Raw genomic sequence first — 1,153,433 nt, forward strand, 5'->3', positions numbered from 1 at the left:
TCCATTCTATTGGTTGGTCAAGTAGACAATGCCGTTCCATCCCCTCTGAGACATGGAGGCTGCAGAGACCCGTTCCCTGGAGGATGGCCAGGCCCACAAGCCCTGAAGCTAGAGGTGTACTTTCCTGTTCTATTGACCATGCAATGGACTCAAGGTCTTTCTGGTCTTCTTGAATTAGAATGAGACACACATCTTATTCTACTAAATCTTCTGACGAAAGAGGAATGTTCTTATGGTTACTAGGCCACCCCTGGCCAGGCTTTAAGTCACTTGGAAACACAAGTAATGCCCTCCATGAAGTACAGAGTAAATCAGAATCTTCCTTTATAAGATCTTACAGGTCTTTAAAAACCTCACAGTGAACATGTATATTACAGGGTAACACAGTAGCTTGGGATAACATTTTCCTGACACTGATATAATTTAGCCTTTTTACACTGAATTACCTTTTTCAGCAAATAGTGCTAGAGTACCTGGATATCCATTGGCAAAAACAAATCTTAAAGATCAATTTTAACCTAAATCTTATATAAAAACTAACTCAAAACAGACCATAGATTTAGCAAGTCAATATAAAACTATGAAACAAACCAGAAAACAAAAGAGTAAATCAGAGGAAATCTTTGAGAAATAGGGCTATGCAGACTTGACATTAAGATTATGATCTATAAAAGGACAAATTGATCAACTGAGCCTCATCAAAATGAAACAATGTTTTTATTCTGTAGAAGCCCATACATTGAACATGAAGTGACAAGCTATAGAAAGAAAATATTTGCAGACGACATATGTGACAAAAGTATCCAAAATAAAGACTTCTCAAAAGTCAACAGAAAACAATACAATTAGACAATGTGCAGGAGACAAAGAAAATGAAGTGACATTTCGGTGGAAAAGATATGCAGATGGCAGATAAGCACATGAGAAGTTGTTCAACATTATCAACTGTTACAAACACAAACTGAAACCCCAATGACGTCACATCACACATCTGTCAGAATGGCTACAATTAAAAAAAAAAAAAAAAGTAACAACACCCAAATGCCAGCAGTGAAGCAGCAGGAATGGAAAATGATAAAACATTCGGGGCAGGGGGCAAGAAGTGTGACAGTGTCTCAAAAACTAAATATTCAACTACCTTATGACCCAGGAAAATCACCCCTGAGCATTTGTCCTAGGGAAATGAAAAGTTAAATCCATACAAGAAGCCTGCTACATGAATGTTTCTAGCAGCCTCATTTGTAATATCCCCAAACAGGAGTCAGCTCAAATGTCCTTTCAGAGAATGAAAGTTCAAATAAGCTATAGCATATATATATACTATGGAATATTAGTTAGCAATAAAAAGCAATGGACTACTGATACACACAGAAACTTGGATGAATCTCCAGAGAATTAGCAAAAAAAACGGCCAATTTTGAAAGGTTACACAATGAATGATTCCATTTGTATGAGAGCTTTGAACTGACGAAATTTTAGAAATGAAAGATCGTGTGCATGCTGAGTCACTTCAGTCATGTCCAACTCTGGGTGACCCTTTGGGCTGTAGCCCACCAGGCTCCTCTGTCCACAGGATTCTCCAGGCAAGAATACTGGAGTGGGTTTCAATGCCCTCCTCCAGGGGATGTTCCCAATCTAGGGATCGAACCCAAGTCTTCCACACCTCCTACATTGCAAGTGGATTCTTTACCCACTGAGCCGTCTGGGAAACCTTGAAAGACAGATTAGTAGCTGCCAAAGGTTCGAGACTAGAGGAGGTAGAGAATGGGAACAGGAGACAGTGTGGCCATAAAAGAGCAAGGGGAAGTAATTGCAGTTGATCAATATCTTGACTGTGGTGGTGGAGACACAAGTTTATACAGGTGACAAAATCGCATAGAATTTAATACCCAGAGACAAAGAGAACAGAACACATACAAATAACAAGTGCAACTGGGGAAATCTGCAGATCAGTGGCTTAAACAAATTTGACTACCTTGGCTGTGATTTTATACTATAATTTTTCAAAATGTTATCACTGAGGAATAAAAGAAAAGTATACAAGGGATCACTATTTCCTATAATGGCATGTAAATCTGCAATTATTTCGATAAACAGAAACTTCAACTAAAAAAAATGTCTTTTGCAACCCACTCCCAATTTAGCTTCTTCTCACTTCTCCCATTACCCTGTAATTTAAAGAACCTCGCAAAGAAGTCAGAGGAGGAATATCCGATGTTTCTAAATGAGGGTCTGCTCATATTTGCAACTTCTTCTGGGTTCTTTATCATGTGATGCACAGCCTCTGCCAATTAGCAATTTAAATGCTTGCAGATGGACCCAAGGGCTTGCTATCTCAGCGCCGCTGGTATCACTTAAAGTCAAATGTGTCCTCCCTGGTACCTGGCACCCATAAGTCAAAGATGAGCTACAGACATCCCCATATGGCAAACGGGTGATTGTTTATAACCCAGTCACAAAGGGGCCTGTAAAAATCCTTCAAGCCAAAAAGAATACAGGATGACAGCAGATGGCCCTATCCTAAAATGAAGAATTAAAGATGTTAAGCAGAGCAATCAAACAAAAGAACATAAGTGATCACAAAAGGGAAGCCAGCCTTTTACCTCTTCAGCTAGATAAGGGCATCGCTCACTTCAATTCCATTTGAGCCCAGCAACCACGTCAATCATAAGACAGGTTAGAGCTTCATACAACACCTTAAAGAGATACTCCCAGGCTACTGGAGGGGAATCATGTATTTTGCTCAGTTCTCCATCCCCAACAAACAGAGGGATCACTATTTCCTACAGTAGCATGTAAATCTGCAATTATTTTGATAAACAGAAACTTCAATTGAAAAAAAATGTCTTTTGCAACCCGGAAAACAATGGAGTGTTCACAGGACCCAAAACCCTGAATTTACACGTGAAAATGAACTTGTAGATAGATGCCTGGTAGTTTGTTAGAGTTCCACTTGGACTTCTTTAGCAGCAAGATCAATAGCATTATGAGGGTGAGGAAGGTGGAGGTTTCATCCCAGTGTGTGGGCAAATGACGCCTCAGTGGCTCCGACCTCGTCTCCACCATAAGCACCACCAGATAGAACATGACCTCCATTACCACAGTATCTTGGTGGCCTCATCCACTGTCCCTGGGCTGCAACAGGTGAAGGACTAAGGACTTCAGATGCTAAATAAAATTTTGAAACTCTCTCCTCCCTAGGTTAAGGAGCCCAGCCCAGCTAGGAGGCTTTCACAGAGGTATGGGATAGTCTGAGCATCATTCAACCAGAATTTGGAGGACTGCATAAAACAGAGAGTATGCTTGGCAAAGAGCTTAAGACAGGAAATTGTTCATAAGCAAGAGTCCAAAAGGTCAAAAAACACACAGCCCAAAAGAAATGGCGAGCACCACATAACAACGTCAGAAATCACAGTATCAGAGAGATGAACAGGAAGCAGTAGGCACGGTATAAATGACAGAGGGCCATGAGCTCTTACTGGGAACTGACCTTCTAGACGGAGCCATCTTGGTGCCTGCAAATACACTGTGGGCGGAAAGACCAGCTGTAATACAGGACCAAGGATAAGAAGGCAGGGGAAACATGGGAATAATTAAAACTAGGCAAAACACCTGTATGCAAAACACCAGTTCCCTGTTCACTGAATTGCGTACACCTGTGTGTTCAGTTCAACTAGTCATTGGGAAGTACCAGACTCAACAGTTTTAATCACTTAGGAACTCCAGCCATGGTCTCCTCCTAAGTTCCACTGTGAGTTCCTAGACACAGCTAAGTCACAAGGGAACAAAAAGATTAAGACGGTTTCAACACATCCTCTCCAAATTAAGTGGCTTCTTGTAAAGAATCAGTTTTCAAATCTGCTATCAGGTTTGAGTGGGAGAGTAAATTCCCAGAAAATCATGTAAGTGGATGAGTATATGGTGACCCTGTGTGTGTGCTCATTCAATTGTACCTGACTCTTTGCGACCTCATGGACTGTAGCCCACCAGACTCCTCTGTCCATGGGATTTTCCATGCAAGAGTACTAAAGCTGGTTGCCATTTCCTACTCCAGGGGACCTTCCCGACCCAGGGGTTGAATCCGCATCTCCTGCATCTCCTCCACTGGCAGGTGGATTCTTTACCATGGAGCCACCTGGGAATCCCAACCATGACCCTACTAGATTGCAAAAACAGGTACACACAGAAAGTAATAATATTTGACCGGATAAGATCTGAATGTTAGAATGATATGGCTAGCAGTGAGTGGGCAGTAGGTGAAATGTTTGGCAGTCTGCACATGGCCAGGCTGGCAGAGGAGGCAGGCTCTAGGATGTTCTTGTCAGGACACAGTTCTTCAAGGCAGATACTGGTGACTGAGGCAGTGGAAGAAGGCAGCATTAAAAGATTCCTACGTTTCTCTCACTGGCTCTTGGGACAGGCAAATATCTTCAAAACAATCATGGGTGACAAAATATTTCTATTCCCTGCAGATAGAGATTTAACCAATTCCAGAACAGATATTCCCCAAAGACAAGAAGTCTTAGCAGAGAGAAATTCAAAGCGAGGATATAATCCCATTGAGCACTCGTGAAAAAAATACTAGTCACCTTATTGTTCCTTCTGGGTAGGTTTGATTCTCCAAGGATATCACCCTGTGCAATGAGGAAATTCATGTCTATTGTCATGGGACCTGAGGCTGAGTAATAAATGGCACAGTTACAATGAATCAAGCAAATGGGCACCACTTTAGAAAGAGATAAAGAAGTCAAGGATTACCAAAGAGTGTAAAAAGAGGTTTATCATTATCGTAGACTCTTAATTTTTATCAGCTCTCCTAATTCAGTGCTTTCTAAATCATTTTTAAAGAAACAGTAGTCTCTTCTGGGTCACATGAGGTGTTGATGCCCAAATTTAAAGCCATACTCTTTATCTAAGGAAAAGAAATAAATATAGGGTTGACCAAAAGGTCCGTTGGTGTTTTTCCATACAATGCAACAGAAAAATTCAAGCAAACCACTTGGCCAACTCAATACATTATAAATGAGCTGATTCAATCAAGGCATTACTACTCTCCCTTGAAGGAGCTGCTTAAACAGAAGAAGGTAACTGTTCCATTTCCTGTTTCACATTTAAATTGCTCTGCCTGACTGTCAAGGTCCCTTATTATCCTACTTCTTTCTAACTCTATTTCCTTATCCTCACTCATAGCTACCCATTCTGTGCTACCTGTTTTAGTCAAGTATGTGTGAGTAAAGAAAAACAGAAATATTGTCTGCTAGTTCTTCCAAATGAAAAAGGTTCTGTATACGGAAGACCATTTTCTTACGCAGAGTAAGACATCCAACAGTAGAGTAGAAGGGACTCTGGAAGACAGGGCTGGCCACCGAAATCTGAAGAGCTGGGCCAATCACTGATCTCAGAATACATCACTCTTTTCCCATCAGCAAATCAATTGGTGCCAGGTGGCCATCATTCAGACATGGTGGACTAAGAAGTAATCCAACATGGAATATGGATTTTGAAATGTCGTAAGATATATACTACTATGAACTATTACATCATTTTTTCACTAAGCATATTCCATGGGATTTAAATCAGGATCAGTGAGGAAGAAGTACATGCTTGAATAAATTTTGGAAAAGCTAAATCAGACCATGCTGCAGCCAATGGGGTCGCAAAGATTCAGACGTGACTTAGTGACTGAACAACAGCAACAAAAATCAGACCAAAGTAAGTAAATTTCTCTCTTCAAGACTGCTCAGAGTTATTACTTTGTGAAAACAGACTGTGATTCTCCAGCATGGGAGGACAGGGGAATAGCCATAAGAAGCAGTATGCTACATTTCCCACTCATGTCCAACTATGAAACCTTTGATATCCAAACATATCAACTATGAAACACTTTTGCTCTCTGAACATCAACAAGGACTACTGTTTCTTTAAAAATGATTTTGAACGCACTGAATTAAGGAGAGCTGATAAAAATTAAGAGTCTATGATAATGATGCTTGTCTCATGACCCTTGAGAAACCAGATCTGATAGAACCTGAAAGTCATACTTAAGCAAGCTGACCCTCACCAAAGTGGAATCCTACTGAGGGGCTACCCTGAAGATATATTAGATTGTCAAAAAAGAACTAGGCTAAGGAAGAAGGCAAAGCCCGTGGAAACTTTCTGGAGAGCCAAAATTGGCAACTGTAAGGTCAGAACAAGGTGTAATAGAGGCAGTAGGAAAACCCACAGGAATTCAGATATGGGTGATTTTCCACTGATGTGGCTCTGGAAATCAAATGCAAAATGATAGCCCCTGATTCCATATATAATATGCTACCAGGGCTTCTTAACATGCCAGGTTTATCTGTAGAGTAATAAGGAGACCACTAAGCTAGCTATGAGAACTAGATTTTCAGCTGACCCAGAGGTCTGCTGGAGCCAGCTTGCACTAGCTCAACAAGAGCCAATCATGTGCCTCTTTTCTCAATTCCACATTGAGTAAAGTCAGGTTGGTAGCCATAATGAAAACACTTACACTACAGAAATCGTTACACTTTACAAATCAGGGCTTTCTTTACTCCCTCCCGCCACCCTCCACTTCTCTCTCCAATCCTCCACAGACAGCTGTTGATTAGACACCTACCAGGACACCACTGGCCATGACCTAGGTTTGTGAGATTGGATTTATCTGTCTTTAACTGTAAAGTCAAATGAATTCATTTTTCATCTTTTAGACTATAAGAACCCAATTAATTATGAACTAAAGTGAGGTATCAGACATATACATGATGAAGTTTGTATTCTCAGTACAAACTTTAAACATAAAAACAAATAGCTTTATAAATTAGATAATTCTTAAACACGTATTTTATCCATTGCAATAGCACCTGCAGGTTTAACAACTACTAAATGAGGAAAAATGATATTTGATAAGAAAAAAAGGCAGCATTTAGAATAACTAAAACAATGACATATCTTTTGCACCCTTGGGAGTCATGGCCCACAACTGGGGAACCAGTGGGACCCCTGAGGATTCTCCAAAATGGCCAAGAGACAGAACACCAGAGATATTGTTTAAATTCAGCTTCCCAGGTATCATCCCAGAAACACCTAATAAGAATCTCCTAATTTGGCCCACCCTTTCCTTCCTTAATAAACATAACCTACTAAATTTAAATATGGAAAAGAACCTCTAAGGACAGGCTTAGAAATATGTATGCACAGCAAATTCTCTAGTGATTCTTATGTAAACATGCAACATAAGAGTTCACCATATTGCTATACCTACTGGAATGAGCTTGATGGTATTGTATTTCATTCTATTACAAACATTCTATAATTCTGAAAGCCTCTTCAATCCACTCTGAGTAGACCCCAACTGAATTATCATTTTTGTTTCCAGAGACTTGGGGGGTGGGGAGTTGGGGAATGGAAACATAGCAAGAGCAGAGAAACCAAGAGGTGAGAAATCTGCCAACTATGCCTCAGGAGAAATGATTAAAGAACTAGAAAAAAAATTATGCTTAAAGGAAAAAAAGTTTGAAACAATAGATCAACAATGCTCCCTAATTGGTCCTCATTATTTATTTCACTTTCTGTTTCCACTTAGGGAACTAGTCCTCTGTAATCTTAGATATAACTGTCAAAGTATTCCTTATAACTAGACTGACCTTACAACTTGTCATTCAAACTGGTATACTTAGAGAAAGAAGGTGCTCTTTGTAACTATCTTGGGCAGCAGGCATAAAGCCATGAACTTGGGTTGCCTCAAGTAAACAGAGATGTAGCAATTCAATCTTACCTCTCAAGAATTTTTGCCCATTCACCCTACTTCTCCCTTTGAAGCCATAAACATCAGCCTAATTTCATTAGACACCCTTTGAAAAGAAACCATTATGACCTCCCTCCTGGCTCTTTAGCCATTTCTAACCTGGAATCTTAATATGTGAAAAAGAAATCAAATGTGGTTGAAAGGGGTGATGATTCCAGACTCCACCTGACTACCTGCTGACCTCCCTTTGCCCCTTGGGATAGTGCACGAGCCACCTGCAACAGAACCCTAGGACTTAGTCATGCAAACTAAGCCAACCAGGTGGGCATCACCAGATGACCTTTCCATATTAAGTTTTGGAATCCTTGGATGACTCTGCATTTTGAATTCAGGAGTAGGATGCCAAGGGAGTAAATAATGCTCAGCAGGTTCATCGTTGTTGTTCAGTCTCTCAGTCGTGTCCAACACCACTTGGCATCCCCATGGACTGCAGCATGCCAGGCCTCCCTTTCCTTCACCATTTCCTGGAGTTTGCTCAAACTCATGTCCATTGAGTCGATGATGCCATCCAACCATCTCATCCTCTGTCACCCCCTTCTCCTTTGGCCCTCAATCTTTCCCAGCTATCACGGTCTTTTCCAGGATCACAGTTCTTACTTTTTCCATGTTAAAAAATTATATATTGAGTATATGTAAAATTGTTATATTGTAGAGTATAAAAAAATAACAATACAACTGACATCCAAGTAACCACTAACAAGTTAAAGAGAGAGAGTGTTAGCATAGTTTTGGAAAGTTCCTTTGGTTCTTCCCCTTCCCATGTCCCTTCTCTCACACAACCCCTCATCCCAAAATGTAACTACCACCTGGAATTTGTATAATTCCTTTCCCAGTTTGCTGGAGTGTCTTGAGCTGAGGGCCAGGAATCTCTGGGTTAAGCAGGCAATGAGACTCCCACCAACACAGCGCAAGCAGCTCTCTGAACTGCAGAGCCTACCGTTGGCTGACAAGTCTTTGAGGCAATTTTCCTAGAACTGTCTGAATGGATGAATAAAGACCCTGGACTTGGCTATCTCCCAAGCTGATTTGATGTGGCTAATATAGAAATGCCAATTCCATACAGCTGTACAGAACGCTGAGCATTTTGACTAACAAACACGGGTGAATCTGGCACAGAAAACCTTCACAAACCAGCGATTGTCACACTGTTGTATGCTCATAAAACACATGTATACCTGTGGCGGATTCATTTCGATATTTGGCAAAACCAATACAATACTGTAAAGTTTAAAAATAAAATAAAATTTTAAAAAAAACTGACTGTGATAGCCTTTTTAAAGAAAAACTGGGCTCGTTTAAATCAGGAAGCTAACTGGAAGCAGGAATTAACAAGAGAAGAAAATTGGAGAGAGAGAGAGAGAATTAAGGTATGGCCCTACCCCTTCAGTTGTGTTTTTTAAACATCCTGTTTTGTCTTAGCGTCTTTGCACACATGTTGCTTAGATGTTGTCTGAATAGAAGACAAATGCAGGGAATAAGCAAATTATGAACAAGGCAAGATGCTACTGAATTTCTTTATACCCAAGTGCTAACCTGTGTACCACAGGCCATTGGAGAATAGCATAGTGCCATGTAATGAGGGAGTAACTATAAGGCTAAGTGAGTTAATACAAAAGACACTTGGAAAGGGAAAGATCACTTTGGCTGGCATCAGAGAAATCTTTGCAGAGGCAGCAACCTTGGAGCCAGGCCTTAAAGGCGGGGTAAGGTATGAGAAGATGGAGCGTGAAAGTGTGTCCACACTAATAATGAAAACAACTGGCATTCACTGAGCACCAGGTGCTCTGGTTAGCACTTTATGTGTGTTATCTCTTTTCCTCTCCTAACCACCCTCTGAGGGAATAATTATGCCCATTTGACAGACAGGGAAACTGAGAGTCAGAGCTAAAGTAACTTGTCCAAGGTCACAAAACTAGATGGTAGAATTCAAAGCCAGGATATATGACTGAATAGCCAACAGGATGCTTCACTGCCTAGGTAGAGGAACAGCAGAAGCGGAAGCCAAGACATCAAAGGAAACAGGCTAATTGTCAAGGAGTCAGCATGGATTGGTCATATTGAAGAGGTGACCAAGTGTGGGTGTTTGGTCAAGTCATTCCTCCCCTGATAAATCTTTAAATAGCTGCCCTATCCCTGGTGCCATGCACACAGAGATGCTCAAGACTGCTTGTTAAATTTAATTGGCAATGTAAACAAAGGACCCAGCATGAGAAGCCATGACATAATTGGGATTCTTTGCCTATTATATCTCCTACATGACTAATATTTTGAAATTTAACAGGGCATGAACAGGTTTATATGGGGTAAATGTCTTACATTTATCAATACAAGTTGGGAAAAGATAGGCTAACACAAGAATGAAGGTGTGCATAGACTCTTAAGAAAGTGTGAAGTCATCTTTTATTCATCTACTCATTCCATGCACATTTCCTGATGGGTCACTTTGTACGAGTCCCTGTGCTGGGGCTGTGGGCCCATCTGAAGGGGCAAAACAAAAGGATGCAGGCTTCCACTATGCTGTATAACCGACAAATGCTGTATAACAAATCAGAATTCAAGTCACCTCCTGTAGCATGTATGAAACAATGGGCATTTATCAAACCCCGATGATGTACTGGGTGCTCTAAGAGATGATAAATATGTGAATATAAATATATGTCCTCAAGTGTTTCCAAGGGACGATAAACAGAAGAACAAAAAATTGCAGCCCAATGCAATGAGCGCCACTTAAAGGGGGTTTATATGCTAAAACAAAGATCTGTACCAAAGAAAGATATAAATTTCTGATCTGCATTTATTGAGTTCACTCAGAATAAGTTTAGAAGTTTCCTGTTGTTTTACTATGTTCACCTTGCTGGACTCCAAGGACCAGTCAGGTGACTTCACAGAAAACCTTACGGCTCTAGGATTCTGAGGCGGTACTCCCCCAGCTGTTGAGAAATCACGGCACACAGGCCAGAACAGGAAAGTAATACAAGAGTAACAGAACACAGCGGCAGCACTCAGACTTCCTAAGCAGACCAGGTAACGCTCACTAAGGGTTATCTTTTTTTTTTTTTTGGACAAGCCACCAAAATACAAAACATTCATTTATGCATAAGCAGGTTAAAATGCCAATTTCACAATACTAAGGTAATTGCTTTCACCTAATTGCTAACTTCCAGTATTGCCAGCAGTGGTCCACTGAAGGTCAGATTACATCTAGAAAATGTAAGCTCAAGTAGTTACGTCCCATTAGTTTGTTACAAAACATAAAATAAAAAAAAAAAAAAAAAACCCAGAAATTCCAATTGCAAGTATTTAGAAAAACAAACCAAAGCTCAGTGATCACATTCAGGGAGGACTATAACAGCAAAGATAATTGTTTCATTAAAATTGCCAAAAGAAGACTCTGGTCTTGGGCTGTAGCATACTTGGCCATGTGATGTTATGCCAAATCACTCTTCCTGGGCCTCGGTTTTGTCATACGTAAAAGAAGAAGACTGGACAAAAATTTTCATCTTCACACTGGGATATAAAAGCCTAACAATTTACAATCACAGTCAAGGGACGGCAAATATTTTGGCCTTGAATGACACCTTCAGTGGATGTTATGAGCTGCCTGTGAATGGAGAAAGATTCTGAGGTTCAGGCCAACCTCAGAGGGAAGGATCCAAGGGCTTTAATACAGTCTGCATGGGACAAGTGGGATGAGGGTCACACAAGAGCCTTTTCTTTTCTAATTGAATCCTCACTTTTTTTTCAAATGATTTCCCAAACTCATGTTATTGAGTAATTTTGCTCTGACAAAACTTTAGGGAAGTGTTATTACTAATTTAACCTCATAAGTTTATTTGCTTAAATCAAACATTTTCTACATAGCAGATCTGGAATTCAAATCCAGAGCAGTTGGATGCTTTGAAATGCCACAAGAAACAGTGAAAAAAAAAATTCCTAAAATTCAAAGAAAAAGAGAGAGAGCACATCACATTCACAAAGTCAGCAACATTGTGCCTTTCTTCAAGGAAGATAATTCTATCACTCAGAATTTCTGGTTGTAGAGAAATCTGCTTTAAGTAGTACAATTATTCTTACTGAAGAGAAGAGAAGCCCATATTTTCTCACACCTTTTTTTACAGTAGAAAACTTGGACCTTTAGTGGTCTGGGGATATGCGATGGTTACAGAACAAATTAATAGATAACACAAATTTTAAGTCAAATTTTTATTACCTACATTGGTACTCATTTTTAATATTTATAATCATTGCATCATCATTCATCTTGTATCCAAAAGAAATTAAGGTGTCTCACAGAAGTGCATATAATGCAGTGAGATCAATGAATACAAAAATAAGACAAAAAGAAATCTATAATTTTATCATACTCAGTGTTATCAAATTGATTGCCTAGAGTATAATTTATTTCACATCACTATGCTTCTCAGTGATGCCCCAAAGTTATTATCCTTCCCTAACTGCCCTTCTAAATCTGTATTCCAACTGCACTGTTTTACAATTCCCCATACACAGTACAGCACCTACCCATTTGGGAATGTCTGATCATCATGCAAGTCATCCCCTCTTATCCAGGAACTTCTAAATCTTCCCCAGGACACTGTTTATGTGTGACTTCACTCTCCTAGCAGTAGTTCATGAAATTGACATGATGTAGGGCATGAAGATTCTCTTCAGTCAAAAAGTTGGGGTACCCATAGTCCACTCTGTGAATGAAGAAGCAAAGGAAGCAAGTTTGTTCAGAGACATGAACAAAGCAGTAGATAAAGAATTCTCTCTGTTCCTGAATTGTTTCCCAACTCTAGTTCCAATTCCTTCCTAAGACCTGGATGCATGTCTGCCTTTGAGTTCCCCACAAACACCCTTGAATCCTTAATTTCTGCCATTTCTTAAGCTTGCTCTAGATAACTACTCAGCATCTCTTCCTGTGGTTTATGCCTTAATCCACATCTTGCCTCAGGTCCCTGGTCAAGACCACTTCCTTCAGAAAGCTTCTTCAGATTCCCCCCAGACAGGAGCGATATCTTCATCCTACAATTCCCAGTGTACTGACTCTATATATTTCTTATGACATATCTGCCTTAGAACACACTTTCATGATTATACATCCTGTTTTTATCATAATTTCTAAGTCTCTTATTGAGAAAGATCCATGCCTTATTCATTATGGTAATTCCCATACACTGAGAAGAACAGAAGTGAGTGACTATCAACCTTTCTTTAAAAAAAAAAAAAAATTGGATGAACGAATGAACACTTTTTATTCATTCTCTACTGTTGAGCAAATCCCTAAACCTCTCTTTTTAAGGCTGATATTATAGAAGCAGAGATTTAACCAGCCAATTTACCCAGCTAATATGAGGATTGTAGACAGACAAACAGAATCCTCGTGAGCCAGGAATCCACTCTGGAGGCAGAACAATGCTGTCTGGTTGTCAATATTGATCACGATTAATTAGAAAATTTACAGATCTCTGCTGTTCTTAGTGCTGTGTGGGCATCACCTGAAAGCAAAGGGATGACAAGGCATTCCGAGCATCTGCAGCCTTGATGTAATAAACGTCTTCATTTGCAAAAAACGTGTGCCTATTTCTCAGCAGGATTAGTGTCTTTTAGAATTTTGTCTTTTTCCCATACCAACTTTCTTCAGTGGTTAGGATCAAAGAACTATTAGTGTATAATTCCTAGATATATTAAAATCATGTTAATTTATTTTAATTCACACCCTACAAATGAGCATTCAGAGTACGGTTGAAAACCAAGATGAGAGTTTAAGAAATAATCATTCTAGGAACAGAATGCAGTCAATTTAAGATACATTGTGACTCTGTGAAGTGGGTTATTAACCTGTCAAGGACCTAGGTCTGTTCCAAACACCTCTCTGGTCTTTCATGACCCTGTCAGAGCCCTTTCCAGATGGAAGCATAGCTGTAATCACTGGGCTTTATGCCCTACTTTCAGTTTCTCAAATGGCAGGTTACTCTCATGGTGTGACTTGCCATTTGATCTGTCTTGTATCTATGTTGATGCCCTATCAGAACTGGAAGAAGCTTGTCAGTAATCACTAAGATGGGTTACAGCAACAAACATGCAAATGTCCATTTTGCCAGTCTCTGTAATTTGAAATAGTCGTTCAGCGATAACCAATTTGCTCATCTCAGTGTGCAGGCTTAAGCATGTGGCACTTGCATGGGGTTGCTGGTAAATAAACCTCAAGGGTGGATCACTCCTTTATTATTATCAAGAATAAATACCAAGGATTAATATTCAAATATCTATGGCATTCTCTTATCTGTGCTTATCAACCAAGGGTATGCTTAAGTTATGAACCTATGAGAATTCATCTGTGTTTTGAAAAGGCATATTGTTAAAGCATCATTCAGTATCCCTAACACAAACAATTGATTGTCATATCTGTTGTAATCTGAAAGTCTCTTTTTACCTGGAAGGAAAAGAGTCTTGTAAAACTGGTAAAAGAGAGATTGGAAAGCAAAATCCTTCCTTAACCTGATACATTATTTTTCACTAGCTAGAATAGAAAGTGGAAGGTGCAAAAAAAAAAATCACACACAACAAAAAACTGTTAAATCCCCATGATACTACTGTCCTAAAAGAACCAAGGTTAAAATTTTTGTTTCACAGTCTTTCAGTCATTTTAATATGCATAGGTAGACATATGAGTGTGATTAACATATTTAAAGTTAAAATGTTATGATACCATTTATACTATTTTATACTTTTTTCACCAATATAGCATAAACATTGATTGGATCCAAAGGTTGAAAAGTCTCTCTGTAAAGACTCAGAGAGTAAATATTTTAAGTTTTCTGGGCCACACAGTGTTTGGCACTGTTCAGTTCTACTTTTATAGCAAGAAAGCAACCTTTGACAATATATAAATGAATGGTCATGATTGTGCTCCAATAAAACTTCATTTACAAAAACAGGTAGCACACATATTGTGTTCATGGAATGAAAGACTCAACACAGCAAAGATCTCAATTCTCCCTAAACTGATACACATTTAACCTAACTCCTGTCATATTCTCAGCAGTTTTTTGTAAATATGACAAGATCATTCCAAAATATATATGAAAAGGCAAGGGATCTAGAAGAGCTAAAACAATTTTCAGAGATAACTACAGTGGGAGGAATCCCTCTGTTGAATTTTAAGATGTACTTTATAGCTACAGAAATCAAGCCTGTGTGGTAGTACCAACCATATACTAACAAAGAACTTGCTGAACTAGATATTACTACAGACCCATTTGAACAGCTAAAACAAAAAATAATCACAGTACCCAATGCTGGCAAGGATGCAGGGCAACTACATCCCTTATGCATTGTTTAAGGGATTGTAAAACGATATAGCCACTCGGCAGATAAATAGAAAGCTAAACATACACTTACCATCCAACTCAGCAATCACATTTCTATTTATCCCATAGAAATGAGAACCTGTGTCCACATCAAACACTATTCACAAAAGGTTACAGCAATTTTATATATAACAGCCAAAAAAAAGGAAACCATAACACCCCCTTCAATAGGTAGACAGTTAAATAAGATCTGATGGATCCTTACCATGGAAGATCACTCAGCACTGAAAAGAACTAAACTATCGATATATTTCTAATGTAGATACATATCAAGGACATGACACAGAATGAGAAAAAAGAGCTAGTTTCAAAAGGTAATATATGATTCTATTTACATAATATTCCCAAAATAACAAAGCTACAGAAATGGAAAACATATTAATAACTGCCAAGGTCTAGACATGGCAAGGGAGAAGAAGTAGGTACAACGATCAAAGGATAACACAGAGAAATCTTTGTGATGATGGAATAACCTGGACTGTGGCTGTAATTACAGAAATTCACACACACATTTTACTGATGTCAGCTTCCTGGTTTGATACTGTACTACAGCTATGTAAGATGTAACCATGGAATGACAGGAATGATACACAGGATGTTTCTATTCTATGTTTGCAACTTCCTGTGAATTCACAGTTATTTCGAAATAAAAAGTTTCTTAAAAAAGTAGTACTGTGTCATGCTGTGGTCATAGTTTGACTATAGTTTGCCAACCCCTGGTCTAGAAAATTAGATGTTTTGACAATATTTTCATTAGCTGTGTAGGATATCTTTCAGTATATATAGATTATTTAACCATTTATCTGTTGTTTCCAATTTTTCTCTTTATAAAACCAAAACCTAGGATATTTTATCTTTTTATACATCTATAATTATATCCATAGAATAAGTATCTAAAATTACAGTATCAAAAAAATACAGTATGAAATGTACACATACCTTTAAACTTTGGCATAATATTGCCAAATTACCTTCTAAAAAACACATCAATTTATACTCCTATGAGCCCTGTATGGCTTCCCAGGAGGATGGCTTCCCAGCATCCCAGGAGGCTCAGTGGTAAAGAACCAGCCAGCCAATGCAGGAGACAGGGGTTGCGGGTTTAATCCCTATGTTGAGAAGATCTCCTGAAGAAGAGAATGGCAACCCACTCCAGTGTTCTTGCCTGGAAAAACCCATGGATGGAGGAGCCTGGTAGGCTATAGTCCATGGGACTGCAAAGAGTTGGACACGACTGAGCGCATATGCACACAGAGCCCTGGATGAGAGTATGTGCCCTTACACTCACCAACAATGTACATTATCTTCAAAAGGAAAAAAAAACTTTCCACACTTGTGAACAAAGAATATCTCACTCTGTTTTTTCTTTAAGTGTATCTTGTCTTTTACTTTTAGATCTTTACTCACACCAGCCCCTCCCTGGGACATGTTCTGCCCCTTAGCTAGCTAAGGAATTCAACCAAGTCACAAGTAAAATACGACTTCCTACAGGAAGACTTCCCCAATCTCAGGTATGGATTACATGCCCCTCTTACTCACCTCCACAGCACCTTGTACCTCCTTTACCATATTGCTTACCCTCTGTGGTCATAGCTTATTTAATTTTGTATCTTCAATCTTCAGACCTTAATTTCTGTAGGGCTGCTACCTGTTTTGTTCCTCAAATCATACGTGTTCATTAAATACTGAACCAATGGATGAAAAAAGAATATGTCAATCATAAAGGAGATGTTCTGCCTTTTGAGCATTCACAATAAGATTCATATTTTTATTATGTTTAGGTATATAGATACAAATTTATAATACTGTTTCCATAACCACTCAGGAAAAAGGATCTCTTGCCTATGAAACTAGGTCATGATGGAGCCTACTCCTATAGGAGGGAGACAGATTCATCAGATAATCACAGCTTGATGACACTGACTATAAAAATTATGCAAATAGCTTTCACTGTATACTCTATAAGCCACTTTTTAGTAATTTTGTGGTTTTTAGACATAGTTCATATACTAACCCACACTGAGAACATGTATGTACCATGCAAGCTTAAACTTCCTTGGGACAGAAGGCAGTCCTATGATGGCGGATGAATATGACAGGGAGACCACTTTCTCCCCTACAAATTCATCAAAAGATCATTTGAATGCTGAGCAACTTCCACAGAACAACTTCTGAACACTGGCGGAGGATACCAGGCACCCAGAAAGGCAGCCCATTCTCTTCAAAAGGAGGTAGGAAAAAATATAAGACAAAAACAGAGACAAAAGATTTAGGGACGGAGACCCATCCTTGGGAGGGAGTCGTGAAGGAGGAGAAGCCTCCACACAGTAGGAAACCCTCTCACAGGTGGGTCTGTGGGGAGCTTTGGAACCTCAGAGGGCAATATAACAGGGAGGGGAAAAAAAACCCCACAGAATACACGCCTAACCATAACTGTCAGCAGTGAAATAGCCCAGAAGCTCATGTCCACCACCAGCAAGTGGGGGCTGGGCAAGGAGGTGCAGACTGCATCATTGGTCCTTAGGCTAAGGACTGGGCCTGAATGCCCTGAGGACAATCAGGGAGCTCTGATGCTGGGAGGGATTGGGGGCAGGAGGAGAAGGGGATGACAGAGGATGAGATGGCTGGATGGCATCACCAACTCGATGGACATGAGTTTGGGTGAACTCCAGGAGTTGGTGATGGACAGGGAGGCCTGGTGTGTTGCGATTCATGGAGTCACAAAGAGTCAGACACAACTGAGCGACTGAACTGAACTGAACTGAAGGAGCTAACATGAGATAGCAACTCAAACTGTGGGATAGCCAGAGAGAGAAAAAAAAGAGGGAGAAAGAGAGAACTTTCTCATGAAAAGCTCTAACCTAAGGCACAGCATGGCCTGCTCACAGAACAAAGGACTGAGCAAACACCAAAGGAGAGCTAGCCAGCTGCAGACCAACCCCTCCCCACCGCCAGAGGTAGAGAGGCAGGCGGGTGACAGCCAGAGCCAGAAGGCAAAGGGCAATCTCAGCCCCAGAGATGGCATCCTCCATCAAACTGTGTGCAGGCTCCCAGTTGCTAACCAAGTCTTTCTGGGATCCTGGATGGTTGACATCTGCTAGGAGGGTAGCAGCCAGAGATCAGCTCCCCAGAGGAGACACACAGCACAGCTGAGACGGTGCTCTTGCAGCACACCCGGGGAAACCAAGCAGCCGACCGGGGAGGTGAGTAAGACACGTGGCCCAGCTGGGACAGTGCACTCGCCAAGCACCTGGTCACCTGAGCTGCTCCGACCTGGGAAGGGCACAAAACACACACCCAACCAACCCTGTGCCCTTGCGGAGTACCAGAGAACCTGAACCTGAGCAGCTTAGACCTAGGAAGGGCACGAAACACAGGGCCCACTTTAGACAGCACCCCTGCAGAGCAACCTGGAGCCTGAGCAGTGTAGACCGGGAAAGCACATGCTGCCATGAGCTGGGGCAAACCCAATATGTTCCATTCACTGTAAGCATGTCCCACACACGCCAGTGATATTTGTTTGCAGTGTTCCTCCCTCCCCACAACACAACTGAACAAGTGAGCCTAAATAAGTGACCACTTTCGCCCCCTTGTGTCAGAAATTAGACAATGAAGAGACTTGCAAACAGAGGAAGCCAAAATAAACAAAGAGGAAACTGCTCTGGAAATGACAGGTGCAACAGATTAAAATCCTGTACTTAACACTGACTAAGGATTGGAAGGGGCCTACAGACCTTGAGAAGCAGTATAAGCTGCAACAAGGAACTATCTGAAGCTGAACTGACCCCACACTGCCCTAAACAGCTCCAGAGAAATTCCTAGATATATTTTTACTATTATCATTTTTTTATTTTAATTTTTTTAATTTTTAAGTTATTTTTACTCTTTTAATTTTCATTTTTATAACCTACTGCTGCTGCTGCTGCTAAGTCGCTTCAGTCGTATCCGACTCTGTGCGACCCCATAGACGGCAGCCCACCAGGCTCCCCCGTCCCTGGGATTCTCCAGGCAAGAACACTGGAGTGGGTTGCCATTTCCTTCTCCAATGTATGAAAGTGAAAAGTGAAAGTGAAATCACTCAGTCGTGTCTGACTCCTAGCGACCGCATGGACTGCAGCCTACCAGGCTCCTCTGCCCATGGGAATCTCCAGGCAAGAGTACTGGTGTAGGTTGCCATTGCCTTCTCCAATAACCTACTATTATCTTGCAAAAAAAAAAAAGAGACCTTATTTTTAAAGCAAATTTCATATATATATTTTTTATAATTTTCATGATTGATTTTGTATTGTACTTTTGAGAGTCTAACCTCTACTCTAGATTTTTAATCTTTGCTTTTTGGTATTTGTCTTCAATTTTGTACTTTAAGAATCTAATCTTCAGTACCCATTTTTACTTAGGGGTGTGATTACTGGCTTGATTGCTCTCTCCCCTTTTGACCCTCCCTTTTCTCCACTAGGTCACCTCTATCTCCTCCCTCCCCCTTCTCTTCCCTATTTAACTCTGTGAATCTCTCTGGGTGTTTCGGGTTGTGGAGAACACTTAGGGAACTGATTACTGGCTATATTGGCCTCTCCCCTGTTGACACCCCCTCTTCTCCTCCTGGTCACCTCTATCTCCCTCATCCCGCTTCTCTTCTCTGTGTAACTCCGTGAACTTCTCTGGGTGTTCCAGGCTGTGGCGAGCACATAAGGAATTGATTACTGGCTAGACTGCTCTCTCCCCTTTTGATTCCCCCTCTTCTCCTGGTCACCTCTGTCTCCCTCCTCCCTCTTCTCTTCTCCATGTAGCTTTGTGAACCTCTCTGGGTGTCCCTCACTGTGGAGAATCTTTTCACCATTAAACTATATGTTTTGTCATCTGTGGTGGAGAAGTCTTGAAGCTACTATAAGAATAAGACTGAAAGACAGAGGCAGGAAGCTTAAATCCAAAACTTGAGAACAGCAGAAAACTCCTCACTCCAGGGAATATTAATTGACAGGAGCTCATCCAAGAGCCTCCATACCTACACTGAAACCAAGCTCCACCCAAGAGTGAACAAGTTCCAGAGCAAGACATAGCATGCTAATTCTCCAGCCACGCAGGAACACATCCCTGAGCATTAAAATACAGGCTGCCCAGAGTCACACCAAAACCATAGACACCCCAAAACTCAAACTAGGCACTTCATTGCACTCCAGAGAGAAGAGATCCAGCACCACCCATCAAAACACAGACACAAGCTTCCCTAACCAGGAAACCTTGACAAGCCACTAGTCCAACCCCACCCATAAGGAGCAATCTCCACAATAAAGAGGAACCACAAACTTCCAGCCGACAAAAAGGTCACCCCAAACACAGCAATCTAAACAAAATGATAAGGCAGAGAAATATTCAGCAGGTAAAGGAGCATGATAAATGCCCACATACCCAAACAAAAGAGGAGGATCTAGGGAGTTTACCTGAAAAAAATTCAAAATAGTGAAAGTAAAGATGATCCAATATCATGAAAACAAAATGGAGTTACAGATAAATAGACTAGAGACAAGGATTGAGAAGATGCAAGAAATGTTTAACAAGGACCTAGAAGAAAAAAGAGAGTCAATCAATAATGAATAATACAATAACTGAGATCAAAAGCACTCTAGAGGGAACCAACAGTGGAATAACTAAGGCAGAAGACAGGATAAGTGAGGTGAAAGATAGAATGGTGGAAACAAATGAAGCAGAGAGGAAAAAAGAAAAAAGCATTAAAAGAAATGAGGACAACCTCAGAGACCTCTGGGACAATGTTAAACACCCCACCATTCGAATCATAGGAGTCCCAGAAGAAGAAGACAAAAAGAAAGGGCATGAGAAAATACTTGAGGAGATAATAGTTGAAAGCTTCCCTAAAATGGGGAAGGAAATAGCCACCCAAGTCTAAGAAACCCAGAGTCCCAAACAGGATAAACCTAAGGCAAAACACCCCAAGACACATATTAATCAAATTAACAAAGATCAAACACAAAAAGCCAAAATTAAAAGGAGCAAGGGAAAAGCAACAAATAACACACAAGGAAATTCCCATAAGGATAACAGCAGATCTTTCAATAGAAACTCTTCAAGCCAGAAGGGAATGGCAGGACATACTGAAAGTGATGAAAGAGAAAAACCTACAACCCAGATTACTATACCCAGCAAGGATCTCATTCAAATATGAAGGAGAAATCAAAAGCTTTACAGACAAGCAAAAGCTGAGAGAATTCAGCACCACCAAACCAGCTCTTCTACAAATGCTAAAGGATCTTCTCTAGACAGGAAACACAGAAAAGGTTTATAAACTAGAACCCAAAACAACAAAGTAAATGGCAACAGAATCATACTTATCAATAATTACCTTAAATGTAAATGCACTGAATGCCCCAACCAAAAAACAAAGGCTGGCTGAATGGATACAAAAACAAGATCCCTATAAATGCTGTCTACAAGATTCCCACCTTAAAACAAGGGACACATACAGACTGAAAGTGAAGGGCTGGAAAACGATATTTCATGCAAATGGAGACCAAAAAAAACAGGAGTAGCAATACTTATATCAGATAAAATAGACTTTGAAATAAAGGCCATGAAAAGAGACAAAGAAGGACACTACATAATAATCAAAGGATCAATCCAAAAAGAAGATATAACAATCATATATGCACCCAACATAGGAGCACCTCAATATGTAAGGCAAATGCTAAGAAGTATGAAAGGGGAAATTAACAGCAACACAATAATAGTGGGACTTTTATACCCCACTCACAGCTATGAATAGATCAACCAAACAGAAAATTAGCAAGGAAACACAAACTTTAAATGATACAATGGACCAGTTAGACCTAATTGATATCTATAGGAAATCTCACCCCAAAACAATGAATTTCACCTTTTTCTCAAGTTCACACAGAACATTCTCCAGGATAGATCACATCCTGGGCCACAGATCTAGCCTTAGTAAATTTTAAAAAAATTTTAAATCATTTCAAGCATCTTTTCTGATCACAATGTGGTAAGATTAGATGTCAACTACAGGGGAAAAACCTATTAAAAATACAAACATATGGAAGCTAAACAACATGCTTCTGAATAACCAACAAATCACAGAAGAAATCAAAAAAGAAATCAAAATATTCATAGAAATGAATTAAAATGAAAACACAACAACCCAAAACCTATGGGATTCAATAAAAGCAGTGCTAAGGGGAAGGTTCATAGCAATACAAGCTTACCTCAAGAAACGAGAAAAATAAAATAAATAACCTAACTTTACACCTAAAGCAACTAGGAAAAGAAGAAATGAAGAACCCCAAGGTTAGTAGAAGGAAAGAAATAAAAAATTAGGGCAGAAATAAATGAAAGAAAAACAAAGGAGACTATAGCAAAAATCAACAAAACTAAAAGCTGGTTCTTTGAGAAGATAAATAAAATAGACAAACCATTAGCCAGACTCATCAAGAAAAAAAGGAAAAGGGAGAAGAATCAAACCAACAAAATTGGAAATGAAAATGGAAACATCACAACAGACAGCACAGAAATACAAAGGATCATAAGAGACTATCAGCAACTATATGACAATAAAATTGACAATTTGGAAAAAACAGATGAATTCTTAGAAAAGTATAACCTTCCAAAACTGAACCAGGAATAAATAGAAAATCTTAACAGACCCACCACAAGCACAGAAATCAAAACTGTAATCAGAAATCAATACAGTATACTAACACATATATATGGAATTTAGAAAGATGGTAACAATAACCCTGTGTACGAGACAGCAAAAGAGACACTGATGTATAGATCAGTCTTATGGACTCTGTGGGAGAGGGAGAGGGTGGGAAGATTTGGGAGAATGGCATTGAAACATGTATAATATCATATATGAAATGAGTCTCCAGTCCTGGTTTGATGCACGATACTGGATGCTTTGGGCTGGTGCACTGGGACGACCCAGAGGGAGGGTATGGGGAGGGAGGAGGGTTCAGGATGGGGAGCACGGGTATACCTGTGGTGGATTCATTTCGATGTTTGGCAAAACTAATACAATATTGTAAAGTTTAAAAATAAAATAAAATAAAAAAAGAAAAGAAAATGTTGCTAATAAAAAAAAAAAGAAATCTTCCAGCAAACAAAAGCCCAAGACCAGATGACCTCACAGGTGAATTCTACCAAAAATTTAGACAAGAGCTAACACCTATCCTACTCAAACTCTTCCAGAAAATCGCAGAGGAAGGTAAACTGCCAAACTCATTCTAAGAGGGCACTATCACCCTAATATGAAAACCAAAGATGCTATAAAAAAAAAAAAGAAAACTAGAGGTTAATATCACCAATGAACATAGATGCAAAAATCCTCAACAAAATTCTAGCAAACAGAATCCAACACTATATTAAAAAGATCATAGATCATGACCAAGTGGGCTTTATCCCAGGGATGCAAAGATTCTTCAATATTCACAAATCAATCAATGTGATACCCCACATGAACAAATTGAAAGATAAAACCATATGATTATCTCAATAGATGCAGAGAAAGCCTTTGACAAAATCCAACATCCATTTATGATAAAAACCCTCCAGAAAGCAGGAATAGAAGGAACATACCTCAACATAATAAAAGCCATATATGATAAACCGACATCAAACATTATCCTCAATGATGAAAAATTGAAAGCATTTCCCATGAAGTCAGAAACAAGACAAGGGTGCCCACTCTCACCACTACTATTCAACATCGTTTTGGAAGTTTTAGCCACAGCAATCAGAGAAGAAAAAGAAATAAAAGGAATCCAGATTGGAAAAGAAGTAAAACTCTCACTGTTGCACATGACATGATCCTCTACATAGAAAACCCTAAAGACACCACCAGAAAATTACTAGAGCTAATCAATGAATATAGTAAAGTTGCAGGATATAAAATTAACACACAGAAATCCCTTGCATTCCTACACACTAATAATGAGAAATTAAGGAAACAATTCCATTCACCATTGCAACGAAAAGAACAAAATACTTAGGAATAAATCTACCTGAAGAAACAAAAGACCTATATATAGAAAACTATAAAACACTGATGAAAGAAATCAAAGATGATACAAATAAATGGAGAAATATACCAAGGTCATGGATTGGAAGAATCAATATAGTGAAAATGATTATACTACCCAAAGCAAACTATAGACTCAATGCAATCCCTATCAAGCTACCAATGGTATTTTTCAAAGAACTAGAACAAATAACTTCACAATTTGGATGGAAATACAAAAAACCTCGAATAGCCAAAGCAATCTTGAGAAAGAAGAATGGGAATGGAGGAATCAACCTACCTGACTTCAGACTCTACTACAAAGCTACAGTCATCAAGACAGTAAGGCACTGGCACAAAGACAGAAATATAGATCAATGGAACAAAATAGAAAGCCCAGAGATAAATCCATGCACCTATGGACACCTTATCTTTGACAAAGGAGGCAAGAATATACAATGGAAAAAAGACAATCTCTTTAACAAGTGGTCCCGGGAAAACTGGTCAACCACTTGTAAAAGAATGAAACTAGAACACTTTCTAACACCATACACAAAAATAAACTCAAAATGGATTAAAGATCTAAAAGTAAGACCAGAAACTATAAAACTCCTAGAGGAGAACACAGGCAAAACACTCTCCGACATACATCACAGCAGGATCCTCTATGACCCACCTCCCAGAATACTGGAAATAAAAGCAAAAATAAACAAATGGGACCTAATTAAAATTAAAAGCTTCTGCACAACAAAGGAAACTATAAGCAAGGTGAAAAGACAGCCTTCAGAATGGGAGAAAATAATAGCAAACAAAGCCACTAACAAAGAATTAATCCCAAAAATATACAAGCAGCTCATGCAGCTCAATACCAGAAAAATAAATGACCCAATCAAAAAATGGGCCAAAGAACTAAACAGACGCTTCTCTGAGGAAGACATACAGAGGGCTAACAAACACATGAAAAGATGCTCAACATCACTCATTATCAGAGAAATGCAAATCAAAACCATAATAACATACCATCTAGTGCTGGGCAGAATGGCTGCTATCATAAAGTCTACAAACAATAAATACTGAAGAAGGTGCAGAGAAAAGGGAACCCTCTTACACTGGTGGTGAGAATGCACAATAGTACAGCCACTATGGAGAACAGTGTGGAGATTCCTTAAAAAACTGGAAATAGAACTCCCAAACGACCCAGCAATCCCACTGCTCAGTATACACACTGAGGAAACCACAATTGAAAGAGATACATGTACCCCAATGTTCATCGCAGCACTGTTTATAATAGCCAGGACATGGAAGCAACCTAGATGTCCATCAGCAGATGAATGGATAAGAAAGCTGTGGTACATATACACAATGGAATATTACTCAGCCATTAAAAAGAATACATTTGAATCAGTTCTAATGAGGTGGATGAAAATAGAGCCTATTATACAGAGTGAAGTAAGCCAGAAAGAAAAACACCAATACAGTTTACTAACACATATATATAGAATTTAGAAAGATGGTAATGATAACCCTGTATGTGAGACAGCAAAAGAGACACAGATGTGTAGAACAGTCTTTAGGACTCTGTGGGAGTGGGCGAGAGTGGGATGATTTGGGAGGATGGCATTGAAACATGTATATTATCATATGTGAAATGGATCACCAGTCCATGTTCGATGCATGAGACAGGGTGCTCAGGGCTGGAGCAATGGGATGACCCAAAGGGATGGGATGGGGAGGGAGGTGGGAGTAGGGTTTAGGATGGGGAACACATGTACACCCGTGGTGGATTCATGTCAATGTATGGCAAAACCACTACAATATTGTAAAGTAATTAGCCTCCAATTAAAATAAATAAATTTATATTAAAAAAAAGAAAAAAGAAAGAGACACGTGTACCCCAATGTTTATCGCAGCACTGTTTACAATAGCTAGGACATGGAAGCAACCTAAATGTCCATCAGCAGATGAATGGATAAGAAAGCTATGGTATATATACACAATGAAATATTACTCAGCTATTAAAAAGAATGCATTTGAATCAGTTCTGATGATATGGATGAAACTGGAGCCTATTATACAGAATGAAGTAAGTCAGAAAGAAAACACCAATACAGTATATTAATGCATATATATGGAATTTAGAAAGATGGCAATGATGACCCTATATGTGAGACAGCAAAAGAGACACAGATGAAAAGAACAGTCTTTTGGACTCTGTGGGAGAAGGCGAGGGTGGAATGATTTGAAAGAACAGCATGGAAACATGTATATTACCATATGTGAAATAGATCACCAGTCCAGGTTCGATGCATGAGACAGGGCCCTCAAGGCCAGTGCACTGGGATGACCCTGAGGGATGGGATGGGGAGGGCAGTGGGAGGCGGTTCAGGATGAGGGACACATGTACACCCATGGCTGATTTGTGTCAATGTATGGCAAAAGCCACTACAATATTGTAATCAGCCTCCAATTAAATACATTAATTTTTTTAAAGATGGTAAACAAAAAATTTTTAATAAATAAAACATGAAAGTGAAAAAAAAACTTCCTTGGGACAATTACATTTTTTCACTAAAAATTAATAAAGTGACATCTAATCTGTGCGTTAGTTGCTTGTGGATTTTATTACTGCGAGTACATTCCCTGGGGTTCTGTAATCTCCCCTAGAAGGCAGCGATCATATCAGTATGCCCATTGACCTCCAGCCCCTCCAGGGACTGCCCTCCCGTTTGCTTTCTCAAACTATAACAGGCAGGACTTTTAAATCTCTGTGGATTTTATACGAAAGTATTTTTATTTCCTTTGCTGCTGCTGCTAAGTCACATCAGTCGTGTCCGACTCTGTGCGACCCCATAGACAGCAGCCCACAAGGCTCCTCCGTTCCTGGGATTCTCCAGGCAAGAACACTGGAGTGGGTTGCCATTTCCTTCTCCAATGCATGAAAGTGAAAAGTGAAAGTGAAGTCGCTCAGTCGTGTCTGACCCTCAGCGACCCCATGGACTGCAGCCTTCCAGGCTCCTCCGCCCATGGGATTTTCCAGGCAAGAGTACTGGAGTGGGGTGCCATTGCCTTCTCCGTTATTTCCTTTGACTTTGCTACAATTTCAAATTATCTTCTAAAACTCTTCATGAAGGCATTAATCAGCCTGTGTGCTTTTTCTGCACTAGCCAGAATACATTTTGTGATGGTAACTGGATTAGATCTAGATCTGGAAAAGTATCTTAATGTTCCTGCTCCTAATCAGATGATTATGGTTCCTGTTTGGCAAGGGGTTTGAAATCAGATTTTCCTCTTTGTCAAAACTCCTTCTTTTTATCTATATGAATTTATTCCTCATGTATAAGGGGTTACTGCATTTAACACACCACTAATTTATCTAAGGCTGTCAGGTTTATTGCCGGTAGAGTGACCTTTAGAAAAGATCAAAAAGTATGTTTAGTGGCTGAGATTTAAATACATGTAAAACATAATTTCTCATTTGAGAATTATATTCTGGATCACGAGCATTGTAACCGGTTGCTAAGGGAGACTATAGAATCGTGTGCAGCCTGACCTGGAAATAAAAGGAAAGTCTATAGGAGTAGGCAATGTATTACAGAGGAAATACACCAGAACTGTAATCCTGTTACTAACTTGCTGCAGGATTCTGGGTTAGCTACTTAAACTTTCTAAGCCTCATTTCCTCATCCATAAACCAAGGGAAGTGGACCGAAAAGAAGGATAAATCCCCTTCCAGCTCAGTTCAAGTTCTGAGATTCTGTGAAACAACTGGTCTAGCCCCTCAACATATAATCCCAATTAGTGAAATTTATTGGGGAAATCTATAATTTACAATCTAATCAGCATCCCCTGCCTTGTACATCAATCTATAATGTTCCCTTTTTAGCCCAGACACTTTCCACTGTCCTCTATACCTCACAGGTGCTTTCCAGGTGGTGCTAGTGGTAAAGAACCCGCCTGCCAATGCAGGAAACACAGGAGACACCGGTTTGGTACACGGGCCAGGAAGCTCCTCTGGAGAAGGTCACTCCAGTATTCTTGCCTGGAGAATCCCATGTACAGAGGAGCCTAGTGGGCTGTAGTCCATGGAGTCGCAAAGAGTCAGACACAACTGCAGCAACTTAGCATGCACACTATACCTCACAAGGACACCCACACCAGACTTCACTTCCACTGCTCCCCATGACTCCCTCTCCCTGATGACAAGCTTTCTCTTCCCATCCCTCACCTAATCAGCTCTCATTCTTACCTTCTCTAGGCTGGCTCTCTAATCCTATCTAAAGCAAACTTCAGACATGGAAGAAGCCCTAAGGCAACAGTCAAAATCTAACTCTCAAATATCATCCTGTGTGTATTAACACGAGCTTTTTCTTCTTGTTGTAACTTGAAGGAGGGACCTTAACTGAAGCTAAGTGAAAGAAAACTAACGTCCATTAAATACCAGTTGTGAGTCACACCTCTACATATCACCTTTACTCTTTACAGTTCAGTGCAGTCGCTCAGTCGTGTCCGACTCTTTGAGACCCCATGAACCACAGCACACCAGGCCTCCCTGTCCATCACCAACTCCAAGAGTTCACTCAAACTCACGTCCATCAAGTCGGTGATGCCATCCAGCCATCTCATCCTCTGTCATCCCCTCCTCCTGCCCCCAATCCCTCCCAGCATCAGGGTCTTTTCCAATGAGTCATCTATTGGCATGAGGTGGCCAAAGTACTGGAGTTTTGGCTTCAGCATCAGTCCTTCCCAGGACTGATGGGAGACCCAGGACAGATCTCCTTTAGGATGGACTGGTTGGATCTCCTTGCAGTCCAAGGGACTCTCAGGAGTCTTCTCCAACACCACAGTTCAAAAGCATCAATTCTTCAGTGCTCAGCTTTCTTCACAGTCCAACTCTCACATCCATACATGACTACAGGAAAAACATAGCCTTGACTAGACGGACCTTTGTTGGCAGTGTAATATCTCTGCTTTTCAATATACTATCTAGGTTGGTCATAACTTTCCTTCCAAGGAGTATCTTTTAATTCCATGGCTGCAATCACCATCTGCAGTGATTTTGGAGCCCAAAACAATAAAGTCAGACACTGTTTCCACTGTTTCCCCATCTATTTTCCATGAAGTGATGGAACCAGATGCCATGATCTTCGTTTTCTGAATGTTAAGCTTTAAGCCAACTTTTTCACTCTCCTCTTTCACTTTCATCGAGAGGCTTTTGAGTTCCTCTTCACTTTCTGCCATAAGGGTGGTGTCATCTGCATATCTGAGGTTATTGATATTTCTCCTGGCAATCTTGATTCCAGCTTGTGCTTCTTCCAGCCCAGCATTTCTCATGATGTACTCTGCATAGAAGTTAAATAAGCAGGATGACAATATACAGCCTTGACATACTACTTTTCCTATCTGGAACTAGTCTGTTGTTCCATGTCCACTTCTAACTGTTGCTTCCTGACCTACATATAGGCTTCTCAAGAGGCAGGTCAGGTGATCTGGGATTCCCATCTCTTTCAGAATTTTCCACAGTTTCTTGTGATCCACACAGTCAAAGGCTTTGGTATAGTCAATAAAGCAGAAATAGATGTTTTTCTGGAACTCTCTTGCTTTTTTGATGATCCAGAGGATGTTGGCAATTTGGTCTCTGGTTCCTCTGCCTTTTCTAAAACCAGCTTGAACACCAGGAAATTCACAGTTCACGTACTGCTGAAGCCTGGCTTGGAGAATTTTGAGCATTACTTTACTAGTGTGTGAGATGGGTGCAATTGTGAGGTAGTTTGAGCATTCTTTGGCATTACCTTTCTTTGGGATTGGAATGAAAACGGACCTTTTCTAGTCCTGTGGCCACTGCTGAGTTTTCCAAATTTACTGGCATATTGAGTGCAGCACTTTCACAGCATCATCTTTCAGGATTTGGAACAGCTCAACTGGAATTCCATCACCTCCACTAGCTTTGTTCATAGTGATGCTTTCTAAGGCCCACTTGACTTCACATTCCAGGATGTCTGGCTCTAGGTGAGTAATCACACCATCCTGATTATCTGGGTGGCAAAGATCTTTTTTGTACAATTCTTCTGTGTATTCTTGCCACCTCTTCTTAATATCTTCTGCTTCTGTTAGGTCCATACCATTTCTGTCCTTTATCGAACCCATCTTTGCATGAAATGTTCCCTTGGTATCTCTAATTTTCTTGAAGAGATCTCTAGTCTTTCCCATTCTGTTGTTTTCCTCTATTTCTTTGCACTGATCGCTGAGGAAGGCTTTATTATCTCTCCTTGCTATTCTTTGGAACTCTGCATTCAAATGGGTATATCCTTCCTTTTCTCCTTTGCTTTTCACTTCTCTTCTTTTCACAGCTATTTGTAAGGCCTCCTCAGATAGCCATTTTGCTTCTTTGCATTTCTTTTCCATGGGGATGGTCTTGATCCCTGTCTCCTGTACAATGTCACGAACCTCCGTCCATAGTTCATCAGGCGCTTATCAGATCTAGGCCCTTAAATCTATTTCTCACTTCCACTGTATAATCATAAGGGATTTGATTAAGGTCATACCTGAATGGTCTACTGGTTTTCCCCACTTTCTTCGATTTAAATCTGAATTTGGCTATAAGGAGTTCATGATCTGACCACGGTCAGCTCCCGGTCTTGTTTTTGCTTACTGTATAGAGCTTCTCAATCTTTGGCTGCAAAGAATATAATCAATCTGATATCAGTGTTGACCATCTGGTGATGTCCATGCATAGTCTTCTCTTGTGTTGTTGGAAGAGAGTGTTTGTTATGACCAGTGTGTTCTCTTGGCAAAACTCTATTAGCCTTTGCCCTGCTTCATTCCGTACTCCATGGCCAAATTTGCCTGTTACTCCAGGTGTTACTCCTTACAACTAGCTCTTAAAATAAATACTGTTTGCCTTTTTTTTTTCTTTTTTTGAAGTTGAGAATATAAATGCCCAGGGAAATTAAATAAATTACAGAGATCAAGAGGCAGCATCAGCAGAACTGGGACTCAAACTCCCAGTCCGTCTGACTTGAGAATTGCTCTCTCTCCACCAAATCATACAGTCCCAGTCTGGCCCACAAAGTCCCAGGGTTCTGGGGTACGATCTCAGGGCCCTCCAAGAAGAGAGGACACATATTAGACTCCATCCTTTTTTACTCTGAGGATATCCAGAATGTGCCCAAAGGTGTTTGTTTTGTAATGATTCCTATTTGATCTGAGGGAAAATAAAATATCCCACTGATTTAGAAATGTTTGTACAGCACTTGTTAAGAAAACAAACAAAGAGCTGATCCCCCCTAGGGTATCACCTTTTTCTACTCATAAACACTCATTTTCATAGACAATTCAGGTGACGGGCTTAGATTGAATAACCACTCTCACCAATTACCCATTCTCAGGGACAGTCTGAGAAATAAGGGAGCCATGTTAGAGGCTCAACAATTGTTATTCTGTGCCACTCCTCCTCTGGCTGAATCTAACCTCAGCTACATCAAAGATGACTGCAGGGTAGTATACTAGAATCTCACAACACTCATCGTTTGTAAAAATTCCACAGATTCCATACACCTACAATTTTAATTTCATGGTTAACATGTTCAGAGTCACATCAAATCACACAACCATGTTTTTCTTTTTTTTTTTTTTTAATTCTCCTGCACCTGCATCAACCCTCTTCTTTTCTCTGAGCCAGTGGATTACAATGTGTGAAAACAGAAGTCTACATTGAGAGAGAGTGGATGGACTACAGGATGTACTGCCTGTGTGAGCAAATAGTAGATAACCACACATACTCCTGGCCAATGTTTTTTGAAGTAGAACGTTTGGCAACACTGCAGGCAGAGGAGGGATAATAACATCTGAAGTTAGCTACAGGGCTTAGAAGTGTCTGGCATCCGAAAGGTCAATGTGTGATCAACAGGTAAGGCAGGAGCCAAAAGAAAACAGCAGCAGGAGAAAGAGATAAGGAGCAAAAAGCATCAAATAAACAGCCTCAGACTTGAGAAACGGCCTCTGGGTGTTTACTGGGCTGGGAATCTGTGACACTGAGTTGGGGTGTTTCCGACCCTTTTATAATTGTGTCGTTCGTCAAAGAAGCCACACTGGAAATGGAGAGCTAGACTTGGTGATTTTCCTGCAGACTGCAAGCTACTTATAATTTGTCTGAGAAAGGTGGAGAGACAGAGATAAAGGCCTCCCAGTTCCTACATGGGACTGCTTTACACAGGTGGAAATGATCAACAGGCACCATTTCAATCCATGCAACCTCTGAAGTGGCAGTGGGCTAATGAAGAGACATCCCCAGACACTTAACTGAGGCTTCTGTCACCCAAGGCTAGTTCCCCTACAAGGACATGACATGGTATCGCAGGTATGGAACTACATCAAGTAAGATCACGTATGTAGGTAGCCTTCATATTGCAAGTGATGCATAATAGGTATTCTCTAAAGCAGCAGTCCCCAAGCTCTTTGGTACCAAGGACTGGTTTCATGGAAGACAATTTTTCCATGGACCAGGGTGGGGGCTGGTGGGGTGGGTGGTTTGGGGCTGATTCAAACACATTACATATACTGTGCACTTTATTTCTATTGTTATTACACTGTGATATTTAATGAAATAATTATACAGCTCACGATAATGCAGAATCCCAGAAGTGGGAGCCCTGAGCTTGTTTTTCTGAGCTTAGGTGGTAATGCGAGTGATGGGGATCAGCTGTAAATATAGATGAAGCTTTGCTAACTTGCCTACCACTCATCTCCTGCTGTGAGGCCAGATTCCTAACAGGCCACAGAGTGTCCATGGCCCAGAGGCTGAGGAGCCCTGCTCTAAAAGTTAACATCTCCTCTGAATTAAATTCATTTTGCATACAGTAAATTTGAGATGCCTAGGGACTGTTATCAGAGAAGGCAATGGCACCCCACTCCAGTACTCTTGCCTGGAAAATCCCATGGAGAAAGGAGCCTGGTGGGCTGCAATCCATGGGGTCACTAAGAGTCGGACAGGACTGAGCGACTTCACTTTCACTTTTCACTTTCCTGCATTGGAGAAGGAAATGGCAACCCACTCCAGTGTTCTTGCCTGGAGAATCCCAGGGATGGGGGAGCCTGGTGGGCTGCCGTCTATGGGGTTGCACAGAGTCGGACACGACTGAAGCGACTTAGCAGCAGCAGCAGAGACTGTTACATGGAGATATTCGTATTCACTGGGACACTGTGAAGGTATGGTTCAAGTTTAAAACGGGCAGGTTTGTGAAAGTGAGAAGGGATAGAAAGGAAAATGGGTCACTGGTAACTGCGCATCAGGGACAAGCATATCCTTTTCTGAGAAGCGAGCATCACCATGCATGTCTTCACCTTGTCACGTATACTGTGATCACTGGTTGGTCAATGACCCAACTTATACACTATGCTTATTCCATGCATCTCATGAGAAAACAAGTAGCTAAAAACTTTAAACACTGGGTGCAGTGTTAGAACAAGGAAATTTCTTGAATGACTTCCCCAGTCAGTGCCTGTGTGCCTTCCCATACATCCCAGACCTGAAATCTGAGCTCTGATAATTGCCTCATCAACCATTCTCCACAAGCCAAAGTGCTACTGGTTCAGGTCACGGCCTCTTTTCTTCTCTTTTTCTTGCAAAGAAGAGAAAAGCCACACAAATTTAAGATTTCAATTATGAGCTCTCCTACTTGACCCTGCTGGCTTTGAAACCATAAAACGATCCCTCTCTCTGCATTTCATATTTCTCCTTTTAGAAAGAGCAAGTGAGATTCAATTGGTAGGAACATGTGATGAAAAAAAAATGGAGTGAAAACTCAAACTGCCTTAAACACCAGATGCCAAAAGAACAAACCTGGTTAATGATCTAACTTTTAAATATATTGTATGCAAAGAAAATAGCAGCAGGAAAACAGGAAACACAAAATGTGTCATAATGTCCACCCACTGAAAAACACTGCATTCTAATGGCGTAAGGGTGGGAGGAATGAGAGAAAGAGAAATGAAAGTAATAACTTTTAAATTCCTACTATGTGCTGGGTACCTTGACATATAGTTTAAACATTATTTTTCTCTAACCTCCTCAGGACAATATTTGCAGTCTGAATGGAATTTAAATCTGTTCCAGTTTGAGCACTGGGACTTTTTAGTAGCCCACATTGAAAGACATTTTATCATTTTCTAAAAATCAAAAACAGAAATTCTGTTAAAGATGGTCTGTCAGTAGTCCCCAGAACTACCTCCTGTTCACAGATTCACTAGGATACATGGAACTCATATACAGTTGTACTCATGTCTAAGATTTATTGTGTGAAAGTAGGAAGAATAAACAGCTGGATCATAGGTGGAAACAGGCAGGCAGAGTCTGCAGGAATCCACACACAGGCTTTCTTGGGCTCTCTCCCTCCCATGAGGGACCAAACAAAGCATGTTATTCCCACAGGAACAAAAACACATTATATGTTGGCATTTTTCTGCCCAAGGAAGTCCCTAAGAGCCTCTGTGCATGCTCAGTCGTTCAGCTGTATCCAACTCTCTGCAATCACATGAATTTCAGCCCACCAGGCTCCTCTGTCCATGCGATTCTCCAGGCAAAAATACTGGAGTGGATTGCCATTTTTTCCCTCCAGGGGATCTTCCCCACCCAAGGATCAAACCCATGACTCCTGCATCTCCTGCACTGGCAGGCAGATTCTTTACCACTGAGCCACCTGGGAAGCCCAAGAGCCTCTGTGCCCAAGGTTTATATTGATGGCTAATCACATAGGCACTCTCTGCCTTGTACATACCAATATTCCAGACTCCAAGAAGGAATACACATATTTAGCATAAATCACATTTGCATAATCTAAGCACACAAATCAACCTTATCAGTTAAGTGTTGACTATCAGGAATGCTCTAACAGCCCAGTTCCCAGCTGCCTGCCAAAGGCCACTCCACAGGAAGGCCTTTCTAAAGAAAACAGTCTTAGAGCGATGGTAGCTCTCTTCTGTACAAATGGTGGAGTCAGGGAATGCTTTCACGCAAGTCTGTACCTACTACTTCCATGCCCTGCCAAACACAGGGCAATGACAGCAAAATATGAACAGTATGAAAGAAAGAGCCGGGCTTGAAAAATAACCTTAGTTATAAAAAGAACCATGAAGTAGAGCTTTCAGTTTTTTGGGGGGAGCAGTGGGGGGTAAAGTTGCTTTACAATGTTGCATTAGTTTCTGCTATACAACAAAGTGAATCAGCTAGAGCGATACATGTATCCCCTACATCTTAAGTTTCCCTCCCACCCACCCCCCATCCCAGCCTGTAGGTCATCACAGAGCCCTGAGCTGAGCTTCCTGCGCTGTATAGCGGGTTCCCACCAGCTGCTTTACGCATGGCAGTGCACGTATGTCAACCCCAACCTCCCAATTCATCCCGCTTCCCCTTCTTCCAGTGTCTCCATGTCCATTCTCTACACCAGAGTCTCTATTCCTGTCCTGCAGATAGGTTCATCTGTACCATTTTTCTAGATTCCACACACATGTGTTAATTTATGACATTTGCTTTTTTTTTTTTCTAACTTACTTCACTCTGTGTGACAGACTCTTGCCCATCCAGTACATAACTAGAATAAACCCTGAAGAATGCAACAGTATTGACTAGCTGCTGCTGCTGCTGCTAAGTCGCTTCAGTCGTGTCCGACTCTGTGCGACCCCAGAGACGGCAGCCCACCAGGCTTCCCGTCCCTAGGATTCTCCAGGCAAGAACACTGGAGTGGGTTGCCATTTCCTTCCCCAATGCATGAAAGTGAAAAATGAAAGTGAAGTCGCTCAGTCATGTCTGACTCTTAGCGACCCCATGGACTGCAGCCCACCAGGCTCCTCCATCCATGGGATTTTCCAGGCAAGACTACTGGAGTGGGGTGCCATTGCCTTCTCCAGTATTGACTAGACTAGAGCATAAAAGTTGGAAACTTATTTCTGGAATATTAGATCTACACTGGAAATCTGTCAGTTTTGGAAAATGGAAAAACGGGTACAATTCCAGCTGGAAATACTGGTTAGAAGGGTTCACATTCATGAGGGCTATTTGCTCAGATTGAACCTAAGCAGAATTAAAGTAAAACTTTTAAACTCAACCAAGGCAACCAGATATACTTAATTTCAGAATCATTTACATTTAGTTCTCAAATGGTGGCAAGTGTCAGACAAGTAGCTCTGAATGCAGCCCTGGCCAGCAGAACTCTCTGTGATAACAGAAACGTTCTTGCTGCCCATTCCAGTAGCTACCAGCCCCATGTGGCTCTAGAGTACTTGACATGTGGACAGTACAACTGAGCAACTGGATTTTAACTTTATTTCAGCTGAATTAAATTTAAATGGTTTATATATGGCTAGTGATTTCTCTGCTCAAAAGCAGTTTCTAATGGCTTAGAGACATTACTTGGTCAACAAAGGTCTGTCTAGTCAAGGCTATGTTTTCTCCAGTGGTCATGTATGGATGTGAGAGTTGGACTGTGAAGAAAGCTGAGCGCCGAAGAATTGATGCTTTTGAACTGCGGTGTTGGAGAAGACTCTTGAGAGTCCCTTGGACTGCAAGGAGATCCAACCAGTCCATCCTAAAGGAGATAAGTCCTGGATGTTCATTGGAAGGACTGATGTTGAAGCTGAAACTCCAAACCTTTGGCCACCTGATGCAAAGAGCTGACTCATTGGAAAAGACCCTGATGCTGGGCACAATTGGGGGCAGGAGGAGAGGGGGACAACAGAGGATGAGATGGTTGGATGGCATCACCGCCTCGATAGACATGGGTTTGGGTGAAATCTGGGAGTTGGTGATGGACAGGGAAGCCTGGTGTGCTGCGATTCATGGGGTCGCAAAGAGTCGGACACGACAGAGCGACTGCACTGAACTGAATGGGTTCACTGTCTTGTTTTTACTCTTACTACAGGTGCTTTCTTCAAAATGCATTGACAGAGCAGTGGATTTTGAGAGGGTGTGTGTGTGTGTGTGTGTGTGTGTGCACAGTTGATTTTGAGAGGGTGTGTGTGTGTGTTTATGTCTTTGGCCAGTGTCAGCAACACCCTTTATAAATACATATTCTTAATTATCAGAAAGAGAAATTCCAGGCCTGCTTTAGATCATCCAAGCTTAGTTCATCTCTAACCTCTTCACATTTATAACTTGACTCTGTGGAAATCTGTAATAAAACCTCATGCATTTAAGTGGACAGGCCAGGTAAATCTCCTTGAATATCGAACTTCTCAAAAATCTCACTAAAGACATTAGTTTTTCTTTAAAAAAAGGAAAAACAGGATAGAGGCAGAGGAGGTAGTTGTGGTGTCTAGTAATATCCAACAGAATCTGTATTATATACAAATAATGGGTTGTTATAGTTTTACTTATTGGGTTTGCATTTAAAAAAAAATATTTAAGTAGGGAAAGCATGATTTCCACTTTTCTGTAAGAATTTATAGTGTTGTGAAACTAAAGATTCACCAGGACACCATGTGAATTATGAAAATAAAGTGGTGCTGCCATGCTGACAAATTAGGCTTGGTTAGGATGAGTAAGCATCAGCCAGTGACACTCATCTGTTCATCAGTTGTATAATGTGGTCTGCATGTCTCTGGTGTACAAGGCACTGTACTAAGTACAATGGATTGAATAAAAATAAGTCCCAACCTCCAAGGGCTTCCCAGGTGGCACAGTGATAAAGAATCTGCCTGCCAATGCAGGAGACACAAGAGACGCAGGTTCGAGCCCCGGGTCAGGAAGCTGCCCTGGAGTAGGAAATGGCAACTCATTCCAGTATTCTTGCCTGGAAAACTCCATGGACAGAGGAGCCTGGTGGGCTACAGTCCACAGGATCACAATCAATCAGACACCACTGACCACACATGCACGCAACCACCTCCAGTCATTCTGATCAAGACCTGGCACCTGGACCGGATAAGTCTTTAAAGAGAAATGTCAATGCTGCACATTCTCTGACTGAATTTTACAACTGGTTTGCTTTAGCATACAATTTTGCTTATGACTATAGCCAGAGGATGATGGTCAGAAAATTATCAGTAACAGAAAGTCACAATATTCACCCTTCCATCTAAACAAGGGATACAAATGAAATGAAATATGGTGTCCTAAAATAGAAACAAGACCTAGTGCAGGGGTCTCCAGCCTCTGGGATCTAAGGCCTGATGATCTTAGGTGGAGCTGATATGATAATAATAGAAATACAGTGCACAATTAATTTAATGTGCTTGAATCATCCTGAAAAAATACCCCTGCCCTAGTCTGTGGAAAAACTGTCTTCTGTGAAACCAAGCCCTAATGCCAGAAAGGTGGGGGACCGCAGTGAAAAACTGCCAACATCTGAATAAATCTGAAGTTCTGTAAATAGTGACTAACTTCTTAGTTTTGATCCGTATATTATAGCAACGTTACAATTAGGGAAAACTGAGTGAAGAATGTGCAGAAATTCTTTGCACCGCTGTCTTAGTCTGTTCAGGCTGCTATAACAAAAAATACCATAGTCTGAATAACAGAACTCTATTTTTCACAGTTCTGGAGGCTGAGAAGTCTAAGATCAAGGTACTAAGAGACTCGTCGTCTAGTGAGGGCCTGCTTCCTGAGTCATAGGTGGGTCCTCTCTTCACTGAATCTTCACTTGGTGGAAGATGAGAGGGAGCTATTTTACAAGGGCAGGAATCCCATTCACCTCGTGTGTGCGTGCAGGCGTGCCTGCTAAGTCACTTTAGTCGTGTCTCTTTGTGATCCCGTGAACTGTAGCCCTCCAGGCTCCTCTCTCCCCGGGAGTCTCCAGGCAGAATACTGGGGTGGGTTGCCATGCCCTCTTCCAGGGGATCTTCCTGACCCAGGGTTCAGACCCATTCCCTCTTCCATCTCCTGCACTGGTAGGTAGTTTCTTCACCTCTAGTGTCACCCGGGAAGCGACCCCCGACCCCGTTCACCTCACCCCCTCCCAAAGGCTCTGCCTCCAAACACCATCACGTTGGGGATTAGGTTTTAACATATAAATGTTGAGTTGTCACAAACATTCAGTCTAAAGCAGCTATCTTTGAAACTTTTCTATAAATGTAAAATTATCCAAAATTTGAAAGTATATTAAAAATATATGTGGAAGGACACACAGGAATGTCTAAGGCCCCCTTAGAGCTCTCTCCGAGCTGCCTGAGAGTCAGCTAGCTGGGCCTAGGTCCTGCCTTTCTTGTAGAAGGAGAGGCTAGACATGACTTCACCTTCCCCCAAGGTCTCCAATAAATCCTATGAACAACCAGCTCTAAAGCCCAGACTATTTGGCAGTGTATCTCGATCTCTGTCTCCAGCGGCAAGCTAGCCATCACACTTGCTCTGTAAAAATGTACACCAAGGGGGGAAGGGTCCCTCCTAGATTCTATTCTCAGAACATGGCCAGCTATGCCCAGACATGCCATTTTGAGAGAACAGCAGACCCACCTACTTTCTAATTCTTCTTTCTGTGGAGTCCAGTATGTACCATATTTGCACAAGCCCATTTCATGACTCAGTTCAGTTCAGTTGCTCAGTCATGTCCAACTCTTTGTGACCCCATGGACTGCAGCACGCCAGGCCTCCCTGTCCATCACCAACTCCCAGAGTTTACTCAAACTCATGGCCATTGAGTCAGTGATGCCATCCAACCATCTCATCCTCTGTTGTCCCCTTCTCCTCCCACCTTCAATCTTACCCAGCAACAAGGTCTTTTCAAATGAGTCATCTCTTCGCATGAGGTGGCCAGAGTATTGGAGTTTCAGCTTCAACATCAGTCCTTTCAATGAATCAGTCCTTCCATTTCATGAATAATGCTATGGAAATGCCATCATACTTTATTTTTGAGTTTTCCTTATTGAATATTTCAATGTATTTCACCACCAACAACAACAACAAAAAAAGGTTTGAATAGCCTACCTTCTAAAAAAAAAACTTTTTACTGAATAGACTACTGTTTGAAAGTTAAGAATCAAAGGAAGTTGGGGGATGAGGAAGAAATAAAATATAAACTCAAACATAGTAAAGCTAAATCTGAAAGTATAGATCAGTTAGTGTTTCATCCCCAAACCAGCCTGTAAACTGTCATCCTAAGTTTGATCTATGCAGGATATGTACAAAGCAATGTTTCGAGTGTAACTATTTTTGTTGTTGTTCAGTTGCTGAGTCCTGTCTGACTCTTTGTGACCCATGGACTGTATTCCACCAGGCTCCTCTGTTCATGGGATTTCCCAGGCAAGAAGGCTAGAGTGGGTTATCATTTCATTCTTCAGGGAATATTCCCAACCCAGGGATTGAATCCATATCTCCTTCACTGGCAGGCAGATTCTTTACCACTGAGCCACCTTATTCAAAAAGCACTAACTTATATAAATAAAAAATTCCCACTAGCTTCCTACCTAATTTTAAATGTCTAGGAGGATTTTTTTTTTTTGTAAACAATTATTATAATTACGGGTAGAAGGTTAGGGTGATGTCACTTTAAATACAGAAAACTTCAGATTTTGGAGGATTTCTGTAGAAAGTGTTCACTTTCCTCAGACATTAATCTGTTCACTTAATGAGGAACAGAACTTGTCCTCACAATTTCAGAGGCAGCTGGAGGTTTTTACACGTTGGTGCAGACAAGCCTATGCAAGACCTTCTCACATTGTGAAGAGGTTTTTAAATAATGTGTGAAAATTCTGTGGTGGTAATATACTTAGTACTTTCACATGACAAAATAAGAGAAGAAAAATCAATTCCCACCCTAAGAATGAAAGAGTGGTCTAAGAGTGGTCTTGCAGGAGCAATAAAGCAATTGAATGAACAATTTCAAATTTGGACAACAGACTTCTGGGAAGAATAGATTTATATCCTCTGTGAACATATGGGCTCAGTTTCTTTCAGTAGTTTTACAGGCAAAAGTCAGTAAATTTCTTTGGACCAAGGGGAGGAAAAGAAGGAAAAGCAGCTACAGGCAAAGCTCTGCCTGAATCTTTTATATTCCCTTGTCCCTACGGCTTTCCACAGCCCATGTGACTATAATTTCTCTGGGTCCTCCCCCAGTCAGGAAGACTTCACCATCCTTAATGGTCCCATAACAATAAAGCATTCAGCCTGCCCCAGATGCTTTTCAAAAGACAGCAGAAATTCTCTTCCAACGTTGTAGGGAAAACTCCACTACAGCTTATATTACCTCTCATTGTAAGTAAAACTACTTAATAAAATACAGAAAACAACTACCTGAGGACCCTGAAAAGGAAATAAAATACAGTGGATTGTGGAGGGAAGTCAGAACTTAGGGAAGGAATCCACACAGAGGTTGAGCAGTAATTCAGGTAGCCAAAACGTCCATGTAAACATCCTATTTCTGGCCAGAGGAATGTGGTAAAGGGCCTAGTAGGTTGAGAAGGTGGGGGAAATCTGACAGGCGAGGTATGGGATGACTCTTACTCTAAAGATAAGTGTCAGCCTCACCCCCAAGACAGAACATGACAGACACAAGCATGAGAGTTGAGGCTTCAAGAACTGACCTAAGGACTTCCTGGTGGTGCAGTGGTTAAGAGTCCACCTCCCATTGCAGGGGACATATGTTCGATCCCTGGTCCAGGAAGAGTCCACATGCCACGGGGCAACCAAGCCTGTGAGCTGCAACTACTGAAGCCTGAGTACCCAGAGCCCATGCTCTGCAACAAGAGCAGCCACAGCCATGAGAAGAACCTGAGCACCGCACCGAGAGAGTAGCCCCCGATGGCCACAGCTAGAGAAGCCCACACACAGCAACAGAGACCCAAAGCAGCAAGAAAGAAGGGAAGAAGCGAAAGAAAAGACCTAAGGTTCCAACCACAAGTCAGATCACAGAACATCTGAGAGGCACACATGCAGGACAGGATAGAACAGGACAAGCAGCACAGCAACAAAATGCGATTGGGAACACTGCCCGCAGAAGGTGAACGGAAACCTGTGATCTGAAAATGAACAGATTGATAACCTCCTAGAAACAGCAACAATCACAATCAATGTTCCCTGGAACAAGAAACATTACTGGGGATAAAAAGACACATCACATAATATAAAAAAAAATCAATTCTCCGAGAAAACATAACTAAACTTCTCTGTGCCTATCAGTAGAGCTTCAAAATACATGGAGCAAAAACTGACGGAAGAGAAAACGAAAATGCCACATATCTGATTAGAGACGTCAGCGCTCCTTTCCAAGCAATCAATGGAACAAGCTGACAGAAAATCAGTAAGGATACAGAAGACCTGAACAAAATTATCAACTATTTTGACTGACATTTATAGAACACTAGCAACAATGGCAGAATATACATTATTTTCAAGTTTACCTGAAACTTTCACCAACTGAAAGCCTTAGAGAAATGAAATCTTACAAATAGGGTCTTTGACTATAATGGAATTAAACTAGGAACCAATAACAGAAAGCTATCTGGAAAATCTTCAAATATTTGAAAACTAAACAACCCACTTCTAACAAAAATACATTACAAGGGAAATTAGAGAATATTTTTAATTGAATGAAAGGTAAAATGGAACATAAAAATTTGTGAGATGCAGTTAAAACAGTGCTTCTAGTAAAATTTATATTAAATACTTCCATTAGTAAAGAAGATCTCAAACCACTTATTTAAGATTTCCCCTTAAGAAACTAGAAAATAGCAAAAAATTAAGCCCAGAATAAGTACATAAAAGTAAGTAATAGTGTAGAAATTAATGCATTGAAAAGGGAAAACTATAGTAATCAATAAAACCAAAAGCTAGATTTTGGGAAAAAAATTACTAAAATTGATAGACTTCAAGCCAGAAATAAAGACAGATTACTGATATTAGAAATAAAAGAGGAAACAAAGACCCCCTACAGATGTTTAAAGGATAAGAAAATACTACAAATAACTTAATATGCATAAAGTTAACAATTTAAATGAAATGGGTAAATTCCTTTAAAGACATAAACTACTAATGCTCACTGAAGAAAAAACAAGATAATCTGAATAGCTTATATGTATTAAAGAAATTGAATTCATACTTAAAAACTACAACACAAAAAACTCCAAGTCAAATGGCTTCACTAATAAAGTCTGTCAAACATTTAAAGAAGAAACAATATGCCAGGAGGAGGAGGGAGACTTTATAGGGAGTTGCGGTGTCTTTCGAGCTTAGGCTTGCTGAGAAAAGTTGAATTATGAAATTTCTGAGGTCTTGTAGGACAAGCTGTCAACACCCCTCCCCTAGGCACCCTGGTTTCATTTCTTTATCACTTCATTTCAGTACCCCACCACCACCACCGCTGAGGGAGCCAGGTGTATAGATTTGCTGGAAGTACAAGGCAAAAACAGCTACCCTGGAGGAGAAGAGGAAGGAGAAGGCCGAGATCCATTATAGGAAGAAAAAACAGCTCACGAGGCCAAGGAAACAGGCCAAAAAGAACATGGAGAAAAAACTGACAAATATACAGGGACCCTCAAGACCCAGGGACTCCCGGTCTGAGCCTGATAAAATTGAGTGTTGATTTCTCAAGAAAAAAAGTAAGAAGAGATAATATCAATTCCATATAAACTCCTTCAGGGAGAAAAAAGGAGGAGCAAACCTCCCAGTTAGTTTATGAGCTAGTATTACACTGAAAGCATACTTAGGAGGAAACCATAGACCAATATTCCTCATAAATGAAAAATAATTCAGTAAAACATTAACAAAACAGATCTAGTGTTACATCAAAAAAGACAATAAATTATGACCAAGAGGGATTTGTCCCAGGAATGCAAGTTTGATTTATCATTTGAAAATCAATCAATATAATTCACTATACCAATAAACTAAAGGAAAAAAACAAACAAATATAACCAAGCTAGTTAGCTATTAAAAACATAGAAGCAACAACAATGAAGACCCAGCACTAACTTACTATAGACTTCTCTACTATCTAATTTATAGGAAGTACCAAACACACTGTCAACACACGCTGAACTCTTTATTTAAAGTCTCACTAACTTCAGGGGATCAATAAATGATCAAAGAATGCATCTGACAGGTCTCGTACACAAATTCTCTTGTTACCTAGCAGAATTATCTTATTTTTGATGTCACTTTCTACCCATAGCTCCCTCATGCATTTGTTGCCGTAAAATAAAAAAATACAAAGTAATGGAGCAATTACATTACTGTGATCACTTTCTGAATTGAATCATTCAAGACTTACAGGAGTACAGGCGGCTGCGACCTGCGCGCTAAGTGCGGCCGAAAGGAGCTACCCCACGTCTGAGGTCAGGGGCAGAAGCTGAGAGGACCCGATGCCAGAGAGGCCGCGGCCAAGAGGCGTTACCCCACGTCGGAGGTCAGGGGCAGCAGCCGAGAGCCCCAGGCTGCGACGGCGCAGGAACGGCCAAGAGGAGCTACCCCGCGTCCAACGTTAGGGACGGCAGCCGAGAGGAGTTACCACACGCCCGAGGCCAGGCGCGGTGACCAGGAGGAGCAAACCCACCTCCAAAGGAGCAGCGGCTGCGCAGGCGCAGGAGGGCCTAGAGGAGCTACTCCACATTCAAGGTCAGAAGGGGCAGCGGTGAGGAGATACCCCTCCTCCAAGGTAAGGAGCAGCGGCTGCGCTTTGCTGAAACAGCCGTGAAGAGATACCCCACGTCCAAGGTAAGACAAACCCAAGTAAGATGGTAGGTGTTGCAAGAGGGCATCAGAGAGCAGACACACTGAAACCATACTCACAGAAAACTAGTCAATCTAATCACACTAGGACCACAGCCTTGTCTAACTCAATGAAACTAAGCCATGCCCGTGGGGCTACCCAAGATGGCGGGTCATGGTGGAGAGGGTTGACAGAATATGGTCCACTGGAGAAGGGAATGGCAAACCACTTCAGTATTCTTGCCTTGAGAACCCCATGAACAGTATGAAAAGACAAAATGATAGGATACTGAAAGAGGAACTCCCCAGGTCAGTAGGTGCCCAATATGCTACTGGAGATCAGTGGAGAAATAACTCCAGAAAGAATGAAGGGATGGAGCCAAAGCAAAAACAATACCCAGTTGTGGATGTGAGTGGTGATAGAAGCAAGGTCCGATACTATAAAGAGAAATATTTCATAGGAACCTGGAATGTCAGGTCCATGAATCAAGGCAAATTGGAAGTGGTCAAACAAGAGATGGCAAGAGTGAACGTCGACATGCTAGGAATCAGCGAACTAAAATGGACTGGAATGGGTGAATTTAACTCAGATGACCATTATATCTGCTACTGTGGGCAGGAATCCCTCAGAAGAAATGGAGTAGCCATCATGGTCAACAAAAGAGTTCAAAATGCAGTACTTGGATGCAATCTCAAAAATGACAGAATGATCTCTGTTCGTTTCCAAGGCAAACCATTCAATATCACAGTAATCCAAGTCTATGGCCCAACCAGTAACGCTGAAGAAGCAGAAGCTGAATGGTTCTATGAAGACCTACAAGACCTTTTAGAACTAACACCGAAAAAAGATGTCCTTTTCATTATAGGGGACTGGAATGCAAAAGTAGGAAGTCAAGAAACACCTGGAGTAACAGGCAAATTTGGCGTTGGAATACAGAATGAAGCAGGGCAAAGACTAATAGTGTTTTGCCAAGAGAAGTCACTGGTCATAGCAAACACCCTCTTTCAACAACACAAGAGAAGATTCTACACATGGACATCACCAGATGGTCAACACCAAAATCAGATTGATTATATTCTTTGCAGCCAAAGATGGAGAAGCTCTATACAGTCAACAAAAAGAAGACCAGGAGCTGACTGTGGCTCAGACCATGAACTCCTTATTGCCAAATTCAGACTTAAATTGAAGAAAGTAGGGAAAAGCACTAGACCATTCAGGTATGACCTAAATCAAATCCCTTATGATGATACAGTGGAAGTGAGAAATAGATTTAAGGGCCTAGATCTGATAGATAGAGTGCCTGATGAACTATGGACGGAGGTTCATGACATTGTACAGGAGACAGGGATCAAGACCATCCCCATGGAAAAGAAATGCAAAAAAGCAAAATGGCTGTCTTGGGGAGGCCTTACAAATAGCTGTGAAAAGAAGAGAAGCGAAAAGCAAAGGCGAGAAGGAAAGATATAAGCATCTGAATGCAGACTTCCGAAGAATAGCAAGAAGAGATAAGAAAGCCTTCCTCAGTGATCAATACAAAGAAATAGAGGAAAATGACAGAATGGGAAAGACTAGAGATCTCCTCAAGAAAATTAGAGATACCAAGGGAACATTTCATGCAAAGATGGGCTCGATAAAGGACAGAAATGATATGGACCTAACAGAAGCAGAAGATATTAAGAAGAGGTGGCAAGAATACACAGAAGAACTGTACAAAAAAGATCTTCATGACCCATATAATCACGATGGTGTGATCACTCACCTAGAGCCAGACATCCTGGAATGTGAAGTCAGGTGGGCCTTAGAAAGCATCACTACAAACAAAGCTAGTGGAGGTGATGGAATTCCAGTTGAGCTATTTCAAATCCTGAAAGATGATGCTGTGAAAGTGCTGCACTCAATATGCCAGCAAATTTGGGAAATTCAGCAGTGGCCACAGGACTGGAAAAGGTCAGTTTTCATTCCAATCCCAAAGAAAGGTAATGCCAAAGAATGCTCAAACTACCTCACAATTGCACTCATCTCACACACTAGTAAAGTAATGCTCAAAATTCTCCAAGCCAGGCTTCAGCAATACGTGAACCGTGAACTTCCAGATGTTCAAGCTGGTTTTAGAAAAGGCAGAGGAACCAGAGACCAAATTGCCAACATCCTCTGGATCATTGAAAAAGCAAGAAAAGTTCCAGAAAAACATCTATTTCCACTTTATTGACTATACCAAAGCCTTTGACTGTATGGATCACAATAAACTGTGGAAATTCTGAAAGAGATGGGAATACCAGACCACCTGACCTGCCTCTTGAGAAATCTGTATGCAGGTCAGGAAGCAACAGTTAGAACTGGACATGGAACAACATACTGGTTCCAAATCGGGAAAGGAGTACATCAAGGCTGTATATTGTCACCCTGCTTATTTAACTTCTAGGCAGAGTACATCATGAGAAACGCTGGGCTGGAAGAAGCACAAGCTGGAATCAAGATTGCTGGGAGAAATATCAAAAACCTCAGATGTGCAGATGATACCACCCTTATAGCAGAAAGTGAAGAGGAACTAAAAAGCCTCTTGATGAAGGTGAAAGAGGAGAGTGAAAAAGTTGGCTTAAAACTCAACATTCAGAAAATGAAGATCATGGCATCTGGTCCCATCACTTCATGGGAAATAGATGGGGAAACAGTGGAAACAGTGTCAGACTTTATTTTTCTGGGCTCCAAAATCACTGCAGATGGTGACTGCAGCCATGAAATTAAAAGACACTTACTCCTTGGAAGGAAAGTTATGACCAACCTAGATAGCATATTGAAAAGCAGAGACATTACTTTGCCAACAAAGGTTCGTCTAGTCAAGGCTATGGTTTTTCCTGTGGTCATGTATGGATGTGAGAGTTGGACTGTGAAGAAAGCTGAGTGCTGAAGAACTGATGTTTTTGAACTGTGGTGTTGGAGAAGACTCTTGAGAGTCCCTTGGACTGCAAGGAGATCCAACCAGTCCATTCTGAAGGAGATCAGCCCTGGGATTTCTTTGGAAGGAATGATGCTAAAGCTGAAACTCCAGTACTTTGGCCACCTCATGCGAAGAGTTGACTCATTGGAAAAGACTCTGATGCTGGGAGGGATTGGGGGCAGGAGGAGAAGGGGATGACAGAGGATGAGATGGCTGGATGGCATCACTGACTCGATGGACGTGATTCTGAGTGAGCTCTGGGAGTTGGTGATGAACAGGGAGGCCTGGCGTGCTGCGATTCATGGGGTCGCAAAGAGTCGGACGTGACTGAGTGACTGAACTGAACTGATGCTTGTTTGACCTTCTGGTTAACCATACTAGTATCCCTCCAACCTCTAAGTGAAGCCACTGCAGATACAAGATTTTCATTATTCAAATTGCCCCTCTGGAGAACAAACAAGAAAACACTTGAGATTGTTCAGTTATGTGAATTGCGTCATCATGCCATTAACCTCGGTCTCAGTCTGGTGGCTTCTGGCTGCTTTGAGCTCTACTGTAGCTCTGCTCCAGCTCTCAGGGAGCTGCCCCAGTGTGGCTTCAGTGATGCTGCCCTCACAGTGTGCAGCCCAGAGGCAGGTGCACGACCCTCCAAACTGTGCCCAAGAATATGGGATACGGAGAACAACCCTGGATTCATAAACATTTCTCATTTTCATTTTCCTCATAGACTACGGTATTTTGCATGTTTAAATAAGGGAATAGGGACTTCCCTGGTGGCGCAGTGAATAAGGAATCTGCCTGCCAATGCCGGGAACACAAGTTCGATCCTTCATCAGCGAAGATCCCACATACCTCAGAGAAACAAAGCCCGTGCTCCGCAACGAGAAGCCACCGCCTTGAGAAGCCCATGTACCACAACAAACAGTAGCCCGCACGCTGCAACAGGAGTCCAGTCTAGTCTACTCTCTTACTGCAACTAGAGAAAGCTGCGCACATCAATGAAGACCCAGCACAGCCAAAAATAAAGAAAATTTTAAAAATAAATAAAGGAAGGGGCTATTTGAAAACTTTATTTTCACAAATTGTCTTAGACTTTAAAGTAAATTTTTGCCTTAGGACATCATGTTCTTGTGACTTTTGATCAATGAGTGTTCCAAAATTCTCTGGAAAAAAAAATGAATACATTTATCTAAATGAAACTTATATCCATATTACATATAAACCATTCACCAGGTTCTGTAGTCAATAAGCTTTCTATGCAACAAAACAGACATACATTGGCACTATAAATTTCTAGAATAATTGTTCCTTTTGAAAGTTTACTGTATGAGGCTTTGAGGTTATGGAAAATAGCCTTTGTTGAACCTGATGATCTTTCCTCATGTACACAGACCTCTCCCCTGTCCCTGTTCACTTGGAAACTTACTCATACTCTGAGTCTTCTTTAGGGAACACCTTCCTGACATCACTCCCTCCTTCTGCTAGACCTTGCTGTACATCACTGGAGCATGTCCAGCATATACGCTCCTGCTAAATTCCCTGAAGGCAGCAAATATGTCTGTGCAGTTTACTCTTACTTTCACTGTCTAGCACGGTCCCCGGTATATAGAAGGAAACCATAAATATACTTGAATGGAGGAAAACCTAAGTGTGCTATTGCCACCAAGGGAAAACTACCCCCAAATCGCGTTTATGAGGAAGCAAAAAGAACCAGTGAGATGATAGTGGGCTTCCCTGGTGGCCAGCAGTAAAGAATCCATCGCAACGCAGGCCACCTGCAATGCAGGAGATGCAGGTTTGATCCCTGGGTCAGGAACATCCCCTAGAGAAGGAAACGGCTACCCACTCCAGTATTCTTGTCTGAGAAATCCCATGGACAGAGGAGCCTGGCGGGCTACAGTCCATGGGGTCACAAAGAGTTGGACTCGACTTAGCAACTAAACCAACACCACTAAGATGGAAATATTGATCACCTCCCTTGAAGAAACAGCCTTTTGTTCATAAGAAGAAATATTTCTTGAAAAATATTTTCAACCCAAATTGTTAAAATGTAAGTTATGGAATATTAAGCATCCATTACTAAATCTGAAATAGTTATATAACTAGACATCCACGATATATGTTTAACTCAAAATACTATGTGTAATTTGATTATATTCTTACTGGGAAAATATAAATGCATACAGACACATATAATGGGATCTTACAGTTTTTCATTTTCTGCCATATATTTTATATTGAAAACTTTTAAACAATTTTGAAGTCAGAAAATAAAAACTAAAAACATTTGCCATTCTGTTCTAGCTCTTCTGCTAAGTGCCAATATGGCAAGAGTTTCAGTATCATATTAATAGTATATACATCATAAAATACCAAATTTTGCTGTAATAAGTATTTGTCCTTTTAAATTTTAAGGGAAACTTGAATACAGAAAATACAAATTGTAACTCTTCAGCTTATATTTCTGAGAGAAACTGAACTGTAATGTTCCTTCAAACATTCTCCTGCCCCATTATTTCCACCTTCTCCTTCTAGGATTTCTATTTCACGTACATAAATTTTTTTCACTAGAACAACATGTCTCATGCTTTTCCCCCCTGTATTTCCTGCCTTTTTTCTTTCTAAGCTTCAGTTTGTTTTCTTTCATTCTACTTTGACTATTCTGACCTTCTCTTGTGTGCACTGTTTTGTTTAAAATACCTCTCACTGACTTTTTAAGTTATTGTATTTTTCAATTCTAAAATTTCTACTTTATTCTTTTGTATATTCTAGCACTCTGGTGAAACCTTCCATGTTCTTATGTATTTCATTTATATTTCCCTCTATTTTGGTGGGGTATTACTTAAACAGTTATTTTAAAGCTATTATGCTAGTTCCAATAACTAAATCACCTGTTAAACTCTTTTTTTAAAAATCTTACATTTTAAGTTATAGCCTTGTATCTTGACATGCCTAGAAACATTTTATTGAACGTCAGGTATTCCCTGTAAAATATATATAGTCTCGATATATTATTTCCTTCAGAAAACGTTCACCCTTTCCTCTGAGGCTGAACTGAATCAGAACTGGGCAACACCCTGGTAAGTTTCCCTTTACCTCCAGTTCACCTCAGTTCCTGGGTGTAAGCCTCCAGGGTTTCATACTTGAGACTGGTGCACCTGGTGGGTCCTGAATCTATCCACATCAGTATCTTGAGGCTGATGAAATACCTGCCTGGTTTTTCACAGACCTTCTGCTTGGTTTTGTGGCCTGTTCAGAATTCAACCAGTATCTTGAAAAGGAAATCAGTTTGTGTTCTCTATACCACCCTTTTCACTGGATCTTGACCCCCAAAGTCTCCAATTATGTCTCTCCATTGGAGAAGGAAATGGCAACCCGCTCCAGTGTTCTTGCCTGGAGAATCCCAGGGACGGGGGAGCCTGGTGGGCTGCTGTCTATGGGGTCACACAGAGTCGGACACAACTGAAGTGACTTAGCAGCAGCAGCAGTCCCATAAGATCCCAAACCTCTGTTGGTTACTTTGTCCTGCAACACAGCCCCTTTGCCTGGGAAACCCATGGATTCTTACAGCCTCTTGCCTTGTACTCACAATCAGCAAGTGCCTCCCCAATTAATGACACTGAAGAAGTTCAGCTCACCTCTCTGCAGTTACCCTTTTCCCACAATCTTGGCCCCTGTCGACCTGCTTACTCTAACAGATCTCTCATGTCTTTAAATAGTTTTTTTTTTTAATTCAGCATTTTCATTGTCTTCAGTGATAGCAATGATCTCCAATGAGCTACTCCACCATAACTAGAAACAAATCTCTTGTGGAATTTTTTCACTATATCTTTAACTTGTTATAAAAACAAAAATATATAACTTTAAAAAAAACGGCCCAGGGGGATGGTGCGGGGAGGGAGGAGGGTTCAGGATGGGGAACACATGTATACCTGTGGTGGATTCATTTTGATATTTGGCAAAACTAATACAATTATGTAAAGTTTAAAAATAAAATAAAATTAGAAAAAAAAAACAAAACAATAAGTGATGTGTAATCCAATGAAAGATAAAACAAGAGATATCTATCAATAAATTTCCTGTTGTTCATACGTATCTTTGATTACTAAAATTTCGTTGTGTTCAGTATATTTATTGAAGCTATCTGCAATGTAACAAACTGCCTGCAATGTGTTATTCAGAACCACAGGACCTCATACAGTTCTTTTCTTCCTATTGCATTCATAAATGTGGATTTTCTTAATTTTCTACCTTTTGGATGAATTCCAGGAGAGTCTTTTATATTTGCTTTTTCTTGGCTCCCTCAGCTCTAATTTTATGATACTTTATTCATTGATTTCATTATATCAATAATTCAGTGAGAATTTTGAACAGTCTCCACTGAAATTGCATCAGTGGCCCTTTTCTCCATTTTAAGAATAAAAGAATAATTGATTACTTAAGCAATAAAATAATGAAATATCACATGTACCATTGCAAGTTCATAAAAAATAATTAGGTATTTCTTCAGGTACTTATTACATTAGTAGGTACTTACTTTGAAGCACATGTTATTATTCTGTTTACATGCTTTATGCTGGGCAATAAACACAAATGCAGTCGATTTAAATTCTTCAGTGGCAATTTAACATAGAAATTGAGCTTAAATAGAACTTTATAAATAATAATGTTACTTCCTCTTTAGCACTGCCTTTCAGAGGAAACATTTTTTTTTTGCTTATAATTATTTGTAAACTAATAATAGTTTAAACATTAAGCATTGACCTACACTGCTGGTTAATAATTAACCCCAGACTCCTGTGAAATTCTCCAAAACATAATTAGATTGATATGCTGAAAAGACTGAGTTCTCTATTCACATAGAAGCTAATTATTTTTTTTTATTGCCCATGTAATATGCATGAGCTAAAAAAAAGACATATCTGGAAAACTCTTTCATCAAGGAAATAAAACAGCTCTTAGCCTCATATGACTACACATTCATAGAACCAGAAAGACTAACATAAACTAATTTTTACCACTTTCTCTCTTAAAAATCTAAGGGGGCACTCTTAAAGAACCCCTAAGACCATCACCAACCCTCACTCCCACTCACAAACAAAATTTCTGTAGCAGTAGGAACTAAAACTTTACGTGGAGCTGGTTAAAGCAAGACACTCAAAAGTGTTTTCTTAAAGTACTGGAAGAAACCAGGGAAATTAATGCCTTTTCCAAGTAATATTTCTCCCTAGCTTTGCATTTACCTGAGTCTTTGTGAAGATAGAACAAATTTTTTCCAGAAAGGCTATGGGAAGACTTACAGCCTTAAACCATCAGGTGCTTTTATTCAAGTGGAGTCTTAGTGGGGGATCACATTGTTCTTCTTTTATTCAATCAAAGAATTCTAGTGTTAGAAGGAACCTTGCTAGTCGTCCACTTCAAACATCCATCTGGGGCTGAAATGCTCTCCTCAGCTTGCTCAACACATTTTTTCCACTGTTATTACATTCTTCCAGTGAACAGAAACTGATGTATCCCACACCCATCATTTAAAAGTGGATATTCAATTTCCAAATACATGGAATTTTTAAAGTATCTTTGATATTAATTTCTCATTTTGATACTAATTTCTTATTTAAATGCTTTCTTCTCTGCAGTCACCCTCTGTGTGTTTTGTCTTCTAACTTCATTGAGACTTTCAATGGCTAAATCAAAGATCCCATGGACTATAGTGCTAAGTCACTTCAGTCGTGTCTGACTCTGTGCGACCCCATAGACAGCAGCCTACCAGGCTCCCCCATCCCTGGGATTCTCCAGGCAAGAACAGTGGAATGGGTTGCCATTTCCTTCTCCAATGCATGAAAGTGAAAAGTGAGAGTGAAGTCGCTCAGTTGTCTGACTCTTCGAGACCCCATGGACTGCAGCCTACCAGGCTCCTCCATCCATGGGATTCTCCAGGCAAGAGTACTGGAGTGGGGTGCCATTGCCTTCTCCAATGGACTATACAGTCCATGGAATTCTTCAGGCCATTGCCTTCTTCAGGGGATCTTCCCAACCCAGGGATTGAACCCAGGTCTCCTGCATGACAGGCAGATTCTTTACCAGCTGAGCCACCAGGGAAGCCCCAAGTCAAAGATGTTTCTTGGTAAATGTCACATTGCACTTGAAAATACGTGGGTTATTTTCCAATATCTTTTGATATTGATTTTTAACATAATTTTAAGTGGTAAGAGGACAGACTGCAGGATTTCATACTTTTAGATCATGAAATTTTTGCACTTTGTTTTATGGCCCTGGATATGTTCCAGTGCCTCATGGCTTACAGTCTATAGGAACCTGAATAAAATCTATATCCTACTATTGTGTGAAAATTGTATAAATATTAATTATGTTGAGTTGGTTCTTGGTGATTTTCAGGTCTACTATATCCTCCTACTTTTCTGTATATTTATTCTATTAATTTTTGAGAGTTTGATATTGACACTCCAACTAAAAATCTCAATTTATCTACTTTAAAAAAATAATTTTAATATATAGTGGGACTATATGTAACTTTGTTCTGTATTTTCCAAGTCTCCTGTAAATGTGTTATCATACTTTCATATTTTAAAAAATAAAAAAGAAAGAGAAAAAAATAGAAATTGGTATATCCCAGAGCAGTTCCGGACCTTCTTAGATCATAAACTAAAATCCTCCTGGAGCTTCTCATTCATTGTGCAACCAAGCAGGACTCTATGGGGCCTTCCCCTAACAGACCTCCTACCCTATGTGTTCCACCTGCCTCTTGCCTGTAGAAAAAGCTTAGCCTTCTAGGGCCTTCTTTGATTTACAAAGAGTAAATTTAATCAGAGATGTGAGGAAATTCAGAAAAGGAAAGAGTCAAGCAAGACACAATAATAATAATGTATCCATTAAACAAAGTCAAGAACCTTTAGTTCCTCCTCAAGGGATATAGGAGAAGGCAATGGCACACCACTCCAGTACTCTTGCCTGGAAAATCCCCATGGACAGAGGAGCCTGGTGGGCTACAGTCCATGGGGTCGCTAAGAGTCTGACATGACTGAGCGACTTCACTTTCACTTTTCACTTTCATGCATTGGAGAAGGAAATGGCATCCCACTCCAGTACTCTTGCCTGGAGAATCCCAGGGATGGGGAGCCCGGTGGGCTGCCGTCTATGGGGTCACACAGAGTCAGACATGACTGAAGCAACTTAGCAGCAAGGGATATAGATAATATTCTGAACCATGTCTTTTGAGCTGTTTTGCAGATACTGAAAGACCCACCACATGGAAGAAGTCAACTATATGCTCCCCACAAGCACACAGATCCCAGACTGGTTGAAACCAGAAGGTTGATTATGTTAACTCCCGATTACCCTACTACTAACCAATCAGAAGAATATCCATGAGCTGATCACATACCCCACAACCCCCTTCTCTAACCCTGTCTTTAAAAACTTTTCCCTGGAAACCTTCAGGAGTTCAGGCCTTTGAGGCAATAGTTGCTCTGGGCTCCTTGCTTGGCCCCTGCAATAATTGCTATGCTTTCCTTCACCACAACCCTGGTGTCAGTAGATTGGCTTTACTTCCACAGGCAAATGGACCCAAGCTTGGTTCAGTAATGAAACTAAACAAATAAATAAAGCAATATCCCCTGGGGGTGGAACAACATTAGTCACCTTTTTCATTAGCATACTTATAATTCCAAACACTTATATTCTGCTTTAAATAGCACACTCAATTTAAATTGTCTCACTTGATTGTCACAAAAGCCCTGTCGGGTATGCATAATAACTTTAAAAGGAACAAAGTAAAACTCAGAGTAAGATTCAGGCTTTTTAAACACTAGCTACCCGGATTCCTTGTTTGGCTCTTGCAATAAATGCTGCCCTTTCCTTCAACACAGCAGGCTGGCTTTACTGCACATGGGCAAGTGGATGCAAGTTTGGTTTAGTAACAGCTGGTCCTCATTAAAGCATGTTCAACAATATAAAGTCTAATCTTTCTCCCAAATGCAATGGGAGACCTAAATATTTGAAGACCTCCTAGCTGTTGAACCTAAGCTTTCTCCTCTCTAAATATTCCCATCTCTTATAGTTTTGAGTTTTTCTCCCAAGTATTTATTTAGTGTCACTGAAGTAGAAAGTACTATGCTAGGAGCAGAGACATAGTAAAATAATTTTCTCATGTATTCTCCTTCTAAAGGAGGTTTAGGAAGCTTTTTCAGAGGAAAGGAAGTCCAGGTAAAAGTCCTAGTTGCTCAGTCGTGTCCGATTCTTTGTGACTCCACAGACAACAGCATGCTGGGCTCCTCCGTCCATGGAATTCTTCAGGCAAGAATACTGGAGTGGGCAGCCATTCCCGATCTTTCCAACCCATGAATCGAAGATGAGTCTCCTGCATTGCAAGCAGATTCTTTACCCTCTCTGCCACCATGAAAGCCCAAGTCTTAATGAGTGACTAGTAACTGTTCATTCATTCATACATTCAACAATGCAGGAGAGCACCTATTACATGCAAAACTCTGTGCAAGGTATTGGGAATCCAGAAATAAGATTTTTAAAAATCATTTATTGGATAAATAAACGAATGAATCAATGTATGGGTGAGATAAAGCACAATCCCTCAGAAACTGACAGTCTAGTGAATGTCAATTCAATCTATTTCTGAATACTTTGTACACTTAAAATATTGTAAAACATTCATCACACAATGGTCTATAAGATTTTACATTTAATTCATTAGGTACATGTATGCTGTATTAGTTGCGAACTGAGGAAAATTCTCAGATTAATTTAACCTTCTGGTAATCAGTTTACTGTGCTGTATACACCATTCATATATCTTCAAAAAAGACTAAAATGCTACTTATCACACCATATTTGAAATACAGTACTCAACATCTCTCAGAAGCTCCACATGCCTCCTATGAACAGTACCTGTGTATTTGCATGGGGGTTATACGTGTGTCTACAAATACTCCAAGTCATAACATAAATATGCTGAGTTTTTTTTTTTAAAGAAAAAAATCAGTGATGAAAACAAAACCTAACATTCTTGAGGCTTCATCCATCATTCAACTCATCAAGTCCAGCATTCTCTTTTCTTCTAGTATCCTAGGAAGACTTGAAATTAGTATGGATTGTTGTGTATTTGGGGAAAATGTGCAAGTAGTTGGTACTTTATCTTCAGGTTATTTGAAGTTTTGAAAGTGAAATTTTGTCAACTATCGTGTTGGGCTAAATAACTCATTGAGAAGCAGTGTGCCAAGCAGTTAATATAAAGAATTTAATTTGTTTGCTTCTTCTGAGTTCTGCCATTGAGCTTTCGGTGGGAAAGCTTTCCCTAAAAACACACTTTATTGGCTCTAATTAAGAATGCATCCAGTAGTGTTCTCTCAGGCTTTGGATGCCTGCTGGCTTAATTTTTAAGCTTCTCCATTCTCAATAAAAGTGCTGAATTGAATTTAAAAGTCTATTCCTACAGAATTACCCCTTAGTGTGCACAGCACTCACACTTATGCAGAAAAGATTAAAATACTATTTACTACACAGAGCAGACATTGTTTTTTTGAAAATGAATGGAAAATGAGTCTATAGTTCAGCAATAATTTTGAAATGAAAGGTTGTTTCAAACATACAGTTTTTGCTTTTTGGTTTACTTTTACCCCAAACCAAGACAGAAGTTATTCATGGAGCCGCAGAATATAATAAAGTATCTGTTTAAAGTCAGCAAACAGATTCATATCCTTCATTTTCAAAGGCTGGAAAAGTTCTAGTTATTTCTTTATAACCAAGGTATACATGACTAACTTTAGGATTTTCTCATAAGGAAAACCCAGTTACATTCTCTTTGATTAGACATCATGGGTATGTTTTCCTTTCATTAATGAAGAGACAACAATCTTTGGTACTCTGAGTAACTTGTCCTAAATGGACTGTTTTTCTTCTTCTTTTTAGGAAAAGATTCAACATCATACTGACTGATCATATTCTCCCTACAACACAAGCATAAATTTGTACACCACATTGCTTAATTACTCTTCACACACATACTGTATCCTACTATGATTTTGTGCCACACCATGTATTTTTTTTTAATTTTATTTTATTTTTAAACTTTACATAATTGTATTAGTTTTGCTAAATATCAAAATGAATCCACCACAGGCATACATGTGTTCCCCATCCTGAACCCTCCTCCCTCCTCCCTCCCCACACCATCCCTCTGGGTCGTCCCAGTGCACCAGCCCCAAGCATCCAGTATCGCGCATCGAACCTGGACTGGCAACTCGTTTCTTACATGATATTCTACATGTTTCAATGTCACCCTCCCAAATCTCCCCACCCTCTCCCTCTCCCACAGAGTCCATAAGACTGTTCTATACATCAATGTCTCTTTTGCTGTCTCGTACACCAGGTTATTGTTACCATCTTTCTAAATTCCATATATATGCGTTAGTATACTGTATTTATGTTTTTCCTTCTGGCTTACTTCACTCTGTATAATAGGCTCGTTTCATCCATCTCATTAGAACTGATTCAAATGTATTCTTTTTAATGGCTGAGTAATATTCCATTGTGTATATGTACCACTGCTTTCTTTATCCATTCATCTGCTGATGGACATCTAGGTTGCTTCCATGTCCTGGCTATTATAAACAGTGCTGCGATGAACTTTGGGGTACATGTGTCTCTTTCCCTTCTGGTTTCCTCGGTGTGTATGCCCAGCAGTGGGATTGCTGGATCATAAGGCAGTTCTATTTCCAGTTTTTTAAGGAATCTCCACACTGTTCTCCATAGTGGCTGTACTAGTTTGCATTCCCACCAACAGTGTAAGAGGGTTCCCTTTTCTCCACACCCTCTCCAGCATTTATTATTTGTAGACTTTTGGATCGCAGCCATTCTGACTGGTGTGAAATGGTACCTCATAGTGGTTTTGATTTGCATTTCTCTGATAATGAGTGATGTTGAGCATCTTTTCATGTGTTTGTTAGCCATCTGTATGTCTTCTTTGGAGAAATGTCTATTTAGATCTTTGGCCCATTTTTTGATTGGGTCATTTATTTTTCTGGAGTTGAGCTGGAGGAGTTGCTTGTATATTTTTGAGATTAGTTGTTTGTCAGTTGCTTCATTTGCTATTATTTTCTCCCATTCTGAAGGCTGTCTTTTCACCTTGCTAATAGTTTCCTTTGATGTGCAGAAGCTTTTAAGGTTAATTAGGTCCCATTTGTTTATTTTTGCTTTTGTTTCCAATATTCTGGGAGGTGGGTCATAGAGGATCCTGCTGTGATGTATGTCAGAGAGTGTTTTGCCTATGTTCTCCTCTAGGAGTTTTATAGTTTCTGGTCTTACGTTTAGATCTTTAATCCATTTTGAATTTATTTTTGTGTATGGTGTTAGAAATTGGTCTAGTTTCATTCTTTTACAAGTGGTTGACCAGATTTCCCAGCACCACTTGTTAAAGAGATTGTCTTTAATCCATTGTATATTCTTGCCTCCTTTGTCAAAGATAAGGTGTCCATATGTGGGTGGATTTATCTCTGGGCTTTCTGTTTTGTTCCATTGATCTATATTTCTGTCTTTGTGCCAGTACCATACTGTCTTGATAACTGTGGCTTTGTAGTACAGCCTGAAGTCAGGTAGGTTGATTCCTCCAGTTCCATTCTTCTTTCTCAAGATCGCTTTGGCTATTCGAGGTTTTTTGTATTTCCATACAAATTGTGAAATTATTTGTTCTAGCTCTGTGAAGAATACTGTTGGTAGCTTGATAGGGATTGCGTTGAATCTATAAATTGCTTTGGGTAGTATACTCATTTTCACTACATTGATTCTTCCAATCCATGAACATGGTATATTTCTCCATCTATTAGTGTCCTCTTTGATTTCTTTCACCAGTGTTTTATAGTTTTCTATATATAGGTCTTTAGTTTCTTTAGGTAGATATATTCCTAAGTATTTTATTCTTTCCGTTGCAATGGTGAATGGAATTGTTTCCTTAATTTCTCTCTCTGTTTTCTCATTATTAGTGTATAGGAACGCAAGGGATTTCTGTGTGTTGATTTTATATCCTGCAACTTTACTATAGTCATTGATTATTTCTAGTAATTTTCTGGTGGAATCTTTAGGGTTTTCTATGTAGAGGATCATGTCATCTGCAAATACTGAGAGTTTTACTTCTTCTTTTCCAATTTGGATTCCTTTTATTTCTTTTTCTGCTCTGATTGCTGTGGCCAAAACTTCCAAAACTATGTTGAATAGTAATGGTGAAAGTGGGCACCCTTGTCTTGTTCCTGACTTTAGAGGAAATGCTTTCAATTTTTCACCATTGAGGATAATATTTGCTGTGGGTTTGTCATATATAGCTTTTATTATGTTGAGGTATGTTCCTTCTATTCCTGCTTTCTGGAGAGTTTTTATCATAAACGGATGTTGAATTTTGTCAAAGGCTTTCTCTGCATCTATTGAGATAATCATATGGTTTTTATTTTTCAATTTGTTAATGTGGTGTATTACATTGATTGATTTGCGGATATTGAAGAATCCTTACATCCCTGGGATAAAGCCCACTTGATCATGGTGTATGATCTTTTTAATGTGTTGTTGGATTCTGATTGCTAGAATTTTGTTAAGGATTTTTGCATCTATGTTCATCAGTGATATTGGCCAGTAGTTTTCTTTTTTTGTGGCATCTTTGTCAGGTTTTGGTATTAGGGTGATGGTGGCCTCATAGAATGAGTTTGGAAGTTTACCTTCCTCTGCAATTTTCTGGAAGAGTTTGAGCAGGATAGGTGTTAGCTCTTCTCTAAATTTTTGGTAGAATTCAGCTGTGAAGCCGTCTGGACCGGGGCTTTTGTTTGCTGGAAGATTTTTGATTACAGTTTCAATTTCCATGCTTGTGATGGGTCTGTTAAGATTTTCTATTTCTTCCTGGTCGAGTTTTGGAAAGTTGTACTTTTCTAAGAATTTGTCCATTTCTTCCACATTGTCCATTTTATTGGCATATAATTGTTGATAGTAGTCTCTTATGATCCTTTGTATTTCTGTGTTGTCTGTTGTGATCTCTCCATTTTCGTTTCTAATTTTGTTGATTTGATTTTTCTCCCTTTGTTTCTTGATGAGTCTGGCTAATGGTTTGTCAATTTTATTTATCCTTTCCAAGAACCAGCTTTTGGTTTTGTTGATTTTTGCTATGGTCTCTTTTGTTTCTTTTGCATTTATTTCTGCTCTAATTTTTAAGATTTCTTTCCTTCTACTAACCCTGGGGTTCTTCATTTCTTCCTTTTCTAGTTGCTTTAGGTGTAGAGTTAGGTTATTTATTTGACTTTTTTCTTGTTTCTTGAGGTGTGCCTGTATTGCTATGAACTTTCCCCTTAGGACTGCTTTTACCGTGTCCCACAGGTTTTGGGTTGTTGTGTTTTCATTTTCATTCGTTTCTATGCAAATTTTGATTTCTTTTTTGATTTCTTCTGTGATTTGTTGGTTATTCAGCAGCGTGTTGTTCAGCCTCCATATGTTGGAATTTTTAATAGTTTTTCTCCTGTAATTGAGATCTAATCTTACTGCATTGTGGTCAGAAAAAAATGCTTGGGATGATTTCTATTTTTTTGAATTTACCAAGGCTAGCTTTATGGCCCAGGATGTGATCTATCCTGGAGAAGGTTCCATGTGCGCTTGAGAAAAACGTGAAATTCATTGTTTTGGGATGAAATGTCCTATAGATATCAATTAGGTCTAACTGGTCTATTGTATCGTTTAAAGTTTGTGTTTCCTTGTTAATTTTCTGTTTAGTTGATCTATCCATAGGTGTAAGGGGGGTATTAAAGTCTCCCACTATTATTGTGTTATTGTTAATTTCTCCTTTCATACTTGTTAGCATTTGTCTTACGTACTGTGGTGCTCCCGTGTTGGGTGCATATATATTTATAATTGTTATATCTTCTTCTTTTTTTTTTTTTAATTTTATTTTATTTTTAAACTTTACATAATTGTATTAGTTTTGCCAAACATCAAAATGAATCCACCACAGGTATACATGTGTTCCCCATCCTGAACCCTCCTCCCTCCTCCCTCCCCATACCATCCCTCTGGGTCGTCCCAGTGCACTCTTGGATTGATCCTTTGATCATTATGTAGTGACCTTCTTTGTCTCTTTTCACAGCCTTTGTTTTAAAGTCTATTTTATCTGATATGAGTATTGCTACTCCTGCTTTCTTTTGGTCCCTATTTGCATGGAAAATCTTTTTCCAGCCCTTCACTTTCAGTCTGTATGTGTCCCCTGTTTTGAGGTGGGTCTCTTGTAGACAACATATGTAGGGGTCTTGTTTTTGTATCCATTCAGCCAGTCTTTGTCTTTTGGTTGGGGCATTCAACCCATTTACGTTTAAGGTAATTACTGATAAGTATGATCCCGTTGCCATTTACTTTATTGTTTGGGGTTCGAGTTTATACACTGTTTTTGTGTTTCCTGTCTAGAGAATATCCTTTAGTATTTGTTGGAGAGCTGGTTTGGTGGTGCAGAATTCTCTCAGCTTTTGCTTGTCTGAAAAGCTTTTGATTTCTCCTTCATACTTGAATGACATCCTTGCTGGGTACAATAATCTGGGCTGTAGGTTATTTTCTTTCATCATTTTAAGTATGTCTTGCCATTCCCTCCTGGCTTGAAGAGTTTCTATTGAAAGATCAGCTGTTATCCTTATGGGAATTCCCTTGTGTGTTATTTGTTGTTTTTCCCTTGCTGCTTTTAATATTTGTTCTTTGTGTTTGATCTTTGTTAATTTGATTAATATGTGTCTTGGGGTGTTTCTCCTTGGATTTCTCCTGTTTGGGAGTCTCTGGGTTTCTTGGACTTGGGTGTATATTTCCTTCCCCATTTTAGGGAAGTTTTCCACTATTATCTCCTCAAGTATTTTCTCATGGTCTTTCTTTTTGTCTTCTTCTTCTGGAACCCCTATGATTCGAATGTTGTAGCGTTTAATATTGTCCTGGAGGTCTCTGAGATTGTCCTCATTTCTTTTAATTAGTTTTTCTTTTATCCTCTCTGATTCATTTATTTCTACCATTCTATCTTCTAATTCACTAATCCTATCTTCTGCCTCTGTTATTCTACTATTTGTTGCCTCCAGAGTGTTTTTAATTTCATTTATTGCATTATTCATTATATATTGACTCTTTTTCATTTCTTCTAGGTCCTTGTTAAACCTTTCTTGCATCTTCTCAGTCCTTGTCTCCAGGCTATTTATCTGTGATTCCGTTTTAGTTTCAAGATTTTGGATCAATTTCACTATCATTATTCGGAATTCTTTATCAGGTAGATTCCCTATCTCTTCCTCTTTTGTTTGGTTTGGTGGGCATTTATCCTGTTCCTTTATCTGCTGAGTATTCCTCTGTCTCTTCATCTTGTTTAAATTGCTGAGTTTGGGGTGTCCTTTATGTATTCTGGCAGTTTGTGGAGTTGTCTTTATTGTGGCGTTTCCTCACTGTGTGTGGGTTTGTACAGGTGGCTTGTCAAGGTTTCCTGGTTAGGGAAGCTTGTGTCGGTGTTCTGGTGGGTGGAGCTGTATTTCTTCTGCCTCCTTTCGAAGAGTTGGGTTGCTTTTCTGGGTGCCTGATGTCCTCTGCTGGCATTCAGAAGTTGTTTTGTGGAATTTACTCAACGTTTAAATGCTCTTTTGATGAATTTGTGGGGGAGAAAGTGTTCTCCCCGTCCTACTCCTCCGCCATCTTGGCACCTCCCCCCTGTGCCACACCATGTTAAGTTCAGTTCAGTCGCTCAGTCGTGTCCGACTCTTTGTGACCCCATGAATCGCAGCACGCCAGGTCTCCCTGTCCATCACCAACTCCCAGAGTTCACCCAAACTCATGTCCATCGAGTCAGTGATGCCATCCAGCCATCTCATCCTCTGTCGTCCCCTTCTCCTCCTGCCCCCAATCCCTCCCAGCATCAGAGTCTTTTCCAATGATTCAACTCTTCGCATGAGGTGGCCAAAGTACTGGGGATATAAGGAGCCAACAGCCCAATGGAAGTTAAATGATAGATAAAATGTGTTGACAAAAGAATGAGGCAAATCCCATGAAGAGGTGAAAATCATGTATAGTGAGACACAAATGATCCAACAACCAACTCTGCCTGAGAGAATCATATTAGACGTGGAGGAGTTATTTCTTGCCAGAGGTCTGCAAGGCGAACTGAAGGCTGAGCGGTATAGTGGTGGGAAGATCTGTCAGGCTTTAGAGACTGTATGTAGATAGAGGTGCAGACATATGAAAAGGAAGAAACAATGGAAAGTTCAATGCAAGTTTTTATTAAATGTAATACTCTTCTCTATCAATTAAACTGAAATATCCAGAGTGATTATGGCCATCCCCAAAGGCATACGATGTGATCTTATTTCCATAAAATCTGTCTATGATGTTGAGAATGAGCAGCAGTGAGGAAAAATTAGAAAGGAAAAACCACTGAGGAAATCATTGCAATCATAGGAGAGAAGTGATGGTGAGCATTAACAGGATGCTATTAGTGGTGATGGCTAAAAGATATCATATTCAGGATATGATCTGGAGCTAGAGCTAATGGGATTTATTGACAAAGCAAAGGGATATAGTTTGTGAAGGAGAGAGAGGAATTAAACATGCCCCATGGCTGCTGGTCTTAGCAACTGGGGGAGTATGTGCCATACCTGAAATGAAGAAAGAATGCAGGAGTGTATATATGCATGTACATATGCACATGCTAAGATAAAAGAAAACCAATGGTGCTATTTGGCTGTGGTTAGTTTCATATGCACTTGGTGAACTGTCATTAAGCAGCTGTATGTAGGAATGTAGTGATCAGTGAAGAATCTACATGAAATCAGCTAAGGGGTTGGTGTAAATAGAGAAATACGAGGGCCTGAACCCCAAGGCATGCTAACATTCAAAGTTCAAAAAATGAAGGAGGATTTATAGTCATTCCTTCAGTATTTGTTGGGAACTGGTTTCAGGATTTCCATAGATTCACTGGAAAAGGCCCTGATGCTGGGAAAGATTGAAGGCGGGAGGCGTAAGGGACGACAGAGGATGAGATGGTTGGATGGCATCACTGACTTGACGGACATGAGTTTGAGCAAGCTCCGGGAGCTGGTGACGGACAGGGAAGCCCGGTGTGCTGCAGTCCATAGGGTGACAGAGTCGGACATGACTGAGCAACTGAACTGAACTGAACTGATAGATACCAAAATCTGAGAATGCTCAAGTCCCTTATATAAAATGGCATAGTATTTGCAAATAACCTGTACACATCCTCACGTATATTTTAAAACAGTGGTCCCCAACCAGGGACCAATTTCATGGAAGACAATTTTCCCACAGACCTGGGGAGGGGGATGGTTTCAGGATGCCTATGTATTTTATGTATTATGTATTTTTATGTATTATGTATTTTATTTCTAATTTAAAGCCATCACCGATCTGAGGGCAGGTACTAGTCTGCGGCCTGGAGGCTGGGGACCCCTGCTTTAAAGCATCTCTAGATTACTTATCATATAAATGCTCTGTAAAAACACAAATACAGTGTTAATGCTATGCAAATAGTTTGCTGGAAAATTCAAGTTTTCCATTCTGGAACTTTCTGGAATTAAAAATATATATATTTAGATCTGTGATTGGTTGAATATTTGAATGTGGAGGCCAGTGACACAGAGGGCCAACTATGTACACAGTGGAATACTATTCAGCTATAAACAAGGAGAAAATCCTGCCATTTGCAAAAACATGGATGAATCTTGAGGGCATTATGCTACATGAAATAAGTCAGACAAAGGAAGGCAAACACTGCATGATCTCACTTATACGTGGAATGTAAAAAAGTCAAATTCAAAGAAATAGATTGGCAATTGCCAGGAGCTCCAGGGTGGAAGAAATTGGGAGAACTTGGTCAGGAAATACAAACTTTCATTTATAAGATGAATAAATTCTGGGAATCTAATACCCAGCACCATGAATGTAGTCAACAATACTGTATCATACACTTCCCCTTTGCTAAGACAGCAGATCTAAAATATACTCACACACACCAAAAAAACGGTAACTGCATAAAGTGATGAATGTGTTCATTAACCTTACTGTGGTAATCATTTTGCAATATACATGTACATCACATCATCATGTTGTACACCTTAAACTTAAGATGAATATTATTTTTCTCAATGTTATTTTTCAATTATATCTCAGTAAAGCCAGGGAGAGGAAATGGAGGAGAAGCCACCAAAAGTGAAGGAGCGGGGGCAGCAGTGAGTATGGTGATTCTGAACCTAAGTGAAGGAAATGGTGAAAAGATAAGGGCATAGAAAACTATGTGAAACGTTCAGAGACGTGAGGACATCAAGGTATAAATGAGGCATTTTGCTTTAAAGGAGAGGATTAGATGGGGTGACAACTAGGGCAAATGTTAAGTCAAGACAGGGGCTTTATTTTAGAATGAAAAATAATTATTTATTATTATTTATTATGTAATTAAAATAAGAAATTTACCAGCTGATAAGAATAATCCAGTGGTAAGTGGGCACAGTTTGAATGCAGAAGAGATAATTTTAAGAGTCATGTCCCTGAGTAGACAGGGGAAGGATCCAGTGCCAAGTAGAGAGGTTGACCCTAGCTCGAACCAGGAATAATTCATCCACCTGATCAGCCAGAAAACTGGATAGATCAGCCAGTTTAAAAAAAAAAAAAAAGGTAAAAACAGAGGTAGTGGTAAAAAGGAAGACAGCACTAAATCTTCTATGAATGAGGAGAGTGACCTTGGATTGAGACATGATAGTAACAAGGAAGTGAGTATGGAGTATCATTTGACGGTGTCTTTAAAGGAGGAGTACCCAACCTCCTGAGCCATGAATCACTACTGGCCCATGACCTGTTAGGAACCAGGCTGCACAACAGGAGGTGAGCAGTGGGTAACTAAGCGAAGCTTCATCTGTATTTAGAGCCGCTCCCCATGGGGAGCCGGGAAAAGCTGTCTCCCATGAAACCAGTCCATGGTGCTAAAAAGGTTGGGAACCACTGCTTTAAAGGAGATACTACACTGAGAAAGGAAGGAGGGAGAATGTATTTTAGAGAGAAATAATAAGTAAGCAGTTAGTCCACTCCACTCTCCTCCATAACCAGGATATATTCTTATGAGACAAAAAATAATCACCACTTGAGAAGGAAGCACTGTCTTTGGGGTAAGTCAGGTTCCGTGAGAATAAGGGGAAGACAACATTCTTCAAAGAGTTGAGGATATGGGCAGTTTTGCTCATGACACTGAGAGGTCAAGAGAGCAGGTGGAAAGGTTTGGGTGGACAGGGAGTGGTGTCAGAATCTCATTAAGATATTTAGAATGCCATACAAGGGAACCTCCCAGGTGGCCCAGTGGTTAAAAATTCACCTTGCAATGCAGGAGACGCAGATTCGACCCCTGGTCAGAAAACTAAGATCCCATATGTGGTAGGGCAGCTAAGCCCACACGCCACAACTACTGAGCCCACACGCCACAAGTAGAAAAGCCCACATGCCACAACAAGAGATCCCGGGGGCTGCAACTAAGACCCAACACAGTCAGATGTATAACACTGCATGACACTCCTTATATGTGGAATCCAAACAGAAATGATACAGATGAACTTACTTACAAAACAGAAAGAGATTCAGGGAACAGCAGTGTCAGAGGGGAAAGGATAGTTAGGGATTTTGAGATGAATATGTACACACTGCTCTATTTAAAATAGATAACCAACAAAGACCTACTGTATAGCACAGGGAACTCTGCTCAATGTTATGTGGCAGCCTGGATGCCAGAGGAGTTTGAGGGAAAATGGATACATGAATATGTATGGCTGAGTTCCTTCTCTGTTAACCTCAAACTGTTACAATACTGTTAATTGACTATACCCCAAGACAAAATGTAAAGTTTAAAAATAATAATAAATAAGTAAAAAAGAATGCCATATGGGTGTTACATGTGGACAACAGAGGATGTGATATATACACATGCATGCTTACACACACAATGGAGCATTACTCAGCTATAAGAAAGAATGAAATTTTTGCCATTTGTTACAACATGGATGAACTTGGAAGGTATCATGCTTAGGGAAATAAGACAGAGAAGACAAATACTGTACGATATCATGCACACATATAATCTAAAAAAATAAAACAAACTATAGAGAATATAACAGAAAAAAAAAAACAGACTCACAGATATAGAGAGCAAACTAGTGGTTACCTATGGAAAGACGGAAGAGGGGAGGGTTAATATAGGGGCACAGCATTAAGAGTTACAAACTACTATGTAAAAAATAAACAAGCTACAAGGATATATTGTACAATGCAGGAAGTACAGCCAATATTTTATAATAACTGTAAATGGAATGTAACTTTTAAAAACTGTGAATCACTATATTATGTACCTGAAACTCACATAACATTAAACATCTGTTGTACTATACCTCAAAGAAAAAACAATAGGTTTCCTGAAGCCTAGGCTTTTGACTGTGTATGAGGCAAACAGGACTATAAAGCATAATATGATCAGGTCTGATAGAATGTGGATTCTAATGAGAGGGTTCTTTTCAGAATCCATCTCACAGTTGGTAAAGGAGTGGATGGTGTCATGGATGGCAGCATGGGGTGCCAGCTGCTCTGATCCCCCTGCTCAAGGGAACCTTATTTTAACTCACAACCACCAGCTGCCCCGTCTTAGTGACCCACCGCAGTGTTCACCCCAAGACCACACTTTTGCTGGGTTCCTCCCAGCCAGACCAAGCAAGGGGGAAGTGCTAGAGAAAAGACCATTCCTGTCAACTGCAGGACTTCTCTTTGTCTAAGTCCCCACACTGCCCTTGTCAAGACCATCTCAGGGCCACCCTACAGTCTGAGGCTCTCCCTACCAATCTCCTTCCATCCCCCTCCTTTTCCTACAGATATCAAAACTGTTTCTAGGTCTGAGGTTTTCCTTGCCTGTGTCTGCCTATTCTCCCATCATCTCCCGTGGACATCTTCCACAATAAATCTCTCACACTTGCAACTCTGCCCTGGAGTCTGCTTCCAGGAGGACATGAGCTGACACACTTCAGGAGAGGTGAGGAGGCTACGGAGCTGAGGCAAAGCGTGCTGGATTTTACTAGGAAGTCACAGAGCTCTGAAGGCCTCCTGAATGTTATTGACATCTGATGATCAGGGATGAAGTGGTTCACTGGAAATAATGGAACCCCATGAATTTTCCTTACATCCTGCTATAAGTGGCACTAGCAGTCAGGATAATGGAAAAGCTTTTCTATCAATATGTACTTTATTGGCCTCCTTAGGTGGTAAAGAATCCAACTGCCAATACAGGAGATGCAAAAGATGTGGGTTTGATCCCTGGGTCGGGAAGACCCCCTGGAGTAGGAAATGGCAAACCACTCCAGTATTCTTGCCTGGGAAATCCCATGGACAGAGGAGCCTGGCGGGCTACAAGTCCATGGGGTCACAAAGAGTCAAACACAAGTGAGCACAGCACATGTACTTTATTATCCTCCTTGTATGCCAAGTTGGGAATGCTACAAAATAGCGAGCAAGACCGTCAAAGAACTGTATTGAGGGCTTGCTCTGTAGCAAGCTCTGGACTAGAGCCCCCATTCATTCAGAGCGTTTACTGAATACCCAGGTTCACAGGGCACCACCTCAAGTCAAAACATGGGTTAACACTTGTTTTTTTAAAAATCATTTACATCCTGCCTTGCTTAGGCAGCACTGTGTCTGTCCTAAAGCAAACGCATCCACAGGCTGCCATGTAATATAAATTCTCCTTGCTATCTTGCTGACTGGATGCTTCCTGCTTCTCCCAGCTGCATCTCAATTTTCCTCCTTAAATAGAGCAAACAAAGGCTCTCTTTCTTGCCGTTGCATGTTGTGAACGCTTCAGAAATGACAACATACCTCCAGGAGATTGGAACACTTGAAAATCAGTGCCTTCATAAAAGGAGCTTCTTGTGTTGTCCACTTCAGGGGTTCCTGCCTGACAGGTATTAGTGCTGCTTTCCCAGTAGACAGCCCAGCCTGAGTGAAGGCAAAACAATGTTAGCCCCCAGCTCAAGAGGAAACAGAGCTGTGGGCTTTGGGTTCCTTTGGACTCCTGGGTTACTTATTTGTCTGGTTTCTGTGCTTTTCTGGGATGGCGACTATTTAAAACCTCAAACCTCTATACTTTTTTATTCCTCCCCTGAGTGAAAGGCTTACAAAATATATCTTTGCATCATAAACACATTTTAGAAGTTAACCCAGAGTTCCCTGGGCCCAGCTAAATGCTAACTAAATGTGTTAAAATCAACAGTTTGATGTTGCCCAAAGAGACAGCTGGGGAGTGGCGGGGGCGGGAGACGTAAGGGAGTGACTTACAGGTGGAGAAGCCAGCAGAAAATGATACTACCTGAGACCAAGCAAACAACAGGGGCTTCCCTGGTGGCTCAGAGGTAAAGAATCTGCCTGCAGTATAGGAGACCCAGGTTTGATCCCTGGGTCAGGAAGATCCCCTGGAGAAGGGAAAGGCTACCCACTCCAGTATTCTGGCCTGGAGAATTCCATGGACAGAGGAGCCTGGCAGGCTACAGTGCATGGGGTGGTAAAGAGTAGGACGTGACCAAGAGACTAACACTTCATGGGAAACCAGCCCAACCAGGTCACGGAACTGGTGTGGTGATACAGCTCTCAGTTCAGTTCAGTCGCTCAGTCGTGTCCGACTCTTTGTGACCCCATGAATCGCAGCACACCAGGCCTCCCTGTCCATGACCAACTCCCGAAGTTTATCCAAACTCATGTTCATTGAGTCAGTGATGCCATCCAAACATCTCAACCTCGGTCATCCCCCTTCTCCTCCTGCCCCTAATCCCTCCCAGCATCTGGGTCTTTTCCAATGAGGACACAGCTCTAGGTAGCTAAAATTAAAAATGATTACCCAGAATTGTTTAATTAGACCATTTCATTTCCTGAAATTAAATATAAAATCCACTAAGTGCTTACTATTCTAGCTCCTGTACATGTACATGTAGTGTTATTCAAAAGTTTAATAAACTCCCTCCTAAGCACTTAGCAGTCATCTACTCCATGCTTTAGCCATCATGTGGCAAGAGCTGGGGAGTCCTTAATGCCCTTTAACCTAGATGTGCCATTCCTGGGAAGAGAGCACAAGAAAAGAGCATATGAATGAGGCACGTATTCACATTGCAATAACTCTAATAACAAAAGACTTTCAGACAATGGAAATTGTTTTAGAAATTAATCAATACAAACAAAAGAAAATATTATAAAGAATATTTGCATTGAGAAACTAAATCAGTCTTTTCCTGTTGTCTATTGCAATTCAATAGACTGTAAGTTAACACGAAGAAAAAATGCTAATTTCACACACTATATAAAATAGATAACTAATAAAAACCTACTGTATAGCACAGGGAACTCTATTCAATAGTCTGTAATAACCTATATGGGGCTAGAATCTAAAAAAAGAGTGGATATATGTATATTAATAACCAACTCACTTTGCTGTACAGCAGAAATATAACATTGTAAATCAACTACATTCCAATAAAAATTAATTTAAAAAATCACTTTGGCAGTGGTATGCTGAAGCCAGCTCACAAGCTCATAAGAGCCAACTGTTAACATTTCAGGAATTTTATGAGCTGATAATTATATATAACCACCTCTGAAATTTAAATTATATAAGCTTGTAACAAAATAAACTATATAATAAAGATTCATGCCTCATCACTTCCTTAAAAAAAGAATGTTAGTTTTATCATAATAAAAATAATAGAACTGCCCCCAGTGATTATTAATCCCAACACCTACCTAATTGTCTCAATAAGGGAAAACAAGAAATTCCAAGAGGCAATAGGAGAGAATTTGTAGGAGATTTTCCTGAGGTGAAAGTGCAATGGATTGTTTGCCCCTCCTCTATTTGGAGAGGATAGAGAATGCCTCCCTCCTCAGAAATTAAAAAAGAAAGGTCTAAAAAAGTGTCCAAAGAGTGACAGCCTTGTGTGAAAGGAGGCTGGCCTTACTCAGGTCATCTAGATGTTTGCTGAGCTGCAGACACTTGGAGAACTAAACCAGTGCAGCCACCTGAATGAAGGGGGATAAAGAAGTTTTCATGAGACTTTGATATGTGTCCACTGAAATTTCACATCCACAGTAGATCTGCCTGTCATCTGGAGAATTCTGAAGGTAGGAGTCAGGCTGGAGAAGCCTTGATGGCATAGCAAAGACAGATTGCCCAGTAAGGCTGCATCAATTTCTTGAGAACGAAGTGGATGCCTTGGAAGATAAATGGGCCACCTTTTAAGTACTCTGGCCAGCAGTCCAAGATTTGGGTCGACCACCAGCAGTAGTAGAAGCCATAGGAAATCAGTTAGAAAGTGCACTGCCCTTACTGGGTGCACACAGTGGGTGGTCCAGTCAGCCTGCAGAATATCCATCAATGCCCAAGACAAAAAGAGCCAGCATTTAGACACCCATTGTGGAAAGCATAAATTACAATAAGCCATATGCAAGTAGCAATAAGACAAAGCAAAAGACTTTTGCCTTTTTTTTTCCTCCAGTCTTCTTTCTCCTTACTCCAAATCTATGAGACTTAGGATACACAAGAGAAATAATCGAACAGGAGATAGCAAAGAAGAACAATCACACCACATGTCCCATTAGAGGTCCCCTAGCCACACTCCAGCCTGCTGGAGAGAAGGGAGAAGGCTGAACTGGATGTGAGATTGAACCTGTGGTTTACATTACCCTAAATCAGATAAAAAATACATATATCAGTTCAGTTCAGTTGCTCAGTCGTGTCCGACTCTTTGCGACCCCATGAATCGCAGCACGCCAGGCTTCCCTGTCCATCAACAACTCCTGGAGTTCACTCAGACTCGCGTCCATCTAGTCAGTGATGCCATCCAGTCATCTCATCCTCTGTCGTCCCCTTCTCCTCCTGCCCCCAATCCCTCCCAGCATCAGAGTCTTTTCCAATGAGTCAACACTTCGCATGGGGTGGCCAAAGTATTGGAGTTTCAGCTTTAGCATCATTCCTTCCAAAGAAATCCCAGGGCTGATCTCCTTCAGAATGGACTGGTTGGATCTCCTTGCAGTCCAAGGGACTCTCAAGAGTCTTCTCCAACACCACCGTTCAAAAGCATCAATTCTTCGGTGCTCAGCTTTCCTCACAGTCCAACTCTCATATCCATACATGAGTCTTAATTACCCTAAATGACACTACAATAATCTCTCCTTCTCCACAGGGGATACTCTCCAAGATCCTCAATGGATGCTTGCATCTGCAAATAGCACTGAACCCTATATCTACTATTGTTTCGCTATACATACATGCCAGTGGTAAGGTTTCGTTTATAGGCACAGTAAGAGAACATCTCATGCCAGCACCACTACTCTTGGCACTCTGGGGCTAAGTCACTTCAGTCGTGTCCAGCTCTTTGTGACCCTATGGACTGTAGCTCACCAGGCTCCTCTGTCCATGGAATCTTCCCGGCAAGAATACTGGAGTGGGTTGTCATGCCCTCCCCAGGGGATCTTCCCAAGGCAAGGATCAAACCCGTGTGCTTTGGGGCCATTATTAAATAAAATGAGTTACCTGAACACAAGCACTATGGTACCACGACAGTCAATCTGATAACTGAGATGGCTACTAAGTGAATAATGAGCAGGATGCTCTGGACAGAAAGATCATTCATGTCCTGGGCAGGACTGACCAGGACTGAGGGACAGTTCATCACGCTGCTCAGGATGTCATGCAATTTAAAACCTATGACTTGTTTATTTCTGGAATTTTCCATTTAATAACTTTAGAAGGCAGTTGGCCACAGGTAACTAAAACCACAGAGAGCCAAACTGTGGGTACAGGGAAACTATGGTACTTTCTAACTCAAAGTGCCTGGAAAGTTGTGTCTACACAAGACACAGTGAGAGGTAAGCGAGTCAGTGCTGCTCTTGCCTTTTTAAAGTCATCATTAAGGAAGTAAAATCTTTTCCACAGGTGTATCCTCATTAAGTTCATCTCATTTATTACATCAGTAACACAAAGCATTGTGTTCTTTAATACTTTTCAAGAAGGAATCCTACCTAGGCTATGCTTTTTGTGTTTTTGTAAATTCATGTTCTTTCGAGCCATCAGAAGGCCCACTGTTAGATTAAAAAGCAAGAAAATTTTGGTTTTAAAATATCAAAAATATAGAATTTCAAGGAGTATTTAGAATACAAGTAAAATATCCTATAACAGTGCTTCCCAAAATGTGTTGCACCAAAAACTGTAAGATCCTCTGCTATAAAAAGGAGGGATATGCAATAAATTTGAGAAACTTGAATTTGTCATCTTTCTTCTTAAAAATTCACAATTCATATTACCATGTTCAAAAGTCTGAGAAATGCTCTAATTTTTTAAAATTACTAATGTTTAACCCAGCACACGTGATGTTCACCACCACCAGGTACTCAATTCCATGACAATATCCAACAATCGATCGTCTGTGGAGTAAATCTTTGTGGGAAGTGCCTTTGCCTACAAGTTCCCTCTGGACCAGAAGGCAGTAGGAAACACACTTCTCTGCCTCTTCCTCCTCTGGATGGTAAATGAAGTTCATACGAGAGTGAGAAGGAAAGAACGAGACTAATGCAGAGGACAGAACAGAAACTGTAAAGGATACACAATGGCGAGATATTGCAAGAAAGGTAGAAGGTACCTGACGCTGTTTCCTGAAGCAGCACCTCAAAAGGTCAACAGGCAAGTGAAACTATGGCTTCAAAGGAGACTTTTGGCCCAGTTCAACCACTCACAAGGCCTCATTCCCCAAAAAAGATTTTTTCCCTTCTTTTTTAAACTTTTTCTTTTATATTGGAGTAAAGCCAATTAGCAACACTATGATAGTTTTGGGGGGACAGCAAAGGAATTCAGCCATGTGTGTGCTCAGTCACTTCAATCGTGCCTGACTCTACGACCCCATGGATTGCAGCCCGCCAGGCTCCTCTGTCCATGGGATTCTCCAAGCAAGAATACTGGAGTGTGTTGCCATGCCCTCCTCCAGGGATTTTTCCCAACTTGGGGATCGAACCTGCATCTCCTGTGGCTCCTGCATCGCAGGTGGATTCTTTACTGTTGAGCCACTGGGAAAGCTCAGACTCAGCCATCCATATACATGTATCCATTCTAAACCAAAAAGATTTTGGCTAAAGAGATACCTGACCCAATGGTTGCAGTATGAAAGGTAAGCAGAAGGAAAAGCTATAAATATCTTTCAGGTAAATGGGGACATTACATATGTCTGGTTATGAAGAGGAAGGGAGAAGGATCTTAAAACTTTGCAGAAGAAAAATATTCTTAGTTTTCTCTCTGAGGAAGATAATTTCTGGCCTCAGTTGCAGGTAGTATGTAAAGTAGGAGTCTAAAATAGAACCAAGGAAAGAAACAGAAAATGCTCTAGGGTGGGTTGAAAAACGGCCACGCCAAGCTCCACAGTGCATCGGTATATCACGTGAGCGTTCAGGTACGAGTCTGTCAATTGCACTCCCTTCAGGAGGAATGGGTTCTTAAAAATACATCTGTGCCATATTTAAACAAGGGAAACCTATCAGCCTCTCTTCAGAATTCACAGATGGAAAGCAGCAGAGGGTTTTCTTAGTGAAGATGATGAACAGCAGGGTTGGTCATGTGAGATAAGCCATTACCTAAATCTGACTGAAAGGAGAGTGACTTGCTACAATTAATTGACTCCACTTAAAGTCTGCTCCTATTTCCCCCAAACCACAAGAACCTCTCGCCTGCAATACTGCATATGGATTGCAGACCAAGAGGACAGAGGAGGGCTTCCTTTAGGTCTCCAGAGTGGCTGTGTTCCTCTCTCCTCTCGCCTCACAGTGAGCTGGGACAGAGCTTGTCTCTGACAAATGGAGATAGGGTTCATCTGCTCATAGGGACAAGGATTTTAACAACAACACAGATGGTCCCATCAAGCACTTAAATGTGCCAAAGACTGTCCTTAAGACCTAGCACCGTTACAGCATTTGATCCTCAAAATAACCATATGTGAAGGTGGGCACTTTAATTATCCCTAACTTACAGAAGGATAAACAAGAACACAAAAGTAGAACTAAGAAAGGGAAACCAGAGAAACACACAAGGAACCATAGACAGTTGATTCTGGAAAGTACCATGGAAATTATTGAGGCCAGTGGTTCTCAGCCAGGGGCAGTTTCACACCACCCACCAACTCGCCCTGGCTGGGACATTCAGCAAAGACTGGAGACATTTTTCTTTATCACAACTGGGCGAGGGAGGCAGGGGAGTTGTTGGCATCTGGTGGGTACAAGCCAAAAATATGCTAAATGTCTAACAATATACAAGATAAATGCCATAACAAAGAATTACCTGGCCAAAATATCAATAGTGCTATGACTGAGAAACCTCAGGATAACTGAATGATGTTGCGTGGGAAAACACTAAGACCCAAAGAGGCTAACGTCTCATCACCAGGTGGTTTAGAGCTTGGGCTCTGTCTTAGGCTGACGGGGTTGATACAACAAAATGCCACAAAATGGGTAGCTTCTAAGCAACAGAGAGTTATTTCTCACAGTTCTGGAGGCTGGGGAGTCCAAGATCAAGATGTCTGAACACTCGGGGTCCAGCAAGAGCCTACTTCCTGATTCACATGTGGCCATCTTTTTTGCCAAGTCCTCACACGACTAAAGGGTCACGAGCACGTTCTCGGGTTTCTTTTATACAGGCACTAATTCCATTCACGAGGGCGCTACTGTCAGGATCTAATCACCTCCCAAGGGCCCCACCTTCAAATACCCTCACACCAGGGATGAGGTTTCAACATAAGAACTTTGTAGGAGACACAAACGTTCATTTTGATGACAGACTTCAGAATCTGACTTTCTAGAGTCAAATCTGTATGACCTTGGCAATCCCTCCGCTTCTTCAGGCTTCCTTTTTCCTAACTGTAAAGTGGACATAATAACGGCAAGCACTTCATTGGGCTGCTAGGTTAATCAAAATGCCATATGTAGACAGGTAATTCCAAGGCTGTCATCAGCAGTGTCAAACGTCTGTCAGTGGGTGACTTACCCACTAGTGAGTCCTAACTTCCAGCCCAGATCCAACACATAGGACTTGGAGGGCGCCAAGCACAGAAGCTACGCTGAGATGCCCGCACCTTCTTTCTGTGTGTGTGTGTGTGTGTGTGTGTGCGCGCGTGCGCGCGCTTAGCGGTGTCCGACTCTTTGCAACCCCATGGACTGTAGCCCACCAGACCCTAGCCATGGAACTTTCCAGGCAAGAATACTGGGAAGGTTTGCCATTTCCTGCTCCAGGAGATCTTCCCAACCCAGGGATCAAACCCTATATCTCTGTGTATACTGCATTGGCAGGCAGATTCTTTACATCTAGCACCCCCTGGGAAGCCCATTCTTTTGCTTTAGTCTTATTTTCCTCCATCAAGAAACAGAACAAAATAATACCTAGCCTGCTGAGCTGAATGACACTCAAGCAAAATCTGATATGCAAGCTAGACCAGTAGAGATCAAGAGAAATGGTGAGAGAGGAAAGGGTACAAAAGATGACCGAAAGGAAAGTGAAGAGGGAGGCAACATCCCAGAGGAATTAGAATCAGCGATAGAAAAAACCAGCAGCTGAATCAGGTTAAGGCTCAGTTCAAGGCAGGGGGTGTCAGCACAAACCACCAGGTGCCACCCCTGCTCGTTGTGGGCTTAGTGGAGCCCTTAATAGAATGGAAGGAGGCTCTGTGGATTTAGAAAGACAAAGCTGGAGACATCATGCAAATAGACACTCACCATTGGATCAAAGTTCTATTTACCATCCTTCCTGGAGAGAGAAAAAAAATTCACTGAGGCCCCCTGGTGGGTGTGCTAAAGCAAATATCTGAGCAACTAACCACTCAGAAGAACACATTTGCTTTGATCACAGGATTGAGGCTGGAAGCTGCATTTTTCTGGTTACACTGAATCTTATCCACTCCCTTGTTGATGCCAAACCACATTTCTTCTCTATTAGAATAGAGCCTGTTTTTTATTATTCTAGGCAGCTTTTCTAAAACTCGATTTTTTCTTTTTCCTAACTAATGCTAATAATTTCTGATGGAAAGCCTGAAAGTTCTGTCAGGCTCTGCAGCTGGTAATCCTATGCTTCCCCGCCCACCCACTCCACCCCACCCAGGCCCCAAAGCAGTGCTGAGCACAGTAATTTGAGCCAATAAAAAACTCCTTCCCAACAGTGCTAAGGATCTGATAAGTTATTTAGGGGAGTCTATCCAGAAAATAAGAATGTGTGTGTTTGTTGCTCAGTTGTATCTGACTCTGCAGTGCCATGGACTGTAGTCCACCAGGCTCCACTGTCCATGGAATCAGGAATACTGGAGTGAGTTGACATTCCCTTCTCCAGAGGATCTTCCAGACCCAAGGATCGAACCTGGGTCTCCTACATTTTAGGCAGATTCTTTACCATCTGAGCCACCAAAAGAACAAAAATCTCTAAACCAAACCTAGGCAGATATTTAATTTGGCCCTTCTGGTGAAGTTTATTTTCAAAAGGTAATTATGCTTCTGAACTATCAACCGTTGTTTAGAATGCCATTTTCTGTGAAAGAGGGGGTAGGCGCTGCAGTGGAAAAGCGATAGCCGAACCTTTGCAGTAAAATCGATTTTTCAGAAGAAAGCTAAGCTATAAGGCAAGAGAACAGCACACACAACCACTAGTTGAAATGTCTGTCCCTACATGAATAAGAGATGAAAGATCAGAAAGTAACTCTATCAAGATGTCATGCCAGAAGCATGCCAATGCTGGTACCTTCAGGATTTCGGATTCCCAGGTAGAGATGTGAATAAAAAGAAACAAGCAAGTAGCTCTGACTTTAAGTATTTACAAGGAGCACCAGCCAACACTCGTACCGCATCAGCAATGAGCTGGACACCATCCACACTGAGCACTTTACATATACGTCACCCTTAATTCTCACAAGAGCTAAGTACTACTATTACCCGCATCTTAAATAAAAGGAAATAGGCACAAAAATTTTAAACAACGTGCCTCAAGTTTTACTGCTAGCAAGAAATTACAGAAGATCTGCTGCTGCTGCTGCTGCTAAATCGCTTCAGTTGTGTCTGACCGTGTACCCCATAGACGGCAGCCCACCAGGCTCCTCCACCCATGGGATTTTCCAGGCAAGAGTACTGGAGTGGGGTGCCACTGCCTTCTCCGGCAGAAGACCTGAGCTGTTTGCAAATACCTCTGATCTACTCAGAGCAGTGACAGAATTTAATGTGGCTTAAAACTCTATGGGGGCTTCCCAGGTGGCCCTACCAGTAAAGAACCGCCAATGGAGGAGAGGTAAGAGAGACAGGTTTGATCCCTGGGCTGGCAAGATCCCCTGGAGGAGGGCATGGCAACCCACTCCAATATTCTTGCCCAGGAAATCCCATGGACAGAGGAGCCTGGCAGGCTACATCCATAGGATCTCAGAGAGTCAGACACAACTGAAGCAACTTAGCACACACACGCTCACAGAACCTCTGTGAGCCAGGGTGTGATCTGCCAGGTTATCTGTGCCCTGGCTCGGTGATCACTGAGGAGGTACTGGGATGGAGCCTCCACTGGTCCACGTTTCTAAGTGACTATGATGCTTACAGGCCTCCTGCCAACCTCAGTGGGCCACTTACCATGAGCAAAAAACACACCTTTGCTGGGTGTATCAAGCCTCCACACAGTCTAGGGTTGTCTGTTAATGACGCACACTCCAGCCTACCCTGCCTGATACAGCGGAAATGATGGTATCTGAACCCAGGCAGTCTACCTTCAGGGTCCGTGCTCTAAACCAGTATGCTACACTGCCTTCCAAGTATGAGGTATCACCTCTGCCTTTAAAGAACTTAAGTCTGTGGGGAAATGGGCATACACTGCAGAAGCAGCCACACGAGAGGACTAAGGAGTCCCTGATGGATTTAGACAATGAACAGCACAGACTAAGTGAATGGGAAGTTCAGAGAATGGCAAGATCAGTGTAGCCAGATGTTCTGGTCCAAGCCCACTGGGTCAGAAGGATGAGAAGCCCACTGTAATTTTAACTAGAGTCAGATCAGATCAGATCAGATCAGTCGCTCAGTCGTGTCCGACTCTTTGCGACTCCATGAATCACAGCATGCCAGGCCTCCCTGTCCATCACCAACTCCCAGAGTTCACTGAGACTCACGTCCATCGAGTCAGTGATGCCATCCAGCCATCTCATCCTCTGTCGTCCCCTTCTCCTCTTGCCCCCAATCCCTCCCAGCATCAGAGTCTTTTCCAATGAGTCAACACTTCGCATGAGGTGGCCACAGTACTGGAGTTTCAGCTTTAGCATCATTCCTTCCAAAGAAATCCCAGGGCTGATCTCCTTCAGAATGGACTGGTTGGATCTCCTTACAGTCCAAGGGACTCTCAAGAGTCTTCTCCAACACCACCGTTCAAAAGCATCAATTCTTCAGCACTCAGCCTTCTTCACAGTCCAACTCTCACATCCATACATGACCACAGGAAAAACCATAGCCTTGACTAGACGAACCTTTGTTGGCAAAGTAATGTCTCTGCTTTTGAATATGCTATCTGGTTGGTCATAACTTTCCTTCCAAGGAGTAAGCGTCTTTTAATTTCATGGCTGCAGTCACCATCTGCAGTGATCTTGGAGCCCAGAAAAATAAAGTCTGACACTGTTTCCACTGTTTCCCCATCCATTTCCCATGAAGTGATGAGACCAGATGCCATGATCTTCGTTTTCTGAATGTTGAGCTTTAAGCCAACTTTTTCCCTCTCCACTTTTACTTTCATCAACAGGCTCTTTAGGTCTTCACTTTCTGCCATAAGGGTGGTGTTATCTGCATATCTGAGGTTATTGATATTTCTCCCGGCAATCTTGATTCCAGCTTGTGTTTCTTCCAGTCCAGCATTTCTCATGTTGTACTCTGCATATAAGTTAAATAAACAGGGTGACAATATACAGCCTTGACATACTCCTTTTCCTATTTGGAACCAGTCTGTTGTTCCATGTCCAGTTCTAACTGTTGCTTCCCGACCTGCATACAAATTTCTCAAGAGGCAGATCAGGTGGTCTGGTATTCCCATCTCTTTCAGAATTTTCCACACTAGAGTCAGAAAAAGAACTTAAATGACAAAATCTCTTGGAATCTCAACCAGGAAAATAAGAACTGAGCCTCCTATGAGCTGAAAAGATCTGAAAATTCAGTAATATTAAGTGCTCAGAGTTAATAAAAATAGAGATTTTCAATCCATGATCTGAACTCCAAGCTCTACCTGAACTTAGACAAGTTACTTTACTTCCTGGAGTAAAAAACTAGATATACTAATACTTACATCATACATTTGGTGTAAAGGTTATGTGAACAAACGCTTGTAAAAGCTCTTAGTCCAATAGCATATTGTAGGTGTTAAGGATATTAGGTCTCTTCTTGGTCTCCTCTCTCCCTTGACGAGGATTCCCTTCAAGTGATGTCACGTACCTGTGTGCCATACTACACTCTGGACAGATGGAGCAGCTGCAATATACACTGCTAAACAGAACCTCCAGGGCTAAACTGCACGCCACTCAGGCCTCAGTGGCCTCCGATCTCTCCAGAGATCCCATCTCACTGGTCAGCGACTGTGCTTCCTTGTTGCTCTGGAATAACACAAGGTCAGGGCAGGGCCCCCACACAATCGCATGTGACAGACTCTCCTCCGCACTGCAATTTGGCTCATTCCCTGTTGTGACAATGATGGTAACAAGAACTGAAAATAGCACAATACAAATCCATTCTTGAGATCAAAAATGGTAATAAAAATGGGAAGTTTTACAGGAGCTGTTATCTCCAGAACAAGCTTCTCATTATAACTGTGTGGATATTTATTTTTCTTTATTTCTTGTTTCTTGCGCTCGGATTTGGTATTGGCAGTTAGAGAAGAGTGTCTGGGCGATCAGGACAACAATAATGTTCATCTAGTAACAAGGCTGCAAAAACTTGAAGGCAACCTGCTAAAGGTAATAAATGCTAAAGATAGTTTCCTTTGCAGAATTAACCCTCCTAAATTACACCTTTGACATAATAAGGAATAAAAACATTCAAACCAAGATCCCAGTAAATAAAATTTGCATCTCTTGAGACAGACATTCTGTTAAAGTAGTAATTTTTAAATGGGAACAAACACATACCCTATTCTCAAGGGGCATTTGGCAATATCTGCAGATACTTGTCATTGTCACAGATGGGATGGGGGTGCCAATGGCATCTAGTGGGCAGAGACCAGGCATGCTGATAAACCTCCTATAGTATGCAGGCGAGGCTCCCACAGCAAAGGATTATCCCACCCAGAAATGTCAATAGTGATGAGATAGAGAAACTTACATTAAAAGAACTGAAACCTCTTGCTCTGCTTTAATCCATACCTTAACATTTAATTATTAACTGTTTTTGCATCTCATTTCCTTGAAACTTACTAGACAAAAAAATTTTAAAAAGAAAACAGATAAAATGAAAACTTATAAAATAGAAACTAAAAAATAAATCTCAAAATTTTTAGAAGCCTATATGAGCCAATGTAAGTAAACATTATAACCTATAATAAACTATAAGGGAAAAGAATTTTAAAAACAATATACACATGTATATACATAAATATATGTGCAAGTGAATCACTTTGCTATACAGCTTAAACTAATACAACATTATAAATCAACTACTGTTGTCATTGTTTAGTCACTGAGTCGTGTCCAACTCTGCACCCCGTGGACTGTAGCCCACCAGGTTCCTCTGTCCATGGGATTTCCCAGAGAAGAATACTGGAGTGGGGTGCCATTCCCTTCTCCAGGGGATCTTCCCGACTCAGAGATCAAACCTGGGTCTCCTGCATCAGCAGGTGGATTCTTTACCACTGAGCCGCCAGGGAAGCCTAAATCAACTGTATACAATTAAAAAATAAAAGTGTAACCAAGCAAGGCCCTGTGGGACCTTCCCAGAACAGGACTACCCTCATGTCCTATCCTTGTCTTTTGTCTGTAGGAAAACTTTGGCCAAAGAATAAGTTGAATCAGAGAAGTGAGGAAGTGCAGTTTGATAGGAAAACAGTCAAGCAAGACAAAATAACCATAGTTTAGCCATTATACACAGTCAGAGACTTTCAGTTCCTCCTCAAGGGCTACAGACAATATTCTGAACCATGTTCTTTGAGCTTTTTCACAGATACTGAAACCTACCCCCCACCCCCAGATGGAGGAAGTTAACTGTATGCTCCCCACAAGCACATAGACCCCAGACAGAGAGTTGATGATTTTGACCCCCGATTACCTCACCAACAACCAATCAGAAGAATGTCCACAAGCTGATCACCCATTCCACAACCCCATTCCCTCACCCTATCTTTATAAAACGTTTCCCTGAAAGCCTTCAGGGAGTTCAGTCTCTTAACCACTAGATGCCCTGGACTCCCTCCTTGCTAGAGAAGGCAATGGCAACCCACTCCAGTACTCTTGCCTGGAGAATCCCATGGATGGAGGAGCCTGGTAGGCTGCAGTCCATGGGGTGGCAAAGAGTCAGATACAACCCAGCGACTTCACTTTCACTTTACACTTTCATGCATTGGAGAAGGAAATGGCAACCCACTCCAGTGTTCTTGCCTGGAGAATCCCAGGGACGGGGGAGCCTGGCGGGCTGCCGTCTATGGGGTCGCACAGAGTCGGACACGACTGACGCGACTTAGCAGCAGCAGCAGCAGCCCTCCTTGCTTGGCGCCCTGCAATAAATGATGCACTTTCCTTCACCACCATCTGGTGTCAGCAGACCACCAAGTGGACCCAAGTTTGGTTCAGTAATAAAATTAAATAAAATCAAGAGAGCAAGCAAGTAAGCAATACCCCTGGCAGGGAAGAAAAACCAACAACATTAGTCACCTTTTTCATTAGCATGCTCATAATTCCTAACACTTATATTCCACTTTAAGTAGCACACTCAATTTAAACTGTCTCATCTGACTGTCACAAAAGCCCTGTGGGGTATGTGCGATTATCTTCATCTTAAACAGAGTAAGACTCAGAGGGGTTACGTACTTGTTCAAGGAAACATGGATAACGAGAACAGCCTGGGACAATGGGAATGACAAATGTGTAGGATCAGAATTCTGATTTTCCTAAAGCCTATCTTTAGGCAGTTATGTTACTGCTCACCCTGAGTATTCCCAGCCATATAATGGGAGAGATGATTGCTAGCTCAGGGGGTCACCATAAGGACTGAATGAGGCCGTGGAGAGGAAATAAACACAGTAAGTGAAACAGACACAAAGGTGACAGGACAGCAGAGCCTGAGCCAGATATCATGACTCCAAATCCACCGTGACCTCTTCCGTCCCTCGAGGGCCCACCCAGGGTTTTTATCAGGCTGGACAAAAAGTTTTCTCTGTTTTTCTATAACCTGGGAATACCTAGACGAATTTTTTGGCCAGCCCAGTAACTCCACAGGCATTTGAGGTCACTGATTTCAGTAGCAAACGTGTATGCTAAGTCGCTTCAATCGTGTCCAACTCTGTGTGACCCCATAGACGGCAGCCCACCAAGCTCTGCCGTCCCTGGGATTCTCCAGGCAAGAACACTGGAGTGGGTTGCCATTTCCTTCTCCAATGCATGAAAGTGAAAAGTGAAAGTGAAGTCGCTCAGTCGTGTCCAACTCTTAGCGACCCCACGGACTGCAGCCTACCAGGCTCCTCCATCCATGGGATTTTCCAGGCAAGAGTACTGGAGTGGGGTGCCATTGCCTTCGCCGGCAAATGTGTACAGCATGCCCAAAGAGAAGAAAAAAAGAATCACCTTAAAATCACTTAGAACTCCTGTACTTTCAACTATAGTGTTCAAAACAGCCAGATTTCTTTCTTGGCCAAAACAAGATCAGCAGAAACTTCCCATTTTCTATGATGGAATCATGTGCGTTTTGGGGAGTGTTGGGGGGTAGGGGCCAGGGAGAATGAAAGCATCTCAAAACAATCCAAAGCAAAAGGGGATGTAATCATTGTTGCTGAAATGAAGAGAACATGTTTTAATAGATCCCCAAACAATCTCAGACCAAGAAAGCATATCTTTCTCAAGCATCCAGCAAATCTTTGGGGGTCTGAGTCAAGAAGAGAATGTTAAAAAGAAGCATTGACCTAGTAATTCCAATTCCACTTCTGGGAATTAATTTGAAGGAAAAAAAATACATATATACATATATATAAATGTACATCTAATATACAAATTGTAGTATCAACTATACAGTTCTAAAGTTACAGAACCTTTTGTAAATATTGAAACCAAACAAAATATCCAACAAAAGGAGAATGGTCACGCAGTCACTAAAAATTTTGGGTGTAAAGGACAGTTATAACAATACGATTAATGTCTGCTATAATAGTAGTCAGGAAAAAAGCAGAAACAAAATTACAGATATAAAATAAACTTAATTTTTGAAATTCAAATAAACTAGTAGAGAACAGTCCAAAATGTTATAATGGTAGGATTATGAGTAATTTTTCATCTTTCTCATTTTTTATTTTACCAACTTTAAAAGTGAGCATATATCAATGTTATAATAAAACAAAAATAAATATAACGATGAAATTAAGAGCACTTAAAAAAAAGGAATTATGTTGGAAGTGAACATAGAATTTTAGGTGGAGAATTTGCTGCTGCAAATAAGAGAGTTCAGTAAGGCAGGGGAAAGAATAACTTGATTGTTATACTATTGCAAAGCCCTTAAGACCAAATTCCTCTCAGCCCATCAATTTCACATTGATTTCATCTTGACATGTAACATGCCCCTCGGTTCTACAGTAAAAGAAACCACACAATATCAATGGTGACTTCTAGAGGACACATATACACATGTTGATTGAAGATTAATTTCTCAGCAGGGTTGCTCATCATCGATAGCCTGCCTTTAGTGTGACATAGGTCAGATGACCTTAATGATTATTAAAGAAAACTACTGTGAGCTGGCTCTGGGTTTCCAGAAAATATGAGTTACTCCAAAATAAAAGCAAACAGGATGCTCTGGTTTGATAATATATTTTACTATGGAGCATCACAACTCAAGTAAGAGACTATCTGATGGTTTGACAAGCTATTGAAGGGTACCATTTGTATGAAGTTTGGTGATATCTGACTCTAAATAAAGGGGAATCTGTCTTCTGGCAGCATACTACCTGTTGGCTTGACCTGTGTCCCATGAAATACTGACTTTGCCCCTTTTATCTCTTCCTTTGCACACAATGGCCCAGCAAAACCTTCAATAGCATGTGACCTTTGGGGGGGAACAGATTGAAGAAATTATTTAATTAGATGATTCTCAGGGCTCCATCTAGAGTTCAGCATGTAAACAGCTCTGAGCTGAAAGCTCAATTTCAAAAGAATATAGATTCGTAGCAACAGAAGCACGAAGACCACCATGACAAGAACTGACTTAAAAGCCACTTTTTAATCAATATAATGAAAACGTTTAGTTGGTTCAAAATACCTAACCTTTGTCATGAATGTGTGAAAGACTGCTTTGGGAAGTCACAACTCACTCTCTGACAGCTAGTTTGCCACCCAGAAAAGTCACTTCTATAATACGTAAGCTTTTAATGTTGTATTGCCACCCAACCATCTCATCCTCTGTTGGCAGGAAAAAAGGATGACAGAGGATGAGATGATGGGATGGCATCACCAATTCGATGGACATGAGTTTGAGCAAGATCTGGGAGCTGGTGATGGGCAGGGAAGCCTGGCGTGCTGCAGTCCATGGGGTTGCAAAGAGTCAGATATGACTGAGTTTCTGAACTGAACTGGCAATATGGAAGCTTACCTACTCACTTTCTCCACCCAGTTGTGCCCAGTTTTTTCAACCAAAGGTGAGCATCTGACCAAAGTTAAGTCAATCAGATATTCTTATCCCATGAATTTGGAATTGAGATTGCAAGCCTATCAGTCAGTTTTTGCAAGTGGCTTTGGAACTGAAGAATGTGAAACCATTCATCTCCCATGTTCATGAAAAAATCAGAAAAAGCTTAACTGAAGTAAATGAAAGAAGAGAGATGCAATGGAGTTGGAAAAGGCCCAATACAAAGATCCGTCTTCCCTGCCTGAGTTCTGAATCAAGGAGAAGACACGGGATATAGACTGAAATCAAAACGCCCCTTTATCTGTGATGCAGTTTAGCGACCGCAGCTTTAGGTATATGACCAAGTTGGCTTCCCAGTTCACAACTTCAGGTTGGGCAGAACCACCCTTCCAGTCACAGACAGTGCTGGACACCACAGCACTTCCCTAAAGCACCTTCCAGGCATCTTAAAACACACAGGATGAAGAAGCAGAGCAGAGTGTATGTTCTCAGCAAGCAGTAGATCCCCAAAAGAGGGTAAGCCAAATATGCCCAATGTATTCTTCCATATTCTCCAGTTAAATAAGTCACCCTTCCCCAAGGAGGAGTAAGTGAAGGGGTGGGAAGTAGCCAAGAGTCCAATATTAACAGAGGTCTTCCCACATGTGAGTATGCTAATTGGGGGAAAAAGTGGTTCTACCTAACATGATAATTGGTATAACAGCAGATGGGACTCCAACTGGGTTGCCCTTGGATTTCATGAGATACACAAGTATCCTTCTCATAAATTTCCCTTTTGCTTAGATTAACTTGAGTTGATTTCTATTACTTAACATCAGAATCACCCAAAGACAACTGTTGTGCTCAGCACTCCACACTGGACTGCAGAAGACAGCTGATGCCCAGCTACATGGTTGTTCTCTATTCACTCCACCTTTTCTTTTCATTTTAAAGGTTAGAAGATTAAGACCTGAAGAGATAACACACATATGGCTCCAAAATCACTTGCTTTAGGCTTTAATTAGTGCCATCATTTGAAAGATGGAAACAATGTTGAATCTCTGAAAAACGCTCTCATTTATGGCCCATCAGTTGTGTTTCACTGGATAAGAACAGCCCCAGAAAGGAGTTGATGGGCCAGAAGCCCCGAGCAAAGATATCCAGTTATCAGCAGACTACAATGTGAGAGAGCATCAAAGCTCCAACGGGGCCACGTAGGGGACACTGCTGAGACACCCCATTGCTCCTTCGGGACCGAGACACTTATTCCTCAGCTGCTAGCAGTGTTGGCATCTGACAGCTCACAGCTGAGTCCCTTCCCTGGGATGCCCCCTTACAAGAAGTAATCTGTTTCCCCAAGGACATGCCCCTTCCTCAGGAGGAGAGTGGGTCAGCCAGTATCCAATGACTGTGGGAGAAGGGGAACAGAGGTTTGGCATGGTTGCCTCAATTTCAGGTATTTCCGAAGAGCCATCCCAGGTTCAGAGCTCTCCCTGAGATACACTGAGGCCCCCTCTGTGGCTGCTTCACAGTTTAGCCTCTCCCTTTGCTTAATCTTACTTCCCTCACTCCCAGATTGGTTCCCAAGACCACTCCTCAGTCAATTTCCTGAATGTAAATCTCCACCACCACGTCCGTTTCCTGGGGGATTCAGTCTGTGACAGTCCAGATGTCAGAGATAAGAGTATCCAGGGCTTCACAGAACTACAGAACTTTCTGCAGTAACGCAATATGTCATAGCTAGCTGTCCAACGTGTAACTGTATGTGTCCACTGAGCACTTGAAGTGTGCCTACTGCTTAACTCTTAATTTAATTAATTCAAATTTTAACCATCTACATCTGGTTAGTGGCTACCATCCTGGACAGTACAGACCCAGAATGTCAGGATGAAAACTAGAAACTCATGGCATACCACAGTCATACCAAAAGTCTGTGAGAAATCAAACACGGTGGGAAAGGATAACGAGGTGCTGGACACAAAGGAGGCGAAGATGTAGGTTTTGAGGACAGATAATAATAAGCATAATAATAACTACTAAGCAACTTATGCTGGGCGTCCCGGGTGGCACTAGTGGTAAAGATTACGCCTGCCAATGAAGGAGACATAAGAGACACAGGTTCGATCCCTGAATTGGGAAGATCTCCTGGAGGAGGGCATGGCCACCCACTCCAGTATTCTTGCCTGGAGAATTCCATGGACAGAGCAGCCTGGAGGGCTACAGTCCATAGGGTCACAAGAGGTGACACCACTGAAGTGACTTAGCATGCAAGCATCTATGCTAGGTAACATTATCCCCATTTTTCAGATGAGGAAAATGTGGCTCAGAACTTGTGCAAGACCATACGAGTAATAAAGCCAGAATCTGATTCTAAAGTTTATGTTCTTTTTAAAATGTTCAAAATGGGATTTGTTGTTCAGTCACTAAGTCGTGTCTGACTCTTTGTGACCCCGTGAACTGCAGCACACCCAGTTACCCTGTCCTTCACCATCTCCCTGAGTTTACTCAAACGTATGTCTTTTGAGTCAGTGATGCCATCCAACCATCTCTTCCTCTGTTGCCCCCTTCTCCTCTTGCCTTCAGTCTTTCTCAGCATCAGGGTCTTTCCCAGTGAGTTGGCTCTTCGCATCAGGTGGCCAAAGTGTTGGAGCTTCAGCTTCAATATCAGTCCTTCCAACCCTTCCAGGGTCGATTTCCTTTACAATTGACTGGCTTGATCTTGCTGTCCAAGGGTATCTGTAAGAGTCTTCTCCAGCTCCAGTTTGAAAGCAACAGTTTTTTTGCACTCAGCCTCCTTTTTATGGTCCAATTCTCACATCCATACATGACTACTGAAAAAACCACAGCTTTGACTGTATGGACCTTTGTCAAGGAAATGGAATATGTGAGAGCAAAAGCAGAAAACCCAGTCCATCAGTGGGCATGAAATGTCTGAATGTATCCTTAAGTTTTCTTAGCTTACTGATGATTCTTACTGTGTGTAACTGTGTAAGAGGAATTATGAAGGATGAGCTGTGGTCATCCAGTGAGTCCTTCCCCATCACGTGTTGAAGAGCTACCATGGGCTGGCTGCCTAAGGCTGATAACCAGATAAATAAGATATCAAGACAATGACTCTAAGTGATGGTAAAGTATGCCTAGATTTGTGTTCTTCCTGTTGTCTATCCCCACTGCAAAGCCCTGAGGCATAGTCACCCATCCAATACACTGCAGGTTACTGCCAACACTGCTAAGGCTATGGTTCTAAATCCCCATCCTCTCTCTAATCTTGGAGAACTGGCAGCCCCTTTGCACAGGAGTGACCACTGGTGGGGGAAGGCAAGTGTTCACAGAAGCAGCTCCAGGCACACCATTCACATTATATTCCACGTGACTGGTACCCCTGCCACTGCGATGAGCGGCCCTGCATGAGCCTCTCTTCCTGTCTGATTTTCCCAGGAACCCCGGAGGCTAATTACTTTACAATATTGTGGTGGTTTTTGCCATATGTTGACATGAATCAGCCATGGGTGTGTACATGTTTCCCCCATCCCGAACCACCCCCCCCCACCTCCCTCCCCATCCCATCCCTCTGGGTTGTACCAGTGTACCGGCTTTGAGTGCCCTGCTTCATGCATCGAACTTGGACTGGTCATCTATTTCACATATGGTAATATACGTGTTTCAATGTTATTCTCTCAAATCATAACACCCTCGCCTTCTCCCACAGAATCCAAAAGTCTGTTCTTCATATCTGTGTCTCTTTTGCTGTCTCGTGTATAGGGTCGTCATTACCATCTTTCTAAATTCCCTATATACGCATTAATATACAGTATTGGTGTTTTTTTCTGACTTACTTTACTCTGTATAATAGGCTCCAGTTTCATCCACCTCGTTAGAACTGAGTCAAATGCGTTCTTTTTAATAGCTGAGTAATACTCCATTGTGTATATGTACCACAATTTTCTTATCCATTCATCTGCCAGTGGACGTCTAGGTTGCTTCCACGTCCTAGCTATTGTAAACAGGGCTGCGATGAACATTGGGGTACACATGTCTCAATTCTGGAAGCCAGAGGTTTTAACTGCCTTGCTTCTGCCAGGGAATGCTTCCCTCCTTAGCATCATGGCTCTGAGCTTCCCCTTCAGGTGATTCTGGGTCAATGACACATACAACAGTCTGGATCTTCAAGGAGCTCATAGCCAAGTGAAGAAGACACAGCAGTAAATGATCACTCTGCAACGACAAGGTCTATGGAAAAGAGATGTACAGATGCTAAGAGGGAGCGTGAGGAGGGACCACTCAGAACTTCCCAGGTGCCGTCTGTTACAGCCTCATTTTCACTAAGGTGACAGAGTTAGATCTGAGAGCTATTGAACAACATCTTAGACTGTAGGCATGACCCATGGTGTGTTTGTAAGATGATCCCAGCCATCAACCCCAAAGAGGGGAATTAGCATTTCTCTAAGAGAGACCAGCCTGATCAATGAGTGCTTTGCTCTGAGTCAACATCTATTGATCAAGAGAAGGGAAAATTAGGTGTTGGTTTCAGGTTTCCATGCCATATCCAGGTGGACGTTGGAGGCCCATCTCTCCATTCTCTCAGCAGGTTAAGAATATGTGCAGAAGAAAAGATGGCCCAAAATGTACCACAAACCTCCTTCAAGCCATTAATCACAAACTCGGGCAATTCAGTGTTACACTGTCCAGATCATTTTCTACATTCATTATTCACAAGGAAAGACTTGAATATGGATTCCTGAGGGCAAAGAGGCCTCTATTCCTCACTGTATTATCAGTGCCTAGCATGCCCAGTAGGTGCTCACCATATATTAACCCTTCTCCACTCAGTAGTTCAGTAATTTCAACAAACACAGAGGGCCTCTGTGTGCAGCTTCCTTCCAAGGACTGGGTAAAGAAGATAAATAAGACATGCTGGCCCTTTGCTCTCCATTGGCTTACAAACAGACTGAACTGCTGACTAAGTGGTTCAAGGGGATCAGGCTCAGAACCACAAATAAACTCTGAACAGAAGCCTCCAATCAACTGAACTCAAAACTGATTTGAGATATAACCAAAGGATATTGACCAGGCATATGGCTTGGATTTCTTAAGCACACTATGTGCACTGTCTCAGTGCCTATGATCACTGATTCCTTCATATACCCGCCCCTGCCCCGGCTCCTTTCCGACCAATAATGTTCAGGATGAAGCCGCTGTCTCTGGCCACAGGACCTATGGAAACATACAGGTCTAGTAGGGCTTGAACAGACATCCTTCCTTAGAATTATGCTCTTACCTGCCCACTGCAGATGTGCCAAAATGGATTTGCTATCATACCGACACAGCTTCATAGTAAGTTCTTCAATATAACAGAATTGTCCTTCCAACTTGAAGACAAATAACATTGAATGGACAACCTACCTTCTGCATTTCCTGATTTTGTGACTGCATGTATCCCTAAATGAACACTACAGAGGTTACAGAGCTTCCCCCCACCCCACTGGGCACTCTGGTCTATAAATCATGCTATTTATACTTGTTTCCCCCTAATTGTACAAAAGAAACTGTCCTTGTCGCTGGAAAATAAGGATGAGTAGTCCTACGATGGCAGAACACAGGCAATGCCAAAGAGTCAGGGAAATAAAAACTAGCAACAAGATGGATGGACTGGAAGCAAGCGTTAACAAGAGAGGAGGCAGTGAGCATGGGCCATGCTTGCATCAGCCATGCAGCCAATGCCCCTCTGCGTGAATGCTCAGCGGGTTTCAGAGGGAATGCTGGAAACAGGTTCATACCTGAGGCAGAAGAGACTGTCAGTCAGCTAGAGGCCAGGACGAGAACAGGTGAGAGGGGCTGGAAGTGACTGGCGGAGATGCCAGGACAAGAACAGGTGAGAGGGGCTGGAAGTGATTGGTGGGGGCCTTGGCATTTGCTGCCCAGTCTCCTCAAGGACACAGGCCTCTGGACCACCAGCCAGAGTAGAAGGACCTTACGGCTTGCCTGTCCCCTGTGCCTCCCACGTGCTGTGTGCTGTCACCGCAGTCGTGTCCAGCTCTTTGCAACCCCATTGACTGTAGCCTGCCAGGTTCCTCTCTGTCCATAGGATTCTCCAGACAAGAATACTGGAGTGGGTTGCCATGCCCTTCTCCAGGGTATCTTGTAGACCCAGGGATCAAACCCACATCTCTTGTGACTCCCACATTGGCAGGAGGGTTCTTTACCACTAGCGTTTCCTATGTCCTAGACTAAATGCAGAGACAGCATATGAAATAGATGAGCTAAAACTCAGGGCTCAGGGATACACATGACACACAATGGTAGGGGTTCCTGTGTTCCTGTCATTAGTTCCCTATACTGCCCCCCAAACTGCAGCTGCCAAAATTTAACTTGTTTTGAAGCTGGAGCAACTTTGATGTTTTCTTAGCACAGGCGGGCACTTCATTAAAGTGCTGTGGAGGATACCAGCTATGTTTCCCCTGGGGTGGGCTGGATGAGATCCAAGCCAGGATACCAGACACACACAGGCAAAATTATACAGGCAGGGAAGCAAACCTCATTATCTTCCCAAGACACAATTTTACCTGCTTTAGTTAATTGTTGTGTTTGTGCAGGGAGGGGAGCAGCTTCATCAAAGATGTTTTCAGGAGACGTGTGTTGATCCAGAGTCTGTGAGCTACTGAGCACATCAGAGGCTCGTGGTCTAACTGGAGGCCCAAGGGCAACATCCTGTGGGAAACTGCACTTCCTCCCACACAGGCAAAGGTTAGGGAGCAAATTCTGGGTTGGTGAAGGGAAAATCCGTGCTCCCAACAAACAGATCATGCAAAACTGATTCCTTTGAGAACTATAATTTGTCCTATTGGAATTAGAATTGTTTGACCTTAAGCTTGTTGGTGGTGAGAATAGAGGTGGAGGAGGAGAAAAATGCTTAGAAGTTATTGACAGGCTCCCAGGACTTTAAGCTGTTTCATATTTATATGAAGAGCTGAGTCTCTTCAAAAATGTTATGATTCCATACAACAATCCCCAGTTCGTTTGTTCACTCATTCATTCATTAATTCTTTCAAAAAGTACTTATTTCATATGTGCTAATCATTGTGCTAGGCTCTAGAGATATGGTAATAAACAAGACAAGTATGGTTCTCCTCCTTTTATAGCCTAACCTGTTGAACACATAATAAAGCATGATTTTTTTTTTAATGAAGGAGTGTGTGCAGGGAGCAATCATGCATGCAGATGAGAGACCTAACCTATTTAGTGGAATTTGGTGGCCTTCCCAAAAAAATGTGCCACAAAGCACCCTGGGTTCTGCTGTGGTAATTAACAACCCAAAGTCTCAGAGAATTAAAACAACAAAAGTTTATTCCTTGCTAACCCTAGCTGTCCACTGCAGTTTACCAACGGCCTCTGCTAATCATGGTAACACAGGGACCCAGGTGATAAGACAGTCATCACCTCCAATGGCATCAAATGTTAAAAGCACGGGAACAAGGAGAACACCGAGAGCCTAACAGCGGCATCCAGTCCGCCTGTGTATCACCTGTCACTCTGCCTACTTCTCCTGAGCCAAGACAGATCATGTGACTGCACCCAACTAGGAAGTGCAGCCCTCCCAGGGGCTTAGTAATGGCTTGCAGAGCAAGTAACAACTTGACGCAACCATGAAATCAGGGTCCTAGTTAGTCCCATGAAGTGGAAGAGGAGGTCAGGGGCAAAGAATTCTAGACATATTTCAAGACAGTAACATGTGTGAAGGCCACCTAATTTTTTTCTGGACTGGACTTCTGTGCATGCATGCAGGCATGCTCAGCCATATCCAACTCTTTCCAACCCCATGGACTGTAACCCACTGGGCTGCTCTGTGGATTCCTCATGGGATTTCTCAGGCAAGAATACTGGAGTGGGTTGCCATTTCCTCCTTCAGGGAAGCTTCCAAACCCAGGGATCAAACCTGTGTCTCCTGAATTGCAGGCAGATTCTTTACCGCTGAGCCCCCAGGGAATTAATTGTATGTCTGCCGCCAGACTAGACTGTAAGTTCCCAAATCCACACTTCCTAGCACGGTGCCTGGCATGGAACCCAGTACTGATTTGGAAATAAGGAAAACAAGATTTCCTTCTAGACTGGATGCAATAGATTAGCTCAGGAATATGCAAAGTTCCCTGCAGAGCCATAACCATCTCTAGGACTACAGAGACCTGCTTGAGGAAGCTCCTGCTCTGCCTCCATCCTATTCCCTCTCAGAGGGGACCTGCTCCCTTCTCCCTTCTTTCCCAACTATACACCGTACAAGTAAGTTCACAGGATCCATCCATGACACCCTTTTCCTGCCTGTGTTTGTCTCTCATCCTACCAGATATTGAGGGCACTGCCCATCTTATTCATCTGTGTCCCAGTGTCTGACATGTGGCAGGGTTCTATAAGTATCTATTGGGTAACTGAATGGATCTGAATTAAAAGGTGTCAACAGAAGGGTGTTGGCTAGCAATGGGAGAGTAGGAGAATGAGGGAAGTTAGATGCTGTCTGAGGGAGGTCGACAGACTGAAACAAATGCCCTAGCTCAGTTACAGGTATGTCTTCCCAGGAGAGGTGGGTGCTGCAAGTTATTGCGGCCGGTTTTGAAATGGATTTAAACCACCCTGGTAGCTTCCTCCACTCCAATGCTTGCACATGACATTCAAGACAGAACCTGCTGTCAGCTTACGTGTACATGCTGGTCTCTTCACCACACTTTTTTCTCCTCTCCTTGTCTGCCCAGACCCTTCTATTTTTCCAGGAGCAAATCCAGTGTTCACCAGAAGTGCATTCTTCTTGCCTTTGTGTTTAACACTTGAATTTCATAAAATGATTTCACGTTTCTCAGCCCACCATCCAGAAAGGTAACTTCTGTGGCATCCACCCATAAATAATGGTGTGTTGTCATTATCAATCAGAGGAACGGAAAAATAGAGTGTGCTCTTTCAGGTTTGATCTTTCAGAGTAGCTGAGATGTTGTTCTGGCTCCTCTCTCTCCCAGATCTATTGGCCTCGGTAACTGCCTGAAACAGCAGGGCTCCAAGTAAATATTCAGGCTGATGACCACAGCAATCTGAACAGAATGCTAATTTCCGTGCATTCGAGGTGAAGCAGGCTCCTCCGGTTCTCAGTTGTATACTCTGCCAGGAGACCTGCCCCCATGGCAGCAGAAGCAGCTGTTTGTCACTGCAGTTGCTCAAGGAAGGGCTTGTGAGTTGCAATTTTTCACACCATTAATGCACTGTTTACACCAAGAAGCACAGCTGGCAATCCTGGGTTTGCATTAGAGGCTTTGGTGAGAAGCCTGAACACCTCTTATCAAGGAGAAAGTGAAAGGTGACCTCGGGGACTCTACTGCTAACTCTGCGGGGAACCACCACTAATTTATGTGTTTACCAGAGCCACGCTTCTGACTGTAGTAGGGCCCCTGACAAACGGAGGGATTTTTGCATTGCTCCACTTCAGTAGAACTAATAGGATGTCAGAGCTGCTTTCAATGTCTTTCCTGATGACCCATGCATGATAGCCTCCTGTGCATATCCAGAACTCACTTTGCAACTGATACTTCCAAGTTTCTGAAAATGCTAGTCACTGGAAAACCCCATACACCCTAAATTTCTACCATGAACCCAACAGTATTATTAGTGGTTAAGAGGCTTTCCATTTCTGTTACACTGGATTCAAATCTTAGCTCCTCCACTTTCTAATTGTAACTTCAGACAAGTTACCCTCTCAAAGCCTCCGATTCCTTTGCTTTAAAATAAGGATCATAATAGTAACTACTTATGGTGATGATTAAATGAGAAAATGAATGTACAGTGGCAGGCACCATAAATTATTAAAAACAATTTTTTTTACTTGGCATTTTTGTCTAGGACCCATGCTAGGGTATCTCAAGACAGTAAAAAGATTAAGAGGTAGACATTACAGATTTCAGTAAGGTCCGTTACCAGGTGTCAGGTACTGCCCTGGAAGAAAAGGCATGCTTTCAACAAACACACATCAAGGACTTGATATATAAGAGCTACCAGACCCCAGGTAGATAAGTTGTCTGTCACTGTGTGTATTAAGTGTGTGATGGCAGGAGCCAGCAGAGGGCATCTTCCACCCCAGAAAAGCAAATGCAGCAAGTGGGCTAGTCCAGGGGAGAGAGAGTGTTAATCAGGTTTCTGGGCTGAATAATCAACTTGCACCCACTTGAATCGATGCAAAATTGCGTGTGGGCCCCTTCATTCCAATTGGTGTCTATATTAATAAAGAAAGATAAAAGAGAAAGGGGTGGAGAGAACAGCAGGAAAATTACATAACTGCCTATTCCAAATTGCTTGAAAGTCTTACCTGAAGACACATACATCATAATTAAGGCCTTCGGGCTCCATTTAAGAAAATGCTGGAACAGCTCAATTGCTTTGCTCACTGGTACTCTTTAGGGTTTTTTCTTGCTGTTACCATTATTATGTGACTGAGAAGTGTTCATCATGAGTGTTGGCTCTTTAGCACCACAACATGAAGGGAAACCACCTCAGCTCCTGGAGCTTCCTTTTCCATTTACATGGACTCTTGAAAGGAGAGGCGGGCACAGAAGGGGGGGTGGGGGGCAGGGGCGCAGAGGCACTGGGTAATCTACAAATCACACCTCCAAATCACAGTGAGCCACGCTGCAAGCGAACGAAACCCCCTTTCCATCTGATGAGTTCCCAACGCCCCCCCTTGAAGATATAGAGAAGCTGGGGAATGAGCAGTTGCTAGGCTGAGGAGGTGGTGAGGCAAGCTGACAGCCGAAGCAGAGCAGGCAGTTAGTGGGTGAGAACGTACCAGGGGAAGAAAACTGGCAAAGGAAGGAGAGACTGGAAAAGGCCCGCGAGTTGCATTCTGAGAAGGCAGCCCACCCCAGTAGGCACGCTACAATATGCTCCCAGATGTCTCCTTTGTGCTACTCATCTACAGTTCTCAAACTCGCGCATGCCTGGGTATCACCTGGAACTCTTGCTAAAATGCAGATCCAGGGACTCCCCTGGCGGTCCAGTGGTTAGAAGTCCGCCTGCCAATGCAGGGAACATCAGTTCGATCCCTGGTCTGGGAAGATTTCACATTCCGCGGAGCAACTAAGCCCTGTGCTGCAATTGCTGAAGCCCGTGTGCAGCTGGAGCCTGTGCTCCACAACAAGCGAAGTCACCACAGTGAGCAGCCCGCACCCCGCGACTAGAGAGCAGCCACACTCGCACAGCCAGAGAAAGGCCGCAGGTAGCCAAAAACAAATACATAACATCCCCAGGACACCCTCCACATTCTCTTCCTTGTTCTCTGGAGAGTCACCAACACTCAGAGATCCCAGAACATTCATCAAAACACATTCGGGGAAGTAAGTGAGAAATCAGCTTCTATCTTTAAAAAGAAAAATTCCAATCCAGACAGTAGGTCTCGGTGGAGTCTAAGATTCTGCCTCTCTACTAAGCTCCCACCCAAGTGATGCTGACACTCGGTCTACAGAGCACACTTTAAGTAGCCACGTACTGAATTGGGCTTAGGAAGCTACTGCCTGATGGCTAAGTCTGGCCAGTTGCCTACTTTTGTAAGTAAAGTGTGATTGAAATACAGCCACGCCCAACAGTTTACACAGTCTAGAGTTAGCTTTGCACTACAGCGCCAGAGTGGAATAGTTGTGACTGAGAACTTAGGGCCCATAAAGCCTAAAAAATATTTACTATCTGGCCCTTTACAGGAAAATGCTCTGATCCTTGTCCAAGAAGACACTAGTTTTGAAACTAAGAAAAAAAGATGAAATGGTGTTGTACTGGGTTGAAGGAATCTGCATTATGAATTTCAACAAATAAAGATTCTCACTTTGATGACAACAAAAAAGATCCTTTTTACAAATACTTAGAGGAGATCTGTATTCTGTCAGTAAAGAAATTGCACAGAGATTCCAGAATTAAACAGTTCTAGAGGAAATACTCTAGTCCTTTAGAAATATTCTGTAGTCTTTTGGACTCTGTGGGAGAGGGAGAGGGTGGGATGATTGGGAGAATGCCATTTAAACATATATAATATCATATATGAAATGAATCACCAGTCCAGGTTCAATGCATGATACTGGATGCTTGAGGCTGGTGCACTGGGATGACCCAAAAGGATGGTACGGGGAGGGTGGAGGGAGAGGGGTTCAGGATGGGGAGCACGTGTACACCCGTGGCAGATTCATGATGATGTATGGCAAAACCAATACAATATTGTAAAGTAATTAGCCTCCAATTAAAATAAATAAATTTATATTTAAAAAAAGAAATAATCTGTAGGATGGAAAGGAAGAAGTAGTAAAATTATGGGTGATTTACAAAGTCAGTCATCAGTAAGGTTCAGAAACACGAAAGTTTATGAAACCATCTTAGATCAGCTGAAAATAACATGCTTCTACTCTTCACTATGTCATCATGGTTTTTTTTTTTCTTTTTCTTTTTTACTGAAGCATAGTTGACACTGAATATTATGTTAACTCTAGGTGTAAAATACAGTACATCATGGTATTTCTAGATGCTAAGAGAGTGCTTTTTCTTTAACAGGGAACCAATAGCAACAATTCAGCCTCAATTTCACCTGACACAGCATCTGTTCAAAATTATTTTCACTTGCAATAGAACATGTGATCTTCACATTAATCCTCCTTATAGGTAAACGAGGGCTTCCCAGGGATGGCACTAGTGGTAAAGAACCCGCCTGCCAGTGCAGGAGACACAAGAGATGTGGGTTCGATCCCTAGGTCAGGAAGATCCCCCGGAGGAGGGCACAGCAACCCACTCCAGTATTCTTGTCTGGAGAATCCCATGCACAGAGGAGCCTGGCGGGCTATGGCCATTGCAAAGAGTCGGACGCAGATGAAGCAACAGCACAGCATGGCACATATAGGTAAACCAATTCAGTTTGATGAAAAGAAGCAGTGATGTAAGTCTTCTCTCAGTGAGCTCATAGACAGTGGTGGAAGCAGACATCAACATGGTATAATAGGTCCTCGCAGAAGGGGCGGAGAAGGCTATGGCACCCCACTCCAGTACTCTCGCCTGGAGAATCCCATGGACGCAGGAGCCTGGTGGGCTGCAGTCCATGGGGTCGCTAAGAGTCGGGCACGACTGCGCGTCTTCACTTTCACTTTTCTCTTTCATGCATTGGAGAAGGAAATGGCAACCCATTCCAGTACTCTTGCCTGGAGAATCCCAGGGACAGAGGAGCCTAGTGGGCTGCCGTCTATGGGGTCGCACAGAGTCGGACACGACTGAAGTGACTTAGCAGCAGCAGCAGCAGAAGGGGAGAAGAGACAGAAAGAAGGGCACGGGCTACCGTGGGTCTGCCATTTCAGAACACATCTCATGGGTCTTGAAACTGAAGGAGAGAGGGACTTATAAGGAATGAGACGATTGTCATCACAAAAATAGAACAAAACAAAATCTGAAAAAATATAAAAAGTCAATCATAGCATTATACAGATAATATCTTATGAGCTAGAAATTCTCCTCGTGGTAGATATAAGAAAATTGAGTCTCATAAATAATAGATTAATCAATTCTAATGAATAATTAGAAGGTAGAATTTATACTTCTACCTTCTAATCATTTCATTAGAAGGTAGAATTCATGCTGAAGTCTTCTAACTCCAAACATTGGTTCCTTCTACCGCTATATTAGCTTTTCAAAGAGTTTTTTCCCCCCAAAAGGTGGTGATGTAACATGGGATTATTAATAATAGTCACCATGATTATGACTAACATTTGCATGTGTTTTCTATGTGCCAAACCCCACCTTTCAAAGAACTAGCATCAAGAGATGGATGTTACATATGAACAGATTTTAGCTCAATGTAAATAAAATCTGTTAAATCTTTGGAGCTGCCCAGCAAAAGAAAAGGTTATATCATAAATAATGATCTGGCTCTTTCTTTAAAGAAGGGAAAGTGCCTGCAAGGAAAGGAAGCTGAATCTACAAGAGGCTCTGCCAGCAAAGATTCCTTTGTGTTGGCTAAAAAGTTTAGAATCCCCTCCAAATCTCTATCTCCTACCAAAAGGCAAAGGAATTTCCAAAGGCCGCATAGTTATTCAATGGCTAAGCCTAAAAGCTAGAGCCTATACATCCCAATTCTCCTTCCTCTACCTCCCTTGGGACTATTTTTAAAATTTTATTTTTCATTGGAGGATAATTGCTTTACAATATTGTACTGGATTCTGCCATACATCAACATGAATTAGCCAAAGGCATACACATGTCCCCTCCCTCCTACCTCCCTCCCCATCCCACCCGTCTAGGCTGTCTCAGAGCATAGGTTTGGGGTTCCCTGAAGCATACAACAAATTGCCACCAGCTATCCACTTTACATGGGCTTCCCTGGTGGCTCAGCAGTAAAGAATCTGTCTGCATTGCAGGAGACCTGGGTTTGATCCCTGGGTCAGAAGATCCCCTGGAGGAGGGCATGGAAACTCACTCCAGTACTCTTGCCTGGAGAATCCCATGCACAGAGGAGCCTGATGGGGCTGCGGTCCATAGGGTTGCACAGAGTCGGACACTACTAAGCAAGTAAGCAGCAGCAGCAGCAGCCACTTTACATGTTGGTGATGTATATGTTTCAATACTACTTTCTCAAGTCATCCCATCCTCTCCCTCCCTCACCGTGACCCAGTCTGTTCTTACGTCTGTGTCTCCTTTGCTGCCCTGCAAATAGGATCATGGACACCATCTTTCTAGATTTCATATATATGTGTTAATATACAATATTTGTCTTTCTCTTTCTGATTTACTTCACTCTGTATTATAGGCTCTAGGTTCATCCACCTCATTAGAACTGACTCAAATGCATTCCTCTTTATGGCTGGGTAATATTTTCAATAGGACTATTAATGAGAGATGTAAGTGATGAGTTGACTAATGAAGAATCCAGCATTGTATTTCCAGAAGCAAAATGGAGGTCAGTACAGATGGCTCAGCGGTAAAGAATTTGCCTGCCAATGCAGGAGACACAGGAGACATGGGTTCCATCCCTGGGTCAGGAAGATCCCCTGGAACAGAAAATGGCAACCCACCCCAGGATTTTTGCCTGGGAAATTCCATGGACAGATGAGCCTGGTGGGCTACAGTCCATGGGATCACAAAGAGTTGGACACAACTGAGCATGCATGCATAGCCAATAATATATAAATAGTTGTAATTATCAGTGGAACCCTAATGATGGGTCTTATTGAGCCTCTGAGCAACTAGGAGATTTCCTAATTCTCTCAGTCATTAAGATAACAGTCTCCACTTACTTTTATGTTCCACTAAGAATTGTTCTTGAGTCTTCAGGCACCATTCGTACATTATGATACATCATACATACCACTCACACGTAATGCTGAGAACATATTTGTTTGCTACTTTTTCCTAATTCAGATCCCATTACACATAGTTTCCTGTATCACAGCAATTTAGAGCTGGAATATGCATGAGGGAGCTGAGTGAATACAAAATACCGTACAGTGAAACCCCAGGGAATGATGTGGTCTTTTACTTTACAGCATATTATAATATTTTACAATAACCATGGATTCAGTCACATGTTTTCTTTATGGAATGACTTACAAACCCAAGCCACTATCCAATGTAATTCCAAAAGCACTAACTGCACAGCCCAGCTCTGACCCTAGTTCCTCACTAGGCAGGTGCATAAAAGGGAAGTATTCTATAATGAGCTTGGTACTATAATCTCAGTGGGGTTTACGCTCATGGAGGTTTATTTGCAAGCACGCAACCCAGTACTACAGAAAAATGTACAACAGCATCTTCTAAAATAGAGGGTCAAAAGATAGATAGGAAAATAAGTACCCCCGAAGGGGATATATGATTCAAAGGGAATTTTAATAACATTAATTTTCATGTTTCAGCTACCTTATGGATTGACTAGACTACCCCTGATAACCAATTGATTTCTTCTCTGTTGAGAGCCACATGTGGGTCCACCGTCAGCCCACATGATCAGACGACAAGAACCGTGTCCCACTGAAAGAGATTAGCTGATCGGCAGTGGCTACATTATGAATTCAGTCCCCGCTCCCTATAATGCTTCTGTAATGCAAAACCTAATGATTTTTATTTTCTTTAACCTGTGTAGTCTCTGGAGGTGGTACATCTGATTCAGCCTCTCAAGTAAGGTAAACAGCGTGGTTTGGAGGTCAGCACAGCAGGTCAGAAAGCAACAGAAGCGGTGATACAGCCGAACAAAGTGCTTAAGATTCTTTTGAAACTGACTTGAGTTTTTAGTGCCCGGAAAAAAAACGAAATCAAAGGTACCGGTAGTCCTCACCCACCTGCTAAATATAGATTTTCCTAAGTTAGTCAAACATGGCTCTGAGAGCTGGTTTTATCTTGAGGTTACTCTCCGATGAGAAACTGATGTTTAATTAATTTTAGTCAAGAGGTGGCAGATACGCTTCTTTTTGTTTAATTAAAATCAAATCACAGAGAGGTCATTCATTCACTCTTTCAGTCACTTAGTAAATATTTGTTTAACCATCTGAAGACTTAAAAAAAAAAAAAACTAAAGCAAAATTCACTAGCAAATTCCATGCTGCATTAATTTTCTTCATTTTAAATATTTGCCTAATTCCACAGTGATATCACCCTTGCCTTGAGTATCAGAGGAAATTTACATCAAAAATATTTGCCCCCTGTAACCACTTTCTATTTAGAAACAATGCCAAAATCAGTGCCTCTGGAATTCTAAATGACTCTGACATAATGAAGCAGAATTATAGATTACTTTAATCTTTAGACTAGAAAACTTTCACCAACAAATGGGCTTTGTCCTTCAATTGGTAATTTAATCCTCATTACCGTCTTTTTTTTTTTTTTTTGGTTACTCAAGATCACTGACTCTCAGCCTTGCCTGTACTATGAAATCACTTGAAGAAATTTAAACTTTAAATTTACTGATACCTCTTATACCCCAGACTCCTAGAGAGACTGATTTAATTGGTCTGGGGTCAGCCCAGATTTTAAGTACCATACATGTTTCAACTGAAAACCACCACTCTAAATTATGATCCAGGGACTTCCCTGATATAAAGTCCAGAGATTAAGACCGCCTTCCAATGCAGGGGTGCACGTCGGTTTCCCGGTTGGGTAACTAAGATCCCACACACTTTACAGCCAAGAAATCAAAATATTAAAAACCAAAAAAAGAAGCAGCAGCAATATTGTAACCAATTTAATACAGGCATTAAAAAATGGTCCACATAAAAAAATCTTTAAAAAATTTAAAATTTATTTTTAAAAAATTATGATTCAACAACCTTCATGGCTACTGAGTCAAGTTTAGAATCTCAAACGTGGTCATCTGTGGTTGCTCCCAGACACCCGGCCTCCATGTCTATCTCAGCCTCTTCTCCCAGCCCCTCAGCAGTGTGCTTCCCAAGTGGTAGGTCTTGTAACTGCCATTCAGTTCTTACACTGGTCTAGGACAAGCGTCAAGTTCCTTTGCTGGGACAGGCATCCCCTGCCTGTTCGTCTGGCCACTTTCTATTGGTTTTTAGTTTGGGTTGAAGTGTCACTTCCTTGTAAACACATTTACCCCACGCCATGCATTTCATCCTAAAACAGGTTTCCCTGCCAAGCCTAACACCTGACTTGTTCATCATGGAAACTGTAGGGGCACTGAGGGCAGGAACCCTGTCAACATAGAGTCTGGTACATAACAGGAGCTCAGTAACTGTGTTACAGAATCAGTCAAGGTCCAGTCAGGAACAAGACATCACATCAGGAATTTGAACAGGAAAAAAATAATTTATACCAAAAAATTCTTAAATTCAAGGGGTGCGGTGGGCCAGAGCTGAGCTGCTGGAGTCATGTGGTGGGGTGTTGGTGAGGTTCAACTGAGGTGCCAAGGGGTGCAGCTGGTCCACTGGAAGGTACCCAAGGGAGTGCCGATAGATTGTAACTGGTCTGCACGAAGATTTCTACCAAGTGCTGGAGAATCTAACTGGAAATGAAAAGCCACTGGGCCACCCACTCACCACAAGCAAATGGTCAGCTGAAGGAAGAAGAGAAAAGTGCAGAGGAAAAGCTTTGTTCTTTGCTCTGCCGCAGTGTCTCTCTAGCCCCTTCTATTGACAAAACCTGACAGTAAAGCAACATTGGAAAATGAAGATCGTGGCATCTGGTCCCATTACTTCATGGCAAATAGAAAGGCAAAAAGTGGGAGCCATGACAGATTGTCTTTTCTTGGGCTCCAAAATCACTGCAGACTGTGACTGCAGCCATGAAATTAAAAGACACTTGGCTCCTTGGAAGGAAAGGTATGGCAAATCTAGACAGCATAAAAAGCAGACACATCACTTTGCCGACAAAAGTCCATATAGACAAAGCTGTGGTTTTTATAGTAGTCACACAAAGATGTGAGAGTTAGACCATAAAGAAGGCTGAACACTGAAAAAGTGATGCTTTCAAACTGTGGTGCTGGAGAAAATTCTTGAGAGTCCCTTGGACAGCAAGGAGATCAAACCAGTCAATCCTAAAGGAATCAAAGCGGAATATTCATTGGAAGAATTGATGCTGAAGCTGAAGCTCCAATACTTTGACCACTTGATGCAAAGAGCCAACTCACTGGAAAAGACCCTGATGCTGGGAGAGATTGAGGGTGAAAGGAGAAGAGGGTGGCAGAGGAGAGGATGGTTAGATACTATCACCAACTCAGTAAACATGAATTTGAGCAAATTCCTGGAGATGGTGGAGGACAGAGGAGCCTGGCACGCTGCAGTCCATGGAGTCACAAAGAGTTGGATATGACTTAGCGACTGAAAAATATTGAACGTGCTCTCAAAGGTCAAGTGTCTGCAGTGTTCACCCCAAATCACAACTCACAAACAGCAGCAGACTTGGAGCAGAGAGGCAATCATTTGATACCTAGCACTGCTATTTATAAATGGATAGATAGATAGATAGGCATACCCACATACATAGAAATATAAAGATAAAAATAAGTATCTCCAGTGAAAACAAAGTAAATATAAATCCCTTCACAAATGTAAGAGCCGACAGTATGCTCAAAAAGAAAGATAAGAGCTTCATATTCACTTTCTCTTATTACATTTCTTATTATTCCTTTTTCTCCTATTCACAATTCAAAGCCCATACCATATTGATGGTTGCCATTTCTTCTACCCTGATTAGAGTTGTACCTCTCTCTCCATAACGCTGAAAAGCCTTGTTACTTGGACGAAGGCAAACCTTAGATTAGAAATTTGGCGGTTTTGTTTATCTGCAAGATGATCATTAAATCCCTTCAATTTCACTTTTCAGGAGATTCTGGTAGCTATTTGAAAGCAGTGAGAACGTGTAGACCAGAGAAAATAAATTAATCAGGATACTGCTTGCCATACTTTCATATCATTAAGGATGTTTGAATGCCAAATGAAGGCTTTGATGCAAAAATTAGAGCACAGAACTGCAAGATTCTTTTGATCCTTCATCAGTGCTTGTAACTGATGGAACATCAACTGTGGCAAAGAATCATTAGTCTTCTGCTATATTTAAACTTCTGCTTTATTTAATAAGCAAATAGTGAAAATAAAACGCACATAGCAGGAAGATGCTCTGTAGTTGGTGTCAGGGACTGAATAAACAGCCATCAGTCCTGGCCTGTCCTTTCTTACAGCCAAGTACTTGACTCAGAATCAAGTGAATTTCTGAAAGCAATTAAAATTTCCTTTAAAATACTCATGCATTTCTAGGGGTACAATTAATGGCACATGCCTTTTGGAAAGCTTTCCAAAGAACAATTAAATGATATGCATAAATAAGGAAAGAACCTGATACATAGGAAAAGCTTTATTCTAAAGATATCTGTCGCAGAGTATTTATAAGTTACTCCCATCCCAGCAAAGAAACCAAATGGCTAACAAGAGGAGAACTGTGGTACCATCTCATGATAAACAGTCATGTAGGCATTAAGAATGGTATGTAAAAGACTCTGAAACAACACAAAGACATTATTGTTTCATAATAATCTTGTGTCAAATGACAAAATGTGGATACAAAACCACGTCCCATCACCACTAAAAACTACACAGGAGAAAGCATGGAAGGCCAGGATAATTTTCTTAAAATAGACGTATCAGAAAAAAAACTGAAATAAGTTAAAAATTGGGGGAACTTCCCTGGTGATCCAGGGATAAAGACTAAGCCTGACAATGCAGGGGCCACAGGTTCGATCCCTGGTCTGAGATGATTCCACATGCCACAAGGAAAAACTAAGCCCGTGTGCCACAACTATAGAGCCTGTGCTCCAGAGCCCAGGAGCCCCAACTGCTGAAGCCCGAGCACTCCACAGCCCATGCTCTGCAACAGGAGAAGCCACCACAATGAGAAGGCCGTGTACTGCAAGGAAGGGCAGCCCGCTCACAGCAACTAGAGAAAGCCAACACACGACAAAGACCCAGAGCAGCCAAAGACAAATGTCAAAACATCTGGTAGGTTGCCAGACTCTCCTCCAAAAAGACATGCACAACATTTACTTTTCCACTAACACTGCATTTTCCATATTTTCTACATGTTCAGTGGTAGGCATAAATAACATTTATACCAGGGAAAATCACTTCTGGATTTTGCTTTAACACTTTCTAAATCCAGTCTTAGAGATAGCACCAGTACTTAAATAAGGACAGAATAATTGTCTATTTTGTATATAGCTCCCATATTTCCTGAGAGTAAAAAAGCATGTTCAGGATGTCAAGCTGTATTTAATTCATCCAATCACCATATTTAGTTGAGCAAATGTATGTAGAAATTGCTAAATGAGACGCTGTGAGGGGCATAAAAATATATCAGAACTGAATTCTACCCTTAAACAACTTAACCGTCTCATACACATTAATAACTATGAAAGCAGATAGGTAAGTGTCACCGAGGAGGTGAGGAGCCTACAGGTGTTTATTATGATTTGGGAAGTGTCTCCATAAGCAGCGGCTGTAGCCATGGCAAGGCGATCCTGGAAAATCTCTTGCTAGAAATGCAAAGGAAATCATGGAGTATAGTCGTTTTACAGTGTTGTATTAGTCTCTACTGTACCACAGAATGAATCAGCTATAGGCATACATACAGCCTCTCTATTTTGGATTTCCCTCCCATTCAGGTTGCCACAGTGCATTAAGTAGAGTTCCCTACACAGTAGGTTCTCATTACTTACCTATTTTAGACATAGTATCAATAGTATATATGTCAATCCCAATCTCCCAATTCATCCCACCCCCACCTCCCGCCTTGGGGTCCATATGTTTGATCTCTAATCTGTGACTCTGTTTCTGCTTTGCAAAGAAGTTCATTGAGAGCTACCATATGATGCCCTTTGTTTTTTAAAATGATAATCCTCCCCAGCCACACTCAAATTCTGGAATATTATTCATTGCCCACCTTTCAATCAGGACAACATAGGCTTCACAGGATTACATTTAATGAGTAACTACCAGACTCCAGGCAGGATACTTGATTCTAGGAATACACACATTAAATAAAAAGACAAAATAAGATTAAAAAAAAAAGTTCCCAATCTTAAAAAGTGTTTACACTTATGTTCTAGTGAAAGAAAAAGTCAAATAATTAGAAATCAAAATTCAGTCTGAGTACATATGAGTAGCAGAGCTGAATTATATGGTAGATGTGGGTGTAACTTTTTAAGAAACATACAAATGGTTTTCTAATCACTGTGCAGTGATATCTCACTTTGATTTAAACTTCCTCTAATGACCAATGATGCTAAGCATCTTCTCACATGCTTTTTAATGGACTTATTTATCATTTTCATATCTTATTATGTTCAAATACTTTTCTCATTTCTTTATTGGTTTATTTTCCTACTACTGAGTTTTAAAGGGGTCTTTACATAGTCTGGATAAAAGTCCTCTCTCAGATACATGCATTGCAACTGTCTTCTCCTCATCTATGGATTGCCTTACCATTCTTCTAATTTGTACATGAATGTTCACAGCAGCTTTACTTAGAATATAAATACTACAAGTGGTCATTAACAGGCGAATGGATAAACAAATTGTGACATATTCATACAATGGAATACTCAGCAATAAAAAGTAATAAAACATTAATACACACGACATTGATGAACCTCAAACTAATTATGTTGAGCAGAAGTCTTATACTCCACTGGGAGACCCGAGACACATAAGAAGGGACTAGAACAACTCTGGGACAGAATCAGAGAAGTTAAGCTCCCAGGCAGCACACCCTGGCCTGCCACATGATCCTTGCTGGCAATCTTATCTGGACAAACTGACTTCAAAATGGGAAATACAGGTTTCAAACTAAAAGAAAAAGCCAAATTATTATAAACAACAGTAACCCATAGCAAATGATTTTATTTATATAAAACTCTCAAAAAATCCATCTGGTCTTCAGTGACAGAAAGCAGATCAGTGTTTGCTTGGGGAGGGCGGGAGTAGGAGAGGGGTGGGGAGGAACTGCCAGGAGGGATCGCCAAGAGTGTAAGGACATTTAAGGAAGGAGTGAGTATATTGTCACACTTGATCTTAGCCGAAAGGCTGCAGAGTGATTAGGATATATTGCTAAACATAATGGTGGAGATGGTTTTACAGGTTATTCATCTGTTGAAACTTATCAGGTTGCACAAATTAAATATGGAGATCTATTGCTTCTCAATAACTATTAAAAAGCAATTTGGGAAATGTGGCGATATAGTCATCACAATTTGCTGAAGAAGCTCAGAGAAAGGCTCATAGGTCCTGGGAGGCCTTCTAGAAGGACACCCAGGCTGAGCCCTGAAGAAAAGAGTGGGATAGGAATGGTGCAAGCCACCCCCTCCAACATCCTGACCTCCAACAGACCTTATCTTCTTTCACGTGTAGCATGAGGCTGCCACTACTGCTAAGTCGCTTCAGTCATGTCCAACTCTTAGCAACCCCATAGACAGCAGCTGACCAGGCTCCTCCCTCCATGGGATTTTCCAGGCAAGAACACTGGAGTGGGGTGCCAGTGCCTTCTCCAGTAGCATGAGGAGGGCTTATGAATTGGCTGAGAAAAGAAGAGAAGCTAAAGGCAAAAGAGAAAAGAAAAGATATACCCATTTGAATGCAGAGTTCCAAAGAATAGCAAGGAGAGATAACAAAGCCTTCTTCAGATCAACCCAAACAAATAGAGGAAAACAATAGAATGGGAAAGAGTAGAGATCGCTTCAAGAAAATTAGAGATACCAGGGGAATATTTCATGCAAAGATGGGCACAATAAATGACAGAAATGGTGTGGACCTAACAGAAGCAGAAGATATTAACAAGAGGTGTCAAGAACACACAGAAGAACTATACAAAAAAAATCTTCAGATAATCACGATGGTGTGATCACTCACCTAGAGCCACATATCCCAGAATGCAAAGTCAAGTGGGCCTTCGGAAGCACCACTATGAACAAAGCTAGTGGAGGTGATGGAATTCCAGTGGAGCTATTTCAAATCCTAAAAGATGATGCTGTGAAAGTGCTACACTCAAGATGCCAGCAAATTTGGAAAACTCAGCAGTGGCCACAGGACTGGAAAAGGTCAGTTTTCATTCCGATCCCAAAGAAAGGCAATGCCAAAGAATGCTCAAACTACCGCACAATTGCACTCATCTCACATGCTAGTAAAGTAATGCTCAAAATTCTCCAAGCCAGGCTTCAACAGAACGTGAACTGTGAACTTCCAGATGTTCAAGCTGGTTTTAGAAAAGGCAGAGGAACCAGAGATCAAATTGCCAACATCCGCTGGATCATCAAAAAAGCAAGAGAGTTCCAGAAAAACATCTATTTCTGCTTTATTGACTTTGCCAAGGCCTTTGATTGTATGGATCACAACAAACTATGGAAAATTCTCAAAGAGATGGGAATATCAGACCACCTGACCTGCCTTTTGAGAAATCTGTATGCAGGAAGCAACAGTTAGAACTAGACATGGAACAACAGACTGGTTCCAAATCGGGAAAGGAGTATGTCAAGGCTGTATATTGTCACCCTGCTTATTTAACTTACATTCAGAGTACATGATGCGAAATGCCAGGCTGGATGAAGCACAAGCTGGAATCAAGATTGCTGGGAGAAATATCAATAACCTCAGACATGCAGATGACACCACCCTTATGGCAGAAAGTGAAGAACTAAGGAGACTCAATGAAACTGAAAGGAGAGTGAAAAAGTTGGCTTAAAGCTCAACATTCAGAAAACGAAGATCATGGCATCTGGTCCCATCACTTCATGGCAAAAATGGGGAAACAATGGAAATAGTGAGAGACTTTATTTTGGGGGGCTCCAAAATCACTGCAGATGGTAACCACAGCCGTGAAATTAAAAGACGCTTGCTCTTTGGAAGAAAAGCTATGACCAACCTAGACAGCGCATTAAAAAGCAGAGACATTACTTTGCCTACAAAGGTCTGTCTAGTCAAAGCTATGGTTTTTCCAGTAGTCATGTATGGATGTGAGAGTTGGACTACAAAGAAAGCTGAGTGTTGAAGAATTGATGCTTTTGAACTGTGGTATTTTAGAAGACTCTTTAGAGTCCCTGGGACTGAAAGAAGATCAAACAAGTCCATCCTAATGGAAATCAGTCCTGAATATTCATTGGAAGGACTCATGCTGAAGCTGAAACTCCAATACTTTGGCCACCTGACACGAAGGACTGACTCACTGCAAAAGACCCTGACGCTGGGAAAGATTTAAGGCAGGAGCAGAAGGGGATGACAGAGGATGAGATGGTTGGATGGCATCAGCGACTCAATGGACATGAGTTTGAGCAAGCTCCGGGAGTTGGTGACGGACAGGGAAACCTGGTATGCTGTAGTCCATAGGGTCTCAAAGAATCAGGCATGACTGAGCAACTGAACTGACTGACTCTGTCCCCTTGAGCCTCCCTGTCAAATCTCCAATAAAGTACCCTAAGTAGGGAACATCCATCTAACAGTATTGGGATGAGGGGCAAAATGCATTTGCCATCCCTGGAAGAGGAATTATTCTTGTAAAGAAGGAATTCAAGAATCTTAAAGTATTGTTTCAGTTCAGGCTCTCACTTTTCCCATCACAAAACTTCACCTGGTCAATCACAGGTTCACCATCACTCCTAGGGCAACTCTCCACAGATAGCACCTCATCAGGTTGGATTTCCTGAAGAAGCCTACAGCAGGAATTCTCAGGAGAGTGCCCTCAAAAGATGGCAAGGGCAGGACAGCAGCTGAAGCTTGGCGGGAGCTTCATATTAGCCTCACCCCACAGGGAACTGTGGACAAACACCGCTCAGCCAAGGCCCTGTTATCTCTGAATCCTGGGTTAACCAGTCATTGGCTGAGGGCTGAGGGGGATGTGTGTGTTGGGAGGTAACTTAGTCTGGAAGGGCAGTAACTTTCCCAACAAGGTGGTAGAAGTGAGAACGTGGAGTCTGTGAGCTGTTAGCAGCCAACATTCAGGGAAGCTGGAGATCTGGGCTGGAAATCAAGTTTTTCCCATAGAAATTCATTCTTTTCAACCTTTCTTCTCATATTCTCATCACTACATTTTAGAACAGGGAACCTAAGTTTAAATGCCTACAGGAAGAAGCATGGAAATGAAGGAGAAAGCCATAGGTACAGAGAAATATTTCTCTACTGTAAGAAAAAAAAAATACATTGCTGTCAGAAATGACTCCCGTGACCTTGGCATCAGGGAGAGAGCAGGGAGAGATAGAGATGGGCAAGCTGGAGGGCAAACTCAGCTGGCTTGTGTTTTCATGTGGGAATATGAACCTAGCATTGGTAGGTCCCTCAAATGTACGAAAAGCCAACAACCTTAATTTTAATGGATTGTTGCTATTCCAAGCAAGAATACTGGAGTGGGTTGCCGTGCCCACCTCCAGGGGATCTTCCCAGCACACGAAACGAACCCAGATCTTCCATATTGCAGGTGGATGTTTTACTGACTGAGCCACCAGGGGAAGCCCAGTTTTAATGGAAAAGGTTCTCAATTTTTGACGATTGGCCCCCATTAAGAAAAATTATAATCATCCTTAAAACATTGTTTGCAGGTCACAGTTGACCCATGGGTAACCAGTATACAACCTCAACTTTAGGAAAATGATAAAAAGATAAGTTACTCTCCACAAAAACTTTCCCACATTTTTGGAGTCCAAAATTAATAAGTTGGCAGCAACAAACAAGCATACTTATTACACTGCATTAGAGAAATCTAAACATCGAATATAATACAGAATATAAAATGGAGAGAAATAGTAGGAAGAAAGGACCCAAAACCCAAAAGACCCTATCTGTTCCCTCAAGGGAAAATCACAGAGCCATGCAAGATAACTTTCTGGGTGGTCATGAGACCTCTCCGAGAATCTGATTAAAGCCACAGACACTCCTTTCAGAAACATGTGAACATGCACAAATACAAATGTGCCTGTAATTCCTGAGGGTCTGTGAAGCCCATGGGCGGAGCCCAACTTCAGAACTCCTGGTGTGAGGCAGGAAGGAATAGACAGAACAGACAGATCAAGATGAGTCACCAAGGAAAGAACTGCAGTTTCTTCTACTTCTCTCCACAAAGAAAAGCAGAAACAGCTGGTTTCTAAAAGCCTCCTGGAACGTAAGCCCCCTATGAGGACGCGTCGCAACTGGAGAAGATGCTGAGGAACGCAGACATTAAAGAACTGAGGCTGACGCACTCAGAAGGGGCCAGGGAGGATGATCCTAAGAGCCCCCGACTTCCAACCTCACCGGTGAAGGAAGGACATTCCCCGATGGCATTTTAGCAGCATGGTTCCACTTCCTTATCAAGTTGCTGACCTGATGCTTGCTTTATTTTCAAAAGTTAAATAAGTCAACTCAAATAACTGAGTTGTCATAGATATATTGCTATGAGCAAGGAGAGAGGAGTCTAGGAGAGTTCCAGGCATGTCTGTGATGTGACACCCGATGCTATACTCAGAGGCCAGGCTGGCCACCCTGCAAGAGCCACCAGTCAATACAGAACAGAGGATGCCACCAAGCCTGATTCCACAACCAAGAGCCTGCGTGCACCTTCCCTGGAGACAGAGGAGCAAAGCACATCTGATGCAAACTCTGCCACTCACTGGCCACGATTCTGGATTTTTCCGTGCCTCAACTTTCTACTCCGTAAAATGCAGCTTCAGGGAGTACAAGATAACAAGTGTTTATTCAATGCAAGGCACAGGACTCTGGAGGAAAGAAAGAGTGCTTTCCTTCTATGCCAAGGAATGTGCCAAGGCTTGATTGAATCCCCTGGGAAGGCGGTGCTGTGACCTGGCTCCTCCATAAACAGACTGCTGCCAGGGATGCTGGCTGGGGCATCGCATGGGTCAGGTTATCTCGCATCACCCCCTTCCCTTTAAATGTAGGAAGTAAAGCCCCGCTGCTTTTATTTTTAGAGAAACAAGAATCTTCCTTACTATTTGGTGTGTCCTCATGCAGACACAAACATATAGATTTCCTTGGGCTCTTTAATTGCGGAAGCAATTCTAAACTCTGTCAACAGTGGCCTTATTAACCCAGATGGTGTTAATTTGCACAGTCCTCTACTTAGCTTTGGTGTTTCCTTTGCATTAAGCAGGAGTTGATTCTTTATTCCAAGTCTCACCACAGTCCGTTCCGAAGACACACTTTGTACCAGCGACGACCTGCATGGTATGCAGATGAGCTCGTGGAGCCGAATTGAAATTCCCTCAGGAGGTGGAATAATGTAGTTGAAAGAAGCCTATATTCCACACATCTGCCTGCATTTAGAGGGCCAGAGCCATTAAGGAACACGCAACTCACACTGTGTTTCAATATTGCTGTGCTCCTAGACTGCTTCCCAATAAATACGACTCCTGGATGACAGTCACCTGTAATTGATTACCCTGCCTTGCCCAGCGGCTTCTGTTGTTTTTCTATATAATGAAACCGAGGACTCGATTCTCAGCAATCTCCCAGGTCTCTTAGAGCCTATTTCATAAAATTAAAGTTTTCTCCTACAAAAATCTTTTTCCCCCAAAGTGCGAAGGTTTGAATCAAGCCCAGCTTGGCAACTGACTGAGAGACACCGGGTTGCCTGCGTTCTGACTGCTTAATGAAGGAGTGAAGATAAAGCAACATTTCTTGAGCACTTACTATGGACAAGACCATGACCTTGGGGATATATACATGTGTATGAATGACCTTGTCCATTTTTATTCTCATAGCCAATCTCAGAAAAAGGTGCTGCCACCAACATCTCACAGCACAGTGAAAACAATTACCTGTCATTAAGCTAGTTAGAATGTGCCCACCAGTGCAGGAGATATAAGAGTTCAACGGTTCGATGGTTCGTGGGTTCAATCCCTGGGTCGGGAAGATCCTCTGGAGAAGGAAATGGCAACTCAATTCCAGTATTTTTGCCTGGGAAATTCCATGGACAGAGGAGCCTGGTGGGCTACAGTCCATGGATTGCAAAGCGTTGGACACGACTGAGTAACTGACCATACAAGTAGTTGGGAAGAGCAGAAGTGCAAGTGCAGGCTTATACCTTTGCTCTGCCTCTTACTCTGCATGTGACCTATTGCTGAGTCGGTTTCCTCACATTTAATAAGGGGAAATGGAGGATGCACTGCAGTAGGAATCGTTTCACTTATGAAGGCAGCAGCACATGGTCAGGCACATAGAGTTCCTTTGTGAGCGATCTCCCTTTCTAGAACGCAGGGGCTGGGTACGTGTGCACGCAGCACACGTGAGTCTGAGACTGCTGTGCAGAAAATTCTCACCCAAGACCGGCCAAAAATCTGAGACCCGCGCAGCTTCTTCTTTGGGTCGCCTTTCACTCTCTGTGACCACTTTGGAGCACACGTTTCTCTCTTGGCTCTCCTTCTGTAGTCTTACCCTTTCTTGCCCTGCCCTTTTCTCTCTCCTTGTATCTATCTTCTGCTTTCCTCCTTTCCCCACCGAATGCTTCCTCCTTCTGGATAAAGAGGCTTTGTGGACAAAGAACTCCCCCAAACTGGAGACTTTCCCCAAAGTATCTCAGGGACCTCCACAGTCCAGAGCCTGAAGGACCTCCTGCCATCATGACACCCATGAGAGGCTGGTGGACTTTGTGTAAGGCTGAACCACCTCTACATATGTAGACTTCCTGTCAAAGTGTCTGGCAGCATTTCTGTTCCTTGAAACCACTTCATCACACGTGCATAATAGTCCACTGAAGAATAGACCCTCCTGATTTGAGATGAAGATGTCATATCTACATGATCCCTCCTGGTCCATTCAGAGACTGTGAACACCAGTGCAGTCCTGTTCCCCTGAGGACAGCCAGTAATCACACATGTGACTTCATCTGGTTCCACTCAATTACTGCCAGTACCTTGTTGCTCTGAGTATTGACGTGCAATTTTCCATGCCTCTTTCCCTTTCTTGGTCTATGTCTACTTATTGGCTGGAAAATCGATGCATGCACTCTATTCTTGCACCTCATGAATCTGAGAAAATTGAGGGAACTAACACTTCGGTGGCACAATTCCCTGAAAAGCTGAAAGGCCTAGCTGCAATCAAAGCACACGGTTCATCACGGCCTCGTCTCCATTTCTCTCAAATGCATGTGTGGAGTGGTTTCTGCATGTCAGGGACTGGGCTAAGTCGTGTTCACAACTACCCTGAGAAGCTGAAAACATTACCCTTATTCTGTAGATGAGGAAACTGACACTAAGCCACTGAATCAAATCTCTTCTAAGGAGCAGATACATAAGGTATTACTGTGGAAAGAAGATGGGCCTCAGACCAGAAGAACCCGAGTTTAAATGTCAAGTACCCACCAACTGAATATTCAAGGAAGGTTGCTTCACCTGAAACTTAAGCCTCAGTTTTCTTATCTCTAAAATGGGAACAATAAATCCAATTACACAGGGATAGCTGCAGGAGTCACTGTGAGAATAAGTAAACTAATACATGGAACAGAGTCTGGACCATAATAAAACCTCTGCAAGTATGTATTACCTCCCTTCTCTCATGACGGCCATGAGCACACAGAGTGTGAGAGGCTGTATATGCATGACAAGTCGCTTTAGTTGTGTCCAATTATTTGTGACCCCGTGGACCGTAGCCCGCCAGGCTCCTCTGTCCATGGGATTCTCCAGGCAAAAATACTGAAGTGGGTTGCCATGCCCTTCTCCAGGGGATCTTCCTGACCCAGGAATCAAACCCATACCTCTTAAGTCTCCATGAGACATATATATATACACATATATATACATATACATTTTGGCTTTGTTGTCACATAATCCAGCCAGCTGGCCTTCCAGACTAATGCTCATAGCCGTGTGCGACCCAATTTTTAAAATGTGTATTTATTACCCAGACACCCTCTAGGGCCATTACAGTCTCCTGGAAATCTATCTCAGTTTACAGACCACTGGCCCAAATAATCATTAAAAGCTAGGAAGTGTGTTTTGTCAGTTCCGTTGTCATGCACGAGTACTACATCTTTGCACGACAAAATCTTTCTGCAACATTTTTTTTCCTAACTCGTTACATATTTCCGCAGTGGATTTTTAACGTACTTCTGTGGTGGTTTTTTAAGAGGGAGAGTGAGTCAACACAAGTAGCCCGTCTGCCCAGAGCTTCTGCCTGTCCGCCTGAGCCTATCCACTGCCCCACGTGTCCTGCTCTGTGGCGTCCCAGGGCTGAATCTGCAGGTCTCCGCACACTCACACCCTGGAAAATAAGGGCTTAAAACAGGAATGCTGACACCACCCTCACTCCAATAGCGCAAATGCAGGGCAGTAATTTTCTGTGCCACCTAATCTCCGGATACAACAACCTCTGTGGCTCAAGGGAATTCCTCATCCAGTCTGGGGGCGGGGTGGGAGGTGGGTAGAATACTCAAGGATGTAATAAGTTAACCAACCAAATTAGCATGTAGTCGGGCTTTGTGGCTCTTACCAACCACATTTACCCCAAGGCGAATATCTTTAGTTGTGCTGTTTTTTGCTTGCTGTCTCCAGACCACTAACCTTATTTCTCTATGGGGGAATGGAAAGCTATGTTCTTTGCAAATCTCCCTCTGATTTCTGTTCTTTTTGGTGGAGCTAAGCCTTTGGTTTCCAAGGTCAAATGAGCTAAGCCCCTTCCAGGGGAGCTTACTTCTGACTGACACAATAAGGGGCTACTCTTCTTAGCTTGCGCGGGCTTGCGCGGGCATCATTAAAACGCTTCTCCATCATTTGAAATGCAACTTTCTTCCCTGAGCCATCTTGTGGGCCTCAAAAGAGACACACATGGAGCAGCAGCGCCACCTGCTGGTCATCTCTGCATCACTGTTACAGCAACGTTTGGGGTCTCCGCTTCTGCCTTAGAGAATGAGGTCTGCTCACTCTGGGACTCTGTCACCTACAAGAGGGTCAAAAGCGGGAATACCTTTAACAACTTTTTTTAGTCCCTATCTTTAGGGACTAAATTTTGAGATGGAAGGGGAGATGGGAAAGCCAAAATTGGAAATATACAGAATGCCTCTTGTTGATTCCTGATGGTACCTTCTCCAAGCCCCTGCGGGTGTCCTGTTCAACCTGATGTGTGTCATGCTGGCTAAGCAGGGGCCTATTTGCATAGTTGACACTGTGGCATATGGGAAGCCTTTGTCTCTGTGTGAGAGTGGGAAGACAATGGTCCAATAAATGATTTTTACCTGATGCAGGTAAATATGATATAAATATATCAAGACAAAAAATGCCTCCAAGTAAGAAATGCACATGACACATTGGATGGCTTAGTGATCAACTGGACCAGTTAGCTGGGCCAAAGTCACAAATTTAACCCCAAGGGCACAGGTAGAAAATCTCTGCTTCATTCTTTAAAGTTCTTCGAGAGAAAGAACTGACATTTATAGATGAAAATACCTTTGTGGACATATGCTGCCCCATTTAATTCCAGCAACTAATCAATGTAGTAGGCATCACTACCTCCATATATAGACGAGAAAACTGAGATTTCAGAGGTTGAACCCTTGCCCAAGGTAGCAAGCCAGCAAGAGCTGATCTTGGAATGTAATTCCCTGTCTGTCTAGATTCAAACCTTGTGTTCTCAAGAGCACAAATATGCCCTTGTCCTGGTTGGCTGTCTTGAAAATGGGTCCTCTAGTCACAAGAGGAGTCACATGAGGAGGGGTGACGCCGGTTTCAAAAGCCTTGTCTGGTTTTGCAAGAAAAAACCCATGGACTTAACTTGATCCCCAGTGATAAACAGCATCACCTTCGTCAATAACAGAAAGTATTAAATGTCAGCTACAGCATAGGAAGTTATACTGTGCCTTTTCCAGAGGAGAAATTACAATGAACCCCAAGATTCACAATGAGGCCATTTTGCCCTACCCACTCTTATTCAGGGGACCACACTATATGATTTTCATGTCCAGAAAGATAAAGAAAAAGATGTTCTACTACTAAGTCTTTGAAGGGGCTTATTGCTCTACAAGTCAATTATTTCTTGCAGACTATATATAAACTCAGGGCTTCCCAGGTGGCTCAATGGTAAAGAATCCACCTGCCAATGTAGGAGACGCGGGTTTCCTGCGTCAGGAAGATCCCCTGGAAGAGGAAATGCCAACCCATTCCAGTATTCTTGCTGGGAAAATCCCATGGTCAGAGGAGCCTGGCAGGCTACAGTCAATGCGGTGGCAAAGAGTCGGACATGACTGAGTGAGTGAGCGACAATATACAAACCCACTTGCTAATCAGAATTGTCCCCACCCCTGCACTCAAACAACCATTTCAAAATCAACAAGGACCACCACCTGTCAGATATAAGGGTCAGGTCTCTGTCCCCAGTAGCTCAGAGTGGAGAAGTGATCCCCGAGTCACAAAGGGCAAAGCCAGAACCAGGCCTCCCCTCCCCTGGCTTCTGTGACAGCATGCCAGCTTTTTGCACTCTCCCTATTATCTTTCAGATATATTTTCTGGCTTTCTACATTACAAAGTAATACACATATAAACGTTAAAATTGCATGCAGTAAAGGAGAAGGACAAACATAAGACCATCGATAATCCCACCACTCAGAGCTGACCACTCAGAGCATTTTGGTGTATCTCCTTAGTGTGTCTGTGGAGGGTACTGGTGAGAGAATATTTTCTATTTGTGATTTTACTCAAATTTTCAGGGGCTTCCCTGATGGTTCAGATGGTAAAGAATCTGCCTGCAATGAAGGAGACCTGAATTTGACCCCTGGGTCAGGAAGATCCCCCAGAGTAGGGATTCTTGCCTGGATAACCCCATGGACAGTTCATGGGGTTGCAGAATTGGATACAACTGAGTGAAGGCTGTATATTGTCACCCTGCTTATTTAACTACTATGCAGAGGACATCATGAGAAACGCTGGGCTGGAAGAAACACAAGCTGGAATCAAGATTTCCGGGAGAAATATTAATAACCTCAGATATGCAGATGACACCACCCTTACGGCAGAAAGTGAAGAGGAACTTTTTAAAAGCCTCTTGATGAAACTGAAAGAGGAGAGTGAAAAAGTTGGCTTAAAGCTCAACATTCAGAAAACGAAGATCATGGCATCTGGTCCCATCACTTCATGGGAAATAGATGGGAAAATAGTGGAAAACAGTGTCAGACTTTATTTTGGGGGGCTCCAAAATCAGTGCAGATGGTGACTGCAGCCATGAAATTAAAAGACGCTTACTCCTTGGAAGAAAGTTATGACCAACCTAGATAGCATATTGAAAAGCAGAGACATTACTTTGCCAACAAAGGTCCGTCTAGTCAAGGCTATGGTTTTTCCTGTGGTCATGTATGGATGTGAGAGTTGGACTGTGAAGAAAGCTGAACACCGAAGAATCGATGCTTTTGAACTGTGGTGTTGGAGAAGACTCTTGAGAGTCCCTTGGACTGCAAGGAGATCCAATCAGTCCATTCTAAAGGAGATCAGCCCTGGGTGTTCTTTGGAAGGATTGATGCTAAAGCTGAAACTCCAGTACTTTGGCCACCTCATGAGAAGAGTTGACTCATTGGAAAAGACTCTGATGCTGGGAGGGATTGAGGGGAGGAGGAAAAGGGGACGACAGAGGATGAGATGGCTGGATGGCATCACCGACTCGATGGACGTGAGTCTGGGTGAACTCCGGGAGTTGGTGATGGACAGGGAGGCCTGGCATGCTGTGATTCATGGGGTCGCAAAGAGTCGGACACGACTGAGCGACTGAACTGAACTGAGTGACCAACACTTCCACTCCAACTTTCACTTTCAAATGTTCAGAACACATATATATATTCATATGATATCTATCATTATATTACATACCAACACGGAGACTGTTTTCATCTTAACAGCTAACAGGACAATATATGTCAAGGAAAGAAGAGACTTGGAAAAAACAAAACTCTGCTAAGTCCTCGGGAAGGAAGTCAGCTCCCACTCCCCCTACCCCAATTTGAACTAAGAACTAAGGGTTAGCTGACACCAATGCTCAGAGCGGGAAGGAAAATTGTAAAATAGAAGGCAGAACTTGAAGCTTCTGAAGGCAACTCAGCAGGGAGGCGATGGCAGGAAAAGATGGACCAGGAGAAGATAGGGACTCAATTTAAGGACAGAAAGCTGAAACATCCACCAAGATGAAGCAAAACTTTCTCCCAGAGTCTAGTAGACTCACTGGCAATTGCATGAGTTTGGGGATGAAAACGCAGAAGGGGATGACAAGACACACTTAATGAGTAGCAGAAATTCCAAGGGGGTTTAGGGACTTCCACTGTCTATGGCATGGGAGATGCAAGGCGAGTTAATTCAGATCACAAGAGTTACAGGAACTCCAACTAACATCTGAGTTACACAGGGCTGAGTGTATACAGTTTTCTTCAGGTTTTATGTGCTTTTATTTTCCAGTGTGCAGTGGTTGAATGCTATTTTTGCAAGGCCTGCCTTCACAAGCCTTCCAAGAGATTCTAAAGATTCTCCTACCTTGCTCCAGTTTCCTGAACAGAGGTCTGACAACTCTGGTCTAGGAGAGGGACCACTGGGGGTTGGCAGAGACCATGGGTGGGCTTGCATGAAGTGGTCATGTGCGGAACAGGGAGACTTGCACACTACCGTCCTCTGGCAGCTAAACTAACTGCAGCCGAGGGAAAGCTTTCCAAAATGTGGATACTTACTGTGTTAGATACAGTAAATTGGTGAGCCCAAGGTGTAGAAACTGCAAACCCAGAATTAAATCTATCAAAATCTCAGGAGAGATTCTTTTCCCATTCATCCTATGTGGGTTTGGGCAGCTGTGTGTCAGACAAGTCATTAACAAGTAGAAATTGATGTTAAGGGTCTAAGGGCCTCCTGCAATATTTCAAATGTGAGATATGAAGAGTTTGAGTTAGAATGTGCAATAGGGAAAAAAAAGGTGTATATCAAAGAGGTTATAAAGGAAACAGAACTGTGTGAGTGACCATCTGTAGAATTATGGAAGAATGAGAAGTGAAATATGACTTCATATTTCTTACCTGGGAGCTTAGACTGAATAACAGAAGTAGGGAAGGAAGGGTGACTGGTTTGCACAGAGGGAGATAATAAGGGTGTTTTTATTATTGTTGAGGTTCCCAGCTAAGACATGTGGGGCCAGCAATCAGATATAAGGGTAGGGTTGAAGTTGAGAAGGAAAGTCAGGGCCACAGCTAGGGGTTCGGGAAACTCCCATGTGGGTCAACTGAAGTCAATCAGGTGGGTAAGCCCTCCAGGGGAGGGAGGGGAAGTCAATACCTCGGTAACACAGTTAGCCTCCCTGAAGAATTAATTCCTTTTCTCCTTTTCAAAGATGGTTGTCAGAAAATGCCATGGAGGGGCTTAGGAGATTTTCATTTCACTTCACATGAAAATGTCATGGATTTCTAGAGTGCATGTTGAGGGAACATAGATGATCTGACGAGAACTGCAGAAGGACAAAGGAAGGAATCTTTAAATTCAGAACCCTGGGCAAGCTTTCGATCTTTCACCCAAAAAAAAGTGCCCTTTAGCAGAAGCTACAAATGTCACTTGTTACCCTTGTTTTGCCCTAACCTAAAGCAAGTCAAGTATTTAGAATGCTGGAAGGAAGGAAGGAAGTTCCTTTCCAGAACCCCAGAGTCCGCTCTCTTTGACCTACAAAAAAGGAGGATAAGTGAAAAGCACAGCAGAGATGGAAATGAAGAAGGCCGAGCATTACTGAAGCAAAGCTTTAGAGCTCATTGAGTATTAGGAAGACTCCTGAGAATATAAATTCAGAGCGCTTGCTTTGGACTTATGGGGGGCGGGGAACATAAATCTAAAAACAACAGCACACGCAACAGAGATTTCACCATTGATTTTCACAATGAACCTAAGGCTTATTTATTTTTCTATTTATAAATACCCTTCCTGAACTTTTCTTTCTTTCCTTAAAAACTGGCTCTGCTCCCCTAAATTATGTTCCAGTCACATTTCTCTCAATATAGATCCCCTGCATCAGAACCTTTGGGATGCTTATTAAAGATATGGATTCTTGTGGACTAGAGGGATCTATTCATTCTATTTTCAACAAACAATTCACAGGATCACATTTTACACATTCAAGTTCCAGGTACATTATATGAAAAAACTCTGGCCTTCCAGAAATTCTGACCCCCATATATATGAAGGGAAATCCACTTTTCCCCACCATTTAAATCAAGCTGGAATAAATAGCAGCTACTCCCCACCCCAGCATCCTTGCCAGGAGAATCCCATGGACAGAGGAGCCTGGCAAGCTACAGTTCACAGGATTGCAAAGAGTTGAACATGACCCGGTCTGAGCACACAAACAATGCATCTCAATAGGCTATGTTTCTTAGACTGGGTAGATATAATTTTAGGTCTAGAAAAATTTTATAATCCTTTAGTTTGTCGGAGTGAGCCCTATTATGGGATGGGTCCTGCCAACAAAATTCTAGAAATAACTGATACTCTGTCCGTTAAATATATATACAGGTGCACACATATACACACAGAGAACAAAAACACATTCGGGAAGTTTCCTAAATGATGCGCTGCTGGGGGTGAGGGGACTGGGTCCATATGTGGTTTTGTTGCTAGTTTTAATAACATACAAGATACAACTTTACTTTTATACAAGTTTTTTTTACTGGAAAATTTCAAAAAGAGAAAATTTTGAGTAGGGGACACAGAAAAAAAATGGACAATGGATAAAGTTAAACTAAATATCCATCAGAATTAGATATTTTCAAACTTACATAGAAAAAAAAAAAACAGTACAATGCAACCCTCTCATCCTGGCCATTTACATACCCTAGGTAGGTTTGCTAAGGAATATCTGTTTCTATTTATTTCTATACTTACAAAGCTCACAGCCCTTTTTTTATGTTATTTAAACTGAGGCTTTTTCCAAATAAGGCAGCTTTTCACAAACCTGTTTCCCCTCCTACATCTATGTTCCCAGTGTCAGCAAGCCATAGAGGCTGCTATTTTCTAGAACTGGCATTGTATTCTATGACAAAGCACCCTTCCCTTTAGCTGAGCTGAACACTAGAAATGCTTTCAAACTAAAGTTTTCAAAGACTCCAGGCATTTTCTTACCTTTAGCTGTGGGGTCTGACAAGCAATTTTCCTTCTTCCTCTTGATTGAAGCTCATTTTAAGCTTAAAGAATATTAACTGTAATCCCAGTTCTCCTTCAAAGGTCCTGCAAATGATTTTTTTTTAAAAAAAAGCATCACTTGGTCCTTGGGGTAATAATCCATATATATGTCTCAGGACATCAGTGGATACAGAGGCATCTGAGAGTCAAGAAAATCCAGTGACCATGAAATAAACAGTCGACTGATCAGCAGTAGAAACCTTAGGGTCTTCCACCAAAGGGATGCAGGAAACATTTTAACCAGGCTGCTTTATAAAGCAATACTATGGGCAACAGTTATCAGTTCTGGAAATCTGAGTCTCTTGACCCATGAACAATAGTGTGGTCCAAATTGCCTTAGAGGCTTTATAATCTCTTTCTTGCTTTCTCCTGAACCTGACCCCATGGTAGTTTCTAGAACTCAAACTTCTTTATCAAATCTCTACGAGTTGCTCATGCTGGTCTTTTTGTATGTATATTTAATTCTACAACAGAAACTTAGTACCTAATGATGTACCAGGCACTGGGCTAAGCATTAGGGACTGAAAGAAGGAGGAATAATGTGTCCTCAATAACTTGCAAGTTAGTGGGAAAACTAGAAACCTCTGTGTTATCCTCCAGCACTCAGCTCAGGCCTCACCCCTCAACAGTGTGGACCAAATTGCCATAGAGGCTTTATCTCTTTGATCTATACCCCTGTGGTCAGCCGAATTCTAAGACAGCCTTCAAGATCGCCAGTGTACACACCTTATATAAGCCATTTTCCTTGAGAATGGGCAGGACACACTCATGGATCATGAATGTAATGGAATCTCTCTCCTGTGATTAGGTTATACTATTTGGCAAGGTTGAAGGGATACTGCAGATGTAATCAAGGTCGCAAAGCAGTTGACCATGAATTAATCAAAAGGAAGGTTATCTTGGATGGGCCTGACTCAATCAGATCCACACCCTTAGAAAAGAGGGACTGTGCTTTCTGAATCTTCTTCTGATCTTGCAGAAGTAAGCTACTGTGTTATGAGAGGGTCAGACAGCAAGGGAGTAGCCTCTAGTTGCAGACAACCACAAGGAAACAGAACTTAATCCTTCAACCACAAGAAAGTAAGCTATGGACAGGCGTGTAAACGGAACAGGATCCTGAGCTCCAGAAAGGAGCATAGCCCATCCTAAATCTTGATTACAGCCTTGGGAGACTCTGAGCAGAGGATCTAACCAAACCGTACTGAGACTGCTGGCCTCCAGAAACCATGAGACAACAACTGTGCATCACTCTAAGCCCTGAGTTTGCAGTAACCTGTCACCCAGAAATAGAAAACTAGTACAAAGTTCAAAACCAGTCAAAAAGTGTGCTATGAACAAGAATCAAAATGAAGAAGGTTAAGGCCATGGTGCGTGCAAGCTAAGTCGCTTCAATTGTATCTGACTCTTTGCGAGCCTATGGACTGTCGCCTGCCAGGCTTCTCTGTCCATGGGATTTTCCAGGCAAGAACACTGGAGTGGGTTGCCATGCCCTCCTCCAGAGGATCTGAATGCATCTCCTGCATTGGCAGGCATCTTCTTTACCACTAGTTCCACCTGGGAAGTCCTAATGAAAATAAAGAAAGATATGGTCATGGTGCAAGAGGAAGAAATACATATGGTGGAGAACATATTCACCAGCTATTAAGAGACCTCAGTTCTGGTCCCAGCTCTCCACTAACTCAGTGTATGACACTGGACAAATCACTTTATCTCTCTGGGTCCCATCCAGTTAACTTAAGTATAAAATAGAGGGTTGAACTAGATAAACTCTGTGTGTGCGCTCCATTGCTCCAGTCATGTCTGACTCTTTGTGACCCCATGGACTGTAGCTCACCAGGCTCCTCTGTCCATGGGATTTTCCAGGCAAGACACTGGAGTGGGTTGCCATGCCCTCCTCCAGGGGATCTTCCTAACCCAGGGATTGAACCCATGACTCTTGTGTCTCCTGCATTGCAGGTGGGTTCTTTACCACTAAGCCACTGAGGAAGCCTCTCCAGTCTCCAAGGTTCTTCAAGTTTATACAACTATGTCCCCTGCAGCATGGACTGCTAGCCTTCCATCCATACCACACCAAATGATAGCTGCCATGAGCCCCCAAGAAACAGGAACTTATGAAGGACATGCTTTGGAAGAGGAGAGGGAACCCTGCTGTCTTTCCTCTTCTTCTAAATCTCTTCACAGTGACATGAAGAGCAATACAGAGATACCTCCAAACCTATACAACCTAGAAGGACTCATATCATAAAACTACACTCAACATCAAGACTTCAAAAAGGTCCCTGATCTCATAGCCCTCATTAAATATCTGCGTATCTCTTTCAGAATGAGGAGCATCTGATCACAAGCATCTTGAAACATCACTTTTAAGTATCAAATCGTACAACAGCTACCATGTATTGAACACCTGATACTAGAGCCCAATCTCAGATCTTTCTGTACACCTTGTGGCACTGAAGGTTACACAGTCACTATGCAGGGGTGAGAATTCTAACCCAGGACTATCTCAGGCTAGAGCTTATGCTTCTTCCTTGTATGATACTTGCACTGGGGTCATGTTTTTATTCACATGCCCTCACCACTCACATGATGACCACTCATTTATACATCACACCAGAGAGTGACCAATCATCCTAGTTTGCCCAGGGCTGAGAGGTTTCCCAGGATGCCAGACTTTCAGGGCTAAAACTGGGTATATATTCCAGGCAAACTAGGATGAATCAGCCTCTCTAGCACCTGTGCCCAGGGCTGGGGATGCACAACTGGAGCCCAAAGGACACGTGCAGATACCAAGCACAAAACCTTCTCTGAGAGTTAAGACACGTTTCACTTTTTAGACACAATCCCACGGGAGGGACCCAAGTAGAGTCTGTCCATGTCGTCATTCAGTCACTAAGTCGTGTCCGCCTCTTTGTGACCCTATGGACTGCAGCACACCAGGCTTCCCTGTCCTTCACTATCTCCCAGAGTTTGTTCAAATTCATGTCCATTGAGTTGGTGATGCTACCCAACCGTCTCATCCTCTGCTACCTGCTTCTCCTTTTGCCTTCAATCTTTCCCAGTATAAGTCTTTTCCAATGAGTCAGCTGTTTGTATCAGGTGGCCAAAGTATTGGAGCTTCAGCTTTAGCATGAACCCTTCCAATAAATATTCACGACTGATTTCGTTTAGAAATGACTGGTTTGATCTCTTTGCAGTCCAAGGGACTCTCAAGAGTCTTCTCCAGCACCACAATTTGAAAGCAACAATTCTTCGGCACTCAGTCTTCTTTATGGTCCAACTCACATCCATACATGACTACTGGAAAAGCCATAGCTTTGACTAGATGGACTTCTGTCATATAAGCAGACACTACATACAGAGTCTGTCCTTGAAATCTCTTGAAAGAAACATGCTCATGATTCTAAGTTACAGGCCCATCTGTCTACTGAGAAGTCTTCCTACACTTGCATACCAGGGTTTCTCAGTCATCTGCCAACCCACGGTCATTCAAACTAGTACACCGCCTACAATACCAGAGTGTATGAAGCTTACTCCTGGCGAACTCCAGGAGGTGGTAAAGGACAGGGAGGCCTGGCATGTGGTCCATGGGGCTGCAAAGAGTCAGACACAACTTGGCGACTGAACAACCACAGCATGAAGCTTAACCATTCTCCCTGCAGCCAACACTGCTCTTCGATCTGTCTGATACCCAAATCCTCCAGGTGCAACTTAAACCTTTCCACAGGGCTGCTGTTGCTCTGTTAGTGATTCCAATCTCAAACCCATTAAATCTCTTATAGATCTAATGACAAAACCTGAACTCACATACAGGGTTCTTGGACATCTCTTGGAACTTCCTAATTCTGTACACTGGAGACAAGGAAAACAGGCAGTGAAGTCTGTAGCTGGGGCCATATTTACTCTAAAAGCTATATCCATAGTCAAGTAAAACCTAAATCTGATCACTCTGTTTCTAACTTGGAACTGAACATAGGGGTCCAGGGTTGAGATGGACTGGACTTTGGGTCTTCAGCTCTGGTAGACTACAAAGCCAGCATCTCCCACTGACCTGGGCTCATTTCCGGTTCCAGTAGCTGAACCTCTTGATCACTTTTTAACAGAAGGAAGAGCTGAGTGTTCACAGTGCCAAAACCAAAATGCCTCTTTTGACCTGGATATTTAAGCATTCAAACAAGTTATACCAAGAGTTCCTATTACCAGATGACCCAAGCTGGGAGCTGAGGGTTCATACTGGAGGAGTCTCAGCCTGAGATTCAGCCTGTTCAAAACACAGTGAGATCTGGCAGCCACAGGGCAGCTGCCATGGACTCTGGGTGATGGGTGCCTCGTGCCTCAACTCACCTAGGCCAAAGCCATTACTACTTAGTTTTAGGATCTGAAATAATACCGGGCTTCCAGGTGATACAGTAGTAAAGAATCTGCCTGCCAATGCAGGAGACACAAGAGATGTGGGTTTAATCCCTGGGTCAGGAAAATCCCCTGGAGAAGGAAATGGCAACCCACTCCAGTATTCTTGTCTGGGGAACCCCATGAACAGAGGAGCCTGCTGGACTACAGTCCATAGGGTTGCAAAGATTCAGACACGCCGGAGCATGCAGCTTCAATAAATAATATTACAGTTTTCCCTCATTTGAACATTAAATAATTTGAAAAATGAAACTGGCAGATTGAGGTTCAAAATATCACTTTCATTACTGATAAAGGTCACACTGAAAGATGTGGCTTAGTGAGAAAGCCAATAGGCTGGGAAGTGAAACACAGAATTAGGCCAATTTGCACACACTTCTCAGTAGAAGTGGAGAAGACTTGCTCCTGGAAGAACAGTGGAGAAAACTATTCTCTGCAGTGAAGCATCCCAAGGCAGAGAGGAGGGTTTTGGGGGTAGGGAGAGTGAGGCTACTTGCACCTGATTTATTCTTTCTAAACTCACCAATCAGGTAAATCACTCCCTTCCCACATCTGTATGAATAAAGGGGCTGAAGGGTGGGTAGGAGTAATTGATCTTCCTCACCTTGAAGAAAATGACATGTCTGTACTAAGTTCAGAGCTCTGGGTTAGAAATGCCCTTGAGCCACTGAGACAAGAACGCTGATTAGGATTTTCAGAAAGGAAAAAAAAAAAAAGTCAGGCTGAACTGGGTGGTAAAAACTGTTAAGTGCTCTAGGATGAAAAAGGGGGGAAGGGATGGTACTCAGGGCAGGCTTCTCCAGGTGGGGAGACCTTGGGTAGAATGAGAGAGGGAAAAATAATTTAAATAGCAAAAAGAGGAAGAGATGATATTCTTAACAAAGAAAAAGCCAACAAGAACAGAGAAGTGCAGTTTGAAGGACAGGGGGGAGTTAAAAGAGAAAGGAGATGGAAAGCTTCCACCAATCTGAGCAGCTAAGGGGTTAACGCTGGACACAACCGGAAGCTAGAGGGGTTCCTTAGCTGGAAGTAACAGGCATACACTGGAGTGAACGCATTTGGGAGCCAAAATTCCAGCTCCCTAAAATGCCTGTTTAAATACATAAAATGAAAGTGAAAGTGTTAGAATGTTAGTGTGTTAATGTTAGAATGAGTCACAAGTGTCTGACTCATTGCAACCCTACGGGCTGTTGCCTACCAGGCTTCTCTGTCCATGGAATTCTCCAGGCAAGAATACTGGAGTGGGTTGCCATTCACTTCTCCAGGGCGTCTTCCTGACCCAGGAATCGAACCCAGGTCTCCTGCACTGTAGGCAGATTCCTTACTGTCTGAGATATCAGCTCCCTTAAATACACAATCATGCTTTATCACATGTAGAGTTCATACCTATACAAATCAAAATTATGACTCTACTATGTGTAAAAAATAAAACTATAATTGTTAGAGGGAAAAAACCCCATTTATACCAGACATTCTTATTTTCCAAGGAAACGAACATTTTTGACAGGGCCAAGCTTTTACACTGGCTTTGGTGTGCAGTACAAGGTCATCGTGGGTGCTCAGCAGGTGTGCCTTGAGGAAAGTCCCTCTGGCAGAAGTTCAGAGTGGCTCCAATGAGAAGCAAAGCAGGCAAAGAGCCATCTGCAAAGATACCTGAAGGTGCTCTCTGGGCCCAAGGTCCTTGAGAATCCCTTGGGAGATGCTTGAGGGTTGGCCAAAATCTCCCAGGCACAGTTTACAGGGCCAGGATTTCAGAGATAATCCCGAGGTGTGAAGTATTTTATAAATTCTACCTTCTTTAGTCAAACTTCTGGGAACTTTTTCAAGTTGGAGTGTTGCTACCTTCTCCCTCTAGCTGAGGCAATAGTGAGAGAAAAATAAGTCCTCAGAAGTCTCAATTGAGGACTTCCCTGATGGCGCAGTGGATAAGAATTCTCCTGCCAGTGCCAGGCACATGGGTTGGACTCCTGATCCAGGAGGATCCCGCATGCTGCAGAGCAACTAAGCCCGTGTGCTACAACCAGTGAGGCTGCTCTTGAAGCCTGGGAGCCACAGCTACAGAGCCCACATGCCGCAACTTCTGAAACCCACCTGCCCTAGAGCCCAGGCTCCAAAACAAGAGAAGCCAGGGCAACGTGAAGCCTGAGAACTGCAAGGAAGAGCAGACTCCACTTCCGCAATGAAAGAAAAGCCTCAGCTCAGCAAGGAAGACCCAGAGCAGCCAAAAACAAATTGAAAATTCCCGTGGTGGATTCATGTTGATGTATGGCAAAACCAATACAATATTGTAAGGTAATTAGCCTCTAATTAAAATAAATAAATTTAAATTTAAAATTTTTTTAATTAATTTTTTAAAAAGTAAAAATTTTTAAAAAGAAGTCTTGATTGCTGCTGTCATCCCGCAGTCTAGTCCCTCCCCCACAGCTCCTCTTTTCAGGGTGGAGAATCATCCCCCCTTTTCCCCATCTCTCCCCTTCATAACCTACTTTCAGCCCCTGGGAGTCTGGGGAGAGGAAGATTTCCGTAAAGAGCTTCCCAGAATCTCAGATGTCACCCCAGGATAATAATGTCCTGACCCCACGTTCGGCCTCCATTACTTTCCAGCACGCACAGGGCTTTGCATGCACCTGCTCCTTCCTGACCTTTCTGGCCATGCCACCAGAGGCTGTGTTTCTCTTCTCTGCCCCAGGGCAGGAACCTGCATCCCAGCAGGGCTGCAAGACGCTCCAGGGCCCTTCTGCTTTGATCTGCGGCTCACAGTCTGCATGAGTGCCCAAGGATACTTCTGGCCTACAGGGCTGCACTGGCAAGAGTCTCAGCCTTGACTGCTAGGAGCAAGATCACAGAGGGTGGGGAGCGAAGCGGGTGAACGCACTCTCCACACGCACTCCAGGTGACTGCAGAGCCCCTGGGGACAGCTGCACCCTGGCACTCCAGCAACAAATCTAGCAAAGCGCCCAGTGAGATGGGCCATAAGACAGATCCTCCTTCAATTCCTTTGGACTATAGAATTGGAATAATAGGAGGGGCCTTGGAGGCCATCTGCCCAAATTCTTATCTATAATGGCGAACATCTTCCGATTCACATGACGGCCACTGGAATAGAACAGCCCATCTTTTCTAAGGAAAACTCCAGCTCTTCAACTGGTTCCTACAGTGAACACAAACTCTAGACAGCAAACCTGAGACAAACTTCTATTCTCCTCGGAAAGTCCTTCCCCGGTCTGCACGATTCCTTCCTGACTGTTCCCACAAGCAGCATCAGCAGCTGCTGGTTGACTCACTCGCTCCTAACTAAGAAGGATTTCTTGGCTTTTTCTCCTCCCAGTTGCAAAGCTGGGGACACATTCTGGTGTCTCAGGGGCCCCTTAAAAGTGCAGTGATCATGTCCAGGGCACAGAGGGGCTCCTACTGTCCCTGAGCCACTGCTGTGCATCTCTCCTTGTGGCCAAGACAGGCAGGGACACCAACGGCTGAGAGACTCACGGCCGTGCACTGGGGCAGAGAACAAGGACTCTGGGTCAGACTGACCAGGTTCCAATACCAACTTTGTCAATTATTACCTGTGTGACCTTGAACAACTTACAGGACATTTCTAGTCCTGATTCATCCTGTGTGAAACTGGGATAATAATGCCCTCCTTATCAAGCTACTGTGAAATTAGGTGAGATGCTATATGTAAAAAGCACTGCACAGATTAAGAGAACAATTACTGGTTGCTATTACTGTTGTTAAGACTACACAGCGTCCATGGGTCAGATTGGACTAGGGGAAAACAAGGTCTGTATTGCTCTTTATGTTCTGCTATTGGTCTCTTCTTTCCAGCAGAGTCCTAGCCATCTGGACTGAAAGCTGTTCTCCCCATTTCCCCACTGGTGGGAAGGGAAAATAAACATCATTCCCCTGGTGCATTAGAATTATATCCTTGGAGAGCTTGGCTCCTGCCAGGAATGGGTCTGCTGCTCTGCAAGTTAGAGAGAACTTCTTGGTCGATGCCAGGACGCCAGTTGCATTCACAAGGGGGAGTGGGGTTCAGACACAACACAGAGGGTAGTGGGACCAACCCTCAATGTTTCACTTCTGCTCTTCCGTATCCTCATAGATGGGGTCATCTCACAGCCTATCCCGTTGGTACCAGTGGAATTCCCACTCCTCATCTTTAGCCCCTCATGCCTAGTCTACAAGCCTCTGCTAATCGGTAGAAAGTGATGCTAGAAATCGTTTCCTGAAATCGATGGATGTCACTGAGATGCTGGGGATGGATGCAGTTAGCGGTCCTCTGTTCCACGTGCTTTCTCAGGAACACAGGGCCCTTTGTGCAAAGCTCCAGAAGGAGCTGTTGCTTCCTGAATGCACACTGCTTTCCTCCTGCTGCTGCTGTTGAAACTGGCTGCCCAAAGGCTGCCACTCTACTATGCTGACAACCAAGTCCTGCCCTAAATGAAAAAGCACAGGCTTCAGGGGCTCTCACCAAGTCTGCAACTCACTTTTCTATGATGGGATTCAGTGGCCTAACTCAGGATATGGAGACTCAGCCACATGTGGCCTGTTTCCTGCCCCCCCCATTTCCCACAGAAGGTCCACTCCCCTCCCCTGCATCTACTCTGGCCTCCCACCTACAGTTGACCTTGGTCCCATCTGTGATTGTCTCCATCAGAAGAACAAATTGTCTCCATCAGAAGAACAAATGGGTGCTAAGGATTTGCACAGGAGGGAAGAAGGGACTACCCCAGTGGTGGAGTAGCTAAGACTCCATGCTGCCGATGTAGGGGGCCCAGGTCTGATCCCTGGTTGGGGAACTAGATCCCACCTAAGAGTTCAGATGCCACAACTAAAGATCCCCCATGCCACAACAAAGACCTGAAGCAGCCAAATAAAGAAATAATTATTTTTCTTAAAAAAAAAAAAAAAAGATATAAGAAGAAAGAAGAAAAAATAAGAAAACAAGTGTTTTCTTTTAAAGAGACAAAGGAGATCAGAGCCTATTTCTGAAGTGTTTCCTACTTTGGAGACCAGTATACATCACCTAGACCCTGCCTGCCAATGCAGAAGACATAAGAGATGCAGGTTTGATCCCTGAGTCAGGAAGATCCACGGCAACCCACTCTAGTATTTTTGCCTGGAGAACCCCATGGACAGAGGAGCCTGGCAGGCTGCACTCCATGGGGTCGCAAAGAGTCAGACACAACTGAAGCAACTTAGCACGCACGCATGTACATCAGCTAGAGCCCCAGCAGAACCCTAGACCCTAGGAGCTCTGGTGAAGAGATTTTTCAGGATTATAAACCACATGGCCTGGACCACAATCTTGCTGCACCATGAGACAGGGATGCTTGCTTTTTATGACTATTTCCATTTTCCCTGAACCTGAGCAATCAGGATTTCAGTGTTTTATGCTCCCGTGGGTGCCCGAATTTCACACACCCTCAGCCCCACTCACCAGGCCCTCAATTCCTCCCACCCCTTCTCTCCAGATCACTCCGCTGGCTCTCATATCTCCATTGTGCTTTATCCTGGGGTGTTAGAGACCTTCACAACCTCACCCAAAACCCGAGTCAAACTGCTTCCCAGTACGCCAGACCTCTGCCAGTCTTCCCTAAGCCATGCTTTTAATCAGAAAACACAACTAGAGGTGCCAGGCGCTGCTGGAGGCTGTCAGGCTGGCAGCAGAGCCTGGCAGAGTCAAGCAGCCACTGGGCAAGGAATTGGGGACTGACTTGCCCCAGACCAAAGACAGGAAGAGGAAGGACTTGTATGTTTTCTCCTACAAAATTTCGGTTTCTTTTGAGAAGTGAAGATATTGAACTAAATGATCTCTAATTACTCCTCCTCCGTGTTCCCCTAGTAGGCACACACACTGAAACACAGAAAGAGGAAGGGATCCATTTAAATGGACGTGTACTTACATGCGTACAACTGTGTACAGGGGATGCAGGGACCCTGCGGGGACAGATTACAGATACAAGGCCCCGAGAGCCTACTTTGAGTCCTCAGAAAATATAATAGCTACAACGGTCCCCGCCACCATGCCCACCTGCCACGCTTCCCTTTTTCCCACACTGAGTGGCCTGGGTTCACACCAGAATCTTCCTGAACAGGGGTCAGCTCACTCCACCCCACTCACACCTGTTTAAGGTGACCAGTGCTGACCTCCAGGCCAGCTTCCCTCACCTCCTCTGCTTCCAGTTGCTTCTGCTTCTGACACCACTTCCTGGCTGGACTGGGCACCAGCCTTTCTTAGGCTTCTTAAGGCCGAGCCTTGCCCTTGAGCTGCTGTATTCTTTTAGCTCAGAGATATATTTGACCATGACCCCCCATAACCGGGATAACCAGAATTTGCAAAATCTCTCCAAGAATCTAAATTTTCATCAAGCCACAGCTAGCCTCCAATCTCGGTGCATTCTCAAGGATATTCAAGGTCAAACTCTAACCTCATCCACGATACTGTCCCCAGAGAAAGCTGACATCCAGCAGACCTGATATTTTCATCAGCATCTGCAAGAACAATCTTCACTTTTTCCACTGGAAAATTGCTCCTTGACCCACATTCAGTGTCTTTCTGCTGCAACTGCATTTCAACAAAAATATTATCTTGACTTTTCAAGAGATTTTTGTTTTTAACTCTCTGGAATTACCCTCAGTAACCCAGCCTCTTGCAAAACAAAAGAACAAGGAACTACTAAACAGAGTTAACAAAATCTCAATTAGGTCGGGTTTAACAGGAAGGAAGAATCACTAAAAGCCTTTATTCTTGTATCCAACCTCCACTTCCTCCTTAGCATGTCAAAAAAAAAAAAAAAAAAAATTCTAGAGTTGCACAGACATTGCAACTGTAGTAAAGAACATTGAAAAGATAAAAAACAAAATCACCTACATTCCCATCGCCCTCACAAAGTTTCTATTTTCATTCTTCTAATCTCTGCCTAACCATGAAAATAAATGCTACTCAGTTGGATATAGCTCTGACACGATATTTGTAGGTTTACTTTCATTTTAGGTTATAAACAATTTTTTCCACTATTGCTGCAAACTCTTCAATTATAACTCTTAATGGTTACAGAACAGTCCATTGATTTGATGAGCTTAACTTATTTCATGCTTTTCTAATATTGGACTTCTGGGCAATTTTCAGATTTTCTCTAAGACAGTGCTGCAACAAATATCATGGTGCATAAAGCTTTACCCCTTTATCAGATTATTTCTTTAAGAGCAATTTCTAGGAGAGAAATCTCTGTATCAAAGCATAAACCTTTCATGGCTCTGAAAATATTTTGTCCTATCCCATTCCAATCAGGTAATATTCTTGTTCTCCACCATTGGAATTTATAAGCACAGAGGAGGGGAATGTCTGGGCATGAATTTTTAAAACATGAAAAAACTATTTCAAAAAGTAACCAAACCTTCATACCCAAGCCCCATATGAAGAGGAAAATTCCAATCAATTTCCTCAGACTCCTTCCTGTCTTTACTGAGGCCAGATCATGACCTTCCCACATTACACTTCATGGGTCATTCCTATTCTTTCCCTCCAGGATCCAACAGCAAGAAGATAACACCCCCTCCCTCCGGCCACAGGCTGGACAACTCTGCCCAGCACTGAGGACAGATTTTTTTCTATGTCTGGGTCTTTTTCTCCTGACTTTTCATGCTACTACTGTTTACTTTCTGCTAGCATCAGTAGCGGAGGAGGCAATGGCACCCCACTCCAGTACTCTTGCCTGGAAAATCCCATGGACGGGGGAGCCTGGTGGGCTGCAGTCTATGGGGTCGCACAGAGTCAGACACGACTGGAGCGACTTAGCAGCAGCAGCAGCAGCAGCATCAGTAGATTCCTCTCCCTCCTTGTCCAAACCCAGCCTGTCCTTCCAGTTGCCCTGACAACTCCATCATTCCACTGAGCCCCTGATGTCCTAAACATGAAACCACTCTCTTTCTAGTTCCTTTAGTTTATTCAAGTCTCAATGTCTCTATCACTGTTATGTCATAGTTCTAACACTTGGTGGGGCATGGGGAGGGTGGACAATGACCTTTTCCAAAGGAAACAGAGGAGGAGACTATTATTCAAACTCTCAATAAAAGCATTAAGCATGAAAGGGCTGAGAGGAACAATAATAAAATGGATACCCTCCCAAGCCACCAGCCAGAAAAAAGAAATAAGATGCCTTTCTTCAACAAAATTATTAAGTTTGAAGATTTCTGTTTAGTAAATGCAAGTTTATGCAGCTGAAGCAACTCCAAGCTAGTGATGCTTGCCAGATCCCAGAAGTCCCAGAAACTGGGCAGCCTGAGAGAACTAGGCCGAACAGCAAGGCCACCTGAATTGAAATTCTCCACAAATATCTACCTTCATATCCCAGTTGAAGGACACTCACAAAATCAATAACTTGCTGGTGTCAGAGAAGACATTTGGCACAAGCCAGTGCTTGGCAGTACTCAGGTTGAGGTAAAAATCAAAGTAGACTTCCAGACGATTCCATATCCCTGACAACACAGTGCCTAAGCTTCAGATCTCTAGACTGCGCCTACTCAGGCTTATAAAAAAAAAAAAAAAAAAAAACAACAATGGCTATCTATTTTTTCTTTTTAGTTCGTCCATATTAAACATAATGTCATCTTTGGTAGGATTTGGTAAGAATGTGGATAAAACACACAGAAATTCATGTTCTAGGACTTGGAAGCAGAATAAGAAGATGTAGACAAATCTACAAAAGAAGGCAATCCCCAGTTAAGCATTACCACTCCCATCTGGCCCTGGCTCAATGGTATAGATTCTGCCTGAAATGCAGAAGACCGAGGTTTGATCCCTGGGTCAGAAAGATCCCCTGGAAAAGGGAATGGCAACCCAATCCAGTATTCTTGCCTGGAGAATTCCATGGACAGAGGAGCCTGGCGGGCTAGTCCATGGGGTTACATGGAGTCAGGCATGACTGAGCAACTAACACTTTCTAGCACTTTATGGACTCTGTGGGAGAGGGAGAGGGTGGGGAGATTTGGGAGAATGGCATTGAAAAATGTATAATATCATGTATGAAACAAGTCGCCAGTCCAGGTTCGATGCACGATACTGGATGCTTGGGGCTGGTGCACTGGGACGACCCAGAGGGAGGGTATGGGGAGGGAGGAGGGAAGAGGGTTCAGGATGGGGAACACAGGTATACCTGTGGCGGATTCATTTCGATATTTGGCAAAACTAATACAGTATTGTAAAGTTTAAAAATAAAATAAAATTAAAAAAAATAATAATAATAAAAAATAAAAATCTCAACTCACTGAACAAAGATACAAGATCAAGGTCAAATCTCTACCCTCTCAGAGCACAAAGTTCAGTTTACCTGATGTTTTAGAGAAACACTAATATCTTTAATTGAAGACTAAATAATTTCTGCTGGATCATTGAAAAAGCAAGAGAGTTCCAGAAAAACATCTATTTCTGCTTTATTGACTGTGCCAAAGCCTTTGACTGTGTGGATCACAATAAACTGTGGAAAATTCTGAAATAGATGGGAATACCAGACCACCTGACCTGCCTCTTGAGAAATCTGTATGCAGGTCAGGAAGCAATAGTTAGAACTGGATACAGAACAACAGACTGGTTCCAAATCTGGAAAGGAGTACGTCAAGGCTGTATATTGTCACCATGCTAGTTTAACTTATACGCAGAGAACATCATGAGAAATGCTTGGCTGGATGAAGCACAAGCTGGAATCAAGATTGCCGAGAGAAATATCAATAACCTGAGATATGTAGATGACACCACCCTTATGGCAGAAAGTGAAGATGAACTAAAGAGCCCCTTGATGAAAGTGAAAGAGGAGAGTGAAAAAGTTGGCTTAAAGCTCAACATTCAGAAAACTAAGATCATAGCATCTGGTCCCATCACTTCATAGCAAATAGATGGAGAAACAGTGGAAACAGTGGCAGACTTTATTTTGGGTCTTTTAATTTCATGGCTGCAGTCACCATCTGCACTGATTTTGGAGCCCCCCAAAATAAAGTCTGCCACTGTTTCTGGGACGACCCAGAGGGATGGTATGGGAGGGAGGAGGGAGGAGGGTTCAGGATGGGGAACACATGTATACCTGTGGCGGATTCATTTTGATATTTGGCAAAACTAATACAATTTTGTAAAGTTTAAAAATAAAATAAAATTTAAAAAAAAAAAGACACTTACTCTTTGAAAGGAAAGTTATGACCAACCTAGACAGCATATTAAAAAGCAGAGACATTACTTTGCCAACAAAGGTCCGTCTAGTGAAGGCTATGGTTTTTTCAGTGGTCATGTATGCATATGAGAATTGGACTATAAAGAAAGCTGAGCACCAAAAAATTGATGCTTTTGAACTGTGGTGTTGGAGAAGACTCTTGAGAGTCTCTTGGACTACAAGGAGATCCAACCAGTCCATCCTAAAGGAAATCAGTCCTGAATGTCCATTGGAAGGACTGATGTTGACGCTGAAACTCCAATACTTTGGCCACCTCATGCAAAGAGCTGACTCATTGGAAAAGACCCTGATGCTGGGAAACATTGAAGGCAGGAAGAGAAGGGGACAAGAGAGGATGAGATGGTTGGATGGCATCACCGACTCAATGGACATGAGTTTGAGTAAACTCCAGGAGTTGGTGATGGACAGGGAGGCCTGGCATGCTGCGATTCATGGGGTCGCAAAGAGTCGGACACGACTGAGTGACTCAACTGAACTGAAAGAATTTCCACAGTCTAGAAGCCTGCAGCTCTATTTGAGGAAAATTTCAGCAAGTTAGAAGTCAGTTTGGTAGAGAAGGGCTTCCCAGTTGTGGCACTAGTGGTAAAGAACCCAATGAAAGAGACGTAAGACATGGGAGTTCAAACCCTGAGTCAGAAAGATCCCCTGGAGAAGAGAATGGATACCCACTCCAGTATTCTTGCCTGGAGAATTCCATGGACAGAGGAGCCTGGTGGGCTACAGTCCATGGGGTTGCAAAGAGTCGGACACGACTGAGTGCCCAATGCTTTGGTAGGGAACGGTGAGGAAGTAAAGAAAAAGGAATGGGGGTGGAGGCAGCAGCATGATTCCCTACCATGGGTCAAGCATTTCACCTTTATCAGTTCACTACAAGGAAGCTGTTATTTTCGCCACTAGCAAATAAGGAAGCAAAACAGAAAGGATAAGTAAGTTGTTAAAACCAAGCAAAAATACGTGGCAGAACCACATCTGAACTCGGACCTGGTGCTTCCTCCTCCTTCCAGATCCCCACATAGCTGGATTCACACACCAGAAGTCCACTAAAGTCAACACCTGCGGGAACTGCAGAAATTCTAGAACATAAGCTCCACAGAAGCAGATAAGCCTCAGAAGAGAAAGGGCCACACACATGCTCAATAAATGTTAGCTGTCATTGTTAGCTCCATATGCTCACTCAGTAAGTAAATTTGGATCCCCAATTAGTTTCGCTCTGCTGTAATAATAGCTACTATTCATTTTGTGTTTACTCTCCATCGGGCACCATGGTAAGTGCTTGAAATGATTTATTTCATTTCCACAAGATTTCTCCGAAGTAAAATTTATTATTCCCATTTTACAAATGAGGAAATGGAGGCTCAGAAAGGAAAAACTCGTCTAACATTAGAAAACCAACATATGACAGAATTAGGTGTCAAACAGACCTGGGCCCCCATGGCCTGGTCTCTTCATCATTCCATTGTCCTGCCTTTCACCACTCCCCTCACCCCCAACCGCTAATGAAACTCAGTAGCTTTACAGACCATAAATCAGAACAGGTGATGTAGATAAAGGGGGGGGGAGGGGAATGGGATGAACTTCTTCATATAAAGTGTATCTCACAAAGCAGGGGCTTAGCAGAAGTTCTCAGAGATGAAAAGAGAATGAAATAAGCGTTCAAGGCAGGCAGACCAGCTATCACAGCCTGCGATGTGGCATGGCATTACTGTCCACAGGCAGACCAGCTATCACAGCCTGGCATGTGGTATGGCATTACTGTCCACAGCGCAAACCCGAACTGCTCTGGCATCCTCTGGTGCACTTCAAAGGCCACGTAAGCTCAGAAAGTGTGCAGTCCATGTTGTCAGAGAGGAACGGGAATTTGTCAAATCTGAAGGCAGAAAGCAGGATCATTTGAAAAACATAATGTTCTTATAGAAGTTTTCAGATCCAGGTAGAAAGTGACTACTTAGTCTCAAAGAAATGAAGTCTTGAGTCCTGATGACAAATTGAAATTAAAATGGAGTGACCACAGTTCAGGCATACATGACTGCAGTCAGGCAGTAATCAAAGATCTGGTCTCTGACACATCCCTGTACCACTGAGAACTTGAACTTCTTTGAGCGGTACCTGACCCAAGGACATCACCAGCTGTATTTAGAACAACATCCTGTCTCCCCTTGTAACTATAGGGTCTCCCTTTGTAACTATGCAACCATTTCAGACCCCAACTAATCCTTACTTAACAAGCATCCTTACTTCTTCCCAGCTCCAATTATAATTCTTGATTTGAAAAGAAAATTTCATGTAACTAACTGTAACCTTGCAGTCTTTTGCCTTTGTGAGCCTCCTCCATTTTGCAGTGCTGCTGCTGCTAAGTCGCTTCAGTCGTGTCCGATTCTGTGCGACCCCAGAGACGGCAGCCCACCAGGCTCCCCCGTCCCTAGGATTCTCCAGGCAAGAACACTGGAGTGGGTTGCCATTTCCTTCTCCAATGCGTGAAAGTGAAAAGTGAAAGTGAAGTCGTGTCCGATTCCTAGCGACCCCATGGACTGCAGCCTACCAGGCTCCTCCATCCATGGGATTCTCCAGGCAAGAGTGCTGGAGTGGGGTGCCACTGCACCTGAGCCAGTAGAAGAGAAATTTCTCAAGCCACAAGGCATAGAGTAAATATGTAATGCTACAGGACACCACGGAGGAGTTTGCTAGAATCACTGCAAGCAGCACACACAGCCAGCCCAGCCACAGCAGAGCCATGACCATCTGGTGAGAATGAGAAGCTGGAAGAACGGATGAGCGGAGGACAGAGCAATGTCACAGACGTGCCTCTGACAGGCGGTGTCCTGGGGGAAGCCGGAGACCAAAGGAGAACACGTCATGGCTTCATGCCATGCACCCTCCAGCCCCAAGGTCCCATCATCACACCAAAGGATGGTATAAACACATGAAGCTCAGGACAGGTGTTCTTCTCCTTCAAAAGCGAGCTGAGGCATTTGACTGAGATATATAGAGATATATGCTAAAAAAAAAAAAAAAAGTAGCGTGCCATGACATTTAAATTTATTAGCTGACAAACACGGTGTTATACCATCTGCTGTTCTGTGCTAAACTTCCTGTAACTAAAGATGCACAAACCCTAGAGAATAAGCATTAGGTAAAATAGATTCATTTCATATAATTGAACATAATTGTGCATGTAATGTTTTAACGTAATATTACTCAACAGCTGTGCAAATAATAGAAGGGTTATTCCCCATAGACCATATGCTGGCGATGAGATAAAGGCAGCACTCTAACCGACCGGTGAACCCACAGCCTCGCTGGGATGACATGATGGCTTGCTTTAGAAAAAAGAGGCGGGGGAGGGGGGGAGGGGGCAAGTTAAAAGCAGAAATGGAAGCAGAGCACCAGAGAATTCAAAAGCCAAGGGGTGACATTATCCTCTGATGCCCAGTGCAGAGAAGGGACAGTGGCCTTGCATTTTGTCACCCTTAGCCCGTGTCACCCTCTGTTCTTCCCAAGGTTAACTTTGCGTGGCCTCTCTTCCTTCTCCATAATTTTTATGATGCTTTCAATATTCTCCTTTGATAACCACACGCTGACTAACCACAAGGAGACACATCTCTGCTTTTACATTCTGTTTTACAATAATATGACAAGTGAGCTCTGGAGCCAGAATCTCTGAATCCTTAAATGACTCTAGTTTTTGCCTTCTCAATAAACTTTTTCAGGGATCTTCATGTAAATCATAAACTTTCTCCATTCTATGGGTAGAATTCTTTATACCCATTTTAGAGATGAGAAAACTGAGGTTTAGTGTTTCAGTCAATCAACAAGTGTTTCCTTAGTACCTAGTATGGGCCAAATTTGTATAAGTCCTTTGCCTACAGTAGGACAAGCACAGAATGGCAAATCCAAGAATTAAGACGTAATGCTTTGTTCTTTACATTAGCTCTTTTAGTGCTTCACTGCTAAATGACTTTGGACAAGCTGCTTAATATGCCTAAGACTCATATTCAACGTTTATGAAAGAAGAAGAAAAAAATCAATTAATTGAAATGTGTCTACATGTACCCCTTTGATCAGATATAAAAAGCTTTAACTGAGTAAGCTCCAGGAGTTGGTGATGGACAGGGAAGCCTGGTGTGCGGCAGTCCATGGGGTCGCAAAGAGCTGGACACAACTGAGTGACTGATCTGAACTGAACTGAACATCTGACCAAAATCAGTCCATAAGCATCAAGTCAATGTAGTCTACCTCAGCCCCTGATTATTCTATTCATTCTATTCCACCCTTTCCTATAAAGCTTGTTACCATTTCTTTTCAAACCTGCTTGGCTATAGCGGCCATTTCAAGTCTGTGGAGTAAGATGAGATATATATTTTTTCTGATATCTTATGCTAAGAAGTGTCTTACCTGCAGGCTAACTATTGTAAATTGCCTCGATGTTCACTATATTATACATGTCACATTGTTCTGCCTATAATATTAAAACTTGGTCTCTTGGAAAATATTATAAAGGAATTTATACATAAATATTAATAGGTGCAATAAAATAAGAACAGCATAACAGTATTTCAGTACTAGAAGTTAAATGTGTTAGAGCCTAAGGAGAGTCTTTTACCCTTTTCCCTTTTGTTAAATGACTTTAAATTCACTTAAGACGATGAAATTATAAAAATGAAGATAAAATACAAAAATATATTTATTACAATATATTAAGGGGAAGAGTTAGTGGCTTAGAAAGCCCCAAAATGACAAAAGTACAATATTCTAGAATTGAAACAAGTCATCACAGTTACTCAAATACTGTTCTCCACCACAGAGTCATGACTTTGTTACTAACACTCAGATAAATATAATAATCTCAAACTATTTAAAGGTTGGGTGAAGGTTATGAGGAAAGAGTTACTGAAGCCAATAAATATCAGACTTGGAGCTGACATTTGGTCTCAAATTCCCAGTGTCTGCAAAAATTCCAGCACAGGTGTACCATCAGAGTATGTTCAAAATACAGACATCTGCAGACTCAGAACCAAGAGACTGTCAACTTAAATGTATGTTCTTCTGGGAGGGAGGGTAGTTATTCTCAAGTATAGTGAGAATTATTCAGCTTAAGCCTAATTCATTTGAAAAACTAAAGATGAACCCAATCTGTCAAATGGGAGTTCTAGTCATTGAGTTTCTTTTCTAAGCACATTCCAAAAGGATCTATGCAATTTGGATAAAGGGTTATGGTTAAAATATAATTAAATTTAAAAGATTTTGTAATCTCTGTTCTTCTGTTTTCATGAATTCAAGAAGTGGAGATGGGGTTATATCTCTACAGTGATTCTACAATTATCTGAAAACCATGAAAATCCAGACAGAATGTAATCCTTCCAAGGTCGTCTTCATTTTTATATCCACTTGGAAACAAATTTTGTGTTGTTGTTTGATCTCTAAGTCGTGTCTGACTCTTTGTGACCCCATGGATTGTAGCCGGCCAGCCTCCTCTGTCCATGGGACTTTCCAGACAAGAACACTGGAGTGAGCTGTCATTTCCATCTCCAGGGGATCTTCCCAATCCAGGAATCAAACACGTGTCTCCTGCATTGGTAGGCGGATTCTTTATTGCTGAGCCACCAGGGAAGCCCTGGAAACAAATACGTTGACTTAAAAAGTAAACTCTCAGAACTATCAAGCAATGAAAAGACATGGAGAAATCCTAAATCCATATTACTAAGTAAAAGAAGCCAATCTGAAAAGACTTCACACTGTCTGATTCCAAATATATTACTTTCTAGAAAGGTAAAAACTATAGAAACAGTTAAAAGATCAGTATTCGCCAAGAAGGAAAGACGAATAGGCAGAGCACAGAGGATTTTTAGGGCAGTGAAATTATTATGTTTAATGCTACAGTGGTGGATACATGTCAAAAAACGTGTCAAACATGTACAAACATGTACACTAAGAGTGAATCCTAACATAGCTATGAACTGGGTCAAAAAAACATCATTGGTAACAAATGTACCACCATATACAGCATGTTCACAGTGAGGGAGGCTGTACACGTGTGGGAGCAAGGAATACATGAAAATGCTATACTCTGCTCAATTTTGCTTTGAAAATTAAAACTTCTCTAAAAAAATAAAATTTATTTTAAAAAGACAAAAAAAAGTAAGATTTCAACTCCAGTGTCTGATCAGTTTCAGGGGACTCTGTCTCAGAAACAATTAGCAAAGCCTGTCGACTTTCAGAAATGTCCAAAGTCTGACCACATCTATCCACCTCCAGCACTATTACACTGGCCCAAATGACAGAAATGAGTAGATGTAAGAGGGTCTTCATGGCTCTCCCATTTCCATCACCACTTCCTGCAGTTCACTCTTCATAGAGCTCTAGAACCATCACAGTTACATCATACTTTTGGAGGAAGCTGCCCACCCATGACCCTCCGTGTCTTCACTCTACTCCTTCCTGGTTGATTGGACCCTTGATCCAGGTAAGGTCACTGAGATTCTGCATCCTGGAATCTCTATGAGGATTCACAGCACCAAGTCATTCTGTTGACCACTTTGCAAAGAGAAGATGCAGTAAATCTCTGAGAGAAATGGAGACAAAAGTCTGTGCCAAGAGAGAGAAGAAGAGATAGGAACAGACTGACAAGAGAATTAATTAGCACCTCGGATCCTGATGCCTTGCCAGTTGCTAAGTGCAGGCACTTATTGGGGCCCATAGTTCCATTTAAAAAAACAAACAAACAAACAAACAAACACAAAAAACCTCTGTATCCTTACAACAAATTCTCAAGATTTAGCAACAGTGACTTCAAACCTACCACTGGAGATGCAGGGCCAAGGGCCTTCCTTAGACTTCACCAGCTCCCATAATTGAGACAGATTGAGTCCCTTTAGTGACTGATGTATTCCATGTCACTTACAGCTACTCTGCTTCCCTGATAAGACACTAACTGATACATAAAAAGCCTGCAATTAAACTATGTTTCCTGCGATGACTAGCTGAGTGACCTCAAGAAAGTCACTTTTCTAAGCTTCAGTTCAGTCATCTGTAAAATGGGGATAATTCCCTCCTTACGGGCCTCTTCAGAGTATTGAAGGAGTCTGCTCTGCTTAGTCACTCAGTAGTGTCCAACCGTGACCCCATGGACCGTAGCCCACCAGGCTCCTCTGTCCATGGGGATTCTCCAGGCAAGAATACTGGAGTGGGTTGCCATGCCCTCCTCCAGGGGATCTTCCCAGCCCAGAGATCAAAAACAGGTCTCCTGCACTGCAGGCAGATTCTTTACCATCTGAGCCACCTGAGAAGTCCATTTGTTTCTGACGTAATATCAAATAGAGGCAACAGATTATTGAAGGAGTAGTTATGTGCAAAATGTTTAGCTTATAACCTTGTAAATAACTTTATCCTCATCATCACTATTATTATTCAAACAAGCCTATATGATAGGCTTCCCTCAGTAGAAGCCTGCAGTAAAGACAGTAAAGAATCTGCCTGCAATGCAGGAGAACCAGGTTTGATCTCCAGGTCGGGAAGATCCCCTGGAGGAGGGCATGGCAACCCACTCCAGTATTGTTGCCTAGAGAATCCCACGGACAGGTAAGCCTAGCGAACTACAGTCCATGGGGCCGCAAAGAATCAGACACAACTGAGCAACTAACACTTTTTCACTTTCACTATGTATTACAAGCTGAACTTATTAACTGCTGGTATGTTTTTCCGGTGGACATATTAGAGAACAGAATTTAAGAGCTATTGTTTTTGCTCTATCCTAATTCAGAGTCAGCTCGAGAAGTGATACAACCTTCTAACACAGCACCTTTTTTTTACCTAATAGTGATTATGCTATACATAATTATCTCCAGCCTGCTTTTTTAATTTATTTTTGCTTATTCTTCTTATTTTTCTCTTTCTGGCATAGCACTGTGGCATCTGAACCAAAGGAGGCCATTACAATAAAAACAAAAAGTGGTGATAAGACACTCTTGGGTCTAAAGCAACAGCAGCTTTAGACTGTGTTTAGAGGGTTCAGCCAAAGGGCAATGCTCAGCCCAGGAAACGTGCTAATGGGTGGTCAAGACTCCGCTGTCAGTGCCAGATGGCCCAGGGGTTCTTAGACTCGACCTCTAAGGGAGTCAACAACACGTCCCAGGCTGCTCCTGCCAGCTCGGCCATGTTTGTGTATTCCCTTCTGGAGGAAAGTGTAACTCTGGCACGACTGCAACTCCACTGAGGATGTCCTCTATTTTCAAACTGATAAATTTCACTTTCCCAACCTGACACAAGGTTCTGTGTCGGATGACACATGGATGCAGGCTGATTCCACAGGAACCTTCAGAGAGACGAGTCTGTCTGCTCTTATTAGAGTTGATGGCTAGGCAAGACATATGCTGCTGATCTATAAAAGCTGTGAGGACAAGAAAGTTTTAAATTGGGTTAAGGTGACTGAAGGCAGAATTTGAGATGCCAGTTGCTTCAGAAATGAAATTGGGCTGACATTTCCTCCAAAGTCCCCTCCAGGGACAGCAGGGTAGTGGTTACTTGAACCACAGAGACACACTAGAGTGTCGTATCTGAAGACCATGCAGCAAAAAGAATCCAATGTAAAGAGAAGGGTCGGGAACATAGAGTGAGAAGGATGAGCAAAAACTGAAGGCCGATTCCCCTAAGAGAAAGGGAGCCTAAAGGGGACATGACACTCACCCCTGCCTTGGTCAAGCCCCCAAGCCACTTGAGACACAACTTGATGCAGGAGCATAACTCACGGATGCTACGAAGACAGGCAGAAAGAAAACAGCTTATTTACGCCATGTAACAAACACATACAGAAATCGTAGTACAAGTCAGCCTCGTTGGGACCAACAAGATTAATGCTTCCTTAAATAACTGTGTCTCAGAGGGATCAAAATTAAGATCAAAGATCTGTTCAAGGAGAGAATTCTGAATCTTCTGGCAAGAAAGAAGTTGAGATTCTAAAATTTTATGCCATGTAACATAAAAGGGATAATTTAGATCTGAAATCACAAAGGGAAAGTTTAATAAATATACCATTTCTCTAAGAACTTAGTCCGGCCCTCATCATCATTACTATACAAATAGTTTATATTGTAAATCTACTGTGCATTGTAAGTTGAAGCTATTCATGAGAAGTTTTAGCTGTTGGTATCAGGTGGCACTAGTGGTCAAGAACCCGCCTGCCAATGGAAGAGAAAAAGGAGACACAGGTTCAATCCCTGGGTCAGGAAGACCCCTGGAGAAGGAAATGGCAATCCACTCCAGTATTCTTGCCTAGAAATTCCCATGGACAGAGGAGCCTGGCAGGCTAATTGCATGGGGTCATAAAGAGTCGGACATGACTGAAGAGACTTAGCACATGCACGCATGCTCTTCTAGAAAAAGTACTTGAAAAAAAAGAATTTAGGTGCTATTGTTTTATCCTAACACAGAGTCAGCCATATCCTTTGAAAGAGGTGAGACAAGATTCCAACAAGTGTTACTGATTGACTTAAGAGAGACTCCAACTCTGAGGATTTCTAATGCTAGTAAATACTTTAGTAGAAGTTTGTTCCTAGCGACCTTTTCTGCTAGTTGACATCAGCCATCACAGTGTTGACTGAGCTTTCTCTGAACCTCAATAATGGGGTGTGTCCAAGAGCAGTCAGCTCTGTGTGGTCTCCTTAACCTGCCTCCAAGGAGCCATGTATGCCAGGATGAACTGTGTGACCTTGAACCCACTAAGACTAGCATGGTTTCAGAACGCTTTCAGAAAATAATACTTCTGTATTATGCTGCTGCTGCTGCTAAGTCGCTTCAGTCGTGTCCGACTCTGTGCGACCCCATAGACAGCAGCCCACCAGGCTCCCCCATGCCTGGGATTCTCCAGGCAAGAACACTGGAGTGGGTTGCCATTTCCTTCTCCAATGCATGAAAGTGAAAAGTGAAAGTGAAGTTGCTCAGTCATGTCCAACTCTAGCACTCCATGGACTGCAGCCTACCAGGCTCCTCCATCCGTGGGATTTTCCAGGCAAGAGTACTGAAGTGGGGTGCCATTGTCGGTATTATGAGCACATATCAAATAGCACTGCAGCAAGATAAAGAGCTAAAGCATTTCTCCATCCTTCACGACAAAATGTCTAAAGCTAAGTGAAGAGATCTTCTCCCCCCTCCTTGGTATGATCTTAAAGGGGATTCATTTTCCTGCAAGGTTTTTCTCCTAAACGTCAAGTCTCTCTTTAAAAAGTAAAGTTTTAAAGCTATTACTCCAATAAAAATTAATTTAAAAAAATTAAGTTTCTGTTTTCACAGTTAAAATATGATCATTGTTGGAATTTTTAAAAAATGGTTTCTCCATCCTAAAGCAATTGTTATAATGCATTTCTGTATTTCTCAGGAGTCTGTTACCACATACTCTGTTGTATGTATTTACCAAAGTTATTGCTTCTCGTGTGTATTTTTAGATCTGTTTTTATTTCACTTAAGATTGGATCAGAAGTAATTGACTCTGTCTACTTAACCTTCATTTGGATATTTTTTCAAGTCCTACATAATGTTCTATTGCTGCTGTCTATTTAGAGAACTCCTAAAAAGTCACTACAAAGAGATTTTTCTCTCCCTCTCCTTCACTTTCCTCTCTCTTAACAACTCAGGTTATTCTGTAGAGAAAGCAACCACTGTTGTGAGCATCTGGGACAGACTCACTGAAGCTCGGGCTCAAGACTAATGAGCTCTGTGATTTAAAAACACCAAATCTTTCCAACCTTTCATGATGTTGAAGAAATAACATGGATAAAGTGAAGTTGCTCAGTCATATCCAACTCTTCGTGACCCCGCGGACTGTAGCCCACCAGGCTTCTCTGTCCATGGGATTTTCCAGGCAAGAATACTGGAGTGGGTTGCCATTTCCTTCTCCAGAAACATGGATAACTCCAACATTAAATGTTTCCTTTAGCCCAAGTGGCACACTGAGGTGACAGATATCATTTACACTCTAAAGTTGGTGACATACCTTGTTGGGGCACAGAGAGAATTTCCTTTATGAAGTTTACCATTATTACCTTAAGACCAAGCAATTTTTCCTTCCTTAATGTTTTAACTGTACTTTTATTTTTAGCCATCAAACATTCATCTTATTCCACTTACTTCTATTATTTATATAGATGCTTCTTCATAATAACGACCTTCAGTAGAGTCATTCATCCATAGAAGTATGGGGATGTATTATACTGACTTTATGCATAAGACAAGGTGTCTGGTCAGAGTAAATGACCAATAAATTTTTAAATAAATTGTCAATAAACAAATGCTCATTGACTGTTCACTCGGTGTCTATCATATACCAGGTACTAGGAGAGGTACTAGAATTGTATCACATTTTATTCTTTCTCAAGGAAAATAATAGACTTAGTTCTTGCCAAATGCAAGATAACAAATGTGAGCTTAAAAATCCAGCAGATCTTCTTAGTGGGAAAAAAAAAAAAAACCCACTTACTTCAAAGCCTTCTCTAACTTGGTATCCATATCTAATAGAGCCAATAAATTAAGCCCTGTTGGTAAAATATCTTGAGCAAAATTCAGACTGGGGAGGTACTATTAAACAGAGAGCCATAAAATAAGTGTAAACCTGTTTATGAACTACCTGGGAAGTAATTTCAGGATAGGAGAGAAGGAACTGATTACCAGGAACAATAGCTGCCAAGATCTTTTACTCTGGTTCCTTATAAATGGGAGTCACCTTAGCAATCTTCAGCAGCCTCCCACTTAGAAGAAAAGTAACTTGTATTTAAAGTTTCATAATATCTACTTAAAGGTGACCTGACATGGAATTTGCTTTTTTTTTTTTTAACATCTAACTTCTCAACTGTGACACAGGGAATTCAACCAGCTAAGCTTAAACTGCCTTACAGACTGTACCAATAAATGGTCTTTCAGGTCTCAAGGCCAGTTCCAGTTAAAATCCCACTGCCTCTGTCCTTGACTATCAAGAAGGTTTCAGTTCAGTTCAGTTCAGTCGCTCAGTCGTGTCTGACTCTTTGCGACCCCATGAACCGCGGCATGCCAAGCCTCCCTGTCCATCACCAACTCCTGGAGTTCACCCAAACCCAAGAAGGTTTAGAGAGTATCTAAGACACACCCCAAGCCCTATGGATTTAGTTATCCATTTCAGAGTTAAGATGAAGATCTCAGTCACATATAAGCCAATGCAGTGGGTCTGATGGCTAATAAATAGTTGTGAAGTTCCTCACAATGGCAACAGGATAGTGGCCCTCTTCTATGGAGAGGACTTCTCCATGGGGGGAGCTTCTGGCCAAAGTGAGTATCAGCAGCCCCTTCTCAATTTCTTCAACTATAAAAGGGAGGAGGACACAGTTTTCTGGTGTTATCCATAGCCAACCTTTCCAAGGTCTCTCCAGGTGGAAAAATATTCTCCAACATTCAGATGGTTTACAGCCAACAGCTAATTATTCTGTTTCCTCCAGATTCAACAAGATATACTATTCAATTAGACACCTTATTGATTGAGTTTTCTTCTTGTTTGTAATTATGGAAGAAAAATCGAAATACCTGTATGGGAAATTACATAAGATAAATACACTGTGATCGTGCCATGATACAGAGCAAAACACTGGGACTCCATTACCTAGTCAAACTTCTGTGTTAAAGCACACACAGGGCCATTTTCTGGGGAAGATTCTAGTCCTGATCATAGATGCTCTGAGGCCAGCTTTTAAACCTATGGGATGTGAGCACCCATTCAAGTGCACATCTTAGATTCCTGTTTTAGAGGGGAGGAGTTCTTATTTTCCACAGGATTTTTATTCTGTCTGCTGCACCACTCACTGTCCAAGCGTGGGAATCCGTCCTCCATAGCAGTCACCATAACCCAGGGGCTAGTAGCACTGATGACCCTGAACTGTGCTCTTCCGTTCATCCCCAAATCTCAGCTACCCAAATTCATGTTTGTAAAGATGCTAAAATGTATTCATGTATCCATTGCTCCAAATATTCCAAAATTGGTCCAAAAGTCAATAGTTCTTTCTCTCATTAAAATGCAATTCAGAGTTGTTCCCTAATAAATAAAAGATGGGAAAGGAAGATTGAATGGAACCTGTCACTACTAATTATGCACATCCGGTGACTTTAACCTTCAGGGATCACTCCAGGCTACTCTGGCATTACAAAAAGCCCTATTAACAGGAACGGCCTAGTGGGTAAGCAGTAAAAATGGAAACGTGCACTTCAGAATGTTCTCTCACACCACGGTTAGATTTTATGGCAGCATAATTTCCTGTTTATGTGACTTCTCTGAGTCTCACATTCTCCATCTGTAAAAGGAATATAATAAAACTTCCTCCTTGATTTCTGATGAGAATTAGAACACTGAGCCACAAGTATAGCAGTTCTTACCTTTGTACTATATCTGGTGGTTTAGTTGCTAAGTCAGGTCCAACTCTTGCGACCCCATGGACGATAGCCTACCAGGCTCCTCTGTCCATGGAATTTCCCAGCAAGAATACTGGAGTGTGTTGCCATTTCCTTCTCCAAGGGATCTTCCCAACCCAGGGATCAAACCTGGGTGTCCTGCACTGCAGGCAGATTCTTTACTGACTGTACTATATCTAAGCCTGTTCTAATCACTAATCTCTAGATTATCTGTAATCAAAACACACTAATTTACTTATCAAATTTTTCAATTATACATTAATTTGTTTGTATACTTCTTTATTACCTACTGTCAAATTAGATTTTAAGCTCTGGGAGGGCATACACCATATCCATTTCATTAACCACTACATACCTAGTGGAGGAGGAGGAGAAAGGGGTGTCAGAGGATGAGATGGTTATATGGTATCATCAACTCAATGGATATGAGTTTGAGCAAACTGGGAGACAGTGAAAACCATGGAAGCCTGGTGTGCTGCAGTCCATGGGATGGCAAAGAATCAGACATGACTGAGTGACTAAATAACAATAGACCTAGTGGCTATAATGTCCTCAATGATATTTAAATGACTGAACAACTGAATAAAAGAATAAATAAACAAGTGAATGAGTTAGGGTCTTAGCATTTAACAGAAGCATTAAATAATTATAACTGCTTTAATTATTTTAGCCTTACAAAATTATGACATTTTGAATACTGTGAAAATTCTAGTGGTTTTGTTACTTGCTAAAATATCAAGCAGATCATTTGGAACATCATAATCAAATTCACCCATGTAATTGTTATGCATTTCAGAATTCTTCAGACTATCTTAGACTATTCAAATCTTTTGCATTAATACCACTTATATTATAAAAAAAAACATGTTTACAAGACTTAGTGAAGTGATAAAATCAAATAAAATACCATATAAAATAACTCACTGGTTTTATATAAATATCTGATGCTGGGAGGGATTGGGGGCAGAAGGAGAAGGGGACAACAGAGGATGAGATGGCTGGATGGCATGACCGACTCGATGGACATGAGTCTGAGTGAACTACGGGAGTTGGTGATGGACAGGGAGGCCTGGCGTGCTGCGATTCATGGGGTTACAAAGAGTCGGACACGACTGAACTGACTGATACATGTTTATGGTGGCTCAGATGGTAAAGGATCTGACTGCAATGTGGGAGACCCAGGTTCGATCCCTGGGTGGGGAAGAACCCCTGGAGAAAGAACTGGCAACTCACTACAGTCTTCTTGCCTGGAGAATCCCATGGACAGAGGAACCTGGAGGGTTATGGTCCATGGGGTCACAAAGAGTCGGACACAACTTAGCAACTAACACACACATATACTGTACAGATATTCTAGTTATTCAAAACATCACATGCCTACAATAAAATATCTACAGGGCTTATCTCCATCTCATCTTTGAGGCTTTTTCCTATTTTATTTATCTTCACTGACTTTTCTCCTATAACTACCAAGGACTACTTATATATTTAAATTTCAAAAATCCTAAATAAAAGGCATATATTAATTTAATTTTAAAATACTTCAAATGAACACATTTTAGCATGCATTGTTTTATATTTTTATTTTTTATCAGGGTATAGTTGCTCTCCTGGTGTATGTGCATGCATGCTCAGTTGCTAACTCATGTCCAACTCTTGTGACCCCAGGGACTGTAGCCCGCTAGGTTCCTCTGTCCATGGGATTTCCCAGGCAAAAATACAGGAGCAGGCTGCCATTCCTTCTCCAGGGGATCTTCCCACATTGGTGGGTGGATATGGCACAGGGCTAAACAATCCACCTGCTAATGCAGGAGATGTGGGTTCGATCCCTTGGTCATGAACATCCCCTGGAGGAGGGCATGGTAACCCACTTCAGTATTCTTGCCTGTGAAATCCCATGGACAGCAGCCTGGTGGGCTACAGTTCATGGGATTGCAAAAGAATAGGACACAACTTAGCGACTAAGCAATAACACGGTTGTTTTACAATGTTGTGTTAGTTTCTGCTGTACAGTGAAGTGAGTCAGCCGTATACACATACATCCCCTCCTTCTTGGACCTCCCTCCCACTCTCCACCCCACCCCTCTAGGTCATCACAGAGCACCAAGCTGAGCTCCCTGTGCTTTATAGCAGGTTCCCACTAGCTATCTATTTTACACTATAACTGGGAGATGCTGCTGCTGCTGCTGCTAAGTCACGTCAGTCGCGTCCGACTCTGTGTGACCCCATAGATGGCAGCCCACCAGGCTCCCCGTCCCTGGGATCCTCCAGGCAAGAACACTGGAGTGGGCAATTGGGAGATGAGCTTGCATTTAAAATTAATAAAATATTTCTTTGTAAGTGCATCTGTCTTTCTCTTAATTTATTTGGAAAATAAGGTTAAAACAACCAAAACAGTACCTCATTTAGTCTGTTTCCTCCACCCTGTGCACAATATACTTCTTAGAAAGCAAAAACCACTTCAAAACATTACATTTTTGTAAAGATGCTGGATATATGTGAAAAGAGTCTATCCACTCAGAGCTCAAGAGTATAAGACATTCTGTGCAACTTTGTTTTATGCAGCCCCTCAAGTCACTGGTAGTCAGCTGGGCCAGGGAAGACCACAGGCACTTTGTCTGAATCACCTGGGGCAAGCTTCACACCACACTTGTGTCTGAAGTCCTGTTCCTACCTATTATTCTTCTCAAAGGTACTGGTATTTGAATATAAAAGTCTTCCTAGAAACGTGCTTCGGAGAAGGCAATGGCACCCCACTCCAGTACTCTTGCCTGGAGAACCCCAGGGACGGAGGAGCCTGGTGGGCTTCAGTCTATGGGGTCGCACAGAGTTGGACACGACTGAAGTGACTTAGCAGTAGCAGCAGAAACATGTTTAGCACAGCGACTAGGGAGATCATATAGTAGCAGGAGGAATATTGACAGGTAACCTTTTATTGAGTATTTACCATGTGCCACAGAAAATGGATTAACTCATTTAATCTTCAAAAAACAACAACAACAACAAAAACCCTGTTTGGCAGATACAATTGTTATCTCCATTCACAGACAAGGGAAACTGAGGCCCAGAAGACATGACCTTGCCCGAGGTTACACAGTTAGTAAGTGGTGGAGCCAGGACTGGGCTTCCCAGGTGGTGCTGGTGGTACAGAACCTTCCTGCCAACTCAGGAGATGTAAGCAATGCTGGTTCGATCCCTGGGTGGGGCAGATCTCCTGAAGGAGGGCATGGCAACCCACTCCAGTACTCTTGCCTAGAAAATCCCATGGACAGAGGAGCCTGGTAGGCTACAGTCCATGAGGTTGGAAAGGGTTGGACATGACTGAAGCGACTTAGCATGCATACACAGAGTCAGGATTAGAATGCGGGGGGTTCAGTCCATAACACACACCCTTTACTAACACTCTCTGCTGCTTTCCAACTTTACTGAAACCAACTTCACTGAAAATGCAAAGTACCTATGAAATATTTCCAAAGTTTCTGTATACCACTGAAGATTTCTCTTTTGCTTGGAAATGAGTACATTATATACACTCAGTATAGTTATTTCAACTGGATAACACCATGAAATCTTAACACATGACTGTTTCCCCCAGATTTTTCCCTTTCTCTTTCATATTGGTGACAATTCTACTTCCTCACTTCAGGAAGATAAAGGGTGTGAGTTTCTCAAAGATTCCCAAACAACCCTTCGAAGAGTTGCAGGAAAAAACACCAGTAATCTGTTATATTTAAATTCATATAAATGACAAATCATTTTTTACTATAAGTACATCCCATGCAAAATCTTAATCATATTTATATTTTAAATTATTCATAGTTTATCTGAAGTTCAAATTTAACTGGGTATCCTTTTAATTGCTAAACCTGTCAACCCTCTCCTTGGGAAAACTCAGATAGTTTAAGGAGGATGTAAAAGGTAAGAAAATTCACACAACAGGCAGAGTATCTTAGAAAAAGCAGGAGGGAGAGGGTCTAGGCAGATGAAACTTTTGTCAGTGAATTTGAGGTTCTTCACAAAAGAATTTGGAGATGAAATGATCAGTAAGTGGATTTCTTAGAGAGAAACACATTCAGACAGAATGTGGACCATCTCAGAAGGTGAAAGAGAGAGCCTCATAATATGGCATGGTAAGTGTATAGGCTAATTTCTTTGACTAATGAGTGGGAGGATCATTTCTATTATTGAGGGAAGGGGCAAAGATTTTCAGGAATTGGGCTACTGCCCACATTTTGGTCTTAGACAGCCGGCCTTGGAACCAACAAGACACAGTGGTTGTATCACTTAGCATGCTAGTGTATCACAAGCAGTGTATGATGAGGCTCAGGGTCTGCTGCAAGTCAACTCTTCCACCATCTTGGACCTAGCTGGTTCTAACCAGTTTGTCATGTCCTATGGCCATGTCAGTCTTTTACAGGTTGTGCCCTGTCCCCTTCCCTCCTGTTTACAAAGCATATGCAGTCCAGCAAAAGACTCCAGGGGCCAAGTGTAGCTAGGAAAGAGCAGGGGCTGCCATTCCAAAGAGCAACGAGGACAGATGACCCTTGACCAGCTGCTTCCTACTCTCCCGTTGATGTCAGAGCTATGTTACAACTCCAAGTTATAAAACTAAGATACAACCTAAAAGCCCAATGCAGAAGGTTGGGCCAAAATGAAGGCACTGTGGATAAAGAGGAAAGCTATTAAACTGGGAAAATATGGATACCCACTGGCTTTTACTGAAGAAAATTAAAACTAATCTATTACAAGGAATAAGACAGCTTAATAGACTCTCTTCAGGCTTGACCATCCCAGAACCTGAAGCAGAATTACATCTGCAGCTTTTATCAGATCAGATTCTGAACAATGAATCTGAAATGCTCAGGGTCGTGTGCCCTGCTGTACTACAAACCAGAGACACTGAGATGAGAAACATATAACGCTCGCTTTTTAGGTAATAACCATCTGACATGTGAAATCAACAGGTAAAAAGCAATCTCAACTCTAGAGTCTTCCATACACAATGAAAGTCATTAGAAGAGGGTAGGATTGACTCTCTAGAAAGTGACAGGGAACACTTGACAAAGGAAACTGCTCCAGAGAAAGAGGACAGGATTGAGAAGGATGGTCCCTGTGAGGTATGTTTGGTATTTCTGGAATACACAATGGCTAGAAGGAGAAAGAGAGTAAAGTAGGCTGAAGACAGATTTTAACAGCCCTCTGACACACAAGTGCTTCCCAAACTGTATTACATGCACCAATTATCTAGGGGTCTTGTTAAAATGCAGTTCTGGTTGACGTGGTACGAAGTAGAGCCTTGGGGATTCTGCATTTCTAACTTAGCTGCCAAATGAGGCAAACGTGGCTAGTTAAGGCGTGAATAATTAAGGCTGTGTGCCACACTTTGGGCTTCCCTGGTGGCTCAGTGATAAAGAATTCACCTGCAATGCAGGGGACTTAGGACACAACTAAGTTCACACGGGTTCAATCCCTGGACAGGGAAGACTCCCTGGAGGAGGGCATGGCAACCCACTCCAGTATTCTTGCCTGGAGAATCCCATGGACATAGGAGCCTGGTGGGGTACAGTCCATGGTGTTGTATGCACACCACACTTTAGGTGTTAAACCTTTTCCTGCAGGTGGTTTCTCTAGCCTGAGAGCGACTAGAATTCAAAAAAGCTACAAGCAGGTATGACTCTCCCTATGGTCCAGGTAAGAAATACCCAAACTGAAGACACTAAAGATAAAGAGAAGATGAATTGAGTCATTTACAAAGGTAAATAACCAATCTTTTATAATAACCTTAAATGGAGTATAAGCTATTGATATAAAAATATCAAATCATTATGCTGTACACCTGAAACTAATAAAACATTTAACTCATCTTGACTTCAAAATTTTTTAAAAGGTAAAACTGACAAGCTGGTATTCAACAGAAGCACGGATAAGGGAAACAGGTGATGTTATTTAATTTTTTTCACAATATGATATGATTTGAGATGTGTAATCTCATTTAACATTTAGGATGTCCTGTGCATGCATGCATGCTAAATCACTTCAGTTGTGTCCAACTCTTTGGGACCCTATAGACTGTAAACTGCCAGGCTCCTCTGTCCATGGGATGCTCCAGGCAAGAATACTGAAGTAGGTTGCCATTCCCTTTTCCAGGGGATCTTCCTGACTCAGGGACGGAACCCACATCTCTTAGGTCTCCTGCACTGGCAGGCAGGTTCTTTATCACTAGCATCACCTGAGAAGTCCTTAGGATATCTTACTATAATTAAATATAACACCTTTTTAAGCATAAGATATGACTTTAAATGAGGAGTTGGGTTTTAAATGCAGTATTTGGAGGATTCCGTCCCCTAACTTTAAGGTCACTCATAATACATATCCAGTCTTTCTAGATAGACTGTAAAAGTCCTCTCTGGCAGGGATGGGCTTCGGTGTGTCCCCAGCCCTGAGCATGTGCCTGGTACACAAGGCTTCCTCTTTGATCATGGTTCTATGAATATGTAGACACGCCATTCCTGATCAGACACTGCTTCACAAACTTGAAAGCTTGAGAAGATTCCAAAGCATCAGTCCCCAGTGAGTTTCCTAATTTATTTTCCCCCTTCTCACTTTCAAAAATCTGAACTTGGTATGACATTTCAATGCCAATCCTGAAACTGAGAGCTCATGCATTTCTCAAGTTCCGGAATAACATACTGAGGTACCAATCCCAGCAGTCCTTCCTAAAGACTGATTAGAGTTCTTTTCTTTACCTCCTACAGCTGATTACTTGTTGTGATACCACAGATTGCTTAGCGGCTTGACTTAGCACCTGCGCAAATTGCTTTATCCTGTTAGAATCTGATTTTCAGTGTGTTGAAATGTTAACTTAAGCCAGTGGTTCTTAGGCCTGACTACATGTGAGAATCACCAAAGATCCTTTTTAAATGCTCAGGCTCCATCCCCAGGGATTGCAATTTAACTGGACTGAAGTGGGTCCCAGGTATCAGAAAGGTTTAAAAAACCTTCCCAGGCGAATCTAATGCACAGCCAAGACAAAGAAACACTGACGTGGCAAACTTATGTGGGGATTTTGTGTATGCAGCATCTGAGGCTGCCTCCCCATACCACAGTCCATCCAAGAAAAAACACCAATAAATGAAAACTCTGATAGTGTTCGTCCGAGTCTGTCTAAAGCAGTCTCACCTATCAAGACTCTTGAGAGTCCCTTGGACTGCAAAGAGATCAAACCAGTCAATCCTAAAGGAAATCAACTCTGAATACTCCTTGGAAGGACTGATGCTGAAGCTCCAATACTTTGGCCACCTGAAGTGAAGAGTCGACTCATTGGAAAAGACCCTGATGCTGGGAAAGACTGAAGGTGGGAGGAGAAGGGGCCAACAAAGGTCAGATGTTGGATGCCATCACCAACTCAATGGACATGAGTTTGAGCAAACCCCAGGAGATACTGAAAGACAGAGAAGCCTGGCGTGCTGCAGTCCATGGGGTCGCAAAGAGTCAGACACGACTGAGCGACTGAACACCACCACCCCCATCAGGAATACCAACAGCATAAGGACAGTCTCCAAACCACCAAACCAGATAACCAGATGCTATGAAATCCATTCAGAAAGGACCTAAATTAGAAGGAGCTGAGACCTGATGGTTAGAAACAAAACAAAAAACAGGTCTCCTACTTTACTGGTTACATGACTTAAGTTATTTTCTGCATCTAGTTTTCTCATCCACCCACACAAATTGTCCCCATGAAGTGTTACGTAGATTTAATATAATAATATGGTAATGAAACAATTTATTCTCATGTTTCAACTTCTTTTGAGATTTTTTCACTCCAGGCATGCTATTTTTCTTCTTTGCCACATTCTTGGCATTTGAAAGATTATTTTAACCTGTTAAGCTAAAACTATTTGCAACTTAATTTTATTTTTCTGAATATTTATCAAATGGGTAACATAATAAAAATTATGGCATTGTTCTATACCTTTGTATCTTAATCTCAGGTATAGATTTTTTTTAATGCTTTTTGCAAGGCCTCTACACCAACCAGGAAGTGTTAACCAACAAAACAACCTGATATATCCAACATTGGAGCCCAAATGCTATGGGCCACTGAACACCAAGAGGCAGCGGGCTGGCTGATCATTTGGCAAAGCGGCCTGATCTCATGGTTTTACCCCTAAGGAAGCCAGCATGTGGCTACTGACCCACCCACCACAGGAATCCAGGGGCTAAATGCCTAAGCCACGGAAGCTGACCACACAGGACAGCTAGGTAGGTATAGCCCAATGTCCAACGGCCCAGGTTCTCAAGAGGCCAGGCAGGGTGAGGGACCACAATAATTCCTCAGCAGCAACCACTACCATGTTGTAAAATAACATGGCTTTGTGTTCCCCTATAAAACCATGAAATCCCATTCTTTGAAAGTTTTGTTTAGTTCAGTCCTTTTATAAAATTTGAGGCACGCCTGATTTTCATACCCACGAGCTCAGATCTGCAAATATTAGAGATTTTTTTAATGTCATTTATTCGTACCATGAAATATTTTTTCACAATTTCTTTCTTTTTTTTTTTTCCCCCCTTTAGTCATAGTTGCAGCTCATGGACGCTCGAGCGTGGGCTCAGTAGCTGAGGTGCCTGGGCTTTGCGGCATGTGGAATCTTAGTTCGCAGGCCAGGGTTGAACCCAGATCCCCTGCACTGGTAGGTGGATTTGCAACCCCTGGACCACCAGGGAAGTCCTGAGATTTTTCTTTACAACTGAAATAATTTCTATCACAAGCTCTGCATGTTTCCTGATAGAAAATTGAATCTGGGCACTTCTAAGTAAGCTCAACCATGTCAGTAATTTCTTAGTTGTATCTGTTTTATATTCAATCACATTAGGGACTGCCTCCTTTTGTCTTCTCCCTGGGCCTGCCTGTAACCCCACTGTTTACACAGTAATGTGATATCTACGAGAGAGTGTCTCTGTGCTTACGCAGTGACATTCATTGATGTACATATAATCCTGTCTGGTTCTTTGTGTTGTCAACCTCCATACAGGCTTCCACCCACTTGGTCCCACACTGCATGGCCCCTGCCGCCACTGACAGCTGCATCCCCTTGTCATGACCTTGAGACCCCTCTGGATACCTGGATTTCTCTCTCCACTAAAATAGACATTTTATTCCAGAACTGAGCAAGGTTCACTTGTTACCCCACACCTCCCCAGGGCAATGGGATACTTAGGATCTGTTCTCAAGCCCTCTCTACCTCTCACACCCATGCTGAATGACACAAGAATCTTTGTGAATTCAATCATCCAGATGGGAAACACAACACTCACTCTACTCAAGGTAGGGCAGGTTATGCTGTAGTAAAAATGCCCAAAAGATCAACAAAATGTCATTCCTCACTCAAAATCCATTGTGAGTTCAGAATACTCTCGCTGACAGCTGTCTTTGGCACATTGGCTCAGCCTTCCAGATTACAAAGAGAAGAAGCAAGCTGGAAAGTCTAGCACCAATAATTGGATGCTTCAACACAGAAGTGACCCATATCATTTCCAGGAACAATGTATCGGCCAAAGCAACTCACAAGGTCACATCCAGCTCCGAGGCAGAGGGGAAATTTTTGTCCTTTAGTTGCTAAGTCATGTCCAACTCTTTTGCAACCCCATGGACTGTAGCCCACCAAGGCTCCTCTCTCCATGGGATTTCCCAGGCAAGAATACTGGAAAGGGTTGCCATTTCCTTCTCCAGGGTTTCCTCCCAACCCAGGGATCAAGCCTGTGTCTCTTGCAATTCCTGCATTGGCAGGCAGAATCTTTGCTCTGAGCCATCTAGGCACGTGCCTAGAAGCACAGCGGGCCCAAACCTCAGCGCAGTGTAGCAGTGTTCTCTGCAGTCCTGGCTCCCTCTGCCCTTACACTTGCTTGGTGTTTTATAGTCTCTTTGCCCACTATTTGGCTCATGAATTGGGACTTGGCTCAAACAGGGGGTTCAGCCCTAAAATTAATGTCTATCTCTCTTTATGAGCTTCCCACCTTCTTCCTTCAGTTGGCAGCACCTTTATCCAGTGAAGGAGTGGGGACAGGAAGGAGAGATTAAGGGAAAATATAGAAAGATGATTTGAGACTTGTAACTTTAACAGTCAGAAATTTGACATTTGAAAAGAGGGAAAATAGGAGTAAAAATGCATTCATTTCAGACTAAGAAGCTCCATAGAAAACTTTTAAAAGTGGCACATTCTGAACAGCCTAATGTATATGAGGCTCTGCTTCAGCAAATTGCAATGCCAAAGTCATTTCTCCTTAACTAATGAAGGTGGTTCAAGAGATGGGTTACCCGCCCCCCTGGAGAAGGCTCTTGAGGCTGAAGAACCTGTGCATTTAAAACTATATTTAATAGTATTTTAGTCACGCCTTCCCTAGACCTCTATTATTTATGAAACTTCAGTTTTGCCTCATGTGTGCTAAGTCGCTTCAGTTGTATCTGACTCTCTCTGACCCCATAAACCATAGCTCACCAGGCTGCTCTGTCCATGGGATTCTCCAGGCAAGAATACTAGAGTGGGTTGCAAGCTCTCCTCAACCCAGGGATCAAACCCACGTCTCTTTCAGTCTATGCACATTGGCAGGTGGGTTCTGTGCCACTAGTGCTACCTGTGAAGCCCTAAGTTTTGCCTATAATGATACATTTCAGGATCACAAGCTCTGAGAGTAGGCAGGGTTTAAAGTCAGGTGGTTATGACAACTACTATACCCATGTTCTACTGCTATAATTAAAATGTGCAGCAGCCTCAAAACTTCAGGGCCACAAAACAATAAATGTTTTGTTCACATTCTTGAGGGCCAGCTGGGCATCACTCTAGTGATCTGGCAGAGAGAATTTACATATCTGGGGTCAGCTGGTTATTGTCTGATACGGGTTGGCCTCAACCGGGGTGACTGGAACATTCCACTCTAGCCCACATGTCACCCTCCCCTCCCTCCTCCTAGGATCTGCAGGCTAACCTGGGCACGTTCACACGGCATTAGCAGCACAGTCACCAACACAGTTTTCAAGGCTCTGCTTCCATCACATCTGCTCATATTCTATGGGCCAAAGCAAGTCACAAGACTACACCTGGAGTCAGGGCAAAGGATGGCTGTAAAGAACATGAAAAATCAAAGTCAAGGCATGCTGTTGACCACATCTAGGATTCTGTCTATCAAGGATGCCCGGGCAGGGCTCAGTAGCAAAATGATGAATGAACTTAAAATGGGGACCGGGTCAGAGAGAGAAAAACAAATATCATATATCAATGCCTATACGTAGAATCCAGAAAAAACTGGTATAGATGATTTTATCTACAAAGCAGAAACAGAGACACAGACCTAAGAACAAACATATGGATACCAAGGGGGGAAAGGGGAGATGAACTGGGAGAATGGGATGGACATATATACACTATTGACACTATGTATAAAATAGATAAGTAACGAGAACCTGCTGTGCAGCACAGGGCACTCTACTCAGTGCTCTGCGGTAACCTAAATAGGAAAGAGATTCAAAGAGGGGGTATATGTGTGGAGGTATAGCTAATTCACTTTGCTGTACGGTAGAAACTAACACGCGGAGAAGGCGACGGCACCCCACTCCAGTGCTCTTGCCTGGAGAATCCCATGGACGGAGGAGCCTGGTAGGCTGCAGTCCAGGGGTCGCTGAGGGTCAGACAGGACTGAGCGACTTCACTTTCACTTTCCACTTTCATGCATTGGAGAAGGAAATGGCAACCCACTCCAGTGTTCTTGCCTGGAGAATCCCAGGGACTGGGGAGCCTGGTGGGCTGCCGTCTATGGGGTCACAGAGAGTCGGACACGACTGAAGTGACTTAGCAGCAGCAGCAGCAGAAACTAACACAACACTGTAAAGCAGTAATACTCCAGTAAGATTTTTTTCTTTTTAAATAAAAATAAAGATGAGGTAACTGAGAAAAAAAAGTCAGGACCAGGTCCTGAGTCTTCAACAAGAAGGAATGATAAGCAGAAATGGCACAGAGACGTATGAGGAGAAACAGGAATTCAAAATCCTATAATCATATTTAGAAATTACAAGACATATTAAGCACGATTGAGAATGACCAGAGTATGCCACAGTAATTCCTAGCATTATTTTGCCTGCAAAGACAGTACCTGCTATGTTACAGAAAGTGAAAGTGAAAGTCACTCAGTGGTGTCCGACTCTTTGTGACCCCATAGACTATACAGTCCATGGAATTCTTCAGGCCAGAATACTGGAGTGGGTAGCCTTTCCCTTCTCCATGGGATCTTCCCAGACCAGGAATTGAACTGGGATCTCCTGCATTGCAGGTGGATTCCTCACCAGCTGAGCTACAAGGGAAGCCCCAGTGTTACAGAGGGCTGTGTAATTAACAGTGTTTCACATCGTTCATCTCAACTGATGCTATCAATAGTCCCTGGGCAGTGCCCGGCGGGCATTGCTACTCCGTTTAAATGCAGGGCCATCCTGCAGGACTGAAGAAGAAAAGTGAGGTGCCCAGTGGAACAAGGCTAGTGAGTGATCCAGTTGAGACTCAAACCCAAGTCTAGTTTCTTTTTCCCAGTATATAATGAAAACTTTTGAAAAGTAAGCCTTGAAACAATAACATCGAAAACGTCTTCCCCATAAGAGTCTAGAATAAAGGCCAAAGAGTCCAGTGTCTCCCAGTTTAGAAAAGGATAAGCAAAGTGTTGATTGCTATGGAAGCACTTACGTACTTACTTGCTTGTGAAGGTGGGGGTGATGCTGAAAGTTGTTAAAAGTTAAAGGCAATCATGAGCCAACACTTACATGTTTTCTGAGTAGTGACAAAAACAACACAATTCACATCAAAGTGAGGGGAATAAATAGTTCCAAATGCTATTAGAAAAGGCAGAGGAGAGGAAATGCAATGGGAGAATCAGACTCAATTAGCCTTTTGATGGGAAAAGATCACTTTGAAAAATGAGATAAAATAAAACCTAAAAATCATGAATATAATACTTGTTAATAAGGAGGAAAATCAGAGATGACAAAACATAGGTACAAGAACTACAAGATTAAAAATAATGCAAAGGTGTAGATTATTACCAATCACAAAGAAGGTTTTAAAAAATGCAGTATAGCAACTGAAGAAAAAGCAAAGGCCATTGGTCATTTTTCTTCCAGAAATGAAAATACGTACACTTGAAGGATATTCTGCTGTCTTCAGATGCAGGCAGTACTGCAAATTTGCTGGAAGATAAACAGGAAGACTTGAGTCTGTTCCAAACTTAATAACAGAGTTCTGTAGGGTTTTTTTTTTTTTCTTAATAACTTGAAAACTTGAAGGGAAAAATTGGGGCTGATCTCATTTCTGTGACCTGATACTGCACAGAAGTCTGGTTTCTGAGAAATGGCTGGGGGATTCATGGGAGATGGGATATACTTCCAAAGAGTTACAAGAAGACACCGCTGAAGCTATGCATAAACAGATGAGCAATGAGACCCTGCTCTATGGAACAGGGAACGCGGCTTAGTGCACTGTGCTGAATGGGAACGGGAGTCCAAAAGGGAGGGGGGTTATGTATATGTATGACTGATTCATTTTTCTGGACAGTAGGAAAAAAACAACATTGTAAAGCAGCTATACTCCAATAAAAATTAATTTTTTAAAAAAGTTACAAGAAGAAAACGACTCTCGGTTAATCATCAGGCCTTTGATGGAAGGGCCTGTGGAACACACCACACTGAGACAGAGCCTCGTGTACAAAGCATGGTGAGTGTACTCTCGGAAATCTAGAATTAGAGACACAGCAAGGCTACCACTTGTTGAGAACAACAGATTATCTAGACTAACTCTTGAACTCCCAGGGAGCAATCTGAGGAGAAAAATAAATGCAAAAGATTTTCATAGCCATTAACCCTCCCCTGGGTCAGCCCTCATTTCAGCAATGATTTCAATAAAGATAAAGAGACAGTGCTCAATAGATCATTCTTTTTAAATATCGAATATGTTAACAGGGGTGCGCTAGTGAAAAGAAATGGCCCTGTGATAGACGGAACTGCTAAGAGGAAATTCAGCAGACATAAGCAAATAATGCTAAAGGTAAACCTAGGAAACTGGTTATACAAGTTAAGGAAAGAAAACTAAGAATGCTATGTGCTGAGTCGCTCAGTCGTGCCTGACTGTGCAACCCCATGAACTGCCAGACTCCTCTGTCCATGGGGATTCTCCAGGCAAGAGTACTGGAGTGGGTAGCCTTTCCCTCCTCCAGGGGATCTTCCCAACCCAGGGATCGAACTGGGGTCTCCTGCATTGCAGGTGGATTCTTTACCAGCTGAGCTACCAAGCAAGCCCCTTAAGAGTGGTAGACAGCCTAGGAAAATGAACTTGGTGTTTGAATTGGCTACAAGCTCCATGTCAGTCTACCTTTATTTACCACAATGGTTCATAACTTCTTTGGAGTCAAGGATTCCTTTGAGGGCATGATAAACATTAAGTACCTCAGCTTGGAAACAAGTACACTTTGCACTGAGTCGAGAAGCTCACAGAGAGCCCACAGGGCATCAGTGCTTTAGAACATGGGACTTGCTCTATATGAGTCCATAGTCAGTCCAGGACTCAAGTCTTTCAAAAAGTAACACTACCGTCTCTTCACTCCGAGTTTCCTCACCTGTCAAGGGGTGATAACAACACCAGTACTTACCCCCACTCCAGGGTTACTGTAAGTAACCAGGAGTATTTTTGTTACATTTTTATTACTCTGGAAATATGGTAATACATGTTGCTACATGTATGTTTTATTATATGTATTGCATTGGCAAAGTCAGTTGCTACTTTGTGCAATTTCTCAGTAACTTTTAAGTTTAGGGTCCAAGGCAGAAGAGGGGATTGCTCCTCTGGGGTCGGTTGCCACTTGGAATAATTCCTGGAATCTTCAGTTCTGATTTGGGCCTCTCATGTTAAGAGAAAGGCCAGGTAGGGTGGTAAGGAAATGTGAAAACTGGCACAGGAAGACATATGAAAGAACTAATCATATTCAGCTCAGGAGGAAGAACTAAGGATATTTAGCCTAAAGAACAGATGGTTTAGTCAAATTCAAATACTGAAAAGATTGTATTGTTGTGGAAGAAAAGGAATTATTCTGAATAATTCCAGGGGTCAAATTTAGGCCAAGAGACAAAGAACTTTCAGGTGGTTAAAAAGAAGAATGTCTTAGCAATTAAAAGCTGCTATTTCCTTATCAGTGAAAGGTCAATCTATTCCTTTATTCAGCAAACATTTATTGAGCATGTACTGTGCACCAGAGACCATGCAAGGTACTGGGAATACAAATGATGAAGACACAGAGCTTGTTATTTGGAGGGAGAAACCAAGAAAACATGTAGTTGCAAGATAAACAGAGGCAGTAGTATTGCCTGGAGAACAAGGCAGGTCCACTCCTCAGCCTGAAAGAAGGGGCCTGATGGAGGTGGCACTAGAGCTGAGACATCTCGGATGAAGAGGAACAAGCCAGGTGGCCAGGCACGCTGGGCAGATGGCACAGACACAAGTGAGGAAGAGCACAGCGTGTCCACGGAGTGCTGGCTGCGAGGGACAAGGCAAAGCAGAGAGGGAGAAAAGAACTGCGATGTGACCCTTTGGACAAAGCCATTCAAGGATAGGAAGCACATACGTGACCTGGTCAGATCTGGGCTTTAGATGAAGACATGGTCATTACTAAAATGTTTGAGATGAGAGCTGGCGGTCCTATATTCCATACTTGTGATAGTTCCATATCTCCTCCAAGTAAGTGAAGAGCTTCATGATAGCTCAACATTTTTTAATGGGTTATTTAGTCTTCTATAATACAAGAATGTCTCAAACAAGATACTTGTTGGGAGTGTGGAAGCAAGACTGGAAATCTAAAGAAAACCAAGAGACTGGGGTAAGAATCCAAGCAATGTGAGGGCCTGCGTTGGGTATGGGAGATGGAACTGGGGCACTCAAGGGCTTTTCAAAGTTCAGACTCTATGCAGTTTGGCCTTGAAACCATCACAGAATTCTACGATTGTAAAGGACATAGAGACCATCTCATGCAGCTCTTCCATTGTAGAAAGTAAACCCCAGGAAGAGACAGTAGTTTTATGACCTCCCCAAATAACTAGCTGATGAAAGAGTTAAGGATAGGATACAGAAACCTGAAAAACACCACATTTCAACCTTGACCCAGCTGGTGACCTTTGGTTTCACTGTACCGCTCAAATTTTATTAAACCATTTTTTGCAGCAAATACACTTTTTTACTGAAATACGGTTCCAAGACATAAGCTATTTATCAAAAGGAAATGAGCATAGAATTTATATATTGCCATGGATCATAGAAACCTTATGGAACAAAACGGATCTCCTATTCAAACCTTCCAAGGTGGAAGGAAGAGGACAGGCTGACCCAAAGCCAAGTTCCACACTTGCCAACAGAGTGATACTGAGGAAATTGCTTATCATCTGCAGTCTGGTTTCCTCATCTTAAAGCAAAGAAATAATACTTATCTTAAGGAGTTTTAGGTATACAAAGTGCCTTCATGATACTGGGAGTTCAACACATGTTGAGAGTGAAAGTGAAAGTCACTCCGTAGTGTCAGACTCTTTGTGACCCCATGGACTATACAGTCCAGACTATTCTCCAGGCCAGAATACTGGAGTGGGTAGCCTTTCTCTACCCACTGCCTAAGATTCTCCAGGAGATCTTCCCAACCCAGGGATCAAACCCAGGTCTCCCATATTGCAGGCAGATTCTTTACCAGCTGAGCCACAAGGGAAGCCCAAGAATACTGGAGTGGGTAGCCTATCCCTCCTCCAGCGGATCTTCCCGACCCAGGAATCGAACTGGGGTCTCCTGCATTGCAGGCAGATTCTTTACCAACTGAGCCTGGTATCAGGGAAGCCACATGTTAGGCAAGTCCTTTCTCTCTCTGTTCACTTTCCTGTCCCCTCCCCATTAAAACCCACAAGGAGAAGTTACCCTCCATCTTCTCCAGCCTACCAGAGACAGTAAGAGGTTAGAATTTGTTCACCAGTGTCAGGCCAACTAACTGATAATGCTTGGCCTTGTGTCAACTTGTACACATTTTTTAATCTCTCTGAGACCATTTATAAAACTATAATAATCCGAAGAAAACTATTCCTACCCTGTGGAGTTGTGAGGATTAAAAGAAGTGAAAGTGTCAGTGGCTCAGTCATATCCAACTCTTTGCGACCCCAGGGAGTGTAGTTCCCCAGGCTCCCCTGTCCAAGGCATATCCCAGGCAAGATACTGGAGTGGGCTGCCATTTCCATAAGCAAAATACATGAAAGGTATTTAGAGCTGTGCCTGACATATAGTAAACACTCAAGCAACTGCTGTGATTATGTTGATTTTACATGCAGAGAACCAGATTACATTGATTGCAATTTCCTTTGTTTCCTTAACCTCCTTGTTAATGATCTCCTCATTCGTGCACAACTTCATCTTTTCAAGAAAATAGCTGCATGCATTTCTCTTCAGACATGGAAGAAACTGAAACATTCTCTCCCAAAAGCCATGAAGCTAAACATGATCAGTGGATCCAAATGACCATCAGAAATGGAATAGTGGAAACTTAGTATCATCAATTCAAGCTACTGGACACCCATCCATTGATTTGTTCCCTGTCTTTAATTACAATTCAATATCTCCCCATCCCTCATTCTGCAGGCCAGAGGGACTTCGAAGCACTTCCTATGGATTATGTGGTATGATATGCTCCTAGGAAGATAGCCATGTGAGGGTTAGAATTGGCCTTTGAATCATCCTTAATGCCACAATATAGTTCCTCAAAACATCCACTGACAAACCAATCATTCAGGCTCCCTTCGTTAAGTGCTGGGTCCTACAGGATTCATGCTAGGGACCACCTCACATTGCATTTGAGAGCACAAGACTGAAGGAGGTGGCAGATGCATTGAGTAAGAGATTGGGCTCCAGAGTGAGAATATTTGAATCCTGGAGCCACCATCTTTGTAGTTTTAGGCATGTCACTTAACCTCACTACATCTCAGTTTCTTCCCCTGTAAAATGGGGAACATAATAGATGAACCTAACTAGTAGGGTTCTCATGAGATAAACTGAGATAATGCTTAAAAACAATTTAGCACAAGCAAGTGTTCAATAAATGAGGTGATGATTACTATTTCAATTTAAAATATGACTAAGTGCTATTCAATGTTATACTGTTTATAATGCACAAATAAAAATTCATAAAAGGAGAGAGCCATGTGACACTAAATAGCGTATTCATCATCACTAAAGAAGATATGTCTTGGTTCTGAGCCTAACCTTAGAGAAAGAATTGCTTTAGATCTGCAAAGGGCATTTCCTACGGGAAAACAGCCAGAAGGCTATGGATCCCTGAATTCATAGAAGACACAGGAATAAATTAACTGCCTGAATTTTGAGCCACTGCCTAAGGAGGTAGAAAAGGGAACATTTCTATGGCCAGTCTGGAAGTGGCAGGTGATTTCAGAAAAGACGAGCTACCTGATCAAAAACCATGGTGTGGGAGGTGAATGTAGATTTTAGTGGCAGAAAGACCTAGGTGAGAATCCTTAGACAAATAACCGAACATTTTTAAGCCTCACTAGTCTTCTCTTTGCAAAGCTAAGAAAGTCTTATCTTTCACCTTCCTTGCAGAATTAGGAGAAGAATCAAATGAGTTATTAAAGTTAAAACAGCCATCTCAGCATCTGACTCTTAGCTAGTATGATTATCTGGTGATATTTCAAGAAAAACAAACACTAACAGAAGTGATATAAATTTCCCTGGACAAACACCTAACTTCAGGTGAATGAGGAAGAGCTTGCTTTCCTTTAGTGTCCTACATCTCATTTTTCTGTTGGAAATTTAATACCTACAATAAATGCCAGATATTATCATTATCATGGTACAACAGATACAGAGCTATCATGATCTCATTTAATGCTCATACAACTCTGGGACAAGGATCATTTTATTTGTCCATTTTACAAAACACTTTTTAAAAAGAGGTTTAGACATTCAACCATGTGAAAACATACATTCTATACTCCCAATTTTCCCTACCTTTTCTGTGATCCATGTGCTTCCAAGTCTTATAACTAATGATTATATAAGTAAAGTCTTGTAATTTAAAAATTCAAATAAAAACAGGTTTAGAGAGATTAGTCACTTGTCCAAGCTCACCTACAGGAAGTGATGGAACCTAGATTTGAACGAGGGCAGTCTGGTTCCAAAGGCAGTGTGCTCTGTACACCTCTAGGGAATGCTAGCAGACCTCCCTGAGACCTGAAGACTTGTTCCCCCTGACCCAGACCTGCCAAGTCAGCATGGGCCTGCCACCTGCATTCAAGAAAGAAAAACAGCCCTACAGGGAAAAGTGGATATGATTAAGTACAGAGCTGGATCAAGTAGGCTCATGCAATTTTCATTTATTTCACTCTTTCTCTGTAATTTAATTCTCATTTTAATTCATAGCAAACAACCCCTTAGACTGAAGTATGCTGCAGACCTGGCCTTGCTGTCAGAAGTGCTTGTTGGCACTTCTGTCCTAAAACTGCAGAAACACAGAACACCTTCAAGAAACAGCATCCTCCTGAGACAGGTCTGGTCGTGCCAGGCAACATTAACTGCACACCCAGACAAGCTCTATCAATGGCCATCTTGTGTGCAAAAAGAGCTTGCTCCCACAGGTCGTACTTAGAAATAATTTGCTTCTTCTCTAGGCCAAAATAATTGAAAATCAAAGTCGAGAATGTTACAGAAAATCTGAAGAGGATTCAGTGTAAGAGTGAGAAGACGGTTAAAATATTAAACTATTGGTTCTCAATTTTGTTTTTCTTCTCAAGTATCTCCACTCATTCTCCCCAGGTCTCCTATCATAACCGATCTAACCTTCTGGTCCCTAATTTCCCAAAGGGAGGACAGGAAGAGAGAGGGAGTGAGAAGGAGGTAAAAGGGTAAGAGCAGGATCAGCAGGAAGGTGCAGAGGAAGAACGGGAAGGAGGATCAGGGAGTAGGGGTCTGCAGACTGGAGGTCTTCGTGAGGTCAAAGGAGAGCTGCAGCTGGGATAACCAAGGGAACACAGAATAAAGAAAGGCCTCAGGATTTTATCAGAGGAACATCCGTGTATACCGACAAGGCCTGAGAGAGTGAGTAGGTTTCAAGTGGGTTCAAGGGGAATTAGAAACAAAGAAGTGAAGAAATGTGGAGAGGAAATCACCCACTCTGTTAGTAACTAAGCATTTCCCAAGAAATCCCGTCCAATCCCAGCAGGCACGGAGGACATCCTGTGCTCCAGGCTCTTGAGCTGTTTGCAGCGGTGTCATGTAAGGGGAAGGCAGATCCGCACAGTCCTGACCGCAGTGAAGTGGGTGTTTGCTTAGATGCTGGACTGAATGCCTTTGGAGCAGACACTATCTTCTATTCAGGTTGCATGTAGCTGGTACCTGGGCTTCCCCGGTGGATCTGCAGTAAAGAAGCCGCCTGCAATGCAAGAGATGCAGGTTCGATCCCTGGGTCAGGGAGATCCCCTGGGGGAGGGCATGACAAGCCACTCCAGTATTCTTGCCTGGAGGATCCCATGGACAAAGGAGCCTGGCGGGCTACAGTCCACAGGGTCACAAAGAGCCAGACACGGCTAAAGCAACTGAGCACGCGTAGCTGGTGTCTAATAAATGTTTGCTGGAAAGGAGGGAAGAAAACTAGGGGGAAGGGAGGGGAAAGAAGGAAGAAAGACAAGCAGACAGACATGCAGGAGGCAAGTCCTCTTCACCTTAATCAGATGGCGTCAGATGGTAGTTCTGGTCTCAAACCAGTCATTTCATCCTTTCACATGTAGCACAGACTTGCCCTGACAATTTGGAAGAAAGACAAAAGCCAGAGGGATTCACATTGCACATCTTCACTAGAAAGTTTAAAAAATGCCAGAAGCCAAAACTGTGAATAACTAAAACTCAACGGTGAATATTAGGAACTTAATAAACCATAATCTCTAAAATAATTGTTCTGAATGAGCTTTTAAGAATGGTTTAATGCCTTTTACACCCCCATACGGCCCATACTAAAGTACCCTCAACTCTTACATTGTGCCACTGAAAGATTAAAATATTCAGATCAATTACTAAAAAACAGAAAATGCAGTAGTAAGAAACACCTTATATTTTAGCCAGGTTCTTGCTCTTTCAAACTACTTATCTTTGGTCTCCTTTGATCATGACAGTATGATTCTGAGGTTGGTAGGAAAAGTATTCATGGTATCATCCCAGTCCATAAATGTGAAAACTGAGGAAAGGATCAGCATACAGGAGGTTCACGTCTGATCAAAACTGAAAGCCTAGGACTCTCGAGTCCATGTTTAGCTCTCTCCCTACAGCAATACTTAGACTTAGGCCAGTGCAGACTGTTCTCTGGGCGTGTCTTTTGAAGGAGAGAAACAAGTAAAAGACTTCTCAGTTTTTTTACATATCAAACATATTCTTACATGCACTATCTTTATTTTATAAAGTTTATTTTTACTTTTCTCATGCAGCTGTGGCCTTTAAACTTCTTTCAGCAGAAGTTTTTTTTACCAAAAATGTTGATAAGTGTCATGCCAAAGCTCTCTATACCAAACAAATAAAAGTCTGAGGGGATGTGGAGAAAAGGGAACCCTCCTACACTGCTGGTGGGAGTGTAAATTGGTGCCGCCACTGTGGAGAACAGTCTGCAGTTTTCTTAAAAAACAAAACCAGAGCCACCATACGATCCAGCAATCCCACTCCGGGGCATGTATCCGGACAAAACTAATTTGAAAACATACACATATGCCTATATGTTCATAGCAGCACTACTCACAACAGCGAAGACACGGAAATAACTTAAACATCTACTTACAGAGGAATGGATAAAGAAGAAATGGGACATATAGAAAATGGAATATCACTCAGCTGTAAAAAGAACGAAATAATGTCATTTGCAGCCACGTGGATGGACTGCAGGATTATTATACTAAGCGAAGTCAGGGAAAGACAAATATGATATCGCTTTTATGTGGTTAAAAAAACTGATACAGATGAACTTATTTACAGAACAGAGATAGACTCACAGACATGCAAAACAAACTTACAGTGACCAAAGGCGAAAGGCAGAGTGCAGGGTAAATTAGGAATTTGGGTTTCACAGATACACGCTACTATTACATAAACTTATATAACCAACAAGGACCTACTGTATAGCATAGGGAACTATACTTAACATCTTATGTACTAAGGCCAGTGTGAATCCAGCCCCAGGAGCTTGTAATCTGCATCTACTTCAGTTGTGCCCTGCTCTTTTGCAACCCCATGGACTGTAGCCCACCAGGGCTCCTCTGTCTGTGGGATTCTCCAGGCAAGAATACTGGAGTGAGTTGCCATGCCCTCCTCCAGGGGATCTTCCCAACCCAGGGATTGAACCCATGTCTCTTATGCCTCTTGCATTGGCAGGTGGGTTAACATTTTATAGTAACCTGTAATAGAATTTGAAAGAAAAAAAATTTTATATATATATATATATACACATACACGAATCACTTTTCAGTAAACCTGAAAGAGTGTAATCAACTATACTCAATTAAAAACTAATAAAATAAAATAGATCAAAGCAGAGCTGCACTGGTTGAAGCAGAGCTGAGAGAGCTATTAGGTTTGGGGACAGGGGCCACTGGCCTTACTCTCAAAGCCAAACGTGAAAAGTACCAGGATGCCACTGACTGAAGACCCTATCGCAGATTACGTCTGACTTAGTGTGGAGTAAGAAGGGCAAGCACTTCACAGTCCAACCGATTCTAATTTCAAGTCTATCAGTTGCTGGCCGCGTGCACTGGGGATATTATCCACATTTCTGAGCCTCGGTTGCTTGACCTGTGCAACGGTGATGGAACATCTGCCAGGGGAGTCAGGCACAATCAGGGAATCTTAGGACACCGTGCTCAGCACCCAGTAGGTACTCAAGCAGTTTCCTTCCGAAGGCCCTTACCAGACCTGCATGCTTTTCTGATCAGAGATGTGTTCTTTTCTGCAAGGGTACAAATTCCATTTGTTTCCTGAAGTCCAGCTCATGCCTTTAGCACTGCTCGAGCTGCTCCCTCAAACATTTAGCATTTTCTATTCGGTTAGCGCAGCACTGAGACTTTAAAAGCAGCTTGAAAATAAACTTGATTCCAAATATGATTTATAACATCCCAAGCAACAGCTCACTTACCCAAGAAAGCTCCATCAACTATTGACAGATATACCCTCAGAGGAGAAGTAGCATGAGGATTAGAAATGGAGGGAAAAGTATGTTCCAAGCCCTTAAGCCAATTATCCAAGGTGATTTTGAGCATTTAGTCTTTAGATATGCTTAATTTACTGTCCTTGCCTGCAAGCACAGGAAAGAGTTTAAAGAGCAGAAAAAAGTGCTAAGCAATTTAGGACTGCTTTTAAAAACAAAGAGAAAGAATAAGCATAGATGGGAAAAATACATAGGAGGCGGCATGTGGGTGTTGGACACGTGTGGGCTTTATCGACTGAGCATCCCCAGCCCTCACCCACTTTGCCCTCTCATGGGAAAGCCAGCCACATCCCCACCTGTCTTTGTTCAGTACAGAAATAATTGCGCTTAACTGCCTCTGACCTAATAATTATAGCAGTGCCTGATTTTATTCTCAGCATGTTCATTGTGGTTGAATTTCTACGGTTTTCAGTGCAAAGGCCTTACTAAGGATGCTAGCGTTATTTGCTTGAACATCAAGCCAGTGACAAGGCTATGTAAGGTTTTGTAAAAAAGCCAAGAGGCCAGTGTGAATCCAGCCCCTGGGGGCTTGTAATCTGCATCTGACATGCAGATAGTAGAAAACCTTGGCAAGATTAGGAGGCTTACAGGCGAGGGAAGAAAGAGAATGCATGAGGCCAGTAAATATGAAGATGTTAATTCATTTCTCTTTAGTTTTCTCAGAAGGAGAAAAATAGAAGAGAGAGGGTTTTTTTAAAAATCCAAATCATAAGGTAAATGGTGACCAATCATACCTGCTTGCCTTTAGTCTAGGGCTTCCTTGGTGAAGAATCCTCCTGCAATGCAGGAGAGCGGAGTTTGATCCCTGGGTCGGGAAAATCCCCTGGAGAAGGAAAAGGCAACTCACTCCAGTATTCTTGCCTGGAGAATTCCATGGACAGAGAAGCCTGGTGGGCTACAGTCCATGGGGTTGCAAAGAGTCAGACATAACTGAGCAACCAACACTTTAGGTTTAGTTTGCAGGTATTCTGAGTGTGTGTGTGTGTGTGTGTGTGTGTGTGTGTACCCACATGCTTGCACATGTGTATAAACAAGCATGCACAAGTGCACTGCATGTATGCTATGGATGAACATGGGGAGATGGAAGCAAGGAATACTGGGGGCATGGAAAAGAGGTCTAACATACACACAAATTTTTGCATGATGAATTAAACATTTCTATATTGAAAAAATTAACCCTACCATAGGAGACCTGAAAAATTACTCCTCTGACTTAACGCAATCTAGGGTTTAAAGTACAATTATATAATATTCTAAAATTACTTCCTTATACCTCATAACCTGGCAGAGTAATTATAGGCTAGATTCATTCATCTTTTTACATTTTTTACATTAAGATCTCTTAGAGATCCACTGTATTGCATTATTAAAAGCCTGACCTGTTATAGCATATTTTTATCCCATTATGAAATTGTGTATATAAAATAGAGTAAGTTTTGACTTTTATAGCTTTTACTTTTAAATTTCAGATTTGTAAATCAACATCTGAGGACCAACTGGGTACCAAATAATGCACACGTGCTTTGAAAGGCACCCCTCGTTAGATCAACAACCAGTTTCCTAACCAGGTCTTCTGATTCTGACCTAGTATGCATCCCATGGATCACAGCCTTGTCATCAAGTCTCTGCGGATCAGATGGAAACATTGATCTGGCTCATTGGTGATGCACAGTGGCCTGGCACTGGCTTGCTGTTAGAGGCATGTGGTGTTCTTTTGGGGCATCCCATTTCTCTAAATGTGAAACTGAACAAAAACAGAGGATCTCCAATCAACTCACAAAAATGTGCACACTGCATCCTTTTGAAAAACAAAACCATCAGTGAATGTGTATCAAGGAGAAAGGGTGAGCTTTTAATGACTAGTGATTTTAACAAAGCTGCAACTGCTTCAAATCTTATGTTCGGGGAGAGGGGCAGTCTGGGGCCAGGGGAGTCCTCTTTGGGATTATCATCATTCTTAACATCCCTGAAGATTTATTTTGTCAGGGGTGGAAATTTTGTATCTTTAAAAGGATACTTGAAATAACCAAAACTAATTCAGAGCCAAGGATGATAAGTAAAGCAAAGGGTCAAACTGGATAATGCCATTTACTATCAACATATAAGATATCACTATGAAGTAGCTTATTACCTTGAGTAACCTGTAAGCTGTTTATGAACACAATGGCAAAGGAGAATTCCAAAATATTTCAGGTAACTGTACACACACATTTAAAGGTTCCTCAGAATGTGTAGATGTTCAAAACACAGAACAAATTTTAAAAACAAATTTCTCCCATTAAAGAGATGGAGAAACTGATTTGCAAAATAAGCCTCTGGCCTGGACTACACGTGTGGCCACATGTCTGTAAGTGCACACGTGTGTGCCTGCACATAGGAACATTTGAGTGGATACATACGCTGCCACCCACAAGAGAAACTGCCTTCATTCTGTTAGAGCTGCGAGTTACCCAGTCTGTTCATCTGGGCCCCTGAATCTTGGGTACAGTTGTCATGCTTCCCTAGCGCAAGTTTACAGCTTCACATACTGGGAAGGATGCTATTCCTGACTAAGAAAAAAAAACCACCACCAACAACAAATATACCTAAAGGAATTAAGTGACAACCTCAACTTTTTAATTAGGACTAACATAAACTTTCTAAAACAGTAAAGTATGAACATACATAAAAAACTATTTAAACTATTTATTAAATACAATCTTTCCAAACTTCATTTCCAAACAAACTTACTGGATAAAAAGAGTATTTTTGAAGTTTTGAGGAAATGTAATAAACAAGGTGAAGCACCCTCTAGTTTGTGTGGGAATACTTTTTGCAAGTTTTCCTCCCTTGGAAAAAAAATAAAAGCTAAAATATAATAGCAGTGATCACAATTCAGATACTGATATAACACAAAATGTATTATGGGTTTTTCAAATTGTGAACTAATACTGTACTCTAGTCAGCAAATTTGTTTCCCAGAGATATGAGCTATCAATTCTGAAACTACTTTATCTTCTAGTAGAGTTGAACAAAATAAGTGACTACATCGTAAATAATAAGGACCAAGTTTCTCATGTTCAGAAAAGAAGCTACAAATAAGGAGAAAAGGAAGCAAATGATACCCTGGTAGCAATGAGCACACTCATTACTCACAGTTTAGTTTCTAAAGGCCATTCGCTAATGAAAGAAACCAGAGTGTTTCTTTGAAGAAGTGGCGGATTCCAAAGCTGAGGCAGGAAAAATACTGAATGAGTCTGGAGCATCTCTTAATTCATAAAGGTAAACAAGTGCTCAGGAAGGATGGGCAGGGGGATGTGGAAAGGACACAGGAGCCGACCGGAAAGAGCTCACAATGGCCAAAAAATGAAACAATTTGAGCAAGAAAATAACGATAGCATTGTATTATGACCCACAGAATAAAGTAATTTGATATACATGGATCTGTACTGATATAAATACCTGCTTGAATAAACAAGCAAATGGAAGAGAAAAAATAACTCTTTTTTTTTCAGATGAATTCCAATTCATAAATGGGGGCGGGGAGTGGAATGAGGAAATAAAAAGTCACTCAAATTGCTGTAGGTAAGATCTACAGATGAATGCTAATACTAGCAGATGAAAGTGTGAGGGCTATCCACCCCAGCAGGGTGGACAGGACAGAGAAAAGAATTTACAAGGGTTTGGTGGAAACATACCCTACAGGAAGAGAGGTGAGGACATTATTAATTGCCCGGAAAGAAAGGGTGGAAAGGATGGTGCATTACTGAATACCAGCTTCCTCTGCTTCACAGAGAACCATGGAAGCTGAGACTGAATCGAGAATGGAAAGATTTTGATGTAGCTGTCATCGCCGCCTGTGTCACAGAGATCTCACCAAGGATACTAACGTGAAGAATAATCATGACACAGAGTCAGTTTAGCCATAATCCTTATTCTTGTACTTCTTGTACTACTCTTTCTTGCTAGTAATTTTTGCATGCTTATACAGCAGCTTGGGAAAGCTACCCTACGCTAGGACAGACTGTATTCTAAAATTTTGATAACCTGTAAGTTCTAAGATGTCTTTTCTACCTCAATACAGGTAACTCATTAAGAATATATGTAGTTTGGATTTGAATGACTTGAATATACTTTAGTTCCACTTTTTGATTCGACCAAAAGAAGCCCAACAGGTTTCAAGGACGGCCTGTTTTAGAAGCTTGAAGCTGAAACTCAATATCAAGAATTTGAAGCTAATCAACTTGTGTAGAAGGAATGAAAAGAAAACAATGGGTAGCTTGACCAGAGCATAATTAGAATAGCACATATGAACCACATTCTCTGGTTTTCAAAAATCTGAACTGTAATAAAATTTTTGATGTGCTATTTCAATTTTCAGTTGGGCTTCCCTCATAGCTCAGTCAGTAAAAAATCTGCCTGCAACGCAGGAAACCTGGGTTTGATTCCTGGGTCGGAAAGATCCCCTGGAGAAGGAAATGGCAACCCACTCCAGTATTCTTGCCTGGAGAATCCTATGGACAGAGAAGCCTGGCAGGCTACAGTCCACAGGGTCGCAAGAGTCAGATACAACTTAGTGGCTAAACCACGACCATATTTCAATTTTCAGTAGCAAAGAAATTTGTGTATAGAGAATCTAAAGTTTAAGACATATCTAAGTGTCTTTTAAAAAGAAAGAAAAAATACTTGCATGCCCTCTTTATCACCCATATTCTAGTCAACTTATGGAAGAAAATATGTTAAGAAAAAAATATCTGCCCTTGGCCTGGAGGAACCCTCTCTTGCTGGACTAATCCACACTTGGAAAATGAGTAATCACTGGTCGTCAAGCTGCATGTTCATTTCCCGGGGGAATGAAAGGTATGTTCCCAGGTTCCTCTATGTCTGTTCCAGTTGTGATAACAACCATGCTTCACATTTGTATAGAGCTTCTGCTTTATAAACTTGACTCACATACTGTACCAATCTTCGAAAATCACCCTTGGAGATTGGTTCATATATCAGTACTTATGAGGAACCTGCTCTGTGTCAGGCCCTCAGAAAGAAATAGCAAACAGGACAAATGATCTTTGCCTCCCACCCCAAGTTGAAATTACAGTGGGAAGGAAATACAACCAAAAAAAAAAAAAACAGAGTGAACAAAGACCTTATGGTAAGTACAGAGGACCATATAAAGAGGAAAAAAACAAGAATACTATCAGTTCAGTTCAGTTCAGTTCAGTTGCTCAGTCATGTCTGACTCTTTGCGACCCCATGAATTGCAGCACACCAGGCCTCCCTGTCCATCACCAACTCCCGGAGTTCACCCAAACTCATGTCCATCGAGTCGGTAAGAATACTATAAAGCAAAGCAAATAAGCAGACATACACAGGGAGCCCTACTCTAGAGAGGGGATGAGTCAAGGCCCCTCTGAGGAGGTGCTGTTTGATGAGAAACAGACAACCCAGCAGAGGCTGGAGTAGCACCTCCCATTCAGAGAAATCAGCAAGAGTAAAGGTGGTGTGTGCAAGGGGGCTGTGCGGGGTGGACAAACAGCTTGGCATACTCTGGAAACTTTCAGAAGGTAAATTCCTCTGAAAAAACTGGGAAGGAAGCAGATAGAGGTCTGAAATGAGGTCACAGAGGAAAGCAGGGGGCAGATGGTGTTTAAAGCTGGGACTAACAGGCAATGTATGAAGGGTTTTAAGTTCAATGAAAGGGGTGACAACATTACTGTCACTTTACAGGTGAGTAAAACTAAGCTCAGAGACATTACATGCCTTCTCAGATTTCTTGTAGCTGGCAAGCATACAGTTCCATCCAGATCTTTCCATTCCTTCCTCCTTTCCACAAATGTAATAAGTGCATGCTAGATGCCAAGCACATTACTCCTTGCCAGATAAGATGCAGTTTTAATCTCAATTAGATTAAGCCCAGAACTGGGAAGTGGTCACTTGAAACAAATGTAAAAACATATGGTGGGCACTGTGTCCAGAGGTCTCTACAGAATATAGAGGGGACTTGAAGTAGGGGGAGTCAGGTCTCTGTGGGCGGGGCAGGGAGAGTCAGAGCTCAGTTAGTACTGAGCTCAGTCTAGAGGATGCAGGTTTATAAGGAACATCGGGGTATGGGGGGTTAATCAAAATAGATAGAGCCAAGATACAGAGAAAGAAACAGTCAGACAGATGCTGGAAATAGCAAGTTGGAGTGGGGTGCAGGGCTTGAGGATGGGGTCAAAAAAAGAGAAATGGCCAAAGGCCAGACCATGAGCTCCTGACACAGCAAAGCAATAAGATTGGTCTTCATTCTCTAAGCAATTGAAATTGGTCAGTAGTCAAGTAGGCGAGCAACCTGATCTGATTCGTTTCAGATAGATCACATTAACAGAACTACGGAGGTGAACTGCGGTGGTGGCAGGAGGGGCAGCGGTAATACTGAAAACAGGGAAACCAGTTAGAAGACCTGCAAAGTCTAGGCAGGAGGAAATGGAGGAAGTGGAGTTGCAGAGATGAGAAAGACTAAACAGATAGGAAGAAGACGTAGAACTTAACGATCCTGAGTGTGTGGGGTGAGCGAGATAGGGGACTGAGGGTGAATTCTGGGTTTTTAAGGCTCCCTGGTGGCTCAGACAGTAAAGAGTCTGCCTGCAATGCAGGAGACCTGGGTTCTGTCCATGGGTTGGGAAGATCCCCTGAATGAGGGCATGGCAAACCACTCCAGGATCCTTGCCTGGAGAATCTCCATGGACAGAGGAACCTAGCAGGCTACAGTCCATGGGATCGCAAAGACTCGGACACAACTGAATGATTTCACTCTGGGTTTTTACGACTTTTGACTCTAGAGTCAGTACTTCTGACATGGAAAGGCTTTCCACCTCATATTAAAGAATGTCTTTTATTTATTGCAAACAGTTTAACATATCCTCTCTGCCAGCAAAGAAAAACTCACCTGAGATTCATATTTTAAGTTATTTTTAAAGAGAAAAATATTTTTTTCTGAAAAACTATTGTTTAAAAGACAGTGTTTTTGTTTTCTTCTTTACCCAAAATGATCAGCATAACATCCTCCACTAAGATAAAGAACAAATTCCCACATAGCTGCTGGCATGATGGATATCTAAGCAGAGAAGAATTTTTTTACAATGTAACTTTCTATCATGGGAAAAAGATTAGCACTCTATTTAAGAAGACAGTTCTCTGAGATTCTCAGAAAAGGTGAAACAATCATTTCTTTTATGTTCAGACCTGTCTTGACATGCCCTGCTACCACCATAAACACAGCACATTAGAAGTTCAATTTCTATTCTCAGATGCACAAGAAGTAACTTCAGATTCAAGACTGACATTTGACTTGAAAGATATGATGTTAACATGTCATAGACAGTGCCTGGAAAAAAAAGATTTTAAAAATATATTTAAAGACTTTTCAAAATAATTTGGCTCTAGGGGACAAACGACAGTGATATTTAAATGTCAGTGATATTTAAACATCAGTGATTTAAGTTCCGAGAGCTTATACAGGATAGCTTCCATGTATAACCTGTCCTTGTCATGCGCCTTTCCTCTGTACATCCCTTCTCTCTTGTCTGTTTTATTTTGTCATCCTTTTTCTTTTGGGGAGGTATATAAAACTTTTAACTATGCTTAGGGGGAGAAATGAGCTGAGATTTCTATCTGCTTAAAATTTTACATAGAACGTGCTGTGTGCAGAGAACTAGAAAAGAACTTTGAATTGTCTTGATTGAAAGCACCACTACTGAGGGTCATTTGGGAGAACTGTGCTACGTACTTTAAAGATTCAAGGTATGTGACATTATCTCCACAGCAAAGATAAGAAAACTGAAGATCAGAGAAGCTAAGTAAGTCACTCAACCTCACAAAGTCAGTAAATGATGGAACTGGGATTCAAGCCCAGCTCTGTGACTTCAAAGCTAAGGAAATGAGTGTGTGTGGCCGGGTGTGTGTGTGTTAGTTGCTCAGTCGTGTCCGACTCTGTGACCCCACGGACTGTAGCCCACCAGGCTCCTTTGTCCATGGGATTCTCCAGGCAAGAATACTGGAGTGGGAAATGAGGAGCCAGTCTTAATCTAGTGAACCTCCCAACCCTACCCATTTTGTGGGAAATTTTACAAATGCCCTCCACATCATTTTTCTCCCCACAAGCACAAATGTTGAAGAAAAATTTGATTCATATGCATGTATCCTTAATTGGCTGTCCTGCTTATTTATTTCAGAATGCAAAGGCACATTTCACTTATTAAACCTCTGGGTGTTTTCAAAAATTGGCAAAGGAAATGAAGTAATGGCTATAACACGCTTCCTGCAAGAGCCAGCAATTAATGGAAAGGGCTCTCATAGCTGTAGTTAACTCAGCTGTAAACTCATATTCTTCCCATCTAACTCCAGAAGCAAATTTCTGAGAAAACAAATGAGTTAATTTGCTCTCTGAGCTAGAGTGGACCAAGGAGAGGCAATTCTCTGTCGAGTAAGTAATGTTTGAGTTTGTTAATGACAACCTTGAAGTAGCCTAACATTATGGTCTCATATGACAAATTTCAGTTTTCTAAATCTAAATTGCATACCACTAAAAATCAATTGCTCAGGGGGAGGGAGGCTGTCAGCAGAAAGTATGAAGGTAGGAAAGAGATACTTAGCATGTTTTAAAAATAGATTTTGATGTAACTTCATCATTTTCTAGAGATACAGGTTACTTGGATTAGATAAGTGGTTTCCCCAACTACACTTTCTACCTGTGTAGACTCATTTTGTGTGAATCAAAGAAGTTATAGGTTATCACAGGTGTTACAAGAATCTTGTATGTATCCTAGAAGTTACAGGATACTAACGGTTGTTATACCAAATCACAGGGTGGACCAGGAGTTACAAGAATTGAATTTAAATGGCAAGGAACACATCACCAGGGAAGTATTAATAGATGAAATCTGACCAGTGGAAATGTTACCAAGTCCAAGCTTGCTCTGCTTGCCTCACTACAGGCCAATAAATCTGAGAGATGAGGTGCTGCAGAAAGGAATACAACTTGAAGAACCCAGTTAACAGACAAGATGGCAGACTAATGTCTCAAAATAACCAACTTATCAAGGTCTAGGTGCCAGGTTCTTTTATAGAACACAGATGGAGGGGGAGAAGAAACAAAGTATTATAAAAAGGCCATTAATCTTGCAAATATCTCCTAGAACCACAGGCTAGAACCATGGGCAGGGGATGTGTTAAGTTCTTCCTTCCTGCCCTCCACAGGTAGACAGGGTCCTAAACAAAGGCAATTACTTTAACAGTCAGGCAGAGGGGCAGGATTCTCTGAAGCAGACCATTATGTATGACAATAATAACAAAAGTAACAGAAAGCAAGTCAAAGAAACAGTTTCAACATGGAGTCAGAATTGGCTTTTCCCTGCAACAGAAATACTAGACCTGTATCTGGGGATCTCTCAGTGATGGACATTGTTTTAGTCTCCCATTGAGGCAATCACAATTTATCACAGACTTAATGACCTAAAGCAATGGAAATATATTCTTTTACAGCTTCTAAAGGTCAAAGGTCTAGGTGGACTGGGCTGGATCCTCTCCTGAGGGGCTCACAGTACCAAAATCAATGTGTTGGTAGGGTTGCTCCTTAGTCAAGGTGCTGGGGAAGAATCTGCTCCCAAGCACATTCACATTGTTGGCCAAATTCAGTTTCTTGCAGTTGCAGGACTGAGGTTCCCATTTCTTTTGTAATCCTGGGGACACAAGGAAGGGGGATAGCTTCTGCCCCTAACAGCTGCCCATTTCCTTTCTCTAGCTCTCCATGTGGTCTCCTCCAGCAACAGCAGTAGTCCTCCTGATGCTTTAAATGGGTCAGATTTCTTCTTATGCCATCTCTCTCTCTGACTCCAGCAAGTTTTCCAGAAAGTTTTCTACTTTCAAAGCCTTGTTCAATTACACTGAACCTGCCTGAACAATTGAGGATAACCTTCCTATCTTAAGATCTTAACTTGAACTACATCAGCAAAGCCCCTTTTGCCATTTAATGTAGCATAACCCAGAGCAGGCCATCAGAGGGTAGGGTTCACAGGAGGACAGGGGCAAATTTCTGCCTTCCATCAGCATTACTGTTTCCTGGGGCACCCGGGCTCACAAAGGTTCTTGAAAGAATGTGGCTTCCAAAACCAGCAGGCTATCTTCCAAACTATGAGCACAAAACAAAACAAACAAACAAAAAAAATCCCTATGCAGCAATGCCTCTTTCCTCAAAAGGTAACCAAATCAATTTGGTTTACACCCAACTGTTTTGAACTGTTAAAGACAGAGAACTTCCTAGTGCACAAGTCAACAGAAAACACATCCTATTTTTAAGGCAAAGTCATCAAAAAACATTGACAATAGGTTCAGTAATAATAATAGCTACTGTGTTGTGCCCAGCAGTTAACAATTTTGGGCAGTGGTAAACATCCCCTTTCTCAGTCCTTTGATGGAATGGGATACAATTGCTCCTTCTAGACAATGGATAAAAACATTTCAGTGCCAACAGGACTGTAATGAAATATGCAGAGCCAACACATTAATCCTCGTTAATATTTCCTGTGTTCATGAAAGCTCTCCATATATGACTACGTAAACTAAACTTACATGTGCAAAACGTGGAATGAGATTGCATGGTTCACTGCTGCCACAGAATGGAGAGCAGTGCAATCCCCAACTGTTGTCACAAATCTCAAATCTGCTTTGACATCACAGTCTGCAAATTATAGTCCATCAGAGGACACAGCTCACTGGTCTCTGCACATTCATTTTCTTATGCAATAAAATCATTTCCCAGCAAGAATACAATTTCATGAGAGTGGCTTCACAGTGAGAATCATCCAGCATGGTAGTTAAATGCCAGGGGGTTATAAAAATACAAATAAAGTAAGAATGTTTAAAATCCTTTGAGTTGATATTATAAGAACAAGGGTGTTTAACATCTCTGGACAATCAAAATAGTAACTTGATAGGTACAGGAGTTCTTTAATCCTAAGGGCATTTAATACTGATCTTAATGACAATGATTTTAGACCTAAATCAATCCTGACAACAATAATTCCAATCATTCAGTTCAGTTCAGTCATTCAGTCATGTCTGACTCTTTGCAACCCCACGGACTGCAGCATGCCAGGCCTCCCTGTCCCTCACCAACTCCTGGAGTTCACTCAAACTCATGTCCATTGAGTTGGTGATGCCATCCAACCATCTCATCCTCTGTTGTCCCCTTCTCCTCCTGCCCTCAATCCCTCCCAGCATCAGGGTCTTTTCCAATTAGTCAGCTCTTCACATCAGGTGGCCAAAGGATTGGAGTTTCAGCTTCAACATTAATCCTACCAATGAACACTCAGGACAGATCTCCTCTAGGATATACTGGTTGGATCTCCTTGCAGTCAAAGGGACTCTCAAGTGTCTTCTCCAACAACACAATTTAAAAGCATCAATTCTTCAGCACTCAGCTTTCTTTATAGTTCAACTCTCACATCCATACATGACTACTGGAAAAACCATAGCCTTCACTAGATGGACCTTTGTAGGCAAAGTAATGCTTCTGCTTTTTAATATGCTGTCTAGGTTGGTCATAACTTTTCTTCCAAGGAGTAATCATCTTTTAATTTCATGGCTGCAGTCACCATCTGCAGTGATTTTGGAGCCCAGAAAAATAAAGTCAGCCACTGTTGCCACTGTTTCCCCATCTGTTTGCCATGAAGTGATGGGACCGGATGCCACAATCTTAGTTTTCTGAATGTTGAGCTTTAAGCCAACTTTTTCACTCTCTTCTTTCACTTTCATCAACAGGCTCTTTAGGTCTTCACTTTCTGCCATAAGGGTGGTGTCATCTGCATATCTGAGGTTATTGATATTTCTCCCGGCAATCTTGATTCCAGCTTGTGCTTCTTCCAGCCCAGCATTTCTCATGATGTACTCTGCATAGAAGTTAAATAAGCAGGGTGACAATATGCAGCCTTGACGTACTCTTTTTCCTATTTGGAACCAGTCTGTTGTTCCATGTCCAGTTCTAACTGTTGCTTCCTGACCTGCATACAGATTTCTCAAGAGGCAGGTCAGGTGGTCTGGATTCCCATCTCTTTCAGAATTTTCCACAGTTTATTGTGATCCACACAGTCAAAGGCTTTGGCATAGTCAATAAAGCAGAAATAGATGTTTTTCTGGAACTCTCTTGCTTTTTCAATGATCCAGCAGATGTTGGCAATTTGGTCTCTGGTTCCTCTACCTTTTCTAAAACCAGCTTGAACATCTGAAGTTCACGGTTCACATATTGCTGAAGCCTGGCTTGGAGAATTTTGAGCATTACTTTACTAGCGTGTGAAATGAGTGCAATTGTGTGGTAGTTTGAGCATTCTTTGGCATTGCCTTTCTTTGGGATTGGAATGAAAACTGATCTTTTCCAGTCCTGTGGCCACTGCTGAGTTTTCCAAATTTGCTGGCATCTTGAGTGTAGCACTTTCACAGCATCATCTTTTAGGATTTGAAATAGCTCAACTGGAGTTCCATCACCTCCACTAGCTTTGTTCATAGTGATGCTTCCTAAGGCCCACTTGACTTCACATTCCAGGATGTCTGGCTCTATGTGAGTGATCACACCATCGTGATTGTCTGGGTCATGAAGATCGTTTTTGTACAGTTCTTCTGTGTATTCTTGCCACCTCTTCTGAATATCTTCTGCTTCTCTTAGGTCCATACCATTTCTGTCTTTTATTGAGTCCATCTTTGCATGAAATGTTCCCTTGGTATCTCTCATTTTCCCGAAGAGATCTCTAGTCTTTCCTATTCTATTGTTTTCCTCTATTTCTTTGCAATGATCACCGAGGAAGGCTTTCTGATCTTTCCTTGCTATTTTTTGGATCTCTGCATTCAGGTGGGTATATCTTTCCTTTTCTCCTTTGCTTTTCGCTTCTCTTCTTTTCACAGCTATTTGTAGGGCCTCCTCAGACAATCATTTTGCTTTTTTGCATTTCTTTTTCTTGGGGATGGTCTTGATCCCTGTCTCCTCTACAATGTCACAAACTTCCATCCATAGTTCACCAGGCACTCTATCAGATCTAGTCCCTTGAATCTATTTCTCACTTCCACTGTATAATCATAAAGGATTTGATTTAGGTCATACCTGAATGGTCTAGTTATTAATAAATGTATTTATCCCCCTTTGGAAATGAATTCAGACCATACTGAATTAAAACCAGCTGCAACTAAAAAAGCTCAAGTTATGTGGTCTGAAGTTACTAGTTAACTTTGGTATAGACACTGCCTCTGACAATATTCCACCTTCCATTTAACTAAATTGTTAGAGAAGGGAAAACAGTAGTTATAATAAGCCATTCTGTACTTTTCATGCTTTCTATTGTGTTCCTTGTACTTTTTGGAGACTGATACTCATTGAACTTTAAATGAATTTTGAACATCTGTAAGTTTTATTACCAGTGGCTCAGAGGTAAAGGATCTGCCTGCAGTGCAGGAGACCTGGGTTTAATCCCTGGGTCAGGAAGACCCCCTGTAGAAGGAAATGGCAACCCATTCCAGTATTCTTGCCTAGGAAATCCCATGGAGAGAGGAGCCTGGTGGGCCATGGTCCAGGGGGTCACAAAGACACGACTTAATGACTAAATAACAACTTTCACTAACGTCCTTCAGAACATTTCCCTGTGCTACTGCTGCTGCTGCTGCTAAGTCGCTTCAGTCGTGTCCGACTCTGCGACCCCATAGATGGCAGCCCACCAGGCTCCCCTGTTCCTGGGATTCTCCAGGCAAGAACACTGGAGTGGGTTGCCATTTCTTTTTCCAATCCATAAAAGTGAAAAGTGAAAGTGAAGACGCTCAGTCGTGTCCAACTCTCAGCGACCCCATGGACTGCAGCCTACCAGGCTCCTCTGTCCATGGGATTGTCCAGACAAGAGTACTGGAGTGGGTTGCCACTGCCTTTTCCTGCTACACTGTTCCTTAAAAAAGAAATAATTGATTAGAAGATTTAGGAGATCAAATACTAATGCAGCTTTCACACTGGTCAAAATTAAGAAAAAAATAAAGATTTCATGATTTTTTCATCTGCCTACAGAGAGAAATACAAGACAAGCTTATTGACTAACAAACTTAGCTTTAAATAATAGATAAAGCATGTCATTTTCATATCAAAAAACCACTTTTTTAAGGCACTTTACTATTTAAGTAAAAAATGAATTCAGTAAAATACAATCAAATTTTATATAAAATCTGCCAAATGGAAGCTCTTTACTGTATGACCTTTAGCATCATTTGACAACCTCCAATAAAATCTTATTTTCACCTTCTGTTCTAGACATTACTTCATGCATTATCGGCCCCAGAAAGTTTTCAGTGACAATAATTTCATTGAAAGTGTCTTAATATAACCTATATTCAAATTCACTGAATGCCATGTATCATTTGTACAGCCTATTTCTTGACATTATTTTCAAAATATTGCTTGCATCCAATTCTTTTTGTCTGCAAATATTCAAATTCATACTACGGCTGTTATAGAAACAGCTAATTTACATATAGATTAAAAATTACCTTGAAGCCCATTTACACCCTGATGAGTTAAAGACAAAGTAACCCAAAGCTGATAGCTGGCTTCCATTAAATCCAAGTATTATGACACATTAGACTAGTCAAAATACAGGCTCCAGGTTCATGGCTTGGATCCTAAAATGCTGGATGGGATGATGGCAATGTAGCAGACATGGCCAAAATTGAAGATATTTTCTTCAATACTATGCAGATTCTGAGACACTGTTCCTTAAATTGACTCACCTCTGTGCTTACTCTTCATGCTTTATCCAATATGCATTATTGGTAGCTGTTTTAAGTCAAATCAGTTAGGAGGCCATTGGCAATCTAGCCAATTTTAATTAGACTTGAGGAAAGAATGTTCTTTCAAAATAACCACAAAGTTTACAGTATGACTAAGTGCATAGTTTGATGCTGCTGGTCTACTGGCCTGCCTGCTTTTCTTTCTACTGGAAGCATTAGATGACTGCTGCCTACTATGACAGGTTTTCTACCACTTTCAGTAAGTAGATGCTTATTCATACTGGACATATCATTCTGTTGTGCCAGCCATGCCCAAGTTTTCTTTAAGTTCCCCCACTCCTGGTCCTTATTTAAAGGGGAAGGGCTAAGTGACCAGCTTAGAACTCTATGAGCTATCATAGCCATAGTACTGGACAAAAGATGGAGAGCTTTCTCTATGCCTGTTAACCTATTGGCCTCTCTGTTACCAATGGGATTCTCTCTCTTTATCTCTTGAGAATTTAAACTCTTAGACACATAGATTATTGTCAGGACAAGCTGAAAGACTATGTAGAGTTGAAATCAGAATTGGTATCAAAGAAAGCCTCATTAAAAAGGAGTAGAGGGAGTTTACTGGTGGTCCAGTGGCTAAAATGTTGCCTTCCAGTCCAGGGGGTGTAGGTTCGACCCCTGGCCAGGGAGTTAAGATTCCACATGCCTCACCACCAAAAAACCAGAACAGAACAATATTGTAATAAGTTCAATAAAGCCTTTAAAAATGGTCCACATCAAAAAATATTTTTTTAAAAAAAGGAGTTGAGGCTATGGATCAGAAGTTCAAACCATCCAATAGAGGAGAGAATGAAGAAGACTTGCAGAGAATGAGAGCTGAAAGAACGTACTGCACTATAATAGAGACACAGTGAAGGAGACAGACACAGAGTAAGATTCAGAGAATGGCAGCGTCAGAGACAGAACTCCTGAGTTCCCACTGGCTTTCCACCCCCTGGCCCAGTGCCCATGAAAATTGGCCATACTTCCTACCCTTAGTTTAGTGATACAGCCTTATATTTTTTTCATGTACATTTTTGCTTGAACTGATATGAGTAACTGTGAGTTTTAGGCATACAAATGCTGATTACAAAACCATGTTAAAAGATGATTTCAAGCAGTAGATGGAACTACCTTATATCTGGATTTAAGAGAAGGAAAGAAAAAAATCTGTTTTGTAGAAAAAAGAACAATCCTTCTGATGTGGCAGGATTCTCTAACATCCAACATAATGTGCTTTTAAGAAACAAATGTACTGGGACTTCCCTGGCAGCCCAGTGGTAAACAATCTGCCTCCCAGTTGTAGGGGACATGGGTTCAGTCCCTGGTCTGGGACGATCCCATACACCCTGGAGCAACCAAGCCTGTGCACCACAACTACTGAAGCCCAGGCTCTAGAACCCATGCTCTGCATCCAGAGAGGACAGCGCAGTGAGAAGCCTGCGCACCACAGGGAGAGAGCAACCCCCGATTGCTGCATCTAGAGAAAGCCTGCACAAAGCAGTGAAGACCCAGCACAGCCATAAAGAAAGAAAGAAAACCCTACGTCTGCTTTCTTTTCATGAGAAAGTACTATTTCCTAAAAGTTATCATCTCGGAGAATTTCTAAAGAACCCAGGGTAAAGTGACACGTTGGTATTTTGTCACTTTCCATATTTGAAAGATGGAAAGGTCTTGCATATACATGACTATGAAGTCTGTTCTGTTCAGCATTTACCCTTTGGTATTTATTCAAGAGACTTAAGTCTCCTGCCTCTGTGCTCTTCTTAATCCTTTTGCCGACCAAGTCTTTCCACCCAACTCATTTGCTGATGATTCTGACACTCAACTGTCCCTCTGTCTCCAGTTCTTGTCTTTCTAAATTTTACCACAGAGAGTATTTCTTCTTTTCCCCTTATAAACTAAGACATGCTTTCAGTTTCCTGAAATAGAGGCAACACTACAAAAGAAATTGCAGTGGATCTGGACTACTTCCAGAGCCCAGCAAGTTAAACATCAACTAAAAAGAAAATTAGACAATGGATCTTTTCTATCAGAATAACTTTGATCAAATAATTGTATTACAAATACGTAGGTATTTATTGGAGGCTAAAATAGACCAAGTCACAAAAGATGCAAGCAAAATAAATAAAGAAATTTTAAACAGAAATGTTTAGCCAGCAATTCCACTCCATATATTTATAAAAACACATGTCCATACAATGTCTCACAGAAATGGTCATGAAAGCTTTATCCATGATAGCCAAAAGCTGGAAACAACCCAGAATTCCATCCATAACATAATATAGAAACAAACTATGGCATACCCACACAACAGATAATACTCAAGCAGTGAAAAGGAATGAAGTTCTGATCCAAGTAACAACAAATGAACATCAATATTATTATGCTGAAGAAAGAAGCCAGACACAAAAGAGAGTGTAAGATTCAGCCTGGATGAAATTCTAGAAAAGCAAAACTAATCTACAGTAACAGAAAGCAGACCAGTAGTTGACTGAGGGTACAGACAGGGGTAGTAGAGAGAACTGACTACACAGAGGCATGAGGCAGCTTCTTGGAATAATGAGAAGGTCTTTATTGAGATGGCAGACACGCAGCTGTGTACATTTGCAAAAGGTCACTGAACTGAACACTTTTAAAACTGGTACATTTTATTGCATATTAATTATACTGCAATAATGTCAGTTTTAAAACAATAAGATTATCATAAAGCTGGGCCCCTCCTAATCTTTATCATTACAGAGACATCATTGGCATTCAGTGAAATCACTATTTACCTAAATGTTCAAATTATTTTTTATTTTATTTATTTATTTTATTTATTTTTTACTTATATTTAGCTGCATGAAAAAAACATAGATTTTTCATGCAGCTACCTGAATTTACTTAGTCATCATTTAATAAATTCCAGTAATTTATTATACCCATATATCATAGTTAGTTGTATTAGGAAAACATTTCCCAATCTAAGATTGATCACTTTTACAGTTCTCAAGCAAGAAGGATAAAAGTTTGAGAGATCCTCAAGAGAGGGGGGGGAAAGGCATAACTCGCTTGTTATTTTTCTTCTGTAATTTAAACTATTAAGCACTTCATAGGTGTACACACACTTTAGATATATTTTATTATTTACAACTTTTTGGGTGCTTAGTTATCTCTACTTGAAAGCCAATGACTCATTTTCAACAAGTAAAAGAATGCCCTTGAGGCCCCATCAACTCATTCTCTCTACCAGCTAAAAATCACTGATGTGCATAATAGTGGAAGCAATCCCACATTCCATGACAAGAATCCCTTCCTGGCCTCCAGGAAACCTCCAAGAAACCATGATGACTCAATGATTCATCTATGGATGCCCAACACCACCATCCACACCACCTAATAAATGAATGAATCCACCTGGACAAAATGGTGGCTCTCGTGAAAGAAGCTCTTATTTGTGTCAAAGAGCTGCCTTCTCCCAAAGTCAAAAGCTTTGGGTCCTTTCTACTCTGATGCAAACTTTCTGTCCTTCTCATGATCTCTCTTACAGCACAAGGATTTTTCTTTATATTTTATAAGTATGTTATTTGTCATCACCCCCAGGTAATTGTTTCAACTGATGTTAATAATTACTTTGCCAACAAAGGTCTGTCTAGTCAAAGCTATGGTTTCTCCAGTAGTCACGTATGGATGTGAGAGTTGGAAAGAAAGTTGGATGTGAGAGTTGGAAAGAAAGCTGAGTGCCGAAAAACTGATACTTTTGAACTGTGGTGTTGGAAAAGATTCTTGAGAGTCCTTTGGACTGCAAGGAGACCCAACCAGTCAATCCTAAAGGAGATCAGTCCTGAGTATTCATTGGAAGGACTGATGCTAAAGCTGAAACTCCAATACTTTGGCCACCTGACGTGAAGAACTGACTCATTGGAAAAGACCCTGATGCTGGGCAAGACTGAAGGCAGGAGGAGAAGGGGACAACAGAGGATGAGATGGTTGGATGGCATCACTGACTCAATGGACATGAGTTTGAGTGAACTCCAGGAGTTGGTGATGGACAGGGAAGCCTGGCGTGCTGCAGTCCATGGGGTCACAGAGTTGGACACAACTGAGTGATTGAACTGAACTGAACTGAAGTTAATAAAATACTTCAGGAACACAGTATAATTATTGAATTTTTCCAGCTGGAATAAAGAATTCCTGCAGACTACCCACAGCCAGAACACTGCTGGCTTCTGAATGGCTGAATTCACCAATGGGCCAGGGACTGCAGTATCAGTCACTCACACACCTCCTCAAGAGTTCAGGTATGAAAAAGGCTCCTGCAGTGAAATAACACTGCTCTGTTTTATATAGTACCCAGCAGTTTTTGACTGTCCTGAGTGAACATCCAACAACATCCATCTAACAACATCAATGAGTGATGCTCCTTCAGTACAATGACTTCCCCTAAGATAGATTTTTTTAAAATGCATACCAGGGTTCATAAAATTCAAGGCCCAAGTATCTTCTGCCTTAAATAGACCTAGCTAAAATAATATGAAGAACTTAGCCTGGCCCTCAAGCTGTCCCATTATTATTTCTGAGATATAGAAGAAGTCCTTCAAATGTATTCCAAGTTAGGATAGTCCCCACTCAGAGCCCAGACTCTCCTTTTCCAGTCCACTCCCCATCACCCACATCACGTTTCCAGAGTCAGCCAGAAAAACCTGACCACTCGCCTTAGCCATCCTGAGAACAGCACTGTCCACACAAATGATCATGTCTCTGGATATTCCCAGAGATTCCTATGAAAGAAGGCCAGAGTGCAGAAGAGACCGCTGTCTTCCTCACTGGTGATGCACGTGGTCGCTGAATTTTGAGGGCTCATTGTGCTCAGAATCTCATGGAGCGAGCTCCTGACATTACTACCTTCATTCAGGGTGTTTCAAAACCAGTTCAAGAAGCCTGATCCTGGAAAAGTGCCATCTGTTCACAAGATTCTCCTAACCCTTCCACCCACCACCACCCAGGGTGATGTCTGAATGGTGGCAGGAATGAGGGTTTCTGCATTTAGCAACAAATCCTCTTACACCAATGTGAATGTTAATAGGCACAGAATCAAGGGAGACCCCCGGACTGTTCTTCTCAGTGTCTGGCTCCTGAAGACCTGCAAATGATGTAGGAGCTCCAGGTTAGACATTTACAACTGGCTGCCTGTTTGCATTTCATGGGACACGAAGAAGTGGGCTTCAGGCTAGATACTTCAAACTGTTAGCATTTCCTGAGACAAAAGATAGATGGGCTCAAGTTAAGGCATTTACAATCAGCCTCCCGTTTGCCCTCTGAAATGGAACTAACAGCAGAAACAGGGTAATAGCCAGTGTTTGTCTCTTGTAAACACCTTAAGGTAATAATCATGGCAATAGTCAAGGCAATAGTCATGGCTAGGACAAAGACAGGCAAAAGTCTGATTGAGTAAAGAATTAAAGCATCTCTGCTCTCAGTTTTTTTGGGACAAGGGAGATACTACACACGCATAGAAAGGCTCTTTGTGGGTCAAAAGGGATAACACGAGGCCATAATGAGTCCTGCTTCTCCCAGAAGCCTTCACTTTGAGATCCATCTTGGGTGAGGGGTATGTGAGCACCCAGAGGGTTCAAAGGTAGGTCAGGTGTGGAAAAAGAAGCCACATAATTGGCCTGAAGGAAGACAAAGACCCGGAAGAACTGCCCTGTATAAATGACTTAACCACCTCTTTACTGTGCTCCTCCTCGCCAGACGGAGAAGGCAATGGCACCCAACTCCAGTACTTTTGCCTAGAAAATTTCATGGATGGAGGAGCCTGGTAGGCTGCAGTCCATGGGGTCGCTAGAGTCGGACACGACTGATTGACTTCACTTTCACTTTTCACTTTCATGCATTGGAGAAGGACATGGCAACCCACTCCAGTGTTCTTGCCTGGAGAATCCCAGGGACGGGAAGCCTGGTGGGCTGCCGTCTATGGGGTCGCACAGAGTCGGACACGACTGAAGTGACTTAGCAGCCGAAGCACACCCCTTTCTTTCCGGGTTGCATCTCTGCCTTGCTTCTGTCTTAACTAAACAAACCATTCCTCCGTATGCTCTCCCACTTGCTGTTGTGCTACGTCTCTAATAATAAACGTCGTACCTGCATTCACAGTTTCTGCCTCCGTGTTAAACACATTTTTCACTGGGGGCAAATTTCCAGGGAAAATAGCTTCTAGCCTCTAGCCCTTGCTGGTCTGGTGACGAGGATTTCTGGGTCTCATCCAAGCTACCCAGGTCCAATTCCTGGGCAGGGAATGAAGATCTTGCTTCACATCACTGCTCACTGCTACCTCACCGAGATCACAAAGCACACCTTCATGCTTATCGATGATCTATATTCTTCCTCTAGATTTCAGTCCCCAAACGCTAAATCAAAAATCTGAAGGGATGAACAGATTCTGAATTTTTAAACAAGAGCATGAGATGATTTTGCATAGGTCTAGTACTGAGAACCATGGCTAGGTAGGCTAAGGTAAACACTAGCACAATTTAGATTTGTTGATATGCAAAATGTGGGTATTCTCATATATCCTGCTGGTCTTCCCTTAGAATAGATATGTGCCATAGCAGCAGTACTGACATTTATCTGAAATGTGGGTTGTGAAAGGCTGCAGGGCCTACAATAATGGAGACCATGAGGACACTGTCTAGATATCCAGTTTTCATGTGGATACTTGCACACATGTGAAAATGAAAGTGCTAAAAATTTCTGAAAGGATAATAAGGACAACAGGTATTTAAGTTTTGCTTTTAAGGGGAAAATATAGGAATTTCAGAAAAAAATGAGATGTATGTTTAATCCTAATTTTAAAAGTATTCTATTGATGTAAAGACATCAGTTTGTTCAGGAAGATAAAGAATATGTTATGTTTAATTTGCTTTGCTTAGCTCTTAGAATTGCCATATTTGAAACACTGAATTGAAGAGTACAATTTATATAAAGAATAATTATCCATTTACTCACTGAAATTACCATTAGATCATTTAGAAGTACCAGTATCTTATCTCCATCTCTTTTGGTTAATGAATAGCAGGCCAATATCTGAGAGACAAGAAGAACTAGTATTTACTGTCATTACCACCCACCAGTTCCTGTATTAAGCAGCATACAGGCCACGTATGAGAAAAGGGTGTGAAAAGTATTTGTTTAAACACAAAAGAAAAAGTTATGTTTTCAAAACTTGGTAGCCTCCATGGTGTTAAGTGGGCTTCCTTGGTGGCTCAGACAGTAAAGAACCTGCCTGCAGTGCAGGAGACCCAGGTTCCTTCCCTGGGTCAGGAAGATCCCCTGGGGAAGGGAATGGCAACCCACTCCAGTACTCTTGCCTGGAGAATTCCATGGACAGAGGAGAGTGGTGGGCTATACAGTTCACAGTGTTGCAGAGTCAGACACACCTGAGTGATTAACACTTTCACTACTTTTCACGGTGTTAAGAGTTACAGAAACCATTCATATTCTGAAAAGAAAATGTGGAGAGGTGGAGACAATCTACTGAATTCAACATTTGTCAACTGTAGCTTAATCTAACACAGTGGTTTAAAAACCAGATATGACTTCTGGCCCCCCTCCCTGGAGTTCCTGATTTTGAAGGTCTGAGGTGAGGCTAGAGTACTTTCATTTCTTAATTTCCAGGTGATACTGACGCACGATTAGAGAACAGCTGGTCTAAACAGTTTCGTTTTCCAGCTGTGGCTGCTCCTGTACCCTGTCCCAGTGTTGCGGGAGGTATGTAATGGGCACACCACCAGATGCATCCTGGACCTAAGCCCAAATGTCTTTCTGTTTCTGGAACTGTTTTTATCCAGTTTTGACAAGAAAGGGAAAGGATTTCTGATTTCAAAAGTATATTTGTGTGTGTTAGAAATATTGGAGGAAAACGAAAAGAAAATGATCTTGTAAAAACTGGAAGTACCTTTCCAAAACCGTCTTTAATGTGCGCTGGAATCCACTCAAATGGCTTTGGGCTTTGAATCCAATCAAATGCGGAGCCTGCTTTGCTCCTATTTGTGCTGTTGAAACTTGCCTACAAAGATTAGCAGAATCATAAAAATGGCTGACAATTAAATTTGCCTTGTTTCTTCATTTTGTTTTGTACTTTTCAATGAAAGATGCACCCTGAATCTCAAATATATCTTCCCCCTGGGCTACTTGGTTAAAAAAAAAAAAATTATCTTAGTCAGCTGCGGTATATCTTGAAGAAATTGGCATCACAACCCACAATGAGTTCAGGATTCATCACCCTCAAGTATCAGCCCTTACACTTCTGGAGACTTAAACATTCCCAATTATTAACGCTCTTAAAAAGTTTCACGGTTTTCTAGTAAAAAGGCTATTACCAATTCACAAACAAAGAATTTCAATCCAAACTTTACATCAGTGTATTGTTTCTTGTATCCTTTCTTTCCGGAAGGCAGCTGCTCTAAGAAAAAGATTCTTTGTCTTTCCTAAATTCTGCTCTCATCTCTAGATATTTTTAAGAGGGATTAGTACCATGACATCAGGGAGCAAAAGTGAGCCTTGGAATGCACAACTCTTTAGAGTCATAAAATAGGTGTCTGTCATGACTTCTCTTGTTGCATACATTTTATTTACACAATTAATCAACAAATAAACATAGCTGACCCTTAATATTCAAGGGATGTTACAATAATATTGGTGGCTGCTTTCATAAAGAAAAAAGCTGTCACTTTGTGTTAGAGAATTGTAACAATTAATAGAAAAAAAACTTCCCTCCACCTCCAGGCAGTGTCCTTTTCTCATTTTCTTTTCCCTTTTTATTGGAGTATAGCTGATTCACAAAGTTGTGTGAGTTGCAGGTGTACAGCAAAGTGATTCAGTTACACATATACATATATCCCCTTTTTTTACAAGAGTATTTCCCATATAGGCCATTAGAGTATTGAGTAGCACTCCCTGTGCTATACAGCACGTTCCTATTAGTTATCTATTTAATATATAGCAGAGTATATATGTCAATCCCAATCTCCCAATTTATCCCTACTCTTTCCTCATCCCCTGGTAACCATAAACTTGTTTTCCACATCTGTGACTCTACTTCTGTTCCGTAAATAAGTTCATTTGTATCCTTTTTCTTAGATTCCACAGATAAGCGATGTCATAAACTTGTCTTTCTGCGTCTGACTTACTCCACTCAGTATGACATTCTCTAGGTCCATCCGTGTCGCTGCAAATGGCATTACTTTCCTTTTTACGGCTGAGTAATATTCCATTGTATGTGCACACCACATCTTCCTTATCCATTCCTCTGCTGATGGACATTTAGGTTGCTTTTATATCCTGGCTATTGTAAACAGTGGTGCAATGAAAATTGGGGTGCATGTGTCTCTTTTAATTATGGTTTTCTCCAGGTATATGCCCAGGAATGGGATTACTGAATCATATGGTAGTCCTATTTTTAGATTTTTAAGGAACCTCCATATTGTTCTCCATAATGGCTATACCAATTTACCTTCCCATCAACATTTTCTCCACACCCTCTCCAACATTTATTGTTTGTAGATTTTTTATGATGTCCTCTGCAAACAGTGACAATTTCACTTCTTAACCAACTCGTATTCCTTTTATTTTTTTTTTTCTTTGCCAACTGCCATGGCTAGGATTTCCAAAACTGTCAAATAACAGTGGTGAGAGTGGACATCTCATCTTATTCCTTATCTTAGAGGAAATGCTTACCATTTTTGACCATTAAGAATGATGTTTACTGTGGGTTTATCATATATGGTCTTTATTATGCTGAGGTAAGTTCCCTCTCTGCCCACTTTCTGGGGAGTTTTTATCATAAATGGGTGTTGAATTTTGTCAAAAGCTTTTTCTGCATCTATTGAGATTATATAGTTTTCATTCTTCAATTGGGCTTCCCTGATAGCTCAGTTGGTAAAGAATCCTCCTGCAGGAGATCACGGGTTCAATTCCTGGGTCAGGAAGATCCCCTGGAGAAGGGATAGGCTACCCACTCCAGTATTCTTAGGCTTCCCTGTAGCTCAGCTGGTAAAGAATCCACCTGTTGTGTTGTTTTTTTTTAATTCTACAGTTTGTTGATGTGGTGTATCACACTGATTGATTTTCAGATACTGAAAAATCCTTGTACCCCTGGGATAAATTCCACTAGATCATGGTTTATGATCCTTTTAATGTATTGTTAGATTCGGTTTGCTAGTATTTTGTTGAGGATTTTTGTGTTCATCTTTATCAGTGATACTGGCCTGTAATTTTTTGTTGTTGCTGTGATAAACTGGTCTGGTTTTGGTATCAGGATGGTGGCCTCATAGAATGAGTTTGACAGTGTTTCTTCCTCCACAGATTTTTGAAAGAGTTTCCAAAGGATAGCTGCTAACTCTTCTCTAAGTGTTTGATAGAATTCACCTGTGAAGCCATCTGGTCCTGGACTTTTGTTTGCTGGAGGATTTTTAATCACAGTTTCAGTTTCATTACTTGTGTTTGGTCTGTTCATATTTTCTGTTTCTTCCTGGCTCAGTCTTGGAAGACTGTATCTTTATAAGAATTTGTCCATTTCTTGCAGGCTATCCATTTTATTGGCATATAGTTGCTTGTAGTAGTCTCTTATGATCCTTGGAACAAAAGCTTGATTAAAACACTTAATTTGAGGTGTCAGAGCCCAAGCAGAGTGAGGACAATCAGGTGTGACTCAGGCTGGATTGCTGAAGCATGCGGAAGTTGATGGGGGCGCCCACAGTTTGGGAGGGGGGGTGTTGAGGTGGATAACAGCAGCCCAGCTAGGGATGTCAAAGCCTGTGTTGGGTAAGATGGGTATCTTCCTGCGGCAGTGTAGCAACAATGTGAGATTGGTCACATATAGTATAACTGATCAGACAATACAGAAGGCTAATGGGAGCCAAGTTTCTCACTGTTGAAGGAAGGAGTTACAAATATGTAATGGGAAACAAAAAAAACTAGAATATGCTTTGTGGTAGTGGATTGAAATTGTAGGTATAGGTGAAAAGTCATGACTTCAATACAGATTTGGAAATGCGGATATACATATGAGGACAGATAGCTAGAAAGGTAAATATTCCCTAACTCTGACCACTCAGAGGGCCTCAGAACAACGCTTCACCATCAATGAGAACAACTAGGTTGCAGAATTCAGCTGTTTTATATCTTTCTCTGTTAGTCCAGGGTTCCTTGGAGTAATAGGTGATTTCAAGCATTGGGGCAATAAAAGTACATGAGTCACAGAAACTCACTGTTCCCAAAAGTAAGGAAGCACTCAAAGAATGACAGAGATATGAGAAGACAAAAGCCATTCTGAAGGGATTTTCAATGACTAAATATGGGGAAATTTCAGCATCAAAATAAATAATTATAGTAGTAGATTATAACTCATTGAATTTAATCAAAACCTCTAAGTCCATACTAAATAAGTTGATTGATTGATTTTAAGTGAGAAGAGAAATGGGAGAGTTAAATAGTTTTAAAGTCACTCTCCACAAAACACTTATTAATTTCAAAAGGGAAAAGAGTAACTTTATAGTGGAGAAGCTCTAGGACACATTTAAGCCAAAAAAAAAAAAGTCACCCAGTTGTGTCCAACTCTTTGCAACTCCATGGACTATACAGTCCATGGAATTCTCCAGGCTAGAATACTGGAGTGTATAGCCTTTCCCTTCTCCAGGGGATCTTCCCAACCCAGGGATGGAACCCAGGTCTCCTGCATTACAGGCGGGTTCTTTACCAGCTGAGCCACAAAGTAAACATAAATAAAGAGGCAAACTGAAATCACGAGCCACCAGACACAATGAGAACAATTCAAAATCGTATCTGTAATATTCTGGAAAAAGATCAACTGGATTATAAACATGATGGAATATCAAACAAACCCAAATTGAGGAGTAGTCTATGAAGTAATCCTTCAAAACATCAAGGTCATTGTACCAGATAGACCCTAAAATGAATACCAATAATCTCGGCTTCTTGGTGTTAATGCCTTTGTGCAATCCTATCTCTTGAGTTTGGGCAGAACCAAGAGGATACAGCAAAGCTTGATGGGATGTCCGTATCATGATTACATTACAGTATGTATAAGGCTCCATCACACCAACAGAGTCTCAGCTTCTGTCCTTGAAGGAGGATTCTCCCATGAAGTGGTCATGTTGGAAAAAACCCACATGGTAAGAAACTGCAGGAGCTAATGTAGTCTTTGGCAACAACCTTCCAGCAATCTGAAGGAGTTATGAAGCAGACCTTTCCGCATTCAAGCCTCTGATGAGACCACAGGTAAACTGCAGCCTGCTGAAACCTGAAGCTAAGTCCTGTCTGGACTCCTGACTTCCAGAAACTGAGATAATAAATATGCACTGTTTAAAGCTGCTAAATTTATGTTAATTTTTTATGCAGCACAGAAAACAGGGACAGTCATTAAAGTCAATAAAAGACTGAGAAACTCTTACAGACTAAAGGAGACAAAAGAAATATAAGAACCAAATGTAATGCAAGATTCTGAACTGGATCCTTCTGGGCATTACTGAGACAACTGTAAAGACTTGAAGGTGGTTTGAGAATCAGAGGGTAGAAGTATATCAATGTTATTTTCCTAATTTTGATGAGGGTTTTACAGTTATTTAGGAGACCATCCTTGTTAGTAGAAATACTAATAATAAACAAACACATGAAGTATAAATATTTAAATACTTTGATTACTAAATACTCTGGACACTAAAGTATACAAAATATTTAAAGGTGATGATGGGGCATTAAGTTGGCAACTTAGAAATAGTTCAGGGGGATAAGTTACTTATGTTCACAACCATTTTGTAAACTGAAGACTGTTAAAGTATTTCAAAAACAAACCAAAAAACCTGTTCCAAACCTACTCTTTTCCATCTCAACAAATACCATTTCTATTTTCCCAGTTGCTTGAGTCAGGAACATCTATTGCCTGTTCTGTTTCAATAGACTCCTAACTGTTCTCCCCCTTGCTCTATAACACCCTCCCAACCCCCACCGCCACGTCAATTCTCTACACAGTAGCCAGAGTGATGTTTTAAAATTTAACTCAGATCCTGTCAAGCCCCTGCTCAAAATATCCAATGGCTGCCCTCAGCATTCCTTTACACGAACTATACCTCCTCGTGAGTTGGCCCCTGCTCACCTCTCTGGCTCACCTCTAACCATTCTCCTTCATCATTCCACTTCAGTCCTTAACACCCTTCTTGCTGCTTCTGGAGTTTCTGCCCTTCCTATTCTCTCTGTTTAGGTTCCCCCAGGCAGCAACATGGCTTACTTCTTTCCATCAATATGGCTTCCATCACATGCCACATCCTTGGAGAACTCTTCTTTGAGCATTATATTAAAACTGTGTCCTCTTTCCCTTTTTTTTTTTTTTTTGGCTTGGAAAGATTGAGTGCAGGATGAGCAGAGGGAGATAGAGGATGGGTTGGATGGCATCATAGACTTAATGGACATGAGTTTCAGCAAACTCTGGGAGATAGTGAAGGACAGGGAAGCCTGGCATGCTGCAGTCCATGGGGTCACAAAGAATCAGACACGACTTAGCAACTGAAAAACAACAACTTTCCCACCATAATGTACAATTATCCCTCACCCCACAGAGTCAGACACGACTGAAGTGATGCAGCAGCAGCAGCAGCCACTTTATTTTTCTTAATGGTACTTATTACAGCATGCATGCTAAGTCGCTTCAGTCGTGTCTGACTCTGTGAGACTGTATGGACCGTAGCCCACCAGGCTCCTCTGTCCATGGGATTCTCCAGGCAAGATACTAGAGTGGATTGCCGTGCACTCCTCCAGGGGATCTCCCTGACCCAGGGACTGAACCCGTGACTCTCACATGCCCTGCACTGGCAGGCAGGTTCTTAACCACCAGCGCCACCTGGGAAGCCCATTTCTTTATTTACTTGTTTATTATCTGTCTCTTCTGTGAGGGCAAGTTCTCTTAATCTCCAAATCTCCAAGACTAGTCTGCTGCCTGATGAATGAATTAACACAGCCATATCAATATTTAGATGCTGAGGCATCAGCTAGGTTTATTCACTAGCTGCATGCTTTCACCCACAAGCCTTGCCGTAATTATGGCTCAAGTTCCTGTCTCAGAAAAATAAAATACTTCATGGGCAGAAACTCTAGGATCACACAAAATAGGCAGAACCATAACCCTTAAATTACAAGAGTCCTTTCAACTTCACCTGTCTCTATCCTAGAGAAAGCCGCTCACCTAACACAGATGTATTTTGACTCAGGTCTATCTCCCCTGTTTTATGAAATAGATCAGAGTTTCTAAACCTTGGCATTTTTGACATTTTGGGCCAGATCATAGATGTGGAGGGCTGTCCTATGCATTGTGACTCACGCGCTCAGCTGTGTCAAACTCTTTGCCACCCCATGGACAGTACTCTGCCAGGCTCCTCTATCCATGGAATTTTCCAGGCAAGAACACGGGGGTGGTTTGCCATTTCCTCCTCCAGGGGATCTTCCCAATCTGGGAATTGTACCCTTGTCTCTTGTGTCTCCTGCACTGGAGGCAGATTCTTTACCGCTGAGCCACCTGGGAAGTCCTGTGCACTACAAAATACTTAGCAGCAGTCCTGACTTCTACTTACTAGATGCCAGTAGCACCCTCCCAAGTTGTGATAACCAAAAATGTCTCCAGACATTGCCAAATGTCCCCAGGAGGGCAAAAGTCGCCCTTAATTGAGAGCCACTGAGGGAACCCAAAATCACTGCGGATGGTGACTGCAGCCATGAAATTAAAAGTCGCTTACTCCTTGCAAGAAAAGTTATGACCATTCGGGGGTTTTTTGTATTTCCATACAAACTGTGAAATTATTTGTTCTAGTTCTCTGAAAAATACCACTGGTAGCTTGACCCTGGGGGATGGGATGGGGAGGGAGGTGGGAGGGGGGTCCTGGATGGGGAACACATGTGCACCTGTGGCTGAGTCATGTCAATGTTTGGCAAAAACCACTACAATATTGTAAAGTAATTAGCCTCCAATTAAAATAAATAAATTGATTTTTTAAAAAGGAAAAATTATGACCAACCTAGACAGCATATTAAAAAGCAGAGGTATTACTTTGCCAAAAAAGGCCCGCCTAGTCAAGGCTATGGTTTTTCCAGTAGTCATGTATGGATGTGAGAGGTGGACTATAAAGAAAGCTGAGCACCAAAGAATTGATGCTTTTGAACTGTGGTGTTGGAGAAGACTCTTGAGAGTCCCTTGGACTGCAAGGAGATCCAACCAATCCATTCTAAAGGAGATCAGTCCTGGGTGTTCATTGGAAGGGCTGATGGTGAAGCTGAAACTCCAATACTTTGGCCACCTGATGAGAAGAGCTGACTCATTTGAAAAGACCCTGATGCTAGGAAAGATTGAGGGCAGAAGGATAAGGGGATGACAGAGGATGAGATGGTTGGATGGCATCACCGACTCAATGGATGTGAGTTTGGGTAAACTCTGGGAGTTGGTGATGGACAGGGAGGCCTGGCGTGCTGCAGTCCATGGGGTCGCAAAGAGTCAGACACAACTGAGTGACTGAACCGAACTGAACTGATAGAACCCTGGATGGAACTCAGGAACAGAACCTGAGTCTTTTATTTATTTGTTTGACTGCATTGGGTCTTAGTTGCAGGGCACAGGCTCAGCAGTGAGATTAGCTGCTCTGTGTCATGTCAGATCTTGGCTCCCTAAGGGATAGAACCCACTTCCCCTGCATTGCAAAGCAGATTTTCAACCACTGGACCACTAGAGGTCCCTGTGCGTGCTCAGTTGCTCAGTGGTCCTGACTCTGTGACTCCATGGACTGGAGCCTGCCAGATTCCTCTGTCCATGGGATTCCCAAGCACGAATACTAGAGGTTATTGCCATTTCCTTCTCCAGGGGACCTTCCTGACCCAGGAGTTGAACCCTGGTTTCCTGCGTCTCATACACTGGCAGGAGGATTCTTTACCACTGTAGCACCTGGGAAGTCTGGAGTTAGGCACTAGTATTTTATGAAGGCTTTTTACCTGTTTTTCATAAGCAACTAAGGCTGAGAACCACTGAGCCAGACTTTTCTTGCAGGGGAACGAATACCATATTTAAAAGGATCACTGTTAAAACCTGGGCAGGGCTCAGGGCTCAGTCTACAGAGGTGGATGAAATATCTTCAACTGTTGAAAAGCCTAGTGACTAGGCTTGGTAGATCTTATTCACTCTCTCCAGTTTAATGTGTTTAACTGCAGTTTTTAGCAGTCTTAGGATTTTATGCTATGATTATATTAATAAGTTTGCAAGACAAGAAAAGGAACAGAAAAAAAGAATTGACAAATTGCAGAACTCCTGTTTGTTTGTTTTTTTAACTTTTCTTTCATTAACAAAAAAAAAAAGAAGAAGTTTTCATTTGCTGGTTCCTTTTTCACTCTTTAAAAGCCTTATATTAATATTATGCTATCTTTTGAGATTGCCAGTTATCGCTTGGGAACATTAGCAGTTAGAGGGAGGACCTTTGTGGAGGTCCTTCAAATACCTGAAAACAGTACCATGCTTGCCTTTCCTAAATCCTATACAGAGTGGGCAGTGAAGAGTTACAGGTCAGCCTGCTGCCCTGCTCTGGAGTTCCCAGGCAGGCAAGCCTCTGCTTCTGCAAGCTCTTCTGAGAGAACCTAGAAGTATTCTAGAGCAGGTATCTGCAACCTTCGAGACCTAATGCCTGATGATACAAGGTGGAGCTGATATAATAATAATAGACATAGAGTACACAATAAATGTAATGCACTTGAATCATCCCGAAACCATCGCCTCAACCCCAGTCTGTGGAAAAATTGTCCCTCCACAAAACCAGACCCTGGTGCCCAAAAGGTCGGGTACCACTGGGCTAGAGAAAGGCTTTTCTTGGCTTACTGGGCCTGATCTTCCCAAAAGGTTCTACAAGCATAAAACATCCCTCTGACTGTGCAAAGGGTATTTATGCTCAGAGTATTCAGAGTGCACACACAGATGGTACCAAGAGGGCCTTTAGCATTAGTGATGCTTACTAATGGCTGAGCTGCAGCCATGTTGATATCTGTCCTACAATATCTGAACAATCCTCATTTTTGTTATAATGTCACTACTTCCTGTTGAAATAAATGTTAGATAATGGAGTATGACTTCATAATGAGTGATGCTGTTGCTGCTAAGTCATTTCAGTTGTGTCCGACTCTGTGCGACCCCATGGACTGCAGCCTACCAGGCTTCTCCGTCCATGGGATTCTCCAGGCAAGAACACTGCAGTGGGTTGCCATTTCCTTCTCCAATGCATGAAAGTGGAAAGTGAAAGTGAAGTCGCTCAGTCATGTCCGACTCTTAGCGACCCCATGGACTGCAGCCTCCCAGGCTCCTCCACCCATAGGATTTTCCAGGCAAGAGTACTGGAGTGGGGTGCCATTGCCTTCTCTGTAATGAGTGATAGGCACTCATTATTAGGCCCACTGGTGTTCAAACTGGTCATCAGCCCTGCTGGACTGCTTACACTAGAGCTCTCAGGTGGACACTTGCATATGGACAATACCTCCCTTTCTCTTCTGCTCTCAAAACCTACAACATCCACCTTCATTCCACCACTGCAAAGAATTCTCAGACGAACACTTAGATTGCCAGGATCTTCTTGGGACTCCCTTGCTTTTCAATGAAATAAAAACAAGTGCAACAGAATAAGGAAGTGAATGCAGTGAGGTGAGAGCTGGCTGGCACGGAATGAGGGCAGCCCAGGGCACAGGAAGATGTCCTGAGGAAAGTCAGGACAGCAGAGATGCCAAGGCCCACTGCAAATGCCTGGTGTGCAGTCACACGAGAGTGTGGCAGGGGAGAGAAACTATGGAGAACAAAGAATGAGTGTATTATAAAAGTCAGGGAACAAATTCAATCATAAGGATTTGGAGTCAATGGGGCAAAGCCCAAGTAATAAAATACTGGAGATAAGCAGTAAGTGAGTCATATTCACTAGTACGAGGAAATGGGTTTCCTTAAATGCCTCCTCTCACTCTTTCTGGAACCCAGCACCTCTGTTACTAAGAGAATTAAGTGGGGACCATTTGTAATATAACTCAACCCTGAAGAAAACACTCCGTTAGCACAATGAGCTGGAGATTGCTCTTCATGGTCTAGAGAACTGGTGGTGTGTTAGATATTTCAATATTGCCCTGAAGCCCACAAGAGGTGTCACTCTGGTGGGCTCTGTGCTTTACACAGCCTGGCATATAGCAGATGAACAAATCAACTTATCAGGAGCATGCATGTGCCTCTGTCACTTGGGACCCAATGCTCAGCACCAGCACAGCATGACCAACAACCACAAAATCTGTTTACACAACTCACACCCTTCAAGCCCCAGGGAAATGATTCTCCATGTATCTGGCCCTCTGACTTCAAAACCAAAGGCAAATACAAGTGAATTCTGTGAATTTTGTGGGTGGAAATCAGATACAAACACCAATTTAGATGAGGGAATGTTTGAATGGCAGAAGCACTTAGGTAAGAGAAAAGGCAAATTAATTATCTTGTCAACTCCTTCCTCTCAGATAAAGTGAATGCAACAGATTCCTGCATAATGAAATATAGCTCCCCAACTGTCATGCATCTATCTTTTTTGCTTCTGTTCATGTTTCAATTCATAGTTCCAGAGGTACTTATGAGCTAGATTAGTTTTTGAAAATTAAACATGGTTGCTTAAGAACATTTTGCAATATTGAATATTTTATAGCAGCCTTAAATTTGTGTAAACATAGGCTTAGATGTAATGAGTTTTAAGTATTAGCAATTAGGTGGAAACTGAACATGAGAAGTGCAAAAACTTTTATGATTATGAAAATACTCAAGATTTGGTCAAATTTATAAAAATTAAACTAAAATAATTCAAAACTTTAAATAATTTTATTTAAAATTTTTATATTACAGTTTGTTTTCTTTTAATTATATTGTAAAATTTTGATAGTATTATCAAATACTTAATAAATATTACTAGAAAGGTTTTTAAAAGTAAAATTTTCAAAATTTTCCGTTTATTTTAACTTAAATTTTAGATGAAAATGTTTCTAAATTTCGTACACTGCAAATGAAGTTAACTGCGTTTGAGTGTTTGATCCTTTGCTCCTATAACAAATTACCACAGTTCAGTAATTTAAAACAATACAGATTTATTATAGGCCAGAAATTCAACAATGGTGGTTTGATCCCTGATCTGGGAAGGTCCCACATGCCACAGAAGAACTAAGTCCATGTGCCACGACCACCGAGTCCACGTGCTCTGGAGTCCATGCGCCACTAGAGAAGCCACCACAAGAAGAAGCCTGTGCACCGCAGATACGGAGCACTCCCTACTCACCGCAACTGGAGAAAAGCCCACGCAGCAACAAAGACCCAGTACCGCCCAAACAAAATGCAGATTGATTCCTCACAGCACAGCTTTCCGCCATGAAAAAGGGTCCAAGGTTTAGACACGGAGGTCTTAACGGGATAAGTATTCTGCCTACCACAGTCACTGCAAAGGAGTACAAGACTAGAATAGCAACAGAATATATGATCATGAAAGTCAAGAAGAAAACAGGCGAAGAGAAAGCTGGAACTCTTGAAAGAGACACCCGCTTATACTTACAAAAACTGAAAACAACGGGAGTGAACAAACATCTGTTGAGCATGACGCACTTAACAGCTGTGAAACTACAAATTTTGTTTATAATGGAGAGTTACTTATGATCAAAACATTCCAAATAAGCAATGAATTACTCACATTAAATTCATACCATGAAAAGGTCAGACAAAATTCCAACAACTTCATCAGATCAGATCAGTTGCTCAGTCATGTCCAACTCTTTGCAACCCCATGAATCGCAGCATGCCAGGCCCCCCTGTCCATCACCAACTCCTGGAGTTCACTCAGACTCACGTCCATCGAGTCAGTGATACCATCCAGCCATCTCATCCTCTGTCGTCCCCTTCTCCTCCTGCCCCCAATCCCTCCCAGCATCAGAGTTTTTTCCAATGAGTCAACTCTTCGCAGGAGGTGGCCAAAGTACTGGAGTTTCAGCTTTAGCATCATTCCTTCCAAAGAAATCCCAGGGCTGATCTCCTTTAGAATGGACTGGTTGGATCTCCTTGCAGTCCAAGGGACTCTCAAGAGTCTTCTCCAACAACACAATTCAAAAGTATCAATTCTTCGGCACTCAGCCTTCTTCACATCCAACTCTCACATCCATACATGACCACAGGAAAAACCATTCTTAACTAAATGAAGACTAATTATCAATCCAAACAATGAGACTATAGGGGAGTCCCCATTTGCACTTTTGCCTGGAACCTAAAAATATCAGGGATAGGCTGGCTTCACCTTGAGGCCAGACCACAGAGTCAGCCCCATACCTCTCCTCTCCTTCACCCATAGGTCTGGGGCCTCATCAGAACTGGATTTGAGGAACACAAAACCTAGAGGAGGGAGCAAACAGTTGGAAAAGGAGCTGATAGGGAGAGAAAAATAGAGAGGATGCAAGAAAGAGGGTATTGAGGATAATTCTGCTCTTAATACCAGAGGCTGTGTGGTCCCTGAGATTCAGGAATAAGCTGAAGAGACCAGAGAATCCACACCCAAATCGAAGCTACTCTGGATTCTGGGTTGGTTAAGAAATCTCACCCACTCAAAGTCCTCTAGAATATTCTCTCTGATTCAACATAGGTGCCTAACCAATGAATGGCAAAGCCACTTTGTTTTAGACTGTATGACCTCCTGCTCCAAAACAAAGGGAGAAATGATGAGTTTATACTATGAATTTCCTACTTCATTAAACATGGGGAAGAGGAAATCTAAGTAAAGAGCTGAGATGATGACCTAATCATCCTTGTCCACAGAATGGTGACCAATTCCTTGTCAAAGGATGAATGGTAAAGTTAGCTCACACTTCGTATAGGATGGGTCTACTCAGTTACACTTTTAAACACAGTGTTTATTAATTCTGATAATTATATACTTGTAGTGAAAAATGAGCCATTCTCAGGCAAATCACTTACTAAAAATTTTAAATAAGAATCATAAAAGGACAGTATAGCAAAAGTAGCTACATCGGCACTGGAATTCTAATCACCAGCTACTGACTAATCAATGCCCGGAAAAGGACAGTTCATCTTTTATTTTCATCAACATTAAAAGAAGCAGATGAAGTGCCTATTCAAAGCTTTAGATCATTTTCTCTTCAGTTGTGTTCTTTTTGTTGAGTTGTGAAAATTCTTTATATAATCTGAATGCAAGGCCTTCCCAGGTGGTATTAGAGGTAAAGAACCTGCCTGCCAATTCAGGAGATGTAGGAGACCTAGGTTCTATCCCTGGACTGGGAAGATATCCTGGAGTAGGAAATAGCAATCCACTCCAGTATTCTTACCTGGAGAATCCCATGGACAGAGGAGCCTGGCAGGCCACGGTCAGTGGGGTCCCAGAGTCAGACACAATCAAAGTGATTTAGCAACATGCATTCTGAATACAAAGCCTTATCAGATAAGCATTTTTGCAAGTATTTTTCTCTAAGTCTATAACTTATCTTTTTGTTTTCTTGATGCTCTATTTCAGAGCAAGTCTGTAATTCTTATGAAGTCCAATCTAACAACTTTTTCTTACATGGCTTTGTAGGGGTTTTTTATCCCAAGAAATCTTTACTTAGCTTTGCATATTAGCTCAGCTCAAAGCTAAGCAAACAGATCAAAAAGATTCTTATATTTACTTCTAGCAATTTTATACTTTTAGGCTTTGATTTTAGGTCTCTGATTCATTTCAGATGACAAATTAGCACATAAAAATATGTGTTCATCATCATCAGGCAATTAGGAAAATGCTTATCAAAACTGCAAGGAAATACCACTATATACTAAAATTAAGAAACAAAACAAAAAAGAATCCTGACCATACCAAATGCCGAAAAAGGAAGGGCTACTGAAATTCCCATACAGTGATGGTGAAAATGCAAAATGACATTACCACATTGGAAAACATTTTGAAAGCAGCTATACTGACATGGTTTCCCTTAGAAATGAACAGAGATCATTCTGTCATTTTTGAATTGGATCCAAGTACTGCATTTCCGACTCTTTTGTTGGCCATGATGGCTACTCCATTTCTTCTAAGGGATTCCTGACCATAGTAGTAGATATAATGGTCATCTGAGTGAAATTTACTCATTCCAGTCCATTTTAGTTCGCTGATTCCTAGAATGTCGATGTTGACTCTTGCCATCTCTTGTTTGACCACTTCCAATTTGCCTTGATTCATGGACCTGACATTCCAGGTTCCTATGCAATATGCTCTTTACAGCATTGGACCTTGCTTCTATCACCAGTCACATCCACAACTGGGTATTGTTTTTGCTTTGGCTCCATCCCTTCATTCTTTCTGGAGTTATTTCTCCACTGATCTCCTGTAGCATATTGGGCACCTACAGACCTGGGGAGTTCCTCTTTCAGTATCCTATCATTTTGCCTTTACATACTGTTCATTGAAAAAGCAAGAGAGTTCCAGAAAAACATCTATTTCTGCTTTATTGACTATGCCAAAGCCTTTGACTGTGTGGATCACAACAAACTGTGGAAAATTCTGAAAGGGATGGGAATACCAGACCACCTGACCTGCCTCTTGGGAAAATTATATGTAAGTCAGGAAGCAACAGTTAGAACTGGATATGGAACAACAGACTGGTTCCAAATAGGAAAAGGAGTACGTCAAGGCTGTATATTGTTGCCCTGCTTATTTAACTTATATGCAGAGTACATCATGAGGAATGCTGGGCTGGAAGAAGCACAAGCTGGAATAAAGATTGCTGGGAGAAATATCAATAATCTCAGCTATGCAGATGACACCACCCTTATGGCAGAAGTGAAGAGGAACTAAAAAGCCTCTTGATGAAAGTGAAAGAGGAGAGTGAAAAAGTTGGCTTAAAGCTCAACATTCAGAAAACGAAGATCATGGCATCTGGTCCCATCACTTCATGGGAAATAGATGGGGAAACAGTGGAAACAGTGTCAGACTTTATTTTTGGGGGCTCCAAAATCACTGGAGATGGTGATTGCAGCCATGAAATTAAAAGACGCTTACTCCTTGGGAGGAAAGTTATGACCAACCTAGACAGCATATTAAGAAGCAGAGACATTACTTTGTCAACAAAGGTTTGTCTAGTCAAGGCTATGGTTTTTCCAGTGGTCATGTATGGATGTGAGAATTGGACTATAAGGAAAGCTGAGCGCTTTTGAACTGTGGTGTTGGAGAAGACCCTTGCGAGTCCCTTGTACTGCAAGGATATACAACCAGTCCATCGTAAAGGAGACTAGTCCTGGGTGTTCACTGAAAGGACTGATGCTGAGGCTGAAACTCCAATACATTGGCCATCTCATGCGAAGAGCTGACTCATTTGAAAAGACCCTGATGCTGGGACAGATTGGGGGCAGGAGGAGAAGGGGACGACAGAAGATGAGATGGCTGGATGGCATCACCAACTCAATGCACATGAGTTTGGGTGAACTCCGGGAGTTGGTGATGGACAGGGAGGCCTGGCGTGCTGCGATTCATGGGGTCGCAAAGAGTTGGACACGACTGAGAGACTGAACTGAACTGAACTGATACTGACATGGAATTTTCAGTTGGAAAAATCTTAGGAAAAAATGTATTTTATCCCCTCACCATCTCTCCACCCTGAGGAACTTTGAGATGAGGAAAATTTGGCTCAAGGAGGAACTTGTCTGTTTCCTCTTGGAACTTTCCCATGACAATTACCTTGGTATCATAACCATGACCCTAATTATCATCGGTCTGGTATGGGCAATTTTCTCCCTTTATTGCTTTCTATAGGTGTCTCAAATGGTAAAGATTCTGCCTGCAATGCAGGAGACCTGGGTTCAATTCCTGGGTCAGGAAGATACACTAGAGAAGGGAATGGCAACCCACTCCACTATTTTTGCCAGGAAAATTCCATGGAGAGAGGAGTCTGGTGGGCTACAGTCCATAGGGTCACAAGAGTCGAACATGACTGAGAAACTAATATACATTATAAAATTATACATACATATATATATATTCAGTTCAGTTCAGTCGCTCAGTCATGTCCGACACTTTGCGACCCCATGAACCGCAGTATGCCAGGCCTCCTTGTCTATCACCAACTCCCGGAGTCCACCCAAACCCATGTCCATTGAGTCGGTGATGCCACCCAGCCATCTCATCCTCTGCAATCTCCTTCTCCTCCAGCCCTCAGTCTTTCCCAGCATCAGGGTCTTTTCAAATGAGTCAGCTCTTCTCATCATGTTGCCAAAGGACTGGAGTTTCAGCTTCAACATCAGGCCTTCCAATGAACACCCAGGACTGACTTCCTTTAGGATAGACTGGTTTGATCTCCTTGCAGTCCAAGGAGACTCACAAGAGTCTTCTCCAACACCACAGTTCAAAAGCATCAATTCTTCGGTGCTCAGCTTTCTTTATAGTCCAACTCTCACATCCATACACGACCACTGGAAAAACCATAGTCTTGACTAGACGAACCTTTGTTGACAAAGTAATGTCTCTGCTTCTTAATATGCTGCCTAGGTTGGTTATAACTTTCCTTCCAAGGAGTAAGCATCTTTTAATTTCATGGCTGCAATCACCATCTCCAGTGATTTTGGAGCCCCCCAAAATAAAGTCAGCCACTGTTTCCACTGTTTCCCCATCTATTTGCCATGAACTGATGTGACCGGATGTCATGATCTTAGTTTTCTGAATGTTGAGCTTTAAGCCAACTTTTCCACTATCTTCTTTCACTTTCATCACGAGGCTCCTTAGTTCTTCTTCACTTTCTGCCATAAGGGTGGTGTCATCTGCAAATCTGCAGCTATTCATATTTCTCCCGGCAATCTTGATTCTAGCTTGTGTTTCACCCAGCCCAGCCTTTCTCATGATGTACTCTGCATAGAAGTCAAATAAGCAGGGTGACAATCTACAGCCTTGACATATCTTTTCCTATTTGACCAGTCTGTTGTTCCATATCCAGTTCTAAATGTTGCTTCCTGACCTGCATACAGGTTTCTCAAGAGGCAGGTCAGGTGGTCTGGAATCCCCATCTCTTTCAGAATTTTCCACAGTTTGTTGTGATCCACACAGTCAAAGACTTTTGCATAGTCAATAAAGCAGAAATAGATGTTTTTCTGGAACTCTCTTGCTTTTTCGATGATCCAGCGGAGTTGGCAATGTGATCTCGGGTTCCTCTGCCTTTTCTAAAATCAGCTTGAGCATCTGGAAGGTCACAGTTCATGTATTCCTGAAACCCGGTTTGGATAATTTTGAGCATTACTTTACTAGTGTGTGAGACGAAGGCAATTGTGCGGTAGTTTGAGCATTCTTTGGCATTGCCTTTCTTTGAGATTGGAATGAAAACTGACCTTTTCCAGTCCTGTGGCCACTCCTGTGTTTTCCAAAGTTGCTGGCATATTGACTGCAGCACTTTCACAGCATCATCTTTGAGGATTTGAAATAGCTCAGTGGGAATTCCATCACCTCCACTAGCTTTGTTCATAGTGATGCTTCCTAAGGCCCACTTGACTTCACATTCCAGATTGTCTGGCTCTAGGTGAGTGATCACACCATTGTGATTATTGGGTTATGAAGATCTTTTTTGTACAGTTCTTCTGTATATTCTTGCCACCTCTTCTTAATATCTTCTGCTTCTCTTAGGTCCATACTATTTCTTTCTTTTATTGAGCCCATTTTGCATGAAATATTCCCTTGGTATCTTTCATTTTCTTGAAGAGATCTCTTGTATTTCCCATTCTATTGTTTTCCTCTCTTTCTTTGCAGTGATTACTGAAGAAGGCTTTCTTATCTCTCCTTGCTATTCTTTGGAACTCTCCATTCAGATGAGTATATCTTTCCTTTTCTCCTTTGCTTTTCACTTCTCTTCTTTTCACAGCCATTTGTAAGGCCTCCTCAGACAGCCATTTTGCTTTTTTGCATTTCTTTTTCTTGGAGATGGTCTTGATCCCTGTCTCCTGTACAATGTCACGAACCTCCATCCATAGTTCATCAGGCACTCTATCTATCAGATCTAGGCCCTTAAATCTATTTCTCACTTCCACTGTATAATCATAAGGAATTTGATTTAGGTCATACCTGAATGGTCTAGTAGTTTTCCCTACTTTCTTCAATTTAAATATGAATTTGTCACTAAAGAGTTCATGATCTGAGGCACAGAAAGCTCCCGGTCTTATTTTTGTTGACTGTATGCAGCTTCTCCATCTTTGGCTGCAAAGAATATAATCAATCCGATTTCGGTGTTAACCATCTGGTGATGTCCATGTGTAGAGTCTTCTCTTGTGTTGTTGGAAGAGGGTGTTTGCTATGACCAGTGTGTTCTCTTGGCAGAATTCTATTAGCCTTTGCCCTGCTTCATTCTGTACTCCAAGGCCAAATTTGCCTGTTATTCCAGGTGTTTCTTGACTTCCTACTTTTGCATTCCAGGCCCCTATAATGAAAAAGACATCTTTTTTGGGTGTTAGTTCTAAATGATCTTGTAGGTCTTCATAGAACCATTCAACTTCAGCTTCTTCAGCGTTACTGGTCAGGCATAGACTTGGATTACCGTGCTATTGAATGGTTTGCCTTGGAAATGAACAAAGATCATTTTGTGGTTTCTGAGATTGCATCCAAGTACTGCATTTCAGACTCGTTTGTTGACTATGATGGCTACTCCATTTCTTCTAAGGGATTCCTGTCCATAGTAGTAGATATAATGGTCATCTGAGTGAAATTCATTTATTCCAGTCCATTTTAGTTCTCTGATTCCTAGAATGTCGGCGTTGACTCTTGCCATCTCCTGTTTGACCACTTCGAATTTGTCTTGATTCATGGACCTAACATTCCAGGTTCCTATGCAATATTGCTCTTTACAGCATCAGACCTTGCTTCTATCACCAGTCACATTCACAACTGGGTGTTGTTTTGGTTTGGCTCCATCCCTTCGTTCTTTCTGGAGTTATTTCTCCACTGATCTCCAGTAGCATATTGGGCACTCACTGACCTGAGGAGTTCATTCTTCAGTGTCCTTTCTTTTTGCCTATCTTTTTGTCAGTTTTCATTCCAAGCCCTAAGAAAGGCAGTACCAAAGATTGCTGCAACTACTGCACAATTGCACTCATCTCACACGCTAGTAAAGTAATGCTCAACATTCTCCAAGCCAGGCTTCAACAATACATGAACCGTGAACTGCCAGATGTTCAGGCTGGTTTTAGAAAAGGCAGCAGAACCAGAGACCACATTGCCAACATCTGCTGAATCATTGAAAAAGCAAGAGAGTTCCAAAAAAACATCTATTTCTGCTTTATTGACTATGCCAAAGTCTTTGACTGTGTGGATCACAACAAACTGTGGAAAATTCTGAAAGAGATGGGAATCCCAGAGCACCTGACCTGCCTCTTGAGAAACCTGTATGCAGGTCAGGAAGCAACATTTAGAACTGGATATGGAACAACAGACTGGTTCCAAATAGGAAAAGGAGTACATCAAGGCTATATATTGTCACCCTGCTTATTTAACTTATACACAGAGTACATCATGAGAAACACTGAGCTGGAGGAAGCACAAGCTAGAATCAAGATTGCCGGGAGAAATACCAATAACCACAGATGTGCAGATGACACCACCCTTATGTCAGAAAGTGAAGAAGAACTAAAGAGCCCCTTGATTAAAGTGAAAGAGGAGAGTGAAAAAGTTGGCTTAACGCTAAACATTCAGAAAACTAAAATCATGGCATCCAGTCACATCACTTCATGGCAAACAGATGGGGAAACAGTGGAAACAGCAGCTGACTTTACTTTGGGGGCCTCCAAAAATCACTGGAGATGGTGATTGCAGCCATGAAATTAAAAGATGCTTACTCCTTGGAAGGAAAGTTATGACCAACCTAGATAGCATATTCAAAAGCAGAGACATTACTTTGTCAACAAAGGTTCGTCTAGTCAAGGCTAAGGTTTTTCCAGTAGTCATGTATGTGAGAGTTGGACTATAAAGAAAGCTGAGCACCAAAGAATTGATGCTTTTGAACTGTGGTGTTGGAGAAGACTCTTGAGAGTTTTGGACTGCAAGGAGATCCAACCAGTCCATCGTAAAGGAGATCAGTCCTGGGTGTTCACTGGAAGGGCTGATGTTGGAGCTGAAACTCCAGTCCTTTGGCCACCTGATGAGAAGAGCTGACTCATTTGAAAAGACCCTGATGCTGGGAAAGATTGAGGGCAGGAGGAGAAGGGGACGAGAGAGGATGAGATGGTTCGATGGCATCACTGAGTCAATGGCCATGAGTTTGAAAAAACTCCGGGAGTTAGTGATGGACAGGGAGGCCCGGCATGCTGTAATCCATGGGGTCGCAAGGAGTTGGACACGACCGAGAGACTGAACTGAACTTAAATGAACTGAATTTCACTATAAATATTATTCTATGACTTGTTTTTTCAATCAAATTACATGTCTTAGAGAAAAAAATGTATATATACATGAGTATATAAAATGATGCCTAAGGAGGAACATGTCTATAATCTCTAGTACATCTTCCTCTCTCTATATATATATATAAATTCATTCTTTATAAAAGTTGCAGAGTAATTGAAAACATCAATGGGCCATAACTTATTTAGTTATTCCCCTATTCACATGCATTTAGGCTTATTCTAACTTTTCATAATTAAAAAGTATACTTCAACTAACATATATACATCTTTGTCCATCTTTGCACAATATATATGATATTTTTTTAGTATGGGTTCCAAGAAGTTCTACTGCAAAGAGGTCAAATGATTTTAATATTTTTATGTTTATATGTACAGTTTTCATTTAATAACTTACACAAAGGCTGTAACAGTTTACATTCACATCAACAGTGTAACAACCTATTTTACTGCTTCTTTGTTCTTGCTGGTTATGAGCAATAGTTTTTTAATTGAAGTAAAAATGATTTATAATATATTAATTTCACATGTGAAATTAATTAAACAGTGATTTAATATTTTTCTAGATTGTACTACATTTAAACTTATAAAATATTGACTGTATTTCCTGTGCTGTATAACATGTACTTGTAGCTTATTTATGTGGTATACAGTACTTTGTACCTCTTAACCACCTACCTGTATGTTGTCTCACCCTTCCCTCTATACCTGGGAATCTGTTTCTGTTTTGTTATATTCGTAAATTTGTTGTGTTATTTTCGATTTCATATATAAGTGATATCATAAAATATTTATCTTTTTCTGTCTGACTTATTTCACCATGCATAATATCCTCCAAGTCAATCCATGTGGTTGCAAATAGCAAAATTTTCATTCTTTTTTATGGCTGAGTAATATTCCACTGCATGTGTAACAATCACTTCTTTAATCATTACTCTGCTGCTGGACACAAGTTTCTTCTGTATCTCGGCTAAGGAGAATAACGCTGCTGTAAACACTGACATGCATGTATCTTTTTGAATTAGTGCTTTTGTTTTCTTCAGACATATACCCAGGAGAGGAATTGCTGGAACATGTCAGAGTTCTATTTTTAGTTTTCTGAGGCACCTCCATACTGTCTTCCACAGTGGCTGTGGAATTTTATCTTGTAAATTATTTTTCCACAGTGGCTGCTACCAAAGTGTATAAAATTTCCTTTTCTCCACATCCTTGCCAACATTTTTTATTTATAGTCTTTGGGATGATACCATTCTGATAGGTGTTAGGTGATATCTCATTGTTGTTTTGATTTGTATTTCTCTGATGATTCACAATGTTGAGATTCTTTTCATGTGCCTAATGGCCATCTGTCTTTCTTTGGAGAAATGTCTATTCAGATCTTCTGCCCATTTTTTGATTAGTTTCTTTGTTTGAGGGTTTTTTCAGTATTGAATTATATCGACTGTTTATGTATTTTGGACATTAGCCCCTATTGGTCAGATCATTTGAAAATATTTCCTTCCATTCAGTAGGTTGTCTTTTCATTTTTTCAATGATTTCCTTTGCTGCGCAAAAGCTTTTAAGTATAATTATGTCCCATTTGTTTATTTTTGCTTATATTTCTTTTGCCTAAGGCGATAGATCCAAAAAATGTTGCTACAATTTATGTCAGAATGTTCTGCCAATGTTCTCTTCTAGGAAACTTTTAATCGCAAATTCATGATGATCTGTTTGTTACAAAACAGATTATTTCTTATTCAGTCTTGGCAGGCTGTATGTTTCTAGAAACTTGTCCAATTCTTCTAGATTGTTCAATTTGTTGGCATGTAACTGTTCATAGCATTCTCTTTTTTGTAACTCTGTAGTATTGCTTGTTATTTCTCCTCTTTCATTTATTTTATTTGAGTCCTCTCTCTTCTCTTCTTGGTGATCCTGGCTAAAGGTTTATCAATTTTTTTCTAATCTTTTAAAAAAACAGCTCTTGGTTCCATTGATCTTTTCCATTGTTTTTTATATCTTCTTATTTCCTCTCTTCTGCTGACTTTGGGCATCATTTATTCTTTTGTTTCTAATTTTTTATGTGATGGGTCAGGCTGTTTATTTAAGATTTTTCTTGAAGGGCTATATTGCTATAAACTTCCCTCTTAGACTGCTTTTGCCACAGCCCACAGATTTTGGAATGCCGTGTTTCCATTTTTCACATGTCTTAAGGTATATTATGATTTCCTCTTTAATTCCTTCATTGATCCATTGGTTTTTCAGTAGCATGTAATTTATTCTCCACGTTTCTTCTTTTCCCATTTTTCTTTCCGTAACTGATTTCTAGTTTTATACCACTAGTTTCTAGTGGTCAGAAAAAATACTTGACGTAATTTCTATCATCTTAAATATGTTGAAAGGCCCACCACATGATCTCTCATGGAAAACATTCTATATCCACTTGAAAAGGATGAATATTCTGCTGTTTTGGGATGGAATGCCCTGTAGATATCTATTAAGGCCCATTGATCTATTTTGCCTTTTAAAAGCGCTGCTGCCTTTCTTATTTTCTGTCTAGATGATGTATCCATCGATGTAAATGGGGTGTCAAAGCCCCTAGTATTAGTGTATTATTGTCAATTTCTCCTTTTACGTCTGTTACTATTTGCTTTATATATTTAGGTGCTCCTATGGTGGGTGCATATATGCTAACAGGTACAATATCCTCTTTTGCATCGATCCCTTCATTGTATAATGTCTCTGTCTTTGGTTTAAAGTCTTTTATGTCTGATGTGAGTGTTGCTGTCCCCATTTTCTTGTTGTTTCTGTTTTCATTAATATCTTTTTCCATCCCCTCACTCTCAGTCTTTGTGTGGGCTCACAGTCTTAGCTCTGAAGTGAGTCTCTTTTAGACAGTATATAGGACTCTGTTTAATCCTTTTTAGGTGATACTTAATCACTGGAGAATCTCAAAAAAAATCATTTTTAGGGAATTCCCTGGTGGTCCAGTGGTTAGAAGTCTGTGCTTTTAAGTTCCGAGGATCCATGTTCGATCCTGGTTGGGAAACTAAGATCATGCAAGTTGTGTGGCGAAGCCAGAAAAAGAATCACTTTTAAAAGAATTCTTCAGGTTAATATCTAGTTTAAAGATGTTTCCTGGGTAGGAGAATGAGGTGGTTAACATTATTCAGGAACAGTGGACTGGGTGGACAGGCACTGGGTGAATGCAGAGCTCCACATACTGGGAGAGATTCCAGTTGGATATATTAGTAGTATGACTTTCCTGAAAGTCATCAAAGCAGACAACTGAAGACAAACTAGGGGAAACACCATCTGAGACAAGGCGGCAAAATACCGAAAGAGCTGAGCCCAATATGGTGATGGCCAATCTGTGAGTAAGTAGCCCCAAGAACAAGCAGGCGGTGCACTGGCAGCCACCATGAGGCGGGTGTGTACCCGGGGGGGTTAAGGCTACAGGCAGCCACTAGGATGGAAAGAAAGGGAATGCATTTGCACAAGTGCTTCTCTACCATTCATGTATACAGGAGTCACCTGGAAATCTTGCCAAAATGCAGGTTTTGATTCAGTGAGTCTAAGGGGGGTACTTTAAGATTTTACATTTCCCAACAAAATCCCAGCTGATGCTGACATGACTGGTCCCGGAACCGCTCTAAGTGTTAGTTGCTCAGTCCTGTCCAACTCTTGCGACTCCATGGGCTGTAGTCCAGGCTCCTCTGTCTCTGGGATTCTCTAGGCAAGAGTACTGAAGTGAGTTGCTATTTCCTCCACCAGGGTATCTTCCAGACCCAAGGAAAGAACCCGTGTCTCTTGCATTACAGGTGGATTCCTTAGCATTTGAACCACCAAGGAAGCCCTGAACCGTTCTAGAAGGCTCATATCACTACGCACAGAAAAGCTCCACTTTTCCGATGAGTGACAAAACGGGTTAAGAATTTGAAGAGTAAAGTAATGCAGATGTCAGAGTATGTGGCAGCCACTTAGGTCCCTCCTGGCTATATTCAAGATGGCTTTCTAAGATGAGGGGGGAGCTGATCCTGCCTCTGGGAGTCAGGAGGCTTAGGTTATGCAAAGGGTAGGATTAGTGAGGCTGGGACATGGCCAGGAACTGGGCAGTGACTTCCTGCTGATTTTGAATTTGCACAAAACAAAGCAATAAACTGCTACACAGTTGTATTCTCAGCATCTAAAAGCTCTTTCACGTATCACTACTTCCATTAATAGGGCCCTTCACTATTTCTACTTTTCCCTCCAGCTATCCACATTTTGGTTTTTCATACCTCCATCAGAAGGTGGCCACAGAGGAAATAAAATGTACTGGAATGAAAACATGATCATTTGTCTACTTGTATAGACAAGTATTAGCTGCCAAAAGTAGACAGGAAAGAAATTGAATGTATTTTTACGGGGAAGATTTTCAAACATTTTTTCAAACATTTTCCCAGCTCATTTGGGTAAACTAAGAGACCTAAGACCCACCTACAATTTGGGCTTCTACTTGTCAACAGGAAAAGAACTCAGCTTTTGTTTTGGGGTTTTTTTTATAATTTAATTTAAAAACAAAAAAGGCAAAAACAATCAAGAGGGTACACAGTACCAAATTTTTGTATCCTATAATAACTGGGATAGATCATGATTAAGCTTTTAGCCACATACCGGTGGCACTAGTGGTAAAGAATCCACCTGTCAATTCGGGAGATGCAGATTTGATCCCTGGGTCAGGAAGATCCCCTGAACTAGGAAATGACAACCCACTCCAGTATTCTCGCCTGAGAAATCCCATGGACAGAGGAGCCTGGCAGGCTACAGTCCATGGGGTCGCAAAGAGTCGGACATGACTGAACACACACACACAGCATCATACAGGGAAGAAGAAAATCTACAGAAACGTGGATCATGTGCTTATGAAAATGATCACTTCAGGGCCCACCAGGAGGAAGCCTATGGCCCACGGGAGCCTATGGATCACACACTTTGAGGACCCCTGGTCTGTGGTGGAGACTTCAGAACTCTGAGAAGACTTGAGGCTCCTTGGAGGTTCCCTGCAGCCTAGAGAAGTAGGTGTATCCAGCTTCCAACCTCATTTTAAAGCAAAGCATCTCCCCTTTCATCAGGCTAATGCACAACATGGTGCTTCAGAACGGTTCCCAGGACTGGTGCAGTTTGACAATCACTGATTCAGAGTTACATTTGTGTATTTTCTCTGGGTTTGACTTATTCATGATATCCCATCACTCATAAATACAGAAATCCAGAGTTAACTATTTAAGTTTACATTGGGGATAGTCTCAAATTCCTTGATGAGATAAACTTCTGCAGCAAATTACTTGGATCAAAAACTAATACATTATCGCTGTGAGCTGTGTAATTGGGAATAAATACCCACTAATGAAGCATCTTGAAAGGGAAGAGCCTCAGGTATTCTGAGAAGTGAGGCACTGAAGTGTATCGCTCCTGGCTTTGATCATTATTTTTAAATACAGTTTCTTTGCTGTGCATCCATAAATCAGCATCCAGGAACCTGAAGTGGTGCTATAATAAGAAGGAGATGCTACAGATAATGGGATTAAATGGGACACTATAGATAATGGCATAGACGTTCACATATTATCATTCACGGGGAGAGACCAATAACACACTGTATAATATACTAGAGAAATGAGAATTATGGAATGTTTTCCAGACTTATATAATCAACCACAATGTCAAACAAAGGACAGGTTCAGATGATAAAATGATCAAAGTACAGTAATAACAAAGGTGAACCTTGAAGGGCCTTTTCTCCCCTTTTCTCTGCAGTAGAACCGCCTGAATAGTCACTTTTGGCAGAAAGCTAGTGCTTAGGAGGCTCTCTTAAGGAGAAGGCAATGGCACCCCACTCCAGTACTTTTGCCTAGAAAATCCCATGGACGGAGGAGCCTGGTGGGCTGCAGTCCACAGGGTCGCTAGAGTCGGACACGACTGAGCGACTGCACTTTCACTTTTCACTTCCATGCATTGGAGAAGGAAATGGCAACCCACTCCAGTGTTCTTGCCTGGAGAATCCCAGGGACGGTAAGCCTGGTGGGCAGCCGCCTATGGGTCACACAGAGTCGGACACGACTGAAGCGACTTAGCAGCAGCAGCAGCAGGAGGCTCTCTTAAAGTATCATTTTCCAACTAAAATTTATCTCACAAAAGCCCTACCTCCCCACCAGCCTACAGGGAGAACAGCTGATGCAGTCTCTGCTCCACTGGCAACAAGAAGTGGGTTCTCACTCTCAGAATCAGCCGAGCACTGCTGAGATAACTTTTGGGGGGCTTTACTTGCTGATCATTTGTTTCAGGCCTAGCTCCTCTTCACACTGTGAGTGTGAAGAGTAATGGACCAAATCAGTCTTCACCATTAAACACTCATTACCAACACAGGGCCTGGCACATGTCATTGAATCAGTATTAATATTTGTTGAGAGAATGAATGTCCTTACCAGGAGAACATTTGACATATAAGGCCAAGCTCAAGATCCCTAATAACTCCACCTGCTTCTCCTCGAAGTCCTCTATCATACACTTCTTTGGTTCGTGTTATCTGTGTTTCCTCTCCAACCTCAAGTTTGTTTGAGGGAAGGACCCCTTTTTTGTGGTACATAAGGTTTAAAGTACCTAAGATGGTACTTTGTATATTAATAGCATGATATGCATATGATACTTGGTAGGTTTTTTTTAATATATACATAATTGCTTTACAATGTTGTGTTAGTTTCTGCAGTACAATGAAGTGAATCAGCTCATGTATACATATATCCCCTCCTTCTTGGACCTCTCTCCCACCCCCCGCCACATCCCATCCCTCTAGGTCATCACAGAGCCCTGGGATAGGCTCCCTGTGCTATCCAGCAGCTTCCTGCTAGCTATCTTCAATAAATATTTATTAAATAAGCAAATGAGATTACTAGGTTTTCTAGGCTGTTCTGAAGATGTTTAACACATTATTTGATGATAAAACTACACTTAATTATGGAGTCCTGTGCAGAAACAGTTGTAGCTTTATTTTTATTAAGATAATAAGCATCTGTGTGTATTATCAGACTGCTCAATTTATGGTATGAGGCTGTTTTGCTTCCCTGAACATAGACCACAGAGATCCTGAAAAATTAACTGCCACCCCAGAGCCAGTGCCTAACACAGGCATTTTTAATCCTTGAGGCTTTTGCAATAACTGAGCAACACTTTTTCAAATGTAGTAACACCAATATGCAGACATATTTATTGTCCATTCACAAAGCCATCCCTCAATATGATTACAATATGCCTCCCTGGATGTCATTAAAAACCAGGGTCTTATTTTTCTAGGATGAGTTAGCTGAGGTTCTGTATGAAAGAAGGTAATGGGAAATATGATTTATTGAGTGCCCTTCGGCCTTTTGCTTCTGTGCTACAACCTTGCGGTCCACCTCCAAAGTCGGGGTGTGCTTCTTGCAAAACTACATCTTTGGAGTAACTTGTTTTGTTCTTAATACATGCTCCCAGGAGCTTAATAAATATTATTTCTGCAACTTGCTTAGTGGCAAAATAATGAGTCCTTGGGGTACGCTTAGCCTCAGCTTTGCTACTAGAGTAGACAGATTCAGACTATTTTAACCGAAACTCAATTCAAGGGCAGAAATTAGTTCTAAGAACTATTAAAATTCAAATATTTGGTAACTGTTGTGCAGCATGTGTGTTCTAGAAAATGCTATCATTTTTAAAAGATAAGTTTTACCTTGTTGAGAAATTTCAAATATCAACTGAATATATTAATAACTGAAATGCTCCCAAGTAAACAAAGAGTTCTCAAAGAAATTGTGACCTTGTATAGACAAGTATCCATGGAGGAACAATTTTAAAACCATCTCTCTATTTCCTCATGGTATCTACAACAATGTGAATGCATTGAAGTTGATGAATGGATAACACTGCAACCTTTCCAGCCTCTCTTGCCTTTCATTTGTCCATATTTCAAGCTTCACAGATATAGGGGATTTTAAATGGCAACCCACTCCAGTATTCTTGCCTGGAAAATCCCATGGACGGAGGAGCCTGGTTGGCTACTGTCCATGGGGTCGCAAAGAGTCAGACACGACTGAGCGACTTCACTTAAGGGACTCACTTAAGTTTTACCTCATCATTGTCTGACTGCTTCCCATGGGCCCTCCCTCTCCTAGGAAATTTTGGTTTACTAGGTGGGAAAACCCACATCTTTGTATCCTGATATTTTAATCTCACATCATGTTACAGACTTTATTTCAAGTTGCTATAAAGTCATCAATTATCTTTTCAACAATTATATTATAATCGATCATTTGAGTGCATCATCAATTATTTAACCATTCATCTCTTTGGACACTGTTGCCATTTTGAATAATGGCTCAATGAACAATGCTGTAAGTGTAACTTTTTTTCTGTCAAATTATATTTCCTAAGGATACATCCCAGGAGTGTAATTACTTCAAAAGGTAATTACTCAGAAGGGTAATTATTACTCATCCACAATCCTAATAAGTGAAAACAATTTTAAGTAGCCAATTTTCTTAACCCAATAAGATGTTTACATGTGGACTTAGAGATAACCTGGTGGTTCTAACTGCACCTAACTTTTTAACTAGCTAAGTGACTGCTTCAATCACCTAATTTCATGGAGCTTTACGCTCCTTTGTACTGGACAAGACTGGGTTGTGTGTGCCAGCTCTTCAGACTCAGATACCAATCAACACACTGCTGCTGCTGCTGCTGCTGCTGCTAAGTCGCTTCAGTCATGTCCGACTCTGTGCGACCCCATAGACAGCAGCCCACCAGGCTCCCCCATCCCTGGGATTCTCCAGGCAAGAACACTGGAGTGGGTTGCCATTTCCTTCTCCAATGCATGAAAGTGAAAAGTGAAAGTGAAGTCGCTCAGTCGTGTCCGACTCTAGCGACCCCGTGGACTGCAGCCCACCAAGCTCCTCCATCCATGCGATTTTCCAGGCAAGAGTACTGGAGTGGGGTGCCATTGCCTTCTCCGAATCAACACACTAGAAAAGTGAATTCACAAGTGTCCTCATGTATGCAGTGACCAGAGACCAACCTTGATGAACTCATGGAAGAAGTACAATGTATGTACAACATATGTTGGAAGAGCCATTGAAAGACCAGGGTCATCTGGCACTAAACAAGAGGACTAACGGGGAAAAAAGTTTACTGAAAGAACATATTTCAACACCCAAACACCTGGTGTCTGCTCAAATAAAGAGTCAGTTAACAGTCAATATTTGTAAAGGAGACGACAGCCCTGGTAGGGGCTAACCTTCTAGACTTTTCAATGGCTGGAAGCAAATGGACTCAAGAAAGACCCCTTCAGTAAGATGCAGCTAGGATTCAGGTTTTTGGCCCCGAAGTAAATAACAACTCAAGAATAATTAGGAAAAAATGAGAAAGCACTGGTAAGAACTTACATTTCACAAGTCTGAAGAAAACGAATATTAGAGAAGCCTTACAGAAAACCAATATTTATATCAACTCAAGGGCATTGTACTGTGAGGCAAGGCACTCTGGTCCTGGCCACTTCACCTGTTTTGGTGCTAGGTCCACGAGATTCCATGTTAATCTTAAAATAAGAAGTGAGACTTCCCTGGCAGTCCAGTGATTTAGAGTCTGCCTGCCAATGCCAGGGACACGGGTTCAATCCCTGGTCCAGGAAGACTACATGTGCCATGGGCCGACTAAGCCCAAGTGCCACAACTGTGGGAGCCCACGCTCTAGAGCCTCTGTTCCACAAGAGGAGCCAGCACAGACACGAAGCCAGTGCGCTGCAACTGGAGAGCAGCCCCCACTCGAAGCAGAGAAAGCCCACACACAGCAACAAGGCCCAGCACAGCCAAAAAATAAGCAAATAAATAATAAATTAACTAAAACTTTCTAAAATATGGGGTACCTGGAAAACAACAATAATTGAAGTTGGTGGTTTAGTCACTAAGTCGTGTCCTACTCTTTGTAACCCCATGGACTGTTGCCCACCTCTGGGCTCCTCTGTCCCTGGAATTTCTCAGGCAAGAATGGTGGAGTGGATTGCCATTTCCTGGTCCAGGGGATCTTCCAAACCCAGGGATCAAATCTGTGTCTCCTGTTTGGCAGGCAGATTCTTTTATAACTGAACCACCTGGGAAGCCCCATAATTGAAGATATTCAAATCCAAATGAATATACTGGCAGTACAGTTCATTATGGAACATAACATAAAAATAAACATTCCTACCCTCCCCCAGCCAAACTTTCCTGAGGCCCTTACTATAGGAGACGGAATGTTACGGCAGTGAGAAACGATAGACCTTGAGGAGACGGGAAGATAACGTGTGAGATCACCTGGAAAGTGAGACTTAAGATCTAGCTTGTTCCTGTACTGTCACCAGCCATCATAAAGTCAGTAAAATCTTCCAAGACCATTCAAGCCTGACTGACCTCTGTCTTCTCTATGCTATCCTCGGAGTGTAAGCTCTTCCATCTTTCATACTAGTATTTATCATCTACAATATGATATACTTATTATTTCAAGTATGATGACTCATCTCCCAAAGATACTGCAAATTCATGAGCTCAAGTTTGCGTATTTTATTCTTATCTGACTTAATCAGATTTTACAGAGTTAGACTCCCTGATTTCTCTAACAGTACTGCTTATCTTTGTGTATATCAAGAAATCTTTTTTCTATCAAAGACAGTATGAGGTAAATCAAACGAGAACCTGACTTCAAAATATCTAGAATGTAGAATGGCAACATCAGCGTTGGAAAACCCCACAGGAGGTGGCCAATACACACCTATTATTACAGGTACTGATGCTATAATTTACAATACAAAAACAAATGCCTCGGGACTTCGCTGGCGGTCCGCTGGTTAAGAATCCACATGCCAATGCAGGGGACATGGATTCGATCCCTACACAGGGAACTAAGATCCCCCACGCCAAGGGGCAGCAAAGCCTGTGGGCCACAGCTACTGAGCACACGCACTGGAGCCCATGAGCCACAATTACTGAGCCACATGCTTCAACTACTGAAACCCACACACCCTGGAGCCTGTGCTCCGCAACAAGAGAAGCCTTCATAATGAGAAGCCTACATATAGCAACAAAGACTCAGCAAGGCCAAAAATAAAGTTAAAAAAAAAAAATCAAATAAATGCCTCTATTTGGAAAGTTGAATTAAGAGCAGAACACTCTTTGTAGGTCTCTTCATAGAAACTACTAAATTTGTATTTGTTTAAACCAGATCTCTTCAGTGGTCTTATTTCCTACTATCTTGGAGGAAAAAAAATTGCTTAAAATATTCACAAAGACTACACTTCATACTTGTGTGGTACAGACAATACTTACATATTCACCAAAACGTCTTCTATGCTGCCTGGATACTTACGGAGATCTAATTTCCCTGCTCCCCTTCATTTAATGGAGCTGTTATGACAACATCTAGACAGGCAATGTGAGCAGAAGGAATCCATGCCACTTGCAGGCCTGGCTTAAAACAAAAAAAAAAAAACACTCCCTCAGGCATGATTCTCCTCTTTTTCCCCTTCATGAGCAAGCTAGCGGCTATGTGGTAAGGATGGCTGGGTACCAAGTTTAAAAAGCATGCACTTCTGATTCACCATTTTAAGAAGTACTGACCAGGAGAACAGCCTGACCAGGAACGTCCGCACAGGATGCTATAAGAGCAAAAAATAAAGTTCTATTATACTGAGCCATTGAGATGTGTGTGTTCTGGTTATAGAAATTAGCATTAATTTTCCCGGTTAGTACAACTTCTTTGTATCCACCAGGTGAGAGAATAAAATACTGAATAAATGTGTTTTGAGTTTGTTACATTTTTCATATTCCAGTAGTTGCTAATTCCACTTGACCTCATTTCAATGGATGACCAAGGGCTAAAGCTACCCACCCAAGCCAAGCACCAAAATCACCTTTTGAAAATATAGCTTCAGAGATGTCACCCAACTGAGATGTAGACTCAGTGGGTTTTCAGATGGAGCCCTGGGACTTAACATTTTTTATAAAGCTTCCCATGTGATTCTGATGTATAGCCACCAAGTTTGCAAGAACCACTGACCTGGAGCTTTAGCAAGAGGAAAAGGCACCACCAAGGACAATGCCTTCAATATAGAAAACATTACACATTCAATAAGAGCTTGTAGAATGGTAGATCTACTAATAGATTCAGGAGCAAGCCTCAGGCAAAATAATGAGGGTGCCATTTTCTCACTGAAACAATATCCTATCTCCTTTATTCCTTCTGGTCTCCGGGGCTCTGTGGTTCCTTTTTCCTGCCCATATCAAAATCTACTCTCAGGGCCAAAAAAAAAACCTCATGCCACCTCTATATGCTAATGAATAAAACTGCTGCTGCTGCTGCTAAGTCGCTTCAGTCATGTCCGACTCTGTGTGACCCCATAGACAGCAGCCCACCGGGGTCCCTTGTCCCTGGGATTCTCCAGGCAAAAACACTGGAGTGGGTTGCCATTTCCTTCTCCAGTGCATGAAAGTGAAAAGTGAAAGTGAAGTCGGTCAGTAGTGTCCGACTCCTAGCGACCCCATGGACTGCAGCCTTCCAGGCTCCTCCATCCATGGGATTTTCCAGGCAAGAGTACTGGAGTGGGGTGCCATTGCCTTCTCCAATGAATAAAACTAGTGTTTCTCAAATATCTATGACAAAGGACCCACTGAAGACCAGTACTTTCGTAAAACGCAATAAAAACAAATTACTAGAAAATGAAATTTAACAATCAAAGACATACAAAATACAAATCCTATTTTTTTTTTATTATTCGCTTTAAGAAACTTAAAATTACATTTCAAGTAATCGAATCAAGGCATACATAATGCAGGAAAAGATAATCATCACAAGGCTCATCTGCACACTATGCTTCACCACACACTAGCATAAAGAAGCAAGATCTTTCACCTGTGGGCATGTCCACTGCCATCGACAAAGACATGAATGAAAGGAGGGCTGCCCTTGACTCAGAGTGCCAGGCATCAGGTGGCCAGTATGTGTGCTTTGAAACTGGGGTGTTTTCCAGGCCCCTCAGAGTCAGCATGCACACGTCCAGGCCTGTGCTCTGGATCAGAGAGTGGGCCAGGCCATGGACAGCATGCACTGTCCTGAGAGAAAAAAGTCAGCAGCAGAAGCTTGACAGAATTTTCACACTTCGGTCACAGCAAGCTCCCAAGCCCTTCATCTGAAGCCATGTGCGTCCTGACTTGTACCTTTGCTTCCATGGAATTAGTGTGATACTAAGACCTTGGGGCTTACTTGTAGCCACTTGGGGCTTCCCTAGTAGTTCAGCTGGTAAAGAATCTGCCTGCAATGCAGGAGACCCTGGTTCAATTCCTGGGTTGGGAAGATCCACTGAAAAAGGGATAGGCTACCCACTCCAGTCCTCTTGGGCTTCCCTGATGGCTCAGCTGGTAAAGAATCTACCTGCAATGCAGGAGACCTGGGTTATATCCCTGGGTTGGGAAGATCCCCTGGAGAAGAGAACGGCTACCCACTCCAGTAGTCTGGCCTGGAGAATTCCATGGACTACACAGTCCATGGGTCACAAAGAGTCGGACACGGCTGAGTGACTTTCACTTCACTAAGACCTTATTGTCAAAATTCTATTCACCTGTGAAGGTACCGAGGGTTTGGAATGTGAACATTTTTTAAAATGCAAACTTAAGCCCAGCTAAGCAATTCTGCTCAGTAGCAGATATATTTGCTATCATGTGGGGAGAAAAAGTAAACAGGGAACTAAGATTGATCTTACCAATAAGAAACAGAAACAAGACTTTAGAGTTAAATAAGTGGGTCATTTAGGAGCCCACTGACAGATTCTTAATAAAGATTGTAAGATGTGCTCACCATTAGGCTGTATGGAGATAACATTTGTAACTTTAATACGACAATTTTATGTGATGAGAAAAATCATGGACTTTGACTTACTGCTTATTAGCACAGTTCTAGAGTTATAACTCCAGCATTCTGTCTTTGAGACCTTTGCCTTCAATTAAATTGATGAGAGGGCTACAAATAACACACAACTGTACATTGTTCATGAGACTGTGGAACAGAAAAGGGGTGTCATCTCCTCCCGCTTCCCCCCATCCGAGCACCCCTGTCAGAGTCTGGAAGCATCCTCTACTTCAGGACCCCATCTGCTCCCTGGTCCTCTCTAGGGCTTCCTTCCCTTCCCCACAACCTTCCCTCCTTGCAGTTTTACAAGCTATTTCCATGCCAGTGATTTGGTTTCAGCTTGTAAAACTGTATCCTTGCCGTTATGGAACCAAACGGGAGAGCCTCTGAGTCACGGCTGGGTCCTGTGACCCGGAGACTCTTGTGAGTCTTTGGCCAGTCTCTGCCAGGAAAGTGAAAAAACAATGGGGACAACTATTCCACTGACTTCAGCTATAAATCCTGTTTTGCCTGAGTTGTTGGAGTGATGAGTATTCTGTGAAAATGCTGCTCTCTAGTGCAATGCAACTGCAAATAAAGCATATCTATTTCTTATAATCCCATTCGACACAGACGCCCTAAGTTTCAACTGTAACAAAACAGAGGTGATACGGTAATTGAATCATACTAGATGTACAGGAAAGAGGAGGGAAATTTTAAGCATGAGGACACTATAGTGGAAGTAAGTTTTACTTAAATGGGGGTCACAGATAAGAATGATATTCAGTTCAGTTCAGTTCAGTTGCTCAGTCATGTCCGACTCTTTGCAACCCCATGAATCACAGCACGCCAGGCCTCCCTGTCCATCACCAACTCCCGGAGTTCACTCAGGCTCACGTCCATAGAGTCAGTGATGCCATCCAGCCATCTCATCCTCTGTTGTCCCCTTCTCCTCCTGCCCCCAAATCCCTCCCAGCATCAGAGTCTTTTCCAATGAGTCAACTCTTTGCATCAGGTGGCCAAAGTACTGGAGTTTCAGCTTTAGCATCATTCCTTCCAAAGAAATCCCAGGGCTGATCTCCTTCAGAATGGACTGGTTGGATCTCCTTGCAGTCCAAGGGACTCTCAAGAGTCTTCTCCAACACCACAGTTCAAAAGCATCAATTCTTCGGCACTCAGCTTTCTTCACAGTCCAACTTTCACATCCATACATGACCACTGGAAAAACCATAGCCTTGACTAGACGGACCTTTGTTGGCAAAAATAACGTCTCTGCTTTTGAATATGCTATCTAGGTTAGTCATAACTTTCCTTGCAATGATATTACCAATCCATCAATAGGCAATTATTAACAGCTTACAGTCCACTCAAGAATGAAATATGAAGACAGAAGAAGTATAAAATATAGCCTCCAATTCTAAGGACTGGTTTGCAGTTTGGTTCAAGTGAAAAGATATGAAATAAGAAAGAGCATGTTTGAGAGCTGGAGAATGTGGTGCGTGAGTGCTAAGTCATTTTAGTCATATCCGACTCTTTGCAACTCCTCTGTCCATGGGATTCTTCAGACAAGAACACTGGAGTGGGCTGCCATTCCCTCCTCCAGGAGATCTTCCTAACCCAGGGATCGAACTCACACCTCTTATGACTCCTGCATAGGCACATGGGTTCTTTACCACTAGTGCCACCTCTCGGAGCAGGGAATGGCACCCCACTCCAGTGTTCTTGCCTGAAGAATCCCAGGGACGGGGGAGCCTGGTGGGCTGCCATCTATGGGGTCACACAGAGTCGGACACGACTGAAGCGACTTAGCAGCAGCAGCAGCAGTACCACCTGTAGAATCTAGTACCAACTCTTAACCTGCCTGGTTCAATACAGCAGTCACTCACCACACTGAGCACCTGAAATGTAGTAGTCCAAACTGAGATGTGTTATAAGAATAAAATATAAATCAGATTTGTAAGGCTTAGGAAAAAATAAAGCTATCTCATTAATAATCTTAATTACAGACAGAAATGAAAATATTTTGGAAATATTACATTAAATAAGATATATTATTGAAATTCATTTTAGTTATTTCCAGAAAGTATAAAATTACATATAGGGTCTGTGTTTCATTTCTAGTCAATAGCACGGCTTTAAAAACTACTTCGGAGGAATGAGAACTTACAGAGAATGGAATAATCTGACACCCTTGGCAGAACTGGACCTGAATGAGGCTTGCTGAATTTGGAGAGGCAGAGAGAGTAAAAGAAAAGTCAGGTCTGGGAAATGGATTTATGGAGTGAAAGTTTAGAGAGAAGGAAGAAAAGAAACAGGACGAGGAGAAGATGCAGTCTGGGAGAGATGACATAGAAAGCCTGATGAGGATGGAGGGGGAGGAAGACAGAGGGGATACAAAGACATTCAGTCTTTAAATCCAGGCAGAGGTTTTGTGTTCCTCAGAAATAAGGCAGCCCCCTTGGAAGAGTTAGAGTCAAGAAGACTGTGGATGAAAACTGAAATTAAGGAAGAAAATTCCAACAGCGAGTTACTCAAACCTCTCATCTTATTAGAAAATTTTCACATAATCATCAAATTCAGATTCCCAAAGAATGCCACAAAACTATAAAAGCTCAGCCACAAAATTCAATTAAAAAAAAATAGCACATTTTCACACACCAACTTAACCTTGGCTTTTGTGCAGTGCTTAGTCACTCAGTCATGTCCGACTCTTTGTGACCCCATCAACAGTAGCCCACCAGGCTCCTCTGTCCATGGGATTCTCCAGGCAAGAATACTGGAGTAGATTGCCATTTCCTTCTCCAAACCTTGGCCTTTAGTCAAAGCTTCTTTGGTCATTTTCAAATCCAATCACACAGAGGTGCTGTGATTTCTAACAAGAAGCAGAAAAAGAAAATGGAAAGTGAAGTAAGCAGGAGGCGTGGAGAGCTTTCGGGTGATGCCATCTGAACTAACAGTCCCTTTTCATTGTCTGTAAAAGCAGCCTTCTCTTAAAGCCCTCTGAAATGATGAAGTGCTCGTCGATAAACATCGATTCCTTCTAAATCATAAAGTTTGCCAGTTTGTCTTCCTCTATCTCACCCTTTACATTTCCCCCAGAAAGTGACTGTCACAAATATCTGGGTGAACAAGATCGTGAAATGTAGTCATAAAACAAGCTATTATTTCTAAACTCATCTTTGTCACATTGTAACACTCCACAAAACACCTTCCCTCAGGCTATGACTCACATTAATTGATCCCATCAGCACCATAGCTGTATCCTGAGTGACTTCACAACACCCTCTATTTCAGGAAAAGCCAATCAGGTTATGGGTTTGCTAGTAATAAAAATTACCAGGGAGCAGTTTGTGGATGTAAGAGCAATGAAAATTCTAAAGAGAAGTAATCAGCAAAATAACGAGCATCTTTTCACTTCTTGGAAGTGAACAGTCCAAGCTCCCAGAAGCAACACTTAACCTATCGTATTAAATAGTAATGGACAAGTATTAGAAATGTCTATGTCAGCTCTGAGAATCTGTCAGCATCCAAACGTCATTTGAAAGTTCAGTTCTTCTAAGTATTCTTCGTCAAGCTTCTTTCTCCAGTGCTCTTTTCCTACTAGGACAAACCCTTCAATCCCAGAAGAATAATTCTGCTCTTGTTTTCATGATTTGTTTACTGGTTCATTTCAGAGGGCGAGCTAGCAGAAGCGGAAGTGTCCTAAGGAGTCTTTTTTGTCTCATGATTTTCTACTGTGTCACTCCTGATAGTGCTGCCCTCTGCCAAAAACTATTTGAGGAGCCCACTGGGCAAGCTGCTGAGGAGACCCCAGCACTAACTGGGGCACAGGCTGCACACACGTCCCCTTTACCCCAGCAAGGAGCCCCTGCAAGTACTTGCTAAATCTTTACTGTACATCACAGAGTGAGGAAAGTGAAAGAACAATCACAGTTACACCAGCAGCTCTTCTCTCTCTCAACAAGAAGAATCAGCTGGCCTGGAGGGTGAGTTCTTTTGGGAAAGAGGTGACAGAATCTGAAGAATGCAAGAGGGCTTTGCTCTAGCAGACCTCCTCAGGAGGGAAGGGCTTCCCTGGTGGCTCAGACAGTAAAGAATCTGCCTGCAATGCAGGAGACCCAGGTTCAATCCCTGGGTCGGGAAGATCCCATAGAGAAGGGCATGGCAACACACTCCAGTATTCTTGCCTGGAGAATCCCATGACGGAGGAGCCTGGTGGCCTAGAATCCATGGAATTGCAAAGAGTAAGACACAACTGAGCAACTAACACTTTCACTTTTAGGACGGGAAATAGACTTAATGAGTGTGATTTATTTGAAGGGACCTTGGGGCCTCTTTTAAGAAAGCAGTTATGGCTGAAATAGAGGTATCCTGCAAGATGCAGATTCTGGCAAGCTGTGAGGGATTGGTGTGGAGGAGGCAGGAGTTAAGGGCTGTCAAATAGGCAGTATCAGCCTCTCGCGTCCCACACTTGGAGCAGACAGCCAGCCTTACTCAATCACAGCCCGTGATCACAACCCTTTTCCAAAAAGTGATCCAGGCACCACTGCCTATGAAAAGGCATTTGCACAGGAGAAGAATTGAATCTGCCATACTCGCTTGAATTTAGGCTTAAAAATAAGTCACCTGTTTTCCTCTGTAGCTTGATTTAGCCAATGTTGCTTAGAGAAAGAAAGAAGGCAAAGTTTCAGAAGAAAGCCAGGAAGAACATGTTCATAGACTAATACTAAGGACATAATTATAAAACTAGTGGTCAACTTCTGGGTCCCTACACTTAAAATGTGCCAGTTATTATGTGTCATTTCTAATCCTCATAACTCTTGCAGTGGGCATTAGTATCATTTCCCCTGCTTTTTTTTTTTTTTCCTTTTGAGGAGACTGCTACTCAAAGAAGTTAAGTGATTTTTCCTAAACCAAAGAACTTGTAAGTAACCAAGCCAAGGTCCTTTGATTCACAAATCCCAAATTCACTCTTCTAAGCCATTTCCCAAAGTGGGAGATGGTTTTAAAGAAATGCCTTTATTTTTATATGTGACTTTCATTTATGAGAGGTGTCATGTTTTTGTATTTATAGAAGTGAAATAAAATCTTCCTTGAAAACAAGTTATATCTCAAAAACTAACACTGATTTAAAGAAAAACATTAAGAGAGTAATAGTCCGGATATTTATGAGAGTACAGCAAATGACAACTATTAAGAGAGTCAAAGTGAAACAGCTTGAAATAAGTGATTTCTACTGACTTCTCCTCAAAGCTCAGGAAAAAGAGGTAGTACTCAAACTTAGAAGCAGGGAAACAACGAACCGGGCCTGTGGCTTCCTCTTCTGTGTTCTTCAAAACTCCCTCTACGTTAATCGAGCACGCACAGGCCTTGGGGGGAGTTTTCTGTTCTCAGAAAACTGAGACTGCAGCCAGGAAATTAAGAGATGTCTATGCTGCACTTCATTCCCTTCAAGGTCAGGATCTGTGCTATCAATAGTGACAGTTAGCTAACACATAAAATTATGTTGTGCCAATGAACTAAGAGAAAGCTATGGGAGAAACCCAGGAGCCCATTTCCCTTCCCAGACATCTTACATAAACTTACTCAAGACAGACTCAAAACAAGGGTGGTTCTTAAGCTGGCAGCAAGGCAGGGGAGACAAGACAAATGTCTGAGGGCAAGTGGTGTTTGTATGGGGCTTTCCAGGTGGCGCTAGTGGTAAAGAATCCACCTGCCAATGAAGGAGCCACAAGAGGTGCATGTACTATCCCTGGGTCAGGAAGATCCCCTGGAGGAGGAAACAGCAACCCACTCCAGTATTCTTGCCTGGAGAATCCTGTGGACAGAGGAACCTGGTGGGCTACAGCCCATGGGGTCACAAAGAATCAGACATGACTTAGCAACTGAGCATGCACGCTGAGTGTTTCTACAGAAATCCTGGAATGGCACTTTATACAAATGTCCCCATTACATCTAAATGGTGACTCATCTCTACCCTCAGTGGCAGCTGATGGACAGCAATATAAATTTCTAGAGTGACCTCGACTTTTTTTTCCCACTGTTTTGATTTTAAGAGAAAACCCTACCAATGTCAAACCACCTCTAGCCAGTATCATCTGCTGACAGCATCAGCAGACAGCACTACTATAATTCCTGAATTCCAAGATGCACTTTCCCACCAACACACACACGCCTCAGCACTGCTGACACTGAATGATACCTTCTACCCGACTGGTACATTCCATGTGGCCACTCTTTTTCCTTCTTCATTGCACCTCACACCTGAATTTCCCTTGCAATTGAGTAAACAGAATGTTCACATGGGTTCCCAGGAATTAGGGTCAGTCTTCATTTCAGAAGTATGTCACCAAATAGACACCTCTCTACATATTAGAGTTTTTAATATGGGTTTTTAAAAAATATTTATTTATTTGGCTGTGCCAAGTCGTAGTTGCAGCTCTTGAGATCTTCAATCTTCATTGCAGTATTTGCGATCTTTCAGTTGCAGTATGTGAACTCTTAGTTGTGACATGTGGGATCTAGTTCCCCAACCAGGGATTGAACCCAGGCCCCATGCAATGACACTGTGGAGTCTTAGCCACTGGACCACCACGAGAGCCCCGTATTATTGGTTTTGAAGTCATTTCTCTTTTAAACTATTAAATATTAAGACATTTTGTTATGGAAAATTCATTTGAACAAAGTTGGTGGAAAGAAAAAACATGTAAATGATCAAAAGGATGCTACTATGTCCCTAAAGTTAGAGTCACCTTACTATCAAGAAAGTATAGAGCAAGGAGAACCAGCTAATTCACAAATAGAAAATTTTGGTGTTCATTCATCTTTGTTTTTAATAATTCCATTTGTGTTCACATGTTAGATCACAAGGTTGTGATGTTATTCTTCATGCTGATTTCTCATGTAAATTACAAATACATCTTTCTGATGATGATTTATGGAGTTAGCTATTCATCTTCCCAACGGAGGTACCTACAAAGAAACAATTATTCTACCTCTGAGATGGCATATCATAGAAGGAACGGTACATTTCCAGATGCTTTGATTTAAAAAGGCTTCAAGAATATATGCAACATAAAATTCCAAAGCAGGCAAAACTAATCCTCCTGTTAGCAGTCAATGCAGAAGGTGGAGAGAGGGGGTTAGTGACCGAGAACAAGCTCACAAGTCCCTCCTGGGGTAGTGGAGGCTGGTAATATTCTTTTCCTTGACCCGGGTGGTGACTACACAGGTGTGTTTACTTTGTGATAATTCACTGAGCTGTGCACCTATGAACTATGCATATTTCTGAATATATGTTACATTCTTCCTTTTAAAAAGAAATGCACAAAATAAACTCAAAAGACACAGGATTTCCTATATTATTTGTTAACAACAACAAAATGGAGGGAGGGGGGCAGGAATTGATTCTCCCTTCATGTAAGCTGTACTAGTGGCTTTAACATTACATTGACTAGAGAGGGGTAAATATTGACCCTAGAGCCATGAATCTTGATGTTCTTCCAAGTCATTCTCTGTTCTCTAGCATTATCTAAACAGAACACAGCTGTATATAAATGACAATTTCTGGTCATTCTCAAAGAATATCACTAAGCCTGAAAATCAGAAATACTGATCTTGTACAATGATATTTCTATTCGTGTGCAACAGTTTCTGTAAAATCGTAGACGTGCTGTCCTAACACACATAACTGGCCCTGGCAGGACTTAGAAGACAGCCACAACTGGGAATGACTTTCCTCAGTAATCAGGTTCCAACAGGACAGAGCAGGGGCATGGACGCTGGAGTCCTCTGTCTCAGCTTACCCTGGTTATTGAGGACCAGGAAAGGCTCAACCAGCGTGACACTCTTCTTGACGGCGAATGGGTGGGGCTTTGGGCACAGGTGATGAGAAAGGGATGGGGAGCAAAAGGACGCACGTCCCTGGGAACCAGGCAGCATGGGAGCACCGACGACATCTGTGTGAAATTCTAGCACCCATCAGCATGTGTGTGGGACACTGAACTGACTCAGGTGTTAAATTTGCTTGTACCACCACTGACTTTAGGTGATGTCTGTTAAAGACCCAAACAAAGGCACACGGACCCCTCTAGCTCTCCCCACTGCCAGAGCAAGTACATTTCCGTCAGTGGGAAAGGGCTATTATTCCCCCAAAAGGCTCTGTACTCCCGTCTGTACCCTGCATCTGCTGGGGACATGGAACAGTTCAGCCTTTCTCTCTCCCCTCTCCCTGCCCAACGGGGCCCTTGTCTCTTCCACCCCTTCTTCAGCACCGGCTGAGACCCACGCATCTCCCTTACCCTAGATCACAACATAGAGTGTTTTGAAATAAGATAGGTGATCATCAGGAAAATACCAAAAACACAGTGAGACATCACCTCACGCCCATTAGGATGGCTACTATTCAAACAACACAAAGCAAAACAGAAAAGAAGACATGCTGGTGAAGATGTGGAGAAACTGAAAGCGTTGTGCTCTATATGTGGGAATACAAAATGATGCAGCCACTGTGGGAAACAGTATGGCATTCCCTCACAAAGACTGAAAACAGAATTACGATACGATCCAGCAACTACACTTTTTGGTATTAAAAGCAAGGCCTCAAAGAGACATTTAGTACACCTCTTCTCCTAAGAGCATTTTTGTAATAGCCGAAATGTTAAAGCAACCCAAGTGTCTGTCAATGGATGGGTGGATAAACAAAATGTGATTTATACATCCAACGGAATATTACTCAGCCTTGAAAAGAAAGGCAACTCTGACACATGCAACAACACGCATGAACCTTGCACCCATTATGCTAAGTGAAACAAGTCGGTTATAAAAAGACAAGTACTGTATGACTCTCCATTTATATGAGCTATATAGAGCAAACAGATTGGTAGGAACAATTCACACTTATATGTGCAATTAGTCTACAACATGGCAGGCAAGAATATACAATGAGAAGGTATCTTCAATAAATGATGTTGGAAAACTGGATAACTACATGCAGATGAATGAGTATGGACCACTTTCTCATACCATGCACAAAAATAAATTCAAACTGGATTAAAGATTTAAATGTAAGACCCGAAACCATGAAACTTCTAGAGGAAAACACAGGCAGTACTCTCTTTGACATCTAAGATGTCAAGTAATCTTGTTTGGAAATGTCTCCTCAAGCAAGAGAAACAAAAGCAAAATTTGGAAATATGTCCTCAGGCAAGGGAAACAAGAGCAAAAATAAACAAATGGGACAACATCAAATTAAAAAGCTTTTGCACAGCAAAGGAAACTATTAGCAAAATGAAAAGGCCATTTAATGAATGGAGAAGATAGTAACATCTGCAAACAATATTTCTGATAAAGGGTCAATATCCCAGATATACAAGGAAATCATACAATGCAACATCAAAAACAGAGAGAACCTGATTTTAAAATGGGCAGAGAATCTGAACAGACATTTTTCCAAAGATTAAAAAATAGTCAACAGGTACATGAAAAGATACTCACCATCACTAATCACTAAGGAAATGCAAATCAAAACCTCAGTGAGATACCATCTCACTCCTGACAGAATGGCTATTATGAAAAAGACAAAAAATAACAAATGTTGGAGAAAAGGGAATCGTCCTGCACTATTAGTGAGAATATAAACTGGCGCAGACACTATGGAAAATGTATGGCGATTCCTCAAAAAATTAAAACTACCATATGATCCAGAAATTCTAGTCTTGGATATTTATCTAAAGAAAACAAAAACACTAATTAGAAAAGATAATATGCACCCCAATGTTCATTGCATCATTATTTGCAATAGCCAAAATATGGAAGCAACCTATGTGCCTATCAACAGATGAATGGATAAGGAAGATATACTACACATATACAATGGAATACTACTTAGCCATAAAAAAGAATGACATCTTGCTGTTTGCAACAACATGGATGGACCTAGAGGGTATTATGAGATAAGTCAGATAAGATAAGTGAGATAAGTCAGACAGGAAAAGATAAATGCTGCATGATTTCAATTGTATGTGGAATCTAAAAAATAAATGAACAAACACAACAAAACAGAAACAAAGCTAGAGATACAGAGAACAAACAGGTGGTTACCAGAAGGAAATAGGTGAGGATGATTAAGAGGTACAAACCTCCAGCTGCAAAATAAATGAGTCATGAGTATAAAATAAACCAAGTGTGGGGAATCACGTCAATAAATAATACCTTTGTGATATAGCATAACTAAACATTGAAGTTATCATTTTGAAATGTCTGGGAAAAAATCACTATGCTGTATAACAGTAATGAACATACTGTTGTAAGTCAAACACACTTCAAAAACAAACAGGGACTTCCCTGGTGGTCCATTCGTAAGACTCTGAGCTTTCACTGCAGGCGGCATGGGTTTGATCCCTGGTCAGGGAACTAAGATCCTGCATGCCTCATGCCACAGTGAAATTTTTTTTTTTTAATTAAAAAAAAAAAACCTACAAACAAAGAAAAAGAGATCAGATTTGTAGTTACAGAGGTAGGGGAGTGGGAGGAAGGGGAATTGGATGAAGGCAGTCAAAAGATACAAACTACCAGCTATAAGATAAATAAGTACTAGGGATATAATGTACAACATGATAAATTAACACTGCTATATGGACAGAGGAGCCTGACAGGGGATCGCAAAGAGTCAGACATGACTTAAGTGACTTAGCAGTTACATATAAAAATTAAGAAAGTAAATCCTAAGAGTTCTTACCACAAAGAAAATTTGTTTCTCCTTTTCCATTTCTTTAATTTTATATCTAAATGAGATGATGGATGCTCACTAAACATACTGTGATAATCGCTTCATGATGTATGTAAATCACATCATTGCACTGTACACGTTAAGCCTATACAGTGCTGTATATTAATAATGCCTCAATAAAACTGGAAGAAAAAAATTAATAGAAACAGACAGCAGAATGGTGGTTGCCAGGAGCCTGGGAAGGGAATGGAAACTTGTGGGTTAATGGGTACACAGTTTCAGTTTTGCAAGATGAAAAAGTTCTGGAGATGGGCTGCACAACGGCGTGGACACACTTAATACCAAACTGTATACTTCATGGTTACGATGGTAAATTTTATATTATGTGCATCTTACCAAAGATATAAAATATACAGGAAAGTGCAGAGACTAAAACAACCACTTACCCAGACTGAAAGCTCCTCTCCCACCCTCCGCCTTCCTTTCCCCTCCATCTCCCACAGCAGGTATGTTTTATTCTCCTGCTTTTATTTTCCTTCTCTCCATCCCCAAACAATACGTATTATCCTGACATATCGCAAAAATATATCTTGAGAGGGGAAAAAAGCAAATTGCAAAAAAAAAAAAAATGCTACTAATTATAATTTCCATTTTAAAGGCATACAATCCCACAGCAGCTTCAAGCAGAAGTGAGAGTGTCCACATTTATAAGCTAGACTCTGCTAAAGCATGCTGGTCTCAGATTCAACTTGCTAAAACACTGGAAATAATCTGCCTGCTGTTTTGGTGAGCAGTGTCCTATACTTCAAAGTCCTATTTTTGTTTTCACTGGATGCCCCTCTCATTCAGCCTGGCTAAGACCTTAGTCCTCCTCCCAGTTCGGGCATCACCTCCTGGCCTGACCAACATGGTCACAGTAGACACCTTATCACAGATACAGCAGCCAGCCCCACGATGCTCCTGCCTGTGTGTTCACTGCCACAGATGCCCCCATTCCTGGCCCACTGCAGCCTAACAGGTGTGCCCCAGAGACTTAGGGGATTAACAGATAGTTGTGAAAATATACAGTTTTATTTTTAGGCTTATGGTAAAACATAACCTTCTGCATCATGGAAATACATCAACAATTCAACTTTCAAAGAAAGAATCAAATAAAACACTGAAACTGAGACACAAAGCTGAGAATTTGAGTCTTTCTCATGTTAAGAAACTCCACAACAAAATTCCAATAAATGCCATTCTTTGAACTTAAATGTCTGAAAGTTATATTATATATAATGAGAGTTTTACATATAATTTCTTTCATACATCTTTGCACTTAAAGCATAACATAAGTTATCTGGTCAGTATTAACATTATTTTACTTTTTATGTTCACCCTCAAGTCAGTGTCACTTGGGTCACCCACTCCTAATAGAAAATTTATTTCATTTCTGCATAGGTTAGATCTTCAGTTTTAATAGAGGCAATCATAATCAAGTAATCTGACCTAAAAGCAGAGTGGAAAGCCCAAAAGATGTGACAAGGTTAAATGGCTTTCTCTTTACTTTTCTGCATAAATGAAGTTAATTTTTCTTCACTTCTCTGAGGCTCAGTTTCTCATGGGCATGATGAGGATAATAAAAAGCACCTGACATGAAACTGGACAGATCAGAGGTAAACAAGTCAGAGGTGACTCGTGTGGTGCCTAGTACCGTGTCCGGCACCTCACTGTTAGGAACTAGGTTTAACAGAACTCTTTTTAAACCGTTTCATGAAGACCAAATGCAGGTTAAGGGGAAACACAAAGAAATCTGTTGATTTGGTTTTTGTTGGTTATATGTTTGTTCCTTGGCTTGCTTCTGGCTTTGCTAATCTGATCAGTTGTTTCTCTGAATTAAACAAATCAATATACTGGTTTAAGTATAAATAGGTCACAGCTGTTTATAATCAATCTATATTTCTGGATTACTACTGGGTGATTTTCTGGGAAGGAAAGATGAAGCTACATCCCCACGTCACACTATACATGTGGATAAACTGCAAATGAATCAACGACTATACATGAAACATAAAGAACTACAAGAAATGGAAAAACTTTATGATCTTGGAAAAAGGAAGGCAATTCCAACTATGACTCATAATTCAGATGTCATAAAACAAAAAAAAAGATCAGCTGATTCATTACATAAAAATACCAAAAAAAAAATTCTGTGACAAACTCAAAAGACAATAAAATACTAGAAATTTGATTTCAACACATGCTACAAAGGGCTTATCTCTATAATATATAGTAAATTGCTGGAAATAAAAAACACAGACCAACAATCCAATAGAAAAAATTGCCACGTATGAATGATCTTTAAATATATGAAAAGATTTCAACTGCAGTCACAGTAAAAGCGGTGCAAAAAGAAAATACTACACCAAGTTGCAATTTCCCACCTGTCAAATTTGCAAACATCCAAAAGTTTGATTAAACATTTGGTTGGCAAAGTTGTGAAGAAATATGGACTCTTCATGCACTATTGAAGGCAGTGAAAATCATTTAACACCAATGAAAGTAAATTCAGTAACAACAGTAATTATAAGTGCATTTATACTAGCAAGTCTATTTCTGGGGGGTTGCCTTAAAGGTATACCTACACACTTAGAAAATAACATATATTTATCACTGGTTATCCATCACAGAATTCTTTGTAATAGCAATAACCTGGAAGCAACTCACATATCCATCTAAAGGGAAGGAGTTCTCTAACTATGATTCAGCCACAAAATGGAATATTCTGTAGCCCAGAAAAAGAATGAGGGAGCCTTCTGTGTGTGTGTGTGTTTGTGTGTGTGTGTCGGTATTAGTCACTCAGTCGTGTCTGACTCTCTGCGACCTCATGGACTGTAGCCCACCAGGCTCCTCTGTCCATGGAATTCTCCAGACAAGAATACTGGAGTGGGTTGCCATTCCCTTCTCCAGGGGATCTTCCTGACCTAGGGATCGAAGCCAGGTCTCCCACATTGTGGGCAGATTCTTTACCGTCTGAGTCACCAGGGAAGCCCAAGGAAGCCCTCTACACACTTACAAAGGACGGCAGATGGACGAATGAAAAAAGTATAAAACTGGCCACAGAGTCGGAGACGTTTTAATCAAAGAAAGGAAGGTAAAATGAACAGATATTTATATTTGCTTGCATTTACATAAAGAGGTGCTAGACACAAAACTGGAATAGAATAAAGTGGTTTCCTACCAAGGTAGGAAGAATAGAGTGAATGAGGATGAAGGTGGGAACTAGATTTCCTAGTATATTCGTTTTAAGATCATTTTGATTTTTTAACAGGTGACTGTGTTATCTATTCATAAAATTATACTTGATGTAATTACTGTTTACCTGCTAGGTAGAAAGCCCTGTGTTCAGCACTATAGTAACACTTTTAAACCAGCTACAATAATTAATTATGAGCATCTGTGTGCCTGACACAGTGTCTGAGTTGGTTGATGGGGGTTGAGGGAGGAAGGGAACTCATGGTGTATAAGTCATATTGGAGTAAAATCTCCATCTTTGACTTGTACTTCCCTGCCTCAGGGCCGAGCATGAATACAATCTTAGAGGAGACAAGACACACCTGGATAAAAAGATACCTATCAATGGTGTACAATAGAGCTAAATCAATACTGAAGGAAATATACTTCTAGATCAGGAGAGAAAAGCCCTACTGCTGAACTCATCCAGAAAGGCTTCAGAGAAGGTAAAACTGGAGCTCGGTCTTGCTGCTGTTGCTGCTGCTGCTAAGTCGCTTCAGTCGTGTCCGACTCTGTGCGACCCCAGAGACGGCAGTCCACCAGGCTCTGCCGTCCCTGGGATTCTCCAGGCAAGAACACTGAAGTGGGTTGCCATTTCCTTCTCCAGTGCATGAAAGTGAAAAGTGAAAGTGAAGTCGCTCAGTCGTGTCCAACTCTTAGCGACCCCATGGACTGCAGCCTACCAGGCTCCTCCGTCCATGGGATTTTCCAGGCAAGAGTACTGGAGTGGGTTGCCATTGCCTTCTTCTTCTGCTCGGTCTTGGGTATCATACAAATTAAACCTTTTTCACAAAAAGTTCTTCCACTGAAAAAAAGTGAACTTTTTCTGTACAAATGGTTTTTTTTTTTTTCCAGAACCGCCTTGATTATGCTGATTTTTCTGAATGGGGGTTGAGGGTAAAGGAATGTAATGGGAAGGCAGGAAGGAGATGCTCCATCCTTTCTACTCAATTATCAAAAAGTGAATAATGTCACAAAATTAGGCTTTCCTGGTCATCTCAGTCCTTCCTTAAAATAAAAATAGTACACAGAAATCAGAGTCTGGACTGAAACAATTCACAAAGTTATACCACTGTATTTTATTGCTTTCTCACTTACAATTTCACATCACCTCGGGAAGTTTTTCTCTTTGTCAGCTTTCATAGACAGTTCCTCTGCATGGGTTGGCCAGAATCAGGAGAGGAACAGCAAGTTTCTGTTCCTGTCCTACACTTACAAAGAGATTTTGCTTTGTAAGTGCTTATGCCGATGCAGGAGACGCAAGAGACACGGGTTTGATCTCTGGGTCAGGAAGATACTCTGGAGAAGGAAATGTCTACCCACTCTAGTATTCTTGCCTGGGAAACTCCATGGACAGGGGAGCAAAGAGTTGGGCAGGACTGAGGAGCAACTAAACACACACAATAGGGCTATAGCGATGGGAAGAGGGAACGCACCTGGGAGGGGTCATTGCCCTGATGCTCAGGATTGGAAATGCCCACCTGAATGGCCTCCTTGGCACAGGGAGCCCACCTTTGAACACTTCCTGTGATGGGAACTCACTACCACCGTCATCTGGATGCAAGCTTTTATGTTGAGATGGAAACTCTCTTATCTTCAAGCCCCTGGTTCTGAGGCTAGCCACAAATTTGCAGACAAGGCAAATTCATCTCACATGAGTTAAACTCGGCACACTAGAAGAACTGCTCTATGGCTTTTGTCAGGATGCAGGAATGGGAAGGGGAAAGAGAATGAATGTTTTTGCTGTTTTTGGATTCTTTTTTTAAAACATTTATTTACTTGACAGTGCTGGGTCTTCGTTGTGGCATGCAGGATCCTTCCTTGTAGGATGCACACTCTTAGTTGCTGACCACGGGTGGAACCCAGGCCCCCTGCTTTGGAAGCCTGGAGTCTTAGCCACTGGACCACCAGGGAAGTCCCTGTGGTTGGGTTCTAAACAAACACTGGTCACTTTTGCATTGAAAATAATTAGGTAACAGTGTTTAGATTAATTGCAAAATAGAAGCATACTATATTCAATGTACCATTTATCCTCTAATGGACCAAATTCACCTGAAAAGTAACATTTTTCGGGAGTGCATCTTAAGCATGTAAAATGACAAGTAGAATGCTGACCGTCTTCTAAGCATCACTCTGAAGCGTCCGAGGAGCCCCTACCACTCTAGGACCCAGGTGCTCAAAGCAACAAAATTCAGTAGTGACAAACAGGAGACAAGCCTACTTAGCCTCCACCAGGGTTATGGCCACCTAGAAATAAGGCGTTTGGAAAGCTTTTCCTGGAGAATAAGACTTATTTTGAATAAAGTGCTGTCACCTAAGTCAGTAATATCCCCAAGCAAGTTTTATGACCCTGTAAGGAAAGAATTAGCCTACTCATTTGGGAATTTAGTGGTGTTTGGAATGCAGAAAAGTGACAATGAGGTTGGAAATGGATTGGCTTTCGGGCTTGTTCTGCTTTATAAATAATAATGAAGCTTTTCTAATAAGAACTAACGTGAAATGAGAAAAAAAAAAAAAAAAGAAAGAAAATCTGTCCCTAGAGTATAAAATTACCTCATCACCCAATTTGCATTTCTCCACTCCAAGCACATTTTCTGTGAGTTCCACTTAGAGCGAGGAAGCTGCTGTATGATAATTAATTTTAACAAGCACTTGGCAGCCTGAGCTGGCCTGTAGACAAGCTGCCCTAGACCAACTATGAATTTGAAGTGCACTTTTTATGGTGTTTTTTCCACAATGACATTATTTAGGCATTTAAAAATCATCTGGACTGCAACTTTACTTTGTTCTTTTTTTCTTCTTCACTGGGATTTTTTTCATGTACTTGAATACACAAGCAGTTTGTAAAAACCGTTAGGAAATGTGGAGATAATTGGATCTTGCTGTAGCAAAACTAGAAGGGGATTAGGTATTTGCGATTCATCAAAAGGGCCACTTGTTTTTCTTTTCTTTTTCCCCTGTGTTCAGAAAAGAAATATGCACGTCGCCTGACTTATATATAGTTCATTAGAGGAAAAAGTGCTTTAGAATTAGATCCTTTCGCGATTTCCCATGCAGCGTTTGCCTTCTTTTTTTTAGCACTACTGTAAAAGCAGGTGATAGTCCTGAGATGTGATGAGCAATGTCTGAGCACTATTTCTCTTTTATGTCGCTGCACATGGAGTATGGGCAAGCAAATAATGAGTCTTTCTGAGCAGGAAAATAAATCTAGAGAGAACTAATACTTGATTTCATAGTCATAACTTACCTCTCATCTATCGAGTTTATTGTTCTATATTAAATGATTTGCGCATGTCTGTATGTTTATAATGTACATGAAAAGTTGCAAAATCTTAATTACGGCAAAAAAAAAGACATTCCGTAATTTCCCAGGCAAGCTACTTAAAAGATGAGTATCTCTCTACATTTTTTAAGATGAAAAACAATGACATGATAACTTTTTATGTTTTTAAAAACAGACTTACTGCCTGTGACTCAGTTACTTGCTCTCACAAAGAGTCCAAATTAACCTTCGTGATAACAACTTGTCAAATTCCATTACTTTCATAAAGGCAATTCTTTCTTATCTTTCATAACAAACGTTTAAACTGATGATTAACACCATGGGTACAATTGCCAGTTAAAAATAACATGCGGGAATTTCTCATCCTTTTCACTTAGTCGTGTGTGAAATGTTTATCTAGAAATCTTGATGCAAGTGGCCTGTGTCACCTAACCATGCAATAACATTTCAAGTTAAGCTTTTCTTTATTAAGATCATCTGTACTATATTCGGAGCTAAGCAAAATTCTCCAAAGTCAAATCTATGCACTGATTGGAGAAATTTTCTTTATTTATCCTCATTCCTGGTGGGAATTCTCTTAGGTTAAACTGCATTCACCATTTACTGAGACTCTAACCTGGGCAAGGCACTGAGCTTAGAGGCAAAGGGGCAGACAAAGGTGAATCAGAGAAGCCCCCTGTTCTCAGAAAGCTTAGTCTAGTGAGGAGATAAAACTTACGTTCACCTGAAGCTGATAATGCGGAAAGAGCTCACACCTTGTTAGCACACAAAGGTGCAGAATGTTCTGTATATATTTGTTCTAACATGTCATTTAAGGCTAATGTTTCCTTATTGATTTTCTGTGCAATGATGTATCTCTTGACGTAAATGGGGTGTGATCAGATCAGATTGGTCGCTCAGTCGTGTCCGACTCTTTGCGACCCCATGAATCGCAGCACGCCAGGCCTCCCTGTCCATCACCAACTCCCGGAGTTCACTCAGACTCACGTCCATCGAGTCGGTGATGCCATCCAGCCATCTCATCCTCTGTCGTCCCCTTCTCTTCCTGCCCCCAATCCCTCCCAGCATCAGAGTCTTTTCCAATGAGTCAGCTCTTCGCATGAGGTGGCCAAAGTACTGGAGTTTCAGCTTTAGCATCATTCCTTCCAAAGAAATCCCAGGGCTGATCTCCTTCAGAATGGACATCCGCTGCTATTATTGTGTTGCTAGCCATTTCTCCCTTTTAGTCTGTTAACATCTGCTTTAAATATTTAGGTGCTCCCATGTTCAGTGTATAAAACTTGTAAAATATTACATCCTCTTCTTGGATTGAGCCCTTTATCATCATGTAATGTCAGCTTTGTCTCTTATTAGTATTTATTATAACTAATAAATTCAGTAAAGCTGCAGGATACTAAATCAATACACAAAATCTGCTGCATTTCTATACACCAATAACTATCATAAAGAGAATAAAGAAAACAATCCCATTTATAATTGCATTACAAAGAATAAAATATCTAGTAATAAATTTAACCAAAAAAGTGAAAAAACTATACACTGAAAACTACAAGATATTAATGAAGGAAATTCAAGACATAAATAGATAGATATTCTGTGCTCATTACTCAGAATAATCAATATTGTTCAATGTCCACACTACCAAAGCAAGTTACAGATTCAATGTAATCCCTATCAAAATTCTGATGGCATTTTTCAAAGAAACAGAACAAATAATCTTAAAATGTGTGTGGAGTCACAAAAAAAGCCTGAATAGCCAAAGTAATTTGGATAAAGAAGAACAAACCTGGAGGTATCATGCTCTTTGATTTCAAAGTATTACAAAACTTTAGTAATTAAAATAGTAGGATATTGACCTAAAAACAGACACACAGAGCAACTGAACAGAACAGAGAGCTCAGAACTAAACCCACACATGTATGGTCATTTAATTTACAACAAAGGAGCCAAGAAAACACAATGGGTGAAGAACAGTCTCTAATAAATGGTGTTGGGAAAACTGAAAAGGAATGAAACTTGACCACTATCCTATACCATACACAAACATTAACTCAAAATGCATTAAAGATTTGATCACAGGAGCTGAAACCATAAAACTCCTACAAGGAAACACAAGTGGTAAGCTCCTTGACACAAGTCTTGGTGATGATTTTTTTTGAATCAGACACCAAAAAAGCAAAAGCAACAAAAGCAAAAATAAGTATGTGGAACCACATTATATTAAAAAGCCTCTGCATAGCAAAGGAAATCATGAACAGAAAAGGCAATCCAGTGAATGGAAGAAAATATTTGTAAATCATACATCTTAAAAGGGGCTAAAACATTCAAAATATATAAAGAACTCATGTAACTCAACAGCAAAAAAAAAATCTGATTTAAAAAAATGTGCAGAAGATCTGAATAAACATTTTTTCAAATAATACAAACAGATGGCCAACAGGTAGATGAAAAGATGCTCAGAGTAATTAATCATCAGGAAATGCAAATCAAAACCACAGTAGGATACCACCTCACAACTGTTTTGAATGGCTGTTATCAAAAAGGACATGAAATAAATGTTGGTGAGGATATGGAGAAAATGTACCCTTCTATGCTGTTGGTGGGAATGTTGACTGATGCAGCCACTATGGAAAACAGTATGGAGGTTCCTCAAAAAAAAACAAAATAGAATCATCACATGATCCAATTAATTCCACTTTTAGGTATTCATCCCAAGAAAATGAAAATACTAAAGGACATCTGTACTCCCATGTTCATTGCAGTATTGTTTACAATAGCCAAAATATGGAAATAACCTGTGTCCATCAGTGGATGAATGGGCAAAGAAATTGTGGCTCTACACAATGAAATAATTTAACTATAAAAAAGAGGAAATCTTGCCATCTGCAACAACATGGATGGACTTTGGGGCTTCCCTAGCAGTTCATCAGTAAAGAATCCCCCTGCAATGCAGGAGCCACGGGAGATGCAGGTTCAATCTCTGGGTCAAGAAGATCCCCTGGAGGAGGGCCTAGCAACCCACTCCAGTATTCTTGCCTGGAGAATCCCACGGACAGAGGGGCCTAGCGGGCTACAGCCCATAGGGTCGCAAAGAGTTGGACACGACTGAAGCAACTTAGCACGCACGCACACAGATGGTCTTTGAGCGAATTACACTAAATGAAATGAGACAGAGCCGATTCATTGGAAAGACCCCAATGCTGGGAAAGATTGAAGGCAGGAGGAGAAGCAGACGACAGAGGATGAGACGGTTGGATGGCATCACCAACTCAATGGACGTGGGTTTGGGTGGACTCCGGGAGTTGGTGATGGACAGGGAGGCCTGGAGTGCTGCGATTCATGGGGTCGCAAAGAGTCAGACACGACTGAGTGACTGAACAATAAGACAGAGACAAATACTATATGATTTCTCTTACATGTGAAATATGGGAAAAAACAAACAAGTTCATGTAGATGTGAAGAACAGATATGTGGTTGCCAGAGGTAGTGAGTGAGGGAAGGTGGGAGAAATGGATGAAGTGGATCAAAGGTTAAAAATAATTTAAATACAGTGCATTACTAACAAACATCAGAAAACAGTGTACTATTACCTAGTAATCTGTTACCATCTCCTACAACAAATAAACAAGAAAACAATCTGTGTGTGTGTTGCTATATATACAGTATACTAACGCGTATATATGGAATTTAGAAAGACGATAATGATAACCCTGTATGCAAGAGAACAATTGAGACACAGATGTATACAACAGTCTTTTGGACTCTGTGGGAGAGGGAGAGGGCGGGATGATTTGGGAGAATGGCATTGAAACATGTATAATATCATATAAGAAACGAATCACCAGTCCAGGTTCGATGCAGGATACAGGATGCTGGGGCTGGTGCACTGGGATGACCCAGAGGGATGGTATGGGGAGGGAGGAGGGAGGGGCGTTCAGGATGGGGAACACGTGTACACCCATGGTGGATTCATTGATGTATGGCAAAACCAACACAATATTGTAAAGTAATTAGCTTCCAATTAAAATAAATAAATTTAAATTAAAAAAACTGGAGAGGTCTGTAAAAAGGACAATGTCATCATCCTTGCTCTAGTGTCAGGTTCCACTTTTACAACCCAAGCAACCTACTCTTCTCCATACACACAAAAAATTACCATCACTTAAAATTTTGTTGTCGTTGTTCAGTGGCTAAGTCCTGTCCGACTCTTAGCAACCCCATGGCCTGCAGCATGCCACGAGAGAGTTGGCTCATCTCCCAGAGTTTGCTGAAATTCATGTCCATTGAGTCAGTGATGCTAACCATCTCATCACTTAAAATAGGTATACTTTAACAATGAAAATGCATCTTTGTCAAACTAAATATTACGTTGAAATATTTCACACATTTCCACAGAAGGGAGGGGAAGAATGACACTGAATTTACTTGCTTCTCTGTGGTATAGTCAGTGCATACATTAAGATTGGATGGTAGGACTTCCCTGGTGGTCCAGTGGTTAAGAATTCACCTTCCAATGCAGGGGACTCAGGAACTTGGGTTCGATCCCTGGTCAGGGAACTAAGATCCCACATGTTACAGGGCAATTAAGAGATATGGCTTTGTCAACAGGTACAGGTTTTTCCAACAATATTTTTGCAAAAATCCTATACCTGCTGACAAAGCCATAATATGCCATGGGGTAATTAAACCCATGCACCACACTAGAGAATCTGATTGCCTCAACAACAGAAAGCCCACATGCCACAACAAAGACCCAGAACAGCCAGAATTTTAAAAATTTAAAACAAAAAGCTATAAAAATTTTTTTATATACACACTGAGGAAACCAGAAGGGAAAGAGACACGTGTACCCCAATGTTCATCGCAGCACTGTTTATAATAGCCAAGACGTGGAAGCAACCTAGATGTCCATCAGCAGATGAATGGATAAGAAAGCTGTGGTACATATACACAATGGAGTATTACTCAGCCATTAAAAAGAATACATTTGAATCAGTTCTAATGAGGTGGATGAAACTGGAGCCTATTATACAGAGTGAAGTAAGCCAGAAGGAAAAACATAAATACAGTATACTAACGCATATATATGGAATTTAGAAAGATGGTAACAATAACCCGGTGTACGAGACAGCAAAAGAGACACTGATGTATAGAACAGTCTTATGGACTCTGTGGGAGAGGGAGAGGGTGGGAAGATGTGGGAGAATGGCAATGAAACATGTAAAATATCATGTAGGAAACGAGTTGCCAGTCCAGGTTCGATGCATGATGCTGGATGCTTGGGGCTGGTGCACTGGGACGGCCCAGAGGGATGGTATGGGGAGGGAGGAGGGAGGAGGGTTCGGGATGGGGAACACATGTATACCTGTGGCGGATTCATTTTGATATTTGGCAAAACTAATACAATTATGTAAAGTTTAAAAATAAAATAAAATTGGAAGAATAAAAAATTAAAAAATTAAAAAAAAAAAAAAAATTTTTTTTAAAAAGATTGGATGGCATATCATTGCTTTAGGAGATAGACTGAAAAAGAAATTGTAATTTTTTTTGAAACATTATTGGAAAAACCTATACCTGTTGACAAAACCATAATATTTTATTTAGTAACTTACTTAATAAGATCTAATACATATAATGGAAAATTTACTTAAGTCTTTCTGGATCTCAAGAATTCTAATCATTTTAATGGTCCTTCGTTTCGGTTTGCTGATATTTACCAACATTCTGATGTATATTTATTTGTTGTTGTTCAGTTGCTCAGTCATGTCCAACTCTTTATGACCCCATGGCCTGCAGCACGCTGGGCTTCCCTATCCTTCACCATCTCCTGGAGCTTGCTCAAACTCATGTCCATTGAGTAGGGGATGCTATCCAACTCATTATCTCAAAATGTCCCATTTTCTCAAAAATAATTCTCTTTCCATCTCATTCTTTCTCCAAATCTCCCTCTCTCTCTCTCTCCTCTTTGTCACAAACAGACACACAGCCCTATACTTAGAAACAGTCTATTTTGTGGGAACATAACTGAATTTCTGTCTCTCTCACGCTACCTCAAAGTGGTAACGCAGTTATGAGTTGATCAAGATGGGAAGATGGCCTTCACGTTCACCTCAGCTTGTCTAAACTTCAGACTGGCTTCTCTCTGACTCTAGTCCCTATCACTCCTGCTTTAGAGTTTTTACCTTAGAAAACTTGTCAAGGTAAATTCCTTATCTTCCCTACAGAGATGTTAAATTTTTTAAAGTCTCTTGCAAGTTTTACAACCCAGGGATGTCTTTCTTGAGGACCTGGAATCACACCTTTGAAATATATGCATCAAGGAAGAGAGCAACCCCTCTCCCAATCTCCATGAGAGAGAAGGAGCCTACCTTCAGCATGCAGGCAGTCTTGCTCCAGGTTATAAAGCTATCTCCTGTTGTGAAGATAAGGAAAAGACTGCTTATCCTTTTCAGTTGAGTTCAGTTCAGTCATTCAGTCATGTCCAATTCTTTGCGATCCCATGGACTGCAGAACACCAGGCCTCCCTGTCTACCACCAACTCCTGGAGTCCACCCAAACTCATGTCCATTGAGTCAGTGCTGTCATCCAACCATCTCAATCCTCGGTAGTCCCCTTCTCCTCCTGCCCTCTATCTTTCCCAGCATCAGGGTCTTTCCCAATGAGTCAGCTCTTCACATCAGGTGGCCAAAGTACTGGAGTTTCAGCTTCAACATCAGTCCTTCCAATGAACATTCAGGACTGATTTCCTTTAGGATGGACTGGTTGGATCTTCTTGTAGTCTAAGGGACTCTCAAGAGTCTTCTCCAACACCACAGTTCAAAAGCATCAATTCTTCAATGCTCAGCTTTCTTTATAGTCCAACTCTCACATCCATACATGAGTACTGGAAAAACCATAGCCTTGCCTAGATGAATCTTTGTTGACAAAGTAATGTCTCTGCTTTTTAATATGCTATCTAGGTTGGTCATAACTTTCCTTCCAAGGAGTAAGCATCTTTTAATTTCATGGCTGAAATCACCATCTCCAGTGATTTTGGAGCCCAAAAAAATAAAGTCTGACACTGTTGCCATTGTTTCCCCATCTATTTCCCATGAAGTGGTGGGACCGGATGCCATGATCTTCGTTTTCTGAATGTTGAGCTTTAAGCTAACTTTTTCACTCTCCTCTTTCACTTTCATCAAGAGGCTCTTTAGTTCTTCTTCACCTTCTGTCATAAGGGTGGTGTCATCTGCGTATCTGAGGTTAGTGATATTTCTCCCACCAATCTTGACTCCAGCTTGTGCTTTATCCAGCCTAGCGTTTCTCATGATGTTCTCTGCATATAAGTTAAATAAGCAGGGTGACAATATATAGCCTTGATGTACTCCTTTTCCTATTTGGAACCAGTCTGTTGTTCCATATCCAGTTCTAACTGTTGCTTCCTGACCTGCATACAGGTTTCTCAAGAGGCAGGTCAGGTGGTCTGGTATTCCCATCTCTTTCAGAATTTTCTACAGTTTGTTGTGATCCACACAGTCAAAGACTTTGGCATAGTCAATAAAGCAGAAATAGATGTTTTTTGGAACTCTCTTGCTTTTTCAATGATTTAGCAGATATTGGCAATGTGGTCTCTGGTTCCGCTGCCTTTTCTAAAACCAGCTTGAACATCTGGAAGTTCACAGTTCACATATTACTGAAGCCTGGCTTGGAGAATTTTGAGCTTATTCTTTTGGCAATTAATAAATATAGATAACCTAAGATTCCCCCTTAGGGCTTAAAGATCTTAGCTCTTAAAAACTTTTCCAACTATTATTTCAATGGAGTTTTCTGTCTCTCTTCCCTGTCACAGTAGCTGTAGAAAGTCCTGCTTGCCTGTTTAACTTTGGCCAGTTTGCTGTTTCCTGGGACAGGGCCAAATTTATGATGTCAGGAAAAAATGCTTTTTTTGTGATGTGGAATGATAAGGCAATTTCTTTTTCCTATTCTTAGTCTGTAAGCTCCTTATGAAACCCTTTATCGAAAAACAAAAGCAAAAAAAAAAAGATGTTACATAACTTACCCAAGGTTACAAAGTGGTTGGGCCGGGATTCAAGCCTCAGTTAATTCAAGTCTAAAAGCCGATACCTTTAAACCCTACATAGTGTTCCTGCAACCATTTCCAAAGGCTTCATAGGTGGCTCAGTGGTAAAGAATACGCCTGCTAATGCGGGAGACTCAAGAAACATGGGTTCGATCCCTGGGTCACAAGATCCCCTGGAAGAGGAAGTGACAACCCACTGCAGTATTCTTGCCTGGAGAATCCCATGGACAGAGGAGCCTGGCAGGTCCACGGGGTCACAAAGAGTCAGACACAACTGGGCGACTGAGCACACACACAACCCTCTCCAAAAGATTCTAACCTCAATATTATTAAATAAGACCATTATTTGCCCTAAAAGTGAAAAGTATAAATGACAGAGAGTTTGGCTTTTATATTAACAGTGGAGATTAACGGTGCACAAGACACATTAATTCCGTCCTGCAGATGACACCACGTGGCTGCAGTTAACAAGATTTCTTTACACACAACCAGAAGGTAAGGGCATTCCAGGCTGAGATAACCCAATGGTTACAGAGCAGTGAACGCTGGTGGGTCAGAAAGCAACAGGGGAAAAGGCAAGAGGAATGAAGTCTTGCAAAGTCGACTGGAAGCAGACTGGGGAGAGCCTTGAGAGCCATTCTAAGGACCCTGGACACTATAAAGAACATAAGCAGCTGCTGAAAGTTAAGGGACATGAAAGTAAAATGATTAGTACCTTCTTGTCTGGGGCTTATTTCTTTGTTTTGTTGCTTTTAATTATTTATGTCAAAAAAGAAGATGAACATACAAAACGAGTATAACTGAATACTGCTGCTGCTACTGCTAAGTCGCTTCAGTTGTGTCTGACTCGGTGCGACCCCATAGACAGCAGCCCATCAGGCTCCCCCGTTCCTGGGATTCTCCAGGAAAGAACACTGGAGTGGGTTGCCATTTCCTTCTCCAATGCATGAAAGTGAAAAGTGAAAGTGAAGTCGCTCAGTCATGTCCGACTCTTCTCGACCCCATGGACTGCAGCCCACCAGGCTCCTCCGTCCATGGGATTTTCCAGGCAAGAGTACTGGAGTGGGGTGCCATTCCCTTCTCCGTAACTGAATACTAGCAACAAATAATTTAAAATGTCATTTTTAGAAGAAATAATTTCAATGGCAACCTAATTAAAACATAACTCGGGAAAAACTCCCAGAAGATGCAAAGTGTCTTTTCTGAGAAAACTATAAAATCTAATTCATGAGTACAAGAGAAGTTGTTAAGTAGAGAAACAGACCATGCTCATAAATGGAAAGACAAGAAGCTGATCTATAAATTCAACACAAAACCAATAAAAATCTAAAAGGGTTATTTATGGAAGTTCACAGGCCAGTTGGTCCTCATGTTCACAGAAGAAAAAGGGCCAAGTTGGTCAAGATGATTTTGAAGGAGGAGATATCAAAACTCCCCAGGTGTTAAAACATTTTAAAACTAAGTGACCTGACAGGCAGATACAGAGAACAAACTAGTGGTTACCAGGAGGGGAGAGTGAAGAGGGGAGGGGCAAGATAGGCGTAGAGGATTATGAGGTATAAACCATGATGTATAAAATAAGCCACAAGGATATATTGTACAACATGGGGAATGCAGCTAATATTTTATAATAACTATGATGATGTGATGTGCATGCTCAGTCATGTCTGACTCTTTGCAACCCCATGTACTGTAGCTCACCAGGCTCCTCTGTCCATGGAATTTTCCAGGCAAGAACACTGGAGCAGGTTGCCATTTCCTCCTCCAAGGGATCTATCAGGCCTAGGGAGTGTCTTGCACCTACTGCATTGGCAGGCAGATTCCTTACCACTGTGCCACCTGGGAAGCCCCTATAATAACTACAAATGAATTATAAGCTTTAAAAACTGTGAATCACTATATTGTATACCTGGGAACTAAAAAGCCTCTTCATGAAAGTGAAAGTGGAGAGTGAAAAAGTTGGCTTAAAGCTCAACATTCAGAAAACGAAGATCATAGCATCTGGTCCGATCACTTCATGGGAAATAGATGGGGAAACAGTGGAAACAGTGTCAGACTTTATTTTTGGGGGCTCCAAAATCACTGCAGATGGTGACTGCAGCCATGAAATTAAAAGATGCTTACTCCTTGGAAGGAAAGTTATGACCAACCTAGATAGCATATTCAAAAGCAGAGACATTACTTTGCCAACAAAGGTCCGTCTAGTCAAGGCTATGGTTTTTCCTGTGGTCATATATGGATGTGAGAGTTGGACTGTGAAGAAGGCTGAGCGCCAGAGAATTAATGCTTTTGAACTATGGTGTTGGAGAAGACTCTTGAGAGTCCCTTGGACTTCAAGGAGATCCAACCAGTCCATTCTAAAGGAGATCAGCCCTGGGATTTCTTTGGAAGGAATGATGCTAAAGCTGAAACTCCAGTACTTTGGCCACCTCATGCAAAGAGTTGACTCATTGGAAAAGACTGATGCTGGGAGGGATTGGGGGCAGGAGGAGAAGGGGACGACAGAGGATGAGATGGCTGGATGGCATCACTGACTCAATAGACGTGAGTCTCAGTGAACTCCGGGAGTTGGTGATGGACAGGGAGGCCTGGCGTGCTGCAATTCATGGGGTCTCAAAGAGTCTGACACAACTGAGCGACTGAACTGAACTGTAATTTATTTTATTTTAAGAAGGATACTATTCTTTTAAAAAAATTCTTTTAAGTGACCCAAGATTGGTCCAGAGTCATTAATTGGGCTTTTATATTTTTTTGCTTGGTTAAAGAAACTGTGAAGAAGGGAGATAGAAAAGATGGCATGGATGACAAAAAGGGATGGTCTCCTTCACAGCTCCTCATCCACTTTAAATGAGAGGGACCCTGATACTCACACAGAGCAACCCTGACTCTTAAATAAAGACAAAAACTATTTTCAAAAGAAGCACGTACACCACAGGTGTCTGGTCTAAGGATAATGATAGTTGGAGTGAAATAGTTCAATCATCCATCTGGCATTTGCCAATCCAAAGAAAGGAGTCAGAAGACGAAACTGTAAGTACTCTGCCCTGGGTCTCAAATAGCCTGGGATAAAGTTAAGAGGCAGAAGACACACAGGAAATGAAGAACCTACTTACAAAGCAACATTCTATTAAGTACAATAAAGTACAAGTATAAACACAAAAGTGCTGAGAGTTGCGAGCAGAGAGGTAACCGTGGGCAGATGTGCTCAGGGAGGCGGGTCTGGAAAGCACAGGGTCAGTAAGGGAGTCACTGCCATTGAGCTTGCTGCCTTCCACCTGTTTCTGGTCCACTGCGACTCAGACATCAAGTAGGGCAGCACCAGACCCACCACTGTGCACTGTTGATTCCACCTAAATTCCATCAAAGTAGGATAAACTTTTCAAGCTAAAACTTCATATGAAGTTAATTAATGATCTTGTCTAAGAATTTAGAAAATGGGGGGCTTCCCTGGTGGTCCAGTGGTTAAGACTCCACACTCCAAATGCAGGGGGCATGGGTTCAATCCCTGGTCAGGGAACTAGGATCTGACATGCCGCACAGCATGCCAAGAACAGAAAAGGGTATGCCTGTCGTCCTGCTTCTTTCTGCCCTTCTTGTTGAGGGTTACATGAGACTGTAGTGAACTGAGAGTTTTCCCTCGGAGACTCTCATCTGGAGCCTTAGATCATTCACAACTTGTTTTCAGATCACCAATATGGACGGAACGGAGGTTAATATCTGGCCAATGGTGTGATTCCTCCCACTAGAGGCTTAGTGACTTGCCTACAGAATGATAAGTCCCACGGAGGACCCAGAAAGAAACATATATTGGATCCTAATGATGTTCTCCTGCAGGGTCACTGCCTACATTGAGCATCATTAGAACTAGAGACTGTGAGCTCCAAACATGGACCCACTAGAGCTTTCTCAACCGTGTATATCCACACTAACTCACAGGACTAACTTGATATATCCAGGAATCAAGATTCCAACCACAAGTACCTCATTTGGGGGCTGGCTCGCTCCTATTCCCACCAAACAGTAACCTAAACTACATATTGTTAAGTCTGCAATGGTTAAGGCAACCACATAAAATCTTTTTACTTGAAAGAAATGAAACTCACTGTGGTTTATTCAGCAATATTTCTCATCCATGTCCAACAGTGGAGTGCCCGCATCAGTCACAGCTGAATCTAATTTGCTGTGATCTTGGTAAATGGGAGGTAGTCAACAAGTCCCTAGCTCCAGCCCAGAAGCAGCACATAACACGTTTCTGAAATAAAGTAATAAACAGAAGATGGGAGAAAGGTTCCCTGACCATAACTGACATTTGTGATGTAGCAGGAAGGTCCCCTGGGTTCTGATTGCCTATTTATTGGAATTATAAATATGTACATTGTTGAAGAGATTGATGAGTCATTTGTTATTGCTTCTGTTACTGAGATTAGAGTCCCTATCTCTTGAGTACGCTAAATTCTTAGCTTGCTTGATCCTGGGCAAGCCTCACAGAACCCTTTGAGAACTTACTCTGCTTGCTATTTTGCAGCTGAGGAAACTGAGGCAAGAAAGTGAAGTACTGTTGAAAATCTAATAATTAGCCAAAGGCAGAGACAATACACCAGCTCTGATGCCAGAGCCCAAACTCTTAGCCAGGTGCTTCATGGCTCCCTTGGTTGCTAGGCCTTTGTGTATAATTGCTCATTAGTTATATGTGGACTGGTGGTGAGCTCATGCATTTCTAAATAAGATTTTAGGGCTATCATGCTGGTTGGAAATGAGGAACTAGGGCTCTTGCTTGAAGATGTGTTTCAATAACAAAACCTACTTGCCCTTAAACAGTGTAGTTATTAATATTTAAGGTGGTTTATTTGGGTTAACAGAACTTGGAGGAATTAAGGGTTAAAGTCCTCCCAAGTCATCCTTTCCAGCTGCTAATACAAATCACATTACTGGAGAAGGGCATGGTAACCCACTGCAGTATTCTTGCCTGGAGAATACCATGGACAGAGGAGCCTGGCAGGCTATAGTCCATGGGGTCACAAAGAGTTGGACCCAACCTATCAACTAACACTTTCACTACATACTTAACTCCATTTTCTCTTTGGTTTGCTGAAGAATCAATGTGTGTGAGGATACCTGTCTTCCTACTTTACACCTTGGAGCATGCAAATACCATGAACCACAATACTGTCATAACTGTTTTGTCCCTGCAACTGGATTTTTTTTTTTTTGTTCTGATTCACTGAAAGACATATAAGCTACTGCTGCACAATACCTACAGAAATTGTTCAATTAGATGTGAGGGGGAAAACTCACATTTACTAACTATAAAGCATCCTGCATACAGAGCCACTTTCATTATGTATCTTATTTCTCATGGCCATGCAGAATTTAGGCCTTGGTGTTTGATTATATCTCTCACAGGAAGCATAGTTGTTCTAGGGTTGATGTTGCATAAAGCCAGAAACAATTTCCATAGTCTCCAAGAGGAATTGGAGACAAGGGAAGTTATCTTGTCCTGAGGCAGAATGTTGAAGTAGGAAAAACTGCTCTTGGCACTGTATTCCTCTCTCAAGCACTTACTCTGAGTCCCAATCTTACTCTAAACTGCAAGTGTTGGTATTATCCCCCCTAGGTATTATCTGAGAAAGACTGTCATCAACTCAGTATCAGCCTGGTATCCTCAGAACTCAGTGGGCGCTTAGAATTGCATAGAACTGGCCTGAATCCATTGGCCGGCTGGTTTTGGGTAATCTGTCTGAACCTTAGTCAAATCCTCTGTAAAACAAGGATGACGATATCTATATCCTAAACATGTTAGGAGGATTGGGCGTAATTCTTTATGTAGGCTGAGAAGCACACCACCAAAGACACAGTAGGAACTAGACAAATGATAGCTTTTCTGGTGTTTGATATAAGCATAAAACACAAAGGGGTCTATTTCCGCAAAGAGTATAGGTATGAGAGAATCATTTTGTGTATTTCTTCCTCTGAATGATGAAGATAAGCTATTCGATATTTATAAAGATTTAAAACGTTAAGTGCTACTCATCTGCAGCAAATAACCTGAGTATACACATGTGCAGACCAAAAGGCTGATTTATCTCGAGGTTAAAAAAAAACAAATCTTACAACACATCAGAAAATAATATATTTTGAAAGGTTAGTGACACCCCCACTCATTCACATTGTGCAACTGGCTAATAGGATCTTTAAAGATGTGAAAATCATGGCTGAGAAAATGCTTATATGTAAAGAAGACAAAACTGCGGTCACTATATATTGTGGGAAAGGAAATTGCCTAAGGACACTTGGGGTGAAGTTACAGTACACTGAATTGTGTCATAAATAAAAGAAATCCACTCATTCATCAAGTATTTGTTGAACGCCCGCTACCTGCCAAACACAAACAAAACAATTCACAGCCATCAATTCGACTTTACTTTCTGGGGGCCCGGCAGCCCACTGGGTAAACTATAAAATCTTCGCTGCTAACTCCTTACACTAACTTTACAGAGCCCGTTTTTGAGCAAAGGGGATAAAGCAAGAAGGCTCCGCCCCTCCTCTCGCCGGCCTCCTGCGTTTACGTAATCGTATTTCGAAAACGCCAAGACGTACCTACGGCGTCCCACGAGGAAATGCTACTGCTGCAACTTGTTCCGCCCGCGTGGAAGATGGCGCTTAATGCGTCAACCATCCCTGCTGCCCGGTTCCTTCCTTACGGGGGCGGGGCCCAGAGAGGACGGGTGTTTAGGAAGTGTGTGGTTTAGTTTTCCCCGCCCTTTCTCTCCTCCCTTTGCTCTCACTATATTCGCGGAGGGTGAACGAGCAAAGATCGGAAAAAATTTAAACAGAAGAAGAGTACAAGGCGAGAAACGACCGTGGCGTGAAGCCAGTTCGGGAACGCGACGCTCACGGGGGCGGGGCAGGGGCGGGGCCAGAGCTACGGGGGCGGGGCTGCGGTTGCGGTCCATTTGCCCGCGGCGGCGGCGACGGCGAAGCAGCAGGCGGTGGCTAGTGGGTGAGTGAGAAGCCGGCGTGTAGGTGGCCGTTTGGGCTTCGGTTGCGGGGATCGGGCAAGGGCGGCGGCGGAGGCTCTCCCCAGGGCTCGGCTCCGCGGGTCTTCTTTTTACCCCTTTCTCCCCTGACCGAAAGCGGGCATCGGGTTTTCCAGCCCGGCGACTAGTGGAGTTGCCTGCATCCGGGCCCCGGACTTTCCGGCAGCCGGGGCGCAGAGATAGGGGCATAGGGTTCCGTCTCCTTTTCTGCTTTCCCGCCCGCAGTCCCCGAGCTGGCTCATTCCCGAGGTCCTGGCGTGAGATCCGAAGAGATCGATCCGTCGGATCCCTGTGCCGCGGGCTCCAGGGGAAGGAGCCTCGGGCACCAAGAGGCCTGGCCCGGGGAAGGCCAGAGAGCTGGCGGCGCGCGGCTGCTCCGGACCGAGTCGGGGTCCGAGAGAGGAAGAAGCGGGATGGGGTGGGCTGGGATCAAACTACTGGCTTACAGAATTGTCTCGGTTTCGAGGTTGCTAAGGATTGCTGATGCCCTGGAATTTGATGCAGCAGTTCTAGACTGGGTTTTGCTCCCGTTCTGTGGTTCATGACCTGTTTACTTCTCTTCTCCGAGATTGCACAGACTTAAAGGAAGTGACCATTATGATTTGGGCATCACTTGACTCATGGCATCAGTTTCAGAAAGAAGTGCCGTGATTAACGCGTCTGCTTTGACCACACAGTGTCTGACTGGCCCTGGTGATCTCCACCAGGCTTCTGTATTCAGAAGACTGGGAGGTCATGCACTTGCCCCAGAGAGGTGGCCCTTTCCGAAACAATGGAGATTGTTAGGCTTTAGTGAAAACAGTCTGACTGTGGCCAATGGATAAATTCCGATTCAGACTATTCTCATCTTGTGATCCAAAGCAAAGGGGGTCAATCCATCTGTTATTTTAATTGGTACAAAGAGCTTGGAAAATACTGTTATATCTTACTGATGATCTTAGACGTTGGAAAACTTTTAACACGATTCGAACGTCACAGAAGCAGGAATGTAATGTATGGGAAATTAATAGCCTGGAGTCAGAATACTTGAAATACAATGGTGTTATGTGACACAGATAGTATTGCTGGCACCTTGTCAGTCTAGGAAAGCCCTGAATCGGTTGGAAATTAACATCATGATGAATGTACTCTATGAAACAAAAACAAGAGAAGTAGGTGATGGATTGTGCACTAGGCCAGCAGGGGACAATTACATAGGAGCTAAAGGGTTTTTTCCCCCCACCTGATAAAGTTAATAAAATAGTGTCATTTTTTTGTTTTTTGTTTTGTTTTGTTTTGTTTTTTCTGGCTCTGTTAGCAATCCAAATTAATTTTCAGAGAAAGAAAAAACCAAAGACTCCTATTTTTCAAGACTGCCCTTGGGCTCTGTTTTAATTAAGTAATTCTAGGGAGTAGTGGGTTAGCCTGCCTATTTGAGAAACTGGAGCTGTGAGAGATGGTCAGATAGGGCTATGGTGAACTACACCTCTGAGTCTTGGAAAGTGTTGCAAAGTCTTTTTTATCTGGCATTACAGGGAGTTTAGTGTCAATAAAATCTGTCCGGGCAGGTCCTATTTTGGAAGTAGGGCTATTTTATTAGGATCCTGCTTCTCTTAGGGCTGTGTGTGTGTGTGTGTGTGTGTGCGTGCGTGCGCGCGCGTTCCGTCACTCAGTTGTGTCTGACACTGTGACCCATGGACTATATAGCCCGCCAGGCTCCTCTCTCCATGGAATTTACCAGACTAGAATACTGGAGTGGGTTGCCATTTCTCCCTGCAGGGAGTCTTTCCAACCCAGGGATTGAACCCAAGTCTCTTGAGTCTCCTGCATTGCCAGACAGATTGTTTAGCACCTCACCATCTGGGAAGCCCTCTCTTAGGATTGTGAAGTCACTCAGTCATGTCCGACTCTTTGTGACCCCGTGGACTGTAGACTACTAGGCTCTTCCATCCATGGTATTTTCCTGGCAAGGGTATTGGAGTGGGTTGCCATTTCCTTCTCCAGGGCATCTTCCCGCCCCAGGGATTGAACCCAGGTCTCCCGCATTGCAGGCAGATGCTTTACAGTCTGAATGACCAAGGAAGCCCCCTCTTTTAGGATTGGGAGGTAATAAACAGAAAGCATGGTTATGAGAAATGTGGGTCTAATGATGGTTGAGTTCTTATTTACAACAGCTGCTGCTCCTGCTGCTAAGTCGCTTCAGTCGTGTCCAACTCTGTGCGACCCCATAGACGGCAGCCCACCAGGCTCCTCTGTCCCTGGGATTCTCCAGGCAAGAACACTGGAGTGGGTTGCCATTTCCTTCTCCAATGCATGAAATTGAAAAGTAAAAGTGAAGTCGCTCAGTCGTGTCTGACTCTTCGCAACCCCATAGACTGCAGCCTACCAGGCTCCTCTGCCCATGGGATTTTCCAGGCAAGAGTACTGGAGTGGGGTGCCGAAGGGCCAACCAACTTTCTAAATATCAATCAGAGAAGAGATGACTGATTTTTAGCAGAGGTTTAAAAAAAGCAAAACTTTAAAACTTCCCCTGTGCTAACAGTTGTAACGTGTGGTAATTAATCTTTATGTCTGCATGTGTTGGGTTATTTTCAGCAAGTATATTGGGTACACCCTCATGAACCCTGTTCTTTGTTTACAGGAGTGTGGCAAGCCACTGTGTCACCCAATTTGGATCCTGGCTTACCTCAAAACTCTTGTTTCATAACTGTCTGGTGTAGCCAGCACTACATGTAAAAAGATATATTGATGAAAGACTCTTGATTTCGAGCCATTTCTGTATATATGGATTTTCTTTGCCAAAGATGATGACTTTAACTGTTAGTACATTCATTTTACGGCTCTCTTAACTATACTTCTCTGTGACTTTAATTTCTGAAGTTATTTCTTCTAGTAGGATTTAAAGTTAAACAATTCAACATAATCTTCATCCTTTATTTTCTTTCTGATGATACTAGCAGTAAAATTGAACATAGTTGCTGCTGCTGCTGCTGCTGCCAAGTCGCGTCAGTCTGACTCTGTGCGACCCCATAGACGGCAGCCCACCAGGCTCCCCCATCCCTGGGATTCTCCAGGCAAGAACACTGGAGTGGGTTGCCGTTTCCTTCTCCAATGCATGAAAGTGAAAAGTGAAAGGGAAGTCGCTCAATCGTGTCCGACTCTTAGCGACCCCATGGACTGTAGCCCACCAGGCTCCTCCGTCCATGGGATTTTCCAGGCAAGAGTACTGGAGTAGGTTGCCGTTGCCTTCTCCGTTGAACATAGTTAGTAGCCTATAATAGAACAGTTTTCACAATTAGGTAAAAGGTTGTGCTATAATCTAACCAGATTTTGTTCCAGGGCTCAATTCCACTTAAGAAGTGTCTTTTATTTTCAATACAATGCTGAAATGTTTGAGTGGCAATATTACCTTTATGATTATTCACCTTTTTTATCCAAAAAGAAAGAACAAAAGAATATGTTACAGTATACTGATATGGGTATGTGTTTACTTAATGCATCTCCTTGGCCTCTAAAGTTTGCTGTTATTAATTATCTTAGCATCATTACATTTTCTATTCATATTATATTCCTGTATTCTGTCATTGTAAAGTATTTAACTTGTATCTGTAACAATGGATTTTTTTTTTTTTCCAACTGAGTCATGTGGGCTGCAGGATCTTAGTTCGCTGACCAGGGATTGAACCCACACTCCCTGCATTGGGAGCGTGGTATCCTAACCCCTGAACCACCAGGGAAGTCCCAACAGTGGATATTTTAAGCAAGCTATACAACTTATACTTAGTGTAGTCTCTAAAGTCTATTAAATTGAGACAGCACATTTAAAACTGTGAATATTTCCTAAATGAATTTCTAAAATAAAAAATACACAAGAACCGTCTTTGTGTTAAACCATTTCTGCACATACTTACAGTAAGGCATTTTGCCAAACGCTGTATATCCATTCTTGACATCATGATAAAAGTGCTCATACAACACTCTAAAATTAGAGTATTTTATTTTTTGCTTTTCCTTAGTCTCTGAGCTCTCCTGACAAGGTGTAGATAAAGTTCTTTATTTTAAGTAAAATGGTTTACTTTGACATGAATTTAGTTATAGATCAAATGTTATTTCTAAAGCAATCATACAGGCAAAGATAGATGTATCATAGCTCACCTATTAACTACTATCCTTTACCATTATAATGAATAGATTCCACAATTTTAGACTTGCCTAAATGAAATTGTCACTGAATACGCATAGGTATTCAATTTTAGTATTAGGCAGGAATGATTCATTTTGCATTCATACCTCATTGAATGTGGTATGAGTGGATTCATTGGTAGATTCATGTGGTAGAGTGATTCATTGGAATGGGTTTAGATGTAAAAATGGCACCCCACTCCAGTACTCTTGCCAGGAGAACCCCATGGACGGAGGAGCCTGGTAGGCTACAGTCCATGGGGTCACAAGGAGTTGGACAAGACTGAGCAACATCACTTTCACTTTTCACTTTTCACTTTCATGCATTGGAGAAGGCAATGGCACCCCACTCCAGTACTCTTGCCTGGAAAATCCCATGGACGGAGGAGCCTGGTGGGCTGCAGTCCCTGGGGTCGCAAAGAGTGGGACACGACTGAGCGACTTCACTTTCACTTTTCACTTTCATGCATTGGAGAAGGCAATGGCACCCCACTCCAATGTTCTTGCCTGGAAAATCCCAGGGACAGGGGAGCCTGGTGGGCTGCCGTCTGTGGAGTTGCACAGAGTCAGACATGACTGAAGTGACTTGGCGGCAGCAGCAAGATGTCAAAGAGACCTGGATTCTAGTTCGGCTCAGTGACCTTGGGCAGTTCACTCTTCTCTGTTTCCCAGTAGATTGAAAGGGCCTATCCAACCATTTAGTCCTCTACATGTTTTAAATAATTAAAGCTTTTTTATTTCAGCCATTTAGTATAGAAGCTTCTTTGTAATGATAAAATGCCATACTGCTTTCTTGAACAGCATATTAAATATATTTCCTATTTCTTAAATAGCATATTAAATATACTTAACCTCATTTTAAACACCTGTATTTGGCTTTAATACCCTTGATGCCCAAAGAATATGTTGAGAATAATCGTGTGCATCATGTTGCCTCATTTTCTCATATGGTTCCAGATTGTTGTGGTCTTATAATCTTTTGTCTTTCTTTTCTCTCCCCCCTCCCACCCCCCACTTCTTAGCAGCTTTTAAGGCTTTCTACTGCCAGGTATGGACTGCCGTAACAAAGTACCACAAACTGGGTGATGTAAAAATGTATCCTGTCTCAATTCTGAAAGCTAGAAGCCCAAAATAAGTGGTTGGCAGAGGCATGCTCCTCTAAATACTCCAGGAAAGACTCTCTCTTTGCCTCTGTTTAGCTTCTGGTAGTTACCAGCACACATACCTTGGCTTGGAGCCACATCACTCCAGTTTATCTTCATCTTCTCATGGCCCTGTTTCTGTCTGCTTGTCTCCAAAGCTTTCTCTCCTTGTCAGGACATCAGCCATTGTATTAGAACCATCCTGATCCAATATCACCTCATCCTAACTTGATTATACTTATTTCTAAATAAGATCACAGGGGGTTAGGACTTGAACATCTATTTGGGGTGGGGAAGGACACAGTTCAGCCCATAGCAGGGGCCATGGTCTCTAGGTGAGCCCTCCCTTTCCCAATTGGCTTCTCTTTAATTCCTATGGTTCAGGAACCAAATAGCCAATCATATTAGAATTGCAAATAGTCTGGCTATTTAGAAACAGTGAGGTTTAGTATATAATAGTTATAGTATTTATATAATATTTATATAAATACTATAATATTTATTAAAAAATAGGCATGCTTTCACATCTTTTTGACTGGAGAGGAGAAAACCACATATGTCTAAATCATTTAAGAATTTTTTATTTTTACACCTTAGAGTGCACATTTTTGTTTGTTTGTTTTTAATTTTTATTGAAGTATAGTTGATTTACAGTGTTGTGTTTCTGTTGTACAGCACATGCATATATCCACTCTTCACGTTATTTTCCCAGATAGGTCATTGCAGAGTATTGAGAAGAGTTTCCCGTGTTATACAGCAGGTCCTTATTAGTTATCCATTTTAAACAGAGTAGTGTATATATATCAGTGGGCTTCCCAGGTGGCTCAATGTTAAAGAATCTGCCTACCAACGCAGGAGATGTGAGTTTGATCCCTGGGTTGGGAAGATCCCCTGGAGGAGGAAATGGCAACCCGCTCCAGTATTCTTCCCTGGAGAATCCCATGGACAGAGGAGCCTGGTGGGCTGCAGTCCATGGGATCACAAAGAGACGGACATGACTGAGTATGTGCACGCATGTAGATATCAATACCAACAATTGCGTTTTTGATGGATGACTTAAAAATCACTGAACTTGATCACTGGTTTTGTATGTCATTGTCCAGATATCCCTGGAGCTTTCAGATAATGTGACAGTTGGGATGCAGTGATGTCGACCCTCTGTCCACCACCATCTCCAGCTGTTGCCAAGACAGAGATTGCTTTAAGTGGTGAATCCCCTTTATTAGCAGCGACCTTCGCTTACTGGGACAATATTCTTGGTCCCAGAGTAAGGCACATCTGGGCTCCAAAGACAGAACAGTTACTTCTCAGCGACGGAGAAATAACTTTTCTTGCCAACCATACCCTCAACGGAGAAATCCTTCGAAATGCAGAGAGTGGGGCAATAGACGTGAAGTTCTTTGTCTTATCTGAGAAAGGAGTAATTATTGTTTCATTAATCTTCGACGGAAACTGGAATGGGGATAGAAGCACCTATGGACTATCGATTATACTTCCCCAGACAGAGCTGAGCTTCTACCTCCCACTTCACAGAGTGTGTGTGGATAGATTAACTCACATTATCCGGAAAGGGAGGATATGGATGCATAAGGTGAGTGGGTTTGGAACTTATTAAGCATGCTAACCTAGCCACTGACAGTTTACCTTCCACTACATTTATATCTGGCTTCCCAGGTGGCTCAGTGGTAAGAATCCGCCTGCCAATGCAAGAGACTGGATTCAATCCTGGTTGGGGAGGATCTCCTGGAGAAGGAAATGGCAACCCACTCCAGTATTCCTGGCAGATTCCATGTTCAGAGGAGCCTCTCAGGCTACAGTCCATGAGGTCACAAAGAATCAGACACAGCTGAGTGGGCACGCACACACACTTATATCTAATTTTTAGAAATTATGTACAGTTAACTTCAAACAGGAGCTATTATCTGCTTCTACCATATTAGGTACAAATCAATCTAGGCTGGTATTTGTGGTCTTTTAACCCTGGAAGGTAGGAGATGATAGCTCCACATTGTAAACAGAAAACCAAAGCTTAGAGAAATTAAGAAACATAAGCTTCAGAGTCTGGATTTGTCTTGGAAGTATTTGACTCTGAAAGCTTATTTTTGCATTGCATGACCCTGTCTTTCACTTACTGTGTATAGTATAAGCAGCTTAGGACAATGTTTCATAAGCCTTTGCCCGTATAACCTTTGGCCCCTTTAAGTTTTTTGCCAAGTTCGCAAATTTTTAAAATGAAGAAGTTGGACCAAATGGTATTCAGAAAATATTCCTTTCGATTTTGTAACTTGAGCTAGAGGAAATTATTGTTATCACCTAAATCCTATAGTTTAATAAATAGTGATATTTATATTTCCATATACTGTAATTCTGGCACATGAGAAGAACAGATTTCATTCTTTCTGCTTAGTTTCATAGTAACATGGAAATCCACTAAAGCATTACTGATTTTTGTAAGGCTTTTGCCAGATAGTAGGGGAAAGTAGTATCTTTTAAAAGAGTTTTTTTTTTAAAGTATGTTTGCAGGCGTACCTCCTTAATGCTCACGTTTATAAAAATCATTTAAAATCTAGCTCGGTATTTCCTAGATTCATCTTGATCTTATCCAGTTTGAAAAGTACAAATCATTAGTTTCTTTTGTGAAACTTTGCAGGTGTTAGTTACACTGACTGTTTTTCTGTCAAATTATATTTTTAACTGCCAACAAAAAGGGTGTTATTTTATTTCATATTGTCTATGAGAGCATGGATTTGTTGGGTGCTTCCCACCCACCCCTCTTTTTTGGACCCTAAAGTGGAAAGTATTTTCCCATAAACTAAATTACCCAGGAAGATGTCTGCCGTTTAACTGTATTGTGGAAAATAAACAAGTATCTAAAGGTTGTGGTTTATTAATTTTAATGAATTTTCTCTTGCTCAGGAGAGGCAAGAAAATGTCCAGAAAATCGTCTTGGAAGGCACAGAGAGAATGGAAGATCAGGTAAGGCGCAGATTTCTCATCCCCGGACACGGCCAGACCCACCACTAAGGGCTGCGTAAAGCTAAGGGGCGCTTCTGTTAAACTGCCCTGCTGGCTCAGATGGCAAAGAGTCTGCCTGCAATGCAGGAGACCCAGGTTCAATCCCTGGGTTGAGAGGATTCCCTGCAGACATTATTAGTTTGACAGAGCGAGCCTGAACGCAAACAGAACCTTCATGGAGATAAATGGAATAAACTGGATGAAAACTTCCATATCTTAGACCTGAAGAGTTAAATGAACGATAATAAGAACTGAATCTACAAATTAATATTTTGCTACCTTTTTTCCATTTGCATAGGATAAGTTTTAGACAAGTTGCACATAGTAAAAATTTTAAGTGCTGTATATTATTTTTTTTAAGGTATTGCTTCTTAAGCATTTCTACAGAAGTAGTTGTAGCAGGAGAGTGAGTACCCCTAACATATCTGGGAGTACACACACAGATCTAGACATGATATTTCTTTGAAGTCTCATTTGTAGCTTTAAAACTCTCGCAATTTTTTTTTATTGGAGGATAATTGATTTACAGTCTTGTAGCAGTCTCTGCCGAACAACAACATGAATCAGGCAAAAGTTTATATATATGTATGTATATATATCCTATCCCCACCCCAATGCACCCTTCTAGGTCGTCACAGAGCACCAGGGTAGGCTCCCCGTGTTACGCAGCAGCTTCCCACTACTTACCTATTTTACACACGATAGTGTATGTCTATGTCAATGCTCCTTTCTCAATTTAAACCTCATGCCGTTTACATTTTATTCCGTGATATATCTATTTGTTTTAATATTACAGTTTGCCACTAGTATTCCTTACCTTCTTACCATCCTGGCTTCTCGTGGTATCAAGTCTCCAAGAAAACATGCCATGTTTATCCCATGGCTTTGAACATCCTTAGGGAGCAGGCACCAGGGTTTGAGAAGCATGATTGCAAGGGTATGGCTTCCCTCATGGAAACTCATTACAAAGCCTTTTTTACAACCCAGGGCAGAGATGTTCTGAAGGGAGATCCCCCCACAGAGAAACCGTTCTCTGCTTTTACTCTCATCGCCTCTGGGCCTCTGGCCACCCTCATTGCTCCTCTGGAAACTCCAGTGTAAACAAGCCTTCTCTCTGGTTCTCTTTGGGATGCCTGAGACAAACAGTATTTTAAACAATCGCTTTTTCTAGAAATTTGTCAGGATATAGGAACATAAGGCAAATACAAAATGCTATAAAATGATCTTTACAAAATTTATATGTTTGTACTTTTGTAAATAATATTTACAAAAGTCAGAAGGAAGCATATACGGAGAAAGGTCTAAGACTTAACAAGAAAATATTTCCCTTTACTCACAGAAGCCCGGCTTTCCTTGCTAGGCAGTAAGAAGTGTGCCCAGGACTTTCACCAACCTCTAGATGTACCTTCTAGTTATGGAGGAACTAGTAGAGTTATGTCAACATAATGAAATTTAGAACCCAGTAAAATTCTACGTTTTCTGGGGGTTTTTCAAACCAGAAGTCTGTGCTTATAAAGTTAACAGCTATTAACGTTACAGTTTATTTCTCTTTTAAGCTCTCTTCTTAAAAATGTTATCCTCCCCTTTCTGTGTCAGGAGGAAATTATACTTGGGCTTCCCTGGTGGCTCAGACAGTAAAGAATCCACCTGCAGTGTGGGAAAACTGAGTTCGATCCCTGGGTTGGGAAGATCCCCTGGAGGAGGGCATGACAACCCACTCCAGTATTCTTGCCTAAAGAATCCCCATGGACAGAGGAGCCTGGCAGGCTACAGTCCATGGGGTCACAAAGAGTGGGACACGACTGAGTGACTAAGCACACACATACTTGAATAAACAGGAGGTTTTTAAAGGGGAACCGCTTTCCTGCTGAGAAATTCAAGACATTTTAGAGCCTCTTCTGTGGTCAGCCATCTAGTATTTGTTGTTGTTAAGCTTCAGTGAGGATCTCCATTTGCTTATGATGATAAATGTCTGAGATGCTGTGTATAAATAGTATATATGCCTACACCATGGGGTCGAAAACAGTCGGACACGACTGAGCGACTGGACTGAACTGAAAGGGAAGGTGTGTGTTTAGTTGCTCAGTCATGTCCCACTCTTTGTGACCCCATGGACTGTAGCCTGCCAGGCTCCTCTGTCCATGGGGATTCTCCAGGCACGAGAGTGGGTTGCCTTGCCCTCCTGCAGGAGATCTTCCCAACCCAGGGATCAAACCCAGGTCTCCCGCATTGCAGGCGAGTTTTTTACCGTCTGAGCCACAAGGGAAGCCCAAGAAGACTCGAGTGGGTAGCCTGTCCCTTCTCCAGGGCATAATCCCAACCCAGGAATTGAACCGGGGTCTCCTGCATTGCAGGTGGATTCTCTACCAGCTCAACTACCAAGGGAGCCCCAAAGGGACGGTATTCTCCCGTAATTATCCTTTCTGAAAAGGAGTTGCCTGATAATTGAGTTCTTGCAAATCCCACATCATGTGGTTGCAGTGACTTTATTTTGAGCAATAAGTACTGTTTGACGATGATATATAGTCTAAAACAAGTTGAATCATGCTAGTTTTAGTTGCTTGTAGCTGTCATATGGTAAAATTGTTTTACAAGGAAGCAAATTTAACACAACTTCAATCATTAGTCTTTGAATTCCATGTATTGATAGTTGTAATTATAAACTGACATTTAAAAAATTAAAAAGCAAAAACAGTGAAGGTTTTGTATTCATAGGTTACTACAGGATCAAATTTTTTTTTAATAATAAAACATCCTGAGAGATACAAGGGGGCCTATGCCTTAGGATACCATTTCCAGAGGCAGCATCACATTTAAATTCTAAAGCAACTTAACATGATATGGGGCTCTGAAAACTAAGTTAAGTCACTGAAGAAAAGGACTGGTCCTAGGAATGCAGAGTTTCTACTTCAAATATGCATGTAAGGAGTTTGAGTTCAGTTCAGTTGCTCAGTCATGTCTGACTCTTTGCGACCCCACGGACTGCAGCATGCCATCCAGCACTAACTCCCAGAGCTTGCTCAAACTCATGTCCATCGAGTCGGTGATGCCATCCAACCATCTCATCCTCTGTCGTCCCCTTTTCCTCCTGCCTTCAATCTTTCCCAGCATGAGGATCTTTTCCAGTGAGTCATCTCTTCATATCAGTTGGCCAAAGTATTGGAGTTTCAGCTTCAACATCAGTCCTTCCAATGAATATTCAGGACTGATTTCCTTTAGGATGGGCTGGTTGGATCTCCTTGCAGTCCAAGGAGCTCTCAAGAGTCTTCTCCAACACCACAGGTCAAAAGCATCAGTTCTTTGACACTCAGCTTTCTTTATAGTCTAACTCTCACCTCCGTACATGACTACTGGAAAAACCATAGCTTTGACTAGACCAACCTTTGTGTGCAAAGTGATGTCTCTGCTTTTTAATATGTTGTTAGGTTGGTCATAACTTTTCTTCCAAGGAGCAAGCATCTTTTAATTTCATGGCTGCAGTCACCATCTGCAGTGATTTGGAAGCCCAAGAAAATAAAGTCTGTCACTATTTCCATTGTTTCCCCATCTGTTTACCATGAAGTGATGGGACCGGATGCCATGATCTTAGTTTTCTGAATGTTGAGTTTTAAGCCAACTTTTTCACTCTCTTTCACTTTCATCAAGAGGTTCTTTAGTTCTTCTTCGCTTTCTGCCATAAGGATGGTGTTATTTCTGTATCTGAAGTTATTGATATTTCTCCCGGCAGTCTTGATTCAAGCTTGTGCTTCATCCAGCCCGTCATTTTGCATGATGTACTCTGCATATAAGTTAAATAAGCAGGGTGACAATATACAGTCTTGATGTACTCCTTTCCTGAGTTGGAACCAGTCTGCTGTTCCATGTACAGTTCTAACTGTTGCTTCTTGACCCACATACAAATTTCTCAGGAGGCAGGTCAGGTGGTCTGATATTCCTGTCTCTTTGAGACTTACCACAGTTTGTTGTGATCCACACAGTCAGAGGCTTTGGCATGGTCAGTGAAGCAGAAGTAGATATTTTTCTGGAACTCTCTTGCTTTTTCTATGATCCAGTGGATGGTGGCCATTTGATCTCTGGTTCCTCTGCCTTTTCTAAATCCAGCTTGAACATCTGGCAGTTCACGGTTCATGTACTGTTGAAGCCTGGCTTGGAGAATGTTGTGAGCATTGCTTTGCTAGCATGTGAGATGCGTAATTGTGCAATAGTTTGAACATTGTTTGGCATTGCATTTCTTTGGGATTGGAATGAAAACTGACCTTTTCTAGTCCTGTGGCCACTGCTGAGTTTTCCAAAGTTGCTCGCATATCGAGTGCAGCACTCACAGCATCATCTTTTAGGAGTTGAAATAGCTCAACTGGAACTCCATCACCATGGGAAAGACTAGATACCTCTTCAAGAAAATTAGAGATACCAAGGGAATATTTCATGCAAAGATGGCCACAATAAACAGAACAGTATGGCAAGAATACACAGAAGAACTAAAAAGATCTTCAACATGAAGATCTTTTTTGTACAGTTTGCCTCTTCTTAATATCTTCTGCTTCTATTAGGTCCATACTGTTCTGTTTATTGTGGCCATCTTTGCATGAAATGTTCCCTTGGTATCTCTAATTTTCTTGAAGAGGTATCTAGTCTTTCCCATTCTCTTGTTGTCCTCTATTTCTTTGCATTGATCACTTAGGAAAGTCTTCTTATCTCTCCTTGCTATTCCTTGGAATGCTGCATTCAAATGGGTATATCTTTCCTTTTCTCCGTTGCCTTTTGCTTCTCTTCTTATCTCAGCTATTTGTAAGGCCTCGTCAGACAACCATTTTGCCTTTTTGCATTTCTTTTTCTTGAGGATGGTCTTGATCACTGCCTCCCTGTACAGTGTCACGAACCTCCATCCATAGTTCTTCAGACACTCTGTCTATCAGATCTAATCTCTTGAATCTATTTGTTATTTCCACTGTATAATCGTAAGGGATTTGATTTAGGTCATATCTGAATAGTCTAGTGGTTTTCCCTACTTTCTTCAATTTAATGTAAGGAGTTTAAATATTGGAGAAGGCAATGGCACCCCACTCCAGTACTCTTGCCTGGAAAATCCCATGGATGGAGGAGCTGGCGGGCTGCAGTCCATGAGGTCACTAAGAATCGGACACGACTGAGCGACTTCACTTTGACTTTTCACTTTCATGCATTGGAGAAGGAAATGGTAACCCACTCCAGTATTCTTGCCTGGAGAATCCCAGGGATGGCGGAGCCTGGTGGGCTGCCTTCTATGGGGTCGCACAGAGTCGGACACGACTGAAACGACTTAGCAGCAGTAGCAGCAGCAGTTTAAATATAATCATTTCCTGAAATGTGAATGAGGGGATAAGTTTTGTTCTTAGATTGATCTTAATACGTGATTTTAAAAACATATTTAGCTAAAAATTGATAGACATATGACAGTTTCATCTGCCTCTTTAAAAGTCTGTGATTTCAGCATGGGCCACACATGTTGGGGAGTCACAGTGGCCATGAATGCATGCAGGAGCCACCCATACTTGAGGCGCTTCACACATGCGGTGTTCTCTATTGAGTTTTCAACTTCCTTCTATAAACTGCAGATTTTAAAACTACATTTTTGAAATGTAAGCAGTCGTAGTATTACCTTGAAAGAACACTAAAGGAAACTTGTCGTCTTTGTTGATTCTTAAAAATACATGCTACGACTTTGATTTGGGTAGATTATACCTTATTATGAATATAGAGATTGAGTATTGACTCAAGCTTTACTACTGAGTTTTCTACTGAGAATTTTAAAGCCTTTTTACGCTTGTCTTTCCCCATTTTTAATATAAAATGCATCGATGACCTTTGATTATTTCTCACAATAAAATTGCAGAGGAGATTCTTTCTAAATTTGGTGTGGTGATTTAATTATTGTGTGTAAATGATAAACCAATGATTCCATTCTGACTAAAGAAAATCATTCCTGGCCCACGTTGCAGGCAGATGTTTTACCATCTGAGCCACCAAGGAAGCCCAATAATGTAATAGTTATATCTTAATAACCCTTATTTAAGGAAGTTGTGTTTTAAATCTCTAATTACATGCTACAGTATGAATCAGTGCCCTTCAAATTTACCAGCCATCTAGAAATCATGTTAAAACGCAGATTCTGATTCAATAGATCTGAGGTGAGACCTGAGATATGATATTTCTTTTTTTCTTTAATTTTTTCAGCTTTATTGAGACGTAATTCATGTATAACATTGTATAAAAGTTTAAGGCATATAATGTGCTGATCTGACATACCTGTTTATTGTGAAATGATTACTATGATTCAATTAGTTCATACCTTCATAAAAAAAAAAAAAGAATGAAAAGGAGTTTTAAATAGCATATAAATCTTATAGAAATAGAAAGGTTTCGGAGTAGACACTGTTTGAGGCTGTGTTTGAATGTGTGCGCTCAGTTGCTCAGTTGTATCCGACTCTTTGCGACCCCATGGACTGTAGCCCACCAGGCTCCTCTGTCCATGGAGTTTTCCAGGCAGGAATACTGGAAGGGGTTGTTATTTCCTCCTCCAGTGTTTGAATAAATTATCAAGTATTTATGTGTTAAAGGGTGTTATTCTTTGCTTTCAGTTTTTGATTTGTTATCGCCAACTTCATCCTATAGTTTGTGATTTTCTTCACCTCATTTTACTTTTTTATGCAGGGTCAGAGTATTATTCCAATGCTTACTGGAGAAGTCATTCCTGTAATGGAACTGCTTTCATCTATGAAATCGCACAGTGTTCCAGAAGAAATAGATGTAAGTTCTCAGTTGTCATCTTAAATCGGAGCAATGGTACCGTTTATTAATTCCCCTAAGTTATATTACTACTACATATATTAGTAATGTTCTAATTTTAGTAGTACAAATTTTTATCATACATATCATTCATATGAATTATGAGCCACTTTAACAAACACATTTAAAATTCTGAATTTAATGACCAAGCAGAGACCTTTTGGTTAGTAATAGCAGTTATGATAAATTTAGTTAAATTCTCCACTCGTGTATTTCCTAGAAGTATAATTTAAGACCTTAGAGAGTCAATCAGTGTTCAGTGCAGTACTTCTTGTAACAAAGCAGTGTACAGATCACTAGCTCTAGTGGACGTTCCCCTATCTTCACTAGTGTGATTTCCTTAATCACCCATTTGTTGAGGACATTAGGAATTGCACACTATAGATGTGAAGAGAAATCTTCAGGTAACTAATTTAGCAGCTTCCTGACTTTGTAATTAAGATTTGTTTCCTGATTGTGACAGCTCAGAAAAGGAAGTAGCTCTTGTAAAAATGGTTACTTAACCTGTCTCCCCAGCTTTCACATCACTTGTTCTGCAAGTTTATATTGGTGACACAGATTGTTTTATGGGGATTTGTGATGCTCAGAAATGAGGGCATTGTGTCTCATTGAACCTAGACTTCAGAAAACTTATGTATTAAAATTGTTATTTCAGCGTTTTCTTAACAGCCAGAATATTCTTTTTTTCCTTTTGGTGCATTTTAGATAGCTGACACAGTTCTCAATGATGATGATATTGGTGACAGTTGCCATGAAGGCTTTCTTCTCAAGTAAGAATTTTGTTTCTTTTCATAAAAGCTGGATGAAGCAGATGCAGATTTTATGCTCACCTGTGACAAGATTGGGAAGGAAGAAAATAATAAGAGAATGCCTAACTAGATTATTCTAGGGTCAGCAATGCATGATTGAATTATTGCTTAGCTTTGTGTTGCTTCTTTACTTGTTATTTACCTATGATACATTTGATGTGACTCTTCTTAATATTTAAAGAAGCTGAGTTTCCCATAGTGTTTAGATAAGAATTCTTAGAGCCTTGTCTGGTTCTGGTTTCTTGTTTTTCTTCTCATGAAAGCTGAAACAAAGAACCCTTTCTAATTAAGTTGTGTTATAGATGGACGCATTTAGGCCTAGGAAAGACAATTTTCGTATTTGTACTGATGCTTTCCTTGTTACAGTAGATTTTAGAACGTGGGCTCTAAAATCAGGCTTCTTGGCTCACTGCTGTGTGACCCTGAGCAAGCTGCAGGAGCTCTCCATGCCTGCATTTCCTCATCTGTAAGATGGGATAATATTACCTACTTCATAGGAGTGTTGTAAGATTCAGTGAGATGAATCGTATTAGGCATTTAAAACAGTGCATGGCACATATGGGCACATAATAATAGCAAATAGCTAACATTGTCTGTTTATTTATTCTAAGAAAAATGATAATAACAATGGCCAGTGTTTATTGAGTGCCTGCATATTAGTCCCCTAAGAGCTCTGCCTGCATTTATAAGCTCATCTTCTACTTGAGTGTTTCTTTACAATTATAGATTATCATGAAATTTTGTTTTAAAAAATGAGGAATGAAAGGATAAAGTACTTGCTTTTATGTCTACAAGTCTTCTCCTTTAGGTTCCTGATGGGGTCTTAAAGATATGTGTTTAACCTCAAAGCCTTACATGGCTTGAATCAGAAGCTCTTTAGTCCGGATTCTGCTCAGTGTCAACCATTCATGAGGTTATTTTTAGCCCCATTTGACTTTAAACAAACCACTTTAACCTCTTTGTACCTCAATTTCTTCCACTGTAAAACTGTGATATTTTACTAACTGCATTGTTTTAAGGTTCAGATAGAATCTGTGAAAGTCAAGTGGTGGAAAATGCAGAGTACTATAGAAATAAAAGATGGCATTATGATCAGAACTTTGATGTTCATCATTTAAAGCTATTCAGAGTTTTTTGAAGTTCACTTGCCTTTTTTTTTTAGTTTGTGAAATTATTTTACAGTCAACATTTTTTTAATCTTTCTTTTTCAATTCGCAGCGCTATCAGCTCACACCTGCAAACTTGTGGCTGCTCTGTTGTAGTAGGTAGCAGTGCAGAGAAAGTAAATAAGGTAATTTATTTTGTAATCCAGCAAATCTGATTTTTTAATGCTGCTAACATATGTGGATTGTAATTTAAAGGTTAGGTTGCAGTCAAGATGATCTTATAATTTTAGGAGGCAGTGTAATCTGACCAAATTACTGGGACACCCTATGGCAAAAATAAGTTTAAACTATCTGAAATGGAAGTTATTTATCAATTTCATCATGATAATTTATAAATACTAGTCTCAGTATTGTATAAATGGTTTTGAGAATATTTTAAAATCAGATGTTTTTAAAAATACTTGTCTTCTATTTCCTGATGTTATCGTTAATGTATATGAAGATGGCCATGTTCTTTTGGAAATGGAATCTCATCATTCATCGTGATTTCATTACCTTGCTTTTCCCTCTAAATCTTTTCCTTTTAGGAACCTATTGCTACCAAGTGGTCATTGGAGGTTGTATGGCAACATTTGTGACCACCTCCTTTAGTGCTGTATGAGTTAAAAAAGAATTCATGAACCTTTCCAAGCATTAGGTAGTAAACTAAGGGATTTTGTACTTTTCTTCACTGATCACTAATTAGAAAGAGATAAGTATATGTATCTTATCAATTTAAGCAAACCTAATTTTTCAGGTTTTACACAAGAAGTATGTTAGGAATGATTATTTGCTTGACAAATAATTTCATTATTTTTTTTCTGTGATAAGCTTCCCTGTAGACTTACCCAACCCTTGATTTACCAAGATTATATTTCTGGTATAACCATTTATGACAGATTAACTTACCTGTTATTATATCTAGTGGCTTATTATTATTTCTGCTGCCCCAAAAGGTAGCTTTCAGTTCATGCCCTGCAGAGCTTTCAGATTCCTTAGGACCTTCCCAGTTGCTTCTTGGGGAGAAAAAGCCTCAATGGTTGGGATTCTGTATTTTGCAAACATTTTTCTTATCTACCATCCTCTTTTAGCTTAATAGCTTCTCTTTTATCTTTTTAATTTGAGGAAAAAAAGGTTGCCACCATTAATTTAAAAACCACTATTTTAATATAAAAATTCTGAATATAACCTGAATTCTGAGATAGTTACATGGCTTTTTATTTTTTCCTAATAGATCTATCACCAAATCTTGTCAGAATGATAGGTTTCTAAACTCTAACTTTTAAATAGAAGATATAATTCTGCCTAATTTAACTGCATTTAGTTTTATCATCCAAATTATTGCTGGGTGGATATATAATCAGTAATTATATTAGGTCATTATTTCCTCATATAAGATTAGGAATAAGGTTTCCATGGTAAAATAAGTTTGAGAAAGTCTGCTTATTGTATCAGTCACCTAGAGAGTCATAGTGTGTATTCAAATGGTAATGGTTTTGTGATACCATACAGTTAACTTTACTAACATTTTCCAAGCTTATTTGGCCACAGAATACTTAGGTTAAGCAACAGCTGTTATATCCCACAGACTATTCCAGGTTACTGAGAAATACTTATTTTTCAGAATAGGTTTTATTGAAAGTAACACCTGAAATTTCTATTCAGGTCTCTTTCCTAAGCAAACTGGCCTTTTTATCCATATTTTAATGCTAAAATATTTTCATTTTACAGATAGTAAGAACATTATGCCTTTTTCTGACTCCAGCAGAGAGAAAATGCTCCAGATTGTGTGAAGCAGAATCATCATTTAAATATGAGTCAGGGCTCTTTGTACAAGGCCTACTAAAGGTACAGTTTCCATTTATCACAAGTGACACAAACTTTTTTAAAATCATCTTTGAGATTCTTTATAAATATATGTTGAACATTAGCATTTAACGTGTCTCGTGTTTGTATGGTAAGGAGCTTGACTTCCTTTTCACAGGTCTGAGGATGGAGTGAATATCTTATAAATTTATAGTTTGTATCAGGAAAACATCACAGAATAGCTTTCTTGGTGTTTCTGTTTGGTTTCCCACACCTATCTGGTCTCAGGATTTTTTTTTTTTTTTTTGATATGTGCTTGAATCAGTGTACACAACTAAAATGGGACTATTTCTTATTTACTGAACAGATTTGAATTCTTGTTACCATTTTATGTTTTATGTACCACATTCATTTACTGAAAAGGAAATGTTAAGCTGCTTCCTATCTTGAAAAATTGTATAGGATTTGACCAGCTTCTATTTATCAGTGTGTATGTATATATAAGAAAAAATTTATTTTATACTTTTTCTTTATTTACTTGAGTCTGCTTTTCAAGGAGCAAAACAGATAAATATAAATTAACAATTATTTTCATTAATTATGGGGAATCCTTATTCACTTTATTGAATTTATTATTGATGTTTTGATTATCATCAGAGATATGAAGAAGTAGATTTCCTAATGATTGTCTGAGTCTCTCAGAGTGATTGCTTTCTTGAGGATGTAGGCATAGTAAAATGAAAGAAAAAAATACTAAAAATTGTTGCAAGTAAAAATTATATTCAGCTTTTACATTTTCAATAATATGCTTGCTCTGAGCTCAGAATAATATTGTTTAAATACAGAAACTACTTGAGAAACTCATTTTTTATTTGATATGTACAGATCTGAAAATTAGAACTTCTCCTATCAAAGGCATAATGAGGTACTTAGTACTTTCATTTCCTCAGCATCATCTCACTTAATGTATAATTTTATCCCTTAAAGGAACCTATACCAAATGCATAGCAGAGAATTTGAAACTATAATTTAATGAAAACATGTTTCTTAAGAATTTTCCATGCAAGTTTAAATTGTATAGCCTTTTAGCGCATACTTTGATATTATAACAGTAGGTACTTGTTATATGGCAACTGACTTCCCAACTGACTGTACCTGGAAAGAAGTATACTTACTATAAAAATGCATATTCAACTGATACTTAACAGAACATGTGAATAACCAAGAATATAAAAACTCACTTGTAATCTCATAATCCATTGACTAGCCCCTATTAATATTTGGCATATATCTTTCTGGTCTTTTTCTTCCTCTGTAATTTTTTCATATCTTTCCCTTCCCCCAGCCCAGAAAATTAGATTATACTCTTCATGTTTTAAGCTCCTTTTTTCATAATATATTATGAACATCTTTCAGTATCAACACATAAACATTGGCAACTTAATTTTTAGCAGCTAAACAATAAATGACTTTCATTTCTTTAAATGAATAAATATGTATTTCTCTTTTTGGACGCTCAGAGTGTTTCTGGTGTTTTACTGTTTAATCCAGTGCTGTAGCACACACGCCACTCAAACGTGACACACAACCATGATTCATTTTCTGGGATAAATTTCTAGAGCTGAGTTTGCTAAGTTAAAGCCAATTTTTTAAATTAAAAGATAATCTTCATATCTTTCAGTGTAAAAGACGGTTTTCTTTTCATTCTGACAGGATTCAACTGGAAGCTTTGTGCTTCCCTTCCGGCAAGTCATGTACGCGCCCTACCCCACCACACACATAGATGTGGACGTCAATACCGTCAAGCAGATGCCACCCTGTCACGAACACATTTATAATCAGCGTAGATACATGCGATCAGAGCTGGCAGCGTTCTGGCGAGCCACTTCAGAAGAAGACGTAGCTCAGGATACCTTCATCTACACAGATGAAAGCTTTACCCCGGACTTGTACGTCGTGCCCTGCTTTCTGATGTTGTCATTAAGCAGCATTAGAAAACTGTCTTTTATGAGTAGAAACAAACAATTCAGTGTTTAAAAGGGAAGACATATTAATTATGCTAGAAGAAATCTGTGGTGAATCAAGCATTGTTTTTCTTAAATGTCTATTTTTTTTAGTATGATTGTGTTTGCCATAAGATTAGTCCTTAAAAATAAGTACTTAAGTACTTAATTAACAGATATACATTGAGCCCCTAGTTACAAGGTGCTAAGGTTTGTTGTTGTTCAGTGGCCAAGTCGTGTCCGACTCTTTGCCACCCCATGGACTGCAGCACGCCAGGCCTCCCCTGTCCTTCACCATCTCCTGGAGTTCACCCAAGTTCATGTCCATTGAATCAGTGATGTTAAGGTTAATAGTGGCCAACCAGACAGCCCCAGACCCAGGTCCTTCCATTGCTTATAGACTAGTGTGTAAAGGTCATTAAGAAGCTTATTTATTAACTAAACCAAAGAGGGAATGGTATCTTTTTTTTTCCCTTGACATATAAATATAAAATACAGCAAAACTGTGAAAGTACAGTAATAGAGCATCCTTTTATATTCTCTTGTGTTGTGTTCATTTCTTACCATAAGGTATGATCGGTAAATTAACAGAAAAAGTAATGATAATAAAATGTTGAATGTGGACCCAATTAAGAAAAAAAAAGAAATCTGAACTGTAAAACACTTAGTGTTCTGAAATCAGGAAAATAAATTGTCATATACTCTCATGGTTCTCTGTACCCGGCATATAGAATGTGCTCAGTAAATGTTGACTAGTAAATAATCCAGGTTTTAGTGGATAAGGCAGCAGTAAAATTGGAGCAAGCAACCCTATCCTGTGTCTTACAGAAAAATTTTGAGCTGAGGCAACAGACTTGTGAAGCGCCACTAGTCAGACAGCAGGTGTTGCCCACAAGCATAGCAAAGGAACACCATGTCCCAGGAATCCCCAGTCTCATGTGTCTCTAGGTACGGAAAGATGGCTTCATTAAGAACCAGCTTTTCCTGGCTGTCCATTGTTTCTGGTTTTTTGGTAGGTTGCTGGAGAGCTCTTTGAGGGGAATTTAGTGAACTTTATCTAAAGTTCTGGAATTTTTTTTTAGAGGAGATACATGTATGGTTTTAATATGTCTTACTCATTTTTAGCCAGTTATGTTGGCTTCGCTGATTTGACAAACTGTGATGAGCCACCTATTCTTGTTTTCCTGATCATAACAAATAATGTCATGAACTTTTAAAATTTGTTTTCAGCTGTTAAGTAAATTTCCTAAACATAACATTATCCAAAGATAATATTTTCAGACTCTAGATTGACGTATTATTAACTTTTATGTTTTATGGACATATTTTACTTTTTAGTTTAAGCAATATTACTTATTTTTAAGATATTTTTAATTTTAACTCTTAAAAATAATTCCACTCACTACCTAAACATGAAAAATCAGTCACTGAAAATACTGTTTTTATGACACTTTGCTTCATCTAATTCCCTTTTGACCAAGACAATCAAATTATAAAGCAGACATGTTCAGAACACTAGACTTAAATAGCTAACTTCTCTCTCCAAAGCCAGAAAGTGGGTGCTGGCAGTTCCCACTGGCCACCAGTTGAACAGCCAGTAATTGTGAAATGCTGATTTTTTTTTCCCGTTTTCTGAGTTTCCTTCTTCTGTAGTTGGGAACACCCATTCCCTAAAACTAGGAAGTTTTAGGTACTTTGCTATTTACATCTGCACACACATCTCTTTCCTTGGTACTTCGATCAGGTATATGATGATCCCGACTATTTTCTTTCTTTTTAGTTAAAAATTGTTTACCTTAGTAAATGTTATGTTACCCCCTGACTTGAGTATAGCCTAGTATCCCAGTAAATTCCTTAGGGAAGTAGAAGGCAAGGAGAGGGAAGGAAGAAGAGAAAGACCAAAAGGGGTTGAGACCTGGAAAATAGACAGTCTTTTTAAAGTGCCTATAATATCTTACGGAGAAGGCAATGGCACCCCACTCCAGTACTCTTGCCTGGAAAATCCCATGGACGGAGGAGCCTGGTAGGCTACAGTCCATGGGGTCTCGAAGAGTTGGACACGACTGAGCGACTTCACTTTCACTTTTCACTTTCATGCATTGGAGAAGGAAATGGCAACCCACTCGTGTTCTTGCCTGGAGAATCCCAGGGACAGGGGAGCCTGGTGGGCTGCCGTCTCTGGGGTCACACAGAGTCGGACACAACTGAAGCGACTTAGCAGCATAATATCTTAAGTTGTATGGTAGATGAACATTATCTCAAGTGTGAATTAGAACTTAATTTTGACTCTGCTCATTGCCGATGTAGCTAACGTTTTCTTAGGTAGCTGATTCATGTTACTCACCAGAGGATGGACTTGTGGATGCAAACCCAGTGGGCAAGACATTGGAGATAATCATCTGTGTGTGTTCCTTATTCCCACTTGAATGTTTCCTAACATTCATCCTCTTACTTTTTTTTTCTTCCAAAACTGCTTATTAGGAGTTATTAGTACATGAAGTTAACCTTTTATTTTGTTTGGGTTTTTGATAGTAGTGGCGTATATTTATGTTTGTTGCTGTTTTATGTTTTTGCGATGACAGGAATTGGTAGTTGCATTTACCAACTGCCTAAGGCTCTCAATATTCTTTATAAGGTGAAGTATTAAAATACATTGATAGATACGTACATACCTTTCCTGGGACTGCTTATACTATTAAAAAGAAAATAATCACATTGTGGCCTGACAGACTCCAGTAATAGATAAATGTATACTTGAGTTAAAATGAGTGTATTAATCTATTTTATTGTATTTCCAAATCTATTTATTGTATTTTATTGTATTTATTTATGTAATTCTTATAAATATGTTTATAATCCCATTTCGAATAATTTAGTTTGGCTGGCATGAGAGGTTGTGGAAAACAGCTTTGTATAAGCCATGTCAACATTTGGTCTGTTTTCTTCGTAGGAATATTTTTCAAGATGTCTTACATAGAGACACTCTTGTGAAAGCCTTCCTGGATCAGGTAAGTATTAAACCTGAGATTGTCAGAGTGAATGATATGACATGTGTTCTGTTCCAGTATATCCCACAATGCCTGTAGAATTAGCTCCTTTTGTAGTTTTATCTCTGGTTTTTCTAAAGTGTCAAAATTATTTTTCTGCTGAATTATTTGTGGAAAGTAGTTTGTATGTTAACAATTGAAGATGCAGCATCCCCCAGTTCAAATAATAACTTCTAAGCACTAATTTATAACCCAAGGATGTTTTCTTTTAGTGAAGGGAAGTTTTGTACAAATGTTGTATATTTGCCTTAATTAAGCAAAAAATGTCTTTAAGACTTACTTAGATGATAGCATCCTTACTGTCTCATATCTTTGTAAAAGATCAGATTTTAAAGAAAATTTTAGATTATATGGGTCTTATTTCTTAAAATAGAGGGACTTTGTTATGATATCACTCTAGGGATCAGGCCAGGAAACAGTTGTCATAGATGTAGCTTTGAAATAATATAATCCTGAGGTTAACTAGAAATTTTGGATCCAGGTCTGTGTGATCTGTGACATGTTGCAAAGTTCAGGGATAATTCAAAGTCATGTAATTCCATGCTTCCCAAGCAGAAATAAAATTGTTCTACCACTACCCATGCACCCCCCACCCCTCAAAATAGAAAAATATGAATATCTCAAAACCATAGTGAAAGCACAGTTCAACCTCTAAGAGCTCCAGTTTTATTTGAAGATGTGGGCAGAGCTAAGTAACACAACCAGAAGTAACCTATATCATGATTTTTAATAACAAAATAAATATGACTGTAGTCTAAGGTAGAAGGACAATTTTGAGTCCATTCTTAAAAGAGGAAGCAGAACTGTCAGGCCATTCCAGTATGTCCATCCCCTCCTGTCCACCAGGATGTATCCATCTATGGAGACCATTAGGGAGAGCTGCTCAAACGTGGGTTACCTGCCAGGCACTGTCAGCAGAAACATGCTGTGGATAAGCAGAACGGGAGCAAATTATTTATGAGCATGCTTCATTTTCCTGCAGGTCTTTCATTTGAAACCCGGTCTGTCTCTCAGGAGTACTTTCCTTGCGCAGTTTCTGCTCGTCCTTCACAGAAAAGCCTTGACGCTAATAAAATATATAGAAGATGATACGTAAGTCAGACTCCTCCATGGAAGAAAAACCTTCATTAATTGCTTTCATTTTGAACCCTTTGGACCTCTTCTATCTTATAATTTCTCTTGTATCATTATTTGTAGGCAGAAGGGGAAAAAGCCCTTTAAATCGCTTCGGAACCTGAAGATAGACCTTGATTTAACAGCAGAGGGCGATCTTAACATAATAATGGCTCTGGCTGAGAAAATTAAGCCAGGCCTCCACTCCTTTATCTTTGGAAGACCTTTCTATACCAGTGTCCAAGAACGAGATGTTCTAATGACGTTTTAAATGTGTAACCTGTTAAGAATGTTTCGTCACAATCATAATTGCTGCTAACGTAGGTTGGTGATGTTGGGAAAGGAGACTCCCTCCAGTCATGCTCTAGAGCCCTACTTAGCAACGGCAGTTAGTTAGTTACACTACAGTTGTCACAAAAAGTTTGTAAGGGGATGTCACGTGCAGGGTTACAATAAATGCACCTTTTACTGGATGTGCTGTCTTCGGAGACAGACTTATTATGTTTACAATTATAATAAATAGTATTGCTGTCTTTTAAAGATGTAGGATATAAACTTGACCACAACTGCTGTTTTTTGAAACTTACATGGTTTACAAGTATCAAAGTGATATCTGAGTTAGCTTTCACAGGCATAAGACTAGTTGACTTTCCATCTCTTGATGTTCCTTGGTATGTGGGGTTACTGAACTACTTTTACAATCAGCTACAAACCAGAGCATTTAGATTCTTTCAGCTCCACAGAAGGAAGGTAGCTTGAACATAGATTGAGTTTTAGAAAGAAAATATTGATCAAGCATACGTGTTGTTGAAATCAGTTATAAGATCCTACTTTGCAGACATACTCCTCAGGATTCAGTCTGGGTAGAAACGTCAGGCACTGTGTATAGTCCTGATGATGGTGAATCACAGTCAGGGTGTTTTTTTTCTGTTTGTTTGTTGAGCTCTGTCACAGAAAATACAGAGAATTGGATTTTAATGTTTCCATAGTTATTGCCAACTTTTCCAGTTACTTTTCATTATTTTTGAGCCAAACTGAAATGTGTACCTCCTGTGCCTTTTTTTTTCCCCTTGGAAAATGTAATCACTTGGAAGAAGTTCAGATTTCCCTAGTCACTCATTTTTATCTTGTTTTCCTCCTGTATAGTCTTGCTCTGATTTAGTAATCATTATAACTCAGATTATTAAATGGAATAGAAAAATACTCACTAGTAAGATTTCTTTTCAAGAACGAGAATAATATCGTCTTCCTTACATTTCTGCCCGTGTTCTTGGAGTTGTTGCCATGTCTCTTTGCCTTCATCATACAAGGACTAGCAGGAGAAACTTTACTGACCTGCTGTTTTACTAGGTGCTACTTTGGCAGAACTAAGTGGTCAATTTCTTTTGTTTCCTTCCTGTGTTTGGACCATTGTGCTAGCTACAATATACCCAATTAACCTAATTCTGTGCTAAAACAGCATTGACAAGACAATATACACAATCATAAAATACATTTTTATTTAAACTGTGAAAGTAACATAAAAGGGAAAGATATGTATAAGAAAGGGAGAAAAGTGGTAGAGCCCCTCCACCCTTGCCCACCGAATTTAACCAGAACCAACATAGGTCCTACCAGCCTTTCACATCACTAATAGGAAAAGTGCAGACATCTTGATTTTTAGACACACACTCAACCAGATGAGGGATGCTATGGCTCAGTCATGAAACAGTGTACAGATACCACCTTATTGAACCCCGTATTCAGTGCTATTTACTTGCTAGATTATTTAAGTGCTAATTATTTTCTTTTGCTCATTTATTGTACTATTGTTTGGGATGCAAGTTGTACAGTGAAATAAGTTATTAAAGCATGTGTGCACATTGTTATATGTCTTTGCTCCTAGATGGAGAATTTTGAATAAAATGTGGGAAATTTTGTCTCTTTCAGTTATTTGCTCAGAAAAGCAGTGCTATATGGAATGACTGATTGGCTTCCTTCTTAGCTGACAATCATCATGTATCTAAACAACTTTTATTTTACTGATACTCTCTTTTGAAAGAAAATATATTTAAAGGTTCTATATGATGCTGGAATCATATGTGGTCGTTTTTTTTGTTCATTTGTTCGGTTGGTTTTGTCTATTAACTCCCAAGATCGCATTCTGATTTTTTAACTTATATACTAAAATAGCAGATATAAGATAATGATTGGGCAAATTCTTTTTTCTTAGTTACTATTATAATAATACAACCTAAGCTGAAGTTATTCCTTCCAGGTTGCCAGTATAGGTATACAATGTGAAAGTGTAAGAAATCTAAACCCTTCAATCTAGAAAACAAATGACATTTTTACTCCGAGGAAAAAAATTCATTCATAAATATAACAGTTGAGTTGAAAGGTTTCTCTAGAAGAAGACTGATCATTACATTGCTAAATTCTCAAAGAGGAAACCTGAACTTCATTTAATGCTGAAAATTAGAAATGAGACAGTTACCACTATGATCTGTTTCTGTAATGTTGCAAGTCAAAGAGGAAGATAGTGAACATCACATTTCTCTAACACTGTTTTGGTATTGACATGGAATTGTACAAATTGATATTTCTTGTGTGATCTTCAGGGTACAGCTGAAAGTAACAACAACAGTTACCCACCCCCATTTAACATACACGACCCACTGGACTTTCTGAATCTATCATCACAACAACACTGAGGCAGGCATTAGTTCCATTTTACAGACGAGGAAGCTAGAGAGTAAGTAAGTGGATGTAATACACAGACCATGGTCACTCAGATGGTTAAACTGGACTCCATCTCAAGCAGTTACAGAAGTTGTCATGTGGCACAGCTCCATGAAACAGGTACTCAGTGCTGCTGAAATGGAGGGAAGGGAATGAAGCAAGGATTATATGCTCATTAGCACTCTGAAGTGCCCTGCTGTGCTACTTGGAGAAGTTACTTAACCTCTCTGAGGCTCATTTTTTAAATATCTGAAATGAAGACATGATGATAACATCATGCTTATTAAAGAGGATTTCATGGGACTGTGTAAGCTACTTAGCTCAGTACCTGATGAGTGGTTTTATACCTGCTTTTACACAATCTGAAAATCATTACCTTTTAATCAGGGTGTTTGGAGCTTTTGCATTTAATGTGATTGTTGATATGTTTATGTTAAATATATCATCTTGCTGTTTCCATTTTTTCTTTGTTCTCTTTTTCTTCCTTTTCTGCTTTCTTTTGGATTGAGTATTTTTTATGATTGCATTTAATCTCTTTTGTTGGTTTATTACTTACAACTCTTTGATTTCAATGATTACTTTAGGGTTATAGTATGTACATCTTTAACATACCTACATTCAAGTGATCTCTTGACATATAGTTTAAGAAGCTTATAATGAAAAACTCATTTATCTCTTCTTGCCTTTGTGCTATTGTGGCCTCATGTTTTACTTCTGCATATAGTATAAGCTCCACACTTTGTTATTATTTTTGCTTAAACAGTCAATTATCTTTTGAAAAGAGTTAAATATAAATATTCTAAATACCCCAATTAAAAGGCAGAGATTGTCTAGATTGGATGAAAAAACAAGATCCAACTATATGCTACCAACAAAAAGCATATATTGAAAATAAAGGGCAAACAGATTAAAAAGGTAGAAAAAGATACACCATACTAACACTAATCAAAAGAAAGCAGGAGTGGCTATATTAATATCAGACCAAGTAGGTTTCCCAGCAAAGAATATTACCAAAGATAAAGAATATTTCATAATGCCAAATAAAGGGTCAATTCATCAAGAAGACACAAAAATCCTAAATACTTATTTACATAACAGCTTCAAAATTCTTGAAGTAAAAGCTGATAAAACTATAAGGAGAAATTAACAAATCTGCAATCATAATTGGAGATTTGAAAACTTCTTTCAATGTTAGAACAAGAAGACAAATTCTAGAGCTAGATTATGCATAGGCTCAATTTTAATGAACGACTTAACAGAAAAAAAAAATCTAAACAGTAAGTATATAGAAGACTTGAGCAAAAACTATCAATTTGATGCACGTGACATAGAATGCAGCAATACCCAACAATGGTAGAATACACATTCTTTCCAAGAGCACATAGAACATGTACTACGATGATCATATTCTGGGCCATAAAGCAAGTCTCCATAACAATAAAAGGATTCAAGTCATACAAAGTAAATGGAAATAAAAGTCAGTAACAGATACCTGGGAAAACCTAAATACTTGGAAAGTAAATAGCATTTTAAAGATTATAAATCTTATGTCTTGGGGACAAGAGGAAGTGAATTAGAGAACAGCCAGGGAGGTAGCAGAATGCTTTGGAATGATTTTTATGAAGATTGGAGCTGATCCTGCCTTTGATCTCCCCAACTGCAACCCAGTCTTCACACTGACAACAGCATGATCCTTATAAAATCAAATCTGATCATCACTTCTGTTTAATGGCTCCACATCACTCCCAAATTTAAGGCCAAAATCTTGAGACACAGTTTTTGTTCCTCCCTCTATCCTCACTTCTCACTGTCTCACTTCTAATTTCCTGGTATTTTCTTTTGCTTTGTCTGTTACACCATTTCTTTGCTTCTCTTTATCCACTGCTAAAGTCTGGAGAAGGAAATGGCAGCCCACTCCAGTATTCTTGCCTGGAGAATCCCAGGGATGGAGGAGCCTGGTGGGCTGCCGTCTATGGGGTCGCATGGAGTCGGACATGACTTAGCAGCAGCGAAGTCTGGACAAGATAGATGCCTTTTTCATTTTTGTATCTGTGTCTAGCATGGTGTCAGGTCAAAGGGCATGCTTCCAAAAAAGTTAGTTCAGTGAATACGAGTTTACTAAACATTATTTTCTTTGTCCTCTCCAAAAAAAATTAGTTCCTGCAAAAGAAATTACTTTCTTTATGTAATTGGAAGCATTCTCCCCCCACCAAGAAAGTCCATTAAACTGAGCCTATGCACAGCCTAGCTCTAAAATTTCAAAGATCTCAATGCAGTGATTTTCAGTCCCTTTAAAGTAGTAAGACCCTGTCATTTTCTGTTTCTGCATTTGTGTCTCACTACATCATCTCTTGCTGAAATGTCCTTTTTACATTAGTACCGTGATAAGTTGCTAAGCAGTTTTCATCAGACTCATTAGAACATTAGTAAGCATCCGTTTGTGGAGCATGGACATTGAAGAAATCTGATCTAGTATTGAGAAAATCATTCCTGAGCTCAGAATTGGCTCAAACTGGCACTTTCTGGCATTTGCTTGTGGGTGGGGAATGTGGAATGCTTTGAAAGCTGAATAGATTTGTCAAGTTTAAAAACTCCCTTATGGCTAAAGGAAAACAGCATTCATTGTTCGAAAACACCATTGTTTGTTTTTTCTGCTTTTCTGTTTTTTGGAAACTGAATCTGCCAAAACATTCACACCCAGCATTTTGCTTCGTGTACCTCACTTATTTGGAGGAGGAACTGGCACCCCTCTCCAGTATTCCTGCCTGGAGAATCCCATGGACAGAATAGCCCGGTGGGCTACAGTCCACGGGGTCGCAATGAGTCAGATGCAACTTAACACCTCACTTACTACGTTTCTGGAGGATGTGAGTGGCATGGAAACGTTTTTATTGTGGCTACAACGTTCAGAACAAATTGAAAATCCCCACTTTAGTGCTCGTACTGAATTTTACAGGAAAAAACACTATATCTGTCATTGTAGGAAAAGAGTAGTTTTGATAGGAGTGTGAGTCCTGGAACGAGACTTCAAATCTGTTTTTCTACTTCTTGGCTGTGTGAGCTTGGACAAGGTATTGAACTTCTCTGTGCTATCTCAATATCCTCATCTATTCCACAGATATAATGGAACTTACATCATAAAGTCATTTTTAAAAAAAAAAGTAGGTTGATATACGCAGAACACGTGAAAGGGTAACGGGCGCAGAGTAAGTGAACAATAAGATTCAGTTACCACTGTTGTCAGTGGTATCAGTGTCATTATCAGCATCATTAAGCAACTGAATGTAGAGTTTCCCCATCTGATTATTAAGCCGCAGCAATTCTGCAGCCATGATTCTGAAGGATACCACCTCAGTAGCAAGGTGGTTTTATTAGTGTGAATCCGTCGCAGCCTGAGAGGTACAATCCAGAGGCTTCACCCTGTTTTTCAAATCTCTCTGCTCCAGCTTCATTGTCACTGCTAGGACTTCATCATCGCTCACCCACACTAACTCAACAGGTCCCCTCTCTGGTCTCTTCACCTACTAGGCACCACGCCCCTCCACCACCCCAATCCATTTTTCCACAGAAAGCAGAGCAATCTCTCTAATATCATCTCCTCTTTAACTTTACTCACTTACTTTAGAAAAAAAAACCCTCAGTGACAACCTTTGACACAGTATAAAACCCACCATCCTTGGGCGAAGCACAGGGACCTGTGGGATCCGACCCAGCAAACTTCTCCACTCTGCTCTCACCACTCATCCCCAGGTAGAGATGGACTGTGTGTGCTTCCCCACCCACCTTGCTCTCATCACTGCTCTCACTGCCTGGGATACTCACCCCCTTCACCTCGATGGACTTACTTCTCCATCAGGGTTTACTTGTGGCTGGTATCCTGCTCTTCCAGTCCCCTCCCTCAACTTTGGATTTAGAGCATCCAAACTTTAAGCTCCTTGAGGCAAGGACAATGTGCACTCAGTTCAGTTCAGTTCAGTTCAGTCACTCAGTCGTGTCCGACTCTTTGCAACTCCATGAATCGCAGCACGCCAGGCCTCGCTGTCCATCACCAACTCCCGGAGTTCACCCAAACTCATGTCCATCGAGTTGGTGATGCCATTCAGCCATCTCATCCTCTGTTGTCCCCTTCTCCTCCTGCCCCCAATCCCTCCCAGAATCAGGGTGTTTTCTAGAGAGTCAGCTCTTCACATGAGGTGGCCAAAGTATTGGAGTTTCAGCTTTAGCATCAGTCCTTCCAAAGAACACCCAGGACTGATCTCCTTTAGGATAGACTGGTTGGATCTCCTTGCAGTCCAAGGGACTCTCAAGAGTCTTCTCCAATACCACAGTTCAAAATCATCAATTCTTCGGCGCTCAGCTTTCTTCACAGTCCAACTCTCACATCCATACATGACCACTGGAAAAACCATAGCCTTGACTAGACGGACCTTTGTTGGCAAAGTAATGTCTCTGCTTTTGAATATGCTATCTAGGTTGGTCATAACTTTCCTTCCAAGGAGTAAGCATCTTTTAATTTCATGGCTGAAATCACCATCTCCAGTGATTTTGGAGCCCCCAAAAATATTCTGACACTGTTCCCACTGTTTCCCCATCTATTTGCCATGAAGTGATGGGACCAGATGCCATGATCTTCGTTTTCTCAATGTTGAGCTTTAAGCCAACTTTTTCACTCTCCACTTTCACCCTCTTCAAGAGGCTTTTTAGATCCTCTTCACTTTCTGCCATAAGGGTGGTGTCATCTGCATACCTGAGGTTATTGATATTTCTCCCAGCAATCTTGATTCCAGCTTGTGCTCCTTCCAGCCCAGCGTTTCTCATGATGTACTCTGCATATAAGTTAAATAAGCAGGGTGACAATATACAGCCTTGACGAACTCCTTTTCCTATTTGGAACCAGTCTGTTGTTCCACGTGCACTAGCTTACACCTAATTGTCTAGCACATAATATGTTTATCAAATACGTGTTGAATTAACTACCCTTCATTCAGAGTTCTTAGAGGTTTCCATACTTACAGGCCCAGCATAACACTTAACTCATTATAATCACAATTATTCTAGGTTTGTCTCCATTAAATTGCAGCCTTCACACACAAGGCTGGATCCTTGTCTTATGCACCACTGTGTCCCCATCTTCCAGTGTAGTTCCTGGAACTCAACAAGTTCCAAAAGAATGAATAGTATCCACATACCATTAATCTCAGTTTTGAAGCTTCCCCAAATTCTGAATCAATGGGATTTATGCCCCCATTCCCACCTTGGGAGTTCTTGGATATTATCCCAGTGATACCACTGACAAATGTTTGTATGTACATATACTTTTCTGAGTGGTGGAGCCATAGCTTTCATCAGATTCTCAGAGGGGTTTCTGATTTCCCCCAAAAGTAAGAATCTAGGTCCTAAAGAGTTATGTTTAAAAACCAGTTGTGAAATAAAATGTTTGCAAGGAATCAAAACCCCTGGGTATGTACTACCTCTCACCAGTTAGAATCGCCATCTTTAAAAAGTCTACAGATAACAAATGATGGAGAGAGTGTGGTGAGAAGGGAACTCTTCAGCACTCGGTGGGAATGTGAACTGGTGCAGCCACAATGCAGAACAGTGTGCAGGTTCCTTAAAAATCTAAAAATAGAGTTGACATATGATGCTCCAATCCCGCTACTGGCCATGTATCTGACAAAACTATAAAAAGTTATATGCAGCCCTATGTAAACAGCAGTACTGTTCACAATAGCCAAGACATGCAAGCAACCTAAATGTCCACCAACAGATGCCTGAATAAAGATGTGCTGCTCATATTCAATGGAATACTACTCATCCATTAAAAAGAAAATGACATAATGCCATTTGCAGCAACATGAATGGACCTAGAGATTATCATACTAATTGAAAGAAGTCAGAGAAAGACAAGCACCTTACAATGTCACTTATATGTGGGATCTAAAAATGCCACAAACAACTACAAAAGAGAAATAGACACAGACACAGGTCAGACTTGAGGGTGCCCAGGGGGAGGGATGGACCAAGAGTTTGGGATTAGCAGATGCAAATGATTATATATAGGATGGATAAACAGGGTCCTACTGTATAGCACAGGGAAATATATTCAATACCCTGTGATAAACCATGATGGAAAAGAACATGAAAAAGAATATATGGATCACTTTGCTGTACAGCAGAAATTAATGCAACACTAAATCAATTATTTTTCAATAAAACATTTTTTTTTAAAAAAAGGAAATAAAAGCACACTCATACACACAAAAAAATTGTTTGCAAGGTAGTCTGGTGAATCAGCCCATTTGGCCCAGACGAGGTCGTGGGTGTGTGTGGCCCTACAGCCTCCAGTGGTCTCCCTACTGGACTGTGGAGGAGCCAACTGACAACAGAAGGTATTTTTTTCCCAGTGACTATCCTGAAAGCCTCCTCCAGCATACCTGCAGGAGCAGTCTGAGACTCATTTGCAGGGCCTTCTTGGTTCTGGAAGCATCAAGGATTTCAGCCCTGGGACTAGCACCACTCAGTGTTAAGTCAGCATCCAGGGAGGAGAGAATTTTCTGTTCAAAACTGAGAACCTCCTTTGATCCACATTGGCTAGACATTTTTCCTGGCTTCGATCAATAGACCGCGTTTTTTTGTTTTGCTTTGTTTTTTTTCTGGCCTAGACCCACACAAACAAGAGACTAGAGCGTCTCTAAAAAGCTAAGAAAAAGTACATTTTAAAAATAACTTGAGCAAATGAATTCATTCTGGCAAAAGCAGTCCAAGTACGTAAAATAAACTAGGGTTTCGCAATAGCAAGTCCTAAAAAACGTAAACAACCCCAGGGTCCACGTGAGCCAAGCCATTTGCTGAACAGAAAGTCCCTGGCCTAAATTCTGCCAGAATAAAGAACACCTTATAAAACTAGGAGTTGATTGCCATCATGTGAAAAGATGATGGGGAGGGGGGAGGAGGGGTGGGATCAACCCAAGGAAAATGAGAAAGTCTCCTGACTAGATACTCAAAGTGCTAGCTTTCCGAGCCAAAAGCTAGGCTGATGAGGGCCTAGGAGGCAGCTGTGGGTACAAGCTATGCCTCAGGCCCTTGCTCAGACCCCACCAGGCTTCTGCCTTCCCTAGGGAAAGTCAGCATCCACTCTCTCTCATGAAGTCCCAGGGAGCCCCTGCAGGTTTTACCATGTGTTTTCTTGACAGGATAATGGTTCCACTGAAATTATAATAACACACTTGGCCAAAGAAGCCCACACTGTTCTAGTAACTTCATAGCCAGCCTGAGTTTTCTGAGCATCATAGTAATACATTCTTTCTAATGAGACCCATACTGTTCTGATGAACTTCTGCACTGTTTCATCTCTATACCAGAACAATACTTGCTATAAATACTAAATATCATGATCATCATTTTATATTCGAATAGTTCCCCTTCCAAAAAAAAAAATATAGAGTACTCTCTCATCTCTTAGTAGTAGGGAGGGCCTTTCTAGACTGAGAACACTGTGCTAGAATCCACATCTCAGAACAGACAAAACTTGGAGAAATTCAGAGAAAGCACACAGGAATCATTTTTAAAGACTAGATAGTGCAATTTATAGAAAAAGGTTGAAGAGCTTGCTATTGTTTATAGTAAGCCTTTATACTATATTTCACCCACTCGTGTTTTTGCCTGGAGAATCCCAGGGACGGGGCAGCCTGGTGGGCTGCCATCTATGGGGTCGCACAGAGTCGGACACGACTGAAGTGACTTATCAGTATACTATATTTCAGGCATACAAATAAGCCACATTTATGGAATAATGGCTATGTGCCATTTCTCATTTAACCCTCACAACAACCTCAGAAATTGAATACCCCCAGGGTACACAGTACTCTTGCCTGGAAAATCCCATGGACAGAGGAGCCTGGTGGGCTGCAGTCCATGGGGTCATGAAGAGTCAGACACAACTGAGCACCTTCACTTTCACTTTTCACTTTCATGCACTGGAGAAGGAAACGGCAACCCACTCCAGTGTTCTTGCCTGGAGAATCCCAGGGACGGCGGAGCCTGGTGGGCTGCCATCTATGAGGTCACACAGAATCGGACACCACTGAAGCGACTTAGCAGCAGCAGCATGGTACACCACAAAGACACTGAAACTCAGGTGGAAAGACTATCCAAACAGACGTTTTTTGCAGGTGTTTTGCTTTTCGACCTCTCTTTTCTCTTACCTAAAAGTTGGATAGTACTTTGCGTTCACCTTGAGCAAGAGACATGGGTCGCTTTCAGATAGAATGAACAAAATCAGTGTGAGCTCTGCCTCTTTTGCACTCTGTCACAGCGACCATCAGCATTCTGGAAAGTGGCTGCTCCACAGCCTCAGTTTTGCTGTGGGAGCCTCGGAAGCACAACCTCCCCGACCCCCATCCACCAAATCCAAGCACGTCACGTGAGCAAGACATTAGCCTTAGGGGTTTCGGCCGCTGAATCTGGGAGATCGTTTCTGCAGCAAAACCAGTGAGACTTAGTCACCCAGCTGACTAGAACCTGACCTGCCTCTATGGCCCACAACTTACTTCAGCTAACACTCTGTGCTGCCTTCCAGGTAGAGAAGGATGGCTGTGTCTTGTTCCTTGCGTGAACAGCAGGGGGAAAATTCCCCAGGATGCAGTTAAGACTGATGGACAGGGTTTCTTCCTTGGTGGCTCAGTGGTAAAAACTCTGCTTACCAATGCAGGAGACACGAGTTTGATCCTCTGGTAGGAGGATCCCGCAGGCAGTGGAACAACTAAGCGCATGCGCCACAGCTATCGCGCCTGTGCACTAGAGCCCAGGAGCGGCAGCTCTCGAGTCCACCGTGCCGCAAGTACCGAAGCCCACTGAGCGACTGATCTGATCTGATCTGCAGTACCGTAGAGCCTGTGCTCCACAGCGAGAGAAGCCACCACAACGAGAAGCCCCTGCTTGCCACAACTAGAGAAAAAAAACCTGAGAGCAGTAATGTGCTGAAGACCCAGCACAGCCCAAGAAATAAGTTTTAAAAATAGACTGACAGATAAGTGAGGATGACCAGGCGACTTCTATTGAAGATTTATTCAGAAGAGAAGAACAGTGACTGGATGTATTGTCTGCCACGCATGTGGCAGTGAGTGAACATTTTGCATGTATTTTCTCAAAGAAAATTCTACTTAAGGGAAATTTTCTTAATAGAGTTCCTGGCTTGGAATTGTTTCCTCTGCTTCAGGGTTTCTCTCTGGGTTAGTCTATTTTCTTGCAGAACTCAGGACAATAACCTTCTCCCTTACTAATCTGCATGCAAGACGGTTTTCATTTCCAGTCCAGCAGGAACCCAAGGATTTCGGTTTGGATTCCCCTCAAATCAGAGCCTAAAACAAAGACTCCAGGACAATGAGTTTATTTGGGAGGTGATTATAAGAAGCTGGAGTTAGAGAGCAGGCTGACTAAAAGAAAAAAGAGGAAAAGCCACTATGAGGATGAAGCATACCTACCATCCAAGGTCATCGTGAGGATAAGAGGCGCTAATAGAAGTGAAAATGCCCAACACAGCCCCTAGCACATACCAGGCACTCAATAAATATGAATCCCCTGCCCTCCATCGCCTGGAAAATTCTGGAGCTGTACTAGACGCTGAAGCAAATCAACTCTAATGTCCTTCCAGCTCTTCACTTGTGCTTTCTTTTGGGTTTCTGGTGAAGACTCTGCCCCAACTTGAGTAGCAATGAGAAACCACTTCAAGTGAAAACCTGATTTAGCATCTGCTGAGACAAACAAAAAAGAACCCAGGGAAGCGAAAAGCCATGGAAAGGGAATGGAAGTGTAATTCTATTTTTATAAAAAAGGAGATTTCTTCTTCTGGAATACTGGGTGGAAATCTTGATGAGGGACCTAGCTGTCATAAATCCTCTCTGAAACAAAGTAACAAAGGAAGGAAGGGAGAGAAAGAAAGGAGGAAGGGAAGACAGAGGGCTAATGGGAGGGAGGAGGAGAGAATAAATGAAAGAAGGAAGGAAGGAAATAATCCAATGGGGACTCTGCTGAGCAGACCGTAAGACCCAGGGACAGTTTAAAATGAAACTTCCCTGAAAACCTTTCAGAGAGCTGTACTTCTTCAGAAAAGCATCATCACAGCTGTTCAATGCCCAGGGCAAAGTCTTTTTCATATTATTGGACATGAAACAATATCACATTTGAGGTTGGCTGGAGGCCATTCAGAAATTCAATAATTATTCAACCCAAGGGGCTTTCCAAATGGTGATGTAGCTTCTTAGGAGGAAATTAATATTGAGCAGTATATCAAATCTAATTGGAATCTTGAGGAAAGAAGGTCCCGAGTAGGTGAAACAGCTGGGGACTAATGTAGAACAGGGTGAGTAATGGCCTCGCTTTTGTGTCTTGCCTTAATTATGATAGGAAAAGGAAAATCTTGTTTATTTTTTATGCTGGGAAGGCAGGGGTTGCTTGAGAGAAGTTCTTCCACGGCACCTTGAGTCTGACAGTAGTTTCTTTTGTTTCTTTGCACAGATATTCAAGGAGAACTGTATCTGCACAACTTCTTGGTTGGCCCTCCAAGGTAGGCAGGGGCTCATGACTGACTTATTGGCCACCCAGTGGGTAGGCACTGATCACAAAGGTATGGCAGTGTTTTCACCTCTTGAAGAGAAGGTCTATTTGATACCCATGTTATGTTCCTATTTGGAAGAAGGAAAGGGATGTAAGCAAGTTCGAAGCATCCATGACACACCAGCCTCTTCTCTATCTTCCTATGCCCTTCTGTATGAACTACTCTGAGAGCATGACTTCCCAAATCCATGAGCATACAATGGTCTGATTTTCCCACTTAAGAGAGGTGTTCAAGACTCACTCTTAAATTGATTTGGGGGAACTAGACTACCGGGTCTTTAAAGAAGACTACATTAGTTGTTGGTTCTCCTGGCAACCATCCCTCCTTGGATCATATCTAAGTTGATCTGTTTAATGGTGAGACGATTTTCTCTCCGTTGTTCAAGTGCTGAGGCCAACCACAAGTGTGCCACACTCAGCTTGTGTCAGGCCCGAGCAAAAACAGGCTTATCTTCTGATGAGAAGAGTCGCCCGTTAAAGATTCAAATTATGTTAGAAACCCTAAATCCAGCCTAGTAGGGAAGAACTGGAATAACATTGGGTCTCTATGAAAAGTGCAAACAGATCTTAAAAACAGAAAGAAGGCTCACAGTCTCCTTTCAATAAACGACTTAGGAAAGAATATTCATTCTATGCCTATAGAATTGAAGGCAGGTAATTATCCACTGTGATTCTAAATTGCACTTTTTTTTTTTTTTTTAGCTGCTGCTAGAACTTTGAACAGTACCATAGAGTATCATTTCAGTGGAAATGACTATGGACATCCAGTGTCACTTTAAAAACAACATGGATATATGGAGTTTTGTCCTGGTTTGAAATTGCTTGATACACACACACACACACACACACACACACATATACACTTTTCTTTGAATTGCCATTATGTCAGTGCTTAGGGGGAAATATGTACATTTATTTCCAGAACCCAGAATTCACTAACATAAATGCTTGTATCACAGATCCCATAAAGCACTGAGACAATCCCTCCAAACTTGTGACTAGTCAGGATTTTGTAAACAAAATCAAAGTGGGTAAGCCCTTACTTTTGATTTGTTATGTAGACACTTAGCCTTGCAAATCATCATTGCTTGGGATCAAAGGAGACACTCTGAGAACATCTACTGTTTGTTAGCAAGCCACCTGTAGTAATCAGTTTAGCGCACAATAACTCGGCCAAAATGAACAGAATTTTCACCAAATCTCACCTCTCACCAAACCGAACTGGAGTAGCCCTTGAACTCTGAGCACTGCTCTCCAGGGCAACGTAACTGTGAGCCTATGTTCATCAATGACAAGGCATACACGCTCTCTCCACTTTTACTCTGTTGCAGTCTGATTGTTATGATGTTGCTATGGTGATACCCTTCTGACATTCCTTTGCTCTTTTGGTGCCCTCTCAGAGGAATCTGTAATGAAGTGGTCTGGCCACAGAATCTTTCTGGGACTTTTCCCATATACCACTGAAGACCAGCATGACTTTCCTCTTCCAGGAAATGTATGTATAAAGCATGAACTGAAAATGATGAAAAACAATCTGCACTGACTTGACAAGAAATATGAACGTTATTCATTCTGTATCGACCTCACCAGAAACCTTCTCTTTTTGTTCCCAATCCCAGGAGACGTCACCCCAAGGGACAGTGGGTCTTCTGGATTCAGTGTGGAGTGTAACACGCACTGAGAGCTGGGACAGCTTACTCTCCCAGGGGAGGGGCTGTGTGAGGGTGGCTGAGAATGACTGGAAGGAGGAGGACACAGGTTTTTGAGCACTTACCTGATAGCACTTAAAATGACAGGTACTCTGCTAAGCACGTTACATGAAGCCCTCCATTGAGTCCGTACAATTACGTGTGTCATTTACCTCATTTTATGAAACGAAGTAAGCTGACTCAGAGAGACTAGACACAGCTAACGTCAGTCTTTCAGACTTCGAAGCCCATTCTCTTGATTACTATGAACCTTGTCTCTCTGTACTTCATCTTTCAGATAATTCTGGCTTCTCTCTGCTGCCTAGAAGAGCTTGGAAGTGAGATTCATGAGTAGCCACACCCAAATTCCTCAGATTTACCCCATAGGAACCTGGGATGTGAAAGAGCCTAAAAGCTGACAGCCTCCTCCTCTGGGACTAATACACCCTGTGGCCTTTTCCACTTATGTATCAGGACACACAGAACACTGATGGTCATGAGATCCAGATTCAGTGTCTCAATTTTAGTGGTTGTGTCCTCTGGGATGAATCACTTACTCCTTCCAGCCTTAGTTCGTTTATCTGTGAAGTGGAAGTGGTGAGACCATACTTGTGCAAAGGTTGGGAGGGGCCAGTCGTTCTCACTGTCCATATTTGCCCGCTTTTAGAAGCTTTGGAGCCTCCTATATTTGAGGCTGTGCCCTGAACTCGGATTTGTAGGTCCAGGATTGCCCTGCAAACAGTTAGCAGCTTCTGAACACAATTTATTCAACAAGATGTTCATTTTTCTCTACTGCTTGTTGCCTTTTGAGTTACAGCTTCAGACATTACTTTGGAAGCTCCTTGAGGTCATTTTTCTCCATTAAGAACTGTTAACAAAATCATTAAATCCCCCTGATCTCTAGCCTAGTTTTTGGGATCCCAGCCCTCATCCTCTAACTGCATGCATAGTCCCCATACCAACAAGATGAATCTGGGTTTCTGGAACACATTAGCATTTTTCTCCTTTCGGGTATCCTTACTCCTGTGGCTCCTTCTGCCTGAAACAGCCTTTCCATCCAACTCCACCAATGTCCACCATCTTAAGTGCAGCCCAAATGCCACATCCTCCCTAAAGTTGCCTATAATCAGCTCCAACCAGAATTAATCTATCCCATCACTATGCTCCACAAAAACATGCTGGCCTCTCCTGCACTACACTCCATAGTCTTTGTGAGTGTGTGTTATTGCTTGTGTTTCTCTTATCATTTTTACTAGATTGGAAGAATCTTGAGGGCAAGATTCAGGTTTGCCCATTGCCATGCGATAGGGGCAGTGGAGTGTGAGGGTTAAGGCCATGGGCTTAAGTCATACTGTCCAGTCTAAAACCCACCTACATGATGTTCTAGCTGCATGACCCTAGGCAAGTTAATTTAACTTCCTAGTCTATAGTGTCTTCACCTGTACCTACCACATAGGGATCTTCTGAAAATTAAATGGGATACTTCATGTAAAGTACTTAGCAAGTGTGTGTGTGTGTGTTAGTCGCTCAGTCATGTCCAACTCTTTGCAACCCCATGGACTGCAGTCCACCAGGCTCCTCTGCCCATGGAATTCTCCAGGCAAGAATACTGGAGGGGTTGCCATGCCCTCCTCCAGGAGATCCTCCTGACCAGTGATCGAACCCTCATCTCCTTCATTTCCTGCATTGGCTGGTGGTTTCTTTACCCACTGAGCCACCTGGGAAGCACCGCCCCCTACCCCAACCATGCCCGTTCAGCTTATCTAACACTAATTACCTCCCAAAGGCCATATCTTCAAATACTGTCACATTGGGGATTAGGGTTTCAATATGTGAATTGCAGCAGGGGAGGGGGCATGGAGTAGGGAACAAAAATTCAGTCCATAGCAAGTATCTACACATTTCCTATACTTTTATTGAGCTAGTCTAGAGACAGAGCAATAAACTGAATAGATAAAATCCTTGTCTCATGGAGTTATACCCTAGTGGGAAGAGTAACTAGGCAGCCTGTAGATGAAATAACTGCTTCTCTAGGCATCCACATCCTTATCTCCCTAACCTGTGAATATATTGCACTACAAAGGGGATTAGGTTGCAGATGGAATTAGCATTGCTAATCATCTGACTTTAACATAAGGAGATAATCCTGGATTTTCTGGTTGGCTTCAATGTCAATTTCCCATAAATAGAAGAGGGAAGCAGAAAAGGCCAGAGTGATGCAATATGAGAAAGATTTGACCTACCCTTGCTGATTTTGAAAATGGAGAAGGGGGGCTATGAGCCAAGGAATGTGGGTGGCCTCCAGAAGCTAGTAAAAACACGGAAACTGATTTTCCCCTATTGATTTAAAACAGGAATGCAGCCCTGCTGACATCTTGATTTTAGCCCAGTGAAACTTGTGTAGGACATCTAAGCTCCAGAACCATAAGATAATAATTTTGTATTACTTTAAGCCATTCAGTTTTGGGTAATTTATTATAGCATCCATAGAGAATGAATACAGGCATTGCTGCTGCTGCTAAGTTGCTTCAGTCGTGTCCGACTCTGTGCGACCCCATAGATGGCAGCCCACCAGGCTCCCTCGTCCCTGGCATTCTCCAGGCAAGAACCCTGGAGTGGGTTGCCATTTCCTTCTCCAATGCATGAAAGTGAAAAGTGAAAGTGAAGTCGCTCATACAGGCATTAGACATGTGCTATTTTGTGCTAAGTTGCTTCAGTCATGTCCAACTCTTTGCAACCCCATGGACTGTAGCCTGCCAGGCTCCACTTTCCATGAAATTCTCCGGGCAAGAATACTGGAGTGGGTTGCCATTCCCTTCTCATGGGATCTTTCTGGCCCATGGATCAAACCCAGGTCTCCTGCACTGTAGGCAAATTCTTTACTGTCTGAGCCACTGGGGAAGTTTTACAGGCCGTATATATAATGTGGTGACCCAAGGACAAAAGAGCAGAAAAAGCCAAGGAGGGACTTGGAATGCAGGAATGGAAAAACCATACCCTTATCATCCTTACTCCCCCATGTTGTAACTATTAACAGATTTCAGGTCCTCCTGAGCAGTATAACCTGTCTCCCCTCCTACCCCATAGAGAGAAGATATTTACCTTACTCCCCCTGCCCCACCCAGTATATGTGCCTCATCCAAGCAGCAAATGAACTGCAAAACCTCTATCCCACTTCTTGTACCCTGGGTATACAAGTGGACTAAGGACCCCTGTTCAACACCAGTTCTCCCTTGAGCTGGCCCACTGTTCTAACAGTGTCTCCCACTCTAATAAACTTTATTTCCCTCTCATTCTGTCTCACGTCTGGAAATTCTTTTCCAACCTGCACCCGGACCACGACATTTCTGGTGGCCCATATGGGGAACTTGGGGTCTCTTTCCCCACCTCCTCGCTTCTCCTTTCTCACAGGGACCCTGTGCGAACAGGTAAGTGCTATAGAAGCCACTGAGGAACTCTGGCCAGGGTTACCCTCTGGTGTGTTCCAAAGGCTGCACTGCTCACTGAGCCCCAGTAATTGCTGCCCGAAAGGGTGAGGGTCTCTCCTTTTTCTTCTCTCCTGAGGACTAGGCCAACCAATATTGTGTGGGCACAGGTCAAGCACTTAAAAATCATTAGGACGCCTGCCACATGAAGACACCTGTGTGAGGATAAGGCAGACACAGAACAGATCAGGCCACAAGGGCATCTGCCCCCAGCAAGACAACATCTGTGCACCGAGTCAGGCGCATAGTGGTTGAAGCAAAACAGAGGTCATTGTCCCCTGGCCACCGCCTCCCCAGTAGGATTGTAAGGCGGATTCCTCAGCCTTCTTCCCTGTCACTTTCACTTCTTTCCCTTTTGGTCCAGATTGATTTCCAGGAGCCTAGGTGTTGCCTCTGAGCCATCCCGGAGAAGGCGATGGCACCCCACTCCAGTACTATTGCCTGGAGAATCCCATGGACGGAGGAGCCTAGTAGGCTGCAGTCCATGGGGTCGCTGAGGGTCGGACACGACTGAGTGATTTCACTTTCACTTTTCACTTCCATGCATTGGAGAAGGAAATGGCAACGCACTCCAGGGTTCTTGCCTGGAGAATCCCAGGGACGGGGGAGCCTGGTGGGCTGCCGTCTATGGGGTCGCACAGAGTCGGACACGAGTGAAGTGACTTAGCAGCAGCAGCAGGTGTTGCCTCTGAGCCATCCCAAAGGCGCCTTTTGCATTTCAGGGGATTGCCAAATGGTGACTCACCCGGTTGCTCCGGGTGAGAAATCTCTTTCTCTGCCTGGGGCACATGGTGCCTTAGCTCTGTCTTTCTTTACCCAGGTCACATGGTGCCTTAGCCGCTCGGTACTCAGAGATCACCTCTCACTGTCAGACGTGGCTTTTGGGAATGTTGGCCATTTTTGTGCCATTAGTTGCACGGAGACATCGCTGAGACAAAAAGGGACACCTTTTTGCCAGCCGGTGACTCTCAGTACCCCCCAGTTCCTTGGCATATAGGCTAAGGATGGGTTCTGATATGTCACAGGAGCCTCTCTCAGACTCACCTCTTGGCTACCTTCTCAGAAACTGGACAATTTTGACCCTGCAAAAGGCCTGGTCCCAATACAAACTGGGGGACCCAAAAAATGACTAAATGGCACACTAGCTTTTGCCAAAAGCAGGGAAAGGACTCAGAATTTCCTTACGTCAGTCCTTCATGGCCCTCAGTCAGAATCCGGGTTTGAGGGACTCATGCCGCATGTGTCTTTCTGTTGCCCACCCCCCCCCATCTCCTGTCCCCCTCTGTCTCTCTCATCAGACTTCCTAGACGACCCTTACTTGACGTTTCATATCCACATGAGCTCTAGGAAAGAATTCTGAGGTTCCTTTGGTTCAGGTCTTTCTCCTATTTTCAAAAGCCTGAGGGATCAAAAACTCTCTTAACATTCTAAAGAATTCCCTTCTAACTACTCCTGTTTCTCAGGGTGGAGAAAGACCAAGCTTTCCCCACTCCTGCAAATTCCCTTAACCCTTCAGATTTTTCTGATGGGACAAAGACCTCACTTCCCACCAGAGGGACAATCCAAGATTTTTATCAGCTGATCTGCCCCTGATATCAGAGTCAATTTGAGCACTATTTGCTCTGTATTTTAGCTATAAAACTATGACCAGAAAGGAAAGATTACTTTTTGACACAGGATGGCCGTGATATTCTTTAGACTCCGGAGAAAACTGGTTAAAATGAATTTTTTTTTTTTTCTTGGAAACTGCAAAACCGGTTTCTTTTGCATATGCAATTACAAACAACTAGCTCTTTAAAAGGCCTGCCTAGGGAAAAGCTTGAAGTTAACCCTTTCCATGTCCTTGAAATATACGGCCCACTTTGCCTGAGACCTCAGCCTTGGGCAAATTAGAACTTCAAGCACAATAAAAAGAAAAAAGGGATGTGTCAAAAAGACATTTTAAATCTCAAGCAGAAAACTATGAGATCTCTTTCTGTCTCTCTGGATTTATGTATGTCTCAGTGTGTGTCTTTTTTTATTTTTTAATAATATTACTGAAGTTGTAAATGAGTTCTAATTTAATTGGCCTAAAGAAAAGTAAGCACTTACAAATCAAGCAATTCTAAATACAAGAGAAATTAACCTAAATAAATTTCAGATTCACGTGAACTGGGAAATTTTCAATATTATGTATCTAGTGTTAATGTTTGCTAATATAATATAGACATGTCTGTGCCGGCACCCCACTCCAGTACCCCTGCCTGGAAAATCCCATGGATGGAGGAGCCTGGTGGGCTGCAGTCCATGGGATCGCGAAGAGTCGGACACGACTGAGCGACTTCACTTTCACTTTTCACTTTCATGCATTGGAGAAGGAAATGGCAACCCACTCCAGTGTTCTTGCCTGGAGAATCCCAGGGACGGGGCAGCCTGGTGGGCTGCCGTCTATGGGGTCGCACAGAGTCGGACACGACTAAAGCTACTTAGCAGCAGCAGCAGCAAGCTTCATGAACATTAAGCATAATATTTTCATTGTGCCTAGGTTTCAGTTCAGTTCATTTGCTCAGTTGTGTCTGACTCTTTGCGAACCCATGAACCACAGCATGCCAGGCTGCCCTGTCCATCACTAAGTCCCAGAGTCCACCCAAACCCATGTCCATCGAGTCAGTGATGCCATCCAACCATCTCATACTCTGTCATCCCTGCCTCCTCCTGCCCTCAATCTTTCCAGCATCAAGGTCTTTTCCAGTGAGTCAGCTCTTTGCATCAGGTGGCCAAGGGATTGGAGTTTCAGCTTCAACATCAGCCCTTCCAATGAATATCCAGGACTGATCTCCTTTAGGATGGACTGGTTGGATCTCCTTGCAGTCCAAGGGACTCTCAAGAGTCTTCTCCAATACCACAGTTCAAAAGCATCAATTCTTCCGCACTCAGCTTTCTTTATAGTCCAACTCTCACATCCATACATGACCACTGGAAAAACCATAGCCTTGACTAGACAGACCTTTGTTGACAAAGTAATGTCTCTGCTTTTGAATATGCTGTCTAGGTTGGTCATAACTTTCCTTCCAAGGAGTAAGTGTATTTTAATTTCATGGCTGCAGTCACCATCTACAGTGATTTTGGAGCCCAGAAAAATAAAATCAGCCACTGTTCCCACTGTTTCCCCATCTATTTGCCATGAAGTGATGGGACCAGATGCCATGATCTTCGTTTTCTGAATGTTGAGCTTTAAGCCAACTTTTTCAGTGTCCTCTTTCATGTCCAAGGTAAGGAGCAGCGGCTGCGCTTTGCTGGAACAGCCGTGAAGAGATATCCCACGTCCAAGGTAAGAGAAAACCAAGTAAGATAGTAGGCACTGAGAGAGGGCATCAGAGGGCAGACAGACTGAAACCACAATCACAGTCAACAGGCCAATCTGATCACACTGACCACAGCCTTGTCTGACTCAATGAAACTAAGCCATGTCATGTGGGGCCACCCAAGACGGACAGGTCATGGTGGAGAGGGCTGACAGAATGTGGTCCACTGGAGAAGGGAATGGCGAACCACTTCAGTATTCTTGCCTTGAGAACCCCATGAACAGTATGAAAAGGCCTAGGTTAAGTATAAGTTAAGTATTGTTATATTGTTATATACAAGTTTGTCAGCAAGGAAAGTACCTCAAATGAAGAAACTTCAAAAAAAAATGTAAATGAGATATAAGCTTTTAGATAAACTCTATTAAGAATAATTATAATTTAGAAATGTCTGTCTAAAACAGTCTCTCCAGATTTTGGTAACCTGAGTTTCTAGGGTTGCGCTAAACTAAGTGACAGAAGTTTATTGAATAGCTAGGTAATTTCCAAATAAAATAAGATTCTGAAACTTCTATTACTGAACACTAATTTCCTCTTATAGAGAAACTAGAGATTTTGGACTATTAATGAATAATGTTTGATGCCATCCTGAGATGTTCTCTAGAATTTTTTTTAAAGAAGTTATCACTGGTATTTATGTTCATCAATCTATAGAATGTTAATATAAAAGTCATTTCTTGGTTGCTTAAGGAAAGTATGATGTGTGTTTTCAGTAAAGCAGGTATGAGGAATGAAATTATATTTTACGAAGGAAAAAGGAAGTAGGTCTGACTTACAGGGGGCTGTTTCAGGATGGGAGAACAAAGTAATGGGTACAGAAAGTGATAAGAAGGTTTTATGGAAAGTGGACCCCAAGGGAAGAGTTTTGTGCATAAATACAAGTTTTCTTGTGATGTTGAACTGCCTTTGATAATGGATTTTAAGTTTCTTTACCTCTGAAGTGATCTGTTCTATGTTTACCTTTGAAATCTTTTGTTAACTTTGGCTAAGTGAATAACTATTGTTTCACAGTGACTTATATGATCCTATCTGACTGAGTGTTATAAACCCTTTTGGTATTTATTGAAAACACTTCCTAAATCATTTGACTTCTAGCTAACTTTGAGATGCTCCAGAGGGCTCCTGAAATATCCCAAAGAGAGATGTTAAACTATCTGAGTTCATTTGACATGTTACATTACATGGGAAGTGTTATTGGAGGAGTGATGAATCTTCTCAGGTTGTATGGTTGATGTCACTTATACAGATATCCTAGAAATTACAAAAAAAAAAAATCCCTCATGGTTAGACTTTTGCTATCCTGATGTCCTTACAAACATGGCAACAGTCTACTCCTAAATTGGGGAATTAAAAATGGGTGAACAATAGCTGTAAATCAAAGAGCAAGGGCTAGGAGAAATCCAAGATGGCCACTTGGCTTTTCCCGGCTCCCTGACAAACCTCGTTTTTATTTGATGGGCTAAAGCCTTCCCTGGCTACAGGGTTAATGCCTTCATAATGAAAAAAATCATGTTTCACTGAGTATTAAGTTTTGTTAATTGTTAAACTGAGTTTCTAGTTTCATTAATTAAGGTCTAGTGTTTACTAAGACTCACTTCTGAGATAGTTCCTTGTTCTTATGTTATATCACTAAAATATTTAATTAAGTTATTAAAAAGGACACTCTAAGTTTGTTTCTAAAGCTTATCTCAGTAACCAATCTTCAGATAAAGATTAGATGCCCTGTGATGTACAATCAGGAGATTAACATGAGGCTATATGGTGGCACCCCACTCCAGTACTCTTGCCTGGAAAATCCCACGGACGGAGGAGCCTGGTGGGCTGCAGTCCATGGGGTCTCTGAGTCGGACACAACTGAGCGACTTCACTTTCACTTTTCATTTTCATGCACTGGAGAAGGCAATGGCAACCCACTCCAGTGCTCTTGCCTGGAGAATCCCAGGGACGGGGGAGCCTGGTGGGCTGCCATCTATGGGGTCACACAGAGTCGGACACGACTGAATCGACTTAGCAGCAGCAGCAGCAGAGTCATTTAACAAATAAAGTCAGATGACCTGGGTTATACTGGGCTCTACCTAATGAAAGTTCTTGACTTATAATTCTTACTTAAGATCTTACTAATAACTGCTAGCTATAACTATATTATTTTCTATGTCACTTGTTTCAGAAGATTATTTCTTTCGTTACCAAGTGTGTGACTGAGCCTGTGATAAAATGCTGATATGCAGTTCCATATGAGATCAATGATTGTAATAATGTAACTCTAGATACGGGAAGAAGCAACAAGAGGGAATATTTTCATGGACCAAGAGGCTAGTAAAACAGGTATGGTCCAGAGATTTTTGCTACTGGCAAGGCCTGGTCCCATAACAGCACACTGAGTGGCCTGTCAATGGAATCTTCCCTAGATTTGGGAAGGACTCTTCCCAGCACCGCAGGACACAGTGGCCATGAAATGCCCCAAAAGCATGGTCAAATATGTGGCTATGAAGGGACCCTGCTGACTGGAAGTTGGCACTTGCCAGCTGCCTCTACAAAGATTACATTATAACCACTGCAAGCTGCTGACCTTCAACACCGCCTGAAAGGAGTTCACGATGCAGATCAGAAATAAGCATCCTGTGCTCTGGGAAAAACCCAGAAGAACCAGCCTTCAGATAGATGTTTTCAGGTAAAGATTTTATGAGCCCAAATTCTTGCATCTTCTCATACCTAGAGAAACACTAATGACATGAACCAATGTCTGATCCTGGTTCTCCTGGCTAGGTCCTCAGAAGCTTTTCCACTTCTGTTCATCTCTGGGCCACGTACTTTTAACTTTCTTGTTAAGTTTGTTTCTTCTAGAATACAACAAATCTCTAAGTGATAGTATGATAAGAATATTCCCTGGCCAACACCCAGACAATGCTGAAACAAGTCGCCTTATCATTCCATGAATTCCCATCTCCCTCTGTAAATCGTAAACGCACCCTGGCAGAGAGCAGGCAAAGGGAACCCAGAGCCTCACGATGCCCCTGTACAGCCTGAAGAAGCCTGAGTGGTCATCACCCCTTTTCCTTTGAGACTGGGTTCCCAAATGTCTGAGAAGGGAAATAGGTAGATAGTTAGACACGAGCAGGGTATCCAAAGGGGCCAAAGAACTGGCCGTAAAAATAAAGAGAGGGAAGAATGTGGTGACCCAAGGGCGAAAGAGCAGGTAAAACCAAGGAGCATCTTGGAATGCAGGAACAGAAAAACCATACCCTTATCGTCCTTCCTTCCCCCATGTTGTAACTATTAACAGATTTCAGGTCCTCCTGAGCAGTATAACCTGTCTCCCCTCCTACCCCATAGAGAGAAGATATTTACCTTACTTCCCTCTCCCCCACCCAGTATATGTGCCTCATCCAAGCAGCAAATGAACTGCAAGACCCCTATCCCACTCCTTGTACCTAGGTATACAAGTGGACTAAGGACCCCTATTCAACACCAGTTCTCCCTTGAGCTGGCTCGCTGTTCTAACAGTGTCTCCCACTCTAATAAACTTTATTTCCCTCTCATTCTGCCTCATGTCTGGAAATTCTTTTCCAACCCGCGCCCGGACCACTACATATAATGTATATCACATGGCAACAAATCCAATGGAGGAAACTGGAGAGGCGAATGGGAGTTGATTGTAATTTTAAACAGACTTGAAAGAGGAGGCTCCAGTGACTTTTGAGTAAGTGCTGAAGGAAATGAGGTAGTTAGCCACTAAGTATCTGCTTGAAGAGTGTTCCTGGCAGAGGGCGCAGCAAGTGTTGAGGTAGAAGTTTACTTGGTATTTGGGGGAATCAAAGAGGGCAGTGCGGATGGAGCGGAATTTGTGATGGGGAAAGTAAGAGGAGACAAAGTCAGAGATGAAGGAATGCTGATTTGTGTTGGGTTTACTCTGAGTAAGACAGGAAGGCCCGGGAGGATTTTTGAGTAGCAGAGTGACAAAATGCAACACACATTTTAAAGGAATGACACCGGTGACATATGGGCAGGAAAGCAGATACAGGGTGGGCAGTAAGCAGAGGAACCAGTTCGCACGCTATTGCAGTATTCCAGGCTGCCTGTATCTGTGGCTGGACCATGCTGGCAACTGTGGGGGTGGTGGGCTGAGATCTGCTTCTGGATATCTCTTGAAGATAAAAATCAGTGAGATTTTCAGATAGTGTAGAGGTGGAATAGAAAAGGAGAAAAGTCAAAGATGATTCCACGGGGCCCTTACGCAACTGACAGGTTGGAGCAGCCCTTCCCAGAGATGGGGAAGACAGCAGTGTGAGCGAGTCTGATGGGGAGGATCCAATGAGTGTGGGTGAACTTTGGGTATCTGAATCCTTCCCACTCCCCCATTCTTTGCATTTAGCTTACTTTTCCAAACAACCTAAGACACATATGCATAAGAAATAATAAATAGTCAGTGGGAAACAATAGCTACTTCAATTCATGATGGGATTGGTTTTCTGTACAAAAAGGGTTCTGATAAAACCTGGATTGGAGAAGAGATGTAGCCCAAGATGCTCTACAGTGAATGCTTGTGTCGCCTCCAAACAAAATTCATACGTTTGAATGACAGCCCACAAAGTGATGGTGTTGAGAGGTGGGGCCTTTAGGAGGTGATTAGGTCACAAGGTTCTCAAGGCAAGAATACTGAAGTGGTTTGCCATTTCCTTCTCCAGTGGACCACATTCTGTCAGACGTCTCCACCATGATCCGCATGTCTTGGGTGACCCCACACGGCTGGCTTAATGTCATGAGTTAGACAAGGCTGTGGTCCGTGTGATTAGATTGACTAGTTTTCTGTGATTATGGTTTCAGTGTGTCTGCCCTCTGATGCCCTCTCACAACACCTACCGTCTTACTTGGGTTTCTCTTACCTTGGACGAGGGGTATCTCCTCACCGCTGTCCCTCCTGACCTTGAATGTAGAGTAGCTCCTCTCAGCCCTCCTGCACCAGCACAGCCACTGCTCCTTGGACCGCCCCATGAACAGTATGAAAAGCTAAAATGATAGGATACTGAAAGAGGAACTCCCCAGGTTGGTAGGTACCTAATATGCTACTGGAGATCAGTGGAGATAACTCCAGAAAGAATAAAAGGATGGAGCCAAAGCAAAAACAATACCCAGTTGTGTATGTGACTGGTGATAGAAGCAAGGTCCGATGCTGTAAAGAGCAATATTGCATAGGAACCTGGAATGTTAGGTCCATGAATCAAGGCAAATTGGAAGTGGTCAAACAAGAGATGGCAAGAGTGAACGTCAACATTCTAATAATCGGCAAACTAAAATGGACTGGAATGGGTGAATTTAACTCAGATGACCATTATATCTACTACTGTGGACAGGAATCCCTCAGAAGAAATGGAGTAGCCGTCATGGTCAACAAAAGAGTCTAAAATGCAGTACTTGGATGCAATCTCAAAAACGACAGAATGATCTCAGTTTGTTTCCAAAGCAAACCATTCAATATCACAGTAATCCAAGTCTATGCCCCAACCAGTAACACTGAAGAAGCTGAACGGTTCTATGAAGACCTACAAGACCTTTTAGAACTAACACCCCAAAAAGATGTCCTTTTCATTATAGGAGACTGGAATGCAAAAGCAGGAAGTCAAGAAACATCTGGAGTAACAGGCAAATTTGGCCTTGGAGTACAGAATGAAGCAGGGCAAAGGCTAATAGAATTTTGCCAAGAGAAGTCACTGGTCATAGCAAACACCCTCTTCCAACAACACAAGAGAAGACTCTACACATGGACATCACCAGATGGTCAACACTGAAATCAGATTGATTATATTCTTTACAGCCAAAGACAGAGAAGCTCTATACAGTCAGCTAAAACAAGACCAGAAGCTGACTGTGGCTCAGATCATGAGCTCTTTATTGCCAAATTCAGACTTAAATAGAAGAAAGTAGGTGAAACCACTAGACCATTCAGGTATGACCTAAATCAAATACCTTATGATTATACAGTGGAAGTGAGAAATAGATTTAAGGGCCTAGATCTGATAGATAGAGTGCTTGATGAACTATGGACGGAGGTTCGTGACATTGTACAGGAGACAGGGATCAAGACCATCCCCAAGAAAAAGAAATGCAGAAAAGCAAAATGGCTGTCTGAGGAGGCCTTACAAATAGCTGTGAAAAGAAGAGAAGTGAAAAGCAAAGGAGAAAAGGAAAGATATAAGCATCTGAATGCAGAGTTCCAAAGAATAGCAAGAAGAGATAAGAAAGCCTTCCTCAGAGATCAATGCAAAGAAATAGAGGAAAACAACAGAATGGGAAAGACTAGAGATCTCTTCAAGAAAATTAGAGATACCAAGGGAACATTTCATGCAAAGATGGGCTTGATAAAGGACAGAAATGGTATGGACCTACAGAAGCAGAAGATATTCAGAAGAGGTGGCAAGAATATACAGAAGAACTGTACAAAAAAGATCTTCATGACCCAGATAATCTCGATGGTGTGATCACTCACCTAGAGCCAGACATCCTGGAATGTGAAGTCAAGTGGGCCTTAGGAAGCATCACTATGAACAAAGCTAGTGGAGGTGATGGAATTCCAGTTGAGCTATTTCAAATCCTGGAAGATGATGCTGTGAAAGTGCTGCACTCAATATACCAGCAAATTTGGAAAACTCAGCAGTGGCCACAGGACCGGAAAAGGTCAGTTTTCATTCCAATCCCAAAGAAAGGCAATGCCAAAGAATGCTCAAACTACCACACAATTGCACTCATCTCACACGTTGGTAAAATAATGCTCAAAATTCTCCAAGCCAGTCTTCAGCAATACGTGAACCGTGAACTTCCAGATGTTCAAGCTGGTTTTAGAAAAGGCAGAGGAACCAGAGATCAAATTGCCAACTTCTGCTGGATCATCGAAAAGGTAAGAGAGTTCCAGAAAAACATCTATTTCTGCTTTCTTGACTATGCCAAAGCCTTTTACTGTGTGGTTCACAATAAACTGTGGAAAATTCTGAAAGAGATGAGAATACCAGACCACCTGATCTGCCTCTTGAGAAATCTGTATGCAGGTCAGGAAGCAACAGTTAGAACTAGACATGGAACAACAGACTGGTTCCAAATAGGAAAAGGAGTACGTCAGGGCTGTATATTGTCACCCTGCTTATTTAACTTCTATGCAGAGTATATCATGAGAAACGCTGGGCTGGAAGAAGCACAAGCTGGAATCAAGATTGCCGGGAGAAATATCAATAACCTCAGATATGCAGATGATACCACCTTTATGGCCAAAAGTGAAGAGGAACTCAAAAGCCTGTTGATGAAAGTGAAAGAGGAGAGTGAAAAATTTGGCTTAAAGCTCGACATTCAGAAAACGAAGATCATGGCATCCGGTCCCATCACTTCATGGCAAATAGATGGGGAAACACTGGAAACAGTGTCAGACTTTATTTTGGGGGGCTCCAAAATCACTGCAGATGGTGACTGCATCCATGAAATTAAAAGACGCTTACTCCTTGGAAGGAAAGTTATGACCAACCTAGAGAGCATATTCAAAAGCAGAGACATTACTTTGCCAACAAAGGTCCGTCTAGTCAAGGCTATGGTTTTTCCAGTGGTCATGTATGGATGTGAGAGTTGGACTGTGAAGAAAGCTGAGAGCTGAAGAATTGATGCTTTTGAACTGTGGTATTGGAGAAGACTCTTGAGAGTCCATTGGACTGTAAGGAGGTCCAACCAGTCCATTCTAAAGGAGATCAGTTCTGGGTGTTCTTTGGAAGGAATGATGCTAAAGCTGAAACTCCAGTACTTTGGCCACCTCATGCGAAGAGTTGACTCATTGGAAGAGACTCTGATGCTGGGAGGGATTGGGGGCAGGAGGAGAAGGGGACTACAGAGGATGAGATGGCTGGATGGCATCACTGACTCGATGGACGTGAGTCTGGGTGAACTCTGGGAGTTGGTGATGGACAGGGAGGCCTGGCATGCTGCGATTCATGGGGTCGCAAAGAGTCAGACACAACTGAGCGACTGAACTGAACTAGATCACAAGTCAGGGGCCCTTGTGAATAGAATTACTGCCCTTATCAAAGAGGCCTGAGAGGACTTGCATGGTGGTTCAGTGGATAAGAATCTGCCTGCCAGTGTAGGAGACATAGGTTCTATTCCTGTTCCAGGAAGATTCCACATGCCTCATAGCATGTACCACAACTACTGAACCTGTGCTCTAGAGCCTGGGAGTTGCAACTGCTGAGCCCATATGCCATAACTCCTGAAGTCTGGAGCCTTAGGCCTGCATTCTGCAACAAGAGACACAACCAAATAAGAAGTTTGTGCACGATAACGAAAAGTAGCCCCCCACTTGCCACAACTAGAGAAAGCCTGTGTGCAGCAAAAATTAAATTATTAAAAACAACAATAACAAAAAACAACAAAGAGGCCTGAGAAAGCTTCCTTGCCCCCTTCTGCCATGTGAGAACACAGAGAAAAGATGTCAGTGAGGAAATGGGCCATCGTCAAACACCAAATCTGCCAGGGCACTCCTCTTGGACATCCCAGCCTCTAGAACTGTGAGAAGTCATTTCTGTTTATCAGCCGCCCAGTCTACAGTATTTGCTTTCACTAGCTTGAATAGACTAAGAAACTGGACCAAGGAGGGCTTGGATTGAAAATGCTGGCCTTTCAGGGCAGATTCTGAAGGTTGAGCCATCCTCTTCCAGTCACCAGCTCACAGGCAGGGAAGCTGGATCAGGAAGATGGGACGTGATTCATCATACTGACCCCACTCACCGGTGAAAGTTAGCCCAGGAAATAATGAAGTCTCCCCCCAAACCCACCAGCTTCACTGTTGCTTCCCATTGAAGGGGCCACTAAGGGAAGCAAGTGGGATGAGGCAAGGCTGAAACCCAAGCAGAGAGGCAGAGACAGTTCCATGAATGCTTATTGATTAGAATCCAGTGTTTTCTTTGCCCTAAGCGTACTCTGCCTGTCTGTGCCCTGGAGCTTGAGCCTTTTCTTCAAGGGCAGAAGTTGGCTCTTGATGTTCTTCTCTAGTTTCTGAGACAGAAAAACTTATTTTTCCTCTCTTCTTGACAGGACAGAAAAACTCTGTAATGAGAATTCTAGGGCAGGCAGCAGGCTCCTCCCGATTTGGGAAAAGGAGTGAAACAGAAGGACTACTGAAGGTAAACTAGAGTAATTAAGAGACACTTTGACCCTAATTGCTCTGGATGAGGAAGAAGAGTTGATTGCCATGAGGCCAAAGGACAAAAGGAGCTTTAAAGAAGTGAATGAGGTTTGAGACAGCTTAGAAATGAGATTGCATGAGTCAACAGTGACTCGAAACATTTCTTAGTTGGATGGGTTTTAGTACCTGACCATTTTTTCTTCTTGAGTTTGAGTTTTATATTCACAGTCTTCAATATCTTTGCATTGCCAAATGACACAAAATTCAGTGGAATCCTTTAATTCAGGGTTGATATCATTAGACCATGACTATTAAATATTTCTTATAATATCAGACTTGATATTGTAAAGGTTGAGTGTGGGTTTAGAGGTTCTCACTTGGTAGTTGTGGAAACTGCTTTTGGGGGAGAGATGTTTCTCTGTGTAGTCTAGTTTCTACTTAATATGTTTCTAAACTTCTTTAAAGTGTGTACTGAGAATCAGAAAATGTAATACCTAGTCATTTGGTATACTTCGCAGTCGATGTGGACGAAGATGTTATTATACGAGGAATAAAAAAATATGGAAGACATTATTTTTTTCTGCCTCAGGAGGCTTATATATCATGACTCCTACTATGAACAAAGAATACTCTCTATGTTTAGTTTATCCTTTAGTACCACCCTTGCAGGTAGACACTGCTCTTCCCAATTTACAGAGAATACTGAGGTTTAGAGGTGATAGACCAATATCACACAAAGAGAAAGGGGCAGGCTGTGGGTTGGGATTCAAGGTCCATGCTCATTTCATTACCCTCAGCTTATTCTAGTGAATTTGCTAGAATCTTGAAGTATTTTCCAATGATGACTGCTATTCTCTGTCCGGCAGTCCATAGCATTTTTCAAGTCAAAAAATCTTGGAGAAGGTAAGCAATTTCCCCCTCTCTAGGTGCCTTGGATGTGACCATGGTGGATCCAGAACTCATTCTTTCTGATCTGATAGCTTTCTCCCCGCCCTGGCCAGAGGGTCAATGTTTTTTCCACAAGGCTGGGAGCCCCGCTCAGACGGTCCATTCCCCACCTCTTTCCGGAGGGACGATGACCCTAAGGCGACCTGACGTCTTTTCCCAAGGGAGCTGCCATTCCGAAGGCGGCCGCCAGGGGGTCCCCGCTCCGCTCGCGCCCTGGCAAAAGAGAGCCGTTCTGCGGGTGCCGGTGGGGGCTGCTCTGGAGCGGCGGCGGCGGCAGCTGGAGCCCGGTGCTCGCTCGCCCGCGCGCTTGCTGAGACCGCGCGCGCTGGCCCGGGAGCCCCTCACTGGATCCGCGAGCGTCGCCCCTCCTGCCCCGAGCTCACCCTCTTCCTCTCGCGCCGCCTGCAGCTGCCCCGGCGCGGCGAGCCGACAGGGCCCCGGGGCTGAAGGTAAAACCCCACGGTGAGTGAGAACTCGCTTCGAGCGAGGGGAGGTGGCGCAGCTCGCAGCCGCTCGCCCCGGGTCGCGCCCGGGCGGTTTAGAGGTGCGGGGCACACCTGGGGCGAGTGCAACAGGAGGGCGGGAGGCGGCGGACCCTGTTTCCCCGCCCGCCCTCCGCCTGCTTCCGGGGCTGGAATCCGCCTCAGACCCCTGCCCGCGTCTTGGCTTCTGGCAGCCTCCTCCCGCTCCCTTCCCGGGTTGGAACGAGAGTCCTCTCCGGGCTCCGGGGCCTTGATTTTTAAAGATCTATCAATGAACTCGTTCTTGTCTTGGGGAGGAGGGGGCGGGTACGACTCTGTCCCCGAATCCATCCCGGATCGCAGATGATTGCAGAGTGCATGCTGGACTGTGGGTGGCGGGAAGACAAACTTTTACCAAAGTGCGCCCGGGCAGGGGGACCACGTTTAGGGCGTCTTGGTATTGAAGGCGGAGGCTCGGCTCGGGACTCAGAAGGGGAAACTCCGCTGCGTCGGCCGGGTCGCCCCGGGGACTGCTGATGCTTCGCGAAGGGAGAGGGTGTGTAAAGGGCGTACAAATCCTTCGTAACCCCTGGGCCAACAACTGTCAAACATCTGGAATCCAGCCCCTCCCTTTCCCTGCACTCAGGAAGAAGGTGAAAACCCTTCAACTTTCCTCTGATTGCTCCTCCCTGCCTTTGGACCCCTCTGGAAGGGTACAGGGCCGACCCCCGGCGCCTGGCAAGTAAGTACCAGACCGACACCCCAGACTTCTCAAGATCCCCCCTCACCCACCTCCCTGACCCCTCCCAGACGTCCGTCCCGCAGGGACCACGCGACAGAGCCGATGGAGATCGAGGCGAATGGCCTTTTGTTTCTCGGCGTTTCCCCTATTGTTCGCCTTTCTAACATCTGGCGGGGCTCGGGAGACAAGGAAGCCCCTCTCGTCCTCCTCCCCCGCCCCCCTACGCCAGCCTCCCGGCCAGATTGCGCCTGGGAGCCTGCCTGGGGAAGGCGAGGAGCCCGACCCCTGCGGGGCCGCCCCTCCCGGGCCTTGCGGTGAGAGGGCGGAGGGAAAGTTGTTCCTTCCCCGCCTCCTCCGCTGCCTGTGGCCCCGGGCGCATTTCTCAGATCTTATCCCTAGCGCGCCGCGGAGCGCAGATCCAGAAGGTGCCGCTCGCGGGAGAGAGTGGAAGCGAGGTGCTGCCCCAATCCCGGGTGCCCTTTTCCTGTGAGTTCCGGTGGATTCCAATCTCCGCCTAAAGGCGTGTGGTTGGCCCGTTGAAAGGCGGTGGGACGGGATCAGGGCAGATCTGATAGGCAAATAGCTAAATCTAAGGCTCTGAGACTAAGGCTCTGAGTTTCCAAGGGCCGAAGGGCAGGCGAGTCGCCCTCCTTAAGGAGAGCGTGTGTACTGTGCTGTGCTCAGTCGTGTCCGACCCTTTTGCGACCCGGTGGACTGTAGTCCATGGAATTTCCCAGGCAAGAACACTGGAATGGGTTGTCATTTCCTTCTTCAGAGGATCTTCCCGACCCATGTCGGGAAGGGTCCCCTTCTGTAACTCGGGTCTCCTGAGTCTGCTGCATTGCAGGCGGATTCTATACCGCCGAGCCACTAATGGAGATATAGAAATAACCTAGGAAGCCTCGAGACTTTGCTTAGAAATAGGAGTGAAGTGGCTCCCTCCAGAATGAACCTGGGGTCCTGACTTCGCACAGAGCTCCAGTTTAAAGCCCGGGTACCCCCTCAACATTTGGTAAGAGCAGACCTGGAGGACTCAGCACTGACTGTGTAGACGTTTCTCAGTCCCTGCGAATCTGTAGCTGGGGACCGAATTCCCCTGTGAGTGCGCCGGTGAGGTTATAAGCTAAAGCTAAGCTAAGTTGCTTCAGTCGTGTCCGACTCTGTGCGACCCCAGAGACGGCAGCCCACCAGGCTCCCCCATCTCTGGGATTCTCCAGGCAAGAACACTGGAGTGGGTTGCCATTTCCTTCTCCAATGCATGAAAGTGAAAAGAGAAAGAAAGTGAAGTCTCTCAGTCATGTCTGACTCTTAGCGACTCAAGGGATTGCAGGCTCCTCCGTCCATGGAATTTTCCAGGCAAGAGTACTGGAGTGGGGTGCCATTGCCTTCTCCGGTGAGGTTATAGGGACCCTGTTATAACTCTGCCTTTCCGATCAAGTTGTGTGCTTAAACACGGTGCTTATTCTTAGTGACCGAGGATTATTAAAGACCTAGGACTTACACCTGAAACTAATATAATATTGTAAATCAACTATGCCTCGGAGGTGGGGGGAATAGAATTTGGGCAAAAACGTAGTAGCCACTCTCAGAGGGCAGGGTCCCCAGATGGTGCTCCCAGAGTTGCTTAGCTGGTGAGGGGAGACTGTGTCTGTACACCTGTTGAAATGTATACCTGCACATAGCCTTACATATACTATTGTTAGCTTTTTCTGTCTGACATACAGTCAGTGCCTCTCCCAGGAAGGCTCAGGGAGGCTCTTATTTTTTTTTTTTTATCCTTCACTTTTTGATCTGTGCCCCAAGCCAGGGGAGGGAGGAAGCTTCTGTATGAACACCTGTGACCTTGTACCCACTGGAAGGTTTTAAGTAGACACTGTGGCTCTGCACAGCTACAGGAGTTTGCCCTACCAGAGTGGGAACTTTTGAGCTTCCATTTAATAAAGAGGAACAAAGGAGACGAAGTCGGCAGAGAGGACACACACAACACATTCTCCAGTAATTTCTGGATGTTACCAGTGGGACCCACAGAAGACAGAAAGCAAAATCTTAGAAGCACCAGAAGGCACTTTACAAATACTGCATTATGAAAATGATCCCCACGGAAGGATTCCTTTGAAATTTAGCAGCAGCAGCACTAGAAAAGCAGGAAGTGCCTGGGTTGCTCAAGAAGTGTCTAAAAGCATCCTTAACAAAGTGAAAGGGCAATGTCTGTCCCAGTCTACTCCAGTAAGGAAAATAGGGTAATTACAGGGAAAGATAAGCTTGTACGACTTCTTTAATTTTAGGATTAGAAGACCCTCCCCAGCATTGAAGAAAAAATTAAAAATACAGAGGTGAAAATTAAAACAGAAGGAGGAGGGATATTATAAATAAGGCTACATTGAACAATTTTATCCAATTGCTTACATGGAATAAATTTCTGGAGATAGGATAACTAGGTCTAAGGTAGCTATATTGTCCTGTAGGAAACTCTCTTTTTTTTTTTTTTAAGAGGGGAGTATCTTATTACCTTCTTTTACATTTCTCTAATCACAAATGAGAATAAACATTTTTCATATTGTCTGTTAGTATTTCTTGTGATGTTACCAGTTTGTGTCCTTACCTATTTTTCAGTGAGAATATTCTCCTTTTTCTGACTAGTGGTGCTCTGAATAAAAGCATCCCGTTGTGACTTCCGCCCCTGCTGGTACAGTCAGACAAGCTCTATTGACTAGAAGTGCTGATTTTCTTTCCTTCTGCATTATTGCAAACATTTGGCAAGACTGCAACCATCAATTGCTAAAGTAACTGACATGGTCCCAGGAGAATCATTAAGGTGATCATGCAAAGGCATTATTAGAGAAATTCATGGAAAATATCAAATGTATACTTTCTGCCTTGTAGCTTGCATGTCCCAATTCCTTTATAGCTTGTAATGCTTTTTAAAAATTTACAACACTTACTGATGAGTTACTGTTACTAAATGGATGATATGAACTTGTTTTATTGTCTGATCCTTCTACTGGTAACCAGTACACTGTGATCCACAACTAGTTCTTGTTCTTTTAAACATTTCTTCTAACTTTTGAACTGAGTTTTATTTTAATACTTTCTCAGTACAACTATGTTGGAGTTTAACTATCCAACTATTTAACTATGGATGAATCTTGAGTCTAAACCTTTTAGCAGCATGCTTTGAAAACAAATAGCAAGTAAAGGCCTTCCAGGAGTTGAACTGGATACTCTCTGTGATGCATTTGGGTAGCCACAATCTCTCTGTTAATTCTTGCCTGAAGGTAGATGATTCTGAAATGGGGTAGAAGGGAGAGAGAAAGGTAGAGAAAATTCAACTAGAAGGTGAATTAATACAAATGAAGGACCACACAAGAAAATTTAAGTAAATAATCTGGGTAATCTAGGTACAAAATAACTTTGAAAAAGATAAAGTATATTAAAGTGTCGTGTATTAGTAAGAAGATTAGTTTATTTAACAAGCAGAAAGTGGCCTTCTAGTTGGGAAGACTCCAGTGTGAAATTCTTCCGTAGTCTAAGCATAGGTATTTCATTTCAGCTACAAAACAAACAAAAAAAAGACAGATATTAAACTTCTCTATAGCATTTTTCATGCTTTTAAGTGTCAAAATCGCATGATATGTATTGGGAATGACCAATGCTGTTTGTATTAGAATCATAAGCTCTTAAAAGTTGAATGAGACTTTAATGGTCATCTCATTCAACCATCTAATATCATTACAGATCTTCACTGTCTTGCAGTAATAAAATACCAACCCGCAAAGTTTCTATCATTTTAACCAAACCAGGCTGAGAAGCAAATGGGTCCAAAATTTCTATTTTTTTTTTTAGAGTAGGGAGACAGGAAAGGTTTTAATTCTATGGGGTCTTGTACAGGCTCTTGTAATGTGCTGAACTTTCCTAGAATAAACAATCTTGGCAGCAAGAGAGTTAAGCCATTGAGGTGTTAGATTTTGCAGTATTCTCTGAGCCGTGTCCTCTGGCCATTGGTTTGAGGGAGTTCAAAAGCAACAAAGCAAGTACAAAAGAGCAAAAGGAAAGAGGAACAGAGAATAGAGGATGGGAGGGCAAGTCTTCCTCTAAAACTGTCTTCAGGATTTCCTAACAAGACTCTTGATCACCCAGGGGGTGGTAGGCATCGCCTTGTTTAGAGAGGTGAATGTGGCCGATGCTGCAAGGCATCAGAAAAAAATGACCGTTACCCAAACCACCAATAATCCGGTCGAGGGGAGCCATGGCACGGCACAAGCCTTAAAAAGAAGATGAAGGAGGATGAGAAGGAAAACAAGATTTTGGGAGAAACAGAATTTTAATTCTTAGAATACATTAATACCTTATCTCCTCCTGAGCAATGCTGTGAGTTTCTGAAAGAAGTAGAAGCATCTTCTGATTTCCACTCGGACAATCTCCCAGGCGCAGTGACTATGTTTCTTATCTTTGAGGAAACTGTCTATCCTGTTGAAATATCTCCTCAGATCTAGATTGCCCAGCTGGAGGACCGGAGCTCCTGAGGGTTTCCTGAGGGTCTCCTCTCCGGCTGAGAGAAGCTCTTCCCTCTCTCTTGTGTCTTCATTTTCCTCCTCCTCTTCTTCCAAGCATTGCTCCAGGTACTGCAGCTGGTGATCAAGTCCAATCTGGACTTGTCTCAGGTGTTTCTCTTCCCAAGTGGATTGGAAGGTGTCTTGAGTGAAGATGTGGAAGGCCTGTTTGGACATTTCATAGAAGGCCTCCTTGATGTTCTTCTGCAGAGGCTGGGTGTATGAGAGGATCTCTTGGGGCAACTCGAAAGCTTTTCTTTCTTGTAGACACTCTATAGGAAATGAATTGCTCATTGTGCTCAGAAGTTGCAGATTCTGCCAGGTGACTCTCCTCAGGCGAACATTCAGCGAGTTACAGTCCAGAGAGAGGATGCCAGTGATGAACAGACCCATGAGGCACGCCAGCCACACATACTTTCGAATCCCATCAGGCTTGGTGATCATTTTTTTCCCCTCGCCCATGGAGGTGAAAAATCCACAAGATTCAGAGGTTGACAATGAGGTTTTAGGTCTGAAGTATTCCTTTGTGTGCCTTTTATACACCTGGGTATCTTTGGTGGGGAGGAGTTTTTGCATTAATCATTTTATGATACTCAGCATTTCAGCTTCTTTGCCTCTGAGGCTTTTTAGATTTGGGGTGACTACGCTGACTTTGGAAGTGCTGTCTTTTTTTTTTTTTTTTGAGAAAAGTGAGCAGAGCATTATGATTGTGTTATCATCGATGGCTGGATGATCCATCCCAGTCCGATATAATCGCCAGCACAGGACAGATGCAGACTGTTTCGGAAAGCCCTGAAAGCTATGATTCTATACACTTGCTTACCCAACACTGTTACATAAGAGAGAATGATCCTCCAAGAAAATATTTTTTTGTACCTGGCCCTATAACCAAACCTCTTCTCTCACGGAGTTAATCGTAGACGTTGACCAAATGACTATGATTATTTGATTGCAAGGCCACTAGAACATAACATGGTTGAGGTTTTTTTCCAGTCTTGTTAAACTTCTATATTTGGATATTTTCTCTTTTATTTGAGTTTTTTGTGTCTCAAGAAAGATGAAAAACAGAGTGGATCATTGAGCATGGCACTTATCGCATAGAAGACTAGACCAACTTAGTTTTGTATTGCCACTAGAAAATGTTGGAACTCTCCAACTGTCCTTTCCTGTAGTGAAACCTGAACCAGCACTTACCATCCCCACCTAGCATTTTGTATGCCTCTGATCTCTTTCTTAGAAATCCTCCAGGGGCTTGTATACTGGGGAATATTTTTCTGCCTCATTAACTTCTCTCTTATAGTATCTAAACTTTTAGATGTGGTTTAGTAGTATTTTAAAACTTTAGTTTAATTTTCTTGCTTGCTGAGAAGCTCTGTGTGCTGTAAAGATTTTTTGTTCTTATTTGTTTTTGAGGAGGTATGTGAGTAGGTGATCACCCACTTTAGCCAAACTAATTCACACCTGGACCAATATTCCTGGGGTGATGATGGCTGTCCACCATTTATGATTTTCACTTTCTTTGACCAGAAGGAAAGTTATGACAACCTAGATAGCATATTCAAAAGCAGAGACATTACTTTGCCAACAAAGGTCCATCTAGTCAAGGCTATGGTTTCTCCTGTGGTCATGTATGGATGTGAGAGTTGGACTGTGAAGAAGGCTGAGAGCCGAAGAATTGATGCTTTTGAACTGTGGTGTTGGAGAAGACTCTTGCGAGTCCCTTGGACTGCAAGGAGATCCAACCAGTCCATTCTGAAGGAGATCAGCCCTGGGATTTCTTTGGAAAGAATGATGCTAAAGCTGAAGCTCCAGTACTTTGGCCACCTCATGCGAAGAGTTGACTCATTGGAAAAGACTCTGATGCTGGGAGGGATTGGGGGCAGGAGGAGAAGGGGACTACAGAGGATGAGATGGCTGGATGGCATCACTGACTTGATGGACGTGAGTCTGGGTGAACTCCGGGAGTTGGTGATGGACAGGGAGGCCTGGCGTGCTGCGATTCATGGGGTTGCAGGGAGTCGGACACGACTGAGCGACTGAACTGAACTGAACTGAGGCTTCTTCTGGTATGCCCAAAAAAAGTGGATTTTTTTTCTCCAGGAACCTGAAATGGGATGCCATTAAAGGAGGGGAGTTTTAATTACCACCTTAAAAAAAAAGAAATGCATTAATTTTTAATAAAGTCATTTTAGAATGGTGAGCAACCACCGTTCCTCAAGCATGGCAGACTTTGACTGGAAATTTAGCTTAAAATGTTCATGTCTAAATTAATTGGCTGCACCAAGGACTAATTGTAGACAAGTGAGATTTCTTAAAATCCTGGCTTTTTGGACTGATTTATTTTGAGAAGAAAACCTACTACATATGTTACTTTATATGTTCTCTCTGTATAAACTCTGATTTTGCAGAGATATTTTGTGCGATGACTAACTTAGAAAAATAATCGGGAAAATGAGACCTTTTATACAGGATTATAAACTGACACAGACTTCTTTGAGAGCAAAATGGTGATATATATCAAAAGCCTTAAAAATGTACATGATCTTTGACTCAGAATTCTCCCTCTGGAAATTTATCTCTAAGAAATAATGATGAATGTCTCTAAGGACTTACCTGTCAGGAAGTTCATCACAGGAAAAACTGAAAACAATTAAAATGTTCAGCAGTAGGTACTTGGTTAAGTAAATCATCAGTAGAAAATGTCTGTGCAAGCATTCAAAATTATGCTGTGGGATTATACTTGGTTATTTAGATGGGCAAGCTTTACAGCTTAAAAGCAAGTTTACATGGTAGTATATAGAGTCTGTAAAATATAAACACATGCATACATATACAGAAAAAAAATCTAGACGTATGTATGCTACAAACATTAAGAAAAATAATTAAGAAGTATGAACTATGCATTTATAAACTCTGTGTGTATGTATGCATAACAATAAATATATGTTTATAAAATGCCAATGTCTTCTGAAGGCCAGACCTCCTTCCATACCTCATACTACTTCTTATTCCTAAAGCTTCTTGAATTGTCTCAGTCAGAACTGCTTGTTCCTCTTTGGGGCTTTTACAGTGCTTTGTCCTCCTTAATTCTGGCTTTTTAAAGTAAATAATTGTATAAGTGCTGAACTCCCAATTTTGTGTCCCCTCCACCTGTACCCACTCAGGGACTTTAGCATAGTTCCTGCTGCTTTGAGACAGTTTCGTTGTACTAACCAAGCTAAGAGTTTGTTCAGTTGAACTTCTATACTAATAGGTTCTGCCAGTGGATGATGGAGGTGGCTGGAAATTTGGCTATCGTCCACCACCTTGAAGGTCCCTGTATTTTCCGTCAGGGACAGTTTTGTCATCTTATCCCCCTTACCTCAAATTTCTTCCCTTTATTGTCATTCCACATTTTATCCTCATTTATTCAAAACCGTATTTTTAGCATCTACTACATGCCAGTCACTGGACTAGCTCTTGAAGAAGGATGGGTAAGATAAGTCCATGATCTCAAGGAGTCCGTGGTTGAAGAAGCAAGCATGTTCTGAGTGTTTTGGGTACAGGAGAAATTCCTAGGTCTTTGGTATAGCATGCACCTCATTCCTCATGTGCTGATGATGTTGACAATATTCATGACAAGAAAGGAAAGATGATTGACAGGCATGTTGTCTACCTCTTCCACCATTAGAATTGCCTGATTTAACAAATAAAAGTACAGAAGACCCATGCAATATTTGGGATGTACCTGTACTAAAAATCCTTCATTATTTATCTAAAATTTAAGTTTAACTGGGTGTCCTATATTTTATCTGGCAAGCCTACATACCATGCCAGCCCCACTGACCTCTTAGAGCAGAAGTGAAGTGAAGTGGCTCAGTCGTGTCCGACTCTGCAACCCCATGGACTGTAGCCTGCCAGGCTCCTCTGTCCATAGGATTTTCCAGGCAAGAATACTGGAGTGGGTTGCCATTTCCTTCTTTAGGGAATCTTCCTGACCCAGGGATCGAACCAGGGTCTCCCGTGTTGCAGGCAATGTCTTTACCATCTGAGCCTCCAGAGAAGCCCAACTCAGTCGTGAAGGCCTCTGCAGGAAACTTTTCCTCTGCTAGCTGTCCACCTCATGCGCAGGGGCATTCGATTGTGTTTCTCTGCGCTGGTTTTACTTGTGCACCCTTCCCTGACACCTGTGCACACTCTGAAGAGGGCACCTGCCATACGAAGACAAAATAGTACACACACATAGTCACACATAACTGTCATGATCAGAAGCATTATTGGATGATCGGTGTTGGTCATGCCTCTCTTCTGTAAAAGCCATGCCATCTGACTCCATCTCAAAATATGAGAAAGTATAAAAGAATGACAGTGTAAGGAAATGTTTTTATTCCAGAATTTGTGTGTCACAACTGCTCAGTCTGTCACCGTGGGCTATGTGTTCGCACGCTAACATTGTTCCATAGGGCTTCCTAGTTTGGAGCTAGTGGTAAAGAACCCATCTGCCAATGCAGAAGACATAAGAAATGAATGTTTGATTCCTGGGTGGGGAAGATCCCCTGGAGGAGGGCATGGCAACCCACTCCAGTATTCTTGTTTGGAGAATCTCATGGACAGAGGAGCCTGGCGGACTGCAGTCCATGGGGTCTCAAAGAGTTGGACAGATCTGAAGTGACTTAGCATGCATCGTTCCATGATATCTGCTCTCATTTCTCTAGATCGGGGGAAAGGTGATTATCAGGGATGTCCTGTTTTCAGTGGAACTGTGTGAATTTTACATGGGGATGACATGGTTATTGGTAATGGATGAGACACAATTTGACAAAGTGAAGATGAGACATCTCGGTCTAGACGAGATACCCATGACTCACTCGTGGGCATTTGGCATCGTACGGTGAGATTGATAGCGCTCCAGGAAAAGGCAAGTTTTGAACCAGAGTGAGCCTAACATGTTGATCCTACACACGTTACGTTACTCAGTGCGTGTAAGTTAGTCATTGCGTTTGTGGGGTCACTAGGTGATTGAGCCCAGTAGGGAGCTCGAAGATGGGAAGCCTGTTGTATCCATGCCCAGCACTGCTTTCCACGTGGCGTGCAGACCATGGCCACCACAAAGTCGTGTGGAACTGTTTTAGCCCAGACCAACCCTGACGCTGCGACAACTTGGTGTTTCACCCATTTCCACTGCCTCCCACGCTGGGGTCCACCCCTCCCCTGGTCCTTTCTTGGTTGTTCTTCTCTTGATGATGTACCTGATATAGAAACTTACAGTGACTCCACAGGAAATAGGTGGATGTGTTCGTATTGTAAACATTTAAACACTTCAGATAAAGTGAAAGCTGGCTTGCCAGCTCCGCTCCCCATCATGTCTCTCTCCCCTGCAGTAACCACAGCTATCAGTGTGGTAGGTCCTTGCTTGATATCTGTCTCCCCATCAAACACTAAGTTCTGTGAGCACACGTCCAACAGCTGGCTTGTCCGCTGCTCATTCTTGAATGCCTGCAGGGCCCACAGACATGCAGAGACACCTGGACCACTTCCTTGCAGATCTATAGCATGGGAGTAGGGAGACTTGCACGTATGTTTTGAAAATTACCATAACAGGATTATAAAGATTGTGATATGCCTTGAAATTTAAGCCTGGAACTTGTATCTCTGTGACTGTATATTTGATATCATTTGGATATGCTATGATTTTTTAAATCTGTGTTATTATAAATCCTTAGTGAATATGAAGCCCAGGGTAAAATGGCTCACCAGACCTGGATCAGACAGGTCCAGGGCCTTTCACAGCGTCCTGCGCGTACTAAGTACTCAGTAATTATTTGTTGGATGACTGAGGGAAGATAATGAAGCTGTGTCTCTCAGTGACAGGGAAGTTATTTGGTAGTTTTAGTTCTGGTGTAGAGACACAGGGCGGGCAAAGTCAGGTGCTGGGGAGATTTGAGAAGTTCACAGAATGGTAGATGGCAGTCGAAGCATTCATTCAGCATCCCCTCCTCCTTCCATTGCTTTGTCTTTGGGATTCCCCGGGGCTGGTTAGGTCATGAACACCAACATACCTCCATGCAGGTAGTATCTCATAGTTCTGTGTTATTTGGTTGACTCATACATTTTTGCCTCCAGGCAAGACATATCTCTTACTCAGTTTTGTATGCATGGTACTTCTTCAATAAAGACATCGATATTTGTTGAATAGAAGCCTGCCAGGTGACGTTTTTATGCTTCTTAAGTTTGGGTGTTAACTTGTGCTGAAGAAACTGCTGAGTGGTTCCAAAATCAGGACTCCCCCCTCCCCCGAATGTGGTCACTTCTCCTATCATGTGCTTCCGGTGATCACCTTTGGGATTCCCCAGGGCTCCCTTAGGGAGGCTGAGTGGACAGACTTCCCGCTGTCTCTCTTTCACAGCCCAGCTTCAAATGATGCATACAGTAACTTCCTCCACAGGGCGACTTGGAGCTTTTAGAAAAGGATCCCTGATGAAAAGACACTTCACCTGGTGAAATAAGTATGTACGTAAATTAACATGCACCATCGGTAAAACCTACCCTCAGTTTGGGGTTCACCAGAACAGCTTCCATCCGAATCCTTGTTCCACTCGGTTCATTTTAACACTACTGGGGCTTTCACTTTTGAGGTGGTGGTAAGCATTTCAGATGAGAAGAGGTCACCTTCCAGAATAGCCCTCTCTTTTACTCACTGAATAGATGTGGATTTCTCCCCAGACCGTATCCAAATATGCCTGTGGTTTGGAAAATCAACGAGAATGGACTGAGAGATAGACAGAGATGTCCTTTTGTCTTGGATAAAAATTTTAAAAGGAATTGCCATGGCAGAAACAAGGGTAGTGTCTTTTTAAAATTCCTGTCAGTTTGCATGTGGTCATAAGATTTCCTAACATTTATAAAGAACAAAGAAAGGCATTATTATGGAAAAATTTAAGTGGACTTTTCTTTGACAGAAAATTCACATGCTCCAAATTTTAGGCTTTTTTTTTCTTTTAGTGTCTGAGCAATGCCTGGTTTTGAGGATGGTGTCTAGAATAATCTAGTAGAGCCATGGGGTGCCATGCCGAGGGGGCTTTTTTCTTCCTGACAACTCTCCTCCCTCTAGCTAACCTGTGAAGTACAGACTCTAAATCCTAGAATTTAGGGTTGGAAGGGCACTGAGAGACAGACTTGGGGTTCGAGGGATAAAGTGACTTGCCCAAGGTCACAGTGGTACTTGGGGGTAAAGTCAGAGAGGGCAATTAATTCCTTTAAGCCTAAAATCAAAGCCTCTCCCTCGTCTTTTCCCTCGTTTGTGATCTTCCAGCATATGCCCCTCATGAAACATGCCAGATATGTATCCGTGAGTTCTTGGCAGATGTCAATGGGACTGAAAGTTGGCTTGGTTATTTCACTTCTGCCAGTTGGGGCTACAAGTGTTGGAGAATGTAGTATTGATAGTTTCCCAGGACTGCTGTAGTAAATTTCCACGAACAATGTGGCTTACAACAATAGAAGTTTATTCCCTGATAGTTCTGGAGTCTAGAAGTCCAAAATTAAAGTGTCATTAGGGCCGTGGTCCCACCAAACCTTCAAGGGAAGACTCTTGCCTCTTGTAGCTTCTGGTTAGTGCTGGAAATCCTCAGTGTTCCTTGCCTTGTAGACATATCGCTCGTCTCTGCTTCCATAGTCAGATGAAGTTGTCCGTGTTTTCGTGTGTCCCCATGTCTTCCAGACATTGCCTTTGGTATTCTTTGGTAACAGTCTGCATAGTTACTAATTACAGTAGAGATACTGTTTATGTAGTAGGTACTAAGTACCAACTCTTTAAGTAAATTATCTTTAAGTCTCATAGCCACTATACAATATATTAATAGATGTTATTCAGTTCAGTTCAGTTGCTCAGTTGTGTCTGACTCTTTGCGACCCCATGGACATGTGCATCAAGTCAGTGATGCCGTCCAACCATCTCATTCTCTGTTGTCCCCTTCTCTTCCTGCCTTCAATCTTTCCCAGCATTACGGTCTTTTGCAATGAATCAGTTCTTCATATCAGGTGGCCAAAGAATTGGAGTTTCAGCTTCAGCATCAGTCTTTCCAATGAATATTCAGGACTGATTTCCTTTAGGATTGACTGATTGGATCTCCTTGCAGTCCAAGGGACTCTTAAGAGTCTTCTCCAACCCCACAGCTCAAAAGCATCAATTCTTTGGTTCTTGGCTTGCTTTATGGTTCAACTCTCACATCCATACATGACTACTGGAAAAACCATAGCTTTGACTATATGGACCTTTGTCGGCAAAGTAATGTCTCTGCTTTCTAATATGCTGTCTAGGTTGGTCATTGGAGAAGGCAATGGCACCCCAGTCCAGTACTCTTGCCTGGAAAATCCCATGGACAGAGGAGCCTAGTAGGCTGCAGTCCATGGAGTTGCAAAGAGTTGGACATGACTGAGTGACTTCACTTTCACTTTTCACTTTCATGCATTGGAGAAGGAAATGGCAACCCACTCCAGTGTTCTTGCCTGGAGAATCCCAGGGACTGGGGAGCCTGGTGGGCTGCCGTCTATGGGGTCGCACAGAGTCGGAGAGGACTGAAGCGACTTAGCAGCAGTAGCAGCAGCAGATTGGTCATAGTTAATAGATGTTATTACCCTCAGTTTAAAGAGAAGGAAATGGAAACTTGGAAGTATTAGGTGACTTGCCTGATATCACGTATCTGGAAATCCACAGGATTAGATTTCAAACCCAGGTCTGTCTGAGCCCAAATTGTATATTTGCAAGATGTAGGGGTTCTAAAGGTTTGGTATAAAATCCACTGTGTGTGTATTTCATTCCCAAAAGGATTTGAAGAAGCTTATAAATATATATATGGGTTTCTCAGGTAGCTCAGTGGTAAAGAATCTGCCTGCCAATGCAGGAGATGTGTATTCCATCCTTGGGTTGGGAAGATCCTCTGGAGGAGGAAATGGCAACCTGCTCCAGTATTCTTGCTCGGGAAATCCCATGGACACAGGAGCCTGGCATGCTACGGTCTGTGGGGTTACAAGAGTCAGATGCAACTGAGCCACTGAGCATACACACATAAATATATATATAACACAGGAGAATAAAAACAGTTAAAGAAATTAGAGTTGAGAGAAAACAAGAGCAAGAAAACAAGATGAAGTCAGGTGCAGTCTGAACATAAGTGTGCTTGTCATAATGTCTAGTGTAGTTATGGAAGAGAGATTGCAAATCTGTCTCTAGGCTTTCTAGAAGCAAGGCGGAACCCTGCCCTGCTTCCCTAGTATCTTAGATGGTAAAGCATCTGCCTGCAATGCAGGAGACCCGAGTTCAAACCCTGGGTCAGGAAGATTCCCTGGAGAAGGAAATGACAACCCATTCCAGTATTCTTGCCTGAAGAATTTCTCGGACAGAGGAGTCTGGCAGGCTACAGTCAGTGGGGTTGCAAAGAGTTGGACACGACTCAGTGACTAACACACACGCAAAGTAACCACAGTATCCAAGAGATAAAACAAACTAGCAGCAAAGCTAAATCCTCAGTAGAGGCAAAGCTCTTCTTTTTTTCTTTTTTGTGTATGTGGCCATATCACATGGCATGTGGGATCTTAGTTCTCCAACTAGGGATCAAACCCCGATTCCCTGCATTAGGAGCTCATAATCTTAACTGCTAGACTACCACGGAAGTCCCAAAGCAAAGCTCTTCTTGGTGCTGAGTCCTGGGGGTAGTTTTTCCTGCAGTCTTTCTGAAAGAGAGTGCAGTAGGATTTTCTGGACAAAGACCCCAGCAACTTCCTTACAGGAGTAACTGTCACCACCATCACCACCATGTATTACAAGGCTGAATTTTTTTTTTCAAAAATTAATAATTAATTAACTTTGGCTGTGCTGGGTCTTCGTTGCTGTGCATGGGCTTTCTTTAGTTGCAGCGAGCCAGGGCTAGTCTGTAGTTGCGGTACTCGGGTTTCTCCTTGCCATGGCTTCTCTTGAACTGGAGCACAGACTCAGTAGTTATGATGCACAGGCTTAGTTGCCCCATGGCATGTAGAATCTTCCTGGACCAGGGATCTAACCCATGTCCCCTGCATTGTCAGGCGGATTCTTAACCACTGGACCACCAGGGAAGTCCCAAGGCTGAATCTTGTAACCTCCCTCGGTGCAGGTGGATGTTACCTGGCCAGTGCAAAGTTTCTGGTAGGCTTTCTGCAGCAGCTTGTTGAGTTTTCTCCTGTTGAGCTGTGGAACGGAGTTCATGAATTCTGGATTGGGATAGCCTTTCTTCATCAGGGCTCCAAGTGTGGAAAAGTGTAGTCACATATGTTGGCATTTCCAGGACACTCAGTGTGGAGAAACTGCCCTGGCATTTCCAGAGTCCCTGCCCAGATCCATTTCTGTGTTTCCTATTATACATACAGAGGAACTTCGGGGGAAATTGTTTGTAGGCATGACTCTCTTCTATTTAGCCAGAACTGGGAATACAGACTATTTTGTCATATTGACCCAGTGCCATCAGCAGAAGTGAAGTGTGTCTTGGACTTCCATGAAGTTGTGGGCTTGCTTTGCCACACTCCTCTAAGGGCGATAGTTCTGGATGTGGGAACTCAAGCAGGCAGCCTGTGGTTTGACTCTGCATCGAGGGGACTTTTGTCTCTTCTGAGAAAGATTTTTTGTAAGTTGGAGAGCTTAAAATTCAAAGGGAAGATAGCCTTGTGCCCCAAATATTGTAGATAATTAAATGTTAAGACATCCTCTTGAAACTATTAATTTTGTAAACTCAAACATTTTTTATATTAGAATAGAACCCATACATGGATGGCCTCAATGCTATTCTGGAAATACTTTGTATTTCCAGAAATACTGCACTTAAGGGAGACGAAATTGGCATTACCCTATAACCATCCCCACTGGTAGACGGCAGTAATACTCACTGCTAAATGTGATAAGACTGTTTCTTATGGAAGATCCATGGGACAATGAGTGCTAAAATGATCTGTTCCCTATAATTTTATCCATCCATCCATTCATTCTTCTTTGACGATATGATGCCTGAAACAAGATAGTGTAAAAGATAAAGAGGTGAAGAAGTTGGTGTCTTCATAGAGTGTCCAGATTTTCAGACAGTAAAGAATACAATTTCAGTAAATCTTTCATCCAATTGTTTGTTGATGGGCGGGGCTGTGTTTCCTCCTTGTTGTTTGCCCTGAGGCCAAACTGTGGTGGAGGTAATGAAGATAATGGTGACCTCCTTCAAAAGGTCCCCTGCACACACCCTGCACTCAGTGCCCCTGCCTCTGCCAGAGACTCTTGGATTAAAGATTTACTGAGCATGGCCCTGCCCATCAGAACAAGACCCAGTTTCCCCTTCAGTCAGTCTCTCCCATCAGGAAGCTGCCATAACCATCAGAGGGCAGAGAGAATGAAAACCATAATCACAGAAAACTAACCAACTGACCTAGAGCCAGACATCCTGGAATGTGAAGTCAAGTGGGCCTTAGGAAGCATCACAACGAACAAAGCTAGTGGAGGTGATGGAATTCCAGTTCAGCTATTTCAAATCCTAAAAGATGATGCTGTGAAAGTGATGCACTCAATATGCCAGCAAATTTGGAAAACTCAGCAGGGGCCACAGGACTGGAAAAGTTTTCTTTCCAATCCCAAAGAAAAGGCAATGCCAAAGAATGCTCAAACTACTGCACAATTGCACTCATCTCACACGCTAGCAAAGTAATGCTCAAATTCTCCAAGCCAGACTTCAACAGTATGTGAACTGTGAACTTTCAGATGTTCAAGCTGCATTTAGAAAAGGCAGAAGAACCAGAAATCAAATTGCCAACATCCACTGGATCATCGAAAAAGCAAGAGCATTCCAGAAAAACATCAACTTTTGCTTTATTGACTATGCCAAAGCTTTTGACTGTGTGGACCACAACAAACTGTGAAAATTCTGAAAGAGATGGGAATACCAGACCACCTCACCTGCCTCTTGAGAAATCTGTATGCACGTCAAGAAGCAACAGTTAGAACTGGGCATGGAACAACAGACAGGTTCCAAATCGGGAAATGAGTATGTCAAGGCTGTATATTGTCACCCTGCTTATTTAACTTCTATGCAGAATACATCATGAGAAATAATGGGCTGGATGAAGCACAAGCTGGAATCAAGATTGCTGGGAGAGATATCAATAACATCAGATACACGGATGACACCACCCTTATGGCAGAAAGCAAAGAACTAAAGAGCCTCTTGATGAAAGTGAAAGAGGATTCTGAAAAAGTTGGCTTAAAGCTCAACATTCAGAAAACTAAGATCATGGCATCTAGTCCCATCACTTCATGGCAAACAGATGGGGAAACAATGGAAACAGTGACAGACTTTATTTTCTTAGGCTCCAAAATCATTGCAGATGGTGACTGCAGCCATGAAATTAAAAGACGCTTGCTCCTTGGAAGAAAAGCTATGACCAGCCTAAACAGCATATTAAAAAGCAGAGACATTACTTTGCAGACAAAGGTCCATATAGTCAAAGCTATCATTTTTCCAGTAGTCATGTATGGATGCTAGAGTTGGACTATAAAGAAAGCTGAGCACCAAAGAATTGATACTTTTGAATTGTGGTGTTGGAGAATACTCTTCAGAGTCCCTTGGACTTCAAGGAGACCAAACCAGTGAATCCTAAAGGAAATCAGTCCTGAATATTCATTGGAAGGACTGATGCTGAAGTGGAAACTCTAATACTTTGGCCACCTGATGAGAAGTGCTGACTCATTTGAAAAGACCCTGATACTGGGAAAGATTGAAGGCAGTAGGAGAAGGGGAGACAGAGGATGAGATGGTTGGATGGCATCACTGACTCAATGAACATAAGTTTGAGTAAGCTCTGGGAATTGGTGATGGATAGGGAAGCCTGGCGTGCTGCAGTCCATGGGGTCGCAAAGAGTCAGACACAACTGAACGACTGAACTGAACTGAACTGAACTGAAAGAATACAGGGTGTTACCGGTGTTATGAAGGAAATTAATAGGATGAGAGGGTAACTGCAGAGGTGATGGCTGAATTGAGACTTGAAGGATGAGGAAAAATCCACAGTGTTAAGATCTGGAGGGTGGGCATTTCAGGCAATGAGAAGAGTAGGTTCAAAAACTGTCATTGGAAAGAGCTTGGAATAATCCAAGAAACACAAAGGCGATTGGTGGTGTTGGAGTGAAGGGAGTCGGGTAATTGGTCCTAGGATACGTTGGGGTTGGATAGGGCATGGTAGGCTGTGACAGATTTCCAGTTTTATTCTAAGATTAGTGTAGATACATGAAAGAATTTTAAGCAAGAGTGTGGCATCGTGTGACTGGTGCTTTGAAGAGATCACTTTGGGGACTCCTTGCTGGGGGCTGTCTGGAGAAGGAGGAAGAATGGAAGCAGAGAGCCTAGGATGAGAGCAGATATTTCAGCAGGCCAGGTTAGAGTTATGGAGGCCTAGATAAAGGTGGAAGCAGTGGTGATGGAGGGAATAAGATGGTTTGAGAAAAGCTGTTTATGATGTATTTGGGTTCAGGCTAACACCTGTGATCACCAAAGGCAGTGTTCCAGAAACACTGTAGATATCCATTTGATTATAAGGTCGTGTTTTGATAGCCAGTAAGTAATCTCATTTGGCATTACATCTTTAACTGGATGGCCTCAACTAGGGTAGGTCCCTTATACTTCAGACAACAAAATAAATAATTTACTTCATTAGACCTGGGTTGGGATTGAAGCTTGAATTTCCCAGGTTTAGCTTGGGGCTTAAATTTCTGAGTGTCCCCTGCTACACAGAAATAATGCATACCCCTGTATGCTTCAGCCTTTTTAAATTAAACCATGTGTCTCACGATCAATTTAAATCATGGATTACTATCTATAGTCAAATCATAATGGAATATATAATTACTATAATCATACAGTTCTGAAGTTAAGACAGAGATTGTAATCTATTAATTACAAAATATAGATGAAAGCCTGTATATAGCTAACAACTCCAGTTTTCTCCAGTTTGGTTTTTCTAAAAAGTCTCAGAAATGTCTAATTGTCAGAAGTATCGGTCTGTACTCTGACACAAACTATACTACCATGAAACATAGGTATTTGACAGGCTGGGTCAAGATGTTCTTGTCACTAAAGTCAAGCAATGACAAACTTTTCTTGTGTTACAGAAACATTTTTAAATGAAATGATTATTTTTCATTTCAAGGTTTTCAGGAATGTTTTTCTTAAACTTCTGGCACTTCTGATGGTTTACCTGCAGTAGAAGCTAGGCTGCAATGTTATCTTAGTTCTAGATTACCAGCTACTTTTAAAATAATTACTTTTTGGATTTTTGTGCTCTAGGTCTTCGTTGCTGCACAAAGGCTTTCTCTGGTTACAGCAAGTGGGGGCTACTGTCTAACGGCAGTGCTCGGGCTTCTCATTGTGCTGGCTTCTCTGGTTGCAGAGCTTGGGCTCTAGGGTGCTTGGGGTTCAGTAAGGAGGTGTGTGGGATCAGCAGTTGTGGTGCACAAGCTTAGTTGCCACATGGCATGTGAAATCTTCCCAGACCAGGGATCAAACATGTGTCCCCTGCATTGGCAGGTGGCTTCTTAACCACTGGACCACCACGGAGGTTCCTAGGCTAGCTAACTTAATAAAAAAAGTGAAGTCACTCAGTCGTGTCTGACTCTTTGTGACCCCGTGGACTATGGCCTAACAGGCTCCTCTGTCCATGGGATTTTCCAGGCAAGAGTACTGGAGTGGGTTGCCATTTCCTTCTCCAGTGGATCTTCTCAACCCAGGGATCGAACCAGGGTCTCCTGCATTGGAGGCAGACACTTTAACCTCTGAGCCACCAGGGGGCTAACTTAATAAGCACATCCAAAAACACAGAATAGCTCGAACCTGATTGGAGTATTTCTCACTCATATGTAGTTTGGAACTTGCAAGAAATCTATTTTTGTGGAAAGATAGTTTCAAAGTATACTTGAGTGAGAAATACTCATGCGCTGTGGTTGGCTTTTTTCCTCAAGAAGTGATCAGGCATCAGGCTTTTTCCATCTTGTGGTTCTGCTATCTCCCTTGTGGCTTCCAAGTTTTCCAAGCTTATTTTTATCAAGCTGGGGCAAATGGCAAGAGCTGGAGGGATGTGCATGGGAGCATTGTATGGCTTAGGCTTGAAAGGACACACATACTTCCATTCACATCCCATTGGCAGGGACTTAGTCACATAGTCAGAGCTAAGAGTGAGGGCTGCCAGGAAATTCAATCTGGCCATGTGCCCAGGAAGATGAGGGACTGCCTTGGTGAACAGCTAGCCCATCTCTGCCATGCTTCTGATCCATTTGGAGAAAGTCTAGCCATCAGGATGTGTTGGCACTGGTTAGAGTTGGCTTGGGGATTGGCCTGGCATGCGGGGACACATTGTAGAGACCCAATAAAGTTGTTTTTTTTTTTTAATACACTTGAAGATAATTGGAGTTGTCACCCACAGGTAGCTTTCTAGTAAGGTTACTTATTTATTTTCTGACAAGTAGAACAAGAGGTGTTGTTGAAATAGAAGATTCTTATTTTTTTTCCCCAAGGGCAATACAAATAAGAAGAGAAATGATTAATTTGTGTCTTTTTTTTTAAAGCATGTTTTCCTTGCAAGAAATCTATTTTTGTGGAAAGATGCTGTCATTTGCTTTTTTAAACAAAAAGAACCCATGGACCTTATTTCCCAGGGGGACTAACGTGGAGAAGACAATCCTTCAGTACCATCCATAGCTAATACTGCATTGTGTGTCAACCATGCATCAAGCATAGTATGACCAAGTTTGCAAACATTCTTTCACTTTAACACCAAAAGAATATGGCAAGATCCCATTTTATAGTTTTGAGGAACCAAGGCTGCAAAAAGTTACATAATTGGTAAAAGCTGCACAAAACTAAAGTCTGCCTGATTTTCTGTTAAACTGTACTTAAGTGAAAATAAGTGTCTTGAGTATACCATGTTTTTCCTTCCTTCTTTTCTTAAATGGAGAAGAAAATCTGTCACCTAATAACATCGTAGCCATAACTTCTCAGAAGCCTGACTTCTCATAAAATAGGTTGAACGCACTTGGGTCCTTTTTCCTGTCTGAACAGCAAGACAATTTCTGTCTCCCTGTAGTCAGTTTATATGCTGGAAGCTGTTTATGTCCAGCTTTGACTGGACATGAGGGACCAGACATGGAGGACCAGACAGACATAGGGACCAGACAGATTCCAGGGTGTGGCTGAAATTCATTTCTGGCTTCTGTGGCAGAGGGAGGCAAAAGCAGTGCTGGCCCTGTGAGAAGGGGCGAGAGCGGGGGCCTGCCAGGGCCTCTGCACCAGAGCGTCTCAGGGCTACTCCAAGTGAGCTAGTTCAGGTCAGCTTGGGGGATCCTGATGCAGAGACGGGCTGTGTGTCAGACCAGAGCCTCCTGCAGTTAGAAATGGGGTAATATCAGCACAGCATCTTCAGGTGCGGAAAGTACTCAGATCTGTCTTCCCTAAGTTGGTTTCATGAAACACTAATTTTGCAAGAAGTTCCGTGAAAAAAGCTTTTTGTGATTCAAGAAATTTAGAAAACTTTATATGTTCAGTGTAGACTCATGGTGTATATTAGCATATTATAAACCTCTAAAAGCTTACAGCAAGACACCTGTTAAGCTTGTTTAAACCATGATATGACAAGTTTATTTGACTATGTACTTTAAAATTTTTATTTATTTATTTTATTGGCGATTCTTAACCACTGGACCACCAGGGAAGTCCAACCATGTACTTTTTTTAAAAAATCACATTTAGGAATATCCTGAGGAGCCAGCGTTTAGGGGAATGAGGAGCCAGAGCCTTTGTGAAAAACTGGTCTAAATGGGGCATAAAATGAAACTAAAGACCCCTCCCCGCCCTCATGCTACAACAAAGATCAAAGAGCCCACATGCCACAGCCAAGACCCAGCACAGCCAAATAAACAGTTATTTTAAAAATAATTAAAATAAAAACCACTTTATTATCATCAAATTGACATAAATTATCAATAAAAGTTTGATTAATAATTAAAATAATTGTATAAATAAATAAAAGAAGATAACATTAGAAAATATGTAAATCTAAGGCCCAAATATCAGTGCAACTTCATATCAGTGGAGGATTATGAAATTACTCTTTTATGAGGGCAACATAGGCTGTGACAGTGATGGAATTATAACCCCAGTGTTTTTTGTTTGTTTGTTTTAAACAGAAGAGAGAGATGAAACACTCACAGCTTTTATATTGTAAAATGCCTTTTGCTCCTCTTACTTTGGTTTGGTTTTCTTCTCCCTTTTCTTTTTCCAATACCACAAAAGCTTCTTGCTGCCATCAAGTCACTTGAAATTGTCGTGTTTAGTCTTTTCAGAAGATATGTTGAAACTCCACTGAAAGGAAGATAAAGATATTAGTAAAGTACGTATTGTACAAAAGATGCTTCATAAATTTATCGGGCTAATAATTTTATTTGATGTGTCTTTAAATTGGGGGAACTGGAAATACATCCTGCCTGCCTTCCTCCCTGCCTGCCTGCCTGTAGCCAATCTATGTTGACACCAAGACTTGGGATGAGAACTACAAAACTCAGTGGTCAAGATGAAATAGGATGACCTGGCACAGTGCCTGCCATGTAGCAGACATGCAGTAATTTTTTACTATTGTGATGATGGAAAATGTGATAGATGAAAAGAAGAGATCTCAGGCACATGGGGGAGGCACGTAGCCTGGTCTGGGCTTGGCATGTGTCCCAGTCCTCTTGGACAGATGATTTGTTCAGGTGAGTAACAGTTGAAAGGTAGCAATGGTTATAAAATGTGTGAAGTTTAAACGAAAGTGTCTTAATTAGAGCTATTGAAATAAGATTCCAAGATTCTAAGAGAAAATCAAATTAGTGGTCTCAAGTTTCTGTCTGATTCTCCTGTGCCTCCTTCAAAATTTCCAGTGATTCGTAAGAAACATTGCAGTGACTCAAACAGCCCAGGCAGCAGAGCTCCAGGACCACAGCCTAGAATACACCAGTACTAAGGCAATGCCCACCCTTCTCTCTGCTTTCATGATGACAACCCATTTGCCAAAAGGAGAAAATGTTTTAGTTTTCATGTGGCCATCTGCCCAAGTCTTTGATTTGACAAGTAAGAGAGGAAAGCAAAGACTATATTTGGTGAAATGTTATTTCCTGATCCTTTTTTTCCCTTTTTTTTTTTGTTTTTTTTTAAATATAGATGGCCTCGAGAACCACTGGTTTATTATTATTATTATATTTAATTACTCAGCCATAAAAAGGAATGAAATTGGGTCATTTGTAGAGAGGAGTCTGTCATACAGAGTGAAGTAAGTCAGAAAGAGAAAAATATCATACTTATTTTTTCCCTTTAGTTTTAAGAGCCAAAGTCAAGGACAGTGGAAAGAGAAAAACAACAAAATAAACAAAAGAAGAAGAAGAAGAAAAAAAACCCACTCAGCTCTCCAGGAAATGAGTCTCCAGGCAGAACTAGAGAATGTGTCCAATCACCTGCGTTGTGTGTTCAATCAGTAGACAGGTTCTAGGTTTGCCGACAAGCACCTGAGGGCTTCTGCAAGAAAAGAGCCTCTCCTCCACTGCCTCTCACAGCCCGAGGGCTCCAGAGTGAGGTTTCTAAAGGGAGCTGGAGAGAAGGACAGACTCCCTGTAGAGCTGTTTCCATGGCATTGACAGGGGCAAGAGGACAATCTAGTGCGTCTTTCCCAAAGTGTTTCATGCAGTGTTATGTAAAAAATAAATGGATAAAACTCGAGGTTAAAACAAGTTAAAATTGTTTCCGGGCTTCTCAAGACCTCTGATTATGCCACTGTGAACTGTGAGCCTCCAAGGAGGGAGAACGTGAATGCAGTTCTTTCCAGACTCCCTAGAAAGTGATACCTAGGGCCTAGTGTCTCGAGCAGCTCTTCAAGCAAAGCTGATTCAGGACCAAAACACCAGGCTAAGTCATTTCTTTGTTCTTGCCCTCTCCCAGAGGGTACAGCTCCAGACACAGATGTTTGCAGGCAGCTGGTGGCTCAAATGGTAAAGAATCTGCCTGCAGTGTGGGAACCTGGGTTTGATCCCTGGATTGGGAAGATGCCCGGGAGGAGGGTATGGCAACCCACTCCAGTATTCTTGCCTGGAGAATTCCATGGACAGAGGAGCCTGGTGGGCTACAGCCCATGGGACTGCAAAGAGTCAGACCCAACTGAGCAACTAACACTTTGCCTTTCCAGCAGCCAAATGGGATCACTGATCAGAAGAGCATCCATCATTTGGAAAAGCCTGATGGGGTGTGGTGGAGAAGGCAATGGCACCCCACTCCAGTACTCTTGCCTGGAAAATCCCATGGACGGAGGAGCCTGGTAGGCTGCAGTCCATGGGGTCGCTAGGAGTCGGACACGACTGAGCGACTTCCCTTTCACTTTTCACTTTCATGCATTGGAGAAGGCAATGGCAACCCACTCCAGTGTTCTTGCCTGGAGAATCCCAGGAACTGGGAAGCCTGGTGGGCTGCCGTCTCTGGGGTCGCACAGAGTCGGACACGACTGAAGCGACTTAGCAGCAGCAGCAGCAGCAGCAGATGGGGTGTGGCAGGCCAAATAATGGTCCGCTAAGAACATCCACATTCTAATCTCTAGAGCCAGTGAATATGTTACTTTACATGTGAAAAGGGCCTTTGCACATGTGGTTAAATTAAAGATAACGAGAAAGGGTATTATCCTGGATCATCAGGATGGGCCCAAGGTAATCACAGGAGGCTTTATAAGAAGAGGCTGAGAGCTGGCAGCCTCCATCACAACCTGCCACCGTGGAAATAACTGCTGCAGCCCTAAGGGGATGTGGGCAGCACATTAGAGAGTCCACTAAATGATTAGGCTGTGATTCTGGTGCGGCCAGACAGCCAAACTTTGGAGGAGTCTGGTCACTATTTTTGGCCATGCTGAGATGGAAATCAGGGGCAAAGTAATCAGGAGGAAGAGACCAAAGCATGGGAGAGCTCTCATGATGCTAAACCAAGGTCCGGGCCACTGGAGAGAGAGGGCTGGGCCCCTTCTAAACTAGAAACCCCCCTCCCAGAGCTGGCAGAGCCTGAATTGCCTCCACTAGCATTTTCATTTATGGTAACTTGCTAATTTGAGAGACACTGAAGGTCTTGCTACTTAGTCTTGTTTGGGCCTTGTAGGGCACTTGGACTCAGAATTGGAGCAGATGGAGAAAATGACAAAAACATGAAATAAAAAGTTGGTAGGTCTGACATTTTGTGGTCAGTTTTTCCTCTAGTAAAATATAGGTACCTTGTAAAGAAAAGATGAAATCTGTTCTACCCCCTGCCCCCCACCCCCAGCCTCCTCCCGCACACCCCCTCCCCTCCTTTTTCCTGTTGATTCTTAGGCCCCACATAGACATCATTTTGTCTCTCCTGTTTAGTCACCCCTAACTCTTTATTCTTAAACAACTGGATGCCTGGAGTCTGGCTCTTACTTCCTTGGATTAGGAAACAATGGGGTCAACACCTCTCATTCTCTGAAATAAGTGATCAGCTCACACTTATGGCTTTGAGACCCTCCCCCTTCCAAAAAAAAAAGTCATCAGATCTCTGAGGGAGGCTGCTAAGAAACCAGCAGAGATGAGCAGGATAATAGAGGACTTTGTCACAAAGGGCTGTCAGCACGTTTTCCAGTTGCTGATCTCGATGCTTAGGCTTAAGTACAAGATTTTAAAAAACAATTTGTGTCTACCTCCTTGTAATGTTTTCTTTAGAAAGACTGAAGATGTTCTTACCTGTAACAAGAATTTAGTTTTTGCATTCTGGTAGACTGAAGGTTTCATGGCCACCAGACCAAGGCTTTTCATCTGGAGAACCAAGTCTGAGCCATTGGGAGTGGTGGTCTGGAGATGCTGAGTTAGAGAAGATTCTGAAAGAGCCTCTGTCTGATTGGCTGCTGGCTGCCCTGGCTGTGTACATGGGGAGGTGTGTGTTTGGCCATCTCTGGACTAGAGTTTCCACCAACAGTGTCCTCAGTTGGCTGAAGAGTGCTTATTCTGCTTGGTTTTTTTTTGTTTTTAGTGATACTCAATAGTTACCTTTAATCCAGTGGGATGTACTCTAGTTTTTGAGTTATTCAGAGGTGAAATGCTGAATGTCGCATGATGAGTTAAAGAAGCCATTGTCTAGACTTTGGGAAAAAGTGGAGGACAATTAAATTCCCACACAAGCATATTCTTGAATGAGAAAGAGACAGTGGAAGTAGAATATGTAAATATTCTTCTGTTTTGGGGTTGTGTAGGAGATACAGACCAGTAACTCCACTGAGATAGGTCTGGGTCCTATATGGTTAGACCTGCTGATAAAAAGGTTGATTGGGGCTTGAAGTGGAACATTCTCTCATTACCTCATTTGACCTGATGGCAAGTAGCAAAGTATGAAAGGAGAAATCATATGTATTATAATACAGTGCTTAGCAAAGGATGACGGGAAACCAGAGATCTGACTTGGTGGGAAGGGATGGTGTGTGTTTGGAAGAAACGAGAGAGCTGAACTGGTGGCAGAAGAGTGGAAGACAAACAGGGTTAGATGCCAGACTTTGTCCTTTTGGTTGAGGGTGTGTTTTTCCTGAGAGAGCCTTAGGGACTAAAGGTAAAACTTGAATTGCAATTTTACAATTTCCTTTTGTTTGGCAACATCTCTTTTTATCAAAAAAAAAAAAAAGGCTGTCCTAAAGTAGTCAATTATCTGACACTTTCCCTTGTTGGAAGTACATTACTTTGCTCAACGTGGAGTCCTCTTTTCGTAATAGTGTCTTTTTAATAAAAACATCCTACTGCTGTAATTGGAGTTTTAAACGAGGACTCTTTTAAAGTGTCAGTAAGAGACTTTACTGTCTTGTGTTCAGTAAGACACCTGTTTGCACTTTCTGTTACTTGGATTGCATAAAAAGGTAGCTTTGCAAAGGAACTTGGCTTTCCTTGCGAGATACCTTATAGGTAGTCACAATTTTGTTCTCAGTGCAGGGAATTTGAGACACAGAATGGAAGAAACTAAAGTCAGTGAACCAGACTCAGTTAAAGCAAACTGGCACCTCACTTCTGGACTTCTGGTATACTCACTACAAGGGTGATTTTTCAATCATTGGAAGTTCTCCACAATACTGAGGTCAGGTCAACATGCCACAGCAATTCAGAACAAGATGAAGTTAAGTTAGGTGTAAGAAAGCAGAAATCCAACATGAGACTGTCTTAAAAGCTTGATTTCCAATGAAAAAATTCATCATGTTATAAATCATTTCAACAGCAAACTTAATGGCAAAATTAGAATTCTTTCCAAGCCAACAAGGTTCTGCAAGTTGCAAACAATATTTAATAAAAACTGAAGCCCCCACGTTGAGATCATTCGGTATTAGGCTACACGGTTTTCCTGTACTGACACCAACACACACACAATGAGCCAATCGTTTCCTGGTTCAACTTGTCCCTCGGAAGGTGGGATGGTGGCCCAGCATGACTCATTTCCCCCACAGACCGGACGTCGCCTTTCTAACAAGAAATGGCATGAGTGGAAGGCAAATTTCTAAATATTAAAGTGTTTGTCCTAGGAAGCTGAGGATGTTTATTAAATTGGGTAGTATTTGAGTTACTCATTTTAATACTCACTTTGGATTAGATATGATTAATATTCCAGTTATTAAAGACAGATAAAGATGTCTTAACCTGACACATTTCCTTTCCATGTGTTTTCAGTGAGGACCTGAGTTTGTCTTGCCAGCACAATTAGAAGAGTAATATGTTGACATGATGACTTGCTTCATGAACCTAGAGGGTTCGTAGGCTAGCTTTCTTACTCGCCTCTTTAGAGAAGGTTCTTAATTGTTGAATTGTGAGGAGACAGGACTCCAGTCTTATCCCTTCATTTCTATGTGATTTCCCCCCCTCCGGGCTCTTAGTTTGCTGACCAGGGATCAAACTTGAGGCCCCTGCATTGGAAGGCAGTCTTAACCCCTGGACTGCCATCCTTTTTTTTCCCCCCAATACCTAAAAGAAAGAAGTCGTTAGTAACTCTGAGGTATAAAAATAAATGCATTTGCTCTCATAAGTTCTCGGGTAAAAAACATAAACTGTGAAACCCTAGTACATTATTCCAATTTTAATAAAAGGAGGAAAACAGACCCCAGAGAAATTTAGGAACTTGATTAGGGTAAGCTGTTCCAGCAGTTTAGACTTTAAATTCATGATTCTTTTCTAGTCTGTTCATTGACTGATCACTTATGCATATACAGAGAAATTTAGTCAACACGCATCTTAAAAATCCTGTTTTAAGATCTTGTTCTCTGGAATCAGAGGTTGCACGCTGGCAGTCCACAGGCCTATTTTGGTCCTTAGAGATGTTTTGTTTGTGCATAGAAAGCATTGGTTTTTCTTTTTAGTTGTCAATCTGTAAAAAAAATACTCAGATTTCACATAAAATTTTGAATTTCCAGCTATTCTTAGGAAGTCTGAATACCCAGCATTTCTAGGTCTTTCTCCCCACATTAGCCACTGCTGCTAGAGCGGAGTCCCTGGCCCTTTTTAAACGGTGCCTGTGTCCTGACACCTTGTGTCCTTGATCTATCCAATGGCTAAAAGCATTTGAGTATGAGACCCTGATTCTACAAATAACACTTTATTCGGTTGGCCTTGATGGACATTTTTCTAGCATTGAGAATAAAGAATTTAAGCATATTAAGTAGTATTTGTATTCAAAGAGATTGGGTACCAGAACAAAAATTTAGGGTCCTACTTAGGGTTTAAAAAAAAAAAAAACTTGAGTTTTTTTTCTTTAGCAAGAAGTGGATTCTCCTAACGTCCTACTTTCTATTAAGTTTGTCCCAAGGTGCACTTGCAAATGGTTTCCCAAGACCGTGGCCGAACCAGCCCTCCCCTCCCCAACGCACACGTCACACACTTCTTCCAACAAGTCTAATTAATGGTCTAGCAGAGCTCTTAAGATTCCCGAAGCTAATTAAACAGGGCTCACCCTTGTACCTCCCAGTAGGTTGGGGGGTAGCTTGGCAAATGCTGTGATTGATATGAAAAGTAGCAAGGTATTCTTAAGCACTTTTAGCAGTGTTGTTGCTCTGTGAAGCACAAGCTTTCAACACAGTGGCCTTTTATCCTCTGTGCTTGGAGTGTGAGAACACCATGGAGGCTACATGTACCGCGGCTTACTTGTGGGCTGAGAATCAAGACTGGGAGTAGAGGGCAGCAGCAGGGGAGTGACTAGCTGGGAGAGGGGGCCCGGCAGCTGTCATCTGAATAGCTTCTCCCTCCTCCCATTAGCCTGTTGTCCTAAAGCTCCATCCATTCATATTCATGGTTTCCAACCCTCTGCATGCTGCCAAGGCCAGCTTCCTTTGCACATTTTATTTCCTTGATCATCTTGGATTTTCATTTGAATTTACGAAGAATCATTGAACTGCTTCAGATAAAGGATGAACTATGAGAAATTGGAGCTAGTTCATAGAGAATCTACTGGGAGAAATTTATTTAAATATAAGAATTGAAGGCTAAATCTATAGTATAATACATTAACTTTATGTTCACTGACTTTTATTTATTTCTATTTCCTCCTAGTGATTAATTTATTCCATATGTATTAGTAATTTATTCCATACGTATGATGAGAGAACAAATGAGGAAAACGTTTTATATTCTACTTACAATAGTAATATTTATTTAGTATAAATGTTAAACTACAAAAAAATTATGAAAATATAAAGAAATTTAAAATCACTCTGCTGCTGCTGCTAAGTCACTTCAGTCGTGTCCGACTCTGTGCGACCCCATGACAGCCCACCAGGCTCCCCTGTCCCTGGGATTCTCCAGGCAAGAACACTGGAGTGGCTTACCATTTCCTTCTCCAATGCATGAAAGTGAAAAGTGAAAGTGAAGTCGCTCAATCGTGTCCGACTCTTCTCGACCCCATGGACTGCAGGCTACCAGGCTCCTCTGTCTATGGGATTTTCCAGGCAAGAGTACTGGAGTGGGGTGCCATTGCCTTCTCAGAAAATCACTCTATCCTACTGTAATTATTATTAACTTTCGGATTTATTTTCAGTCATAGATGTATGTATATTAAGAAATTGAGATAATTCTAGACATGCTATTTCATTATCTGCTTGTTTATGTGTAATATTGCTGCTGCTGCTGCTAAGTCGCTTCAGTTGTGTCTGACTCTGTGCGACCCCATAGACGGCAGCCCACTAGGTTCCTCTGTCCGTGGGATTCTCCAGGCAAGAACACTGGAGTGGGTTGCCATTTCCTTCTCCAATGCATGAAAGTGAAAAGTGAAAGTGAAGTCACTCAGTCGTGCCCCGACTCTTAGTGGCCCCATGGACTGGAGCCTACCAGGCTCCCCTGTCCATGGGATTTTCCAGGCAAGAGTACTGGAGTGGGGTCATATATATTTTTCATATATTAAAGCTTTTAAAAAGCCTTTATAGAATTCCATTGTATGTGTCACACAAGTGTATGCACTTCGGTTTTTGTCTAATCACAACAAAGATTTGGAGGGATGGACATTAAAGCTCCCTCTGCGTGTCACAGCTCTCGGGTCTTGAACCATGTTATAGCTCTCAGGTCTCGAACGGACCGTGTTATAGCTCTTAGACAAATCAATGTTACAGCTCAGTGTCACAGCTCTATTTTATTTAGAAGATAGCAGGAAAATCCATCTTCGAGGCATGAGGGCACGTTGATCCAAAGACTCGAAGATAAGAGCACCCCGGGGCGCAGGGGGTTGGGGGAGAGAAGAGAGAGAGCCTTTTGGCTCCTCTTTTTATATGTTTTTTCCTTCTCCCTGGGTCTGCCCTATGCAAATTGGGCTTAGTCAGTAGTGCTGTTCTATCTGAAGTCCTCAGTCCTCTCCTCGGACCTTCCTTTGACCTTCCTCTGTTCTATTTTCACGGGCTTTTCCCTTCCTTGTCTTTTAGCCACCGCCATTTTGGATGCCATTTTCCCTATTCTATTTACCTAACATATGGATTGGAGAAGGCAATGGCATCCCACTCCAGTACTCTTGCCTGGAAAATCCCATGGATGGAGGAGCCTGGTAGGCTGCAGTCCATAGGGTTGCTAAGAGTCGGACAAGACTCAGCGACTTCACTTTCACTTTTCACTTACATGCATTGGAGAAGGAAATGGCAACCCACTCCAGTGTTCTTGCCTGGAGAATCCCAGGGACGGGGGAGCCTGGTGGCTGCCGTCTATGGGGTCACACAGAGTCGGACACGACTGAAGTGACTTAGCATAGCAACATATGGATATCCTATGATCTATTTTTAGAAAGATAGGTTTTTCAAAGATTTGACACTATTGGCAAACAGTGCTATGATACCGACATTCATAAGCTTTCACATCCAAACTGTCTGCACATCTATAACTTTTTCCTCCGGAACATTACCCAGAAGTGACTTGTGAGTCAAAGAGTATATAGCTGGGCTAATTGTGACCTCCAGAAACGTTGTAGGCATTGAACCTCCTCTTGGCATATTTTTTCTAAAGATGTATTTATTTATTTATTTTTGACTGTGCTGGGTCTTTGTTCCTGCGGGCAGGTTTCTCTAGTTGCCGCCAGCACAGGCTACTCTCTAGTTGTGGTGTTCAGGCTTCTCACCGCTGTGGCTTTGCTTGTTGGGGAGCATCGGCTGGCTCTAGGTGCAACGGGCTCAGTAGTTGTGGCCCACAGCCTTGGTTGCCCCGAGGCACGTGGGATCTTCCCAGGCCAGGGATGGAACCGATGTCCCTGCATTGGCAGGCAGATTCTTAACCACTGGACCACCAGGGAAGCCCTCCTCATGGCATTCTATGACAGCCCTAAATAGGGAGCTTTTCTCAGGATATCTTTTGGCTAAGCCACTCTGAATATTCTTTGACTGCTTTTACCTAGATATTTCTACCCCAAGAAGAAAAATAACCACTTAGGTTTCTTGGCTTACAGGAAGAGGAAAGTGGAATGCTGCCAGCTATGAAAATGTTTGGAAAGAGTCTGGGCCATCTTAACCATCATCCTAATTAACATTTGCTTTATATCATGCATGAGAAGCCAACTTTTCTGTCAGAAAATATAAATGTGTGCTGGGAAACATGTATTTGCTATGAGGAACTCTTGGGACCAAGAAAATAAAATGCTTAATAACAACAGCATAATGAGGTCACAGGGGTGCTGAAAGCATTAATTAAAGAATGATTTAAAAGTTCTCCAGACGCTTACGGAGAGGTGTGCTGTAGCCTCCCCAGGAGAAAGATTCGGTTCCAAATATGTGGATTCCTGTACTGACAGAAACTAATATGTCTGACTACCTGGGCTGACTTGATTAAATCAGAGCTAAATCTTAAAAACACACCTAATTACAGCTTTCCTTATTGTAAATGCAATGTGCCATATATATCGGAATCCTATTATTTTATTGAGAAGATGAGTCACAGCTCACCACACCTAATTGAAGATTTAGGTTGTAAAACTAAAATTTTAAACATATCTGTAAAGGTTTAGAAGTAGATATTGTACTGACTATATATATATAGATATATGCACAATGTCCTGATTTTGCAGCCAAAGAGCCATAAGAAGACAGGTCTGAACTGACCAATTGAGTTAGAATTTGAGGCTCTGATCAGAAAAAAAAAAAAAAAAGCCATGTTACATAAATACATCAAATTTGGACAAGTGCTTCCTAGTATTGTCTAATGAAGCTTAAATTTTCAGTTGTCCTTCTGCTTTAATGAGGTTTCTAACTCCTAGCAAGAAAACCAGATTTTGCTATAGTAGCTTCCTTGGCAAATCTAACCTCTAATTGTCCGTGCAGTAAAATAATCCATGCAAAGACTGCATGACTTGACTGTACAAGCTGATGCTGATACGAAGCCCCAGTTGGAAGACTTATATTTTGTAAGCAAAGCAATGCAAGGTTTTTCTTTGCTTTTAGTGCTCCTTGATTACTTAGAAAACCTATAACCTGGTGTGAATGCTTAGTGGCTCAGTTGTGTCCGACTCTGTGACTTCTCCTAATTTTCTTTCCCATTTCCTCCCTGGACTGGCCTAAGTTGTTCCACACCTTTCTCCTTCCTCATGCAAATGTGTGCAGACAGATATGTGCATATACCAGGTTTTCAGTTTTACATGAAAGTAGCCTACAATTTGCCTTTGCCCTCATGGGCTTCTCTTCCTCTACTCTTTATCTCCTTTGCAAAGCTCTTTTTTTTTTCTTCCCTACAAGGATTCTCTATTTGAGCTGGGCCAGTGGTGGGCAAGGCGATGAGAAGGCTGTTTTCAGCTTAGCTATCTCAAGAGTTCAAGGACATATGCCTATAAAGATGGTAATGCAAAATCAAAGGTACTTACAAAGTATAAAAATGCTTATCTTGATCTTTAAGGAATTACCTTTCTAAGCTGGCATAAAGAAAAAAATGGTTGATCTTGATATGTCGTCCTCCCCAAAAAACTAAGCAGCTTGATGGACAGTGACTATTTTTAGAAAGAAAATATGTCTTATTCCAGCAGAATTATGTGGGGTCTAAAATGTCCTGTAAATGTTGTAGGAAGGGGGACCCATTCCAGGGCCGGAAACTGGGCTTTTGTCTAACACTTGGAAATGAATTGTCCAAGGAGACACATGTGTTGTCAAAGCAAGAGATTTTATTGGGCAAGGGCACCCGGGTGGAGAGCAGTAGGGTAAGGGAACCCAGGAGAACAGCTCTGCCACATGGCTTGCAGTCTCGGGTTTTATGGTGATGGGATTAGTTTCCAGGTTGTCCTTAGCCAATCATTCTGACTCAGAGTCCTTCCTGCTGGTGCACACCTTGTTCAGCCAAGATGGATGCCAGAGAGAAAGATTCTGGGAGGTTGTCGGACAGGTGTTGTCTCCTTTTGACCTTTCCGGAACTCTTCTGGTTGGTGGAGGCTTATTAGTTCCCTGTTCCTTACCAGGACCTCCTGTCATAAAACAACTCATGCAAATGGTTACTATGGTTTCTGGCCAGGGTGGGCGGGTTTCAGTCTGTGTGCTTCCCCTAACAAAAGGATGCTGCCATCGTTTTTCTGAGCCTGTTGCTGTGCTCTCTTGCACAGCTTTATCATTTGAGAAGAAAACATTCTTTTCCTTGATAAACAGCATAAATGCACTTCTATTTTCAGTTTTTCTAACTTTCTGGATTACTTAGAGTTGGCACCAAATCTCTCAGCCTGAAGGCATCTGTTTTATATATTTGACAGCAGCAACAGCCTCAGATGAACAGTTATAAATAGTATATCTTAGTTTTTAAATTATGGACCACATGTTAATCTTGTCCATACTGTATAATGATCTTATTCTTGTGATGAAATAATATACAGATATATATGAAGATTTTAGAAGTGTAAAGTACAAAGAATATTTGTTGCAGGTATTATTACTATTATTATCATTTTCCTCTGCCCAAGTATTCTTTATTATCTAAATATAACAAGGGCTGACAATATGAAATACATTTTTCCTTATCTGATGTGGGGAGGTTCCCTTTCCAGGGCCTGTTCCCAGCTAGGGAAATCTGTGCTTTTACTTGCAACTCTGGTATCCTGCAAACCCCCCAACCTTCACCCCACCCACACACGCAGTTTGCATTTTTCTGCTGATTAGGGAAATCCATGCCTAGCCATCTCCAACATAAGCAGAGGTCTGTACCAGCAACATAGTCACTCTCTCTTCCGATGGTGAGAGAAGTGTGGTGCTTTTGGAAAGTTTCGAGGCCAGAGTGGCTTGAGCTCAAGATAAGAGAGTTAACCCCAACACACTTGGTTTTCATGTAAGTCCATTTTACTGCTTTTTAAAAAAGAGTGAGAACTCAGGATTAGCAGCTGCTGGTGTAGGTCTAAGGTCCAAACCAAGGCTTTGCTGGGGCACCTGCTGCTTTCAGAACTGCTTGGGAGGAAGAGGATCCCCTACACAAAAGGCTTCTGTTCGATTTCTGTGCATAGCTGAGAAAGCTTAAATGACAAGGGGAGAAAACCACAAGTGAAGGAGGAGGACAGACTAGGAGCAGTAAAAGGGAATACTGTTGACAAAAGGCTGTGCCAGGGCAAAAAGATACATGTGAGTGTGAAACAGCAGAGAAAAACTGAAGAACTCGCCCATAATGGCTGAAGAGAAAATCTGGTGGCAGCATCTAGACTTTTGAAAAGGAAGATGGGACTCAAAATTATCTAAACCCCCACAAGACAGTTGAAACGTCATGGTTCGCCTTTTAGTCTGTGTAGGTTACCTTTTTTTTTTTTTTTCCCCCAGAATAAGTAGGAATGATTGAGTCCCTGCCATGGGATGGTTGTAACCCTAGGCCAGTCCTTCTCCTAACCCTGGCATGAGATAAGTGGACACAGGCAGCCTGGAAGTGTACATTCTGGAAGCCAGACTTCCCTCAGTGCTCTCATCATGATGTCATGCAGTTCTGTTGGGTATGCAAAGAGCACCCTGTGTGATTAAGTCAATGCATGAAGCCTCTGTAGGTGTGACTTACCCTGATATTGGCTGGGCTAAATGCTGAGCTGAGTTCGAGCTGGAATGGTTAGAGTTCTGAATCACCCTGCTCTAGAGGCTGTTAACCACAGCTGCCTCCCTGTAAGAGCTACATCTTTCCAGGAAGATTTTGTCTTTGTTCCACGTGATGCTCCCCTTCCTCTGCCTCCCATGTTTACAACATAATAGGAGATCAGTTGGTAATGGAGTTTGGGAAAGTCGTTTGCAGGCTTCCAGCCCCAGGGGCAACAGAGCAGAGAGTAGGAGGGCAGGTATGAGGGGAGAGACAGCAGATCAATAGTCATCACCTGACTCAAGGGGAGCCAGTCTGCAAACTAACAGACCTATGGGCTTGCCTGGTTTGAAAATAAATCTCTATCCCATCAGAGACACGTTGTCACAATAGACTATTTTTCTCAGAAATTTGACATTGGGAGTGAAGATTATCAGATAGCAGTGAAAACTAAAAGGGTGCGCCTAAAAGGCCATAAGTAAACCAAGTTTGAGATGGCAGAAACATGATTGGGCAAAAACCATAATAAGGCAGGGAAAAGATGTATAGCATCGAAGTGTGAAAGATGCACACGGAGAACCTGTGGAAATAGTTGAGTTATTCATGGCAAATGCAAGAAAGGAGATCTTCCAACTCGTGCTCAGAAGGGTCAAGCAGTCCCTAAGTAGCAACCTAGAGAGAGAGGGAACTTAGCAGATCATAAGAACTTAGGTACTCACGGTTCAGCAGACAGCATGAACTTCCTGTTCACATCAGTCCCCCCTTTCCTCTCAAGTCCCATGGGGGTGTTGTGGCTGTGGGCCCGGGTGGGTGCTGTGCACAGGGGCCTGTTCCCAGCTCAGCAACACTGAGCTTAGGTACACTCCACCATCCCCCACCCCAACATCTTACAGGAGGACCTGCCCATCCTCCCTTCCAGACAGTCCCATTATCTTTATTACCCTGGAGTGTAGACAGATCTTCTCTGCGCTGGAGTTGGAGTTGTTCCCTGTCTTTACTCTGCTGATCAGGAATCAAATGTGCCCTTTGGAGCAGGATACTGTCTCTTGCTTCCTACGCTGTTTGTTAAAGGAAACTTCCCAGAAAAGACAGTCTGGCAATCAGACTTGCAGAAACAACATGGAGAATTATCTCCCCACACTGAGGACTCTCGGGCTCCCTTGGCTCTCCTTCCGATTTAAACAGAGCAAGTCCTACGTATTTTTCTTATTGCTGTTATGTTCTTAAAAGCACGACTTTCCGCTTCTACTCGCCTGGATGGCTTTCTGCTGCTTACTTTAAAGCTGCGGAATTGGCACAAAACTGTAAAACCTAGGCTGTGATCAGAATGTGGGAACTTGAATGACGGGTGAAAGTTATAATCAAACATGAAACCCTGATACTTGGATGCCATGGTGCGTGCGTGCGTGCGTGCGTGCTACGTTGCTTCCGTCATGTCTGACTCTTCGCAACTCTGTGGTCGGTAGCTCACCAGGCTCCTCTGTCCATGGGATTCTCCAGATAAGAATACTGGAGTGGGTTGCCATGCCCTCCTCCAAGAGATCTTCCCAACCCAGGGATTGAACCCATGTCTCTTTACGTCTCCTGCCATGGCACTTGACCAATTATGCTTGGCCAAGTACCATTATACTTGGTTCAGTTATGCTTCTGTTCATTTGGGGCATGACTACCCAAGATACGGGAAATTATTTCTATCCGTTGCCTCCAGGATACTTAATGGAGCATTGACTTGGAAACCAGAGTTCTGGGACCGGCGTCTGAATTAGCCCTTGTCCCACCATTGTCTCTTGTAACACTTGCTCCGTCATTCTTAGCACACAGCACAATTTGTCCTTGCGTATTGTGTGTATGTGTGTGACTTTGCCCTTACCAGACTATAAGCTCCATTAAGAATTATTTCTGTTTTGTTCACCACAGCAAACCTAGCCTGACCTAGCAGGTGCTTAAGAAATACTGATTGGACAAATTAAATATAGGTTTTGGACTCTTATTGTAAAGAGGCTTGAATAACATCTCAAGGAGTTTGTACTTTTGTGCCTAACAGTAGTTAATAATATAGAGTAAAGAGTTAGTCACTCTGTTGTTTCTGACTCTTTGTGACCGCATGGACTGTAGCCTGCCAGGCTCCTCTGTCCATGGAAATTTACAGGCAAGAATACTGAAGTGGGTAGCCATTCCCTTCTCCAGGGTATTTTCCTGACCCAGGGATAGAACTCAGGTCTCCTGCATTGCAGGCAGATTCTTTACCGTCTGAATCAGGAAAGTCCATCTACCATAGAATTTTTACTGATTACTAAACTATCTTTGTTATTTTCTTGTACAAGTGCTATCACCTAGCTGGAGGCCATAGATCTGCATATGCCTTGGGAAAACATCTTAGTGTGTGCCCAAGCAGCGTTCTGAACTTGCGCCGACCCAGCGTTCCAAGGTCTACACTATATTTTTCCTTAGCTTAGCAGGGTATGCCGACCCCAGCTAATCAACCCGATGTACTTTTATTTGGGTTATGCTGTATTGCTATATTTTGCTTTTATTCTTTTCCCATGGTGATTTTCTCATGGCTTAGCCAGAGCAACAGGCGGCTGACTATTAACCCCTGCAGATGCCAATGAGACATCCCACAGAAATTGTCCACCTGGCAATGGAAAATGCTGATCTGGAAAATGCTGGAGCTTGGCTGAGTGGTCTGTTCAAAAACAGTTCAGTTCAGTTCAGTTCAGTCGCTCAGTCGTGTCCAACTCTTTGCTACCCCATGAATCACAGCACGCCAGGCCTCCCTGTCCATCACCAACTCCCAGAGTTCACTCAAACTCACGTCCATCAAGTCGGTGATGCCATCCAGCCATCTCATCCTCTGTCATCCCCTTCTCCTCCTGCCCCCAATCCCTCCCAGCATCAGAGTCTTTTCCAGTGAGTCAACTCTTCACATGAGGTGGCCAAAGTACTGGAGTTTCAGCTTTAGCATCATTCCTTCCAAAGAACACCCAGGACTGATCTCCTTTAGAATGGACTGGTTGGATCTCCTTGCAGTCCAAGGGACTCTCAAGAGTCTTCTCCAACACTACAGTTCAAAAGCATCAATTCTTCAGCTCTCAGCTTTCTTCACAGTCCAACTCTCACATCCATACATGACTACTGGAAAAACCATAGCCTTGACTAGACAGACCTTTGTTGGCAAAGTACTGTCTCTGCTTTTGAATATGCTATCTAGGTTGGTCATAACTTTTCTTCCAAGGAGTAAGCGTCTTTTAATTTCATGGCTGCAGTCACCATCTGCAGTGATTTTGGAGCCCAGAAAAATAAAATCTGACTCTGTTTCCACTGTTTCCCCATCTATTTGCCATGAAGTGATGGGACCAGATGCCATGATCTTCGTTTTCTGAATGTTGAGCTTTAAGCTAACTTTTTCACTCTCCTCTTTCACTTTCATCAAGAAACGTTTTAGTTCTTCTTCACTTTCTTCCATAAGGTGGTGTCATCTGCATATCTGAGGTTATTGATATTTCTCCCAGCAATCTTGATTCCAGCTTGTGCGTCTTCCAGCCCAGTGTTTCTTATGATGTACTCTGCATATAAGTTAAATAAGCAGGGTGACAATATACAGCCTTGACGTACTCCTTTTCCTATTTGGAACCAGTCTGTTGTTCCATGTCCAGTTCTAGCTGTTGCTTCCTGACCTGCATACAGGTTTCTCAAGAGGCAGGTCAGGTGGTCTGGTATTTCCATTTCTTTCAGTGGTAGGGTCAATTTGCCAGGGTGGTTCTTGTATTGTTAATGGCTGAGTTAAGTTTTCATGAACTGAGGTATATGGTCCCTGTCACTGTATGTCTCAGAGTCCCAGGCTAGCCCCTCACTAAGGTGTGGATGTAGTTTACTGGCTGGTCCCCTGGTGAGCCCAATGCCTAGATGTGAGTGCCTGCAGACAAAGCCCCAGGTGTGTGGGATCCTGAGTTCTGAGAGAGTGAGAGGATGTGTTCAGAGGGGCCAAAGGGTTGGTTTGTGCAGGCATCAAGCCCACGGGGCAGGGACAGGACTCAGGAGATGGGCAGGCCTGAAATGCAGCAAGAACAACCCTCCTGGAATTCCTGCAGGGGAGCCTTCACGTGCACGTTAAGTTGCTTCAGTCAATCAGTTCAGTTGCTCAGTCGTGTCCAACTCTTTGCAACTCCATGGACTGCAGCACACCAGGCTTCCCTGTCCATCACCAACTCATGTCCATTGAGTCGGCAATGCCATCCAACCATCTCATCCTCTGTTGTCCCCTTCTCCTGCCTTCAATCTTTCCCAGCATCAAGTCTTCCAGTGAGTCAGTTCTTCTTATCAGGTGGTCAAAGTATCGGAGTTTCAGCTTCCAATGAATATTCAGGACTGATTTCCTTTGGGATTGACTGGCTTGATCTCCTTGCAGTTCAAGGGACTCTCAAGAGTCTTCTCCAACACCACAATTCAAAAGCATCAATTCTTCAGCACTCAGCTTTCTTTATAGTCCAACTCTCACATCCATACATGACTACTGGAAAAATCATAGCTTTGACTAGATGGACCTTTGTCAGCAAAGTAATGGTCTCTGCTTTTTAATATGCTGTCTAGGTTGGTCATAGCTTTTATTCCAAGGAGCAAGCATCTTTTAATTTCATGGCTGCAGTCACCATCCGCAGTGATTTTGGAGCCCAAGAAAATAAAGCCTGTCACCATTTCCATTGTTTCTCCATCTATTTGCCATGAAGTGATGGGACCAGATGCCATGATCTTTGTTTTTTGAAAGTTGAGTTTTAAGTCAACTTTTTCACTCTCCTCTTTCACTTTCATCAAGAGGCTCTTTAGTTCCTCTTCACTTTCTTCCATATGGGTGGTGTCATCTGTGTATCTGAGGTTATTGATATTTCTCCTGGCAGTCTTTTTTTTTTTTTTTTTAATATTTATTTATTTGGCTGTGCCAGGAACTAGTTGTGGCACATGAACTCTTGGTTGCAGCAGGCGAACCCTTGGTTGCAGCATGTGGGATCTAGCTCCCCAACCAGGGATTGAACTCAGGGCTTCTGCATTGGGAGCTCAGAATCCTAACCACTGGACCACCAGTGAAGTCCCTCTCCTGGCAGTGTTGATTCCAGCTTGTGCTTCATCCAGCCTGGCATTTCTCATGATGTACTCTGCATAGAAGTTAAATAAGCAGGGTGACAATATACAGCCTTGACATACTCCTTTCCCAATTTGGAGCCACTCTGTTGTTCCATGTCTGGTTCTAACTGTTGTGTCCAACTCTTTGTGACTCTATAGACTTTAGCCTGCCAGGCTCCTCTGTCCATGGGATTCTCCAGGCAAGAATACTGGGTTGGGTTGCCATGCCTTCCTTCAGGGGATCTTCCTGACCCAGGGACTGATCCCACGTCTCTTACGTTTCCTGCATTAGCAGGCGGGTTCTTTATCACTAGTGCCATCTGGGAAGCCTGGGGAGACTTTGGGGTGGCTCTTTCATGTGGATGGGTTAGAGCAGGGGTCCCCAGGTTGCAGCACTGGTCCGTGGCCTGTTAGGAACCAGACCACACAGCAGGAGGTGAGTGGTAGGCAAGTGAGCGAAGCTTCATCTGTATTTACAGTCTCTCCCTATGACTTGTATTACCACCACCCGCACTCAGGAGAACAAGCTTAGGACTCCCACTGCTTCTGCATTATGGTGGTATAATTATTTCATTATATATCACAATGTAATAATAATAGAAATAAAGTGCACAATAAATGTAATGTGCTTGAATCATCCCCGGACCATCCCCCCATCGCCTTGGTCCGTGGGAAGATTGTCTTCTATGGAACTGGTCCCTGGTGCCAAAAAGGTTGGGGACTCCTGGGTTAGAGTGACTTCGAAATTGGAGGCTAACAGATAATGGTTTTCAAGTTTTTTACGTTTTTATTTACAGTAAAAATAAGCTCACAATAATGGTCTTTGCTCTGTTTTCTGCTTCCCACCCATCAGATTTGCACAGGGAGAAACGCGCACTTCCTATGGTTTCCTGCCCCACCCACGTTTTTGTTTTGTTCCATTCTGGGTCTGGTATTGGTCCATTCTAACTGGAAGCGTGGAGATCGCCTCCTCAACCCCCACCTGGTAGGCAGCAGGGGCCGTGGGAAACCTGGAAGACCTTGTGCGATCCAGGGCTTTTGTGACAGCACTTGGCTTACCCCCTCCCCTTCTCTCCTCATTAACTTGAGTCTCTGAGACGGAGCCCATGTGAAGAACACCCAGTCACTTCTATTTTCAACCTGTCCTTAGCACCGGATGATCTTGACAAGTTGCCCTTTTTCAGAAAAACATCCGTCATGAAATGCAGGTATCAAGTCTCATTGAGGGCTCTTCTGCCCCACAAAGGCTTAGGGAAAACTTGACCTGAAACCCAGTTCCTGACACTGTGAGTTCAACATGGCCCCTGCTCCAGCCGCCTTCTCCTCTGCCCCTCACCCCTGCTCCGGCCCCCTTCTCCTCTGCCCCTCACCCCTGCTCCGGCCCCCTTCTCCTCTGCCCCTCACCCCTGCTCCGGCCCCCTTCTCCTCTGCCCCTCACCCCTGCTCTGACCCCCTTCTCCTTCTCTGTCCCTGCTGCTGAATCATGCAGCCTCCTCACTTTTATTCAAAATCCAACTTGGACTCTGAGTCTTGTCCTTGTTCCATTTCTACAACAAATCCAGTGGAAATCAGCATTTTCCTGGGCCTCTAGTTTTATTAATGATTTTATGAGAGGTGGCGGTCAGAGCAGGGACCACTTCAGCCATAACCGGCCCTCTGCCATGCCCCCAGCACCTCTTCATGTCCCACCAGCCCTGTGTCCTGCCCCTCCTGCCCCCCACCTCCTGCTGTGCATGGGATGAGGCCTTCGTGACTTTCCAAGGCCCTCGGTCCTCTTCTGCCCACACACATGCCAAGCATGTCAACGTGTGCCCACACCGTTAAATGTAGTTTCTGCTGCAAGAAATGAAAAGCATTCTTATAATTTCGCTTTTGAGGTTGACTATAAGTAGCTCATTCAATTCATGATTGCTCTGATTTCCCAGGAGTTATTCATTCACCTGTTTTTAAAAAGTGAGACAATGTATTAATAATTTACCATATAGAGTAAAGTATCTTTGAATATTGGGCTTCCTGGGTGGTTCGTTGGTAAAGAATCCGCCTGCCAAAGATCCCCTGGAGGAGGAAATGGCAACCTGCTTCAGTATTCTTGCCTGGAAAATTCAATGGACAGAGGAGCCTGGTGGGCTGTAATCCATGGCGTTGCAAACAGTTGGATATGACTGAGTGAGCACATCTTTGAATATAAGATTTGAAAGTTATCAAGTCAGCATTATATATTTATAAACATTTACTTATACATTTGTTAATTTTAAACCTTAGAGTATTTAGGTACAGAAATGTAAGTCTTAGAGTATTTAGCTACAATAGGCATTGTAGCTCTGCTTTCCAGTGGATGAGACAGCTTTGGCAGGAGGTGTGTCTACAAGCAAGAACCTTTAGGAATAGAATCCAGTCCCAACCATGGCTCATCCCTTGCCAAGAGCAGCCCCATCAAGCCAATCCATTTACTCTTATGTCTTCTGGAATGATGATGAACACAATTATGTTTGTGTCATTACACATATTTTTGCAGAGCCCGTGCTTGCGTGGTAAGTCGCTTCAGTCATGTCCACCTCTTTGTGACCCTGTGAACCATAGCCCACCAGGCTCCTCTGTCCATGGGATTCTCCAGGCAAGACTACTGGAGTGGGTTGCCATGCCCTCCTCCAGGGGATCCCAACTAAGCTTTAAAATAGCCATGAAGTGCATTCCTCCTACAGGGATTTCATCAGGCACCTTAAGCAGCCTTTAAGAGAATATTTCACTTGGGGGTCGGCTTGGTTTCAAGTGTGGAAGAGGAGACTACGGGCATCCTGGCAGGGGCAGTAGCCTGGGCAGAGGTGTGGAGGCAGGGGCTGCAGTGAGCCAAGTCTGACCGCCATGGAAGCCATGCTGAACACTTGGGACCTTACTGCACAGGTCATGAGGAAGAAGTGACATTCCAGGAACTGGCTCAGTTGACAGACTGAGAGTCACATAGGGTGAACATCCTTAATTCTTCTTTTCTCAACTTCCTCCCCTCTATCCTTTCAGGCATTTTTTTTTTTTTTTTTTTGGTAAGGAGAGACTTTATTCAAAAGGATTATTGCACTTCAGGAAAGGGGCTTATTGCACTATTGGGAGGGGAGAGCATTATGGAGTGTGCTCCATTTGTAAGATCTGCAAGTTTTTGAAAGGTCAGGCAGAAAAGGGCCTTTTTGTCATGGAAGGAGTCAGCAAGGCTAGAAGGAGAGTGAGATGAGAGGCTGGCTTGACTCGACCAGGAAAAGTTTTCCTTGAGGTCCGTTGGAAAGGGACTTCTCCCCACCCCACCCCTATGCCAGGCTGCCTGCTGGATCTTAGCTCCCCAACCAGGGATGGAACCCATGCCCTGTAATGGAAGTGTGGAGTACTAATCACTGGACCACCAGGGAAGTCGCAGGAGTGGGCTTCTTGGTAGGAGCTCAAGGGTTTTTTAACATCACTGTTTTTATTAACAGGTAGATGAGTGCAGGTACCCAGTAAGCCCCACAGGAGACTTAGTGTAAGCAGAACTGATGGAATAAGCACCAGACATCATTTGGAGTTTTCAGTGACCACTGGTGCTCCATGTACTTTATGTTTGGATTATTCAGTGTTTTTCCCATCCTTTAATGTTAGGTCTCTTCAGCCAAATGATAAGGTTGAACAGGGTGGAAATTACAGGGTGTGGATCACAGTGGGTATTTAGTAGAAGCCGTCACTTCCATTTGTGCTGCAAGGTCTCCCAGAGGTGGCTCTTTTTTCCTTTTGTTTAATGGGGTTTTTTCCCTCTGCATTTTATTTATCATGCTTTTTCTTTGCTTGCATGTTTCATTTTTGTCTCCTTTCTTCCATCCATGGAGTTGATAGGAGATTTTTTTCCCAGTGATTTTTTTTTTTTTTTTTTAGAAAAGTGGTAGCCTATGTTTAAAACTCAGATTCCTCATAAAACTCAGAAATCCCAGTTTTGTTTGCAAGTTGACACACAGGACCCTGGACAGTATTCCCATGGCAGAAGTCCATGAGCACTGCCTTCTTTGGATGGGTATTCTCTCACCGGTTTGCCCCAGGCCCCACTATGCTCTATTGTCTCTCCTACTCTGTAGAAGGATCAGTTATCCTTTCATTTGAGCTGTTGTTTTCCTATATCTGCTGTTTACTCATGTGTATGACTTTACCGGCCCCAGAAGGTGTTTAAATTTGTTACCATATTTTAAGTGGAAAATTAAGTGGACTTACATTTGTTATCATTACTGATATATTTTAATTCCTGTCTGCCCAAGTCTTTGGTGCTCTCTGTTTGTCCCACAAGATCGGTTTCTTCTCTCCTTTCTTGTCTTCTTTTGGGTTGATTGAGTTTGTTGTCTCACTCCACTTTTTTCTTCCTGTACCACTCTGAAAATTATACTGGTTTTTATCAGTCTAAAAAACTGATCATGGTTAACTATCAGTTTTTTATACTTTAAAAACTTTAGTGGTTAACCTAGTAATTGTGACTTTAACTCACCGAATTCTAAAGTGATCAATAGCTTTATTCTGAACAACATCCTCCCTTTTCTGCCCTGCCCCCGCTTGTATGTTAGTGGTTTTATATATTTTAAGTGTATATATTTCTTTTCTTTTAGAATCTCATAAAGCATTACTTCTTTTATGCTTCTGTAGAGTCAATGCTTGTACTGATTTATCATTTTCAGAAAATATTCACCATTTTCTGTCTTCTTCATTCTTTCTTATAGTTTGGGATCTTATATCTTTTATCTTCTTGTATCCTCTCAATTCCTTCTTCTAGGTCCTTTTAGATGTCTTACATCTCTGTCAATTTCCTTGACTTGAACTATAGTCTTTAAATTTCCTTTAATGAATATCTGCCCATGGTAATTTTTTTTTTTTCTGATTTTATTTATCTTTTCACCTCTCATCTGAGTGTTCTTTTTTCCTTCTCCTCCCTGCTTTTACTTTGGAAAGTATACATTACATTTCTTCTTCCCATCTCCACTCGTATTTCCCTTAAAGTTATAATTAAAATTATAATGTGCATGCTTAGCTTTAAAAAACTTTTTTGAAAAGTTTGTTTATTGCACTGGGTCCTCGTTGCTGTGTGCAGGCTTTCTGTAATTGCAGAGAGTGGAGGCTACTCCTGGTTGCGGTGTGCGGGCTTCTCTGGTTGCGGTGTGTGGGCCTTTCGTTGTGGTGGCTTCTCTCATTGCGGAGCTTGGGCTTTAGGCTTCACGGGCTTCAGTGGTTGCTGCATGTGGGTTCAGTAGTTGTGGTGCACAGGCTTAGTTGCCCTAAAGTACGTGGGATCTTCCTAAACCAGGGATAGAACCAGTGTCCTCTGCATTGCAAGGCAGATTCTTAACCACTGGACCACCAGGGAAGCCCCTAAAATCTCTTTAGAAATTCTTCAAAATAGATATTCTACCAAACAACACAAGGACATTAAAATACTTTAAGATAATCATACTTCCATATTATTGCTATCCAATATTTTAGTTCCAAGTCATTTATAATGTCTCCCCTCCATTAATCTTAAAAAAAAATTAAACAGCATGGTTATTTACAAACTGACTATCATCTCTATTATCGTCTTTGCTCATCATTGTTTATCTTACTTTTTTCTGTGTTTAATTTACTTTAAATTGAAATATATTATTTTTATTTACTATTTTCTTTCAGGGAGCCTTGAATTGGGAATTCTTTTCTTTGTATAGATATGTCTATATTTTACTCCCATTTTTAAATAATTGTATTTATCTTTGAGTGTGCTGGGTCTTTGCTGCGTGGACTTCTCTCTAGCTGTGCAGAGTGAGGGCTCCTCTAGTTGCAGTGCGTGGGCTGCTCATTGTGGTGACTCCTCTTGTTGTGGAGCACAGGCTCCAGGGTGCGTGGGCTCAGTGTTTGCAGCTCCTGGGCTGTAGAGCACAGGCTCTAGGGCGCATGGGCTCAGTGGTTGCAGCTCCTGGGCTCTAGAGCACGGGCTCAGTAGTTGTGGTACATGGGCTTAGTTGCTCCGCAGCATGTGGGATCTTCTCAGATCACGTTTGAACTCATGTCTTCTGCATTGATAGATTCTTTACCACTGAGCCACCAGGGAAGCCCTCACCCACATTTCTGAGCAATAATGTAGTTAGATAGAGAATATTAGTTTGACACATTTATTTTTTTTACCACTTGAGTATGTTATTCCATTATCTTCTTGCTTCTGTGTCATTAATGAAAATTCTGGTCCTGATCTAATTGCCATTATTTGGTTGGTAACCTCTTTTTTTGTATCTGATTGCTTCATGATTTTCTCTTTGGCCCTGGGGTGTGTGTGGTTCTTTTGAATCCTGCTTGGAACTTGTGATGATTGAAATAAACATCACAGGTAGCATTTTATTCTGTCAAATTCTCAGTAATTGTCTTTTTAATGTTTCCTCTTCTACATCTTTCTCCTGGAACTCCAATTAAAAGTATATTTTATTTTGTCAACACACTCTCCATGTCTTGTAACCTCTCTTTTACATTTTTCTATTTCTTTTTTTCTTTCTTGACTATATTATGAGTACTTTCTTTCCATCTTCCATGATACGGATTCTCTTTTTAGCTATATCTATTATTTAATGTAACACTGTATTTTTCACTTTAAAATTTCTACTTAGTTCTTTTTTTCTTTCCAAAGCTGTCATTTCTTTTTTCATAGAGGCTTGTTCTTTTATTATAGTTTTTATTCCTTCTTTTACATTAAAAATACCTTTAAACATACTTAGTTTATAGTTCCATCAGATTATTCTTTTTTTTTTTTTTTAATTTTTTGCTGTGCTGGGTCTTCATTGCTTTGGGCAGACTTTCTCTAGTTGTGGTGAGCAAGGGGCTACTCTTGCTTGTGGCCCATCAGATTATTCTATTACCATCAGTTCTTGAGGTGCTAATGCTTCTGCTTCCTATGCACGTGGCCTCTCTGACTGGTTTGTTTCTTTGTCTGGTTTATTCATCAGGACTTGTTTATTCTGAGAGAGCCTTATATGAGTCTGGGCTATGAAAATATTTCTCCGGGGCATTTTGGTCCTAACTATATTTTTTTGGTAATTTTTCAGCTCCGGATTCTTGAACAATTTAAACAGTGTAAATCTGGGTCATACACTTGTACAGGTCACAGGCTTGATGTTTTATTTTTTCATGAGATATATACAATTTTTTCACCTTGAGACTAGGATAGAATATACTCTGAGTGACTAGGGAGTGGTAGTAGTTTGTCTAGTCCTACACTCAATGTGGAGGGAGGTTTTCAAGAATTTTGACTGTTTGTAGTTATGTTGGTTCCAGTCCCCTACCTTGCCTGGGTCTAGGCTACATCACCTCTCCTCACCTGAACATTAACATCCCAGTCCTAGGCACCTATGCAACTGAATCCAGATTCAGCTAGTTTTGCAGCATTTGCTCTCATGCCTCCTGCTTTGGGCTTTCTCTCTTCATTTGTGGCCTGTGTTTTTAAAAAGTTATATTTTATAGGTCTGTGAGGTATATTCTCAAGATGATCGCATTGCTGCTGCTGCTGCTGCTAAGTTGCTTCAGTTGTGTCCAACTCTGTGCGGCCCCATAGATGACAGCCCACCAGGCTCCGCTGTCCCTGGGATTCTCCAGGCAAGAACACTGGAGTGGGTCGCCATTTCCTTCTCCAGTGCATGAAAGTGAAAAGTGAAAGTGAAGTTGCTCAGTCGTGTCCGATTCTTCGCGACCCCATGGACTACAGCCCACCAGGCTCCTCCGTTCATGGGATTTTCCAGGCAAGAGTACTGGAGTGGGGTGCCATTGCCTTCTCTGATGATCATATTAGGTTATATTTTATGCATGTTTGGAACTGAAAGAAGATCTAGGTGATTTTTATATGATGTTTTAAAATATATTAATTTCTTTATAAACTTTTTATTGGCTACCTATTATGGGCCTTTTTTTTCTTTTTTAAATTAGAGGATAATCGCTTTACGATGTTGTGTTGGTTTCTGCTGTACAACAACGTGAATTGGCCATATGTCCCCTCCCCCTTGAACCTTCCTCCCACTACCTACCCCATCCCACCCCTCTAGCTTGTCACAGAGTACTGGGTTGACCTCCCTGTGCTATATAATAACTTCCCATTAGCTATCTGTTTTACATAAGATAATGTATATGTTTCGATGCTACTCTCTCAATATGTCCCTCCCTCTTCTTCCCCTGGTGCTGGGGTACAATAATAAACAAAACAAGGTCTTTGTACAGTTTACATTCTCAAGAGGAAGACAAAACAAAGAATAAATAAAAGTGTAATGTCAGGGGGAGTTATGAGGAAAGTCAAAGCAGGCTAATGAGAGAGAGAGAGACTGGGTTGGTAGGGTGTGCTATATTTAGGACAGCAAAGGAAGCCTCTGTGAGGAGGTGATGTTTGAGCCGAGGTTCACGTGAAGTGATGCAGAGCCATGCTGACGCATGGGGTGTCAGTCTGAGTCCTCCAAGGAGCAGACACCAAAGCAGGACTAGCCACACAAGAGATTTATGAAGGCAACGCCTGTGAACAAGACAAGCGTCCAGTGCAAAGTGCAGGTGTGGGTCTCCTTTAGCAGAAATGACATATTCAAGTCAGGTACAGCAAAGCCTTCAGTCAAGGGCAGGGCCTTTCTGAGTGCTCTGCTCTGACTAGGAAGGGAAACAGGGAGGGAGCTGGTCGGAGCCTGGGAGAGCTGTCAGACTGTGACTTGAGTGAAGAGAGGGGAGGGCAGAGGCCGAGGGGAAGCATCCTGGAGTTCTACGCTGCTCTAAGAGAGTTTGGCAAAGTTGTTGAAAAGCCCTTGAGCCAAAGGCCCCTGTTAGGTGAATTTTTCATCTCCCAAGAATAGGCTTGTCTTGGTCATCTTGCCCCGCCCAGTCACTGACCAGGAGTAGCTTATGGAGGGCGTGACTTTATCACACATGCAGGGATGGATTTCAGAGCACAGTATCCATGGCTCCCAGTCGCTTATGGGTCTTTGTTGTGGCACATGGGCTTTCTCTGGTTGCAGCATGCAGGAGCTTTTCTATTTGCAGCGTGCAGGCTTCTCTAGTTGTGGAACATGGGCTCTAGAGTGCCTGGGCTCAGTCATTGCAGTGTGCAGGTTTAGGTGCCCTGTGGCATGTGGGATCTTAGTTCCTTGACCAGGGCTCAAACCTGTGTCCTCTGCATTGGAAGGCAGATTCTTAACCACTGGACCCACTAGGGAAGTCCCCGTATTCTTTAAGCACCACTCTGGCTATGGTCTGGAAATACATTGCAGAAGAACAGAATTGGAAGCAGGGTAACAAATTAGGTCCATTGTAACTCCCCAGGAAAGAGGGGATGGTGGCTTGGCTGGGAGTAGTCACTGTGGAGGTGGTGAGAAGTGGGGGATGTGGTGATTTGAAGTTACACTGTATAATTTACTGATGGATTAGGTGAGCAGTTGGAGAAAAAGAGGAGAGTCAAGAATGATCTCTCTTTTCTGTCTTTTTTGTTTGTCTGTTTGCCTATAGCAACTAGATAACTACAGTTGTTATTTTCTGAGATGGGAACACTGTGTGAGGTGCTTATCTGGAGATTACAGAAATGAAAATCTATTGTAGACCTCTGCTGTGTTTTAGAAGTCTCACATGGTTTTGCAACTTGCTTTTTCATTTTTGTGGGCTTCTTTCCATTTCAATACAGATATATTGCCTCATTATATTTTAAGGGCTGCCCAGTATTTCTTGTCTGGATGTGTCATTCTTGATTGAACTAGCTCCCTCAGGATGGACTTTTGGGTTATTTCCATTTTTTTTTTTTTTTGGTGTGATTGTAAACCATGATGCTTAAAAATGATATTCTTTATCCCTTGCCACATAACAAGACATCCCAAAACTTAGAGGCTTAAACACAACAACATGTAATATGTCTCAGTATCTCTGGGTCAGGAGTCAGAGCACAGCCTAGCTGAATTCTCCGGTTCAAGATCTCTCTCCAGGCTGAAGCCAAGGTGCAGGCTGGGGATACGGGGTGGAGGAATCTGCTTCTGAGTTGACTCAGTGGTTATGGGCTGGATTCAGTTGCTGATGGACTCTTGGCCCGAGGGCCTTCATTCCTCACCGGCTATTGACTCTCAGAGGGAGAACTCACAGCATGGCAGCTGACTTGATCAAAATGGACAGATGAGAGAGTGGAAGAATTTGTAAGCACGACAAAAATCACAGTCTTTAAAATCTCAGAAACGTACCCCATCCCTTTTGCTGTATTCTATTCACTAGAAGTCAATCACTAGGTCCCTCACTCAGGCAGAGAGGATTACTCAAGTGCCATGGATACCTGAGGGCTTCCCAGGTAGCACTAGCGGTAAAGAAGCTGCCTGCCAATGCAGGAGCATGAGACACGGGTTTGATCCCTGGGTCAGGAAGATCCCCTGGAGGAGAGCAGGAGACTGAGATCATTGAAGGCCATCTTAGAGGTCTGCCTATCACTATAGCCCTGTAGAGTTGTCTTTTGATAGATTATTAAAGGTGGATTTGCTGAAGGAAAGCATTAGTCGCTGAGTTGTGTCCAACTCTTTGCAACCCCATGGACTGTAGCCCACCAGGATCCTCTGTCCATGGGGATTCTCCAGAAAAGAATACTGAAGTGTGTAACCATTCCCTTCTCCAAGGGATCTTCTTGACCCAGGGATCGAACCTGGGTCTCCTGCCTCCTGGCAGGCAGACTTTTTTACCGTCTGAACCACGAGGGAACCCCCTAGCTAAAGGAAAAGGTGTGCATATTTAACAAGTTCAAGAAAGGGAGTTCCCTGGTGGCCTAGTGGTTAGGATTCTGGGCTTTCACTGCCGTGGCTCCGGTTCAATTCTTGGTCAGGGACCTGAGATCCTGCAAGCTGCACCTCAATGGCCAAAACAAGTATAAGTAAATAAAATCAAGTTTCAAGTATAACTATAAGATTTCTTTTCAAAAGTGTTACTGCAGCTTTCAAAGTTCATCTTGATAGGACTATTTGCTATTACCTGAGAGGAAGAGGTTGTAAATCCTCAAAGAGCCTTTGCCAGATTTTGTCAGGAGGCTCTCTTCCCCTCCTGTCTTCTTGTTCTCGCCCCTCCAAAATGTCCCAGAACCGGAAGTAGCTGTGCATCTTGCAACAGAAATGACAGGAAGTTTCTAACCAGCAGGTACGAGCCATTCCGTCATTGTGGCTACTAATCTAGGGTATGCTGATGTGGGTTGTGCCACTGAGAAGTGTTATTGCCTTTACTTGTTTGCTGGCTTGAGTGAGCTTTTTGCAGCCAGCTTTGGTGAGAGAGATGAAAAAGCAATTCATGGGGAGGGTAGATTGGGCAGATAAGAACTAGGAAACACCACTTGAATCACTTCTAAATCCTCTGTCCTCAGGAGTTTCTGGTAGAGGAAGGATGAGGTGTAGGTTTATTTCTTCATTAGAAAGAATCTTTACTTAAAAGTACCCTCTTGTTTACTTGGATAGGGTTGGAGGAAATGAGAATTGCTTTATCTCCTTCCCACACACTTTTGGTGGTTTTATAAAATTATCCGTAAGTACTTCCTAAACCTAGATTATTATAAAGACGAAGCAAGAGTGTTCCAAGTATATGGCTACCCTCAGGTCGGGTGCCCCAGCGGAAAGCTTAGGCTCTCTCTGCAGCTTAGGTCCCTTCCTAAGGGAAAATGCACACCAAGATCCCTTCCTCCTGTGAGCAAGGTGGACAGGGCTGCAGAGCTGGGGAGAGTGCACGACCCCTGATGGTGCTGAGGGAACATATTGATGGGGTTCCTGTTTGTGGCTAGCTCCTTGGGTGGAGGAGGGACTGGAATTCCCCATGCTCTGTCCCGACTTTCCACTTTCAGGTCCCTGCGTGGCCCCCACGAGCCCCGAGGCCCTTCTTGAATGTAGATCAGTTTAGCGTGCTAGCTCTCAGGGCAGCAGCTCCGTCTTTGCTTGTGATGCCAGCTTGGAAAACTTCTTGAACTGGGCATCTCCAGGGCCAAGGGCCTCCTTGCTGTCTGGGCCCTGGTGTGAGCCTGGTGCTGCAGGAGCCAATCTGGAGTGGCTTCACTTGCCAGCGGGACCGGTCCCCCCACAACCCCCCCTCCCCACCCCCTCCCCCATCGGCTCTCACCCAGGGGCCTGTGCAGGTTGGGCTCACATTTCACAAGATGATTCTGCTAGATGAGAAAAACATGTGCTTGAATCCGGACAGTGAGCCCAGCCATGTGGATTGCACTCCCTGCAGAAATGAGAACCTGAGTGCAGTGACCTTTCAAACGGAAATAAATTAGGACTCCTTGGCCATCCTTGCCCTGCTCTGTCAGGTTTTGTCTTTTTCTAGAAACCACTCTGGGTTAGGCCAAATTAAAGGAGAGGAAATAAGGCCCAGCTCATTGCATAATCACCCTCAACTTCTAGGATGTGGGGCCAGCCATCTTGTGATTTCAAATATAAATATTTGCAAACGGTTTCTGTCTTGATCAGTTATGTAAAAATCTGCGTTTAAGATATGCCGAGGTGGCTGTTAAATGTGTTTCCTTTTTTAATGGGCCAGTCTTCTTTCTATGGAAATTTGTTTTTCAGTTGTCAGCTATATTAAAGCTTTTGTTTTGTTTTGTTTTTTTTAATTGACTGACAATTGGTGGGAGAAATGTTTGTGGTTATGCTTATTGGAGTTTTTATAGATTCCTATATCATTTTCTTCCAAAAGGAATTTGAGTCATTTAAACTGTTTAAACTCATGTAGTTGCTTTTGGCTTTTTTTTTCTTAAGAATAAAATGTAGTTTAAAGAAAATAAAATGCAGTTCAGATAGTATTAAACACCTGCTTTGGTCTCCTGAGTGGTAGGTGGTTGCTGTTTTCCTAGGAGTGGTGACTGTGTTTCTGTTTTTCCTCTTTTTTCTTCGAACAAATAGAGGAAATCTCTAATGGAGGCTTTCTCAACAAGACATATTGATGAATGTAGAATCTTAAATGAAAAAGAAGTCAGTGAATGTGGCTTCTTGGCCTCCGCGCTTGGACCAAAAATAAAGCGAGCTCTCACCACAGGCGTTTGGCACAAGGCTGTTGTTTTCCACCAGTTTCCTTGAGCAGCGCACTTCTCCGGACGAAAATTCCCCAGCCTTGGGAGATTTTAAAGGGCCTCCCACCAACCTTGTTTCATTGTTTTTGAGAAAAGTAGTGTCACCCTCATCTGTCATTAAAGCATAGTGTGGGAAAAATAAATAAACCGACCCAAAGAATAAAACAGGAAAAACAAAAACCACTCCCCTAAATGAATGAAAAAATTTACACCCATCACCCTTTTGTGGATTCGCTCTTTCCATGCAAGTTGGTTTAGAAACTACAAGATTTTTTTTTTCTTTTGATCTTTTTTTTGGGGGGTGGGTGGGTTGTCTTCTGTTTTTAACATTATTGGCAAGTCTACCCATTGTGCTTACATAAGAAAATAAAAATTAAGGTTTTGGTATTAAAACAGCACCTCTGGACTCAGGATGAGTTTTTCTGGAACTGCCCTGAGAAAGCTTGATTTCCTGTCATAAGATAGTAGGCATAAATGTCCAATCAACACAGGCTTTCTAGCTGGCTTCTCTGAAGAAGCCTCCTAAACTGGGCTGTTGCCCTCCTGAAAGGCTCCTCTGCCTAGTGGCAGGAGGGAGGTGTCAGAGCACCAGACTTGACCAGAAATTTCCTGCTGTTCCTCACTCCCAGGACTGGCCGAGGTGGGTCAGACTCTTGAAGAACCACTGCCTTACTGAGTGCCTACTGTGTGCCAGACCCACTGTGGACCTCTTCTCATCTCCTGTCTTATTCCATCACTTTTTTATATTTTTCTATAATTTGGTCCTGCATAAGACATCATTTAGGGGAAAAAAAGACTATGTTGCTTTAAAGAAAAAAAAGAATAACCACAGGGGAATTAAAGAAAAATTGTAATATATACTATATATGTGTATATATATATATGATATATACATAAAATATATGCATGTGTGTATATATATATATATTGTTGTTTGTTGTTTAGTCACTAAGTCATGTCTGACTCTTTTGAGACCCCAGGGACTACAGCCTGCCAGGCTCCTCTCTCCATGGGATTTCCAAGCAAGAATACTGGAGTGGGTTGCCATTTCCTTCTCCAGGGGATCTTCCCAACCCAGGGATCAAATCTGTGTCTTCTTCATTGGCAGGTGAATTCTTTACCTCTGAGCCACCAGGGAAGCCCCAATACATACATACATATATATATAGAGAGATTATGTATATATATAGGCCTCCCAGGAGACATAAGAGACAGAAGTTCAATCCCAGGGTCAGGAAGATCCCCTGGAGAAGAAAATAGCAACACACTCCAGTATTTTTGCCTAGAGAATCCAATGGACAGTGGAGCCTGGTGGGCTATAGTCCATAGGGTCGCAGAGTCGGACACGACTGAAGCAACTTAGCATACACGCACACTGCTAAGCTAGGAGCAGTGACCCATCTTCTGCATTGGCAGGTGGATTCTTTACTACTGAGCCACCAGGGAAGCCCCAGTACGTATGTGTATAGCTTCAGTTGAAGTGTTGAAAGTTATACTGAAGTTGCGGGCAGTTTTGAAGGGCAGCTAGGTATCACGTTTGGGTAAACATTTAAGAGGTTTGTGGCTTAGTGGAAAGAGTACTGGCATCAAGGTTCAGACTTTGTTTCAGCTCCAATCTGGCCTAATTGTGGGCCTCACCTCATTTTTCTGGGGATTAGGTGTGTTTGTTTCTGGTTTTGTGTTGAGTACATTAAGAGGATGAATTAAGTGATTTTCTCAGGCTCTTCCTGCTGTGAAACCCTCCCCACAATGATCTTGCTCCCAGGCCTGCCCAGCATATCCATGGTACATGGATGGTAGGATCTTGGCTTGAGGAGAATGGGTTTAAGGTGTTCCGGGTGGCATATGGAGACAGGTTAGGGGCCAGGATCCTTGCTGCCATGTCTCGCTGTGAAGGGCTGTGAAGGTTGGATCTGGCAGAGGTGGAAGCTGGACGTGGGCACCAATGTCACAGAAGTAAAGTTTGCACTAAAGAAGGTGATGTGATATGTTTTCTTCTTATATACATATATTAAAAAAAAATTCTCCAAGCTGATTTCCCTCCTCTCTTCCCCATTATTTTTCCTTTGAGGTATATTTTTTAAACTTATTTTCTTCATTCATACATTTATTTAATATATATTTCAGTGTCTTTTTGGTTTGACACAATACTAAAAGTTAGAGCTCTAACTGTAAAACAAAAATGAATAGACTTCATGCCCTCGTGGATCTCACAGCTTAATTAAAATCAAGAAATTATTTCAGTAATACTAGATGCCAGAATAGATGTAACTATATCAAAGTTTTGAGTGACTATAGATTAGAAATCTAGCAAGTAGAACCAAAATGTCATAAATTTTTAGCTAAGCAAAAATGTATAACTTTTCTAATATATATATTATATTATACATACTATTTATTTATATATGTGTACAAAGCTTTTCCAAATAGGTTCCAAATAGGAAAAGGAGTACGTCAAGGCTGTATATTGTCATCCTGCTTATTTAACTTATATGCAGAGTACATCATGAGAAACGCTGGGCTGGAAGAAGCACAAGCTGGAATCAAGATTGCCAGGAGAAATATCAATAACCTCAGATATGCAGATGACACCACCCTTATGGCAGAAAGTGAAGAGGAACTCAAAAGCCTCTTGATGAAAGTGAAAGTGGAGAGTGAAAAAGTTGGCTTAAAGCTCAACATTCAGAAAACGAAGATCATGGCATCTGGTCCCATCACTTCATGGCAAATAGATGGGGAAACAGTGGAAACAGTGTCAGACTTTATTTTGGGGGGCTCCAAAATCACTGGAGATGGTGACTTCAGCCATGAAGTTAAAAGACGCTTACTCCTTGGAAGGAAAGTTATGACCAACCTAGATAGCGTATTCAAAAGCAGAGACATTACTTTGCCAACAAAGGTTCGTCTAGTCAAGGCTATGGTTTTTCCTGTGGTCATGTATGGATGTGAGAGTTGGACTGTGAAGAAGGCTGAGTGCCGAAGAATTGATGCTTTTGAACTGTGGTGTTGGAGAAGACTCTTGAGAGTCCCTTGGACTGCAAGGAGATCCAACCAGTCCATTCTGAGATCAGCCCTGGGATTTCTTTGGAAGGAATGATGCTAAAGCTGAAACTCCAGTACTTTGGCCACCTCATTCCAAGAGTTGACTCATTGGAAAAGACTCTGATGCTGGGAGGGATTGGGGGCAGGAGGAGAAGGGGACGACAGAGGATGAGATGGCTGGATGGCATCACTGACTCGATGGATGTGAGTCTGGGTGAACTCTGGGAGTTGGTGATGGACAGGGAGGCCTGGTGTGCTGCGATTCATGGGGTCGCAAAGAGTCGGACACGACTGAGCGACTGAACTGAACTGACAAAGCTTTTCTATTATACTTGATAAAGACTTGAGAAAGAACAATGATAAAAGAGATAGAGAAACTGGAAAACATAGACTAAATGAATTGGGAGCATTACTTATGAAATAGAAAAAGGGAAACAAACTTGATAAAAGATCATCATGTAATCCAGTTGTTTTTATTTTTATTTTTTTAATTTATTTATTTTAATTGGAGGCTAATTACTTTACAATATTGTAGTGGTTTTGCCATACACTGACATGATCCAGTTGTTTTTAAACATGGCTGCTCATTAGGGTCATATCTGGTGCTTTGGAGAAAAACAATTCCTGGGCATTAAACTTATTTTTTAAACAAAATACAGAGGTTAGAGTTAGAGGCCTCTGTAGCATCATGCAAAGATGGCTACAAAGATCTACTGTGAGTTGTGAAACATTCTTTTAAGGCTGGGCATCCTTCCAAAGGAGCTGACTTGATGCTGGAAAATGAAAACGTGGATGCTGTTTAGATTGGCCTGGGGAACCGCAGGTCTAGTGGCTGCTGCTGATCTTTGCATGAAGTATCTCTGATTTCTGAAAAGGTTTCTTTTGTTGATCATCCTTTCCTCGTGATTCTGGGAGTGTGGCCCTCTCAGCTGGAGAAGGGACTGTTTTATCTGTGCAGCATTTGATTAGAAATGATCTAGATGTGCCATTCAGCCACACAGCTTCCTGTTCGTGCTGGGTCAGCACTGGTCCTCATGCTGCGATGCAGGCTAGGGTGGGATCCCAGGGCTCCAGAGGGGAGAGATGGGCCAGATGTGTGAGCACAGAGATGCAACACAGTGTGAGGTTACTGCATGAGTGTGAGAGAGCTGGGTACAAGCTGCAGGTATCACTGGACAAAGATGGTGAGCCATCCTGTCTCTTTTCCTTCCTCTTTTCTCTACCTCTTTCTCTTTCCTCTACCTCTGTCTCTGTCCTGCCAGAGGTTGAAGTTAACCCAGAGAGACACTTGAGGCTATGAGGCTGGGGAAGGGAGAGGCCTTATCTGGGGGACTCAGAGACCTTATCTTATCATGGTTTAGATTCCATGTTTATATTCTATGGTCACAAGGCTGGCCGTACCCTGTTTCTGGACAGTAGCCACCTGCAACCTGGGACTGTCAAGCCTTGAGCTCACTGACTGTTGTGGAATGTCCAGAGACACCTCACAGATGAAGGGCTCCTCCCTCTCTGCCTGTGGTGGCACAGTGACTGGGAGAGATGCTCCCTGTGATGGTCTCTGTTGTCTGAGTCAACCCATAAGGAGACTATGCATGCCTGGTATGGAGACACAGAGCTTTGGCAGATAAGTAAGTTATGATGTGTTAAGTAGGGCTATCCTTGGATTAATATACCAAAGCTCTGCTAGAAAACAGCTAAGTTTACATAGGCAAGCTTGTGTGCAAAACCTGATATTAGCATCTCCAGGAGTTCAGTTCAGTCGCTCAGTCGTGTCCAGCTCTTTGCGACCCCATGAACCGCAGCACAACAGGCCTCCCTGTCCATCACCAACTCCTGGAGTCCACCCAAACCCATGTCCATTGAGTCGGTGATGCCATCCAACCATCTCATCCTCTGTCGTCCCTTCTCCTCCTGCCCTCAATCTTTCCAGCATCAGGATCTTTTCAAATGAGTCAGCTCTTCGTATCAGGTGGCCAAAGTATTGTTTGGCCAAGAGTTTCAGCTTCAACATCATTGCTTCCAATGAACACCCAGGACTGATCTCCTTTAGGATGGACTGGTTGGATCTCCTTGCAGTCCAAGGGACTCTCAAGAGTCTTCTCCAACACCACAGTTCAAAAGCATTAATTCTTCAGCGCTCAGCTTTCTTTATAGTCCAACTCTCACATCCATACATGACCACTGGAAAAACAGTAGCCTTGACTAGATGGACCTTTGTTGACAAAGTAATGTCTCTGCTTTTAATATGCCATCTAGGTTGGTCATAACTTTCCTTCAAGGAGTAAGCATCTTTTAACTTCATGGCTGCGATCATCATCTGCAGTGATTTTGGAGCCTAGAAAAATAAAATCTGACACTGTTTCCACTGTTTCCCCATCTATTTGCCATGAAGTGATGGGACCGGATGCCATGATCTTCGTTTTCTGAATGTTGAGCTTTAAGCCAACTTTTTCACTCTCTTCTTTCACTTTCATCAAGAGGCTTTTGAGTTCCTCTTCACTTTCTGCCATAAGGGTGGTGTCATCTGCATATCTGAGGTTACTGATATTTCTCCTGGCTATCTTGATTCCAGCTTGTGCTTCTTCCAGCCCAGCGTTTCTCATGATGTACTCTGCATATAAGTTAAACAAGCAGGGTGACAATATACAGCCTTGACGTACTCCTTTTCCTATTTGGAACCAGTCTGTTGTTCCATGTCCAGTTCTAACTGTTGCTTCCTGACCTGCATACAGGTTTCTCAAGAGGCAGGTCAGGTGGTCTGGTATTCCCATCTCTTGAAGAATTTTCCACAGTTTATTGTGATCCACACAGTCAAAGGCTTTGGCATAGTCAATAAAGCAGAAATAGATGTTTTTCTGGAACTCTCTTGCTTTTTTGATGATCCAGCGAATGTTGGCAATTTGATCTCTGGTTCTTCTGCCTTTTCTAAAACCAGCTTGAACATCTGGAGGTTCACGGTTCATGCATTGATGAAGCCTGGCTTGGAGAATTTTGAGCATTACTTTACTAGCGTGTGAGATGAGTGCAATTGTGTGGTAGTTTGAGCATTCTTTGGCATTACCTTTCTTTGGGATTGGAACGAAAACTGACTTTTTCCAAGGCCCCCCTGAAACAAATAATACCAGTCTTCTCTAAATGGTTTCTGAAAAAATTGATAGAAACAACAGATCAGCCTTATTCTTTATAGAAGCCAGACTGGAGGACATAGCTCTAGGTCTGTTAGTGAAATTTGCTTGTTAAATCTAAACCCTAAGTTTACCCACCTTTTCCCAGGCAGTGCTGGAGACATGGGCTTCCTCCATTCAAAAAGCTGAAGCAGCAAATAGCACACTCCCTGAGGGCAGGCACCTCTCTGGAGGCAGACTGAGCCAGCTGAGCCTGCCAGTTGATTCTCCTCATATTTACCAATGAGAGGAGTCAATCCCTCCACTTCCCCTGGGGTAACATTAGTAAAAGGACAGAGAAAGGCCGGTTGTCTCCTTAGGGAAAATTCTTCCTAATAAAACCCAGGAATGGGAACATGAAGCTGTCCTTCAGAGTCCAAGATTTTATACATTTTGAAGTCCAGGTCTTGTGGAGAGGATGTCAAAGGACAGCCTGATTATGCTTGGGACCCCTGTTGGTCAGGAAGCCATTTGAACTGGATACTATGAGAAATCTGGGTTAATAAATATAACATTTGAAATCTGTCTCTGTTTACTCACACTGTCTCACTTATCTCCCAAACACGTGGTGATATTCAGTTCAGTTTAGTCACTCAGTCCATGTCTGACTCTCTGCGACCCCACGGTCTGCAGCACACCAGGCCTCCCTGTCCATCACCAACTCCCGGAGTTTACTCACACTCATGTCCATCGAGTCAGTGATGCCATCCAGCCATCTCACCCTCTGTCGTCCCCTTCTCCTCTCTCCTTCAATCTTCCCCAACATCAGGGTCTTTTCAAATGAGTCAGGTCTTCACATCAGGTGGCCAAAGTTTTGGAGTTTCAGCGTCAGCATCAGTCCTTCCAATGAGTATTCAGGACTGATTTCCTTTAGGATGGACTGGTTCTATCTCCTTGCAGTCCAGGGGACTCTCAAAGTCTTCTCCAACACCACAGTTCAAAAATATCAATTCTTCGGCACTTGGCTTTCTTTACAGTCCAACTCTCACATCCATACGTGACTGCTGGAAAAACCATAGCCTTGACTAGATGGACCTTTGTGGACAAAATAATGTCTCTGCTTTTTAATATGCTGTCTATGTTGGCCATAAATTTTCTTCCAAGGAGTAAGCATCTTTTAATTTCATGGCTGCAGTCACCATCTGCAGTGATTTTGACGATATTGGTGTTAGTACAAAGACATAGTGTATAGCCCAGGGGAGTAACTAGTTAAGGCGCAGAGTTTGTACTGAAGCCTACGTCTTTCTGACTCTGCAGGCAGAGCTCTGTCCCGTTTTCCAGGGGACCACATTGTTTACAATTACATGTTTGATTTGGTTTTATTTCAAGCCTCTGTTTTAGTTGTTGTGGATGTGTTCAAAGGTATGGGGAGGGAGGAGGGAGGAGGGTTCAGGATGGGGAACACATGTATATCTGTGGCAGATTCATTTCAATATTTGGCAAAACTAACACAATATTGTAAAGTTTAAAAAAAAAAAAAAAAGAACATAGAGAGAATAGCATCACTTAAATGATGGAGTGTTTACCTCTCGAGAACCTTGGAGTTATGCTCCTGTCCATCTGTTTCACCTGTTGTTTTTCAGTCCCAAGGAGTCGTGAATGACTCCTTGCGACCCCATGGACGGCAGCACACCAGGCTTCCCTGTCCTTCACCATCTCCTGGAGTTTGCTCAAACTCATATCCATTGAGTTGCTGATGCAACCATCTCACCCTCTGTTGCCCCCTTCTCCTGCCCTCCATCTTTCCCAGCATCAGGGTCTTTTCTAATGAGTCAGTTTCATCTACTCGAATTGAAAAGCTCGCTGGTGGATGTTTGTCTTTTCTCTCTTGAGAGTTTCTTGGGATGCAGCCTAAATCCTCCAGTGGGATCCCTGTGTTTGATAAGAGGGGTAACTTCCTAATCAGTTGAGAAAGTTATTCTGTTATCAGCACACAGAGATCATAGCTGAGTTAAATCCTAATGTGTTGTATTAAACTTAAAAGCATTTAAAATTTTTAAATGAGAAATTTTATATTTCATTCCAAAAAAGTGTTTGGGAGATTAATGGGAGGGCATGGGACATGTAATTTGTCCTGTTATTATCAAAATACATGAAATAATATTGTACTACATTTTATTACATGCAAAAATACTGGAACTCTTTCACAATATTAAGTGGGTTATAAATACTGTGGAATCTTGACTCATTGTCAAATCATTTAAATTAATATTATTTCCTTTTGTCTGAGAATTACAAGTCCATGCAAATGAAGCCAGAAGGAAGCATTTGATTTCTTACTTTCATCCTCTCATTGCCACCCCTTCCCCTTACTCATTTAGTGGGTTATAAATACTGTGGAATCTTGACTCATTGTCAAATCATTTAAATTAATATTATTTCCTTTTGTCTGAGAATTACAAGTCCATGCAAATGAAGCCAGAAGGAAGTATTTGATTTCTTACTTTCATCCTCCCATTGCCACCCCTTCCCCTTACTCATTTGGAGAAGGCAATGACCACCCACTCCAGTACTCTTGCCTGGAAAATCCCACAGACGGAGGAGCCTGGTAGGCTGCAGTCCATGGGGTCGCTAAGAGTCGGGCACAACTGAGCGATTTCACTTTCACTTTCCCCTTACTCATAAACACATAATATTAATCTAAGTGTTTGATAGTGAGTCAGTATTCCCCAATATTTATAACCCACTTAGCTTAACTGAATCATTTTCCATTACTCATATCATTTCTTGGTGTTATGCTGGAATTCGTAGTTCCCTTTGTTACCAGTCACCGTGTCAATAGGGCTTCCCCAGTGGCCGAGCGGTAAAGAATCTGCCTGTAGTGCAGGAGCCGTAGGAGACATGGATACAGTTCCTGGGTCAGGTAGATCCTCTGCAGGAGGGCATGGCAACCCACTCCAGTATTCTTGTCTGGGAAATCCCATGAACAGAGGAGCCTGGCAGGCTACAGTCCATAGGGTCACAGAGTCCAACATGACTGAAGCACGCACGCACCCACCCTGTCAATAACAATATAATGATTTTCCATGCAAGAAGTGCATCCGCATGTGCTATCGCTTTTGATTCTCACAGCAAAGCAATAACGAAAACCTTGAGAGGTAAGCATCATTATTTTTTAAAGGAAACAGAATTGAGGCGCATAAAAGGTGCCTTATTCAAAGATATAGCCATCAGAGTCATTGCCAGGTCCTGACTGCACACTGCAAAAGTTCAAGAAAGATGTGTCCCTGGGGGTGGCACATGACTGTGTACATAGCGCTAGGTCCGTGTTTCCCCCATCGTCTTCCATAACCCCCTTAGATGACTCCAGAAGTTCCTCTGGCTTTTTTTTTTTTTTGGTTGAACTACTTAACTGTTTAAGAGGCAGTCGTTTTCATTGTTTTTTTTAAATTTAGTAACTTATTTATCCATTTATTTTTGGCTGTGCTGGGTCTTTGTTACTGCGCATGGCTTTTCAATAATTGCAGCTAGTGGGGGCTACTCTAGTGGTGCATGAGCTTCTCATTGTGATGGCTTCTCTTGTTGCAGAGCGTGGGCTCTAGGTCTTCTTAATTAGGGTTAAGAGTTTTGGATTCAGCTTGGCTACCTACTGTTCCCATGACCTGGGACAAGTTTTAATCTCACTGTGTCTCAAGTTTCTCTAAGGATAACCTGGGGATAGTAATACCCAATTCATAATTTTCTACTTAAATAAATAGTAAAATAAATGTTAGTTACTTGACTATTATATAACGAGATTGAGTAGAATTTTAACCATTGTAATATTCTAATTGGCTGTTTGCTTTCTCAAGAATCTGACTTGCTGTTAAAACTTGTATCAGGAGGGAGACTCAAGAGGGAGGGGCTATTTATAGCTGATTCATGTTGTACAGCAGAAAGGAACACAACATTGTAAAGCAATTATACTCTAAAAAAATTTTTTTTTAATGGTACAAACTTTCAGTTATAAGATAAAGCATAGAATATACAACCTGATAAATATAATTAACACAGCTGTGTGTTATATGTGAAAATTAAGAGTAAATATTGAGTTGTTATCACAATGAAATATATATTTTTCTTTTATTTTGTATCTGAGGGGATGGATGTTCACTAAACTTATTGTGGTAATTATTTAATAATGTATATAAGTCAAATCATTACATTGCATACCTTAAACTTACACAGTGCTGTATGTCAATTATATCTCAATAAAATTGGAGTAAAAAGACTTAACATCATATTATGATTCAAAGGATGGTGATGATAAAAGCAGCAACCATGTTACGCACTGCCTTCTGTGTTCCAAACATTTAACAAATATACCCTGTGGAATTCCCACAACCTTACAGATGGCTGTGTTCTTAGCCCTGGACTATATTAGCTCCAAATTTTGTCTGTCATTGCTGTCAATTCTACCCATCCCTCCCCCCTGCCCCTGCCAGCTTAAAATAGTAACCTTTTGAAAATTTGAAATGTATTTTCCAATTTCCAGTCTTCTAGCCCACTGTGTGTTCTATGCCACCTTCAAAGGTCTCTTGCAGTGCTTCCAGACGTCATACATAAATTCCCATAGTGCCAGGGGTAAGAATTTTCCAGACCCTGAGACTCAAATCCACTTAGAGTGGCTAAAAGTAAGTAAGTCTGTTAATAGTTACAGAAACCAACTTCCTTGAATTTGAACATTTTTCCTTTAAAGCAAGACTTTTCCAAGAAAGAATTGGCATATCCTGTCTCAGAGAGAAAGAAGGAAATGGTAATTGACAATGACCTTTATCCCAGTATCCGATGGAGGTTCTCACTGGCATCGTACCAGCTGGTATAAACCTGCGCTTTGAAAAGTAAAAAAACATTTTTCACTTGCTGTAATTTTTTATTTCACCTGTTAAATTAGCTGTATCTGTACTTACCACCTCATCCTCCATTTCTCTACTACCATCTGCCTAGGTATTGGGGTCCCAACAAATCATGATTTTTTTTTTTTTTTAACTATAGGTGAAAGATTTGGGAATAGAGAGCAAGTTGCTTGCTAACTTGGAGAGGTTTTTTCCTTTTAAAAATTATTAAAATAATTAGGTTGCATTTCATAAATATTAAATGAGTCAACTGCACATTTATCTTACAATAATTTTACTTTCACTGTTTATTTTTGAAACTACGATAAGATTGGATCAACTCTGTGCAAGGTGGAACCAAAGATTTGCCATCTCCCTCATTACTGGGAATCTGAACCAGTCTCTACTGGGCTCAGGAAGGCCTTTATTTAAGAGAACTTTATTCTGTTTAAGAAAAAATATTTTTAAAAGTCTGTCTTTTCTTCAGCACAGTGTGAGTATATGGTAAATTGCATATCTGCAAGCCAAGTTGCTTCAGCTGTGTCCAACTCTCGTGACCTTACGGACTGTAGCTGCCAGGCTCCTCTGTCCGTGGGATTCTCCAGGCCAGGTTGCTTCTTTACCACTAGCACCACCTGGGAAGCCCATATGGTAAATTAAACCACACCAAATAAATCCCCACTGTCTATCCTTCTATTCTTTTTAGTCTTTCCTACCACTAAGTGTCCTCTTCTGAATGGCGATGTTTCCGAGGCTGTGAAGTGGAGGATTCTTACGGGTCTCTGCTGTAAAACCCGAGCATTGACCTATCACTGCTGTTGCTGTCGCTGCAATGTACAAGCTTGCATGCAATGTTTTTGTCTTTGGAAGGCTTATATTCTTAATGCTAGACTGCCCACACTGGTGATGGAAATATGCAAATAAGCAATGAGAAAGCAACTTGAATGAACACCGAAGAGCTAGAAATTAATGGGGAGTGTTGGTCATGTGACAGACTTCTGTGGGGCTGCACCTGTTTGTACTGAATTGATCTGTGTTCAGAAATAATCTGGGCATTTTAAAGCTCTGAAATCATACATGCCTTTGAAGATGAAAATGAGGCAGCACTGTTTTTCCCAACTAGTTTAAAATGCAACAATATGGCGGCTCAAAGATGAGGAGATAGATTAGTTGGATTAAAAAAAAAAAAGCAAGATTGCTTCTTAGGCAGGAATCTCTGCAATCTGGGGACTGTTTTGTGAGCAAAGATAGCACCTAATGACTAGGCAGGAGTAAAACATTCCATAAAGGTCAATAGAGTCACATTTTTAGGTACACTCCTATTGGAGCCTAAGAAGGTCAGATGATGTAGAAATTATTTGTGTGTGCACCCATGCACACGTGCACACACACACACATACATACATACGTTTCTCTAAAATAGAAACCTAATCTACTTTTATTCAATATTTGAGATGTTAAAGGAGGGTTCCATGGACTATTCTAGCCCTAAAGAGAAAAAATAAAGTGGAAAGGTAAGAAATCAGATGAGTCATTCTTTAATTTCAAAGACCTGCAATTTTAGGTAACTCATGGGAAAGGAGCAGCCCCTTTGAGAGAGAAGATGGACACATGTCTTGACCTCTCAGGAGAGGATGCCTCAGAACAGCCCAGCTGTTGGCAAAATCTGACCTCAGTGTGCTGGCAGTGAACTTGCAGCTTCAGGTCACATCCCTAAATAATGAAAGGAGAAAAACTGATTTGGTTTCATTTTTGTCGTTTCACTTTGATGCGCAGGGTTCTTCATTCACTGTCAATTATTCATTCATTCAGCAAACACTTAGTGAAGTTGGCTCTGTTCCAGGCATCATCCTAGCTCCTGGGGGGCCCCCCACAAAGAAGATGGCACAGAAATTCCCTCATGTGAGGTCCTTCTGGGGCTCCCATGTTCCTAAGTCCTTCCTGTAGTGAATTGCCCTGCCAGCTGGCCCTGACAGAAGGAGTGCTTCATCCTACAGAGAAGACAGTAAGCTTCCTTCCCCTGGCTAATGTCACTGTGTCCCTCTGCTTTCTGTCCTGCCCAGCCTCTGTACTTCCAATTGCTAAAGAGGATGTGTCTCTCAGGAGTGGATGGGAGAGTTGTTTCTTTTCTCCCTTCTTCTTGGCCAGGACTCTGATTTTTCAACTAATTAAGTTAGAAGACATCAAGAGGAAAAGAAAAATAAGAACTTTCCTTGCCAGTGTTGCTTAGTTACCTCGACAACATTTTCTTGCTGCCCAGCTGAATGCTCTCTGCATATTTTTATAGCGCACATATTTTATTGCTGTATTGATCTATTTAGCAGAAAATATGGAGAACACATTGAGCTCCTGTCAATTCTGCGCTGTTTATTTGAATTTCCATTTTTCTCTTCATTGTCCTTTTCGTTCCTGACCTGAGTAATACTGTACAGGAATCCCATCATAATCCATGTGGGGGCATTTAACTTTGTAGCTAAAAAGGCAAAAGCCCAAGAACTGACCTTAAAATTAGACAACAAACTGTGGACTTTTCAAAGGCAGGGCCCGGATTTTAATTAGCTCTGCGTCCTAGAAAAGGTTTATTGGTGGCATGAGCAGTTGGCTTCAGACATGTATTAAGTACCAGCATTGTAGTAGGTGTTATTCATAACAGAATTTGCTATAGGTTTTAGCCAGGGGGCAAAACTGGTGACTTGATCTTTTCTTTCTGGAGACCGGACAAAGACAGAGAAAAATGGCTGTGTTGTTGCCTGTGCCACATTGTTTAGCCGAAGCAGCTTTCCTGCGTGCAGCCGTGGGAGCAGTAGAGGAGCCACAGCCCATCTGGCACTTACGAGAAGGTATTCACAGGGAACCTCCAGGATCCAGGGGCTGTGCTGTCTGAGTCAAGCCAGATCAAAAGACCTGGTCATTGTTACCATCTGTCAAGGCAATTGTATTCAAAACACTGAGTCTCTCCTCATTCTTTTTCTCAAACAGACACACACTCAGCTGAAAATGAGATTTGTTTTTTTAACTGGAGTCTAGTTGCTTTAAGTAAAATGGCCTTAAAAGCAAACAAACAAAAACCCAGTATGTTTAAATACATACAATGTCTGTAATGTGTTATGAAAATAGGTGTGATTTCTCTTGGTGAAAAAATACTGGAAATGTGATATTAAGATAATGTATAGTTTATAATTGAAAGAGTAAATTGAAGAGTTCAGTGGGAAAAAAATGAAAACTGGGTTTATGAAGCAAACTCTTGACCAAACAACACATGGAAGTGTATTAGTTCTCTCTCCCCTTTCCCAGCTCGCTCACCCAGTACCCTTCAAAGCATGTACTTCGGAGATTTTGTTAAAATGCAGGCTTAGATCTACTGGGTCTGGGGAGAGGCCCGAGAGTCTGCATTTCTAACAAGCCCTCTTAGATCAGACCTTGTTAGCTAAAGTGTCATCCATGAACTTAGAGATTTGGCATTACCCGGGAACTTGCTAGAAACATAAATTCTTAGATGCAGCCCAGACCTACTGGACCAGAAGCTGCATTTTGACAAGATCCCATGTTCACATTCAAGAGATGCTGCTCTAACCATTTCATAAGCCTACAGTGTCCATTGTGGGTAAGGATCCTGATGGGGCCCTGTGTTAAAAGTTAGGTTGGATGGATTTCTTGGTGCCTTTTAATTTCAAAACTTTTTTGGGCACTTGCCTCAGTCGAGCATCTGACCCTCAGATAAAGACACGGACAGGTGCCTCTTTGTTCGTTCAGTGGCATGATGAATTTGTTTTTATCTTTCTTGGAGTGCCCTTGTCTTTAAACATGGGGGCCCACTGACCAACCTATCCCTGTTCCAGAAAACTTTAGACAAAAAAGTTTGACTGGAGGACTTCCCTGGTAGTCCAGTGGCTAAGACCCTGTGCTCCCAAATGTAGGGGGCCCGGGTTCAATCCCAAGTCAGGGAACTAGATCCCATGTGCCACAGCTAAAGATCGCACGTGCCACAACTAAGACCTGGCACAGCCAAATAAATAAATATTAAAAAAAAAAAAAGTGTGACCGGAACCTTACATCTGAATGATGTCAGAATGATGAACATGTTTCAAACAACACTAGGAGGTCAGAGTTTCTTCATCTGTAAAATGGCAATAAGAATACCATCTGTTCTAGCTTCCTTTATAGTCATGTTGTGAGGAGCTGGGAAATCTATATCTGAATGGGGCCTTGAAAACATAAAGATGGTCATGAGATTTAAAAACAACTTCAGGAAAAAAAAAAAAGTCCTATGTATTTCAGTGTCAGAGAGGTCTGGATTCAAAATTTAACCTTTTCCATCTACTAATTTTGTGATTTCTGCAAAATTATTTCATGTGGTTGAGTCTCAGTTTCTTTTTATATAAGATGGTCGTAAAATCATCTATCATGCAGTGTGCATGTGCTAGGTTGCTTCAGTCATGTCCAACTCTCCGTGACCTTATAGAGTGTAGCCCACCAGGCTCCTCTGTCCGTGGGATTCTCCAGGAAAGAATACTGGAGTGAGTTCCATGCCCTCCTCCAGGGGATCTTTCCGGCCCAGGAATCGAATCCGTGTCTCTCATGTCTCCTGCATTGGCTGGTGGGTTCTTTACCGTTAGTACCACCTGGGAAGCTTCCTGTCATGGAAGTGAGGGTTAAAATGTAAATAATATTTGTAAAAATCTGGTGCATAGTAGAGTTTAATAAAGGTAGCCAAGAGCAGCACATTAAATTACTTGGTTGAGAAATAATCCTCCAAAGATGATTTTTCCCTCAGTTAAGCCTGTAACACTGGGGCAAGGAAAAAAAAAAAGAGGTTAAAGGTTTGAATGGGGCTTCCCTGGTGGCTCAGTGGTAAAGAATACGCCTGTAATGCAGGAGACCTGGATTCCATCCCTGAATTGGGAAGATCCCCTGAAGGAGGGCCCGGCTACCCACTCCAGTATTCTTGCCTGGAGAATCCCCATGGACAGAGGAGCCTGGCGGGCTACATCCACCGGGTAGCAAAAAGTCAAGACACAACTGAGAGATTAATACAAAGGTTTACATAAACATTGATCCGGTTCAAGAGATTAACATCTTGAAGTTAGTTATGTGAGGGTCTGTCTGTGGAAGAAAAATCCCCAACCTCAAACAAGGGTTTAATATTTATTTAAACCTTAGTGAGCACCATGCACTGAGGGCTTTGTGATATGGAGGATTTGCTATGATTATTCTGTACATTCGCACGCTCTCAGCACAGGCACCAGAGGGACGGGATGGTGTCCACAACAGCCTGGTACGAAGGTAGTCTTCCACGCTGGTGTCCGTGCACAGACACTCCAGGGCATGGGGAAACAGCCGAATTAATGGCAACGAGGGTCATGTGAGGTGATGAGAGAAGATTGCTTTGCGGACCGTGGGAATGGATGGTCCCCTCATTATCAGAATAACCGAATAGCAAGTCTTATTTACTGGAGCCGTGAGGGGGCGGCTGTTGGGTTCTTGCTGCTTTACTGTCAGCAATTAAGCATTTGCAATACAGAAGGACTATTGTCTCTTTTAAGAGGAAATAAAAGCCCCCATCCTCCTCTCTTTATCTTCCCAACCTCTAGCTCCTGGTTTTATTTTGGAAATGCTCTTTGAAGGCCTTTGGTTTTCTTGTTTCTTTTCAGGCAGATACACCCTTTGGGAAGTTGTTGGTTTTTTTTTTTTTTTTCTTCAGACGAGATTGCCTCTTTCTTTCCCTAGAGTTTGCAGAGTTTTTGTGCTGATAACCTTCCTCGAGATGTTCTGAAGTGACCGGAAATGTGATTTCCCAGACAGCCAAAGGCAGGGTGCCACGTGAACCACTTTTCCACACAGGTCTCCTTGTGGGGAGTGTGTATACTCAAGGCCAAGTGATGAGGGGAAGAAACACCTCACTGATACACGGTCTGGCAGTGAAAAGCTAATAGGAAGAGGATGGGGTTTAGAGGGAGGAAGTAAACAGACTGAGGCTTCAGTTGCCAGAGGAGGCCTTTAACTGAATAATCTGAATATCAACGCTTCTGAACCAAGACCAGAGTCTATGAGAGGGAATCAGGGTGTCTTAGATGGTTTTGGGTTCTGTTTTTGTTTAGCCTGAATAACTTAAGTTTGAATGCATCACCAAACCCTGTTCGAGTGTGGCCTACTGGAACCCCTGCTTGGGAGGAAAATGGCAGATCAGTGGGATCGTGCCTCAAGTCCATCTCAGCAGATGCCATGATGGGCTCTTCTGGCTCTGGCCACAGCTGTGGGCTAATTTTGCTAGGGTGTGATCCATGGGCAGATCAATGGTCTCCTCTCTGTTTTCAGGCCACAGGACACAGTCTTCACTTCCAGCCAGTCAGTACTTGTGTTTTTAGAGGAATATGTGCATGGAAGCGCTAGGTAAGAGGCTTTATGAATGAACCAGTAGGAGAAACAGATTGAGGAGGATCACTTTTTAGAATGTAAGACTTTGTGGAAAGAGCATTTGCTGGGAGTGTAAAACCGAATCTCAATCCTAACCATGCCCCTACTCGATGTGGGGCCTTGTTTACAACTACTTTTATCTCTTGGATACTGTGGTTACTTTGTGTGTGTGTTAGTCGCTCAGTCGTGTCCGACTCTTTGCAGCCCCTCTTAGTCTGTCCATGAAATTCTCCAGTCAAGAATACTGGAGTGGGTTGCCATTTCCATCTTCAGGGGATCTTCTCAACCCAGGGTTTGAACCTGGGTCTCTTGTATTGCAGGCAGTTGCTTTACTGTCTGAGCTACTAGGAAAGCAGGTCTTGGAGACCCAGGGTTAATGATATCTACTACAAATCTACTACACCTGCTCGAAATCTACTCTGCTGCTGCTAAGTTGCTTCAGTCATGTCCGGCTCTGCGACCCCATGGACTGCAGCCTACCAGGCTCCTCCGTCCATGGGATTTTCCAGGCAAGAGTACTGGAGTGGGGTGCCATTGCCTTCTCCGTGAAATCTACTTTAAACCACACCAAAATTTTGAAAGGGTGAAATGAGGTGCCAGAGAAGAGAACATTGAAGACTTCAAAGCTGCAATGTCCAATATGACAATCACTAGCCACATATGGCTTTTGGGATTATTATTTAATTATCAATTTTTTTAAATTAATTAAAATTAAGTAAAATGAAAAATTTAGTTTCTGAGTCATACTAGCCACCTTTTTAGTTCTCAGTAGACACATGTGGCTAGTGGATACCATATTGGACAATAAATATATAGAACATCTGCATTATCACAAAGTTTTATGGGCAGCTCTGCCTCAAAGCACTATCTAGGGTGTGATATTAAAGATGTCAAGGGTGGCATGTTTAGGAGTGATAAATACTGTCACAGGGGTTCTTAGAAAGAAACAACCCACCCAAGTTGGCTGGAGTAAAATGAGATATTTATATGACTCATTCAAGAAAAATACACGTGCCCCAAGGGATCTCTTGGGAGTCCCTTGGACAGCAAGGAGATCAAACCAGTCAATCCTAAAGAAAAACAGCCCTTTTCCTAAGGGAAATTGATCCCAAGGGTTGGAGATACAACCAGACTTCAAGAGGAATTGGAACCAGTTCGGAAGACTATCGAGAACACAAGAAGTATGGCTGAGTGCCTTCGATGTTTACCTAAAACTGTTGTATTTTTAATACAAAACAAAAAGTTAAAAACAAAAGAAGCTACTCTCTCCCCACTGCCTCTCCCTTTTTCTCTTGTTGTTCTCTCCCTGTGTCTCTTTTTCTCTGGGATCTCTTGTCCTGGGATCTTCCTTCCTCTCCCCTCCTTCACTTCTTTCCCTTCTTCTTTCTCTACCCCTTCCCTTCTGCTCTGTCCTCTCTACAAATCCAGGTTTCTCAACTGTACTACCCATGGTCCAAAGGGCTCAATGCAATTCAGTTCTTAAAACTTACTTTATCACAGCGTCATTGATTTACAGTGCTGTGTTGGTTTCCAGGGTACAGCAAAGTGATTCAGTTATACATGTATATAATATTTTGCATCAGATCAGATCAGATCAGATCAGTTGCTCAGTCGTGTCCGACTCTTTGCGACCCCGTGAATCGCAGCATGCCAGGCCTCCCTGTCCCTCACCAACTCTGCATCTGCTACTCCCAAACCCCAGTCCTCTCCCAACCCTCCTCCTTGGCAACCACCTGCTCTCTATGTCTGTGAGCCTGTTTCTGTTTTGTAAATAATTTCATTTGTGTCAGATTTTAGATTCCACATATAAGTGATAGCATATGGTATTTGTCTCTCTCTGCCTGACTTACTTCATTGAGTATGGTAATCTGCAGGTCCATTTATGTTGCTGCAGATGGCATTATTTAATTCTTCTTATGGCTGAGTAATATTCCATTGTATATATATATATATAACTACATCTTCTTTATCCATTCATCTGTCAATGAACAGTTACACTGTCTCCATGTCTTAGGTCTTCAGTTCAGTTCAGTCGCTCAGTCATGTCCAATTCTTTGCGACCCCATGGACGGCAGCATGCCAGGCTTCTCTGTCCATCACCAACTCCTGGAGCTTGCTCAAACTCATGCCCATCGAGTCGATGATGCCATCCAACCGTCTCATCTTCTGTCATCCCCTTCTCCTCCTGCCTTCAATCTTTCCCAGCATCAGGGTCTTTTCCAATGAGTCAGTTCTTTGCGTTAGGTGACCAAATATTGGAGTTTCAGCATCAGTCCTTCCAATGAATATTCAGGACTGATTTTCTTTAAGATGGACTGGTTGGATCTCCTTGCAGTCCAAGGGACTCTCAAGAGTCTTTTCCAACATCACAGTTCAAAAACATCAATTCTTCAGCACTCAGCTTTCTTTATGGTCCAACTCTCACATCCATACATGACTACTGGGAAAACCATAGCTTTGACTAGATGGCCCTTTGTTGGTAAAGTAATGTCTCTGCTTTTTAATATGCTGTCTAGGTTTGTCATAGCTTTTCTTCCAAGGAGCAAGTGTCTTTTAATTTCATGGCTGCAGTCACCATCTGCAGTGATTTTGGAGCCCAGGAATATAAAGTCTCTCATTGTTTCCATTGTTTCCCCATCTATTTGCCATGAAGTGATGGGACCGGATGCCATCATCTTAATTTTCTGAATGTTGAGTTTTAAGCCAGCTTTTTCACTCTCCTCTTTAACTTTCATCAAGAGGCTCTTAGTTCTTCTTTGCTTTCTGCCATAAGGGTGGTGTTATCTGGGTACCTGAGGTTATTGATATTTCTCCTGGCAATCTTGATTCAAGCTTGTGTTTCATCCAGCCCAGCATTTCACATGATGTACTCTGCATATAAGTTAAATATGCAGGGTGACAATATACCCTGCATATTGATAAACTCCTTTCCAGATTTGGAACCAGTCTTTTGTTCTCCTGTCTTGGCTATTGTAAATAGTGTCAAGCAGACCCAGTTTTCATCACTTCTCAGGGATAATACAAAGGCTGGATCCTGATTCCAAGTTTCCAGGGAAATTTGCTCCAATCAGGTGTGTCCAAGAGGATGGGGGTTGTGTCCTCATGCTTACTCAAGGGTAGTGAAGGGTGGGACAGATAATCTAAAAAGGAGCATATGGGGATGTTATTGACTATCATGTTGATCCTTAACACCTTGGAGTGGCCCATTGAAACTATGACCACTTAGCGAAAAGTTGTCAGAGATTTGACTAAGGCCATAAAGAAAAAGGGTGTGATACCTTTTCCCCTGGGGTTATATGATTTGATCACCAATACAGATTCTCAAGGGTTTGGCTTGACTTCTACATTATTATACCTGGTTGTAAGTGGACACAGTCAGAAGCAAGGCGGAAATCGGGTCTAAGCCTTTGTCATTTCTTAAATACAAATGGAACACTAATGAGACCCTTTTCCTCTCCTACCTTTAGGAAGAAACATGAAGTTCCCCTGGAAATCATTCAAGAGGAAGATGGAAAGGGCTATCTAAAAGAGACTGAGAGCTGCAGACCACAAGACTGGGGCCAGAGGGCTGGCAGTGGAAACCCCTGTTGGGTTGCCATCTCTCACTGAAAAGTCCCAGTTGCCTTTTTACTTCCTGCCGAAGGAAGGGGGAAAAGGAGCAGACCATGTCCATAGCCTTGAAGCAGGTGTTCAACAAGGACAAGACCTTCCGGCCAAAGAGGAAATTTGAACCTGGCACGCAGAGGTTCGAACTCCACAAACGGGCTCAGGCCTCCCTCAACTCGGGCGTGGACCTGAAGGCAGCCGTGCAGCTGCCCAGTGGGGAGGACCAGAATGACTGGGTGGCGGTGCACGTGGTGGACTTCTTCAATCGCATCAACCTCATCTACGGCACCATCTGTGAGTTCTGCACCGAACGGACCTGCCCTGTGATGTCAGGGGGCCCCAAATACGAATACCGGTGGCAGGATGACCTCAAGTACAAGAAGCCGACTGCCCTGCCGGCCCCCCAGTACATGAACCTTCTCATGGATTGGATCGAGGTCCAGATCAACAATGAAGACATCTTTCCAACGTGTGTGGGTAAGTCCGTGACCAGCTGCCTGGTTATTTTGTCACATCCCACCCAAGCTTGGAAAGTTGGCAGAGGCTTCTTCTGAAGCGGCCTGCCTTTGAATGCTGGATAGCATCCATGTCACTGTTTCCCTAGGTCCCATCATTCACGTATCTGCAGTTTCTTTTTCCGTATCTAAGGACCTTATGGAAAAAGAATCATGTGTGGACCACTTATAATTATTCTGTGGTCCTCAATAGTGGGGAACACTGGCTTGATGAAAAATTAAATTTGATCTTATTGACTTCCTTAGGATTAGACTCCAAACCCACCCAGAGTTCCTAGTGAAATTTTTAATTTGGAGCTAATTAACTGGTTAGTTATACTAACTCTAGTGCAATGATTGGTAGTCATCTCTCAGGATGAGAAATCCCAATGTGAAAATCCATGGATTTGTTTGGGAGTTGAACAAACAGGTAGTTGGCATTTTGCAGAAACAAGACCCTGGCATTCTCTTCTTCCCTGATCATAGGTATTAATTCCTGGCTGTTCTATTAACTCTGGACCATTGTGGAGTGACTAGACCAACCCAGACACTTGGAATGTAAATGCTTTCATCTGCTTTGTACTAAAAGCCATGAAACTCTTCAAGGGGAAGGACCAGACCTTTTCCATGTCTTTTATTTCTTTATGCTGCTGATCATTGGGTCTGCCTGCCTGGCAGGATGAATTTACAATTCAGTTTTAGGGCCTTTGGGTCAGTAGAGATGAACACTCTACTCCTTGCCTTGTTGTAACTCTGATGCCCAGTATGGTCCCCTGGAACCTTTTAGGCACTGAGAAACTATTTGTAGAATGATTGAAAAAATACTTATGCTGCTGCAAAATATTATTGAGAAGATCTGAGAAGGTTGGGGTATTAAGAAAAAAAAATAAGCATTTGAAACACATTGCTGAAATCACCTTTTATGGGGCATGTGTCCCCATGTGGCATATGGGAAGTTGAAGTGGGGTGTATGGAAGTAATTGCTTATGTAAAAATAAAACATATAACTTGACCAGAGTAGTACGTCCATCTTGAAATATTCAGCACACAAACCAATTTGCTCAGATTCCTCTTGTTACCTTGCCTTGCCTGATTTCCTCTTGCACTTTCTCTCTGCTGGCTCTTGTAGGGCAGGAGGTGGGGTTCATGATAACACAGTCCCCCTTGGTTGACTCGCCAGCATAGGAGGAAGAAGGCAGGTTTCAGAAACTCCCCTATCTGTATAACTGGTGCCTTGGAGGAGTAGCAATTTTGGCTCACGTCTTGCATTTTCATTGACTGTTGGAGGCTTCTTTTGGAGCTGGGAGGAATTTGTCTTTTCCGAAAGCATTACAAGCCACTGCCAAGGCTCTGTGCAGAACATGTGATAGCAATAAAGATAAATAAATCTGGGCAAGGATCCCTCCTCGTTGTCCTCCCCCTTCTGTTTCTGTTCTTTGATGCTTTGAACTCTGGGCACTGCTGTTCTCTCTGGCAGCTGTGGTTACCACACAAAGTTGCTGACCAGAAAGAACATCACGGAGCCTGGTGTGTTACTTAAGGGCGAGGAAGCTTCTGGCGGTCTCCTTGGAAAATAGGACATCATAGGTGATTTTAGATTTTGGAGGAAATCAGTGGATGCTGCTGGATCTCTCAGAGTAATTGACTTTGCTTTCTTTTTCTAAATGGTTTCTTTAGCCATTCACTATGCTTGGGGCATGCTCACTTGATCAGAATCCACTGTTTCAGCTCTTCCCAATACGGACTTCACACTATGAAAGTGTTCTGAGAGATCTTAATAGGTGCGTATGTTTTGTCTTTTTTTTTCCCCCCATGGAAAAATAAGTTTGGGAAATGTTTAGTGAAACTGATTTCTTTACTGAAGGACTTTATATTAATGTGCATTAAATCTCCAAGAAATTTCTTGAGAAATCTGTATGCAGGTCAGTAAGCAACGAACTGGACATGGAACAACAGACTGGTTCCAAATAGGAAAAGGAGTACATCAAGGCTGTATATTGTTACCCTGCATATTTAACTTATATGCAGAGTACATCATGAGAAATGCTGGGCTGGGTGAAGCACAAGCTGGAATCAAGATTGCCGGGAGAAGTATCAATAACCTCAGATAGGCAATCGATGCCACCCTTATGACAGAAAGTGAAGAAGAACTAAAGAGCCTGTTGATGAAAGTGAAAGAGGAGAGTGAAAAAGTTGGCTTTTTTTAAAGTTCAACATTCAGAAAGCTAAGATTATGGCATCTGGTCCCATCACTTCATGGGAAATAGATGGGGAAACAGTGGAAACAGTGACAGACTTTATTTTTTGGGGCTCCAAAATCACTGCAGATGGTAACTGCAGCCATGAAATTAAAAGATGCTTACTCCTTGGAAGGAAAGTTATGACCAACCTAGACAGAATATTAAAAAGCAGAGACATTACTTTGCCAACAAAGGTCCGTCTAGTCAAGGCTATGATTTTTCCAGTAGTTGTATATAGAAGGCACTGGTGACCCACTCCAGTACTCTTGCCTGGAAAATCCCATGGACGGAGGAGCCTGGTAGGCTGCCGTGTATGGGGTCGCACAGAGTCGGACACGACTGTCGCGACTTAGCAGCAGCAGCAGCAGCATGTATGAATGTGAGAGGTGGATTATAAAGAAAGCTGAGAGCTGAAGAATTGATGCTTTTGAACTGTGGTGTTGGAGAAGACTCTTGAGAGTCCCTTGGACTGCAAAGAAATCAAACCAGTCAATCCTAAAGGAAATCAGTCCTGAATATTCATTGGAAGGACTGATGCTGAAGCTGAAACTCCAATACTTTGGTCACCTGATGCAAAGAACTGACTCATTTGAAAAGACCCTGATGCTGGGAAAGATTGAAGGCAGGAGGAGAAGGGGACGATAGAGGATGAGATGGTTGGATGGCATCACCAACTCAATGGACATGAGTTTGAGTAAACTCCGGGAGTTGGTGATGGACAGGGAGGCCTGGTGTGCTGTGGTCCATGGGGTTGCAAAAAGTCGGACACGACTGAGTGACTGAACTGAACTCAAATCTCCAAGAAAAGAATATGGTAGTATGTAGGGGCTTCCCTGGTGGCTCAGATAGTAAAAGAATCTGCCTGCTAATGCAGGACATGTGGGTTTGATCCCTGGGTCAGGAAAATCCCCTGGAGAAGGGAATGGCTACCCACTCCAGGATTCTTGCCTGGAGAATTCCATGGATAGAGGAGCCTGGTGGACTACAGTCCGTGGGGTTGCAAAGAGTTGGACACCACTGGGCGACTAACACTTTCACTTTCAGTGTATCCTAATTTGAACCTGGTACCTTATTTCTTAATGGAATACTGTTAGCATCTTTCGAGAAATGTTCATCTGTATACATTAGAGTTGGCAAACTTTTGTATATATCAGAATTACTTGGGTCTTCTTTTCAAAATGTAAATTCCTTGGTTTTCTCCCTCAACAACTAAATCAGAATCTCTTAGGTAAGGCCTAAGTATCTGTACTTTTAGTAAGCTCCTCCCACTCTTCTTGTTTATTGTAACCACCCAGAATACTTTCTGTCCCTTCCCCAGGAATCGTTTGTTTCTTATCTCTCTGGTTTTATCCATGTCATTCTCTCCTTTGAAATCCCCTAACATCTCTGTCTAGTGAATTCTCATGCATCCTTTATACCATCTCCTCTGTGAAGACTGTCATCTTTCAGAACGTAAACCCCTTAAAGTTATGGAATATGTCTTATTCAGTTGACTATTTGAGCACCAAGTCCAGTCTTGGTGCTTTACAAGTTGTTGGATGGATAGATGGATAGAAAAATAATCCTTATAAAATTCCAGCATGTGTATGGTATGGTGCTGGTGATCAGAGTAAGCAAATGTCTCTGAAACCCATTATCACCATTCCTGCGTATTTCCTGCACCTTGCCTTCCATGGGGTTTAGTTTTCTCTGTTTAACTTTTGCAAGATTAAAACATTGGTTGTTCAGTCGCTAAGTTGTGTCTGACTCTTTGCAACGCCATAGACTGCAGCACACCAAGCTCCTCTGTCCTTAAGTACCTCCCTGAGTTTGCTCAAATTCCTGTTCATTGAGTTGATAATGCCATCCAACCATCTCATCCTCTGTCGCCCCTTTCTCCTGCCCTTAATCTTTCCCAGCACCAGGGTCTTTCCCAATGAGTTGGCTCTTTGCATCCGGGATTTCTGCTTTGGCCCAGCTGCTTCATTCTTTCGGAGCTATTAGTATTATTAATTGCCCTTCCCTCTTCCCCAGGAGCATATTGGACACCTTCTGACCGGGGAGGCTTATCTTCTGATGTGATATCTTTTTGCCTTTTCAAACTGTTTATGGGGTTCTTGCCGCAAGAATACTGGCATGGTTTGCCATTCTCTCTTCCAGCGGACCACATTTTGTCAGAACTCTCTACCATGACCTGTCCATCTTGGCCCTGCATGGCATGGCTCATAGCTTTATTACATTATGCAAGCCCCTTTGCCACGAGACAAGGCTGTGATCCATAAAGAGGGTTAAAATGATTGGGGTTAGTAAAAACCACCACCATCCACCACCACCCTGATGGTCTTCATTAGTATCCTGCTCACCTCTGCTGTTTGCCCTCCAATAACACTGTTGCTGTCTTTGCAAAAACTTGTTTTTTAGAGCCACTTTCTCTATGAGAATTCATTTCCTCTGCTTCTTCCTCCCCCTGATTCTAGCCTACTTTCCTTCTTTTTGATCTTGGTGCTGCCATGAGTCATTATCATGAAAATGATCAAGGTGTCTGTCAGGATAAAGTGAAAGAGGAATTTCCAGCCAACAGCAGACCCTGGGCGGATGAGAAATTTGGGAGTTCTGCTTAGCATTATGGCTTTGAATCCTGGGCATATTTCTTGTCTTCTTGTCTGGGAATTGGGAGGAGTTCAAACTTTCCCTTCTCCCCACTGTGATTCGAGGAACCAGAACCGGAAAAATACAGACAGATGTGAAGGCTTCAGCCTCAGTTAGGTATTAAAGGATATAAACAGCTGTTGATCTCTACCGCTGAAAGAAAAACTCTCATCTGTTTCTGTATCCTGATTTAACTAGGATACCCGGGCTATTTCAGAAGTCAAGCCTTCTCGGTTGGGAGAATACCAAACAGATGTGGCTCCCTTGTGAACCAGAGTCTCCTTCCTCCACTCTCTTGATCCTCCCCAGTCTCCTTTGTTAAAAAGCCAACAGATGTTCCTGCAAAAGCTCCTACAACAGCAGTACTTTCAGAAGCAAGGGCCACCTCCTCTTTGATTGTATCTCTTTTTTAACCGCTTTTAGAGGTAACGAAAGAAAAATAGAAAGCCACAGCCACCCACTTTTTAAATTCCATTGCCTGGCTAATCACAATAATTTTTCTGTTCTAGCCCCCAGCTTCCCTGTTTTTCTGTTATATAATGGGACTTAAATCTCAGATCTGACACTTAGAAAAAAGGGAGTTGAAAACTTAGCGCTACTCCAACTCATGTTTTTAAAATGTCTTTGAGCAGGAGGAATAAGAACATTTAAAAAATAATGACATAATCTCACCTACCTTTACAGTTTTAGAATAAATGGGTGTCAGAGAAGGAAAGAGCAAGGAAAGGGAGGGAATGTGCATATATTGAGTTTCCTAAGCATCAAGCACTAGACCTGGCACATTAATCTTTGTTAATTCTTATAATAACTGAACGAATTAAATATGCCATTTTAGCAATGAGGAAGCTGACATTGAAACAAGCCCAGGGGCTTTCTTAAGGTTGTACAGTTAATCAGTCGTTTAGAAGTTAGGGTTTGAGCTCAAGAGTGTCTGGCCAAAAATCTCTGCTCCTGTCACCCATTACCATTTATATTATAGCATGAATCGTTATTCTGCAGATTTCCTTCACATGGTGAAAGACTTCTCAATCATGGTTTTAGGAGGTTACCTAGGAGGGAAAAATTTTTCAGAAAACCTGATTTTGGGTATAAGTTTTAAAGAAATGATTCTGGTTTTTTCGTTTGTATGTTTCTGTTTTATTTTGTTTTGTTTTTGTTTGCCCCCGCTTTCAAAAATCACCCCTAAAATGCCTGAGCAGTATGTCAGACACTGTATCTGTTCCCATGTCACAAGACTGCGCAGAGGGTGACAGCCTTCGGAAGATGCTTCGTGGGCCATGACTACCTGTTACAGCGTTTGGTCCTTCACTCACTCAGGAGATGTTTGTGGAATGCCTGTTCAGAAGCGGGTCCTATTTTAGGCTCCAAGAAGGAGCGAAGCAGACAGCTCGTGTCCTTGAGCAGTTTCCATAATGCCTAGAATGTCAAGTTGCTCCAAATTAATCTGCACATTCTTCCAAAATGAGTACTTTGCTCTGTGGACAAGTGCATTGTGGAATTGGCTGCCTCCCTCTGGCAACCTCTCTCATGAGACTACAGCTGAGTCTCATCCTCTTTGAAAATATTGTGGCAGGAAACATAAGGCTATAAAAATATCCATAGGGATGAACTTTTCAAACATGGGATGTTGGGGAACTGAGTTTAGAACTAGGCTTTAAATTTTAACTTTTATTTTCTATTGTCTCCCTCGTGGTTTTTAAATTTTGATATAAACCTAGATAATGCTGGTAAGACAGCGTGTATGTCATCAAAATATACTTACAGTGTGGCAGGACTAGCACCGACTTGTAGACGGAGACCAGCTCTGCCGTTATAAAACGCTACAGGGGCTATAGGAAACACTATGCGCTGTGTGCTATTGGTAAACACGTAACCTCTGAGCTTACATCCCTCTGTGTGAAGATTCGCATTTCACAGGGCTGTTGCAAGGAATGAAGCAGTGTGAGTGAAAACACCCACCCCAGAGCCATAAGCCCCCGTGCTAAGTGCTAAGTCACTTCAGTTGCATCCGACTGTGTGTGACCCTGTGGACTGTAGCCCTCCAGGCTCCTCTGTCCATGGGGATTCTCCAGGCAAGAATACTGGAGTGGGTTGCCATGCCCTCCTCCAGAAGATCTTCCCAACCCAGGGATCGAACCCTTATCTTTTATGTCTCCTACATTAGTGGGCAGGTTGTTCACCACTAGCGCCACCTAGGCCCTCACGCTGCTGAGGCAGCTAAGTCGCTTCAGTTGTGTCCAACTCTGTGTGACCCCACAGACGGCAGCCCACCAGGTTCCCCCGTCCCTAGGATTCTCCAGGCAAGAACACTGGAGTGGGTTGCCATTTCCTTCTCCAATGCATGAAAATGAAAAGTGAAAGTGAAGTCACTCAGTCGTGTCCCGTGTCCGACTCTTCGCGTAAGAGGTGCTAAAAAACAAATGTATGTCATCTGCCTCTCTCTCTCTGCATACGTTTCTACATGACTGTCAACCAAAACTCTTGGAGCCCACTTGATTTCTGATCAAGTGATTTTAGCCCCAGATAAAAGCAAAATGCACTGTAAGAGACTCAACATGATTTTTTAAAAATTAGCTGTCCCTTTTCTTGGATTGCTCCGTGATGTGGGGGTCATGTGAAAGTGAAATGAAAGTGTTAGTTGCTCAGTGGTATCCAACTCTTTGTGACCCTATGGGACTGTAGCCACCAGGCTTCTCTGTCCACGGAATTATCCAGGCAAGAATAATGGAGTGGGTAGCTATTCCCTTCTCCAGGGGATCTTCCTGACCCAGGAATTGAACCCAGGTCTCTGGCATTGCAGGCAGATTCTTTACCATCTGAGCCATCAGGGAAGCCCGATACGGAGGGGCTCATAAATATCCTCAAGGACTTTGGGAAATTTCAACGTTTCTTTAGGAGTCAGACCAACTCCTGTTGTTAGGGATGAGCACTTACCTCTTTAGAGAGAAAGCTACTGGGAAGGATCATCTTTCTTGGTTTTTAAAAGACTGAGTACTGGGGACTTCTTGGAGGTCCAGTGGTTGAGAATCTGCCTGCCAATGTAGGGGACATGGGTTTGATCCCTGGTCCAGGAGGATCCTGGAGAAGGCAATGGCACCCCACTCCAGTACTCTTGCCTGGAAAATCCCATGGGCAGAGGAGCCTGGTAGGCTGCAGTCCATGGGGTCGTGAAAAGTCAGATACGACTGAGCGACTTCCCTTTTACTTTTCACTTCCATGCATTGGAGAAGGAAATGGCAACCCACTCCAGTGTTCTTGCCTGGAGAATCCCAGGGATGGGGAGCCTGGTGGGCTGCCATCTGTGGGGTCACAAAGAGTCAGACACGACTGAAGTGACTTAGTAGTAAGTAGCAGTAGTAGTAGTCGTAGCCAGGAGGATCCCACATGCTGAAGGGCAGCTGAACCCACGCACTGAAACTCCTGAAGCCGGTGCACCTAAGAGTCTGTGCTCAGCAACAAGAGAAGCCACTGGAACACCTCAGCTAGAGAGTAGCCCCCGCTCGCTGCAACTAGAAGAAAGCCTGTGTGCAGCAACAAAGACCCAGTGCGGCCAAAAAAATAAATCAAAAAAGAAAAAAGATGGAGTACAGAACCTGCCCGTGCTCATTTCAACCCAGCAGACTTCAGCAGAGACTGGGTGTAGGTTAGCTGGGAAAGTGGGGAGATAGCCAACTAGTCACGTTTGGGACAAGCCATTTGCTAAAATTAGTGTTGGGTGAGCTGCCCTGGGTTTGATCTCTCAAGAGGAAGGGAAAAGGGTTTTTAGCACCAGGAATGGAGCTTCCAAGCTAGCCTTGTGAACTGGCGAGTTGTTCCTAAGGCTCTGGAAACATGTTTTGGCTTTGGGATCTGAAAAACTATTTGGCAGGGCACCCCTGGTGACTCAGATGGTAAAGAATCTGCCTGCAATGCAGGAGCCCCGGGTTCGATCTCTGGGTTGGGAAGATCTTCTGGAGAAGGAAACGGCAGTCCACTCCAGGATTCTTGCCTGGAGAATTCCATGAACAGAGGAGCCTGGCGGTCTATAGTCCATGGGGTCGCAAAGAGTCGGGCACGACTGAGCGACTAACACACACAAACTCTTTGGTGCCCTAAGAATTTACTCACTGGGAATGCGTCATAACAAAGCTGCAATTTTCTGAACACTTTACCTGCATCATGTCATTTAATCTGTAAAATGACCCCATAAGGCAGGTAGCATGCGGTCCATGTCATAGATGAAAAAGATTAAATCACTTGCCCAGGGTCACATGGACAGACCTAGGATTCAAACCCAAAGCAGCTCAGCTCTATAGCCCATGCTCTCAGATAATCCAACATCTCGTGTCTGTGGTGTTCTCACCCCAGGAACAGCATCACTCTTGTTTTAGCCCTCCCTGAGGCATCACATGTTAAATCCTCTCTAGGAAGGGTCCTGATGTAAGTCCACATTTACAGGGAAGGATGTGAAAACAGAAAGGGCCCTGCATCCGATGCAGATCATACTTGTTCCTTGCTGATGGTAACTCTTAAAGTTCTGCTCCTGGTGAGAACTGGCCTTCTCTAGATTTTGACCTCCCCTATTTTATTCAGTCATCTATTTATCCAGTCATCCAGTCATCTGTTCATGGAAACCACGCAGAGATAGCTCCACTCTTCCTCACCCCCACTGGCTGTGGGCAAATGGATGGTCTTTTGTGGATGGACCCAGTTCCCTGCTCCCACTTGTTACAGCAAGTGGACTCCATGTCACGGCAGTGACTCTGTGGCTGAGTTCTTGAGAACAATGGTAAATAACCACCCCCACTCAACAAACCCCAAGAGATACCTCTGGAAAATGGTGAGGACCACCAGTGTGCTAAGCAGCAGCACGGGGGAAAGGAGTAGAGAGGGGAGCCCAGAGGGCCTAGCGGTTGCCCTGTAAGTTAATGCTAATTACCTGCTGTCCCCCCTGCACTGAGTTTTCCCTTACCTGTGCTGTGTAATTTTAATGAGCGATATCTCAAGTGACAAGTCATTACATCTCAGCATCAGCTGGGAAGGGCTCCGGGCTATGTGATACTTAGTGGAAAACAAAGATGAAAAATAAAGGCTGCAATTGGGGTGGTGGTATCTGCTGCTTTTAGGGGCTTCCTAGTGACTCAATGTTAAAGAATCCGCCTGCCACCGCAGGAGACGTGGGTCCAATCCCTGGGTTGGGAAGATCCCCTAGAAAAGGAAATGGCAACCCACGTCAGTATTCTTGCCTGGGAAATCTCATGGACAGAAGCAGCCTGGAGGGCTACAGTCCATGGGGTCACAAAGGAGTGGACCACGATTTAGCGCCTAAACAACGACAGTAACCTGCTGCTTTTCCGCGTTTGTGGTTGTAGACATGGCATCCCTCCTTAGTCAGTGAAGACTGCCTTGCGGAGGTCAGTGCTGCTTGGAGACACAGATCAACTCAGCACCAAGCTGTTTTTTTTTTTTTTAATTTAAATTTATTTATTTGGCTGCACTGTGTCTTCGTTGTGGCATGCAGGATCTTTAGTTGTAACATGCAAACTTGTAGTTGCGGTATGTGGGATCTAACATCCAGGGATCCAACCAGGGATTGAACCCAGGTCCCCTGCATTGGGAGCATGGAGTCTTGGGCACTGGACCACGAGAAAAGTCCCAGCACCAAGCCTTAAGGGATGGGGAAATGTATCTGGAGATGGAATGGGATGGAAAAAAACCAGCTAACCAGAACTCTAACCCAGAACAAAGATAGAATTGGAAGGAGCAGTTGTATAAGCCGCGTGAAGTGAGGACAAGATCCCCATAGCTTACTGGATTACCACTGATGAGCCAGCTGAGTGTTAATGAGCACAGGTTTTTGTTTATCTGAGCCGTACATACCTATCAGCAGGGCCCTGACACCAGAGTCTTTCTCTCTGTGCCCCCCCTCACAGGTCTCCGCCTCCCCTCTAGATGAAGAAGGTATCCTTACTCAGTGTCATTTTGAAGGGAGCCCAAGTTATTGTCCAGCCCTAGATCTCATATGTGGAGAGTGAGTCTCAAGCATTTCCTTCAAAAGACCTTTGTAGGTTTCAGGACATGTAGTGTCTATCACATAATAGAGAGAAGAAGGAGAAGGCGATGGCACCCCACTCCAGTACTCTTGCCTGGAAAATCCCATGGACGGAGGAACCTGGTAAGCTGCAGTCCATGGGGTCTCAGAGTTGGACACGACTGAGCGACTTCACTTTCACTTTTCACTTTCATGCACTAGAGAAGGAAATGGCAAGCCACTCCAGTATTCTTGCCTGGAGAATCCCAGGGATGGGGGAGCCTGGTGGGCTGCTGTCTATGGGGTCACACAGAGTCGGACATGATTGAAGTGACTTAGCAGCAGCAGCAGTGTCTATTCAGGCGTCTGCATATAAGAACTTTCTGTTGTTTCATTTTTAAAAACTCATGCTAAATTTATATTCTAAAGGCTAATTCTTTCCTTGTTCTCCTTCTCACAAGTCATGTCTTTCTCTTAAGTCTTCTGGTAAACTGGATGCTCTGGGAAGATGAACCAGTTTGGGAAGTTGGGGGTGGTGGCAAAAAGGAACAAAAGCATTAGTCTCTGTTAGACCTGAGTTTTAATCCCACTTATCAACCTTTATTAGAAAAATTTAACTCTCTGAGCTTGTGTCCTCATAATTGCATATGAAAGTGTCTACTTCATAGGACTGTTGAGATCATTAAATGACATGCTGCGTGTAAAACACTTAGCACAGTGTAGAGACACCGACTGGGCAGGCTTTCAGTGTTATCTCAATATCACACAGTATCAGTGTGAAGAATCAGACTTCTCAGGTGAATTCAGATAGGAAAAGAGAGAAGGTAAAATGAATCAGTAACCCTCATTTGGCTGTGGAGTTGATCCCACATTTTCCTCATCTTCTGCTGTATCTTATGGGTCCTTTGGAAGAAAAGGTAAGCGTCTGTGGGATGTTTAGCTTGGCATTGATAGCCAGACCAGGTTGCGCCCCAGAGGAACTTGAGAAGATGTTCACGTGAATAGCATGTGAGGCCTCACAAAGCCAACCCTACCTTCTTGTTTCTGCTTCCTGCCGCTGCACCCAGCTTTACAGGAAGTAAAGCTACATGTGTCTGCGTGAAGTAGACACATGGTGAACTAAGTGCTACTATGATGGACAGGGAGGCCTGGCGTGCTGCGATTCATGGTGTTGCAAAGAGTCGGACATGACTGAGCGACTGAACTGAACTGAACTGAAGTGTAAATTGACTCATGCCATAGAGTTCATATTACAGGATAGAAAATTCCTGAAAATTGCGAGGCAGTTGAATTTTTGTCACTTGGCTGATATTTTCATTTCTCAGAGAGCATTTAGCATTTTAAGAAAGCTTGGCAAAGAATCCTTTTAGTGTGTGAATACATCCTTAGAGATGTGTCTAATTGATCCTTTGGAAGTTAAGTTTATCTTCATGGAGAGACAAACCGGAGTTTTTAGTTCTCTCTCAGGAAAAGGAAACATTCTTCAAATTAAGCAATAGGTTTTCAGTGTTTCTACATTGTCTGGCCCAGGATACCAGGACTCGAGGGCAGTGATGAATTAAGGGAGCACCTCTAGCCAGTAGTCAAGTCAAGTGTTCATTTTGTTGTCTATGCCTGGGATTCAGCCTACGGTAGCTGGCTCCTGTCTGGCTTTTGGGCTAGCTGAAGTGAGGAGCCCTAATGCCTGTGTGGCACCGCAGTGAAAGCTCAGCATCTGAGAACCACCAAGAATTACTTGTGGGTAATTTCCTTCAACATCACTTGGTTGCCTAGCCCAGCCAGGGAATCCTACTCTGGCCTCCAGGAGTAGAGTGAAGAAACCTGTTGAATATTGGGGATTTACCTGATTCAGCCTTCAGATGAACTGTTCACATTTCACCATCCCAAAATGGGGAAGGAAAAGCCTGTGGTGTTGGAGAAGACTCTTGAGAGTCCCTTGGACTGCAAAGAGATCCAACCAGTCCATCCTAAAGGAAATCAGTCCTGAATATTCATTGGAAGGACTGATGCTGAAGCTGAAACTCCAAAATTTTGGCCACCTGATGCAAAGACCTGACTCATTTGAAAAGACCCTGATTCTGGGAAAGATTGAGGGCAGGAGGAGAAGGGGACGACAGAGGATGAGATTGGTTGGATGGCATCACCGACTCAATGGACATGGCTTTGGGTGGACTCCAGGAGTTGGTGATGGACAGGCCTGGCGTGCTGTGCTTCATGGGGTCACAAAAAGTCAGACACGACTGAGTAACTGAACTGAACTGAGGGCATCTGTCTTTCTGTGTCTGTGAATTGTGAGCAAATATGTTAATGATATGTACTATGTCCCCTAGGAAATTATCTGTGAGCAGTAGTTGTCATAACACATGGGTTGTGTTATGATGGCTTTATTTTGTTTTCCAAAAACAGTAATGTTTCATCATCAGTCCAGGTTCAAATCTGTTCCTCTCATGGGCTTTGTGACTTTGGCAAGCCCTGACTGTCTCTGAGCCTGTCTCCTCATCTGAAAAGTAGGGGTATTAAGGGGTATTAATATTAATAATTATACCCACTTCATAAGCTTATGAGAATTCAGTGTCAAACTGCATATAAGGCTTTTAGTGAGTTCCTGGTAGAGAACTAAGTGATGAATACATCTGGGCTTTATTTCTTTTCATGGTGGTATAAAAAGGAAAGACCAGTGATTTATTGTAGTTTGTAATGCTTGATTATATAAGAGAATTTCTCCTGCAGTATTTGATGTACGTTTCTTTTCCAACGGAAATAAAAATTGAGAAAAGCTATTGATCGTGATATAATCACAATAGTTACCTTGGAAAAAGAGTAATTTTCCACATCCATTAGAATACTGGTTAAATAATCCAGACATGAATACATTGCTGAAATCAGTAGATTCCATTTTTTTGTCAGGTACTAATTCCAAAGTTTAAAGTACAGAAATAATAATATTAGTTGACATTTATTACCTGTTCTGGGCTCAACAGCATGCGAGTTTCTTTATGTGTTTTTTTTGTTTTTTTCCTTTTGGCCTCCACGCATGACTTGGGAGATCTTAGTTTCCTGACCAGTGATTGCATCTTGGGCTCGTGCAGTGAAACCCCTGAATCCTAACCATTGGACCACCAGGGAATTCCCTGTGTGTATTTTTTTTTCCCCTCTATTCTCAAAGCAGCCCCAGTTGACATTATCCTTATCTCTATTCTCAAATGAAGAAACTGAGATAAATTTCTTTCCCTAAAGTGTGGGGAGAGTTGAAATGTCAAACTGGGGTGGTGAAGCACTCAGGTAATCACAAGAACTGTAAGCTCCTACACCCTAGGATTGGACAGAACAAGCAAGGAGAGGGGATGGCTAGCACCTGGGAGCCAAGGCTGCTCAGCACGAGCTGGGAGCATTGCCCTTTCTGTAGAACTGGAACCAACGAGAAGATGCCGCCCTGCTGGAGGCCGAGGAGAACTCGGGAGAAATATGGGCTCCTGTGTCCTCCTCCAGTCCCCTGCCGGGGCTGCCAGGACGTCCATGATCTTGGGTAAAGGGGTCTGGGAAACATGTGTAGGGAATGTATCTGTGAGCAAATAAGCAAAAGACTGGCATACAGAGAAAACAGATAAATAACAAACATGAGATAATTTTAGATAGTGATGAGTTCTATAAAGACAAAGTTGGCAAAGGGAATTGGGATGCTGTAAGATTTCAGTATAGGGCTTCCTTGGTGGCTCAGACGATAAAAAAAAATCTGCCTGCAATGCGGGAGAACTGGGTTTAATCCGTGGGTCAGGAAGGTCCCCTGGAGAAGGGCATGGTTACCAGTATACCACTCCAGTATTCTTGCCTGGAGAATTCCATGAACTGGAAGAGCTTGGCAGGCTATAGTCCATAGATAATATAGATGTATAATAGAATAGTGGCCTCAAACTTTTTAGGTCTTGGAACTCCTTCAGACTCTTAAAAATTATTGAGAGTCCTAAAATTCTTTAATTTTTAACAACTATCAATTGTTATCATATTAGAAATTAAAACAAAATTTTTAGATTTTTTTAAATTTTTTTAATTCATTGAAAAATAACAATAACAAATGCATCACATATTAATGTAAATAACATTTTAAAGAAAAGTAGCTGCATTGCTCAAACCCCCCAAAAAAATTAGTAAGAAGAGTGGCATTGTTTAACTTTTTGTAAATCTCTTTAATGTCTGATTTCATAGAAAACAACTGGACTCTCTTATCTGCTTCTGCATTCCAGTCTATAGTTCAAGTCCAGCTTTGCAGGGATATGTAGTTGGAAAGGGGAGAACTTTGTGTACCTGTGAAAGGAGCCCCGGGGATCCATACGACTCTTTGAGAGCTGCTGCTATAGATAAAGCAATGAGGAAGCCAGTCCTTTGCACCTTGTAGGCACTTGATGATTTTGGTTGAATGAACATAAATTAAGATTGCATTGAGGGTTTCACAGTGTCTCATGATAAATGGTGACATTGGTGACATGGTGATAGTATAAACCAGTTAGACAAGATTCTTAGGGGCCATTTATCTGCAGGACATGTGCTGTGTGGTATTTACCCAGCAATCCTGATGACTTTTCACCTTAGTGTTCAGAGTCCTGCAGGTTCCCTGTCACGGACTTTAGTAGGACCACCAAAAGAAAGATGCTAATTAGTCTAGTCTCTGAAAAAAATACACACTCTCTCCATACAAATAGGTAACTAACTCTACTTAATACTCTGTAATGACCCATACGGGAAAAGAATCCAAAAAAGAGTGGATATATGTGTATGTATAACTGAATCACCTTGCTGTACACCTGAAACTAGCACAACATTGTATATCAACTATACTCCAATAAAAATCAAATTAAAAACATACGCCCTCTGGTCTCCGTAACACTATGTCCACACTAGCATAATGCGCTAGTTCAGAAGAGATTAGTTCACTGGTGGTGCTAGGTGTGTCCATGTTGTGGTGGTGTAGTTGCCAGGTTGTGGTGGACTCTTTTGAGACCCCATGGACTGCAGCCCACCAGACTCCCCTGTCCATGGGAGGCCAGAATGCTGGAGTGGGTTGCCATTTTCTTCTCCAGGGGATCTTCCTGATCCAGGCATTGAACCCATGTCTCCTGTATAACAGATGGATCATTTACCCTGAGCCACTGGGGAGCCCCTGGTGTGTACATAGGAAGTATTTATTTATTTATTTATGGCTGTCCTGGGTCTTCTTTGCTGTGCAAGGGCTTTCTCTCTTGCAGAGAATGGGGGCTACTCTAGCTTCATCACATGGGCTTCTCATTGCAGTGACTTGTCTTGCTGCGGAGCACAGGCGTTAGGGTGCGTGGGCTTTGGTAGTTATGGTGTGTGGGGTCTAGAGCTTGGGTTCAGTCGTTGTGGCACACAGGCTTAGTTGCTCCTCTGTATGTGGGATCTTCCTGAACCAGGGATCAAACCAATGTCCCCTGCATTGCAAGGGGGACTCTTAACCACTGAATCACCAGGGAAGCCCCATAGGAAGTATTTCAAAATTTAAATGGAATTTTTATGATATAATTACAACAATGTGCTGTACAATACAGAGTGGTAAATCACCACCAGGGACACACCTTGAAAATTTTATGCAACAGTATTCAACTTTCTATCTGGGTGAGAGAGGTTATGAGTGTTTCTCTCACCATCAACTAATATTCATTCTTATAGATTGCTGACATTAGCCAAGATCTAAATAATACAGTAAAGTAGCTGTTACGAAGGCAATGGCACCCCACTCCAGTACTCTTGCCTGGAAAATCCCATGGACGGAGGAGCCTGGTAGGCTTCAGTCCATGGGGTCACTAGGAGTCGGTCACAACTGAGCGACTTCACTTTCACTTTTCACTTTCATGCATTGGAGAAGGCAATGGCAACCCACTCCAGTGTTCTTGCCTGGAGAGTCCCAGGGACCAGGGAGCCTGGTGGGCTGCCGTCTATGGGGTTGCACAGAGTCGGACGTGACTGAAACGACTTAGCAGCAGCCGCAGCAGCTGTTATGAAAAACAAATCGAATGATTTAGACACTTATTTGCTCTTTTGGATTATCTGGATCCTGCTCTTTCTATGGACATAGATCACTGAATTCAGCATTAATTGAAAGCCATGACAAAGGACATTATGATGGAGATGACATTGATCAGCTTTAGATGAGCTTGACCACATTTCTTCAACCCCCAATAGGCGGATTTGAGCAACCCTTTGTGGACCAACTAGTTTTCACGTGGGGTCTACACAACATTTTAGGCCAAATGAAATGTACTCTTAGTGCTGGTATCAGAGGCAAATCTCATACTTCTTTTCCTAGCAGATGACATTGTATCTTGCTTTGATGTTATGCAGTTGATGTAATAATGATGTCTACCATATACAGAGTGTCTGTAGTAGGTTAGGTGGGTTTTCCTGATGGCTCAGCAGGTAAAGAATCCGCCTGCATTGTAGGAGACACAGGAGACATGGGTTTGATCCCTGGAGATCGCCTGGAGAAGGAAATGGCAACCCACTCCATTATTCTTGCCTGTGAAATCCCATGGACAGAGGAACCTGGCTAGCTTCAGTCCATGGGGTTGCAAAGAGTCGGACACAACAGAGTGACTACGGACATGGTAGGTGAGGTGCTTTATAACCACTTTACTAAGCTGTTTTTTGCCTCTTTTCAGCCCAGGTTACATGGCTTATAAAGGCCTGTAACAATTCTCTCTTACTGCACTGTGATTTTCCCTACACCAGGGGCCTCTGAGAGATACATAGTCTAGGCATGTGCATGCATGTCTTTGCATAAACACAAAGACAGAAAGGTATTCAAAGATTGAATGAGAGAGGAGAAAAGTGAAAGGCTAAATTGGAAGAAGGAAAGTTTGGCTTCTCCGTGACACCAAAGCATGAGACCTTTGCAGAAGAAATCCTGCCTGGATGAAATAAGATATTTCAAGTCAGGGCTTTGTTCCTTTCTCACTGTGTCTTAGATACGTGGATTTGACTCATGGTCTGCTGAATGTAGGGAGAGTGGCTAGCGGGACAAACCTCCCATTAATAGGGTGAGACACGTGAGGTGGTTCAGTAATCTTCATGTGTATAGTAAGGCCTGATTGTGTGTGTGTGTGTGTGTCTTTTCAAGGTAAAAATATCAATGGTTAGGAAGAAAAGGAAGAAAAAATAAAAGAATATGGGGATATGCCAGCTAGCTACCTATAGTGCCCTATGGTTCCACATCGAGGAAATGAGCAGACTAATAGAATTGAGTTTTTACCTTTCACTGCAGTATGCAGTGGCAACCCACTCCAGTGTTCTTGCCTGGAGAATCCCAGGGACAGGGGAGCCTGGTGGACTGCCGTCTATGGGGGTCGCACAGAGTCGGACACGACTGAAGTGACTTAGCAGCAGCAGTATGCAAAGTCCCTCTGATTCTTTTTACTGCCTTTCCTTTTGACTCCTTGGTCTGTTAACCCTATTTCTCTGCTATGAACCCTATTTCTCATAACACCAGGAGACCTAGGTCATAACGTTGCTGTGAGGACTTAAGAAGATAATACGTGGGGCTTGGCAGGCCAAAAATATTTGATATCTGTCAGCTCACATGATTACTAGCAGTATTGTCAGGACTGTATTTCTGCGTAGTACTTGTACATTTTTCTCCAGTGTGAGAAGCTGCACATCGCAGTGGTGGAGGCTTCCAGAAATTAGGACCCTGGAGGCCCATGAGGCCTCGACAGGCAGAGGCAGGTTTCTGGACGCCTCGCCCAGGCTAGACTTTTCATCCATGGCCTCGGTGCCGCCCCTCAGACAGTGAACACCTTGGGGCCCAGGAAATATTTTTTCAGCCCTGAAACATTTTGACTCTTAAAATGGCTGTGAGTCTGGCTGCCTCTGTCAGGCTGTGGCGGCTCGTGGGGCTGCCTGGGCTCAGTGTGACTTCAGGTGCCACAGGCGTGCATTGTAACTCCTCTCCGCCATGCTGTCCCGCAGCTGGCCTGAGGAAGGCCCGGGGGGCACTGTCAGCCCAGGAGAAACACAGCCAGACTTGGAGCTCAAGTGTTTCAGGTAAAATGGCGCTGCTTTTTCCAGGACAGTTTGAAAAGGGGATGCTATCAAAGTGAACCTTTTAGATGACCCAATTAAATAGAGCTATGAGGGTTGGTTCCTTGGAACAGCTGTGCTTCAGAGTTAACTTCGGGGTTATAATTAAACAGCTGTTTAATTAATATATTTATTTATGGCTGTCCTGGGTCTTCCTTGCTCTGCGGGCTTTTCTCTGGTAGCGGTGAGCAGAGGCTACGCTCTAGTTGCGGCGCTCGGGCTGCCCATTGCGGTGGCTTCTCTTTCTTTTTTTTTGACACTGGAAACATGCATTTTGTTTTATATAAATTTATTTAATTGGATGCTAATTACTTTACAATATTGCGGTGGCTTCTCTTGTTGCGGAGCACAGGCTCTAGGGCTCCCGGGCTCTAGAGCACAGGCTCAGCAGTTGTAGTGCATGGGCTTCGTTAATCCACAGCACATGGGATCTTCCCGGATGAGTAATCCGTGTCCCCTGTGTTGGCAGGCCACTGAGCCCACCAGAGAAAGTGAAAGTGAAAGTGAAATTGCTCAGTCGTGTCCAACTCTTTGTGACCCCATGGACTGTAGCCTACCAGGCTCCTCGGTCCATGGAATTTTCCAGGCAAGAGTACTGGAGTGGGTTGCCATTTCCTTCTCCAGGGGATCTTCCCAACCCAGGGATCGAACCCCGGTCTCCCGCATTTCGGGCAGGTGCTTTACCATCTGAGCCACCAGGGAAGACCCCAACAACTATTTATGAAGCATCTACTTATTCCAAGTGTTGTATTAGGGGGTGGTCTGCTGGTCGGCCTGGTCCTTGTGCCCACCCCTGGGGAGTCTCCCTCAGAATGCTGTATGCCCACAGCTGGAGCATTTAACTCTGTCCTTAGGCTCAAACCCACCAGGAGGCTCTGACCATCTTCTCAGGCTTTAGTGACAAGGTGGACTCTCCCAGTATTACTTACTGGGCCAACCCCATACCCCAGATTCCAAGACTGGGAAGTGGATTCCTGCCTAGGGCTCTACCTGGTACCCAGTCACGGTACACTGGTGCTCCACCTTGGCTGCCTGGTTGGGCTGTATTAGAGTCATGCTGATGGTGTTCAGACCAGTGACAGGGTTCCCACTGTTTGATCAGCCCCTACCATGCAGACCATTGGCAATCCCTAATTCCTCTTCCAGTCCCCCTCTTACCCCAGCACTCTGCCATCCTCCCGGGCTCCCTGAGTTGCCTCCTACTGACTTTGCCCCAAGCACCTGCCTCATCCCCGTGGGTCCATCAGGGGTCCTCGGCTCCTCCCACTGAAGGGGGCCTCCTGCCATCAGCTCAGCAGCATGAGTTCTGAAGCCATAAGCTTGGCCCAGGAGGCTTTCAGTTGCAAGTGAGGACTCCTAGATTCTGGCACAAACGGGGCTCTGAATCAAGTGCCCTTCTAGCCGCTAATGCCCTGAGCCTTCTGCTTAGGTTTTTTCTAAGGTTAGTGCTCTGCTCCTTTGCGGTGTCAAAAGACGGAGAGACTAAGAATAGCCCCTTCCTTAAAAGAATTCTCAGTGCCCTTGGCTATGTGCACTGTTAACTGCTGTCTGTGGATGTGGCTTCTAAAAGGTAAGCTGGCTTGCATCACAATATCTTAACGGTGCTGCTTCTAAATAAGAAAAAGGAGAATGCCAGCTGGTATATTTTATTTCTTCTCAAGGGCCCCTATTCATCTGGTCCAGCATGCTATCTCCTTAATTTAAGAGATAGCAATGTGGCTTCTGGCGTTCCCTGGTGGCTCAGGCAGTAAAGTATCCACCTGCAATGCAGGAGACCTGAGTTCAAGCTCTGGGTTGGGAAGATCCCATGCAGAGGGGAATGGCAACCCACTTCAGAATTCTTGCCTGGAAAATTCCGTGGACACAGGAGCCTGGCAGGCTACAGTCCACAGGGTTGTAAAGAGTCGGACGTGACTGAGTGACTAAGCACCCACACAGTGTGGCTTCTGTTAGTCCATAGCTTCTAGATGTGTTTTCATTTCCGGTAGGATTTAGCAAAGTCATTACCCCATGCTTTAAGAAGGCTCCAGGCCCAAAACACCTCAATACATTTTTTAAATGACATAATGAGAGAAGAAAGTCGTCTTTTTTCCTTGGAGAGAAGAGGTTTCAAATATAAGACAGGCTGATGCGTCCCTAAGAATAAGTCTCAGTTCTGTTGCATAGCTCACTGCTCACAAATAATGAGCTCACAAACGTGAGATGCATCGGTGAATTTCGAAAGAAGGGCTCTGGTGACGATGTTACCCACTTTGTAGTGGTCGAAGGGAGATGTTTATCAGAGATGAGCCTACTCGTGTTTTTTTTAAATGTCCATCAAATGGATTATATTCATCAGTGATCAATAAATATAAAAAAACAGGTCTCATGTTAATAAATAAATTTGATAAGAGTTTTGGCCCCTAAAGGAAACAGGTCACTTGTTCCCTTACTGGTGGCGAGGACTTAAAACTCACCAGAAAAGACTAAACTCAACATATTTCATATTTAATTAGGTACTAACCCCAAATGAAGTCAGGTTTTTGAACAGCAAAACAATTTTATTTTTTTCCTATAGCAGTCTTTGGTCTTATAAGAGGTCTTAATGCCAAGAGGGTCAAAATTATTTAGTCTATTCTTCTCACAGCAGATGGTCATTTTCTTAAAAACCATAAATCAGATCATGTTTATTCTCTGCTTTAAAAACCCCAATATCTCCCCACTGAAACCACAAGAGAGTCCTAAACTCTTGCCTGGGCCTGTTGCCCACTTGGTGAGCAAGCCCCTGGCCACCTCCTCCTGCCCCCTGGACTCTAGCCATCTGAGCCTTCTCTGTGCTTCTCAAACAGCCCCCTTCCTGCTAGTTGTTCCCCCTACTCCTACCTCCAAGCCTTTGCACTTTCTTTGTCGGAACCATCCACCCTGGATTTTTGCATAGCTGTCTCCTTCCTGTTATTCAGATCTCCGCTTAAATTTCCCCCTCCTTGGCAAAGACTTTTCTAATCATTCAGTATAATATGACATAGGTCCCTTTGGTCTGTCTTTATCAGACCATCCCATCCAATTTTCTTAATATTATTTTCATCCTGAAATCGTTTGTCTTTTTCATTTATTCATTTATGTTGGTTAGCAGGAATAAGAGAATAATTCCTCACTAAAAATCAAGTGGTTCATTGAAAACCATCATGCTAAATCTGAAACATTACCTTTTTCTAAGGACACAGTTGCCTGAATGAATTTGTGTAATTCAACATGCTTCTGCTTACTATGTGTCCAGTACAATAGGAACTTCAGGAGGCCAATCAGACAGCCAGGAAATAAATGTTTACTGAATATTCCCATGACAACATGCTAGTGTGCTGAACACTGGGATACAGTGGCCAGCAAAACAAGCATGACCTTCTCCTTGAGGAACTGAAATCAAATAGTGGAGGGAGAGAAATGTTACAAAGGATGAAAACTCCCTGAGTGCAGGAACGTCTCCCTTCCGATGCTGCAATTCCCGTGTCTACAACAGTGCCTGGCACAAGCAGGGGTTCTTGATGAACGAAAAGTGAAATTAATCATTGTCAGTGTGAAGTTTGGCCGAGGGAAATGCCATGGACTCCAGCCAGATATATAAAATACAAATACTCTCAAACATACACACAACATCAGGGTGAGGAAGGGGGTGTTTAAGATGAGACTGGAAGGAGTAGGACTCACCAGGTGGAAAGGGCACGTAGGGCGATGGTGTGGGTAGGAGGAGAGAGCAGCGCATACAAAGGCTCTGAGGTGAGAGAAGTCCGGCATCTCTGGAGAACGAAAAGAAGCAGCTGTGAGGGCTGCCTAGTGAGTGAGGCAGGAGTGACACCTGATGAGTTCACAGGGGTAGCAGGGTCCTGGAGACCTTGCAAGAAATCAGGGAGGTCCTGAGAAGAACTCTGCGTTTCATTCCACTTTTGTAAATAGCCTCTGAAAGCAGCCGAGCGATGTGGGAAGACTCGAGCGTTCAAAGTGGTGCTCTGGCCACAGAGCAGGGACGGGCAGAATGGATGCAGAGGGCCCAGCTCAGAGCCCATTGCAGTGGACCAGATAAGAGATGGTGAGACCTTAAACACAAGTGTGGAGTTATGAATCCAGAGGTTTAAGGGGGAGACTAGGTGATGAAATCTATGAGGAAGCAGGAAACAGTAGGGTGTAACTCCTAGGTTTCTGGCTTGAGCAACTAAATGGAGCCATTCACTGAGCCGAGAATATTGGATGAGGAGGTTGTTTGTTTTCCCTAATATTTGTTTATTTGGCTGCATTGGGTCTTGGTTACGGCATGTCGGATCCTCACTGCATCATGGGGGATCTTTCATCGAGGCATGAGGGCTTAGCTGCCCCTAGTTGTCATGTAGGATCCAGTTCTTCAAGCAGGGATGGAACCCATGTCCCCCCAGCTGCAAGGCAGATCCTTAACCACTGGACCCCCAGGGAAGTCCCTTGGCTGAGGACTTTTGAGGGGCTGGGAAGTTTGGCTCAGTCGATTTTGAGGTGCCTTTGAGACATCCAAATAGGAATACGGACTGGGCAAGTGCGTATACAGGTCTGGGACTCAGGAAAGAGGTGAAACAGGTGAAGGGCACTGAAGCCATAAGTGTGGCTGAGACCACTTTGGGAGGGAGTCTTAAAGGGCAAAGATCTAGGACACAGCCCGGAGGGACCCCACACTCCAGGGTGGGGCATGTGGATAAAGGAGCGTGAGGAGAAGTCAGCGTTATGAGGGGAATCGGGAGAGAGTGGTGTTACTGGAGTAGAGGGAAGAGAGGGCTGCAAAGAGCAGGGTGTTGAAAGGCCAAGTGAGTGGAGCGCAGGAAAGACAAGCACTTGGTAGGTCAGCGTGGTGAGTGAAAGTGAAAGTCACTCAGTCGTGTCTGACTCTTTGTGACCCCATGGACTATACAGTCCATGGAATTCTCCAGGCCAGAATGCTGGAGTGGGTAGCCTTTCCCTTCTCCAGGGGATCTTCCCAACCCAGGGATTGAAGCCTGGTCTCCCACCTTGCAGGCAGATTCTTTACCAGCTGAGCTACAAGAGTTGAGAGGCTCAGGCAACAGTCCAGGGGAGGCAGAAAGCCTTTTGAGAAAAAAAAAAAAAAAAGAAAGCCTTTTGAGGCAGCTCTGTCCTCCCGGAGACATTGACCCACATCAGTGCCTGGTAGAGCCCAGCCCGCCCCGTGAGTCCTAGTTCCCAAAGCAGAGAAGGTCAGCGTTAATGAGAAATTTGATCAGCCCATCTAAGAAAGAAATAGAAAATTTTATTGGAATCAAGTTGGAGATTATAACTCAGGAACAGCTTCTCAGAAAGTCCTGAAGACTCTTCCACCTGTTAGAGGTCAAAGCACAGTTAGTTATATAGGTTTTTAAGATAGAGGTGGTTGTTTTTTAGTTGCTCAGTTGTATCTGAGCAACTAAACTTAAGCTTTGTGGTCCCATGGACTGTAGACTGCCAGGCTCCTCTGTCCATGCGATATCCCAGCTAAGAATACTGGAGTGGGTTGCTAGTTACTCCTCCAAGGGATCTTCCCAACCCAAGGATCGAACTTACGTCTTCTGCGTTGGCAGGTGGATTCTTTACCTCTGAGCCACCAAGGAAGCCCACTTGAGCCAGAGGGCTGTGCTTTAAATGACGTAGATAGTTTGCACAATCCAGATCTATGTGTACAAAGTGGGCAGTGAGTCATGGATCATTACAAGATTATAGAAGAAGGTTATCGCCTAAGGTGTTATCTTGGTGGTGGAAGGAGAATGTTGCTCTGTGTGGTTGAGCAGGTATTTCTACCTGGGGAGGTCTGGTCCATGCATAATACAGAAACACATTACACGGTAAAGGGGAGAGGGATGGCCAGAGGGTAGAGAAACATCTTTATGTTTACATTTTCCTTGACTTGCCTTAGCATAGGAATTTTTATCTCATCATCCGTGTGCAGAAGGAGAAGGAGGGAGCAGACAAGAGGCTGCCGTGCATCTTCAGAGAGGGTGGACGAGTACCATGGGCCTTGACATGCCAGTTCCATGGCCATCCTCTCATGACGCTGGACCACATTTCCTGTCCTTGTTTCCTTCCATCCAATTGCCTGCCTTAGCAGACGCTCATTCAAGTGGTTTTGTGTTCAACTGAAAGAGCCTTGGGTAAGTCACGAACTCTGACTCACAGAGAAAAGGCTGCTTGACCTCTGCAGGCTGCATTAGAGGTGACCCTTGGCAGTGATTCAGTAGCTTAGCAGGTTTATGGCTGCAGGACAGCCCGCAACTCCTAAACTATAAATTAAGAATCCCGTGCACCTTCAGTATGCACGGAACAGCCTCATTCTCTCCGGTAAATCACAGGAATTCTAAAGTCCTTGACAATTCATAGTGCAACCTCCGTTAGTTGTTCTGCTTCCAGGAATTTTTTCAGACTTGATTAACTGGAAGGGCGGAGATGGGGCTTTACAGGCTCATTTTTGTTATCATTGGCTATATGATGAAGTGAGAGGAATAATTCTCTTTTTTAAAGCAGAAGGCCTGAGGTTGGTTTTTCTGACAGACTTTTTGCATCTTCATTCCAGATTCAATGGAGACTTTAAAAATGGTTCACATATAAAAAATCTTTAAAGAACAATAAAAAATAAATAAAAGCTTTACCAACATGACAATACTATATAGAACTTTCCAGTTCTATATTTTAATAATCATGATTATTACAATATTATTAATATGATTACAATATTATTATGATTATTCTAATATATCATGAAACAATAATCCAATTACTACTATCTCTACCTGGAGAAGGGAATGGCAGTCCATTCCAGTATTCTTGCCTGGAGAATCCCACGGACAGAGGAGCCTGGCAGGCTACAGTCCATGGGATTGAAAAGAGTTGGACACGAGAGAAGCGACTAACACACTATCTCTACAGGGAAAGAAATCAGTTCACAGAAAGAAAGAAATCTGATAGAATTGCTAAAGAAGGAGGACTCCTATCTAGATGAATGATTAAAATCAGTTTTATAGAAATGACTGGGAGTAAAACGCTGCTTTTTCTGGTGCCCTTTTTATGAATAGACTGCCTTCCTCCCTTTAATTAATTTCTCTCTTAGCTGTGCCAGTCCCAGCATTATTTTTCTGAAAATGGCAGATGATTGCCTGATGTCTTTTGCTTTTATGAAGCATATTACCTAATGGATGTTGGACTGCTCCTAATGTTACCTTTTTTTTTTTTATCCAGGCTAGGGCTCATTTATTCCAGCACTAAAAAGTTGATTTAGCTCCCCTTTAAGCTGCCCTGCACTGTGATACCTAAAGACTCAACTCATCTATTCTGTGCGTGCAGCATAAGCCTGGTACCCTAGAAAGCTTGGAAGAATTTTTTGCATGTTTTGGGTCTCTGGGTACATGGAGCTGTGTTTATCTCTCATGTTGATCAGCTGTGTACAGTTTTTAATGGGAAAAGCATGACTTTACTGACCTTTTACGAGCAAATAAATTGACATCAGGCTGCTTGGTGTCATTTGGAAAAGAATGTTTTTTCTCTTCCTCTGGGGCTGCCTCCAGAGTATTTGCATTTCAAAATCACTGTATTCCCAGCTTCACACCTCCCCAGTCACCTCCACCAGCCCCACAACTTTAAAAGCAGGCCTGAGAGAAGAGGGAGGTGGAAAGGGGAGACCCAGGGCTTGCGAGGCTGTCCGTCATTTGTGCTGTGTAATACTTTGGTTCGCAAGGAAGATTTACATCAAATAGTCTTCATGTTCTCCCCATGCTCCTGTTGCCTCTTGAGGTCAAGCTCTGCTTCCAAAGGGAGGTCTTGTTTTTCTAGAGAGTTCTTTCCTCTTTATAGGGTTGGACTTCTTTGGAATTCTGTGAAGACTGAAGAAGGAGCAAACAGGAAGATCAATCTGTTCCCTTCCCTGTCTCCATTTTCTTTCCGGAATCTCACTTCAAATACAGTGATTTAATCATTTAGATCTCTAAGGAGATCAGGAGTCTGATTTAACAACTAAAATAAAACCACATATCTCTCATTAAGTGAGGGAAATAATGTTGTTTGTTTGACTTTTGATTCTTTGGATGTAATTCCTGGCATTTGTTTATTTTTTCATCGTAGGGTGATCCAGCATCTCCTCTTTTGGGAATATAATTTCCTTTCCAGGGTGGAAAAATCATTTAAAAAAATGAAGAATTCTCCCTTTAAAAAAAATGTTGAGTTTCCCCCTCATCCTGTAAGTCAGTTTCTCTAGCCATGCACAAAGTCCCGGCCAGTTACAAGTGGAGAAACCTGTTGAAAGAACGGCTGCTGAATTAGCAGTGGCCAAATTCTTGGGGCTCAAGAGTCTCAGAGGAAATCTGATCTTTGGGATTTTTTCTTTTTTTGACCTGGCAGGCAGGACTACAGCTTAACAAACTGTGGAAAAGAATCCATGTGATTAATGTTCTGAAGAGGGGGATGGTTCAGAAAGTTAACATTATCGTGGCAAGAACCAGGAGTCATTATGTCTGCTTTCACACAAAATACTTAAAAACAGCTACTGCAGAACCACTCTCTTAATAGGTAAAATAAGTGGCCCAATGAGCTTTTCTATTTCCTAATGACCTCTTGTAGGAATTTTCCATCTCCTTTGAATTCCACCTGGACCCACTTGGCTTTTATCTTGGCTTCAACCTTTTAGTTGTTTGCACTACAGAAAGTACTGTGTGATGTTATTTTTCTATTATTTACTTATTTTTGGTTGCCCTGGGTCTTCATCACTGGGGCTTTCTCTAGTTGAGGTACCCGGGCTTCTCGTCAAGGTGGTTTCTCTTGTTGTAGAGCACAGATTCCAGGCACACAGACTTCAGTAGTTGCGGTACATGGGCTTAGTTGCTCCAAAGCACGTGGGATCTTCCTGGACCAGGGGCTGAACCCCTGCCCCCTGCATTGGCAGGCAGATTCCTATCCACTGTACCACCAGGGAGGTCCTGGTCTGGTAATGTTGTTGATACAGACACACTGTTTTTCTTTGGCTTCAGACCTTTTTATATTTTTCAAACCAACCAACCAACCAACCAAAGGCATGAAACCTTAAATGAAATGAGGTAAAATCAGATCTGTACTGGCTGCAGTGGTAGGGGGAAGGCTCAGAGTCAACCCCACTCCTCCAAGATGAAGTAGCTTCCCTCACTTGTGAAATAGAACCTTGAAGCTTCGAAAAACACAGTTGGAAATGCTCCCTAAACATTTGTCACCTGTCATTTCCCCTGAGGTCTGCTTTCCTTCTTGTTGTTCGGGAGTCAGGAGGGAGTCACAGAAAGTAGTCACAGACCAAATGAGGCTGCCTGAGAAGGAGAGAAGAGGCTGGGAGGCTCAGATCCAGCTTCTCAAGGTCTTGTGGTCTCAGCACGTTCACCACATCTTGTGATCTACCCGGAGGAGGGGTGCCTGGCTGAAGATGAGGATGGTGCGAACCAGGGAGCAAGGCTGTCTCCCCACATCCAGGAAGGTTGATCAGGTGGGGTGGTGTAAGGAACAGGTCTGTGGGGCTCCTGCAAGGCAGATGCCACTCTTGTGGCTCATCAGGGAATTCTGTTGCAGCGAAAGGGCTCTGGAGAGCTTTGTTGTCTTCACTTCTGAGCTGCAAGCACTGATTTTGCTGCCTCAGTAGTCATCTTAAATCTTCTGGCCCTCAACACACCCTCCTCCTCCCTGTTAGCCTGGTTTGACAGTAACTCTTAAAACCCTCATCTCTCCTTTTGCCTGGAGATGGTGCTTATTCCTTCAACAGCAACCTTAAAACTCATGCTCAGGCTTCCCTGGTGGTCCAGTGGTTAAGAATCCACCTGCCAGTGCAGGAGCCGAGGCTTCAGTCCCTGGTTTGGGAAGATTCCACATGCGTGGGGCAGCCGGGCCCACGCTCCACAAGAGGAGCCACTGCCATGAGAAGCCCATGCTCTGCAACCAGAGAGTAGCCTGCACTCACCGCACGTAGAGAAAGCCCTCACACAGCAACGAAGACCCGCTTACCGCAGCCAAAAATAAATAAATAATTTAAAATAAATAAATAAGAGGGGGAAAAGAGTAATAAAAATTGCTTACTATTTAAAACAAGACACTCATGCTCATGAAACTTCACACTCATGACCTTGAATATATGTGTGTGTGTGTTCACTCTGTATGTCCAACTCTTTGTGGCTCCATAGACTGTAGCCCACCAGGCTTCTCTGTCCATGGAATTTTTCAGGCAAGAATACTGGAGCCGGGTGCCATTTCCTACTCTAGGGGATCTTCCTGACGCAGGACTGAACCCGCATCTCTTGCGTCTCCTGCATTGGCAGGCAGATTCTTTACCACTGTGCCACCTGGGAAGCCCTGTGACCTTGAATAGTGAACTTGAAACTGGGTAACCTTCCACCTGCACCATTGCTGAACTGCTTAACCTTGCATCTGTGCAACAGTCCCTGCATCCATCTGATGCTCCTTTCCCCAGATTCCTAACTGTGATGCCCAGCTCAGCTTCCTCCTCCTGCCATTAACAGACTGCCACAGCAGGAAGGTGGGCTCCTGCAAGCTGAGCTCAGATACAGCAGATGGCCCGCCTGGCCTCCCACAGGATGGGGATGAGGGGGTGATACGCCCAGCTTTAGGTCTAAAAGAGAGTGGCGTTCAAAACTCAGGTCACTTGTTCAGACAACAGAGCAGGTGTAGACCAAGTCCTAAAGCATGACAGAAAACGACCTTGGAAACTTGGGTTTTTGAAGTACATTTCTAATGTTTCATGTTGTTAACATCTTGAAAATTTGTTAAATGTCGAAAATCTTATTACTATTTTCAGATCCTTTCAATAAACAGACTTGTTTAAACAAAAGACAAATAAAAACCAACTGCCACGGAAAACTGAGATAATGGATCCTGTCCTGTCTTCCAAGAGTATTTTTTATGATTATTTTCATTGTTTTACAATGTATTTTTTTCTCATACTAGATCCCATCCTGAATTGCTCTGAGCAGGCTTAGAATATTAGAAAACAAGTTTTCCCCCCTTATTTTCCATTCTTAGGACTTCAGAGACCAGGTTTCAGCTGATATCTGCAGTGACCAGAATGACTTATATCTGGTCATACATATCACCTCTTCCCAGGGGATATTTCCAAAGATCACACATCTCATCACAGGCCTGTGTAGTTCATTGATTTATTGATCACTGTCTTGAACTGGGCTTTCCAAGTGGTTCCTTTTAGATCATTTTCCTGAAGTTGTAAATTCAACCAAGACCTGTTAGTTGAGGTCAGTGTAGCAAAGGTGTTCCTTGGGCAGATGCACAGCACACAGGCTGTTACTTTGTTCATATTTCCCTTCTGCCCTGGGATCCAGAGTGTCTCCTGAAGGCTTCTGGTGTCACCCACAGATTAAACCATTTTGAATTCCTTAAACTTCTGAAGTGTGCATGAATCAGCAACACATACTTGAGCGTGAATGAAATATCAGTGGAATGTCGTGTCAATTTTCCTTTAATTTTATCTGAGTGCAGTCCTGTTCTATCATGTGGTGGGAAACCCAGCCTTAGGCATTCTTGAGGTTTGCTGTCCTACCTTAGAGTCTGACAGAGTTTCCAGGATTTGACTCAGTGCGCAAACCAGCCTAGCCAGTCCTTCATCTATACTGGCTACACCCAGATGCCTGTTGTCCCAACCCATGTGGTGCCTCAAGGGCGTTGCATTTGTGTCAGTCTTGGGGCACAGGAATCCTTGGCAGGGTCCAGAGCTCTGGCACCTCCCATCCAGTCATTTTAGATATACTCTGAAGCCATCACCTTTGATAGGTTATCATTTCCTTTGGCAATAAGTCATATCAATAAATCATCTTGAGAGCTTTCTGTTCAGGCCTTGGGACTACAGTAAATTGAACATTTTTAGTTTATCTTTTGCCTCTGCCACCCTCTCACTTCCCCACATGGACCAAACCCATCTATTCAGCTACAGTATCACTGGCCACGTTAGAGGGTTCCACGTGGGCACCTTCTCTGCCTGCCCATTCACTCTTCTGTAATCTTGTATCCCAAGTATGATTTGCTTTGATATGAGGTGGAAACTGTTAAAAATTCAGCATCTTATTCCCCATCCCATATCAGATTGCTGGAACAGAATCTTCATTTTCACAACATCCCACATGGCTCATGGGCACGTCAAAAGGTAAGAGGCACAGACCTCCTGGATCATGAGCTCCTTGATCACAAGGAAATTGTCTTTTCATCACCACGTCCCCTTTCAGGGTGCCTACTCCGTGGCAGCCCCCCAGTACATAGCTGCTGAAGGCATGGATAGCCCTTAAGAAGGATAGAGATCAAGCATTCAGTTTGCGGTGGCTGCTATTAAAGGATGGATTGTACCTAAAGCGTGACATGGAGCTACTGAGCTGGACTAAGCTGGAGATGGAGGTGGTTGGGTCATGACTTGGTGGAGCCGGCTGGGTGGCCAGGCCCACAGATGTAATAACCGGCTTAATAGGCCAGGTGGGCTAGGTTGGAGAGCCCACTTGGGGCAGTCTGATGCAGGTGGGAGGACAAAGGCTGATTTCCCTGGTGGCTTAGTCAGAAAAAAGTCTGCCTGCAATGTGGGAGACCTGGGTTCAATCCCTGGATGGGAAGGAGTTCCTAGAAGGAAATGGCAGCCTACTCCAGTATTCTTGCCTGGAGAATTCCATGGACAGAGGAGCCTACAGTCCATGGGGTCACAAAGAGTTGGACACGACTGAGTGACTCACTTTTTTTTCTTAATGAAGCAGAAGAGTGGGTGGGGAAGCTTCTGTGAGTGTTCCTGAGGGGCATGATAGGAAATAGGTTTGGACAGGTAGATTGAAATTCCAGCGGCATTCATTTCTCACCTAATGCTGGAACACAGACTCTCAACTAGATCACAAGGCAAAAAATATGAACAGAATCTTTATTGTTCTTTGCTTTCCTTTTACAAATTTGAACTTGAGGGTAGGGGGATAAGAGCCAACAGGTGGATTCGATTCATCTCTCAACTTAGTTAGAAAAGCTGAGATTTTAGTAGTGACTTTTACACACCTAATAATGGCAAAGACATGACCCCCAGACTGACATGAAGGCACCATTCGGGGAGCTAAGACAGAGAGGCAGCTGCCTATGAATGGATTGTGCTTGGCTGTGTAGACACCACTCTTCAGATCAGTCACCCTGAGGGATTGTCTGACGTTGGCCACCTGGGAATTGTCTGGCAGGTGATGTGTTTGCTCTGACTGGCATTTTCTTTTTTCCTAGGAGATAACTCAGGTGCTCTCTGGGGCCTCTGGCACGTTGGTTCCTTATCAGTTACTGAGATTTCTCCTTTTGGGGGACATAAACTCTGGTGGCTTAGTTGCTAAGTCATGTCCAACTCCTTCTCTGGGAGATCTTCTGGACCCAGGAATTGAACCTGGGTCTCCTGCATTGTAGGTGGATTCTTGACCAACTGACCTACAAGGGAAACCCCTAAACTCTGTGGATTGTACCAAAGAGGCTTAGCATTGGATCCAGGGTAGAGGAAAAAGAAGAGAAAGCAGCAATGTGGGCTGCAACAAGGGACCTTGAACTCCACCACAGATGGGCAAGAAATCAAGCCCTGGATGCTGTCTGTGCTCCCTGCCCTGGAATGCCCAGATTTGCTTTTGGGGGAACATGTAGCACCCATTCTGTCCTTGCCTGTGGCAAATTTGGATGCCCTCTGTTGAAATTGGCACCTGGGATAATCCCGCACGCGCTTGCAAATTCCATCTTGCCTACACAGGCATGGGATTCTGCAAGAAAAATCAAGAGTCCCTGCCCATTCCCCTCCACCTCTCTGAGCTTACAATGAACTTGAAGAGCTGGCTTCCAGAGCACCCCTGGGGGAGGGGAGACTCTTGCGGTTGAAGCCAGTCCTCCCTTCTAGGTGTGGGAGGCTGCAGAAGAGGAAATAGTACAGGCGGGGAAGAGAGTCTTGGGGATCCCAGAGCAACTCATTTCCCCCTTGAATTCTAAGTTGGGAGCAGAAAGTGTCATGTATTATTCTGAGATCAGAATTCAGCTGAGCCTGGATTTCTTTTGAAGCAGCAGCTGCTGCTGCCTAGACATGAACTAGAGGTCCGTGACAGACAAGGGCATTGATGTTCTCAAGTCAGCTTCACAAACCCCCCGGAGGAGTGGAATTATATGTTCCACTGAGAGATTCATTTCACAACAGCCTGGTCATCTGCCTGAATCTCTTTGCACACAAGCTTTGCCAATGTATGTGGTATCTCAGCCGTGAGGGTTTGAAAAGCTGTATTTCTCCCCAAGATTCCTCCCCACCTATCAATATGCACAAACCTTTCCAAGCAAAAATGAAAATGAAACAAAAAACAACAACAACAAAGCGTAGGGCCCTTCTTTCCTTCCTAAGTGAAGCTTGTAACTGAAGAAAATGGGTTTGAGTTTGGCTGCAGTGCAGGAGATCTGAGTTCGATCCATGGTCAGGAAGATCCCCTGGAAGAAGGCATGGTTACCTACTCCAGTATTCTTGCCTGGAGAATTCCATGGACAGAGGAGCCTGGTGGGCTACAGTCCACGGGGTTTCCAAGAGTTGGACTGAGCGTAGCTCACTTCTTCATTGTAGCTGGTGTTATGTATACCAAGTTAGATAGATGATGAGTGTGGGCTCTGGTGTCCACACAATCTAGGTTGGAATCCCAGTCCTGCCACTTATAGGCAAGTTACTTAACCTTACTGAGTTGCTGTGTCCTTGTAGATCAAACGAGGGTGATAATGGCACCTACCCGCTAAAGTTAACTGAGAGGATGAAATGAGACTTTAAGGGGTTAGCACGGTCATTTGCTACAGTAAGCACTGTGTAAATATCAGACGTTTTACAAATGTTCAAAAAGTAACAGATCCACCCTTTCCCCCTGCTGGATGCGTCTATCCTCTGCCGTCTAATGGACAAGTCAGGGTTCCGTGTCTTCCTTACTCACGCTGTGTCTTTCCTGGTCCCACATATTGAGCGCTCTGTGGGTTGATTGATGAAGAGATGGTAAGATGTATGCTTGGAATCCATTAAGTTTGAGACTGCCTTGCGGGAGAGGACACTGAGGAAAGAGAAATGAAGTGAGGAGAGGACTGATGAAAAAGCCCACAGGCTTTCTGATGGACACATTGAACTTTATCTTCTACCCACCCAGGTTTATAAAACCCACTGTATGAGGACTTCGGGTTATAAATATGGGTCTGATTCCATTCTGGAATCCAGAAAAGGTCTGAAAACCACATGTGTTTTCATCTGGCAGGAGGCTATTTATATTCTTTATTTATTTAACTTAGTATGAAGAGTCTTATGTTTCACTGAGAAGATATTAATGTGTTTGATTCCAGAATGCGGTTCCTGGGCCTGCTGGGGAGGGGGGTGTTTTGTACTGTGTTACCATTCTAAATTCTGAAAACTCTTGACCTCTAAAACCAAATCTGTCTCCAGTGACTTTGAATAGGACATTTTTTTTTTTAACAACAACAACAACAAAAAACTAACCTGAAGTAGATTAAGCCAACAAACAATAAATTTGAGGTGGTGAGGGGAAAATTTATTTCAAGGCTTTTAAGCAGAAGCTTGGGCTTCCCTGGTGGCTCAGACGGTACGCAGTGCGGGAGACGCAGGTTCGATCCCCGGGTTGGGAAGAACCCCTGGAGAAGGAAATGGCAACCCACTCCAGTATTCTTGCCTGGAGAATGCCCACGGACAGAGGAGCCTGGCGGGCCACAGTTCATGGGGTTGCAAAGAGCAGGACACGACTGAACCCCTTTCGCTACCACTATTAAACAGAAGCTCAGGGAAGCTGTAGTGAGAAGGCACTAAAAGCAGGCCTGGGAGGCCCCAGATGCCCTCTCCCGAGTTCTGGTTCTTATGGGCATCAACATGGGTGGTTGTCATGGATGCACTGGTTATAACCCTGGAGGCCCAGTCTGGAGCAAGTGGTAGGAACTTCCTATGTACGCATCGGTTCACAAATTGGCTTTCCAGTCTGATACAGTCCTTGCTTGGTGGCCAACACAAAGTGTACCTTTATACTCAGCCCATCAACAGAATTTGACTTTGTAGGTTTCCGTATGATGACCTTCCAAGGCTCTGCTCTGCTCCCAGGCTTCTGAGCCACAGTCTTGGATCCCAAAGCAGTTTGTGACTAGTCCCTTGGTGGTTCCTTCTGTAGGTTTGGCAATGGCAACAATCATTCACCTTTTGATCTTACTTAGAGTTGTGGGATTTGATTCACATAAGAATCTATGAGAAATGAAGCAACATGGGAGAAGGATGGAATAAAGCACCCACTCAGGACTTAACATGTTCCTGTGTATTTTTCTGGACCTTCAGTTTAAGCTCAGCCCACATTAGTTCTCTTTCCCTGTCCCTCACACCCTAGAACCTGGCTTTACTTAGCCATGATTGTTTGGGATGAATCTCTAAATCAGTCTAACATTTTCCTTCTAAATGCACTGTCTTTGGTCTTAGTGTCTTTTTTTTGTTTTGTTTTGTTTACTTACTTAGTTGGCTGCTCCAGGTCTCAGTTGCAGCACTCAAGGTCTTTGATCATCGTTGCAGTATGTGAAATCTCTAGTTGTGGCATGAGGGATCTAGTTCATTGACCAGGGTTCAAACCCGGGCCCCCTGCATTAGGAGCAGGGAGTCTGAGCCACTGGGCCACCAGGGAAGTTCCAGCCTTAGTGTCTCTAATAAGCCACAGGAACCTCTCTAAATGTTCTTTTCTTATTTTCCTTCTCTTATCTAATAGGACCTTCATACATAGGCTCAGAGGATTCAAGAGGCTGAATCGCTATGGGTGAGATCACGTATCAGGAAGCTGGAGCCTTGAGACACATACACAGTATCCACAGACATTCACCCTGTGTTAGTGCAGTGACTGAAGCATATAGACTCTGGAACCAGCCTTCTAGATTCATGTCCTAGTTTTATCACTAGCTATAGGACCTTCGGAGAGTTCCTTAATTTCTATGGGTCTTCCTTTCTTCACCTATAAGGAAGGAATCCTGGTATCTACTCTATGTATTTGTTGTAAGGATTAAATGAGCTACTATATGCAGACACTTAGAAAGTAGGTAGCATGTTATAAATTCTACATTAATATTTGATACTTTCCTTTTATAAGCACAGAGTCTGAGTTAGATTCTTATTCATTCAATAAACAAATATGTATCTTGTGTCTACCATGTGAAGGCATCATGTTTGAGCTGGTGAACAATTCGTGTACCTCCTAGTCTTATGGTGAAGACAGGCATTAAATAAGATCTTACACATGTGATGAGTATTATTATGACCCAAGTGTTATGCTTTCTAAAAGGATGAATGGAAATCAGATAATAATAAATCCAACTTTATTGTCTTTTCTCTTTGAATCTGCATACTAAATACTTCATATATTCTGCAAAGATCAGGACATAAATAGAGATGAGAGTGTCCTTAAGCAATAGTCAGACCAATTGTTGCTTGCTTGGAACATGAAGTGACTTCAGTTTTGGATAAACTGAATAAAAAGTTATCGCCCTTACTAGGTTATGCATGGGAGCTAAATTTATCTACAGAACAAGTGAAATTGTTGTATTTGTTTGTGATAATAGTAACAACTAGAAGATCTGTCATGCAGAGCAGTTCATCCTTCACCTGTGATTCTCACAGCTATGATATAAAGTCAGTAGGGTAGGAGTTGTGCCCAATTTACAGATGAGGAGACTGCCCAAAGCAGTGAAATGACTGATCCCCCCAGTCACAGGCAGGGCTGATGCCCGACACATGTTAGCTCTGGTAATACTTGTTGGATTGAAAGGCATCCAGACTTTCTGACTTCCTATGTTGTATTCTCTGTGGTTCTCTACACAGAACACAAGCAAAACCTCAACCATGTCGTATTTTCAGATGTCATGCTTATTGCATATTATTAGGCTTATTTATACTCTTCTTTGCAGATGGTAATTGAACAGCGCTGTCTTCTTGACTCTATCAACACCCAAGAGCTATATATATATACACCTCTATATTTTTTCTATCTAGGGATTCAAGACTTAGAAAGCTAGTTTTCAAGATACATTGTTTAAAATTTTGTAAGTACGTTTAATATTTTTAAAAATCATGTACAATGTTTCTTGACAAATTGTTTCTGTAGCTGCAATTTACAGGCAAAATAGAATTAGTGGTATACATGCTTCAACCTGTTCTAGGATTGCTTCTTCCAGATCCAATCTTTTTAAAGCCATTAATATTCATTAGAGGCTGATCTCACAAGGACTGTCATACAAAGAGCTTAAGAAATGCATCACTCCCCCTGAATTTTTTTTTTTTTTTTTTGGTAAAATATAAAACTACATGTTGCAAAAGCCTGAAAATGGAGAGAGAAAAATCTGTCTTCAGCTGTCTTGTTTAGATATGATGCCTTGGTTCTATTCTAGCAATATCCTTAACTTCTCAGGGTGCCTAATTGTAACCTGGGTCAGACTACATCAGCAGAATTAGAGAAATGACACCAAGCTAGGCGTGCAGCATATTTCACACTCACCAAATACCTCTGTTGTAAAAGGCTCCTCTGTAAGTAAGCAGTCGAGTTGGACTGAATTTACTTTATGTGTGAAATGGCGGGCACTTGATTTATTTTAATGCAGAGAAGATTAAATGAATGAACTCAGGAAATGCTGGGTAATGAAAGCTAAGTATAAATTGCTCAGCCAGCCATCTCTTTGGAGAGTAGGCTCAGCCCTTGATTTGTCAGCTGAATTGAATATTTAGTCGCCACCATTTTCCATTTGTAGGGGCTTCTCCCGTATCTCAGTGGTAAAGAATCTGCCTGCAATGCAGGAGACACAGGAGACAGGGGTTCAATCCCTGGGTCGGGAAGATCCCCTGGGGGAGGGCCTGGCAACCCACTCCAGTATTCTTGCCTGCAGAATCCCATGAACAGAAGAACCTGGCGGGCTACAGTCCATGGGGTCGCAAAGAATTGGCCACAACTAAGCGGCTAATACACACAAAGGGTTTTAAGCAGAGATGTGACGTAATCTCCCTTGCCTTTTAAAAGAACCACTCCAGCTGCTGTGGGGGGAAGAGCGTGTTTTGAGAGGAGCAGTGGATGTGAGCAAAAAGCTTTCTCTGCATGATTCCTGCCTCTCTCAACTAGTCCTTTGCAAGCTGAACTCCTCACTTGTGAAACGGAGCTGAGAACACCTCTAGTCCCTGTGAGGGGACGGTTACCCCTGTGTATGATGAAGGCCTCCCAGGATAGATGAGACTATTACTGTTGTCAGGCTCTGGGTCAATTGTGTCTGTTGTTCACTTTCCTGTTTTCTTACCCCAGAGGGTCAGTGCAAAGAGCACAGGAGATCATATGCACAGTGCTGGCTGGAGCTCAGTACACATTCACCCTTCACCATCTCTTTACTATTGGAGTCCAGACTACTGGCTTCTTTCTCCTTGAGGACCATGAGCAGGAGTTTAAAGGCTTAGGGGTGTTTTGTAAACTCCCAAGGAAAAGAGCTGTTGGTTCCTGGAGCCTGGAATAGAAGACTCTGAGCAGACGAGCTGCAATCAATCACTCAAACCTTATATTTCATTTTCAAGAGGGTCTCTCTCCCTCCCTTCACCCCTCCTTCCCTGCTTCCCTCCTTCATTTCCTGCTTTTGTGTTTCAAAAGTAATATATCCTGATACTAATAACTTAATTAATACCAGTGTCTAAAGTCCCACTAAAATTGTTTTTCACTCTCCACCCCACCCCAGTCCTAAACTCCAGATGTAACTAAAGATAACAATTCAGTGAATATATTTCTTTAGTTTTCCCTTGCCTATTAAATCGTCAACACGGTTATGGATCTATGGTGGTGTTTGTCTTTTGTTTTGCAAAAATTAAGAAAAAAGAGACTCCACAGTTTCCACAAAGCCCTCCAAATTATATTAAAGTGTTTAAAAATGCATTTTCTAGGTAGAATAGCTATAGTTTTATCAGATTGTCAAAGGAGTCTGGTGCCCTACCCCAACTCCAAATTCTGAGTATTAGTTGTTTAAGCTACCTAAAACCCCCAAACATGGAATTTATGAGTTTATGTGCTCAGTCATGTCCGACTCTTTATGAGCCCATGGATTGTAGCCCACTAGGCTCCTCTATCCATGGGATTCTCCAGGCAAGAATATTGGAGTGGGTTGTCAGGCCCTCCTCCAGGGGATCTTCCCGACCTAGGGATTGAAGCCGTGTTTCCTGTGTCTCCTGCATTGCAGGCAGATTCTTTACCCGCTGAGCCACCCAAACATGGGACTTAAATCAGATGTTCTCTGAGGCCTCTCTATTATTGTCATTTCACTAAATTTGCTCCTATTCAAGTCCAAGAAAAGCTTTTTTCTCTAATATGCCACTTACTGAATTCCTTTTATTAACTGATCCTTAACCATACCTAAAGTAAGTCTTGAGATCTTTCAAGATCATGAAGGGAAATCTTAATGCTTAATAGAAATTCTTGATTGTTTTTCTATGAGTGAAAGTGAAAGTCGCTCAGTCGTGTCCCACTCTTTGCAGCCCCATGGACTATAGAGCATAGACACTGTTTCCTGTGTCTCCTGCATTGCAGGCAGATTTTTTACCAGCTGAGCCACAAGGGAAGCCCAGGAATACTGGAGCAGGTAGCCTATCCCTTCTCCAGCGGACCTTCCCAAGCCAGGGATCAAACCGGGGTCTCCTGCATTCCAGGCGGCTTCTTTACCAACTGAGCTATCAGAGATGCCTCTATGAGTATAGTTTATTAAAGTTAATTATTCATAATCCAATAGTACTTGTATATTCTACATAATAGTTTTATCAATCAGAATAGTGTATTAATTCAAAATACAGTTTTTTCATATAATTAGAGGATTAAAACATATTGCAAGTCCAAACATCAACCAAGTTTAAATATAGATAACTCAGTGGTGATAGTATGTGAAAACTAAATCTAATCCTATATTTGCATCATGAGTTAGCTAAATAAGTGCATTAAACCAAAGATTAAAATCTATATGAGTGATAGAATCCACTCACCTTGCGATTTAGAACCACATGTGATGAAATTGTATTTTTTTCCGCAAGGCAGCCCTTTAGTAAAGCAGACACACATCTGTTTGGTTGTCCCCAGAGGATGCAGTGGTTTTCAGATCTAAAGCCAAATCCATTTGAATCAGCCAGGACTGTTTCCATTTTTCCAAGTGAAAAATGAGGTTCTTTCTTAACACAGTGAGCTGATGGTGCTCGGCTAGCATGTTGGGTCAATTATTGCAAACTTCAGACTGACATAAAATGTACATGCCCACCTCATTTATTTTTTTCATGATCCATCCAAAGCTGGTCATATATAAATCTATATTTATCAATGGGATGGAACACTTTTAGAGAAAAGTCATGGATGGAAAAATTCAGAGACCATAGAACTGGACTTCCCTGGTGGTACAGTAGATAAGAAACTGCCTGCCAATGCAGGGGACAAGCGTTCAATCCCTGGTCTGGGAAGATCCCACGTGCTGTGGGGCAACTAAGCCCGTGAGTCACAACTACTGAGCTCACACACCCTGGAGCCCATGCTCCACGACAAAAGACGCCACTGCCACGAGAAGCCTGCACATTGAAACTGGAGAGTAGGCCCTGCTCGCCGCAACCAGAGACATCCCACACGCAACAAAACAGACACAGCACAGCCGAATGAACAAAAACAAAACAACGACAAACAAAAAGAGACCACAGAACCGAGTCCTAATTTTAAACATTTATTTTCTAATTTGAACTTATTTTAGACTTACAGATGAGTTGCAAACATAGTAAGTAGCTTGTCCATGTTGCCATTCATCCAGCTTCTCCTAACGCTGACATATTACATAACCTTAGAGCAGTTTTCAAACCAAGCAAGTTGATGTTGCTGAAGTCATAATTTTTAATAGTTTTTCTGAAAGCAAACGGTAAAATTTCACTCCTTGCCTAGGTTTGAGAAGGAATTGGTATTTTGTCTTTACAGATTGTACACACACATAAAGCAGTCTTATGAAAATGCCTTCATTCTAAAGGACTTAAAAAGCCAAATTAGAGGGCTGTTCAGTGAAGATCTCCTGCAGGTTTTTCCCCTCATTTTGGTTGAGGAGTTTTAAATTTCTGAACAACAGTTCGTACAAACAGCTGCTTGGAAGGCCTACATGCATTTGACTTACTGAGGAGGGAAAAAAAACACTTGTGACCGAGTCATCTCGTGCTTATGTTGCTGATTTAAGTAGTGAGGCAGCACTTTGAAAATCACACCATGTGTAGCTGGCTCTTTGTCACCAAATCCAAGGCCACAGGGAGTATAACCTCAGTAGCTGGAGCCAAGAAAAACTACCCTTGGTTCAAGATTCGGGCATTTTAAACCTAATCCCTATGTTAGTTTTGCTGGGACAGGAGGTGGATCTTGCCTCATGTGAGGATTCCTCAGTGTCATCCCACTGCCCAGACCTAGATGAATGGAGGCCACGAGGCCAGTTTTGGAGTGGACCCTCAGCAGCTGCAAACATCTGTAACAATCTGGTGTTAAGATGAATGAGCCCCACGGGCTCCTAGCCACTTGCATCCACCAAGATTTTGTAGCTTTAGACAGATGTTTCTGCTCTAAACACTGGGAAGTGAATGAACAGTTTCACTGCCTGCTGCCAGGGATGAAGGTTTTTCCCAGTCACACGCTGAGGTCCTCTGAAGCCATTAAGTGGTACCTGTAGAAGTTGGCGTCTGTTGACAAGAGAAGGCTGACATCTGATGCTTTGAAAAGCCAAGGCTTCCCTTGGGAAGCAGCAGCAAGAGAGATGGTATGTATTTTTCCATCAGAACCCGATCCAGACGTACAGAGTGAGGGAGGGTGCAGAGGTGTCACAGTGTACTCTGGGGCTCCCCAGCTAAATGAAAGCTTGACTCTAGCAACATGTGTCAGTTCTGAAAATACAGCTCAGCTTCCAGCATTGGCCTTCTGTTCATTGAGACACCTCAAAGAAACCAAAGCTCTTTGGAAGGCTGTTCTAAAATCGCTTCAGCAACTTGCCAAAGTTTGGATTAGTTAGGGGGGACCCCCTCTCCTCTCTGTGCCAAGCCTGCTTCTCCTGCAGGGTTCTCCAGCTCACAGTTCAGCCAAGATCTTCTTCCCAGCTGCTCAGAAACCTCGACAAATTCTTGATGCCTCCTTTTCTTTGCTCCTGCTTTCACTCTATCCTCAAATCCTACTGTTTGTACCTTCTGATGTATATTGGGTTTCTTTATTTCTTTTCAGTGCCATTTCTATAATCATTTCTCAACTGGAATACTGCATGCCCTCCAATTTTAAGTCTCCCACTTCACTCCAATTTTGATGTTGGAGAAGACTTTGGAGAGTCCCTTGGATTGCAAGGAAATCAAACCCATCAATCCTAAAGGAAATCAACCCTAATATTCTTTGGGAGGACTGACTGGAGTTGAAACTCCAATACTTTGACCACCTGATGTGAAGAGCTGACTCAGTGGAAAAGACCCTCATGCTGGGAAAGTTTGAAGGCAAAAGAAGAAGAGGGTAGCAGAGGATGAGATGGTAAGATAGCATCACTGACTCAATGGACATGAATTTAAGCAAATTCCGGGAGATAGTAGAGGACAGAGGAGCCTGGTGTGCTGCAGTTCCTGGGGTCTCAAAGAATCAGACACGACTTAGGAGCTGAACAACAAACTTGACTCTTGCCATCTCTCAAATCCATTATTTTCAAAATAGCCAAGCGTAAGCTTTTAAAACAAGTCAAGCCAGGTACCTAACTGGGTCATTCATTAGTGGGTATAACTAGTGCTTCAATCCAGATGTAACTTTATTCTTTTTCTCTGACTGCCCCTTTAAAAAAAATGAATTCAGTGTAGTGAGCCTCTCATTGTTCCCTGATAAAATTCTTTCTGTCTCTCTTAGGTGATAACAATTTTACATCAGTTTAGAACAAAAAATGCCCCAATTCTGTAGTGAGAATGAGCTCAAGATAAACATAACATTCAAAGACAAGACGCTTGCCCCTAGCTGTGCCCTCACCTCTCTGGCTAAGATTTGGGCTGTTTGCCTCAGGGGAGTGGATCAATAGAGATATGGCACGATTCCGCTCATGGTTGAGGATTTCCTGCTTTTCTTACTGTTGTTGTCGTTGTTCAGTCTCTAAGTCTTGTCCAGCTCTTTGTGACCCCATGGACTATAGCACACCAGGCCTCCCTGTCCATCACCAACTCCCCGAGTTCACCCAGACTCATGTCCATCGAGTCAGTGATGCCATCCAGCCGTCTCATCCTCTGTCGTCCCCTTCTCCTCCTGCCCCCAATCCCTCCCAGCATCAGAGTCTTTTCCAATGAGTCAACTCTTCGCATGAGGTGGCCCAAGTACTGGAGTTTCAGCTTTAGCATCATTCCTTCCAAAGAACACCCAGGACTGATCCCCTTTAGAATGGACTGGTTGGATCTCCTTGCAGTCCAAAGGACTCTCAAGAGTCTTCAACACCACAGTTCAAAAGCATCAATTCTTTGGCGCTCAGCTTTCTTCACAGTCCAACTCTCACATCCATACATGACCACGGGAAAAACCATAGCCTTGACTAGATGGACTTTTGTTGGCAAAGTAATGTCTCTGCTTTTCAATGTGCTATCTAATTTGGTCATAACTTTTCTTCCAATGAGTAAGCGTCTTTTAATTTCATGGCTGCAGTCACCATCTGCAGTGATTTTGGAGCCCCAAAAAATAAAGTCTGACACTGTTTCCACTGTTTCACCATCTATTTCCCATGAAGTGATGGGACCGGATGCCATGTCTTCGTTTTCTGAATGTTGAGCTTTAAGCCAACTTTTTCACTCTCCACTTTCACTTTCATCAAGAGGCTTTTTAGTTCCTCTTCACTTTCTGCCATAAGGGTGGTGTCATCTGCATATCTGAGGTTATTGATATTTCTCCCGGCAATCTTGATTCCAGCTTGTGCTTCTTCCAGTCCAGCGTTTCTCATGATGTACTCTGCATACAAGTTAAATAAGAAGGGTGACAATATACAGCCTTTTATCCCTTAGTTAATAAGACTATCTTCTAGAGCCGTTTTAGGCTCACAGAAAATTAAGCAGATTAATACAGAGTGTCCTGGTCTGCCCTTTTCCCCACCCCTTACAATTTCTCCAGTTGTTAATATTCGTCATTAGTGTGGTACGTTTGTTACAACTGATGACCCAAAACTATTCTGTTATTGGGACTTCCCTGGTGTCCAGTGGTTGAGACTCTTTGCTCCCAATGCAGGGGTCCTGAGTTTTGATCCCTGGTCAGGGAACTAGATCCCACATGCTACCACTAAGAGTGGTAGAACTAAGACCTGGAGCAGCCAAGTAACTTTAAAGAAAATTTTAAAATAAAATAAATAATTTAAAAAATCGATTCGTTATTGTTCATGAAAGTCCATAGTTTGTGCTGGGGTTCACCCTGCTATGGTTCTGTGGTTTTTGATATGTGCATGATGCCGTGTGTCTAGCATTACTGTAGCAAGGAGAATAGTTTCACTGCCCTGAAATGCCCCTGTACTCTGGCTTTTCACCCTTCTTTTCCGTCCTTACTGACTTAACAGTTGTCACACCTCAAGAGTGAGCAAGACCCCTCCTGTGGGTTCATTTAATGCAACTGGCATCGCTTCAAACTTTTAAAAGACTGTGCCAGATGCTCAGGGTGATGAGCAAGGAAATCCACACAGACCATTGAAAAGTCTAAAAATAGGTACAGTGTGTATTCTGAGAATGGCTTTTCCTGTTCCTCTAGGCTCCCCTGCCCATTCAAGGCCTCACCCTGGCTTCTGGTCTCCACATTGTAATCCCTTAAGGTTAGTTCAAATCTGCAAGCGCTTTGCTAGAAAAATTAAGAGAGCACTGATTCACTACTTAAATGCTCTTTCCTAGAAACTCTGAACCTTCTCTGGACCAAGAAAGAGCTGAATTTCTCTGGTGCAACAGCAGCCCTCCAAGCTAGAGGCTTTCTTTAAAATAAGCTATTATGGGTTTTGTTTTTTTCCTGGTTACAAATTAGTGATGCTCATCTTAGAAAATTTGAAAACATTTGTGTGTTATTTCTAGATGTGCCTACCAAGGAACTGTGGAGGTGCAAAGCTGGGGTCAGAGTGTTAACCCCCGAGTAGTCAAATTGCCTGTGCTTATTTCCAGAAAGATGCAATATATGCATTTACCACAAGACCAAATGTGCTCTTAGAAAAAGAAAGAATTTCCAGAAATTCAAGGCAGAAATCTTTCCTAAGCAACAGCCTAGCCAGGTGCCTCTAACCCCTTTCTTTCTTTCTTTCTTTTTTTTTTTTTTAATGTGGACCATTTTTAAAGTTGGTATTGAATTTCTTACAGTATTGTTTCTGTTTTACGTTTTGGCTCTTTGGTCATGAGGTGTGTGGAATCTTGGGCTTTCCAAGTGGTGCTAGTGGTAAAGAATCCACCTGCTGAGGCAGGAGACGCAAGAAGACACGAGTTCAATCCCTGGGTTGACAAGATCCCCAGGAGGAGGGCATGGCAACCCACTCCAGTATTCTTGCCTGGGAAATCCCATGGACAGAGGAGCCTGGTGGGCTACAGTCCATGGGGTCACAAAGAGTTGGACACGACGGAGCAACTGAGCACGTGCGTGTGGGATTTTAGCTCCCTGACCAGGGATCAAACCCACACTCCCTGCATTAGAAGGCAGAGTTTTAACTGCTGGACTGCTAGGGAAGTCCCTAGAAACTCTTTTGAACTGGATGACTTGAGTTTGCCGGTTCTAGTATTCCTGTCTTGTCATTTTTACCAAGCTGTATTTATTACATTTGCACTATACTGCCTATACATTCAGGGATAAATAACTCCCATTGGAATAAAGGTAAGGCCTTGTTGGAAGCTGACATCCTTTCTTCCCTAAGTGTCTTGGGGTAAAAGTGTTTGTTCACTTTGAAATCAAATGACAAAATAAAGAAGCACATGTGCCAGACCCTGACAACCCCTAATAACTGGCTGCTGACTTCTTGTTCTTGGGCAGATTTCCTTTATGATTAAATTTTGTAAAAAATTATGTTTCTTTTATTGTGGTAAAATAACATAAAATTTACCATTTTCACTACTTACACATATAAAAATCAGTGCATTCACTGTGTTGTGCATTCACAGAGTGGTTCAACCGTTACCACTGTCCATTTCCAGAACTTTTAGTCACCCTAAACATAAATTCTGTTAATTCATTGAACACTGACTTTCCATTCCTCCCTGCCCTCAACCACTGGCAACTTCTCCTATTCTACTTTCTGTCTCTATGAAGTGACCAATTCTAGGTACCTCATATGGGCTTCCCAGGTGGCTCAGTGGTGAAAGTATCCACCAGCCAAGGCAGGAGGTGCAGGTTTGATCCCTGGATTGGGAAGATTCCCCTGAAGAAAGACATGGCAACCTACTCCAGTATTCTTGCCTAGAGTGTCCCATGGATAGAGAAGCCTGGTGGGCTACAGTCCAGATCAGATCAGATCAGTCACTCAGTCGTGTCCGACTCTTTGCAACCCCATGAATTGCAGCACAACAGGCCTCCCTGTCCATCACCAACTCCCCGAGTTCACCCAGACTCATTGTCCATCGAGTCAGTGATGCCATCCAGCCGTCTCATCCTCTGTCGTCCCCTTCTCCTCCTGCCCCCAATCCCTCCCAGCATCAGAGTCTTTTCCGATGAGTCAGCTCTTCACATGAGGTGGCCAAAGTACTGGAGTTTCAGCTTTAGCATCAATCCTTCCAAAGAACACCCAGGGCTGATCTCCTTTAGAATGGACTGATTGGATCTCCTTGCAGTCCAAGGGACTCTCAAGAGTCTTCTCCAACACCACAGTTCAAAAGCATCAATTCTTTGGCACTCAGCTTTCTTCACAGTCCAACTGTCACATCCTTACATGACCACTGGAAAGACCATAGCCTTGACTAGACGGACCTTTGTTGGCAAAGTAATGTCTCTGCTTTTGAATATGCTATCTAGGTTGGTCATAACTTTCCTTCCAAGGAGTAAGCTACAGTCCAAGGGGTCGCAAAAAGCCGGACATGACTGAGCATGCGTGTGGGCATCTGGTGTGCAAGTATCTGTCCAAGTCCTTGCTTTTAATCCTTTGGAATTGCTGGACTATGTCATAATTCTGTCTAACTTTTGAGAACTACTACACTCTTCCACAGTGGCTGCACCATGTTCTATTTCCACTAGCGGGGCACAAGGGTTCCAATTTCCCTCCATCCTCACCAATACTTGTCGTCCCCCTTGTTTTTGATGATAGCCTTTTAATGGGTGTGATGGTATCCTAATGGATATCTCATCATGGTTATGATCAAACCTTTTAAAGCTCATCTTTCTGTGTGGTTGTGACCATCTCTGAACTGGTGTCATATAATTTAACCTCTGACTCCAGCTCTGCAGTCAAACAGCTTTGCCCATAAGCTCCAGGAAGAAAGGAATTTTAGGCTGTTTTGTTTGCTAATGTAGCCCCGATCTCTAGAATAGCACATAATAAGAGCTTAATATTATCTGTTGAATGGATGAATTCTACCTCCATCACTTACTAGCAAGGTGACCTGACTGAAGTCAATAACTGGAATCTCTGTTTCCTCAACGATAATGTGGGAAGAAAGATCATGCCCTCTGCTAGGGCTATGTGAGGGTTAAGTGCAGCAGTGCCCAGAGAACACTTGCACATTGCCTAGCACATAGTAGGCACTCTGTAAATAGTAGTATTAACTTGTTATGATTATGCAGGGGGCTTCATAGGTAGACCAGTGCCGAGCACTCTTTGCAGCATGATAGTGAGTTTGGAGAGGCAAGTATGGTGCCCTGAGCTCAGAGATCTGGATAGCTTTCATGCTAAGCCAGGGCTTTAGAGCAGGAAGGAAGGGGAGTGCTTGCAAAAATCCATTAAACCCAGAGCTCCCCAGAGCAAATGTGTCACCTGGCAATGATGCCGGTGGGGCCAGGGAGAGGGAGAAGAACTGGGAAGTATCCTGTCTGTGGGCCCATCCAGCAGGATGGTAAGCTAGAGCAAGCACAGTGAGGTTACAGCGGAGCACTCAGTGGGGATTAATGACCAGTGATTGATGGTGGGTCTTGTAGCTACAGCTCCCACATTCTTTCAAGATGCATAATAACACATTGGGAAGTGTAGCTTCATGCAACCTAATGCTAATGGAATCCTAACGTCCCAGGTCCACGAGGAAGTACACTGAAAGAGGGGAAAGCTGGGTATTTCCCCTTTTGCTCAGGTGTTGATAGCAAATGCATCTCCTATCTGGGTGTAAAATGTAGATTCCTAGGAATTCAGGCAGGCTTTCTGCCTCCTGTTTATTCTGTTACCTGTCTAATGAATGGATGCTGGGTAGTATCAGCAGATTTCTCTTAGGAAGAGAATAACTTTTGGCTCACCCCTGCTCTACCCCCAGCGTGGTTTGTCTGTCTTATCAACTTAGAGCCTGCTAGGATGTTTCAAAGGTGATGCAAGTATTAACGCCAGCGGCTGAGTCACCTCTGTATTATTCTGAACAGCTCTCGTGGGGTAATAGATGGTCACCAGGTCCTACTCTGTGCATACCACATTCTCTCAGAAGCTCAGACCCAAGCCTGCTGTGTAAACCCTAACCAGAGATGGCGTGGATGCCCTGGGGCCCTGGTGAACTGTTAGCGTTTCAGGCCCCACGCTCAGTGCCCAGAAACAGCCTCTAGAGTATATGTATGGCTGGGTCCCTCTACTGTCCACCTGAAATTCTCACAACATTGTTAATTGGCTATACTCCAATACAAAATAAAAAGGTTTTTTTTTTTTTTTAAAAGAAAGAAAGAAAGAAACAGCCTGTAGACATTGGGAGGTCTGTGAGGAGGATTCAGCAATGATACCAACCAGGGCAGGTAGGACCAGGGCTTGGAGCCCTGGAGCCAGAGATAACTATGACTGGTTGTCAAAGAATATCGAGCTCATGTTTCAAAATCAGAGCCGAAAAATGAGAGAAAAGACAAGGAAAGAAATTGAGAGCAAGCAATATTGGGAGCAAATAAACATCCCCCAAATCCCAGTGTCTTGAGTCCCTGAGGCCTTTCCCCACATTCCCATTGCCAAGTCAGTTCCTGGGCCGGGCACTTGATCACTTCTGGTTTCATGCTCTGTGAGGGAGAGGAAAGCGACCTGGAGAGGCAGGAAGTCTGCCAAGGGGGAGAGCTGGCCCAGGAGGAGCAGAAGGTTTCCTCAGCTCCTCCACCCCAGCACTTCTCCAAGAAGAGGGAAAGACAGGGCAGAACAGCAGCCTTCCCGCCCTCCAGGAGCTCAGAGCTCCCCAGGCCTCCCGGGGCCCCGGCTTGGCCCGCGTCCAGGGACCGCTGGAATTCCATTGAGCAGGGAGTGTGAGAGTCACTCCACACCTCTCAGGGAGTTGTTTCGTCTTCCTTTGATGGACGACTCAGACCCTCTCTATAACCAAACAAAACCCATCATTATAAACCTGTGGTAATGCTTCTGTAAACAGTAGCTTGAGCTGAAAAGACCAGCTCCTGAATCGTGAGAAATGGCAGCAGCCCTCTGCCTTCTCTGGGCAGGGTTCCCGGATGCTCTAGGCTGTTTTCTCAACTTGGATGGTGAAATGCCAGGCACTTAGTCTTTCCCCAATCTGCCAGACGACACAGAGCTCGGGCCAGGCAGTAAGCGTGTTGGAGAACAGTCGAGATAACGTGGGTGTACTTGTCTTCGCAGACCTGGACCATTCTTTCCTTCTTCCCTTCTCCCCATGCCTGTGTATTTGTGATTTCCTGAAAGTTAAATAATTGAAAATGACTGATTTTCTTCCAAATGTATAGTAACTACATTCTATCTTGTGTTTTTTTCCCTCCTTTATTTGTTGTCAAACCAGAAAGAGCACTCCCCTCTTCTAAAAGTTACTTCGTTCTAAAATCCAAAGACATAACTTGACATTTTAAAGGCAGATGTATGGCTGGGTAAAGTCTTTTTTTTTTTTTTTTCACTGTAGCTAGTTTTCTTTTCTTTTCCCTTCCTTCCTTTTCTCCCTCCCTCCCTATCTACCTTTCTTTCTTTTTGATCAGTTCAGGCTCTTTCTTACTCTCTTGATTGTCACTAAGCCCAGATACCAGATCTTTATGTTTTTCTTCCAGACTATTCTCCTAATTTGTTCTCCTCTGCTGCTGCTGCTAAGTCACTTCAGTCGTGTCCGACTCTGTGTGACCCCATAGACAGCAGCCCACCAGGCTCCCCCGTCCCTGGGATTCTCCAGGCAAGAACATTGGAGTGGGTTGTCATTTCCTTCTCCAATGGATGAAAGTGAAAAGTGAAAGGGAAGTCGCTCAGTCGTATCCGACTCTTAGCGACCCCATGAACTGCAGCCTACCAGGCTCCTCTGTCCATGGGATTTGCCAGGCAAGAGTACTGGTGTGGGGTGCCATTGCCTTCTCCATTGTTCTCTTCTAGAGAAAATTAAATGTTTGATGAGAGGTTCAGGGAATCAACTAAGCATGTTCTTTGGACCAAAACCGCATTAAATAGCATGAGCGATACAGAGTGCCTTGGCTGCGGCTGCGGTGGGGGGTGGGGGGTATGCCGCAGGGGTCGTCCTCTATTCACAATGGCTTATCACACAGTTGTGAACTGTCAGCTGACTCTGGGCAGACTAAAGCCAGCAGGCTTCTGGAAGCTACGCATGGCAGCCCTAAATTTTCCTGGTTTGTTAGACTGCGGCTCAGCATTTTGCCTCTCTCACTGCCTGGGAGGCCCATGAGGCCAAGTGAATGCTGACAGTGTCCACATTCCAAAGAGCCTGCTGGAAAGGTGAAAATGAAGGCTAACCACTCGATGTTTTGTCATGACAACAACCAATACTCTGCTTCATAGCAGATTTAATTGATTGTCTCTTTGGACTTTCTATATTTAAACCTGAAATTCATTTGCTGATTCACTCATTCATTCCTTTAATAAACATTTATCATGTTCCTACTGTATGCCAGGCAATGGAATAAAGGACTGTATAGTCCCACATAGAGGCAGTCCAGAAGAGCTATATCTTCCATATCATCTTCCCCATCATTATCAGTATTCACTCATATGAAAAAGAAGGTACAACACCTACTGTCTGGCAAGTTCTTATGTGGGAAGCAAGATGGGCAGAGTCCACACTCTCAAGGAGCTCATAGTTTAATGTTGGAAACATACCAGTGCAAAATAATTATGAAAAGTGAACAGTCCATTCCCTTTTCCAGGGGATCTTCCTGACCCAGTGATCTAACCCAGGTCTCCTGCATTGCAGGCTGATTCTTTACCATCTGAGCCACAGGGAAGCCCACAATACAGGAAGCATATAATATCAATTTGACCTACCAAAATGTCAACATCATATGATTCAACATAATGCTGTTTATTGATTGTTGCCCATATATCAAGCATAGGAAGATGTACTTTATAGGCATGAACATTAATGTTCAAAAGAAACCTGCAAGGTAGGTTTTATTATATCCATTTTATAGATGGAGATACTGACCCCAGACGTTAGATGATTTTCTCTCGGTCACAAATGCTAAGCAAGAGAACTCTGTCTGATTCTAGTTTTTGTGTTCTGTTCTTTATGGTACAGAAATATCTATACATTGTGTACTGGGCCATTGGAGGGGTTGGTATAATGTCCATCTGTTACATGGAATAATGGATGGAATAAAGTTTAGCAATCATTGCGGTTGCTATGTTTCAAAATCTGCTATCAGATATGAGATAGAGTGCTAAATTCACCACGTGTTTTTAACTTTTGGCTTACCAGTGTGTTTTTCTTTCCTTGCTTTGATGTTCCTTTAATGGTTTTAATTCCTCATTATCGTGTTAGGAGGATTTAGCATTTGGCAGCAAGATAGAGCAAGGAGCTGACAGAGGTACCGGAGATGACCGATGAGACGGAAAGGTGCAGAATAAGAGCGGGGTAGGGGATATCTACCTTTGGAGGTGGTTGTAATGCCTGTGACCCTTCTCAGATCATTCATCCCTATTCACCGCCCCAGATGAGAGGGTATCTGCCCATATGATTCCTGTCCCTCCTTGACACAGGGGATTGGAGCTGGAAGGACACCTGACCTGAGCCTGTGTGACTTGTGTGCCACCCAAAAGGAGAGCTGGGCCAGCTAGAGCTCTCTCTCATGACTTCATGCTCTTAAAAGATAAACTGAGGTACTAGAAATTGGAAGAGTTTATTTGACCAAAAATCATTCTAGTCAGACCATACGAAACTGAAAGTGGCTAAAAGCACTCCCCCAGTAGGAGCCGGCAGGGAAATAAGAGGCATAATCAAAGCAAGGTGGTGCTTTGATTGGCTCTAGCTTGGTGGTTACCTTATTTGGGAAAGATTGTTGGCTCTTTGTGGCTGGTCGTCCTTAGGTTTTGATTTCTTTACCTTAAGGCATTTCAGGATTAGGTTTTGGTTTGCTTACATAGGCTACTGAGTCATTATAACCACCTCAGTCCAATGGCCCCTTGTTTAATTAATTTAATAGCACTGAGGAAAGCCGTTAGTCAGAGTCCTTGAGTTGAAAACTCAGGGAGGGCAGCCTAAGGTGGACATTTTGGGCTCATGTGCTTGTCAAACGAAGATGGAGTCAAGTCTCACAGGAGTCTAGAAAGAAAACGACTCCAGGGATACAGTGAGACCGAGAAGTGAGACCACATGGCCCCTGAGAGAAGGGCACCCAGCCTCCCCCCCCCCTTCAATTACTGGCACAGGTCCATCCCTGAGCTTCGTCACCTTCCTTTGGGCACCATGCTGTAACACGGTAAATCCCTCACTGACTTAAGTAGCTTGGGTAGGTTTCCATTCCTTGTAACAAACAGGTCAAAAACACAAGTTCTCAGGGGCTTCTCTGGAGGTCCAGTTAAGACTCTATGGTTAAGAGTTAAGACTCTATGGTTCCTAAGCAGGGGACACAGTTTTGAACCCTGGTTGGGAACTAAAATCCCACATGCCATGGGGTATGGCCAAAACAATTAACAACAACAACAAAACAGAAAGAGAACCTCCAGAAGTTCTCAAAGCAGGTAAAATAATTTGTTCCACAGCTAAAGGGGACAGTCTGACTTCTAGGTCTCAGACACATCTGCCCTGTCTCCAGAAGGCTAAGCTAGATATTCCATGTTATTATATCCTTAAAGAAACACTGAAAGAGGGAATAGAAAGAGTATAAGAAGAACTGCCCCCTTTAAGTATGTTTAATGTGCCACCAGAAGAACCATCGTTATGCTCACGCCACTGGCCTGCCTTTTCCATGGACTTTTGCAAACTCAGGCTCCATGCCAGATCCTAGGTAGATGAAGCTGAATAACACAGCACCCATTCTTGCAGTGTTCACAATGCCATGGAGAGAACAGCAAGCAGATACATCATCATACAGTGTGGGGGCTACTATAGCAGAGACATAAAGGTCTTCCTCTGAAAAAGGAATGACTAATTTCATGTGAGGATTTTGGAGAAGGTTCATCTAGGAGGTGAATTTTGAACTGAGTCTTGAAAGATGAGTAACTATTTGTCTGTCATTTCAGCAAGGCAAGAGGAGGGTAGGCAGGCATTCTGGGCTGTGGGAACAGAAAGTGCAAACTCAGGGAGTGGAAAAATGGTTTGTTGAGTTCATGGAGCTAGGAGAAGTCTGTACAGTTGGGAAAATGAATGTTTGGGGTGAGCAGCAGGAATAAGGTTAGGTCGGGGGGAGATTTTGGATATCTGTGTCTGTAATGGACAATGTAATGTAGTGGTCCCCAACCTTTTTGGTACCAGGTACCAGCTTCATGGAAGGTAGTTTTTCCATAGGCTGGGGGCACGAGGGCTTGGGGTTGGTTTTGGGATGATTCAAGCACATTATATTTATTGTGCACTTTATTTCTATTATTATTACATCAGCTTCATCTCAGATCATCAGGCATTAGATACTGGAGGCTGGGGACTCTTGATGTAATTAATGATTATTATAAGTGTTAGTCATTTATTCAGAGCTTCCCGGGTGGCACTAGTGGTAAAGAATCTGTCTGCCAGTGCAGGAGGCATGAGAGACTCAGGTTCAATCCTAGGGTCAGGAAGATCCCCTGGAGGAGGAAATGGCAACCCACTCCATTGTTCTTACCTGGAGAATCCCATGGGCAGAGGAACCTGGAGGGCTACAGTCCATGGAGCTGCAAAGAGTCGGACACGACTGAGCAACTGAGCACACACAGCACACATTCATTTGTTTTCTACCAGAGACAAAGTCAGTCATTTATATATTATTCTCATTTAGTTAAAAGCCAAGGAAATGCGTTATGGACAATGTCCAACCATTGTAAAGTTTTTAAAGCTCATTTTTGGAAGTGAGGACTCAAGGCAGTTTGGAAGAGGGGCTGATGTGAGGGAATATGAAGAACCAAGAGGGTGGGCAGGAGGTAGCTGTAGTTGTCCAGGCGAGAAAAAAATACCTGATCCAAGATGGTGGCTGTGGGATCCAGAGGAGCAGCTGAGCCTGAGCTCAGATGGAGTGAATTTTTTAATGGAGGCAAAATTTTTTAAATGTGTGGGGAGAATTTATGCTTTTGAATTGTGATACTGGAGAAGATTCCTGAGGGTTCCTTAGAATGCAAGATCAAACCAGTCAATCCTAAAGGAAATCAACCCTGAATACTCACTGGAAGGACTGATGCTAAAGCTGAAGCTCCAACACTTTGGCCACCTGATATGAATAGCTGACTTATTGGAAAAGACCCTGATGCTGGGAAAAATTGAAGGCAGGAGAAAAAAGGGGCAGCAGAGGATGAGATGGTTAGATAGCATCACCAACTCAATGGACATGAATTTGAGCAAACTCCAGGAGATAGTGAAAGACAGGGAAGCCTAATGTGCTGCAATCCATGGGGTATCAAAGAGCTGGACACGACTTAGCAACTAAACAACAATAGGGAGAATGAAAAAGAACCTGGAGCTAGATTTGCAAGTTTTCATCTTTAGAGATGGAGTCAGTAGTGATAGCACTAATCAAGATAGATGATACAGGAGCCGAACGGGCAAGAGGGCATGATTTCATCTAGGGACATATTCAACTTCAGATCCTGATACGAGATCAAAATCAAGGTGAAGACCTGTAGGCAGATGAGGAAATCTGAGGCTTGGGAAAGGGATTAGGATGGAATAGAAATATAGATTTGAGTTTCTATCACTCTGTCCTTCTGACTGGTGGAAGAGTTCAGACAGTTCTCAAGACTTGTAATAATGGGAGGGTCTCCAGGCCACATCAGTCAAGTTACCATTGGCATATCCAATACTCTGAAACAGCCATCGAGCGACTTGCCTCCCTCAGCCATCTCCCTAGAACTCTAAACCTACTTTCCATCACTTTCATCCTACTTTCTACTCCTTTGTGGGCAATCTGGTGGGTGTGGGCTGGGGGTGGGAGGTGCTCTAACCCTAAACCCATGATGGTCTGAACTGCATTTCCATCTACCATTTTGTGTTGTGTGACGGCTGTCCCTTGTCCTGCCTTCTCTTATATGTCCTAGCCTAGTAACAGTTTCAGATGTGTTCTCCCTGCTCCCTCCAATTAATTCAGAGCCCTTCTGGGGTTTGGGAATAAGCATCTGCCCCTTTTGCTGAAGACTGTTTTGGAAGTTCTTTGAATTAGTCTCTTGGGTTTATGAAAGGAAGTTGGGGAAGAATAGAAATTTCACCCATAATAGAAGTACATCTCATGTGGGCTTGGCTTCTTCACAATTTTCTAAGCATAACCAAGAATGAATTCTTTGACTCTCCTTGAGAACCTAACATTTTAGGTATTTGAAAGAGACTGTCTCCCCTTCTCCCCAAATTTAGACTGATTCCTAAGAAAGTGCCATTTGCAGATAGAAAATAGTCGAATATCAGCAATTTCCATATGGTTCAAGCTACTAGGGTCAAGGGATGGGGATGGTGAAGTGAAAATATGAGAAATTTTATGTGCTTTTAGAGTCATTTGCCCCAACAGTCACAGATGTCTCTTTTCCTTAATTTAGATCGCAATGATTTTAAAAGCCATCAAAGTATTTGGTGACATGTAATAATTTATTTGTAGAAAGGCTTGGCTGTGAGTATTTTGGCTTCAAATATGTCTTCTGCCTCTCAGACATGTAGAGCTTCCTCGTTCACCTGAATCCATGGGGAGGTGAGGCCCACATGTGCCCTTGTGCCCAGCTCATCTAGTCTCCATCATGGCTTCCAAACTGGCCCATGTGGTGGCCTTGATTTGACATTTCCCATGAAGACGGAATGAAAGAGCTAGCATTTGTTATGCACAACAGCTGTGTACGAGAGTCTGTCCTAAATGCTTTATGTGGGCTATTTTCTTTAATTCTGGGCAACAGCCTTGAGAAGTAGGAATTACTATCTTTGTTCATACTATCTAGGAGCGAAAAAAGTGAGGTTCTAAGAACTTAGATACCATGTGTGATAGTCAGACGTGTCCAACTCTTTGTGACCCCATGGACTGTAGCCTGCCAGGCTCCTCTGTCCGTGGATTCTCCAGGCAAGAATACTAGAGTGGGTTGCCATTTCCTTCTCCAGGAGATCTTCCTGACTCAGGGATCAAACCTGAGTCTCTTGCATTGCAGGAAGATTCTTTACTATCTTAGCCACGAGGGAAGCCCAAGAACTTAGATGACTTGCCCCAGATTACCTAGGACTTGATTCTGTTGTTAGTTCTTGTTTTGAGCTATTAAATTCTCCAGTGCAATTTTTACCTCCCCAAGGAGAGAAAGCAATAGGTGAGGTGATGATCTGATCCCTCTGCCCATATTAGTGGGGAGGATATACATTGTAGGAGACACTTCATGTCCCTGTCTCATTGTATGACTTTAGATCCTGTTTCTCAACAATGAATTGAAGATAACACATCAACTCCTCCCAGGGATGCTGTGTGATTAAATATAAAATTGCTTTAGTTTATGCTCAGATAACCCAGAAGGGTAATCTTCAAGTTGAGGTGGGGGGGGTGCCATAAAATTTATCTTTGGATCATCTATCAAAAAAAGGCAGAGGTTAGTAAGCAATAGAGGAATAGCCTAAAGCAGAAGTTCTCATCTGGGAGTGATTCTGAACCCCAGGGGACAGTTAGCAGTGTCTGGTCACATCTGGGAAACTGTTCCTGGCATTTAGTGGATGGATTCTACTGAGCGCCCTCTACAATGCACACAACAGCTTATTGCTACAATTATCCAACCCTAAATGTGGATGGCGCTGAGTTCGAGAAACTCTGGTATAAAATGCACCTTCTGGGGGAAATGTCTCATCTGCTTTAAAAGAGCAAGTTGATCTTATTAACTGTTATGTGTTTTGGAAGTCCTTACCTGCTCAGAGAGAATTACTGTCAATTATAAATTACAAAATATCTGGTCATAAAAACAATTCTCAGGAGGGACTTCTATTATTACTATTATCGTTATTATTATTTTCTTCTGAGGGTTCCATGAACTTTTTAAAAAATGTATTTTAATAAAAAAAAAAGAGATGTAGTCAAATTTCACAGACTTATACTCATCAGAGTAAGGAGGGGAGGTAATACTCAGAATTAGTGAAAACTCAAAATATCGAGGCATTATTAGTCTATTCCTTGGTAATGTATTGCTTTACATAATAATCAGTGAAAGCCTTATTGACTTTCATTTATTTGATTATTGCTTTCTATGTATATATTGCATCTAATTGTGCCATGTTTCGATGGAAGAAAAGCCTTGAATTAAGTGATATATTGTTAATAATATCAATCTTTACCTCCTTTTTTGTGGGGAGAGGAACTGGGTAATTCTCTAAAACTCGTAATCATAGTATCTTATCCTAGCCTCAGTTCAGTTCAGTCGTTCAGTCATGTCTGACTCTTTGTGACCCCATGGACTGCAGCACGCCAGACTTCCCTGTCCATCAGCAACTGTCGGAGCTTGCCCAAACTCATGTCCATTGAGTTGGTGATGCCATCCAACTGTCTCATCTTCTGTCGTCCCCTTTTCCTCCTGCCTTCAGTCTTTCCCAGCTTCAGGGTCTTTTCTAGTGTGTCAGTTCTTCGCCTCAGGTGGCTAGAGTATTGGAGTTTCAGCTTCCCTATCAGACCTTCCAATGAATATTCAGGACTGATTTCCTTTTGGATTGACTGGTTTGATCTCCTTGCAGCCCAAGAGACTCTCAAGAGTCTTCTCCAACACCACAGTTCAAAAGCATCAATTCTTTGACGCTCAGCTTTTTAGTTCTCTCACATCCATACATGACTACTGGAAAAGCCATAGCTTTGACTAGATGGATCTTTGTCAACAAAGTAATGTCTTTGCTATTTAATATGCTGTCTAGGCTGGTTATAGCTTTTCTTCCAAGAAGCAAGTGTCTTTTAATTTCATGCCTGCAGTCACCATCCACAGTGATTTTGGAGCCCAAGAAAATAAAGTCTGTCACTGTTTCCATTGTTTCCCCATCTATTTGCCATGAAGTGATGGGACCGGATGCCATGATCTTAGTTTTTTGAATGTTGAGGTTTGTTTTCTTTTTCATCTTTGAGTGTTTTCCTTCAACGTGTCTTTTTTTTTTTTTTTTAATTTATGTATCTTTTACTGAAGGATAATTGCTTTACAGAATTTTGCTGTTTTCTCTCAACCTCAACATGAATCAGCCATGAAGTGAAGTAAAGTGAAGTCGCTCAGTCCTGTCCGACTCTTTGCGACCCCATGGACTGTAGCCTACCATGCTCCTCCATCCATGGCATTTTCCAGGCAAGAGTACTGGAGTGGATTGCCATTTCCTTCTCTAGAGGACCTTCCCGACCCAGGGATCGAACCCAGGTCTCCTGCATTGTAGGCAGACGCTTTACCGTCTGAGCCACAAGGGAAGTCAGGTATACATATATCCCCTCCCGTTTGAACCTCCCTCCCATCTCCTCCCCAGCCCACCCCTCTAGGTTGATACAGAGCCCCTGTTTGAGTTTCCTGAGCTATACAGCAAATTCCGGCTGGCTATCTATTTTGATGCTGCTGCTGCTAAGTCTCTTCAGTTGTGTCTGACTGAATTTTCCATGTTACTCTTTCCATACATCTCACCCTCTTCTCCCCATGTGAATGTTGAGTTTTAAGCCAGCCTTTTCACTCTCCTCTTTCACTTTCATCAAGAGGCTTTTTAGTTCCTCGTCACTTTCTGCCCTAAGGGTGGTATCATCTGCGTATCTGAGTTTATTGATATTTCTCCTGGCAATCTTGATTCCAGCTTGTGCTTCACCCAGCCCAGCATTTATTTTCACTTTAGAAAGGATATGAAATTGAAGAGGTCAGGGACTATGTCTTGAACAGAGGAAAAGAAATCTATCTCTAAGCTGGAAAATGTGAAAAAAGATTACTCTCCTTTATTTGATGATATTCTTACTTCAGTTGAATAGGTGGCATTGAGTAGGATGTTATGGAAAGTACTCAGGTAGATACTGAAGTGTTTGTGGATCTTCAGAACCCAGCTGTATATTCTTGAGAATCAGAGGAAATGAATGCACCAGGCATTCTGCACATTTTAAAGACCATTTGTAACTGATATAGGCTTATTATAAATTTCATTTGTTATAAATTTAGTAAATTTATTATAAATGTAGTATATTTATTATAAAGTTAGTAAATTGTATTTATTATAAATTTACTGCATAATAAATTTAATAAGTTAATGAACTTACTAAATAACAGGACTATGGAAATTCCAGCTATTGAATAAGCAGGCTTGAGTACCAGGAGAGTTTAGTGGAGAAATGGTTCAGTGGGATTCTTTGTGTTTACCTGTTGGCTGTAGCTGTTTGCTCTTCTGTGCTGAGAAGACCCTGGGACTCTGGCCTAGGTGGAAATGAGCACTGTGGTCAGTTGGTGCTGTTTGCTTTGGAAGTGTCATGGGAGCCTGGTGACATGTGAGGCATGTCTTTGACAGTCAGCCTTGATTTATGTGTTTAACAGTAAATCATAATCTCTCAGAGCCCTGAATGTAAAAGTTCTCTGAGTTAGATCCTGTGATAAAAAATTCAGAAAGTTATATCTACCCTACCTTTTGTCTATTACAACTGTCTTGTACATTTAATTTTGTGGTTGAAGTCAAGGGTGCAGATCTAATTTCATTCATTTTTAGGCTAATTAACACTCTAGATGCTATGGTGATCAAACTTCTGTCTGGAAAATATCTGCAACAGAGCAAATTTTTAGATCATAGAAATTTAAAAATATGTATCATCTCCATGTGCCCTGAGTGTTCATACTTCAGTGTTCATACAATGACTTTTCTGTAGTGTTATCTAACAAAAATTTTGGACAACTATGCATGTATTATGCAAAGCATTTCTAAAGCCTGTGTATATCCTATATCCCTTCCCATATCCTTCACTTAATCATCCAGGGAGTTTTAGGAGACTCTGATTATTTGGTCCATGGATATAAAAGAAAATTAAATAGTTTTGTATATTAATTTGACATAAAGAACTCTTATTGGCTCATTGCTTTAAGCCCATTATGCAATATGTATTTTTGTGTGTGTGAAGAACCCTCAAATATAAAACAGCTCACTGCACATAAAAGTTCACAATGTGTGAGCTGGCAGGCAACTTGGAATGACTCCTTTTTGGAGGGTCCTACACCTCCCGGTGGAAGAAATCGTTATCAGGCGTTTTTCTTTAACACCCCCTCATCCTTCTTCCTGCATTCCTTTCTTCCCCAACTTCCTTCTGTTTTGAACCATTCTTAGATGTCATTATGAGACTCTCTTGTAGATATCATTGTGCTGGGACAAAGACCTTTTCTACTTCACAAAGAAAATTTGTTTGGATTGGACCCAAAATAGTAATTCTTTGCCCAGTGAGATGACAATTGTACCTTACCAAGTATCGGGAGACTGCATTCTAACCTTTCCTCTATCTGGCAGTTTGGTCTTGCACAAGTCATTAAAAGTCTCTCTTCCTTCTTTCCCTTCTATGTAAAGTGAATAGAGCAGATGGCCGCTACTTCTCCTCATGCCTTACCATTCTAAGATGATGATAAGTGAGTCTTAGGGTACTTAGGATGCTAACGTTAACATCTTATGCAAAAAAAAAAAAAATCAGATTTGCTTGAAGGTAACTGAATTTCATGGAGACACTATGCTAGTTAAGAGGAAGGCTGGACTTAGAAGAGGGGTGATGCTGTCCTTGTCACAGAATGGATTAAATGCTGCCACGTTCAGTGCAGAAGGAGCTAAGTTTGGTGGTAGATAGACAAGGAGACGTATGGGAAACCATCCATGAAGTAGAAAGGATACCTGCGTAGAAAGGTAGAAAAAACAAGATAGCTGTCAGTTAGGGCCTCACTGACTCAATGGACATGAATCTGAGCAAGCTCCGGGAGATGGTGAAGGACAGGGAAGACTGGCGTGCTGCAGTCCATGGGGTTGCAAAGAGTCGGACACAACTGAGTGACTGAACAAGAAGGCCCCTTGAGTTGCAAGCAACAGAAGCTGACTCTGGTGACCTCCCTGGTGGTCCAGTGGCTAAGACTCTGCTCTCCCAATGTGGGGGCCTGGGTTTGATCCCTGGTCAGGAAAATAGATGCCACAGGCTGCACAATCATTCAGTTGAGAGAAACTGACTCTGAGAAACCAGAGCAGGAAAAAGGATTTATCAGAAAACAAGAGACCTTAGTGTCAAATAATGATTCTGTAGGTGTGTTGGTTGGGGTGGGTAAGGATGGAGTCAGGGGGATAACAGATTGACAGACTCACCAGAACCCCAATAACTGAGGGGAGAGCAGTTCTCCCAGGGAGGAAAGCTAGGGAAAGAGAAGGAGAGAAAGGAATGCTAGTTCTCAAAAATAGTATAAGAAAGATAGATATTCCTTGAACAAATAAAAAAAGAGAGAATTGCATATTTCAACCAGCTATCAGTGATACATTGGTTTGAATCAAGGGAAAACATGATTCACTATTTTGGAGAAGAAAAAAAAAAAATAGGGAGAGTATACCAGGAAATGAAATAAATCTAACCAAATTAATTTCTGCTTGAGCCTCTTTGGGCCCCTCCCCGCAACCTTGGGTGCCCAGGCACCAGTCCTCAAAGAACTCCCAGTTCTGCAATGCAGTGAGGTGAATCCCTCATTTATTGATGGCTCACTGGCTGCCAAGCTTCTTGATGAGAGCTGTAAAGGCATAGCTCCTTTAACTCTCTACATGCTCTTTGAAGAATCGCAGGTTATCACAATACACTCACATTATTTTGCCTTCTCTCTCAGAGTATCAGTGAAGTGTACAGACTCTGGCACCAGAATGCCTGCTTTGAAGCCTGGCTCTGCCACTTACAATCTACGTAACTTTAGGCAATTTCCTCATCTGTGAAATGGGTATAATAACAGTGTCTATGCATGTGAAGATTAGTGACATGTTGCACATAAAGTGCTTCATTCAGTGCCTGATACATTAAAAAACCCTAAAAAATGTTTATCGTCATCATCATTATTATATGGGGATACCATGAAGAAACATGGAAATCATGTAAGAAAATTAGACAGTAAAATAGTTATTTTAAAGAAAAAAATTTCCATTTCATATGAATATTCCCTATAATTAAACTCAGTGTCAAATTGTGACTTCCTTATCTTGAATTATAATAGTCATCATTTATTGAGCAACTATATGTGCAAAGCACTGTGTTATTTACTATATGCATTTATGTTTAAGACACGGTGCCACCTCCAAAGTTTCAGTTATGCATGATAAGTAAGTTCCAGACAACACAGGCCCTGTAGTTAACAACACGGTATTGTATACTTAAAATTTTGCTAAGAAGGTAGATATTAAGCCAAGTGATCTTACCACAAAGGAAAACAATTTTAAGTGAAAAAAGAAATAGCAGGGGCAGGAGGTAATTTTTGGAAGTGATGGATAAATTTATGGCCTTAATTATAGTGATAGTTTTATAGTATATTCATAACATATTTATCTCCAAACTCATCAAGTATTAAACGTTAAATATGTACGAAAATCCTCCAAGTGCTCTTGGAAGCTGGTCCTATTGTTACCTGCATTGTGTAGATGCCCCTAAGACGAGTAAGCGGACCAGCCTAAGTTAGGGAGCAGGCAGGGCAGAGCCGTGTTCAGCGTTGCCCAGTTTGCCTAGAAGGCCTGGACTCCTTTTCCGAGTCTGTGTTACCTGCCTTAGCAGATAGAAGAGGAGAAAGAAGACAGAGGAAGACCAAAGGGGAGGATCAGCTCCACCCTTGGTATCTCTGGTTATTAACTAGTTCACTGAGCTGTTGTAATGTTTAGGAAGTCGGCTCACGTTCGCTTCCTATTGAAGTCCGCCATCAATGATTAAGGACAGCCACGCACAGCCTGTGCACAGGATTGGGCTGGCTGCCATTCCGGAGCGGGAATGGCTCTGGGGCAGACCAACCAGCCAGCGGCCTTTCTGTGCTGAGCTTCCACGAGATGACATCCTGACTTACTAATTCCACAGATGACCTTTTCCCCCCAAACCAAGTTCAGATTTCAAGTCTAAAATTTCCTAAGCCAGGATAAAAATAGGATTGTCTCTTCTGGGTTGCCCCTGTTTATCAGCAGTGAATGGAATGTTTGATGATTATTTATATTTTTAGTCTAGGGAAACCACTGACTCTTAATCACCCCAAGTGTCAAAGCATGGCCCCCAAAACATGAAACGTGAAACTTAAGGTGACGTGACTCTTTCCCCTTTATTTATTTATACTGTTTTTCCTTTAAAAGAATGTTTACTTTTATAATTTAAAAAAAATCCATTTGTTAAGAAAAATGCCTGATATGCTAGTTCAGTTCAGTTCAGTCGCTCAGTCATGTCTGACTCTTTGCAACCCCATGGACTGCAGCACTCCAGGCCTCCCTATCCATCACCAACTCCTGGAGTTTACTGAAACTCATATCCAAAAAAGGGTTAATCTAAAATTCATCACTTTTCTGCCACCTGTACCATTCCTTATAAAGGATTCTATTGGAGGTGCTGGAAATATAAATGTGACTGTTCTGAATCTAAATAACCAAGAGAAAGAAAGCCCCCTCATATGAGATGAAGCCTGGGATGTCACGCTTCCTTTCCTTGTCATCATTCCCACCGCCCTTTTGTGGCCTTTGAACCTTTTCATTGACACGCTTTCTGGCCAGAGTTTATTCCGTGGCTGGTACAGCTTGGAGGTATCGGCCTTTACAGTCCACTTGGGGCCACTTCTGTTGATCGTTGCATCTCTTGGAACTCTAGGCCTCTGCCTCTGTTTTCTTTTCCTTTCATAAGTCATTGAAATCCAGAGTGTCGGCAGTGACCTTTGGAGATGTTTTTACAGCTTCCAGAGACTTCCTGACATGTTTTATTAGCCCTTGGTGGTAGCTCATAAAGTGAGTCTCAGCAGAGCTGTGCACTGTGACAGATGAGAGCCGCTTCCACAATGACCCACACCAGCATGGCTGGGAGGAGGCTTGACCACAGGATATTGGGTACCACCCTCTGTCCAGTTCAGCAGGGCAGAAGTGATTACTTCTCAAAGAAAAAGAGGTCATCCTTTTAGGAAAAATTATTCTGCAAGAGGCTCAAGAATGGGAGCCCCCTTGCATGGAAAACAGAGACATCATTATTTTGGGGATTCCAAAAGGCTTTTGTGTTCTAGTTTCACAGAGGTAAGCCATAAGCCTGAGCTGGTGAGCTCTCTTTTTGTTTTTAATTTTAATTGGAGGATAATTGCTTTACCATGTTGCATTAGTTTCTGCTGTAGGACAAAGTGAATCAGCCATAAGTATACATGTATCCCCTACCTCTTGAGCCTCCCTCCCACCCCGCCCCCCAGCCCACCCATCTAGGTCATCACAGAGCACCGAGCTGAGCTCCCTGTGTTATACAGCAACTTCCCATCAGCTATTTTATGCTCGTGTGTATATGTCAGTGCTAACCTCCCAATTGTTCCACCCTCTCTCTCCCAACTGTGTCAACGGGTCTGTTCGCTACATCTGTATCTCTATTCCTGTCCTGCAAATAGGTTCATCTGTACCATTTTTCTAGATTCCAACTTCCTTTTAAGAGGAAAGAAGAGAAAGCAACCCTCTTTTCAGATTTATAAGTGTAGAGCAAGATCTCCATTCTCTGTTTTCTCCTACCTGGAGAGGCGGTTTAGTAAAGTGGCCTGGAGTTTAGGCTCTGGATTTCCATGGACATAAACTCCAAGTCTTCCTCTGCCATTGAGCTAGCTAGATGGGTGATTGTGGGCCAGAGACCACTTAAGACTTAGTTTCCGCACAGAGAAAGTGGAGATCATAATTGTAGAGTTCTCATGAGAGATAAAGTGTGACAATGCAGATCAAGTGCTTAGCACCATGCTTGACAGGTAAGCACTCAAAGAGTGTTAGCTGTGAAACTATTAAATTCTTTGGAGAGCTATGTATGAGCTGTTGATGGAACAATATTTGTGTGTCTCCCCCAGTCTGGGCCTGTCATTTTGCACAACCTCTTGGGATGTGATTGACAATGGACATCATTTATATAGGATACGTCGTGACTGGGATCCTGGAGTCATGCAACATAGCAGCCCTCCTTCTCACCTTCCACTTCTTTCTCTCTCTCTCTCTCTCTCTCTCACACACACACACACACACACATCTCTGCACATTTTACAGTCACATAGCCTATATTTGCTTTGGGGAAATAATTTACTCCTAAGCAGGCATAACAGAAAAAAGCAAGAAGACAATTCAAAGATGTTTGGCAGGGAGTTATTTGCATTTTGTGACAAACTAGGCAGAGAACTGCGGTTTCAGATCATTGGTGACCGTCAAGTACCGAGGATCTGTCTAAAGTGAACTTCTATCAGAATCAAAAGCAAGAGAAGCTAAAAAAGAAAAATGGGACATAAAAGCTGGGAACAATTAGTGAAGCAACCCTTCTTCCTTCTTTTTATCTCAAGCAAGTCTTTATCTCAAGTCTTTTTATCTCACATCCAGCAAAATCCGTGGTAGCTGGCAAAGCCATAAGGAGAGAAAGCCAAGGAAGGAGGACAGCTTTGAGTCCCTTCCGTGTGACGGCTGATTAGGTCAGTAATGATCACAGTGATGTTTATCTTTGATTTACAGATTAAAACAAACTGGTCATGCAAGTGACACCCAAATCACACAGCTAGCAAGGGGCAGCAGAGAAGGCAATGGCACCCCACTCCAGTACTGTTGCCTGGAAAATCCCATGGACGGAGGAGCCTGATAGGCTGCAGTTCATGGGGTCGCTGAGTTGGACACGACTGAGCGACTTCACTTTCACTTTTCCCTTTCATGCATTGCAGAAGGAAATGGCAACCCACTCCAGTGTTCTTGCCTGGAGAATCCCAGGGACCCGGGAGCCTGGTGGGCTGCCGTCTATGGAGTCATACAGAGTCGGACCGGACTGAAGTGACTTAGCAGCAGCAGCAGCAAGGGGCAGAGCTTAGAACTGATATTTGTCTTTACGAAACTCTGGTGCCTCCACTGCCCGAGAGCTTCCCAAATGCCTTTGCCAGTATCGTTGCTCCTGTGACAAAAGGAGAATGAGGAAAATAAAGACATCACATCAAATGCCTCATAGTCCTAAATGTATTCTATGTAAAGGACTGTCCATTATTCTGATGATTCCACCTTTCCTGCTTATTTCCTTTCTGGTGTTAAAAACGCCTTTTCTGGGACCTCCCTGGTGGTCCAGTGGTTAAGAAGGCAACCTGCCTAATCACATGGGTTGGATCCCTGGTCTGGGAAGATCCCTCATGTCACGGAACAACTTAGCCGGTGCACTGCAGCAAGAGAAGGCACTGAAATGAGAAGACCTCGCACTGTAACTGGAGAGCAGCCCTTCCTCGCTGCAACAAGAGAAAGCTCGTGTGCAGCCATGAAGACCCAGCACAGCCAAAAATAAATACATAAGTAAACAATGTTTTAAAAACGCCTTTTATGAAAGTAGTGCGTTGGTGAAGCTTTTTATTTATTCTTTCTTTTTGATGATTCATGGCTGTGCTGAGTCTTCGTTGATGCACACATCTCTCGTTTTGGGCGAGCGGGAGCTATTCTTTGCTGTGAGGCACGGGCATCGCGTGGCGGTGGCTTCTCTTGTGGAGCACGGGCTCTAGAGTGCTTGGCCTCGGTAGATGTGGCACACGGCCTCAGCTGCTTCATGGCATGTGGGATCTTCCCAGACCAGAGATCGAACCCGTGTCCCCTGCACTGGCAGGCATTCTTAACCGCTGGGCCACCAGGGAAGTCCTGGTGAGGCTTTTTAAATTGCCTTGTTGATAAAATAAAGGAGACCATTGATGTAGATTCCCCTTGCCTAGTTTTTAAGTTTTTGCTGGATTTTTGCAACCCAGAAGTTTCACTAAACTATTTTGCTCCCTTAAAGTAAAACATGCAAGTGTTTTAAATGCCTCTGTTTGCACCCTGTGATACTCCTCATAGTCTGTGGGTCATTAGGCCGTATGTGGTTCTGGCCGATGTAGCTCATCAAGCTGTGATGATGTTCAAGGATTGCCTGCTCCAGATATGATAAGGGAATATTTCCTGTTGTTCAGATTCTACCAAAAATGGTTTCTATTAAGAATTCTTTGGGAAACGTTAAAATTTCCGATTTCGGAGCCCAGCCCTGAGAGATTGATCAGTAGTGCTGGCCAGGCCCCAAAGTTGGGCTTTGAGCAGCCTTTGAGAGGATGCTACCTCTGCTCATCTGGGAATAATACTTTCAGGAACTCTAACAGAAAGACACTGGATCATACGAAATTATCTCTTCTCTGCACTGAGAATTCTTTGTTCTTTCCATCGAGATATGGCATCATTTCAAGCTCAATTTTGTGAGTTATAGGGGATTTCTACATTCATTTCTGATTACAGTATTGGAGAAGAACCATCTGATTTGCTTCAAGCACTTCCTTCCAAAATCAATTTAAGTAAAATTAATCTTTTTTTTTTTTTAAGAGACTCATTTCCTAAATTTGAAATCACTTTTATGCCTAACTAAACATATGATATGTCCAAGTCGAATCCTGGGCCTGATGGAAAGTCTCCATCCTGTATGTGACATCCATCACTTACCATGGAACGAGGTTTTAAATTCCACTTCTCGACAGATTTTTCTTTCATGCAAATCAGCTGAGAAATTCTTTGTTTTTTTTGGATTACACTCAAAGAGGATACTTAGTATAAACTTACTTTTATTAAAACACTTTAATAATTTATGGTTTCCAAATGTTTTTCTGCCATCCCTGTTTTCATATGAACAGCCTGCTTCCAATAATAATGTAGTTCATTACATGAAGGGATTACTGGCCCAGAAGAGATGAGTCAGATGAGCTGGGACTCGATTGTAGCTAAAAAAGCCCTGCCCCCTTCCCCAGGAGAAGTCATTAGCACTACCCACCATACCCCAGCATATATGTATTCAAATACGCTTTCTCGAGAGCATGTGTCCTGTCAAGAGTTGAAAAAGATCACTATTAAAGAACCGGCTGAGATGAGAGCAGATCACAGCAGCGGCTCTGAATAGAACACACTCAACTACTTGTCTTGCTGTGAACTGAGCACATGTCCCCAGAGCTCTCTTCCTCCCAGTTCAGACCTCTTCTAGGAAAAGAAGCAGGTGTGAATACAGGGTGAGTCTCTGCTGCCCTGCTTCTTTGTTTTCCACAAAGTGGAGCCTTCGCCTCTCTCATGCCTCAGAACTCCTCCTGGACTCCCTCGGACACCTGTATCTTAACCCGGGTGCAGTGCTTGCCCTCGGATCTGTATGGTGTACCATGCCCTGAACCGTATATTATGCTCCCACTCCAGTCTTCTTGCCTGGAGAATTCCATGGACAAAGGAGCCCGGGGGCTGCAGTCCATGGGGTCGCAGAGGCGGACTCGACCTCGCGACTAAACGACGACAGTGACAGGGTCCAGCGATGAGTCCAGGCGTCACAGTCAGACTGTCCTGAGGTTAAAGCCCCTCTTTCCCACCTACTGTGGGAACTTGGGCATAAGACATTATCTTGCAACTCAATTTTAGCATCTGTAAGTGGGAATAATAATTACTCTATATAGTGTTCATGTGACTTAGATAATGTTTGTGAAATATCACAGTGTCTGGCACATAAATAGTACCAGTGATTAAATTATTTGAAATATTATTTAGAGAAATGATACACTTTTCTCTTCCACTTCCACTGCAAATAACAATTTTGATTTTTTTCCCTTAGTGGGTGCTTAGAGTGAGGGGCAGAGAAGGCAATGGCACCCCAGTCCAGTACTCTTGCCTGGAAAATCCCATGGATGGAGGACCCTAGTAAGCTGCAGTCCATGAGGTCGCTAAGAGTCGGACACGACTGAAGTGACTTAGCAGCAGCAGCAGCAGCAGAGTAAAGGGTCATGAACAGTTCTGAGGCCACATCCAGATGTAAGGGGGAAAGATTGTAGAGACCAGATAGCCACGTCTGCCTCATTCAAACAGTGGAGTGAGGAGAGATGCCATGTTATTTCCTTTTCCAGTAATCTATTGGAGGGCTTTCCAGGTGGCTCAGTGGTAAAGAATCCACCTGCCAATGCAGGAGATACAAGTTCAATCCCTAGGTCAGGAAGATCCCCTGGAGAAGGAAATGCAAGCCACTCCAGTATTCTTGCCTGGGAAATCCCATGGACAGAGGAGCCTGATGGGCTGCAGTCCATGGGGTCGCAAAGAGTTGGACAAGACTTCATGATTAAACAGTGACAACAGCTCTGCTAGAAGGACCTTAAGGGTGATAATGCATGCAAGTCCTTAATGTAGTGATCGTCTCCTATGTACCAAGCACTGCAGTGTCCATCGTGTGTACATTAACAAGCGAATACAGACATGCCCTGGGAGGCTTCAGACGAGTGGAGGAACGAGATAAAAACAAGTAAACCAGAAAATAAAGGTAAAAAAACAACCAGTGATAGTGCTGGGAAGAAAACCTTCAGATCCTAGCTACGGAGAATTAAAGGTGAAAACAGAACACTTCATTAGAAAGAGTGGTCAGAGGAAATATCTGAGAAGGAGTTATGAAAAGAGGGATGGGACATGTGTTCCAGGCAGCAGGAGCAGGACCTGAAGTAGAAAAGGTCTTGACACTGTCAAGGAATTGACAAGATGCTTGATGGAGTGTAATCAGGAAGTAAAGCAAACAAGTTGAGGTGGGAGAGGTAGGCAGGAGCCGATCACATAGAGTTGCTGCTGCTGCTGCTGCTAATTTGTTCAGTTGTGTCCAACTCTGTGTGACCCCATAGATGGCAGCCCACCAGGCTCCTCTGTCCCTGGGATTCTCCAGGCAAGAATATTGGAGTGGGTTGCCATTTCCTTCTCCAAAGCATGCATGCATGCATGCTAAGTTGCTTCAGTCGTGTCCGACTCTGTGCAACCCCGTGGACAGCAGCCCACCAGGCTCCCCTGTCCATGGGACTCCCCAGGCAAGAATACTGGAGTGGGTTGCCGTTTCCTTCTACCTCACATAGAGCACTGGTTCTCAAACTCCAGTTGCCCAGACAGCTTGTTAAAACTCTGATTTCAGGGTCCCACCCCCAGAGTTTCTGATCCAGTAGGTCTGGAGTGGCACCTGGGAATGTGCATTTCTGAACAAGTTCCAGGTGCTGATGCTGCTGGTCTGGGGACCACTCTTTGAGAACCCCTCCCTTATAGGAGGCTTCTTCAGGCCACGGTCAGGGTTTTGAATTTTATTTAAAGCATTAATGGTAAGCTATCAAAGGGTGTCAAGAGTCTTAGGCTTTAATTATCATTTTAAAAATGATTACTCAGACCATTGTATGGAGGATTAATTAGAAATTGTCAAAAATGAAAATTAGGAGGCCATGGAGACAGTTATTCACAGGGGTCAGGCAAGGGCTGTGGCAGTCGAGAGGGGAGGAAGCACTCAAGATCTGTCTAGGGGTCTTCCCTGGGGGCCCAGTGGTTAAGACTTCAGCTTCCAGTGCAGGGGCTGTGAGTTTGATCCCTGGTCAGGGAGGTAAGATCCTGCACACCTCGCAGCCAAAAAACCAAAACATGAAATGGAAGCAGTATTGTAACAGATTCAATAAAGACTTAAAAATGATTCACATCACACACACAAAAAAGATAAGAAATTAAAAGGATCTATGTAGAGGTGGCAGCAGATGGGTGAGGGAAGGAGAAGTGGTGAGTGCTGCTTGGGTTTCTGGCCAGCCAAGACATTTACTGAAATGGGTTAAGATTGAGGCAGGAGCATGTTTGGAAGGAGAGGAAAGGAGCTCATTGGACATGCTTTAGACATGTTAAATTTGGAAAAGAACCACTCTGAAGGCTCAAACTAGCATGTGCAGATGCTTCGGTGCTTGAACTAAAAGTACTGAAGGTAACAGCACTGGTCAGTGCTAAAACGAAAGCTCCATGGGTGCCCGGGGACCCGGCCCACTCCTCAGTCTTCTCTGTGCATGAACCAGGAGTGCTCGGCAATAAATTACTCCTGCACTGTAGGAGTAGCATCCCCCGAAAGTCACTGTGAACTACATCAGGTAGCTTTGTAAACTAGATTAGTTTCGGGGTAGCTGAAGGTTAACACTGTATCCAATCAAAGTGGAAGCTTCCAGTCTACCCAAGATTTGCCTTAGCACAGGGTTTCTCTGGCGACTATTGACATTTGAGTTGGATCATTTTTTGCTGGGGCAGTGTAGGGTGTTTATCAGCATCTCTGGCCTCCCCCAGTGATGACAACCCAAAATGCCTTCAGCCATTGCCAGATGTCCCGTGAGGTGAACTATCACCTCCAGTTAAGAAGCACTGCCCTTAGAGGGCATATTCTTCAACATATTAACCACATTGTGGGACCTCTTGCCACAAGACGAACTGTATTCCCTTGCTAAGTTGCTTCAGCTGTGTCCAGCTCTTTGTGACCCCATGGAACTATAACCCCCGGCTCCTCTGGCCATGGAACTTTTCAGGCAAGAATACTGGAGTGGGTTGCCATGCCCTCCTCCAGGGGATCTTCCTGGCCCAGGGATCGAAACTATGTCCCTTACGTCTCCTGCCTTGGCAGGCGGTTGTTGTTGTTGTGTTTTTTGCCACTACTGCCACCTGGGAAGCACGTATTCCCCACTGACTATACCTTTTTCTATCCCAGCCTCTCAGACTCACTGTCTTTCAAGGTGACTTTCAGTCAATCTGAAATGTTAGTATGGTCATTGATTAAACACATGCTATAATCATCTTCTGGAGAATGATCTGAGGCTTCGAGTGTTCCTATTAATGTTGTTGATAGGCAGCCTGTAGGAGGAAGAATGGGAGAGTCTGATGAAAATAATGATAATGATAAATCTAATGGTAATAGCTGCTGCTAACATATATGTGCCATAGACATAGATATAAATACTTCAAAAATATTAACTCATTTAATCCTCACAGCAGCATTGTGACTTTGGTAGCATTATTATCATTCCCATTATACAGATGAGGAAACTGTGGTGTAGAGACTTAGCCAAGATCACACAATAGTTAAGTAACAGCTGGATTCAGATCCAGGAACTCTAACCACCCACCCCTCCTCCCACCCCCATGTCCAGCCTCATAACTTCACTGTTTTTCCGAAGGATGGTGGGGGGGGGAGACTCTGATGGGAGAGAATATGGTGGGTGTAAAATGCTCTGCCTGCTAAGATGCATCACCTTTAATCTTCAGAATTATTTATATGTCTAAATTTATAAAATCTCTTCAATAGAAAATTCCCACAAGTTTAAGATATTTGAGACATTGTGATTTCCACTCATGATAAATCATTGTAAATAATAAATATCAAATAAACAATCATTGATTTATTCATCCATTTACCCCCTCTCATTCTGTTTAAAGGAGGCATCTAACTTCAGTGTTCTTAGCAAGTGCACTTTTAGGCCACAAATTTCATTCAGTCACAGGGATTCATTTTCACAGCCTTGTAACTCTATTTTTGGTACCCAGAAGCAGCCCTGCCACTTTTTGTCGCTATTTCCAAGTTGCGGAGAGAAGCCAATGTAACCATTTCCATCACTGTGGCAACTGCAGGCAGCTGTGAAATTACAGGTGTGCCTAGTTTTGTGATTTAGGAGGGTGGAATGCTCATACCCTTTCCCCAAACTCCTCCAGGAGCGGATCAGTTGAAGAGGGAACTGTGCTTAGATGAAGGATGGACGATGAGACTCGACGAGCTGATTCATCTGATGCTGCCTTGGCCCCTGGGGAGATAAGCTCATGACATTTCCCTTCAAAACGTGTTCTGAAATGCAATTCCTGTAGCTGATGAAATACCAGTGAAACTCAGGCCGACTGGGCCTTCAGGGCTGTCAAGAATGTGATGACAGTTGATACAGGGTTATACCTGACCCCATTTGTGCTGCATTGGTAGATTCTGAAATTCCTTGGGAAAGCTTCCATCTGGTGAATTTCTCCAAGGAGAGAAGTTTCTTGCATTGATGCATCCTATGATCCAAAAAAAAAAAAAAATTCTGCTGTGCTTGTGAAAATAGAAAATTGCCATCAGCACAATAGTTGCTTCAGCCTGCTCTTGTGTTCATTTTGATGAGCTTTGGTTCCAGATCCAGTCCATCCAGTTCTGGTGGTGAAGGGACATTTCCTTGGGCTTTGTTAAGCCGATCCTCTCAGAGGTATCACTAGTATTGATAATAATACTAAAAATGGCCAAGAAGTATCAGGTACTTGCTTGCTAAGTCACTTCAGTCATGCCCAATTCTTTGCATCCCATGGAACGTGTAGCCTGCCAGACTCCTCTGTCCTTGGGATTCTCTAGGCAAGAATACTGGAGTGGGTTGCCATGCCCTCCTCCAGGGGATCTTCCCCACCCAGGGATCAAATCCGAGTCTCTTATGTCTCCATTGGCAGGCGGGTTCTTTACCACTAGTGCCGTGTAGGAAGTCCTATCGGGTACTTAGTTACTGTGTTATCACTTTATATGGATAATTCAATGCCTCAATCCCATGAGATGGGAACAGTCACTGCCCCCTGATTTATGGTTGAGAAAATACAGGCTTAAAGTGAGAAGTCACCTGCCCCAGATCACAAATGAGGCAGCAGTAGGCCCAGGACTTGAACTTTGAGTACATTCTTAGACCCCCAGCGCCTGCTATGTGCTGCCTCCCACACATGACCATCACGTGCCTAAGGAAATGCAGCAGCTGGATAGACTGTCCATGTTTGTCTTGGGCCCATCTGTACAACAGTTAGGTGTAGGGAGCTTGCAAGGTTGAAAACCTTTCTAGGCCCAGAGGCCCCTTCCCCAGATGATTGGCACCAGAAGCAGCCAAACCTTCAGGTGCCTGGGGCCTATCCTGACAGCTGCCGCAGCAAACTGTCTATGGAACAAGCAGATGCTTGAGGCGCAGGCCTGGCCAGCCAGAGCTTGAGCTTACTTAGAGCTCTCAGCAAACAATGAACCATAAGTGCATCTCCTCTGCCAGAACCCGTTAGGGCCATCAATATCGGCATCTGTCTTTGCGTGCTTAGTAGGAGTCAGGTTCCTGGACCGGTCCTGCCGAAAGGACCTTCACAGCCTCCCAAGGGTTTGTCAACATCAGGAAACGAAGTCTCCCAACAGCTCTTCCTGCCAAGAAACATAGAGAACAGATCAAAGTAGAGCTGCCTGATTTGGCAGGGAGGGGATGAACGAAGGAGAGGGCGGCTGAGCCAGAAAGAACCCTATTTCTCAGCCTGTCACCCCTGCACACCCCTTTGCAGCCCCTCAGGCACCATTGTAACACCTGCAGGATACAGTTTCAAAACCACGGTCAGTCCCATCCTACTTCCTTGATCTTATTAACTCCATACTGACACTGTCTTACAGTCCCTAGCACAGAGCCTGACACACTGGAAGTGGTGAATACATTTTTTATTGAGTTAACATGAATCAGGGGAGAAAATGTCACTGTTCTTTTGAATCTTCTACTTTGCTTTTAAAAATGTTATGTGAATATAATAAGTCAGGGGAGTGTGGTAAATCCTATGGAGGAAACTCTACTAGAAAACACCTTTAGGGAAATATATTGTGCACTCTCATTTTCTCCCTTTTCCTCCTCTTTGTGTCCTGCTTTCTGCCCTGCCGTGAGTCTCCTCAACAGTAATTAAATTGTCTTGAAAATGAAAGTAAAATTCACTCGGTCGTGTCCGACTCTTTACGACCCTATAGGCTGTAGCTTGCCAGGCTCCTTTGTCCATGGGATTCTCCAGACTAGAATACTGGAGTGGATTGCCATTCCCTTCTACAGGGGATCTTCCCAACCCAGGGATCAAACCCAGGTCACCCGTATTGCAGGCAGACTCTTTACCATCTGAGCCACCAGGGAAGCCCCCAAACCATCTTGGCTTGATGCATATTTCTAGGCAAGATGCCTGTCTTCATTCTTAGCCGTCTACAGATCCTCATCCTGCTTGCTCTTGACAAGGGCTGCCTGATCAACCTTCGTTTCTTGTGAGACACGATCTCACAGAGGGGCTGGAAGCAGGGGCTGCTGGCTGAGAACTAGGCTCAGCCTCTCTCCTTCACCCTAGTGAAGGAACAGGCTGTGTCACGAAGGAACACACCCAGGAACAGGCTGTGTCATGTGGCCAGGACGCACCTCTGCTTCAGATGCTGCTGCCAGGCAGGGCAGTGTGGGGGCTGCAGTAGGGGGATCTTGGCAAGCCTGGGGGAAGCTTCCGTCCACACTCAGATGTGCCAGGGTAATGCTGGAGGAAGGTGTTGATGGAGAGAGCGTGGCTGTGAGTTCCTGGCCTAAAGCGTGTTGGCCTTCACTGGTTTTTCCTATGGAAGAATGCAGAACAGTTGTCTCAGTGGGAGTGATTTTATTGCCAAGTGACCAGGTTTTTTTTTTTTTTCATCAGTCCAGTTAGGTGTGAGCAGCTAGTTGCCAAGATGAATGGACTGAGATCGCTCGGGTTGTTAAGCTCTGAAAGAACAGGATCTCCCTGTTCCATTCCTGGAACTAACCCTGAGTGCCGGCATGTCAGCTGCTGGTCTATGTCTTAGCTCAGGCAGGGTGTCAACATCCATGATAAATGATACAGCTTGTTTCTATCTTTATAGGTTTTTAAAAAGTTAGTGAAATTAGACCTAGTCTCTTTTCTACTCCCAACCAGCTCTGTGGTTTTGGCCAAGTCACTGATTTCTAATATTTGGGCTTCCCTGGTAGCTTAGCTGGTAAAGAATCTGTCGGCGATGCGGAAGACCTGGTTTGACTCCTGGATCTGCAAGATCCCCTGGAGAAGGGATAGGCTACCCACTCCAGTATTCTTGGGCTTCCCTGGTGGCTCAGACAGTAAAGAATCTGTCTGCAATGCGGGAGACTGGGGTTCGAGCTCTGAGTTGGGAAGGTCACCTGGAGGAGGGCATGGCAACCCACTCCAGTATTCTTGCTTAGGGAATCCCCATGGACAGAAGAGCCTGGTGGGCTGCAGCTCGTGGGTCACAAAGAGTCAGACAGGACCGAGAGACTAAGCACAGCACAGCACACAGACTTAAGAAATGAAAAGCAAAAAACCCATAATGTCTGGGATGGTAGCTTTTCCAGAGTGGTGTTTTGGAAATTTGAGTGTTCTTATTTTGGAAACAGGCTTGGGCTTCTGTTGCTGGTCCTGCCACCCACCAGGTGAGTTTCTATTTTCTCATCTGGGAAGTGGGAATAATTATTCCCTGCTTGCAGGCAAGTCAAAATTTAATTGAGCATTTTCAATATTCCCCAAAGCTTCTATTATATAGGAAAGGGTTCTGTGGCCAATTAGGTTTAGGAAGCCCTAAATTAAAAATAGCAGGTTTCTTTAGTGTTGAATTTCTCAGAGCCTTTATAATGCTTATATACATCAGAAAATTTCCTGTAAAGGAATGGAGTGAACAACATTTTCTTTAACTCTGGCACCCTTTAAATTATTTTAAGGAATATCTAACTATATGAGGACGAACTTTAGGGCACACTGGATGATATATGTAAATTTAAGCTCAGGCCAGGATATGGTAAAAAGTATGAGTAATTGTAACCATTTATTGGGTGCCCACTATGTTTTGGGTAGAGTAGGTAGCACTAGTGGTAAAGAACCCACCTGCCAAAGCAGGAGATGTAAGAAACGCAAGTTTGATCCCTGGGTCAGGAGAATCCCCTGGAGGAGGAAATGGCAACCCACTCCAGTATTCTTGCCTTGGGAACCCCATGGACAGAGGAGCCTGGCAGGCTACAGCCCGTATGGTTGCAAAGAGTCAGACACAACGGAAGCAACTTAGCACAGTATAAGTAACAAATCAAGAATTCAATCTGCCAGGACGTGAGCAAGAGATGTATTTATGCACCTATTTCCCAGATACTCTTTATTTTTTTAAGCGTACTCTTTAAAAAAACACACATTTATTTATTTATGGCTATGGTGGGTCTTTGTTGCTGCACACAGGCTTTGTCTCGCTGTGGTGGACAGGCTTCTCTTGTTGTTCGGGCTTGAGTAGTTGTGGCACACAGACAACCCCAGATACTCATTAAAGGTACCAGCTAGTATATACTAGCTTTACAGAAGCGCTCTGTCCTGATTTAAAAGGAAAATAATCGACTTCCACAGTGAGGTGTCCTCCTACACCCACACCCACGTATAAACAACCTGCTCACCCTCCTGGACTTGACTCTAGAGGCTCCACGGCCTGTCCTGTCCACCCCTTTGAAAGGCTATCCCACTCCTCTCATGCAACCTCTATCAATCACTGTTTTTTGTGTAATGACTTGGAATCACTGGAGTCCGAGTTTGAATCCCCAAACCTCCACGTACTGCCCCTGTGACCCTAGATACATTATCTGTGTTGCAGTTTCCCCAACTGTAAACCTTGGACTCCACCCACCTCATAAAGATCAAAATGAGATGGAGAGATGAAATGAGAAAGCTTAGGCACCAGGCTCTATAGTGAAAGCACCAGCGTATATGAATTTCTTTCATCCTTATGGAGTCCTGTGGGGGAGGTTCTCTAATTACCTCCAGAGCACCACGTGCCCACATGTGGGTGGATATGAATGTGGGCCGGCTGGGTTCTGGATCCAGGCTCTTGCTGCTTCTCCTTCCTGTGCTTTCCTGTAAAGGACCTGAGTGGTGCCTGACACATGGTGGGTGAAATTGATGCACTTTCTTCTCCCTCCATATGTGTTTCATCTGCTCAACTGTTACCTCTTATCATATTAATCAATGTATTCTCCCCTCCCCCTGGACCTTGCATAATAAAGTTTTACTCATTTAATAGTATGCTTAACACATAAAGACCACAGGGCACCAAGTTCTGGAAGTTCATGATATTGTCATGGAGCTCTGAATAGGATTGGGGGGTGGGTAATGGGGGTCACTGGTCATGTCAAATCCCTGGGGAACTGCAGGAAGCACCCTGTTTCTGCCAGTTCTGCTTTGTAGTGAATAACATTATAAGTGGGCCCTGCGTATGGTGCCTGGATTCAGGATTTGAGCCACTGCGGAAAATAAAGTTGCCATTAATTGAAATGAGAGGACTGTTTTCAGAGATGTCTGGGATTCCATTGTTTCTGTGGACAATAGGAAGGTGTTGGTCCAAAGAAATATCTCCCAGCAATAAAGGAAATTTTTGTTGGAAAAAAAAAAAAGTGACCCCTGATATTCCTTCATCTCTTTGGCACTCTGGAGAACCACAGATCACTACAGGTTCGCACATGTCAGGTTCGTATTATGTCCTGGGAGGGCAGGGTCCAGGGAATTCTTGATCTTGTCTTTTCTCAGCTCAGGGAGGAGCCAAGGAGCTCTGCGTGTGAATCAACTTGAAGGAACTCTTAATGGGCCAGGTTCTTCTGTCCATGGGACTTGGACAGAGGAGGGTGGGGGACTTGGGGAATGGTTGGCCTTGATCTTCTGAACAATATACAGGCTTTCCAGCTTCCAGGTGCAAAGAGTGAATCAGGGCACTGGCACTAGCATTTGAATCTGTGCCATGTGTTATGGGGAGCCTGGGAATTTAAGCAGAGAAGCCCTTGTAGATAGAGAATTGATTTGCTGTCTTTTTATTTATTTGGCTGCACTGGGTCTTAGTTGCGGCATGCAGAATCTTCCATTGCAGCACTCGGAGTCTCCAGTTTGGCTCATGCCCTCCAGAGTGCAAGGACTCAGTAGTTGTGGCCCACAGTCTTAGTTGCCCCACAGCATGTGGGATCTTAGTTCCCTGACAGAGATCGATCCTGCATCCCCTACATTGCAAAGCAGATTCTTAACCACTGGACCACCAGGGAAGTCCCTTGATTTGCTATCTTAAGCAGTGGGTATCCAACCACACAGCTAGGTAACTTTGAGTCCCTTAACTTTTTTTGGCTTGTTTTATTCATCACATTTTAAGGCAGGCCAGACATTGATGTGGTATTAATACAAAGTGGGAGCAGTAATAACAAATAAGAACATTTAGAGTGCCAGTCACTCCACCAAACTATCAGATTGCCCAATTAACCTATGAAAAAGTTGAGGTTCAGAAAGATGAAGTCATGGGATCAAGGCCACGGGGCTGGGACAAAGGGCATCAAAACTATGAACTCAGGGCTTTCTGACCCCAAGGCTTCAGACTGGAGAACACCAACTCCTATCAGATTATGTCCAACCCTCACCAGTTTCACATGATCTTCTCATGGACCTGGAACATTCTGGGGCCATAGCTAAAAGGCAAACATCTTTAATTCCATCACAAACCAGGCAGTGCCATGAGGGGCCCAGCCTGGGTTCTGCTGCTTGAAGTGGCTGTTCTGCCCAGACGCCAGCTGTCTGCATCCAGCTCGGTTTGCAGAGGCACTTGGTAGGGACGTCAAGGACCTGTCTCATGCCAGAATGTGCAGAGAATGAGGCAGCTTCCCAGTCACTCAGCAGGGACAGACTTAGAGTCCCAGGCCTCTGGGGAAGAGGTATCAGCCTGTTAGTAGTCTTTGGATCAGCGTGGGTTGGGGAAGCAACCCTAAGAGGAAACAGCCGTCTATTTCACGGGGAAATAGCGTCTCAGAACAATAGAATGTTACATCTGGAAAGAAACTTAAAAGTCGCCCAGTTTTGGCAAGTGAAATAGATGGATAGATGGGAGAAGAGATCTCTCATTCCTCCCACTAGCCCAGTGGTGCCTCAGCCCCTCCCATGAGGAGTCTGAGACACTCTGATCTCAGCTACACCTCGTGGATATTCACTGAGGAGCCTGAAACCTACACAAGTTCATCAGGCTTCTCCGAAGTTCACCCTGATTGATTGTGACCCTGGTGAGAGGTTGTGTCCTGGCTTCCCAGGTGATTTCTGGGTTTATAACATTGACATTGGCACCACCTCTTCCCAACCCCAGATTGAATTGAGCTTCCTTAAGGCAGAGTGGAGAAGGCAATGGCAACCCACTCCAGTACTCTTGCCTGGAAAATCCCATGGGCAGAGGAGCCTGGTGGGCTGCAGTCCATGGGGTCGCCAAGAATTGGACAGAACTGAGCGACTTCACTTTCACTTTTCACTTTCATGCATTGGAGAAGGAAATGGCAACCCACTCCAGTGTTCTTGCCTGGAAAATCCCACGGACGGAGGGGCCTGGCGGGCTGCCGTCTATGGGGTCGCACAGAGTCGAATACGACTGAAGCGACTTAGCAGCAACAGCAAGGCAGAGGGAAAAGCCCCAGACATCTGTACTGGTTGACTTCATTCAAGCTGTTGCAACTCTTTCCTGTGATTTTTATTTATGTATTTTTAAAAGTTTTATTTGTCTTATTCATTCATTTCTCTTCGTTGCTGTACACAGGTGCTCTCTAGTTTCGGTGAGCAGGGGCTCCTCTCTCGTTGCGGTGCTCGGGTTCTTATTGTGGTAGCTTCTCTTGTTGAGGAGTGTGGGTCCTAGCGCATGCGTGTGGACTAAGCACACAGGCTTAGCTGCCCCAGAGCATGTGGAATCTTCCTGGACTAGGCATCGAACCTGTGTCGCCTGCCTTAGCAGGCGGATTTTTAACACAGGGAAGTCTCTTTCTGTGATTTTTTAACCAGTCTCACAAAGGGTTAGGAACCTTGAGAGAAAGGATCATTAAAAAGCGAGAAGAGCTTAAGGACCTTGGACTGGAAGCAAGAACAAGAGTGGTCATCTATTCTGGGGGTACTGGGGTGCTGAGAAGACCACGTCCACTCCTCTAGATATTTTGCCCAGAGTCAGCCTTAATAAGAGGCTTATTTAGTAGAGTGCTTACCCAGGAAATCCTCAGGGAGTTCAGCACACAGAATACATAGATCCCATGTGCTAAGACTGCAGAGACCCAGAGGGAGGAAATAGACCATACGTGATTGAGCAAGTGTCTGCGCTGAAGTTGCACTCCTGGTACGTGGCCTCCAGAGTACGTGGTGGGTGAGGATCTGGACAAGGTAGAGCAGGTGACCCAGCTTTTCCCAGAAAGGTGTGGGTGGGCTCGGTTGAATTAGCACATCAGGAGTTTCACTGGGGTTAATGTTTTAACTGAGTGTCAATATACTTAATGTAGTTTTGTTTGAACATTCCATGACTCAATAAAACCATTTTTAATGAGCGTGGTTTGTTTTGGTTTGTTTTTGAATGAAGGAATGGCAGTGGGAATTACTGGGGTGAATTCGTGCCGTGTGGAAAACTTCAGATTTTAAAAACCGAATATAATACGTGTAGGCCAAAGAAATCTCCACTTTATACCACGGGAGTTTTGTGACACTTTCAGTCCTCATAGTCATTTCATGGTCGAGAATCTAGCTCACTTTTTTGTTGTTGCCGTTAAGTTTTGTATTTATTGACTATGTTGGGTCTTAGCGGCGACATTCAGGCTCTCTAGTCGTGGCGCACGGGCTTAGTTGCTCTGTAGCGTGTGGGATCTTAGTTCCCTACCAGGAGTCAAACCCGAACCTCCTGCATCACAAGGTGGATTCTTAACCATTGGACCGGCGGGGAAGTCCTTACTTCACTTGTTGGTGAGTTCTGTGCTGTGGAATTTTTGTGACTTGGGAGATCAACTGCTGGTGGGTTTTATTCAGAACCTCCCCAGGACTGGATGGCTTTGAATCGGGTCATGTTTGGTTCCTTCTCCTGATGAGGAGTAAAGGTCTACAGCCAGCCTGCCTGGACTCAGGTCCCAGCTCCTTCACCTCCTTGTGGTATGACTGTGGACCGGGAACTTAGTCTTCCTCATCTGTGAAATGGGCACGGTGGCGGCGCCTGCCTTGTGGGGTAGTTGGTGAGGTGATGCACTAGCTCTGGACCAGGGTAAACACTTAGCTGCTTTCGTTGTCACTGGTAACACCAGCACTGACATCCCACAGCTGGCCCTCTCTTACACTGCGGTTGCTGTGGTCATAGAATCTCAGATTTGGACAACACAATGATTCCCAAAACCTGCATTAGAATCTCCAAAGGTACTTTTAAAAATTAGCTAGTCCTGAGATGCCTGCGAGACCCAGAGAGTAGGAAAGGGGACTGGGAATCTGTCCTGTTAACAAATGCAGGTGACTGTCATATGCAGCCAGTGGTGGAAACCACCTTCTCTTACCTGGGTCCTGTCTTTAACACTAGCACATGGCCTCTGCTTGAACATCTCCCTTCGTGGGGAACTCACCACCACCCTGGACCATGAATCCCACTTTTGGACATCTCTGACAATACAACGATTTGTCCTCCCATTGATCTAAAGAAGGAAGGACTGCCTCCAGCCACAGAAAGAGACAGCATAAAGTGGTGGAAAGAGAACAGACTTTGAAGTCAGAAAGAAATTCTTGAATTCTTCTCCCACACCTGTAAGCTTTGTGGCCCAGGGTGACTGGTTTGCTGTTTTCTTCCCCCTTTCGTTTTCCAAATGACAGGTTTTCAGTGTTTGAATATGATGTTTCCAGTTTTCTTCTGGCCTCCAGACATGATTAAGACCTCAGTTTCCATTATCACTTTATGATCAGGCTCTGTTCCTGCCCAGTCATATAATCCCCAAAGAGGCATATGGTTCTCTGGGTGTGGTTCTGGGTCAGGGAGTGAATTAGGGCTAGCAGGGGCTGGGAGGGGCTGGAATTTATTTCCAATAGTTCTTTCCCAATACATGTTTTGATGTATGTTTTGTTGTTGTTCAGTTGTTCAGTCGTGTCTGACTCTTTGCGACCCCATGGACTGCAGCACATCAGGCTTCCCTGTCTTTCAGCATCTCCCAGAGTTTGCTCAAAATCACGTCCATTGAATCGGTGATGCTATCCAACCATCTCATCCTCTGTCACCCCGTTCTTCTCCTGCCCTCAGTCTTTTCCAGCATCAGGGTCTTTTCCAACGAGTCAGTTCTTTGCATCAGGTGGCCAAAGTATTGGAGCTTCAGCTTCAGCATCAGTCCTTCCAATGAGTATTCAGGGTTGATTTCATACTGAACCACCAGGGAAATCTAGAATGAATTACTTTTGCTATCTTCTCTCTCTCTCCTCTTCCTGCTTCAATCATGTATCTCAGGATATTTTATCAATCAATCCTGGCTTATTTCAAATTTTAGTAACTCTGGAAAATGACCTGATAGTTTTCTATGTATATGAAAATAGACTTTTCAATATAAATATTAAATACAATTTGAGGAGATTCTTCTTTCCCAGTATGAGTGAGAAGCAAGAGAAAGATGCATCAGAGGTCTGCCAGATGCGGAGAGTTAAATAGGTATTAATTTTCACTGCAGCTTTATGGCCTTGGACACATCAAGGTTAAACATGGGCTTATAGCATTTCCCTGGGGAATCTTCCCATAGAACAATGGTTTTCAGAATGTGACTCAAAGGCTATTGCCTCGGAATGGGAGAAGAAGGGGAACCCAAGCAGGCGAAGCTCCACCTCTACATTCTGTGGTCATTTGTTCACTTATTCACTCAACAAACACTCACTGAAAACCCCCATATTCTTTTTTTTGACTTTTTATTTTATATTGGAGTATAACCAGGTAACAGTGCTGTGGTAGCTTCAGGTGAACAGTGAAGAGACTCAGCCATGTATATACATGTATCCATTCTCCCCTGAATTCTCCCATCCAGGCTGCCATGTAACACTGAGCCAAGTTCCCTGTGCTATTCAGTAGGTTCTTGCTGATTATCCACTTTAAATATAGTAGTGTGTACATGTCCATCCCAAACTCCCTAACTATCCGTACCCCCTTTCATCCCCGCTGGCAGCCATAAGTTTGAGAGAATCCCCGTTTTCTGGCGTGTGTTTGATGCCAGGGATATAACTGTGAACAGGAAGTGATATTCCTTGACATTTCAAAATTTTCATTCTAATGGGAGACCAAAAAAGGACAATTACAAGACAATGGTAAGTGTAATCCTGGGAAAAGTACAGGGTATTATAATTTGCCTAACTAGAACTAAAGGTGAGGAGAACAACCCAAAGAAAGTGATAACTTACTTGAGTCTTGAATGACAAATGAGAGTTAGCCACACAAAAAGGGGAAGCTGAGGAGGAGGGTTTCCATCTACCAGCTCTACAATATGTGCCAATGCCCAGAAGTGCGGGAATGGATCTTAGCTCTGGAGGGCTGGGTATTAGATGCAAGTTGGGAGGATCCAGAGGTAATAATGGAGACATGCAGACTTATAAAACCAGAGAGTGTCTTGCCTGCCATGTTAAATAGCTCTGATTTTACCCTGTAGCAGTTTTTTGTTTTAGTTGCTAAGTTGTATACGATTCTTCTCTCTTGAAGCAGTAGGAAGGTGTTGTAGAGTTTTGTGTGGAAAGAAGACATCCTGCTTAGAGTTGTGTTTGAGGAAGATCCTCCATCTGCCTGGTGGAGACTGGAGCACTCCAAGAGTAGAGGAAGGAAACCCCGCTAAGGGAGAGCCACAGTAAACCAGGCAGGAGGTGTTGGTGGTTGGAGCCAGGGAAGTGGCAGTGGGGTTGGAGAGAAGTTTATAGGTTAGAAACTGTTTGGACACGATTTGGTATTTTGTGTATATGTGTGTGGGTGTGGGGTGTGTGTGTTGTCTCTGCGTTTTTTAAAAATTTAACTATAGCTATTGTTGATAACGATATCAATATACAATGTTGTGTTCGTTTCAGATGTACAGCTTCAACTTCTTTTCCATGATAGGATGTTAGAAGATATTGAATATAGATCCCAGTGCTATACAGTAAATCCTTGTTGTGTATCTATTACATATGTAGTGGTGTGTATCTGATAATCCCATATTCCTAATTTATCCCTCCCCTACTTTCTCCCCTTTAATAACTATAAGTTTGTTTTCTATGTCTGTGAGTCTGTTTCTGTTTTGTAAAGTTGATTTGTGTTATTTTTTAGATTCCACATATAAGTGGTATCATATGGTGTTTGTCTTTCTCTGTCTGACTTTCTTCACTTAGTGTGATCATCTCTAGGTCTATCATGTTGCTGCTGCATTATTTCATTCATTTTTAATGGCTGAGTAGCATTCCATTGTATGTGTATATGTGTGTGTGTGTGTGTGTGTGTGTGTGCGCGCGCGCACATGTGTATGTGTGTGTGTACATGCCTAGTCTCTCAGTTGTTTCCAACTCTTCGCAACCCCATGGACTGTAGCCACCAGGCTCCTCTGTCCATGGCATTTTCTAGGCAAGAATACTGGAGTGAGTAGCCATTCCCTTCTCCAGGGGATCTTCCTGACCTGTGTCTTGAATTGAACCTGTGTCTCCTGCATTGGCAGGCAGGTTCTTTACCACTGTGCCACCTGGGAAGCCGATAGATAGATAGATTAATAGATAGATATAGATCAGACAAGACTGGGTACTCATTGTCCTGTGTGTAATGGAAGAGAGATTCTGCTGGTGGATAAAGAGAGGTTGTATTTTGAAAACATAAGTCATTTTCAGTTTCTGACTGGGGCTCATGATCAAAGTATTGGTGCTTCTGTCTAACTTTCCAGTTCTAATGAGGCTCATTAACATCATGTTCTCAGTTCACTCTCTCATTTGGGCCATTTGATTTTTGGCAGGTCTGAACTTGTAAGAATTTGTCTCTGATGGCTTTTATTGCCAGCCCATAGTGAACGAATGCCTTTCTGAGGTCCTCTTGGGTCTATCTTGGTCTATGTCCACTTCTACACAGACAAAGCGGGCGGAGCCACCAGCCAGTCTAGAGATGGGGATGTGGATAAAGAAGATCTTCCAGCAACAGAGAAGTGGTGCTGGGGGAGGGGAGGGGCGGGTGCCAGGCAGGCACCTTTGGATGGCTGAAACAGCACTTCCTCTGCCTGGCAAATGGCACGTCTGAAAGAATTAACAATCTGTTTAGAACGTATGATCACTTGCTCTTCTATTTTCCTTTCTCTGTTCCAGCCACTGTGATAATAGGTACCAGAGTAACTCAGGGCAGGAGTCGGGCAGGCTAGGCTGGGACCAGGCAGAGGGAGTTGGGGAAGAGAGTAGTAGCCAGTTTATTTCTAACCATTTGCAGCTGTCAGCTTGTTTGGGGCCATTTTTTCTTTTTTTTTTTTCTCAGGCAGAGGAACAAAGTCTTGCTACACGGGATTGTTTTCCTTGGCACAGCGTACAGACACTTTCTTGAGGAACGCACTGAGATAACACAAAACATCTGCTTAGAGGAATCGGCCTTCCAGAGTTGAGTTTTCATCAGCAAGATCAGGAGGCTTCTTCAGATAAATATATATAATTCTGCAGGAGGCAGGAGAATATGGATGGAATGGGCAGGAGAATAGCGTATTGGGGGGAATTTTTCAGAAATCGGTCTATGTTGTTAGGGTTGCTTTTCTTTCTTTCTTCCTTTTTTGTCTCCTTGTGATCCGATCGCGTTTTGTTTTGCAAGTATTTTGGAAATGGTATGTTCTCAGCCATGCTGCCAGAGGCTTGTTTTCTTTTCCCACGTGTGTGGGATGTTGTTTTTATCCATGAGCTATTGAGAATGAGTAGTTTTTATGACTTGGAGAGGGATTTTCACATGTGCACTCCTGGTCCTGGCCCCCGGAGACCCAAAGGACAGCATATAGATGCTCTCAACAGGAGAGGCAGTGGTGGGAGCAAGGGCAGCACTTCTGGTCATTGTTACTGATATGCAGGGCTTCCCTGGTGGCTCAGTGGTCAAGAACCTGCCTGCAGGAGACATGGGTTCAGTTCAAGACATGGGTCAAGAAGACCCCCTGGAGAAGGAAACGGCAACCCACTCCAGTATTCTTGCCTGGGAAATCCCATGGAGAGGAGCTTGGCGGGCCACAGTCCACGGGGTTGCAAAAGAGTCTGACAGGATTTAGCAACTAGACAACAACTGACATGCCACTGTGTGTGCTGTTCTAAGTCGTTTCAGTCATGTCTGCTCTGTGACCCCGTGAACTTTAGCCCCCAGGCTCCTCTGTCCATGGGATTTTCCAGGCAAGAATACTGGAGTGGGTTGCCATTTCCACCTCCAGGGAATCTTCCTGACCCAGGGATCCAACCCAGGTCTCTTAAGTCTCCTGCATTGAAAGGCAAATTCTTTACTAACTAGTGCCACCTAGGAAGCCACCAGGGTCCCCCAAGGATTGGCCAATGCATTAGGCTTCATCCTGGGTCGTGTGGAAGCCCCTCGGACAGTTTGCACGGTGTTTCCATGGATCACCTCGGGTCCAGATCTGCTTTCCAGGCAGAGCTAGTCCTTTGGAGAATAGGGAGCTCTATCCCTGAGGCTTCCTGTGCCTCCTCCATCCTGGACTTTGACAAGGAAGAGCCACCTTCACAGCAGTAGTAACATCAGTGGCCTTTTGCCGAATGCCTCTGAGAGACTGCTGGCCCTGTGCTTCTTGTTTCATCCTCAAAATCTCACAAAATACTAGGTGTGATTATCCTCATTCCACAGATAAGGAAACCGAGCCTGTTAGGAGTTAGCGAACTCACCCTTGGGCAAGTGGCAGGGAAGTTCCACAGCTGGACTCTGAAACCAGAGATTGACGCCAGAGCCAGACGCTTAACCAGAACAGTCAACCACGAATGACACATGCCTCTGGGGAAGTAAGAGCCAATACGCCCTTTTCCACCTTCATTTTTTAACAAATCTGGCTCCTTTGACTCTGCCAATTGGGTTGGCATGAGATGAAACAAACCGTAAGAATCCCATCCACTTTCCCGGCAGAGTGGAAAGAGCCTAACAGGCTCTGGAGTCACACAGACTTGAATTCAGACCCCTTTGCATCACACACTATAGCGCTCAACCTCAAGCCAGTCAGTCCTCGTGCATTTCTGAGCTCTGATTCTGGTGTAAGCAGATGGCGTAAGAGCTCAACCCTCAAGCCAGCAGCCGGCAAGGATGTATCACACACCCACCCGCTCCAGGCTCCACACTGGGCCCAGGGGATCCATCTGTGACAAGCTCCTCCAGGAGCCTACAGTCTGGAGGGGGTCGCAGACACGAGTCAGGATGAACGCACCTCAGAGTGGAATTAGCATCTGGGAACCGTGCTCAGATGGTTGGACGGCATCACTGACTCAATGGACATGAGTTTGAGCAAGCTCTGGAAGATGGTGATGGACAGGGAAGCCTGGCGTGCTGCAGTCCATGGGGTCGCAAAGAGTCGGACACGACCGAGCGACTGAAAAACAATGTCAGTGCTCAGGAGTGTATCAGGAGCAGATGGAAGATGCCAGGGAACCTGAGTCTGGGGATGAGGGAAGGCTTTGAGCTGAACTCTAAAGAAGGGAGCGGCATTAACAACTGGATGGAATATCTGCCAGCTGCTTGTGGAACTTTGGATGTACAGGGACATTCTCTCGTGTCCCTTTGAACCCTGACTCTCCAACCCTCCACCGCCCAGCTTCAACCAAGCGCTGTCACAGGCCAGGGGTCTCAGCTCCAAGCATCTGGCTTTCTCTCCAGAAGAAAAGAGTGGAAAAAGCATGAAAGCTAGAATGGGTAGCATCTACCTCAGAAATTGCCACCTGGGTCTTGTCTGACTCTGGGACCGCAGTCTCCCCTCTGTGGCCCTATCATAGCATCTCTGCATTCCCTGAGGGACTCTCTCCTTTTGCAGCTTCCATAATAGGATAAAAGAAAAAAGACACAAGTCATTTAAACAACTTGCTTTTTTTTTCCCCCAGAGGTGCCTGAAGAGGATGGATTGAATGGGGCATTTGGTGACTTAGCAAAAGGGAGGGGAAAAGGGGGGATGAGGAAGGAAGAAAATGGACTAAAGCTCAGAAATTACTGGAATTTTTATTCAATTTTGTTTGGGAGAAAGGAGATTTACTGAGTCAGAGATAAAAGGCAAATCCGAGTAGAGCCCCAGAGAAATTATTGTATTCCATGCTCGATTTAGCTCTCTAGCTCAACATGGCTTGGAGATCATAAGTTCTGTGGTTAGACACATTCATAAACTCAGTAGGGCTCCGTCAGATGCTGGGTCCCTGCCGAGTACCAGGTCCCCACCAGCATCAGAAGCAGAATGTGAGGCTGCCTAGTCAGACCTTCAAGAGGGGCTCCCAGCCCGGCGGGCTCACCGCACCCTCTGCCTTCATGCCAACTCTCTGGCCAGCCTCCTCCTTGGCCTGACCACTCAGCAAACTCTTGTCTTGCTTTGAGTCTAGTTGTTGAGCAAATTCCTGCTGGAACCACATGTGAGTGATCAGTTTGGGATTCTGATTTCCACCCAGGCATCCTGCCTGGGCTGACTCAGAATCCAAGCTCAGCCTGGTTTTGTGTTGTTGCTGCTGCTGCTAAGTCGCTTCAGTCGTGTCTGACTCTGTGTGACCCCATAGATTGCAGCCCATCAGGCTCCCCCATCCCTGGGATTCTCCAGGCAAGAACACTGGAGTAGGTTTCCATTTCCTCCTCCAATGCATGAAAGTGAAAAGTGAAAGTGAAGTGGCTCAGTCATGTCTGACTCGTAGCGACCCCATGGACTGCAGCCTACCAGGCTCCTCCATCCATGGGATTTTCCAGACAAGAGTACTGGAGTGGGGTGCCATTGCCTTCTCCGGGTTCTGTGTTAGGCTCACTAATTCTGTTTGCAGAGGTCAAGCCACACCACTTGCCCCAAGGCCATCCTTGTCCTTCCCCAGACAGCTAGATGTCTATCACCTTTTTGCAGAACTCATCTGAATGCATCTCATTTCTAGCCAGTTTTTAGGAATCTGACATTTCCCAGCTTGAATCTGAGACTCAGGGGAGGCACTGAGATTAGTTCATGCTTACGAATCATTTAGAGACCTATAGGTCAAAGGTTGTTTGCTATGATCCATGTGTACCTGTCCAAGATTATTGTTGGAAGATTTGTCTGGGTTATTATAAGACTAGTCAAACTTTAACTCCAAATCTATGTAGTCTATTCCGGTTGAGACTGCTGGTTAATATTGTCTGGTATTAACTTTCTAATTGAGTACAGTGACTGAAATTTAACTATCACCCCCCACCCCTGAAACAACTATATGGAAAGGTAAAGAAGGGAGGTTTTCATGATGAAAGGAGGCGTTGTGGAGTTTTTCTTCCCACCCTCTAGGCTAGATCAAAATGTTCTTCATCTCAGAGCCCTCCTCCCTAGAAGATCATTGTGCAGCCTTCCATGTGAGGACCCGATCAGGTCTCTGGGAGAAAGCTATCATTTCTGCTGTAGGCTTTTTTCCTCCCCCAAATAGGAGATGATGGATTCACATCTCGACTAAATAAGACCACTGCTGTCTTGTGGCTCAGTTTTGATTGATGAGTATTCCCTATCTAGCCTTGTGCCAGGTGCTTTAAAACATAGAATCAAAGTATAAGACAGCCTCTTTGTTCAGAGAACTTACAGTAATACAAGACATAAATATGAGAAATATGTAGAAAATAATGCAAGGCTGAATATAATCCAGGGCCTAATCGAGTGCCTACTACTCTAGTTCTTTGCAAAATGATGCATTAATACCAAGACTGCCCTCCTGAAAATACATGTGCAGGAAGAATTTAATCCAAAAGTATGTTACAAAGACTGTTTGGCCCATGCAATACTAAAACTTAACCGTTCACGAGAGTGCTTCCTGTCTGCAGAGTATTAGCAAAGCCTTTTCCGTGTGTGGATTTAATCCTCACAACAACCACCTGAGCTACAGATAATATTCACATCCCTGTTTCTTTCACGATGGGGAAACTGTGGGTTAGACATACTAAGTTGTTTGGATGTCACTGTCTTGTTACTGGATAATAGAGCCGGAAATGGAACCTAGGAAGTCTGGTTACAGACTTTTAAACCAGTTGCTATTATAGGTAAAAGGAAGTTCCAGAGTTAAATAGGACTTTTGACTACAGGCATTCTCAGATCCTTTACTATGGTTAGGTATATTGCAAAGTTTTATAAAAAGCATTTTTAATAAATATAAGGTCAAGTATAGCTTCTAACCAAGGATCTCCCAGAATTAGTCTTTTTTAAGACAGACCTTGGGAAACACGAAAGTGGAGGGTCCCCAGTATCTTATGTACTAAGAGAAGCTGAAGGAACAAAAGGAGGTGGTTGGGTACAGTGCTGAGTGAGTCAGTGGTGCCCCATGGAACACACAGGCTGCCCTCTGCCCAGAGCCTTGCACAGCCTCCTCAGCTTCTGGCTGACATGGTAACAAGCCCAGTGTTCATGTGAAATGGTTCATTAGCCTTTCATTCTTCCTACTGCCAGCTTGCATTCATTTAAGACAAGCAAACATTTTTTGAGCTCCTTCTACAACCCAGGTACTGAGCTAAGTGGAGGTCAAAAAATGATCGTCTCAACAGTGAGGGTCCCTATGCCATGGAGCTGTAGTAGACGGATGCCAAAGAAAGAGCCTGAGTCTCGTTCAGAGCCAAACTCCTCCTCTACCTCCTGGGCCAGGCAAACACTTTAACTGAGCTAAGCCACAGTTACATTAAACAGACAAACACAACACTGAAATATCACTGCCCAGGGTTTCACTGGGAATACATCACAACACACATACACATATCAAGACTCTCTCAGAGTTCAGTTTTGTGTGGCTGTTTCGTGGGAATTGGGGTTTCCTGGTGGCTCAGCGGTAAAGAGTCCGCCTGCAGTGCAGGAGACACGGGTTTGATCCCCAGGTTGGGAAGATCCCCTGGCGAAGAAGATGGCAACCCACTCTAGTATTTTTGCCTGGGAAATCCCACGGACAGAGGGACCTGGTGGGCTGCAGTCCATGGGGTCGCGAAAGAGTAGGGCATGACTTAGCAGCTAAACAACAAAAAGACAAACTGGCACAGCTGAAACCTCCCGCCCCCGGCCATGTCCCCTAGCAGCTGGTGAAGGGAAAGGTAAGTGCACCTGAGGAGGCTCAGGCTACTTGGGGAGGAAGGGCTTGGGAGCTGGAGGCGTGTGCAGAACCCCAGAGCAACAACTCCCGATTTCAGGGTGCTGGGTCCTCATAGACAATCCTGGATCCAAAGCCCTCCATTCTCCGCTGGCTCTGTGACCTGGGGCAGCCACTTAATTTTCCAAGTCGGTTTCCTTATTTGCGAGATGGTAACAATATCAGTACCTGGACTTGTTAAGTGTTAGTCGCTCTGTCGTGTCCAACTCTTGGTGACCTCATGGACTGTAGCCTGCCGGGCTTCTCTGTCCATGGAATTCTCCAGGCAAGAATACTGGAGTGGGTTGCCATTTCCTTCTCCAGGGGATCTTCCCAACCCAGGGATCAAACCTGCATTGCCTGCATTGCACAGACTCTTTATGGTCTGAGCCACCAGGGAAGCCCAAGACTTCAGCGCTCAGTAAATGTTGGCTTTTACTCTCAGTCCCAGATCCATGATCTAAGGCACTGGCCAAGGAAACGCATCTTTCTCGGGGCAGCAGAGTATTAGCTGACCTCTTAGTACCTCGGAGCTGTGGCTCCAGAGGGAGTGGATTTTTTCACCCTTCTCTCCTCACCCCTTTCCTTTTTAAAAAATTATATATCTGCACCACCAAAAAGTAACCTTGAGATGCCTTGTTACATTTAGCCTTTAAGCTGTGCTTTCATCCTTGGCAGAGAGTCACATGCCAGACATAACCAGATCTGTTAGATTTTATTTATTTATTTGGTTGCGTGGGTCTTTGTTGCAGCATGCAGGATCTTCATTGTGGCACACAGACTCTTTAGTTGTGGTTCATGGGCTTAGTTGCTCCGAGGCATGTGGGATCTTCCCAGACCAGGGATTGAACCTGCATTCCGCTGTATTGCAAGGCAGATTCTTAACCACTGGACCCACTTGGCAAGTCCTAGATCAGCTGTATTTTAGAATCAGACTGACTTGGTCCGAATCCCAGCCCTGCCACTGTTTACCTAAGTGGCCTGGAGCACGTTCATCTGTGTTGGTGTTATTCACTGGTGATGCAGGACTAGTAAACCCTACATCACAGACACGTTGCCAAGGTAACCCATGTCAACCCCTGATATTGTCTCAGTGTTGTTAAAGGACTCCCCTTCTGTTGGGAATATTCTTGAACGTGGATGAAGGGAGAGTCCATCATCTCTAGGCCTCGGGCCTCTTTGAAGGCTCCAGATCCTCCCCGAGCCTGGCAGCAGTGGTCTTCACCAGCCCCTTTTCATCAGAGGAAGCCATCCATCAGCTCTGGGAGGGGCTGCCCTCCATCTTGTCCCAGCTTTGCCTCACCCCACCCCTAAATACCAGCATCTGTTGCCCAGACAGTCAGCTGCCAAGCTGTGCCCCAGTCTCTCCCTGTGGTTCATTTGATATGTTGCCATTTTGTTCTATAAGAAAAAGCCAGTATCAGTGCCGGGTAATGGGGAGGCAGACCCTGCCTTGGCCAACTGCCAGCTGTGTTTCATCTCTCATCCCCACCCAGGGGTCCCAGGCGATCCCATTACTGATGTCTCTCACCAGACAGCTGCAGTTAGGACCCAGCAGAGGCACGGACAGCAAAACTCCAGGCTTCCTGGGGACGAGGGACATGCCCTGAGCACCGCTCTACAATTCTGCTGAAAAGCAGGTGGTCATGTCTACCTTTTCCTGATAAGGGCTCCCTTATAACAACAGCTAGATGGTCCAGATTTTAAAAAGCAGAGAGATTTGCGGGGTGGTGCTTGTCATTCCCATTTAGCAAGCTCTTACCACGTGCTAGGCACTGTAGGAGGATTTTAGACATGTTGACACTCTCCTGGCTATTTAAGAAAGGCTCTATTTTCTGGGTATCGCTTCTAATCCTTACAACAGTTGGTATTTTCACCCTACCTATGGAAAAACTGAAGCTCAGAGAGGTTAAATAACTTGCCTGTAGTCATACAGCTGGAAAAGGAGCAATATAGGAATTTAAAGGCTATCTGACTTCAGAATCTATGATGTCACTACCTAAGAACTGTGTAAATAACGAGAGCTTAAGCAGTGTTTGAGATGGAGAAAGAAAGTGGGCTTGGGATGCTGCTATTTGTTGCTCTGACCAAGCTGGGAGTGGTGGTCATCAGACAGGAAACCTGCATGATTCCTTTGACCACCCACCCAGTCTGTGTTATGAACAACAACCCCCAACTCTCACCTTCCTCAAGGATAGGAGGTGACAGTAACTGTCAGGCAAAGTTTCCATGAAGTTTTGTTGCATTTTCACACCCCAGAAACAGTGGATCTCAGGAAAAGTTTAGATCAGAATTTGCAAACTGGTAGTTTTCAGGACAAGTTATCCCTGGTAAGATGTTTTGTCTTGACCTGTGGTATATTTTTTTAACTTCAGGTTAATTGCTATCATTTTACTATGATTATTATTATTATTGTTCCCTTTGGCTGCAAGGCATGTGGGATGGCCAAGGTATGAATCTGCAGCCCCTGCAGTGGAAGCTCAGAATCCTAACCCCTGGATTGCCAGGAAAGTGTTGATATCATTTTTAAAAACAGAAAACCAGATAATTCACATAGAACCCCAGATTTCCAAATCATCTTGAAGAACCAGAAGATCTAGCAGCCCCAGGCCCCTGTCCCCACATGGCCACCAACGGCTGAGTTGTGCACTGACTGCTTCCTTTGATGAGAAGGGGCTTTCACATGGCCACCACCGGCTGTGTTGTGCACTGACTGCTTCCTTTGATGAGAAGGGGCTTTCGGATTTCTGCAGCCCCCACCCCTCCCTGATACTCGGTGTCAGGAATGCCAGTCTCCCTGGAGCATCACCCTCCTCCTGCCAGTTTTCCTACATTAAAGATAAGAGGAAAAAGAACTTTCCTGGGCTCTATGAAGTGGGAAAAGTAAAAAAGAATACATGTTTCAAACTAAAAATCATTAATTGTGCATGTCTGTGTGTACCAAAAAGATACCACCAAAGAAGGAAACCTGACCCTCTTCCTTCATTTGTTTCTTTTTCCTGATCGTTGGCGTTTGAATTTAACACCATTTTGGCCACCTTTTCAGGCCGTGTCCAGTGCAGTTGCCCACGTGGGGCGCATCTGCAGGCTGGCCCAGGAGACTAGTCCTGGGCTGGTCTCCCGCCTGAAGCATGTGCTCGGGGCCCGCCAGAGCATCCCCATCATGGTTTTGTTCCCTCTTCCCTTCTCTAGGTGTTCCCTTCCCAAAGAACTTCCTGCAGATCTGCAAGAAGATCCTGTGCCGCCTCTTCCGGGTCTTCGTCCACGTCTACATCCACCACTTCGACCGGGTCATTGTGATGGGTGCCGAGGCCCACGTCAACACCTGCTACAAACACTTCTATTACTTCGTCACAGAGATGAACCTCATAGATCGCAAGGAGCTGGAGCCCTTGGTAAGTGTCCCCGTGTAGTGGCCACACCCAGGTCACCCCAGGAGGTTGACCATTTGTCACAGAACACTGCCATGCCCCTGCTCTGATGGCCGGCTGCTAACTGGAAGACTGCAGAATTGGGCAGGATTTAGGGGTCAGGTAAAGGTCAGGATATGCCAAGATGTGCACAGCATTCAGGGGCTGAGATTGTCATGGTTTGGGCCAGAGGGAGTAGCTTTTTAAAAAACAAAAAAACCAACTTTTTCTTTTTGAATATTTATTTGGCTACGTCTGGTTTTAGTTGCAGCATGCAGGCTTAGTTGCCCATGGATGCAGCATCTTAGTTCCCTGACCAGGGATCAAACCCTCATCCCATGCATTAGAAGGTGTATTCTTAACCACTGGACCACCAGGGGAGTCCCAAGAGTACCTTTAATTCTCTCTTACTTATTTAACCCCGTAAATGGGCATTTTGAGTTCTGTGTCATCTGCTACGGAGGTTTCCAAAGAAGGTAATAAACATTTCTTCAGTTGGTGAATAAATATTTAGCACCTACTGGGTGGCAGCTGCGAGACACACACAGTTAAGTTAAGCTGTCTTTGAGTAGCTTTTACTCCAGGGAGAAAGAGAGGGGAGCCCAAGATGAGAATACAGTGTCGTGGGGACTTGGCTTTTTATACTGAACCTCTTGCAATGCAGTTTTAATGGAATATGTGAGAATTGAGAACACTTGGTTGAAAACACTTTACTCTTATTGTTTAGGCGAATGAGGAGTTCTTTTATTTTCTTTATAAGCCATCTTTACAGCTGGACTCAAACTGTGCTTTAGAAGTCAAGGCCCCTAAAAAACCCGGCATCTTTTGTAACATGTATCATACTATGGATACCCTCATCACAGCTATCTTTAACAGCTCTATTGAGTGCTGTCTTAGCAGTATAATTACAGTGCTTTATGGAAAAATCATGCTTTTTCTCTAAAACAGTTCAAAGTGGCAGTTTTGGTAAACATAACTGACAGAGTAACTAACTTTGATCCAAGTCCGCTTGAACAATGGCCAGAGTGCAGGGGCCAGGCTAGTCTTTTGCTAGCCTGTCTTCCTTATTCTTTATGTACATTTTATTTGTTTGTTTTCTCAAAGATTGATTGATTGATGGATCTAATTTTTTGACTGTGCTGGATCTTCATTGCTGCACTGGGGTTTTCTCTAGCTATGACAAGTGGGGGCTACTGCCTAATTCTGGTGCATGGGCTTCTCACGTTGCAGACTACAGGCTCTAGGCATGCGAGCTTCAGGGGTTGTGGCCCATGGGCTCATTAGTTGTGGCTCTCGGACTCTAGAACATGGACTCAGCTGCTCCCCAGCATGTGGGATCTTCCTGGAGTAGGGATTGAACCTATGTCCCCTGCTTTAGCAGGTGGATTCTTAACCACTGGCCCACCAGGGAAGTCTCACATGTTCTTAAAATATAGGTTATAATTTATGTCTGGTGAGGCCAGCAGATCAAGAGATGATGCCATTAAAAAAATAGTTTGTTTTACTCACAGATCCCCAAAGAAGCGGGCACACCACGGCATGAGAGCCAGACAGGAAGGACACAGGTTGGAGGGAAAACATGGCGCGTTTGTTGTGGTTTCCCTGGGAAGGAATGGGCAAGGCAGGGTAACAAGGCTAAACATGGACTGATTTGAATCATTTCAGAAGGTTCTGGGGCAAAGGGGCTGCCCCAAGCTGTTCACCTGGCCCTAGGGTGATGAGAGAAAAGGAATTTTAGCCCTAAGTGTGATCAGCCGTAGAGGAGGTGGTTTGGGGAGTGGGCCCTGGATTGGTTAGTTTGTATTGACTGGTGAGTAAACAGCTCAAGGATGAGTTGGTTACTATCTCTAGAAATTGGTGAGTCCTCATCAGGGCCATCCCTCCATTTTTAGCAAGGCCCCGGATATTAAAGAATCAAAATACAAAAACCAGAAGGCATGTTTAATGCATGTTTAGAGTTCCTGTATCTGGCAAAGAAGACATTAGGGAATGAACAGATGTTTTATACATCACTTTTAGAGTTTCTCAACTTGAAATCTATTATTAATATTGTGCTTTGGAATACATGGCAGAAAGCATATTTTCTGTGCATCATTCGAGTTCTGGAACAAAGTAAGACTTACTGGGTCTTGTGTTATATCACTGGCTAAAGCATTCACTCTCTTCATTTTCTTTCACAACCACTTTCTAGAAAGCTCTTGGAAGGAACTAAATTGTCTCCAAATTCAGTTGGACATGTGGTGTGGAAAGAAGCTAAAACATATCATGATGGAGTTTTGCTCATTTGTAGAAAGGCTATTTTGAGTAAACAGAAAAGGCTGTGCAAATAGCAAAGGGAGTTAAAAGCCTGGAAGGAATTGATAAAGCTAGTTTCAGGAAATGTCTAGGACAGAATGGACAGGGGTGGGTGAATGAAGAGACTAGAGCAAGCACTCTCATCTCCAAAACATAGGTCTGCTTCCGGGGAGTTTGGTTCACTTTTGTTCAGCTGATGTGTTCAGGTGGAGGGGGACACCTTCCCTAAAGGTGCTCTTAGAGGAAGAGATTCTTCCCAACACCCATGTTTGGGTTTCTCTGAGCCAAAGGAGCAGAAACAGCATTTGGAGAGAGGAGAATGTTAATTTCTTCTTTACATATGGAAATATGAAGGTCGTTGTAAGATAGAATTGAGTGTAAGCTAATAAGTAGAGGGAATTACACCTGACAGTTCAGCGGTTAGGACTCGGTGATTTCACTGCCAGGGCCCAGGTTCATTTCCTGCTCAGGTGCTAGGAACCCTCATTGCCAGGTCTGGTGAAGATTTCAACAATAGGCCACCCCACGTGCTGTTATTGAACTCAGCCTCATTCAGTTCAGTATAGTCACTCAGTTGTGTCTCTTTGCAAGTCCATGGACTGCAGCAAGCCTGGCCTCCCTGTCCTTCACCAACTCCAGGAGCTTGCTCAAACTCCTGTCCGTTGAGTCAGTGATGCCACCCAACCATCTCATCCTCTGTCATCCCCTTCTCCTCCTGCCTTCAATCTTTCTCAGTATCAGGGTCTTTTCCAATGAGTCAATTCTTCACCTCAGGTGGCCAAATTATTGGAGTTTTAGTTTAAGCATCAGTCCTTCCAATGAATATTTAAGACTGATTTCCTTTAGGATTAACTGGTTGGATCTCCTTGCAGTCCAAGGGACTCTCAAGAGTCCTCTCCAACACCACAGTTCCAAAGCATCAGTTCTTGAATGATCAGCTTTCTTTATAGTCCAACTCTCACATCCATACATGACTACTGGAAAAACCATAGCTTTGACTAGACTTACTTTTGTCGGCAAAGTTATCTCTGCTTTTTAATATGCTGTCTAGGTTGGTCATAGCTTTTCTTCCAAGGAGCAAGCGTCTTTTAATTTCATGCCTGCAGTCACCATCCACAGTGATTTTGGAGCCCAAGAAAATAAAGTCTGTCACTGTTTCCATCGTTTCCCCATCTATTTGCCATCAAGTGGTGGGATTGAATGCCATGATCTTAGTTTTTGAATGTTGAGTTTTAAGCCAGCTTTTTCACTTCCTCTTTCAGTTTCATCAGGAGGCTCTTTAGTTCCTCTTTGCTTTCTGCCATAAGGGTGGTGTCATCTACATATCTGAGGTTATTGATATTTCTCCCAGCAATCGTGATTCCAGCTTATGTTTCTTCCAGCCCAGTATTTCTCATGATGTACTCTGCATATAAGCTAAATAAGCAGGGTGACAATATACAACCTTGCTGCTGCTGCTAAGTCACTTCAGTCGTGTCTGACTCTGTGTGACCCCATAGATGGCAGCCCACCAGGCTCCCCTGTCCCTGGGATTCTCCAGGCAATATACAACCTTGATGTACTCCTTTCCCAATTTGGAACCAGTCCGTTGGTCCATGTTCAGTTATAACTATGACTTCTTGACTTGCATACAGATTTCCCAGGAGGCAGGTCAGGTGGTCTGATATTCCCATCTCTTTAAGAATTTTCCACAGTTTGTTGTGATCCACACAGTTAAAGGCTTTGGCATAGTCAATAAAGCAAAAGTAAATTTTTTCTGAGATATTTGATCTCTGGTTCCTCTGCCTTTTCTAAATCCAGCTTGAACATCTGGTAGTTCCCGGTTCACGTAGGGAAGCCTGGCTTGGAGAATTTTGAGCATTACTTTGCTGGTGTGTGAGATGAGTGCAATTGCGCAATAGTTTGAGCATTCTTTGGCATTGCCTTTCTTTGGGATTGGAATGAAAACTGACCTTTTCCAGTCCTGTGGCCACTGCTGAGTTTTCCAAATTTGCTGGCATATTGAGTGCAGCACTTTCACAGCATCATCTTTTAGGATGTAAAATAGCTCAATTGGAATTCCATCCCTTCCACTAGCTTTGTTCATACTGATGCTTCCTAAGGCCCATTTGACTTCCCATTCCAGGATGTCTGGCTCTAGGTGAATGATCACACCATCATGGTTATTTGAGTCATGAAGATCTTTTTTGTACAGTTCTTCTGTGTATTGACACCTGTTTTTAGTATCTTCTGCTTTTGTTAGGTCCATGCCATTTCTTTTCTTTATTGTGCCCATCTTTGCATGCAATGTTCACTTGGTTTCTCTAAGTTTCCTGACGAGAGCTCTAGTCTTTCCCTTTCTATTGTTTCATTAACAGTGCCCCAAAGTCTCTGAACCACCTGTCTTACTAGTCTCTTATGGTCCAGGAAAATATCCCCTCATAGTGTGTCTTCCCATATCTAGAGTTACACTAGTACAATCATTGATCTCTTATAGAACTATATATCATCATTATACCAGACATTCAGTTACACATATGGTAATGCAAGAAACAACAATTTTGTAAAGCAGGCAATATAAAAAATAAGTTAGCAGATGAGTGAGGTCATAAGTAAAAATATAAGTCAAGAACTTTGCTCCCCAGAAATAAAACAAACCAAAAAAAAACAAGCAAGTAGAGAAAACTTTCCTTTGCATCAGAACACTCTCAGTTACAGCAGACCCTTGAACAACACAAGTTCAAACTGCATATAAAGTCCACTTATACGCAGGCTTTCCTGGTGGCTCAGATGTTAAAGAATCTGCTTGCAGTGTGGGAGACCTGGGATCGATCCCTGGGTGGGAAGATCCCCTGGAGAAGGGAATGGCACCCCACTCCAGTATTCTTGCCTGGAGAATCCCATGGACAGGGGATCCTGGTGGGCTACAGTCCATGGAGTCACAAAGAGTTGGACACGGCTGAGAAACTAACACTAACTATACCTGATATACTGTATTACTGCACCATCCAAGGTTGGTTGAATCTGTGGATGCAGACCCATAGATACAGAGGAAACTTGGTCATGGAGGGCCTAACTATACACGAGACTCAGATTTTCAACAGCACAAAGGGTTGGGTCCCCTTACCCTCACATTGTTCAAGGGTCAACTGTATTTTCTACAACTGAAGAAGGGCCCCAGGGATTCGAACACCCAACAGTGCCAGGTGCTTGAAATCTGAGTCACAGAAAGGCCTGGGACAACCCAGTGTTCTAGAGAAGAGCCTCTTTGGGGGCATGGGGAACAAAGAGTGATTGGATTGGCCAGGAATTATTAACAGTGGTTGTGAGCAAGAAGGAACACCAGTTTTCTTCCCAGAAGTTTATAGTTCTTTAAATTCTGCTTGAAACAGTAGCCTTCTTACCTGTTTTGTTAATTTTAATTACAGGGAGATTAATTGCAATGCTTGTACATATTGATAACAAGTGCTTTTAATGCTTAACTGTTTGAAATTAGGTATTCATTTCCCACAAACCAAAACCTGCAAAGTAACAGAAAATGATATTGAGGGTGTTTCTAAAGACAGTCATTATATATTTTCAGTCTGGATACTTAGCACAGTTCAGGATCCATTAAGAATACTGCACCGTGGATTGTTATTACTGAAACGAGCACTTTCAATAATTGACAGTGCTTGAACATGAACTTCCAATTCTACTATTGCCAGTTATTAATTTAATATTAATTATTAATTTAATATTTAATAATTTTATGATTTAATATGTTGACAGTAAAATCAGTCATATCAAATGAACACATTTTATTCAATTTGCATATATCAATTACCCTAGATATGCAAAGCAAGTTACCCAGATGTTCTCATTGTATAAAAAAGATAAGTTTTTGAGAATTGACAAATGCAGTCTAAAAAATACAATGAATCTCACTCATTTTTTGGCCCTTAAAGGATTATGAAGGAGTCAGGCATTTGGCTTCCTGTTCTAGTGCATTCTTTAGAATCGAATGCAGCTAGAGGCCAGAAGGGCAGCACTTCTCCGGCCAGTTTCCTTTTGAATATCAGCAGTCCCAGAGTTCCCACACCTCCAGTGGGACATTCCTAATGTCGTGCCTTGGGATTCCACAGTGTAGAACACTTAAACCCCACCTCGTGTTTCTTTCTGCCATGTTTCCGCCAGGCACAGCCACACTCCTCTGCACCCAGAGCCCACTGTGTTGCTTTGTCTGCTGTGGGCCAGCTACCCCGCACGGGTTATGTTGAGGGCCCAGCATCCCACAATGGTAGGAGGTTCAGTCTCAGACTGCTTAAAGACAAGGATCAGACTCTCTGGGTTCAAGCCCTGAACCATTCATTCACCAACTTGCAATCTTGAGCAAGGCTTTTCAAAGCCTCATTTTACTCATTTGAAAAATAGGTATATATTAATAGAATTGCTGATTCAGATGGTAAAGAATCTGCCTGCAATGTGGGAAACCCCAGTTCGACCCCTGGGTTGAGAAGATGCCCTGGAGGAGGAAATGGCAACCCATTCCAGTATTCTTGCCTGGAAAATTCCATGGATGGAGGAGCCTGGCGGTCTACAGTCCATGTGATCAAAAAGAGTTGGACACAACTGAGCGACTACACTTTCACTTTCAAAATTTAAACAGGTTAGGTGCTTAAGAAACTTGATAGGTGCTTAAGAAATATTGGCTATTGAATGAAATAATGAATGTACAGTAACAATAACGGTAAGTTGCTCAGTCGTGTCCGACTCTTTGCGACCCTATGGACTATAGCCTACCAGGCTCCTCCCTCCATGGAATTCTCCAGGCAAGAGTACTGGAGTGGGTTGCCATTTCCTTTTCCAGGGGATCTTCCTGACCTGGGGATTGAACCCAGGTCTCCTGCATTCCAGGCAGATGCTTTAACCTCTGAGCCACCAGGGAAGCCAGTGACCAGCATATAGTAAGCAGAGTTACCCTAATTCTACCTTCCCCGGCTCACATGGCCTTTTGCCATCCTGGGGATCTCCTCAGTAGCCTTGTAACAGATATAGTTCATTGTATTTGTATCAGCGTCTTCCGTGGGTTGTCAACTCTTTGAGTTGATGTTGTTGATGTTGCCAAGTACATAATAGATGTTTAATGTGGCTTTTTTTCTCTTTTTTATTTTTTAAATTATGATAGTATGATAACACATTTACAGGAGACTTGGAAAATACAGAACAAGGTTACATTTAGTTCCACTAAATATTACAATTATTTTTTTAAGTAGATAAATTAAGATTTTTAGTTGGAGTTTTAATATCAAACTCTTGAAAATTAATAGAATGAATATACAGTGAAGTGGAAGGCTATAGTAGACCTGAAAAGCACCATGAACCACTTCAACATAATTAAGATTTATACAATTTTCACACAACAATAGGATACAAATTCTACTCAAGTTCCCATAGGCTGTAATCTAGGACACACTGGAACATATCCAGGTACATAAAACAAGGTGCAAAAATTTCATAGTCTAGTGGTATTGAAAAGTAGAGACATCATTTTGCCAACAAAGATCCATAGCATCAAAGCTATGGTTTTCCAGTAGTCAGGTCCAGATATGAGAGGTGAACCATAAAGAAGTCTAAGCGCCAAAGAATTGATGCTTTCGAACTGTGGTCCTGGAGAAGACTCGAGAGACACTTGGACAGCAAGGAGAGCAAACCAGTCAATCCTAAAGGAAATCAATATTCATTGAAAGGATTGTTGCTGAAGCTCCAACAGTTTGGTCACCTGATGCCAAGAGCCAACACATTAGAAAAGACCCTGATGCTGAGAAAGATTGAGGGCAAGAGAAGAAGGGAGCAACAGAGGATGAGATGGTTGGATGGCATCATTGACTCCCTGGGCATGAGTTTGAGCAAATCCAGGAGATAGTGAAGGACAGTGAAGCCTAGTGTGCTGCAGTTCATGAGGTTGCAAAGATTCAGACACAACTTAGTGACTGAACAACAACAAAAACAGAAGTATTGGAATCATACAGAGTCTTTTCACTTATCACTGTGGAATTATTAATATGTTAGAAATCAATATCAAAAGATGTTTGAAAATAACCAGTTTATTTTCAAGTGCCATTTTCCAAGAGAGATCTTTGACTTAGCCACTGAAGATGCTTAATGTGGTTTTGAATCAGGAAGAGTCCCTGGAGGATGAGGCCCCTCCGTTTAAAGGGGTTACACACCATCATTCCTTCTCTGGTGCCACCCTCATCTCAGAACATGCCTGCAGACCTCCACTTATCCACTGTTGGAAATAAAGCTTCATCCTACCGAGTTAGTAGTTGAGATTAAAAGCAAAATGAAGTGTAGAGCACTGAAGAGATAGATGTGAATCCTTAGTATCAGGTCTGCCAGAGAACGATGGAACCTCAATTCCCAGTCAGTTCTCTGATCTAGACCCCAATTATAGCTCCTGGGAGGATGTCAAACGCTCTCGCACTGTGTGTCCTGGTGGGCCAGGTCTACGGTGATGCAGTCTCCTGGGTTTATCACAAAAAATCCCATCTCCTGGGAAAACCCTCCATCCCTGTGAGAGGGGACAGTAGGCCACTCTGTCAGGCCTCCGAGTGGGAATACAGTTGGGATTCAGAAGCAGGGAAGAGGTCACCCTGGCAGCCCAGTGAGGAAGGCCAGCACGTCCGTCTGTGCACAGGGTCTGCCTCACGGCTCCCGTTGGGACCCGCTGGTCAGCAGCAGCCTGGGAACCGGAGACACACGGGATTTCATTGAGTCTCCAGCAGGGAGGGGAGGCTGGAGCATTGACAGATGTGACAAATGATTCTGTTCTCCTGTAAAGGCAACAGCTGAAGATGATTTGAACTCGAGCAAGTTCACAGTCAAGGAAACGAGCCTAAATGATGCTGGTAATTAGCAAATGGGCCAGGCGCTGATTGAATAAGCAGGCTGCTGGCTGGCCGGGCTGCCTGGGAGTCAGCTGACAGAATGGCGCTAATCAGGCGCAGTCATTAGCCAGCACCAGGAGCAACAGTGTTTTGTTAGCTTTTCACTAAAGACAAAAGCAGACTCAGAGAGGGCTGTTAGCCATGCAGAAGCTGGTGAATAAAGAACAGAGGAGGGAGGAGGAGGAGAGAGGTTGGCGAGGCAGGCAGGAAAGACAGGAGTGTTCTTGTTCATCGTGATGACCTGCTCACCCCTGGGTGACCTTCGTCCAGCACCTTCACCATCTCTCTCCAGGGCTCCACTGCCTTATTTCTAACAATGATTATACCGTCACGTATCTTGTAGAGGTGCTGCCACGAAACCAAGAGTTAGCACAGGGCTGTTCTGTTACTTTATAGCAGAGCTTCCCAGGTGAGGCTAGTGGTAAAGAATCTGCCTGCCAATGCAGGAGACAAAAGAGATGCATTGATCCCTGGGTCGGGAAGATCCCCTGGAGGAGGAAATGACAACCCACTCCAGTATTCTTGCCTGGGAAATCCCATGGATGGAGGAGCCTGGAGGGCTACAAGCCATGGGGCTGCAAAGCGTCAGACATGACTGAGCGCCTGAGAACACTTGGGCCATGAGTCTGCATGCGTGCCAAGTCGCTTCAGTTGTGCCTGACTCTGTGTAACCTTATGGACAACAGCCTGCCAGGCTCCTCTGTCCATGGGCCATAGGAGCTTTTACATTAAGTCAGTGTTTCTCAATAGGAGTCCACACACGGCTGCATCAGAATTTCTTGGAGGTGATATTTTAAAATGGACTTACCCAAGCCTCACCCCAGATACACCAAAACAGAATCATTGAGGATAGTGCCCAGGACCAAGCACCCCAGGTCTCCACTGCAAACTTTTGAAAAATAGCTAGCCATGTATTTATCTGGCTGTGCTGGGTCTTAGTTGCTGCACATGGAATCTTTAGTTGCAGCACGCAAAGTCTCAGCTGTAGCATGTGGGATCTAGTTCCCTGAGCAGGGATCAAACCCGGGTCCCCTGCACTGGGAGCTCAAGGGTCGTAGCCACTGGAATCCCAGGGAAGTTCCTCCCTCTCAAATACAATGTGCATATGAATCAACTGGGCATCTCACCACAGTGCAGATTCTGATTCTGTGCCCCTGATAAACACTCGGTTCATTTTGCCCGCAGGTGATCTCAGTGCTCCTCTGAGGGGGGCAAGACTCTAGATGACAATTACTCTCAAATTAGGAAATTTCTCTTGTTAGCACATCATCTCTTCTTCTCCTCGAGGATGGGGGTGGCTAGCTCAGTGAGGTGGGAAAGTCAAGCCAAGAAGAAAAATCTAAGGATCTGTTTTGGCCAAGAATATTCCTCAGGATGTTGATCCCAAGAACTGATCAGTGAAAAATGGATTTTCTTTTCTTGATCAAATGAGTTTCCAAAATGCTGTATCACCCCCACCCTTTGAAGACCCAAGATTTACAGAGCAAAGGCCTTGCGAACTCATCCAGTGAAGAAACTGGTTCGGTTTTCTGTAGCACCATCCCCACTCCCAATTTAATTGCATTTGGCTGCTGAAATTTTTTTTTCCCTAATATTTATTTATTTGGCTGCATCAGGCCTTAGTTGGAGCACTGAGGATCTTCGCTGTGTGTCATGGGGGATCTTTCGTTGTGGCGCACAGGACTCTCTAGTCGTGGTATGCTCCAGGGCGCTAGGGCTCAGTAGCTGTGGCGTGTGGGCTCAGTTGCTCCACGGCATGTGCGATCTTAGTTCCCAGACCAGGGATTGAATCCACGTCCCTTGCATTGCAAGGCAGATTCTTAACCACTGGACCACCAGGGAAGTCCTGGAAATTTTCTGTTATTACTCATTAACATCTCATGGACGTCGTGACCCAAGGAACGAACTGGGGGCAACACTGTTCCTTGGTGATGTGTTTCTCGATTTTGAGTGTTCTCTCCTTGCCTCCACCCTGCCCCAAGCCCGCCCCCACCACTGCTGATGGGGTGAGGAAGAAAGAAGACTTAGAGAGGGAGATGGGAAGTAAATGAAGGTCCTCATACAGGAGGGCCTCAGGGGAAAAAAGTGACTCAGCCTCGTCCCTTCTCACTCCTCAGCCCTCCCACTTCACCGTGTGACACCCCATCATTCAGTTGCCACTATGTGCCTGGCACACATGCATTTTCAAGAAATAAACAATAGCTCCATTTCTTGAGTTCCACATGTTTCGCTACACTCTTGACATGTGTTATTCCATCTGCTTCCTATACTCGTTATCTTTACTTCAAACACGCGTGGTGGGCGATTTCTCAACATCCAACCCATGTTCCTCTCCATCCGTCATTACTCTCCTTACTGCCATCTTATCACCCCCAAGCTTCCCCAACTCTCCCAGTTTGTAGGCAGTGACTCTTGGCTGACGATTGAGATTCATGCACCAAGTGATTTTAGGCTTCAGCCACCAACACTGCTTGAAAAATGGGTGCTTTAGGACCAGATGGAAGAACAGCAGTTTGCAGACCAAAGACTTGGAAAGCCTTGTCTCATACAGACCCAGCACGCCTCATCTCAGCCCAGACACGCGATGACCTTGTGTTCCCCTAAGAGGTGGCCAGGGCATGCCCATGCACGCCTGGGGGACCCTTGGTGGGTGCAGTAGCCAAGGCTGGCCTGAAATGGCAAGATCAGGTCAGGACTGTGAAAAGAAGCAGAGCCTCTCACATGCGCCAGAGCCACTACCTCAAACAGCTAGCAAGGAAGAGCCATTGTGAGGCTTCTGAAAGGGCCTTTTGTTTGGCAGCATCATCTGTGCAGAGGCCTGAGGGTTGCTTCTTGTCAGGCGGGTTCTCTCACTTCCAGCCAAATGGTCCCAGCATGGACACAGGCATTGGAGAAGAAAGAGCCTGAGCCAGCGAGTCTGGCCGTTTGGCCTTGACAAGCATGCTTCCACGATAATATTGCCGCAGTCGTTGTCTGATGCTGAGCAAGGCATTTAATGTCTCTGGGGCTGTTGTCTGTATGTGAATGCAATCATACCAAGAGTCCCCCCAGCATGACTTACGGAGAGTATCATCTTCGACACAGTGTGTCTCCAGCCTTATTGTCTCTGGTCCAACGTGACCTTTCCTTTTTGCCTAATGAAGTCTTCGTGAGTTAAGACTTCCCTGGTGGCTCAGATGGTAACGTGTCTGCCTGCAATGCCGGAGACCCGGGCTCAATCCTCGAATCAGGAAGATCCCCTGGAGAAGGAAATGGCAACCCACTCCAGTACTCTTGCCTGGAAAATTCCATGGGTGGAGGAGCCTGGTAGGCTACAGTCCATGGGGTCGCAAAGAGTCAGACACGACTGAGCGACTTCACTTTCTTTCTTTCATGAATTAAAGCCTAGCATGCCAGCAGAGCGGGTATACCTGGCATGGAGAGTAGCTGGAGAATTGCATTTGTGGGACTTTATCAGTTTAGATGGCATGTGCGTGTCTGTGTGTCCAGCATGGCATCAGCTAGGGGTGGTTGTTCAGGGCAACCCAAATGCCCACAGCTGAGTGGAAGAGCCTGCCAGAGACCATTTTAGGAGCTTTGGCAGACATGTTCTAAAGTGTCAATTTGAAAAATAGCACAGGAATGTGGGATTATTTTCAATGAACTGCATTGTGCCGAGTTAGTGGGCTCAATGGGGCAAAACCTGCCATATGTCTTTGTTAGTCCCGTTTATTCATCCTTTGCTGATGTCCAGTAAGCTTTTGCTTCTGGTTTATGGGATGAAAAATAGTTGGTTTGGGGTTTTTTGTTTTGTTTTTGTTTTTTAACTGGGTCAGGGTGAGATATGGTTTGCTTTATTTCAGGGCCTATAATATAATCAATTAGAGTTGAATACGATGCCCATGGGAAAATCTCAGCACATAATATTAAGTAATAAAATCAAAATTCAAAACTGTATTGGAAAATCACTCTAATCATATGTATATCTACTAGGGTGGCAAGTAGAGTCATCTAATCATAGATGAGAAAGGAAATATGTCAAATACATGCCTATTGAACTTTTCAAGTTTTCTATCACAAGCATGTATCACTTTTATAATAAGCAGAAAAATCAAACATTATGCTTTAAAAAGCCTGACCAACAAAGACCAAAGGTGAACATGACAAGCAGGCTGTGGACCCAGGGCCAAGGGCTCTGAGTGAGCTCTGTCTCTGGTCCTGCCCCCTGCACCCCCTTCTCAGACACGCGGTGATGGAGACATTCAGAGAGGCAAGGTGGTCTGCAGGCAACAGTGACGCTGAGAGGAGTGGCCAGTGGTGGTACTTGCCCTTTCTGGATGCAGTTGGAGGGGGGTGTGCACAGTCACGTGGACTAAACAATTTCCCAGGATATGGGGTGGTCCCTCCTGGAGTGGGGAATTCAGCCGTCTTTGTGAACACTGAGGTGGTATCTTTATAGTGCCTGCGTGCTTAGTCACTTCAGTCTTGTCCGACTCTTTGTGACCCATGGACTATAGCCCACCAGACTCCTCTGTCCATGGGATTCTCCAGGCAAGAATACTTGAGTTGTTTGCCATGCCCTCCTCCAGGGGATCATCTCAACCCAGGGATCATACCCAGGCTCCTGTATTGGCAGGCAGGTTCTTGACCACTAGTGCCACCTGGGAAGCCCCATGTTTAGAGTAGGCATACACTTTTCACGTTAAAGCCCCTTTTCTAAGTGAGAAGATCTAGAGCACATGATGAAATCTACAGATCACCCACATGTAACGTGTTCAGCCCTGCAGGGACAGGCTTTGTCTGGGCACCTCACTGCAGAGGGTACCATGCATGACTGATGGTTTTGATTGGAATTTCTCCCATCCAAATTCCTCTGCTTAACTAGATCTAAGAGATTTTTGTTTCTAAGTTCAAGTTTCAGAAGAGATTTGTTGCAAAGAGATTAATCCATACTGTGGACTGGTCTATATATAGATTAGTAAATGTAATCATAAGTGTATGTATTTACAATAACTACAAACAAATTTTAGCTGAAACTATGTTGTGGATCTAGAGTTAATTCCAATCCTTTCTTACTAAGGCATTAGCAAAACTCAAGACCGTAAGTGACTAACCTGGTCTCAATCAGGTTCTTGTTTTGTCTTTTGTGCACATTTTTCTTCTCAGAGAGGACCTTTTTCTTTTCCTGTCTCTCAGTTCAGTTCAGTCGCTCAGTCATGTCTGACTCTTTGGGACCCCGTGGACTGCAGCATGCCAAACCTCCCTGTCCATCACCAACTCCCAGAGTTCACTCAAACTCATGTCCATTGAGTCGGTGATGCCATTCAACCATCTCATCTTCAGTCATCCCCTTCTCCTCCTGCCTTCAATCTTTCCCAGCATCAGGGTCTTTTCCAGTGAGTCAGTTCTTCACATCAGGTGGCCAAAGTATTAGAGTTTCAGGTTGAACATCAGTCCTTCCAATGAACAGTCAGTACTGATTTCCTTTAGGATGGACTGGTTGGATCTCCTTGCAGTCCAAGGGACTCTCAAGAGTCTTCTCCAACACCACAGTTCAAAAGCATCAATTCTTCACCACTCAGCTTTCTTTATAGTCCAACTCTCACATCCATACATGACTACTGGAAAAACCATAGCCTTGACTAGACAGACGTTTGTTGGTAAAGTAATGTCTCTGCTTTTTAATATGCTGTCTAGGTTGGTCATAACTTTTCTTCCAAGGAGTAAACGTCTTTTTATTTCATGGCTGCAGTCACCATCTGCAGTGATTTAGGAGCCCAAGAAAATAAAGTCTGCCACTGTTTCCACTGTTTCTCCATCTATTTGCCATAAATTACTCTCCATCTATTTTGCCATCTATTACTCCATCTATTTGAAGTAATGGGACCGGATGCCATGATCTTAGTTTTCTGAATGTTGAGCTTTAAGCCAACTTTTTCACTCTCCTCTTTCACTTTCATCAAGAGGCTCTTTAGGTCTTCACTTTCTGCCGTAAGGGTGGTGTCATCTGCATATCTGAGGTTATTGATATTTCTCCCACCAATCTTGATTCCAGCTTGTGCTTCATCCAGCCCAGTGTTTCTCATGATGTACTCTGCATATAAGTTAAATAAGCATGGTGACAATATACAGCCTTGATGTACTCCTTTTCCTGTTTGGAACCAGTCTGTTGTTCCATGTCCAGTTCTGTTGCTTCCTGACCTGCATATAGATTTCTCAGGAGGCAGGTCAGGTGGTCTGGTATTCCCACCACTTTCAGAATTTTCCACAGTTTATTGTGATCCACACAGTCAAAGTCTTTGGCATAGTCAATAAAGCAGAAATAGATGTTTTTCTGGAACTCTCTTGCTTTTTCGATGATCCAGGACCCATGTTTCATCCTTGTTCACACCATCTGTATCTCTGGATTGATCATTCCTTTGTAAATGGGTTGATATTCTAATCATTCAACAATTAGCTGCCTGCTTTAAATTTTTTAAGTACAGAATCTTGAAGCATTAGCATATATTAATAACTCATATTATTTCTGTTCTAATTTGCTATTACATACTTCTGTCTAATTCATATGTCAGATCATCTTCTAGTTCGGCAGGTACACCCAATATAGTCAGGTGAAGAATACCAAGACCTCCCAGCCACACTCTGCCTTCTTTCTTTACCTTTGCTGAGTGGGAATGGTTTATAGATAACTTCTGATTTTAATTGGAAGAGAGTCATTTCTAGTGCACATGCATGCTCAGTTGTCTGACTCTTTGTGAGCCCATGGACTATAGCCTGCCAGGCTCAACTGTGCATGGGATTTCCCAGGCAAGAATACTCGAGTGGGTTGCCATTTCCTTCTCCAGGGGATCTTCCTGACCCAGGGATCAAACTCACGTCTCCTGCATGGGTGGATCCTTTACTACTGCCCCACCTGGGAAGCCCATCATTTCCAGACCATTCAGTAGGTATTTATTACCTTCTGACCATGTACTAGAAATTGGGGCTACTGCTTTTCAAGGAATTCACTGGAAGTCTTCCTCCTATCCTGTCATTATTTTGACATCCTCCAAAGTATTTCTCCCAGAATCTACTAGTTCTAAGAGATGTCAGAGGTATTATGTGAAAAGGGGGGTTGCATGGTCCAATAACTATGGGAAACAGTGAAATAATAAAACTATTCTGGTTTCATTAATACCCTAATATGGATCCTAATCCCCCAAGCAAGATATAGAACATACAGATATATGTGACCAGGGAATTCTTTCTCTCCAGAGTACTTTGTGGATCTAAGGCTTTGAAATACCCTTTGGGAAATTCTACAGTCACCTTTTGTATTACAAAGCCAGTCCTCTTCGGGCTGCTGAGGGTCTGTTAATAAGCATTTATTGAAAACCTACTATATGTCAGAGACTGTGCTGAGTGCCAGAGTGACCGTCAAAGACACATCTCCATTCTTTAAGGAGCTCATGGTTTTAAAGAATCATATCTTTCAACCCACATTAATTAGAATTGCACTGCCCAATACACTAGCCACTGGCCACTTGCGGCTATTTACATTTAAATTAATTAAATAAAAATTAAAATTAGTTTCTTAATCTTCCTAGCCACATTTCAAGTGCTCAGAAGCCACATATCATGTCTAGTGGGTATTGTGTTGGATAGTGAGCATCTCCATCATCATGGAACGTTCTTTTGCTCCTGTTGCTGCTGCTGCTGCTGCTAAGTCACTTCAGTCGTGTCCGACTCTGTGCGACCCCAAAGAAGGCAGCCCACCAGGCTCCCCCATCCCTGGGACTCTCCAGGCAAGAACACTGGAGTGGGTTGCCATTTCCCTCTCCAAGGAATGAAAGTGAAAAGTGAAAGTGAAGTCGCTCAGTCGTGTCCGACTCTCAGCCACCCCATGGACTGCAGCCCACCAGGCTCCTCTGTCCATGGGATCTTCCAGACAAGAGTACTGGAGTGGGGTGCCACTTTCTTTTGGACACTACTAATTAAGAGAGTCTACCCTCAAGCATTACTTTCTACAATATTAATACCCTGTCCAATCGCCAGTGAATGCCAGATGTGTTCAAAACTGTCCCCATGCTGCCTCAATGAGGCATTGCCGTTTAGTTCTTAGAACATATACTATGGTCTGCTTCTCTTTACTGGACACTTACTTCTCCCCCAGCTTGCAATGAAGACTGGATAGAACTCAAAACCATCTGCTCACTGTTTCTCTCTAGGTCTCGTGTCAGAATCTCCATCTCAGGGAGCTGCTTATTTCCTCAGGAAGGCTCATAAATTACAAATTAATTACAAATAGTAATTATACTTTACTGTGTCTGCATTTTTGGAAATTGCTGCAGAATGTCAGTCACAGCAGAAATTAATTCATCTTCATGAGCATTTGTATGAAAGTGTGTGAATAGTCACTGTGGCTTGATGCCCATATATTCAATATAAGTCTGCCAAATTTTTGTCTGCTATGTGTGGTCTAGACTAGTTCAAATTTCCCAGCAGACAAGAGTAGATTCTTTGTCAAATGAATTTGCTTGGGATTTGAATGCAGGAAGGTTTTACTTATTGAAATCTAGCAATATATCTTCTCTCACCACTCACCTGTCTGACCACAATAAAAGCATGAGGATAAGGTTATATACTGTTCTTACCCTAGGGACTTGTGTGGTCCCTGTGTGGTCCTCGGGACACCTCCCACCTTGAATTAATATTTTTTTTTTTGGCCTCACCCTGTGGCATGTGGTGTCTTAGTTCCCCGACCAGGGATGGAACCTGGACCCCCTTCAGTAGAAGCTCAGAGTCCTAACCACTGGACTGCCAGGGAAGTCCTTACCATGAAGTAATTTTGTAGATAAAGGTCAGCTATCCAGGCCATCAGCAAGGCCAGTTAAGCCATAATGTCGTACTGGAACATGGTAGTAATCACTATGAATTTCATGAGATTCCTATGATGTTGTGAATCTGAGTGGAACTGGACCAGTAATTTAGAATAAATGCATACTGGTAGATCTGGATGAAGAAAGAGAGATGCAGACGGCTCCCAAAGAGAACTTCCTAGAGTTCCTTGAATGAGCCATGTCCCCTCAGCTCCAGGCCATAAGTACATGCGAGTCCCTCGGCTCCACATGTCCTGTGTCCTGCTCATCCTGCGAGTCTCCCTCAGAGAAGAGGGCTCTTCAGTCTTCACCATGTTAGGTCCCCGCCAGCTGCTCCCAGAGCCCACTGACCCCAAAGAGGGTAACCACAACGAAAGCCACAGCATCTCCAAGGACTAGCGTCAGAAGTGACCAGCCACCCTCCACCGCTTTCACTCGTCAGCAGTGAGTCACCAAGTCCGGCCAGCTCTGAAGGGGAAGGGAACTAAGCTCTCTCTCTCTCTCTCTCTCTCTCAAAGAGGAGGACCTGAGAATTTTTAGACATTTTTTTAGACCACCGCAGAGACCAACATTTTTTAAACTGGTGATGTTTGTCTTTGGCCCCTATATTTGCTTCCCTTTCTTCTCTTACTTGCCACATCCTAAGCTCAGCTCTGCCATCTCCCCAGCATGCTCCTTCCTGCAGAAATCACCTGCCTCGGTGAAAACTCCCCTTACCTCAGTTTGGTCACTTCCTTCTCGCCTTGCTGGTCAAGTTCTTTGAAGAAGGCCATCTAGCCAATTGTCTTACTTTCTCACTTCCCTTTCACTTCATTCCAGAAACCAGCTTTTTTCTCTGGAAGTGGTACCCAGAAGGCCTGTGCACTTACTTTTGAAACAGAGAAGAAACATGAACAGTATAATTCATGCTATGGATAATTCTTAAAAACATAGTGCTGAGCAAAAGAAATCAGATATAGAAAGTTCATACAGTTTGATCCCATTTATATCAAATTCTAGAACAGTCTAAACTAATCCACTATGTCAGAAAGCAGATCAGTGGTTGCCTGGGCAAAGGGTAGGGGTAGGGGATTGACTGCAAAGGAGTAAAGAGGGAATTTTCTCAGACGTGGTAGAAATATTATGTATCTCAATTGTGGTGGTTACCTGGGAGCATATATCCCTCAAAGCTCATCAAACTGTGCATTTATTTATTTTTTAATGTTTTTTTTTTGTTTTTGTTTATTTTTGCCTGTGCTGGGTCTTCACTTCTGCTTGGGCCTTTCTCTAGTTGTGGCCAGCAGGGGCTACTCTGGTTGCAGTGCACGAGCCTCTCATTGCAGTGGCTTATCTTGTTGCAGAGCCCAGGCTCTAGAGTGCCCGGGCTTCAGTAGCTGCAGCATGCAGTAGTTTATGGCACCCAGGCTCTAGAGCACTGGCTCAAGAGTTGTGGCACGCGGGCTTAGTTGCCCTGCAGCATGTGGGATCTTCCCAGATCAGGGATGGAACCCATGTCTCCTACACTGGCAGGCAGATTTTTTACCACTGAATCACCAGGGAAGCCCAAACTGCATTTAAATAGAAGCATTTTGTTAAAAACCAAGTATACCTCAATCAACTTTATTTTAAAGTATGCTTTGTAAATGTATCCAACACATTTTTTTATTTTATATTGGATTATACTTGATTAATAATTTGTGATAATTCCAGGTGTACAGCAAAGTGATTCAGTTATACATATACACGGATCCTTTTTCAAATTCTTTTCCCATTTAGGCTGTTACATAATATTGAGCCAAGTTCCCTGTGCTGTATACAGTAGGTTCTTGGGCATCCAACCCATTTAGAAAGCAACTTCAGTATTCACAAAAGGCTTTTGACAAGGCTTTGCTGAAAACTTTCGTCTTTCTACTGCCTAGGTGGCTAGAGACAAACCGAAAGGAAAAGTAGCAGCTTATCTCTAAGGGCCAATTAGAATATCTGCATTTTCATTTGGTTATAATAGAAGTAATTCATGAAATTGGAGACTCCCCTTCCCCTCTGGCAGCGAGTTATGAATGAATGTAAACCATTCTGCCCTACAACACTGGGGGAGATTTTGGAAAGCATCTCAGTTCTCAGGTCCCACTCCAGACCTATTAAATCAGAATCTCTAAGGGTAGGGCCCAAGCAAAGTAAAGCTCTCCAGATGGCTCCTGGTGACATCATGGTTGAGCCCCGGAGAGATGAAATATGGTGCTTCTCAAACTTTTTTCTGCACAAGAACATCTGGGAAGCTCGTGGAGAATGTAAATGTATGGATTCTACTACTGGAGATTCTAATTGAATAATTCTGGTGTGGGGCTCATGAATTTGCACTTGCAGTAGGCTCCCTGGTAGTTCTGATGTAAGTGGTCTGGGCACCACACTTTGAAACTAAACTAATTATCCTTTCCCAAATTTCTGGGCAGAATTGGAATTCAACAGAATGCCTGGGGTGAAAAGTGGCTCATTCATCTTGATATTTTTAGATGGTGAAAGTAAAAGTGAAGTCGCCCAGTTGTATCTGACTCTTTGCGACCCCATGGACTATAGCCTGCCAGCCTCCTCCATCCATGGAATTTTCCAGGCAAGAGTACTGGAGTGGGTTGCCATTTCCTTCTCCAGTTTTTAGATGGTATCCAGCCCTAATAGCGATATTTTTGTTTGCTTAATTCAGGCTTCCTTATCCTCACCCCATCACTTCCCCAAGAATCAACCCCATACCCAGGACCATATCTAGACTGTAATGGCATTTTTCTCTCCCATAATGACAACAGTCATCACCATACCCTAGAAGCCCATCCCCTCAGACTTTTGCAGCCTGGCACCTCCCCTGTGTTAGAGCCCCCATCACACAAGTCTTAGAGCTGCTAGGGTCCTGAGCTCCAGGTACATGGTTGGATGCTGGGGATACAGCAACAGTTCGGTCTTAGTCCTTGACATGAACCTTCTTATCCTTGGAGAGATATGAATGGTCTTAATCTTTCCCACTGTCAAAGGAGAGTGCTTAGCCAAGATCAGGGGTCCTTAGCAACAGCTTCTGAGAACATGCTGGGTGAAGCCAGAGCCCAGTTCTGGGACCTCACCTCCCCTTCAGCCAAAGCTGCCACATTGCTCTCGTTCATGGCTTTGGTGTAAGACTGCATTCAAAGAAATGGTTTCTGCTGCTAAAATAAGTTGTTAAATCCACTGGATTAGGGAAGGCTTAGCTTTCCTTCCAGTTCTGGCAGCTTGTGGATCCAGAGTGGCATAGATTGTCACTGCCTTTCCTTCTACTTCATATCTTTCTAAGAGTATAATTATTTCAAACAGAGATTTATGGTAGTGATTTATGTCTATGTCTTATGCAAGTCCGTGGGGGTTGCAAAGAGTTGGACATGACTTGGCAACTGGACAACAACCTATGAAAGTATTTCAGCTTAGAAGAATGCTGTAAATGGCCTGTAATAACTATGTACTTTTAAAATTTGGTATGTTCAGCTTCCAAGGATATAATAACAAGGAAATATTTTGAGTAAAGGTGCTGTAGGAGATATGTTTATGTATTACTTCATTTAATCTGCACACAGACCTCTGAGATAAATCCTGTTTTCATCTCCACTTGAGAGAGAAAGAACGTCAGACAGGGAGGTGAAACAGCTTGTCCAGGGTCACACAGATCTGTGGAGGCGGGGCTTGAACACATGCAGTCTGACTCCCAACCCCAGACACAGTCTCTCCTAAGGAAATCCATGTGAGGTGGACTTTGCTGAAGGACTTACTAACTCAAATGGGTCCTGAGGATCTAAAGCAGATGAATGATTCCCAAGCTTCTGTCCGTCTCCCAACAGCATCCAGCTGTGAGGTCATGTCCATGTCAGCTCTCTGAGCCCATGGAACATGCATCAGTGGACGACTCAAACGAGATGACAGTGTGTGAAGAGCTGGGCTGAGCCTGGGGCAGCTCAAAAGATACCACCCTCACCCCCGGAGGTTGAAGATCTACGCATATGTTGTGCTGTGTTGCTGCAGTCATGTCCAACTCTTTGCGACCCTGTGGACAGCAGCCCACCAGGCTTCTCTGCCCATGGGATCCTTCAGGCAAGAATACTGGAGTGGGTTGCCATTTCTTCCTCCAGGGGAGCTTCCCAACCCAGGGATCGAACCCAAGTCTCTTATGTCTCCTGCATTGCAGGTGGGTTCTTTACCACTAGGGCCACCCTAGATTTGAATGAGTGTCTATAGGTGACCTGAACTCAGACCCTACAGAGGCCAGGCAGGTAGCAAATGTGAGTTAGTAAGCAGGTAGTGGGAAAAAGCAAGTTTTGGGAGGAGTAGCCTTGCAATGCAAGTTAATGGTTTCCTGGAGGGAGGAGGGAGCCTGGGTCTTCAAATCAAAGGAAACTGGAGCCCTAACATTTTATGTGAACTTGCCAGGATTTTAAAAGGTGGCAACTGATTAGAACAGTTCTTGTCTTTTATTTTATGTATTTTTATATCGACAGACCTAACTATTTCTAGGGGTGCCATTTGCACACCTGCCTTATATAGAGCCTGCAGTGGGCAGGAGGGGGCCCATCAACCTGCAATGCATCTACAGTGTCTGTACTTACAGCATTTTTAGAGCTTCCAAGGTGGCACAGTGGTAAAGAATCTGCCTATCAATGCAGGAGATGCAGGTTTGATCTCTGGGTCGGGAATATCCCCTGGAGGAGGGCATGGCAACCCACTCCAGTATCTTGCCTGGAGAATCCCATGACAGAGGAGCCTGGAGAACTACAGTCCACGGGGTGGCAAAGAGTCAGACACGACTGTGCAACTGAGCATGCGCTTATCTCAAAAACCCAGTGCCTCCAAGCACAGGAAGCAAAACATCAGTCTGCATGTGTATGTCGCATGCGTGTGTGTGTGTGTGTGTGTTGGGAGGGTGTGTACAGGGTTTGTCTGAAGCAGACAAGACAGTGGGCATTTGATTGAGTCGGTGTCAGCGTCACACCATGCCGCCCCGAGCTCCATCGCCACGGCGGCTCTGCCCTGACTGCATTGCTGCAGGCCCCGAGGACACAGAGCTCATCTGTTCCTTTGTTGCTGGCTTCACCCGACAACGACCAGTGTCATCTCCAGTTGTCGTTTAGCTGGTTGACTCCATCGCGGCCAGGCCCCGGCCATGAGCAGCTGTTGTTGTTGGGTTATATATGCTCATTCCAAACAGTGGAGCCTTCAGAAACCTCAGCATGCACCCGCTCTGCTCGGGGAACTGGCACACAGTCCCCCAGCACTCCCAGCACACACTCAAGGGACTTTAGCGTATTCATCTCTGAAAAACATTGGCAAATGGACAGAAGTCAACTACGATGTTTGCCCACATCTAATATGGGCTGGTTTTAGTTTTACGACCTAATGATTGAAGAGGAAGTCTTTTTATTAGGTTGGCACTTCTGCTTAGATCTCAATTCCACTTTTAGGATAAGGTTTCTGTTGTGGTTTGCTTTTTTTTTTTTTTGGTGCTCACTCTTTCCCAGGCAGTCACAACAACTTCTGTACAGACAGACTATAGCCCACCAGGCTCCTCTATCCATGGAATTTTCCAGGCAAGAATACTGGAGGAGGTTGCCATGCCCTCCTCCAATAGATGCTACAGAGGAATCCTAATAGGTGTTCACTGGATGTTGTTTTTTCCCTTTGGTGTAATTGGTGAAAGATGTTAGAGTTCTAAGAGGTTTCCAGACATAGTTAGCACTTACTTTGATTTCTGTTGCTGTGCAAAGGCACTTGGTATTTTGCATTGACAGATTGAGATTATTCTATATAGAAGGACTCTTGTAAACACTTTAATTTACAATATTGCTGGTAGTAACAGAGGGAATATAATTAATTGGACATAATTTGTGTTCTCTTTTTAATTTATCTTTTTTATTTTATTTATTTATTTTATTTATTTTAATTTATCTTTTATTGATAAAATAAATGATTTTATATTGATAAAATAAAAGATGATTTACACTGTTGTGTTAGTTTCTGGTATACAGCAAAAGGATTCAGTTATTTAAATATTTATATATATTCTTTTTTTACCACCGGGAAAATACAATTCCCTGTGCCATACAGTAGGATCTTGTTCTTTATCGATTTTATATATAGTAATTTGTATCTGCCAATCCCAAACTCCTAATTTATCCCTCCCCCTCTTTCCCTTTGGGAACCATAGTTTTCTTTTCTATATTTGTGAGTCTGTTTCTGTTTCATAAACAGGTTCATTGGTGTCATATTCTAGATCCCACACATAGGTGGTATCATATGGTATTTGTCTTTCTCTGTCTAGCTTACGTCACTTAGTGTGATGATCTGTAGATCCATCCATGTTGCTGTGCGTGGCATTACTTCATTCATTTTTATGGCTGAGAGGTATCCATTATATATGTGCCACAGCTTCTTTATTCCTTTATCTGCTGATGAACACTTAGTTTGCTTCCATGTCTTCACAATTGTAAATAATGCTGCTATGAATACCAGCGTACCTATATCCGTTCAAATCATAGTTTTCTCCGTGTGTATGCCCCCAAGAGTTGGGTTGCTAGCAGCCTATTTTTTTTTCTTTTGGTTGCACTGGGTCTTCACGTCTGCATGCAGGCTTTCCCTAGTTGCGGTACATAGGCCTCTCATTGTGGTGGTTTCTCTTGTTGCAGAGCACAGGCTCTAGGCGCTCAGGCTTCAGTAGGTATGGTGCGCAGGCTCAGTAGTTTTGGCTCGTGGGCTTAGTTGTTATGCAGCTTTGGGGATCTGCCCAGACTAGGGATTGAACTCGTGTCCCCTGCATTGGCCAGTGGATTCTTATCCACTGTACCAACAAGGAAGTCCTGTTTTTGTTTTTTAGGGGAACCATTGTATTTTTTTCCATAGTGGCTGCAACAGTTTATATCCCCACCAACAATGCAGAAGGCTTCCCTTTTCTCCATACCGTCTCCAGCATTTGTTATTTGTAGACATTTTAATGATGGCCATTATGACTGGTGTCAAGTGGCACCTCTACTTGTTTTGATTTGCCTTTTCCTAATAATTATTCATGATCATCTTTTGACATGAATATTTTCTTGAAAGCACACACATACACATAAGTGCACACATGCACACGTGCCCAAGCACACACACAAAGACACACTGATGGTCTTTTTTTTTCCTCTGAAAAAGCTTCAGCTCTTTCAAAAGCCCTTCCCTGAAATTTTTATTTTCCATTTTCCTAATGGTGTGTGTATTAGTCACTCAGTTGTGTCTGACTCTTTGTGACTCCCTGGACTATACAGCCCACAAGGCTCCTCTGTCCATGGAATTCTCTAGGTAGGAATACTGCTGTGGGTTGCCATTCCCTTCTCAACTCAGGGGATCTTCTCAACTCAGGAATCAAACCTGGGTCTCCAGCAGAGCAGGCAGATTCTTTACCGACTGAGCCACCAGGGAAACCCATTAATGGAATTATATATAAAAATCTTCCTCAAAGCTTTTGAAATTGTTTTTTCCCCAAACCGATACCTTTGGGGTCTTTTGTTGTTATTGTTTGGTTGGTTTTACTTTAAATTATGGTGTGTTGTTGTTTTAGTCACTCAGTCATATCCAACTCTTTGCAACTCCATGGACCGCCAGTCTCCTCTGTCCATGGGATTATCCTGGAAAGAATACTGGAGTGGGTTGCCATTTCCTCTTTCAGAGGATCTTTTGCCCCGAGGACTGAACCTGAGTCTCCTGCTTAGCAAGCAGATTCTTTACTGCTGAGCCACCAGCTGCTGCTGCTGCTGCTGAGTCACTTCAGTCATGTCCAACTCTGTGCAACCCCATAGATGGCAGCCCACCAGGCTCCCCTGGGCCTTGGATCTTCCAGACAAGAATACTGGAGTGGGTTGCCATTTCCTTCTCCAGCTGAGCCACCAGGGAAGCCCTTAAATTCTGTTAAAATACAGATAACATAAAGTTAAGCATTGTAACTGTCTTCAAGTATACAGTTCATGGGCTTTAAGTAGCCCACATTGTTGTGCAACCATCACCATCACCCATCTCCAGAACTCTTCATTGCGATAGGTATGGTTTTAAATTCTGTTTCACATGTGAGCCAGGTCTTTAGAATGTGCAATAGAGGTCAGAAAGGAGAACAAAGAGTATGCAAAGGAAGACAGTATCTCCTTTCATTTCTCCTTAGCTGAAGGAGTGTGGCCACCACCTTTTAATACATTGGGTGATTTCCCTCTTATACTGAGAACAATGACCTCTGTTGCTAAAAAGGTCTAGAATTGCACCTTCATAATAAAACATTAAAGAACAAGTGAAGGAGCCCTAACGAGTAAAAATTACTTTAGTCCTATAAAGTACATTCTCTTTATGTAAAATTCATCTTGTTTTCATGGTTCATTAATTGGGAATCCAAGAATAAGAAAAAAAGTCTTTGCCTCCTCTTGTACTCTTGTTATTCAGTTGCTCTGTAATGTCCGACTCTTTGCAACTCCATGGACTGCAGCACACCAGGCCCCCTCCTTCACTATCTCCTGGAGTTTGCTCAAACTCATGTCCATTGAGTTCATGATGCCATCCAACCATCTCATCCTCTGTCGTCCCCTTCTCCTCCTGCCCTCAATCTTTCCCAGCATCAGAGTCTTTCCCAGTGAGTCGGCTCTTCACGTCAGGTGGCCAAAGTATTGGAGCTTCAGCATCAGTCCTTCCAGTGAATAATCAGAGTTGATTTCTTTTAGGATTGACTGGTTTGATCTCCCTGCTGTCCAAGGGACTCTCAAGAGTCTTCTCCAGCACTACAATTCGAAAGCATCAATTCTTTGATGCTCAGCCTTCCTTATGGTCGAACTCTCACATCCATACACAGCTACTGCAAAAACCATAGCACTGACTATAGGGATGTTTGTCGGGAAAGCGATGTACTCTAAAAGTCATCAAAGTTTAGCTATCAGGGAGGCAGGAACATAGAGTTTGTTCCGTTTTTATTTCACATGTGTTTTCTTCCTCATGTAGCATTACTGTTTCTCAAGATAGAGATATTGGACTTTTTATAGCTAGGTTTAATTTTGGAAAGAGGACCATTTATAATCACTTGGACTTTAAAACCATAGAGTCCCACTGCTGGAGGTACCAGTAGGGTGCAGAACAGTGCCGGCAAACTTTTTCTGAAAAGATCCAGATATTGAGTGTTTTGGCTTGTAGGGACATAAATGGTCTCTATCACAACTACTCAACGTGGGAAAGCAACCTGAGATGACACAGAAACAAAAGGTGTGACTGGGTTCCAATTTCACCTTTTAAATGTCATGTTTATGCATCAGGAAATATTCTTCTTGTGATTTTTTTCAACTGTTTAAAAACTATTCTTAGCTTATGTGCTATGTGCCATGCTAAGTCGCTTCAGGTGTGTCCGACTCTTTGCAACTGTCTGAACTGTAGCCCACCAGGCTCCTCTGTCCATGGGATTGTCCAGTCAAGAATACTGGAGTGGGTTGCCATGCCCTCCTCCAGGGGATCTTCCTGACCCAGAGATCGAACTTATCTCTTATGTCCATCTCTTATGCCCCCTGCATTGGCAGGCACATTCTTTACCACTAGCACCACCTGGAAACAAAATAGGTGGGCTTCAATTTGGGCCAAGGGCTGCAAAAATAGGATTTCAAGGGCTGCAAAAATAGGATTTCAAGGGCTGTGGACAAGATGCAGATGACAGATCCTGGTTCAAATTCTTGCTCTGTCAGGTATTAACCATATAACCTTGGGCACTCTGCCAGGTATTAACCATGTAATCCATGTAACCTTCCTCAAATTCAGTTCTCCACAGGGGAAGCACCATGACCCCCCTACCATCATACAGATGAAAGTTACAAAGTGGGAATGGTGATCAGGCCCTAAACTCTGGGAAGGCTACTTTTCTCTTTTGGGGAGCTTGAGAACATGTTTCAATTGGTAAATTCCTAGCAATAGGCCTTATTTTATTAAAATGAAAATTCAGTTTGTTTCATGTTTATTTACCCTATCAACATAATACTTTGTGTCCACTGAAAGAATGAGATTGCTAAGAAACTATAAACGTCCTCAATTACAGGCCAACTGAGGAAGAAAAGTCTCTGTATGTTTTCATCAGACACACGATAGAGGTCTAATTATGTGATGACAAGCTGTGTCCTGTGCTGAATTCAGCCAGGCTGACCCTCTTCTATGGAGTCCTTTGTTTTCTCCTGGGGAGGTACATTCTTCCTCCAGGGACCCATGCCCTTGAAGTTCAGGTCACACCCAGAATGACAAATCATGCTTCTTCAGGAATTTTTGAATGTCATCAAGAGCTAGATCCATTAAACTTCTCTCATTTCACAGGATGAATAAAAGTCTGAGTCTGCAGCCTAACCCACACTGGGAATGCTTTACCTCTGTACTTTTCCCTCTCCACCCCATCCACATGAAAAGGCCAGTGACAGGAGCAAACGGGGGAGAATTCCTTACCTGCCCTCCCATATACAGTCCTCAAAGAGCTGGCAACCCAACAGGAGGGTACTGGGCCACACTAAAATCTGTTCCATCCCTCGGAGGGCGTGTGTGCATTCATTCGCCCTCAGTTCAGTTCAGTTCAGTCGCTCAGTCATGTCTGACTCTTTGTGACGCCATGGACGGCAGCACACCCGGCTTCCCTGTCCATCACCAACTCCTGGAGCTTGCTCAAACTCACATCCATCAAGTCAGTGATACCATCCAACCATCTCATCCTCAGTCATCCCCTTCTCCTGCCGTCAATCTTTCCCAGCATCAGGGTCTTTTCCAATGAGTCAGTTCTTTGTATCGGGTGGCCAAAATATTGGAACTTCAGCTTCATCATCAGTCCTTCCAATGAATATTCATGACTGATTTCCTTTGGGATTGACTGGCTTGATCTCCTTGCAGTCCAAGGGACTCTCAAGAGTCCTCTCCAACACCACAGTTTAAAAGCATCAATTTTTCAGTGCTTAGCTTTCTTTATGGTCCAACTCTCACATCCATACATGACTACTGGAAATCACAGCTTAGACCAGACCAACCTTTATCAGCAAAGTAATGTCTATGCTTTTTAATATGCTGTCTAGGTTGGTCATAGCTTTTCTTCCAAGGAACAAGCATCTTTTAATTTCATGGCTGAAGTCACCATCTGCAGTGATTTTAGAGCCCAAGAAAATAAAGTCTGTCAATGTTTCCATTGTTTCCCCATCTGTTTGCCATGGAGTGATGAGATTGGATGCCATGATCTTAGTTTTTTGAATGTTAAGTTTTAAGCCAACTTTTTCACAATCCTCTTTCATTTTCATCAAGAGGCTCTTTAATTCTTCTTAACTTTCTGCCATAAGGGTGGTGTCATCTGCGTATCTGAGGTTAGTGATATTTCTCCCTGCAATCTTGATTCCAGCTTGTGCTTCATCCAGCTTGGTATTTTGCATGATGTACTCTGCATATAAGTTAAATAAGCATGGTGACAATATACAGCCTTGTCATACTCCTTTCCTGATTTGGAACCAGTCTGTTGTTCCATGTCTGGTTCTAACTATTGCTTCTTGACCTGCATACAGATTTCTCAGGATGCAGGTAAGGTGGTCTGGTATTCCCATCTCTTTAAGAATTTTCCACAATTTGTTGTGATTCACACAGTCAAAGGCTTTGGCATAGTCAATAAAGCAGAAGTAGATGTTTTTCTGGAACTCTCAGTCACCCTCAGCTCATGTCAAAACAAGGGGCTTAAGGAGCATCCGCTGTAAACGAATCCAGTTGTGCTGACCCACACAGAGTGTCGGAGGCAGGGAATCAGAACCCTTATAGCTGTGTGGACCTCATACTGGGCTGTGGAGGAGGTGAGGCAGGCAGAGATGGGAAGGAAGACAAAGGAGCAGCCAACCGCCAGAGAGACTGAGACTGCGCCTTGTTGGGTTATAGGTAGGATCACTTTGAGCAGAAATTAATCTGGATCCATGCACTGTCAGGGGCTTCCCAGGTGGCACTACTGGTAAAGAACCCCCCCGCCAATGCAGGATATGTTACAAGATACAGGTTCAATCCCTATATCAAGAAGAAGATCCTCTAGAGGAGGACATGGCAACCCACACCAGCATTCTTGCCTGGAGAATCCCTTGGACAGAGGAGCCTGACAGGCTATGGTCCATGGGGTCACAAAGAATGGGCCACAACTGAAGCGACTTAGCTTGCATGCACGCTCTGTCATGGTCAAGTGCTAAGTAACAGTGCTGCAGCCAGAAGGATTGGGGGAGGAGGGGAGGGCATGTCAGCAGATCTGCAGAGTGAGTCAGAATGGTAAAAAGCATGGCGGCCTACAGGGGTCTGCTGAAAAGGTCTTGAGAAATGCAGTGATGATGAAGCTTTTTGTTTCTGTTTTTAAATTTTCCTGCCTTTGTTTCAGAGGAGTTGAGTTCAATCTATCTCCTGTTGCAAGAATCTTTTTAAACAAAAAAAAAATCTATTGATTTGACTTCGATGGGTCTTAGTTGCATCATGTGGGATTTTTCTTGAAGCATGCCTACTCTCTAGATGTGGCGCACAGGCTCCAGAGTATGTACTAGGGCTTCAGTATTTGAAGTCTCATGGGCTCAGTTACTCAGCAGCGTGTGGGATCTTAGTTTCCCGATCAGGGAATCGAACCCACGTCACCTGCACTGCCAGGTGGATTCTTAGACCATCAGGGAAGTCCTGATGACCAAGCATTTTTGATTAATGGTCTTTCTTTCACGATACACGATGAGGCAGCCAGCCTGGTCTCTGTAACCCATCTCCTGTGGTTAAAGGAGAGAGCTTCAAAAATGTGCAGCTCTGCCCTTCTAAGAACTAGTGTAAATCAAGAGACTGAATGTGTTTACGTAAAGTGGCTTACTTTTAATGTTTGCAGGATTAGGGGACAGAATAGCAGTTTGATTCTCATATGAGTATGAATAAATATTCTCTGTGGGTGGCAGGTCTGTGTGTTTATCTGTGCATACATATGTATGCATGTACTTGGGGTCGTGCATATATGTGTACATATTCACACACACACACACACACACACACACCCCCAGGGGGACCGCCCTGTGTGCTAGTGATGTCGACTGCTGTTGAGGAACAGAATTAATCAAATAAATGTTGTTCTTTCCTATGTAGGAAGGTCTGGCCTGCCATGTTTCTATTTTTATTTCTTTTGGTTTATTTGCCATCCACATTCTGAAAAGAATGCAGAAAGAACATTTTAAATTCTTGTGTGATGGTTGGCTCACATGTATACCTAAAGTTGGGAGAATTTTTTTTAGGTGTTTGTAGTCTGGCTGCCCTGTCTGCCTTACAGGACTTCAGACTTGAGGATGCTAGCAAGGAAAGTCTGCAGCCCCTCCACCCCACTGGTGGGGGTGCCCTTCATGACCTGGTTCCCAACCCCCTCCCCTCCATGGCCACCGCTGGTTTTCTATGGCGACCGTCTCAAAGACTCAGCAGAAAGCACATACAGATATGAGTGAAGATCTGTTCAGAACAATGCTTTGCGCTAAGGTGGACTAGTTAGGAAGACAGATTTTCGAGTTTCAACCCTGGCTACCCTAATGAACTATGTGACTTCTACCAAGGTACATAACCTGTAGCCAGCTCTGCCATCTGTCAAATGAGGATAAAATCACTCACTCCAGAAGACTGCTGTAAGGACTGAATGCAGTAATAAGTGCAAAGCATTGAGCACAATATGGCTCAAAGAGAGAAGGGCCAAAAGTGTGGACGCTACTCTTCAGCAACACAATACACTTTTGTGGATCAGTTAAGGCTCAGAGACTACTGCTTATCTTGCTCATGCCATATTTTGTGATCTGGCGATACTTCATTCATTCATGCATCAACTTTTTAATATGTATAAAGCCTTGTTCCAAAAATCATTTAAGGTGACTGGTGTCAGTTTCCCCCTGGTATTCTTTCTTCATCTTTACAGACACAGTGACACTAAGAATACAGTGGAATATTACTCAGCCGTTAAAAAGAATGAGTTAATGCCACTTGTAGAAACATGGATGGACCTAGACAGCGTCATACTGAGTGAAATAAGAGAGAAGGAGAAGTATCATATGACGTCCCTTATGTGTGGAATCCAAAAGGAAACGATGCAGATGAACTTACAAAACAGAAAGACACTCACAGACTTAGAGAACAAACTTAGGGTTGCTGGTAGAAAGGGATAGTTAGGGAGTTTGGGATAAACATGTACACACTGCTATATTTGGGATAAACATGTACACACTGCTATATTTACAATGAATAACCAACAAGGACATACTGTATACCACACAGAACTCTGCTCAATGATATATGACAGCCTGGATGGGAGGGGAGTCTGGAGGAGAATGAATTGATGTATAGCTGAGTCCCTTCGTGTTCACCTGACACTTTCACAACATTTTTAATAGGCTATACCCCTATACAAAATAAAAAGTTCAAAGAAGAAAAAAAAGGGGGAAAAATAGCTTTTAAGAAGTGTCCAAGCCCGGAGCTTGAGTCTGGCCCAAGGCACCTTGCTCTTTACTCTGTGGTAAGTTTGCCCTAAAGGAGAGAAACTTCCGGCCCAGAAATCCCGCCCACAGGACCACTGGGAGGCGGTGCATCCTCAGGGCCTCAAGGCCCTCAGCGCAGAAGAAAGTGCGCTTAGCCCAGGGGGCGGGGCCACAGGGACTCGTGGGCGGCTCCCAGTGCTCGGACCTCCTGCAGACCCAGATCTCGGGAACCGCTCTGAGTGGTCCACTTCACCCGGGAGACCCAATAGGTCGCACTGGCGAGCGCACTGAGAGGCCCTGTTGCAGCGAAGGCCAAGTCATCCTCAGCGGTTCGGTCCTGCACCTTGGGCAGAACAGAGGCTTTTTACGGAGCCCCCCAGAACTGTCAAGGTCATTGTCATTTCCTGCCATACATGCTATTTGGATTCTAGAAACCAAGAGGAGAAACCCTCTGGCAGGGAGGGCCGGGTGGCTCTGGTCCTGAGCTGCGCAGCCGCCCTGTGTCTGGAGGTGGAGCTGCCCGTGCCCTTGTTTCCACCTTCTGAAGACCAGCTGTCCCCACAGGGACAGGCCAGAGAGTGGCTGAGGGTGTTTTGTATTTTCTTGTTTGCTTTTATTTTCTCCTCCTCTCTCTCGTTCCAGGGATTTCACTGCAGCCTGATATTTTCCTGGGTTCCTCCTTGAAATGAAACACTGCCCTTCTGAGCTGAGGGAGTACTGTCTGAGGGAGTGGTGGCTGCCAGAGCACCTTGTTAGAAGCCAGCTCTGGGGCCCGCCCAATCCTCCTTCTCTCTTCCCTCAGCCCTTAGAGTCCTGTTCCCTTTCCCTAAAAGCTCTGTCTCCCATGTGGAGACACTTAGGCAGGGCTTGAACGGAAGAACAGGTGACTGACTCAGGAAATAGGGCTCTTCTTGCAGAAACAAACAGAAGCAAGGTGTGTGCCAGGCTGGAGAGAGGAGGGGGGCAGGTCCTGAAATTCTGCAGTCACTTGAACTTGCTGAGACTATCTGGTAGGGGATGAAGAGAAATCAGTTCAGTTCAGTTCAGTTCAGTCGCTCAGTAGTGTCCAACTCTTTGTGACCGCATGGACTGCAGCATACCAGGCTTCCCGGTCCATCACCAACTCCGGGAGCTTATTCAAACTCATGTCCATAGAGTTGGTGATGCCATCCAACCATCTCATCCTCTGTCAGCCCCGTCTCCTCTGACTTTCAATCTTTCCCAGCATCAGGGTCTTTTCCAATGAGTCAGTTCTTCACATCAGGTGGCCAGAGTATTGGAGTTTCAGCTTCAGCATCAGTCCTCCCAATGAACACTCAGGACTGATTTCCTTTAGGATGGACTGGTTGGATCTCCTTGCAGTCCAAGGGACTCTCAAGAGTCTTCTCCAACACCACGGTTCAAAAGCATCAATTCTTTGGCACTCAGCTTTCCTTATGGTTCAACTCTCACATCCATACATGACTACTGGAAAAACCATAGCTTTGACTATACGGACCTTTATAGGTAAACTATCTCTGCTTTTTAATATGCTATCTAAATTGGTCATAGCTTTTCTTCCAAGGAGCAAATGTCTTTTAATTTTATGGCTGTGGTCACCATCTGCAGTGATTTTGGAGCCCCCAAAAATAAAGTGTCTCACTGTTTCCATTGTTTCTCCATCTATTTGCCATGAAGTGATGGGACTGGATGCCATGATCTTAGTTTTCTGAATGTTGAGTTTTAAACCAACTTTTTCACTCCCTCTTTCACTTTCATCAAGAGGCTCTTTAGTTCTTCTTCACTTTCTGCCATAAGGGTGGTGTCATCTGCGTATCTGAGGTTAGTGATTTTTCTCCCTGCAATCTTGATTCCAGCTTGTGCTTCATCCAGCCTGGCATTTTGCATGATGTACTTTGCATAGAAGTTAAATAAGCAGGGTGACAATATACAGCCTTGACGTACTCCTTTCCCGATTTGGAACCAGTCTGTTGTTCCATGTCCAGTTCTAACTGTTGCTTCTTGACCTGAATACAGATTTCTCAAGATGCAGGTAAGGTGGTCTGGTATTCCCATCTCTTTAAAATTTTTTCATAGTTTGTTGTGATCCACACAGTCAAAGGCTTTGGTGTAGTCAATAAAGCAGTCGATGTTTTTCTAGAACTCTCATGCTTTTTTGATGATTCAATGGATGTTGGCAATTTGATCTCTGGTTCCTCTGCCTTTTCTAAATCCAGCTTGAACATCTGGAAGTTCACGGTTCGTGTACTGTTGAAGCCTGGCTTGGAGAATTTTGAGCATTACTTTGCTAGCGTGTGAGATGAGAAATGGAAAGTGAAAGTTGAAAACGTTAGTCACTCGGTTGTGTTGGACTCTTTGTGACCCCATGGACTGTAGCCCACCAGGCTCCTCCGTCCATGGGATTCTTCAGGCAAGAATACTGGAGTGGGTTGCCATGTCCTTCTCCAGGAGATCTTCCCAACCCAGGGATTGAACTCCGGTCTCCTGGATTGCAGGCGAATTCTTTACCACTGAACCACCAGGGAAGTCTACCCCTGTAGTTGTTCTGACACCAGTGTGGCACCCTTCTCACAGCATCATAATGCTGTAAGAGTCCTCGTTGAGCCCTTGTCCCTATCCACACTCAGAAATCACCCCATGTTATTATCCCATGTTGCCCCGTGCGTTTTAGCTGACCATCACAGAATCCTTGCTGATGCCAGCTAGCTTTCCTTTTGGTTCTTTTCCTCTCTGCTTCTCCAGGAAAACTGCCAGTTCCCAAGGGACTTGCTTTGCTCCCAGTGGTTAGATACTGAGATGAGGAAATAGCAAAATACCTGCTCGACCTCCACTGAAGAAACATGGCCGGAGGGAAATGGGTATTGACAGGAGGGAGGCCTGGCGTGCTGCAGTTCATGGGGTCGCAAAGAGTCAGACACGACTGAGCGACTGAACTGAGGACCCTGAGGGACGGGTGGATTAGGGGTGATTCTGGTGTCTGGAATGGATGGGGGGGTGGGGATGGGGGGGCCGTGGTTAGCAGACCCTTAAGAAATGAAATTTTTGAGATGGTCACCATTTTCAACCCACACACTTGTTAAGGGAGGGAGAAATAGCCAACAGCAAAAGAAAGAAGGGGATAATATGGATACAACTTGGAGGTTTTGAAGTCCTTAAGAAATGGCATTTGTAGGGTGGAGGGCCCACAAAAAGTCATCTTTCCAACCTGGCTACTGCCCCGGCCCAGGGTGGAGGGGGCTGCTAACTGCTGTCAGGAATGAAAAAGTCTTCTCAGTTATAGTGTTTTACTCACATCCTGTCCCCCCAGCCTGTCCAGAAATGTGGTCTCTGTATTTCACGCTGCAGTTCACACCCACTATCCCAAATCTGTCTTTATCTGAGAGGACACTGATGAAAGCCGAGGCACGGCCATGCTCCAGGTTAGGGGGCTTCGAGGAACTGGGGTCCTAAGACTGTGCCGCTGATTGGACTCAAGGAAGCATTTTAGAGAAGGAGCGCTTCCCCACCCCAACCCCGGGCCCTTTGGGGTGGAGTCGCCATTTCTCTTTTGCCTTTTCTGCGACTATAACCTTGACATATTGCCTTTCACATGTGTTGGTGAAGCTCCATTATCAGAGAAGGAAAGAGCCGTATGCGTGTGCGCACACATGTGTGTATGTGTGTGTGCCTGCGCTCTGTGAGCTGAGAAGTCATTTACTTCTGTCAGTGCCACATCTAACGATATTCTGTGTACTTCAGACTACCTCATTATAGTGGTGGCTGGTGTGGGGAGGGGCCCGCTTACACAAAGGGCTTTTTCACCAAGCTTTGGGCACAGTCTTCTCATTCTTACCACACTGCTACGCCTTCCACACCCACCTTTCCTTCATCTCTTTGTGTCCTGTTCTTCCTCAATCATGACTTTATTTCCAATATTTCTTCCTCCCCCTTTGTCCTTCTTGTTTCTCAGAATTAGCAGAAAATTGGTGAATTGAAAACAAGAAATTGGCTTTAAAATGCTGTTGCTGCAGGACTTCTAAAGCGAATATGTGTTTTATTGTTGTTCAGTCGCTCAATTGTGTCCAACTGTGACCCCATGGACTGCAGCACTCCAGGCTTCCCTGTCCTCCACTATCTCCTGGAGTTTACTCAAACTCATGTCTACTGAGTCAGTGATGTGATCCAACCATCTCATCCTTTGTCACCCCCTTCTCCTGCCCTCAATCTTTCCCAGCATCGGGGTCTTTTCCAATGAGTCGACTCTTCACATCAGGTGGCGAAACTGCTGGAGCTTCAGCTTCACCATCAGTCCTTCCAATGAATATTCAGGGTTGATTTCCTTTAGGATTGACCGCTTTGATCTCCTTGCTGTAAAAAGGACTCTCAAGAGTCTTCCCCAGCACCACAGTTCAAAAGCATCAATTCTTCGACTCTCAGCCTTCTTTATGGTCTAACATATGTTAAAACACTAGAAAAACAAAGAACCTCACTCCTTTTATTTCCCCTCCCAGTAGAGTAATGGAAACAGAATTTGTTTGTTTAATTATTTTTGTTTCTGAGTCAACCAAATCTGGACTCAAACCTTTATCCTTCCTACTTGCTAGCTATGGGAACTTGGGCAAGTTACTTCAATCCTCTGAGCCTCTGTTTCCTCATCTATAAATTAGAAAAAGCATTGCCTACTTCACAGAGTTTTAAACAAGAAGTAAATTCCATGGACAGAGGAGCCTAGTGCACGACAAGTCCATGAGGTTCCGAAGAGTCAGACGTGCACTCATAATAAACATAAGTGCACCCCCCATAGTAAGGTATTCAGTTTGTATCTCTTTCCAGCTCTCATTTCACAGGGACTTTAAGACCTAATAATTGTTCCTCTTCATTGGATTTTAGTCTAATTAATGAGTATTTTTAAAGCACCTACTATGTGCCAGGTCTTGTGCACCAGGGTCCAAACAGGAATAAGGCATGGTTCATCTCTTCAAGAACAAAGTCTTGCCGGAACCAGGAAATAATAAACTATCATAGAACAACGTGAGAGATGCTCTGGGCACGAAGGGAAACCAAAAGAGGAGCTCCTGAGACTTCACGGGGATGAGATGGGAAGGGTGTCCCTGAGGAGGAACACTGATCAAGAGCCTTGAAGGAGGCTGGAGTTGGGAGGAAAGTGCTTTGGGAAGAGAGAGCAAAGGAAAACATATATGTGGGCATTGCCCTGGATTTAACAGTAGAGAAGGGGAGCTGGAGAGCGACGGCTGAGTAGCTGGGAGTCCAGGCCAATGGTAGATGCTGTAGCTGGGAACCGGTGTGAATGCTGTGAGAGACGTTTAGGTTTCAGGTTTAGATGAAGGAGAGTCAACAATGCTAGAGGAATTTTACCTGAAGCATGCTGAGGTGACTGAGAAATCCTTGTTTGCACAAATTGCCTCTCTGAGATCAACTCGGAGTGCAGAGTCCACAGGTCAGGAGTCCTGGGGCTGCCACTATCAGCCTTCGACCTTCAGCAAGTCACTTCCTCCCTCTCAAGTGCTCTTCACATCTCTGGAATGAAGGTGTTGAACAGCAGTCTGTGATTCTGTGATTTTTGTCACTGTTTTTTGGAACTTGTTTTTATAATTCCTAATATTAACTTATTCATATGGCTATGCTAGCATGATGACTGACACTTAGCAAATATCACATTTCTTTATTCCATGTGAAAATTCAATTCCTAAAATGTATGATGGTGTATAGGGTGTAGTAAGCTTAAGTCAGTTGGTTTCTTCATAGTCTCGGTCAGGTAAGAAGTCATTTGTGTGACCTGGAATAAATCATTTTATTTCTTTGGACCGTTTATTCCCTCCATGGCCGGTTCTAAAAATGGCTACACTGAGAGATAAGAATAAGCTTTGATGCCTAGAATTTATGCAAGTTTGTTCCATGTATATTAAAAACAAAAACAAAAAAAACCTCTTTCAAAGGCTGGCAAAGATCTCTAATTTTAAAATGTGTAGATCAGAACAGAAGTGGTAGAGTTTCTTGGGCAAAAGATATGCTGGTTTCATCCATCATCACCTTTTCTCACAAAGACTAGGTAACATCATTTTAACTTTATTTCCAGAACTAAATATTTCAATTTGGAGATTTTGCCTACTTCTTTTTATTATTTGAATGACTAGAGCTTGTTTTTTAGGGAAAATTTCATGTGTATTAAAAAAATCTAGAGAATATGTAAAAGGCAAATACCAGGAATAGAAAACATATATTATTTCATTCACCCAGAGATGAACTTATCATGCTGGACTCATAATTTATATTTTTTCCTAAAATAATTGGATCAAACCATATATACTATTGGGCTTCCCAGGTGGCTCTAGTGATAAAGAACCCCCTGCCAATGCAGGAGATGTAAGGAGACACAGGTTTAATCCCTGGGTGGGGAAGATCCCCTGGAGGAGTGCATGGTAACCCACTCCAGTATTCTTGCTTGGAGAACCCCTTGGACAGAGGAGCCTGGCAGGCTACAGTCCATGGGGTTGCAAAGAGTCGGACACGCCTGAGCAACTAACACTTTTACAACTTTATAACTATATATATATAATCACAACATAAATACACACACACATACACACACAAACACACCTTTGTGTTAAGAGTTTATCCATTCACCTTCAATTGTTTAACATAGCCTATACAGTATTGGAAACTGGAATTTGATTCTTAATTATTAGTTGTAATCATTCCCCGTCCTTTGTCTTCCAAGTGCCTAAATCAGAGTATTTTGATGGTTGATCTTGAAGGATGTCAAAGTTTGCCAGGCATAGAAGGGCCGAAGGCATTTCTTAGATAGAAGAAACAGTCGGTGAGAAGCTACTAGAAGCCTTATAGAATGGGCTGTTGGAGACCGAGGAAGATTCTAGTTTGCCTGGCAGGTGTGGTGAGTGGGCGGGGCTTCAACCGGAGGTGGGCAGGGTTGGTGGGTGGGGCTAGGAAGAGCTTTGTTTGCCAGGCTGCAGAGTGGAATTTGTTCTGCTGAGAGTAGGGAATGGGGTTCTTTACAGAATCAATTACTGCCTCATGTAAAGCAGTGGCACGGAAGGAGCACAACCAAATCCTGACCTTTTTCTTAAGAATTTGTTGCTTAGTCACTCAACCGTGTACGACTCTTTGCAACCCCATGGACTGTAGCCCGCCAGGCTCCTCCGTCAATGGGATTCTCCAGGCGAGAATACTGGAGTGTGGATTTCTTAAAATCCAGGTGCTTGAGAAGTCTTTGTATACAAGCCAAATACAGACTTCAGGAACATTTCTCAGAAAATTCGCACCACCTTTGCAGAAACCTCTTAAGCACTTGCTCTTTGCGAACGGGCATGCTCTCGCTTCAGTTGTGTCTGACTTTTTGCGATGCCATGGACTGTAGCCTGCCAGGCTCCTCTGTCCAGGAGATTCTACAGGCAAGAATACTGGAGTGGGTTGCCATGCCCTCCTCCAGATTGGAGTTCTATAGTGGACTGAATATGACATTGTGGGTTCAGGTAACTCCTGCAATAGCAAATTCATCCCCAAAGAGCAAACTGCATAGTTGTCGTTCAGGCCACTTTCCCTGTAAGAAAGCATGTGTTTGGCCCTGCTGGATGCCTGCAGGAGGGCTCTGATGGAGAGGAAACCCATGGAACCCAGTATTAGCTGCGTTTTTTTAGTTTGAGGTTTTTTTTCTCAGAACCAGGTTTGTTTGTTTTTTTTTTTTAAAGCCGGCCCATTGGCGCCACCCAGTGGGGAGTCACTAGAATACAGTAGTGAAAGCCTGTAGGCTTTAAAATTTTTATTTATTTATTTAATTGGAGGATAATTACTTTCCAATATTGTGACGGTTTTTTCCATACATCAACATGAATCGGCCACCCCCCTCCCCACCCTATCCCTCCAGGTTGTCAGAGAGCACAGGCTTTGGGTGCCCTGCTAGATACATACATTAAACTTGCACTGGTTACCTGTTTTACATATGGTAATGTACATGTTTCAATGCTATTCTCTCAAGTCATCCCACCCTCTCCTTCTCCCACTGAGTCCTCTACGTCTCTGTCTCCTTTGCTGCCCTGCACATAGGATCGTTGTTACCATCTTTCTAGATTCCACATATTATGTGTTAATATATGGTATTTGTCTTTCTCTTTCTGACTCACTTCACTCTGTATAATAGGCTCTAGGCTCATCCACCTCATTAGAACTGACTCAAATGCATTCATTTTTTATAGCTGAGTCATATTCCCTTGTGTATATATATCACAACTTCCTTATCCATTCAGCTTATAGGCTTTTGAAGGATGGATCCAACTGAGCCTTCCTCAAGTTTCAGATCTAGTTCAACCTTTCATTCCCTGTAAGAATGTTAAGAAGGTTCCTTGTAAACAGTCTCTCTCTTGTGTGTGAGGCTGCATGGTGTGGTGAGGAAAGCACTGGTTCTGGCTTTTCACAGACTCACTCTGCCTTTGCTGAAGTTCCATATCCTCTCAAACTCTTCAAAAGCCTTCCATATTTCTAGTGTCCATAACTGTGGCATAAGTGTTTAGTATTTAGTGACATAATTGTTTTAGTATTTACCCACTGTACTTGAAATTCAAAGTGGCATCAGTCTGGGTAAAGAAAAAAATATCTCTTTGGCATTTTGAACAGTCAGGAATGATTGCAACCACCTGTAATTAATATATTTTAATTAATAAGTCACTGGCATCCAAATGCATAGTCATAAGACTGTTTCAGAGACTTTAAACCATGATCACACGGTGTAGTGGAAAGAGCCGGCTTTTGCCCCCAGATAGACCTGAGTTTATTTTTTTATTTTTTTTTTAGACCTGAGTTTAAATCTCACCGCTGCCACTTTCTGTGTGACTTTGATAAGTCATTCTCCGTTTTTGAGCCGGTTTCCTGATCAGGCCAGTGGGGATGGCAAATCTTCCTTTACAGAATCAGAGTTAGGGTTACACGAAGTGACGCCTGTGGAGCCATGAGGGAAACCGAGCCTGGCGGACAGCAGGCCTTCACTTGACGGAAGTAACCGTTCCCATTGAGGCTCTGCAGTTACCCTTCATCTTTACCCGTTCAGCCCGCCGGTTCACCTTACCCATTCACCCTGAGCACATCACTTCAGCTCGGAGGCCCGGATTTCTCTTTGGTCAAAGTTTTACCCAGAGACAATGATATAAACACCCAAATCATCTTTTCTTTCTGTAACACTGACCCGCTGCAAATAATTACAAGAATTAGTTATAAAACCAAAATTGTCTTGATGCCATGATCTCTCCTTTACTTCCTCTCTGTCTTTTTCTTTCATACATAGACACACACACACACACACACACACACACACACTTTGCATCCCCACCTCATTTTCTCTGTCTTAAAAAGTTAACCAAAAACACAAGAACCTCTGGAAGCTTAACAGAGGAACAGCAAATCCCTTTTAAGGTTGTCATCATCTCCATCCCCCACACCAAGTGCCGGGGTCCTTATTCACACCTTATTGTGTGGCTACCTGTCTCCCCAGTCCTGTGCCCCCATCCTGCCCCAGCCCCTCTGCTCCAGCCACAGAAGCACACTTGCAGGCTCTGCTTCGGCCGGGCTTCCCTCCAACAAGCATGCTCAGTCACTTAGTCGTGTCCGACTCTTTGTGTGAACGTGTACTGAGTCCATGCATATCAATACTTTCAAGCTTCCCACTCACCTCAAGTAGGCATCACGGGTCCATCTCGCAGATGAGGACCCTGTGGGCCCATTCACTGCTGGATTAGACAAACCTTTCTCCATCATCACTTGCCAGGCATTGGGGAAACAGATAGCAGGCACAGCCCCTTTCTCCATGGATCTTATGAGATCTTACAAGGGATGAATCCAGGAAGCAGGAATGCAGCAGATAATAAACTTTCCAGTTGTGAAGAAGGGTGCCATGAAACAGCTGAAGAGGAGGTTTGGGAAGGTAACCCTAGAAAAGGGCCACTTGAGCTAAAACCCAAAGGCGCAGGGAGGTCACATACGGAGGTGGTGAAGACAGACCGTGTACTCAGTTACTGAGTTGTGCCCAACTCTTTGCAAACCCATGGACTGCTGCCTACCAGGCTCCTCTGTCCATGGGATTTCCCAGGCAAGAATACTGGAGTGGGTTGCCATTTCCTTCTCCAGGGATCTTCCCAACCGAGGGATGGAACCTGAGACTCCTGCATTGGAAGGCAGCTTCTTCACCACTGAGCCATCAGGGAAGCCCAGTGAGGACAGGGTGAGATCTAAATGTGGGCGGACTGGGTTCTACTGTGCATCATCCCCTCCTCTAAAGAGTTACGTTTATATCGTTGTATTTTATATCTTTTTCTCCCCAATAAACTGTATACTTCCTTGAGAAGAGTGACCTCATCTCCCAGGTACCCGGCCCATAGTACTGAGCATAACTAAATGGCCACTTAATTTTTCAGTATATGTATCTTGAAGTAATTGCCTTATTTAGTATTACGAGTGCGAAAGTATTTACCTAGATCTGCTAGGTAAATTTCTTTATTTAGGTTATTTCTTTAACCAACACACTGCTATGGTTTTCTGATAGAGTTTCTGAGCAACTGGCATGCCTGTTTGCAAGGTCTTCTTAGGGATCAAACCTCGGTCTCCTGCATTGCAGGCAGATTATTTACCATCTGAGCCACCAGGGAAGCCCTACTTCCTCAGATGTTCCCTATGGGGAAGGGAGTGTTGGCTGGAGGGTGATCTGGGGTAGGACTGCACAAGAGAGGTAGCAGCTGCATCAGCTCTATGCAGGTGGAACTTGGAAGCAGCTCCTTCGACAAATTAAAATGACATGAAATGTGTCCTAAATGCCACAAGGTACAAGGCGCCTTCCCAGCCTGCAATCCAGGCCATTCTTGGGGATGAAAGAAGAGCTGTTGCCCTGTGCCAGACATGTGGCTAGATATGAGGGGTTCCGTGAGGATTTCTTCTTCCTGACACTTTGGAGCTCACAGTTGAGTAGAGCAGACAGACACGCCCACCGTCCACGCGTGCACGCACACACACGATGTACAAACCGGCTCCTTGCATGCAAGACTCCAGGTGGGCAAAGGCAGGAGTTGTGGCAAATCCCCAGTGGGTGGGGCAGGAAGCCTTCCCAGGCAGGAAGGCTTGCTGGAATTGGGAACGTGAATGGCAATTAGCCAAGTAAGGAGGACAGGGCCTCCTAGGAGCAGGCCACAGGCAAGAGTCTCGCCTGTGCAGAGGCCCCGAGAAAGAGAACCGATGGCACGTTTGAGATCTGTAAATGCCCGAAAGAACCAGGCAGCTGGTGAGGGTGGTGAAAGGCGAGCTGGATATGGTTGCCCATCAGACACACTGGGCTGTTCCTCATTTCTATTAAGAAATGTCCTTCCTCCCACTTTTCTTGAATTGTTTGCACTGAAGCTAGCTTTTGTTTTTCTACCTTTGATCGAATCTTAGGGAAAGAGAAATTGTGTTCCCCTCTGAGAAAAATGCAATTAACCATATCAATCAGTAAATGATACTTAGACTCCTGATGGGCAGAGAGCTGGGAGTGGTGGAGACTGGGGCAAACTGGAGAGAATATTTTCCATCTACAGAGGACAGAGCCATTCTTGACTCCAGCTATCCAGTGGCTCTAAATCTTGCAGTTTTTCCTGAAACACAGTGCAACCTGGATTTTTGGCAAGTTGCCTAAGTTTTTTAAACAATGCTCTGATGTATTAAAAAAAAAAAAAAAAAGGAAGAAACAAAAGCCCCAGTCAACAGGCACACATCTGTATGCTGAACCTTATTCTAGGGTCATGATTGTACCCTCCTGTTTAAAGGCTCCAGAGGTTGCCAGGGCATTTTCAGAATCCTTCAACAAGTCATTGCTCTGCCTATAAGTTACTCCTAACCATCCTTCTCCCCCTGCCTTCCAGAAAGAGATGACGAGCAGGATGTGTCACTAACGGCCCCATCTTACCCTCCGGAAGAAAGAGGAAAGCTGTTTTCCTCCTGGCGGCCAGGCGGGCAGGAGGGAGACTTCCCAGGCTGGAGAGGCGCGCCTACTGCCAGGAACAGGCCGAGCTGGAGACCAGCGGTGACTCTGGAGAGTGGTTCCCTGCTCACCTCGTGTGCTCCCAACCCTCTGAGTGCTGCTAGCCTGACCTGTGGACCCGCCGGGAGGGAAGGACCACCCCTCGCCCATCCTGGAGAAAGGATGCCCCTGCACTTAACACGCACAGCCCAGCTGTGCGGTTCTGCCTGTGACCTGACACCTAAGCTTTGCTGAAATTCAGGTTTTGCGCCCAAGGTCCTTATTCCTACTTACTTACCTGTCTCCTCAGCCGGCTGCCTTTTCTGTAACGTGTGTTCTAAGTACCCAGTGAATTTTGGAACTCTGGATGCACAACCAGTTTTTCTCTAACAAGCCTTCTTGTGCCGTCTTGGCAGACTTCGGCCCTTGATGCTGTGGTCTCGGCTGGGAGGTCTGACGCCCCCCGGCTCACAGCATCCGCGCGGTTTTCCCCCATAAGCAGTTTTACCAGGGACCATTCCGCGCGGCGGCTTTTCTCTGCCCCAAACAGGGTCTGCACACTTTCACTGCAGGGAAGAGACTGGTCTCCAGCCTAAGGCTGGCTAGTTACCAGTTCACCCTGAACAGAGTATCTTTTTTTAAAAACCACGCCATTCCTTGTCTCTTCCGGTCAAGATTTTTTTTTTTTCCTGTTTCTCCGAAGAGAGAAATAAAGGAAGTTATAAATGACCAAGAATGATCAGCAGAAGCACTGAGCCAGATTAGTGCAGTGTTTGTTCGTTATTAAAGGGTGTGGTGGCTGTCTCTACGTTAATACTGAGATTTCAGTTGGGGGAAGAAAAAAGTACAATGGGTAATTTGATGCCTGTAGCTCAGACACCCAGCCCATTGACTTGGTATCTTCCCAACCGGCCCTCTGAGCTTCTAGATCCAGTCGATGTTTTCTTCCTGTTCCTCCGCACTCCCCACCTCCTCCGCCCATTACGTTTGACATTACAAAACAAAGTTAATTTCTGCCCGGGTGATGCTCCTGCCATGGTTGCCAAGGTAACAGGCAAGCTGGAGCCGTGTTCCTTCTTCCATCCTTGCCAATGTTTGGATCCCAGCAGACAGACTCATTCTGTGCTGCATCCTGCCTTTTGAAAGCTACCTGACTTTTCGCTAAAGTAATGTTGCCTTCACTGATTCATTCGCAAAACTGTGGTGGTCCCAAGAGTCTGTAAGTAGGGGGTGATGATACTTCCGGTGATCATTTGAATTTGACAAAATAGCAGTTGGTGGAGGGAAGTAGCTGAGAATGTATTAGTGAATTTTAATGTAATACTGATTAAAGAATAACTTAACAACTCTGACTTTGTCTCATTACATGTGACATGTAAAAGCCATCTGGGGCTGCCACAAGAGCCTGGAAAGGCATGAAACCTTTCTTTGGTCCAAACTAAGAAAGGACTGACTCTCTGGGCACTGTGGCATTCTGTGTTGACCTAAACCAGCAAACCAACCCTTGTTCTGTATTTTGTCAAATGCCGTAATGCCGTCTCATGGAATTCAAATGCTGCTACCTCTCTTCATATTGTGTTCTGATCAAGAACAAACATACCATTTTTTGGTTTGGTTTTGTTGGCTTCCTAAGTAACTTTGAGAGGACAAGATAGAGATTTTCTCAGCATCATTTCTGCTTTAAAGGATCCAGAGAACAGACGAATGAGCCCGTCTTCCTGACCTATGCGCTATGCAGTAAGTGCCACATGGGAGTGTTGAGCAGTGGGACGGAGAAGTGACAGCTCAGAGCCAGGTCCTGGAAGGAACTCTGAAGCTTGGCACCATGGAAAACCACAGGAGTTTTGCTTGAAAAATCTGACATTTCAATTAATGCCTAATCAAGTAGGATGCTGGACTCTGAAGACTTTTGTTATGAGTTCTTTCGAAGTTTATTTTCTATTAACTGTGCATATGAAATTTCCACTCAATTAAAAAAAAAATCTGGATTTTTTTTTTTTTAACTTCTTGGAACAATTTCCTCATGGTTATATTGATCACTGCACTTCTAGGAAAAGTGCTGGCAAGCCACTCTTATTTTTTGATTATAGATGGTTCCTATTCCTACAGAACTTTGTTTGGCAAATTGTGAAGAAAATCACTATAGGCGATTCTTTATGTCTTTGGCTTGACTACATCCTGAGAACTTCTGGCAAATGCAGATCTGAGCTTCTGTGGCCCTTCAGGCATCTCCTGCTTTCTGGATCTGCAGTTGACACCTGGCTTCTTCCTTCTGACCTGGCTGGCTCCCCTCATTTCCCCCTATTATTTTAAAGTTGAGTAATACATGCATCTATGATTTTTTTTTTTTTTTTGAGAAATGTCAAAGTGGGAACTTCAAAAGGAAAAGATTACAGTGACATCCGTATTCCCACAGTTGTCAGTCTCTTTAGTTAATGGTTTAGAGTCCTTCTTTTATGTATGTTTGGGGTCTGTGTGTGTGTGTGTGTGCAAGTATGTGGGTTTTTCATGGCACTGACATTATTAAAGAGTTCAAGCTGCTTTGAACTCCAGAATGTCCCACAATCTAGAATTTTTTTCTGATTGTTTCCTCATTATTAGATTCTGTTAAACATTTTTAGCCAGAACACTACATAAGTGGTGGTGTTTCTTTCCTTCTGCATCACACTAGGAAGCATGTAATGTTCAGTTATCTCTTTTCATGATAAATACTAAGCTTGATTAGTGGGTTGAGGTGTCATCTGCCTGATGCATTCATTAAGTTCCATAATTCATCATAAACCTCTGAAATTCAATATTCATATACAGTGTGAGACTACTTTCCTTTCTTAATGTTCCAAAGAAGTCCAGAAGTTCCAAAAGATTACAGCCATTGCAGTTAGAAGTTGTTGCAGTGACAAAGAATTCATCTCTTCCTGTGTCACAGGGGGAAGGAGAAGCTAAAAGTTTCCTTCTGCAGATAATGCATGAGTATGCTGGATACTGAGAATTTGCTGTGGTCCCTGGAGCCATAGATAAAATGTATATAACTTTTTTCTGCAGATCCCCAGTGACCTCCCATTCAGACTGATGGTTTATTTTAGAGAGCATGTATTTTCATGAAAGGTGATTGCCCAAGAGTGCAAAAACTGATTTAGGTGGGGAGGAAATCTTAGATATTACACTGAGTCATGGCCCTCCCAAGGAGCTACAGTATGTGCACAGATATAAAGTATGTATTTAGTATTAAAATTTCATGGGGATGGGGAATGATTAGGAATAGAATGTCTAAAAGGGCTCTTTAGGAAGATGATAGTGAAAAAAATAGATTGAGAAATACTCATCTGGGGTCAGTTTCTGCTTCTGAAACTGTTCATTTTCTCTTCCTGGGGTGTTTGCTCATTTCTGAGGGCCCGGATAAGTGGAAATGACTTTGAGAGGTTTTGTTTTGTTTTAGCTATTCCTTCTACAACCTTCCAAACCATATCAGTTTGGAAGGTTTTTGGTAGGTTTTTCCAGGTGAAAAACCCATTCTCCTCTCAACAGTCTTTGGGCACAGAAATCCTGCAGCATCCTCTGGTGTAACCCCCAGATCATATTCCATGTGAAACCTTTCCATTCAACTGGCGTTAACTATTATATTGTCTCTGAGTTTCAGCTCACCTTTTCTAGTGTCCCACATTAAGAAAGATCCAAAAACTCTAAAAAGTAAAACATAGGTAAAAACATACTAAATGAGAGCTTTGTTTGCACGTCCACTAAGTATTGGAAGCCTCTCAATTGGAAGTATTGGAAGCCTTCCTTGTTTATCATCTCCCATTGGCTGAATTCTCTTGGAAGTCGTGTTGTGCCATTGCTAACATTTCTATACTTCAGTCTGAAGCCTTCCCAAAGCTGTCTATGCCACTGTGCGTCATAGATATAACCAGCAGTGAACATGTAAGAAGTTGCTGCATGCTTTCTCCATACTGTGCTGTGTCTTTGCTAACTCCTGATTTGATTGTATACGTTTATAAATTTTCTATTATATTTGCTCATACTAAATCCTTATTTATATTCTGCAACACCATTTTGACCGATCTTCTTGAATGTCCTACTGTTAGCATTCTTTGTAAGATTACACTGAGATGTTTCAATTCCCTTTTTCATTGGCGAAGCACTAGGGGACATGGATAATTTCTCTCCTCATTTGTGGTGATGATGTCATTCTGGTCATTGCTGGAAGCATCACTTCCTATGGTCTCTACCCTTATATCACTTCCACATCCCATGGGTATCACACTGTGAATAAAAGAAATATCATAGGAAAAGTACAAGAAATGCGTCCAAAGGCAAAATCACTGAAAGGAGTCTGATGTGTCAGTTGGATAATACTGTTGTCCTTTGGTCCTTTTACTTCTTAATAAAATAGGTGATTCTTGATGAAATAGGTGATTCTCTCCTAGAATTAGCCAAACAAAGCATGTTTGGGAAATAATGGTTTTTTTTCCTCTGCTTTAAAAATACTTCAACAAGAATATTTTATAACAAGCTATTCCCTCTCGGAGTTGTTAATTCTGGACAAGACTTTTTCAAAGAATAAATAAGGATTTCTGTAACTGTTAGAGGGAAGAGTCCATTTCTAATCTGACAATTAAGCAGTTTTACTAGCTTTGAGTGTTCTAATTTCAAAGTTTTCAGTGTCTTTTCTAATAGCATCAAGAAAAGAGATTTAGCATAATTTTAGTTCCATTTGTGATTAAGGCTTTGGTTACAAGAGCAAACTAACAATAAAAAACAATTAAAAATGGAAGATAAAACTAAAGGATATTTATGAAATCAGTTCTTCGTGAGTTTAAGAATTCAAATGTCCCAAATAAAAGACACACAGCCATCATCTAATTTGTCTTTTTTCTGTGTTTGACTTATTTCTTTAACAAATACATTCTTCATCTTGCAATGATCTTGGAACAATAAATGAAAAGCAAGGTTAATTTTACAAAAACCTAATTCAGAATTTATTTTCGAACCCATGCACATATTTGCATTGTAGCAGAAGTTCCTTCGTTCTATGACAAGTTTTCCCAGGAGGGTGTCTTGTGTAGCTTCTCAACTGATTAATGTTGTACTGCTTTTTTCTTGCAGTAGGATTCAGTATTAAGTTTGGTCATGACCTGGAATACAAAGATAAGAAGTCTATATTGTAGAAAAAACTCATCAGTCAGAGTAAATAAACCTGAAGTAGAATCTCAGGCTTGCCCCTACCTTATTTGTGTGACATTGGGTAGTATATCTGTCCCTCAGAATTCTAAACTACAACTGGACTTATAGATTTGTTCCTATGTAGCTTATAATTTGGGGGGATAATAATGTAAGATTAAACGTCCATTATGTCCCTCGTGAATCCAATGGACATGAACTTGGGCGAACTCCAGGAGATGGTGAGGGACACGGAGGCCTGGCGTGCTGCATCCATAGGGTCACAAAGAGTCAGATATGACTTAGCGACTGAACAACAACAAGATTAAAATACAAACATATTTAGAAAAGCAGAAGTGTATAAATTCTGTATGTGCTATGTGCTATATTCAGTTGTGTCTGACTCTTTGTGACCCCATGGACTGCAGCCTGCCAGGCTGTTCTGTCCATGGGGATTCTCCAGGCAAGCATACTGAAGTGGATTGCCGTGCCCGCCTCCAGGGGATCTTCCCAACCCAGGGATCAAACCCAGGTATCCTGCACTGCAGTTGGATTCTTTACCCGCTGAGCTACCAGGGAAGTCATACATTTTGTATACTTATATATTATTAGTACATTTGCAGTCACTATGTAATAATTGTACATGACTCCAGTAACAGCCCCTGTTCTGATAGCAACAATATAATACTATGTCTTACAAAAGCTGTGATTTCTAGACACAGAGCAGAGAGGAATGAGACTTCTGGAACGTGATCACACGTATGAAGTCTTCCTCTGCTTCTCGGGTTCACTGTCTGAAATGTGTACCATGATGTGACCAAGAGGCAGGCTGTGAACTGGATTTGTCCTGCAGGCATGATTTGTTGAATCTACATAGATTGTTGTTGTTGTGTTTAGCTAGCTGCCAACATTTAAAAATGGGAAAACTTGATCTGAAAATCAGAATTTCTGGCTTCTCCAACTAAATCAGAAGATCTGGCAACACTAGGCTTTTGTTTTCTTGTGGCAAGAATTGGCTGAGAAGTGGCTGGCCCATTTAGATGAGGTTGTCTCTCCAGTTTACTGCCGCCCGCACCACTCCCTGTTGCTGCCCAGACATGGCTGCTTGTCAGTTACCATCGTCCTCTGACACTGGGATGCTTCACTCACATACATTTCTTGCCACTCCCCGAAGGCATTTCAGGTCACAGCCCCTGCTCCACTGTGTCTAGGGGGACCACTGAGGAAACCACTATTTTAATTTTCAAATGTATCCCCAAACACATTGAATATTTGCTGTATTATTAGATTCTCTCTAGAAACCTATACTGTATTCATGATAATAAATGGAAAACTGTCTTAAAGACAAGAAATTCAAACCAGATGCCTTTAGTCTTTCCATCCAACAACAGCAAAAATTGATACTCCCATAAGAAGCTTACTTCCCAAGGAAGCTAAGCTGACCATTAAATCTATCCACTCTTTCAATATCCTAAATTCTTAAATTTCAACTCTGCTTCTAAGCAGACTTCATTGCTACATTAACCAAAATGATAAAGAACTGTCATTGGGAAGTAATTGTAGTGTCATCTGTAACAATTACATATTTCATCTGACTTTTAGTTCATTATTAAGTAGATATTAACAGAACACATTATTTTTAATGGAAAGCTCTTGTTTTAATGCAGCATCATCAACTAACTGGGTTTCATGAAGACAAAAAACAAACAAAAATTCTCAGTACTTAATAAATTAAGATCTAAATGAGGAAATGAGCTTGTAAAATGTACTACTGCATACTAAATTAAGTTGAATATCTGCTCCAGAGGAAATTGTATCATATAATTGAGACATGACCTCACCTATTACCAAATCAGCAGAGGATAAGACTAACCATTTTCAAGAAATAAATAGAACATAAAATTCTGTAAAGCAATTACCCTTCAAGTTAAAAATTTTAAGAAAGAAATATATAGAACATAGAGGGGGAAGGTATCAAAAGAATCCTATGTTTATTAACCCAGAGATAGTATTATGGGGCTTCTCAGGTGGCACAGTGGAGAAGGCAATGGCACCCCACTCCAGTACTCTTGCCTGGAAAGTCCCATGGACGGAGGAGCCTGGTAGGCTGCAGTCCATAGGGTCGCTAAGAGTCGGACACGACTGAGCGACTTCACTTTGACTTTTCACTTTCATGCATTGGAGAAGGAAATGGCAACTCACTCCAGTATTCTTGCCTAGAGAATCCCAGGGATGGGGGAGCCTGGTGGGCTGCCGTCTATGAGGTTGCACAGAGTAGGACACAACTGAAGCAACTTAGCAGCAGCAGCAGCAGTAGGTGGCACAGTGGTAAAGAGTCTGCCTGCAATGCAGGAGACATGGGTTCAATCTCTGGGTCAGGAAGATCCCCTGGAGGAGGAAATGCCAACTCATTCCAGTATTCTTGCTGGGAAATCCCATGGACAGAGAAACCTGATGGGCTATAGTCCATGAGGTGGCAAAGAGTTGGACAAGACTTAGTGACTGAGCACACAATATTATGGATAACTGTTTCTCCATAGCCATGCATATAAGATCTCAACAATGATGTATTTACTATTGCTAAGAACTACATGCTTCAAGAGATAGTGGAGGACAGAAGAGCCTGGTGGGCTGCAATCCATGGGGTTACAAAGAATCAGACACTATTTAGTGACCGAACAACAAGACGCTGACTTGCATAAGAGGCAGCAACATTTAGAAAAGTCATATATTGTGAGTTGTTTATCTGAAGGGTAAGTATTTCACTTGGGCTTGTCTTAATCAGAAGTATAATCACGTGAAGGTACAAGGGAAACATCTGGTCCACACAAAGTCTGTGGTTAAGGCAAAAACCTTGGTAAAAATGCGAGGTCATTTAGACAGGATGAAGTTTGGTGGGAGAAGTTAACATTGGCTGGACATGAGGGATCCCTACCTGGTCTGTGGATGAGAACAGAATTCTTTCTTTGCTCAAAATCTCAGATTAAAAGCCTCAGCTCCCTCTGTTTCTTGCTGGCCTCACCCATGCCGGGTACACTCACACTTAGAGCCTCCACACTGGCCATCCCCCTGCCTGGATGATCTGCCCAGACAGCCTCATGTCTAACTCCTTCCCCCTCAAGTCTTTGCTTGAATGTCACCTTCTCATTGATCTCTGCTGGTCACATCTACCCAGAGGACTCACAGCCCCCCTTTCTCTGCTTTAATTTTATTTTCCCCATATAATCTGGGTGATATAATTTATTTATCCAGGGATTGAACCTGCGTCTCCTGTGTCTCTTGCATTGCAGGCGGATTTTTTACCACTTGAGCCATCAGGGAAGCCCTTTTTTATATAATTTATTTGTTAGGTTTATTGTGTAGTGTCTGTCTCCTCCAGCTGAATATAAATTCCATGCCTTCAGGGATCTCTATTTTGTTTATTGAGTGTGTGACACAAAGGAGACACTCATTAGACCTTTGATGAATAAATGAATGGTGAATGAATTCACATGGCAGACAAGTGCCTAATTAAGATCTGCTATCAGAGAGATATTAATTAAAAGCAAGGTATAATAATGATAATATTAAGTTGATAATACTAACACCAAAAGTATATATTTAAGTGTCTAAGCACGCCCTAAGCCTTTTAGGTGAATAATCTCAGTTAAACAACCCCATGAGGTTGGTTATCTATGTTTATCCCCATTTTAAAGTCAAAATTACCTAAGTAATCTGCCTGCGATTACAAGCAAGAAAGTGATGTCACACAGGTGTTTCTAGAGGCCCCACTCTGAACCACAGAGGTCACCCCCACCCACAAGGCATCAGGCTCTCCTCAAATTGTCTTCTCTGTAGATCCCGGGTCCGTGTAGTTCTGCAGTTCAGCCTTCAGTTTCTTTCCTGGTCATTTGTTAATGTGATTGCAGTAGTGAGTCTATGACCAGTCTGTCTGAGGTCAGAAAGTCTTTCCAGTCCCAGGGTATTCATTCACAATGACAAAGTAGACCCTTAGCCAGAGATCAGGTCAGACAACAGACCTAACAGGGACACCAGAAGGTCAGAACAACTAGTCCACAGAGTGTTGAGGGGTGTGAGGCCAAGACTGGAAGCCAAAACGTGAGTCCCTGAGGAGGCAGGAGACACAAATCCAGAAGGAATCACCCAGTGTGGGGTAGGGTGTTCCTGTGATCAACTGAAATAGTACATAAGAAACTTCAAGAACTTCCCTGGTGGTCCAGTGGTTAAGAATCTGCTGGGACATGGGGTTGATTCCATATAGGAGACATGGGTTCAATCCCTGGTCTGGGAAGATCCCAAATGTCAAGGTACAACTAGGCCCAAGTGCTACAACTATCGAGCCTATGCCCTAGAGCCTGGGAGCCGCTACCCTGAGCCCACGTGTGGCAGCTACTGAAGCCCAGGCACTCTAGAGCCTGTGCTCCACAACAAGAGACGTCGCTGCATTACGAAGCTCAAGCCCCGCAACTGGAGAGTAGCCCCTGCTCGCTGCAACTAGGGAAAGCCTGCACACAGCAACGGGGACCCAGCACAGCCAAAAGAGGAAACAGAAAGAAACTTGTAGGTTCTGATCCCTGCTGTGAAATGGGGCGGTGGGGAGAAAGCATGCATTTCACTCATCCTTAGAGGAAAACAAGCAGACTTTTTAAAGAATTGATAAATAGAAACACCCAAAGGAGAAGATGAACTTAGACATTAAGAAATTTGAGAACCTATCACAGTTAATTTTTGCTAATTTTTCTTCTCTGTGAAAAACATTAATGCATTAATTCATCAGCCACAACATAAAATATGTGGTTACATTAGACATATGTAACCGAGAGGCTAGAACAAGGAGTGGCTTGGGGAATTAGGTATGCATGTGTTCCCTGGGCTAATTTAGAAATGCATAGGAAACAGAGAAGCAACGTCCATGCCATCCACTTGACTTCTGCCGTTTCCTCTGAGGCACCATAAATGTTTACCAGTTTCTGGTTCTAGCCAGAGATCTTTAACATGTCAGGATATAAGGCTGGCCAGCGCTTCCCCAGTGGTTCAGCGGTAAAGAATCTGCCTGCACTACAAGAGATTCAGATTCAACCTCTGGGTCAGGAAGATCCCCTGGAGAAGGAAACAGCAAACCACTCTAGTTTTTTGCCAGAGAATCCCAGGGATAGAGGAGCTTGGCAGGCTACAGTCCGTGGAATCACAAAGAGTCAGACACGGCTGAGCACTCACTCAATGCTGGCCTGTGTGTGAAGGCCGGATGCTGTGATGAATGACTTTCACCCTCCTGTTCCTAGGGCTCCATGGATATTACCCATGAAATGATTCAACTACCAAACACAGAAGAAGCATTTGTCATGAGAGGAGTGGATAGTGGGAGCAATTTTTTTTAATAGTAAATCATTAGATTCAGCAACTACTAAACCATGGAAATTAAAGACAACTCATCCAAAAGGCAAGCCTCGTTTCACACTTCCAGGAAGAGTTTTTAACACATTTCCAACCTTAGCATGAGTTTCCTGAGATTGTGAGGATAACACCAGTGTTCAGTATGACAGGGCATTAACTGGACATTAACTATTAGAGTTCAAACACAGCTGATCCGTGAACGTGGAATGGAGAAAGAAGATACTTCCCATGGAAAGCTTGCCAAAACAGACTAGGTAGCCGGGCGAGCAGAAAAGAAAAAAGTTTTTATTCAGAAAAATTGGAAAATAAATTGAACCCTTTTCTTTACCATTTGTAGAAGGATGGTCCTAAAGGGCAGAATTTAAAATAAAAATGTATTAATCTATTTATTCATTGGGCTGTGCCAGACCCTAATTGTGGCATGTGGGATCTAGCCCCCTGACCAGGGATCCAACACAGGCTCTCTGCATTGAGAGTACAGAGGTTAGCCACTGGACCAGGCAAGTCCAGGCAGACTTATTTTAATGAGATTGTGGAAAGATGAAATCGCAGGTAAGATTCAACAATGCAGTTCAATCTTCCGGGAAAGATTCCCCCAAACTCTTATGAGAAAATTAACCTTGGAGCCACAGAGGTCCCCCTGCCCCCACTGGCACAGCCTCTGCCTGTCCCCAGGCTCCCCATCCTCAGGGAGCTAGGCAACGACTCTCCCTGCCTCCAGATCCCCTCTCCCCTCCCACTTCTCACAAGCTGAAGCCAGGCTGCTTTCTCTAAACCCCAGACCTGTGCCCCTCTCCCCATTCCCCAGACCACCTTGCCTGACAGCCCACCCCCACAGCAGGACCCAGACTCTCTTTAGTGAGGCCCCAAGACAGGCTTCTCACAGGCTTCTCGTGAGTTAAAAAGAAAGCCCAACAGCCCTTGCACTTATCCTCAGGTGTTTGGAAGTTTAAAATTAAACAACAGAGAGTGATCTATGGATAATGTCATTGCCATATCTCCTCACCTTTATTTCATAGAAGAAAGGACATTTCAACAGCAAAAGAATAGAAAGAGCAGATCTCGGAATACAAGCCCGTCCTCTGGGTTTCCCTAAAGTAGTGAAAGCATCTACACCTGCAGTCGCACGCTGACTGATGACCTTGGGATGTCAGGCAGGTGACATAGCCATGAGTTGTTTTTGTGAGTTGCTTTGGTGCTGGTGGTGGCGGGTTTTCCTGGCAAGTCCTGACCGCCTAGAGACACTTGATTGCTTGGGCAGCACAACTCCTCAACGTCTGGTCACTTGCCCTGTGATCCTGCTTGCCTGGCCATCTGTAAGAGGGAGGGCAGGGAGCCTGCGCTCCCGGACAGCCTAGGGGAACAAGCACACAGCCCACTCCAGCAGCTGCCACCGCCTCTGAGTGACCTGAAGACAGAACTGCTGTGTCCACCCCTAGAGGTGAGAGATCATCCTCCCTTCTCTCCTTTCTCTGCCACTAGTCCAGTCCTGATCTGTGGACTGAGAACTAGAACCCTCAAGCCTCCCCTTTGGCTAAGAAGCCTCCTCTGCCACCCACCCCCACTCCTAGGTGGTCTCAGGTAGGAGGCAGGCAGCACCAAAGATAGTCTGCGTGCTAGCCAGCGTCTGAGTCTGGAAAAGTGAGAGGGAAAGTCACTGAGTTGTGTCCAACTCTTTGTGACCCCATGGACTGTAGCCCACCAGGCTCCTCTGTCCATGGGATTCTCCAGGCAAGAATACAGGAGTGGGTTGCCATTCTCTTCTCCAGGGGATCTTCCCGACCCAGGGATCGAACCCAGGTCTCCAGCACTGTAGGCAGATTCTTTACCATCTGAGCCACCAGGGAAGCCCAGTTCTAATGCTTAATAGACTTTTAAATTTTCTGAGTAAAAGACCATCATGCCATCTGTAAATAATAATAATTTTGTTTCTTCTCTTCCAATCATTACATCTTCTATTTCGTTTTCTTGCCTTATAGCACTAAATAGCACCTGTAGTACAGGTATAGTAAACGCACCTAAATATTTACCATTTGGTCTTTATAGAATATTTGCTAATCTACACTTTACACCATAGTGAGTGAAAGTCGCTCAGTTGTGTCGACTCTGCGACCCCACGGGCTATACAGTCCATAGAATTCTCTAAGCCAGAATACAAGGGTAGGTAGCCGTTCCCTTCTCCAGGGGATCTTCCCAACCCAGGGATCAAACCCACGTGTCCCTCATTGCAGGCGTATTCTTTACCAGCTGAGCCACCAGAGAAGCCCAGGAATACCAGAGTGGGTAGTCTATCCCTCCTCCAGAGGATCTTCCTGACCCAGGAATCAAACCAGGGTCTCCTGCATTACAGGCAGATTCTTTACCAGTTGAGCTACCAGGGAAGCTTACACTATAGATTTAAGTGTAAGACCAAAGACACCAGAATGAGTAAAACTTAGAGGCCTCTAAACATACATTGAAGTTAAATGTCATTTCTTATTTACATTAGTTTATCCCTACTCAAAAAAACGACATTTAACTTCAGTGTGTGTTTAGAGACCTCTAAGTTTCACTCATTCTGGTGTCTTTGGGCTTCTGCTTGTGTATGTTTCCCTTTAGAAGATGTGAATGTGGATCGTCACTTTGAGTTGAATGAGAAGATATGAGCTGGGAGAGAAAGGTATTAGAGCAGGATTTGGGGCAAGGGTGATCACTGAGAAGAAAGAACGAGACCACACTGTTCAGAAGTTCTGAATGTTTCCGAGCCCACTAAATTCGAAAGTGACTGCATTGTCACCTCCCCCTTTATCGTCCTGAAAATCCCTATCCCAAAGCCTTAGGTAGGGTCACTCACAGTAGGATCTGTGCCAGGGTTGGGTGGAAAGAGCCATGTGGCCCAGGGTGGGGTGTCAGAGCTCAAGCAGGAATGAGAAGGGCCTCCAAGTAGGGAAAGGAATGGTTAGTGCAGAATGTTGGAACTGAATCAGGGTCAGGAGGGTGGGAAAGGGGTGGCCTGGCGCGGATTACTGGAGTCCAGGTGAAATGAAGCAGGCATCTGTGTAGGAAGGCTGCCTACCATGAGGTGGCAGAGGCCCATGGGGTGAGGAGGTCATCTATCTGAGAGGGCAGCCTGGCAGAGGGTGTCAGAGCCTGAGGCGGTTGCAAAGGGCATCTCTGCAGGGAGAGAGAGCAGCAGCAATGGAAGGCTGGTTCTACAGTATGCTGGGGACAGGGGTGGTTAATCAAACAAGTAAATATACTCCATTAAGCACAGTGGAAGTGAGGTTTCTCACCATCAAAGAAGGGGGTTATAAATATGTAAACTGGTTTGTCTAAAATCAAAGGTAACTATTTGAACCCATGTTTTTGATATAGATAGCTATAGAAATAAACCTAGATGTAAATATGTGTGTGTATATACACATATATGGGGCTTCCTGGGTGTCGCTAGTGGTAAAGAACCCCTGCCAATGCAGGAGACATAAGAGACTTGGGTTTGATCCCTGGGCAGGGAAGATCCCTTGGAAGAGGGCACAGTATTCTTACCATTCCAGTATTCTTACCATTCCAGTATTCTTGCCAGGAGAATCCCATGGACAGAGGAGCCTGGCGGGCTACAGTCCATATGGTCACAAACAGTTGGACACGACTGAAGCGACTCAGCATGCACGCACATACTTGTCGTGCCCTCTCACTGAATTGGGGATCCAGCTCCCAGCTCACTGAAAGCCAGTTGTTAGAAGAGCTAGGCTTGCTGACATATTAGTGTCTGAGATTACCTCTTTTCACTCCAATAGGGCCTTTTGGACCTGTAATGCAGTCCAAAGCATGGCAAAGAGTCAGATACAACTGAAGTGACTTAGCACATGCACGTGCACGCACACACACACACACACACACATGCATATATTATGCACAGAGGTACACTTTTGCACCACACACTGCATTCCTGTCTCTGTTCACCAGCAGGACCTGACCCCAGTGGTGTTCTGATTCAATGAACCCATCTAGCATCTGGATCTTGGCATGTGGATACTATTCTCTGCTAAAAGGAACCAGGAATTCTTAGAGGCAATGGTTGCTTTCTTAGCTGGGGCTGAGAAAATCCAAGATGAGTGTGGAACAGTGAAAATCAAGAGCCTGGAAAATGTTCATAAGCTTTAAGGTAGAAATTCTTTTTTTAGGAAACTATCCTAAATGAAATCAGTATAAATGCTGAAAAAATTTTAGCCATAAATATGCTCATTACTTTATTGTATATAATAAGCAAAATTGGAAACCTAACTAAGAATAAGGTAAATGACCCAAAACAGTAATGAATATTCACTGAATTGGATGTTATACAGACATTAAAATTAAGTGTATGAGAATGCTTATATTATAATGTTAAATTATAAATGGAGCATCTGGATTCAGCATGAGTAAAACGTCTCACCGAGGTGTGGCTCTTCCTTGCAACTTTCTAGAACACCTTCTGCTACATCTCATGTACCCAAGTGTATATCAGTGCCTTGAGATGTGGTTAGATTCTTGCTGTTTCAATATCTTGACTTTTCTGCTCAAAACCCATCTACCCTCCTAGGTTTCCACCATTTAGCCATTCAACTCTCCACCCACCCACCCACCACTATCATCTCTGGGCTTCCCGGGTGACTCAGTGGTAAGGAATCCACCTGCCGGTGCAGGAGATGTGGGTTCAGTCCCTGGGTCGGGAAGATCCCCTGGAGAAGGAAATGGCAACCTAGGCCAGGATTCTTGCCTGGGAACTCCCATGGATAGAGGAGCCTGTTGGGATACAGTCCATGGGGTCGCAAAAGAGTCAACTTAGCAACTAAACAACAACACTCCCCCTCATTCATGGAAAACCAGGGCACCAATTTCCCACAATTCCTCTCATTGCCAAGTCTTACATGTCCTAGGGAGCATCTTTGGACACACAGACAGGGCATCATGGTCTCTCATTTTACTTAATTTACAATCCCAGAGCCAGTGTTGTTCTTCCCTTCTAATCCAATTTAGCGATCTGATGCCAGGCCCTTTGGACCTCATTATTACACAATTCTGATCAGCTTTGAAATGTTAAACTTCCAGACTCCACCATAAAACAGTTTTTCTGCTCTTTACTTAGCAACTTCAATGTTCTTATCTCTCTGTCCTAATGCATCCATCCGGTTATTCTGACTCTTTGGATAGCTAGTAATTAGCAACCTCCTAAGACTTGGGTTAAGTGGCAGTTTTTGAATAGCAACCTCATTGAACATCCTCAGCCTGGCCAGATCCCATGTAATCTTCCTCTTCCTTTAAGCTGTGAATGAAAAATCTGGTTTTTAACTCAAGGTTTGAACATCAATAGTTCTCTTTTACTACAAGAGTCACCATGTTAGTAAAATACTCTTACTTCAATGTTTCTATTTATCTAGAAGCTAAAAAAACACTTTAGCTTAATACAAAATAAAGTAAAATAAAAGAATGTAAATAAAAAGGATTTGGACTTGGAAAAAAAAAAAGCTCAGATACTCAAAATGATTCACGAAAGCACACGTTGGCAATCAAGGTTCTCACTTAACCCAGAAGGCCCTATAATTCTTGACAGTCCCACAAAGAGAGGAAAGAGATTACATTCTGTTCAAAAGAACTTTCTTGTATTTTGAAAGATCTTGGTTCTTTGGAAATTAATAATCCTGAAGTGATAACTTCTGTTTAGTTTGAGAAAGCCTGTTAAAGAGAACCTCAGTTCTCTGACCGTTCTGATAAAGCACAGTTCATTGTTCCTGGGTTTCCAAAATTACAGTGATATAACCAATCATTTATTTGATGTTGTGTGTAAGCTTGCTATTCAGATTTAAGGAAAATAATATTCAAAATTAATAATTTAAGCAAGGTTGGAGGCTTCAGTTCATGGATTGCAACAAGTAAGGTGTGCCTTGTGGAACTATCTGCGTTTAATGGATTCTCTCGAAGATTAGGGTGACTCAGTTGACATTCTTTAAAATACAACTGCTTTCATTTTACAAGATTGTCTCATTTCTTAATGTTTGCGTGTCTTTTACTTCATTACTTGTTCTATTTATATTTCCTTGTTTGTTGTGCCTCTTAAAAAGCTGTATATATGAAAATCTCACCAGTACTAATCCTTTTAGGCGTGAAGAAAAATTACCTGTAGAGAAATTAAATAAATTCTTTATGAAGTAAATAAATTCAGGAAATACATTCAACCCAGTAAATGACTTGATTATCTACCTGATGTGATATATAATTTACTCATTTTCCAGAGAATCAAATTCAGGGTTGGAGAGATGATTTGCTCATGATCACATAGGTAGGAAGGGATGGAGTGGTGACCCAAATATATTCCTCTTTTGTCCTGGCCCAGTGTTCCTGTGGGAGAAGACACAGAAGTGGAAGAGGGACTTACAATGCAGACATGATCAAGAGACAAAAAACAAAGTAAAATCATAGGTTAGAAAGTATATCTAATGGCATCTTTGGTATTAGCAATGGATCCTCCTTAGGGCATTCTTCAAAGACTTAAAATATAGTTTAATAGATAAAAAATAAATATACACTTTTTTAAAAAGAGAAGTCTCTACTCTAATTGAGTAATAGAATATTGGAAAGGCTAACTGTGGCCTAAAATGATGATATCCAGTGAGGACAAATTCACTGTTTCCATAATCTTGTCCCAAGAACTCAGAGTTTATCTGGTATTAATTTGCTAGAGCTGCCGTAATGAAGTGCCACAAACTGAGTTGCTTAAACAACAACAGATTTGTTGAGATATGTTTTCATGAAATAATGAGAATGATTGATCCTTGGATTTTAAAGAACCATTAATATCATTGATGGTAAGAAGAGACAAGACCTTTTTGGTTTTTGAAGCATTTACAATACTGTATGTTCTTTTGAACTCACAGTTCTTGGGTCTAGATGTCTGAGACCAAGGTGTTAGTAGGGTTGGTTCCTTCTCTGTCCTAGCTTTTGGTGGTTTCCTGGCAGTCTTTGGTGTTCCTTCATTTTTGCTGCATCATCCCCGTCTCTGCCTTCATCTTCACATTGCATTCTCTGTATGTGTGCATGTCTGTTTCTGTGTTCATCTCTCCCTTTTTAAAATTTTCTATTATTATTTTGGGGTTATGCCAGTGGCATGCAGGATCTTAGTCTCCTGACCTGGCATTGAGCCTGTGTCCCCAGCAATGGAAGCCCAGAGTCCTAACCACTGGGTTACCAGAAAACTACCACCATTCCCCACCCCACCCCTTTAAAAAATAAATAAATAACAGTACCAATCATGCTGTATGAGGGACCCACACTGCTTTAGTGACTTCATCTTAACTAATTGCCTGACAGCTCTTCACTCTCATCCCTTTTCCACCTCCCTACACCCACGGAAGAACGGGCTGGAGGGCTTAAAGAAAGAGCGCTACACACAGAACCGTTTCGCTTTGGTTCACCGAGACTGAACCTGACAATCTTTTCCTTTAGGATGATTCCTCTCTGCTTCCCCTCACTCTCTTAAACAATTTAGACTCCTAACGAATTCACTCTTTTGTTCCTCATATATACCCCGTTGAGATCACACTGGCTGAACCTCATTTGTGAGCCTTCATTATACTGAAAAAACTTTCAAGCCTTTTTAAACTCAAGCCCCTTTTCTCCTGATGCTTGTGTCTTTTTAGTTGTGGATATTCTCCAGAGCTGAGAGGCTATCCATCAGTAATAGTTAGAATTGAGGGAGGGGATGTTAGTTGATCCTTTAATATGAAGAGCAATATTGGTGGTATTGTCCATTTGATTTCTTGCCATTATTGCTTATTATTTATTATAAGAGAAATACGTTAATATTATCTAAGCCTAAATATTCTTCTGATTGATAGATAATTTTCTCAGTCTGTATGTGAGGTAAAAGATGGGTTTCATTTTTAAAAGTGTTTTTAACAAAACAAATATATTTCATAAATAACATAGGTCTTAAAATCCCCCCAAAAAATGTTTCAAAATAACTCCCTCCTAAAGAATTATAGTTAAGATAGCCCAAGAACCAGAGTTAGCAGAGCATTAGGATTGAATCTTGGCATCTTATTAGTTTTTTTTAACAAATGTTGTATGATTATTCAAAAGAACATACAGTATTGTAAAAGCTCTGAAAACCAAAAAGGTCTGTTGTTGTCTTACTATCAACAATATTAATGGTTCTTTAAAATCCAGGGACCGATGATTTACATTATTTCATGAGAGCATACCTCTTGTAATCTTATAATAATCTTATAAATCTTATAATAAAAAAAAAAAGATCCTAAAAACCGTCACATGACCTAAGATAAGGTCATGAGACTGAGTCACAGAGCTTTTGGAAATTCTTCTCCAGCATTCTGACCTCCATCTGGCAGTGACATCATAATGTCCTCGCTAGTTATAGGACCTGCTGGGCAACAGAAGGGAAACTCTGAGACACAGTAGATCACTGGATAAATCACGTTGTTTTCCCAATGAATTTTATATTGTTTATTTTTTTATCTGGGGTTTTCACCCCAGAGATTAGTGGTATAGATCCCCCTTATGAAGGTGAGTAATCATTTCAAACTTTCACTCAAATAGCAGATAAGAAACTTGACCCATTATCCTAGAAAACTGGTCCATGGCAATTTTTTAAAAATTTAATTGAAGTATAATTGATTTACAATGTTGTGTTAATTTCTGCTCAACAGCAAAGTGACTGGGTTATGCGTATGTATTCTTTTTCATATTCTTTTCCATTATGGTTTATCGTGGGATGTTGAATATTGTTCCCTGTGCTATACAGTGGGAGCTTGTTGTTTTTCCATCCTGTATATAATAGTTCGCATCTGCTAATCTGAAACTCCCAGTCCTTCCCTCTCCACCCCCTCCCCCTTGGCAACCACAAATCTGTTCTCTGTGTCTGTTTCATGGATGTGTTCATTTGTGTCGTATTTTAGATTCCACAGACAAGTGATATCATACGGTATTTGTCTTGTTCTTTCTGCCTTACTTCACTTAATATTATAATCTCTAGGTTCATCCATGTTGCTGCAAATGGCATTATTTCATCCTTTTTTATGGCTAATTGGTATTTCATTGTATGTGTATGCATACCACATCTTCTTTATTCATCTCTCAAAGCACATCTAGGCTGTTTCCATGTCTTGGCTATTGTAAGTAGTGCTGCTATGAGCATAGGGTCCATGGAGCTTTTTGAATGAAAAGTTGCATCTTGGTATATACCCAGGAGTGGGATTGCTGGATCATATGGCAACTCTGTTTTTAGTTTTTTGAAGAACTTCCATTCTGTTCTCCATGGTGGCTGTATCAATTTACATTCCCACCGATACTATAGGAGGGCCCACTTTTCTTCCTACCCTCTGCAACAGTCCATGGCAATTTTCTCTAGGGTGATATAAAGTGCATTGTTGGAAATATGATATAACTTAGATTTTAAATCTCTGTCTCCTATCCTTTGTGAAGAAAGTGCAGTTTAAAAAAATTGGGAAAGAAATCAACACATTTCTGACCTCTGGTCATGCTTTTTTCCAGAGCATGAGATGACGCCCATACCTGAGCAGCCTGTGCCTGAGCAGCCTGTGCCTGAACATCCTGTGGCTGAACATCCCGTGCCTGAACATCCCGTGCCTGAACATCCCATGCCTGAACAGCCCGTGCCTGAACAGCCCCATACAATGGAAGAAGAAAATAAGGAGCATACTCCTGAGAAAACTGGCGATCATTATAAAGATGTAAAACAGTGTAAGTTTTCCAAGTTAATGGCAATACACATGCAAAAGATGATTAGACTGATTTGGTTTATAAGTTCTAAAATTTCTATAATCATTTTATTTCCTATTTAAATTTTAATTTACCTTATAGACGTCTTGGTGTATGAAATGGAATTCTTCTTTTCTTCAACTTTTTCCATGAGATATTATGAAGTTTAATAAGGTTTGGTAACTGTCTATAATTAATATAGGATTTATCCTAGCAGCATGGTTATGTATTCACATTAGTAACAACTGAATGAATTCTGTGGTGGGATAAGCAAAATTTATTTGGAGATGTGTGTCAGTTTCCTAGAGCTTCTTGAAATAAAGTACCACAAACTAGGGGACTCAAAGCAAAAGAAATTTATTCTCTCACAATTCTCACAGAAGCCAGAGATCCAAAATCAAAGTTTTGGTCACACCGTACTCTCTTCAAAGCCTCTAGGGCAGTGGTCCCAAATGTTTTTGGCACTAGGGACCAGTTTCGTGGAAGACAATATTTCCATGGATGGTGTGGTGGAGGGATGGTTTCTGAATGATTCAAGCCCATTACGTTTATTATGCCTCCTCTGATCTGATAAGAGGCAGAGCTCAGGCAGTAATGTGAGCCATGGGGAGCGGCTGCAAATACAGATGAAGTCTTGCTTGCTCACTCACCTGCCACTCATGTCCTGCTGTGCCGCCCAGTTCCTAACAAGCCGCGGACGTGGCCCAGACTCTAGAAGACTATCTTCCCTTGCACCTCCCAGCTTCTGGTAGCCCCAGGAACTCCTTGGCTTGGAGCAGCAGAACTCCAGTCTCTGCCTCGGTCTTCACAAGTTCTTCCTGTGTCTCCATGTCCAAATTTCCCTCTTCTCAATAAGGACACTGTTTTTGTTTAGGAGCTCACCTACTCCCATGCGATTTCATCTTAACTAGTTAAATTGTCAATGACTCAATTTTCAAATTAGGTCACATTCTGCAGTGCTGAAGGTGAAGACTTCAACATAGCTTTTTGGGGCAAACAAAATTCAACCCATAACAAGATGACTTTGAGATGTTTGGAAGATCTGCTAAACTTCAATTTATTCACCTTTCTTCATACAAGCTTTCCATGTCCTTATAAGGTCCACCATTTTAAAATGTGAAAAGTTCATAAAAAACTCGTGTTAAAAATTAAAAATAATTAAGATTAAATCTAACTATACTGGAAGTTTTAATAATATTAGCCAAAGAAAAAATAGAAATACAATGAAGATATACACATATACATATATTCATGTACTTTGAAAACTATAATTAGTACATAAATTGTATTTCTATTCTTTCTTTGAGGAATCACTATCCTCTTTTGTAGGTGAAAAAAATCCCTGATGGCCAGGTTTCATAGCTACAAAGAAGCAGTGTCAGGAACAGTGTCTAATCTATCCAACCCAGGCTATGTGTACTATGTATCGACTGCAAAATGATGCAGTTGTTCCCTTTTCAGGATGTTTCTCTATTTTTAATTCTCAGAGATTAAGTAAACCAAGAGCCTGATGATTACTTTGATTAAAAAATCTTTCTTACACACACACACACACACACTCATAACATAAATGGGACTATACTAAAGAATTGTATTATGACATGCTTTTTCTCATTTAAGAACTCTGGAGATTTTTTTCATGTATACCTCATTATTTTTAATGGATATATAGTATTCCATGAAATGATTTTCCATAATTAATCCACTGTCTTATTAAAGAATTAGATTATATGCAGTTTTTTTCTCTTGTATATTGTTCTCACGTACACTTGAGTGTATCTCTCTTTGGATAGATACCAAGTACTGAAATTTCTGAATCAAGGATAAATCTTTTAAAATATTGATAGGTAACACCAAATTGTACTCTAAAACACATCTATCAAGAATGCTCCACAATGTCACACATACTGAATAATGTTAATCACGTTTTGTGAATAAGTGAGAATTTTCATTACTGTTTCAATTTGCACTCTGATTACTTGTGAAGCTGAGAATGTTTCTTTATATTTACTGGGCATTTTTATTTCTACTTTTATGATTTACCTGTTCATATCCTTGGCCCATTTTTTCTATTAGATTGTATTTTTATTTATTTGTAAGGGCTCTTTTTTATATTTAGTATATTCAATCTTTTCTCTATGGTAAAAGTAACAAGTATTTTCTCCCAGGCTGTCACTCACCTTTAAACCTGTTTAAGTATTCTAATCACAGAGAAAATTTTAAATTTTATAAGATCAATTCTTGATTAATCAATTTCTTTATTGATTTATTCTATACAATTTATTCTATACAACTTCTTCATATTGTATCTTGTTTTGGTAGGCCTTATCCAATCCAAGATATTAAATTATTTTCCAATTTTTTTAATAACTTCATATTTTTATTAAAACTCTTAGGTCTTAAATTCAATTACTTTTGTATATGGTATAAAATAGTCATAAAACTTTACGTTTTTCTAGGAGGATTGCCAGTTGTCTAACACTAATTCCCTACTGATATGAAACTCACATTTCATATAATCTAAATTCTGTTTGAAATTGGGTCAATTGTTATTAATACCTTTTCATTGTTTCTTTGATCTGTCTTTCCCTGCAAAGATCCACAATGTTTTAGTTTTTATACTCTAATAACTCATAGCATTAAATATTGACCTATGATTTTCTTCTATTTCTCCATAGATCTACCTCAGAAATTTTTCAAAATTAATGACTGTGTGTGTGTGTCTGTGTGTTGGGGAAATGAATGTATATGTATATACTACACGTATACACATTCATGTGTGTAAAATTTTCTGTCATTTCATGAGATTCTGGAAAGAGGAAATCTGTGTATGTAGGTTCAGTATGGCATCTTGATCCATTTTACTTTGACTCTGATTGAATAGATACATCCATTAGTTTTAAATTACAACCAGCCTCACTGGCAACTCTTTAAGAGCAGGATTCATTATGTGCATATGTAAATGTGAATCCATTTGGGAGATTGTGATTGTTATTGAAATATGTGCTTTTAAAGCAGAACTATTACAGTCTAGCAGAAGGTTCAAGGGCAAGTGAATGCTTCTTGGCTAAAATGTAACAATGATAATACAAACAGTAACGATATTACACATCTACAAACCTCCTTCAGCACCCATTATGCACTTGTATATATTTTTTGTAATTCTTTAATAGTTTCTTTTCAGAAAGAATCATTTAGCATAAGGATACTAGTTTGGTTTTTTCCCCCATGAATTTTGTTTTTGACCCTTGCCCCACTTGTTATTTTGTAGCTGAAGAATGTCTCAAATACTTTATTATCTTTTTTTTAGAATTAATGTATATGTTTTAGGAAAAAATTCAGATGAGGAAAAAATGTAAAAGGAACAAGGCTTACCTAGGAACAAGACCTACTTACTTACTGACTTACCTAGCTGCTGAAAAGTTTTGATCTTATGTTTTCAGATGTCTTCACAACACAAAATCCAAATGGCACACAGTCTGAAATATCCGTGAGAGCAACAACTGATCTGAATTTTTCTCTGAGGAACTGTAAGTACTGAAAGGCAGCACTGCAAATAGGAAAAACACTTAAAGCAAGATTTCAAAATAGCACTGCGGACTATTGGGTAGGAAAAAGGTCTTAGTGGAGCTAATAGCATCAGGGAGTCTTAATTCGTAAAATAAGGAGACTCCACCATAGCCATTGCACTGGTAAATTCAGAAGGCAAGAATGTTTTTTTACCTTTCTTAGCCTCATATTTTTGGTTTGAGTGGAAAGGAAAAGAAAATAAATAAATTTAGGACTCCAGAAGATTGTTTTTTTCTTAAACCCACATTTTTACTTCTTTCTACTTTGTGCTTTCAGCTTCAAATATTATCTCTTTTTTGCATCTTTATACCGAGTATAACTACTGATAGAGGAAATGAGGAAGTGTTGCCAACATGTCACTTTGGAGGCCATTGCAAGTCTCTAAAGTATATATACCACATCCCTCACCTTAAAGCATCAATAGCTCATATCTATGAAACCCAAGAAGACAAGGAAAAGAGGATGAAAGTAAATAGGGCAAGAGAGAATGTTTCTGACTATGACAATATTTAATAGGAAAAACCAGACATAGCAATGCCTAATAATTAATAAAACTTCTTGACAATAATGGAACATTTTGAGCAATTCCAAAACTTGAAACATAAATATGACATAGGGACATTTCGAGGGCACACGTTAATTTAGACAGATCTCTTATGGGAATTTTGTTTGCATACAGCAGACAACATCTTGAACTGTTTCTTCAACAGGCCAGGTACCTAAAATTCCCTTTAGGAGATGGATTATCGATGACCACAGGACCCATGGAAGAGATTTCAAAACCATAACTTCTCTTCCCACAATTCAGGACCCCAGAGGATTGTCAAAGTTGGATTGGGATAAGAAATTTTTGCCATTTTCACTGGGGCTCTAACAGAGACTTGTTGAGTGGTGGGGACATTCTGGAGAAGCAAGCTCCCCAAGGAGATGGAAATCTCCAGAATAATTTTGACTAATTATTCTTCTAGTCCCTAAAATGATGAGGACAGGCAGTAGTGAGGCAATCCAGACGTGTTTCTCTCAAATCAAATGGGGGTTGCAAAGCAGTATTTAAGGATTACATCCCAGTCATTCCAGCCCTGCCTGAGTCCATGTCAGCTCTGGTAATGGATTATTTTTTCCCATCCTTTCTTTCCAACAAGTTACCTATAATAATGTTGTCTGTAGGCTCAGTAGAAATCTCCCTAGAGTGGGATTGCCTGTAATTCATACGACACTGCATCCTTTCCTGTCTGAAGCAAAGTTAACTGAAATTGCCAACTTCATAGGGAGAAAAATAAATGGTCCTCCAGTCACAAAGTGAAAAGTAAAAGTGAAAGTCACTCAGTCATGTCTGACTCTTTGTGACCCCATGGACCATACAGTCCATGGAATTCTCCATGTCAGAATACTGGAGTGGGTATCCTTTGCCTTCTCCAGGGCATCTTCCTGACCCAGGAATCGAACCAGAGTCTCCTGCATTACAGGCAGATTATTTACCAGCTAAGCTACCAGGGAAGCTTTCCAGTCACAACTTCTCCCAAATTGACTCTTACATACCTCCAGATGGACGCATTATAGACTGAGATATAGCCTAAATCAGGCCTGGAAATCCTTGAGCTGTAACCCCAAATTTTAATTGCCCAAACTGATGTGAGTGGTTAGCATGCATATGTTTCCAGCTTACCAGGACACAGCTGCTACCTGCCTCTTTCATGTCATCACACTGAACCAGCAACCAAGTTGTCCTAGGTGGATAGTATGACTTCAGAGCCTGTGCCGGAAACCACGTGAAGCCCGTGTACCTCACCCAACAGAGCTTCCTTAGTGCCAGAGGAAGCGTGTAGCCCCACACTCCCAGTTTCTCCTCTCTCACAAATTATAGGCACATCAATCCCACCTCAGGCAACCTCTTATTGTACAAACATCATTCTTCAGTGGCTGCTTCTTTCCCCTCCTTTAAGGTATCTCAGGAAAATGTCAACAGCGTTCTCTCTGGTTTTGTTGTTGTTGTTATTGTTGGTTTTCTCTCTCCTTTCCTTTGTTCTATTTTTTAGCTTAAAAAATACCTAATTACAAATGTTGAGTCAATATTTTTATATGCCGATAATCCATTATGCCTTTTCCTAGATAAACTCTTCAATGAAACAACCACAACGGCACCTCCTGAAATAGTCAGCCATGAAGAAAGTAAAGAACCTTTTGGAGAAACTACTCACAGTATTAAACTTACAACATTGTAGTCAGACCTGGAGCATGTCATTATATGACTTAAAAATTTAACTTTCATTACTCTGAATATTTCGTAAAGTGATAACGTACTTAAAGAATTCATACTGCTACAATTTAAAATCACTCTAAAATCTTTTAAATGGTAAAAATCTAGGAATCAATTTTCAGATTTACCTGACAAAGGATAGGAAATGAACTCTTTTCAAAATACAACCTGATTGTAGTAAAATGTATTACAGTTATGTTTATATTAAATATATATTTATATAAAATATCACATGTGTATAAATATACATTTATATAAATATATTTAATACATTTTAATATAATTTTAAAAGTTATAGTAATAATTTTAACAATCACATACTTGGTAAATAAACTTAACTCTGCTTAGAGTTGATTTTTAGCATTTCCTAAGAATATTAGTGGAGAGTTCAGAGCTAGAGTTTACAAAATCAAAATTATCATTTTACTTTTCTGACAGTACTGTTTCTTATAACATACTTGTGAAATCATAACAACTCAGGATGGCTTTTCTCTAAGGTCTTGAAAGAGCAGTGGTCTAATTGAAGACAGTGAACTGTCATTACATGAAACCCTATATTCTCCAGTTCATACAATCCAAGTATATTTCTCATGACTCCTTTAATATGGTTATTCACTTTCTTGAATAACCATATTAGAGTAATATTTAAAAATAGAAATCTTATCATCCTGGTATCCCCCTTCTTAAATACCATCAGTAACTTACTGCTAGGTTTGGGGTCATATTCTAAATTCTTAGCCAGGCATTCAAGTCTGAAATGATCTGACCATTGAAGAACTTGCCAGTCTTGTTTCTGGTCGCATTCCCCACCCATATTCTCCACACCAGACTACCTGAACCTGCTCAGAACACCTGCGTTTGCTCACCGTGGAAGGACCTCTCTCTCACATAGTTTATCTGGCAAACAATTCCTAGTCCTCTGAGCCTTTGTGAGAGCATGACCTCCCTCGCGAAGTGTTTCCGGCTTTTGAAAGTGAATTAGATCCTTCTGTGCATACCACCTGTGCGTTGCTACGAAAGCCCTCATTCTCCTGCAATGTGATGAACAGTGATTCTTGTCTGTCTGCCTCTCAAAGTAAGAGTGTGTTCCTTAAACATAAGACCTGTATCTCGTTCATTTCTGTAACTTTAATGCCACCCACAGGGTCTGGCACATGGCAGGAACTCAAGGTGTAACTGTTACATGACTAGACTAACATTAAAAAATGAACATTCTATCACAATTTTACTAAAGTCAAATTACCTTATTTTGTTATCCTGTTCTATTTTGTTTTTTAAACAGAAGGAACCCAGAGTCCAAATGAGCCTGCATTTTGGACAATGTTAGCTAAAGGTAAACTCATAGTACTTAGGTAGCTGGGAAAATGTTTTGGTTTTCTAAAGTCTTCTGTAAGAAAGCCAAGATCAGTGTAAATTTTTCTAATACTAAGAATTAATATGTCAACATTTTGCTGCCATCATCACGTGAATAGCAAATACAACACAGACCCAGAAAGTTGATCAAGTGTCACACGTCTTCTGATCCTCTCACCAAAAGTTTCTTTCTCCTACAGATGTTACAATCTAGCCATTTAATTTATTTATGATTAAAAATTTTAAATAAGGCTCTTGCTCAATAGTATCCCTCTTTGTATTTGGAGCAGTATGTGTATAAGGACACGGGGATGCATGAGTGAATGCAAAGTAGATATCAAAATATATGCATGCACAAAAGTAATATGTAAACCATAAATGTACATGCATTCATTTATAAATCACATGCATAGCATTTATATGTATGCATGTATACACATAACATGTATATTATCAATGAATGCATACATGCATAAATATAATTCATGTATCACACATATGCATGCATTATGTGAATTATATGCCATATTTGATGGATCCTCATTTGCAGATTCTGTATTTGTGAATTTACCTACATTTAAAATTTCTTTGGAACTCTCCAAATCAATACTTTCAGAACTTTCACAGTCATTGATGGACACACACAGAGTAGCAAAAATAAATTTAATTGCCTGAAGCTCTTGTTCCCAGCTAAAGTATAACAAAGGCCTTTTTTCCCCAGCTGTCTTGCTGTAAACAAAATATCTTTTTTTGTGGTCTGTTTAGTGTAAGGTGTTTTGCATTTTTGTGCTTTCTGCTGGCAATTTTGCTATTTTAAATGCCCTCCAAGTGTAGTATTACAATGCTATTTGGTTCCTAAATAGGAGAAGGCTGTTATGTACCTCAGGAAGAAAAATGTGTGTATTATATAAGCTTCATACAGGTGTGAGTTATAATGCTATTGATTGTGAGCTCAGTGTTAATGAATCAGACTGTAGCCCACCAGGCTCCTCTGTCCATGGGATTTCCCAGGCAAGAATACTAGAGTGGGTTTCCATTCCCTTCTCCAGAAGATCTTCCCAACCCAGGAATGGAATCTGGGTCTCCCTCATTGCAGGTGGATTCTTTACCTCCTGAGCCACCAGGGAAGTATAATCAATCAGCCATATATACTAAATAAAGTGTCTCTAAACAGAAACATACATAAAACAAGGTTACTGGGTCAAAAACAAGGTTATATGACCAGAGGCTCATAAGAACCTAATGCTGTACTTCCCTTAGGAATGATGATGGTTCAGTATTCATTTAATTCAGTGCTTACATGACTTAATGACTACCATGAAAAATGAGAATGAACTGTATATAGTATACACACACATCTACACACACAATAATTTTAGTAAGTGAATTTTGTTTACCATAACACCAATTTATTGTTTTAACAGCTATAAATGCAACCACCAGTGAGGACAACCAACGAGATCAATTTTTTCACCCAATTCCAAGTAAGAGCAAAATACTTCAATGAAATGGATACATAAATACTCACACACATTTTAGTGTCTAGATGGTGATACTGTTTTCCTCAGTAAGGTGTGGTATTTGTAAGAGAGTAGTATGGTGACTGATGTTACACTAGAGAGGACATTTACAGTTTTAGGAGAGGCATGGTTTCTAAACAGTGTTCTCCATGACCACATTGCAGATATTTCCATCTTCCTGTTGTGTAACTTCTATTCCTGGAAGTAAATAGAAACAGTAAACTAAATAGAGTTGTAGGCAAATGAACAATACATAGGATGCAGTTTTTTTTAGTTGAAAGACTTGTTTAGAGCAGTTCTAGGCTACAGAAAAATCGAGTGGAAAGTAAAGAGTTCTCATATATTCCACCCACTTAGTTTTCCTTATTATTAACATCTTCCAGTGGTGTGGTGCATTTTTTTTTAATAATTGATGAGCCAATATTGATACATTGTTATTAACTAAGCTTCACAGTTTACATTAGAGTTCATTCTTTGAGTTGCACAATGCTACAGGTTTTCACGAATATCTTGTGTCCACCGTTACAACCATACAGAGTAGCTTCAGTGCCCTAAAAATTTTCTGTGATCTACTTAGCCATCTTTCCCTTCCCCAACCCTGATCTTTCTGTTGTCTCTATAGCTTTGCCTTTTCCAAAAGGTCAAATAGTTGGAAACATACATGTATTCTTTTCAGAGTGGCTTCTTTGGCTTAGTACTCTGCATTTAGGTTTCTTCCGTGTCTTTTTGTGACTTGACAGTTTACTACTTCTCATCACTGAATAATATTCCAGTATATGGATGTACTGGTATGTTTATCCATTCACCTATTGCAGGACATCTGGACTGTTTCCAAGTTTTGGCAATAATGAATAAAGCTGCTATAAACATTCATGCGTAGGTTTTTGTGTGGTCACAAGTTTTCAACTCATTCAGGTAAATACCAAGGATTGTGACTGCTGAATCATGGGGTAAGACTATGTTCAGATTTGTAAGAGACCACCAAACTGCCTTCCAAAGCGGCTGTACCATTTTGCATTCCCACCACCAACAAACGAGAGAATTCCTGCTGCCGGATGTAGTTTTCATTAATGGCTTGATTTTATTTATATGAATAAAAGAACTCCTGACTTTGATGGAAAATTTCATAACAAGGCATCATATTAATTTTCCCCAAACCTCTGTCCTATGTAAATACACTGAAAAAGAAATAGCATCTGGTAATACATGTAGGGCCTACCACCATAATTCTGTGCTGGGTTATTTGACACTTAATGCCACTTGCCTTTCAGTGAGTCAAGAAAATGGTGTCAGTCTTCTTTATTTAGAAAAGTGACAACCAGTAATGACAATGTTCTGGAAATGTTTTGTCTTTTTGAGTAATGAAAGTGAGCATGATGGATTTTCTATTGCGTGTTGAGCACCTACCACACTTTACATATGTCATTGTGTCAATCCTCACAGCAATTCCATGAAAGCTGGTATTATCTCCATTTTACAGATGAAGAAACTGTGGCTTGGGGTGGGGGGGGCGCTGGGAAAAACCTGTCCCAACTTGTAATTAGCTTTTCTATAATTTCCAATGGTTAGGAATTTCAAACCCTTCTTTAGTTTTGACCATCACCTTGATAAACAAATGTACTATAAGCACACCTCTTTACAAAAGCCCTTTTAATTCAGGAGCACAGCCCATTTTAATATAATTTATTTCCAAAATAATCTGCCTCAAAGTCAAGATATCAGTCATTCACAACTGTATACATTTCTCTCCCCTTGGCCTAGGATTGCGCATGGACAATTTTAATTTTTTTAATATAAGAGAGTATACACATGGGAATTTGTCATTGCTTATTACCAAAACATCATTACCTGAAAAAAAATCATGAAAAATCATTGGAACTTTTGAGTGAAAAGATGTTGGGGGAGAAGGGACAAATAGCAACATGATCATTTAAAGTCACCATTACATGCCTATTAAGTCAGACATATATTCAGGAAGATATAAGATTTGGCAGTAAATATATATATTTATTCTTCAGTAAAAAGACTTTTGATGTTTCTGGATCCAGACATGATTTTAATCATATGTTTAGAAAGTTAGCTAAGTTTCCATTTCTTTAACATCAAACACACTAGATTTGATCACAGTAATAAAAAGACAAATTCAGTTCTTAAGCCTTGTGGAGGAAGCACTGTAGTACATCATCCTTTTAACTTAAAATAAAAATCAACTCCTGCCAACAGGAGAAATGAATATTTCTCTCCTGAAGGACTAATCCCATGTGTGTAATTTCATCACGTTTTTAATAGTAATCTCTTCCAAGTCTTGGATTGGTTTTTAATTATACAAGGAGGAAGACTGATACATGTTTTAACATCTGGTCACCCGGATTTGATACCAGATTTTGCCACTTACTAGCTATGTGCCAAGGGCAAATCCATAAACTTCTGTGATCCTGGAAAATGGAGTGAGGGTCCGCTCCTCCAAGATTGCTGTGAAGGGAAAAGGTTAAAAAAAAAAAGTTGAGAGTCTTTGTCCATAGGAAGTGGCCGATAGCCTTCTCCTTGGCATTGCATGAAGGTAGAGGGGAGAGTGCAGTGAAGACTCTGGGTGGCAAAGGCGTCTCTCCAGTTGCATTGTGATCCTTATTCTGCCAGAAAAACTTGCTGAACACAGTTACTCTTTCCCACTGCATTTTCTTTCTTTCCTCTCAGACTCTGATGTGAATACTACATGGGAAGACAACACGGCAAGAATACAGGAAGCCAAGTTAAAATTAATGCTGGGCATCTCACTGATGACCCTCTTCCTTTTTGTCGTCCTGTTGGCAATCTGCAGTGCCATGCTGTACAAAATGAAGATGATGAAGTAAGTCTGCAGACCTCACAGCCTTTAAAACACAGGACAGGACACTCCCACTCTCCTTTCCTCAGTAGAGGGCTGGGCAAACACGACTCCCAAGTTTACAAGGTATTCAGTTTGGCTCCTTTGCCTCTCTTTGGAGAGGACCATGGAGCTGTCTCTCAAGGAGTATCACACTTGAACTTGTCCTCAATATTTTAAATAATCATCTAGAGAAACAACCCTTGTCAATTGGGAAGGTGATAGAGAAGCTAATGCATTCTTTTTCCATAGCCTTGAGACAAAAGGTGTTATGAACTCTGTTCTAAATAGCACATCTGTGTAGAGTCTAACATTTTTCATTTATCTAGTGTAATAATAAATAGACAATATATTGGACAGAATTCATATATTATTTTAAGATGCTTTTCTAAGTCAAGCTGCAAACACACACAAAAACAGTTCTTGATGTATGTTTCTGTTTTCAGATATAAACAAGCATGTCAGACTGGTGAATACTCCGTCAACCCAGAGCTGGCCACCCTATCTTACTTTCATCCATCAGAAGGCGTATCAGACACATCGTTTTCTAAGAGTGCTGAGAGCAGCACATTTTGGGGCACCACTTCTTCAGAATTAAAGAAGTCAGACACAAGGTCAAAATCTAGGATGACAGACATGACTTCCACAGCCTCAGAGGAGAATGAGGAGTCAGACATGATTCAGAGTGAGGAGCCCAGCGAGGAACCCACAGATGATTAGACAACTGTAATATTTTTGTCATAAAAAATACCTTCGTGATGCTCATTTATAATTTGGAAACTCTGCCGAGACCAAATTTTCCAGTGTCTTCAAAGGAGGGCATATTCAATAAAATTCTCTCAGCTATAAAAAGTATTTAAGGGAAAAAATATAAGGAAATAAGGTGTGAAAAAGTTCATCAAGTAAAAAATGATCCTGTTAAGTGACTTATGCAAAATATTCATTCTAGGCTGGCTCTTTTTAAAATACAAGTATGTCATTTTTTTACCTTACCTGTGGGCATTTTAGGGAATTTCGGGGCAACCACTTCTATGCCCCTCCCCACCATCAAAGCAAAAAGAACACACCCATTGCTGTTTACTGGCAAAACAGGTGTGCCGTATCAAGAGACAAAACTAGTATTAGAGACTCCTGGCATTCTTCAATTGTTTCAAAGTCATCAGGGTGCTCTCATGGGACAGTAAGATTTAGGGGAAAATATTTTTTCCACTTTTAAAGTATCCATAACCATTTGCGATATCATTGTTTTCCAGAAGAAGAGAAAGGAAGGAGGGATTCCAGCATCTAATTTCCTAGAGGGGGATTTATGGGTCCTGAATATTTTAGGGCTAGAGGCCCCTACCTTCTCTCTCCCCATCAAGCACCCATGCTTGGTATGTGGTATTGGGGGAGGGGAAAGCATTTCAAAGACTAATTTATGTAATCAATGACTTATGAAACTATCTATCCTAGGAGTATTTCAGTTTACAGAGAAGACCAATGGAATCGGGATACTGTTTCCCTTTTAGGAGTGTTTCAACTGGAAGGATTTTAGAAACATGTAATCAGATCCTTTGTGGATATGTGTGGATGATGGGGAGGGAAAGAACTGGGGCAGTGTCATTGTCCTCCTAAATTCTCACCTACTTTATGCTACGCACTTTGACACATTATATCACACAGAATTCTACCACCCTGTGCAAGACAAGTTTATTAGACAGACCAAAAAATGAGAACTTGGGTAAATTGCATACCTTGTCTAAGAGGCAAAGTTTAGATGCGCTTTGACACTGAAGTTCTCTCCCTGATCCATGAAGGTTAACAGTCAAACTTGTAACAAGTCAAAGGGTGTTTAGAGGCAAGGCAGGCATCCACAAGGCAGGGGATTCCTTAACCCAAATGTCCTTTCAGCTCTTGGGAGATTGTTTTCCCTAAATGTAGGTTAGGTCTCTATGAACCTCCTTCCCTGTAGAAGATAGATGCACACACACACTACACTCACCTGCCACTACCCTACCATCCATTCTCAGAATCCTCCTTCTCTCCCCATTTTCTCCCCTGACATCAGCTCCAGCCTGCCCATTGGCTGGAAAAGCTACAAGACGCCGCCTCCGAGTAGCCGCAGACTATATAAGGCAGAAGTAGCAGTGGGCTGGGGGGTTCGCCTTTTCCCGGTACTGTCACCGCAACAGTGCAGGCGCGTTTTCGGAGCCAGGTGAGGTGAACCTCGAGCAGAAGTCCATGCTACGCTCCGTGGGTTACTTTTGCCGTTTTCCGTGCCCTCTTGACAGCCCCGGGGGTCGGTGCCAGAATTTGTACTGCCAGTTCAGGCACCAGGAAATGCGGTGGGAATTGAGTAAGGAAGGTAGTTGCAGCAGCTTGGAGGTGCTCGGGCTACAGAGGAGCCACGGTGAATTAATGGGTGAGAAAGGGCTCGTGGGAAGAAGGTCAAGTGGGTTTGGGGAACCAACCGTTCCTGCCTTCTCCTTTCACTAATCCTTGGAAGAACCCGGGAGGTTTCTTGATTGGAAATAGGTGTAAGGGTTACTTTTGTCTTCAGTTCTAAAGTACTGCAGCTTGAGAAAGTGAATCAATATAGCATTACTATGGCTAAAATAGTATGGTAAATTTACTGTGGTAAAGAATCTGCCTGCGATGCAGGAGACCTGGATTCCATCCCTGGGTCGGGGAAGATCTCTGGGAGAAGGGAATGGCAACCCACTCCAGTATTCTTACCTGGGAAATTCCATGGATACAGGAGTCTGGTGTGTTACAGTTCATGGGGTTGCAAAGAGTCTAACACGACTGAGTGAATTTCACTTTTCATGGCTAAAATGCCCCCCGCCGCCCCCCACCCCCAAAATTGGTTTCTCATCATTGACATAACTTGTGGATACCTTTGTAGGTATCATTTTAAAATGCAGCCAAGGTACTGGGGCAGTGGGCCTGAAGAATGTCTGATAGTCCTTACTGATGTCTCTTTCCTCTCCCCTCTCCCCTAGTCTAGAAGTCAGGAGTGGATCACAGAGCCCAGACTGATTGATGTGTGTGTGTGTGTGTTGGGAGGGCACGTGTCTTCTCATTTGCCCCCTGCTGACCCTCCAAGCCACTATTAAACCTGGAATTCTAAACAGGTTGTCTGGACCTCTGATCTGTTTGTTTCCTCTTAAAGGACATAGTAATACCAGTTTCTTTTAAACTTGTTTCTCCCCCTATTCTGAAACACCCCTGCGTTTCCCTCTGATGCTCTTAACCTGCCTCTTCCCCAGCCCTCCAAGAGGGCTGTTTACCACCATGTAGCTACTTAAGGGCAATTCCTATAGAGCGGCTGTTCTGGGAAACAAGGACTTTGCCTTGGGACGAGGAACCAAGAAGTTAGAATCTGCATGAGTAAGATTTTCCAGCATCGCACTCTAGGATCAGGAGAATTAAGAACTAGTCCTCAATCCCTCTTACTTGTCCCTCCCACCTAAAGTATGTTGGAGCTCGAGATATACCGAGTAGTGAGGGTGCCATGGAGATCCTGTTTGAGGGTGCCTTCCTGAGAGCCTTTTGAGTGTCCACACAGTTCCTGAAGCCGGGAGGGAGTTACATCCAGGGACATTTGGGAAGATGGTAGACTGGGCTGGCCATCCGGAGAGAAACTCTGCCCGGCTAACCTAGCGCTCACCTTGAGCGCCCAGCCCTTCGAGGGTGGCCCCGCCCACTGCTGCGGCTAAGGGGCGGGGCAAAGGTCACGTGGCTGGGAGGCGGGGCGAGGAGCGGGTGGGCAGGCGTGTAGTTTCCTGCTCCTCATACGCGGGATCCTGGTTTGCTGGTTGCAAGGTGCAAGTGCACAGTACTGTGTGGTTTTATCCTCGCTCTTTGCCACCCATCCCCAGTGTGGACTTAAGGAGTTTCCTGAGCTCTGGTAAAAGGTGGTGGGTGGGGTGGAAACCGGCTTGTGGCACGGTGTAGTTACAAATCAGAAGTTCTTCCCAATCGCCTCTAGCCTGAGGAAAGGTTGTAACTCCGCCTCTGACTTCAAAATTTGCCCTCCAAGTCTAGCTTCTGGTGGAGCAAAATCATTTTAAACTTCTGACATGAAGGGAAATAATATTATGTCTCCCCTCCAACCCAGCCCCCATAGCACCCCAATGCGCGGCTTAAACATCCTTTCCTGAATCATGGCAACAAAATAAAACCCAGCTTATGCCAAAATGCAGTTCTGGCTGGTTACCCAGAGTTTACTTCCCCTTCCAAGTTTCTTTCAAGAAAAATCAGAACCAGTTACTTTTGATTCGTAGGTTAATTCTCATGCTTATGCCTGCTCTTCACCTTTTTCCTTCTCCATCAAAATGCCCCACACCTTTGTCACACACTTTGCTTTGGCTTTTAACAGAGTTAATTTCTTAATAGAGAATGAATGGTAAAGTGAAAGGCTAGTGAGCCAAAGGAAACCTCATTGTGTAAAGAGGAAGCATGTGTGTGTTATCAAAAGGTGTAAGTTATCTAAAATAAATGAAGAGGTTTGAAAAGTATAATTTGGACAACATCTCATATCTGAAATCTCTTGTTTTTGAGAGGGGAGAAGTGTGTAAATTATGCCGTAATTGACATTGGAAAGTGTATCTTGGAAAGAGGGAAGAGATGGTAATTTCCTTATTTAAAAAGTCAGGAAGGACCTGCCAGGTATTGTGAAGGGCCATGGCTGGCAGCCTTATCTCTTGGCACTGTTCTGGGTTTCCTCAGGAGTATGGATCCAGCTGCTTTCGAGTTTTACTTGTTAATTTTTTTTTTTTTTTTACATTTTTTTAATGGTTGGTTGTGGAACGGTGTATTTGGCTTCCTTTTGTGTTTGAGGCATTCTGTAGAACAGAAGGGACCTTAGGACCTTAGTGAGAATGTTGAGAACCACTGAATTTTTAAAAGAAGACTCATGCTTTAAAAAAACTTTCTTTTACGACAGTGGAAATGTATTTTTGAGAGATTATGTACAATTCCGTGTAAGCAGCATTTAGCTCTTTGAACTGTTGCCAAATTGTCACTGCCTAGTAAATAATAAGGTAAATAATATATATCTAAACCATGTCACATTTGACACAGTTTAATATGTATAGGCATGACCTGTCACACAGATGTGTAGCTACGCTGGTAATAAGACGTGAATATTTTAATCAGTCATAGGAATGAGCTAGAATTTGAAAGACTTAATCAGTGATTTTCATTGTCCTTCTCATTCCAAGAACTGACCTGTTCGTCAGCCCCTCCCTGTGTTTAAGGCTGGGTTTGGGAAAGTTACTGTCCCTGTGATAGGAAGCTCTTTGTCCAGGATATTTTGGAGTCTGCACTTCATCTTGAGTGATGTTTAAAGATAAACTTATCTCACATTAACAACTCTAGGCACAACTATGGAACAATTGGAAAGAATCGACAAAGAAATCAAGTCAGTCAAGACTGAAGTTGAAGAAAAGCAGAAGATGCTCCCCAAGTTTACATTAGCGCTTGAAGAGCTATCGCAAAGTCCCATGGTCTCCTTGAGTGACACAAATGTGAAACAAGGTTTTCCTGAAAACAGCCTGCTCCCACAAGAAAAGTGGAATGAACCATCAAAAAACAAAGAGAGTCAGCCTACAAAGTACATGATGGACCACACATGTCCAGCAACTGACCTTGAATATGATCCCTTGCTCAATTACTCCGTAGCACTGCTTGGAGCATCTAAAGGAAGGCAGGGTGAGACTGACAGTCAGCCCTTCTGGAAAAAATCGGTGGGTAAAAATTGCCACAAGTCCCTGGAGAGTCAAAGACCTTATGTTTCACCCATAAGAATTAAAATAAATCTTCAAGATTCTGATGAAGATGACCTTGTAATGGATGTACCTCCAATCATTCCTGTTTCTAGGAAATCTAAACGCTTTAGAGGCTTTAAATATCAGAATATGGAGGAAAGGATACAGGTAGTGCCTCCGGAGGAAAGAAATCTTCAGATCAGTGGCATAGAAGAGGAAAAAACAGGTGAAACCCAACTAACCGCACACAGAGAAGATGACAGTAACAAGCTAGAACCATCAAGATCACTCATGAAAACCTCACTAGATGCTAAAACTAAGATAAATACGTGTGGTGATCAAAACCACATTTCTAAGATGGGAAGCTTTGGTGGTGAGAAGATGCATGTTTGCATTTCAGGAGAAAATATATCTTATGCCCCTCCCAGGCACAAAGAAATCCAGACAGGAAGTCATAGTGAAAGGTATCCAAAGAGGACAAGACATGTAAAAACTGATGATACTCAAAAAGAAGAGACCGAATGGCTATCTTCACCAAGCCAACTCCAATTCTCTTATTCAGACGATCACTTGAAAGACAAAGTTCTGACAGCACCAGACGATAGTCAAGACTTGACTATTTTTGAAGACAGCAGGTTAGTTGAATTTGGTTTAGATAAGGAATATACTGGAAATGACACTCCCTCTGACTCTGACACTACGAAGGAATGTCTTCGAATTTTCAGTGAGTTCACACAAAGCCAAGATCATGAGGGAGAGAATGCTAAACAGGTTGGTCACTTTTATTTTTTTAATCCTTTTCCTAAATCTAAAAGCGTTTCCCTTAAATACATATTCTCTATATTCTAAACTTTATAAAATATATGTACCATCTATTATATATTTCTAATATTAAAATTAAGATACTATAATAAAAATAAAATTTTAATTTAAATAACATTTATTTAATAAAAATAATAATGAAATATATTTATAATATTATAATTAATAATGTATTAGAATGACAAGGCTAAACCTTGGTAAGTGGCCAGCCATTACATCTTGCAAGCTTGACAGTTTCCAGAGGCCATGGTATTATGTACAGTAACTGATAGCTGATTTGTCAAAGGAATCTTTTATAGGAATATCTGTGCATGTCAAATTATTCAAAATAAGTTATTTTTTGTGAGTTATTTTTTAATAATTTGCCCAGTGTTTTGCATTTTGGATTTCTGTGGCTCTTCAGGAAACATAATAAATTTGCTTTTACTACACTGAAATTGGATAACTCTTATCGTTTTCCCACTAGGCTTCAGGAAAGCAAATGGAATTAGATATGCTGTATTACCAAAACATTTCTGGACCAAAAAGGAGAATTGCACACACTGCCAAGGTTGAGGTGAGTCATTTTGTTTCTCTTTCTGTCCCCCATCCCTCCCTCCCTCCCTCCCTCTGCCTTTCTCCCTGCACTTAATATGAAGTTACATTGTCATTTCAAGCTCAAGTGTATTCTAGTACTTGTTACCTTTTATCCACTAGGGGGCACAAGCGGGCAGTCAACAAATACATTGCCTACTTGTAAGAGTTTTTCAAAACCTTCCTTTTTTCCCCATTATCTAACATTTTCATTAAAAGCAGGTATATTGTTTTTGTATAACCTTTGAACTACGAATTAATATGGTCAATCCTCATTATTTTCAGATTCTGTTTTTGCAGATTCATCTATTCAGTAAAATGAATTTGTATCTTTAAAATCAATACTGATGCTTCTGTGGTCCTCTGTAGATACACACTGGAGAAGGATATGGTAACCCACTCCAGTGTTCTTGCCTGGAGAATCCCATGGATGGAGAAACCTGGTAGGCTGCAGTCCGTGGGGTCGCACAGAGTCAGACACGACTGAAGCGACTTGGCAGCGGTGGCGGGTAGACACACACAGTGGCAAAAAAAAAAAAAATTGAATTCCCTGACATACACATTCCCAGCTAAGACTAAACACTGCACCACGGCCTTCTTGTCCAGTGGTCATACTGTTAATCTTATCTGAGTCTATTTAGTGCCATGTTTTCTGCATTTTTGTGTGCTTTGTTGGTGATTTTGTTATTTAAAATGGTCTCCAGGTGGAGTCCTGTCCTCTGTTCCTTGGAGCAAGAAGATTGCACTGTGCCTGACAGAGAAAATGTGTGTTAAAACAACTTTGTTCAGGCATGAGTTATTAGTGCTATTGCCCACAAATTCAATATTAATCAGCAGTCTACTAAATGAAGTATTTTTAAACAGAAACACACACATCGCAAGGTTATGTATTGACTTATGCAGCTGTTGTGAGATGCCTGTAGTAGGAGCAGTGGTTTGGTATTCTCTAACCCCTTGTTTGCCAGACTCTTATCGAATCTAACTAGAGTGAGTAAAGGGACTTGACTGTTTTCAAAAGTAATTTGAACCTCTTATAAATTTATATTATAAATGTTTAAGTTCTTTTATGAGATGTAAAAATGTTATTTAACGCAAACTTTCTCTGCACTCATCTCTGTATTACTTGTACTTGGTATATACTCACAGTAGAATCTTTTGCATGTCATAAAAAGAATTTATGCTTCTAAGTCGCAGATAACAGCTCAAATTCCAGTTCTCAGAAGAGTTGAGTGTCCTTGAACAAATATTTAATTTCTTTGTGCTTCATTTCCATGTCCATGAACTGGAAGTAGTGAATGCCTGCCTATCCCAGAGCCAGATATTATAGATATTTACTAAACTAGTTTCACTCCCCTTCTGTCTTATGAAAAAAGTTTTGCTAGAGGCTAATCTTGTTTCCTGTTCATTGCAAATGTTGTGATATTTATAGTTTTCATTTTACTGTGCTATATAGTATCCTTCCAAATTCTTAATTTAAATGATTGTTGGTTTCATCAGTGACTTTTTTAAAAAGTAAATTCTTACACATGGAAGTAACTGGACAAAAGATAAATTTATCGTTTAAAAAATATTTTGCTGTTTTGCCTTCTGGAAGGGTTGTGACAGTTTACAGTCCTACAGTGTTCAGAGTTCCCTCCCCACAAACCTTACAGAAAGTGGATATTGTTTTTTTTTTAAACCTGTAAATCTGAGTGAGATTTTGTTTCCTTATTTTGTATTACATTTCTTTGATTACTGGTGAAGCTGAACATTTTGTGATATGTTCCCTTCTAGTAATGAACATTGCTGTGGAGGAGTCTGATGCTACTTTGCTATCACTCCCAGCGTGGGTCACCTGATGCGTTTGCCTGGCTACCTAGAGGATTCTCTTCTTAAGTTTGAATTCCAGTAACTTGAGTAGAATGTCTTATTAACACTTAAACCTGCAGACAAAGTATCTTTTTCTTATAAGATTATATTTTCTTTCTTATTTCAAGAAAAATTTCTTATATGCTTAAATAGTTGTTCAGTTTTATTATTTCAATTTATTTCGGGGTATACTCCAGTTATGTGTGTATTAGAGCACATATAGTATTATTCATGCATGTTCGCTTAGTCATGTCCAGCTCTTTGCAACCCCAGCACTCTGTCCAGGCTTCTCTGTCCATGGCATTCTCCAGGCAAGAACACTGGAGTGGGTTGCCATTCCCTTCTCCAGGAGATCTTCCTAACCCAAGGATCGAACCTGGGTCTCCTGCATTGGCAGACCGGGTTCTTTACCACTGAGCCACCTGGGAAGCCCATGTAGTATCATAAATGTAGGCATTTCCAAAGAGCTTTTGTGCGAAGAGGAACTTGAAATTATCCATCTTATCAATTTTTAAAATCAGTTTTCTTTTGTATTATGTTGATGTTTATTGGTATCAACCTGAAAACAGATGACTAGTCTGTTCGGGGGATAATCTTGTTACTAATTAGTCGCACTGGGATCTTTCAGACCCAACAACAAGTAGTGCACATGATGACTGCCGTTAAGGACGGGCAGGCTTTTGATCCTGCCACTTCAGAACAGAAGAAAAATACCTTTGTATGTCCAGCCTCTCAGAGCCAGAGGAAAGCCTTAGGAGGTATGAGAAAAGCTTTGTTTAGCCAATTATTTAATAAATGAAATTTTACTTTATTTTAAAAAACATTTTCTATAAAGTCCATATATTACCAATTATATCACATAAAGCTTTACATGAAATAATATGATTAGCATGATGTTTATATGTTAGGCAATAAATAGTCATTTTGCATGCATTCTTACATGAGGGAAGTTGCTTTATAAATTAAATTTGCTCTTCTAGGTTATCCTGGAGTTGGTCACTTGGAATCCTTTTGTGTTTGCATTTTTTTTTTCTTCAAGGGAAGAATATATATTAATATCTCAAGCCTATAAGCAAAACATTGTGAAATTCTGAGTTGATAAAATAAACTCAAATCATCTGAAACTAATGACATTAAAATATACATTTTCCTTTTTCTCCCATTCGTTTTGAACCTCTTAGAAAATTCATGTACATCAAGCAGCCTTCATGAGGATGTAGTTCCTTCAAAGGAAAATCCAGTTGCAAAGCCAAACAGATCACACATTCCTGTGAAAACTATTGCTTCTTTTCCTGTTAAGGTACTATAAACTCAGTCTGAGGACCAGAGCTTTATCTCTAATAACTGTCTAATCCTGCCCACATATTGATCCCCTTAGAGGGTGGCTGTATTCTTCTCTCTTGAAAATCTCTAATTCAGATAAATGCCAAACCTCCTGAAGAGAAATTTCAACCTTTTTGGTGACCCTTAAATAGAGTTATTTATGCCTATTTGTCACTTTCAGTTAATTTGGTTTTCCTGGCAGGCTACATTCCATGGGATTGCAAAGAGTCGTACACGACCGAGAAACTGAACGTGCACACATGCATCCTTGGAAATGTTAGGCATGTATTTTTCAGACCTGTATGCGTGCTCAGTTGCTCAGACATGTCTGACTCTTTGTGACACTATAGACCGTAGTCCTTCAGGCTCCTCTGTCCATGGGATTTCCCAGGCAAGAATGCCAGAGTGGGTTGCCATTTCCTGCTCCAGGGGATCCTCCCAACCCAGGGATCAAACCCCCCAAGTTTTGGCAGGTGGATTCTTTACCACGGAGCCACCTCGGAAGCACCTTACGTCTATAGCTATGATTAATTTAAGCCATCTCAGATTTTTTTCAGAGCAGAGATGGACATTGGAATATGCCTTTCAAGGCACAGGAAGTGAGGGGTGTATATAAGTATGTGAGAGAGACCGGGGTATGGGACAGAGAGAGACAGACCTTCAGAAAATAATGCCCACAAGTAATAAGATAGTACAGCCTTACATCTTTAGTCATTTTTCCCTTACTTGTGGCAGTGATTTTTTTTTTCTTTTTTTACCAAGTATTCCTTGTCAGGGAACTGTCAAGTTTTAAGGCTTTCCCCCTCCCTAAAAGTGAGGTAGTTTAACTCATCCTCGAATTCCCACAGTCTCTTAAAGTCCTTCAGAAGGAATGCTCACCTCGTTTCTGGCTGGGATCATTTGAATTTTTATTTATTTATTTTTGTCCGGGCTGGGGCTTTGTTGCTGCATGAGCTCTTCTCCAGTTGCGGTGAGCAGGAGCTTCTCTCTAACTGCGGTGGGCAGGCTTTTCATTGTAGTGGTTCCTCTTGTTGCAGAACTTGGGCTCCAGGTGCGAGGGCTTCAGGAGTTGTGGCATGTGGGCTCTAGAGCTCGGGCTTAACAGTTGTGGTGCCTAGGCTTAGTTGCTCCACAGCACGTGGGATCTTCCTGGATCAGGGATCGAACCCGTGTCTCTTGCACTGCAAGTGTGTTCTTTACCACTGAGCCACCAGGGAAGCCCCTAGTTGTGGTCATTTCAATATTGAATATGCATGGATCTTTCATAAATTTTAAGTCCAAACATTTTTCTCAATGCAATGGTAACTGAAAGTCATTAGGATATATATATTTGTTTTAAGAATGATAAACTACCCCCCTTCCACCTCAGATGCTGATCTGAGGACCTCATCTGGATGCGGAAGCAGCAGAGAGATGGGTAATCAGATCAGCCTTAATAATGGTGGACACACCTGAAACTCTCACATTGTTAATCGGCTCTGTTCAGTCAATGCCTGACTCTTTGCGACCCCATGGACTGTAGCCTGCCAGACTCCTCTGTCCACAGGATTTCGCAGGCAAAAATACCAGAGTGGGTTGACATTCTCCATAATCGGCTCTACTCCATTACAAAATAAAAAGTTTAAATAAAAATGGTGGATGTATAGGCAGCCATCCCATTTCCTCTTTTGTGAGTATAGATGATTTATACCTTGCCTTTATTCTACTTTTAATGAGTTTAAAACTTGGAATAATTTTCAAATTTAATTTTGACATAAAGCTCACCTAAGATACCTTTACCCCTAGACACATGATTGGAATGTTAAACAGAAAACACACGTATTCTTTTTTCCTCTAATCAGTGATTTTATATTTGTCAGGATGGTGAAATACGAGGTGGCCATCGGAAGCAGGCTTTAAGAGCATCAGAATCCGCACCCAAAGTCCCTGATGAAGTAAGACGGTGTTATGTCAACCTCTTCTTTGAGAAGTATTTGAAAGTTTATAAAACAGAGGATGAGGCATTTAAGAAGGTCAGTACTACATAATATATCTGAAAACACACACACACACACAATTATACTGAATGAACTCGTAGGGCATAATTACCAAAGAAATTTATTAAGTCTATCTCCACTGCTTTTTTTTTTTTAATTTTATTTTATTTTTAAACTTTACATAATAGTATTAGTTTTGCCAAATATCAAAATGAATCCGCCACAGGTATTGAAGCCAGGCTGTGGGCCTGGGTTTTCCCTCTGTCTTGAATGGCTTCTCTGGTCTTGTGTGCGTGCTAAGTCACTTCAGTCATGTCTGACCCCTTGCAATCCCATGGACTATAGCCCGCCAGGCTTCTCTGTCCATGGGCTTCTCCAGGCAAGACTGGAGTGCGTTGCCCTCCTCCCCCAGGGGCTCTTCCCAACCCAGGGATTGTACCTGCGTCCCTTAAGTCTCCTGCGTTGCAGGCAGGTTCTTTACCACTAGTGCCACCTGGGAGCGTTGTAAAAAGTACTCTGGTAACTTTTATTGATTAAAAACTGTCTTCATCCGTGAATTCCTATCTAGGCCAGTAGTATATTAATCTCAGTTGTGTCTCCTGACTTTATATACCATCTGGTGAGCCACAGTCGTCACCACTCCCTATTACATACACCTGCTGTGCGCATTTATAAGCCATGCCTGGCTTCTTGCAGCACCTGTGTTTGTAGTTCAGTCAGTTCACTTCAGTTGCTCAGTCATGTCCAACTTTTTGTGGACATGACTGCAGCATGCCAGGCTTCCCTGTCCATCACCAACTCCCAGAGTTTCCTCAAACTCACTTCCACAGAGTCAGTGATGCCATCCAACCATCTCATTCTCTGTCGCCCCCTTCTCCTGCCTTCAGTCTTTCCTAGCATCAGGGTCTTTTCCAATGAGTCAGTTCTTTTCACATCAGGTGGCCAAAGTATTGGAGTTTCAGCTTCAGCATCAGTCCTTCCAATGACTATTCAGGACTGATTTCTTTTAGGATTAACTGGCTGGATTTCCTTGCAGTCCAAGGGACTCTCAAGAGTCTTCTCCAACACCACAGTTCAAAAGCATCAATTCTTTAGCGCTCAGCTTTCTTTATGGTCCAACTCTCACATCCATACATGACCACTGGAAAAACCATAGCTTTCACTTTACAGACCTTTGTCAGCAAAGTAATGTCTCTGCTTTTAAATATACTGTCTAGGTTAGTCAAAGCTTTTCTTCCATGGAGCACGTGTCTTTTAATTTCATGACCTCAGTCACCATCTGCAGTGATTTTAGAGCCCAAGAAGATAAAGTCTATCACTGTTTCCATTGTTTCTCCATCTATTTGCCATGAAATGATGGGACCAGATGCCATGATCTTTGTTTTTTGAATGTTGACTTTTAAGCTAGCTTTTTAACTCTCCTCTTTCACTTTCATCAAGAGGCTTTTTAGTTCTTCACTTTCTGCCATAAGGGTGGTGTCATCTGCATATCTGAGATTGTTGATATTTCTCCCAGCAATCTTGATTTCAGCTTGTGCTTCATCCAGCCTGGCATTTCACATGATGCACTCTGCATATAAGTTAAATCAGTCCTCACTTCTCCACACTAGCTGTAGTTACTATCCCATGCACTTTAAAAAAAATCCAGTGTGGAGAAGTGAGGACTCTATCTTACTAGATAGAGCCGTTGCTGTTATTTAGTCACTCAGTCGCATCTGACTCTTATTACCCATGGACTATAGCCCACCAGGTTCCTCTGTCCATAGGATTTCCCAGGCAAGAATACTGGAGTGGGTTGTTTTTTCCTTCTTGAGGGCATCTTCCAGACCAAGGGACTGAACCCACGTCTCTTGGCAGGCGGATTCTTCACGACTGAGCCACTGGGGAAGCCCGTTCTAGATAGAGTGAGTCCCATCTAAAGGCAAGCAGACTCTTCTCAGCTCCATCTGATTATTGCAGTTTGGAAATTCAAGTTCAGAATTTACAGATTTCTAATCTTTTGATACTTTCTATTTTAAAATCTCTATTTAAAACACTGTTAAACACATGTCTGAGCACTAGACGTGGGCTTTGTGCTGCTCTTCTCTGGGGCAAATTCAGATGACTCTGGAGGTTATTTTTATTTATTTATTTTAATTAAATTTTATTTTTAATCAGAGGATAGTTACTTTACAATATTGTGATGGTTTCTGCCATACATCAACATGAATCAGCTATAGGTATACATATGCCCCCTCCCTCTAGACACCGTAAGGGGGCTTCTCTGGTGGCCCAGTGGTAAAGAATACCCCTGCAAATGCAGGAGACATGAGTTCAGCCTCTAATCCAGAAAGATCCCGCATGCCTCAGAGCAACTAAGCCTGTGCCACAACTACTGAGCCTGTGCTCTAGAGCCTGAGCCCTGCAACAAGAGAAGCCACCACAATGATAGAGTAGCCCCTGCCACTGCAGCTAAGGAACAGTCATGCAGCAGTGAAGACTCAGCACAACCAGAAGACAAATAGAAAAGAAGGCAACGTTAAAAAACACACCATGGGTGAATGCAGGAAGAGGCAGATTTCAGATCAATACGAAAAAGGCCTTTATAACTGATAGTGAAGTGAAAGTCGCTCAGTCATGTCCGACTGTTTGCGACCCCACTGACTATACAGTCCATGGAATTCTCCAGGTCAGAATACTGGAGTGGGTAGCCGTTCCTGTCTCCAGGGGATCTTCCCAACCCAGGGATCGAATCCAAGTCTCCTGCATTGCAGATAGATTCTTTACCAGCTGAGCTACCAGGGAAGCCCGCTTTACATATTCTGGATACAGATCTCTTTGATAAACATTAGCAGAAGTTCTGTCTGTGGGTTTTCTTCTCACTTTCTTGATGTTATCAATTGCAGCACAAAGTTTTTCACCATGATGTATTCGAATTTATTTTTCTTGTGGTCTTAGTATCCTATATAAGATAACTAAGTCACAAAGTAAATTTTTTTTTTCCTAAGAGGTTGAGAGTTGTAGTTTTATACTTAAGTGTATGATTGTTTAGAATTGATTTTTGCATGATGTGTGAGGTAAAGGTCCAACTTCACTCTTTTGAGTGTGGATGTCCAGTTTCATAGCATCACTTATTCAAAAGATTGTTTTTTCCCTCAATTAATTTTCTTATCACTTCTGTTGAAACGTAGTGGAACTGACCATAAATTTTTTTCTATGATTCCATTCCATTGATCTCTATTTCTGTTGTTATGTTAGCACTATACAGTTTTGATTACTGTAGCTTTGTAGTAAGTATTGAAATTGAAAGTGTGAGGTCTTTAAATTTGTTGTTCTTTTTCAACACCATTTTGGTCCCTGGCCTATCCATGTAACTTTTAGGATCAGCTGATATTTCTCAAAAATATTGAGTTAGGATTTTGATAGAGGTTGTTTTGAATCAGTAGATCAATTTGTGGAATATTACCATTAACAATGGAGAAGGCGATGGCACCCCACTCCAGTACTCTTGCCTGGAAAATCTCATGGACAGAGGAGCCTGGTAGGCTGAAGTCCATGCGGTCACGAAGAGTTGGACACGATTAAGTGACTTCACTTTCACTTTTCACTTTCATGCATCGGAGAAGGAAATGGCAACCCACTCTAGTGTTCTTGCCTGGAGAATCCCAGGGACGGGGGAGCCTGGTGGGCTGCCGTCTATGGGGTCGCACAGAGTCGGGCACGACTGAAGTGACTTAGCAACAACCATTAACAATATTCAGTCTTAGAACCATGAACATGAAATGCCTTTACATTTATTTAGATCGTCTTTAATTCAACAGTTTTTGTATTTTTTCAGAGTACAAGTCTTGAAGTGCCTTTGTTGAGTTGATTCCCATGTGTTTTAATCTTTTTTAAAGTTCCTCATGTAAGGGGGGAAAGCTTTCCATTTTTCTTCATTAAGTACAATAGTAGCTGTTGGGTTTTTGTACATGCCCTTTCTCAGTTTCATTTAAATTTTCTAATATATTGCCATAGAGTTGTTTATAGTATTCCTTTATGACTCTTTATTTCTGCAAGTGCTATAGTGATGTCTTCTTTCATTATTGATTTTAATAATTTGAGTCTTCTCATTTTTGGTCAGTCTAGCTAAAGTTTTATCAATTTGGTTGATCTTTTCAAAGAATTCAACTTTTAGTTTTGTTGATTGTCTCTATTTTTAATTATTTTTTAAAGTTTATTTTTAATTGAATGATGGTTGCTTATAATATTGTGTTGGCTTCTGCCATACATCAACTTGAATCAATAGGTACATATATGTCCCCTGTCTCTTGAACTTCCCTCCTACCTCCCACTCCTTTAATTCTTTATTTTACTTCCACTCTGGTGTTTATTATTTGATTCCTTTTGCTTTCTTTGGGTTTAGTTTCCCATTAAAATTCTAGTTTCTTAAGGTGGAAGGCAAAGTAGCTGATTTGAAATCTTTAAATATAACCATTTACAATATTATTTTTACTCTAAGCATTATTTTAGGTGCATCCTATAAGTTGTATGTTGTGTTTCCATTTTCATTCATCTCAGAATTTTTTCCTTTTTATTTCTTCTTTCATCTGTTTGTTATTTAGGAATGTGTAATTTAATTTACACTTATTTATGAATTTCTTAAATATTCTGCTGTCTGTAATATAGTACCGTTGTGGTTGGAGAACATTCTTTGTATGGCATTAGTCCTTTTAAATTTACTGAGGATTGTTTTATGACGTAACTGCTCTACGAAAATGTTTTATGATCTGCCCTAAAAAATATAATATGTGTACTTGAAAAGTATATGCACTTTTTTAGAAGTATATGTATTTTCTTGCCTGTGGAGTATTCCATAGATGACTATGAGGTATAATCACTTCATAGTTGAAGTATTGCACTTTTTCTTGGTTTTCTGACTTGTATCGATTATTGAAAGTGTGGTATTGAAGTTTCCAGTTGATTGTTGAGTTATTGTTTACTTGATTCTGTCAGTTTTGCTTTGTGCATTTTGGTGTTTTGATATAAGATGCATGTATGTTTATAATCATTTTGTCTTCCCAATGGATTGATCCTCTTACCATTATAAAATGTATTTCTTTGTCTCTAGTAACAACTTCTGTTTTAAAGATTATATTGTCTGATGTTGGTGTAGCTGCTCCAAATATCTTTGAATTAATGCTTACAGAGTATCTCAGTTAGCTTCCTTTTGCTTTCAGCCTCTTTGGTCTTTGAGTTTAGTGTGTGTCTTGTAAACAGCATATAGTTGACTCATATTTTTCCCCATTCTTCCAAATGTAAATGGAGTATTTAATCTATTTACATTTAATTCAGTGACTAATAACTAATAAAATAGGATTTTACTGTGTGATTTTTCTTTTTATTTCCTCTACAATTGTTGCTTTCTTTTGTGTTAAATATTTTCTAGTTTACTGTTAATTGCCCAGGTCATTTCTTTGATTATATCTTTTGAATTGTGTTCTTACTGTTTATAGTAAGGATTACAGTTACCATTTTAATTTCTGACAATCTAGTTCAAATTAAAACTAATTAATTTCAGTAGTATTCAGAAAATTGCTCTTGTAAATCTCCCTTTCTGTCATTCCTTTTTACCACTACTGTCATATATTGCATCATATATTATAAACCTATAATTCAATTTTATAATTCTTGCTTTATTTTATCATCTCTTAGATATTACAAAAACATTTATTCTTTTGTATATTTTCCCGTGGAATTACATTTACCAGTGGTCTTCATTTATTCATGTGGATTCAAATTACCTTTTACTGTCCTTTTCAGACTTAAAGAATCCCTTTAGCATTTCTTGCAAGATAGATCTGCTAGTGACAGATTCCGTCAGAGTTTATCTATGCGTACTAATTCACTTTGGTTTTGTGCAGTTCTTTGCGACCCTATGGGCTGTAGCCCACCAGGCTCCTCTGTCCATGGGATTCTCCAGGAAAGAATACTCAAGTGGATTGCCTTGTCCCCCTTCAGGGGATCTTCTCGACCCAGGGATCGAGCCCATGTCTCTTACATGTCCTGCATTGGCAGATGGCTTCTTTACCACTAGTGACACCTGGGATTATCTGTGAATGTCTTAATATCCTCTTCATTGTAAAGCAGAGTTTAGCTGGATATAGAATTCTTGGTTAATAATTTTTTTCTTTCAACACTTAAGAGGTGTCATTTCACAAGGATTCTTTAAACATGATGCCACTTTTCTGTTAATACTTTCAGGATTTTCTTTTTGTCTTTGACTTTGGTCAGTTTGACTGGCATGTCTAGGTGTAACTCTCTGTAAATTCTATTTGCAGTTTGTTGAGCATCATGGATGTATGGATTAATATTTTACATAATATTCAGGAAGTTTAAGACAATTATTTCTTTAGTATTTTCTGCTCCTTTCTTTTTCTGTGCAACTCACATTATGTGTATATAGGTCTCTTTGATGGTGTCCCACAGACATCTGACGTGCTGTTAATTTTTCTTTGTTCTTTTTTCTTATCCACAAACTGAATAATCTAGTGATTTGTCTTTAGGGTCACTGTTTATTCTGCTAGCTTACATCTGTAGTTGAACCCCTACAGTGACTTGTTTGTGTAATTTTTGCACCTTTTAACACCAGAACTTTGATTATTTTTCTATTTCTCTTTATTGGTACTGTCTATTTGATGAAACATCACTTTCACACTTTCTTTTAATTCTCTAGACATTGTTCCATTAGTTTTTAAACATATTTACAATAGCTGATTTAAAGTATGTGTCTTTTGTTGCTCAGTTTCTCAGTTGTGTCCAGTTCTTTGTGACCCCATGGACCATAGCACGCCAGGCTTCCCTGTCCCTGACCATATCCCAGAATTGGCCCAAATTCATGTCCATTGCATTGGTGATGCCATCCAGCCATCTCATCCTCTGATGCCATCTTCTCCTTCTGCCCTCAATCTTTCCCACCATCAGAGACTTTTCCAATGAATTGCCTGTTAGCATCAGGTGACCAAAATACTGGAGTTTCAGCTTCAGCATCAGTCCTTCCAATGAATGTTCAGGGTTGATTTCCTTTAAGATTGACTGGTTTGATCGCCTCACTGTCCAAGGGACTCATAGGAGTCTTCTCCAGCGCTGCAGTTTGAAGGCATCAATTCTTTGATGCTCTGCCTTCTTTACAGTCCAGCTCTCATAACCATATGTGACCACTGGGAAGACCATAGCCCTTGTCATACAGACCTTTGTCAGCAGAGTAATTTCTCTGCTTTTCAACACACTGTCTATAGGTTTGTCATAGCTTTCCTGCCAAGAAGCAATCATCTTCTGATTTCATGGCCACAGTCACCATTCACAGTGATTTGGAAGCCCAAGAAGAGGAAATCTGTCACTACTTCCACATTTTCCCCTTCTATTTGCCATGAACTGATGGGGCTTAATGCCATGATCTTAGTATTTTTTAATATTCAGTTTTCAGCCAGCTCTTTCACTCTCCTCCTTCACCCTCATCAAGAGGCTCTTCAGTTCCTCTTCACTTTCTGCCATTAGGGTGATATCATCTGCATATCTGAGGTTGTTGATGTTTCTCCCAGCAATCTTGATTCCAGCTTGTAACTCATCCAGCCCGGAATTTCTCATGATGTGCTCAGCATATAGGTTAAATAGAGTGACAACAGACAGCCCTGTCGTACTTCTTAATCCTGAACCAGTCAGTTGTTCCATACAGGGTTCTGACTGTTGCTTCTTGACCTACATACAAGTATCTCAGAAGACAGGTAAGATGGTCTGATATTCCCATCTCTGTAAGAGATTTCCACAGTTTGTTATGATCCACACAGTCAAAGGCTTTATCATAGTCGGTGAAACAGAGGTAGATGTTTTTCTGAAACTCCCTAGCGTTCTATATGATCCAGTGAGTGTTGACAATTTGATCTCTGGTTCCTCTGCCTTTTCTAAACCCTGCTTGGATGTCTGGAAGTTCTTGGTTTGCATAATGCTGAAGCTTAGCATGCAAGATTTTAAGCATGAGGAGATGAGTGGAATTGTCCACTGGTTGGAGAAGACTCTTGAGAGTCCCTTGGACTGCAAGGAGATCCAACCAGTCCATTCTGAACGAGATTAGCCCTGGGATTTCTTTGGAAAGACTGATGCTAAAGCTGAAACTCCAGTACTTTGGCCACCTCATGCGAAGAGTTGACTCATTGGAAAAGACTCTGATGCTGGGAGGGATTGGGGGCAGGAGGAGAAGGGGACGACAGAGGATGACATGGCTGAATGGCATCACTGACTCGATGGACGTGAGTCTGAGTGAACTCTGGGAGTTGGTGATGGACAGGGAGGCCTGGTGTGCTGCGATTCATGGGGTCGCAAAGAGTTGGACATGACTGAGCAACTGATCTGATCTGATTTTGAACATTCTTTAGTACTGCCCTTCTTGGAAATTGGGATGAGGATTGACCTTTTCCTATGGCCAGGGTTTCAGTCCTGTGGCCACTTCTGGGTCTTCCAGATTTCCTGACATATTGAGTGTAGCATTTCGATAACATCATCTTTTAGGGTTTTGAATAGCTCTACTGAAATTCCTTTGCATCCACCTGCGTTATGGACAGTGGAGCTTCCTAAGGCCCACCTCACTTCCCACTCCAGAATGTCTGGCTCTGGGTGACTGACCATCCCATCATGGTTATCCAGTTCATTAAGATTTTTTTTGTACCGTTCTGTGTATTCTTTCCATCTCTTCTTGTTCTCTTCAGCTTCTACTAGGCCTCTACCATTTCTGTCCTTTATTGTTTTTTTCTTTAAAAGACCAAAAGTCTGTGTCTATAAGTCCAAAATTTGGGCTTTCTCAAGAACATTTTCTCTTGGCTGCTTTTTTGCCCCCCTGTTTGTGATATTTTCCTGCTTCTTTACATGTGTCATGACTTTTTGTAGAAAACTATACAGTTAAATAATGTATTGGAATAGATCTAACATCAGATAGATATTTATTTTTTGCTAGGTTTTTGTTAATTTTTTTCTTGTTGCTTGTTACTTGTTTACTGTCTTTTCTGATATAATCCTGTAGATTCTATATTGTTACCAGTGTATGGATACTAAGTTCTCTGGTGGCATTTTAAAAATTCTTTTATTTTTAATCTGGACTTCCCTGATAGCTCAGTTGGTAAAGAATCTGCCTACAGTACAGTAGACCCCAGTTCGATTCCTGGGTCAGGAAGGTCTGCTGGAGAAGGATAGGCTACCCACTCCAGTATTCTGGCCTGGAGAATTCTGTGGACTGTGTAGTCCATGGGGTCACAAAGAGTCAGACACGACTGAGTGACTTTCACTTCATTTTTAATTTTAGGATTCACCCTGTATCAACACAATTTAGTTATCAGCCAGTGACTTAGAAAAGTTTCTTAAATGCCTAGGGGATCTTTGTGAGAAGGCATGCCTTCAAACTTGTTTATAAGACAGTCTTAGCTTTTACTTCCATTTTGTGCAGGGTTTCAAGCCCAGCTGTGAATGAGTTCATGGGAACTTCTCTTTTCCAAATCTTTCTTGGGTCACCTTTTATGCCCTAGAAATATGTCAGAGCTTTTCAAAGTCTCTCGTGGTCCTCTAGTTTCCCCAAGATTTCCTTTTACATTTCTGGTCAGGTTCTTGTTTACCCAACTGAAATCCTAGCCTTAGGTACCTGCCATGTTACCACCCAGGTGCTACTGTTTTGAGAATACTCCAGGGGATTGTTGCTGTTCACTCACTCAGTTGTGTCCGATTCTTTGTGACCCTATGGACTGCAGCATGCCAGGCTTCCTTGTCCTTCACTATCTCACTGAGTTTGTTCAAACTCACATCCATTCAGTTGATGATGCCATCCAACCGTTTCATACTCTGTCGCCCCACTCTCTTCTTGCCTTCAGTCTTTCCCAGCATCAGGGTCTTTTCCAGTGAGTCGGATTTTTGCATCAGGTAGCCAAAGAATTGGAGCTTCTGCTTCAGTTAAGAGTCATTCCAGTGAATGTTCAGGGTTAATTTCCCTTAGGATTAACTGGTTTGATCTCCATGCAGTCCAAGGGACTTTCAAGAGTCTTCTCTAACACCACAGTTCGAAAGTATCAGTTCTTCGACTCTCAGCCTTTTTTATGGTCCAGCTCTCACATTCGTACATGAAAAACTATAGTTTTGACCATACGGACCTTTGTCGACAAAGTGATGTCTCTGCCTTTTAAAAGGCTGTCTGGATTGGCCATAGTTTTTCTTCCAGGGAGCAAGCGTCTTTCAATTTCATGACTGCAGTCACCATCCGCAGTGATTTTGGAGCCCAAGGAAATAAAGTCTTTCACTGTTTTCATTGTTTCCCTGTCTATTTGCCATGAAGTGATGGAACTGGATGCCATGATCTTAATTTTTTGGATGCTGAGTTTTAAGCTAGCTTTTTCACTCTCCTCTTTCACTTTCATCAAGAGACTCTTTAGTGCCTCTTCACTTTCTGCCATGAGGGTGGTGTCATCTGCCTATCTGACGTTATTGATATTTCTCCCAGCAATCTTGATTCTAGTTTGAACTTCACCCAGTCCAGCATTTTGCACGATGTACTCTGCACGTAAGTTAAATAACCAGGGTGACAATATATATGCTCCTTTCCCAATTTTGAACCAGTCTGTTGTTCCATGTCCAGTTCTAACTATTGCTTCTTGACCTGCATACAGGTTTTTCAGGAGGCAGGTAAGGTGGTCTGATATTCTCATCTCTTTCAGAATTTTCCAGTCTGTTGTGATCCAGACAGTCAAACGCTTTAGCATAGTCAGTGAAGCGAAGTAGATGCCTTTCTGGAATTCCCTTGGTTTTTCTATGACCCAACAGACATTGGCAGTTTGATCTCTAGTTCCTCTGCCTTTTCTGAATCTGGGGGTTCTTGTTTTGTGTACTGTTGACGCCTAGCTTGAAGGATTTTGAGCGTTATTACCTTGTTAGCATATAAAATCGGAGAAGGCAATGGCACCCCACTCCAGTACTCTTGCCTGGAAAATCCCATGGACAGAGGAGCCTGGTAGGCTGCAATCCATGGGGTCGCTAAGAGTCGGACACAACTGAGTGACTTCGCTTTCACTTTTCACTTTCATGCATTGGAGAAGGAAATGGCAACCCACTCCAGTGTTCTTGCCTAGAGAATCCCAGGGACGGGGGCGCCTGGTGGGAGGTCGTCTATGGGGTTGCACAGAGTCAGACACGACTGAAGCGACTTAGCAGCAGCAGCAGCATGTAAAGTGACTGCAATTGTGTGTAGTTTGAACATTGAACTCGGGAGGGATAGGTTTTTAATTTTTCCTCTAATAAGTTGAGTTCTGTGTCAAATCAAATACTGACTGCCCCCTGAGAATAGAGATTTTTCCAGAGAGCTGGTTGTTCATACAAAATATTGACTGTGCTCTAGGGATGATGCTTTTAATGTAGCTCTGAAAGAGGTCTGTCCTTTCTGTTGGCTACCAGGCTCCCTTTTTTTTTTTTTTTTTTTGCAGCTATGATGCCACTAAGCTGGGGAGAAAAGGGAGTGGGAACAGCCTGAAGATAAAATGGTGGAGCCCACGCTGTCTTACTGAGGTTCAAAGTGTCTCTTAGACAACTTTTGGGTTTTGTTTTTTTTTTTTTCATTTGGCTTTATCTAATTTTCAGAGTTTTGAAATGGTTGGATTAGTTATTTCACCAGTATTTTTTATTGTTTGTGTGGGACAGTTTGTGAAGGTTCTTGTCTTGCCATTGCAAACGTCTGTCACCTCTAGGATTCTGTGTACGTTAAAGAATAATGGCAAAGAGAAACCAAAGAAGAGCCTCTCTAAGAGAAACGTTACCCCTTTTCTTCCAGCTTTGTCGGTTTCAGCATCTCTGTCCTGGCTTTAGGTACTCTCTCCAAACCCCCATCGTGGTCTCTCTGTGATGATTTCTTGTAGTGAGGAGGCTCCTTTCCGAGGCCCCTGGGCACACGTAGATTCAATGTACAGCTCTGCAGTAGTCGGCAAGACACTGACTTTTCTTGAGCCTCCATTTCCTCATATAAATTGGTGATCCTTGTAGAATCACAATGAAGATTAAAGGAGAAAACATTTAACAAATTTACACCAAACCTGTACATACTAGGTACACAGTAAATTATTAATATAATATACAATTTTTGGGGCTTCCCTTGTAGCTCAGTCGGTACAGGATCTGCCTGCAGTGCAGGAGACCTGGGTTCGATCCCTGGGTTGGGAATATCCCCTGGAGAAGGAAATGGCAACCCACTCCAGTATCCTTGCCTGCAAAATCTCATGGACAGAAGAGCCTGCTGGGCTGCAGTCCATGGAGTCGCAAAGAGTCGGACATGACTGAGCAACTAACACGAACTTGGTTCTTTTACTTCATCCCTTCTTACTGACCTGTCATATTGAGTTATGGTATAAAAATAGTAATTAAGGGGTTTATGAAAGTAACTAATAGAAGAAAGATAATGAAAAGAGGACCATGTCTTTCCTTTGCTGTGTGATCTTATGCAAGTTATTTAGTCACTTTGAGCATTAGTTTCCTTGCCTTTTAAATGAGAACACTATAACAGTATGTGTCTCTGTTACAGTAGATTCTCTGTTCATTGAGAATCAGATGAGTTCATGACATTGAGGAAGCTTTGCACCATGCACACTCTACAAAAATACAGTGGTCTTTAATTTATGAAGATAAGTGCCTGGCTCTTGAATTAGCTTCATGGGATTAAATTTAGTGTTGTTTCTTCTCAAAAAATATAAACACAAAAATGTAAAATAAATTGTTTTTATTTGTGGCACCATTTCCCTCCATCCCTTGAGTAAGACAAGTATTTTGTCATATTTATTCATGTGTTGCAGATGACATTTATTCTTCATAGAGTTTGGATTTAATATTTTCATTTTGTTATTCACTTTGTGATTTAGGCTAAAACAGAAGAAAAAGTCATTTATGAACACTGTAGCAGTCAAAATATGTATGTGAACATAGCAATAAATACTCTTAAGAAGCTGAGAGACCAAGGTAATTTCTTTTCAATTAAATAGTAAGATAAACACTTGTGATTAACACCTAACACTGAACGTGTTTTCTTCATTAGCAGGGTTGTTTTTAGATATTCAGTGAAGTGTATGTTTTAAATATTCTCTGGAGTAAAATGTGCAGGTGGCATTTTTTGTTGTTGAAAATAACCAGTTAGATTTGAAATTAGCTGTGTAAATGTAACCTCACTGATATATTTATATTTGATTTCTGAATATAAAAATAACTCACCTCCATGTGGAAGAGTAGTTCTGAACCTTTAAAAAATCATTATTGTCTGCCTAATAAACCTATTTTTTCTACCTCCCGCAGTAAAATTAAGTACTGAGTGATAATGTTTTGTCAGTTAAGGAGTTTTGGAGAGCCACATACCATTGTGATATCTAAGATTTTTCTCATTCCTCAAGAGCCAGTTTTACTCCTTTGGAAACAGTATGATACCCATTGAGAATACATGGCAATGAGTTCAAATAATACAGAAAAGCATCTTTTTTAAAACAAAACAAAACAAAGACAGCTGTCGTCCAGATCTCTCATACCTACCCTTCTTTACATGACTACAGAGATGTGTATAATATTAATGAATACAATCATTTTATGTATAGTATGTCTCACTTTTCTTACTTAGGTATCATAAAAGTCTTTAGTCAGCTAATCTGGAATCCATGTTCATACTTAGATCTATATCGTACTTTCTATGGACTGTATGAAACTCTACATTGTATAGAACCTATATTGTAAATATTCCGTTATATGGAATCTGTAATATGGATCAACCAAACACTTTTGGATAGTTAGATTGCTCACATTTTTCGAGTATAAACTCTGTGATAAATATATGTGACCTTATTTAAACCTGAGCTTGTGCTAGCAGAAAAGGTCTGTCTGCATGTTTAAAATTGGTAAATATTGTTAACCACCCCAGAAAGGGTTTGCCCATTTAATTTCCCTACCAATAATGAAGTATATGGTTTTCCTTACATCTTGCCAAACTTTCTCATTTATCCTGTTTCAAAAAGTGTGAAGATATAGTAAAAAAAAAAACAAAAAAACAAAAAAACAGTTATCTTAGTATTTTTAATTACTGTGAAGTTGAAGACCTTTATTTCTCTTTTTATAAATTTGCTCTTTGCATCCTTCTGCCCCCACGTCCACTTTTTAAATTGTTCTGTGCATTCGGGACAGCCTTTTCCGTGTGCTCTTTTAATATGCTGCAGATACTGTCTTCAGTTTGGCACTTGTGTGTCAGCCTTATTTATAAAGTTTTTTTTTTTTTATAATATAGAAGTTATTTTCACAATGTAGTCAATCCCTTCTTTCTGGCTTCTGGGTTTTGTGTCATGCTTTGAAAAGCTATTCCATTCTCAAGAATATAAAAACTGTTCATCAGTGACCATTTCCTTATGGCATTTTTTTAATGTACCGTACTTTAAGTAGACATAAATACATGTATTAAAATACAAGATCTTAGATTAATATTTTCATGGCATTCTAGCTTTTCTCCCTTTTTCTCATGTTAAATATAGCACACAGAAATAAAACATGCAGGTCTAAATACATAGTATAAATATTCCCAATGAAAATAGAGATGGTTTGCAAGCTGTTACAGTTGTGGTAAATGATGATGTAAAACCCATTCCCTTATATGGAATCTATAATACAGATCAGCCAACACATTTGGTTACTCAAATGGCTCAAATTTAAACATACTCTATCCAGGAGTCAAAATGTATTCATTTTAGCAAATGTGATACCCTGACCTTTTTAGTAGTTGAGTAGATTTAACTTTTTCCCAGTTTGGAATTGATTCTGAAGATGTTTGTTCTCACAGGCTGGTTGGATGTTTTAAAATGAAAAGAAATATCTTACTACACTAGAGACATTTTTATGTTCTGTATGTTTTTATGAAGTAGACAAAAGTAATTCATCATCTCAGGAGAAAAGATCCTGTGTGTTTTAGATATGTCTGGAAGCAATAACGATAATAAGACAACTGGATTGAAAAAGAATGAAACGAAAAATGGTAAGCTTACTGTGATAATGATACGCCTTTGTAATTGTGACTTTAAAGGGAAAGTAAATTTGGTTTACTACAGCTTTTAAATTATTATGAAGGATCAACTGCATACTTTGTACATGTATATCCTTTTTAAAAATTAGTATAAATTGGGGATGAAAAAGTGGACTTTTAAATAATATTTGGGTTGAATTCTCAACTTTTTTTTTTTTTTTTTTGTAGTTAATGTATGTCTAGTTAGTAAGTAGTGCTGCTTAAATTTTCAAATTGTACCTGCATTGGAATACCTGGAAATCTTCTTAAAAATGCAGATTCCGATCAGTAGGTCTGAATACAGTTTCAAAATCTGAATTTAGAATAAGAAAGAAGGTAGAGAAAATATTTGAATTTGGTTGTGTTTTTATTAAAACAGATGGCTGTGCTTCTCTTTAAAAAAATGTCTCCTATGTAAGGATTGAAACAATGTTGATGCTTTTAGAATCTCCCAGTCCTTTTCATAACAAAAGGATTTAAAGCAACTTTTAAAAGAGTTTGCTAAAGAGTGTCTAGTAAATTCTGCTAGAGTTTTTAGAAATAGAGTAACCTTGAAAGTTCATTAGAGTGAGGGCATCTGGGACTGGGTTACTGATGTTGGAAAGAGATTCTTTTTGAACTTGAACTCTTTTGCCCTTGTGAGAGTCATCATTTTCCCCACTATCTCCTGCTTATAAGCTTTTGTACTATTCTTATCTGAGTAAATATTAAGAATTGTTAAGATTTCAAGCCAGAAAACCTAGGTGTGCCAACTGTGCTGTGTGACTCGGTCACGTATCGTGACTTTTCTGAACCTCATTTAACTCATCTGTAGAAATGAAGTCAGTTCACATGCTATTCTGGGTTACTATAAAGTTTATTTTTATTTATTTAGATTCCACATTTTTTAATTTTTTTCATTTTTTGGCTGTGCCTCGTGGCAGGCGTGCAGGATCCTAGTCTCGCCTACCAGGGATTGAATCCACACCCACTGTACCGAGAGTGCAGAGTCTTAAGCACAGGACCAACCAAGGAAGTCTCTAGTGTAAAGTTTAAATCAGTGTCCTTAGAATGGGTTTTGGTGTATTTAATATGCACCAGCTATTACTGATGTAATTCTTACTTTACCATCTGCTTCCCAAAGCTTAGGACATCACGTGGTCCAGGGAACAATATTGATTTGTTGTTGTTGTTAAAGGATACAAAGACGTGGACTCTTTGAGGCTATCATCTTACTTAAGTTAATCAGAATTCTGCTATTTCATATCCAAAAGGGTTGACAGACTCTAACCTTACCATCTCTTAAAAAAAGGAAAAAAATGCTATTTAAATTGTATTGAATGGCTTTTCTTTTTCTCTTAGGACTCACAGGAATTATGCTCTACAGACATCTTAAAGACTACCTTCTAACTGAAGAACAGTTACGAGAAAATAACTACCCCCAGCCCAACCCTGAAAAACCAGGGAGTATTCTTTTAAACCCAGGCATGACAAAAACTCGTGTAAATGATCGTAAGTATATGGATCTGAAAATTACCCTTTCTGTGTACTGAGACTGGAGCCATAAGAGTCCCAGTGTTCTGATATTTTCCGATGAACACAAGAATTGTGGCCAGCATCTTTAAACTGCAGGTAGAAACATAACTGCCTTTCGTTTGATTTCCCTTTTCTGTTTCATTTTGTTCTGAGTCTCTAAGTGCTTTATGTACCTAATCAATTTTACTAAGTCTTCTTAGTAACCATTTTCAGGTAAGTGCTATTACCACCTCCCTTTATACCAGTGAGGAAACTAAGGGTTAGGGAGGTCAAATTATTTACCAGAGTTCACTCAGAAAGTAAGTGGGAGAACCAGGATTTGAACCCAAGGAGTCTGACTGACGCTTCTGCTTCATATGTATCCCTGTACATATGTAGGCAGTGCTGTATTCTGTATACTTCGTACCCTTTCGCTAGGAATTCTTATAAAAAGACTTACAATTACTCTTATTATTTTATATTTTCTCCAAATATTTTCTCCATACTTAATGTATTTATACCTATTTCCTCTCCTTGCAAAAAAGAGAGAGCAAGGGAGTATTTAATATTAACACAACTGTCAAATCTTAGGTCCATCAGAGTTTGAAATGCACTTATATAAATATTTTTCATTGGTTAGAAGATATTTATCTTCATCTTTTATGTCTTTGGAACTTGTGTCTTGGGATTATTTTCACTATTTGTTTTACCTTCTCTTTAAATCCTCTCATTGGAAGGCAGTACACTTAACGGTTAAGAACCTGGACTCTGAAGGAGGACGTCGGGCAGATCTGGGCCGGGATGTTGAATCAGTCACAAGTGACCCTCCCAGCCTCTGAATAATGAGATGATGGTCGCTACCCCCGTCGGGTTCATGAGAGTCCGTTAAAACTGTGCAGCTGAGCTGCTTGGCACAGTGCTTGCTTCATAATCTCATAAAAGGCACTGACATAAGAGTTGTCACCATCATCATCGCCATCAGAGCCAGCTTGAGGGTCATTAATGAAAAACAAGTATTCATAAATGGGTCCAGGGACTTCCGTGGCCGTCCAGTGCTGGGTGTTCGGGTTTGAGCCCTGCTTGGGGATCTAAGGTCCCACACGTCACACAAACATGAGCAAGAAAATTAAGACAGAAATGGGTCTAGTGAAAAAGCCCAGATATACTCTCAGTGACTTAAACAAACAGATCTCTGTGTCTAAAAGGAAAGCACGGGTCCTAATTCAGGAGTTACTGTGTACTAGTGAAAGTGAAATTCGCTCAGTCATGTCCGACTGTGCGACCCCATGGACTATAGCCCCATGGAATTCCCAGGCAGGAATACTGGAGTAGGAAGCCATTCCCTTCTCCAACTATGTACTAGAGTAGATGACAATTCAAGCTGGTGACAGTCAGGTTGTGGTGCTGCAACCACAACTGCCTGGTGGAGGGTTGACTCTGGAGTCAGGAGAAGGCCTCTTCTGAGCCATGTCATTCCTGATGCAGGAGATGGCTCAGCTGTAAGCACTCCTTCACACAGTCCTGTTCTTTCCCTGGTACTTCGTGATCACGCTGAGTCTGCGCTCATGCCAGGATCAGGAATGCAGAGGCAAGGCCCTGCACTCAGGTCCTCGTTTTTCCTGCCATCTCTTCAGGAACAATTCTCCTGTTCTAGCTTCTAGGAAGACCTGCTGTCGATGTGGGAAGATCTACGGTGTGACTTCTACAGGCAGACACAGCAGGACAGAGGAATGTCACTACCATTTTGGCCGAGTGTTGAGTCATAAAGGTGAGTATCTGGTTCTGTTTCATTTATTTGACAAGCTGAGCCGGTGCCAAATCAGTAGAAAGGTGGGATATTCATTTCAATATGTATTTTTAAATACAACCTGGTAGAGAGAAACTGTTGATTATGAAGTTTCCATTGTACACACCCACTTCTGAGCATCACTTCTTAACTTAGCTGGAGCTTGCTGGCTCAAGAGGCATGTCTGTGACTACTCTTCTGCCCTTTTAGGACCTCAATTCAAGCTGCTGGGGCTTGCCAGGTGGCGCTAGCAGTAAAGAATCCTCCTGCCAATGAAGGAGGCATAAAAGACTTGGGTTCCATCCGTGGGTTGGGAAGATCCCTTGGAGGAGGGGAAATGGCAACCCACTCCAGCATTCTTGCTTGGAGAGTCCCATGGACAGAGGAACCTGGTAGGCTATAGTCCATAGGGTCACAAAGAGTCACACCTGAGCTTACCATACATATCAGGCAGTTACCTGTTGACTTTACCCACTTCTCACAGGCCAGCATTAGAGTAATTTTGTTGCTAATAGCTTCAATTCCTTGCCCCACCCCGCCCTGAGAGAGAAGGAACACACACTTGATTCCCTGGCCTGGCCCCCATTTTCCCCTGCAGCACAGTAAACTCCGAACAGCCCCCTCAGATGGTGATTTTTCCTACTCGAACCAAAAAACCTGGGCACGGTCATCATCATCTCCCTCTGGCACACTCTTTCTTTTAACATTTTTATTTATTTATCCATCCATCTGTTTAGAATGCAGGGGTTTTTCTTTGTGCCACGTGGCTTGTGGGATCTTAGTTCTCTGACTGGGGATTAAACCCTGGGGCCACAGCTGAGTCCTAACCACTGGGCCACCAGGGAATCCCCTGGTGAGCCCTCTCATCTCAGAGTGGCCACATCCCACTTACTCTACCTCAGAAGTATCTCTTCTGCCCCCCCACCCCCGCTGCCCCTGCCAGAACCACACCACCCTCACTTCCATCCTAAACTGCTACAGCGTCCTTCTAGGCTCACTCCATCTGTTATGCCTTTTCCGGTCTTCACCGCCCCTCCCCAGTCTATTTCTCACCCAGCAACCCCGAGAATAATTTTTACATCACAGTTCTGTTTACCTCACTCCTCTGCTTTCATGAACGTTCTTCAGGAACTTTGTCAACCCTGCCAGATTTGACCTCTACCCCGCTGCCAGATCTTGTACCCTTTCCATGGTTATCTTCATGCCACACTGGCCACCTCAAAAGGTACCTTCTAACCTGCTGTCTCCTGTCCCTTTCGCACAGCTGGTTTCCTCTCATCGTTTGTTGTTGATCAGTCGCTAAGTCATGTCCGAATCTTGTGACCCCATGGACAGCTGCACACCAGGCTTTCCTGTCCTTTACTATCTCCTGGAGCTTGTTAACACTCATGTCCAGTGAGTCGGTGATGCCCTCCAACCATCTCATCCTCTGTTGCCCCTTCTCCTCCTGCCCTCAGTCTTTCCCAGCATCAGTTTTGTTTTGTTTTTTCCCAGTGGGTCAGCTCTTTGCATCAGGTGGCCAAAATATTGGAGCTTCAGCTTCAGCACCAGACCTTCCAATGAATATTCAGGGTTGACTTCCTTTAGGATTGACTGGTTTGATCTCCTTGCTGTCCAAGGGACTCTCAAAAATCTTCTCCAGCACCACAAATCTCATTCCTTAGGTCTCTGCTTAAATATGATCTCCTCAAGGTTCTTTCCCAACCCCATGATCTAAAATAGTTCCTCCCTCCTAAATGGGAAGGAAATCTAAAAAGAGGGGATATATGTATACATATAACTGATTCAGTTTGCTGTACAGCAGATGTGCTAGCCCAACACTGTAAAGCAACTGTACTCTAATAAAAGTTAAAAATAAATAGGTTGTCCCTCTTCTATCACAACATGCTGTCAGTGGCTTTGGTAGCACATGACTGCATTTTGTAATGATTTAGTAATTTATCTGCTGTGCCTGAAAGACTGCAAGGTTTTGGAGGGTCCATCCCTCTTGTTTTCTCCCCATCGTCAGGCTGTCACTTAGCTTGGTACCTAATACAGGCTGTAGGTGTATATGATGGTGAACAGATGAATCATTTATGTAGATATAGACACGAGTGGAAATGCTATTATCATAATAAGTGGTATGAATAAAAGTAGGGCAGAGGAAGTAGAGAGGAACAGTGGGTATGATTGTATTACAGAAGAAATATAAGAACAAATAATATAGTGAAGATTCCCAGCTGGCTTAGTGGTAAAGAATCCACCTGCCAATGTAGGAGACGAGGGTTTGATCCCTGGGTTGGGCAGATCCCTTGGAGAAAGAAATGGCAACCCATTCTGGTATTCTTGTCTGCGAAATCCCATGGACAGAGGAGCCTGGCAGGCTACAGTGGGTTTGCAAGAGTCGAACATGACTTAGCAACTGACCAACAACAAAGTAAAGACTAAATACCAAAGTAAAGATTAAGTAAACTTAAATTTGACCTGAGTGTTTGGGATTAGCTTTAGAGGGTAGGGGGGACTGTAGATTCCAAAAGGGAGGAAAAAGAGGAAGACACTGCAGAGAATAAGAGGAGCAGACTGCGGCTGGGTGGATCATAGAGCACATGACGTCATGAGCAGGAGGGGATCGTAGAGCACACGACGTCATGAGCAGGAGGGGATCACAGAGCACACGACGTCACGAACAGGAGGGGATCACAGAGCACACGACGTCATGAACAGGAGGGGATCATAGAGCACACGACGTCATGAACAGGAGGGGATCACAGAGCACACGACGTCATGAACAGGAGGGGATCCCTAGAGCACACGACGTCATGAACAGGAGGGGATCCCTAGAGCACACGACGTCATGAACAGGAGGGGATCCCTAGAGCACACGACGTCATGAACAGGAGGGGATCCCTAGAGCACACGACGTCATGAACAGGAGGGGATCCCTAGAGCACACGACGTCATGAACAGGAGGGGATCATAGAGCACACGACGTCATGAACAGGAGGGGATCATAGAGCACACGACGTCATGAACAGGAGGGGATCATAGAGCACACGACGTCATGAACAGGAGGGGATCCCTAGAGCACACGACGTCATGAACAGGAGGGGATCCCTAGAGCACACGACGTCATGAACAGGAGGGGATCATAGAGCACACGACGTCATGAACAGGAGGGGATCATAGAGCACAGGACGTCATGAACAGGAGGGGATCATAGAGCACACGACGTCATGAACAGGAGGGGATCCCTAGAGCACACGACATCATGAACAGGAGGGGATCATAGAGCACACGACGTCATGAACAGGAGGGGATCATAGAGCACACGACGTCATGAACAGGAGGGGATCATAGAGCACACGACGTCATGAACAGGAGGGGATCATAGAGCACACGACGTCATGAACAGGAGGGGATCATAGAGCACACGACGTCATGAACAGGAGGGGATCATAGAGCACACGACGTCATGAACAGGAGGGGATCCCTAGGGCACACGACGTCATGAACAGGATGGGATCACTAGAGCACACGACGTCACGAACAGGAGGGGATCACAGAGCACACGACGTCACGAACAGGAGGGGCCTTCGGAGCTGGTGGACCTGAGATTTGGGTCTGTTTTATCACTTACTTTCTCTGAGACCTTGGGCAGGCTTCTGAAGCTCTCTGAGCTTTTGTTTCCACATTCATAGAAAGAGCTTTGCGTGGCAGTTTAGTGAGCTGATGTGCCCACATCCTGGCTTACAGGCCGTGCTCTGTTAACACTGGTTCTTGGCTCTCTTTCTCATCTCGGGAGAAGGTAAGATAAAGCTGTGAGATGTCAAAATTGCACTTGATTAGTAATGTACAAATGAAGCATTTGAGGAAAGTAATGTAATGAGAATGTGCTTGAAGAAGCACATTTAATCTAACCGCATTTTATAGAAAAACTGGTACAGAAATCACTGTAGGCAGAGGGGGTTATAGGAAACAGTTGGGGGAACATTTCCTTGGGCCAGAGGGAAGAAGGGCTTGGGTGGATAAGGGTACAGGTGATATGGAAGATTGGAGAGAGAGAAAAAGGAGAGAGATGAAGGCTTGGCATTGTTGCTGTGAGAATGTGCAAAGTGTCTGGCCAAAGGAGTGGAAGAAGAGAATGTTGGGATTTTGGAGGTCCTGCCAGGGTTGGGGACAGCATCTGTGTTATGGTCTCAGGCCGTGTAACTGGGTGATGTTTCTTGGGTCAGATCAACAACTCAGATACAGAAAGGGAGAGGCTGGTGGTTGGAGCCACCACAGGGTTCCAGCAAAGAGAGAAAGAGAGTAGAATTTAGAGAGGATGGCTGAGGTAGAGTTAAGCAGGGTAAAGAAGGGACACTAGGCAAGGAGCTGAAGATTAGGACAAATGATAGGGGAGCGAAGGGAAGAAGGGGAGGAAGGCATTCAGGACATGCGCAGTTATAACTCACCTTCAGAATCCAACCCCTGGCAACTTCCCTGTTGGCCCAGTGGTAAAGAATCTGCCTTACAATGCAGCGGACTGGGGTTTGATCCTGCTCAGAGACCTAAGCCCAGGCACCACAACTACTTAGCCCGTGTGTCACAACTAGATATCCATGCGCCCTGTGGAAAAGATCCCACGTGATGCATTGAAGATCCCACGTGCCACACCTAAGACCCAGTGCAGCCAAAAAAAACAAAAAAACAAAAAAATGCAACCCCCGAGAATTCTGCTTCCTGGAGTCAGTTTTTCCTGTTTGTTACATAAAAGCTAGAAAAGTAACTATACAAAATAACTATACAGAGTTTTAGACCTTAGATCACTTGCATGGTAAAGTCTTAATGCTCTTTGAGGGTAAGATGCTCTGGGAGTTAGCCACTCTGCCTTGTCAAGCTTGCTCATTTGATCTTTCTTTTTTGTGTGGTTTGCAGTCCTTGGTGGCTTAGGAAGGCAGTACAGCTGTTGCAAAGGTGTTCTTGGATCCCCCGGGTGTCAGGTCGCCAAGGTAGGGCTTGCTGCCCAGAATTCTATTTGTGTCAGAACCAGAGTCGCTGTCTGCTGCACAGACCTAGAGGATCGATGAACATTTGGTCTATTATTAATTCACTGATTTTCAGGTGGTGAAATTTTTATGAGCTTAATTCCTCTTGCCAAAATACACGGTAACTTACTTGGCAATGTTTGTTTCAGCATCATGTTCATAACAAAAAAGAAAACCTAGGGGGCTTTGTGAAGACATTGGTCAAGTTCCCAGCCCTCGACAGGAATCCCCGTGTGTTTGCTGTGAGCTGTGAGGTGGTACGTTGGTTGTACGTTTTACCTCACGTATATGTGTGTAAGGAACTTTCCCAGGCTTTCTCTCTCAGTCCCACATAGCTCTGCAATGCTGTTCACATGTTTTGGGTGAAGCAACTGTAGCTGAAAAAGAATTAAGTGACTTGGCTGGGTCCCAGCACTTAGGGCTAGGCACTAGGGCTTCCCCGGTGGCTCAGATGGGAAAGCATCTGCTGGTTGTACGGGAGACCCGGGTTTGATCCCTGGGTCTTAAAGATCCCCTGGAGAAGGCAATGGCAACCCACGCTGGCACCCTTGCCTGGAAAATCCTGTGGACGGAGGACCCTGGCAGGCTACAGTCCATGGGGTCGCAAAGAGTCCGACTCGGCTGAGCGACTTCACTTTCTGCACTTAGCGATGGAGCCAGGAGTTGGCCTATGATCCTTTTTCTATTACCTATTGATTCTTTTTATACATAATCACTGCTTGTTCTACTCATTACATTGCTGAAATTACATGGGTGGAAAGTGTTATTAACACTGCTGTTATCCCCCAAACCATTGCTGCTGCTAAGTCGCTTCAGTTGTGTCCGATTCTGTGCAACCCCATAGACAGCAGCCCACCAGGCTCCCCCGTCCCTGGGATTCTCCAGGCAAGAACACTGGAGTGGGTTGCCATTTCCTTCTCCGGTGCAGGAAAGTGAAAAGTGAAAGTGAAGTCACTCAGTTGTGTCTGACTCTTTGCGACCCCATGGACTGCAGCCCACCGGGCTCCTCCATCCATGGGATTTTCCAGGCAAGAGTACTGGAGTGGGGTGCCATCGCCTTCCCCGCCCCAAACCATTATAAAAGCTTTAATTTTTAACAAACTGTTGTTTATAGAGACAGTAAAATATTTATAGGGATTTATCTTCTTTTATATGAGAATCAGTACTAAATAGTAGGGGGAAAGCAGAACTTGGAATCTGAGAGCTGGGAAGCTCCACGGCTTATCAGGCAAGTCCTGGATGATCTGATCTGTCAATTATGAGGTTAATGATAATCCCCCAGTGATGGTGAGAATCCGATACACTGATATATGACAGAGTGCTTTGTATGTGTCAGACATCATGTGGACAGTCATCTTTAACAAAACATAAAATGTTTATTCCTTGTGGCATATTTGGGGAGCAGATTTGTGGACTATAATTATAGAAGAGCAACATACAGTTTCAAACTTAGGTTTTTAATCGGAGACAGTTAAAGCTGCTTCTGGCTTAGAAATCAGATTTCATTACCATGTTGTCCTCTGTGGTGCCAGGTTTATGTAACCATAGTTTGGATTTTTTTTTCCGCACTCAACGAGGTTTATAACTGTGTTGTCCAGTATGACATCCACTAGCAAACAAACACATAGATGTAGTGAACAGAGTAGCCGCTACCAGAGGGAAAGCAGGGGAGGGTAAGACGGGTAAGGGGCTCAACTGTCTGGTGAAGGTGAAAACAACATTTCGGTGCTGAAGTGCACTGTAGTGTATACAGAAGTCAACGTACAATGTTGTATACGTGAAGTTTACATAATGTTATACAACAATGTTAACTTCAGTAAAAATGTAATTAAGTTGAAAATTCAGTTCTTCAGTCATTCTAGCCATATTTCAAATACTCAGTAGCCCCTTGTGGCCGGTGGCTACCCTATTGGGCAGGACAGAAATAGAACATTTCATCTTCACAGAGGTTTCTATTGGATAGCATTGATCTCTAATGAAAATACTGGTAAAGCCTAAGCCAAGAAAATGAAATTATTTTATTAGCAGAAATATTACTAACATTGAGGGAAAAAAATTAAAACTTGGAACATCTTTGATATGACTGTCAGATCCACTCACTGGCTTTTGTTGGCAAAACTGAACGACAGGATGAAATTGTGTATTTTAGTTAGAAATATTCCTTTATTATATCTAAGATGTTAAAGTGGGTTTACTCAGTGTGGTGTATAAATTTAATATCTCTGCCTTTATAGTGCTATACAGCCAAAGGCTTGGAACCTACTCGAGTAACAGTGGTGGATCCCAGCCTCCAGGTGGTCTATGACACATTTGTGAAACCAGATGAAGAGGTCATTGACTATAACACTAGGTATGCATTATACAAGGGGTTTATTTTTCAAATTATAGAACATTCAACATGTAGTTTAAGTTTTAGCCTAGGTACCTTTACTGGAGTCAACTTTAGAGCATGAGCTACACTATTTTAATTTATTTATTCAAAGTTATTCATGTTCTGTTGAATTCCTTGCTAAAATTATGCAGGCACTGTATTAAGCCCTGGGTAACTCTTTAAATAAGAGATATGGGCTTATACCCTCATGGTGTTTACATGTTGGAGCGGTCGGTAGAAGGCTAGAGAGAGAGGCAAAAATATTGAATAAACCATTCATTCATTTATTCTTTCAACCATTAATAGGTTTCTTCTGAAAATATCATGCTATGCTCTTCCCATTAGGTGAAAATTTCTGTAATCCTGTAGACATGTCGCTGAGTATACACAGCTTTTATACAGCATGCAGAACACTGGTTCAGTGCAAATTCTATTTTATTATTACTAAAGTATGGCATGTTTCTGATCCAAACTCAAGGGTAACTTGAGATAGTATAAGATATGCCTTTAATTTTTAAAAACCTCATATAAAACACCCAATAATATCATTGATTAACTGAATTGAATTTTCTAAAGGCATACAAGCCATATGACATAACACATATATGTATTTAAATATAAAATAGAAGACACTGATCTTATTCTAGAATGAAAATTTAGAAGTGTTAATTACTGATATGATTGTATTTATTCAGTTTTCTTTAAATAACGAATTTTCCAATGGTACTTAAGTATGTCTTGTATGTGTGTGTGTACCCACTCCAGTATTCTTGGGCTTTCCTGGTGGCTCAGACGGTAAAGAATCCACCTGCAATGCGGGAAACCTGGGTCGATCTCTGGGTTGGGAAGATCCCCTGCAGGAGGGCATGGCAACCCACTCCAGTATTCCTTACTGGACAATCCCACGGACAGAGGAGCCTGGTGGGCTACACTCATGGGGTCACAAAGAGTCAGACACAACCGAGCAACTAAGCACAGCACAACACAGCGTTTGTGTGTACACATTTGTATATGTATATGTAAATAAATGCACACATGTATACATGTATGTGAACAAATATGACTTTATACACATACACATAGATTCTTTACCGCTGAGCCTGGGGAAGCCCATATATATATTATACACACTATATAGTATATAGTACATATATTACACAATTTGTGTGTGTATGTCCATAATTTTGGAGCACAACAAGGCAAAATGGGAGTGAATTAAAAGTTGTGATAAGCTTTGAGAATAATTACAGAGAATTCTGCTAACAAGCACTCTAGCAAATTCCCTCACATTCATAAAAATGTTTGTATACATAAAAACTCAATAAAAGTTCCTGTTACCAGAAAATGCATTTTGTTACTAATCTTTCTCCTTACCTCATTTGCTGTTTTTTTCCTACTCATTTTGGCCATATCCTAATAGCCCCATCTATTTTACTTTTTTTAAACTTTATTGAGTTATAATTGGCAAAAAAAATCATACTATATTTATTGTACTCTTATTGGTTCTTGTTCTTTCGTGGATTTAATGTAATCTTTTCTAGCTCCTTTTTGGAACAAGTCAGGAAATGTTTTGGTAATTACTGATAGTCACAGCAGCAAAATGAGAATTGAAGGGCTTGCATTAAAAACAAAAGAACTTTCAAATCTTAAAAGGTCAAAAGGATTCAATGGATGACATTTTTTAATAACTGCTTTAAAACAAATCCAAGTACTCTATCCATGATCATTTCCTCTTAATCCAAATATTTGACTATGAATCACATTCCTTAATTAAGCCAGATAATGGAGCCAGCTGTCTTTTTTTCCTTATAGGAGACAATAATATTAACATATAGCTTAAGCTGAAAATACCTTTGCAGTATTTTTCTTTTCTCCTAATCTGCACTAAGGCACAGCAATAGCCATGTTTCAGAACACTTATTTAGTATGTGCTTCATGAAAACCATGAGGATAGTCAGGTTTATGCATGTAGTTTTCACTGTATGCATACATTTTCACTAGATTCTCCTAAGCCGTTGAAAAGTGAAAGTGAAGTCACTCAGTTGTGTCCGACTCTTTGTGACCCCATGGACTGTAGCCTACCAGGCTCCTCAGTCCATGGGATTTTCCAGGCAAGAGTACTGGAGTGGGGTGCCATTTCCTTCTCCAGGGGATCTTCCCAACCCAGGGATTGAACCTGGGTCTCCCACATTGCAGGCAGACGCTTTACCGTCTGTGCCACCAGGGAAGCAATACACATAGTAGTAGTGTATATATGGCAATGCCAGTCTCTCAATTCATCCTAAGCCATTAAGATTGGTAGTTAATCCTACTTTACAGATGAGAAAACTGAAACCAGAAGGTTAAGTAACTTGTTGAAAGTCAAATATAATAAGTAAATGGCAGAAACATAGCATAGTTCAAACTTAAGTTGTCTAGACTCTGCTTAGGGCTCCATTTGCTTTTCCCCATGTTTCATCTTTAGCTTTGTCTTAACGTAGATAGGCTAACTTTACTAAATTGTAATTGACAAGACCGAGATTATACAAAGATGAGAGTTCACAAAGGAGCTTTATCAGCTTGTAATAATGTCTCCTCTAGCCTTACATGATTGATCCAAAGTATAAATTTTGCCAAGTTATACCAATATAACCTAATAAAGGGGTAGTTGACAGTCATACAATAAGATCTTTGTTCTGATCAGCAAATGTTTGTCTTATTGAGTCAGTAATGTAGTCTAACTGTAACTGATGAAATCTACTGAGCTGCATTCTTTACTTACATGCATTGTGCATCTTATTGGGGCAGGTTTTCTGGTGTAGCTGAAGACGACTTGAAGAACATGAAGACCTCAGTCCGTGATGTGCAAGCCATCTTACTGCACCTCTTCAGTGCTGACACTATACTAATTGGACATAGCTTTGAACACAGTCTCTATGCGCTTAAGGTAAGGAGTTACAGGCTCACCTTCTTACAAACCTGATGTTAGCCTGGTAGTCATTATCGGTGTGTCATCACTCATGCTCGATTTCCCCTTTTTTGACAAGGAAGACAAGAATCACTGTCTGTGCTAATGACACTGTCCAACTATGGTAAACCAAAAGCAGTGTAAGAGAGCCCAAGTCATTTGGCTAATCAAGATCAGAAAGTCCATCAACTGTGATAAAGCCAAAATCATTGTTTGTTTTGACATGATCTTTGATTAATATCCAAATAGATAAGACTGAGTTGATCTAACAAGTTGTTATAGTTACATCCTGGAAAATGCTTTTTCATGTTAAGTCAGGTAGGCCTTATAGGTAGGCTTAACATCAAAGATAAGCTCATTTTACTTGGCATGATAGAGCTGAAGATCTCCCCTTTAATATACCTCTGGATTAAAATGGTCTGTTTTTTGCTCCATGTTCTAGGAGTTCGCACTCTATGGCTCATGCCAGCCACCTGTTTTTGCAAACATTTTTATTGGAACAGAACCGTCACACCCATTCACTGATACATTTTCTGTTGTGCTTTCACACTACAAGGGCATTGTTGAGTAGTTGCTGTTGAGTAACAGAGGTGGTGAGGGCTGCACGCCTAAGCTATCTATAATTTGGGACTTGAAGAAAGGGTTGGTGGCTTTCCCTGGCCTAGAACAGTGCCCTGCGATACAACTTTCCATTATTTTAACTATCCAAGATGGGGGATATCAGTTGTGTCCGATTCTTTGCAACCTACGGACTGTAGCCCGCCAGGCTCCTGTCCATGGGGTTCTCCAGGCTAGAATACTGGAGTGGGTTGCCATGTCCTCCTTCAGGGGATATTGGACATCAGAGATATCAAATGTCTGATTGAGAAAATGATTTTTTCAGTTTCTTAACTGCAATAGTTGCACGCGGCTCGTGGCCACCACATTGCACAATGAAGCTCTGCAACGCTGGGGACCGTGACTGTTTCAGCCACCCCAGGACCTAACCTTCACGCAGAGAAGGGTTAGTTCTTCTTTAGTGCCAGAATACAAGCAGGCTTCTTTAATTCTCCTGAGTGAATGCCCCCTCTTTCTCTGCAAAGCTGGCACCATAGTATAGTCGCTTCCCACAGCACTGTTGTGTGCACGTGATGGAGGAGCCGGAATGTCCTCCCACCACACCCCACCCAAGTGTGGGCAGAGACGTGGGATATAAGCTTTCTGTTGGAAAGGTCTTCACAGACATGTCCCTCTGTCACCTCAGAGACAGCACCTCTCAAACAGTTTCTCACTGTGACTTTCCTGCTTCTCATTTTCTAGGAACTGTTATTTCATCTGCCTCCAAGACTAGAAAATTTCAGTGTTTCTTTATTCCTTGTAATCAGTCTGTTTTTTCCTTCCAGATTACTCATAGATGTCTCTTTTTTTTGTTTCCACAACTACCTTATAGTTTTGCTCCATCCTTTGCAGCCAGGTACAGTGTCTAAGAGGTGACCGATACATTAAGTGAGAATCTATAGTGTTTCTGGACAGGGCATCATAGGTGTTAAACATTAAATTTCCAGCCTTTTTCTTCTTGATCAGTCTTTAAATGACTTGTCCTGAGGCTAACCTTCTTTTACGCCTCTTTAAATTACAGCTCTTCGAATGAGGAATGCAAATGGTACCTGACTGTCTGGACTCTGTGGTCTGTTCCCCCTCCCCCATATCCATCCTATTGTAAACTTGACTCCCTTCTTCCATGTGAAAGCACAGGGAATTTGAACCTTGATGGGACTAGTCCTTTTCCATGCTCCCTCCCCAGAGAGAGACAAAATAAACCACTGAAATGGGACTTGCACTGGAGTGAGGTGTGCCCCCCTCCGTTGAGTCCCAAGGTGAGAGGAGCCTGACTCACCCCTGGCTGCTGCCTCCCAGCCAGTAATTATCGGAATCCCTCTGAGCTCATGCTGACTCCTAGTGGGATCTCTTGGGAGGAAAGTAGACTCAGCAGTCAGGCTCTGAGATTGGATTTCTTTCTAATGTACTAACTTGGCTGAGGCAACTTTAACCTCTCCAAGCCTCAGTGTCTCTGGCTGTAAAAAGGGGACAGTGAAATATCGACCGTGCTGGGTTAGTCTGCAGTTTGTAGTGAGATAAGCCAGCTAGTGCTTAGTGACTGAGCTGGTGTCACTGCTCATGTTCCTTGGTTTTGCAGTGTTGTTTCTGCTGCTTCAGTTCCTGCTGCTGCATCAGTTTTCTTATTCTTTGGGAAGAATTTCTAAAGAGGTTTTCTCTTTCATTTGACAGTTAATTCATACTTCAGTTGTGGACACGACAGTTCTGTTCCCTCATCCGCTAGGCTTGCCTCACAGAAGATCCCTGAAGGGTTTAGTGGCTGACTACCTGCAGAGAGTCATTCAGGATGAAGGTAAGAGCCTGCTTGTTCATGATAAATATCAAGCTCCTGAGTCTGAGGGGAGTGAATACATCATGAGGGTCATGGTAAAGGTCCCCTGTTTGAAATACTTCCCTGTGGGTTTTCTCCTAGGGTAGAGAATCCCGAAGTATCTGTTTTAGTGAAATGTGTTCCATGCCCACTACCTGGCATAGTCCTAGATGTTCCACAGGCCTCAAAACAGCAGTTGGGGCAGACTGGTGACCTTGGAATTCATACATAAAACTTTTGTTGGTGCAGAGATCTAATTCCATCCTAAATGCTGCTCTGTACCTCTTTTCATATGTGATTTTCATTACACCTAATAAGAATCTAAAATTGATTGGGTCCAAGGTATCTCAGTGGCGCTAGTGGTAAAGAACCCACCTGCCAAATGCAGGAGACGTAAAGAGTCGTGAGTTCCATCCCCAGGTTGGGAAGATCCCCTGGAGGAGGGGAAATGGCAACCCACTCCAGTATTCTTGCCTGGAGAATCCCATGGACAGCGGAGCCTGGCAGGCTACAGTCCACAGGGTCGCAAAGAGTCAGACGAGACTGAAGTGACTGAGCACTCACGCAGATTATCTCACCCAAGGTAAATAGTGAGCTTTTTGTAAAAGGAAGTATAACTTAAATGCAACAGATTCATCATGCGTGCACCTGCTTTGTAATGGATTGGTAGATCTTGCTCTCAGAACTTTTTTTACATTTGGTATTTTTGATGTAAAGGCCCAACATTAAACAGGCTCACCAAATGCAACAAGTACAGCCACCAGCTATCCTGCGAGTCGCATTGCCATAAGCACGCGGTATGTGTCTGACTTGGAATGGAGGTTAGTTACTCTGTACATTTCGTGCAGACCCATATAGGCCCCTCTGTTGCACAATATAGAAAAGGAAGTTAATTTCTGAATGTTAAAATGTTATAATGCTATTGTTTCTACAGATGCTCCTCTGATCATGTCATTTATTGTACAAGAATCCAGATTTTATCTTGTGGTATTTATTCTTTCATTCTATGTCTATTAGACACTCACCAAACCATCTTACACAGGATCTTTATATTATCTGCTTTAAAATATTCATATCTCAAATGCCCCAAAAATGCTATTCTGAAATTCATAATGTGTTCTGCTTAAAACAACCTGGGAGCATGGACACAAAAATATTTCATCTTACAACAAAAAATGCCCTATATAAAGCAAAGTTAAAGACCACCACAGTTCTCTCAGAGTAATGCAAGGAAACCAAAAATAATACACCATTTTACAAGTGTAGCCCATATGATTTTTCTCAATCTCAGACCTCACTTATTATTTTGTAGGCTTGGTATTTTGGGCAGATTTCATCTGCTTTTTAAACCCATGTCATCTCATATCTAAGGTCACTCTCTGTCTAGGAGGTATATTTTTTCTAGAATCTCTCTTTCTGGCTTCTTGTTAGATCTGTCATCCACCGGTGTCCGTCACTTTCCTGTTGCATATCCCTGGAAAAGAGGTTCATGGAGAAGGTACTGATGTGCTATGCCATCATAGGAACACAGTGACCATGTGACTGAGGGCAGGGTATTCAGAAAAAGGGAGATGTTTGTTCATCTGCTGCTGCTAAGCCGCTTCAGTCATGTCTGACTCTGTGTGACCCCATAGACGGCAGCCCACCAGGCTCCGCCGTCCCTGGGATTCTCCAGGCAAGAACACTGGAGTGGGTTGCCATTAGATCTATGTAAAACATTTCTAAAGCAACCAGTGGTGGTTCTAGGTGTGAAATAGTGATATATTGATAAGTGGCCAGCGTTGATTCTGTTATAAACTCAAGACCGTTTTGAGACCATCCGTGGGCGACTTCACAGGGAGTTGTCTATGTCTAACATTTTATTTTTTGTCCTATTCTATTTGGAGGTCACAGTTCCAGTGAAAATGCAACTGCCTGCATGGAACTGGTCCTCTGGAAGGTAAACGACGACCTGAAAGGAAAGAAGTAACCACCTGGCCCAAGAATATCTTAAACCTCTGCACTGCTTCCCTGACTCCTTGGCCTCCACTGCTGGCAGTAGAGTTCGATCTATAATAACATGAGGTTCCCCCACACTTTCAGAGAAGAGGAGAAAGAAACACACTGCCAAGGTTTATGTATTACATTTTAAAGGTTGGATTTCCACAGCAGTTTCTAAAGTTGTGTCTGGGGAGGGGTGGGGAAGGAATTAGGTTGTTTGGATTTTGACTAATCTTCATAGGCCGTGTGCAAATGACCATGGAAGATGCTTTAAAGTTGAAGTAATGAGTCCAGGACTTTCACAAAGTTCATTTTTCAGATTACTCAAAATTTCTTTTCCTCTTTAAATACCTGGAACCATTATACTGCTAGGAGTCAGAAACATCTTTTCCTAACAAAATCATAACAGTTTTCTTTAGATCACCTATATATAAATAGATGTAGAGATTTTCTTCACAAAATACATGGATGTGAATGTAAAATTTTCAGTGTGCTGTTAACATAATACAGTTTGGTCACTGTGCTATCATGTAAGGTGTTTTCATTCTAACTGGTGTACTCTTGCTTGATTTTGGTTCCTGTCAACCACTCACTGATCTTTTTTTTAAGGCAGTATCCTGTGGATCTTCTGGTACACTGAAATCTAATCTATATTCCCAATTCTGGAATTATCTAGTTCCTTAAAGGAGTTGGTTCTTCCCTTCTTAATTGCTTTTTGATGATATGCAAACTGGCCTGTGGAAACGACCCAAGTTCATTCAGTTTGCTGACCTTTGAGTAAGTATGAATCTTTAGTATTAATTCGGTTAACATGCTACAGAGCTACAAAGGTTTCTTTGTCAACAGCATGGATGAGTCACAGAGATGTCAGTCGGATGGCTGCTGTGCCAGTAGTGAATCCGTGGCCTTCTGACAGTTGATTGTGATGCTGTGTCAATCCGTAACACACCTTAGGCCGACTGCTTCAGTATTTTGAATTTACAAGTAAATTTTAGTATCACTGAATTCCTTTTTCTTGATGCTGCCCTTTCATAGTCATCTCTTGTACTTGACGTGAAGTAAATTCGTAATGATGTAAATTTATTTTAAATATATATAATCAAGAAGGTCAAGCTGTTAGAGAAGGTAGCTGTTATTGTGTATTCCAAAGCCACATGCAAAATTTGAAGACATTATCTACATTTTTCAGAGATACATTCATCCCCGTTCTTGTTTCGTTCCATGCACATACAAACCGAGAGTTGTCAGGAGCATCTTCACAAGATTTGGGTGAAAAGGACTGTGACGTATTTGGACCTGCTTTCAGTGGCTCTTCGTTCCAGCCCCTGCTCTGCTGAAGAATAAATGGCGCGGGAGCAGTGTTACTTTGCCTATCCTGCTGTGGGTGAAGAGCTTCTGGACAAATGCGGTTTCCTGGTCACTGTTTCTGATGCATGAAGTTGAGCAGACGGCAGGAATATGGAACATTACACAGTACATAGGACACTGCAACACAGTTAAGAGATTCCAGGTTTAAGCCCTCCGTTCCTACTGGAACCAGAGGTACAGGAAAACAGTAGAATATTTCTGGGAGATGTTTCTAATCTTGTGAGCTTCTGATACATCTGGTTGAATATACTCACCAACTGCTGTCTACATATTGCCAACACATTAGAGGATGATAAAGTGTTTTCTTGAAAGTATAATAGAGACGGTTGGTAATACTTATGAGACACATTCCTAGACAAAAAGTGGGTAGGCAAGACATTTATTCACTTACTATATGATCTCAGTATAGCATGTGCCTACAATATAAATGGTAAACTCACACCTGATCAAAACTAGAACTTTTTACAATGTGCAAGACAGGTAGGGATGTTAATCTGCTATGATACATGTCACATGTCTCCCAAATTAACTACAAGCTTCCTGTTTTAATTTCTTAACAAACACATCGATGTTATCTGAGAAACTAAAACCTATTAGCTTATCAAACTAACACTTCTTAATGTTCTTAGGCTTCTAAGGAATGAGATTTAAGTTGGCTTTTTAGTGTCTACGTTTAGGACTGATTTGTTGGCTCTGGAAACACATGAAAAAGTTGTCAAATTAACAAAGGAATCAGGATGGCTTATACAGGTGAGTGGGAATATTTAGAGATAGAAAAAGCTCTTTACATCACTTAGGTTAACATTTAAGAAACCTAAATCCATGTCCTGTTAGAACTCATACCTTTCCCCTCCTTTTTCTCACCTGTGCCAACAGGTTTACTAATAGTATTTTCTTCTACACAGTGAAACATCTTAGAGCTTCCAATATATAGGTAAATATAAAAAAAAAAATCTAGGACAATGAGTTATGCATTACAGTAATTGTACTCTCACACCTTCCCATAAAGTCCATGTTTTTAGAAAAATATATTATTGTATATGAAACCACAGGCATTCTGATTCCAGCACATTCTTACTCAAAATAGTATATACAGTCCTAGTCAGAAGGTGCTACAGATTCACACAGGGGTCTTACAGTCAAAGTCCCAGGCAAGCGACAATCTATATACATGTCCATTTTCTGTCACCTCTCTTGGCAGAGGCTTGCTCGCTGAGCATCAAGGTATGAAGGGTCTCTCACGCCGGTGAAGGGGAAACAGAATATACAGATGAAAGTGGTCGGTCCTAGGCTGCTTCTTCTGCAGAACAGTCGATCCCCGCGTAGGTGAACTTCTCGTAAAGTGTGGTGTTCACATAGGTCTAGGAGAACAAGAGTAGTTCAGACACGAGCCGGCTCAGTCCTGCCTCCGCTGGGAGCAGTTACAGTCATACCCCAGCTTCCTTAGCTTGTCTCAGCTCAAATACAGATGCTGTGCGCTCAGTCATGTCTGACTCTTTGTGACTCCGTGGACTGTAGCCCACCAGGCTCCTCTGACCATGGGATTTTCCAGGCAAGAATACTGGAGTGGGTTGCCAGTTCCTACTTGAGGGGAGTTTTCCTCACCCAGGGATGGAATCCCCACCCAGGGACTGAACCCGCCTCTCCTGCAGCTCCTATGTTATAGGCAGGTGGATTCTTTGGCACCACCTGCTGCTGCTGCTAAGTCACTTCAGTTGTGTCCAACTTTGCGCGACCCTATGGACTGCTGCCCATCTGGCTCCTCTGTCCAGGGGATGGTCCAGGCAAGAATACTGGAGTGGGTTGCCATGCCCTCCTCCAAAAGCCCCAAAATACCAATACTGGGGATGGGGGATATTTCTCTCTCCTCATTCCCTCTGTTGTATCTAACCACTTTCTTCCTGAAGAGCATCCCTTGACTTCTGCAAGTAAGATTTCTTCCTCTCACTTTTTTCAGCCTCCTGGCTTCTCTAGCCCATGGTCTCTCACTGGTCCTTGCTGACATGCACCACATCCTCCCAGACCCCTTCCTCTGCTGCTCATCTTCACATCTCCAGCTGTGTGACCTCACCCACATCTCTGCTTTCATTGCCAACTGGGTTTTGATGACTTTGAGCATCTTCCATGACTTCCAAATTCCCTAACCTAGATTTACCTTTTGAAACCTCAGATCTGTGTAGCCAATTAACTATCCACTACAAGTTTTTACAGAATTCCTGACCCTCCCCGTGGTAACCTGAAGCCCGCATTCTTGTCGCTCTCCCGTTTGTCCCTGGGCAAGTCACTTCTCCTTTCTAAGTATGCTCCTTCATCTCTAGAATGAAAGGGTCAGGCTGTATGACAGATTTAAGATTCCGTCTAGCTCAGACAAGCCAGTTCTGTATGTTGTTCTACAGTGTCTGACTATATCTTATATAGGAATCTGGTTTCCTCCAAAACTGTAACTTTCTCAAAGTTGAGTCTGCATCTTTTACGGCCCTGTAGCACCTCAGGTTGGTTCAAAAGAACCTGCTGACCTGTATCCACTATTAACCACAATGGACACATGAGGAACTCCAATGAAAGAACCCACGCCTTGAGTTCCATACTCACCTTTCGTTCTTCTAACATCCTGTTTAAGGACACCAGGATCTGGGCAAATGAGGGCCTTTCATAAGGCTTCTCCCGCCAGCACTGTCTCATGAGATCATACCTTTGAAAACAGAGTGTTTAGTGTCCAACTGTGCTTTAGTCCTGGGCACAGCCAGGTGCAGGGTTTGGAATAAAAGAGAATGTAGCCACACAATGCATGGTCATCTCGCTTAGCCAGCAGAGGACAGAAGTACTACAGCTAGGAAGGTTCTAGAAGGCCTCCCGCCTCCCCAGCCACGTCTCCTTTCTTCTCCCAGTGGATCTAGTGCCTACTTTGGGTACCATTCCCAAGAGATCTTGGTCTCAGCTATCCTGATCATCTGGGAAGAACTGAGTTGTGTGTCTAGGGTAGGCTTTCCCTCAGAGTATTACATCTCTCAGTGTCAGTGTTTCATTTCTAAAAGCTGGCTCTGTGCGCAAATAAATTTGCAAAATGCTACCTATCGCACCTCCCTCTTAGTGACTGACTTTGTGAAATCGTGAAGTCATTCTAGTAAAAACCAACAACCTTTTAAACCAGGTTTAACATAGAAGCTTCCCAAACACAACTGATCACAGAACTCTTTCCCCTTGTGTTATTTATTTATGTCTCACACATTCCACAAACACAGTTTACGAAGTGCTAGTCTAAGGTCTTTCTCCAGTGTGGCCAGAACTACCTGTATTGTTAAAACGTGGATTCCTGGGACCCACTCCAGATTTACAGAGTCATGTCCGAGAGCGGGGCTCAAGATTCCACATGCTTAACAGGCTGGTTTCTCACTGGCAACCATAGTGCACAGAAGGCTCTCAGCTATCAGCCTGGGGTGGTAGAGATTCTAGAAGACTTTATCCTTTAACAGAAGTTTCCTAAGTGAGTTAAAGCAGTGAAAACATCACTCCTTAAAGGTGGGTTTCAGGGACTTGGTCCAGTGATGGCTTGAGTGCATTCAGGTTTTCCCACGATGGTCTAGGTTTATATTTCTTGTACCAGAGCATAATAGTACCCTCATCCACTCTAAGAAGTGGCTTGGTTTGGACAATCAATTCCTTGTTCAGCCTAGAGCCTTGCACTCTTCATATTATGTCATTTAGGCAGCAACGACATCAGCTGGTTCTGGGAATGGCAATATCATTAGAGAAGCATTCTTTCCAGGAATAAGAATATATATTCCTGGAAAATAAGCCCTTTAGAAGCAAGCTTTTATAAAGAAAAGCTTATCTTCTTTAGTGTAACTGCCCTGAAATCTCTACCGTCAAAGTTAGTCTCAAGGTTTCATACATTTATTCATGGATAATTTCATGAATTTATGAATACATGTATTCATAGATTATAATTAAATTCATAAATTATTCATACAAATCTTTTCTGTATTTGTTTCCCCTTCTCATTTCAACCTTAAGATTCAGCCAAGAATCACCACTTTAAATTCCACCTGAATTTCTATGCCTGGAAAACTCTCTATTTCCTGCCCATTGCCTAACAGTCTTAGTTTCAAGGTTCTGAAATCTTGAACTCAAAAATCTGGCTTGAGTTTTCTGAGGGAAATGTCCCCCTAGACACATAGACTCTTGTTTCTGACTGGGATTTGTGTGTGTACACATACATACATATTTGTATATATCAGATAGCTGCTTCATTACAGTCAGTTCAGGAAACATACAGAGGGGAGCTTAGGACAGAATGGCCCTGAGGGAGGCCTGACTTACACCTCGTCGTCACAGTTTAGCGGCTTCTCCAGTCTGTAGCCCTGGGGCAGCTTCTCGTAGAGTTCTGCACACGTCATCCCACAGTAAGGGGTGCCGCCTGGAAGACAGGAAACGGTGCGCCCTGAGCCCCCCTTGGATGCAGAAGGCACTGTCTCCTGCCCTGGGGCTCTACAGCCAAGGGACTGGAAGAGGGGCGTGAGTCAAGCAACGATAAGCACCCAGAGTCGTCATCCTCTGGGGCAAACCCACTGCACGTCACAGCTGGACTTGGCTCAGACCGTGCTCCCGTGCGGCCACTGCTTCCTTCTGGCCCTTGCTCGTCCCCAAGTCTGTCTACACGCAGCATGTCTCTTGCCATGGTACCAGTGTACCAATGACATGGATCTTTTTCCCAATTGAAGTCTGTATTTACATAATGCAATTCCTATTTTATCTATCATAGTTACCATCCCAATGTTAACTATAAAAGCAATATATTTTTATTGTGGAAAGTACAAAAATAATGAAAAAACTACTTTGAAAAAATCCTGTATAGTCTTTCCAGTTTTTTTTTTATGTGTGATATTTATAAAACTGAAATTATGGCTTATGTGAAAATGTTCTGCTTTTTGGCATATACATTTTCACATGGTATTAAATGGCTTTTGACATATATCCAGACAAAAGTGTAATTCAAAAAGATACATGCATCCCTTTGTTCATAGCAGCACTGTTTACAATAGCCAAGTCATAGAAACAATCTAAATGTCCATTTATGGATAAAAGATGTGGTATACACACACACACAGGAATATTACTCAGCCATCAAAAAGAATGAAATAATGCCATTTGTGACACTATGGATGGGCTTAGAGATTATCCTACTAAGTGAAATAAGTCAAAAAGAGAAAGACAACTGCCGTATTACTCACGTGCAACCTAAAATATGACAAATGAACTTATCTACAAAACAGAAGCAGACTCACAGAGGACAGACTTGTGATTGCCAAGGGGGAAAAGTGATGGGGGAGAGAAGAAATGGAAACTCGGAATCAGCAGAAACAAACGATTACATATAGGATGGATAAACAACAGGTTCTGCTGTATAGCACTGGGAACTATATTTAATATCTTGTGACAAACCATAATGGAAACGAATATGGAAAATTATGTACACACATACATAAAACTGAGTCACCTTTGTACAGCAGAAATTAACTTTAAATCAACTATACTTTAATACAATTTAAAAATAAATGGCCTTTGAAAATGTGACTTGTCGTAGCAGTACAATATACTGTCTTAAAGTTGCAGAAGAAAACTTATAACAGCTTTATGACATCTCTGCACACGTGGAGACAACTTAGAATGAAGTTCTTGGCCACCAGGTCATCAGTGTTAAATGTGACTTTAGACACTGGGCTTTCACAAAGAGAGCCATGGGGATAAACACACTCATGCAGGAAACCTGCAAGGTTCTTTTCCCAAGTGGCATCTGTCAGCACCGAATCCTAATGTTACCCATGAAAGGAGATGGTGAAGGAGCACGGGGGGGGCCCACTCCGTTTGTGCAGAGCTTCACCTGGTAGGTGGACAAGGATACTCACCTAAGCTCACAATCTCCCACAGTAACACACCATAGGACCATCTGCAGAAGGGATGAAAGAGAAAACAGTAATCATCGCACGCGTTGGCCAGTCAGTGTTCTGCCCGCAAAGCTGGGGCAACTGACTCTAGGTCAGAAGAGGGCAAGTTCCATGTCTTTTTCCTAGGATTGGGTCTTACACAGAGCGTGTGTTTATCTCCCCTTCGGCCAATGGAAGGATTGTAACAGGGGAACACTGGCAAAGCCCCCACTTGCTTTAGGTAGAGAATGCAGGCTGACACTACAGAAAGCAGGGGGTTCTAGGCCAGACAGATTTGCATCCGATCTCATCTCTGTGTGACATGGGACAAGTGACTGGAACTGCTGAGGCCTCTGACTGTATTCTTCCAAAAGTGAGGACACCCATCTCTGCCTCAAAGTTACGCAGAGATGACATGAAGGCACACAGAGAGAACACAGTCACCGCCCAACCTCCCCCCATCCCCAGGCATAACAACTCTCCCCCCACCCCACCCCCAAATGAGTCAACCCAACCCTCTGGGCCTGTTCTTCCTCCTGAAAATAGGGAATGTGGGCAAGAGGGCTCAGGTCTCAATCCCAAAACTTCCTCCCCTGCCACCAGCCTGAGACTCGTCACGCAGGCTGCAAACGGAGATGGGCCCTACTGACTGCCTTCTGTGGGGCTTCCCAGGTAGCACTGGTGGTAAAGAACCTGACTGCCAGTGCAGGAGACATAAAAGTTGTGAGTTCAATCCCTGGGTCGGGAAGATCCCCTGGAGCAGGGCATGGCAATCCACTCCCGTACTCTTGCCTGGAGAATCCCATGGACAGAGCAGCCAAGTGGGCCACAGTCCGTCGGGTTGCACAGAGTCGGACACGACTGAAGTGACTTAGCATGTGTGACTGCCTTCTGTCCCTGACACTTCCGACCCCCAGCAGCTACTCTGGGCCACCTCCTCGGATCTAGGTCCTTGTGCCGAAGACAGTCTGGGCAACGGAGTCACAGGAAGGCCAGGATGCCCCTGACTCTTAAGGAAATAAAGAATTAACCACTTGAAGTCACTCCCCGACGTGCAGAAATAAACCCAAAGCCTGCCATCAGGGGAAATCATTTCCTCTGTGGCTTCGTTCAGTCTGTTAATTTATTTCCTGGGCTTAGTGATTAGCTTTATTCCACAGAGGGATGCAATATTCCTGCTTCTCTTCAAAACCTTTGTCAAATGGATATTTTTCTGGGTCAAAAAAAAAAAAAAAATCCCTCAGCAGTGAGAGGCTTACTCACACGTCGCTGTTGGTCGTATACACACTGTAATTTAGTGACTCGATCGCCATCCAGCGCACGGGGAGTCTTCCCTGGAGAATACAATGTAAGAGGCTGCTTAGGCTCAACAGGGGCCCCTTCCCAAGGCTCATCGGTGGCCTGAAGCTGGGGGGGCTCACCCCAGTTCTCAGGGAGGTCCCCAGACAGAAGGCATGGCAGAGTCGGGATATTTTTGCATGTCCCACCCACAAGTCTGTTTTTTTAAGTTCAAAGTCCTGCAAATTATGTAAGCTCCACTTACCTCAAGGGGTTACTACCACAGTTTCATGTAAAGAAAAATGATGTGTGTGTGTATGTGTGTGTCCTTTCAGTGGTCATACAATTATTCACTTCGTGGCTGTCAGAGGTGCTCAGAGGTTTGAAAAGAGAGATGGGCATAGGAACTGAGGATTAGGCTATAATGTGGGAAAGCCTGAGGTGGTGGGAGGAGACCAAATGCCTGGAGGAGAGGCTGGAAGGGTTTCCAGGGGAGGAGACACACGAGTTCAGTTCTAGAAGATGTGTAGGTACCACCAGGTGGATGGGGGAGGAAAGAGCACTTCAGGCGAAAGGGCAGAGAGTGCATGTGAGTCAGCTATGTGGTGATGACTTCTACCAATGCAGACCAGGGACGTTCCTCACGTCTACATGCTGTGTTCTCTTCAACATCTGCTCCCTTCTATGTCCTCGCCTCCACCTGCCACCTGTCACTCTCTTCTCCTTCACACTGGGGGATGGGAAGAGCTGTCTGCATTTCCTGTTTGGTCCCTGCTCTCATGTACTCCTGCTTGCTGGCCTCTGACCCCGTATCTCCTAGTTGTTCATTTCCATGCACGCTTTTCCATTCTTTGTGTGACCGCTCTGATCTGCCCACATCTGTCTGTCCCTGCTGCTGTCACCTCGGTTCAGGCCACCACCATCTCCTCCTGCCTGCTGACAACCACCTCTCCGCTCATCTCCCCGCCTCTGATTCCACTCCCTAATGACCTGTTCTCTGCACCACACTCACTCTAAATGGCGAACCCAAACATGTGGTTCCTGTCCTTAAAATTCTGTACTATCACTCTTGTTACAACATCCCCAGTCCTTAGCTGAATCTCCAAAAGCTGGCATCCAAAGCTTTCAAGACCTTATCCCCACTTCCTCCTCCAGCCTTGAGTTTTAACTCTTCCTCTTTTTTGCATCACCCCCTAGTCATATTGACTTTCTTTTTTTCATAACTGACTTTCTTAATTCCCCAAAGTTTGGTGCTTTCCTCTGCCTCTCGGTTCTTATATATACACTGCATCCACCAGGTCCTGCACTTCATCCTCAGGTCTCCAGTATCTGTGTCACAGTTACTGGAAAGCTTCACTGTGCTTCCTCTGAGCTCCCGAGGGACCTGCACTTTCCTCCTTCTCAGCCTTCTCCACCATTACAGTTGATTGTTAAGTGTCTCTGAGCTCTTTGAGGGAGAACACTGTGTCTTAATATTATCCCCAAGCCCAGAACAAGCTGAAACATTGTAGTAATAAATAAATCCACGCTGAGGGGATCAATAGATTAATCAATGGTAGTAAAACCCCAAATCACTTAAGTACATTATTTTGCAACACTTCCAGTACTAGAATCGCCCTGGGAGAAGTAAAAAACTAATGCAGGATGCTCTCTCTACAATAACTGAATCAAAATATCTAAGTGGTAGGACTTGGCATCTGTCTTTTTAAAAGTTTCCCAGACAATCTAGGAATCGACAATCTCTGACTTCCGTAGTAAGCCAGAGAGTAGCCACTCTGCCCTCTGTTGGTAATGTGCTACGTTGCACCCTTCTTGCTGGGAGCTTGCTTCTCTCCAATCCCTTCTCTTTCCTTCCCCTACCTTCACCAAGTCCTTTTCCTCCCCAGACTCCATGCTGCTACTGAACGCTTTGCCCTTCCACTGGGAGATACACTAGAGCCCTAACCAGTGCTCCGCCCCTCTAAGCATTTCCCCTAACCCCATAAGATACAGAAATCCCTGACCTTTATGAAATGTCAAGCAAACCAACCTTAGCCTTGGGGTACTGAGGCAAGTAACCAAATTAAATGAGTAGGATTATGGAGCTAAACTGTGTTAACCTCTTCTCATCACCACAGGGCTTCCCAGGAGGCACTAGTAGTAACAAACCCACCTGCCAATGCAGGAGCCATAAGAGACACAGGTTCAATCCTTGGGTTAGGAATATCCCCTGGAGTAGGAAATGGCAACTCACTCCAGTATTCTTGCCTGGAAAACCCCATGGACAGAGGAGCCTGGCAGGCCACAATCCATAGGGTCACAAAGAGTTAGACACGGCTAAAGAAACAAACAGTTGGCCAACTGGAGGTGTAGAATTGGTATAGAATTTAAAGGCTCAAGAGACAGTTTTCTATGACAGTTAACCTGGGGTATCCTCTAATGCACATTAATGAAGTCTCTATGTACAGTTGGGAAGGTCCCCTCGAGGAGGAAATGGCAACCCACTCCTATTTTTGCCTAGAGAATCCCATGGACAGAGGAGCCTGCTGGACTATAGTCCATGGGGTCGCAAAAAGTCGGACACGACTGAGCGACTAATACTAATACTTAAAGTGACTTAGCATGCGTGTGGCACTCCCTCTTCACGGCATCCCAACCCCAGAGTGAAGGAAGGCGAGAGATTCTGTAGTGGAAATAAGAGGGTCCCATGTGGCCCAGGAGGAATGGGGAGAGCTGGAGCAGATGGATGAGTGGTGGGTCCTGCTTCTGTAAGACCAGCCCAGCCACTTTCCAGAGAAAGGTCTGCTTTGAGAGGGGCGAATCTGAAAAGTTTAGGGAAAAAACTGTTGCCTGGCAGCCAACCTTCAGGGAGTCACGGGAGACTTCCTGAGGTGCTGATGTCAGTAAGTATCAAGGACCAGGGGCATGCTACTCTCTAAGAACCAAAGGACGCCCACTTCAAACCCTCATCAAAAAAGGGAGTGGAAAGTTCCAAAACGATTAAGTTCACTGTGATCATAACTATGGAAAAGACTGTATGCTTGTGGAAGGAAAAGAGTAAAAATAAATTGTGTCAAGGTTGTGAACTGTGGATCATTTCCTCTTGAAACCATTCTTGAATATTGTTTCTGTGTTATCTTGTCAGTAATTAAATAAGTATATTTAAAAGAAAGGAAACCTAGGCTTGAGGATAAATACAGAAGCTTGAGCCTTGCTAGGAGGCAATTTGATATCTACAAAAGTACAAAGACTCTCTCTATATGTTACAAGAACTGGAGTCATCCCAAGAAAGCTGAGCCCAAGTAGTGCTGGGAGAGCCATGCCATCAGAGAGACCTACCCAACACGTGCAATGACTATAGGGTGCGTCAGCCCCAACACCCTGCACTGCCCAACTGCAGGGAAAGCAGAGGGTGGTGGCATGTTGAAAGCCCAGCTAATGTCCAGGGATGTGGCATTTCCAGGGCTTTATGATTCCAGGTGGGCAACAAGAGCATAACAAGTCCAGCTTCTCTCTGCTAACACTGTGAGGCTCCCCTGGGATCTTTTATTTGAAGGTAAAATTTGGCTACTTGGGAGGCTAGATATCATTAGGTGAAAGTGTATTTGATGGGGGCTTGAAGAATGAGCAAGCTATGGTTTTTCCTGTGGTCATATATGGATGTGAGAGTTGGACTATAAAGAAAGCTGAGCACCGAAAAACTGATGCTTTTGAACTGTGGTGTTGGAGAAGACTTTTGAGGGTCCCTTGGACTGCAAAGAGATACAACCAGTTCATCCTAAAGGAATCAGTCCTGAATATTCATTGGAAGGACTGATGCTGAAGCTGAAACTCCAATATTTTGGCCACCTGCTGCGAAGAACTGACTCATTTGAAAAGACCCTGATGCTGGGAAAGATTGAAGGCAGGAGGAGAAGGGGATGACAGAGGATGAGATGGTTGGATGGCATCACCAACTCAAGGAGTTGGTGACAGACAGGGAGGCCTGGTGTGCTTCCATCCATGGGGTTGCAAAGAGTCGGACATGACTGAGTGACTGAACTGACGAATGAGCAGAGAACATTCAGAAAAGAGGGAACTCTTATACGAGCATTTACAACTCATGAGTTTCTTTCTAGAGCATCCTTGTGACTTAGGAAACCTCGTTGATTCACTTCCTGAATGTTTTAGAAAGTAGGTTAAACGTCTTTTTCCCCTCATCCTATATTTGCTGTGTAAAAGGGGACTGTGGGAGCTCCCCAGAAGATGCTGAACGAGACCAGACTTGGGGGTCTGTGCTGGATACGGACCCCAGCCCCTCCAGCACGAGGCTTGCACGTTCAACAACTTCACCACGTGTGACAGAGCCTTCTTCACTGGTAAATACAGACCTTCCAGACAATTTAGGTATCAAAACTGAGAATGGACATTTGCTGGGCTGAGGCCTTATGAAATGGCAGAAATGGTCAGGGGCCTCCAGCAGCACAGAAGGATGGAATTCTAAGAGAAGCAACCTAAGGACAGGGAAGGGTGCCCCTGAAAGGGTCTCATCAACATCTGAACTTACCATCGTCTTTTTCACATATACTTCTTGACCTCGGGATAATCCAAAATCGGCTATCTTGGCTACATAGTTTTCACCAACTAAAATGTTCCTGGCAGCTAGGTCCCTGTGAATAAACTGAAATTAAAAAAAAAAAAAAGTCATATATTTTCAGCATCATATTTGCTTTTTCACTTCATTTTGTTTGCACAAAGAGCAGGAGCTTTGGGAAATCTAGAGGACAGTATGAAAAAGTGTTTTTAAAAAGCTACCAGAATCCAGTTTCCTTTAGTTCCTCTTCTAAATGCTCAGTGAGTGGATTCTGCCAAACGACCCACAGGTCTTTGGAGGAGCATTTCAGGAGGAAGCACCAGATCATGCAATATTCCAATGACCATGAAAGGCCTCTGCTTTGTGTGTTATATGGAGTTACTTGAAGCTAATACTAGTGAAAGCACCTCATCCAAATACATATGATGAGATTCACTAGATAAACACACCATTAGCATGGAACATGAACTTCTATATAAAGAGATAGAATATTAACAAACAGAATAAAATTAGGGAGAGTTTAAGAAGGAATTAAGGAAGAGAGGTGAACTGGGGAAAAAAAAATCTAAACTGATATCAGAGAAAATTTTGGAAGAAAGATGCTCAAAGCAAGGTTCCCAGAACAAACCTGTTTTTGGCTCAGGTAGTCCATACCCCGGGCCACATCTGCTGCAAAATGGAGAAGCTGCTGGGAGGACAGTGTGGAGGCAGTGCTGTTGGCGATGGCAAACGCGGGGTCCGTCTCTAGCACTCGGCTCTTTCGCAGGAAGTCCAGGAGGTTGCCATGGGGGGCGTACTCAATGGCCAGGTACAGGTAGCCTGTGGGGCAAGGGAGGAAGCATCAGTCTATCAGTAGCCCTAAACCCCGGTGAGATTTCTGAGATGTGCTTTGGTCCTCGGGGACTGCTTATAAAATTCCATTTTATCTTAAAATAACACATCTAGTGGTACCGATATGGGTAATGCTGGGGACAGGAGGAGAACAAGTGACATCATTCCTGCAAAAGGGGGCCATGCCTGCACTCGGGCTTCCCCTCTCCACTCCTACCGAACAGCAGGCTCCCTGAGCGCTTCACCCACTGGGGAACACGGGTAGAATGAAACCAAAGCATCTGCTCCAGATGACCGAGGAGAGCTAGTCCACAGCACCTTTTAGTTTTTATTCTGTATTGACTGAGAACCTAATATGAGCCAGACATGTTATTCCAGTATGAATCCAGCTTCTCCTGGGGTTATTTTTTTAAAACAAACAAATGATTAAATACCCAAAGCAGAAGGACCCGGACTAGGAAACTTTCTCTCTCTCCTGACTTCTGCTCCTTCCTAAAATCCAGACTAAGTCATTAGATTGTTGAGTGCATCACTGGTCAGCAAAATCTAGTGTCAGGGATTGCAATTTTGCTTACAGAAACCAGAAATGTCAACCTTTTAGGAAAAAAATAAAATTTTTCCTAGAGGAAAGTATGGTTCATTGTCTTAGTTTTATTCTAAATAGTTTCCTCCCTTTTCTTTTTTGAATGAGATGAAATCTGCTTTGATAACAATTATTCATCTTTGGAGCCAATGAAAGTATAGTGCTCTCTTTTACTATTTTTTAAAAGTGAATTATTTGGTATATACTTTTTATGTCAAATGAATTTAAACTTCAAAGATATCCTAAGAAAGTGAGGATTCTCAAAAAAGAAAAAAAAAAGCAAGCTTCTAGCACTGAATCCTGCTGTACTATAAGGAAAGATATACCTCAATTCTGGTATGAAGGTATTTTCTCACTTTACTGAACAATCAACCAACTATGTGACAATAGAGGAAACTTTTAAAAGACATATATTCTGTCACTCTAAGTTTTTTTTTTTTAAACATTCATTTACTGCTGTCCCATGCTGATTACTGTTCTCAGGAAATTGCTCAAAAATAAGTGTCATTACTTCATTATTTAACCTAAGAGACATTATCTGGCTTTTAGAATTACACCCTTATTGGATCACAGAATGATATATTGTTTGAAGTACCAGTATTTTTAGTTTAATAAATTGAGGAAAAGGAAGTAGTCTCTTTTCCATTGTTGGTATTTGTGCTGCAAAGTCAACAAGAGGTTGTAAAGTTTGCAAATAATTACCATGTGGAGCTTTTGCGTTGGAGTAAATTTTTCCATGAGAAATTAAGAGTAAGCATGGATTTAGAGCTGCAAACCCAGGTAGCATGCAGAGGTAAATCCATAGGTTTCTTATTACCTACTCATTCACAGCTAACTCCACACATTACAATAGGAAATACTCAATAAACATTTGAATTAATAATATAATTTGAACTTAAGGGTATGTGTGACATAGGATAGTTGTAAAGAAAGCTTCAATGTAATTGTACAGGGAATTGTTTTGGATAAAAACAAAGTACTATTAGATATAGGCTTATTATTATTTGTTTAACCTAAGTATCACCAGTCCTTTCCCATTACAGTAGATGATTGGCATTCACAGATTTAACATTTGGAGTATTGGTTACTTGGGTTTGGAGGGAGAATGAAAAGTCAACTAAGAAGAACCAACATACTTCACTTTTCCTGGTACAGAGTGCAGCCTTCATCCACCTAGTAGTGACTGAGAAAATCTCTGGATTAGCAAAGATGGGAGCATGTAGGAGCTGTGGGTATCTTTGGGCATTACTAATTGAACTGTATCAGAAGCCAAAAGACTCACCCTTGGGACCCACCTTCAAAAACATTCCACATCTCAGCACAGTCTATTCATGGGGCCAGACATTCAGACTGAAATTGCAACTTAAAAAGTAGGTAGCAATCTTAGATGACTTATCTTTCCTAACTTCAATATGGAATGTGCCTGATTTTCTTTCTTATTTTAAAAAAATCTGGCAGGAGAAACAGGAAAAGAGCATCTTACCACGATGTTCACACGCTCCCAAGAGATTGATGATGTTTGGGTGGTGTCCAAGTTTACAAAGAACCTCCAGTTCCCCAGCAAAGTCCCTGTGGTCATCTTTGGAAGCGTATTCTGGGAAGAAAGTCAAGAGTTGTGACCCCTTTCTGTGATGCCTCATCAGAAACAACTGTACCCCCTGATCCCCATCACCTTCAAGTACACTTAGCTGTCATTGGGTCTGGAAAACGTTAGCGAAATCAAAGAGGTGGCTCTATCACAGGGGCTTGGCTGTCCACATTTTGGGCCAATGCTTCTTGTGGTTGGGGGCTGTCCTGTGGCAAGGAGGATGTTTAGCTGCCCCCCTGACCTGACCCACTAGTTACCAGGAGCCCAACCAAAAATGTACCCAGATCACCAAGTGTCCCCCCTGGAAACCAAATCACCTCTGTTTGAGAACCACTGCTGAAGCCCTCAGATATCCAGAGAAATGGTCTGGTTGAGATGGAGCTGTGTCCATTCTCAGACCCTGGCTTTCCAGAGACAAATACGCCAAGGAATAACACCAAAATTCTAGTGAAACATTGCCAGTAGTGAACACATCTTACTTTATTATAATAATTTTACTTTGCTTTTTACATAAACCAGAATAGAATACTGTGCTCAGTTGTGTTCAACTCTTTGCGACGCCATGGACTATAACCCACCAGGCTTCTGTGTCCATGGGATTTTCCAGGCAAGAATACTGGAGTGGGTTGCCATTTCCTTCTCCAGGGGATCTTGCTGATGAAGGGATCAAACCTAGGTCTCCTGCATTTCAGGTGGATTCTTTACCAACTGAGTCACTAGGGAAGCCCACATAAGCCAGACTTGCTGAAAAAATTTAAATTTCAATGACACTTTTAAAGAAGTTGCTTCGTAGTCAGGAAACAGTTGCGTTTCTTTCTGTTCCTGTCATTCTGTCTCTCCATAAGCACTTTGATCAGAGGCAGAATCACCAGTCAGGCTGAAGAGAAAACTCTTTGGCTGATGTGCAACTGGTTGGTCAGCCTTGAGTTGGTGACAGTATGCTATGATTGCTTTTTGAAGAAATAACATTGGGGGAAAGAGTGATAGAGAGCTGGTAGCCATATGCATGCCTGACCATGCTTGAAAATTATGGGAAGGTTTCATATGGGCTAAGGGGACCCATGAGGCTGACAAGTAACAATTCCAAGTCTAGTACCCTGTTTATACCACAGGAGCCTAAGGGTCAATGCCTCAGGAACATTTTAGAAGCAAAGCTCCTTGTAATAGGTTGTTGGTTCACATCAGTAAGTGCCCTCTTAGCATACATGACTTTTCCTGCAAAACTTTCTGCCCTGGTGCCCTGTTAAGTTATTCTAGCTCTTTACATGGACATGAGATGGACAATCAGCTCAGGTCAGATCCCAATCAGCATTAAAAACTGATGCTACAAAGTTCTACACCCTCTCCTCTCACCGTTTTTACTGCTTCCTAAAACTCCTGTGACTAAAGTTGGAAAAGGAAAAGGAATTTCTGGATTCTAGTAGGGTTTGTCTGGGTGTGTGTCTGTGTGTGTGTTTTGAAACATTACTGTCTCTGAGCATAAATAATACTGTGTTTATTTTGTTTTGTTCATTTCCTGACATGTGTTTTCTAGCAATGCAGAAAGCAGTGATGGCTTAATAAGATTTAGGGTTAATTGTCATCTTAGGCTTAATGTTGCAGTCAAGAAGAAGGAAAACCCATCAGCAGCCTTAGCAAGTCCTTATTATGGAGCTGCCCAATAAAAGCGGCAATTATATTGCTGGCTCTAATACATCACTTGCCAAGCCTGTGTGCTGTAAAAACAACAGTGCAGCTTCAGAATCAAGTTATCTGTAAACTGCCATTTCACACGCAACAGAAGACAGCTAGTACTGCCAGGGGACACGTCAATCTGCTTTCTCGGAAGATCTTATTCAATGAGGGCGCCCTAAGCAGTCTTGAACACAACTGGAAAAGATCTAGTTTTGTGACTATAGATCAATGGTTTCTAAGCCTGAGTGTATAGAAGAGCCCCTGAGCAAGTTTAGGGACCCCAATTTTTCCCTGCATCACCCCCAGAAATTTGAATAGATTAGAACCGCAAGGAGGAAAAACTCAAGTAGATGCATTTCTAACTATTTCCAGGAAAGCTGATGTAGATAATGCACGAAGATAGTGATTTGCCAAGCATGGTCTCCAAATTCTGAGACTCAGCATCCCATGGGAACTAATTAGAAATGCAAGCCCTCTGGCCCTGGGCCAGATTTGCTTAATCAGAAACCATAGGGTGGAGCTGAAGAGTCTGTTTTTTAACAAGTCTCCCAGGCGATTTGGACGCGTGATCAATGCTGAGAACCACTGCATTAAGAGAAACTGTAACGCTTCTTGAAAGTCAGCAGGGTGTGGCAGAGAGTCTGTGTTCTCACATCCCAGTGAATCCAGACAGTGGCGTCTAAACAGCTCATGCCTTCAAGTTTACATCCTGACCCTCAAAGGAAATATCACCTTCAGCTGCACAGGACAGCTCCATCTAACATCATGCCAATGTTTTGTTTAAAAGAATATGAGACCTTAGAGGAAAGATTCAACAGGAAGTCAAACTGTCCCCCCACCCTAGTAAAATGCTGACTTGATGGGGGCATGCACTGACCTTTCATCCTCTTGATGGCAGCGTCCATCCGTAACCCATCCTTCTTGATGCGAGCCTTAAGAACCTGGCCAAAATTACCCTCCCCAATCACATCTTGAAATTTGATGTCATTCCAGTCAAGCACTGGATAAATGGTAGGATCTGGGTTGTTTTTGGCCTTCCTGTTCAGGGCAAGAGTTCCTGAGTTGAACTGCACAGCTGGTTCTTCCCTCTACAAAAATAATGGTTTTGTGTCAGGATTTTTCATAATTTTTAAGGTATATAATACCTTCTGGTTTGTACCCACACTAGGTGAAAAAAAGAAACAGTATACCCAATTCTAGAATGAAGATGGAAATAGGGTTCATCTAATAGGTATCCCATGGACGGAGGAGCCTGGTAGGCTGCAGTCCATGGGGTCGCTAAGAGTTGGGCACGACTGAGAGACTTCACTTTCACTTTTCACTTTCATGCATTGGAGAAGGAAATGGCAACCCACTCCAGTGTTCTTGCCTGGAGAATCCCAGGGACGGGGCAGCCTGGTGGGCTGCCGTCTATGGGGTCATGCAGAGTCGGACACGACTGAGGTGACTTAGCAGCAGCAGCAATAGGCCCACTTGGATGAAGTGGCAGCCAAAAGAGCTGCATGCCTATGATCCTAGGCCTCAGTGGGAAAGCATGCTACAATCGATTAGTTATGCCTGCAGGGATGAGGGAGGGGAGGATAATAGCATGTATGTCACAACACACACTTGAGTTACTCACACTTGAGGGTCTACCCTGCTGTGAAATGAGCAGCTATTCAGTTCTGGTTTGGTAAAGAACTCAGAGATCTATTTGGAGAAGTCACAGGACATGCCTCTGTGAGAGCTTTTTTCCTAGCTTCATCTTGGTCTCCTTGGCTCTTACTCACTCTCTCCCACTTGTCTTAAAGCTCAGAATCTCTCAAGCCCAAGATAGTGTCTCCTTTTCTCCTGAGTTTCAGTGACTGCTGGCAGTATCAGGACAAAGCATCCGTACCATGATGAGCTCCAGCACTGTCTAACCCCCCGCTGGACCTTCCTCTCTAGTGACAGCCTGAAGGGCATCTCAGGGACTCGTATCAGGAAGATTTACCTCATTTGGAATACGTAACTGTATTCAGTGCTTCATATATAGAATCAGTAAAGTTGGGTACAGATTAATTTTACAGAGCTCGAAATCACAGAGAAATGTTCAGGCTATACTATCTCAAGGATTCAAACGGGGTGCCTGTCAGTAAAGTACGACTTTGTAAACCCTTGCAACTGGTCAAAATTACTAAATGAAAGAAAAAAGTAGGCCGAGTGCCATGAACTCTGACTGCAGACTGAAGGGTACACAGGGATGGTGATCCACATGTAGATATAATTCATATATATATGGGAGATACTATTAGAAGTACAAAATGGAAACTGGAAATTAAAAAAAAAGTGAAGAAAACTGATCTAGTATCAACATTCATGACTTATCACTCTGAGGTACGGTTCCCCTCATGCCCTTCAACTGACAATAATGGTCAGTTGTTTATATTGCAAGATTACTCTCACTGGTGACTTATCACTAGGATGACTCTATTCTCTTTTTGATGGGGCAGTAATCCTGCTTTAGGCTTAGTTTTCTGCTTAATTATTAAGAGTAACCTTTTCACTCTCAGAATTGTTCTGAATTGGACAAGAACTTATATAGTCATGCTAGTTATCTCCCATTTCATAATGGAAGACAAAGAAAAGATGAAACTTGCCTAAGGGAAATACTTCCTTTACAAGTAAATTTTCTGACCCATATCTTTAAAATACTGCTTGGAAGATGAGACACTACCACATTTTGGAAGGCTTGGGCCATTCTCCTTTGGACGTTTGCCCTCTTCAGCTGCAGCATGATCAGAAAGGCCAACAGCACCGTCAGGCAGGTCATTCCCGCTGAGCCGAGGATGGCGATGAGCAGCATCTTCCTGCCTCCGAGGTCTGCTGGTGCTGAGCAGAAGGCAGGAGAAGCAGCAGGTTAGTCTAGATGGGGAGATAGGCCACGACCATTTGCAGAAGTCACAGTGTAATGTGAACATCATGGCAGCCTGAGTCCTGCCACCTAATTGCTAGGTGACCTAGTGCTACTCCGTTATTGTCTGGAACTCACTGGAGGCAAGTCTGACTCACAGGCTGTTAAAAGTTCAAAGGAATGTGCAAAAGGGCTTTTTACAAGTCAACATGCTAATCACCAAAGCTGCTAAGTGCCAAAGAATTGATGCTTTTGAACTGTGGTGTTGGAGAAGACTCTTGAGAGTCCCTTGGACTGCAAGGAGATCCAACCTGTCGATCCTAAAGGAAATCAGTCCTGAATATTCATTGGAAGGACTGATGCTGAAGCTGAAACTCCAATACTTTGGCCACCAGATGTGAAGAATTGACTCATTGGAAAAGACCCTGATGCTGGGAAAGATTGAGGAGGAGAAGAGGATGACAGAGGATGAGATGGTTGGATGGCATCACCGACTTGCTGGATGTGAGTTTGACCAAGCTCCAGGAGTTGGTGATGGACAGGGAGCCCTGGCGTGTTGCAGTCCACAGAGTCACAAAGAGTTGGACACAACTGAGTGACTGAACTGAACTGATGCTAATCAATAATTGTTGCCCTTTGTTCAACTTTCACTTCCAAGTACAGGCCCAAGCAGATGAATATTATCTCATAATAGTGAGACTGACTAACTATATCTATCACTTTGGGAAAGTAACTAAACTTCCCTGAACAATAATTTCCCCACCTAGAAAATCTTGCAAGCTCTATGACGCTAAGAGCACAGACTCTGTAAGATATTTTGATTTGGGTTTTTCTTTGGGTTCTTTTAAAGAGCTGAAAACAACCTGAGGATACCAATGGGAGAAGCAAAGAAGGAAGGAAAGAATAGAGAAAAGAGAAAAACTATTGAATTTAGGGCTCAGGTCAAAATGGACTATTAAAGACTATGGTTTAACTCTTCCACTTCTTTCCCTTGCTTAAATTAAAATACAATTAAATTCAATGTATTTTTATGAAAAGCAGCATGTACAGCATGATCTCATCCAACAATTATTCTTTTGATTAGCTATCTTTCCCACTATCTCCACACATGTGTGCATAAAGAGATGTCTGAAATGGGATGGTGAGGGGTTTTTGGTTTTGTTACATCTTGTTTTTAAATTTTTCTCTTTGTATTTTATTTGTAGCTTGGATTTAGGGCCTGCATGTGTTCTATGAAAACACAAGTAATTATAGAAATGATGCATTTAGTAAGATTGTCATCTGAAAACTACGATTCTCTGTAATTTACAGACTCAACATTCCTTGGATATTTCAAACATATTCCAAAGAATCAGCAATGAAAACAGAGCTTGTTGAATTTTATTTCTTAAGCCCTAGGTAGCCCTCAAAAGAACCAAGAAGTTTTTAGTGCTATGATACTCTCTGTAAAAATAGGCTGGTCTGAATTATAAATTTGCAAAAATCACCAATTCCTTCTCAAGTCCCTCTAGCTACATTCCCTTGAACAAGCTGTACAGTGCAGAGGGTGAGGACATGCAATTTCAGACTAACCTCAAAGGGAAGTCTCCCAGAAGCTTCAACCCTTCCCACCTGTGGTGTCCTTGTTCACTAATTACATTCAACAGGTTTTACCAGCCACAAACACTGGAGAGGATTAAGAGGTACAGCCTTCCAGTTATGAAATAAAGAAGCCATAGGGATATAATATACAGCATATAGAATATGGCTAATAATACTGTAATAACTTTGTTTGGAGACAGATAATTACTAGCCTTGCTGTGGTGATCATTCATAATATATGCAAATGTCAAATCACTACATAGTGCCCTCAAAACTAACATAATATTGCACATCAACTGTATTTCAATTTAAAAAAAGCACAAACACTGGCCTCCTGTGCTTGGCACTGAAGGATCTCTGTCTCAAAGAGCTTATTCTCTCTGAGGTAGGGGTTAGTGATGGACATAGAGCCATCCTAACCTGGATCTAAAAAGTAAAAGACAAGTCAGAATAGCATAGCATCACCCAAGTTAAAAGAAGAGTTCATTTTGAGAAAGAATGGAGTATGGTTCCTGGAGCCTCCCACTGAACCACTGCACAGGCCTTCCTCCACTAAGCTGGGTCCTTAGTCTTCTTTTTCCACAGAATCACATTCAGATTCCTCAGACCCTCAACTGCTAGATGGGGACTGCTGATGGGCTAAGTTCCTTTAAGGCTTAATAATAGAAAATGGATCAACAGGGTATCCCTCCAAGGCGCATTTTCATCTTAAGGACCTCTTTAGAGATGGTGATGCCTATTAAGGACAAGCCTATTGTATCACAAGATGTGAATATGGAGTAAATATCTTAAAACAGTGGGGCTTTTCTGGTACTCCCCAGAAATAATAATATGCAAATACCTGTCTACTCTACCAACCTTGAGATTCAGAAAGAGTCGTCAGTTCATGAGAAGAAGTTGGATTGCTTGAGCCTATATTGTTCTCTGCAAAGATGTCCACCTGGTAAACTGTTTGGGGCTCAAGGCCCTTGAGCTGATACTGGGTGATGGTGGCATTCTTGATCTTCACATCAATGTGCTGGTCTTCATTCTTGCCCTGAACCTTGTAACGGATGATAATAGCAGAAATAGAATAGCCATCCAGGATTGTCCAAGAGATCACAGCCGAAGAGTCTGTGATGTTGAAAATCTTGATGTTTTCTGGTTGAGGAGGGACAACTAGAAATTAAAAAAACAAAAACATATTTTTCTTACGATGCATTACCATCTCTTTGACTATTATGCTTTTAAGAGAGAATGAATGTCAGCCCATAAACCATGAATGGCTACTCAATGTTATCTCTGATGGTAACTCCAGTCAGTTTGTGGTGGACTCAACACAGACTTGACAACATGGCCACATATGGGAAACTGGCAACACACAAATCACATATTTGCCATCCTTACACTGAATTAAGACCCTGGAAATTGTTACTCCACAAACTGCTATTTTACTCTTCTTGATGCTGAGGAAAACAAAGATTATGAGAGCTGACATTTACATAGGCCCTTTCGTATTGTAACTCATTGACTCCACATAACAATCTTACTGTTAGTATTGAGGCCTGGAGACAATAAGTGATTTGGCCATGGTCACACAGCTTTTAAGAAATAGATTCAAGTAGAAGAAATAAGGATTCCTATTAGTTTGCAGTTAGCCACCAGCCCATAGGAACTATCCTTGTTAAGCACTTGTTAGAAAATATGTTAAGCACTTAGTAGACATATACCAAAAGCAAGATGAAGCGTATGCATGCATCTGCACACTTACAGGTACACTTAATGTATTAAAATTATACAATATTGAATGGAAAGATATATAACAAACATAATCTTGGTTTAACAAACAGAATTTTGGTTGTCTCTGGGGAGACAGGGAGAGAATTAGAGTAGGGATGATGATCAAAGAGGATTTTGATATATCTGTATTGTGGAATTACTTTCACAAAAAAGGCTGAAAGCAAAGATGGCAAGATGTTAACAGTTGTTAATTCTGGGTTGTAGAAATGTAGATTTTTATGTATTATTCTCTGTACTGGCCTATAACTTCTGTCACAGAACTTTTTTAAAGATGAAGAAGACATGCCTAAACACTGACAAAATGGTTGAGACTTCCACATTTTATTGATACAAGAAGAGACTGGTTGGAGAAACCCAGAGCCAGTTTGTACACCTGTTACTGGGGAAGTGGAGGCTCAGCTACAGAAGAGAAACTCAGACTCTGGCAGTTGACAAGAGACCACAGGATCCCAGTGTTAGTGATAGTTGGTGTGACCCAGAAACACCTGGTCTTTCCAAGGACTCTGAAATGCACAGACAGTTCTATGGCAGGGAATCAAATAGAACTTTCTGGTTCCTGATGAAAAAGCTTTCAAGACTACAAAGGAACCCTAGAAGTTCCAACTAATTTTTAATGGACAATCTGAATTGAGAAGAGCCCGAAGAGCAGTTTGAAAGAAAAGTTGTTTTATTGCTCTCAAATATATACCGTAATGCTAAGGATTATCTGTTTTGCAGATTTTCAAGCAAAGTTCCCTGGCTTTTAAGATTAGGAGACATCTATCGGTAATGAATCACCATCTGCTTAATAAATAACTCCACTGAAAGGAAAGGTAGGGATCCCTAGTGGTCCAGAGGTTAAGAATCCTCATGCCAGTGCAGGGGACACGGGTTCAGTCGCTGGTCTGGGAAGATGCCACATGCCGTGGAGCAACTAGGCCTGTGTGCCACAACTACCGAAGCTGGCGAGCCATGAGAGACCCCGCTCTGCAACGAGAAGCCATCACAATGAGAAGCCCACACCCCGCAGCTAGAGGGTAGCCCCTGCTCAATGAAACTAGAGAAAGCCTGTGCATAGCCACGAAGACCCAGGAGAGCTGAAAATAAACAAACTTTTTTAAAAACAGGAAAGGTAAATCGTAGGACAGGTCTGCCTGAATTATTGTTAGTCCAAACATATGGAGCATCCATATATATTGCGGGTCACTAAAATGATTTGAGGTGTTGGGTGGAGGGCACTCACTGGCCTCCACTTACAACTACCTACCTGTCATGGTTTCTAAGAAGCAGACTTGAAGTGATGGGAGCTAAATCTAAGTGGCGGCCACCAAGCATCATTCAGGCAAGGCTGGGGCAGCATAAGTTACTTACTGTCGCTAAGGGTCCAAGCGATGAGATCTTCGCTCCATTCCCCCTGGGCCTTGGTGTTGACTCTGGCTCGGACTATGTACTGCTCCCTGGGGTGTAAGTTGTTAAGCAGCACTGAAGTCAAGTTGCCTGGCACTTTAATATTCTGCTGATCACTATTCATTTGCACAGATCTCCTCTCGACTTCAACATAAAAGTCATCTTCTGAGCTTGGGAATATTGGTTGCCAGGTCAAATTTAGAGTGGTCTGACTTTTTGGTAGGAGACTGAGACCTCTTGGAGGAGGAAGACCTAGGAGAAACCAGAAGGATCATCGTTTTTATATGAAGTGAAGCTAACAACAGCCCCAAAGGACAACCTTGGCTTCTAGAATAATATACAAGCTAGCAAAGAAACAGCCGCCGCCGCTGCTGCTGCTGCTAAGTCGCTTCAGTCGTGTCCGACTCTGTGCGACCCCATAGACGGCAGCCCACCAGGCTCCCCCGTCCCTGGGATTCTCCAGGCAAGAACACTGGAGCGGGTTGCCGTTTCCTTCTCCAATGCATATAAGTGAAAAGGGAAAGTGAAGTCGCTCAGTCGTGTCCGACTCCTAGCAACCCCATGGACTGCAGCCCACCAGGCCCCTCCATCCAGGGGATTTTCCAGGCAAGAGTACTGGAGTGGGGTGCCATTGCCTTCTCCAGAAACAGCCACTAGCAGCCATGAAATACTTTTTACCCCTACCAAAATAGCAAAGCTTTAAAACATTAGTGTGTAGTTTGAGTAACTGTAAGACAAAAATACAACCCCTCTGAAGGACAACTTGGGAATATTTTTCAAGAGCCTTAGAAATGATCATATACTTTGTATAATCTGACTACCAGGGATTTATCCTGAAGAAATAACTCAAAGGAAGCAAAAAGGCTAGGGACATGAAGATGTCCTTTACAACATTATTTATAATAACAAACAATCATAAGAAACCTAAGTGCTCAAAGTAGGGAAATGCTTTAATAAATTATGATATAGCCATCCAAGGGATTAAAGGATTATTGTGAAAAGTACAGAAGCCCCTCCAAAACTTGTAACACATGAGAAGTATTCTAATTTCCACTCGGAAAAAGTTATGTCTACCATTGGTGAAAGAGGAAGGAAACTAAAAAAATTGGAAACACTGGATTTGCCAAGGTTGTGGGGTTGCAGGTGAGCATTCAGTGTTTCTGTTCCCATTTTGAACAGTATGTTTTAAAGCAATTTCAGGGTTACATCCCCTTAGCAGGGACAATTTCACATATGACAACACAGTGATGGCAGGGCCAGGCTCTGATCACATCAAGGTTTGGCTCTGACCACAGGCTGTGTGGCCATAATTACCCCCGAGAACCTGAGCCACCAGAGAGGTAACTGAATGGAAACAACATGAGTTGTGAAATCAAAGAGGCAGAAGCATACCCCTTTAGTTCTGTGACCTTAGGAAAATTTATGTAGCATGAAATAAAAACATTCGCCTTCCAGATTCAGGAGGAGAAATGAGATAATGGAGATGAAAATGCTTGGAAGGTATTTGGGTTCCATCAACATTTTCTCCCTCCCTTCCTATCTTATCTTGTGTCAATGGACAGAGAAGGAATCTGCAAGTTTTCAACTAGTAACAGCACACTGATATTTTAAACTCCAGATATACAGTATTTTCAAAACATAGAATAGGAGATCCTCTCCTCATGCATTTTCAGTGGGGACATTACTGCTCCTAACGGGGCAAAAATTGGTCCACGGGGTATGAGAAAATTTTAGATAATTACAATGGTTTACGAAGGACCACAATATATAAACAGATTTATGGTATTAAAATTCATGGCAGAAGAGACATTAAAACAAAACAGAGATGGTGTCTTAAGGACAAAACTGTCTAAGAAGCTCTTTAGAGGGTTATAATTTAAAAAATAATAATACAAAGAGGTGGAAACAAACGAATGTATATATAACAATCACTTTGCTGTACACCTGAACACAACACTGTAAATCAACTATACTCCAATAAAATGAAAAAATAAAAATAAAAAATAAAGTAAGAAGGCTGCGAAACTTGGTTAGAGGTGACAGAAGTGTCGATTTCCACTCCTCAGGAGAGGGACTCTCGCTAACAGCTTTGACCACCCATGGACGAGGGAGAACCAGCAATCAGGTCTGCCACCTGCTTGGCACCATGCTGCAGGTCTCGTTGGTCTTTTCTCCATAGCCTTTGCAAATTGCGAGAGGTGACGTCACCTCCTTTTGCTCTTCTCTAAAGTTCCAAAATAAGCCACCTGGAACGGTCAGGCAGGCTTATAACGACACAACAGAGGGAAAGAGGGCTGATGGTCTACAGCAAACCTGCAAACCTTCTAAGCCTGTGCCGTGTACAGGGGAGCAGCCCCATAAACGGTCATTTTGTCTTTCCCCTCCCTTTGAGAGCACGGCTTACCCTTCACCCCTCCCTACCTGCCCTCTTTCTGCCGTGTGTTCAGAGTGTGTCCTGTCCCCTCCCCTCCTGGCCTTCCCGGCCTTTGCCACTCAGTCAACACACTTATACAAAGTGCAACTGCCAAATGAATTTAAAAACAAACATCAGCAAAATTCAAATGATGGGAAAAGATGAACCTTTAAGAATTCCCTTCCCACCCACCCCTGAGAACTACTTTGAAATATTCCAAGAGCCCTCTGAATACATCCTGGCTGGAACATATTCTGAGAGCTGAAGACAGCACACTGTGGGGCTGTTAAGTGTTTTATGTTCTGTTCCATAAATACTTTCCATCTGAGTCAGATTATGCCCTTCCCCTTTTGATTCATCAGCACTGGCCTAGGACAGAATAAGTTACAACCATCAACCAAAAAAGATACCATCTCTGTTTTGTTTTAATGTCTCTTCTTTGTAGCAGCAACCTGATGACATTTCAGGGGCCCCTAGCATCATAGTCATGGAGGTTCCTTTTATCCTCTAAGTCATATGTAGTTTCCAGGGTTATTTTCTTTTTAAGATCTTATTTTTTTTTAATGTGGGCCGTTTTTAAAGTCTTTATTGAATTTGTTATAATCTTGCTTCTGTTTTATGTTTTGGTTTCTTGACTACAAGGCAAGTGGGATCTTACCTCCCTGACCAGAGATGGAACACACAGCCCTGCATTGGAAGGCAAAGTCTCAAGCACTGGACTGCCAGGGAAGTCCTTGCCAGTGTTACTTTTGGTGTTACTACCTGGTGGGTTCCCAGGAAGCCATTTCTTACTTGTACAATGCTTCTACAAGCATCAGAGTAGCTCCCGAGTTTCATTTGGTTCATTAAGGATGCTGCTGGTCAGATGAACACTGGGAGGGAGATGTGGAAGGAAGAGTGTGTGAGGAACGCACAGCCTTTGCAGAAGAGCTGGACGTTTCTCCTAGTTTCTCACTAAAGCATCTGATAGCCTTCTGCCTTTAGTAAATGGACAAAAACTAGGAAAACTCATCAATCGGGGAAGGATTTGGTGTCTTTGGGCTCCAGGTTAAAAAATAGTAATAATAACTGGAGAAACAGAAAGGGATCAAGTCTGAAGATCTAGTATGATGATGAGGAATCTGATACATCACCATAGCCAAGTTATTAACCACTCTGGGACTCTACTTTTCAATCTATAAAATGGGAAAGATGACAATTCTAAGAATTAAATAAATGTGAACCTGAAACTGTAAAGCACTGACCAAGAGATAGTAACAGAATGCTTATACACAAGGCACACTGCAACACTAAGAGAACTTTAAAAGGACTCACTCAGACATTTCAGAGGAGGGGACCTGGGTAGCAGAAAGCTGGAGTTCAGGTTAGCATCAAGGAAATTTCACAAATTCAAAGGCTCCTCAGTGTACACAATAGAAGACTGATAGCTATTGACTGATATTGATCCATCAAGAAATAGTGCTACACTTGGAATGTGTAAACTTAAGACCAGAGCATCATACATCACTGGGGAACTTATTAGAAATGCAGATTCTTGAGCCCTGTTCCCACTCCAAACCTTCTGAATCTGAGACCCTGGAGGCGAGGCCCAGAAATTTATTTTAATAAGCCGGGCAGATGATTCTGATGGAAAATACTGTTTGAGAACCACTGATTTAGAAACATAGAGGTAGAGACTTCCCTGGCAGTCCAGTGGTTAAGACTCTGCACTTCCACTGCAGGAGGCATGGGTTCGATCCCTAGTCCAGGAAGTAAGGGGATCTAAGACCCTGCATGCCATGCCATGAGAGAAACAGGGTGGTGTATATCATATGGCTCAAGGAGATAAAGGAAATAGGATGGGGAAATGGAGGGATAGAGCATAGGACTGCCGTTCTTTAGGTAAAAGCCTTTCAATCTATTCGATATTTTTACCATGTGCGTGAATGACTTTGAAAAGCTAGAAATTACTTTATATTTCTGGAGTATGTATGCAGCAAGAGCCTGGCCTGGGCCCTTAGGATGGAAACAGGAAGCTGGTGGAAAAACTCAGGAGCCAAGACTGAGCACAGTTGCTACAAAGTAAATCCCAAGTCCTCAGGGATGTCCCTGCCTTCCTGAAGGCTCATCTGCTTCCTTCTCTGTCCCCGTGGATCACTCCAGCCCCCTTCCCCAGGGAGACAGACCAGGAGAGCAGCCCAAATAAAGGGCTGGCTTGACTCCAAGTCTCTAGTCTTCCTGTCACTTTCCCACCCATTCAAAAGCAAACCCCTTCCACCACCCTTCCCACCCACCCGCTCACCTACCACCACCCTTCCTGGTCTTCCTTCCTCTTTCCCCTTCCTCCCCCACCCACCCAGCTCCTGAATAAATGCCTGTTTGCTTCAGCTGACCGATGGAAGCTGTTGTGAATCTCCTCACAGGGCCAGGATGGCCTTCTCCGCCCTCTCCACGCCGGACCAGCTGCACGCAGAGCTCGTATTCCGTCCGAGGCTCCAAATAGTTGAGGGTAACAATCTCATTTGTCACTGAGAAGAGGGAAAGTCCAGGAAACTTAAGTTGGCAATCTTTTACATTCTTCAAACTGGAATGCTGTTATTGTGATGGGAACTAATGCTTGGTTTTTAAAAATACAATGTCTGGGTAGAACAGAGGGGAGATTCCATCTTCAGGGTCTCAGTGTTCCTACTATAAAGAAAACAAGGCTTTTTCATGTAAGTATCTCTGTGCCATTCATACATTTCTGCTCTAGTGTTTCTGTATTTTCATTTGTAGAGTAAAATCAGGCACATCTTCAACTATAGGGAATACCAATCAGATTTAGGGGGAAAAACTCAATTAGAATAATAGAAAATAACTGCCTTCAAATGCAAACAGTGATTTCAATCAAGCTATCAAGAGAAAAGACTCTTTGAGGGTTTGCTTACACTAATCAGACAACAAATTTGTAATAGTCATGTCATAATAAATAAAGGGTTCTGAAGTATTTGAAAATACCTCCCAGAAACAAATGACATATGCTTCTTTTCTTCTGAGCTATTTGCATGAGTATTGCAAAGGTAGATTTTTGCCTTACACATGATAAAGTCAGTAAGGAAAAATACTGGACTGTGTTCAAGGGTTTTTAGAAAACCTCTTTGTGGATGTCCATAAAGAGACAATGCATTATCAATATCCTTTTTTTTTTAAGCTGCTTTTTCAAAAGACCTAGCCATTGTCAATAGAAACAACAATCCAGCAAATTAGACTTATGCTCCTGGGATTCTGAATTTTGGATGAGTGTTCAAAAGAATGTGAAGAGCTCCGTAATACCACCATGATTTTATTCAACGTACTCAGGTCAGCTAGTGTTTTTAAGCCCCAAACCTTCGTTTTCTTTTTTGGTAACTTCCTTGATTATATGCGCTTAGTCGCTCAGTTGTGTCTGACTCTCTGCGACCCTTTGGACTGTAGCCTGTGAGGTGCCTCTGCCCATGGGATTTCCCAGGCAAGAACACTGGAGTGGGTTGCCATTTCCATCTCCAGGGGATCTTCCAGACCCAGGGATGGAACTAGTGTCTCGGTGTCTCCTTCATTGCAGTCACGGGTAGAGGGCCCTTTTAGGAATTCATGGGCATAGTGAGACTAGAGTATTGATGGAGGTGTGTATGTTCCCTACAAGTGTGACTGTGGCATGTCTCACGATAAGATGGCACAATTTAAGCAGCTGGATCAATAGATGGTGCTCAGCTTTAAAAAAAAAAAATGCTATTACATCATCATGCAATAAGCAGGACTGTAATTTGTTTCAAAGTAAATTTAACTTAAATAAATTTAACTGTTTTCATGAACGTTTGACATTTTATTACATTTGGGGCTTTTGCTTTCAAAAAGTTGGGGATGGGCCTGTAGCCCCACCTCCCCCTACCCCAGTTCAGTCAGCCACAGCCCAAATTCCTTCCCAAATTTCTGTGAGTTAGGAGAATGCAGACAGGGCAAACTCAAATAAGAAAAAAAAAAAAAAAGAAAACGTGGTTCAGTAGCAACAGCTGACTCATTGGAAAAGACCCTTGATGGTGGGAAAGAGTGAAGGCAGAAGAAGACGAGGGTTGACAGAAGATGAGATGGTTGGATGGCATCCCTGATTCAATGGACATGAACTTGAGCAAACTCTGGGAGATGGTGAGGGACAGGGAAGCCTGGTGTGCTACAGTCCATGGGGTCATGAGGGGTTGGGCACAGCTTGGCGACTGAACAACAACAGTAGCAACAATCACCCCTCAGATGTAAGCAGATTAAGTCCCTGCCTTTCCAGTGGGCCCTGGACTTCCCTGTTACTGTATTCATAGCATAAACACGTGTCCTTTACCATGACCAAGCAAGACAGAGTCAAAATGGGACTGGAGATACAGAGGAACCTGGACAGGAAGCATTGATGAAGATAGTGACTCCTGACACAGGCTGGTTCTGTGCCCCATTTTACACCATGACTTTCAGAAAGGTAGACCCACAACTCAGAGGAGCCATCACCCCGCCACTCTCTCCTGAATACTCCAAAGTAGAATCCTCTGCCACAGCCCCTACCTTGGGGTAGAGGGTTGAGATTGAGAGACAGGATTTCTACATTTGGGGACAAATTTCTTTTCCTGGTGTCCCATCTCTCGCTGGAGCATTTCGCTGCCAAATCTTACCTTGAATATGCCGCCAAGCCTCATAGTGATTAACAGGTTTGTACAGAAGCTTCTTGGATTTGATTGGTCCATCCCCAAAGTAAGGCTCAGAGCTGATGTTGATGACAGCAAAGTTGTGTCCAGTGTCGATCACCTTTGGGGCATTCAAGGGCTTTGGAAGAACTAAATAAAATGTCAAGAATCAGATCAGTCCTTACACTTTGGATTTTTACCGCTGTTCTGAGATAGGGGTAGTGGGTGAGTGCCTTCACATTCCTGACAAAGCCGGCTTTGAGTTCTCTGATCAGATTCAACGCACTTACCCGCTCTGTGATCTCCTGGCTTTGCTCTCACCCCTCCCCCCTGCCACCCACAGAGTACTTTCTTAAAGAATGAGCACTCCTCTGATCAAGAGTTTTCCATGTGTTCCCATTACATTTTGAATAAAATCTGAAATTCATACCATGACCTGCCAGGCCTTGCACAATAGCACCCCTGCCGCCTCTTTAGCTCCCTCATCCTCTCATCCAACACTCTCCAGTCCCAGTGACCTTTCAGTTCATTCACCTAACAATGCACCAGGCTCCTTTCTGTCTCAGATTCTTGGCTGATACTATTCTCCTGCAAGGAATGCACCAGACCCCCCACAATTCTGCAGTTATCGCTTACTCATCATTCAACTCTCAGCTCTGATGTGACTTCCTCACAGTGTCTATCCCTGAACCTTTTTTAGTCTCACATGCCACACACTTCCACAGATCTTCTCCTTCACTGCAATTTTCAGAATTCATTATTCTTTGTGTGATTATTTAATATCAATCATCCTACTAGACCACCAGGCTATGTCTGTCTGTCTGTCTCTCTCTGCTTACAGCAACATAAATTTATTATCTTACAGCTCTGGAGGTCAGAAATCAGAGGTCTTTGGGGGTCAGTAGTTAGTCTCACTGGGCTAAGATCAACGTGTTAACAGGGCTGTGTTCCTTTCTAGAGGCTGTAGGGGATAATTTGTTTTCTTCTTTTCAGCTTCTTAAAAAACACCTGTATTCCTTGACTCATGGTCCCTTTATCCATCTTCAAAGACAACAAACTCATGTCTCTCTGACCTTTCTTCTGTTGTGATACCTCTTTCTGACAGTCTTTAAAGATTCTTTACCATTTGATAATCAGGTGGCTCAAATGGTAAAGAATCTGCCTGCAATGCAGAAGCCCCGGGTTTGATTGCTGGGTCAGGAAGATCCCCTGGAGAAGGGAATGGCTACCCACTCCTGTATTCTTGCCTGGAGAATCCCATGGACAGAGGAGTCTGGCAGGCTACAGTCCATGAGGTCACGAAGAGTCGGTCATGACTAAGGAACTGAACACATCTATATAATCCAGAACAACCTCCCCACCTCAAAGACCAGGTATTCTCAATGGGACTGAAATAGTACCCCCAACAAGGTAAAAATTGGTTCTGGATGAGAGAAAACATTCTTAGATATTTCAATGGTTCTTAGCCCCCATAAGGGGCATGGTAAATAAACAGATATACAGTATGTTTACCATATGAAGCAAGTTCTGGTTTGAAGGGAAAGGATGTCTTGACAGGCTGTCAGTATCCTGTTTACTCAATTATAGAAGTAGCTCAACTTATTCAACTTGCTTTGAGTCTTACTGAACTCCCGTGAGTTAAGAGGTCCATTAGACTCCTGGGGCATGGAGAACATGTATGGGGGAATGGGGTGGCCAAGAAAGGAGACAGACTGTGAATCGGTCTCTTCTACTCATGCACAAGCTCCATGGTGTCACTGGACTTCACTTATGAAATTCAAAGGTAAAATTTCAAGTTGAAGACAGCAGAAACTTAAACCAAGTGTAGGGCCCTGTGTGGACAGGTCATAAGCCCATGAAGCCAGCCCTGCACATCACCCTTGCTGTATGAGGGGAGCATTGCAGTATTTGGAGATGGGGGTCTTTAAAGAGGCAATTCAGTTACAGTGAGGGCTATAGTCATCACTAATCCCGTATGACGGCTGTCCTCATTAGCGTGTTACTCAGTCGTGTCTGACTCTTCATGACCTCATGTACTATAACCAGTTAGGCTTCTCTGTCCATGGAATTCTCCAGGCATGAATACTGGAGTGGGTAGCCATACCCTTCTCCAGGGGCTCTTCCCGACCCAGGCATTGAATCCTGGTCTCCTGAGTTGCTGGCGGATTCTTTACCATCTGAGCTACCAGGGAGGCCCTCATAAGAAGATCAAATTACCACACACACACACACACACACAGGGAAGACCCTGAGTAGATACAGGGAGAATATAGCTATCTACAAGCCAAGAAGCAAAGCCTCAGAAGAAAGTAACTCTGCTAACACCTTGATCTCAGATCAACGTAAGATTACGCTGATCACCTAGCCTCCAGAACACTGAGAAAATTAATTTCTGTTGTTTAAGCCGCTCAGTCTAGAGTACTCTGCTACCACAGCCCTAGAAACCTATTACATATGAATATAACACACTCTACTTATTCTTTCTAATGCTGATGGATATTTGGACTATTAGGAATAAAACTCCTCAGAACATTCTTGAACACTGTTTAACAAATGCAGTCTTTTGAGCATAAACTTAGCTGTAGAATGTCATCACAGGGCAAGTGTATGCTTAGTTTTAGCATATATTGCCAATTTTCCAAAGTGGTTGCTCTAGTTTGTATTCTGGGAGGAAAGTCTAGTATAGTCAACCTTCTATATACAGGTTCTGCATCTGCAGATTCAACCAAGGGCAGATCAATATTCAGAAAGGAAAAAAAAACCTCCAGAAAGTTCTACAAGGCAAAACTTGAAATTTTCCATGTGCCAGCAACTATTTACAAAATATTTATATTATAGTTAACAACAATTTACATAGCATTTACATTGTATATGGTGTTACAATAATCCACCTTATCTGCAGGGGATACTTTCCAAGACCCCAGTGGATGTCTGAAACTGCAGACAGTACCAAATTCTACATACACCATTTTTTTCTCCCATACACACATACCAGAGGTAAAGTTTAACTTATAAGTTAGGCAAAGTAAGGGAATATTCAAACTGCTAGCATCACATTGTTAAATACAATAAAGGTTACTTGAACATGAGCATTTTGATACCATGACAGAGGAAACGATAACGTAGATGTCTAAGTGACTAATGAGTGGTATACATGGGATGAAGGGAAGACCCACATCCCAGGCAGGATGGAGTGGAACAGTGTGAGATTTCATCACGCTACTCAGAATAGTACACAATTTAAAAATTACATATTGTTTATTTCTGGAATTTTCCATTTAGTGTTTTGAGCTTCATTTGACCATGGGTAACTGAAACCGTGGAAAGTGAAACCACAGATGGGGGGGTGGCTATTGTTTAAGTAATCTAGAGATGATTTAAAGTATACAGGAGGATGTGCGTAGGTTGTACACAAATACAACACCATTTTATAAAAGGGACTTGAGCATCCGTGGAGTTTGGTATCCAAAGAGGTCCTAGAACCAATTCCCTACAAACACTGAAGGAAATCTGTATCTCTGTATCTTTTTTAATATTATGATTAAAGACACTGCTCAATTTACCTACTTGCAATTTTCCATTTTGAGGATACCAGTCAATATGACAGTGAAGAGGCATCAGTGACTTAGAACAAGAGATATTTCAATGGACTGATGTTGCGTGCTATGTCTTATTTAAAAAATAAAAATTAGAATCAGTGACTCTTCTGAATCTTAGCAACATGGTTTGTTTTTTTACTTATTATTTACTTTCCATGGACAGCAAATATTCCAAAAATAACATAATTTGTCTTGTCTGCATATCATTTCCTTTCTTCCAAGAACAAATATGACGTAAGAAATTATTTTGATTGTGTTAATGTTTTACTGAATAAAATAGATCCAGGCTTTTCCAGTAATCAAAAAAAAATATTAAAGATTCTGAGGTTGTTTCTGTGGGTTCTCAGGGCAGAGAATCTAACTCTATGAGGCTCTATTTATGTTACTATTGTTACTGACCTTTTCTTAAAACAAGATTATGTTCTGGGTATTTACTTTCATTGACAGAAATTACCTCTAGGATCACCCAAAGATTCCTAATCAAGTAGTGAAGTAGGTTACATACACAACAACTTCAGTTATCTTGCTTCCTTATCTGTAACAGGAGAGACTGAGAAAGCAAAATGATCTAGAAATGATGATGCTGGGTTGGACCAGGTTCCAAACTGAGACTGGCTGTTCACGAGATGGGCTACCTTAGGCAAGTCACCTAAACCTCTGAACCTAGTTCCGGACTGATCAAGACGGGATAACAATACTATTGTGCCTGGTCTTTATAAAAATGAAGTAAGATAGGACTTCCTGGTGGTTCAGTGCCTAAGACTCTGCACTCCTAAAGCAAGGGGCCTGGGATGAATCCTTGGTTAGGGAGCTAGATCCCACACGCCACAACTAAAGATCCTGCCTGCCACAACTAAGACCTGGTGAAGCCAAAAAATAAATACCATGAATATTTTAAAAATAATAAGATGAATGAAGCATTTAGTCCAATGCCTTTCTAGAATACATACCACAGAGTTATTAGGTGCTGTAACTTTCAAATTTAAAATTTGTATTACCTCTCTGTACAACAACCAAGGGAACTTGGAGTTACTTCCACTCTATTCCTTCCCCTCAAGCCTCAAATGTACACAGATCCACTTGGAATAATTCCAAATTTTGAAATACTATTTCATAGTAGGAAGAATAGTCAGAACTCTGAATATATAAGAAAATCATTCATGTTCACCCAGGCTTCATATTAAGTGAGTAGTCTGCAAATTAAGATTCTTTAACTTCTCTGTAGTAAATCAGAAGTCAAGACAATGACAAAGTTAAACTTTCTACAAAAAGAAAATAACTACCAGACTTGTGCCAGATGCAATTCCACTACTTAACAATCTCACAATCACCCTGAGTGGTAGATAAGCTGAGCTTTATTTACAAATAAAGAAAGGTTCAGACAGGTCACCTAGAGCCAGACATCCTAGAAGGTGAAGTCAAGTGGGCTTTAGGAAGCATCACTACAAACAAAGATAGTGGAGGTGATGGAATTCCAGTTGAGCTCTTTCCAGAACAACATCTACTTCTGCTTTATTGACTATGCCAAAGCCTTTGACTATGTGGTTCACAACAAACTGTGGAAAATTCTTCAAGAGATGGGAATACCAGACCACCTGACCTGCCTCTTGAGAAATCTGTATACAGGTCAAGAAGCAACAGTCAGAACTGGACATGGGACAACAGACTGGTTCCAAATAGGGAAAGGAGTACATCAAGGCTGTATATTGTCACCCTACTTATTTAACTTATATGCAGAATACATCTGGAGAAGGCAATGGCAACCCACTCCAGTACTCTTGCCTGGAAAATACCAAGGACAGAGGAGCCTGGTGGGCTGCCGTCTATGAGGTCACACAGAGTCAGACACGACTGAAGTGACTTAGCAGCAGCAGTAGCATCAGAGTACATCATGAGAAATGCCGGACTGGATGAAGCACAAGCTGGAATCAAGATTGCCAGGAGAAATATCAATAACCTCAGATATGCAGATGACACCACACTTATAGCAGAAAGTAAAGAACTGAAGAGCCTCTTGATGAAAGTGAAAAAGGAGAGTGAAAAAGTTGGCTTAAAACTCAACGTTCAGAAAACTAAGATCATGGCATCTGGTCCCATCACTGCATGGCAAATAGATGGGGAAACAGTGGAAACAGTGGCAGACTTTATTTTGGGGGGCTCCAAAATCACTGCAGCTGGTAACTGCAGCCATGAAATTAAAAGATGCTCACTCCTTGGAAGAAAAGTTATGACCAACCTAGACAGCATATTAAAAAGCAGAGACATTACTTTGCTAACAAAGGTCCGAATAGTCAAAGCTATGGTTTTCCCAGTGGTCATGGATGGATGTGAAAATTGGACTATAAAGAAAGCTGAGCGCCAAAGAATTGATGCTTTTGAACTGTGGTGTTGGAGAAGACTCTTGAGAGTCCCTTGGACTGCAAGGAGATCCAAGCAGTCCATCCTAAAGGGAATCAGTCCTGAATATTCATTGGAAGGACTGATCCTGAAGCTGAAACTCTTAACACTTTGGCCACCTGATGGGAAGACTTGACTCATTTGAAAAGACCCTGATGCTGGAAGGATTGAGCATTGGAGGAGAAGAAGGGGACAACAGAAGATGAGATGGTTGGATGGCATCACTGCCTCAATGGACATGAGTTTGAGTAACCTCTGGAAATTGGCAATGGACAGGGAGCCTGGCGTGCTGCAGTCCCCAGGGTCGCATAGAGTTGGACACAACTGAGCTACTGAACTGAACTGAACAGAGAGGTCAAATTCATTTGCTCAAAGCCACACCCAAGTTTACTAGCTGTCAGCCATAAAAATCAAACCCAGGGCTCTGTAATTCCAAAGGTCATAAACTTAATCCCTCCTTTCCATTTCAATGCACATAATTTTTTTGCTTAAGGCTTAGTATCCTGGAGAACATCCAAAAGGCATTTTAGTGGTCAGAGGGCATTTCTATCTAAAGGCGGCACCCAGCAATACATAAATGCAGAACCATCAAGCATACAATCTCTTCCCCTGGAAAATAGAGCTTACCTTTAACAGAAATGTTGAAAGGCTTTTCCACCATCCCAGACACTGTGTTCACACTGCAGACCCAGACTCCTGAGTCAGGGGGTAGGATCCGGTTGATGGTGAAGGTAGCCACGGAGAGATGACCCGTGTGGTTAAAGTCTTTTGGCTGGAAAGGTCAAATACAAAAAATAAAACAGAAGCTTCTACAGAGGTATAAACACAAAGGTTCATAACACTGACCCCATCTCATTGTTAAATAAGAAGTTTTCTAGGAGAGATTAAGAAGATCAGTCCAAAGCTTGTATAAGCGTTGGCTTATTTCCAAAGCTATTGTAGTAACCCTGCAAGTTTATGTTGGATTGATGCCCTCGCAGATCCTGCTGTTGTAGTTGTGTGTTTGGGAGTATGGGATAAACACTTCCAAGCAAAAAGTCTAATTCCTTCTAAACTGCTTCTGGTAACATTTGTTCTTTTATGGTCCAATGCAGTGATGGCTGGGTGAAATGACAAAATGGCTTCTGATGTGTTTGAGAGGCTGGCTGAGTATGGTATTCTGGAAAAAGTCAAGGCTCTGAAAACACATGGGCCCGAGCTCACATCCCAGCTCTGCCAATTCTGGCCAATTGCTTGGGCTTCCCTGGTGGCTCAGACACTATAAAGAATCTGCCTGCAGTGCAGGTTCGATTCCAGGCTTAGGACAATCCCCTGGAGACGGGAATGGTAACCCACTCCAGCATTCTTGCCTGGAGGATTTCATGCACAGAGGAGCCTGGTGGGCTACCACCATGGGGTCACAAAGAGCTGGACACGACTGAGTGATTCTCACTTTCTTTATTTATTTAGCTTCACCCAACCAGTTTCCACTTCTGCAAAATAACTAACTAATGTTAAGTGAGACGTGTGTAGTGTGGTCAGCTCTCACCAGAAGGTAGCTGTGACTAGGAAAGGCCAGCAAGATTTTGGAAGCTGTCAGTCGGCTCCTACTATACCTGCTGCTGCTGCTAAGTCACTTCAGTCATGTCCGACCCTGTGCGACCTATAGACGGCAGCCCACCAGGCTCCCCCATCCCTGGAATTCTCCAGGCAAGAACACTGGAGTGGGTTACCATTCCTTCTCCAATGCATGAAAGGGAAAAGTGAAAGTGAAGTCGCTCAGTCGTGTCCGACTCTTAGTGACCCCATGGACTGCAGCCCACCAGGCTCCTCCACCCATGGGATTTTCCAGGCAGGAGTACTGGAGTGGGGTGCCATTGCCTACTACACCTAGTGGATTGTTAAAGTGGAATCAGGAACATCTGATGTGTGAATATTCTGCATATTCTGCCCCTAAGACATCACTTGGATCTACCTTCTGGTCAAGTTGATTTTTGGTCATCTTTGAGAGAAAAATAAAATAACTAGTTCCAAGTCTTTAGATAACAAAATAAATCAATTTCCTGCAGACCACTTGTGACACAGAGACATTTGAGGTGGTACCTGTCTCTGCTGCATTTGGCACTGTTGGGAGAGGGAAGGGAAACATGTGGGAAAGTAGCTTAGTCCTTATTTCTTTCAAGCAAAGCAAAACGATGTGGTAGCACCCTAACCAGTGGTAAGTGCCAGATATGAATACCCAGTCTTGTCTGAGATGCGATACACACACACACATACATATACATGATAGAATACTACTCAGCCATAAAACAGAATAAAAATGATGCCATTTGCCGCAACATGGATGGACTTATTATCATACTAAGTGAAGCAAATCAGACAGAAAAAGACAGATATCATATGAAATCAGTTACACATGGAATCTAAAATATGACTCAAATGGTCTTATTTACAAAACAGAAACAGACTCACAGACACAGAGAACAGACTTACAGTACAGAGAACAGACTCACAGTATAGAGAACAGACTCACAGTATAGAGAACAGACTCACAGTACAGAGAACAGACTTACAGTACAGGGAACAGACTTACAGTACAGAGAACAGACGTACAGTACAGAGAACAGACTCACAGTATAGAGAACAGACTCACAGTATAGAGAACAGACTCACAGTACAGAGAACAGACGTACAGTACAGAGAACAGACTCACAGTATAGAGAACAGACGTATAGTATAGAGAACAGACTCACAGTACAGAGAACAGACATACAGTACAGAGAACAGACGTACAGTACAGAGAACAGACTCACAGTATAGAGAACAGACGTATAGTATAGAGAACAGACATATAGTATAGAGAACAGACGTATAGTATAGAGAACAAATGTATAGTATAGAGAACAGACTTATAGTATAGAAAACAGGCACGGTTACCACTGCGGAAAGGGAGAGGGCTAGTGGGGCATAAATTAGGAGTTCGGGATTGGCAGATACAAACCACTACATTAAAAAAAGGATTTAGTCTATAAGAGAGGGACCTGTATTCAATATCGTGTAGTAACTTTTACTGGAAAATAATCTTGAAAAATAGAACTGAATTACTTTGCTATATACCTGAAAATAACACAACACTATAAATCAACTATGTTTCAACTTTTAAAAAAGCTATAATTTGTTCTACCAAAAAAAAAAAAGAGAGAGAGAGAATAAGTCTTACACGTAGCACTGTCCCATCTGGCTTCACCAGGGTCATTTCTTCATTAGCAGGTCGGGGCCAGCCAGATGCTTTGCAGATGGGGTTGAATTTACCACTGTTCACTTCTATATGATCTGGCAAATCCTCTATCTTTGGAGTCATCCTTGGCACACCTGAATGAAGGAAACAACACTGTGAAACCTAATCTTTAACACAGCATAAGCAGAAAATATGAAAGTAGTTACCATCTAGCAAGTCATGTACTGGGCAAGAAATTGGCAAGTATTTTATTGTTTTATCATTACATAATAAATTTTGGGGGGTAGTTGCTCTCCATTCCCATTAAAATGGTTACCAGAACCAGAATTCACACTCTTTGCCATAATGATGTACTTTCTCAGGGTCCTAGGGGATACGGTCTCAATGCTGAAATGGTCATCATCACCACATCTCTGCAGATCTGACTGTCCAGTCCCTCTCTTGCTTTTTAAGGGAATTTATTTTTACAAAAACAAAAACCAAAGCCAGTTCTTCTTCCACTCTGCAAGCCCCTGATTCTCTGATCAACAATGTGATCATTAGTTTTGACATCTGAGAGATGTCTCATTGATTGGGAAGACTGCAACTGGCTGATGATTAATTATATTCACATTTACATCCAAGAAGTGAAGTGGAATAAAATTCCCCTAATCAATTTCTCATCAGTAGCCAAATAAAAAATGCTGCTGCCAACATGGAAAGGAAAATAAATGCCTCTGATATCAATAAAGGCATCAGGATTCCTTACTAATATCTGCAGAGTAGAGAATGAATAATCCTGAAATTTAACAATTTTATCCTGAACTATGGGGTCTTAGAGAGTTTTGGACCACATGTAGGACACAACTGAAAACGGTCCAACACTCGGTAAATAATGTAGGAGATGGACATGCACTTAAAACATTGGAAAAGTGGCTGAGTCCTTTCCAGAAAAAAAGAACAGCAGTCATTTACAAGCTGCTCCATAGCAGTGTTGAGAGGAGGTGGGGGTCAGGGTAAATGCATCAATATTGATATTATATATTATTATCCTATCTCTCAAGCCTAGATTGAAACAAGTGAAGTGTACAGAGCAGGAGAAGAAAAGGTCTAATAGCCACAAAGGTATTCTTTGATACATCTGCAGAGCTGGGGAGACTATAATGAGAAAATTTGCCAAACTGTTTAGCACACTTAGGTACTGGTGTTGGAATTGTTGGAAGTGCTCTAACACTTTCAATCCATGCCTTTTCTTCTCTGTCCCCTTGCAGTTTTCTGCGATTGGATGGAGGTTAGAGGAACAGGTAGAGGGTGTGGGGAAAGGGGTCTGCCCCTTGAAAGCCCAGAATCTGGGTCTAAGTTTGAGAGTCTCACTTTTTTTTTGCAACACCGGCCTTAGTACAGAAAGGAAGAAGTGGAACAGAAAAGGCAAATCATTAAGCTTGTTTGATGCCCACTTTCAGTCCATCCTCTGACAGCCCCATAGCCTTTCCTCCCCTCTCTACACCCTCCCAGATTCCTACCCTGTAGCAAAGTCCAAATCCTGGGGTAGAAGGGAAAGTATAAAGCTGACCAGCTAAGGCCTTTGAGAAAACAGTTGGTATTTCTCTCCATACTTGTTCTGATATTTAAAACTCACAGAGAAAAGACTACAAATGTCTTACTACTCTGAGTGCAGATTTCACTGGACATATGTTATTTATATTTGTTTGACTGAAAATGTAATATATGTTTATTATTTTTAAATTTTAAAAATATGCTTCTTTTGATTTTAAAAAGTATATTCTAGGACAGGGGTTAGCAGACTTTCCTTAAAGGACTAGATAATACATATTTTCAACTTGGCAGGCCATATGTTCTGGGTGGTAACTACTCAACCCCGTTGTAAGAGCAGCCTCACATGATCTATGGTAAACAAAGGGGCATGGCTATGTTCAGACAAGATTTTTTAATGAGAACAGATGGTAGGGCAATAAAAAGGAATGAGAAGCATACTGATATGTGCTACAATATAGATAAACCTCAAAAACAGTATGGTAAATGAAGAAAGCCAGCCAAAAAAAATCTAATTTTGTAATTCTTCAAAGTAATTCTTTCACTGCTGTGCATATCCAGGGAAAAGTCTGGTCCTAGAAAAGACCGTCAAAGAGGCAGACAGAGCTCTCGGTGGCTGGTTATCACTTACTGTGCTACAAAGAGCACGAGGTTCATTCTCTATGGGAAAGGCCAATGTGAGAGTCCATAAAGAAGGTTCAGAAAGTGGTCCTTTAGAACAGAGGATCTATTCTTCCCTACTTCTGCTTGGAAACAGAAGGAGTTTAAGACTCTTGGGCTCGTGGGGCAAGAATGATGCCAGCAAAGCTGGGTTCAGATGTGCTGAACTCGGCCCTGATTACAGTGTTACCTTGCTTTACCTTCTTTCTCACACTGGAGCCCTTGGCGTCCTGGAGAGCAGAGGCATCCTTGGAACCGATCACACTTCTCCCCATTGGTGCAACTGCACCTGAGCTTACAGTCTGGTCCATAATAACCAGGCTGGCATGCTGTCAACAAAGGCATCAACAACTAGTGTTAATATGGGGGAAGGATGAAGATTCAGGCTGTAAGTGGCTAGTTTTATTTTTCTCTCCAAGCTATCAACCTTACCGGTTATAAAAGGTAGTAAGTGATATATCTGTATTACCAAGAAATTAAAGGTTAGAGAAATTCTGATTCCAGGCAAGTTGAATAAGCACTTACCAGGCCACCTGAAAGCATTGATGAGTGATGAGGTGGGAGGGAGGATGGGAAGGACCAGGAAGGCTCTGAGGGGAATTAAAACTTGGAAGATGGGAATGGTGTGCTCCCCAGCTTTTAGTCCCATGGTCAGCACAGCTGACACTATGTGGGGATGTTAGAACTCCAGAGAAAACCTGAAGTCTTACTGGTAGAGAAGTCTTAGAGGACAGAGTCAGGGCAACTGCAGCCACTTAAAATTGGGAGGGAAAATTTAGAAAGGAAGAACCAGAGGGAGGAAGTCCCAAATTTTTGGCTGCTCCCAGAACCACACATCTTTAAGTGCAAGCTCAACACAGCCCAGCTAAAGGTAAAAGGAATGAACTGAGTCTGAGCTGATGCCTGGGAGTCAGAGTTTGCAGTTTGAGTCACCCCAAGTTGATTGCCTTACAGGACATAACAAACAAAATAAACACTCCTGAGAGGAATATACTGCACTGCAGAGTCTCCTCACTGTAAATTTCACAATGTTTAGGATACAATCAACACAAGGAGAAATGGAATAGTGCCACGTAGTCCATCTTCCAGCAGTGCCAGATGTGGAAAAAACTGACTTTGGGGAGCAAATACTGAAACGTCTTTGAGCTCTGGCTAACTCACCACATTAGCATTTGTTAGGGAGGGTCTAGCATATTTGCCTACAGATTCACGTTAAGTCGGGCTCCCTATTTGGCTCAGTGGTAAAGAATCTGCCTGCAGTGCAGGAGATGCAGGAGACGTGGGTTCTATCCCTGGATCAGGAAGATCCCCTGGAGGAGGAAATGGCAACCCAGTCCAGTATTCTTGCCTGGAGAATCCCATGGACAGAGGAGCCTTGTGGGTTACAGTCCACAGGGTCTCAAAGAGTTGGACGTGACTGAGCACACATGCGTTCACGTTAAGTTACCGTGTGATAGTCAATATGAAAAGCCTACTGGAAAGTAGATGAGAAACGTACACCTCTGAGCTTCGAGTAGGTGAAGCTACTAGTATCCACAGAAGATAAGATCTTAACTTCCTCAATTTTCAAATCCCAAATCTTGTCTGTATCTGACATAAAAGTACTGATATTTATGATGTAGTGAAAAAAGTAAATCTATGCCTTTCCAGCCCAAAATGTGGTCTGAAACCCAACAGCATCATCTGGGAGCTTGTTAGAAATGCAGACCCTCAGTCTCCAGTCCAGACCTATAGAACAGAATCTGTGTTCTAAAAAGATCCCCAGGTGATGTGTATCAGCAGCACTTTCTAAGTGGTCCAGAGTCTTAATACAAAAGCATATTTAACTTCGGATGAAAGTATCTTTGATTCAAAACCCTATAGCTCAGCATAGACAGCTGACTGAGTAGTCCAGGTATGTCCTACACACCGATGTCTGGGAAGCTGGGAATCCTCGGTATACCTGCTAGAACCTTGTTTCTTCAGGGTGTGACTGGCCCATACCTTCATTGCACTGCAGACCCTTCCAGCCTGTGGCACAGGAACACCCATAGGGGTCTGGGAGACAGAACACGAAGGACTTGCATCCCTCTGGTTCACTACACCTTTCTTTACAAGTTCTGCCAAATGTGTGCGGTTCACATGCTATGGGAGAGAAAAAGATGATTCAGAGGCAAATACCCAACCCTTTGAAAGGCATGATTCTTCTTTTCAAGGGTCTCTCCTAGACCACTGAACATGGAAAATATTCCAGTCTGAGCCATGGAATGGTCAGGGTAAAGAACCCTCATGGTCCACCTTACAGATAATGAAACTGCCTTTTGGACAGGACATAGGAGCCACTACTCCCAGTCATGCAGGTCGTGCATTGCACAAACTGATGAAACGGTGTTCACATCAATGACGTCACAGATTTGTACACCTGTCACAACTTTCCCCTGGTGGCTCAGCTGGTAAAGAATCCACCTGTGATGCAGGAAACCTGGGTTCAATCCCTGGGTTGAGAAGATTCCCCTGGAGAAGGGAACAGCTACCCACTCTAGTATTCTGGCCTGGAAAATCCCATGGACTGTACAGTCCATGGGGTCGCGAAGAGTCAGACACGACTGAGTGACTTTCACAACTTTCCAGTGGTTGACAATAAAGAGCCTTTTCTGAATTTACACAAAGGTACCATATGGTGTCACAGAGGCCATTTAGCTTCCATCCCAACTGTGTCCAGATCTAAAATTTGGATCCAGCAATGATGGATTTTAAATCCACAAGGTACTCATCAAGCACTCTTGACTTACCCTTCTCACATGTTCTCCCCATAAACCCAGGAGGGCAAATGCATTCCCCAGTATCTTCATGGCAGATCCCATTGTTCATACAAGCAGTGCAGATGCGGTTACATTCAGGTCCCCACTTCTGAGCTTCACATCCTTTGGTTAAGGAAAACAAAACTCTGGTGAGTGGAGCACGTTCATTCCTCAAAGCTCTACTGAGCACCTGCGACATGTTAGTCACATGAGTGGACGCTGGTGAATGAAGATAAATAAAACACAACCTCTGTTCTCAAAAAGCTAAGAGTCCAATGCGGGAAACAGACATGTAACGGAACATGATAAAGACAAAGACAGAGGTACCCAATTATTTTTTTAACTTTTCATTTTATATTGGAGTATAGCTGATCAACAATGTTGTGATAATTCCAGGTGGTCAACAAAAGGACCCAGCCATACACATACATGTACCCGTTCTCTCTCAAACTCCCCTCCCATACAGGCTGCCGCATAACATTGAGCAGTGCTCCTTGTGCTATATATACAGTAGATCCTTGTCGGTTATTCATCTTAAATATAGCAGTGTGAGAACTACCTAATCTGCATTAGGGCTGGAATAGGGCATAAAGGAAGGCTTCCCAGAAGAGGTAGTATGTGAGTTGACTCTGTACGACCTCCTAAGTGACAAAGAAGATAATGCTGGAGAGTGTGTTCTAAGCAAAGGCTAGACTGGGAGGAAAACATGGTATGCTTGAGGAGCTGCAGGTACAGTTAGAGACAAGAGCAGTGGTTTTCAAGTGTGACCCCTGATGAGTAGCATCTCCAATTATCTGGGAATCTGTTAGAAATGCAAACCCCAGACTCCTATCCATGACTTACTGGATGAGAAACTCTGGAGGTAGCTTAGTACCCTATGCTTCACAGGTGTTTTAGATAATTCTGAGGCATGCCAAAGTTTGGGAACATCTAGTTTAAAGAATCCCATGGACGGAGGAGCCTGGTGGGCTGCCGTCTATGGGGTGGCACAGAGTCAGACATGACTGAAGTGACTTAGCAGCAGCAGAAGTTTAAAGAATGTGGAGAAAAACCTAAATGGGCAAAGAATCTGAAAAAGAATAGATATATGTATATGTATAACTTTACTGTACATATGAAACTAACACAACATTGTAAATCAGCCATACTTCAATATTAAATAAAAATTTTTAAAAGATGAAGAATGTGGAGAAGGGAGCCAAGCTAAAAGGGGAAGCAGGAGCTAGTAGCACTTATATATTTTTCAGGTAGAAAGCACAGAAGAAATGAAGCAAGATCCAAGGCTGAAAGCACAAGAATGGTAAGAGGCTTCCCAGATTCGTATTTCCTGGCTCCTCCACTTCAGTGCCTGGCGATCTGAGATTGTTAATTAGACCCAAGGATACCTTCTAACATAAGGAAAAGTCAGGGGGAGTGGGGTGGGGTGACCTTTTGTGGTCAGGAATTTAGTTTAATTTTTCTTCTGAAAGGAACTAATGTCTTTGTCCCTGAATATGAGTCTCACAGTGGTAAACGTGGACCTGTGCCAACGGCTTATAATATTTTTGGCAAGAACTCCTGGTTATCAGTATTTTCTCTAGAATAATCAGTAAGACTGTCAACACAGACCCAGTCTGACAGGCAACCACCTAACAGATAAAGCTACAAAATGTCTCAAAGCTAGTGTTTACATGCCTTCATGTATAAAGGGGAAAATCCTACACAATCAGTGATTTCTTAAAAGCCAGACCCCGGATTATCTTCAGACGCTGAAAACTAATGCTGACAGAACCCTGGGATAAAAGTGGGTCTCCTGTTACAGTAACCTATGTACCAATCTGTAGACCTGTCACAGTTTCACTCTTAATCCTGGGAAAGAGAAAAGGATTAAGCTTGAGGAGATAAATGGGGTGATCTCCCAGGGATGAAGGCAGGAAAAGAGTTCCTTGATAAGCAACAAGTACGCAATTCGTTGTCTTTTAGTCACTCAGTCGTGTCCGACTCTTGCGACCCCATGGACTGTAGCCTGTCAGGCTCCTCTGTTCATGGGATTTCCCAGGCAAGCATACTGGAGTGGGTTGCCATTTCCTTCTCCAAGTATGCAGTTAGGCCTCTGTGATTTTCTTCAAAATATAAAAAGGTTTTGTGTTTTAGGAGACTATAGATCCATGGCATCCAAAGATAAATCTTACAATCTTAATGTTTTCAAAAAATCTTAAAAAAACAAAACAAAACAAAACTATATTGGAGTACAGTTGCTTTACAGGGTTGTGTTAGTCTCCACTGTACAGCAAAGTGAATCTGCTACACTGCCATGGAGAGAATTTATGCTGAAAAGAAACCCTGTAAGTATAACCAGTTTGATTTTTAATACTCAGTCTTTATGACAGAATACCACACTTATGGCAGAAGGTGAAGAACTAAAGAGCCTCTTGATGAAAGTGAAAGAGGAGAGTGAAAAAGTTGGTTTTAAGCTCAACATTCAGAAAACAAAGATCCAGTCCCATCAATTCATGGCAAATAGAGAAACGGTGGAAACAGTGACAGACTTTATTTTTGGGGGCTCCAAAATCACTGTAGATGGTGACTGCAGCCATGAAATTAAAAGACGCTTAGTCCTTGGAAGGAAAGTTATGACCAACCTAGACAGCATATTAAAAAGCAGAGACATTACTTTGCTAACAAAGGTCCATCTAGCCAAGGCTATGGTTTTTCCAGTGGTCATGTATGGATGTGAGAGTTGGACTATAAAGAAAGCTAAATGTCAAAGAATTGATGCTTTTGAACTGTGGTGTTGGAGAAGACTCTTGAGAGCTCCTTGGACTGCAAGGAGATCCAACCAGTCCACCTTAAAGGAAATCAGTCCTGAATGTTCATTGGAAGGACTGATGGTGAAGCCGAAACTCCAATACTTTGGCCCCCTGATGTGAAGAGCTGACTCATTTGAAAAGACCCTGATGCTGGGAAAGATTGAAGTCAAGAGAAGAATGGGACGACAGAGGATGAGATGGTTGAATGGCATCACCGACTCAATGAACATGAGTTTGAATAAACTCCAGGAGTTGGTAATGGACAGGGAGGCCTGGCGTGCGGCAGTCCATGGGGTCGCAAAGAGTTGGACATGACTGAGCAACTGAACTGAACTGATTCCTAGGGTTCAAATTTACCTGAAAAGATATTCTAGTTATGAGAAATGGACAAGTGCCTTCAACTGTACCTCATTTCTTAGTAAACATAAAAGAGGTCAAGCAGGGAAAGTGTTAGTCATTCAGTCGTGTCAGACTCTGAGGTTCCAGGGACTGTAGTCCGCCAGGTTCCTCTGTCCATGGAATTCTCCAGGCAAGAATTCTGGAGTGAGTTGCCATTTCCTTCTCCAGGGGATCTTCTCAACCCAGGGATTGAACCCAGGTCTCCTACATTGCAGGCAGATTCTTTATTGTCTGAGCCACCAGGGAAGCTCCAAGTAGGGAAAAGTACTTTTAAAAGTACTTTTAAATGGGATGGTTGTGACCCAGCTCAAACTTTGTTAGAATGATTTTAGGTATTAGCAGTGCTTTTCCAACAGTTTTACTGAAATGAGAGCAAAAGAAAATAAATGTGCTTCTGACAATCTAAAAAGGAGACAAGTTGGAGATCAAAATGTGTTCGAAGTCTTTTATCTTAAAAGTTCAGGAGAATTTTAAATTCTAAACTATGCTAAATCTTATTTGCTCTGATGTTAAAGAAAAAAAAGCTTTAAACCTTTTACCATGTATCAATATCTGATGTTTCTGATATTGTTATGAAATTTGCCAATTTATCCCTGATTCTGAGCATGGAACATGGTGCTATATCACATTGGAGAGACCATCTTTTTATTAAAAAAATTTTTTTTAAGTTATAAAAGTATGATAACACATTTACATGAGACTTGGAAAATATAGAACAAAGTTATATATAGTTCCACTATATATTACAATCATTTAAGTAGATAAATTAAGATTTTTAGTTGGAGTTTCAATATCAAGCTGGAGAGCCCATCTTAATGAAGTGAATGCAAATTGTGTCCTTGCCATTCAGATTCTCAAAGAAAGGAGATGAATGAAAGGGGATTTTATTTGCCCAAACTAGATGACCCACACTTTTCATAGGTCTATTGTCATACTGCAATACCTGTTTATCTATTTATGTATGTACCTGCTCTGCTTGAGAATTACCTGAGGGACAGTCAGTCATCTTATTATCTTTGTATTCTCAACACCAACATAATGCTTGGCAGAGACTTATAATCCACACAGATTTGTTGAATGAATGAATGCATGAATATAATGCAAAGCAAAACAAGTACTTTCATGAATTAGGGTGCTGATCATTAGAGGAATGACAGGGCATCCCTGTCAGAATACTTAGACCCGAAGGCCTGAACATTTCATATCATGAACACCTAACACAACTGGGGAAAACTCAGGGCAAGTTTTTTGCTTTCTATAGATCAATTTTTGGTAAAAATGACTGGTGATAGTTACTTTCTACCTTGATAGCTATAATAGGGGGAAAACATTTTCACTAGTTCTAATACTCTCATTTTTCAAACCTGAAAACAGAAAACACATTTTGGAGTTAAATGATCTCAAAAGTGTGTGATTTACGGGGGACTTAGTGTTTTAACTCGGAGAAAGCAATAGCACCCCACTCCAGTACTCTTGCTTGGAAAATCCCATGGATAGAGGAGCCTGGTGGGCTGCAGGCCATGGGGTCACGAAGAGTCGGACACGACGGAGCAACTTCACTTTCACTTTTCAGTTTCATGCATTGGAGAAGGAAATGGCAACCCACTCCAGTGTTCTTGCCTGGAGAATCCCAGGGACGGGGAGCCTGGTGGGCTGCCGTCTGTGGGGTCGCACAGAGTCAGACACAACTGACACGACTTAGCAGTAGCAGCAGCAGACTAACCCAGAAGGCCTAACTCTTCTCCCAGTAGCAGACACCTTTTGGGGGGACTGTCCAGCTCAGAGGGATTCCCATTTTGTCTGAGGAAACTGCTGCTATTCAAGTGTGAGGCCCTAGTGCCCTCGCTGTAATATGCGGCTCCACCCCCATCTATAACTCCTTGGTCTAGGCAGGTAGACACCTGACAAATATTTAGACCAATCTGACTCTTTATCCTGAGAGTTTAACACTTAGAAGTAAGTGAAACATCACTGAAGCTAAGTTAGGGTAATGGTAGCACCCTCCCACACTGCAGTGCTGAGCTGCAGATCTTCCCTGGAAGATATTTTCTGGAACTTGCTTGTCAGCCTTTAAATCAGTTTTTAAGAGTCTTTAGTATACTTCCAAGTCATCCCAGTTTTTGCTTAAGTATCCAGAGTCAGTTTTGGTTACTCACAACTCAAAATTGTAACAGCTACACCGTCACTTACTCCGGACTATGAGCCTGGTGAAGGCTGAGGTGAAGAGGTTTCCTCCTATGTACCTGGCCGAGTACACGCCAGCATCCTGGGGCTGAGCGTGAGGCACTTGCACTTCCAAAATGTCAGGGACTTCGTGCCGGGGCACCGAGTGGATGAAGGAACCTGTAAGGGAGAAGAGTGAAGAGCCATGGGTCACCCTCACACACTCCTGTTCCCTTGTCTGGCCCCTCCACTTGATCAGCTTTCCCTGACCTGATATAGAAAATGTGCTCAAGCATATCAGATGTGGGAGAAGAATGAAAAGGTTGCTATTGAATGCTCTCCCAAAACTCGAGAAAGGGATGGTGTTGGAGTAGACAGGTTAGTCTCTGAGGTCCACCACTGAACACATGAAGATGAGGGTAGCCTAACGTTCTTATCTTCCGCCGGGAGAGGCAACTAGGCAAACCTGGGGAAATGTCAGGTAACCTTGCCAACCAATCAATTAAGAGACACCTAGAATTACTACTCCCATCTGTAAGCCTCACCTATCCACAGAGCTTAGACTAGTCCCCATCAATATCTCAGCTGCATGAGACAATTGCCACCAGATGCTGCCAAATAGTAGTTGGACACAGACAGATTTGCATTGCACAGTTAGACCCCAGAATCACCACCAACTGGCGTTCCAGGTGCACTCTGCCCTTTCCCTTAGCCTTGCAATCAAACAGTGTCACATATCACATGGCAGAATCGGAGACCCCAAGATTCCATCATGATGGAATTTTGTTGAACATTCATAGTTCATGTTGCATATTCCCATAACATCTTATGGAAAAGATGAACTTTTTGGCTAACCCAATACACTGTAGGTACATTTCACATATGTATGTAAATTTCCATTTTACTTAATTTACTTAAGTAACCAAACGTGTTACCTAAGACAGCTTCTATCATAGAATTTGTTTGAGCTTCTTGGTGGCTCAGACAGTAAAGAATCTGCCTTCAGTGCAGGAGAACAGGGATTGATCCCTGGGTCAGGAAGATCCCCTGGAGAAGGGAATAGCTACTCACTCCAGTATTCTTGCCTACAGAATTCCACGGACAGAGGAGCCTCGTGGGCTATAGTCCATGGGGTTGCAAAGAGTCGGACAGGACTGAGCAACTAACATTTTCACTGAGCAGCTTGACTTCAAACATCTGCCCCCCCAGACTGGCATGAGATAATGACCCAATATTGCTTGGCTGTCTGATGCCTTACACAACAGTGCGGGAATGAAACAAAACATATGGACTCACCATTTTTGTAAATCACTGCGTCTTCTTCTTTAATCAATACCTTTTTGAAAGATATGTTCACATTATCTCCCCTGTCCACAGTCATAGTTAAAGTAGCTGGTAGAAAGGAAGCTATTAAAAGAGAGAGAAAAAAGCCAAATGAGAAAATGAGGTTACATAGCTTCTCCAGGAACAACTGAAACTTGAATCAGAGGATGAGATCCGGGACTTGGCAGGAGTCAGGGGATTTTCATGTTAGCTTAGAGAGCTACCCTGTGAAGGCACACGATGCCTCTGCACTATGCTCAAAAGCACCTGGGCTTTAGGTACATCTTCTTGCTTTCCTTAGTACCTGCCAACCCAGGCATGGCACTCTGCAAGACTCCCACAGAGATGCTGTGGGGCAGATGGTGATGAATGTGGACCCAGAGGGAGAATGGTATAGATCAAAGAGCACTGTGAGCACTGGAACGAGACAGTCCTGGGCTTAAGGTCACCCTCTGCCAATTTCTGAACCTCTTTGACCCCGTTACTTCACCTCTGAACACCTCAGCTTCCTCATCTGTAATTTGGAAGTACAAGTATTTGCCTTAAACAGTTGTTAGGAACATTAAAGGGCTTCCAAGGTGGCGTAGTGGTAAAGTCTGCCTGCCAATGCAGCAGATGTGGGTTCAATCCCTAGGTTGGGAAGATCCCCTGGAGGAGGAAATGGCTACCCACTCCAGTATTCTAGTCTGGAAAATTCCATGAACAGAGGAGCCTGGAGGGCTACAGTTCATGGGGTTGCAAAAGAGTCAGACATGACGAAGAGACTAAACAGCGACTAAACAACAACAAACATGAACATTAAATGATGTATGTCAAAGCCCTGGGTGCTTAGAAGAGGTCAGGATCCTTCCCAAACATAAATGAAGGCCACGCTGCTGTGCTGACATGTGCGGTGTGGCCACGAGTGCTGGGGAAGGCAGACAGGGGACCCCAGGGGCCACTTTCCAGGGCTCCCTGTCTCCTGACTAGAAGCTTCATTTCGCAACCTCACCCAAGTGTCTCGTACTCTCTGCGACATGCCCTTCAGTTCCTGTGAGAATTTTTGTGACCATTTCATGCTGTTGTTCCTTTCTCTGTGGTTTGTTTATATTTTCTGCTCCTTTGTGTGAAGATTGTTTAGCTAACCGTGGGACTTCTCACTCAGCATTGTATTCTGAAAGGGAACCGAGATTCCCCCTTCGGCTCAACTCCAGTGTGGTTGTTCTTTCTGCCCGTTCTGTGGTTCTTTATTATTTCAGACTTTGTGCCTTTTAAGCTCCCTGTTTTGTGAGGATCTGAACACAGTCACACGGCAGTGTTCTCCTGCCGCGCAGCCTGCCACCTTCTGCCTTCATGGCTCTAGGCTGACGGATCTTTGCTGAGGACTAATGAGGGGCATCCACAAGCCAACCTTGCAACTTGGGCTTCCTGATGACACCAGAATCTGGCTCAAACTTTACACATAGTCGGATAATCATGTGACTTGACTGGATCATGAAAACAATAAGCTCCTATGAACCAGGCATTGTTCTAAGAACCTTGCACATATTTAATTTTCATAATATCTCCAGGAGATAGGTACTACAATTATCCTAATTTTATAAATGAGGAAATCAAGGTACAGAGAGGTTAAGAATTCTCTTCAAGATTACACAGCAAGTTCACGGGACAGCCAGGATTTGAAGCAGGTAGTTCGGTTCCAGAGGCCTCTCCTAGGACTTTTTTTTTTTTTTTTAAAGAAGTATTTATTTATTCTTTATCTTTGGATCACATTGCATGACATGTGGGATCTTAGTTCCTTGACCAGGGATCAAACCTGCACCCCCTGCGTTAGCAATGTGGAGTCTTAACCACTGAACTTCAAGGAAGTGCCCAACATTTTATTTTTAAAATGAAATTACTGATGCCTACATTAGAAGATGACTTGCTCGGGACCATTTGGATTGGTTAATTAACTCAAAGACCTTACCCAAGAATATAATTCACTTATTTCTTAAGGAGTGGAGAAGAAACTATAAGGTAGTAAAATGACATTATTACTCTTAGTGTTTATTTATCATTAAATTGAAGGAGACAACTGAAACTTAGCTCAATTATTTTTCATCTATGGGAAACATCTTTCATTTTATGTCCATTATTATTTTGAGTAATTACCTAACAGCCCTATGAAGACAAGATATCCACGTCTATCATGTGGGTGGTGGAGTTAAGGGTGACTAAGCCCCTTCTTGAAGGCCTCCTGACCATGAGTAAGTGTGAAAGTTGAGACACACACTTAAGACCTCCAGCCTTGTTCCAGACATCAGCCCTTCAGAATCATCCTCCCCTAGGCGCATGTCCTTACTTCTCCCTTCCAGCCATTCAGAACTGTGCTCAGTGCTACAAACAGACCACGTGATCACTCACATCCACTTCTTCCCTTCTCTTCCCTTTCCCTGTGTTTCACCAAGTCCTACTTATTCAGCAGTCTCCATTGAGACATCACTTTTTCCAAGGGCCTTCCAGAATCCTAGAATCCAGGTTCAGTTCAGTTCAGTTCAGTTCAGTTCAGTTACTCAGTCATGTCTGACTCTTTGCAACCCCATGAACCACAGCATGCCAGGCCTCCCTGTCCATCACCAACTCCCGGAGTCTACCCAAACCCATGTCCATTGAGTCAGTGATGCCATCCAACCATCTCATGCTCTGTCGTCCCCTTCTCCTCCTGCCCTCAATCTTTCCCAGCATCAGTGTCTTTTCAAATGAGTCAGCTCTTCGCATCAGGTGGCCAAAGTACTGGAGTTTCAGCTTCAACATCAGTCCTTCCAATGAACACCCAGGACTCCTTTGAGTGTACATTGGAAGTACTGGAGTTTCAGCTTCAACATCAGTCCTTCCAATGATCGCCTTTAGGAAGAACTGGTTGGATCTCCTTGCCGTCCAAGGGACTCTCAAGAGTCTTCTCCAACACCACAGTTTAAAAGCATCAATTCTTCGGCGCTCAGCTTTCTTCACAGTCCAACTCTCACATCCAGGAATCCAGGTTAACTGCCCTAGTACTGTCTTCCCACATGCTCTGCCCTTCCCAATTACAGCCTCACGCAAAGTGTATCTCTCCTACTGGACTGGGCATTCCAGGAGGGCAGGCTCATGGTGGTTTTGGAAGGCAGTGCAGGGTGGTGGTTAGGGCCTTGGTTCTGGGATCTGGCCACGGTACATCTTCCCAGGTCTAATAAAGGGAACCAGGTATGTAAATGCTTCTAAGTTACAATGCTTATCTATTAATAGAAAATCATAATGGTTCTCATCAGATATGCATCTGCTAATGATTCAATTACACAGCAATGTGTATAAAAAGTTGCTAGGGAGATGTTAGGCACATAGTATTTAAGAAATGTTAACATCAATGAGCCTCCCATGTGTGGCTCAAATAGAGGCTTAAGGATACTTGTGGAAAGAATACATAAAAGAATCTGATTTCCAATTTTTCTATTTTCTTTTCTATTTTTAACATGTTCATTTGAGTTATTCAGATACAAATGGCAAATCTGTCAACTTCATAAATCATGTTTGGGAAACTGCAAGTTCTTAAAGCTATTTCTCAAATGAAAATAGGAAGAAAAATAACATAGCTGTCCTCTGATAGAACACTCTGAAACAGATTTTTAGATGTGAAAGTGTTTCAAACTTCATTTATACTTCCCTACCCGCAAATGCAATTTTCAGGGAGGTTTGAACAAACTGCTTTTGACTTTTTCAGATGATGCCATTGATAGAACAAACAAAAAAAATCCTTCTGCCATTCGGCTATTTGGACTACGTGAGCCAATTTAAGCCGTGTTTTGCCACATCTCAAATGGATTTTCCACTTCCTCCCCAGATACACGAGTCAGCAGCAAGCAGGAATATAGTTGTGTTTATCCTATCCTCCTGTGTCCCTAGGCAGGCGCTCCTGAGTTCCCAAGAAGTTTTAGTAGTGAATTAATAGTGTCATGAAGACATAGTGTTGGAGGTTTTCTTGACTCACCATAAAAGATATCACTTTCCTTGCAACATATTTCAGCCATTGGATGGTCAAAGAAAATCAGTTCAACAGCCTGATATGATGTTATTCAAATACAGGAGAGAACATACTACCTATTTTTCTATTTTGTCTAAACCTCCACAATTATGTCGACAGCTGATATTAAAATCTTCCATAATTGAATGGGAAAAGTAACAGTTCCACTAAATTATTGCTCATTCCAAGGCACTAAATAATGATAATTATTGAACATCTAATGTAAGCCAGATAATGCTAGTGGTTTCATTTGATCCTCAAACGTATGTGGTAAAGTCTCTATCTCCATTTATTTTTCAAATGAACAAACTACGATTTCAGTTAAGTAACTTGCGCTGGGTTATACCAGCACTTGCAGAGCTAGGCTCAAACCCATGTCTGGCTGACCTTCACCCCCATGTCTCTGTGCTCTAGGTTGCTTTTTGGGGTTTCCATTAGAGTTGTCCTACTTTACAAAACAAGTGCTCAGACTGGGGGAGGGCTGTTAACCTTAAGTGAGAGTGATATGGAAAGGGTAGTACAGTACAGGCTCTGAAGCCAGACTGCTTGGCATCAAATCCCTTTCCCACCACTTACAAATGGCTATTGTTATTATTATGTAAATCGTTCTGCAATATCTCACTTTACACGGGCTTTCAGGAACATAGCTACTATGTAAATCGAATCTTACACTCATGGGAGCTGGCTTCTCGCATGTACCATCTTATTCTTATTTAAAACCCAAGACACTTTTGAAGATATACCCATTTCACAGATGATTAAAAATGAGACCAATAGAAGTTGAATAACTCGCTAAGGTCATACAACTGGTAAGTAGTAGAAAAATAATTAAACTCAGGTGAATGTGAGTCTAAAAAACCACTTTCTCCCCACTGTTTGTCACTATCTATGCCTGCCTTAGCCTCATTTAACTGAATTTAAACTATCCTTACCAGTGCTGACCTGGACTCTCACTTTGGAGGGATCATTATAATTGTTTTTAGACTCCCAATGTTTTGGTTTAATACGCTCTATGGTTTCCTATTTATACATTTCCAAGACAGCCCAGAAAAGGCATTTCACATTTCATTGCTGTGAGGCCACTGGGGCACAAATCTCAGATCATCTTTGTTCAGAATGTGGACACATCCGCAGAAGGACATAACTCTTAATACAAGTCAAATCCCAGATGCCACATTTGAAAAATAACAGTCGACTTCAGCCATGATAGCTTTGGCACACCTCACATCCCTTTGTTCAACCTCTCTTCCCTCACTGGAGGGCTGCATTCCTGGGAATTTCTGTTGTGCATTTTTCCCACTCGCCTGGTGTCACTTAAAGGTGAATGTTAGGGTTTTGCTAAGAAAGCCTTTTCCCTCATTTTTGATGAATAATGGTTTTATCACTTTGATCTTAAAATCTTGCTGCCTTAGGGCAGAACAGAGTCATTAAACGATGTTTACAATGACATCTCCTCCAACTGCCATGAGTTTGGTGGACTGGCCCAAAGATACAACTTGTACTCACTTCCATTTTTCTCTGGTTGCCCCACTTCCACCACATCACTGCTTTGTGAGGCATAGCAAGGAGTAACACTCTTCCTTTTTTATATAATCAAATTTATTTATTTTCAATTGAAGGATAATTGCTCTACAGCATTTTGGTTGGTTTCTGTCAAACATCAACGTGGATCAGCCATAAGAAGGCTCTCGACATCCTCCGTCTCAACTGCTAAAATTAAACCACTATTTAACAAGAATGGCAGCCTATAAAAAGGGTCCCAATTCTTCATCCCCCCTTGTAACCAAACTCTTGGCTGTTTAACTGTGTAGTGCCCCCCATCTGGACTTTAGCTCGACTCTTTGACTTGCTTTGGATAATAAAATGAGACAAAAGTGAGGGCATACAGTACTGAGGCTAGGTTTCAAGAAACCCTGTATGTTTCCACTTGCTGTCTTGTACCCTGCCGTCTCCGTGAGAATATACCTAGGTTAGCTTGTTAACAGATTAACAGTCAACTGGAACAGAGCCAAGGAAGCCCAAGCAACGCCAGCCTGATAAACCTACAGCCAGCCAACATCCATACACTTGAGAAAGCCACCCAATCAAGACCAGCAGAGCCACTGCATCAAGCCAGCTGACTTAAACACACAACCTTGGACTGTTGATTGTAGTATGCCACTGTGATTTCAGCTGTGTGTTACACATAATTACTGTGTCAATAGATAACTAATACACCAAGTAACCAATTAAACTGAGCTGGCAGTGGACAGCTGTCTTCATTGATATGAATCATATTATATACATGTAACATGTCCAGGTCTCCGTGAGGACCATGGAGTCCTCAGTAGAACATGTGATGTGTATTTTCATTTCATTTCATGAGCTAGGCACAATGTCTAGTGAAAGGAGTGTATATGAGGGAGCTGGACTGGATTAGCTCTTATCACTAATGCTCTGTACACTAGAGACAGTAACTCTTGGAAAGAGGCAGACAAGGTCTTCAAACTCCACACTCAGAGGGCTCGTGCCCAGCCTGAGTGAGCAGCTGCCAAGACAAGAGGCAGGTGTGTGTCTCAGTAGACCTCATCTGCTCACAACTAAGAGGCATGTTACCTTGTTGGCGCATCTTCATGGTCCGTATCCTTATTGCCTGTCCTCGAACTCGCCCTTCACAGAAATAAGCACCATTGATTTTACTAGCCTTTTCTCTCTTCCAAACAACTTTTTTAGCCCATTCTCTGGTCGCGTCTTGAGTCACTTCCAGTGGATCCTGGTGCTGGTTCATTAAGGCTTCAAAGTCCCTTCCGATGGTGATGGGCTCATGGGGACGCCATCCAGAGGCAATGCAAGTGAGGGATGTCTCAGCATCAGATACAAGAGGTAGGGAATTGATCAGGATCAGGTCCATGGCACCGTCCACTGTTGCTAAAAGGAAGGAGGGAACATAATGTATAAGGAAGGTTATTAACATGGCCCCACAGGATAAGGTGGTTTCACAAAGCTTTGTCTAAGAATAACTGTGTGAACAGTCTTTCTAAAATTCTACTCTGACCATATGCTTATCTTCCATTGGACGAAATCTGAAACTCTTATGGCATCAAAACTCCTTGTCACCTAGACCCTGCTAACCACTCTTACCCCACCGCACTGTAATGGACTGTTACTCATTCTCCATTCCCCAAACAAGCTGTGCACAAGGTATCTTTACCACTGCAGTGCCTGAGACATAGTTAAATATTCAGTAAGTGTTGAGACAGATTCAGGATAATGGCTTTATCATTTTTATTATCAACTATCATTAATAATTACTATTTATGCTATTTATGATAATTATTAATCAATTAGTGATACTGTGGTTCTATCCCAATAACTGGGGCTTCCCAGGTGGGCTAGTGGTGAAGAACCTGCTTGCCAATGCAGGAGACGTAAGAGACAATGGTTAAATCCTTGAGAAAACCAGTGGGAAGATCCACTGGAGGAGGGCATGGCAACCCACTCCAGTTTTCTTGCCTGGAGAATCCCATGGACAGACAGTCCACAGGAGGGCTGCAGTCTATAGGGTTGCAAAGAGTCAGACATGACTGAAGAGACTTGGCACACATCCCAGCAGTAAAGTATTCTAAAGAAGTATGTCAATTACATACACCATATGCTAACTTTATAGACTCTCATCATTAGCAAGGTATTGTCTGATTCCATAATAAATTCTACAAGGTGAAGGGGAATGGAGTGAACTTTGCATTTCCCCCTGAGCCTCATCTTTGACAAATGTAGACAGTGTATTAAGAAGCAGAGATACCACTTTGCCAACAAAGGTCTGTATAGTCAAAACTATGGTTTTTCCAGTAGTCATGTATGGATGTGGGCTGGACCATAAAGAAGGCTGAGTGCCAAAGAATTGATGCTTTTGAACTGTGGTATTGGAGAAGACTCTTGAGAGTCCCTTTGACAGCAAAAAGATCACACCAGTCAATCCTAAAGGAAATCAGTCCTGAATATTCATTGGAAGTTAAAGCTGAAACTCCAATATTTTGGCTACCTGATGTAAAGAGCCAACTCATTAGAAAAGACCTGATGCTGGGAAAGATTGAAAGCAGGAGAAGAAAGGGATGGCAGAGGACAACAAGATGGTTGGATGGCATCACTGACTCGATGGACATGAGTTTGAGCAAGCTCCAAGAGATGGAAGGACAGGGAAGCCTGGCGTGCTGCCGTCCATGGGGTCACAAAGATTCAGACACGACTGACTGACTGAACGATGACAAAGACCTGTCTTGCAGGATTCTTGTAAAGATTAAATGAAATAAAGTACATAAACTTCCAAGAACGGTGTCTGTAATATATGGGGTACTCAATGATGATTATTTCATTTCTCTTTATTCTGTTTTCTGAACACCTCATCCCAAACCTCAAATCTCCCCAAATGTAAAAACAAAATTCTACCTGACTTTCAAAATAGTGATAACGCGCATTCACAAAAAGAAAACCCTCTCATTTTACTTTCTTGCTCTCCTTCTTCCTCTTTCCCTCTCCCTTTCTATTCTCATTTCCAAAGTTTCTAAGATAAGCCAATGGAATCTTGCCTAGTCTCTCTTCTTGGTGAATGTGGAAACACCAGGGATGGAGGATGTTTTTTGGCTCCAGTGATGATTGATTCTCAAGTCTATATAAAATGATCAGGAGACTAGACAGGTCAAACACATCAGCTTACAAGGGTCTAGTGGAGTCCCAGAGATCTTTGTGTAGATGGAAAGGGATTCAAGTAGGTTATGTGTTATCTCATTTAATAGTCATCAAATTCTCCCAACAACCCCAGGAGGTATGTGCCTACTACCTCATTTTCAAATATAAAGAAATGAGGGTGCAAAAGATTGAGTAGCTTATTCCAGGTCAGAGCTGGAATTCAAATTCTCACTGGTCTTTCAATTCCTTAGCTGTACTGCGGCCTTTTGTACCCCAAAGCCTTTGGACGTGGTGACCGCTGTGCCTGGAATGCTTTTTTCACTCTCTACAAGGCTAACTTTCCTCATCCTTTGGGGTCTGAACTTAATGCCTATCTCTTGGAGGTCTTCTTTACCTATCTTATCTATACTATCTACACACTCTCATCCCACTACCCACAGTACAGCCTTCTATTTGTTTCCTTCATAAAGATTACCAAAATCTGGGATTATTTTACTTGGTCTCTCTTTTCCTAGATGATAAGACTTAATGAGCATCTGTTGGATAAATGGATGAATGGACAGATGGACAAATTTTATACCTGATCTGACTTATTCAATCTCACCAATTCACTTGGTTCCCACTTTCAGAAAAATTAGGTTAAAAAGGAAAGTTTTCTTCTATTTATAATAGCCAAGACATGGAAATAATCTAAATGTCCATTGACAGATGAATGGATAAAGAAGATATGATATATATATATACACACACACACACACACACCATGGACTATTAATTAACCATAACAATGAAATACTGCCATTTATAGCAACAGCAGTGGACCTAGAGATTATCATCCTAAGCGAAGTAAACCAGAAAGACAAATACCACATAATACCACTTATAGGTGGAATCTATAATACAACACAAATGAAGCTATCTCTGAAATAGAAACAGACTCACAGATGTAGGGAACAGACTTGTGGTTGCCAAGGGGGAGAGGGGCAGGGGAGGGATGAAGTGGGACACTGCGGTTAGCAGACGCAAGCTAACACACATAGGATGGATACACAACAAGGTCCTATGGTACAGCACAGGGAACTATACTCAGCACTTCATGATAAACCATAATGGGAAAGAAATGAAAAAGAACATATAGATGTATAACTGGATCATTTTGCTATATGGCAAAATTAACACAATGCTGTAAATCAACCATGTTTCATTTTTTTTTTAAAAATTATTGAAAGTGCTCTTCTGAGTCTAAACGGACTCCTTGCCCACATTTAAAAGACTGTTTTGAAAAAAAGGAAAAAGACCCTTTTGATAATTACTGAGCTCATGGGGGTGGGGAAGTAGATGTTATGTTTTTACAAAATACCATAGAAAGGTGGTCAATCATTGCTGAGGATTTGGAGTAGCTATTCATCTACAAGACCTACTCATGCCAAGTTCTGTGCCTGCCATGAAGTCCTCATATAATTTTCAATGGAGTTTGCCAACGTTTGATATATGCAGTGATGTTTTAAGGATGATTCTACTAGGAGATACATTTTAATCTGACTCTCTAGGAAGAATTTCAAAGTCAAGTCTTAACGTAAGTAGGAGTTGGTGCTGTAATTTTTTTCTTGTAAGGTTAACTCAACACACTGAGGGTAGAAAACTTGACTAGAATGGATTGTCCAAGCCTGACCCTCAAGCATCTATCTTGCTTCTAGCCTCATTGGTTTAAGATTTCAAGAGAGGGAACAGAGGTTAGGATAAGAAAAGTATCACAAGAGAGGATGAGCTAGCAAACCTAGGAGGGGAATTGCAGCCTCCAAAATAACACCAGGGAACAGCTGCCCTTCCACACGCACACATAGCCCTGCTCCCAGCAAGTGCCACCTCTTCTCCCACACTCACTCATTCCAGATTTGCTCCCAGAGAGAGTCCTCAGGAGGAAAGAAGCACAGTAATTCTTTCAGCTCCAATGAGATCCTGGCTCATTTCTAGGGCCAGTTGAATGCTTTGCCAAAATCAAGGGCTCTGCTCTGAACTCACCAAACTGGGTCAGCACGGGCCATGGTTTATTTAATGACTTTAGGAAATAATAGAAAAGGCAGCTGATTTGAAAAGACAACCACACTGCATCTGCAAATCGTTTCTAGGTATGGGTCTAGTTTCTTTTTCCTTTTGCTCCTCCCGGCTCTCTCCCATTACTTTCAGAAAGGGAAAGAAAGGGAAATTGTATACACTGAGAGTCTGGATTTGACTATACATTGCTACCCTTCTTCAGCATGTCAGTTACAGGAAGCTCTCTTCCACCTGTGATTCTCTGTCCTTTGTACTGCCATTTACCATAAAATAGCAGAAGAAATGTGTATATGAGCTTTAGATATGGGAAGAAGTACTTACCAGGTTGCTGGAATGAATTTTAAAAATCATCTGTCTTTCTTAAAATAAGAACCTATATTTTTTCTTGTTTGTATAGATCTAGAGAATTTCAGGAAGGTGATTCATGAAGCTAAAAATAAGGGTGACCCATTGGGGAAAATGCGGTCACTGGGGGACAATGATGCAAAGAAAACTTTTCACTGTACACTTAATGCAGACTGACTTTTGAACCATTTGAACATTACCTACATGCCAAAAAATAAATGTAAAAATGTAAATGTTTTTTCTTGTCCCTAAAAATGGTGCATCTGGAAGGGAATCAAGAACCAGAGAAATATATATGTCTCTCATCATTTATTCCTACACACAGCCAAATCTTTTTGAATTACATCCAAATAATGCATTTTCTTTCCTTCTCAACTTCGGACTGGTGAGAGGAAATGTGATGTCATTCTATAGCACTGAAAAAAAAAATTGATTAAAATAAAATTTAAGTAAAGGGAGAAGGAGAGTGGCCAAACTTCACTTTCAAAGAGAAAAGAGAAGCTGAGGCCCCACTGCCACAAGTACAGTTGCAGCCTGCGGCCTCTTGAAAGGGTTCTGCCACTGGCCCCATGAAAGGTGTAACTGCCACTGCATGACTGGTGCCATCAAGAATCTACTGCCACTGGTACTTTCCTGAGAATAACCGCCAACAGACAGAGCCCCCCGGGCTCACACGGATGTTCGTACCCACACCAACACCTTTTCTTCTACCACAAACTATCCTCTCCAAGTCCGCTTGGAGCCTGGCTTTGGGTGGTTTCACCACAATCTCAGCCTGAAGTCGTCTGATCAAATTCATTAATTAGTTCAACTTACTCTACTAATAGCAAGGCTAAGAGACTTCCCTGGTGGGTCAGTGGCTAAGACTCTGTGCTCCCAATGCAGGGCGCCCAACTTTGATCCTTGGTCAGGGAACTAGAACCCACATGCTGCCAAAAAAAAAAAGACTCCTCATTCTCATTCTGAAACAACAAAGATTGAAGATCCCTCATGCTACAACTGAGACCTGGCACAGCCAAAATAAAAATAAATAATTTAAAAACAAACAAAAAAAAATCAAGGCTAAGAGTCTGCTAATAAGTAAGGTGTGTATGGAATTTCATACATCTTACATGTTTTGGGGATTGACACTATTTTCCCTCAGCAAAGATTTTGCAAATACTTTTCAATATTTGCATAAAAGTGTGTCATGTTTGTAAGGAAATACTTGCTGCCATAACTGGGTGCCTGCTGAGTTAACAAATATTGTTCATCACAGTTGAAGCCCAGCAGTATCTTAGAATGTTGTTCTGTTCATTATATGTTCTGTGTGTTGTACTGAACGCCTTTAACCTTCTGCAGTAAAATTTTCTCACTAAATTTCATTGTGGTAAACACAAAATGCTGCTTAAATTTAGTTTCTGCATATAGATTTTCGTGTATTCAGTATTGCTTTTGCAAAAATAAAATAGAATCACTTAAGGACAAATAAAAATAAGAGAAATACCCTAAGAAAGAACTTAGAAAATGGACCAGGTGTGGCTGACAGGGAACAAAAATAAAATGGATCTAGGCAGTCAATGGCACCCCACTCCAGTACTCTTGCCTGGAAAATCCCATGGATGGAGGAGCCTGGTGGGCTAGAGTCCATGCGGTCGCTAAGAGTTGGACACAACTGAGCAACTTTACTGTCACTTTTCACGTTCATGCATTGGAGAAGGAAATGGCAACCCACTCCAGTGTTCTTGCCTGGAGAATCCCAGGGATGGGGGAGCCTGGTGGGCTGCCGTGTATGGGGTCACACAGAGTCGGACTGAAGTGACTTAGCAGCAGCAGCAGGCAGTCAAAACGTAACTGGTTTTCATAAGTCTTTCTTAGGAAACCCACAAAATAAAACCCATATAAGGACTTCTGATTCTGCTAAGGTCCTCCCTAGAAAAGCCCCTATGGAGAAGGCAATGGCACCCCACTCCAGTACTCTTGCCTGGAAAATCCCATGGATGGAGGAGCCTGGTGGGCTGCAGTCCATGGGGTCGATAAAGGTCGGAGATGACTGAGCGACTTCACTTTCCCTTTTCTCTTTCATGCATTGGAGAAGGAAATGGCAACCCACTCCAGTGTTCTTGCCTGGAGAATCCAGGGACGGGGAGCCTGGTGGGCTTCTGTCTATGGGGTCACACAGAGTCGGACACGACTGAAGCGACTTAGCAGCAGCAGCAGCAGCAAAGCCCCTAATGAGAAGCTTGGACGACAGCAAATCATCCAAAACTTGTGGCTGGCCTGCAAGGACTGTCCAGCTCACTTACTAGTCACCCAACTGTAGCTTCTTAAGTGTTTCTGGTTTGTAAAGCTTGCGAACAACAAAGCTTCCCTTTTGCTTCAGGATAACCTTGATTCTTTTCTGAGATTGATTTCTAATTTAGGATGACACTTCGAATAATGACCCACTATCAAAGACATGGAAAATAATCTTTCTTTAAAAACATTCATAGAAAGGATTATGGACTTAAATCTACACCCATATCGAAGAACTATACTGAATTAGAAAAGAGTGACAAAGTCATGCTTTTAAAACTGTATTTCAAGGAGTTGTTATTTCTCATTTTCTAAGGAAGGTATTCCAGAACTTTCTGAGAGAGGTGGAGGTGAAATCAAGAGAGTGCATTCCAGGCACTCCCACATATGTATACGCTCACTGATCAGCTCAACTTTTGTCTGTTTTACATTTGAGCTCCACATAAGTTTTCATTTGGGAAAAAAAAGAACTTTCTTAAATAAAATGTATAAAACCTCAAAGGTCATCACATTACAGATGAAGAAAATGAAAAGGTTAAACATGAATATCAATGAAAATACATTTCCCCGCCTCACAAGGTACTGACTCCAAATAGTCTGCTGTCCCACATACAAGTTCATCACAGCAGAGTCGATTGTTGATTAATGCAGTTCCCGTGTCTTTGAAGCACTTGCCAGCTAAGAGCAAAAGAACATTAAATTATTGCATAGTGAGGCTATTCCCTTGTGCTTCTTCTTACCTCAGAATTGTGGTTTTGGGTGGAGTCTCACTGACATGTGTTTGGAATAGGATACCATGTCTGCAGAACAACTGTCCATATGTTTTCTTGGAAGTGTGGTATTGACTATGCTTCAATTTTTTCCAGAGTCTCCTTGGTTGCCTCACCTTTGTAACTCCTTCCAAGCAGCAGATATATTAAAATTCTAAATATTTAAAATGGCAAGGAGCACTAACTTAGCCAAAGTATTTTTGAAATCGGGCAATTGGCAATGAATGAAAAGGTCTTGGCCCAAAGTTCAAGGCCCTGGCAATGAACCAAAGAAGCAAAGAGAACCCCAAAGCTATCCAGGATTAGTTGGTGGAATTGTTTGGATTTTAGTTTAGGTATTTTTAAGGGTGTCCAGAAAAGAATACTTTTCTTCAGCTTTAAAAAAATACTCTAAGTTATTTATATATCTATTCATCCATTTACTAATTTACTGAGTACTTCCCAAGTGCTAAGGTACTGCACTTGACCCTAGGACACAATAATTACTAAAACAGATCTGATCTTAACTCATATGTAAATAGACAAATGTGGAAGACAGACATGCAAACCAATCACATAAATAAATGTAACACTGGAACCATGACAGGTACATGAGAGAGAATTATATTATTATACTCTGGGATAGCATAATAGTGAACTTAGCCAAACTTGGCTGGTGTGGAGGAATGGTTTATAAATCAGCTAAGGCTCCCTGAGGAAGTGACATTTGGCCTGATGGAGAGTTGGAATTACCAGGACAAAGCAAAAAAAATACAAGAAACCAGTCAGGAAAGTTTTCCCCCAAAGGGAAACCACTGAGCAGGATTCTGAAGAATGGATACATGTTTAATAGGACTCACCACTAGAATATTCTTTCTTAAATCTATCCTAAGTGAAAGTGAAAGTGTTAGTGGCTCAGTTGTGTCCAACCCTTTGCGACCCCGTGGACTGTAGCCTGTCAAACTTCTCTGTCCATGGGATTCTTCAGGCAAGAATACTGTAGTGGGTTGCCATTCCCTTCTCCAGGGTATCTTCCTGACCCAAGCATCGAACCCAAGTCTCCCGCATTGCAGGCAGATTCTTCACCATCTGAGCCACCAGGGAAGCCCTAAAGCAGACATTCATTTCTTTATCCTGAATTCCAAGACCTTCTGGCACCATTTCTATGTAGCAACTCTATGTTAAAGTATTTTTAGCATCTTCTCTGCCTTTTTGTGTCTCCTGAAGAAATCCAGTTCCCAGGCAGTTTCCAATACATTAATCTTTTTTCTTTGTTTCCAGTATCCTTTCATGTATGTAGTAAGTCTGAGCAATAACTTCATCCTCATGGCTCCTTCCAAGAAGATACTGGGCAATTAATGAGAAGATACCAAAATGCACAAGGCTGGACATAACCAAAGGAAGTTGCTAGCTTTTTAACTGCATAGTTGGGAGTTAGACAAGGACATCCTTGATATGCGTAGGCTGTGTCTAACAACAAACTGTTTTCACTCAGGAGTTTTGCCAAAGAGCATGGCGGTTTCCCACCCTTGCCTCCCAGACAGAGAGGATCCTTGTCTGCCTGCTGGAGGAAATGGCATCTCTCCCCACCTGTGAACACCAGGAATTTTCCATTCAGGATAAATATCACAAATTCTAGTTAGACCATTAGAATTTGCACCAGTTTGTAAGCAAGTCTTTATTTTATACAGGGAATAGACAGAGCGTCCACACAGTGAAACTTCACAAAACACACACTTACATGCAAACTCCATTCTGAAAGTTGGGGCTGCAGGAGGCATGGCACCATCAAACCTAGGATTGTTTAAACTGGAAAAGACTTTAGAGATTGCCTGGTGCAAGCCTCGCATGTTATAAAGGGTAAACTGAGACCCTTGGAAAACAGACAGATTGGTAGTCATTCAAAGGCTAATGGCAAAGCCAGCCCTCAAGTACGAATTTCTCTCCAGGGCCCTTTCTGTCACCCTAGGGTAGTGGGGTAAAAGGACAAATCTTTAATGTGAGGGAATTTGGAATATTTATGAATTTGACAGGATGGTACCTCAAGAATTGTGAAACTTAGTAGAAACTGGGCTAGAGGAGGAAAGACACCAAGGAGAGGCAACCAAAATGCTGGGAAGGGCACAGGACAGAGAGTGGGAATTACCAGAATAAGGTTTGCCCACCACAACTTCCCCCAAAACTTACAGTGCTGCTTTATACTCTTTTCTATTATTTCACCCTGAGGGAGGGATGCTCTGTAATTGAATCATATTTATCCACTGCTAGAAAATTTATCTGGCGTGAGAGGAATCCATCTTTGGAGCCAGGACACCTTCCCTTTCTGGGCTCTTCCTCTGCTTCAATCACCTGCCAAGTTCCCTTCTTCCCTTCTGCTGCCAAAAGATGTGCACAAACGTGCAGACCCACTCCCACAACCAACTATTTCTATCGTCCAAGACAGAATTCAACAAACTCTTTAACTCCTAAGTGTCCTGTTCTCCAGGTTCCAATAAAGAAGGCAATTTGGGTTGATTTGCTTGCATAATAAAGAGAATAATCAAGAATAGCTTAAAGTGATGACCCACTGAGAACTATCAGAAGAGCAAAGCAAAGAAATGAGTCTATAATGGAAGAAGTTCAGAATCATGACCATTTCTAAGAAGAGACTGACAAAGAAAGGGGGCTAGCATTCTCAGCAGGCTTCAGATGATAACATGTTGGGAAGAAATCAAACTTTGTTTATTACAGACCATGTAACAGATACTGTGCCAGGTGCCTTACAAACTTTGTGCACTTGAATTCATGAAGGAAGGCATTTACATTCCATTCTATAGGTTAAAAAAAAAATCCTCAGATTTTCTGTAACATGCCCAGTGACACAGAAGTAGAAAGATAGAATCTGAACCCATATCTAAGTTGCATTACCAGTCATGATGCTTCACTCTAAGCACCATGAGAAAAGTCTGCTTTGCCTATTGTCCACCATTGTATCTCTAACAATTAGCAAGTACCCTGATATAAACAAGCTATTCAATAAGCACTGATGGAGGACTACACGGATAAATAAATGAATAAGTGGGGCTGGCTTTTGGTGAGTGAATTTATTCAATAAGAATTTACTTAATAAGTACTATGAGCTGGGCTTTCAGTAGGTGAAGAAAAGAACAAAATATGGTTTCTGCCTTTAAGAAGCTTACAGTCTGGTCATCCAAAGTCACTACTATATGCAAATCCATAAAGGAAAACACTAAGATTTCAATATAGAAAATGTCAAAAACTTATATAAAATTATCAGCCAACTACAGTAGATTGAAAAATAATGGTCATAATAATTTCTATTTCTTTCCATTGAGAAGTGAATCTAACTTCTCTACCTTTTGACTCTCAGCTTGGCCGTGAGACTAGGCTTGGTCAGTGGAACATTAGCAAATGTGACAGACACGAACAGAGGCTTTCGATCTGCTTTTCCCCTAGACTAGCTGCTTCCTGCTTCTCTGTGGGATCCTGAGATCACCCTGAGGTAAAGTTCAGACTAATCTACTGGAGGGTGAAAGACCAAGTGAAAAAGTCAATAAATCAGTAGCAATTCACAGAGGAAGAAACACAAATTGCCAACTCTAGGGAACAAATGGTCACAATATTTTACATTTCCTTGGGAATGCACTTATGGGAGGGACGTGCTTGCAATACCTATAAAGTTACATGAAAGCCAACCCTAATTCATCACTTATTATATGTCACTTATTCCATGTGTGTAACGTGGAATACTGGAAAGGAAACGGCAACTCCAGTACTCTTGCCTGGCAAGACGGAGGACCCGGTGGGCTAAAGTCCATGGGGTCGCAAAGAGTAGCACATGACTCAGTGACCAAACAACACCAATATGTAGTAACTTAATCCTCATAGAATCTTATGGAGTATGTACTATGATTATCTTTATTTTACAGAAAAGGAGACTAAGACAAAAAGAAGTTAAATATATATCATTGTCACACAGGTGATCAATGGTAGAACGGAGATTCAAATTTAGGCAGACTGATTTTAAAAGTCACTCTTTTAACAATTAAATTATACTCATATTACACCAGTTGATATAAAAAATCTATCTCCTAACAATTCAGTGAAGAAGGTTTAGTTTTTTCAATGGTAGTATTGGAACAATTGGACATCCATATGAAACAAAGACCTAAACTAAAACCTCCTACCTTATACAAAAATTAAATGAAAGTGGAAAGATATAAAACTTTTGGGATATGAAAGAAAAATCTTCATGATGTTGGATCTAGGAGGTGAGCTGTTAGCTAGGACACCACAAGTATGATCTATGAAGAAAAAATTGATAAATCTGACTTAACCAACATTTCAAACTCTGATTTGTGAAAGACACTATTAATATTAAAATACAAACTACAGATTGGGAGAAAATATCTGCAAATCACATATATGACAAACAACTTACACCCAAAATATATTTTAAAACACTCAAAACTTAAGAGCAAAACAACTGCTCTCAAAACAATTCAATATTTTTAATGGGCAAAAGATCTGAAACACTTCACCATAGAAGATATGTGGATGGCAAATAAGTACCCAGAAAGATGGTCAATATCATTATCTACCAGGCAAATGCCAAACAAAACAATGTGAGATACCACTACACACCTATTAGAAAGGCTAAAAAAAAAAAAAAAAGAGCCCCCAAACAAACAAACAAATCCTGATAATATCAAGTTAAGTTAAGTATACATTTACTACATCACCCAGCAATCCCACTACTACATATTTAGCCTACAGAAAACTGATGTTCATGCAGTGAATGTTTTTCCAGGCAAGAGTACTGGAGTAGGGTGCCACTGCCTTCTCCGTTATGAAGTAAAGTGAAGTGAAAGTCATTCAGTTGTGTCCGACACTTTGCGACCCCATGGACTGTAGTCCATGGAATTCTCCAGGCCAGAATACTGGAGTGGGTAGCCTTTCCCTTCTCCAGGGGATCTTCCCGACCCAGGGATCGAACCCAGGTCTCCCACATTGCAGGTGGATTTTTACCAGCTGAGCCACAAGGGAAGTCCTAGCAGCTCCATTTATTCATAATCACCCCAAACTGAGAAACCCAAATGTCCTCCAATAGACAAAAGCATGAACAGCTGTGGTACATCCAAACAATGAAAATAATACTCAGTGATAAAAAGGGATAAACTATTAATACTTGCAACAATATGGCATTATGCTGAGCAATAGAGACCAATATAAAAAGGTTACACACTGTATGGATGCATTTATATAACCTTCTGGGACAGGTGAGCCTATAAAGATAGAGAGCAGATGAGTGATTGCCAGGGATTAGGAGTGGGACAGTTATGACCACAAAGAAGTGGCACAGAAACTCTTTCAGGGGGTGCAGGAATTGCTTTCTCTGTATTCTAATGTGCCAGCAGTTGCAGGAACCTATATATGCATTAAAACTCATAAAGCTGGAACTTGCCTGGTAGTCCAGTGGCTAAGATGCTGAGCTCCCTGTGCAGGGGGCCCTGGTTCAATTCCTGGTCAGAGAACTGGATTTCACATGCCACAACTAAGAGTTTGCATGTGTTTAGTCTCTCAGTCGTGTCCGACTCTTTGCAACCCCATGGACTGTACGTAGCCCAGCAGGCTCCTCTGTCCAGGGGGATTCTCCAGGCAAGAATACTGGAGTGGGATGCCATGCCCTCGATCTTCTCAACCCAGGGATCAAACCCAGGTTTCCTGCTTTGCAGGCAGATTCTTTACCTTCTGAGCTACAAGGGAAGAGTTTACCTACCACAACTAAAAAGATCGTGAGTGCCACAACTAAGACCTGGGGCAGCCAGACAAATAAATATTAGAAAAAAACCTCATAAAGCTGCACACACACCAAAATTAACTGTATGTTAATTTTTAAATTATTTGGCAAAACCAATACAATATTGTAAAGTTTAAAAATAAAATTAAAAAATAAATAAATAATAATTTTAAAATTATGATAAACCTTCTTAATTACCAGAACAAATATGTAGATAGGAGATATTTCCTGCAGTCTCAACTGGAAACACAAAGATTATGCACAGGAACATGGGTAAATAAATGATGATTCATTCATTTGGTTGAAGACTGTAAGTTTGCATGGAATTATATCCTTGATTTATTAAGTGAAGAAAACAAGATGCAGAACATTTTTGCACAAATATTGAGAAAATCCTAGAAATCATACACCAAGCTGGTAACAGTGGTACTTCTGACTGATGAAATTGCCAGGCTTAGGGGTCAGGGGTGGGGTGAGGAGGAAAGCAGATGTCCACTTATTGTCTTACTTATTTAGCATTGCATTTCTTTTGTCATTTTAAAGATTTTTATTTAGAACAAAAACACACATAACTAACCAATCCAATGGCAGTGTTCTACTTAATTACTGACACACTTCTCCTTACTTAGACAGTGAGCTCACAGAAGAAAAGACTTCTGTTTTGTTTCTCTCCAGTTCCTAGCACTAAGCACTCTGTTTGACAGAATGTGTGTATTTTTAATATATTTAAGTTGAATTTGAAGAATTCAATAGTAATTAAAAGTAGTACATCTTTTTTTTTCTTTTTGGAATTTTAAGTCCAAGAATGCTCCTTTGATTAAGTTTTGCTATAAATTTTCTTGAAAAGATCTTTGTTTACTGAGTTTTTAAAAATTAGTTTTTATTGTAGTATAGTTTATTTACAGTGTTGTGTTGGCTTCAAATGTATAGAAAAGTGAAGCATATACATATATCTATATATGATTATATATACATATATACGGAGAAGGCAATGGCACCCCACTCCAGTACTCTTGCCTGGAAAATCCCATGGATGGAGGAGCCTGGTAGGCTGCAGTCCATGGGGTCGCTGAGGGTCGGACATGACTGAGCGACTTCACTTTCACTTTTCACTTTCATGCATTGGAGAAGGAAATGGCGACCCACTCCAGTGTTCTTGCCTGGAGAATCCCAGGGACGGGGGAGCCTGGTGGGCTTCCATCTATGGGGTCGCACAGAGTCAGACACGACTGAAGCAACTTAGCAGCAGCAGCAGCACATGTATGGTGGTGGTTTAGTCAGCTAAGTCATGTCCAACTCCTGTGACCCCATGGCTGTAGCCTGCCAGGCTCCTCTGTCCATGGGATCCTCCAGGCAAAAATACTTTAGTGGGTTGCCATTTCCTTCTCCATCTCCTGCATTGCAGGCAAATTGTTTACTGACTGAATTACCTAGACTCCTCTATATTCATATGTGTTATACATATATGTATATCAACTTTGGATTCTTTTCCCATGTAAGTCATTAAAGAATATTGAGTCAAGTTCTCTGTGTTATACAGTAGGTTCTTATTAGCTATTTATTTTATATATAGTCAAAGAGGTACATCGTAAACCAAGGTGACAATTTTGTGAATTGCTAATTGCAGGGCACCATCAACAAGATAGTGGAGTTGTTAAGACTTTTGGTCTTGAAGTTCTGTTTCATTTCCATCATCTGTAAAATGGGAAAATAACATCTAAATCATTGACTTTTGTGTAAAGGATTATTAGTATTAGCATGGCACGAAGCCAGTGTGTTCAAGTGAATCTGTACGAAACTATAGTAGTCTGTGTTAGCCCCAGAGGAAGGGATTTTTTTTTTTTTAATTTTAAGTCATCTTGGAGCTAAGTTACCCACAGAATGACGAACAGCTAATGGCTTTGTTCCCTGCTGTGTGACCACCCTCCCGCACACTTCAAACCCACATGAGCAGGAAACAGGCCGATCATGAGCTAAGGAAGATTCCCTGTGTTTCCTTTCAAAATCCTTTGATTCTTGTCCCCTTTCTTATAGGAATGACCTTAAGAGGAAACCAAATCTCTGCCCATGCAAATGACTCTGGAAAAGCAGTTCCACAACCAGCTTGCTGGTGTGGAGGGAGCCCTGGAGAGATCAGGGTGCTACTCAGGGATGGACACAAACTGTTGCTCCATGGGCGTCTGCCAGCTGACCCTCAGGAAGACCACTGACCTACCCAAAAGCCTCCCCATTGTGTCCCTGGACCAGAGAATCCTCCCTGACATTTTCCCCCTCATCTTTAAAAGTGAGTATGTGAAAGTGAATGTACAGTCCATTAAAAGTACAGTTCCTATACTTGGTTTCACTTTAAAGCAGGACAGTAGCTCTGCATTCTGAAGTATCAGCCCCCATAGGCTCATTGATGGGGTCACAACCTTAACTCAGTAGTTAAAGAGGGCTCAGGGACCCTCTAGCCTCATTTAATTTAGTTTAGAAATTCCTTTATTACAGTTCTCGAATTCACTGGCCTTTGGACGTTACCTGAGTTATTCCTGTGATTGGAAGTCTCCTATTTGGGAATCAGCTTGTGTGGTCATCTTCCCTCTTCTCCATCAAAAAAAAATTTTATTGCATACTTCCAAACTATAGATGCATTTGTCAGGTAGAATTCCAAAGATAAAATTTATGTCAGTTTTTCCCCTCTTAAACTGCAAGCCTGAACATCTCAAGAGGTACTAATCTATGTGTCTTTGTTAAGAGGGGCTTCCTGACAACCCTGAGTATCATAGTCAGTGTCACTTTCTTGGGCCTCTGCCAGGCCCTACATTTATGCCAGCGACAGTGACATCTTTCCAAACCTGTCGGGAGCTCTTCTCAAGGAATCACCCTTGGAATCTTTGCATGAGACTTCCTTCGATGATTCTTTTATTCCCACGTCACCTGGTGAACACTTGCTTAGGCTCCAAGGCTTGACCCAAGTTCTCACACACCCTGGGGAACCTTCCAGGTAGCCCAGGGCAGGGACTGTATCCCAGGGACTGCATAGGTGAGGTACCGAGTAGGCATGGCGATGTGATGGGCCCTGATCCTACATACAGCAGCTGCCTGGGAGTTTATCACTCAGGAAAACAGCTCCTCCTTTTTCTTCCCAAGAAGACAACCTAAGATCTACTTAGACTCTTCTGGCAGCAAGGAGACAGAGCCCGTTACTTGAAGGAAAGCAGTTCAAAAACATGACAGCTAAGAGGCAAATTCATTGCGTGTTTGAGTTGGATACCCTGGGCACGGGCTGGATCCATTTTCACGTCAAATTTAACACAGAATGTAAAGTATCACAGGGTCTCACTTTCTCTGGACAGGACAGGGTTTGGTTTTTGCGCCCTTCGCCAGCTGCTCTCCAACCCCCTCCACTCAGCTCTAGGGTCATGGGGGCTACCTGTGTCCCATTGGGTTCAGCCACTAGGGGCTCCAGAAGACAGGAGGGTAGAAGGGGAAGATGGTCCCTCCTCACTGAGCCACCTACAGACTGCAGCTCGGTGGGGAGCCTTCTTCTGCCACTGCTCGATTTAGGTCCAAGAACCAGCCCTTCCCCTCTGCCTTCAGGCCTACACTTGTTTCAAGCACCACTCATGTTTCAGCCATTCCCTTTATGTAAATGAAATTTTGTGCTGATGTCTGAGAACTAAATCGGGTGAGCAAGGCTTTGTGCGTTTTGGCGGGAGACAGGATTCCAGCTTGGTACCTACTTCTTGACTCTTGAAGCAGACACTTGGGCACCTCCCTAGCACTGCTATTTCTTGAAGGGGCACAGTTTCCAAATCACTGCTATCAAGTATTTGCTACCTGTTTCTCAACTGCAGTGTGTCAATTATGTACAGACAATTCCTAAAATGATTAGTTGTAATATCAGAACTATAGTTTATTAACTACTTACCACCTTTCAGATACTTTAAATCCATTGTGTTACTTCATTTTCACAATGACTATGAATTAGTCATTTATATCTCATATCACAGATGAGGAAACTGACTTAGACAAAACAACGGTGATGACTAAATGAGATCTTAAACATCCGGGACAGCGTTAGAACTCACGACTTCCTTTTCCCTGACAGAGAGGTTAGCACAGTAGGTCCCTCATGTGTGCTCCTTGACTGCATATCCATTTGCCTTAGTACCTTAGTAGAAAAATCTAAGTCTGCACATCTTAAAGAGCAGTGTTCTGTTAAATCTAATCTCCCATTCATCCTCCTTGCCAAAACTCAGCAAGTGGCCATGGCCTCAGCCCAGAGATTATAGCCTGACCCATGCTACGGAAGACTCCATTTCCGTTTTCACAGGGATCTCACCAACTCCTAGGGCTTCAGTTATCATCTGTTCCAAACCTAGATCTCTAGTTCCAACCTCTTCCCCGCTATTAAACTTATTATAGTAAGGCCTCCTGCTCACCTCTGTAGGCGTCTCAACTGTGATACATCTAGAATGAACTCAGCATCTTCTCCTCTCTTCGCCTTCTCTCTCTTCTTATCTCTTAAACCTCTACCTTTCTAATTACAGATGCTTGAAAACTCTGAGTTATTGTCAACAACCATCTCCCCATCACTGTTTGTATCCAATCACCATATTCTGCCCCTCCTAGTTCTGTCTTATCTCTCACATTCAACTCCTTTTCACACCTTCATTGTCACTCACTTGAACTGCACAATCTTAGTGCCCTTGTCTCTTTAGCCCCAAACGCTCCACAGGCTTTCCTTTCCTGGCCATTGATGACATCATTTTTTTCCACTGAGGATGCCCTTCCCCACATACATTTATCTGTTCAGGTCCAGTCTCTTCCAAGATTCAGCTCAAATCTCAGCGGTACTAGGAATTTGTCTTCTATTATGCTGCACAATTCAAAAAGTAAAGCTCAAATGTACAGACTGTGGCAGCTGAAGATTCAAACCCACTATGCTTGTTTCTTGAATTGAAGAAAACAAAGGAATTTAAGATACAGCAAAGATGAGGTGATATTTAATTAACAACATCCTGAAATGGAAATGTATATCTTAATAATGAAGTCAGATATCAGCTTTAAAATGACAGCCGACTAGCACCTTTGATGTAGCCTCTCTCAGCTTCCCGCTAAAGCCATGGGGAAAAAGTGAAGAACTGCAAATACAGAGCTAACCAAGATAGTCAGGCTACCTATTGGCAGCACCCAGTAATCACAAAGGTCGATGAGTTGGGCTGAACAAATGGATTTTCAATACTAAAATATTTTTAATGTCAAAAATTCCTCTTAAAATTAAAAATATATGCTGTAAAAAGTAACTGGGATCTTCAATTCCATATTAAAGCAGCCCAGACTTAGAAGGGAACAGGAAGGAGGGGGGAAAGTTAGTATGTGCTAAGCTCTTTGCTGATACACTGGAGTTCAAAATATGGTTTCACTATTTATTATTATAAACAGAGAGGCATAGGTTAAAGAGTGTTTTTTGAAAAACATAAGGGTAACCACTAACAAAATAAGAAACAGGATGTATACAACAAAAATGACTAGAGAAGATAAATGTAAACAAAATGTAGGCCAAGTAAAGACAGGAAAAAATAAGACTAAAAGGAAACAGCAGGAAAAATTTTTACATTAGAAAAAAAATCAAAGTATAAAATAGCATATCAGAAGTTAAGATTAAATATATTATTTGTGATCGAAAGATAAATGCCTAAAATCACCTGCAGAGGGGCGCCTCTGGGGGTCCAGTGGTTAAGAATCGGCCTTGCAATGCAGCAGACACAGGTTCAATGCCTGGTCTGGGAAGATCCCACATGCCTCAGGCCAACTAAGCCCAAGTGCCACAGCTACTAAGCCCGTGCTCGAGAGTCCTCGAGCTGCAAGTCCTGAGCCCATGCACGGCAGCGACAAAGCCCGTGTGCCGAGAGCCTGTGCTGTGGAACAAGAGAACCTATTGCAATGAGAAGCCCGTGTACCACAACTAGAGAGGAGTCCCGCTCACTGCATCTAGAGAACATCAGACCCAGCACAGCCAAAAATAAAATTAAAAAAAAAAAATTTAATAAAAAACAGTGGTTCACATCAAAAAAAAAACTTAAAAAAAATTAAAAAGTCACCTACAGAATGACAAATATTCCCAGAAAAAAATGAAACCTTCAAAGATGATGCTTAAAATCTTGAAAACAAAGATATAGGCAACAACTTATCAAGAAATTAAAAAAAGAATGACGAAAGAAGAAAAAAAGATTACAAATACTAGTTTTAGACAAGTGGAATTCAAGACAGAAGGCATGGGATGGGACAAAATCTATCATGTATCTTTATGGAAAGTAAATTCCATAATGAAAGAATAGTGGTTATGTATCATAGTGCTCTAAACCATATAGAATCAAGTAAAGAAAATACAACTGGTAAAAGCAAGAAGAACGTGAAGAAATCACAATAGTTCTGGGGAGATAATACCATCCTGCTGCTGCTCCTGCTGCTAAGTTGCTTCAGTCATGTCTGACTCTGTGCGACCCCATACACAGCAGCCCACCAGGCTCCCCCGTCCCTGGGATTCTCCAGGCAAGAACACTGGAGTGGGTTGCCATTTCCTTCTCCAATGCATGAAACTGAAAAGTGAAAGTGAAGTCGCTCAGTCGTGTCTGACTCTAGTGACCCCACGGACTGCAGCATACCAGGCTCCTCCATCCATGGGATTTTCCAGGCAAGAGTACTGGAGTGGGGTGCCATTGCCTTCTCCGAATAGCATCCTACCTCTCTCATGAAGTTGACTAAAAATCAAAATACCATTTAGTAATAATTAGACATATATGTAATTACAGATGTGTCCTTCAGGCGCTGTGCTGCGCTGAGTTGCTCAGTCGTGTCTGACTCTGCAACCCCATGGAACGTAGGCCGCTAGGCACCTCTGTCCATCGGACTCTCCGGGCAAGAACACTAGAGTGGATTTCTGTGCCCTCCACCAGGAGGTCTTCCCGACCCAGGAATCGAACCCATATCTCCAACATCTCCTCATTGCAGGCAGGTTCTTTATCCACTGGGCCACCTGGGAAGCCCGAAATCACCTGTACTGTTTTATATTTTTGTAGATCTTTTAGACCAAGCAGTTTGAGTTGAACCTGCTTAACTTAATCTTGCCATGGCTCAGAGGTGATATTCAAAATATTTGCAACCTGGGCCAGTGGACACTGATTTAAGCACCAGAAAAGGTTCTGAGGGACGCTGATGGGCCAGACATGAACCCTTTAGTTGCTTCATTGTTGGGAGGTCTAGACGTCTTGAAGGAGGGATCTAGACAACCAGGCAGCAGGTCAAGGGGAAATTAGGAAGCCCAAGCAGCAGCTATTTAACAAATAGCACAGAGTTAGTTCATTGTCCTAACAATGAACGACGAAGCAGTGCAACACAGGAAGCTATCAGCCCTGCTGTAACACATGCTATCCCAGACATACCCAGACACACTCAGCTAAGTCCAACAGAAGGAAACTGCCTTTGCAAGAATCCCCAATCACAACAAAACAGTCCCGCACCACACACAATAAATCAAGTGTAACAGCATATCATTGAACAAAAAAAGAGAGAGAAACCAATCCCCTAAAAATCTTCCTTCCTTGCTTAGTCACTAAGTCGTGTCCAACTCTTTGTGACCCCATGGACTGCAGCCCACCAGGCTCCTCTATCTATAGATTCTCCCAGAGAAGAATACTGGAGTGGGTTGCCATTTCCTCCTCCAGGGGGTCTTTCTGGACCAAGAATCGAACCCGCATATCCTATGTCTCCTGCATTGCAGGCAGATTCTTTGCCTGATGAGCCATCTTAGAGTCTTCTAAATAATTATTAACTCTCAAAAAAATCATAACTAAAGAGATATGATTTGTAGAAAATAAAAAATAAGAATCTAACTTTCAAAACTGCTACAGCGAGTCCAAAGATTAATTTGGAGACAAACTTATAGTTTTAACAGCTTTTCTTGTTAAATGAGTATTTTAAAAAGTCAAGAACTATACTCAGGAAACATTTGTAAAAAGGACTAATAAGACTTAAGAAATTCAGGGAGAAAGAAAAAATAAAACTAAGTAAGAATATTAATCAACTTAAAAACAGAAAAATGAAAATTCCAACAGCTGGTCTGTGGTGTGGGTAAAATTTACAAGAGCAGGCAGCTAAAGGACTTTAACAGATTGGCTTGTCTGATACTTGTGGCAGAGTGGTTTGCATTGCCATAGTACAAACCCCATCATTGTCTCAACTCAGGAGTCAAGTGCAGTTTACTCACAAGTGCATTATCTGTCTTCATGTCTCTGTGATTGTGTCTATGTGTCTGTCTGTACCTGTTTGTCTGTCTCTATGCCGGAAAATTGTTGCCATTTTTATTTTTAATTGAAGTAAAATGCTGAGCTACATGCCAGGGTTGACACCAAGTTCAACAGAGACCACAAGTGCAGAAGTGAGCCAGGGTGTGCTATGCTTTAAATCAAAATCAAAGCCAGAGCTCAGTGTAGGAGGTAACCATGGGGATGTAAGTGCACTGGGAATTCCAGGGGAAACCTGGGGGAGGGCATTTGGATTCCTCAGGGAGAGATATGAAATCCAGTCTTATCTAGAAAATGTTAATGCTGGCTACCTCTGGATGGCGGTTACATTGTACACACTAAATTAAAAGATAAACGTTTTAAAAATTGAATTTTTTGAAAGGAAAGCCAGTGACTTGGGCTCTACACATTAAGCCTTGGATTTACAGTGGTGTCTTTCATCATAGTGAGGTGTCAGAAGTGTCTTCCATGCTTCCAGGTGCCCTGTGCAGGGCTATATCTATCTCAGGAATAGCTCACAGTGCAGTGGGAGGCTGGGGAGCTTAGCATGGCTGAGCAACAGAGTGATGCAGTGTGTGGTCAGAGGCTAGGGGATCAAGCCACCCTGGGTGTGAATCCCAGATCTGCCAGTGCTACTTATGTAATAGAGGACAATACACAAAGCACGTGGCCTCCTGTGTCTCAGGTTGGTCATCTGTAAAGTGGAGGCGATGATACCTCTAAGCCTTTCACTGAGGACGGAAAAAAGTACACACTATATAAAATCTCTTGTGAATTTTATGAATAATGTGTGTGGGAAATGGAGCAGTCGATAAACGGTGATGATTTATGATTCTCTGAAGTTGTGAGACTAATGGAAAGAAAAATGGGGTTTGCTCCCCTACAGAGTAGTCACAGCTATACCTTCCTGTGGTGACAATCTTGCCTGCAGAGCTGACGACAGGAAAAAGCTAACGTTTTTAGTATCATTTTCAGGTCCAGAGAGTGAGCTAATGAAGACGAGCCAGCACAGTAACAGTGGAGTGGGACAAGGGTCCTTTTTGAAATGTATTTCATGTCCCTTTTGTCCCTTTTTCCATGTCATAATACCCCAAAGAAGCAACACAAACATGGTCAAGAGATGAACTTGTGTGTGTGTGTGTGTGCTAAGTCACTTCAGTTGTGTCTGACTCTTTGCGACCATACCTGCCAGGCTCCTCTGTCCACGGAATTCTCCAGGCAAGAATACTGGAGTGGGTTGCCATGACCTCCTCCAGGGGATCTTCCCGACCCAGGGATAGAACCCGTCTTTTACATCTCCTGCATTGGCAGGCAGGTTCTTTACCACTAACGCCACCTGGGAAGCCCAGAGATGAGCTCAGTTAGCCTAATTTGTTCCTGGAAAGTTGGGACTTGGTTCCATCCAAGTGCTGGCATTCTGGGCTGCATTGCTAAAGCTTCCGTCCTCTTTAATTTGTTAGCTCTTCAAATGGACTTGACTTCCAGTAGGGGCCATTAAATTTCAATCTATGGTTTCTTTAATGAGGAAATCTGACTGCATCAAAGAATGACACACACATATGGTCTAAAGTCATCCCTGGAAAACAAGATAGATATACCATGTGTTCTACAAACTGAAGTAAAAAATCCCTGGATTCAGAATTTTAAAATGGGACTAATCTCCGAAAGCCCTGGGTTTCAAACAGAATTTTTGATTCTCTTCATTTTGGCTCCTAAAGGAATTGAAAATTATGTTAAATAGATTTAGCTCTTAGATTGTAGAATGTAGAAATGTATTTAAAGGAAGCCAGAATGTTTGCTCTATTGTACATACTTGAAATTAAAATTTCATTGCTGAGGCCAGTGTAGCAAATTTCAAACTTTTAACACTTGAAAGGGAGCAACATTCCAATGGTCAACTAAGAAGGAAATTAGCCACACATTCAAGTTTCCCCAAGCACCTATCCAACGCCAGGTTTACAGGCAGTAAATCTCAGAACAAATAACATGATGCTAACTCTCAATTTAAGTATACATAATATTAATATCCATACAGTAACACTTCATCCACCTAAAACTCTGCACTCTAGCAAACAAACTTCACCATAACACTGACAAAAATCAGTGGTATAAAGATCATGACTTAAGACACAGCTCCTTTACTCCTAGAAGAGTCTCTCAAACCTCCAGTCAACACCTTACCAACCTCTACATACAGGCCTGACTTTCTGGTTTCCAGTCTACAGCAAATAGAAAAGACAAACCAGCTTTCCACAGCTCATACTTCATTCAGTTTCAAAAACTACTCTGAACCACTACCTGCTTCGCCAATAATTCCTCATACAGGATACCTGTCTATCACTCCCAGCTCCGGGTCTCTGCCAGAGCAAATCCTACAACTGTGTCAGTGGTTCTCTAACGTGGTTTTGTTTAAGCCAAGACAGAATTTTAACAAATGTAATATCATATAGAAGATAATACATGAAATAAAGAATTACTCTGGGTGAAGTTGGGGGGCTGCTGTCTATGGGGTCGCACAGAGTCGGACACGACTTAGCAGCAGTAGCAGCAGCAGGCATACTCCCGTAACTAGTTTGCATACAAATACTAAACAGCATCCATGAACTGAATTCTCAAGTTTGGACGTGTCACATGGCCACTAGCATAACAGAAGCCACCGTGCAAGATTGCAGAGGGCAGTGGTGGGCTGCAGCCCTCACCTCAGTCAGTCTCAGCTGACTGTGGCTCCCAAGGTTGATAAGGATGGTGGTGGTGGAGCAGCTAAAGACACAGAGCTGGAAGTCACACCCTGCTGAAAGATGCCCCTGACACCAGGCATTCTTGGACATTTCCAGTTATTTTGCGACCCTCAAGACAAGTCAGACACAACTTAGTGACTAAACAACAACGACAAAAGTGAGCCATGACTCTTCTTTATTAGCAAATAATAGCTTAGAAAGAGTGTGTATATGACACTCTAAACCCTTTTCTGATACTTAAGCCCTCATCCCTCACACTTCCTTGAATCCTCACTCCCTCCTCAGGGTTAAGTCCAAGTGAGGCGAGGAGGTCCAGGGATAAGAGGAACCTATCTGTTTCACACATTACTTGATTGTAATGTGGCAGCGTCAGAAGGCTTGGATGAGCTGGGTGACTTCACTTTCCACAAGGTCTCTTCTGCCTTATGTTCAATGACCCTGTGGTTGAGACCTTTATTTTTCTCTTCCAGTTCCCATGACAGAAGGGAGCTTGCACAACTGGGTTTATGTTTAAAGATGATAATTAACAGATGTTAAAACCAAACAATCAAACCTGTCTGTCTCTGTGTGTATATACAAACGCACATATTCACATACATATATATACACAGAGAGATCAAGAGATAATATATGTCTTATATCATTAAGAAGTATGTCTATTTAACTCTGGTGGCTGGATTTTTTAAATGTTTTCCTGTGTATCCAAATTTTTCCATAGGAACATGAATTATTTTTCTGATCAGAAAAATATACATTTTGAAGGAAGCTAAACCAAATGCCATAATTTGGAATAACTACACAGAACTTTATTCTGTATAGTAGTTTTTCATTCTCAGACTGAAAAATCAACTGAATATTGTGAAAGAAACATTTCTCATTATCTTTCTTGGCCTTATTTCAATAAGCCATCTGCATGTTCCAATAAAAATGTTTCTAGAATCCCTCTTCTGTAATAACTTGGCATTAATTAATATCTTTATGGTTATGAACATTTTATGCACTCATAATAGATACTGGTCTTGATAAATATGGGTATTTTTACATTTATCTTTATCCTGTTAGGTGGTAATAATTTAATATTATAATAAGAATCAAAGAGTATCTCTAAAACCACAAAAATAATATATTTAGTGATCCTTTTAGTCCATTCAGATTATAAATTACTTTAAAATATATCTCCTCATTATGAAATCCTTTTTCAAACACCAGATCAAGCCTATCTATACATAATGAGAAGGGAGAAATGGTTAAAAAAGAACACTGTTAGTCTTGTTAACATTTTGATTTACATCATTTCTTTTTTCCCACAACATATATAAGGAGAAACTGCAAAAACCAATATACATAGTTTTTCCTTTGGTAAAAACCAAATGCAATTTCATATCCTGACTTTTTACTTAGTCTTATCATAACATTTTTCTTTACAGTGTCCATTTCTATCTAAAAAGCTATAGTGTCTGAGAGTGAATATTTAACCAACTCCAGCCATGGAATTGTATTCTCATTTTTTTTTTTTTAGTCTTTGCTAATTTGATATAGAAAACTAGTATCTTTATTTTGATTCATTGTTATTTAGAGAATGGACTTTCTCACATGTTTATTAGCCATTTGTATTTCCTCCTTTTGTGAATTATTTGTTCCTCTCTTTTTTCTACTGATGTTTTGATTTTTTCTATCAGTTTCAATGAGCTTATTTTATGGAAATACTTTAATCTGTTATATGCCATACTTGTTGCAAGCATTTTTCTTTTGTTCTTTCCCTTTTAATTATGCTTATTGTTGGACTAACAGATTACATATTCATGTGCCTAAAGGTATTGATTTTGTGGTTTCTCCTATTGTTTTTAAACTTAAAAAGGCCCTTTCCATATAATAAATCAATAAATATTCACTTCCATCTTCTTTTGATTGCTTGATTTTTTTTTAACCCATTTGCTCTTTAATCCATTTGGAATTTACTTTGGTATATAGTAACAGATGGGATTTTTTTAAACAAGTCTTTTTTTCCAAACTAATTTTCCCAGAACTATTATTCCTCTTCCTACTGATTTGTGTCCTTTATAAGATATTAAAATTTTATATAAATTCAGATTTTGTTCTGGCCAGTCCAGTCTGTTGATTTATGTGTTCATATTCTTGGACTGTACCCCACTGTTACTACACTATGATGCTCTGCCTTAAGATCTAATAGAGCTATTTCAAAGACATTACTCTCCTTTTTTACCCCTAGAACTTTCTCAACTACAGCTCCTGCTCATTCTTCATGATAAAATTCATAATTATTGGGACTTCCCTGGCAGTCCAGTGGTGAAGACTCCATGCTCCCAGTACAGGGGCATGGGTTCAATCCCTGGCCATAGGGCATGGCCAAAAAAAAAAAAAAATCATAATTATTTTGTTAATTTTTTTAAAACAATATTTTTTCCCCCTAATGCTATGTTGTATTTATTGTAGGTATCATTTACAGGCATTTTCACAAATAGTTCTATATAGTCCTCAAACTCAGGGTGGGCCAGTATATGCTGACTCCATTTTTTTCCAATTTTTATTTGACTATAGTTAATTTACGATGTTGTTTTAGTTTCTGCTGTACAGCAAAGTGAATCAGTTATAGCTGCTCTTGTAAAGATTCTAGAAAGCAACATCTTTTGATGAGAATTGTTAGGAAGAAATGTTTAGAACTGAATGTGATGAAAATTACAAAATCTTGCTGAGAAATACATAAGAAAATTATAGTAGTTAAAATTATGTATCTGTTTTGTAGAAGAAAATATGACAAAAATGTAACTTTCCCCCAAATCAGATTAGCAGAAACCTATTCATTTATTGAATATCTACTGTGGTTAGGGCCTGGACTGGGCTCTTTAAAAACTGCAGAAACCTCTATACAATGTTGAATGTCAATATCACAATAAAACTGGGGAAAAAAAGATTTATATCAACCTGAAAAAAATGTATGTCTACCATGACTTATCTGTCAGGAATGACCGGTAGAGGCAGTGATGGGAAGTGGTAACTCACCTGGGACCTTGTACTTATGCCAAAATATGGAGGAAATATTTCACTGGACAAATACTTGAATAATCCCCATGGAGTGAGGAATGGAGGGAAGAGGAAATTCCTGAAAGCCAAACTTGAGGAACAATACAGGATCTCCGCTAAGATTCCAGAGGAGAAGGGCTGGATCCCCAGGCTGGCTGTTGTATTGCAGAGTGACGTATGCAAAGTGGAATTGCCTGGAAGAGTAGAGGCTGTGGGAGGCAGGGAGGAGAAACAAGGAGGCTTGGAGCTTGAGAGGAATTTAGCCAGAGGAAAGGGGAGTTGTCAACTCCTGAATTTATTATTTTACACACTGGACAACACAGATCATCTTCTCCTCTGACCCAGCGAAAGCGCTTTGTTACTTGCTGATGCCACAGAGTTGGATCGTTTTACCTTGTTTGGCATCTCAGAGTGCTGAGTCTTGCTTCTAACTGGATGTGGGTGAGAAGAGGCCTGCTGCAAGCTATCCAGTCACATCTGGGCTACACAGTACACAGAAATCCTGCTACCCACAAGCCCTAATCTGACCGATTTGGCTGTACCCAGCCACATGCTTCCATCTCTACTGCCTGCTGTCAGAAATGCCCTCTCGGTGCTCTGCGATGACCTAGTGGGATAGGGGGTGGGCAGTGGTGGGAGGGAGACTCAAAAGGGAGGGGATAAATGTAGCTGATTCACTTTGTTGTACAGCAGAAACTAACACAACATTATAAAGCAATTATACAACAATTCAAAAAATTAAATTTGCTCATCTCAAAAAAAAAAAAAAAGAAGAAGAAAGAAATGCCCTCTTGCGTTTGAAAGTCTGATTCCAGCCAAAGGACCCCAATTGCCCCAGAAGGAATCCGTTGCTGTCTCTCCCGTGCTTCCCCTGTGCGTCTATGGAAACTTTAGTGCAGTTTGCGTCATTTATGCATTCGTGTATGAACAGTCTATCCTCATCATTAGTTGGGCTTCCCAGGTGGCTCAGTGTAAAGAATCTGCCTGCCAATTCAGGAGATCCAAGAGACATGGGTTCAATCCCTGGGCGGGAAAGATCCCCTGCAAGAGGAAATGGCAACCCACTCCAGTATGCTTGCCTGAAGAATCTCGTGGACAGAGGAGCCTGGCAGGCTACAGTCCATGGGTTGCAAAGAGTTGGATATGACCAAGTATGCACGCACACATCATTAGTTGATTCTATATTTATGAATTTGCCTATAATTTATTTATAACCTCAAAATTGATACTCATGTTGCCTTCCCAGTCACCTGAACACACAGGCAGAGCAGGGAAAACCCTGAGTCATCAGACACATCTGTTCCCGACTGAGGTGAAACAAGGCATTGTTCTACTGGGCTCTCAAACAGAAAACCAGTGTCCGCTGGATGGTTTATTTGGTGCCACTTTTTCACATTTTTACAATTTTTGTTGGCAAAAACAATACACACAAATGCAAAACTGGGTTATGCATTGATCAGGTCACAAAAACATTTGGACTTGCAGAAATCTAACTCAGTTTTGGTGGTTTACAGAATACAGCTACCATGAGTAAGAAGAACCTACTGTACGACCATCTGCAACTTAAACATCCCAACAGCAACCTCCATAGCAACACAGACTTTGTTTCATTCATCTTTATACTTGCTGGACCAGTGTTAAGCACAGAGTAAGAGCTCAAATAATACTAAAGACTAGAATGGATTAGGAAGGAAGGAGATAAGACAAAGTGGGATGGAATAGAACAGAGTGACATTTATACAATATCTTGGAGACAAGAGTGCTCCTAGGAGTAATAGCTAGTGGCATAGGGAGACAGAAGGAATAATGATAGCTAATATTTATTGAGCATTTTTTATGAACACGCACTTGGCTAAGCATTTGACCTACCTGTATCATATAATCCTCACAACTCTTTGGTGTGGTAATACTATTATCCCCATTCTACAGGAAGGTGAAATGACTTGCCTACGGTCACACAGTTACCCCACTACTGCACAGTCTAGATTCATGTGGCACATAATACCACCTGTCAAGGTGAAAGGTGGGCTTGGTGGGGGGTCCTAAACCATGAGTTTCATCAGGAAGCAGCCTCGAGGAGAGGAAGAGAGCCTCTAGCAGAAGTTAGCTTGAGTCACTGGCTCTCCCAGACTTAATGGGAAGACAGTGATGCAATGAATGATTTTCCCCCAAATGGCAAAAAAAAAAAAAAAAAAAAAGAAACCAGTTTTTTGTTTGATTCCAGAAGGAGCTGGCAGAATTCATGTATTACTCACATTGGAATCACACTCTGCTGAGGCTTGTGTACTCTAGAGCCAGTCAGTGGTCAGGGCTGTGTCCAGGACTGCTGTGAGATTACGACAGGCCTTGGAATACAGCTGAGCTTCTGCAGCTGTTACGTGTTTCTGGCTCCAGTTCCACACCTCCTGGCAGATGGTTTGTGTGAAAATCTCTGCTGACTCTGGGTGTGAGAGATACACTGCGGGGGAGGGGCATGTGGTGCGGAGGCTGGGAAAACAGGGCAGCACCAAGCCAGCCCAAGCTGCCAGAGGCCATATAATCACTTAGAAGACAAAGAGAGGACTTTATAAATGAATGGTTTGGAGGATTTTCAGAAGATCTCTCCTCTGAGCCCTTCTGCTGGTGGGAAATGGCCGATGCTGAGCTAGTTCATCAAGTCAACCCGAAACCTTCCATAGCCACTCTGGTGGCAAAGACCCCAAATATCCTCCATCATGCATGGATGGTGATGGGTAGGTGGATAAAATTAGTGGCAATCTTAGTATTTACTTAGTGTTTTCTAAGTTTAAGTGCTGGTCTTAATGGTTTACATGAACAAATTCATTTAATTCCCCCTCCCCAAGCCCCAAAAGGTAAGTACTATTATGATGCTTTTCATTTTTTTTTTTATGATGCTTGTTTTTCAGATGAAAACAAGTAACTTGCACCACAGTGCAAAGCTAGTAGTAGCTGTAGTAGATTGAATTGTTGACCCCCAATCTTCAGCTCCCTTTTGCATCATTCCCTTGCTTTGGCCACACCATGGGCAGAACGTAGTTCCCAGACCTTGACTTAGGGAATGACAGTGTGCTAGTTCACAGCCTAAGCCTTGAGAAGACTCACTTGTTCATTTGTTTCTACTTAGTGCTCTTGTGTTTCTAACATCACCATTAGAACAACACCCCCCGGGCTGATCCAAGAAGGATGAGATACATGTGAGCAGGTCACCCAGACAACTGGCACACCTACAGCAAGAGGCAGAGCTGCAGCAGCTGCTGCAATCTGAAGCAGAACCTCCGAGCGGTACTCAGCACACATCAGGTGAACCGCAAATCGCACAAAGACATGTGAGGAATGATAAATGTTGGTTTAGTCAACAGGTTTTGGGAGTAGTTTGTTACACAGCGATAGCTAACCAATTCTATGGTAAAACTGGAATGGAAGCCCAGGCAGTCTGACCAAACAATACATCTAATTTATATTGCTTTCCACACTCCCTGCTAAAGTGAAGAAATGGCCTCTAATGAGCTGAGTAAGCTTGTGCAAAGTGCTAAACTCCCGGGGCCTCAGTATCTGTAAAAGGAGCAGGTTCAATCAAAACAGTATTACTTAAGGTATCAAACATTAGCTCCACGTTACACTAAAAAAAAGGGGGGGGGGTGGAATTCGACAATTCTCCTGGAATTAGTATTGTGTGAGAAAACAATTCAATAACCCTGGATTAGATAATCTTTTGAGTCTTTGTCGGTTCTAATATTCCTCATTCCAGGTAGTGGTGTGTGGCTCCCCTGTGTACCTCCATTACCAAACATTTTTGAAATTAAAATAATTATCTAATTCAGGCAATTTGAGACAACATCCATGGGAAGGGGAGAATACCTGTGATGGAAGAGGTTTTCTCTCTTTCCTTCAAACCTTGGCATATCCTCCTAGCACCCTGAGCCAACAATGGCAGAGGGCACCTCACCCTTCTACTAGATCAGCCTAGAATCAACTTTACAGAAAAGCACACAGAAACAGGAAGCTGCCGTGACATGGGACATCTCCCAGAGAGGAATCTAGGCTTGCTTACTCCATTTCCTTACCTCCCGCTTACTCTTCAACCCAGGCCCTGCCCATCCACTAGAAATGCTTAGCAGCAATACCTAACTGCCAAATTCTCCAGTCTCTCTCGTGATCCTGGCTCCTGCCTTTGTACATTTTGATGTAGATGAGAAACTCCCTCCTCCTTTGGCTTGTTGCCTTCAGCTTCCTCTTCCTCCACCCACATCACCCCTTGACATAGGTGTTCCCGAAACAAACCCTTTCTCCTCTTTTTGGCAATGTCACCCCCTCACAGGGCTTCATCCCATATCCTGACAACTCCCATAACTGACTCTGACCCTGCCCACTCAGCCAACCTCAAGCCCAGTTACCTTCTCCCCAGTCCACCTCCCCAGCTTCGGTCTTTGTACCCTACAGGGTAGCCAAATAGAACCATTGCACAAACATTTCTTAAACTTTTTATCCCTCATTTTTCATGCTTCTTCCTCGGCCTAGAACACCTTTCTTCCTCACTTCCACTCCTGATTTTCCACAAGGCACAATCCTGCTCATCCTTCTCAAACGTCACCCTCTTGGTGAGACCCATGTTTTCTTCCAGAATAACTCCCTCCAGCCTCGATACTCCCTACGTGCACCATCTGCCTCTAACAGAGCAGAGCTTCTCACCTGCCAGACTAAAAGCCACCTGAGGTCAGATCCCTCTCTTAACCATGTTTGTAACTTGAATGACCAGCAGATTCCCCACACACAGAAAGGGCTCACTAAATGTTTGCTTGAATGAATGCATATAACTGACCTACTTGTTCCTCCACTTTGGCCACTGCCCACTACTTCGCATGCTGACTGCTGGGCCTTTTTTGAGGAATGCTCAGGGTGCCCAAGGGGTAAACTAGGTCTTAACTGTAATTTATTAATAAATGTCCCCTTTCCAGGTTTCCTAAGAGGAGCAAGAATAGAGTCTAAGTCAGTCCTCTGAGACAGGTTGATCACCAAGAGACTCCCTTCTGCTTAATCCATTAGTATTATTTATGTGCCCAAATTACTTTTCCATTTTTAATCTGAACACACACATAGAGTTCTAAAAAAGTATTGGTTACTTCATTCTTTTAGAGCAGTGTCTCTCAAATTGCATTAATTTAGACAGTATTTTCATGATTTTTGCTGAGTCTACATGAGACTTGTATAATAATTATTCTATTAACCATTCTCTTTAAGTTAATTCATCTTTTTTTTCTTAGCCTCATATAATGCCAAAATACTCATGAAAGTACATGATTGTTATGATATATACACACATATGGACTTTACAGGTGGCTCAGTGGTAAAGAATCCACCTGCCAAGCAGGAGACTTGGGTTCAACCTGGGTCGGGAAGGTCTCCTGGAGAAGGAAATGGCAACCCACTCCAGTATTCTTGCCTAAGAAATTCCACAGACAGAAGAAGCTACAGTCCATAGAGTCACAAAGAGTCATACACAACTTAGCAACTACACAACATCTATACACACATATACCTATATACACATATTAATTTCATAATTAAAAATGCTCTGTTTAAATTGCATCACATAAAATCATCTTTCAGGCCAGAAATAGTGTATCTAGGACACTTGGGGAAGCACTGGTCAGAACACTGAATCCGATGCAAAACTGTTATTAAAGCATTTTTCTTGCAGCCAGGATACTATATTTGGTGCAGAGAATGCTAATGTGTCATTCAGCCCGTAGCCTAGTGGGAAAACCATCAAGTACACTGTAAATTGCGATTTAATATTCTAAGTTCTATGTCAGGGACAAACGCAAGGGTGCCTGTATCCAACACCTCTTGGAGACCAATGCAAATCTTTCCCATTCCCACTTTAGCTCCAATGCTTCTGCAATCACTTCTGAGCAGGCCTCCATCAGCTTTGAGCAGATGGAACCTCAAAGTAGCTCACTCAGAGCCTGTGGGAGGATCTCACACTTCCTCCCCTGGGACTTTCTGGCACAACAGCGCAGGACCCCAGTAACTTATCAGCTTCTTGCGTCTACATGAGCCTGGAACAAAGGGAAGGAAAGCAAAGTATGAAGGCCCAGAGCTACATTTCATGAGGCTCCTTAGAAGGTGTGGAGCACCAGCATTTGGGGCTTCTCTGGGGGCTCAGATGGTAAAGAATCCACCTGCAATGCAGGAGACCCAGGTTCAATCCCTTGGTCAGGAAGATGCCCTGGAGGAGGGCATGGCTACCCACTCCAGTATTCTTGCCTGGAGAATTCCATGGACAGAGAAGCCTGGTGGACTACATGCAGCCCACAGGGTTGCAAAGTGTCAGACTCGACTGAGCAACTAACGTTTCACTTCACCAGGCTTTTGAGTCAGTGGCCAACATGACAGTACATGCTTGTACGCTTCCATTCCCCTAGCCCCTCATTCTTGCTCCCTGGGATCACTTCCCAAATCATCTACCAGGAATGAGCTTAGTCTGAAGTGAGGCACACTGCACTGGGAATTGACAATGCCACGTAAGATTTTCAAGAACGAGGAATTCATAGGTTTGGGATAAATGAGGTGGGAACAATCTAGAGCAAAGCATCCTAGAGACACTTTTCAGTTAGGAGAAAAGTGAGAAAAGAGGAAATTGGGGGCTGGCGGGAGAAAAAATGGGGAGCACCACCTTGCCAGCTGGTAGGGCCATAGAAGGAACTCCCTACCTGACACTCCAGATTTTTAGCCAGAGCCCAAGAACACACAGCTCTAAGGATTTCTCCCCTTGTTCTGAGACAAGGCCAGGCTTAGGACAAAAGGAGGCAGTGGGGTAGTAACTCAACAACAGGGAGTTACCTCAAGGAAAGGTGGGGAGCTCCATCTGGCATAGAATGAATTGCCTACCCTCATGGATAGAGATGTGCTTTGAAAAGATGGACATTAAGTGACATAAGTGCCTCTAGCTTTGTTTATAAGTCAAAAAGAACATCAGATTTTTACTGAGTGCTCGTTATATACCCACACCATACAGTGTATATTTAAAGTAGTATCTTTTAAAATCTTCCCCTTGAACTATGTGAATTTATCACAATCAACTCTGGAAAATTCTGAAAGAGATGGGAATACCAGACCACCTGACCTGCCTCTTGAGAAATCTGTATGCAAGTCAGGAAGCAACAGTTAGAACTGGACATGGAACAACAGACTGGTTCCAAATAGGAAAAGGAGTACATCAAGGCTGTATATTGTCACCCTGCTTATTTAACTTACATGCAGAGAACATCATGAGAAATGCTGGACTGGATGAAGCACAAGCTGGAATCAAGATTGCAGGGAGAGATATCAATAACCTCAGATATGCAGATGACACCACCCTTATGGCAGAAAGTGAAGAAGAACTAAAGAGCCTCTTGATGAAAGTGAGAGAAGAGAGTGAAAAAGTTGGCTTAAAGTTCAACATTTAGAAAACTAAGATCATGGCATTCAGTCCCATCACTTCATGGCAAATAGAAGGAGAACTAGTGGAAACAGTGGCTAACTTTATTCTTCTGGGCTCCAAAATCATTGCAGATGGTGATTGCAGAAATTAAAAGACACTTACTCCTTGGAAGAAAAGTTATGACCAACCTAGACAGCATATTAAAAAGCAGAGACATTACTTTGCCAACAAAGGTCCGTCTAGTTAAGGCTATGGTTTTTCCAGTAGTCACGTATGGATGTGAGAGTTGGACTATAAAGAAAGCTGAGCGCTGGAGAATTGATGCTTTTGAACTGTGGTGTTGGAGAAGACTCTTGAGAGTCCCTTGGACTGCAAGGAGATCCAAGCAGTCCATCCTAAAGGGAATCAGTCCTGAATATTCATTGGAAGGACTGATACTAAAGCTGAAACTCCAGTATTTTGGCCACGTGATGCGAAGAGCTCACTCATTTGAAAAGACCCTGATGCTAAGAAAGATTGAAGGTGGGAGGAGAAGGGAATGACAGAGGATGAAATGGTTGGATGGCATCACCAACTCAGTGGACATGAGTTTTAGTAAACTCTGGGAGTTGGTGATAGACAAGGAGGCTGGCATGCTGCAGTCCATGGGGTCACAAAGAGTCAGACATGACTGAGCAACTGAACTGATACTGATACTGAATAAGTGGCGCTAGTGGCAAAGAACCCACTCATCAATGCAGGAGATGCAAGAGACATGGGTTTGATCCATGGGTCAGGAAGATCCCCTGGAGGAGGAAATTGCAACCCACTCCAGTATTCTTGCCTAGAAAGCCCCGTGGACAGAGGAGCCTGGCAGACTACAGTCCATGGGGTCACAAAGAGTTGGACATGACTGACCACAAAGCATGTGAATAAGTACTGTAAGCAGTACTGTTATGAGTCTCATTTTCTGTGAACCAGCTTGAGGTGACCATGAAACACTAGTTGGAAGACAGCACAGTGAAGTGTTTTAAAAAGCCCAGAGTTTGGGTTCAGGTCATTCTGAGTTTAACTCTTGCCTCCATCAATCCTACTGAGATCATGTGGTCACTCAGGACTACTCATTTTCGAGAGACAGAGAACAACTCAAAATAGCACAAGAAAAGAAATGTAGCTGGCTCACATAACTGGAAGGGGCTGGGATAGGCCTCTGATCTAGAGCTCAGATAATTCTGGACTGCCTGTCTGGGCTGTGTTCTGTTCCTGCCCTCATTCTGTTCTACCAAAGACTAGCTTCCTTGAAGCACCCAAGGAAGCTGATGGCTCCAAGTGAAGAGTGTCCTCACTGAAGAAAGAGAACATCTTGCTCAAAAATTCCCAGAGGACAGTCCATGTGGCCCTATTGGGTCATACATCCTCCATCTGAACCAACCACTGTCATCAGACTGACAGTACACGGATCAGTGATTGGCAGTCCCATCACTGGAGGGAACGCTTGGTGGCTTTTGAAAAACAGGAATGCTGGGCAGTCCCAGATAATGAATGTCCACAATAGTTTAACCTTAGTGAAGTCACTAACATTTTGTGAGCCTCAGTTTCACCATCTATATTAAACAAACAAATAATAATACCAATTGTATGAGATTATTGTAAGATATTAAAAGTCATATTAAACTCTTGGCACATGATGACATTCAGCCTATGGTAGTCATTTTTGTTATTCCTGGTCCTGTTGTTGTTTTACGGTTGTTTTTTTGACAAGGGGATGGGAATTCGAGGGCCATCTCAGATTCCCAGATGTCTACAGGACTTCTGTCCCTGGGGTGGAGTCCCCTTTGGCTCTGGAGCCAGACGCCTTGCACAACCCAGGCTCCATGTGCCAAGGTTAAGCTGGTTCACCATCTGACGGCCGTGGAGCAGCGAGTGCCTCCCCGGCCCCAGCAATGTCAATACTGCCTTCCTGACTCCGCCTATTGTATCTGGAGGAAAGTGGCCGGGCATTGTCTTCTAGTGCTCCCCCCAGGAAGCATGATATCACCCTCTAACAAAAGCGGGAAAGCTGACAGATCTGCTGAGATGGGTGTGCCTGCTACACACACCTCACTGGTCAAGTCCTGGGCAGGGGGCTGTGACCAGCAGGGAACAAACAGCAGCCGCCCACGTGTCCCTCTGCTGGCTGCCTGATGGGCTCCCGTGGCTCATCTTTAGGTTTTTTCTCCCTCTGTCTGTTAAGTGTGCCTACCATGTTAGACATGGCACCTCTAGGCAGTGGGAACGCACTCCCACTAATCAACAGCTTTGTTAAAAAGGGTCAGGACTCTGCCCGTCTGGCAGGTTCATGTGACCACACCTGTCCCTGTGGCCTTTGGGAAGGAACAAGGGAGAAGGGTGGTCAGAGTCCCGGAGTGACAAAAGGAGGCAACGGGGGAGGGATGTAGAGGAAAGCAGGCAAGTCTTGATCTAAAAAAGCATTCTGCACATGTGACGAGAATTAAGGAATGGTCTGACTAGACTGGTGGGAATTGGGTTATCAGTTTAAAATTCCAGAACTAAGGGAGGCAACTTTAGACGTTCCCCTTCCTGAAGGCTGGGAGAGATGCCAGCTGACCCTCCGCCATCCCTCCCAGCTCCGGCTCAGCTGTGCTGTCAGTGCAGCTGGCTCTCTGTGAAACAACACACCTGCAGTCTGGTGCCCCCAGGCCAAGCGCGGATGCTGTCACCCTGCTGCCCCATCTTATCGTCCCCTTCTTTAAACTCTCTCCTTCTTGGCCACAGCAACGCCAATTCTCTGAAATCCCAGGAAAGGAATCTGTCTGGGTTGGCCTCTCCTGCCAGCTCCTTGACTGCTTCTTCACGGAACCCTAGGCTATCTCCTCCTTCTCTTCTCTTCTCTTCACTTAAATCTCAGTATGTGTCCATGTCCAGGACCTTACTTACTATACACAAAGATTCCTCTGTCTCAGTCCCTTGCCCAGTTCTCTTCTGAGTTTCAGACCCAGATAGCCCAGTTTTGCTAAATATCCACCATTAACATGGAAACTCAAAATCAACACGTGCAAAATAATTGTTTGTTTCTTGCCAGCCTGTCATCAACCAGGTTCCTTCTGTCATGTTTCCCAGCACAGTGAATGGCAGCACCATCACCCAAACCAGAAGCCTGGAGCAATGTTTATTCACCACCTTCTCTTCCCACAACCTCCAATAAATAACCTATCACCAGTCCCTACAGTTTCACCGCCTAAACACTTTCAATTCCCCTCTTCATCCGGGCCTTCCTGCCTGGAGAATTGAGAAGCCAAACTGGTCCAGGCCTAAATCTCTGCCGTGTCAATACATGCTCCACACTCTTACCAGAGTGAATTTTCCAAGACGTAAATCAGATACACTAGAACAAACACCACACTAAATTTCCACATGTACAGAAAAGAGGTACAGATGACTTAATATGGCCAATGAGGCCCTTCCTGACCTGAACCCAACCTTAATTCACCACCTCCTCCCTACATTCTAGCCTTACTCAACTTCCCTGAGCTTGCCCTGCTGTTTCACACTCTGTGCTCCTTCTGATGGGAAATTCTTTCTTCCCTTTTCCTTTTTATCTACTTTGTTTTAAAATCATTTGGCCATGAGTAACTCATAACTACATCAGCCATAATATGGGGCAATATTCATTATTATTTAGGAGTTCTGGGAAAGTGAGGAAAATCTAACCTACAGATTATTTTCAATATTAAATTATATTCATATAAATTTAGCAATGAAGTTAGCATTATATGTTTTTAGTCACTTATGTTTAATTTGGATTTTAGAATTGCATTTTTTAAATTACTGAATCCAATAAGTATTTTTACAGCTCTTGAAAAGCTAGATTTTTATATACCCCTGATGCTGGGGAAGATTGAGGGCAGGAGGAGAAGGGGGTGACAGAGGATGAGATGGTTGGATGGCATCACCGACTCAATGGACGTGAGTATGGGCAAACTTCAGGAGATAGTGAAGGACACGGAAGCCTGGCATGCTGCAGTTCATGGGGTTGCAAAGAGTCAGATATGACTTTACTGAAAAACAACAATAATTATAGTATTTATCATAGCATCTTATAATTTATTCTCCTATATTTATCTTTCCTACCAAAAAGTGAGTTTAGCAAGGGGAAAAAAAATGATTCATCCTTTTTTCTGCATTCCTGGTATCCAATACAATACTTGGTACAAAGTAAGTCCTCAATGTGTCTTCACTGACTGAAATGATAGTTGAGTGAATGAATGAATATGGGCAGGCAATAACTCAATAAATATCTATTAAATAAAAACTATGCATATCTTTAAAGTAATATTCAGCAATCATACAATACATAGTATTAGGTAAAGCTCTTGTTAAACCCACTTTCATGAGTATACCTTTCATGTTTCACACCTGAGAGAAGAAAGGGACTTTCTTTTGACCTTATTTACATCAGATATTTAACATAAGCCAACGTTTTAAGATATGAGTGATTACTACTTTCAATACATATATGAAATTGATTATTACTGTTATTATTATTTCAATGTTTAAAAACCCTTCGTATAACAACAAACGCTTTCTCTCTTTTTTTCAGGTCTGCTGTGGCATACCAAAAGTTTCTTACTGTGGCATATTAAACTCCAAGCACTACGGAGAATAGTAAAGAAACAATACCTCTAACAAAGATGTTAGAGGTTAACTGGGCTAAATCCACGTGCCCAGAGTTCAAAGACACAGCCTGTGTGGTAAGGGAACTCAGAATTAGGAGAAGAACATCATGAAGAATTGGCCTAGGCAAACTGAGTTGAATTTTGTTTGCAGAGCAAGCATAGAGGATGTCTTTTCCAAATGGATAGAACAGCATGAACAAGAGCCAAGAGGAAAATATACATCATTCGTGGAGAAGGACGTGGCTGAAGTGGAACAGCCATGAATGGGATAGGTGAGAGAAAGCACCAGAAAACAGGCCGTGTTCTGGCTTCGTACTGGGAGAGACCGGTACGAAATTTGAGGAACCAGCTAATGTTGAGGGGTTTTTAGAAGGAGACTGCTTCTATGAGTAGTAAGTGACCCCCCTCCACCTGGAAAAGATTAGACCGCTCTTAAACAAGCACAGCGGTCCTCAGAGCAACAATTCTCTTTCAATTATACTAGCTTCACTTGCTAAGACAGTTCTTACTGGCTGACTAATGCATATGCATTATCACACTTGATGTTTATAATGACTCTAGGGGTCAAAAGTATTCTCAACTGTAAAAGATGAGAAAACTGTGTATTAGAGCAGTCAAATAACTGGTCCATGGTCACCCAATTTGAGCTTAACTCCAGGTGTGTAAGAGAGTCCCTGTTGGCTCAGTAGTAAATAAACTGCCTGCTAATGCAGGAGACCTGGGCTTGATCTCTGGGCTAGGAATATCCCCTGGAGAAGGAAATGGCAACCCACTGCAGTGTTCTTGCCTGGGAAATCTCATGGACAGAGGAGCCTGGTAGACTACAGTCCATGGGGTCACAAGAGAGTTGGGCATGACTTAGTGACTAAACAACAACAACCAGGTGTGTAACCTCACAATCCATACTCCAGATTCCTTCTCCTGCCTTCTTGATGAGCTCCACCTCAGTCTCAGAGCAGTGGCTTCAAAAAGTCATCACAGCCCAAGGGCATGTGCTTTTTCTTCTCCTATGCCAAGTTGATTGAGTTACAATTTAGTGTAAAGTGAGTGTAGCTGGGTCCACATTCAGAAAACACACCCAGTTTGATTTCAGTGGGCAAAGATCTTGGTGGCTCTTCGGAACCCTTATCTACCTCCTAAGTGATCAATGAGAAGCCACTGATAGTGAAATGAAAAGGATCCTCTTTTCACATTCCTAAAATCTATCCATCATCCAACCTGATCCCTCCTCAGAGTGGGAACTCACTCCTCAGGGGGACGGTGATCCGGCTTTTAGAAAGTTTCTATCAATAAAGTCAAACTATCTTTTGTGCAGGTCCCTCAGCCCCTGCATCCCAGACCTGGAGAAATACAGCATCAATCTATGGTGTCATCTAAATGGAAACCCATGAAAATACAGCTCCTTCATCTCTTCTCTCCTGACTATATGTGCTCATATGACAAAGTGTCTAAAGCACTTTTCCTTCTGCCTGTCTACTCTGTTTGCTGTCAAATTTCTTAGTGTCACCAGTGTTTAATGGGTATGCTTTGAGCAGTAGATTGAAGCAATTGCCATCTCTAAGTCAGATCTTATATTTTTACTAAGCAAACAGTTCACAGACACGTATTACCATTTTAGCAAGTAAAGGACGTGTTGGCTCCTGTAAATTTTGTGTATCACCAAAACTTAGATGTCACCCATAGAGCTCTCAACACACCAGATCTCTTTGACACTGAACATAATCTATTTATTGAACCCCAATGCAAACTCCAGTACTTTGGCCACCTCATGCGAAGAGTTGACTCATTGGAAAAGACTCTGATGCTGGGAGGGATTGGGGGAAGGAGGAGAAGGGGACGACAGAGGATGAGATGGCTTGGATGGCATCACTGACTCAATGGACGTGAGTCTCAGTGAACTCCGGGAGTTGGTGATGGACAGGGAGGCCTGGTGTGCTGTGATTCATGGGGTCGCGAAGAGTTGGACACGACTGAACCACTGAACTGAACTGAATGCGTAACTTGACATTTATCTATTTTGAAGTGGTATCTTCTGGCTTTGTTTCAGCTTAGACAAATCTGAGTTGTGATTCTGTGCTCTAACCAACAAACCATCTATAGGGAATGAATTGGTGACACAATCACACACATTTTTTTAGGAATAAAGTTCCAGGAGATGAATTGATAATGTCAGAAAAACCTGGAGCTCACCCATCTGAATCCCTCGAGAATATATAGTATAGTCTTCCGAGATGAACTGGACAAGTCCTTCTCTCCAGGAGAGATGTTTTAAAAGAACCAAACTCTCGAAGGAAGTTCTCACAGGGTAGGACTGAAAGGGAGAGGCTCAGAACTCCCAAAGACAGTGATTAGGAGAGAATCTGGGGAGAGGGCAAAGCACCTCCCTCTGAGAATAATTTCCAGGTGTGTCTCTGATCCTAGCTTCCACACCTCCACCCTTGATTACTCAGGCTTGCTACTAGCCTTCTAAGACCAACCCCAATCAAGAGGTTCCATCTGTGACCACTTCCCTGACCTTAGAACTGAATCTCCTCCGCCACTCCAGAAAAGATACTCACTATCTCTGAACCCAGGTTGTTACTCAGAATGTCAAATGAGACAGGAAAGAGGCAAGACGACATGCTATAGAGACTTTCCATTGGATCATGTTGATCACAGAGGACATATTATGATAAAGCAGAGAGAGTGATTTGTTTTATTGCTGTTCTTTCTATCCAATGCTTTACAGAGAGCAGCCTGGTTTGGTGAGAATGGGAGAGAAGGGGAAATCTAGTATGTTTCTGAGAACTTGTTTGTAAGCTGGTATTGGCCATGATCCTCCATTGGGAGGGAAATCTACCAGAATCTAGGTGGATTTGATAAAAGTCTTCTAAAAATTACATACATCCTCTTATGCATTAGCATCTACCACCCAGAGTCACCTTCACTGAGGCAAATGTGACATTCTTTTAGTTCTATCTGTTCAGAAGTAGGGAATGAGGAACAACTCACTGAACTAGAGAGAGAAGTCTGTAAGTCATGAGCCCCTTGCTCCATTACTGTAGTCCACCAGTGGAGTTTGGATGGAAGAATGGGATCCTATGCCTGTAGACATAATCATACTGGATTCTTGCTGTTGCAACTCTCAAGCCTTCAGTGTTCATATTCATGGAGGCTTAGATGGAAAATGTAAGTTAGGATTTAGCACAGCAGATCTACTCCAGAAACCCACGTTACTGGTGTTAACCTTCATTTTCAACAAGAGCATGGAACCCCTCTCCTTGAGTCTCAGCCTGCTGAAGTTAGCACTGTACTTTCAAGAAACCTAAGGTTTAGACACAGAGCAACTGTTTTGCCACATAATTTTTTTGCATATGTGTTTGTTTAAAAGTACTTTAAAACAAAACTGGGGTATAGTTGCTTTACAATGTTGTGTTAATTTCTGCTTTGTTTGATTTTACAACAGGTTTTCTAAGTCTATATTGCAAAGTGCCATAACATAATCACTATGGGGGGAAAAAAATTAAAACAGAGAGTGTGTGTGTCTTTGTGTGTGTGTGTATGTATAGTAGTTAACCTAAAGAAGTATTTCAGAGCCACTATATACCCCTGGTCTTTGCATTACTATAATCCCTGATAAAGAAGCAGTTCCAGATTTCAAGGTCACTGATAGATGTCACACAGAAAAAAAGCAAATTGAGAATGGAATTATGACAATTATTTGGCTTAAACATGCATATTGTTGGAGAAATCAACATTATTTCCACATGAATATAAACACTTTCTACATAAATACTGAAACTATCTCAGATAATCTTTCATTTCCCAGCAGTTTGTGTTACTCAGTCTTAAAATATTACTATATCAATATATTGATTACTGACAACAAACTGAAGAGCTATAAACTACTTTCCATACAATTCTGTTATATTATTGGATTAATTTCTGAATAGTTAATAATATTGGAAACATGAAAAATATAAAATAGTATAGCAGATACTTAGTAGAATTTGATCCAAGTATACCTAACATAGTCCACATCATTAAGTTCAGTAAAATTTCCCAAATTCATTTCCTATATCAATTCTATTTTCATTATAATAATTCTAATGCTTTCAAACTGAAGGGGAGAGATTGATGGCCATTACACTGTGATCTGTATTTCGTGATTTGACAGCACTTTCATAGGTATCCCACAGGGTAAGTGAAGTGGGAGCCACGCCGCCATCTAGAGAATCTGAGCACCAAACACCTTAAGTCTATACTCAGGCCAATCATTCCTTAAACCCACAATAGGTTTCAATACACTCCTGAGGCCAGTGATCTGGGTAATTGCCTAAACTTTCATTTCACTGGGCCAGTGAAGACTACAAATCACTATATGCCAAATAGTTTTTGAAATAAAACACAAATTATATAACCCTTCTCTCCCTGACCCCATCTATAGTAAAAAAACCCCAAAAAGCCTAGCATTTGACCACTTTGAATAAAATAGGATGCAAATATGAAACCTTTATAGAAAAGCATTTTTGTTCTCATTTTTAAAATGACACTCTGTACAGTGCCTTAAGTGGGTCCCCATCACTCTCAGCATAAATTTGACTTTTTTTCAGTGACTGAAGATTTCCTCTGAAGCAGGTAAAACCAGGTTTCTTCTTTTTTTGTATCGAATAAGGAAACAAGCTAGAATGAGGAGCAGTAAAATAATGTCCCACAGTAAATATGTCTCTTCAAATAAAGTGACCTGGTCAGTCCCCACAGCATCTGTGGTGACACAGGGGGCAATAATCCAGAAGGGAAACTAGAAAAATCAGTTCACACCACAAGGACTTTCCAGGTGAATCCTTCCATTTACTGAATGGAGATTCACAGAGAAACAGTCCGTGACACAGCTGCCCCTTGTTCACCAGCAATAAGCGTTGGTGAGAGAGCCCAGAGTCACGGTTAAAAAAAACTTAAAAAAAAAATAATAATAATAATAAAGCCAAACCTTACCAGAAAGGAGCAAGCTGACTCCGCAGAGAACTAAGCCGGCTAAAGAATCCATGCTTCCCCAAATCTCTCCATCCAGTTTCCGCGGACATGCATGAGGTCCCAAGGATCCTTTCAAACACCCAGAGGTTTGTGACTTTCCATTCGCCTGTCCTCCTAGGTCTTGTTTACAAGTCAGAGGCAAGAAGGAACAGCACAGAAGCGGGCAGTCCCAGTCTAATTTCTGTCTGAGCACAGGGAGTTTTAAGTTCCTTTTTCCTGTTTCCTTTGTAGATTAGGATGGGAAAGGCTGTATCTTAAAGGCGTTTGGTATCAGCAGGGCTGGGGGCATGGTAAGACCTGTCCATCTTGCAATTCATCAAAACACTTATCTATGGCTGCTGCTGCTGCTGCTGCTGCAGGGGTAGAGGAATTTTAGTTGGAAGTGTGGGTCCTGGTCAGCACTTTCAGAAACAATAGGGGTATCCTCTCTGAGGCGGGAAACTGAGAATAACAAGCCCTCCACCTATGTATGGTATGTGCTGATGACCGGCCCTTCTCAGCCCTCTAACAGCTCTCACGGGTCTACTTGGGAGCCCTGACAGAAGGGGCTTTGGGTGTGGGGAGCAGTTTTGGCTTTTGTTTTTTTGTTTTAACCCCACGTGGTTTGAATGGGGAAAAGACGTTTTCGTGCTGAGAGAACACAACCCCCCGCCCAAAACAATTAATATGGGTTAATTAACAGTGAGGTCAATGCTCAATGTGGCCACAGAGACCAGAGTCCAAAATTGTTAGCCTGTTTTCTTTTACACAGATGGCTTCTTTTTTGGCCAAGAGCCCGAAGATATCTATGCTACTGGCTACCGCATTTATTTTTTTATTAACAACTCATCTGGAGATGATCTAATTTCTTAAAGAACTGGCAGAGAAGGATTTCAGTAATAACTAGGAGGGATTTCATGGTTACTGGCCAACTTACTTTCAGAAACAAATTATACACAAGATTTTTAAAATAACCTGTGTAAAAACCAAATAGTGTAAGTTTTAGGTGGGGATAAATAGTTTAAGATTTAGGTGGGGATAAAAATATTATTTATAAGAGCAGAGGGAGTACATAGACCAAAAAGAAAATAACCACTAGGATAACCATATCTACAATAAGTTCAGAGACCCTAAATTTATGCAGATGACAATATCACAAAAATACTAATTCTGAAATTAGCACGGAAAGCCCATACCTTAGTCATCACCTTGCCTTTATGCCCTAGGAAAGAGGTCTCTGCTCTTTTTCCTACTCACCACAGGAAACGGCAGATGCTGCTAGTCTTGCCTGATTTCTGTCTTGGGTTTTATCACCTCAGTGATGATCTTGAGAATCGATTGATGTTTCCAGGCAGCTAAGGTAGAGAAGCTCAGGCTGTGTTTTCAATAGACCTGGGTTCAAACACTGGCTCAGCCATGTGTAACCTGAGACAAGTTACTGAAACTTTGAGTCAGTTTCAGTAGCTGTAAAATAGCTGTAAAATAGCAATAATATCTCCATCAAGGGGAATTTTTGAGAGGATTAAATGTTTGAAAATACATAGAAACATCCGGCACTGGGTCTAATTCATAGGAGACTTTTGTTAATTGTGTTAACATATTCATTTCCTTTCTTCCTTCCATTCCGTCTCTAAAAGCTTCCTCCAGAAGGCTAGTCTCTACTTCTCTGAGATGGCTTCAAGTCTGGCATCCTAACAAAGCAGTCTAGGAGTCAGGGATTCTGGGTACTAATCCCAGGTCTGCCATGATCTGCCTGTGAGGCCTTGGACCATTCACTTCCCCATCTGTAGGCCTCGGTTTCCTCAACTATGTAAGTGAAGGATTTAGACTGGATATGACTAATTCCCCTTCTGATGGTAACACCTCATAGTCTCAATGACTAAACTGTCCCACTCAGCATCTCCATGCTGATTCCTGCTGCTGCTGCTGCATCACTTTAGTCGTGTCCGACTCTGTGCGACCCCATAGACGGCAGCCCATCAGGCTCCCCGTCCCTGGGATTCTCCAGGCAAGAACACTGGAGTGGGTTGCCATTTCCTTCTCCATTGCATGAAAGTGAAAAGTGAAAGTGAAGTTGCTCAGTCGTGTCCGACTCCTAGCGACCCCAGGGACTGCAGCCTACCAGGCTCCTCCGTCCATGGGATTTTCTAGGCAAAAGTACTGGAGTGGGGTGCCATTGCCTTCTCTGACGCTGATTCCTAGGTCCTTTCATCTGAGCAGTTCAGAGATGCTAACTGTATCTTTGTCACTGTGAAAACTTAAGGGGTGGGAGGGTCACAAAAGTGATTTAAGCACATGGTATCTGAGACTTTGTGAGGCCCACTGGCCCAAAGCCATATGGAGCAGCAGTGGAAGGAAGGCCTTGGAAACAAACAGATCCCAGCGCACCTTCCCCCCCAGGCAAAGCTTCCCCTGTTTGTGCTTGATGGGCACACAAGGAAGCTGTCACTGCTCTTGCTCCTTCCTGTTTGCTGGTTCTTGAGGGCTGAAGGTGTTGCTTGTGTCCTTACCTGGGCTGCCTGCCTCTGATCAGCTTCATCCTTCCCCATCATCTAGAAGGACCTCCTCTTACCTAGCGCTGCCAGTCATGTTCTTTCCTCCATTATCTGGAATGGGTGACTCATTTTCACTCTTCTCTCTATAATCCAGAAATGTCACTCAGTTTATTTTTTCATTATGCAAAGGAACTATGTAGTTTAATTTCATCTTCCAGGATACAGAAATATTATTGCATGTAATCCTTTTCTCTGTTGTCCAGAATATTGATCCCATATAATAAGCAAGCTGGGTTTCTTGAGTCTATGATTATACAGCTAGTTAAAATGTGAAGCAACTTTTCTCTGGGATGTCTGAACCTTTGGTGTGTAAATTCCAGGTATAAAGTGAAGATAACTTGTGAACAAAAGTTCCCAGACATGCTCTGACCCAGTTTTCTGCCTTACTGGTCTTAGAACATGGCGAACCAATTGAGGAACAAGAGTATGAGCTTCACTACCAAGTGTGGGGCCAATAGGTCAGCAAAGCTGATTGGCAACAGGTTGGGAAGTTGCAAAACTGGATGGCATGCCAGAATTTCCAAGGGAAGGGAGAGGCCATTTCCATGTCTGGACAGGACTTTCCCCAATACATAACGTATTAAGGAAATACCACATACTTGGACATGGCCACAACCCTTCTCTTGAAAGCTGGCTGTGGCCATCATCGGGGTATCTCCATACCCTGAGGAGCCTTGCTGGGGACCAGCTGGGTCAGCTCTCTATCCTTCAGCAGTTCCACCCACCCAGAAATGTTGAAATGCTCTTCTCATTCTGGCCTGATTAATACCTAGTTATCTTCTGGGTCTCAGTTCAGAAAGGTCTTCCCTGACCTGTTCAATCTGAATCAGGTCTCCCCTGTTATTCCTTCCCACCATCCTCTCCTTTTTTTTCACAGTACTAATCACAATTGGTAATCATGTACTTGTGTCTTCTTTTTAATGTCTCTTTTCCCCTCAGCTGACTGATACCTTCATGAGGCAGGAAACATACCTAATTGATTCCCCACTGAATTCCTAGATCTGAGCACAGTGCCTGGTAAGTCATAGTAGGTCTTGAATAGTTCATTAAGTAATGAACTAACACATGAATGAAAAGACTCCCATCATTGTTTATATACTCATACCTTGAAAAGTCTTTGGAGTCAGGCAACCCTAGATTGCAAATTTAACTCATATCTCTGAATCTCAGATTCCTCATCTTTAAAATGGAAGCAAATAATGTCTAATTCATGAGGTAACATATACATAGTATCTGCCACAAGTACATATTTAATAAGGGCTTTCTATAAGTTTCTTCTCCATCCGCAACCACCACACCACCCCTGGACTGCAATATAGAGTTATCTGCAATGAGGAAGCAAGATCCAACAAAGGCTAAGTAACCTCAGCACCTGTGGGTAGCAGAGGGAGTATTAGAGTACTAGCAAAGGGAGTATTAGAATCCTGGTCTCTTGGTTTCCAATTTTTTTGCAAAGTTTCATATATGGCTCTCTTTCTCACAGTTCATCTGTAGACCACAATGTGCAAAAAAGTAGATAAAGAGAAATGTAGCCAACGTCACAAACACCAACCCAGGTGTTTAGGAAAGAAATCAGGCCTTAGGAAAGAATTTGAAACTTGACAGGTAATGGAAAAGTTTGATGACACTGATAAATGCAGACATTTAAATTTTTTATTTATTTATTTTTGGCTGTTGCGGGTCTTCCTTGTCATGCGGGCTTTTCTCTAGTTGTGGAGAGCAATGGCTACCCTCTAGTTGCTGTGCACTGCCTCCTCAGTGGGGTGGCTTTTCTTACTGCAGAGCACAGGCTCCAGGGAAGCTGGGCTTCAGTCGTTGTGGCTCCTGCACTCTAGAACACAGGTTCAGTAGTTGTGGTGCCTGGGCTTAGTTGATCCACAGCATGTGCGATCTTCCCAGATCAGGGATCAAACCAATGTCTCCTGCATTGGCAGGCAGCTTCTTTACCACTGAGCCACCAGGGAATCCCAAATGTAGACATTTATCACTGTGCTTCCAAAATAGCAGGAAATAATATCAGAGTCTGTGGGCACCCCACTGCCATGCTCTAGGGAAGGGAAAGGGACTTCCTCACTGGTCAAGCTGGCTATGTGTGAGTTTTCTAGACACGGTTATAGCAGAACAAGAGAGAAAACCAAACTAATACACAAGCAAGGAAAATAAGCAAAGAAATGAGGCACTTGGCTGATGTTTCATTTTCTCACCTCTCCTTTTTATACTTAATATGTGAAAAAACATCTACAGAAAACAGTAAAAGTCTTTGAGATGGATTAACAAAACTAGCAATGGATAAATTAAAAATGTGATGAGGTATGGGAAATAACTTACACAATGTTCCTACTGTGTTAGTACTGCATGTCTAGAGGCCACTATCACAAATATGTAGCGAAAGTCTTAGATGCATATTCTCTGGCCCAAAAGGTCCACTCTTACAATATAATGCAAGCCCAAAGCAAATTTGTGCCCCAACATTTATGTCTGAAGTATTGTTGATAATAATAAAAATCTGAGGCTTCCTTGGTGGTCTAGTGGTTAAGAAACTGCAATGCCAATGCAGGGGACACGGGTTCGATCTCTGGTCCGGGAAGATTCCACATTCTGCGAAACAACTAAGCCTGTGTACCACAACTACTGAGCCTGCGCTCTAGAGCCCACGCTCGGCAGCAAGAGAAGCCACCGCAATGAGAAGCCCGCACACAACTAGAGAATATCCCACACTCAATAGAGAATGTCCATACACAGTAATGAAGACCCAGTGCAGCCACAAATAAACTGTTAAAAAATATCAAAACCTGGAAGTATTCTAAGCAGCCAAAAAAATGGATTTTTTAATATAAATTATGGTAAGCAATGAAATACCAGGCAAATGTCAAAATGTTGTGATGGAAGCATACTGACATGGAAACATTAAAGGATGCTTATGGTATATTATGGGCTTCCCTTATGGATCAGCTGGTAAAGAATCTGCCTGCAATGCGGGAGACCTGGGTTTGATTCTTGGTTTTGATCCCTGTGTTGGGAAGATCCCCTGGAGAAGGGAAAGGCTACCCACTCTAGTATTCTGGCCTGGAGAATTCCATGGACTGTATAGTCCATGGGGTTGCAGAGAGTGGAACACAACTGAGCAACTTTCACTTTCACTTTCACGGTGTATTTGGGAGAAAAAAACAGTTCAGACAGCATGAAATTTACACACATGCATACACTCTCTATACATGTATATTTATCTATCATACATTTATATATACACACACATATATAAAATACACAGCAAAATGTTAAAAGTTACTATTTCTGGATTATTGAAAACCTGATCTTTATTTTCTTTATAATTTTCTATACTTTCAGCTTTAAAGAACTAATGAATCTATATGCACAAATGAATACAATTGGGGGAAAATCCTTGAGACAGTTGACCCAGGGCAGTAGGATGCACCTTAAGACATCCACTGGCAAATACGCAACAGAATGCAGGTGAACTTCAGCCTGTGGGAGGTGAGCAGAGTGGACTGTCAGCTTCCCGCAGTGCAGCCCTGGCATTCTGCCTTTTGCAGGGCTGTGGGCACTGAAGCACCACAGCCATCACATCAGGCTTCTCAAGGACTTTTCTGAACTCTCTTTGTGAACCCACTGTACCTAGCAGTGGCTAGCAGAAAAGGAACGGTCATCAACAATTCAGTCTTGGTCTTCAGCCCAGACACCACAGTTAAAGTGGCAACACCCACTTTGGTCTGGAGCAGAGTTGATGGCCATGGAAAATACCTGACCCTCTCGGAACCCCATTTACTCTAAATCTTTTTTTTTAGCATCTAAATGGCAAGCGCTGTGCTAATTGTTGTAGGAAGAGACACAGATATAGACGATGTGGTCTCTGCTTTTGAAGCTCACAATTACATAATCCCAGCATAGTGACAATGCCTCAAAACAGGAAAAGTTAAATAAAAATTAGACATTGTGTGGTTAAATACTGAAGGGTGGTACTGGCAGTAAAAGTTGTCCTAGTCTGTTTGGGATCCTTTAGCCCTCAAGGCACTAATTCTCATGCCTTTTTTTTCTTCTCCTGATATTTCCTTGGCACACGTGGCATCTTTCTGGATAGACTACAAGCCCCTTAGGCAGGGCCTCAGCTCTTTTAATGTGCACTTGAAAAGAATATGTATTCTACTGGTGGCTGGGGTGTTCCAAAAACTACACTTAGGTCCAGTTGGTTCATAATGTTGTTTAGGTCCTCTCCATCCCCACTCATTTATTTTCTACCTGTTACACTAGTTTCTGAAAGCAGAGGGTTAAAGGTTCCAACTATAATTATGGATTTGTATTCATGCTTTCAATTCCATCAATTTTTCTTCATATATTTTAAAGGTTGTTAGTTTCATTCATATTTAAGATTGTTATGTGTCTTTGTAAATTGACTCACTTATCTTTCATTAATATCTATCTTTATCTCTGATAATATTTCTTGTTCTGCTGCTGCTGCGAAGTCGCTTCAGTCACGTCCGACTCTGCAACTTGTTCTGAAGTCTTCTTTAATAATGTGGTAACTTTTGAAATGATCACAGCAGACTTATTCTCTGGTCTTCACAGTTACTTATTTACCCATAGCTCTACCCCAAAAGGGCCATATAGAAGGAAATCTTGAATTATGTACTGAAACCTGAAGTGTTTACCAGGTGAACCATAACAGTGGCAGGGAGGAGGGCAAAACAGGCGATTCTGACAAATGGGCCAGTAGCCTGAGCCAAACACGAAGATATGAAATAGTATACCATGTTGGTGTTGTTCAGTTGCTAAGTCATGTCCAACTCTTTGCGACCCCATGGACTATAGCCACCAGGTTTCCCTGTCTTTCACTATCTTCTGGAGTTCGCTCAGGCTCATGTCACTGAGTCGATGATGCCATCCAATCATCTCATCCTCTGTTGCCTCTTTCTCCTCTTGCCCTCAATCTTTCCCAGCATCAGGGTCTTTTCCAATGAGTCAACTCTTCACATCAGGTGGCCCAAGTATTAGAGCTTCAGCTTCACGTCAGTCCTTCCCATGAATATTCAGGGTTGTTTTCCTTTAGGATTGACTGATTTGATCTCCTTGCAGTCCCAGGCACTCTCAAGAGTCTTTTCCAGCACCACATTTCAAAAGCATCAATTCTTCAACGCTCAGCCTTCTTTATGGTCCAACACTCACATCCATATATGACTAATGGAAAAACCACTGCTTTGATCATAGAGATCTTTGTTGGCAAAGTTGTATCTCTGCTTCTTAATATGCTGTCTAAGTTTGTCATAGCTTTTCTTCCAAGGAGCAAGTGTCTTTTAATTTTATGGCTGCAGTCACCATCTGCAGTGATTTTGGAGCCCAAGAAAATAAAGTCTGTCATTGTTTCCATTTTTTCCCCATCTATTTGCCATGAAGTGATGGGACCAGATGCCATGATCTTAATTTTTTGAATGTTGAGTTTTAAGTCAGCTTTTTTTTACTCTCCTCTTTCACTTTCATCAAGAGGCTCTTTATTCATACTCAGCTTTCTGCCATAAGGGTGGTGTCATCTGCATATCTGAGGTTGCTGATATTTCTCCCTGAAATCATGATTCCAGCTTGAGCTTCATCCACCTGGGCATTTCACATGATATAATGTGCATATAAGTTAAATATGCAGGGTGACAATATATAGCCTTGACATACTCCTTTCCCAATTTGGAACCAGTCTGTTGTTCTAAGTCCAGTCCTAACCGTTGCTTCTTTACCTGCATACAGGTTTCTCATGAGGCAGGTAACGTGACATGGTATTCCCATCTCTTTAAGAAGATTTTACACAGTTTGTTGTGATCCACCCAGTCAAAGGCTTTAGCGTAGTCAATGAAGCAGAAGTAGACATTTTTCTGGAATTCTCTTGCTTTTTTTTATGATCCAACTTATGTTGGCAATTTGATCTCTGGCTCCTCTGCCTTTTCTAAATCCAGCTTGTACATCTGGTAATTCTCGGTTCATGCACTGTTGAAGCCTAGCTTGAAGGATTTTGAGCATTACCTTGCTAGCATGTGAAATGAGCACAATTGTATGGTAGTTTGAACATTCTTTGGCATTGCCTTTCTCACTGCATTACGGTAAATGTAATGAGCAAGGCTGAAATAAGTGTGAGAAAGGGCTTAGCCTGAGACTGTGCATTAAACAAACTGGGTCCAGGCTTAAAATATCCTAGTAAGGTCTATCAGAGAAGGCAATGGCACCCCACTCCAGTACTCTTGCCTGGAAAATCCCATGGACGGAGGAGCCTGGTAGGCTGCAGTCCATGGGGTCTCGAAGAGTTGGACACGACTGAGCGACTTCACTTTCACTTTTCACTTTCATGCATTGGAGAAGGAAATGGCAACCCACTCCAGTGTTCTTGCCTGGAGAATCCCAGGGACGGGGGAGCCTGGTGGGCTGCTGTCTATGGGGTCACACAGAGTCGGACACGATTGAAGCGACTTAGCAGCAGCAGCAGCAGTAAGGTCTATAACAATGGGAAAGAAAAGGTTTTAAATCAAAGAATATCATGATTAAGTGACCTTTTCATTTTAGGAGGATCACTCTGAGACCAATAGACATGTTACATTTGTAGAGATTAAAGTCGGGAAAACTCATGATAGATAACTATTGTAATATGTTATTTAAAGATCATAAGTCTTAATTAAGGCTATAATCACATCAGAGGTAGAAAGAATGACAAGTGTTACAGTGATAGAAATATTAATTTTAATGACCGGTGTTCACACAGAGGGAGGAGAGTAGGATAAATCCAAGGTTGCTGCTTTGTATGATGAATGGACATGGTAGAACTCACTATGAAAGGGCCACAGGGCATGAAGCTCTTCTGTGGGGAAATACAAAAAATTCAATATGAAATTCTATTATAGATACATTGGCTTGGATTGGGCATGGGATTAGTTCAGTTCAATTCAGTCACTCAGTCGTGTCCGACCCCATGAATCACAGCACGCCAGGCCTCCCTGTCCATCACCAACTCCCGGAGTTCACCCAAACTCATGTGCATCGAGTCAGTGATGCCATCCAGCGATCTCATCCTCTGTCGTCCCCTTCTCCTCCTGCCCCCAATCCCTTGATAGCCAAGTCCAAATAGATGCTTAGTTTGCTATGAGTGGATACAGTGGTATGAAATTCATGAGAGGAATCTGAGTATTGCCACGGGGACTGAAGAGCTAACCTGACATGCAGAGCAGCCTGGACCATAAGGAGTCGATGGAGGAAGAAGAGTGAGTAGAGGAGTGTGAAAGACAGGACTCCGAGAGGCAGGAAGAGGGCTCTTTGCAATGACTCTAACAGAGTACTGTCGCTCTGGTTTATAATTCTTGTTTGCCTTCTAGGCTATGAATTCTTCAGCAGCAAGGACCAGGTCTTAGTCATCCTTGTATGTCTAATATTTAGCACAGGGCTTCACTCACAGATAACTAAATGAAATTTTGGTAAATGAATACAGAAGGGCTCACATTTTAGAGAACAACTTGACCATTCAAAACAAAACCATTGCAAATGTCCTTAGATGGTTGATAGTAGTTACCAAATTGTCTCTGATTCAGTCCAGATATACACTATAGAAACCAGCTTTTAAGAAGCTGGTGGAAAAGCAAGAAGTACAGGGCTTCAGAATTGCCAACTTAAGAATTACACAGATCCCACACAACTGGCTATTTTACCCTGGCTAACTCAGTTCTTTGAAGTTTAGTTTCCTCATATGTTAAATGGGTGAAGGTGGAAGGGCACTCTCTTTTGAAATAACATTTAATTTGTGTAAAGCATCCAGCATAATGGCTGAAGATGATGACAGCTCTTATCATAATCATTATCATCAGATATAATTCACACTTTTTACAGGTTTCAAAACAACCACCACCACCTGTGACAACTATAGAGAAAACTGAATTGACTCTGCTGCTGCTGCTGCTAAGTCGCTTCAGTTGTGTCTGACTCTGTGCGACCCCATAGATGGCAGCCCACCAAGCTCCGCCATCCCTGGGATTCTCCAGGCAAGAACACTGGAGTGGGTTGCCATTTCCTTCTCCAGTGCATGAAATAAATCTACCATGGTTCCTTGTAGAAAACTGTCTGCCCATCTTTCTCTTATACTATGAATAATGCAAACGTATCTCCAGCAGCTATTTTTACAAAGATTTATAGAGTTGAATGGCAACCCACTCCAGTACTCTTGCCTGGAAAATCCCATGGACAGAGGAGCCTGGTGGGCTGCAGTCCATGGGGTCGCTAAGAGTCGGAGACAACTGAGCAACTTCAGTTTCACTTTTCCCTTTCATGCATTGGAGAAGGAAATGGCAACCCACTCCAGTGTTCTTGCCTGGAGAATCCCAGGGATGGGGGAGCCTAGTGGGCTGCCGTCTATGGGGTCGCACAGAGTCGGACACGACTAAAGTGACTTCGCAGCATAGAGTTGAAACATGAAATTTACAAAGCCTTTAAACTCTATTTAGGAGACATTTCAGTTTGGAGAACTTTATATTTTGCTATCTTAGAAAATCAAATAAAGGTAGTTTAACTAGTTCCTACATAAGCAGAAGTTTATTCAATTCCATGCTGTTAGCGCTTATGGGTGAAGTGTCCAGGAGAAGGTTTCTGAAGAGCCTGTTTTTTTGCACATAATATTTATAATGACAACATGTATGTGTCCATACATGAAACTGAATTTACCCCCCACCAGGTCAGTCAGGAATACAGGCATCTCACTGTAAAATAACTGAGCAGTAATTCTTTGACTTCTAAAACTGCCTGCAAAACTGCTAGAGGTTCAGGCCCGAATCTCTGCTTTTGCCTCCTCGAGGGTTATAGTAAGGGTTATGACATGGGGGGTTATGAGATACTTGCTTGTGCCTGGCATTGGCCCCATGAAGGGCTCTGCATGTTGTGACTCATGGCTACTCATCAGCTGTGTATTGTGAACTCTTGGCGTGGCCTGCACTGCCCTGCAGGAGCCATCCTGCCAACCTCTCCAGCTTTATCGGAGCCTCCCCATGGCCTCTGCACTTAGGCACAATGGCCTCCTCACTGTTCCCGGAACATTCTAAACTCATAGCCCGGTAAGCTATTCCCCCCAGGGGCCTTTATAATAAATTTTCCCTTTGTCTTTAAAGCTTTCTCTTAACCACTTCAGTGAAGTGGCAAAGAGATGGAGAAAGAGAACAAATTAACCTTAGATTGTGTATCTTCTCTTCAGCCACACCCAATCACTGAGATAGCAATCATAGTCCTTCTTGTTAGATACAGAAACAAACAAAAAAAACTTGTAAAGAGGAATTTAACAAAACAACTCAAAATAGAAACCATTTTTTTCAGTAAGGAGAGTTTTTTTCTCTTGCATTTGGCAAAATATTCTATAAAAGGCAGAGACACAGAGGCTGTCTGTGCTATAAATTGCTTGACACTGGAAAGTCCATATTTGAAATGACTTCTGAAATTGGCATTCTAGCACCAAATTAAGTTAATAGTATTAATTGATGTTATTTGTCAAGACTTTAACCTGGCTTAAAGGACAGAAAGTCTATAAGCAGGAAAAGTTTATTTAATAAAAAGAAATTCACTTAATCATGTATATACATTTAATTAAAAATGCAGATACATATTAATAATACCTACAGACCCATACACAATTCATGCTATGGAGGATATAATCAAACTAGACTGTCTCTAAGTTGAACAGGTAAGGTCCTCCCCAGTATAGTATAGCATTTTGTTAAGAGAACAAACCTCAAAAACAGGAAAAGAAGCATAAAGGCCTAAGCCCACCATTTACTAGCATGTTACACTGGATATTTAAGCTCTGCTTCTTTATCTATAATAGCAGTTTGAAAGTACTCACTTTATGAGGTTGTTATAAAGACTCTATGATAATGTATATACAATACTTAGCAAGGTGCCTGAGATGGGGTATGTACAAAATAAATATTACTATTAATGTTGTTAAAGCTTCAGAAGGGAAATTAATAGCCATTTGTATGAAGCTTGAAATAATGTATCTTAGTGATTAAAAGATGAAATAATTAATATAAGAACTGTGCACATAATTTTAAGTGATCACAAGAAAAAGGAACTATCATAAATAATTCAAGTATACTTCTGTTTTCATTTATTCCCAAATGTAATGGTTTACTCAAGTGTGGCTTATGCCTTGATTGCCTCTTTTAGAAACAACAAATGTTGGATAACCTCATTCTCCTCAAAACAGACAAGGCAAATAGAATTGAAATTGAACTTCTAGTTTTCAGACAGTGAGATAGTCACATGCAGTAACTACTTCTCCCTCTCAACATCATTAAAATAGAGTCAATGAATTCTTTAAGGATGTAAAGCCAACCTGCCAAAGAAAATGGGAGAGAAGGCAGAAACCACAAAATTTCAGAAGCTGGAAAACTTGTTGGGCTAGAGTTACCTAATACAGCAGGCACAGAAATGCTACCGCTAAGCGACTGAATCTTGATAAATTTATCAAAGGGCTCCTATTAATAGGAAGCACACTAATAGATGTTAGATAGCATTTTGAAAATTTCCTTAGTAATTGCCATGAGGAAACATGAGTTCTCTGCATAGTAGGTATATAATAAGTAAGAAAAAATTATATACGAAATTTGCACACTTACTTTAAAAATATGATAGAAAGATGAAATTTAGCTAAAAAGGAAACTGGTCCAAAAGGTAAAAACTTAAACTATAAGACCTCTTTCCTGCAGACCAACAGGAAAAGGGCCTGATTAATTCATGGCCAAGTGAGCTAATGACAAAAGATAACATGAAGATGAAATCTGAAGCAAAATAACTGAAGTATTCTTATTAGCTTGCTTTCTCAACACCCTTAGAAACTTAGGTAATGAGACTACTATCTTAATTTCTTACCACTTTAATTTTCTTGTTTCTTGCATTATTGTTGTGTGTAAGATGAGAACATTCTGGAAAATATTTATGTATATTTTACTGAGAAATTTGTCAACTTTTTAAAGGACTATACAGATCCGATTTTATAGTTTTTTAGATATATAACATTAAGTCAAATTAAGTGGGTGGAATGTTCCTGTGAAGGGTGAAAGATTCTTACTCTATCCCTGCAAAAAGTTAGGGGTAGGATATATAATATTCTTTCACAGTAACATTGTCTTTCTTTATCAGCTCTAGGTTTGGATAAGCTCTAGGTCTGGTCTTCATCAGGTTTCCACTGAACTGAAGAGAAAGGAGTGAAGGTACAAGCAGGCATATCTTACAGGGTGGGAGTGACTAAGAAATACTGTATCTCTTCTTTTAAGTCTAAATCTTCAAAGAGAGTAATGGTTAGAGGGTAGTTTAAACTATTAAGCCAAGGAAATGCACACACCTAATACCTAACTGTCAAACGGGAAATTCACGACTTGGTTGCATAACTGGAGGGTAAGGAGAATCTTTGGGATTAGAATAAACAAACATATATACAAACAGTTGTACAAGTATAAAAACCCCAAGTGGTTCTTCCTATAATTTGGAGAACTTTTTAAAGAAGGGTGCCCTGGACATTCAAAGTTTATCTAGCAACAACTCAAATTTAATGCGAATCAAACAGAATTATCTTCCTAATTTGCTCCTCTGCTTTTGACTCCTTTTCTTTTTTTTTTTTTATTTTTAAACTTTACAATATTGTATTAGTTTTGCCAAATATCGAGATGAATCTGCCACAGGTATACCTGTGTTCCCCATCCTGAACCCTCCTCCCTTCTCCCTCCCCATACCATTCCTCTGGGTCGTCCCAGTGCACAAGCCCCAAGCATCCAGTATCGTGCATCGAACCTGGACTGGCAACTCGTTTCATACATGATATTATACATGTTTCAATGCCATTCTCCCAAATCTTCCCACCCTCTCCCTCTCCAACAGAGTCCATAAGACTGATCTATACATCAGTGTCTCTTTTGCTGTCTCGTACACAGGGTTATTGTTACCATCTTTCTAAATTCCATATATATGCGTTAGTATACTGTATTGGTGTTTTTCTTTCTGGCTTACTTCACTCTGTATAATAGGCTCCAGTTTCATCCACCTCATTAGAACTGATTCAAATGTATTCTTTTTAATGGCTGAGTAATACTCCATTGTGTATATGTACCACTGCTTTCTTATCCATTCATCTGCTGATGGGCATCTAGGTTGCTTCCATGTCTTGGCTATTATAAACAGTGCTGTGATGAACATTGGGGTACACGTGTTTCTTTCCCTTCTGGTTTCCTCAGTGTGTATGCCCAGCAGTGGGATTGCTGGATCATAAGGCAGTTCTATTTCCAGTTTTTTAAGGCATCTCCACACTGTTCTCCATAGCGTCTGTACTAGTTTGCATTCCCACCAACAGTGTAAGAGGGTTCCCTTTTCTCCACACCCTCTCCAGCATTTATTGCTTGTAGATTTTTGGATCGCAGCCATTCTGACTGGCGTGAAATGGTACCTCATAGTGGTTTTGATTTGCATTTCTCTGATAATGAGTGATGTTGAGCATCTTTTCAAGTGTTTGTTAGCCATCTGTATGTCTTCTTTGGAGAAATGTCTATTTAGTTCTTTGGCCCATTTTTTGATTGGGTCATTTATTTTTCTGGAGTTGAACTGTAGGAGTTGCTTGTATATTTTTGAGATTAGTTGTTTGTCAGTTGCTTCATTTACTATTATTTTCTCCCATTCTGAAGGCTGTCTTTTCACCTTGCTAATAGTTTCCTTTGATGTGCAGAAGCTTTTAAGTTTAATTAGTTCCCATTTGTTTATTTTTGCTTTTATTTCCAATATTCTGGGAGGTGGATCATAGAGGATCCTGCTATGATGTATGTCAGAGAGTGTTTTGCCTGTATTCTGCTCTAGGAGTTTTATAGTTTCTGGTCTTACGTTTAGATCTTTAATCCATTTTGAGTTTATTTTTGTGTATGGTGTTAGAAAGTGTTCTAGTTTCATTCTTTTACAAGTGGTTGACCAGATTTCCCAGCACCACTTGTTAAAGAGATTGTCTTTAATCCATTGTATATTCTTGCCTCCTTTGTCAAATATAAGGTGTCCATATGTGTGTGGATTTATCTCTAGGCTTTCTATTTTGTTCCATTGAGCTATATTTCTGTCTTTGTGCCAGTACCATACTGTCTTGATGACTGTGGCTTTGTAGTAGAGCCTGAAGTCAGGTAGGTTGATTCCTCCAGTTCCATTCTTCTTTCTCAAGATCGCTTTGGCTATTCGAGGTTTTTTGTATTTCCATACAAATTGTGAAATTATTTGTTCTAGCTCTGTGAAGAATACCGTTGGTAGCTTGATAGGGATTGCACTGAATCTATACATTGCTTTGGGTAGTATACTCATTTTCACTATATTGATTCTTCCAATCCATGAACATGGTATATTTCTCCATCTATTAGTGTCCTCTTTGATTTCTTTCACCAGTGTTTTATAGTTTCCTATGTATAGGTCTTTAGTTTCTTTAGGTAGATATATTCCTAAGTATTTTATTCTTCCCGTTGCAATGGTGAACGGAATTGTTTCCTTAATTTCTCTTTCTGTTTTCTCATTATTAGTGTATAGGAATGCAAGGGATTTCTGTATGTTGATTTTATATCCTGCAACTTTACTATAATCATTGATTAGTTCTTTTCTGTATGACAGAGCTTATTAATTGTGCTCTATTCATATTTTATAGACTTCCCTGGTGGCTCAGACGGTAAAGCGTCTGTCTACAATGCAGGAGACCTGGGTTCGATCCCTGGGCCGGGAAGATCTCCTGGAGAAGGAAATGGCAATCCAGTCCAGTACTATTGCTTGGAAAATCCCATAGACAGAGGAGCCTGGTAGGCTACAATCTATGGGGTCGCTAAGAGTCGGACACAACTGAGCGACTTCACTTTCACTTTCATATTTTATATTCTGTTATTCTATCTGTACTTTTAGAGAAATCAGAAAGAAAAACTCCACTAAATTAACACTAATAAATTTTATGTAACGTAACCTCTCCAGACTTCAGTTCCCCACTTGTAAATGAGGAATCAAATCACATAGGTAGAACTCAGAAACCAGAAACATCTGTTCATACCCCAGGTCTGCCACTCACTATGTGTGCCATGCTAGAAAATTTTAGCAACTTATCTGTATCAAAGTCTCCTTGCTTTTACATTTTTGACTTAATGATTTATCTGATGTTCCCATGTTTGTTGTTATATTGTAGAAAGTTAAATAATAGCTTTGAGCCATAAAATTAGTCCAACATATACTGCAGTTTGTATGTATTGTCTTTTTTTTTTTTTTTTAGATAGAGTTGAAAGGCTTCTAGTAAAGTGCTTCAATCCACTTGACAACCATGTTCCTGCCTGCTTAAGTGACTGCCTCTAGTTGCGTCCACCTGAAATATTTTTGTCCCCATGTCCATTTATCTCTACTCACACTTTGAAGCCCAACTCAATTCTCATCCTATCACTGAGAACTTACCCGAATATTTCAGTGAAAATTAAACTATAATTGAACTTTCTGTATGAACAAGAAATTCATTATGTATTTCCATCCTTTGTTATGCTCCTTAGTCACTAAGTCTTGTCCGACTCTTTTGTGATCCCATGGACTGTAACCCTCCAGGTTCCTCATCCATGGGATTTCCCAGGTAATAATACCTGGGAATGGGCTGTCATTTTCTTCTCCAGGGGATCTTCCCAACCCAGGGACTGAACCTGTGTTTCCTGCAAGTCTCCTGCATTGCAGGTGGACTCTTTACCACTGAGCCACTGGGGAAGCGATTTCTACATTAGCAATGTATAATAAACTATTTGTTTTCCATGCATGACTTGTGCTTAAATTATTCATTCTCTTATTTACTTCCTGTAAGCTCACTGAAAATCTATGACATGCTCTGAGATCTTGGACTTTATGTAATATTTCTTTGTAAAATGGGAATGGAAATTCCTATCTTTTTGAGGTTGTGGAAAATTGAATAAGATATACATAAATACATATTCAAAAGCAGAGACATTACTTTGCCAACAAAGGTCTGTCTAGTCAAAGCTATGGTTTTTCCAGTAGTCATGTATTGATGTGAGAGATGGACTATAAAGAAACCTGAGCACTAAAGAATTGATGCTTTTAAACTGTAGTATTGGAGAAGACTCTTGAGAGTCCTCTGGACTGCAAGGAGATCCAGCCCATCCATCCTAAAGGAAATCAGTCCTGAATACTCACTGATACTGAAGCTGAAACTCCAATACTTTGAAGTCACCTGATGCGAAGAACTGACTCATTAGAAAAGACCCTGATGCTGGGAAAGATTGAAGGCGGGAGGAGAAGGGGAAGGCAGAAGATGAGATGGTTGGATGGCATCACTGACTCGATGGACATGAGTTTGAGTAAGCTCTGGGAGTTGGTGATGGACAGGGAAGCCTTGCATGCTGCAGTCCATGGGTTCACAAAGAGTTGGACACGACTGAGCGACTGGACTGAACTGATGCACTATCTAAAATGTTACATATATTTACACATATGTAACTACAAAGTAATGAAAATACTTTTTAGAATAAAAAGTTTAGTCAATAATATTTGAAATTTGCACAAATCTATAATAATTCATCATTGAAAACTAGAAGTCAAGATAGGAAGTAAAGCATCTAAGGCAATTTGTTCTTCCAGTGAAAAAGTATTCCCTAGTACATTATAACAAGACTGCAGTCTTATAATGTCATTAAAAGTTAAAAATCTCTTTATTTCCATTATATAACATGTGAGAATATATAATAACTTCCATTTAACAATATTAGCTGTTACTATTTATTGAGCACTTTCATGGCAGGCACTGTGCAGATGCTTGACTGTGCAGTTCATCTATTAATATATTCTATAAGGAAGACATTGTTTCCCTTATTTTGCAGTTGCTAAAACTGAGAATTAGAGAAGGTTGTTGGTCCTGGGTTACCCTAACAAGTGGCAGACCCAGGATTAAAACCCAGATTTGTCTACCTCCAGAACTCATGCTCTTAACTCCTATTCTATATGTGTTCCCCATTGTTCTGAAACAAATATCCTTTATATTGGATTGACCAAAAAGTTCATCTGGATTATTCCGTAAGATGGTATGGAAAAATTCAAATGCACTTTTTGGCCAACCCAATGTTGTAACCCTTTCTTCTCCTGGAAAGGCTGTTATAGTAATAACCCAATCTTCTTAGTTGATCTAAGTCTGGTTGTAGGGCTTCTATGATATGCAGTATATCTCGAAAGAAGGAAACCCTAACAAGAAAAGTCCTATAAGTGTGGCTTACCTAGTTTTCTTCACTATACAACACTTTTTTAATATATACTAACACTGAGCATAAGTTTTTTTTTACCCCTTTAAACATTTTTTAGTTGGAGGATAATTGCTTTACAGTGTTGTGTGGTTTCTGCCGTACAACATCACAAATCAGTCATAACTATACCTATATATACATATATTTATCCCCTCCCTCTTGAGCCTCCTCCCAGCCCCCATCATCCTGCCCCTTAGGGTTGTTACAGCACGCCAGGCTGGTCTCCCTGCGCTATACGGTAGCCCTCCCCTGGCTATCTATTTTATACGTGGTAGTGCATATGCGTCAATGCTACTTTCTCAATTTGCCCCACCCTTTCCTTCCCCACTGTGTCCACAAGTCCATTCTCTATGTCTGTGTCTCCATTCCTTCCCGGCAAATAGGTTCACTGGTACCATTTTTTGAGCACACATTTTTAAATTCAGAATTTTATAATGTCAAAAACAATCCATTTATAAAAAAATATCATATACAAAGCATTATTCTAGGCATTATTGAGAATGAATGGGTCCACATTCTTTTATATACCAATCTATACTGCAAATTATACAGAATTATAGTAAGGTCATTGTTTCATTTTCTTAATAAAAACCCAAGTGCCTACTAGCATTGTTCAAAGCACAGGTGTGTACCACAATTAAAAACACAAAGTCCCTTCTGTTATGGAGCTCAAATTCTAGGTGGGTTGGTGTAGGGGTGGCAGAGAATTAAATACTTAAGAATATATCATAAAGAGATAAAATTGTAAGTGCTGTTAAGAGAATAAAGCAGGCTAATATAAGTAGAGTGTTGGGGGTGGAGTTCAATTGAATGATCAGAAAAGGCTTCCCCAAGATCCTGAAAAACTGATTTGTGTGTCCAGGCAAAATGTTTAGCAGAGGGAGGTCACTAGAGGTTTTAAGCAGAGGGGAAGATTATGATCTAATTTGTATTTTAAACTTATTACCTCAAATAAAATTTCTGAATGACAAATAACATCTTATACAAAGTGAAAAGATAAGGCATGTCCTGAGAGAAGTTTTTAGGGAAATATATAGATAGATAGATAGATGTAAATAAACTATGTGATGTAAATAATTTGGATTCAAAACAGTAGTAGACAATGAACATGAACAGATAATTTGCAGAAGAAAAATTAATGTCTAATAGTTGTGTGAAAAGATACTTGATCTCACTAGTTATCATGGAAATCCCACTAAAACAACAATCTGAAAATATTTAAAGTCTGAAAATACCAAGTCCAGGAGATGACTTGGTGGGACTGTAAATGAGCACAACCACTTTAGAAAGAACTAACTGAAAATGTGATAACCTATAGTCTAGCAATTCTATACCTAGTCAATTAAAGTCGTAAGCATGAGCATAAAGTGTCACATGGCAGAGTGTTAGCTGGGGCATTATAATAGAGAAAAGTACAGAGCAACCTGAACACCAGTCGGTAGCAAAAGAGTAAAGAGTAGGTTGTGGTTTTTTCATACACTGGAATAAAGTAAACAGCACTTAAAATGAATAAATAAGATTTGTAAGAATCAACATGGATAGCTTTTTAAAAAGTAATGTTTGATTGGAAAAAGGTGTGGAATGATAGCATTTATGTAGATTTCTTAAGCACACAAAACAATTCTATATTTTGTTTATACACACTTATATGGAGTAAGAGTATAAAAACAGCCTTGAAGGATAAGCACTAAATTTAAGATAATGATTTTGGGCTACAGGGCTGAAGAAAGAAACAAAGAAAACATCACCATACATATTATATCTATTTCTATCATATTTGTAATGTCATTCGTATCTGTAAAGATAAAATATTAATAACTTACTAATTCCTGGTGGTGGGTACACTGGTATTTGTTGTTAAAATTCTTTGATTTAATATTTACTGATTTTTAATTTTTTCAATGAAATCAAAAGTATTATTACCATAGCTGTGCTTAAAGAATGGATTATAGAGAAGCAAGAGATCACTTAAGGTCCAAGTGAAACATGATGGTGGCTTGAACTAGGATTATAATTTAAAAATGCAAATAGACTAAACAGGTGATATTTTGGAGATAAAATTTTAGAAGTTGCTGTTGAATATAAGGGGTAAGGGAAAGAAATGAAGGATGTCTCTATTTTAAATGTTTTTACATATAAACTTACTTCATACTTGGAGTTTGATTTTGTTGGGAAAAAACATAGATAATATGAAATACCTGTGCAGTTTCATTAAATATCATTTAGAGTCACTTCCCTACTGGCTCAGATGGTAAAAAATCTGCCTGCAATGCCAGAGACCCAGGTTCAATCCCTGGATTGTGAAGATCCCCTGGAGAAGGGAATGGCTACCTACTCCAGTATTCTTGCCTGGAGAAGTCCATGGACAGGGGAGCCTGGCAGGCTACAGTCCATGGGGTCACAAAGAGTTGGACAACACTTGCATTTTCATAGTCACTTGAGACAGTTATTGGTTAATTTCTTCAGTTACAGAGATATGAAAATTATACTTCTGTATTTTGTTGGGAGTTGCTCTACTCCCAAGGAATACAATGGCAGCACATAAACAGAACTTGGTTAGCTCAACCTTCCCTTCATCTGGACCAGACCGTCTCCCAAGTTGCCCATGGCAGTGACTAGATCTTCAACTCTCTTAGTTATCTGCCTTGTAGTGGCAGTGCCAATGAGTATCTTAGAGGAAACTTTTGAATTCTACCCTGAATCTATATTACTATTCCCCAAATGAACAGTGTGCTTGCCAGTGAAATACAGCTTTAATAAAAGTCTCAGCCACAGTTTCAGTGACAAAATAGACCCTCTCATACAGACATTTTGGAGAGCCCATGTCAGTCTTAAAAGTCCTGGGTTATTCTGGGATGCTGGTCAGAATATGGCGTTTAGGCTCAAGGTGGATCATAGGGACAGAAGCTATAACATTCACTTGAGCTTAGTCACTCAGTCATGTCCAACTCTGTGACCCCATGGGCTGTAACCCAGCAGGCTTCTCTGCCCATGGGATTCTCCAGGCCAGAATACTAGAGTGGGTTGCCATGCCCTCTTCCTGGGAATCTTCACAACCCAGGGATCAAACCCAAGTCTCCCGCATTGCAGGTAGATTCTTTACTGTCTGAGACACCAGGGAAGCCCCCAAATGTTGGAGTATCCTTCTCCAGGGTATCTTCCTGAGCCAGGAATCGAACCAGGATCTCCTGCATTGCAAGCAGATTCTTTACCAGCTGAGCTACCAGGGAAGCCCATAATATTCACTTGAGTACCTTTAATCACTTTAGAAAGTGATTATTATCCCATAAAATTTGAGAAAGCTGGTATGAAATAAATGAGATGTCAGGTCCTGAAGAACCCCTGGAAGTTTTACATGAATGCCTCAGGAAAAACATATTTTATGGTAATAAAGGTTTCATGAATTTGGCAGTGGGTTTACAAAAAGACACTTGGTTTAATTTTCCGGTATCAGTCAGTATTGACATTTACCAAGAAAAGTTACCATCATATGAACTTGCACTGCTTACTCTTCCATTAGGATTTAAGTTCAGTCTGGGGAGGAATTTTATTGGTCTTGGTCACTTCTTTATTCAATTATTAGTTGAATGAATGTGATAAACAGAAACAGACAGCCTTACCTTCTGGTATGGTTGTCTTTATATGTACAGATATGTTTTGCTTTCCTCATATGATGGACTTTATACCATTAGCAGTTCCTGTTACTGGCAATGAAATTATGACAAATAAATATGAGGATGGAAACTATAATTGGAAAGAAAGTAATTGCAGGGGGTTGTGGCATATGCTGCATAAATGATGGTTGTAATAAATTACCACAAAATTAGTGGCCTAAGGCAACATAAATTTATTATCTTACAGTTCTGGAAGTCAGAAGTCTGAGGGGTCTAGGCTAAAATCCTTCTGGAGGCCCTGGGGAGATTCTATTTCCTTTCCTTTCCCAGATTCTAGAGGCTGCCTGCATTTCTTGGCTCACAGCTCCTTCCTCCATCTTCAAAGAACATCAATTGCTTCTAAATCTCATGTTTTATTTCTCTGGCTTGGACCTTCTTGCCTCCTTTTTCAAGAGAAGTTTGTGATTTCACTGAGTTCACCCAGATAATCCAGAATAATCTTCCCATCTCAATCCTTACTCACAATTGCATTGTTTCTTTTGCCAAGTAAGGTAACAAGTAACTCACGGCTTCTAGGGATTAGGATGTGAACATTTAAATTCTGTGTACCATAGCCATTTGATGTTTTCACTCTTTGCTCCTTCACTATGTTGTTTCAATGTAAAAAACTGAAAAATTTTGAAGTCTACAGGCACATAGCAGAGTTTATGTGGAATAAACAAAATTGGAAATTTATTTCCATCTCAACCAAGAAGATCTGATTATATAACAGATGGGAGCAGGGGGACCACTACTTCTTTTATCATTTCAAAAGATGGTAATATGAGTTATAAACAATGATTTTCAAACAGTAAGACTAATCCTTACCTTATCCCCATTCCTCACCTTCTGAATGTACTGAAACCTGCTTTTCAGTTAAATTCAGATGTGAGCTGAGCTTCAAAATAGCAAACTTGGTAGGGCAAGCTCTTAGCTGAAGGATGTTGCTTTTATTCTAAACATTTTTTATAGTTTCTTTTTTGGAATTGTCTTTAAAGACAGTTCACCAGACACACAGGAAAACTGGCTCGTTATTTTAAGGTCACAAGGTACTTTGCCTACTCTGTCTTCTTCCCTTCCCCATTGTTTTAATCTACTCGCCTTCATCCTTGCTCCTTCCTCTGCTGATACTAGTGCCAGAGATCTGTGAGGCTGAGAGGAAGGCCTGGGGAGCCAGAGTGTGGCTGGGAAGGGGCCAAGGAGAGCTTCACGCGGAGCTCAACAGGTAGCCGACTGCAATGTTACCTCATTTGTGTGACCCAGCCTATTTTAAACACTGTTAAATAACAATATTCGATAATTTGCTAGGTGTCAAAAAATCATGTTGTTAAAGTAAATCCCTATTGAGTATAAATATTATTTTAAATAAAAGGTATACTAGTCAAATAGACTTTTAGATATACTGCTCTTTGATGGGAGAAATTGGGGCATTGGATGAGAGACTAGAAAAAGCTTCCCTTACATTGATATTTTTTCCAAAGAAGGTCTCAGTTTAGAGGTTTTCTTAGAATAGCTCTGTAATTCAAAGCTTTTCAACTCTGGCAATTAGAGTTTACTATCTAGATGATACACAGATAAATGAGGAAAATATTATTGACACTGGCATCATATAAAATATTTATACCATAGAATATAGGCTGCAAACTGTTTTTCAATACTAGAGTTATTAAAAGTAAGTATAATTCACAAACCTTCTGCTATTATCAATTACTGAAGTTACAGAAGATCTGGCCTGACCGATTCTTTCAGAGGCTCCATTTAGATGAAAATATATAAATATGTTTAACTACTATGTGTATTTTTTCTTCATTTGACCAATTGAGGTTAAGTTTCAATGAAATGTATCTGTAAGAGTAATTTATTTATTTCTTTTTCAGATTTTATATTGGGGTCTAGCCAATTAACAAGCTGTGATGGTTTCAGGTGAGCAGCAAAGGGACTCAGCCATGCATACACACGCACCCAATCTTCCCCAAACTCCCCTTCTGTCCAGGCTGGCACACAACACTGAGCAGAGCTTCATGCACGCTACAGCAGGTCCTGTTGATCACCCATTTTAAACACAGCAGTGTATACATGTCCATCCCAAACTCCCTAACAAGAATAATTTCAGAGCAGTCAAAGGAAGTGCAAAAAATCCTACTTTAGATTATAATCTCACATAGGAATTTTTTTTTTTGCCTTATGGGACAGTCTTCCTCTATTTTATAAAACTGCCATTTGGCTTCCTCCTGTGACTCATCCCCTTCCTATAATCAAAATAAAAAGTTCTAAATTCTAAATCTATGCTGTGCAGTTTGTAGCCACTATCCACATGCGCTATTAAGCATTTGAAATTTGGCCAGTCTGAATTGAGATTTTCTTTAGGTGTAAAATATATATCAAATCTTAGTTTTCAAAAAACTAAGATCATGGCATCTGATCCCATCACTCCATGGCAAACAGATGGGAAAACAATGGAAACAGTGACAAACTTTATTTTCTTGGGCTCTAAAATCACCACAGATGGTGATTGCAGCCATGAAATTAAAAGACCCTTGCTCCATGGAAGAAAAGTTATCGACAAACCTAGACAAAGTATTAAAAAGCAGAAACATTACTTTGCCAACAAAGGTCCATCTAGTCAAAGCTAGTTTTTCCAGTAGCCATGTATGGATGTATGGAAGGAAATGGCAATCCACTCCAGTACTATTGCCTGGAAAATCCCATGGACAGAGGAGCCTGGTAGGCTACAGTCTATGGGGTCACAAAGAGTCGGACACGACTGAGTGACTTCACTCACTCTCACTCATGTATGAGTGAGAGTTGGACCATAAAGAAGGCAGAGCACCAAAGAATTGATGCTTTTGAGCTGTGGTGTTGGAGAAGACTCTTGAGAGTCTCTTTGATTTCAAGGAGATCAAACCAGTTAATCCTAAAGGGAATCAATCCTGAATATTCACTGGCAAGACTGCTGAAACTGAAGCTCCAATACTTTGGCCGCCTGATGCAAAGAGCCAATTCCTTAGAAAAGACCCTGGTGCTGGGAAAGACTGAAGGCAGAAGGAGAAGGGAATGACAGAGGATGAGATGTTGGATAAGAGTTCTGAATGTGAAAAGAATGGGAGGAAGATCAATGTGTTTCTGTATTGACAGGATGAAATCCAATGGAGGAAAGGCTAAAGCCATAGGAAGAAGGGGATGAAACACAGAAAATTAAGGAAGATTCAGAAGGAAGTAGTAGAAGGCAGCAGTATAGGAACTAGTCTTAGGAAGAGAGAGGCCTTCTTCAAGAAAAGAAAGACTTAGAAACTATGCTTCTAAGACATATTCTCATGAGAGAGATGCATAGGTGCTTCTTCAAACTCAAAGTCCCACGTCCTTTTAAAGTAGGGATAAAGTCGGATTATTACAAGATAGGATGAGGGGTCTGACGCTCATGGTGGTTGAAATTCCAGTGAGTTTTCCTCACTGAGGTGCAATGTGTTCGTGCTAAATCTCCTTTCGAGTCTTCATTTGGAAATGTCCTTTCTGTTTACATTTCTGAGGCTGTGACCACACTATGTCAAAACATTAGCTTGGTATGGAATTTCAGACAATCAATCCAACATACTCTTCAAAAAATTCTTTTCATCAGGTCATACTTTAATACTTACTGAAGATAAGTAAGAGATATGGCTTGTTGAGGTTACTGTTTAGGGAGGGGGATGGCAGTGCACACTGAGGTCATGAAGTTTCTTAGAAATAAACAGTCTGACAAATCAGAGTATGTGGTAAGGAAAACTTGTCCTGGAAATCTAATCTGTGGTCAAGAAAAAGATACTGGATCACAGAAATTTTGAATGTTTATTTTATGGAGGAGTTTTATCTTTTTTTTTGGCTGAAGTAGGGGGATCTTGGAGATAATACAGTGGTGAGAGGTTTTGTAAGAAGTTTGCTTGCCTCCTATTATCTGTATTTCTTTCAATTAGCTGTCTCTTAGGGTCTCTTATGGATACTTCTCATGGTCTAACTGGCTATCTCTATTGTGCCACAGAAAAAGGAAAGAAGGCAATTGGACTTTCACAGCTTCACCAGAGCCCCTTCTCTGACTCTGAAATATTTCTAGCAGGAAGAGGAACTGAGCCAAGGAACACGTTCAAGGCTAGATGTCTCCAGGAAGGTAGGGCCAACTGGCAGTAAATGTCCATTTGGCCTTCTGATAACCACCATGAGCAAGGCACGGGGCTTTTGTGACATTTAAAGCCAAGAGCTCTAGTACACTGCAGAGATTTAGGCTTCATCCATCCATCTACTGTTTGGCACTTTTGTTATTTCCTCCCAAGGGATGCTTGCTTTTCTCTGTAGGCTACATGGGAAGTTAGAGAGGCTGGAAAAGCAATTTTCTCTTCCTCTGCTTCTTAACCATTTCCCCTACTCCTGAGACACAAAGCCCCTGCTTTGTCCTTGGCTGGGGGGGGTGGGGTGGTGCTGGTTGGCCTCTAAGGTGGCCCTCCCCCACTGCAGTAAACTGAGGGAAAGTTCATTTTAACAAGAAGCTATTTAAACACTGAGAGAGGCTTTTAAAAATGAACTACAGTTTACTTTGATAAAAAAATTCAGGTTGAGCTTATGGACTACATCAAATACTTTCACCTTCAGCACTGGTGGTGTAGTGGCGAGCATAGTTGCCTTTCAAACAGTTTCACCTTCACGTTAATCAAGACTTCCTTTAGTAGGGTGAATTTATCTGTTGAAAGTGACAACACAGAAATGAGCTAATATTTCAGTTTGGCTAGTCGTAGTTCTTTCTTGATCTATACCAAATACAATTCTAATCAATTAAGTTTGCTTTCTTTCATGGTGCCACTATGTTGTTACCATGGTAAAAATACTGTTTTACAAAAAGATTTTGAAATAAAACAGTAATTTTGAAAATCTCATTTTAGTTTTTATATTTTTTCTTGTGAAATGCTTACCTAGTGTTATTTAAGCCTCTTTTAGGTAGAAGACCACTCAATTCTCTGACTCATGCTTCCTCCAAACTCTCTTCTACACTGGACTCTCCAGTGGGTGTTATTTTCCCTCCTATGACACAACTTCTCTTTATGCGTAACCACTCTTGACTTGAAGGAGAATAAAGTTGACCAAGCAGAACAGCCTATTTATCAACTAGGCTATTTATACACACGTTATTCCTATGTCCCTTGAGATTATACAGTTAGTTTCAGAGCAGTAATTCATTACAATATGTTATGAGGAAAGATACTGAGGCAGCAAAATATAATCTATTATCTACTAAAAATAAGCAGTAAGAATTCAGTTCAGTTCAGTTCAGTTCAGTTGCTCAGTCGTGTCCGACTCTTTGCGACCCCATGAATCGCAGCACGCCAGGCCTCCCTGTCCATCACCATCTCCCGGAGTTCACTCAAACTCACGTCCATCGAGTCGGTGATGCCACCCAGCCATCTCATCCTCTGTCGTCCCTTTCTCCTCCTGCCCCCAATCCCTCCCAGCATCAGAGTCTTTTCCAATGAGTCAGCTCTTTGCATGAGGTGGCCAAAGTACTGGAGTTTCAGCTTTAGCATCATTCCTTCCAAAGAAATCCCAGGGCTGATCTCCTTCAGAATGGACTGGTTGTATCTCCTTGCAGTCCAAGGGACTCTCAAGAATCTTCTCCAACACCACAGTTCAAAAGCATCAATTCTTCGGTGCTCAGCTTGAATTAACCTTTTGTTATTACAAAGTTATAGTAAGTATTTTAATAGAATTTTTTAAATTATATTTTTTAGCATGAAAACACATTCTGCACTGTGTTCCTAATTAAAACACAAGAAAATTTTTAGTTATAGTGATGAAGGCAGTTTGGTTTACTTAAAACAACTAAAACAAATATATGTAGTGCACGGTCAGTGTGGATAATGCCAATGATGGTGAGAGTGCAGGCAAGCAAGCATTCCTGCACACTGCTATTCGTGTCATGTTCCTGAGGGCAATTTGTGTCAAAAGGCCTTGGACTCTTGCTTTTGACTCTTTGAGCCAATCCTGTGAGTTAAGCACTATTATTCCATTTTATAGACGAAGAAATGAAATTCAGAGACTAAGTAACTTCCCTAGGTCATATGAAAAGTTAGCAGTGGAGCTGTGGTTCAAACTCAGTTACATAATTCAAAGCTTACGCCTAACCACACCCCACTAACCTCATTCAATACATGGTGTTTGTTTTCAGAAAGTATTCCTATAAATAAAATAATATACAGCAATTTAACATGTTGTTGTACAAGAGTATATAATGACATGAATAAATGTTTGCAAAACTATAAACAGCAAAAGTTTAAGAACAGTATGATCTTAATTTAAAAAAAATATATAAATATATAATGAAAAATAGGTATGTATGACATGTATATAGACGCACATCTTAAAAGACTAATGTGATCAGAAGTAATTTTCTTCATTTTATCTGTCGTTCCTAAATTTTCTACCTTTGTATTAAAAGCTATCTTTTTAAAGATGCTCAATCTCAGTTCTCAAACTGTAAATCTGCGATTTAAAGACACAACCTGCTTTTATTTTAAAAGGTAGATAAAAATGAAAGATACATTAATTTTAAATTAGATCACCACAGTTCCCTAGTAGTCTGTCAATTTCTTCTTACTTCAAGTATAAATGTTCTTATTTATTAAGGTTGTTCATGCTGGAATCATATAGCTAAAGGAAACAACTACAGAGAAATTGGGCAGCAAGAACCCCTGGAGCTTCTCTTAACTGATCTTTCATCTCCAGTGTGAACAGCCTGACTCCACGCTCTAATTCTCTTACCCTGCCTGAATTTTACGCTGTAACATGAAACCAGAATACGGTCCAAACCAGGGACTCCCATTAGTGAAAGAGTATAAAGAACTCATGTTTATTTACTGATAAAGATAATGGTGGGAAAAACAAAGATTTTGCTAACTTTCCGATGTTGATCTTCATTAGTGAGACTATTCAGCATGTTTGTTCAGTCTGCAGCTTCTTTCCATACAACTCACAAGGTGTTATTTTAACAGGAATGAAACTCACTGAGCAATGTGACTGCCTGAGGAAGAGCCGGTTTAAGCAGATAGTAGCCTCCAGGTCTATCCTAGCAGAGAGAATATTCTTGTTGGATTTGTTGAAAAGCTCTGAGAGGAAGGAAGAGACATTAGTAAGAATTTCCCTCAGATAACACATTTTAGTTTAAAGAAATCCTGCTTAATTATGTTCCCCAAATATCATATATGAATAATTTAGAATGGAAGTTGGGAATTTTGCTTTTTTCAAGAAATTTCCAATCTTTTTCTGCCAAACTTCACAATGTTATAATACAAACACACATATATAATGACGAGGCAATTTTCCTCCTATTTTCTTTCTGAGTAAAGACTGGTTAAGTTCTAGCTCAATGATTACAGCAGAGCTGTCTCAATTATCATATGTCCTTCCTACAAGTTAAAGTATTAACTGTATATATGTTTTTAATTTGAATTTTTATTGCATGTCTAACTATTATATGTACATCACAGATAATTTTGAGAAAGTACCAGAAAGTTCAGTGAAGATGAAAAGACCCACAATCCCACTACTCAGAAAAAACTGTAATATTAATAGTATATATTCTTCTTGAACTTATTGCACATTAACATATTAAGGGTTCTGAGCAGACAAGAAGAGAATAATTTACCTTTGTTTAAAATAATGCTTCCCTACAGATGGCTAACAAACACATGAAAAGATGCTCAACATCACTCATTATCAGAGAAATGCAAATCAAAACCACTATGAGGTACCATTTCACACCAGTCAGAATGGCTGCGATCCAAAAGTCTACAAGCAATAAATGCTGGAGAGGGTGTGGAGAAAAGGGAACTCTCTTACACTGTTGGTGGGAATGCAAACTAGTACAGCCACTATGGAGAACAGTGTGGAGATGCCTTAAAAAACTGGAAATAGAACTGCCTTATGATCCAGCAATCCCACTGCTGGGCATACACACTGAGGAAACCAGAAGGGAAAGAGACACGTGTACCCCAATGTTCATCGCAGCACTGTTTATAATAGCCAGGACATGGAAGCAACCTAGATGCCCATCAGCAGATGAATGGATAAGAAAGCAGTGGTACATATACACAATGGAGTATTACTCAGCCATTAAAAAGAATACATTTGAATCAGTTCTAATGAGATGGATGAAACTGGAACCTATTATACAGAGTGAAGTAAGCCAGAAAGAAAAACACCAATACAGTATACTAACACATATATATGGAATTTAGAAAGATGGTAACAATAACCCTGTGTACGAGACAGCAAAAGAGACACTGATGTATAGATCAGTCTTATGGACTCTGTGGGAGAGGGAGAGGGTGGGGAGATTTGGGAGAATGGCATTGAAACATGTATAATATCAGGTATGAAACGAGTCGCCAGTCCAGGTTCAATGCACGATACTGGATGCTTGGGGCTGGTGCACTGGGATGACCCAGAGGGAGGGTATGGGGAGAGAGGAGGGAGGAGGGTTCAGGATGGGGAACACAGGTATACCTGTAGCGGATTCATTTTGATATTTGGCAAAACTAATACAATATTGTAAAGTTTAAAAATAAAATTAAAAAAATAAAAAATAAAATAATGCTTCCCAAATTCCTTTGACTATGAATCCTTTGATGGTATAACACCTATTAGAAACCTGAAGAACTCAGGATCTAAGGAACATATTTTATGAATGCCACCTTAATGTATGTATCAGTGTGCAGAATCTTCAGCCATACTAGTAATCCCGAGTTAATCAAATTCAACAAGCTTCACCCTTCTACCTAAACTCACACAGAACTAAAATTGAATAATTTAATGATAAATATTTACTTCAGGTAAGGAACATGCATGGGAACTTTCACCATATGTAAACTGTATCTCAATAAAGCCTTTTAAAAAAGAAACTAATATGCTTGTGTTTCATGAAAACTGAGAAGTAGAATAACTTGAGGAATGCAAGATCAGAGCAAAGGAAGGATAGTTTTAAAGAATACCTTATTCTGGGAAAAGTGACTCATTCTTCCCAAAAAAGAGGATACATCTTCAGTTCCATAATGTCTCCCCAGATTGACATGATACATTTCTACCTCTTCCACCTTTTCCTTTCAAATGTGTTGGCAATGCTTATAAATTAATCTACTTAAGTCCTCCTGTAGTACTAAAGAGTGAATGCATACTCCAGAATAAAAATGAACAGCAGCAGCCATAGTCCAAAAGAGTCCACTGTAAATATAACATTTATTTTAAATTTCATGCTTTTCCTAGCAAATACATGTAAGAATTTTTTTAATGCAAAGAGTAAAAATATTAATCCCCAATAAAGAATGTCTTAATTTCACAAAGGAATAACTGACATATAAAAAATGTTACGTATTTACCTGTGATTTCATATGCCTTAAAACATCAAATATATCCTGCTTGAGAAGTAAAACTCAAAACTAAATACCTCCCTTCTATTCTTATTATTTATTTCTAGAAGCAAAAATTGGCAAGGTTGATAAATGCTAAATCAGAATCATACTCCAAGCATGCCTCCTAGGCTTGACATATGAAAAGATGATAGCATTTGCTGCCACAGATGGATTATACCAACTAAATGAATAACAATAGCCACTTTTTGTTTGTTTTATCTCCTGGTTCTTTGAGACATTTTTATCACCTACACAAAAGAAATCTAAATATAAAAGGAGATGATACTTTTTTAATACATAAGATATTTATTAAACTATTATACTATTTAAAGCATCATTCTTCAAAGAGGCCATGAAATTATAACTTTCAAAAATTTTTAGGTAAAACTCGTCAAGGGTAAGCAATTTTTTAATGGCGTGTACAAGGTTTAGCAGCAAGAGAACATTTCTATAGAGACTTGCAGTTGGTTCAGACTCAGTTTCTGCTCATGCTATGCAGAACATCCACGATGTTTTTATTATACTCTGCAATCTGCTTGGACACATTCTTCATAATCGGCCGGTAATCACTCTCTTGACTCTTGGTTGCTATGACTAATTACATGAGTTAAGAGGGAACAATATCAATACAAATATTAATCTAATTCTGTGATGCAGAAAAGACCCAAATTACACTAGTATTTTTCTTACTGAAAACTGAAGATGGCACAAAAAAGCACAATTAGAATAGTTTTTAAAAAACAAACAGTATTTTAACAGATTAAGCATCAAACCTAAACCTAAAAGGTCTAACCCTAAAAGGCCAGGCCAAACTTGTTTCAAAAAAGTTGACCTATGCTATATAAACATTTTTAGAGTTAATACGTTATTCATCTCTATCTGGTGATAGAACACTTCAATGTTCAGAAGAACCACATCCTTTAGAGTACCACACAGAATTTCAGGCAAGTTTCTAGACGTCACTCTGCTTCAAAATCATCTACTTTATGTCAGATAAAACCAGAGTTCTGGACTTTAACATATTGTGAATACAAATCTGCTTTTAAAATAAACTGCACAACCACTGGGAATAGAGCCTTTAGCATCTCATCTGGAGGGAAGCTGGGTCCACGCTGCCCTGAGAGGATGTTCAGTAGCATCCTAGAGAGCCTATGCAACCAATGAGTTAGAATCTAGTTCTCTAATCAGAGTTGCTCTTGAATAGGTCAAAGAAGGGGCCAGGAGACAACATTTGGGGAAACGTTTCTTACACTCACAATACCTGTTGTCAGTAGCTGCTTCCATCTATGATTACACAAAAAGATGAGCAAAAAGACTGAACGTAAGTACTATCTTGATAGAAATAAGATGGGACATAAGTAGTATCTTGGTAGATGAGATTGAAGGTCAAATTTCTCATGTGTACACTTGGTTATCCCTCCCTTTGCTTCCCAGATATCTAAGGTACAGCATTATAAATAAAAATGACCATACATACACACATATACATATATATGGTTATATATAATTCTCCCAACAAGTCTATGAGAAGGAAATATTAGCTGTATTTGAGATGATAAAATTGCAGTTTGAACAGTTAAGTAAACTGTTCAAAGTCCATAACCTATACATAGTAGAGTCAATATTTAAAATTAGATTTCCTGACTCTAAAATGAGTACTTAGTCACTATGCCACACTATGGCTTTGTATGGTCTGCTTTCTATTAGTTACTTTAATACACACACACACACACACACAATTGTAGAATGGAAACTAAGTCTTATTCATTTCCCACATAGTTTAGCCAGTATTTTGTACATATTAGGTATCTGATGTTGAACTGAATATTATTTCAGTCTTTAAAGAAATTCCTAGAGAAAAAAATCCCTCAGTCAAGTTCACTTGCAGTTTTTTAAAGGATACATTCTTTCATCACAAAATTATTTTGCTCATGGTGTTGCCACTTCCTCTCCAAATTTGTAAGCTAAAAACACAAAAGAAAAATGTTCACCAGTGCCCATATTCAAAACAATTATATACTCCTTTGAGATATAAGAAAAAAACCCTCAATTTTAAATCTTTTCAACTCCCGCATTTTACTGAGAGAAAGCCACGACAGACAAAAAAGAAATTAGAAAAAGTTAAACAACAGTAAATATAATACTAAATAGGATGTTGAATTCAACAAGTTTACTCTGTTTACTTTAATTGGAACATATTTATTATACCAATGAACATACCAACTGAAAGACAATTTATGATATTTCCCTTTCCTAAAAGAAGTTTAAAAAGAAGAATGGGACATGATAAGAATCTCTCCTTGAAATCTGAAGGTCTAATGCCATGAAAGTACTACATATTCTAACACTGTCAAAGGTTGAGCTATATAGGAGAAACTTCCTTATTTCCAGGGCTAAATTTCCTGTCTAATTTCACAAGCTGTGATAAGAGCAGAGCTGCAGTGTAAAGATTATAAGAGGGCTGGTAAAAAGCTGGCATTCTTACAATAATTTCTGCATCAACAGGAAGCTAATGTGGATATTATATTGATGGTTGCTTCCTCCAAAGACAATTTTACTGTTATAGAATTAAATTGTTTTTCTGATTTAATTAACCTTGTAACTCTGGGTTATGGTCTTTTTAAGATGCACATAGTTTTTTTCCTAAGCAAAGTCTGAAAAATGAAACATTAAAATAATGTTCTGCCTGGATATTTCCAAGAAGTAATAATCATTAAAAAAAATCTGATAATTGAAACAGCATTCATATTTCTTCCTAAACTCAAGTTAAAATTATTCTCAGGGCATAAGTTCAGTATCAGTGTAGCATCTATCCCATTGTTTCCTCCAAAGATAAATCTAGATATTAGGATGAGTCATAACTAATTATATGAACTGTATGTGCTGTGAGTTAATGCTACGAAATCAGATCCAGCTTCCCCTGATAGAACCTTGAAGTTCAGATGGACTTAAGGAAGTAGTCAGCACTTTTTGACAATAAATCTCAAATAACCTTTTGCAAAGTCAAGTACCAAATTTTCCCTTTGTTTCATACAAAGGGGTGGGCTTCTTATTATGTAGCAAACCTCTTAAGTGCTACATGAATATTGGTATAAAAGCAACTCTATGTCATATGGTCAAATTCCTTCTATACATTTATTTATTTCAGTGATATATTTAAACCTTGCCTTTAAACCTCCAAGGATGTCAAGAAGCACACATCTTTTTTTTCCCTACAACTTATTTTAAAAGTCTATCATGAGTTCTTTATATTTTCTCCCAAACTGTAAACTGCTTTTCCATTTTCTTGATTGTTTCATTTGCTGTGAAGAATCTTTTTAGTCTGATGGGGACCATTTATTTATTTTTGCCTTGGTTGCTTGTGCTTTTTGGTGTTATAATAAAAACTTGCCAAGACTAACGTCAAGGAGCTTTTTCCCTATGTTTTCTTCTAGGAGCTTTGCAGTTTGTTCCAATATAAATATGTTTAAATGATATCAAATAAATAACCACTCAAAAAATGTCTGTTATGCCATGTTATTTATAGATGTCAAAGCCAGTTTTCAAGAAAATAACTTCAAAAAATAGGGAGGCCAGGATTTGATTCAAACAACTGGGATTCATAAAAGGCAAACCATAATACAGAGAAGCATTGTAAACTGTGATTTATGTTACAAATTCCTGTAAATGGGGTTAAGAATAAGATAATCACTTAATGTGGGAATAAACAAGGTAGCCACGGACTGGCTCTAAGAAACTGTTTGTTAAATGTTTTTCTCTTTAAATCATCTATTCAGTGAAAGAAGAGGGCTGAAAATCCATATGAATTATCAATGCTCTTTCCTATGAACCATAAGACAATGGCCTCATTAACTTTTTCTTAGGTTTTCTTCTCCAGTATCCATTCCAACTCTAAACAGACTAGGATAAATTTGCTATTTACAAGTCTATAAATAGGATTGTATATTATGAAGCAGAGACAGAGTAATTGACTAATAAATTTGAAACATGTAAATTAGTGACTTCTAAGTTTTTGGCAAACTCTGATGAGAGTCCATCCATTTTATGAAGAAAATAAGGTTTATCTTTTTTTAAAAGGTACATACATACAATGAAATAGCTGACATCCTAAAAATATCAAAAAAAGAGCTTGAAAACATTTAAGTAAGCAAATAAATGCTTAAAGACTGTATGCATAGAATGATTTCATTATTTATAAGAACAATATAATTAAGGGTGTATAACTACAAAGGTAAACTCCAGGAGTTGGTGATGGACAGGGAGGCCTGGTGTGCTACGATTCATGGGGTTGCAGAGTCGGACACTGAGCAACTGAACTGAACTGAACTGCAAAGGAAAAAAGTTTACAAAGATATTATACCAAAATGTTAATGATGACTGTCTTTCATGATCATGACACCACGTGAAGAAAAAACTTAATGCATTTAGCATTAATAAATCATAGCTGCAAATTGTTAACATAGGCTAATTTGATGTGAGAATGACCAACCTTTATCAGACCATAATAACTGATTTTGTATATGACACGCATGCTTCATTTAATCCACCAAAAAATACTTATTGAACACTTATCATATGCCAACCACTAACACAGTGCTGGGGAGAAAGTGAGTGACAGAGACAAGGCTTCTGCCCTTCAATCTAGAAGACCTCAGACCTTGTTTAGGTAATTATCAGTAGGATGAGTGATATGGAAAAGGGGTTTGCCTTTGCATCCTGAGTAAATCATCATAAATGTAAATAAAGAACTTCAAGAATAGGACTGCTCTTCATAGCATTATTTGAACAGTTTTAAAATGAGAAATAACCAAAATGTCTAACAATTTGCTATGCTGCTGCTAAGTCGCTTCAGTCGTGTCCGACTCTGTGCAACCCCAGAGAGAGCAGCCTACCAGGCTCCCCTGTCCTTGGGATTCTCCAGGCAAGAACACTGGAGTGGGTTGCCATTTCCTTCTCCAATGCATGAAAGTGAAAAATGAAAGTGAAGTTGCTCAGTCGTGTCCGATTCTAGCAACCCCAAGGACTGCAGCCCACCAGGCTCCTCCGTCCATGGGATTTTCCAGGAAAAAGTACTGGAGTGGGGTGCCATTGCCTTCTCCGGCAATTTGCTGTATCCATATAAATATTATATAGAATCGTATTTAAAAAAAAAAAAAATCTACTGACAAGGGAAAGTATAGTTAATGATGAAAAACAAGTTTCCAAATAATAGGTACAATATAGTACCATTTCTATAAATATACAGAAATAATGTATACTTATGTGTATGTATAAAGTGAATATATTCATACCACATACATATAGACTACAAATATCTATCCACATATGCATAAAATCATCTCTTCTGGGTGGTGGGATACTAGTCATTATGGCTCATTTTCATTATCTGTGGCATTGATGTATTAGCAATGTTTCTGAATTAAAAACACTTTACTTTTGATATTTTTAAAAGCTATTATCATAATGACTGTTCCCAGAATAGTGCCAAGCCTAGAGCTGGCCTTCGATATAGGTTTAGAGAAGGCAGGAGTAAACTCATTCTGAGTGGAGACTGTATACAATCTAGCTATCTTCAAAGCCAGAAAATCTGGTAGGTAAACAAAGCAGATTAAAAAAAAGGAATGGGTTGCTTTGCGGGTGAAAATACAGATTAAGAGAACATGCCAGATAATCTAAAAATAGAAATGAATTTCAATCTTTTTTTTTCTTTTTTACCTGAGAATGTGTCTCGTTTTCTTGCAGTTGTGTTTTTAGTGTCTCCCATTCTGTGTTTAGTTTCTCCATTATTTTTTTAAAGGCATTTCTGCGAGTTGATAATACTGTTTTCTCCTGATGTAATTTCTACATAGATCCAAATGGAAGTAAATTAAAGGCTTTAGCAGGTATCTAGTAAATCAATTAAAATAGCATTTGACTTAAATAATTTCAATAATATTCTAATAAAATCCTACCAAGGCTAGAAAACCTGTTTGTAAAAATATCCTTCTAACTATAATAAGCTAAATTGTGTTGTTGTTGTTTAGTCTCTAAGTTGTGTTCGCTCTTGCAACCCATAAACTGTTGCCCATAAGGCTTTTCTGTCCATGGGATTTCCAGGCAAGAATACTGGAGTGGGTTTCCATTTCCTTCTCCAGGGGATCTTTCCAACCCAGGGATCAAACCTGAGTCTGGTGGATCCTGGCCGGTGGATTCTCTAACTGCTGCGTCACTGGGGAAGTCTATAATAAGCCAAATTAATATTAACAATATAAATAATAACTTATTAGGGCTGACTTATGTGTTTGTACTCCACCAGGTTTACTTTAAATTAATGTAAATGGCAAAGAAAAGCCACTGAGAAGTCTTAAGTAGAGAAATATCATAATCAAATTTGCATTTAACACAGTTTATATTTGTTGAAGGGCTTCCCAGGTAATGAAGTGGTAAAGAACCTGCCTGCCAATGCAGGAGATGAAAGAGATGCAACTTTGATCTCTGGGTTGGGAAGATCCCCTGGAGTAGGAAATGGCAACCTGCTCCAGTATTCTTACCTACAAAATTCCATAGACAGAGGAGCCTGCTGGTCTATAATCCAAGGGGTCTCAAAGAGTCAGTAATGACTGAGGACACAATTATTATATTTGTTAAAGTACTCTATCCCTTGCTTTTCACTTTTTGTCTTTTGTTTTGAAATTCACTCTAAATTCCTACTTTGTATATAAACATCTTTATTTTTTCCTTATATATCAAGTAATCAACTGAAAATAAACTTACGAAGTTTTAAAAACACATATATTATTAAATTTAATCAAGAAAAACAATTTGAATTACAATTTCATAGCATTGTTACCATTTACCTTTTTCTTTTCTTCACCTGATGATTTTAAAGCTGCCAAATCATTATATGTCTCTAGATCAGTTATCATTTGCTTAATTTTATTTTTTAGAGACTGTTGTTCCTCAGTCATTTTACTTTCCAGAAGCTCCATTTTTTGTAGATCCAACTGTAGCCTCTGACTGTCTGAAATGTAGGAAAATTCAAAGGCCATACTTAGTTGAAACTTTAGTTCTTTCACAAAAGGAAATTAAATCACTAAACATCATGGTTTACAAGAGTGTCTGCACCAGAAACATGTTCATTGTAACCATTAAGACAACATAAGTTTTTAAAAAATTACTCACCCTCTAGGTAACCAACATAACCTGATATGTATTAATCACATTTGTCTCCATACTCATATAAACATACAAGAACACATATAGTTCTTTTTATTACTTCATAATTAACATATAAGATAAATATTCATTATTTTTAGTATGTGCATGACATACATACACAGTTATGTGGGAAAAAAAGTAAGTTATGAAACATTATGAGCAAAATTTTATAATTACATATACAGTCAGTTCTCATTATATGTGGTAGTTATATTCTGTAAAATCACTGTACACACTGAGTTAGCAAGCATTTAACCCCTATGGGAAATATAGAGTTAGTTTCTGTGAGCCTCTGACAATATTTTTATTAAGAAACTAATATATAACTTTGCTTTATGTATATTTCTCTTCAAATATACTTTATTTAATATATATTATTAAGTTGTTAAGACTGAACTAAAGGCCAACCATGAACTATGCCTCTACAAAGCTTATTCTAACAGACATATTTTCACTGTAAGGCATATCACAGCCTTCTGCTTAGAAACACTTGTCAACACTTCAGCACTATACTTGGAGGCCATTTTCAATGGGAAAAGCACGAACAAAAATACATAAAAATGTGGTTTTAAAAAGTGAAATTAAATCATGTACCATGAAAAGAATGCTTGTAAGTATGTGAACTAAACCAAGAGGCATAGTGTTGCCTTAGTCAACCTCCACTGAGAACTTGAGCATTCAAATTTTTTACCTCTGCATGTGTTCACAAATGACCATGAAAGTACTGCAAATATGAATTCGAAATACAGAAATACAAATTAATTTTAGTGAGAAAGCAAATTTACAAATACAGAATCCATGAATAACGATGACTGCACATTTGTGTGTGTGTATGGGTGTGTGGTGTGTGTGTTTCTTTCTTTCAAAAGTACTGAGCATCTACTATGTACCAGGTGCTGATGGAAATCAACAGAGACACTTTTCACTCAAGAAGCTATATTCTAGAGGTTAAATCAGAAAATTAAAGAAGCATTTATAGTAAACTGGATAACTACTATGAAAAGATTACAGGATACAGGATATCTTCTACTATGAAAAGATAAAGGATATTGGTCAAAAGAATTCTCTAAAGCTATGCCTTTTAACTGTTGCCTTAAGCATTAAGAATCAGCCACACAAAGGAAAAAGTGAGTTTCCAGAGAAAATAATCACCATGTGCAAAAATGTCTAGAGGTGAGACACCACAGTATTTCTGAGCAAATAACAGAAGTTTGGTATGCCTGGAACCCACAGTTTGAAATGGGTGGTGGTAAGAGATAAAATGGAAAAGTTGAAGGATAAGTTCATGAAGGGCTTAAGTCAAGATAGGGAACTGGGACTTTATGCTAAGGGCCATGGCAAGTCATCAATGAGTTTCAAATCAGAGAGTGACATGCTTAAATTTTAGAAAGTTCACTCTGGTTGCCCCATGGACAGTGAATTGAAACAGCATAACTATGTTTAAGAAGACCAGTTGATTCAGTGATCTAGGCAAGAAATCTTACACTGCTGAGAATTTTTTTTTCATGTGCCAGGCAAATAGAAAGGCATGGAGGATACAGCAATGAACAAAGAACTTACAGTTCAGTGGAAGAATGCTATACATATATTTGATAAAATATACAATTAGTGAAAGTGAAAGTCACTCAGTCGTGGCCGACTCTTTGCAACCCCATAGGCTATACAGTCCATGGAATTCTCCAGGCCAGAATACCGGAGTGGGTAGCCTTTCCCTTCTCCAGAGGATCTTCCCAACCCAGGGATCGAACCCAGGTCTCCTGCATTGCAGGTGGATTCTTTATCAGCTGAGCCACAAAGGAAACCCAAGAATATTGGAGTAGATAGCCTAACCCTTCTCCAGAGGATCTTCCCGACCCAGGACCCAGGGGTCTCCTGCCAGATAAAAATACTTGTGGAAACAAAGCAGGAGAGATCTGGAGGGACTAAGAAACATGAGGGATTTGGGATTAACAAACAGGCAATCGACCAAATACAGTGGTTGAGTGAAAGAAGTCAGTGCAGAATCCCACTTCCAAATTGAATAAATGAGTGTATGGGAGGGTAGGCAGAAAGAGATAAAATTTTTGTCTGTAGGAGGGAGAGATGATACATTGAAAGCGATTTAGGATTTGTTCAGTTTGAGAAACCTCAAAAACATCCAAGTAAAGATAAGTAAATATGCCCATATAGAGAAATATGGGTTGAAAGCCCAGAGAAAAATGTGAGGTCAGAAGATACAGTTTCTAAAACCATCAGCACAGACATGGCACCTGAAGCTATAGGAGTGGTTGAAATCATCAAGAGAAAAGGATTCATGACTGCACTTACAAAAATACCAAATTTTTAAAGACTAAATTAACATGAAGGATCCATATAGAATAAGAAGTGACCAAAGAAATAAAAGAAAAATCAGAAGTAATGGGGAAAAAACATTTCAAGAATAAAGGAGTGGACTGTAGTGCAGAATATCAGAGATTTTTTTTTTAAGATAGCAAAATATGTGTTGCATTTACTGAACAGCAGAACCTAGGTATATACCTCCTGAGAATAGATTTTTTTTATAGAAAGAAATGGAACCAAGAGTGAGATGATTTTAAGAAATTTGGCTGTGAAACCTTTGAAAGAGAGGAATAGCTGGGCAGAGAATACTTGGGAAACGTTTTTTTCCCCCAAGATGTGATAAAATACAGAAAAAAGACTAAAAGAATACCAAAATTTTAATAGTAATAAACTTCTGATAGTAGGGTTATATTTTTAATTTTTATTTATGCTTGCTTATATCTCTCCTAAATCCTCTATAATGACTATGAATTACATTTATAACCAGAAAATAGTATTCTAAAAAATTCTATTCTGGTAGGATTAAATATTAATAATACCTACTTTCTCTATTTCAGAGACTTAACTTTGTGACGCTGGCTTTAAAAGTCTCTTTTTTAAAGGGAAAAGAAGGAAACCAATATTACTGAGAACCTGGAACGTACCTTGCTTTATATCTGATTTACTTTTCATAACAGCCCTGAGATAGGGTGGAAGGGGTAAATGTTACTATATAAGGAAACTACTGAAGGTAAAAGGAGAAAGGGGAGGTAGAGGATGAGATGATTAGACAGCATCACCATCAATGGACATGAATTTGAGCAAATTCCTGGAGATATTGGAGGACAGGGGAGCCTGGCATGCTACAGTCCATTGGGATGCAGAGTCAGACATGAGTTAGCTACTGAATAACAACAAGAAGCTTAGAAAGGTAACTGCCCAAGGTCAACAACCAGTCAAGCTTTGGTGCTGAGTGATATCATCATCTTTATGAAATATTCATTTTTAAGATAACAAATATGACTTTATGACCCAAAACGCCTCTATGAGCTACAGTGAGCTAAGGAAAGAAGAACAGTAATACCTGACCAATTTGCTACTTCAGGCTTCTTTCCCCAGGCATCATACATTGTTCTGGAAATTTTATTTCAGCTAAGTCAAAAACAGATACTAAAATGGAACTGAAATGTATGTCCTGTATATCAAGATGAAGAAATCTGAATTCAAACCTCCCTTAGCCAGTTTCCTCTCTCCTGTATTGCCAGAGACTGGCATGGGAATAATCTGCTACATACTGTAGTCACTTATTTGTAGAGGCATACAGTGATACAGTTTCATAGAATAGTTTATGTTCACCTTTCCTCTGTTTTCAAGTAGGAATATGAATACCCTCCACCCAAAAATATAGTGGTATTTCAGAGCTGTTGTTGTTCAGTTGCTCAGTCATGTCCGACTCTTTGCAGCCCCGTGGACTGATAGTATGCCAGACTTCCCTGTCCATCACCAACTCCCGGAGTTTACCCAAACTCATGTCCATTGAGTCAATGATGCCATCCAACCATCTTGTCCTCTGTTGTCCCCTTCTCCTGCCTTCAATCTTTCCCAGCATCAGGGTCTTTTCCATTGAGTCAGCTCTTCACATCAAGTGGCCAAAGAATTGGAGCTTCACCTTCAGCATCAGTGATTCCAATGAATATTCAGGACTGATTTCCTTTACTGGTTTCATCTCCTTGCAGGCCAAGGGACTCTTAAGAGTCTTCTCCAACACCACAACTCAAAAGCATCAATCCTTCGGCACTCAACCTTCTTTATGATCCAACTCTTACATTCATACATGACTACTGGAAAAACCATAGCTTTGACTAGATGGACCTTTGTCAGTAATGTCTCTGCTTTTTAATACACTATAGTATAGGTTTGTCATAGCTTTTCTTCCAAGGAGCAAGTTTAATTTCATGGCTAGAGTCACCATCTGCAGTGATTCTGTCACTGTTTCCATTGTTTCCCCATCTATCTGACATGAAGTGATGAGACTGAATGGCATGATCTTTGTTTCTAGAATGTTGAGTTTTAAGCCAGCTTTTCCCCTCCCCTCTTTCACCTTCATCAAGAGGCTCTTTAGTTCCTCTTCACTTTCTGCATAAGGGTGGTGTCATCTGCATATTTGATGTTACTGATATTTCTCCCGGCAATCTTGATTCCAGTTTGTCCTTCATCCAGCCCGGCATTTCACATGATGTACTCCGCACAGAAGTTAAATAAGCAGGATGACAATATACAGTCTTGACATACTCCTTTCCCAATTTGGAATCAGTCAGTTGTTCCATGTCTAGTTCTAAATACTGCCTCTTGACCTGCATAGTTTCTCAGGAAGTAGGCAAGGTGGTCTGGTATTCCCATTTCTTGAAGAATTTTCCAGTTTGTTGTGATCCACACAAAGGCTTTAGCATAGGGAATGAAGTAGAAGTAGATGTTTTTCTATAATTCTCTTGCTTTTTCTATGACTCAACAGATATTAGCAATTTGATCTCTGGCTCCTCTGCCTTTTCTAAATCCAGCTTGTACATCTGGTAATTCTTGGTTCATGCACTGTTGAAGCCTAGCTTGTACGATTTTGAGCATTACTTTGCTAGCATGTGAAATGAATGCAATTGTGCAGTAGTTTGAACATTCTTTGGCACTGCCTTTCCTTGGGATTATTTCAGAATATCAAAAGCCGAACACAACATCTTGCTAAAATAATATTTAGGGACAGAAGATTTTTATATTAAAAGTAACATATTTCAGAGTAAAATACAAAACTCATAATGACTGGGATGTATCATTCCCTGTATATACATATTATTTTTCTCTGGCTCCTTTTATTGTTTACTGTTTATTGTTGCATTTCAGCAGTCATGATGATGTGCTTAGGTGAGCAGTTTTTATATTAACCTGTTTGGGGTTTGAAGGGCTTCTTCAGTTCAGTTCAGTTGGTCAGTCATGTCCAACTCTTTGCAGCCCCATGAAGCACAGCACACCAGGCCTCCCTGTCTATCACCAACTCCCGGAGTTTACCCAAACTCATGTCCATTGAGTCAGTGATGCCATCCAACCATCTCATCCTCTGTTGTCCCCTTCTCCTCCTGCCCTCAATCTTTCCCAGCATCAGGGTCTTTTCAAATGAGTCAGCTCTTTGCATTAGGTGGCCAAAGTATTGGATTTTCAGCTTTAACATCAGTCCTTCCAATGAACACCCAGGACTATTCTCCTTTAGCATTGACTGGTTGGATCTCCTTGCGGTCCAAGGGACTCTCAAGAGTCTTCTCCAACACCACAGTTCAAAAGCATCAATTCTTCCATGCTCAGCTTTCTTCACAGTCCAACTCTCACATCCATACATGACTACTGGAAAAACCATACTTTGACTAGATGGACCTTTGTTGACAAAGTAATGTCTCTGCTTTTTAATTTGCTGTCTCGGTTGGTCATAAATTTCCTTCCAAGGAGTAAGTGTCTTTTAATTTCATGGCTGCAAAAACCATCTGCGGTGATTTTGGAGCCCCCCAAAATAAAGTCATCCACTGTTTCCACTGTTTCCCCATCTATTTGCCATGAAGTGATGGGACCAGATGCCATGATCTTAGTTTTCTGAATGTTGAGTTTTAAGCCAACTTTTTCACTCTCCGCTGTCACTTTCATCAAGAGGCTCTTTAGTTCTTCTTCACTTTCTGCCATAAGGGTGGTGTCATCTGCATATCTGAGGTTATTGATACCTCTCCCGGCAATCTTGATTTCAGCTTGTGCCTCATCCAGTCCAGCATTTCACATGATGTACTCTGCATATAAGTTAAATAAGCAGGGTGACAATATACAGCCTTGATGTACTCCTTTTCCTATTTGGAACCAGTCTGTTGTTCCATGTCCAGTTCTAACTGTTGCTTCTTGACCTAGGTCTGTACAATTTTTTTCATCAAATTCAGAAAAATTTCAGCCATTTTCCAACTATCTTTTCTCTCCCATCCTCTGTCCCTCTTTTCTTTTTGGGACTCCAATTACATGTAAGTTAGACTGCTTGAAATTGTCCCACAGATCATGAAGGCTCTACTCTTTTTTTTTTCTTCTTCAGGTTAGTTAATTTCTATTTATTTATCTTTTCAAAAAGTTCACTGATTCTTTTTCCCAATTGTCTTCTATCTTCTGTTACGATCAGTGATTTTTTTCATTTTAGTTGTATTTTCAACTCTAGAATTTTCAGTTGGTTCTTTTTTTGTTATTTTCATTTCTTTGTGGGATTCTCTACCTGTTCATTTATTATGATTTTATTTCCCTCAGGCCCTTAAATATGCTTATAAGTCTTAAAGTCCTTTTCATTTTAATATCTGGATTATCTCAGGTTCAGTATATAGTGACTAATTTTTCTCTTGACTTATATTTTCTTCTTTCTTTACATTATTAAATTTTTATGGTATAATGGACATTTTAAATGATGTTAGAGACTCCATATTCTGTTCCTTTGAAGAGTGTTGATTTATATTATAAATGAACAATTAACTTTGCCAAAATTAATAAAACTCTAAACTTTTCTCCTTTGGAGTACATAGCATTGGAAATCTCTGCATTCAGTTCTTTCAAATTCTGCTTTTCCCTTAGGTAACATGAAGTCTACTCTATGCATATACATTTCAGCAGCCAGGTAAGTATCTGGTTGGCATTTATACACAGATTTCTGGCACTTCTTACCAGGATGTCTCTCTTATACAGGGCAGGCAATGGGTAAGTAAGTTGGTTTTTTCATGTAAGATTTATCAAAATTTACTTGGAATTAATTATTATTATCTATACAGATTCAGAGACATTACTTTGCCAACAAACATCCGTCTAGTCAAGGCTATGGTTTTTCCTGTGGTCATGTATGGATGTGAGAGTTGGACTGTGAAGAAGGCTGAGCACCGAAGAATTGATGCTTTTGAACTGTGGTGTTGGAGAAGACTCTTGGGAGTCCCTTGGACTGCAAGGAGATCCAACCAGTCCATTCTGAAGGAGATCAGCCCTGGGATTTCTTTGGAAGGAATGATGCTGAAGCTGAAAGTCCAGTACTTTGGCCACCTCATGCGAAGAGCTGACTCATTGGAAAAGACTCTGATACTGGGAGGGATTGGGGGCAGGAGGAGAAGGGGACGACAGAGGATGAGATGGCTGGATGGCATCACTGACTCAACGGACGTGAGTCTGAGTGAACTCCGGGAGTTGGTGATGGACAGGGAGGCCTGGCGTGCTGCGATTCATGGGGTCGCAAAGAGTCAGACACGATTGAGCGACTGATCTGATCTGATCTGATCCAGATTCCCTAATAAAAAATTAAATACAAAGCTGCTATTAAACCTTTCTCTACTACCTAAAAAATCAGAAAGATTAAAATATACCTGGAAGGTGACATCATAATAAAAATATGTTCAAGAATTGAGTGACTCATAGCTTATTATTACGACAAAATCACACAGGATATTAAATATCAAACAGTAAAAAAAAAAAAAAAAAGGCTTCAGAAGACATTGATTTAAGAAAGAAGGTTGTTATCAACCACATTTGTCCTAAGTTGGTATAATTAAATGTGAACATTTCCTCTGTCCCTTTAAAGAATCTAAAGGCTCAATAATATTGACATTTGTTATTTTATAAGATACACATGGACTTAAGTGTTGTTGAGAGGGCTTTCGTTTTGTTGGATTAACATTTCTACTAGGGTTGGAAATAGTTAAGATGAGAATCAAAGCACTGAATCAAAGTCACTGAGGCTTATGGTGTTCCAATGTTCCAAATAGGAAATGTACTTAGTTTGTATATTTTGACTGTTCAGTAAAAAGCTATATAAATCTAACTACAAGTTTAATTTAAAGATATATTAGGGAAATACACTTAAAAACTACATATACTGCTTTTCCTAGAGAAAGGGAGAAAATGGTTGGTTGGTATAAAGTTTATCTTCCTTTAACAGCAGGTCCCCATGAAAAGCTAAAACCTTCTCCAAGAGAAGAGACAGGAAGAGGATGCAGACTAGTTCCTTCTGATATGCTATGAAGTTGAAAAGTTTACCAAGCAGTGTGTACATAGTAGCAAAATCTCAGAAGGAGCCACTTTGACCTGGGGAAATGTTCCTGAAATATTCTGCCATCAGAGCATTTGTTTATTCTCTGGCGTTTCCTTTCCAAAAATATAAATAAAAACTATTGCTGACAGGTTCCTTGCCTCTTCACTCATGCAGTTTATCAGTGCTTCTTTATCTTTTTTTTTTCATTGTTGTCCCCCAAAGGAGCCGTTTGTAGACTACTGTTTTCCTAGTCACCTCCCATGAAGTTTTTATATTACAGATGTATATCTGTTTATGTACAATGACCCTTTGGAGGGCCACAAACCATTATAATTAGTGTCTAAAATTTTTTTTTACCTTCCTCCCAAGAAGTAATTTTCCCCCTTGGGAGTGATTTGCCCCATTAAGAAACATAGAGTACACCAAGAAAATTAGGTGAGTTCCAATTATAACTTCAAGGGCCAAAGGAAGGCAGTTCACAAAAAGGGGATGTAAAATTCATTATCTCTGAAAGCTGAATCATAATATTCTAAACCTCTTATGGTGATCTCCAGATAGAAGTTTCTTATTGGGGATGACGTTAAGGAACAATAAAAAAAACAATGTATATGCACGGGTTAAAATAGCACTTGAAAACATCTGAGTACAATACTGCTATATTAATATTTAGAATGGATAACCAACAAGGACCTACTGTATAGTACATGGAACTCTGCTCCCTCCTGGATGGGAGGGGAGTTTGGGGAGAATGGATACACGTATCTGTATGGCTGAGTTCCTTCTCTGTTCACCTGAAACTATCACAACATTGTTAACTGGCTATACCCCAATACAAAATAAAAAGTTTTTTAAAAAAAGTGAGCACAGAAAATGAAATAAATTGTAGGGGTCAGATAATTCAAGCTTTAAAAGGGAAATTTTCAGTAAAATCCTTATCAGTAATAAACTGGATTTTTATCTCCACTGAAACTAGTTCTCATTTTTTTTATTAACTAGGCTTTTAAAAGAAACGTAAATACAAAATATAAAAATATGAAAGGAACACAAAGTTATAATTACTGAACTCATTTGCTAGTTCTGATATTTACTCTTTAAAAAATGTATGTTTCTTATATAAAGATAGCTTAAAGGAGGCAAAAACTTGTTGAATTAATACTGACCTTAGATAATGAAAAATTTTAAACTATGGCCTAAAACACAACATAGAAGTTTCTTAGATGAAATAATTAAACATAAAATACTTCAGCTTATGAAAAAAAGAAAATAAAGGTGTAAAAATATTCATAGTTGTATACATCCAAAACAGCTGAAAGACGATTGTGAAGAGATATTTGTATACTCATGTTCATTGAAGTATGATTCACAATAGCCTTCAGGTAGAAACAACCTAAATGTCAACAAATGAATGAATAATGAAAATGTGGTAGTTACGACAGCACAGAATATTTTTCAGCCTTCAAAAAAAGGAAATCCTGCCACATGTCACAACACAGATGAACTCTGAGAACCATGACAAATGAACTAAACCAGTAACACAAAGTCAAATATGCATGTTACCACTTGTAACACAGTCAAACAGAAAGTAGACTATGGTTAGCTGGGGCACAGGAGGAGGAGAAAATGGGGAGCTGCTGTTCAATGCGTATAAATACCACTTTTGCAAGATGAATATGTTCTAGATATCTGTCACATAACAATGTACAGATATTTACTATACTGTATACTTACAGACAGGATGGTAAATTTTATGTGCTTTTTACACTGGGTTAAACAAAATATATTATTAAAAGTCACCTCTTTTTTACTTTTTTAATGTGGCTACTAGGAAATTTAAATTATATTTGTGGCTAGCATTACATTTCTTTCAGACAGTGCTGCTCTAATCTCATGGTAGTCATAATAACTGAAACTAATTATAATTAAAATAGTGCCACCTGCAGGACCTCTCCTAATTACCCAAGACCAGGGGGATATGAGCCCTGTGTACCTCCACTGCTCTTTATGCTTATATCATAGTACTGTTTCATTATATTTCAATTATTTCTCATTCTACCAGATTGAAAAATTTCTTGAAGAAATAGACTGGATTAAAAAAAAAATTGTTGTTGTTCAGTTGCTCAGTTGGGTCTGACTCTTTGCAACCCCATGGACTGCAGCATTCCAGACTTCCCTGTCCTTCACTACTTCCCGGAATTTGCTCAAACTCATGTCCATTGAGTTGGTGATACCATCCAACCATCTCATCCTCTGTCATCCCCTTTTCCTCCTGCTTTCGACCCCAGCATCAGGATATTTGCCAATAAGTTGGGTCTTCGCATCAGGTGGCCAAAGAATTGTAGCTTCAGCTTCAACATCAGTCCTTCCAGTGAATACTGAGGGTTGATTTCCTTCAGGATTGACTGATTTGATCTCCTTGTTGTCCAAGGGACTCATAAGAGTCTTCTCCAGCACTACAGTTCAAAGGCATTGATTCTTTGGCACTCTGCCTTTTTTACTGTCCAGCTCTCACATCCATACATGACTACTGGAAAAGCGATAGCTTTGACTAGATGGACCTTAGTTGGCAAAGTAGTCTCTGCTTTTTAACACTCTGTCTGGGTTAGTCAACAGCTTTTCTTCCAAGGAGCACGTGTCTTTTAATCTCCTGATTGCAGTTGCCATCCACAGTGATTTTAGAGCCCAAGAAAATAAAGTCTATCACTGTTTTCATTGTTTCCCCATCTATTTGACATGAAGTGATGGGACCAGATGCCATGATCTTCATTTTTTGAATGTTGAGTGTTAAGCCAGCTTTTTCCCTCTCCTCTTTTACTTTCAACAAGAGGTTCTTTAGTTCCCCTTAGCTTTCTGTCATTAGAGTGGTGTCATCTGCCTATCTGAGATTATTGATATTTCTCCCGGCAATCTTGATTCCAGCTTGTGCTTCATCCAGCCTGGCATTTTGCATGATATACTCTGCATAACTGTTAAATAAGCAGTGTGACAATATACAGCCTTGACGTACTTCCTTCCCAATTTAGAACCAGTCTGCTGCTCCATGTCCAGTTCTAACTATTGCTTCTTGACCTACAGACAGGTTTCTCAGGAGGCAGGTAAGGTAGTCTGGTATTCCCATTTCTTTTAGAATATTTCATACTTTGTTGTGATCCACACAGTCAAAGGCTTTAGCATAGTCAATAAAGCTGAAGTAGATGTTTTTCTGGAATTCTCCTGGTTTTTCTGTGTTGTGCTGTGCTTAGTCATTCAGTTGTGTCTGACTCTTTGTGACTCCATGGACCATAGCTCACCAGGCTCCTCTGTCCATGGGGCTTCTCCAGGCAAGAATACTGGAATGGATTGCCATGCCCTCCTCTAGGGGATCTTCCCAACCCAGAGATTGAACCCAGGTCTCCTACATTGCAGGTGGATGCTATACCGTCTGAGCGACCAGAAAAGGCCATGCATATGGAGTGGGTAGCCTATTCCTTCTTCAGGGATCTTCCTGAGACAGGAATCAAATTGGGGTCTCCTGCATTTGAACCAACGGATGTTGGCAATTTGATCTCTGCTTCCTCTGCCTTTTCTAAATCCAGCTTGAACATCTGGAAGTTCTCGGTTCACATACTATTGAAGCCTAGCTTGAAGGATTTTAAGCATTACCTTGCTGGCATGGGAATTAATGCAATTGTGCAGTAGTTTGAACATATTTTTGGCATTGCCCTTCTTTGGGATTGGAATGAAAAGTGACCTTTTCCAGTCCTGAGGCCACTGCTGAGTTTTCCAAATTTGCTCACCTAGATAAGCATGATGGTCTTATCCCTCACCTAGAGCCAGACATCCTGGAGTGTGAAGTCAAACAAAGCTAGTAGAGGTGAAGGAATTCCAGCTGAGCCATTTCAAGTCCTAAAAATTTCTGTATACCCAAATTATAGCAAAGGCACAGAGCAAATATTCAATAAATGTTAAATGAATGAGAATATGCCAATGAATTACTATGAAGTGGATATGAAAGTCACACAAAATTCTGAGCCTATGAATGACTGCAGCAATAGGCAATCATAAATTATATCCACAGTCTTTAAAAAAAATTAAGGAGAATAACAGATTTTTAAAGTTCCAATTTGTTACAGAAAAAAAGGACATTAAAATCTACAGTTTTCTCACCTGAAGTCAGATTCCTAGCCGTACTCTGTGATTTCTGCATTTCAGTAGATTTAAAATTGAGATCATCCTGCATCATTTTCAGCTCTTGATTGGTGATAGAGGATATCTGTTTCATACGATTTATATTCTGTATTTGCAGAGACATAAAAGTGGAAAAAATTCCATTAATTTAACTTTCCAATAAAACTCTTAAAAATGCTGCTAAAGGACTGGATGTTTTGAAATATATCATTCATTACATATATATATTTTATAAAAGAAAACATGATATTCAAAGTCAGATTTCTCAGTAAGGAGAGGTTAAATTAAAATTCAGAATTGTTTCTTTTATATTTGCTTTATTTCACTGTAGAAAGATTCAACAATGCTATTATAGGAACTAATTGGATTTTAAAAACACTTAGAATATTGAAAAGAGATCAGGTATTTTTTCTCCTATGGTACCACACAATAGTAGCTGCTCAATAAACATTTTTTGAGGAATCAAGATATTCATTAGGTATCCTGTGCTCTTATGTAATAGTGAACATTTGCGGTTTTTGAGCTGTATTTTTAAGGTAACCACAGTAAAAATAATGAGGACAGTAAGACTGGCACATGGCACTTACTCGACTGCTGTGCTCCAAAAGCGAAACAATGCTGGCTTCTATCTGTGCCTTCCTTTCCAGTTCCTGGTTCTTAGTGTCCTCAAAAGTCTCAATAAAAGCTGTCGATTGAAAAATATGATGAAAGGCTACTGTTGGTATAACTAAACACTATATAAGCTCTGATTTGTAGGTCTGAGGAATACTTTTTAGAAGTTCAAAGCAAATTTTTAACTATCACTTTAATTTTTTAACCCAAGGGTAATTAAATTACTCAATAAGAACATTTCTACATACTTTCAATCTTTTAAAGTTTAACTATTATGATCTTAATACAAATACACTAAATATTTATAAATGCAGGCTCAGAAGCAACAGCTGATAAGATGGAGATGAGAAAAATTCCTATGGTTTTACACTAGTATCTCATTGATACAGCTACAATTATTAACATGTGTAATTGGCCACTAACTTTACTTCTGAAAATACTACTATACCTTTTTTACCTGAAAATTGAGCATTTTCCTTGTAATGTCAAAATAGTCTCAATTGAATAAGTTTAGTGATTTATTCAGATTATAAATAAATATTCTAAGACATCATTCTTTTTCTTCTCTAATATAAAATTAGTATATAATTTGCTCTTATTAACATTCTTAAAATATTTCTATGGATCTTCCAAAAATTAACTTAAAATAATTTTACTATTTGCATGAAACAACAAATTAATTTTGAGGTAGTTTTTGGTACTTGTTGAAATTTTTAAAGTAGTCTTGCTGCTACTGCTGCTGCTGCTGCTAAGTCACTTCAGTCGTGTCCGATTCTGTGCAACCCCATAGATGGCAGCCCACCAGGCTCCCCCATCCCTGGGATTCTCCAGGCAAGAACACTTGAGTGGGTTGCCATTTCCTTCTCCAATGCATGAAAGTGAGAAGTGAAAGTGAAGTCGCTCAGTTGTGTCCGACTCTTTGCGACCCCATGGACTGCAGCCTACCAGCCTCCTCCATCCATGGGATTTTCCAGGCAAGAGTACTGGAGTGGGGTGCCACTGCCTTCTCCGAAAGTAGTCTTGGGATATTGCTAAACCAGAGTTGGCCGTTACTGATTTATAACATGCTTCTATGAAGGTAACAACTGACATCAGACTTACAAAAATGTCAAATTCTAGAAAAATGATAATTTAAAAGAGACTAGTAATCATTAATATAGTAAATTTTTATAAACTTTTGAATGTACAACATAACTTAAAGTCACCATCTATTTACAAAGTTAAAATTCAGATTAAAAAAAAAAAAGTGAATGAGAAGCCACAACAGAAGTTTCAGTTAGTGACAGAACCAAGAAACAAAATCAGAGATGAGGGCTAATATATAACGAGTTAGGTATTATGAAAAGCGTTAAAAAGGTGAAAGATATTAAGGGTAAAGCATGTAAAAGAGAACATCCAATGTTCAATCAACGAGTGGTCTATAGACTCTCTATACAGACTATAAACGTAAATACTAGCTTTTGTATCCCTAACATACAATTGTACACACGTATACACATGTACAAAATCTTTCTCTAATTCTCTACCCATCCCTAAACTACGTTAGATATTTAGTAATACTTCAAGTCAAATGCTTTGAATGTCCACACTTCTGCACTTATTATTAGTCACTGTATCTTCCCAAAGTGAGATCTCTGATTTAGTATAAATGAACAACTATCTGAGAATATATTTTCACATCTCTAAGATTATCACTTACTGTCCATATTTTCCTCCCTCTTTTTTAGCTCCTTGTACTTCTGATTCATTTCACCTACAAGCAATAAAAGAAAATAACATTAATTAAAAACTCCAGTTACAGTACTCAAAATTAGAAATATCTCTTAGGTTCTCTATATGCTATTAGTCATTACATATTCAGAGTTTAATATTAATGTTCAATTAGGTGAGATTCATTTAAATTGATTTTATTTTAAAAGTTATATATTTATATGCTTGACAACTTGGTAAAAAACAATCTCCTTAGTGGAAAGAACTGAAAAGGTCTCCAAAGGTTCTCTATTTTAGTTCCAATTTCAACCTACACATGAACACACTGGTGATGGGAAATATACACTCCCACAGAAGTTCATCTCATCTCTGAATAGCTCACAACAGCAAACAAAATAGCAGGGTTAGTGTCCTCACAGAACTTAAAGTCTAAGGATTTAACAATTTATGGATGTGAGAGTTGGACTGTGAAGAAGGCTGAGTGCCGAAGAATTGATACTTTTGAACTGTGGTGTTGGAGAAGACTCTGGAGAGTCCCTTGGACTGCAAGGAGATCCAACCAGTCCATTCTATAGGAGATCAGCCCTGGGATTTCTTTGGAAGGAATGATGCTAAAGCTGAAACTCCAGTACTTTGGCCACCTCATGCGAAAAGTTGACTCACTGGAAAAGACTCTGATGCTGGGAGGGATTGGGGACAGGAGGAGAAGGGGATGACAGAGGATGAGATGGCTGGATGGAATCACTGACTCGATGGACATGAGTTTGGGTAAACTCCGGGAGTTGGTGATGGACAAGGAGGCCTGGCTGCGGTTCATGGGGCTGCGAAGAGTCGGACACAACTGAGCAACTGAACTGAACTGAACTGAAGTGCTATTAGATGAAAGTAAAGGATATTACAGCAGTACACAGCAAAGACAATCTAGTTTGGGGATTCAGGAAATTTTTCTCTAAAGAAGTAATATTTAACATGTGTGCATTATAAAGAAAGGATGAATAGCAGTTACTGGGTCAAATTATAGAAGAAGTTCAAAATCAAAGCATTATAAGTACTGAAATTTGAAAGTGAGGATGAATATGGTAGCACAAAGAACTGAAAGAGAATATGAAGAGAAAAAGTGGTACAAAAATGAGATAGGAGAGGGTGGGATGAATTAAGAGAGTAGCATTGACATATATATACCACCATGTGTAAAACAGATATCCATTGGGAAACTGCTGCATAGTATGGGGAGAGCTCAGCTCGGTGCTCTATGATGACCAAGAGGGGTGGCATGGGGGAGGTTGAGAGGGAGGCTCAAGAGGGAGGGGATATTTGTATACTTACAGCTGATTCACACTGTTGTACAGGAGAAACTAATACAAATTGTAAAGCAATTATACTCCCATTAAAAAAAAAAAAGATGAGGTAGGTTATGAGAGACCTTACATGGAATATGTTATAAACGTTTGGATTTTCTCCTAAGGACAATGGTAAGACTATTGAAGAATTTTAAGAAGAGGAATAAAATTATCAATTTGCATTTCTGAAAAATATTTCTGATCAGGAGAATAAAAGATTGGAGACAGTAAGACCAGTTAGGAGGTTGTCACAATGACCCAGTTGACATATGAAGACTGACCAGTGGCAATTAGGATATAAGGTAGAGATTTTTTTTTTTTTTTTTTGAGACATTTAAGAGCTAGAGTGAATTGATTGTGGTGAGGGTTGGAGATGGAGAACTCAAGTATCACTCCCAGGTTTCTGTCTTGGGCAACTGAGGACATTGTCGTATTAGTTACTTAAAGAAAGAAAAAAGTAAGTCGAGGAAGAAGTTGCTTGAAGTAATTCTAGACAAGTTGTATTTAATATATGTGAAACACATGATTAAAAGGGCAAAAATCCAAGACCCAAACACAAGGACAAAATTTGACACTTTATAGCTGCATGAAGGGATCATTAGTAAAACTAGATCATGATTATTTTAGAAAAACAGGATTTTTAGTATAACAAAAATTGAGATTTGGAGGCCCAGGGCCATTTTCCTCAACTAGTAAGATGGCTGCAGTCCTGTGCTCCCAGGATCCCAGGTAGAGAAAATAGAATAGATTTGTGCTTGCTCCAATCTTCAGTTTCTTCATTAAAGTCATTTGGTTCTCAGCATTCTGGAAAAGCTAAGGAATTTTACTAAGATGATGCCCAGCAAAGATGGAGAGAATAAGAGATTTCTAAGGGGGCTCCTGGTAAGAAGCTGACATTTAGAACGACTTTCAGAAGAAGGATTCGAAGAGAATGGGGGAATCAACAGTTAAAGACTAGAGGCTAAAAACCGACTGGTCAGCCTGTGTTCTATGTAGCCTCCTATTAAGTATACCGTTTTGCCAGGTGCCAACTAAAAGAGCAATAACGCTAGGGAGTGAAGTAGATAGAGTAGAGCCCCTAATTACATGGCACTGATAAATTTCCACTTGTATACTTGCTTGGGTAGGAAGTGAGCTGCCCATCTATAAAGGTGATGGCAAAGTCAGAGACCCAAGTCGGCAGACAGCTTTTCTGCTTTCAGGTCTGAAAACAGTTTTTCCAAATTCATTAAGGATAGCCCTTACACAGAAAAAAAAAAAAAAACAAACTTGCCAAGGCCCCCACAACAGTGTGTGTGTGTGTGTGTGTGCGTGCGCGCGTGTGCGTGCGCTACTCACTTGCTCGTGTCTGAATCTTTGTGACCCCATGGACTGTAGCCTGCCAGGCTTCTCTGCCCATGAATTCTCCAGGCAAGAATACTAGAGTAGATAGGTAGTTTTCCCTTCTCCAGGGGATCTTCCTGACCCAGGGATTGAACCAGGTGTCCTGTATTGCAGGCAGATTCTTTGGCATCTTAGCTAGCAGAGAAGCCCACAATAGTACTCATAGTAAAAAGCTGAAAGCAACTGAATAAGGATAGTAAATACCCAAAGGTCATGAATTCCCAGTCAGGGAATACTCAGAACCAACGGGAAACATTTGGTTCAATCTGACTAAGGTTTTGAATGCATTAACATTAGTGAACTACTACTCAGTTCAGATGAACAACAATGGTCTCAGCATACTGATGCAGCATGATTAGTTTGATAAGGGGAACAGGAGGGATCTTTTTTTTAACTTGTAATAATAAAGTTTGTGTATGATTAAATTTTTAAAAAAATACATTGTAGATGCATTAAGATTAGTCTTATAATGATGTTACCATTCAGTTATTTGTAGCATTAGTTTTTTGGATGAAAAACAAACAGAGAATATGAACTTCTTATAGCATACATGATCTGGAATATCCTCATAGGAAGCTGATATGCACGCAAATGTTAAATAACATGTGTGAAGTAGCAGAAAAGTTAGTATTTGCTAAATCGGTCATGGCCTAGGTTTCTAAGAAACTCTTAGTCCTTGTGTGGCTGTGTCAGAAGTCCTCTTGGGAGACTGTCAGGCATTAAGGGATTAAAAAAGAAGGCCTGTATCGTAGGCTTTACAGGAATTTAATAACCATTTTATCTGTCCTCTTCTAAACTTAAGAGAATTTTCTACACAGGATGTTTTCAGTTTCTTATCTTGCTTGTTTGTTTCTCATCAGGCTTCCCTGGTGGCTCAGAGGTAAAGCATCTGCCCGCGATGCGGGAGACCCGGGTTCAATTCCTGGGTTGGTAAGATCCCCTGGAGAAGGAAATGGCAATCCACTCCAGCACTCTTGTCTGGAAAATCCCATGGACGGAGGAGCCTGATAGGCTACAGTCCAAGGGGTCACAAAGAGTCGGACACGACTGAGCGACTCATCTTGCTATTAGACCTCAAGACACATAATCAGGCTTACCCTCCTGCCATTTCAGTGACGTTGTTCACAGAAAGATCATGATTCCTTAATTATCAAATCCAAGGGGCAGTTTTGAGTTATTTCACTCTGCAATATTCGATACTACTGATACATCCTTCCTTCTTCCAATTCTTTCCTCCTCATGTGTTTTGCTGCTTGCAGAGGCGGCTTTTCTGGTTTTTCTGACTTTCAGATCTTTCCTTCTCTGTCTTCTCGTCACAGATTTCCCTTTCTTCATTTAAATTCCAGATTATTCTCTTAGTTGACTTCTAATGTTACATTCTTTCCTTTTCTCCTTTGCCTTTCGCTTAAGAAGCAAAGTGACAGACATAGGAGAAAAGGAAAGATAAACCCATTTGAATGCAGACTTCCAAAGAATCTCAAGGAGAGATAAGAAAGCCTTCTTCAGTGATCATTGCAAAGAAATAGAGGAAAACAATAGAATGGGAAAGACTAGAGATCTCAAGAAAATTAGATACCAAAGGAACATATTGTGCAAAGATGGGCACAATAAAGGACAGAAATGGTATGGACCTAACATAAGCAGAAGATATTAAGAAGAGGTGGCAAGAATTAAGAACTATACAGAAAAGATCTTCACGACCCAGATAATCATGATGGTGTGATCACTCATCTAGAGCCAGACATCCTGGAATGCCAAGTCAAGTGGGTCTTAGGAAGCATCACTAAGAACAAAGCTAGTGGAGGTGATGGAATTCCAGTTGAGCTGTTTCAAATCCTAAAAGATGATGCTGTGAAAGTGCTGCACTCAGTATGCCAGCAAATTTGGAAATCTCAGAATGGCCACAGGACTGGAAAAGGTCAGTTTTCATTCCAATTCCAAAGAAAGGCAATGCCAAAGAACACTCAAAGTACCACAGCTGCCCTAATTTCACACGCCAGCAAATACTCAAAATTCTCCAAAGCAGGCTTCAACAGTACATGAACTGTGAACTTCCAGATGTTCAAGCTTGTTTTAGAAAAGGCAGAGGAACCAGAGATCAAATGGCCATCATCCGTTGGATCGTTGAAAAAGCAAAAGTTCCAGAAAAACATCTATTTCTGCTTTATTGGCAATGTCTAAGCCTTTGACTATGTGGTTTACAACAAACTGTGGAAAATTCTGAAAGAGATGGGAATACCAGACCACCTGACCTGCCTCCTGAAAAATCTGTATGCAGGTCAAAAAGCAACAGTTAGAACTAGACATGGAACAACAGACTGGTTCCAAATCGGGAAAGGAGTACGTCAAAGCTGTATATTGTCACTCTGCTTATTTAACTTATATGCAGAGTACATCATGAGAAATGTTGGACTGGAAGAAGCACAAGCTGGAATCAAGACTGCCGGGAGAAGTATCAATAACCTCAGATATGCAGATGACACCACCCTTATGGCAGAAAGTGAAGAAGAACTAAAGAGCCTCTTGATGAAAGTGAAAGAGGAGAGTGAAAAAGTTGGCTTAAAACTCAACATTCAGAAAACTAACATCATGGCATCTGGCCCCATCACTTCATGGCAAATAGACAGAGAAACAGTGGAAACAGTGACAGACTTTATTTTTGGGGGCTCCAAAATCACTGCAGATGGTGACTGCAGCCATGAAATTAAAAGACACTTGCTCCTTGGAAGAAAAGTTACGACCAACCTAGACAGCATATTAAAAAGCAGAGACATTACTTTGCCAACAAAGGTCCATTTGGTCAAGGCTATGGTTTTTCCAGTAGTCATGTATGGATGTGAGAGTTGGACTATAATGAAAGCTGAGAGCCAAAGAATTGATGCTTTTGAATTGTGATGTTGGAGAAGACTCTTGAGAGTCCTTTGGACTGCAAGGAAATCCAACCAGTCCATCCTAAAGGAGATTAGTCCTGATATTCATTGGAAACATTGATACTAAAGCTGAAACTCCAATACTTTGGCCACCTGATGTGAAGAGCTGACTCATTTGAAAAGACCCTGATGCTGGGAAAGATTGAGTGCAAGTAGAGAAGGGGATAACAGAGGATGAGATGGGTGGATGGCATCACTGACTCAATGGACATGAGTTTGGGTAAACCCCAGGAGTTGGTGTTAGACAGGGAGGCCTGGCATGGGGCAGTCCATGGGGTTGCAAAGAGTTGGACATGACTGAGCAACTGAACTGAACTGAATGCTACATTATATCTATGGAAATCCCACTCATTCTTGTGGTTGAAGAACTCTTTGTCTTTTTCCTAATTTTCAGATTGTTTTATCCAATTATTTATTAGATATATTTTTGTGGATACGTTTTAGGACATCCTAACACACAGCATGTATGCATGCATGCTAGTCACTTCAGTCACGTCCAACTCTTTGCGACGCTATGGACTGTAGCCCGCCAGGCTCCTCTGTCCATGGGATTCTCCAAGCAAGAGTACTGGAGTGTGATGCCCTTCTCCAGGGGACCTTTCCAACTCAGGGACTGAACCCACGTCTCCTGTGGCTCCTGCATTGGCAGGCAGATTCTTTACTCCTGAGCCATTCCATAGTTAAATGCATCAGTCTTCTCCCTCAAAGTCTGTACCCCTCTGTATTCGCTACTATGTTTGAAAGCCCTTCACCATCATAATCATGCAAGTCAGGAACCTGGGAGATTCCTATCTGCTACTCCACTCAATCCCATGCTCCAAGTTACCAAAACATGGAGCTGAAAGATATATCTGGTCAATGTCTCCAGCTATACAGCTAGTCAGCTGCATTAGGTAAGACAGACCCCTATATCTTAGCAGATTCCCAAGTTTCAGAAAACCTCCTCCCCCATATCATTGCGGCTAAAAAGAAAAGAGATCAGATCCCTAGTGAACTCCTCTATTTTGTAATTTCTCAGTTGGTGGATTAATATCTGAGCGTTCCATGAGAGGCAATGTATAGACATCCTAAAGTAGGGTAAAACACAGGGCTTGTTTTACCTCAGGAAAAAGGTATCTGCCCTTAGGTTTCTTATTATAGAAGACAACAAGATCATAGACGAGGGAAGCTAATTGGCTGTCACACTGGAGGTGTAAAAAAAGCAGGCCAGCAAAAGGGTCTAATGAAGAGACCAAGGAGATGGAAAGGACACGCTCATAAAATGAGGGTTATTTCACAGCTACTTTCAAACTCTGAGTATTTGATGTGATCTGATCACCATTTTCCAGAATACGCAGCTACCCCAATCTTCTCTCCAGTGTACAAGGTACGTGCTAGTGACTCCCTGGCCACAAGGCCCCCAAGTCAGCAGACTTACTGATTTTAGAGGAGAAAAAGCAGCAGAGAGCAAATAAAATTAATGCCGAGGGGCAAAAATTAACCCCGAAGGACTTTTGCTGGAAGGACTTTTTCCTTTCTAGCACTTGGGATCCTTCTGAGGCAAGGTAAACCTCCCAGTACTATTGATATTCAGTACCATCAAGTGTTCCTTATTTGGCATGGTTTCAGCCCCCTTAACATCTGTTCATTGTACTCTTAGTGAATTCCAATCCTTTATTCCTTTTAAAGTATGATGCCAAAAACAGGATTCCAAACAGACTATCACTTCTCATAGTCTACATATTCATCTTTTGTTAATGCAAAAGGATTAGGATTCCAGCTGTTCTGGAGGCTATATCACATGAATTCACATTGAGCTGTTATCTAAATCCCCTTTAACATTTTCTCATATTTTAGTAAGCTATAGCACTTCCTTCTCCCCAACTCCTACTTCAATTTTAATTAGTTTTGTAGTCCTATTAAATTTCAACTTTTTATATCATCTCTTACCTTTTTGTGTATCACTATAGTAGTAAGAAACTAATATATCAAATACTACTAAACTGGTAGGTTAAAATGAGTACATATAAGTTTAATGTTCTCAACTAACTTTTGGCTTCAGTTCAGTTCAGTTCAGTCACTCAGTCGTGTCAACTCTTTGCGACCCCATGGACTGCAGCACGCCAGTCCTCCCTCTCCATCACCAACTCCCGGAGTTTACTCAAACTCATGTCCATTGACTCAGTGATGCCATCCAACCATCTCATCCTCTTTCGTCCCTTCTACTCCCACCTTCCATCTTTCCCAGCATTAGGGTCTTTTCAAATGAGTCAGCTTTTCACATCAGGTGGCCAAAGTACTGAGTTTCAGGTTCAGCATCTGTCTTTCCAATGAACATTCAGGCAGGACTGATTTCCTTTAGGATGGACTGGCTGGATCTCCTTGCAGTCCAAGGGACTCTCAAGAGTCTTCTCCAACACCACAGTTCAAAAGCATCAATTCTTCAGTACTCAGCTTTTTTTTATAGTCCAACTCTCACATCCATACATGACTACTGGAAAAAACCATAGCCTTGTCTAGACAGACCTTTGTTGACAAAGTAACGTCTCTGCTTTTTAACATGCTGTCTGGGTTGGTCATAACTTTCCTTCCAAGGAGTAAGCGTCTTTTTTAATTTCATGGATGCAGTCACCATCTGCAGTGATTTTGGAGCCCCCAAAAAATAAAGTCTGTCACTGTTTCCACTGTTTCTCCATCTATTTGCCATCAAGTGATGGGACTGGATGCCATGATCTTAGTTTTCTGAGTACTGAACTTTAAGCCAACTTTTTCACTCTCTTCTTTCACTTTCAAGCTTCACCCAATTTATCAATCATACATTCTCTACAAAATGTTTTAAATTTTGCCAAGAAAGTTTCTTTACAGCTATGCAGACAAGTCTGGTAATTCTATCTACTAGAGGCATTTAAAATATATACAATAAAAATCCTCTAAATATGTAAAAGTTAAATTATTGCCTAAAGTCTCACCTTTTCTAAAGAAAAGAGAAAGTACCATTTAAAAAAGTTTCTTCAACAGAGTAATGTCAACAAAATCATATGGTCTAATGAGTAATCCTTGGCATGTATACTAAATACAATGTTAAGTTCTTAATTATTTCCTAAAGCAGTGGTTATCAAACCTTAGCATGCATCAGAATCATCAGGAGGGTTTGTTGAAACAAACTGCTAAACTGTATTCTCAAGGTTTCATCTTCAGTAGGTTTGGGGTAGAATCCAAGAAGTTTCATTTCTAACAAGTTTCAGATGATGCTAATGTGCCTGGTCTGAAGATAACACCACTATACTAATGAATAGTTTAACCAGTCTCCAAATTGAACACCAAGAAATGACTCATTCTCCACTGAATGTTTATTGAGAAACTAAAGAATAGCAGCATAAAGATGTCATTTGAAATCTCAGATACCAGATGGTAAGCTGAAGATGTTATCCTGTATGTTCCAGAGAAAATACTAAGGGGAAAATTCTTTCCAAATATGTTTTCAGAAAATCTCCATGACAGTTATTCAAGTTTCAGTTTATAAATTAATAGCATTAATACTAACAACCAATAACTAACATTTATGCACAATTTTAAAACTGCATGCTATTCTGAGTCATACACATACACACTCACACAACTGTTCATTTAATCCTCACAGTAACCCTAAGAGGAAGGTAGGTACTATTATTATCTCCCTTTAAAGACGAAGAAACAAAGGTACAGAAAGGTCAAGTAGCATGGCTAAGATCAGCCAGTAAAACAGAACAGCCCAGATTTGAATCCTGGCATTCTGGTTGTAGAACCTGTGCTCTAAAACAAAACTATTCTGTCTTCATAAATTCTATTTTATCTGACAAAATCAGAGAATAAAAGCTTCTAACCTGGGCCGTGGAACTATGAGTAGGAAGAAGTAACCTACAGACAAACCAAAGGGTTGTATTCTATGTTTTTACTATTCTTTTTTTTGGCACTCACTAAACATTTAATGGTTGTCTTTTTTACTGTTCTTGAAAGCAATATATAAATCATGGAATAAACTGAAATGAATTCATTTGAAACTTAAGACAGTAATCTTATGATCCTATAGCCTTTTATGATGACATATATTTATCACATTAGAGCTGTTAGATATTTAGATGTCTGTGATATATTGTATTAATAACCACATGATAGTTTGTTTCATCAATCTCTGGGAAAATACCATACTCTCAAATTGAAGGAATAATTTATAGTTAGTGATGATGTCCAAAAATCCTTCTTGGGGAGATATGTGACTGTACTTTGTAAACTGCGTTCCTTAAGCCCAGTCTGAGTATGTAGATGTCCAGAAAATTAGCCCCACCTTGTGGATCATCATAGTAACACAGATTCAGGCCTTGGAAAACACTGAATTGTCAGAGAGCTCTGTATTATCTTGACTGACAAAAACTAATAACTAGCACTGGTGAGGAAACACTTTTACACACTGACTCTATGGACATGAGTCTGAGTGAACTCCGGGAGTTGGTGATGGATAGGGAGGCCTGGCGTGCTGCGATTCACGGGGTCACAAAGAGTCGGACATGACTAAGCGACTGAACTGAACTGAACTGTAGTTGTATAAAATGGTACAACCTTTTCTGGAAAGAAATTTTAAAAAATAATAAAAATTGTATACATAAATAACATTCTATTCAAAATTTCACTTCTAGAAATTTAGCCTACAGAAATAAACAAATTAACAAACATGTATGTATCAAGGGGAAATTTTCAAGGTTATTTACTGCAGCATTATTCTTGGTAGTGAAAAATTAGAAACAACCTAATGTCAATCAATGTAGAGGCTTCCTTGGAGGCTCAGTGGTAAAGAATCCTCCGGCCAGTGCAGGAGACCTGGGTTAAATCCCTGAGTTGGGAAGATCGCCTGAAGAAGGAAATGACAACCCATTCTAGTACTTTTGCTTGGAAAATCCCAGGGACAGAGGAGCCTGGTGGGCCATAGACCACGGGGTTGCAAACAGCTGAACATGACTTAGCAACTAAACAACAACAAATGTCAATGTGGATATAGCTAATGTTACTTAAAAACCATATCAACATGACCACAGCTAATAGTTTTTGTAAGTACAAAGTTAAAAACCTCAAGCTCAGAAGAACTTTATAGTGTATCACTTAATTAAATATACACATATATAAAATATATATATATATATATACAATTATATATGTGTGCTATGTATAGAAAAAAAGTCTAAAAGGCTATGCTGTAAACAATGATTACCTCTGAAGTACAAGTATGAGGAGAAAAGCAATGAAGGATGAGTATGAGGAGAAAGGAGATGCCTTTTTACTTTATACACTTTGGTACTGCTTGAATTTTCCCTATGATAGTATATACCAGATTTGTATTTAAAAAGTATACAGTTAAAAAATAAGTTATTTGGAGTCTTTAAAATAACTTGAACTAGTTTAAGGAAAAATTTTAAAAAGCAGGAAGGGGTAGGTATCCTTATAGATGCTGGTCGATAATTGCACAGTTAATGAAAACACATGAGAATGGTCATTTGAGGCAAAACATACACACCCACAAACCAGTAAAATGAAAAACATTCAAGATGATTAAACTCTTCAGAAATTCTGGATAAATTTATAACTTGTAATTTTTCTATAAAGGTTGAGTGTGCACCTCGCCCCACCCCACCCCCAAACTCCTCTAAAATGACAGTAAAAAGAATTTTTAAAGGTCAAACTCCTGGCAATGAGGAATATAGGAAAGGAAACAATAATAATAAAGATCCCCTGGAGGAGGGCATGGCAACCCACTCCAGTATACTTGCCTGGAAAATCCCATGGACAGAGAAGCCTGGTGGGCTACAGTCCATAGGGTCTCAAACAGTCTGGCAATGTAACTTTTAGCAAATTATAACTTTAAGGACTTAAAAAATGCCTAAATATGATGAATTTAATGAAGCTGTTGGATTACAGTACCACCATTAATACCTAGCAGAGAACGTAACTATACCTAAACCAATATCAAAAGATGCCTTTAAATTTAGAATAAATTATGCAAAACTTTTAAAAGTTTATTTGAAAATCAAAAGGTTGGAGGAGTACTAACAAGGTCAGACATGAACAAACACATTTATGGTTTAAACCCTATCTTAACCAGAACCCCTACAAGGCAAAAGGTAGCCAAGCTGGATTATACACAGATGCCATACATGGAAGAAACCAGGTAACATCTAAGAAATTAATAAAATGGGTCAGAAGGAATGAAGCCAGGGGTAGAGATAAGTATGGACCAGAGAGTCAACCTGATAATCCTCCACATTTTAAGAAGCAGATTATCCACAATCTTAAGTCAAGGGACTCCTGAGAATGCACACATAGAATCCACCTCTTTATTGGAAAAATAAAGAATCCACCTCTTTATTGAAAATCATATACTGCGAAGGTAGGAATCCTCTAGAAGGTAATAAAACTGTTGCTAATTCATCAAGCTCTCTCTGCATATAAGAGTATATTTGTATATCTTAAAAACTAGAGGGCCAGACTTCCCTGGTGGTCCAGTGGTTAAAAATCTACCTGCCAAAGCAGGGGACATAGGTTCGATCCCTGATCTGGGAAGATGCCATATGCTGCAGAGCAACTGAGCCTGTGCATCACAACTACATAAACTCTCGTACCCAGAGCCACACCCCACAAGAAGAAAAGCCACCGCAATGAGAAGACCCATGCCACAATGAGAGAGTGGCCCAGAGCTCACACCCCACAAAAAGAAAAGCCACCGCAATGAGAAGGCCCATGCCACAACGAGAGAGTGGCCCAGAGCTCACACCCCACAAAAAGAAAAGCCACCGCAATGAGAAGACCCATGCCACAATGAGAGAGTGGCCCAGAGCTCACACCCCACAAAAAGAAAAGCCACCGCAATGAGAAGGCCCATGCCACAACGAGAGAGTGGCCCAGAGCCACACCCCACAAAAAGAAAAGCCACTGCAATGAGAAGGCCCATGCCACAACAAGAGAGTGGCCCCCACTTGCTGCAATTACATAGAGCCCACACACAGTAACGAAGACCCAGCGCAGAAGGAAAAAAAGATTAACTTCTTAAAAGAGAACTGCAGGGCCCAAAGAAGTGACTAGAGGCCAATTATCACCTTTAATTGACTCTACAGATCTTTCCCTTCTAAAATACAGGACTGGAAATTCCCTCATGGTCCAGTGGTTAGGACTCTGTGCTCTCACTGTGGCAGGCTGGGGTTCAATCCTTGGTTGGGCAAGTAAAATCCTACAAGCTGCAAGGTGTGGCCAAAAATTAATAATCATTTTAAAATATTTAAATAAAATAAGGCCTGTTTGATTCATTCCATAAAGATTTATTGAATGCTTATTTTCCCAGGCACTGTGTTGATGAAAGAGGAAACAAGACACAGTCCCTGTCCTGGAGGACACACAGCCTAAGAGAAAGACAAACATCTAAGTAGAAAGTGGTAGTCTTGTGGTCAATGCGTTTATGCCAGCCATCTGCTCTGATAACAGAGGGGGTCATTCACTTAGCCCAGCCCAGAAATAGGTCAGGGAGGAAAGTCAGGGTTAATTATGTTGGACATGAAAGGATACGTGAGCTAGATCTTAAAAGATGAGAAGTTAGGGAGATAAATAACAGGGAAAAGAACATTGAAGATAAGGGAATAAATAATAGGAACAAAGGATTGAACGTGAAACAATCCTTTGATATATGGTAAAGGGGGTGAGGTGTGAGGTACCACTGGTATAATAGATTACTGTTATTATTAGAATGTAAGCATAGAGATGACGAGGGATAGAAAAAGAGATTGACGATGAACAGGCCAGATTATGGAAGAACTAGAATGCCATACAAAGATTCTTAAATTTTATCTTGTAGGTCATTGAGAACCACTGTTAAGTAGGAGAATGACAGAAAATCGCATTTCACATAAGTCAGTCGGCATACTGTGGTGGATGAATCTGAGAGGGAGCAAGAATGGAGGTGGGGAGACCAGTTAGTAGACTAGTGCAGTAGTTCAGGCAAGAAATAATGAGATCCTTAACTAAGAAAAATCCCTATGCTGTTCACAATATTCAGGATGATCATAGGGTAGTAGAAGAACAGAAAACTAATCCATTGAGAGATATATATGAACACATAATACTTATATATCACATATATTCTTATATTTACATATATAAATATGGGCTTCCCAGGTGGCACAGTGGTAAAGAGTCCACCTGCCAATTTAGGAGACATCAGAAACACAGGTTTCATCCCTGGGTCAGGAAGATCTCCTATAGTAGGAAATGGCAACCAACTCCAGGATTCTTGCCTGGAAAATTCCATGGAAAAAGAAGCCTGGCTGACTATAGTCCGCGAGGTTGCAAAGAGTTGGACATGACTGAGCAAATGAGCACACACCCAGACATGTGTGTGTATGTGTGTACAAAATTAAAAAGCATATGTATATATACTTTTTTGCTACTTTTTTTTCGTAACTATTATAGATTGCATCTTTCTACATTAATCAAAAAGGACAGGGAATTCCCTGGTGGTCCAGTGGTTAGGGCTCTGTGCTTCCACCGCAAGGGGAACAGGTTCGATCCCTGGTTGGTGAACTGGATAGTGCAAGCCATAGCACAGGAAGAAAGGACAAAGAATTTTTGAAAAAGAATGTTCAAAAACGAAAAGGAGAAAGGAAGCTACAATTTAAAGCATTCTATTTATTTTAGAACTGGGATTCCCTGGTGGTTCAGATGGTATAAGAGTCTGCTTGCAATGCAGGAGACCTGGTTCAATCTGTGGGTTGGGAAGATCCCCTGAAGAAGAACAGAGGAACTTTTAGAACTAGCAATTAATAAATTTAAATTTAGAATGTGGAATATTATTTAAAATGTATCCTATAAAGTATCTGAAATCAAGAACATTTTCAGATTTCTCAGAAATCTGCAATACTAGATCTATATAAATTAAAAGCAATAAAATAATTTAATAAAGAAAATAACATGACCTTAATGAACCTACCTTACCATGTGTACCATTTAATATTCATAAATCTTAGTGAGGTAGGACCATTATATTTATTTTGCAAATGAGAAAATGAAAGCTTAGATAAGTTTACTTTCCTAATAATCAGGGCTTAAAGTCTGTCTGTTTTTAGAGATCCCATTGACATGAGAAAATGAAAGTGAAGTCACTCAGTCGTGTCTGACTCTTTGTGACCCTGTGGACTGTAACCTACCAGGCTCCTCCATCCATGGGATTCTCCAGGCAAGAATACTGGAGTGGGTTGCCATTGCCTTCTCCAGGGGATCTTCCCAATCCAGGGATAGGACCCGGGTCTCCCACACTGCAGGCACACGCTTTCACCTTTGAGCCACCAGGGAAGCCATGTAGCCACATGTAAGTAGGACTGTAAGCATTTCAAAAGAATATTTTCATTTCACAAATATAGCACGTCATATCAGAAAGCCAAGATCAGGTTTGGGCAATAAAACTAAGACTTTGGGGTCAAAGAGAACTTGGTTTATATCTAGACTCTACCTGTGATTAGTTGTGAAAATATGAGTAACTTCTCTGAGCTTCAACAAGTATAAAAGAGGTTAACGAGGCTTCAAAGGGTTTCTGTAAAGATCACAAACTAACCAGTCCAGATAAGTAATCAATAGTAGCTAACACTATTACTCATAAGTCAAGAAGAAGTACAAATAAAACTAACAGACTGCATTAAAATTGAAATAAAAAATTTAGCAAAAGTACACCCTTTTCCCCTGCTACGTTTCTTCAGCCATTATTGTTGTTGTAAAGTCGCTAAGTCCTGTCCGACTCTGAGACGCCATGAACTGCAGCATGGCAGGAGGAGGAGTTTGCTCAGATTCATGTCCATTGAGTCAGTGATGCTATCTAACCGTCTCATGTTTTGCTCCTCCAAAGGATGAAGGAGCATCCTTGCATCCCCTCTTTCTCCTCTTACTTTCTCAGCATCAAGATTTTTTCTGCTCTTTGCAAAAGAAGAATTTTCCACAATTTGTTGTGATCCACAGTGTCAAAGGCTTTAGCATAGTCAATAAAGCAGAAGTAGATGCTTTTCTGGAATTCCCTCCCTTTTTCTATGATCCAAACAATGTTGGCCATTTGATCTCTGGTTCCTCTGCTTTTTCTAAACCCAGCTTGTACATCTGGAGGCTCAGTTCATGTACTACTGAAGTCTACCTTGAAGGTTTGAGCATAACCTTGCTAGCACGTGAAATGAGCACAAAATGTGAAAGTCAAAGTGAAGTCACTCAATCGTGTCTGACTTTTTGCGACTCCATGGACTATACATATACAGCCCATGGAATTCTCCGGACCAGAAATCTGGAGTGGGCAGCCTTTCCCTTCTCCAGGGGATCTTTTCAACCCCAGGGATCAAACCCAGGTCTCCCACAATGCAGGCGGATTCTTTACTGGCTGAGACACAAGGAAAGCCCAAGAATACTGGAGTGGGTAGCCTATCCCTTCTCCAGTGGATCTTCCCGACCCCAGGAATCCAACTGGGGTCTCCTGCACTGCAAGAGGATTCTTTACCAACTGAGTTATCAGGGAAGCCCTAACTGTATGCTTAATTGTATAGTTTAACATTCTTTGGCACTGCCCTTCTTTGGGACTGGAATGAAAACTGACCTTTTCCAGTCCTGTGGCCACTTCTGAGTTTTCCAAATTTGCTGACATATTTAGTGCAGCACTTTAACAGTAACGGGCTTCCCTTATGGCTCAGCTGGTAAAGAATCCGCCTGCAGTGCGGGAGACCTGGGTTCGATCCCTGGGTTGGGAAGATCCCCTGGAGAAGGGAAAGGCTACCCACTCCAGTATTCTGGCCTGAAGAAGTCCATGGACTGTGTAGTCCATGGGGTTGCAAAGAGTCAGACATGACTGAGCGACTTTCACTTTCACTTTAACAGTAACATCTTTTAGGATTTTAAATAGCTCAACTGGAATTCCATCACTTCCAGTAACTTTAATAGTAATGCTTTTGAAGGCCCACTTGACTTCACACTCCAGGATGTCTGGTTCTAGGTGAGTGACCACATCATCATGTTTATCCAGGTCATTAAGACCTTTTTTGTATAGTTGTTCTGTGTATTTTTGCCACTTCTTCTTAATCTGTTCTGCTATACTAGGTATATTATTTACAATACCATACCTAACTTTAAGAATATATAGTCAAGTGTTGATAATCCAATTAACATACTAACTGGTTTGCAGTTAATATGTGATTAAAGTGCCATAGTAACCCTTTATTAGAGAGAAGCTGGTTAGAAATCTGTAACACCCAAAGTCTCCCCCAAACACACACACACTGCAGCTCCCACATCCACACCACAGCGTTTCCACCCCCAGAGCTCTGGTTCTTCCTTGGCTCTTCAAATGCCACTGCTAGGGGAAGGTGACAGGGAACTCGATAATCAATATTTGCTACCTCATTACTGGGCCCTCTGGGGAATAACTTCCTGACCTTTTGTGACATTTATGACTTGATCCTCACTCCTCTGCAACTCTACCACATTGCCCATGAAAAGAAGTATAACTTAGAAATCTGTGAGCAACTTTAACCCATTTTACTTGATTAAAAAAGAACTTCTTGGCAAAACAAAATAAATTCTTATTTTTTTTTCTTTTTTTTATGTTTTTCTTTTTTTTTTAAATTTTATTTTATTTTTAAACTTTACAATATTGTATTAGTTTTGCCAAATATCGAAATGAATCCGCCACAGGTATACCTGTGTTCCCCATCCTGAACCCTCCTCCCTCCTCCCTCCCCATACCCTCCCTCTGGGTCGTCCCAGTGCACCAGCCCCAAGCATCCAGTATCGTGCATCAAACCTGGACTGGCGACTCGTTTCATACATGATATTATACATGTTTCAATGCCATTCTCCCAAATCTCCCCACCCTCTCCCTCTCCCACAGAGTCCATAAGACTGATCTATACATCAGTGTCTCTTTTGCTGTCTCGTACACAGGGTTATTGTTACCATCTTTCTAAATTCCATATATATGCGTTAGTATACTGTACTGGTGTTTTTCTTTCTGGCTTACTTCACTCTGTATAATAGGTTCCAGTTTCATCCATCACTAGAACTGATTCAAATGTATTCTTTTTAATGGCTGAGTAATACTCCATTGTGTATATGTACCACTGCTTTCTTATCCATTCATCTGCTGATGGGCATCTAGGTTGCTTCCATATCCTGGCTATTATAAACAGTGCCGCAGTGAACATTGGGGTACACATGTCTCTTTCCCTTCTGGTTTCCTCAGTGTGTATGCCCAGCAGTGGGATTGCTGGATCATAAGGCAGTTCTATTTCCAGTTTTTTAAGGCATCTCCACACTGTTCTCCATAGTGGCTGTACTAGTTTGCATTCCCACCAACAGTGTTAGAGAGTTCCCTTTTCTATACAACTATTTTAAGTTACATACAGCTTTTAGTTGGCTTTAATTCAATACTAACTATATTTAGTATTGTAGTAGTTTAGTATTTTAGCAATTAAACTTAGTGATATCACAAAGAATTAAATAATAAACCCCAGGCAAAGAGTCCCTGAGACCCTAGTACTATATAAATATTGCTATGTATCTATTTTTTAGTCTATTATTATATATCATAAAAATATAAAAAAATTACCTTGGTGTTCTTCTAAATCCATGTCAAGTTGTCTAATTTCTTCATTAAATTGATTTATTTTTTCTTTTATATCTGTTAACCTGTTGAAAATATTATTTAATCTATGACAGATGATTTTGCTATTCAATAAAAACATTTAGTGATGATATTACAAAATCTTTAATCTTTTCTAATCTGCAGAAATAATATTGATAAAAATATGCTTTATTCTGAGAACAGAACTATCAATTTTGAGAGAAAAATATTTTTTCGTGATTCATCTTTAAAGTACAAGTGTATTCCGAGAATGTCAGCTTGCCTGACTTCAACAGCAGACACTTCCCCAAAGTTCTTTTGAACTTTACTTGTCATATTAAGAAAATAAAAAAATCTTTAGCTAAACTAAGTTAGAAAGTTTGTCTTAAAAGTTGGAAAATAACAGAAAATTTACCATTGAGACCAGATTATATGGGTTAAAATTTTCACAAAAGCAGTTGTACTTATTACAAAATTATAGTAATCATTAGAAAAAAACCAAGATCATAGCATCTGCTCCCATCACTTTATGACAAATAGAAGGGGAAAAAATGGAAGCAATGTCAGATTTTCTTTCCCTGGGCTCCAAAATCACTGCAGACAGTGACTGCAGCCATAGAATTTAAAGACGCTTACTCCTTGGAAGGAAAGCTGCGACAAACCTAGACAGCACATTAAAAAGCAGAGATGTCACTTCGCTGACAAAGGTTCATATAATCAAAGCTATGATTTTTCCAGTAGTACAAATGTGAGTTGGACCATGGACCATAAAAAAGGTAAAAAGGTTGAGCACCAAAGAACTGATGTTTTTGAATTTGGTGCTAGAGAAGACTCTTGGGGGTCCCTCGGACTGCAAGGAGATTCAACCAGTCAACCCTAAGGGAAATCAATCCTGAATATTCTTTGGGAGAAATTATGCTGAACCTGAAACTCCAATACTCCGGCCACCTGATGTGAAGAGCAGACTCACTGGAAAAGGCCCTGATGCTGAGAAAGATTGAAGGCATAAGGAGAAAAAAGGAAGCAGAGGATGAGATGGTTATATAGTATCCCCGACTCAATGGACATGAATTTGAGCAAATTCCAGGAGATAATGAAGGACAGGGAGCCTGGCATGCTACAGCCCACGGGGTTGTAAAGAGTTGGACATGATTAGTGACTGAATAATAACAACAAATAGTAATCAAGACAGTATGGTACTGGAATAAGAAAAGACACATATAGCCATGGAATAGAATTGTTTTGAGTCTAGAAAAAGGACTGTATCTATATACACTGATTTTTGACAAAGGTACCAAAACAGTTTAACAGAGGAAGAACATTAAACAACATTTGTTGAAAGAATATTTCAACAAATGGTACTGGGACAGCTGGAAATGCACAAGGAAAAGAATACAATTGGACTCCTACCTCATACCATTCACATAAGTTAATGGATCACAGATCTAAACATAAGAACTGCACTATAAAACAGTTAAATAAAAGTAAAACATAAGCATAAGTCTTTGTGAACTTGAATTAGGCACTGGTTTCTTGACACCAAAAGCACAAGCAACAGAAGAAAACAAACCAGATATCATCAAAATTTAAAATTTCTGTGTTTCAACGAACACCATAAAGTAAAAAGAATATCCACATAATGGAAGAAAAATTTTGCAAGTCATTTACCTAATGAGAGAATCTATTTAGCATATATAAAGAACTCTTACAATTCAGTAATAAGACAATAAATGGACTTCTTTGACAGTCCAGTGGTTAAGACTCTGCACTTTCAATGGAAGGGACTCCAGTTCAATCCTTGGTCAGGGAACTAAGATCCTGCGTGGCACAGTCAAAAATACATTAATAATTCAATTTAAAATTGGGAGGACTTCCCTGGTGGCCCAGTGGTTAAGAATTTACCTGCCAGTGCTGGGGACATGGGTTCAATCCCCAGTCTGGGAACTAAGATCCCACACGCCATGGGGCAACTAAGTCCATGAGCCACAACTACTGAGCTTCCACACCCTAGAGACTGTGCTCCACAGCAAGAGAAGTCACTGTAAGGAGAAGCCCACGTGCTGCACCTAAAGACTGGCTCCCTCTCCACAACTAGAGAAAGCCAGCATATAGCAACAAAGAGCCCATGCACTGTAAGGAAGACCCAACACAGCCAAAACACGAATAAAATTTATAAAACTGAATGGAAAAAAATGGGCAAAGAATGTGAACAGTATTTTTCCAAAGAATATATACATATGACGAATAAGTGCATGAAAAAAGGTTCAACATCATTCATTAGTCATCAGGAAAATGCAAATCAATGAGATACCACTTCACACACACTATAATGGTTATAATAAAAAAAAGGTAATTAACAAGTGTTGATAAAGTCATGGAGAAACTGGAATACTTAGTCACTGCTGGTGAAAATGTAAAATGGTTTAGCAGCGTTGGAAAATAGTCTGGAACCTCCTCAAAAAAGTTAAATATAGAGTTATTGTGTGAATCAGCACTCCCAGGTAAATTCCAGTCTTGGTAAATATACAAGAGAAGCAAAAATATATGTCCACACAAAAATTTGTACATGAATCTTCATACCAGCATAATCCATTATAGCCAAAAAACAGAAAAAATCCAAATGTCTATCAATTAATGAATGGATAAATAAATACGGTCTATCCATGCAATGGGATATTATTTGGCAATAAAAAGAAATGAAATACTGATACATGCTACAACATAGATGAACCTTGGAAACATTCAGTTCAGTCCAGTCACTCAGTCATGTCTGATTCTTTGTGACCCCATGGACTACAGCACACCAGGCCTCCCTGTCCATCACCAACTCCCAGAGTTTACCCAAACTCATGTCCATTGAGTCGGTGATGCCATCCAACCCATCTCATCCGCTGTCAATCCCTTCTCTTCCCACCCTCAATCTTTCTCAGTATCAGGGTCTTTTCAAATGAGTCAGTTCTTCACATAAGGTGGCCAAAGTACTGGGAGTTTCAGCTTCAGTTTCAGTCCTTCCAATGAATATTCCAGACTGATTTCCTTTAAGATGGACTGGTTGGATCTCCTTGCTGTCCAAGGGACTCTCAAGAGTCTTCTCCAACACCACTGTTCAAAAGCAACAATTCTTTGCTGCTCAGCTTTCTTTATAATCCAACTCTCACATCCATACATGACTACTGGAAAAACCATAGCTTTGACTAGACTGACCTTTGTTAGCAAAGTAATGTCTCTGCTTTTTATATGCTGTCTAGATTGGTCATAGGGCTCTCTTGGTGGCTCAGAAGGTAAAGCATCTGCCTGCAGTGTGGGAGACGTGAGTTCGATCCCTGGGTTGGGAAGATCCCCTGGAGAAGGAAATGGCAACCCACTCCAGTATTCTTGCCTGGAGAATCCATGGACGGAGGAGCCTGGTAGGCTACAGTCCACGGGGTTGCAGAGTCGGACACTACAGAGTGACATCACTGTCTTTCTTTTTCTTCCTTTCTAGGTTGGTCGTAACTGTCTTTTAATTTCATGGCTGCAGTCACCATCTGCAGTGATTTTGGAGCCCCAAAAAATAAAGTCTGTCACTGTTTCTACTGTTTCTCCATCTATTTGCCATGGGACCAGATGCCATGATCTTAGTTTCTGAATGATGGGCTTTAAGCCAACTTTTTCACTCTCCTATTTCACTTTCCTCATGAGGCTCTAAGGGTGGTGTCATCTGCATATCTGAGGTTATTGATATTTCTCCCGGCAATCTTGATTCCAGCTTATGCTTCATCAAGCCCAACATTTCTCATGATGTATTCTGCATATAAGTTAAATAAGCAGGCTGACAATATACAGCCTTGATGTACTCCTTTCCTGATTTGGAACCAGTCTGTTGTTCCATGTCCAGTTCTAACTGTTGCCTCTTGTCCTGAATACAGATTTCTCAGGAGGCAGGTCAGGTGGTCTGGCATTCTCACCTCTTGAAGAATTTTCCACAGTTTATTGTGATCCACACAATCAAAGGCTTTGACATTGTCAGTAAAACCGAAATAGATGTTTTTCTGGAACTCTCTTGCTTTTTCCACAATCCAACAAATGTTGGCCACTTGGTCTCTGGTTCCTCTCTGCCTTTTTGAAAACAAGCTTGAACATCTGGAAGTTCATGGTTCACATACTGTTGAAGCCTGGCTTGGAGAATTTTGAGCATTACTTTGCTAGCGTGTGAGATGAGGGCAACTGTGTGGTACTTTGAGCATTCTTTGGCATTGCCTTTCTTTGGGATTGGAAGGAAAACTGACCTTTTCCAGTCCTGTGGCCACTGCTGAGTTTTCCAAATTTGCTGGCATATTGAGTGCAGCACTTTCACAGCTTCATCTTTTAGGATTTGAAAACAGCTCAACTGGAATTCCATCACCTCCACTAGCTTTGTTCTTAGTGATGCTTCCTAAGACCCACTTGACTTGGCATTCCAGGATGTCTGGCTCTAGATGAGTGATCACACCATCATGATTATCTGGGTCATGAAGATCTTTCTTGTATAGTTCTTCTGTGTATTCTTGCCACCTCTTCTTAATATCTTCTGCTTATGTTAGGTCCATACCATTTCTGTCCTTTATTGTGCCCATCTTTGCATGAAATGTTCCCTTGGTATCTCTAATTTTCTTGAAGAGATCTCTAGTCTTTCCCATTCTATTGTTTTCCTCTATTTCTTTGCACTGATCATTGAGGAAGGCTTTCTTATCTCTCTTTGCAATTCTTTGGAAGTCTGCATTCAAATGGGTATATCTTTTCTCCTTTGCCTTTCGCTTCTCTTCTTTTCATAGCTATTTGTAAGGCCTCCTCAGACAACCATTTTGCCTTTTTCCATTTCTTTTTCTTGGGGATGGTCTTGATCACTGCCTGCTGTACAACGTCAAGAACCTCCATCCATAGTTCTTCAGGCATTCTGTCTATCAGATCTAATACCTTGAATCTATTTGTCACTGCCACTGTATAATCATAAGGGATTTGATTTAGGTCATACCTGAATGGTCTAGTGGTTTTCCCTACTTTCTTCAATTTAAGTCTGAATTTGGCTTAAAGAGTTCATGCTCTGAGCCACAGTCAACTCCTCTTGTTTTTGCTGACTGCATAGAGCTTCTCTATCTTTGGCTGCAAAGAATATAATCAATCTGATTTCGGTATTGACCATCTGGTGACGTCCATGTGTAGAGTCTTCCCTTCTGTTGGAGGAGGGTATTTGCTATGACCAGTGCATTCTCTTGGCAAAATTCTATTAGCCTTTGCCCTGCTTCACTGTGTACTCCAAGCCGAAATCTGCCTGTTACTCAAGGTATTTCCTGACTGCCTACTTTTGCATTCCAGTCCCCTATAATGAAAAGGACATCTTTTTTGGGTGTGAGTGCTAGAAGGTCTTGTAGGTCTTCATAACCATTCAACTTCAGCTTCTTCAGCAATATTGGTCAGGGCATAGACTTGGATTACTGTGATACCGAATGGTTTGCCTTGGAAACGAACAGAGATTATTCTGTCGTTTTTGAGATTATATCCAAGTACTACATTTCAAACTCTTTTGTTGACTATGATGGCTACTCCATTTCTTCTAAGAAATTCTTGCCCACAGTAGTACATATAATGGTCATCTGAGTCAAATTCACCCATTTCAGTCCATTTTAGTTCGCTGATTCCTAAAATGTCGATGTTCACTCTTGCCATCTCCTATTTGACCACTTCCAATTTGCCTTGATTGATGGACCTAACATTCTAGGTTCTTATGCAATATTGCTCTTTATGGCATCAGACTTTACCTCCATCACTTTACATCCACAACTGGGTGTTGTTTTTGCTTTGTCTCCATCTCTCCATTCTTTCTGGAGTTATTTCTCCACTGATCTCTAGTAGCATACTGGGCACCTACCAACCTGGGGGGGTTCATCTTTCAGTGTCTTATCTTTTTGCCTTTTCATACTATTCATGAGGTTCTCAAGGTTCACTGAAGGGTTTGCCATTCCCTTCTCCAGTGGACCACATTTTGTCAGAACTCTCCACCATGACCCATCCATTCTAGGTGGCCCTACATGGCATGGCTCATAGTTTCATTAAGTTAGACAAGGGTGTGGTGTTCAGATTGGATAGTTTTCTGTGATTGTGGTTTTCTGCCCTCTGATGGAGAAGGATAAGAAGTTTATGGAAGCTTATGGGAGAGACTGAGGGGGAAACTGGGTCTTATTCTGATGGTGGGGCCATGTTCAGTAAATCGTTAATCCAATTTTCTGTTGAAGGGCAGGGCTGTGTTTCCTCCATGTTATTTGACCTGAGGCCAAACTATGGTGGAGGTAATGAAGATAATGGTGACCTCCTTCAAAAGGTCCCATGCACTTGCACTGGTACACTCAGTGTCCCCAACCATAAGGGAAACATTATGCTAAGTGTAAGAATCCAGCCACATAGGACTATACATTGTATGCTTTCATTTATATGAAATGTCCAGAACAGGCTAACCTATAGAGACATAAAGCAGAGTGGTTGCCCAGGGCTGGGAATTGGGGATGAGAGATATGATGGGATGTGGGTTGTTAGTGGGGTGACTGAAGTGTTTGAAAATTGACTGAGGTGGTGGTTACACAATTCTGTGAATATACTAAAAACCTCTAAGTTGTACACTTTAAATATGTGAATTGTATAGTATGTATTACATCACAATAAGGCTGTTTTAAAAAAGTAATTATACTACATAATGGCTCCTAACTAAACATTCAAAGAATTATTTAAAGCTATAAATAAAACTGAAAGCTGCATTGTCACTATGAACCACTGAAAAAAAGGACTAACAATATGCATCTCTTATACACTTACACAATTTAAAAGATGAGAAATGAATGTAAAATGTCCTAATGTAAATGTACTTACTGTCGCTCCATGCTGGCTATTTCCTGATTATCTTCTTTAACCTATAAATGTACAAAGAGAAAACAGAATTTAAAGAACTGTTCATTGTTAGGCCATCTTAAAGAGATTTTCCTTCTAAAGGCATGTACTAAAATGTCAAATCTAGTCTCTTTCTTTTAACTTATTTCTTAAAATTCAACCTTTTAAGTTAAAAGGAACATCACTGGGGAACTAGTCACACATTTTTCTTTCCTCCTCAAAGAAAGAGTGGTGACTGATATATCCAACAAAGCACAATGAGATTAACACATTTTCAGGACTGAATCAGTTTAAATAAATATCTAGGATGTTTGAGACTGTCTCCCTACCCCTGCTCCCCCTGTTACCTACTCCCAACCTACACACAAAGTAGAGTTGCCAGATTTAGCAATCCCCATTACATTTCAATTTCAGAAAAACAATGAGTAACTTTTGTGGTATGTCAAGGCTGTATATTGTCACCCTGTTTATTTAACTTATACGCAGAGTACATCATGAGAAACGCTGGACTGGAAGAAACACAGGCTGGAATCCAGATTGCCGGGAGAAATATCAATAACCTCACATATGCTGATGACACCACCCTTATGGCAGAAAGTGAAGAGGAACTCAAAAGCCTCTTGATGAAAGTGAAAGAGGAGAGTGAAAAAGTTGGCTTAAAGCTCAACATTCAGAAAATGAAGATCATGGCATCCGGTCCCACCACTTCATGGGAAATAGATGGGGAAACAGTGGAAACAGTGTCAGACTTTATTTTTCTGGGCTCCAAAATCACTACAGATGGTGACTGCAGCCATGAAATTAAAAGACGCTTACTCCTTGGAAGGAAAGTTACAGCCAACCTAGACAGCATATTCAAAAGCAGAGACATTACTTTGCCAACAAAGGTTTGTCTAGTCAAGGCTATGGTTTTTCCTGTGGTCATGTACGGATGTGAGAGTCGGACTGTGAAGAAGGCTGAGCGCTGAAGAATTGATGCTTTTGAACTGTGGTGTTGGAGAAGACTCTGGAGAGTCCCTTGGACTGCAAGGAGATCCAACCAGTCCATTCTGAAGGAGATCAGCCCTGGGATTTCTTTGGAAGGAATGATGCTAAAGCTGAAACTCCAGTACTTTGGCCACCTCATGCGAAGAGTTGACTCATTGGAAAAGACTCTGATGCTGGGAGGGATTGGGGGCAAGAGGAGAAGGGGACGACAGAGGATGAGATGGCTGGATGGCATCACTGACTCGATGGACATGAGTCTGAGTGAACTCTGGGAGTTGGTGATGGACAGGGAGGCCTGGCGTGCTGCGATTCATGGGGTCGCAAAGAGTCGGACACGACTGAGCGACTAATCTGATCTGATCTATTATCTTTATGTATATATTTATTCTGAAAGATTATTCATTGCTTATCTGAAATTCAAATTTAACTTAATCTTCTATATTTTATTTAGCAATTCTATCCCAGGATCACTCTTTAGTCCCCTTCAATGATCTCTTTCCAAGGAGTTTCAGAGATTCTAGATTATAATACCTTTATGGAATGATTCTAATACCTAAATAGCTCCTGTGTGTGCTAAGTTGCTTCATTTGAGTCTGACTCTTTGTGACCCTATGTACTTAGCCCACCAAGCTCCCCTGTCCATGGGATTCTCCAAGCAAGAATATGGAGAGGGTTGCCATGCCTTCTTCCAGGGAATCTTCCCAACCCAGGGATTGAACCTGCGCCTCTTGTGTCTCCTACACTGGCAGGCCAGTTCTTTTCCACTAATGCCACCTGGGAAGCCTGAGGTGATCCTTACTGTTCTTACAAACCCATTGGATTCAATCTCAGACCACAAAGGAGTCCCATTTACAGGTTATTCACTAGAGCTGTTTCCCAAATATATAGGCTCCTAAGGGCTGTATGTTTAGGGTGTTTTAGGGTGTCTCAGGATAAATAATAGGCTAAATTAAAGCCAGCCTTGGCGCAGTGAGAAAACTACTGAACACATGTGATACAACATGCTGACATACTGTGATCTCACAGGACATTTTAAATCCATTCACTTTCATCCAGGCACTGATAGAAATAACCACACAAAGTCATCAGCCTTGGGGCACTTAACTTTCCAAATATGAGGCCTAAAGCAAATAATGGAATACATTTTCCGTAAGATTGTCTAATTATTTACTGACCAATAAGAAGGGTTTTTCTTGTAAGGAACCAAAACATTAAAAAATGATCAAATATGCATGAAGACCATACAAAATTAGAATTTAAGTAAAAAAAATAAAAAGTTTTTATGTGAGAAATGACTTTTATCTGGATTTTCTTGGTCAAGCAGTTCATATTAATTTAGGTGGAGTTTGCTTTTCACCCTTTTGTTTTTTAAACAAGCTTATTGGCTTTCTGTTCAATGCATATGCCTTAAATAAAACAAATGTATACATTTACCAAATCCTGACATTTTAAAATAAGTATGTTTGTTTTTCCTACCTGCTTGAGTAATCTCTCTCTTTCTTCCATTGGAGATCCCATATTTTTGTCTTCTGCAATCATCTGATCTCGATGGGACTCCAACTCATAAAGTTTTTCATGTAACAATACAGCCTCCTGTTTTACCTGGGAGTGTGCGATTTCCTAAAGAGAATTAAAAAAATAATTTTAGTATTTTATCAAAAACTATTCAAATAGTTTCCAGTTTATAACTAAGGACAAATTTAAACTACGAGCTTTTTTAAATAGAGATATCAAATATGTATAATACTCAAGAACGCTACAAATTCTAAACACTGAAGAATAAAAATAAATCCCTATATACGTTTGTAAGCGATTCAGTCTAAGATTCACAAGAAGGTGGTAGCTTTAGTTTATTTTAGTTTCTAAATATAAGACCTAAACAAAGATACAGACATCTCTACCAGAGGGAAGATAATAAAGAAAACAAAATGATCTATGTATAACTTGAACCACAAAACCTAATCCAAAGGCCAAAGAACTGATCTCTAGAAGGAAGATATTTTCCCCTAAATAGATCATATATATGCTTTCCTACAATGTTATGGGTTGAATTATATCCCCCCAAAATATACATTGAAGTCCTAATCTCCAGCACCTGTGAACGTGACCTAATTTGAAATGCAGTCTGTGCAGATTTAATTAAGTTCTGATATCTTGAGCTCATTAAGGTGAATCTTAATCCAGTATAACTACTGTCTTTATTGGAAAAGATAAAAACAGAGATACATGAGGATAAAAACAGAGATACATACATACACACACACACAGAGATACATGAGAATGCCATTTGATGACACCGGCGAACAGAGTGATACAGATACAAGTTAAGGAGCAAATACCAAGGACTGACAGCCAGTACCAGAAGCTAAGAATAGGCAAGGAAGGATTCTACCTAGTGTTCCAGAGGAAACAAGTCTCTGCTGATACTTTAAGACCTTTAGCCTCCAGAAGTATTAGAATATTTCCTCTGTTGTTTTATGTCACTCAGTTTGTAAAACTTTATTACAGCAGCACTAGGAAACCAGTAGAAATGAGTAGTAAAATTACCATGTATTCCCCACTGTTCTACTGTTCACAAAGAGAAAATAAGGCATAGCATAATTTCAAAAGAAAATAAAAAGAGCTAGGGGTGTTAGTGGTGATTATGATGAAAATGACATTTGAAGCTACTATTTATTGAGCATGTATTCTGTGGCAGGCACTATACTTCAAATTCTTTATATACCTTATACATATATACTTTATAAGTATATGTACTTATATATAAAGTATAGACTTTATACTTCATATTCTTTTAACACTCAAAGCAACTCTGTAAGACAGTACCATTAATTCTGTTTTACAGATGTGAAAATTGATTATCTGAGATCTAAAGAATTTTTCTAAGTTAACAAAAATAAAAGTTAATGCTGATATCTGAAAGCAGGCCCACAGCATTAATAAGATTTTTAAGAGGGAAGAGCTCCTCCTTTTTGAAAGCAAAAGAGAAAAAATAATAAAAAAGGGAAAAAGTGAACAAGAGGAAATGTCTGAAAGTCCACAGGCAAAGGGTTATATACACAGTGTAAGTATTAGGTTGGTACAAAAGTAACTGTGGTTTTGGACCATGAATTTTAAATCATTATAACTAAGCTCAAACACATCTTTATTAATGAAAATAGCAACAACACATTTTTGCTAACAAGAAATGTTTGTTTATTCCTGTAGCATAAAAATCCGTGCTTCAGGATTCGACTAGCTCTTGGAAAGCATTTTCTGCCTCCTGCTGATTGTGGAAGCACTTCCCTGCAAAAAGTTGTTGAAATGCTTGAAGAACTGGTAATTGGTTGGTGAAAGGTCAGGTGAATATGGTGCATGACGCAAAACTACATAACCCAAATTTTTCAACTTTTGAAGCATTGCTTGTGTAACATGGGGTCGGGCATTATCGTGGCAAAGAATTGGGCCCTTTCTGTTGAATTCTTTCTGGATTCAGAAAGCTGTAGAGGATCAGATGGGCTGCAGACCACCAAACAGTGACTAAGACCTTTTTACGGTATAAGTTGGTTTGGGGAAGTGCTTTGAAGCTTCTTCTCAGTCCCATCACTGAACTGGTTGTCACCAGTTGTCACATAAAACTCACTTTTCATTGCATGTCACAATCCAATTGAGACATAGTTCATTGTTGTTCCATAGAATAAGAGAAGACAACACTTCAGGATGATGATTTTTTTGCTTTTCGGTCAGTTCACAAGGCACCCATCTATCGAGCTTTTTCACCTTTCCAATTTGCTTCAAATGCTGAATGACTGTAGAATGGTTGATGCTGAGTTCTTAGGCAATTTCTTGTGTAGATGTAAGAGGATCAGCTATGATGATAGATCTCAATTGGTTTTTGTCAATTTCCGATGGCTGGCCACTGCACTCCTCATCGTCAAGGCTCTCATCTTCTTTGCAAAACTTCTTGAAACACCACTGCGCTGTATGTCTGTTAGCAATTCCTGGGCCAAATGCAGTGCTCATGTTGTGAGTTGTGTCTGCTGCTTTATGACCCATTTTGAAGTCGAATAAAAAAAAATCCTCAAATAAAAAAAATTGCTCCAATTTGCTTTTTGTCTAACATCATTTCTATATTCTAAAATAAATATAAATAAATAGCAAGTAATAAGTCACTAGCAAGAAAACATGAAGTGAGAAATATGCATTAAAATGATGTATAACAGAACCATATTTATTTAAGAATGTATTACAATATCAAATGGCTGCTGCTGCTGCTAAGTCACGTCAGTCATGTCTGACTCTGTGCAACCCCGTAAGATGGCAGCCCACCAGGCTCCCCAGTCCCTGGGATTCTCCAGGCAAGAACACTGGAGTGGGTTGCCAATTTCCTTCTCCAATATCAAATGGCAAATTTCAACAATTCAAAGCCACAATTACTTTTGTACCAACAATATATTAGCTTCAGGTGAAAAGTCATGATAATAAAACATCAGCAGAAAAAAATGCAGACATTTTGAGATATCCCTCTTCACAGTATCTTCCCCTTCCATTTTACTTAACCACTTATAGACATGTTCAAATTTCATCTTGATAAAACCATTCCTGAAGACTCAAGCTCATGTTGATCCTTCACCTGATTTTTTTCACACACCTGTGAACTGAATCAATAATACTTAGCACAGTAGTGAGCATACAGCAGATATTAAATATCTGTTGACTGATATTTGACATAATGTTGTTTTAAAGAACAAGTCCACCCTCCTACCAAAAAACCCACAAAGGAATCCAGCTAAGGTTAAACAGAGTTGGGATTTACATTTTCTTCATTTGAGAATATTGTAACATTTCTTTACATTCATGTAGTTTTAGGCATATATGTACTAATGCCAAAAAGAGTGACATAAAAAATTTATTTCAAAAAAGAAATACAAGGAATCCAGATCAGAAAGAAGTAAAGCTCTCCCTTTTTGCAGATGACATTATACTATACATAGAAAACCCTAAAGATACTATCAGAAAATTACTAGAGCTAACCAGTGAATTTAGCAAAGTCACAGGATACAAAATCAATACACAGAAATCACTTGCATTCCTGTATACTAACAATGAAAAATCAGAAATAAAAATTAAGGAATTCATTACTGCAACAAAAACATATAAAATATCTAGGAATAAACCTATATAACTGTATATAGAAAATTATAAGACACTGGTGAAAGAAATCAAAGACAACATAAACAGGTGGAGAGATATTCCATGTTCCTGGGTAGGAAGAATCAATATTGTGAAAATGACTATACTACCAAATGCAGTCTACAGATTCAATGCAATCCCTATCAAATTACCAATGGCATCTTTACAGAACTAGAACAAAAAATTTCACATTTCATATGGAAACACAACCCCAAATGGCCAAAGCAGTCTTGAGAAAGAAGAATGGAGCTGGAGGAATCAACCTTCCTGACTTCAGATTATACTACAAACCTACAGTCATCAAGACAGTATGATACTGGCACAAAAACAGAAACATAGACCAATGGAACAAGAGAGCCCAGAAATAAACCCATGCACCTATGGATACCTTATTTTTGACAAAGGAGGCAAACGATGGATTGATAATGCATGCTATTAATGAATATATGGGGAAATGCACACTTTCATACATTGGGATTAGGAGTATAAAATGAAACAAGCTTTTCGGAAGGCAATTTGGCAATGTCACAACATTTTAGAAGTTTGTAACTTTTTACCCAATGTGGGAAATTTATCTTAAGATACACTCATAGTAACTCAGCAAAAATGTATATTTTTACTACAACATTGTTTCATAATCTTAAAAAAAACTATGAAAAGCCTAGTCATCTACAAGGCTGTGCTATATATAATCATGCAATGTAGTATAGTGCAGTAATTTCAAATAATGAGGGAGATATCTTAAGAGTTGACATGAACAGACATTTGAGAGAGAATGTTATATTAAAAAAAAACAAAAGCTGCATACAGTATATCCACTGTACATTCGACTTGAGGTTTTTGTCAACAGTAAAACAAAGATAGGATTAGAGGACTGTTGTGAAGGTAAAATAACAATGCTGGTGACACATATGAAGAGCTCAAAAAAGCACATAATAAGCACTCAGCAAATGTAAGAGCAACTGTCTAGAAAGAGAGAAAAGAAACAGGCATCTTTACATTCATCTTATTTAATATTTTATAACAAATATGTTTTGTGAATTTTAAAATGCTTTTCGCTCAGTCGTGTCTGACTCTTTGCGACCCCATGGACTGTAGCCTACCAGGCTCCTCCATCCATGGGATTCTCCAGGCAAGAGTACTGGAGTAGGTTGCCATTTCCTTCTCCGGGGGAATCTTCCCGACCCAGGGATCGAACCCAGGTCTCCTGCATTCCAGGCAGACGCTTTAACCTCTGAGCCACCAGGGAAGCCCTCAAAACGCTTTACATAAATAATAAAGCAAATGCGAGCTTTTACATCTTTAACGAACTGACCTCCCCTTTTTCATTTGTTTTTAGTCTCTTGTTCACATGTTTTAAAATTACCATTAGATTTTGTGTGCCTCAGCAGGCACCCTGATTTTTGTACAGGTAGGTACTCAATAACTGAATCTGCCATGATGTGCCAAGTCGCTTCAGTCACGTCCCGACTTTTTGAGACCCTTTGGACTGCAGCCTGCCAGCCTCCTCTGTCCATGGGTTCTCCAGGCAAAAACACTGGAGTGGGCTTCCATGCCCACTGAATCTATTTTTTTACTATTTTTTATACTTACAGATTCCAAGCTCTCTTTTTTCATATTCAGTGAATCTAGCTGTTGCTGAAGTGTATCTAATTCCTAAGAAGAAGGGAAAAAAGCAAATATATATGCAAATTACATAAGAATAATTTATTTATCAACATTTCAAATATATGTGTTGAAGTAACTTTTGTAAACATTTTCAACCCATATCTTATAATTTGACTAGAATTTATTAACATTATTTCTATTTTGCCAATTTATTTCATCATTATTAAAAATCTTACCATGATCTACCTTTTAAATACTTCATGAATTGTTAAAAGGGAGCCAGAACTTTTCAGTGAATCATCACTGTGTTTGGAGAATATCAAATATCAGAAGACTTTAAATTAATGATGTTACTGTTTAAAGCTATAATTTTTATTTGACTTTTTAACCATGTTTCCATATTTTTTGACCATTTTCTCTTAAGGCTAAGACCTATAGCAATTTACATAGCACACTCTTAGGGATAAGACCCTTCAACTGTTTACCATTGACTCTTGAACATAACAGGTTTGAACTGCATGGGTGCAATGACATACAGATTTTTTTTCAAGAAATATGTACTACTCAGTCCAAAGGTGGTTGAATCTGTGGATGCGAAACCTCAGACACTGAGGGCAAACTATAAGTTATACACAGGTTTTAAACTGCACAGGGGTTGCTGTTCCTAACATCCAAGTTGTTCAAGGGCCAACTAGACCCATTCAAAAACCCCTGTGCAATATTAGCTATATTTTGATAGTATTTCAGCATTTTTATAACACTCTTTCATCAATGTTTTATCATGTTTCATAAATTGTGTCTGAAATAAAAAATTATATTAAATTGTCAATAAAGAATTATCTGAGAAACTAAAACTACATTCATTGATATTTGTGGGGACTAATTCTCTTTTAATTGCTTGCTTAAAGAAAATCTGGGCATGAAAGGGCAATAATACCTTGCAAACCTGAGTCACCATTATGACTGAATGCTGAGAGCAGTCTCAATACCCCTCAGCAGTCATTCAAATTGCTTACCATATTAGGGGACAACAGCTGTTCAAACTGAGGACACAGCAAGTAAAAGGTGTTTATTAGGAAGAAAGAAAAGGAAAGAAAGTAAATATCCATATGGCTCTGTTGTATATGGCCTTTTAATGTTTTCATTAAAAGCTCATTAAAAAATAAGCGCTTCATGTATTGATATCTTTATGACCTGCAAAAATGAATGATGCACAGAACTGAATAATATAGTAAAAGTTATGTCACTGTACAACATAAGAAAACAAAGTTTTCTAGATGAGTTTTTTCAAAATTTAAAGGTTTGTATGAATCATCTTGTTAAAATGAAGACTCTGATCAGTAGGTCTAGTCAAGCTCTCAGGGGATGCCAATCCTGCCCACTTTCAGAACATATTTTCAGTAGTAAGATTGCTGTAGTCCAGCATAGAGTAGTAGCTAGTATTACCTGTAATAATTTCTCATTTGTGGTTTTCATTTCTATATACTTGACTTGTTTTTCAGGAGACATATTTTTGATAATACCCTCTGCTGCTTGTTTTTCCTGTTCAATTTCTTCTTCTACACTTCTAATTTGTTTTTCCTTCCTGAAATCAAAAGTATGCAATATTCCTCTTACTATAATGAAGAGAAAATCAATTAACTTTACTCAGTCTCAAGTACATAGGATACTTATAAGTTATTCAACCGCAGTTTGTGATAACTCCTTATGCTGGTGTTCAGTTGCATAGTTGTGTCTGACTCTTTTGCAATGCCATGGACTGCAGCCTGACAGACTCCTCTGTCCAAGGGATTTCCCAGACAAGAATACCAGGATTGCCATTTTCTTCCTCAGGGGATCTTCTCAACCCAAGGATTGAACCCGTCTCCCCTGTACTACAGGCAGACTCTTTATCACCGAGCTACCTGAACACAGAAATTTGCCCCATCAACACAGACTTTTTTAGCATCCATCTCTTCTCATCCTCAAATCCTTCTATTTTCTTATTCTCCATTTTACTTTCTTGTAAGAAAATACAAAGTTTATCACAGAAAATCCTTAAAGTCTTATATAGATCAGAATGCATTTGTACTTCTTATCATATCCTCAAGATTAACAAGAAAGTTAAATTTTAAAACAGTGGTTTTCAAGTATCTTTTTGCTATAGAATTCTTTGATATCTTGGAAATCTTGTACGGTTTACCAAATCATTTAAAGTAACACAGCTCTGATTACACTGCAGAGTAAGAAAATCAACAGTCCAATCTGATTTTAAAGTTCATAGCTTTAAATTAATATATTTTCTTTAACTTCTTTACTGCTTTAATTAAAATTGATATTTCTAAATTATCAACTGTTCTTTAGCACTGTAAAATAATTAGCTAATTTCCTTGAGAATATAATAGGAACATTACAAGTCTAATTATATAAGTAGTACCCACTCCAGTGTTCTTGCCTGGAGAATCCCAGGGACAGGGAGTCTGGTGGGCTGCCGTCTCAGGGGTCGCACAGAGTCGGACACGACTGAAGCGACTCAGCAGCAGCAGCAGCAGTATGATATTAATTACAAACAATAACCATCTTTATCAAATAATCACAAAAAGTACCAGTGATGTGCACTTACTACCTATGCAAGATCAATTATACAAAGGGTAGAGAAAAATTCTGAAAAAAATAGAGGTAGGATGATAGTTATCATCTAAATACTTCAAGATTACATATAAAAAGAAATTTTGAATTTGAATCTTGAATCTTGCTTGAAAATTAAATTCTGTTTCAATATCACAAATTTCTACTTTAAGTTTAAAATATAATTATTCTATTCAATCTCTTTCAAATACAGATATCAACTTTAACAGTTTTCACAATCACTAGGTAAGTCTCACAGATCCAAATATCTATCCTCCACACACTTTACACTCTCATACCCTACTACCATAATAAAATAATCTAAACTCAGAAATTTTCCTATAGACAGAATCTCATAATAACCAAATAAAAGATAAATATAACGAAACAGACAACCTGGAATTTCTATTTATTTTTTTTTTCTATTTTCAAAAGAAAAGAACAAACCAAATGATGACATCTCTTTTTAAAACTATTTAAAATGGTTACAAATTAGAAATTATATCATTAATAAATCAAAGGCCCATAAAGGGCTTAGACGTTTGGGTACTGATAGATTCCCAGAGATTTTATGCCAATTGGGACAATTTAATTTTCATAAGAAGGTTACCAATCAGCAATTTTCTATTTTTCTACTGTAATAGGCTATTTTCTTTTAAAGTGTACCTAACTTTTTAACATTAAAAAACTGTACAGGAATATAAGAACTACTAAGTACTTTTGCAGCTCAAAAAGGTTACGAATTTAAGCAAAGGGTTGAATCAGAATTGTTATTTTTCCCAAAGTATTGCTCCATAAATATGGAAAATGTGGCAAACCATATTCAGAGAGTTGTTTTCTTGGAAACTCTATATGCTTCAGATAAAAGGAATCAAAAGTTAACTGGTATTAAATGAAGTTCCCAAAACAGTAACAGATGAAGAAAATTAAACCCACCAAGGAATTTCTATTTATTTTTGTCTCGTTGTTAAACAGAAGTAAAGTCTTCACTTTGAACCTCAATTACTATAGCATAATAAATGTGTCTGCTGCTGCTACAATTTACATGGGTATATGCACTCATAGATATTTCAAACATAAAACAACATCTACTTCAATCTCTTTGTTTCACAGATTAGGGATACTGAGTTAAATCTGTTAGAACTAACTCATTCTGAACCCCATGATTATTTATTACCAACAATGAATTTTAACTATGTTTTTACCTGATCTATCTACTACAATTAGATGTAAAATGGAAAAGTATTCCATTTTACACAGAAGTTACACAAGGAAGCACAAGGAAGGTAACTGATTCTTTGAGGGCCACACGATGGCCAAGGGGCGGGTCTTCTGATGCTTTGAGCAGTCTGCTCCTGTTATAACTTGGCAGTAAAACCACCAATGATGGTGTTATAAAATGAGTAAACAACAAAGGTGAAACTCACCGGAATACAAAACTTAGTGGGATCTTTTCAACTTGAGTCTTTCAAAATATAAAATACCTTTAGGACTAACATTTAAATCACTTTAGCAATGCATCTTTCAAATTATGCATTTTTAATATTACATACTTTAACGGACAAGGTAAATTTGTTAATATTTAAATTTCTTAAGAGAAATTAAGAAACACAAAGATTAAGCTAAAGCCACCTTACTTGTTATACTAAAAAAGTCAAAGATGACTTTAAGAAATTATTCTTCGAGTCAATCTTTTGCTAAGGAAGTCTAGTTTGTTTTTTTTTTCACCTGTTCAGTGAGTACAAAGGTTAAGACAAAGTGAAACAAATCACATGACATAACTTTTTTTTTTAATGGTGTAGAAGAAAGACAGCAGATTCCTTACACACCAGTCTCAGAGACAAAAGAAAAAAGGAAAGGTAAGATCCTATATATTTATAGGTTTGGTGATTGTTGTTGAATTTTTTAAAATCATATTTACACTTAAGTCTATATAAAAATCTTTGTCTTTAATAAGTGATGAAAGAGCAGAAAATATAATTGTGTTTTCATGACAGCTATCTTAGAAATACAAACCTGGACATGGCCAAAACACCTTTTCCAAATAGAGTAATAACGTAAAGCAAAGTAATTTGGGGGGAGGAAGATTTCATTTAGCCAATCAAGCTTATAAGATCTTTTAATTTTGAAATATATTAATCACAGAGCAATCGGAAGTGACATTAACCTAAAAACAAATTTGTAACATGAAAAAAGACTGGATTATAGGTGATAATTGTTAAAACTGGGTGATGATTCTTTTCCTGAGAGGTTTTTTCCTTGAAATTTTCCATTATAAAACTTTTTAAATTTGAAAAAAATAAAAAGAAAGTTAGTTCTATGAAATTATAAGAGAAAAGTTCTTAATACCTTACTATAAATACATTAAACTCTGGTATAAATATCTAAAATATTTAATGGAAAAACTGTATTACAGTATACACACTTTATTTAACCAAGCCAAAATAACAGTGGTATCTTTTTATTTCACAGTATATAACAGCCATATAAAGTACATGACCAAAAACTCAGAAATTCACACCTGAAACTGTGCTAAGAAGAACATTGTTTCTTTCTCAATATCTACCATTTCCTTTTGTGTAAGTCTCTTTTCCTATAATTAGGGAATAGGCTATATAAAAGAATATTTAATCTTGTAAAACAATTTTTTAAAAACCTGATATTCCATTTGTTCTCTATTTTTTAATCACTTAACTCAAACCAAAATATCATTTCAAAATAAATTTCAAATTGAGAAAAAAATCTAAAGGGAGAAAAAGGCAATAATAACTGTTTCCTTTTAAATCAACTTTTTAAACAGGGTAAACTGACTCAAGAATAATTTCTGCTATCAGCTATTTATTTCATCAATTTGATTTCTTCAAGATAGCCACTGTGTCTGTTTAAGGATTTGTTGGCAAATGTTTCTGTCTAAGGATTTGTCTGTGTAGTGTTGTGACAGTCAACACCAACTCCCTTTATCAGTCTTTTCCCTCTCAAAAGATGTACAAATAAAAGAAAAGCCCCATGGCCCGTGTGGCTCAATCAATGCATTTCATAGCTTTAGACCTACTAATGCTTTAGATTTGTTGACTGTTTTCTTGAACAAAATCTACCTTAAGCTCTGAGTATATGTCTTTTCTAACTCTAAAATTTATCAAATATAAATTTAAAAAGATTCCTTTTCTTTTTTTTTTTTTTTGTGTGTTTTATGGGATTTTTTATTACATAAAGAATTGCTTAAGCTTGTAAACAGACAAGATATGGGTAATTGAATACAGGACTCATGATGTTTAACCAGTGCTCACAACTTTGCAAAATATCACCTTGCTATGTGAATAACCCCCTGGAAAGGAGAACTTACGTAAATGGAGTTCAGTGTCAAATAAATTAAAATTCAGAGCCAAGTTAATCTGACACACTTAATAATATGCATCATTATAGTGGTGCTTGCAAATTAAGAGTAAATGGGAAATGGTTCACTTGGTGATTTTAATTAGCACCTTACAGTCTAATCAAAATGTCTAGGTTTGGCTCGGAAAGAGGTGAGATGAAACATGGTAAAAGATTCCTTTTCTAACCCTTATGATTTTATCCACTTTAGCATGATAGTATAAAGTAGCTGATAAACATAATAAATACATGACAATCCTCAGTCTCCATTTCCACAGTCTCACAATCCTACCTGACCTCCATTACCTCTTCTAGCTGCTTCTATTTCATGTCAACCCTTTTCTTTATAGGTTATCTGCTTCCTTTATTCATCATTATCCTATTTATCTCTTAAAAAAAAAAACCCGGAACTTCTCCCTTACCTCTATATTACTCACATGGGCATCCTACAAAAACATCACTAAGAATTTCACTACACCATTGAGAAATACCAAAACAACCATTGGAGGTTGCACACTTACTCCAAGAGATCACTAAACATGGGTACTTAACCTTTTATACATGATTCAGGAATCCCCTTTTGTGGGCAGTGGTCTGGCATAAGTGATAGCTTGAAATCATTTCTGGCTCTAAAAGGGATGCTATTATGATCTACATTCAAATTGCAAAATCTAGGAGAACAGTGGCTTTCCTTTACAATTTTAACTTAGCCGTGGAAAGAAAGAAATTGGAAAGGGAATAAACATAAACAGATCATCAAATTGAAGGCAATGAGGAAGTTAATTAGAATAGACCAGTATTGACATAACAATAAATTCCTCATTGCTAACACGGCAACACACTTTAGTAACTTGAAATGAATCTTGTTAACTGAGTAGTTTCTTACTCCCTGTTCTGAAGGAATAAACTGCCCTAAAAAATCATAAGCAACTAATTATAGTAAGTGCTATAAGAAGGTTCAAAAGACTAAATTTTTAAAAATCACTAAGGATGATAATAACATATTCATATCCTTTCAAACAGCTCATTTGCAGCAGTTTCTTTTTCAAATTAACTAATAGATAATTTTAAAATTAATTTTTATTGGCGTATAGTTGCTTTATGCAGCAGCTTCTAACACTGATTTTAAGAAAACAGATAAAAATAAGAAACATTAAGGTCATGAATAAAATGACTAAATGGAAAGTATTTAGTGAGAAGAATTACTGAAATAAATGACAATTTCTAGTTAGGGCATGTTGAATGTACCCACTAACATTAACTCCTGTTCAAAAACCTAATAAAATGAAAATAAAAGGTAATATGAAGTACAGAAACTTATAATGACAAAATGAATAGAAGAGGAAACAGAAATAAAATCTAGAAACTAGAAAGCTAAAAGTTAAGTGGAAACTGACTAGGAAACCAAAATTTTCTGAAGCCAGCAGTGGGGAAAGCTGAGAAGCTACTTGTTTTATACTGCAGAACCCCTAGATGGCTCAGAGATTGGCAGCACCAGGTATTCTGGAAGTAGAAAAGGAGAGGCTGAAACAGCTCAAAGTCTTTCTCCCGGACACTGCCCAGTCAGGTAAAGTTCCCCTCCTACCTAAGCAGAAAAATGAGGTGTTTTTTTTTTTTTACTCTGGGGAGAATAAAACTAATGGAATCTGGGCACAAGTGACTGCAGGGATGTTATGTCAAAAGCGGGGAAAATAACATTAAATACTAATTACTGAGCTAAACCCAACTTTTTCACCAGTCACCTCTCAGAATGCTGGCCACTTTGTGTCACCTTTTCAGGCAGTAGATCAGAAAAGTCATTTTGAAGAATCTAAGCAGCCCAAAAGGAACAATCTAAAGATAATGACGTTAGGGATTCCCCAAGAAAAAGCCTATTAAGGTCACTGTATAGTAAAGTCTAAAGTTGTGTAAGAGCTGGGAATTCTCCAGGGGGCACAGTGTTCAATCCCTGGTCAGGGGGCCAAAGAACCAAAACATAAAACAGGAGCAATACTGTAACAAATCCAATAAGACTTTTAAAATGGTCCACACATCAAGAAAATATTAAAAAAAAAAAAAAAAAGAACCACACAAATGCAGTTTCCAATCAGTTTTTTCATTTTCCATTCATATATGTAAGTCCTAAACCAAGTATTAGGCAGAGGAACCAGAAATCAAATTGCCAACATCCACTGGATCATAGAAAAAGCAAGAGAGTTCCACAGAAACCTCTATTTCTGCTTTATTGACTATGCCAAAGCCTTTGACTGTGTGGATCACAATAAATTGTGGAAAATTCTGAAAGAGATGGGAATACCAGACTACCTGACCTGCCTCTTGAGAAACCTATATGCAGGTCAGGAAGCAACAGTTAGAACTGGACATGGAACAACAGACTGGTTCCAAATAGGAAAAGGAGTACATCAAGGCTGTATATTGTCACCTGCTTATTGAAGTTATATGCAGAGTACATCATGAGAAACGCTGGGCTGGAAGAAGCACAAGCTGGAATCAAGATTGCCAGGAGAAATATCAATAACCTCAGATATGAAGATGACATCACCCTTATGGCAGAAAGTGAAGAGGAACTAAAAAGCTTCTTGATGAAAGTGAAAGAGGAAAGTGGAAAAGTTGGCTTAAAGCTCAACATTCAGAAAACGAAGATCATGGCATCCGGTCCCACCACTTCATGGGAAATAGATGGGGAAACAGTGTCAGACTTTATTTTTCTGGGCTCCAAAATCACTGCAGATGGTGACTGCAGCCATGAAATTAAAAGACGCTTACTCCTTGGAAGGAAAGTTATGACCAACCTAGATAGCATATTCAAAAGCAGAGACATTACTTTGCTAACAAAGGTCCGTCTAGTCAAGGCTATGGTTTTTCCAGTGGTCGTGTATGGATGTGAAAGTTGGACTGTGAAGAAAGCTGAGTGCCGAAGAATTGATGCTTTTGAATTGTGGTGTTGGAGAAGACTCTTGAGAGTCCCTTGGACTGCAAGGAGATCCAGCCAGTCCATCCTAAAGGAGATCAGTCCTGGGTGTTCTCTGAAAGGACTGATGCTAAAGCTAAAACTCCAATACTTTGGCCACCTCATGAGAAGAGTTGACTCATTGGAAAAGACTGATGCTGGGAGGGATCAGGGGCAGGAGGAAAAGGGGATGACAGAGGATGAGATGGCTGGATGGCATCACCAACTTGATGGACGTGAGTCTGTGTGAACTCTGGGAGTTGGTGATGGACAGGGAGGCCTGGCATGCTGCAATTCATGGGTCACAAAGAGTCAGACACGACTGAGTTACTGAACTCAACTGAAACCAAATATTAACAGATATGGGAAGTTTAAAAGAAATCCTCTAATATAAAGGATACTTATTAAAAGAAACTGGAAAACGTGACCTGAAGACACAAAGGCTTTTCAAGGGGAAAAAAAACAAACAAACAAGGGATACAACAAGAAGAAATAAGAAAATATATTCATATGCCAGAATACTACAAAAGAAATTTTCAGAGAATTAAAAATAGCTCTGAGAATTAAGAAGATAACAGGAAAAAGTAAACTTTAATAGAAGAGTTTGAAGATAAAGTTTCAGAAAGCAGAGCAAAAACACACAGAGATGAAATGCAGACAAGTACACATAAAAGATTAGAAAATCATACAAGGAGATCCAATTCCTTTTAGAATTAAAGGAGTTCTAGAAAGGGAGGTAAAATTATCAATATCATCAATGAAATAATTCAGAAAGATTCCCACTGTTTTCCGATTGAAACCACCCACCAAGTACCTATTACATAGACTTTCACAAAATAGACTCTCACAAAGGATCATGAAATTTCAGAATAGCCACATTAACGCTATATTGTACAGCACAGAGAATACAGCCAATATTTTAATAATAACTATCAGTGCAGTATAGTCTTTAAAAATTCTGAATCACTATACAATATACCTCTAACTTCTATAATATTGTTCAGCAACATACTTCAGAAAAAAAGCTTTGGGGTTAAGAACTGGCAAGTTACGTAAAAGGATAAAGAATTAGAATGGCATAGCATCTCATTTCTTAACAGTAAGACAGTCATGGTTGGTTGAATCCACAGAAGTAAAACCTGTGAATACAAAATCAGGCCCTTTGTAATGTATATTCATTACATTACACCATTTTATATAAGGAACTCGAACATCTACAGATTTGGTATCTGCAGGGGCTTCTAGAAACCAATCCCCTGCAGATACCAAGGGATGACTGTACTAGAAATCCGAAGACAACGGGGCAATGCCATCAACCATTTGAGGGAAAATCATTTCCTACTTAGAATTCTAAGAAATCCTACTTAAAATTTCTAGCCAAAATATCTTTCAAGGTCTAAAAAGTATTTCCTCTTAAGGACCTTTTCAGGAAGGAAACTCCATGGGAAAAAGGCAGTAATCCAAAACAAGGCATTCTAGAAAACAGGAATCCAGTAACAAGGGCAAAAGAGAATCTCTACAATGAGGATGGAAGGAGAGTGGAGGTCAATAGTTCCATAGAGAGCCTAATGATCAGCTTATCCATATCAGAGCATGGCAGCAGGATCTAGGAGAGACTTTTTCAAGCAAATGAAATAGATTAAAATATCTAATATACGTAAACTATTGAGAGACTTGCTAAGAGTGTTTGTGTATAAATTAAAGGGTGAAAAAACCCTAAGCACAGGAAAAGAAAACAAACACAAGTAACTAGATAAAAAAGTATGCAGGAACAGAATAATAATCCTGTTAACAGGGCTCAGTCTTTGACAGTTTTATACATTCTTGAAGTATAAACTGAGTTATATAAACTGCTGCTGCTGCTGCTAAGTCGCTTCCGTCGTCCAACCAAAATGACAATTGACTATGTTTGGACAGTGAAGAGACACTGGATATATATTTGATGCATTGAAGATAAGGAAAGTGAAGAGACAGTAGATATATATTTGATGCACTGAAGATGAAGGTAGTGAGCTATTGGAAAGCAAGCTGAGGACTCTCATCTTCCAAAATGTTAAGTCAAAGGATAATATCAATAGATAATGCCTAAAGTCGAAAAGTGAAGAAGTAGCAATATGAGTATATATTTAAAGATGTATTAATATATACATACATAAGTATATATATCCTTCTAGACTTTCTTTTGTGCATATATATATAAAAATTTTTAAATGTACAACCACCTCAATTGTTTTAAAGTTCCTTTCAATAGATCTAGGAACTAAAAAGATATCCTGAAAATTACTGTCTTTCATTCTCCCCAGGAGCATTTCAGTTTCTAAGATCAGAGTGCAGGGAGGGTGAAGGGATCTTTACTTGTTTCCTATTTTACATATTTTAAGAAAAAAAGACTTAAAAGGAGTAAAAAGGAAATCAAAATGTCCTCAAAAGACTAATGTTCTAGTCTCCTAACAAGATGTAAACACTCTCTTTTCTATCAGGTTAGCAGTATGAAAACCATGAGCATCACAATCTTGTTTTGGCTGCTCTCCATGCTATTATTATCAGACAAAAGCCAGACTTCTAAAACAGTAAGTTTTTACAATTAAAGCAGTGAAAATATTTTCAAAGGTATATTTTGGGTAAATTTAAACAGTAAAATATTGAAGGCAATATAACCAAAAAAAAAATCAAACTATCAAAATGAACTCTTTAGTTAGTAGGGTATATTCAAAACATGTGATCTCTGAGCCAGATTGTAAGTGGACAAAAGCAGTCTTCTTTTTATAAAAAACTAAGTTCTTTAAAAGCAAGAAATACATAAAATTTCACTATAAGATCAGAGATTAGTTAAGACATAAAAACACTTTAAAATGTAGAAAACTTTTGTAAAAAACATATTTATGAGGGAAATTATTGTTGTTACATTATGATTATTATTATTATTATTACTATTAGGGGACATTTCAACTGCAAAAACAGTTGAAACAAGAACTATTTCTTTGGATCTATATCCACATAGGCGACACACTTCTTGTCGGCTGACTTTATTTAACACATGGCTCAATTTCTATTACAAGATATTTTCCTTTAAAACACCAAAGTTTGAGCTGTTAACCCTATAGAGTTAGATACCAAATGTTGTTTTTTAATTATTTAATAATCTTAGATATAATGTTGGTAGCTCTGATTTTTTAAAATTACATATTTTTACATTATTTTCTCATTATAAACATCCATCTTGCATACTAAAATACTAAATAAATTAACAGAATTATTTACCATTTATTTCCACATATATAAATGGTAATATATCAATATTCTTTCAATAATAATTATTTACTAACTGTTGGAAGATATCTGTATGACTTCAAAATTTCCTTAATCTTCAACACTCCATCCCAATTTTAAAAAGGAGTATTTGCTTTACCTTTTTACATATTTTAACATCAAAGGATTAGATAGTAAACTTTTTTCCTAAAAGAATTTCCTTCCTATGTCTAAATGCCTAGATATGAAAATTTGGGAAATTTTGTCAATATTTTTCCTTACTAATGCATTTCAAATTTTCTCTTTTTTAGGAAGTCAAATGTAATTCTACTGCAAAGAATTATTCTTTGATTCCAGCAAATATCAGTAAAAATGTTACTATACTTGACCTCAGTTATAATCAAATTACTCTAAATATTACAGACACAAGAGTTCTACAGACATATTTTTTACTCAGTGAGCTCTATTTGGTTGAGAACAAAGTCACTAACCTATTTAATAATAGTTTCAGTAATCTGTCCAATCTAGAAATTTTAAATATCTGTAGAAATTCCATCCACACAATTCAACAGAGTGCCTTTACAGGATTACATAAACTGAAAAAGTTATATCTCTGCCAAAACAAAATAGTTCAACTGAATCCTAAAACATTTTTGCCTCTTAAAAACCTGATACTATTGAATTTGCACGGCAATTTGATAAGCTATTTTGATGTACCACAACTGTTTCATCTGGAATTCATAATTTTGTATGGAAATCCATGGAACTGTTCCTGTAGTCTACTGAATTTGCAAAACTGGTTGAAGACATCGAATGTGACACTAGGTAAGCATTTATAATTTAAATTAGTCAAAACCAAAATGATTGATTTTGGCTTGTGCCACCCTAGAAGTGTTTCTCATTTCATGTCTTAAAGCAAAGGAAACTATTCCTGTTTAATGGAAACAGGAGAAAACACTGAAAAGCAGTTGCTGAATACAAGCTCTCCCTCTGCCTCTCGAGAAAAAAAGAAATAAGAGAAGAAGCTTGAATGTTCTACATATGTAAGATGAAACTGTCACTCTGTATACTGTTTGCACTTTCAACACATAAGACTAATTTTCTTTTACTGTTTTTTAAAAATTTATTTTTAATTGGAGGATAATTGCTTTACAATATTGTGTTGGCTTCTGCCATACAACAGGGTGAATCATCCACAAATACACATACGTCCCCTCCCTCCTGAACCTCCCCCTACCCCCATTCCATCCCACCCCTCTAGGCTGTCACAGAGCACCAGGTTGAGCTCCCTGTGCCCATATAGCAGCTTCCCACTGGCTATCTATTTTACACATGGTGGTGAATATATGTCAGTGCCACTCTCTCGATTTGTCCCACACTCTCCTTCCCCTGCTATGTCTAAAGTCTGTTCTCTATGTCTACGTCTCTATTCCTACCCTGAAAATACCATTTTTCTACATTCTGTATATATGCGTTAATATGCGAAATTTATTTTCCTCTTTCTGACTTACTTCACTCTGTATAATAAGCTCTAGGTTCATCCACCTCACTAGAACTGACTCAAATGCATTCCTTTTTATGGCTGAGTAATATTCCATTATATATATCTATATATCTATATATATATATAGATATATATCTCACAATTTCTTTATCCATTCATCTGCCAATGGACATCTAGGTTGTTTCCATGTCCTAACTATTGTCATTTTTAAAAGTACTTCTTTTCTAAGGATATCCTGTCAGAGAGTAGGTGGAAGTAGGTACCCTATTTTCTAAACTATATACCATGGTCCAGATGTTTACCACAATCTAAATCATAACATCTTTACTTTACTAACACAGACAAACTGAACAATACACAAGAACTAAACTTAAACTGTATTTATAAAATAACTTAATAAACAGAAATAGGCATCTTTCTTCATTTTGTTGTTGCTGCTGCTGCCGCTGCTGCTAAGTCACTTCAGTCATGTCCAACTCTGTGTGACCCCATAGATGGCAGCCCACCAGGCTCCCCCGTCCCTGGGATTCTCCAGGCAAGAACACTGGAGTGGGTTGCCATTTCCTTCTACCATGTATGAAAGTGAAAAATGAAAGTGAAAAGTGAAAGTGAAGTCGCTCAGTTGTCTGACTCTTTGGGACCCCATGGACTGCAGCCTACCAGGCTCCTCCGTCCATGGGATTTTCCAGGCAAGAGTACTGAAGTGGGTGGCCATTGCCTTCTCCACATTTTGTTGCTAGACAAATATAATTAGCTTCTTTCTTACACCTTTAATCACAGATAGATATGTCAAAAAAGTTCCAGATAAAAAATTATAAGATGTTGTTAACCATAATAATTTATTAACCATAATAATCTTATTTTCCATAATAAATCTTATTTTTTTCTATTTTACTAGAAAATGAGAGCATCACCATGTGTAGCTATCCAGATATCCTGAAGTGCTACAATATCAAAACAGTACCTTACAAGGCTGAATGCTACTCAAAATTTCCTTCATCTATAACTGAAGACCTTCACATTCCTTTTCAGTCCATTAGCAATTCAACATTTAATAACTCTTTGAACAACTTGACAAGAAATTCAGGTAATTTGTTTTGAATATTAATATTGCTGAGGATAGCATACTAAATAAACTGAGATAGTTCTCATTTTTCTGCATTTTAAATTTCTTGAAACAGTGTAAAAGAACAATTCCTCCACTCAAGAAATGATTAACAAAATATTGGGTTTCTTAAGTAGGCTCTGCTAGTTATTAGTCAAATGCCATTATGCAAATTATTTTACTTCTCTGAGCCTTGGTATTAACTAGTTAAGTCACAATACTTAACAGGTATAAATCAATAATGTTTCTGAGCGAATGGATAAACAATGCAAAGATAGGTAGTTATTTTGAAAAAAGGTATTCTTGCACCACAATATGAAATATCTTTATTTACTGCAGTTTTAGTAACTTTTGCTTATAGATTATGGATATTTATTTCTAATACCAATATTGGGGAGTTATTAGGACATGTAATTATGATTATTTTATTTTTGTCAATTTAACAAAATTCCTCTCCTACCCTTTCTTTCTCGTTATTCCATTTAAGAACATGAATCTCATGGAAAAAGCTGGGCTTTTCTTGTCGGTGTTGTTGTCGCTGTAGTGATGACTTCACTACTCATTTCAATTGCTATCAAATGTCCAGTATGGTATAATTTTCTGCTTAGTTATAATCATCATCGTCTGGAAGAGCATGAAGCAGAAACCTATGAAGATAGTTTTACTGGAAATCCAAGTTCTCCTTCACAGATACCAGACACAAACTCTGAAGAAACTACAGTAATATTTGATCAACTACATTCATTTGTGGTAGATGATGATGGGTTTATTGAAGACAAATATATAGATACTCACGAATTACGTGAAGAAAATTAATTTCTTTCAATATTTGATTTTTAAAAAAATGTTACCAGCTCACTCACATTTTACACATGGAAATTTTGATCAATGATATACTGAACTATGGCCAGTAGACCATCATATTAATTGCAACACATAAATATCATAAAATTACACTCTTCTCATTGGCTTTGTGCAAGTAGGTCCAAATACAGTAACTGCCACTCCTTGATACCTAACAGTTAAAATACTAGCATTACTATTCTCAGCAGTATATATGAGACCCAAAATAATAGTAGGAAACAAATCTACATTATTCTTTAATTAAAGTGAACAGATTTTCGTATTAGCCAGATATTTGATGTAACACCTATTAAAGTTTTACTGATTGGAATCAGTAAAGAAATAAAACTTTTGGAGTTTTATCATGAGTTGAAGTGAAAAACAGAGATAGTTTAAACTGACAACACACTAAGATTGATTTTATGCCCATAGAATGAATTCATGAAATTGGAAAATGCTTTTTAAATCTTTTTAAATGCTTCCTGAATTGGCACAACAAATTTCTGAAAATTTAGCAGCAATTTAAAGCACAGGCATAACGTCAGGCACAATCTCTCGATTTCAGTTATGAAGAAAGACTGTCATCAAAATTAATGTCACAACTGAATAATATAGTAACTTCCAAAGTGGAAATTATCTATGCATCTTGTTTTAAAAAATACCTATTCTGCTCCTTTGGGGGACATTTTTATTCAAATGATTCTGTTCTGGAGCTAAGGAATCTTCAGTTAGCCTATGGTTAGTTCTTTGGGATGCTGTAGGCAGAGCCAGCCATGTTTCCAAACTTGTTTTCTATAACATTAACTTCCGGAGAGACATTACAGGATTTACAGGATGGAGGATTAAAAGGTACATGGTCAAAGTGAAAGTCGCTCAGTTGTGTCCAACCCTTTGCAACCCATGGACTATGCTGTCCAAGGAATTCTCCAGGCCAAAATACCGGACTGGGTAGATGTTCCTTCTCCAGGGGATCTTCCCAACCCAGGGACTGATCCCAGGTCTCCCGCATTGCAGGTGGAAACTATTATAGAATTACGAGAAAATACAGGGTTTAAACAAAGTCAAACAAGCTTCTTTACTATAGGACTTATGGTAAGAAAGGACTTTGCTACCCAAGACTTTACTAAGCTAAACTGCTTTCTACTCTTCAAGAGCATAATATTAAGAATTTGCCAAATTTCTTGACAACAAAACCTTTTCTTTGATGCATGGCTACTAACAGGTCATAGCACAATAATGGTCCAAAGAACACTGGCTTTGAAACTATTACAAGAAAAGTCTAAAGTGAATTATTTGCTAATTCTTTATCATCAATTGGCTATAATTATAATTTTAACAAGTTAATGTAAATAGTGGCACTAAAAACTGTAAAAAAAAAATCCATCATTTTTACTTTTCATATGTGGAACAATTCAATATACACTACCTATATATATTAGAAAAAAATTTCTAAAACACAAATATATTTACGGATTAAATAATATGGTGTTTTAGAGTTTCTTCATTATACAAGAGAACAGCATCCAGTGGTGTACATGGAGCAGGGCTGGATAAAAGTTGATGGAGATGGGTGCTTAGGAGTATGTTATTTTATTTTTGTGTATGTTCAAATTTCTCTGTAACGTAAAGTTTCTAAACTGTGTATAACTGATAGTTCCTTAGAAAAAAGAGACTAAAAATAATGTAGATGTACATTATTTTCTAACAATAGTCATTTTTAAGGTTATATAAATAGTAAATTCAGTTCAAATGTGTACTGAGGAAAATAAAAATTGTTTAGGATGATACACTCTGTGAAATAAAATAACTGAATCATTTGTAATGCATATTTGCTTGTATTTATAGGAACATGTTTTCAATAAAGGATACAAATGCTTTATGTGTAGTATTTCCTAATAGATAACATAAATTATATAAATGTTATAATTTTAAATCTCAATTATAAGAGTGAGATAACTATATAAACATAAGGCATTTTTTTCTACTAACCTATCATTTTACCAAATATCATTTCCTAATTAAAGAGGCAAATGTTCATATTTTATAAATATAGTAAAAATGAAATATAACTATGAAAAATATCAAAGACTACATCAAATCTCTTATATTCAAAAGACTCATAATTAAATATTGGGTATTCAATAGATAACTGATTAAACAAAGAAAAATAAATGGGTTTAAAATTATAATTATGTATATTTTTAAGGGATAAATGATTTTGGCTAATACCAAACCAGAAAAGTATAGACATTAGAAATGGAAGAAAATCAGGTCAAGTAGGTGTGTGAAACTGAATTAAAGCCAGATACCATAGTAACATATTGAGTCTATATACTATAACCACTTCATAAGTAGGTGTTCCATAATAAAACATATGGTCTCATGCCACAGTAAATGGTGGTACTAAAAGAGAAGAGAAAGAAAACAGGTTTTTTTATACCTGCTTTCTCAAAGTATGGCATTTCCTGCTCCCTTTAAATGTATAGGATAACATAAGGTAAATTCTTGCATTATTAAAATGTTGGCCATCTGATTGAACACATGAAATAAATCTATCCTCCTGGTACATATAAAAATAAACTTTACAAAAATAATTTGTCTTTAATTTAAAATTCCTCTTAAAGGGTCAGGGGACCCTATCTCACTCAGCCTTAGTTACAATAGATATTAAGTTTTGAAACTGCTAACATTTTCAGGACAAAGTACCATATTTTAAGAACATTTTCCTTAATCAATGAACCAAATAGACATAGAAACCTACATCATCATTAAATTCATAATCTGTGAGTTATCTTTTTGGATAAAATATCTATAAAACACATACATATAACATTTACAAATCTGACAGGTGCATTACATAGGTTTGTAGATAAATGAAAAAATAAATGAGGACTAAATGTTCTAATGCTTTCTTGGAGTTGAAGCTTCAATACTTTGGCCACCTGATGTGAAGAACTGACTCACTGGAAAAGACCCTGATGCTGGGAAAGATTAAAGGCAGGAGGAGAAGGAGACGACAGAGCATGAGAGGGTTGGATGGCATCACCAACTTGATGGACATGAGTTTGAGCAAGCTCCGGGAGTTGGTGATAGACAGGGAGGTCCAGTGTGCTGCAGTCCATGGGGTTGCAAAGAGTCGGACATGACTGAGTGACTGAACTGAACTGAAATGTTCTAAACTATATAAGGTTCTCAGTGGGTTATAGTTTATTATATCTTATTTTTTAGATACCTAAGAAAGTATTTTATATGTAGTAAATCATGAATATTTGTTAACTGGTCTAAAACCAGAGCAACAAAAAGAAAGTTTTCAAGTATGTGTCTGGTTACCACGAATATGGGATTTTCTTTGTAAAAGGGAAGAGACTTCCAGTATATTTGTAATTTAAGATAGCACTTTATAGGAGCAGCAAATGATAGACAGGGGAAAGAGATTTCTTTGTTTTTAATGAAAAGAAAATTACCTTCCTTTACCTTTCAAATAATTCATCCTTATATTTTAACATCCTATTTTTCATCAAGTATTTACTGTACATGTGGAGGTAATATGACAGTATTTTTGATGTTATAGAATTTTGGTTATTTGGGTTAATTATTATCCTTGCTCTCAAGGAAATTAATATTGATAAGTTTATGGAACAAAATGTGTACAGTGTTTGTACAAAATAGCTCATCTTCTGTTTGCGCTGCTTTAGACAATACTTAAAGTCAAAAAGTCAATAAAGAATAATTATGTTAACTACTGATAATGTCTGGATATTTGTGTCCCTCCAAGATTCATATGTTGAACCAAAGGTAATGGTGTAAAGGTTGGGAGGTGATTAGGTCATGAGGGTATAGTCCTCATGAATGGGATTAGTAAGTACCCCTTATAAGAGATTCCAAAGAGCTTCCTAGCTCTGTCTACCATGTGATGATATCACAAGAAGGTATGAACCAGTAAGAGGGCCTTCACCATAACAGGACTATACTGCTGCCTTGATCTTGGACATCCCAGCCTTCAGAACCCTGAGCAGTACATTCCTGTTGTTTATAAGTTACCAAGTCTATGATATTTTGTTACAGTGGCCCAAATGGACTAAGGTCACTATAACTTCCACTATCTTTGTAGGCATTACTGTCACTGCCACATTTACCTTATCATCAAAGTCAAAGTTACTTGGGAGCTTCCTGGGTGGCTCAGTAGTAAAGAATCTGCCTGCCAATGCAGGAGACCTGGGTTCAATCTCTGATTTGCGAAGATCCCACATGCCATAGAGCAAATAAGCCCACGCACCACAACTATTGAGCCTGTGCTCTAGAACCTAAGAGCAACAATTACTGAGCCCAAGTGCCACAACTACTGAAGCCTGCATGCCATAGAGCCTGTGTTCCCCAATAAGAGAAGCCACCACATGAGAAGCACAACTAGGGAGCACCCCTCATTTGCTGCAACTGGACAAATGTCCACACAGCAACAAAGACTCAGGACAGCCAAAAATAAATAAAATTATTGAAAAAAAAAAGATTTAAAAACAAAAGTTACCTGGTATTTGGTCTTTAATCAGGTTATATATATAAAGATGCACATACAACCTACATCTATAAAGTAGATTACTAATATAACAATTAATTATCAATTAGTAAGTGAATAATAAAATAATATAAATAGCCCATGGAATAATAAAGTGCATTTCATTAGACTGGGGCTTAAATCTCATAATTTGAATTAGTTAAGAAGTTCAAGTTAAAATTGCAAATGCTAGAGATGTTCTTATCCACCTTAGATTTAAAACTCAGAGAGGTAGAAATTTTATCTAAATGAAGACAACAGATACATTAACAATGTAGTCTATATTGCAAATATTCAACATTTTAAAATTTAAAAATGCAACAGGGAAAAACAATGAACAAAACTATAAAGAAATAAATGGTTCAGAAGTTAAACTACCTATACAGGTCACTTATAAATCTGTTTGATTTCTAAATGGATTGTACTCACGCTTGTCTTTCGGTGAATATAATATCCATACTTTGTGTTTCTCGATCATTTTGAGCTTTAAGCTGAAAAAAGAGTTAACTGAAAAGTTAGTGATAAAAAATTACCATTAAGCCAAACTATCTCTTTAAAGCTCATTCTGATTATGAATCAATTAGAGATTATAAAAATAATCCTAATGCCACAGGCAAAGTTTTAAAAAATGCATATGCTTTATTTAACAAACCACTACCAACACCAAATACAAAGAAACACTCTTTTTCACAGGCATTATAATCTCACACCAAAAATATTCATTGTTTACTGACCTGTTAAGTAATCTAATGTAAACTTTACTTATGTAAACAGAATTTCAAGATTTCATTATGTGTTCAATAGTTGATTAGTATAATATGTCAAATCTAGACCCAATGCAAGTTTTATTCTTAAATCATTCAGGATTTTACCTGAGTACTCCTATTTGACTCAACCTGCACATAGTCAGTCTAGACTTTGGATAAAGCGTCTGTCTACAATGCAGGAGACCCAGGTTCAAGCCCTGGGTTGGGAAGACCCCCTGGAGAAGGAAATGGCAGTCCACTCCAGTACTATTGCCTGGAAAACCCCATGGACAGAGGAGCCTAGTACGCTACAGTCTATGGGGTGGCAAAGAGTCGGACACAACTGAGCGACTTCACTTTTACTTTCTTTCTCATAACTAAACACAAAGTTTTCACTGTTTATATTTGGCATTAAAAATACAGTTTTTAAATTGAGAATTCTCCTGTGTTTTAAAGTTAAGAAGTTAAGAACTTCACTACATTATTATTGCTTTTGTACTTATTTGCTCAGTCGTGTCCAACTCTGCGATCCCATGGACTGTAGCCCACCAGGCTACTCTGTCCATGGGGACTCGCCAGGGAAGAATACTGGAGTGGATTGCCATGCCCTCCTCCAGGGGATCTTCCCAACCCAGGGATCGAACCCAGTTCTCCCACATCGCCGGCGGGTTCTTTACCAGCTGAGCTACCAGGGAAGCCCCAAAATTTAGAAGAGTCATTTTATAAATCCTATACTTTTATAGTCTTTGTATAAATAAACAATAAACTATATAAATTTTATTTATTTTCTTCCAAATATTTATAATCAATTAAGCTATTATAATTTTATTATTTTCTACCAAATACTCATTAAGAACACTGAATACAATTTCTCATTTAGTAATCAAAAGTACTGTTATGTCTGGCATCATATGGCCATTATTCATTTTCTCCTTTTCTAATACAACTCTTCACTGAGTACTCAGCTCCATGTGCACAAATATTAAACCAGAAGGATTGCAAACTAATTTATATACAAGGATATATGCATGGGACTCCCTAACTAATACTGAATGAGAGACCAGTTCGAACACAGCCTTGTAGAAAGACACTACAGCATCCACTTGAGAGAGTCAACCAACAGGAAGAAATTTTAAAAGAGCAACTAAGGGAACTCAAATATAACAGTAGTATTTAGGATCAGAGTAATACCTATCTTCATGGTACATAAGGTTTTATCAAGTTACTTCCAGATATAAATGCTTTATTTTAGAGGCTATGTAGATCAACTGCTTATAAATTTTCTTACCATGTTGTAATCATTCATTACTTCTTCCATTTCAGTATTGGTATTAAGTTTATCTGCCAACTAAAAACAAAAGTGCAAAAAGAAAATTCTATTAGTCTTCATAAATTCTATAATCCATAATACAGGTATTCAATCTTACAAATAAGTAGTTATTTAAGTATTACTACTTCCAAGACAAAACAAATATTGAGCTACTTAAATAAGCACATTCTATGCATTAGGGCAATCAACAAACTACATTTTTAGGAAGGAAAAGTAAGCAGTAAAGAACTATTCTTCCTGCAGACAGCACCTCAAAGAGCTTTGCCTTCTCTGAAGAGATGTCTAAGCTTATAAAGAAGGATGTTGAGAAGACAAAATTTGGGGGAAGATCTTTCTCCTTTTTTTCCCCAGGGGGAAGAAATGTTAATGGATTTACAAATTTACACCACTGAAAATGTTAAATGATTTAATCTTTTAAAAATTATAAAAAAATTAAATTGAAAAAAAAATCTACAGGGCAAGGCACAAACAGAACACTTCAAACAGAAGCCTACTTCAAAAAGTCAGGCAAAAAAAAAGTTAGGCAGCGACAGCAACAGCAAATATATTTATCTACTTACCTTGTGCCAAACCTTGTTTTGAGCCTATTATATGTATTGTTTCACTTAATTATCACAAGTACACTATGAAGTAGATATTATTATCTACATTTTGCAGATACGAAAATTTAGCAAGTTGTCCAAGCAGAATTTGAACAGGAAGGCTACTAAAAGCAAACTACCTGGATGTAATTGACTCTAAGAGACTAAACTTTCCTAATGTAATATATATTACTATATATAACATTTTCAATTGTGATATGGATAAGTGCTCTTGTTATTGTTATTGTTCAGTTGTGTCTGACTCTTTGCAACACCATGGACTGCAGAATGCCAGGATTCCCTGGCATTTACCATCTTCCACAGTTTGCTCCACCTCAGGTATATTGAGTCGGTGATGCCATGCAACCATCTCATCCTGTCATCCCTTTCTCCTCCTGCCTTCAATCTATCCCAGCATCAGGGTCTTTTCCAATGAGTCAGTCTTTGCATCAGCTGGCCCAAGTATTGGAGCTTCAGCTTTAGCATCAGTCCTTCCAATGAATATTCAGAGTTCATTTCCTTTAGAATTGACTGGTTTCATCTCCTTGCTATCCAAGGGACTCTCAAGAGTCTTCTCCAACACCACAGTTCAAAAGCATCAGTTCTTCAGTGCTCCACCTTCTTTATGCTCCAACTCTCACATCCATACAAGACTACTGGAAAAACCACAGCTTTGACTACAAGGACCTTTGTCGGCAAGGTTATGTCTCTGCTTTGTAATACACTGTCTAGGTTGGTCATAGCTTTTCTTCCAAGGAGCAGGTGTCTTTTAATTTCATGGCTGCAGTCACCATCTGCAGTGATTTTGGAGCCCCAAAAAATAAAGTCTGTCACTATTTCCATTGCTTCTCCATCTATTTCCCATGAAGTGATGGGACCAGATGCCATGACCTTAACTTTTTGGATAATAATGCTAATAAGATCTAATATTTACTGACACCTTATTCTGTGTTAGATAACTGGCTAACTAAGTGCTTTCTCTGTATTAGAGAAAAACCTACAAACAGCATATTTTACATACTATTAATATTTTTATATTAAGTAACTTGCATAATTTATTCTCATGTAACTAAAAATCCCTTTCATCTGTCTTTTTGTATTTTATAAAAAATTATTTTTCTCATATTTAGAAGATTATTTACTAAAAAAGTTGCACAGAACAGTATGGATTATAGTGTGAAAATATACTATTAATATAGTCAGAAATTCTGTTTATCAGTACAATATAACAACATCAAGTAGGTTTATTATAATGTACCTAATCATTATAGAGCCATGTTTCTTACTTTGTATATCACTCTTTTTAAATTGGAGAAGCGAGATACAAGTTTTCAGTAAGTTCAGAGACCACTGCTGCCTAAAGTACCCACAGAGCAGGAAGAAATAAAATTCTGAAACATTAGAAATTTTCATGGGGCCAAGACTACTCCAAAGACTGAGCCAGTAATCAACACTGAAAACAAGATCATTTCTTCTGGAAATCCACACTAGGAAGCTTCTTCTGGAAGTCCACATTAGGAAGCAAAACTGTGATTATATTAGATGCCTTATTGTGACAGAAGACAAACACTGTATTTTGAATGAAATGGAAGGATAAAGGCAAGTTTGGTACTAAGTAAATTTTTAAAACATCATGATGACAACACTCTGTAGAAAGATAAAAGTATTTTTAAAGCAGTGACATTGCTAGTACTCAATACATTTTATCTACTCCAAAAAATATTATTTTAAAATTGTTAGGGGAAAAAAGTATGCATGTTCTATAATTTTAAGTGTTTTTCTTTTAAAGGCTGGAAGAATACGTATTAATCTGTAAAGGCAAAATATTTCTTGGGAGGGAAAGTAGGGAGAAAGCAAATATATACTTTAATCCTTACACTTGCTATGGTTTCAATCTTTCTCACTATGTATGTATTCATGCATTATTTGGTATTTAACATTAACATGTTACAGCATTTTCTAAAGTGGTAAAAAGCAATGAAAATATTCAAAAGAAATTCTCTCAGAAAAGACCAAATACCATGTTGTAGTCTGCTAGTTGTCCTTGAAACTCTTTTATTTCAACAGCTAAAGTCTCAGCTCTGTAAATATAAAATACATTCATAAATACATAAATAGGCAGATGAGCATTATGAATATTATGTTTAACTACAAATTTAGTACTAAAATTCTGAAACATATTATATCAAATGTTACTCATAATAAAAATATACCTTGCATACTTTAACTGCAAAATTACTCACCTCTTTTCATATGACAAATACACTGAATTCTCTTGATTGTACATTTCTATTTCTTTCTGAAGTTTATTGATTTCTGTTGTGAGTTCACTTATTTTACTTCTAATGGAAAGAAATAAAGAAATTAGTAATGCTTCCAATTCAGAAAACAGTCTCTCTAGTTAAACAAAATAAATTTTTCATAAATGTGTAACAACAATATAAATGGTTTTGTGAAATTTCACTACAAAAAGAAAAACAATTTAAGCAGCTTATTTGATTACAGTGGTATACTCCAACTGAGAAATTGATAAAAGTTCTCTACTCATTAAAAAAGATGAAACAGTATTATAATGGGAACCTGGACAAACTGGCACAATCTATAGACAGAAGTAAATGCCTGTCACTCTCACAGTTCTTGCTACCCTCTAGAATAGAGTTTTTCAAGAGCAGCACTATGGACATTTTAGGTCTTTGAATAATACTTAAAACAATACTGTCTGTGCACTGTAAGATGCTTAACCGTCTCTCTGGCGTGGATGCCAACGACACACCACCCAAATCCAGTTATGACAACAAAAAATGAGTCTAAAAATTGCCAAATATTCCTTGAGGGGGCAAAATCACTGCCAGTTGAGAACCACTGTTCTTCACTCACTTGACATAAGTAGGTAATTGTAATTTTTAGTACAGAAGCACAAATCTTGGAGAAGAGAGGCAATGTGATGGTGAGAAATGGCTCTATCACCTTTCCTTCTTTTGATTAAAAAGTGACTAGATATCAAAACCAATGGCCTCACTCTCATTCTTACTGATGTCAGCTTTGAGGACAGATGGGAGAAAACCTTCCCTTCTCTTACTAACTTCTAAGAATTTGAGGATCAAAAGGATTCAAGTAACTGAACAGCAAAAGAATTAAGAAGGACTAAAAGAAAGAAAATAGAGATTTCAGGATACAATAGAAGGATGCATTAAATAGAATGCAAGTAAGAGGGAAAGAAGACACAGAGGATGAACCAACCAGAAAATACAGTAAAATGGAAAAATGGAGATAGGCTAGCAGGGCATCTGAGCAGAGAAAAAAGTAGGTAGAGAGAGAAAAGAGTTCTTAATTTAGAGCTGCATACTTAAGAGATATATAACAAACTTACGAATTAAATAGGCCACAGTTATAGCAACTGACTAAATATATACTTATGTAAAACTCTGCAGTAATTATTATAAATAAGTATATGTATTTTATGGAGAAGGAAATGGCAACCCACTCCAGTATTCTCACCAGGAGAGTCCCACGGACAGAGGAGCCTGGTGGGCTACATACAGTCCAAGGGATTGCAGAGTCACACATGACTAAAGCAATTTAGCAGACATGCATATACATTTTATCATTCACACACATATCTATGAATAATTTCAGAATACTTAGTGAAAGAAGCATAAAATATTCTTCTCATTAGATGAAAAACAGTGAACTGGAAATATATAGCTCACATATATTCTAATACATAAAATTTAAAATCTCAGCCTAACTATACCACCACCATTTGTGACGACATCTATTTAGAGCCAAATTAACCATAAATTATGTCAAAATACAAAATAATCTTAAGAATTAACATATCTAATTATCTCAGTAAGTACTACAGTTAAAACTTCACGATCATTCATAGGAAAAAAAAAAAGTATATAACATACCGAAGAAGTCCAAGATAGTAAGATTTGTCTAAAATTTGCCTCTGGGGACCTAAAAAAAATTTTTAGGTATTAGTGTTCAGTTTGAAAATGTCACCACATTAGCAAATCCAAAGCACGATCAGAATTACACTCAGCAATTTTCTAATAGCTCTTACAAATGTCCCAGTAAGTCTAAAAATCTGAAAGAAGCAATGAAATAGAAAAGAGAACTAATATCTTAGCATCATGACGTAATGGAAGCCTGAATTAAGATGACAAAGATGGGACTAGACGTTGGGCTGTTAGAGTGGATTCAAAAACAACCAACAAAAACACTGGACTCTACTGGTTAGGGTGACTGAATGGAAACTGGGACTAACGGGGTCTAGAACAGGACTAACCAAGAGAATGTTGTGCAACGATGGAAATATTCTATAGCAGCATTGTCCAATAAAGTAGCTACATGGGAATACTGACCATGTGAAACATGGCTGGTGGTATGTGAAAAGAAGAGAAGCAAAGAGAAAAGGAAAGATATAAGCATCTGAATGCAGAGTTCCAAAGAATAGCAAGAAGAAATAAGAAAGCCTTCCTCAGCGATCAATGCAAAGAAATAGAGGAAAACAATAGAATAGGAAAGATTAGAGATCTCTTCAAGAAAATGAGAGATACCAAGGGAACATTTCATGCAAAGATGGGCTTAATAAGGGACAGAAACGGTATGGACCTAAGAAGAGGTGGCAAGAATACACAGAACTGTACAAAAAAGATCTTTATGACCCAGATAATCATGAAGGTGTGATCACTCACACTCACCTAGAGCTGGACATCCTGGAATGTGAAGTCAGGTGGGCCTTAGGAAGCATCACTATGAACAAAGCTAGTGGAGAAGATGGAATTCCAGTTGAGCTATTTCAAATTCTAAAAGATGATGCTGTGAAAGTGCTGCACTCAATATGTCAGCAAATTTGGAAAACTCAGCAGTGGCCATGGGACTGGAAAAGGTCAGTTTTCATTCCAATCCCAAAGAAAGGCAATGCCAAAGAATTACCGCACAATTGCACTCATCTCACACGCTAGTAAAGTAATGCTCAAAATTCTCCAAGCCCAGTTTCAGCAATATGTGAACCGTGAACTTCCAGATGTTCAAGCTGGTTTTAGAGAAGGCAGAGGAACCAGAGATCAAATTGCCAACATCCGCTGATCATGGAAAAAGCAAGAGAGTTCCAGAAAAACCTCTATTTCTGCTTTATTGACTATGCCAAAGCCTTTGACTGGGTGAATCACAATAAACTCTGGAAAATTCTGAAAGAGATGGGAATACCAGACCACCTGACCTGCCTCTTCAGAAATCTGTATACAGGTCAGGAAGCAACAGTTAGAACTGGACGTGGAACAACAGACTGGTTCCAAATCGGGAAAAGGAGTACGTCAAGGCTGTATATTGTCACCCTGCTTATTTAACTTATATGCAGAATACATCATGAGAAATGCTGGACTGGATGAAGCACAAGCTGGAATCAAGATTGCCGGGAGAAATATCAATAACCTCAGATATGCAGATGACACCACCCTTATGGCAGAAAGTGAAGAACTAAAGAGCCTCTTGATGAAAGTGAAAGAAGAGAATGAAAAAGTTGGCTTAAAACTCAACGTTCAGAAAACTAAGATCATGGCATCTGGTCCCATCACTTCAGAGCAAATAGATGGGGTAACAGTGGAAACAGTGGCTGACTTTCTTTTTTGGGCTCCAAAATCACTGTGGATGGTGATTTCAGCCATGAAATTCAAAGACGCTTGCTCCTTGGAAGGAAAGTTATGACCAACCTAGACAGCATATTAAAAAGCAGAGACATTACTTTGTCAACAAACGTCCATCTGGTGAAAGCTACGATTTTTCCAGTAGTCTTGTATGGATATGAGACTTGGACTATAAAGAAAGCTGAGTGCCGAAGAATTGATGCTTTTGTACTGCGGTGTTGGAGAAGACTCTTGAGAGTCCCTTAGACTGCAAGGAGATCCAACTAGTCCATCCTAAAGGAGATCAGTCCTGGGTGTTCATTGGAGGGACTGATATTGAAGCTGAAACTCCAATACTTAGACCACTTGATGCAGACAGCTGACTCATTTGAAAAGACCCTGATGCTGGGAAAGATTTAGGGCAGGATGAGAAGGGGACAAGAGAGGATGAGATGGTTGGATGGCATCACCGACACAACGGACATGGGTTTGGGTGAACTCTGGGAGTTGGTGATGGACAGGGAGGCCTGGCGTGCTGCGGTTCATGGGGTCGCAAAGAGTCAGACACAACTAAGCAACTGAACTGGTAAAATACTTTTATTTTAACTAATTTTAATTAATTTAAATAATCACAAATATTCGTATTTGTAAAAATACAAATAATTTATATTAAAATACAATCAGCTATTGGCTATCACAATGGACAGCATAGGTTTAGACTATAAATTTCTCAATGTAGGCAAGAGATTATGATTTTATATAATTTGTCAGAGACTTTTTAGGAACACAATCTTACATTTCATTTCAGTAGGACTAAAAAAGCATCCATAGGTTAAATGTCCCAAACCTTGAGAGAGGTGAAGTGCCCTGCATGGCATGAGAGAAAAGCCTAGGAAATATTGACTGAAATCCATGCTGAGAAGAGGGAGAGAATGTCTCACTAGAATGGGAAATGAGGCACTGGAACAGGTAACAGCAAAAGTCACAGCAGATAGTGGTACATGCTGGTAACAGAACTTTTCATATAAGGTTTTGAACTATATTTGTAGAAAATGACTCTTTTCTTAAATAATACTTAAATTATTAAATAATATTTGCTGCTGCTGCTGCTAAGTCGCTTCAGTCATGTCCAACTCTGTGCGACCCCGTAGATGGCAGCCCACCAGGCTCTGCCATCCCTGGGATTCTCCAGGCAAGAACACTGGAGTGGGTTGCCACTTCCTTCTCAATGCAGGAAAGTGAAAAGTGAAAGTGAAGTTGCTCAGTAAGTGTCTCACTCTTCATGACCCCATGGACCGCAGCCTACCAGGCTCCTCCGTCCATGGGATTTTCCAGGCAAGAGTACTGGAGTGGGGTGCCATTGCCTTCTCCGAAATAATACTTAATACTTAATATTTAAGTATTAAATATTAAATAATACCGGTTATTATTTAAACAATACTGGTTCTTTTTAAATAAGAATCTTATTTAATCTTAAATAATTAAATAATATTTAATTATTAAATAATTAATAATACTGGTTCTGTTTTAAAGGAGAAATTAATACAGTAATAAAATTTGATGAGTTCTCTTAGAATTGCACCCTTAAGGTTTCTGCCCTTAAGGTTTTTAAATAAGAAATAGTAAACACATAAACGATTCTGTGAATACAGTTTTAAAGACTAAATAACTACAAAATTTTGAGTCATTTTCCTCCACAGCATTGATAATTATTAAGCAAGCATTTCTAAACAGCTGATTTTTTTTCATCCTTTGGCCACCCTGCATGGCACATGGGATCCTATTCAACCAGGGATCAAATACTGTGGCCCCTGCATCAGAAGTGCAGAGTCTTAACTACTGAACCACCAGGGAAGTCCAATAACCAACTGGTTTTCAATATTTAGTGAAATAAGTTGTATCATAAGTAAGAAAATTAAATTTGCTGAAAGGTAGGATATATTATATTATAGAAGTCGGTATATCATCTTATAATTAATTTTGTACTAGTATGTTCATCCCTGATAAGTAATTTGAACATATACAGAAAATTTAAAAACTCAATATGAAACAGTTCCCTATGTTTAGATTTATATATATATATAATAGACCAACTTTTTGAATCAAAACATATAGTGTTATTATTATTATGCATTTCTAAACACATAGAGACATAAGGAGAGATGTAGTATAAAATCTATATGTTAGCCCCACTTCCTTACTTAAGCATCATAACGGAATAAAAATTATTACCAAAAGTAACACTTCTGGTCTCACTTCTCATAAATATACAAATACCTACCATAGTCATTTGATATGGAAACCAAGAAAAACTATTTCAGAATATTTCCATATAGTACTAGAAATCTAATTTTCATTTCTGAGTTTTCCTTCAAATTATTTCAAATTTCTTCAAAGAAATTATAGTACCAATAAGGACCTACTTACTCTATAGCATAGAAAACTATACTCAATATTTTATAATAACCAAAAGGGAAAATAATTTGAAAAGAAATATATACATGTATATGTATATATAACTGAATCACTGTTCTGTACACCTGAAACTAACATAATACTGTAAATCAACTATACTTCCATTTTTAAGTTATAGGAAAGTTCACCAGAAAAATGACTAAAATAGCTAATACATGTATATAACTCCCTAGTTCACAATGAATTCTCACATTCATTCTCTTACTTAACCCTCAAAATTGTTGAATCAAGGAGTAAGAACTGAGTAAAACAGCCTCTTTCACTGCGTAATTCTGATTTAGCAATACACTGTAATAGCTCCCAGGTGGCGCTAGTGGTAAAGAACCTGTCTGCCAACACAGGATGTTAAGAAATGAGGGTTCCATCTCTAACATCTAGGGTCAGGAAGATTCCCTGGAGAAGGGAAGGGCAAGCCACTCCAGTACTCTTGCCTGGAAAATCCCATGGACAGAAGAACCTGGCGGGCTACAGTCCATGTGGTTGCAGAGTCAGACATGACTGAAGTGACGTAGCACTGATATACTATAATACTTCTTATACAAAATATGTTCATCTTCTTAAAATAGTTACCTTTCATACCAGTTTTCATCCCACTCAAACCTTGCTGTGTTACAGGACGATCAGCAACTTTGATTTGAGAAGACAGAACTCCTCCTGTCCCTATGGGACCACCACGAGAGCCTGGTCTTGCTGTTCCAGGTGGCATCTAAATGACAAGATTCAGTTTCAATAAAATAGAGAAATACTGTGCCTTTAATATTAACACTATAAAAAGAATATCAAAAATAAAACTAATATTCTATATAATATGTAAAATTTTCCTTACATTTTAAAATGTTTAAAATAGTAAATAAAATATCTAAAATTAATGATAAGTAATATTTTTCTTTAAAATGTATCCTATGTGTTAGACATATTTATACCACTTCCAATCCGTAAAGGAACAAAATGTCCATATATTTGTCCTTATTTAACAACAGGACTAATGGTGAAGCTGAAGCTCCAATATTTTGGTCATCTGATGCGAAAGACCAACTAATTGAAAAATGTCTGATGCTGAGTAAGAGTGAGGGCAGAGGGAGAAGAGGAGGTAGCTGGATGGTATCACCAGTCAATGGACATGAACTTGAGCAAACTTCGGGAGATCGTGAGTTTATACAATATACTTGTCTACATTTTCTGCTAATACATTTAAATTTCATTTTTTAGTATAAAATTTTGAAAATATCTAGGATTCTGTGTGAGGGAGGAAACTGGTTTATTAAAACAAATGGTTTACCAATTATTCAGCAGTACCGAATATTCCATGCTTTCCTACTAATTTGAAATGCAACCTTCATCACTAATTAAATTCTTACTTGCCTAATTCCATTTCTGGTCTATTCCATTTCACTTGGTTTTGGCACCAATACGGTATGCCCCTAAATTGGTGTAGCTTTAAAATAAATTTCAGTATGAGTATGAGTATGAGTACGCATCGTCTCTTAACATTGATACAATCGTGTCTAACTCTTTACAACACCATGGACTATACAGTCTATGGTATTCTCCAGGCCAGAATACTGGAGTGGGTAGTCTTTCCCTTCTCCAGGGGATCTTCCCAACCCAGGGGTTGAACCCAGGTCTCCCATATTGCAGGTGGGTTCTTTACCAGCTGATCTACCAGGGAATCCCAAGAATACTGGAGGGGGTAGCCTATCCCTTCTCCAGTGGATCTTCCCAACCCAGGAATCGAACCAGGGTCTTCTGCATTGCAGGCAGATTCTTTACCAACTGAGCTACCAGGGAAGCTCTTTATACTTCTAGATGTTTAAAAAAAAAAACACCAGACATATAATAGTATGCTTATAGCATAAAGAAAAACAAAGAATCTCTATTTATTATAGACAGGCTTTTCAAATTCTACCAGGATATACAAATAATAGTTCAACAATTTGTTTTAAACTTACACCAGTTGCCACTCGAATATTTCCTGATGGGGGTCGTATTCCAGAAGGAGGCCTTCCTGTCAATCCAATCCCACCTCGAGAAACAGGGCGAACTGCTGAAGGTTTGTGATTACTGGCCATTATTTGCGCAGTTTAACCACTGCTTGGAAACAAGAATAATTTAATTCTCCTTTGATACCTCCTATAGCAAGACAGGAGTGAACCACATATCCTTTCAAACATTTAATCCACTGTGACTTTTCTTGCAAATTGCTATTGTAGGTACCACTATGTACAAGGTTAAGCCTGCTTTAATTTTGTTCAGTTTTGACAGAACTGTTCCATTCAGAACCATGGAATCATTTATTATAACATGCCCTCCTCATTTCCCTATTATCTTATCAAAACGCAAGTCCCTCTACTTACCTTTCTCTCCTGGGCTCTCACTCATACTCTAGTTAAGTTTTCTCTCTCCTTGCAAAACCAGTATCTTTCTTCTCTGACTATTTTTATCTGTGCTTTCTAGTCTATAGTAAATTCCCTTATATTCTCAACCCTGTTATAAATACTTCCTTGTACTCGTCAACTTAATAGGATCCTGTCTTCTGAAAAAACTTTTGGTAGTGAAGGCTATCTTAGTTTCTTGTCCAAGGCAAAGAATGAATACATGGCACTCTCCTTGCTCCACAGTGTAATTGGCAAACATCATCCTTCAAAGTTTAAAAAAAGTAATAAACAACAGGATTCTCTTCCGTTAAGAACCAAGTAATGCAACTACATTGCCTTGGATCTTTCCTGGTTGCTTTTATATAGGAGCCACCTAATCTCTCCCCCATATTTACTAAAGTCTTGTATATCTTATTCAGTTTCTCCATTCAAGTACCACCAACAACCTGGATGATTTCCATATGGATATTGGATTCACTATGTAACATTCTTGCTTCACAGTTCCATGACCCAAATTTCAGCAACCATTTCAATTCTAATTCCTGGCCATGGCCAGAGCTGGAGCTTATCATCATCTGGAATTGCTTCATCTCAAATATCTTAATGAAATACTTTATTCTCTGGCCTTAATTTCCTCTCCTTCTACCTTTTTCTCACCTTTATTCTCACAAAAGACCCTGATGCTGGGAAAGATGAGGGCAGGAAGAGAAGGGGACGACAGAGGATGAGATGGTTGGGTGGCATCACCGACTCAATGGACATGGGTTTGGTTAGACTCCAGCAGTTGGTAATGGACAGGGAGGCCTGGCGTGCTGCAGTTCATGGGGTCGCAAAGAGTCAGACACGACTGAGCAACTGAACTGAACACCTCCCCTTAAACTATTGCCTTCATTCATTCTCTCCTAGTTTATCAGCCCTCTCTTGTACTCAGCAGAATAAAATATCATTTAAAATTTTGACTATTTAAAATAGCATTTTAAAATTATGGTCATAATCTATTAGTATCTTATAAAAACAATTTAGAGGGTTATGACCAATATGGGTTAAATATGAAATAGAACAGAAGATATAAGAGGTTTCACTGCACATAGAAAGGGTACTGTTTCATTAAATATTTGTTTCTGTTATATTTGTGTAAATTTACACATATGTGTACATGGGTCTATAACGTAAGATATATGTCCTATTATGGGTAATGTTCAAAAGTTTTAAAGATTCTGAACTAGAGAAGGAATATGGAGAAAAAGAGTACCCAAGACTCTGGCCTGAGGAATGTAAATATATACAGGTTGCACAGAAGAGGGAAAGCTTGTATAAGAGACGGAAAACAAAAACTCAGAAAGCTAACAGAAAAGCCAGGAGTGTGTCAGAGATGCCAAGAGAAGGCAAGAATGGTCAGCCATGACATTTTCTTCTGGGAATTCAAGTAAGATGAACACTGAAATGTCCATAGAAATCCCCATTGAAGAAGACATTAGTGACCATGATGGTCATTTTCAAGAATTCCTTTCCTTCTCAACATTAAATTACTGTTTCATGAGCACCATCAACTAATTTGCATCCTTGAACACTTCTTCAACCCATTTCACAAATCAGAAACTATTCTCTACATTCAACCTGGACTGCTGAACACCGCTGATGGAAATCTCACAGCTGTATATAATGGAGCACTGCAAAGTCATAGTCACCAAGTTTAGATGGATCTTCATATCTCTGAAATTATTTTATTTATCCTTGATAAGCTACTGTCCTTGATGATTCCGATTCTTAACAACTTTTCTACTCCTGCCTCTTTCAGCAGATAACTCAATTTCATAATTAAGAAAATTAAGATGTGAAATCCATCATATTTGGAGCAAATCAACTTACCTATATCAATGCTGCCTTCCAATCTCAATAGCCATGACTTCTCTCATTCAAGATCATTCTCTATTCTGATTTATCCTCTTAATCCCACACCTCTGGGACATTAGCTTCCCTCTCCTTGCCAAACTCCTTCTCCCTAACCCCTGCCCCAAGCTCCTTCGGAGCATTATCCAGCTCCTGAGAAGGGGACAACAGAGGAAGAGATGGTTGGATGGCATCACCGACTCAATGGACTTGAGTTTGAGCAAGCTCCAAGAGTTGGTGATGGACAGGGGAAACTGGCGTGCTGCAGTCCATGGGATCACAAAGAGTTGGGCTCTTTGAGCAACTGAACTGATTGACTATGTCTTTAAACTTTCTCCTTTCTTTGAGTCTGGTGTCATGTTCCATTCTTTCCTAACCCTAAAAACTAATTTCTTGATTCTGAAACCACCTTTAATTCTGTCCTATATATTCTTTTTCTACACAGGCAAATTCTAAAATATTGCAACCATCTCTGTGATACTCCCCTCTTCTGTTTCTCCTCTTTCAGTCTCCTTCATTTTATTCTACCTGCCTCTATTGTAGTATTTCTCAAGATATGAACCAGTCTATTTTTCTTTTTCCTCTCTACCCTCTCATTGATCCACCTCATCTATACTCAGGGTTTGAGCAATTAATAAGCTGATGACTCACAATACTGGATCTCCAGTCCTGACTCCTCACACTCCCTCTGAGGTGTTTATATCCAAATAATTACTTGCCATTTTCACTTCAATATAGTGTCAACATTTCAAAATAAATGAAAATGTAAACTCACTGTCATCTCTCCTGAATTTACTCTTCCTCCTGGTGTACCTCCTAATCACACAAGCCAGAAATTTAGTCCTTGATTTCCCCCTCTCCCTCATTTCCCATGGTTAATCACATAATCCTACTTTTATTTCTAAATGTTTAAAATATAACTTCCTCTCCATTGCTATTATACTGTTTAGAGCCTCATGGACTCAAGTCGATTATTATATTGGCCTCCTGACTAGTCCCTTGCATAACACACATCTTGCCTGTTGTTCTCCCTAGGAATCCATCAACCACCAGTTCATAACCACCCTACCTTCTTCTATTTGAATTTACAGGTCTGTCTGAACTGCTACTACGCATCTGTATACGTATCTATCCCAGGACCTATCACACCAATCTGCTTAAATACTTTTCCACCTTGAAGGCAAGAGCTGGATCTTATTCATCTTTATATCCCCAGCATTAATCTCAGTGCCAGGCAAAACCTTTGTTTTATTTTGTACCTTCTGAATTTCCTCCCACATGAAGGCATTGCCAGCTAAAAAAACCAGCTACAAACATTTACTAAATTATCAAAAAGAAAATAAATCACTTCTTGAACCAAAACGGCTTCTCAATTTCTATAGCCCCTGCCCAGTACTTCTTCTCTGGGTTTCCTTGGCATTATTCATGATCAATCCTGGAATTGTTTCTCTCCTCTCTGTAATATTTTGTTTTCATATAACTCTAACTAGGCTGATGACTGATAAATCAGTATCTCCAGTTCTGTCCTTAAAACTGGACATCAATTCTGGGTTTTCAACTATTGGGGGGGAAGGTGGATTTCTATTCAGATATCCCATTATTACCTTACATTTAATATGTTCACAGCAGACTTAGAATCTTCCCATTCCAACTAGCTCCGTGGTTCTATTTTCTGGCCATTTTGAACTCTTCGGACAAAGTAACAGAATTATTACTATTATTTCAAATGGAAAAGTAAGTTTTATAAAATGACTTTTTCAAAGGCAGACAAGGTCTATAGTCCAGACAGTTTCTCCCAGGGACTTCCCTGGCAGTCCAGTGGTTAACTCTCTGTGTTTCCACTACAGGGGCCGCCAGTTCCATCCCTGGTGTTGGAACTAAGGCAGTGGCAAGGGGGAAAAAAACGGTTTCCTCTCAGAGAAAGTTAAGACAATAAACCTTCCTTTATTCAGGAAAAATAGTTGGGGTTACTCTAGCTTTCCTGAAAACTTTAAGAAAATGGACAATACATAGAATTCCACCTGATTTTCTTTGCCACTGTTTTATTACAGCGGGGGAAAAATTTTAGTTAACATTTGATCAGTTCCATGGGGTAAAATACAAGGGAGAAGCACTAGTAACAAACATGCCACTAATTTCGGGGTTAGTCTTTCAAATATTCGCATAATCTAAGGGGTTATTCACACAACTAGAGAGGTTCCAGAAAGATTAGGGAAACTAACGGAGCTCCGACAGTTACCAGCCGTACACCCTCAGGGCGTGTTTTCTTACTATAGCATGGCGAGAGCTCCAGCTTGCAGTCTTTGTAACGATTTCAGATACTTAAATACCTGGCTCCTAATTATTATCACAATCATTATCCTCCCCAAACCAACCGTTTTAATGTATTTGAAGAAGCGGAAAGTTGCTAAGTCCCTTGTGCTATGACCAACAGACAGACAGCTATTATTACTTCGAGCAAAATTCAGCCCAGTTAATTTTCTGAGGCGCTCGGGTCGTTCCCTCTGGTCCCCTGGCAGGTCTGCTTAGGGGACTGTGTGAGAAAATCTCTTCTCATGTTCTGCAGGACTAAAAATGGGCCTTCCTTAGGTCGGCGTCGGGCTGGAGAACTCCAAAGAGCCGGGTTTATTTTGTTTGAAGTGCATCAGCATCGCCCAAGCTAAGATAACCAGTAAGGGAGGCAAGGAGAAAGTTGGGACCGGGGATTTCTCACCTCAGCCGGCGCTGAGGGGTGCGAAACGAGCGCGGTCGCACCACCCAGGGGCACTCGAACTTCTTGCGAGCCCTCCACCACCGCGTAGCCCACCGGTCGGCCCCGCGAACCCGCTCCCTAACAGGAAAAGCCAGGTTCACCTACGTGCACCTTTCCTAGGCCCTCAAAGCCTAATCACTGGTAGCCGCGAGCCTTTCCGTCGCCCGGCAACAGGGGGCGGGGTACCTCCATCTGATTGGCCAATCTTCGGCCTCAGCTGAGAGAAGCGAGAGTGAAATGTTCTCGCGATATTTGACGACCGGACTACTCGTACCCTCGATACCTCAGAGCTTTTCTGGAAGAGACAGGAAACGGCATTTTGGCTAGAAATGAATATTTTATTTGGAAACTCGTTTTCTTTATAATCAGAATAATCTCTCTGATTGTGTACCTGAGGTGAACTCACTCCAGCGACTTTTATTATATCGCTGTGTAACGTCACTTGTACTACGTCAAACTTTTTAATGAGAATTATTTCAAGTTGTTCCGTGGTAGGCAGCATTCGTGGTAGTCTTTTTACTTCTAATTAGCGGTAGTTTTCTTTTCATTAGAAGGAAGGAACACAACACATAAGATACAGCATTAAGTCCCGATGCGATTCTGGAAGCATAATGTTCTCACTTCATTGAAGGCTTTATACCTTTAGGCTTCCTTTCAGAGTGATTCTGTGAGGACTGAATTTACAGCGAATTGGCTTAAAAGAATTATTTTAATATCAATGTTTTTAATTAAAAATGAGACTCCGTCATCTCAAATCCTACTTCTCTAATAAAGGGAACTTTAAGTTTGTTTTCCCAGTTTTCCTATAGTCAGCTTAAATGTGATGGGAGCTCTAATTATATATATATGTGTGTGTGTGCATAAATATATATATATATATATATAACTTTTAACATTTTCACATTGTTTCCATCTTGCATATATTCTTTATGTCCAGTTTACTGTTGTATACCTGCTTTCAAGGAGAAGGAAATGGCAACCCACTCCAGTGTTCTTGCCTGGAGAATCCCAGGGACGGGGGAGCCTGGTGGGCTGCCGTCTATGGGGTCGCACAGAGTCGGACACGACTGAAGCGACTTAGCAGCAGCAGCAGCAGCCTGCTTTCAAGTAGGTTAAATCAGTGCAATACAAAATGAAATACTGTTCTGTGACTGAGTTCTCAAAGTCTGTAAAACATTTTCGTGTAATTACTCCACTTGAGATCAACATATTTGTAGTAGTCATTTGTTGTCTTTAGGGTCACTGCAGAAAAGGGAAGTCGGAGAAGGCAATGGCACCCCACTCCAGTACTCTTGCCTGGAAAATCCCATGGACAGAGGAGCCCGGTGGGCTGCAGTGCATGGGGTCGCGAAGAGTCGGACACGACTGAGCGACTTCACCTTCACTTTTCACTTTCATGCATTGGAGAAGGAAATGGCAACCCACTCCAGTGTTCTTGCCTGGAGAATCCCAGGGACGGGGGAGCCTGGGACACAGAGTCGGACACGACTGAATAGACTTAGCAGCAGTAAAGGGAAGTAGAATTTGCCATCCCAAAGTATGCCACATTGGTAAAAGGCTTATTTTGAGTGGAAGGCAATTTAAAAGATGTAAGATACAAGAAAAGCTCTCCATTCCGCTATTTGCGTAAAGTGAAAGTGAAGTCGCTCAGTCGTGTCCGACTCTTTGCGACCCCATAGACTGTAGCCTACAAGGCTCCTCTGTCCATGGGATTTTCCAGGCAATAGTTCTAGAGTAAATATCGCCTTTTCCTTCTCCAGGGGATCTTCCCAACCCAGGGCTCGAACCTGGGTCTACCTTCCATTGTAGACAGATGCTTTACCCTCTGAGCCACCAGGGAAGTCCAAGGAGAACATAAAATTTCAAAGTCGCCCTTCCTTGCCTCTTAAACAGAAGGGCAAAAGTTAATCATTGGAGACCTTTATCAGCCTGGAGACTGCACCAGAGGAATCTAAAAAAAAAAAAAAAATTAACTGATTAGCCTTTACTGTTTCCCATCTAATTGCCTTGCCATAATGCTGCCTCTAAAGACTTAGTCCTTTTATCACTTGTGTAGAAACTTATTGTTCCTTTGTTAAGATGCTGTATAAGCCCAAAATCTAGTCACCGAACTATTCGTTTCTGAATTTCTCTTTGATCATATATATAATACATGTAACAACAAAAACGTTTTTCCGGTCTTAATCTTTTTTACTACAGAGCCCCAGCAGAAACGCTAGAAAGAAAAACCTTCAACTTCTCATGTCCAACTATTTCATATGGTCTCATAGAGAATCTACTGACATGCCTTTTCCGTCGGTGTTTTCAGACATAAGGGAGACCCAACATTTGCCATTTGTATAGAGCTGTGACAGTTTGAGAGAAAATCTTAAAAAAACAAAACATTCTCTAAAATACCAAGAACCCGGTTTAGTATTCACAGAATTTAAGGCAAGTGATTGTTTCCAGTTGAGTCCCAAGCTCTCTCGTCTTACATTAAAACACAAACAAAAAAAAAACAACACCTCATGAGACAACGCAGTGTTGGGGAAATCGGAATAAGATTGCTCCCAAGACAACACGCGAAGCGAACTCAATTAGCCAGGCGGACCAACATTTAAAACTCAAATCAGCCGGGCGGACCAAGATTTAAAACACCCGGATTTGGCGCTCCTGGACTCACGCCCCGCTGACGCATGGCATTCTGGGATTTGTAGTTCGGACCACATCCGGTATCAAAATAAAAAGCTCAGCTAGGGCTCGGAGAGGACTCGGGCTCGGAAAGGAACCAGATTCGGGCGGCCAGACGAAGAGGCCGGCGGTGGTATCTGTTCCTCAGCTGGCGGTCCAAGCGACAGTCGTCTCCGTCTCGGCCTCAGCAGTCAGGACGCACACACTCTGCGTCATGGCGGGCTGAGGCCGATGATGAATTCCGGTGTGCATGTCAGGGTTGCTGTGTCACTCGGCCCGCTCGGCGCGCCCCTTCCCTGCCGCCCTTCCGCACCGGCCCTTGGGTTCTTCCGGGCCCGGCGTCCCTCACTTGCAGGCGCTCTCCAGCCGCCCGCCGGGCCTCGCCGACTGACCGAGCTCGCGCGGTGCCCCGGCCCCGGGCGCCGGACCCACCAGGGCCATGGCGAGCGGCTCCTGCAGATACCGGCTGAGCTGCTCGCTCTCGGGCCACGAGCTGGACGTGAGGGGCCTGGTATGCTGCCTCTATCCACCGGGGGCTTTTGTGTCCGTGTCCCGAGATCGCACCACCCGCCTCTGGGTCCCAAACAGGTGAGCGCCCCGAGTCCCGTTAGCCCCCAGTTGTGCTGCAGGCTTCCTGCGGAGTCCAGGAAGAGAGTGCCCCTTCCCTCTCTTCCTGGCCTTCCCTGCGATCCGCGCTCCCTCCCAGTTCTGAGATAACTGGCTCTCTGGGTACGCCGTGTAAGAAACCTGTGAGATTTATGTGGAAAGAGTGCTAGGTTAGGGAAATAGAGACCTACTTTCTTGTCCTAACTTGACCACTGAAAAAGTGAGTGACCTTGGACGATCCTTTTATTTTTTGTGGCTTCAGTTTGTGAACGATGATTTTGCCGTGTGTTCGATTTGAAAATTTTTTGATGCCAGGTGAACCCTCATTAATGAGGTAGTGTGAAGGCATCTGGCATGTGATTGAAGTAAATCCTCTTCTTTACTAAGAATTTGCTCTGTAGTCTTCCCTCAAATTTGAGAACTAAGGTTCTCAAAAATTGCATTGCAGGAAGTTGCCTTGGCTCCTCTCCACGTTATCCAACGCAGAGTTTCTTAGTCCGAGTTAGGTGATGGACTTGAGTGGAGGGGAGGAAACTCCTCAACTGTTTTATGGACGTGGGGAGAGGGTGTTTTCTTGAGAGAAAACCCATTGCCTTCAAAAGATTTTCAAGAGATTAATCAGGTTCAAGGGATTAGCCCTGATTTAGCTGGTTGTAACAGGAAATGCTTCAACAGTACGTGGATAGTGAACTTCCAGATGTTCAAGCTGGATTTTGAAATGGCCAACATTTGTTGGATCGCAGAAAAAGCAAGAGAGTTCCAGAAAAACATCTACTTCTGCTTTATTGACTATGCCAAAGCCTTTGGCTGTGTGGATCACAACAAACTGGAAAATTCTGAAAGAGATGGGAATACCAGCCCACCTGACCTGCCTCCTGAGAAATCTGTATGCAGGTCAGGAAGCAACAGTTAGAACTGGACATGGAACAACAGACTGGTTCCAAATTGGGAAAAGAGTACCGCAAGGCTGTATTTTGTCACCCTGCTTATTTAACTTATATGCCGTGTAGTACATCGTGCGAAACTCCAGGCTGGATGAAGCACAAACTGGAATCAAGATTGCCAGAAGTATCAATAACCTCCATTATTCAGATGACACACTTATGGCAGAAAGCAAAGAAGAACTGACGAGCCTCTTGATGAAAGTGAAAGAGAGTGAAAAAGTTGGCTTAAAGCTCAGCATTCAGAAAACTAAGATCATGGCATCTGATCCCATCACTTCATGGCAAATAGATGGGGAAACAACGGAAACAGCGAGAGATTTTATTTTGGGGGGCTCCAAGACCACTGCAAATGGTGACTGCAGCCATGAAATTAAAAGATGCTTACTCCTTGGGAGAAAAGTTATGACCAACCTAGACAGCATATTAAAAAACAGAGACATTACTTTGCCAACAAAGGTTCGTCTAGTCAAAGCTGTGGGTTTTCACGTGAGAGTATTGGACTATAAAGAAAGCTGAGTGCCGAAGAATTGATGCTTTTGAGCTGTGGTGTTGGAGAAGACTCTTGAGAGTCCCTGGGGCTACAAGGAGATCCAACCAGTCCATCCTAAAAGAAATCAGCCCTGAATATTCATTGGAAGGATGGATGTTGAAACTAAAACTCCAATACTTTGGCCACCTTATGCAAAGAACTGACTCATTTGAAAAGACCCTGATGGGAAAAATTGAAGATGGGAGGAGAAGTGGACGACAGAGAATCAGATGGTTGGATGGCATCACTGACTCAATGGACATGAGTTTGAGTAGGCTTCAAGAGTTGGTGATGGACAGGGAAGCCTGGCGTGCTCTGGTCCATGGGGTCGCAAAGAGTTGGACACGACTGAGTGAACTGAACAAAACAGGAAATTTAAGACCTAGAAGGCAGATTTCTTTTTAGAAAGGGAAAAATTGAGGTGAGTGAGTTTATGTAGTAATTCTCACATCAGAGATTTCACTCAATGAAACCATACATTTTCATCCATAAATTCAGATGATCACTATTTATTGAGAGCCTCCTTTTTGTTTGTGATCCTGAAGAAGAAGAATAAGACTAGTTTCCTGTGTTTATGGATCTTAGCTACAGTCTAGGAGGGAAGATGGATGAAGAAAACAACCAAATAAATAATTACACTTTGGCATGTGTACTGTGAAGAAAACAAATAGAGAGTTGAGTGGAGAGAGATGTTAAAGAAGGAGGCTTCTCTGAGAAAGGTGTATTGGGTTTTTATTTCTTCTTAAAAGGCACTGAGCTGGAGGTAGTCAAGGGAATGAGGAACGGAAGTGAGTCAATTGGAAGAGTATTGTAGGCAGTAGGAAAAGCAGACACAGCTCTGGACCAAATAGAAGAAAAGTCCCTGTGTGCAGGAGGGAATGAGCTGTGAAGTGCAGGTAGGTCTTAGGCAGAAGCCAGGACGTGCCCAGAAGAGGGCTAATTAAAGGAGCTATTAGGTAGAAGCCCCCAAAGAGTTTCAGCAGGGAGCAGCATGATTTGATTTACCTGTGGAGAAGTTTCTGCTAGCTTCATGTGGAGAATGAATTGCAAAGGGATAAATGTGGAAAGAGATCTGTTTATAGGCTTTTGCAGTCATGCAGCCAAGAAAAATTAGGGATTTATAGAGCAAACTCCTATATTGAACTGGATCAGGTCTTCTCTAACTTCGAGATTTATGATATGCCAAACCACTTGGTAACACTGATATGTAACTTCTTGTGTATTTGAGTACCAATTACTGACTAAACTGCATTTAACGTTGAATTCAGTAGAAGCACATGCCCAGTAGGTTATGAATGCCACAGTAAGGAGTCGTTGAAGAATGCTTGTTGTAATCGTTGAAATCTGTTGGATAGCTGAATCCTTAAACTTTCACATGTTTTATAGGACTGTGCTAGATTGCCAAGAGCTTAAATCACTGGATCACAAAAACATGAGGAACTTTGAGCTGAAATGATCTTCTCTTTAATAACTAGTTTTTCTCACTCAATTCATGTTGTCTTTTGGTTTTGTTTTTTAGACTTTTGTTTTTGTTTTTAGACATGTGGTTTTCGACTAACACTGATTATTTCCAGGCACAGGGCTCAATAGTGGGATTGGTGTGATAAGGTGGTTTTCCTCTCAGTTCCAAGAGAACTGTAGAACTATAGTAGAGCATCTCATAGTCACTCTTCAGGCAGCCGAACTAGTGTCTCAGCCATACCTTTAGTGTCATGAAAAGTCTCCTCAAGGCTGACATCCTGACAGTTTCTATTTATTTCATGGTATATTACTGAAATTAGTAAAGTGCAGTAAAATGTTCGGAGCCAAAGAGTACACATTTTCGTTTTCTCATGTCCATTGTTGATAGGGTTCTGGATTAGGGTAATGTAGGGATGGATTGGTAATGAAGGGGAAATTAAGTTTCAAGGAGGCAAAATAGTTCTGCTGCTAAGTCTCTTCAATTGTGTCCGACTCGGTGCGACCCCATAGACAGCAGCCCATGAGGCTCCACCCTCCCTGGGATTCTCCAGACAAGAACACTGGAGCGGGTTGCCATTTCCTTCTCCGATGCATGAAAGTGAAAAGTGAAAGTGAAGTCACTCAGTTGTGTCCGACTCTTCGCGACCCCATGGACTGCAGCCTACCAGGCTCCTCCGTCCGTGGGATTTTCTAGGCAAGAGTACTGGAGTGGGGTGCCATTGCCTTCTCCCAAAATAGTTCTAGTGTGGACTAAATCTGATACCTTATCTTTCACAAGGACCCTCTGAAAACCCAGAAAGCCTCCAGGCCTTCTGAAGGTGCTTCAGATTGGAGACTTTATTTTTTGGTTGTACATTGACCTGAACCAGTCAACATGCCGTTATTGCAGATGGCTCCAAGCCTCTAGAAGCCCACCTCACAGTAAACTGGATTTCCCAAGTCTATCACCAGTGATTGCTTTGCCTTTTGAAAACTATCCGTGTTTGAAAGACTCCAACTTCAGATTCAGCCTCATTCATTAAATATTCCCTGACCATGCCAAGGCTGGAGTAACTTCTCCCTCATGTTTACTCAGCACTTGGGTCCTTAGTCAAGTGGAGTTTATTTAGAAATTAGAGCCATTACTTTCTGCCCTCCAACCCACTATTCCCTTTTCTTGGAGGCAAAATTTTCATCTCTTTTAATGGCTTATTTTTTAATTTTTCTTCCATATTTTTATATAAAGTGCTGTACTGCTATTTCTTTAAACATTTTTTTAGTTCTCTGTTTTAGTGTTTTCTGTTAGTTCTTATCAGGGAATATGAAAATATAGCTCTCTTTTCTGCTTTCTGCCAATCTACCTCAAATAGGCATCCTTTCTATGCCTCGACCCTTATAGTTTAATTTAGACTAAATCAGTATTTTGTGACTGTACAGAATCTGTCTACACCTGAGGTGTGGAATAAACTATGGTAGCTTTTCCTCAACAATTTTATGATTTCCTTGTAGTTAATAATTATCTTGTTTTTTGTTTTTAACTTTCTATGAATGCATCACTAATTCAACTTTATATTGTTTACTAATCACCTAAATCTCCTTTCAAGACCTCTAGACACTGGTTGTTTTACAGTTTCACTTTCTCACTTGATCTGGTGCACAACTAGTCCTGGGATCTTCCTTCACTGTCCTCTTACGCCATTTTTGGACTCTTGCGTTGAATTTCTTCTATCAGTTATCCTTAAACTTTCTTGGTTTTCTTCCTTGACACCTTATTAGAATACATCCTCCAGGAGCTTCCTGAAATACAGCACAGTGATAGTGTATTAAGACCTACATTTGGAAAATGATTTTAGCCTGCCTAGCTACCTGAATAATAATTTAAAAGTTTGTAGCATTGTAATTTCCAAATAATTTTTCTTCGGAATTTTGAAGCCATTATTCCATTGTATTCATTGTGTTACAGTAAGTCTGAAGTCATTGTGATTCTTGACCTATTTTTTTTTCTCTCTGGAAGGCAGTCTACATTCATTCATTTTTCAGGTTCATTAAATGTGGCCTCTTTGAATGTGAAAACTCATGTCCATATGTTCTGGAACGTTTTCTTAAATTCTTTAGTTTTATTGTCTCCATTTTATCTGTCTTCTTTTGTGGAACTTTTTATTCATATATTGAACTTGTTTTTAAATTGCTTTTTTATTTCTCTCTGTGTATCTCTTTTTTTTCTCTCTCTCTACTATACTTTCTCAAAAATTGCCTTGACTTTTTGTGAAATTATGTTTTTGTTTCATGGTTGCAATATCTTATATCTCTAAGGATGCTAATGCTGATTTTTTATTTTTAAGTTATTTTCTCCCTAAGTGGTCTGTTTCCTCTAAATTGGTTGTTTCCTCTCCCTGTTTGTTTTGGTCACTATATTAGCCCAAATGTCTAGTAATTCTTATCCTGCGCTTAGTATTAGGGTGTGTGCGTGTTCAGTTGTGTCGACTCTGTGACCCTATGGATCATAGTCCTTCAGGCTCTTCTGTCCATGGGATTCTCCAGGGAAAAGTACTGGACTGCGAGGGCCCAGGGGATCTTCCTGACCCAGGGCCTCTGCATCACAGGTGGATTTTTCACCCATGCACCACCCATACCCCAAGGCTCAACTGTGCCTGTGTTACCGCCCTCTCCTTCCAGCCAAAGACTTTTCTGAAGAAAAAACTTCTGACTTTTGCTGGGTACAAGGGGCAGTTTGTTTGTTTGTTTGTTTTTCTTGATGCTGTATGCATTTTTTCCCCCCCACTGATTCAAGAAGTACTTAATGATTATCATGTAGAACACTGTGCTGCAAATTTAGGAAGATGAAAAGAAAAACCAAGTCTGGACTCTGCCATTAAGAGCTTCACAGAACACTACACACAAACATTGATACTAGAGAGTGCCTAGGGGCACATTTAGGTAGATTTAGTACTTTATATAATATAGACTTTTTAAGATGTCTTATCTTTTACATTTCTTTGGACTTATTGATAAAATGGTTTCTGAAACCACATTTTTAAAAAACTGCACCAAAATAGACAAGTTAAAATTTTACATGTGTATACCTATGGCCAATTCATGTTGATGTATGGCAGAAACATCACAATATCATCATAAGGTAATTATCCTCTAATTTAAAATAAAATTTAAAAAAAAGAAAAGATTTGGAGGAAAAAAAAAATAGGTACTACCAAATACCTTCCTTTGAAGATTTTTTGAAATGATTCCACTTCTGACTCTGAAGACTTTCAACTAGCTTTCCTAATTCTAGTTCCTCCCTTTTTTTGTCCCCATTTCCTAGAGATACGTAATGGTGCTCATTCTTGAGCCTTTTGGAGGTTCATTGGTAAATTGGGCCTCTTACTTTCCCTGTTCCTGTTTAGAACTCATTTTATTCACGTATCCTAAGGCTGTTACTACATTTCTGTCAGTTTTCCGTATTCAGTGTTATAATTGTTCTTTTTTTTTTTTCTTATTCTCTCTGACCGTGGGGATTTAATACCTTTCTTAAAATAAACATAGATAGAAACAGAATATGCATTATACAAAACAATATGTATTGTTATAATGGTGTTTGGAAAAGGAATGAATGAGTGTGTGTGCAATATTTATCTAGGACTCTTCCCTCTTTATGTACACTTGTGTTATCTCCTTTAGCTGAACCACAAACTCCTTGATTTAGTTTGAGTCAGAAATATAATTCTTTAATTCCCCTCAGCAGCTAATTTATTGCCTTCCACGTGGTGTGTGTATATATATATATATATATCTGTTGTTTGTCTTGTTATGTAAGGCAGTGATGCCAAGTAAATGATATGTATAACAGTTTGGTAATTATTCTAATCCCCAGGCAGTTATTAATATCCTGTGTCCCTAGAGCAGTCATTTATATGTCCCTGTATTAGTCCCTTTAGTTCACATATTGAGTGTGATTGATAGTCTAGCTACTTAGTATTAGTATCTATACTAATGAATACTAAGTTAATGTTTCATAGTACGAAAAGGTCCTCAGTAGTTTTAGGCTTATAGATAGTAGATTCCATTATCCCAGTTGCATGAATGTTTCACTTCACTAGAAATTTCTTAGGGTAACAACGGCTGATAAGTAGAAATAAAATAAGGGGACCAGTGTATATCTTATTAACTGTCATGTCTTTCCAGTCCTAACAGGGGCTTTACAGAAATGCACTGTATGAGTGGCCACTCCAATTTTGTCTCTTGTGTATGCATCATACCTTCAAGTGACGTGTACCCTCATGGACTAATCGCCACTGGAGGAAATGACCACAATATTTGCGTTTTTTCACTTGAGAGTCCAGCACCACTTTATGTACTAAAAGGTCACAAAAACACTGGTGAGTGTAACACTTTGGCATTTTTCTGTTTGAATAAGTGTCATCTTTTTGAAGATAAAATTCTTACATCAGCTTTCCCTGGTTTTATTATTATTATTATTATTACCTATCACTGTGGCTTGATACAGAAAACCTTTTGAATCATCATTGTTCTATAAATTCTCTGTTATAGACTTACTGTCATCAGTAAGGGCTGACATACTTATATACGTAAAAAGCAAAGATTTCAGTTATAAAAGGGAGAGATTATAGTTTTATAAGCTTTGTAATTTTGGTTTTTCAACCAAAATTTTGTAAGGAATTCATTTACTCCGGAAAACTGAGAGCACTTCCTTTATCTTTGGACTGTTATTTCCGTATTTATGCAGCAAATTAAGTCTCAGAAGGAATGTATGTAGGGGATCTGATATCATTATATGAGAGTATTTAATACTTTTGAATAATGTTTTCTGTGATTTGTATATATTTCTGATTCTGTTATATTCCTGGACTTGTGATTGCTTAACAGCTCTTGGTTATAAAATGATACAGTTAATCAATACAGTATGTGTACTTTTTGTTTTTGTTGTGTCTGGAATAGTTTGGGATATCTGTAAACAAATAGTATGGCCCATAAGCATTCTAAACTGAATTCCTTTAAGGAGTTTGCAAAATGCTTTGTGTGTAGGTATGGGAAATCTGCAATACAGAGTGATACAGATTTTTTTAGAACTTTTTTTAAAGGACATCCTCAAATGTATATAAAAGTAGAGACAACGTATTTTAAGAGAAATACTATAATGCTCTCTTCCACCCATGTATTTGCATAGGTTTAAGGATTATCAACATATGGCCTATTTGGTTTCATCTTCTGCCGCTTCCACAACATTATTTTAAAGGAAATTTCCAATATACTATTTCATTTGTAAATAGTTCAATGTATAGCACTATAATAGGGTTTGGTAAACTTTGTCTGTACAGGGCAAGATAGTAAATATTTTAGGATTTGCAGGCCATGCAGTCACTTTCATAACTGCTCACCTCTGCTGTTGCGTGGAGAAGCAGCCATTGACAGTAAATAAATGAGTGAACATGTCTGTGTTTCAGTAAACCTTTATTTATAGACACTGAAATATGAATGTCATATAATTTTCATATGTCAAGAAGTGCCTTATTTTCCTCTCACCCACTTAAAAATATAAAAACTATTATTAGTTTGTGCACCGTACAAAAACAGGTGGCCCACAGGCCATAGCTTGTTGACCCCTCAAAAAAAAAATTTACTCTAATTCTGCCATTATTTCTGGATTTAATACCTAGCATGTTTAGTTAAGAAACTACCACATCTACTGTTTGTTTACCCTGTGGCACACTTACCCAGAAAAGACAGGTAAATGCTTGCCTTCTGCCCTCCCCCACCTCTTTTGATAGTTTCAGAATGAGTTGATTCCCTAACATCTTGTTTTCTTTTTTGATTCTCAAACTGTCCCAATTGAAAGCTTCTTTAAACAATTGGTTCCTATGGCGTCTTCTTTTTTTTTTTTTTTTATTGAAGGATAATTGTTTAAAAGAATTTGTTGTTTTCTGTCAAACCTCAACATGAATCAGCCATAGGTATACATATATCCCCTCACTTTTGAACCTCCCTCCCATCTCTCTCCCCATCCCACCCCTCTAGGTTGATACGGAGGCCCTGTTTGAGTTTCCTGAGTCAAACAGCAAATTCCCGTTGGCTATCTATTTTACGTATGGTAGTGTAAGTTTCCATGTTACTCTTTCCATACGTCTCACCCTCTCCTCCCCTCTCCCCATGTCGATAAGTCTATTCTCTATGTCTGTTTCTCCATTGTTGCCCTGTAAATAAATTCTTCAGTACCATTTTTCTAGATTCCTTATATGTGCGTTAGAATACAATATTTATCTCTCTCTCTCTGACTCACTTCACTCTGTATAATAGATTCTAGGTTCATCTACTGCATCAGAACTGTCTCAAATGCATTCCTTTTTATGGCTGAGTAATATTCCATCATATATATGTACATATACAACTTCCTTATCCATTCATCTGTCGATGGACATCTAGGTTCCTTCCATGTTCTAGCTATTGTAAATAGTGCTGCAGCGAACAATGGGATACATGTGTCTTTTTCAGTGTATATGCCTAGGAGTGGGATTGCTGGGTCATATGGTCGTTTTATTCCTAGTTTTTTAAGGAATCTCCATACTATCTTCCATAGTGGCTGTATCAATTTTTATTCCCACCAACAGTGCAAGAACGTTCCCTTTTTTCCACACCCCTGTGGCTTCTTGGTAAGCCCTTACTTTAGGTACTATAGAATGTTCTAGACCTGAAGTCAACAATTTTGCCAAGAACCTTATGTTTTTCTTTTAGTGGGAGATAGTATTTAGAAACCTCGATTTGAGTTGTGGTCCAGGATTTTTTTTTTAATTAATTTTGTTTTGTAATTAAACATACAGTTTACAAAGAAAAAGCTGTTTTTTTTAATTAATTTTGTTTTGTAATTAAACATACAGTTTACAAAGAAAAAGCTGTGAGTTCAGAGAAGTCTGTGTTGCTTTCTCACACCGTCCTTTTCTTATAAGTAATTTTTGTATTATTCTATTTTCATGTGAAATTTTAATTTTTGTTAATTGGAGGAAAATTGCTTTACAGTGTTGTGTCAGTTTCTGCCATTCTGCAATTTGAATCAGTCATAATTTTATATATATATATATATATATATATATCCCCTCCCTGTAAGTGACTAGTTTTTTATTAATAGCTCTGTTCTTTCTGGAAAAAAACAAAAAAAAATAGCATATCTATGTTACCCCTTTCTTAGATAGAAGGTAACATACTGTATTTAGTTTTCTACCCTGGCTATTTTTACTTGATAATACTGTCCTGGAATACTTTATTGCTGTATATAGAAATCTTCGTTCATTTTTACAGTGGCATTATATTTCATTGTGTAGCTATACTAAAGCTATTTTAGCTTATTCAACTGGTCTCCTATTGATGGATATCTAAGTTTCCAATCTTTTGCTCGTACAAATGTCTTTTGGTTGGGTTTTTATGTGTGTGTGAGTGTAATTTAGGTATGATATCCAATTCTGGATCAAAGGGTAAATGCATATGTAATTTTATTAATTATTGCCAAACCCCCTAATTTGGTGTCATAACCTTTATTGCATTTCCGGCAGCAATATTTGAATCCCTTCTTCCCTTACCAGTCAAATATGTTGTCAGATTTTTAGATTGTTGCCAAAATGATGTTTTAGTATGGGGTAATTTGCATCTCTCATTATGGAGGGGGGCATTTTTTTAAATATGGAAGGCTCGTTGGCATTTTGTCCCCCTGAGAGCTATATTCTTGTTTTCCTGTTTTTGTAATGCAAAGGTTTATTTTATGTAATCATATGTATCTTGATTTTGTAAAGGTGTTTCTCATAGAAACCTGTGCAGTAAAAATATTGCTTCATATTTAAGGGTATTTTTTCTGCTTGCTTTATTTCTAGTTTATCATAGGTTATCTTTTATTATTTTGTTAAGTTGCTTGATGATTTGGGGCCAGTGTCATTTCTTTCTAACTTTTTTAATTTGAAAAATACCACATCAGTGAGTTGAAGATGAAGAAATTAATGATTGACATCCTTATGTCATGTTGTTTTTTTGTCAGCTTTCTAGCCCAAATTTTGTGTTCTAAATGGTAGAGTCGTCCTGTTTTTTCGTCAACATATGTATAACACTTTCCAGTTACATTCAGTTCGGCTCAGTTCATCACTCAGTCGTATCTGACTCTTTGCGACCCCATGAATCGCAGCACGCCAGGCCTCCCTGTCCATCACCAACTCCCGGAGTTCACTCAGACTCATGTCCATTGAGTCGGTGATGCCATCCAGCCATGTCATCCTCTGTCGTCCCCTTCTCCTCCTGCCCCCAATCCCTCCCAGCATCAGAGTCTTTTCCAATGAGTCAACTCTTTGCATGAGGTGGCCAAAGTGTTGGAGTTTCAGCTTTAGCATCAGTCCTTCCAAAGAACACCCAGGACTGATCTCCTTTAGGATGGACTGGTTGGATCTCCTTGCAGTCCAAGGGACTCTCAAGAGTCTTCTCCAACACCACAGTTCAAAAGCAGCAATTCTTTGGCGCTCAGCTTTCTTCACAGTCCAACTCTCAAATCCACACATGACCACAGGGAAAACCATAGCCTTGACTAGACGGACCTTTGTTGGCAAAGTAATATCTCTGCTTTTTAATATGCTATCTAGGTTGGTCATAACTTTCCTTCCAAGGACATGAGTTAACTGGAAAAGCTAAGCCTTTAGGTTCTTTTCCCTGAGCTATTTTCCCAGTTGAAAGCGTTTATTTTCATGGCAACAACCTTAATTTTCTTTGCTTTGAACATACTTTACATCCATTTGGAAGTTTGGCACTGTGCAGGACGGATGGCTGTGTTTCTGAGTTGTACCTGTTATGTAGCTGGATGTCACTTGTCCTTTGGTGCTGAAAGGACTTCTAGGGTTTATATTTTTCATCTGGGCTTGAGAAGCAGTTGGCTCTTTCAGCTCTGCAAATCCCTAGGTTTGGACTCTTCATTCCTGCTTAGGAGCCAGCCAGTTCTTGATCTCATTCCTTTCTTTTACTACCTAGCCAGATGCATCCAATAGTAAATGACTCCTAACGCAGGAGTCCCATTTTCCAGCCTCTTTTCCTTAGAAAACAAATTTATTGTGTCCTGAGTTAATGCCAGTGGCAGCTTTACCAAATGTTCCTTACTATGTAATAAGGATCATTGGTCTCCTCTCTGTGTTAGCAATCTCCTCATCACCTGTCTGTTAAACTAATCCCATATATTTCAGGTACTTGCTTTAGTGGTGCCTCACTTTTGCTGCTAATTCTGACTCAGTGAAGTAGGCTAGGTGATACTGTGGTAACAGACAGCTCTAGGGTCACAGTGGCTTAATGCAGTCAGCTTGCTTTGCTTCTTATAGCTCCAGTGCAGCAGGTATCCAGATGACAGGCTCCAGTGCAGCATGTGCTTTCACAGATGCTGGAGCAATGGGGAGGAGCATGGCCTAATTTAGCTCCTGTTTTTAAAGCTTCCACCTGGAAATAACATGATTGCTGCTCAATTTTTCAGTGCCAGAACAAGTCATGTAACATGCCTGAGGCCAAAGGAACTGAAGCAGTTCAGTCTTATAATTTGCTTAGAAGGTAAAGAGCAGACAATATTTTATGAATATCACTAATGGCTACCATGCACATTAAATCTTTACATGTTCCATGTGCTTCCTGGAAACCTCCCTCTTGGTACCTTTTAGTCACCTGTTGCATTCATACTCCCTGGGTTAATGTCATCTCCAGATTTCCCTATTTCCTAGATCCCTTGTTTACATCATTCTTAGCTTACTCTTTAGTATAATACAGCTGTTGCAGCTTCCTAAGAAAGCTGTAACATGGGGGTTAAATATATTTTGTATTTGCATATTGGAAAATAGCTTTATTCTAGTCTTATATTTGACTGTTAATTTGGCTAGATGTAGAATCCTGTGTTAAATCCATTTAACTTCAGAATTTTGAAGGCATTGCTCTATTGTCTTTTAGTGTATGGTGTTATTTAGAAATTTGATGCATTTCCCCTGTCTTTTCTATGGGACACTTCTGGTCCCTTCCCAAACTTTTGGGATCTTCTCTATTTCTAATGTTATGAAATACCACAGTGCATCTCTGTCTCTGTTTCTTAAAGTGCCTTTCACTGGATACTTCTGTAGGTTCATTCAGTCTGGATATCTTGACCTTCACTTTGAGGGAATCTTTCTTATACTGTTTCTTTGTTTTCTGCCCCAATTTCTCCTCTTTCCCCAGTTACTTCTTAATGGAATCTCTGTTACTTAGATGTTTGACATTCTAAAATTGTTTTCTAACTTTCTTAACTATCCTTTCCTGTTTTCTATATCTTTGCCGTTTGGGTCCAATTCTCAGATTTTTCCCCCTGGTTTTTTAGTTTGGTTCTTCTATTTTTAGCATTTATTTTTCTTGGTCTCTCATTAGTTCTTTTTTTATATAATACCTGTTTGCAAATAATATCAGATTGAAGATTTTTCTTCTGATTTCTGAAATTGGATTTGTTTCTTATGGATATCTCAAGCCCTTTCCCCCCTTATTTTTCTGTTTCTTTGTTGTGGTTTTTCTTTTTCAAGTGGATGGAGCTTGGTGATTGGTGGTCTTTGTTAGAGGTTGAGCTGATGGCCTGACATTTTAGATGGAAATCCTTTCAAATGTCTGCATCTGGAGTTCTTGAACATTATTCAGTCCTCTGAGAATGCTCCTGCCTCTTGCCTAGGTGAATGGAGATCGATATATGCCTGACTGCTGGTTTTGTGGGAGCAGGTATAGGTACCACATTTTAGGATGGAGACTTTCTGCTTATTCTGTGTTTCTTGGGGCTCCTTATTCCAGCCATTTATTATGCCTGATGACCTGAGTCTAGAAACTCAGCTGCAGTTCCTCCAGAGGATAAACCTCCTATCTCCTTCCTGCAATGGGTGAGGATGTGCTTTCCTGACACTGTAGGCTGAGAGGAGAGTTCTGGTGTTTCACTGCATTGTGTGCAGGCTTTGAATCACTGTTCTCATTTCTTAGGTTCTCTGCTTAGCCCTATCCTCTGTGGAACCTAGTGGATACCATTTAGTATCCATAGTTTTGTGGGGCCAGTTACTCTGCTTCTAATCTCTTTCGGTGTAACCTCTTCCTTTTTGCTAAGTCAGTTATATAATTTTGTCTTCTTTGTCCTTGTAAATTAAGACCATTTATAGCATTACTGCCGACAGTCTGCCATTTTAAATCAGAACTCTTGACTTTTTTGTTTCCATGTTTTTAGATAATTTTTCATATTTATAATTTTTAGCTTGTACAGTTTTACATCAAGGTAAAGCATTTAATTAGCCATCTCATTACTGTTGAACACTTAGCTTGAATCTATAGTTTTTTTGTCATGTTGACTAGTGTGACCCTAAATAACTATGTAGTGTTCCAAAATCTTTTGCATTATTTTTCTGTATAGTTTCTTAGAACTGGAAGGGATTGTGCAACCCACTTAATCCTGCTCTCTCCTTTTACAGATGAGGAATCTGATGTTAAATAATATCCCTATGGTCAGATAGCTCCTAAATGGAATGGTTTGGACTTGGATCCAGGGAGCTTGGCCCTAGAATCTGTACTTTTCTGTATTTCCATTGAGTTAAGCCTTAATTAGCTAAATACCCTCACTTCATAAAGTGAACTTAAAATTGTAGTGTTTTAGTAACTGGCAAGATTGAGCATTTTTCTCTATGCAAATATGTTAGTTAACCTTTTTCTCCTTTAGTTTGTAGTCTTTCATCTGGCAAGTTTGGGACATTACTTAGTGGCTCATGGGACACAACTGCTAAAGTCTGGCTGAATGACAAATGCATGATGACCTTACAGGTACAGTAGTTCTGTGCAAGTATTTGATAAAATAATTAAATATGATGATTCTGTGGCAACTTAATACCCATTTTCCTCACAGGGTCATACAGCTGCAGTTTGGGCAGTAAAGATATTACCTGAACAGGGCTTAATGCTAACTGGATCAGCAGACAAGACTATTAAACTGTGGAAAGCTGGAAGATGCGAGAGGACTTTTTCTGGTAAGATCACAGTAGACAGCTTTTGTAATCTCATTGCTTCATATTTGCACAGGTGATTTTTTTTTTTTAATTTAGAAGTTTTAAAGTGATACTTGAAAAACATCAGTGTATTTCAGCCGTTTAATTTGGGTGAGTATAAATTTTCTGACAGTTAATATGTCATATCTTTTTAAAAGCTGTGCTGAGATCTGTCATAAGACAACCAGATATGGGCTAATAAATAGCTACTTCATAAGCTATAATATGGCTATGTGCTTCTATGTACGTTATTTATGTAATTTTTGGTACTCAGTTATGTTTTGGTTGTCATTTGAACGATTTAGCCTGAAACTTCCAAGCATAAGTCTTACTAAGTGTGGGTCAATTGAGTTACCTTCATATGTGTGGACAACCTCACTCATGCTTTTATTAATATTGAAATACATTGTTTAATAATAAGAATTTTCAGGCTTTGTTTATGTTGTACTTTCAGGTGGGTAGTCTTGTAAAACCTCAGCTATTAAATAACTCCTAAAATGAGGAATTGGCTGTCTAATATTAGTACTGATGATTTATTTGTGTGGCACTTAAATTTTTGATGCGATTTTTGTTTGTTTTTCCTTGCTTCTATTTATTCCTTAAAGTTGATCAACATCTTGGATAATACTGCAAGAAGTCCCTTGTGCAGATAAAAAAACTATCTGTAGGTGGAAAATGGACAATGAGTCAGAACATCCCTCTGTTTCTGCTTCCATACATACACTATATGTGTCAAGTTTTATTAATCTGTTATAGGTAATCTAAATCAGCAAATACTGAGCATGGGAAAGGTTTAGATGTCTGATCTCCTTTATTAGATTACAAACTTCTGAAAATGTTTTGTCCTTTTAAAAAACATTGTAGCGACATCTACAGTGCCTCAATTAATATTGAAAAAATTGAATCTTATTACGTTTTTAAAAACATTTAATGTCCTTTGAGAGGAATAAATACATACACGTATATATAATCTAGCTATACAATAACAAGTTTTAATTCAGTAAATTCTTGCCCTTTTAAAAAAATCAAGTGCTTAATTTTTATTTTATCATTTTAATGCCTTCATTTATATAAATTAAGAAATATTTCCCTTGGTAAAGCAACAATGTTTAGCTTTATATGTTTTGGTTGAATCAAAAGAGTAAGAGAAGTTGTTATTTGAATCAAAAGAGGTAGGAAATAAGAGGCAGGAAACTTGAATTCTTGCTTTAGCTCTGCCACTAATTGTGTGGTTTTAGATAAATTAATCTCTCTCAACCTATTTCACATTTGAATAAAGTTTATCCTATGATAGATTTTATTTCAAACTCTTAAATAATTGAAATCTTTTTTGTAATCCTGGTTTTTGTTTTCTTGGTGCTTTATAAATACTAATCTTAGTATTATGTAGTGAGAAATTGAGGAGCTATTTACTTTGTTATTCATGTGTTATATTTGAGTATTATGTATGTTATGAATAATAACTCTTGTTACTGGGAAAAAAAAGTTGAAATGAATTCTCAAGTAAAAATCATGGGGGAACTTCCCTGTCAGTCCAGTGGTTAAGACTTCACACTTCTACCACAGGTGATCAGGTCTGATTCCTGGTTGGGAACTAAGGCCCCGCATGCCACACAGCCAACAAATAAATAAAGGATTTCCTTTAAAAAAAAAATTGTATGGATCAAAATCCCATTTCTAGAGTGTTTTAAGAAATAATGTAGAGAAGATATGATAAATATAAAATAACTTCCTAAGACTGGTGATTAAAAAATACTGCCAAAACTACACTACCAGTTTTGGCTACCAGGCTTTTCTAAGGGGAAAAAAATGTATTTCTCTAACTTGAAAATCAGTTTTTAATATTCACTGGTATGTTTAATAGTGTTAGTAAATTAAAATACATAGAGCCATCAACCAAATGATCCATTCTTATTGATTTATATATATATTTTAATACAGGGCATGAAGACTGTGTAAGAGGCTTGGCAATTTTGAGTGAAACAGAATTTCTCTCCTGTGCAAATGATGCTAGTATTAGAAGGTGGCAAATCACTGGCGAGTGTCTTGAAGTATTTTATGGTCATACAAATTATATTTATAGCATATCTGTCTTTCCAAATTGTAAAGGTAAGATTGTCTTATACTACATATTTAAAATTCTGTGTTGAGTGTTGTTCTGTCCCATCTTGAGGTTGGGGAGGTGGTGCAGAGTGCTAATGGTTTAAATCAGTTTTCAGTTTACTAACTGTAACTTGAATAATTTAGTAACTTTATTTTGTAAATATATTTTTCCTAAGGAGAAAACTGTTATGATCATCTTTATATTCATTCAGACTTGATGGTTGTGTTGTAAAAGGTTCTTGGGCATCTGAAGAAAGATTTCATACAATTTATTGGTGTAAAGTATAGTAAGATGTGAACATACAAAAATGTAATTTTTTGAAGTTGTATATGGTATAAGTGACATATACATAAAATTTAGAACTATAATTTATAAGTACTTTGGGGTTTAAATATCAGTAAGTGACCTGATCTGATCTGATCTGATGCCTATTTAGAAAGGTAGTATATATAAATACTGAATTTTATTTATTCAGGCTAATTTTTCCCATATTCATTAATTTTAGATTTTGTGACAACAGCAGAAGACAGATCTCTGAGAATCTGGAAACATGGGGAATGTGCTCAAACAATCCGACTTCCAGCTCAGTCTATATGGTGCTGCTGTGTGCTGGACAATGGTGACATTGTGGTTGGTGCGAGGTATTCACATTCTAGTCAATCAATCAATGATATGTGTCTAGGCCTTAGGTAGGGAGCACAGAGATAAGCCATAGAATTTCAGGTGAACTGGGGAGATCACAGGTATATTTGTGTCACTAAACAAAACAGTACTAGGTATAACAGCTTTTGCATTAGTGATACATGATATATATTGCATTAGTATTGTATTACAGGTTGTACAGTTGAAACTTGAAATGAGAGAAATTACAAATTGGTGTGGGCAAACCTTTTGGAGAAGAAATTTGAATTGGGTTTTGAAAGATAATGAATAAAAACAGCAAAGAAAGTTTCTATCAAAAATAGAAGTACAAGTAAAGTGTGGCATGGGACCAGGAGTGACGTGTGTGGGAGACGAAGGCAAATGGTGGAGGACCAGTTCTGGGGAGTAGTGGATGACAGTGGTAAGCTGGTAGGGTGGGGCTTAATCGTGAAGAGCCTGGAATGCCCGGCGTTTGTTAGATTCAGTGCTTGGGGTTAAAGGGTTATAGCTCTTGAGTAAGAAGTGGTGAACAGAACTTAGGAATCATTAAATATGTAGGTTAGATTTAACTAGTGGTGACAATGGACAGGAAACCAAATTAAAAAGCAACTGTAGGGGTGGGATGTAAAGTTATGAAATATTATTACCCCCACAGTATTAATAGATAGAAGACCAAAAAATGAGATAATGCAGAGGGAAAATGATCAGAAAGGGGATGAAAAAAAAGGATAAAGTTTCAAAGTTTGAATGAGTAGAAGTCCACATTAATAAAAATGGAGAAGTGCGAGAACTGGTCTGGTGAGAAAGGTGATAACCTCCTGGGATCTGTGCTGTTAAGTCACACTCAGGCAGTTGGACTGGATCCCAGTGTAACAGCTGGGACCGCAGATCAAGATTAGCACCAGACTTCCAGAGACCAGGGATAGGGCATCTGAACGAAGAAACAGAAGGGAAGGAGCAGTACTAAAGGCTGAATTTATGCTACACTGTGGATAGAGAAAGAAAAGCTAGTAGCCGAAAAAAGAAAAAACAATCCAGGTGTTGAAATTCAAACTTGGAAAAAAGAGATTTTGGAGGCCAATTGTGATCAGTGTCAGTAAGTACATGAGGGGTTAAGGAATGAAAAGTTAGAAAAGCTTTTGGATTTGCTTTGAAAGATGTTAGTAGTGACCTTTTCGACATCACATTTTGATAGAAAATGATAGAAAACGGTAGTAAGAGGAGACAAAGACTTTTTTGAAGAAATGGATGAAGGAAAGGATCACAGGGTACTCTGGCATTGAAGGCAAGAGGAAAAAGAGAGTGACAGCCGTAAGAGAACGGGATCTACTAAAGCACGTGTGTGTTACTCCTTGGCTGGGTCAGGGTTGATATGTCGGTTTAGTTATTTTCACCCTAAACTTATTTAAAATTGAAGAAAAATAAATAAAGTGATAACATTTGCTGTTAGTAGAAGGTTAAGTAAGAAAGTTCACTATAGAGCTGAGTGAGATTAATACAGTTGAAAGTGGGTAACTTGCCTCTCTCACCACAAAATTTTGAAAAGAGAAATTATGGAAACCAAGTCATTTTCCCAAGAATAGAAATTGGGCCTGCCATCTAGTCCAGAGGTGAAGCTGTTTTTTTGTTTTGTTTTGTTTTGTTGGGTAACATTGCTAATTAATGGAATAGCAAGGACAGGCTCCATGTGTTTCTAATGAATGGATATTGAGCATCTAGTATTTTCTAAGCCTTATGTTGGGCATTTGAGCCCTTTGTAAGTGAAACAGTTCACCACTCTTTTGTATACCGTAATACATGTGTACTACTAACTTTGAAAGTGTATACTATACCTGTAGATTTTTGTGATGGTAAATATTTAATTTGGAATTGAAAATTGTGTTAAATATATATCTCTTTGTTCTTTGCCAGTAACTTTTTTCTTAAAAAGTCTTTTTCCATCCTTTCTGTTGCTTTGGAAAGTAGAGAGTAGTGTGCTGAAATCAGCATCGTTCTATATTCAGCAATAAATATGTAGTAACATTTTTCATATTCACATATACAGATTATTTTTGCTTTGGATCTTTTAAGTGTGATAATGTTAATATATTGTGGTAATGACTTAAAATCAGTTTCTGTTTCATTACAGTGATGGTATTATTAGAGTGTTTACAGAATCAGAGGATCGGACAGCAAGTGCTGAGGAAATCAAGGCTTTTGAAAGAGAACTCTCTCAAGCAACCATTGATTCCAAAACTGGTGACTTAGGGGACATTAATGCTGAACAACTTCCTGGGAGGGAACATCTGAATGAACCTGGTAAATATTTCAATGTATCTAGTAGTAAAAAACGTTACCATGTTTGCCTTTTGGAATAATCAGTGACAGAAAAAAGATTGTTTTGTTAAGTCATTGAGTATTATTTTCATTGCCAGACACCAATTTCTGAGAATTTTTATTATGCATAATCACAATGAGAAACCCATGTTCTTTTTGCCTCTGCCTCATCATTTTAAAGACTTTGAGCTAAGTTCCCCATAAACAGGAATCTTTTTTTTTTTTTTAATACTTAGTTCATGTATACGGTAGGTGTTCAGAAGTCAATCATTTAATAACTTTTGGTTGACTTGATTCTCTGAGAGGCTGTATAGACTAAAAATGAGTTTAAATAATGGAATGTCTGCTTAATGAGTTAGGCGTCATTTGAGCTTAAAATCAGGACAGTGGTTGTCTCAAATGAAACTTTATGTTGGATGGATCCGTGATCCCTTGATCCATGAATCCCTGGGGGTTCTGAGATCCTTTCAGGATATCCATATGGTCATAACTAGTTTTGTAATACAAAAATGTTATTTGACTTTTAACACTGTGTTAACAACATGGTATAAAAGCAGTGGTGGGTAAAACTGCTGGCTCCTTAGTACACAGATCAAGGCAGTGGCACCAGACTGTTCAGGTGGTCATGGTGTTCTTCACTGGCATGCAGTTATTGTTTTTAAGAAAAAATGCATCTGCTCTTAAGAATGTTCCTGAAAAAGCATTAAAAACTGCATTTTGGCCCTTTAGTACATGTCTTTAACGTTCTGGATGACAAGATGTAAAGAACACCTACAGTATACCAGAGCACCACATGCCTCCGGGTTAAGTACTTCTGCAGTCATTGGAGTTGCAGGCTGAACTTGCCCTTTTTTCATGGAATGCCACTTTTATTTCGAAGAACAGCTGTAGTTATTCAGACTTAGATATTTGGCAGGCCTTTTTTTTGAAAATGAATGAAATGAGCATGTCACTCTAAGGAAAACGATTGATAGTATTTGTTGCCAAAGATAAGATTCAAACTTCCAACTGAAAATTGAAATTTTGAAAGACTTGTAACATCAGTGGTAATATTAACAAATGAGACTTTTTAATATTGAATAATAAAATGTGTAATCATATGGAAGATCTGTATAGATCAGTGATTTAATCAGTGTTTTCCAGATGACCAGTTTGTGGTCTAACAATCATAAATGAGTAAAAGAACTGTTCAGAGTTTGATGGACCAATGGATTTTAGTATAATAGAGCATGACAAGTTCATTGATATGATTTTAGATTCTAAAGTTTTAACCTTTTAGGATCTGCCCATGTAGAATATCCACATTTTTCTGAAAAGGCTGTTAGACCAGTCCTCTCTTTTCAACTGTATTATCCGTGTGACGTGGGATTTTCTTGATATACTGCAACCGAATAACAAATTACAAAGGTTAAATGCAGGGTCAGGTATGATAATCCAGCTGTCTTCCATTAAGAGAGACGGTAAAGAGATTTACGAAAACATACAACAACGCCCAACGCCAGTCTTCTTACTAAATTTCTAAAACTAATTTTTCATTAAACTATTACTTATTCAATATGTAATGGATCTATTGGGCTTCCCTGGTGGCTCAGTGGTAAAGAATCTGCCTGCCAATGCAGGAGACGCAGGTTCAATCTCTGGGTCCTGAAGATCCCCTAGAGAAGGAAATGGCAATCTACTCCAGTACTTTTGCCTCGGAAATCCTATGGACAGAGGAGCCTGGTGGGCTACTGTCCATGAGGTTGCAAAAGACTCAGACACGGCTTAATGACTAAACAACAATAACAAAGAGATCACTTACTGTTTTCCATGAAGTAAATATATTTTTTATTCTTCTCATTTTTAATTTCAAATTCAGTAAATCAACTGATACAACCCACATAAAAAAATTTCTTTGGATTTCTGAAACCAGAGTTTGAATACGTTCATATCATTTCATGTTTTTAATATTCTTATAGTTCTTTGCAAAAATGTGATCTTTTTGTCCATACATATATACACATTCAGTAAATATTTACTAGGTACTTACTGTGTACCTGGCATTGTTCTAAACTCTACACAATACAGATTCTTTTCTCACAAATTTATACTCTACAGGAGGAGGCAGATAATATAAAAGTAAGTAGATATACAAGTATGTCAGATAATGATAAATTCTACGGGAAAAGTAAAGCAGGAGTTGAGTTTTAATAAAAATCAAAACAAGAGTTATAAATTCAGTGGTCAGGAAATGTTTACTACTTAGGATAGCACTAGTTGCTATAACAGATAAATCCTAAAATCTCAGTGGCTTAACACAAGAGAAGGTTTATTTGTTGTACATTTAGAGTTCAGTTGATGACAGGGTGTCCTGGAATATGTACTCCTCTGAGTTATTCAGGTGCTCGAGCTTAAATCACCATCTTCAGCAGGTGCTTGCAGGGTCCCCTTGGTTATAGACATTCAATCACTAGATAGTATAAGAGGGGAGGGTAGAAAATGATGGACTAGGTTTGGAACCAGCATATATCAGACCCTAAAGCTGAAACTCCAATACTTTGACCACCTGATACGAAGAACTGACCCATTGGAAAAGACCCTGATGTTGGGAAAGATTGAAGGTGGGAGGAGAAGGGGAGGACAGAGGATGAGATGGTTGGATGGCATCACCAACTCAATGGACATGAGTTGAGTGGGCTTGAAGAGTTGGTGATGGAAAGGGAAGCCTGGCTTGCTGCAGTCCATGGAGTCGCAAAGAGTCCGACACAACTGAGCAACTGAACTGATATCACACCCACCCAGATTCCACTGACCATTACTCAGTATGTAGTCTCGGGACTCCATTGTAATAGGAGCAGGAATTTCTAGAGGACAGCTAGGTGCCTCTGCCACTGAAGGCCTTCTGAGAATGTGACTTTCAGGTAAAGTTCCTAAGGAGGGTCGGAAGCAAATCTTGCCAACATCTGTGTAGAGAATATAATAAGCACAATAAGCAGCCAGTGTATTTAGACTCTAGGGGGTTCCAGGGCCTATATTAGAAGGCCATTGAATCAGTCCAACTAAGAAATACTGGTGGCTTGTACCAATAGGTAGCATTGGAGATGGTGAGAAGAGTTAGTTGTTCTAGCTATATTTTAATGATAGAGCTGATGGAATTTGCTGTAGGATTAGAGTTGAGATAAAGGAATCACTCTTCTACTCTTTTTGGCCTGATCAGCTAGAAGAATGGAGAATCATTTACTGAAATGAAGTATTGTCAGAAGACATTTATTAATAAAACTCATTTTATTTTTGATTAGCCAGCTACTTTTTTAGTAGAATCACATCTTTTTAATCATCCTTTATTTAATAGAGTTTCCTTTGAAGCCTTATTTTCTTTTTGGCCATTTTCTAGTAGAATTATGTTTTAAAATATTTAATATTTTAGGTATAAACTTTAACATTAAAAATTTTTAAATCTAAATGTTTGTAAATTTTACTCTGCCTTTCTCTGACTCACACAATTTTTATTTTAAGGTACTAGAGAAGGACAGACTCGTCTAATCAGAGATGGAGAGAAAGTTGAAGCCTACCAGTGGAGTATTAATGAAAGGAGGTGGATAAAAATTGGTGATGTTGTTGGCTCCTCTGGTGCTAGTCAGCAAACGTCTGGAAAAGTTTTATATGAAGGGAAAGTATGTCAACTTCTGCTTTCTAATTACTATTATCTTAAAGCATTTGACAAATTAATGGTTTTGTTTCCCTTTCCCCATGCTAATAAAATTTTCTTTGGTATTTTGACATTTAAAAATACATTTCAGTGGGGAGATTCTCAGTCTTTGAGTAGTTTTTTTTTGTTTGTTTGTTTTTAAGTATCTTTGCATGCAGAGAGAGCTCCTTTTGTGATGGATGCCCTGGCCATGATTTGCCTTTTGGTAGTTAGATGCATAAGCTATTCCCGACCGTTTTGGGTTTGGCACTTCTGTGCTACCCTTCCTCTCATGCTTCATGCCTAGCTGCATTTAACTTGACAGGCCATGAGGGACCCTGCAAGGCTGTGCTTAAAATGCCGGCATGTGTTTTATGAACATGTTTGCAACAGCTAATACTTTTGGCCTTCAGATCAGCTAATTGCCAACCAATCTTTGGTTTTATAGTTAATGTGTTGTCATAATCCATCCCCTAAGTCTACCCCAGAGAACTACCATTCTTAAAGCACATGCAGATGGTTGCTGTTAATCATTATCTGCCTAGTAGAAGTTTTAACATTGTGCTTTGGAGAAAGTTTAACACTATCATTATTAAAATAACTCTGTGTTATATATACCTTTAATATATATGAACAGACAGTAATCATTTATCTCCTTTTTATATTCCCATTTAAGGAATTTGATTATGTTTTCTCAATTGATGTCAATGAAGGTGGACCATCATATAAATTACCATATAATATCACTGATGATCCCTGGTTAGCTGCATACAACTTCTTACAGAAGAATGATTTGAATCCTATGTTTTTGGATCAGGTGGCTAAATTTATTATTGATAACACAAAAGGTCAAATGTTGGGACTCGGAAACACCAGTTTTTCAGATCCTTTTACAGGTAAGTTAGGGTTTGTATTAAGTCTTATATATTAATACTCCCATCAGAGTTGATTATCTTTTGTGTGTGTGTGTGTGTGTATTTAAACACCTATTATGATTAACTATTTAAATAAAAAAATTAAAAATAAGATCTACAGCAGATTTATATTTTTGAGCTTCAAATTATATAGTAGTTTTGTATTTATAGAAATAATTGTAAATTGTTCTCTTTCAAAAATATAGCCACACTGTAAACTAAATAAAATTAAGAAACTAATTCAGCCATTTGAAATGCAAAGAAACTTGTAAGTTTCTTCATGTTACTGTTTTCATGTTATTTTGGTGAAATTTATTAAATAGAAATTCTGTTTCACATGGGGCTAAACTGGTTAGTTATGCATCAAGTCTAGAACTGAACTGTGGGTAATTTTAGTTCATGTGTTATTTGTATTTGTCATGTTCATTTTAAGTCACTTGTTTATTACATAGTATACAGTGTTTAAAGTGTTATAAATGGGATTAGGTTTTCATGCCAGGAGTATTATAACCCCAGTAGTATTAGTCTTGAGTCCTTGAGTGGAGTTTAATTCTAGAAGTGTTAGCCTGAGTTCTAGGTCCCGGAAACCAAGGCTATGGTATGGGAGGAAATACAATTCTCCCTCTTTTCTTAAATACAGGGCCAGCTCTAAATAAAATTTTGAAATTGACGTTTTATTATTAAACGGGTTCCTGTCATTTCTGACCCCATCTTTCATGTGCTGGTGTTCTTCCTTTTTACAAGCATTGCACATTCTGTTCTTGTCTCAGATCTTTTTTTTTTTTTTTTTTCCTTCTTCCCTCACAGACACTCCTAAATCATCTTCTCTACTTCTAGTTCAAAATTCTATTGTTCATTCACATCATAGAGCTAATCTCAGCTGCATGTTGATTTAAACAGAGGTATCAGACTGAATCACTACAGAACTATAAATAATGGAACCCTCGCAGATAGACTTGACAGAAAAAGGGAAAACAAAGCTTATATCTGGATATTTCTGGTTGGAGTATCAGCCTACAGTACAAAAGAGTACTGTATTGTATAAGCTGTCTTGTGGGATAGATAGAGGACAGATGTTAAAGCAGCTGTCTGTATCTGGAAATCTAACAGTCTCCCCTTTTTTACTCTTCCGAAACCCTTACCAGCATCCTCAGATATATCTTTGGTAGATGCCTCCAATTATTTCCTTAGAGATACTAACAAAGCCTACTCACACACACCACACATTTGTAAAGAAATAAATGGGAAATCTGTTTCCTTTGTAGCACTCATCCCCTTTGTAATTTTCTTCTCCAGTAGGTTGTAAGCTTCAGTGGATACAAGCAATCTTGTTCCCTGCTGGATCTCCACACTGAATGTACTATTTGACACATGAGTTAATGAACCTGGAGGTTCTCTAAAAGATTAACATTTACTGCCTGTGGTTTTGATAGCAACAACAGCAGGAATTCTAGTGAATTTGTATAGGAACAGAAACTGATTGTGTGGTATATTATTTAGGTCAGAGACCAACTGCAATTTATCTTTTTATATTTGAATTCCTAGTCATTTTACTACTTAAGTGCAGAAACTAAGATATAATAAAAAGTATTAAAGTTAACAAAAACAAAACTTAGAGAATCGCTGAAATTTTAGTTTTTTACTGACCAACTGTAAGACTTCTGATGATAACCCCTCTTAAGATAACTCCTCTTATTCTGTCTTTTGTTGCCTTGCTCTTTTTTCTCCACACTTGGAGTCTTCTGATGTAAGCAGTGTGCTATTTATGAAAGTCAGAATTTTGACGTGCTTCAGATTTTCCTTTGTCTACATGTACAGGTGGCGGTCGGTACGTTCCAGGCTCTTCATCAGGATCTTCTAACACCCTTCCTGCAGCGGATCCTTTTACAGGTGGGAAACAGTTTTGAGCAATATGTCTTTCTTCCTAAAATGTGTAATATTTTGCATTCTGTAGCTTAACATTTTGAAGATATTATCCAATAACTGGTAATTCCCTTATCGGTATTTCCAATTTTTATGAATCTCCTTTTTAACTTCCTTTTTTTCTTTTTCCTTGAGTACTTTTCTAGCTTTCCCTCCTGACTTTTAAAAACATATTATTAAAATTCATCATTTACTCCAGTGGTCCTTCCTAAAAGGAGAGTAGCGTCATTAAAAGCCTAGATTTTAGAGTCAGACAGATCTTGGTTCAAAATCTGGCTCTACCACTTGTGAGAAGTTGGCAAGTTACTTAACCTATCTGAGCCTATTTTTTTTATCTGTGAAATTAGATAATAGGGGAATCCACCACCCAAGACACAGCATGAGTGCTGTCACTGGCGAGATGCTACTGATCATGAGCAAAGAAGGAGCCATGTGAGTCCTGGATGTTGGATGGAGCAGTGCAGTCAAGAAGTTTGGCCAGGCACATTTTGCCTTTAGCATGGAAGGAGACAGTCCACCCTGCTACCCAGGATTAGTCTTCCTAATCTAAGTTATTAATGGCCTTCATGAAGCCCTGGAAGTGTTGGTGTAGCTCTTCAAAGTGACTTTATTTACCAAAGGTATGCATGCCTCAGCATCAACACTACTGGAAAAAAATTGGACTTTAATGCAACTGAAGAAATCTCTGTTTTCAGAATAGCATTTGATGTATTTTATGATGCTGTTGTTGGATCTTCAGCCAGAGTTCCTGGACAATGTACCAAATTTGGGAAGAGATTCATAGCATTTATGGTATCTATTGGTTCTGCAGACTTAGTACTGTGAGCTCTAAAAGTGATACCGTATGGTCCTATCTAAACCATAGAAGGGACCAACATGCAACCTTGGGTCATATCCTGAAGCTGTGAACTGCTCTCAGTAGGCTTCCCTTCTCCTGAGAATGCATTGGTGGCCTAGATGCAAATAGCTCCACCCTGTGCAGTGTACCAGTGTACTACAGAAACCAACTATCAAGCTAAATGTTGTGATAGCATGATGGCTATTAAGCAAGTCTTTGGTGACCCTGAAAAGGTAGTAAAGATCTGAAGAGTAGATCAGATGATCACTTTCTCTGTCGGCATACTCGGGCACAGTGATGCCCTGAAACTTAGAACAACAGAGTTCCTGAATCTCATTAGCACCTCTTTTTGGAACAGAAAGACTATTATACCAAGCTTCAAACAGTACCAACAAAGTCAAGAGAACAACTGGGGCCATCGTAACCGAAGCATGTCTCACTGTTGCACAATATCAATAACTCAGAAGATTCACTGATTATGGAGATATGCAAGATAGCATACTAAAAGTCCAGGAAAATTCTAAAGTAATAGGTTAACTGAACCACAGTTATCAAAAGATAGATAACAATATTTCCATGTTGAGATGTTATAAAAAATCCTGTAGTACATACAAAGTGTTTAGCAAAATGCCTGGAATATATTAATAATATTTAAACTCTCAATATATGTTAGCTCTTATTATTGTTGATATCGTCCCTCCAGTTTTACCAATAGCCCTGGGGTCAGAAGATTTCTGCATCTTACTTACAACTTAAGGTCAATCTTAATTCTTTTTTTTTCCTTATTTATGGAATGCTTGTTTAAGTTAGTTATTGCAAGGTCCCACCCACAAAAATTCTGATACACTACATTGGTGAGGAGGTTAAAAATACTTATTGTAGTCTGACCCCTTAGCCAGGAATTCTGATTAAGTGGTCTTTTTGTTTGTTTATTTTTGACTGTGCTGGGTCTTCATTACTGTCCATCAGCTTTTTCTAATTGCAGGGCTGTGGGGGCTCCTCTCTAGTTGCTGTGCGCAGGCTTCTCATTGCAGTGGCTTCTCCTGTTGCAGATCACACTGGGCTCTAGGGTGTGCGGGGCTCCAGTGATTGTGGCACATGGGCTCGTAGTTGCAGCAGCTCCCAGGCTCTAGAAGACAGACCCAGTAGTTGTGGCACACGGGCTTAGTTGCTCCATGGCATCTTCCTGGACCAGGGATCAAATCGATATCCCCTCCCTTGCAGGATGAATTCTTAACCACTGGACCACCAGGGAAGACCCTGATTAAGTGGTCTTGGATGTGGTTTGCTGTTTAGGTAGTTTTAAAAGCTCCCCGTTGGTTTTTAAAATGAAGCTAATTTGGAGTACCACTAAGCATTTATGGGCAGGCCCTGGGAATCTGCATATTGAACCAGTGACTCTCATTCAAATTGGTCTGAAAACCACATTTGGCACACTGTAGGACTACATTCTGCCTCATAATGCCTTGGGCAAATTATTCAGCCTTCCTTTTCTAAATTTTTATGAATAACAATGATACCTAATTAATATTTAAATGAATTCCTGCATATAATATACTTAGCTTGCTAGCCAGCATATCCTGAAAACTCAGCAAATCCACTTACTCTGTGTTCTTCATTATTTTAATGAATCCCATTCACCTTTGTAGCTTTGTTTGCTTTTTCTGTTTCTGTTGCACTGGTTATACCAACTCTTGAACGTTAAAATCAGAGGGGCTAGAATAATAAGTAGCTCATCTTCCTTCTTCCCACAAAAGCTAATTTGTGGGAAGTCCTAAAAAAGGACTCTGAACATCTCCAAATTCTGCTGATTCTCTATACTTGTTTTTCCTGTTTCTTTCTTTCCATTGTCAGTAAAGCAGCTGCAAGTATTCTCAAATGTGACACTGGGCTATTATCATAGTATCTCTGACTCTCACCTAGTTTCTTTTCCATTTGTCTTATATGCCAGCTAATCCTGTGTCTGTATTTCAATAGAATAGTGTCCACCTTTCATAGTGGAAACTTGTGACTTTCTCGCCAGTCTAATAGCCTTTGTAATTCATTAAACTTCTATAATTATAGTATATAAGGCATGTAATTACTTGAGGATAACTTCCCTGGCTAAGTTTATTGGCTGACACTGTTCTAAGCATTTTGCTGTAATAAATTTACTACCCATTTATTAAGCCCATTTATTAAGATGTCATTCTGAAAACGTAACTAATAATGAAAATAAGTCATTCTGTGTAAAGAAGGAGCAGTTTGAACTTTAGTATAATTTGCCATTACCCTGTGCTTACTATGAGTATTATTGCATTTTAGGTGGTGGTCGGTATGTACCGGGCTCTGCAAGTATGGGAACTACCATGGCTGGAGTTGATCCATTTACAGGTACACACTTTTCACTTCCTTTTCTTGTTTTTAGATTTTTAAAATTCATTAGAACTTTTATGTAATAAAAGTTTAAGAAAATTGTCATCTTTTTCTTGCTGGAAAACATTTTATACAGTAAATCAAGACCAAACTTTTGACCTGACTTTTTTTTTTTTTTTTACTTTATTTATTTATTTATTTTTTTCTAATTTTATTTTATTTTTAAACTTTACATAATTGTATTAGTTTTGCCAAATATCAAAATGAATCCGCCACAGGTATACATGTGCTCCCCATCCCGAACCCTCCTCCCTCCTCCCTCCCCACACCATCCCCCTGGGCCGTCCCAGTGCACCAGCCCCAAGCATCCAGCATCGTGCATCGAACCTGGACTGGCAACTCGTTTCCTACATGATATTTTACATGTTTCATTGCCATTCTCCCAAATCTTCCCACCCTCTCCCTCTCCCACAGAGCCCATAAGACTGTTCTATACATCAGTGTCTCTTTTGCTGTCTCGTGACCTGACTTTTTGAGTGTTCTCAGAATTGTGTCATTACTGCATGCTGGAATCATCTGGGTAGCTTAGACAAAGTCCTTCAGCCTCATCCTCAGTGATGCTCACTTGATCTAACGTTGCTCTGGGTTGAGGTCTTAGCAAGGATAGTTTTATAATTTTCTCATATGCAACCAGGATGGAAAAGTGCTGTTCTGTGTTAAGGCTGGTTTCCTCACTATCCTTACAAAGTCTTAGTTTGTTCCCGTGTCTTACCCTTCATTCTTACATAATGTGTTTAGAATGTTATTTACTATATTACACATTGAGAGGACTCAGAAAAGAATTTGCTTTTACCATTTAGGCCTGGAATATTTGGCTTTCCCTGGAGCAAGGTTTTTTTTTTTTTATTCTTAGTATCTAGCATAGACCCCAACGAATCTTACTTGTTCATCATTGTTGAATACATGCAGGCATGCTTTTTCCCTCTGTATTGGCTGCCAGTAAAATCCAGAACTGAGTTTATGGTTCACCTCTTGAAAGTTTGAGAGATCTCTTGGCATATATATTTCCCTATGTATTATTTTTTAAAATTTATTTTATTGAAGTATAGTTGATTTACAGTGTTGTATAACTTCTGCTGTATAGCAAAGTGATTCAGTTATATATCAATTTATGTTCTTTTTCATATTCTATCACCCTAGTGGAATTATTGAATATAATTCTTTTGTATTGAATACAGTTCCCTGTGCTATTCATTCAGTAGGACCTTGTTTATTCATTCTGTATCATTCTCTACCTGTTTATTATTTTATATGAGAAATATAGAGAATATATGTGACATGTTATTAAGCATACTACAAAATTCATAAACCCACCACTCGAGAACTAAGTTGGAATATGATTTTGTAAGCTATTTTTTCATTGCAAAAGTAACATTGGCTGGCAGTATTGAAGTTTAACTTAGTGATTAATTAAGATTAAGGACTCTGGAGTGAGAATGCTTTGATTGAAGTCTCAGTTCCACTACTTTTTATGTGTTTTACCTTGAGCAAGTCATTTTGTTTCTGTGCCTGTCTTTTTCTCATTTGCAAAATTATATCTACTTTCTAGAGTTAAGAGTTTAAAATTACAAAATTTATATAAATAATTTTCTACAGAATAAATGCTTAGTAATGTTAGTTGTACCCGTTATACTACAAAAGAGTCTTAAAGTTCACAATATTTCCTCCCATTTTTCAGAAATTAAAGTCTTTTAACAGTTTTTATATGCTGAATAAAGGTGCTGAACCTTTACCTAAGCCATTGTCATCTCTCACCTAGACTAATGAAATACTGGCGCCTGAATTGGTCTCACAGTGGTCCTCTGTTTATGCCCCTCCCATGATTAAAGCACTGTAATAGCTCCCCATTGACTGTTTTCTCTTGCCTTGCATCACATTCCTTTCTGCCTCTTTTCTGCCATGCTGACCTGCTTCAGTGTCTTGAGCGTGGCATGCTGTTTTCTACCTCAAGAGTTTGGTACATGTTGTTCTCCTTTGGAATATTTGTACCTTTTGCATTGCTATTTAGACCACTAATTGTTGTTTGGCTTTTCCCCTCCTTTTTCTTTTTATTTAATTTTCCTATATAGTATTTCCTAAATAGTATTTCTTTGGACGAGGGGTATCTCCTCACTGCCTCCCTTCCTGACCTTCAACGTGGGATAGCTTCTCTAGGCGCTCTTGAACCTGCTCAGCCACCGCTCCTTGGAGGTGGGGTTAGTCCTCCCGGCTGCCGCCCCTGGCCTCAGGCGTGGGGGCGTTGGGTAGCTCCTCCTGGCCACTGCAAAAATCAAAATGGCTGTCTGGGGAGGCCGTACAAATAGCTATGGAAAGAAGAGAAGCAAAAAGCAAAGGAGAAAAGGAAAGATATAAGCATCTGAATGCAGAGTTCCAAAGAATGGCAAGAAGAGATAAGAAAGCCTTCCTCAGCGATCAATGCAAAGAAGTAGAGGAAAACAACAGAATGGGAAAGACTAGAGATCTCTTCAAGAAAATTAGAGATACCAAGGGAACATTTCATGCAAAGATGGGCTCAATAAAGGACAGAAATGGTGTGGACCTAACAGAAGCAGAAGATATTAAGAAGAGATGGCAAGAATACACAGAAGAACTGTACAAAAAAGATCTTCACGACCCAGATAATCACGATGGTGTGATCACTGACCTAGAGCCAGACATCCTGGAATGTGAAGTTAAGTGGGCCTTAGAAAGCATCACTACAAACAAAGCTCGTGGAGGTGATGGAATTCCAGTTGAGCTATTCCAAATCCTGAAAGATGATGCTGTGAAAGTGCTGCACTCAATATGCCAGCAAATTTGGAAAACTCATCAGTGGCCACAGGACTGGAAAAGGTCAGTTTTCCCAATCCCAAAGAAAGGCAATGCCAAAGAATGCTCAAACTACCGTACAATTGCACTCATCTCACACGCTGGTAAAGTAATGCTCAAAATTCTGCAAGCCAGGCTTCACCAATATGTGAACCGTGAACTTCCTGATGTTCAAGCTGGTTTTAGAAAAGGCAGAGGAACCAGAGATCAAATTGCCAATATCTGTTGGATCATGGAAATAGCAAGAGAGTTCCAGAAAAACCTCTTTCTGCTTCATTGACTATACCAAAGCCTTTGACTGTGTGGATCACAATAAACTGTGGACAATTCTGAAAGAGATGGGAATCCCAGACCACCTGATCTGCCTCTTGAGAAATCTGTATGCAGGTAAGGAAGCAACGGTTAGAACTGGACATGGAACAACAGACTGGTTCCAAATAGGAAAAGGAATACGTCAAGGTTGTATATTGTCACCCTGCTTATTTAACTTATATACAGAGTACATCATGAGAAATGCTGGACTGGAAGAAACACAAGCTGGAATCAAGATTGCTGGGAGAAATATCAATCACCTCAGATATGCAGGTGACACCCTTATGGCAGAAAGTGAAGAGGAACTAAAAAGCCTCTTGATGAAAGTGAAAGTGGAGAGTGAAAAAGTTGGCTTAAAGCTCAACATTCACATCACTTCATGGCAAATAGATGGGGAAACAGTGGAAACAGTGTCAGACTTTATTTTTGGGGGCTCCAAAATCAGTGCAGATGGTGACTGCAGCCATGAAATTAAAAGACGCTTACTCCTTGGAAGGAAAGTTATGACCAATCTAGATAGCATATTCAAAAGCAGAGACATTACTTTGCCAACAAAGGTCCGTCTAGTCAAGGCTATGGTTTTTCCTGTGGTCATGTATGGATGTGAAGAAGGTTGAGCGCCGGAGAATTGATGCTTTTGAACTGTGGTGTTGGAGAAGACTCTTGAGAGTCCCTTGGACTGCAAGGAGATCCAACCAGTCCATTCTGAAGGAGATCAGCCCTGGGATTTCTTTAGAGGGAATGATGCTGAAGCAGAAACTCCAGTACTTTGGCCACCTCATGCGAAGAGCTGACTCATTGGAAAAGACTCTGATGCTGGGAGGGATTGGGGGCAGGAGGAGAAGGGGATGACAGAGGATGAGATGGCTGGATGGCATCACTGACTCGATGGACATGAGTCTGAGTGAACTCCGGGAATTTGTGATGGACAGGGAGGCCTGGCGTGCTGCGATTCATGGGGTCGCAAAGAGTCGGACACGACTGAGGGACTGAACTGAACTGAAATAGTATTTCCTAAATGACCTTAGTGAAACTTCCTGGGCACACATATATGCCTCTTGCTAGATTCTCTACTCTGTCATAGGTTCTCAATGCATCCTGTACTTTTCCTCCAGAGAACTTTTCATTGTACTCAATTGTTTGGATGATATTTGATTTGCAATTTCCTTACCACATCTAGTGGAGAAGGCAATGGCACCCCACTCCAATACTCTTGCCTGGAAAATCCCATGGACGGAGGAGCCTAGTAGGCTGCAGTACGTGGGGTCACTAAGAGTTGGACACGACTGAGCGACTTCACTTTCACTTTTCACTCCCATGCATTGGAGAAGGAAATGGCAACCCACTCCAGTGTTCTTGCCTGGAGAATCCCAGGGACGGGGAGCTTGGTAGGCTGCCATCTGTGGTGTCACACAGAGTCGGACACGACTGAAGTGACTTAGCAGCAGCAGCAGCAGCAGCAACCACATCGAGACTCTTAACAACCAGGAGTACAAGCAGTGTTTTTGATCATGTCAGTAAATATTTTATCTTTGGAAGCAATTAGAATTAATTTTGTGCACTTAACTCATTCTTCATTTATCTACCTTCCCCCGTTCTACTTCTAATACACTCAGAAGATCAAAATGTTTTATTCACATTTTTGCACAATACCTTAATTTTGCATCAGAACAAAAACATTGTATAAATTAAGATTTTAAATGAAAGTAAGACATAAATTAGATTTAAATTATATTTTAGTTGAATTAGCTTCATTTAACTTTATTTACTGAGTTTTCATCTGGTGGCTATGTTTTGTTTATCATCAGATACAGAGTTAGTGTTACTATAATGGATATTTAAGAAGTAAATACATATTCCCTTCAGGAACTTACAACTGGGAGGGATTTATGAAAATGATTAGAGAAAATGACAGTGCCTACTACATCATTTGGAATGAGAAGAGAGAGAGCAGTATGCCTAGAGAAGGAGGAACTGGACAGTTTCATAATTGTTCTGTATTCTTTGATCTTTTAAAAACTTCTAATTTAGATTGAATCTTAAAAATATGAGAGAAGTAGAAAATATGAAATGGAAAGGCTTTGTTTTTCATTTAAGCTCCCTTTCCCAAAACTAAAATTTATTATATGAACAAATATATGTAGTATATAAAATCTTAGAGATTTGTTTCCTTTCTGTTTTTTTTTCTGAAGTTGGTTGTTATTTTATTGCATGCACTGAATAGTTATATATCATAATTTTGATGACAAAAGTCAGAAAAATCTTTTTTTTGGCCACTCTGAATGATTTTCACCTTCTATTCTGTAAACAGGAAACAGTGCCTACCAATCAGCTGCATCTAAGACAGTGAATATTTATTTTCCTAAAAAAGAGGCTGTCACTTTTGACCAAGCAAACCCTACACAAATATTAGGTAAGTTTATTTTTTTTAATTTATTTATTTTTAATTGGAAGATAACTGCTTTACAATATTGTGTTGGTTTCTGCCATACATCCACATGAATCAGCCATAGGCATACATATGACCCCTCCCTCTTGAACCTCCTTCCCACCTTCCTCCCCATCCCACCCCTCTGGGCTGTCACAGAGACCCAGGTTTGAGCTCACTGCATCATACAGCAAATTCCCAGCGGCCATCTGTTTCCCGTATCATAATGTGTATGTTTCAACGCTACTCTCTCTATTCATCCTCCCCTCTTCTTCCCCCACTGTGTCTCCATTGCTGCCCTGCAAGTGGGTCCATTAGTACCATCTCTCTAGATTCCATATATATGCATTCATATACCCTGATAGCTCAGTTGGCAAAGAATCTGCCTGCAATGCAGGAGAGCCCCGTTCAATTCCTGGGTCAGAAAGATCCTTTGGGGAAGGAAGGCATAGGCTACCCACTCCAGAAATCTAAAGAGTTCGCCTGCAATGAGGGAGACCTGGGTTCAATTGGGTTGTGAAGATCCCCTGGAGAAGGGAAAGGCTACCCACTCCAGTATTCTGGCCTGGAAAATTCCATGGGCTGTATAGTCCATGGGGTTGCAAAGAGTCAGACAGGACTGAGTGACTTTCACACAACATTTAGGTAAGTGTGTTTTAATTAAATACTTTTCTTACATATCCACAGATTCTGAGATGCTCTCGCAAGGCTGTTTCTCTCCTAAGCATATGCTGGGAACCAGGTGCTTACATGATAGAGATTTGTATTTTGGTATTACACAACTGAGTCAACTAAAGATATACAATCTGATAATGGACATTAACACTTTATAAGAAACCTTATACAAATCTAAGTAAATACTTTTTGATGACTTTACTGAGAAAAAATATTAAAGGGGAAAATATCAATCCTATCCCCTAAATTCTTACTGTTTTCAGAAAAAAAATAATGAAAACAAATCAGCAAAGCATTTAAAAAACAAAGATCTTGTCTGTAAATCTGAAACTGCTCAGTTGGTTTTGATTACTTTTTCTGTTAATTTATTTTCCTCCAAACAAAATGACTAAGTTTTTCTTTTTCTTTGCTTTTGACTAAGAGTATTACTAACTCTGTTTGCCACAAAGATTATGGTGAAAGTCTATTGAGATAACATACATATCTAAATATATGACAGTGGTGTTACCGTTCTGGGGGGCTTTTGTTTTGCTTTGTTTTATTTTTTGTCATTATTTTTCATAACATCTTTATAAAAATCATAGGTCTTAATTCCTTTTTTTTTTCAACAATAAAGAAGTGCATACACACTTTTAGGCAACTTGTCATTTTTAAACTCTTGTAGAGATCTAAAAGACCTCTTACTTTTTGCATTCCCTAAATAAGATTTGTTTTAATACTCTGTTAAACAGCTTTTAATGCCAAAGAATAATGAAACAGATCCAAGTTTCCAGTTACAAATGGTAAAAATTTTGAAATTTTAACTTGTTTATTCTTTGAGATAAAGATTTTTGACAAAATAATGTCAGATGACTCAAAGTAACATTAATGATGACAAGGATGCTGATATTGAAGTTGCATGTGAAGAGTTTGAAAGACATTGTTTCATGAAATGTGAATATGGTGGGAAAGGCAACATTTCCATTAAACGTGTTTAAATAATTTGATGTCAAATGTACAGATGGAGCTCAGTCAGTGAATTAAATATAAATACACATTTAGCTTTTGACTGGGCTTCTCAGGTGGTGCCAGTGGTAAAGAACTCTCCTGCCAATGCAGGAGATGCAGGAGACATGGGTTCAATTCCTGGGTTGGGAACATCTCTGGAGGAGGGCATGGCAATCCACTCCAGGTTTCTTGCCTGGAGAATCCCATGGACAGAGGAGTCTGGCAGGCTACTATCTGTAGTGTCGCAAAGAGTCAGACACAACTGAAGCAGCTTAGCATGCATGCACACAGCCTTTTGACTATATCATTGGCGTCATAGAAGTTGATGTAAGTTGGCTAAAAGTTATAAATTTTCTCAGTGAGAAAGTAGGGGATTGACTTGTATGTGCTATCTAATACTGCTCTGAAAAGCATTTAAAATGATAACAAATACAGTATACCTAAAAACTTACTCAAAAAGCTTCGAAGATCTTAGAGGATAACAAATTATCACAGTAACCTTTCTTTTTGTATACTGTACTTAGCTTAAAAATACTCACAGGCCTTATTTTATGGTCTTTGATAATTGCTGTGAAAAATCTTATCTCCCCATGGTGTGTGGTAGCATATTCTTATTGAAAACGTTGGCATTTATGTATATTATATGTGGCTAATTACAGTTAGAGAATACTGATGGTTTGGATTTGGTTCTAGCTAAACTAAAGGAACTTAATGGAACTGCATCTGAAGAGAAGAAGTTAACTGAAGATGACTTGGTACTTCTTGAAAAGATACTGTCTCTAATATGTAATAATTCTTCAGAAAAACCCACAGCCCAGCAACTTCAGATTTTATGGAAAGCTGTTAACTGGCCTGAAGGTACAAAAATTACTTCTAAAACTGTAACCAGGAAACAGAGAGTGTATCTTTTTATTCCTATCCATACTACTGGTGTTTTTAGATTACATAAAAGTTAAGGTGGTAGTTGAAATTTGCATTGAGAAAAACTTCACAGGATTCACTGTACCACTTTAGTCCATAATCTTCTCTGGTCACATACCTTATGAGAATGGGAAGGTAGTGTGATGATCCCCATACATGGACCATTTTATACACTCTTCCAGAGCATTTGTGAATCCCCTGCGAGTCATCCATGAAACTCTTTGTGACCTGTTAACCATAGGCTACAAACATTTGCTCCAAGTATTTTTCCTCTTATTTAATTTACTTAATTCTTTTTTATTCCAGAAGTACCCTCTTTCCTATTGTTTTTTCATGATTGATTTATTGGAGGAAAAAAATCATTTTTCTTGCAGAATTCCCCATGTTTTGAATTTGACTGATCACTTAATGTGTCCGTCTGTCTCTTGTTTTTCATGTTAGACATAATTAGATTCTGGTTCAGTAGTTTTTATCAGGTGAATGTCCTTTGTAAATGACGTTGCATACTACCTTTATATCACAGGGCCCATAATTTCTGCTGTCCTCACTTTCAGTGATAATAAGATTATTTGGAGCATTCGTTCTTGTTCAGTTGCTCAGTTGTGTCCTACTCTGCAACCCCATCGACTGCAGCAGGCTAGGTTTCCCTGTCCTTCACCAGGTCTCCCAGAGTTTGCTCAAACTCAGGTCCATTGAGTCAGTGGTGCCATTCGGCCATCTCATCCTCTGTCTTCCCCTTCTCCTGCCTTCAATATTTCCCAGCATCAGGGTCTTCTCCAGTGAGTCAGCTCTTCACATCAGGTGGCCAAAGTTTTGGAGCTTCAGCTTCAGCATCAGCAACTTCCAGTGGTGGCTCAGCTGATAAAAGAATCCGCCTGCAATGTGGGAGACCTGGGTTCAATCCATGGGTTGGGAAGATCCCCTGGAGAAGGGAGTGAAGAGAATACTGCAGTACTCTGGCCTGGGGAATTCCATGGGCTGCATAGTCCATGAGGTCGCAAAGAGTCAGACACAACTGAGTGACTTTCACTTTCCTTTAGGATTGACTGATTTGATCTCCTTACAGTCCAAAGGACTCTCAAAAGTCTTCTCCAACACCGTAGTTTTAAAGCATCAATTCTTCAACGCTCAGTATGCTCTCAACAGTATGAAAAGAGCTTTCATTCACTTGGTGTCTATCTAGTCCCTTAACTGTATATCTCTCCACCAACATATATAAACATCCTATTAGCATTTGTCAACTAGAATTCTTTTAAAAAGAACTTTCCCTCCTCAATTCTTTGGTCTTGTTTTAGGATTTTTTTAAAAGCAAGTTCCCAATCCTATTTTTTTCCACAAGCATTTATTGAATATTCATTGTATGTCAAGCTATCTTAATAACCCAGGAGAGTTACTATATTTTAAAACAGATGTGATCTTACAGCAATAATTACAGCCTCTATAAATATGAAAAATCAGTTAACACAATATTTAGAAATTACACATTTGTAAAGCAGGCAAATGATTTTTAACATGTTTAATTTTTTAAAAATAAATTTCTCTTTTTCACAGATATTGTCTTTCCTGCCCTTGACATTCTTCGGCTGTCAATTAAACATCCCAGTGTGAATGAGAACTTCTGCAACGAAAAAGAAGGGACTCGGTTCAGCAGCCATCTCGTCAGTCTTCTGAACCCCAGAGGAAAGCCAGCAAACCAGCTGCTTGCTCTGAGGACTTTTTGCAATTGTTTTGTTGGCCAGGCAGGACAAAAGCTCATGATGTCCCAGAGGGAATCACTGTTGTCCCATGCAATAGAACTGAAATCAGGGAGCAATAAGAACATTCACATTGCTCTGGCTACGTTGACCCTGAACTATTCTGTGTGTTTTCATAAAGACCATAACATTGAAGGGAAAGCTCAGTGCTTGTCAGTAATTAGCACAGTCTTAGAAGTTGTACAAGACCTCGAAGCCACTTTTAGACTTCTTGTGGCTCTTGGGACACTTATCAGTGATGATTCCAATGCTGTACAATTAGCCAAGTCTTTAGGTGTTGATTCTCAAATAAAAAAGTATGCCTCAGTATCAGAGCCAGCTAAAGTAAGTGAATGCTGTAGACTTATCCTAAATTTACTGTAACAGTGGGTTAGGGGACTGAGATTTTAAATTGATGAGTGTTTTTTTCTTTCACATTTCACATGACTGATAACAGATGATGAAACAAATGCTGTGGATTAAGTAAAATTTCAGATCCTGTAAAGTGGGGTAGTGGGGAGAGGGGAAATAAAATTTTTGCACTGATGAACTGTGAAATTTTCCTGTGTAATGCGGGCAGGTTTTTAAGAGCTTTAGAGATAAATTAAGAATGAGCTATGACCACCAACAACACAACTACAGTGGCAGAATTCCTTTACATTAGCCACCTAGAAGAAAAGGGCTTTTATTTATGTAATCTGCTTTTGCTATTATACTTGTATACACCAGATTGTTATTTGTTGGTGGTTGTCTTTTATTTAATTTCCACTCTACTCATTTTCATTGCTTGATTCAACAGCACTGAATGATTTCAAAGTCTTGTTTTAGGACAAATGCTTTAGAATTAAAATTAAGTTTGTTACAAATTATTCCATATATTGAGATGTAAAATAATTTCTTCATTTAAGTCCTTTGTAAATAGAAAGTTTGTTTAATGGCTTATTTTTAGATGATTGAGAGCAAGTTACTAATTTGTTAGGTATTTGAAAGCAAATTTGTTAGGTATCAATTCAGTCATATGAAGCCCCAAATTGACTACAAGTTCATGATCCAGTTTCTTTTCCCCTTCACTATTTGGGATAACTTCATTATTCCAGTTTCAAAAATAATCTGATTGTTTATTTTTGGTTATTTCTATATATCAGAGGGAGTTTGGAATGTGTTGAATATTATCAGACAGTTGTGCAAGCAAGAGTACATCAAACTGTTATTTGCAAGTCCAGAGACTGTCATTGGAAATTAGTATTTTTGAGCCCCTAAACATGGTCCTAGTACTGTGTTGGGACCAGTACTTCGATATTTAATCCCCAAATCTCCTTAAGTGTAGGATGATGTTATCTCTGTTTTCAGAAGTAAAGATGGTAGGATGAATCATGATTGGAAAAAGGGAAAAGTACATACCGTTCTATACTTCCTAGAGAATGAGTGGGGGAGAGGAGCATATCACAAGTTTGTCTGTGAACATCCTTGCAACTAACAGCAAGCAGGAACCAATCCGTTAATTACTAATTTATTGTTTAAGAGGACTTCAATTTCTTGAGAGAAGTTTGACTATTCCTAATCTAAAATAATGAGCTTTATTGTCAACATTTATGGTATATAGAACCATGAATTTCCTGGCTTAATGCCACATTGTAGTCTAAGAAGAACAATTTTTCCTCAAATAAGGAAGGAAACCATTTTGATTATCTAGATTAATTCAAGGAAAAACTTCTGGAATATCAGAATGGGTAAAATGTAAATTGAAGGGACATATATTTTGCTAAGTATTAAATTGCCATTTTCTGGTGTGTACCCAGAGTTTAAATATTGTTTGCTGGTTCCGTTAGTAACCCATGCTTTGCTTTTTGCTTAATTGGGATTTAAGGGGTTAAGTCCAGGTTAAATGACATTAAGAGTATACATTAAGAGTATAACCTGGGTCAGCCTGGTTCGTTTACAATACAGTGCTTTGTTTTTAACATATCTTGTTTAACATGCAATTTTAAGTACAGTTTATCTGCAATATTTTGAAATACTAGGCACCTTTGTATAATTGTAGGATGTAGAGTTTTGGTTAAGAATAGATTACTAAATTACTTTTTCCCATGATTCCCTTATTTTTTTCTAAACAGAAAAATACACATTCACACATCAAATAATAATTGCCTATAATTCCACTACCTGGAGAAAAACCATTCTTATTTAACATCTTGTGCCATATCAGTTGGTATGTAAACATGTTTTATTTTTTTAAAAAGGATTGTATGATACACATTGTTCAATAACCTGATTTTTTAACTTGACATTTAGTACACATATTTCCATCTTAATAAATATTATTTTATATCCATGTGCCCATTTCCTATTATCTAACATTGTTTCCAATTTCCAACTATTAAGCAATGCTATGACAATACAAAGTTCCTGCAAATTCCTTAGGATACATTGTATACTTGGATACAGTGGTGGGTGGGTCAAGACAGTGCACATTTTTTAAACTTTGATAAATGTTGTCAAATCACTTCCAGTGATAAAAGTCTTGTGGTTAATGTCCTTCATATTGCATTAGAAGTAGTTGCCTGCAAAAGATCTAAGTTATCTTTGCCTCTAATTTATAACTATTACAGTGCCTCTAGCATTAGATTTTTTAAAATTTCATTTATTTATTTATTTTTTTTAATTTTTTTTTTAAGTGATAATGCGACTTGTCCTTTATTTCAATGGAAATTTGAATGATCTTTATGAATCCTTTGAAAGTAAAGTTGATACTTTTATAAGCAGAAGCACGTGAAAAAAAGTTACAGTATGCATTAGAACAATTAAACAAATTTCATACATACCAGGTTGTTTGTTCTTCCATTCTGGGAAATCTCTCTCATTCAAAAAGTTTTTATTCCCTGAAAATCTTGTATCTAAAGTATTTCTTAAAGGGTAAAAACAGTGCAGGGCATATTTAAATTGATCAATAAGAATATTACACAATTGTATTATAGTTCCATTCCCAATAGAACAGTTAAAACACAAATCAACCTTTTCTTTACAGAATGCAGGTTCCAAACATAATTTCTTAAACCATGGCCTGCCACTGAATCTGGCTATAAAACCTTATCTTGCACTAAAAGGATCTGTAGCTTTTCCAGCTGAGAATGAAGTTCAAAATACTGAATCAACACAAGAAAAAAGAGAAATTGGGGATGAAGAAAACTCAGCTAAATTTCCTATAGGAAGGAGAGATTTTGACAGTAGTTTTTTTTAAATTGAATTCTTATACCTTAATATCATAAAATAGAACTTTGAATTTAACGGAATTTGGGTCCAATCATAACAAAATCAAACAAGACCATGGTTCAACTTGTACTTGATACTAAGTGACTCTTGCCATTTATTTATTTAGCTGCACTAGATCTTAGTTGTAGCATGCAGGATATTCTCACATTACCTTTTTTAAAAGAACATGTTAGGAAATTCCCTAACATTTGGTCCAGTGGTTAGGACTCCATGCTTCCACTGCAGGGGGACTGGGTTTGATCTAGGGGAACTAAGATTCCACATGCCGCATGGTGCAGCCAAAAAAATAAATAGGTATGTTATTATGACTTCACGACTAGCTGAATTTATAAACAATACAAAAAAATTTTTTATGTATCTTGTAATCTTAAATGATTGAAGAGGCATAGCTAAAAACATTCTTCACAAAGATAATTCTGAAGAAAAGACTGGGTTGTAGCTTCCTTAACAGTTATCACTGTCTTATGGTTATCTTGTGAAAAAATGATAAACTGTATAGAGGATTGTGACATAATCATTCTTCTTAGAGGTTTTAAGATAGAAATTATCCACCTGCACCTGAGAGTAGGAAATACGTTCAGTCATTTTTAAAATAATTTATAATTCTAATTTCTAATGCATTCTTCTATAGAAAACTATACACAGTATCTGTCTGGACGGCTACAACAAAAATACCATAGATGTGGTGACTTGTCACAGTTCTAGAGACTCAGTGGTCCAAGATAAAGGTGCTGGCATACTTGGAGTTTGGCAAGACATCTTCCTGGCTCTTGGATGTTGTCTTCTTCCTGTGTCCTTGCATGGCTGAAGGAGGAGGGAGCTCTCTGAGACTCCTAATTCATGCATCCTCCACTTTCCAGATCAAATGACCTCCCAAAAGTGCCACCTCCAAATACCATCACATAGGGGATTGTTTCACATATCTTGAGGGGGCGCATTCAGTCTATAACACATAGTGTAGTTGTCATTGTAGATACAGTTTTGAACACTTTCACATTTTTTCCACGTGTTTCAATTTTTTAATGAAAAGTTGAAGTACAGTGAACACTCGGACTTGCCAACTGATTTCTGCAGTTAACGTTTTCCATATTTGCTTTTTCTCTTGATAATACTTTCTTTTGAAATTATTTTAAAAAATAAGTTACAAAGAACACTTATCAACTGAATACTTCATTAGGCATCTTCTAAGAATAAAAACATTGCAAAGAATATTCTTATTAATACTACATGTTTAAAATTAATAATCTCATAATATCTAATATCTGGTGCATATTCAAATTTCCTCATTGTCCTAAGGATGTTTTTTAAATTTTTGTTCTAAAGGCTCTAATCTATTAATAAATAATCAAGGTTTATGTATTGTATTTAGTTATTTGGTTATATAGCTCTTTGGTCTCAGTCTACAACAGCATATCTCTTTATTTTTTTTAAAGATTTATTTATTGTCTGTGGTGGGTCTTTGTTGCTGACACAGGCGAGCCGGGCCTACTTTCCAGTTGCAGTGTGAGGCCTTCTTGCAGAGCACAGGCTCCTAGATGTGTGGGCTTCAGTAGTCGCAGCTCACGGGCTCATTAATTGCGGCTCATGGGCTTAGTTGCCTCACAGCATGTGGGATCTTCCAGGACCGGGGATCTAGCCAGTGTCCCTTGTTTTGCAAGGCAAATTGTTAACCACTGGACCACCCGGGAAGCCCTCCTTTTTTTTTTTTCTTCCTCTTCTTTTTTATATAATTAACTTTAAAGTGTGTTGGCCAGTCCAGAATGTGACGTACACCTGTTTTATATTAGTAAAAAATGTTATTTAAAAAGGATATATTTATTTGACTGCACTGAGTCTTAGTTGTGGCTTGTGAGATCCTACCCGGGCCCCCTGCACTGGGAACTCAGAAGCTTAGCCACTGGACCACGAGGGAAATCGCAATTTGTTTAAAAAAAAAATCTTATAACCCTCTATTCCTTATTAACAAATTACTCCAGTACTGAGTGGCTTAAAATAACACACATTTGTTATCTCAAATTTTCTGTGAGTGAAGAATCCTGCCACAACTTAGCTAGTTCCTCTGCTGCTTTATTTCACATGAGACTTCAGTCAAGGAGCCCACCACGGCTGGGGTTTCATCTGAAGGCTGGACTGAGGAAAGATGTATGTTTTAAGCTCACTTGCACAGTGTTCAGTTCTTTTTAATTAAGGACTTCAATTCCTAGCTGGCTGTTGGCCAGAGGCTGCCATCAACTTTTTGCGTTGTGGACCTCCCTGACATGGCCAGTTCATGTTTGTTCTTTGCAGTGCTGCTCAACTGGTTGTTGAGAGATTGCTAGCAGGACCAACGAGAATCTTTATAATTTAAGAGACAGACATGACATCCCCTCAACAACAAGATACTCTATTAGTTGGAATTAAGTTACTCAAAGAAGAGTGGATTACACAAAGCTATGAATACCAGGGAAAGCAATCTCTGGGTGGCCCTCTTCGAATTTGCTTGCTACACCTGTTTCCTGTAGATGGAAAGCTAAATCCAAAGGCTTGGTTAGACTGAAATTACACTATTGTGGCAAGAATATTGAGAGGTAATGAGTACCTGCTTTTTGTTTGTGTGTGTGTGTGTGTTTTTTGTTTTTTTTTTTTTACTTGATAGCATCATGACTGTTTCCTTAATGATGTTTGCTTCCCTTAACTAAGGCAGGTTCAGAGAATAAAAATGGTACCATTACCATTCTAGTTACCATCTCAACAAAAATGGGGGAATATTCTTTTTTTTTTAAGTTTTCCTGTTCTTAAATATTTTATTTTTCCCTTTGGAAAAACAAAATGGTTATCAGATTTTATTTGTTTAATGTTTAAGTTTAGGATGCTTGCTTTCCAGGGATACTAAGAAAGGCATGATCTTGACTTTGAGGGCAATAAGTAAACCACTCTGGTGCGTGTCACCGAGGAAACTAGCCTTCAGAATAAAGCAGGTAATGGAAGTTTTAGAGGAGAAAGTTTACAGCATCCTTCTGTAAAGTTGGCAGGCTGATATTGGTCCTAGGCCTAAGATGAAGTCCTGGGACTTAAAACTTGCCCTTGGGTTTCCTGGACACATTACAATCAGTAATAATCAGATGGCAATGATATTTTCATTAGATATGCTCTGATAGAGATAATATATCATTCTACATTTAAGGCATGTGATATAGCAATGTTTACTCATTGGTTTGCAACTGAATTTAAAACCAACCAGTTAAGCAGTGTTGCAGAGAACAGACAAATTTAAGTAAACTGAACAGCATTCATCAAGCAATTACCTTATGCTAGTTCCTAAGATCTTTATTCCCATGGGGAAAGTACTGCTAGTAATCTTACTTTTACAGGTGAAGATATTGAAAAAGATCAAGTAAACCTTTATTTGACAAGTCAGTAGTAACAAAACATATTTAATAAATTGACAAAACTGGATATCAATATGGAGAAAAATCTCAATTTGGAGTAGCCACTTTGCCTGATCATAACAGCTACTGTGATGGTTGGTAACATGTAACATTGATATGTTATGTGGTATGTAACACTGATACATAGATACAGGTTGATACTGAAAAAGGTGGCCTGAAGCCCTCAAGCCACATTTCTTTCATTCTTGTGTCTTCAAAGGGACTAATAAATTCAAGAAATATTTGCTCACATCTACATCATTTAAATTTTCAGTAGTAAAAGCAACCAAGATGCAGTGTAATATAGCAAGAGTGCTGGCTTTGGAGTTAAAAATCCATATAGTTCAATGACTTTTCCACCACTTACTAATAAGTTAGGGCAAGTTGCTTAAACTAAGTCCCAGTTTACACATCTCTACATTGAGATTTCATAGAATAGAATAATAAGGTATTTGTGTAAAAGCCTAGTAAAATATCTGCTATATATAATGTGTTTACCCAGCATTCCTTTCAAAGATAACCAAGCAAGCCTACTATCTTCCTAACAATGAAAGTGACTGCTATATACAAAGAATATTCAAAAGGTAAAGAAAAATATTAGGTTTTATTGCTATAGGGAGAGAATGTGCCCACGTAGGTGGTGGTGGGGGGTGGGGGGTGTTGTCCTGATGATATTTTCATAAAAGCAGTTAGTTGGAACTCTAAACACAAGTATCCTTACACTTCTTTATAATACTACAGAACCTCACCATGAAATACAGAGGTATATCTGTTAGAATATAAAAATAAGTGGCAGTGCAGTGGTTGAGACTCTGTGCTTCCCCTGCAGGGGACATGGGTTTAGTGGTTGGAGAGCTAAGATTCTGCATTCCACACAGCATGGCCAAAAAAAATTTTTTTAACCCCCACAACTATCCATTCTACAGCTGTGGCACTGAATAGTGACTCATTTGCTATCAAATCAGCTTTGAAGTCTCTTCTAATAACTATCAGAAAAATATTGTGATTGACCCAACATTTCGTTCGGCTTTTTCTGCAACATCTTATGGAAAAACACAAACTAACTTTTTTGTCAACCTCACACAAGGAAAGGGGATGTCTAGAAAGAAGGTGAGATGGTTGGATGCCATCACTGACTCAATGGACTTGAGTCTGAGCAAACTCCAGGAGATAGTGAAGGACAGGGAAGCCTGGCATGCTGCAGTCCATGAGGTCATAAAGAGTCAGACACAACTGAGTGACTGAACAAGAAGAAAGTATGCATACAGGTTAACTATACCCACAGTAATACTGCACAGAAAACAATTACAAAAATTACCAGCATTAATTTAGCCAGGAGTTTGGGGTTTGGCTGATCCTGGGTAGGCTCATTCATGACTCTGCCCTAGTCTGGACTTGACAACTTAGCTGGAACAGCTGAGCTCTGTTTGTCTCATCTTTCTCCTGGGACCAATGGGCTAGTCTGAGTATATAACTTTCAGGTGATGGTGGAAGTACATGCATGGACCATCCTAATGGCCCAAGCTTTTGTTGAGATTCTGGTGCCCATCTGCTTAACATCCCCTTAGCTTAAGTAAGTCATATAGCTGATTCCACTCTGCAGGAATTATGTCTCTAGTTGTGGAAGAAGGACACTATCAAATTACATGGAAAAAGCATAACTACAGAGAGGTGAAGACCTGGCGCCATGAATGCAATTTACTACAGTGGTGATACAGAAAGAAGCTCTGTGTGGATCCACCACTTCTCAATACAGAGTTTAACAAGCATGGAGTCTCTAGCATGTGTCAGATACTGTATTATATGTTGAGACTACAAAGATATGTAATACTTGGCTTTTGTTTATGAGAACTAACAATATTTTGAAGAAGATACTGAGCAAGAGCCTGCAGTAGTGAGTTTTGGTTGCTCGTAGGGAAAACAGTAGATTACAAAGGAAGAAGCTGCTAATCTTAGCAGGATTCAGAATGGAAACACGGATTCTTTAATGTCTGAGCTACCTGGCAGATGAAAGACAGGCTTCCCAGGTGGTGCTAGTGGTAAAGAACCCGCCTGCCAATTCAGGAGATGCAAGAGAAGCGGGTTTGATCCCTGGATCGGGATGATTCCCTGGAGGAGGAAATGCAAACCTGCTCTCCAGTATTCTTGCGTGGAAAATTTCATGGACAAAGGAGCTCGGTGGGCTACAGTCCATGGGGCCACAGGGAGTCAGACATGACTGAGCAACCAAGCACACATAAGATAGAGAAAATTTCTCACCTAGTGAATCTATAAAATTTCAGAGAAGTACTGATTGCCCCCGGCACTAACACATCCTATCCCTAGACAACCACTGTGATTCATGCTTACTGAGTTGCTGAAGAGTAGTTACAAAAAGGCATATAAATCCCACTCTGTCCACCCTACCATGTATTTGTCTTCGGGCAGAAAAACAGTCCTGAGTTTGCTCACAGAGCTTTAGGTTCACAACAATATTTAGTGCTGGGCCTCTTAACTTCTTTAATATTGGGTTGAACCATATGAAAATGCCAACATACAATCAGTTTTGACCTACAACATAGGCAATTCCATCGTGAGGCAGGAGATAGATGGGCTCCAGGCTAGATATTCACAACTAGCTTCTTGTTTACATTTCCTGAGGAAGGGGGCAGGTGAGGTTAGATATTTACAATGAGCCTCCTGCTTGCACTTTGAAGTAGAAACAACAACAGAAACAGGGTAAATAGCCAGATTTTGCCTCTTGAAGACATTTTGAGATAACAGTCAAGGCAGGAACAGAGAAGGGCTAAATCCTGTTTGAGTAAAAGATCAAGAGATCATACATTTCCCACCTTTGGGGCAGGGAGACTTCACACATGCACAGAAAATCTCCCTGGGGGTCAAAAAGGAGGGGACAACACCCAAGAACAGGTGATAGCAAGGCCACCACCATAGCCGATTAACAATGTTGTGAGAGTTTCAGGTGAACAGCAAAGGGACTCAGCCATACATACACATGTATCCATGTGGGCATGTGTGCTCAGTCGCTTCAGTTGTGTCTGACTCTTTGTGACTTCATAGACTGTAGCCTGGCAGGCTCCTCAGTTCATGGGATTCTCCAGGTAAGAACACTGGAATGGATTGCCATGCCCTCCTCCAGGGGATCTTCCTGACCCAGGGATCAAACCCACATCTCCTATATTTCCTGCATTGCAGGCAGATTCTTTAACTGGTGAGCCTCTGGAGAAGCCCATATATATAACCATTTTCCCCCAACTCCCAGGACGTCACACAACACTGAGCAGAGTTTTATGGGTTATAGGTCTTTGTCAGTTATCTGTTTTAAATACAGCAGTGTGCAATGTCTATCCAAACTCCCTAACTATCCTTTCCCCCTATCCTTCCTTCTGGCAACCATAAGTTTGTTCTCTGTGAGTCTGTTTCTGTTTTGTAAGTAAGTTCATTTGTATCATTTCTTTTTAGATTCCACATATAAGGGATGCCCTATGATATTTCTCCTTCTCTGAGTTACTTCACTCAGTAGGACAATTTCTAGGTCCATTTTGTTGCAAATGGCATTATTTCATTCTTTTTAATGGTTGAGTAATATTCCATTGTATATGTGTACCACATCTTCTTTATCCATTCCTCTGTTGATGGATATTTAGGTTGCTTCCATGTCTTGGTTATTCTAAACAGTGCTGCAGGGAACACTGGGGTGCATGTATTCTTTCGGATCATGCCCAGGAGTGGGATTGTAGGGTTATATGGTAGCTCTATTTTTAGTGTTGTAAGTAACCTCCATCCTGTTCTCCATAGAAGCTGTAACAGTTTACATTCCCACCATTAGTGTAGGAGGGGTCCCTTCTCTTCACATCCTCTCCACCATTTATTGTTTGTGGATTTTCTGATGATGGTCATTCTGGCTGATGTGAGGTGATAGCTCATGGAGTAATATTTTATTTATTTATTTTTGGTTATGCTGGGTTTTCATTGCTTTGCTTGGACTTTCTCTAGTTGCCATCAGAGAGGGGTACTCTTTACTTAGGCACAGTATTCTCACTGTGGTGACTTCTCTAGTTGGCGGAGCACAGGCTCCAGAGCATGCAGGCTCACTACCTGTGGCAAGCAGGCTCTAGGATGCTCAGGCTTCAGTAGTTGTATCTTAGTTGCTCCGTGGCATGTATCCGGAACAGGGATCAAATCTGTTTCCCCTGCAGTGTCAGGCAGATTTTTATCCATTGTGCCACCACGGAAGCCCTTGATCTCTGATTTTAAAACCAGGTTTGTGTTTAGATCCAAAATCCTACAGGGCAGCCTTCAAAGTTAACAGTCATAAAACTATGATCCATAATCTATTTTCAAAAACTCACTTGTCCCTTTCTTGTCCCTCATGCACTCTATGCAAGAAATATACAATCTCCAGAGGCGCTACCCAGATTCGCTCTTCACTGCTGCCCTCACACACTTCTCTTTTTCTTTTACACTTCTTGCCTCAAATTCCTTTTAAAAATGGCCTGAGATTCTCTTACTGGTCACCTTCACTCCTAAACTGTTCTCGCTTCCCTCCCTTTCAAAAAGCCAAGAACTAGTATGAAACAGCAGTTTATGAGGAAAGAAGGGAGAGAGAAAAGGTAGAAGCACTGATACGCCAACAGTATTTTATTCCTGCTCCCCTTTGCTCAACATAAAGAACTAATTTACATTTAAAAGGTCGATATACTTATTTTCGTAGATAAATGGTTAAACAACATCAGACTATCAATGATGAGGAAACAGCGTTCTAATCAGTGGAACAGTATTCAACATTGTAAGCTGAGAATCCAAGTTAAAACGAATCTTATATGTTAGAACTTACTTTTAAAAAGATTTCAGGTGACATTTAAATTGCCTCAGCCCTTCTTTTTCAAACAAACTCGATTACATAAAAGAAGAAAAATAACGTGCCGATAACTTTTGAACAATTTTTTTGGGGGGGTACAAAATGATGTAATTTTTTTCTTAAGTTATTTACGGTGGTATTTTTCTGACATGTGCCAGACGGTCAATAACCAAGACGCCAGTATTTGACTATTAAATAGAGAAAGGATAAATAAAAGCGCCAAGTGCCTTCAGAAGTGAAAAGGAATCATGCCTAGAAAGTAGTGTTAGGGTAAAAATAAAGCAGCAAGAAACTGCTCTTGTACAACTTCTAAAACACATTTAAAAAAATTGTCCATGTGATGATGATAATGAGTTTCTCCTAAATTTGCTTCACTGTTGTTGAGTCAAACAAAAATTGAAAGACAAATGAAATCGGAAGATCAAACAATATACCTTCAGCTTACTGTGTACTGTATACGGACAAAGATTGAAAAACAGTATCAACAAGGCAAAAAGCTATTGTAACGCTCCATCTATGGTTCTTTGTATATGGAAACATACAACAAAAATCCTCCCACACTGCTCACCCGCCCACAAACTCTACAGCCAACCTCTGCAGTAGGCGGAGGCAGCTTGATTGGCCCCCACCCTACCTCCAGAAACGACTTTTGACGTTTGCGGCGCGACCGGAAGTGACGTCAAGCTGCGACGCCAGCTCCTGCAGCTCGCCGCTGCGGGAGGCTTTTGGTCTATCAGAAAACGGCGTCTTTCACCGGATGGTTGCTGGAGTGGGATCATGACGGGGAAGAAGTCTTCCAGGGAGAAGCGGCGCAAACGAAGCGGTCAGGAGGCGGCGGCGGCCCTCGCGGCGCCGGACTTGGTCCCCGCCGTAGGCGGCAGTGGCAGTGGAAGCACCAGTGGCTGCGGGAGCGCAAGCGGTTGCGGGAGCGTCACCTGCTGCGGGAACACTAGCGTGAGTGGAAGTGTCACCGGCGGTGGGAGCGGCGGCAGTTGCTGGGGTGGCAGCAGCGTGGAGCGCGGTGAGCGTCGGAAGCGGAGAAGCACTGACTCATCTTCTAGCGTCTCCGGCTCCCTGCAGCAGGTGCGTGCGCGTCTTTCTCGTCGCTTCTCGAAGCGGCCGCGGTTTCAGAAAGCGGGCGAAGAGCAGAATATGACTGCGGGATGCGGAGCCTGCTGTCGCTCCTGTTAGGGCTGCGGTCCTAGGGATCCAGTGTCTGAAGTTCACGTTCCTAAGTTCCCTTGAACCCCACACTCCCACGACTTGAACTTAAAATTTCTGGGTTTGCTGATCGTCTGATGATTGCCTTTAGCTCCTTCCACACCTTAGTCTCCCTGAAAAGTATGGGTCAGGAACCAGCCTTCAGTGCCCTTGCAAGCCCCGCTTTACTTCTCTTCATCTACTTTATACAAGATGAGAAAATTGAGGATCAAAGAGATTAAGGAAGTTTACCGGTAGTTACCAGTTTGTTAATAACACCTACATTGGAATCCAATATCTGATTATAAAAGCCCTCTTTACTGTGGTATGTGTACACAACGGAATATTACTCAGCTATTAAAAGGAATGCATTTGAATCAGTTCTAATGAAGTGGATGAAACTGGAGCCTATTATACAGAGCGAAGTAAGTCAGAAAGAGAAACACCAATACAGTATATTAACACGTATTTATGGAATTTAGAAAGATGGTAACGATGACCCTATATGCGAGACAGCAAAAGAGACACAGATGTAAAGAACAGACTGTTGGACTCTGTGGGAGAAGGCGAGGGTGGGATGATTTGAGAGAATAGCATTGAAACGTGTATATTATCATATATGAAATAGATCGCCAGTCCAGGTTCCATGCATGATGCAGGGTGTTCAGGGCTGGTGCACTGGGATGACCCTGAGGGATGGGATGGGGAGGGAGGTGGGAGGGAGGATCAGGATGGGGACACATGTACACCCATGGCTGATTCATGTGAATGTATGGCAAAAACCACAATGTTGTGAAGTAATTAGCTTCCAATTAAAATAAGTTAAAAAAAAAACAAATAAAACCCCTGTTTATGCACCTTCAAACTGACAAAATCTGCTGTTAAAAAAAAAGTTTGCTCACGTTATAAAACAGATGCAGGAAAAAAATAAAAACACACATAAAAATCAGTTGCAGGACTGTATGCTTTAAATATATACAACACAAATGATGGGAAATGGAAGGCTTTCTTTATGCTTCCTCATTAATTGTTTGATACTCAGCCCCTTCATTAACTCGTCAGCCTTGATATTTCTTATTTTTTGTTATTTTTCATTATCTAAGGCTTTTTTCTTTTTTTTTTTCAATCTTTTAGTGTAGTGTTGAACGCAGGCATTCATAGCAGGCATTCTTTTCCCATTCCTTTTTGTAGTAGAAACAGTTTTAATTTTATACCAGTAAATCTATTTGTCATAGGTTCTGAAAGATATCTGATCAAGTTAAGGAAATTTTTAATTTCTGGTTTTTCTGAGATTTTGTGGAGTTTTATCATATACCTTTGGGGCATTCTGTTGAGGGGTCATACAGTTTTCTTTCTTTAATCTGATGTAATTTTATTGATAAATTGTCCTTGATTTTTGAGATAAATCCTATTTGATTTGTTGATTTGGTTGTTGTACTTGACTATATAATTCAGTATTTTTATTAAATACGTTTGTGTTTATGTTAAGTTAAATCAGATTATGGTTTTTATTTTTGTAGTTACCCTGTTTTGTTTTAGTATTGGGCTATGGATTGAGTTGGGAAAACTTAACTTTTTTTTTTTTCATGTATTCCAGAGTAGTTTATATCTTTCTCTCAAGGTTGTACTTGACTGTTGGACCATACAGCTGTTTGGGTCTGGTGGATTTTTCTAGGGGTAGTGTGTTTTTCCTTAACGCCTCTCACCTTTTTTTCTCCCCCACTTTCTTAGATAGTTATAAATATATTCAGTTTTTGTATTCCTTCTAGATTTAGTTGTGGATCAGTTCAGTTCAATCACTCAGTTGTGTCTGACTCTTTGTGACCCCATGGACTGCAGCATGCTAGGCTTACCTTTCCATCACCAACTCCCAGAGCTTGCTCAAACTCATGTCCATCAAGTCGGTGATGCCATCCAACTGTCTCATCCTCTGTCATCCCCTTCTCCTCCTGCCTTCAATTTTTCCCAGCGTCAGGGTCTTTTCCAGTGAGTCAGTTCTTCACTTCAAGTGGCCAAAGTATTGGAGTTTCAGCTTCAGCATCAGTCCTTCAAATGAATATTTGGGACTGATTTCCTTCAGGATTGACTGGTTGGATCTCCTTGCAATCCAAGGAACTCTACAGAGTCTTCTCCAACACCGTAGCTCAAAAGCATCAATTCTTCATTGCTCAGCTTTCTTTATGGTCCAGCTCTCACATGCATACGTGACTACTGGAAAAACCATAGCTTTGACTAGACGGACCTTTGTGGACAAAGTGATGTCTCTGCTTTTTAATATGCTGTCTAGGTTTGTCATAGCTTTTCTTCTAAGGAGCAAGCATCATTTGACTTCATTTTTGGATATCACCATTCTTATCTTAAATAGTTTGTATGTTTTTAGTACTCTATTATTATGAGAAGACCAGTAATAAGGATTGTGTAAGCATTTGCATACAGAACTAAACTGTACTTTTATGAGAAGTGCTTCATTGGGAAGTCTTACAAATAGAGAGGATGATTATGTATGCATTTTATAAAATCCATTTTGGTGACAGTATACAAAACAGATTGGCGAAACCTTTGATTAGATGTAGAGTCCAGTGTGTGTGAACTCAGTCACTCAGTCCTGTCTGACTCTTTGTGGCCATGGACTGTAACCCACCAGGCTCCTCTGTGCATAGGTTTCTCCAGGCAAGAATACGGGAGTGGTTTGCCATTTCCTACTCCAGGGGAATCTTCTTCATCCAGGGATAGAACCTGCATCTCTCGGCAGGCAGATTCTTTACCACTCATGCCACCTGGAGGTAGTCTAGGCAAAAAGGATGTTGCCTTGGCTCAGCATTCTGGCAGTAGACTTGAGAGACTGGATAGATTTGGAAAATAGGAGGCAAAGTTGATTGAATTGTCTTAAATTACTTGCCTGCTTTGAATATGATTGGATATTTAACAGTTTTAAAAATGACAGTAGCTCTGGTAAGCAGTGGTACTTTATTATGTATGTGATTTGTAACATTTTGCTGCTATCCTGTTTCTTTTTAAGAATTAAGAATGACCACACATACATAAAATTCTTGGGTGAATGGTCTACTGGAGGAGTATTATATTCTTCAGAAGTCTGAAATTATAGAAAACTATTCAATATTGAGTATATTTTCATTTGTGTGTCGTAAGATACTCTTCACTTTTTATCAATTTGCTGATAATTACAGCCTGGAGAGTAATGTCAAAGAATACTGAGCAATTAAATAGTCTTTTCTATGGTTTTAAATAACTGATTTATGCAACCAAAGAATTTGAAGATGTTTAATAAAGATTTTATTAAATGATGTATGATGTTATAGACATATTTTTATTGTTTAATGGTTCTTTATGTCTTTTAATTTTAGGAGGCCAAATATCTTTTGCCACCTCTGGAGAAAGAGTTATTTTTGGCAGAGCACAGTGACCTTGAAGAAGGTGGATTAGACCTGACTGTGGCATTAAAACCAGTTAGTTTCTATATATCAGACAAAAAAGAAATGCTTCGGCAGTGTTTCTGTATCATAGGAGAGAAGAAGTTACAGAAGATGCTTCCTGATGTGTTAAAGGTACTTCATGACATAGATTACCAGGTTCTCCACTATATAGAAATATACAAAAACTTTCTTTGTAGCAGTCATTTTACTTAATGGAAATTATAATTGTATGTTTTCAACTAAGCTACTTCAAAAAGATACAGGGATTTTGCAGAACCATAATGGCTTTGTGTATTGAAAAATTTGCCAGAAAGAAATGGGACACTTTACTATATTTAGGTAAGGAATTTTTTGACCTTCTGGGAATAATTCTATTAAATATTGGCAATTTAAGTAACTAGATTAGATATACACTGATTCTTTTGCTTTAAGGAGTATACTGCTGTGTAACAGTATGTAATAAAGAAAGAAAGTGAAAGTGTTAGTCACTCTCATGTCAGACTCTTTGTGACCCCATGGACTGTAGCCCATCAGGCTCCTCTCTCCATGGAATTCTCCAGGCAAGAATACTGGAGTGGGTTGCCATTTCCTTCTCCAGGGGATCTTACTGATCCAGGGATTGAACCCTGGGTCTTCCATGTTGCAGGCAGACTCTTTACCAACTGAGTCATCAGGGAAGACCACAGTATGCAATGATAGTTGGTAATAGCCTGTATTTCATTAAATTCTTAAATATTTTTGGATGTTTATTTCTAAAAATTACTCAGAAACGTATGTGGTGTTGTAATTTTACTGATATGGAAAAAAGACTTGGGCAAGTTAAACCCAACAGCATATATATCTAAGATGAATGGAGCCAGGGCTAGAATATTTAAGCCTTTAGTGGTATTCACCTAACATAAATAGGAGAAGACTCTTGAGAGTCCCTTGGACTGCAAGGAGATCCATCCAGTCCATCCTAAAGGAAATCAGTCCTGAATATTCATTGGAAGGACTGATACTGAAGCTGAAACTCCAATACTTTGGCCACCTGATGTGAAGAGCCGACTCATTTGAAAAGACCCTGATGCTAGGAAAGATTGAGGGCAGGAGGAGAAGGGGACGACAAAGGATGAGATTGTTGGATGACATCACCGACTCAATGGACATGGGTTTGGGTTAACTCCGGGAGTTGGTGATGGACAGGGAGGCCTGGCATGCTGTGGCTTATGGGGTCGCAAAGAGTCGGACACGACTGAGCGACTGAACTGAACTGAAATAGGCTACTATTAACAATATCTGGGCACCTGGCTCACTCTTTAGTTTGTTCTTTCATAGTTAACATGACTTTATATATTCCAATTAAAACTATAAATTATAATGTTTGCATGTTAACTGGCAGGTCTTCAGATTTTATCCCATAAAAAAGATTTATGTGACTTCATTTGTTTGACTGCACAACTTTGCTAAGCAAGACTTTTTTTTTAAATGCTTGCTATTTTCTAGTTTACTTTGGTGCTGTATTATATAAATGCACTGTTTAAAATATCATTTTCTTTAGAACTGTTCAATAGAAGAAATTAAAAGACTTTGCCAGGAACAGCTAGAGCTCCTGTCTGAAAAAAAAATTTTGAAGATTCTTGAGGGTAAGAATGCATATTTCTACCTTCTGGTAACTTAGTATAGGTAGTTAATACTATATTTAGCATAAATCATGAGGTATTTTTACTTGACTTCAGCTTTATTCTTAGTCATTAATTAATATTTTTACTTCTCTTTATAGAAAATTATAGTTTATATCGTAGAATAGCATCTCAGGAATGGACTTTTTGATGTATGTGTGGTTTTTCCAAATCAGTTATGTAGGTAAGAACATTTAAATTTGTGTGAAAAAGAAAAAAGTTTATCCAAAATTCTATAAAAAATTATAGAGGAAGAAAAATTATTAAAGAAGGCAAAGACTTCTCTTAAGATATTTTTGAGTTTTTTGCTTTCTCACTGCTTCAAACTATCCATTGAATACCATTTCTGCTCTAATAAGAGCCAAATACAGAGTTAGAATAATTTCTTGCAAATTCCTGACATTTGTCTGTCTGCCTAAAGTAAGACTCTTCTTTGCAATACAGTACCTGTAGAATTTTGAATTTTTAAGCTGTTTTTTTTTTTTTTTTGACTCTACAAGGATTTTACTATCAGCGTTACAAGAGAAGGAACAAAAAAATGGAGACTTTCAATTTCTAGAGATAACATCTTTTTAAAGTGTAAAATGGTTTAATGAAATCTGTAACTGGTAAAAGATGTGTACATGTGTGTATAGTCTGTAAGTATATATATATATATATATGCACACACACACACATTCTCATTTCTATACATTTTATGCATTTATAGAATAGATAAATAGGACAGATACCTAAAAAGGCATTTTAAATATAAGAATTAAAACTGTCATCTTTGAACAACTGTCAGGTTTCTTAATCTGTCCCTTTATAGATGAAACTTTCTGTATAATGATAAGTTGCTCTGACTTTTTGTCTTATAAGCGTGTTTTCAATTTTTTTTTTTTTAATGTCATTCACAAGGTGACAATGGTATGGACTCTGAAATGGAAGAAGAAGCAGATGATGGCTCTAAGATGGTGTCTGATGTAGTTAATCAGTAAGTTAAAAGCATTCATTGTAATTTCAGAATTCCTTTGTTATCTCTGGTGATTTCTTACCTCAAGAATGTGATTGTTTTTCTATGCTATAGTTATATAAAGAGATTCAACAATGTTAGATTGATTTTTTTTACTTGTAGTGATTGGTCCTTTTGATGTGAGGATAGAATTAATTGCTTTCAGGATTAAGATAATTTTATTAAACTACTACTCAGTAATAGGACTATAACAGTGCCCACACTGAAGCAGAATCACATCTCTCATTTGGAATTTGAATATGTATACTACTACTGATACCCACTGTTTATTAAGTACTTACTGTAACAAACATGTTAGTAGTATAGAAGACTTTATCTCACTGAATTCTTCTACATACCTCTTGATGTTTGGTAATAATAGCTTCTTTTCATGGATCAGATAGTCAGCTGGTTCATTTGATGTCTGTTCAGTCAGTTCAGTTACTCAGTGGTGGTCAACTCTTTGCGACCCCATGGACTGCAGCACGCCAGGTTTCCCTGTCCATCACCAACTCCCGAAGCTTGCTCAAACTCATGTCCATCAAGTCAGTGATGCCATCCAACCATCTCATCCTCTGTCGTCCCCTTCTTCTCCTGCCTTCAATCTTGCCCAGCATCAGGGTCTTTCCCAATGAGTCAGTTCTTTGTTTGATATAGGTACATTTAATTTGATTATTGTGATGATGGAATATAGCTGAAGTTTTGGAATGCCAACTAATGAAGTGACATGCTAATTTTCTAGGCTATTCTGCTCTGCCATGGGCTCATTAAACTTTCACCCACTAATTTTATCATGTGTTCTGATTTTTGACTAAAATACTTTGTTTTTGGTCATCACCAAAGACTGACTTGCATCTCTGTTTGCAGTTTGGCTATAGGCAGTAGCCCAAATAAAAACATAACCAGAGATAGTAACATAAATCAGTAGCACATATTTAACCTGAAACCTGAGTATATTTTTATTTCTAATACAGTGCTATTGGGTAAGTATCACTGGAAGACAACAATTTAATTTCATATTATAACTATAGAGAGCATCAGCTAACCTACTTATACTGAAGCACTGAAGAAATCATTGTATCTTGGCTGCCTCATAATCAGTAGATTTTTGGTCATCACATTCATCTTGCCTTGGAATGTCATAGGATGATTTACACTTTCCCACAAAGTATAAAGTGTACACATTTCTACAGTCTTGCTACTGACTTTTCTTCAAAATGTGGGTGGGTGGGTTAGTTGCTTAGTCGTGTTCGACTCTTTGTGACCCCACGAACTGTAGCCCCTCAGGCTTCTCTATCCCTGCGATTCTCCAGGCAAGAATACTGGAGTGGATTGCCAGTCCCTTCTCCAGAGGATCTTCCTGATCCAGGGATCGAACCCAGGTCTCCTGCATTGCAGGCAGATTCTTTACCATCTGAGCTACAGGGAAGATCTCAGCCAGGGTGAAAGTGAAAGTGAAGTTGCTCGGTCGTGTCCGACTCTTTGTGACCCCGTGGACTGTAGCCTACCAGGCTCCTCTGTCCATGGGATTTTCTAGGCAAGAGTACTGGAGTGGGGTGGCATTTCCTTCTCCTTTCTTCAAAATATGTAGCTTTAAATTGCTTATATATATACTTGTCTGGTTTAGATAGTTTAAGCCTGTCACTTTTAGTTTTACATTTTAGTTTCTTAAATAATCTAAATTAATCATCTTCTTTCTTGATGCTTTTTACAGAGCATCAGCTTTTGCTTGATTACTTTTGTTTTGCCTTTGTTTAAATGTGTTTATCCAATTTTTGAAGTTATCCAATGTTTTCAAGGTTAAGTCCTTTTTTGTTCACACCTGAACACTACTGCTACTTTTCTACTGTTAGAACTGTTTAATGGATATCTAATTAGATTAGAAATTTGTTTCTTTTTTAAAAATTACAACAAAGTACAGTATTTGACTTCTGAACTTTTCTAATGAAAAAAAAAAAAGGTGATTAGATTCAAAGTGACTGTTGTGGAGAACCGAGTTTTACACTGTTACCATGAGACAATGTTACCATGAGACGGGTCATGTTAGCTTTTAAATGCTGCAGTGAGTAGGTTAAGCAATCAGAAATATTACTCAAAATTGTCATTGTAGCCACTTGTAGACCTGATAAGTGTCAGATCATTGAAATTCTTCTGAGTTATTTGAGTATATAGGCTTTAAAAAAAATCATATTTGTAAGCTGCTGCTGCTAAGTCACTTCAGTCGTGTCCGACTCTGTGCGACCCCATAGACAGCAGCCCACCAGGCTCCCCCATCCCTGGGATTCTCCAGGCAAGAACACTGGAGTGGGTTGCCATTTCCTTCTCCAATTTGTAGCTACAGGATGCCAAATAAATAATAATATTAAGAGCACTGTATGCCAGACCCTGTTCTAATCACTTTACTTGCTTCATTCACTCATTGGGTTTGTATACTAGCCTTGTGAGTTAGGTGGTATTAGTATCATCATTTTACAGATGGACAGATAAGGCCTAGAAAGATTTACGTGCCTGAGATCACACAAATGAATGTGGAAGTAGAAGGAATGTTAGTTATTAAGAGACTATAAGTGTTCATGTAAATGGACCTGGCTTTAAAACACTTAACCTTCTCTAAAATCACTTTGTACATTTGTAAAATATGGGTAATACTTGGCCCCAATAGGATTATTGGGATAAATGGTAGTGGAGTGGTAAAGAATCCACCTACCAGTGCAGGAGATGCAGGTTTAATCCCTGGGTCAGGAAGATCCCCTAGAGTAGGAAATGGCAATCTGCTTTAGTATTCTTGCCTGGAGAATTCCATGAACAGAGGAGGCTGGCGGGCCATGATGCATGTGGTCACAAAGAGTCAGACATGGCTGAGCAACACTAATGTAACTTGTTTGTTATTTTTAAGAAATTTTTACCGTTTCGTTACTAGTTATGAATAGGGCAATACACTGCACTGTGAAACAGTGAAGGTAGGACAGGGAAATAACGTGGGAGAATGTTGGCCTTAGCCCACATTGCTGACATGACAACTTGCCGCTTGCTCTGTGCTCAGAGGTCAGTTCAGTCCTGTTAATTTCTGTTGAGTTGAACTGAACCTGGTGGGCACGCTCATATAAGCTTAATTCCAGGGCTTCAGCAGACTATTAAGTTAGTTAACATGTTTGGTACTTGGTGCTGAAATTTTTCATGTTTTTTATTACCTGCTGGTTTTTTACTCTAATAGATAACAGTAGTCTGACTGGTCTGGATGCTGAGGGAACAGTTATGAGTAGGCAAGAACCTTCAAGGAATTCAGCAATTTGGGAGAGGAAAATAAGGCTGAATACATTGAACAGGTAGCTTCTGTGGAACACATGATTAATAGGCAGTAGGAAAGGAAACTTTAGCAAACTAACGATAACTCTCAAAGAAGTAGAGTTAGAACACAGATGTAGTTTCAGGAACTCAATTCTGAATTCCTAAATTTAGGAGACAAATTGATAAAGAGATTAGCCATGACTGGAGGCTACATCATTGTGCTAAGAAATTAAATTGAATAAATAAATACAGAAAAGCAGAGAGAAACCACACACAGAAAGTGTAAATCCTTATGTAAACTTGGTTACCTGCTTATACATGGTCAGCTGGAAGACAGTTTTAGACCTATCTTGAACATACTAGACATCCTGGAAAGAGAAATAAATAGCTAGAAAAAAATTGAAGAAATGATAGAATTAACATTCTTTATTTAAAGACATAAGACTGTAAGGAGAAGGATAACAATCTGGTTATGAGCTGAATTGTGTCCCTCCAAAATTCATACAAGGAAGTCCCTAACCCTTAGCACTTCAGAACATAATCTCATTTGGAATAAGGTCTTTAAACAGGTGATTTGTTTGTTGTTTAGTCACTGAGTCATCTCTCATTCTTTTCCAACCCCATGGACTATATAGCTCACCAGGCTCCTCTGTCCATGGGATTCTCCAGACAAGAATATGGGAATGGGTTTCCTTCTCCAGGGGATCTTCCCCACCCAAGGACTGAACCTGTGTCTCCTGCTTGGCAGGTAAATTCTTTACCACTGAGCCACCTGGGAAGCCCAAAGAAGTTATTAAGTCAGTCCAGTCTGATTGGTGTCCTTACAAGAAAAGGAAATTTGAGTGCACTGAGAGACACCAGGGCTGGGCACACACAGAGCAGAGCCATGTTAAAGCTGTCTGCAAGTCAAGGAGAGGCCTCAGAGGAAACCAACCCTGCAGACACCTTGATCTTCAACTTCCACCTTGCAGAACTGTGAGAAATACATTTTTATTGCTTAAGCCAGCCAGTCTTGGTGTTTTGTTATGACAGCTCTAGCAGACAAATACAAACTTATAAGTATTATATGTGTGTACATGTGTGAATTTCCTGGTGAAATTTTTCCCCTGAACTTTTTATTTTGGAAAACTTCAAACATATTTTGGAGAACTTTAAACTTATGTAAAATTGAAAGAATGATATGCTAAAGATCCATATACTTTCTACCTAGATTCAGCAACAGTAAGATCTTTCCAGTTTTACTTTCTCTTTCTCCTTATATTTATCCCTTTTCCCCAGGAACCATTTGTATTAGGTTGCTAGAGCTGCCAGAACAGAGTACCATAGACTGGCTGGGTTAAACAGCAGAAACTTATTTTCTCACTGTTCTGGAGGATGAAAGTCCAAGATCAGGGAACTGACAGGGTTCTTTTCTCTGAAGCCTCTCCCCTTGACTTGCATATGGCCACCCTCTTGCTGCCTTTTCACTTGATTGACTTCCCTTGTGTGTTTCCCTGTTGTCTCTCCCTGTGTGCTATTCTCCCCTTCTAAGGTCACCAGTCACACTGGGTTAGGGCCCACCATTATGGCCTTCAGTCCATTCAGTTCAGTCCCTCAGTCGTGTCTGACTCTTTCCAATCCCATGGACTGCAACAGGCCAGGCTTTCCTGTCCATCACCAACTCCTGGAGCTTGCTCAACCTCATGTCCGTTGAGTTGGTGATGTCATCCAACCATCTCTTCCTCTGTCATCCCCTTCTTCTCCTGCTTTCAGTCTTTCCCAGCATCAGGGTCTTTTCCAAGCAGTAAGTTCTTTGCATCAGGTGGCCAAAGTATTGGACTCTCAGCTTTAGCATTAGTCCTTCCAATGAATATTCAGGACTAATTTCCTTTAGGATTGACTGGTTTTATCTCGTTGCAGTCCCAGGGACTCTCAAGAGTCTTCTCCAACACCATAGTTCAAAAGCATCAATTCTTCAGTACTCAAGCTTTCTTTATGGTTCAGCTCTCATATGTATACGTGACTACTGGAAAAACCATTAGCTTTCACCAGACGGACCTTTGTTGGCAAAGTGATGTCTCTGCTTTTTAATATGCAGTCTAGGTTTGTCATAACATTTCTTCCAAGGAGCGAGTATCTTTTAATTTCATGGCTGCAATCACCATCTGCAGTGATTTTGGAGCCCAAGAAAATAAAGTCTGTCACTGTTTCCATTGTTTCCCCATCTATTTGCAATGAAGTGATGAGACCAGATGCCATGATCTTCATTTTTTGAGTATTGAGTTTTAAGCCAGCTTTTTCACTCTCCTCTTTCACTTTCATCAAGAGGCTCTTTAGTTTTTCTTTGCTTTCTGCTATAAGGTTGGTGGTATCTGCATATCTAAGGTTATTGGACTTACTTTAACTTAAATTAGCTTTTTAAAGGCTCTATTTCTAAAATGGTCACATTCTCAGCTACTAGAGTTAGGGTTTCACACACGAATTTTTTGTGAGGAAATAGTTCAGTTCATAACCTATTAAAAACTAAGTTGCAGATGTCATAACATTTCATGCCTAAACAATTCAGTGTGCACTTCTTAAAAATAAGGCCAATCATCAGAAATAATCAGTATTTCAAATAATATCATTTAATACATTGTTCATATAAAATTTGCCCAATTGCTAAAATAAATTTATAGCATATTTATTTTTTTAATTAATTACCTGGTTGATTTTGATCCAGAATCCAGTGGAATTCATGTGTTATGTTTGATTGTTAATATTACAAAGTTGAGTTTTCTTTTTGTTTACTCTGGGTTTGTTGTTTTTTGTTTTGGTTTTGGCTGTGCTGAGTCTTCGCTGCGTCACGCGGGCTTTCTCTGATTGGGGCACAGACTTCTCTGGTGGCACACGGGCTCTAGGGCATGTGGGATCAGAAGCTGCAGGTGCGTGGGCTACTCTGGTTGTGGCACACCTGCTTAGTTGCCCTGCGACATGTGGCATTTTAGTTCTCAGATCAGGGATTGAACCTACACCCCCTGCATTGCAAGGTGGATTCTTAAATCAATAGACCAGCAGGGACGTCTGAAAGCTGAGTTTAAAGAGAAGATGTAGATAGATAAAAGCTTAATGAATAGTCCAGGAACTTAGTTCACATCTTAAAGGAACTTAAAAAATAACAAACCAAAAGAAAGTAGAATAACAGAGGTAAACATTAAAACTAAAGACATAGAAAATAAAAGGATAAATAAATTTATAAACTTGATTTTTGTAAAGGCAAGAAAATAAGATGAATTCTTCTTAGATCTGATTAAGGAAATAAGTGGAGAGCAGTTAAAATCGAGATTAGTGAGGAAGGAAGAGAGTCATGCATTTTATGAGTTTGAAAGAATAGAAACTGCATGCAGCATTGTATAAACAAATTTGAAGCTTGCAAATGGATATTCTATCAAAATACACATTAACCAAATTAACTTCTCCCTAAAGTGGAAAACCTGAAGAGATTAACAACCAAGAAATTAGAAAGGTGAATAGAGATCTGTTGAAAAAGACAAGATGAATCCACAGCATTATTTACAAGACTCAATACTTGTAACGTGTTTATATCTAATAAAATGTTCAATAATGTTATTAATTTCAAATAGATTACACCTATGCTATTTAAATTAGTCCGAGCCCTAGAAAAAGATGAAAAGATCTTCAGTTTACTTTATGACTTCTCCATAGTTTTAATATTGCAAATTTCATACATAGTGTCAAGAAAAATGTGGGCGGATTATAGGCCTTCTCACTTGTGAATATAGATGCAAAAATTCTAAGTACAACATTAGCATATAGAATCCAGCAGTATATTAGTGAATACGATTTACTCTAGGAATTTATAGAAGACTTAATTAGAAAGTCTTTTAGTGTAATTCATTTCAGTAAATTAAAGGAGAAAAGTTCAGATAAGTAGATGCTAAAAATGCCTTTGATAATACCCAGCAGTCATTTCTAATATAAGCTATAGGTAAAAAAGATATATAAAACTATTCAGATACAGTAATGACCATTTGATTAGACTTAACCACTTGGTGAACTAAAATGAGGAATCAGACAAGACCATTCGTTTTCAACATTTCTTGAAGGTTCAAGCAAATGCAGTAAGACTAGGAAAAAACAAAAAGCCACACACACGCAACATGAGTGGTAGAAAGTAATTAACTGGTCAAAGGCAGCTAAAAAGATGGGATGATGGAGGCCCAGAGATTGGAGTGACGTACTTTGAAGATGGAGGAAGGAGCCAAAAGCTAAAGAATGCAGGTAATCTTAACCTGGAAAAGACAAGGAGATGAATTCTCCCTTGGAACCTCCAGAAGAAATGCAGCACTACCTTGATGGTAGTGTCCCAAGACTCACTTGGGATTTCTGACCTCCAGAACTATAAGTAATGTAAGGTATGTTGTGTTAAGCCACTATTGCCTCTGTAATTTGTAACAGAGGCAATAGAAAACCAATGCAAGGTATTTGACATAAAGCCAGAGTTACAGATTGTTGCCTATAGTCATAGAGATAGTTTACTCAAAATTTAAATATTTAAAGTTTCAAATGGTTTCCAGCATTTAAAAATCAGGTGATAGTTAACCAAAATTTGGATTTTTGAATTGCTCAAAAGTCAGATCAGCTTTGCCTGAGGGGAGCAAAAAAAAAAAACTTAGAGCTGAACGTAGGTACTCTCTTTTTGTGTGGCATGTGTATGTTTCACTGTGCCACATAGTACTACATTTGCCTGTAAGTTTAAAGTACAGAATGTCTAGAAAAGCAAGCTCTGGCTCAAGGGAAAATGCATAAAGGCCAAAGGTTTGCCTTGGAACCAGTTCTGTCAGTTTTTCAGGGTCTTATCACCTGGGACACATACCTTTACCTCTTTATCCCTGTTTTGATGAACACAAAGAACTTTAAATAGATCTGGATAAAGCAGTCTTTATTATTAAAAGCGCATGGAAATTTTGGTATTTTCTTTTAATGAGTAACTTATGTGCTTTTGTTATCATGCTTATGGCAAAGGAGATAGTATTAAGGATTCTTAGGATTGTCTAAGAAGCTGTAAAATGACAACTTTAAGTATGAGGTGTATATATATATATATATGGTATTTAATATGCTTTATGTGAATTTTCTCATAAACCATTAAAGTTTGAAAATTCAGTATACACAGATGTTTTTGCACAATTTAAAAAAATTTAAAATGAGATTTTCAGTTTTATATGATTCATATGTTTATAAAACAAACAGCTTTGTATGTTTGTTATATTCTAAGGTCAGCTTTCAAATACATGTTTTTTTCCCCCAAACTCTCTTGATTTCTGCTGCTTTTTGAGATTTTGATTGCTTACTCATACATAGTTTACAATAGTTCTCTTTCTTTTTTTTTTTTATAATAGTTCTTTTTTGCTTTCAAAAGTATAACAAATAGTAGTTATAAGAAATTTTTGACAGTGCACTACTTTAAAACTTGAAATTAGTGAGTGTTAACTTATAACAATTTTAATAGAAATGAGATGTAGTAACTCTGAAGATAGGACAGTCATAGTTTCTAAATATCTTCATTTTTAGAAAGGTGAGGGTTGAGATTGTCACTTTTGTTCACCTTAGGTGAATAAGTGGGCAATTTTATGTCGTATTGAGATGGTGTAAAACCTTAGCATGTATAATTTTGCAGTGTTTTAAAACTTAGATATTGTGACAAGAGTTGCACATGCTACCAATTGTAAGTTGCTTACCAAGAACATCTGTTTTAAGTAAATAAGATAATATGCCTGCACGCAGAGTGCTGTCTTCATTTGGAAAAGAAGCTTTATTGTAGCTCTGCTTCTGCTGCTGCTGATTGTGATTTCACATAAAAATAAAAATACAAGCACTTTAGGGAAATCTTAGCAATGTTCTAGTATTGTTCTCATAAATACTTTTATGAATTTTAAATTAATACGCTTTCAGTGAATGATATTGAGGGAAATGTCAGTGGAAATGAAGCTGTATTTCTCTATGGGTAATAAGCAGTGTTGAGATGCTATCCCAGTTCTGAAAGGCAGAGAAGTTTAAAAACCCAGCTTCTCAAACTTAAGGTATACTGCAGAGCAGATTTGCGAGGAGTGTTCTGGAACTCTAGTCACTGCTGCTTAGCAGAGGATGGGCATATTCTAAACTTCAGCTACTGAATTCTAATTCTGGATACTTAACTTTTTGAAAAAATAGGATACTCCTCTAAACAGGTCTTGAAAATGAAATGAAGTCGCTCAGTCGTGTCCGACTCCTTGCCACCCCATGGACTGTAGCTTACCAGGCTCCTTGGCCCATGGGATTTTCCAGGCATGAATACTGGAGTGGGTTGCCATTGCCTTCTCCAGCGGATCTTCCCGACCCAGGGATCGAACCCTGGTCTCCTGCATTGTAGGCAGACGCTTTACTGTCTGAGCTACCAGGGATAGGGTAGGAGATTTTCCATTATACATATAATTTGAACAACAACTAGGATTGTGTTTATGACCACTCTTGTATTGTGGACCTGTAGTGATATGTGGTAGAACTCTGATGCTGTTTGTTGGTTGAATTAAAAAAAAACATTCATTTCTCTTCTGTTTTTGGTAAGGGGAAAGCATCCATGCCCTTTTTGATGAAGTATAGCTGTCTTGTGGGTTCAGCTCACTGTCATTAGAGTACTCAGAGTTCAATTTGTTCCAATTCAAGTCACTTATATTCCTTGAATATGTATGTATGAGTAACTTTCCAAGGGGCAGGCGTACTCAGCCAAATACTGACTCTCAATAAGTGTCAATAAAACTGAACTTACTGGGAATAAAAGACTATTGCTTCATAAACTGTTATTAAGCTTCAATGGGATAAAGTATTTGAATAAAGTTTATGGTGCTCTGAAAGTGAAAGTGGCTCAGTCATGTCCAGCTCTTTGTTACCCCATGGACTATACAGTCCATGGAATTCTCCAGGCCAGAATACTGGAGTGTGTAGTCTTTCCTTTCTCCAGGGGATCTTCCCAACCCAGAGATCGAACCCAGGTCTCCCACATTGCAGGCAGATTCTTTACTGTCTGAGCCACCAAGGAAGCCCACAGCGCTTTGGAACATTGAATTAATGGGCAGCATGAATCTACAGTATGTGATTAAGTGAGCATTTTTATCAATGGATACAAAAAAGGCATCAAGTAAACCCAAGACCAAGCCTTATTAGGAATAATACCTTCAGAAATTGACCTGTGATTCATCAAACTCACATAACCCACTCTGGAATGTATGAAGTTGTTTTGTAATGCTTGTTTAACTATTTGTTTATTTAACTCTACCTTGAATACTTATTATTCAGTATGTTCCCTCCCATATTATTGGAAACCTCCTCCTTTCAACTTCTGCCAACTTGATAACTTTGAAGCAAATCTTGACCCAGTTCTTTTTAAATATTTAGCAGATGGACACCTCTCTGAAATCTTTATATATATTCCTTGGAATAGGAAGGCCTGAGCTTCTCAGAGGTCTTAGATAAGCTTGAATTGTAACTGTGTTTTCCATTGGGGAATTTTGAGGGTCTTTGGAAGCATTTCTGATTTTGTAACTGTCTACACACAAAAAAATTGTATTCTTTGTGTTACAGAAACCTAATTTTTAAACTATATCTGTTGTTTTTTCATCAGTCATTTTAGTGCCTCATCTTGCTGCTCAAGCACTGGATTAGATGTAAGCAAGTAGTTTTCTATTCTCTGCTCTTTTCCTTATCACTTTTTTAAAAAATTTAAGATTTTCTTAATCACTTACCTAATTGTTTGTGTTAATTGTCTTTTCCATTCACTTGAAAAATAAATCCACTTACGTTCAGTGCACTAAACTGGTTTGTTAATTCCTGTTCTTTATGCCAGTGCACTTTTCCCACCATTTGAAGGTTTTACTTACCAAGGGTCACTCGTATTTATTTCCAATACAATTACTGTAATTTTATAATATGGTTAAATATAAAAACTGACGAAATAGCAGTATGAAAAGATCAGTTGATCACATTGAATGCTTTGGAAAAACTCAAAGTACAGTTGTTGTTAGCTGTGGGATAACAGCAGTAAAAGTTTGAGTGGCATTGTGTGTATGTGTGTATATATATATATAAAGGGTTATCTTTTCTGCATTCAGAGTTTTCTGTTTTAACTAAGCCAAAAGTAGAGATGTAGACAATGGCTTATGTGAGTAGGATGAGCCTGAACTCTTTTCTGTGGATTCTTTCCAAAGATCGGTGAATGAAGATGCATTTAAGATGCTTAAATTATATATATAACTTTTAAGTGTTTCCCTGTGTAAATTTTTTCTTTTCCAGTAAAGTGATACCACCTGAGTTAGAAAAAAGTGATTTCACTGTATTAGATTATTTTTACTCTTTTATTATGAAAAGTGTCATCTATCTAGAAAAGTAGAGAGACTAGTATAATGAATAACTATTGCCTAGATATAACAATTATTACCACTTTTCATATTTGTTTCATCTGTTTTCTTGAAGTACTGTAAAGTAAATTGATTCTAAATGTTTATGTTTGAAATTTCAGAGAATAAGGACGTTTTCCCACATAGCCATGTGTCTTGTGTCTGTAATTTAACAGCTTGTTTATTCGAATGGTAAATACATGCACATGTACATAGTATAATTTTTAAAAGTATTCAGTGAAAATTAGTCTCAGTCTTTTTCCTGTTTCCCATTCTGAATGCCTTCCTATAGGCAGCCACAATAAACCAGTTTCTTGTATATCCTCCCCAAGATGTTCTGCACATTTACAAATGTATAAGTGTATATATATTTTTTCTTCTCACATAAATTGTAGCATACTGTGCAAATTGCTCTGTACCTTTTTTCATTAAATCTTTTCCATTTAATAGTATGTCTTTTCTTGGATTTTGTTTTACTTAGTGCATATAAGGCTTCCTGTACGTATGTGTGTGTGTGTATGTATACATACACGTATATACATATATACATGTATACATACATGTATCTGTGTACTATTCCATCGTTGGATATAGCAAAAGTTTGTCAGTGGACATTTAAATGTTTACTGTCTTTTGTTACTTCATATGGTATGAATATATCTGTACGTAGGTAATCATGTTTTTCAGTGATTATATAAATACCTGTAAATTAATTGTTGGATTAGATGTTTGGGCATTTGAAACTTTAAGAGGTAACTGCCATAATTGACTTTCACAGAGTTTAAACTGATTTCTACCTGTCCCTACAAATGTGGAGTATATGTTTTCATATACTTTAGCTAATACGATATTATCTGACATTTTGATGGTTGTTCATCTGTTAGGTAAAATTCTCACCAATATACCACCAACTCTGCACTGGGAATTTTAATCTATAATCTCATAAAGTGAAGTGAGAAGTGAAGTGAAAGTCACTCAGTTGTGTCCGACTCTTAATGACCCCATGGACTATACAGTCCATGGAATTCTCCAGGCCAAAATACTGGAGTGGGTAACCTTTCCCTTCTCCAGGGGCTTTTCCCAACCCAGGGATCGAACACCAGTGTCCCACATTGCGGGCAGATTCTTTACCAGCTGAGCCACAAGGGAAGTCCAAGAATACTGGAGTGGGTAGCCTGTCCCTTCTCCAGGGGATCTTCCTGACCCAGGAATTGAACCCAGGTCTCCTGCATTGCAGGCTGATTCTTTACCAATGAAGCTATCTCTTACTGTGAGTGAAATTGACTGTCTTTCTGTATGTTACAGAGCTGTTTGAACTTCCTTTTCCTCTGAGCTCTTTGTCATTTTTTTTACCTTTTGTGTGTATGTGGGTAGAGGGTTTTGGTCTTTTTTAATAGTCCATTGTTTCTGATATGGGTTGCAATTTTTTTTTTTTGCTGTTGCTTTACTTTGATTATAGCTTTTATTTATTTGTTTTTGCACATGTATAAGTATTTCAGGTTTATATAGTCTGATTTTATCAAGCTTTTATGGTTTTCGGGTTTTATATTTAGAAAAGGCCTTCTCCGTTCTGAAATTATAAAAAGTATTTTTCATACTTTCTTCTGGTACTTTATGGTTTTTTAAAATATTGAAATCTTTGATTCATTAGGGATTTATTCTTGGTTACCAGTTGTTATTGCTCTTGTCTGTCTTTTCATTGAGAATTTCCACTGTAAAATAATAATTCCATCTTGGTTTAATAGCATATCTTAGTTTTGCCAGTAGAAATAAGTATTTTCCTGTGAGGCTTGGGGTCAAATTTTGAATGCAAACTGACTTGGTACTTTGAAATATAGATAATGACTACTTAAAATTTTTAGTATTACCACTTGGAGAACTATATCTTTACGTAGAAGAAAGTCTGCATAAATGTAAAAAATGAAGGTTCTCGAGTTAAACTAAACCTGCATTTTTAACAGCAGACCTCCACAGCTTACTGTATCTCTGACTTTTGGCAAGTTACTTAACCTTTCTGGGCCTGAATTACTTTGTTTGGACATATAGAAGTAACATCAGTACCTACTCATATGATTGTGATGATGATTAAATCAGAAAAAAATTGTAAAGTGCTTAGAATAGTACTTGTTGAGAAGCAGTGAAAAATGTTGCTGTATTTGCTCTAGAATTTTAACTTTGAATTTGTAACAATCACTATTCTTAAAATTCCGCTTTACATTGATGAGTATTGGGGATTCCCTTCCCCAGATTCTTTTTATGAAACCCTAAAGAAAGCAAAATAACTCATCGTTATTTTTAATGATTATTTTTTACTGTTACTGCCTTTTTAAAAAACAATTTATTACTTAACAAGTTTCTAACTTTTTCATTTATTAAAAAAATAGTTTAAGAGAAACTATTGTATACATATTTTAAAGCATAGAAGGATTTTTTTTTTACCCACAAATATAATCAATTTGTTAGATTGCCATTACTCTATGCTCAGTTATTTATTTATTTGTACAGTTCAGGTTTTTGTTTTCTTTACACCCATCATTATGCTCAGTTATTTTAAACTCAGTATGTATTCTAAAGAGCATTGATTACCTGTACCCTAATTATGTCCTTATGTCCTTTTAAGTTGCTATTAGGCTGTGATCCTTAGGCAGGCTATCAAAATAATAGGATAAATTTTTCAGAAAACCTTCACAGAAAATGCCACTAATCATTGACAATATTGCAACTTAAAACTTGGATAGGACTCCAAGTTTAACGTTAGTAGAATGTTTGCATATCCTACTTGTACCCCTTTAGATAAAGCACTTACAAAGTGATCTCATTCAACTTAAAACTGGAAAGGCTTGAAAGCAGGTGTATAGGGATAGAAGAAAGAGGAGAACCTCTGTTTCCTTTAGTCACTTTTGTATAGAATAGAGCCCCCCACTTAGAGAATTGCCTTATTTACAAAAACTTATAATTGTAGAGAGGCAATTTATAGAACAAATTCTTAAAGAATCATGGATCAGAGAAACTGGAATATGGTAACTGATTTTTAGAATTACATTATTTGGGAAATGGAAATGGCAACAAGGGTTGAATTTTGCTATCTTGAGTAATGAGCTTGCTGAGGGAAACGTTAGAGGTATGGATTAATTTGCTGTTTGGAAAAAGCCCTTTGAGAAAAATAGTTTTGCTGCATTCCATGGTGTTCGAGGGTTACATTTGAGCACTATGTGATTTCATTTTTGTGAACTTGTTCTAAGACTTGGCAGTACCCCAATTTGAAAAATATTAAAAGTGTAATTTAGAACAAAATTCATTTTTATAAAAAGATTATATAGTTATGTGGGTTTGGACAAATTTATCTACCATCGCAGCCACAATAAGACCCCTTCCATCACACTCAGAATTTCTCCCATGGCTCTTCGTAGTCCACTCGTTCTCCTGTCTCCAGCCCTTGACAACCACTGATCTGATTTTTGTCCTTATACTATTTCTTTTTCCAGAATGTCATATAGATCAGTACAGTATATAGCCTTTTGAGCCTGGCTTCTTTTACTCAGCATAATGCAAGTGAGATCTGTTTATGTTGCTGTGTGTATCAGTAGTCCCTTCCTTTTCCTGGATGAGTAGTTGGTATTCCACTGTGTGGATGTATGATAGTTTGTTATCCTTTCTCCAGCTGAGGCCATATAGTAGGCAGAAAAATGACTCTGTGGTCTCTAGAACCTGAGAATGTCTTACTTTTGTATACTGACAAAAGGGATTTTGCAGATTTGGTTAAGGTTAAGGACTTTTGAGGTGGGGAGATTATTCTGAATTATGCAGATTATCTCAGTTCTCTTCACATTGAATAATTTAAAGGGAAAGAAGAGTAGGTCAAAGAGATGTGCCATGAGAGGACCTTGACAGGGAGCTGGCAACCAGCAAGGCAGCAGGGACTTTGGTCCTAGCATATCAGGGAACTGACAGCCCAAATGAGCAGGGAATGAATTCTCCCCTAGAGCCTCCAGAAAGGAAGGCAGTTTGTAGGGACTTTGATTTTAGTGCAGTGAGACCCCGCCCAGACTTCTGACTTAGAGCTATGGTATACATTTATGTTATTTTCAACTATTGACCATATATATATGTGTTAGGTCTGTTTCTGGACTCTCTTCTGTTTTGTTAATCTAGGTGTTTATCCTTTCTCTAATACCATTACTGTCCTAGTTACTGTAGCCTTTTAGTCTTGAATGTGATAGTGTGCATCCTTAAACTTTGTTACTCTTTTTCAAAATTGTTTTGGATACTCTAGTTTCTGCCTGTGTCTCATTTTTAATAGTACAGAACTCATAAGTTGGTAGACTGGCTTCTTTCAGCCTCTATATTTTACTCCTAGGAGAGTGGAAAGAACCAAGGGTTATACCTATTGCTAGGCTAGTTTGCCTGATTGATAGTTGATTTTTGCCAGAACGGGAAGAATCCTGATCCAATTCTCTTTGTTTATCCTTCTGTTGAGGTCTCTTCCCAATATTTTTCTTTTGGACAGGAAATTGATTTTTTTTCTTTTAGAAATATAAACCTTAGTAATTAACATGTGTGGTTCTTTTTGGTTAAGTTGTGCAGATCTCCCCAGTGTATTACTCTGATTTAAAAGCAAACTCATTCGAGTTACAAGAAAGAATCCTGCCTAGAACTGTATTGGAGGTAAAAGAAAGAAAGGTGGACTGATGTTGGTTTGAGAACTTAAATCCCAAGTATAGACATAGGGCTCCCTTATAATTCGGGGCCAAGACTGTAAATTAAGCTGTTTTAAGGAGCACTGCAGATGGTAGAAGAGAAGTGGGAGAATTAAAACTTCCTTTCTTTTTTCTTTATGGAAAAGAGTACAAGAAGCATTGTGAGATTCTTAAACTCACGCCAACCATGTGTTCCTTCCCTCCCTCCTTTACCTCTTCTCTCTCCAGTCATTAGAAAATTCTGACATGGTTTTAAAGTGTTTGATAGAAATATTTAAATATCATTTAAATATACATTGGAATTCCTCTAGTTTTCCTACCTCTGATACTTATATGTTTTATCATCTGGGGGTGACATTTTTTATTTTCCTAAAGCTGGAAATAAGATGTATGAACACAAAATTTTCTTATACTTTAAGACATTTCCTATTTTGTTTCTATCTTGCCTTTTATATTCTTTAGTGAAAATCTTTAAATTGTATTACAGAACTCTGAATGTATATGGGAGTTTTAGTTGTAAATATGTGTTTTCAGCTTCGGGTGATACTGATGTAAAAGCCTTTAGCTTTTCATTTTTCAGCCACAAGGCGGTGTGCTGCCTCTACTGTCTGCAGTTTTGTGTTTTTTTTGGTGACTTTTCTTCAACAGCCAGATCAAATCCAACTCAAGAAAAAAAGAACATTATAAAAGTTCACTTCAGGCAGTAAAAGAAATTGTTTATGACAGCAGATAGTCTTTATAGAGGGTTCTAGTTTTATCTGGAGGTGATTCAAGGAGCTTTCACAGAGAAAATAAAAAATGAAATTAAAATAATTCATAAAATAATTTCATTGCTTTATTAATTGTTACTTGGAAAAACTTAAGAGTTATTAAAATGTTTCAGGAATAAGGATAATAATATAAGAAGTATACATGTATGCTTTACCTAGATTTATCTGTTATTAATATTTTATCCCATTGCACATACTCTGTTTATATACTTGTGTATTTCCTTCTGAAACATTTAAAGCTGAGTAACATACATCATAACATTTTACCTCTAAGTACTACATTGCATTTTTTCCTAAGAATAGTGATATTCTTTTTCATATAACCACAATACATTGTTAACTTTAGTAAATTCAGCTTTAGTAAATTTAACATTGATAAAATAGTTTTGTCGAATCTGCCATCAGTATTTCCATTTGTCTCTTGACTCAATAATATGCTTTATAATGTTTTTCCACTTTAGTTGAGGAGCCTCACATCAGTTGTAACATTTAATTGTCACTACTCTTTAGCTTCCTTTAACCTGGAATGTTTCCACAGCCAACTTTGTATTTTATAACATTGACTTTAACTTCCCTCCCCACTTTTAATAGAATAGTACTCATTCCCACTTTGGCTTTGTCTGATGATTCCTCATGATACAGATTATATATTCTCAGCTGTAATTTTGACCGCTTCCAATTTGCCTTGATTCATGGACCTAACATTCCAGGTCCCTATGCAATATTGCTCACAGCATCGGACTTGCTTCTATCACCAGTCACATCCACAACTGGGTATAGTTTTTGCTTTGGCTCCATCCCTTCATTCTTTCTGGAGTTATTTCTCCAATGATCTCAAGTAGCACATCGGGCACCTACTGACCTGGGGAGTTCCTCTTTCAGTATCCTATCATTTTGCCTTTTCATACTGTTCATGGGGTTCTCAAGGCAAGAATACTGAAGTGGTTTGCCATTCCCTTCTCCAGTGGACCACATTCTGTCAGACCTCTCCACCATGACCCGCCCATCTTGAGTGGCCCCATACGGCATGGCTTAGTTTCATTGAGTTAGACAAGGCTGTGGTCAGCGTGATCAGATTGGCTAGTTTTCTGTGAGTATGGTTTCAGTGTGTCTGCCCTCTGATGCCCTCTTGCAACACCTACCGTCTTACTTGGGTTTCTCTTACCTTGGACATGGGATATCTCTTCACGGCTGCTCCAGCAAAGCGCAGCCGCTGCTCCTATCCTTGGATGAGGGATATCTCCTCACTGGCTGCCCCTCCTGACCTTGAACGTGGAGTAGCTTCTCTTGGCCCTCCAGCGCCTGCGCAGCCGCCACTTCTTGGACTTGGGGTTGCTCCTCTCGGCCGCTACCCCTGACCTCAGGCGTGTGGTAGCTCCTCTCGGCCGCCGCCCCTGACCTTGGGCCTGGGGTAGCTTCTCTAGCTACGTGAGTCATGTTCTGTCTATTAAGGTCTTGTGTTTACCTAAGATCCTTTTAATGGTGATGTTACTTTATGTTTTTGTTAAAGTCATTTTTAAAAAATTAGGTGTATGTGTTTAGAAGAGAAATAAATGCCATTCAAGTTTAAGAGCAAACAAACATTTTCTCTAAAGGAATATACTTAGAAATAAGGTTCCCAGTTCAGTTCAATCCAGTTGCTCAGTCGTGTCCGACTCTTTGCAACCCCATGAATCACAGCAGGCCAGGCCTCCCTGTCCATCACCAACTCCCAGAGTTCACTCAAGCTCACATCCATCGAGTCAGTGATGCCATCCAGCCATCTCATCATCTGTCATCACCTTTTCCTCCTGCCCCCAATCCCTCCCAGCATCAGAGTCTTTTCCAATGAATCAACTCTTCGCATGAGGTGGCCAAAGTACTGGAGTTTCAGCTTTAGCATCATTCCTTCCAAAGAAATCCTAGGGCTGATCTCCTTCAGAATGGACTGGTTGGATCTCCTTGCAGTCCAAGGGACTCTCAAGAGTCTTCTCCAACACCACAGTTCAAAAGCATCAGTTCTTCGGTGCTCGGCTTTCTTCACCAGTAGATGAAATTTAATTTGACATAAGACTTAAGGTGGCATATTTTAACTTTATTTTTGCAAAGCTTTTAATGTAGTGTATTGGCATTTAATCTGTCGCTAAACTGCCAGGGAGTCTTGTTGATTTCTTTGGGATCTGCTAGTCATTCTGGTGAAAGAATAAAATTGACATTAGACTAAAAGAAATTAAAAAAAATTGAGATATCTCAATATTAAATCTCTAACATGTCACAATTAACACCAAATTAAAATATTTTTATAATCTCTATTTGAGTTTGTACTTGTATTAGTAAAATTTCAAACAAAACAAACTTAAAAGAGCCAAATGTGTTGGCTGGAAAGAAAATTGTAAACTTCTCAAAGAAATAATTTCATCTTTATCCTTCAGTTATTTGAGGAATTTATTATTAAGTGAATATAAAGTTTTGTGAATAGGTAACTTTCCTAGATGTTTTTAGTTAGTCTTAGAGTGTGTATAAAAATTCTCAGAAGGTGATAGACACATATTTTAAAGAAAAAAGTCATTTTGAGTATTCATAATAGTTAATTTCTTGACTTTCTGAAAAGTATTTGTAACATCAGTATAAAGATGGCACAGTGCTCTCTAAGAAAAAGAAATAGTTGAGCTCTTTTGCAGAACATAGTGATCAAGAACTTTTAGTGGCATCTTAAACGTAATCTATTTACTTTGATTATATATGTATATTACAAATAAAATATGTATTTCCCACATCTGTAAACATCAAAACATTTGAGGTATGAAATTAGATGACTGTAAAATGATTTGAATGCCAAAGTGCCCATTAAATTTAACAGTTGAACTTGAAAAATTACTGGATTCTTCTGTGAGTTAGGATTTCTCCCATTAGCTACCCTGCAGAGTATTGGAAAGGAGGAAAAATTACCTTGGTATTCTTTCCAGGTTTGCTCTTTGATTTTACAAAGAAGTGTACTACTTAAATTCTAGTAGTTTGTAGCCGCTACTTCTGACACTTGTATACATGTTTCTGTCTCCAGAGTGTACTGAATGGTACCCTGGGGACTGAGAAGGATTCATTGTGTCTTTTCAAGTGTATAACTTAATTCTAGGACCTTGAATATTGTTTAAAAACTTGTTCTTGTTTACTTTCATTCCTCAGACAAGACAGCTGTGTAGATTCTACTTCATCTCTGAGAGAGAACAAGCAACCTGAAGGTTTGGAATTAAAACAAGGTATGGATCACATACTTGACTTTTTCTGAAACATTTGCCTGAAAATTATAAGCATTTTACCAATAATAAATTTTCATAGTCTTCGAGTTTTCCCTCGTTTTATAAATAGGGAAAGAAAATAATTTATTTGGTCTGAGGTCAAGAGTCAGGAATACATCCTTTATTTCATGACTCCTTCAGGTATTGGAGTAGTTCTGCCTTAGTAATATATGGTTACAAACGCCACCACCAAGGTATCATTTTGAAAAGTTTTAATTCAATCATCTATTATATACTCTTAGCTGCAGGATACTGTAGATATATTGACTGGATAACTGTGGGTTTTATGTGGAGGAAAAAATTTTATAGGATTATTTTTCTCTCTCTCTTTTTTTTTTTGCTTGATGTTTTGTTGTTGTTTACTTTCTTCCTTATGTATTGTTTTCTACAAATCAGTAACTTTTGTAACCCAAGTAAAATGGTATTTGTTATTATTTATTCAACAAATAAATAACTCAGTAGGTAGCTCAGTAGGGCTAATCTATTAGATGTCTTTTTGTTTGTTTGCTTTTTCCTCATGCCTGGTAGAGAAAATTGAATGTAAAAATAAGTTTTTATTAGTTCCTCAAAGACTGCCTCATATATTTTTCCATTTTCCTGATAAAATTACTTCAGAGCCATGAGAGTCTGTTGCGGCCAAAAGGGTTATCTTGTTTATTTCATAGGCAGCTAATCTTTGATGGCTTAGAATAGTTTCTCTAAAACTTTGAGTCATTAGAACTTCCTTGGTAGAGAGAGATGCAGGTCATCAGTTTATTCAGGCAGAATTTCTTCTTTTAAGCTATGGCCTGTATTACCAACACTTAATTAAGAAAGGGGAAAACAAGTTGGTTAATTATGTGATTCTTGCAGTTTGTATGTAGAGAGAACAAAATCTTAAGTTTTCTATAATTCTAACTTATGTTCTCTGGCATTTATATATATTTCTGATGATTTTGAGAATTCCAGTGCTTTTCAGAAGTCCTGTTGTGTTAACTTCTTCAATAGCCAGACAAAATTATATCTTTGTATTCTTATTTCTTCTCAGTATATTCTTGCTTCTTTTTAGCATTCCCACAGGCATTAACTCAGATTCATAGTTTTATATTTGTCATGTATAAATACATGCTAAGCACACATTATTTTCATATAATGTGTCATAATCATTTAACTCTTGTACCTTGTGTGTTTTGACAACACTGCTGTTGTTTCTACCTTTGTTTCTGTTTTTGCATTTAATCAGCAGGTTGTGTAGAGACTGTTACTAGATTATCTGTGTAGAGAAGAATGCCATATAAGGGATGGAAAAGTTCAGAATGGGCAGGTTGATTCTCGTTCCCTGGGAAAAAGGAATGGAGACCCCATTGTACAAATTAGCTAGTGCCGTGCTCTAAGGGTTTTTCTGCTCCCTTGTTCCAGCACCTGGAGCTCTCTTCAGAATTTCCTTCCTGGTGCTAACAGCCTATTTTGCTGTGACTCTTTTTTTTTTTTTTAATGGTAACTTCAGTCATTTGAAAATTAGCGATGGAGGCAAAGAAGGAGAGAAAAATAACTCAGTAGCCGGATACCACAAAGCCCAGTTTTTAATGCTCAGGAGCCTTGATAGACACTCTTAGGTTCTCACTTCAGCATCAGAAACGTCAGGAACACAGTCATCGGTAAGTGACAGCCGGCAGGAGTGAGGAGACAGGAGATCCAAGCACAGCAGTACCATGTGCAGTACTGTTCCTGTGCATCCTGTGATTGAATGTAGAGGAAATGGTTACTTCTCAGCTCCTTTTGGAAAACAGGAAAGTAAGTCGTTTAGACAAATGCCTATGAAATGGTTAAAATTTTAAATTTTGTTGCATAATGTTGTATATTAGAAATTATTTAGAAGATTCAATTATGTGTAACACCTTACTGACGAATGTTAGTAAAAACTGAAATTCGAACCAGAGGGTAAGTAACTTGCAGGGAGTTACCCAAGAAGTTGAGGTACCCCAGGAAACAGAAATGCTGGTAGGCTCAGTAAAGATTGCCTTTTTTCTAAATGGACTAATACTGTCTATTTTTAATATGCAGATTTTAAAAATTGATTTATTGTTATCTCTAACTTTCTATTTTTGCTCACAGTTGGTTAATAAAAACAGAACATAATTCTCCTTGTGAATGCATTGTCATTTTATTTAATGGCTTGACCATTTAAGAAAACTCACTGAAGCTTACTTAGTATTAAAGTAACTGTTCAGTAGACCAAAATATAAAGCAGCGTTGAATTTTCTCTTTGCTCTTTCAGGATAAAATAAATCTTATTATTATGCTCTATTAATAGTATATGATATTGGCAAGTTATTTAAATTATCTTTTCAGTTTTTTCAGCTTCTGAAATAGTCAATATTGAGAAACAGTAACTATGAATTAGGTAAATTGAAATTGGCATTTCTTTGTCTAGTACTGGTATTATTTATCTTGTTGATAGGAAATTCATTTATGAAACTGGCTGTGCTGAAGATGAGTATCAGACTCTACACTATCTTCTGCCCTCACTGAGAAAACATTTAAATGTAAATATAATCCAGTTGATTGATACTGTAGTAAAATAGCATTAGGATTAGTGTTGTAAATCATTTTTAGCAAAAGGGTAGAAGCATGGTTTATATAAATTTTCTAAATTGGTCATTTGTGCTACAGTTAAAAAAATGCAACTGCTATTTGTCAAAAGATATTTATTTTTCAGTTTATGTGCTTTACAGTTTCTTTTTTTGCCTTTTTAAAATTGGGGGATAATTGCTTTACAGTGTTGTGTTGGTTTCTGCCATATAACAGCATGAATCAGGCACAAGTATACATATATCCCCTCGCTCTTGACTCCTGAACCTCCGACCCACACCCTGCTCCCCTCTCCCCCCGCCGCCGCCCCACCCCAGGTTGTCACAGAGCACCAGGTTGAGCTCCCCACTAGCTGTGTGTTTTACATATGGCAATGTGTATGGTTCAGTGCTGCTCTCTCTAATCACCCCAACTTCACCTTTTCCTGCTGTGTCCACGAGTCTGTTCTCGGTTTCTGTGTCAAAGTTATTTAATACATTGAAAATATTTTTAAAATATAAAACAAATCCTTGCTAATATTAATGAACTCTCATATATTTATCTATAAATAAATAAATTTTAAGATATTCAGTAATATTAAAGCAATTTAAATTGTTGCTTTAAAGTTTATAACTGGAGTATGTGTAATTTTGCAAATTATTCTCCTTTGTAACTTCAAGAATTAAGCTCTTATGTTTGTGTTCCTTCTTGGGAGTTGTTTATAAGAATTTTTTTTTAACTCTACATGATTAAATAGCTAAGTTAAAATTGTATATTTAGGATGAAGAGAAGAATTGAGATTTATAGTAGTTCCTTTAAAATATTGGAAAGGCTGCTATGTAGAAGACTGATTAGGTTTGTTCTAATAGAGAATAAAAGTAGGGCTAGTAGATAAGGTTGTTATTAGATACGGTTGGTTCAATTTGTTTATTTCAAATAGTCAGATGTATCAGAAAATGCATTCTGCTTTCTGATACATCCATATTGCTGAAAGTGTTTTCACACAAGTTACACAAATGGCCACTTGGTGGTGCTGCTGTAGAGAAGATTCAAGTAGTGTTTAAACATTTGGATGTTTGACCTTAATCTTGAAGTTCCTTTCCATCAGATTTTCTAAAGACCAGTGCCTAGTGCAGTGTTGGCACTTGTGAAGAGTGTTAATAACTGTTTTATTAAATTGTTTAATATAAGAATAATGAGATATACAATCGTCTCTCTCTCCATTACAATTAGCCCATACTCTTCCTGTACCTTGTGAAGGCCCCCTGTTGAATTTAAATATGAGACTTTTCTGTATTTCTTTTCTTTTTTTTAAAGTAAACTGAGAAGGTTTTGGGATGTGTCATGCTCTGTGTGTGTTTTACTGAGAATGAAATTATTACTCTTATTAATGAAATTATTACTCTTATCTATTAGAGAAAGACATGCAAACACACAAAAAAATGCACACAGACTTTTATTATGATTAGACGCAAGTCTTGTTCCTTTTTTTTTTTAATTAATGTAGTTGCCTCACGCAATTATTTTGGCCTTCTAATTCAGGAGTTAGTGAATGATAGCTTTAAGAATTTACCTTGTTGAGAGCTTCAGGAATTTGAAGAGTAGAATTTAATAGGGAAAAATTGTTCGCAGTGGTTAACCCATGTGATGAAATTTAGATACTTTCAGCCTTTCAGACTGCTGGTCAACAAAGTATAATTATACACACTCCCTGAGAATATAAAATGAAAATACTCGAAATTTTAAAGTGAATAAATACGTGAAAACTATTATGTAGTTTTTATGTATTTTTATGAATATATTTAAATTTCTTCCTTTAAAATTTTTCAGTTAAATATAGTAATTATAGTAGTTCATGTTAATTATGTATTAATTTATAAGCAAAAATAAATTTTGTGTGTCTGTAGTGGGACAGGTACTTAAAAATGTTTTCACTGATAGGTTTATGTAAACAATGAAGTTGAGAGATAACTCTTTCAGACTGTTATTAAGGATTGATGGTGACCATAAGTGTTCATTTATTCTAAAAAATTAAATGTGATATGAGATTTTTCCATTGTTTAGCAAAGATACTAAACAAAAAAACTGTATGAGACTATTTGAATCCTTAAGGTGAGAGTAAATAGAAAAACTCAGCTAATTTTTATTCTTACTGCTTTTGTTGTTATTGTTGTTCTGAGGTAATACTGCTCTAGTGTAAGCGAAGGTAGTTACGGAGGGGAACTAGAATAAAAAAGAATGAAGAAATGAATTTGCACTTAACAAAGGGGTTGATTTTAGCTGAAAAGAACTTCACAACCATGGAGGAATAAGTACAAGTTATAAAAAACTGAAAAGACAATGAGAAAAGTGTCATCAGACTTCTATTGCTTAGTAAAGGAAGAGAGAATGGAGATCATCAGTCAGTTAAGTAGCATTTATAGGCCAGAAGCTTTATGTGAAGAGACCCCTGGTTTGGCAAATGAACTCTGCACACCCTCTTCATTTGAAGACCACAGTTGCAGGCAGGCCTGTTAGAGAGCTGAGGGGAGACTGAAAAGAAAGTGTTCCAAGCCTGTTGGGGAGTTGAAAGCAGAAAGCGTGTGTACACTTGGACTGCTGGTTTGTTTTCAAAGTTGGAGTCTAATTCCTTTCCTCCTAGCCCTTGATTATCCCCTTGACTGGCTCTAACAAATACGTATTCACAGAGTGTGGCTTCTCAACACGAGTTAACTTCTTTAAAGATTTAAAACAAAATTGTTCTGGGGAAATGATATCCAATTCAGTGATTGGTGAAGTAAGAAGAGATTGTGGTATAACCATCAGTGTGGCTTAAGAATTTACATCTCTTTTCTCGTTCCTTTGAGCTTTTTCACAAGTTATTACCAGCAGTGACACCAAACATGATCCTCCCTGCTTTTTAATTTGTCTCTTTCTGTGAGTAGTAGTTAAATGAAAGGGTGAAAATTACATTTTATATGGCAAATTAGCCCATACTCTTCCTGTACCTTGTGAAGGCCCCCTGTTGAATTTAAATATGAGACTTTTCTGTATTTCTTTTCTTTTTTTTAAAGTAAACTGAGAAGGTTTGGGGATGTGTCATGCTCTGTGTGTGTTTTACTGAGAATGAAATTATGAAGACTTGGATTCAGTATTTTGAGAGAAATGTTTGTTTCCATGTTTCTTTAAATTGTAAAGCATTATATCTCATTTTAAGCATTATATCTTGTGATGCGTTTGATAGTATCCCAGACACCCTGTGAGGAAGTATGTCTCTCCAGCTGCTTCGGAGTTCACATACGCCAAACCTCCTCAGATGTTTGAATCCCCTTTGGATCCTCTGTGCTTTTCAATCATTATGTTCTCATCCAGTTCATTGGAAAAAGTAACTCCTTATATGAAAGCTGTCCTCCCAAAGGGAAGATAGTAAATACTAGGCTTGTCAGCAGGTCCTGAACTTTTATGTACCTAGCATCCATAGCCTGTGATGTAATTAGCGGTTTTGGTTGCTGTGTCATATAGTTGATACATAATAAGCTTGTAGTTAACAAACTTTGTTTTTGAAAGGTAATACTTAAAAATTTTTTTGAATATCTTTAGATTTATAAAAAAAATCGAGTGGAAACTACAGAGCTCCTGTATACCCACTTACCAGTTCTTCCGGTTTCCCATATTATCTTGCATTAGTGTGGTAAATTTGTTACACTTGATGCACAATATTAATACATTATCACTAACTAAAGTCCATAGTTTACATTAGGGTTCATTCTTTGTGCTGTACCTGCTGTGAGTTTTGGTAACTTACAATAAGGTATCCACCATGATAGTATCATACAGTATAGTTTTACCTGTTCATTCCTTTTTTCTCTCTCCCCCTAGACTCCTGGCAACCACCCACCTTTTTACTGTCTCTGTAGTTTTGTCTTTTCTGTAATGTCATTCAGCTGAGCTCATATAATACGTAGTTTTTGCAGATTGGCTTTTTTCACTTAGCAGTACACATTTGAGATTCTTCTGTGTCTTTTTATGATTTGATAACATTTCTTTTACTGCTGAATAATCTTCCATTGTATGAATGTACTGCAGTTTGCTTATCCTTTCACCTACTGAAGGACATCTTGCTTCCAAATTTGGCAGTTGTGACTAACGCTGTTACATTCATTTGTATGCAGGTTTTTGTGTGGACATAAGTATTCAACTCTGGGTCAATGCCATATTTAGTCTTCTAAGAAACAGCCACACTGTCTTTCAAAGCTCTGTACCATTTCACATTCCCATGAATGAGAGTTCCCGATGTTTCACATCGTTGCTGGCACTTGGTGCCTGCCAGTGTTTTGGATACCCACTCCAGTGCTCTTGCCTGGAAAATCCCATGGACGGAGGAGCCTGGTGGGCTGCAGTCCATGGGGTTGCGTCTGAGTGACTTCACTTTCACTTACCACTTTCATGCATTGGAGAAGGAAATGGCAGCCCACTCCAGTGTTCTTGCCTGGAGAATCCCAGGGACGGTGGAGCCTGGTGGGCTGCCGTCTATGGGGTCGCACAGAGTCAGGCACGACTGAAGTGACTTAGCAGCAGCAGCAGCAGCAGCAGCGTTGTTTTGGATTTTGGCCTTTCTGATGGGTGTCTAGTTTTACTTTGCAGTGCCCGCTGTAATGGTCTGTGATGTTGAGCATCTTTTCATGTGCTTCTTTGCCATCTGTATCTCTTCTTTGGTAACTTGTCTCTTCACATCTTTTGCCCATTCAAAAATTTGGTCCTTTGTTTTTTGATAGTTGAGTTTTAAGAGTTCTTTATATATTTTGGATACCAGTCTTTTATCAAATGTGTTTTGTAAATATTTTCTCACAGTCTATGGCTTGTTTTTTATCCTCTGAATTTCTATCCACATTTAATAAATACTTTTTGGGTCTTTGTCTCCCTCATATTATATTTATTTAGGTGGGTTTAAGGGATCTAGAAGATATGTTTGTCTGAACCAGCATTCTAATCTGTGAAGGTTTTGTGGTCATTCTGATTTTGTTAAGATCTGAGAGGCAGTACGAAAGGTTTAAATGCATAGATTTTCAAAATGTACTTGGGTTTGAATGTTGGTTCTGCCATTTAAGTTGTATAAACTGGGGCAAGTTACTTCAATTCTCTTTTCCTCAGTTTCCTCATTGGTGAAATGCAGATAATAAATGAATGCCTATTCCACTACGTTGGCATAAGGATGAAATGGACTAATACTTGTGAAGTGCTTTAGAGAAATGAAATGCTTTGTACAAAGTAACTGTTCCATAAATATCAGCCACTGTTATAAAATTTCTACCATTATTAATGTCATTAATGTTTTCTGCTGCATCCCCTTAGTATCATCCTGGCTGTCTCTAATGGGTAAAAGTGTCACTGTGTCGGATCATAGTCTGCCTTTATGTAACTTCTATCCACTTGGTCCTTCTGTGTCCTTTGGGTTATAGACAGTGAATTCAGTATTTCCCTGAATGGCATGTCTTCAAATTTTAAGGCCGATCCCTTCTTTCTACAAACAAATTGTTGTTTTGTACTGGGAACCAGGGATAGAAAGATGAATACAGTGTGGCCTGGCTTCACAAGAACTTAACTAGTCAAGGAAAACAGATGTGTAAATTAAATTTGCATATCTGTTTGTACCTGAACTTACGTATTCCCCTTTCTTCCCATTAAAGTGCTTGAACTCTTTATGTTGCTGGAACCAGCCCCTCTATTTGTATAGTGGCCACATTCCCTTCTGGGACTTGTAGTTGTTAACTCTCTTCATCAGGGTCCTACTCTCTAGTGAATCCTTGCCAGCAGCTATTTCTCTGGTCACTGCAGGGTCCTCATCTTGACCTACCAGCCGTGTGTGACACCTTTGATTATTTCTCGTTCCCTGACACTGTCTTTGTTCTTAGTCACCTTGGCATTATACTCCCCTCTACTTGACTTCTGAAGGCTGAGTGTCTTGGTACTTTTTTCTACAGTCCCAGCTAGTGATCTTACATAGTTTTAGTACTGGCATCTACGAATTTATTTCTTCAATTCAGAACTCTTTCCAACATTTGTATATCCAGCTTACTTACTCGATGTTGAATATGCATCTTAAACATTAATATGTCCCATAATAAATTCTAGATCCTTACCTTGCCCTCCACCCCTTGTTTGCTTGCAGAGCAGCAAACAAATAAAACACAAACGTTGAACTCATATTTTTTTGTGGCTGCACCAAATGGCCTGAGGGATCTTCTTTTCCCAACCAGGAATAGAACCCATGTCCCCTGCGGTGGAAGCTCAGAGTTCTTTTTTTAATACAGCTCAGAGTTCTAAACCCTGGACCACTAGGAAAATCCTGAACTCATTCTTGATGAGTCCTTTTTTTTCTATCAGCAAAACCTGTCAACTTTGCTTTCAGAATATTCAGAATCCAGCCAATCCAAACACCTCTTCTTAGCCATTATTCTGGTGCTGATTCTTAGAGTATCCTGATCCCTCTCTTGCTGTCTATGCATTCCTATAGTCTTTTTTTCCACACAGCAGTCTGCATGATTGTTTTAAACTGTAAGAATGGTCATGTCACTCTTCTTCTCAAAGTCTTCCAAAATCTTTCCATCTCAAGATAAAATCTCAATTCCTTCCTTCTCTCTGGTGGCTGGTACCATATGGTATGGTGTGGTAGGGACAGTGCCACGTGATGTGACCTGTCACCTTCCCCCTAACTCCCTCTCTTCCTTCATCTTGATTTTCCCCTCCACTCTAAGCACTCTTAAGTCAAGGACTTGCTTTTGCTATTTCTTATAACTGTGCGCTCCTCCCCAAGAGAACCATGTCAGTCTCCACAGAGCATTTAGATCCCTGATCAGATGCTACCTGGTCTGTCTAAACTAATTAGCACTACCTTTTTCATAGTTCATAAATCTCTTAATCTATGGATTTACTGGGAATTGAAGTCAAACTTACTGTACTGTAGTCTTAGAGAAGTCACCTTTTGAAAGCCAGAACTCTGTTGCTGTGTCATGTGTTTAGTTCCTGCATATCTCACAGTAGGACTGGAAATCTATCACTGTGACTAGAAGTTTTAATATCTGTCTTGAAGTTTGTTCAAATCTGAGATTTATGCTTGTTCACACCCATGGTATGCTCTTATTTAGGTCAAACTACTTGTTCTTTAAGATTGTTGTTTGGTTGCTAACTTGTGTCTGACTCTTTTGTGACCTCATTGACTAGGCTGCCAGGCTCCTCTGTCCATAAGATTTCCCAGGTAAGAATACTGGAGTGGGTTGCCATTTTCTTCTCCAGGGAATCTTGCTGACCCTGGGATCAAACCTGCATCTCCTGCATTGCAGGCAGATTATTTACCACTGAGCCACCAGGCTGTCTTTAAGCTCAGACATCTCCAGATTGATGAGGCCTTTCTTAACCTATTTATGCTTGCCTCACTTTTTTTCCTCATTCCCCTTACTGTAGAATTGATTATCACCTCATTGATACCACTACTCCCTATTTTATTTACTTCTGTTATAACATCGCCCAATTCAATAAACATTTATGGATACCTAAATTTAGATACTGTAAGGTAAAGGATTTGGAGAAGGCAGTGGCAACCCACTCTAGTACTCTTGCCTGGAGAATCCCAGGGACAGGGGAGCCTGGTGGGCTGCCATCTATGGGGTCACACAGAGTCAGACACGACTGAAGCGACTTAGCAGCAGTAGCAAGGTAAAGGATTATATCTTAGAATTCTTTCACTGATTGTATATAGTGGATACTCATATTCTTTTGAATAAGTGGATGATAGCTGATTAAAAGAATTCCTTCTTTCTGTTCTACCCTGTCCAGTGTGTACAAGTTCTTAAAAAGAAAATAAAAGTGAAATAGAATGTTAGTTATATTTGTCCTTTGATATTCTACCACCTACCCCAAAGAGTGAGTTGCTTATAAGCGTGTTTTTCTTTCTGGTTTTAACAAAACTGAGTTAAATTTTGGTTCATTTCCCTTAGCCTTTAGATTTGTTTATATTACTTGTATAGATTCATATCAGCCTTTTATATTAAGCATTGATCATGTGCCCTTTTTAAAATATGTGGTCTTCATAGAGGTTCTTTTTTTTTTCTTTTTTGTCCTTTTTTTTAAATTGGCTTACCTGTATTTTTAAAAATTAATTTATTTATTTTATTGAAGGATAATTGCTTTACAGAATTTTGTTGTTTTCTGTCAAACCTCAACATGAATCAGCCATAGGTATACATATATCCCCTCCCCTTTGAACCTCCCTCCCATTTCCCTTCCCATCCCACCCCTCTAGGTTGATGCAGAGTCCCTGCTTGAGTTTCCTGAGCCATACAGCAAATTTCCGTTGGTTGTCTATTTCACATATGGTAATGTAAGTTTCCATGTTGCTCTCTCCATACGTCTCACCCTCTCCTCCCCTCTCCCCACATGCATAAGTCTGTTCTCTGTTCTCTGTTTCTGTTTCTCCATTGCTGCCCTGGAAATAAATTCTTCAGTACCATTTTTCTAGATTCCATATATGTGCATTAGTATATGATATTTATCTTTCTCTTTCTGACTGACTGCACTCTGTATAATAGGTTCATCCACCTCATTAGAACTGACTCAAATACGTTCCTTTAATGGCTGAGTAATATTCCATTGTGTATATGTACCACAACTTCTTTATCCATCCGTCAATGGACATCTAGGTTGCTTCCATGTTCTAGCTATCGTAAATAGTGCTTCAGTGAACATTGGGATACATGTGTCTTTTTCAGTTTTGGTTTCCTCAGGGTGTATGCCTAGGAGTGGGATTGCTGGGTCATATGGTCATTTTCTTTCTAGTTTTTTGAGGAATCTCCATACGTTCTTCCATTTGGCTGTATCAGTTTACATTCCCACCAACAGTGCAAGAGCGTTTCCTTTTCTCCACACCTTCTCCAGCATTTATTGTTTGTAGACTTTTTGATGATGGCCATTCTGACTGGTGTGAGGTGATATCTCATTGTAGTTTTGATTTGCATTTCTTTAATAATGAGCAATGTTGAGTATCTTTTCATGTGTTTGTTAGCCATCTGTATGTCTTCTTTGCAGAAATGTTTGTTTAAGTCTTTTTCCCACTATTTGATTGGGTTGTTTGTTTTTCTAGTATTGAGTTGTATGAGCTGCTTGTATATTTTGGAAATTAATCCTTTGTCAGTTGCTTAATTTGCTGTTATTGTCTCCCATTCTGAGGGTTGTCTTTTCATCTTGCTTATAGGTTCCTTTGCTGTGCAGAAGCTTTTAAGTTTAATCAGGTCCCAGTTGCTTACTTTTGTTTTTATTTCCATTACTCTAGAAGGTGGGTCATAGAGGATCTTGCTTTGATTTATGTCACTGAGTATTCTACCTGTGTTTTCCTCTAAGAGTTTTATAGTTTCTGGTCTTACATTTAGCTCTTTAATCCATTTTGAGTTTATCTTTGTGTATGCTGTTAGGAAGTATTCTAACTTCATTCTTTTACATGTAGCTGTCCAGTTTTCCCAGCACCACTTTTGAAGAGACTGTCTTGGCTCCATTGTATATTCTTGCCTTTTTTGTCAAAAATAAGGTACCCATACGTGAATGGGTTTATTTCTGGGCTTTCTGTCTTGTTCCATTGGTCTATATTTCTGTTTTAGTGCCAGTATCATACTCTCTTGATGACTGTAGCTTTGTAGTATAATCTGAAATCAGCAAGGTTGATTCCTCCAGCTCCATTCTTTCTCAAGACTACTTTGTTTATTCAGGGTCTTTTGTGTTTTCCATATGAATTGTAAAATTTTTTTTTCTAGTTCTGTGAAAAATGCCATTGGTAATTTGATAGGGGTTGCATTGAATCTGCAGATTGTGTTTGGTAGTATAGTCATTTTCACAATATTGATTCTTCCTACACCCAGAAACACAGAATATCTCTCCATCTGTTTATGTTGTCTTTGATTTCTTTCATTAGCGTCTTATAATGATCTGTGTACAGTTCTTTTGTCTCCTTAGATAAGTATATTCCTAGATATTTAATTCTTTTTGTTGCAGTGGTGAATGGGATTGATTCCTTAATTTCTTTCTGCTTTTTTCATTGTTAGTATAGAGAAATGCAAGTGATTTCTGTGTATTGACTTTGTATCCTGTGACTTTCCTAAATTCACTGATTAGCTCTAGTAATTTTGTGTAAATTAAAAAAAATTTAATTAATTATCACAAAATTTTTTGTGTGGGTATCACAAAAACCCACAGAAAATCTTTAGGGTTTTCTGTGTACAGTATCTTGTCATCTGCAAACAGTGAGAGCTTTACTACTTCTTTTCTGATCTGGATTCCTTTTATTTCTTTTTCTTCTCTGATTGCTGTAGCTAGGACTTCCAAAACTATGTTGAATAATAGTGGTAAAAGTGGACACCTTTGCCTTGTTCCTGATCTTAGAGGGAATGCTTTCAGTTTTTCACCATTGAGAATAATGTTTGCTGTAGGCTTATCATCTTTGGTCTTTGCTGTGTTGAGGTAGGTTCCTTCTATGCCCATTTTTTGAAAAGTTTTAATCATGAATGGGTGCTGAATTTTGTCAGAGGCTTTTTATGCATCTATTGAGATGGTTATGTGGTTTTTATCTTTCAATTTGTTAATATGGTGTATCACATTGATTGATTTGCATATATTGAAGAATACTGGCATCCCTGGAATAAACCCAACTTGGTCATGGTGTATGAACTTTTTGATGTGTTGCTGGATTCTGTTTGCTGAAATTTTGTTGAGGATTTTCGCATCGGTGTTCATCAGTGATATTGGCCTGTAGTTTTCTTTTTTTGTATTGTCTCTGTCTGGTTTTGGTATCAGGGTGATGGTGGTCTTGTAGAATGAGTTTGGAGGTGTTCTTTCCTCTGCAGATTTTGGAAAGAGTTTTAGGATGATAGGCATTAGCTCTTCTCTAAATGTTTGATAGCATTCACCTGTGAAGCTGCCGGTCCTGGGCTTTTGTTTTTTAGGAAATTTTTGACACAGCTTCTATTTCAGTGCTTGTAATTGGGTTGTTCATAATTTCTATTTCTTCTTGTTTCAGTCTTGGAAGATTATACTTTTCTAAGAATCTGTCCATTTCTTCCAGGTTATCCATTTTATTGCCATATAGTTGTTCATAATAGTCTCTTATAATCCTTTGTATTTCTGCATTGTCTGTTGTAACCTCTGCTTTTTCATTTCTTATTTTGTTGATTTGATTCTTCTGTCTTTTTTTCTTGATGAATCTGGCTAAAGGTATGTCAATTTTTTTTTCTTTTCAAAGAACAAGATTTCTGTTTTATTAATCTTTACTATTGTTTCTTTCATTTCTTTTTCATTTATTTCTGCTCAGATCTTTATGATTTCTTTCCTTCTATTAATTTTGGGATTTTTTGTTTGTTTATTTTTTCTTTTCCCAGTTGTTTTAGGTGTAAAGTTAGGTTGTCTATTTGATGTGTTTTCTTTTGTTTTGTTTCTTGGGGTAGGATTGTATTGCTATAAATTTCCCTCTTAGGACTGCTTTTGCTGCATCCCACAGGTTTTGAGTTGTCATGTTTTCATTGTCATTTGTTTCTAGAAAATTTTTGATTTCCCTTTTGATTTCTTCAGTAACCTGTTGGTTATTTAGAAAGGTGTTGTTTAATCTCCATGTGTTTGTGTTTCTTACAGTTTTTTTTCTTGTAATTGATATCTAGTCTCATAGCTTTGTGGTCGGAGAGGATGCTTGATACGATTTCAATATTCTTAAATTTACTGAGGTTTGATTTGTGACCCAAGATGTGGTCTATCCTGGAGAATGTTCCATGTGCACTTGAGAAGAAGGTGTATTCTTCTGCATTTGTATGGAATATCCTGAAGTTATGAATGAGATCCATTTCATCTAATGTATTATTTAAGACTTGTGTTTCCTTATTTTCTGTTTTGATGATCTGTCCATTTCTCCTTTTATGTCTATTAGTAATTGTTTTAAATATTGAGGTGCTCCTATGTTGGGTGTACAGATATTTACAATTGTTATGTCTTCCTCTTGGATTGATCCCTTGATCATTATGTAGTGTCCTTCCTTATCTCTTGTAATCTTCTTTATTTTAAGGTCTATTTTGCCTGATATGAGGACAAAAGCTGTCTATTTTGTCAGCTTTCTTTTGCTTCCCATTTGCATGGAGTATATTTTTCCATCCTCTCACTTTCATTCCGTATGTGTCTTTAGGTCTGAAGTTTGTTTCTTGTAGAGAGCATGTATATGGGTCTTGTTTTTGTATCCATTCAGCCAGCCTGTGTCTTTTGGTTGGAGCATTTAATCCATTCACATTTAAAGTAATTATTGATATATATGTTCCTATTACCATTTTCTTAATTTTGGGAGGTTGATTTTGTAGATCTTTTTCTTCTCTTGTATTTCTTGACTATATAAGTCCCTTTAACATTTGTTGTAAAGCTGCTTTGGTAGTACTGAATTCTCTTAACTTTTGCTTGTTTGAAAAGCATTTTATTTCTCCATCAATTTTGAATGAGATCCTTGCTGGGTATAGTAATCTTGGTTGTAGATTTTACACTTTCAGTGCTTTAAATATATTCTGCCGTTCCCTTCTGGCCGGCAGAGTTTCTGCTGAAAGATCAACTGTTAAACATATGGGATTCCCCTTGTATGTTACTTGTTGCTTTTCCCTTGCTACTTTTAATATTCTTTCTTTGTGTTTAGTCTTTGCTAGTTTGATTAGTATGTGTCTTAGTGTGTTTCTCCTTGGGTTTATCCTGTATGGGGCTCTTTGTGCCTCTTGGACCTGATTGACTATTTCCATTTCCATGTTTGGGAAATTTTCAACTATAACCTCTTCAAAAATTTTCTCATACCCTTTCTTTTTCTCTTTCTGGGACCCCTAGAATTCAAATGTTGGTGCTTTTGATATTGTCCTTAGGTCTCTGTGGCTATCTTCAGTTCTTTTCATTCCTGTACTTTATTCTTCTCTTCAGAAGTTATTTTCACCATTTTATCTTCCAGCTCAGTGATTCATTCTTCCACTTCTGCTACTGATTCCTTTTAGAGTATTTTTAATTTCAGTAATTGTATTGTTTGTATGTTTATTCTTTAATTCTTCTAGGTCTTTGTTAATTGATTCTTGCATTTTCTCTATTTTGTTTTCAAGGTGTTTGATCATCTTTACTATCATTATTCTGAATTCTTTTTCAGTTAGTTTGCCTATTTTCTCTTCATTTGTTTGAATTTCTGTGTTTCAAGTTTGTTCCTTCATTTGGGTAGTATTTCTCTGCCTTTTCATTATTTTTTTAATTGTGTTTGAGGTCTCCTTTTCCCAGGCTTCAAGGTAGAATTCTTTCTTCCTTTTGGTTTCTGTCCTACTCTGGTTGGTCCAGTGGTTTGTGTAAGCTTCATATAGGCTGAGATTTTTGCTGAGTTTTTTGGTTGGTTGGTTGTTTTTCCTCTGTTGGGCAAGGCTGAGTGAAGTGGTAATCCTGTCTGCTGATGATTGGGTTTTTTATTTTTGTTTTGTTTGTTGTTTAATTGAGGTGTCCTGCACAGGGGCTACTGGTGGTTGGGTGGTTGGATCTTGTATTCAGGTGGTTTCCGTTGTGTGAGTTCTCACTATTTGATATTCCCTAGGTTTAGTTCTCTGGTAGTATAGGGTCTTGGAGTCAGTGCTGTCACTCCAAAGGCTCAGAGCTTGATCTCTGGTCAGGAACGAAGATTCCACAAGTGGTTTGTTATGGCATTAAGTGAGAATGAAACAAATACCCAAAAACAAGAAACCAAAGATGACCTCCAGACAAATGGCAGTTACAAAATCAGGCAAATAATAATTAAAATAATGGAATATACACATATACATATATACCCATAAGCAAAGTCAAAATAGTCCAACAAAATAAAGTACAATAGATTGACCCAGCAAACAAAGGAAATCAAAAATTATATTTACCAGTAAAGAACCAAACTAAAGCACAAACTGGAAAACAAAACTAAAGCAAGGTGCCAAGTGGAGAGTAGAACAGTGAAAGCAAAACTAACAAATATGTTGAGAGGAAAGAAAAGAAAGAAAGAATAGATAAGCAAAGTTAGTAGATAAAGAAGATTTATGTACATTAAAGATTAACTGCAAGGGGAAAAGAACAGTAGGAAAGGCAAACAAAGGAAAAAATGTAGAAGAAATATAATAGCATTAAAAAAATTAAAACTTAAAATTATAAAAAAGAGAAAAGAAGAGAGAGAGAAAAAAAAGGAAAACTCCACAGAACTATAAAAGCCCAACCTAGAGGCAGAGGTTTATAACAACTATAAAAAGTGTAACTGAATATATATATATACACACCCATAAGCAAAATCAAAACAGTCCAACAAAAATAAAGTACAGTAGATTCACCTGGCAAACAAAGGAAACCAAAAATTATATCTACCAGTTAAGAATAAAACTAATGGATGGTCCTAAGATGGCTGAGGAATAGGATGGGGAGACCACTTTCTCCTGCACAAATTCATCAAAAGATCATTTGAATGCTGAGCAACTTCCACAAAACAACTTCTGATTGCTGGTGGAGGACACTAGGCACCCAGCAAGGCAGCCCATTCTCTTCAAAATGAGGTAGGACAAAATATAAAAGACAAAAAGAGAGACAAGAATTAAGGATGGAGACCTGTCCTTGAGAGGGAGTCGTGAAGGAGGAGAAGTTTCCAAACACTAGAAAATCCTCTCACTAGTGGGTATGTGGGGAGTTTTAGAATCTCAGAGGCCAACATAACTGGGAGGAAAAAACAAACAAACAAGCCTACAGAATACATGCCTAATCGCGACTTCCAGCAGAGAAGTAGCCCAGACACTTCGGTCCACCACCAGCAAGCGGGGGCCGGACAGGGAAGCAAGGGTTGCATGCTTAGGGTGAGGACTGGGCCTGAATCCCTTGGGGACAATCTGAGGGAGCTAACATGGGATAGCAACCCAAACTGTGGGATAGCCAGAGAGAGGAAAAAACAAACCGAACTTTGCCACGAAAAGCTCTAACTAAGGCCCAGCCTGGCCCACTCACAGAACAAAGGATTGAGTGAATACCAAAGAAGAGGTAGCCTGCTGCACTCAAGCCCCTCCCCCTGCCGGAGGCAGAGAGGCAGGTGTGTGACAGCCAGAGCCGGAAGGCAAGGGGCAATCTCAGCCCCAGAAATGGGCTTCCTCCACCAAAGTGTGAGCCAGCTCCCAGTTGCTAGCCAAGTGTTCCTGGGATCCTGGATGGTTGACATCTGCCAGGAGCGTCACAGCCAGAGATCAGCTCCCAAGAGGAGGACATACATGGCATACCTGATGGAGCTCTTACAGTCCACTCGGGAAACTGAGCGGCTGGGATCAGGGAGGTGATTAAGATGCACAGCCCACCTGGGACAGTGCACTCGCCAAGCACCTGGTCGCCTGAGCTGCTTGGACCTGGGAAGGGCACAAAATGCATGCCCAACTGAGTCTGTGTCTTAGTGGAGTACCCGAGAACCTGAACCTGAGCATCTTAGACCTGGGAAGTGCACAAAACACAGGGCCCACTTTGGACAGTACCCCTGCAGAACAGCCCGGAACCTGAGCAGTGTAGACCAGGAAAGCACACACCGCCTTGAGCTGGAGCAAACCCAGTATGGTCCATACACTGTGAGCACTCCCCATACATGCCAGTGATATTTGTTTGCATTGTTCCTCCCTCCCCACAACACAACTGAACAAGTTAACCTAAATAAGTTACCGTCGTTGCCCCCTTGTGTCAGGGCAGAAACTAGACACTGAAGAGACTAGCAAACAGAGGAAGCCAGAATAAACAAGAGGGAACTGCTCTGTGACAGATGCAACAGATTAAAATCCTGTAGTTAGCACTGAGTAAGCATTGGAAGGGGCAAATAGACCTTGAGAAGAAGTGTAAGCTGGAAGAAAGTGAACTGACCCCACACTGCCCTCAACAGCTCCAGAGAAATTTCTAGATATATTTTTACTATTATCATTTTTTAATTTAAAAAAATTTCAACTTCTTTATTACTCCTTTAACTTTCATTTTTATAAACTACTATTTACCTTGAAAAAAAGACCCTGTTTTTAAAGGAAATTTCATATATATATTTTTTATAATTTTGTGATTTATTTTGTTTTGTATTTTTAATATTGTATTTTTGAGAGTCTAAACTCTACTCTAGATTTTTAATCTTTGCTTTTTGGTGTTTGTTATCAATTTTGTACCTTTAAAAATCTAGTCTTCAGTTCCCATTTTTACTTAGGGGTGTGATGACTGGCGGAGAAGACAATGGCACCCCACTCCAGTACTCTTGCCTGGAGAATCCCATGGATGGAGGAGCCTGGTGGGTTGGTCGCTAAGAGTCGGACACAACTGAGCGACTTCACTTTCACTTTTGACTTTCATGTATTGGAGAAGGAAATGGCAACACATTCCAGTGTTCTTGCCTGGAGAATCCCAGGGACGGAGGAACCTGGTGGGCTTCCGTCTACGGGGTCGCACAGAGTCAGACACGACTGATGTGACTTAGCAGCAGCAGCAGCAGCAGTGATGACTGGCTTTGCTCTCTCCCCTTTTGACTCTCCCTTTTCTCCCCCAGGTTACCTCTATCTCTTCCTTCCCCCTTCTCTACTTAATTCTGTGAATCTCTGTGGGTGTTCTGGGCTGCGGAGGACACTTAGGGAGCTGATAACTGGCTAGATTGCTCTCTCCCCTTTTGACTCTCTGTCTTGTCCTCTGGTCACCTCTATCTCCCTCTTCACTCTTCTCTTCTCCATGTAACTTTGTTAACCTCTCTAGGTGTCCCTCACTGTGGAGAATCTTTTCACCATTGACCTAGATGTTTTATCATCTCTGTTGTATATAGGTGGGGAGACGTCTTGAGGCTACTATAAGAATAAGACTGAAAGCGAGAGGCAGGAGGCTTAAATCCAAAACTTTAGAACATCAGAAAACTCCTGACTCCAGGGAACATTAATCAATAAGAGCTCATCTAAAAGCCTCCATACGTATACTGAAACCAAGCTCCACCCAAGAGCCAATAAGTTCCAGAGCAAGACATACCATGCTAATTCTCCAGCAATGCAGGAACACAGCCCTGAGCATTAAAATACAGGCTGCCCAAAGCCATGCCAAACCCATAGACACCCCAAAACTCACTACTGGACACTTCATTGCACTCCAGAGAGAAGAGATCCAGCTCCACCCACCAGAACACAGACACAAGCTTCCCTAACCAGGAAACCTTGACAAGCCACTCGTCGAACCCCACCCACAAAGAGCAACCTCCACAATAAAGAGAAACCACAAATTTCCAGCCTACAAAAAGGTCACCCCAAACACAGCAATCTAAACAAAATGAAAAGGCACAGAAATGTTCAGCAGGTAAAGGAACATAATAAATGCCCACCAAACCAAACAAGAGGAGGAGATAAGGAGTCTACCTGGAAAAGAATTCAGAATAATGATAGTAAGGATGATCCAAAATGTTGAAAACAAAATGGAGTTACAGATAAATAGACTAGAGACAAGGATTGAGAAGATGCAAGAAATGTTTAACAAGGATCTAGAAGAAATAAAAAAGGGTCAATATATAATGAATAATGCAATAACTCAGATCAAAAACTCTCTGGAGGGAACCAACAGTAGAATAACTGAGGCAGAAGACAGGATAAGTGAGGTGGAAGATAAAATGTTGGAAAGAAATGAAGCAGAGAGGGGAAAAGAAAAAAGAATTAAATGAGGACAACCTCAGATACCTCTGGGACGATGTTAAACACCCCAACATTCGAATCATAGGAGTCCCAGAAGAAGAAGACAGAAAGGGCGAGAGAAGATACTTGAGGGTGTAACAGTTGAAAACTTCCCTAAAATGGGGAAGGAAATAGCCACCCAAGTCCAAGAAACCCAGAGAGTCCCAAACAGGATAAACCCAAGGCGAAACACCCCAAGACACATATTAATCAAATTAATGAAGGTCAAACACAGAGCAAATATTAAAAGCAGCAAGGGAAAAGCAACAAATAATACACAAGGGGATTCCCATAAAGGTAACAGCTGATCTTTCAATAGAAACTCTTCAGGCCAGAAGAGAATGGCAGGACATACTCAAAGTGATGAAACAGAAAAACCTACAACCCAGATTACTATACCCTGCAAGGATCTCATTCAGATGTGAAGGAAAAATCAAAAGCTTTACAGACAAGCAAAAGCTGAGAGAATTTAGCACCACCAAACCAGCTCTTCAACAAATGCTAAAGGATCTTCTCTAGACAGGAAACGCATAAAAGGTTTCCCAAAACAACAAAGTAAATGGCAGCGGGATCATACTTATCAATAGTTATCTTAAATGTAAATGAGTTGAATGCCTCAACCAAAAGAAAAGACTGGCTGAGTGGATACAAAAACAAGATCCCTATTATACTGTCTAGAAGAGACCCACCTCAAAACAAGGGACACATACAGACTGAAAGTGAAGGGCTGGAAAAAGATATTTCATGCAAATGGAGACCAAAAGAAGTAGCAATACTCATATCAGATAAGACAGACTTTGAAATAAAGACCGAGAAAAGAGACAAAGAAGGACACTACATAATGATCAAAGGATCAATCCAAGAAGATATAGCAATTATAAATATATATGCACCCAACATAGCACCACAATATGTAAGGCAAATGGTAACAAGTATGAAAAGGGAAATTAACAGTAACACAATTATATTGAGAGACTTTAATACTCCACTCACACCTATGGATAGATCGACTAAATGGAAAATTAGCAAGGAAATACAAACTTTAATTGATACAATGGACAAGTTAGACCTAATTGATATCTATAGGACATTTCACCCCAAAACAATGAATTTCACCATTTTATCAAGGGTACACGGACATTCTCCAGGATAGATCCCATCCATGGCCATAAATCTAGCCTTGGTAAATTCAAAAAAATTGAAATGATTTTAAGCATCTTTTCTGATCAAAATCTGGTAAGATTAGATGCCAACTACAGGAAGAAAAGTATTAAAAATACAAACATATGGAGGCTAAACAGCACACTTCTCAATAACCAGCAAATCACAGAAGAAATCAAAAAAGAAATGAAAATATGCATAGAAACAAAATGAAAACACTACAACCCCAAACCTATGGGATTCAGTAAAAAGCAGTGCTAGGGGGAAGGTTCATAGCAATACAAGCTTACCTCAAGAAGCAAGAGAAAAATCAAATAAATAACCTCACTTTAAACCTAAAGCAACCAGAGAAAGGATAAATGAAGAACCCCAGGGTTAGTGGAAAGAAAGAAATAAAAATTAGGGCAGAAATAAAAACAAAGGAGACTATAGCAAAAATCAACAAAACTAAAAGCTGTTTCTTTGAGAAGATAAAATTGACAAACCTTTAGCCAGACTCATCAGGAAAAAAAGGGAGAAGAATCAAGTCAACAAAATTGGAAATGAAAATGGAGAAATCACAACAGACAACACAGAAATACAAAGGATCATAAGAGACTACTATCAGCAACTGTATGACAATAAAATGGACAACTTGGAAGAAATGGACAAATTCTTAGAAAAGTATAACCTTCCAAAACTGAAGAAGAAAGAGAAAATGTGAATAGTCCCATCACAAGCACAGAGATCAAAACTGTTATCAAAAATCTTCCAACAAACAAAAGCCCAGGACTAGATGGCTTCATAGGTGAATTCCACCAAAAATTTAGAGAAGAGCTAACACCTATCTTACTCAAACTCTTCCGGAAAATTGTAGAGGAAAGTAAACTGCCAAACTCATTCTATGAGGCCACCATCACCCTAATACCAGAACCAGACAAAGATGCCACAGAAAAAGAAAACTATAGTCCAGTATCACTGATGAACATAGATGCGAAAATCCTCAACAAAATTCTAGCAAACAGAATCTAACAACATATTAAAAAGATCATACATTATGACCAAGTGGGCTTTATCCCAGGGATGCAAGGATTCTTCAATATTTGCAAGTCAATCAATGTGTTCACCACATGAACAAATTGAAAGATAAAAATCATATGGTTATCTCAATAGATGCAGATAAAGCCTTTGACAAAATTCAACATCCATTTATGATAAACCCCCCAGAAAGCAGGCATAGAAGGGATGTACCTCAACATAATAAAAGCCATATATGATAAACCCCCAGCAAACATTATCCTTAATGGTGAAAAATTGAAAGCCTTTCCCCTAAAGTCAGGAAGAAAACAAGGGTGCCCACTCTCACCACTACTCTTCAACATAGTTTTGGAAGTTTTAGCCACAGCAATCAGAGCAGAAAAAGAAATAAAAGGTATCCAGAATGAAAAGAAGTAAAACTCTCCCTGTTTGCAGATGACATGATCCTATACATAGAAAACCCTAAAGACACCACCAGAAAATTATTAGAGCTAATCAATGAATATAGTAAAGTTGCAGGATATAAAATTAACACACAGAAGTCCCTTGTATTCCTATACACTAACAATGAGAAAACAGAAAGAGAAATTAAGGAAACAATTCCATTCATGATTGCAATGAAAAGAATAAAATACTTAGGAATAAATCTACCAAAGAAACAGAAGACCTATATATAGAAAACACTGATGAAAGAAATCAAAAATGACACAAATATATGGAGAAATATACTATGTTCATGGAGCGGTAGAATCAATATAGTGAAAATGAGTATACTACCCAAAGCAATCTATAGATTCAATGCAGTCCCTATCAAGCTACCAACGTGATTTTTTTTCAGAGAACTAGAAGAAATAATTTCACAATTTGTATGGAAATACAAAAAACCTCGAATAGCCAAAGCAATCTTGAGAAAGAAGAATGGAACTGGAGGAATCAACCTACCTGACTTCAGGCTCTACTACAAAGCTGCAGTCATCAAGACAGTATGGTACTGGCACAAAGACAGAAATATTGATCAATGGAACAAAATAGAAAGCCCAGAGATAAATCTACGCACCTATGGACACTTTATCTTCGACAAAGAAGACAAGAATATACAATGAAGAAAAGACAATCTCTTTAACAAGTGGTGCTGGCAAAACTGGTCAACCACTTGTAAAAGAATGACACTAGAACACTTTCTAACACCATACACAAAAATAAACTCAAAATGGATTAAAGATCTAAGCGTAAGACCAGAAACTATAAAACTCCTAGAGGAGAACATAGGCAAAACACTCTTTGACATAAACCACAGGAGGGTCCTCTTTGACCCACCTCCCAGAGTAATGGAAATAAAAGCAAAAATAAACAAGTGGGACCTAATTAAACTTAAAAGCTTTTGCACAATGAAGGAAACTATAAGTAAGGTGAAAAGACAGCCTTCAGAATGGGAGAAAATAATAGCAAAAGAAGCAACTGACAAAGAATTGATCTCAAAAATATACAAGCAGCTCACACAGCTCAATGCCAGAAAAATAAACGACCCAATCAAAAAATGGGCCAAAGAACTAAACAGACGTTTCTCCAAAGAAGACATACAGATGGCTAACAAACACATGAAAAGATGCTCAACATCACTCATTATCAGAGAAATGCAAATCAAAACCACAATGAGGTACCATCTCACGCCAGTCAGAATGGCTGCTATCCAAAAGTCTACAAGCAATAAAATGCTGGAGAGGGTGTGGAGAAAAGGAAGCCTGTTACACTGTTGGTGGGAATGCAGACTAGAACATCCACTATGGAGAACAGTGTGGAGATTCCTTAAAAAACTGGAAATAGATCTGCCTTATGACCCAGCAATCCCACTGCTGGGCATACACACAAGGAAACCAAAATTGAAAGAGACACATGTACCCCAATGTTCATCGCAGCACTATTTATGATAGCCAGGGCATGGAAGCAACCTAGGTGTCCATCAGCAGACGAATGGATAAGAAAGCTATGGTACATATACACAGTGGAGTATTACTCAGCCATTAAAAAGAATACATTTGAATCAGTTCTAATGAGGTAGATGAAACTGGAGCCTATTATACAGAGTGAAGTAAGCCAAAAAGAAAAACACCAATACAGTATACTAACACATCAGATCAGATCAGTTGCTCAGTCGTGTCCGACTCTTTGCAACCCCATGAATCACAGCACGCCAGGCCTCCCTGTCCATCACCAACTCCCACAGTTCACACAGACTCATGTCCATCGAGTCAGTGATGCCATCCAGCCATCTCATCCTCTGTCATCTCCTTCTCCTCCTGCCCCCAATCCCTCCCAGCATCAGAGTCTTTTCCAATGAGTCAACTCTTCGCATGAGGTGGCCAAAGTACTGGAGTTTCAGCTTTAGCATCATTCCTTCCAAAGAAATCCCAGGGCTGATCTTCAGAATGGACTGGTTGGATCTCCTTGCAGTCCAAGGGACTCTCAAGAGTCTTCTCCAACACCACAGTTCAAAAGCATCAATTCTTCAGCGCTCAGCCTTCTTCACAGTCCAACTCTCACATCCATACATGACCACAGGAAAAACCATAGCCTTGACTACACAAACCTTTGTTGGCAAAGTAATGTCTCTGCTTTTGAATATGCTATCTAGGTTGGTCATAACTTTTCTTCCAAGGAGTGTCTTTTAATTTCATGGCTGCAGTCACCATCTGCAGCGATTTTGGAGCCCCCAAAATAAAGACTGACACTGTTTCCACTGTTTCCCCATCTATTTCCCATGAAGTGGTGGGACCGGATGCCATGATCTTCGTTTTCTGAATGTTGAGCTTTAAGCCAACTTTTTCACTCTCCACTTTCACTTTCATCAAGAGGCTTTTTAGTTCCTCTTCACTTTCTGCCATAAGGGTGGTGTCATCTGCATTTCTGAGGTTCTTGATATTTCTCCTGGCAATCTTGATTCCAATTTGTGTTTCTTCCAGTCCAGTGTTTCTCATGATGTACTCTGCATATAAGTTAAATAAACAGGGTGACAATATACAGCCTTGATGAACTCCTTTTCCTATTTGGAACCAGTCTGTTGTTCCATGTCCAGTTCTAACTGTTGCTTCCTGACCTGCATACAAATTTCTCAAGAGGCAGATCAGGTGGTCTGGTATTCCCATCTCTTTCAGAATTTTCCACAGTTTATTGTGATCCACACAGTCAAAGGCTTTGGCATAGTCAATAAAGCAGAAATAGATGTTTTTCAGGAACTCTCTTGCTTTTTTGATGATCCAGCGGATGTTGGCAATTTCATCTCTGGTTCCTCTGCCTTTTATGGAATTTAGAAAGATGGTAATGATAACCCTGTATGTGAGACAGCAAAAGAGACACAGATGTTTAGAACAGTCTTTTGGACTCTGTGGGAGAGGGAGAGGGTGGGATGATTTGGGAGAATGGCATTGAAACATGTATAATATCATATGTGAAATAGATCACCAGTCCAGGTTTGATGCATGAGACAGGGCGCTCAGGACAGGGGCACATGTATACCCATGGCTGATTCATGTCAATGTATGGCAAAAACTGCTACAATATTGTAATTAGCCTCCAATTAAAATAAATTTAAAAAAGAACAAAACTAAAACACAAATTGGAAAACAAAACTAAAGCAAGGTGCTGATTGGAGAATAGAGCAATGAAAATAAAACTAACAAATATGTTGTGAGGAAAGGAAGGAAAGAAAGAATAGATATGCAGAGTTAAATAGAGGTAGATAAAGAAGATTTATATACATTAAAGATTAACTGCAATGGGAAAAGAACAGTAGGAAAAGCAAACAAAGGAATAAATATAGAAAAAAATAGGTTTAAAAAATTAAAATTAAAAAACAGAAAAGAAAAGAAAAAACCTCCACAGAACTGCAAAAGGCCAACATAGAGGAAGAGGTTTATTAGAACTATAAAAAATGTGAGGGGAAAAAAAAGATCAAAGGCTTAATTAGATTTCATAGTGCCAATAAAATCAACAGTTGCAACAGAGGGGGAAAAATAAAAGAAAAAAATACAGAAGAATCTATAGAACACGTCAAAACAATAATAAATGTTTGTCTTGAGTCACTGCTGTCAGAGTCCTTTCCCTCGCTGGGAGTCACAGGCCACCTCACCTCCCTAGGATGCCCTCCAACACTATGCTATCTCTGGACCTGCTGTGGGGCAGCTCAGATTCTAATCTGGTCCTACTCTTGTGTGTTCTTGCCTCCAGTGTCCACAGCTAACAGAACTAGCGCGTTTTCTTTTGTGGGAGTTCTCAATGTCCTTTTATATATTTCATAGAGAGTCTGCCTAGTTGATCATGTGGATTTAATCTGCAGCTTATACAGCTGGTGGGAAGGTTTTGGGTCTTCTTCCTTAGACACATTGCCCCTGGGTTTCAATTGTGGTTTTATTTCCACCTCTGCATGTGGGTTGTCCACTGGGGTTTGCTCCTGAGGCTGCCCTGGAGGACTTGGGTTTGCTTCTGTGAGGGCCAGGTGTGGAGGTGATGTAGCTGCTTGGGTCACAGGGGTTCTGGCAGCAGCAGGTACTCAGGAGTTGTGGGCTAGGGCAGCAGGAAAAATAGTGCTCTTGAAGGATATGGCAACCAGTATTGGCCAATACACTCCAGTATTCTTGCCTGGAGAACCCCCCGACAGAGAAGCCTGGCAGGCCACAGTCGACAGGGTCGCAAAGTGTTGGACATGACCGAAGTGACCCTGTGCACATAGATGCAAAACTTTTTTGGCCTGTGACAGATCTGTCCCAATGAGAGTTGAGCGTGAAGGTGGCGCAGCTGCTTGGCTTATGGGGACCCTGGCCATGCCAAGTGTGCAGGGACATGGACTGCATCTACCGCAGGAGTTATGGCCCTATCAGAGTTTTTTCAAGCCTTTTGTAGCTGGTGATCAGAAGGCCTCTTTGGCCAGTCTTTTTCCATTGCTCCACCCGTTCAGGCACTCAGAGGGCTCCCTTGCCTGGAGTCCTTCTCTGTTGTTTGGTGTGTCAGGCACATAGAGGGACACCCCCCGGCTGAGGTCCTGTTCTGTAGAACGGTGCATCAGACACTTAAAGGGGCACCCTAGGTGGGGTCCTACACTGTAGTTCAGTGCCTCAGGTGTTTGATGGGCCAGCCCTTTTCTCCTTCAGCTGCCGATGCTGGTGTGTGGGGCGGGAGAGCCTTTGGTGATGGCTCAGCAGTATCGCCTTGCTTCCATGGCTGCCTGGCTTACCTCCACAGTCATTTCCCACCACAGACTCCTCCCTCACATCCCCTCTGTCCGTCTCTGCCCAGTCAGCTGCAGCCCTCGCCCTGGGATTGCTCCGCAGTCTCTAAACTCCAGCTGCCAGCCCCTGCACCTTCCAGGGGACCTGTGTCCCTGTCCAGGATATGTATGGCTGTGGCAAGGACTTTCTGATTTTCATTCCATTTAGGCTGCCACAGGTCAGCTGTTTCAGTCTCAGCCTTAAATGTTTCTCCTCTAACTCAGACAATTGTCCCGATGTGTGGATAGGACCCCTGCTTCAGTTCCCCCACCAGGCGAGGGCAGGTCCAGTCCTACTAACACTCCTGTTTTTCCCCCTAGGTCCTTTGTCCTACTGAGTTTTGTGTGGTTCTATATATTCTTTTCCACTGGTCAGGTACTCCTGTCCATTCTCAGCTGGTGTTCTTCATGCACTTCTGTGTCTGAAGGTGTATTCCTGATGTATCCCTGAAGAGAGATGTACTCCACGTCCACCTACTCCTCCGCCATCTTGTTCCCCTTAAAAATTTTTTAAATGTGGGCTGGAATCCCGTATTTTAGAGAGTTCTTCTCTGCAGAAACCTCAGCTCTACTTTCCCCTGCTTTTCTGAGCCTCCTCCAGGAAACTTTTTCAGGCAATGGGAAGAGTGGAAATTCTTCTGTAGCTTGTATTGCTTTGGATATTTCCTCATTTGGATAATTAATGTTTGGATAAAGTTTATTCTTTAGCATCTTTTTAAACTCTTTAACTATCCTTCCCCATGAGATTATACCTTTTCTCCACCCATTCTGAAAACATACAGGGCACTTTGTACTACATTTTCCACCTTCAGTACCAGAGTTATTTTCCCAAATACTCTCACTACTTACTTTATGGAAAGAATAAGGGTGAAACTGACAGGTTTGTTATTTTTTGTACTTCTTTAATGAAAGTGTTTTTAGTTTTAGAGTAGGATTTCTTTTTTTTTTTTATTTTATGAAATACACTACCATTTTTTTGCCATACTGATAATGATTGGCTGCTTTCTACATGACTATATATATAATAGATGCCTTTACATTATCTAAAATTAGAATCAATATTTTGCTTAGTTGTGTCTGACTCTTTGAGACCCTGTGGACTATACAGTCCATGGAATTCTCCAAGCCAGAATACTAGCTTTTCCCTTCTCCAGGGGATCTTCCCAACCCAGGGATTGAATCCAGGTCTCCCAGCGTTGCAGGCAGATTCTTTACCAGATGAGCCACCAGGGAAGCACATGTAAAAGATAACTTTATGTTATCTAAAATTAGAATCAAGTTTTTAGTATCTCTTTCTAAACTTTAACAAACTAAACAATTTAAACATACTAAAGCAGTGTTGTGCAAACAGCAGATTGTGAATAGATGATGAGTTTGAGTATACCTTCCTTGGATAGGCAGCTTGTAAAGCACTGAGATGTTACTAGCAGAGAATATTTGAGTGTGATGCCCTTTAAAATTAGTAAGTTCCAACAAATTTTGGGGGTGAACAGTTGCCTGAGTTTTAGCATCAGGGCTTGGAAATATGCTATTCTGTCTTCATTTTTAACCCTTTTGTATGTTTCCATAATTTCTTCCTAGATTTTGAGATCAAACTTTTATTCTATTAGAAGTCTATTTAATCAAATGGTAGGAGAAATAATGAATCATATTTAAAAATATGTTCTTTCTACTTACTTTTAGATTACTAGAGGAAAGATAGGCATCTTTTCCATTAGCCTGTTGTTATACTCCAGTGCAACCCCAAAATAACCACTATCTGATCCGTTGTAAAAGGCTGGCAGGAGGTCCCTATTGTGCATTTTGTCCTGGATTGATGATGTCTTCAGAGGCAATAATTTTTTGAATACTGCCCGTTTCTGTAGTCCCCCATGTGCATTTTATTCTGTTAGACTCAGCATGTACTGAGTTTAGATCTAATACTTTATATCTTTGTCCACCCTGTCCCTCACACTTGGAGTTCCTCCCCTGTCCATATCACTTGTTAGGTTTTAAGACCTACTTCATAATAAATGTCTGTAAGATCTCCCTGGCTTTTCCCCACTGCCTTATGTACTCTGAAATTCTGTTGTACTTCATATTGCACAATTTATCACTTTAAAGTGTGATATTCATATTTTAAGCATATATAGGCACCATGAAGGCAAAACTTGTGTCTTAAATCCTACCACACACACACTACCTGTGGCATTTTGTAAAGCCTGCTTCTGTGGCCTTTACAGCTCATATGGGATAGATACTGAATGGATATTTATTGATTCTTGGAGTAATCTCTGGATTGTGGTTCTATTGTTTTTTTAATTTATTTTTAATTGGAGGATAATTGCTTTACAATGTTGTGTTGGTGTTTGCTGCACAACAGGGTGAATCAACTGTAAGTATATGTATGTCCTTTCTTTCTTGAAGACTGGATTTGTGGTTCTTAAAAGTTAGGTTTACAGGCTATTAGACAGTCACTTATCCAGAAGTTCAATGGACAGTTCAAGGGGTTTGGTAGAATACTAGACAGTTTTTCTGTACTAAATTGTTTGTATTTTCTTCTTTATGAAAATAATTGATTAATTTTGAATATCATGGTTAACATGATGCAGTTAAACTTAATTCAGTAGTTTAAAACACTGCATGAAAGTCTGTTGGTTTTGCTAAGAGAAGGATGAAAGCTTCTCTGAAAAAATTATTCTTAACATAGTAAAAGAACAGTTTTGTTTCTTTTTCAGAAAGAAACATTTTGGCTTCTTGAAAAGGCTGAAGCTCACTAAAAATGTTAAAAGTTATCAAGCTGACTTTCTACAGTTAGAATATATTTAAAATGTTTCTTTATAACTTAAAAATTTTTAAAACCAAAGTTATCTGTAGTCTAAGAAAAGAAGGAAATCCGTGGAGGCACAGCACTGCTGTCCAATATATCATCAGCTTTGTTACTAATGAGATTCCAGCAGATTGATAATGCCAGAGGCCTTGGAGAGTTAAGATTCTAGAGGGAAAGCTGGTAAAATGTGTTGTTCTAAATGGCATAACCACTAAAATGAATAACTTAAAATCAGATGAGAAAAACTTATTAAAAGAGAAAACAAAGTAAAATAGTTTAACCCTTCTAATAACCAACTCTGCTTGATAGGAATATTGGATTTCAGTACTCTCATTTTCTTCTCCGATATATATATACACACACACATGACTTAGTGACTGAAAAAAAAAATAAACACATATATTCTAAAACCTGATATTTGGTTCCTAAATAAGAATTAACTTAAAAACCTTTTTTTAGAAATTTTCAAGCATAAATAAAAAATAAAGTGGGAATTTTAACTCCCATATACTCAGCTGCATCTTCAGTAATTTATCTGCAGCGTACAATCTCTTTTCATCCATATTCCTACCTGCTTCCTACCTGCTATATTATTTTAAAGCAAATCCTGTATTTTTTCAGTTTATTTGTAAATATTTTAATAAGTGTATCTCTTAAAGATAAGAGCTCAGTTTTTAAACATAATCAGAATACCTTAAAAAGTAGCATTTCTTAAATATCAGATAATATTCAGAAAGTGTTCAAATTTAACCTAGTTGTTCATTGGTGGATATTGTGATATTAAGATCTACCTGTTGGGTCAGGTGTTATCAGCCTTGCATTAATGGTTTTGTGCTGTACTTAGTCACTCAGTCGTGTCTGACTCTTTGCAGCCCTGTGGACTGTAGCCTGCCAGGCTCCTCTGTCCATGGGGATTCTCCAGGCAAGAATACTGGAGTGAATTGCCATGCCCTCCTCCAAGTGTCTTCCCAACCCAGGGATTGAACCGAGGTCTCATGCATTGCAGGCAGGTTCTTAACCAGCTGAGCTACCAGGAAAGCTCCATTAATGGTTTTAGTAGCTATTTAGTATTGTCTTTTTCCATTATTTCATTAGGGGTTACAGAACAGTAATAATGTAATTTTAATCTTGAGATAGCCACAGTTCAAATTTCTCTGATTGTCTTACAGTATTTTTAATTTTAAATTTTTTAATAATTTGAAGTTATATTTATCCTTATTCTTTTAAAATTTTATTTATTTTTTAATTGAAGGATAATTGCTTTACAGAATTTTGTTGGTTTCTGCCAAACATCAACATGAATCAGACATAGGTACACAAACTACGTAAGAATCAGTATCCAAATAAGGTCTCTACATTGCAATTGGGTAATATTCCGCCTCTTTTTAATCTGTATGCTCCCCCTTTTCTCCCTCTCTCTGCAGTTTATTTCTTGAAGAATCGGGAGTTAGAGTTTCTCCATTTGAATTTGCTGATTGCATCTCAGTGTTTCATTTAACATTGTTTTTCTGTAAATAGGTAATTAGAAATAGTCTTGAATCACATTCATGTTCAGTTTTTTTAACAGGAATATTTAGAAGCAATGTTGTGTCCTTAAGGCACACAGTATATAGTTCTTCCATTTTTTGTGAGCACATTGTAGCCTTTGGAATCTGTTCTCCACAATGGCTATTAAGAATGTGCTTGATTTCTTGAACCTACCCTGTTTATTTAACTTATATGCAGAGTACATCATGAGAAACACTAATATCAGTAACCTCAGATATGCAGATGACACCACCCTTATGGCAGAAAGTGAAGAGGAACTACAAACCCTCTTGATGAAAGTGAAAGTGGAGAGTGAAAAAGTTGGCTTAAAGCTCAACATTCAGAAAATGAAGATCATGGCATCCGGCCCCATCACTTCATGGGAAATAGATGGGGAAACAGTGGAAACAGTGTCAGACTTTATTTTTCTGGGCGCCAAAATCACTGCAGATGGTAACTGCAGCCATGAAATTAAAAGACGCTTACTCCTTGGAAGGAAAGTTACGACCAACCTAGATAGCATATTCAAAAGCAGAGACATTACTTTGCCAACAAAGGTTCGTCTAGTCAAGGCTATGGTTTTTCCTGTGGTCATGTATGGATGTGAGAGTTGGACTGTGAAGAAGGCTGAGCACCGAAGAATTGATGCTTTTGAACTGTGGTGTTGGAGAAGACTCCTGAGAGTCCCTTGGACTGCAAGGAGATCCAACCAGTCCATTCTAAAGGAGATCAGCCCTGGGATTTCTTTGGAAGGAATGATGCTAAAGCTGAAACCCCAGTACTTTGGCCACCTCATGCGAAGAGTTGACTCATTGGAAAAGACTCTGATGCTGGGAGGGATTGGGGGCAAGAGGAGAAGGGGACGACAGAGGATGAGATGGCTGGATGGCATCACTGACTCGATGGACATGAGTCTGAGTGAACTCTGGGAGTTGGTGATGGACAGGGAGGCCTGGCGTGCTGCGATTCATGGGGTTGCAAAGAGTTGGACACTAGTGAGCGACTGATCTGATCTGATCAAGGTATAAAGCAAAGGAGAAAAGGAAACATATAAACATCTGAATGCAGAGTTCCAAAGAATAGCAAGAAGAAATAAGAAAGCCTTCCTCAGCGATCAATGCAAAGAAATAGAGGAAAACAACAGAATGGGAAAGACTAGAGATCTCTTCAAGAAAATTAGAGATACCAAGGGAACATTTCACACAAAGATGGGCTCGATAAAGGACAGAAATGGTATGGACCTAACAGAAGCAGAAGATATTAAGAAGAGGTGGCAAGAATACATAGAAGAACTGTACAAAAAAGATCTTCACGACCCAGATAATCATGATGGGGTGATCACTCACCTAGAGCCAGACATCCTGGAATGTGAAGTCAAGTGGGCCTTAGAAAGCATCACTATGAACAAAGCTAGTGGAGGTGATGGAATTCCAGTTGAGTTATTTCAAATCCTGAAAGATGATGCTGTGAAAGTGCTGCACTCAGTATGCCAGCAAATTTGGAAAACTCAGCAGTGGCCACAGGACCGGAAAAGGTCAGTTTTCATTCCAATCCCAAAGAAAGGCAATGCCAAAGAATGCTCAAACTACCGCACAATTGCTCTCATCTCACAGCCTAGTAAAGTAATGCTCAAAATTCTGCAAGCCAGGCTTCAGCAATACATGAACCATGAACTTCCAGATGATCAAGCTGGTTTTAGAAAAGGCATAGGAACCAGAGATCAAATTGCCAACATCCGCTGGATCATTGAAAAAGCAAGAGTTCCAGAAAAACATCTATTTCTGCTTTATTGACTGTGCCAAAGCCTTTGACTGTGTGGATCACAACAAACTCTGGAAAATTCTGAGAGAGATGGGAATCCCAGACCACCTGACCTGCCTCTTAAGAAACCTATATGCAGGTCAGGAAGCAACAGTTAGAACTGGACATGGAACAACAGACTGGTTCCAAATAGGACAAGGAGTACGTCAAGGCTGTATATTGTCACCCTGCTTATTTAACTTCTATGCAGAGTACATCATGAGAAACGCTGATCTGGAAGAAGCACAAGCTGGAATCAAGATTGCCAGGAGAAATATCAATAACCTCAGATACGCAGATGACACCACCCTTATGGCAGAAAGTGAAGAAGAACTAAAAAGCCTCTTGATGAAAGTGAAAGTGGAGAGTGAAAAAGTTGGCTTAAAGCTCAACATTCAGAAAATGAAGATCATGGCATCCAGTCCCATCACTTCATGGGTAATAGATGGGGAAACAGTGGAAACAGTGTCAGACTTTATTTTGGGGGGCTCCAAAATCACTGCAGATGGTGACTGCAGCCATGAAATTAAAAGACACTTACTCCTTGGAAGAAAAGTTATGACCAACCTAGATAATATATTCAAAAGCAGAGACATTATTTTGCCAACAAAGGTCTGTCTAGTCAAGGCTATGGTTTTTCCTGTGGTCATGTATGGATGTGAGAGTTGGACTGTGAAGAAAGCTGAGCGCTCAAGAATTGATGCTTTTGAGCTGTGGTGTTGGAGAAGGCTCCTGAGAGTCCCTTGGACTGCAAGGAGATCCAACCAGTCCATTCTAAAGGAGATCAGCCCTGGGATTTCTTTGGAAGGAATGATGCTAAAGCTGAAACTCCAGTACTTTGGCCACCTCATGCGAAGAGTTGACTCATTGGAAAAGACTCTGATGCTGGGAGGGATTGGGGGCAAGGGGAGAAGGGGACGACAGAGGATGAGATGGCTGGATGGCATCACTGACTCGATGGACATGAGTCTGAGTAAACTCCGGGAGTTGGTGATGGACAGGGAGGCCTGGCATGCTGTGATTCATGGGGTCGCAAAGAGTCGAACACGACTGAAGTGACTTAGCAGCAGCATAATTTAAAAGTCCTTTTTAATTTTTATTACTCAAAATGTTTAAAAACTCTTCTATGTTTGTTTACTTTCACTGGGTAATTAAAACTTTTATTATAACAGAAAGCAATCTAAAACAAAATATTTTCATTTATCTAGCTTAGGGGATCTCTGTAGCTCTCAAGCATTGAGAATTGTTATAGATGATAATAAAAATAGAAGTATTGTATTTTACCTTTTGTATTATGTAGTATGTTCCCTTTTTAAAATACTGAAATTTTAAATTTTAAAGTGATTGGGTTTTTCATAGTTGTAATTTTTCTCCTTGTCAGTAAAATATTTAAAGAGTGGTAGGTGTTTTATTTAGTTGCCAAATATTTTTCCCTTTATGGTTTTATCCCATGTTTGTGTTGTTATTGTTGTTTAATTGCAAAGTCCTGCCTGATTCTTTGTGACCCTATGGACTGCAGCACACCAGGCTTCCCCATGCTTCACTATCTCCCAGAGTTTGCTTAAACTCATGTCCATCGAAGGCTTCCCTGATAGCTCAGTTAGTAAAGAATCCACCTGCAATGTGGGAGACCTGGGTTCGATCCCTGGGTTGGGAAGCTCCCCTGGAGAAGGAAAGGCTACCCACTCCAGTTTCCTGGCCTACAGAATTCCATGGACTGTATAGTCCACGGGGTCACAAAGAGTTGGTACAGAGTTTGACTAGAGTATGAATTAAGTTGGTAGCAAAGAAGATAGCAGGAAAACAAAAGAAAAGTTGAACATACACAGATCAGAAGAAAATGGAATAGAATTTATATTTGTGAGTAGTTGGCTAGGGGATTAACCATAAGAGATGAATACTCAATAAGTCCTTGAACTCTTTATTGCTTTTTCCTTGAAAAATATCAATATTTTAACTCTTTGTCTTCCTATAACTTTTGCTTAGCCAAGTTCTTAAACTCTTTTGTCCTTTCCCTTAGGTTATTTGGTTCATTTCTTCAATTATATTGCTTTTCTCTAAAATTCTCTAAATGGTATTTAGTATTTTAGGGGCCACCTATGTTACTAGATTATATAAAGGAGCAGAATTAATGTAGTTAATTCTGTAATGTCTCTTGTTTCTTTGTATATATATATTTAAAGTATTTTAATTTTTATATAAAGTATTTTTATTTTATATATATATATATGTTTTTAAGTATTTTTATTTATTTGGCTGCACCAAGTCTCAGTTTTTATTTATTTGACCATGCTGTGTCTTAGTTGCAGAACGCAGGATCTAGTTCCCTGACCAGGGATCGAACCTAGTTCCCTGCATTGAGAATGAGGGGTTTTAGCCCCTGGACCACCAGGGAAGTCCCTCTTTGTGTATATTTTAAAGTTACTTTGTTTTATTTTTTAAAAAAATTTAATTTTATTGGAGTGTAGTGGATTTATAGTTGTTTTAGTTTCAGGTGTACAGCAAATGGACTCAGTTATGCATATATGTATTTACATATGTTCATTCTTTTTTATATTTGTTTTCATTTAGGTTATCCATGAATTTTTTGTTTTGTTTTGTTTTAATCCGTGAATGTTGAGTAGAGTTTCCTCTGCTATACAGTAGGTCCTTGTTGGTTATTTGCCTTATATATGGTAGTGTATGTGTGTTCATTCCAAGCTCCTCATTTATCTCTCCCCTACAAGTTTTCCCTTTGGTAACCATCTGCTTGTTTTGATGTATGGAAGTCTTTTTCCATACATCATACATACAAGTCAGTTCATTTGTATCTTTTCTTAAAAATTAGATTCCACACATGAGTGATACCATGTGATATTTATCTTTCTCTTTCTGACTTACTTCACTTTAGTATGATAATCTCTAAGGTCCATCCAGTCAGTTCAGTTCAGTCACTCAGTCATGTCTGACTCTGCGACCCCACGGACTGCAGCACATCAAGCCTCCCTGTCCATCACCAACTCCTGAAGTTTACTCATTTTCATGTCCATTAGTTTGTGATTCCATCCAACCATCTCATCCTCTCTCATCCCCTTCTCCTTCTGCCTTCAGTCTTTCCCAGCATCAGGGTCTTTTCAAATGATTCAGTTCTTCACATCAGGTGGCCAAAGTATTGGAGCTTCAGCTTCAGCATCAATGAATATTCAGGACTGATTTCCTTTAGGATGGACTGGTTGGATCTCCTTGCAGTCCAAGGGACTCTCAAGAGTCTTCTCCAGCACCACAGTTCAAAAGCATCAATTCTTTGGCATGCAGCTTTCTTTATAGTCCAACTATAGTCCAGCTTTCTTTATAGTCCATCCATATTTGACTACTTTGACTAGATGGACCTTTGTTGGTAAAGTAATGTCTCTGCTTTTTAATATGCTATCTAGGTTGGTCATAACTTTTCTTCCAAGGAGCAAGCATCTTTTAATTTCATGGCTGCAGTCACCATCTGCAGTGATTTTGGAGCCCCCCAAAATAGTCTGTCACTGTTTCCACTGTTTCCCCATCTATTTGCCATGAAGTGATGGGACCAGATGCCATGATCTTCATTTTCTGAATGTTGAGTTTTAAGCCAACTTTTTCACTCTCTTCTTTCATTTCATCAAGAGGCTTTCTCACTTTCTGCCATAAGGGTGGTGTCCTCTGCATATCTGAGGTTATTGATATTTCTCCCAGCAGTCTTGATTCCAGCTTGTGCTTCCTCCAGCCCAGCATTTCTCATGATGTATTCTGCATAGAAGTTAAATAAGCAGCGTGACAATATACAGCCTTGATGTCCTCCTTTGCGATTTGGAACCAGTCTATATTGTTCCATGTCCAGTTCTAACTGTTGCTTCCTGACCTGCATACAGATTTCTCAAGAGGCAGGTTAGGTGGTCTGATATTCCCATCTCTTGAAGAATTTTCCAGAGTTTGTTGTGGTCCACACAGTCAAAGCCTTTGGTGTAGTCAATAAAGCAGAAGTAGATGTTTTTCTGAAAGTCTCTTGCTTTTTTGATGATCCAACAGATGTTGGCAATTTGATCTCTGGTTCCTCAGCCTTTTCTAAATGCAGCTTGAACATCTGGAAGTTCATGGTTCACATACTGTTGAAACCTGGCTTGGATAATTTTGAGCATTACTTTACTAGTGTGTGAGATGAGTGCAATTGTGCGGTAGTTTGAGCAGTTTTTGGCATTGCCTTTCTTTGGGATTGGAATGAAAACTGATCTTTTCCAGTCCTGTGGCCACTGCTGAGTTTTCCAAATTTGCTGGCATATTGACTGCAGCACTTTCACAGCATCATCTTTTAGGATTTGAAATAGCTCAACTGGAATTCCATCACCTCCACTAGCTTTGTTCGTAGTGATGCTTTCTAAGGCCCACTTGACTTCGCATTCCAGGATGTCTGGCTCTAGGTTGATGATCACCATCATGATTATCTGGGTTGTGAAATTCTTTTTTGTATAGTTCTTCTGTATATTCTCGCCACCTCCTCTTAATATCTTCTACTTCTGTTAGGTCCATATTATTTCTGTCCTTTTTGTGCCCATCTTTGTATGAAATTTTCCCTTGGTATCTCTAATTTTGTTGAAGAGATCTCTAGACTTTTCCATTCTATTGTTTTCCTCTATTTCTTTGCACTGATCACTAAGGAAGGCTTTCTTCTTGCTATTTCTCTCCTTGCTATTCTTTGGAACTCTGCATTCACATGCTTATATCTTTTCTTTTTCCTTTGCCTTTTGCTTCTTTTCTGTTCACAGCTATTTGTAAGGCCTCCTCAGACAGCCATTTTGCCTTTTTGCATTTCTTTTCCTTGGGGATGGTCTTGATCCCTGTCTCCTGTACAATGTCATGAATCTTCGTCCATAGTTCTTCAGGCACTGTGTCTATCAGATCTAATCCGTTGAATCTATTGGTCACTTCCACTGTATAATTGTAAGGGATTTGATTTAGGTCATACCTGAATGGTCTAATGGTTTTCCCTACTTTTTTCAATTTAAGTCTGAATTTGGCAATAAGGAGTTCATGGTCTGTGCCATAGTCAGCTCCTGGTCTTGTTTTTGCTGACTGTATAGAGCTTCTCCATCTTTGGCTGCAAAGAATACAATCAATCTGATTTCGGTGTTGACCATCTGGTGATGTCCATGTGTAGAGTCTTCTGTTGTGTTGTTGGAAGAGGGTGTTTGCTATGACCAGTGCGTTCTCTTGGCAAAACTCTTATTAGCCTTTTCCCTTCTTCGTATTGCACTCCAAGGCCAAATTTGCCTGTTACTCCAGGTGTTTCTTGACTTCCTACTTTTGCATTCCAGTCCCCTGTAATGAAAAGGACATCTTTTTTGGGTGTTATCCATGTTGCTGCAAGTAATGTTGTTTCATTCTTTGTTATGACTGAGCAGTATTATGTTGTATATATGTACCATGTAACTTAATTTTGCTGCTTTATGACTTCAGTACTTGGTCTAATTTTATGCTTGCTCTCTTCCCCCAGCCATTTTTTTAGTAATGTTTTTAACAGTTAATAGTATGAATTCTTAATATCTTAAATTATATTTGTATTATTTTACCTCAAACCCCTATGTCTTTTATTTTTCTTGGTGGATTTCAGTGATCTTACTTGAGCATCATGAATACACTGAAACTATTTTTATTTCTCTTAGAGGAGTACAAATAATTTCCCTGAGATTGTTTTGTTACTGTCAGACTCCTAAGCCTGTGTAAAAGCTTGAAAATGCTCCTTTGTAGAATTCTCTTAAAATTTACTCACTCCCCTGAACACACTTGTGCACAGATGTGCATGTGTGCGCATGCACACTCACACTTACTTTCACATATGCAGAGTTGGGGTGCAGAAGGACAGAACCATGACTGCACTGATATTTTGAGGACTTATATAAGGCATGTTAGGTTAAGGTTCGGAAAAGGCAATGGCACCCCACTCTAGTACTCTTGCCTGGAAAATCCCATGGACGGAGGAGCCTGGTAGGCTGCAGTCCATGGGATCGCTGAGGGTCGGACATGACTGAGCGACTTCACTTTCACTTTTCACTTTCATGCGTTGGAGAAGGAAACGGCAACCCACTCCAGCCTTCTTGCCTGGAGAATCCCAGGGACAGTGGAGCCTGGTGGGCTGCTGTCTATGGGATTGGTCAGAGTCGGACACGACTGAAGTGACTTAGCAGCAGCAGCAGCAGCAGGTTAAGGTTACTGTTTTAGAAAGAGTGTACAAGTTTTACCCCTTCTGATTGGAGGGTCATAATTGGTAACAAAAGACCCTACAATTATCTGATATTGAGGATAAGAGTAAATTATCTTTGAAAATGTATTCTTATGTTTGCAAACTATGTTTTAAAAATGAGTCAGTAGAATGAAGAAAATTAAGAACTAGTGAAATAACAAAGTATGATCTTAAATGTTTAAATAGTTTGTCAGGTTACATTTTACAAGTCACTTATCTTGTTTTCACATTTGTGAAGTGAAGCACTTATGCTGAATTATTTCAGATACAGATCCTACAAAGCTTTGGCCTCTACATGCAGGTGTGATGGGCAGATGGAACTTAGGATGCTTTTACCTATGCTGTGCTACAGAGAGCTCAGTCACTTGGATTTCAGTCATTTTAAATGTAAACAGAGAAGAGCAAATTCACAGAGGATTGTTTCTTCTTCCAGTACTATGTATACTACTGTTTCTGATTAAAAAAAAAAGTAAAGCAAGTTCCACCTCTGCTCTCTCAAAACATTTGAAACAAACCCATAGAAAATATAAATGAAAAAAGTTTTTCATCAAGACTTTTCTCCTTTGAAACATTGGGAGCATGTGTATAAACATTTTGATCCTGAATCTCTAGTGCTGATATCTCTAGTGCTGATAACTGTATGAACTTGTTTAGTCCATTAAGTCGTGTCTCTTTTGCAACCCTATGGACTATAGCCCACTAAGGCTCCTCTGTCCGTGGGATTTCCCAGGCGAGAAGACTGGAGTGGGTTGCCATTTCCTCCTTCTGGGGATCGTAAGTTTATGGCAGAGGAGCTCTTTAGCTGTGGCTGCTTTTTGAGTAGCTTATATAAATAGGCTTGAAGAGTGATCTGAATTAAGTGAGAGTATATAGCTCAGTAGATCTTAGCCATTTCAGAAGTGCTTGAAAGAGGAGCAAAAAAGGATGAACATAATATACCTTCACTTACAAATACTTTTACATACTCACATATATCCCTGTAGTCTTTTTTGAGAGCAAATATAGGCTGATGATTTGCTATGTAAACATCTACAGGATCTACTAAAATAGATTCTCCACTTATTTAATGAAAATATCTAAGTTTCACTCATTCATTTATTTAGATTCAAAGCAAACTAATTTCATAAAAATGCAGCTGCTTCAACATTTGTGACTTAACGTATAAGAGATTCCATAGTTGTTGATTAGTTATACATTGATCCCTAAGGTAATATGTGAACTTCAATTATAACGCCTGAACTTTGTAAATGTACTTCTTTTCACTAGAAAACTGTTGCCAATAAAGAGTTTTTGGTCAAAAAATTTTAGTAGAGCAGGATTTACTGACTTGTTACTTATTTTTCATTGGCTACTTTCATTGGCTAGTAGGAAATTCTTTTGGATTATTATCCAGCTGACATATATTAAGTGAAATATAAGTGATACCTGAATCTTAGGGGGAGAAAAAAGGAAAACAGTTTAAAATATTGCCATTTTATATATTTTTTTATATACAGCTTTCTATGTAAAATTAGGCTTTTGGGACATCCTAAGACAATCTACCTTAATTTTTACAGGAGAGAACCTCTGAGAAAGTAAGGGATTTTCCCCAAATTATATGATTAAAAGCAGAGTAAAGGTTAGAATTCAGGTATTCCAACTTTGAGACTCTCCCTTTCTCCCCAGTCATCCATTACATTCTGCTCTTCATTCATTATCAGGCAGCAACTTCTAGCCTGAAAAAACAATCACATTTTTCTAAAAGCTTATATTTTAAAATCTTCACTCAGAATCAGTGACTACAGATTTAGAATTCTAGAGTAAAGCCTGTTAGGCATGAAAATTAACTTTGAGACTATGAACAACTTAGCAGCACTTTTTTTCTTCAATTTGTTCTGTCTCACATTAGAATACTTAGATGTAAAGCATTATTTATTTATACAAAAGGCTATATTCATTTTTTTCTGTAGCTATTTGGAAATATTTTTTGCTCTGGAGAGATATAAAATATTCTTTTGCATTAGATGATAAAAATTGGAACTTATTTTTTACAAGTTCTATTTGTGGACACATAGTTTGTTAGCTCATTTTCTACTTTAATTTTGGAATGGGAGTAGTTTTTGAATAATTAGGATGTAGGAGAATCAGTTAAGGTGAGTAAATAATTTACTTTAAAATCCGTGGAGTAGAATTTTTATATGTTATATTATCAGAATTTTCCATCTGTCAGTCTATGTTTTATAAATGTTTTCCCTACCACAGGAAAATTAACAAAGCTAACAATTGGGGGATCATTACCTTCTTTTTAAAAGACATATCAGGAATTTAAAATAAATAACTTGGAGGTATAGAGGAGCACTCAAAGTTGTAACTAACTTGTGGACTTCAGTAATGGTCCAAGACCATAGTGGTTGAGGGCTACAATCCGTGTTTATATGCACGTTCTTAGCATCAGTTACTGAAGCCTTATAACAAATGCATTTTTAAAAAATTATGGCTTACTAACTTCATTAATTAAAATCCTATTGATGAAAGTTATTCTATCTTAGAAAGTAGCCTTAGGCATTCTCCTTGAATTTATTGATTTAGAACAAAGTGTTTGAAAAAGCATATGAAAGGCTTTGGAATAACTGCAGTGCACATGGTGTCCAGCTTACTGGTGGATAGTTTTCTGTTTTTATAGTTTATAAGGCAGAGTACTTTAAACTTCTTTTTAAGTGGAATTTTGCCTCAGTAATAAGCAGTATTCTGTCCAAAGGGTGTCAACATTTTGTAATGTCAAGGCTTCACTGTGGTCTAAAGTGGTACAACATTTTAATTTGGAAAGTTGGTCAGGGACATCCATATGATGGTATACATTTCCCAGTGCTTCCGTGTTCTAATAAATTGGGATGAAAAATAATTAAGATTTACATTAAATTAGATGTTTTCAAAGTTGATGGCGGAATTCCCTGGCAGTCCAGAGGTTAGGACTCAGTGCTTTCAGTGCCAGGGCCTGAATTTGATCCCTGGTCAGAAAATTAAGGTTCTTCAGGTAAAAAAAAAAGGTTGAGGAGTCAGGGGAAAAGGGTTTGGGATGACGCTTATGGAATTTGGGACTCTAATGTGGGAGGTGGGGGAGGTCAAAGCAGCCCTTACATGATAAATAGAAGGGAAATTTTGATCAGAGCCTTTAGGTCACATGATTCTGTCCCTTTTTGTGTGTGTTACAGGCAAAGGGGAAGATAGCGATGTACTCAGTATAAATGCAGACGCTTATGACAGCGACATAGAAGGCCCCTGTAATGAAGAAGCAGCTGCTCCTGAGGTCCCAGAAAATACAGTCCAGAGTGAAGCTGGTCAGATAGATGACCTGGAGAAAGACATTGAGAAAAGCGTGAACGAGATTCTGGGACTTGCAGAGTCCAGTCCAAAGGAGCCCAAAGCCGCCACCCTGACTGTTCCTCCGCCGGAAGATGTTCAGCCTTCAGCACAGCAGCTGGAGCTGCTTGAACTTGAAATGAGGGCCAGAGCTATTAAAGCCCTGATGAAAGCTGGTGATATAAAAAAGCCAGCCTAGTTTATTTAAATTGTGTCTGAATATTGGATGTGTTTGAACAATGCCACACTATATCATTTTGTATCTAAAGTTTATCTGGGGGTCTTACCTGATATTTCTCATATAACTCTTACTAGATAAACTCATCTTAGGTCTAAAATACATGTTATTGTTGTTACTTTTGTATTATGTAGTTGTTTTTTGAATTCATGACACATATCCTTGGGTACTCTAGATACTTTGTTAGATGAGTATTTAGTATATCTGAAAATTAATATCTGAAAAGCCATTAGCTAAAAAGAGTCATGGTATTTTTTTCCTTTATTTTGAAATATTTTGGCATCAAACCAAAAAGTTTATGATAGATTGACCAAGCATGTTGCCTTCAGGCTATCTATATTTTGCAATAGAATATTAAATTATTGCTCCTAGGTATATTTACAATTTAAGTTGAGTTATGTTTATATGCACTTTTAAAATATGTGCCATTTTGAAGATGCCTTTTATGGGTATGGACTTAGTAAAAACTGAACAACATTTTTGTTACAAGGCAGAGATCCAAAGTGGCTGAGCAAAGCTTTTTTATAAAAAAGTAAAAATAAGGACTTAGTTTAAAGCATTTTTTAACAACGTCGAATTAATTGTCCAACTTTAATTCCAGCAAACCATTCTAACAAGTATTTGATACTGTCGAACTCTTAGTTCAGTTTTTTTCCTTCTGTAAAAAGGGCACACATTTTCATTTACATTCCAGGCAGTTAGGAGAAGGAGACTATTTTATTGTACAGGCTTTCATCTGATGTTTTTGCTTGAAAATCTTATGTGCTATAATTCCATGAATTAAAAATCATTAAGACTATCATTCTAGATCTGAGGACTTTTGATAGATTTCCAAAAATGAATTTAATTTCAGGAAGTTTTGATAAGTGGATGTAATAATTAATCTAATTTTGTATAGTTTTTGTAAATAGATTAACATGCTGCCACAATTATGAATGCTTTTTGTCCCATCACTAATTGTAGCTGTTTGATACCAGAATAAATTTAGGTAGAGACTCTTAACTTAAAATAAATTTTTTTTTGTAAAATATAAATCTGAAACTGTTGTTTTTATATTTGCTAACAAATATAGTATATTTATAAGGCATGTTCTGTTAGTGTTGTGGGAGGATTTTCCTTATACACAAAAGAACTTAGAGGGATAAAAGCTGGCTTAATTATATATAAATTTTAGAGGATCTCTTATGAAAATAGTACTTGGGCTTCCCTGATAGCTCAGTTGGTAATCTGCCTACAATGCTGGAGACCCGAGTTCGATTCCTGGGTCAGGAAGATCCGCTGGAGAAGGGATAGGCTACCCACTCCAGTATTCTTGGACTTCCCTTGTGATTCAGCTGATAAAGAATCTGCCTGCAATGTGAAAAACCTGGGTTTGATCCATGGGTTGGGAAGATCCACTGGAGAAGGGAAAGGCTACCCATTCCAGTATTCTGGCCCAGAGGATTCCATGGATTGTATAGTCCATGGGGTCACAGTCAGACACGACTGAGTGACTCACTTTCTTTTTCACTTATGGAAATAATATATATGAAACGATGGAGTAGCAGTTACAAATTCATTTTTGTTGTTCCTGAACATGCCTTTAAATAATCCTGTCATTTCTTTCTTCTTGCTGAATCTTTGTAATGAAGCGCAGAGGCCTGTATCATTTGAAATGCTTCTCTTAGGCTGAGAAACATGGGTATGATTTAAATAGTTCTCGTAGTTACTGCTTCAAGATGAAAAAAATCAGTTTCTATTTCCACTTACACTAAAAGTTAAAATGGTAACAAAGTAGTGCAGAATAAACTTTATTGCTACTTACTAATTATGAGATGCAGTAGATGACATTTGTGTGATCCAACATAGAGGAGGAGAAAGAGGTCTGAGTGCTTTGTAGCTGATTAAAGTCACCACCTTCATGAAGCATTGTGTGCCTGCTGTATTCACTGTGCAGAATGCTTTAGAGTACATTTGACTAGAGTGGGTGTATGTGAGGAAGAATGAGTTGAACAAATTAGGCTACTTAGATTACTACTTTGGAAAATCAACCTTTTTTTTTTTTGTAATGTTAAAAGACATGAGAGGTTTTTGCAAATGAGTGGCTTTAGAGAATAGGAATAAGGTTATTTTAGAAATGCCTAAGTAATGAGAAAATACCATATATTGATCTGCTGCTGTCATTTAATCATCAGCTCACAGGTATTTAGTGACTACCTCTAAGGTGTTTAGTCTTGTTCAGAGTCTTAAACTGTTATGGTGTAGGAATGTTGTGTAGATTTTAGCATGGAATAGACTGATTAATAAACATATGAATGCTGTTTCATTTTATGCCTAATCTTCTATTTTGCCAATGTAAAAAAAAAATTTAGTTCGTGTTTAATTAGTGACTAAGAGGGAAAAAAAATGGCAGTCTAATTTTTCATCCAAAGTCAGGTAATACTGATATTTGACTAGGAACTTTACCTAAATCTTGAATGATTGATGGTATCTGGTATAAGGGGTCCTTTGAGTAAGCCTTGGCCCACTTTTTGATGTTCCTACTAATCCTCATGCTCAAGATATATCCTGATAACCTATCACTGGATGACCAGTGTAATTTACTAATTATGAGAAATCACCTAAGCCGCCCAAATCCTTTTGTTGAACACCATCAATTCCTTAAAACTATCGGGAAGTATATCTTTTCCTTATAAATCTTTTTGTCAAAACCTACTTTCAGCAAATCATTAGATCCTAGGGCATGATTAGCTATCTGAGTAAAAGAATCATTTGGACAGTAATACAAATTGCAATAAAACACATTTTTTCAATGCCATTTCAAGATAGATAACACAGGAGTTAACCCACAATTTAGGCAAAATATAGATGGCGGCTTGAAGGTTTTAAAAACTACCAGTTTTATGTCATAACAAGTAGGAAAAGAGTTTGGTTATAGATACTTTCCTTTTGTTGTATCTGTTTAATTGTTTAAAAGACCAACATGCTTTACCTTAAAACTAATAGATATTTTTATGTATTTTTATCTTCAAGTAGACTCCCTTTTTAAATCAAAAAAAGTGCTGAGAGACTCGGTTTCCTTGATATTTAATTATTTAAAAATTATATTTAGTCATTATTTTGTCATTTATTTGTGATAAAATGAAAAAGGTATGAGAGTTAAAAACAGGGTTCTGATCCTGTCCCAACCAGTTGTGTAACTTGGGATGAGTACCTATTAACAGGAGAGATGAATCATTCACTGTTACGTAAGATTCCTTTCTACTATAACTGGGCTTCCCAGGTGGCTCAGATGATGAAGTGTCTGCCTGCAATGTTGGAGACCCGGGTCCTGGGTCGGGAAGATTCCCCTGGAGAAGGAAATGGCAACCCACTACAGTACCCTTGCCTGGAAAATCCATAGACGGAGGAGCCTGGTTAGGCTGTAGTCTATGGGGTAACAAAGAGTTGGACATGACAGCAATTTCACTTTCCTTTCTGCTATAATATCCTGATTACAATGGAAAATACCATAAAATTTGTAAAAGTTACCAAGTATTTTTGCTTCCCAGGTGGCTCTAGTGGTAAAGAGCTTGCCTGCCAATGCAGGAGACTTTGGAGACATAGGTTCAATCCCTGGATCAGGAAGATCCCCTGGAGGAGGACACAGCAACCCACTCCAGGGTTCTTGTCTGGAGAATTCTGTGGACAGAGAAGCCTGGCAGGCTATGGTCCATAGGGTCTCAAAGAGTTGGACACGACTGAAGCGACTTAGCACATCACAGCACCAAGTATTTTGAGTTCAAGTATTTCTTAGGGCTTCCCTTCCCCTTTTCTTTCCCCTTTTCAAAATGAAACAAACTAAACGGTCCCATATAGTTGCTAGATATGAATAATAATCAAGTTTTTTTTTTTTCCTTTTACCTAGGCTTTATTGTCAGGGTCACTTGGTAAGTATACTGTCTAGAATTTTTCACTTTGGCTTATAAACTTAGGTTGCTATCTTTAACTCACTGCTTTATTGTATTTCAAAATAATATGTAGATAGTTTTAAATCAAAACAATTTTTTCCCAAGGCTTATAACAAAAAACAGTACTCCCCTATTCTTTTTGTACCAACTCTTGCTACTGAGAGGTAACCACTTTGAAATCTTTTAGCCTTCTTATAGATTATCTTTGTATTTCTAAGTAAAATGATTTTTTGCCATTCCTTAATATTTCCATCTTAGGTTTTATTTATTGATCTATTTTGGAATATGAAAATTAAGCTATATTGCTTCTCTCTCTTCCCTAAAAATGTAGCTTCCTCTCTCATCCTCACAGTACAGTGCAGTTATTGGGTTAGCCAAAAAGTGCTTTTGAGTTTTTTCTGTAACATGGAAAATCCCCAATGGACGTTTTGGACAACTTAATACATGCTGGTTTTGGTTAAATTAGCATTCAGTATTTATACTATTTAGACTCTGTAAATATTATTCACAGCTGGGTTGTGTGGTACCTGTCATTAGATTTCCTTTATTGTTCCAATTTTTGTTTTTGGCTTTTGGGAATTCTTTTGTAATGACCTTATTCTTTTATTTGCTTAGTGTTGTCTATAGTAGCTTTTAAATTATACCCTGACTACCCTCCAGGAGCTTAACTTTGTTGGTAGGTTCAAACATATCATATAATCTTTTTTCCTTTAAAGACATTCCTCCTGGGACTCCCTGTCCTACGATACTCTGGATCGGTTGGTCTTCACCTCTCTCATGCTGATATCCCATTTCCTGAATCCTGTTTTTCTTCTTTAGTTTATTCCCTCATTTTGGTGATGTACCTCTTCCAACTGCTTCCTGTGAAAAACTGCTTAAATGATCAATTGTTCTGATTCGTTGGTGTGACTCAGCATGTCTCAGTTCTATCCATATCCTCAAATGAAACATTATGTGAGCATTGGCATTAGGCTGGCAATCATTGTCCCTTTCAGTTTTACAGCATTGCCTGGTGCCTTTTAACTTCAACCCATGGACTGTAGCCTGCCAGGCTCCTCAGTCCACAGAATTTTCCAGGCGAAAATACTGGAGTGGGTTGTCATTTTCTTCTCCAAGGGATCTTTCTGACCCAGAGATAGAACCCGCATCTCTTACATTGCAGGCAGATTCTTTACTGCTGAGCCACCAGAGAAGCCCTCTTTTAGCTTCTATTGAAAGGCAATGGCCACCCACTCCAGTGTTCGTGCCTGGAGAATCCCAGGGATGGGGGAGTCTGGTGGGCTGCCGTCAGTGGGGTCACACAGTCGGACACGACTGAAGCGACTTAGCAGCAGCAGCAGCTTCCACTGAAACTACTGAGAAAGTGAAGTGTCAGTCGTGTCTGACTCTGCAACCCCATGGACTGTAGCCCACCAGGTTCCTCTGTCCATGGGATTTCCCAGGCAGGGATACTGGAGTGGTTAGCCTTCTCCAGGGAATCTTCCTTACCCAGGGATTGAACCCAGGTCTCCTGCATCACAGGCAGATTCTTTACCATCCGAGCTATTGAGAAGTCATTTATAATTTTTAGTCTTGATACTTAATGTGTGTCCTGCTTGATTTGAAAGCTCTTAGGGTCTTCTCTTTATTCCCAATATTCTGAAATTTCTTGATAATGTATTATAGGATGGATCTTTTTTCATTCTCAAGTTGATCATTAATAGACTCTTTAAAGGAGAAATTCATATCATTCAGTTCTGGGAAGTTTTTTAATACCATTTCTTGGATAAGCTCCTTCCCTCTAACTTTTTCTAATCTCTATTTCTAGAACTCTTTTTGTTAAGATGGGCATATGTGCTCAGTCGTTTCAGTCACATCCAGCTGTTTGTAACCCCGTGAGCCTTAGCCTGCCAGGCTCCTCTGTCCATGGGATTTTCCCGGCAAGAACACTGGAATGAGTTGCCATTTCCTCCTCCAGGGGATCTTCTTAGCCCAGGGATGGAACCCACGTCTCCTGCAAGTCTTCTGTATTGCTGGCAGATTCTTTACTGCTGAGCCACTGAGGAAGCTCCCAAGATGTGGCTGCTGCTGCTCCTGCTAAGTCGCTTCAGTCGTGTCCGACTCTGTGCGACCCCATAGACGGCAGCCCACCAGGCTCCGCCGTCCCTGGAATTCTCCAGGCAAGAACACTGGAGTGGGTTGCCATTTCCTCTTCCAATGCATGAAAGTGCAAAGTGAAAGTGAAGTTGCTCAGTTGTGTCTGACTCTTAGCGACGCCATGGACTGCAGACCACCAGGCTCCTCCGTCCCTGGGATTTTCCAGGCAAGAGTACTGGAGTGGGGTGCCATTGCCTTCTCCAAAGATGTGGCCTAATTTTTAAATTCTTATTTCTCACTGTCTCTTTTCCATCTTCTGCTTTTTCATATATTTTGTCAATATTCTTTTCCAGTTCTTCCATTGATTACATTTTTTCTCCTATCATTTTTAACATCTGAAAGATTTTTTTTTTTTTTGATTCTCTGAATATTCCCTTTTAAAAGTAGTGGTATGTTGTGTCTGTGGAGCCATGGTTCCGCCCTGGTGTCCTGATGAACTTGCCTGTATCCTGGTGGGCCGTGCAGTCCGGGCTTGAACCTCCTGGCCTAAGTCTTGGCTCAGTGGTCTGCGTGTGATCCTCCTGGAGTGTGGTTGGACCGTCTCGTGGGGAGCCATCACAAGAACATCTCCTTATTTGCCTTTTCTTGAGGGAAGCCCTCTGTTTTGTGGACGGATGTCTTGAGGCAGTTTTCGCATCTGCCTCCCTGGCTTCTTAGAGACCTGAGGCTATCCTGCCCCACTTAGGGCACAGCTGTAGGCTATAAGCTTGCGTAGGGACAGCCTGACGTTGGTGCCTCAGCTGCAGTGTCCTGCCCGTTTTCTTTCTTTTACTTTGGTGTTAGCCTACCTGGAGGAGGGAATGGCAACCCACTCCAGTATTGTGGCCTGGAGAATTCCATGGACAGAGGAGCCTGGTAGGGTACAGTCCACGGAGTCACAAAGAGTCGGACACGACTGAGTGACTAACGTTTTTAGTCTACCCAAGGGCCATGGCGGCTTGGCACCTTTGACTACTGTTTTTCACTGTGTAAGTAATAAGCTGCCTGAGTCTAAAGAGACTTTACTGTTTTTCTTTAATGGCTAAATCTGTCTAGTCTTGCTTGGCCCTTGTCTTGGCTTTGTGCTTTATGGCTTCATGGATGTAACATTTTACCTCTCTGAGGATGTTAATTTTAATTGTTGTTTTCAAGTTTTCTTCTGCTTTTTGCCTTCTAGTTCCTTCAATTTAAACATTTTTCTTGTTTGTTTTGCTGTCTATCTGATGGTTTTTCAAATTTTCTTAAACTTGTGCTGGTGTTTAACTGCTTTCCTAAGTTAGACACTAAAAAACTGATTGGAAGCCCTGTTTACCGAGGAGGCTCGTTAATTGGTGGGATTTGGCTTTTCCATGAATCCTCCAGTTTCCATAGGTTCACCCTGCCCTTCGCTCTGCTTGGTATGCCTGAGTGTGGAGTCTCATGTGCTTTGCCAGTCTTCTGTGGCATTGATGAATGAATGGTTGCCTATTTGTGAGACCAACTCTCATGTTTTCCCCTCTGCACTGTCTTCGGAGGAAACTGGGATCTTCATTACCAAGCATTACTTGGGTTTCTGCTTAGAATCAAGTTGCTTCTTAGTTTTCTACAGGCCTTTAGGTTGCAACCTTCTTCATCCACAAGGTCAATTCCACTCACTTATTTGTGCTTCAGATTTCAAAATTTCCTTGTCATTTCGGTGGACTTTCATGAGCGAGCAATTGCAAATGTGGTGTTTAGTGTCCTTTTAAACAGATATTACTTGCATTTTTAATTTGTCTTTGTTTTTTTTCAACTCTTAAGTCTTTTTTTTGTTTTTGCTAAGTGCGAGTTTAGGTTAATTGATTACAGGTGGAAAAGTGTGAAAGAAAGTAGACAAGGGTGAGGGCAGTTTATAATCAGTGATAACTGCTGCTGCTGCTGCTGCTGCTAAGTCACTTCAGTCATGTCCGACTCTGTGTGACCCCATAGACGGCAGCCCACCAGGCTCCCCCGTCCCTGGGATTCTCCAGGCAAGAACACTGGAGTGGGTTGCCATTTCCTCCTCCAATGCATGAAAGTGAAAAGTGACAGTGAAGTCGCTCAGTCGTGTCCAACCCTCAGCGACCCCACAGACTGCAGCCTACCAGGCTCCTCCGGCCACGGAATTCTCCAGGCAAGAGTACTGGAGTGGGGTGCCATTGCCTTCTCCAAGTGATACCTGAGGCTGGCTTATATCAATCATCATGTGTTTTTTCTTCCTCCTTTCACTCCAGTCATTTTTGGTAGAGTATGTGTTGGTGTTAGTTATTATGCTATAGTTTCAAATATGCTGTGTATTCTTTCATCATGTAATTTCACATTCTTTTTAATTTTACAGATATTTGCTTAAATTATTGTAGTATTTGTTCTCTTGCTTTTGGTTTTCTTCTGGATTTCCTGTTATTTGTCATTTGTCTTTGTTTATCTTCAATATATGTCACTTCCTAACTTTTTTTTAATCCTCATTTTGAATTAAAATTTTTTCCCTTTTCACCTGTTTCTCTTAGGCATTATATGTTTATTCATGCCTATATTTATTCTATTATCATTTTCATTTCTGGAGTGATATTTTTCCTTTTAATTCTTCCCTGAATTCTGCCCCCTCATACCTAATTCTGATTCATATTTTCTTTTATGGCTTGTATTAATATACTTTTCTTAATGACTATAATCTCATTTTACAATACAAGGTAATAGTTTTGATACGTTCCGTGGGTCTTTCTGGTATACTTTTATTATCTGGAGGGGTTATTCTGTTCCTTAATCTTTATCTCTCTGTTTTATTTATAACATTATAGCATAGATTTGACCTAGATATATTTGTCATAGTGAGACTTATTTTTCTGAACTTTCACAAGAAACCTAGTTCAGATTAGCTTTTCTATCTTCATATTCTGTTGTGTATTTTGGTTCTCTAATGATGTTCAAAATTATGGTGCCTTGCTTTCAGAGAGTTCCTAGATCTGTTCCCCTCTCTTACACATTTTCTTGAACTTCTCTTTCCATCTGTTGATTTTCTCTGTCCTGATCACTTTTGATTCTACAACCAAGTGATTCTTTTGAGTGGACCTCTCTCCTAGAAGGGGGCTTCCCAGATGGCTCAGTGGTTAAAAAAAAAAAAAAATCTGCCTGCCACTGCAGGAGACGCAGGAGACACAGGCTTGATCCCTGGGTGGCAAAGATCCCCTGGAAGAGGAAATGTAATCCACTCCAATATTTGCTCCTGGGAACCCCCATGGAAAGAGGAGTCTGGTGGGCTACAGTCCATAGGGTCGTAGTCCATAGGGTCACAGAATCTGATACGAATAAGCGACTGAACACGCAGGCTCCTAGAAGGGAGCCCTGGCTGGTTCCTTTCCGGAGTGCTTAGGATCTAACTGCTCCTTTGAGACATTATTGTCCTCAAACTCACCTGCTGTTATTAGAGGCAAAACCCCTCCCACCTTCATTTGCTGTCTCAAGTTGTCTCACCTGACATCACCTTATTTGGGGCGTCTCCTGGCTTCCCTTTATTTTCTCCTTCTGAAGTGCTGATATTATGAATGTCTTAAGACTTGTTAGTGGTTTGTTCTACTTGCTTACATTTTGAGGTTGTGTCATACCTCTACTTAGTCTTGTTTTAGATGTCGTCCATGGGTTTTCGTTTTCCTTTTCATTGCTCTGCCTGGTTTTATGTAGAGATGCAAAAATTTCTGCTTTTGTCACCATTATCTTCCCAGGATACTCCTGTGTTTTTGTTTTAAGATATGTAGGCAGTCTTCATTATGTACAAATACAAATGACAAAGTACTATATATCAAGGAGAGCTGATATATATGTACAATATCATACTGATTTATTTCAAAAGTATTCTTAAAATTATCTTGTTAATTTTGACAAAGTTATTTTTTACTTTAAAACCACAGCTTATTTGTTATCTTGTTTGGTAGAAGCAGTTGTTAGCTAGAATGTAAAACGTATTTGCACTGCCCCTTAATAGCAAGGGAATTAGCTTTACTAGATATATTCTTAGAGTAGTAATTATCAGTTGAAAGATTTTTTTACCCTCTTAAGATTGAAAATCATTTGTATAAAAATAAAGATATGACATTATAGATTAAGAGAACCAATATTCTAATGTGAAATTTAGGGGGAAGAGAATTGAAGTCACTGTGTTGCTTCTAAAAGATAATTTTTTTTCATTCTTTGAATAAATATTTATTCATTACTCTTCTGTATAGCATCTCTGCCTGGCACATATTTTCTCAGAGTCTAAGACACCTATAAGTTTTAGCAACTGATTTTTCCCCACTCTAAATACATTTGGTTTCAGTTCAGTCACTCAGTCGTGTCCGACTCTTTGCCACCCCATGAATTGCAGCACACCAGGCCTCCCTGTCCATCACTAACTCCCGGGGTTCACTCAGACTCACATCCATCGAGTAAGCGATGCCCTCCAGCCATCTCATCCTCTGTCGTCCCCTTCTCCTCCTGCCCCCAATCCCTCCCAGCATCAGAGTCTTTTCCAATGAGTCAACTCTTTGCATGACGTGGCCAAAGTAATTGGAGTTTCAGTTTTAGCATCATTCCTTCCAAAGAAATCCCAGGGCTGATCTCCTTCAGAATGGACTGCTTGGATCTCCTTGCAGTCCAAGGGACTCTCAAGAGTCTTCTCCAACACCACAGTTCAAAAGCATCAATTCTTCGGCGCTCAGCCTTCTTCACAGTCCAACTCTCACATCCATACATGACCACAGGAAAAACCATAGCCTTGACTAGATGGACCTTTGTTGGCAAAGTAATGTCTCTGCTTTTGAATATGCTATCTAGGTTGGTCATAACTTTCCTTCCAAGGAGTAAGCGTCTTTTAATTTCATGGCTGCAGTCACCATCTGCAGTGATTTTGGGGCCCCCCAAAATAAAGTCTGACACTGTTTCCACTGTTTCTCCATCTATTTCCCATGAAGTGATGGGACTGGATGCCATGATCTTCATTTTCTGAATGTTGAGCTTTAAGCCAACTTTTTCACTCTCCTCTTTCACTTTCATCAAGAGGCTTTTTAGTTCCTCTTCACTTTAGGTTGTAAAATAAGATTCTGTTTTTAGTATGATATTTAAAACCACTATATTAATGGAAAATTGGTGATACTGTATATGTTTATCAACCTATTATAACATCACAAAAACCAAAATAACTCAGCCTGAAAAGAGATTCAGAAAGTATCCATTACCATTACTGTATAAAATTTTTCTCTCTTTTAGTTTAAAACATAGCTTGATGTGGTTGATTGCTACAGCACAACTGTTTTGGTATTAAATATCTGTGTAATAGCTTACTCGTGGAATTTTCCTATTAGTAAACATGCAAGAAGAGACTACTATATCAAGAACACTTAAAATATCAAATTAAAATCTAATTGTCTTGGCTCATTCACAATTATATAACTCTTCATATACATGTCTGCATCAAATATGCAATATAAAGAGAAAAAATGTTTATTATGTTTATCTTATTTACAAACAGATTTAAAGTTTAAAATACTGTATTTTTTATCGAGTTTCATCTTTTATAGTTCTTTTTTTATTAACATTTAAGTGCATGAATGGAATTCTTATTCATTCTTAAGCCTGCAGAAGAATTTTTGCTGCACACTGGCTAATCAAACGGCTGCTGTTGTTACATGAAAAGTAACCATAGATGATAACTGTTAATGGCATACATTTATGAAACTGTGTAGGACAAATAGTATTCCTTTTTAAAAAAAAAAATATGTTCATACAGTTCACTATTCTCTTTTAAATATACCTTCACATATCTTTTTTTCTACCTAATCTTTAGACTCTTTTGTCAGAACTTGGTGTGAATTTTAACCTCTGATAAAAGTCAGTCTTATATAAATACTTGTTGTTTTCTGTGTTGAGTAAATAAAATCATTGCCTTCCAGTTAGGGACTTGTTTACACCAACATGTGACAACTTTAAGAACTTTGTTTTCATATTTCCACTTATATATTAAGTTAATTGATTTTTTAAAAATAAAAAGCCTGCTAGTCTTTAGTGAAGGATAAATAATTCACTGGTAGTTTTTCTTTTTTAATCTCCAAAATGAAATATTATTAGATGCATTGATTTGGAATTCAGAAACTTTTAAATTGTACCTTTTCCTCAAAGTATGTAAATATCATGAGTTGTCGATCTTAAGCACATTTTATTGTGAATTACTTTGAAATTATTTGTTTTTATTTGCTATTACCAGGAAATAGTTTTGGTAAAAGAAGGAACTTTATATTTAGAATTTATGAATCTAAAAGATTGTTAGGAGACCATGGGCTACAGCTACCCACATTAGCTTGGTTTGTGGGTTTGTTTTCTACCAGCTCCTCCTGACCAATGTTTTAATATACTTTTCTGTCCTCTCTTCCTTTTTCTGCCACCTTCCTATTAATGTTAACTCTTTCCTTTGCTCTGTTGTAATTTCCCCTGCTCTACATTTCTTCCTTAACTGATGATCATTTCAGACAGTTTTTAAAATCCTTTGCTGTATTCTCAACCTATATGTTAAAAGAAAATTCATGTCAAAACTTTGTTTAGGGACTTCCCTGCCAGTCTAGCAGTTAAGACTCTGAGCTTCCATTGTAGCAAGGGTGGGTTTGATCACTAGTCAGGGAACAAAGATCCTATGCACCATATTAACAAAAATTTTAAAAAGAAAAGGAAAAAAAATATGTTTAGAAAACTGATTTTCTTTAGGTACTTGAGAATTTTATAATCATAGAGAATCACACTTGATGGGATATTGAAAATGTAATTCAAAATAGCAGCACATTCAATGTCTATTTTTTTGAGATGATTTTCAAAAAACTATACTTTTGGATTAATGTTTTTCCATTATAAGAAAAGATTAAAGTATTTGAGCCCATTCCTCACAATCATTTCAGTACATAGGTCACTTAAATTTTAATTACCTTCCTCCTGTCCTTTCCCACATTTTCAGTTTAAATTATCAAAAGTATATGAACACTGGATGCTTTTAAGTTCAAAGGTTTATTTTTTTTTTAAAGCTCTGTTTCTTAATTTCTCATCTGCAGCATTAGAACTTTATTGCAGATAACTTGAACAAAAGAGAAAAGTATAGAGAGGAATCTCACAGACTAGATGTAGTCTAGTGGGTGTTTTGCCTTGTTCTCCAACATTCAAAATCATTGTTTGTTGATCAAATTAATAACACACACACACACACACAAGATTCTCTGTATTGTCAAGAGTACAGAGTGTCCTTGACTTACGATGAGGTTACATCCTAATAAACCCATTATAATCTGAATATATTGTAAGCTGAAAGTTCACTTATTAATAATATACCTAACCTACTGAGCATCAGAGTTTAACCTCGCCTACTTAAACATGCTCGGAACACTTAGACTGGTTTACGGTTGGGCAACATCAATCTCATATAAAGCCTGTTTTACAACCAAGTGTTGAATATCTTATGGAATCCTGAATACTGTACTGAGGGTGGAAAACAGAATGGCTGGCTGGGTATGAAATGGTTGTAAAGGTATTGGTTGTTTATCCTTATGATCGTGTTACTGACTGGGAGCTGTAGCTCCCCACCACTGCCCAGCATTATGCAAGAGTGTCATCCCACACACCACTAGCCTGGGAGATCAAAATTCAAATATAGGCCTACTGAATGCATATATTGCTTTTACATCATCATAAAAGTTGAAAAATCCAAAGTCCAACCGTCATAATTTGGGAACCATTTGCATCAGGAGTAAAAGGATAAAAGGCAAGCAGTCTGGAGGAAAAAGAGCATTTGGATAAATGGAAGCCACAGAGTTGATATCCTTAAGAAAGAAAACCAATACAATATTGTAAAGTTAAGTAAAATTAAAAAAAAAAAGAGAGAGAACCTTCTTGTACTGTTGGTGGGAATGTAAATTGATATGAAGAACAGTAAGGAGGTTCCTTAAAAAACCAAATGACCTAGCAGTCCCTCTAAGGTATATAGCCTGAGAAAACCGTAATTTGAGAAAACATGCACCCCAGTGTTCATTGCAGCACTATTTACAATAGCCAGGACTGGAAGCAACCTAAATGTCCATTAACAGAGGAAAGGATAAAGAAGATGTGGTATCAATACATATATTCAATGGAATATTACTCAGTCATTAAAAGGAACAAAATTGGGTCACTTGTAGAGATGTAGATGGACCTATAGATTATCATACAAAATGAAGCCAGAGAAAGCAAATATATATTAGAACATATATGTGGAATCTAGAACAATGATGCAGATGAACCTATTTGCAGGGCAGGAATAGAGACGCAGATGTAGAGAACAGACCTATGGGCCTGTGTGGGGATGGGATAAATTGGGAGATAGGGATTGATGTATATACACTACCATGTGTAAACCAGCTAGTGGGAAGCTCCTGTATATCTCAGGGAGCTCAGCTTGGTGCTCTGTGATGACCTACAGGAGTGGATGGGGGTGGGGTATGTGTGCACACAGAGCTGAGTCACTTTGTTGTACAGCAGAAACTAGCACAACATTGTTAAGCAGCTATACTTCAAGAAATACATCAATCCTGAATATTCACTGGAAGGACTGATGCAGAAGTTGAAGCTCCAATATTTTGGCCACCTAGTACAAGGAGCTGACTCACTGGGAAAGACCCTGATGCTGAAGAAAGATTGAAGGCAAAAGGAGAAGTGGGTAGCAGAGGATGAGATGGTTAGATGGCATCACTGATTCAATGGACATGAATTTGCACCAACTCCAGAAGATAGTGAAGGACAGGCGCGCCTGGCATGCTGCAGCCCATGGGGTCAAAGAGTTGGACACAACTTAGCAACTAAACGACAACAACAACGCTTCAGTAAAAAAAGAAAAAAGATGTAGTACATATAATCGAGAAATGATAAAGTGTCAGTATCGTAGAATTGTATGTAGAGTGTGGTTGCTGATTCCTAAAGCCCAGAAAATATTGGAGGGGAGGGAGGGAGCACTAAGGAATTACGGAGAAAGCACGTCCAGTAGGAGAAATGACAGCTCACAATGAAAGAAGTGAAAGAGCTCTGGTTATGTGGTCCTTGGAGACCGTTTAGTGCAGGGCAAATGGTCTCACTCAGGAGGTTTTGTTTGCCCTTAGTATCACACTATGGTGTGAAAGCTGATGTTTCTAATGATGAATCTGAGTCTGTAAGAAGTGAAGTTCATGTGGTGGTGGTCGCAAATTTTTGTTGTAAAAATGTGTAAAAAGCAGAATTTTGTGTGTAAAGAGAATACATGTTTATGTATTGGGCAGCTTCATATGTATCGGGCAGCCAGGCTCCCCTGTCCTTCACTGTCTTCTGGAGTTTGCTTAAATTATTGTCCATTGAATAGGTGATGCTATCTTTTCTTGATTTACTGGATAAATGAGGCATTGTCTTTAGGCAACTATTTGAAAACACCCTATTATGTTATCTCATATCTGCTTTGAGCTCTAGTTTCTGTCAAACTCTCTAAGTTTGTCAGAATATATATAATTTCTGTTCACTGAAACAACAGAATAAAGAAAATGGACTTGTATATTCCTTGGTGGATGGCCCCATAATGTCATTTGAAGCTTGAGACATGGTTTCACTGAAAACTGAAATTAGCCCCAAACTAGTGGCCTGTGTTTTTTTCTTTAAAGGTATCAACTCAGTGAGGAATGTAACTAGGAATAACAGGCTTTTATGCTTGGCCAGGGTAGGCGGTGCATATATTTAATATACAGTGCTTGATATTACTCTCTTGACAGATTCTCTAAACATCATGCTTTTCCATGGCAACGTGTGCCCCCGTGTGTCTGGTATTTGATATAAGTAAGATTTTTAAAAAGTGTTTGATTGTAGTTAAATGATGAGAACTCTGTGGTATGGTCAAAGTAAAATATCGTATACTTTGTATGTAACAAGTATGAATATTATAATCTATCTGAAATATATCAAGTCAAGAAATCCAGCTTTTTAATAGCTATGAGTTTGCTTTCTCTAGCTTCCTGGCAATTCAGTGCATGTTGCAATGTACACTTTCTCTGAGGGCCTTGTTTTAAATTTTTGTTTTTGTATTATCCTCAAAGGAGAGCTTCCAAATTATGTTTCCATATCCAGACCCTGTAAATGTTTAAATTTAACTAGTCAAAGCAAAGACTAAGTTTTTCCTTTGTTGCAGGATGTTTAATAAACAATGCCTGAGTAAAATAATAGAAACACAATACATTTAAAGTGTTCTTTTAATGTTTTAATGTTGTGTCTTTTTTAAAAGAGATGGGAGTGGGGAAAAAAGAGAATTTAAGATTTTTGTATTTAATTGAACTAACAGCATGTGCTGACAAGTCATAAATAACAGCAGTCCAAAGTGACTAAATAAATTGGTTTGCGCAAGCAATGATTTATCTTCTGTCTTTCATTGCCATCAGGCTAAGAGACAGCTTCTTTTTGTCAGCCTATAGGAAAAATACTTGCTAGTATAACAATCCTGTTTCTACACCTGTGATAGAAGCTCATTATCTTCTATAGGAGTTGCATGTTAAAATATTTAAATACAATAATTAAGTCTACATTTGGTTGTTCATTTACCTAAAACTTTGTAATACTCTAATTGCTCAATCTTTATGGAAGTTTGTAATATTTTTTATAGGATGATTTCCTTTTATTTTTTTTCTTTGACTCATGGATTACTGATTAATAGATACATATTTCTTGCATGTGTGTGTGCTAAGTCACTTCAGCCGTGTCTGACTCTGTGTGACCCCATGGACTGTAGCCCACCAGGCTCCTCTGTCCAAGGGATTCTCCAGGCAAGAATACTGGAGTGGGTTGCCATGCCCTTCTCCAGGGGATCTTGCCTATTCAGAAACAGAACCCAAGTCTCTGGCATCTCCTGCATAGCAGGTGGATTCTTTACCACTGAGGCACCAGGGAAGCTCAAATGTTACTTAGGATCCTAATATTAGGAGATTTTTGAAATCTTTCTGTTACTGATTTTTAACTTAATTCTACTTGGTCATAGGACATATTTTGTATGACTTGTCTCCTTTTAAATTTATTGAGATTTGTAATATGGCCTAAAATAGGGTCTATGTTGGCAAGTATTCCTTAATCACTGAAAAAGAATGCATATTTTGCTGTTGTCTGGTAGGGTGTTATATAAGTGTCAACTAGATCAGGGTTAATAGTGTTGTTCAAATCTTCCATGTCCTTACTGATTTTCTGTCTGTATTTTTTACTTATCAGGAGAGGACATATTAGTTTTATATTGCCACATAACAAATTACCACAAATTGGGCTTAATGTTAATGTATAGTAATAAAGTGTCAAGAATACTAGATTGGGTTTCCATTTCCCACTCCAGAGGTTTTTCCCAACCCAGGAATCAAACCCATGTCCCTTGTATCTCCTCATTGCAGGTGGATTCTTTACCAGCTGAGCTACCAGGGAAGCCCATGGTGTATCTTATCCTACCTTTTAATCTACTTCTGTCTTTAAATTGTGCTTCTTGTAGGCTGCATATGGTTGGGTCTTAATTTTTTATCCAATGTTGCAATCTCTGCCTTTTATTTATTTTTTGAAATTTCTTCATAGTTTATTTTTTATAAACAGTATTTGTACATAGCATATCATATGTGACCCTATCTCTCAGCTTAAAAGCAGAGACATTACTTTGCCAACAAAGGTTCGTCTAGTCAAGGCTGTGGTTTTTCCTGTGGTCATGTATGGATGTGAGAGTTGGACTGTGAAGAAGGCTGAGAGCCGGAGAATTGATGCTTTTGAACTGTGGTGTTGGAGAAGACTCTTGAGAGTCCCTTGGACTGCAAGGAGATCCAAGCAGTCCATTCTGAAGGAGATCAGCCCTGGGATTTCTTTGGAAGGAATGATGCTAAAGCTGAAACTCCAATTCTTTGGCCACATGATGCAAAGAGTTAACTCGTTGGAAAATACTCTGATGCTGGGAGGGATTGGGGGCAGGAGGAGAAGGGGAAGACAGAGGATGAGATGGTTGGATGGCATCACTGACTCGATGGACGTGAGTCTCAGTGAACTCTGGGAGTTGGTGATGGACAGGGAGGCCTGGCGTGCTACGATTCATGGGGTCCCAAAGAGTCGGACATGACTGAGCGACTGATCTGATAATATATTTCTATATTTCTTTATTTTGACAGTTTTGTTGATATGTAATTCACATACCATAAAGTTTACTGTTTTAAAATGTACAGTTTAGGGTTTTTACAGACCTATGCATTCATGTTGTTGTTTTAATTTAGTTGTTGTGTTCAAATCTTTTGTGACCCCATGGACTGTAGCCCACAAGGCTCCTCTGTCCATGATATTTCCCAGGCAAGAATATTGGAGTGGGTTGTCATTTCCTTCTCCAGGGGATCGTCCCAACCCAGGGATTGAACCCGTGTCTCTTGTATTGGCAGGTGGATTCTTTACTGTTGAGCCCCCAGGGAAGCCCATGTACCAACACCAGGTAGTTCTAGAATATTTTCATCACCCCTTCCAAAGAAACTTTTTACCTATTAGCAGTCTCTCCATGCCCAGCTTCTCCAAACCCCTGGCAAACATTAATAAACTCTTCTGTGTAGAATTTGCCTATTCTGGACATTTCCTCTCGATAGAATCTGACAACAGGTGACTTTTTGTACCTGGCTTGTTTTCAAGATCCATCCATATTGTAGCAGATGCCATACTTGTTTGGTTTTTATGGCTAAATCGTTTCCCATTGTGTTAGCATATCACATTTTGTCTATTCATTCATTCGTTGTTTCATTATTGGGTTATTTCCAATTTTTTAAGCTATTGTGAATAATGCTTCTATGAATATTCATGTACAAGTTTTTGTGTGGACAAATGTTTTCATTTCATTTTCCTTGGCTATATACCTAAGAGTAGAATTACTATATCATATAGTAACTCTATGTTTAACTTTTCAAGGAATTCACAAACTTTTTTCCAAATGGCTAGACCATTTGACTTTACTACTAGCAATATATCAGGGTTCCAGTTTCCTTCAATACCTGTTATTGTCTGTCTTTTTTAGTATTTGAAAGATGTTGCTTCATTGTGGTCTCATTTGCTTGTTTCCAGTGAGATATCTCTTGTCCTTATTATCCCTCTGTATAATATGTCTTTTTCTGAGTGCTTTTTACTGTTTTCCTTATTACTAATTTTGAGCAATTTGATTACAATGTGGTTTTGTGTAGTTTTCTTCATGTTTCTTGTGCTTAGAGTCATTATTGTTCTTGGATTTGTGAGTTTATTATTTTCATCACATCGGGAAAATTTTCAACCATTATTACTTCAAACAATTCTTATTTATTTTTCAAAATAATTATTATTTATTATTACCATTATTACTTCAAATAATGTTTTTATTTCCCTTTTTTTCTTTTGGGGACTTCCTTACACATATGTGGTATACTTTAAATTTTTTATCATAGCTCACTGCTGCTCCATTGAGTTTTTATTTTTATTTATTTATTTTTTTTTCCATTCAGTTTTTAAAATTCTCTTTTCTGTCTTTCAAATTCACCAATCTTTTTTCTGTACTTTCTAACCTGCTGTTAATCCCGTCTAATATATTTATCATATTATACATTATAATTTTGAATTTAATTTTAATTTTCATCTTTTAAATATTTTTCATATCTTTGCTTATTATTTTGAACATACAGAAAATAGTCACAATAACTTTTTAAAAGCACTTGTCTCCTTTTTCTGTGTCAGTTCTTGGTTAGTTTCAATTGATAAAATTTTCTCCTGATGATAGGTCATATTTTCTAGTTTCTGTACAGGCTTGGCAATTTTTTAATTGAATACCAGACAATATGACTTTTACTTTGTTGGGTGCTGGATATTTTCATTCATGTAAAATGGTCTTTAGCCTTTTTCCTGGGACATAGTTAAGTTATTGTAGACAGTTTGATCCTTTCCATTCTTGCTTTTCAGATTTGTTAAGCCCAAGTGGAACATGCTTATTGTAGGGGTAATTAGTCCCCCTTGCTGAAGAAAAGCCCTCTCTGTGTACTTAGTCAGGTGCCCTGTGGGTCAGGAGGTTTTCCAGTCTGGCTTTTGTGCACAGGCACCGCTCTCAGCTCCATGTCAGTGCTGAGCACCGTTATCTCACGTGCTGGTGGTTTTTCCCTCGGCCTGGGTAGTTTCCTTACCTGCATCCCCTGTTCAGTCTCAGCGGAGTGACTGGGGAGGCCTTGCGCTTCTACAGAGCTTCCATGTCGCTTTCTTGTCTCTCGTTCAGAGTTTGTCTTCAGTGTAGATTTGTCTTTGGCTAGTTTATTCTGACTTCTGTTCCTTAGGGTGTTTCCTATTTTTATTAAAAAAGTGATATTTAAATAAATATACATATATATATGTAAATACTTTTTTTTTTTTTTTTGGATGTTCTAGGTCTTAGCTGAAGCTCATGGTTTTTTTTTTTTTTTTCCAATTTTATTTTATTTTTAAACTTTACATAATTGTATTAGTTTTGCCAAATATCAAAATGAATCCGCCACAGGTATACATGTGTTCCCCATCCCGAACCCTCCTCCCTCCTCCCTCCCCATACCATCCCTCTGGGCCGTCTCAGTGCACCAGCCCCAAGCATCCAGCATCATGCATTGAACCTGGACTGGCAACTCGTTTCCTACATGATATTTTACATGTTTCATTGCCATTCTCCCAAATCTTCCCACCCTCTCCCTCTCCCACAGAGTCCATAAGACTGTTCTATACATCAGTGTCTCTTTTGCTGTCTCGTACACCGGGTTATTGTTACCATCTTTCTAAATTCCATATATATGCGTTAGAATACTGTATTTATGTTTTTCCTTCTGGCTTACTTCACTCTGTATAATAGGCTCCAGTTTCATCCACCTCATTAGAACTGATTCAAATGTATTCTTTTTAATGGCTGAGTAATACTCCATTGTGTATATGTACCACAGCTTTCTTATCCATTCATCTGCTGATGGACATCTAGGTTGCTTCCATGTCTTGGCTATTATAAACAGTGCTGCGATGAACATTGGGGTACACGTGTCTCTTTCCCTTCTGGTTTCCTCAGTGTGTATGCCCAGCAGTGGGGTTGCTGGATCATAAGGCAGTTCTATTTCCAGTTTTTTAAGGAATCTCCACACTGTTCTCCATAGTGGCTGTACTAGTTTGCATTCCCACCCTTTTTTTTTTTTTTTTTAAGTTGCAGCATGTGGTATCTTTTAGCTGTGGCAGGTGGACATAGTTCCCTGGCCAGATTTCGACAGCATGTAGTCTTAGCCACTGGACCACCGGGGAAGTCGCAGAGTGTTTCTGTAATCTTAATAAATCTGGATTTATCATATTACCTTCAGGAGATCTTAAGCCTTATCTCTCGACCTCTCTTTACTCCTATTTTCCTCTATTTCCTTGTCTTATATAGCAAAGAACTGTTTTTTTTTTTTTAACGTTTGGAATAAATTTTAATAAAACTATTAAAATGATTATTAATGCTATTTCAGTACACACCACATAGATCACGAAGATATTAATAGCTTTTCTGTAATAGTTTGCTATACAGCAGCCATAACAAATACCACAGATTGGGGAGCTTAAACAACAGAAATGTATTTTCTCAGAATTCTGAAACTAGAAGTCTGAGATCAAAGAATGGTCTTTCCATATGACATATTGTCTGATTCTGCAGGTGTACTCATTTCTGTGTTTCGTAGAAGCAGAGAAGTAAAATGTTAATTTGTTTAGCCATATTTTGTTAGTATGCAGTAGAATACTTGCCTATCTAAGAGTCTTAGTGCAACTGTCATCTGGTCACCCTCATTTCCTTTAACAGTGTGAGTTATAATTTAGATGGTCATTTCCCCCTCTTAACTGTTTTCTCAAGAGGAGGTAATTGATACTGCTAGTGTTTGTGTGTGTTTGTGTGTGTGTGTGTGCTGCACAACTTATGGGGTCTTAGTTCCTTGACCAGGGATTGAACCCAGGACCTTGGTAGTAAAAGCACAGAGTCCTAATCACTGGACTGCCAGGGAATTCCTTGTACTGCTAATAAATTTTTTTAAAACAATCTCTTTTAAGCCTTCTTTATCTGCGATGAAATAATTGTATTGTCATCTGTTTTTCTTAGTATTATAGGTAATGAATTTTAAAAAGAGTTGACATGATGCTAACTTTAAGCCCTTATTAAAGTAGCAAAGAAGAATTATTGGGGAATAAATGTACAATTCTATGAACAACTGTTTTCTGGTTGTAAAAAATGTTTACTTGTATAATGTTTAAATAATGCAAAGGCAGATGGTTAATAACTCCTATCTGCAGCCATAAAAGTAAAATAAGTTTGTTTAAAAAAATTTTTTTTTATCAAATGGACATGTGGGCAATTAATCTGTTGCTATCTTTCCATTGAGAACAAATTTAAAATGGTATAAAAATATTCATAAACAATTTCTCAGTCATGGAACATACTTTGTTTTACTAGTCTTTGGTACTTCTCTGTTCTTGTTGGAAATGCTGAAGTTTTGAAATATTTCAGTAAAAAATGGTGGGGGGGGGAGAACCTCCCTTTTATCCAGGAATATGTTGTGTGGCAGATCATTGAGTCAGCAGTTATTCTGACTTTCCCTGAAAGAGATAAAGTTCCCAAGAATTCATTATATATGTGTTTTGCCACTGAGTGAGCAAGAAAAATACATACCCATCAGTGCTGACTGGTTGGTAATTCCTGAAACATGATGCCACAGTCCTCATAAATAACAGAGTAACAGAATCAAGGAGAATTTGGCAGAGATCAATCTCTAGATGGATGAGTTAGGCTGTAAGCAAATAGCCACTCAACGTCTCTTGACTTTTAAGAATGCTCTATGGGTTTTCTAATTCAGACCCTTGGATTTCAGTGAGTCCCAGAGATTTTTACAGACCAGCAAAGACTAACAGGTCGGCAATTGAGCATTGGTGTGTGGAGGTATTTTGTAATTTCCGTGGGAGACACCCTGTGATGCTTCTAGAAACTCTACTCTTTAACTTGCTATAATGGAAATTTGCCATGACTGTTGAATTTGTCTCTGATGTCTTGAGCTGAGAAAGTATAGATGTTATCAGTGAAAACCTCATCAGAGCTGTGAAAACCTGCTAATAAAATATTTGTGTGGCCTAGTGGTTTTATTTTTGGTGTATTTTATGAGACTGGGTTATGCAGGCTCTTTGAGATTATCTATCTATTTATCTATATGTCAATTACCTTGTATAAAAGTATAACCTTGATAGCTAAAGACATTTCCTGCCCTTGCTGTGTTTCTCTAGTAACTATGCTGCAGGGACTATAAAGTTGTAGTTGTTTGATAGGTATGTTGCCTAATCGCCCCTGTTTCCCTGTTTGGAACCTGGAAACATTCCCTGGCTCTATAAATGAACAAAGGGATGATCTAAAAGCAAGTGAATATGATTTGAACTTTCAAGTGAGATGTGGACCCATGTAATCCTTTATACATCTCTGCAAATGAGGAAAGAGAAGGCAGGAGACGCCTGGAAGTGGTCCCTAAGGTGCCATCTGCTATTATCTCAGGCTTTTGGCAGGTATAAGCAGGCAGGGTGGTTAGAAGTTTGAAACATAGTGTAAAAAATTATGTCACATTTTAAATAACCTTCATATACAGCATTTGCCTCATTGCATTGCTTCTTACTGCCTTTTTACTTTTGGACAGACTTTTTTTTTAAGATTTTTGTTTCAATAGGGCACTTGGCAAGGACAAAATTGCTGAATGGGGAATGTTAACTCTTAGGGATGGATGGCCTTAGACACAGCTGTGAAACAGGCCAGGTGCCTTCCTGCCAGCCCACTCCCTCTTTTGAAGTGTCCTTCCTGCTGAAGGGATTCATGCCATCATTGCTGCCTGGGCCCCAAAGAGGAAAGAAAAACCCCATCAAACATAGACAGTGTGGACTTCAAATGTCACTGCTCTGAGTGTGGGTAATATATGAAGAGAGAACCCAGGGAAATGGCAATTCTAGCAATAAACGTAATGGTGATAATAATAATAATGTTAATGAGTTACCTGTGTGTCAGGCACTGTGCAAAGTGCTTTATATACATTGTCTTCCATCATGAAAACAGTGGGGAGTGATAGTTCTCCCCACTTCTTAGATGCCATGCCCACAGCAACCCAGGAAAATAGAGCCAGGTTTCATTTTTCTGATGCCAAAGCCAGACTCTTTTCTTTGTCCTGTGGTTTTCCACTATGAATGGCTGATAACTGGACTTTTGCACATCCCCAGTGGGACATTGTTTTAGGATAGGGATCTTGACTACCTCCAGTTATAGAGTGACAAAGTTAATTCTGGAACAGAGACTCTTTCACACACCATACAAGCGTTTTTGTGGCTCCAAGGATGTGAATAGATTAAAATGTATGAGGGAGCTTGAAGCTGAGAAATTAGACAAAGTGCCTTGACAGGAGGTTTGTCTGATTATTGGATACCATCCCGGGAAATTGCAGCACCCACGAACCATCAACTACTGTGCCCCTGTTTGTTCCTAAACGCCGTTGGTGCCCTTCTGTGAATGTCAGGCGAAGCTGTATCTCCTCACTTGAGTGGCTGCACGCAATGGGTAAGAGCATCATTAATCATTGATAGAGGCATTTTACATTTTCAAGTTATGTTCCAACAGCCTAGAAGTGACTGATCATAGATGGTGCATGAAGAGAGAGCCAAATGGGCATTTTCATTTAATGGGAAAAGTAAGGGCAGACAATTGGTAGCTGTAGATACATCTCTATTTTTAGTCAGTGGTCTATTTTATGTGGGACTTCCCAGGTGGCTTAGGGGTAAAGAATCCGCCTGTCAATGCAGGAGATGTAGGCTCAATCCCTGGGTCGGGAAGATCCCCTGGAGGAGAAAATGGCAACCCACTCCAGTATTCTTCCCTGGGAAATCCCATGGACAGAGGAGCCTGGTGAGCTGCAGTCCGTGGTGTCGCCAAGTGTCGGATATGACCGAGCAACTGAACACCCACGCACACACTGTTTTATGTTTGACGTGTAGTATGTTTCTCACATATCAACTCCAAATGACAGTAAGGTCTGCTCTGAGCTCTACAAAGGATTCTGAGAACCCACCTGGAGGCCACCATCTACTAATGAAGTCTGTCAAAGACTCAGAAATGGGTAGTGAGTCATGAGTTTATCACCTCTTCTTAGAGTAGTAAAATATATTCCAAAAAAGGCCCTCAGGTATTGGGTAGTTTTCTCAGAATAAAACTAAACATTAATTCTGCTCTGATGTCAGCCTTCTTGGTTCTAATCCTGGCTGTAGCACCTCTGGCATCAAAATTCTCTGGGCTTCAGTTGTGCTCATCTATAAGATGGAGGCATAATAATAGTATTAACCTCAAAGAATTGTTAGTTTAAATTAGTTAATATATGTAAAATTTTTTGTAACCTAGAAACAGCATCAGAGAGAGAGAACTAAAGCCCAGTCACTTCAACAACCCAGGAAGGAGGTATTAATAGCAATTTACTTTAGACCTTGGCCAAGAATTTCTTATTCTAGCAGTAAGGCAGATGAGAGTTTGCCTAAGATATGTTCAAATGGTGAAGAGCTAAAGACTATTGTTTTTGTGCATGAGACAGAGGAAAAAGCAAGATTTAATTTGGGACATTACTTGGAGAACTCTGAGGATCTAAAGTGGAGCTATCTAGGTTTAGAAAGAAGTGAAGAATACAAATCTAGAACTCTCCCTCCCTCCCTTACTCCCTCCAAAGATCTTCTGGAAGCTATATATAAAGGATCACATCGGCTGCTCTTTTCCATTGATACTGAAACAAGACAGAGGCCAAGATTATACCAATGGGCATTTAAGTAATAAATTAAGAACTTGCTGCACAGCATCGCAGTTACTAATGCCAGATGAGAAGCTTTAACTTTTACCCTTATCTTTCATGAAAAATTTGCTCTAGTGGACAGCTTTGTAGACACATCTGGCTTCAAATCCTGTGTCCTCTATAGTTGGTTGTTGTTTAGTCACTAAGTTGTGTCTGACTCTCTTACAACTCCATGGACTCTAGCCTGCAGGCTCCTCTGTCCATGGGATTTTCCAGGAGTGGGTTGTCATTTCCTTCTCCAGGACATCTTCCTGACCCAGGGATTACATGTTGTTTCCTGCATTGGTGGGAGATTGTTTACTGCTGAGCCACCAGGGAAGTCCCCTCTATGGATAGCTTTAATGAACTAAGACAAAGTTACTTAACATTGTTGTTATTGTTGTTCAGTCGCTAAGTCATGTCTGACTCTTTGCAACCCCAAGGGGTTCAGCACGCCAGGCTTCCCTGTCCTTTACAATCTCCTGGAGTTTGATCAGATTCATGTCTGTTAAGTTGGTGATACCACCCAACCATCTCATCCTCTGCCACCCTTTTCTCCTTTTGCCATCAATCTTTCCCAGCATCAGTGTCTTTTCCAATGACCCTGAGATGGATCTTCGCCTAGTCTCAATCTTCCAAACTGTAAAGTGGAGTTAATAATATTCACCTGGAGGGGTCGCTATGTGATCATAATGAGATAACAGAACACAGTGACTAGTATGTACGAAAATGAAAGTGAAAATCATTCAGTCGTGTCCAACTCTTTGCGCCCCCATGGACTATGCAGTCCATGGAATTCTCCAGGCCAGAATACTGCAGTTCCCTTCTCCAGGGGCTCTTCCCAACCCAGGAATCAAAACAGGGTCTCCTGCGTTGCAAGCAGATTCTTAACTAGCTGATGTGGAAGCAGCCAAATAAAAGTTACTTCTCTTGCGATCATTTTGAAAGATATATTTGAAGTAGTTGAAATGAACAAGATAATTGATTGGCAAGCCTACATATGCTCTAAAATCACATGAGGACTTAAAAAACTACTTAACTATTGAATCTGAATCTCCAAATTGTAGCTTTGAAAACTATAATTTTTATAAAACTCTCAGTTAATTCTGATGCCAAATTCAGTTTTAGATTGGTGAACTACATGAACTCTTGAAATTCTTTGTATTTTATTCTCTTCCATCATTTAAAAATCAATTTAGTTAGGCAACTAATATTAACCAGTGTTAGAACCCTCTAAACTGAGTTTAGGAATACATCTGATCATGGGCTGGGTTTTAGAAGACACTTGAATTGCTTTGATCACATTTCACTTTCTAAAAGTGAAATAGTCTGATTAAGAATTATGTGTAAGGGACTTCCCGTGATCCAGTAGCTAAGACTCCATGCCCTCAATGCGTGGGGCCCAGGTTTGATCCCTAGTCAGGGAACTAGATCCCACATGCTGTGGCCAAGATCGAAGAATCACGTGCCATAACTAAGAACCAGTTCAGCCAAATAAGTAATTTTTTTAAAAAAACAATTATATGTGAAAAAGTCCATTCACAAATATTTATTTAGCACCTACAATATGTTAGACTGAGGACTTCCCTGGTGGCTCTGATGGTAAAGAATCCGCCTGCAATGTAGGAGACCAAGGTTTGATCCCTGGGTCGGGAAGATCACCTGAAGAGGAAATGGATCCCCACTCCAGTATTCTTGCCTGGAGAATCTGATGGACAGAGGAGTCTGGTGGGCTACCGTCCATGGGGCTGCAAAGAGTTGGACACAACTAAGCCACTAACACTTTCACTTTCTTTCTTTCATATGCCAGCCAGACTAGGTACTTCTAATCAGTTAAACAGGCAAAGTCCCCTGCTTTATGGAGCTTAATAAAGTTAAGCTTGTTTGTGTGTGTCTTTAGTTTAGTTCAGTTGCTCAGTCGTGTCCTACTCTTTGCGACCCATGGACTGCAGCAAGCCAGGCTTCCCTGTCCATCACCAACTCCCAGAGTTTGCTCAGACTCATGTCCATCGAGTCAGTAATGCCACCCAACCATCTCATCCTCTGTCGTCCCCTTCTTCTCCTGCTTTCAATCTTTCCCAGGGTCAGGGTCTTTTCCAAGGAGTCAGTTCTTCACATCAGGTGGCCGAAGTATTGAAGTTTCAGCTTCAGCATCAGTCCTTCCAATGAATATTCAGGACTGATTTCCTTTCGGATTGACTGACTAGATCTCCATGCACTTCAAGGGACTCTCAAGAATCTTCTCCAGCACCACAGTTCAAAGGCATCAATTCTTTGGTGCTCAGCTTTCTTTATAGTCCAACTCTCACATCCATACATGACTACTGGAAAAATCATAACTTCTACTAGACGAAACTTATAGGCAAAGTAATGTCTCTGCTTCTTAATTGCTGTCTAGGTTGGTCATAGCTTTTCTTCCAAGGAGCAAGCATCTTTTATTTTTATGGCTGCAGTCACCATCTGCAGTGATTTTGGAGCCCAAGAAAATAAAATCTCTCACAGTTTCCATTGTTCCCCATTAATTTGCCATGAAGTGATGGGACTGGATGCCATGATCTTAGTTTTCTGAATGTTGAGTTTTAAGCCAACTTTTTCACTCTCCTCTGTCACTTTCACCAAGAGACACTTTAGTTCTTCTTCACTTTCTGCCATGAGGGTGGTGTCATCTGCGTATCTGAGGTTATTGATATTTCTCCCGGCAGTCTTGATTTCAGCTTGTGCTTCATGCAGCCTGGCATTTCGCATGATGTACTCTACATATAAGTTAAATAAGCAGGGTGACAATATACAGCTTTGATGTACTCCTTTCCTGATTTGGAACCCATCTGTTGTTCCATGTCCAGTTGTAACTGTTGCTTCTTGACCTGCATACAGATTTGTCAGGAGGCAGGTCAGGTGGTCTGGTATTCCCATCTCTTGAAGAATTTTTCATAGTTTGTTGTGATTCACACAGTCAAAAGCTTTGGTGTAGTCAATAAAGCAGAAGTAGATGTTTTTCTGAAACTTCCTTGCTTTTTCAATGATCCAACAGATGTTGGTAATTTGATCTCTGGTTCCTCTGCCTTTTCTAAATCCAGCTTGAACATCTGGAAGTTCATGGTTCACGTACTGTAGAAGCCTAGCTTGGAGAATTTTGAGCATTACTTTGCCAGCATGTGTCTTAAGACCTGAACAAATAAGCCTTTTTCTATAATTATAATTTAAAACATAATAAATGACCAAATAAGTTACTGTTGTGTGTATTGTAGTTCATATTTATTTTTTTCATGTTTTCTAGCATTTTGATGTGAAAATTTTCAAGCAAGTAGCAACATTGTAAGAATTTTGCTGTGGGACACCCACATATCCAGCTCCTAGATTCTACTATTAGCATTACTGGTCTTGCTTTATTACATAGTTATCAATGCATTAACCCATCTTATTATTTGTGATTACTTCAAAGTAAATCAAAGACATCAGTATACTTCCCCTAAATACTTTAGAGGCATATTATTAATATTAGCATTTAAAATCTACAATGAAATGCACCATCTTAAGAGTGTGTTCATTGCATTTTGACAAACATATGTACACATAGAAGCTATCAAGACACAGAACACAGAAAGTTCTCTCACTCCTATTTTTAGGGAATCTTTCCTCCAAGGCCCAGTGGTAACCCCTGCTCTGAGTTTTTTCCACTGTCGATTAGTTTTGTATATTATGGCATCATGTCAATGAGATCATATGGTGTATACGCTTTGGTGTGCAAGACTTCTTTCACTGTGCGTAATATTCGTGAGAGTCATCCACATTCTTTCCTGTGTCAGTCATCTGTTCCTTCGTGTTGCTAGTTTCGTTGCTTACCACCATGTAAGCATCTGTTTTTCTGTTGATGGGCTCTGTGAGCCTTTCCAGGTGTTGGCTATATGAGTAAAGCCACTGTAAACTTCACGAGTATTTTTTGTGAACGTGTCAATATCTTCATTTATACTGGATAAATACCTCAGTGGAAGTGCTGGTCACAGGGGGCACGTACGCTTCGTTTTAGAAGAAACTGGCCAACTGGTTCCCATGCAGTTGCGTCAGTGACCCTTCCACGGACAGCGTTGCTTCAGGTGCCCCATCCCACTTCCACTGACGACTGGGGTCCGTTTCTTTGACTATAGCCCCTCTGGTGGGTGTGTAGTCTTGTCTCCTCGTGGTTTTAATTTGCATTTTTGGATAACAAGCGATGCTGAGCATTTCTCTCATGTGCTTATTGGCCATTCAGGCATATATACTTTTGATCCTTCAAATCTTTTGCCCATTTTTAATTGGTTGTCTTCTACTATTGAAGTGCCACAGTTCTTTGTACACCCTGGATAATAATCCTTTGTCAAATATACGTTTTGCCACTGTTTCCTCCAAGTCTATGGATTGCCTATTCATTTTCTTAATGGTGTCTTTTGATGAGCAAAAGTTTTTAATTTTGATGAAGTCTGTTTTTGTCTTCTTTTATGGTTATTGCTTTATATGAACTAAGAAATCTTGACTCATGAGTCATGAACATATTCTCCAATACTCTCTTGTAAAAGCTTTATAATTTTAGCTCCTATGTTTAGGATACTTATTTCACCTTTTCACTAATTTTCACAATTTTTAAGAATGGACCTTCTAAACTGTCTAAAATAAATCCAGTTAAACTTTCTTTTATATATAAACAAATAAATGAAATTTATTCAATGTCAAGGAAAGGGAAATTTGCTCTTCTGCCCCTTGAGTTCTTCTGGCTGGACTAATAATAAAATTGACACAAGACAGATTCATAGGAGGAATAAATTTTAACTCATGCCCACAGAGGTCTTATAGAAATGAGACCTAAGAAGTGACAACAAAGAAACTATATATATATATATATATTTTTTTTAATTGACATATAGTTGATTTATAATGTTGTGTTAGTTTCAGGCACACAGAAAAGTGATTCAGTTACATATATTTTGTCAGATTAGTATCTATCATAGGTTATTACAAGATATTGCATATACTTCCCTGTTCTACATGATGAATCTTTGTTGCTTACCTTTTTTATGTATAAATAGTGTGTATCTCGGAGAAGACAATGGCACCCCACTCCAGTACTCTTGCCTGGAAAATCCCAGGGATGGAGGAGCCTGGCAGGCTGCAGTCCATGGGGTTGTGAAGAGTCAGACACAACTGAGCAACTTCACTTTCACTTTTCACTTTCATGCATTGGAGGAGGAAATGGCAACCCACTCCAGTGTTCTTGCCTGGAGAATCCCAGGGACAGGGGAGCCTGGTGGGCTGCCATCTATGGGGTTGCACAGAGTTGGACATGACTGAAGCGACTTAGCAGCAGCAGCAGTGTGTATCTTTTAATCCACACTTCTCATTTATCCTTCCCTACTCCCTTTCCCTTTTGGTAACTTTAAGTTTGTTTTCTATGTCTGTGAGTCTATTCTGTTTTATAAATAAATTCATTTGTATTATCTTTTTATATTCCATATGTAAGTGATGCTGTATAATATTTGTCTTTTTCTGTCTGATTTACTTCACTTGGTATGATATTCTCCAGGTCTATCCATGTTACTGCCAGTGACAATATTTCATTCTTTTGTATGGCTGAGTAATATTACATTTTATAAATATACCTCATCTTCTTTATCTATTCATTGATGGACACTTAGGTTGCTTCCGTGTCTTGGTTATTGTGTGTAGTGCTGCTGTGAGCATTGAGGTGCATGTATCTTTTTGAATTAGTGCCCAGGAGTGGGATCACTGGATCACATGACAAGTCTATTTCCAATTTTTTAAGGAACCTCTGTACTGTTTTCCATAGTAGCAGCTCCAATTTACATTCCCTTCACCAGAACAGGAGGGTTCCCTTTTCTTCACACCCTCCCTTTATTACTTGTAGATTTTTGATGATGGCCGTTCTGACCTGTGGGAAGTGATGTTTCATTATGGTTTTGATTCGCATTTCTCTAATAATTCCTGATGCTGAGCACCTTGCAGGTGCCTGTTGGCCATCTGTATGTCTTCTTTGTAGAAATGTCTATTTAGTTCCTCTGCCCCCCCCCCCCCCTTTTTTTTTTCTGGTCACATCTGAGAGCTTTATTGGACACGGAGCGGCACCAGGGCCCACGGGCCGGCACACTGGCCCGCGGCCCGGGGCAACCAGGGCTGCAAGAGGTGGTTCCGTCCAACGGGTCTCAGGGTAAACGGTAACCGCACCACGCAACAACAGTCTACCTAAGGTTACTATAGAGTTGGGAGACGGAGAGCTGCTCCACAGACGTATGAACAGGTCAAATCTTTATAAATAAACATCCAGTGAAGAGAAAATGACAACTCTAATTCATCCTTATACACAGAGCACTCTAGGGCAGATGGGCGGGGGCGGCCGGAGGCTGGCGTCCTCACTGGTCAGGGCCGGGGTGGGGTCTGGTGGGCCCAGATGTCCACAGCACGGGGCGGGGCGGGCAGGGGCGAGGCTGGGGCAACAGACGGTGGGCACTGGGACACTGCGCATTTACAAGACCGACTACTGGCGGGCGGCTGCCCCGTGCGTGTGTCAGGCTGTTCGTTGTGGAATGAGAAGGGGGTGGTCTTGACGTCAATTGTATTCTGTGGCTGGCGGCCCGCAGGGCTACTTTGTGGAGAGGATAAGGGCGACGATGAGACCGTAGAGGCCGAGCACCTCGGCGAAGATGAGGATGAGGATCATGCCCACGAAGAGCCGCCGCTGCTGGGCGGTGCCACGCACGCCTGCGTCCCCGACAATGCCGATGGCGAAGCCCGCCGCCAGCCCGCTCAGGCCCACGCTCAGGCCCGCGCCCAGCTGAAGGAAACTCCTGTAGAGACTGATGCCGTCATTCAGGGAGCTGGCGATGAGGACTGCCACCACCAGACCATAGCTGGCGATGATCCCCGCCATGACCACCGGGATGATGGACTTCATGATCATCTCTGGCCGCATGACAGACATGGCTGCGATGCCCTTGCCGCTCTTGGCTGTACCGTAGGCGGCGCCCCGGGCGCTGAAGACCGTGGCGGCTGAGGCACCCATGACCGCGAAAAAGGAAGCGTACTCGGGGCCGTTCTTGGCCTCGGACATGTCTGCGGGTGGGGAGGGGGCGAGTTCAGCGGACCGAGGCCGGGGCGAGGTCGGGCCGGGCGCGGCGGGCGGCGGGCTGCGCGAAGCGAGCTGTCCGAAGGCTGCGAAGGCCCCATTTTTTGATTTTTTTTTTTTGATATTGAGTTGTATGAGCTGTCAAAGAAACAGTGAGGAATTTACAGGATAAAGAAACTTAGATTTGGCATGTGTAATTTGTAAAGAATCTAAACAGAGTTTGGGTTTGGCGTAGTAAACAAAAAAAGTAACAGGAGGCTTCTTGGCTGTAATTCTCTGTCTCCACTGTAAAGCCGTCTTACTTTCAGATGCAGGAAATGCACTTTTTTTTTTTGGCTGTGCTGGATTTTCATTGCGGCATGCAAGCGCTCTAGTTGTAGCACATAGGCTTAGTTGCCATGTGGCACATGGGACCTTAGTTCCCCGAGCAGGGATTGAACCCATGTCCCCTGCCTCAGAAGGTGGATTCTTAACCACCAGGCCACCAGGGAAGTCCCTGGGAGTGCACTTTTCACATGAGAGATTTATTTTCTGCTTTTCAGGGAGACAGAAGAGGCTCAGAATTTTCTTCTTGGGTTCACTGCTTCTCAAGCAACTTCAATTCAAATAATTAATATGCCATTGTAGCATATTTTGCGGTGGCCCACCCTCAGCCCCAACATCATGTTACAAGAAACCTATTACAATGTCTTTCCAGAGAAAAAATGTGTAAATATGGGATCATTGAAAAGATCAGACTGTCCTCCATATTTGTGCTTTGCTTTCAAGCATTATCATTTAAGAAGAATAGAGGATTCTCTAATTAAAGAGCAACCTTGACCTAAAGAGGTATTTTACAATGTTGTGTTAGTTTCTAAAGCAATTATATTCCAATAAAAAATAATAAGCAAAAAAATGATGGCTGAAGTAGGTGGTCCATTAGGGAGGGGCTTGAAAAAGTTTGTTTATTTATAAAGATTATTATAATGATTTCATTATTGTCTCATTTTTTAAATAATGAAATCGGGTATGAAAGTAAAAAATAATAGAGGTGTTTTAAACATATTATTGTTCAGTTAAGAGAAAACAGACTGTTCTACATATTTATAAGGGCTTTCCCAGTGGCTCAGCAGTAATTTGCCTGTAATACAGGAGCTGCAGGAGACTCAGTGATATTCTCCAGATCCAGGGTTTGATCCATGGGTCGAGAAGATTCCCTGGAGGAGGGCATGACAACCCATTCCAGTACTCTTGCCTGGAAAATCCCATGGAAAGAGGAACCCGGTGGGTTACAATCCATAGGGTTGCAAAGAGTTGGACACGTCTCAGGTGACTTAGCCTGCATGCAGGCATGCGTTTATAAGTAACAGCTGGGGAGGTGTGGGGGAAGGTTGAGGGTTGGCAGAGACAGAAATAGCACTCACATTCTAGGCTTTGTTGGCTCACGCGGAATTTGGGAGGAAAGCACATCCTCCTTGATGACACAGCGGAGGAGCTTACTTCCTGTTCCCAGCTGGCCTCACGACAGGCTCTTTTCTGTCTCACACATTCAGCCCTGAGAGTCAGGTGATGACTCCGGCCACCCTGCTTCGGGCACTGTGCCGCCCGTGTTCCTTTACAAGGCCTGGTTCCCAGCTGTTTCACGGTGGAGGCATCTGACACTCTGATAAATGAACAGGCCATCGGATATTCCATCCAACAGAGGGCAGTGGCTCACTGAAACTCTCACATATTTGCTCTGAAAATAGATTTTCCTGAAACTTTCCACTTAAATAGCTGTGGATTAACTTTCAGTGAGGCCAACCTAGTGGCAACTAAGCAGAGCATGTAACCCCAGATGGTTGGGCAGCCACACGTGGTCACAGTTCTGCCTTAATTCGCTGCTGATTACTTCCTTTGAAATTTGCAACCAGATTCTAAACTATTCACCTTTCAACATCTGGAAATGCTGAGCGCATTTGGTCATTTATTCGTCTTGTTTAAGCTGTACACCCGGGTTGGGTAAGACTGTATTTGCCAAAGCAGGGTAGACATCGCTGAAAGATTAGCCCTTCTGAAACACTCTTCTAACCTAGACAGGCTGTAGAAGGTTAGTGATTGTGTTCCTATGCAATCCTATTAGTGACAGCATTCCATATGATGCTGCCTCCCCCCAAAGCTTTTTTTATAAAGTTAAAAAAGTTTCTAATGTAAAGGTGGTATTATCAACAAATGCTAGTTTGAAAGAATCAAATAGGATTTCGAAGATTACCCTTCTTTAACAATGCCTTAAATTTTTATCTCCTTATCCATTCCGTTGCTTTCTTTCTCAAGACATTATGGTTTATTGTGTCTCCACTAGGTGCCTTGCGTGTGATTTACACAGTCAATGGCCCTGCTTTTGGAGCAAGTTAATGATATAATATCCCCATTTATATTCAGAGCAGTCAACACTTTCTAGCTCTCAGAATAATAAAAGCACCTGCATTTAATATACATGGAAGAATGGGAAGGCAAATAGCAGATAAGGCACAATCAGGTAAGTGTAATCAGATAAAATATCACAATATTATAGTAGATCAGCATCTGGTAATGACTTGAATTTTGAAAGACTGACAGACAGCATGGCCTAAAGCAGCCAGGCATACCTCATTCAGAGCACCTCTTCCCAGGGCTGATTGCTCCTCTCCTGTGTTTTCTGGCAGATTAAGCAGGTAGGGTTTCTTATTTTAACTCTTCTAGAACTGTATTGTGCTACTGGAAAAACACTGGCAGCGTTCCTCTCAGTGCCCAGATCAGAAACAAAAACAAATGATATAGCTAAAATAAAACCTGGCATCTCCCAGCAGTTATCTCAAATTGATCCAAATCAGTTTTATTAAAAAAAAAAATAAAGCTTGCGGTGATAGGCAGAGCTTTCATTTCCATCTCTGGACTTGCCAGCACGGTGTTGACATTTTATTCGGGTTTTTATTTTTAAGCAAGTGAAAATCAAGTTTATTAGAAACTTACTTGTCTCTGAGAACTTCTGCAGTTGTGACCCTTGGCAGCTAGTAAACCGAGCTCTAGACCTGGTGAACCCAGGTCTCTCTTGGCCTTGCAGGAGTCTTAATGTAACAGAACCATAAGGAGTCAAAGAGAAAGCTTTAGATTTGTAGAAGTCAGAAAACTGAACAAACCTAGTTGGTATAGGAGAATTTAGCAGTTTTCTTCTCCTTAAAAAAAAATTTTTTTTTTAAATGAAGTATAGGGAGATAGTGAAGGACAAGGGAGCCTGGAATGCTACAGTTCATAGGGTTGCAAAGAGTCAGACATGGCTTAGTTGATTTGCAATGTGTGTTAGTTACTGCTGTAAAGAGAGGGCTCTTCAGCCTACAGTTAGCCTGAGGGGTGGCTCTCTAGTGGGAGGATCAGGAAGCGCCTTTGGTCATGTGTGCATGCATGCTAAGTTGCTTCAGTCGTGTCTGAATGCAACCCCGTGGACTGTAGACTGCCAGGCTCCTCTGTCCAAGGGATTCTCCAGGCTAATATACTGAAGTGGGTTGACATGCCTTCCTCCAGGGAATCTTCCCCAAGAATTGAACCCATTATCTCTTAGGTCTCTCGCATTGGTACATGGGTTCTTTACCACTAGCGCCACCTAGGAAGCCTGTATTTGGTCATACCTGCTGCAATTTGACTAGACACTGAATGTAGGAAATGGCATCAACTGCCCCATCATTTGAGAAGGGCTGTATTCAGCCTCTTGTTCCTCAGTTCTTATACTTTTGATTGTTGTTCTCAGGGTGAGAGCCCTGGGCACTGGCCAAGAGATGTCTATTTCAATGAAATTTCATAAAATATGAGTATAAAAGAGATGAAATCATTGTTGCATTTAGAACAACCATTTTTTATGGAAATCACTCTTTCCAAAATGTCTCTGTCTCTTCACCTGGTTTAGTCGGCTTGGGCTGTGATAAAATGGACACAGAAATGAACTCTTTTACAACTCCAGAGGCTATAAGTCTGGTAAGGGTGTTGGCATGGTTGGCTTCTGGTGAGGTCTCCTTTCTTGGCTTGCAGACCGTGGCCATGTTCACATGTGCTCACTCGACCTCTTCTCTAAACACCTACAGGGAGAGAAAGGGTGGGCTTTCCAGTGTCTCTTTTTATAATGACACTAATCCCATTCTGAGGGTCCTACCCTCATGACTTCATCTAAACCTGTTTACTTGTCAAAGGCCCCATCTCCAAATACCAGCACTTTAGGGGTTAGGGCATCCCCACATGAACCTGGTGTACCCCAGATCGTAGCATCATCCAATTGTATCACTGTGGCAAAGTCACTAAGGCTGAGACAAAGACAGCCATTGTGTGGCCAACAAGGCTGGCATGAAGGGTGTGAGTAGTTCAGTCCTCAATGGAGCAAATGTCAATGAAGTGGGGCCCTTGACAACAGTATTCTTCATCCCTTCTTTCACATACACCCGTACCCACCCTCACTCATTCCTGCCACACCCACTTTTGACTCTGGTGAAAGAGAAAGTGCACGTGTCAGGAATGAAATGGGAAAGCCACAGCTTCAGGATATTTATGGTGCCAACATTCTCTTGCCTTGTCCATCACACTTTGCACCCTTGCAGTAATATGGACTGATCACTGATTTCAGAATGATAAATGAACCCATTCAGGAGCCTCACTCACCCAAGAGTTTTCAGTTATATTCTGCATGTGGAGGATGGAGCAAGAACTAAGTTTTCAGATGTCTAATGATAGGAGTAGAAAGTAAAAAGGAGTTTGTGGAGAATCATGGGTTGATTTTAACACCCTATTTTCAGAACATCCCAGTCTATATAATGTTTTCCTTCTCATAATTCATTATTCAGTGCTTTGGGGAGGTGGGCTGAGATTTACATTTTACGACTGAAAAACTGTGAGCTTCTTCAGGGTCATGAGAAGAGACCTGGGTTGTCAGTTTAAACATGAACTGTACAGTATTGAAGATGGAAAACACCTCCTTCCACAGTTTGTTGTTTGTTTTGCATTTAAGCAGACAAAGCATTCTGTTGTTCTTTTAACTTGTCATTTAATAAGTTTGGCCATGTCAAAAAAGAGACATATCACTACCTGATGTGTGATAGAGACAACCTTAGACAAAGCCCAACTGAGGCTATTTCATCCTCTGAATTGAAAACCTTTCTGTTTCTGCTTGAAGCCACATCAAGGGGTATTTTGTAAATAGTGATGGTGATATTGCAACCAGGCAAATTCTTCTCTGGTTCCACCTGTGCTCCTCACCCTTTCATCAGAGCCATGGTCCTGGAGAGCCAGGTTACTGCAGTAAGTAACATAGCTGTCTGAAGTATGGTGTGAGCTTGGATCCATCCTGGGTGTTTTGATGTTGTTGTGCTATATGTAATTGAGAATAAAGCATGAGTCTTTCTGACTAAGACTGTGGCTTATACGTTTTGCTACCACCATCCCTTTTGGAGGCAGATAAAGTACTAATCTTTTAGAAATGATGGTGGAAATAGGTTGAGGAGAATAAAAAGACTGGAGAGACATAGGGTTATGGTGGCATTCACCCACAAAAAAAGGAGAAGAATCATTACTTGCAGAGATAATTTGTACTGTAGGTAACAAAAAATGACTTCTTATTTAGTTTTTCAATTATATTTGAGTTGTTTACTCTGACCAGGAGAGACACTTGAGTTTCTCTTTGTTAAGTGCACATCCCAAATCTAAGCTTGGTACATTTCAACAGTTATTGAATAGAAAAGATTAGATCTTCATGCTTGTTAATTCTTAGGAACTAATTTAGCTTTATGCTTCAGCTTTCTCATTTCAAGAGCAGAAACATATTATTTTTATGCCACATTTCAAAATCTACTCATTTCTTAGCTAAATTCTCCAGGTATTTTTCAGAAGACTTTCTTTCCTTCTATGATGGGGCACAACAATTGTTTAATAAATTGTTGCTATCAAGACATTACAAAATACATATATAAATAGATTTCTAGGGAACAAGTGTGGATAGTTGGATATGACAAATTGTTAAATATCAAAAATGACTAGTGGAGAAAAACCATCTGAAAAAAATGCTAACAGCTGAGTAATGAGTGTTCCGATTAACATATTCTACAAATCTATCAATACTATGGCTCAGCATGTCCTTGTTACTCTCTAAAATTAATAATGACAGATACCAAGACCCTATTAATATTTTAATAGTCTAATAGGTCCAGACAAGCATGCAGCAGAGAAGAATGCAAATCTGTGGTCAGGGTTGCTGGGCAATCTCGAGACAGAGTCTGCCAGGTAGGAAAGCTAAGTCCTCGTAAAGCTTTCTTGACTTCTCTCTAGGTTCATTCCCATCTCAGGAGCTGGTTTCAGAAAATGTACTCATTTTGAACAGAAAGATGTGTTAGTACAAGGCAAAACCCGCAGAATATTTAGCAATCCTTTTGCCCACGATGTATTTTAAGAAATATTAATGTTCATGTCAGTCAGTCAGTCAGTTCAGTCGCTCAGTCGTGTCCGACTCTTTGTGACCCCATGAATTGCAGCACACCAGGCCTCCCTGTCCATCACCAACTCCCGAAATTCACTCAGACTCACGTCCATCGAGTCAGTGATGCCATCCAGCCATCTCATCCTCTGCGTCCCCTTCTCCTGCCCCCAATCCCTCCCAGCATCAGAGTCTTTTCCAATGAGTCAACTCTTCGCATGAGGTGGCCAAAGTTCATGTCAGTATGTATCCTTAAATGCTCTGTCATCTGAAAACTGGGGGAACTCTTGCAAAGAATATACATACATAGGTTTGAAGAAATAGGTTTTGTCTGATTCTAGTACTAGAAACCTCCTTGTTCTCATCATCTCCAAATTCATCTTTAGTAGAAATGATAAAATGTGATAAACTATTGAGAGATACTTGAAAGAATAAAATTGAATGAAACAAGAAAAGAAGTGTCTTTTGTTTCCTTCCTCCTATAATAAGTGTATTTTAAAATAGGGTATTAAATAATAAGTGTAAAGTGCCCATGGTGGTGCCAGCACAAAGGAAGTACGCCTTTAGCAGTGTTGGTTTTCTGCTCTTTTGTGCTTCTAAGTGGTCCATTTCCCCAGGAACCTTTGCTTCACCTTCCTGTGTGGCTTGCACTGTATTTTGCAACTCTCATAAAATTTTCCTTGGAGTAGACTTTGGATTATAGGCTATATTGAAAGTTCCCCCTTATAATCGTATGTCTCTATAATTTGATGCCCATTGATGTTGTTCTTTCGAGAAGGAGAGTCTGCCTATTGAGGGCTGTCAACACTGGATTGTATTGAAGCATCATTTGCTGAAAGCCATACAGGTCCACAGAGGAGAGACCAAATATTTCTCAGTTGGAATTTCTATTCTAAATACCGCAATGGATCTCAAGGGGGAGAGTAAAGGTGAGGGTGGAGGGAAGCCAGAAGAAAAGGGGCCAGATTTCAGGAAAAAAAAGAGAATAAAGAAGTTTTTGCCAGGAAGCCAAAATCTGTCTGCACACCCAAGGACTCACACCCTGAGATGTAGGTTTGGTGGCAGCTGCTGAAATCTGTCCAAGATCAGAATTAAATCTGTTCTTGGATTCTTCTTATACTTCAGCTGGCCATGACTCACTTTGAATCACCTGATTATACTTAGGGCTCAGAGACAAGAAATACGTTCTTCTCTCTCCCTTTCTTTTATATTTCCTTGCAACTTAAAAAGAGGTTGGCTTTTACTTTGGTCCTGACTTTGCTGCCAGTTTGCCTGACTGATTTTTCTCACTACAAGTCCCACCCAACTCTGACTCCTGTATACGCTTACTGTATTTTCTGGTCATTTTCACAGTTTTGGTCCTTATCCCCTTTCATAAAGGTACTGTGCCAGGCCACCTTCTTTGTCCTCGCTTTTTTAAAAAAATTACTTATTTGGCAGCTCCGGGTCTTAGTTGTAGCATGTGTGATCTTTAGTCAAGGCATGTGGAATCTAGTTCTCCGACCAGGGATCGAACCCAAGCCCCCTGCACTTGGAGTTGAGTCTTAGCTACTGGATCCCCAGGGAAGTCTCTTGTCCCTGCCTTTCGACTTCATTCATTCATGCTCAGGGCCTCCTCCAGCAACACCTTCAATGAAGTTTTCTTTTCCTTCTCTCCCTTCTCAGGTCTAATGACCTCCGCTTTCTTTGTTTCCACAGCACATTGAGCATAGCAACATGTCCCCGCAGGATTATGCTTCTATGCACGCATGCTTGCCTTCTTCACTGGATTGTCAGCTCCTTGGCGACAAGGTCTGTGCCATTCATTCTTATATGCCTGCTACCTAGTAGGTGCTGCTGAAAATTTGGCTGAACAAACATTCAGTACATTCTCTTTGGTTTCATGCAACAAAATAATCTGAAGTTAGTAGGAAGTTTTTGACATGTAGGATATTAATGAAGAGAATAAGTGCTTGTATTTTATTGTTTGTTGAAGACATGGAAAGCTATGTATGTTTAATAAATATGGGAAAAAAGATTGACTTGGTGAGGTTATGCAACACACCATCCTGGAGACTGGCATGATGAGGTACAGCAAGTGCTCTGGTCTCAGGCTCATAAGCCAGCATCCTAGCCATGGCTTTGCCAGAGACTCTTGCCATTGTCTCCTGAGGCTTCTCTTTCCTGGACGTAATTTTCTCATCTTGTAGAGTGGAGAGATAGGATGAGGCAATTTTTCTAAGAATTCCAGGCCATTTAAGCTCTGAAACACTAATCTATCATCATAATCACAGTTAGGGATTGCTTGTTAGTGCCAAGAAGTCCCATTTCTCTAGCCCCATCTAGAGGCAGTTAAACACTTCTTGCATCTTATTCAGACTTGGGGTCCTCTAGGTACTTTTTCTTCATTCCCTCCTTTCCTTCTCCTTCGTCTGGAACTACAGTTTTGCCAGAAGCTGCAGGGTAGTTTGAATGTGGTGTTACATGGTTCTCCTGTTCTTCCTGTAGGGTAGACTTTTTTTTACCTCTCATGGCCTCCTTTGCCTCATTACACTAGCCCCTCAGACAAGCTTTGGACCCTCTCCAGCTCACCCTTACCTCCAACTGGTCCAGATAAAATTTTATTTTATTATTATTTTTTTCAGATAAAAATTTAAAACCTCCTTGAATTTTGCCTTACCTTCATTAAAAGAAATTGTTTTTAATGATTTTTTTGGTCATACCTCATGGCATGCAGGATCTTGGCTCTCCAACCAGGGATTGAAGCCACACCCCTGGTAGTGGAAGTGCAGAGTGTTAATCACTGTACTGCCAGGCAAGTCCCTGTCTTCATTTTTTGTGTAAAAGCCACGCCACCATGAAAATCTGTGGCCATGCATCCTCAGCCCCCGTCCCTTTCTCCTGTTTGTTTACAGACCTCTCCCCCAAATGTCAAAAACTCTGGCATATTTTTATTATGACAATAGTAGTAAGTATTATTTACAGAATGTTTACTAAACAATAGTAGTAAATATTGTTTACAGCATGTTTACTACATGCCAGGTATTATGGTAGATACTTCCTTACATCCCTAATCCTTGTAGCATCCTTAAAGGAAAGGGGTGTGTGTGTGTGTGTGTGTGTGCGCGCGCGCATGCGTGCTCACATGACGTCCACCTCTTTGCAACCTCCTGGGCTATAACCCCTGCCAGGCTCCTCTGTCCATGGGATTCTCCAGGCAAGAATACTGGAGTGGGTTGCGATGCCCTTCTCCAGGGGATCTTCCTGACCCAGGGATTGAACCCACATCTCCTGTTTCTCCTGCATTGGCAGGTGGATTCATTATCACTGGCGCCACCTGGGATTTAGTAAAGGGCAGTTATTTTATATCAGTTTTAGAGATGAGAAAACTGATTCTCAGATAATTGTCCGTATTGTCTAACTCCAAAGCCAGCGCTGTCTCCTCTGCCTCAGGTTACACTTCCGCATATGCAGCTCCATATCAGGTTTTTTGTTCTTTGTTAGTGTCAGTTTTTTGTTTCAGAAACAATATTATATCACCAAAAAGAAAAACATTTCATCACTTTATGACATATCAACTTGATATTTTGTTTTTCTTTTACACTTGTCTATTCTTTGTTTATATTCACACATATTTGAAAGAGTTGTGATTGTAATGTGGATGTAGTCCTTATTCTAAAAATAATAATTCCATAACCATTTTCTTTGTTGCTTGCTTCTGTATTGTCATCTTAATGGCTGCCTAATTTTCATCAGATTGGTTTATCATAGATTAAACTTTTTTTTTTCTCCTATAGAGCATTTAGATTATTTCCATTTTGTACTGCACTAAATTATGTTGTAATGATACCTAAGTGCCTTTTTAGATCAGTGATAATGCATTGGCTTTTAAAACCTTTTTTGTCATGAAAATTGTGAAACATTCATAAGAGATCAGAAAGGACCTGCATCTACCAATCACCAGCTTCAACAGTAATCAACATTTTGCCCATCTTGTTTAATCTACTCCCCCACTTTTTTCTTGAGAACATTAAAGAAAATTTCACTTGTAAGCCTATCATTTCCCTTGTAAATACTTCAGGATAGATTTATAACTGATAAAGACTTTCCCTAATGTCATCTAATACTCAGTCTAGTTTAAACTTCCCTGGTTATCACAAGTGACTTTTAATGTTTGATTTGTGTAAATTAGGAGCCAAATATGGTCTACAAGTTGCAACTGGTTATTACATCTTTAAAATTTTTATTCATTCTAAATAGTATACACATATTTTTTTAATGGTATCAATTTATTGGAAAAACCATATGAGAAGTTGTATAGAGTGTCCCACATTCTGAGGTTGAGATGTTCTTATGGTTCATTTAATTTGTTTCTCTACTACCGAAGTCTCTTGGTATCCAAAAGTTATTGGTTCCAGGCCTCCCCACAGATATCAGCACCCATGAATGTTCTAGTCCCTTATATAAAAAGGCATCAGTTCAGTTCAGTTCAGTCGCTCAGTCGTGTCCGACTCTTTGCGACCCCATGAATCGCAGCACGCCAGGCCTCCCTGTCCATAACCAACTCCCGGAGTTCACTCAGACTCACGTCCATCGAGTCAGTGATGCCATCCAGCCATCTCATCCTCTGTCGTCCCCTTCTCCTCCTGCCCCCAATCCCTCCCAGCATTAGAGTCTTTTCCAATGAGTCAACTCTTCGCATGAGGTGGCCAAAGTACTGGAGTTTGAGCTTTAGCATCATTCCTTCCAAAGAAGTCCCAGGGCTGATCTCCTTCAGAATGGACTGGTTGGATCTCTTTGCAGTATTTGCATAAACCTATGCATACCCTCTCATACACTTTTCATACATAAGTTTTCTCTAGATTACTTGTCATACCTAATGCAATGTCAATGCTATATAAATAGTTTCCAGCCATGGCAAATTTAAGTTTTATTTCTTGGAATTACCTGGAAAAAAATGTTTTTTCAAATATTTTCCATCAGTGGTTGCTAAAATCCACAAATGGGGAGCCTGCAGATTTGGAGGGCTGACAGTATACTGGTTTGAACTGGTATTTAGATGTTGACTAAAGGAAAGACTAATAAGACTGACTCAATCTTTAAGAAAGACTACTTTGCAAATAAGGTCCTTTTCAATTTGAGGTCAAACAGCATACTTCTCAGAACATTTTGTCGGATCGTAAGCTTCTTTTCTATCTCGTTCTGTTAGAAAGCCTCTTGTACAGGCAGTTTGTTGGAGTGAAATGCACCTTTTGTGTCGCATGCGGGGAACTAGAGCCCTGCTAATCTTAGCTTATTCTGCCCTGGGTATTGGATCCAGTGTTAACATTAACTAATTTCATTTTAGCCCCTTCAACCTTGGTAGAAAACTAGGAGTTACCTGAAATAGTTTTGAAAGTTGTTAGAAGCCCAAGAAAAACCTGGATTTGAAAGAGGAATAATTGAGAGATGGCTCAGTGGTGAAGAATCCGCCTGCAGTGCAAGAGACACAAGTTTGATCCCTGGGTTGCGAAGATCCCCTGGAGAAGGCAATGGCCACCTGTTCCAGTCTTCTGGCCTGGGAAATCCCATGGACAGACAAGCCTGGAGGGCTACAGTCCATGGGGTCACAGAATCAGACACGACTGAGCACGCACCTATCCAACTAAGAAATGACAAAGGGTGGTTCAGTGTTTGACAATGAATGTTCCATTCACAGGTTAAGTTCAAGGAGATTGGGCAAGGCCATCGTAATGATGCCTTTGCAGGTTAGACAAGGCCTGAGACACACACCTGTTTTTCTGCTTCTATACTCTGAGCTTGGGTGGTTTAAACAAATTTTCTTTCCTTTAGAGTATGAATGTTGAATGTCATCATAAAGTAGTAAGTTCTTACGAGTCTAGTTCCATTATCCTGAATCCCTGGGTGCAATGAGGAAACCATGGCTAGAGCAGGGGAGTGCGGCACATCCCTATCTCGCAATAGTAGTTTAGATGTGGGCTTTGAGGCAGCTCTTCAGGGCCACGTGATACCTACTGTCCCACAAAACAAAGCAAAGAGATGTCCAGGAATTGGGAGAAGAAAAGCAATTCTCCTTTCTCTCTGGTCCCAGCAACCCACGGCACGTATGTGGCTTTCCCTTCAGGTCACGAGGCAGTCAGATCTTAAACATACCGGTTTGCCTGACTGTTCCAACCCACTTCATCTTCACACTGTGCACACTCATACTCCATGGGTGAAACCCAGCATTCCTGGGCAAGAAGACACGCGTTCCCACTGCAGCCTTCTCTGCTGGATTACCCGCAACTGAAACGGCGAGGTTCAAGTGCTGTTACATTTTTCACATGTGTGCCAGTGTTAATGGGAACAGGGGTGGGAAAGCTCATGACAATAGCTTCAGAGAGAGGAGGACTGTGAAGCATTTTATTTAACAGGGTGACTTTTCTTTGGGGACTAAATTCAAGTATCTGAATTGTCTTTATCTTATAGGACAGGTTACGGAATGGCGACTTTGTATTTTAACTTTGAACTATAACTTTCCTCATTCTTTCAGCTTCTGGGTGCTCATTTGTTTTCTTTATTACCATTGGCTGGTATTGGCAACCTCACTGGAAGGAGTCAGAAATTGGAACTCTGAAAATGGAAAAAAAAATCAAAAGACTCAACATTAGATTGTCTCATCCTATATATCTCTGTTTAAAATTATATTCAGCAACTTGGTCTTTTCCCAGTTTAAACTTAAAGTGTTAAACATTTTTCCTCTTTATGTATCTTAAGAAACGGTTTTGGTGTGTATTACGTGTTACCAAGAATCCTCGTTACTCTTCTGTTTTTTTCATAATTGTCCCCAGGTATGCATCTTTGGCCATAGTAAGCAGTTTTTTCTTTTTCGTATTTAAGCCTTCTGATATTTAGAGGTTTTTTTTAATTGCCACTGGGGCAAACTGAACTATTTGCCTCGTTTGTTCTTTGATCATATGACTCTTATTACTCTTTTGATAATCCTATAACGTGTGTGCAGCAAGTATATAGATAATATATGTGCAGGACGTTGTGTGAATATGAATAATGTGTATGCAATTGAATACTGAACTCCCATAAATGAGACAAAAGACCAGTGTCTGACTTCTTTTGGTTTTGAATAAGTCATGTAAGGAATAGAAATGAAATTGAAAGGAGGATGTTGCTTCAGGCTGTAGCTTATACAAATAACTAATTTAAAAGATCTCTTTCAGGGACTTCCCTGGCAATCCAGTGGTTAAGACTTCGCCTTCCAATGCAGGAGAGTTAGGATCCCACATGCCTCACAGCCAAAAAACCAAAACATAAAACAGAAACAATATTGTAACAAATTGAAAAAAGACTTTAAAAGTGGTCCACATTAAAAAAGATCTTTAAAAAAGTTTCTTTCAATATTATGACCTAGTATTTCTAAGAGTAGCAAGACCTAATCTAGTAGGTATAGTATTTTACAAGGCTAGCCAATAATTGGGCTTCCCTGGTGGCTCAACCGATAAAAAATCTGCCTGCAATGCGGGAGACCCAGGTTTGATCCCCGGGTCAGGAAGATCCTCTGGAGAAGGGAATGCAACCTACTCCAGTATTCTTTCCTGGAGAATCCCATGGACAGAGGAGCCTAGTGTGCTGCAGTCCATGGGGTCGCAAAGAGTCGGACACGACTGAGCGATTGAACAGCAGCAGCCAGTAATTAGTTAAGCATACTCAAAAGTCAGGAACTAATGTATAAGATTCTGTACTCAATGGAAGGCAACAGTATCATGGCTAAGGATCAACCTTAGAACTTTATAGCTAAAGGAGAACCTAAGAAATCCTACCGGTTCTTTCTCTTTCCTTGTAAGTGAAGCTCTTGACTTTCTCTTAGATCACCTGGCTACTTAGTTGTGAACCTAGTTAAGTTTTCCCCCCAGTCATGATGCTTTGTTTAGTCAACACTGGAGTAGGAATGACCTTAAGAACTATTACCTTTCTTTTGCATTTTTAAGCCTTTCTATTATGAATTATTTCTCATTTTTACACTAAATGTTACTTTGATGTTCAACATTGTAACTTATTATTATTTGGGAAATACTAGACAAATCACTGTTAAGTTCTTCCAGTACGATGCCAGCTACGAATCCTTTTGTGACCACTCTAAAACTGTAAAATCAGTGACCAACTCCATCATGCTGTTTTCCTTGAATGCTCATAAGCATCTAAAATATATATGTTCACCAATGCAGGGAGGACAAAAATGAGTCAAGTAGCAAATTAAGAATGTTGTTAATCACTTCCAAAGTCAATGACTAATCTTTCACCCCTGAGGCTCCCAGAGGGAAAATATAAATAAGGCCACACCTAAAATGGAGAGTCAGTTTTGGACTTGAGACCTGGTGTGAATTTAATTCTTTGCTAGAAAAGGAAAGTATTCCTTCCATTCCTCCTCTCTGTACTTATCTGAATTTTGTCTTTTCCTTTAAGTGTCTTCCATTTATTTAATTATTTTGTTTGCTCTTCAAACCACTATTGAGGTATTGACATACAAGAAGCTATACACATTTAATGTATATAACTTGATGAGTCTGGAAATGAGTATATACTTGTGAAACCATCACTATGATCTGTGCCTTAAACCTACCATCACCTCCAAAAATTTTCTGCTGCTCTCTTTACTTTTTTAAAGATATATTTTATTCTTATCTCCTGACACTCTACATTTGAAAAGGATCTTTCTGCAATCCATGGACACCATTTGCTTTCTGTTTTATAGTGTTAATTTGCCATATCCTAGGCATTCCCTGTATGTGTTACCTAGCAATGATTGGTCTACATTCATTTCCTTCTATTGCATAAGTAGTTTTGACTTTTAAGCAAATTAAGGAGTAAATGTCTGTTTATATGGATGAAGCTAAAATGAAAAGAATCTTAACTATCAGACATGAATCAAATATGCTATACAGACTAATCCATTATTTGAGTATATCTGAGACAGCATGAATTAATCTTAATCGTGTTTATTCTTTAAAAATTATCAACAGTTAAAAATTGCATATCTTATTATTAAAAATGGTTTTGGAGCTGAGATGTAATCTCCTAAATGAAGGAATAAAAATAAGAGCAGGATGATCCAGCTAACCATTTTTCTTCCTGAACCTTGAAATAAATGGAGATCAAGAAATGTTAGACATCTTTAAATAAATCAGAGGTCTTATGACATTTCTAATATTTTATTAACAAAATTTTGATTTGATTTATCTATTTAAAATAACTAGCAAGGTATTCTCTAAGTGCTGAAACATAAATTACAAACACGAAACCTTGATTTATGTTAATGGTGGATCATATGCGAGACATGCCAAGTTATCACAGACTCTGCAATATTCCTTTAGTCGGGGGACGGAATCACAGAAAAGTAGTGAAGAAAGTGCTGCCTTAGGCTCCGTTTGTTGATATATAGAAGACGGCTGTCTTCTAAGAAATGATATAAACTTGACGACGTGAACTTTCACTTTTATTCCAGACACCTCCGGGTTTTAGTGAAATCTGCTCGACAGTTCTGAGTGCCTCTGTGTCGCTATGATGAACCAGAAACATTCAGATCTCTGAGAAGGATGGCATAGAAGCGTTAAAAAAGATTCTGCATAGGTAAATATTGAATCGGTCTGATTGCTTACAGAATGTTAAGATTTGCATATTTCTCCTCCGTTTCTGTCACCTTGTAGACCTTTTAGGACACTCACTGGCAATTCCCAATTCTGCCTCAATTCAAAATATGCCTTCTGTATCCTGTATCTGGGCTGTTAAGCATCACTAGAGAGAAATCACACGGGTTGGCAAGTTGGCATAAGTACACATTTTTATTTTCCAGCCTTTGTTTTTCTCATGCACCGTCTCTTTGTTTGGACTTCCCTGTTGGCTTAGTGATAAAGAATCTGCCTGCCGATGCAGGGGAAGTGGGTTTGATCCCTGGGTTGGGAGGATTCCCTGGAAAAGAAAATGGCAACCTACTCCAGTATTCTTGTCTGTGAAATCCCAATAACAGAAGAGCCTGGCGGGCTTAGCTACCATGGGGTTGCTATGAGTTGAACATGATTTAGTGACTATGTTCTTTGTATGGCTGTCTTCTTCCAATTCTTAAGGTCTCACCTTCAATGTAACTGCCTCAGAGAATCTTTCCCTGAGCTTTCTACCAAAGTGGGTCCCCACTCATCTTGGGCCTGTTCATTTATTTCATGATACTTTGTACCCTTTATAATTCTTTATTTAGTGTTTGCCTGACTTTTTGTTTGTCTCCACAGTTAATTTCTTGTGTGTAGGGATCTCATCTATTTTATTAATTACAGTGGTACAGTGCTTCCTGGCACACAGTAGGCACTCAGGAAGAATTTTTGTACAAATAAAATATAAGGTTGATTTCAAAAAGCATTTCATAATTTTAAAAAGAAATTTTGAAAAGCATTGTTTTAAATGATTGTGACCATAAGCCCAAGAGATAGCTTTACAGATGTCAAGTTGCATATACCTTTCAAGTCAACATCCTATGTCTGGTTAAATATTTAAACAGATTCTTGGGCTCTGAATTCAGAACACATAGCTGTTGCTAGGGTTTCCCAGGTGGCTCAGTGGTAAAGAACCCACCTGACAATGCAGGAGACTTGAGAGACTCTGGTTCTATCCCTGGGTCAGGAAGATTTCCCTGGAGAAGGGAATTGCAGCTGACTCCAGTATTCTTGCTGGAATAATCCTATGGACAGAGGATCCTGGTGGGCTACAGTCCATGCAGCCACAAAGAGTTGGACACGATTGAGCACAGCACAGCACACAGCAGTTGCCAAGTCTTCGTGTCAGTGGTTGTCACCTTCCCTCTGTGTGCAGGTGTGCACAGGCTGTTGCTGTTGACGCATGTGATGTGGACACACCCAGTTGTGTGTAGTTTCCAGAGCCCCGACTGTTCGTGCACGTCTTTCTTCTCCACTTAAGAAACCATATTGGGAGTGACTGAGTGTGAATATAAGGCTATTAGAAGGATTATCTTGAATCTGCTCTAAAGTTGTTAAGGAGCAAAAGATAAACCAGTGATAATTTTGGAGTTAAAATAATAACAAATGACTTGCTACACCTCTCACAAGTAATAAAGATACAACAATGTGATTTTTTAATTGGTACCACTTTTGATATCTTACTATTTATGAAGTACGCAACAGACTTGATTCAGATTCCATGTTTTTTCCATTTGTATCCCTTTTATGTTCCAGGATCCAGTCTGCTGAGATACCATATTTCATTTAGTGTAATGTATTTCAATAATGGGTAAGATATAAAAGTAAGAGGGAAAGTATTTTACCCATATTCAGATATCACTGCTGTTAATATTTTGATACATCCTTTTCCTGACACACATGCCTAACACATACCACATACATTTTAGGATCAGTTTCATACCTATTTTTGTACCCTATTTTTACCATTTAACAAATCATAAAGATTAGTCTATATTATTAAATTAGTATTTGAAATATGTTTGATGTGTATGTAGTTTTTATCACATGAATGTCTGCACAGTTGCTTAGTCATGTCTGACTCTTAGAGGCCCCATGGACTGTAGCCCACAGGGCTCCTCTGTCCATGGGATTCTGCAGGAAAGAATAGTAGAGTGGGTTGTCACTTCCTACTCCAGGGGATCTTTCTGACCCAGGGATCAAAACTGCGTCTCCCGTGTCCTGCATTGGCATGCGGATTCTTTACCACTAATACCACCTAAGAAGCCCATTATATGGGTATAGTTTGTTAACATTACCAAATTATTAAAATTTTTTTTAAATAGAATAAAGTTGGGATGTAACATTATATCATTACCAGATGATTAAACGCTTGCTTCCACTTTTCCTCTTACAAATGACACTGTGATGATTTCCAGTGCACTTGAGTTCTAGGCAGTTTTTGTATTTCTGCAGGCTGATTATGAGAAAGAATACATAAAGTGAAAATCTGTGGAATTTCCCCTTTTATTATATTTTTAAATTCAAGAACTGAGATCTCTAAGTTGAAGATGAAATCTCCCTCTGCTCTAGTAGACTTACTTCCCTGAGGAAAAGAAAGTATCATGAGGTCTCTGGCTTTAACCCAAGCCTGTGTCACTGAAATTATTAGAGGTATTTCCAGAAACCATGTAAAAATGCAGCTTCAATCCTCAGCTTTTCATAAGTGGTCAGAGTGCCAGTGAGTTCACAGGAAGACTATTACAGCCCCATTATCTTTGATTTGTGGCCAAGAGTGGCATTGGTTGGGCATTTCCTGTTCTTGTGGTTAACCGTTTTTATTTTTAGGATTTTGCTACTTGTTTGTCATTGAGGAGTCAGATTCATTACAAAGCAACAGACATCAACACTGGGGAAAAAGATCCTCTGGTTGTCCTTGCCCTCAAGAACAGATAATTTATCTCTTCCCAGGACACTAAGTCTTGTACGGACAAACTCCTGAGATGGCTGTTGTTGGCCTTGAGAGCATCCAGGAAACATTTTGGGATGCCCGGCTCCTGAAGCCGCCCACTACAGTGGCTTGGCTAGTCACTTCGAGCTGAGTTCATGTTGGGTCTTACTACTGCCAGGGAACAGAGCATGGATAATGAAAAAGTGTGGTGCTGAAGCTAGTCAGGACTGGGCTCAAATCCTAGTATGTAGGACTCAATCCCTATTAGGGACTCCTACTTTAAGCAAGTAAGTGAACTGCTCTGAACCTGAGCTTTCTCAACTGCGAGCATCAGATGGCTGCAAAGGCAGTTGTAGGATTTGATTCAGATATGAAAATGTCTGCCACAGTGCCCGGCCTACAGCATGCCATCACTTGTGCCAAAGCGTGTTAAATGAAGGGATGGATGAAGCACTCACTGCTGCTGCTGCTAAGTCACTTCAGTCGTGTCCGACTCTGTGCGACCCCATAGACGGCAGCTCACCAGGCTCCCCCGTCCCTGGGATTCTCCAGGCAAGAACACTGGAGTGGGTTGCCATTTCCTTCTCCAATGCATGAAAGTGAAAAGTGAAAGTGAAGTCACTCAGTTGTGTCTGACTCTTCACAACCCCATGGACTGTAGCCTACCAGGCTCCTCCATCCATGGGATTTTCCAGGAAGAGTACTGGAGTGGGATGCCATTGCCTTCTCCAGAAGCACTCACAGAGCCAGCTGAATGCTCTGTTTTTATTTATTTTTTTTCTTCTTTTTTTTATCAATTCTTCGGCGCTCAGCTTTCTTTATGATCCAACTCTCACATCCATACATGACCACTGCAAAAACCATAGGTTTGACTAGGTGGACCTTTGTTAGCAAAGTAATGTCTCTGCTGTTTAATATGCTGTCTAGGTTGGTCATAACTTTTCTTCCAAGGAGCAAACGTCTTTTAATTTCATGGCTGTAGCCACCATCTGCAGTGATTTTGGAGCCCAAGAAAACAAAATCTCTATTTCCACTGTTTCCCCATCTATTTGCCATGAAGTGATGGGACCAGATGCCATGATCTTAGTTTTCTGAATGCTGAGTTTTAAGCCAAAATTTTCACTCTCTTCTTTCACCTCATCAAGAAGCTCCTTAGCTCTTTGCTTTCTGCCAAAAGGGTGGTGTCATCTGCATATCTGAGGTTATTCATATTTCTCCTGGCAATCTTGATTCCAGCTTGTGTTTCTTCCAGTCCAGCATTTCTCATGATGTACTCTGCATATAAGTTAAATAAGCAGGGTGACAATATACAGCCTTGATGTACTCCTTTCCCTATTTGGAACCAGTCTGTTGTTCCGTGTCCAGTTCTAACTGTTGCTTCCTGACCTGCATACAGGTTTCTCAAGAGGCAGGTCAGGTGGTCTGGTATTCCCATCTCTTTCAGAATGTTCCACAGTTTATTGTGATCCACACAGTCAAAGGCTTTGGCATAGTCAAGAAAGCAGAAATAGATGTTTTTCTGGAACTCTCTTGCTTTTTCCATGATCCAGCAGATGTTGGCAATTTGATCTCTGGTTCCTCTGCCTTTTCTAAATCCAGCTTGAACATCTGGAAGTTCACGTTTCACATACTGTGGAAGTCTGGCTTGGAGAATTTTGAGCATTACTTAGCTAGCATGTGAGATGAGTGCAATTGTGCAGTAGTTTGAGCATTCTTTGGCAATGCCTTTCTTTGACACTGGAATGAAAACGGACATTTTCCAGTCCTGTGACCACTGCTAAGTTTTCCAAATTTGCTGGCATATTGAGTGCAGCACTTTCACAGTATCATCTTTTAGGATTTGAAATGGCTCAACTGTAATTCCATCCCCTACACTAGCTTTGTTTGTAGTGATGCTTTCTAAGGCCCACTTGACTTTGTATTCCAGGATGTCTGGCTCTAGATGAGTGATCACACCATCATGATTAATCCTTTCAAAAAATTAATTTATTTATTTTAATTGGAGGCTAATTACAATATTGTAGTGGTTTTTGCCATACATTGACATGAATAAGCCATGGGTGGACATGGGTTCCCCATCCTGAACCCTCCTCCCACCTCCTTCCCTATCCCACCCCTCTGGGTCATCCCAGTGTACCAGCCCTGAGCACCCTGTTTCATGCATTGAACCTGAACTGGTGATCTATTACACATATGGTAATATACATGTGTCTCTCAAATCACCCCACCCTCGCCTTCTCTCACAGAGTCCAAAAGTCTGTTCTTTATATCTGTGTCTCTTTTGCTGTCTCGCATATAGGGTCATCGTTACCATCTTTCTAAATTCCATGTATATATGTATTAATATACTGTATTGGTGTTTTTCTTTCTGACTTACTTCACTCTGTATAATAGGCTCCAGTTTCATCCACCTCATTAGAACTGATTCAAATGCATTCTTTTTAATAGCTGAGTAATACTCCATTGTGTATATGTACCACTGCTTTCTTATCCATTCATCTGCTGATGGACATTTAGGTTGCTTCCATGTCCTGGCTATTGTAAACAATGCTGTGATGAACACTGGGGTACATGTGTCTCTTTCAATTCTGGTTTCCTCAGTGTGTATGCCCAGCAGTGGGATTGCAGGGTCATATGGGAGTTCTATTCCCAGTTTTTTAAGGAATCTCCACACTGTTCTCCATAGTGGCTGTACTAGTTTGCATTCCCACCAACACTGTAAGAGTTGACTTTTCTCCGCACCCTCTCCAGCATTTATTGTTTGTAGACTTTTTGATAGCAGCCATTCTGACTGGTGTGAGATGGTACCTCATTGTGGTTTTGATTTGCATTTCTTTGATAATGAGTGATGTTGAGCATCTTTTCATGTGTTTGTTAGCCATCTGTATGTCTTCTTTGGAGAAATGTCTGTTTAGTTCTTTAGCCAGTTTTTTGATTGGGTCGTTTATTTTTCTGGAATTGAGCTGCAGGAGTTGCTTGTATGTTTTTTGAGATTAATTCTTTGTCAGTTGCTTCATGAAGATCTTTTTGGTATAATTCTTCTGGGTATTCTTGCCACCTCCTCTTAAAATTCCTAAAATCATCCAACTATCTGGAGCACAGAGTGCCTCATTCCACCCTGAATGCCCTCAGGGGTTATTGAACAGCTATAGCAGAATGGGGTTCAATCTCCATACAGACAGACGGCAAATGCCTTTGTTGTTCAGTCGTTGGCAATACTCTTGGTAAGTGCCAATTTGTAATTGATATGGCCCCCTTGTAGTCATAAATCCGACCATACTTTGGGGGGCACTTCATGACCATTTTGTCCAACATTGCTGGGAAGGCTTGTTCCCAGTTATGAAGAGGTTTTTGTTGTTAGGGCACTCAGTGTGCTATTACTGGACTAGGTCTTAACAGTCAAAGATCTCTGGATACCTGTCTTCTAGTTATGGTCCAGGGAAGTATTTCCTTTTGTTGTATCTTCCCATATCTAGAGTTACATTATTACAATCATTGATCATATATCGAACTATGCATTTGATCAACTGCTTCAAGTCTAATCATCATTTTCTGAATGCTCTGTTTTTAAAATAGGGATGTGGCCGTTTGTGATAGAAAGCATAAGAAATATTAGTGGAAGTGTTAGTTACTCAGTTGTGTCCGACTCTTTGTGAGCCCATGGACTGTAGTCTGCTAGGCTCCTCTGTCCATGGAAGTCTCCAGGCAAGAATTCTGGAGTCGGTAGCCATTCCCTTCTCCAGGGGATCTTTGTGGCCAAGGAATTGAACCTGGGTCTCCTGCATTGCAGGCAGATTCTTTACCATCTGAGCCACCAGGGAAGTCCAAGAAATATCAGTGCAATGAGTTAAGTGTCAAATTCATTTCTTTCCGAGGGTGGAAGATAACATACACCTGTTGCCATAGAAGGAATTTATTGACAGGACACTCAGGTTCTGAAATCTGAAGTTAAGACAATCTATCTTGGGATGGGTTGGAGCCAGACAATGTCAGAGACCTAAGAAGCAGGAAATTATGGATCTTTTTTCTAGAATACTGATGTCTGTAATTCTCATCTTTAGTGACCTGCCATCGGATGTACAAACTCTGGCCAGGAAGGCAGGGTCACGTGGTCCAGGTATGACTACAGAGGGCTCCTCCTCTGTATCAGGGGCAATTCCTAGGATAAGGGACTAGTAACTCCGGGAGTTGGTGATGGACGGGGAGGCCTGGCGTGCTGCGATTCATGGGGTCGCAAAGAGTCGGACACGACTGAGCGACTGATCTGATCTGATCTGAAACTACACATATTTAGAGAGCACAAATTGATACATTTTATCTATCAAGGAAACTATCACCATGAGGAAAATAATGAATATATCCATCATCCTTGAACATTTCCTTTTTTCTTTGTGTTCCTTCCCTCCAACCCCCACCCCCATGCTTTTTACCTGGCCCAAGGCAACCACTGATTTGCCTCAGTCACTATAGATTAATTTGCACTTTGTAGAATTGCAATATGTAGATCCTTTATGTGGGATCATATAGGGCTTCCCAGGTGGTGCTAGTGGTCAAGAACATGCCTACTAATGCAGGATACATAAGAAACACAGGTCGGGAAGATCCCCTGGAGAAGGAAATGGCAATCCACTCCAGTATTCTTGCCTGGAAAATCACATGGACAGAGGAGCCTGGCAGGCTATGGTCCTTAGAGTTGCAGAGTTGGACACGACTGAAGTGACTTAGCATGCACAGGATCATGCAACACATACTCTTTCTTGTCTGATTTCTTTCACTCAGCATAATTGTTTTGAGCTTTGGCATATTGTAAGCAGGTATCAGTACTTCTTTCCTTTTTGATAATGTTCCATCGTATGGCTATGCCACAGTTTGTTTATCCATTTACTTGCTTATGGACATTTGGGCTGTTTTTAGTTTGAACCTGTTACCGATAAGGGTGCTATGAAAACTCACACACAAATCACTGGACACACATTTTCATTTCTCTTGGGTAAAACCCTCTTTGTGGTAAGGCTGAGTCATATTGTAGGTACATATTTAACTTTTCTAGAAATTGCCCAGCAGTTTTCCAAAGTGGTTCTACCATTTTGCATTCTTACCAGCAATGCATGAGAGTTCCAGATGTTCTGTGTTCTCACCTACTCTTGGTAAGTATCCAGAATTTATTTAAAAAAAAAATTCTGAAGAATTAATGCTAAGACAACTAACAACCCAAGTTTTAAAAAAATGTGTAAAAACTTTTGACAGACGATTTGCCAAAGAAGATATAGTTCTTAGAGAAATTAGTGATTAGAGAAATAAAAACTGAAACCATACAGACATGCTTATTTAAGTGGCAAATGTTAGAAAGGAGCTTAACTTTTACATCAGTGTGATATCCATTTTGTGTATAAGAAAACCGGGACTCAGGGAATTATGCAACTTGGCCAAGTTAACCAGTGGTGGAATTTGAATTTGAACCCAGATATGCTAATCCCTGCTTAAAGCTGATGCAATTCAAACAATAGTCCTTTGAAGAAGGCTTCAAAAGCCAAGGTTGAAAACAGGGGAACTCACTTCTTAGTAAAGTTTCCATTTCCTCTTCTGATGAGACAGCCTGTCGTGGTCAGTGGATGTTACGGAACTTCAAGTTTGGGCATCTGTTCTGCCTGAAGGATAAAATTTATACATTCCCAGCATCCAGCTTTGTCTACACGCCTGTTGAGAGAAGTAGTCAAAGAGTGGCATGCCCCTCAAGACTTCATCAATCCAACAAAGACATAGGCTTGCTGAACCATGATGATTAACACTGAGTTTTCTGGGTCAGAGAAATGTGAGTTTGAGTCACAGATCTGGTATTTCTTAACAATGTGATCCTGGACAAGTTATTAAACATGTTGAGTTTGATTTCTTCATTTATGAACTAGGAGTGATACTGACCTGATAATGTTTTAAGGATTAGAGGAGCTGGTATACATAGGTTCCCACAATATCCTGCAATTAATAATTCTCAAAACACTGTTACCATATCACAATAATAATGCACAAGCACACTAAGAACAGGTATGTTAAGCTTCTCACTCACTGCAAAGCCTAAATGAAACACTAATTCATCACTACCTCACGTCTTGCGTCCCTGCGGGGACTTGCTCCTTTATTTAGAAAATGCTAATCCACCACCAGATGATTACATTAATTCTATAAGGAACCTTAATTCTATGAGGATTCTTAAGAAGTCAGTGAAATACTTTTCTCTTAGTCATCAATGTTAGACAGAGTTTTTGTAGGGCTTATCTATGGCTGCTCTTGTATACTTGGCAGAGTGTCTGCGTGGAGTTTTTAGAGTTCAATTATAAGATATACAGGGATTGCATGGCATAAAGAAATCAAAGAAAATGTAATCAAGAGCTGTATGCCACACTGTTACCCATGCAAAGATAACCAAAGCCCAGCTGCAGTTCTGTGTGGCTTAAAAACTTTATCGGGCGTGCACACTCCTTCCTTCATCCTTTACTAGCCCTAACTCCACCAGTGCTTTTTCCAGCCCCTGGACATGCTACTTTAGCTACCAATGAAATTCTTTCCTCTGTCCTACTGATTTTTTTTTGAAACACAATCAATGTTTTCAGTTAGAACTTGGGGACCACAGTGAAGCTCCCTCTAGGCACTTGGCTGTAAGATGATGAGGAGAGACAAGCCAGTTTCTCTCTGGATGCCTCCAGCAACTTTCTCTCGGGTGGTCCAGTAATGAGCTGGCCTGGCAGAGAGAGCCAGAAGTTGTACTGGTTAGCGCCAATGCTGAATTGCAAACTTCCCAGAGGATGCATGTAGAGAAAAGAATGTTTTTTCACACTGGCAAGGTTGTGCCTCGTGTTCAGAGCAACGAGGCTGGGTGATCTCGGTCACCTCCCAGCTGTAAATGTGTGAGGTGGCTGGGTATCAGGGGTTTTCTCTCTCTGGGAGTGCAGTTTAAATTGTCTCCAGTTGTGTCCACTTACGCAGGAGAGACAGCTTAAGCCACGTGATGGTGGGACACTAGTTGCTTCTTGAGCCCAAATGTTGACAGTTTCATCTGTATGTCACTGTGGTGTCTGACACTAGATCGTTTGCAACAGAATAATAATTCTTTTTTTTTGTAAGTTGATTTAAACACAAGCACTTAACACTCAAAAGAGAAGATACTGAAATTCAACTCCAAGGCCTATAAGATATGACCATAACTCACCTGTTTGATCATTTCATTCCCTTTTAAAAATTATGGTAAAATACACATAACATAAAACTTTTCATTTTTACTATTTTTGAGTGTGCAGTTCCAGGGTATTAAGTATATTTATACTGTACAACCATTACCATCATCCATCTCCAGAATTCTCTTCATCATGCAAAACTGAAATTCTTTACCCATTAAAGAATGAAGTAATTCCACATCACCCCCACCACACTTGCAGCCCTTGGAAACCATGATTCTACTTTGTATATCTTTGAATTTGACTAACTCTAGGCACCTCATACAAGTGAAATCACATAGTATTTGCCCTTATCCCTTGTTCATTCTTAAGGTGCTTTCATAGAAGTTAGCCAGTCACTATTCAGAACCTTTGGCAAGGAAATTCCTAGGATTGGGTAAATCCCACTGTATATCTTAATGCTATTCAGTTTCAGTCGCTCAGTCGTGTCCGACATGACAGAGGATGAGATGGCTGGGTGGCATCACTGACTCGATGGACATGAGTCTGAGCGAACTCCAGGAGTTGGTGATGGACATGGAGGCCTGGCGTGCTGCGATTCACGGGGTCTCAAAGAGTCCGATACGACTGAGCGACTGAGCTGAACGAAACTGAGCTATGTTGGAGCACACTCACGAACATTAATATTACCTGTTACATCTTTACTGATTTGACAGACTAAAAAAGACATTAAACCAGGCTCTAAAGGCTACTTAACTTCATTATTCTATTTATATGATGTAAATTAAATGAAAACAAAGAACTATAAGGAAAAAATTAGATCAGTGTCTGAAGATAAGGGAAGGGGTTGACAGGAAAGGGGTCCAAGGGAACTTTTTAGGGATGATGTAAATGTTCTGTCATTTGATTTTGATCATGGTTTCATGACTGTGTATATTTGTCAAAACTCACTGAACTATAATCTTGAAAAGGATGAATTTTACTATATGTAAATTATACTTCAGTAAATCTAACTTTCAAAAATTGGCATTGCCTGATTTTTTTAAAGTCACAATTCTTCTACTTTCCAGTGAAATTAAACGGCTTTATATTTATTAGTCATTTAATGGAGAATTAGTTTCACTAGAATTCTCTAGAGAACTGTGTTTAATCCCATTGCAGAATTGTCTACTGAGAGTTTTTCCTGTTAATTTGGGTGACCTTTTGATAGTGTTTGTCCTACTTGCTAAAATGCTAAGTCACTTAAGTCATGTCTGACTCTGCGTGACCCCATAGACGGCAGCCCACCAGGCTCCCCCGTCCCTGGGATTCCCCAGGCAAGAACACTGGAGTGGTTTGCCATTTCCTTCTCCAATGCATGAAAGTGAAAAGTGAAAGTAAAGTCGCTCAGTCGTGTCCGACCCTCAGCGACCCCCATGGACTGCAGCCTGCCAGGCTCCTCCATCCATGGGATTTTCCAGGCAAGAGTACTAGAGTGGGGTGCCATTGCCTTCTCCCTTATTTGTGACTACTTTATGTATTTACTTGATCCAGCCAAATTTACTGACATTACCTTCATGATTTCTTTAATTTTTTTAGCAGACCTTCCTGATATAAACCTTTGAAACATCGACATGTTTCAGAAAATGCTACTTCAGTTTCTCTTGGGAATTTACCAGTATGCTCTGGAACACTTTTCAGAATTAAAGAAGATAGCCTCTCTGTGCATCAGTGTGGTTGCTGATCTCCCAAGACGCTTGTTGGGTTTATCCTCTCATCCCTTCTCCTGCACCGTTGTGCTGAGTGGCTGGAGCCCGTGTCTATGGCCTAAGTCACCGTTCCTTCCCCACAGTGGCAGCATGCATGCATGTGTGCTCAATCGTGTCTGAATTTTGCAACCCCATGGACTGCAGCCCACCAGGCTTCTCTGTCCATGGAATTCTCCAGGTAAGAATACTGGAGTGGGAGGCCATTTACTTCTCCAGGGGATCTTCCTGACTCAGTGATTGAACCTATGTCTCCTGCATTGGCAGGTGCATTCTTCACCTTTACCATCTGAGCCACCCAGGAAGCCCTCAGTGGCAATCATGCCCTGCAAAGTGATTTATAGCAATAGAAGTGAACTAAAATCTCAATCAATTGAGAACCTCATTTAACATTTCCCTCCACTCTCTAGTTTTTGGAAGTTCTGTTATATCTTGATTTGCTCCATAATGGCATTAAGGGAAAAGTATTAGTAACTTGCACATTTCAACAAATAGCTGCTGATAGCTTACTTTATGTCTAGAGCATTGCTAGATGAGTAAGCTATACTAAGTTCCTGACCTCATAGAACTTACAGACTAGTTATGTGGATAGACAATGAATAAGTATCAGACAATGATATCAGATGATTGGGAATTATGATAAGTAGTATGTAAGGAACAAAGATGATTTTGTTCCCCTGCTGCAAGTGGGAATGTGAAGAGTGACTGCTCACTCCAAACTGAAAAATTTTGTTTGGCTTTGAGCCTCCGATACATTTCCCCTTCTTGGAAGACTTCAGCAGAAGAAAAATGTTTGCAAACCAGTGCCCTATGGAATTATAAATAAATGTGAGAAGCTGAGTGAGTTGGGCGGAGCCAAGTTTCCTCATCTATAAACCACAGATAACGTTATCTGTCCTAGGGGTTGCTGTGAGGGTTAACAACTATAAATGGAAAAGAGGCAGAAGAGTTACTGGCTGAAGACTGGAGACAGCCAGCTAGGTTTCTAGTTCCTCCGCTTACCAGCTGCTGCTGTGTCAGGTAAGTTATTTAGCCTCTCTGTCTCAGCTTTTTCATGTAGAGGGTGGCGATGGCGATAGTGCCTGCCTCCTAGGATTGATTGGAGTATTAAATAAGAAAAAAATATATATATATGGCTTTTAAACTGGTGCATGGTAAGTGATAAACCAAGTCTAGCTTCTATCCTTGTCATAATGTCATCATCACCACCATCGTCATCTTCTTGGGTCCTAACGTAAGCAACAGTGAATCCTCATGCATAGTAACCAGGTAGTCAGATGACCTGGAGCAGTCAGGCCCCCGGTCTAGGAAGAATAGGTACATGCATAAAGACAGAAATGTGAGCAGCACAGTGGCTGCAGACTTCCTGTGCAAAGGGGGTCGGAGATCTCATCTCAGTTCCAATCCCATTTCCCTTTCCCCTTTATGAGGGGGATTGACCTTGAAGGAGGGGGAATTGTACTCTGAGTAGATAGAAAAGCCTGGGCTGCAGCCCAGCTCCACCGCCCAGGTGCGGAGGACAGCCCTCTGATGTCTCTGGAATGATTTAGCTTTATTGCCTATTGTCTCTTTCTTCAAATTGCCTTCAGGATGAATGTCCCAGCCAGAACCCATATAGAGGACAGCAGTTTCCCCAGTACTTCCTGAGGTGTGGACACTCTCCCCAGATGAAACATCTTTCAAATTGACCATTAGTGGAGGCTGTATTTTGCACCTTTCGAATGAGGAAATTACACTGCTTTAGAGGTTCTGCACCCTGGCTCAGGCAGTGAATTAGATGAGGGATACAGGCTGAGGTGCTTTCCTACTGGGCATAATACCCAATTTATTTTCATTTACATTAATTTCTCTACATCACTGACTGCATGAGACATTAAACTGTTCAATGCAAGCAATTCCCAATTGTTTGACACAAACAGAAATGTTTAGTGAATAATAATTTTTTTAAAATGAGCCTATGGATGCAACCAAAATGTAAAATTGTGAGAACATGTTAATCAGCTTTTCACATTGCAAAGAGCTTGACTTTCTTTGTCTGTCTCTTTTCCTTCCTCCCTCCCCTCCTTCCTCTGCTTCCCTCCCTTTCTTCATTTTCTTTCTCCTTTTCTAAGTTTTCTTTGAAAAGACAAAGCAAATACACGTAAGTGGAAGAAAATAGAGTCGTGTAGTTATTGATAGCACAATGAACAGAATCTATGGATGTGAAAGCCTTTTTTTTCTGGAGGATTCCAAGATGCAAAACTTTAAAAAAAAAATCTCCCTTCAGCTCTATGGATAGAGCAGTTTAGATGCTGGTTTGATAGGGGATTTTAATTTATGCATCTCATTCTCAATATCAATTACAACTACCTAATGTCTTCCTGGTCTCATTAGCCTGTTAGGAGAGTCAGTTTAGGATAAAGGGAGATGATGCTACTGGAGAGTCACATCAGCACCTCATTCTCAAACTTTCAGGAAACTTGGGACTTCCTTGAGTAAGAGTGGAATTTAGCCTCTGTCAGAATGGATGGACCTTACCCTCCATAGTTTTATCTCCATCTCCTAACTTTGTTTGCTGTTAAGAGAGATCTGGGTTGTAATCCAGGCTCTGTTCTTCATGAGCAGAATGACTGGGCAAAATGACTTTCATGTCTCTGGTCCTCAGTTTCCTTATCTACAAAAATGGGCAACAAAGACCTGTTTTCCACGGTTATTTCCAATACCCTGATAGTATAAGCTCAGGTATATAAAAATACATGTACAAAAGAGACTAGGAGGAAAAAATAGAATATTCGAAACGGCTGTTTATTTTTCTTTCTTTGTCCTGAACCTTTCAACTTTCTATATAGGCAAGCATTTTATTTCTTTTTTTTAAAAATGTGTTTTATTTAAGTTTGTTTGATTTACAATGTTGTGTTATTTTCTCCTGTATAAAAAGCGATTCATGTGTGTGTGTGTGTATATATACTTTTTCATTATGACTTATCGCAGAATATTGAACAGAGTTCCCTGTGTCACAAATCAGTATTCTTTTTTTTCTTAACTTTTTGTTTATATCAGAGTAGAGCTGATTAACAAACAACATTGTGATAGTTTCAGGTGCACAGCTGAAGGGACTTATTCCTACTTATACATGTATCTATTCTCTCCCAAACTCCCCTCCCAATCCATTATATTTCAATAGGAAAATTATGATTTACTAAAGCACATCTTCTTTTGTTCAAGATCACAGGGATTATAATAATATCTATTGAATCCCTATTTCCTTTTCCTCTGCTCCTTGAAATCTACCCTTCTCTCTTGTTCTTTTGAAAGGAAAGCAGATGTGGTGTGTATTACTTTCCAATTGCTACTGTAACAAATTACTGCATACTTAGTGGCTTAAACAACGCAAATGTATTCTCTTGCAGTTTTGGAAGTCAGGAATCTGCAGTGAATCTTATGGGTCTGAAATCGGGATGTGGGCAGGGCTGGCTCTTTTAGGGCTGTGAAGGTGGAATTCGTTTCTTTGCCTTTCTCAGCTTCTGGTGCCTGCCCAAATTCCTTGCTTTGTGGCTCCTCCTCTCACTTTTTTTTTTAAGTAATAAAGTTTTTTTTTTTTTACTTATTCTATTTTTTAATTTAATCTTTAATTTGTATTAGAGTTGATTTACAGTATTGTGTTAGTTTCAGGTATACAGCAAAGTGATTCAGTTATACATATATTATGAATCCATTCTTTTTCAGATTCATTTCCCATATAGGTCATTAGAGAATATTGAGTAGAGTTCCCTGTGCTGTACAGTAGGTCCTTGTTGACTATCTATTTATATATGCATGCATACTCAGTTGCTCACTTGTGTCCGACCCTTTGTGACCCTACCGACTGTAGCTTGCCAGGCTTCTCCGTCCATGAGATTTTCCAGGTAAGAATACTGAAGTGGGTTGCCATTTCTTTGTCTCCAGGGATCTTCCTGAACCAGGGATTGAATTTGTGTCTCCTATTTCTCCTGCATTGCAGGCAGATTCTTTACTTCTTGAGCCATTGAGGAATGTATATGTTAATTCCCAACTCCTAATTTATCCCTTCCCTCACCTTTCCCTTTGCTAATCATAAGTTTGTTTTCAAAGTCTGTGACTCTACTACACTTGTATCATTTTTTTTTTAGATTCCACATATAAGTGATATGACATTTGTCTTTGTCTGCTATATATATAATGAAATATTGCGTGTATGTGTGCTAAGTTGCTTCGGTTGTGTCCAACTCTTTATGATCCTATAGATTGTAGCCTGCCAGGCTCCTCTGTCCATGGGATTCTCCAGGCAAGAATACTGGAGTAGGTGGCATGCCCCCCTCCAGGGGATCTTCCTGACCCAGATATCAAATCCGCATCTCTTATGTCTCCTGCATTGGCAGCTGGGTTCTTTACTCCTTCATAAAAAAGAATGAACCAATGCCATTTACAGCCACATGGATGGACCTAGAGATTACCATACTAAGTGAAGTAAATCCTTCCTTCACTTTCAAGGCACATCCTGTAAGGACCCTTGTAATTACAGATATAACTGAATAATCCAGCACAATCTCCCATCTCAAGATTCTTATTCATCTCTGCAAAGTTCTTTTTGCTGTATATGGAGATCTTTTCATGAGAGGCCGTTATTAAGCCCAACGCATGAGGCTTTTATGTGTAAGAGGTGATGAACTGAACAAAAACTGGGAAAAACAACAATAAAGTTTCTGATAATGTCAAATAACAAGCTAGGTACTTTATACAGAATATCTGTTCAAGCCTTCCATATCATAGCTGTACTGGATCAAATGTGCTGGTAGGAAATACAAGGCATTTGAGCCTGGTGTAAATGCAGAAGCTGATGTGTTCTATTAAAAAACTCAAATCATGACACACAACAATGAAAAATGATCAAGTCCTTTCTCCCTACGTCTCTAAAAGGCCAGAAATTCAGTCTATTATTCTTACTATTCTTTGAAATGTCAATTGTTACTAGTAAAAGGCACTAGACAGACTCCTATCAGAGACTATTCCTTGATTCAAAAGCAGCCTGTTTTCTACAGCTTGGGACCAAGAGATGGCAAGGATAACTTTTTTAAAAAAGCAAAAAAGGTTCAAATGATTATTTTTTGTTGCAAAAATGCCACAGGTTATTAAACTAACATCAGGAATGGATATAATCAGAGCTCATCTATTATTAATGAGGTTCTGCCTTAATGTGATCATTGTAGAAGTGTGCCTTATACCTTGAAGCTATCATCTAACATAATAACAACCTGAAATAATGAGTTGCCAGCATGATATTTTTCTTCTGTGAAGGGTTATACCTATAGGGTTGCTTTTTCCTTTTCTTATAACAACAACAATAATAATAAACTGCAGCAGGTTAGACAGAGACAGGTGTTAAGTTTTATTTGTAATATAGCAGTAACTGCTTATCATCTTTACAGTTAAGATTGGCTACAGAGCCAACACAAAAATGTTTTGAAAACCATATTATTAAGACTTATAATGATGATCCCAGAGCCAGAACAACTCATGTAACTTTCTTTAATGTCTACTGTGTGTGTGTGTGAGAAAGAGAGAAAGAGAAATCCAAGATATGATTATACTTATAGGTTAATTTACCAGGAAATTAAAAACTATTTTTGCTTGCACACAGTCTTTTAAATGAAATCCCTTTCCTTCTCTAGGGCATAAGGCACAGAAAAGACATAAATTAAGCCTCTATGAACAGAAGCTGAGGCAGACCGCATCCTGAATAGTTGAGCTTCCTTTATAGTCGTTATTACAAATAGTTGTGCTGAGGCTTGCTCACAAAAATCCTATTTAATCCTTAATGCAGTTGAATTCTATGGTGTGCAGTTACCTGGAGACCAGATTAGGCAAACTCAAGTGTCAGGAAGGAGAGTGAATGCAGAAATAAGACGATAAGACCCAAGTACTCGAGCACGTCAAAATCAAAAACAGCGAAATCAGTGGAGGAAAAAGCTCGAAGTTGGCCAGTTAAGACCTTCATGTCTCCAATGGCTATTCCATTAATTCCCTGCTGCCTCTCTTCCAGGCTGGACTCCACTTCTTCAGTCTGCTGGCTTCCAGCTCTGCAGTATGGCTTTTGCTCTCCTGGCCTGGTTTCGGGCGGAGTGTCTCAGAAGTATTGATCAGACTTGATCTTGGTCTCGTTAGTGCTGTGGCCCCAGGAGACCCTCTGCTCCTCTTCCTGCCTTGGCACCAGGCTTTCCCGGTTCTTTTCTTGCCCTTTCTCTCACTGTGCTCAGTTGGTTCCTGTGCCTCCATCGACTCTTGAAACAAGGTCATCCTCCATGTTCTTTCCCCGTCTATACTAATGACTCCTGAGTCTACATCACTAGCTAGTGAGATTCACACTTGAATTTTCATCCCCCTCACCCCTGGGTCCACATGAAGGTTCCAGCAGCTTCTCAAACTGTACAAGTCTGGGTTTTCTCAGTAGCATCTGTTCTCTCTCCATCTTGTGCCCTCACCTCCTCTGTCCTCACTGACTCTTGGATAAAAAGCCTCACCTTCTCTGACTCCTTCAGTCTGGAAATATCTTTGTCTTTTTTATTTCTTTTTTTTGCCAGTTTCTCTTATTCCCAGGTTTTGCATTTTCTTGTTTGACCAGAGGACTTGAGTCTCCCCTCCTTTCTTGTCCTGCTACCATTGCCCTGATGATTATATTAATAGTAACCTCTTGGCTGATCTGTCTGCCTCCAAACTAGCCTTTATTGTGCTGCTGGAACTAACTTCTCAAAATGCCTGTAATATTGCTTGTTGTACTACTTCATGTAATAGTTGCTCAATAAACGCTACCTTATTACTTCCTCAGCTTCAATGACTTTATCTATTAGTAGGGTTGACCCATTGGAAAAGACTCTGAAGCTGGGAGGGACTGGGGGCAGGAGGAGAAGGGGACGACAGAGGATGAGATGGCTGGATGGCATCACCGACTCGATGGACATGAGTTTGAGTGAACTCCCGGAGTTGGTGATGGACAGGGAGGCCTGGCGTGCTGCAATTCATGGAGTCTCAAAGAGTCGGACATGACTGAGGGACTGAACTGAACTGAGATAACTCTACAATCTGGCTTTCGCCACCTCATGCGAAGAGTTGACTCATTGGAAAAGACCCTGATGCTGGGAGGGACTGGAGGCAGGAGGAGAAGGGGACGACAGAGGATGAGATGGCTGGATGGCGTCACCGACTCAATGGACATGAATTTGGGTAAACTCTGAGAGTTGGTGATGGACAGGGAGGCCTGGCGTGCTGCAATTCATGGAGTTGCAAAGAGTCAGACATGACTGAGCGACTGAACTGAACTGAATTGAAGAAATAAAGGATGGGGTTTCCATTTGACTTTTGTCTGTTATTGTTATTTTAAAATTTCTGGTTTATTTTAGAAAAGTAAAAGTAACCCCAGAGAGTGTGTGTATTAGAATGTAGCTATATAGGTTGACATATATATAGTACCATGTGTAGAAATAGTGCCGTAAAGTACAGGAAGCTCAGCTCGGTGCTCAGTGATAACCTAGAAGGCTGGGCTGGGGGTTGGGGTGAGAGGCAGGTCCAGCCATATCCCCTCCCTATGGATGATTTACTTTGCTGTACAGCAGAAACTAACAATATCATAAAGCAATTGTAGTCCAGTAAAAAGATAGGAGGAAAAAACAGATAGGAGGCTGGATTTGCCCTGGGGGCCATAATTTGCTGACCCAGGATTTAGTAAAGGAAAAGGTTTTATTGAAAGGCCTAATCTGATGTATAGAACAGTCTAATGGACTCTGTGGGAGAGGGAGAGGGTGGGAAGATTTGGGAGAATGACATTGAAACATGTAAAATATCATGTAAGAAACGAGTTGCCAGTCCAGGTTCGATACACGATACTGGATGCTTGGGGCTAGTGCACTGGGACGACCCAGAGGGATGGTATGGGGAGGGAGGAGGGAGGAGGGTTCAGGATGGGGAACACATGTATACCTGTGGCAGATTCATTTTGATATTTGGCAAAACTAATGCAATTATGTAAAGTTTAAAATAAAATTAAATTAAAAAAAAAAAAAAAAAGAAAGGCCTAATCTGTGGCTGAATGGGAATTTCCAGACCCTGTTTAAAATGACCCCATGGAGCCTGTAGACAGCAGTTTGAGACTTTTGCAAAGTGGGCACAGGAGCAGAGGCCCCAGCAACATCCTGTAAGAGGCATTGCTACAGACAGGGCCAGCTTACCTCTGTGATGCGGGGAGTGGTCCCGGGCCATTGGGGGCGGACCTAGCATGTGTGAGAGGCTCCTGTTTGCTTGGAGCTTCCCAGAAGGTCTGGCCATGATTTAAATTGGGAAGGAGAACTGCTAAGCTGATAGCTACGCTGTGCTCTTTTGCTGTTGTCAAGCATGAGTTAAGTAGGTTTCAAACCCTTCCTAATGTGCTTTTCTCATTTAATTTTGTAACTGCATAAACTTTCATAGCAAATAATGAGTTAAGGCTGCAGCCCAAATGTTATGGACTCTATGTATCTGGAGAGCCTGCGTGTGCAGCTCTGCATTCTAATGGCTGCTTAACCAGATGCCGCCTGGGCCGAGCAAGCTTGCTTTGGCTTGAAGATGGATTCTGCAGAATGCAAGGGGAACCCACCGGAGAGCCCCCTGGCCTCACTGTTGCCCTCCCCTCTCAACAGATGTGTTTTTTTTTTCCCCTAGACTTGACAGCTATTCCTCTTGGGTCAGAATGAATTTTTCCCTCAGCTAGAATTCTGACTGTGTCTGTCTTGATTTGAGCGTTGAAGGATAAATTCTCACCTAGGAATCCTGTTTTCAGCATCCACACTTGATGCTCCTATTTGTCCCAGGAAATCAACATTGACTACCTATTCTCCAGCCCGTCTGCTGGGATGGCACAGTGCCCAATTCCTGGCAGGGTGGGTGTAGTCCAAAGGGCTGGGATTTCAGAGCATTGTGTTTGGAGGGATGGATATAAGAGGTGGGGAGGGCAGTGGGCTTTGAAGCATAGGGGCTGCAGGAAATGGCATTTTTTTCTTGCCTTGTCCTCAATTTCAGGCTCCTGGCCCCTGTAGCAGTTGACTCTGCTTTTTGCCCCTCTAGGGATCCTGCCTTTTAGAAAACCTGAGGCTGAGAACTGCGCATGTGTATGCGGGATGGTGAATGTTGGGATCTCATTTCACAAACATCTAAAGGTGCCATCACCCAAGATAAAACACAGTGAAGCTGGCCACGCAAACTAAGGTAGTATTTCTGGAGGTAGATGATGGGATTATTGCTGTTGTTCAGTTGCTTAGTCATGTCCAACTCTCTGCAACCCCATGGACTGCAGCCTGCCAGGCTTCCCTGTCCTTCACTATCTCTCGGAGTTTGCTCCAACTCATGTCCATTGAGTCAGTGATGCCATCCAACCTTCTATAGGTGATTTTTCTTTTTCTTTTTTTTTTTATTGTATGATCACATTTATTTGTGAAATCCAAAACCAGAATAAACTCACAGCAAACAAAAATCACGCATCATGCTTGTGGTTACCAGAGGCAGAGAATTGGTGTGAGGAAATACAGGATGGAGGTGACCAAAAAGTATAAACATCCAGCTATAAGATAAATACAAAACCTGTAATGCTCAACAAAAATATACCACAACAGCAAATAATCAAGCTATCATATGAACTAAGAAACTGAATAGACATTTATCGAAAGAAGATATACAAATGATCGATAGGCACATGACAAGTTACTCAACATTACAAAAGATGTAATGTACAGGATGACCAAAATTAGCACAGCTGGAGGAGATATGTTTCTCTTTTATTATCTGCTTTTATATATTTCTACAGTAGATTAAGTGGATGATATTAAAAAAGCAAAGCAAGACAAAAAAGAGCCACAGAATATAGGTATAAGCGAAGACTTTCCTAAAAGACCTAACCTCTGACTGACGAAGAATTTCTCAGTCCTCTGTAAAGTGTCAGTCAGCTGGTGCTCATGAAGTTCAAACTAGGATGTCAGGACAGGAGATGAAGCACCTGGAAGCAGAGAAGATGGGGTAGCGGCTGGAGCAGGGGAGGACGCAGTGTTGGTTCTGAAAGCACTGGGCAGGAGGCGAATAAGAGCAGAGTCAGACCTTCGGAAGAGAATCAGCATCTGTGCTATATTCCTGAGATGACTTCAGCTTCCCTCACTGGGTTGCAAAGAGTTGGAGACAACTGAGCATGCACACACCCACTTGCCACAACTAGAGAAAAAATCCACGCCGCAGCAAAGACCCAACAAAGCCAAAAATCAACACGTAAATAAAGTGTGTCTAGCCTTCTCTGGAGGAGTTGATGGCTCCCTTTTCTGACTCCACAGGCTGCTATGGAGGAGGAGTTTTTTCACTGTCGGTCTGATTCATTCAAATAGTCCAGTTCGTCTCTCTCTAGAAGGTACATGTGTTTTTTGAGAAAAGTAACCATTTCCCCAGCGCTTAGAAGGCAACCTAGTTTATGGGATCCTCAGAATAAGTCTCTCCCTTCCCCTAGCCAGAAACCATTTTTTCCCCTACCACTCTAGTTTATTTATTTATTTATTTTGTAGTAAATAGAATGGTTGTGAGAGTTGAGCCGTAAAGAAAGCTGAATGATGAAGAATTGATGGTTTTGAACTGTGGTGTTGGAGAAGACTCTTGAGAGTCACTTGGACTGCAAGGAGATTAAACCAGTCAATCCTAAGGGAAATTAGTCCTGAATATTCACTGGAAGGACTGATGCTGAAGCTGAAGCTCCAATACTTTGGCTACCTGATGCAAAGAAAACGGACTCATTGGAAAAGACCCTGATGCTGGGAAAGATTGAAGGCAGGAGAAGAAGGGGACAACAGAGGACAAGATGGTTGGATGGCATCACTGACTCGATGGACATGAGTCTGAGCACTCTCTGGAGATGGTGAAAGACAGGGACGCCTGGCATGCTGCAGTCCATGGAATTGAAAAGAGTCAGACACAAATGAATGACTGAACTGAAATGAGATAGAACATAAAATTTACCATCTTGGGACTTCACCGGCAGTCCAGAGGTTGAGACTTCGCCTTCTGATGCAGGGGATGTGGGTTCCATCCCTTGTTGGGGGGCTAAGATTCCACATGCCTCACAGCCAAAATAAGAAAAAACCCATAAAACGGAAGCAACATTGTAACAAATTCAATAAAGATTTTTAAATGATCCACATTAAAAAAGAAAAATTTTAAAAATGAATAAAGTGTATCATCTTAACCACTTTTCAGGTGTACAGTTTGTGGCATTAAGTGCATTCACACTGTTGTACAGCTGCCACCGCCATTCCACTCCAGGATGTTTCACCTTCCCCACCTGAAACTCCATACCCGTTCAACAGTGACTCTTCATTGTTTCTCCTCCCAGCCTCAGGCATCTACCATCAACCTTATACCTTCTGTTCCTCTGAGTTTGACTGGTCTAGATACCTTGTCTGAGTGTAACTATGCAATATTTGTCCTTCTGGGACTGGCTTATTTCACTTTGCATAATGTCCTTAAGTTTCATCCACATTATAATGCATAGCACAATGTCCTTTCTTTTTTTCTAAAGCTTATTTGTCTATTTTGGTTTGGCTGTGGTGGGTTTGTCGCTGTGTGTGGGCTTCTCCTTGCAGTGGCTTCTCTCGTTGAGGAGCACAGACTCTAGGCGTGAGGGCTTCCATAGTTGTGGCACAGGAGCTTAGATGCTCCTCGACATGTGGGATCTTCCCAGACCAGGGATCCAACCCGTGTTCCTGCACTGACAGGCAGACTCTTTTTTTAAAAATTTTAAATTTATTTTTTTAATCAAAGGATAATTGCTTTGTAGAATTGTGTTGGTTTCTGTCAAGCATCACCGTGAGTCAGCCATAGGTATACACATGTCCCCTCCCTCTTGAACCTGCCTCCTACCTCCCATCCCATCCCATCCCACCCCTGTAGGTTGTTACTGAGCCCCAATTTGAGTTCCCTGAGTCACACAGCAAGTTCCCATTGGCTGTCTATTTTACACATGGTAATGTAAGTTTCCATGTTACTCTCTGGACAGGCAGATTCTTAACCCCAGGACCACCAGAGTGTGGTCCTTCCTTTATTAAGGCTGAATAATACTCTATGGTATGTATTGACCACATTTTGTTCATTCGTTCCTCTGTTGAGAGACACTTGATTTGCTTCCCCCTTTTGGCTATTGTGAATAAACCTGCTGTGAACATGGATGTTCACCTGTTTGAGGGACTGATATCATTTCTTTTGGGATGTATACCCAGAAGTGGAATTACTCAGAAAACTACTCTTGAAAGTATGGCTGGACCCTGGCATGCGGTGGAAGCCAGATGTCAAAGGGGGTGAAGGTCCAGGTATGCTTGGAAGGCTACCTACCACAGATTCACCTACTGAATCAGAGTCCTTCTGAGAGCTGGACTAGGAATCCGTGATCTGATTACCAACTGGGTTTGAGGAATCACAGAACTCATACTATGTCACCCCTCCTACCCATGGGGATTCTCTGAAATCTTTGGATGCTTTCCTTAAAGATGGAACATGGCATTTGAAGAGGGATCATTAATTCCCACAAAAGGAAAAAGAACCAAATTATATTTAATAGGGTTATTTTGTTTCCAGGGGAAACAAAAGTTTCCAAATCTCACCTGAAGCACATTGTTAGATCACTACCTTGACCCTGCAAAGTTGTTGATTTGATAAATCTACCTGCAGATCTATTGTGATTCTAGCTACCATTTATTGTACCAAAGAGTATATTCCTGACTGTCTTTTGGAAGTACTGCTTTTAATTTCCTCCAGATCTTGCAAGACATGTATTCAACCTTCCATTTTCAAATGAGGACACAAAGACATTGAGGGCTTAAGAAAGTTGCTTTCAGCCACATGTAATATACACCCATTTGTATGTCTGCAATGACGTGTCAGGAATTTAGGGTCTAAAGGAATTTCAGTCCAGATTCATTTAGAGATGGAGAGGTGAAGTGTCCAGCAGAGGATACATGAACTGGATCATAATTCAGGTCCCCTAACTTGGACTGCAAGGAGATCCAACCAGTCCATTCTAAAGGAGATCAGCCCTGGGATTTCTTTGGAAGGAATGATGCTAAAGCTGAAACTTCAGTACTTTGGCCACCTCACGCGAAGAGTTGACTCATTGGAAAAGACTCTGATGCTGGGAGGGATTGGGGGCAGGAGGAGAAGGGGACGACAGAGGATGAGATGGCCGGGTGGCATCACCGACTTGATGGGTGTGAGTCTGAGATACTCTCATGTGTCTGTGGTGACATACTCCCTTGAGATTCTTTAGTACTTCCTCCCAGCTAGGCTGTGAGCTTCTTATAGGTATCAGTTCAGTTCAGTCGCTCAGTTGTGTCCAACTCTTTGCGACCCCATGAATTGCAGCACACCAGGCCTCCCTGTCCATCACCAACTCCCAGAGTTCACTCAGACTCACATCCATTGAGTCAGTGATGCCATCCAGCCCTCTCATCCTCCGTCGTCCCCTTTTCCTCCTGCCCCCAATCCCTCCCAGCATCAGAGTCTTTTCCAATGAGTCAACTCTTCGTGTGAGGTGGCCAAAGTACTGGAGTTTCAGCTTTAGCATCATTCCCTCCAAAGAAGTCCCAGGGCTACTGGGATCTAGTATAAGGCTAGACTCATAGCAGCAGGTGACTGAGTGGATGGGAATGGCAGAGCAGATAAAATGAAGAAATCTCTGATAGGGAGAATGACCCCCCCTCAAATGGTATACTTTGTTTCTATGACTGCAAACGGGAAGAGTTGTTCGTATTAATTAATCTATGTAGTGGGGAAAGTACACGGGATATAGAGCCCCAAAGACTTGGATTTTAACATCACTTCATTGTTTACTACTGAAGGGGATCAGAGTTGCCACCCCTAAACATACCACTTTGGCATTTATATTGAGGGTTATTTTGAGTTGAAAGCAACTGTGAGAATCAACAGATGCAGGAAGAGTTCTCTGCCCTCTCTTAATTGGTTAAAAGCCAATTAATGTCTTTGTGAAAGTTTTGTGAGTGTCCCTTTGTGAAAGTTTTCCCTTCTTATTATTACCAGGAAGAGAAGGGCTCTCTTATTATTAGAGATGGAAACTGAGATAGGTGTGCATAAACAGACTATATGAAAATAACCCTTATTTTTCAATAGTTCCCTCATATATTTCCGAGTAACTTCCCCAACATTAATATCCCTTGAAGCCTAAACTGCCTTTCTTTTGTTAAAATGTTATACAAGCCCCACAGACTAACCTCTTCTTTGAGTTTCACTTCTTTTCTGGGAACCCCTGTGTATACAAGTATTAATAAAAATCATATGTCTTTTCTTCTGTTAATCAAGCTTTTGTTAGTTTTATTTGTAGGCCCCAATACAATTACATAGGAGGACAGAGGAAAAAATTGTTTTTCCTGTTACTGCTTTGAAATTGGGGCAATTTGTTAAGCTCTTAACCTCAGGGTCCTCATGTGCAAAATGGAGAGATTAATATCTACTTCAAAGGTTTATTAGGAATAGAAAGTAAAAGCACCTTTCATAGAGACTAACACATACTGGCACAATAAATATTAGAATTTTTTCCGACTTTCCTCCTAAGAGGAAGTATACCACTCTCAAAAGGTTGGTTCATCAGTCACAGGGGGATGCGTTGCTAATGCAACGGGGGCAACTGGAGGTTGAAGTTAGGGTCAGATTTTTGGACCAGAAAATGTGTCTCTTTATATCAACTCAGAGTCCAGGTGTACAGCCATGTTCGTTGCAACACTATTCACAGTAGCCAAAGGCGGAACCAACTCAGTGTCTATCCACAGAAGAATGAATAAACACGATGTGGTGTACACATACAGTAGAGTACTATTCAACCTTGAAAAGGAAGAAAATTCTGAAATATAACATGGATGAACCTTGAGGACATTATGCTAAGTGAAATAAACTAGTCACAAAAGACAGATACTGGATGATCTCGCTTGAACGAGGGATCTATAGACTACCCAGAGTAGTCAAACTCATAGAGTAAAACAGTTTGCCAGAGGTTGAGGGCGGGCAAGAATGCAAAATTGTTTAATGAGTCTAGTTTCAGTTTGCGAGGTGAAAGAGTTCAGGAGATTGGTTGCACAGCAATGTGAATATGCTCCGCACTACTGAACTGTACATTTACAAATAAAGATGGTAGATTTTATATTATTTTACCACAATTAAAATTTAAAAATTAGAAAAAGAATCCCTGAGCAATGAATGATATTTTATTCCAGCAACATATAAAGTCACATTTTTTTCTTTCTGAATCCAACCTGAGAAGCTGAGGCCATTTCTTTGCAGGCAGAACTCCATCCATGCGGCAACAGGTGAGGAATAGCTTCATAATTTTCAGACTAGCAGACTTTCCCTGCTAATGTCTCACTAATTATCATGGAGACTTAGCATTGAACCATAATTATTATCAGTTAATTAGGCCTTAAAATGTATTTTTGATAACACCTCTGGCATTTAATTATGTGACTGATAACTTATGAATGTTATTAAGGGGATATACGACTACAGTAAAGTATAATTAGATCTCATTTTTGTTTCTTGATATTGTATTGATTGTGATAACAGTTTTGTAGTTTTTACAGCTTATATGGAAATGGTCACATTAAATTGATAGTCTATAAAAATACACATTTTAACACATATTTCAAAAGCTTATTAAAAAGAGAGAGGCTTTGGGAAAAGGAAAAGTGGTTATCATTCTCAATACTATTTAACAAAAGTTTACAATAAATGACTTGTCTGTTTTCAAGGCCACTTTTTTGCCTAAAAACAAATAACATTCAAGAATTTATGTCATAATATCAACTCTTACTGTTGGAAAACAGAAAAACACTACTCAACTTTTTCCAATGTTGTGAAAGTAACAAATATGTTCTCCCAAAAGCTGTGTGCACATCTGCTCATATTGTACATGAGGAAATGTTCAGTGAATCTTTTTGTAAAAGGAAGACTTCCTTCTTAGCATAATGTGCTTAATTTTCTCTCTGTAGGAGAACTCTATGTCAGTTAGAAACCAGTTTGTTTAGTCGGATTGACTGGTAGATGCTAAGTTCCTTGAGTGCAACATTTTATCTTGTAAAAATCTTAACATCATTTGTAACTATTCATGTGGTGGTTCACATATAGCAGGTATTTGCTCAGCTTTCTTGAGGTATAATCAACTAATAAAATGTAAGATACTTAAAGTATATATCACGTGATGTGATAAACATTGTGAAAGATTTTTTTCCCATCTAGCTAATTAACACAGTCATCTCCTCATGTACATTTAAGTCTTACTTTCAACAAATTTCAATGATACAATAGTGTTATTAACTATAATCACCATGTTATCCATTAGTTCCTCAAATCTTATTCCTCTTATAGCTGAAAATTTGTACAGTTTTACCAATCTCTCCCTATTTTCCCCACTCCCCAGCCCCTGGCGACCACTTTTCTACTTTGCTTTCTATGAGTTTGACTATTTATTTAGATTCCTCATATAAGCGATACCATGTAGTATTCATCTTTCTCTGTCTGGCTTATTTCATGCATAATGCCCTCAAGTTCCATCCATGTCGTCTCAAACAGCAGGATTTCCTTCTTTCTCATGGCTGTATAATGATTGCTTACATACACCACATCTTTTTTATTGTTTCATCTATTGGCGGCCACTCAGGTTGTTTCCATATCTTGGCTGTTGTGAGTAATTCTGCAGTGAATGTGGGAGTGCAGATAATCTCTTCCAGATTCTGTCTTCATTTCCTTTCATTTCCTAACCAGCAGTAGGATTGCTGAATCATATGGCTTGTGAATATTCATTGCCTGTTGAGTGGGAGAGCTTGGAGAAAATTAAAGAAATTCTGCTTTTTGGGCTTTTTCTCCAGAATGGGGACAATAAAATATGCCTTAGGAAAACAAGTAAAGATTCTGATGTGGAAAGGATACTCAGAGCCTGAAGAATTGGTGGCTCGTTAGTCACAGAGGAGACTGAGGGATATAAAAGGAATCATGACACGTAATAGATAAGGAAGCTCTGGTAGTAGGGTCTGGTGTAGGTGGGAAATCTAAGCTATATGAAACATATTCAGATTTGAATTTATACAACTAATCTTAGACAAATAGATGAATTGATTAATAAAGTTTTCACTCCATGTCCTGATTTGTAATAAAAATGTAATAAATTAGCTGGAATTTTGGGTACCATTTGAAGTGTAACATAGATGAAGAAGCTCTTTGCTCAAAGCCACAAAGAATAAAAGAAATCATTGTTTAAAATCACAAGTGTGATGCATCAGTCATTAACTGCAAGTTTTTGTAGACACACTTCTCATTTTTCAATTCAGATTAAATGAGAAGATTTTAAAAACATATTTTGATAACTTAGTTTTGCTGTTCACAGAATAGCAGCTGCCCTGGTGTCTTCCTTTTGCTGAATAGCAGATCATTGGTCATAAACAACCTAAGGAACTGAGAAAGAAAACACTAGCTGTCTTTCCTTTCTAAATATGTATGAACTTACCAATTCCAAACAGCTTCAATATCTGTGTAAACTAATTTCTGGTTTCTTTTCTTGAAATGAGTGATCCTTGTATGGAAAGAAAGGATGCAGAAGTCAACGTGTTTTCTCAAAGAGCTGTGTCATAAGAGGTAGGGCTTAGTGGGAAAGAAAGGTAAACCAGTCCAAAGAGAGAGAGAAAGAGAGCCTACACAGACAGAGAAAACAGAGTTATGGTTACCAAAGGGGACAAAGGGCTTCCCAGGTGGCGACAGTGGTAAAGAACCTGCCTGCCAATGCAGGAGATGCAAGAGACTTGGGTTTGATCCCTGGATTGGGAAGATCCCCTGGAGGAGGAAAAATGAAAACCCACTCCAGTATTCTTGCCTGAAAAATTCTATGGACAAAAGGAGCCTAGTGGGTTACAGTCCATGGGGTCGCAGAGTCAGACATGACTGAGCGAGTGCATGCACGCACGCACACACACACACACACACACACACACACACACGGGACAGAAGAGGGGAAGAGTAAACTGGGAATTTGGGATTAACAGATACACACTACTATGTATAAAGTAGATAAACAACAAGGACCTACTATATAGCACAGGGAACTATATTCAATATCTTGTAATAACCTATAATAAAAAAGAATCTGAAAAAACATATGTAACTGAATCACTTTGCTGTATACTTGAATTGTTATAAGTCAGCTATACTTATGAGGGTGGGGGGTGGGGAGAGACTTGCTGTGTGGTCTTGGGCAGTCTATTTAGCATCTCAGACTATCCTTATTTGTAAAATTGGGCAATGGGTTGTTAGGATAAGAGAAAATATTTAGAAAGCATGTGCCATTTGATTGGTGCTTAATAAGTGCTAGCTAATTTTCCTCTTATAATTGTAAGGAGCTGAGATGCAAATTGCAATGCCACTGAAAGGTAAACCAATCAATTAACCAAAGAGGAACACAAAAATAGAACTAAAACCAGTGAAACAAAACTGTTTAACACATCAAAGCAGTAGATGAGCTTTGGGGAAAGAGCAATTGTATTTACCTGAAGCAGCTTCAGTCTATTTTGTTTGGTGAAGAATGGAGTGAAATCATGTAAAGGACTTGGAAAAATGTGGGGGGCTAATAACAGTACTCAACTCATAGAGTTATTGTAGGCATTAAATGAGATGATATTTGTGATGTACCATGCATGGTACTTGGCACAAAATAATTGCTTAATGATCAGAGATAAAAGTGTCTATTCAGGCCAAACATATATTTTATAGATGAAAAAAGTCAGGCTCAGGAGAATTAGGTAACTCTAAGTTTGCATCAAAAATCTCACTGTAATACACTCCATAATTAACTTACTATATTTATTCAGTAAACAAATCATGTTTCTGAGAAACTATTCATAATGCTTAGCATCTGGGAGTTCTCAGATGCTCAGTTGTGTCTGACTCTTTGCAATCCCATAGATTGTAGCCCACCAGGCTTCTCTGTCTATGGAATTCTCCAGGTAAGAATACTGGAGTGGGTTGCCATCCCCCTTTTCCAGGGGATCTTCCTGACCCAGAAATTGAACCGGCATCTCTTACAGTCCATCTCTTGGCAAGTAGATTCTATACCACTAGGGCCACCTGGGAAGTCCAATGTATGGGAACCCTGAATAATAATGGAATGATACTGCTTTAGATAGTATTTATGAGTTTATCAAGGCAGAAGTAATGGAATTAGATTGTATTACTATCCTTATCCTCTTATGAAACCTGGCTGCTGCCACCTGGTTCTGGTGGTTTGGAAGTCTTGAACTTCATGGAAGTTCTGCCCATTGTCTAGATTTAAGTCAAGTGTGGATAAGAAATTAAACAAGAACCCTTCAAACCAAACATCCATGCTCGTGATCTGGATGTGAAGTTACTGTAATACAAGCCAGAGACCATCTAAGCATACCAATGGTAGCAGAATGACTTTGCCTTTTAATAGGATGTAATCCATTTCTGAGAAACCATTGCAGGCAGTCTGGCACAATTGAACTTTGTCTTTAACCTTTTACTCTGATTTATGTGATTAGGCTACTGGAGGAAGTGGTTTTCAACAGCATGATTAAAGCACTTTGAGGAAATAATTTCTGTCTCAAGAACCTTGCGTACATTTTTGTTTTCAAGAGTTTGTCCTTTCTCATTAAAAGGAGAGACAGGAAATGGAGAAATATTGACTTTTAAACATCGTGTTGGGCAGAAAAGAAAGATCACAAAACAACAGAGTCAGGGCCAGGGCGCTGGTCTTTTGCAGACCTATATGGCACAGTTTCCTGCCTCAGCTTTCCCCAGATTTGAGAATTTCATCCATCTACCTGGGAGTTGTGTTTTTCCTAAATTTAGGAGACTCACCAACTTTTAAATGTTACCAAGCAAGGGCTTGTTTAAAAACAAACAACACATGATTAGCTAAGAAGTTATTTTATAAAATAAAGGACATTTAATACCAGAAAAATAAGATAAACATAATTGTGTAACAACAGGCAATTTTATCCATTTTGTGGCATCTGTCTTTGGTTTTCTCATTTTCTCTGGAAGTGAAATTGGGTCATGGATCAGATTGAGAGTTCCCTATTCAGAGGAACTGCTCAGATCCAGTTCAGACTAATTTTAGGTCAGGAATTTTCAACTCTCCTTCTGCATTTGCCTCTGTGCCTCACGTTAGGTTCAGAGCTTCCCAAAGAGTCTTAACAATCAATGGAGTTTATAGACAATATGTGTTGTTCCACATTTTGGGGGGTAGGGTGGAATGTTATAAGAATTCAGCTAAGAGCAGTGAGATTTTCAAGTCCCAGGATTCTGAGTCATCATTCTGAACTCTGCTTGTCGTTTGCCATTTTCTTTTGAGAAATAGGATTTTGTGCCCCTGCCCCATGGTACTTTACATCTCAACAAAAAAGGAAAAGATGTATTCTTTCTGGAGAGAGTAGGTTGTTGGCGACCTATCTCAGTTTACTGGCTTGCTGAACAGTGATTAACATTTAAAATGTATGCAAACTCGACTCCTAATTAAAGTCCACTAATGTAAGACTTTGAACCTGCTCACTGCCTTTGGAAATAATCACAAATGCTGGCTGCTTATCATGAAAAAGTCATTATGGTAAATGACCAACTCCCCCACCTCTCTCTTCATCAGTTGTGAAAATGATTCTCCATTGTAGGGATATGCATTGTAGAATTGTATTGTAGGATGCGCATTGTAGAATTGAATGCCTCCTCAGTTCAGTTCAGTTCAGTCGCTCAGTCGTGTCCGACTCTTTGTGACCCCATGAATCCCAGCACGCTGGGCCTCCCTGTCCATCACCAACTCCCAGAGTTCACCCAAACTCATGTCCATGGAGTTGGTGATGCCATCCAGCCATCTCCTCCTCTGTCGTCCCCTTCTCCTCCTGCCCCCAATCCCTCCCAGCATCAGGGTCTTTTCCAATGAGTCAACTCTTCTCATGAGGTGGCCAAAGTATTGGAGTTTCAGCTTCAGCATCAGTCCTTCTAATGAATACCTAGGACGGAACTCCTTTAGGATGGACTGGTTGGATCTCCTTGCAGTCCAAGGGACTCTCAACAGTCTTAACACCACAGTTCAAAAGCATCAATTCTTCGGCACTCAGCTTTCTTCACAGTCCAACTCTCACATCCATACATGACCACTGGAAAAACCATAGCCTTGACTAGACGGACCTTTGATGGCAAAGTAATGTCTCTGCTTTTGAATATGCTATCTAGGTTGGTCATAACTTTCCTTACAAGGAGTAAGCATCTTTTAATTTCATGGCTGAAATCACCATCTCCAGTGATTTTGGAGCCCAGAAAAATAAAGTCTGACACTGTTTCCACTGTTTCCCCATCTATTTGCCATGGAGTGATGGGACCAGATGCCATGATCTTAGTTGTAGTTGTTAACGCAAATTATCTTGGTTATTGGAAGAATAAAATTTGTAGAGTTCTTGTCATGTGTGAGTTTGCAAACATGTATACCAGATTTGTAGGCAGAGATCTTTTAGACAGTGCTGATCTAAACAATTATCAAGAACTCCTGGCAGCATGTCCGGCTGAGTCCCTTCATGGTTCACCTGCAACCATCACAACATTGTTAATCGGCTATACCCCAGTACAAAATGTTTTTGGCCTAACAAAATACAATTAAATTAAAAGTAAAAGAACTCTCGATGGCAGTTAGAACATGGCGGTGATAAAGGATGTGTAATTGTCTTCCCATTCTTTATTCTCATACCTTTGCTTTGGTCATTCTTTTTGGGAGGGTGGATATGAAACACAGAGAGGGAATCAGGAAAAAGTGATGAAACTCAAAGGAGGTTGGACGACCAGAGATATTCAAGCACCAGGTACTAGTTGGAGGTTGAGGAATTAAAGTCAATTTATTTGCCAAAGATGGGGAGAGAATCCAAGTAAAATCAGACTCAGCCTCCGAAAAGAAGAAATGAAAACCAACATGAAAGCCAACATTAGTCGTGCATTTTCTGTCTGCCAGAGATTCCAGGAGGCAAATTACCCATTTTCTTACTTGACCTGTATGTTTACTTGATGCACCAGGTTGTACTGAATATTATTTTACGGCTGAAGAAAGTGAGGTTCAGAAAGGTTGTTGTATATGAGTATGGTCCTAATGACTCAGACCCTAGCTTCAATTCTAAATCTGACTTGAAAATTCATGGACTTTGCCACCTTCAAATTGCCTCTCAAAATTACTCAAAAATGCACCCTTGAAAATAAACCTTGGAAACACGATTTCCGAGTTGTAGTTTCACTTTTATGTTCAGCTGGACATCCATGACACCATGGACTTCCGTGGTTACTATAGCTGTTTTTCTCGGAATCTATTTCTGCAGCACCAATGTGCTACGGTCCTAGTATGGAACATGACAGAGCCTGTGGCTACACAAAGAGCTTTGGGGAGCTCTTCTGTGAGCTTTATCAAGCCCTCTCCCCACACTCCATGGTAGATGTGGGGTGTGTAAGTTAGCATTTACTTGCTCTAAGCAAATACTGAAGTGTAGTCAGCAAAGGAAATCATCTTCACCTTTTGGAAATGATTCATTTTATAGAGACATTGAAGGAATGGAAGTTATTTCTTTGAAGATTTATGTACCGAAAAAGCAATGATGAGCTAAGAAGGAATACATTTTCCCCGTCTATTTTTATCCCTCTCTCTTGCCTGGCATGCTAAGGTCATTTCAGTCATGCTTAGCTCTTTGTGACTCCATGGACTGTAGCCCATCAGGCTCCTCTGTCCATGGGATTCTCCAGGCAAGAATACTGGAGTGGGTTGCCATTTCCTCCTCTAGGAGATCTTTCTGACCCGGGGATCAAACCCACATCTCTTATGTCTCCTGCATTGGCATGCTGGTTCTTTACCTACTAAAGCCACCAAGGAAGCCCTTCTGTGTCTGGCAGGATTTCCCAAATATTTGTGAGGCTCAGAACATGGGTACAAATAAAAGCCTAGATATTACATGTCTAAATATTTTAAATTGTAAATCAAACCAAGAAACTATCAAATATGTTCTATAATCCAACTTTATAAATATGCCTTTTTTATTATGTCATGGAAGACCAGGTTCATGTCTAGACTTCTTGGGCTCCACCCTGATGTGTGAGCACAGGAAGAGCAGTCCTAGTTCCTAAACTGAAGCCCACCCATTTCTCTTCCCCTGCTCACATCTCCCTGCATCGTAAGAGGCCCCAGAAGCACTCACGGGTACTGCCAGGCTAAATGTCCAAGCACCAGCCACAGGCTACACAAACCGTTACCCTCTCTCTATTCACCCCTCAGTGCTAGGGCTGTACATCCTGGGAGTGCAGTCTATGCTTTGGAGAACAGATCTGGGGAAGAAATCATTCTGGTCCCAGTAGAAGTTTGGTGGAAATTTGGGTAGAGGATTTAGGGTCTCTGGAACCCAGAGGTAATCTAGAAGAGGGAGGTATGGGTTTTGAGTGGGTGTATTTTCTTGGCCATCACCTGCCTGCCAATGCAGGAGATGTAAGAGACATGGGTTCAATCCCTGGGTCAGAGGATCCCCTGGAGAAGGGCATGGCAACCCACTCCAGTGTTCTTGCCTAGAGAATCCCAGGGACGGGGGGGGTGTGCTGGTGGGCTGCCGTCTATGGGGCCGCACAGAGTCGGACACGACTGAAGCGACTTAGCAGCAGCAGCAGCGGCAGTATTCCTCTAACTAATACAACTGCAGAGGTTCTTTGCACTTGCATGAAGTGGAAAGGTCACCAACTAGCTTTTTCAGACCTTATATCTTGTTTGCAGAAGACTCTGTCACGGAAAAAAATTGTTGATGCGTGTATCCAACAACTTTAATCTTGAGGTTATTGGGAGAAAATGAGCACAGAATTCATAAAGGCCATTTCCAGAGTTACTTTTCTGATTCCAGTTGCATTCTAATTAATATCATGGAGTGTTAACACACTAAGTAAGGAGCAATTATTAGCTATCAGATTCTGGGTTTGGGAGAGAAATGATGGTATATTGTGCATAATTTTTGCATCATTAAAAATTAAATCCCATAAGCATAATGACTCAAACATCAGGCCCTGACAGTATCTGCAGATGATAAACTATGGTATGTAAAAAAACAATTTACTAGGTAATGGTGCAATACTTTCTGTATTTAGCATTTCCCCCTAAAGGCAAAATGATACTTTATATCAAATTATTTCTAGGCAGAAGATAGCAAAAGAATAAGGATATATAGGATAGGCTATTGTACAGAAAACTTTCACTGTTTTCCTATTTTATAGAAGGTGATTTAGCAAGAAGAACTTGGATTTTGTTGTCAAATCGATCCAGGTTTGATTCTTCGGTTCACAGCGTTACTAACCTTGTGAACCTGAGCCTGTTTCTTCATCTCACACTTAAGTGAAGCTTCAGTTGCACCAACTGTCAAAACAGACACTCACCTTACCTTAAAGAGTTTTTGTGCAATTAAATGGGATAACAGTTCACACTGGGTCCAAGGCATAAGCAGACACTAAGTAAACATTAATTCACTTCCTCCTATTTTCTGTGTTGTTGAGCTCTTTCCCTGAGGAGAGCACCTTCATATAAGAATCTGTTGATTATAAGAATCTTCATGTAAGAAACTCAAGCGCAGGGGATGAATCACAATAGAGAGCAAAAATTGATGATTGCTCTCTATTGTGATGATTTATTTTATATCTAGTACTTTGTACTTCTTAATCCTCGTCTCCCGTTTTGTCTTTCCCTCTACCCCTTTCCCTGCTGGTCACCACTAGCTGTTCTTTGTACCTGTGAACACAGCACTGGGAACATAGCCCATGTTTTATAGTAACTTTATTTTTTAAAATTTACTTTTGGCTGCACTGGCTCTTCATTGCTTCATGCGGGCTTTCTCTGGCTGCAGCAAGTGGGGGCTCCTCTCCACTTGTGCTGTGCTGACTTCTCACTGCAGTGGCTTCTGTTGCTGCAGAGCACGGGCTGGAAAGTATTAGGCTCAGTAGTTGTGGCGCATGGGTTTAACTGCCCCGTGGCGTGTGGGATCTTCTCAGATCAGGGATCAAACTCATGTCCCATGTGTTGGCAGGCAGATTCTTAAACATTGGATTACCAGAGAAGTGCTTATAATAACTTTAAATGGAGTATAATCTATAAAAAAATACTGAATCACTATGTTGTGTGCCTGAAATTAATAGAAAACTGTCAATCAACTATCAGTCAGTTCAGTTCAGTCGCTCAGTCATGTCCGACTCTTTGTGACCCCATGAATCACAGCACGCCAGGCCTCCCTGTCTATCACCAACTCCTGGAGTTCACTCAAACTCATATCCATTGAGTTGGTGATGCCATCCAGCCATCTCATCCTCTGTCGTCCCCTTCTCCTCCTGCACCCAACCCCTCCCAGCATCAGAGTCTTTTCCAATGAGTCAACTCTTCACATGAGGTGGCCAAAGTACTGGAGTTTCAGCTTTAGCATCATTCCTTCCAAAGCACACCCACGACTGATCTCCTTTAGGATGGACTGGATGGATCTCCTTGCAGTGCAAGGGACTCTCAGGAGTCTTCTCCAACACCACAGTTCAAAGGCATCAATTCTTTGGCACTCAGATTTCTTCACAGTCCAACTCTCACATCCATGCATGACCACTGGAAAAACCATAGCCCTGACTAGACAGACCTTTGTTGGCAAAGTAATGTCTCTGCTTTTGAATATGCTATCTAGGTTGGTCATAACTTTCCTTCTAAGGAGTAAGTGTCTTTTAATTTCATGGCTGCAGTCACCATCTGCAGTGATTTTGGAGCCCAGAAAAATAAAGTCTGACACTGTTTCCACTGTTTCCCCATCTATTTGCCATGAAGTGATGGGACCAGATGCCATGATCTTCGTTTTCTGAATGTTGAGCTTTAAGACAATTTTTTTCACTCTCCACTTTCACTTTCATCAAGAGGCTTTTTAGTTCCTCTTCACTTTCTGCCATAAGGGTGGTGTCATCTGCATATCTGAGGTTAGTGATATTTCTCCCAGCAATCTTGATTCCAGCTTGTGTTTCTTCCAGTCCAGTGTTTCTCATCATGTACTCTGCATATAAGTTAAATAAGCAGGGTGACAATATACAGCCTTGATGTACTCCTTGTCCTATTTGGAACCAGTCTGTTGTTCCATGTCCAGTTCTAACTGTTGCTTCCTGACCTGCATATAGGTTTCTCAAGAGGCAGGTCAGGTGGTCTGGTATTCCCATCTCTTTCAGAATTTTCCACAGTTTATTGTGATCCACACAGTCAAAGGCTTTGGCATAGTCAAAAAAGCAGAAATAGATGTTTTTCTGGAACTCTCTTGCTTTTTCGATGATCCAGCGGATGTTGGCAATTTGATCTCTGGTTCCTATGCCTTTTCTAAAACCAGTTTGAACATCAGGAAGTTCATGGTTCACGTATTGCTGAAGCCTGGCTTGGAGAATTTTGAGCATTACTTTACTAGCATGTGAGATGAGTGCAATTGTGCGGTAGTTTGAGCATTCTTTGGCATTGCCTTTCTTTGGGTTTGGAATGAAAACTGACCTTTTCCAGTCCTGTGGCCACTGCTGAGTTTTCCAAATTTGCTGGCATATTGAGTGCTACACTTTCACAGCATCATCTTTCAGGATTTGAAATAGCTCAACTGGAATTCTATCACCTCCACTAGCTTTATTCGTAGTGATGCTTTCTAAGGCCCACTTGACTTCACATTCCAGGATGTCTGGCTCTAGGTGAGTGATTACACCATCGTGATTATCTGGGTTGTGAAGACCTTTTTGTACAGTTCTTCTACGTATTCTTGCCACCTCTTCTTAATATCTTCTGCTTCTGTTAGGTCCGTACAATTTCTGTCCTTTATTGAGCCCATCTTTGCATGAAATGTTCCCTTGGTATCTCTAATTTTCTTGAAGAGGTCTCTAGTCTTTCCCATTCTGTTGTTTTCCTCTATTTCTTTGCATTGATCACTGAGGAAGGCTTTTTTTTTTAATCTCTCCTTGCTATTCTTTGAAACTTGCATTCAGATGCTTATATCTTTCCTTTTCTCCTTTGCTTTTCGCTTCTCTTCTTTTCACAGCTATTTGTAAGCCCTCCCCAGACAGCCATTTTGCTTTTTTGCATTTCTTTTCCATGGGGATGGTCTTGATCCCTGTCTCCTGTACAATGTCATGAACCTCTGTCCATAATTCATCAGGCACTCTGTCTATCAGATCTAGTCCTTTAAATCTATTTCTCACTTCCACTGTATAATCATAAGGGATTTGATTTAGGTCATACCTGAATGGTCTAGTGGTTTTCCCTACTGTCTTCAATTTCAGTCTGAATTTGGCAATAAGGAGTTCATGATCTGAGCCACAGTCAGCTCCGGGTCTTGTTTTTATGCAAGTCAAGAAGCAATAGTTAGAACTGGACCTGGAACAATAGACTGGTTCCAAATTGGGAAAGGCATACGTCAAGGCTGTATATTGTCACCCTGCTTATTTAACTTATTGCAGAGTACATTGTGTGAAATGTAGGCTGGATGAAGCAGAAGCTGGAATCAAGATTGTGGGGAGAAATCTCAATAGCCTCACATATGCAGATGACACCACCCTTATGGCAGAAAGTGAAGAAGAACTAAAGAGCCTCTTGATGAAAGTGAAAGAGGATAGTAAAAAATCTGCCTTAAAACTTAACATTCAAAAAACTAAGATCATGGCATCTGGTCCCATCACTTCATGGCCAATAGATGGGGAAACATTGGAAACAGTGAGAATCCATATTTTTGGGGGCTCCAAAATCACTGCACATGGTGACTGTAGCCATGAAATTAAAAGATGCTTTCTTCTTGGAAGAGAAACTATGACCAAGCTAGACAACATGTTAAAAAACAGAAGTATTATTGCCGACAAAGGTCCATCTAGTCATAGCTATGGTTTTTCCAGTAGTCATGTATGGATGTTACCGTTGGACTATAAACAAAGTTGAGTGCCAAAGAATTGATGCTTTTGAACTGTGGTGTTGGAGAAGACTCTTGAGAGTGCCTTGGACAGCAAGAAGATCCAACCGGTCAATCCTAAAGGAAATCAGTTTTGAATATTCATTGGAAGGATTGATGCTGAAGCTGAAACTCCAGTACTCTGGCCACCTGATGCGAAGAACTGACTTGTTGGAAAAGGAAAGATTGAGGGTGGGAGGAGAAGGGGACGACAGAGGATGAGATGGTTGGATGGCATCACCGACTCGATGGACATGAGTTTGAGTAAGCTCCGGGAGTTGGTGATGGACAGTGAAGCCTGGTGTGCTGCAGTCTATGGGTTTGCAAAGAATTGGACACGACTGAGTACTGAACTGAACTGAACTGAATTCTTCTTTTCCCTGGGTTGCCTGTCAGTTAAGAACTGAGAGTAAGTAGTGGTAGGGCAGTGGGTGCAAAAAGAATCATGGGCACATTCAAATTTTTATGTATATATCATGATATTGAAAGAAAAATAGAAGAATTATGCATCAAAATGGAATGAACAGAGATGAAAAATAATGAAATTATTCCCTTTAGATAGTCAAGATTTGAAAGCAGTCTAGGGGTTTCCAAGAAGTAACAAGATAAAAATTAAGAGAAAGAGTACTGGTTTGAGATTCAGAGGATGTAACTTCTTCCTGGCTCTACTCTCTCTGCTTCGGAATCTGGCCAGTTTGTACCTGCTCTCTAGGCCTTGGTTCAGTCTCCTGTAAAATGGTGGTGAAGGAGGGACGCCACACAGATGGTTTCTGTTGTCTCATTCGAGTCTTGAAACAATTAAGGTCAACACCTAATTCATCAGGTGTCTCAGGAATTCCTCACTGGAGGTTAAAAACAGAGTTCTGTTGAAAAAAACAAACAATATGAGGATTCTATTTTAAGAAGTGAAACTGTGAGTACAACTCTAGGAGCCAAAGATGCAGTAACATTTTAGTAGCAATGTTGAAGTATAAATATTAAACTGTGAAACAGTTTACAGTATGAGCTAACCAAACAGAAATACATGAGTCACACTGATCAATTAAAAAAAAATTCATATGAAAAGAAGGTCCATTTGTAACAGTGCCTGCCTGTCTTACAACCTTGCTGATAATAAAGTAGATATAAGAAAATAATAAATACATTTTTTAGAAAATGAGTGCAACTTATAGAATTTTTTTTTCCATCAGAGGATAATTGCTTTATAATACTGTGTTGGTTTCTGCCATACAGCGACGTGAATCAGCCATAGAATACATATGCCTCCTCCCTCTTGAGTCTCCTTCCCACCCTCTTACCCCATCCCAGCCATGTAGGTTGTAAATATTTTATATATATACTCCCACGCACTCAGGTACAGAAGCTATCATTCCATCAGATCAGATCAGATCAGTTGCTCAGTCGTGTCCGACTCTTTGTGATCCCATGAATCGCAGCACGCCAGGCCTCCCTGTCCATCACCAACTCCCGGAGTTCACTCAGACTCACGTCCATCGAGTCAGTGATGCCATCCAGCCATCTCATCCTCTGTCGTCCCCTTCTCCTCCTGCCCCCAATCCCTCCCAGCATCAGAGTCTTTTCCAATGAGTCAACTCTTCGCATGAGGTGGCCAAAGTATTGGAGTTTCAGCTTTAGCATCATTCCTTCCAAAGAAATCCCAGGGCTGATCTCCTTCAGAATGGACTGGTTGGATCTCCTTGCAGTCCAAGGGACTCTCAGGAGTCTTCTCCAACACCACAGTTCAAAAGCATCAATACTTTGGCGTTTGGCTTTCTTCACAGTCCAACTCTCACATCCATACATGACCACAGGAGAAACCATAGCCTTGACTAGACGAACCTTTGTTGGCAAAGTAATGTCTCTGCTTTTGAATATGCTATCTAGGTTGGTCATAACTTTCCTTCCAAGGAGTAAGTGTCAGTAACCAGTTTGGGCTGTCCATGTAGAAACTATGCCTAAGTGCCTTATTTAAACATTAGATCATACAAAAAAATTGAAGGTAGAGTGTTTTTTAAGCAAACATAGATTATACACAACAACACTGCTTTAGATCTTTCAATACCTTACATCTCTTTGTGTCTTGGAAATTTTGTTTTTGTATTATAATCTTAATGTAGACAGTAAGAAAGATCCAAGTTTAGTCTTCTCTGCTCAGAGTGAGGAAATAGCTGCTTTCAAAAGGTAAAAGCCAAGGCATTTGGAAAGGGTGGAACATAAAAGACTGATGATTGGGATAAATGGAGATTACATTTTTTTTTTTTTCACTCAGTGGATATTTATCACGGGCCCATGATGAGCCATATTCTGAAACTTTCACAAAGGAAAAGTGAATGGACAGAGAGGAATTTCATGTTTATAAAAGACACATGTGGCCTAATGTGGAAATATTTTACCGACATATGAAATTTCCAGGAAGCAAGGGAAGGGATGTGGGGAGTCAGTTGTGAAGGCGAGGCTGAGTGGGAGGGAGAGGAGGGGAGAGGGAAGACCTCTCCAGAGACCACATGGAGAGACAGTAAGAGATGTGGGAATGTCTTAAAAAGAAATGTCATGAACATCAGCAAAATAACTCAAACAGAAGATAGGCTGCCAGGAAGCCATGGAAAAGAGTATGGTTAACATAAAAAGATATTGACAGGATCGACAGAATTATTGTGATGACTGCACCTGGAATTAAGACATCATGAAAAAGGTAACAAGTGATTTTAGAACTACAATTGGCACAATATAAGTTGTCAGGTAGGATAAAGAATGAATTTACTCTCTGTAGGGAAAGAGCAAAACTCCTATCTGTTGTAAATGGGAGAATTTGAACCTATAGAAGGTGGAGGGTAAAGGAATCAATTTTTTAAAGTATTATTTTATATCACTTGATATGGATTATCTCATTAATCCTGATAGGATAGTAAACCCTTTTTGTACAAAGGCAAAAGGAAATCAGATATCTTGAGCAATTTGCCAAGGGCACACAGCTAGTAAGTGGTAGAAGGCTGGGATTTCAACCTGGGTCTATCTGATTTAAAAATAAACAAACAAGTTGTATTAGTCAGGGTAGGGCTTCCCTGATGGTTCAGTGTTAAAAGAATCCTCCTGCCAGTGCAGGAGACGTAGGTTTGATCCCTAGGTTGGGCAGATCTCCTGGAGAAGGAAAAGGCAACCCACTCCAGTGTTCTTGCTTGGAAAACCCATGGACAGAGGTGCCTGGCAAGCTACAGTTCAAGGGGTCTCAAAAGAGTCGGAGGTGACTTACTGACTAAACAACGACAGTCAGGACCCTTCAGGAGGCTGAAAGTACCCCCAACTAATTTGCAGAATTCATTACTAACAATTGTATGAAAGGTATTAACTGGAGATGTAAAAAGTGAATATTAAGATATCACAAAGATAGCAACCGAGAAAGCAGTGACCAGCCACCGGGGGAACCAAGGCATGAGAGTGGCTTGATCAAGCGGAGAGGATTGGAGGACCGACCCTTGGGGCTGGAACGGCGCCGCACCCCCACACTTTGGAGGAGTGCACCATCTGCCGGTGCTGGTGTCTCAGACTGGTGAGACTGGTGAGACGAGGCTGCTTCTGCCAATGCTGTATTAATAAAAACGGCAAACTGCAGTCACCTGCTGGTGCTGGTGAAGAAGCATTGCTGGGAAGATACTCAGAGGGACTGGAAGCTGAGAGGATGAGCAAGGCCCTTCTTCCTTCTCCAGACCGCCAGTCTCCCTAGCGCCCCCTGGTGGCGGAGTCTAACATCTCGAAAAGGACAGAAAGGCGGCTCAGAGTAGCCTCAGCATCACAAAGCCCAGCGTAAAAGGGTGAGTCTGAAGCAGGGTACTTGCATAGCTTGATGATCGGGAAAAAGAAGAGAAACTCTTCTTTTTTTTCACCCGGTAGCAGTTCTGAAGAATTTTATGGCCGATTGTCGTATTAGTTTTGTTGAAAGGGGTGTGAGCAGCCACATTTAACTAATTTCTATAAATTAATGTAAAAATCTAAACTACAGAATACGTTTGGAAGACATATAGGTTTAAAACTTTCCGGGTATACACAGAACTGCTTTAATTAGATTTTAAATAAATAAAAACTCATATGAATTGCCCTTTGTGGTGAGGTAGGAAAAGACAAGTAATTGTTTAGCTACTGATGAGCCTCAGTTATTAGGACAGAAGGACAGTTAGCTTTAAAAGCATTGCTTAGAGCATTGAGAGTCCCTTGGACTGCAAGGAGATCCAACCAGTCCATTCTGAAGGAGATCAGCCCTGGGATTTCTTTGGAAGGAATGATGCTAAAGCTGAAACTCCAGTACTTTGGCCACCTCATGTGAAGAGTTGACTCATTGGAAAAGACTCTGATGCTGGGAGGGATTGGGGGCAGGATGAGAAGGGGACGACAGAGGATGAGATGGCTGGATGTCATCACTGACTCGATGGACGTGAGTCTGAGTGAACTCCGGGAGTTGGTGATGGACAGGGAGGCCTGGCGTGCTGCGATTCACAGGGTTGCAAAGAGTCGGACATGACTGAGTGACTGAACTGAACTGAGAAAATTATGTATTTTCTTTTTCCTCGACGTTTCTCTTTTCCAAAAGAGAACAAACGGAAACCCTTTCTACAAGAACTACACTTGTGAAAAAGCTAATGCTAAACAGGAATTAGGAAAGAGAAAACATTCCCCAAAGCCCATGGGGATGACAATTCCTGGTTAACTGTAAAAAATGGAGAACATAATTGAGACAGATGACCAGATTTAGGAAAAATAAACCTCACCATTAAAATCTAATTAAATATTTGCATTTCAGCATTAAGTTTCTTCTCAAAAGTTTTGTGAGCAGCAGGGTGACAGTGAAGATTATTGACTATAATTTGCTGAAGTTTTTTAAACTAAATTAGTTTTGTGCAATGTATGGAGGGTTTACTCAGCTGCGCTTTCCAGTGGTTGCTTTATTATTCTTTTAAAGTGAATCATTTATAACTGTTCTCAGAGATCTTTTATCAGCCACTTATCTCCTTCAACTGGACTTGTGACGCCAAGGGATAAAATGAATTGCTGGCTAATATTGTGAGAATTAATCAGACCACAACAGCGGGAGAGTAATGACTTACTTACACTTGGATGTTTGCATTTGGCAGTAAAATCACAACAAAAATATAAGGACGTTTAATCTTTGGCTTTGACTTGAATGCTGGAACATGTTGGCAATATGAGAAAAAACAACCGAAATACAAGAACTGTGTGCTTTAATTTTCGGTGATTAATCTGAGGCATTTGTTATGTGAAGAAAGCTCTTATTTGATGCAAAGATTTTAATTAAAAAAAAAATCATTTTGCAGTACCTTTAAATCAAACTGGTTTCGTTTCCTTAGACTTTTCTTTTTTTTCTATTGAAGACCTCTAGGCTGATGAGGTGAGACTTTGCCCCTCATTTCACTATCCTCCAAAGTCTGGCAGGTCCGTTCCATTCCCTTTGTTTCCTTTCTGTCATTCCAGCTTTGATTTCCAGGCCTTCTGCCCCACAATAGGTTTGAAGAAGGCAGAGGCAAAACCATACCAACGGAGTGGAAATATTCCTGCTGCTGTTCTGCTGATGTGATTCCACACACCGCCTGCTTGCTTTCCGTAGAAGTAGTGAAAGTAGTGAAGTTGCTCAGTCATGTCCGACTCTTTGAGACCCCATGGACTGCAGCCTACCAGGCTCCTCAGTCCCTGGAATTTTCCAGGCAAGAGTACTGGAGTGGGGTGCCATTTCCTTCTGCAGGGGATCTTCCCAACCCAGGGATCGAACCCAGGTCTCCCGCACTGCAGGCAGACGCTTTACTGTCTGAGCCACTAGGGAAGCCTTCAAATAGTACAATTAGGTTCTTGGTAGCTATATAAGTGCCAGAGAAGCTGTATAATGGGAAGTTTCTTGATTTGAGTCCATTGAATCCAATCTTTAGAGAGCATTTCCTATGATCAGAAGCCACTTTTCCCCCCAAGTTTATACCTCTGCAGTGTTAATGGCATCCTGGTAATTTGTAGAAATGCAGTTGTTCTCCTCAGTAGCTGTGTGGGTGTTGGTGTTTGCTGGGTACATGACCATGTATATACCAGATTAGATAGGTAGGTAGATAGATAGATGTGAGTGTACCTGTTCTTACAAGCTCATATATGTTTTTACCCTCATCAGGGTATGGCGTGGCATGGTGTGGCAAATGGACTCAGAAAGACCTGAGTTGGAATCTCATTTCCACTCCTTAAAGGCTATTTCCTGATCATGTTACTTCACCTCTCAGAACTTTATTTTCCTCATGAGTAAAATGAAAATAGTAATATCTGCCTTGCCAAGTTGTTGTGAAGAGTGGAGGTGGTGTATAAAACGTGGTTGACACTTGCTCAACAAATGATAGCAGTGAGTATTTCTATAATCAGTAGAGAGTTAGCACTTTTGGATTCCCTGCATTTCTTTTTAATTTTCAAGTATATTTTTACATAGATATAATTTGTATATACCATTATATTAGTTTTAGCTGTATAGCATAATGATTTCATATTTGTTTATGTTGCAAAATGATCACACAAAAAGTCCAGTTAACATCCATCACCATGTATACTTATCATTTTTTCTTGTGATGAAGGATTCCCTAAATTTCTTGTGTTTTATGGTTTCAGCAAAGAATAAAGTCTGTATGTTGACTGGAGCAGCCTCTGTGTTGTAGCTCTGGGAAGTCTAGGCTCTGAATGAACCTTTGGATGGATGTCGTTCTAGCCAAGGAGAAGGAGCCCTTAACAGAATCTTGTGTATCTTGTTTTTTTGGTCTTTCTAACATCTACTGTCATAATCTCTGTCTCTTCCTGTAAACTCCTCAAGGACAGAGAATGTTTTAGCGTCCTTTATAGCACCAGAGCTGGCATGTAGTAGGTACTTCAGTTCAGTCGCTCAGTCATGTTCAACTCTTTGCGACCCCATGAACCGCAGCACGCCAGGCCTCCCTGTCCATCACCAACTCCAGGAGTTCACTCAAACTCATGTCCATCGAGTCGGTGATGCCATCCAGCCATCTCATCCTCTGTCGTCCCCTTCTCCTCCTGCCCCCAATCCTTCCCAGCTTCAGGGTCTTTACCAATGAGTCAACTCTTCGCATGAGGTAGCCAAAGTATTGGAGTTTCAGCTTCAGCATCAGTCCTTCCAAAGAACACCAGGACCGATCCTCCTTTAGGATAGACTGGTTGGATCTCCTTGCAGTCCAAGGGACTCTTAAGAGTCTTCTCCAACACCACAGTTCAAAAGCATCAATTCTTCGGTGCTCAGCTTTCTTCACAGTCCAACTCTCACATCCATACATGACCACTGGAAAAACCATAGCCTTGACTAGATAGATCTTTGTTGGCAAAGTAATGTCTCTGCTTTTTAATATGCTATCTAGTAGATGCTAAATAAAATGTATAATTATTATCATTCTTTTTCCAAGATTTTGCTCACTTTTACTTTGCTGTTTTGCCAACAAACTCTTCCTTTTGTCTTTGATCAGAATTTGTTTCAGAATAGGATATAGCATGGTGAATAGATTTCATCTGGAGAGTCAACTGTGTAGGGATTGTCATCTAGTCTCCGTTCTCAGGCTTCTCTGGTGGCTCAGTTGGTAAAGAATCTGCCTGTACTGCGGGAGACCTGGGTTTGATCTGATCCCTGGGTTGGGAAGATCCCCTGGAGAAGGGACTGGCAACCTCCTCCAGCATTCTTGCCTGAAGAATCCCCATGGACAGAGGAGCCTGGTGGGCTACAGTCCATAGGGTCACAAACAATTGGACATGACTGAGCAAGCACAGTCTGAAATAATGCCATTGATTAGTAATGGCTGTCACAGATCTGAGAGTGGGACCAAGTGTGTCATGCATTTGCTCCCTATGTTAGAGTGATTTCTTTCACTCATTGGATGTTAAACCTTCTTTGGATGTTTCCCCTGCCTTCCAGAGGTGTGACTGGAGGACGGGGAGGTTAGAAGGATGAGAATCTCTCTTGAATCTCATTCCTTCCTGTAGCACAACTTCAACGTCACTGAACTAAAGCATGACCCTCTTGATATACAAGGAGAAAACTCTGGTCTTGAGGTGTTCCTGTCCTACTCCTCAAGGTCAGTCTCTTGGTGATATGTGAGTGGGGATCAAACCTCTTAAAGTGAGAAAGAAATGTCTAAGGTAACAGCTGACAATGACACCTTCAGTTTTGGTAAATCCTGGGCTTAATTTTAAAATTCTGCTCTAAATCCTTAGTGATGTTGGTTTATCTCCCTGACCCTCCATATTCTTTAAAATGGGAATGGAAGCGTCAAGACTTATCATAGGCACATTGAGGGTAAAGAAGGAAATTTTGCTATGGTGTAATTTGAGGGGGATATTTGTTATTATTATTATTACTATTGGTGAAAATAGATAAATTAAAAAAAAATCACACTTACTATAAAAAATCCCAAATACAAAAAACATCAAGAAGAAATCAACTCAAATCATGCTATCTAGAAATAACTAGGCATAGCATTTTGGTAAACATCCTTGCAAGGATCTGTCTTTGGGATAAATTATAAGATACCAATAAGCTTGAAGACCTGTTTTATTGTGTCCAACAATGTGTTCACAGATATCTTTCCATGTCAATACATTGGAATCTACATAGTATTTCTTTAAACTAAGCCCTCATGCCATAGCACTTCTCCTTTTTCTATAAGGATGTCAGCTTAGATTTACAGTTCACCCTAAACCCAGGGTTTAGTCTCATCTTGAGACTTTTAATTATATCTGTAAATACTCTATCTCCAAATTAGGTTACATTCTGAGGTTTCTGATATTCATGAATTTTTTTTTTTGGAGGGGTCACTATTTCATCTACTGTGTGTGCTCAGTTGCTCAGTCATGTCTGACTCTTTGCAGTCCTGTGAACTGTAGCCCACCAGGCTGCTCTGTCCATGGAATTTTCCAGGCAAGAATAGTGGAGTGGTTGCTACTTCCTAGTCCAGGGGATCTTCTCAACCCAGGGATCAAACCTATGTCTTTTGTATCTCCTGCACTGGCAAGTGGATTTACTATAATGTAATTTAAATTTTTTAATTTATTTGGTTGTGTGGGATCTCTTAGTTGTAGGATGTGGGATCTTTTGTTGTGGCATGCTGGCTTGCCCTGTTTCATGTGGGATCTCAGTTCCCCAACCGGGAATCAAACCCATGTCCCTGCATTGGGAGGTAGATTCTTGACCACTGGACCATGAAGGAAGTCCGTACTATAGTATAGTTTAATCTGTTAAATATCTCAGAACTAATGTCCTGTTGTCTAAATATTCTGGTTTTTAAACCTGTTCTTTGCTAATGATAGAACAGGTTATATCTCATTTTTCACTAAGTATACATCTTTTCACTTCTTTGTGAGTTGTCTAGGTCAGAGGGATTCACACTCCCCATTTTGATACACATGGCCAAACTATCACCTGGAAAAAGTGTACTAATTTACACCCCCACAACTGTGTCTGACTGTTTACTCACCAACCCTGAATTTTGTTCATTTCTTCAATCTTTACAAAATTGTGGATAGGGAAAATTTTTTGTTTGTATTTTTTTAGTTTAAGTGAATATAGATGATTTTATTTTAAAGGAAGAATGTGTAACAGTAAAGGAAGTGAGCAGAAAGAACAGCTAGGAGTGCTTGAATGCTGGTGCTCAAAAGTGATTCAGATTAAACCATTTCCACTTATATTGAGAAGTTCAGGGGGAAAGCACTAGAGAAATGCTATTAATCTTCTACATGTAGGGTATATACATTACACTGTGTGATGCTTATAGTAGAGAATGAATGCCCGGCAGATCAAGGAAATAACCTCTTTAAGTTTCTGTGGACAATTGTAACAAAATGTTCAATCTAGAGGAATTATCGCCCATTGGAGGTCACTTCTTTAACCAAGGGGCAATACTTTTTCTAATTACATATTTCACAGCCAGGTTGTCTATTAGGCTTTTGTTCATTTTGGAAAAAGAGAAAAAAACCATTCTAGATATTCTCTGTCCCATTTACCATCAGTCAGACCTGTCAGGTTAGCTAATAGAGTTACAGGGGACAGTGATTTCTCTGGCTAGTGGTCAGAGTGCATTGTATATTGCATGCACGCTTAGTTGCTCAGTCGTGTCTGACTCTGTGAGCCCAGGTAGCCCTCCAGGCTCCTCTGTCCATGGGATTTCACAGGCTAGAGTACTGGAGTGGGTTGCCATTTCCTCCTCCAGGAGATCTTCCTGACCCAGGGATGGAACCCACATCTCCGGCATTGGCAGGCAGATTCTTGACCAGTAAGCCGCCTGGGAAGCCTCAAGTGGGGACTAGAATCATCAAACAGGATAGAGTAAGACTAACAAAGTCAAATTTTGTCCTATATTTTACCTTCCTTCCCATTAGTAACTTGGATTTTAAAATGTAACACTTTTTGTGCTTGAATTATCACAATAATGCATGCTCATTTATAAGTGATTATAAATGATAAGGTATTTTATATAAGTAGAAAGTGAAAGTTTGCTCGTATTACCCTGACAGAGAAATTCTGAATACATTTTCCTAGGTATATAAAAACTACTGTTTTTAACAGAATTTGGCTTATATTGTCCTGCAGTTTGCTTTTTTTCACTTATACATCTGGCAGATTTTTATCATGGATGTATACATAGATCAGTTTCATTCTAATAGCTGGAATATACACCACTGGAGGAATATATCATAGTTTATTTAGCCATTTCCCTATGGATTTGAGTCATTGCTGATTTTTCACGCTTGCAAAGTGTTCCACATTGTAGAATTGCACATTTTTGCAGGTGATTTTATAGGATAAACTCAGATGAACAATTGTTGAATCAAAGGGTAATACATATTCAATACATTGATACATATTATCAATTTCCTTCCCCTCCCACCTCAAGAAACATTATTCAAGGTTCTATACTCACTAACAATATAACCAAGTCTTTGATAGCTTTTCTTTTTGTAAGTCAGAGAATGTCTTTGATTACATGAAACCAAGAGATCACCAAAGACTTCAACTTCCTTGACCAAGATTCAAAGTGGTCTAGTGGATATCCCAAAACAGATTACCTGGGAGATCCATCTGACCAGCTGGACGGTTTGAGGGTATCTCTGTTCCAGAAACTGATCAGTCTTGAATCTGAAGTGAGTATCAGCAGCTTAAAAACAATTCTTAATTGTATACTCTTGTGCTCTAATGAGCCACACTTAGCACAAATACTTTTCACTTAGGCTTTGTAATACTGAGGACAGCAAATGTTCATTGACTGTCTACTTTGTGTTGGCCTTGTGCATATTTTATCTAATTTTGTCCTCACAGCAAACATGAAGTCAGTATTATCGCACCTGTTTTACAGGTGGTGAATCTAAGCCTAAGTGATAAAGACTTTCTCACGAAATTTCTAACTAGAAAACCCAGGATTTACATTTGTTGTCCAACCCCAAAGCCCATGTTCTTTTCATGACCCAGGGCTTTCTCTCGACAGCAGTACCTTCAGCCCAGGCTTTGATGAATTAATTTGTGAAGGGCTACTATGGTTTAATGGTGTGGGCTTTGAATGCACCATTAGATTTTTGAAGTTAAACATCCTTCCTTTTTCCTTCCCTCCCTCATCCCCTTCCTCTATTACTTATTCATTCATCAAACAGGTTAAATAGATATGTCACGTGCCAGATAAAAGAAATGCAGCTTCTATTTTTGAGGGTCTCAGAGTCAACTGAGGGTGGCAGATGTACGTGTTACAACGCAACTGTTGTAAGCAGTGAGCTAACTAACTGGTATAATAAAGAACATATTCAGGATGTCCTGGGAGCCCAGAGAGGGAGCATGTTTCTGCCGCTAGTGGTCAGGGAAGGCTTGGCAAATTAGACAACATTTGAATAAAAACAACCCCTTCCTTTCTCACAAAATAGTCCTGTTGACACTGTCCAAAATCTTGACAGGATTGCACCAGGAGTTTGACTTTTGAGAAGAAAAAACTAGGGACTTAGTATTTCAAATGGAAACATTTTATCCTCATCTGATAGTATAGTTCAAAATTTTAAGTAATTCAGAGATGCTGAAACCACTGATAAGTTTGTTGTGTATCTTTCTAACACCTACACACTTACACACACATACACACACGTGCATAATTCCAGTAATCTTCTATGGTTTGTTTTTCCCACCTCAAAGTAAAGAGAGGTTATATATCAATATATAACTCATTTTGAATCTTTGAAACAGGTATATTTACCATTACAGTATATGGATTTATCAAAATTAATTTTTTCAGTCTCAGTGGACACTAGTGGTTGCCAATTTTTTATATTGTAAACAACACGACAGTAAATCTCTGTATATACTGCTTTGGAAACTAGTCAGTTATTCCCTCAGGCTAAATTTCTAGAAAAGAAATCGCTTCAGCAAGGAGATACATACCGCTAGGTTGTCCTGAAAAGGATTATATCAAGGTCACTGACACCTATTGTTTATGAGAGAAAACAACTTTGGAAATCAGAAAGACCCAAGCACAGATCCCGAATCAGCTGCTTTGTATCTCAAGTTCCTTGTACCAAAATCTCAGCTTCCTCTTCTCTGAAGTCCATTAGCAATACTGATTGCAAAGGTTCTGTAAATTAAGTGAGATTATCTTCATATTATATATGGATCTAATAGAGTGCCTGACACAAAACCGGAAGTTAATATGCAATAGTTAGCGGACCTATTTGGAGAAGGAAATGGCAACCCACTCTGGTGTTCTTGCCTGGAGAATCCCAGGGAAGGGGGAGTCTGGTGAGCTGCTGTCTACGGGGTCGCACAGAGTTGGACACGACTGAACCGACTTAGCAGCAGCAGCGGACCTATTGAAAACTGCATCTTTAGGAAAGCAAAAAGAATACTTCATCCTCATGATAATGACACTGTTTCAGGCTTCTGATGTGATGAACTGTTTAATGCTCTTTTCCACAGGGAGCTCTTAGAAATTGCCTTCCCATTAGGGGCTTGAAGCCTGTCCACATGTGCCTTTGTATTATATCGCCTTGCTTGGAAGTCCCCCAAGCATTCCCCTCCTTCCATCTTGTTTATCAGATTTAATGCGTCCAGGACACTACCCTCTGTGCCTTAATAGCCAGGTTTAAGAATGCTTTTTATTTTTGTAACGTAAGACCTTTAAAGGGTGTTGGCGATCTATAATTTGGAGCTGTTTCATGAAGTCCTAGATCACTTGCAGTGAGATAAATTGGACCCCGCACAGTAACGCATTAAAAACAGGGACATCTGCACAGCTTCCCCCTGGTGCTTTATAACTGGTCTCTTCCTTTTAAATTCACATCTGTTATATAGCTCCCAAGTAAATGGCACACATTTTGCTTAAAGACAGGACAGACTGTAAGGACCAAATTTTATTTTTCCTGACCATTAGTGCCTGCCATCAAACAGATTGTGAAAACATACACATTTTTGAGCTGTAAGCAGGCCTTTTGTATGCATCCCCACGAGGAAAACAATTTATTCCCCTAAAATTGTGTATATATGTGTGTATGTAAATTTATTTGTTAATATACATATTCACTTCTTTATTTAGGAAATATTTTGAGATTTGCAGTGGGGAATTCTGAATTTATACATTGTGGTATGATTTAAAAGGTTTTTTTAAGACTATATTTTTCCCTAAGAATGGTGGAATCTTGATAATTGATGAAGCTGGGAGATGGATGCATGTGGGATCATTATACTATTCCCTCGGCCTGTGCAGACTTAGAGTTTTGTTTAATAAAAATTAGATTAAAAAGATTATATTTTTCTAAGCCAAAATATAGCCTGTGTTACTGTGCTTTGTCCACAGCCGAAATATAAAATTCCGCATTAGGCTGAGAAAAGATCCTTAGAGCTTAGCGTAAAATCAAATGGCTGAGAACAACCAGTGTTCTGTTGGCCTTTGATTAGAGTCAAGTGTTTTTGTGGTATTACAATCTGACTGTGCTATGAAGAGTCAGGGCAATTTACTTTGAATTGTAAATGTCCAACATAAGAATTTTTTAATCCCGTTTTGTGCTCTCATCTTTTGATTATTTGAGATTTCACTCAAAGTCCCATTTACCCTCTTTTTCTTTTTTCCCCTTTTAAGGGCTATTAAACTTTTCAAGTGATACAAGCCAGACTCAGAACATGAGAATTAGCATCAAAAGATACGGTTTGAATCTCAGTTCTGTATAACCTTGAGAAGGATACTTAATTTCTCTGAAAATCTGTTTTTTTTTTTAAACATAGAAAATTGGTATAAAAATAATGCTTATAGGACTGCTGTGAAGGTTTAAAAAGAAAGTTAATGAAAACACGCTTTCTGAACTGTACAGCCCCCCTACAGCTGGAGGATATGTGATTGCACCCTTGTAGGGCTCTGTCATGGACTTCGGTGGTTCAGCAGTAAAGAATCTGCCTGCCAGTGCAGGAGACCCAGGAGACAGAGGTTTGATCCCTGGGTCGGGAAGATATCCTGGAGAAGGGAAATGGCTACCTACTCCAGTATTCTTGCCTTGGGAATCCCATGGACAGAGGAGCCTGGCGGGCTACAGTCCATAGGGTCTTAAAGAGTCAGACACGACTGAAGTGACTTTGCATGCAGGGCTCTATCATGGCAAAGAATGAAGAACTCTGGGGCACTCAGGGCACACAATATACACAGAATAGGATAGTGAGGCTAAGCTAGTGCCCTTCTCCTTTCTCGGCTGAGGCGAAGGTTTGATAACCTTATTCACAGCAAGCAGTGGTTTTCAGGGCTTCTCTGGTAGCTCAGCTGGTAGAGTCCACCTGCAATGCAGGAGACCTGGGTTCTATCCTATGTTGGGAAGGTCCTTTGTAGAAGGGCATGGCAACCCATTCCAGTATTCTTGTCTGGAGAATCCCATGGACAAACGAGCCTGGTGGGCTAGTGTCCATGAGGTCACAAAGAGTTGGACATGACCACACGACTAAGCACAGTGGTTTTCTAGTGTTCACGTGACCCTGGGAGCTGATGTTCAGTTTCAGATTTCCAGAACAATTTCTAGGATACAGGTTGAGAAGGTCTAGGGTGGGGATAAGTATGTACATTTTAAAATGAGCATCTTTGGTAATTCTGATGTAGATTACACAGCTGCTAAGGTATAACAAGTTAACCTTTTAAAGCCTATTTCCTGTTCAGAAGAAAGTTCTGATCTGCCTATGGCCACTTGAGATGACATTTAGAGATGTCAGTTATTTGTATAATTGAATTCATTTGGGCGCTTGTTAATCGAATTGACCCTTCAATGTCTATTCCATGTGCTTCAGGGAAGGACCATCACCAACTCTCCCTCCATCCCCACCTGCCCCCCCCGCCCCCCCAAAAAAGAAGAGGATGATGACTCTAAGGGAAAGAAGTGTTATTTAACTTAAAGGAATGTAACCAGGAATGAAGTGCCATACATCAAATGTTGGAAGGTTTTGAGTGTAACCTCCCCAGGGTCCTTCAAACTGTGTCCCACATACAGGTGAGGGGTAGGAGGAGCTCGGGGGGTGGAACTCCACCCCCTTATTCACCCCTCCCCCCACTCACCTGATTGCTTCTCTTGGAATTGTGCTTTCTGAAAGTCACTTTTTTTTTTTTTTTAAACTAGTAAACTCAGTTGTGGTTGAAAGGGACTTGTTATGAATGATGAAAAGGATTTTCCTTTTCGCCTCTAATGGTCTTATCACTTAGGACACTGTTAGTCCATAAGGAGAGAAGAACTGGCCAGACTGGTAGGTGGAGATTGGAATAAGCAAGGAAATTTACAAACGAAGCTGTCTTCCACTGTTGTAAGAGGGTTAGATCTCTGCACCAGCTGTCCAGAATCTTAAAAGTTTATGTAGAAGACTTAACCGTTCATTCATATATGCTGGGCCAACCATCTCAACAACATGGGTCTCTCTCAAAGGCTGCATGCTTGAAAACAGTTCCAACCGCGGGAATGGTGTGCAGTATGTACATGCCATGGACAGGGGATAGGGTGAGGGGGTTGATGAGCCTCCAGTTGCCCTGGGCCAATTCAGAGGTCAAGGAGAGGTCATGTCCTCTCAATGACCTCCTCCAACAGAAATTCTGAGGTTTTTAAGAACTCTTCCTCCCAGGACTGGGAGAAAGAAAGAGTGTAAATACTTCTTACTATAAATCAATGACATCACAGGCTGCCTCACATGGAAGCCTCTGTTAGTGACTTTGCCTCTAAGTGGGTCTATCCTTAAGGTAATGTTGTTCTGGAGACTTTATTTGCTTTCTCTGTATTACTTTGAGTGTGATTATTGTTTGGTCAGAAAACTATAGCTTTTACTTTAGATAATTGACTTTAGAGGGGTTTGTTGCATTGTTAAATGTTATTTTTATTTAGACTTAGGGCTAAAATATTGCCTATGGGGAACGTATCTTTGGCTTGGTAATGGAAGTTAATGAAAAAATACATTTTGATTAAAAGAAAATTGCTTTATAGTCGGTTTTTAAACAAGAATTGGAACAGTTGCATTAGATGAGATAGCCCAGTATACCTACTCTGCAAATGTTATTTACTTTTTATAATACAGCTATTTTCAGTGTTCGCTTTATCTTCTTAGGTTTGCATTCTCTGATCAGATTGTTAGGGTCTGATTTCCTAATTAGGCAATATCTAAGTCAGATAACATGAAGGATACAAAACTCCAATAATTTGGCCACCTGATAGGAAAAGTTGACTCATTAGAAAAGACCCTGATGCTGGGGAAAATTGAGGGCAGGAGGAGAAGGGGTTGGCAGAGGATGAGTTGGCTGGATGGCATCACCGACTCAATGGATGTGAGCCTGAGCAAACTCTGGGAGATGGGAAGGACAGGGAAGCCTGGCGTGCTGCAGTCCATGGGGTTGCAAAGAGTCGGACCTCACTGAGAGACTGAACAACAATAGAATGAGGATATAAAACATTTTGGGAGCAATAGTACTATAAAATGTAAGATACTGTTAGTATTATGGAGTCTTCCTCCTCTTTTGTGCTCTGCCTAGATTCTTAAGATAATTGGTCTGAAAGATAGTCTAATTACATACTGTTCTGTGTGCTCGCAGAACCCCACCCAGAACCTCTGCCTTCTACCCCATAGCTTGAAGTAAACAAACTAGAATGTATTGTTCAGTTTCCCTTTATCTGTCTTCTATAAATTCAAGATCAGGTGGTGGAGCTGGAAGTGGAGAGAGAGACTTGTAGTTGTGTAGTCTCTCAGTCATGTCTGACTCTTTTGCGACTGCTTGGACTGTACCCCACCAGGCTCCACTATCCATGGAATTTTCCAGGCAAGAATACTGGGGTGGATTGCCATTTCCTCCTCCATGACCCAGGGATCTTCATGACCCATGGATCTAATCGTCATCTCCTGCATTTCAAGTGGATCCTTTACCACTGAGCCACCAGGGAAGCCTGGAAGATAGATGCATCTGGGAAAAAAATACCTTGTCTGACTCTCCCTAAAGGCTAGTTTCAAGCAGACCGCTGAGCTGTTTTACCTGTCTGCCAGTTTTGGATGATGACCTCTTTTCAAGGTATTTAGAAGAGCGGCGTAAGTGTCACATCTCCTTTTCACTGCTGTTTCAATCAGACTGCTATCAGGAGTTAGATTTCATCCCAGATGGCTGGGATTCAGGAACCCTAGCAGAGTGGTTACTTTAGATGAATGGGCCGGTTTAGAAGAATCGAGGCAGGCAGATGCTAGCAATCATGGGAAATAGTTGCCGCTCAGCTCCCTAATGGCTGAGCGGTGAAGAATCCGCCTGCCAATGCAGGAGACTTATATGGGTTCGATCCCTGGGTTGGGGAAGAGCCCCTGGAGAAAGTGAAAAGAAAGTGTGAAGGTGTCAGTCACTCAGTCGTGTCTGACTCTTTGCAACCCCATGGGCTGTAGCCCACCAGACTCCCCTGTACGTAAGATTTCCTAGGCAAGAATAGTGGAGTGGGTTGCCATTCCCTTCTCCAGGAGATCTTCCCGACCCAGGGATGGAACCTGGATATCCTGCATTGCAGGTGGATTCTTTACCATTTGAGCCACCAGGGAAGCCCTCCTCTGGAGAAGAAATGGAATCCACTCCAGTATTCTTGCCTGGAAAATCCCATGGACAGAGGAGCCTGGCGGGCTACAGTCCACGGGGTTGCAAAGAGTTGGATCCTTCTTAGCATGCATAGAAAGCTGAAAGATATCCAGTATAATTGTTCTTTAGCATCAACCAAAGATTTTTCCCCATTTTCTTAAGCCTCCTATCTGCTTCCCATCAGATACTTTTTATTTTTTTTTAACAATGCAACATCTTGACTTCTTGTTAATTCATTAAGTGAAAGTATTTTTGGCTGTAATGTATGAGTATGGGGATTCACCTGAGGAATAGCTGATCAAATTTTTTCACATGAACAAATTGGACTTGGGGAACTTCTAAATGACATGAAAAAATTTTATACATTAGTTTGTGTTCTTTGTCATCAGAAAATATAATTCTTACAAAATACATTATTGGTACCATAATATTTAGCACATGTTATTGTCAACTATACATGTATGTTGATGGTTTTTCAAAGTGGGCATTTTAATATACATGTAATTGAAGGTTTTTCAAAGTGGGCATTTTAATATAATCTCTGATCCTATATATTTCTTGACACTGTAACTTTGATGTGGCTCCTTTGATTGAAGTATGCTTTTATCAGTAAGCTTACTGCTTTTATTACAATTATTGTTGTGGTTCAGTTGCCAAGTCTTGTCCAGCTCTTTGCAACCCCATGGACAGCAGCATGCTAGGCTTCCCTGTCCTTCATCATCTCCCATAGTTTGCTGAAACTCATGTCCATAGAGTTGGTAATGCCATCCAGCCATCTCATCCTCTGTCATCCCCCTTTCCTCCTGCCTTCAGTCTTTCCCAGCATCAGGGTCTTTTCCAGTGAGTCAGTTCTTTGCATCAGGTGGCCAAAGTATTGGAGCTTCAGCCTCAACATCAGTCCCTTCAATGAATATTCATGGTTGATTTCCTTTAAGATTGAATGTGTAAACTATTTTGTTTTATCCTATACCCAAGTAACATACTCTTGCTGAATTCCACTGTTAGGAATGTGTTGTAAAGTGAGGGTGTGGGATCAGATGAGAAATGGCCATCCAATATGTGGTGGCCATGTTAAAAATAATCCATGCCATTGAAATGGCAGTGGTAAAGTGGCTAGATAAAAAACAAAAACAGAAATGGTCTGCTTGTTTGCACATCTATTTTTTTTTCTTTTCTTTCTTTCTTTCTTTTTTTAATTTAATTTTATTTTTAAACTTTACATAATTGTATTAGTTTTGCCAAATATCAAAATGAATCCACCACAGGTATACATGTGTTCCCCATCCTGAACCCTCCTCCCTCCTCCCTCCCCATACCATCCCTCTGGGTCGTCCCAGTGCACTAGCCCCAAGCATCCAGTATCGTGCATCGAACCTGGACTGGCATCTCGTTTCATACATGATATTTTACATGTTTCAATGCCTTTCTCCCAAATCTTCCCACCCTCTCCCTCTCCCACAGAGTCCATAAGACCGTTCTATACATCAGTGTCTCTTTTGCTGTCTCGTACACAGGGTTATTGTTACCATCTTTCTAAATTCCATATATATGCGTTAGTATACTGTATTGGTGTTTTTCTTTCTGGCTTACTTCACTCTGTATAATAGGCTCCAGTTTCATCCACCTCATTAGAACTGATTTAAATGAATTCTTTTTAATGGCTGAGTAATACTCCATTGTGTATATGTACCACTGCTTTCTTTATCCATTCATCTGCTGATGGACATCTAGGTTGCTTCCATGTCCTGGCTATTATAAACAGTGCTGCGATGAACATTGGGGTACACGTGTCTCTTTCCCTTCTGGTTTCCTCAGTGTGTATGCCCAGCAGTGGGATTGCTGGATCATAAGGCAGTTCTATTTCCAGTTTTTTAAGGAATCTCCACACTGTTCTCCATAGTGGCTGTACTGGTTTGCATTCCCACCAACAGTGTAAGAGGGTTCCCTTTTCTCCACACCCTCTCCAGCATTTATTATTTGTAGACTTTTGGATTGCAGCCATTCTGACTGGTGTGAAATGGTACCTCATAGTGGTCTTGATTTGCATTTCTCTGATAATGAGTGATGTTGAGCATCTTTTCATGTGTTTGTTAGCCATCTGTATGTCTTCTTTGGAGAAATGTCTATTTAGTTCTTTGGCCCATTTTTTGATTGGGTCATTTATTTTTCTGGAGTTGAGCTGTAGGAGTTGCTTGTATATTTTTGAGATTAGTTGTTTGTCCATTGCTTCATTTGCTATTATTTTCTCCCATTCTGAAGGCTGTCTTTTCACCTTGCTGATAGTTTCCTTTGATGTGCAGAAGCTTTTAAGTTTAATTAGGTCCCATTTGTTTATTTTTGCTTTTATTTCCAATATTCTGGGAGGTGGGTCATAGAGGATCCTGCTGTGATGTATGTCAGAGAGTGTTTTGCCTATGTTCTCCTCTAGGAGTTTTATAGTTTCTGGTCTTATGTTTAGATCTTTAATCCATTTTGAGTTTATTTTTGTGTATGGTGTTAGAAAGTGTTCTAGTTTCATTCTTTTACAAGTGGTTGACCAGATTTCCCAGCACCACTTGTTAAAGAGATTGTCTTTAATCCATTGTATATTCTTGCCTCCTTTGTCAAAGATAAGGTGTCCATATGTGCGTGGATTTATCTCTGGGCTTTCCATTTTGTTCCATTGATCTGTATTTCTGTCTTTGTGCCAGTACCATACTGTCTTGATAACTGTGGCTTTGTAGTAGAGCCTGAAGTCAGGTAGGTTGATTCCTCCAGTTCCATTCTTCTTTCTCAAGATCACTTTGGCTATTCAAGGTTTTTTGTATTTCCATACAAATTGTGAAATTATTTGTTCTAGCTCTGTGAAGAATACTGTTGGTAGCTTGATAGGGATTGTATTGAATCTATAAATTGCTTTGGGTAGTATACTCATTTTCACTATATTGATTCTTCCAATCCATGAACATGGTATATTTCTCCATCTATTAGTGTCCTCTTTGATTTCTTTCACCAGTGTTTTATAGTTTTCTATATATAGGTCTTTAGTTTCTTTAGATAGATATATTCCTAAATATTTTATTCTTTCCATTGCAATGGTGAATGGAATTGTTTCCTTAATTTCTCTTTCTGTTTTCTCATTATTAGTGTATAGGAATGCAAGGGATTTCTGTGTGTTGATTTTATATCCTGAAACTTTGCTATAGTCATTGATTAGTTCTAGTAATTTTCTGGTGGAGTCTTTAGGGTTTTCTATGTAGAGGATCATGTCATCTGCAAATAGTGAGAGTTTTACTTCTTCTTTTCCAATTTGGATTCCTTTTATTTCTTTTTCTGCTCTGATTGCTGTGGCCAAAACTTCCAAAACTATGTTGAATAGTAATGGTGAAAGTGGGCACCCTTGTCTTGTTCCTGACTTTAGAGGAAATGCTTTCAATTTTTCACCATTGAGGATAATGTTTGCTGTGGGTTTGTCTATATAGCTTTTATTATGTTGAGGTATGTTCCTTCTATTTCTGCTTTCTGGAGAGTTTTTATCATAGATGGGTGTTGAATTTTGTCAAAGGCTTTCTCTGCATCTATTGAGATAATCATATAGTTTTTATTTTTCAATTTGTTAATGTGGTGTATTACATTGATTGATTTGCGGATATTGAAGAATCCTTGCGTCCCTGGGATAAAGCCCACTTGGTCATGGTGTATGATCTTTTTAATGTGTTGTTGGATTCTGATTGCTAGAATTTTGTTAAGGATTTTTGCATCTATGTTCATCAGTGATATTGGTCTGTAGTTTTCTTTTTTTGTGGGATCTTTGTCAGGTTTTGGTATTAGGGTGATGGTGGCCTCATAGAATGAGTTTGGAAGTTTACCTTCCTCTGCAATTTTCTGGAAGAGTTTGAGCAGGATAGGTGTTAGCTCTTCTCTAAATTTTTGGTAGAATTCAGCTGTGAAGCCGTCTGGACCTGGGCTTTTGTTTGCTGGAAGATTTTTGATTACAGTTTCAATTTCCGTGCTTGTGATGGGTTTGTTAAGATTTTCTATTTCTCCCTGGTCGAGTTTTGGAAAGTTGTACTTTTCTAAGAATTTGTCCATTTCTTCCACGTTGTCCATTTTATTGGCATATAATTGTTGATAGTAGTCTCTTATGATCCTTTGTATTTCTGTGTTGTCTGTTGTGATCTCTCCATTTTCGTTCCTAATTTTATTGATTTGATTTTTCTCCCTTTGTTTCTTGATGAGTCTGGCTAATGGTCTGTCAATTTTATTTATCCTTTCAAAGAACCAGCTTTTGGTTTTGTTGATTTTTGCTATGGTCTCTTTTGTTTCTTTTGCATTTATTTCTGCTCTAATTTTTAAGATTTCTTTCCTTCTACTAACCCTGGGGTTCTTCATTTCTTCCTTTTCTAGTTGCTTTAGGTGTAGAGTTAGGTTATTTATTTGACTTTTTTCTTGTTTCTTGAGGTGTGCCTGTATTGCTATGAACTTTCCCCTTAGGACTGCTTTTACCGTGTCCCACAGGTTTTGGGTTGTTGTGTTTTCATTTTCATTCGTTTCTATGCAAATTTTGATTTCTTTTTTGATTTGTTCTGTGATTTGTTGGTTATTCAGCAGCGTGTTGTTCAGCCTCCATATGTTGGAATTTTTAATAGTTTTTCTCCTATAATTGAGATCTAATCTTACTGCATTGTGGTCAGAAAAGATGCTTGGAATGATTTCTATTTTTTTGAATTTACCAAGGCTAGCTTTATGGCCCAGGATGTGATCTATCCTGGAGAAGGTTCCATGTGCGCTTGAGAAAAAGGTGAAATTCATTGTTTTGGAATGAAATGTCCTATAGATATCAATTAGGTCTAACTGGTCTATTGTATCATTTAAAGTTTGTGTTTTCTTGTTAATTTTCTGTTTAGTTGATCTATCCATAGGTGTAAGGGGGGTATTAAAGTCTCCCACTATTATTGTGTTATTGTTAATTTCTCCTTTCATACTTGTTAGCATTTGTCTTACATACTGCGGTGCTCCCATGTTGGGTGCGTATATATTTATAATTGTTATATCTTCTTCTTGGATTGATCCTTTGATCATTATGTAGTGATCTTCTTTGTCTCTTTTCACAGCCTTTGTTTTAAAGTCTATTTTATCTGATATGAGTATTGCTACTCCTGCTTTCTTTTGGTCCCTATTTGCATGGAAAATCTTTTTCCAGCCCTTCACTTTCAGTCTGTATGTGTCCCCTGTTTTGAGGTGGGTCTCTTGTAGACAACATATGTAGGGGTCTTGTTTTTGTATCCATTCAGCCAGTCTTTGTCTTTTGGTTGGGGCATTCAACCCATTTATGTTTAAGGTACTTACTGATAAGTATGATCCCGTTGCCATTTACTTTATTGTTTTGGGTTCGAATTTATACACCATTTTTGTGTTTCCTGTCTAGAGAATATCCTTTAGTATTTGTTGGAGAGCTGGTTTGGTGGTGCAGAATTCTCTCAGCTTTTGCTTGTCTTAAAAGCTTTTGATTTCTCCTTCATACTTGAATGAAATCCTTGCTGGGTACAATAATCTGGGCTGTAGGTTATTTTCTTTCATCATTTTAAGTATGTCTTGCCATTCCCTCCTGGCTTGAAGAGTTTCTATTGAAAGATCAGCTGTTATCCTTATAGGAATTCCCTTGTGTGTTATTTGTTGTTTTTCTCTTGCTGCTTTTAATATTTGTTCTTTGTGTTTGATCTTTGTTAATTTGATTAATATGTGTCTTGGGGTGTTTCGCCTTGAGTTTATCCTGTTTGGGACTCTCTGGGTTTCTTGGACTTGGGTGATTATTTCCTTCCCCATTTTAGGGAAGTTTTCAACTATTATCTCTTCAAGTATTTTTTCATGGTCTTTCTTTTTGTCTTCTTCTTCTGGAACCCCTATGATTCGAATGTTGTAGCGTTTAATATTGTCCTGGAGGTCTCTGAGATTGTCCTCATTTCTTTTAATTTGTTTTTCTTTTATCCTCTCTGATTCATTTATTTCTACCATTCTATCTTCTAATTCACTAATCCTATCTTCTGCCTCTGTTATTCTACTATTTGTTGCCTCCAGAGTGTTTTTAATTACATTTATTGCATTATTCATTATATATTGACTCTTTTTTATTTCTTCTAGGTCCTTGTTAAACCTTTCTTGCATCTTCTCAATCCTTGTCTCCAGGCTATTTATCTGTGATTCCATTTTAACTTCAAGATTTTGGATCAATTTCACTATCATTGTTTGGAATTCTTTATCAGGTAGATTCCCTATCTCTTCCTCTTTTGTTTGGTTTGGTGGGCATTTATCCTGTTCCTTTATCTGCTGGGTATTCCTCTGTCTCTTCATCTTGTTTAAATTGCTGATTTTGGGGTGTCCTTTCTGTATCTGGCAGTTTGTGGAGTTCTCTTTATTGTGGCTTTTCCTCACTGTGTGTGGGTTTGTACAGGTGGCTTGTCAAGGTTTCCTGGTTAGGGAAGCTTGTGTTGGTGTTCTGGTGGGTGGAGCTGTATTTCTTCTCTCTCCTTTCGAAGAGTTGGGTTGCTTTTCTGGGTGCCTGATGTCTTCTGCCGGCATTCAGAAATTGTTTTGTGGAATTTATTCGACGTTTAAATGCTCTTTTGATGAATTTGTGGGGGAGAAAGTGTTCTCCCCGTCCTACTCCTCTGCCATCTTGGCTCCTCCGGTTGTTTGCACATCTATTCTCTACCCTAAATTGTGAGCAGTTCAGCAGAAACTGAGTTTGGGCTCATCATATGCATACAAATGGATGAATTGCTATATGAATAATTTGCTATATTAGCACTCAGTTTGGCAGTTTGGATGGAGGAAAGGGAAACCACGTGGGTCTGTAGCATTTGATAAACCAGAGGTCCATGAAGAACTATGGTGATGACTATGAGTGCTGTGTGTGATGACAAGTGTGCTACAGCCAGTGACAATGAGGCGCTGGTGGTGATAGCTGGTGGATAGTGTTGGTAAAGGACTTATGGAGATAGATGGGGATGATGATGGTGGTGGTAGAGCTGGCAGCATTTGTGGTAGATCTGATGATGCTTGTGGTGGGAGAAGACGCAATGAAAGTTGAAGAGGTGAAGGGAGTGAGTTGGCCTCACTTCTAATAGAGCAGAAGTGAGGATGTCGATGGTGGTGGGGAAAGTGTTAGTAATGATATTGGTAATTCCATGAATGGTGGTAGAGCTTAGAAATCTTGAAGCTTTATGAAGTGATGTGATACCACATGACATTTAAATTGTTTTATGTGTCTTTGGTTGGATACAAATAATGAAGCGTGGTAAATCTACTTGCAGAGAGATTTGCCAGACTAAGCATTCTCATTGCAGATGCACTTTAAGTTTTTCCTTAATTACTGATATTTGTACCATGCTGTGCCAAAAAGCAACACTCTTGTCAGTTTCAACAGTGTGCACAAGTTCTCCTAATAAATGTTATTCAGCCCCAATTATTGGATATTTTTAGAGTAAACCTGGCTTCCCCTATTCAATGCAGTGCTCTTCAGAGTTGATTTTTATCTGGAAAGTGATGCTATTTAGTCAGGGATTATCTTTTATCTCTGTTTGCAAAACAGCTGGAAGTGTAGCTACTGAGATTTGATATTTGTCATCCTGCACTTCACTGCCAAGCAAAATCATTTCATTTTAATCGACAGAATTTACCTTTGTAAATTAGCATACACATATACCATTGAAAGATTGAAACTACAAACTTGACCTTCTAGGAGGTATAATACATGATCTTTTTTTTTTTTTTTGGATAGATAGAATGTTCTTTGTCTCTCTGATGGAGTGTTTGAAATTAAACAAAAATGTGCAGAGTAAACTTTCCTTTTTCATTGTTTAAAGTAAACCTCGTTCCCTCTGCCTGGCGACAGGTGACTTATTCTTCCAACTGGGAGACCACGTTTGATTCTAGAGACCAGCATGAACTCCATCAACAAATTTTCAGCTTAAACAACTGAAATTTTTTCTTATTTGATGTATTTAAGAGTATCCACGGTTGTGGTTACTGAATATTTGCTATGCAGCTGGCACTTTTCATGGCTATCTCATGATATGTTCTAATACATTCACATTTTATGGATAAGGAAAGTGGGGCTTTGGGAGCCACACTAATAATACTTGGCAGAGCCAGGATTTAGACCCAGCTGCTTACTGGTACCCATGCTCTTAACCGTTATGATATGCTTCCTGTAGATTTCCACCAATGTAGAATTTAGTTCAACTTTCCTTTTCTACTTGAAAAACCAGGTAGATTTATTTTTTAAAAAACTTCTGGGTTTTTTGGAGAAGAATAAAGATTGCCCTCCAGGAGGAAGGAAACCATATGGAAATTATCCATTTTATTCTTGACTTAGAAAATGTTTGTTTAAATAATGAGATCTGACTTGGAGTTAGAAATCTGGAATGTTAGTTACTTACTCTACAATCTACCAGCCCTGAGATCATTATGTAGTCTCTTAATCTGCAGAGACTTGGGACATTCGAGGCTCCTTTCCCTCATTTGCCAAAGAGAGAACGAATCTGCCCTATTCATCTTAGATAGTAACAGCTCTGTAAAGATTGAACTCAAAGACTTTACTGGACCCCTGCAGTGATGTCCTAACCAATTTCCCTTCCTCTGATCACTACCTTGCAAAGTCATTCTCCATGATACTTTTCTAAAGTGTAGCATTAACCAGGGAGAGGGAAATGGCAACCCACTCCAGTACTCTTGCCTGAAAACTCCCATGGATGGAGGAGCCTGGTAGGCTGCAGTCCATGGGGTCGCTAAGAGTTGGACACGACTGAGCGACTTCACTTTCATGCATTGGAGAAGGGAATGGCAAACCACTCCGGAGTTCTTGCCTGGAGAATCCCAGGGACGGGGGAGCCTGGTGGGCTACCGTCTATGGGGTTGCACAGAGTCCGACACGACTGATGAGACTTAGTAGCAGCAGCAGCATTAACCATGGTTCTTGTCTGATCAAAAACCTTCTTTATGTAACCATAACCTATAGGATAAAATTAAAGTGCTTAACCTGATTTTCAAGTTCTTTTCCATCTAGTCCCAGCTTAGCCTTCCAGTCATACCTTTCACATTCCCCTTTAAAGGACCTATATGCCACTTTAACAGAATTGTTTGTTTGTTGTTCTGTTATCCTTCATGCCTTTGTTCATGCCTTGAATTACTCATCCATTACTTATTTAAATATTTTTCACAGCATGAAGTGAGGACACAGCAAGAAGATGATCATCTGCCCACCAGCGAGGGAGCTCTCACCAGAACCTGACATTTGTGGTACCCTGATCTTGGACTTCCAGCTTCCAGAAAGGTGAGAAAATATAATTTGAGTCATATAATTGAGTCACCTAATCTGTAGTATTTTGTCCTGGCAGCCTGAGCAAACTAAGCAGTTCAGTGGACCCTTGAACAAGTACAGTGTAAGTAAGACACGTACTTGTAAGTAGACAAGTTCAGTGGACCCTTGAATAGCATGGCGTGAACTGCACAGATCTACTTATATGTAGATTTTTTTTCTACAGTGAATACTGCATTACTGCACCATCCGAGATTGAATGAATCTGTGATACAGATCCATAGGTAGAGAGGAAACTCAGTTATGGAGGGCCAGGCTATAAATTATATATGGATTTTCAATAGTACTAAACAATCTGAAGTTTGTTGGTTGATACAGAAATGCAGAGGCGTTCCAGATATAGAGGGTAGACTATAAATTATAGGCAGATTTTTGATTGTGGAGGGTTGGTGCCCCTAACCCTCATTTGTTCAGGGATCAACTGTATCTAATATTAGGAATGTTGAAGAGTGAAAATTCCTTCATTTTTGATTCTGTGGTCTGGATTGCTAGCTGCTGAGTTTTACCTGGGGAGAAGGCAATGGCACCCCACTCCAGTACTCTTGCCTGGAAAATCCCATGGACAGAGGAGCCTGGTAGGCTGCAGTCCATGGGGTCGCTAATAGTCGGACATGACTGAGGGACTTCACTTTCTCTTTTCACTTTCATGCATTGGAGAAGGAAATGGCAACCCACTCCAGTGTTCTTGCCTGGAGAATCCTAGGGACGAGGGAGCCTGCTGGGCTGCTGTCTATGGGGTCGCACAGAGTCGGACACGACTGAAGCAACTTAGCAGCAGCAGCAGCAGAGTTTTACCTGAATCTTGGGGTTACCTGATCTTGGCTAATCTCCTTTGCCCAGGGAAATTTCCTGGTCCCTAGTATGTCTCAGATTAGGGCTCATTTTTGATCAATGTTTTGAGTATTATGGAAGTTTTCCTGAAAGTGAGATGTGGAAATATGAATGCCTTCTCCCTGTTGAAGGTGTCTTATTTGAGTGGATGAATCTAAACTGAAAAAGACTGATTATTTCTGCTCACTAGTGGGAAGAATAACAGCCAAAGTGATCATCAAAATGATTGGCATGGTCTGTTATTTCAGCAAGATCATGAGTGAGAGGTACTGTTAAAAGAGAATAAAAGAAGGAATAATATATTAATTATTTTGGGAAAAAAGGGGGGAAATTAAGGAACTATGGTTGAAATACTATTATTTTTCTATTTTAAAGAAAATTATGCATTTTCCCACCTCGCTCTAGCTTTATACTGTCATTTTATTCAACACAGCATCGATTCTCCTTGGGAATCATGGTGGGAAATTAATCTCAACATTTAATTGCAATGTGTTAGTGTTAAGATGCAGTTACATGCCATATGAATAGTCAGGAGACAGATCTGTGGGTTTGCTTCTCCACAGTCTGATACCATGAGCTAATGGGAACAAGGTTTAGGGGGTCTTAGTGTGCAAATGGGCTTCCTAGGTGGCTCAGTGGGTAAAGAAACTGCCTGCAATGCAGGAGATGCTGGAGATATGAGTTTGATTCCTGGATCAGGAAGATCCCTGGAGGAGGGCATGGCAACCCACTTCAGGATTTTTGCCTGGAGAATCCCATGGACAGAGGAGCCTGGAGGGCTACAGTCCATAGGTCGCAAAGAGTTGGACATGACTAAAGCGACTGAGCGCAGCACAGTGTTAAGATGGGCAAAATACCTCCAGTGTGGTTGTTATTGAGACTGTCATTATGGTTTTATACAATAAAGCCTCATTAGTGACATCTTGATCTTGGGAGATGAGCTGAACTGTTTCTCACACCTTGGTGAATACGTTCTATCCAGGTCATGGGACATCATGAGACTGATTTTTATTTCTAGTGTGTTTATCCCTCTGCTTCCAAGCCCTTTACAAATAAATATGTAGTGATATGAGGATGGAAACATAGGAGATGTTTGGGAAGGTTTGACAGAGGAGGTGGCACTCATGCAATGTTCTGTATATCGGCCTGTATTTCACTACACGTGCTAACAGTATCTTATGAGTCCAAGGGACAGGGTGTGTTCAGTGTCTGACCCAGCACTTAGATCTTGGTGTCATCTGAAGTGAAGTGTGTGTTTAATGATGTCTCACAACAGCGTTTAGCACTTTATAATTATTTTTAATAATTAATGTTTATTGTACACTACTATGCTTTCTAATTCTTACAGCAACTCTTCCAGGTAAGCATAACTGTGCTCATTTTACAGATGAACAAACTGAGAGTAACTGGGAGAGTAACACTTCTGTAAAGAGAGAGGTCCCAGAACTACTAGTTGGCAAGGATACTTGGAACCCAGCCCATCATTTTTTCATTCTGACATGTCTCCCTGACAAGGATCCTATTCTTGCTAAGTTATTTTTTTGAATCCATGTTGGATCTTTGTGTTGCTTTACAGTAGGAACTCAAGCAACCAAACTCTAACAGTCTCTATCTTTGCAAATTATGGCAATCTTCCTTGCACAAGAGCTATTCCTTTGATTAGCATGGTCTTATTTGCCTGGGTTTGATTAGCATGGTCCAGACTCCAGGATACTAATCAAGTCTTGGCATATTGACAGTTGAGTTTGATGGTGTAAAAAAGCAGATGACCAGACTCAGGAACTCAGCCTTCACTTACTGCCAGCATGGTGGAGCTCTCTGTTTAACCATCTCCCTGACTTTCCATCAGGAGTAGTATGTCATGTGGTTTTGTCCTTTTAAAGTGCACTAGAATATGCTCAGTGATGGTAAGGCAGCTTTGTAATGATCTGCTTGCTTCTTGATATCCACATCTACATTGGACCCTGGATCCCGTCCTGTCTCTAGGCGGAAGCATTCTAAGGAGCCTTTGTCCAGGATGCCATGGATTCAGTATCAGTGCAATCTGATAGCTGCTGTCTCTCTTGTGTGAAGTATTTTTTAATGGCCATAATTTCCCCCTTCCTGGTATACATTCACTTTGTTATATGGCTTTACTGATCCACTCATCTCGAAGTCTATTTCTCTGTACCTTGAAACTGGGTTGGCATTGCTTATTTGCTTTAACTAGTAGAGTACACTGGGAGTAAAAACATGTGACTTCAAGAGTCTAGGCCATAAGAGCCCTGATAGCTTCTGCTTTTCATCATCATGGGTCACATTCCTGAGACCACCATATAAAGAAGCCTGCTGGAGGGTGAGCTACTGGAGCCCAAGACCCCCCTGCCCACAGTAGTACCAACTTCCATATGTGTGTGAGGTTCCCTTAGACCTCCTAGTTCAGTGGACAAGGCAGCTGAATGAGGGACCGAGAAAAATCAGCAGTAATATGCTAGGCATTACAAAGAATAAGGTGAGAAAAGCTTAGAGATGAGAAAAAAAAGACTTAACTAAAGCAGAGTCTTCAGGAAGACGATCTAACTCTGCAAAGGTAAGTTAGAAAAATACTGAGGAAAAACTTGCATGCCACAGTGGTGACTGTTCATCATAGTCATTCCCCTATAGAAAGACTGTAATGAAAAGAAAAGTAGAAATGGAAAATAAGTTTCACAGGTGTTGGTAAAAGCACCAGACATGGCTGATGAGACCTGAAGGAGGAGCCTGGTTATCTATTGTAGCATAAAGTCTTCTTGGCCTCTTTAGTGGTTTATGATAGAGCTCACACTGCACACTGGTGAACTCTGGGACCCCAGAATTTGTGGAGGACAAAAAATTCTCACCAAATCTCCCAAAGTGAAGTTTTCAAAAAAAATCAATAAGGCCTGTTGTTTCTTCCTGTGAGTGTGCTAACCACCACAAAGATACCATCTGTGTATAATGAGGTAGTGCTCTAGTAAGGCTTTTAAATTGCATTATTATTTTGCATGCTGTCTGGACTTAATTGTGATTTTGATTTTTCACTTTTTAGGAGAGCCATGGGAAATAAATGCTTGTAAATATAATAGTTCGTAAGAGAAGGCCCAAGTGACAAGGTGAAGTGAAAATCAGTTATAAATGACACTTGTATTGTCTTCAGAGTAGTACAATATTGAGCTGGTTTGAAACTCAACATTCAAAAAATGAAGATCATGGCATCCAGTCCCATCACGTCATGAAAAATAGATGGGGAAACAATGGAAACAGTGACAAAATTTTTTTTCCGGGCTCCAAAATCACTGCAGATGGTGACTGAAGCCATGAAATTAAAAGATGCTTGCTCCTTGGAAGAAAAGCTATGACAAACCTAGACAGCGTATTGAAAAGCAGAGACTTTACTTTGCCAACAAAGGTCTGTATAGTCAAAGCTATGGTTTTTTCAGTAGTCATGCATGGATGTAAGTGTTGGACCGTAAAGAAGACTGAGCACCGGGAAACTGATGCTTTTGAACTGTGGTGTTGGAGAAGACTCCTAAGAGTCCCTTGGATAGTAAGGAGATCAAGCCAGCCAATCCTAAAGGAAATCAACCCTGAATATTCATTGGAGGGACTGATGCTGAGGCTGACGCTCCAATACTTTGGCCACCTGATGTGAAGAGCCAACTCAGTGGAAAAGACCCTCATGCTAGGAGAGATTGAAGGGAGGAGGAGAAGGGGACGACAGGGGTTGAGAGGGTTGGATGGCATCACCGACTCAATGGACGTGAGCCTGAGCAAACTGGGAGATTGTGAAGGACAGGGAAGCCTGGCATGCTGACGTCCGTGGGGTCACAAAGAGTTGGACACAACTGAGCAACAAAACAACGACAACAGTGTTGAGCACCTTATCATACAAAAGCCTTAGATGATCAAAAACTAGATACTGAGGCCTTCTGATGAGGAACTTTTTAATTCTCTTCTCTCTCTTCTCTGCTTTGCTTGTCCCTTCCTTTGGAAGAGGAGTCGCTACCCTTATTGTTTAGGCTTCATGACACTGATGAGGCCAGTGGGTCTCTCTACATTAAAAGGTTATCCCCATGGGTGTGACTCTATCCTGTTCTCATCTCCTGTGTGGCAAGATGGCAAGGCTGCCTCTTGCTGGGAGAAGGCCAGGCTACCCAGTATTCACCTCTCTTCTCTCCCTTGTTGTACCTGGGAACACTGAACTCTTTTTTTTTTTTTTTCCCAAGTGGGAAGGTTGGAAGTGGGGTTCAACTTTTGAAATTCCTTTTCGGCCCCTGTGCCCAAGCCAAAGGACTCCTGTGGAATTTATCAGGGAATTTCATATTGGAGGTTAGTGCCCAAGACCAGTGGATGAAGAGATATGACTGTTTCATTGCCATTAATGCTTGAGCACATGTAACCTCAGCACCCAATAGAAAGTTGCGTGAGAGTTGACTGTTCTTGGTACCTTGGCTGTCTTACCTCTGATAGATATCAACTATAATGAAGTTTTACTTCCACAATTACTAAATGAATCCACATCCTCCAGGGTGTGAAATCTTAGAAAAGAAGCTTTAACCCAAGAGTTAAATAGTCCTAACCTCATCAAGGGGCTTCCCTGGTGGCTCAGAGGGTAAAGCATCTGTCTGTGATGCGGAAGACCTAGCTTCGATCCCTGGGTCAGGAAGATCCCCTGGAGAAGGAAATGTCAACCCCCTCCAGTATTCTTGCCAGGAGAATCCCATAGACAGAGGATCCTGATGGCCTACAGTCCATGGAGTCGCAAAGAGTTGGAGACGACTGAGCGACTACACTTAACTTAACATCATCAAAAGATACACCATCTTTTGAGGAGATCAGCTGTAATGTTCCTGTCCACTGGGACTAGCTTGGAGTCACAGTTAGCCAGGACAGGGAAGGGGACCAAGCCACACACCATAAAAGTTGCACCAAGACTGATGACTGATATACTTCCCATTGTACCTTTTGTGATGTTTATTTTTGTAAGTAATAGAGAATTCCAACTCAACTGACTTAAGTCATAAACCACTTATTATCTCACAAAAAGAGTTTAGAATTAGGCAGACTCCAGGGTTGACTAATACACTGACTCAAAGATATAATCAAAGGTCAGATTCTTTACATTTTTCTACTCTTCCACTCACAATGTGTTGACTTCCATTTTCAAGCTTTTCTGCTAATTTGTGCCAGCTTTCTACAGCAGCTTCAAGCACAGAACAGTATCCAAAGGCCAGAAAGAAAAAGGAATCTTTTCTCATGGACATTTTGAATAATAGGAAAACTTTCTCAAAAGTTCCTCTTCAGACTTTCCCTCCTTCCTCAGGTCCAGGATTATATTATAGTTCTTCTAAACCATTTACTCTAAGAGGATTAGAGCTAACACAATTGACTAAGATTAATCAAGGCATCTACTGAGCCTTAGGAGTGGCCATCTCTCCTGAAGCACCTAACTGCCTGAGATCCAACCGGAACTGAGGTTCTGTAAAGCAAGAAGGAAAGGAATGGCTATTCAGTGGGTAACTGACGGTGTCTGCGACAAATCATGGTCAACCATGATGTGTGTATCAGTCCCTCGATTAAGTTTGGCAGGGCAAACTCTTTATCACAGTTGTGGAGCAAGCCTCCATTCTCTTTGTACCTTGGAGATATTCTGTAGTAGTTTTCTATTGCTGACATAATAAATTATCACAAACTTCGTGGCTTAAAATATCACAAACATATTATCTTATAGTTCTGCAAGTCAGAAATCTGAAATGAGTCTCACCAGAGTAAAATCAAGGTTTGGGCAGGGTTGCATTCCTTTTGAAGGCTCTGGAGGAGAATGGATTTCCTTGTCTTTTCTTGCTTCTGTAGACTGTAATCCTTGGCTCCAGGCCATCTTCAAAGCCAACCTAATCAGGCAGAGTTCCTCTCAGATCAGATCAGATCAGATCAGTCGCTCAGTCATGTCCCGACTCTTTGCGACCCCATGAATCGCAGCACGCCAGGCCTCCCTATCCATCACCAACTCCCAGAGTTCACTGAGACTCACGTCCATCAAGTCAGTGATGCCATCTAGCCATCTCATCCTCTGTCGTCCCCTTCTCCTCCTGCCCCCAATCCCATGCTGCCATCGTCTCTCTGGTTTTCTCTCTTCTGCTTCCCTTTCCTATTAAAGAACTTTGTGATGTATTGGGCCCACACAGATGATCCAGGATAATCTTCTGTCTCAAAGTCAATTGATTAGCCACCTTAATTCCACCTGAAATCTTAAAAAAATTTTTTTTTTTAAATTTTGTCTTGGATTATAGCCAGTTAACAATGTTGTGATAATTTCAGGTGGACATCAAAGGGACTCAGCCATTCATAAACATGTATCCATTCTCCCCCAAACTCCCCTCCAATTCAGGCTGCCATATAACATTAAGCAGAGTTCCCTGTCCTATACAAAAGGTCCTTGTTAGTTATCCACTTAAATATAGCAGCGTGTACCTGTCCATCCCAAATTCCTTAACTATCCCTTCACCCCATTCTTCTCCCTGACAAGCATAAGTTCATTCTCTAAGTCTGTTTTATAAATAAGTTCGTTTGTATCATATCTTTTTAGATTCCACATATAAGGGATGTCATATGATGTCTCTACTTCTCTGATTTACTTCAATCAGTATGACAATCTCTAGATCCATCCATGTTGCTGCAAATGGCGTTGTTTCATTCTTTTTGATGGCTGAGTAATATTCCATTGTATAGAGGGACCACATCTTCTTTATGCGTTCCTCTGTTGATGGAAAGTTAAGTTGCTTCCTTGTCTTTGCTACTGTAAATAGTGCTGCACTGAACATTAGGGTGCATGTATCCTTTCAGACCATGTTTTTCTCCAGATAAATATGCCCAGGAGTGGGATGGCAGGGTCATATTTCACCTACAATCCCAACTTTCCTTTGCCGTGGAATCTAACATATTCACAGGTACTAAAGACGAGGTACACAGGCATCTTTGAAGGGAAATTATTCTGCCTGCCACAAATACTGTTTTCACCCCTCAGTTACTAAGGACTCTCACGGTGGTGTCTGTGGGAATGAGTATGGAATCTGGATTTGAAGCTTAGCTTCTCTACTTACATAGTACAAGTATGTATAATTGGATGAGTTATATTACTTCTGTAAGATTTAGTCTCTTCATATAAAATAGTAAATTAATATTGATTATCTCAAAGTGTAGTTGCAAGAATTTAGTAAGGCCATATATGGAAAATGTCTAATAAACTGCCAGACTCAGAGTATATGTTCAGCAAGATGGCATCATCACCATTTCTTTCATCTCTGAAAGACTATGAATGTTATATAACCATTGCTCCTATTATTAGATGTATGGATTCGAATGCTAGTCTTCTTAGCCATGTAATCATTGGCTGATTATTAAATTTTTCTGAGCTTGTTTTCTCACTTGTAAAATGGGATTAATAAAAGTCTTTTCATAGAGGAGGTAAAAATGAAATGAGATAGCTTGTATTTATTACCTGGCATGATTCCTGATGTTTCACAAGTCATCAGTTAAATTCCATTCACTTTCTTTCCTCAATGCCTATTCTCACAAGAGCTTCATAACTCATTCACACCAAGGCAGTGGTTCTCAACCGTTACTGTACATCAGAATCATCTAGAAAGTTCATGTGAAATATAACTTCTTTGGTCCTACTCTAAGCCTACTGAATCAGGATCTTGGGATAGGAAGTATCCTGGGTAGTCTGCATACAGACATAAATAACTGATCAAATTTTAACAAACTTCAGAGAAATACTTCAGTTGAACAAAGCATGATATTAAAGGTTGAACGAGGAAATTTCAGGCATCAGCCTGCAGATAGAGGAGATGTTTTTGAGGGGATAGTAGACCTTGCCAGTGTTTCTGAATTAGAACATATATCAGGCCAAAAAGAGTTTAGATAAGGAAGGAGAAAGAAAGCCAGCGATCACTTAGAATTCCTGAATATTGGTCCATATTACCTTTGTCTTCATTAAAGTGGAAAGTGGGGAGCTGATGGTAGAATATCTAGCATGAAACTGTAGGGATTTCACAAAGATGGCTTCTGCTGTTGCTCCTTTTTATGTGATTGATAGAAGTACCTTCATATTATCTTACCATATTCTTCTCTCTGACCAAGTTACTAATACTTGATGGGGCTTTACGTGCCTTTCATTAGTGACGTTCTTACAGAAAGGAAGAGAATGAAAGAAGGTAGAAAGATACTTGATGTTGTCATCCATTCTGCCCTGTTCATCTTTGCTGGTAGATATGCTCCATTTTCATCCACAGTGAGCTTCACCCAAATGATAACTCCACTCTCATATTTACTGCATATGTAAATATACAGCAGTAAGACTTCAGAAAAAAAATTTTTTTTTTTGTTAACAGGAGTATTAAATGCAAAAGAACAAATTGCAATGAATTAGATAATATCCAATAGACGTCTTCTCAGGGAAGATCTTTTTTTAAACTACAGTTGTTACTAAACTGGGAGAAATTTAATTTTCACATGCTACTGGTTATAATTTTTCTCCCCCTAGGTGGAATGAGAGGCAAAGGTATGATCAGGGAAAGGGACAGCGAAGCTGTACTGAGTATATTCCCAAGTTTGTGGAATCAGAAGGGATTCTTGCTATTCAGTTATGCCTGGCTGAAGACGGTGCATTTTCTTCTATGATGTATATGTCACTTTTCATTAATTCTGAGAGGCCTGTTCCTTTAGACACCAGGGTAAACAGAGTAGTGTATTGGATTAGATCTCTACCGTGAATAAATTTATTTTCTAGCAAGTGTAAAAAACGAGCAAGGCCCAAACCCCCCAGAGCAGAAAATGTCACAGTGATTGCTAATACATTACTGTGCAGAGAAAGGCCTAATAAAACCCCTATTAGGATGTCATACCTGCTTACGACTGAATTCTCCAGAAAGTTTATTTGATATGTCTAAGCCAATTATCAAAGTCTTAGTGATAAGAAGCAGCTCGCTGGGCCTGAATGTGTCAGAATAGAATGACTAAATTGTGGGAATTCATGGGCTTCTGCTTTGAATAATTAACTTGGCTCTTTGTAGAATGCATACACTTTGGAAACTAATTTTCTCTTTGCACAAAGCATTTTGCCCTTGTACTGCCTTTGAAAAGTAAACTATTTAGCTGTAAGGTTATTCCCTTTTTCATTATATCTGCTTTGAGCTTCCTTCCCTGTCTTTTTGGGCCCACCCTTTTCTATGCTCTTTCTTTTGGTGGCATCATTCTGATGACACTGATGTAGCCTTCAACAGGAAACGTGATAGACAGTGACGACATTTCCTTTAAATGAAATTTAAGCACTTGCTCCTCAGTGATATTATAATGATTTATCTGTCTTTGCATTTTGCTCTGACTAAAACACAAAGTTTATTTTTAAGGAATTTCAAGATTTTTTTTTTTTTCCTGAAGGGAGGAGCAGAAGTGTTGGTTGCGTATTATCACTTTGCAGATAAAAAGTAAAACTAATCTTTGTCTCTCTGGAATTACAAAGTCAACAACCTGACCTGGTTGTGCACATGAAGAAAAGTGAAAGTATTAGTCTCTCAGTTGTGTCCAGCTCTTAGTGACCCCATATTCTGTAGCCCACCAGACTCCTCTGCCCTTGAAATTCTCCAGGCAGGAATACTGCTGTGTGTAGCCATTTCCTACTTCAGGGGATCTTCCCTGCCCAGGGATCAAACCCAGGTCTCCTGAATTGCGGGCAGATTTTTTTTACTGCCTGAGCCACCAGAGGAACCCTTGGTTGTGCAAACAACTAGGCGGTTCAAAAGGCCTTTTCTCCCCCTAAATGGGTCTAACAGATCCCTTGTTCTGGTAACACACAAGGCAAGTGTTTTTCAGTCTTTGAGTTATGATATTGACAACCATCCTGTGTCCCTTCTTTAGCTCTAAGGTAGACCTTACAGTTGGGTTTCATCATTGTTGTGTGCTGACACCATCCCACAGGGACTTTATTCCCTAATAAAGTTTTGCCAGGCTCCTTTGGAGACCCATCAGCCTACTACTGAGAGAAAGAATCACTGTTGAGAGCAGATAGAAACCTTCAGGCTACAAGTATTTTGGCTTGTTTTAGAATCTAGGACTCAACATTTCTTCTCTCAGCACTTTTGTTTGGTAAGTGTAATTAACATCTGGTAGCTCCACACCTGGCAAAAGGGTCCCGAAGATTAATGAGCATTTGAAAGTCATTAGAAAGAACAGGGTGTATATGTAGTCTCACATTACATTTCTGGACGCAACAGTAAAGGACTCTTCCAACTCAGATTCTAAGGAACATGTTTAGGATGACCTGCCTTGCCCAAAAGAGGTGCACTTAGCATCATGTCTTACATTTCAGTCCCTACAGAGAGCTTCTAATAAACTCTTACAGGAAAAATTAAACTATACTTTAAGTAACTTGCAAAACCAAAAGTTATGTATTGGGCCACATTCACTCAAGTAATCAATTAGTCAATTCAGTCTCTCAGTCATGTCTGAGTCTTTGTGACCCCATGGGCTGCAGCACGCCAGGCTTCCCTGTCCATCACCAACTCCCAGAGCTTGCTCAAACTCATGTCCATTGAATTGGTGATGCCATCCAACCATCTTATCCTCTGTTGTCTCAAATAATCAGTAAGGTCCATGAAAACAGTTTAGCATGATCGAGTCTGCAATGAAGTGAATCACTGAAGTAACCTTCATGGAGACTGATTTTCAGGATTCACAACATTTGCCTAAATAGAATGGTATAGAAGTGTATGTGGAGAAGGCATGTCAGTGTTCATCCTCTCCGCTTTTGGGTCTATTTCAAAATGTCCCATCCAGATTTTGATCCTGTCTGGACTTTGAAGATTTCTTGTAGAAATAGCTCGCATTTCAGCTTTCTTCCTTCTGTCCACACTCATTGCTGTGGCAGTGGCTATTTTATAGTACCACAATAAAAAAAGGAAAAAGGCAAAGGGCAGAACCCATGAAATTCTTACCCATTGCTAACCGTATGGGCCAGCGTGAGCCTCTAGGGTGATTCTCAAGGAGAGTAAAAACAAAAGCAAATGCTTGAGAATAAAAATTATTCGCTCTCATTTAAAAATACACTTTGGGAGGAGGTTAGTGATGATCATAAAAGGCAAATAAATGATGATAAGATGTCACAACTCCAAAATTGATTAAGAATCACAGCTCTGAGAACTTACATTCTAAAGAAAGCATCTCACATCTGTACAAGTGTCTCTTATACATATGCTAATCAGTTCCACTGATAATTTTAGCTTTGGGTTTGTTTTCTTCCTGTTCTTCCTGTTATTTTATGTTCTTCTTTGCTAGGCTTCATATGCACATCCGGGGGAACACAATTGCTTATCATTCAAGTTTGGGGGAGTATGCTGGGAATATGTAATAGTCTTTGGCACTAGATGGTTTCCTTCATGAAGTAGGATTTGGTGAGTGCTTTTGAATAATGAGAATGGTTGGGGTGGTTGGAAGAAATCAGGGAGTATAGTGCAGATTTATATTTCCAGTCATACTAAAACATTTATATATTTCTGGACATAATTACCTGCTGACTCCATCTCTTTTCTAAACAGATTGAATGGAAATGAAATACTTGAAGTGTGGCATTGCAGTGGGCTCATGAACCATTTATTCTGGCTCTCTCTTTGTACCTGAAAATAGGGAATGAGAAATACTTCAACTATGGCCTGTAACAAGGCTTGTTGGGCTGTATCTCAGGCAGCTCTTGGAGGCTGATAAACCCTTCGTTTGAAAATGAAGACACCTCAACCAGCTCCTTTAGAGAGTATCATTATCAGTTGGCATTCAGGCCTGCAAATCCCCATGCAGAGCCCCACCCATGGTGCAACACGGGCTAAGCAGTTCTTCTGTTTGCTGAGGAAGCGAAGCCCACCTCCTGGGTTTCTCATCCTTTACTTAATTGCTTCCTTTAGGCTCTCTGCGTCGTATTTAATTCCTCCTTCTGATTTGATGTTTCTATCTTTCTCAGCTCATTCGATCTTTTAATTTGGTCCCAATTCACGTTAGTATTGGTATTTCATGTCCTTCCCTGCCAGCTTCCAGCCTCCACTCTCCTTCTCCCCTGATCACTTGACCTTAACTTCCATTGACCTCCTTCAGCTGGAAACCAGAGATGAAGGGAGCTTACTGATGCAGTCTATGTGGATTAGCCTCCAGGTCACTAAGCAGGTTGGAAAAGGGTGAATGGTAACCTGGGGAGGCAAGCAGAAGATACCTAGCATGCAGGACAAAATGCATAACATGCAGAAATTATTATTATTTTTGGCTTTTGCTCACTCTAAATTTCTTGTGCAAAATTCTAAGCATATTTATTTTCCCTTTTAAAAATTATTATTTCACAAAGCAACAGTGTGCTCAGATATGTAACATATGTTGATTATTGTCTTAAGTTATTCAGATATCTTGACCTTGATTCTAACAAGGGAAATTTATGCTTCCTCATCTATACTCAGCTATTTCCCTTCCTGACTGTCCGTGTTATAGCATCTTTCTAAAGTAGCTGTCTCAGGGAAAAAATCACTTTAGGACAGGTTGCTGTTGTTGTATAAGACCCTCCTAGGGTTTGGCAAAGTGGAATTTACTTGAAGAAGAGAGCATTCTCAGTGATCCCAAGAGATGAGGGTTATCACTTCTGTGATGCGTACCTTTCCTGCTTGAGAAATGCTGACTGAATTTATTTTGATTCTTTTAGTTTCAAGACTTTTCAAATATATCTTTAGATAAATAGACTTGGCATGTTTGTCTCTGAACTTCCATAAAAGTCCAACTCTATCTTTGTTTTTAAATTTAATTAAAACTGTCTGAATGCACACTATTTTGTCTGAATTTTAGTCTGAATTTACAAAAGTATCACTGAGTCAGAATTTGTTATGTAGCGGTTTGCTTACGTAAGCCCACTAAAAGTTTTTGGTTTGTTTTAGTTTGTTTTCTTGCAAGCAAATTATTAAGACAGTGGGGAACAGGAAATGCCGTGTGTGTTTTTTCAGGCATCATTTCCTAAACTAACCCAACCTCAGTTCATTGACTTGTTTTTTCAACGGTGGTGGGCACTTGGGCTGAGTAGTGGGCTCTTGGTCCTTTGAAAAACATTGATCTTAGAAATTTTGATCTTGTATTTTGAATGTAGTTGTGATACCTACAAAGGAAGGAAAACTTCAGATTTAAGTTTAGGTGACATGGTCACACACGACTAAGTTATAAAAAGCATGTCCTCAGGAAAAAAAATAAAAGGAAGGAAGAATTGAGAAAATTTTTATACTACATATAGTATTTTGCAGTTTGACTTTTGTTGTGTTTAGTTTAATAGCTCTAGTTTGTCCTATTAAAATGATTTGCTTTATCGTCATTTATTACTACTTTGGAGAGACAATCCTTTTTGAAATCCTAACCAGACCTTGTGTTTTAAAAAAATTCCATATATGTTGGTCAGATATTGCTTTACAGAAGATGGCCTGAGGAACAAATACTTTTTGTTACAACCTTAAACTCATCAGGTAGAGCCATATTATAACAGAAGAATTGGGAAATTGGCTTGGTGTTTGTGGTGAATGTTAACTACCCCACATGAAATGTACGTAATCTTAATTTGGTTCAGGGTCCAGGGGAATACATGTTATAAAGGATAGCATTGGGCTGGATGGTTTCCAGATGACAAGACTGAGCTTTGAGTTTGTGATGGTAGAGACATTTTAAGTGACGTGGCAGGAGAATTCTTCAAGCTCTTCAGTACAGCAGATAGGGCTTCAACAGCCTGAGGAAACAGCCAAGCATCATCTTATGCCCTTGGCTAATTCCTAGGAAGCTCTGTGTCAAAGGTTCTACCTTTAGTATAGAATGTGATGGCATGAGCTCCGGGTAATAACCTTGCAGATTCTATTTCTTCCCCCACCCCGTTTCCACATTTATTTATTATGTTTTATAATAAGAGAGGATTTATGTGAATGGGGGGGTCTTTCCTAACACTATGTTCCTGCAGAGCTTCTGGGTTCCATTTTTGTTCCATTCCTCAGAAAATCGGACTTAAAGCCTAATCCTTCATGGGACAGACAAAGGATGTGGTATCAGAACAAAGTTGGTGAGTTCACAGTATGGATATTGTGTGCTATTTACATTAAATCCACATCTTCTGTACTTATTAAAAATGGAGCTCTCTTCCCCTTTGGAATCAAGTATAGTCTTAGCAACTCTCTCCTTGGAATCATAGGAAACGTGGAGAATTCTCAGCCCATTTGCTTCCTACAGTGAGTACATGTTTGTGAGTACATGTGAGTACATGTTTTAAAAGAACAAATATGCTATCATCATATTGGAATTAAAAATGGATGGCTAAGGATTTTAAAAAATCATTTCTCATTGAAGATAAGTATATATCCATGTATCCCTGATCCTTGGTATCGAACGTTATCAGCTTTGTGACAGTTTGATGGTTGCTGTAGTGACTTGTATGAAGTCAGGTTTACAACCTAAAGACGTTAAGGATGAAAAAAAAGAATATAACAAATAAATAAGTGCTTTTTAGGGTGTAGTTCTATCTGATACAATGAAAAACACCACAAAATGAAACAAGAAAAAACCTGCATTCTCTTGAAGGACCATCTTTCAAATAAGTAGGAGCAAGAAGGCATTCAAATATGGGAGGGGTGTCTGGCGGCAATGGTGGGGCTAAATCACCACCTCTCTTATTTTAATAACCTCTCCAGTATCCAGAAGCTTTTGTAAAGCCAGAATGCTGTTTGTTTATTTAAAGCAGTTCATTATATAAGGATTCTACACATATCCGTTAGCAAATCCAAGACAATCTTGCTTAGAGCCTTACCGAATTTATTTTCCTTTTTAAATCAGCTAACAGACCTAATAGATCAGGTTTCCTGTTTCCTCCTCCTGGACATCCCTTGTCAGTCCAAATTATCGAACCACTTTCCTCTACTCCAGTCGGTCCCCTAAGCACTGAATTTCATCACGTGGCCTTGCTCAGATCTCCTGCCAGCATTTAGGAGGGACAGGCTCTCAGTTTTACTTGCGCCCAGAGGTCAGCGTTCCTGCCTGGTGTGAATCACATGGGTTCACTTGCTGGAGCAGGTGGGGATGACGAGAAATCTCCTAGTGCTCAGTATTCTCTTCTGACTCATTATTGCTAAGGATGGCTGGATGACCAGTGTCATCCAGTGTCTTCAGGTTATGGCCCATAGTTCTATTACATTTGTAGTTTCTGACAAGCAGCAGGGGCTCAGCAAATCTTGGCTGCATGTATAAATGAGTGGCATGAAAGCCTTCTCAAAGTGTGACTAATTCTTAATGCCCCTTATTAATATTATAATTTTACATCTGTTTGTATGATTCAGTTCAGTCGCTCAGTCGTGTCTGACTCTTTGGGACCCCATGGCCTGCAGCATGCTATAATTTGTATGATTTGTATGATTATTTGACTGATATGTCTAGTTCTCAACTTTGGTTACACTTTGGAGTCACTTGGGGACGTTTAAAAACTATTCCTCGCCTCAGGAGGTTTTGATTTTATTCGTCTGGGGTTGGCTGGGCACTGGTAATTGTCAGAACTCCCTGGATGATTTCAATATGCAACCAGGGTTAGGAGCTGCTGTTATAGATGGTAAACTCACTGAGGTAAAAGGCTACATCTTCTGCTCGCCATGGTATTCTCGAACCTAGTTCAGTGTCTAGCATCTTGTAGGTGCTCAACAAATGATTGTTTGGTGAGTTGATAAAAGTTTGAAAGCATGGCTTTTGAAAAACTCTTGAGGATAGCACAATTAAAAAGAGATTAGTTGAATAGGCTTTTTCTGAATGGTTCTAGTGTGTTACCTGCGGTCAAGCTTGTCTGGCCACAATGGGGCCTTAAAGGAGCCGACTTCCGAAACATCCAGTGATCATCTTAGGGAGCAGAGGTCTCCCAATCTCTGGGGATTTTAGAGGCTGCTACTTGCACTGTCCTTGTTCAGAATGGATAGTGTGATGTTTGAGCAGATAAAATTCTTGGAAGAATTTTTTTTTTTGAACCTCAACAGCTCTTTCTTTAAACTTCTAATCACAAGGAAAATGTTAAAGCATGGAGATTTTGTATGCAGAACTTCTTGACTGTTAATTAGGTGAGCATTAAGAGAAAAAAAAAAGAAAGTGGTAGCTTCAGTAAATGAAGAGGAAAATGCTTGCACAGTAGTAGATCAGCAGGTAATTTAAAGATGAGAAAAATGAGCAGGGGAAAATTCAGGGCTAGGGTTACATGATTGACCAAGAAATACAATTTTTTTTTCTTTTTCCAAAGAAAAAGCTGAGTTTTAACATTTTTTTTACAATATCATTTGGAGATGATTGGATTTAGGTGAACGACTGAGTGACTAACAGTACGTTTGGAAAGAGCTTAAGTGGTAAGATTCAAAGCTCAAGTGTGGATTCCGATCCTCCTCAGTTACCTGGTTTGCTGCATGACCTTGGAGTGCTCTCTTCCTCCTTGGCAGCTCCTGCCCACTTGCCCTCATGACTCCTGAATGTTAAGTTGGTCCCATGCTTCAGCCTGCCTGCTGTCCCTGGTGAGGAGAGGGCAACGGTGTGGAGCACCGTGGGAGGAGAGGCCCCAGCCTGGGGTTACTTGCTGTCAGGGGTTACCTGCCACAGCAGCGTGAGAAGAATTTCAACATAAAGCGATGCTTACGGCTCCAGCTTATTGACTATGCTAAAGCCTTTGACTGTGTGTATCACAACAAACTATGGAAAATTCTTAAAGTGATAGGAATATCAGACCACTTACCTGTCTTCTGAGAAATCTGTATGCAGGTCAGAAGCAACAGTTAGAAGTGGACATGGAATAACAGACTGGTTCCAAATTGGGAAAGGAGTATATCAAGGCTGTATATTATCACCCTGCTTATTTAACTTCTATGCGGAATATATCATGTGGAAATTGGGCTGGATGAATCACCAGCTGGAATCAAGATTGCTGGGAGAAACGTCAACAATCTCAGATATACACATGATACCACTCTAATGGCAGAAAGTGAAAAGGAACTAAAGAGCCTCTGGAGGAGGGTGAAAGAAGAGAGTGAAAAAGCTGGCTTAAAACTCAACATTAAAAAAAACCCAAAACTAAAATCATGCTTCCATCACTTTATGGCAAATAGAAGGAGAAAAAGTGGAAGCAGTGACAGGTTTTCTTTTCTTGGGCTCCAAAATCACTGTGGATGGTGACTGCAGCCATGAAATTAAAAGATGCTTGCTCGTTGGAAGAAAAGCTATGACAAATCTAGACAGCATATTAAAAAGCAGAGACATTACTTTGCCAACAAAAGTCCACTAGTCAAAGCTATGGTTTTACCAGTAGTCATGTATGGATGTGAGAGTTGGAGCATAAAGAAGGCTGAGCACTAAAGAATTGATGCTTTTGAACTGTGGTTTTGGAGAAGACTCTTGAGAATCCCTTGGACTGCAAGAAGATCAAACCAGTCAATCCTAAAGGAAATCAGTTCTGAATATTCATTGGAAGGACTGAAACTGAAGCTCCAGTACTTTGGCTACCTGATGCAAAGAGCCGACTCATTGGAAAAGACCATGATTCTGGGAAAGATTGAAGGCAGGAGGAGAAGGGGACAACAGAGGATGAGATGGTTGGATGGCATCATTGACTCAATGGACATGAGTTTGAGCAAACTGCAGGAGATAGTGAAGAACAGGGAAGCCTGGCATGCTGCAGTCCATGGGTCTCAAAGAGTCAGGCACAGCTTAGCAACTGAACAATAACCACAAAGTTATGAGATAGAGGTTGTCACTCAAAGAGCCCAGTCCCCGGCCATCTCTTCCACACTTCTCATCTCCTTTAAACAGGTGAGAGGAAAACTTAACCATAGAGCATTTTCACAGTGTTTGACAATGGAATGGTCTCACAAATGAAGTGCAAACTCTTCAGTCAGCTCCCCCAAGTCGTCCATACACAGGATGACCAGCATTGAAATGTCTTATCCTTCCAAACCAGAAAACTGTGTGTCTTCTTAGATCTCTCCATGGAGAGAAGCTTCACTCTTTTCTGGTTACTTTGCAATCAAGGATCCTTCAAAAACTTTTTATGTCATTCTGATCATGTGATATCTTTGTTTGAAACTCTTCAGCAGTTCCCCTTCACCTAAGGAGAAACTCCCAAAATGTTAGCGAGGATGGTATTGAACACTGTAAACAACCATGATGGCATCCAAGTGGACACTGGTCTAAGAACTGGAAAGGAGAGGTCTCAGCTCCAGTCACTACCTGCTGTGGCCAGTGCAGCAGGTAAGGATTGAAAGTGCTCGATGCAGTTTGGAAAAAAGGAACTAGAGACAGAATTAAAGTTTTTAAAAATGGGACCGGAGGACTCAAGACCTCTAGGATCAAGAGCCCTGCTGATCAATTCCACATGGCTTTTATTGAGCTATTGGTATGCAGAAAGTGTCTGGTTTTTTAGATAACATAAGTTTCCCATGTTCCTAGTAACATCCCCAGTTAATGTTTTTCTTTGAACGTCCATGTTATTTTCTGTACCAAGGGTTCCAGATGACTGGGAGCAAAGATCCCCGCAGGAACATCAGAGAAACAATCAGCGCATGCACAAGAAGCAGTCTAATTTGTGCTGACTTGGCGCTCCTAAGTCCGCACCTCTTGCGTTCCCATTGATCATGCAGGACTCACTGACCTCAGCTAATCAGCCCACATACTCTGCTTATTTTTAACGATATTTCTTGTTGTATTCTCAAGGCTTCAAAAAGATACATGACTGTTTTCCCACAACTACCCTTGAGCTGTGAGGAGCTCTGAAAGTCCTAGTGCAGGGAAGTTAGATCTAGAGTGGAGGATGGCAACCAGGGAGCCTGTTCCCATTGCAACGAGGTATTTTGGTTTTGTAGCAGGATGTTGTAACCAGCTAGATGTAAACCCGACTGACATAGATTCATCTCTATTATCTTGCCCCAGTTGATGCCTTTGGCTTATTTTCTGCTCTTCTTCTCCTATATACCAATCTCCAGCTTTGGTGCACTAGTTGAAATCCCATAAATGTTCTCCATGAGTTCCCAATTTTGTGCCTTTGCACATATTCTTCCCTGTGCCCAGAGTGTTCTTCCCTTCCTTGAATTCTGAAAAATCTCCTCCTCTTTCTTCAAGACTCTGCTCAGTTGCCACCCCTGGCCCCAGCCTCACTGCACTGGCGTTTTTACCACTCCCAGCTTTGTGCCCCCGTGTCCTGCATATGTCTCTGTGATCATCTGTCCCACTGAAATGATAATTATTTGTTTACATCTCTAGCTCTCCACTGGATTGTGAATTCCTTCCATGGCACAAATTAGACACATTTTCCATGTTTGTGTCCCTAGAACACGGTAGGTTCTTGATAAATGCTTGTTCAGTGAACCAATGAATGATTTCTGTAATGTAAACAGAGAGCAGGGGCTCAGCATTCTTATGTAGGGGTATTTTATACAGTTGTGAACTCCCCACACCCCTTTTTATGGTACTCTTAATACCATCTCATGTAGGTTAAATAATTCGATGTCTTTTAATCTTCCTCCAAAAAACCTTTTTCTTCTTTTTAGTCAATTCTGCCTTTTTTGGCCTTTATCCTTTTCTTTCCATTATTTAAAAAGTATCATGGCCAATACTAGACACAGGATGGATCTAAGGTGTGAGGTGATGAATGGGACATTGGGAGGTTTATTTTGGAGTCCTTGGGGATCACACTCCTTTCAGGGCATTCTGTAATCATTTTCCTCACATTCCCGATGACAGTACTTCATTGCTGACTCACATTCAATTTGTCTACTCTGATTCCTGCCAGAATTACTTGTGACTTGGTCCTTGGCTATCTCGTTCCATCTTGTATTTATTCAGGTCTGGTTTTGTCCCAAATGCTCCACCTTTTTTTTTTTTTTTCTTTTTGGCTCTTAGGAGATGTGTATTCTGGTTTTCAAGCCCACTTTGACTTTTATCTTATCTTTCGGAATGTGTGCTGTTCTGTCTCATTTGGTCATTTCTTTGGATCTGAGGATCTTACTCTTAATAGAGGTAGTCTTTGTTGGCTGGATTGATTAAAATAGGGACTGTAGCCTTGGCAGTCTTTACAGACGTATCGAGTAGGATATTAGTTCTAATAGTAGATGTATGTAGTTATGTGCATAGTGTGTGGTGAAACCAGTAACATGTGCCTTCCTACTATTTAGGGGTAAAGTAATGGGACCAAAAAAAAAAATTAAAAAAATGAGTGGTGCTGGAGAGGGAGGAGGACAGCACAGTTAGAGGGACACAGTGGTAGACACAAAGCCATGTGAGATGGGTTGCCCGGGTTTGAATTAGCTCTGCCATTTCTGAGTTGTGTGAGCCTAACCTCTGGTCATTTAACTTTGCTGAGCCTAAATATGTTCGTTTGTTTAGTGTTCATAGTAATAATATCTGCCTCATGGGGAGCCGATAAAAATCAGTTGTGTGACTGCTTGCTCATGAAGTGCTTAGTGCTATTTTTGGCATGTAACAAAGGGTCAAAGTTAACAAGTATCACTTAATCCCCTTACAGGATGTATCTACTATTGATCCCCAAATAGGCATCTCTGTCTCAATGTGGTTTCCCTTGCTTCCCCCTTCCCTAAATTTATCATTAGCTAGAAATCTTCAGTTCAGTTCAGTTCAGTTCAGTCGCTCAGTCGTGTCCGACTCCCCCCAACCCCATGAATCACAGCACGCCAGGCCTCCCTGTCCATCACCATCTCCCAGAGTTCATTCAGACTCACGTCCATCGAGTCAGTGATGCCATCCAGCCATCTCATCCTCTGTCGTCCCCCAACCCCTACCAGCATCAGAGTCTTTTCCAATGAGTCAACTCTTCACATGAGGTGGCCAAAGTACTGGAGTTTCAGCTTTAGCATCAGTCCTTCCAAAGAAATCCCAGGGCTGATCTCCTTCAGAATGGACGGGTTGGATCTCCTTGCAGTCCAAGGGACTCTCAAGAGTCTTCTCCAACACCACAGTTCAAAAGCATCAATTCTTTGGCGCTCAGCCTTCTTCACAGTCCAACTCTCACATCCATACATGACCACAGGAAAAACCATAGCCTTGACTAGGCGGACCTTTGTTGGCAAAGTAATGTCTCTGCTTTTGAATATGCTATCTAGATTGGTCATAACTTTTCTTCCAAGGAGTAAGTGTCTTTTAATTTCATGGCTGCAGTCACCATCTGCAGTGATTTTGGAGCCCAGAAAAATAAAGTCTGACACTGTTTCCACTGTTTCCCCATCTATTTCCCATGAAGTGATGGGACCAGATGCCATGATCTTCGTTTTCTGAATGTTGAGTTTTAAGCCAACTTTTTCACTCTCCTCTTCACTTTTATCAAGAGGCTTTTTAGTTCCTCTTCACTTTCTGCCATAAGGATGGTGTCATCTGCATATCTGAGGTTATTGATATTTCTCCCGGCAATCTTGATTCCAGCTTGTGCTTCTTCCAGCCCAGCGTTTCTCATGATGTACTCTGCATATAAGTTAAATAAGGAGGGTGACAATATACAGCCTTGATGTCCTCCTTTTCCTATTTGGAACCAGTCTGTTGTTCCATGTCCAGTTCTAATTGTTGTTGCTTCCTGACCTGCATACAAATTTCTCAAGAGGCAGGTCAGGTGGTCTGGTATTCCCATCTCTTTCAGAATTTTCCACAGTTTATTGTGATCCACACAGTCAAAGGCTTTGGCATAGTCAATAAAGCAGAAATAGATGTTTTTCTGGAACTCTCTTACTTTTTCGATGATCTAGCGGATGTTGGCAATTTGATCTCTGGTTCCTATGCCTTTTCTAAAACCAGCTTGAACATCAGGAAGTTCACGGTTCACATATTGCTGAAGCCTGGCTTGGAGAATTTTGAGCATTACTTTACTAGCGTGTGAGATGAGTGCAATTGTGTGGTAGTTTGAGCATTCTTTGGCATTGCCTTTCTTTGGGATTAGAATAAAAACTGACCTTTTCCAGTCCTGTGGCCACTGCTTAGTTTTCCAAATTTGCTGGCATATTGAGTGCAGCACTTTCACAGCATCATCTTTCAGGAGTTGGAATAGCTCCACTGGAATTCCATCACCTCCACTAGCTTTGTTCGTAGTGATGCTTTCTAAGGCCCACTTGACTTCACATTCCAGGATGTCTGGCTCTAGGTCAGGGATCACACCATTGTGATTATCTGGGTCGTGAAGATCTTTTTGTACAATTCTTCTGTGTATTCTTGCCACCTCTTCTTAATATCTTCTGCTTCTGTTAGGTCCATACCATTTCTGTCCTTTATGGAGCCCATCTTTGCATGAAATGTTCCCTTGGTATCTCTAATTTTCTTGAAGAGATCTCTAGTCTTTCCCATTCTGTTGTTTTCCTCTATTTCTTTGCATTGATCACTGAGGAAGGCTTTCTTATCTCTTCTTGCTATTCTTTAGAACTCTGCATTCAGATGTTTATATCTTTCCTTTTCTCCTTTGCTTTTGGCTTCTCTTCTTTTCACAGCTATTTGTAAGCCCTCCCCAGACAGCCATTTTGCTTTTTTGCATTTCTTTTTCTTGGGGATGGTCTTGATCCCTGTCTCCTGTACAATGTCACGAACCTCAGTCCATAGTTCATCAGGCACTCTATCTATCAGATCTAGTCCCTTAAATCTATTTCTTACTTCCACTGTATAATCATAAGGGATTTGATTTAGGTCATACCTGAACGGTCTAGTGGTTTTCCCTACTTTCTTGAATTTCAGTCTGAATTTGGCAATAAGGAGTTCATGATCTGAGCCACAGTCAGCTCCCGGTCTTGTTTTTGCTGCCTGTACAGAGCTTCTCCATCTTTGGCTGCAAAGAATGTAATCAATCTGATTTCGGTGTTGACCATCTGGTGATGTCCATGTGTAGAGTCTTCTCTTGTGTTGTTGGAAGAGGGTGTTTGCTATGACCAGTGCATTTTCCTGGCAAAACTCTATTAGTCTTTGCCCTGCTTCATTCCATGTTCCAAGGCCAAATTTGCCTGTTACTCCAGGTGTTTCTGACTTCCTGCTTTTGCATTCCAGTCCCCTATAATGAAAAGGACATCTTTTTTGGGTGTTAGTTCTAAAAGGTCTTGTAGGTCTTCATAGAACCATTCACTTTCAGCTTCTTCAGCATTACTGGTTGGGGCATAGACTTGGATTACTGTGATATTGAATGGTTTGCGTTGGAAATGTACAGAGATCATTCTGTCGTTTTTGAGATTGTATCCAAGTACTGCATTTCGAACTCTTCTGTTGACCATGATGGCTACTCCATTTCTTCTGAGGGATTCCTGCCCACAGTAGTAGATATAATGGTCATATGAGTTAAATTCACCCATTCCAGTCCATTTCAGTTCGCTGATTCCTAGAATGTCGACATTCACTCTTGCCATCTCTTGTTTGACCACTTCCAATTTGCCTTGATTCATGGACCTGACATTCCAGGTTCCTATGCAATATTGCTCTTTACAGCATCGGACCTTGCTTCTATCACCAGTCACATCCACAACTGGGTATTGTTTTTGCTTTGGCTCCATCCCTTCATTCTTTCTGGAGTTATTTCTCCACTGATCTCCAGTAGCATATTGGACACCTACTGACCTGGGGAGTTCCTCTTTCAGTATCCTATCATTTTGCCTTTTCATACTGTTCATGGGGTTCTCAGGCAAGAATATTGAAGTGGTTTGCCATTCCCTTCTCCAGTGGACCACGTTCTGTCAGCCCTCTCCACCATGACCCGTCTGTCTTAAGAGTTAACATTTGCATGTTTTAAATGAAGGCGATGGCCTGGATTGATCATTTTCTAAATGGTGCTCTGCAGTAGACCTGGGAATTCTCCAAAGGCTCTTGCAGAGGGTCTGAAAAGTGGGAAAAGTAGGCATAATTTTACAGCCCTTGCTCTCCCATAGAAGAGAGCAAGCTTTCCTTTCCTGTTTTATACATTGGACTTTGGCCCTACTGTTTGCTTCAAGAAAGAGTTCTTGAAGCTAAATGAAGTTAGAAAATTCTCTTTCAGCTTGAAAATCAGTGATTTTGAATGTGGAATATAAAATTTGATTTCTACCATTATTTTGTGAATGCTGAATTAACAATTTGGGGGAACTGCATTACATCTTGCCTCATCCAATGATGTAATAATCAAATAAAATAGATTCTAATCCTATTTAGTCAGCTTCCCTCTGTTGTTCTCAGTCTGCTTTGAGAGGATGGTCAAATTGAATCTGCTGTCCTTCGAGTTTGCCAAAGTTTATTATTTCAATTTACAGCAGCAGAGATGTTATACCCTGGTCTTTTATGTACTCTGTTGTGTGAGCTCTGATATTGTGCCAGTCTGTGCAAGAGAGTAATTATGGAATGATGGGCCTTCCTCTTCTTTCAGAAAAGCAACCGGCAGGTCTTTCTGATATCTAGAGTGGTTGTGTGTTGGGAGAAGAATTGGAACTAGGGAATTTAACCTGCTTTTCTTATACACCTTAAACAAAATCTCAACACAATACTATTTAAATATTTTTTTCACAAAGCTGTGAAGAGGCTAATACCATGTAAAGCATGGGATGTGTTTGAGAAAACATGCTTTGAAAAAGAGGGATAAGATCAAGCTCTAAATGCATTTAATTCATTAGCCATAAAGCATGCAGAGCTGGGTCTGTAATGATATCAGAACATTCATGAAAAGATTCAGAATGAGATCTCAAAAATCCCACGTGGCGGCTCCTGGGAAGGTCTACAATCTGTTCTGTAACTACTCTGGTCAGATTATCTGTTGGCTGTAAGTCGAGAAGGAGATTAGGTTCTGCCTTTCCCATCTGCAGTTTAGCACTGAGCCGTAAGGCTTAAATTGGCCAGTGTGATAATCTATTAAGTAAACAGGGGCAAATTATTTCTTTATTTACACTCAAAAATGATGATGACCGTTATGCTTGCTGTAAAAATTCTAATGGTGCAAAATTCATAGCCAATTCCTGGTATTCTCTTTATTTTCTGAATCCTATGCCTCAAGATAACAACTGATAATAGTTGAAACCAGATCCATTTGGAGTTTTTCTTTGTATAGACAGATACACACACACACACACACATACACACACACTCACTCACTCACTCTTGTGTTTAGTTGCTCAGTCATGTCTGACTCTTTGTGACCCCATGGCACGTAGCCTGCTAGGCTCCTCTGTCCAAGGGGATTCTCTAGTCAAGAATACTAGTGGGTAGCCATGCCCTCCTGCAGGGGATCTTCCCAACCCAGGGATCGAACCCAGGTCTCCTGCATTGCAGGCAGATTCTTTACAGAGTGAGTCACCAGGGAAGCTGTACATATAAATATATAAAAAATGCACACACATAATTATATCTACACATACTACACAGATTAAAAATATAGATGGGATTTTATTTTTCTTTAATTTTATATTCTTGATACATTTTCATGTTACTGTGATTTATTGGATTTATCTCACTTTGTAAGAATGAGAATCACATTTCCCGGGGACTTTAAATTCCTTCTGACTTTCAATAAAAGCCCAGCAAGGGAGAAGGCTTCCGCCACCACCTGCAGTCGGAGGCCTCTGCCTCTGACCCACCTGACCTGGGAAATGGTTCTGTTTTTAAAGGCAGCCTCAGGCATGGTTAAGAAGCATGTCTCCTGTTCACAGAGGCTCAGACCCCTGATGTGAAAGAAATGACACCTTAATCAAGTTGGTTTTCTGTCCAGCAAATTGCACCAACTTCCCTTTGGGAAATGAGGGGACGCTGCCTGACTGGGACTCAGGGCCTGGGGAGGGGGGGGACCCCAGTTCCACAGAGGCAGCCTCCTGTGCCTTCTCTCCCATTAGCTAACAGAGCTGGGTTAAGTGGGCCGTCAATTCATCAGGCCTGACTGATTTGCTGATACAGTGGACAGGCGGGGAAAGTTCTTGAACTAATTCACTTACGATAAGGGGATGGCTTCTCCTCAAAGGTAAAGCAAGGAAAGAGCCTCCACTTCTCAGTAAGCCTGCCCAAATTGTCTGCCAGCCACTCGAGGATGAAATTGAGTCTAACACTACAGCATGTATTACTAAGAGTAGACTTCGCCAGTAAATATTTAAAGGGTTTAAGCTCAGCTTCTCCATCATTTACTTGCGTTTTGTTTGGATGACAAAAAGTGGCAGAGTGCGCTGCAGGGTGAGATTAGGTGCTTGAAATGTGGCTGCAGAGATTCAATGAGTATTTTTTGAGGCGCCCTTCATTATGGGGAAATGGTAGAGGACAGATTTCCTGAAGGGTTTTCCACTTGGCTGCATGATTAGGTGTTCAGGGAACTATATAATTGGTAATATGCTTTTTTTTTATATTCCTGTGTAAATAATTTCTTATTTAAATTTCATAATGTATTATATTTAAACACTTGTCAAGCAATAACTCACTGGTGGCAGAAAATTCTTAAAGTCTAACAGCGGGATTAAGGGGTGATGGCTGTAGCTGATTGATCTCTATAGTTTTCTTGAAGAGGAATCTTACCACAGGGGTATAATTTGGGAAATAGAACCATTTAGTGTCGGTACTTTGAGCAGTTATGTGGGAAACTCGGAATTCGTCTCAAATTGATCTGCTTTTATTTTTTTAAACAGGGTAGAAAGTCTGTTTTTAATTCTCTGTGCCTGCGTGCATATATGTATTATAGTCAGGTTTTGTTGTGCTTTTCTCCTTTTGATTTTCGTAGAAGTCAAATAAAGGAAATATATGGCTCTATCTTCATCTGTGAGATCTGTCATGGGTTTAAGTATATTGCCCATGTATCGAGACAGTGTCAAAGTCATTTGTGTAAATAATAACGGAAAGGAACACTACCAATTCATCATGCATGGGGATATAGTGTGTTGAAGGAATTTACTAGGAAATCAGTATTTGTCATCACGTTTGTCATGGTTTATAAATCCCAGCCTAATTTACAAGGGTTTAAGGCCTTTCACCCAAATATAAAAAGTGACCCATTAAAGTTAATGAGCCTTCTTTATCTGGACTCATCTTTTAAATTTACCATGTGATTAAATGTAATAAAAGGGAGATGAGGGGCATTTAAAGTGCAGCAAAGAGTGCTGTGGTGAAAGACAGGACTCAAGTAATTCTGAGACCTGGACGAACTGGATTTGCAAGTGACAGAAATAAAAACACCAAAGAAAGCTGACACTTAAAACAGTACGCTACTCACAAATTTGATGGAATATTGGTGGGCAAACATTTCACAAGGATGAAGATTAGTAAGAGGGGCAGAGGGATTTGGGTAGGATGGAAAAGACCCTGGAGTAATGCTATATCACTGCCAAACAGATACATTGGCTTAAAATTGTATTTGGGGAAGAAAAGAAAATATCATTATCTTTAGAATGTCTTTCTTAAGGAACTGGGAACCACCCCTTTGAAATGTAATCATCAAGAAAGTTAGAGCCCTTATCTCCCAGCGTCTGAGTGGTGTGGTGGGGGTAGGAATCTAACACTTCTGAGGACAATTAAGCACAGATGGCCTCGTCCCATTGACCACTCTTCCAAGCTGAAGTTCTCCAGCATTCTTCCATTAACTCACCCCAGCTTTAAAAATCCCTCCCGCCTGGTTTTTAAAAGGAGTTTCTCCTATTGTAACAGTTTTGAATAAAGTCTTTACTTACCTGTTTAACTGATTCAGTGCAGTTTTTCTTTTATAGCAGTCAACAGTTGTTGGATTGAACTTGAAGAGCTTCAAGTCTTTAATTTTCATATACAGCATCAGTTTAGGAAAAAAATAAGTCTTTCTGAAGAATACCAATGCTGGGAGGAATGTTATAAAACAAGGAGAAATGATTTGATTAGAAGGATCAAGATATCTACACCAGAAAGACAATCAAGTGCAGATTGAAGAATGGGATGATATTCTCTTTTAATGAAAGTTTATATGACACAGGGAGCCCAGCCTGGTGCTCTGTGATGACCTAGAGGGGTGGGATGGAGGAAGAGGAGAGAGGCTCAAGAGGGAGATGATATATGTATAATTATGACTGTTTTGTGCTGTTGTATGACAGAAACCAACACAACACTGTAAAACAATTTCCCCCCAATTAAAAAAATACATAGCTGAGTTATCTTCTTTGGAATAATTTAAAGTGAGTGATATTGTATAAAAGTGCCTTGTGTGCTCAGTCGCTTCTGTCGTGTCCGACTCTTTGGAACCCCATGGACTGTAGCCCATTAGGCTCCTCTGTCCTTGGGGTTCTCCAGGCAAGAATGCTGGAGTGGGTTGCCCTGCCTTCCTCCAGGGGATCTTCCCAATCCAGGTATCGAACCTGGGTCTCCTGAGTCTCCTGCACTAGAGGCGAATTCTTTACTTCTGAGCCATCAAGGAAGCCCCATAAAAGTGCTTGCTGCTGCTACTGCTGCTGCTAAGTTGCTTCAGTCGTATCCGACTCTGTGCGACCCCATAGACAGCAGCCCAGCAGGCTCCCTCATCCCTGGGATTCTCCAAGCAAGAACACTGGAGTGGGTTGCCATTTCCTTCTCCAATGCATGAAAGTGAAAAGTGAAAGTGAAGTTGCTCAGTCGTGTCCGACTATTAGCGACCCACGGACTGCAGCCTACCAGGCTCCTCTGTCCATGGGATTTTCCAGGCAAGAGTACTGGAGTGGGGTGCCATTGCCTTCTCCGATAAAAGTGCTTAGCAAATTGCAAATGCTCAGGAATGTTTATTAAGTGGCAAGGAGTAAAGTCTTCACTGAGTGGAGCTTATTTCATGTATAATCATCCTGATGGAATCATTCCTGTGGACTGGAATGTAGGGCTGATGAGACTTATGTGAAAGGCAATTAACAAATTTGTTTAGATGGAGAAATATAACTTGAAGAAAGAGAAGACTCTTGTTCATCCATTCTTCCTTTTGGTAAATGGCAGCTACATAGAATTTTATAGCTGACATAGCTCTTTAACATATGTCATCTGATTTGATCCCCAAAACCAGCTTGAGGAGGAAAAAAACAGCTTGATTAAATTATTTACCAAAGGTCACCTGACTGTAAATGGTGGAGTAGAAGCTAGTATGAGATTTTAGTCTTACCTAGTTTTTAAAGAAAATTTACTATTGCATATTATAGGTAAGAAAAGTAGGCCCTGGGGGCAGAGTATGGACCGACAAAGAAGGAATAAACAGCAAATAAAAATATGTTTATTGCAATTTTTAAAGGTGTAAATGCAAGAAAAGTACATTACAGTGAGAATTTACAAGGATCATAACCCCAGGCATGGAGATGGGGTTTGGATCAGAAAAGGCTGGCCCAGAGAAGTGATATTTACATTACCAGACTGGTAATCCTGGCTCATAGTTTAATGAGAGCTCAACACCAGTAGACTAGCCTCTGGTCAGAAAGCTTATCCTAGTTGGAGAAATGAGAAGTATCATGAGATGGTAGTATGTTTTTCATCAAACTAGATGCATTTAAGATAAAAATCTTTCTCATTTCTGAGACTATCTTTTCTTATTTAGTTTTAAAACACCTTTTCTTTTATATAATAGGTATTATGGTTAATGAAAATTGTTTTCAGTGGATTACTTGGGGTTATAGAAAATCTCAAATCCTACAGCATCTCCCCACTTTTATTTAAAATATTTCTAGTTAATGAAATCCCAAAGTCTGGAACCAGTGATCTCTATCCTGCTGTCTATCCCCAGCTTCACACCTTCTTTTTACTTTATGAGTGAAGTAAAGACCTCTGCTTTGACTAACCTAATATGTCTAGGAATAAAATTGTACCTTTGCACTTATGTGGGATTAAAAATAATGAGACAAACTCAGAGGCATAATGTTATTTCAGGAAATGGGAATAAACAGAGAATTTAAACATTATTTTTTAATTCTTGCTGGGAATTTTCCTCGCAGACTATCAAGTCAACCTTTATATAGATGAGGGTGAGAGACAGGGCAGGAGAGCAAGTTGAAAGTGAAAGCTGCTCTGACAAAGAGACGGCAAAGGCTGGCTGGGGTGAGAGGAGGGAGAGGTTCCTTGCTCCCCGTGACTCTTTCTGCAGAGAATTCTTTTCTCTGCCTCCCCTCACGGCCATCCTTGTACCTGATGCCTTTCATGCCTTGCCTTTGCGGAAACCTCTTAGGCTGCTGGAATACCCGCCCTCATTGGAATGTGTCCACGGTACAGAGGCCAGAAGCAATCGATGGCCCTTCCTGGCCCCCACCCCCTCCTCCTGCCCTTATAAATACTTGTATTTGCCTTCTGTCACTGTGGCTGTGGCTTATCCTTTTGCATTCACCCTTTCTAGTTGAAAGTCATTAATCTGCAAATGCAACTAATTAGTCCTTTACTGTTCCAGGAGCAGAAAACACTGCTTACACACTGTCCTTATTTACGGGATGCCAGGAAATGTACACTTAAGGATCAATGGATCTTGCCAATAGAAAGAGTGCTCTGTGTAATTACACAACTGGTCTGGGTAAGCTGTAAAATGAGAATTGTGCAGAGGGCCTAGAACCTGCCCCAGAATGGTACAGTTTCTTAACCCGCAGGCTTGCAGTTTTTATTTTCTCAAGTAAGTTGTGGCCATTCTGTGTGGTGAGCCATCTCAGTCCATCTTCTTGAAGATAGAGGCACAGAAAATTAGGTGAAATTGGGTGCATTTCAGCCCTGACATTTTTCTTTTTGGAGAGAGGTTGAACTCAGGACCTCAAGGTTGGTATAAGATTGGAAAGGCCAAATCACTTTATCTTATTTTTTCAGTGGGGAAGAAAACCCAACAACTTTTGATCCCAAATAAAATAATAACTAAAATGCTTATGCCTAGCCTTTTTTTTTCCTTAAAGGAAAAAAAAAAAAAAAAAGACAGCTGACTACATGCCTCTGGAGAAAACTCTTGATATCCTTAAAGGAAAATAATTTTTCTGTAGAGGCAAATGTGTTAAAGCAAGTGAGAGACAGGGTACCATTGAGAAGCTGAATTAGACAAGCAGTTTAAGCCACAGAACTTATTCCCTGATCACTAACATGGTATACAGGTTGTGCTGTGGTATACACGTGTTTAGGTCTGTATCTGTATTTGTGTGATTTCTAGTTGTGTGTGTGTGTGTTTGTGAGTGCAGAAATACTTTTACCAAAGGAAAATTGAAAGTTGAAAAGCACCAGCAAGGAAGTACCAGTGAAAAGTATTACATCTACATGACAAAAAGTCCAGGGAGAAAAAAATGTCTCTGGTTACCTATACCTGGTAACTTTTGGAGAGAGAGAGAGAGATGGGCAATTGGGTGGGGTAGTTGAATCTCACCGGGGAGAAAGCAGGTGTTAAAAAGGATTGTTGCCCTTACTGACCACAGCTCCCTACTGCTCACACTCCATAGCATCAGTAGAAACCCTGGGCAGGTCTCTGGGATGGGTCTGCTACTCTATCTACCAGCTATTGTGAGCTGGATCCTTTTAGGTTCTGTGCTGAGAGCTGGGATTCTATTGGTGCAGCACCAGAGCACTTCCAGTCTTTGTATTTGCTTGGTAGTTAAACAGTTCTCTGGGCTTCCCTGATGGCTCAGCATGTAAAGAATCCTGCAATGTAGGAGATGCAAGAGACGTGGGTTTAATTGCTGGATTGGGAAAATCCCATAGAGTAGGAAATGGCAACCTACTCTAGTATTCTTGTCTGAAAAAATCCCATGGATACGGGAGCCTGGTGTTCTACAGTCCAAAGGGTGGCAAAGAGTCAGATATGACTGAGTGAATGAGCACACACACACACATGCAAACAGTTCTTTGCGTACATGGGAAAATGCGTTGAAATGGACAAGTGAGACTGTTCTCTTCTCTAGAATAGTCACAATATTTTAAGAATAGTTAACAAAGCTGGTTTTTCTTGAATAGTATCTCTTTTTCTTTGAAAAACATTTACCACTTTGTTCTTTCTTTTTCTCATGTTCATCTGTCCTTTTAAATTCAAGATTACGAGGATAATGGTAATAGACTTAAATTTATTCAGATTCATCATCCATACCTGCTTAGTGTTTATGTAACCTTACTAATTTCCAGAGAGACATTATCATAACAGAGTAATAGAGACTGAGCCTCCTGTATTGAATGCATAGTTTAATGCAGTCATTCCTAACGTATTTTTGGGCCATAAGCCCTCTTGAGAACTGCTGTCACAGTAAACCTTCCTCTCCCCAGAAATATGCACTTAACAAAAAATTCATGCCATCTCATTTTTGATTTTAGAGAATTCACATATTCTCTGAAACAATTCCTTCTTGGAGTCCTTAGTCCCAAGTTAAAAACCTACGGTCAAATGCAATGCCTATGAAACAGTGGGAGAATTAGGGTAGAGTAGCATCTCCGAGTACATTGTGGTACAGAATAATCACAGTTGGCTGGTTTGTGGGAATGACTAAGATTCACTCTCAGGTTAGGCAAACTTGAGTCAAAACATGACTCTTCTCCCTAGTTCTGTGAGAAATTACTTAACCTAAGCTTCAGTTTCCTCACTCAGTTCAGTTCAGTTGCTCAGTCGTGTCTGACTCTTTGCAACCCCATGAACCACAGCACGCCAGGCCTCCTTGTCCATCCCCAACTCCCAGAGTTTATCCAAACTCCTGTCCATTGAGTCAGTGATGCCATCCAACCATCTCATCCTCTGTTGTCCCCTTCTCCTCCTGCCTTTAATCTTTTCCAGCATCAGGGTCTCTTCAAATGAATCAGCTCTTCGAATCAGGTGGCCAAAGTACTGGAGTTTCAGCTTCAACATCAGTCCTTCCAATGAACACCCAGGACTGATCTCCTTTAGGATGGACTGGCTGGATCTCCTTGCAGTCCAAGGGACTCTCAAGAGTCTTCTCCCAAAAGCATCAATTCTTTGGCTCTCAGCTTTCCTTATAGTCCAATTCTCACATCCATACATGACCACTGGAAAAACCATAGCCTTGACTAGATGGACCTTTGTTGGCAAAGTAATGTCTCTGCTTTTTAATATGCTGTCTAGGTTGGTCATAACTTTCCTTCCAAGGAGTAAGTGTAAGTTAAGATGGTAATATAACATCTGCCTCATTGGGTTGCTGAGATATACACATGGCTTGGGACATAGTCAACCCTAGAGACATATAAGTGATTGTCATTTTTGTTAATAATGGGAAGTGTTATTCAGAATTGATTAAGGCAGGGCACCCTTTCTTCCCTTGCTTGTCAGTTACAATTGCCAGCCTCAGGGAAACAGACTCTGTTGTACATTCTTGAATGCCCACCTGCCTTCCCTTTTAAAAATTTCTATTTAGCTATAATACTAAGACTCATCCTACTTGCAAAAATTTATTTTAGACTTTGAAATGCAAAGAGGTCCATGTTTTGAAACAATCATTTATTTCATGTTGATTTCGGGTGAGTGTGGTCTGTGGAGCTCAGCAGAGGGAATGTTTAGTTACCTGGTGGGCAGTGTTTTCCTAGAAGATTCCTCAACTATGGCCTGATGTTTACCTTTTCCACTTTGTTTTTATACACCTAGATTTCAACCATGAGCTCTTTGCTTTTTATTCCTCTGACCTTTCCCTTTTTTTAAATTCCTTATCAGTGGCAATTCTATGTTCATTTCTGGTCAGTTCAACTCAACAAACGATAATTGAGCCTTTTCTGTCTCCTAGCCACTGAAGTAGATATTGGACACATAGAAATAAGTCAAAAGTAGTTTTTATACATGGAAGCCTTTGGCACATGACAGTCTGTTAGGCAGAGTATCAGCATCAAGATCATCATCACTGCTGTTTATTGAGTAGTTATTCGTTGTTAAGGATTGTGCTAACCATGTTGTAACAGTATTTCATTTCACCTTTCTATTGGATACTCTTTTTAGAATCCACCCATCTTTTTACCCCCAAACTGCAAGCTTTGCTCTCTTTAGTCCTACCCAGCAGTTCTCACTTCTCCCAGTAGTGACTATTCTCAGTATCTGCAAAGTCTTCTCTTAATCTATGACTAAGTGCTTGTCACCCTAGAGTCCTCCAAAGTCAGGGTATGGCTGTGCTTTCCATCTCTTCTAGGCTTTGAGACTTAAAAATGAGAGGGCTTACACAGCAAAGGAAACTGTAAACAACAAACAACAACAAAAGAAAACAAACAAACAAAAAAACAACCTACAGAACGGGAGAAAATATTTGCAAATGATGCAACTGGGAGGAGCTTAATCTCCAAAATATACAAGCAGCTCATGCCACTCAACAACAAAAAACAAACAACCCAATTAAAAATGGGCAGAAGACCTTAATAGATGTTTCTATTAAGAAAGAAGGCATACATATGATCAGCGGGCACGGCAAAAGATGATCGACAACACTCGTTATTAGAGAAAGGCAAGTCAAAACTATAATTAGGTATCACCTAACACCAGTCAGAGTGGCCATCATCGAAAATTCTACAAATAACAAATGCTGGAGACGGTGTGGAGAAAAGGGAACCTTCCTACACTGTTGGTGGGAAGGTAAGTTGGTGCAGCCACTGTGGAAAACAAAATGGAGGTTCCTCAGAAAAGTAAAATAGAATTACCATATGATCCATCAATCCCACTCCTGGGTATATACCTGGACAAAACTATCAAAAAGATACATACAACACCTATGTTCACAGCAGTACTATTCACAGTAGCCAAAACATGTCCATCAACAGATGAATGGATAAGGAAGACATGGTACATATATACAATGAAATACTACTCAGCCATAAAAATGAATGAAATGATGCCATTTGCAACAACATGGATGAAACTAGAAATTATCATATTAAGCGAAATAAATCAGAAAGAGAAAGACAAAGACCATATGATACCACTTGTATGTGGAATCTAAAATATGGCACAAATAAACCTACCTACAAAACAGAAATGACACTCAGGCATTGAGCTCAGACTTGTGGTTGCCAAGGAGTGTGAGGGGGAGGGAGAGGGATGGGCTAGGAATTTGGAGTTGGTAGATGCAAACTATTACGTTTAGAATGGATAAACAACAAATTCCTACTGTATAGCACAGGGAGTTATACCCAGTCTCTTAGGATAAGCCATAATGGAAAAGAATATAAGAAAAAGAATGTATATATGTGCATAACTGAGTCACTTTGCTGTACAACAGAGATTGGTATAAAATTGTACATCAGCTATCCTTCAATAAAAAAAATTTTTTTTTTAATGCTGTGACTTGCGCTTCAACAAATAAATGACTGGCCAGTTTTCAGCCTTGGATCACCTAGACTTGTTCCAAGTCAGATTTAGAGGATACAAATATTGTTCCATATAATTAGGAGCCACAAAAGCCTTCTGATTATACCAAAGAATTGGGGATTGTCCCCAAACCTGGGATTCTAGCCAGAATGGTAGTAAAACTCTCTTATGAATTCACTAGCTTTAAAAATTACAATGCTATAATTTAAGGTGACAATGGAAGCAATGAAGAAGTATTTTGCAACATAAAAAGAACTATTTAAAGGAATCTCATTATCTTTCCTAGAATGTTTACAGTAGGCTGTGTCTACACAGTTATAGGATCCCTCCATACAAAGGGGTTCGTCACCTATTGATATCCTGGAGCTACATGATTCCCAATATGTTTATGTTTGCAACCAACAACCTGTTTGGCATAGAGTGAATCAAGGGCTCCCAAATTTTCTGTGGGGGAGAAGTAACGTTTTATTTACTAGAAGACTTTGTAGCAAGTACCAGGTGCTGGCATTCAGTCTTAGATGCCACTGTGAAAAGACAAGAGAACGTTAGTGAGAGGGGTGGGGGCTGTTATCCTAGAGTCACGCTTGCATCTATGAAGGAGCTTCTGGCGTCCTCAGCTGTCCTTGTTTATAGTCTCCGTTGCTGAATCGGAAGCCCCTGTAAGCATATCAAAAGCACAAGGAGCGTCTAAGATAAAAACTGCAACAATAACTGGGACGAATTTTAATGTCTAGTACACACGATGCAAGTTACTGGGGACTTTGCATGTATAACTAGTACTCCTTACCAGCACGTCATGGGGTTGACCCAGTTATTCACCTTTAATGGATAAGTGGATTGAGAGCTGGAAAGGTTAAGTAACTTGGTCAAGATCCTATTGCTTGATGGTAGCTGACCTTGGGTTTTGTCATGGAGCATTTTTATTTTCAGGATTGAATCATTTTGGAAATGATTCCTATCGATTTCTTAACTATTAAAAATTTTTGTATGCAGGAATAGTTCTTTTCTGGTGCTGCTTTTATTTTGTGCAGGGTGTAGTTTGAAATGTTTCTAGATTAAAATACTGTTTGCGCAAATGGTCCAGATTAAAAATACTTTAATGTCGCTGAGTTGCAACAGACACAATTGAAAAGATGTCATGCCACTTGCCCTGTCTTTAAGCGTGATGATTAATGGACCCTTGCAGGATGATCTATGTGCCCATAGATTACTGCCTGAATCACTGTGTCTACTTTATGACTTATTGTTTGCCTGAGATAACCGAACATTTTACTTAAAGGTAAGTAAAGGATTAAAGCACTTCTCTTTATTTTTGGCCAGAATTTTAAAAAGTAAAAGAAAAGAAAGAGAAAGAAAGGAAATAAAGATTAAATAGAAAAAGGACTGCGCTGATGCTCAGTTAAAATTAAGCAACTGGATTCAGATCAGTCATTTGTCAGTAAGGCATTTGCAGAGTTTAACAGTGCTGAATGGTAGCTAAACCCAAGAAATTGCATTCTGATGGGTAGTTGATATTATTCGATATCAATATTGTACCATACACAGTAGGAGCATGGATATGGGGGTCTTAGCCACTTGTTCAATTTTACAACGTTCTTGAAAAACAGCTGGGGAAGAAAAAAACATGAAATTCAATATCCAAATTATGGAACTTTAAAAATACACATATTACTGATCTGGCTCCATTTTGCAATATTATCGGTTCATGTCTTTTTGCAGTTGTTTTTTTCCCACTGTGGCAGAAGAAGGGAAAAGCAAGCTGGTCTTTTAAATTTATTGCATTACATTAGTTTCACTATAAGATTCTTTGAAGATGATTGTCTTGTGGATTCTAGTTCCAGATCAGTGGACATTTGGCTGGAAGGATTTATATTGTGCGCTCAGAGAATGGGGCCTTAAATCAGTGTTACTGTAGGCTGCAGAGGGTTTGGTTTTTACAACTACAATAACTAACTCACTGGGGAAGTGTCTGTGTGACCCTGTCTCGATATTCCAAGGGAAGTGTGGATGTTTGGTCATCGGTGCTTTAAATTCTAAAAAGCAATACAACCGAAACATTAGCTTTCCTAATACCAAGTGTTGGTTCACTTGGTAAAAGAGATTCTCTGTAGAGGGGAAATAGTTACATTCGTTTGTAATTTGTGAGAGAATTGAACTTTTGATTCCATTGAGAAGAACACTTAGATTGAATTATATCAGGTTCAGGGGACATTTTAAGCAGAAGTCGGCTAAAGTCCCCTCTAACATTTTTCTTTTTATGAAGAAGACTTTTTCTAATGGTGATGGCAGAAATATCCTTTAGGAAAGATGGGAGACTATAGATTTATGTTCAGCCCTTCACTATTTGCTTTTTAAAATCCAACCACTTATTGTTCAAACAATTAAGTATTTACATAAGCTAGGCTCTGCCTTTTGGGAAGCTCCTAGTCCTAAAATTCAGAGCAGTTTAATATAGGAAGAGACCAAGAGGGTCATCTGGTCCCATCTCCTCAATGCAAGGATCCCTTCACCAGTCACCTTATATTATGACTATAAGTTTTGCTTATTTATTTTTTTACTCTATTAGATCTATTACAACTCTCTGGGAAAAGGCACGGCAAATATACTCTATCCTAGCCGCCTTTTAAATGTTCATATTAAGCTTGCGGTCAATCAAAACCTGCACACATTTTTAAACATTCATACAGAGGGTTGCAAACCTTTTCTGCATCCCATTTGTGCAATTGATTGTTTTGAATCTAAAAGTAGGACTTGGCATTCATTTCTTTACAATTTTATTGATTTGGCTTTGCTTTAATGTTCCAGCTTAAAGATCATTTCGGACCTGAGTTCTGACATCTCTTATATTAGCTATTCTGTCCCAGTCCATGCTATCTGTAAACTTGATTAATATGCTGTCTGTATCTTTATCCAGGTCATTGATAAAAGTGGTGAAGAGACAGCAGGGCGGGCAGAGCCCTAGGGAATTCTGCAGATCCTCTCCTTCGGGGTATGATTGTTTAACTAGACAGGAGTCAGTCTAACCACCCAAGCTCATTGCCTTGTCATCGAAAGGGTATTATAGATAGGATGACCATCTGGGCTGGTTTTTCTTCCAGGAGTGACTGGACTTACCTGCTTTATGCTTGTTGTTTAGCCCTAATTAATCAGTACTTCCTTTTGTTCTCAGAAGTATTCTAGATGTTGTCAGAGACCACAGCAAACCACTTGGGGCACTCTAGGTACCATATTCATAGGCTCTTCAGATCCTCCAGTTTCTAGCCCTATCATACATTGAAATGAAATTTATTTGCCAAAGTTGTTCTTAATCTGTTCCTTGCTCCTAGTATTCCTTTATTTGTTTTCCTCAATGGTTTCAAAGAGTCCAACTGTTTTTCCTGTTGGGAACTAAATTTAAATTTGTGCTGTGCTGTCTTAAGCTGCTCCTGTCGTGTCCACTCTTTGCGATCCTATGGGCCATAGGCCACCGAGTTGCCATGCCCTCCGCCAGGGGATCTTCCCAACTCAGGGGCTGAATCTGAGTTTCTTATGTCTCCTGCACTGGGAGGCAGGTTCTTTACCACTCGCACCACCTGGGAAGACCCCAGATTTAAATTTAACAGTCTGTAATTACAGTTTTTGCTTATTGTGAGCTATATGTGCTAGGCATTCATCCAAATGTTTTATCTTCTTGAATCCTCATCATAAGTCTGTGAGGTAGGGATTGGAACTGCAATTTACAGGTTAAAAAAGTGAGCTATCATAGGTTAAATAACTTCCCCAAGGTCTCAGAGCTAATAAAAGATAGAAACAGAATTCAAAATCCAGGCAGTTGGACTTCAGAGGGCTTACTCTGTCCCACTAATTTCCAGAATATAGCCTTTTTCTCATTTGAAATCTGTGACACCAAAAAGAAATGAAAGAAACTGGGTTCAGAAATACTCCTCCTAGAACATCATTTAAAGCTAGGTAATAAAATGAATGTGATATAAATTTCCTAGCCCATGAGCAGGAGGGATTACATGATTTAAAGGACAAAGCTCACAGACACCCCAGAAATCTTCTGACAAACAGGCCATAAAAGTGCTCAAAGATCACTGTGGCTCAGAGACATTCTTCCAGCCCTTGAACTTCTGTGGCTCCTCGCTGGGCTTATTACATTGGCTCTCACTTTTCTATGACCCAGGAAAGGAGGGAGAAAAACAGCACCAATGAGCCTAAAACCCGGTTCTGGGAAGTTTCTCTTAGAAAAGTGATCAGTTTCCTGTTATGCCAGGGGATGGGGGTGCTGTAGACAATAGCAACAATGTTTCAAAGTATAGCAAGCAAACAACACTGCTCTTGAGCCGTTTCACTATTTTTATATTCTTTTTTTTTTCTATTTTATTTATTTATTTATTTATTTTATTTTTTTAAATTTTATTTTATTTTTAAACTTTACAATATTGTATTAGTTTTGCCAAATATCGAAATGAATCGCCACAGGTATTTTTATATTCTTATCTGAGTAAGGCCTGGCACATAGTAGTGCTCAGTGTTTGTTGAGTGAATGAACACATTTCCACAACAATTCTCTGTGATTTGAGAGTGTGGCAGGAGGAAAGGGTGGGGTTTATCTTAACAAAGGCCCTTTGTCTTTTTTTGCAGTTTGGTTCAAAATGCTCAGCTCTGCAATTTCTCATGCTGGAAGCTTTTCTAGGAAATCACTTACCAGGGACTGGTCGCCCTTTCCTCCTCCTCTCCAAGCACTTTCTTCATTTCAAGACACATAACTTATTTATTATGTTATGTTAATGAGGGTACAGCCTGCAGTTAGAATGTGCCACGCTCTGTGAAAGGCAGAAGGAAAAAGACCCTATAAATACAAAGAATCTGGACCAGAGAACATTTTATTATAAGACTTGCTCCTTTCTTAAAGACAGTAAACATGATGAATTTCTCTTTGCAAGTGAATTTATGAAGATAGATGATTCTCTCTGTGGCTGTTTTAACTGGGTTTGCCTTGTGGTCTGAAGCAGAGTTGCAAACCCACACAAATACATTTATTGTCATCTGTAATGATAGGCTACGCTGTCTTCTGTATAGCTGAGTGGGACTTAGGAAAATGACATTGTTTTACCATAGGGATGGAAAAGGATTCATCTGATTTACATGTTTCAGTGGGAGAGACCCTGGTATTTTCCGTAAGGGAAGCTGTGAACTGCCTTAAATCCAATTTCTCCTACAACTTTGGTCGTGCTTTTTTTCAGAGTCAGACTGAAAAAAAAAAACAAAAACAAACCACTCAAAACATCCTCGGCTGAGACTTTTTCAAATACCAACCCAGGAATGGGAGGCCGCGTTCTGTGCTCGATTCTCAAACATTCAGCTCACACTTTGGCTTTCTGCTGAGACGACACAGAAGGGAGAAGTCAGAGGAAGGGGAAAGGGGAGGGGAAATGGAAAGCTTCTGAGCTTGATGTTTAAGCGTCTCTCTCAAAAGCGCCTTCAAGCCCGAGTGCACAGGCACAGCCGCAGAGGCAACTGGCTCCACGTTGCTAATGATGGCAGCGCGCATCATTGGCTATGCATATCACAGAAGAAAGCCATTCTGCTCAGCTCTAATTCCATCAGGATCATTTACCTTTTGAAGGATAGAAAAGAATGAATTGAAGATCAAAATCATCAGCCTTATTTGCCTTCATCCAAGATTTATGGCAGCTGCTTTCAAGGGCAACTTGACCAAAAAAAAAAAAAAAAAGGTTGAATTCACATCTGTACCATTTCTTGTCTTTCAATATTTTATAAATGTTATGAGCAAAGTCAACCTCTGGGGACATTATTAAAATTAAACAACCTCTATCCCTCCCCTGTATTGGAATGAGAGCATATATCAATAATTGCTATATTTAACTACTCTCGTCTGTGTCGTACCTTTCAGGATTAACTATCTTGGAAGCTTATGTTTAGTTTACTATTCATTTGCCAAACGTTATTATAACGTGGGATCCATGTCTTTGTGATGTCAAAAGCATTAAACTTTGATTTAAATTGTTAATAATACAGTGCCAATTATTGCCAGCTTTAAACTTGAATTCATTTTTTTAAAGCAAACATTTAAGGGATATCAACCGACATTTGAAATGAAGATATATTGTTCTTAATTTAAGTGCTTTGATGTGCAGCCAAAAAAATTCAACTTAGTCTTAAAAAAAAAATACCAGTAGGACATTTGCTCTGATCTCTGAGGAAGTAAATAAGGTTGCTTTGGTTTTCTTGTATGCTTTGATGATTAGTTTTGACAGCAAGAAATATATCTTGCATCCATATGATAAAAGACTACAATATAAGTGAGACTGATACAGTGCCTCACAGATTATCCCAAGGATCAAGCACAGTGGACAAAAATTGATAAGGCAAATTAGTTTTCTATTTGCAGGATGCTCAAGAGTCTAAACTTCTCTTTTCATAGTAAAACACTTATTTTTAAAGAAGTCCCTAGTAGAGTAGCTCATACAGATCTTCTTCATGGCGTCTTTTATTTATAGCAAATGAATTTAGCATCAGCCTTTCTCCACTGGGTCTGCCCATCTCTTGGCTCTTGGTAGCTATGCCCCTGGTCATAAGGAAGGTCCAATGTCAGATGTCAAAAGGAGGGTCTTCTCTGGTGGCTCAGTGGTAGAGAATCTGCCTGCCAGTGCAGGAGGCACAGGTTTGATCCCTGGTCCGGGAAGATCTCACATGCCTCATAGCAGCTAAGTCTGTACACCACAACTGTTAAACCTGTGCTCTGGAGCCTGTGAGCCACAGCTACTGAAGCCCGAGAGCCCTAGAGCCCGCACTCCACAAGAAGAGAAGCCGCCGCAATGAGAAGCCTGCTTGCCGCAACTAGGGAAAGCCTGGACAGCAACGAAGAGTAAATAAATAAAATTATTTTAAAAATGTCAAAGGGAAATGGGATCGAATTCAATGAAATCTGTCAGGTGAAGTGCTTAAAACTGAGTGAGTAGTCATAGCTGGAATTCCTGGTGGAGCCAGAGAGATCTAGGTTCAAATCTAAGTCTTACCATTAACTGGGTCACCTTGGGCCAGTTACTTAACATCTCTGATAGTAAGCCCAGTATCTTTTCCTGCGAAATGGAGAGATTTAATAGCTTGTTCATATAGCTGCTGTGAGAATGAAAAGATTTAACATGCCTGTTGAGTGTCTGAAACAGTGCTTGATGCATGGAAAGGGCTGGATTTTTGTTGGTTCTTTTCCCTGAACCTCTTCTTCTTACCAGAATTTAATATGGTATTCACAAATCAGTTATAAGCATCTATTTGCCTTTAGGAATGCATGATTTATTTATTTATTTGGGATACTTAGGTGAATAGGATGATTACTCCCGGGTGTAGTCCTGTATTATGGGTATCCATAGATATATAAAATGAGGAGAGAGAGAAAGAGGGAGAGTGAGCTAGACTGAACAAGGGCCCAGCTCATTCTCTTAGGTATGTGCCTATGGGTGTGGGTATATGATTTAATTGGGGTGCATCTGTATTGGGTATGGAGTCTCTAGCTTCAGATTGCCTTTCTGTTCTCCTTCGCTTACTTTCCAGCCTTTTTGGTCTTTGTTCTCCTTTTGGCATACCCAGTTGCAGTCATATTAAGTCTGCTAAGTGTTCTTAGAACATGCCCTGTCCCATCCGTTCTGTTCTTTGGTCACTGCACTTTCTGTTTTTATTTATTTTTTTGCGCCGGTAGCAAGTTTCATCCTAATCTTGGACCAGTTAACGTCTCATTTTAAATATTAACTCCTCAGAGAGACTGGCAAAGGTAACCCCCTCACTACCATTTTCTATGTTCTCCCTTATCTGAAGCTACAGTAATTGATTTTGTCTGTTTATCATTTGTCTTCTTCCTTGCCCTCACTGTTATTCAGAGCTTAGTGCACAGCACAGAACAGGTGCATATAATAATGCAATAATCATACTACTAAATAGTAGATACTAATAGTGGGGCTTCCCTGGTGGCTCACACAGTAAAGAACCTGCCTGCAATGCAGGAGACCCAGGTTCAATCCCTGGGTTGGGAAGATCCCCTGGAGAAGGGAATGGCTACCCACTCCTGTATTCTTGCCTGGTGAATCCCATAGACAGAGGAGCCTTGTAAACTACAGTCCATGAGATTGCAGAGTCGGACATGACTGAGCGTGCGCACACACACACATACACACACATATAAATTAAATCATATACCCACACCCATAGGCACACACACGGCTAGTAAGCTGCCTAAGTGAATGGATGCCTAAGTGAATGGATGCATGAGTTTGAACCGAGAGAGCAAACCTCTCTTTCAGCTTGGCTTTTACTCAGACTTTCATGCCTTGTACCAGTTAAAAGCTTTTCTCTGTTTAAATCTGCAAATGATTGTAGTTTCATCTTTTTCATCCTGTCTTCTCTGCTCTCCCCTCTACCCCCTCGCCCACTGCATTGTAGATTGAAATTAGACTCCATGCTTTCCCAGCTGGCAAGAAGAGGACTGAATTCTGTCCTTACTTAGGTCCCTTATATAAGAAAATATTGTGATGCTCTGAGGTTTGTTTTGGGGGAATCACTTGTAAGGCCTTAGTAAAAAGTGCAAAGACATCAGAGAAAGGAGGTGCAAACACAAATAATTGGTCCTACCCTATGCCTGAGGAAAAGCATGCACCACCAGCACCTCAGTTCTGCAAAGCAGTCATAAGATGACACATACATCCATTTCTGGGAAGTTTATTTACAGCTGAAACACTGTTCCCACACACCCTAGCAGACACGGGTGTTGCTGGGATCTCTGACTGAGCCACTTTCTTTCTACACTGAGTGTCTCAGGGCTCCTTTCCCTTCCCTGAAGGCTCAGTGTCCTCCCCTGGACATCGGCCATCTCCCAGTGTGGTGATCGGGCGACTTGAGGGGGCTGTGGGGGTGTGCGGGCTGGTGGTCCCCATGTTAAGCACCTCTGGGCCGCTTTGCTGGAGAGCCCGCCCGCACGCCGCGCTGCCTCCTGCTGCTGCCGTCGGCTGTCATTTCACCAGCTGTCGGGTGTCCCCCTGCCGCTGTCACCCCCTGCCTTCTTTTATGTCCGCTTGTCAGAATGATGGCTTGGGGGTGGATCCACCTCTCCTCAGGAGCCAAGTGTATGGACTTTATGACAGTCATTTTCCACACAGAAGGTATTTTTTCCCTTTATTAACCTTGAGATTCTGGATGGTAGTGATGGTTAGAAGTGTGGCTTCTAGTAAGTAAATAGGGCCTTGATTTTTCTTTTTATAATTTCTATGAAATTACAAATTTTCTAAATTATAACTGTATCTTTGTGCAAGCATGCTAAGTCACTTTAGTCATGTCTGACTCTTTGCCTCCCAAATGGATTGTAGCCCGCCAGGCTCCTCTGTCCATGGGATTCTCCAGGCAAGAATACTGGAGTGGGTTGCCATGCCTTTCTCCAGGGAATCTTCCTGACCCAGGGATTGAACCCAGGTCTCTTATGTCTTCTCCTGTGTTGGCAGGTGGGTCTTTATCACTAGCGCCACCTGGGAAGCCCAATTGTATCTTTAGGATTATATAAATGTATGCTTTTACTTTAATGCTAATATATTAATGGACTTAATGCGCATGTATTTATTATGTGCCTATTAAGCACCGGCCATGGTGGCTAAAATAATGCTGGGCAAAACCAGGTTGGTTTTACTTTCCTGGAGCTACTGGCTGGAGAGGCAGGCAGATCAGCTAGTAAGTGCATAAATGTCAAACTGGGACTCTCCTAAGGAATGCACAGGATAAGGTAGACTGTGGGGTTGCAGACTTGCCAAGAAGGTTAGGGAGAGTGTCCCTGTACAAAGGACTTGAGCTAAGCTGTGCAAGTTGAATCGGAAGTAGCGAGGCTCAAATTTATGAAGTCCTTTAATTCTTTTCCAACTAGCTTTTCTTCCCATCGTTTCATTTCCACTCTCCCACCAACCCAGTGAGTCCTTTTACCCAGTGATAGATGGTGAGTCAGGTGTCAAGAGAAAACTTCTGTGACTTGCCCCAGGTCACAGAATCAGCAAGGGCTGGGACTGGATCAAGACACCCATCTTTTCACTCTGGAAATGGGGCTGCAGATCTAGTTTCAAGTCGTATTCCTCTAGTTCTGTTTTGGCTCTTAGTGCTGTCAGGAGTAGAATGGGGACTGTTGATCCCTGTTTCACAGGGCTGCCGTGTGGATGGGAGGCGGTGGCAGAATGCCCTAGCTAATGCTTGTTCTTTTCCCTTCATTTCCCTCTGTTATGATCTCTTTCTGTCTCCACTGTTCCACATGTTGGGCTCTGCACAAGGGCAGCATCCAAATCCTTGTAAATCACCCCTATTTTCTACATGTACATTAGTTCTGCCGACTTTGTGTGTGCTAAGTCGTTTCAGTCGTGTCTGACTCTTTGTGACCCTATGGACTAGAGCTCACCAAGCTCCTCTGTCCATGGGATTCTCCAGGCATGAACACTGGAGTGGGTTGCCATGCCCTGCTCTGGGGGATCTTCCCAACCCAGGGATCGAACCCACATTTCTTACATCTACCTGCCCTGGCAGTCAGGTTCTTTACCCCTAGCAGCACCTGGGAAGCCCTCTGACAACTCTAAAATGCATCCCTTCTTAAGATATGGATTCCAATAACTCTTGCAGAGTACTGAGTGCCTTTAGTATATGCAGCCAGGCCAACTTCCATTTGAATATACATAGCTGATTTAGCATCTCATTGGTACATAATTTAAACCTTTGTTTACATGTATACAAGGTCCAACTATTTCTGTGGCTTTCAGAAATTAAGAGTATAATAACACTGTGCTCACATGAATGAAATTTACAGGTTGTAGTAGCCACTTCACATATAAGCAGAAATTAATTATGATACTTTTTCTAAAGCAAAGCAAACCTCCATGGAGTCAATATAAAAAATTAAAACTATAATATATTTTTCATTAATAGTATATGATATCTCAGAAAGATATATATTAAAAAAGAGAAACAGATGAAAGAAAGAAGAAAGTTTAAAAGACTTATTTTGAAAAAAAAAAATGCATCCCTTCTAATACATCGACACAGGGCATTGCACATGTATTCTTAGGTATCTAAAAACTGAATCTGCCAGATACAGAAAATTAGCAACCCAATGCAGCTTTTGTATGCTGGCTCACTCAGAGGACCAGGCCAGTATTGATGATTTTTGCTCTAGCTGGCTTGCAGAAGCTCACAGTTAAAATTCAACTGTAGCAGCTAACTCATCCCAGCTATTTGTGTACCTCTACTTCTCTTTTTGTTAAAATGTATTCTTGATCATTAAGCTGTATGATCAAGCTTAGATTTTTTATGGCAGGCTACTTGGGGGAAGCAGAAGCAGGCAGCAGCTTATCAAAGAGAAAGCATGGGTGTCAGAGTTAGAGAATCCTGGTTTTGAATCCAGCCTACAGCACTTACCAAATGGTGGCCTTGATTATTCAGTTATTCAATTTTTTCATTTCTTAGTTTCCTTGCTAAAAAAAATATGGTCAATAACAGCTTCTTTCTGAATGCTGACTAAATAAGAGAAATAGATAAGAAGAGATAAACCTGTGAAAAAATCCTCTTCTATAAAATGGAGAAAACAATAGTTATAGTGTGGCTGGAAGGGTTCAAAAAGATCTTTTTTTGGGTAGAATGTTTAACACAGGGTCATTAGATGAAAGATGTTGGACATTGCTATGATGGACCAGATATTAGGCTAAGGGCTAGAGGGCTTGCTATAAAGTGAGCAAGATATGTGCGTGTGTGTGTGTGCGTGCGCGTGTGTGTGTTGACACACACATGTGCAGAAAACGCAGGGCAGGGGCCACAGTTCCAGAACAACTGTGAGTTCCGAGCTACTGTTGACTCTCTTGGGTAAGGAGTGTCAACCTTGAGCAGTGTCCTCCACCTAAAAAGTCACTGTTTTGTCGCTCAGTTGTGTCCAACTCTTTGCAGCCCTGTCCACGGGAAAGTCATTGGGCAATGTCGAATCCTCTTGGCGGGAGCTCCTTGCCTCTCCTGATTAGACTTCAGGACTAAGTCTGCAGCCATTTTTCTTTTTTCTTTCATCTCACCTCAGATACTCTACATGGTTAGTTTTCTTGTAAAACCAAATGACTGCAAATCAGCCCACAGAGCTGGGATGTGCGGATAGGCTTTTGATGGATGAAGCTGAGCTGCAGAGCTCTGATCACTCTGGATGTTGCTGATGCCACCTCTGAAGTGGGTGGGACCTGTTAGAGAAGGTGAGGACCTGGCATTTTCGATGTGCTTCAAAGAAAAATGACAGCTGAGACAAGGAAAGGGCCAGAGGATGGGAGCTGTGCGTAAGGGTGGGAGGGCGCTGGTTTGGAGGAGGGTAGACCATCTTATCTGACAAAGAAGAAAGGGGTTGAAGTAAGGACTGTTTTTTGGAACTGCCAAGGACGATGATTGGATACTGTGCAGAAGGTGTGCGATTTTACTGTTTGGGAGATGAAATTAGAAAGCTTACTTGATACAAATGAAATATATTATAGACCTGTGGGGAGAAGGCATCATGGTAACAGTTTTCCATACATAGAAAATATTCAGGCATGTTTTTCTCAGGACTGACATTGATAGGAGACTTCTAGCCAAGAAAATATTCATTGATCACCTGAAATGTGTCTTTTAATTGACAAACGATGACACAAAGAGAAGACAGATGGAGAGCAAAAGAATGAAAAGAACTGTACTTTTTTCTGAATGCTTATTTATTTAAAAGTGATTTAACAGTGTGTAAGAGTTCTGGTATACACAGACTAAGACCAAAATCCATCTGTCCATCCAACAAATATTTATCGTTTCAAATGGTACATGTGTTCCATATTTTGCTTCAGAACAAAGAGCACTAGGGTACAATGAATGAAAAATTGGTCAGTTTTCAGTTGAGGGATGAAATGGGCTATCTTAGAAGGAGAGTTCCTTATCATTCTTTCTTCTCTTCCTTTGATAAAAGTTTCTGTATTCCCTTCTCTGTGCCAGGTGTTTTTCTGGGCACTGGACATTGGCAGTAGATAAGATATGCCAAGTTCTACTCTGGTGGGAGTTTATATAAGGGGGGGCAGGAACAAAGTGAGAGAGTTGCTGGGTAAGTGCTATAAAGTCAGGGCTACAGTGATGGGAGAAATGGGGTAGCTGTTTTTAAAAAGGTGACCCTGCAAGGCTCTCTGAGAGGTGGCATCTCTCTCTCTCTGCAGGTGGTTTAATATGGGGAATCATTATTGTCCTAATAATTTCCCTAGTCACCACTGCAAGACAGCAAAGGGCTGTGAGTCATGTCCTGAATGAGGGGAAGGAGTAGGCCATGGAGAAAAGTGTTCTGGCAAAGGGAATGACTTGTATAATAGCCTGAGACGGGAAAGAGCTTGGCAGGCTTAAAGGATAGGGCCAGTGTAGTTAGGGGTTGGGAGGCCAGGGTGGGAAAGCTGGAGAGGTGTCTTGGCAAGATAGGGTGAGGCCTGGCACATGATTGGAGGGAGTTTGGACTGCAGTGTGCAGGGAGATGAAAGACCTAACTCATGTTTTGAAAGATGATTCTGGCTGCTGAGTGGAGAGTGCTATAGTAGAGAAGAGTTGTCCTCTGGATTTAGTTCTGTTCATTTGCTCAAATGCTAAGAGAAAGACATTCTTTTTTTGTGATAAAAGACTAGATAATATAGATAGTCCATTATTTTCTATCTTACAGAATCTTAAAATATTTAAAAATATTTTCTAATCCGAACTAAGGTTTTACTAGTTTATCCTGGAATAGGTCAGACCAAACTATGTATTCAATACAATACTTGGTGTTAGCGTTCAGTTGTGTCTGATTCTTTGGGACCCCATGGACTATATAGCCTGCCAGGCTCCTCTGTCCATGGAATTCTCCAGGTAAGAATACTGGACTGGGTAGCCATTTCCTTCACCAGGGGGTCTTCCTGACCCAGAGATTGAACCCAGGTATCCTTCTTTGCAGGCAAATTCTTTACTGTCTGAGCCATCAGAGAAGCCCATTTAATAAAGTGGGAATATAGCAAAATAGTAATTCAGTCCTTCAGTGATTTGAGTTTCTTCTGCTGCAGAGACCTACCTGTATTCTATTTATTTGAGAAGTTTGTCATTGTTAATAGAATCTATTCTGGAAATCATCATTTTCTTTTAGTTATGAGAGGAAGCACTCTGGGTAAGAGATACTAGTTGGTACTAATGTAGTCTTCCTGGGTGCCAGTAATGGTTCTAAGTAGTTGAACTTATTAAATTCTCATAGCAGTCCTCTGGGTTCGGTACTATTATAGTCTCCATTCTAAGATGAAGAACCCGTGGCTCAGAGAGGTTGGGCAACTTGCCCAAGAACACACAGCTAGCTAGTATTAACGCCTGGCATGCTGGGCCAGGGACCAGTCTCCTTTCTTTACTGTCTCTCTATATAAAGAGGATTGTCACCAGCCATGAAAGATGCCAGACTGCAGGTCCCACCATGAAGATTACTTCAGAGATTTCTTTCCCAGGCTCTGACTCCACTTGGGGTCCAGCTTCTTCACCCGGGCTTCAGTCCTGCCTGCTGCTCCGGGTGCCACGCTCACCTCCATCACGCCGACTCTTCCGTCTCTTGTCCTGCAGCCTCCAGCCCTGTTCGTGATCTCAGTATCCAGCTCATCTTCCTCTGCTCTCAGCCCAGGCCTGGGCTGTGATCCTGGCTGTTCGGGAAGGGGAGGGAGGCCTGGCCCGTCTCTGTGGTGCTGGCTCACTCACTGCTCAGGGACAGAGAGGAAGGGTAGGGAAGCAGAACTCCCTTCAGGTAGCTGCTGAGATGCCAGTGGAAGGGATCCTGGTCCCAGGGGACTCTGGCTCAGGTGGCCCACCCAGTTCTGTCTGATACTGTTGTCATGGTGATCATTGGGGTTTAAGAGTTTAAGGGACTCGAAGGCAATGGCACCCCACTCCAGTACTCTTGCCTGGAGAATCCCATGGATGGAGGAGCCTGGTAGGCTACAGTCCACGGGGTCGCTGAGAGTCGGACACGACTGAGCAACTTCACTTTCACTTTTCACTTTCATGCATTGGAAAAAGAAATGGCAACCCACTCCAGTGTTCTTGCCTGGAGAATCCCAGGGATAGGGGAGCCTGGTGGGCTGCCGTCTATGGGGTCACACAGAGTCAGACACGACTGACGCGACTTAGCAGCAGCAGCAGCTGTCACCAGGGAGCCCCTGTGGGGGGCCATCTGTGTCCTTTTGGGATTCACTTGTCATACTCCTTTTCAGACTTTTAAAAATAGTTGCAGACAAGGGCACATGTACAAGTGTGTCTGCAGGTGGTTTAATATGGGGAATCATTATTGTCCTAATAATTTCCCTAGTCACCACTGCAAGACAGCAAAGGGCTGTGAGTTTCGTAGCAACTCTTTCTGTTAATGGACTGTACATACTTGGCCAGGGTGGACCTAGGGCTCCTGCCGTGCTCCTCCCCCAGCCCCTGGGCTCCTGCGTGTGAAATTAAGAATTTGCTCCTCTGCACCCTCGGAGGGAGCAGAGAGTGAGGGTGGGATGGGATCTTGGGAAACATTTCTTGATGCTTCACCACCAGCCCATGCTATCCACTGGGTACGCTTACCTCCTCCTGCAGCCCTGTAATGAGGTGGTGGTGGTGGTTGGGTCTGTCCCAGGGCATCACAGAAAGTCCTAGAAGGATAGTTGATCCTGATGGCTGAATACCTTCTTCAAAATGTGAGACATTTTTGGGTACTCAGCTTTGAGACATTTTACAATACAATAAGAATAACAACAGCAACAGCAAAAATCTTTTGACATCCTGGTACAGAAAGAATTTTGCCCATAGATGTTTCTTGTCTTTTCCTTTTCTTTTTTTTTTAAACCAGAAAGGCTAAATTACTTGTTTAAAGGTATTCGGTAAGATGAGAGCAGATCTAGGGCTAGAGGAAAATTTATTCTGGGATCTTTTTGTCTTGTTATTGTTTTATACAGATTATTTTCCCCATAAAATATGAAAATTTGCTTTTTTTCCCCATCTCTGCTATATATGAGCTAAATTATGGAGGATGTGATAAAAATAGTCAGAAGGGGCTTCCTAAGTGGTGCAGTAGTAAAGAATTCACCTGCCAATTCAAGAAATGCAGGAGACATGGGTTTGATCCCTGGGTTGGGAAGATCCTCTGGAATAGGAAATGGTAAGCCACTTCAGTATTCTTGCCTAGAAAATTCCCTGGATAGAGGAGCCTGGTGGGCTACAGTTCATGGGGTCACAAAGAACTGGACACAACTGAGCACACACACATACACACAGAGAGAATGCAAAGGTTATGAAGGAAAGAGTGGGTAATTAATTACTTTAAGGTATTAATTATCTCCACAGGAAATAAAAACAGTCAAAGGCTTGGCTTTTTTTTTGGATTGTACCCTGTACTACCAATAGATGGGATATTTTGGCTTATCTCATTCCTGCTTTTCTTGAGAGAATTTAGGCAAGGTCTTAACATGTGTTTGTCATGTTGCTGCTTAGATTGGAGATCTGTGTATTACCATCAACAAACTTGGTCCTTGGATGTAGAGACTGGGGCCAAGAATGCAGTAACATGAGATGATTCTTAGACTAATCCAGGCATGTAATAGAAATTGCTCAGTATCCTATGTCAAATTATAGATCATTTTCTTCCTGAACCATCTGTCCTCCACTCTGCATGGTTCTATTGTGGTGCTGGGGGCTGACATATCACAAGTGAGGTGAGGGTAGTTTTTCCTGAGACTGCTCTGCTCGAGTAACCATAGAAGACTCTTCTGTGCTTTTTGAGCTCAAGGTGCTGGTGATGGAGATGTGAATCCTCCAGTGCAGATTGTCATTAGCCGTGCCATATGGAGATAGCCTGTCTTCAAACTAAAGGCTCATATAAAAGGGAGTGTAGCTGAGAGCTAGAAAGACAGATACCCAGTGGGATTATATAAGCCCCTGGATTCAGCCATGCCTGAAGCCCACATAGAAGTCAAGTATAAGTCAACTCATTTCCTTTTCTTTTTCCTCTCTATTCCCAGGGTATTTGAGTTGTATTCCTGTCCTTCACAACTCAACATCTTATAAGGATATTCTGTAAATGGTCTTAAATTATGACTAAAAACTAAAAAAACTATAAAACTAGAAAAATTAGAAATCCAGGAAAAAGTATAAGAAGAGGCGATCACCTCTATATATTTTCCTTTTCGTGTCCACTGCCTATGCATACAAACAGCAGAGGTTGAGACGGCATGTTCACTATAAGGACATATTTCTGCATGTAGATGGTTTTTATATGTTAAATTAAGTCTCAGGGGATGGTTGAAAAAAAGGCATTGAAATGGGATTGCCATTTTTAGGTCTAGCCGATTTGTGCGGTGTTGCTTGAAAGCAGGTGACAGATGACTTCCTAAATCCCTCTCAGCCATCATTTCCTGGAAACAGTTCTGTTGGTGGCAGCACTTGACTTAAAAGCCCTGATCACATGCCTCCTATCTGTTGCAAATGGTGAAGCCAATCCTGGGCTGGGCCCCAGGTGTCTGCCTACTTCCTCAGCTTTCTGTGACAGATTAAAATGGGAAAAAACAGCAGGGTGCGGGGCCCAGGGCAAAAGTGTTTTGCTCCAGCCCTGTGTGTGTGATGTGTGTGTGAAGTCACTCAGTCGTGTCCGACTCTTTGCGACCCTATGGACTGTGTAGCCTACCAGGCTCCTCCGCCCATGGGATTTTCCAGGCAAGAGTACTGGAGTGGGGTGCCATTTCCTTCTCCAGAGGATCTTCCCCACCCAGGGATCGAACCCGGGTCTCCCGCATTGCGGGCAGACGCTTTACCGTCTGAACCACCCTGAGCAGGTGGCATCCTTATGTCCTATGACTAAAGAAGCTGACTCAAAACCTAGCTCACCACACACAGCTCTGCTGGGAAGAAAAATGGGGGCAGGCAGGGGCTTTGTTCTTATTCTGGAGTCCTGTGTTTCAAAGGAGAAGTGTTGGGGTTCTGAAAAAGACTCTCAGGCTCCGAGGGGAGCAAAGGCGTGCTTTGGGGGTGAGGAGGAGGATGGCACAGCTGGGCCTGGTGTTGGTGGCTCTTGCCACAAGATGGCACCCCTACTTCGGTATCTTTGCTTTTAGTTTCAATCTTCAGGAAAAACTTGTTCAAATCATTGCAGAACAAATGCAATCTGGATTTAGGGTTCATAATTTATGAAGCTGACTTCATATCCTGTCTCAGTGTGTTACCATGTTTCAGACAGAGCTGTTTTGATCATGGTATCGTTATTATAAACGTGGGTGTGGCTCTTCCTCCCCTTTTCCTCTCAGTTCTGTAGCCTGGGGTCAAGCAGTGGTGCTCAAACTAGCTGTGGTGCTCGACCAAGTTTGTTAACATTTTCCAGGCTGTCGTGGGTTGACAATATCATCAAGCAACATAAAAATGAGTAACTGGAAAAATGAAATTAAAACAACATAGAGAATCCACACTCAATTTTATTACTTTTAGTTTCAACAGGCATGAAATTACATTTTAATAAATGGAATCAAAGCAAAATAACATTGGCAAAAAGATTTACAAAAACCATATGGGTGGTCTTAAAAGTGTGTGTATAGGATATTAATATAAGGAATTGCTATTATACTTGTAAATTTTTGCTGTCTCACAAGCATAACTAAATAGTGGCAATTCTCTCATTCATATTAAGCAACCTGTGTGCACGTGTTGAATTAACCAAGTGTACAATACAATTATTTTTTTGATCAGAACACACTAACGCTTGTTTCCCGCTTAGTTTACCTATCTAGGTCAAATTGATACGACACTACTTATAAGAGGCAATGTATATATCTCAACCTTCCTGTTTGGTGTTCATAACATTGATGACAGAGAAAAATTGCTTTAGAAAAATTGAGAGAAAAGCTAACTATTTTTGACTTTTTCTCTCATCCCTTCCCTCTTCCAGGGAAGGTTACCTTTTCTTGTTTCTGGGTATCTTTTCCCCAGCATCTTTGGGCCAGAACCTATGACTCTTCTTGGTGGATTGCCCTAGAGAGCAGAATGTGTCTGGGAGGTTATGTCTCATCTCCCAGGATGGCCCTGGCCAGTGGCTGATGGGTGTAGCCAGAGGAAGGCTCCAGTTTCCTTTAAGGTGGGACCACTCTGAGGTCTCACTGACCCTCCAGAGTGCTCTGCAGCATCAGGCCTAGGCTACTCTCCAGGGGAAAAGCCCTCCTTGCTTGTCTTTCTCTGCTCTGTCCTGCTCCTCTCTCCCTTACCAGCTCTTTTTCTGGGAGCACTTCCTTAATAAACTGTTTCCCATGAATCTTTGTCCCAGTGTCTACTTCCAGGGAACCCAGCCTAAGGCACTATCAGATTTAGAGTACTTTGGAAATAGGCTTGGCAGACCATAAAAATGTCTTTATGTATTTTGAGTCCTTTGCTTCTAGAGATACTGATGTTCCATTATTGGTAACATAATCCAAATGACCACTTTAGGAAATAAATCAGCCTCATTTAACTGCCTTGGCTTTTTAGAAACCAGACAGGCTAGAGATATTTAATGTACCAATTTTCTTACTGCATATTTGGAAACATTCATCATAGACGTACTCTGTTTTACATAAATCTGTGTTCTTTGTTTTTTCTCCTTGTTTCAATTAATCTAAACCCAATTGTTTGCCCATAGAGAAGATAAATGTAAAAGCTTCTTCTACTCTCTAAGGGTTTGAGGTTGACTAAAAGAGGTTAAATTTTTTTTCCCCTGAATATCTTTTAAAAGAGCTATGTCTCCATCAATCTGTTTTAGATAATAATCTCTGCAAGAACCATTCTGAGATAGTTGCTTGTTATCTGGCTTTACGTGGAATTAAACCATATGAAAAATACAAATTCAAACTAACTTGGAGAAATGCTGTGGTGAATTAGTGAAAACAATCAGAGACCATGACACATGGAGAGCAGTTTTATTACCATAAAGGCTGTATGTGCTATCTTGTCAATTATCCATTACTAAACCTAGATAGCATATTGAAAAGCAGAGACATTACTTTGCCAACAAAGGTTCGTCTAGTCAAGGCTATGGTTTTTCCTGTGGTCATGTATGGATGTGAGAGTTGGACTGTGAAGAAGGCTGAGCGCCGAAGAATTGATGTTTTTGAACTGTGGTGTTGGAGAAGACTCTTGAGAGTCCCTTGGGCTGCAAGGAGATCCAACCAGTCCATTCTGAAGGAGATCAGCCCTGGGATTTCTTTGGAAGGACTGATGCTAAAGCTGAAACTCCAGTACTTAGGCCACCTCATGCGAAGAGTTCACTCATTGGAAAAGACTCTGATGCTGGGAGGGATTGGGGGCAGGAGGAGAAGGGGACGACAGAGGATGAGATGGCTGGATGGCATCACTGAGTTGATGGATGTGAGTCTGAGTGAACTCCAGGAGTTGGTGATGGACAGGGAGGCCTGGCGTGCTGCGATTCATGGGGTTGTGGGGAGTCGGACACGACTGAGCGACTGAACTGAACTGAACTGAAATACCTATTTTGTACTAAATGTTTGCATTATCTCATTTAATTCTCATAACAACCTTGAAAATGAAATGTTTTCTTTCCCCCGTTTTTAAAAAACCAGTGAGACATAAAGAGATTAAGCAACTTTTCCAAGACTCACAATTAGGAAGCAACAGAGCTGATACTTGAATCTAAAACTTTCTACCAAGTCATGCTGCCTCTACAATTCAATAAAATGAACTAACTAAATATTAGTGTATTTCATCAGTTCTCAGGAAGGGGCAACAACTGGGGATAATTGACATATTCACTTGGTATGCAAAAAGTGTTGTTAAAAAGCTTGTAACACTACAAGGAGAAATAGCAAGAAATCTTCCTTGCCATGTTGTTGAACAGCGATGGCTACCTTTTATTGATTTTTTTTTAGGCACTTTACATCCTTGTCTCATAACTCATCACAAGAATCCCAAGGAAGGTATTATTAGCCTTATTTTATAGGTGGAGAAGATGGAGAAACGCAGAATCTTTAGGTCACTTGTGCAGTGTTATATGGGTAGTAAAATCTGGGTTTGGACCCAGAAACTTATGAGCTCAACTGCTCTGCTTTCCATGGCTGATGCTTTGCTGAAACTTCCTTATGGAGAGTGATAAGGGGATTGCCAGGTCAGCTGAATCAGTGGAGGGGATACATAAGATTGAAGTTGTGATTTCCATACAGTATTTTGTTTCTCACTGATGCTACACAGGTCTAGAAAAGGAGAAAAGAAAGCCAGAGCTATGACAGCAGCTTGGTTGATGTGTTCGTTCTCATCCCACCATATCATTTTTCTCACCAGATTTGATTCCCTGTACTGTTCACCTGTAAAGAACACCCTTCCTCACCTTTTCTGGCCTGGGTTAGCAGGAAATTCAGAAGGCTCCTCATAGCCAGGTGTTTCTCTGCCCCTGGAGTGCCTGATCTGCAGAGCAGAGGAATTCATAGACAAACACAACAGGACTCATTGTAGACCGCACAATTAATCATTCTTGGTTTCTGATTTGTTTCTTGAAACTTGCTATGTTCCTGTAATGGGAAAAAGACAGGTCCATTTATCACACCACACCTCATACTGCTCCTTGGCACCCTCCCCTGGGTTCCTCACCATCCCCAAAACTTCTGAAACATCTGGCGTGGGTACCATGGCAGGCGTTTCTTCACATTCCCCATTACACTCATCTTCTCAGCATCCTAGTTTTAAGCTCTCCTGTTGTGACTGAAGACTAAAAGGCCAGCTTCCTCTGTGGAGATGAACAATTAGCGAGAGTTCATTACTTACGGTGGCATTTATAGTTCTTTGCCAAAGATTGCACTTGTGTGTATCATGTATTGGCTGGCATTGTCAGAAGAGCAGTGGACAGGGAACCAGCTTGGCTAGAGTTTTGTCTTGGCTCTACCGGTAATGATTCTCTGGACTTGCCTGGGCTGCTTCACCTCTCTTGACTTTCATGAATTCATTTAATGATAAATCCAGGTTAAATCAGTGCTTCTCAACTTTGGATGCACATTAGAATCCCAGGAAATGCACAAAATACTGATGCCCAGGTCATACCCCAGACAAGTAAGTCAGAGTCTCTGGAGAAGCCAGAGACATGACACTGGGATTCTTGTGAAAGCTCCCCCAGGGGATTCTAATGTTGACTCAGATTTGAGAACCACTGGCCTAGGTGATCTCTGAGGATTCCTTGGTGTGTCTCTCTCTTTCCCTCCCTCCCTGCTCCACATATACAGATAGACAGATATATGCATATATAGGTATGTATATATGTGTATACCTTAAGATGGGAGAATTACGATCATATTTGTATGGGAAGGGAAAAGACCCAGTAGAAAGGAGAGTTTGATGAATAGAAGAGGGTAGGTGAATTGTAGGATCCATACCTTTGAGAAGACGAAAGGTGGAGGGATTGGCTTTAGATAGGCGAATGGAGATATGTTCACAGAAAATAAACTGAGCTTACATCCATGCAGATGTTGACAGGTATGTAGGTACAGTGGTAGAAATCCATGGAGGTTTTCTTCTGCTCACTTCAATATTTTTAAACAAGGAAGAAGCAAGGTCATCAGAACGGACAGGCAAGGAGGTGCTGGAGAGGTTGTAAAAGAGGTGAGGTATAAAAAGTCATCTGTGACAACGGAGGGTAAATGTACCAGAGAGATGTAGTATGACTGCCGCAAGTCCAGGGTGCGTTTGAGGCTGGATTTGAAGTGAGACCAGCTTGCCAGGTTTGGGCAGTCTTTCTGCTCACTTTCAAATCCCAAATGTTGATTCCTTCCTGCGTAGCATCTGCTCTGTTCTACCTAATGTATCGTTTGCTGCCTTTGTCCTTTCTGGAATGGTCACTCCTTTTGTCTATTTTATCCAGCCTACCTGAGATAGGATTGACATTACACATAACACTGCGTAAGTTTAAGGTGTGAAACGTTGATTTGATACCCTTATATGTTGCAATATGATTTCTGCCATAGCCTTGGCTAGTAGCTGGTATTTTCATTATGTCTCATAATTCCGTGTCTTTTTTTCTTTTTTTTTTTTTTGTGGTGAGAACATTTGAGATGTACTCTCTTACCAACTTTCAAGTATATAACACAGTATTATTAACCCTAGTGACAATGTTGTGCGTTACAGCCTCAGAACTTATTCGTCTTTAACTTTAAGTTTGTACCGGTTGGACAACATTTATCTCCCTATTTCTCCCCTCCAGCCCCCTGCCCCCTGCCATCCCTGGTATGCACTGTTCTACTCTGTTTCTACAAGTTAAACTTTTTTTTAGATTCCACGTATAAGTCACATTATACAGTACTTATCTTTCACTGTCTGACATATCTCACTTAGCATAATGCCCTCAAGGCCCATTCATGTTGTCACAAATGGTAGGAGTTCCCTTTCTGATGGACAAATAATACTCCATCGTACATATATATCGCATTTTCATACCCACTGCTATGAACTTACGACAACAGAAACAAACTCAGGTTGTTCCCACATCTTCACTATTGTGAATAGCGCTGCCATAAACATGGAAGTGCAGATGTCTTTTTAATACCCTATTTTCATTTCCTTTTGATACATACTCAGAAGTGGATCATAGGGTAGTTATATTTTACATTTTTTGAGAAGCATCCCTCCTGTCTTCCATAGTGGCAGCACCAATTTACATCCCCACCAAAAGTACACAAGTGTTCCCTTTTCTCTACATCCTTGTCAACACTTGATATCACTTGCCTTTTTGATAAGAAGCATTCTAATAGGTGTGAGGTCTTATCTCATTGTGGTTTTGATCTGCATTTCTCTGATGATTAGTGATGTTGAACATCTTTTTGTGTACTTGTGGGCCATTTGGATGTCTTCTTTGGAAAAATGTTTATTCAGCTCTTCCTATGTTTTAGTTGAATTGTTCTTTTTGTTGTTGTTGTTGTTGTTGTTATTGAGTGTGAGTTTTTTATATGTTGTTTAGTTGCTAAGTTGTGTCTCACTCTTTGCAGCCTCATGGACTGCAGCACACCAGGCTTCCCTGTCCTTCACTATCTACCACAGTTTGCTCAAACTCCTGTCCATTGAATCGGTGTTGCTATCCAACCATCTCACCCTTGTCACCCACTTCTCCTCCTGCCCTCAGTGTTTCCCAGCATCAGGGTCTTTTCAAATGAGTCAGTTCTTCACATCAGGTGGCCAAAGTATTGGAGCTTCAGCTTCAGCATTAGTCCTTTCAATGAATATTCAGGGTTGATTTCCTTTAGGATTGACTGGTCTGATCTCCTTGCAGTCCAAGGGACTCTCAAGAGTCTTCAACACCACAGTTCAAAAGCATCAATTCTTTGGTGCTCAGATCTTCTTTATGGTCCAACTCTCACCATCTGTACATGACTACTTACTGGAGAAGTCATAGCTTTAACTATACGGACCTTTGTTGGTAAGTGATGTCTCTGTTTTTAATATGCTGTCTAGGTTTGTCATAGCTTTTCTTCCAAGGAGCAAGCGTGTTTACTTTTTGTGGCTATTCAGCTTTCCCAACGTCATTTATTGATGAGACTATCCTTTCCCCATTGCCTATTTTTGTCTCCCTTATCAAATGTTAGTTGACTGGTCATTCCTTTTGAGTAATGGCTCATTTTCTTGGAGCTGGCTCTGCAGCTGGCTCAGACCTGCTAACATGTCTTCAGCCTTAATAAGTGGTCTGTGGCCTGACTTCTGGCTTACTGAGTTTCTGAGGACTCACTGTACTTCCTCTAGAACCAGTCAGAGCTGACTTGTAGAAGATGGTGAGCTACTTTGCCATAGATGAAGGAGTGATAAAGGAATGGTTAGTGAGTTAGAAGCTTGTGCAAGAGAGTCTGCCTAGGAATCTTTCATTGGTTGAAATAAGATGGACTGGGACAACACCATGCTCCTTCACCCCCTGTTTTTTAGCCATGCAAATGACAGGATGTAATGGAATAGTAAAGTCACATATTCAAGAGTAGAAAATATTTCCGTTCGATTAGGGCAAGTGGCTTTTGATAATCTAAAAGCCAGAAAGAAAAACACCAATACAGTATACTAACACATATATATGGAATTTAGAAAGATGGTAACAATAACCCTGTATACGAGACAGCAAAAGAGACACTGATGTATAGAACAGTCTTTTGGACTCTGTGGGAGAGGGAGAGGGTGGGATTATTGGGAGAATGGCATTGAAATATGTATAATATCATATATGAAATGAGTCGCCAGTCCAGATTCGATGCACGATACTGGATGCTTGGGGCTGGTGCACTGGGACGACCCAGAGGGATGGTATGGGGAGAGAGGAGGGAGGAGGGTTCAGGATGGGGAACACATGTATGCCTGTGGTGGATTCATTTTGATATATGGCAGAACCAATACAATATTGTGAAGTTTAAAAATAAAATTAAAAAAAATAACAGTAATCTAAAGTGGGAAGTGGTAACCTAGGGTCCTCTAAAGTAGTAACTTAAAAATAAATAGTACACTTTCAGACCAAGATGAAGCAAATGGCAGACTTCAGGAAAACTCAGGCTCCGTGATAGCATTTTTCTGAGATAGTGGGGACTGAATTAATGAAAATTTTACCCTACTCATCTTAATGTCAACTCAAAGGAATCAGACTACTAACAGCCAGTAGGTGATCAAGTGGGACTATTCATAGAGAGTAAAATGAACGTTATTCTCTTCATTTTGAATAGGTTCTGTATCGTATCTTTAGATTTTGGCATTGAGAAGTAGGAGTGAAGAGGCCCCGTTATCAGTTTGGCAGATTTATCAAGCTGAGTTGTGTCAATTGCATTATGCCATTTCCACGAAGACAGTAGAGCTTGTGAAATTTAACAGTGTCTGTCACCATATGACATATTGGCTAAAACAAAAGCAGATTGAGGAAATGACTCACAATAGTTAATTGTTTCAATAGTCAGTCTTTCCCATCTGTACAGTGTGTTGAATTTGATGACATCTGATGAGAACTTTGTGGAAAATGAACACACCAAATTGTTTTCAAGAAGCAAGCCCTCTCTCTACTTTTTTTCAGTAGCTATGTGTTGTTATCTGAAATCTCTATTTTATCCTTTATAGTTTAGGTAAGGCTACAGACTATCTTGACTGTGGGAATAGGGAAATAAAAGCCTGGGCATTTGTAAAAAAAGAAAAAAGTATTCAGTGAATAATAACTCAAAATCTGTTTCTTCACCTTGAGAATGGATTAGGTATTTTGGCTTTGATAAACTCAAAAGTAAAGGGAAAAATTGTTCGGTATTTCACAAAGAACCAAATTCAGGGTGATATATGCAGAAAGCATTCATCTTCTGTTATCTCATGAATACATTGCACATCTGGCTTCAGAATCTATGATGCTGCTCAATAAAATTTATCATTTTTGATAGGAACTCATTAATTTGCAACAGTTGTACTGAGTGTATAGCTCTGTGGTTAAGTTCATCTCTGATAGATATAGGCCTTCTCACTGCACTGAATTCCTTTGTAGATCCCACTTAGAAATTCAATTCATGATTACCAACCTACTGACTTATCTAACTGAAAGAGTAGCTTCGTATTCTGGAGAGGTAGATGTCAAATAAGGACAGGAAGTTTTCTTTTGGGAGATCTGCCAGTGGGGATAAAGCTTAATGCCATGAAAGTTGATTCTTCTGGAAATATTTCTAGCATTTGTTTACTTGTTAGACATCTACAAATGACTCTACGTTTCAGCTTCACTGGAAAACAGTATTTATAGAGAAGAAAAGATTAGGGCTGTCTGTCCCCTACAGATAGATTTCCTCGGTGCTACTCAAGATATCAATGCCACATTTTTATAGTTATACAAGTTCGTGTTGTTTTTTGAATGGATTGGATACAAGGAATGAAGATGGCCTGTTTAATAAAGAACAAAATAAATCTAAGAGGAGACTTTAAGACTTTAAAGAGCTATGGTGGAAGAAACACACTTGTTCTCTATAACTCAACAGAGCAGAACCCAAACTGATAGCGGAAATCATAAGCAAGCAGAGGTCACAGGCCCAGAGAACATTTCCTTAAAGCATTCTAAGGAAATAGTTACTCTGGGAAGCAATAATCTGCTTATCCTTTCAACTGGGAATTCTACTGGTGTTGACCAGGAAAATTTGTCTGTATCTGAGGCAGCCTTTTATAGTCTGAGACTATGTCATCAAGCCCAAGGAAGCTCACCGTAGAATGGCTTAAAACTCAACATTTAAAAAGACTAAGATCGTGGCATTTGGTCCCATCACTTGATGGCAAATAGATGGGGAAAATGTGGAAGCAGTGACAGATTTTCTCTTCTTGGGCTCGAAAATCACCATGAAATTAGAAGATTCTTGCTTCTTGGAAGGAAAGCTATGACAAACCTAGTTCAGTTCAGTTCAGTCGCTCAGTCCTATCTGACTCTTTGTGACCCCATGGACCACAGCACGCCAGGCCTCCCTGTCCATCACCAGCTCCTGGAGTCCACCCAAACTCATGTCCATTGAGTCAGTGATGTCATCCAACCATATCATCCTCTGTCGTCCCCTTCTCCTCCTGCCCTCAAACTTTCCCAGCATCAGGGTCTTTTCAAATGAGTCAGCTCTTCACATCAGGTGGTCAAAGTATTGGAGTTTCAGCTTCAACATCGTCTTTCCGATGAACACTCAGGACTGATTTCCTTTAGGATGGACTGGTTGAACCTCCTTGCAGTCCAAGGGACTCTCAAGTCTTCTCCAATACCACAGTTCAAAAGCATCAATTCTTTGGCACTCAGCTTTCTTTATAGTCCAACTCTCACATCCATACATGACCACTGGAAAAACCATAGCCTTGACTAGACAGACCTTTGTTGGCAAAGTAATGTCTCTGCTTTTGAATATGCTGTCTAGGTATTTTCCTTCTAAGGAGTAAGCATCTTTGAATTTCATGGCTGCAGTCACCATCTGCAGTGATTTTGGAGCCCCAAAAAGAAAGTCTGACACTGTTTCCACGGTTTCCCCATCTATTTGCCATGAAGTGATGGGACTGGATGTCATGATCTTAGTTTTCTGAATGTTGAGCTTTAAACCAACTTTTTCACTCTCTGTCACTTTCATCAAGAGGCTATTTAGTTCTTCATTTTCTGCCATAAGGGTGGTGTCATCTGCATATCTGAGGTTATTGATATTTCTCCCGGCAATCTTGATTCCAGCTTGTGCTTCATCCAGCCCAGCATTTCTCATGATGTACTCTGCATATAAGTTAAATAAGCAGGGTGACAATATACAGCCTTGACATACTCCTTTTCCTATTTGGAACCAGTCTGTTGTTCCATGTCCAGTTCTAACTGTTGCTTCCTGACCTGCATACAGATTTCTCAAGAGGCAGGTCAGGTGGTCTGGTATTCCCATCTCTTTCAGAATTTTCCGCAGTTTCTTGTGATCCACACAGTCAAAGGCTTTGGCATAGTCAATGAAGCAGAAATAGATATTTTTCAGGAACTCTCTTGCTTTTTCGATGATCCAGCGGATGTTGGCAATTTGATCTCTGGTTCCTCTGCCTTTTCTAAAACCAGCTTGAACATCTGGAAGTTCACCATTCACGTATTGCTGAAGCCTAGCTTGGAGAATTTTGAGCATTACTTTACTAGCGTGTGAGATGAGTACAATTGTGTGGTAGTTTGAGCATTCTTTGGCATTGCCTTTCTTTGGGATTGGAATGAAAACTGACCTTTTCCAGTCCTGTGGCCATTGCTGAGTTTTCCAGATTTGCTGGAATATTGAGTGCAGCACTTTCACAACATCATCTTTTAGGATTTGAAATAGCTCAACTGGAATTCCATCCCCTCCACTAGCTTTGTTCATAGTGATGCTTCCTAAGGCCCACTTGACTTCACATTCCAGGATGTCTGGCTCTAGGTGAGTGATCACGACATACCTAGACAGTGTATTAAAAAACAAAGACACCACTTTGCTGACAAAGGTGCATATATTCAAAGCTGTGATCTTTCTAGTCGTCATGTATGGATGTGAGAGTTGGACCATAAAGAAGACTGAGTGCTGAAGAATTGATGCTTTTGAACTGTGGTGCTGAATGGTTCTGGAGAAGACTATTGAGAGTCCTTTGGACAGCAGGGAGATCAAACCAGTCAATCCTGAAGGAAATTAACCCTGAATTTTCGTTGGAAGGACTGATGCTGAAGCTGAAGCTCCAATACTTTGGCCACCTGAAGCAAAGACCTGACCCATTGGAAAAGATCTTGATGCTGGGAAAGATTGAAGGCAGGAGAAGGGAGTGACAGAGGATGGGATGGTTGGATGGCATCACCAACTTGATGGACATGGGTTTGAGTCAGCTCCAGGAGTTGGTGATGGACAGGGAGGCCTGGCATGCTACAATCCATGGGGTCACAGAGTTGGACATGACTTAGCCACTGAACAACACAACTTTTCTTCTCCTTTTCCCTTCATTTCCTGTTTGAACGCTAAAATGAAGTAGGTTAAGGGTGAAATGGGAAGTGAAAGTTGCTAAGTCATGTCTGACTCTTTGAGACCCCCCCATGGACTGTGTAGTCCATGGAATTCTCTAGGCCAGAATACTGGAGTGGGTAGCCATTCCCTTCTCCAGGGGATCTTCCCAGCCCAGGGATCTAACCCAAGTCTCCCAGAGCGGGATGGGGTGAAGGTAATATTTAGCATCTTTTTTGAATGCCCTGCCTCACTGAGTCAGCTTTGTATTCCTTGAACTCAGATCTCAAAGATCTAAAGTAGACTGATAAACAGCATATGCCAGAAATAATCTGCATTCTCCTTGATTTCTTTGGTGAGAACTCTGAATATGTCGATCCCACCCAACCTAAGAGGGCCCGTGTTCAAGGAGCAGACTTGCAAACCCAGCAGTATCTCATCTTTGGAAACATCTGTGAGTTAGTTGTCATCTCTTGGCTCAATATGAAGAGCAAATTGTTTGCTGTCTTCTGGGAAAAGAGAGCTTTTATTTTTTTGGTCTCTGTCTGAAAACTTGTCACAAAGTAGAAACCATGAATCAGAAAGAACATATGTGAAATGATTTTGCAAATGTAGACAGGTGAGAGTTGAAAGTTCAGGTGAGAGCTGAACTTTTTTTCTTGCTGTATCTATAGATTCCAGTTCATATTTCTTCTTGTGGAAGTGGCTCCTCCTTCCATCCCACCCCCCTGCGCCTGGATTTATGTTAAGCTGAGCAAGCAGTTCTGGTAAAATTAAGCCCACATATAAACAATAGATTTGGACAGCTCAATTTTGGTCCTGAACTCCATTAGATTTTTTTTACCCTCCTCTCCTTTAGCAGTTTCTGATTCCTTGCTTCTTATAACCCAGTTTTATGTTGAATATCACATTGTACAAGGG

General features: G+C 41.0%; 10 protein-coding genes, 2 long non-coding RNA genes and 1 other non-coding gene across 25 annotated transcripts; 6 read left to right on the plus strand and 7 right to left on the minus strand.

The window, feature by feature from the left end:
• The first annotated feature begins 265,075 nt into the window (after positions 1-265,075).
• C9orf72 (C9orf72-SMCR8 complex subunit) lies at positions 265,076-292,321 on the plus strand. Its single transcript, XM_061425106.1, has 11 exons — positions 265,076-265,143; positions 271,587-272,074; positions 273,400-273,459; positions 280,189-280,284; positions 281,029-281,093; positions 282,351-282,423; positions 284,009-284,125; positions 285,797-286,032; positions 289,037-289,094; positions 290,116-290,225; positions 290,331-292,321. Exons 2-11 carry the CDS (start codon positions 271,631-271,633, stop codon positions 290,515-290,517), a joined length of 1,446 nt encoding a protein of 481 aa, XP_061281090.1. The 5' UTR covers positions 265,076-265,143; positions 271,587-271,630; the 3' UTR covers positions 290,518-292,321.
• A 30,250-nt stretch (positions 292,322-322,571) lies between these two features.
• MOB3B (MOB kinase activator 3B) lies at positions 322,572-558,556 on the plus strand. Of its 5 annotated transcripts, none has more exons than XM_061425125.1 (4): positions 322,572-322,659; positions 397,559-398,174; positions 493,629-493,831; positions 558,444-558,556. In XM_061425125.1, exons 2-4 carry the CDS (start codon positions 397,757-397,759, stop codon positions 558,453-558,455), a joined length of 633 nt encoding a protein of 210 aa, XP_061281109.1. In that variant the 5' UTR covers positions 322,572-322,659; positions 397,559-397,756; the 3' UTR covers positions 558,456-558,556. The 5 variants fall into 5 exon arrangements, with proteins under 5 accessions (XP_061281109.1, XP_061281105.1, XP_061281106.1 ...); XM_061425121.1 differs by lacking the exon at positions 558,444-558,556 and adding an exon at positions 538,267-543,219; XM_061425122.1 differs by lacking the exons at positions 322,572-322,659; positions 558,444-558,556 and adding exons at positions 323,312-323,400; positions 538,267-543,219.
• Positions 327,630-330,964, minus strand: IFNK (interferon kappa). The gene has a single exon (XM_061425120.1). The coding sequence runs from the start codon at positions 328,524-328,526 to the stop codon at positions 327,747-327,749; it is 780 nt and encodes a 259-aa protein (XP_061281104.1). The 5' UTR covers positions 328,527-330,964; the 3' UTR covers positions 327,630-327,746.
• Positions 500,975-501,047, minus strand: TRNAS-GGA (transfer RNA serine (anticodon GGA)). Its single transcript has one exon. It is a non-coding gene; the product is annotated as a tRNA-Ser (tRNA).
• On the minus strand, positions 543,220-557,295 carry LOC133252481 (uncharacterized). Of its 2 annotated transcripts, none has more exons than XR_009737944.1 (3): positions 557,135-557,295; positions 555,135-555,272; positions 543,220-543,496 (listed from the first exon to the last, which is right to left on the minus strand). It is a non-coding gene; the product is annotated as an uncharacterized LOC133252481 (long non-coding RNA). The 2 variants fall into 2 exon arrangements; XR_009737945.1 differs by lacking the exon at positions 557,135-557,295 and adding an exon at positions 555,807-556,434.
• An 11,574-nt stretch (positions 558,557-570,130) lies between the features above and the next one.
• On the plus strand, positions 570,131-616,101 carry LOC133252473 (RNA exonuclease 1 homolog). 2 transcript variants are annotated; one of them, XM_061425109.1, is made up of 16 exons: positions 570,131-570,219; positions 575,596-576,755; positions 577,273-577,362; positions 579,856-579,985; positions 580,409-580,527; positions 582,410-582,562; positions 595,417-595,513; positions 597,492-597,554; positions 598,923-599,072; positions 600,730-600,843; positions 605,758-605,831; positions 606,017-606,124; positions 608,102-608,217; positions 611,026-611,164; positions 613,454-613,574; positions 615,479-616,101. In XM_061425109.1, exons 2-16 carry the CDS (start codon positions 575,604-575,606, stop codon positions 615,559-615,561), a joined length of 2,709 nt encoding a protein of 902 aa, XP_061281093.1. In that variant the 5' UTR covers positions 570,131-570,219; positions 575,596-575,603; the 3' UTR covers positions 615,562-616,101. The 2 variants fall into 2 exon arrangements, with proteins under 2 accessions (XP_061281093.1, XP_061281094.1); XM_061425110.1 differs by lacking the exons at positions 579,856-579,985; positions 580,409-580,527.
• A 1,202-nt stretch (positions 616,102-617,303) lies between these two features.
• On the minus strand, positions 617,304-721,909 carry TEK (TEK receptor tyrosine kinase). 2 transcript variants are annotated; one of them, XM_061425107.1, is made up of 24 exons: positions 721,230-721,909; positions 719,955-720,346; positions 675,536-675,847; positions 668,896-669,006; positions 667,627-667,779; positions 662,240-662,371; positions 661,452-661,592; positions 659,669-659,797; positions 657,258-657,409; positions 654,686-654,830; positions 648,051-648,212; positions 645,774-645,908; positions 640,953-641,240; positions 638,682-638,981; positions 636,066-636,220; positions 634,248-634,458; positions 631,592-631,702; positions 629,323-629,513; positions 628,668-628,781; positions 624,128-624,198; positions 622,847-622,887; positions 621,261-621,357; positions 619,533-619,632; positions 617,304-618,301 (listed from the first exon to the last, which is right to left on the minus strand). In XM_061425107.1, the coding sequence occupies exons 2-24, from the start codon at positions 720,004-720,006 to the stop codon at positions 618,227-618,229; spliced, it is 3,378 nt and encodes a 1,125-aa protein (XP_061281091.1). In that variant the 5' UTR covers positions 720,007-720,346; positions 721,230-721,909; the 3' UTR covers positions 617,304-618,226. The 2 variants fall into 2 exon arrangements, with proteins under 2 accessions (XP_061281091.1, XP_061281092.1); XM_061425108.1 differs by lacking the exon at positions 721,230-721,909 and having other exon boundaries at positions 636,069-636,220; positions 719,955-720,752.
• Positions 721,910-721,961: 52 nt separating this feature from the next.
• Positions 721,962-845,079, minus strand: IFT74 (intraflagellar transport 74). Of its 2 annotated transcripts, XM_061425112.1 has the most exons (20): positions 844,843-845,076; positions 839,814-839,952; positions 838,435-838,570; positions 833,671-833,719; positions 832,000-832,098; positions 831,777-831,837; positions 829,134-829,193; positions 827,529-827,590; positions 808,364-808,502; positions 806,903-806,965; positions 801,614-801,757; positions 799,133-799,173; positions 792,239-792,318; positions 773,953-774,006; positions 772,229-772,326; positions 771,621-771,747; positions 758,749-758,912; positions 757,628-757,753; positions 753,816-753,876; positions 751,480-752,506 (listed from the first exon to the last, which is right to left on the minus strand). In XM_061425112.1, exons 2-20 carry the CDS (start codon positions 839,931-839,933, stop codon positions 752,388-752,390), a joined length of 1,803 nt encoding a protein of 600 aa, XP_061281096.1. In that variant the 5' UTR covers positions 839,934-839,952; positions 844,843-845,076; the 3' UTR covers positions 751,480-752,387. The 2 variants fall into 2 exon arrangements, with proteins under 2 accessions (XP_061281097.1, XP_061281096.1); XM_061425113.1 differs by lacking the exons at positions 751,480-752,506; positions 753,816-753,876; positions 757,628-757,753; positions 758,749-758,912 and adding an exon at positions 721,962-722,610 and having other exon boundaries at positions 844,843-845,079.
• Positions 811,309-824,423, plus strand: LRRC19 (leucine rich repeat containing 19). Of its 2 annotated transcripts, XM_061425114.1 has the most exons (5): positions 811,309-811,383; positions 818,327-818,416; positions 819,407-819,920; positions 821,498-821,686; positions 822,192-824,423. In XM_061425114.1, the coding sequence occupies exons 2-5, from the start codon at positions 818,336-818,338 to the stop codon at positions 822,518-822,520; spliced, it is 1,113 nt and encodes a 370-aa protein (XP_061281098.1). In that variant the 5' UTR covers positions 811,309-811,383; positions 818,327-818,335; the 3' UTR covers positions 822,521-824,423. The 2 variants fall into 2 exon arrangements, with proteins under 2 accessions (XP_061281098.1, XP_061281099.1); XM_061425115.1 differs by lacking the exon at positions 811,309-811,383 and having other exon boundaries at positions 813,996-818,416.
• Positions 845,080-847,593: 2,514 nt separating the features above from the next.
• PLAA (phospholipase A2 activating protein) lies at positions 847,594-888,347 on the plus strand. Its single transcript, XM_061425111.1, has 14 exons — positions 847,594-848,139; positions 855,250-855,443; positions 862,793-862,893; positions 862,976-863,096; positions 865,056-865,223; positions 865,724-865,859; positions 867,989-868,158; positions 871,672-871,829; positions 872,520-872,739; positions 874,576-874,647; positions 877,823-877,891; positions 883,365-883,466; positions 885,837-886,001; positions 887,616-888,347. The coding sequence occupies exons 1-14, from the start codon at positions 847,991-847,993 to the stop codon at positions 888,179-888,181; spliced, it is 2,391 nt and encodes a 796-aa protein (XP_061281095.1). The 5' UTR covers positions 847,594-847,990; the 3' UTR covers positions 888,182-888,347.
• A 9,271-nt stretch (positions 888,348-897,618) lies between these two features.
• Positions 897,619-971,764, plus strand: CAAP1 (caspase activity and apoptosis inhibitor 1). 3 transcript variants are annotated; one of them, XM_061425119.1, is made up of 6 exons: positions 897,619-897,685; positions 903,901-904,101; positions 905,510-905,594; positions 906,531-906,606; positions 926,953-927,026; positions 970,345-971,764. In XM_061425119.1, exons 2-6 carry the CDS (start codon positions 904,033-904,035, stop codon positions 970,689-970,691), a joined length of 651 nt encoding a protein of 216 aa, XP_061281103.1. In that variant the 5' UTR covers positions 897,619-897,685; positions 903,901-904,032; the 3' UTR covers positions 970,692-971,764. The 3 variants fall into 3 exon arrangements, with proteins under 3 accessions (XP_061281103.1, XP_061281100.1, XP_061281102.1); XM_061425116.1 differs by lacking the exon at positions 897,619-897,685 and adding an exon at positions 899,991-900,418; XM_061425118.1 differs by lacking the exon at positions 897,619-897,685 and adding an exon at positions 900,461-900,960.
• On the minus strand, positions 928,610-937,726 carry LOC133252482 (uncharacterized). 2 transcript variants are annotated; one of them, XR_009737947.1, is made up of 2 exons: positions 936,549-937,726; positions 928,610-928,781 (listed from the first exon to the last, which is right to left on the minus strand). It is a non-coding gene; the product is annotated as an uncharacterized LOC133252482 (long non-coding RNA). The 2 variants fall into 2 exon arrangements; XR_009737946.1 differs by having other exon boundaries at positions 928,610-928,820.
• Positions 971,765-1,002,914: 31,150 nt separating the features above from the next.
• On the minus strand, positions 1,002,915-1,003,845 carry LOC133252483 (V-type proton ATPase 16 kDa proteolipid subunit c-like). The gene has a single exon (XM_061425127.1). It carries the CDS (start codon positions 1,003,727-1,003,729, stop codon positions 1,003,262-1,003,264), a length of 468 nt encoding a protein of 155 aa, XP_061281111.1. The 5' UTR covers positions 1,003,730-1,003,845; the 3' UTR covers positions 1,002,915-1,003,261.
• Between the last annotated feature and the right edge of the window lie 149,588 nt (positions 1,003,846-1,153,433).

The sequence above is a fragment of the Bos javanicus genome, chromosome 8 (assembly GCF_032452875.1).
Source record: "Bos javanicus breed banteng chromosome 8, ARS-OSU_banteng_1.0, whole genome shotgun sequence".
In the NCBI taxonomy this organism is placed as follows: Eukaryota; Metazoa; Chordata; class Mammalia; order Artiodactyla; family Bovidae; genus Bos; species Bos javanicus.

Excerpts from the sequence above, each read along its gene's own strand:
- CAAP1 (XM_061425116.1), top strand. The coding sequence starts at position 900,113 with ATGACGGGGAAGAAGTCTTCCAGGGAGAAGCGGCGCAAACGAAGCGGT. Across the intron at positions 906,607-926,952 it reads GTGTCTGATGTAGTTAATCA|ACAAGACAGCTGTGTAGATT; the intron begins GTAAGTTAAAAG and ends TTCATTCCTCAG. Across the intron at positions 927,027-970,344 it reads AGGTTTGGAATTAAAACAAG|GCAAAGGGGAAGATAGCGAT; the intron begins GTATGGATCACA and ends TGTGTGTTACAG.
- TEK (XM_061425107.1), bottom strand. The coding sequence starts at position 720,006 with ATGGATTCTTTAGCCGGCTTAGTTCTCTGCGGAGTCAGCTTGCTCCTT. Across the intron at positions 667,780-668,895 it reads CGCAGTGATTTACAAAAATG|GTTCCTTCATCCACTCGGTG; the intron begins GTGAGTCCATAT and ends TCTCCCTTACAG. Across the intron at positions 634,459-636,065 it reads CCCAAGCCTTCCAAAATGTG|AGGGAAGAACCAGCTGTGCA; the intron begins GTAGTGTCTCAT and ends TTATTTTTGTAG.
- LOC133252473 (XM_061425109.1), top strand. The coding sequence starts at position 575,604 with ATGGAACAATTGGAAAGAATCGACAAAGAAATCAAGTCAGTCAAGACT. Across the intron at positions 605,832-606,016 it reads CCGGGTGTCAGGTCGCCAAG|CATCATGTTCATAACAAAAA; the intron begins GTAGGGCTTGCT and ends TGTTTGTTTCAG. Across the intron at positions 611,165-613,453 it reads ACAGTCTCTATGCGCTTAAG|TTAATTCATACTTCAGTTGT; the intron begins GTAAGGAGTTAC and ends TTCATTTGACAG.
- PLAA (XM_061425111.1), top strand. The coding sequence starts at position 847,991 with ATGGCGAGCGGCTCCTGCAGATACCGGCTGAGCTGCTCGCTCTCGGGC. Across the intron at positions 877,892-883,364 it reads TGGAGTTGATCCATTTACAG|GAAACAGTGCCTACCAATCA; the intron begins GTACACACTTTT and ends TTCTGTAAACAG. Across the intron at positions 886,002-887,615 it reads AGCTGTTAACTGGCCTGAAG|ATATTGTCTTTCCTGCCCTT; the intron begins GTACAAAAATTA and ends TCTTTTTCACAG.
- C9orf72 (XM_061425106.1), top strand. The coding sequence starts at position 271,631 with ATGTCGACCCTCTGTCCACCACCATCTCCAGCTGTTGCCAAGACAGAG. Across the intron at positions 272,075-273,399 it reads GGAGGATATGGATGCATAAG|GAGAGGCAAGAAAATGTCCA; the intron begins GTGAGTGGGTTT and ends TCTCTTGCTCAG. Across the intron at positions 290,226-290,330 it reads AAATATATAGAAGATGATAC|GCAGAAGGGGAAAAAGCCCT; the intron begins GTAAGTCAGACT and ends CATTATTTGTAG.
- LRRC19 (XM_061425114.1), top strand. The coding sequence starts at position 818,336 with ATGAAAACCATGAGCATCACAATCTTGTTTTGGCTGCTCTCCATGCTA. Across the intron at positions 819,921-821,497 it reads GACATCGAATGTGACACTAG|AAAATGAGAGCATCACCATG; the intron begins GTAAGCATTTAT and ends CTATTTTACTAG. Across the intron at positions 821,687-822,191 it reads CAACTTGACAAGAAATTCAG|AACATGAATCTCATGGAAAA; the intron begins GTAATTTGTTTT and ends ATTCCATTTAAG.
- IFNK (XM_061425120.1), bottom strand. The coding sequence starts at position 328,526 with ATGCAAAAACTCCTCCCCACCAAAGATACCCAGGTGTATAAAAGGCAC.
- LOC133252483 (XM_061425127.1), bottom strand. The coding sequence starts at position 1,003,729 with ATGTCCGAGGCCAAGAACGGCCCCGAGTACGCTTCCTTTTTCGCGGTC.
- IFT74 (XM_061425112.1), bottom strand. The coding sequence starts at position 839,933 with ATGGCCAGTAATCACAAACCTTCAGCAGTTCGCCCTGTTTCTCGAGGT. Across the intron at positions 806,966-808,363 it reads CAAATGAGAAATTATTACAG|GAATTAGATACACTTCAGCA; the intron begins GTAATACTAGCT and ends CCTTCTTCTTAG. Across the intron at positions 752,507-753,815 it reads TAATTTTGTGATGAAAGAAT|TCATAGCAACCAAGAGTCAA; the intron begins GTATCCTTTAAA and ends TCATGTAATTAG.
- MOB3B (XM_061425121.1), top strand. The coding sequence starts at position 397,757 with ATGTCCATAGCCTTGAAGCAGGTGTTCAACAAGGACAAGACCTTCCGG. Across the intron at positions 398,175-493,628 it reads CATCTTTCCAACGTGTGTGG|GTGTTCCCTTCCCAAAGAAC; the intron begins GTAAGTCCGTGA and ends TCCCTTCTCTAG. Across the intron at positions 493,832-538,266 it reads GCAAGGAGCTGGAGCCCTTG|AAAGAGATGACGAGCAGGAT; the intron begins GTAAGTGTCCCC and ends CCTGCCTTCCAG.